Here is a 1,153,433-nt window from a genome sequence, read left to right on the forward strand (position 1 = left end):
CCCGAAAGACCATTCCCTCCGTGACTACCTGGTCAGGTTCACACCCCCCAACAACCCACCTTCCCTTTCTGGCATCTTCCCCTGCCATCGCAGGATTTGCAAAACCTGCGTCTACACCTCCTCCCTCACCTCCATCCAAGGCCACAAAGGAGCCTTCCACATCCAAAGTTTTACCTGCACATCCACCAATATCATTTATTGTATCCGTTGCTCCCAATGCGGTCTCCTCTACATTGGGGAGACTGGACGCCTCCTAGCAGAGCGCTTTAGGGAACATCTCTGGGACACCCGCACCAATCAACCACACTACCCTGTGGCCCAACATTTCAACTCCCCCTCCCACTCAGCTGAAGACATGGAAGTCCTGGGCCTCCTTCAACACCACTCCCTCACCACCTGATGCCTGGAAGAATGCCTCATCTTCCACCTCGGAACACTTCAATCCCAGGGCATTAATGTGAACTTCACCAGTTTCTTCATTTTCCCTTCCCCCAACTCACCCCAGCTCAAGACTTCCAGCTCAGCACTGTCTCCATGACTTGTCCTACCGGCCTATCCTCCTATCCACCTATCCACTCCACCCTCCTCTCTGACCTATCACCTTCATCCCCACCCCCATTCACCCATTGTACTCTTTGTAACCTTCACCCACCCTCCTCTCTGACCTATCGCCTTCATCCCCACCCCCATTCACCTATTGTACTCTATGCTACTTTCTCCCCACCCCCACCCTCCTCTCATTTATCTCTCCACCTTGGAGACACTCTGCCTCTATTCCTAATGAAGGGCTTTTGCCCGAAACCTCAATTTTCCTGCTCCTTGGATGCTGCCTGAACAGCTGTGCTTTTCCAGCACAACTCTAATCTAGAATCTGGTTTCCAGCATCTGCAGCCCTTGTTTTTATCTTATAAAGTTCTGTATGAAAATAAGAGTTGAGCATTTATTCCTGCCTGACTGAATGGATGAGTTTCAGTATCTTTTGATAAAAATGGTCATTTCAATTCAGGCAATTGCAATTATGTCATGTTGGTTTCATAAAACTTAGCTAAGTTGTATGGTTAGCTGATTGCTGTGGTAAATTTGTTTGGAAATAACAATATGGTGTAAAGCAGTTACATGTCAATGGGGGGAATTCAGTGAAAAAATAGTTTTGGTGCAAAATAGACATGTTCTTTTGACAGGAAATGGCAGAGCAACTAAAACCAATGCACCTTTAATGACTAAGAATAAACATTATGAAACTATATCAGGATTGAGCTTCAGTTATTTAGCCAGGAAAATTATAGAAGGTTTGAAGGGAATTGAAAAAGTTAATTTAGGACGCAGAGTGGTTAGCAATAAAGGATTAGTATACCATGTTAAAATCAGTACTTAGACATTCTGTAAACACCTACAGAATAAGAAATAAAGTTGGGCCAAAGGACCCAAAGGGAAACTTCATGTAAAGTTCGCAGTAAATGTATGGAATGAAAACTTTGCAAAGGAAACAGATGGTGTGAATATTACACTGAAAGAGGAAACATAAGTTATGGTCAAGGCAACAATAGAGATAGAACAGCAGATGAGAAAAATGAAAGTGGATCGACAACCGCATTGACTGAAACACTGGAAGAAAACCAATGCACACCTTGTCCAGTGGACATGGCAACGTGTTCCTAACTTACATCTGGGTACTATTTTCCACAGTTGGACACATGTCCACAGACTAGCAACAGCCTAATGTAGGCATCCTCAAAGAATTATCACTTAGACCCAAAATCTCAGACACGTCAATCATTATACCTGTCTCATTAGCCGGGCAGATCCAACCAAGGGTGCATCAAAGTGGGATACAATCAGCAGGATGATATCCTGGTAGTCAACACTATTTCCATATCCTATGAATCGCATAGCAACCTGGGAAAGGAAATTTCCAGCCAATTCCAGCTATAATTCTCCCTCAGTTGATCAATCAGCGTTGCTCCAATTCAATCAACACTCAGAAGAAGAACACAAAATCTACTCTTACTATTATAATGTATATGAAACTTTCAAGCAACAGGTGAAGCTGACCATTTCACAGCACTACCACGCAGTGACAATTCAAGTGCTATTTTCCATGAACTGGTTGCTGCTGTCAAATGAAAAGGCATTCTTCCCATCAGCCTAGTAAGTATTGTGAAATATAAATGTTACTGTTAGTGCTAAGATAAGGCTGTACATCCCAATGAATATATAGCACATCCTGACCATGCTCAAATAGTGTGTGCTTGCAGAATTTAGAACATAATGTGGAAAATGAGATGTAATTCCACAATTGGCTAGCACATAATGCACCATACCAAGGAGCTAAAAATGATACAAAAATAAATTTACAATTAGTCATATTTACAATGTGACCCAGTTATGCATGCTATGAACTACATATTTTCATTTACCAAGGATCTGTCCTTTGCAGAGAAAAGGAACAAGTCCAGACATTGCACCTTTTTTGAAAGAAACAAAAGCATGGAGAACATGAGATCGTTGATGTATTCTCCATGTTAATGCCTCAACTAATTGCAGCCAACATGCCAACTAATCAGCATCCTTCTCTTGGCAGCACAAAATGTTGCGTCCTTTGAAATTCACATTTGGTCTGACAAGATCAAGATGAAAAATTTTTACAGCATGTTTCTTCTTTCAGAAATATTCAAAACTCTAATGCCAGACAACTATCAATTCACTCTTTCAGAAACAGCATTTGTTTTTAATTCTCTCTTTTCTGGATCAACTATAGTTAATCCTAAATCAAATAGCATTCACATTTAAAAGTAAAAGTATAATAAATTGTATCGGGCTTACAGCATCTTTACTTTTAATTATTTTGTTTTCTTACTAGGTAGTCGGGCAATAAGGCTTAAAGTCCATGATTAAGACATAATTCCAACAGTGATCTGGCAGAAACACCCTCAAAAATGATCTCCTGCCCAAAATCCAATGTTCAAATGCATTTTATAGGTCCAAATATATGTTTCTCTACACCCCTGCCTCAAGTGTTTGTTAATCTTTCCTGCTGAAAATAAGCTAAGACACTAAGCATCTGGACACAGTTTGTATTACTTGGAAAACACCTACAAATTCACACGTGCCTCAGTGGATCACAATGAACGACAATGAAAACACACAACCCCCTAAGTGATTTACCTGAAATAACTCGCCATTAGTAAGGAATAATTATTTTTCTGGTCTACATAGTGAACATCAGCAGGACCATAATCAGTGTAATGATCTGTGCCATTTGTCCCTCATTTAATGAGCTATTTCAAGAAGCTTTCTGGACAATAACACTGGAAACACCAGGAGCAGCTAATGTTTTTCTTAATGAATGGCAGTTTAAAAAGTTATTTTTGATGACCAGTTTCCATACACAAAAATGTTTTGCACATTCACCGTGATAATGGTTCTGTTAGTGTCCTTACAAGTGACCCTTTATCCTCGCAAGAAAAGAAAGTTTCCATTGTATTATGGAGTTTCCAGTAGAAATGAAAATATTCACGTGAGAAATTGAAGTGTTTTCCAATTAGTTGTGCTTTAGGAGTATCTCCAGCAGTTCATGTAAAACAAACTTCAGGAGCAGTCAAAGAGTTTTAACACCGGATGGGAAAAGCTATCAGTGAAAATGTGAACTTGGATGATGTTACCTGTAGTCCATTTCCACATTGTAGCTTAATCCTGTTTGGCAAAATTACCATTTTAATATCTACTAAGCTGCAATATCAAGATGAGCAATCTGGTTATATATTATAAAGTAATAAAAGAGAGATGCATTTCACGGCATAAGCATGAGCATTTAAAATTGAACAGTTTTCTCAAGTGCCAGCCCCAAAAAAGCAGCAAAATGCCATTCAACTCTCAACATAGGCAGCATTAAAAAATCACCCACAGTTCCAGTTCTAAGAGCTCCACCATCATGTTGGATAAATAGACAATAGACAATAGTTGCAGGAGTAGGCCATTCTGCTCTTCGAGCCCAACACCACCATTCATTTTGATCATGGCTGATCACCCTCAATCAGTATCCTGTTCCTGCCTTATCCCTATAACCCTTGATTCCACTAAACTTAAGAGCTCTATCCAACTCTTTCTTGAAAGTATCCAAAGACTTGGCCTCCACAGCCTTCTGGGGCATAGCATTCCATACACCCACCACTCTCTGGGTGAAGAAGTTTCTCCTCAACTCTGTTCGAAGTGGCCTACCCCTTATTTTTAAACTGTGTCCTCTGGTTTGGGACTCACCCTTCAGCAGAAACATGCTTCCTGCCTCCAGAGTGCCCAATCCTTTAATAATCTTATACATCTCAATCAGATCCCCTCTCAGTCTTCTAAACTCAATCCTGAAGCTCTTCAAGGGTTTACAAGCCCAGTCGCTCCAATCCTTCAGAGTAAGATAGTCCCACCATTCCGGAAATTGACCTCGTGAACGTACGCTGCACTGCCTCAATAGCCAGAATGTCTTTCCTCAAATTTGGAGATCAAAACTGCGCACAATATTCCAGGTGCAGTCTCATCAGGGCCCTGTATAGCTGCAGAAGGACCTCATTGCTCCTAAACTCAATTCCTCTTGTTATGAAGGCCAGCATGCTATTAACTTTCTTCACTACCTGCTGTACCTGCATGCTTGCTTTCATTGACTGATGTACAAGAACACCTAGATCTCATTGTACTGCCCCTTTACCCAACTTGACCCTATTTAGATAGTAATCTGCCTTCCTGTTCTTGTCACCAAAGTGGATAACTACACATTTATCCACATTAAACTGCATCTGCCATGCATCCGTCCATTCACCTAGCCGGTCAAAATCACCCTGTATTCTCCTAACATCCTCCTCACATTTCACCCTGCCACCCAGCTTTGTGTCATCAGCAAATTTCATTAATGTACATTGTAAAAACCTGCAGTCCCAGCACTGATCCCTGTGGCACACCACTGGTCACCACCTGCCATTCCGAAAGGGAGCCGTTTATCACTACTCTTTGTTTCCTGTCAGCCAACCAATTTTCAATCCAAGTCAGTATTTTGCCCCTAATACCATGCGCCCTAAACTTGCTCACTATCCTCCTTCGTGGGACTTTATCAAAGGCTTTCTGAAAGTCCCAGTATACTACATCCACTGGATCTCCCTTGTCCATCTTCAGAGTTACATCCTCGAAAAATTCCAGAAGATTAGCCAAGCATGATTTCCCCTTCATAAATCCATGCTAACTCTGAACTATCCTGTTACTGCTATCCAGATGTGTCGTAATTTCGTCCTTTATAATTGACTCTAGCATTTTTCCCACCACTGAGGTCAAACTAACTGGTCTATAATTCTCTGTTTTCTTTTTCCTACCTTTCTTAAAAAGTGGGACAACATTAGCCACCCTCCAATCCGCAGGAACTGATCCTGAATCTATAGAACATTCGAAAATGATCACCAATGCATCCACAATTTCTAGAGCCACCTCCTTCAGTACCCTGGGATGCATCAGGTCCCGGGGACTTATCAGCCTTCAGACCTAACAGTCTCTCCAACACCATTTCCTGCCTAATATAAATTCCCTTCAGTTCAGGTCCTTCAGCCACTATTACATCTGGGAGATTGCTCATATCTTCCCCAGTGAAGACAGATCTAAAGTACCAATTCAACTCTTCTGCCATTTCTTTGTTCCCCGTAATAAATTCACCCGTTTCTGTCTTCAAGGGTCCAATTTTAGTCTTAACCATTCTTTTTCTCTTCACATACCTTTACTATCCTCCTTTATATTTTTGGCCAGTTTACCTTTGTACCTTATTTTTTCTTTGCGTATTTCCTTTTTAGTTATCCTCTGTTGTTCTTTAAAAGCTTCCCAGTCCTCCGATTTCCAATTCATCTTTGCTATGTTATACTTTTTCCCTTTTGTCTTTATATGGTCCTTAACTTCTCTCGTCAGCCATGGCCACCCCGCCTCGCCTTAGGATCTTTCTTCCTTTTTAGAATGAACTGATCCTGCGTCTTCTGCATTATACCCAGAAACACCTGCCATTGTTGTTCTACTGCCATCCTTGTTAGGGTATTGCACCATTGAACTTTGGCCAGCTCCTCCCTTATAGCTCCATAGTTCCCCTTATTCAACTGAAATATTGTCACTTCCGATTCTACCCTCTCCCTTTCAAACTGCAGATTAAAGCTTATTCTATTGTGGTCACTACCTTCCAATGGCCCCTTTACTTCGAGGTCCCTAATCAAATCAGTCGTGTGCTCATGGCAAAATGGTTGGGTTAAGATCCTGAATTTTTGAGGGTTCTGCATTTTTGAGGGTTCGTTTCCAATTTATACCTTCCACGTACCGAGCTCTCAGAGCCCATTATGGTTTTCACTGGTGGAAAGCACTCTTAAAGTATTGATATAAATGTAGAATCAGGTTGAGCAGGAGTGTTCTTTCTGACCATTATAATAAAAGAATGCAGATTACTGCATCTGTCTCCTTCCACCAATTGTTGGCACAATGGTGATGAGGTGAAGTCCATGCACAGGAAAATGAACATTGATAGGTTTTATTAAACATAACTACATGTAAGGGATGATAACTGAGGACAGATTTTGGAATGCTACAGACTCAGGCTACATGATGACCAGACATTATCCATTAACAGATGTTCAGATGAGGAAAGGCATTTTAACCCTTTATGCTACATCTTGCTGGAGTTCTTTTGCAGCAATCCTTTTAACCATTAGCATTTAACCATGGCCATTTAACTCTTTACTCCCAGTATCACCCTTCAGCCTCCTGTTCCATTCCTTGCAATTCTCTTTTGGTTGAAGTAATAATCTCCAGCAGAATTCTCTGCTGGACATATAGTAAGTATGTGCTCCTTTAATGTGATCTTGGAACATACATGCAAGGGTAGAATGGGGGTAGTAGCTCTTCAGAAATAGCTTATTCTTGGGCTGTACAACAGTGGCAGCCTATCAGGGAAAATCTGATTGAGTGATAACCTACTGACACAGAAACCATCTCAAGTCCTGGAAATGGAACACAGCAAATTGAAATTTCTCTCTTTCATGTCCTTTTGTGCCACATTCTACGAATGAAGAACAGTCTGTAGTTGAGGGAATGATGACTTCCCCACTAAGTTCTAGTATGGGAAATGGTGTCAGTTTTATAACTTCTTCAGTATAAGGTTTTTCCTCTGTCATCAAGAACATCAGAAAATACAGGTAATTCTGTGTTCCAGTGCAATGCCATGTGATCAAAAATAGAAATAATGGGGCCTATGGGAAAAACAGGGCATGGGGTGAACCACCAAAAATACCAGCAATATGGCAGCACGGTGGCTCAGTGGTTAGCACTGCTGCCTCACAGCGCCAGGGACCCAGGTTCAATTCCAGCCTCTGGTGACTGTGTGGAGTTTGCACATGCTCTCCGTGTCTGTGTGGGTTTCCTCCGGTGGTCCAGTTTCCTCCAAAGATGTGCAGGTTCGGTAAATTGGCCATCCTAAATTGCTCATAGTGTTCAGGGATATTTAGGTTCGATGCATTAGTCAGGTGTAAATATAAAGTAGGGGAATGGGCCTTAGTGGGTTACTCTTTGGAGGGTTGGTGTGGATTTGTTGGGCTGAAAAGCCTGTTTCCAGACTGTAGATATTCCAATTCTAAAAAATAGAAATAGTAGTTAGCCCAGCACAATCTAAGTAAACTTTGACCTGTTGTATGATACTGTATCGTGCGATTCAGCAGAATCTTCAACGGGGATTACTCTCAATTGGCATTTATACATGCTGGCTGCATTACATCCTAGTCAGATTTCAGATCCCATCCAATGGTAACACTGCACAAGTCAGATCCCAGAATGAAACCTGCCTTGATAGATCAAGGGCTGAATCATACTTTCTTTCACTAAAGTGCCAGTTTTGTCCAGTTTTTTGGAGGGTTTCACATCACAATGCTTGGGGATGTCTATCACCTTATTTTACAAAACCTGCCTGATTTATTACTTAACCCGCCCTTTGGTGTCCCTCTCACACATTCTTGCACCATCATACAATATGCCATTTCAAAAACAACTCAACTTGCTGGATATCCCAGAATTGGCCAAAATTCATGATGCAGCACCATCTTTGAAAAGATATTGTGCACCCAAACAAGAGCTGTCAGTCTAGAGCTGCCCTGTATGGTTCCTGACATTGGCTCTGGACTTGGGAGACAATGGAAAATTGGTGCCTTTCTTTGTGGGCATGGGCATGAAGATGCCGCTGGTGAGGATGGGGTGATGCAGAGGCAGGATGTCCTTTTCTTCCAGGCTAACAGAGGACCCCATTCTACTGGAACCACACCAACCTGAACCAGGGTTACCATCCAGGCCAGTGCAGTCTCAACCATCTGAAAGAATGCACTGAATGTAGGAAGAAGATCAAAGAACTTCTCCACTCTGCCAGTGAAAATGCCACCATCTTCTCTTGATACCTCACACTCACTCACTTTGCTACTGGATCTACCACTTCCTTCAACATCTTCCACACTTACTCTCATCCTCGCCAACATCTGACCCTGAATCAGATGAACCCTGAATCTCTTCCGCACCCCCTCAGGACATCTCCACACACTCACCAAAAATAACTGTGGGCTACCCACCTTTCTGTCCCTCACCCACTATATCTCCTGACTTTGACCACTCTGAGCAGCTGACTGACCATGTCCAAGCCCCTGTACTGGTATATTTTTGCAGTTGGTTAGCATGGCAATTAGTCACTGAAACAGATTCACGAGTCTGCAGATATCCTTTAACATCGAAACATATTTTGTAAACATGAAGAAAGAGAAAAAAGCTCTTAATACAAACAACAAAGTCAAGTTTCAAACTGCTCTTCAACACTGTCTTTTTACTGATAGCTAATTCCGATGAAACGTTACACTTATCTCAACTCATTAAGTTTTTAAATTAACAGATTATTCCTAAGTTCTTGTCCTCAGGCTGCAGAGACATTTTCACAATGCTTTTCTAAGTCCACTAGCACAACATCTCATAATATCTTTCCAAAGCTCTTCAATAGAAAGCATACAAGCCGACTGATCACATGGTGGAGTCCACTCTTCCACGCATCACGACATCTAGTGCCAAGGATGAGAATCGCATAACAGCTAATGGGAGTTCACTTTTTTAAAAATTCAGCAATTCACAAATGGCGGTACAGACAAATAGTGTTTAATAAATGTGCATTATCGTGTAAAAGTATAGAAGTGTATTGTCTTCAAAAAACAAAATGGACTTCTGGACCAGAATCTGTCTGAAACTCCTGTTTTGCACTGTGACCTCCAGGATGTATGGCAAATTGGCGTATCTCCCTATGTATTTCTCAGCATTTTTAAAAAGATCATCATTAGCCTACAGATGATCTTTATTATTAATAAGATATGTGAGACCTCTGGTTATCTCTACACAGGACTTTTAGAAATCTTCTTTAATCTTTTCTTTAAGTCTGCAAGGCTCAATATCGCTTCAGATTGTCAGTTGCTGGGATCTTAGACTGCAACAATTCTAGTGTATTAACTTTGGTCTGTTCAAACTTCTTTTTAGGCCTGTCACAAAGCTGTTTCTTTCATCTAAAAGTTGTTCCTTTTCTCAAGGAAACTGTGTCTTTGATATCTTTCAGAGGGCTTCTAAACCAGCCCGCGCTCTTAATCGGCTGGGTTGGGATAAAAGGGTATTGGGAGGCCTTTTTGTTACGTGTAAACAGATGAGACTTTAGGCCACAGCTTTCATGTTTTAGAAGTAGCCTGTATAATGAAAGGGGAGTGGTCAGTCCTAAAAGCTAAACTCTTGTTTGAGTCAGTTCAGCAGTGAGTTGTATGGAAACAGGCTGCTAAACTCATTATCCTTCTGCCCTTCTAACTTCGACCTGTCACCCTTTGTTTCATTTTTACTCTGTGTTGAAGGTAGTTTGTTTATTGGGACTGTTGTGTATTTTCGGAACAGCATAATTAAGTCTAGTTGGATAGACTGAGTTCTCTAGGTATTCTTTATTCTGCTCTTTGTGTTTCATTCTGTAATTTTGTGAATAAATTTTTGTCTGTTTTAAAATCTAGTAGTCAACTTAGCTAACTTACTCTGGGTAACTTTCACTGTACACTTACCAAAACAAATAGCAAAGTTACGATCTGGGCTGCCTGCTTAAGAATGTCTTGAATGGTCTGGCCTATTCCATAACAATGCCAAACTTTAATCTTCCCCAAGGCATACTGTATCTCCAGGATCTTTATAGCTTGGTCCTATCGCTGTTGACTGAAAAGGACTTCAAGTATTTTCAGGGCTTGCTGATGAGACTCCTTTACAGAATCTAGTTGCCACTTGTTATAATTAATAATTTCTGAACATTGAAGATTGACATGTTTCAATATTGACTTAAGCACTTCCTATTCCTTGGCAGCTTTTAACTAGCTGCTTGCAATTGTTCTCTGATATTTACTGGGTTTGTTTTGAGAATTGAGTTTTTCCTCTGAATGTGTCAAGTTCATGTTTATGTTCCCTGTGCAGGATTGCAGTGATGTATTCATGTAAGGGCTTCTGGGAAAGCAGGTAGGGTATTATTCGTCCTGCCAAAATTTCAAATACAAATTCATCTGCATTGGAATTGTGAGGCCTCTTTTTTATATGATTGGAAATCCCTTTTTAACTCCATGTTCTGAGACAGTCCATAAATCGTGACTACTTCACTGGATGTAAAGATTTCTGTACCTTAGCTTTTGCTCATTTATGATTGAGTTAACATAAGGTCTTCTTTAAATATGCAAAAGAATAGATACAACTGCCCTTGCAATTTAAAATTAATTTACTTGCTATTAATTATGATATCTATATAGAACACAGAACAGTACTGCACAGTACAGGCTCTTTGGCCTTCGATGTTGTACTGGCCTTCTATCCTACTCTAAGATCAGACTAACTTACATACCTTTCAATGTGCCTATCCTATAGTCACTTAAGTGTCTGTAATGTATCTGACTCTGTATCTGTATCTACCACTGCTGGCAATGCATTCCATGCACCTACCACACTCTGAGTAAAAAGCCTGCCTCTGTCATCTCCCGTAAGACTTTCTCCAATTGCATTAAAGTTACGCTCTCTTGTAATAGACATTTCTGCCATGGGAAAAAGTCTCTGGCTATCCACTCTATCTATGCCTCTCAACATCTTGTACACCTCTATCAAGTCACCTCTCAATCCTTCTTTGCTCCAATGAGAAAAGCCCTAGCTCCCTCAACCTTTCTTCATGAGACATGCCCTCCAGTCCAGGCAGTATCCTGGTAAATGTCCTTTGTACCCTCTCTAAAACTTCCACCATCTTTCCTATAATGAGGTGACCAGAGCTGAATGCAATATTCCAAGTGTGGTCTAACCAGGACTCGATAGAGCTGCAACATAACCTCGCAGCTCTTAAACTCAATCCCCCTACTAATGAAAGCCAACACATCATATGCCTTCTTAACAACACTATCAACTTGGGTGGCAACTTTGAGGGATCTATGAACATGGACCTTATGATCCGTCTGTTCCTCCAGACTACCAAGAATCCTGCATAGAATAAGACTTGTGGATCTATGAAATCAAACTAATTGATTGCCACTCTATATCCTCCAAGAAAGGTATGGTTGGCCCTTTACTCCACAACTATTCAACCCTCAATGCTCACCACCACTATACCCCCATCCAATGCCAACAATTTAATCCATTTTTTTTATTCATTCATGGGATTTGTGTGTTACTGGCTGGGCCTGTGTTTATTGGCAGTCCCTAGTTGCCTCTTGAGAAGGTAGTGGTGAACTGCTTTCTTGAACCGTTGCAGGCCATGTTATATGGGTAGATCCACAATGGTATTAGGGAGGAAATTCCAGGAAACCCAGTAGCAGTGAAGGACTAGTGGTCAATTTTCAAGTCAGGATGGTGCGCAGCTTAGCGAGTAGTTTGCGGGTAGTGGCATTCCCATTTTTGTGCTGCTCTTGTTCTTCTATGTGGAAGTGGTTGAGAGTTTGGAAGGTGCTGTCATAATGTCATAGAGGTCTACAGTGCAGATAAAGGCCCTTCAGCCCATCAAAACAGCACCAGTCAAAAATAACAATCTAACTATTCTAATCACTGCTGTCAAAGCAACTTTGGTGAATTTAAAGATAATACACATTGCTGCTATTAAGTATGAGTGGTGGAGAGAGAGGATGTTTGTCAACATGGCGCCAATCAAGCGGTTTGCTTTATCCAAGATGGTGTCAAGCATTCATCCAGGCAGGTGGAAAGTATTCCATCATACTCCTAATTTGTGCCTTGTAGATGGTGGTCAGGCTTTGGGGAGTCAGGAGATAAGTTTTTTGCTGTTATATTCAAAGCCTTTTATTTTTATGGCGAGTCCAGTTCAGTTTCTGGCTAATGGTAACCCCAAAATATTGAGAGTGGGCCATTCAGTGATGGTAGAGCCACCAATGGTTAGATTGTCTCCTATAGGAGATGAACATTACCTGGCATTTGTGTAGCGTGAATGTTACTCACCTTTTTTGTGTCAAGCCTGGATATTGTCCAGATCTTTCTGTGTTTGGATGTGGACCACTTTGATATCTGAGAATTTGAAAATGCTGCAGAACATTGTTTGCTGATGATTGCACATTCTCACTTCTGACATTAGGATGGAGGGAAGGTTAGTGAGATAGAAGATGAGTTGAGGACCACTGAAAATGGTTGGGCCTAGGATCATAGCCCTGAGGAACTCCTGCAGATGTATCCTGGAGCGGAAATAACTGAGCTCCACCAAACAAAACCATCTCCCTTTGTGTGAAGTATGACTCCAGCCAGTGAAGATTTTTTTTCCCCTGATTCACATTGACTCCAGTTTTGTCATGGCTTCCTGTTGCCTCACTCAGTCAAATGTCCCTTGATGCCAAAAGCAATCACTCTGACCTCACTATGAGTACTGCTACTAGTACTTCCACCAACATGATCATTCATCAATTGTAGTGTATACCCTCCCCCAAAATGCAAGGTTAATCTGGACACTATCTCACATGATCTCTTCAGTAAGGCCTTCAATCACGACTTTTATCCAGTTTGCAATCTTCTTTTTGTCACTGAAGTCCCATGATTCTGATCTCAAGATTGTATCAATATGGAAGGGAGGAAATCTGTGCTTGAGAGTAGGAAAGCTCCAGTCTTGGTTTAGTTGCAAAGCTGATATTTTGGACAAGATTAGCCTGATTATGCAAATGATATTTCACTGTCGGCTAAACTCCAAACTCCAAAAGAATTTGCATCTTGCTTTGTTCATGTAGTTTACAGTATTATCTGATCTCTTTACCTGAATTCTCCCCCTCACAATTCACCGCCAGCTATATATTAATCTAGGTTTATCATCTCAAATTAGATAAGTCAGCAAAAAACAGAAAATGCATATACAGTTGGGATTTGTTAATATGTACATCATGCTGCGAGATTATCATAATTAGCTCTTCATTGAAAAAATAAACAGGAAATATTTGCAACAAATTAAATGCACCTCAGCATACTCAGGCTGTTTTCTTAATTCAATCGCAGGAAGTGAGCATTACAAGGCTAGTCCAGAATTTGCTAGCCATCTGTAATTGCCCAGAGAGCAGTTAAGAATCAATAACATTGCTAGGAGTCTGGGCTCACATTTTGGCCAAATCAGGTAAGCACAGCAGTTTTTTCCCCAAAAGTTAATTAGTGAATCAAGTCTTTTTTATTTCCTGATAATTGACAATGGTTTCATAGTCATCATTGGAATTTTATTCTAGATGTTTATTGAATTCAAATTCCCCTGATGGTGGGCTTCCTTGAACGTTACCTTAGGATTTCTGGATTAATAATCTCACAATAATACCGCTAGGCCATCGCCTCCACTTCAGGTGAAAGACAAAAGCTTTAATCGCAAAAAAAACCATTTTTTACATTTGCGGTTGTATTGATTGGATTTGCCTGACGTTCTCATACTGTATGCTATTTGTACTGATCAGCTTGAAAGGCTCTCTGAAATACTCAACAAGCAGAATTTTGCACATAAAGTAACTGCTGCATTTAACATTTTCTCTATGGATCTTACAAAGTATGTTAGCATTCTTCTGACAGATTCTAACTGGAAGCAGAATTTCAGTTAATGTTTTGTGTTTACATTGTGCTTTAAACAAATACTGTTAATGACACACTGAAAAACCATTCTGGAACATATCAGGCTGTGGATGTCCTAATGTACACTATCCAAAATGCTGCTTGTTCCTTACTGCTGAGTAGAGCTCTTCGACTTCTTATACATCATACCATTTCTTTTTTTAGAATATCTACACAAAGTAAATTACAAAACATAAGTATCCCAAATGATATCTAAGACTTCTCTTTTCTGGTGTCTTGTCTCTTACTGACGTCAAAGGCATGGTATCTGCTACATCACGAGTTTCAAAGATTTCATGATAACTATGTCTTCAATGTTTGGCCATCAAATAATTCTAATTTTCTTCTTTGCCTAATGTTCTGGGGTTTTTTTGCAACAATTAACATTAAATATGTTCATTTGGATCACATTATTTTTCCCATAGTGTGCCTTTGTAATGTGCTTTTACTTTTTGCACATTACAAAAATATCAGCTGTGGCAATGATGGCAAATTTAACCTTGATATGAAAGAATTTAACCTGAATGTCAAAATGCAGCTTGCTGATCCATACATTTCCCCAAGTCTGGAGATGCTCCAGCTCTCTCTTCGCAAATGCATAATTAATAAATATATTGACTGTGTATAACTCCATAACTCATTGGCAAAGACACCTTATTGTACTCCTGTGAGTAATGTCAAGTTTTTGTGCTACTTAGCAGTCATGATGTTTCCCGTCACTTTTATATGCATCTTCACACTGTCAATTCAACCCATGATTAATGTTCTATTCACGATTATAATTTTATATGCTGACTTTGTTAACTTGTTCAGAATAATTATACTAAAAAAATTGCTGTAGGAAGCTAATGTCTCATTTTCACCTCAGAGTACTGCTTATATTATGTATCTATTTTAGTGTGTCCTCATAAATTTCAAATCTCGGATGTGCATAACATTAGAAAATAACTTGATGGATTGTTCATTTGAAATTTGTATCTTCAGAACCCCATAGCAATATTGTTCGCTTCAGTCTTTTATTGTTCCTTTTGTCCCTCATACGAGCAAACTTCACACAGAACATATCTTTTTTTATGATCTTTATAGAGAGGGATATCTTTTAAAGCAAAAATAAATTTCCAGAAACTGTCAGAAAGATTCATATGGCAAGATTCCAAGTTAAGACTTTTACTGTAATAAGCTAAATCTAAAACAACATTAACTAGACACTTTATAGTTAACTTAAACTCTAGACTACAGATAATTTCCCCCCTTTATCTTTTGAAACAATGAAAACTCCTTGTGTTCTGAAGAACAACCATATTGGTTACAAAATGTTCATTTGGTTTCTCTCACCACAGGTGTAGCCAAAACTGCTGCGTTTTTTCCTGCACTTTCTGTTTATTCTGTTGCATTTCAGAATTCCAGCATTAGCTACACATTGCTTTATGAAAAGTCCCCGTTCTTGATTGATTTTAATTTATTTTCCATTTGTTCCCTAATATGTTATGGGCAATTGTTGCCCATTCTAATTTTCTTACAAATTATAGTGAACTACTCTTTAATTGCTACTATTGATATAGTGTTGTTATTGTTACAAAGAGAGGTCCAAGTAGATCCAGTGACAGTGAAGGATTTGTGAATATTGTCCCAAGTCAGCATGGTCTGATTTGGCACAATAACTGGGAACACTTCTACCTGCAGGATGGGAACTTGCAGGTAGAAGTGTTCCCAGTTATTGTTGTTCCCAGTCCAGTTGTTCCCTTGTCCTCCTCGTGGTACAGGTCATGGATTTGGAATCCTGCACTATTTTCTATTTGGTAGACACTGCTGCCACTCTGTGTTTATGATATTATTTAAGGTGGTACATTAGATGTCAATTAAGCAGGCTGCTTTGTCCTGAATCATGTCAGGTTTGTTGTCTGTTATTGGATCTATGCTCATTCAACTAAGTGGAAAATATCCCATTATGCACTTCACTCTTGCCTTACAGATAGTGGACAGCTTTAGGAGTCAGCAGGTCAGGTACTAGCCACAGAACTTCCAAAAACTTTAGTGTACACTTGTAGCCACAATATTGAGATGATTGGTCCAGTTCAGTTTCTGGTTAATGGTAATCCCTGGTTTTGATTGTAGAGGATTCAGTGATGGTAATGCCATTAAATGCCAAAGAGGAATCATCCGGTTTTTTTTATTAGGGATAATCATTGCCTGAACCCTAGGTGCCATAAATGTTAGTTGCCATTCATCAATGAAATCCTGAATGTTTTCCAAGTTTTGCTGCACATGGACTCAGTTTTACTTTACTCTGTCCCTTAAAACTGATACTTCATTTTCCAAGAACAACCTAAAAATATTCTTAGTTCTGATGGCTTACTTCCTCCTTACTCTTCCTGTCAGGTAGTTTCTCCTGGTACTGACTTACCATGAGCAAAATATCTCTCTTTCTTTCTAAGTTTCCAAACATTTTCTAGACTCATTTACACCCGTATGATCATCATCTCTTCAATTTCAGTATGAGGGTCTACCTGCAATCTGATGTTGAACACCATGAATCATATGGACCTTGTAACCAGGTAGAAATGTTATTTAGTTATCCTTGAGACAATCAACTCCATTCTGTCTTAAAATTTTTAAAAAAGTTTAAAATATAACTGATTTAAAAACATGACATTCCAAACACTGCCCTATGACTTTGAGACTAACAATATATCTAGAGTCATCTTATGTGCCCTTACGTTTGACCATAGGGCGAACATCTTGCACCTTCTTTCCAATAATAATATTTGACCTTGTTTTAACTTTTAACAAAGTATTGCTACAGTAGCATCTGTGAAATAAGCTAGTGAATAATTGATAATCTCTAAAAAAAACATTTTCTTTAAACTCAAAATTACGTACTCTTAAATCAACAGTTCACATGACAGCTAAACCATTCCACTGAATTCTCTATGTATCAAAAACATATTGTTGAAAATGAAGCAGAAAATAACAGGGGAGGTGACAATCCAGAGGTATGATCACCAATGTTTATCCTGAGATCCAGATAGTGCTCTGGGGACCTGGGTTTAAATCCCGCCATGGCAGATGGCAGAATTTGAATTCAATACAAAATCTGGACTTAAGCATCTAATGGTGACCATTGTCGATTGTCAGCCTACATGTGACTCCAATCCCACAGCAAATGTGGTTGACTTTTAACTGCTCTCTGGGAAATTAGGGATGGGCAATAAATGCCTTCATCCTATGAATGAATTTAAAAAAGTCTTGTAGTACAGTAGTTTTGCTGATAGGCTAGTAATCCCAAGGCCTGTACTAATGATCCAGAGATATCATTTCAAATCCCAATCATGGAAGTCGGGTGTTTAAATCCTGTTAATTAATGAAGCCTAGAAGAGAAATATAGTATCAATAATGTTGAACATGAAACTATTGGGGTTGTTATAAAACCTTTAGCATACTTTTTGTGTATGACCTATATATGATTTTAGTGTCACCAATAGTTTTGTTTCTCATACAAGCAAAATATGTCAGATGCTGGGAATCTGAAACAAACAAAGAGAATGCTTGAGAAATTCAGAGCATCTGGCACCATTTGTAGAGACAGTAACAGAGTTAACGTTTTAAGTGCATTACAACTCTTCTTCAGAACTGAGCCTTTGCATGAAAAAAGGAGAGGGGGAGATGAAGTCAAGCGGGTTGAGCCAAGAATACGAGTAGTTTGCAGTGTTATTTTGAAGTTGTGAAAATCTCCAAAATATAACTCCAAATAAATCATTTTCCTAATTTTTTAAGGACCACTTGTTAGATCACTCAAGACAGGATCCATCTAGGTGAAACTTATAGATTGCCCACATAAGCGCTGCCCTTTTGTACATGAAGATTGCTTTAAATTCCTGACACCAGCACAACACCCTGATTTCGATTGTAAACCTAATAAATGATATCTGATTCTGGCTGGCTACTCAATCATTCATAAGACAAATTGATTTTGTCATCTGGTGGGCCTTGGGTGAGGTGTCACACCAATTTTTCAACTCCTGGCTGTTTGATTTTCAAGTGCAAGTAGGAGAGGAAGTCTCATGTTGCAGTGGTTGGGTGCCTACCTCTAGGCAACAGATCAAAGGGGTTAAGTCCCATCTCAAAAGTTTATGACAACAAACAATGTGTTACAGTGCAGCCAAACAGGTTGATTATCGATCTGTAAATCTACAATAGCCTCCCAATGTTGAGCAGCTATGCATGAGAGTTCTTGCCACAAGCAAAAATCATTTATGTCTGATAGGACTACCACATGCACACAAATAAACTTTAGCTGGAGCAGGAACCTGGAGTAGATGTTATAAAAGCACAGTTAATAAAATCTATTCCACAAATTAAAACAAGCATTTTCCTGGCATAGTGTTAAGATATAAAATCCACAACAGTTGTGAATTGAATTTCTCCTCAGAACCTTCTAATTGGACTTAATTTCTCCTTTGGATATTGGACAGCGCTAAACTGAAGAATTGTTTTATGCATGGGTGGCAACCATAATGATATAAGTTACCAGCAAATTTATTTGAGTGATGTTGTTAAGAGAATAAGTTGTTTCATTTACTCTTTTAAGGGATATAGGCATAGCTGATGATGCTGGCATCTATTGTCTATCCTTAAAAGTATAGCAAAGGCATTGAATAGACCAGCGTGGTAAATGCAAGGTTATCACAGGTTTGATGGTATATTGGTCTTACCTAGACAGTATAAGCTAAAGGAGGCTATACTCATAGCTGATGAAAAACTATTGATAGCAGTCTCCATCCAAGGTAGTAGTCAGGGATAGAATCAAAGCATATAAACAGGTTCTTGACAGTAAGCCATAAAAAAAGGAGCAAGAGTTTGTTTCACTGTTGATAAAAAGATGAGAAGAGAACATCTTTCTATAACTATAGTTAGTTATAACGAAGTTTTATAACTATAAAATGAATCAGTAAGCTGTATAAGAAGCAATTTGATCAGATCCAAGGAATGTGATCTTATCCTAAGGAACTAGGTTAATTGAGGAATAAGTTCTTTATAAATGAATACATCTCATGCGATATATAATTGCATGCCACAACTAATTTATAGTCAATCAAAAATAAGACAAATGGCACAGTGGTCTAAACCAGACAGTGAGGCATTAGGAAGTTGAAGCTTGCTCCAATTGACTGGGGAAGGCTGGCAGAATTATCTTTTCTTACCTTCATACATTCTCATAGCACAAGTTCACTTCACTTGAGTTTTCTGTTCATTCTGTTCAGTTCAAGATTTATGTTTCAAATAGCTTATGTGCAGAATATTACTGAAGCCCAAGATCAGAACTTTGTTTTGGAGTTAAAATTATGCTTCTTGCTGCATTTCTGTCACCTCTTTGCCCATGATTACTTTGAAGCATTTTTACAATGGAAACCAAATCTTTAGTGAGCCTTTATATTATTATTAACAACCTTATAAAAAAATTCTTCTGGATAGATTAAATTGCACAGATCAGCATTTTAATAAAGTAAAATGAATAACACTGCCCTTATTTCCTACTCCATTTCCCGAAAGACTCATTTACATGGGGCACATTTTATTCACAAGATGAGCTATTCTTTGTTGTAACAGAATACTACACCATGTGGCCATTACTGACAAATTAATAGAGTGCTTGAAGGATTGCTCTTTTATTATTCATAAGGTGAAGGAATATAATATGGTAACAGTTAGTGAAGTTATTTACATCTCTCTGGCAGGATTAGGATTTGATGCATAAAGATACAAATAGAAGTGCTATTTTCAGTGATGCTGTTTTTTTTTGTTACGATGATTATTAACCCATTCACACATAGTGTCTTTGTATTAACTGAGAAATTCAAATTCCAGCTGTATTAATAGTTTGTATGATATCTGCAACCTGAGTACCTATTGTTTGTTTGTGTATCATTTGGATAGTAGTAACTTTGGATAATTTTTGACTTCCATCATCTGATTGTTAAAGCTGAGACTTTTTATCTGAACATAAGAACAAGGAGCAGGAGTAGACAATTCAGCCCACTGAGCTTTCTCTGCCTTTCATGAAGATTATGGCTGATCTGACTGTAATCTCAAATCCTCATTCTCACCTAGTCCTGAGAACATTTCACCACTTTGCTCAACAAGTCTCTATCTAAACCCTTCCTTAAAAATATTCAAAGACAGTGCTTCCGTCACCTTTTCACTAAGAGTTCCGAAGACTCATGACATTCAGAGAGAAAAAGATTTCCCTCATCGCAATTGTAATTGAATAATCCCTGAATTTTACACCATGACACTAATTACCGATGCTCCCATAGGTGAAATATCACCTTCACATCTGCCCTCTCAAAATCCTCAACATCATATACGTTTCAATCAAAATGTGTCTTCCTCTTATAAACTCCAGCTTCTGCAAGCAAAATATATCCAACCCTCCCTCATCCGACAACCCATCCGTTCCAGGTATTAATCTGGTAAACCTTATTTGGCCTATTTCCAATGCATTTACATGTTTCTTCAAATAAAATAACCAATGCTGTGCACAGTACTCTAAATGTGATCTTTGCAGAGCCCTAAATAACTGAAGTATAACCTTCCTACTTTTGAATTCAATTCTCATCATAATAAATGATAACATTCTATTAGCTTTTCAAATTAATTGCTAGACCTGCACTCTAACATATTGTGATTTATGCACTAGGACACCCAGATCCCTCTGCAACTCAGACGACCGGAGTTTTATAAATGACAAACGCTGTCCGAAAATGGTTATCATGACCATCTGATCATAGATTGAGGCCCATGAGTCATCTTCATTGAAATTATCTCCATATCTAAATATATTGAAACCAAGCAAGATTCAGCATCAAGAAGGTTTTGTGTCCCTTTTACAGTGTCCCTTCACATTTACAGTGTACATATTGAATATTAAAGTTTACTGCAAACTGTCCAACTAAGAAAGACAGAGGACCACTCTTGAGAATATCTGCAACATATATAACAGTACCTTTCACTGAGGAAGATATTCTAATAGATTGCACAGTTTTGGTCTAACTAACTGCAACTTTAGTTGAAGTACTGAATTAAAGCTTCATGTTACAATGATGTAAAGTGTGCAACTTACATATGCATTAATCTTATTTATTTTGAGTTTGGAGCCATGAAGTAGGAGAGAGGGGCTTCCCAGAGAGATAATGGAAATTTGTTTGCATTGTGAGAGTTTTACAATTAGACAGAGTAAAGATTGAAAAGTCTCAACGTGTTTTCAGTTAAGAAGAATCAGAAATTGACTAACTTTGTTTAAGAGAAGAACTCGTTGACTAGAAAGTTTTTGGTGAAAGAAATAGATATGACAAATCTATAGATGTGATAGAGAAGGTAACTCTTTCTGGTGATTGAGTACTGTAAAGTAGGGATAGTTGGTATCGTATTTTTTATCAAGTATATTGAAATATTTCAAATTGTGCTATATGTAAGTAGTTTGACTTATTCTATTTTACTTAATTTGCTTTGCTTAATAAACTTCTGTTCCATTGTTAAAATAAAGCCTGCAACATTTCATGCTTATGTTTCAATGACAAACCACCTCAGTCAATAAATACAAACAGAATATGATCTATCAAGTTAATTTTCAGTCTGGGATCTGTCCTTGTCCAGTAATAATACCAGCTGGCAATTTAACACTAAAAGAAAAGTTTAAGAATATGTTGTGATCTAGAGTGAGGTTAAAAAGAAAGGAGACAAATTACACCTAATTACCTTGTTGTTACAGTGTTCATTTATATTCCATTTCAGGAATGCCACAAAAACCTATGTCAATGAAAAATTGGATTTTCCTTTCTTTGAGGTAAATTTTCATCACCACCACTTGAAAAATAGTCTGAAGGAGCAGATTTTCTACTCTTTACAGAACACATTCTATGTTCTTGAGGATCCAAAAGGCAGAACAAAGTAATAGTCCACTGTCTCTGTGCGACAAATAAGCATGTAATAAACATTATGCCAATAATGAAATATCCTGTTTCTTTAATAAGTGAAATTAGTATAAAATGTCAGATGGCAACAAGCAAAAAGATAAACTGGATTTTTCCCTATGCCAGTTTTTGTATTTTGGTTTGTGTGATGATACTATGGCTCCTAGAGGTAAGCATTGCCCTTTTTTTTAATGGAAAGAAGTTGAGACAGAGGTGGAAAGCAGTCTGTTCCAAGTCAATAAAGTAAACAACTTGTGAAGCCTTAAGTAAAAGACAAATAGTGTAACCAATTGAATTGCATCTTGAATGCGGCATCTTACATTTGCCTTTAAATAAGAAAACATTAGGGTCTCGGCTCAATCCTCGATATATTTGAAGGAGGTTTGGTCTTGTCCATAAGACTTGGGAAACATTATCAACAGTTTTAATGATAAACAAAGTGAAAAATAGCAGTGAGACAAGGAAAGAAATCTCCTTAAAGAGTGAATTTTAATGGAAGATCTATCAAGCACTGTGAAAAATCCCCTGACAATTCAATATGAGACCATTTTGCACAGCTGGCAAAGACCAACTTCACTCTGTAAACACCTTCCATGTGCCAACATTGAGTACATTCTTTATTTTCTCTGCTGGTGAAGAATTGATGCTTTACTAACATACTCTATTCGGCTTCACAAAATGTCTATGCTCAGCTACCACAAAATGCAAAAGACGATTTCAAATATATCCTAAAACTCACATGTAAGATTTTTATTTGATTCCTTCCTGTGATATCATGATTGCTGGCAAGTATAGCATTTGGTAGCCATCCTTAACTGCCTTTGCAAGTGTGGCGATGAGCCACCATCTAAAATGGCTCCAATCCATCTGGTGTTTGTGCATCCACAGTGCTTTTATGAAGGGAAACCTAAGATTTTGATCCTGCAACTATGAAGGAACAATGATATCATTCCATGTCAAGGTGGCATGTGGCTTAAAGGAGAACCTTTGAGTAGCGGTGTTCCTGTGAGTTTGCTGCCCTTATCCTTTGAGGTGGTCAAAGTCATGGGATTGGAAGCTGATGATGAAAAATGCTTGATGAGTTACTCCAGGACATAGTGTATACAATATATGGTACAGGAAGCAGGCTAGTATAGTCAACCAACTGAATTATTTTCAACCTTCTCAGATAATTGTGTTTTCATATCCCAACACAAGGTTCTACAAGGTTCTAAAATGTTACATATCAAGCAAATCCAGTTTGAATCAGAGGTTTTATGATATTACATCAGATTAAGCAAATCCTGTAGATCTCTGCCCCAAGAGAGAATGACCCAAAGCTAACCTCTGGTGACCAGTAGTGCTTCAAACAACATGACACGCAATGGTACTGATTGCTGCTACAACATCTTAAAGTAATGGATATAATATACAAAACAACTGACAAAATAAAGAGGGCAGACTGATTTAGGTCTAATACTTGATTTTATCCAACATACTAAACTGCCTGTCCTCCATTCACCAAAACACTACATTATTCTCTTCATAATAAAATTGTGGTTTTTGGCTTTTCTTTACTTTAACACATGTGAATCAGGTGGAATTTCTCTCATAACTGGGTAAGATGGGCTATTCACATATAGGCGGAAGTGAGGACTGCAGATGATGGTGATCAGAGTCAAGATTAGAGTGGTGCTGGAAAAGCACAGCAGGTCAGGCAGCATCCGAGGAGCAGGAAAATCGACATTTCGGGCAGGAGCCCTTCATCAGGAATAGAGGCTTCTCTGCATCTGCAGTCCTCACTTTTGCCTAGTTGATTTTCACCTTACTGCGAATCCTCTTGCAAGGGTGCTTGCTTTCAAGAGTTTCTCCTCCTCTCTCTACAAAGATCCCAGTGAGTCTCTCTCTCACTGCACCCCCAGGTCATCTCCTCTGGCCACATTCCTGATGAAGGGCTCTTGCCTGAAACGTCGATTTTCCTGCTCCTCGGATGCTGCCCGACCCGCTGTGCTTTGCCAGCACCACTCTAATCTTCACTATTCACATATAGCACTAGCACATAAAAAATGTGAACTGAGCATGAAGCCTTATTTACATTGTTGAGGTGTTTTCAGGGAAAATTATGTCAAGGCAAACATGTTGTCACCTTAGCTTGAGCAATGAAATATCAGTGTGAACAAAGGTTCAGGTACAAATAGAATATCATTGTCAACCTATTTCAAAAACTGTTTGAAATCTGTGAATAAAGACTGTACCTTCTGGGAATCTTGAGTATAATGCTACTCCACAGTACTTCCTAACATGCCAGGATCACTGCATGAATATGACAATTAATCACTTTGGCACACGTGCAATCAGAATTTGTTGCAATGACATTCATTCACTGACTGCTTCATATTCTTGCATGCATCACATAACCAAAACTGAAGGGGAAAACAGTCATTAAAAGCCTGCAGAGAAACAAGTTGATTTGTTCTTGAAAAAGCTATTCCTGCATTTTATCTTTAGAAACTAACAGCAAGTGACAGAAGTTTTAGTGGTTTATTTAGAAAACTGATAACAAATCAGGACACACTGAAATAACAGTGATTGTATTGCATTTTAGCCTCTTCTGTTGTGTCCATACCTGTTAAATCCGAAGTTTACAAATTTCCACCAAGATATAAAGTGAATGGATGATACATTTCATAAACATAAAGTGAGAAACACGAGAGAAAAGGGAATCAGTAAATAAATGAGACTGTACTATGGCTTTAAGAGGTGTATTTTGAATTAGATTTTTTTTGAAGAGAGGTATTAAGACAGAGATACTGAGCTATGCAAAAGTGAGGACTGCAGATACTGGAAATCAGAGTCTAGATTAGAGTGGTGCTGGAAAAGCACAGCAGGAATGCTGATGAAGGGCTTTTGCCTGAAACGTTGATTTTTCTGCTCCACGGATCATACCTGACTTGCAGAGATACTGAGCTGTCTACTGAAAGTCAATAAAGTAAACAGCTTGTGAGTCCTTTAGGTTTTTCTTTAAAGTTGGAATAATAGAAGCAGTCTGAACGGGTGGCCAAGCTCCCATGGAACCAGGATTTTTTCTAGTTTTAGTTTTCCAGTAACAATAGTTGCTTAGGGCTTAGCAGGGTTTGGAAGCTGTAGTACATCTCTTCCTGCTGCATTGTTTCTCAGAGTTTTCTCCTGATGATGTTTCCTTCTGTTGCTGGAGCTCCATGCCAGACAATCAATTTTCTAAATTTGCCTCTGTCTAGGGTGTGATTATGAGATGTCACTATAGTGGAATAAACACTGTCTAGTACCTAAATAATCTATTATTCTGTTAAGTTTTCCAATAAAGTTAATTATTCCAAATTCTTTTTCTTTTGTTGTATTTCAATTGTAGTGTATAAATAAAGTGTGTTTTGCTTCAAATCTGGTAGTTCAACCAATCGAATTACATCCGGAATGCAACTCCTTACAGTTACCTTTAAAAGAAAGAAAATTTTAGGGTCTAGACTACCTTCTGAATTTTTTGAAGGAGTTTGATCTCGTCCATAACATGTATGAGACACATAGAGGACACTTGAACACACTACAATTAAAAGGTAGTGTTTGGAGCCATTGTGTGCTGAACAAGTTGGCCAGCTGTGTATTCAGTAAGAAAGTCCACTTCCAGCCAACATTGTCCACTGTTGTTTTCATATGTGCAAGAGTGCTCTTCTGGACGTAAGAGAAGTTTCAGCCTACCCTGTCATCCCACCTTCTCCCAGTTTTCTCTAGCGCTAGCTCTGAGTTTCCTTGGGTCCTGTAGGAAGAAATTAAAAAGGCAACTAAAAGTATCTTAATCATGGATTCCTTTTTCCTTCACATTCTACAGCAACATTGCTGTATCTGCACTTTGTTAGAGTAACTGAAGCCAATGCACAATTGCTTCAGTGAAGCTGAGAAACTCTGAAGTCTCTGATGAGTTGGCTGAATAGTCTACATGTGTGCCTTCTTCATACATACATCCCAGAGCTCCACCATGGCTAGTTGAGAAGCTGTTATTGAGGACAGTTCTTCTCTCAAAGAGTTTTTTTTCATTATGTGATGGGTGATAGTCAACTTGTTGGAAGGCACCTCACTCATCTTAAGCTGCAATTCACAACTGCCAGCCTCTAAAGTGGCGAAGGAGCAACTTCTGCAGTTCCAACTTTCACCACTGATGAGTGGCAACAACAGAAGCCACAGTAATGTCAGCATTGCTCCAGCAGCAGCAGCAGCAGCATGAGTTGCTTCCTCCTTAAAAACAAAAGCCTCTCCACAAGGCAAAGGGGAGTGAGAACACTGAGGTCCAACTGTAATGCTGGGTGGCATGAGTTTTGGTGGTTTAGCTGTGAGTGTAAATTGCCTGCAGAGAGAGGACTGAATGGATTTGCAAGGTGTGTTTGCCAGAGGTATGCTGTTCAAGAGATTGATTGGTAAGAATGTGGAACTCAATACTGGAAAGTCACTCAGCTTTCCTACTCTCCTGGAGTTTTAGATCCTCAGTGATGCTGCGTCCAAGGAACTACTTGTCAGCTGCTCACATCCTTTGCCATTGGATACTCCGATCGGTTGTCCCCTTCTGTCATTTGGGGATATCACCTCATTACAGTCCTTCACATTCCACAACAGGGTCTCCAAGTAAGAATATGTGACTTGTGGAGTATCCTTCCTTGGTCTCACTTCCATTCCTGTGGTTTCTGCTGCCTTTAATTCATGTGCTGCACACATGCTGTGGTCCCTTTAATTAGTCACTCTTCTTTGCTACAGAATGGATGTATAGTGCTTCCAACCTTCCTAAATAATCGGGAAGACTACAAAATGTTAATGCTCTTTGTCAAGGAAAGAGCCTTGCCAAAGCCTGCTCAGTAGGAAATCAGGTTCCAGACACAAAATGTTCCCGTTGTCCTGCCAGGGACATAGTGCAGAAGACTTCACCCATTTCCTTACTGCTGTTTGTGGTACATTACTGTGAGAAATTTGCTGGTCTGTTGCTGAGCAATAGTAACTGCACTTCAAAAGTAATTCACTGGCTGCAAATGGCTTTGAGCCAAGTTAAGGATGTAAAAAACACAATAAAAGGCAAGTTCTTTCTTTATTCTGCTAATTAAGACTCTATTGCTTCTGAGGTTTTGTGGCCCAAACTCCATAAATGTAGTTACAGCCATCTTCAGTTCACTTTGAGAATGGTTAGAGAAAACTATGAGGCAGGGACGCCAAAAGCATGTACATGACCACTGTTCTGTGTTCAGACAAATCAGTGAGTGATCTCAGGAGTTGCCCTCCAGCAATTGCATGTCTGGAGTAGAGTAGGAGCAGCCAGTTTGAATTAATTTCAGATCAGTTTGCTAGCATCATGTGGCCCTGCACTAATAGCAGTGAGCTTCCCGAAGTTTCAATAAAGGACCTCAACTCTACCACCCACCAAACAAAAAAAAACTGTTAAAACAAGTTGATTTATTTTTGCACTTTCCTTGCAGCTTCTCCTTGCTTACTCACTTATTTATCCAGATTCGCTTTAAAATTGGACCAAGTATTAAGAAGACATTGCAACAATCAATGTCTAGAAATTCAATTTGCACAACAGTTAAATTAAACACAATTCAAAACAAAAACAATTCACTTCTATTGCAGTACAATCTGCCATTCTTTTATCGTGCATTAAGTAAGTATCAATTGTCTAAATGGAGTCACCAAAGTGGCTGACATCTGAGTGAGGTGTCCCTATGGCAGTGAAGTAAATGCAGTCTGACCTTCACAGCCACTAACTCCATAAAGCAATCAGCTCACTGTTCCTGAGATTCTCACTAGGTAACAAGTAAAAAGACTTTGCTTTTTGTTATTTACCTTTGTTACTTTGTACTGATATTGTCAGGCCTTCAGCTCATCAACCCCAGCTCTGAAAAGGGGCTTGTTACTCACTTTTGGATGACTGTGCAACTGGAGAATGGTGAACCTATTTTATATTAATGAGTTCAATCATGTTTTAACAAGCTCAAAACATCTTTTTACTGGGCTTATTGCTAATTTTTGACAATCAAATTTTGGAATTGTAGAAATACTCTGGGCAGTGTTCAGCACAAATCAATAACCTAATGTTTACCACTATTGTACTATTTTTTGTTAAAATTAACAAATAAATGTAAGGGTAACTCCTGGTGATGTTGAATGAATAAGAATATCTGTTCCGTCAAATTTTTGACAATTTGCCAGTATCACAACATGTGAGATGTTTATGAGAAACTACAGAGGGCTATTAAATTCTCATGTTTTTCTCGGAAGTGTATATTAAAATCAACATGGTTAACATGATGCATTCTCCAGTGTTCATAAATTTAGCAAAAGCCAAACCCTGAAATATCAATTGCTGCATTTTACCAAGATCGATGTTTAAAAATAATGGAATCAAAGATAATATTGGAGGAACAAATGTAATAACTACATATAAAGTAATTGCAATTGATTGCAATTTTATTTTACTCATACTTTTAATACTATGATTGAATGTAGGCAATACTTGTGAGGCCAGCATTGTTTCTGAACCCTAATTGCCCTTGAGAAGGTGGTGATGATCTATGTTTCTCACCTGCTGCAACCCACTGGTGGAAGTATCCCGCAAATGCTGTTTGGGAATGACAATCAGAATTTTGATCCCACCACAGTGAGGAAATTGCAATACAGTCCCAAGCCAGCTTGCTGCCCGTTTTGGATGAGAACTTGCAGACAGTGGTATTCCCATGGATCCAAGTGATACAGGGCAGGTTTGCAAAGTGCCCTTAAAAGAGCCTTGATGAGTTCCTATAATACGGTGTATAGTACAACTCCTGCCACTGTGTATCAATCATGTAGAAAGTGAATGTTTAAATTGGTGGATAGAGTATGATCATGTGTATTGCTTTGTGCTGGCTGGAGTCTTCTTGAGTCTTGTTGGAGCTGCACTTACCCAGGCAAGTAGCGAGTACTCCATTGCACTTCTGACTTGTGGACAGGCTTTGGAGAGTCCAGAGGTACGTTACTTGCCACAGATTTCTAGCCTCTGACCTGCTCTTGAAAGTTCAAGTATTTTTATGGCTAATCCAATACAATATATGGTCAATGGTTAGCCTGAAAGGGTTGATAGTTGGGGATTCAGTGATGCAATTGAGCATTAAGGAGAGGAGATTAGATCATCTTTGTAAAGTTCACCATTGCCTGATACTTGTTTGGCATTAATGTTCCTTAGCAGCCAGGGTCTGAAGGCTGTCAAGATTTTGTTGCATATGAACCTGAGCTGTTTCTCTATCTGAGCAATTGTAAATGGTACTGACATGATGCAGTCATCAGTAAACATTCCTATTTCTAATATTATATTGGAGGGAACAACATCAGTGAATCAGCTGAAGGTGCACTTCAAAATATGCCATGGAACTGAGATGATAGACGTCCAGCAATGACAAACATCTTCCTTAAACTACAACCAGCAGAGAGCTTTCCCCCATGATTCCCATTGACTCCACTTTTGCTACGGCTCCCTGATGCCATCCTCAATCAATTTGATATCACGTTCAAGCCTTTGTACAGCTTGAACAAAGGCCGTAATGAGGTCAGGAGCTGACGGGCTTTGGTGGAAACCAAATTGAGCTTCAGTGAACAGGTTATTGCTTTGTAAGTGTCACTTGATAGAACTGTCAATGACCCCTGCCATCATTGTGCTGATGATTGCAAGTAGATCAGTTTGGATTTGTTTTGCTTTTCATGAATAGGACATAACTTGGACAATTTTCCATTTTGCCAGGTAGATGCCACTGTTGTAGCTCCTACTGGAACAGCTTGGTTAAAGATGCAGCTAGTTCTGGAATGAAAGTCTTTGCCACTGATGTCAGCATGTTGCCCATAGTCTTTGCAGTCTCCAATATCATACAGCATAGCTCACTTGATCCTTGCAATGACAACACAGAAAGGTAAATCAACATTTTTAACCTGAGCCTTGGGTCTCAGGTCTCATAGTTATGTGTCTCAGGTCTCATAGTTTGTTGCCCTGGTAACCAGCAATGGCCTTGTAGCTTAGAAGGTCAATGCAGCTCTGACTATAGCTGTCACTGGTAGTGCTATATGACAGTAATAGTTGTGGATGTGGTTAGTTTTCCACATGTAGCATAGTCTCTGAAGACATTGCTACTTTGAACATTGGACAGAGGGATATTCTATGTAATGACCTGGTCACAAAAACCAAAACAAATCCAACTTGATCTACTCATGATCATCAGCACATTGATGAAAAGGGTCATTGACTGTTCTATTATAAATTTGGTCTTAAGAGTAAACGTGGTTGGGTGCTGTGTTTCTTAAAGTCAAGCATCTCGGCTTTAACAAGGAGCAGATGGTTAATCCATTAGAAATGGGCAAGAGAAAAATGGTCACCCAAATCAAATGGCACAATCCCGAGAGAAATTTCTAGTAATACTTAGAAGTAAAAGTACTGGTCCTACTGGAGTTCTATTTTAAGGTATACAGGACAAGCCAAATGAGTATGTATTCTTCACAGATTTTAGTTGATTTTCCTTCAGGGGCAAACTATCTGGAAGCAAAGTAAAGAAATTATATATGATCTCCAAAATAGGTAGGGGTGAGGGAATTCCACAATTATCTTTAAAATATGTATTTTGGACTGTTTAGATCATCTATGCCTTAACGACAATGTCTAACAGTCCTGAGCACATATTTTAGTAGTGTAGGAACAAATATACAACAGTATGGCAGCTGTTCATTTGACATCGCACTCACCTTCAGTGGATAGAGTATATAAAGGTCAGCCATTTCACTTACTGTGTATGTTCTGCTCCACCAATATTGAATTTCACCCCCCAAGTCTTCACAAGTTATGGTCCATGGACTTCTAGAGAAAGAATTCCAGAAGCAGTCAAAGTAGCTGATCTTTAATGCTGCAAATATCCTCAACCGTTTCTGTACAATGGATCACTAGTGCCCTCTTGTGTCCACATTGAAAAATGTATCACAAAATGCTGCGAGTTACTGTATTGAAAGAAATTCACCATCAATCCAAATGACCTCAGATTCTAAACATAAGAGTTACTTGCACTACTGAACCAACATGTTTATATTTCAATCTGACTTTATCATAAGTTGTTGGTCATACAATTTTTGGTGTATTCTTAACAGTGCGGACTTATATTGTCTATTTATTTCCATGTATTTACATATTTTTCTGTGACAAAAATAAACAAAAATATTTTATACCGGTGTTGCAAAATAATCTCTTATTAAACCATTATTCAATTATTTATTTAAATATTGACAATCCAGTTATATTACGAGAAAGTGAGGACTGCAGATGCTGGAGATCAGAGCTGAAAAATGTGTTCCTGGAAAAGCGCAGCAGGTCAGGCAGCATCCAAGGAGCAGGAGAATTAATGTTTCGGGCTTAAGCCCTTCTTCAGGGGAGCAGGAGAATCGACGTTTTGGGCATAAGCTGAAGAAGGGCTTATGTCCGAAACGTCGATTCTCCTGCTCCTTGGATGCTGCCTGACCTGTTGAGCTTTTCCAGCGACACATTTTTCAATCCAGTTATATTGTATAGTACAATATGAGCAATTTTGTTGACACCTAGGAACTGACAATGGTCCACTATTTAATTAAATTACAAAAGTTTTAAAATATATTCATTGGCAATAATTTCCAATGCTGCAATTAGGCCATTGATATATAAGGTTATTATATGCTCACCATCTAATACCATTGAAAAAAATGTAATGCTAATTGTAATTACCAGAATGGTGAATTTTCCAGACACAATGAAGCCTATGCAGAAGGACACAATGATTAAGTACCATGTGAACTTGCTATGGGACAACCCTAATTAAAATTAATTATTTTCTGAATTTATACATGTTACAAAGTGTAACTAATAACTCCCACTCTTTTACACAAATTCTTCATCAGAAGTTTGCATGTATATCTGCCATAAATGAATCAACTCTGGCCTGTGACAGATTGATTAGTTATAATTCAATTGCCAATGTATTTAGCATTCATTCATATCCTAAATTCTCATGCATGATCGCATTTCTAATTGATTGAAAGGAATATTTATAAAATGAACAAGCTAAAATTCTATCTTGAAAAATATTTTGATGATAATTAATATAATTAAGATCACAGAATCACAAGATCTTATGGGTTAGAAAGGCTGTATGGTTTGTCATAATTCATCCATTCAACATGATCTTATTGACCACCGTTATTGCATCTTTAAATAATTCCAGAGTTTCATGCCCTAAGCTGCATTTTGAAATCCATCATAAATATTACCATTGACCAGAAATTGAAAAGGACTGGCCATGTAACCACAGTGGCAACAAACACAGATCAGATGCTAGAAATTCTATAGCAAGTAACTTGCCTTCTGACTTCCAGAGCCATCCACAAGGCACAAGTCAGAGGTCTGCTTGAATATTCCTTACTTGCCTGAATGAAGGTAGTTCCACCAACATTCAAAAAGGTGGAACACTATCTAGGACAAAGCACCTGATTGTTTGGCAGTGTCCACTATCAACAAGATGCACTGCAGAAATTCACCAAAGGCCTATCTTCCAAAATCACGATCACTTCCATCTCAAAAGACAAGGGGAGCAGATAAATGGAACATGATCACCTGCAAATTCACCTGCAAACCACTCACCATCTGACTTGGAAACATATCACCAATCCCTCAATGTCTTTGGGTCAAAATCCTGGAATTCCTTCCCTAAGTGTGTTGTGAGTCTACACACAGCACATGTTCTGCAGTGGTTCAAGAAGGCAGCTCATCACCACCTTCTCAAAGGCAAACAGTGACAAGCATTAAATGCTAGCCCAGCCAGCATGTATACACAAAATAAGTTGTTAAATATTGATCACGTGAGGAACATTCCTTCATCTTATTCAGAGCAGTACTTCAGATTAAACTTTCCTCTGCCATTTGTTACTACTTGCTTTATAAGATCACCTCCAAAATGCTCCCTTTTATTTAACAATAAAATAATCCTGCTACTTCTTATTTTACTAATTCTCCAGCAAATTCTGTTTTTGCCTCCTTTTTATGCTGAAATGCTTGAACTTTCCCGTTTATTTTTCTCATAATAACTCAAATCCCCAAACAGAAGGATTCTGGGTTATCCAAGATGGAGGATAGGAAAAATGTCTGGCTGTAACAGTTGCTCCTTTTTTGAGGTATTTTAGGTGCTAGAGGTGATTTCCTCTAATTCCGGGAGCAGCAATTACTGTTTTACATGTTGTTGCATTGTTTTGGAACTTTGGAAAAAAAAGTCAAAACAACAGCTTTTTTCAAAGGGAGAAGAAAAGACAAAGGAAGCACATGGTGAGGTCAGTGCAGGAGAGAGAGAGAAAGAAACTGACACAACAGTGTACCTGCACAATACTGCCTTTGCTGCTTGAATTCATGTATCGCTGGACATTGGAGCAAGTCTGGGAAAATTAACAAACAGTGAAATTTACAACTGATCTTGGAGGAACTGTTTGGGTGAAGTTCACAGCGCAGAGAGATTTTGTTGTTACTTCACGCAGAATCAGATAAATGTTTTGTTTTAAGTGTGGCCTCGAGAAAGTCTGCAGTAGTGAGTAGAGTGGGTTCTTTCTTGATTATATGTTTTTTGAGATATGTCTCTTGAGTAAACTTAAAATATAAGCTATAACTATTAATTTAACCTGAGGCAGTGTTTTGTAGGGGAATAAGAGTCTTCTGTAGCTACACCCATTTCAAACAGGTATGCTGTTTTGGAAAATGTAGGCGGTGATGGATTCTCAGGGGAATGTAACACGAACAGCCAAGTTTCTGGTATTGAGACTGGCTCTAATGCAATGACGGGTACATCAGGTTCCAAGAGATCCATTGTGTTCGGGGATTCTCTAGTCCGAGGTACAAACAGACATTTCTGTGGCCAGCAGCAAAAAATCAGACTGGTGTGTTGCTTCCCTGGCGACAGGATCAAGGATATCTCAGAGAGGGCGCAGAATGTTCTCATGGGGGAGAGGGGCCAGCAAGAAGTCATCGTCCACACTGGAACCAATGGCATAGGAAGCGAAAAGGTTAAGTTTCTAAAGGGAGATTACAGAGAGTTAGGCAGGAATTTAAAAAGGAGGTCCTCGAGAGTAGTAATATCTGGATTACTCCTGGTGCGATGAGCTAGTGAGGGCAGGAATAGGAGGAATAGAGCAGATGAATGCATGGCTGAGGAGCTGGTGTATGGGGGAATGATTCACATTTTTGGATTATTGGAATCTCTTTTGAGGTAGAAGTGACCTGTACAAGAAGGACGGATTGCACCTAAATTGGAAGGGGACTAATATATTGGCAGGGAGATTTGCTAGAGCTGCTTAAGAGGATTTAAACTAGTAAGGTGGGGGTTGGGACCCAGGGAGATAGTAAGGAAAGAGATCAATCTGAGACTGGTACAGTTGAGAACAGAAGCGAGTCAAACAGGCAGGGCAGGCAGGAACTAGGTAGGACTAATAAATTAAACTGCATTTATTTCAATGCAAGGGGCCTAACAGGGAAGGCAGATGAACTCAGGGCATGGTTAGGAACATGGGACTGGGATATCATATTAATTACAGAAACATGGCTCAGGGATGGGCAGGACTGGTGGTTCAATGTTCCAGGACACAAATGCTACAGGAAGGATAGAAAAGGAGGCAAGAGAGGAGGGGGAGTGGCATTTTTGATAAGGAATAGCATTACAGCTGTGCTGAGGGAGGATATTCCCATAAATACATCCAGGGAAGTTATTTGGGTGGAACTGAGAAATAAGAAAGGGATGATCACCTAATTGGGATTGTATTATAGACCCCCTAATAGTCAGAGTGAAATTGAGAAACAAACTTGTAAGGAGATCTCAGCTATCTGTAAGAATAATAGGGTGGTAATGGCAGGGGATTTTAATTTTCCAAACATAGACTGGGACTGCCATAGTGTTAAGGGTTTAGATTAGATTAGATTAGATTATATTAGATTACTTACAGTGTGGAAACAGGCCCTTCGGCCCAACAAGTCCACACCGCCCCACCGAAGCGCAACCCACCCATACCCCTAAATTAACCCCTTACCTAACACTATGGGCAATTTAGCATGGGCAAGTCACCTGACCTGCACATCTTTGGACCGTGGGAGGAAACCGGAGCACCCGGAAGAAACCCACGCAGGCACAGGGAGAACGTGCAAACTCCACACAGTCAGTCGCCTGGGGCAGGAATTGAACCCAGGTCTCTGGCGCTGTGAGGCAGCAGTGCTAACCACTGTGTTTAGATGGAGAGGAATTTGTTCAGTGTGTACAAGAAAATTTTCTGATTCAGTATGTGGATGTACCTGCTAGAGAAGGTGCAAAACTTGACCTACTCTTGGGAAATAAGGCAGGGCAGGTGACTGAGGTGTCAGTGGAGGAGCACTTTGGGGCCAGCGACCATAATTCTATTAGATTTAAAATAGTGATGGAAAAGGATAGACCAGATCTAAAAGGTGAAGTTTTAAATTGGAGAAAGACTAATTTTGACGGTATTAGGAAAGAACTTTGAAAAGCTGATTGGGGGCAGATGTTCACCGGTAAAGGGACAGCTGGAAAATGCAAAGCCTTCAGAAATGAGATAACGAGATTCCAGAGAAAGTATATTCCTGTTAGGGTGAAAGGAAAGGCTGGTACATATGGGGAATGCTGGATGACTAAAGAAATTGAGGGTTTGGTGAAGAAAAAGAAGGAAGCATATGTCAGGTACAGACAGGATAGATCGAGTGAATCCTTCGAAGAGTATAAAGGCAGTAGGAGTATACTTAAAAGGGAAATCAGGAGGGCAAAAAGGGGACATGAGAATCCAAAGGATTTTTACAAATATATTAAGGACAAAAGGGTAACTAGGGAGAGAATAACGCCCCGCAAAGATCAGCAAGACGGCCTTTGTGTGGAGCCTCAGAAAATGGGGGAAATACTAAATAAGTATTTTGCATCAGTATTTACTGTGGAAGAGGATATGGAAGATATAGAATGTAGGGAAATAGATGGTGACACCATGAAAAATGTCCATATTACAGAGGAGGAGGTGCTGGATGTCCTGAAACGGGTAAAGGTGGATAAATCCCCAGGACCTGATCAGCTGTACCTAAAACTCTGTGGGAAGCTAGATAAGTGATTGCTGGGCCTCTTGCTGAGATATTTGTATCATCGATAGTCACAGGTGAGGTTCCGGAAGACTAGAGGTTGGCTAACGTGGTGCGAACTGTTTAAGAAGAGTGGTAAGGACAAGCCAGGGATCTATAGACAAGTGAGCTTGACATCAATGGTGGGCAAGTTGTTGGAGGGAATCCCGAGGTACAGGATGTACATGTATTTGGAAAGGCAAGGACTGATTAGGGATAGTCAACATGGCTTTATGTGTGGGGAATCGTGACTCACAAACTTGACTGAGTTTTTTGAAGAAGTAACAAAGAGGATTGATGAGGGCAGAGTGGTAGATGTGATCTGTATGGACTTCAGTAAGGCATTCAACAAGATTCCCCATGGGAGACTGATTAGCAAGGTTAGATCTCATGGAATAGAGGGAGAACTGGCCATTTGGATACAGAACTGACTCAAAGGTAGAAGACAGAGGGTGGTGGTGGAGGGTTGTTTTTCAGACTGGGAGGCCTGTGACCAGTGGAGTGCCACAAGGATCGATGCTGGGTCCTCTACTTTTTGTCATTTACATAAATGATTTGGATGTAAGCATAAGAGGCACAGTTAGTAAGTTTGCAGATGACACCAAAATTGGAGGTGTAGTGGACAGTGAAGAGGGTTACCTCAGATTACAACAGGATCTTGACCAGATGGGCGAATGGGCTGAGAAGTGGCAGATGGACTTTAATTCAGATAAATGCGAGGTGCTGCATTTTGGGAAAACAAATCTTAGCAGGACTTATACACTTAATGGTAAGGTCCTAGGGAGTGGTCCTGAACAAAGAGACCTTGGAGTGCAGGTTCATAGCTCCTTGAAAGTGGAGTCACAGGTAGATCGGATAGTGAAGAAGGCATTTGGTATACTTTCTTTTATTGGTCAGAGTATTGAGTACAGGAGTTGGGAGGTCACGTTTTGGCTGTACAGGACATTGGTTAGGCCACCTTTGGAATATTGCAATTTTGGTCTCCTACCTATCGGAAAGATGTTGTGAAACTTGAAAGGCTTCAGAAAAGATTTACAAGGATGTTGTCAGGGTTGGAGGATTTGAGCTATAAGGAGAGGCTGAAGGGTGACCTTATAGAAGTTTACAAAATTATGAGGGCCATGGATGGGATAAATCGACAAAGTCTTTTCCCTGGTGTCGGGGAGTCCAGAACTAGAGGACATAGATTTAGGATGAGACGGGAAAGATATAAAAGAGACCTTAGGGGCAACTTTTTCACTCAGAGGGTGGTACGTGTATGGAATGAGCTGCCAGAGGAAGTGATGGAGGCTGATACAATTGCAACTTTTAAAAGGCATTTGGTTGGGTATATGAATAGGAAGGGTTTGGAGGGATATGGGCTGGGTGCTAGCAGGTGGGACCAGATTGGGTTGTGATATCTGGTCGGCATGGACAGGTTGGACCGAAGTGTCTGTTTCCATGCTGTACATCTCTGTGACTCAACGACTCTATCAATGATAACAGTTCCAGTATTCAGTTATGCACATTTACAAGAACATTAAATCTCACAACAAAATCTGATATGATAATTATATTTCCTTCATCCTGGGAAAAGCATGAATAAAGATAATGAATGACTACAATCTCTATTTGTGTCTCTCCCAATTTAGACTTCTTTTCTAGTCAGAAGACTGAAGACCAGATTTTAACTTTGCTTCTCTGGCAGAAACCAAGCCAGCTGACTATAAAATGGCCACAACAAGTTGACTCCTTCAGTTCCACTGCCTTCTCATTTGTTGAAATTTTAGCTTGCCTTTTGACCAAATAAGTCGGTCTCTCACTAGAAGGAAGTGAACGTGCATGATGAAGTTTGAATGATATTATCAGGGTTCAACTGGAATTTTAGCTCAAGTTCCAACAGATCACCAGAAGCCATGTGGCTTCATCCATTGAGGTGCTCGTCTGCTTGATCGACTTCAGTGCCAACCTTATCTTCCTCTTCACCACTTACCTGATTTCAGGGTACTACGTCTTTGGGTCTGTAACAGAAGGCTCTGCTGAAAATATCCCTTTCCCACTTAGTCTAGTTAGGAGACTGGCTTAATTTAAATGAAACAAGAGCATTCGGTTCATGATCCTCACACTGTGGAGAATTGGCCAATTCATTCCCTTCCTCTGGCCATGATCTACAGCTCATCTATTGTAGTTAAAATCCATGTTTACGGTCCATAATGCCTATTGTTAAAAAGAATGGAACATAATTTCATACTCATATTTTAACTGATGTTCAATGAAAAGTTAAAGGACAGAAGAAAAATGTGTATCTCTGATACAAACAGCAATTCTGAGATTAAATTCATATTAGAGTGTCAGTGATGGCTGGATTGTCTGCATGGCAACACCACTATAAAACAATCTAAAGCCACCTTCTGACTGATAGGTTGACAGTCTTTTCTTTCTCCAGTTGTAAGGCTGTATTGAAACTGAGGCAAATTTAATCAAAGAAGAGTTCTAAAGTTTATGTTAGAATCATATGGATCCTCTGCAGCTGACCAGTGCTTTAACAGATGTACACCTGCTGGGTGCTGTAACAAAAGTGGAGGCTAAAATTCCGATTCCTAGCGTTTGGTAATAATGGCCATTGAGCTTTACATACATTCACCATTCTTACATACACCATTCGTAACTAATGTGTGTTAACATTATAGATACACTGGACAATTCCTTGTTCTACGATCTTCATACTTGAGATTCCAATTTTATTTTAAGAAATAAAAGTCGAAATCATGTTATTTGCTGGACCAGTATAGTGAAAACAGGATCTTATTTGTGTTGCATGAATACGAGTAGAGATCAGCTTTTGTAACTGTAGTCTCTGCCTGCCAAAACGTGGTCATAAATGGGTAACCACAATGACGGGCTCTCACTCTCATGGCTAACATTCACGGAGAAGCGAGATTCCCAAGGGAAATACTTAAGAAACATTATGTTCCAATAAAGAGAAAAACTGGGCAATAATTATTACCATCATTATTTCAGCTGTGCCTGTTAGTCTAGTTTGTAAGCAGCTTCACTACACAGACAGCTTAAATACTATTGCTTATTGAAGAGCCAAAACCAGTTCTTTGATTCTGTCTCATTAATATGTAACAAGTTGAACACTGAAAGACACAAAGACTGAGTAGGTTGCTTTAAAACTGGGAGCTGATCGAGAAAATGTGAAAAATGTATCCTGATAATACTTCTGAATCTGTACGTTCCTTGTACATGTTTCAAAGTTGTGGAAATGTAAGATAACATATGTAATGAGACATAAATCATTTAAAATGTTTTCTGTTAACTTTGTGTGTTGGCACTTAATAGTTTAGTTTGGGACTTTGTGTAATAAGATTTATAGATAAAACAGCTAATTTTAAGGCGAAGATACTTTATGGAGCAATCTGTATAAATAAAATCATGTATTTTTTGAAACTCTCATATGTATTGAGAAATATTGCTGCAGGTTTCCCCCTTATTATTTCAGTGTTAAATTAACTGGGGTGCTGCATGTGGATGAAAATTAGGCAAAGAACATTACCTAAACTGGAACCCACCTAACTGGCCTCCACTCTCTACACAGAACCAATTATTTAATATCCAGGTGTTAAAAGTGGGCATTTCCCTCATTATTTCAAATACAATTTCAGCCACAATCATTTTATTGAGTGCATAATTAATTCATTTTTTGTATCTTATTTTTGTTTAGCATCGTCCTTGCTGTTCCACAGCCAGTAAAGTTCACTCTATAGTCTCTGTGTCACTCCTTTCCAGAGTAAAATAGCCATAGGATCTCTCACTTCCCTTAGTTTTGCTTTCCATCCAAATCTGGTCTTCATATTGTTAAAATTCTAGCTTGGGATCACCTGGGATATATTTCCATTCTACCTCAGCTTCTCTATTGTTTTCAACTTTGACAGTGCTCTGGAGAAAAACAATGTTTAATTAAACTATCTTTACAAAGCCAGCTTCCTTGTTCACCCTTCAGAAATATATCTTGCAGAAAATTTACAAATGTTGGACTGTCTTTCTATCCATGAAGAGATAGTAGGAGATTTTTTCTCCTGTTTGAGATTTTGTTGTTACTTCACACAGATTTATGAAGTAATAGTTTTGTTCTATGGTCAAGTTATTCAATTTTATTTTTCTAACTAAGCAGAAATCTTGACATATTTAAGACCATAGGACAGTATCTCTTAAACATTATACTTTTGACTAGCAATATTCAGTGAATTTTGTTCCGGATTTAGTGCACAAGTGGCTTAAATATGAAACATTAAATGTGAAGTCTGAAAACAAATTGGATATTTTTAAAAGTGGGGAAAGAGAACCTTGCAAGTATATAGTCTATAGGATTATGATAAAATGATGACTGATGGGATAAAAGATAAACAGCTTGATTTTGTTAGAAACAGATAGAGTTCCACATCTCATAAATGTCCATCAGGGAAGATGGCTGCAATGTGAAAAAATGCTTTCTTTTTAGCAGTCCGTTAGATTTTTGAGCTAGGTAATTCATTTTAAACCATGTCATGAATTTATTTGACTTCCATGGAGTCGCATACATCTCACCCCAGGATTGTTAATCTTTATTTTTAATTTGTGATTATTTGTATTAATGTGTAAGCTCTTTAGTTAGCTTATTGAGTAGGCTGGATATTTTCCATCACCATCAGTCCTGGTAAACTAAAATGATCAAGGCCTCATTCATGTTACTATAGGATCCCTGGTTGCATTTCATTGTCTCTTCACTGGAACTGATCATTCTTCTTTGAAAATCAAAGGACTGAAATGCAGCACTTGAGTTTATGATGACTCGTCATTGCTGTCAAAGTCAAAGCTCCTGTATAATTTGTTCATCATTTCATTTTAGTGTTTGTACACCTTCTGACAGTTTGCGTAATGAGTTATATCAGATTGTACTGCTTGTTTGTGTTCCTTGTATTTACTTCGTCTGGCAAATTCTATTGATTTTTGTTTTCTGATTTTTTTTAAGTGATGTTAGGAATGGAAAACATTTCCACTACTCTTTTATACTCAGATATCCTTTCTTTTGGCAGTGGGAAACAATTCTCTTACAGTAACATAGGTAAGCTCAATGGATTATTTCTTCTTTTGAGTTCCCACAGAATCTAGGAAACCCAATTAAATTTTATACTAGTTGTTCTTAATTGGTTGGTCAACAGCAACTTACTTCTGAACTAGATTTGAAGTAATTGTTCCTTTGAATGCAGTTGAACCCCTTCGGCTATCTCAGAGATGTTGAGATCAGGACCTGTACACGGGGTCAACAATTAAGAAATGTTGGTTGTGCATTAATCTTTATTTCATACTGCTACCATTACAAATTGAGGGATAAGTGAACCAAGCTGCCATTTATTGTCTCTCATTTGTGCATCTATCAAAATGAATTTCATCCCAAAGGGCAACCACTAACGGATGTTCATTTAGTTCAGGATGTTTACAACTCCGCATTGTAAGCGATAATGCTTTAAATACTGTTAACATTTTCTAGACTCAATATTTTTTTCAAGATTATTGGAAACGCCCATAGTTTAGAGGGAGATTATTTTCACTTCACTTTGTTTTGGGCAGTTCTGTGAAGTCCCAAGATGTATAAACAGTGGTCCTGTGAAAGGGATGATATAGTTAAGCTGGATCATCATAGAGTAAGAAGCTAACAATAATTCTAAACCAGAAGTGTTAGAGTAAAACCCTGAAGAGTTTAATTGAACTTGAACACTTTTAAGCTTAGATGCAGTCAGAAACAATCAGTGTTTCCAGTAGAGGAGTAAAATTACCACTTACTTTGAGTATACTGAAGTGTTAGGAAAAAACTTTCCCTGGTGTGAATACTGTAAAAGGAACACTTTTGGGTACTGTTTGATAGATCTTCTTTTGGAATTTGTAAATTAGTGCTTTAGGATTCATGTTTTTATTATGTGTTTGAAACTCTTTGAATTTGTGCTGTAAGTTATCATTTAGTTTCTTCTATTTTATCTTTATGTTACTTAATAATCTTTTGTCTTATTGTTAAAACAAAATCTGTAACTTTGCATGCTTATGCTTCAGGGAAGTTCATTTTGTTAATATCAAAACAACACAAAATATGACATACCAAGCCAGGTTTCAGTCTGGGGTCTGACTTATCCAGTAATGACATCATCTGGGTCATAATACTGCTTAACTGGTGAAAGAACTACAATCGAATCAAATTTCAGAACCATTAAACTATATCGATGCTTGGAGTATTATTCCACTCTCAAGTGGGGTAATTTCTGTTTCTTTTTCTTGATGAGTACAAAGATGCTGAACAGACCATAGGAAAACCAACTACCGCCACCACAACTTCTGGCTATGTTCCAATGTTCACATTGTTGGATGCTGTTACAAAGATGGAGAAGCAATTCAATTAAAACCATTCAGCTGCCTCTCAGGACTCCTGGTTCAGATTCTCATGAATCCTGATATAAATCAACTAATTAGCTTCCTCTTCAGCACATCCGTGCCAGATTAAGAAACAATTGGGTTCCTACTTGTCAGTTACCTTAGAGTACAGAAAGAAACATGTAAACTTTGGCTGGATCATAAATACTTCCTGCAGACTGACTGCCACGATGGCACATTTCATTTCGCGAACTCACATTCAATCATCTGGAGTTGTTTTTTACTTTTAAGCATCTTGGCGATACTGGCAAGACTATCCAATATTGAATATCCACTGTTTTTAGAGGAGAACCAGATAATCATTAATAAATACTTAGATGCTTACAAATTATTGGTGTAAAAAAAAGTCTGAAAAGAGGAGGAAAGTATGTTCATAAAATTAATAAAAACACAATTGAAAACATTAAAAACTCAGATCCTAGGGGATGGACACCACTATTGGCAAATTCTTAAGTAGAAACGAAAGTGAAAATGTGTTGTAAGATCTAATGAGAACAAGAAATAGACAAAATTAACTTGGGAAAATTTCAGATTTCTGGAGGCTTTTGGGAAAATAAATCAATTCTTGACACCCATGTGACCTTGTTACCTACGGTAAATTGGCTGCTTGTGTTTCCCAATATATTCCTGAATGTTTGTTTTAACATATCCACTTGAGAGATATATTGAAATGGAAGCAGCAGATTCACATCTAGATAACAAAATACTGGACAAATCAAAATATGTAAGTTACATTTTGTGCTGAAATGATTTTAAGAATGAGTAAGTGAATCTATATGTGCTTTTTTACAAAAGAAACAGGAAGGAAATATTTCGATACATATAAATGATCTTTTGCATTTGAAATGATTTGTATTTAATAAAAGGTTAAGACAAATGTCAGAATTCTTTGGTAGATATGCTTAATTAGAATATATCTTACTTAACATGGGCACTGGTAGGTTCAGTTAACACAGGTCCCTGCAGTGCAATTGAAAAATTTTATCATACAGTCAAAACAACAGAACATACAAAGCTCAAGAGGATGTCTAATCAATGGCTGCCATCTGCTAGGAAAGCAATGTTTACTTTATAATGCAATAAAATTGACTCCCAAGGGATACTTTAATGGTAAATATGCAATATGCCACCTGCCATAGCACATAGAATGAGATGTTTTATTTTTGAATCTGATGGTTCTTCTATGTTTCTATAACTTTGGGATTGTTAGAAAAAGTTATTTATCCCTTCATGATCTAACAGCAGCTTTTAAGAGTAGATGTTCTTTTCAAAATTACAGTGACTACACCTTTTACAGCAACTACACCTTTAACAGCATCTTCCTTTGTAGAGTGCAAAGCTGGTTTGGCTGATATTAGAAGCAAAAATGAATTTTACAAACTAAATTATAAAATGAACAGTGGCAGAGTGCATAAGAAGTGCCAGAGGCACAAGATTGAAAATCAGTCATCGAATGGGAAAGCCCAGATCCTTCAATCATTCATTCAGAATTACTTTTAAAGGCAACGATGGAAGTTCCACATTGTTCTGTTTCTGAAGAAAACTCACAATTAGAATACTGTATTCATTAAAATCAGACATGACTCATGAAGGACGACAATAAGGTTGTTGTGAGAAAATCAAGCAAAGTCAACAACAATAAAAATTGGATGCAATGTAAAATGCACTTGCAATTCAGTATCGTTTTACATGAGTACAGAGAATTACTCCCATGTGTAAGGGATTCATTCACAGGTGAATAACATTGATTTTTAAAAATTGAAAACTGTAACAAAAAGGATGATGGTGTTAGTGTAGCACATATAGAGGATGGAAGTATGATAATGACTGAAAAATTGACCAAAAAACCTATTGCACACATTTTTCCTTGGTGGCTTTAGAGGTCCAAAACATTGAGTTTGTGGTGTACTTGCACTCTTGTGTAAAAGTGATTTGACATACATTTTGAAACTCAGTGCTGCAGGTAATACCACACCAAATCTTAAAAAGAATCAGGAGCAGAGGACTGATGACATGTGTGTTTAAGAGAGATTAGATTACCTACAGTGTGGAAACAGGCCCTTTGGCCCAACAAGTTCACACCGACCCTCCAAAGAGCAACCCACCCAGACTCATTCCTCTACATTTACCCCTTCACCTAACACAATGGGCAATTTAGCATGGCCAATTCACCTAACCTGCACATATTTGGACTGTGGGAGGAAATCAGAGCATCCCCACGCAGACACAAGGAAAACGTGCAAACTCCACAAAAGCAGTTGCCTGAGGCAGGAATTGAACGCTGGTCTCTGGTGCTGTGAGGCAGCAGTGCTAACCACTGTGCCACTGTGCCGCCCAGGGTAGCAGCCAGTGACAAGTGGAGTTCTGCAGGGGTATGTGTTGGGACCACAATAATTCACATTGTACATTAACAATCTGCACGAAGGGACTGAGGGCATTGTTACTAGGTTTGAAGATGACACAATGATAGAGGGAGGGACAAGTAGTGTTGATGAAGTGAGGAGGCTGCAGGAGTACTAGGACAGGCTAGTAGAGTGGGGCAAAGAAGCAGTTATGCACTTTGGTAGGAAGAATAGAGGCATGGACTAATTTCTAAATAGGGAAAAGCTTCACAAATCCAAGTTTAGGATTCTCTTAAGGATAACATGCAGGTTCAGTTGGCAGTTAGAAAGGCAGGTGCAATGTTAGCATTCATTTCAAGAGGACAAAAATACAAGAGCAGATATGTACTGTTGAGGCTGTGTAATGCTCTGGTCAGACCACATTTAGAACAGTGTGAGCAGTTTTGGGCCCCTTATCTAAAGAAGGGTCTTGGAGGGGATCCAGAGACGGTTTACAAGAATGGTTCCAGGGATGAAATGCTTGTCATTTGAGAAATAGTTGAGGACTCTGGGTCTGATCGAGTTTAGAAGGATGAGGGGGTACCTGATTGAAATGTCCAGACTTTTGAGAGGCCTGGATAGAGTGTACGTGGAGATGATTGCACTAATAGGAGAGACTAGGACCTGAAGGCACAGCCTCAAAGTGAAAAGGCATGCTTTTAAATTGAGATGAGGAGAAATTTCTTCAGCCAGAGGGTGGTGAATCTGTGGAACTCATTGCCACAGAAGGCTATGGAAGTGAAGTCATTGAGTGTATTTAAGACAAAGATAGATTAGTAATGGGATCAATGGTTATGGAGAGAAGACAAGTGAATGGGGTTGAGAAAGAGATTAGCCATGATCAAATGGTGGAGCAGACTCAATGGGCCAAATGGCCTAATTCTGCTCCTTTATTGTATGGTTTTGTGATGTCTTAATCACACACAATTGACCAGGAACAGGAAGAAATCCCTTACTCAATCTCCTATTCTCCTATGCCTCCTGACCTATCCCATCCACTACCCTCGGTCCACCCAGGTCCCAACCAGAAGTTTCATTTAAAGGAAACATCAACTCATTTCAGCTAGTTGCTGATTGATTTCTATCATTTGTACCAATGATTGTAGCAATAGTTGCTGTTTTGCAGTGTCTTTTGAAGTTATAAACATGTCCCAGGAGATACAGAGGAACCTGGTTCTCTCGGCAAACCAGTTTCTCCCAGACATGATGCAATCACCTCAGAACATGACATGATTTGGACAATGAATAGAAATTGCACAGACCATAACAAGCTGCTAAGGGAGGGAGGGGGTGCAAGCAGGCAAAGGTACACAGCAGGAGGTCACAAACATCCAGTGTGTTTTGGATCAAATTCCCTTGCTTAGCCTGACCAAGTAACCATGTGTGAAATGTTAGATCTTCAATGATGACATTCTCATGGAAATCTTTAATCTGTTGCAGCTATAACTGAAACCTTAGAACAAGACAAAGTCCATATTGCCAATGGCCATGAAGAGAATATGTCAATGAATGCTATTTGTATCTAGACCTTCCAGGCTTGAGTAGGAGGCTGTGACAAAATCTTGTAATTTGCCATGCATCGTTCTCTAAGGGAAACCTTGATATCTCAAGAATCAAAGACAGCTAACTACAGTTAATTCTCACCAGCCAGAGAGCAACAAGTGGAGTATGCAAACCAACTGCAGCCTTCCCCATGGTGCATTGTATCAGTTTCTATGTGCACATCGCTTTGTGGACACTGCTCAGCAATTCTGAGACGTAAATTTAAAAGAATCTTTCTACATCAAGGTGATGTACAATCGTACACCTGTGCTAATGCTTAATACCCTGATGTCATGTTGCCTTCATTCTTCCATTGTCCCCTGTGCCAGCTACACGTGCATCTCCTTGACAAACAAAGAGCGCTTACTGGGTAACAACATTGATCATGACCTTGGTGCACAACCCCCACATATGTGGGCAATCTGTGTTAGTTGTGGTGTCACATGTAAAAGAAAAAGCCTTTAGTGATGAAACAACGCTTCAGTTGCCTGGACCAGTCTTGAGTATTTGATAGAACTAGTACAACATTCAGGGCAGTTTATTATATGCTGCATGACTCAACACTGTGATCCGTGGGAAAGACCAAAGATGACTGACCAGCTCTGTGCTGAGAGGCCTTCCCTCAACCATAGCATTTCGACATGGACTGTGTGAACTAACTTCACCGAGAGTTAATCTGTCACAATTCTGAGTGCTCTGTTGAGACTTGCGCCAACCTAATGGTTCATACTGGCTCCATGCCTCAATATGCTTTTACACATAAAACACAAAGTTGGTGTGTTGTTCAAAACTTCCGATTGCAATTCCTATTAACTAAAACAAGCCAACGTGCTGAATTAAATCTATTTTCTGCAATGTATAGAAAGGAAATGATAGGATTGCAAAGAGGTTATCAGGCTCCGTAGGACTTTACCATTAAGTGCATTAGTCCTTACCGTTAAATGCTTTCCCAAAATGCATCACCTCACACTTATCTAAATTAAACCCTATCTGCCATTCCTCAGCCTATTGGCTCATCTGATCACGATCCCATTGTAATCCGAGGCAACCTTCTTTGCTGTCCACTACACCTCCAATTTCGGTGTCGCTTGTAAACTTACTGACTACTGTATACCTGTTAAACTCACATCCAAATCATTTACATAAAAGACAAAAAGTAGTGGACCCAGCATCAATCCTTGTGGCACTCCACTGGTCACAGGCCTCCAGTCTGAAACACAACCCTCCACTACCACCCTCTGTCTTATTTCTTTGAGCCAGTTCTGTATCCAAATGGGTAGTTCTCCCTGTATTCCATGAGATCTAACCTTGCTAACCAGTCTCCCATGGGGAACCTTGTTGAATGCCTTACTGAGGTCCTCATCAATCCTCTTTGCCCCTTCTTCGAAAAAACTCAATTAAGTTTGAGACATGATTTCCCACGCACTAAGCCATATGGACTATCCCTAATCAGTCCTTGCCTTTCCAAATACATGTACACCTGTCCCTCAGGATTCCCTCCAACAAGTCATCCACCACCAACATCAGACTCACTGATCTATAGTTCCCTGGCTTGTCCTTACCACTTTTCTTAAATAGTGACAAAATGTTAGCCAACCTCCAATCTTCCAGCATCTCACCTATGACTATTGATGATACAAATATCTTAGCAAGAGGCCCAGCAATCACTTCCCTAGTTTCCCCAGAGTTCAGGTCCTGTGGATTTATCCACTTTTACGCATTTCAAGACATCCAGGACTTCCTCCTCTGTAATATGGACAGTTTTCAAGATGTCCCCATCTATTTCCCTACATTCTATTTCTTCCATGTCCTTTTCCACTGTAAACACTGATGCAAAATACTCATTTAGTATCTCCCCATTTCCTGTGGTCCCACACAAAGGCTGTCTTGCTGATCTTTGAGAGGCCCTATTCTCTCCCTAGTTACCCTTTTGTCCTTAATGTATTTGTAAAAATCCTTTGGATTCTCCTTAACCCTATTTACCAAAGCTATCTCATGTCCCCTTTTTGCCCTCCTGATTTCCCTCTTAAGTATACTTCTATTGCCTTTATACTCTTCTAATGATTCACTTGATCTTTCCTGTCTTTACCTGACATATTGCAGCTGTACAGGACATTAGTTAGCCCACTTTTGGAATATTTAATGCAATTCTGGTCTCCTTTCTATCAAAAGGAAGTTGTGAAACTTGAAAGGGTTCAGAAAATATTTACAAGGATGTTGCCAGGGTTGGAGGATTTGAGCTATAGGGAGAAGTTGAATTGGCTAGGGCTGTTTTACCCGGAGAGTTGGAGGCTGAGGGGTGACCTTATAGAGGTTTAAAAAATCATGAGGGACATGCATAGAGTAAATAGACAAAGTCTTTTCCCTGGGGTGGGGGAGTCCAGAACTGGAGGGCATAGATTTAGTTTGAGGGGGGAAAGATATAAAAGAGACCTAAGTGCAACATTTTCATGCAGAGAATGGTGTGTGTGGAATGAGCTGCCAGAGGAAATGGTGGAGGCTGGTACAATTGCAACGTTTAAAAGGCATCTGGATGGGTATATGAACAGAAAGGGTTTGGAGGGATATGGGCTGGGTGCTGGCAGGTGGGACTAGATTGGGTTGGGATATTTGGTCAGCAGGAACGAGTTGGACCAAAGAGGCTGTTTCCGTGCTGTATGTCTCTATGACTCTATAGCTCACCAAATAACTGTATTTATTAATGACATGCTTCCACCATTGCTGTCTTCAACTAACTTGCTGTATCTAAGTCAGATTACCTGCATTTCAGTTTCTGTGATTTTCCACAGTGGATTAGCATCAAATTATGGAAGTGGTTTGATTTTCAATGAAACTTCATTGCACATCTAAGCTTCAATTAGAAATTGAATTAGCCTTTCTGTGTGAAAACAGTTCCACACTCTACAGCGTCTCTTGAATGGATGGAAAGTATTCTTGTGCATTTGCATTGATTTCTTTTTATGCCATGGATTGATTGATGTTTAGACCCACATTCATCCTGAAACAATTTCTCTTGTTTTCCTCTGACACATTATCATTTGCTGCGTCATACTTGCCATCTGATGACAATGTCTGAATACCTGGTCTGTCTTCCTTCCATGCAGTTGTCCCCCTTTTCATAGTTTGGCATTGCCATCTAGTGGCAAATAATGGAAGCAGCTGAACGTTGGCCAGGGATAAAAGGTAAAGTCACCATAGTCTTACCAGACCAGATGGCTCGTGGTGGTTTAACCTGAGGGTCACTATGCCTCAGGCAAAGGGAGAGCTTGAGGAGGAGCTATTTTTCATGATAACCTCAGCTAGTGCGTGAATTAAGCCAAAAAAAACCAATCTGGTGGGCACTGCTTTAATTTAAGAGACAGTACGTTGACCTAATCATCCAATAATAATTTCTGACTATGCATGCTCAAATCTGATTTTTTATTTTCAAATGCTCAAATGTTTGTGCTTGTGCAATATAAAGCCAATTTATTAAAAATGCCTGAAGATTCTCCTTGTTTTAACTTTTTTTTCTTCTGTAGGTTTTATTTTAGCTTTCTCTTACTTTTAAGGATGTATTTAATATTTTGTTTTGCACATTTTGCTACTATAAAGCATGTTCCTAAGCATGCTTTCAAATAAAGCCTTCAAATACAAGGTAAAAGTAAAACAAATAGAAGTGGTTACAACATAACAATTAAGAAGAAAGTTAATTGTAGAATTTGACATTTTCAACTGGTGCAAATCAATGAAGATGTCCTATCTCAACAAAAAAAAGTGTTAGAACAAAATGGCTGCTCTTTACGCTCCTGTGGGTTCTCTGTGTGTCACATGTGAAGAAAACCAAATAGGTTCCAGCAACACTAGCTAAAAGGATTGCCTTGCTTTCTTAGAACAAGTGTGAATGTATTTTCTTTTCAGATAATTTGTTAATTTGATTTCCAGCTTGATATTTTTTGTACGCTGATCTATGGCTTCAATCAACCTTGAAGTGATTCACTGCAGACTTTTCAAAGACTGAGTGGATACATTGACATTTAATGCTTAGAGGTAAAAAAAAGTCACCCACAAAATTCTTCTTTAACTACTGACTGAACCATCTCCATTTACTCCTTTCATGAAAAATGTACGCATTCCCCATGCCTGACTGATGAATTGAATAAGATATATTATACTTCTAGTCCATTTAACATCCAAAAATGTATACGTTTCCCAAATGCACAAATCTGTGCACATGTCTGTGCTGATTTTAGGATTTTCTTGGCTTTGTATTAAAACAGAACTGAATGTGTGAGAACATAAATTAATATCAACTGTCACCCTCATTAATGTTTTGAGTACTTCTTATTTTTCTTCCACAATGAATCATTATGCACACGAAAAAACAAGTTGTACATTTCATACAAATCTTCCAGCAGCTGAGTTTTGAAGTTTGTGCATAGCCACCACAGCTAAGTATGCATTATTGCTCAAAACATATGACTCATGCTCACTTAGAAGCAGATTGCTGCAATAAAATCTAACATTTGAGAAAGATCATCCAGATATAATGACAGAATTTAAATACTTATTAGCCACAAGCATTAGAGACCAGAGTGCACTCGTATTAAGGAGTTACTACTAGTATACAATTTGATGCAGTAAATATTCTACACATTTCTACATTCAAATGCAATGATTATTGAAGTTAAATCCAACCACGCGTGGTAACAAAATTTATTTAGACAATGGTCTAACAAAATGAATAGGGCAAATATTAGATTATATAACAAGTGTCAATTAAACAGAAAAATAATTAGACATAAGTTAGAAATTCGGTTGAAAATCTACAAAGATTGTAGGAAGAGTAAATAGAATATAAATGTACCAAATTTTATCATTTGCATTATGCTGTTAAATCTGGTTCATGTTTAGCTGTGTTCACATGACTCCAAAGTATCACTAAAATTTGAATGGAAAGTTGCTAATGCAGTTCAAGTGTAAGTGTGCTGATTCCTTGCCATTCTTGCCAGCAGAAATAATGCTTAATCAGAGTGCTGATTTCGTTCTGATTCAGCTTGCTTTAAAACTTCATCGGGAAATGCATTGGCTAATCTGAAAAATAAATGTTTGAAACAGGAAGCATCTAAAGTTTGAATCTAAGGAATGAGCGAGGTGTAATTTTTATGAAGTTTCATGGAAGGTTTCTCTCTGCAAGGCCAAATGGGTGTTTTTGCATAATCATTGCAAACTTGCCCCAGTAAGCTTTATACCCAGTTAAACATTGATGCAGAATTGCACATCCCTGTGCATGTAATAGCTCAGCAGACACAAACCAAAATGTCCCATGACACATATGTGGCATGGCTGACACCTCCTTGTACATTCAATGACGCATTCTTACTCCCATTGCTGATTAAACATTCGGGCACATTGCTCCCCTGTCCTTCGCTACATTTTATCTTATAGCCCTACTCTTTCCCTAATGACCACAGTTGCCAAGCATTTTATTGTTCTATATGGGGCTGTTATATACAGGAAACTTTCAATCACATCAAAATGTTTACTTTATTCAGCATTAAAACGCTGAAAAAGAATAGAAATCAAACAATCAGCAGATGCATGTGCCTCTTGAAACAGAAACTAACTGCTTGTCTGTTCAGTACCAAATATTTTAAAGCCAAGAAGAGATTACTGTATCTAGATCTACTGGAACTGGGTGATGACTATATCCTGTCTGGCTTGTAGTACTTAATGCTGCTGCACTATATTACAAGCAGAAATTGAAGGGTGAGGCCCAGAACAGAAAATACTGGAGTGTTGGTTTCAGGCAACAGAAGGGTTTTTATTCAAGTCGGGGGTCTAGTCCATATTCAAGAACTCAGTGGCCAAACTAAATCACTAGGAAGTGTGCAAATGACTACATACTGCATGACTTCATTCTCATTGTTATTAGATTTCTGAATAGACTTGTCAAATTTCAAATCTAATATTGATCTTGCTTTTTGTGCGCTTGCTTTGCAGCTGTACCTTTGTATTCCTTGCTCTGTTCAATCACTCTATGATTTTTGCATGGTATGAACTGCCTGTAATGCACGCAAAATAAAACTTTGCATTGTACCTAGGTACACCTGACATTAATAAATCAAACCTAGTTAATCCAAATGTTCCTCAACAGAAAACCATGGGTGAACTGGGAAGTCCACCTTCTACTGAAATCCAGATCTGAGGCGTTCAAGTCAGTTAACCCTGACCTATTTAGGAAATCCAGGTACGGCCTTCGTAAGGCCACCAGAGACACCAAGGAGCAATACCAAACTAAGCTTGAGACCCAGACCAATCACATGGACATCCGTCCTTTGTGACAAGTTATGCACAACACAATGAGCTACAAAGCAAAATTGAAAAGAATCGCAGGAAACAGTGCATCATTGCCCAATGAGCTCAATGCATTCTGCACTTGCTTTGAACAGAAGGTCGGTGAAACAATGTCACCTATCCCAACAGCTTCAGATGCTCCTTTACTCATGGAAACCGCCACAGACATTAGATCAGCCTTCTTGAGAGTAAGCACACAGAAAGTGACTGGCCAGGATGGAGTCCCCGGCCGTGCACTCAGATCCTGAGTGAACCAGCTGGTGGGTGTATTTGCAAACATCTTTAACATCTCCTTACTATGATCTGAAGTCCCTACCTGCATTGAGAAGGCCACCATCATTCCAATGCCAAAGAAAAACCATGCACTGTGTGTCAATGAGTACTGCCTTGAGACTCTGACCTCCATAATTATGAAGTGCTTCAAGACGTTAGTCATGGCTCACATCAACCACAACCTCCCAAATTGCCTTGATTCTTTGCAACTTGCGTATCGCTGCAACAGGTCCATGGCAGACACCATCTTCCGAGCCCTACATTCATCCTTGGAATGTTTTGATAACAAGGATATCCATGTCAGGCTCCTACTTATTAACCACAGTTCTGCCTTCGGCAGCACAACTACAAACAAACTAATCTCTAACCTTTGAGACGTAGGTCCTGGCTCCCCACTCTGTAACTGGATCTTTTATTCCTGACCCATAGACTACAATCAGTAAGAATAAGTGACACTTCCTCCACCATAATCCTCATTACCAGGTGCTCCACAAGACTGCCTACTCAGCCACCTACTGTACTCCTGATACACTCACAACAGTGTGGCCAACTCCATTTACAAGTTTGCCTATAACACTACTATTGTAGGTCAGATCTCAAACAACAATGAGACAGAATACAGGAAAGAGATTGACTACTTAGTGGTGTGGTGTAAAGACAATAACCTCTCCATCAATGTCACCAAAATGAAGGAGTTGACCATTTACTTCAGGAAACAGAGTGGAGGGCACGATCCTGTCTGCATCAACGGTGCTGAGGTGGAGATGGTCAAGATCGTCAAGTCCTTGGGAATGATGACCATCAACAATCTGTCCTCGTCCACCCACATCGACCCACCCTCAACATCTCTACTTTCTCAGGAGGCTAAGGAAATTTGGCATGTCCACAACGATTCTTACCAATTTTTATAGGTGCACCATTGAAAGCATCCAATCTGGGTGCATCACAGCATGGGAAGGCAACTGCTCCTCCCAAGACCACGAGAAATGACAGAATCATGAACACAGCCCAATCCATCAAGGAAACCAGCCTTCTGTCCACTGACTCCATCTGTGCTTCCTGCTGCCTTGGGAAAGCAACCAACATAATCAAAGACTCCTCCCACCCCAGTTATAATCTCTTCTGTCAGGCAGAAGATATATAAGTGTGAATACACATACAAACTAATTTGAGAACAGCTCCTTCCCTGCTGTTATCAGACTTTCCTCTCAAATGTTAATGTTGATCTCTCTGTGTGGCTATAACAAGGTATTCTGCATTCTGTTCTGCTACACTTGTGCACTTTGCACAGTATATTTTGCCTGTATAGCATGGAAAACAACACTTTTCACTGTATTTCGATACATATGACAATAATAAATCATAAACAAACTCATATCATGCAGAAGGTAATGTGCCCCCTCTCAATGACCTCATCTTCATTCTCAGAATTCTGCTATGACATTCCCAGGCTCCATCACCTCCCCTCATTGCGTCCACCATGCTCGTAATTTATGACGCAGTCTTTCCAGATTGTACTGCAAGGTCTTGCCCAGCTCCATTTGAGCATCTTCAAGAGGCATACCATCTGCTCCACTTCGGTCTGGATGAACAATGGGCTGTGTTGTATCTACTGAGGTAAACACAATGACTGCAGATGCTGGAAAGCAAATACTGGATTAGTGGTGCTGGAAGAGCACAGCAGTTCAGGCAACATCCAACAAGCAGCAAAATCGACGTTTCGGGCAAAAGCCCTTCATCAGGAATAAAGGCAGTGAGCCTGAAGCATGGAGAGATAAGCTAGAGGAGGGTGGGGGTGGGGAGAGAGTAGCATAGAGTACGATGGGTGAGTGGGGGAGGGGATGAAGGTGATAGGTCAAGGAGGAGAGGGTGGAGTGGATAGATGGAAAAGGAGATAGGCAGGTCGGACAAGTCCGGACAAGTCAAGGAGACAGTGCTGAGCTGGAAGTTTGAAACTAGGATGAGGTGGGGGAAGGGGAAATGAGGAAGCTGTTGAAGTCTACATTGGTGCCCTGGGGTTGATTTCACCTCCCCTATTCCACTCTGCCGAGGACATGGAGGTCCTGGGCCTCCTTCATCACTGCTCCCTCACCACCAGACGCCTGGAGGAAGAATGTCTCATCTTCCGCCTCAGAGGAGAAAGTATGGAGCATGGAGGAGAAAGTGAGGACTGCAGATGCTGGAGATCAGAGCAGAAAATGTGTTGCTGGAAAAGCGCAACTGGTCAGGCAGCATCCAAGGAACAGGAGAATCGATGTTTCGGGCATAAGCCCTTCTTCAGGAATGAGGCAAGTGTGCCCAGCAGGCTAAGATAAAAAGTAGGGAGGAGGGACTTGGGGGAGGGGTGTTGGAAATGCGATAGTTGGAAAGAGGTCAAGGTGAGGGTAATAGGCCGGAGTGGGGTGGGGGCGGAGAGGTCAGGAAGAAGATTGCAGGTTAGGAAGGCGGTGCTGAGTTCGAGGGATTTGACTGAGACAAGGTGGGAGGAGGGGAAATGAGGAAACTGGAGAAATCTGAGTTCATCCCTTGTGGTTGGAGGATTGCTAGGCAGAACACAAGGGATGAACTCAGATTTCTCCAGTTTCCTCATTTCCCCTCCTCCCACCTTGTCTCAGTCAAATCCTTCGAACTCAGCACCGCCTTCCTAACCTGCAATCTTCTTCCTGACCTCTTCGCCCCCACCCCAATCCGGCCTATTACCCTCACCTTGACCTCCTTCCACCTATCGCATTTCCAACACCCCTCCCCCAAGTCCCTCCTCCCTACTTTTTATCTTAGCCTGCTGGACACACTTTTCTCATTCCTGAAGAAGGGCTCATGCCCGAAACGTCGATTCTCCTGTTCCTCGGATGCTGCCTGACCTGCTGCGCTTTTCCAGCAACACATTTTCAGCTTAGAGGGATATGGGCCAAGTGCTGGAAAATGGGACTAGATTAGGTTAAGATATCTGATCAGCATGGATGAGTTGGACCAAAGGGTCTATTTCTGTGCTGTACATCTTTATGATACTATCTGTGACTCTATCACACGTCCAGAGGGAATGGCATTGAAGTTTGAAGACACCAGCCCTCCTGCACATTCTGGAAGGTCGGTCAGATGCAACTTCATCATGTTATGGAAGGCTGATCGACATCAAATGGCAGTTGCTGCTGTTCCTAAACTTACTGTTGCAGCTGTGTAACCCCATAACTGATGCGCCTGGACCCATCAGTCAGGCTTCCAATGTACTTGGCTGGGGAGTTAATGAAGCCGTGGCTCAGTGGTTAGCACTGCTGCCTCACAGCACCAGGGACCCGGGGTCAATTCCACCCTCGGGTGATTGTGTGCAGTTTGCACATTCTCCCTGTGTCTGTGCGGGTTTCCTCCGGGTGATCCAGTTTCCTCCCACAATCCAAAGATCTGCAGGTTAGATGGGTTGGCCATGCTAAATTGCCCATGGTGTTCAGGGATGTGTAGGTTAGGTGCATAAGTCAGGGATAAATGTAGAGTAATAGGGTAGGGGGGAATGGGTCTGGGTGGGTTACTGTTCGGAGGGTCGGTGTGGACTTGTTGGGTCTAATATCCTGTGTCCACACTGTCAGGAATTCTATGATTCTATGAAACAAAACAGTTCCCTTAGTAAGAGACAAAGGATTAATACCCAAAACATTGACTTCTCTACCTCCTGTTGCTGCCTGGTTTGCTGTGTTCTTCTAGCCTCCTGTTTATCTACTTTAGTTCCTTAAAGAAGTGAAACATTTACCATACTTGCAAATTATGTATAATATGCTTCCCCAAACAGTGGGACATGGAGCACTCTGACAAGGAGAGCCTTGGAATGACTCCATTTGGAAATGTAGCATTATACCATACTCCAATCAATGCAGCACCAGTCCTGGCACAAAAAGATAATAAGAGGCTGTAAGTGCTACATGAATGTTGAACTTTCAGCTCCCAGCCCCACATGTGGGTGGCATGGTGGCACAGTGGTTAGCACTGCTGCCTCACAGTGCCAGGGACCCAGGTTCAATTCCCGACTCAGGCGACTCTCTGTGTGGAGTTTGCACATTCTCCCCGTGTCTGCGTGGGTTTCCTCCGGGTGCTCCGGTTTCCTCCCACAGTCCAAAGATGTGCAGGTCAGGTGAATTGGCTATGCTAAATTGCCCGTAGTGTTAAGTAAAGGGGTAAATGTAGGGGAATGGGTGGGTTACGCTTCGGTGGGTCAGTGTGGACTTGTTGGGCCGAAGGGCCTGTTTCCACACTGTAAGTAATCTAATCTAATCACCCACACAGGCTATCATTGTTTATAAAATTATATTATATTTCAAGTTAAAGTTCAGGTTGACAAGGAATAAACTGTGCATCCTGTAAATTCTTGTATGAGCTGTGTGTTTTGTGACCCAGAGGTGTCTTTTTAAGTTCTACCTGTGATTACTTCTGTTTCAATTTACAAAGACCATTGAAATGATCAACATTGCATGTGACCATCATTTGCACCCCATACATGTATAGACTGCATGTATTTCTACCTGCAATCCCTGACATGTCCCATCTCTACTGAATCTCAATGTTTCCACCTGCAAGCTTGAAGCATTACTCTAATTTTCATCCCTACCCTCTGAGAACCGGCACTACAGTTTTTCTCATGCCCACCATCATGCTGCACAGTCCCACCATCAAGTCCACTGTGGTGGTGATGTCTAAAATCTCCCTCCCACAGCACTTCCCATACTCCCATGAGCTACCAGCTCCATGCCCTTTATATGTCAATTATACCCCCCTTCACTGCTGCTGTCCTCTCTGTAACAAGGACAGAATGCCCCTGATGCTCACCTTCCACCCTACCAACCTTCGCATAAACCAAATCATCCGCCGGCTTTTTCGCCACCTCCAAACAGACCCCACTACCAGGGATATATTTCCCTCCCCACCCCTTTCCGCCTTCCGCAAAGACCATTCCCTCTGCGACTACCTGGTCAGGTCCACACCCCCAAACAACCCACCCTCCAATCCTGGCACTTTCCCCTGCCACCGCAGGAACTGTAAAACCTGCGCCCACACCTCCTCCCTCACCTCTATCCAAGGCCCTAAAGGAGCCTTCCACATTCATCAAAGTTTTACTTGCACATCCACTAATATCATTTATTGTATCCGTTGCTCCCGATGCGGTGTCCTCTACATTGGGGAGACTGGGCGCCTCCTAGCAGAGCGCTTTAGGGAACATCTCCGAGACACCCGCACCAATCAAACAAACCTCCCCGTGGCCCAACATTTCAACTCCCTCTCCCACTCTGCCAAGGACATGGAGGTCCTGGGCCTCCTTCACCGCCGCTCCCTCACCACCAGACGCCTGGAGGAAGAACGCCTCATCTTCCACCTCGGAACACTTCAACCCCAGGGCATCAATGTGGACTTCAACAGTTTCCTCATTTCCCCTTCCCCCACCTCACCCTAGTTCTAAACTTCCAGCTCAGTAACTGTCCCCATAACTTGTCCGGACTTGTCCTACCTGCCTATCTTCTTTTCCACCTATCCACTCGACCTTCCTCCCTGACCTATCACCTTCATCCCCTCCCCCACTCACCCACTGTACTCTATGTTACTTTCTCCCCACCCCCACCCTCCTCTAGCTTATCTCTCCACGCTTCAGGCTCCCTGCCTTTATTCCTGATGAAGGGCTTTTGCCCGAAACGTTGATTTCAAAGCTGCTTGGATGCTGCCTGAACTGCTGTGCTCTTCCAGCACCACTAACCCAGAATCTGATTTCCAGCATCTGCAGTCATTGTTTTTACCTCTGTAGGAGTCATGGCAGCCAATGTTAGTGTAGTTAGCTCACATGATGGGCATGTGGACAAATTGACCTCTGATTCCTGAAGTTGCTGCCACACACAGACTGCAGAGTCTGCACAGCAGCAAGGCATAACTAGAGGAGTGGTAGGTGGCAGCTGCCAGGGTAATGGGCACATGTCTCTTGGAAGTGGTAACAGTGATCATAAATGACCTGAACATTAATGGATGGAATCTCTTGCTGTTAATAAATTCTGCTGTGTTGTGATACAACCCTCTCAATGTCACCAGTGTGGATTGATGATACCCTGCATTCATGGGGACTCAACTATCTTCCCAAATTCTACTGCCAGGGCTGTTATGGTGGATTCATATGGCTTGGTCTGGTCTTGCGCAGATGGCAGCAGTCACTGCCTGGTGCATTTGTACGTACATGACTGAGAGATCCCATACAGGTCATCCTGAAGAGGTCAGTAGCCTGGAAGTTTAAAGTGGCTGTCACCGCTGGGAGAGAATGACCTTGTACTCCAACAATTCTCAGGTCTCACTTCACCACCCAGCATTGTCCCAAGGCAGACAGAGACTGCATTGGCACTGCACCTCAATCCCAGGAAATAGATTCAGACCCAAAATACTCTGGACATCCTGCGGACTCTAAACATGGTGACAATCCCAGTGTCAGTGCTCCTCGTGCTGTCCAGGGGCATGCCATTGTACCTGGGCTTGCTGCCTGACCCAATTCTCCTGCATCTGTCCTTGACTCCTTCTGAAGGTAGCCAGAGCCACCAAAATGTCACCAACAGTAATACCCAGTGACTAGGGAATAGGTACCCAGTGAATAGGGCCTAAATTGGGAATAGAAGGAGTGAAAGAGCTTCTCAAGTCTAGGAACAACATACCCAGGGCTGTGCCCATTTCTCCACCTGATGAAATAGGCTGCACCCTGATAATGAGGGACATGTCTCATCATCTACCTACATTCAGCCTCAGCCTGTGCAGCAACTTAGTGACAGTGTCTCACCACCCGAGAGGCCACCCCCACCGAATGTCATTGAGAATGGAGAGTTTGCAGCATTCCAACACGAGACACACATCAAAAGCTCTTTTTTTCTCACTCCATTCAGTACAGACCATCATTACACTTACATGACAGATGATCAAGCAATGTTCATTGAATCCCTACAGTGTGGAAACAGGCCATTTGGTCCAACAAGTCCATACCAACCCTCCGAAGAGTTTCCCACACAGACCCACTCCCCTATCCTATTACTTTACATTTCTCCTGACTAATGCACCTAGTCTACACATCCCCGAACACTAAGGGCAATTTAGCATGGCCAATTCACCAACCTGCACAAGTTTGGACTATGGGAGTAAATCGGAGCACACGGAGGAAATCCACATACACGCGGGGAGAATGTGCAAATTCCATATAGTCACCCGAGGCTGAAATCGAACCTGGCTTCCTGATGCTCTGAGGCCGTAGTACTAACCACTGAGCACAGTGCCACTCACACCATGTTGTGTGGCCCACACAGCACACTTGGAAGTTTCATGTGTGACTGTTCTCCTTTGGCAAGCATTGTCTTTTTTTTTAACGTTCCTGGTGCTAAATTCCACATTACTGAATTACCTAAGTTCAATTTGGAAGCACCAATGGCACGTTACTAATTATCTCTGACCAGCCTCTGATGCTTAAGCACTTTCGCTCTGCATGCACAGCAAGTGATAGTTAAAATGATCGTAAATTAGATGCAGTTGGTATTTACAAATATCTGCTACGTGGATTTGTTCCTTCAATGTCTTAGCTCCAGCAAATGTGGATGCTATACTTTTGTCCATGACAGCGTGTCTGCCCACCTTGGGTGTTGTCCCAGGTATTTTCTAGCAGCACCGACAGAGTAGAAAGTGATGGCAAGAAAAACAGCTTGTGGCATTTACTGGGCCCTGCCTGGTCACCAGGTACCCTCCCAGAGCCTCCATAACTCCTATTACTGACTACCCCAATGACGAATTTCCATCCAATCTCTGCATGTGAAGAACCACCACATTGAACTTCACCTCTGACTGTCCTCCCTTCCCCTGAATCATGCTCCCATAATGATGCACACACCCCCTGCTCTTTCACATTCCCCCTGTCGAGATCACTTCCAAATAATCCCGTCCCATTGCTTTTGAAATCCTCTAATGCTGTTCTGCATACCCCCAATACACCTTGACTTTCCCTTAGTCACTTTCCTTATCCCCATTACTGAAAATGCCTCTGCTTTACTCCCTGTCCAACCTTAAATCCCCCTCCCCTTTGGCAGTGATCTGCTTTAAACCATCCTGAAAAATCAACAGATGGACCGCCAGGCCTGTAAACATCCCAGCCCTCAGTTGGACTTTGAAGAGCAGGTTCTAAACCTGACTGACCAGACCCCTGACTGCTGTCTTTGCAGCTCCCCTGACTGACTGTATATTGTCCCACCTGCCTGCTTGTGCTGGGCCTACAAGACTGACTGCTGAGTCCTCCTCAGACTGTACTGAGCATCCCAAGTGGACAACTAACCATGGTAACGTTCGTGGTCTGTGTGTGCACGGTCCCAGCATGCCCTGAACAACTGCAGCATTCTTGACTAGACTCAGGACTAGCCACCATTAGTTTTTAACAGAACCTTTTGGTTGAGTAAGCATGTAGTGTATTTGCCACGCAGGCAACTGGCACATGTTATAGGTGTTAGATTGACATCTTGGTGTGCCAATTATCATGATGTTTCCCTTCTCCCACAACACCCCAACCTTCATTCACTCTTTATAGGTCTCTGTGTCTTTGTATCATTAAACAATTCGTCTTCTCTCGGTCTGAACAGATCTGAAGTAAGCTTACATTCAATATGTTTTGTTTAAACCTTTGAAATGCATCAACCAAGTGTCACTGTCTATCAACCTCCCAATCTGCTATATCATTATATGTTCTTCTACATATCTATTGTTTGATCCTGTCTGATGGTTCCTACATGCATCCACGTACTTGTTTGGGAATATGAGGAAGTTTGGTTCGTGCAAGCTCCTAACATCAGACAGAGGAGAATATTGGGAGTACCAAGGATGGAAAGGATCAAGAATGGTGTATAAAGAAGATGCTTGGGAAAGAATATGTTAATTATAACTTGACGCAAGATGGGTTATAACGACTGAAGCAGCTAAGAATCAAAAACAGTGAAGTGCATATATTTTGCCCCACTTCCTCTACAGACATATATATAAACATATGAAATCAAAATGTTGTGCTGTGTGTACATCTCACCAATGGTATCTCACTTTGAGTGTGCATATTTATTTGTAATACTTTTAGACATAGGTCAACTTTTAACATTTTGAGTGACAATCTGAGATCAGAATTCTTGTACATCTTGTAATTCTGCTGGCTTGCCATTTGGTGGCTCTGCAGCTTTGTTAGGACAATAATCATCGCAGAAGTGTTGACTGTAATTGTCCACTGGGACCATGTAGAAATCACAATGTGGCTGACTCTGCAGGAAATGCCCACAAAGTTGTAATTCTGTTATCTGACATCTGGACCCTCCACAAATGATCCAAAATTGAGTTAGCTTAGGAATCTTTGAAACGTTCTGATGTACTTAGTTTTACAGTTACCCTGAAAATGTCAGAGAAATTAAAGCCAGCTCTAAATCCTGGATAGCTAATAAACTGACATCAAGCCCTCAACTCACACTCAAGCTCCCAGGACCTCTCTCAGACACCCAACATACCATCTCCCTCCCTCATAAGACCCAACACCATTCCCTCGCCTGAATTTTGAGGAAGTTGGGACTGCAGATGCTGGAGACTCAGAGTTGAAAAGCGTGGCACTGGAAAAGCACAAGCTAATGAAGGGCTTCTGCCCAAAACGTCCACTCTCCTGTTCCTCGGATGCTGCCTGACCTGCTGTGTTTTTCCAGCACCACACTTTTCAACTCTCCTCTCTAAATTTGCCCACCTACAACTCTCAGTGCCTCACCGTTATATCTCCTACACCATACAGACAATCAAAAATTGGTTTGTTTGGTCTCCTAGACTGAGAAAGGTCATTCTTGCTATTGAGTCCCGACAGTGTGGAAACAGGCTATTCGTCCCAACTAGTCCATACCGACCCTCTGAAGAGCATCCCACACAGACATATCCCCCTATCCTATCACTGTAACCCTGCATTTCATAGGGCTATCACACCTAGCCTACGCATCCCTGAACACTATGGGTAATTTAGCATGACAAATCCACCTAACTTGCACATCTTTGGACTGTGGGAGAAAACTAGAGAACCCAGTGAAAACCTACATAGACACACAAAGAAAGTGCAAACTCCACGTAGACAAGTGCCTGAAGGTGGAATCGAACCTGGGTCCCTGGTGCTGTGAGGCAGCAGTACTAACCACAGAGCAACCATACCACCCATCCAACAAAGGTTCACCAGCCTGCTTCCTGGGGGGCAGGACTAACATGTGAAGAAAGTTTGGATCAACTAGGGCTTGTACTTGCTGGAATTTAGAAGAATGAAGGGGGATCTCATTGAAACACATAAAATCTTGATGGTTCTGGACAGGCTAGATGTAGGAAGAATGTTGGGAAATCCAGAACCAGGGGTCTCAGTCTAAGAACAAGGGGCAAGCATTCAGAACTGTGATGAGGAAACATTTCTTCACTGACAGAATTGTTAACCAGTGGAATTCTCTCCCACAGAAAGCTGTTGGTAACAGTTCATTACAAGTATTCAAGAGGGAGCTGGACATGGCCCTTATTCTAAAGGATCAAAGAGTATGGGGAGAGGGCAGGAAGAGGATAGTGAGATTGCATGATCAGCCATAATCATATTGAATGGTAGTGGCAGGCTTCAAGAGTCAAATGGCCTACTTCTGCACCTATTTTGTTTGTTTCAATGTTTCTATGTTTCAAATTTCCATCCTCACCCACCCCCCTTTGACATCTCCTGAATGTCCCTGACCCAATCTCACTTGACTTAGCCTAAGTCCTCATTCACTCATGCCTCATGCCCATCACCCACTTGTTATCCTTACCAACTTCCCATCTTGTCACCATACCAACCTTGTCACCATACCAACCTACGACACTACCATCCAAACTGTTTGGTCCCAACTCACCTGCGGCCCCACCCACTTGCTACCTAACCACTCTGGCCCAACTCGACACCAAGTGAACCAAAGTCTTTCATAGGCTTGTTATCAATCAAGATTTGTTGCTGCATTCCATAAGGATAGATTAGGCTTAATGACCAAATAGTTTCTAAGGAACATCTTAAAGAAGAAAAGGCCGCTACAAAAGCAACCATTTAAGGAGGGAATCCCAAGGCTTAGGAGGTTGAAGGCACAAGCTCCTGCTCCAGTGGCTATTCTCAGGGACATCCACCAGGGAAACAATAAGTGCAGCTGGAGGATCATTGACTTGGTGAAAGATTTGGTCTGCCTGAAATACGCTAGTAAGGAGTTGTCCTAAATCAAGTTTTGGAGTCTGGGACATTCCACATTCTAGGACTATGTGCTGAAAGGTGCATGAAATATTAGGCTGACATGTTGGAAGCTTAATAGAGAAAAATCAATGTTTTAGCCATGTTACACCAAGGTGCTAGAAACTGGATTTGAACTCTACAGGTTCTATAACTGTCATAGATTGTACATTGTAAGAATCAAGGCATTTGCAATTGTATTGAGGTACATCAGAATGGAATACCTTAAAATGAGAAGATGTTCAACTTGAAATGTTTTTATTACATTTTTGTAAATTTTATGAAAATAAAAGCTTATTCTGCAATCTGGAATGCTCAAGTGGTCAAAAATATAAGAACACAAATAAATGCTGAGGATTGGAGGGATGGAGCAGATTGCAGAAATAGAGAGGGATGAAGCCATACAGGGATTTGAAAACTAGAATTGGAATTTTCAAATCAAAACCGTGAACCAACATAGGTAAGTGAGAATAGGGATGAAGGTGATTGAACTTAATGTAAGTTTGGATGCATGCAGAGTTTTCACATTTTCAGAGAGCAAAATGTGGAAAGTCAGGAATAAGTTGGAATTGCCACGTCTAGAATTAATTCAAACTTAGATGAGTGTTTCAGCAGCAGATGAATGAAATAAATTTAAGGGGTATTAGAATTGGGCAGTGAATGCAGACCTTTGCCAGAGGTTCCGACATCTCACAAAAGAAATTTAAAAATGGAAAACAAATCAGGAATTGTTACAGAGGTAAAAATAGGGGGTCTTAGTGTTAGTGTGGATATGTGGTTGGAAGCTCATGCGAATAAGAAATGCAATCTCGGATTGTTCTCATAGAGAAGGTGAGAGTTAGTCAGCTAGGACGTGGAGATTTCATGGCAAGAAATTTCTGCTCAGCCCCTAGTGAATGTCGCAGAAGCAGTCTTAACCATTTAGAGAAAATCGAAAGTTCAGGAGAGATGGTGATGAAATAGAAGTGGCTGTCTTCAGTATATATGTTGAAAGTGCTTCTGTATTTCGGATGAAATACTGAGAAGCAGCATATAATCAAGGCATTAAAGGTTAAGGGAAAAGGAAAGAAATTTGAGATTTATCAAATCAGCTATGATGTCATTGAAAGGTAGAAAGTTAAAAATCACATAACACCTTCATGAAGGAGCAGCACTCTGAAAGCTAGTGCTTCCAATTAAATCTGTTGGACTATAACCTGGTGTTGTGTGATTTTTAACTTTGTCCACCCCAGTCCAACACCGGCACCTCCAAATCATTGAAAGGCAGAACAGACTCAATGGGCTGAATAGCCTACTTCTGCTCCTGCATCTTATGGTCTTATATAGATGATAAATGAAAGGGGCCAATGACAGAGCCTGGATATAATTGTAATGGAGCTGCAAAAGAATCTAATTCTGGCAGAGACTAGATCAATAAGAAAAGGACTAGGGGAGTCGGTTCTCATTGAATGACTATGTTGGAATAGGATGGAATGCCAACATGCAAAAGGCTGCAGATAGTTCGAGGGGAACAAGGAGCGATAGTTTACCTTTGACAGAATCGCTTTAACATTGTGATAGGGATGGGAACCTGATTGGAACAATTCAAATGTGAATTTCCAGGAATGGTGGGAATGGATTTGGGAGGGGACAGCATCTTCCAAAACACTGGAGGAGAAAGAAAATTTGGAGCTGTACAGCAGGGCTCCCAGTTTATGAACAACTGACTTATGAATACTCGTACTTACAAATCCGATCTCATTCAGGGGTGTAATTTTAAAGATCTGAAATATGCACATTTCCTCTACTTAAGAATGGCTGCAAATCATTGTGACCAGACTCAAGAACAGAACCCATTTGCAACCCAGAGACTGCCTCTATGTTTAAAGAACAGAAGAGTTGAAGAGGGGTATTATCAGAAAGAGGGCAGATTTAAATGACAGAGAAACAGTAGGCTGAGGAAAGAACCAGGAATTGGAGTTAGTTGGTTAATGATATGTTGGGAATAGAGTGCAAGGAGCTGGTGGTGTGTCTCATGGGCATGATGAGCTCAGCGAGAGCATGACAGGAAATAATAGAGAAACAGTGAAAGGTGTGATGAAAGGTGCAGTAAAGACCGTGGAGAAGTTTGACTTGTTGGGCAAAGAGTAAGAGAGAGGAAACCCATTGATTGGTCTGAATATTAGTAACAAAGAAATGCAAAAGTTCCAGTGTGATCCTGAAATAATGAACGTTTTATGGAGATGAAAGCAGGACCTCTTTGTGATTTATATGTTTCATCTAGGTCTGAAGGAGAATGGTCCTTTTTTGCAGTAGGTTGTACCCCTTGGACTTAAAGAAGTAAAAATGACAGCCATGCCCAAGGGAATGACTACATTGTGAGACAGTAATTATTTTAAAGGGAAGTAGACATCAAAGGTGCACGGCCTAATTAGATCAAGGTGTACACTCTAACCTCATTTCACCTGGGGACAAGCTTGGTCTTAATTCCAAAATGTGTAACAGCTTGAGAAATCAATTAGATTTTCAGTGTGAACATTGCTATATCACACATTTTAAATTTCTGCATTTTGTTTAGTAGAGTATACTATATTTGTGCTGGATGAAAGCTTCGTTACAATTTCAAAAAGAAAATGTATTTTAATCAATGAAAGAATCATATATCCAAAAAATAAAGGATTAGTAAACTCTCCATTTGCCTCCAGGGTATTTTATAAACTGAAGTGTTTGGACTTAATCAGTCTGTCCACATGGTTTTTCAATTATTCATAAAAGTACTTTGAAATTTGGCAATATGGACTGAATTATTCACTGGAACCTTGACAGATCGGAAGTAGTGTTTTTGTTCACACATCCTTCTGGTCTGCTGGCATATGTCAGAGGCATTCGAGTGTAGCTGTTGTCAAATAATGATTCCTTTCAGGAACTTTAAAGTCAGATCTAACCAGTACCATGATGGCCCCGACTGACAAAAAAAATGGAAAACATAAATTCAGAAGAAGTTTAGGAGTACAATTTTTTTTATTTCTTTGATATAAAATGCATTTATTCTTAACATTGCATGAATATCCACAACATCACTTCAGCAAATTCAATGTGCTTGATTTTAATATTTTCCTATTGCTCAATGTCATCCATGCCCAATATTGTGACAATCAGAGCATTGCAACACCCTCTTTGGTTTGATAACCCAGGATTTTGCTTGAGGTTTTAATTTAGTGTTTCATTTGACTCTATTGATTTGAATGATGGCCAAGAGAAGTTTGAATGTTGTTTAACTCTTAACATTCAGAAAGACTTGGATAAATATAAGCATTATTTCAAAATTTTAATTGATGTGTAGTTGAAGAATGGAGTATCTAATCTAATTGCAATAATGATCTCCTTTATGAGTGAAGAGTAAAGCTTTTACAGTCACTTTGCTGTCTCCAGTTGGTCTCTTGTTAAAATAATCACTGGTAAGATAAAACCACAGTATGCTTTTCCTTTTATTTATTATTGCTGGAGCTAGACATGTCTGCTATCATCATTTTTATGTATTCATCTACTTATTATCATAGAATTGCAAAACACCAAAACATTTCCTGATGACTTTTATAGAATTATCTCTTAATGACATGGAGGAGCTTTTTTGGTGTCATTCTTAAATCAAGCTCATTCAGCCAGCATCAAGCAAGCCTATTTAATACAGAATGACTTGCTTCATGAGGCAGAATCTTATTAGATCCTGAATATCATGGGCTATGGTGAGAAATCTGGGAGAATCATATCAGAAGTCCAGCGAGGCCTGCCATGACGCTAGGAGCAACAAATCGCACTTTCTATCAGAATTCGAGGTTTCAAGACGAGATTCTGCTCTGTAGCAGTGAGATGCCTACTAACAGCAATTATCACTCAAGCTCATGAACACCAAATCTCATCTGATTAATATACATCTCCTGAATCTACCACAGGGCAGATATAAACTAGACATCATGAAATCCCGACATCAAAGTCAGAGCAGTACCTAGTGTTTCTGCCTTGCCACGCCAGGCCTCTATCTTGGACACCTGATACAAAGTAGGGCAGCACGGTGGCACAGTGGTTAGCACAGCTGCCTCACAGCGCCAGGGACCTGGGTTCGATTCCAGCCTCAGGGACTGTCTGTGTGGAGTTTGTACATTCTCACTGTGTCTGCATGGGTTTCCTTCCACAATCCAAAGATGTGCAGGTTAGGTGAATTGGCCATGCTAAATTGCCTATAGCATTCAGGGATTGTGGGTTAGATGCATTAGTCATGGGTAAATGTAGAGTAATAGGGTAGGAGAATGGGTCTGGATGAGTTACTCTTCAGAGGGCCAGTGTGAACTTGTTGAGCCGAAGGGCCTGTTTCCACATGTAGGAATTCTATGATATGATGATTATATGATTGCTATGGTACGTCAGTGCCTACATCATGAGCCAATAGCTGATGTTTGCGCACACACACCACATATGTTCAACCAAATGGCCATGTTTTGACGTGGGGGTGGTCCAGAGCTCGATCATTTCAAGAGTTGTCTCCAGTGCAGTAAGTTAAGGGCAACCTCAGGTTTCAGTTCAGGGGGTTGGGCAAGGGCAGGTGGCCACTTAGGATGGACTGGGTCATGATCCTCTCTTCACAAGGTATGAGGGGCTGAATGTTTGTCATCCTACCACCCATTAGCTCTTCCTGTCTGACCACTGAGGCTGTTTTCTCTTACATTGAGAGAAAGGCAGGGATTAATTGAGAAGAAAGTGGGTGACATAGCTGTTAACACTACTGCAGGTGGAGGAAATGTAGTGGGTGTTCCAGGAGAGTGAGTAGGTGGTGCAGATGTGATACAGGATTATAGCATGGGGGATTGGGTTGTGTGAGATGGAAAATGTGTTTTGCAATAGTGAGAGTGGTTGAGCACAGTGGAAAATTTAAAGAAAGTGAGGACTGCAGATGTTGGAGATCAGAGTCAGGAGTGTGGTGCTGGAAAAGCACAGCCAGTCAAGCAGCATCCGAGGGGCAGGGGAATCAATATTTCAGGCATAAGCCATTCCTCAGGACTGAGGCCTCATTCCTGATGAAGAGTTTATGCCCAAAACATCAATTCTCCTGGTCCTTGGATGCTGCCGGAGCTGCTGTGCTTTTTCAGCACCACACTCTCGCACATGGTGGAAAATTTATACAATAGTGGACGTAGAGTCAGGGGAGAAAGCTAATGAATCAAAGGTAGGCAGTGGGTGTTAGAGAGACCCCAGATGGAAGCTAATTGATAGCATAATTAAGTTTTGGCCTGGGGGAAGATATTGTTTCTGCAGTTGAGGCAGTAGGGAAAGGGCATAAGAAGGAGGATGGCAGCTCTCAGGTACTATCCTCCTACCATAAGTCCAGTCACTTGGTCTTACATAATCTAGTGTAGACTGAAGGCCCCAAATTCAACAGCATGCCAGCACTGGTTTATAATTTGGGTGGGCCGACTCTTTCTCACCTGCCTAGAGCTGAAATAATTGCAGCTCAAACAGTATTAGGTCTATGGTTGGGACTGCTTAGGAATTTTAACTAGTGGTAGGTTGTGTGAGGGGTCTAGCTAGGTTCATTTTTTGTATCTAGGGCCAGTGCCTCCAGACTCAGACAATTGTGCTCAAAGAATCAGACAAAGGATATTTCTAGATTTTATCTGACATACCACTGATTTGACAATTGGAAGCCCAAAACACTATTTATAGCCCTTAATTTGAAAATGTGTTTTTGAAAAAAAATAGTGGACTGCTACAGAGATTCTGCGTGGAACTTTATAGGGGTCTGAGCAAAATGGACTCATAGAATATTTGCAGTGTGGAAGCAGGAAGCAGCCAGAGGTACTAAGTCACATAATTGCTGGTTTTCTTTGCCATTTATTGCAGTCACAAAGCCAGGAAGCTTGTCGTAGTTGTCAACAGTCATTTGTCAAGTGAAAGGTGATAACCTGCCCTCAGACCTTCTGAAGAGCATCTACCGGGATCCATCCCCCAATCCTATCCCCATAGCCCTGCATTTTCCATGTCTAATCCTAACCTGCACATACCTGAACACTATTGGTAATTTAATGTGGCCAATCTACCTAATCTGCAAATCTTCAAACTGTGGAAGGAAACTGGAACCCTCGGAAGAAACCCATCAGACAGGGGAATGTGCAAATTCCACAAAGACAGTTGTCAGAGGCTGGTATCGAACCTGGGTCCCTGGCATTGTCAGGCAGCAGTGCTGTGGCACAATTTGTGGCAGAATAGCGTGAGGTCTGACACAACAATCAGAGCAACTAACTCCAACTTTTCTGTTTTTGTCACGATGTGAGGCAAATTTCTTACGAGGCATCAGTGAATTGACAAGCAAAGGGTGTCATAGGTGTTGAGTGCCTTATTAATGCTCCAACTCACCATATTAATATCGAGTTTCCTATATTCCTAAATACAGCAACCCTGCCTTGTAATGCTTTGCCCTACCTATGTGCAATTTGACCCCCCCTCAGCCAGAGGTACTAAGTCACATAATTGCTGGTTTTCTTTGCCATTTATTGCAGTCACAAAGCCAGGAAGCTTGTCGTAGTTGTCAACAGTCATTTGTCAAGTGAAAGGTGATAACCTGCCCTCAGAGCATCCTGGTCCAATAAGTCTAGGGAAGTATCTGGCACCAGTTCAGACCTTGAACATGGTCTTTCATCTTATTCCTGATGAACGGCTTTTGCCCGAAACGTTGATTCTCCTGCTCCTCGAATGCTGCTTGACCGCTGTGTTTTTCCAATACCACAGACACAACCCATGGCCTTTCAACTATTCAGGACAGTTAGAGTCAGGATGCTTGCCACATAAGGGGTGAGGAACTGAATGTTGAGCAGCCCACTACCCAACTTTCCTCTTTCTGCCCCATTGTGGGCTGCTTTCTTCTTTGAATGTGAGAAATAAAAGTGTGTTACCCCTAATTGTTCCATTTGATGCAGGTGACTTGGGGAAATGTCCTGAGTGAATGGTTAGACAACGCAGAGGGCATGCAGGGTTAGAGGTGTTCTGGGTTGAGGTGAGTGCAAGCGGGTGAGGGAAGATGTTCAGAGTTCAAAACAGAAATTGTTCAAAAAGCTCAGCAGGTCTGGCAGCATTCTGTGGAGAGAAATCAGAGTTAATATTTGGGTTAAGTGACAATTCCTCATTGATGGTCACTATCACCCTCACCTCAATATGTGCACAGTCTGGAAGGAGGAATCACACCTGAGGGAGTACTGTATATAGTTTGGGGAATTAGGAGGCAGCATGGGAGTAGAATTGGTAAATCTTTCCTTTCTTTCCCCATGTTAAATGTTTAAAATTCAATAGTCTCGCTAAAAAAGGGTTAATGAAGTAGCTGACTCAGCTGACTGAGAGACAGAAGCCTGAAAAGGGCCTTAATAGGAACAGAAACTGCAGATAAAAACTGAAAAAAAAACAGGCAGCATCTGTGGAGAGACAGCAGAGTTAACAAGACAATTCTGAAGAAAAGTCATTGGACCCAAAAATTATCTCTGCTTTCTCTCCACAGATGCTGGCAGACCTGCTGAGTTTCTACAGCAATTTCTGTTTTTGTTTTGATTTCTAGCATCAGCGGGTATTTTAGGTTAAACGATTTGGGGAATTTGGAGGCAGGTGCGGGAATTCAGTGAAGATGGGAAGAGGTGCTTTTTGCCTTCTTTTAGGCTCATAATTTGTCAGTTTTTTTTGACAGGAGATATTGAATCCTTGGATTGGGGCCCAGCTCAAAACAGTGTTTGACATCACAGGAAAACCATAAGTTCATTAGTTGTGAATAATGACTAATTAGAGATTAATTTCATATTGAATGTAAATAGGGGAAATATTTATAGTTTACAAGCTAAAAGACCAGTAGGAAATTTTTAAAAATCAAATTAAGAACTAAATAAATAAAACAGAAATGGGCCAGGCAATATGTTGTATCTGCACAATATGGAAACTGGTGGACCTCATTATGGCTCAAAGTTACCACTTCTGTCGCAAGTGCTGGTGGCTTGAAGAACTCTGGCTCAGAGTTGATGAACTGGAATTTGAGCTTTCAGCACTAACACTTCAGGGAGGGAGCGCAGGTACCTGGACACTGTGTTTCAGGAGGTAGGCACAACCCTTAGCTTAACCACCTCGAATTCAGTTAGTGATCAGGGACAGAAGGTTGTGACTATGAGTGAGGTGTGAAGAGGGATCCAGGAGGTAATGCTGATGGAGCCTCAGCCCTTTAGCATGCCTAATGACAGATTTGAAATTCTAGCTCCCTCTGTGGTTGAGAGCAGAGTCTTTAGGGAGGGTGAGCAAACTGACCATGACACTATGGTTCAGGGTCCATGCAAGAGAGGGAAGAAAAAAGAAATGCAGTTTTAATCGGGAATAAAATAATCAGACATCCACCCACCTCATCTACTGCATCCGTTACTCTCGATGTGGTCTCCTCTACATAGGGGAGACAGGACGCCTACTTCCGGAGCAGTTCAGGGAACACCTCTGGTCTTCATGTACCAAACAATCCCACCGCCCTGTGGCCAATCACTTCAACTTCCTCTCCTACTCCTCAAGGACATGCAAGTCCTAGGCCTCCTCCACTGCCAAATCAAAGCCACCCACCAACTGGAGGAAGAATACCTCATTTTCCGCCTTGGTACCCTATAAACACATGGCCTCAACGTCTATTTCACCAGGTTCAAAATTCTCCCCTCCCCCCACCTCATCCCAGATCCAACCCTACAAGTCAGCACTGCCCTCTTGAACTTTTCTACCCATCCACCTTCCTTCCCAACTATCTGCTCTACCCTCCACACCAACCTATCACAATTACCCCTCATATGTATCCACTATTGCCTTCCCAATTATCTTCCCCCCACTTCACCTCCACCTCCACCTCCACCTCCCTATTTATCTCCCACCCCCCTTTTCCACTTCCACATTCCTGATGAAGTGCTTATGCCCAAAACATTGGCTCGTCTGTTCCTCGGATGCTGCCTGACCTATTGTGCTTTTCCATCACCACAGTTTTTGACTCTGAATAGACACTGCTGTCTGTAAATCAGATCAAGAGTCCCAAAGTTTGTGTTACCTGCATGGTGTCCAGGTTCAGGGTATCTCATCTGGGCTGCAGAGGAACTTCGAATTTGAGGAGAAAGATCCAGTTGTTATGGTTCACAAAGGCACCAACGAGAGAGGAGGGAAAATGAGCAGTTTGGAGCTAATTAAGAAACAGACCAAAAAAGTAATAATCTTTGGATTACTTCCAGTTCATGGCACATTGACTCCAGTACTGGGGAAGGAGAGCACTGTTCCGATGAGATGGGCTCCACCTGAATCAGACTGGGACCAGAGTCCTGATGAATCACATAACTAGGGCTGTGAATAGTACTTCAAACTGGAGGAATGGGTTCAACCACTTGGAAAATTATGGAAAAAGTTAAAGACGGGGGCGGGGGATGCTCAGCAGAGGTGATTAAATTTAGATTTAAATTTAGATTTTATTGTCACATGTATGAAAGTAAAGGAAAACATGAGTACAGTGAAAAGTGTACAAAGTTATCATTCTCCAGCGCCACCTTGGTTACGAAGCCAAAATAAAAGAAAGCCAAAAGGTAAGAGAAACATCCAAATTTTAAAGTCTAAGTCTTATCTTCACAAAGATGTTTGGAACCATTGATGCAAGCACAAAGGCCCCAAGTAATAAGAGAGAGAATATGGAAAGGGTCAGAAATCTAACTTCAGGCACAGTAGATAAGGAGATGACTATAAGAATTGGGGAAGTCAACTCAGGACAGAGGGTGTTGTACTTAAATGCATAGTGTATGAAACAAGGTAAATGAGCAGATTGAAATTGACAGGTACGGTATTGTGGGTATCAAATTGAGTCTCCAAGGAAATCAGGGCTGGGAACTAAATATCCAAGGATACACATCCTTTTGGAAAGACAGGCAGGTGGGCAGAGGGGCCGGGATTGCTTCCTTAGTAAGTAACTAAATTTGATCGATGAAGGAACTTATGGAATCAGAAGGCGTAGAATCTGTGTGGGTAGAACTGGGGAACAGTAAATGAGGGCCTCTGAACAGTAGTCAGGGTGTGAGGAAGAAAATAAATCTGGAGATAGAAAAAGCATGTAAGAAAGACATGATTACGATAATCATGGGAACTTCAATATGCAGGTGGACTGGGAAAACCAGGTTCAGTATCAGATCTCAACAAAAGGAAATTGTGGAATGTCAACAAGAGTTTTCTTTTAGGAGCAACTTGTGATAAAGCCCAGTAGAGAACAGACAATTCTGGGTGTGATGTGCAATGAGGCAGACTTAATTAGGGAGTTTAAAGTGATGGAACCCCTGGGAGCAGTGACCATTATGACAGAATTCACTGTCAGATTGAGAGGCAGAAGCTGGATGCAGATCTAACAGCATTATAATTGAGTAAAGGTAACCTAAAGGACATGAGGGTGGAGCTGGCCAGAGCTGATTGGAAGGGGAGGCTAATAGGGAAAACAGTGGGACAGCAATGGCAGGGGTTTCTGGGGGTAATTTGTGAGGCACAGCAGAAGTTCATCCCAAAGAAGAAGAAATAAACTAAGGGGAATCCAGAGCAACCATTGCTGACAAGAGAAATCAGGGACAGCAATAAAAGCAAAGAAGAAAGCTTACAAAGTGCTGAAGGTTAATGGTATGCCATCAGATTGGGGAGCCTTTAAACACTCGCAGAGAACAACTAAAAAAGCAATAACAGGGAAAAGATGAAACATGAGAGTAAGCAATTAATAATGCAGCTGAAGACTTCAAGAGTTTTTAAAAAATATATAAAAGGCAAGAGTGGACATCTGACCGCTGGAAAATGAGGAGTGAGAAGTGATACTGAGGAAACAAAGAAATGGCGGAGTAACTGAAAAAATACTTTGCATCAAATTTCACAGTGGAAGACACTAGCAGCACACCAGGACTTCAAGAGAGTCAGAGGGTAGAGGTGTATGCAGTGGCCATTGCTAAGAAGAATGTGCTGGGGAAGCTGAAAGGACTGAAGGTGGACAACTCACCCAGAACTCACAACTTTGAACTACATCCCAGCATTCGAAGGACATAGCTGAGGAGACTATGGAGGCATTGATAGTGATCTTCCAGGAATCACTGAGGTCAGGAAAGGTCTCAGAGGACAGAAAAATGGCTATTTAACATCCTTGTTTGAGAAGGGAGGAAGACAGAAGACATCAAACTATAGACTGGTTAGCCTGACTATGGTTGTTAAGATTTTACAGTCCATTGTAAAGGATAAAATCGTGGAATATTTGGAAGTGTGCAGTAAAATAGGGCTGAGTCAACATGACTTCATCAAGGGGAGATCATGTCTGATCTTTCATAGAATCTCTATAGTGTGGAAATGGACCCTTTGGCCCAACAAGTCCACACCAACCCTCTGAAGAGTCACCCATTCCCCTACATTTACCCCCAACTAGCACACGTAATCTACACATCCCTGAACACTATGGGCAATCTAGCATGGCCAATTCACCTAATCTGCACATCTTTGGATTGTGAGAGGAAACAAGAGCACCCGAAGGAAACCCAAGCAAACACAGGGAGAATGTGCAAACTCCACACACTTGCCCTGGAATTGAACCTGGGTCGCTGACACTGTGAGGCAGCAGTGCTAACCATTGAGCCACCATGCTGTTGCCTTTGAGGAAATAACAAGCACATTAACAAAGAAGAGCCAATAGATATCATCCAATTAGATTTCCAGGAGGCCTTTGACAAGGTGCTGCACAGAAGACTATTAAATAAGGTAAGAGCCCACAGTGTGAAGGGCAAAGTATTGGTGTCAATAGAGGATTGGCTGAGTAGCAGAAGAAGAGAGGGTCTTTTTCAGAATGGCCAGTGACTAATAGAGTTCCACAGTAATTAATGTTGGGACCACAAAAATTCTTGTTACACATTAACAATCTGGATGAACAAACTGAGGGCATTAATGCTATGACTGCAGATATAGAGACAGATGGAGTTACACATTGTGTTGAGGAAGTGGGGAAGATGCAGAAGGACTTGGATAGGCTCGGAGAGTGGGCAAAGAAGTGACAGATGGAATACAGTGTGGGAAAGTATGAAATTGTGCGTTTTGGTTGTGAGAACAGAGATTTGAACAATTTTCGGTGGAAAAAGGCTTCAGAAATCTGAAGTACAAAGGGACTTGGGAGTCCTCGTTTGGGATTCATTTGAAGTTACATGGAGATTCAATTGATAATTAGGAAGGTAAATGCAATATTAGCATTCATTTTAAGAGGGCTGGAATACAGGATTAGAATTATACTGCTGATGGTGTGTAAGACCCTGGTTAGACTGCATTTGAAATATTGTGAGCAATTTTGAGCCCTGTATCTAAGGAAGGATGTGCTGGCATTGGAAGGGGTGAAAAGGAGGCTTACAAGAATTATCCCAGTAATGAAGGGTTTGTCATATGAGGAGTGGTTGAGTATTCTGATTCTGTACTGGATGGAGTTGAAAAGGATGAGGGTGTATCTGATTGAAACTTACATAATGCTGAAAGACTTGGATAGCGTGGACACGAAAAAGACGTTTCCAATAGTAAGAGAGACTAGGACCCAAGGGCATGACCTCAGAATGAAGGGAAGATTCCTTAGAACTGAGATGAGGAAAAATTTCTTCAGCCAGAGGGTGGCTAATCTGTAGAATTAATTGTGGCAGAAGGCTGTGTTGGAGGCCAAGTTATTGAGGATATTTAATAGAGATAGATAGATTGAAAAGGGGATCAAGGGTTACCGGGAGAAAGAGGTTGAGAAACACATCAGCCATAATGAAATGGCAGAGCAGACCTGATGGGACAAATGGCCATTTCTTCTCCTATATCTTAGGGTCTTGGGATCAATGGGAGAGGGGATAATGCAGCATAATGGTTAGCATAGCTGTGCTGTAGGCCCTGGCTATCAGGGCAATGTTCAGAGATGATTTTGTATTTCAAAACTATTTCAGGGAATGTTTGGAAGCTCAGTACTGATAAGCCTCACAAGGAAAACAAGGAAGAAAGAAACATAAGGTTTGGGAGCAGCTTGATTACCAGACTGAGCATGAGACTCTGTGCCAAATGCAACCTGTGTTCCTGTCCATACCCATACCACTTGTACATGTGCACTGGAAATGGGAAATGACCATACTCTGAGTAGGCAGAGTAAGGCTTTATTTCTGTCTGAGCAAACAGGCTCGAATTGTGAGCTTTGTGAATCCCTTCAAGGGCAATTACAGTAATCAGGCTTTCATAGTACAAGTTGAAGTTATCTGTAGTCAAAGCACCCTCTCAGTCAAAATAGGGGAGTACTTGGTTTTAGATGTAGAAAAACCTATTGGAAGCATTGGCATGGAAGGTGCTCTATCCAGGAAAATGCAATGAAGGTGGAGAAACTTGAAGAATACAAACAGCATATACTGAAGTTAGCTGTGGAAGTGGGCATAGCATTTATATTTGTTCATCTGTCCCCAATAATGGAGATTGGAATCAGGTCTGGAGTCAGAGTAAGGTAAAGGAAAAGAGGAATCACAAGTGATTTTAGTATCCATGAATGGTTGAAACACGTGGACCTTTATACCTGAAAAGAAGAAAAATAAATGCTATATGCTGAAGCAACAGATGAGGCAAAGAATGAAATAGAACCTTGGACCAGATAGTGTTAGGCAGTGAACCAATGTTGTTTAAAAGAAATGTTGAGAACATTCATGTGACAGAATATTAAGACAAGCAGGAATCTCAGGTGTTGTAAGGGCAGTGGCTCAAATAATACCAAATACCTTGGAGTCATCTTAAATCAGAGTGGATCCAAAACGTGAAGGTGGAATCTTAGTTGAAGTTTATGTGACAGATGCTGAGGAAAGAAAAGGTGGCTGTGAATGTGGGTCTTCGTGGCTGTCTAGGATTTTCAATCAGATATGGGAATGGGAATGGAGACAGGAAGTTGACTAATTTTGGGCCACTATCTAGCATTCCACTTTCTGTCACCAACACACTCTTGAGCCATTTTGCTGATGGCCAGACTGGGGGCGGAACAGTTATCAGACCATAAATGGTGGGAACCCTATTAAACTAATTAATCGGCTAAATAAGACCATGGCTTAGAGGCTGAAGTGACCATGTCTGACTGGGACAGGATTTTGCATCTCAGTTTGGAGCTTTGATGACAGGGTCAAATATGGGTTGAGACTCTGTGTTGTATGGGTGACAATCACTTGCCAGTGATTTTGCCTTCGTGACCCATAAGGTACCACAGGGGATATTCATTGACCAATTGAGAACAAAGTCTTCAAGATAATAACAAGAAAAGCCCGGGTAAATAAATATAAACTATTTCCACTGGTTGGGGGTTCTAAAAGTAGGTATCCAGTCTGAAATTTAGGGCCAGACCACTTAGCAGAGATTTTAGGTAACACTTTTCCACACAAAGGATGGTAGATGTCTGCAACTCTTTTCCACAAAGGGAGGTTAACGCTAGATCAGTTTTCAAATGTATCGTTCTTAAAAATTTTGTTTCGACAAAGGTATTAAGTGATGTGGTGCAAAGGCAGGATATATGGAAATAGGTCACAGATCAGCCATAATCTTATGAATGGTGGAACAGGCTCAAGGTGCTAAATGGGCTACTCCTACTCCAGGGTCCAATGACAAATGCGCTATCCTATGAAAACGGGTGGGGGCCAGTAGGTGTGCCAGTATTGAAGGAGATGCCTTGTACCATTGCAGGTGAAGGAGACAGAACGTGCCTTTAATTTGAGATGCGTTCTTAAATTTAAACAAATTTAAAATTTTTAAAAACTCACCATTACTGCTAGGGCTACAATATGGAGGGGAAAGTCCTGAATATGAGCTCTGATCAGGTATGTTGAACAGAGTGGGACTGTAGAGATTGGCTGGAGCACTACGACCATCTTTTAATGCTACCAATGACTGGGAGTAGGAATAGGCCATTCAGCCCCTTGAGCCTGTTCCACCATTCATGAGATCATGAATGGTCTGTGACCTAACTCCATCTACCTGCCTTTGGACCACATCGCTTAATACCCTTGTCTAAAAAATGTAATTTTAAGATGGATACATTTGAAAACTGATCTAACATTAACTTCCCTTTGTGGAAGAGAGTTCTAGACATCTACCAACCTTCGGTGGAAAACAACTCTACTAAGTGGTTTGACCCTACTTATTTTTCCAATTGTTTCATTTTTTGAGCAATGATTGAACTAAATATGTCCTAGAATTTAGTGCTGTAATTGTATAACATTGATTTTGTCTACTAACCTTTACTCAGATAATGAATCAGTCTTAGAGAAATTATTGATATTTGGTGAGCAGTTGTCAGGAACAGCTGATATGTACTGCTTCTCCTGCTTTCATCACAGAGAATATGTTAGAATATACATATTGTAACAAAAGACTCAGCATGTGACTGCAACAGCTTTGGACTCTCTTGATATTTAAGTAGTCTTTGCAGACAAACCCAGGGTACCTACTTAGCTGTACTTCGGAGGAGACGAAGGTTTGTATATAATCCCTTGTTAATTAACTAAATATAAGTTATAGTTGTGTCCCTCTGGCTAAAGCTGTCATGTCCCATTCAAAAAAACTACAGAAATTGCTGTGGAAAACTATCAAATTACTGTGGATGTCAAAATAATGGACACCAATGCACATTACACTAATTTGTTTGGGGATTTATGTTAGTCATGGGTAATACAGAACAGCTGAGGCCAGGACATTGAACGAGTCATGAAGGTGAATTAGTTAAATTTTTTAAGTGCTTGAATAAATGCCCAGCTTGGGAAGTAACAGAGACAAGAGAACGGTATAAAGTTATTACAAAAACAAACACAACATTGACAGTAATTCCCTGTTATTTTGTGATTCTTGCAGGAAAAAAACCTGTATTCTTTTAAAATTCTTTTATACACATTGTGTTACCATATGCTGCTAGAATAATTAATATGTTGTAGTGTCCGGCAAAATATTCAAGAACAATGCAATATTGTTATTAAAGATAATAATGTGCATTTGGTACAAGAAAATGGCTTTTCAAATATATAATGTAGGTGATACACTGAAATATTTAGTTATTATTAATTTATTTAATACTGGCCCTGAACCTCAGTGCAACTTTGAACAGAAGTTATGAATAAACAACACTCTCGATTGCTAAAAAAAGGCTGGTCTGTCTTGTCCTTTATTAAATAACAAATATTTGACAAAAAGATGAGATTTTTAAACACCATTGCGTGCTTTTTTCTTCAACAGTATCACTTGGTCATCAATAAAATTTACATTTTTTAAAAATTAAAGGGGATTTCCATAAATTCTTTCTCCCAAGATAACCCTGCACTCTGTTGGTTTGTACTGGATGACCTATAGTAAACCTAGAACTCATCGGCTCTAATATTCCACAAATTAAGCAGCCTATTGTTAAAGTATTCACTTTACACTGCTATGATTAATTTAGGTTTACCTGTGGCAATTACTTCAAGTGACTAGCCTTGCATATAATCAGCTTTGGCAGATTGCAGCTGGGACTCATTGTTGGTCACCCCTTCTAAAAGTAAAACACAACAGCTCATCTGTCTCTTCTACCAGTGCATTTATCATCAACTAGATTACATAGAAGAGAGTGTGAAAAGGCATAGAGGGAATCAATCTCACTCTCACGTGAAAGATGAGTTATTTTTATGTTCAGGGTAAATATTAAAAAGATTAAAATCAAAAACAACTGAATGAATGTGCACTTCTAAGGGACAGACAGTGAGCCAGTAATATCTGTGCTGAATACTTTACAGTGACAATTATAAACACAAAGTGCTCAATAAGGGAAGGAACAAGGTAAACAATACAAACATTTGGCCACGTTTATGCACCGAGGTCTCTCAGATGTAATGTCCAAGTAATTGTGAATTGGTGGAAATGAACAAAAATATTGAGAGCTATATTTAGAGAAGTGTTTTGTAGATAGTGGGGGGCAGCAGGCCAATGTACTGGCAGAGAATTCCGGAATTTTATAATAGTTTTATTCTTTCATATCATTTCAATTGTTTTATTGATGAACTCTTTGATTAACTCCAGTAGATCACCCATGGTTGCTCTCAGGTCTGGAATTAGAATGCACAGTACAGACAAATCAGCAGGTCCACATCAATATTTCTGATCCCCATAAATGACATCTGCATGATATATAAATGAGTGGGTCAAAGCTTGGCACAAAATGTGGAAAAATATGAGGCTATGTATTTTTACAGAAAAAATGGAGGAGCTGAATATTATTTAAATGGAGTGATTTAGGGGTCCTTGTACATGAATTACAAAGATCTAGCATCGAGGTTTAGTTAGCAATAGGGAAGCCAAATTAAATGTTGGTCTTTATTGCAAAGTGGGCGGAGTATAAAAATGGGAAGGTCTTGCTGAAACTAAATAAGTAACTTGTCAAAGCCCAGATGGTATACAGAGGAACCTTGATTCGGATAATTGATATTCAGATAATTCGGATAATTGATATTCAGATAATCAACATTCCTCTGTACTATGAAAAGTTTTGGGCCCCTTATCCAAAGAAAGGTATACTGGCCTTGAGGCAATGCAGAGAAACATGGTACATCCTGAATTTGAATTGTTTTATTCCTAAAATATCCATAAATTCCTTGAATAATTTTGAGGTAAAATTTGACCATTGATTTGATTGTCTCTTGGTGGGTAGTCTGTATCCAGTGAAAGGATTTGAGTCAAGGACTAGATAGAATAATCTCAGAAAAAGAAATTGCCCACTGAAAACAGAGATGAGGAGGAATTCTTCTCTCAGTAATTTAATCTGTGGAATCATTTATCACAGGGCTGCAGAGGCTAGATTATTAAGTATGGATGTAGGTTTGCTCGCTGAGCTGGAACATTCATTTCGAGTCGTTTCGTCACAGTACTAGGTAACATCATCAGTGAACCTCCGGGCGGAGGCTTCGCCTGGAGTCCCACTGAAGATGTTACCTAGTAGGGTGACGAAATGTTTGGAAATGCACCTTCCAGCTCAGCGAGCAAACCTACATCCAGAACCTCAACCTGAGCTACAAATCTTCTCAAAACTCGCTTTTATTAAGTATATTCAGGGCTGAGATGGACATTTTTTTTAAATTAGCAATGGAATCAAGGTTTGTGGTCGCAAGGTGGGAAAGTGGATCTAAGGATTATTGGATCAGCTATGATTTAATTGAATAGTGGAGCAGACTCGATGGACTATATGGCCTATTCCTGCTCCTATAACTTATTGTCTTACAGGCGAATGGTCTTCCTAAACCTCTTTATGTACCTCTATCAATATAACCTACTACAGTATTCTATTTCCCCTTTATGTTATCTAGCACTTTCATAATGCATTTTTGATGTTAATCACAATTGCTGCCTTTTTATAGCAAATTCCCTATTCATATGATTCTATAGGTATGGAAATTAATCCTAGGTTCCTCATTGGATTTGTTAATTATTATTATGTACTGATGACGACCAGTTTTTGACTCCCTTGTAAGTGCTCTTCCCTGTGTATCTTATAATCTTAAAGCCAACTGCAAGTTTATTGCTTGCCTTCTTCATTCCTAGAGAAAAAAGCCTGAGCCTACTCAATCTTTGCTAATATGTGTCATTGCTCAGATCTCTTATCACAATTGAAAACTAATTTTACACCTTTTCCAGAACTGTCAGCTCTTGTACAATGTGGAGACCAGCATTCTGATGGTCTGATTTTAACAATGCATATGTAAATGGGTTTTCAATGAGTTAAAGCCTTGCTTTATATGTGGTTTATGTCCACAGTTTAACATAACTTCTTTGTGTCTTAATTCTATCCCTCTGTCAATGAACCTTAGTGTTTTGTTGCTATTTTTACCATCCTTATTAGATTGCATTCCTCCATTTAGTGATTTCTATCCTTGCAACTACTATTCCATTTATACTCTTTGGAAAGCATCTTAACTTGGAAAATGATTGCATTTTGAAGCAGTCAGTTGGTGAAAAGGAATTTGCAGTATGTTAGAAAGTCCGCAGTAACCATCTGATTTCTGCCTATAGCATGTTCAGTTGACTGTGGAAACTTCCATGGTCGAGGCAGGTTATCACTTATAATATGTAAAGTGCTCTTTTTTTAAGAGCAGCAGATTTGAATTTTAATTCCATGTGCGTGATATTCCTGAACCTTGTGAAACTCGCCTATAAAATCAAGGGAAAAGAAAGCAGAATTTGACTGAACAAATATAAGTTTTGCAAATACTAGACATCGCTCCTGCATTTTTGCATAAGTGCATGGACTTGGTTTACGTGACTTGTTCTGCATTTGCTACCACAACCTTTGAGACTTTCATACTTTGAACTTTATTTATTCTACTTCTAATTTTAGTGTGTCTGGTCTACACTTTCCACTTGTTGAAGTTTTGTTCACATAGATGATCCTTATGCAGCTTTGAGACCTCAAAAGGAGTGACAGCAGCAAAAGCAGCACCAAAATCCACCAGAGCACTTTCTCCTTACCTACCTGTTGCTTTGAAGGACAGAACAGATGAGCACATAGTTCCAGCTGGCAAGAGATGATAACCCCAACACAGAATTCACAGGAGGAAGATCAACTTCCTGAACATGTTCCACACGAGTTCATCAAGAGACTGCAGTGGTTGCTGATGTTTGCAGCCTTCTTGATGATGACCCTCCAAGTAAATCAGGAAGGCACACATTGCAGTGATTGTCAAAGTCACCATAGCCCTTGATTTGCTCCTCCCAAGACTCAGATGGAGATATTTAGGGGAGGTAATGGCCAAGTGGTATAACGGCTCGAAGGTTAAACCAGAGATCCAGGTAATGTTCTGGGACACAGATGCAATTCCTGCCATGGCAGATGTTGGAATTTAAATTCAATTTCTAAAAAATCTGGAATGAAGAATCTAATGATGATCCATTATCAATTGTTGGGAAAATCCCATCTAGTTTGCAAATGTCCATCCTTACCTTGCCTACATGTGACTCCAGACCCACAGCAATGTGGTTGACTCTTAACTACCCTCTGGAAAATTAGAGATGAACAATAAATGGTTGCCTAGCCAGCAATGCTCTCATCCTGTGAATGAATACATTTTGAAAAACTCCATTTTTTTGGCAACCACAAAATGATCAATATGTGTGTTTGTGCAAGATACCCAGAGAACTGTTACGATGCTTTCATCCCAGTCCAGTCAATTTCTCCGAACTCTTCATACCTCAAAATAGAGTTAGCAGGTGTCTCTTTGGACACAAGAGCTATCTGTTGACCTGCATTTCAAAAGGATGGCTCTTAAAAATAGAGAAGACTTACTATAACAATAGTCGGGACCAATCAGACAACAGCTGGAATACTGTGAATATTTCTGCCCCTTTGTCTAAGGAGACATATACTGGCACTGAAGGCAGTCCAGAGAAGGTCCATTTCAATCTCAGGTGGGGAGGGACTGTCGTGAGGTAAAAGGTTGCGTAAGTTGGGCTTGTATTCATTTTAGTTAGAAGAATGAGAGGTGACATTATTGAACCAAACAAGATTCTTGGGGAACTTTACAGGTTAGATGCAGGGAGGTGGTTAACTATTGGGGGAGAGTCAAGGATAAGGGGGCATAATCTCAAAATAAAGGGTCACCCATTTAAGATAGAGATGAAGAGGAATTTCTTCTTTTGGAGTGGGGCGATTCTGTAGAATTCTTGACTGCAGAGGTATGTAGAGGCTAGATCATTATTTACATTCAAGGCTGTGATAGTTGAAGTTAATCAGCAAAGCAATCAAGGAATATGAGAAAAGACAGGTAAATGAAGTTGAGGATTATCATGATCTCATTAAAAGGTGAACCAGTTCTGGTGGGCTGAATGGTCTACCTCACCTCCTATGTTTATGGTCTTATGGTCTCTGAAGACATAGCTAATAAAACCTATTGGGAACACAGAATGCCTGATGATGCCCTGGACATGATCACTAAAACAATCTGATTTGAATTGTCAGTGAAAACAATCAAGAAAACAGGCCCTTCACCCAACAAGTCCACACTGACCCTCCGAAGAGTAACCCACCTAGATCTATTCTCCAACCTATTATTCTACATTTTACACCTAACTAATGCACCTAACCTACACATTCCTGAACATGATGGGAAATTTAGCATGGCTAATTCACCTAACCTGTACATCTTTGTATTATGGGATGAAACCAGAACACCCGGAGGAAATCCATGCAGACACGGGAAGGATGTGCAAACTCCACACAGACAGTCGCCCAACACTGGAATCAAACCCAAGGTTTCTGCTGTGAGGCAGCAATGCTAACCACTGAGCTACAGTGCTGCCCATAGGTTATTACCCCAAGAAACTTGGGGGTACATCCTCAGATGCATAATCTCTAATAATTGCAACCATCTTCCTTTGTGCTACATATGACTCTAACAAGTGTAGCGATTCCCTTCTTGTTCCCACTGACCTCATTTCTACTAATGCTCTTTGACGCCCCACTTAGTCAAACACTCTCTTGATATCAAAGACTGTTACTTGCACCTGACATCTGGAATCCACTTGCTTTATCCAGTTAGTGAAGTTTGAAGCCCAGTGGCCATTGGGAAACCCATTCTGAACATATGCACAGCCACGACAATGTTGTGCACATGTTGATCAGAGTTGGCACGCTGGTTGTGGCATTGACTTCTAATTCTGGAAGATGTGCCACAGGTGAGCCTCAGAGGCTCACACAGCCATTCAGAAAATTAAAGGAAATGCTGGTCAGGGCACATGCCGTTTGCTGAAAAATATACATTGAGCATCTTCTTGCTATCAGGTTGAACAAATCATATTGGCTGAAAGAGAGATAGCATTTGTGATGCTGGTGGCCTCATGTGGAATAATGTCGTGTATTTTGCTTGAAGTAGCTAAAGTAGTACTTGTATGCCAATTTGTCAAACCTGCTTAAGCTTCTAAGCTGTTAGATTGAGCAAGACAGTTTTGCAGTACTCCATTACAGTTCTCTGTTGATTAGTCAGTCTGAAACCAGGAAGTTCTTTCACTGGAGACTGGAATTCTCCTCACTTCACTCCAGATAACTAAATTATCCAAGACTCCCAATGAATAAGCAGTAGAAACATTACAGTGTCCTGCACCATGAAGCTGTCTATCTTTAGCTGCTAAACTCCAGTACTGGCCTGATTCTTGGCTCTACCATAATCTGATTTCGACAAGTCCCTACAGGGAGGACTGCACAGATTTCCCTAAAGCTCAACTTGCAGATTTTCAAATATGGTGACAGATGTCTGTGTGTGTTAAGATTAAAAATTGCATAGAAAAGAGACTTAGTAACACTGGCTCAGTGGTTAGCACTGTGGCCTCACAGCACCAGGGACTTGAGTTTGATCCCAGCCTTGAGTGACTGTGTGAAGTTTGCACAGTCTCCCCATATTTGTGTGGGTTTCTGCAGGGTGTTCCAGTTTCCTCCCACAGCCCAGGGATGTGCAGGTGAAGTGGACTTGCCATGCTAAATTGCTCCACAGTGTTCAGGAATGTGGATTAACTATGGTAAATGTGTGGTTATCGGGATAGGGTGAGATGATCGTTGCAGAGTCGGTGCAGACTCAATGGGCCAAATGGCCTTGATCTGCACTGTAGAGATTCTATCATCACAACACCTGCTGGGTAACAAGTGATCAGCGACATGCTCACCTCATTAGTGAATTGCTCACCCCAACATTTTTAAAAAGAACTTCATTCTCATTTATCACCTACAAATCCCAGTGCCAATCTATTGATCTCTGTACTATTTGATGATTAGGTTTGCTTTTTTAGCCATTAAATTTTGCAATAACAGAGACAAAGTTGCAAATGGAGACCTGCTGTCACAATAGCTGATGAAAAAAACTGGTAATGATTGAGCTAACAGGCTCATGTCTATGGTGTTGATCTCAGTCAGCAAATCAGACATTTTGATGTTTAACAGGGCAGCAGTGAAGTTCTGCAATATGGAAGTGAAAGTAACTTATGGAGTTGTTTAACATTACAACATAGAAAGACACTCAAAGTGACAGATAATAAACAAGATCCATAACTACAAGCCTCATGGGATGCATTGGTCTAGTTTATCATGATAGCTGAGAGGCATCAGCTTCAACTTAGGAACTCCATAATCAAGTGTTTTCCATATCCAACGAGCATCAACATAAATTTGTTTTAAAACAACATGTCTTTCTTAACTCTATTGCATTCAAATAGATTTAAGGTTTTTCTACAGAGCAGGTTGGTGTTAACTGACCCACAGCACGTTTTTATTTTACTGTTTTGTTAATTTTTTTTGCGAGATTAATAACCACATGACCAGAAATCAGTAACCTGTATGTTCAAGGAATCGTTTGTGGAATTATTTGTGAACTTATTTGTGACTTGTAGAAAAAAGTCCAAAAGCTTTAAAAAAAATTCAACCTGAAGGGCAAAGTCACTTGGAGGCTTCTTTAGATGACATTGACTCATGGAGAAGTTAATTTCAGCTTTAAGTGATCATACAAATAACTATTTAAATGTAATAAAAATAATTTTTGCAAAGTCTCTAGAAGAGTTTACTAAAGCTTAAGGAGCTTTGCATATATTTGGACTGTCTAAATTTCAGTAATCCACTGAACAATGAACTCATTAGCATTGGCAATGGTGCTAATCGGGATTGTGGACAGAAAAAGAACAGTTATTCTTAGCAGCCTATTTAAATATGCTGTGGCACATCTTCAGGGCAGATCAGACTTGAAACCGGACCTTCTGGCTGAGAGGAAGTGACATTAACACCGTGTCACAAGAATCCCCAGAAAAGAAATATACTAAAGAGAATTACTCATCTCAATGCTGCTAACATTGTTTTCAAAGAAAGAGAAATGGAGAATTTGATCATTTGTAAGTTGTGTGCTCAGAAAGAGAATTAACTTAATATGTGTGCAGAGCCAACCTGGAGAAATTACGAGAATAAATGGCAACAATGTCAATGTTGTGATGGAACTGCATCCTTCATAAACAAGAGCCTGTTTCAATGCAAATACTTCCTACTATTAGATTCAACTTAACCACAATTGAAAAGAGGTGTCTGATGTGGACATCAGTAACAAAAATGGAAATTGCTGGAGGAACTCAGCAGGTCTGGCAGCACCTGTGGAGAGAATTAACAGTTTAGGTCCTGTCACCCTTCTTCACTACTGGAGGTAATCAATTACCGATTTCTTTCTGTTTCTAATTGTATAAAATTAGTAAGGATGTACATATACTTCCATAAAAATTGATTACAGTTTACCAAACTTTAATTTCTAAGGAGAATGTGGCAAAGTGTGTGAAGAAAATGAATTATTTGAAAACTTCCTTTTCTCCAGCCGAAACAAAATGACATAGGAAAATCTACTGAAATATTTAAAATATTAATTTGCACAGGTGAAACAAATTCTGAATATGTATCTGAACATATTGAAGAAATAAACGCAAATATATGAATATCAAATCAAAATATATCACAAAGAGTTCAAAGTTTGGGAGAAGATTTGTAGCTTGGGTGCTCGCTGTTGTAGTTCTGTTCACTACAAATGCTGGAGGAAACATCACAGAAGCGCTTCACAGGAGGCTCCCAAGCACTGAAGATGTCACCTAGACAGGGGACGAAACGTCTGCAACACAAATTCCCAGCTCGGCGAACAGAACCACAACAATATCACAAAGAGGTTACCCAAAAATGATTATATAAAGATGCAGGTGAGCACATGAACAAATCAGCTGTAAATAACTCATTCACATCTTTTGTTAACTATGTAAAAGGCTTGGATCATCACTGCTAGGTCATTTCAATCAGTCTTACCATTTCCTTGAACTGGAGAGAGATTGGCTGCAAGGCAGATGAATATTTGAAAAGCTTTATGCGAAGAGATGAAGGAAGCTAATTAACATGGTTTGTTGCCTTTGGATTTTACTTCTGCTGTACAAACATGCTAAAAGCTTTCCTTTATATTTTCCTTTCATTTTTGATGTGCATAATTCCATCAAACAAAAACAGTTAAATAAGCACTGCCTTGATGATGAAGGGTTTGCTCACTTACAAGGTGGTATTAGTTGCAGTTAAACCGGCTATTATATTGCTTGTTTGTAATGTTCTTGTGCATTACTCTGTCCAGTTGAAGCAAAGCGATGAATTTTCCAAAACTTTTTTTCAGCACCATGATCAAGCTTATCATTCAGTTCCAGTGTTTCTTACTGAATCATGGCAAAGCGGCATAGCAGTTTCCAACTTACTTCACTCCCCTTTTAAGAAAATTAGAATAATTGAACTGTCTCATTTAATCCTGATGTGTATATTTTACCTTGACAACAAGTTCACAAGCAAACTCATGCTTAACCAATAGAACTTTAAAACTTTCAGTTCATGTATTGCTTAAAAGTGCACAACACAATGCAACTTTTTATGAAGACTTCAATAAGAATTGGCAGCTAAATTGACCTAGCTGGTACATTCTCCATGGCAATGCCTCTACCAATCAGATTCTATTTGCCAACCAATCTGCACTGTCTTTTCAAAATGTATAAACCATTGTTGCTCCTTCATAGCTTGCTGCCCCACGCAGGTTGCAGCTCTTGGACTCCTTGCAGTCCTACGTCAGGTGTCCCCTTTTGTTTGCAGTTCCTGCAGAGGGTCATTGTGCAGTCCTCCACCATGTCCCCTGACCTCCTGCAGTTTCGACACACTCTCGGCTGTCCCACGTATGTCAGAAAGCCTTGGTTTCCCTCCAATTGCAAAGCTGGAGGGAGGGTGAAGGATGTTCCCACTCGTGTCCACCTTGACCTGCTGCTTGCTGGTTCAGATTCCAAAGGGGAGCACTACATTGCTGCTGCCTCCTTCAAGCTGTATGTACCTTCCCAGGACGTTCAGGACATCTGCTGCCGGGTTGTACATATGGATTGCAACAACCTGGCAATACTGTACTGGGACAATGAACAATGATGCCACAGACAGGAAGGAGAAAGGATCCACACTGCCTTTCTCCTCAAATAATTTCAGGAGACACTCACATTGCTTCACACTCTGGAAGGTCACATTGATATACCCACCACTGTGAAAAGCCTGCAGACAGAAAATATGACTTTTTTTGAAAAAGGATACTTTATTCATGAAAAGTAAATCTTTACACGCATACACAGTTACTAAAGCATTTCAAATCTGTGTAGTTTTTGCATATGGGGAGAAAAAAATACAAGCAGAAAGAGGTTGGGGGAAGTGTTTGACTTTCTTAATAGTCATAACTAATCCAAAGGTGTTTTTTAATAATACAAGGTACTAGGTGCTATTTACATGTAGCTGAGGCTTCAGTAGAGTCTGATAACTGAGTGAACCCCCATTATAATCTGGCAGAAATACTTTTGACGCTAAGGTATTTCCTCACTGTGTCTTGGCAGCAGCTGCCCCAAGCTTCTGTGTGTCTCTCAACATGTGGTCTCTGACCTTGGAATGTGCCATTCTGCAACATTCAACCAAGATCAACTCCTTGCTCTGGAAGACCACATGTTTTGGGCAGACCAAACAGTCTTTCACCGAGTTGATGGTCTTCCAGGCACAGATGATGTTTGTATAAGTGTGCATCCCAGGGAACAGACTTTTAAAGCACTGAGTCACAGAAGTGTTTGGGAGGAAGCCTCTACTGACTTCTTTTTGCAAAGGCACATTACAGAAGGAGATGCGATAGTCACTACCCTGCAGACACTTCATGGGCAGTGTGTGGTGATGCACAGAGTCCAAGCATACCCTGCAGACAGTCCACCTTGTTGTCCGCCATGTAGGCGATCATATCCCTGAGGAGCAGAAGGCTGTTTAGATTAGATTACTTACAGTGTGGAAACAGGCCCTCCAGCCCAACAAGTCCACACCAACCCACCGAAGCGCAACCCACTCAGACCCATTATCCTACATTTACCCCTTCACCAAACACTATGGGGAATTTAGCATGGCCAATTCACCTAACCTGCACATCTTTGGACTGTGGGAAGAAACCAGAGCACCCGGAGGAAACCCACGCAGACATGAGGAGAATGTGCAAACTCCACACAGTCAGTTGCCTGAGGTGGGAATTGAACCCGGGTCTCTGGTGATGTGAGGCAACAGTACTAACCACTGTACCACCGTGTGGCTCTCAGAGATCTTCTGATCTGGTAGAGGACAGGTTTGGTTGGGGTGAATTACTGATCCCTGAGCAGACCTGACCCATTTGACAATGACCTTAGACAGGATTTTGTAATCCACATTGAGCAGTTAAGTTAGTTGCCAACTTCTAATTTCCTCCTCCCCCCCCCCACCCCTTTCCATTTGTATTATGAGGGTGAGGATACCTTTCTTCATTCGTTCTCACATGGTACATACCAGAAGCATACTGTCATACACTTCCAGCAGTGCCTGCCCAATCAAGTCCCACAGAGCTGAATGTAACTCAGCTGGTAAACCCCTATCGCTTCCAGGAGTTTTATACTTATCCAAGAACTCGAGGGCCTTGGTCAGCTCATCCAGAGACAATAGCTAGTCCAGCCTCTCCCACATGCTGTTGAGTAAGACCTTCACGATAAAGAACAAGACCGACTGGTAGGCCACACTGTCTATGGGCTTTGTGTCATACAGTCCGGCTTAAAAGGATTTGCCGATTCTCAGAATATCAGACTGAGATGATGTGACCAGGCAACCTTCTTCCTTCAGGCTGCTGATCAGAGCTCTCTTTGTTCACCTTGGGAGACCTCAGAGGCAAACAGAGAGGCTTGCTGACTCTTCACCTACTGGAGATCCTCCAGGATATCGACCCCCATCGTCAGCAGGAGTAGGTTCTGCTTGCTTTTCTGGAATTTGGACAGCTTTTCCCATCTCTCTCTCTCTCTCTCTCTCTCTCTCTCTCTCACCTTCCAAACACCGTTGAGGATAAATAACCTATTGATGGTCCTCTTGACTGCGTCTCAGGTGGACTGGTGGGAAACAAAGAGGGTCTTCATGATTCTCCAACCTGTGTAATCTCTTTTGAGCTCCTCAATGTTTTCTGGGGTTAACAGTTTCACATTCACTTTCCACATTCCCTTGCCACCACACTGGTTGCCCTGTAGGTGACAGATGGCCAGCAGGAGGCAGTGGTCAGAGAAGAACACCACTTTGATGTCGGTGGACCTGACCAAGAATGTGCGGAACACAAACAGCAAATCTATCCTCGATCAGATAGACCAGGTGTACCTACACTATGCTCCATCTGGAGGGCTGCTGAAGATATTGTGCAGCTTGGCAACTTTAACAGTTTCCATCAGGAATCTGGATGTGGCATCAGTTTGATGTCAGCCCCTTTGGATCATCCATCTGCAGTGATGATGTAATTGAAGTCTCCAGCCAGACTGACTGGCTTGGATGGCGCCAGCTGCAATAGGAGCTACTGCAAGATGGTCAGCCACTCACTCTGTACCACTGGGGCGTACACATTAATTTGTCTCAGGGCGGTGTGTCTGTACGTAATGTCTGCTACAAGGAGACGCCCACCCACCTCTTCCTTATCCTCAGAGATGGTGAAGTTGCCTCCTCACAACAGAACACCCAGGCCGGAGAAATGGCTATCGTTTCCCCTGAGCAAAATGAAGGCCCGTGGTTCCATAAACTCGGCCATTTCCTGTAGCTACCGAGGCGCGGTATCCCGAACTTCAACAGAAACAGGAGGTCCATGTTGAGGATGGCCAGGCAAGTCAACATGGAAACACAACACGTAGTAGCTTTAACATTAAGCACATTAATACTGGGAACTTTAAAACCTCTTTTCAGAGTTTATAGAATTACCCATAGACCCACTGTTTGTTCACTAATGGTTTTGTCACTGGGAGACTCCCTGCATCCTAGTGGTGTGTGCAAACTGTTGGACCCTCTGAGCACTGAGGTAGCATCCTGGGGAGTTCCTTCATGGGGAGATTGCCTGATCCAATGTCATCAGGTAAGAACAGAGCCAGGAAGTTGTGGTTTGGAGTTTGATCGACATTCAGTTGTACTCTGCCCCTAATTCGGACCATCGCCGCTCCCGGTTGTCTGGAACTGTGGTTTGATGAGTACCTTTTGGTTCCTGATGGCTGGAGGTTGGACTTCACCAGGCCCCTCAAAATGCTTGGTGTTTCCCAGTTGTGGGATAATCTTGTCCTTCTCTAGTGCTGTGCCTTTTGTTTTGCTGATGGCCATCCTGTTGCACACCTTTATCATCAGAGGAGCAGCCATCATGCAGCTGCCTCTTTCCAGTTTGCTGTGGAACCAGTGTGAGAGGGGTAATGGGGTGGGGCGGGTGCTGGGTGTCAACATATTTCCCTTTTCTGGTTGTCTCTCATTCTTACCACTACCCTGTTCCCTTACTTTCCTCTTCCATTGACTCCATCTGTTAAGATGGAGGTTGAGTCGCTTGTTGTGTTTCCGCACTGGCTACCATTTCATCCTCTCCATCCTGCACCTCCTTCTGGATGCCCCTTATTTCAATTTTCTTCCTGGAAGATAATACCTTATTGTCCTTTGGGGCCCGTGCCTCACATTGCCACATCCAGACATCGGAGCAAACATGGAGGCCTCCAGCCTTTTTAGAGATGGCCTGGTTCTCCACTCTGTATGCAGCTCCTTGCTGTCCTTTGTCAGGTGTCCCTCCTGTTTGTAGTAACTGCAGAGGGTCACTGTGCAGTCTGCCACCAGGTTCAGCACACTCTAGGCTGCCCTGTGTATGTCACAAAGTCTCAGCTCCCTACAGTCGTGAAGCTGGAGGGTGGATGGAGGATGTTTCCAGTAGCATCCACCTTTATGATTACCTTAACCTGCTGCTTGCTGGTCCAGGTTCAGAGTGGATCCACTACATTGGTGCTACCTCCCTCTAACTGTACACATCTTCCCAGCACAACCAGGTCATCTGCTGATGGGATGTGAGAGTTGTACATGTGGATTGTAACAACCCGGCTGCTCTGTGCTGGGAGAAAGAGAAATGGTGTTGCAGACAAGATGGAGAGGGGCCCTTCAGCTCCTTTCTCCTCAAATACCTTCAGGAGATGCTCACACTGCTTCACGCTTCTGAAGGTCACGTCAAAGTAGGCACCGCTGGGGAAATCCTGCAGACAGAAAATAGCTGCTGCTTGGAACCCCACCTCACACAGAATGTCCTTTCGACTGGTGAGCCTTCTTCCACCTTCTTCATAGTCACTCTGACTGTATTGCAGACACTATGGCCTGGACCGTGGGCACTTGCAGAGGCTATAACTCTGGTTGGGTGTTCACTGAACTGGCATTAGACCAAAGCCAGTCTAAAAATCTACCAATTGCAGCTCAGCTCAACTGACGATCCTCCAAGTTCTAGAATCATGATCTAGTAATGATCTTGAGATCTTCTGAAGACGATGAAAACACTCTTTCCAGACTGCTTCACTATGATAGCAACTCAGCTTAACTGACAACCCTCCAACATCCAATTATAATCCATCAATGATCTCAAAATCCTCTCACATCTCAGAACTTACACTTCAACTCAGCTACAAGATCAGTTGAAATGAGCACAATGTGTGCATGGTTTTTCTGTCTCAAAGAACTGGACCCTGTGTCTTAACATATGTAAAAAAGAAACTGTATATGTAGCTTTCAGTATATGTAAATATACCGTACAGCAAGGCTAACTGATACTTGTTAATTGGTTGCCAGTGTAATGCTTAATACACTCATTTTGAAAGTGTTGTCTAATTGCAGAATAATATCTAGTGTGGGACCCTGTGTTTTGAGGTTACTTGAATACAGTCACTACTTTGTTGCAAATAGCTGAAGAGAGTCAGTCTTTTGTATGTACAGCCTACATCACACGGGCTTTGAACTTCATATCCCACATTTCTCATTTTAACTATAAAGACAGACTTATAAAACCAAAGGGACTGTGCAAAGAGATAGCTGCAGTTTTAAAATACAGTTTACTGCAGCATATTGTAAGTTGCATACAACACTGATTTCCCTGGAACAGTGAGAGCAAAAGCAGACAGAATGGAACTGATGGGTTTTGAACTAGGGCACAATTGCTTGATAATTAAGTTTTGAGGGGATCCTGAATAGGTGACCATGGCTTCTGCAGGACAAGTGCAGCAGAAACACCTAGCTTGTAAAGAGAAAGCAACAAAAATCTCATCCTGTGTCTCTTTTCTTTTCTAGAGGGACTAGAAAGTATCCAGTATCTGGCTTATATATCAATGTTTAGTGGAGGGGAGGATGATCATATAGGCCGTGATCTCATTGAATGACAGAACAGACTCAATGGGTTGAATGGCCTACTTCTGCTCCCACGTCTTAAGGTCTTATCGTAATGTTGAGGATTTTGTTCCTGCAACAGGGAGATCACCCCCTCAATTGGTGGAGAACAGGTTGGAATGCTGTGTCAATTCTGTGGGCAAGCCCAACACATGAAACTACCCATAGGTCATTTGACTGGCCAGCATGAAATTTAAGACCCCACAATTGGAAATTCCATTATTCAAGAACTATTGGGTAATCAGAGATCAGTCGCTCCCCATTTCCAGCAATGTCACTTGGTGTGGAGGTGAAATGGGATTTGGAGGAGTCATTCAGGGGCTTGGAAATCAAAGTCGAATGCAATGTATGGCTATCAATGGCTTCCTCATGCCCAAATGCTGTGTCCCTCACTTGGCACAGAACGTATGCCAATGAAGAAATCCTCTCCCTAATCTGCATCTTCACTGGAAACCTGATAGGGTTCAAAGGGTAGCATGGCACTGAAAATGGGTCCTATCAAATTCTTGTGGCACCATTAAATTCTGATAGACTCAAGGATAATTGGTGTTAAATAGTCATTAATGAAACTAACTGATCTCCTGCCAACAACGGCCAAGATACATGCCTCTGGCCTTTTTCACTTCCAACTTAATTCATGCATGTATTCCCAACTCCAGCATTCTAATATGGATACTCCCACCCAATTCTCCACCCATCTCATTCTGGTAATTCCAATCAGCTCATTTAAATGCTGCCGAATATTTCAAATTGATGAGCTTTCACCAAGAGTTCTACTTTCTGTTTTTCTTAGGATATCTTTTCTGAGATTATGTACCCAAGATTGAAGGCAGAATTCAAGATGAGCTCTACCCCAGCCAGTGCTAAAGGCAAGCCAGTGTGTATCATTGCCAGTCCGAAGCATGGTAAATGACAATAAGGTATGGGAGCAAAATTAGGTCTTTTGGCCTATCAAGTCTACTCTGGCATTTAATCATATCTGATATGTTTCTCAATTCCATTCTTCTGATTTTTTTCCCTGTGACTCTGGATCACCTTACTATTCAAAAATCTATCTGTTTCTCTCTAATTACACTCATGACTTGGCCTCCACAATGTTCTGCATCAATGAGTTCTACAGATTCACCACCCTCTGGCTGAAGAAATTCCTCCTCCTCTCAGTTCTAATGGGTCATCCCTTCATTCTGAGGCTGTGTCCTCGTGTCCTAGTCTTTTCTACTGGTGGAAACAGCTTCTCTACATCCACTCTATCCAAACATTCAGTATTGTCAGTTTCAAACAGATTTACCCATCAATCCTTCTAATTGAGTACAGACCCAGAGTTCTCAATCACTCCTCATATGACAAGCACTTCATCCCCAAAATCATTTTTGTAAGCCTCCTCTGGATCCCCTCCAATGTCAGTACATTGTTCCTTAGATATGGGGTTCAAAATTGCTCACAATACTCCAAAAGTGGACTGACCAGAGCCTATACAGCCTCAAGAATACATCTCTTCTCTTGACCTCTCAAAATGAATGCTAACATTGCATTTGCCTTCCTTACTGCCAACTGAATCTGCATATTAACCTGAAGAGAATCCAGAAGTCGGATGCCGTAGCTCCTTTATATTTCAGATTTCTGAAGCCTTTGCTCATATAGAAAATAGTCTACTCCTCTATTGTTCTTACCAAAGTACATAATCTTGCCTTTTCCTATATTGCATTCCATCTGCCATTTTTTCTCTCTCCTAGCCTGTCCAAGTCCTTCTTGAATTCCCTGCTTCTACTACACTACTTGTCCGTCCACCTGTCTTTGTGTCATCTACGAACTTAGCAACAATGCCCTCAGTTCCTTTGTCCAGGTCATGAAGTGGAAAGATTAGTGATTTGAAGGGCATTCGGTCGTGAAGCCACCTGCCAAATCCATTCGTTGATTTGAAAGGAAATGGTACCCATGCTCAAGTTTATTCTGCAAGCAACACAAGTGCCACTGTGAGCAATGGACAGGGATATCATCAAGGGGAAAGTGAGGACTGCAGATGCTGAAGATCAGAGTTGAAAAATGTGGTGCTGGAAAGGCACGGCCGGTCTGGCAGCATCCGAGGAGCTGGACAGATACCATCAAGTGGAGATTGGAAGAGGAAGGAGACAGAAAAATGTGATCAACTAGCATTGTGGCGACCCCAAGTAAGATGAAAGAAGCAATAAGCTGAAAGAAGTGTCAGGGTGAGTTCTGACCAAGATTCTAGAACTAAAGCATCCATTCTTCACCTTTGTGTTCCAATCAGCTTCACTAAAAGGCTACTTTTCCAAGTGACCTTTTGAAGCATGTTGTATAGTGCACCTGGATATCTGTTTCTTCTTAGAAGCTTTAACATAACGGCCCTCGTTACGAAGGATTTTTCTCTTTTTTTAGTCTGATTTGTGTCTTTTGGCGAGAGTAATTACAGCTGGGCTTTCCAGCATCAAGAGTAACTCAGATGTATACGTGCCTCGAAGACATTCCTAATCCCCAGTTACAAAACAATGAATAAAGGATTTTTGGCACCGATCCCCTGGACAATTACCTCGGCTGCATCATGCTTTTTGGCACTGGAAAAGGAGTCTTTTCCTCCAAAATAAATTGTGAGATGAAGAGAGAGAGATGGAGAACAGCAACACACAAAAGGAATTGATCAGACGCCTTTTAAAGGGAGCAGGTTTTCTGAGCTGACAACCATCCCCTAAATAGTTCCTTTTTGTATGGAGTCAGACGATCTTGATGTCTCAAGGCTCTCTCTCCAGTCTGAGTGGACAATAGTCGCGTTGTGCCCGCCCATTCCCGAGGATCCCTGGATGTGATTGATGGGTGTGGATGTCACTCTAGCGTGGACTCCCGCCCCCTCTGAGCAAGGTTCGGTTGCCTGACAATCAGCACTCTGAGCTACTGGAGGCTGACTTCAGATGTAGCATTGCGGATTTGCAGCGACTACAATGTAACACAGGATGTTGCAATTGCAATCATGTCGCTACCCTCTCGATCCCGTTAACTGCAGGATGACACGATTCAAGTTCTGTGAGAAATTTACTTGTATTTATTTATACCTCAAACACACTGCGCTGCCGTCTCAGTAGGTCAGCGATTTTCCCTTTCATTGAATGAAGCTTGGAGAGCGCACGCTGCACAAAAATAATGGCGACTAATCAAGACGGCTGTAGTGTCAAAGTCGCTTTAAGGTAAGACAGCTTCTTATTTATTACAGCGTTGAGTCGGTGCCAAGATAGTACAACAGGACAGTAAAACGCTTAGTAATCCATTGTGTGTCTGCTCTGTGATGTTGTGCCCCATTGCTTGCTAGAATAGGTGATGGAAACTTAATTAATTTTGCATTTTTAAATCAATTGACTCTTTGTACCATTTTGTCATTGACTGCATTCTGACTCCAATGCAAACAGTTTCATATTGACTGGTATTGAGTTCTTGCTTGACATTGATAATTCGCTCTTTTGATTTGGTTGGCTGTAATATTTGGTGACAATGGATTATTTTAAGAAATAATGACTTGTGAAAAAAAAACTAGGAATAACCATTTTTAGTCATTGGGGAACAGCATTGAATGGCACCACCCATGTTATTGTGGCACATTTGACACCACATTCTTTCCAAAGTATACACTTCTGCACAGATCATTTTGCCTCAGCTCTACTCTTCAGTCTTTGTTCATCATAGTGAGTTCTGTCCATGCAGGAGTTAACATGGAGAATATTTTGAATTATTATATAGATATGGAAACAATATCATATGGGGGGAGAAACAATGCGTCACTGCTTTGTTTTCATGGGTTTAAGATCATAGCTAACTCAAATGAGCTGTGAAGGGCTTTTTGCTAATCAGATGAAGGGAGTGTAAAGTCAATGGCATACTATAATTATTTTGTAATATCTTTTCCAGTATTTGTACCCCCCCCCCTCCAAAATGGTGACAGTGACAGTTTTGCAATGTCGATCACTAGCCAAGAAACATTTAATAATAAGTATACTGTGAAATATGTTCTTGATGTTTCATAATGACTATTATGCTGCTCCTTTTAATAAATTTTGATTATAGTAATCTTTTTTTAAAAAAACTGTGAAATCTTCAAATGGAGTAATGGAGAATTAGAACAAAGGGCTTTTGCTTTGGCTGAAGCATTTTGATCAGAAAAGTGAGAATAGAATTATTATTACAGTTTTATTAAATGCAGAAGAGAGAAATCCTACTCGGGAACAACATAAAGACAGGAAGGCGGAGTGACAAGAAAGATGTGATGACAGACGATTGATTGCATATGATTTAATTTGTTCTGTAGCTACTGACCTTGGCTGTCTCCCAGTTGTAAGCCCATTCAGCCATTTCACAAAATGAGTTTTAATTTTATCTTATATCCTAAATGGATAATTTATGAGTCATCTGTTTCAAAGATAAATGGAAAATATAGTTTCTGTCAAATAATAATAAATCAGCTTCAGCTTGGATGTCATAGCCTGCTTTTGTTAACATTTTACTTATGGTTTGACCTAGGACCCAACTTCACAAAGAATAGGAATTCCCTTTTAGCATCCAATGAAATATGGATCATGATTGTAGGGATCAGAAGGCACTAAATTGATTTACATCTTTATGAATAATCAATTTTGCCTAGTGACATTGAAATAAATTGGTTTTTGAAACCTCAATCACAATATCTGTGTCTAGTTCTCTGCACTGTGATCTCAGAATTTGTACAGACATTGCCCCAATTGTGTATCAGGGAGAAAAATTGTATCTGCTCCTTGTTATGAAAAGGGTATCTGAACTAAATCTATCCACACTGAAGTCACTTTCAACTTGTTTAATCAATGATTGCTCTCTTTTTAATGTATGCAGCAAAATTCCTGATTTCTAAAAAACTTATTCACCTGGCTGAAGGCAGAAGTTTTATTTAAAATAAAGGTTTCTAGTGTATGTAGTTTTCCCGCTTGGGTTTTGTGTATGTGTGTTCAAATATATTTTATTTATTATTTTCTGTATCTCACACTAAAAACAAAATTCAGTGTGACATATTGTTTGATAACATTAGAACACAATACAAAGAAAATGTGAAAGTGTAATTACTGACAAGAATCCTATTTCATTTTTTGATTATCTTTTCAATACTGGTATCAATGAGAAATGGCTTGTTGGAACAAATTGACTTGAACAATAGCACAAACCTGAAAGTATTTATGAAAAACAAAAAAAATCTGAAATGATTAGAAAGATATTACATTCTAGGAGGCTGGAGTGCTAAACAAAATGATGAGATTTAATTTTTTGTAAACATTATTGTATAACTGAGTTATTTTATTTCAAACCAAAACTCAATTTCTATCAGCTATCTTGAAGCAAAGCAATTGATCTATGATAACAACATCGATTTCTCAGGTGTCACACTGATAGAATGCCTGTTTTGGCATACTCTGGCATTAATGAATTCAGTGTGCAGACATTACTTCCTGCCATCACTGTTCAAAGCAGCACAGTAAAGAATCAGGAAGTGTCAGTAATATTGCAATTACAGGAAGGATATAGGCCTGTTGGTAACTTAAAACTAAACTTTTATACTGTCATGGTACGTGATAAGAGTTTATCTGCATCTGTTTTTGAGAGGAGTGATTGCAAAAAAAACCTCAAATGTTTACAAAACAAACACATTCAATTTACACAAGGTTAGATTAACTTTATCACTGTGTGTATATAAATTTTATGTAATAGAAAACACCATACAGTATATTAATGGGATCCAATTACTGAAAATGTAAAATTTTAAATTATGGTGTGTTTATTTCTTGTAAGATAAACTTATATTCACCCTGGTACAGGGATAGGGTATATATCAGACTGTTAATAATGCAGAATGGATGGGCAATTTGACTATCATCTCAGTTTATCTGCAACTGAAGTGTTAATTTTAGCCATGCTGCACACGGAGGTGATCAGAAGACAGCATAACAGAACAGTACAGCACAGAACAGGCCCTTCAGACCACGATGTTGTGCCGACAAAATATCTCATTGATCTTAATGCAATGCACCTCCCATCTCTGTTATGAGTGATTGGCAGAGACCAAGAAGAGAAAAGGATGAGATTTGAATACTTTTGAAATTTAAATGAACATTTGCCCTGCCAACTCATTCTTAATGTTCCTATCGTTGGCCAAAATAAATATCTTGAGCTGAAGGTAAAAGTGAATACTTTTTGTGTTCTGAATTGGACCTCTCATTTTGGTATCTGATGCAGCTCAGTAAGTATTACTTTACTTTCAGCTTAGGTATCAGACTGGGATTTGAAAACAAAATCAAGATTTTGCATGAAGATGAGGAGGAAAGCTCTCTCAAGCATAACTGCTGTTTGTGTTTGTGGGATCTTGCTATATCCAACTGGTAGCTGCATTCCCAAACACTATAACCCTGACTATAACTCAGATGCTTTGTAGTGTCTTTGGAAAGAACTGTATAAATACAAGGGCTCCATTTTCTTTTCCAAATTGAAGGTGCAATTTAGAGCAAAAAAATGCATTAATCTGGTCATACTATTTGGCACAAAGGATAATTCATTAACTCAGTTTTTGTTCATTGCCAAATTTTATGGATTTATGACTGCTAATCGATGCGATAAAGTGCACAAGAGAATTAAGTTAATTACTGGCTTTTGCCTTTTCTCTCCACCTAAACTGAAGTGCGTAATCTCTAACAACTGTAAAATCCTAAAGTTAGATTGTTTGCGCAATCAAGTATTAAGTCACAGACTAAAATTGGCTAGTGCTAAAACTTCATTTGATAAATACAGCATTTGCTAAAACTAACTTAAAAGTCTCTGGTGATTTCATAAATTCAGAGTTCTGCCCAAAGACGATTGGCTCTATTCAGTGACTATTCAGGATGTTACTGTGAAGACACACTTTACATACAAGGATCTGCTCTTTGAATATTTCAGATCAACAAATTAAAATGTAAGTTACTGAAACAAGGATGACTGAACAAAATCATCAGATTACTATATTCTCTGGAGTGAGGAACAGTGTTGTACTTGTTTCCAAAACAGTATTTTCATTATTTAGCATTGTTAAAAGTAAGAGGAACTAGTGTTTAAGAACATGGACAGAGGATAAGAAGTTATCTGCCCCTTAACTGCACACTTCTAATATCTCAGATACCAGTTGAAAGGAGTGGTGACACTATGAACAGCCCAAGGTTTCTGATTCTGCTCTCTTCCCTGGTAACTTATTCTTAACATCGCTATTTAAATAAGAACTAACCTGCATTTATAAAGCATCTTGGGTCATTCCACAGTTTCACAACTGCTATATCCAGGGACAGCTACTGTTGTTCATGTTTGCAAACACAGGAACAAGTTTTTGCACAGCTATGTCCCATGAGCAGCAAAGATGAATGACCAAATAAACCTCTTCTTGTGGGCCTGGTTAAAGTATAAATATTGATCTTTGTTTTTGTTGCAAAATACCATGGGATCTTCTACATCACTCTCGATAAATAAATTGAATGTAAATTCAGCGTTGCGTTATCAAAGATGCCATCTTTTTGAGACTTCAGTGTTGAGAATATTGCATCATCAGCGTAGAGAGTGGGCTAATGCACAAGTGTGAGGCTTGAAGACAGTGTTGTGAGTGAAAGGCAAATAAAACATACCATCTCAAAATTTATGCACAAATTATGTATTGATGGTCGACTTTTATATCTCCAGCTCCTATTGCTCTAATGTGGTGGTCTGTTTCATCTTCTCAGCACTGAGTTTCCAACTCTGTCCTTTTTCTTTCTAGATTCCTACATTTTGCTAGCCTTTCTTTTCAGTTCATCCTTTATATGAGCTTAATCTTTGGATTTGTTTTCTACGTTCTTGCCAAATAAGCTATGCATTATTGTATGATAGTGATTAGACCTGAATATAATTTGTATATGTGTGGTTCAACTACTATACTCTCATCAACTTCGATCCTGAAGATTTATCCTCGACTGCTTCCAGCTGATAGCTTATCCTCCCTAAATAAGGAAGTATATCAGGTTCCACCTGAGACACCCAGTTCACTAACTATGGCAGGAGATCCCACAATGGAATGAGAGAGAGAATAAACCATATCTTCTTCTGGGATTGCCAAGCCTGTGAAGCGAGGCTTTTAGCCAGACATTTATGATTTCACTTGATTGTGGGTTTTGCTTTAGCTTTTACAGCAGATGGCACCTGCAAGTTAGCAAGAGGTAAATCCAGAAGAAAGCACATGCTGACCTCTATAAGAAATATGATTCAATTAAGGTATTTGAGGCCATATGGGATGCTGGTGCATTGAAATCAAGAAAGTAGATTTTTGCAAAAGAACCTTAGAATGAGTGACAAGATTGCTCCTCTGTCTCACAATGGGGAAATGGAGATGGAGGTATATGATTTGTGAATTCTATGCCTGATTTATAAATAAAATATTTAGTCCTCTGACCTTGGAAAATAAATCAACATTTCATACGGGATCAGAAGCAGAATTTGGCATTGAGGTTCAATTGACTTCGTTGCAGATAACCAGCCAGTGGCCTTCAGAAAGATCATAGGATAAGTGTAACTTGGAATTTTGTCATGTAGGAATTTTATTGCAGGCGAACATCGCTGCTGACAAGGTCAGCCATGTGGACCTCCTAGAAAATGAATTCCCCAATTACAGCTGTTAATCTGGCCCAATGAGGGACCCCTGGTTGACAGATCAAAAACAGGAATGTCAGACATGCTGTCACTCTGAGAGCTGGCTTTGAGGGAGCTGGATCAGTGTCAAGAATGTCCCATGTGTAAATAAAGGGTGACTTGGTGACAGGATACTGGTCTCGATGGTGTTATTTCACCTGCAATAGGATATAACGCCATAGTTAGCATTTCAGACCTGTCAGGAAATACCTGGGTATTGATTTTCTGGCTGATGTTGACCTCTGAGAAGTTTAATTTAGATTGTTGTGTCCATTCACATGATGATAGCCACTCTGCTTGGGATGTTTAACATGTTTTTTTTAAATAGTGACTATTATGTGTTGAAATTTTTAAAATTATCTTTGCAACACCTCTTATGAGAGTGAGCAGTACGTGAAATGTTCAGAAACAAATGCCTTTTGCTTGTATCATTCAACTTTTTCTTTTTAAATAAATTAAAACCACTCTCTGTTTATTTCCTTGAAGTCTGTGAGATTTTATATTTATTTGGAAATGCTACGTTTTCATTTCTGCCACCATCTAATTGAAGTCAAGGAGGATACCTGCTTCTCGTAAATATTTTGCTCCTTCAAGCCTCTAATTAAAATTCATTTTAAGGAATATAATTTACACCTGGCTTTAATTATGGGAAGTTTCTTTGTATAATGTTAACATATGAATTTATAAAACTTTTGTTTAATTTATAAACTGGTGTTTCATGAGTTTAGTGCCTATCTCTAACATTCAGAGTGAAAGAGTTATGATACTCTATCAGGGGATATCATACTTGGAACAAAAGCTCCTGAATGAGAAGTGCACAGTTGCTACTGCAGTGCAGCTTTTCAAAGCTTGAATTCTAGAAGGTGAATTAGGTCACCCACTGGTTTTGTATCATTATCAACCATTTGTCCCACTCATGATCCTCTAATTCATCAGCAGTGGCACCATTTGGTGCCATTCCTTTTGCACTGTCTACTCTAGGAAAATGCCAGATGGTATCTGATTGCAATCGTCTAGTCCTGATTAAAATCACGAGTGTGCAATTAATAAAGTAAGTTACATTGAAATCTCATAAAATACTTAGTTGTGTTTATGAAACACTTGTCAGAGCATCAGCTAACATCTTTGAGTGAGATAATGTTTTAGCAATGTTCAGCCAGCAATTACAAATTACCTCTCAGGTGGCTTTTCGTGAAATACAATGAACAATTGAAGTTAGTCCAACTGCACATGTTAAAACTAACCAATGAGACTTAGCGTGATTTGATGTGACGTTGTGGGTTTGTTAATAATACCCACTTTCACCACTCCTGAAATTCAGAATTAAGGGGCAGGTATCTAAAATAGGAGAGAGATTTGAAAAGCAGAAAGAAATGTAAGTGTTAGGCTTGCAGACAGCGCAGTCTTGAGCAGAATAATTTGAGATCTGAGTTCAGATTAGATTAGATTCCCTACAATATGGAAACAGGCCCTTCGGCCCAACCAGTCCACACTGACCCTCCGAAGAGTAACCCACCCAGAGCCATTTCCCTCTGACTAATGCCCCTAACACTATGGGCAATCTAGCATGGCCAATTCACCTGACCTGCACATCTTTGGACTGTGGGAGGAAACTGGAGCACCTGGAGGAAACCCACACAGACATGGGGAGAATGTGCAAACTCCACATAGACAGTTGCCCGAGGCTGGAATCCAACCTGGGATCCTGGTGCTGTGAGATAGTAGTAATCCTAGTCAAATCATTAAACTTTTCCTAATCATTAAATCATTAGGTATATGTGCAATATTTCTGTTGATGTCTGACTGTCTCATTCCTGATGAAGGGCTTATGTCTGAAACATCAATTTTCCTCTTCCTTGGATGCTACCTGGCTCGTGCGTTTCCAGTGCCATACCTTTGTGACTCTGATCTCCAGCATCTGCCATCCTTGTTTTCTCCCTGTATCACCTCTGCTCACAACTTTTGAGTAGTTTATCTGGATATCTTTGTACCGACTTATGAGATGGTGAGGTCTGTCCTTCCATTAATAATGACAGAAAAAGCTGGAATTAATCAATAGATTTGGAGAGAAACAGTGTGTTTCAGATCATGGACTTTTTCATAAGAATCTTCTGCTCACTTTATCTCCTAGAAGTGTTTGAAAAACATGGACTGTTAGAGAACCTCTTTTCCTTTGTCATTCAGAGAAACCTTAAGTGACCTTTAAGGGCTGGAAACACCCTTTAACTAGCTTAAGGAGTATCCAGTACCTTGTAGCATCGGCAGCCCGTTTTTTCTTTCTAATGGTTTTCTGATCAGTTTTGGTTCTTATCTGCACCTATGTAATTGGACACAATGTCAATTCTCAGCCACAAATGCACTCCAAAGTTTCTGTTGCTCTTACCAAGAGATAAGACTGCTGTTATTGAAGTATTTGGTGTGTGACCAAGTTTTAAGATCAAAGGATAGACTGAAGTTATTGCAGGAGTATAATGCATTTATTGTGTTTGTGAATGGCGATGTGTTGCTAAATATTAGCTGTTGAAATTTAATGTTAAAGTAGCGCAATCCCTCCAGAGTATTATGAAGCTCAGATGTTTTCAAAATCTTGTTTAAATATTGAATTGATTACTGCTAAAATGTATAAGACATATAATGCTTGAAAAAGAACTGCCATAGCCACTTGGATCTTGACTTCAGCTTTTGTGCTAACCTGGTGAAAAAAGAGCTGAATTCTACAAGTTAGAAGAGAATGATTGCCTTTGACATCAAGGCAGTATTTGACTGAGTGTGGCCTTAGAAGCCCTAGCAACGCGTAAATGATTAGAAACCGAGGCAAATGGTGTGCTCGTTGGAGGTCATTCATCTCAGGATAGGGCGTAACCACAGAATTCCCTCAGGACAATGTCGCAAGCTAAATTGTCATCAACTGCTTCATCAATGATGTTCACTTTATCATAAGATCAGAAGTAAGGATGTCTGCTGATAGTTTTACAGTTCACTAACATTCAAAACTCCTCAGTCTATGCTTGCAAACATTCGGACCTGGACTAAGTAGCATCTGTATTCCACAATTGACAGGCCGTAACTCCAGGAAAGAAAAATCTGGTAATCTGTGTTGATGTCCAACTGTTTTATCAAGTTTGAATTGCCGATTATAAAGATCCTATGGTTAATGTTGACCAGAAATTAAACTAGATGAGCCATATAAATATTGTGACTTCAGGAGCTGGTCAGAGACTGGGAATTGTCCAGTGATTAACTTGCTTCCTTACTCCCTAAAGCATGTCCACTATCTAAAAGGCACAGATCAGAGTATGATGGAATACTCTCTCACCTAATGTTTGAAGCATCAACAATACTCAAGAAGCTTAGTAGTACTGACATGAATAGCATCCCATCCAGCACCTTTAGCATTTATACCCTCTATTGATGCCTGTGCACCAGTAATGTTGCTAGTGTTATATCAAATGCATGACAGCAAGTTGCCCAATCTTATTCAACAGATGTAATATTTCAGGTCAGTGACCTTCCATCAGAACTTTCCAACAAAGGGTGTCATTTTCATACTTGAATCACATTCATGCTATTGGGATGGAAAGTGGATCAAGATCCAAAAATGTTGGCTGTGACTCCCACATAGTAATTTTTGGAATAGGTGACTAATTAAATGAGCTCCTTGGGAACCCAGTCTAATTGAGGACAATGGATTTGCTCTTAAATCTGATGTACCAATAGGAGGTCATTCAATAACTGTAGACCTGCAATGCTACAATCTTTATGGAAGTATAAAGCTGTCTCCTTTTCTGATCCCCCTGCCACAGAGGATCACAAGTGTGGCATACTTAAACATCAGGGGGATAGCTCCTCTCCCATCCTCCACAGTAACAAGCGCCGTTGTCATTGTGACTGCACCTTGGACCAGCTGTTATCTCTGGATGAGCTGACAAGGCCCTCGTGTCCTTAGAAGAGAATGAAACTACTGAAAGCGACTGCTTACCAACTGAGTTGTAGACAGTTCTGTAGGACTTGATTGACCAAGGACTGCTGGAGGTGAACGGCAGTATGCTCCTGGCAGGGAGCTTGTGTGAATCCATAAGGCCACCCTCATCGACGAGTGGAAGGGGAGAGACAGAAAATTAGAAACTGATGACCAATTTCACTGTTGAATGTCAGTTTTAAAATCCAGTCTAAGATCATTCCCAATTGGGTCAGGTGTTCCCTGGGATCAGTGATTCGCCCTAACCAAACCAGTTACAGCACAGATCTCTGAGAACCGTGTGGTGTGTGTGTGTGCCCAAAATTTGTTGATCTTCCAATATAAAGCGTTGACCCCAACAGTGTTGCAGACTGGCACATTCCAAGATCCAGGACTACGTGCTGAGAGGCGTACTAAAACTTGAGACAGCTGCTGCAAAGCTGCAAGGGGGAAGACCACCACCTAAGGTCTTTTTGCCAAAGTACTGTGAGGGTCTGTTCAGCTATTGTCTCTCCCTTTGCCTCAAAATATATTTAAATTGCGTCCTGCGTGAAGAGGAAATGTCTTGGGTTGCAACTGCGGGCGATGTCAGTTTCAAATGTTTTTCTTTATATGCAGAGACTATAGAACTACTTTAATACCAGTGTATGTAGATAAAGATAATTTTTTATGAATAAAAGATTTTCTTGCAATTAAAAACAAAATGGGACTACATATTCCACACTGAATGGAGTGACAGATTCCAATGCCTATCTGGTCTGCCACAGGGGGGCTTTGCAGACATCCTCCTTACTTTGATGGAGAATTCATGTGCTGGCTGGAAAAACGCAGGTATTGTCGGGAAAGAGTTCGTTATTAAGTTCTCGGGGGGTTTGATTCTTTACCTCCTGCAGCTGGTCAGGAAACCATTCCCATTATCATTCCAACTCCTGCGTAATCCTGCAGAGGTGCAAATCTGCTGTAGAGTTCACCTGAAGGGATTTGTTTCTTGTTTTTGAGCCCTTCTCTCTGCTCCCTTCCCCCCCCCCCCCCCCCCCCCCCCCCCCCTCCCAACCCCTTCAGGTTTGGCTGCATAGGCCATTGATAATTCAGACCTTGGACTCTGTTTGTCCGACCTGCTGAGCTTTTCAGCGCTTTCGGTTGTCATTTCAGGATTACAACATGTGTTGTCCTTAGTTTTTGGGAAAGCCATTTGGTGGGAGCATACTATGTAAAACAGGTCAGATAAGTATTCCAATAAATCACTCCTTGCCCCTCAAACAAAAATCAGTTATTTTTCATTAGGTTGTGCAAATTTAGCTTCGTAGTTGGAAATGGATCTGAGCATTAGAGGTGTCGGCAAAAGCAGATCCTTGTTACAAAATCTTTTCATGTGAGCACAAAAGAGACTAAATTGCAACTTGTATTCCACTTTAGACTGCATTAGTTCCAGTCATTCTTTTTGTGGACAATACATTAAAACTGTGGTCCAGTCTCTTTGTTAAATCATCAAAATGAACCAGTGCATTTCAACAACAATTGATTTGCAACTTGGAAAAACCTTGAAGCACGTTTTGTGCATTACTTTTCATCACTGATTTCAGATCTAAAGTTACATAATAAAAGATGTAATGGTGTAGATCGCTTTTCCACAATCATTATCCCAAGTAAAGATCTAGTTCACAGTCATGTACTGTATTTCATAATTCACTGATATCTCCTGCCACAATGCTGGAACTAGAAGTTGCTGCTGCTGATGTCATAGTTCTGGCAGTATGTTGCTGCCTCACAATTAATGCCCCACTCTTTGCTTCACTCGCACCCGCCTTGTCATTGCCTTCGCTGCCCATTCACTTGTTTCACTCACCGCTCCTGTTTCTGTTCTGCTCTCTGTTTCCCTCACGGCTTCACTTGATGCCCTGTTCTTGTTGCCCGACTCTCTTCTCTACGTAATTTGCTGCTTCTCTTGGGAAGAGGAGCAGAGACAGAGGTGGGAGGCAACAAGTGCTCAATGTTTGAGAGCAGGGGCTGCACAATGGTCAACAGAGGGGCAGTGATGGAAAGTTTCGATCCTACCTTCTTCCCAAGGTCCACAAGCCTGACCATCCTGGCCGACCCATTGTCTCAGCATGCACCTGCCCCACTGAACTCATCTCTACCTACCTCAACACTGTCCTATCCCTCCTAGTCCAGGAAACCCCACATATGTTCGAGACACCACCCATGCCTCCATCTCCTCCAAGACTTCCGTTTCCCCAGCCCCCAATGCCTCATCTTCATCATGGATATCCTACACCTCCATCCGCCATGACCACGGCCTCCAAGCCCTCCGTTTCTTCCTCTCCTGATGTCCCCAACAGTACCCTTCCACCAACACACTCATTCGTTTGGTTGAACTGGTCCTCACCCTCAACAATTTCTCCTTCGAATCCTCCCACTTCCTCCAGACCAAAAGGGTAGCCATGGGCACACGTATGGGCCCCAGCTATGCCTGTCTCTTTGTTGGCTACATAGAACAGTCCATCTTCCATAGTTACACCGGCACCACTCCCCACCTCTTCCTCCGCTACATTGATGACTGCATTGGTGCCACCTCGTGCTCCTGCGAGGAGGTTGAGCAATTCATCAACTTCACCAACACATTCCACCCTGACCTTAAATTTACCTGGACCATCTCTGATACCTCCCTCCCCTTCCTGGACCTCTTCATCTCCATTAATGACGACCGACTTGACACCAACATCTTTTCCAAACCCAATGACTCCCACAGCCAACTGGATTACACCTCTTACAACCATATCTCCTTCAAAAATACCATACCGTATTTCCAATTCCTCCGCCACCACCGTACCTGCTCCCAGGAGGACCAGTTCCACCACAGAACACACCAGATGGCCTCCTTCTTTAGAGACCGCAATTTCCCTTCCCACATGGTTAATGATGCCCTCCAACGCATCTCGTCCACATCCTGCACCTCCGCCCTCAGACCCCACCACTAAAATCATAACAAGGATAGAACCCCTGGTGCTCACCTTCTCCACCCTACCAATCTTTGCATAAGCCAAATCATCTGATGACACTTCCGCCACCTCCAAACAGACCCCACCACCAGGATATATTTCCCTCCCCACCCCTTTCCGCCTTCTGCAAAGACCTTTCCCTCTGTGACTACCTGGTCAGGTCCACGCCCCCCTACAACCCACCCTCCCGTCCTGGCACCTTCCCCTGCCACCGCAGGAATTGCAAAACCTGTGCCCACACCTCCTCCCTCACCTCCACCCAAGGGCCCAAAAGAGCCTTACACATCCATCAAAGTTTTACCTGCACATCCACCAATATCATTTATTGTATCCGTTGCTCCCAATGCGATCTCCTCTACATTGGGAGACTGGACGCCTCCTAGCAGAGCGCTTTAGGGAACATCTCTGGGACACCCACAACAATCAACCACACACCCCTGTGGCCCAACATTTCAACTCCCCCTCCCACTCTGCCGAGGACATGGAGGTCCTGGGCCTCCTCCACTGCCGCACCCTCACCACCCGAAGCCTGGTGTAAGAACACCTCATCTTCCGCCTCAGAACACTTCAACCCCAGGGCATCAATGTGGACTTCAACAGTTTCCTCATTTCCTCTTCCCCCACCTCACCCCAGCTCCAAACATCCAGCTCAGCACTGACCTCATGACTTATCCTACTGGCCTATCCTCCTTCCCACCTATCCACTCCACCCTCCTCTCTGATCTATCACCTTCATCCCACCCCCATTCACCCATTGTACTCTTTGCTACCTCCCCCCACCCTCCTCCCTGACCTATCACCTCCATCCCCATCCTCATTCACCTTTTGTACTCTATGCTACTTTCTCCTCACCCTCACCCCCCTCTCATTTATCTTTCCACCCTGCAGACACTCTGCCTCTATTCCTGATGAAGGTCTTTTGTCCAAACCGTCGATTTTCCTGCTCCTCGCATGCTGCCTGAACAGCTCTGCTTTTCCAGCACCACTCTAATCTAGAACCTGGTTTCTAGCATCTGCAGTCCTTGTTTTTACCTAATGTCAGGAAAGGCAGCCTTCAGCTTTAATTTTGTCGCTTGGGTAATTTGCACTGGTTTGAAAATGTTGCACTTTCCCAGCATAATCTGGAAATCAGTGGAAAGTATCAAATGATTTGACAACCAGTCCTTTTTTTAAAATAGCAAGCTGAACTTAACTGTTGTGACGAGTAAAAGACAGAGTAAATGAATATCAGAAAGGGAGAGAATTGTTAGTTCTTGTGTCTAGCCCTGATGAGAAGGAAGATGTACAGCCTGAAAGGGTGTCAAAGGCTGGAACTCTTACAACATTTAAGAAATGTATCGATGAGCACTCAAACGCCATAACCCACAAGACTATAAGCCAAGTGCTGGAAGATAGAATTACAATAAGATGGGGTTGATTTCCATAGAGCAGAGAAGGTTGTGCGGGAACTTGCTTGCGGTGTACAAAATTATGAGGGACAAATGTACGGTAGAAAGGAAGAAACATTTCCCTCTCTTCGATGGGTCAATCCCGGGGGAGCAGTCTTGAGGTAAAGAGCAGTATTTTCAGAGGGGATTTGAGGAAAGATTTTTTTCACCTAGAGGATGGTGGATATCTTGAACTCACTGTCTAAAAGGTGGCAGAGGCAGGAACCCTCATGATATTTAAGACATTTTTAGTTAAGAACTTGGAAAAGATACAGGATACAAAGCTCCCAGTCAAGTGCTGGAAACTGGGATGGAAGTAAATTGATGCAGATGACCAGCAGAGATATGATAGGCCAAGGGCCCCCTTGTCATGCTGTAAAAACGCTGTGACTCCAAACTCTAAACCTATTTACAGGTTTGAGCTAAGTAACACAATAAGTTTGTTGCTCGCTTTTTCAGTATAAGTGTTGTGATTCTTAGGTTGATGCTGACTTATGCAATATTCACACCAAACAAAACTTTATTTTGCTAGTAATTTCATCTTTCATTATATTCATTTAAATTAGATTTGCTTTAGCTCGCAGTCCAGTGACAGAGCTTATTCTTTTCTTCAGTCACCATTGCACACTTCAATAGGAAGATTTGATGAAAACTACCTTTAAGCATATTACCATCCAGTTCAGTTTTTGTAACAATTTGTTTAGGGGATGAGGGTATTGCTAGCTGGCAAGCATTATTTGTCCAACCCGAAATGCCTTTTGGGAAGGTGGTGGTGAAATATCTCGCTGAACTGCTGCACTCATTGGAGCGTAGGTACGCTTACAGTGCTGTGAGCAACAGAATTTCAAAATTTTGACTCAACGAATGTCAGGTAATTCCAATAATGTTCCAAGAAAGGATAGCGTGTGGCCTGAAGGGGAACTTGCAGTGTTCTCATGTTCTGCTGCCTTGTCCATCTGGTAGAGTTTACTGGTTTGGAAATACTGTCCAAGGAGCCTTGGTGAGTTGTTACACAAGGGAGAAAGCAGGAGAATGGTGTTGAGAAACCTATCATCCGTGATCGAATGGCAGAGCAGGCACACTGGAGTACATGGCCTAATTCTGCTCCTATGTCGTTGATCTTATTATCAAATTGTGAATTCAGTATCAATGAGGAGTTGTAGAGAGATACAGCACAGAAACAGACCCTTTGGTCCAACTCCTCCATGCCGACCAAATATCGTAAATAAATCTGGTCCCATTTGCCAACATTTGGTTCGTATCCCTCAAAACCCTTCCTTCATATACCCATCCAGATGCCTTTTAAATGTTGTAATTGTAGAAGCCTCCACCATTTTCTCCAGCAGCTCAATCCATACACTCACCATCCTCGGTGAAAACGTTGCCACTTAAGTCCCTTTTAAATCTTTCCCCTCTCATCCTAAACCTATGTCCTCTAGTTTTGGACTTCCTCACCCCAGGAAAAAGACCTTGTTTATTTACCCCATCCATATCCCTCATGATTTTATAAACCTCTATAAGATCATTCCTCAGCCTTTGAGCCTACAGGGAAAATAGTCCCAGTCTATTCAGCCTCTCCCTGTAGTTCAAACTCACCAACCATGGCAACATCCTTGTAAATCTTTTCTGAGCCTTTTCAAGTTTCACAACGTCCTTTCTATAGCAGGAAGCCTAGAATTGCACACAAGAGATGTTCTGTCACTGACAAGGAACAATAATTGAAAAAATCCTGAATCAAGGGAACTGATATGCAGTATCTGTACATGCATTGATAATGATTTGCAATTCTCATCATCTGCCATTTTTCTAAATTAAAAAAGATCATTTTTTCAAATTGTGTCGTATTGGGTCTTGATAACTAAGTGTTTGTTCGGAAAAAATGCCACTTCAGAAAAGTCTATAGATTTATTTTTCACTCATGGGACTCAAGTTTAACAATCCTTGATTTGTTGAATGTTGTACAACACATTATTGTGTGTCTTTGGAATCTGGTGTCCATCCCAAGGGCTTGAATTTAACCTTGGTGAATTAAGGCTTAAAGTGATCCCAGTTCTGGATCAGCCACTTGCCAGCTGTTACTGGTTTATAGTCTCCCTTGAGGATGCGTGATAGAGAGCAGAGTGAGAGGGTTGTGACTTGCAGCCGTGCTGGTTGACTGCAGCCTCCCTCAATGAAACAATGTAATTTCTGCAAACTAGTGCTTTGGTTTTGTACCCTTCGATACAGTGATCAGCAAACCATTCTTCTGTGTATCACGGACTGGGGTTGGGAGGGTGTGATGATGGTGGTCAGGGAACATTATTATAAATCTCAATGCAAGTTCTTCTGGATTATGTGAGGATAGAATGTTTTTTTCCTATTTTACTTCTGTCAGAGTAGATTCTCCACTTCAATTGTTTGGGGAATTCCTCCTGTATGACTATGGTGGGCTTCTTGTGGCAGGTACTACATACATTCTCTAGATATATCGTATCGTATCAATTTTCTACCAGGATCATACAGCTTTTGTATTTGATTTAGTAGAAAAGCACAGATTGCTTGTACACTGGTGCTCCAAAATTAGAGAATATCATCAGCATATGGCTCATGCAGGTGAATTCAGAGATCTTGTCAGAACATGATTTGATGACTTCCAGTCTAAAATTGCCCTGCCTATTGTGAATTATTAAGGATGATTGGCCCAGGTACAGTGAGGATAAGACTGCAGAAAATACCTTTTCTTTCTCAAAGTGGATACGTAAATAGTGTGATTTAAAAATTATGACTGCTGTTGCCTCCAGCTAATATTAGAGATATTTGTCGAATAATGATCTCCAGACATCAGCTGATTTATTACATTATTTCACCCTTCCAGATATGAACTTCCAGGGTTGCAGCAGGAAGGGAATGATATGCTCATTTAAATTTAACTTGTATTCATTTCCCCACAAACTGGACAAAAATTTTATATCCAAGGTATTTTTTTTTCTTTTCATTTCCCTAACCATTCAGTAATGACTTTTCTAAACATGCGTTGCATAAGGTTTTAAGTTGATGGAAATTGTGAAATTCTGAAACAATTGACATTGGAGCCAGATGTTTGAGGAGTTGAAAAGGCGCAAAAATGTTTCTGAAAATTTTCATTCTGTGTCAAGGTTCCAAATCTTCTGATGTAATTGTTCTACACCTTTAAATTTATTACATTTGCTTTTTATGTCTCTCTGTATCGTACCATACTCATACCATGTTACACATAGAAACAAAGTCTTATCAGTCTTGCAGGCCAACTAGTCTAGCTTTGCTTATGAGACGTTCTTTAAAGTTTCTGCATGAAGGTGCAGCCTAATTCTCTGGTGAATTTGCATCTAAATGATGATGTATATTAGGTTACTTACAGTGTGGAAACAGGCCCTTCGGCCCAACTAGTCCACACCGACCCGCCGAAGCACAACCCACCCAGACCCATTCCCTTACATTTACCCCTGCACCTAACACTACAGGCAATTTAGCATGACCACTTCACCTAACCTGCACATTTTTGGACTGTGGAAGGAAACCAGAGCACCCAGAGGAAATCCGCGCAGACACAGGGAGAATGTGCAAACTTCACACAGTCAGTTGCTTGAGGCAGGAATGTAACAGTTGTACGGGTAACCAAGACTAATAAGTGGACAGTGTGTTTCTTTGGTATCAAATGGCTTAATCTTAAAGGTTTCTGGCTGAGTTTCAGATGTGTTTAACTTTGTTTTGAAGGGATTGTCATTATGAGGTTTAGTGAAATCTCTCGCTGCATCTTACCAAACTCTCTTTGTTAGCCACTCACCATGCCCATATGGTGTCCCTATTGTCCAATTTCTAGACCCATTTTACCACACGCTGCTCCCTCGACTGCTTGCCATTCACAAGATCTCCATCAAAAGACTAGCATCCCTGAGGCCTGCACCATCTTCAAAAGGCCGCTGGCACACGGACAAATGATGGCAAACTACATTGTCCCTTACCAGTAAAGTCATGGCAGGGCAGCCGCAAGACATGCTGCTCATGGCAGATAGCCAACATGGCTGACACTCCCACACACCTATAACTGCACTCTGTCACCCTAGTTGCCATTCAACCACCAGGTCACACAGTTTACCTATTCTTAGCTACATCCTGTCTCAACACCCTCTCTAAGTCACCACAATTCTGTCTGCAGTACTCACTGGAGACTCGGTTTGTCATTGCCCATTTGGGGAACATTCCACTTCGGTAAGCAAAGAGACAATTGCAGTCATGAGCTGCTTTTACAGAGAACAAAAGGCAACACAAACAAAATGGATAGAAGCTGCAGTTCATCCTCACTATTCAAATCAAATGCTGGCATCATAACCATTAACTATTATCCATTCTAAGATTGTCTTTTGTACCCAGCTGTCACCACCTGGAACAAGGTGTCAGTTATGTGCTAATGTAAAACCAAGAACTGCAGATGCTGGAAATCTGAAACAACAACAGAAATTGCAGGAAAAACTTAGAGGTCTATGATGAAGGCTCACTGGATCTGAAATTTTGACTCTGTTTTCTCTCCATGGATGCTACCAGGCCTGTTGAGTTTCTCCAGCAATTTCTGTTTTTATATCAGTCAGAAGCTGTCTGGCTTGTAGCATTCAACAGCTGAGCTCTGTCACTTAAAAGGACAGTGTCTTTTTCCCCAGTCCTCTTCCTTCTCAAAAGGCTGCGGCCACATCCCAATTCCTTGGCATCTCGGCATCACATGATTGCCTGCTCCAATCATGCAGGGCACAGCATGCCAGGATGATGTGGCACACTTGTCTGAATTATATTAGCCCCCCTCCACCTCCACTCCCTGCCTCAATTTCCTCATCTTCCTGTAGTGATTTCTCCATCTCTTTGCCAATCATCACATGATCTCCAAGGCTTTATTTGTCCAAGACCTCTGTCTGACTTTAATAAGAAGGCCCTAGACAAGACTGACCACACTCATGACGGGTATCTTTGCATCTCCCTGACTGATGATACATGATTTCCCTGGCTGTCTGCGATGACCCTACAGACTGACCATTATCCATCCCCTGAACTCTAGTTGGACAATCTCCTGACTGTGTGACTGACCTGAGTGGATGATCGACTCTTGTCAATCCCTGAACTGTGGGCAGGTTGCGCCTTTGGTCGTCAGTACCCTGATGTGCAGCCTGGTCTAATGAGCTAGCCGTATTTGTCCTATGGTCAGTGACCTTGCCAGCACCCTTTCCACACTGGTGTAATGCAGCTCTGTACTTCCTCAGAATCCCACAAATGGGTTATCTCCATGGGGATCCTGACAGGTTGACAAATGTCAGATGGCAATGTCTGTGGATGACGGATGCTGGTGCACATGAATTGAGCACTGAGATGCTGCTTTGTGCTAAGCAACATGGAACCTCCTCTTAGCCAGTTGCCAGGCACTTGGCCAGATTTCCATGAAAAGAGTGCTCAACATCTAGTTTGCTCAGTGCATTTAGTGAGATGGGAAGCTCATTATTAATGAGGTGAGATATGCAGTTAATAAGGCATTTAACAATCAATAATCCCCCTTAATTGGCAATGTGCTGTGCCCCATGCGAAACTCTCCTCAATGCCTGGCAGAGGCATAAAAGATGCAGTGAGTTGCTCCCATGTAGGATCCTATAAGAGTCTGTCTGAGGTGTTTGAAACTAAGGTGGAAGATAAACTTGTGAAAGAGCAGTGACGTCTGTTTTCTCTTTGAGTTGATCCAAGAGTCAATGTAGATGCTGACTGGTGTTCAAAATATAGCACCAGCTTGATTTTGCACTGCCTGTTCTCATTTGGATAAGCAGGATTTGTGCTCATAAACTAGGCTGACAATTCAATGCCATTTGGTTACATGATTTTGAAGTGCATTCCCTTGGCTGACTTGGTGAATTGAAGTCTGTGCTGGCATACATGGCTGCTTAAAGTCCTGTGACCCTATTTTAACCAGGGAAGGGAGTTTCTGCTGCTCCTCTTTTTCCTCCTGTCTTAAAAATGGATTGCTGCTGGGACAATGTTTGAGAGGGGACCAATTAAATTTAAATAGAACTGATATCAAACCCGGTACACTGCAAATTGTTGCCCTATCAAGTTATCCTTAAAGTTTTGTAAAATGAAGATGTAGTTTCAACTGAAATAGGTTCTGGTCAGCTGAGATAATGTAACTTAAAGATTTCAAATCACTAATAAGTGAATGATGTTAACTGCTGAACAACAAATGATTGTGTACAGTTGTTTTTTAATATCTGTTCCAATATGTTGACATCAGTTACTTGGATTTGGACCAACATGGTTATATAATGCATAGGGAAAAGCTCCAACTTCTGATTGAATTCTTTCGGCATCTCAAATTGATATTTGTGCTCCACCAGTGTTTCCATGGTTAGCAGAAGCTAACCAGGCATGACCTGCTGAGATAGTTGTTTTGATAATGAAAACGTTTAAATGGAAAAATCTGAAAATGGATCTTGAAGATATCAAGTAATGTGGCTTTGACTATATCTTTTGCAGCTTATTCTGTTATGGTTTGCCCTTGGGCAGAAAGACAGATGATGAGCTGCTTTAGAAGAAAACGGTCTTTGTAGTTTCTGTCGATGGTTGTCTCAAGAGTTGTCTTTGGTGGAAGGCAGTTGTTCCTTGTTTTTTGTTAAAATGGACCAGTCCATTTCGAACATCATACCCTTTCAGTTGAATCAGAGAGTGTAATAGTCACATGTGAATACAGAACATGTTTTTAATATTATCTGGTATGTTTGTATTAAATTTGTACGTTTAATCAAGGTCACACACTCCTTAATTAGAATATGCTGAATTGTATGAAATTGTAACTAGTATAGATCATTCTGTCTCTGTACTACTATTCACTGAGCTCGTGGTTAGAGTTCCCCTCAGCAATTCAGCAATTCTATTCAGAATACAGCAATTGGTTGTGTCCCACATAGGGACAAACAGGCTGCATAGAAGCCTGTTAAAGATGCATTCTGGATTAGGGGTACAGGAAGAGCACAGTAGTTCAGGCAGCATCCGAGGAGCAGTAAAATCGATGTTTCGGGCAAAAGCACTTTATCAGGAATAAAGGCAGAGAGCCTGAAGGGTGCAGAGATAAGCTAGAGGAGGGTGGGGGTGGGGAGAAAGTAGCATAGAGTACAATAGGTGAGTGGGGGAGGGGATGAAGGTGATAGGTCAGGGAGGAGGGTGGAGTGGATAGGTGGAAAAGAAGATAGGCAGGTAGGACAAGTCATGTGGACAGTGGTGAGCTGGAAGTTTGGAACTAGGGTGAGGTGGGGGAAGGGGAAATGAGGAAACTGTTGAAGTCCACATTGATGCCCTGGGGTTGAAGTGTTCCAAGGCGGAAGATGAGGCGTTCTTCCTCCAGGCGTCTGGTGGTGAGGGAGCGGTGGTGAAGGAGGCCCAGGACCTCCATGTCCTTGGCAGAGTGGGAGGGGGAGTTGGAATGTTGGGCCACAGGGCGGTGTGGTTGATTGGTGCGGGTGTCCCAGAGATATTCCCTAAAGCGCTCTGCTAGGAGACATCCAATCTCCCCAATATAGAGGAGACTGCATCGGGAGCAACGGATACAATAAATGATATTGGTGGATGTGCAGGTAAAACTTTGATGGATGTGGAAGGCTCCATTAGGGCCTGGGATGGAGGTGAAGGAGGAGGTGTGGGCGCAGGTTTTGCAATTCCTGCGGTGGCAGGGGAAGGTGCCAGGATGGGAGGGTGTGTTGTAGGGGGGCGTGGACCTGACCAGGTAGTTACAGAGGGAACGGTCTTTGCGGAAGGCTGAAAGGGGTGGGAGGGAAATATATCCCTGGTGGTGGAGTCTTTTTGGAGGTGGCGGAAATGTCGGCGGATAATTTGGTTTATGCGAAGGTTGGTAGGGTGGAAGGTAGGGGTTCTGTCCTTGTTACAGTTGGAGGGGTTGGGTCTGAGGGCGGAGGTGCGGGATGTGGACGAGATGTGTTGGAGGGCATCTTTAACCACGTGGGAAGGGAATTTGCGGTCTCTAAAGAAGGAGGCCATCTGGTGTGTTCTGTGGTGGAACTGGTCCTCCTGGGAGCAGATACGGCGGTGGCGGAGGAATTGGGAATATGGGATGGCATTTTTGCAAGAGGTAGGGTGGGAAGAGGTGTAATCCAGGTAGGTGTGGGAGTCGGTGGGTTTGTAAAAAATGTCAGTGTAAAATCGGTCGTCATTAATGGAGATGGAGAGGTCCAGGAAGGGGAGGGAGGTGTCAGAGATTGCATGTATGCTTAGTCTCCTAATAGGCTCCAAAGGATTCAACAAATTGCTTGAGCCTAATGAAGGGAAATTATAGAAACTCTTGATCATGGGTGATTTTTATGTCAACTCCATTTACCTTTCTCACTCATTTTATGATACCCTTTCTAACAATCTACGAAACGCAGAATTGAAAACTTCAGTAGAGCCTGCATACAGATGAAATAGTGTTAAAATGTGCGTCCTGATTTCAGTCCAATATTGCACTTTCCTGCTCAAAACGTTGCATTAAAGATTGAATATTCTGGCTAAATTCTTTGTATCAGCTCAATTTGGAAATGGCTACTTGAATGTGATACACCATTCACTACTTGTGCTCAGAAAGCAGCCTATGGAACCAAAGTTTATTTGGGTAGAGCACCCACAATGAGGCAAGGCTTTCAGGAGAGCAAGAGAAAAATGGAGAAAGGAAGAAAATAAAAAATTTGGGGTACCTTGTTCTTTGTTTGCTACTAGAAAGCTACTGGAACTGCTAGATTTTAATTTTGATACCATGGGAGTGTAGGCATTTGTAAAGCAAAATTATCACATCCGTTTATCACTGTGTTCCAGTCTGCTGCCAAACTCTGATATCTGATCCTGGGATGCTGTTTACATTGGTAAAGTAAAATTGCCAGAGCCCACCAGATAAAAGGGCTGCTCTCTCATTAGAGAGAGAGATAATTCATGTTGTTTTAACCTGGGGGTCACTACACCTCAGGTGAGGGAGAATTTGAGAAAGAGAGTCCTTCTTGCTAACTTCAGCCATTGTGGGAATTGAACGTATGCTGTTAGCATCACTCTACAGTGCAAACCTGCTATCCAGTGACAGCTAACTGACCGCTGAATACTCTGGAAGGGATCATGTTTAGGTTAACCTATACACGAGATGGAATGTGAATAGTCTCACAGTAAACAACCCTTCAAAAGAGTATTAGATAATTGTTACAGTTTAGCAGATATTGAGTTGGTATTTGGATTAGATTCGCATCAAACAACTTTGTAAAGTAATGCAGGTGAGGGACTGAATGTAAGTATTTATGTAGACAGTTGAACAAACTCAGTAAAACATTTTCCCAACTTGGATGAAAGATTAATTGGAATTGCCATGTAAATACAGTGGCTACAAGAGCAAGTCAGAGGCTAGGAATACTGCAGTGAGTAACTCACCTCCTGACTCCCCATCTACTGGGCTCAAGTCAGGAGTGTGATGGAATGCTTCCCACTTGCAGCTTCAACAATACTCAAGAAGCTTGACAACATCCAGGACGAAGCCGCCCACTTGATTGGCACCACACCCACACCCTCCATCACCGATGCTCAGTAGCAGCAGTGTGTACTATCTACAAGATTTACTGCAGAAATTCACCAAAGGTCCTGAGACAGCATCTTGCAAACCCATGACCAATTCCATCCAGAAGGATAAGGGCAGCAAACATGCAGTAATACTACCACCTGCAAGTTCCCTTCCAAGCTTCTCTCCATTCTGACTGGGAAATATAATGTCGTTCCTTCACTGTCACTGGGTCAAAACCCTAGAATTCCCTCCCGAAGGGCATTTTGGTCAACATACAGTACATGGATGGTAGCAGTTCAAGAAGGCAGCGCACCACTACCTTCTCCAGGGCAGCTAGGGTTCGATATTAAATGCTGGCCAGCCAGTAATACCCACAGCCATGTCTGTGTCCCATGAGTGAATAAAAGTCCCTAGATACCACTTTATATTGAGCTCTTAAAGTCTGTTAACTAATAAGAAACCAATTAGCTTCTCTATTTGTATAATGCCTCATTTGAATTCAATATTTTATTGTATCTTCATTGTATTGAAGATTCCACCACTGTAGATGTTAAAATTTGAAAATTAGGGGCTCTCAATTAAATAGACATGAAAGAATTTCTTCTCCAAGAGGGTGGCAAATGTTTGGAATTCTCTACCTTAGAGACATGTGGAGAAGATCACTTAAAATATTTAAAGTGGAGATATATGGAGTTTTGAAATATTCTGCAGTTGAAGGCTGTGATGAACTGGGAAGAAAGAGAAGTTGAGATGTGGGTTGGATCAGTCATGATCTTGCTGAATTGTGGGGCAGGCCTGAGAGGCTTGCAGAATGGCCTAGCCCTGCTCCTATGTTTTCAGAGACTCGGACCCAATGGTACAGCCTCCAAGTGAAGGGATGACCTTTTAGAACTGAGTTGAAGAGAAAGTTCTTCAGCCAGAGGGTCATGAATCTGTGGAACTCTGCCACAGAAGGCTGTACAGCAGATGTCATTGAATGCCTTTCAAAGATAGATAAGTTCTGAACAGTAAGCGGATCAAGGGTTGCGGGGAGAAAGCAGTAGAATGGGTTGAGAAACGTATCAGGAGAAAGTAAGGACTGCAGCTGCTTGGCATCAGAGTCGAGAATGTGGTGCTGGAAAAACACAGCAGGTCAGGCAGCATCTGAGGGGCAGGGGAATCGACATTTCGGACATAAGTCCTTCATCAGGAATGAGGCTTGTGGGCCAGGGTGCTGAGAGATAAATGGGGTGGGGGGAGGGGGGGGTGTTGGTGCTGGGGGAAGGGTAGCTGAGAATGTGATAGGTAGGTGAAGGTGTGAGTGGAAGTGATAGGTTGGAGGGGAGGGTGGAGCGGATGGGTGGGAAGGAAGGAAGTTGGACAGATAGGACTGGTCAACGGGGCAATGCCGAGTTGGGGGCTTGGGACTGGGATAAGGTGGGGCGGAGGGGAAATGGAGAAACTGGTGAAGTCCACATTAATCCTATGTGGTTGCAGGGTCCCAAGGTGGAAAGTGAGGCATTCTTCCTCCAGGCGTCAGGTGGTAAGGTTTTGTTGATGGAGGAAGCCCATGACCTGCACGTCCTTGGTGGAGTGAGAGGGGAAGTTAAAATGTTCAGCCCTGGGGCGGTGGAGTTGGATGGTGCGGATGTCTTGGTGATATTCTCTGAAATGATCCACAGGTTGGCTTCCTGTCTTCCCAGTGTAGAGGAGTCCACATCAGGTGCAACAGATACAATAGATAACGTGCATGAAAGTCCAGGTGATTTTCTGTCGGATGTGGAAAGATCCTTTGTGGCCTTTATGGAGGTTGGGGAGAGGTGTGGGCGCAGGTTTTGCACGTCCTGCTGTGGCAGGGGACGGTACTGGGGGTGGGGTGAGGGCTAGTTGGGAGAGGGGGGGCATGAATCTGTCAAATAAGTTGCAGAGGGAATGGTCTCTCAGATAGGGGTAGGGAGGGAAATATATCCCCAGTGTTTGGGTCTGTTTGCAGGTGGCGGAAATGGTGGAGGATGATGCAATGTATGTGTAGGTTAGTGGGGTGGAAAGTGAGGACCAGGGAGTCCTATCCCTGTTGCGAATGGAGGGGTGGGGTTCAAAGGCGGTGGAGCAGAAAGTTGAGGAGATGCGCTGAAGGACATTGTCGACCATGTGGGAGGGGAAATTGCGGTCTTTGAACATTCCAGATGGCCTCCTCTTTCCTCCATCTGAAAACAGACCCACCTTCGATTATCCTGCTCCTCAGATGCAGCTTGACCTGCTGTGCTTTTCCAGCACCAGACTCTCGACTGAGAAACTTATCAGCCATGATTGAATGATGGAACAGATTTGAAGGCCCAAATGGCCTAATTCTTTCTGCTATCTTATGGTCTTGTATACCTTTTTAATTAAAGCATGTAAGCTGAATAAACTTAAGTTTGGGAATACATTTCTATTCTTGGAGATTGCACTGTGCTGCTGGGTACATTCTTGAATCTTGAAGCTGTGTTAATGTCTAGAAGAAGTAGACTTTAATAATTATTCATTTGCATCAAGTTGATCTGTGAGTTAGGTTCATGCTAGACTTAGAATTAATTATTCAATTAAGTATCTACGTTCAAAGATTTTAATATATCTCATTTACCTCTTGTTCCTACGTTTTTTGCAAACTTGCTAAAATTGTTTGACATCTTATGAATAATCGTTTTAAGCAGTGGAGGACTGGATCTTGATCAGCCTCTGAGTGTGAAGATTCATGCTGAAAATACCTCTTCCAAGCATCGTTAGTTTTTATTTTTGCTTTTTGAGAGTGAGGAAAAGTTTCATTCCAAAAACCACTACCTTCTCTTATCTTGTCTGGTTCTTGCCTAGCATTACTTGGAATTATAATTCCTGGCACACTCTAATCTATTTGTTTGAAATAGACTGTCTAAGTTAATATAATCAACAACCTAATCTTTTAAGTCTCGATCAAATTACCCCATTTATTCTTTACAGCATAAACTCTTAGCTTTTTGAGTCTGTTTTGGTAACTAAGGTGCTTCAAACTGAGAATCAATCTAGTGGCTCTCCTCTGTACTTCTTCTAAAGCCTCAACACCACCGAAACCTTAAATTTCTGAAACATTGTACTGAAATCAAAGATTGAAAGGTAGATTGGGTTAAAACCTAATGTGTGTTTAAAAGAATATTTGAATGCTCCTTGAGCTATATAGAAGTTGGGATGATGCCATGCATGCTATTTGTGCCATTCTGTGGGTTTAACCATCTTTGTCAGACCTTGCTTAATTTTTTACTTGGATTTTAGTAAAATTGCACTTCCTGTATAAGTTTTGCGATTGCTTATGGTCTCACCTTTGCAAACTCATTAGTCTGAAAGTGTCAGCTAACATCTTTTTCTAACAGGATGCCAGGGATAACTAGTTAAGATCATACATCTCTGGTGCAGATTATAAAAAAGTATTCTTATCCTGTTTTTTTCCTTCTCTTCTGATTTGAAATAGATGAGACTTGGCATGTAACAGAAGGTTGAGTTGAGACTGGAGTTCAGATTCAGGTCTGGTAAATGTTCCTTCATAGACAGAGATAGTGCAAAACATACAATAATTTTCACTTGAGTTGAGAGCGGTCGTGGGTGGCATAATTTTTAAAAGTCTATCTATATTATGGGGATTCAAGTCCCACTTGCTTTAAGGTGTGCCATAATGTCTCTGAACAGGTTGGTTAGAAAATATCTATAGTCAGCTTTAATTTGTCCATGTTAAATGCGAGTTGAGAAACGAACAGTTAAGAAATACAACATCTCCAACAAGTGAGAGAATATGTTGATCATAGTAACCTGGCACCAACATATATTTGCATCATCTGTCTGGCAGGAGAATGAGCATAGAAAATGCAGCTACTGTCATGTCGTGAGTTCTGCACAAGCAATCTTCTACTCTTCCCAAACCGTCATCTAGCAGACATATATATAAAAAAATTAGGAAACTGTCTGTGTGGAGTTTGCACATTCTCCCTGTGTCTGCGTGGGTTCCCTCCGAGTGCTCCGGTTTCCTCCCACAGTCCAAAAATGTGCAGGTTAGGTGAATTGGCCATGCTAAATTGCCCGTAGTGTTAGGTGCAGGGGTAAATGTAGGGGATTGGGTCTGGGTGGGTGCGCTTTGGCAGGCCGGTGTGGACTTGTTGGGCCGAAGGGCCTGTTTCCACACTGTAAGTAATCTAGTAATCTAGTAAATTCTAAAGAATTTTTCTCTGCCCTTCAAAGGTTAGAAAGATTACAGGCGAACTTAGGAAGTGACAGATGTCCTCTCTTGCCCCACTAAATTTTTTTAGATAGTTAAATTGAGCAAATTCAGAAACTTGTTTAGCTCCTTGGGAATGACACTCATTGCTGATGTTAGTAACCTGTTCCAGAGGTCAATGATTTTCCAGAAAGAAATACCTTTTCATCTGAACAGTCATTTAATTTCTAAGGTCCTCCTTAACCTATCTAGCTTAGAAACAATTGTATTATTGCACAGATCTCATATTTGGTTTTTTAAGACAGCTGGACAAAACCGCAACATATAATGCTTGAAGTATAAGACGTTTGCATCATACTGTTTAAATTACTGTCTGCCTGAATAGTTGTACAGTCAGCAGTCAGTCTAGCAGTTAGTCAATCAAGCACATTTGTAATGTCATAGCAATCTAAGTGTATGTTTAGGGTTTTGTTCTGCGGTTATAGTGTCCCTACCTCTAAGTCAGGTCTCGAGTTCAAGCCTCACCTGTTCCAGGCATTCAACGTCTCTGAACAGGTTGATTGAAAGTATCTATAAGTCAGATTGTATGTGTAAATCTGAGATGTCATTTAGCGTACACAGTTAGATTAAAAGTCCAAAGATTGCCATGAAACTATTGTCAATTGATAGAAAAATCCAACTGGATCACAAATGTGGGAAAAGAAACTGTGGTCCTGAGCTGATCTACATGTGACTCCAGACCTATGACCAAAGTGGTTGACTCTTAATTGCCGTCTGAAATAACCGAACAGGCCAGTCAGTTATAACAATCACTAGAAAGTCTCTACAAAGCAATAAAACTGCACATACCACCTTGCATTGATCTAAGTACTGGAAACAACAATGGCAAACACAGCCCTGTCAACGCTACAAAGTCCTTCTAACCAATAGCTACTGCCAACATTGGGAGAGCTGAGTCGCAGACAAGTCAGTAACAGCCAGACACCACCACCACCTTCCTTGGATGTGTCTTGTTTCATTGGTAGAACAGACCCAGCAGAGATGGCAGCACAGTGGTATGTAGTTGGGAGGGAGTTGTTCTTTGAATCCTCAACATTGATGCCAAACTCCAACAAGTTGTCTGGTATCTGGTGAAAAAAAAAGGGAGTGAATTGCAACCTCCTGATCAAGTTGAACACTACTTGGAGGAAGACTCAGGGTGGCAACGTACTCTTATTGGGGACTTCAGTGTCCGCCACCAAGAATGGCATGGCTTGGATTGATTTGGTTGGTTCCTAAAGGATATAGCTTTTAGTCTGGGTCTTTGGATGGTGGTAAGGGAACCAACAAGAGGTAAAAACATACTTCACCAGATCCCCACTAATCTGCCTGCTTTTGTTGCATCTGTCCATGACAGGATCAGTAAAAGTGACCACTGCACTTGTGGCGATGAAGATCTTTTTTTACATTTAGAGCACCTTGCATCATACTGTGCAGCGCAATCAATGTGTTAATTAGGCAGACTTTGAACAGATCTAGCAAATCGAGACTTGGCATCCATGCGATATTGTGGGCCAGCAGAATTGTATGGCAACATAATCTGCAACCTCATAGCCTTGTTTATCCCCCACTTGACCATCAAGCCAGGAGATCAACCCTAGTTCAATGGAGAGTGTAGGAGAGCATGCCAGAAGCAGTGTTTGGCATATGTAAAAATGAGGTGTCAACCTGGTGAAGCTGCAAAGCAGTATTACTTCCGTGCCAATCAGCAGAAACTGAATCAACAACCAAAGGATCAGATCTGCAGTCCTTCCACATCCAACAATGAATGTTGGTGGACAATCACTGGAGGAAGAGGCACCACAAATATCGCTATTCTCAGTGATGGCAAAGTCCAGCACGTTAGTACGAAGGGTAAGGCTGAAGCATTCGCAGTAATCTTCACCCATAAGTGCCAGGTGAATGATCCATCGTGGTGACCTTCTGTGGTCTCCAGTGCCAATTTTCAGCCAATTCAATTCACTCTGATATCAAGAAACAGCTGGAGGTACTGGATACTGCAATGTCTGTGAGTCCTGACAAGATTCCAGCAATAATACTGAAGACATGTCCCCTGGAACTTGCTGCATTCCTAGCCAAACTGTTCCAGTTGAGCTACAACACTGATTTCTACCTGGTAGTGTAGAATGTTGCCTAGTTATGTCCTGTACACAAAACCAGTGCAGATACTACCTGACCAATCACTATTCCTTCGGTTCTACACCTGATCACCAGTACAGTGATGGAAGTGATGGAACAATGCAACCAAACAGCACTTGCTTAGCAATTACCTTCTCACTAACACACAAACAGAAATTGCTGGTAAAACTTAGCAGATCTGTGGAGAGAAAGCAGAGTTGATGTTTTGGGTCCAGTGACCCTCTTTCAAAATTGTTTGTGGATAGGAAAAGGCTGGTATGTATTCTGAAGATGGGGAGGGGTGAGGAGTAAATGATCAGTGGAAATGGAACCTACGGAGGGAGAATAGTGATTGGGCAGGCAAACGAATGGGTAAATGTCAGCCTGGGTGAATCAGTGGCTGGTAATGGAGACCATTTGTCATCGACAATGGGTTGTTTGTGATAACAGCCTGTGTGATGACAAGGCCTGGTGTGTTGGGGTGGGGTACAGTCATGGGAGAAAACATCACAGATGCTTGCTCAGTTTGGGTTCTGCCCAGGCCACTTGGCTCTTGACCTCATTATAACCTTGGTTCAAGTATGGACAAAAGAGCTGAATGCCAGATGTGGGATGAGAGTGACTGCTTTACACAATCTTTAAAATTTGCATGATCAGGTAATCAGGCATTCACGACACCTGGCTTCATTGCTCAGACCTTGGAGTTTAAGAGTTGGGATGTCATGTTGAGGTTGTACAGGATGTTGGTGAAGCCTTTTCTGGAATGCTGTGAACAGTTCTGGTCGCCCTCCTGTTGGAAGGGTATTATTAAATTGCAGAGGGTTCGGAAAAGATTTATCAGGATGTTGCTGGGAATGGGGTATTTGAGTTATAAAAATAGGCTGGGACATTTCTCACTGGAACGTAGGAGGTTTGGGGGGTATTTTTATTGAGGTTTTTAAAATCATGATGGGTATAAATAAGGTGAATAGCAAAAGTTTTTTTCCTTAAGATGAGGGAATTCAAAATTATGTGGCATATTTTTAAGTTGAAAGGAGAAAGATACAAAAAGGACATGAGGGGCGACATTTTTACACAGAGAGTGGTTAGTGTGTGAAATGAATTGCCAGAGAAAGTGGTAACGCAGGTGCAGTTATAATGTTTAAAAAAACATGTGGATAAGCCCATGAATCAAAAAGATTTGGAGAGATATTGACCAAATTCAGGCAAGTGGGACTCGTTTAGTTTGGGAACATGGTCGGCATGGACTAGTTGGACCAAAGGGTCTGTTTCCATGCTGTGTGACTCTGATTCTATTAAGAGCACATTTGACCAAGTGTAGAACCGAGGAGCCTTTCCTGAGCAAACCTAGTGTCAGTGTTAACTTAGGGACAAATTTTGCTGGCTGGAATCACATGTAGTGCAAAGGAAGGTGATCCCGGTTATTGGACATCAGTCATTTCAGCTCCAGGACCTCTCGGCAGGAGTTCGACAGAGTGGTGTCTTAGACCCAGCCATCTTCAGCTGCTTTGTCAATTACCTGTTTCTCCATCATAAGCTCAGAAGTGGGGACGTTGTGCAATCGTAGGCAAATGTTCAGCATCATTTGTGATTTCTCAGAAACTGAAACCATGTCCAAATGTAGCAAGGTTGAAAATCACACGATACCAGGTTATAGTCCAACAGGTTTTTTTTGAAAATGCAAGCTTTCAGAGTGCTGCTCCTTCATCAGCCAGCTAATAGCTAGTAGCTACCAGACAAAGGAGCAGCGCTCCGAAAGCTTGTATTTTCAAATAAACCTGTTGACTATAAGTTGGTGTCATGTGATTTTCAACTTTGACCACCCCAGTCCAACACCAGTACCTCCACATCAAATGTAGCAAGACTTGGGACAATATACAGGCTTGGGCTGGAAACTGGAAAGTGGCAAGCAATATTTGTGCCACAAAAATTGCAATCATCATCCCTTTACATTCATTAACATTACCATCACTGAACTCTCCCACTATCCATTTTCTGTAGGCTACCATTCACCAGGAATTGAACTGAACCAGCCAAATAAATACAGTGTCTACAAGAGCAGGTCAAAGGCTAGGAATCCTGTAGTGAGTAATTCAACTTCTGATTCACCGAAGTGTGACCACTATCTGTAAGCACATAAGTCAGGAGTGTTATGGAATACTCCCCAGTTGCTTGGATGAGTACAACTCCAACAACCCTCGAAAGTTTGACAACAACCAGCACAAACCTGGTCAATTGGTATCAGATCCACAAACATCCACTGTCTTGACCCCAGACACTCCGTAGCAACACCATGCACCATTGATAAGATATCCACCAAGGCTTCTTACATAGTACCTTCCAAATCCACAACCACTTCCATCTACAAGCATAAGGGAAGCTAATATACAGGAACCTCACCACCTGCAAGTTCCCCTCCAAGCCACTCACCATCCTGACTTGGAAATACATCACTGTTCTTTCAGTGTCACTGGATCAAAATCCTGGAACTCACTTCCTAACAGCATTTTGAGTCGACCAACAAAGCATCCACTGCTGTGGTTCAAGAAAGCAGCTCACCACCTACACAGGGCAATAAATGTTGGTCCAGTCAGCAACAACCACATCCCATGATTGAGTTAAAAAAAAAACACTTTCAGATCCCTGTTTCAATAAGAACCAGAGTCCTTGAGGTACATGTGCGATCTATATAAAATCAATTTACATAAATATTGATGAAGTCTAATTCTCAAATCCGCCTTTGAGTCTCAAATTTTACTATTACTCTTTAGTCCCTAAGCCTGTTGTAAAATCATAGCTACATTTTAAAACCTCCTCCAAGATTTCAGTGTCACACTCCAAGGGCACTCAAGACAAAACAGTATTTTTTGTTGTACATTTAATCATCCTGACATTACATCCTAATGCTCCATGTGCCTTTGAAATAAATTTGCAAAACGTAATTGAGTGATTTTATGTCCCAGAACACCATGTTCGTTATTCACTCAGCAACCTTGAAAACACGTCCACTGCTTAGTGTGCCCCTCCCCTCCACTTTACAATGTGCCTAGATGAAACATTTAATTTCTATCCTTCCACTTCCTCACCTCATATGGAGTGTTTCAGTTATGTTAACAGCAGTTTAAAATGGATGACTGACCTGATCAGGTTTTAGATGTTAATTTTATTATAAGTATGGCACCATATTGATACTTTTCTGTCACTTTTCACAGTGCTGGAGATGCAGCTATATTCCTTAGACTTACAAGATTAGATGAAACAACTTTAACCATTAATTCCCTCAGGACTGTGTTGTGGTATTTATTAAATGGTATGTCACCATTTTACCTATTTGAGATCCTGCTGACTTAAGCATTGTTGCAATAATGCAGCACTTTTAGACTGGCATATTTCCTGCTTGGCCATTGTAGATTTCTTCTTGAATTTCTCCTTCATCAATATTTTGGACATGAATCACATCTGATATGTTTTATGCCTCAAGTAGGGTACCTTTACCTGATCTGGCAATGCTTGCATTATCCTTCAAAACATAAGAAAATAAGCATAGGAAATGAGGGATTGATCGATCCAATGTACTTTATACCTCTTCACTAAAATGTATTATGTTCACAGGTACACCAGTGTCTGGGCTGGTATGAGGCTATTTGGTTACAGCAGGACATGTTTCAAGTGTTCCACATTGAGATGGATAATATGATTATTATACATGATGCCCTGACTTACAAACTTCTCACTTCCAAAAGGTCATACTTATGAATGCAATCCTACACATGCTTGTCATTTTAAAAACTTGACATAGGAACATTTCCTGTACTTACAAAAGCTACTTTCCATTATCTCGCATTGTGTTCTGACTTACATACAAATCAACTTACAAAAGGACTACAGAATGGAACCTGTTTGCAACTCCGAGCTGTCAAGCAGTGATACAGTAATAATGCCTTGAGCATGTCCTTTAAAGGTATACTTGCATTCTCACTCTGAATCCGTGTGTGATCATCATATAGAGTCATAGAGTCATAGAGGTGTACAGCATGAAAACAGACCCTTCGGTCCAATCCGTCCATGCCAACCAGATATCCCAACCCAATCTAATCCCACCTGCCAGCACTCGGCCCATATCCCTCCAAACCCTCCCTATTCATATACCCACCCAAATGCTTCTTAAATGTTGCAGTTGTACTAGCCTCCACCACTTCCTCTGGCAGTTCATTCCATACCCTGCGTGAAAAAGTTGTCTCTAAGGTCTCTTTTATATCTTTCCCCCTCACCCTAAACCTATGCCCTCTAGTTCTGGACTTGCCCATCCCAGGGAAAAGACTTTGCCTATTTATCCTATCCATGCCCCTCATAATTTTGTAAACCTCTATAAGGTCATCCCCCAGCCTCCGATGCTCCAGGGAAAACAGCCCCAGCCTGTTCAGCCTCTCCCTATAGCTCAAATCCTCCAACCCTGGCAACATCATTGTAAATCTTTTCTGAACCCTTCTAAGTTTCACAACATCTTTCCGATAGGACGGAGACACATGACATGAGATTTTGTCTTAATTCAAACCTCAGGAAACTGTCTGTGTGGAGTCTGCACACTCTCCCTGTGTCTGCGTGGGTTTCCTCTGGGTGCTCCAGTTTCCTCCCACAATCCAAAAGATGTGTAGGTGAAGTGAATTGGCCATGCTAAATTGTCCAGAGTGTTCAGGGATGTGTAGGGTGGGTACATCGTAGGTAAATATAGGGTCGGGGAATGGGTCTGGGTGGGTTACTTTTTGGAGGGTTGGTGTGAACTTGTTGCGCCAAACGGCCTGTTTCCACACCGTAGGGATTCTGTAAAAATAAAATCCCCAATGCTGTGAGGCACCACAGTGCCACCATGCTAGATTGTAGATATCCTGGATAAAGCATTACTTTTTATGAAACAACGTCGCAAAGTTGAAGAAATAAACATGAAGTGTTAAAAGTTATTTCACTACAAGAACTACTAAGGAAGTTGGAACGTCCTATTGTCACTTTTCTTGGAAAGATTATTGTTAAAATGTGGGGAAAACGTCACATTGAGGATGTCAGAAAATCCTGTTTTCACCAGCTTAAGAAAATATTTTTTTGACCTTGGCCTGTGCGGTGTGATTGAACAACTGGGCGTGACTAGATTATAGCAGGCTGGAATGAATACTTTGAGATAAGTATGGGGTTAGTTTGGTTTGACTTCCTGTGTTTATTTCTGAAGCATATTCTGGAAAGCCGATTGTTTAATTGGGAAGAAGATGTATTTTTTTTCTGCATGAGTACGAGGCAGTGTACAGGGTAGTAGACCAGTCTGAAAACAATGGATCAACACTGATGGTTGCATAGAGTCATAGAGATGTACAGCGCAGAAACAGACCCTTCAGTCCAACTCGTCTATGCTGACCAGATACCCCAACTGGATCGGGTCCCACCTGCCAGTATCCGCCCATATCCTCCAAACCCTTCCTATTCGTATATCCATCCAGATGCCTTCTAAATGTTGCAATCATACTAGCCTCTGGTAGCTCATTTCATGCACGTACCACCCTCTGCGTGAAAAAAATGCCCTTTAGGTCTCTCTTACATCTTTCCCCTCTCACCCTAAACTTATGCCCTCTAGTTCTGGATTCCCCCACCCCAGGGAAGAGACTTTGTCTATTTATCCTTTCTATGCCCGACATGATTTTATAAACCTCGATAAGGTCACCTCTCAACCTCTGATGCTCCTGGGAAAACAGCCCCAGCCTGTTTAGCCTCTCCCGGTAGCTCAAATCCTCCAACCCTGTCAACATCCTTCTAAATCTTTTCTGAACCCTTTCAAGTTTCACAGCATCCTTCTGATAGAAAGGAGATCAGAATTGCACGCAATATTCCAACAGTGGCCTAACCAATGTCCTGTACAGCCACAATGTAACCTCCCAACTCCTGTACTCCATACTCTGACCAATAAAGGAAAGCATACCAAATGCCTTCTTCACTATCCTATCTACCTGCGACTCCACTTTCAAGGAGCTATGAGCCTGCACTCCAAGGTCTCTTTGTTCAGCAACACTTCCTCGGATCTTACCATTTCTTTGTTTAAGTCGTGCTAAGATTTGCTTTCCCAAAATGCATCACCTCACATTTATCTAAACTTAACTCCATCTGCCACTTCTCAGTCCATTGGCCCATCTGATCAAGATCCCATTGTAATCTGAAGTAACATTCTTCACTGTCCACTACACCTCTAATTATGGTGTCATCTGCAAACTTACTAACTATAACTCTTATGCTCACATTCAAATCATTTATAATAAGTGATGAAAAAGTAGTGGACCCAGCAACGATCCTTATGGCACTCCACTGGTCACAGGCCTCCAATCAGAAAAACAACCCTCACCACTGCCCTCTGACTTCTACCTTTGAGCCAGTTCTGTATCCAAATGGCTAGTTCTCCCTGTATTACATGAGATCTAACTTTGCGAACCAGTCTCCCATGGGGAACTTTGTCAAATGCCTTACTGAACTCCGTATAGATCATGTCCACCGCTCTGCCCTCATCCATCCTTTGTTCCTTCTTCAAAAAACTCAATCAAGTTTGTGAGACATGATTTTCCATGCACAAAGCCATGTTGAATATCCCTAATCAGTCCGTGCCTTTCCAAATAAATGCACATCCTGTCCCTCAGGATTCTCTCCAACAACTTGCCCACCACTGACATCAGACTCACTGGTCTGTAGTTTCCTGGTTTGTCTTTACCACCCTTCTTAAACAGTGGCACCACGTTAACCAACCTCCAGTCTTCTGGGACCTCACCTGTGACTATCGATGAAGCAAATATCTCAGTAAGAGGCCCAGCAATCACTTCCCTAGCTTCCCACAGAGGTCTAGGGTACACCTGATCATGTCCTGGGGATTTATCAACTTTTATGTGTTTCAAGACATCCAGCACTTCCTTCTCTGTCATATGGACATTTTTCATGGTGTCACCATCTATTTCCCTCCATTCAATATCTTTCATGTCCTTTTCTACAGTAAACACTGATGCAAAATACTCGTTTAGTATCTCCCCCATCTCCTGAGGTTCCCACACAAAGGCCGTCTTGCTGATCTTTGAGTGGTCCCAATCTCTCCCTAGTTACCCTTTTGTCCTTAATGTATTTGTGAAACCCCTTTGGATTCTCCTTAACTCTATTTGTCAAAGGTATCTCATGTCCCTTTTTGCCCTCTTGATTTCCCTTATAAGTATACTCCTACTGCCTTTATACTCTTCTAAGGATTCATTCGATCTATCTTGTCTGTACCTGACGTATGCTATCTTCTTTTTCTGAACTTGAAGGGTGTTTTCATATGGGTAAGTTGTGGGTGCAGGTAGGTGGCTAGAGAATGGGTGGAGACAGAATGGGGCATTGGGAGAGAAGAAACCTTTGAGATAGCTTGGCAGCAATCAGAGTCAATAGATGTGAAGCCAGAAAGTCTGGACAGCAGGTCAGACAGCATCCGAGGAACAGGAAAGTCAATGCTCCATGCCAAAATCCTTCGTCAGGACTGGGGAGGGGGTGGGGGGAGGCCAGAAGTACATTGAAGGAGGGCCTGGGGTTGGGGAAAGGCAATTGGGATGATGAGAGGTAGATGCACATAAGGATTTATTGTGATTGGTCAGTGGGAAGAGTGGAGTGGATGGAGTTGGAAGATGGGCAGGTTAGAACAGGTCAGGGAGATGAGGAGGAAGGGTGGGGCTGGACATGGGATAAGACTGGGGGAGGAGGGTCTTGGAAGGTGGTGAAGTTGATGTTGAGGCCATTGGACTGCAAGCTTCCCAGGCGAAATACAAGGTGTTGTTCCTCCAGTTTCTGTTTGTTCTCACTTTGACAGTGGAGGAGGCCAAGGATGGACATGTTGCCAGGGAAATAGGAGGAGGAATTAAAGTGGCTGGCAGTAGGGAGGTCAGGTTGATTGATGCATGCAGATCGCAGATGCTCTGTGACCCGGTCCCCGAGTCTGCATTTGGTCTCCCCGATTCAGCACAATTGGGATGAGGTTGAAGGTGCGAGGTGAAGTGGTTTTCTTTGGTTTGGTTCCAACACTGGTGCACATTTGTAAGCTCACATGACATGGAAAGAAATAACCCTTTACACTTGACAGCATGAAAACCAGAGAACCATGTCTTTTTTTAATATCATTATTGTATCTTTACTGCCATCATCAGAAGGCATCTAAGTTGAGAACCATTGAGCTGCCGAATCAATAATGAAAAACTATGAACTTTTCAAAATAGTCTCCTTCTGAAGCAATTGAATTTGGCACTGTAACTGAGGAATTAATACAATCTGCATGGACTGGTTGGATCTAAAGATCTGTTTCCATGCTGTATGACTTTATGACTCTATTACATTCCATTTATGACTTGCTTAGAGATTTCAGCACACCGCTTGTCATAGAACATAGAACAATACAATGCAGAACCCTCGAAGATGTGCTGACCTGTGAACTAATCTAAGCCCATCGCCCTACACAATCCCATCATCATCCATGTGCTTGTCCAATGACTGTTTAAATGCCCCTACTGTGGCTGAGTTAACTATATTGTCAGGCAAGGCATTCCAAGCCCTTACCACACTCTGAGTAAAGAACCTGCCTCTGACATCTGCCTTAAATCTATCACCCCTCAATTTGCAGCTATACCCCCTCATACAAACCGACATCATCATCCTCGGAAAAAGACTGTCACTCTCACCCTAACTAATCTTCTGATCATCTTTGTATGTCTCTATGAAATCCCTTTTTAGCCCTCGTCTCTCCAATGAGAACAGACCCAAGTCCCTCAGCTTTTCCTCATAAGACCTTCTCTCCAGACCAGGCAACATCCTGGTAAATCTCCTGTGCACCTTTTCCAATGCTTCCACATCCTTCCTGTAATGGGGCGACCAGAACTATACACAATATTCCAAGTGAGGCCACACTAGCATTTTGTACAGTTGCAGCATGACATCATGGCTCCGGAACTCAATGTGTCTACCAACAAAACCTAACACATTGTATGCCTTCTTAACAGCACTATCAATCTAGGTGGCAACTTTCAGGGATCTATGCACATGGACACCAAAGTCCCTCTGCACATCCACACTATCAAGAATCTTTGCATTGACCCAGTATTCTGCCTTCCTGTTATTCTTCCCAAAGTGAATCACCTCACATTTATCTGCATTGAACTCCATTTGCCACCTCTCAGCCCAATTCTGTAGTTTATCCAAGTCTCCCTGCAATCTGCAACATTCTTCCACAATGTCCACCACTCCACCGACTTTAGTATCAACTGCAAACTTCCTAATTCATCCACCTATGCCTGTGTCCAAGTCTTTACAGAAATGACAAACTGTAATGGTCTCAAAACAGATCCTTGTGGCACACCTCTAGTAACCAGACTTCAGGCTGAATATTTTCCATCAACCACCTGAAAGCCAGTTTCTAATCCAAACTGCTAAATCTCAATCCCATGCCTCTGCAATTTCTCCAGTAGCCTACCATGTGGAACCTTATCAAAGGCTTAACTGAAGTCCATGCACATCGTGTCAACTGCCCTACCTTCATCCTCGTCACCTTCTCAAAAAACTCATTGAGGTTTGTGAGACACGACCTGGCCTTGACAAATGCATATTGACTATTTCCAATCAAATTGTTGCTTGCTCGATGATTATAAATCCTATCTTTTATAATCCTTTCCAAAGGTTTTCCTACAACGGGCATAAGGCTCACTGGTCTATAATTACCTGGGTCATCTCTACTGTCCTTCTTGAACAAGGACACAATATTTGCAATCCTCCAGTCCTCTGGTAGTAAACCTGTAGACAATGACAACTGAAAGATCAAGGCTAAAGTCTTGGCCATCTCCTTCCCAGGTTCCTAGAGAATTCTCGGAAAAATCCCACCTGGCCCAGGGGACTTATCTACTTTGACATCTTCTAGAACTGATAACACCTCCTCCTTACTAACCCCAGTCCTTTCAAGTCTAATAGCCCTTATCTCAATTTTCTCCTCGACAATATTCTGCTTTTCCTGAGTGAAAACAGATGAGAAATATTCACTTTGCACAAATCTGATCTCCACAGGGTCCACACACAACTTCCCACTTCTGTCCATTGCAGGTTGTTCTGTTTTAATGTACATTTTGTCAATGCGAAATCACTGTAACATGATTGGCAAACTGGGGACACTGTTTCTTTAGCGTGAATGTTTAAAGCGTGTGTGGGTTATAATGTGATTCCAGCCCATTGTTTTAGATGGTGCTGCTATTGCCTGATTTCCTTATAACACGGGATTGCACGAGAATGGAACCACCATTTTATATCGGAACCGACTGTATATTGCTTCCTCTGAAACCACACTCCTCACCTAAAAGCGACCCTCCAACCAGATTTTCACCTTTTTAACCAGCATGAAAGTGGGCATTACTTGTTATGGTTTCTGTCATCATGAAGTATAATCCTTCATTGTCCCTCAGCATTTTATCGTAGCCTTGGGTATGGTTGTGAAACTGTGGAATTCCTTTTGTAGTAGGGTCGTTGAGGCTTGACCATGAAGTACATTCAATACTGAGATAGAGAGAGTTTTAATTTGTATAGGGTTCAAAGTTAGGGGGAGAAGGCAGGAACATGGATTTCAGGATTATTGGATCAGCCAGGATCTCATTGACTGGTGGAGCAGACTTGATGGGCTAAATGACTTACTTCTTCTCCTATGTTTTATGGTCCATCCATTTAAAAAAAAATAAATTCTCTTCTTCCAATTTTAATCCCTCTGTGGTCTTGCCCTTTTCTACATCTTTACGTTTCTCCAGTACCCCAGCAGAGAATTTGCCACCTGAAAATGAGATGGCTAAAACAGAGAAGGTTAACCGTATAAAGTGTCAGTAACTACAGCTACATGGTGAAGGAGCAGCACTTTGAAAGCTAGTTCTTCCAAATAAACCTGTTAGACTATAACCTGGTATTGTGCAATTTTTGTTTTGTTGCAAATATATTTATTATCAAAAAAAACTTTTTTTTGACTATACAAAAATATAAAGTTATTGAAATATAACAAATACCCGTATAATAAAGAGTAGTAAGGGCATGGAATGCCCACCTGCCAATGTAGTTAACTCAGCCACATTGGGGAGATTTAAACAATCCTTGGATAAGCACATGGATGACGTAGGGGGACGAGCTGAGAATAGATCACTGGTTGGCGCAACATTGAGGGCCGAAGGGCCTGTTCTGCACTGTATTGTTCTATGTTCTATGAACGTGAGACTCTTCCCCCTGCCCATAGGGGGCACTCACCCTACCTATCCCCTCCTTCACAGTTCCTTCAAGCCCAGACTGCGCCCCAGCCTTAGGCAAAATAAAAGTAAATAAACAAGGAGATGATCCTTAAATCAACAAAAAAGACAAAGTCAGGATAAGCACTCCACCCATCCCCGGCGACATGTCACCCCTACTCGTGACTGAAAGAGAAAGAGAGCAAAGAAAAAGGGGAGACAACAAAGGACACCCCACAGAATTTCCCATTATAAAATCCCGTTATAAAAATATAATAGGAACAACATATTCCAAGATTTTTAAAAAATTATTAGGGAAAGAGAAAGAAGAAAAAAAAGGGGAGTAATAGGAAAAACACAGAAAGAAGGAAAAGAGGATGAACATTAACAGTATTCTTCAGACCAGTTGGTCTATTTTAAAGTGTCTATAAAGTTCTTAGCTTTATCCGCCAAGTCAAACGTATAAACTGAGTCCTCGTGGCTGAAACAGAGCACCGCAGAATACCTCATGGAGTACTGGATGCCCAGGTTCCTCAGCCATTTTTTAACTCATCGACGGACTTCCTCTCTCGAATTACAGCTGCTAAGAAATCCTGGAAAAACATGATTTTTCCCCACGTGTGCAGCTAAAGACCCGTGTGGGTCTTTTCCCAGTGATCAGGAGGCTTCTGTCACGTTTTGCTTGTCCCTGTATGTGGGGGTGTGCACTTGGACCCAGGCGGGGGCACTGTACTGGCCCAGACCTGTGCATCACCACCTGATGGGCCCTTTCAATCTGCAGCCGTCCAGATTCAATTTGAAGGCCCAGGAACTGCGGCAGCCAGTTTTCAAAGAAGCTGACTGGCAGCCCACCTTCTTCACCCTCCGGGAGCCCGACAATCCGCAGATTCGTCCTCCGACCTCAATTTTCGAGGTCGTCGACCTGATCTCATAAGGCTTGCACCTCCTGCTCCAGTTCCTGGATCCGGCCGGACGAGGACTCGATTGCTGCTTCTGAGGCCGTGGTTCGACCTTACACCTCCTCCATCCGCTCCCAGAAGCCCTGGAGCTCCTGTTCATGCTTCTGCAGCAAGGACGCGATGAGTTGGACCCGGGCACGGATCTCATCAATTGCAGCCTCAAACTTGCCATCAACGCTGCCAATTCCTGTGGGTCTGTCAGGTCCCCCGGGGGTTTGGGAGAGGCTGCTGCTGCGGCCTCTGGTGTAACTGGTGCTGCAAGGGACTGTCCTCCCTGCTGCTGTTTGCCACTCCTTTTCCTTTTGGCAACCATCCCATTCCAAATTATTGACAAATATGTGTTATTTAAGTTTAAATTCCTCCACATAAGTTGGCCAGGGATGGCAAAAAACCTCAATATGCCTTGACAGCAGAGCTGTCCACGGTAGTTCTGCAGAATTGCCACCATCTTGCCGAGTTGTTGTGTGAGTTTTAACTTTGTCCATCCCAGTCCAACACTAGCACCTTCACATCAAACATTCATAGCATTCTTTACTCAGTTCATAATTTTAAATGATAGAATTACTGGCAGAATTCTGAAATAATTCATCTGTTCTGAGTTTGACAAACTTCTGGTTTGTGTCCTGCCTGGTTTTGGGAAGGTTGGAGTGCATCCTGAATTTATTTAGCCAGAGAAGTCACATAATAGACACTAGTAACCATGCCAGTACAGCTCCAAACGTGATTGTGACAGAGACCAATTTTGCTGAGCACAGTACTTGTATTCCAAAGCCATTGCACTTGCATACGTGTAAGCACAGTGTTCGACCTTGACTTTTGTACCAGAAATTTGTTTCAATAGGTATCTTGAGTGCCTCTCTTTTCTGAGCTTTGCAGAAGTTTGTATTGTGAACATGTGTTTTGTCTTGGTGTCAGGATCACCTTTCACCTCTCCATCTAACAATGTGCATAGGATTGTCTGAGTATGTAAGGAATCATTTTCCAATCTACTACATGTTTCCCCTATGGAAATGCACGTCAGAATTTTGTGCATGCAATATTTGAGCTAGTAACATAAAGGCATAGGGAAATCCAGGGTAAATGAATTGGCAGATACTTGGCAGGTGCGTGCCCACATTTCTGAAATTGACACTTGATGGTTGAGGTCACCAATCAGTAATGCAAAGTTAGGAAATTATTTGCACAATGGCTCTTAATTTAGTTGTTAGCCAGGAGGTGTGTAGAATAATTAAGGCAAATTGCCCTCAGGCTTCTTATATACCTTGTTTTATAAGAGGCAGAGCTTTCAAGTTCATAGATTGGATTTGTAACTTGCTGCTGGATCTTCATCTTGGATTCAGGAAGCATGCGTTCAAGTAGTTGCTGACTTCTCAAACCTGAATCATTATGCCCTTTCTGAAAAACTCCACAGTGACTGGTATCCTGTCATCAAGTCACCCTTTATATACACGTGGAAAGTCCCAGCCACTGATCCAGCTCCTTCAGAACCAGCTCTCAGAGTCAAAGGATGTCTAACCATCCCGTCCTTGCCTGTCAGCCAGGGCTCCCTGACTGGACCAGATTAACAGACTCAATCAGGGAACTCATATTCTATGACGTCTACCGAGCTGACCTTATTACAATCAGTACACTTTCATGCCCAAAATCTACTAGTTTCTGTGAGTTATTCAAATTATGGCATGCAACTTTCAGGTTGTGTGGCTCCCTTGGCTGTACTGAGGTGTTGACAGAGACAGACAAGTGCAGAAGTGTCTAGTTAGAAGCTTGGTCCAGATCTCTACATTGTTCTTAAAAGCCCTTCACTCTTCACCTGCTCCCCATGCACCCAGGTCTCCGCTTATCTACTCACTAATTATCCACTATGTGGATGTACATGTCCAGCCCTCAGGGAGCTAACCTGAAAGGTCAGACACTCAGGAAAAGAATTATGTGAATGCGTGTGTTCATATAGGCAGAGAAGATGGCGAGCTTGCTGATGACACAATTTCTTTCCCATAAAATTGATCTCTTTTTGTCAATTGTGTTTGTTTGCACAAGATAAAGAAATTCTTAAGGCTTCTATTACTGATAATTTAAAAGATTTTGTTGATTGTCTCTGCCAATGACAAGACCAGAATTCCCAGTACCTGCAGAAAGATCTGCAGGTTTTAGTAGCAGATGAACTGAGGCTGGAATAAAGTCAGATGCAGTTAGAGGTGGAAATAAATGCTCTTATTGATGACACAGCTATGTGATCAGCATTTCATTTGGGGCTCAAAGGGCACTAAGGTTGAAAGCAGTTTGACTTAGCCTTCGGTTATTACCAGGGTTGATCAAGGAGAGTTGGGGCTTTGAGACGGTCTTCTCTCCTTGCCACAAAATCCACCCGTCCTTGATCTTCCAAATGATCAGTCAATTTCTGCATTTTCAGTACTTTGGACTCGATATTCTCACTGATATTTTCTGGCTGAGATTCTGGGGTTGCTCATGCGGTTCTTCAATTTGAATGGTTAAGGAGGTTCACAATTAATTGCATGTTTCCTTTGGACTCAAATCCTTTGTAAAGGACACTATGCTGTTTTCACTCTCATATCAACAGTAAATCCCAGTGCAAAATCACGTGAATAGTTTGTCAGTAAATGCAATGATTACTTCTGAGTGCAAAATCCACCTTTATTCATGTCTAAATCCATCCCACCCTGAAGCGATTATCTGACTGTTTTTGACAGCTGGTATATTTTAAAGCCGCAACTACAGCCATCTGGACTATTTTTAAAGTAATCTTTCTGAAGAGAAAGATAAGAAAATGATAATTTTATTACCAAGTTCTGAAGGAAGGAATAAAAAATAACTGACAAATACTCATCAATTTAAACCTTGAGTTACATTTCTCATAAAATGATGTTTCCTTAAAAACTGGTAGCTACTCTCTAACACTTAGTTGTGATAAAAACAAAAATCCTGTAATAGATAAATTTCAGATGATGACAGTGATCTGTTACTTCTCTATTAGGCACTTCGTGTTTTTGAATCTAAGCTTTATTAAAATCAAAAGGTTTATTGACTGGAAGTGGTGATATTCATGCTGTTTACTTCAGTAGGCATATTTTATCATCTTTTTAAAAAAAAATCCCTTTATTTTCTTAAATCCTGAGCATGCACTAACACCCATTCCACTCGCCTTTCAACAATGTAGATGATGAAATGATTCGCACTGTCTATTATGGCAGCGATCGATGCTTGTAATTTATTTCTTGCCATAGTAGTATTGTTTGTCAGTTCAGGTTTTCTATTTCCGTGAATGAAGCACGGATGTTGCCCCATTGTGAGGGATTTGAGGTATTAATTTAATTTCCCCTGTTTTGGAATATCTGAGAAAGGTTCATAGGGTGAGTGTTTTATTCTGCGACCCCAGAGAGAGCACACAATGATAGGAGTGAGCAGAAGAAATTTTAAAGATTTTTAAGGAAATTTAATGGATTTGCTGAACCAAAAGCAAAATGTCCTGTCAATCCATTTAAATAATGTGAGCACTGTTTGAGACAGTGTTCTATAATTATTCTTGTACATGAGATTGAATTTCAAAACACAACATGCTCGACCTTGAAGAACCCATTCAGATGAGTCATAAATTGTTCAGTGAAAGAGCTATTTGATAAATGAATAAATTTATCACGTAAGATCACTGCTTATGATCTGTAGCTGTTATATGATTTACATTGATTACTGACCTCTGGTTGTTAATCTCTTGAAAAGACATAAATGGTGGCAAAGATCAGATAGAATCTGAATCTTGAAATCTGTTTTGTAAATTGTTCAATTGATTAACTGGTAATACAGACTGTTGTATTACTGACATTTTAAAGGCATCACCATTATGTTGACCCTGTCTGTTTGTATCCCTGTGGCATTGAAAGGAAGTATTTACATTCTTTTAATATGGGCAAAAGTAATAGCTGCCTTATCCTACACTACAGACTGTACTTTTAAAAAAAAGTTGGTGAACTATGTTTCAGTTTATGATCTTTCTTTGGGTACTGGAAGTGCTGGAACACAAAGCCCCATTGTGTCACAAAATTACTAAATGGACATTTTCCTGCAATCAAGAATTGTGTCAGAGAACAGAATTTTGACTATAGCCACACACCTTTGAAATGCAGATAATGTTCACTTTATTTGGCATAAATATATAATTCAATCACTCATGAAGGCCAGTTTTAGCACTTAACATTCAATGAATATGTTTTATAAGAGTCATTCTAATGGAGACAATCACTGAGTAAATACATTTTTTTGTCTAGGAAATATAATAAATATCAATCTACCTTCGCGCAATTTCATTACAGTTTTCTGTAAGTGGGTTATGTCTAGACAACCTGTCTTGGTACATTTATCCTGAGTGCAAAATTTATGGAAAGTAGTAGCAATAAATTCCAACAGACAAATGCATTGGAAATGAACAAAACACAGCCAGAAATCAGAACTGAAAGCCTACGTTAGTTTTTTGGTTGGGATGAAATGCACTAGAAGTGCACAACTATTTGGTCAATATCCAGAAAAGAATAAATGACACACTAAAACGTTTTGATTTTTTTTTGTCTCCATTTAAGGACTGATTAGAGACCATAAACCACACCTGCAATGTGAATCTAAAAGTGTCCAAATGTGATGTGTTTCAGGATTTCTTTCATTGTGAATTTATTGGTACCATTTCAGCAATTATTTTTCTTTGCTCACAGGATGTGGGAGTCACTTTCTATGTCAGCATTTAGTACACAGCCCTAAAAGTCCTGTTGAGCTGCCATCTTGAATTGCTGCAACCTATGTGAGAAAGCGTCATAGAGGATGGAAACAGACCCTTTGGTCCAACTTGTCCATGCCAGCCAGATATCCTAAATAAATCTAGTCCCATTTGCAGCATTTAGCCCATATTCCTCTAAACTGTTCCTATTCATATACCCATCCAGATACCTTTTAAGTGTTGCAATCGTACCAACCTCCACCACTTCCTCTGGCAGCGCACACCATACACACACCACTCTCTGTGTGAAAAAGTTGCCTCTTAGGTCACTTTTAAATCTTTCTCCTCTCACCATAAACCTATGTTTTGGACTCTGCTACCCTGGTGAAAATACTCTGGCTATTCACTCTATCTGTGCCCTCATGATTTTATAAACTTATATAAGGTCACCCCTCAGCCTCTGACGCTCCAGGGAAAATAGTCCCAGCCTATTCAGCCTGTTCTCATAGCTCAAACCCCTCCAACCCTGGCAAAATCCTTGTAAATCTTTTCTGAACCCTTCCATGTTTCACGACATCCTTCCCATACATCTTCTGCCCTTGTCGTTCTGGTTAGTAGAGGTCACAGGTTTGAAAGGTGCTCTCAAAGGAGCCTCTTATGTTGCTGCGGAGTATCTTGTGGATGGTTAGTACCACTGCCGCAGTGTACGAGTGGTGGAGACAATGATTGTTTAAGGTTGATGGATGGAGAGCCAAATCTGAACGGATGGCGATAATCAAAATCTCTGTGCAGTAGACAACCAAGAACTTGAGTTCAAATCCTTGAACTGGACTGAATCTATACTAACCTAAGTTGAAGCTTCACCTTTTACTGTCGTTCAGTATCTAGTGTCATTGACTGCAAATGTGACAGTATTGTCAAGCAAGTCATATGTTAAAAATTTGGATGTTTGTCAGCACAGGACATTTTGTTGTTTTAATTGATTTAGATATATGAGCATCCATTTATTATTGATAGATTTGTTAAGCAGTTTCTTGGGAGAAGTAATTAGGTGGTTTAGGTAAAAGTCTGTTAGATCTATTGCTTCTTTCTCCAGGGAATTAGAGCTGAAACAACAAAGCTTAAAATCTTAGTGTTGGGATAGGTTTCTTGATCATGAGCAATGAAATATTTAACAGAGCGAATGAATGTTGAGGGTGTGCAAAGCATTGTACAGCATTTCTACATTATATCTGTGGCTTAACTAATTCAAAGATTTCAATTTTTATTTGTCTGTGTGTTTCTCCCTTGACACTTTTTTTATAGGTCATATGTAAAAACAATCCTTGAGCTTTGAAATACGATGCTGCAATTCATGAAGGCCAAGTTCGATAATCTGCACCAGTTTAACTTTGCAATGTTTTAATTTAGATCCAAAGGAAATGAATTTGTTGACTTTAACGTTTATCACCTAAAAGTGCATTAATTTCTGAGCTGTGCTGGAAATACAGCTGTTACTGTTTGAATATATTAGTCGTTTGCAAACTCAGAAATCTTTTGCTGTTTGCCTTTTGTCTTTCAGACAACAAACCCTGTCTGTTTTCTGTATTAAAGGAAGACATTTTGAAAAATTCATCCAGAAATATGAAAAGTACCATTAACATTTTAAGAGTATTTCCGAGATGTGCATAGGTAATTGAGATCTCTCTAAATTCAGCTGCTGCTTCCAGAAACCGTTTCCAGAAGCAGGGGTCACAGTTTAAGGATGAACAGGAAACGTTTTAGGACTGAGATGAGCAATGTCTTCACCCAGAGAGTGGTGGGCCTATAGAATTCATTACCACAAAAAAGAGGTTGAGGCCAAAACATTGTGGTTTCAAGAAGGAGGAAGATCTATAAGCTAAAGGGATCAAGGGATGTGGGGTGGATAGGGTTGAGTTTTAATATCAAAGATCGCTGATGGTCATATTGCATTGTAGAGCAGGCTGAAGGAGTCAAATGGCCTATTCTTCCTCTCATCTATGTTTCTATGTACGTCCAGTTACTGGCATGGAGACGTGATTTGGATTCACTTATTTGTTCTCTTTTGGGTGCAAGTAGCAATGTTGTCTCTTGTCAAAAATTTTCTTAGTGTTATTTCTTTTCTTTTTGAAATAAGCCATGGTGTGTTTACCCCCAAATCCATTACATCTCTGTTTAGGTTAAAACAAAAGCATAGTCCATTCAGACTTAGGGGATGGTTGGCTGTGTGGAATTTGCACATTCTCCCCATGTGTGTGTGGGTTTCCTCCAGGTGCTCTAGTTTCCTCCCACAGTCCAAAAGTGTGCAGGTTAGGTATATTGGCCATGCTAAATTGCGCATACTGTCCGGGGATGTGCAAGCTAGGTGGATTAGCCATGGAAAATGTGGGGTTGCCCGCGATAGGGTGGGAGGGGTGAGTCAAGGTAGGATGGAGAGTCGGGGTGGACTCAGTGGGTGAAGTAGCATACTCCCACACTCTCTAGATATTCTATGATTTTAATCGCGAACTTCACTTGCATGTTAACGATTAGTAACTCATGAACAAAGGAGTCAGGTTCCTTTGGACACTTGCATTTTCCAATCTCTCTCCAGTGAAGAACGATTCTGCCTTTCTGTTTTTCTATCAAAGTGAATAACTTCACACTTATTCACATCAACTAGTCAACTTGTGTCATATAATCATATTTTGTGCCAGAAAAGTTCATCTTCACACATAAGGCAGAAAGTTTAACTTTTCAAACCCATTCATGCCTTCTGGATATGAATTATTGTGAAGTGAAAGATTGGTAAGTGTACAGAGACTAATGTTGGACCAGTTTGCAGGAATCCTTTTGAACTCAGGTGTGATAAATAAAGGGAACAAACGTCAGGGGAAGGTTCAATACAATTTTATTGAACACTTCATGAAGGAAAAATGATATTTATCAGAATCTACTACTGTGCTTTAATTAAACTCTATCAATCTATTCAGAGGACTCTTTAGTCAACAGTCTCAAATCTCTATTGGCTATCTACTTCTGACATACATTTCCGAGGATTTGCTACACCCCACTTACTGTTGAAAAATAAGGCAGGGCAGGTGACTGAGGTGTCAGTGGGGAAGCACTTTGGGGCCAGCGACCATAATTCTATTCGTTTTAAAATAGTGATGGAAAAGGACAGACCAGATTGAAAAGTTGAAGTTCTAAACTGGAGAAAGTCCAATTTTGACAGTATTAGGCAAGAACTTTCGAAAGCTGATTGGAGGCAGATGTTCGCAGGTAAAGGGACGGCTGGAAAATGGGAAGCCTCCAGAAATGAGATAACAAGAATCCAGAGAAAGTATATTCCTGTCAGGGTGAAAGGGAAGGCTGGTAGGTATAGGGAGTGCTGGATGACTAAAGAAATTGAGGGTTTGGTTAAGGAAAAGAAGGAAGCATATGTCAGGTATAGACAGGATAGAACGAGTGAATCCTTAGAAGAGAATAAAGAAAGTAGGAGTATACTTAAGAGAGAAATCAGGAGGGCAAAACGGGGACATGAGATAGCTTTGGCAAATAGAATTAAGGAGCATCCAAAGGGTTTTTACAAATATATTAAGGACAAAAGGGTAACTAGGGAGAAAATAGGGCCCCTCAAAGATCAGCAAGGTGGCCTTTGTGTGGAGCCACAGAAAATGGGGGAGATACTAAATGAATATTTTGCATCAGTATTTACTGTGGAAAAGGATATGGAAGATATAAACTGTAGGGAAATAGATGGTGACATCTTGCAAAATGTCCAGATTACAGAGGAGGAAGTGCAGGATGTCTTGTAACGGTTAAACGTGGATAAATCCCCAGGATCTGATCAGGTGTACCCGAGAACTCTGTGGGAAGCTAGAGAAGTGATTACTGGGCCTCTTGCTGAGATATTTGTATCATCGATAGTCACAGGTGAGCTACCGGAAGACTGGAGGTTGGCAAACGTGGTGCCACTGTTTAAGAAGGGCGGTAAAGACAAGCGAGGGAACTATAGACCGGTGAGCCTGATCTCGGTGGTGGGCAAGTTGTTAGAGGGAATACTGAGGGACAGGATGTACCTGTATTTGGAAAGACAAGGACTGATTAGGGATAGTCAACATGGCTTTGTGCGTGGGAAATCATGTCTCACAAACTTGATTGAGTTTTTTGAAGAAGTAACAAAGAAAATTGATGAGGGCAGAGCGGTAGATGTGATCTATATGGACTTCAGTAAGGTGTTCGACAAGGTTCCCCATGGGAGACTGATTAGCAAGGTTAGGTCTCATGGAATATAGGGAGAACTAACCATTTGGATACAGAACTGGCTCAAAGGTAGAAGACAGAGGGTGGTGGTAGAAGGTTGTTTTTCAGACTGGAGGCCTGTGACCAGTGGAGTGCCACAAGGATTGGTGCTCGGCCCTCTACGTTTTGTCATTTACATAAATGATTTGGATGTGAGCATAAGAGGCATAGTTAGTAAGTTTGCAGATGACACCAAAATTGGAGGTGTAGTGGACAGCGAATAGGGTTACCTCAGATTACAACAGAATCTGGACCAGATAGGCCAGTGGGCTGAGAAGTAGCAGATGGAGTTTAATTCAGCTAAATGCGAGGTGCTGCATTTTGGGAAAGCAAATCTTAGCAGGACTTATACTTAGTGGTAAGTCCTAGGGAGTGTTGCTGAACAAAGAGACCTTGGAGTGCAGGTTCATAGCTCCTTGAAAATGGAGTCGCAGGTAGATAGGATAGTGAAGAAGGCGTTTGGTATGCTTTCCTTTATTGGTCAGAGTACTGAGTACAGGAGTTGGGAGGTCATGTTGCGGCTGTACAGGACATTGGTTCGGCCACTGTTGGAATATTGCGTGCAATTCTGGTCTTCTTCCTATCGGAAATATGTTATGAAACTTGAAAGGGTTCAGAAAAGATTTACAAGAATATTGCCAGGGTTGGAGGATCTGAGAGACAGGGAGAGGCTGAACTGGCTGGGGCTGTTTTCCCTGTCTGAGGCTGAGGGGTGACCTTATAGAGGTTACAAAATTATGAGTGGTATGGATCGGATAAATAGACAAAGTCTTTTCCCTGGGGTGGGGGAGTCCAGAACTAGAGGGCATAGGTTTAGGGTGAGAGGGGAAAGATATAAAAGAGACCGCAGGGACAATCTTTTCACGCAGAGGGTGGTACATGTATTGAATGAGCTGCCAGAGGATGTGGTGGAGGCTGGTACAATTGCAACATTGAAGAGGCATTTGGATGGGTATATGAATGGGAAGGGTATAGAGGGATATGGGCCGGGGTGCTGACAGGTGGGACGAGATTGGGTTGGGATATTTGGTCGGCGTGGACTGGTTGGACAGAAAGGTCTGTTTCCATGCTGTACATCTCTCTGACTCTAAGTCCCTATTGTTGAATTTGAACTGTTTTTCTGAAAGGATTGTTAATACCCATTCAATAAGGCTAGAGCATGTTGTTTCTCGGTCTTTTGAGGGGTTGGTTGATCTTTCAGGATCTGCAGTCATCTTTTTGAGCTTCCCCTTTTGCTTAGCTCATTCTGGTCTTCAGGCCATGTCTCAGGATAGTTGTCTGAATCTGGTCTGTCAGATAATGCTCACCATGAGATTCAAGGAGCTGGAGATGTTGGAGGCTCAATTGCCAATCAAAGGTGCTCTCTGGGGACGCTGCTACAGCAGGTGCAAAAAGCATAGCGTTGAGGCTTCAGGTTGCCCTTTCAGGTATCCCACTCGTCATTCCTCTCTTGAAGACTGCTTGGCCTCAGTTCAATGCAGCATCAGGTGGGAGCAGGAAGATCCAATGAGGCTGGATCCGTCAAGTGCTGACCCTGCCAGGGGTTATGCCCCTGGCTTCCGCCTGAGCTGGGTGCCATCAAGTCTGCATAGCATTCTTCTAACAACATAGGTTCACCGGAGGTGGAAACAACGACTCATTCTGAACCAATGTGGCTGTTAGCATCTGGCCATGTAGTTTCAGGTCTGCCTGGTTTCAAGGGGAAGTTGATTGGCCAAGGCCTGGCTGCATGAAAACTGTCTGTTCCAGCTCTGCAGTTTGCAAATTTGCAGAGTCTGATTCAGTTTAAATTGGCTTCCACCTTTCAAGTTTTTATCCACGCTCATGGAAAAATGTCAATATTTCTGTAACAATCCTCGAGGTCATGGGTCACCTGACCACACACTCCATAATTGAGAGACAATGGGCTAATCCTGTACCTCCACCAATGTCATCTACTGTATCCGTTGCACCCAATGTCATCTCCTCTACATCAGGGAGACAGGACGCCAATTTGCGGATTGTTTCAGAGAACATCTCTGGGACACCCGCACCAACCAACCTCACTGCTCCATGGCTGAACACTTAAACTCTTCCTCCCACTCGGCCAAGGCCATGCAGGACCTGGGCCTCCTACATCGTCAAACCCTTACCACCCTTGCCTGGAGGAAGAATGCCTCATATTCTGCCTTGGGAACCTGCAACCACATAGGATCAGTGTGGATTTCACTAGTTTCCTCATTTCCCCTCCCCCCACATTGTCCCCATCCCAAGCCTCCAACTCAGTACCGTCCTTTTGACCTGTCCAACACCTTTCCCAACTATCTGCTCTACCCTCCTCTTGAACCTATCACCTTCTCCCCCACCTTCATGTACCTAACGCATTCTCAGCTACCTTCCCCCAACCCTGCCTTCCCCCCTCCCCATTTATCTCTCAGCAACCCCCCCGGCACACCGGCCTCATTTCTGAAGAAGGGCTTATGCCTGACATGTCGATTTTCCTGTTCCTCAGATGCTACCTGACCTGCTGTGCTTTTCCAGCACCATACTCTCGACTCTAACCCTACAGTTGCTTTATTGTTGTTTTTGAATGTCCTGAACCTTTACAAATGTATTTTTTTAAATTAAAAAACAAAATTGTGATAAACATTCTGATTGCTTGTTAAACTAAGTAACTTTACGCTAATGCCAAAGATGATTAACAGCTGTTCGTTGTGATTTACAGTCATGGCTGAATGGTAGCAGTCTCAGCTTTTGAGTCAGAACGCCATTGCTTCAAAATCCATTCCAGGAATTTGAATATCTAATCCATACTAGCCATTCAGGACAGCACCATGGGAGGTTTGGACTGAATGCTGTCGATTTCCATTTAGGATGCTAAATCAACGCTAGGTCTTTCTGGTAGATGTTAAATCACTCATACTTTTGGAAGTGGGCTGGAAAGTTCTCTTCATATCTTTGTCAATATTTAGCTTCCAACTGATGTCACTACAGTTGATAATCTGATTATTATCACCTTGCTTTTTTGTGGAAATGTGCTGTGTACTTATTAGCAACTTCGCCTGCACTATGACAGTGTCTTCCAGTGTTCTTTTTAATTTCCTTCAAGACATATTTTGGTCATAAAAGGAGCAAAACAAGCATGTTCTTTGTTTCTTCTTTTTTCAAATCACAAGCTTCAATTTTTAGAAGCATCACATTTCTTTATGCATCATGGGCCTGCTATTATTTACTCATCAAGTAACAATGGTAAGTCAGCCTTTTATTGTCTTATTCCTTACACCTGTGATCGGATGGAATGTATGGAAATTAAATTGTGTGAGCTATTTTGAGCGTTATTCTCTCGAGAGCCTTTTTATTCATGCTTATGGATCAAGTTAGCGTACAATGGTAAAAGGTTTGCTTTGATGTAATGTGATTAGTAATTCACTGAGGGAAGAAACAATATACTGAGTTAATCATATATGTTCGCCTACTTCAGCCCTTTTGTTGCAGCAGTCTGCATTGTCCCTTTATAACAACATCTTGTATTTTTGTTTTGCTTCTTCAACCTTTTTGTCCAAGTGGTTAAATTCTGGATGCCATAGTGAATTTCTGTTCCAGATAAGGATAGAAAGAAACTGAAATCCCCAATGCATTCAGCAGTTTTATCAATTCCATACTTATCTCCCCTCCATCCGCCTTCTGATAAAAGCCAAAATTTTATTTGGTTTTCTTTGTCTGCACTGTTTATACTTCCTATATTACATTCATGAAGATTGATCAAAAGTACTTAATTGGTTGTAAAGTACTTGTGATATTCTTGGCCATGAAAGGCGTGACAGAAGTGCAAGTTTTTGTTTTGTTTCTGTGCTATTATGATTCTACAATGGGCTGTATTGGTTCAGCTGCTCATTACACTGTTGTCAGAACAAAGGAGAATTTGTGTCATATGGGTAGCTGAACGTTTTACAACCCTACCACACTTGGGAGCTCATCTAAGATTTTTGAATAGAAATGGTGAATTTTATTTTCATGCTCATAGTAACATCCATTCTTGGTGGTAGCAGTGTCAGAATGAAGGAGTACAGTATAAGCACAGGACCTGTCAAATTGTAAAGTATAGGATGATTGATATGGTACAATACAATGGACATCATTAATTAACAAAAAGTGAAGCCAGTTTCTTGCAATATGAAAAATCATTGTGGCTTAGTCTAGAGCCTTGATCTAACTGTGTTTGAGACTTCCATTGATTCTCAAGACCTGGTTCATTGAAACTGTCCCAGTGATAAATTGATGCCATCATCAGCTGCAGTAGTAAGAGTTGGTAGAGGTCACTGAGCAACAGCATGAACACACTGATTATAAATGGTGCTACTTCCGGTGTTTTCCCAGAAGACTCTGTAATATTATGGCCTTCCTGGTGCACGTGTGTTCGTTTGTGAAAACTCCTCCAGCCATTGCTGTTGTCAGGCTCTATTGCCATGAAGGGAGGCAGGTGGGTCTACAAACTCCAGCTTGAACACAGTTTGAGCTCCAGTTTGTCCTTGGTGATCTGTGCCACTGGTGCATGAGTTGCTGCAGGGAAACAGCAACAGGTTCACCCTTCACCGGATTGCAATCAATTCTTCATGTTGCTGCAGCTATTTGTCAGCACAATCAAGTTGTGCTTGTTTGAACCACCTCGTGTTCCCACTTGTTAACGTTATTGCAACCCACTGTTTGGAGTCCTCTGTCCTCTGTGATATCAATGACCAGTGTGTTTAACACTTGTGTCACTGGAATCATAGGATAATAGAATCCCTATAGTGTGGAATCAGGCCAATCAGCCCATTGGGTCCACACCCACCCTCCGAAGAGCAGCCCTCCCCTCCCAATCCCCTTCCCTGTAACTCTGCATTTAGCATGGACACTGTGGGCAATTTAACATGGCCAATCCACCTAACCTGCACATCTCTGGATTGTGGGTAGAAACCGGAGCACCCAAAGGAAATCTATGCAGATGCGGGGAAAATGTGCAAATTCATACAGACAGTTGCTGAAGACTGGAATTGAACCCTGGTCCTTGGCATGATGAGGCAGCAGTGCTAGCCACCGTGCTTCCCCCATTCAACATTTGAACTCTTTTGAACCCAAGACGAACTGTGAACCGAATCTCATACAGTAATATGCTTGTTCTTTTTAGGTGTTTTTGCATATCCCACAACACTATTTGCTTATCCATGTGGCATTTTCTCCTGAGTACAGATAATGAAATGCTGATTTTAGTCACATAAATAATGTGTATCCTGTTCCCTAATTTGCATGTGGTGTTTGTTTATTATTCAGACTGCTGGAATAAGTTCTTGTTCTTAGGAAGTAAAATGATTAATCCCTGAGAGCTCCAGTACAGTACTAATGTCCCTGCTTCCTGTCTGTGAAATAAAAATTGTCTGATCAGATTCTGCCATTAGTGAATTGCTGTCACCCTGTCACATATTAGTACAGTTTATTGTGCTGTTGTGGAATGATCATTTATTTAAATTATGAATTGTTGTGAATTAGATTCAAAAGCAGCAGCTGAAGAACTCTGTAATGAAAAACAATACCTTGAAAAGTAAGTGGACCATGGCTAAAATGATGGTAACGAGTCATAAAATTCCTCCTGTGTGGAAGCAGACCATTCGGCCCATCAAGTCCACACCAGCCCTCCAAAAAACATCCCACCCAGACTCACCCCTCTCTACCCTATCCCTCTACCCCTGCATTTCCCATGGCTAATCTACCTCACCTACACCTACAGGCAATTAAGCATGGCCAATCTATCTAACTTGCAAATCTTTGAACTGTGGGAGGAAACCAGAGTACCCGGTGAAAATCCTGGCAGACACGGGGAGAATGTGCAAAGTCCACACATATAGTCACCCATGGCTGGAATCAAAGCAGGGTCCCTGGCACTGTGAGGCCACAGTTCTAACCACTGAGCCACCATGCTGTCCAGGCACTGCTTGCTTTATTTGTTTTCTAAAACAGGGTACATTTTACAAATGCAGCTGTGTTTCAATATGTGGGACATGACATTTGGTTTATTGCCATGTGGAGCTTTATACCGTGCTGGTCAATCGCAGATCCACAGTGACCACTGACCAATATTCTGTGCATAAGTTATGGTACGCTCAGCTTAGCTTTTTGAGGGATTTTAAATGAAGTGAATTGTTGAATTTGGAATGTAGTGAGATCTTGTGGTTTAGATATTGCATGCTAATTACAATTGTTTCCTAGTTTTGTTGTTTTGAAATTGCTTGAGCTTGTGTTTTAATCATTTCTTAATCAAAAGCTTTCCAACGTACTACATTGTAAAATATTTGAAGTATTGTAAGGCGAGAGGAAATTGACATACTATTTGAACTAAGTAGTCCGGCTGGAATATTTTGATTTTATATTAACTTCTTAGTAAGTAGTGACTGTTTCAATTAACTTCACCAAGAAAACCAGTCATTTGCCTCCAGTCAGTGGTGAAAAGGGCCAACATTGTAGTAATTTAACCTTTAGTTATGATTCATTGACTTGTTTTATTGTATTTTGACCAATTGACTATGAAAGATGCTTCACTGGAGATTATTTTAGTGCGCAAAACTAATTTACATATTCCACTTTTGATTCTATACCATTTTTTCAAATATTTGTCAAAATATGCATTGGGGTGATGAACAAGCCTAGCTTGATGTATCTTACAAATCAATAGATCATATTGTGTGCAATGAGTTTAAATGAATTACAATGCAGCTGCACTTTTTCAGAGGGTTGAGGGAAATTGGAAGCCACAAGCCAGTGTGAGTAAAACAGTTTCTACATCTGCCACATGGTATTTGATCCTGGAACTTTTAAAGTGCTGTTTCAGCTGTGGAGAAGTAAAGCATGCGAAGAAAAATATACACTGATCCAGAATTTCAGTACAGTCTTCTAATTTAAATGGAATTAATAGGCTTAGCCACAGGAAGTATTGTGTTCTTGTGTATTAGAAGCACAGGGGGATCTTAATTGGCCATGAATGGAGGGAGTTCAAACAAAGGGAAATCTCTTAAATTTAGCTTGGTCTCTTCCAGCTTCACCCACTGTGGATCTGCGACTGACCAGCAGACAGTATAAAGTTCCACTTGGCTTACCATGGCTGAAACATTCCAGTAGGTGAAAGTGAGGACTGCAGATGCTGGACTCGAGCAACATTCCAGTGCTGATTACATTATTAGACCTTGATATTTGCATTTTGAGTAGGCTTCAGCTTACCTTTTTAGCAAGAGGCTGGTCAATGAATACTTGGACTGGGTCACCACTCGTGATATAACAGTGGCTGAAAAAGTGTCAGGTTCAAAATAGTTCAAATCACAGTTCTTAATATTTTTATCCTCACCCAATGCTTTTTTGTTCACTGACTGAAAACAAGGATTGCTGGAGATGACAGCGAGTCAGCAGCATCCATGGAGAGAGAGTAAGCTATTGTTTCAAGTCTAGATGACTCTTTATCAGAGCCACTGTGATTTCCAGGGATTTGTTATTTTCAGAACAGATTCCAGTACATGCAGTAATTTGCTCCTTTTCTGTCCATGGTTGAGTGAAGGAGTGGACAACATAGCATGGCAGGCGGAGCAGAACTCAAGGACATTATGTTGGGAATGGTTTAAGCACATTTGTTAATGTATTTCTCACTGGAATGTGATAAGCAATAATGTAATCACTTTTTTAAAAATGTCTTAAGCCTATCTGTAAATAGTTTACATGCATCCTTGAAATACTCTCATGAAGCTCATAAATTATGTTTTGGATGCAGAATATGTAAAAAAATCACAAATTGTCACATATCTGTCCTAAGTATGATATTTAACAAGCCTGAGATGCTGACAGTGAGGAGTTTGGTGATGTAATTGAATTTTTGATAAATGGGCATTGGTGTGACCACATCTTGAATATTGTGTGCAGTTTTGGTCTCCTTATTTAAGGAAGGCTGTAAAGGCTTTGGAGGTGGCTAAATTGAGGTTTACCAGATTTGTATCTGGAGTACACTGTCTAATGAGGATAGATTGCACAGACTGGACTTGTTTTTTTACACTGGAGTTTGGAAGAGTGAAAGGTGATTTTATTGAAGTATATAAGACCTTGAATAGCCTTGACAAGGTGGACTTAGAATGTTTCTACTTGTGGGTGAGTACAGAAGGAGGGGACATTAAAATTGATGGTGGTCTTTTAGGACAGAATGATGCATTTGCTGCCTCAGAAGGTTATCAGACTTTGAAACTCCTCACCTCAGAATGTCGATGACCTATTCAAGGTGGAGAAAGTGAGGACTGTAGGTGCTGGAGATCAGAGCTGAAAATGTGTGCTGAAAAAGCGCAGCAGGTCAGGCAGCATCCAAGGAGCAGGAGAATCGACGTTTCGGGCATGAGCCTTTCTTCAGGAATGAGGAAAGTATGCCAAGCAGGCTAAGATAAAAGGTAGGGAGGAGGGATTTGGGGGAGGGGTGTTGTAAATGCGATAGGTGGAAGGATGTTAAGGTGAGGGTGATAGGCCGGAATGGGAGTGGGGGCGGAGAGGTCAGGAAGAAGATTGCAGGTTAGGAAGGTGGTGCTGAGTTCGAGGGTTGGGTCTGTGACAAGGTGGGGGGAGGGGAAATGAGGAAACTGGAGAAATCTGAGTTCAGATTGGCGCTGCCTCGTGCTCCCACGAGGAGGTTGAACAGTTCATCCACTTTACCAACACCTTCCACCCCGACCTCAAATTTACCTGGACCACCTCAGACTCCTCCCTCCCCTTCCTAGACCTCTCCATTTCTATCTCGGGCGACCAAATCAACACTGACATTTACTATAAACCGACCGACTCCCACAGCTACCTAGACTACACCTCCTCCCACCCTGCCCCCTGTAAAAACGCCATCCCATATTCCCAATTCCTTAGTCTCCGCCGCATCTGCTCCCAGGAGGACCAGTTCCAATACTGAACAACCCAGATGGCCTCCTTCTTCAAAGACCATAATTTCCCCCCAGGCATGATCGACAATGCCCTCCACCGCATCTCCTCCACTTCCCGCTCCTCCGCCCTTGAGCCCACCCCTCCAATCGCCACCAGGGCAGAACCCCACTGGTCCTCACCTACCACCCTACCAACCTCCATATACATCGTATCATCAGTCGTCATTTCTGCCACCTCCAAATATACCCCACCACCAGGGATATATTTCCCTCCTCATTCCGAAAAGACCATTCCCTCCGTGACTCCCTCGTCAGGTCCACACCCCCCACCAACCCAACCTCCACTCCCCGCACCTTCCCCTGCAACCGCAAGAAATGCAAAACTTGCGCCCACACCTCCTCCCTTACTTCCCTCCAAGGCCCCAAGGGATCCTTCCATATCCGCCACAAATTCACCTGCACCTCCACACACATCATTTACTGCATCCGCTGCACCCGATGTGGCCTCCTCTATATTGGGGAGACAGGCCACCTACTTGCAGAACGTTTCAGAGAACACCTCTGGGACACCTGGACCAACCAACCCAACCACCCCATGGCTCAACACTTCAACTCCCCCTCCCACATGCAGGTCCTTGGACTCCTCCACCGCCAGACCATAGCAACACGATGGCTGGAGGAAGAGCGCCTCATCTTCCGCCTAGGAACCCTCCAACCACAGGGGATGAACTCAGATTTCTCCAGTTTCCTCATTTCCCCACCCCCACAGTCCCAGTCTCAGTCCCAACCCTCGAACTCAGCACCACCTTCCTAACCTGCAATCTTCTTCCTGACCTCTCTGCCCCCACCCCCACTCTGGCCTATCACCCTCACCTTAACCTCTTTCCACCTATCGCATTTCCAACGCCCCTCCCCCAAATCCCTCCTCCCTACCTTTATCTTAGCCTGCTTGGCACACTTTCCTCATTCCTGAAGAAGGGCTCATGCCCGAAACTTCAATTCTCCTGCTCCTTGGATGCTGCCTGATCTGCTGTGCTTTTCCAGCAACACATTTTCAGCTATTCAAGATGGCTCAGGGAATCCCTGATGGACTTGACCTGAAAGCCTTTCTTGGTTCGTCCTAGAGATTGTACTCTGTGGCACTCTGGAATATAAAACTCTTACAGACAGTTTAGTTTAAACTATTCCTTTATTTACCAATGGCATCAATGGAACACTACAGTATAGATACCCACAAGCCAGGCTTGAGCTAAGGTTCTAAAACCATTAGCAGAATAGTGGTGCCAGTTCTTACCCCTTAGCGCTCTCTCAGGCTTACTTCCCTTTTTGCTGCAACCAAACTGTCTTCATACAGAGTTTGGCATTAAAATTACAAAAATGCCACATATCCTTAATCAGATAAGCAGCAATAAAATGGCAAAAAGTTTGCAGAGGAAGAGAAACTCATAGACAGGTCTGAGTACACTGACTAATTAAGCTACATACACATCAAAGTGAGAAACCTTGATCAAGCCAGGCCCCAGTTGGCACATTGTTTTGGCTAGATAACCTTCCCTTTTAACCGTACACCATAACGAGGGGCTAGTCTAAACTATGTGGAAAGGTCATGAGGTAATCTCGCTTAGCTAACATGTCCAGGATCACTGTCCTACAAAATGGCTTTTTTATTTAAAATTATCTCAGATTCCCTGAATGCAAATTAAATTCATAATGTTCCTGGAGCTCAAGCTCCAGGGAACAACACACAAACATTCAATCCATGACAAGTCAATGTTCACTCAAATCAGACCAAAAGAGTTAATCTTTCCACCAGCTTCTATTATGTCTCTCTCTGTCCCTTGAACCCTTTAGTCAGTGAATGTAATTTACAGAAGAATGTTTTCTCTCTCTCACTCACATGAACATCTTCCAACTTTCTTACTATGTAAGGGAAATGAAACATTCACATTCACATTCAAGATGAGGGAGCTGAGCTTCATAAATTCAAATCTGCTCAGTGTGGTATACATGAAAATGTATCAGGATTGTTCTATTACATGCATATTCCACTCAGTTTATTAAATTACAAATTCTTTTCCTATTGAGTAAGAGTTTAGTAAAGAGTCTTCAATATAACCAGAAATTTAGTTAACCAACATCTAACTGTGAAATATGCACAATTTTCCAGCCCCCGACATGAGAAAGAAGTACTGCCACACATTTCACATGTGAACAAATGTTATTACCTTATTAATACCGATCCATTGACACTAAGAACAGATGTCCCCAATTCTTCTGAACAAATGCCCCCTCTCCCCTCCCCCCCTCCATAGTCAAGCATTTTCCCGCATATCCTGTAGCAAATATGTCACGGTGGCACAGTGGTTAGCACTGCTGTCTCACAGTGCCAGAGATCCGGGTTCAATTCCCGCCTCAGGTGACTAACTGTGTGGAGTTTGCACGTTCTCCCTGTGTCTGCGTGGGTTTCCTCCGGGTGCTCCGGTTTCCTCCCACAGTCCAAAGATGTGCAGGTTAGGTGAATTGGCCATACTAAATTGCCCGTAGTGTTAGGTAAGGGGTAAATGTAGGGGTATGGGTGGGTTGTGCTTCGGTGGGGCAGTGTGGACTTGTTGGGCCGAAGGGCCTGTTTCCACACTGTAAGTAATCTAATGTATTGAACTTTTGAATATTTTTACGACAGAGATGGATAGAATCTTGATGTGGAAGGACATCATAGGTTATAGGTGGTAGGTGGGAATGTGGGGTTTGAAACCCTTTTTTTAATCCTTTAATATGTGACTGTTGTTGTCAAGGGCAGCATTTGTTGCCCATCTCTAGTCACTTTTTAAACCGATTGGCTCTCTCAGCCATTTCAGTGGGCAGCTAACAGTCTTCCACATTGCTATGGATCTGAAGTCACTCAGGGCAGACCACATTGGGATGGCAGATTTCCTGCCCTAAATGACATGTGTGAGCCAAATAGGCTTTTACTTCATTTGACAAGAGTTACATGTTCACCATTAGACCAGCGATTTTAATTGCAAATTCTATTAAATTTAAGTTTCACCTGCTATGGTGGGATTCATACTTTTCCCCAGAAAATGAAGAACTATGGGGTCAAGTTCATAGTCTCCTGAAGGTCAAGTCACAGGTAGACAGGATAGTGAAAAAGACATTTTGTATGCTTGCCTTTATTGGTCAGTGTGTTGAGTAAAGGAGTTGGGAGGTCATGTTGCGGCTGTACAGGACATTGATTAAGCCACTTTTAGAATACTGCATTCATTTCTGGTTTCCCTGCTGTAGGAAAGATGTTGTTCAACTTGAAAGGGTTCAGAAAAGATTTACAAGGATGTTGCCGAGGTTGGAGGATTTGAGCTGTAGGGAGACTAAGGATAGCTGGTCGTGTCGTTTCGTGGCTAGTTGTCATTACCTGGCACTTGGGTGCTGTGAATGTTATTGCCCCTTATTAACCTGAGCCTGGATGTTGTCTGAGACTGTCTGCATATTGGCAAAGACTGCTTCAATGTCTGATGTATTGTGACTACTGTTAAATGACTGAATAGACTGGGGTTATTTTCCTGGAGCGATGAAGGCTGAGGGGTGAACTTACAGAAGTTTATAAAATCATGACAGGCACCGGACCTCCCAGTCACCACCCATTTTAATTCCCCCTCCCACTCCCTTTCTGACATGACCATCCTTGGCCTCTTCCATTACCACAATGAATCAAACCGCAAATTGGAGGAACAACATCTCAGCTTCTGCCTGGGCAGCCTACAGTGCAAAGTGTTCAACATTGAGTTCTCCAATTCCAAATAACCTCCCTTCCCATCATCCAACTCCCTTCCCACCCACTCCCCCTCCTGTCCATTCCTCTCAGGCACCAACCGATTCATCCCAGCCATTGACCAACCAGGTCGTACCCTCTTTCTGTCTTCACCCATCCCCACCTCACCACCCTGCCCATCCCCCACTTCCTTTATCTGCAGCTCCCCTCACATCCACCCACAGTCCTAAAGAAGGGGAATACCCGAAACGTCGATTTCTCCACCATCTGATGCTGCCTGGCTTGCTGTGTTCTTCCAGCCTCCTTCTTGTCTACCATTGATAAAGTGAATAGCCAGGATCTTTTTCCCAGGGTGGGGAAGTCCAAAACTAGGGGCATAGGTTTAGGGTGAGTGGGGAAAGATTTAAAAGGGACCTGAGGGACAACTTTTTCATGCAAAGGGTGGTGCATATATGGAATGGGCTACCAGATGAAGTGATAGAGGCTAGTACAATTACAGCATTTAAAAGGCATCTGGATTGATACGTGAACAGGAAAAGTTTAGAGGGATATAAGCCAAATGCTGGAAAATGGGACTAGATCAGTGTAGGATGTCTGTTTGGCGGAGACAAGTTGGACCGAAGGATCTGTTTCCGTGCTGTATGACTATGACTCCATCTGCTCCTTGTTATATGATCAGATGAATGTCAAGGGTTGATTGTTAGATTTTGTCTTGTTGGAGTTATCATTAAAGTTTGTGAGAAGATTTGTAGCTCGGGTGCTCGTTGTTGTGGTTCTGTTCGCCAAGCTGGGAATTTGTGTTGCAGACGTTTCGTCCCCTGTCTAGGTGACATCCTCAGTGCTTGGGAGCCTCCTGTGAAGCGCTTCTGTGCTGTTTCCTCCGGCATTTATAGTGATTTGTATCTGCCGCTTCTGATTGTCAGTTCCAGCTGTCCGCTGCAGTGGCCGGTATATTGGGTCCAGGTCGATGTGTTTATTGATTGAATCTGTGGATGAATGCCATGCCTCTAGGAATTCCCTGGCTGTTCTCTGTTTGGCTTTTCCTATAATAGTAGTGTTGTCCCAGCCGAACTCATGTTGCTTGTCATCTGAGTGTGTGGCTACTAAGGATAGCTGGTCGTGTCGTTTCGTGGCTAGTTGTCATTAGCTGGCACTTGGGTGCTGTGAATGTTATTGCCCCTTATTAACCTGAGCCTGGATGTTGTCTGAGACTGTCTGCATATTGGCAAAGACTGCTTCAATGTCTGATGTATTGTGACTACTGTTAAATGACTGTGCAAACATCAGCGAATGTCCACATTTCTGATCCTATGATGGAGGGAAGGCTATTGATAAAGCAGCTAAATATGGTTGGGCCTTGCACACTAACCTGAAGAACTCTTGCAGTGATGTCCTAGGGCAGAAGTAACAGACCTCCAAAAACCGCAACCAGTTTCTTTAGTCCTATGTATGATTCTGCACAGTAGAGAATTTCTCCTGACTGATTCCCATTGACTTCCCATAGCTATGTTAGGGCTCCTTGATGCTGTATTTGGTCAAATGTTGCATTAATGTCAGGGCAGTTGGTCTCACCCCACCTCTGGAGTTGAGCTCTTTTGTCTGTGTTTGGACCAAGGCTGTAATGAAATCAAGAGTTCTTTGCCAGAAACCAAACAAAGCACCATTGAGTAGGTTATTCCTTTGCAATCGTTGCTCAATAACAGTGTCAATGACACCTTCCATTACTTTGCTGATTTAAGAGTAGCACAGTAATGAGCCAATTTGGATTTGACCTCCTGCTTCTAGCTTTACAATTTGCCTCATTGTTTGCTAGTGTTGCAGCTATATAGGAGCAGCTTTGCTCGGGCTATAGTTGTTCTGAAGCTTAGATCTTTACTACAATTGCCAGAGTCTTGTTCAGGTCTAGAACCTTTGCAGTATCCAGTGCATTGAATCTATAGTGCTGTGGACCTGAGGAGGAGGCTGAGATGGATCATCCATTCACACTTCTGGCTGAATGTTGCTGCAAAAGCTTCAGTCTTGCCTTTAGCATTGATGTATGGAGTTCCCTAATTCAAGAAGGTGGGGTTATTAATAGTGCTTCACCTACTCTTAGCTGTTTAATTGTCGGTCACTATTCATGAGTGGATATGGTAGGACAGCAGATCTAAGATTCCTTTGTTATGGAATTGCTTAGTCCTGTCTGTTCCAAGCTGCTTTCATTGTTTCTCATGTAAGTCACCCTGTGTTATAGCTTCACAAGGTTGATACCTCATTTGTATGCTTCTTTCACCAGGGTTGTCCTCCTGGCTAGATGGCGGCATTCCAATGGGAATATGCTGTGTCATGAAGTTACTGATTGTGGATGAATACAATTCTGCTGTTGCTAATGGCTCACATAACAGCATCACTTAGAATCTCTGTTTCGAGTTGATGGGTCTTCCTATTCAGCATGGTGCCATGGAGAGTACATTCAATGTGAAGACAGGTCTCTGTCTGCACAATTGCTATGCAGCGGTCACTCCTACCAATACTGACATGGACAGATACATCTGCAACAGGAAGTTTGGTGAGGATGAGGTCAAGTATATTCTTCCCTCTTGTTGGTTTCCTCATCACTTGTCACAGATCCAGTCCAGCAGCAATGTCCTTTCAGATTTGGCCAGTTTAATCAGTGGTGGTAAACACTGTGCCATTCTTGGTGGTTGACATTAGAGGTGTGCCACCTACAGTATATTTTGTATTCCTGCCACTCTCAGTGCTTTTTCCAGGTGGTGTTCAACATGGAACCGGTGATCTCTCGAATTTTCTTACTGGTTGCATGGGCCTCTGAGGCCGTGCGCAGCAGTGACTTCTGGAAGGAGCTAATGCACCCACTGCTGATATGCAGAACATTGGAGCAGCCACACGCATGTGCAACTGCCCAGCTTAGAGGGACCATTACATGGACAGATACTGGTTCATCAGCTGTGGTAGGGCAACCAGGGGTCCAGTAATCTGGAGGTTTCCTCTCCTATGTTTCACCCAAAGCCGTGAGACTTTGTGGGATCCAGCATCAATGTTGATGACTCCCAGTGCAACTTCCTCCCAACTTTTTAACACTGTGCCATATCTTCTGATGGATCTGTCTAGTCACTAGTATAGAGTTGGTGATTATGGTATCTTGGGTATTGTCTGCAAGATATGATTCTGTAGATAACTATGTCAGGAGTTGCCTGACTAGTCTGTGTGACAGCTCTCTCAACTTTGACCTAGATGTTGTTTAGGGTCAACAGGGCTGTTTGCCAACAGCGTTTCTGGTGCCTACCTTGGTGTCAGTTAGGCTGTCTGGTTTTATTCTTTCGTTTTGGCTTTGTTGTGGTTTGAAGCAATTAAGTAGCTTGAAGTAGATCGTTTCAGAGGCAGTTAAGAGTCAATCACAGTGCTCTGGGTCGGGAGTCACATGAAGGTCAGACAAGTAAGAAAGGAAGATTTCCTTCCTTTCAGGAAATTTGTGAACCAGATTGGTTTTCATGACAAATGGCAATCATTATATGGTCATTATTAGGTCAACTTCTCATTCCAGATATTTAATGAACTCAAATTTCACCATCTGCGATGGATTTGAACCCAAGTCCCTCGGTCACTATTCCTGGGAATTTGGATTGCTGGTCCATTGATATTACCACCTTTTGCAAACAAGAGAGGTGAGGCTGAATTTTCTTGGATTAGAATTAACTGAAGAAAATTGAAACTCAATGTTTCAGACAGTAATAGGAACTTGGATTACAAGTCCAAAGGCGCAAATTATTTTGTAAGACTCACTTTCCCTCCTTCCTAATTATATAAATAGACATGAATATTTTCCCAAACAAAATTTTTTGAGTAAAAAAAGGACAATTTTTGAATTGACCCATTTTTCTGAAACACAAATAAACGTGTATCGAGCTGTTAAATATTTTTGGTTGAATTTATTGTGTGCGCATTATCCATTTTTTTCCGATTTAAGTAATAGCTTTTTATTTCAGAAAGGTTGTATTAGTGGTTAAAAAAAATTGTGAACAAAAAATGTGCCTAGTTTCACAAACATTGCCACTGTTTCCTGTATTGAGTTTTATTGCTGTACTACAGCTGCAGTATGCAATGGTATTAGGAACTTCCTGGCAAGTGAATGATCTACATCTCTTGAGAATAATAGACCACTGAGATGCACTTGCTCTTTGCCGAGTCAGCAGTGCATCAGCATGCAAGTCATTCTTGCTCGTTAAATGTTATACAATTGTAATCATTATAAATCTAAAGGCAATTGATCAGGAAGTTAACCTTGCCAACTCGTTAATGTAGTATTACTGTAGAATGTAGTTGATGGTATGCTTTTAAAGCGAATGCAATTTTACATAGAAGACGTTATTGATTTTCAATGTTTCAAAAATGTAAGTGGTCTTTGAAGAATACAATTGGCTTAATGTTTTACCTTCATAGATTTTGTAGAAAGTGCACTGTGCATTAAAGTGGGCAATGATTTTTCATTAGGATCTGACAAAGCTTTTAAGAACGAAAAGTCATAACTTATGCTGAGTTGAGACCACATGATTCCCCAGGTGTAGTCCATTAAAGTTAATCGGAATTTCTTTGAACATTCTTTGAAAAGTTCTTCCCTAAGTGGCAAATACAAGAAGCTGTCACCCAAAAAAAGCCTACGTAAACTGGTGAGGTCACAGCGAATATACTTTCATTCCACAAGCACAAAGCTGAAATACTTGGCATGGACTGGTTGGAGTGAAGGGTCTGTTTCCATGCTGTATGACTGTATGACTTCAACTCGGCAGTTACCATCCTTCTTATTGCATCTCAGATCTCAAATTTAACAACTGACAAAATGTTCATGACAATGACATCCACTACTTAACCCCCATTAAGCCGGAGATATGACATTTACTTGCAAATAATTCATTCTCTGTGATTTCAGGTTCTCATGGCCTTTAGTTAGTAGAGTGTTTGACAGGTTTCTCCATGTTCTCTCTTCTTGCAGCTACTCTGTCTTCCCCACCCATGCATTCTCCCTCTTTCCACACTTGCATAGTAGCCTCCTCACAGGCCCCATACAAACTTCACGACCTCTTCCAACCCCTTGTAATCCACATGATCTCCTCCTATATTCCCCTTGTGGTGTCCCTGTCTCTCCCAAAGACTTTTGTCATCTCAATATCTTCAACCCTCTCCCCAGTGCATCCAGACACGGCAGACAGATGGCTGCCACAGCAAATAGCTCCCTGGCTCTGAGCCACTCCTGGATTGTTGCTCTTGCTGTCAACCTATCTCCCTGAATCTCCTGGACCTGGACATTCATTCCCACAGCTCTCTCAAGCCTATCCGCAGCCAGCATGGGAGAAAAGCAGCTTCTCACCCATTTCTTTCCATTTTAAATATGGAGGCACCTTTTCTCTGTTCGTGTCCATGAGTACATTTTCCCAGGATTAATGGAAATACAAATGTATTTTGAACATCGGTCCATGAGCCTTCTCAAGTGAACATAATAGATCTTAGGGGAATACTTTAAAGAAAGCGAGGGTTTCATCTCATTGCCCTGGCCAACGTTTATCCCTCAGTCACCATCACAAGCATAGAGTATCAATATCACTTGCTGTTTGCGGGGCATTTCCAAGTGTGCCTCTTTGACAATCCTTTAAAAGCACTTTGTTCACTGTAAAAACCTTTTGAATGTCATCTCGTTGTAAAAACTCCAGATGAATGCAAGTTTGTATTTTTTCACACCAGAGTCTGTTGTATGTGGGATGGGGTGATGATGAATGATCTCAAATGAGGATATCAACCATTGCATAACAGAGGGCATGAACATGTTTGCAAAGAAACTTTTTGCGAATGATTTTGAGGTTGTCAGATGCACTAATGAACACTGATATAGCTTCATTTCTGTAGCAGTTGAAAAGTTCGAGTACCTTGTAGAATATTTGAATGGTAGCTAAGTAGTTGGTCAGAAAAGGATGCAGCACTGGGCTCTGATCTATTAAAGGGCATGATATACGATCCACCACTCGGAAAATATGATGTTGATTCACAGTGGTTAGTTGAACTTATGTTCAGGTCATTCAGAGAGTTTATGGGCTGTGTTCATTTTGTGTCATAATCTAACAGACTCATTTCCTTCCTACATAAATATTGTTATAAGATGATACAGAAATGAACAGGCATTGGTTATTGGTACTAGCGAAAGAGATCGACAAAGTCTGTCGTGAAGAGGATGTTTGTAAGACAAAGTGTGTGGGGTGGGGAGTAGTGAAGAAAATGGAAATTAGTCAACTCTTCCAGGAGTTACGTAGCAATACTAAAAGAACCTTGTGAGATTGTACCATAGCACGAAAATGCCAGTTTTACTTTGCTTCATTAAAATCTTTATTTTTTTTTAGAAATGTGTTTGTTTAAGAAAGTGAGACAAAATGGTATTTTCACAGAAGTAAAAATACTTTATTTTCGCTTTTGAACATCACAAAAGAAAACACAGGTACTTAAACATAAAATGAAGTTAAATGACAATTCACAATTTAAAAGGAATTTGCCACTTTGGAGAGCTTTTTTAAAAAAATTATAATAATGGAGAACCAAATGAAATAGAAAAATACTGTGGCTCCTGGAGATGTGATATAAAAACAGTGCTGGAGAAACTCAGGAGTTCTAGCAGCACTTGTGGAGAGGGAGAGAGAGAGAGTTAATGTCTCTCCTTTGGGAGAAACAGAGTTACTGCTCCTTTGAAACATTTCTGAAGAATTATCATTGAACTTGAAGTGTTAACTCTGCTTCTCCCCAGATACTGCCAGACCTACTAGTTTCTCTCGCACTTTCTGTTTTGCATTTTATTATTGAAGAACATTTGTTATTTATTATGACTTGAATTATCAAGCTGCCTCTGTGATGGCAGGAAGCTAGAAATTATGAAAGATTAGGAATAATTGGATTCCTACCTCCTGCAAAGATCATGGGGTTGAATTGTTCCTAGACGTTAGTGCAAAAGGGGTAATAATGGATTGACATCCCATCTTACAGCCTTCCTGATTTACACTCTCAATGGAGAGACCAGAAATAGGCTGCGGATTATCTGTCTGTCTTAGGCCTGTTGTATGTTTAGTGCAAAGCCAGTTTTAGTCTTTCTGTATCTCGAGTCTATCTTTGATTGACGTCAAACGTATAGGACTGTCCAAGTGGTTGGTTAGAGATTTGTGTACTGTTCTTTTTTTGCTGAGTACAATATAACCAGAAGTAAAAACAAATCTGAAGTTTGTTGTGAAGTTTCTGTCAGCATTACCTAAAGGTGGTCTAAGTTATCATGAAAAAGTACAAGTTGAACGCTAATAAACAAATACAGAAATTGCTGGAGTAACTTAGCACGTTTGGCAATATCTTTGGAGAGAAAGCAGAGTCAGCATTTTGGGCCCAGTGATCCTTCTTCAGAACTAGTAGTAGATAGGAGGGTGGGGGTATATATGTTGAAACAGGGGTAGGGGTTAAAGGAGTGACAGGATAGGTAGAGATGGAGCCCAAGGGGTGAAAAAGACAGGCAAACTTAACATACATACTCTGTACGCAATGTGCAATTTACCATAGCTAATCCACTTAACCTGCACAACTTTCGACTATGGGAGGAAACCAGAGTACCTGGCAGAAGCCCACATGGACAGTGGGAGAATGGGCAGACTCCACACTGTCGCTTGAAGGTGGAATTGAACCCAGGTCCCTAGTGCTGTGAGGCAGCAGTGCAAACCACTGAGCCCCCATCCTCCCTCGCAGAAGGGAGAAGAGAGATTTCTGCTCAACTTGAGAAATAATTACTGAGATAAACCCAGACAAGTGAGTTTAGCAGTTATCATCAGAATCCTTGGCTGTTTCCTTTTGCCACAAAAGTGGAGAATTTGTGGTACTGAACCCACATTCCTAACCATGAGAAAAAGACTGTTTTCAGCAACTTGCGCTGAACCACAAAAATCAATTTTTACTCAAAACGCTGATAAACATGTGTACTGATGACAGCTTGTCAAGCCTTTGTAGTAACTTTGGCAGCAGATTTTCATAGGAGTGTTCTGCTCCTGAGCTCCTAGAAGGACATTTTACAGGCAGGCAGGCCTGCACAGCCACCCACAGAGACCTGTGCTGTTTTAGGATGGGGCCAGATAGCCTCAGCCTTTAGCTTTTTGAGATAGAGTATTAACAAGGTCAATGGTTGTCCAGATTACTTTTTTCTTAATTTCTCAAATCATCCACTTTGTATGTCTCAGAGTGAAAAGCTTTATATGATTAATAGTGGCTTCCAAGCTTTCTCTTTTTCAGTTTTTTTTCCCTCCATGAGTGTGGGTCATGCATTTATTATCCATCGGCAGTATTTATCACTTCTGATTTGAAGAAGAGTTAAATCAGACTCCAACATTAACTCTGTTTCTCTCCCCTTTTTCATAGCTGCTGCCAGATGTGCTGAGTCTTTCTCTTGCATTTTCCATTTTTGCTTCAGATTTGCTGCTCCAGCTTTTATTTGACAACTTCTAATTCTATGTTGGGAAAACAAAACACCAGAGCAATTTAACTTGCTGTCGCTTCATTGTAATATTTTCTATAATATAATTTCTATCTATGTGTCTGTTTGATCACTAACTGAGATACAGAGGGTTTTTTTCACTATTCTGTGTTATCAGATTCCATGATTCTGTTGTTTCCAGGTACAGGAAGTAATTGATTTCTGATAAGGCACCTATTGTAAAGCATTTTCTTTAGCATGAAGGATTGACCCATGAGGGTGTTGAATACTCTCCATAATGCATCTTTTGAGGCTCTGAAATGCCCAGTTAAAACTGGGAAAACTGCCCAGCAAATTTTGTAAATGCTGTGTTGTAATGAGACTTTAATACTGTTCAGTATAACACAACCTCCCTCAGATATGCATTATTGAAGTAAAGATTTGAAGGGGAAGAAAAGTGAACATTCTGTGTCTATGTTGTGTCTGTTTACTTTGAAATATTTCACCATTTTAAAAATTGGTTTATCATGTTTTATTGTTCGATATTTGCCATTCCAAATGAAAACTTTTTTTGCCAGTGATTTATGTATTTGGAAAGATGCCAGAATTGTTTTGTGCTTTCCTTCCATAGAATACGTCCACAGTCAGCCAAAGAGAAAATTGAGGGATGTCATATCTGTACATTGGTTACACCTGGAGAGCCACAAGTCATCCTGGGAAAAGACAAGGCTTTCACATTCGACTTCATGTTTGATATAGATGCCACACAAGATGAGATCTATAAATCTTGTGTGCACAAACTTGTGGAAGGGTGCTTTGAAGGTTATAATGCAACAGTCTTTGCTTATGGGCAGGTAAGAGCTAAATTCTGATGTTCCTGAAAGATATTAACATATTAGTGTAAGAAAATGAGCTGGTGACTTGTGTACTACATTTCACAAGATTTCATATTAACATTAGACAGTAATTCAGTCGAGGGTTCCTATGGCCTCATAAATGGTTATTTGGGATACTGATGTGCAGAGAATGACAGCATCATATTATCATAATCCTTAACCTATCACTGTTTATATTGTCATGAATAAATTTAATGCCTTTGCTAAGACTTAAGCTTATTGTAAATACACAAGACAAAATAAAAACCAAAGTTAGAGGCCTTTAAAAACAATTCATTTCATCTGTATTATAATAATAATTTAAAAATTATTACAAAAGTAAAATGCTAAGGAGTAACGTTTTTATCAGATCTTGAATCTTTATCCAACAAACATATACAGTGCTACTGGAATCTGGTGACATTTTTCAAAAGATTAAACATTTACGATTATGAATCTTAAAATGAGAATATAAGCAGTCACATGTAAATGAGAATAAAGTACAGAAAACATTAATACTGAGTGTTGTGGTGCTCTGCATATACTAGGTAAAAACAATGACTGCGGATGCTGGAAACCAGATTCTGGATTAGTGGTGCTGGGAGAGCACAGGAGTTCAGGCAGCATCCAAGGAGCAGCGAAATCGACGTTTCGGGCAAAAGCCGATGAAGGGCTTTTGCCCAAAACGTCGATTTCGAAGCTCCTTGGATGCTGCCTGAACTGCTGTGCTCTTCCAGCACCACTAATCCAGCTCTGCATATACTGTTTCATTCTATCCAGATATGTGTTCTATGTAATTTATCTTTAGGAGTTTTGTTTTTGTGAATATGAACCAATAGGTTCAGCCTCATGTCTGTTTAAAATCCTGTTTTAAAAATCTTGTGCAAGTTTATGCCTCGGATGGCTAAGCATCACTATTCTATGTTAACGCAAAGAACTGCAGCTGCTGAAAATCTGAAACAAAAACCGAAATTGCTCGAGAAACTCAGCTGGTCTGACAGCATCTGTGGAGACAAAGCAAAGTTAACGTTTCTGATCCAGTGAACCTTCTTCAAAACTACTTGTAGCTAGGAAAAGATTGGTTTATATGTTGAACACAGAAGAAAGATGGAAGTTAAGCAAATAGGTGGAGACGGAGCCCAAACAGAGTGAAAAACAGGGAGGAATAATGGTAAGTCTGTAAGAAAGTTTATAATGTGGACCATAAGTAGGTGAGACCAGGCTAACTATGTTGAAAGCAGCCCATGTAATGACAAGGTCAGGGGTGTGGAGATGGGAAAAGGATGCAGAGGAAGGTGCTCAGAATAAAAAATTATTAAACTTGATATTGAGTCCTGGCTAGTTACCAATAGTTCTGAAGAAGGATCACTGAACCAGCAGCGTAAACTTTGCTTTCTCTCCACAGATGCTTCCAGACCTGCTGAGTTTCTCAAGCATTTTCTGTGTTGTTATCAGTATTGCACGTTGAGTTGTTTTGTGGAATTTCTTTCTTATGTTGCATTTTGTTCTGTTTCTAGACTGGCTCTGGGAAGACCTACAGCATGGGTACAGGGTTTGATGTCAATATAACAATGGAAGAGCAAGGAATAATCCCACGTGCAGTCAGGCATCTTTTTGAAGGAATCACAGAGAGAAAGCGAGCTGCTCAAGATCAAGAGAAACAGCCACCAGAGTTCAAAGTGACAGCGCAGTTTCTGGAGGTTTGTCAGCAGATTGCTTGCATTGCACAAGATCATTTCAGAGGCCTCGATGTATCAAATATTCTATAATTCAATAAAGTTGAGAGTGTGGTGCTGGAAAAGCACAGCAGGCCAGGCAGCATCAGAGAAGCAGGAGAATTGACATTTTGGGCATAAAGCCCCCATTCCTGATCAAGGGCTTATGCCCGAAGCGTCGATTCTCTTGCTCCTCGGATGCTGCCTGACCTGCTGTGCTTTTCCAGCACCACACTCTCAACTCTGATCTCCAGTATCTGCAGTCCTCACTCTCTCCTATAATTCAATACAGGTCAGGTTTAATGAAGGTAATGTTCTATTGAAATCAAACATTTCTGTTTGAATTCATGCTGTTTCTTAAGATTTTGATCAGAATATTCATTAATTTTGGGATTAAATATTATCCATAGCTAACTGCACTTTTAACCCAAACCTGAGGCTTTTGAGCTTGATTTCATTCATGTGTTTGTGATCACACATGATCACGATTGTTCCACATTGTATCCATGCCACATCTCTGATCGTGGGTGAAGGGGACATGAAGAGCAGTTTGGATACTAAGAGAAACAAAAACTCTATTGAAGAATGAAAGTTGACTAAAGTCAACAAAGATCCTATAAAATTCTAAAAAGTCCTATATTTTGTTCATTTCTCAAAACCAAATAAAGTAACATTGCTGAATTTTCTCTGGGTCTGGAATAGATCCTTGGAATAAATTTCTGACTCAATGTAATTGACCATCTTGTTCACTTTGTACAGATGTTGAAGCTGGATTTACTGTTCCCTATTGATAGCAGTTGGTCAGTGAGACTGTGTTTCAGCGTTTCTGCCTGACCAACCCACAAACAGCACCTCTGCTTCAAGTTGTCTAACCAAATGAAATCAATGATTGATTTGTGCTGAATTTTAAAATACTATAAATACATAAATAGAGGATTTGTATTGTTGAAAAAAGACTTTTTGTTTGTACTCATGAGGACAGTTTGCAACAAGACTAAGAAATAATTATGAGCACTCTCATTGAGATATTTCAAAAAAAAATTGGAAAATTATTTTCAAGGGATGTAGACGAGAAAGGACAGCATTTTGTTATCCATCTCTAATTGCCCATTGTAAGGTGATGGTGAACCTTATCCGACAAGCACTGTACATAAATCCTCACATGCTTCTGGGAAGGGAATTCCAGGATTTTGATCCCATTTTACTGATTGTAACAAGGTCAGCCAGGGGGACGCCATAGAATATGATTGGGGCTGTTAATCTAGTCCAATCATGAATCCCTGGCTGACAGAGATAAACAGGGGTGCCCGAGGTTCTGTTGACTCTGGGAGTTGGCTTTGAGGAAGCTGGACCACTGTCCAGTATAACACACATGTATATAAAGGGTGAGTTGGTGACAGGATACCAGCCTCTGTGGAGCTATTTCACCCGTAACAGTGAAAGAATAACAATATATTATAAATAATGCTGGGTGGTATGGAGGCGCAGTCGCAGGTGGTAGTTTCCTATGCATCTGCTGTCTTTGGTCCTTCTAGGTGGCCGAGGTTGTGCATTTGGAAGGTACAGTTCAAGGAGCCTTGCTGAGCTGCTGCAGTGGTTCTTGTATATCATACACACTGCTGCCACTGCAAATCACTGGAGGGAGTGAATCTTTTAAGTAGGAGACTTGAATCCTGTACGAGCATCTTATGTTCAGATCTCTGCTTAAAATGTATCATATATCTCTTTGCAGCTTTATAATGAAGAGATACTGGATCTATTTGATAATACACGTGACCTGGATTCACGGCAGAGGAAATCTAACATAAAAATTCATGAAGGTGCCAACGGAACAATTTACACCAGTGGGGTTGTCTCACGTGTTGTTAATTCAGAACAAGAGGTAAGTACAGAAACAACTGAGCATATTATTAATGCATCTTGTATTTCTGATGTATTATTTAAAAGATTTTTAGATCAATCATGGTCATGAATAGTTTAAAACAAAATTGCCAGTTCACTATTCTTTGTTCCAGTTTTTGCACTTTATTTTGTCAGCTGCTGTTTAAAATGTTGATGAGATCTATGTGTGCTGGGGAGGGGCATGAATAATAACAATCATGATAATAGACTCACTGCAGAGGTGGTTGGCAGCAGTGAATGAATTGTGATCAACCATTGATTAATGAAAGATGACTTGCCCTGTCAAGAGTTGAAAGCAGAGCACTTTACAATCACTCAGTCTTCCTCATGACCTAGATTATGTTTTCTTTTTTGACCACTGCTGCTTTCAAGTTTTGCATGATGACCTGCAGATGATAAAACTTGACAGGGCTACTTTAAAGCTATAATTAACCGTGTTTTATGTGTAGCTTGGATAAGTAGATACAATGTTACATTTTTCAAGTGATGTCTCTTGTGACATAGCATACATCAATGAATTAAAGCTTTATTTTTTAAGGTCATAAAATATAATTTGAGTTAGATTTTTAGCAATACAGATTATATGTTCACATTTGGGAAATAGTGCTCGAGTAATATTTTTAATAAAATTTACTTCTAACTTATTTTTAGATGGAGAAAAGTAGATGTTTTTAAAAATCACACAACACTGGGTTATAGTCCAATAGGTTTATTGGGAAATACGAGCGTTCGAAGTGCTCCTGGAAGAAGCAGCACTTCAAAAGCTAGTGCTTCCAAATAAATCTATTTGACGATAACCTGGTGTTGTGTGACTTTTAACTTTGTCCACCCCAATCCAACACCGGCTCCTCCAAGTCAAAAGTAGTTGTGTCTACCTTAACAAGATAACTTATAATAAGTTTGATGGCACTTTTTCCTTCCTGCCAGTAGACATGAAATTTTGCTGAGTTTTAGCTCAAAAGAAGTCAAATCTCTTTAAATAGCTTATTCAAGCAACCAGTACAGCATGAGAATCAAACCTAAGCTCTTCAGTGGCACCTGACACTGCCTCTACCTAGTTTGCTATTGGTGTAGCTTCTAATTTGAATTTGAGTGATTTTTGATTTAATCTCCAAGACCAACAACAATGCAACCTAATTTTTTTTATAAATCAAATAATTTAGACTTTTTTATTTTAAATTTAGATGTAGAATTGCATTTGTCTTCTGTATCCTTATGCAAACTTATAGTTCAATCTGAAAATAAGATTCACTATTTCATTTTTTGACTAATGGAATGAATTACCCCATCAGTGAATTATTTGAAAATCTTTTAAACCTGCATTTCTTTTGAGTATAATACAACTTGGATAATTATTTTGAAGTTAAAAATCTCTGAGGGACATAACTCCAGTGAATTTAAATACATTTAAGAAAGCACAAAAGGTATTGAGAATATGAATGACATTTTTCTTAATATCCATTTTTTTCTTATTGGCCAGTTGCAGAAAGATCATTAAGCTGTTAATTGTCAATCATCTTAAGCATGACATTTCTTTTACAATAATTAACTTCTAAGTTTTCTGTTTCTGTGTACAATAGCAAGGTCCTGCATTGTCATGAATGCAATATTTATTATTAACTGCTTGGTTTCTGACAGCCACAGTTGGGAATTACGTGTTGATTAGTTTTGTCACCTTAATCAAGTCAGCAGGAAGCTGGTGAAAGACTGATTAGTCCTCTTGACCTTTGTTTCCAGATGATACAATGCTTGAAGCTGGGTGCTCTCGCTCGCAGCACTGCAAGTACACAGATGAATGCAGAGAGTTCCCGTTCCCATGCTATATTTACAATCCACATCTGCCAAATGAGGGTCTGCTCCAGACCAGATATGGTAATGTCGAATTGTAGTTCAGGCTGAAATAGAGTGTTATTTTATCGGTCGGTGAAACCTGAGGCTAATGAATATTAAGGTATCTCCTTCAATGTCGGTATTGTTAGGTATAAAATGTCTGAAGTTTCAGGATTTGAATTTATTGTAGACATTCCTGGTTTTTAAAATCTATTATCAAATGAAAGGAGCCAATATGCACGTGGAATAAATCCTTATATTTAAAACTCTTTCAAGGAATTTGATTGACCAATTTTATTGCAGAACCCACTGGGTCTGATTGTCATCTGGTGTTGTTAAAAAGGGAGAACAATGCACAGTGATCTCTTTCATTCCAAACAGCAAAACATAGTGTGTTTTCCATTCATTATGAGAATAAAGTCTTTGTTTTTGTGAATCCCATTCATTTGTGATCTAGTGTCTCTCGTGCTTTTTTGTGTTAACTGCACAAGAGACCCAAATAGGATCTTAGTAAATACGTACTCTCTCTCATGAGCTGGAGATCATTAAATACTCTTAACTGATACAAAACCATATGTGCACATTATCTTGTATTGTAGACTTCACAGAAACTAAATTAAACAAATGTTTTTCAGTATTGCTGTATTTCTCAATACTTCATTGTTCTAAAGATGGTGGCTCACAGAAGACTTTTGCTTGGGACAGGTAATATTTTGGTGCCTCACTGTTTCTCATGTGTAATTCTAAACGGTCTGTGTTAGAAGTTATGGGCAAAACTTTTCCCTCCCTGGTGTGGCATGAGCAGTGACTTGAAGGTGGTTACATGTAGTGAGAATGAGAGTCAGACATTTTCAATGTGAAGAAAAATGTTCCTAACTTCCCCTCTAGCTTTAAATAGCAACTGCATAGTACCTTCGTTTAGAGGCAACTAAGTTATTTCCATGCATTTGTATCTTGTTAAAGTCTAAGATTGCCTTACTTGTACAGGTTGATCTGCTATAATACGTGTTTTGTCAGCACAAATTGGATAACGTGATTGACAAATTGTGCACGTTGTTTGGATAATGCAAACTTTCAATTGAACAGATACAGCAATTCTGAATTAGCAATCTATAGAAAATCACAGCATGATTTTTCTGTAGCACAAGGTTGCAGAGGAACACAACTGTTGTGCTATAGCAGAACACCTTGTCAGACACTTTCCAATTCACCAAGAAATTAGCTGAGGTGCAAAATCCTGGTATTTAGACAGATGGGGTACCTGTCCAACTGCTTCCTCAGCAATGTCCATGCACGCACCTTCCTCAACACTTCGCCCTTGCAAATTCACAACTACCAACCTTGCCACCTCAGCATCACTGCTCCTGGACTAGTTTGGATGCCACTTCAACACTTAACTTTGGAGCTCAAGGACACCTACAGTTTTTATGCTTCTGCCTGGTTGCTTTTTCCTTACAGACACACACACACACTTCACATATATGCCTAGGATTCCTTTAGAAAAGTACAGCACACAACAGGCCCTTTGGCCCACGATGTTGTGCTGTAGTTTAATCCTAATGTAAAATATAGCCTCTATATTGGGGAGACAGGCCGCCCACTTGCGGAACGTTTCAGAGAACACCTCTGGGACACCTGGACCAACCAACCCAACCACCCCGTGGCTCAACACTTCAACTCCCCCTCCCACTCCACCAAGGACATGCAGGTCCTTGGACTCCTCCATCGCCAGACCATAGCAACACGACGGTTGGAGGAAGAGTGCCTCATCTTCCACCTAGGAACCCTCCAACCACAAGGGATGAACTCAGATTTCTCCAGTTTCCTCATTTCCCCTCCCCCCACCTTGTCTCAGTCAAATCCCTCAAACTCAGCACCACCTTCCTAACCTGCAATCTTCTTCCTGACCTCTCCGCCTCTACCCCCACTCCAGCCTATCATCCTCACCTTGACCTCCTTCCACCTATCGCATTTCCAACGACCCTCCCCCAAGTCCCTCCTCCCTACCTTTTATCTTAGCCTGCTGGACACACTTTCCTCATTCCTGAAGAAGGGCTCATGCCCGAAACGTCGATTCTCCTGCTCCTTGGATGCTGCCTGACCTGCTGCGCTTTTCCAGCAACACATTTTCAGCGCTGATCTCCAGCATCTGCAGTCCTCACTTTCTCCTCAGTGTGGATTGTATCATTTTCTTAGTGTACAGGTCTTTAGTGCTCAGTTACAGGCTGCCAGTATCTGTGGCCTGAATGCTGTTTAGCAAAGAAGGAGAGTTACTCAGCCTGTGCCATAGGGGAGCACTGATTGATCAAATGGGTGCATGTGTTGCTGTGCAACGTGGCTGTGTCAATGTAATACCTGCAGCACATGCCAGCATTTTTTACAGCTAATGCTCTACAGGTACTTTAAGCAAATGGCTAGAAAGAAAAGTCAGAGGGAGAGCAGCCCTTTAGTAGGATGAAGGGGGATCTGCAGTCAGTCCAGGAGTACTGCCATATTCAGTCAAGAGGCTCATCCGGTTCCAGTGCTGGAGATTTGGTTATGGTCAGTTTCCAGAGATTCATATTTTTGCAGTCTGGGGATTGAACCATGGATAGCGCAAACAGTCTGAGGATTACAGATAGGTCAGTGGGAATGTGAGAGATATTTGTCTGAGACCTGCAGTGAAACAAAGTTGTGGTTGGAATGTGGTAGAAATAAATGGAAGAACGGTTAGTGCTGATGCAAGACCAGGAGAATTAGTAATATGTCCCTAGTGAATGAATTAGGGGCAGAGAGTATGGCAAAATGTTTGAGAGAATGAGGTGGATGAAGGGTTGAGTGGTCATGATGATGGATGCAACAATGAGAATTGCAATCCAAGAGCTTTGGTTTGATGCATGTGTATTGGCAGAGTAGGATGAGTGTGATGGCACTTAACCTTGAGAAACACAGTAGACACTTGATCTTCTTCCTATAGTGCTGGGATTCTTGTACATCCAAGGCAGAGTACTGTCCCAGGCTGGCATTGTCTGGTGGTGTAGCCTCCTGTGGTAGCTAGAGGAAGGACAGCCCTGCTCTCTACTAGCCCATCCACCAACACGTCCACATGCAGAGCAGGGAGTGAGCTTTCCTTTCCACTTCACCAAGTTTTGTATGTGGAAGATCAAGTACCACAGCATGAGCGGTGGTTCCTGGATTACAGCATTTGAAGTGGTGTGTAGCAGGGCCTTAAAAATGGCAGCAGATTTTCCCAGCACTGGCGAGCATTTCAGCCTCCCCCTCCATACAGTTCCCTTAGATAGATGCTCGGCAGCCCAGTTTCATCATTAGTAAGGTAAAGAGTGGAAGATTTTGTGAGAAAAATCAGTGAGCTACGTTGGATCAGCTGCCATGCAACTCATTCAACTGAAGAGGGCTCAATTTAGATTAGATTACTTACAGTGTGGAAACAGACCCTTCGGCCCATCAAGTCCACACCGATCCGCCGAAGTGCAATCCACCCATACCCCTACATTTACCCCTTCACCTAACACTACGGGCAATTTAGCATGGCCAATTCACCTGACCTGCACATCTTTGGACTGTGGGAGGAAACCGGAGCACCCGGAGGAAGCCCACGCAGACACGGGGAGAATGTGCAAACTCCACACAGTCAGTCGCCTGAGGCGGGAATTGAACCCAGGTCTCTGGCGCTGTGAGGCAGCAGTGCTAACCACTCTGCCACTGTGCCGCCCACTCGACAAAACATTTTAACACTGCAAAAAAATTAGAAATTTCTGCCTGTGTGACATTGTGAGCAATATAGTCCAATTTCATCCAGGGTTCAAAAGCTGAGATCTGGTTACAGAGTCATAATCATACTACGTAGACACAGGCCCTTTGGTCCACCATGTCCATACTGACCAACAGACACCAAGGTACACTAATCCCATTTACATGCACTTAGTTCATAGCCTACTGTGCCCTGGCATTTTTAAGTGTTCATTCAGATGCTTCTTAAACATTGCAAGAGTACCTGTCTCCTCAACCCTGTCAGGCAGCAAATTCCATGTTTCTGCCACCCCCTGGGTGAAACCATTTTTCTCCAGATCCCCTCTGAAACACTTATTCCTCATCATAAACGTATGTCCTCTGGTCTTCGACGTCTGTCATAATATGAAGATTCTCATGAACTTTCCTCTCTATGACTCTCATGATTTTGCACACCACAATTGGATCCCTCTGCAGCTGCCTCTGCTCCAGGGAAACCAAACCCTGCCTATCCAGTGTGTCTTCTTAACTGAGATTTTCCATCCCAGGCAATAGCCTGGTGAACCTCCCCAGCATCCTCTCCAGTGCAATCAAATCCTTCTGATAGTGTGGCAAACAGAACTGCACACAGTATTTATCTGTGGCCTAACCACAGTTTTGGCAAAAGACCTCCCTGCTCTTCTGTTCTATGACCCAGTCAATGAAGGCAAGCATTTTCACCACCCTATCTACTTTGACTTCCACCTCAGGGATTTATGGACTTGTACAGTTCAATCCCTTTGTTCCTAAATACTGCCTCGGGACCTATCATTCATTGTGTATATCCTTGTTGTTTACTCTAGCATCAGCCCTTCACCAGACTGCCACTATATAGTTCGTCATTGCTGTAGCTAGTTCTAATCTCCCCACTGCTTCCTTGGCTGTGAGCAACTAATTCATTACAGATCTTGGATCACAGAGTAACATATGGTTGTACTGTGGACTTGGCACCAAACTAGAACATTACATTCGGTCTTTACCCAGTATCAGGACTCTGTGTTGCAGTTTTGATTCTCTTTATTTAATTACCCAAATGCTAATGTTTAGGTCTCCTCCTATTTAAGAGTGGTGTTTAAGAATTCTTGTCTTTTCACATTTTTATCAATAATCAATTTATTTAAGTGATCATAAACTGTGGAATTGTCCGAAAACCCCAACTGGCTCATTCATATCATTTTGAGAAGAAAGCCTGTTCTCATTGCGTGTGGCCCTAATTGGTTTCCAGTGACACAATAATATGGTTGAAATAGCTCAGCAAGCCAGACTGTTGTATCAAAGTACTGCAAGGCTCATAAAGAATTGCCACAATTTCATGAAGAATACCTACCATCACCTTGCAATAAAATAAGGAATAGGTAGGTCACAGCCCTCACCATATTCCCAATTGACATGTTACTGCTTCATTTCACTTTACTGACAACCCTGGTCTTGTTCCTGTTGTTAATAAATAAACTTGTATATCTTTAGGATGAAAGTCTCGAAAGTTGGATGGGAACTGAGCTGATGCTGGGCTGAATTTATTCGAGGAGATGGTTTATTTTGGTTGGGAAAACTGATGAGATAAATTTTCTAGAGCTAGGAGAGAATTGCTGGGAGAAGGTAATGTGAAGTAATGTGTTTGTAACTGGTTAGAAGGGTGTCAGTTTAGCTCAGTTGGCTGGTTTGGTGGCGGAGTGATGCCAACATTGTGGGTTCATTTCCTGCACTGTCTGAGATTACTGTGAAGGACTCTCCTTCTTAACTCTCCCCTTGTCTGAGGCATACTGACCCTCTGTTAAACCACCATAAATAGTCTCTCTCATGAGAGAACAGACCTATGGTCTGCTAAGATAGTGGTTACCTTACATTTATACCAGTTTTGCTGTTGTCCCAAAATTGAATAAACAACTTAGGAACCATGGTAAAACATTGTAGTTAGAGTGGCATTAATAATATGCAGGTCAGTTCCACATCTTCACTGATCATCTTGACTTGGCCTCTACCTCTGTAAAATGTAATGAGTCCTGAGTTCAGTTTAAGGTTTCCAAGGCATGAGAACATAATCTAAGTAACGACTCTTGTTAATACAACCATTGCTCAGTTTGTAATCGGAGTGTTGTCCTTCAGATTTTAGACCAAGAGTCCAACTGACTCATTATAGGAGATGTCCTGTCATATTCAAATAATATTAGGCATGTTCTCATCATCACCTGATTAACATTCGTACATGAATTGAATGAGTAAAACAGATTAACAGACCTTACCTCACTTGGCATTTTTGGGCCATTGTTTGCAAGTGGACTGATGTGTTTGCCTACAAACACAAGGCATAGTTTAAAGGAATTCACGAAGAGCTTTGTGATATGTAAAACTATAAATGTAAATGAAAAGTGCAATTTCTAGAAATGAAAGTCATTTTTTGGTAAAATCAACTTAAATCACTACTTGTATCATTGTGCCTGAATACTTTAGGTCAATGGTGAGGTCAATGGAGTAGCACATGAATCACAACCAGTGAATGAGTATGAAACACTCACAGCCAAATTCCATTTTGTCGACCTCGCTGGTTCAGAAAGACTAAAACGCACTGGAGCAACAGGAGAGCGGGCCAAAGAAGGCATTTCTATCAACTGTGGTCTGGTAAGTAGGAAAACAAAACTGATTAATTTTCACATTTTCCCATTGAATATGCTTTCCCAGTTTGTGCAGTGGTTTTGATATATCTGTGAACAGCAAGGTTATGTTTCATATTAATGAAATAAAGAATTCACTTTGACACACCCATAATGGTGGACCTAATGTGTTTGTGATTCATGCTGGTAGAAATCTCACAATAAGTCTTGACAAAATGTTTATAACCCAAAACCATAGGAGCTGTGCAGCATTCAGTTGTAAATCCATGACCTAATATCTAATAAGCCCCTACTATATTTCCTCAGAGTTAAGGTGCTGGACTGCCTTGTACAAATCAGACTTCCCACCTCCAGAGCACTGGAACTAATAAAAGGCACGTGCTTACATTTAAGCAAAAACAAAAGAACTGCTGATGCAGGAATTTCTGTTTCCTTTACATATTTGTAGCTGTTGCTGCTTAATGAAAATATCAAGAAATATATGTCAAAAACTCAGTATACAGGCTTACACTGACGGCATTTGCAAGTTTACTGTCTCTGACAGGTAAGTGAAATATGTGTGGGCTGGAGTTGACATCGATTTTAGAAAGGAATAAAAACCGCTACTTTGTTTTCAGGTATGCGTTTCATTAATAACCAGCTTCAGGAAAAGTAAAACAGAAGGTTAGATTTTTGATGCATTTTCATGGATGTCAAGAGCACACAAAACAGAATACCCGTCATTATTATTTTGCTGTGTACAAATTGCTATATTGCTACATATTACAGCAGTGATTTCATTAAAAATACTGCATCGGTTGTCAAGTGCTTTGGGATGCCCTTTGATCATAAAAGACACAATATAAATGTGTTTGTTTTATTTCTGTGTTACTCCACTTCTTCTAAACACTTAATTTCAAATTATTGCATTTGATCATTTATATAAACCAACTAATAGCATGAACTGTTTTTGAATCAGTGCTTTTGTCTTCCTGAAGACTTAATTGTGTTGCTTACCAGAGACCTGCTCACCTGTGGAGAGGGAAGTCTGTTTGAAATAGCAGTGAATAGGGACACATGCAATTAGAAGCAAGGCAGAATTGTAATTTTTCACAGTATGCCTGAAATTGTTTGACATATCAATGATAAATCCTATTTACTCTTTAAAGAGGTTGATATCGCACTAATTAGAATGGGACTGAAATTGTATAAAATTAATGGAGACTTTCCTTGGCTGCCTTCCGGATCAATTTTGGAGCTATTTATGACTACTTTTATACGTTTGTAGTAGTCATTCAGAGTCAGGAGGACTGGTATCCAAGTACTAGCGTCTGGTTTATATTTTGCTAAGGCTCATTTACTTAGACCTGCCACAAATTCATACAACCACAAAAATGGATAATGTCATTTTATTTATGTTCTACTTACAACAGCCAATGTTTCAGTACATCACTTTGCCTTCCCTAATTACAAGGTGCCTATAACATGCCTGAGGTGCCTGGACAATCTAAAGGTAGTTGACAAGTGTGGAGGGCGCTGGGAGAATGCAGTGAGAGACTCACCCAGTACTCTAACTGGAGGGTCTGAGCAACATCTCAGCATCAAAGAACCCAAATAGAATCACAAAGAATATGCAGCATTGAAATAAGCCATTCTTTCAAACAGCTGTGGAGCTGTTTATGCTCTACTCGAGCTTTCTCCGATCTTTTGTCACCTAACTCCATTAGCACAACTCTATTCCATTTCCCCTCATATGTTCACACGTAGCACGGTGGCTCATTGGTTAGCACTGCTGCCTCACAATGCCAGGGATGTGGGTTCGATTCCACCATTGGGTGACTGTCTGTGTGGAGTTTGCACATTCTCCCTGTGTCTGCGTGGGATACTCTGGGTGCTCTGATTTCCTCCCAAAATCCAAAGATGTGAAGGTTAGGTGAATTGCCCAGAGTGTTCAGGGATGTGTAGGTTAGCTGCGTTAGTCAGGGGTAAACATAGGGGAATGGGTATGGGTGGGTGACTCTTTGCATGGTTGGTGTGGACATGTTGGGCCAAAGGGCCTACTTCCACATTGTCAGGATTCTCTTAAATGCAAGTTACAATTCACTTCAAACCATTCCTTGTGTCAAAGTGTTCTGTATTCTCTCTTCATTCCCTTTTTGATTTCTTGGTGGCTTTCTCTGCATCGACTTTATCAGAACCCTTCATAATCTTAAAGATCTCGATGACTTCACCTGTCAGTCATCTTTTAAAGCAAAAGCCTGTTCATGGTTTATGCATGTAAAATCTCATTTCTAGCTCAATTCTCATAAATTTGCTTTGGACCTCAAATCCCAGTGCTGATTCTTATATTATAATGGTGTGGAATGTATTGTTACATGTAATTATGTTGCCATAAGCCGGCATCAGTTTAACTATGTGAATTAATTAATTAAATAAATAACTCATGAAAAGTTAGGACAAATTTCAATTTTTTTGTTCTATCCACGGCTTTGTGATTTCCTAAGTAGCTGCAATCCACAGCCACCAACCTGTTTCCTGAGGACACAATGCCAAAGAGGAAACATGCTGAAACAGCCTCCATTGCCGCTGACCGGACCCAGAACTTTGCCTCTGCCAAAGCCACCTCATCACCATTGAGACTCCAGCCGTCGCCATAGCAAGGACACACAAGAAATAAGAAATAGGAGCAGGATTAGGTCATCTGGCCCATCGAACCTGCTCTACCCTTCAATAAGATCATGGCTGATCTTATTGTGCACTCAGCTTCACTTAACTGCTCGCTCACTTTAACCCTTAATTCCTTTACTGTTTCCAAAATCTACTCATCTTTGCCTTAAAACACTCAACAAAATAGCTTCAACTGCTTTATTGGGCATGGAATTGCACGATTCACAGCCCTTTGGGTGAAGAAGTTCCTCCTCAACTCACTCCTAAATCTGCTGCTCTTATTTTGAAGCTGTGTCCTCTAGTTTTAGTTTTACCTGCCAGTAGAAACAACTTTCCTGCTTCTATCTTTTGTATTCCCTTCATAATTTTATATGTTTCTATAAGATTCCCCCCTCATTCTTCTAAATTCCAAAGAGTGTCATCCCTGTCTACTCAATTTCTTCTCATAAATCAACTGTCTCAATTCCGGAATTAATCTAGTGAACCTCCTGTGCACCCCCTCCAATGCCAGGACATCCTTTCTCAAGTAAGGAGACCAAAACTGTACAGAGACTGTCCCAAATCTTGGGGACCAGGGCCCATTCCAATGTCTAAAACCTAATTGACCATCCAAATTAACAGAGGTTGTTCACTCCGCCGCCGTTGTAGACGCTGTCGAAACATCAGAGGCGAAGAGTGGACCCTAATACATCGACACTGGAACAACTGCTCGAGCCGCGATCACCATGGTGACGTGGAACGGACCAGACCCACCATTCAACAGCTCCTACAACCTCTCTCCACCATCACAACAGCAGAAAAAGAGAAAGATGAGTGTGATTCAAAAGTTAGCTGAAGAAAATAAAATTTTGAAAAAAGGATACTGTTGACTATGCAAGAGGGAGCGAACAAACCTGGGGGCCCAAATAATTCCTACTCTGCCCCCTCCGCCATCTTAAAAGGTTCTTCTGTAGCAATTTCTGAGTCATCTCTACTATATCTGGATCCTTGAAACATGTTTATGGTCTCCAGTTTATCTGGTTTAATATAGACACTATGGATTAATATAAACAATGTAAGTTACTTTTATTAACTATTTTATCCATCATTTCACAATCCTGTAATGCAATTCTCATTATTCTCTTACTATGTACATCCTCCTGTAGTTTAGTCAGTCTTATGCTGTCCTATCCTGTTTTGTTTTAATAGTTAAACTGCTCTCATTTTTTGTAGGTTACTCCCCATATCTTATCAGAACAAATATTTTCAGAAAGGCTTTCATATATGAAGAATAAAATGTCCTGTATAACTTCTCAATATCTTCTCAATAACTTCTCAACTTTCCTGATGAAGGGCTTTTGCCCGAAACGTTGATTTCGCTGCTCGTTGGATGCTGCCTGAACTGCTGTGCTCTTCCAGCACCACTAATCCAGTATTTGATTTTCAGCATCTGCAGTCATTGTTTTTAACTTCTCAATATGTTCACATGAACCCCTTTTTTTTGGAAAATGCTGCAAGCCTTGACCATCCTGCGGCCCAGGAAGTATTGTGTGCCATGTGCTGTGAACAGGTTTACTTAGCAGGCCGTAGAGCCTGTAAATGTTTGTGCACAGCCAAAAGCAGCCACTTAGCAGCATTGTATTCTTGTAATGGATCTAAACTGCATCTTGAAACTGTGATCACTTGCACATTATATCATGGATCGCCAGCCATGCATTAATCTACATGTCCATTAGTAATTGGATTATTTGGATAGGTGCAAGATGATTGGATGAATAAATGGCTTTTGTGGAATGATGCTTTGTTTACCCAGCATCCAAAGTGATAGTGAAACTACTCTGCCTCTGGGATTGAATGCTTCCACAGCTCTGAACTGGAGATAGAACAGTTTCTTCAACACTAATACTGTAGAAGGAACCCTGCATTCTATCAATTACACTAGACTCCAATTTCTATTTTACTGGATTTAACCCAGTGATTCTACCCTTGCTATCAAAGATTTGGCGCTCTGGGGAATAGTGAGCCATGTGACCATGGGTGTCGAAAGCAGTCATGAGGGGTGAGCGGGAGATTAGGAGCTGAGAAAAGGACAAATTGGGTCAGATGTCGGAGGAACTAGAGCTGAAGATTTTGAGAAGGATCTGGAGGAGAGGTGCAGCCTGGGAATTGGTGAACTGGGAGGCTTGAGATGTATTGTTTCAGTGAGAGACGGAGAGATTATGCAATGGGGATTCAGTTGTTGTGTGGTCAAAATATCATGTGATAAAAGTTTCAAATACACTGCAGCCAAAAGTGATAATCCCAGACATCTCTCAACCATAATGTTAAGTCCCGATGAGCTGTTCAATCTCTCCACCATGCTTCTGCACTTCAAACATTGACAATTGCAACAGGATGAACAGAACTCGAGTCTGAAGGGCACTAATCCCATCACCAGTTTGGTTAGGATCTCTTGAGCACTACAACAGCCACTTGCAGACTTTCTCAAATGCCAGAGTAAGAGATCCCCAGATCAGGACATCTATCTCCCAAAAAGAAAGGGTACTGTGATGGTAGGAAAGCTGGATGAGCTAAATGAAGTCTAATATATTTTTATTTTTAAGATTTTTGATTAACTTAGCTTCCAAATTTAAAATAGCGTATTTTAAATGTAGAGTGTTTCAACTGACCTAGTCATTTTTTTCTGTGGCTAAGTTAAATTAAAGAAGTTTAAGGAGGTCTATAAAACTGATTATTCTTGTGGATACATGTTAGCTGATGGTGCTTTACTTTATAATATACAGAATAGAACATTTTTCTCTATTTTTGAAGATTTTGACCTATTTATTTTGTTAACTGAAGATGATTTGTATTGGAGGAATTAAAAGTAATGAAAGCAGATAAGTAGATTCCCAAAGTAGATGCAAATCGTTATAGTTTACATAAAAGGACTAACTATCAAATGTCTTTTGTTGGCTGAGCATAGGAAGGCTTTTGTTTCCAACCAACTGTTATAGGGGTCAGCGAATAAACCCTCAAGAGATTGAACAACATTAATAAATGACAACAGATCGTTATAATCCCAGCTGATGGTGATATTGGAAAGGTTAGATCTCAGAGTGATATCTGACTTGATAGGCATTAAGTGTTCTTTGTTAGTTTTGTTTTCTGTGGAGGTCAGTAAATGGACACATTTAAAAGAGCCTGCCAATATACTTGTAACAAAAGAACATAACAGTTTATTTCACAAATGAAAGACACAAACCATATTATGCTTACAAGAACTATTTAAACAGATTTATTACAAGTATCACAAAGAAATAAACCATGTATCCACAAGAATAATCAGTTTTATAGATCTCCTTAAACTTCTTTAATTTAACTTAGCCACAGAAAAAAATGGCTAGGTCAGTTGAAACACTCTACATTTAAAATACGCTATTTTAAATTTGGAATCTAAGTTAATCAAAAATCTTAAAAATAAAAGTATATTAGCCTTCATTTAGCTCATCCAGCTTCCCTACCATCACAGTACCCTTTCTTTTTGGGAGATAGATGTCCTGATCTGGGGATCTCTTACTCTGGCATTTGACAAAGGCTGCAAGTGGCTGTTGTAGTGCTCAAGAGATCCTAACCAAACTGGTGATGGGATTAGTGCCCTTCAGACTTGAGTTCTGTTCATCCTGTTGCAATTGTTAATGTTTGAAGTGCAGGAGAGATTGAACAACAACCTTACAGGCTGTCAAACCTCAGTGAAGTCAAACTAAAATGACATGTTTGTGTTTCACTCGAAAACTCCTTGTTCAGCTGGCATGGCTATAATTGGTTTCTCTTTGGCAAATTGATGCATCCATTCAATGCTATTTTCTTTATTTAGTGTCTTTAACTGAGAGCCTTATATAAACTACTAACTCTGCTCACATATTCCAAGTTTAGATTATTGTTTTTTAGATGGAACATAGGTTTAAATTGTTGTAACACGTGGGAGAGAATTTTGGGAGGTCTCCAACCAATAACCATTTTCAATAACTTAATACTAATTGTATTGTCTTACATATGTAATATACTATATATGTGTATCTACAAAACCTGAATATTTCAAACTATACTCAGTGCAGACTGCTGCATTTTCCAATAAAGTAACATTTTACAAAGTTATTCTCTGACTGTGAAATATTCTGTGGTATCCCAAGGACATGACAACTATTATATGGAAATGCAGGTTATTTAATTTACTGTGAAAATTAAGTGGTGGTGTAAGATGGTAATTTCAGTTTCAGATTACAACTGTACTCTCATTTAGAGTATTCATGTGTTAACATATGGCTTTAATAGTATGGTGCGTTGACAACTAAATGGAATGTGTTCTTTGAATGGACTGAGTCATAACTGTAATGATGTCTGCCAGGTGGACCGCATAGAATATGAGATCCCTGACTGGGGCTGTTAACCTGGTCCATTCAGGGAACGCTGGCTGACAGATAAAAACAGGAGTGTCAGAGGTTCTGTTTACTCTAAGAGTTGGCTCTGAGGAAGCAAGACCAGTGTCAGGTACTATGCACATGTAAATAAAGGGTGACTTGGTGCTGGGATACTCATGGAGTCATTTCAGACTGCTCCTTCATTTAGGAGGGGAGAGGGAAACTTATATGGAATATTATTCTGCACTGTGAACTCTGTCTTTGATTAGACCAACGGCGACTTGAAGATTGGATCTATTGAAAGATGATGGGTAGTTGTAAAGACAAATGAAGATTTAAAGTGAGGGTGAAATCCTATAAGATTAACAAATTTCCTGTTATACCTGAAACATGAATGTCATCTGACTTTCGTCAGAAACATTTTCTACGATACATCAGTCCTGTCCTTTTTCGTGGGGTGATACTGCATAAATTTCCTCCAATATTTTCATAGCTTGTCCATTAACAAGTCAGTGTTTTCATGGGTTAGATATTGTTTATCTTGCCTCCTTTTCCGATTTCTATTTTAACTTTGTCTCTCACCTCTGTAACTTGAGAAGTTGATTATTTCAATTTATCAAATACTGTATTGTCATTCAACAGTGTAATGTTCAGCAGCTGTGAATAGTACCACCCAGTGGTCTTTTATGTTAACACAGCCCCTTTCCAATTGTTACTTCGTGTAATTACAGAGTGTAAATGCTGTACAGATATATTTTGTTGCACTTCTGGTTAAAATGAGAGACAACATTCTCCTCTACTTAGAACGTAGTTTGGAGAAATGCATTTTATCGTTAACAGGTCCTGAAATAAATCTAGTAAATCTGTAAGACAAACAGAACATTTTGGAGAAACTCAGCAAATTTGGAAGCATCTGTGCAGAGAGAAGCAGTGTTGGTTTTTTGAGTCAAATGTGACTCTTCAGAACTGAGAGGGCTGGAAAATGATGTTTAAATGCTGTTGATAGAGGGGGAGGAGGAGCAAGTAAAACAGGTTGAGAGAGTATCCAGAACAAAAGGCAAAGGGAATAGTGGTAACCTAGAACAAGAGGTCTACATAGACATAACAGGACAAAACGGGTCCATTGTGTTGAGGGCGAAGTCAACAAGCCTGTTCAAAAAACCAAAAGAACTGCAGATGCTGGAAAGCTGAAGCAAAAACAGAAATAGCTGGAAAATCTCAGCAGGTCTGGCAGCATCTGTGGAGAGAAATCAGAGTTAACGTTTCCAGTCCAATTCTTCAGAAACCTTTTCAAATTTTAGTTGAAGAAATCACTTAGAGGGTGTGTAGCATTGATAAAACAATGGTTTTAAATTAACATTGAGGGTAAAAAATAATTGCAATTAATTTTTTTCTCCTGTCTTTCCCTTTGAACTTTGACCAAAGCTGTCACTGGGAAATGTCATCAGTGCATTGGGGGATCAAAGTAAGAAGAGCCACCATGTGCCATACAGAGATTCTAAACTCACCAGGCTTCTGCAAGACTCTCTGGGCGGAAACAGGTACAAGGAATAAGACATCTATAGTGGAAGTAAAGATTAGTCTTTATTCTTACCATCAATGAGATTAAATTTCCAGAAAATGAAAATCTACTTTGTATTGGTGGATTGATAGGAGTTTCAAAACTCAGGTTTTCAAATTAAAAATTAACAAACATCTCAAAAGCTGTTGTCTAAGCAACATGCAAATTGGGAGAATTATACTTCTATCATCTGAATATTGTTACAGTATCAAACATACACATTCAAGGGAAATTTATGATAACATTCAGTGGTTAGAAATTGTGCTTAGAAAGACAATGAGAAAATGTTTATCTTAAGAGCTGACAATGTGGAAACTTTTCACAAAGTGTATCGGATGCAAGGAATTTTTAATATTTTGTAAGGCAGAGATAGACACTTGACTAACAAGCATGTCAAAGAACGTCCAGCGTAGGCAGGAAATTAAATTGAAGCCATAATCAGATCAGCCGAATGGCTACCTCTGCTTCTAATTCACATGTTTGTGTCTAGTGACCTTATATAGGGTTATAAAGTCATGAGAGGCCTGGATAGGGTAAATAGTCAAGATCTTTTCCCTTGGGTGGGGGAATCTAGAACTAGAGGGCATAGATTTAAGGTGAGAGGGGAAAAATTTAAAAGGTACCTAGAGGGCAACTTTTCCATGTAGAGGGTGGTGCATGTATGGAATGAGCTACCAGAGAAAGTGGTGGAGGGAGGTATAAATACAACATTTAAGGCATCTGGATGGGTATAAAGGGATATGGTCCGAGTGCTCGCAAATGGAACAAGTTTAGATTAGGATATCTGGCCGGCATGGACTAGTTGGACTGAAGGGTGTGTTTCCATGCTGTACATCTCTGACTCTCTGACTAATTTTATCTTTCTTTATTCCTAGTGAATAGTCTCAAGTCTAATTGAGTAGCGCAGATATTGATGGATACCTATGTTTTAAATTGATAATTCCAGGTTTTTTGTTAATAAATTTTGTATTGGAAGTGCATTAATAGCAATGATTGCAAATAAGTTGTCCTTTTTCTACTCATTTGAATTTAAAAACCATGAAAAATTTGCATTGAAAATTATTGTCTCTCTTATAGTCGAACTATCATGATTGCTTGCATAAGCCCATCAGATCGTGACTTCATGGAAACTCTCAACACTCTCAAATATGCAAACCGAGCCCGTAACATCAAGAATAAAGTTGTGGTCAATCAAGACAAGACCAGCCAGCAGATCAGTGCCTTGCGAGCTGAGATTGCTCGACTTCAAATGGAGCTGATGGAATATAAGACAGTAAGAAATGTTTGCAGTGAATGTTTAGGAAGCACTGGCTAAAGATCCAAATCAGAATTCTTCAAATGGTGTCACTGTTTTCAGAATGGATTGAACTAAACAAGAAATTGATTAGCACACAAAAATGCCACACTGTCAAAATATTTGTTACACTTCAGATTTTCATAGACTTGAAACAGCATTTTAGGCATAAATTGAAAAAAGCACATCTCATAAATATTAATTTAATTGTTTAAATCAACTCGGATACTGAATTTATTTACTTTTAAAAATGGATGCTTCTTTTGCAAAATAGGCTGCAGTTCATTATAACTTTGTTTGCAAAACATGATGATAAAAACCAAATCTGGGCAACTCAACTGCATAGGCATCAAGCCTTAGTTATTGCAAGGGCATAGACTAGAGTGGCATGTCAGGATCATGCAGAAGTGGAAGTCTGAAAACTGCTTCCTGACTGGGAATTCCCCTGGAAAGTGAAACTTCCAAGTGCCTGCCATCTGGGAGTCTCCAAAAAAGTGCCCAACTCTGCGTTAGAGTTTTAGACTTAGAGTCACAGCTCAGTAGCCACCCAGGTAATGTTAGAGCAATTCAAAACCTCTGCAATCTTATAATGTTGTTATTGTGTAACCAGTAATCTTGGGTAAATAATAAATTGAACTCCATCCCACTAACTTCTTACCTTGACCTCCCTTCGACTCCCACCTCCCCCATTCTACTCCCTTCCTGCACCCAGCCTGTACCCTGGTGAGTACCCAATACCACAGCACACATATTCTCTGACTGTCTCCACAGATACAAATCTGCTCTGACTCATCCCTGTCACCCCATCACTGCCATATCTCAAAGACAATCCCCACCATCATAACTGCTGTGGCCTCCTACCCTACCCTAATCCATCTGGGACCCCAGCTTCCTCACATATCTGCCTCTCACTTGGTGGAAAAAGCAACTGAAAGAACTGTGGATGTTGGAAATCTGGAACTGAAACAGACATTGCTGGAAAGTCTCAGCAGGTCTGGTGGAATAAAGGTCACTGGACCTGAAATGTTAACTCTGATTTCTCTCTGTAGATGCTGCCAGATATGCTGGGATTTTCCTGCAAATTCTGTTTTTGTTCCTGCCTCTCACTTACCTGATGCTCTTACCGTCTCTCAATGGGTATGAAAGTGGCTTAAAGACCTTTTTTAATCCTGCAATATAATACGAATTGTATGAAGCAGTGGATATTTTCACTGCCAGTTCACTTTGCTGCTTGCTGCTTTGCTGGATGAAACTGTTTCAGCTGAGGAGGGTCCTGACCAACAAATTCGCCCAGATAATTCTTCGTGTGTATTTCTTTTAATCTGATCAGGAACAAATCTGGGTTTCTAATCTTTATTGGAAGATTTGGTCCACATGTTGTGAAAATTTCCATCACTGAAATATTCAGATTCTTTTCACGGCTTAAAGAGTTAATGAGTAAACTGATATTGAAATAATTTCTGCTTGTGTTTTTTAAGGGGAAACGAGTTATCGGGGAAGATGGTTCAGAAGGTTACAATGACCTCTGCCAAGAAAATGCAATGCTACAGAAAGAAAATGACACACTGAGAATGAGAGTAAAAGCCATGCAAGAAACGATCGAAGCACTTAATAGCAGAGTGACACAGCTCTTGAGTAATGAAGCCACTCAGATAATAGCCAGTGCAGGTAAAATTAACTCATTAAATTTCACATATGCTCTGAATTCTGTTGAGATATTTTTCATTTAATAGGCAATTCTCATTGCTGCCTGGTTGTGGTAGTAAATTCAATAAACATGCAACTTATTCACTTAATCAATTCCTGGTTTTAAAGTTTCTCTTGTGTTACACAGTGGTCATCAGTTTGTTAGTTCCATGGCAATTGAATTTAAATTGAGCAAAATTAGAGCGCATGATATTGGGGGCAAAGTACTAACTTGGATTGAAAGTTGGTTGGCTGACAGGAAACAAAGAGTAGTGATAAACGGCTCCATTTCGGAATGGCAGGCAGTGACCATGGGGTACTGCAGGGATCAGTGGTGGGACCGCAGCTTTTTACAATATATATTAAGATGGTATTAGTAATAGAAGATATAGAAGATTAGTAATATTAGATATAGAAGATGGTATTAGTAATAACATTAGCAAATTTGCTGATGATACTAAGCTGGGTGGCAGGGTGAAATGTGAGGAGGATGTTAGGAGATTACAGGGTGACCTGGACATGTTAGGTGAGTGGTCAGATGCATGGCAGATGCAGTTTAATGTGGATAAATGTATGGTTATCCATTTTGGTGGCAAGATTCCACACTGTAAGTAATCTAATCTAATCTAATCTAACAGGAAGGCAGATAACTACCTAAATGGAATCAATTTAGGTAAAGGGACAGTACAGGGAGATCTGGGTGTTCTTGTACACTAGTCAATGAAGGTAAGCATGCAGGTACAGCAGGTAGTGAAGAAGACTGGCCTTCATAACAAGAGGGATTGAGTATAGAAGCAAAGAGGTTCTTCTGCAGCTGTACAGGGCCCTGGTGAGACCACACCTGGAGTATTGTGTGCAGTTCTGGTCTCCAAATTTGAGGAAAGACATTCTGGCTATTGAGGGAGTGCAGCATAGGTTCACGAGGTCAATTCCTGGAATTGCGGGACCATCTTACGCTGAAAGACTGGAGCGACTGGGCTTGTATACCCTTGAGTTTAGAAGACTGAGAGGGGATCTGATTGAGTCTTATAAGATTATTAAAGGATTGGACACTCTGGAGGCAGGAAACATGTTTCCGCTGATGGGTGAGTGCCGAACCAGAGGACATGATAGACTATTTAGGACAGAGATGAGGAGAAACTTCTTCACCCAGAGAGTGGTGGCTGTGTGGAATGCTCTGCCCCAGAGGGCAGTGGAGGCCCAGTCTCTGGATTCGTTTCAGAAAGAGTTGGATAGAGCTCTCAAGGGTAGTGGAATCAAGGGTTATGGAGATAAGGCAGGAACAGGATACTGACTAAGGATGATCAGTCATGATCATATTGAATGGTGGTGCAGGCTCAAAGGGCAGAATGGCCTACCCCTGCACCTATTGTCTATTGTCTATTGTCTAAAGTGATGGAATGCTTTACAATTAGAATTCTAATTTTTCAAAGTGGACTAGGTGAAGGTTTCTAGGTTACAAGTTTTCCTGATGTTATTTGCAGCATGATTTGGGAGCTAACATTTAAACTTACAGGTCACCATAATTGCTGCAAACTGTGATTGTTGGCCAAGATGTGATTTTTCTAATTTTATAGAAACAAGCCCCTGTGAATCATGGTCTATAAGAAAATCAAATCAAATGGTTTTAGTAAATTTATTTTACGACACTAATTTATTGCATGAATTGTGCTCTATTTCTGGTGGTTTGAATAATTGGTCAATTCATTTTAATCAAATCATGGTATTTTATGATTTCCCATCTTCTGTTTCACCACTTTTATTTCCCCTTCGAGCTGCTTTATAAAAAGGAAGCTGTTTGCTCATGATGTGATTAACTTTATTTCTATTGTTTAGGGCAGATGACTGATGACTGAAAGACTTTATTTGGTTACTGCTCAGCAGTCTTTCATAGAGTCATAGAGATGTACAGCATAGAAACAGACCCTTCGGTCCAACCCGTCCACGCCAACCAGATATCCCAACCCAATCTAGTCCCACCTGCCAGCACCCGGCCCATATCCCTCCAAACTTTTCCTATTCATATACCCATCCAAGTGCCTTTTAAATGTTGCAATTGTACCAGCCTCCACCACTTCCTCTGGCAGCTCATTCCATACATGTACCACCCTCTGCGTGAAAAAGTTGTCCCTTAGGTCTCTTTTATATCTTTCCCCTTTCACCCTAAACCTATACCCTCTAGCTCTGGACTCCCCCACCCCAGGGAAAAGATTTTGTCTATTTATCCTATCCATGCCCTCATAATTTTGTAAACCTCTATAAGGTCACCCTTCCAACCCTCCAGGGAAAACAGCCCCAGTCTGTTCAGCCTCTCCCTATAGCTCAAATCCTCCAACCCTGGCAACATCCTTGTAAATATTTTCAAGTTTCACAACATCTTTCCGATAGGAAGGAGACCAGAATTGTACACAAAATTCCAACAGTGGCCTAACCAATGTCCTGTACAGCCGCAACAGGACCTCCCAACTCCTGTACTCAATACTCTGAGCAATAAAGGAAATCATACCAAATGCCTTTTTCACTATCCTATCTACCTGTAACTCCACTTTCAAGGGGCTATGTACCTGCACGCCAAGGTCTCTTTGTTCAGCAACACTCCCTCGGACCTCACCATTAAGTGTATAAGTCCTGCTAAGATTTGCTGTCCCAAAATACAGCACTTCGCATTTATCTGAATTAAACTCCATCTGCCACTTCTCAGCCCATTGGCCCATTTGATCAAGTTTGTGTTGTAATCTGAGGTAACATTCTTCGCTGTCCACTGCACCTCCAATTTTGGTGTCATCTACAAACTTACTAACTATGCCTCTTATGCTCACATCCAAATCATTTATATAAATGATGACAAGTAGTGGACCCAGCACCGATCCTTGTGGCACTCCACTGATCACAGGCCTCCATTCTGAAAAACAACCCCCCACCACCACCCTCTGTCTTCTACCTTTGAGCCAGTTCTGTATCCAAATGGCTAGTTCTCCCTGTATTCTGTGAGATCTAACTTTGCTAACCAGTTTCCCATGGGGAACCTTGTTGAATGCCTTACTGAAGTCCATATAGATCACATCTATTTCTCTGCCCTCATCAATCCTCTTTGTTACTTCTTCAAAAAGCTCTTTTCATTAAGATGTAGAAATTACTAGTTCAATTTTGTTGCTTATCCTTAAAGCATACAAGTGTACTTGCATCATTACTTAAACTAACATACAATGGGTAGTTTTTAAGGGATTGAAATTTCATTTTTGACAGCTAGTTGAAGTGTACTGCAAAGAAAAACATTAAAAGTTATGATGTTGATAGACAGAGGATAGCTAAAGAAATATACATAGTTTTAAACAAATATACAGTCTTTGAAGCTACAAAAGCCAAACAGAAAAATGTATCATCTGTGGTTTACAACAAAAGATAAAGATTATGTTAGATCAGTGGAGGAAGCTCATGAAATCACCAAAGAAGTAGCAAGCGTAAGGAATGGGAACATTTTAGAATTCGGCAAATGAAAACTGATCATATAAGGAGAAACAGAATATGAATGTAAGTTAGCAAAAAAAATTAAAATGTTCTGTAATACTTGTATGTATAAAGGAATACATTAGCACAGACAAATATGAGTCTATTATGGGCAACGACAGGAGAATTTTAATGAGAAATAGGAAAGTAGCAGAGAGGTTAAACAACTTCTTTGTATGTGTCTTCAAGGAGGAAAATACAAGGAATATGAGAAATACTAGAGGTTCAAGAAACTTGTGAAAATGAGGATCTTAATGGAATTTGTAATAGTAAAGAGGTAGTACTGGACACTTTGATGGTAGTAACAAATCCTTGGGACTTGATTTACATACCAGAGTGTTGAAAGAGGTGACCATCTTTTAAAATTCTATAGATTCTCGAATGGTGTTCACAGATCAGAAGTTTGCAAATGTAACCCACGACATGAAGGAGGGAGAAAGAACATAGGGAAGTACAGGCCTGTTAGCTGCACCTTAGTGTTAGAATATATTATAGAAGTGACAGCTGGATACTACAAAAAAATTAATCTTTTTGAATCTATGAAAGGGAAATCATGTTTCACAAATCTGTTAGAGGATGTTACTAGCTGAGTAGATACTAGCTGAGATCAATTGTGATATTTTTGAATTTTGAGAATGTTCTCGTATAGGAATAGAGGTAAGAGACTGACATGGATTGGGATCGAAAAGTGTGGCACTGGAAAACCAAAGCAGGTCAGGCAGCATCCGAGGAACAGGAGAATCGATGTTTCAGGCATAAGCCCTTCATCAGAAATGTGGTGGTGGGGTGCGGAGTGGGTGGACGGAAGGGAGCTGAGAGCTAAATACGTGAGGAGTGGGGCTGGGGGATGGTAGCTGGGAAGACGATACGTAGATGCAGGTGGGGGGTGATGGTGACAGGTCAGAGGGGAGGGTGGAGCAGTTAGGTAGGAAGAAAGATGGACATGTGGGACAGTCCAAGAGGGCGATGCTGAGTAGGATGATTGGATGTGGGATGAGGTGGGGAGAGGGGACATGAGGAAACAGGTGAAATCGTTGATGCTGTGTGGTTGAAGGGTCCCAAGATGAGACATTCTTCCTCCAGATGTCGGTTGGCTTAGATTTGGTGGTGGAGAAACAGGATATGAATATTCTTGGAAGAGTGGGAGGGGGAGTTGAAATGGTCGGCCACAGGGCATGTGTCTAGAGATGTTCTCTGAAAAGTTCCACAAATTGATACCCTGTCTCCCCAATGTAGAGGAAACCGCATTGAGAGCAACGATTGATTAACAGAAAGAAATACAGCAGAGATAAATGGGTTATTCTCAGCATGGCAGGTTGCAAGAACAGCGTAGTTCAAGGATTACTACTTTGAACCCAGATTTTCGCAAACTGCATCAATGAATGTGTTTTGGGAACCAAATATAATATTTCTAAGTTGGTAGATGACACAAAACTAGGTGGAAATACTGAATAGCCTTGACAGAGTGGACGTTGGGACGATGTTTCCATTGGCAGGAAAAATGACCTGAGGGCACAGCTTCAGAGTAAAGGGAAGACCTGTTAGAATGGAGATAAGGAGAAACTTCTTCAGCCAGAGAGTGGGGAATCTGCAGAACTTGTTGCCACAGAAGGATGTGGAGACCAAGTCCTTGAGTATATTTAAAACAGGGATTGATAAGTTCTTGAATGCCAAAGGGATCAAAAGATTACAGGGAGAAAGCGGGAAAATGGCGTTGAAAAACCTATCCGCCATGTTTGAATGGCAGAGCAGACTCAATGGGCCAAATTGCTTAATTTCTGCTCCAATGTCTATGGTCGTATGGAATGTCACCTGGATAAGTGTGAGGCAATCAACATTGGTAGGAGGAATGAAGGTGCAATTTTTTTCTTAACTTGTGGAAAATTGGGAAGAATTAAAGTCCAGAGGGATCTGGGCAACCATAAACAAATGACACTGAAAAGTGCAGCAAGCCATTAGGAAGAAAAATGATATTTTGGCCTTTATCACAAGAGGATTTGCATACAGGAGTAAAGATGTTTTAGTTGAATTAAATAGAGCCTGGGTGGGGACTGCACCCACAGAGTTGCTTGCTGACTGGCCTACTCCTCTTTCTATGTTTGTGACTGCACGATCAGAGGTAATCCTGCAGTATAGGTGGTCTGTGCATTAAGCTATGCTTAAAAATATGCACATGGATCTTCATCAAAGCAAACTTTCCGCTTTGGTTCTTATTTTGCGTGTCCAATAGTTCACTGTTTTATTTTTTCTGCAGGAGATAACAATGAGGAAATAGGTGCACTAATTCAAAACTATATTCGAGAAATACAGGATCTCAGGTTAGTCCATGAACGTTAAATTCTGTATGTTGGTGTTGATTGTTCTTTCTCCCCACTATCAGTTCAATGGAAAGCATTCCAGCAGAAGAGCGTCTTTTAGGTACACTTCCACTCAGAGTTCATCACTTATCTGCTTGGCATTTCGTAACAATTTGATTGGATCTAAGTTTTGTCTTTTAAGGACTTCTCAAAAATGAAAATGTGGTTCGTGAAACTGTGTCAGAATTCTATCTTTCTACCTCTGGCAGCTCTGTTAAAATCATCCGCAAATTGTTAGACTGAAAGTCTCTTCATTTATTCAGATGTTAATATGAACTTATCGTCCAGGCCATTCTAATCTTTTCTTCATGATGTTTGCCCACAGAAAAAAAAAAATGCCAAAGCTTCATTACTAACTGGAGAGGCAGTGACCTCGTAATATTGTCACTGGAATGTTAATCCAAAGACCCAGGTGATATTCTGGGGACTCTATTGAATTCAAATTCCACTGTCTGCCATGGCAGGATTCAAACCCAATATCTGGAATGAGGAGTCTAATAATGACCACGAGTGCATTGGCAATTATCAGAAAAACCCACCTTGTTCACTATTGTCATTTTGGGAAGGAAACTGCCATCCTTACTTTGTCTGGCCTACATGTGACACGAGACCACAGCAATGTGGTTGACTCTTCAACAGCCCTCTGAGCAATTAGGGGTTGGGCAATAAATGTTAGCCAGCGATGCCATCATCTGTGAATGAATTAAAAGAAAGCTTCGTCAAGGAGTTTTAACTCATTTTAATAAATATCAACTATTTATCTTTCAGATTCTATATTTGGAAAACAAAAGTTTTTTTTCTTGCCTGATTTGAAATATTTGCTGTAATAATGCTGAATGGGTCACTATTATTTTTCACACAGTAAAAACATTTTCTCTGAGGTGCACCTTGTAGTGTATAGCATTGCACTAAGATAAACTGTAGGCAACCATTATTGAACCATTTATTTACACCTCCCTCCAGACAAGGTGATGTGATGGGGCAGAGGCTGTTATGTACCTTTGCAAAGAATACCTGGAGAGACAGGCAGTAGTTTTTATTGTAGTTCATTCTGAGCAGCTCTGTGACACAGGATTCTGTGCTATGGGCTGTTACCAGAGATATCCACCAAGATAAATACCAACTGTTGCTGGAAAGGCATCAAATCAATGAGCAGCGTTGTGTTCTGAAGAAGGGTCACTGGGCCTGAAATATTACCTTTGCTTCCTCTCCACGGGTGCTGCCAGGCCTGAAGAGTTTTTTCCAGCAAATTTTGTTTCATAGAATCAAAGAATCCCTCCAGTATGGAATCAGGCCATTCAGCCCATTGATTCTACACCAACCCTTTGAAGAGCATTCCACCCAGACCTACCCCATCTCTGTAACCCTGCATTTCCCACAGCTAAATCATCTGGCCTGTACATCCATGGAGAAAATGGGCAATTTAACATCGCCAATCAACCTAACTTGTGCATTTTTGAATTGTAGGAGGAAACCAGAGCACCCAGAGGAAACCCACACAGATACGGGGCAAATGTGCAAACTCCACACACACACATCGTCGCCTAAGGCGAGAATCAAACCGAGGTCCCTGGCCCTCTGAGGCAGCAATGCTAACCACTGAACCACCATGCTGCACTGTTTATACTGATGAATAACACTGTTTGGTCTGCCTGAAATGTGTTGGTCTTCCATTGCAAAGAGTTGCCCTCAACTACAAGTACATTCCAAGGTCCAGGGCTATGTGCTAAGGGATGCACTAAAATTTGGGGCAGATTCCATAGAAGCACAATAGGGAAATGTCGCTGCCTACAGCCTTCCAGCCAGAGTAAATGCTGGGACTAGAAATGATAAAATCTATTTAGCTGCATGCTTAACCAGAACATAAATTATGAACATGAAGAGCATTAAAAAAATACTGGCATATCTGAGTGGAAAATAGTATATGGAGAAAAGTTTATTGCTTATGCATTTCTTATTATTTTCCACTTGTCATGTTTTGCCCTTGGGATGTCTGATATGGAATATAAATTGTAAATGTTCAGAGTATTCCAACTGTATTGTTCTTTAGAATTTATTTTTCAGTGTGAAACATCTTCTCAAAGCCCTCTGATTTTGCAGAAAAAAAATAAAGCCTATTCTGTTCCAGGACCAAACTACTGGAGAGTGAAGCAATGAATGAGTCCCTCCGACGCAACGTATCTCGACTGACGTCCAGGTCCTCGTATGCAGCGGGTCTGTCTCCCATGCCTTGCTCGATGTCCAGCCTAGTTGGTTCCCTGGAATCTGATACTTCTGAAATTGTTGAAATGGCGAAAAAAGACTTGGAGCTGCTCAAGAAAAGGGAAAGGATACGAAAAAGAAATAGGTAATTTTGTGCATAGATTCTACTAGGTAATGCACACATTTAATAAAGTAACAAATTCCACAGCAATATGTACCAAACGGTTGTACAATGCTGACTGAGTTCCCACCCTGGGCCTCCTGGATACCAGTAACTTGTAGGCAAAGCCTTTAAAATAGAAACCATCAAATTTCAGTCCAGCATGCGTCACATTTTAGTCTGTGATACTTGGTTCCACGTTGTCCAGTTTTATTTTTTCCTGGTCTTTGTCCATAAAATGGCATTCACAATATAGGAGCGCATAGTTCTGATGCTGAGCATGTGCCAGACAAAAGTTTAGGAGTTGAAAAATGTGGTGCTGGTAAAACGCAGCAGGCCAGGCAGCATCCGAGGAGCAGGAGAATCGACATTTCGGGCATAAGCCCTTCTTCAGGAACTTTAGGAGTGCAGACATGGTCTGCTGGAATGGACAGATTCGATGGCAGTCAGTGTGTAACATCTCTTCTCTCAAACTCCCCCAAATGCAGTATTAGAAATTCTTGGGCCATGGTCAGCCATTGTTTGATCCCATTTCAAAATCATGTTTTTAAAAAGATTTTCACTGCCCACTTTAGCCATTAAGTGGTGTAAACTGGCTTTAATTAGTATAGACCAGCCTTCCCCAGTGCTGGCCTTTGGTGATGTTGCACCTCTGCTGAGGATGTGCAGCCACTCAATATTGCATTTAGTACTAGCTGCATATGTACAACAATCATTTAAATTTACAGCAGTGTGAGATATGTACTGGATAAACCTATATTGCTATCTTCCTTCTGTTGCATATAGGTTACATCCATTTTGTCCCTCTGATCTATTGCCTATTTGTTGACTAGATGAGTCAGCCTTGGTGGATTCAAAATATTATAGGTTCAAGCTGGACTGCAGAGACTTGATACAATGTAGATTGACACTTCAGTGAAGTCGCGAGGGAATGCTGCACCGTCAGTGGTACAATCATCGAGTGACCGTTGTATCAAGGTCACATTTTGCTTCTCAAGTAGATGTTAAAGATTGTGCAACACTGTTCTGGCTAATCTTTGCACCTGTTTAATGTATAAATAATGCTATTCTTAATCGCATTGAGATTCTACTTCTAAATCTTCTAACAGAAATGATACTTTGAAAACTAATTCTGCCTAATTCCTATTTGCTAACATGTTAACACCAGGTTTTTAAAATGCTGTAATAATTGCATTATAAAGAAAAGTCAACAAACAGAAAATCACTTGACTGAAGAAAATGCAAGGCTGTAAATGTGTTAGCCACAAACTTAATTTTTTCATAATTCCTTTCCTGCTATGTATTCTCTTTTCTTTCAAAGCCCAGTGAAAGAGAAAAGAAGAGGGAATTTACAGCAAGAGAATTGGGAAGAGACAGATGACAATGAAGTGGAAGGGGTAAGGAAAGCCTAAGAATTCTTAAAGATTTACTTTAAACTGAGGTTTCTTAATACTAGTATTCTTTTTTATGTATCTTTGATAATAATTATTCTAATATTTTTGTTTTCTACATCCATATCCATTTTTGGTGGCACAAATTCAGTGAAAGTCTCTTTTTTTTATGATTTTGAAAATGAATAATTGGGCCAACAATGGAATGGCAGATGGATCAGGCTACACTGGAGACCCTTGCCCTCCATACCTGTGCTACCGGTCTAGGTGTGCATATCTTGCTTTTATAGGAGATGATTACATCTGGAGGCTTCTGTTACAAAACTAAACTGTATTAACTCATTTGTGTCAGTCGGCACAAATATGACTTAAATGCCAGGGTAACTTTACTGCTTCCTTAAAAGCAAATTAATTACGGTAAGCTTTAAAGGGATTGGAGTGGAAGAGTGGGAGGTTTTGCTACAATTACACATGCAATTTGTCAGGTCCTGTCTGGAGTAGTGTGTGCACTTCAGCTCTTCTTATCTAAGGAAGAACATATGGGGTGTTCTCCTATAACGCAGTAGTTGTGTTCCCATCTGACACCATGCTATAGAAAATCACACAATATAAGTAATGGGACCTATAGGAAATGCAGGGTTGAGGGTGAACCACCAAAAGTATCAGTAAAAATTGAAACAAAACTAGTAGTTAGCTTAACACATGGTAGTACAGTCTACATAAATCTTTAAATCATATATTTTAATGAAATAAAACAGTAGATAAAACACTGCAACACTGCAATCACTGACTACAGCATTGTACCTTCAACAAAGCTCTTCACCAGAAAGTACGCAGGCCAATCGACCATGTGATGCTGACATGGAATCCAATCCTCCTCAAGATTCTCTCATGGTTTGAAATACAGTTCCTTCTAAATGTAGACTCCAGTTCCCAGTTTCAAGGCTTGCAGAGTTGATTGCATTCCTGTTTTAGCTGAACACACTGAATTTGCATTTTGCAGACAGAGGATCCTGAGGCTGGGTTTTGCTGTTTAGCGAGTGCCAAGGATGGAATTGCATAACCGTGAACTAGAGTTCTCTTTATATAATAAAGTCTGCAATTCACTAAGCACATTACAACTAAATCACGTTTAATAATCGTGTGTTGTAGGAGAACCACCTGTACTTGCTCAAGAGGGATTGCAACAAAGGTTCACTGCATTGGAATGAGGGGATTATTCTGTGTGGAGTGATATGCCCAAAATTCTGAGTGTTTAGATGAATGAGAGTGTAACAAGTAGGAGCTGGAGTAGACTACAAAGCCCCTCAAGCCGGCCCCATTCTATAAGATAATGGCTGATCTGCCCAGGCCTCCAGTCCTCCTACGTGTCCAGCTTCTCATTGCCCACAATTGCTCAGTTTTTCAAAATTCTATCTACCTTCTGATTAAATATTTTCAGGGGTGATCTAAATGAAACACAAAATATTAAGGAGATCTCAGTTATCTGTAAGAATAATAGGGTCGTTATGGCAGGGGATTTTAACTTTCCAAACATCGGCTGGGACTGCCATAGTGTTAAAGGTTAAGATGGAGAGGAATTTCTTAAGTGTGTACAAGACAATTTTCTGATTCAGTATGTGGATGTACCTACGACAGAAGGTGCAAAACTTGACCTACTCTTGGGGAATAAGACAGGGCAGGTGACTGAAGAGTCAGTGGGGGAGCACTTTGGGGCCAGCGACTATAATTCTATTCATTTTAAAATAGTGATGGAAAAGGATAGACTAGATCTAAAAGTTGAAGTTTTAGATCGGAGAAAGGCCAATTTTGACCGAATTAGGCAAGAGCTTTTGAAAGCTGATTGGAGGCAGATGTTCGCAGGTAAAGGGACGGCTGGAAAATGGGAAGCCTTCAGAAATGAGATAACAAGAATCCAGAGAAAGTATATTCCTGTCAGGGCGAAAGGAAAGGCTGGTAGGTAGAGGGAATGCTGGATGACTAAAGAAATTGAGGGTTTGGTTAAGAAAAAGAAGGAAGCATATGTCAGGTATAGACAGGATAAATCGAGTGAATCCTTAGAAGAGTATAAAGAAAGTAGGAGTATACTTCAGAGGGAAATCAGGAGGGCGCAACGGGGACATGAGGTGGCTTTGGCAAATAGAATTAAGGAGAATCCAAAGCATTTTTACAAATACATTAAGGACAAAAGGGTAACTAGGGAGAGAATAGGGCCCCTCAAAGATCAGCAAGGCAGCCTTTGTGTGGAGCCACAGAAAATGGGAGAGATACGAAATGAATATTTTGCATCAAGTATTTACTATGGAAAAGGATATGGAAGATATAGACTGTAGGGAAATAGATGGTGACATCTTGAAAAATGTCCAGATTACAGAGGCGGAAGTGCTGGATGTCTTGAAATGGGTAAAGGCGGATATATCCCCAGGACCTGATCAGGTGTACCTGAGAACTCTGTGGGAAACTCTGTGGGCAGCCTCCTGCTGAGATATTTGTATCATTGATAGTTACAGGTGAGGTGCCAGAAGACTGGAGGTTGGCAAACATGGTGCCACTGTTTAAGAAGGGCGGTAAAGGCAAGCCAGGGAACTATAGACCAGTGAGCCTGATCTCGGTGGTGGGCAAGTTGTTGGAGGGAACCCTGAGGGACAGGATGTACATGTATTTGGAAAGGCAAGGACTGATTCAGGATAGTCAACATGGCTTTGTGCATGGGAAATCATGTCTCACAAACTTGATTGGGTTTTTTGAAGAAGGAACAAAGAAGATTGATGAGGGCAGAGCAGTAGATGTGATCTATATGGACTTCAGTAAGGCGTTCAACAAGGTTCCTCATGGGAGACTGATTAGCAATGTTAGATCTCATGGAATACAGGGAGAACTAGTCATTTGGATACAGAACTGGCTCAAAGGTAGAAGACAGAGGGTAGTGGTGGAGGGTTGTTTTTCAGACTGGAGGCCTGTGACCAGTGGAGTGCCACAAGCATCGGTGATGGGCCCTCTACTTTTTGTCATTTACATAAATGATTTGGATGCGAGCATAAGAGGCACAGTTAGTAAGTTTGCAGATGACACCAAAATTGGAGGTGTAGTGGACAGTGAAGATGGTTACCTCAGTTTACAACAGGATCTGGACCAGATGGACGAATGGGCTGAGAATTGGCAGATGGAGTTTAATTCAGATAAATGTGAGGTGCTGCATTTTGGGAAAGCAAATCTTAGCAGGACTTATACACTTAATGGTAAGGTCCTAGGGAGTGTTGCTGAACAAAGAGACCTTGGAGTGCAGGTTCATAGCTCCTTGAAAATGGAGTCGCAGGTAGATAGGATAGTGAAGAAGGTGTTTGGTATGCTTTCCTTTATTGGTCAGAGTATTGAGTACAGGAGTTGGGAGATCATGTTGCGGCTGTACAGGACATTTGTTAGGCCACTGTTGGAATATTGCGTGCAATTCTGGTCTCCTTCCTATCGGAAAGATGTTGTGAAACTTGAAAGGGTTCAGAAAAGATTAACAAGGATGTTGCCAGGATTGGAGGATCTGAGCTACAGGGAGAGGCTGAACAGGCTGTGGCTGTTTTCCCTGGAGCGTCAGAGGCTGAGGGGTGACCTTATAGAGGGTTATAAAATTATGAGGGACATGGATAGGATAAATAGAGAAGGTCTTTTCCCTGGGGTGGGGCAGTTCAGAACTAGGTTTAGAGTGAGAGGGGAAAGATATAAAAGAGACCTAGGGGGCAACTTTTTCACGTGTATGGAATGAGCTGCCAGAGGATGTGGTGGAGGCTGGTACAATTGCAGCATTTAAGAGGCATTTGGATGGGTATATGAATAGGAAGAGTTTGGAGGGATATGGGCTGGGTGCTGGCAGTTGGGACTAGACTGGGTTGGGATATCTGGTCGGCATGGACAAAAGGGTCTGTTTCCAAGCTGTACATCTCTATGACTCTATGACAGAGTCGCTGCTGAGAAAGCTTTTTCTTGTTGTGGAGAATTGAGAACACGGGTCACAGTTTCAGAATAAAGATCAAAGGCTTTTTTTAACTCACATTGCAGAGGGCTGTGTACACTCACTTCCTGAATATATTCAAAACAAGGAGCAATGCATTTTTATATATCAATGGATTTGGAGTCGGGAAGCTGGAATTGAGGTAGAAGATCAGCCTTAACCTTGTATATGAGTTCTAGTATATGAGCATTGACTCTTTAAACCTGCAATTATGAACAAACTAAAATTCTCGTGCTCCTGAAACTCTATTTCACAAACACAATTTCTGTATAATTAGGGATGTATTCTTATCTGCATTGACTAAGATCAATAGTCAAACAGTAAACCACAGAGACCCAGTTGATAAAGTCTCTCGTGTCTGTCCTTGTTGAACTAGCCACAGTTCAAGCATATTTTGTTGTCTTGAAGCTGGCATTATTTTCCTACAGGCCACCTCTCTGCCTGTGAATATCATTTATTCCTGAGATTTTCCAGCATTTTCTCTTTTGGTTTCATTTATTACTTGTCCTCTGCCCTGAAGCTAAATGGAACAGGGCAGCTTTAGAAAAAAAATGTGCTTAGAACACAGCCTAATTGAAAATCAAATTCCAAGTTAAGACAATGTCTTAAAATCCAAATTAAGTCAGCACAAATGGAACATATTTATGTTGACAGCACTGACTCCTCCTATTTTACTCATGTTTGACATTAATTTTATTTGCTTTTTCTACGTCCTACAGAGCCCTCTGATGTCTTCCAATATATCTGACACGCTACATTAATTCAAGTACTCCCACAATGAATTTATCTGTTCTGCCAGCTACATTGTGTTCTTGTGTAATTTCAGGAGGAGGAGCATGAAGAAAGTTGCTGTGAAGATGAGGATGGTGGAGATGATGAAGAATTTGACAGTGATGGCAGCCTTGATGAAACCGATACAGAATCAGAAGAAAAGGGTAATAATCCCAAACCATAATGGAATTTTCTGAGCTTATTAAGTAGGATTGAGAACAGAATCACATCCCTACAGTGCAGAAAGAGGCCTTTCGGCCCACTGAGTCTGCACTTACCCTCCGAAGAGCATCCAACCCAGACCAACCCCCGATTCCCATAACCACGCATGAACCTGCACACCTTTGGATCGTGGGAGGAAAATGGGGCATATCAGGCAAAATCCATGCAAACAACAGGGAGAACATGCAAATTCCACATTTACAGTCACCTGAGGCTTGGGCACGCTCTCTACACTGGGTATTCACATACCCAGTATGGGTTTCATACCCACATGGGTTTTAACAACAATCAGTAAGGATGGAATTGAACCTGGGTCCCCAACGCTGTGAGGCAGCAGTGCTTATCATTGTGCCACCACACTGCCCAGAAGAATATTTAGAACATTAAAACCATACAGATTAAGCTTCAGCTAGAGTTAACCCACTGCAGTTAATAGTGCAAAATATGGTCTTCTGTTGCAACAAGAAAGCATTCTGGGATGTCCTGATATTGTAAAAATCTTCTATAAACCTCAATCCTTTTAAAAATGAAGGGATTAAGAAGTAGCAAAATCCAACCACAATAGCCGAGCGTAGTGTTTGAGAGTAATGCAAAAGTTAAGAAGAGTAATTTTTCAATATATGAGGAGTCAGAACATAAAGATAATAAGAAATTAAATGAGCTTATTGTAAATATCTGCTTGTGAAGAGTGCAATGAAACCAGATTTATTATGTGGCAGGAGAAATCAAAAGTTTTAATGTAAGTAAAAAAGTGTCACCATTTGACCATTAGAAATACACTTCATAATTATTGTACGACTGTGCTTATAAAACTCTGAAATATGTTTGGAGGGAAAATGGGCGCTGGATTCAATATGTTACATGGTGCACATATGCTTGCTCTTCACTAGGTGTGCACATACCATTATTGGGTAACCATATGAGTTTCAACAACAATCAACAATGGTTTCACAATCATCATTCAAATTTTAACTCCAGAATGATTGAATTTGAATCCAAGTCCCCAGAGCATCATCTGGATCTTTGGATTACTATTCGGGCAGCAAAACATTATACCAGCACTATGTTGGTTAAGACATCTTCCATTCAACCTCTTCAGTGATGTGGTGCACATCTTTGGACCAGTTGGGACTGGAACCCACATCCTTGCTCAGAGGGAGGAACACTATCACTTCATCACAAGAACCCTGTATGTTGATTAACTCCCTTTCTAATCATCCAGAGCACATGCTCTCAAGGCATTAGACTCATGGTCTGTGAAAATGGAAGCCAGTTTGCTTTAATGATGAGCCAGGAAGAGCAGAAATGCACTTCATACCTCCATACCCCAACTGCAGAATGCTGTAGTTACTATTTTCCACTCCCCACCCACAAGTTTACTTGCTGCTATTGTGTAAAATCCTGGTAAGTTGCAGTTTCCCGTGATGAGTGACAAGCTGCTTTTGGGGTCATAATTGGGACCCACTGCTCATCACTACAGTATTAGTGAGGCCAATGGCCTATTTTCCTATTGTCTGCTCAGTGGCTTCCTTCGACAGCTGTAATGTGTATTGTACATGAATCATGCCCTAATTCAGGCATCATCCAATTTCTAAGCTCTTAGTGAGGATTGTATTATGAAACAATTCAAAAATATCCTGGTCCCAAAGTTCAGTGCAGATTGAAGAAAATTTGTAAGAGAGATCCAAATCTTTAAAGTCTACGTAATTTAAATGTATATCCTCCAGTTTACTATTTGATTACAAGATAGAAAGAAGACATCAATGTAATGTTAACAAGCCCTCAAGCAAGCAAGCTTAAAGTTAATAAAGTTCATGTGGCAATGGACTGTTACTGAGGCTGATTAATGTCTGCAAAAAGAGACTTAATGAATAGCTGATTCAGAATGTGTTTCAGTGATTCTGGTTAAGTGTAGGTTTAGATGATTTAGTACATTTTTATTTGGTCCGTATGATTATCATTGTTTACCAGCATAAAAATAAAGCTGTATTAATGTTAATGGGATTTTCAATGATGTTTCTTCCTGAATCAAAGAAACATTCAGATTTCCTTTCTTGGGTGCTTATCCTGCAGTCTGCTAAGGTTCACCAAGTGGTCTGTGTCAGCATAGGTTTGGTGCTGAGCTGAACATAAGGTTGTAACCTTCATCCTGTCAGTTTTTTCGGACTGTACTTTATGTGTTGAACATGGTACTCAGTAGTATTGCAAATTCTGCTTTACAAACTTGGATGAGTTCACTTTCTGAAAGTTATTGGGCAGAATCTTGTTTGGCAGTTGGGGGTGGGGGGCTGCTACACTTGCTGACTAGAGAGCTGGCAAGTGAGCTCCCTTTTCTCTTTTCACGAAGGCCCATTGAACCACAGACCGCATAAGGCAGTAGCGAGACCAGTCTTCCCTTGGAATCAAAACTTTGGGAGCAGAAGACTTTGCTACCAAGAGCTGCCAACCCATCAAAGGCTGGCAGCTCTTGCAGAGGCTGTGGCTGCTGCCAGACTAATATTTAACAAGGTCCCAAGATCATGTGATGGCTTGGACTGGCAATATGATTGGTCAGGGGTGGTGTTTCACCTAGAGGTGACAAGTTGGCCATACAGTTTAGATGCTGTGCGTGCTGCATGGCAAAAGGTCTGCCTGAGACTGAGTTCGAGTGGTGATGGCTGAATAAGGTCTTTAGCTGCTCTTACTTTCAAGCTGAGCTAGAAAGCAGTGGAATTCATGTATGTCACCATGCTGCTACCTTTCCTGCCTCTAAGCTCAGCACCAGATGGAGCAGAAGATTCTGCCCATTATTTCTTGTCCAAATCTTTTACATTACCATTTTAACACCTGTTCTGCACTTTAGACACTGACTGAATGTAACCAAGCATTGGAGGTGGCTGAAATGTCTGAGATGCATAATTTTCAATACATTTAGTTCAATTTACAGCTGTTAATTCTGCAGAGCGATCTCCTAAACTCAGTCTGTGCTGTCACCTGCACTTTTCATTTGGTTGGTGAGCATCTACATTTTGTTGGAGATTATGTAACTATGATTCGAAAGCATTTAAGACAAGGTAGCCTTGAAATTTGAATTGTTGATTGTTAAATTGTATTAATGGTTTGATGGATTGTTTCTTTGCTTATTTCTCAGTTAATTACCAGGCTGACCTTGCTGATATAACTTGTGAGATTGAAATCAAGCAGAAACTCATTGATGAACTCGAGAATAGCCAGCGGCGATTGCAAATATTGAAACAGCAGTATGAGGAAAAACTGATCTTGCTACAGAATAAGATCCGGGACACACAGCTAGAGAGAGACCGTGTTCTCCAGAACCTTGGTATGGGTTACTTTCTTTTTTATGTGTAAGGATGTGCAGTTTTCACAGCTGGAAGAAGAACATTCCCAGCCATTTTGTGCCATTTTTTGTCCTTATATTTCCAAAATGCTATTGTCTTCAGTACATGTTGAAAATATATCTACTTTATCACTTCTGATATTTCCAGATACATGTGTTACTTCACATACAAGTGAGAGACTAATCCAATAAGTAAGAGCTGAAAAAAACTGTCCTTGTACATGCCATCACTCTTCTATCCCTGCCAATCAAAAAAAAAATTGGTATGTCTTGCAATTATTTTTGGTGGGTGAATGAGAGTATATATTTTCTTTTTTGCCTTAGTGACATTTAAGTTTGGATGTCTTTAAGCTTTAAATATTCATGTGCTGAAGAAATAGAGAGGAAGGAGAAATCCATAATTAATTGCGGCCTAAATTCGGACACAATCGTAATCCAGCCTCTGCATAATATTCCTTCTTAGAGGTAAATTTCCTTAGATTGCTGCTGCACTGTTCCCTCACTATAGGTATAAATTAGTTAGGTATGAGGTTTCAGGCTAGGTTACATTCTCTCATTTATTAACCGCTCACCATTTATGTTTGAGAAGACTTTCGGGAAGAGGAATTAAGGATAGCTTGTGATGAGCATTATGGTGGGCATTTGAGAATCTGAATGAAACTCTGGAACTTCAAAGGATTTTAGAACTTGTTTATATTTGTTCTGTCAATTTTGTTTCTTCAAGTTCCTGTCAAAAAAAACATAGTTTTGAATGTGAAAATTATTTTGAAGTATTGTTAAAGGCTTTCTGACTTGTATTTTTTAAAACGCTTTATGATTTCAAGCTGTGCATCAAAAACAAATGCCCTCCCTTCTTTTGTTCCTCTCCTTTGAGGAGGTTAATTATGGGGCCTAGTGTAGAGGCTCCAGTATAGTTAATTTTTAGTGCCTATCTGATGGTATCAATGCCATGACTCCAGATGCTAAGTGGTTTACTGGAACGAAGACTGATATTCAAAAGAGTTGTGTTTTGCTCGCAAAGCAGTATTTGTATTGTGCCATCTGCTGTGCAGCTATAAGTACAGCACAGAGGAAAATATTCAGCTGACTTGAGAACCCACTGGTAAATATTAGCTATTTGTGCAGCCCCGTTATGGCAACAAACTCAACACAATTGCATGCTGACATGTTGCTCTCCTACATAATTTCTAAGAATGTCACTTAGAAATTAATCAAGTCCTTTTCTTGTCAATTATTCCCCACCTTTCCCTAAATTTGCAAACATCTGATCTGCATACATTTCTTCAACAACAAAGCAAATGTGCTCTTGCTATTTGAGACCATTCTGATTCCCTTGTGTACTCGCCCTTGTCTGCCTGTTCAGTCTTTGTCTCTCAGTTCTTCAGCAATGGCTGGATATTCTATGACTGAATTATCCCAGGGTCTGATGGGGATTGAGGTAGTACTTTCTTGTCTGAGGTAGTACTTTCTTGTCTTTGGTTGTGAGCCAATTTTCCTTTTTCAAATAAATCTAGAGTGAAAGGTCAAGTGGAACTCAACCTAGGTTTTGGAAGTTATTCCCCATTGGGAACACAGAGGCAAGTATATCCAGCATGAGCACTGAACTCATACAGTTTATAGTCTTCTTAGTACTTGGATATTTTCTTTCTGGATTGCAGAAACAATTTGTAAGCTCTTAAAACAGCCCTTCAGTAATTGTTGAGTTGGTAAAGTGATTGAAAGCCAATACTGTTATCAGCAGTTAATCAGGGCATCTGGTTTGTCTTTGTGACAATGTGGTTCAATGTAATATCTGAGTTGAGGACACTGCATTCTCAAATATCAAGACTTTCCCTGAGGTGTGACAATGACCTATTTTAGCCCTTCTTCATTTCTCCTCTTTCACCATCTTTATATTTTTCCTCCTTCTTTCCAAATTGATGTGCCTCCACATGGTGAATGAGCTGAAATCTGAAATCTTGGGTGAACTCTTGTGGAGATGATGGGAGTCTCAGCTAGTGGCTAGACAGCCAGTGAGAGCCCCATGTAGCCTCATTTTGGACAGCCTGCCATGCCTTGTTTCACTCAGACACTTGAAAGGCCAGCAGTCAGCCTTCCCCCAGAAATGATGACCCCGGGGACAGGGGTCTTGCTTGCTGAGATTTTGAATGGCAGCCTCAGCAGGGAATAGTGGCTGCAGCTGCTCTGACAATCACTTGAGGCTGGATCCCAGGCCACATTTAAGTCATGGTCAGGGAGTATCACAGGATGGAAGGAGGTTTAGGTGGGTGGGATGGGGAGGGGATTCAATATCAGTGGAGTCTCCTTTTCTCAATGCCATGTTCCTTGATCAGGCACTAAATGCTTTTGAATGAAGGATCCACCATGCCCGCAGGAACCAACAAACAACTATATAAGTGTTTGTTTGACGTTCTTCCTGCATGAAGAATTGTCCTCCACCTGCGATTGATGGATGAGGCCCTTAAGTGTGCATTTAGCATCGACTTAAAAGTCTCATTTGGTGACAGGTTAGGGAGGCCATGTTGCCTCTGATATCATCAAGGTGGAGGTGGGAATGCCAGATGGTTTCCACCCACCACCATCTTCCCATCTGATTGAAATGGCCCCTACCACTAAATAATAGGGACCCAGGACACCAGCGCACCCAACAGGGATTGCAATCTTATTTTTAGCTTCACAAGCACAGCATTATTGTTCAGTTCCAGATATAGGTTGAACTTTTAACTGGTGAAATTATTTGAGTTATTTGTGTGATTTTATTTGCTCAGGGTCTATGGAATGCAACACAGAAGAGAAAGCCAGCAAGATTAAAGCAGACTATGAGAAAAAATTGAAGGAAATGAATCGAGAGCTGCAGAAGCTACAGTTAGCACAGAAAGAGCATGCACGCCTGCTGAAGAATCAAACTCGATATGAACGAGAGCTGAGGAAACTACAGAGTGAAGTGGCAGAAATGAGGAAAACAAAGGTATCATGCGCACACATTCTTCAACTGAAATCATCTTAAACATCCAATCTACATAATTATCTTCACCTTTTAAATTGTCTAGTTGAAATCTCATCATGGGCTACAAGACTGACTGACACTGGAGGAAGAATGTAAGGGACTCTGCACTGGTGGCTGATATTTCGGGCTGAGTGCAGAGGATGAGATGTCGGCGTTGGGGGATATCTAAGGGATGGGATCTGATCGTGGAGTTGAGTTGCTGGAGACAGTGGGGGGAGAAGGTGAAAGAGAGTCAGAACTACTCAGACCGTCACCCTATTTGACCTGCCCAGGCACCCTTCAAACTCCTGTAGTCTACCTGTCCACCTCAGCATAGGATTGGGGGGTGAATGACATTCAGGAACTGTAGGAAAATAGGCAAATCTGGAGGGGTTGGACTGATAATCAAGGATGGCATTTTCAAAATTCTTGATGATTAGGATGGAGAGTCAGTTTGGGTGGAGTTGAGGAATATTGGAGGAAAGATGTCATGAACGAAAGTGATCTCGGCCCCCTTCAATTTATGACTAGCTATAGGAAAAAGAATATTCGGTCCTTATGTTAAAGGAATAGCACGGGTGATGTCAATCCTCACATCAACTGGAAAAGTCAAATTGGCAGTAGGAGTCTAGATGAGTTCAGAGAATGCTTTCAAGTTAGTTTCTAAGCAGAGCATATTCTAGAACTGACCAGAGGTCTTTATGTTGGACTTGGTTAAGTAAAAGCAAAATACTGCAGACGATTCAAACCTGAAATAAAAACAGGAAAGTCTGGCAGCCTCCTTGGAGAGAGAAACACAGTTAGCATTTTGAGCTTAAAGACTGTTCTTCAGAACTTTGTATTAGACTTAGAATTGCATAATGTGCCAGGACTACTGAGCAATCATAGAGGAAAGACACCCCTCGGTAGCAGTGATCATAATGTGATTGAATTTTACATCCATGTTGAAAGGGAGAAGATTGGATCTGAGACTAGTATTTTAAATATTAATTAAGGGCAACTACTTAGGACTGAAAGTTGAGTTCGCTGAAGTGTACTGGCATATTCGGCTAGGAGAATAGATCAACAGAGGCACAATGGAAGAGATTTAAGATAGTATTACAGAACACTCACAGGTAGAATTACTTCTACTATAAAGAAAAATTATAATGGGAGGACCCATCATCTGTGTTTAACTAAAGATGTTAAGGGAAATGTGAAAATTAAGGCAAAAGCATATCACTGTAAAGATCAGGGCGAGGTCACTTCATTGATCAGAATATAAAGAATGGCAGAGAATAACTAAAAGTTTATTGGTAGGAAAAAATTGGAATATGAGAGGAAGCTAGCAGGAAACATAGAAATGGATAGCAAGAGTGCGATGATACTGGGCTTTTCAGAGAGATGTGTTCTGTCCTGTTTCTCATGCAGAGGGGTGTTGTCACCCTTCTGCAAAGGTAGCTGCTTCAGGCACGGAGAGTAAATTGATTTGTTTTTTTAATTAGAAAGAAGGAATGTGAGTGTGCAAGGTCAGGGCTCAAACAGACCCAGGAAGGTTTTTAGAATTACATTCATTTAGTTGGTTGAAGCCTTCTGCTGGCAGTTATGTGGTGTAGTGAAATCTTAGATAGTGAGGCTTCCTCTTAAAAATCAAAAGGAACAGATTGTTTGCTTCTTCTGGACTGGAGAGAAACAGCGCATAACAATCACTGCTTTTTTGCTGCATTGAAATTTTTGCCAAAGGGCGTGTTTATGCAATGCTGCCTATATTGGAACTGTTGATGATTAGTGGTTAAATAGCACTTAGATTTGTTCAGTATATCAACAGAGGTAAGGTTACGCCAGTTCTTTTTAATTGTATTTTAACTCTGTTGTAAGAATAAACTGTGTTTTTCCAGCACCACTCTAATCTTGACTATAATCTTGAATAGTCAAGGAGCTGAATAGTCTACCTCTGGTCCTAATTCATATGCTCCTTATTGTTGGCTTATTTTAATTCCTAATTGTTGTAACTGTGATATTTTGCTGGTCACAGATATAATAATCCAAAGCATGCAGCTAATGTTTATTTTGAAACAACATTACCTCAGGTAGAAAACAAAATAGTTAGAATTTTTTTTCACATCTCACTTGATATAGATCAGGAAGTTTACCAGCATTCAATTATTTCTGAAAATGTATTCCTATTACCTCTGTACAAAACATTTTGCCTTCTGTTACCAATCTTTTATGCAATAAGAATATCAGTCCTCAGTGTGCAATAATTTAATTATTTTTCCTGTAATTTGGTTTTGTTAGGTAACACTCATGAAACAGATGAGGGAGGATCAGCAACGAATGAGAATGATTGAAAGCAAGAGAAACCGTGAGATTGCACAATTGAAAAAGGAACAGAGGCGACAAGAAGTAAGTACTAATGAAAGGGTCATAATCATCAGTAAAGTTGAGGACTGGCAACAACATTCACATTGAAGGCAAATGATACAGAAGAAAGATATTCACAAATAGGATTGAAAAAGGATTTATTGGCTAATGGACTGTTCTGTGTTTAAAAATTACCCAAGCTTGATACTCTGTGATTCCCTCCTTAAACATCTCTACCTTTCTCTCTTCTTCTATCCTCAGGAGAGGTAACAGCTCTTATTACTGAACTCCTATTCCAGAGACTCAGGTATTGTTCTGATGATCTGCCTTCAAATCCCACCACGACAGATGGTGGAATTTGAATTTGATAAAAACAATCCAGAAGTAAGAGTCTCAAGATGACCACAAATCCATTGTCGATCATTGGGGAAAATCTCATGGGGTTCACTAATGTCCTTTTAGGGAAGGAAACTTCCATCTTTACCTGGTCCGCCCTAATGTGACTCCAGACCCACAGCATTGTGGTTAACTCTTAACATTAAATGCTGGCCATGTCTGTGATGCCCTCATCCTGGAATGAATAATTTAAAAAATGCTCTTTTAAACCTACTTCTTTTAGTCTAGCTAAGTGTTTAGTCACCAGTCACATTGCCATATCCAGTTGGTAGAAAGTGAGGACTGCAGATTCTGGAGATCAGAGTCAAAGAGTGTGGTGCTGGAAAAGCACAGCAGGTCAGGAGCATCTGAGGAGGAGGAGGGTCGATGTTTGGAGCATGAGCTCTTCATCAGGAATATCCAGTTGGTGTCAAATTTTGTTTGAGAAATCGAGGGAAATTTTTTCAAGTGAAAGGCTGGAACAGACAACCAAATTTATGTTACAATCCAGCGAGGGACTAGTAACTTCATTTAAAGTAGGTGAAATGTGAATTTCAAGGGATTCAGAGCATAAAGACACAAGTTTCTAAGTTTTGAACAAACAGCAATAAATATTTTTGTACAATGTTAGAACAGTAATATAACCTACTATAAATGTATGACTTTTATTCTAACACACTAAATTTAACACATATTAATTCTGATAATAACCTGTGATTGAATATCCCACAGTACACATCGAAATGCAAATGCAGTTAAAACAGATGCAATGGATTTCTGAGCAAAATTCCCAAATTATTAGTCACACGGTGTGTCACCAAACTTCACCACAAGAGATTATAGTTCTTCACTTCTGCAAATCTGGCCTTGAAACTCCCATTCACGAGCCACTCTGGTTGATCACCATCTGTTGTTGGATCAACACTCCCTTGGATTCTGGAAATTTCACACCTGTACTTACTCAGTCACACCTTCAGCTTTTCACTGACAGCGAGCTTCACCAATACTATTTTGTTTTTTATTATTGAAATTCAATCTTTCATTGTTGCATCAAGAATGTTGCATATGGGCTTTTCAACCCTCACTCTTGGCTGAACTGAGTTATTAATGGCAGACAACATCTTCTGACCCCCCTACAGTAAGTATTGATATTAAAAGGTTGGGATAATTTTGTTTTAAGGCCACTTGACGCTAATAGTGGATATCCAAAGTGCCTACTCTGTACATGTGTAACAAGATCAGATCTGTAACACATGGGCAGATTTAAATGTTTACTACCAGGTCGAATAGGAGATTGATGGAAAAAAAGTCGACCAAAATAATAAGTGAAGGCTAACTTGTCAACATTGAGGAAAATAGAATGTAGTAGCAGGAATAGGCCTGCTTTAAACCTTCGATCCAGTAAGGCAAAGAAAATCACCAGCAGAGATTTGCTGCTTTTTAAATAAAGTTTTGATATTCTCCCACTGTTAGTTCCCTGGCAGGAAGTATAGCAATGCTAGTCTGTTACTCAGTCAGACATGGTTCATGACAAGGAAGAGTCCCACTTCTAACCCTGATTTTTCTATCCAACAATGGCTACAAAATATTAATTTGGAGCAGCGAGAAAAACTCTTCAGATTAAGGAGATCATCAACTAAAATAAAAATAAACCATTGTTACCATTCCAAGTAAGTAACCTGATTGAAAAAAATGAAAATGATAGATAACTAGAATACTGTAGAAATTACAGTCTTAATCAAACAAGAATACACAAACATCATGATAATTTGAAACACAGGGACCGTCCATAAATTTGTATTGAGCAGAGCTGTGAAATAGGTAAGAAAAATCCTATGTGACCTGATTGGCTAAAATGTTCTTTATGTCAAAACACAATGAACCAAAAACACCTTAAAATGACCTGACTATGTACATTAAAAGGCTTTGAAAATGATTTGCCTTTGGAAAAACTTAGTAGTCTATTTTCTGCTTAATGTACTGCTTTGAGCAGTACTATGTTGTCAGTGCAGTCAACATGTTTTCCATGTTTACATCTCTAGAAATAGTGGAAGTATTGGTGGTCACCTTCTGGGATTCAATAGATTCTGGGAGAGGCCCTACAGATTGGAGGGGAGCTAATGTCACTCCAGTATTCAAAAAGGGAGGTAGAGAGAAATCAGGGAATGAGAGACCAGTAAGCCTAACGTCAGCAGTGGGGTAGATTCTTGAATTCAAGAGCTTTATAGTGGAGCATTTAGAAAGCAGTGGCAGGTGCAGACAGAGTCAGCATGGATTTATGATGGAGAAATCATGCTTAACAAATCTGTTGGGATTCTATGAAGATGTAACCAGTAGAGTTGACAAGGGAGAGCCAGTCAACATGGTATATTTCAGAAAGCATTTGACAAAGCCCCACATAAGACATTATTGTACAAGATTAAAGCGCTTGGGATTGGGGGAAGTATATTGCGATGGATAAAAAACTGGTTGGTAGAGAAGAAAAAAAAGAATAGGAATTAATGGGTCCTTTTCAAATTGGTAGGCAGTAACTATTGGGGTGCCACAGGGATCAGTGCTGGGACCCAGCTTTTCCCCATATACATATTAATGATTTGGATGAGGGAACAAAGTGTAACATCTCAAAGTTTGCAGATGATGCCAAGTTGGGTTGGACAGTAAACAGTGATGAGGATGCAGAGATCCTTCAGCATAACCTAGACAGGTTGGGTGAATGGGCAAATCAATGGCAGATGCAGTATAATTTGGATAAATGTGAGGTTATTCATTTTGGAGCAAAACCAAGAAGTCAGATTACTACCTGAATGGCTATAAATTGCTAGAGGGGAGTGTGCAGCAGGACCTGGGTGTCCTTGTGCACCAGTCGCTGAGATAAGCATGCAGGTGCAGCAGGTGGTAAAGAAGGCAAATGGAATGTTGGCTTTCATTGGGAGAGGGTTACAGTACAGGAGCAGGGATGTGTGGTTACAGTTGTAGAGGGCCTTGGTGAGGCCACACCTAGAATATTGTGTGCAGCTTTGGTCTCCTTTTCTGAGGAACGATGCTCTTGCTCTCTCTTGAGTGCAGCAAAGGTTTACCAGGCTGGCTCTGGTGATGGCAAGACTGACTTATGAGGAGAGATTGACTAGGTTAGGATTGTTTTCACTGGAGCTCAGACAAATGAGGGGGGATCTTATTCAGACTTACAAAATTCCAACTGGACTATTCAAGGTAGATGCATGGAGAATACTTCCGATGGTGGGTGCGTCCAGAACCAAGGGTCACAGTCTGAGGATTCAGGGTCGACCATTTAGGAAAGAGATGAGTAGACATTTCTTCACCCAAAAGGTGGTGGGCCTGTGGAATCCATTAACACAGGAATTAGTTGATGCCAAAACATTGAATGTATTCAAGGGGTGGCTAGATATAGCACTTGGGGTGAATTGGATCAAAATATATGGGGAGAAAGCAGGATTAGGCTGCTGAGTTGGATGATCAGCCATGATCATGCTGAATGGTATAGAAGGTTCAAAGGACCGAATGGCCTCCACCTACTCCTATCGTCAACATTTCTATGCTGCGGTTGAATTCTTGGAGCATTTTTATCCCTTTCCAATTTCTGCTAGGGAAACAGGCTTGTGAAAAGACATATTCGTTGGTCCATCAGCATGATTGCTTCCTTGTTCTTCCATTGATACATTTCTGTCCACTTTACTGATCCATGCCTCAGAAATGCTGGAGGTCATTCAGCCTCATATTGTGTCAGTAACGCTTTGACATGAGCAAAGATTTCTATCACAAAATGCAACAGCTTTTCTTCCCCTCCATGGTTTGCTCAGACAGTAGCAGTAACACACCACTACACATTTTGTCTTTAAGCAATTAATGTTCAATTTAGTAAGAGATGGTATGATAGTTCAGTTTCATCCACATTAAAAATATCACTCCGTGCATATTCATTCAGCATGTGGGCAAGACCATTTTGCAATCATTGTTGCAGTCTTAGCTTTGATTTTGTGCTTCAGAGCTGCCTTACTCCATTCTGGTGGAGTATGACAAGCGTGAACAAGTTTGGATAATCTTGACTTACATGTCCAAAACTTTGGATTCTCATGGGCATCCTTCAGTGGGATTTCCTATTCTGCTAGCATGAGTCAGTGACAACTTCACAACTGAACTTACAGGTGAACCATTATTTACTCACCGTGATTTGGCTGTCCGTGGATCCCAATTGTCGGGATTCAGATTGACATTGGAATGTGAAGATCAGATGATGCAGCTTACCAGTTTTTACCTGCTGCTGAGGATGTTTTTTTAGTTAGTTCCGATGGTTTTTAACTGAGTTGGTCTGCTTTTATCATTTTTCATTTCAGTATCAAATTAGAGCCCTGGAGTCTCAGAAACGGCAACAAGAAATCGTCCTACGCAGAAAAACACAAGAGGTGCGCATTTACGATTAAAAATCCAGATTCTAATTCCTAACGTAGTGCATTTTAGATTAGCTGTTTGCTTGCTCTATGCCACTGCAAAGCAGAAGCTCATGTATTCTATTCTGTTTCTTGCATTATTTAATTTACTTTGTTCGCCTCTTTAGTTTTTTTTTGTCATTTATATAGCATTGTGATTAGTACATTTAGGGGGCTTTGTTAGAAACAGTTTTATAAAATCACATCCTCGTAAGTTCTTAAAATTATTCTTAAATTGAATATCTTAATTCAAACAAAATTAAGAACTCAGAAAATAGCAGGCAAATACGTTTATGTTTGTATAATAATCAGACAGGCTATAAAGCTTAACTTTGGAAGGAGGTAGAACAACTCAACACTATTCAAGCACGAACTCAGCCACAGAATCCTTATTAATATCTCTATGTAGTCCTGTTGCGTAAATTTGTTGACTTAATCCCAAGTGTCTGTGAGAAAGAATTCCACCAATTTTGCTATCTTACCAAAAGATTGCAGTAACTTAATTAGTATTTATAAAAATTATGCTAATCTGCCATAAAATAGTTTTTCTTTTATATAACTATAGTTCCCAAAAGCTGAGGACCTTGAAACTGAAGTTTACACAGAAAGATTCAATGTCAGACCTTGGCTGGCAAACTGTAAGAAGGGAAAGGAAATGTTTACTTGTATACAAAAGTAATTTGCAAGTTTACTCGGATTTTATGGTAGAAATAAATTAATTCATTGCTGTATTCTTTCCCAAGTTTTGGGTTCCTTATGCCATGGGCCTCAGTTGGCTATACCTCCATCGGCAGGGGTTTTGAGAAATCTAAATAAGTTACACTGGCAGTGGTAATATTAATCAGATGATTTTACAGTTACATTAATTTTAATATGTGTATCAGTGATGGATAGTATACCCTTTAAAAATAAAATTCTTCAAGTAGGAATCATCAATGATGAAATCATCTCATTTAAAAGAGAATATCTATAATTTACCGCATCTTGCATCATTTCAGCAGTTATTCTTTTCTTTTGTTGTGCTTAGGTTAGTGCTCTACGTAGATTAGCCAAACCAATGTCCAACCGAGTCGCTGGTCGTGTAAACCGGAAGCAGAATGTCCTGGACTCTGGAACAGAACTTTCAGCCAGTACCACATCTTCAGAACCAGAATCTGCCTCAAAATCTGTCTCCAATATTGTTAAACAGTGGAACAGAAAGTTAAATGCAGCCTGGAACGAGACAGTTTCTGCAGTGAATGGAACAAGGGCAGCAAGGTAAGCATGTAATCCGTAACATGTCTTAAAGTGAAAACTGAAACAATACTAATAAATTCCTGTCAATGGAAGAGCTTGTTTGGTATAGTGGGATGTGATAAGCTCGTTGTTTCACAAAAAAGGATGTGGAAATCATCTCATAATAGTGACGGGAGTCATTCTTACTTTCAGTCCTATTGTGAAGCTGACCTCTTCAAATGTTTGATGGCAAAGGAAGTGATCAGAAGATAAACAACATAAAATCATAAAGTGTGTTTTCTTCAAAATTTAAGCCCAAATAATTGGTTGAATACATTAATTGGCTTTACATGGCATTTAAATTTTATATTCAGAACATAAATATGCAAATCAATTTTATAATTGGGGGCAGGGTGGTTTGAATTTTGAGTATAAATCCTGTTTGTGGAAGGATTTTTGTAAAAATGAACTGTCATTTCTGAAGATAGCTAGGTAATGTGATTTGGCAAAAGTTGTTGAAAAAGCTGTGCATCTGTAATTGATTTTTAAAAATGCAGGATGAGTAGTTTTGTTTCTATTTATGAGAAAGAATTTACTTTCATCAGTTGGTATAAATAAGTTCTTCTGCATGATTCCTGATGTCTCCCTTTCAATTTTACTGTACTCTGTTCTTGTTTTTACACTAAATATGATTGAGCACTGGGATTAGATTTAATTTTTTCCCCACCATTTACTTCCATAACACTATAACATACAGGAGCAAAAATAGATTGTTCAGCTTATCAAAACTGCTACACTATTCAATGAGATCCTGGTTGATCTAATAATCCCTAACTTTACTTTCTTATCTTCTCCCCATAATCCTTGCTTCTCTTAGTAATGAAAAAAATGTGTCCATCTCAGCCTTGAATATCTACTCTCAATTTCCAATCGGTGAACCAATTCGTTATCCAAGGTGCTATGATTCCAGCTAATATTACCAGACGAGTCAATTCCCAGATATGAATTCGACATGATAGATCATGTGTTTATCTGTTTTGGTTTGAACAATATGGTCTCACGTTGGAATGTAAGCATTGAATGCAACTATTTTTTTCTTTATCAATAAAGCAGAAATTTCTAAACAATAAAAGATTAAAAAGTACAATAAACCAACCTATTTAATTAAAATAAAATTTCAAAGATTTTTAAGCACACAGAATATGTACAATCTCAAAGCACAACTTTATAAATTGAAACCAAACAAAACAACTTTTGGAAAGTACCCAAAACAGAGCTTGTGCAATACACCAGAGTTCCTATGTTTATCACTGCAATAGGATTAGTTCACTTGTGACTTCAGCAATTATAATGGAGCTACAGATAGCTTCTTCCTGGTGCTATCATACACCTCAAATGTGCTCAACTTTAACTAAACTCTTCAGAGATTTATTAGAACTTTTATGATGGATGAACACTATCTCTTCACTCTTAGATAACCTGGAAAGCTGTATATCATTCCCTTTTTAAGAGCATTGCTCTATACAGTCATTCTATTTCAAGAATTTCACAGGACTTCTCCAAATTTACAGTAAAACTTTAGAAAAAACTCACTCTGTAAACTACGGAAGTTTCCTTGAAGTTTGAAATAATGTTCATTTTCTTTCTGGCCTTTGTTCCGTAGAAGACTTAACCTTCATTTCCTTTCATGCATTAAGAAAAAATATTCTATCGATGTGAGCCTTCATGATAGAACACTAGGTACGGGCTGGATCAAGGGAATACACTTGAAAGGGAGATAAAGTCTTTGAAGTGGGCAGCACAGAATTCAGCTACATCAGTTTGACTCTCAGTAAATCATATTTTGTTAAACCTTATGTTTATTGATGACATGAGTTGCTATTACAATTTGCAATATAAGAAAATGTATTTCATTAACGTGAGAATATTACATGATCCCTCTATCCACAACACCAACTAATAACATAAACAATGTATATCCTTTTAGTGTTTGTACTGAAGTTTTTTTTTGTTGACTATTTTTCAGCAGAAAGGTCAAGTATCAGAAAAAGGGAGTTGGCGAGGGCTTCTCGAAGACAGCCCGGCTAAAGTGGCAGGCACTGGAGTGTAGAATATCTGACATTGTGATGCAGAGGATGACTATTTCCAACTTGGAAGCGGATATGAATCGCCTGCTTGGGGTATTCAGATTCAGTCATTATACAAGTCATTATGTGCAACGTTACTTTCCAAAGCACTCTTCTCCATCTTTTGGGGGAACATAGGTTTAAGGTGAGAGGAGAAAGATATAAAAGGGACAAAGGGCAACTTTTTCACGCAGAGGGTGATGTGTGTATGGAATGAGCTGCCAGAGAAAGTGGTGGAGGCTGGTACAATTTCAGCATTTAAAAGGCATCTGGATGGGTATGTGAATAGAAAGGGTTCAGAGGGATATGGGTCAAGTGCTGGCAAATGGGACTAGATTAGGTTAGGATATCTGGTCAGCATGGACGAATTAGATGGAAGGGTCTGTTTCCATGCTATACATCTCAATGACTCTACAACTCTGACTTGTGCACACAAGAGCCATTATGTGTTCCCTGCTACTTTAAATAGTGGGAAACCTGTTCAGCTCAGCCTTTATCAAGTTCCTTTGAAGTCAAATTTGAAAATTTGATTCACTGTTCTATGAACTCACTGTTCTTGTCTTGCATTTCATCTTTTTAAAGCGTTTATATCTACTATTCCTTTTACAGAAACGAGAGGAATTAAATGGCCTGCATGAAATGCTGCTTGGGAAAAGAGAACGGATTCTAAAGGAAAATCCAGAAGATAAGTCCATTCAGGAAATAAATGAGGAAATCGAGGCTTTAAATGCGAATATTGACTATATTAATGACAGCATTTTTGAATGCCAGGCTACCATAATGCAGATAGAGGAGACCAAGGTAATCGAGTTAACATATTGAATAGTGGAGAGAATATTTAATGTTTGGTTTGGTATCTGAAACTGCTATCTGTATTGAAGATAAATTTGAATAAAGAGGACAACAACTAAAAATCTAAGACAATCAAACGTTCTGTAAACACTCAACAGCTTGATCAGTGTTGATGGAGTGAACAGGCAAGTTAATGTTTCAGGAGTATCCTTCATCTGGGCTAGAAATTTTAATGATGAGTAACAATTAAAGAAGAAACAGATGAAAGAGGAGACAAGGAATGAGAAACACATGCGAGAGAAGGCTGCATACAATGATCCGTCATCTTTTAAAGAGAATCGAGAATTTGGTTGCTAAAGTGATATTAACACGAGACAGTGTTGCAGGGAAAAACATAAATATAGAAATTAGGCAAACAACAAATTATTTTATGGCATCTTTTAATGTAATGAAACAACCCAAAGTGCTTTATAGGTGGCTTTATGAAATGAAGTATGATACAGAACTACATAAGTAGTATTAGGTGTCAAGTGACCAAAAGCTTGGTCAAAGAGATGTGTTTTAAGATCTGACTTAAATAGGGAAAGTGAAATGGATATCGTGAAGTGTATGGAGGGAGCTGTAAAGTTTGGGATCTGACAACTGAGGATATAGCTCCCAGTAGTGGACCAACTTTATCTTTGAATGCACAAGAGGCAGAATTAGGAGAGGAAAGATATCTGAGGCTTGTGGGATTGCAAGAGATTTGGGAGGGAGAGTGCTGAGGAAGAATTTGAAAATCAAGCAATTGTTTTGGGCTCTGTTTGGGTCAGGGAGCACAGGGGTGGCAGGGACTTGGAACTTGATGCAGTTAAAGTCATGGGTTTTAAATGACCTCAAATTTATGGAAGGTAGAATGTGGGAGATCAGCCAGAGGGAAACAAAAAAAAATGGAAAAGTGTTTTAACAGGAGATTACCTGAAATGAGACAAAGTCCAGTGATGTCATGGAGATGGAAATAGACAGTAGTAGTGATGGTTAAAATAAGTCAGAAACTCATCTCAGAACAAAATGCAATACCAAGATGATGAAGAGACTGACTTAGTCTCAGACTGTTACCAGTGAGGTCAGTGTTCCCTTATGGAATATGGCTGTCACTGGCCAGACCAGCACTTCTTTCCTCATTCATAATTGCCTTTACACTGAGTGGCTTGCTTTGATATGCAGAGTGTAGAGGTAAACCTCAGGAAGAAGGGTTGATTTCCTTCCCCAAAGGGCATTTGTTGCCAGGATAGCTATTATGGTCGCCATTACACAGACCAGCTTTCAATTCCAGAGCTATTCAGTGAATTTTTAATTCCAACAGGTGACATGGCTTTAATATGGGCTTCTGAATTGACTAGTCTTGTGCCTTTTTTCACTATACCACCATCTCTCCAGCAATATGGACAAGCAGTCTGATAATTTAGAAAGAATGGAGAGTCAGAGAGATGGTAGTAAGGTAGAGTTAGTCTCATAAATGTACATGTGAAAACAAGCATTGTGCCTTTAGGTGATATCACCAAGGGGCAGCATGGGACCAAGATGCAAGGGCATCAGAGAAACGTTGCGGAGCAGGAGAAGGAGTATTGCACACAAATTTCTGGCAACTGTCCAAGAATTTGTGATTGACTGAGACAATGGGAGTAAACAGGACTTAAATGGCAATGAGAAGTTGTCTAAATAAAAGTGGGTCCAGCTCAGTCAAATGTGGGATAGTACATCTATTTTACTGCTCCTCGGATGCTGCCTGAACTGCTGTGCTCTTCCAGCACCACTAATCCAGAATCTGGTTTCCAGCATCTGCAGTCATTGTTTTTACCATCTATTTGAATAGTCTAAATTAAAATTTTAAACCATATGAAAGAGAGCTAGGCATGATACAATATCATTTTGAATAGATTCATTAAAAGCTTGCACTAACGGTTTCACCTTTTTCAATATTTCATGGTTAAGCTGAAAGAAGAGGACTAGGAAGTACAAACTTGTGTTGTCTCATGGTAGCCTGAATTAATTGCAGGTTCCAACTGGCCTATTGTTATCCATTAAGTCTGTGTGCTTCACAGAGAGTGCATTATTGAAGAGTAATCATTAAACTCAGAAAATTTGAAAGAACATTAACCTTAAAGAAACTATTTTAGGATTGACCATGAATGACCAGGAATGAGGAACAGCAGCTGATAGTTGCAGCTCTGGAAATCCCTTGACTTTTAAACTGGGTGCTAAAAATTCTAACATAACCCAAATCAATGCTGCAGAGTTTATTGACTTCTGTCAATTATTTTATGATAATTAGTAATAACAGAGAGAAGAACAACAAGACTTGTATCTACAGGTTCGCCTTCTGTAACTTCAGAACATCCTAAAGTATTTTACAGCCAGTGATATAATATTGAAGTTCTATTGCTATTGTAATGTAGGAATCTCCAGATTGTTGGTAGCTGAGGTAGAATAGAAAGTAACAATAATTAGTTACCTCAAGTGGAATTTGATACTGTTCATGTGTCCAAAAATATGTGGTTGCTTGTTGTGCATATTTCCATGATTTTGAGTGGAAGCAATTCAAATTAGGAGAATAATACAACCTGTGTAAGAGGCAGAAATGAAAGTCGCAGATTGATGTAAATGCTCGCTAGTCTTCCAATTTCTTGCAGCCACTCTATAGTGAAATGACCATCATAGTGACTAGCAATTATGACATCTAACTGCCAGTCTGCTCCAAATGAAAAGCATTGTCACTTTCTCCAGGGTATCTAAGGATGACAAATAATTCTACTCTAGCCAAAGACACCACGTTCCAAGAACTTTTTTTAAAGGCTACTGCAGCAGGAACTATGGTCTCGATTTGAATTTAAAAATGCTTAAATGCATTGTCTCTTCAGCGTCTTCACCAATAGCCATTTGTTGTAACCTGTTCAGAGACATTGTGACACACCTCCGGGGCAGGTAGGCATTGAACTCTGGTCTTCTGACCCAGAGGTAGGGACTTTACCGCTGACTCATAAGACCCTCTTCAATCTTCAGCAAGGCAAGATCCATTTGTTTAACTTTGATTTCTTTCTGACTGTTACTTGCAGGATGAAATTAATTCAACAGACACCTCTGTTGTCATTAGCTCATGTTCCTTAGCTGAAGCGCGCCATCTACTGGATCACTTCCTTAAAATGTCTATTGACAAGGTAACAGATTGACCTCTCTCCTCCTTGCTCTATGAGATACCCTGATTAAGTGACTTCTACTGGTTAGTCATAAAAAGTATTTGTGCTGTTAATAATTAATTTCCGTACTTCATACCATTCCTGATCTGATGCATTTTTGTGAAACCAGTCAGCATTACACCTGGACAGATCTTTAATTCAGCTAGTTTCATACTATTGGTAAAGGACTGAACCAGATTTGTTGCCTTTATTTCCAGAAAGTCATCTGTGTTAAACTGAAAAGTAAATATTGTGGGATATAGACTTTTGAAGGAGTCTCACTAGTCGGAAGGAGAAAGGGCCCAGAATAATAGAGATTCAGACTTTGTGTTGGGTCGAGATAAATTACCATGCTCCCAAAAGGTTAAGTTTAAGAGCATGTGCATATGTTTTGTTCTATGGGACACCTGGATCTAATATACATGTAGGTGACACATTGAAAATCATCTGGTATCTGACCATTTCTCAAATTGATGTTTGTAACAGATGGAAGTAAGTGGGGGAAAAAATGAATATTGTATGTATGAAAAATAAAGAGTAGCCTTTAATGTCAGTTGTTGAAAGAATTAATTCCCCAAAGTAGAATTTTTTCTTATTTTAAAAAAAAGTAATATTTCCTCTTGACAGTAAATAGGTTATGAATAAATGCAGTTTGAAGACAGGGAGAAGGATTTCATACTGCAAGCAGTTCCTGTATTGACAGAACCTGATTAGGCAACCTCAATATGGAGCAGTGCTGTACAAGACTGACTAGCGAGGATTTTATGGGCATACAATGCCTAATATATTTATTGGAGGTAGAAGATTAAGGGCACGAGGCCTGTAATTTTTCAATGATGTTCATTGCTACATTTCAGGAGCGTCCTCATATAAAGTTTCCTTTGACATTGATTACTAATTCATTAAATAGCTCACTTTTTAAATTCATTGTATTTGTTTAATTAAAAAGATAAACCACCATAAAATGACATAATTCCTGAAATTTGGCTAAAATTCAAGTTGAAATTTTCATTTTATACAGCTGTAACAGTTTAGTAACTTTAATCCAGGAAACCATCCTCAGCATTATTTGTAGATAGGGGCTGACAAAATAACAGATTAGAATGTCATCCACACGAGAGAGATTCAGTTGTTTAAGTAAAAGGTTAAAACCTTTACATTCTATTGTTTTATATCCATTGCTTTCAACTCCAGGGCATGCAGGTCGCTCAAAAAGAGGCTCAGATTAAGCTGTTGGAAGGTCGATTAAAGCAAATCGATGTGACAGATTCTGTTCCAACTCAGTTCATGAACATGTTACGGGAAAAAGCTGAGTCTATTCCTGAACTACAGACGTTACTTCAAAGTGTTTCACAAGGTAATGTGCTGTCTACTGATCATAACATCGCTAGGGTTTTGCATACTTTGTAAATAGATATTAATAAATAGCACAGAACCTGAGAGTTTTATGCTTTTACACCTTTTCGCATCTGCGTCCTCACATATTTAGCCTCATTATTCATCTCAGATTTTGATCTGGGAGAGATTGAAATATTTGTAACCATCTTCATCCAGCAGGTTTGAGTTCATGATCCATTGTGCACTTCTAGCCAGTAATATCTATATGGTGTGAGTGAATGCAAAAAGACTGGAGCTACTAATTTGCAGAAACTAATTCAAAGGTTGTTATAATTCTCCAAAGATTTAAAAATGACTTTTCTCCATATTTTGGACAAAAAGTCAATTTCAGTTCTTGTGTTAAACAAACAGAAAAGGAATTATCTAAGAATTATGGGATACAGTCTGAACAAAAGACTTTGAAGAATGATAAATTGAGAGAACAGCATTTTTACATCTAACATTTGTAATTTTCAGAAAATGGAGAGCTCAGCAGTGATGAGGAAATATCTGAGTGCAGTTCAGGTCTTGATAGCAGGTAAGCTTTTCAGAAATGCTGACAACAACTTTATTGTTCTTGGGTAAATTCCTAAACTAAAGCATTACCCTAATGTTATGCTGCTGCCCATGATGGCCTGTAATAAACCAGAATCATGTGGAAGATGGTGTTTTGGAACCAGTAACAATATGTCAGTACAAATGATGAGCTAAGTATATACTCAGAACTTCCAGTGAACTGATTCAAGCTCAAAATGAAGACAAAGTATTGCAGATGTCATAATTATGAAACAAACACAGAAAATGCTCGAGGAACTCAGCAAGTCCAGCAGCATCTGTGGAAAGAAAACAAGTTAATGTTTCAAGTCTGATATGATCCTTCTTCAGAAGGATCATATGAGACTTGAAACATTAACTCCATATCTGCCTACAGAGATACTGTCCGATCTGCTGGTTTTTTTTACAGCATTTTCTGTGTTTGATTAGGGCAGCAAATAGTTATAAGTCAGGAAAATCCATGGTTAGAACTTAGCGATGGCAACAGTTAGAATATTACAGTAATCCTCATAACTCATAGCTTGGAGGGAGTGCAGGAATTATTTCCTTTTCCCAGTTCTTATCGCTTTCAAGCAAGTGTATTGGGTGTATGCATTGTTTGTGTACGTATCTGGATTGGGGACTGGACTGGATGCTATAGGCAAAGATTCCTGTTGATACTTTACACCTAGCCTCACAAGTCAAGAACGGTCACTTTGTTGTGGTACAAGTGAGCGCTCAAGGTACATTGGTATCATATGTCTAATCACGTCCAATAGGACAAAATAATAGATTCTTGCAATGCTTTCATTCAGAAATTCAGCAATATTTATTATAATGTATAAGTTATTCTTAAATATTGCCCTACTAGTGGATGAGATTTGTTTCCGACAGGAAAAATGTGATTAAATAGTGATTGGTGTAAATAATGAGTGATTTGAATTAACTAAGTTTCAGGCAAGTTAGCTTCTATGCTCATAATACCAAAATTCTGAAACAACATTTTCTTACAAAATAAATTCTATTGCTTTCAAACAATATTGAAATATGTTTAAACATTGGGAGAGAATCAGAGTTCATAGTTTGAGTCCTGTATGTTCCTTTTGTTCTGAAGAAGTCATCCCAAATTCACAATATTTTCTTTTTTCACAGATGCTCCCAGACCTGCTGAGTTTCTTCAGCAATCTGGGTTTGTTTTACATTTCCAGCTCCACAGTACTTGGCTTTTTATGTTTTCATGTTGCTGGTTGCACTTTTTTTTAATGTGGAAGCAACGTACTGCGATAGCTTACGTTTTCCCCTGCTGAATATGAATGATAATTAAATTATTATCAAAACTCCAAAGGAGATCTAGCTTTCTGCAGACTCATCACTGATTTTGCCCTTGAATCTCATGCACCTGTCTTGGGGTTTAACTATTCAGAAACTTCTTATTGCCAGTAGGCTACTGAAATTAATTTGTCAATGATGCAGTGAAAACATGTTGTACATTTTCACTGTTTTTGTATTTTGAATAAAAGCATTTGCCCTTCGAGTCAAAAGAGTCCATGATGAGCTGCTAGCAACTGATTATATATCCTTGGTATAATTCTGGCCAAATATTTTTAACATTACATTGAGTGAAATAGAAAGCCAGCTATGTGACAATTGACTGTGAGTCATTCATTGACAACTTCAGTTACGTTTATAAACTACAAGACAGATTTTTGAATTAAATTTATTAAATGTTTATGTGATAATTATTGAAGTGTAACTATCAATCTTGTGCTTTTTAGATTGAAAGTGATGGATTGTGTATTAAGAATTGTGTGTAATTTTCCCACTCATTCCCTGAAATAATAAATCTGTACATTTACGTATTTATACTAATATGTGTTATGTTTACTCTTTCCAGTTTAATGTCCAGTTCTTATTCAAAGCGTTCCCTAAGTCAAGGAGATTTTAGAATAAAGGTATGACTGTTATTTTATCATCAAAGTGGTTTGCATTTATATAAGCACTTTGCTAACGGATACATTATTCTCTCTGTATATTTTAATGGTTCTATATTTAATGTACCCCAGCATAGTATTATCCTTCAGTATATCATTTACATGCCATTTTGTAGTAGATTTTCTATTAATATAATAATTTTAGATTTCAGAAATTCAGTTTAATCTGTAATTACGGACCTAAAATGAAGATGCTTTTTAAAAACTATTTTCTTGCATTTGGAGATCTCTCTGGCAGCTTATTTTTAAGGCATGTGTGTGTGCATGTCACATTTGCTCCCACTTGACCAGGTTCCAAATGTTACAATAACTGTTTAATTCACACACAAAAACACAACCTTACAGCTAAGAAAGGTTAGGTATCTCCATTTTTTTACTGCATTGTTAAGGCTAAGTCAGGACCTGGTCCTGGTATGAGACCTGTATTGATACTAACATGCACTATCTATTCCTAAACTAAAATATTCAATTTATACTCTTAATGTGGGATCATTATTTTGATTTTTAATTTTCAGGCTGAGCAAAAGACAGAGTTGCATTACAGGGAAGGCTATGGCTCTGCTCTGGACCTGTCCACTTCAAGTGTAATGAGATCAGCTGATATAAAGGAAAATGGCATTATGCAAATTGATGGCCTCTCAAGAGTTCCAAAGGACAAAGAATCCATTGTTTTCCAGCCTCGATCTGGAAACACTTTGTAAGTCAACGTTCAATCCTTGCAGTGAACAAGCATGTGCTGAGTTTTATTTCAAAATATCAAGAAATGTCCCACAGATTGGAAAAACATCAACCTGCTAAATGTTTAATTCATGCAGGAATAAGTCAAGCAGACTCAGTTGTTTTGTAGACAAACTTATTAATATTGCATATGAGCCAAATAACAGTCTTTTTCAAAACAATATCTAACTGAAACGCTAAGATGTTTCTGTAATTTATTTCAAAGTTATCACAAGATCCCACTCTTTCCCAAGTATAGAGAACCAGAATACCATTACCTAAGTCATTTCTATTAAAAGGCATTGACTCCAAGTCTTGCTATTTGTATCTCAGAATGTTGGGCTTGTGTTCTGCATTCTGAGCATGGCCTATTCCACTGTTTATATTTTTCTGTCTTAACTTCATTGTAAAGTATGTGAATATCTCTTTGTAAATTCATTTATACCATGCCCATCTATTTGGAAGTTTTACATTTAAATTCAGTTTTCCTGTGATTTTATAGCTGTATGTTAGCTACAGAGTTGTGCATCCAGTTCTTAAACAGCAATAGAAATTTGTCAGGTGAACCTGATCTGCTTTCAGCCACGTTCTCATGAGCATCAGCCCTGACTTTGTTCAGAATGTGAACAGAATCTAGCCTTCCTGAGCAAAACAATGTGTAGTAAAGAAACCTAAGGAGGAATTGAAGTCTTACATAATGAGAATGAGGCTATACAGCAACCTTACTTTCATCTTGCACAGGAGTGATATGATGTCTTTTGCAGTGAGTAGTGCTATTTCCATAATTCATTCTAAACTGGATTAAGTATGGAAGACTCTATTAGAACAGTGCAAATTGCCATTTATATCTGATGCACATCTCTGATGTGTCCCTTTGAACCAGAAAGAATTTTATCTGTCGTAATAAATGATAGTCATAGGAAATATGGTACATTGCAATTTATTGATTTTTGTTTATTCAAAAGCTCCATTGACAACTTAACTGAAAACCACTCTCTTCTTAAGTCCCAGGCAATCTGCTAAAAAGCTACAAGATACTTCACCACTCTTGAGGAGAAAGTCCTATGAGAAAGTACAGATGTCAACTGACAAATCCAGGTGAATGTAATACTAAACAGCAAACCATCGGAGGGGACTTTGCTAAAATATTGATATTTTAGATAAGGCATTTGTGTCTTCATTAAAACATAATTAGCATGTTGTTTAACTTGAGTGGAGTTAGAGTAACAAAAACAGAAAATGGTGGAAAAGCTCAGCAGATCTGGCAACATCTGTAGAAAAATCAGAGTTGACATTTCAGGCAACCTTCCTCAGTTAGGGTAAAATTGCTTTAATTTCTGATACTTTTTCTATCTGAACACAAACACAGTAACCTAAAACATGATGTAAGTGCCTGTCAACATATTAGGGTGAAATGAACCCTGAGTGTAGGGTAAAGAACGATGCATTCATGAAATATTGCATCATTAAGAGTAAATACACAGATATTTCTGTATTTTGGATGCTAAGTTTTAATGTGATCATTCCTCTAACTATTCCTGCATATTGGACCTCAGAATTAAACTAGCCCTCCATGCAAAGTTTGGCATGCCGAGTAGCTTGAATAGTTGCCAGCAATTGCAGTCACTAGTTATGTTGCAAGTTCTCATTTTGGAGATTGTCCTTCAGGTTAGACTTATGTGAGGAAATTCCATCTTTCTCCAGGTTTTTGATACCATCTTGAAATTCATTATTTTATGTTTAGCAGAGTTTTGTTTTATCTTCATCATGAGATGTAGGTGTCACTGGCTAAGCCAGTATTCATTGAAAATTCTAATTGACAAGAGAGTAGTATAAAATAGCCACATTACCCTGGGCATGAAGTCACATGTAGGCTGAACCAGATAAAGACATAAATGAACTAAATGGGCTTTTACAACAACTGACAGTTATGTACTCTACATTCCTTTTAAATTCCAGATTTTTAGCCAATTGAAATTTCATCACCTGCCCTGAGGCTTGGTCAGGAGTGGGGAATATGTTAAACTGGAGTTCTGATTCTACTCCAGTGAGAATACCACTACTTCAGCATCTCTCCTAATTTATAAGCAGCTCTTTTCATTGGATATTCTGAAATCATCAGTGCTATAACTGAGAATGTGGAGTGCAGTTCACTGGGGAAATCACATTTTGGATTTAGTTCTCCCAATTCCCCCATCATAACATCAGCAGAATGTTGGCAGAAACTCTACAGAAATAAAGGAAATGGGCATTTCTTGTATTTTTGCAGTGTTTCTGCCAGTTATTGTAGATATTATGGGGAGAACCTGAGGAAATTCCAAGTTTCAGAAGATAAATTGAGTGCTGAACCCCAAATTCACTTCAAAAGAAAATGATGTTTACCCTCAATCGATTTTAAATTTGCATTGAGTTATGCCAGTTGCATATACAGATTGTTCTGTAAGCACATTATAAAATGTTTGCTCGAAATAATTCTTAAATAGAGATCTGTCTAAATCTAACAGCTGTATCGCTATCAATTTTCAGTAGTTTTACTTCTGAACCATTAGGTGGGATGTCTTATCTTTCACAAACAAAAACAGTAATTTCAGGAAAAGCTCAGCAAAGGAAAAGCTCAGCTCAGGAAAATATTGCTTTTTATTTGACTACTATTGACTACACGGCCAATTGTCCATCACTAACAGTCCCCATTAACAGCTATTCACCCTCTTAGCCTGATTGTTATCCACTCCATTGTCCGTCCAAATGTTCCTCTCTCTCATTGGCTCTATTATCACCTATGCTTTGCTCTTTACCTCCTCCCTCAACCCTATTTTCTAGATAAAGACTAGCACTTCCTGGATGCCATCAATTCTGAGGAAACATCATTGGACCTGCAACGTTAATTCTGATTTCTCTTCACAGATGCTGCCAAATCTACTGAGCTGTTCCAGAAATTTCTGTTTTGGTTTCTGATTTCTAGCACCCATCGTTCTTCTGGTTATTATTTTGTCTCATCTTTCAACCAGTTTCAATGGAACAAGTTATTGAAAAATAGCAGTAGCATATTTTGGTTTGTCAGTTTGTATCCATTTTAGTTCATGACTAACTTCTTAGTTTTGCCACTACTTTCTCAATACTATGGCTTTGGTTTTCATAAGGTGCACAGTAACCCTACCATTTTAAAATATTTATAATTTGTGTTATACTTGGAAATTCAAGGTTTGCATGATTCAAACCATTGTACCCTGCAGTCAATGAAGTTCTGATGTGTGCAGAACTGGATTAGTCTCTTCTACTGAATGCCTTGCATTTGTTTTATGAATTGTGCGACTTACTCCCAACTCATCATGCTTGAAAAGGAGAAAAGTTAAATAACTGAAGGAATGATTGAGTAATATTAATATTTAATTGATAATAATACTGCACACTATTAAAATTTTCAGCTCTGACTGAAACTATTGTTCCCTACAGGACAGATTGGCGGTCCTCTGAAATTAATATAACTCCTCCTTCCTCCCCTCCAACCCGGGCTCGTAATGACAGGAATGTGTTTTCCAGACTTACTAGTACTCAACTTCAGACTTTCCCTGCACATGACAAGTAAGTACACCACAGAAGCGATGTGTTCTGTTGTTTTTCTAGTACATGTATGAACATTTATTCAAATGTATTCATTCCCTGCAATTCCTGAAACTTTTTGAAATCCTTTCTTTTATAAAACAGATACTCACCTTTTATGAAACTTTCCTGTCTGAAATTTGAAATCAACAGTTTGGTTATTTATTTGCACGGTGCTGATATGTTATGCAAAATGTAATCATTTTGGAAGTTAAGTTAACCCAGAAGTTCACGATTATCAATTTCCTCAATTCTAACTCATTTATGCCAACCAGGGATTGATTACATCATTTGGGGAATATAGTTGAAACAGTTATTAGCTTTTACTATTAAAGTTACATATAATCTATAGATATTTTTTAATCTGAGTAAGTAACACTTTCTATGATAGAAGTGTACATGTTGACGTCTGTTTATTATAAATACAGTTCTTGTAAACTGGTTTGTTAACATGTTTTCATTGTAGATAATAAAAGTGGAGCCAGTACTTTTTGAAAGTGCAACTTTCACCTACAAGTCATATCATTTTAGGGACTTGTATCATGTTTCACAAGAAATTGGCAAATTCAATGTAACTTGCCACAGGAAAGAGTTACAAGCTCTTTGTAGTTTATAATGAGGTGGAATTTCTATGTTTCTTTTTAAGAGCATCTCAAACTTTATAATATTTACATCATGACAATAACTCCATTGCAGCGCTAATTTTGGCTTATGAACCCCATACTGGGGAGGTGATGGCCTAGTGATATTATCACTTGATCATTAATCCAGAACCTGGATTCAAATCCTGCTATAGCAGCTGGTGGAATTTGAAATCAATAAAAAAAATCTGGAATTAAGAGTCGGTTGATGACCATGAAACTTTTGTCAGTTGTTGGAAAATTTACTAATGTTCTTTAGGGAAGGGAATCTGCCATCCTTACCTGGTCTGGCCAACACATGACTCCAAAGCCACAGCAATGTGGTTGACTCTCAACTGCCCTCTGCAATGGCCTAGCAAGCCACTCAGTTGTATCAATTACTAGAAAGTCACAACAAAGAAATGAACCCAACAGCAAGTGAACTGCAGTGATTCGAGAGGCAGCTTACCACCATCTTGTCAAGGGTAAATAGGGATCAGCTATCAATGTTGGCCAGCCAGCGAAGCCCAAGTCCCACAACTGAATTAATAAAAACCTGTTCTAAGGATAAGGTAGTCAAAAGTTCTCCTATTGCATGATTTTAACCCCAACAATCTACTTTGAAACTCAGCACCTTTTTTTTTAACTTACCATTTTGCAATCTACAGGTTATGAAACTTACTGTTGAGGAAACTTAAACCAATTGAAATATCCTTTACAAGAATAAAAAGGGAATTTAATTGTGCTCCCGCATTTGATAATCAGTGTTTAACACAGTTTATCTTTTTGTTCTCCACCTCTAACCTAATTCCAGTTTTTTTTAATAGTGCAAACGCTTAAGTTTATTCCACTTGGTTGTATCACTCTTCGATTGACTCTTCAATCTTAATTAGGCAAATGATCAATACAATTTTTTGAAGAAGCAAAACTTATTTTAAACAACTAATCTGTGTAGGCTAATGTTCAACAATTCACTGATCTGAGATTCGTCTGTTAGTGGCTATCAATTCAAAATGATAATGAAAATTTTCCACCCATACTTCAAGTCGTTGGAAATGTAAACCTGCCTACTATCATGGGTGGTGTGTGCATGTGGTTTACTAACAACAGACTTCATTGCTTAAGTGAACACACTTTTTCCTCATGCTCAATTGTACAATAGCAGTAATAAAATTGACATGATTGTACAAACAGCAATAATGGCGAGACACAGTCTAGGCTAAAATTGAAAATGAAAGAAAAATTAGCTGACCAGTAGTTACCTTAAGCAAAAATACCCACAATTTGCTGCAGATTAAAATTGTGAGTATGATTTCAGAGAACTTATTAATCAAATTTTCTCACAAGCAAGGCAGTGTGACCCTACGTAGTTATTACAGGAAAGCAACACTTCTATTACAACTTTCCCTTTGACTATTTTTACATTCACCCAAAACATTGTGACTAAATTAAATACAATCATAAATCATTTTTTTATCAATGTGCAATCACTTGTACAGGATCTGTACAATTGACTTTCATTGAAGTGATTATAAATATGCCTGTAGACACTTTTATGCAAGAACAACCAATTGCTCAATCCTATAATATAGTTTTATGTAGGTTTTTGCAGTCTTATCAAGATGACCACCCATGTTTTTACCCCAAACAGTAAATCATCATTGCTTCTAATATCTGCAATTTTGAATAATGTTATGGCCAGGGTTGGTTTAAATTGTAAGGGTCATAATTTCAATGGATGAACAAAAATAAAAATGATATATTCTATTAAAGACTTTAGGTCGTTTTTGGTTAAATTCAATAAGGTGAGAAGATAACCCTCTCTTTGGAGGATCGGTGTGGACTTGATGGGTCAAATGGCATGCTTCTACACTGTAGTGATTCTATGAATAACATTAGTGCTGTCCCTCCCAAATGAACTGAGCACATAACTAATGCTTTGAAATTGACATTAATGGAAATGGATAATGGTTACCATATTTTGTCTGATGAACATTAAGTGACTACCTGTTGTAAACATAAATGGTTTAAGTAGTGGAGACTGTAATTTATACGAATCTGATGAACATGGAACCCCGATGCATTATGTCCTCTTACCACTTCTGCTCAAAACACTTTGACCGTTAAAGCCAAGGCGGTCTAATTAGATGTGCCATATCCAGTACAGAATACTGGATCTTTCCATTCTTCAAACACTTAAGCTTTGTTTGCCATAGATTTTTCGAAACAACAGGTTTGACTGAAATGAGGTTCATGTGTGTTTGCATAACTAACAGTTACTGGTTATTTTTGCTTAAATATAATTTTGTGATATATATTGTGCTTTGTTTTACTTCTGAAGATCCTTCAAGAAGCATAACTTGAAGGAGGACAATAAGTGTTGTGTTTATCTTTCTCAGAAAGCATGACTTTTACATGAACATTCCAATTGGTATCGAGAATAGATGAATTACTCTTGTGTTTCCTGTTCACAAATTTGATAAGTTTGCTTATTCCAATAACATTAACTTTATTGGTCTGTGTCATCAAAGTTTGTCTTTTTCACAATGTTGGCTGTGCATATACATGTCTTAGTTATCATACTATGGTAGATCTGCCAAGTAACATTCAAAGTTTCTATTAATACATTTTATCTTTGATGCTTTTTTCTTGATTGCATGACTATAGCTCACTTACAGTCCAGTGTGGATTACATGCCTCCTGAACATGCTTTTAATAATAGATCAGAAGATTTAAGTCATAATATTTAGAGCAAAGAAATGAAAGCTGGTAAGCATATTGATCTTCCCCCTTGGTATTTCAGTATGGTTTTTAAAGCCGCAGAAGAGTTTGCTCAACCATAATTAGTTTCTTGTATTTCCACTCAAATCTTACCAAACTGACTAAAGTTCATGTCTTGGGAAGGTCAGCATCTCCATCTGTATATTTGGAGTGCAACAAATCTAATTGCAACTACATTTTGCACTACTCACCTAGGGCATACCCACAGTGACATACTCACAACATACCCAACATCTTTCAAACTAATCTCAGTTTACAGTTTTAAATCACACAACACCAGGTTATAGTCCAACAGGTTTAATTGGAAGCACACTAGCTTTCGGAGCGACGCTCCTTCATCAGGTGATTGTGGAGGGCTCGATCGTAACACAGAATTCTGTGTTACAATCGAGCCCTCCACAATCACCTGATGAAGGAGCGTCACACCAGCATCTCCAAATCTCAATTTACAGCGGCTTCTAAAAGAATAATTTTTGCTTGGCATCAATTTTGAGAATGTTTGGCTGGCTTTTTGCATAAGTGTGTTGATATTGGTTTATTTTTACTTCAATTTGGTGGTCTTTAAAAAATATTCCAGGGTTGTGCGTTGTAGTATATAGTTTTGTATTGTAACATTCTTGACATTGCTGTTTTTAGTTGCATCATTGTTGTGCAGCTCATATACATTTTTAACCTCTGAGATGAAAAAAAGCTAAGAATTGTCAGTAAAGCATTCAGAGAGGGGCTTGGAAGAGAAGTTTCCGAACATATATGATTACAGTTAAGACATAAAACTGGAGTTCCTCAGAAATCTTGCTATGGCAAGCAAGATTTGGATTACATTTTAATCCAAACGTTTTTTTCAAATGATGAGCGATAGTCCACAAGGACTATAAATATTTCTTATTACTCTAAAGGGGCAATAGGCTATATACATCTTGAGTGGCAGTACTGTATAAAGGGGTGTCATGGTGGCTCAGTGCTTAGCACTGCCGCCTAACAGCTCCAGGGACCGGGGTTCGATTCCAACCTCGAGCAACTGTCTGTGTGGAGCTTGTACATTTTCCCTGTGTCTGTGTGGAATCCCTCTGGGTGCTCTGGTTTCCTCCCACATTCCAAAGATGTGCAAGTTAGGTGAATTGGCCATTCTATATTGTCCATACTGTTTGGCGCATTAGTCAAAGGGAAATGGGTCTGGTGAACTTACCCTTCGAAGGGTCGGTGTGGACTTGTTGGGCCGATGGGCCTGTTTCCATACTGTAGGGAATCTAATCTATAAGTGTGGAGCATGTCGAGGAGGCAGATATCCCTGAACTTCCACAGCTCGTATGAGAATTTAACTCATGTTGCTGGTGCTGTTTGGGAAATTGGTGAGGCAGTTGAAGTGTTCAATCAGTGCACACTTTAAATTTGGCGTAAAAAAAACAGAAGTAGCTGGAAAACCTCAGCAGGTCTGACAGCATCTATGGAGAGAAAGCAGAATCAATGTTTCAGGTCCAGTGTCCCTTCTTTGAAGTATTGGATAGAGAGATTCCTATGAAATGTCTGTTGTCTTCCTCTTTACCCACCCACTGCATGCATGCATGTATGCATGCACACACATACGCACTCGTATATATTTATAAAGGAAAGCACACAATACACTGAATATAAAGTGGTGTGACTTACATGAATTGTTTTTCTAAAAAGGCAAATATTGTGCTTAATTTTGTCAGATCTTTTATATGTCCTTTTTCTTTCATTTGCTCTGTATTTCCCCAATCTTTTCAATTTTTATTCTTCCATTCTTCTGTTGTGATGAGGAAAACAATGGATATTGGAAATAGACATGGTGAATAGAGCAGAATGTGGGTAACAGCTGGAAACAGTGCCGAGAAAGAGAGAAGTGCTTGAGGTAGTCAGAGTGAGAGAATGGATTGTAGGGTGATCGCAGATAGCAAAATGAGAAACAAAAGCAACCTCAAACTGATCTTAGATTGGTAACACATGCATATCAGAATGTTCATGACAAGAGGTTATGTGTTTGTACTTCTACTCATGCTGGCCATCACCTTTTCCACCCAGTGAAGTGAGATAACTGACATCCCAATATTAATGAAAAAACACTTAATGGAGATTATTACACATGAATTTATTGGAGTAGTCCTGAGCTCAGACATCTTGAATAGGAAGACAACTCCAACAACAAGAGGACTTTATCATCAGTCTCCACACGGGCACAATTAAATCTCTGTCTTTCTTTTGCTATGAGTGTTATGTGTTTAATATGCAAAAACATATTTCAATTCTTATGTTTTTAAGACTATGATTGTCTCTTAGAATTATCTAGCTTGTTCAGAAGACTATGTAATGGATGGATTTGAGAAAATAACTCTAGGCAAAACAAAAACAAAATTCTCAACTTTTCCTCCATGTAAGTTTCTGTCTTTTGTGGCACTCAATATTGCTTGACTTGGCACACCTACTATTGCTCTACCTTGTTTCCATCAATTACTCTACTCAACAGTCCGACACGCTGGAGCTTTTCTATCCTTCTTCCCCATAATCCTGCTGCTGTTTTGTTCATAGGTCTGATGACAGTGACTCCTCTCTCTCGGAGGTTCCCAGGTACAAGTTTCTTTTGTTACCTCTTGCATTGCGCAGGCCTCTTGCTTTTGGTCTGATTGGGCCACGCAGCTGATTGCTTTGCTGTTTGCATGTTACTATTTGTGTTACATCTGGTCTGCACTGCATTTTGTACCAAAAAACAACATTGTTCTGCACACTAGTTTGTTGGTTGTTGACAACGTTATTGCATATTTTAATTGAGAATTCTAATGTAAGGATGGTTTTAGTTCTCAGTCTGGTTTTGGTTTGTGTTTTTTGGTTGGGCTAATTTGCATGCACCTTTCATTTGGCTTTGAAACAGTCAAACTAGAAAATATCTGTCAATATTTGTTACGTTGGATCACTGGGTGTTGGTAATGTTTCATTGGAAATATTAACATGAACGAACGGAATGATTGGATCCAGATCAAAGAATTTGTAACTGTGATTGAAATAAAGACTTGACTCTATGGATTTACTCGCAGGATTCAGTGATTTCAATTTCGAAATGAAGGTAAGGCTTAAAAAAAAAACCATGATACAGTTATTCAAAATATATTTTCCAGACTATCTACTCTGCAGCTCTTTTTAAACATTGCAAATGCAACCTCTGTTTAACAACTCAATATAATCATCAGACATCACATTCAATTTACATATAAATGAACTGTAATGTTTTTCAAACGTTTCTAACGAGCTGATTTGTTCTTCATGATGAAGAACCTTACTTCAGAATCACTGTTTTTAAGCACTGTTATGTTTCCACCTGATCGTAATACTGGACAAGTCATTTTCCAAAGTGAAGCTGTCTTGATCGATCATAAGTTTTATTTTTAGCTACGGTGGTTATTAGTCACTGAAAAAATTTACAAGGGGCTATCAATGTACTTGAACCAAAACAACACAAGTTTATTGCACAAAAAGGAAAAATTAACTGTGTGACAGTTTGGAAAAATATTATTGGGAAACAGCAAACTGGAAGTGTCAACCCTTTTGCCCAGCAATATTATCTACAGACACTTGACCTCAGTGAAATATTATTCTTGTTTTTTTTATGTCAATCTCTCTTATTCATCGACAAGATTGCAAATGTTTCCTTTTGATGGCTTTCTGCACATTCACTAGCTGTAATTTTCTCCATCACTCACCGAGGCATACAAACAACATCTACCTCACTGATTTTCCTCGATGAACTCTGAAGGGAAAGAAATAACTAAGGACCGCTAAAATAGCTTAAGACATTTTTTCCATCTCTGATGACCTGAAGAAACTGAACTGCACTTCTACTGGGATGAAACTGCTCTGAACTGTAACATACGTCTCACCTTTTAAAATGTTTTCGAAGAACTTCCATACAAAACACTTTTAGTCAAATTAAAGTTTGCGGGTAAATGCTGGGAGTAGCTAAAACATTAGGTTGAAGGATAGAAATGACAAGTACTCATGAGATGAGTTTTAACAGATTTGAAAGGATAGGTACAGTGTTCTTCAGGATTTGCTGTTAGAACTACTCCTGTTCTTAAATTTAAATAGCATGACCTGGATCCCAAATCACAATACAAAGTGGTTAGAGTTTCAAATGATGATGAATTAGGATGAGTAGCAGATTATGAAGCAGTTAGCAAAACAGAAATTAAGAGGAAAAAATCTGCACTTTTCTACACAAAGGGTAATGAAGTATTTGCTAAATATCCAGGAAAAAAAACAAAAAAAAGCAGTTTGGCCATGATTTAAGTGTACATCAGAACAGGCTCAAGGTGCTGAATATTCAGTCATCTCCAAATATTTCTTTCTAGTTGGACAGGACAATAGTACAAGAAATTTTTTTGCAGAAAAATTTAAATGACTGAATTTTGGAAGTAAAAATCATTGGGATACATGAAACAACAGCAACTTTCATTTACATAGTGTATTTCATATCATAAAACATCCCATGGCACTTCACAGCAGCAGTTGTCAAACAGAATTTGAGAGCAAGTCACATAAGGAAATTTGCAAAAGGTGACCAAAAGCTTGATCAAGAGGTATGTTTTAAGACAAATCTTAATGGAGAAAGAATTGAGGGGTTCTTCAAGTTGTGAGATCCAGAGCTTTGGAACCTAGGCATCTTAAGACCCAAAGATCCGTGGTGGAGTCAGAAAAATCAGGGATGCGCGAGAGGCAAGAATTAAAGGAGTGTGGAGCTATGCTCAGTAGCAGCAGTGTGTACGACCTGCAAGACACACTGCAGAAATTAGCCCAAGATCCCGAGACAGCGTCACCCAAACCCACAGTCAAGTGTACCTAGTAGGACAAGGTCAGCAGAGACATGGGAACACTGCCACCTACAAGTTCCCCTCCAAGCCACTCACCCTCCTGAATTCAAAATATATTGCTATTCCTTCACTGTTGCTGGAATTCACTTCACAAACCGGGAGTTCCTCCCTAAGGGTATTGTGGGTCTACCACCTCACATGGGCTATAGTAGTTCAGAAGGCAGCTTACTACTCAAGGGCAATTAGGAAAGGGCAATAAACACTGACCAGCCAACAACTCCCACATCCCAGGAGAGGAAGAAAGGAAATCTGGAGGTGTAGAGTTGGAGAAGGTTGCAAAGCATTTGGAGGAGGGAGTTGATAGTGAGAGCTGATGGAGAGGTGGGAAAAGCTTTGCAGACAAATAGTATGTATGTTGTAGCTTAGAATAAAGTCGAAAGAGGTGTAGGCACCTTTGTGGACTTGATACTTAATATGTTCAACCAATACACATGAACTAACAACCAATGAAACACTGAACAATTAAATAACACATTAGAATATGAATCTGAGGAAGTATTTATCTCATTTCAAAGTGATTAATCAGATTTCACCTTGAATGTCACAGTATGTTCTGATCACATTGAAACAAGACATATTTTCAAGTTCTGGTTGCAAAATAGAGAGGAGCCATGTGACTGATCTTGTGTTACAGGGCTGTTAGTGGAGTTACTTGAACTTTTTGGTCTAGCAAAGAGGCATTCTTAAAGTATTGTTGAAGAGGTGAGTATAATTATTTAAAGAATGAAAAGGATTAATCAAGAAATTAACTATATCATAGGAGCAAAACAGGTTCAAATTATGTGAAGTTAATTTTAACTGATAGCAGGAAATCCTTTATTACACAGAGTGATCAGAAAATGGATCAGAATTCCATCAGGAAGAGTTGAGGCAAAATCTGTGAAAACATTCAAACACAGAGGAACAGGCATTTTAACACCTCAAATCTGTTCTACTATTCTAGTAAATCATGGATGATCAGTAACCTATTGCCATACTTTGCCTTTAACCTATATCTCAATAGCTTTAATTAACAAAAAACTATCAATCTCAATTTTAAAATTAGCAATTTGGCATGAATTTCCACTTGTAAAACACTCAAATTTCTGTCACCCTTGACCATGAAAAAGTATTCATGAATTTCATTCTGTCAAGTTTAGCTCTAACTTTTAAGCCTTGTCCTAGATTTTCTCAATCTATGGAAATAATTTCTCTCTATCTTCCTTATTTGCTGCCCATAACATTGTGAAAACGTCGATTAGATAATCCTGTAATTTCTAAACATCATGAAATGCAGGATTCTGTAAAGTATTAAAATGGCAGTGGGAATTGAAAGGGTCACAGGTTTACCTGTTAGAGACTTGGCTCAAGATAAAGAAATTAAGTGAAGAGAAGGGGGGAAGAAAATTAGTTCTGTGGGGATGAAACAGGTTAAAGTGATGAGTATACCAAGACATCTTAGTTTATGGGTTTTGCAAAAGAGTTGGAAGTGATATGTGCAGGGTTGAGGGGTTTAGGTTGGATCTGGAATTGAGATGAAGTCAGTGGCAGGCTTGTTAAAAATGTCTGAATGCTTGTTGGTCCAGGGGGAGCTATAAGGAGATGCCTGTGAGTTGGGGTTTCCCTCAGCTTTGCAGAGGTCCATTTGCCAAAAAAAAAGCAACAGTGCATCCTTTGTCAAGAATTTAGGATTAAACTTGAGGAGATGGGGTTCCTCATGTTTAGAGGGACACATTATGCTGAGTGAGAGGATCAGAATGTCACACTGACAGTTCTAAGTATAAAAATCCAGAGCGGGTAAGTGAGATCTAGTCGTTTGGATTCAAGTTTCGATATTGTGTGTTTTGGAGAATATGCTGGGGCTGGAAACTTGTTCCCAGAGGTGGCCAACTTGGAGATGAGAAGACCATGGAATTCGGGGTGGGATAGTGGCATTCCCACACTACTGCCACCTTTTCGCCTCCACAGAATTAGGTCCCCAGCAGGAAGGCCCATATTCCATCTTGCCACAGGTTTACTAATTGAGGCCCTTAATTGGAAATAAAGACCATTTCAGGATCTCAGCCTGCTGCAACTGAACCCATCACAGGGACCTGTCACAATGCCTACTTGACTGAAGAACTGCTGACAAGCCATGCAGTGTCTGGTGTGGGCAACATCCAGGCCATTGCTTCTGGTTCTCCTGTCTCCTCTTCCTGTAAACCTCAGCCCTAGAACATACCTTCAACTCCCTTTCCTTCCTGCAATCCCACATGCATGCATACACTCGTACACACACATATGCATGCACACATATGTACACAAAAATGACTTGCTTCACTCGTTCATTCACCCCTGATCCTAAGTGCTGTTCCACCAGCAGCCACAGTTACCTCCATGGTGCTGTTAAGTGCAGGAGCTGCCAACTTCTGAGATTTGCTGCTCTCAGAACCTATTCCAAGCCTGCCAAAAACCAACATTCAGCTGTGTTATCATGTGCCTGTGACTGAGGGGCCTGTTTTACTGACAAGCTGGAAGATTCACCCCTTTAAGTAGTTAAATTGAATGCATCTTTCCATTCAATGGCAGCTACAGCATGGTTAAAAGTAAATGTGCAGGTTTATGGGGTCTGGGTGGGATCTCCTTTGAAGGGTTGGTGCAGGCTTGATGGGCCAAATGGTCCCCTTCTGCATTGTAGGGATTCTATGATTTTTTAAAAAAACATTACAGCATCGTGTAATTTTCAAATGTTACTGAATAAAAATATTTATCTAATAGTCATGCAGATTCATTCAAATTAATCAATAGTCAGAAATATTGTGCTTTCAGTTCCTGTAAATTGTTTTTTTTTTGTTCGTGTGCGTCTAAATGCTGTTCAGACTCATATTTGCATTGGATGTATTGCGATGGGCAGTTGTTCAGATCTGGAATATTGGTGCATGATTGACCAACGTCACACTTTTTCTCCCCTTGGTTTTAGAAAGTGAAAGTAGTATAGGATTTTCATCAAAGTCACCTCATGTGTTTTTGTTATTTTAATAAATAGAAGCCATTTCAAATAAGCCAGTTTTTGAGACCAGGAGTTTATGATCCGATCTTTTGTTCTTTTATCAGGGGTGTGATTAATCCAGTTGGTGGTGCCAAAGGCAGCAGGACTGCCCCACTCCAATGCATCTCTGTTGCTGAAGGGCACTCTAAACCTGTGCTGTGTCTGGATGCAACCAATGACCTGCTGTTCACAGGCTCCAAAGGTAAGAACTCAATGAGGGGAGGAGAGATGCAAGGCTGGGTGGCACAGTAACATCCAAGCTGACATTTTATCTTGATTCGGAGATGCCGGTGTTGGACTGGGGTGTACAAAGTTAAAAATCATACAACACCAGGTTATAGTCCAACAGGTTTAATTGGAAGCACACTAGCTTTCGGAGCGACGCTCCTTCATCAGGTGATAGTGGAGGGCTCGATTGTAACACAGAATTTATAGCAAAAATTTGCAGTGTGAAGTAACTGAAATTATACATTGAAGAATTGATTGTCTGTTAAGCCTTTCATCTGTTAGAATACAGTGATAGTTTCACTTCTTTATGTGTAAATCACAAAACCCTTTTTTTTTAAAGTTGCATTCTCGGGTTAGCTGTTAACAATGGTGATAGCTTGATAATATGTTGAAGGTGTTAGCCCCCTGTGTTCTCTGTCTATGACCTGATGTTTAGATTGATTCTAATCTAAAAAGTGACATAACAAAGTTTTACATGAATGCATGCAGTTTTTGAGCAAAGTGCAATGTAACTCTGCAAGTACAAATTCACCCCACAAAATATATGTGTGCATGTGGGTTTTTGTCTGTCTATTGTGTGTCTGTTTGGGGTGGGGGTTGAGAGTGTGTGTGTGTGTGTAGTGAGTCTTAAGTCTGTGAGGGGGTGCATGTGTGGGAGTGTGTGTGTCTATAAGGGTGTGTGTGGGTGTCTTTGTGCGCGTCTGTGTCTACCTGTGTCCGTGTGTATGTGAGAGTGTGTGTGTGTAGGAATATCTGTGTGTGTGTGTGTATAGTGCAATGGTGATCACCTGTAATGTGACATGAACCCAAGGTCCTGGTTGAGGCCCTCCCTATGGGTACCGAACTTAGCTATCAGCCTCTGCTCGGCCACTTTCCTTTGCTGCCTGTCCCGAAGTCCACCTTGGAGGATGGTCACCCAAAGGTCCGAGGCTGAATGTCCTGGACCACTGAAATGTTCCCCAACTGGGAGGGAACCCTCCTGACTGTTGATTGTTGTGCGGTGCCCATTCATCCGTTGTCGTAGCCTTTGCTCGGTTTCCCCAATGTACCATGCCTCCGGGCATCCTTGCCTGCAACGTAAAAGGGTTTTGTGATTTACACGTGAAAGAAGAGAAACTATCACTGTATTCTAACAGATGAAAGGCTTAACAGACAATCAATTCTTCAATGTATAATTTCAGTTACATCACACTGCAAATTTTTGCTATAAATTCTGTGTTACGATCGAGCCCTCCACAATCACCTGATGAAGGAGCGTCGCTCCGAAAGCTAGTGTGCTTCCAATTAAACCTGTTGGACTATAACCTGGTGTTGTGTGATTTTTGACATTTTATCTCTGGGATTTCACATGTGTTCTAAACCAACATGGTGAACCTTCTTTCCAGCTGAAGGGATCCATTGTAAGAGAGTCTGGCTGGTCTTAACAGGCAAATGGAATGATACCAGTGTTGAATTAGGCATTCTGTTCAGGGAACAGTGAAATGCATTTCTTGTTCAGGAGTGGATGCTCTTCAAAGATTGAGGTGGAATTTCTTCGACAGAGTTAGATGAATTGTATTCCACAATTAACTGTCATTTCAAGCTTGGCAACTTCTCATTGAAATGATCAAATTGGAGAAAAAGTACTCTTATGTCCAAATTGCGCACACAGTTTTCATCAATTTTATACTTTGCTGTGTTCCTCAGAAAAACGTAAACTTCTCCTGACAAGCAATTTCAGTTTCCAGCACAGGCTTCAGTTGCCATTAAATGGTTTAACAATGTTTTGAATTTGGTTACTATTAGGTTGTAAGTTTGCTTGCTGAGCTGGAAGATTTGTTCTCAGACATTTCATCACTATGCAAGGTAATATCATTAGTAAGCCTCCGTTGAAGCGCTGGTGTACTGTCCCACTTTTTGTTTATGTGTGCTTGTTCTGTTGTGGGTGATATCACTTCCAGTTCTTTTTCTGAGAGATTGGTAAATGAGATCCAAATTGATGTGTTTGTTGATGGAGTTCTGGCTTGAACGCCAAGCTTCTAGAAATTCCTGTTCGTGTCTTTGTTTAGTCTTTCCCAGGATGGATGTATTGTCCCAGTCAAACTGGTGTCCCGTGTCTGTGTGTAAGGATACTAATGATAGCTGGTCGTGTCTTTTGACGGCTAGCTGTTGCTCGTGTACCCTGGTGGCTGGTTTCCTGCCAGTCTGTCCGATGTAGTGTTTGTTGCAGTCCTTGCAGGGTATTTTGTATATGACGTTTGTTCTGCTGGTTGTTGATATGGGGTCCTTAAGATTCATCAAAGCTGTTTCGGTTTGTGGGCTACCATGATGCCAGGGTGCTGGAGTAGTCTGGTTGTGATCTCTGAGATGTCTTTGATGGATGGTAGTGTGTCTCGAGTGTCTGGGCGTGTTGTGTCTTCTTGTTTAGGTTTGTTGTGTAAGAATCAGCGGACTGTGCTTATCAGGAACCTGTTGTTCTTGAATATGTTGTATAGGTCATTTTCTTTGGCATCTTGTAGTTCCTGGGTGCTGCAGTGTGTTGTGGCTTGTTTAAATAATGTCCTGATGCAGCTTTGTTTGTGGGTGTTGCTCCTGTCGTTGATTATCTGGTCAGTGTGTGTCGCTTTCCTGTAGACACTAGTCTGCAGCTGTCCATTGGCTTTTCATTCTACTGTGACATCTAGGAAGGGCAGTCTCTAGTTGTTCTCTTCCTCTTTGGTGAACTTAATACCAGTAAGGATGTTGTTTGCGTTTGGGGGTTTCTTCTAATTTGTTATTTTTCATGATGACGTAAGTGTAATCCACATAGCAGTTCTAAAGCTTGGGCTGGATCATGGGGAGAGCTGCTCATTCCAACCTCTCCAGAACTGCTTCTGCCAAGAATCCTGATATTGGTGTCCCATTGATTTGTTTTCATATCTTGTCATTGAAGGTGAAGTGGGTTGTGAGGCACAGGTCTACTAGTTTGAGGATGTCCTTGCTGATCGAGTTGGTGCAGTCTAGTGTTGGTGTCCCTGGTTTTTTAGTAGGGCAGCCAGTGTTTCTTTGGCCAGGCTGATGTTAATTGACGTGAATAGTGCCGTCACATTGAAGGGAACCATGACCTCATCATCCTCTACCTTGGTGTCCTTGAACCGGAAGTGATATCACCCACCACAACCGACCAAGACATGTAAGTAGAAAGCGGGACAGTACACCAGCACTTCAACACTTCAACTGGTGTAACCTAGCATAGTGATGAAACGTCTGAAAACAAATCTTCCAGCTCAGCAAGCAAACTTACATCCTGAACCACAACCTGAGCTATAAATCTTCTCAAAAAATCATGACCACTCGGTTACAATATTTTGCTCTGCTATAAATTAGGAAAACCTAATATAATCTGTGGGCACTGGATGACAGCAGAAAGGAACATTTGATTCTGACTAATAAAGCCTTGTTCCTCATTACTACTTAAGCATCTTCAATCCATTTCATTCAACTGTAACTTATCTTGGCGTTTTGCTATTACAAATTATTCTGATTTATTCAAGGTTTCATGTCAAGATCTGATGTGCATGACTATTTCTTTGCTGCATTTTCGGTTATATTTTATGTTGAATGTTGAACCAGCACAAAATTACCGTGCAAGGTTCAGGCAATGAAAATTATTTATCCTTGTAATATGCTCACTAGTTAATGTGCCTTTTGACTGCACAATGCCTGAAAATTGATTACAAAAGAAAATTGACATTGAAAGGAATAGCTTCAGCACAGAATAAAGCCATTCAATTAGTTGTGTCCAAGCTGGCTCTCAGCAAGAGCAGTTCAGCCAGCCTTATAATCCCCCAGCATTCCACATAACCCTGCTAATCTATTTTAATCTTGAGGTACATATTCAAATGTCTTTTGAATTCCAACTACCAATCTCCTCTGGAGGACTGTATCTGATCTTCAGGGGCTATATCTTCATTCTCAATAACTTTCAATCCTAAACTATGTAGGATTGTTTGCTATTTATGCTTAAATCACTGTGTTTAATACAAAAAAAGTATATTATTGCAAATGGTAGAACATATTCAACTTTTTATATTGTAAAATCAATCATTAATTCTGGCAATATGTGGTTAAGGAACAGGACTACAGGTACACAATCTTTCATTTGAAACACTTGGGACCAGCTGGTTTTTGGAATTCGGAATTTCTCGAATTTCGGAATAAGTGACAGTTTGATGGTGAAATTTTTAAAAATCTTACCGAACAGCAGACTCACTGTGAGTACTACGGGTCCTAAGACAGAATTGAGGCCTGCCAGTATTGGGCCATGCCCCACACTGTCTCACGTTGCATTCGAGTGACACACATCGAGTGGGTGTGGAGTTGGGTTAACTGTTTGCATGCCAAACAACTTTGTTAATGAGAAAAAACTTCATGAAAATCCTTCGGATTTCGGACCTTTTCGGATTTCAAGATTTCGGATGAAGGATTGTTTACCTGTAAATTAATTTATCCTGATAACAAGTACAATTTTTGAAGGTAGTGAAAAAATCATGTTTAAACTTCGTTTTTCACTTGCTGCCAGTTCATGTCATGTGCATAGAGCTGTGTCAACACTGCAATCCAACCAGATGGGCGAAAGTGGCAGGAAGTGGTGCAGATTAATTTCTTTTTACCATTTCATTGCATCAGCCTGTGGACACGTTGGCTGAGATTGCACCCCCAGTTTTTGAAAGCTTCTGAACATTGATCTCTTTATTGGCATAATTTGATGTGTTGAGTTTCAATCTAATAAATATAAAGGCATAGGCTTTGAAATTGAAGGTGTTACTAGCACACTAAAGAGGTATAATCTGATGTTTCGGGAAAGAAGAAAAAATGGAGTAAGCTAAGGTTCCTACATTAACCACTTAATATAGAAAACTCTTTCAAATTTAAAGGGGACAATTTTAATTTTTAAGGGCTCTTCTCTATTTTTTTTCTTTTTGGTCATCAGGGGCCATTTTTCATTCTCACTAACTTCTTTTGGCTAATGCAGTCATGTAACATTACCTTCTGTACTTGTGTTAATGTATAAATTACTTGAACTCACACAGAAGCAGAATTAGAGGAATTCATTAATGTTCTCCATAATTATTAACCCATTAAACCTAAAGACAACATATAAGGAGTATGTACTATTAATTAAATTAATATGAGAAGCATAAATTAACATTTTTTTTCCAAATATTTATACACACAAAAAGCTGTGACTCTAAACACATCTTCCACAGACTGCTAAAGTTGCAACTAATTTGTTTCCATAACATATTCACAAAGTTAAAATTGTTTAACCAAGCAGCTACTACCTTTTTCTTAGTTTCGGTCTTGGATTTTTTTTAACAACTGACACAGAGTTCATTACAATAGTGTCAGCTACTATCTTCTCCATAGTATAGCCCTTGTGTGGTTTTAAGCAAGTGGTAAGAAATATTTATTTGCATATAATTAATTAACTCCGTGATTTTCTGCTTGTTCTGTGGCGCTGTGGAGTCCGTGGACCATGTATATATTGGGTGTGGGCGTTTGCACTCCCTTTTTGATTTTCTCAAAAACCTTCTCCTTGCTTTTGGCTGCACTTCAGTCCCACGCTCCTGATCTTCGGGCACCCGGTACGGAGGAGGGAGGGCAGGTCCGAAGACCTCCTCGTGGGTCTGCTCCTGGGCCTGGCCAAACTGGCCATCAACAGGTCCAGGCAGTGGGCCGTGGAGGGGGTCGTTAGGGCCGACTGCCTGCCCCTCTTCCGGGGTTACGTTAGAGCCCGGGTGTCCTTGGAGAAGGAGCGCGCGGTGTCCACCAACACCCTGGAGTTATTCAGGGAGAGGTGGGCGCCGCAGAGAGTGGAGTATATTATTTCCCCGTCCAACTCTATTTTGATTTAGTCCTTACCCTCTCCTTCACTGTTTTGAACACACAGCATTGCCCTTTGATGTGAAGGGCAGTGCTTGTCACTGGCCACTCTGGTGGTTTCCTATCTTCCTGGTGGTGGCAATTGAATAAAGATTTGTGCACTTTGTGTCTTTCACTGTGTCTCGCACCTACACACACACACACACACCATGGGTGCTGGGGAAAAAATAAGCACTACCGCACTTAGGCGGTAGTGTGGGGGTTAAAAAAAAATAATTTAAAAAAAGCAAAAAAAAAGAAAAAAAAGAAAAAAAACAGAAGATTAATTGAATAAAGATTCGTGCACTAAAAAAAAACTCTGTGATTTCTAGTTAACCATGCTATGAGTTAGTGGAGCGTTCCTTTGTAGACCAGATTTGAAACTTTTTTTTGCATTTAATTCATCTTCTCCGTCATTGCAACCTCCCTCTCATTCTCACCCACTCTCTCCCTTGCAATATGCAGCCTTACTGCCCTGCAAAAAAATCTTGTCCCTTTGAGACCACCCTTTTCCCTCATTGACTCTCCTCATTGTTCTGCCTTGCTTAAACCCTCTCCCAAGCTCATTCCAGACTCCCAATCTCCACATACCCCTCTTGCTGCCCCTTGAGACCACAAGCTCCTTTGCAGCCTTCCTTTTCTCACAAAAATCCACAGAGAAAGCAGGAAGAAGGGTTGCTCCCTAAAAAAAGGCGAGCTTCACATTTCAGCCTCAGCAAAAAGGAAGCTGGCCACCAACCTTCACACGTGCAAGCCTCAGTCTCCCTGTTCCCCCAGTGACTCCGTCAATCCCTGCATTTACTTATCCAGCTGCCACTGCTTCACCAGCCACAGGCTGTTTCTTGTAATCTGTGATTGGAGGAGTAGTTAATCACCAGCCCCCCACCCCCATCCCCACCCTCACCCCATGAATAGAATGGAAGGGACATTTCTCTGATTAGTGTCAGTACGAGTACATTTTTTGTGGATGTTTTGTAAATTTTGGGAAATGATTCATAATTTTTTTGAGTATTGATTGAAAACCTTGAACAGATATTAGCTTGAGCCAGTCAAAGGCAATTTTGTTTACTGGCCTGTGAGATGATGGACAGCACTGTACATGATATTGAACTAGACGAGGTGACCTACAAAATTGTTGTTGCCAGATTGCCTCTAACCAACAATTTAAAGCCTAAAAGAAGGTAATGGGATACAGATAAATCAAGTTGTTTCGTTATTCATCAGGATGACCTTTCTGTGGTTGTTTAGGTGTATATGTCTGTTGATCATTGAGAAAGTTCATTTAATTGCTAGGATAGGTCATTTTATAGTTTGTTTCTACTTTCCTTTTGTATCAGTAAAAAAACGATTTTTGAAAAATTTCTGTTCCTTGGATAATTTTGTGCTCTGTAATTTATTCAGATCGCACTTGTAAAGTGTGGAATTTGGCAACAGGACAGGAAATCAGTACCCTGAAAGGGCACCCGAACAATGTCGTCTCCGTCAAATACTGCAGTTACTCCAGTCTTGTGTTTACTGTCTCCACATCATACATCAAAATTTGGGATATCCGAGAGAGCCCCAAATGCATCAGGACACTAACGTAAGGAACTTGCCCTACAGTCTGTGTTGATATTATGGCTTTAAGAGATGTATATGGTCCTTTTCATTTTTTCAAGACAGGAGTTGAGCTGTAAGTGCCAAGGTGTCTCCTCCAAGCTAACTCAGTAAACAGCGCATGAAGGCTTGGGTTTTTTTATAAGTTGAAGCAATAGAAGTAGCATGAATGAGTGGAGTCAGGCTTCCACAGAACCAGGGCTTTAACTTAGCTTTCAGTAGTTGTTGGGGTTTTGAATTTGGCTGTAATTCATCTCTCTGCCACAGCAGAGTTCTCTTTCTCTGCCAGAATTTTCTCTTGATATTCTTTCCTTCTGGGCTGGAGAAACATTGCATGTGAGACAATCTATGTTCTCAATTTGCCTTTGCCAAGGGTGTATTCATGGGATGTTACTATTTTGGAAACATTGCTGTTTAATAGTTAAATAATCTATTATTCCAATAAGTTTTCAATAGAGTTAAAGTTATGCCAATTATTTTTTCTTTTATTTGTATTTTAACGATCGACTAAGAATAAACTGCGCTTTTGAAAAAGTAGTGTAACCTACAGAATTACATCTGGAACACAGCACCTTACACCACCTTTAAATAAGAAAAAGTTAGGCTATCTCCTTGAAATATCTGAAGGGAGTTTGGTCTGGTCCATAAAAAAATCTAAAAGAAACATAATTCATTAAATATACGTATGGTAAACCCTGTCATTAATTTTTGGTTGAACTTGACATTTGTTAATAAAAATAAGAAATAGGGCAGCACAGTGGCTCAGTAGTTAGCATTGCTGCATCATAGTGACAGGGACCCGGGTTCGATTCCAGTCTTGAGTGACTGTCTGTGTGAAGTTTGCATATTTGCCCCATATCTGCATGGCTTTCCTCCCAGTACTCCAGTTTCCTCCCACAGTCCAGAGATGTGTATGTTAGGTGGGTTTGCTATAGTGAACATGGGGTTACAAGATTAGGGTGGGGGCTGGGTCTGGATATGGATGGAATGCTGTTCAGAGGATTAATGTGGATTCAATGGGCCAAATGGCCTCTTTCCGCACTGTTGAGATTCTATGATTCTATTAAACATGGAACAAAACAAACACGGAACAAAAGGGCAGCACAGTGGCTCAGTGATTAGCACTGCTGCCTCATAGCACCAGGGTCCCAGGTTCGATTCCAGCCTTGGGCCAACCGTCTGTGTGGCGTTTGCACATTCTCCCCGTGTCTGCCACATTCCAAAGATGTGCAGGTCAGGTGAATTGGCCATGCTAAATTGTCCATAGTTGCTAGGTGCATTAGTCAGAGGGGGAATGGGTTACTCTTCGGAGGGTCGGTGTGGACTTGTTAGGCCGAAGGGCCTGTTTCTACACTGTAGGGAATCTAATCGAAAATAAATTAATTCAGGTTCATCCAATCTTTCCACAGAACATGTACAATGCATTAGCTGGGTGAAAGTGAGGACTGCAGATGACGAGGATTAGAGTCAAGATTAGAGTGGTGTTGGAAAAGCACAGCAGGGAGGAGTAGGAAAATGCAGCAGTGTCGATTTTCCTGCTCCTCGGATGCTGCCTGACCTGCTGTGCTTTTCCAGCACCACTGTAATCTTGACAATGCTGTTGCCCCGACTGTTATTGTCCTGAGTGCAAGTTCACAAAAGTTAAACCATAGAATAACTTTTGTATTGTCTTGTATTATCCTATTATTTATATTCAACTCATTTCTTTTTGCAAACAATATTTCCTTCATATCAGCAAATTAAAAAGGATTCCTAATCACCTTTTGATTGGAATAGCTTGCTGGAATTGTTTTTTTGTCATTAACTAACTTAACTGTTTTTTCAAATTAACTTGTACTTGCTGGATATATAATTATTTGTAAGGTTATCAGGTAATGTGCATCTGGAAGGGATATTTTAAAAATTCATGTAGAAAGACAAGTTTCAAACAAATAAGAATACTATCAGCATCAACTAGGAAGCTTTGTTGGAAGGGAACTCATTTTGAAGAAAATGGAACAAACCTTTACTACAAGTAAAATAAACAAACATTCCAGAAAGATTGCATAGTTAAATTGAAGGAGATTAAGAAAGAAAAATGAACTATAAAAAACTAAAGTTAAAAGGAGAGAACTTTCGGAGGAGTATAGCACAAACTGAAATGCATGGTAATTATTTTTTAAGAAACCTTGGATGTGGTATATTGAGTTAAAAGTCTAAAATCTAGACATGATGGTGTAATAATGGAAGACAAAAATATTTAAAATTTTAAATACATTTCTGGAACTGTTCAGTAAAACAAGCATAATATTCATCCATTAAACTGATAGTTTTCTGTCACAAAGGTTTTTAAAATGAGCCATTGATGCTTATTAAGTTAAAAAGGACATATGATGAGTAAGTCACACAGATCTGATTTCTGGGGACATCAGAGGAACCTATTGTAATGAAGATTTCATAAAGAATAAATATGTGTGGTTGTGGATCCATGTATATGGAAATGAACACTTATAGTGACACAAATTATAAACTGCCAAATAAATGGATAATTGTGGTCTCAACAGATTAACAGAAATAATAAAAAACAGAAAACCAGTGTCGGAATGAAAGCTGTTGTCAGATCCATTTACTTAATTTTCTTGAGGCCAGAATCAAGGCAGTTAATTTTGATTTTTGGTATGCCTTTAATAACATTTTAACAAAGTTCTTCTGAATGTTTAAACACTACAGGAATCTAGGGTATAGCATGTAATTGGATTTTTAAAAAAAAATAATGAAAGCTAGAATTCTTGAGATACAGTTTTAGTCTGGAGTATGTTATTCATGGTTTCTCACAAAGCTGTTCACTTAACGGAATTATGGCACTGGAGGGGAAAATTACTTTTCTTCCTTAAGTGTTTAAGTAGAGTGGAAAGAAGAAAGCAGGAAAATATAGACCTATCAGTTTACTGTCCATTGTGGGAGGTTACGCAATTCTATCATCAAAGAAATGTGTGACTAACTGTTTGACAAGAATAATCTGATTGAGGAAAAACAGTATGAGTTTGTGAAGCATATATCATGTCTGACTAACCTTAGTTGTATTTTATATATGGCCCATTAACACAGTGGACATGGAGCTGGCTTTGGATATTGTTCAACACTCAGGGGTGGCTCAGTGGCTCAGTGGTTAGCACTGCTGCATCACAGCACCAGGAACCCAGGTTTGATTCTAGCCTCGGGTGATTGTCTGTGTGAAGTTTGCACATTCTCTTTGTGTCTACATGGGTTTCGTCCAGGTGCTCTGGTTTCCTCCACAGTCCAAAAATGTGCAGGGGTTAGGTGAATTGGCCATGCTAAATTGTGTTCAGGGATGTGTAGATTAGGTGCATTAATCAGGATAAATGTAGAGTAATAGGGTGGAGGAATGGGTAGGGGTGGAATACTCGCTGGTGTGGACTTCTCGGGCCAAATAGCCTGTTTGCACACTGTAGAAATTCTATAAAATTGTCTTTAGAATCTTCCGAAAGGCATTTGGTGACATTCTGCTTCAGAGATTATTAGCAAAAATACAATTGATTGGAGCATAGTCTGGCTGAGAGTGATTAGTTCAGAATTTTTGGATCTGGATGGCAGAATAAAAGAGATGTAACAGAGGAGAGGAGTGGCACTGTCCCATAGCCATTCCCCATCTGGTGCACATATAAACCATTTTTGGAACCTATTTCTGATGTTAAGGCTACTGGATAGAATTGTCAAATTTCACTATCTGCTGTGATGGGATTCAAACCCACGTCCTCAGAACATTAGCCTGGGGTCTTGGATCACTAGTCTAGTGACAGTACCAGTGTGCCACCACTCCCCAGAGGAATTAGCAATGCTAACAGAATAGCTACATAGAGATGCTAAGGCAGTTTTAACAAGGTTAAGTTCAAGGTTTACAAAGTTCTGATCAAACCATATTCAGAAAATTATGTTTGATTTTATTCATTATATTAGAAGGTATGCCAGTGATAGAAAGTATACTGGCAAATATAAATGGATCGACTTCAAGTATTAAGGAAGTCCAATTGAATTAATTAATCAAGAACTAGTATTTCAACTGTAATCCCACAGGAACCCTGTGCTCAAAAAACATGACTCAAGTAATAGATTCACGGAAGACGATATACACAATGAAGCAAAGAGCATAGTTGAAGATTTATAAGTAATATTTTAATGGATTAATATAGTCAGAATTATAACAGTCCTCACTATTTTTCTGTAAGTTATCAATTTTAATTGATTTTTGGGGTGGGGTAAAAGAGGAAGTTCAAGAAAGAAAATTAACATGAAGTTGGTGGTTTTACAAGGCTCTTTACTTCACAAGGTCATTCATGTGAAAATTAGAAATTATTTTGACTCTGCAGTTTGTTGGGAGAGAGCAAGAGCACTTTGTTTTCAATGCAGCTTGGATGTTGACTAAGTCCCTTGTTTTCTGCTCAAATACACCACTTTCCAGGAGGTTAGTGGCTTGCAGGTGCTAATCCACTTCATGAAGTCAGAGATTGAATGCAATGAAATTAACAAATTTCAAGATGTCTTCAACCTGGTGCTCACTGACAAATAACATTTTATCTTTTTATATGATCAGTTCCTCTGGTCAGGTGACTTCAGGTGATGCTTGTGCCAGCACAACCAATCGCACTGTGAGAATTGCACAAGGTGAGCACCAGATCAATCAGATTGCACTGAATCCTGCTGGCACTCTCCTCTATGCTGCTACTGGCAACTCTGTCCGCATCTGGGACCTTAAAAAGTAAGGCATTTTTCCTGGTTATGTTGTTTGTTGTATATTTTACAAGTTAGTTTTAACTTCAGTGCATTTGATAAAATGTGACGTTCTTAAATAATATACAGAACAGATATTTTGATTCTTCATTATTCGATTAATATAGTTTCTCGATGATTACTTATGAAGTAGACGATGATCTTTTTAAAAAATTGATTTGTTAAACTTAACTGCTGATTCCCCAAAGTCTCATAATGGTGTACAAGGCACAAATGAGAATGCTGTCACTTACTTATTGAGGATTCTTTCAGCAACCCTCAAGAATTTTAATATCTTCAAGAACAGAGAAATTTGCTTAATCAGTAGTTTATTCACAAGCATTACCATCCATTGAACTTTACCAATACCATACCTTGGCTGCAGTGAGTACTATCTACTATGAAGAATGCACTGCAGCAATTTGCCTAGAATGAAAAAGTGAATGGTAATACCTTCACCCCCAAGTTCATGTCCAAGTCACACGCCATCCTGAAATGGATGACATTGCTTCATTGTCACTCATTCAGAATACTTGAACTGGCAGTCCAATGCAGTATGCCCACCTTAAAGGACAAAGAGGGATGCTCAATAAATATCACTCTTGTTAGAGCATTCATAACCTGGGAATGAACTTTTAAGACTTAATAGTTTTAGAGGACAATAAACCTTGAGGAAAAAGTTTTTTTAGTTTTTGATTTAGAATTTTGTCTTGCGTGGTAGTTCACTGGTTATACGTCTTCGAGGTAGGCGATAGTCTAATGGTATTATTGCTAGACTATTAATCCAGAGAACCAGGCAACATTCTGGGGACCCAGGTTTGAATCCCACCTTGGCAGCCTGTGGAATTTGAATCCAAAAATAATAATGATCGTGAAGCCATTGCCGATTGTCAGGGTTGTATTTTTTCAGAAGAATGATTCTTTGATTAAGCAACATGTTGGTTGGCTGAACGCTGACCTAATTTTGGTCAGCTCCAATATTAATTTTTGCCTTTTGCTTCATTTAGAATCCAACCTGTTGGGAAACTCACAGGCCACATTGGTCCAGTAATGTGCCTCACAGTGGAGAGAATGGCAACAAGACATGACTTGGTCATCACTGGATCCAAAGATCACTATGTGAAGGTAATGTTCTTTGTGATTCATACCCAGTATTATAAACCATCATCTCATCCAGTTCTGGTGGCAACCCTTCAGTAACGAAACAACCTTTAAATATATGTCTTTTTGCAACGTGAAACCACTGATTTAATTAAAAACAAGCAGTATTTTAAGTAAAGTTTAGCACTATTATACAATCAAATATACTATGGATTATTCATCAGGTAAAAAAAAACTCACTGTTTTCTGGATTACACAAGAGTGCTTTGGGCACCAGCATTCATATCGCGAATTTGGCAGCACAAACTTTAAAATTTACAAAGGTTTTATCTGTTGGTTTTCATCTTTCCATTCTGGACACTTTTTCTGTCCAGAAACCAACACCCCAATGGGGAAGAACTTGGCCATTTGTTTTCAAATAATGGACCACCACTTAAACAAAATACCCAATCACCTAATTACAAACACTACACCCAGCGTCAAAGTGACAAAGAAAAATCAAGGAGGCAGGGTAAGAAAAGAAGGGAGGGACCAAAATCAAAATACTGTTAGAGGCAAAGATAATACAGTCCAGCCTCCATTATGCCTCCAAGGTTCAAGGTGTATTGGCAGACATGCCATGCATCACCCAGGCACAAGCATAGTCATGGGAGAGAGGCAGGCATTTGAGATTCATGACCCCCTCCACTGCCCACTATCTGGACCTGGACCTGTTGATGGCTACTTTAGCCAGGCCCAGGAGCAGTTCTAAAGAACTTGGGTCTTAGTTACTTGAATCAACCTGTCCGGAATGCTATGACACATCTCTGGGACAAATGGAACTTGAACCTGGATATGCAAACTTAGTTTTATTTTGTATATAATTAACCTGCTCAGGTTTGCTATGACCCACCTCTGGATCAGGTGGGACTTTAATTTGTGCCTTCTTGCCTAAAGGTAGAAGCACTACCACTGCGCTACAAGGCCCTGGAGCTCAACTCTTTCTTTTGGTTTTGAAAATTCAGAATGAGATAGGGGCTCTAAGATTGACATATAGACACTTTTAATCAACCTGTTCAGATATTTTATGAGACATCTCTGGAGAACATGGGTTCTGAACCCAGGCTTCCCAGCCCAAACATAGGAAAATTACTTTGCTTAGAGCAAAGGCGATTGAGAAGGGACATGACGGAGATGTATAAAATTGGCTTGGAAATAATAGACAGGAAGGCTCATTTCCCCTTGGTGGATCAATGACAATGGGGCACAGATTTAAGGTAAGGTAAAGGCAGATGGTTTAGAGGAAATGTGGGGCAAAGCCAGAGGGTGGTGGAAATCTGGAACTGACTACCTGTAAGGGTGGAAGAGGTAGAAACCTTCATAACCGTTGAAGTATATAAATGTGCACTTGCAATACCAAAGCATACAATGCTATGGGCCAAGTGCTGGAAAATGGGATTAGAATATTTCACTGATTTTTCTTGACTGGAATGGACATGAAAGGCAAAAATGCCTTTGTCTATACTGCAGATCTCTATGACTTTACATTGTATGCACAAGATCCCAGAACTCAGTATTTTTTTTCAGTTTTATAAACACATCACCTGAACATCCAATCAAGAATTCAGCTTTTTTTGGATTTAAAAAAAACACAAGTCACTCAGCTAACAGGCTAAAAACAAATCAACTTACAATGTATGTGCATCTGGAGCATATAGGACTTAAACCTTAGCAATCTGGCTCAGAGGCAGGGACATTACCATTGACACACAAACCCTCAAGAACTCAGCTCTGAGATTTTTTTTGTGACACAGCGCGAAATCACCTGTTTGAATTAAACAAAAAGTTACAAGACTACTGTGGGCAGAACTATAATCTGGAAGATAAATAGTCTCATCAACATCAACTGTTGTCATTCAGCTCTGGAGCTGACCTGGTTGAGCATGAAAGGGGCCTGTACTTCTAACTCTGACAAAGAGCAACTCCAATTGAAATGAAATTATTTATTACATTTGATAGTGACTTTAATTTTAGTACAGAACTTTAACTTAGGACAGATTATTTACCCATTGAAGCACAATTTTTCAAACTGTTTGTGATAATCTAGCTTCATTTCATAAATTGCATTATTATTGGTTACTTCAGAAAATTACTATTCTGGAAATTAAGTTCCTTCAGAGTTTAAACTACATTTTTTATTAAATTGCCCTTCTGAAAATGTTTGAATTTACATTAATTCATTAAATATTAACAACTACGTATTTGATGTCTAGAAGTTTGAAATAGCTGAAAGTACCCTTGGAAATGTCGGACCCACTCATAATTTTGAACCTCCCCATTATGATGGAATTGAATCTTTGGCAATTCATGCGGATATTCTATTTAGTGGATCCAGAGACAATGGAATTAAAAAATGGGACCTGGAACGGCAAGAACAAATACAGGTACAAAAATTCATCTTCAATTTCTGCATTGAGAGCAAAAGACTGCAACTTGTTTTATAATTAATTTTCTTTTTATTAGTTTAAGTTTCTTCTGTAATAAATAGAATATATGTATTTTTTCTTCTCCAACATATCAAGGAGAAATATCCCTTCAGTGTTAAATGATTGTCCATAAGACCATAAGATATAGGAGCAGCAATTAAGCCATTCAGCTCATTGACTCTGCTCCACAATTCAATCATGGCAGATACGTTTCTCAACCCCATTCACCCACTTTCTCCCCATAAAGTTTGATCCCATTGATACTCAATAACCTATCCAACTCAGTCTTAAATATACTCAATAATCTGGCTTCCACAGCCTTCTGTGGCAATGAATTCCATAGATTCACCACTCTCTGGCTGAAGAGGTTTCTCCTTATCTCCATTCTAAAAGGTCTTCCCTTTAACTAAGACTGCCCTCGAGTCCTAGTCTTTTCAACCAGTGGAAACATCTTCCCAACATCTACTCTGTCTAGGCCATTCAGTATTCTGTATGTTTCAATTAGAACTCCCCTCATCCTTCTGAACTCCATCAAGTATGAATTCTCAAATGTTCCTCACATGTTAAACTTTTCACTCCTATGACCATTCTCATGAACCTCTTCTGAACACCGGTCCAGGGCCAGTACATCCTTCCTGAGATATGGAGCCCAAAACTGTGCACAATTCTCCAAATTGTACTTAATTTATTCATAGCAGCTTTTTGACACACTCCTCTTGACTCTTGTCATTAACGGAATCTATAATTTAATAAAATGTTCCAGCATGAGAATTCAGTTATGAACTCTCAGCCAATACCTATTTAATAAAGTTGAGCCCTGTGCCCATTTTATAACATACATATTAATTTAATATGCACATCCGAGTATGAGCAAAGATTTTGAAAGTTATTATTGGATCACATATGTTAAAAAATGAGGTATTTATGGTTGCTTATCACCAATATCCCTGAGTGGGTGGGTGAGCAACTTCAGAGGTCAAGTTTAAGGTCAACCAGATTGCTGTGATACTGGAATCATTTACAGTGGAGGCAATGGTCTAATGGTATTATCACTGGACTGTTCAGTCAGAGACCCAGGTAATGCTGTGGGGGACCGGCTTCAAAGCCACAGTAGAATTCAATAAAATATCTGGAGGTAGTAGTCTAATGATGACCATGAATCCATTGTCAATTGTCAGGAAAAACCTAAATGGTTCTCTAATGTCCTTTAGGGAAGGAAGCTGACATCTTTATCTGGTCTGACCTACATGTGACTCCAGACCCGCAGCAATATGGTTGACTCTTAACTGCCCCCTGACCGATTAATGATGAACAATAAACGCTGGCCTAGCCAGCAATGCTCTTATCCTGTTAATGAACTAAATAGAAATCAGATGAGATTTGCTTTATTAGTGGACATTAGTGAGCCAGATAGGGTTTTCAAAACAATCAGTTTCATGGTCACTATTTTTGAGGCTAGCTTTCAATTTCAGATTTTATTCACTAAAATTCCAGCAGCTGTAGTAATGGTATATGAACCAGTGTCCCAGAGCATTAGCCTGGGCCTCTGGATTATTGCTATCTAACAAAGAATTGGATTGAGAGGATCTAAAACATAAAGATGGGACAGAGAAATTGAGTTAATATTTCTGTGGAGAAAAACAGAGTTAATGTTTCGAGTCTGGTGACCCTTCAAAACTGATAGCTAGGAAGAGGTGGTATTTATGCTGATGGGGAGGGGAGGTTGGGTGGTTGGGGGTGGGGGGAAGGGGATCTTGGTGGAAGATGTGAGTGGATAGGTGAAAGGGAGCCAGAGAGAACAGGGAAAATGTTAAGTGGACAAAGGGATAGAGCTAGTAAGCCAGGGAAGAAAAGAAGCTGGTGACGGAAAATGGGTTCTATGAGTGTGTAAAATTGGGTTGGCTGCACTGAAAGCACCCATGTCTTGATAGGACCTGAGGTGTAGGTGTGAGTAATGGTCATGGAAGGAGATGCTTATGCTCTAAAATTATTAAGCTCAATATTGAGTCCTAAAGGCTGTCATGTCCTCAAGCAGAAGATGAGGTGTTGCTCTTCCAACTTTGGGTTACTAGTTCAGTGCATTTCCATTATGCCACCATTTCCCCATCTGTTAGGCAGACTTGCTACAAAGCATGACCCCATGATTAAAGCTTTTACTGAGCTTTATCTCAGAGTTGCATTGTGTAATCTTGTTAAAATTACATTGGAGATGGAAACGATTGTGGGTCCAAACAAGGCAATTGTTTATTCTCACATCCCAAGAGACTAGTTTCCCAGTAATAATTTGAGTCGCATATTTGTATATTTTTCAATCATATTGGTTACATCAACGTCCTGATCATCTCCGAGTTACAAGATGTATCTGGTAATTATAATTTTACACTCTTCTGTGCAGTTCTCCAACTTTGCACATTGTAAAGCTAATTATACCTGTCCTTTGTTCTATTATTCAAGTCCTAGGTAGTGTGTCCTCCAGAACGGTGAAGTCTTCTGTGCTTTTAAACAATTGCCCAATGCCACCTCTCCATGTTAGTCATCTCATTCCCAGGATCAATGATCCTTTTCAAACTGAAACAGAAATTGCTGACAAATCTCAGCATGTCCTGTATATCTGTGTTAGCATTTCAAGTCTGGTGGCTCTTCATCAGAACTGTTAGCAGCTGGGAAACACTGGCATTTATGTTGGAGACCTGTGGTTGCAGTTGGGAGTGAGGTAGATGAGTGCATAGGTGGAGATACACTTCGGGGAGAGAAAGAGAGAGATATGAAAGGGGCAAATAAACAAGGGTATTATGGATTGCAGGCCAGGACAGAAGTGAAGCTGAATAAGTGATAATAAGAGTTGAGGGTAGCAGAGAATGGGTAGTCCATGCTGAAAACTAATCGGGATGTGATAATAGGCCTGAGAGTGGGTGAAAATGGGTTGGTTGCGTGAAAAGCAACCCATGTCAAAAAGGACTGGCTGTGAGAGTGGGTAAAAAACAGAGAAGGACAGAATCAGGTTCTTTCGCTATTGAACTCGATATTGAGCCCAGCACATCAGTACAAAGGATAAGGCCAAAGTATTCGCAACTGTCTTTGGCCAGAAGTGTTGAGTGGATGATCCATCTTGGCCTCCTCCAGTGGTCCCCAGCATCACTGCTGCTAATCTTCAGCCAATTTGATTCACTCTTTGTGATACAGGGGTGGCACGGTGGCTCAGTGGTTAGCAATCGACCCAGTTTCGATTCTAGTCTTGTACGACTGTCTGTATGGAGTTTGTACATTCTTCCCATGTCTGCTTGGGTTTCCTTCGGGTGCTCCAGTTTCCTCCCACAGTCCAAAGATTTGCATGTTAGTGGATTAGCCATGCTAAATTCCCCCATAATGTCCAGGGATATGGAGGCCAGGTGGGTTGGCCATGGTAAATGTGGATTATGGGATTAGTGTGTAGGGGTGTTTGTGAGGGTCTGTTGGATGCGTTTCTGAGGGGTATGCAGACTCAATGGGCCAAATGACCTTTGTTTGTACTGTAGAGATTCTATATTTTCAATTATAGTTTAATCTTAACAAGTGGCAATTCAAGAATGATGTATCTATTTAAAGATTTATTTACATTGTTATTATCAGAATTTCTGGAGCAATGTGTTAATTTCTGTGCTCTATGTTTTGTTATGTTTTCATACTAGTCTTTAATATATGTATTTTAATTTCAATTAGCAAATACCTAATGCTCACAAGGATTGGGTATGTGCTCTGGCATTTGTACCTGGTCGTGATTTGTTGCTGAGTGGTTGCCGAGGAGGAATGCTTAAAGTTTGGAACATAGACAACTTTACACCACTGGGAGAGATCAGAGGCCATGACAGTCCCATTAATGCCATCTGCACAAACTCCAGCAGGATTTTCACTGCTTCGAGGTATGTCATGAACAATCATGCTGGTTTATGAGAGTCAATTCAGTGACTCTGTTAAGAAAGCTCATTGTTGTTCAAAGAGGGAGAAAATTCTACTACAGATTTTCAGAAGCAAAAGAACTTTGGTTCTGATGATTGGTGCACTTCAGCTTGTTAAACTGTTGTTTTAAGGTATAGGATCAAAGAGATACAGTGGCAGACATTTAATGATTTTTTTAAAAATACATGGGATGAATTCCAAATGGAAAGTAAAATACCACAGGAAAGAAATAATCAATTGGAGATGCTGGTGTTGGACTGAGGTGTACAAAGTTAAAAATCCCACAACACTAGGTTGTAGTCCAACAGGTTTATTTGGAAGCACTAGCTTTCAGAACACTGCTCATTCATCAGGTATAACCACCTGATGAAACAGCAGCGCACTGAAAGCTAGTGCTTCCAAATAAGCCTGTTGGACTATAACCTGGTGTTGTGTGATTTTTAATTTTGTACAGGAAAGAAGCTCAGCCCAAGGTTAACCAGAAATGTAAAAAATAGTATGAAACATGAAGAAAAAGCTCACAATTGTACAAAGATGGCTGGCAGTTTAGATTGCTGATTAAAATATAAAAAAAAACACAAATAATGATAAAAGTAAGGAAAAATTAGAGTATTGGGAAAAAAGCTAGTCTGGAAAATAAACACAGTAAGAGCCTTGTATAGATGTACAGGGAATTGGTGAGATCACATTCTGGAGTACTCTGTATAGCATCGATAACCTTGAATCTTTCTTTGGTAAGTGATACAGGATGGACTGTTTCAGGATTCCTGAAATTTCTTGGATCAAGAATACTTGTTCCTTTTGATTTTCATTTAAATGTTGAGGCATTAGACTACAAAGAACTCCATTGACGGAAAAGAGAAGAATATTAACAATATATGTGTTTTAAAAGTTTCCCAATTGATGCATTTAATATATTGTACTGCACTGAAAAACTGTAATTGTATTTTTTAGTATTCAGCATAGAAGTGCAGGTATGAAAACATAAAGTGGCTTTAAATAAAGCTTAAAAGTAAATGGACCATTCAGATTAGCTTTTTAGAAAGTAGATTTACTATTTTGAAAAAAAAATCACGAGAGCTTTACACTGTGAAGCTAAAGGGAAGAACGTGTCAACAGTGTGCTTGGAGAGTAGCTTAGATGCTGGGAATTAAAATATTTAGTATAAGACAGAATTTCTAACAGGATCAAACCGCTGCCAGCAAATAAATCACCAGGGGAGATTATTTCTTTCTAATCCAGAAACTTAGTGTCTCATTCTTCTCTGAAGATGGATGCTTTAATTAAAATGGTATTAATATTGTGATCAAATTATTTTACAAGTCTTAAATTATAATACTAGCTTCATGACATCATTTAATTTGGTTGTTGAAAATAAACTTCATATTTATTTAATTGTGTCTCCACCTAAGCTAAGCAAATGTTTGGTACTATTGCTAAGTGCCTAGGAAAGGCCAGTCTAATTTCATGACATAGCACTACTTCCCCTTGTGAAAATTTGATTTCAATCAAAAACTAGATGATAAGAAGGAGAAATCTTTATTTGCAGGTCCTTTGGTGGGCATCAATAGATTCTGGGGTCTCTCTTCCCTCTCACATCTTCCAACTTGTATTATATTCCTTTATCTCTCTTTTCTCTTTCCTTCCTGCTACAGCGATTGCCGGGTGAAGCTATGGAATTATGTTGCAGGCCTCACTCCTTGTTTACCTCGACGTGTCCTTGCCATTAAGAGTCGTGCCAGTAGTATACCTTAATCTCCTGATTTCTGCTCTGCTCCATACTTGATTCTTCTTTGCTGCTCATTGGTATGATGATTTGTCTTTTAAGCCTTTCTGAATAAAAGTGAAAGCCATAAATTTCACCGTTGTGAACATTAAGTCCAGAAGATGCATTTTTAATTCCCCTAACCCAATAGTAAAGAAATTGGTTATGCTGGAGCAGTTTCTTTTGTCAAGTTTAAATACTTACAATCTTTTCAAAGTGTTTTTACCCTTTTATGATAAGAAGTGCTAACCATCATTTTACAAAATAAATTATATTATGTTTGTCGAGTTCTGCTGCTAGAATACTGAGCTCCCACTCAAGTCGACTCAAACACAGGGGTAAATTAGACCAGCCCTTCTGCCAATCACAGATGCAAGGCGAAATCTCTCTTTGAATTTTCATGCCATGCTGGCAGATCTGTCCAATTTCAAATCATTTTACAGTAACATGTGTAATTTGTGAAAGTACTTGAAATGAAGTTTGAGTCATATATATGCATGTCACCTTCAAATAGGAAAGTTGAAATTTTAGGTAGGATGCAGTTTTCCTCCTTCTACAATTTTCTTTTCATGTTTTATTTTAATCATTTGAGGTGTGGGAATAATATTAACATCTACCACATTTATTTTAAATACATTCATTTCATTCCCTGTATGTTTTACCTTTTTTTAATCAATGCATCTTTTGAATTATTTCCTACTTGAATTCACACAAATCTTGGAGCTTTGAATCGTTGAACAGAATTTGTGAAGGCATGTGTTACCTGAAACAACAATGTACATTTAGTCTGTTATGAAATTAGAAGGTAGCGCAAAGTTCAAGTTTAAATGAACCCTGGGGGGTTCATATGGCACACATCTCACCTTTAAATCCCAATAAACCATGTTCTGATTTATCTAGGAAGATACATATATGGTAATAACTAAGGAAAAATGTTTCCTCAAGGAATCATAACAATATCGTAAATAAACTTCTCACTTTGAAATAATTCAAGCATGTGCGGCTTTTCAGTTGATTCTGCCAGTGACCTTTGGGAGATATGGTTTTAACTTGCACTTAATTTTGATAAAAAATGTAGCTGATGAGACCACAGTAGAGAGATAAGATATTTGTTTTAAGTTCAGCTTTCTGTTGAGCAAACCTAGCTTGTCAGTGATGGTTTTAATGTCAGAAAGTGATTTAAATGATTGTTAGGAAAGTTTCACAGCCATGGAGAGGAGGACAATCTTTCAGTAGGCAACTGTAATGACAGATGAGAATTTGCTGTAAGCATGTAATTAAATTTAGTCAAATAAACCTAATCACAGGTTTTCTTGGGAGGTATAAAAAGGGAGGATAAAATATATTTCTGACTAGAAACTGACAAGCACCAAAGTGGTATGAATTGTTTGTAGTAAGTTTGAAACAGTCTAGTAGTGTCTCACTAAAGTTGTTTGTGAATGAAATGATTTGACATTCTGTCACTACAACCTCTTGATACCATCCAGAACTGTGCTGAGAGAATCATAAAAAAGTGTATTGCCGTGAAAGCTATGCTATCTGACTTGAAAATGTCTCATTGATGGTCTATATTAGGACAGCCAGAAAATGTCTTAGCTATGGGAAAGGACAGTGTGCAATCCAGAGTAAGCCTAACTAATGGGAGGAAAGCCAGTTTTGGCGCAATGAGGACTGATTAGTTGCAGGTAACTTGGAATCAAAGTTTGGTCAAAGCTGATAACAAACAATGAGTTGCTTATATAGAGCAGATAATTCAGACATAGTTCAAGTCCTTTCCTGCAGAGGAGAAACATGAAGAATCCAGGGCACGAACTCTTGGGACACTGAAAGCCAGTGAGAGGAAGAAGGAAAAGATATATATGATAGACGTCGGATGGATAATTCAGGTTGAATGTAGAGAACACAAAAGGGAAGTAAAAAAGAAAATGAAAGAGTGAGAAGAAAATTGCAACCAATACAAAAAGGAATGAAAAATATTTGTAGGCTTATGAATGATAAAATTATAGTGAGGTGTGTGGTCAGTTAGGAATGAAAACGAGGATCCACACATAGGTGCACAGCGTGGCTGAATTACCAAATTAGTACTTTACATTTGTCATTGCCAAGGAAGAAGATGATAGTGAGAAGAGAGATCAGAAAGATACTGGATGGGCTAAAAACTGATAAAAGGGCTTTTCAAAAGGCTACCTGTAGGTTGATAATTCATTAGGCCCTAAAAGGGAATACTTAAAGGATGCTGAGCAAAATAAAGATAGAAATTGTGGAACACTGACAATAATCTTCTAATCTCCTGGAAGACTGGATAAATGCAAACAAAGGAATAGAAATAAACCCAGCAACTATAGGTCAATAAGTTGAATATTTAATGGTGGTGAGCTTTTGGACAAAATTAACAATCAATACATCATATAGATTGAGAATTGCAAAAGGCAGTTCATATGTAACTAACTTGATTGAGTTTTTTTGATGATATCAAGAGAATTTATGAGGGGATTGCAATTGTTGGTGGTCAGCAGGGACTTCCAAAAATGGGTTTGATTGTGTTCCACGTTACCGGCTTGCAACTAAAGTTGAAGCCCAATGACAGCGTGGATACAAAGATAGCTGAGTGACAGGAAAGAGAGTGAATTGTGAACAATTGTCCTTAAACTGAAATAAATTATTCAGTGAAATTCTCTAGGGTCTGGATTAGGACCACCATGGCTAGGGTGTACAAGACAAATTTTCAAATTTGCAGATGACAGAACCTTTGAAATATTGTGAACTATGGTTAGGATAGTTCAATATGACACGCTGTAGACAGGTGAGTGGATTGGGCAATTATCACGTAGATTAAATTCAATACTAAGAAATGTGAAGTAGGAGGGGTGAAGAGATGGAATATTCATTAAATCCAAAGTCAGTACTGGTGCAAAGTGACCTATGACTGGAAAGTTGGCAGGTGGCACAAAATAAGGGCATTCTGCCCACCAGCCAACAGCCTGTCCCTACTTCAGTTGTAAGAGCAGAATTGAGGCTCCAAAATGGCTGTTAATACCTGCTTAAGGGCTGCATCCTGCCCCAATTCCAATTAATGGACAGTGAGAGAGTCCTGTGCCCAATATGTAGGCCAACAGGTTTGCTCTTACAGGCTTTAGCTGGTCAAAGTGGATTGGGTAATAGTTTCCACTTTTCAAATCCCTTGTGCCAATATGAGGCACCCTATTGCAGTTTTTCCCTTTTCCTCTTCTACCCCTCCTGCCTCATCCTTTCCTGCCTGGCAAAGATCCAGGAGTTAGCTATTGCACAAGGTCCAATGCTGAATGCATCCTGTATGTCCTCAGTATAGTATTGGCAGTGACCACCATTCCTGGTTGGTATTGCTGGCCTCCAGTAGGCATCAGGCAACTCTATAAAGCAGGATGTCTGACTGGACAAGAACAGAAGTCTTGCCTCAAAACAGTTAAATCCATGTCAGCATGCTCATACTTATCATTTATTCTGGGCTAAAGGAAAACCTCAATTAAATCCAGCCCTTGTGGGGCGGTGGGGTGGGGGGGGGTGTACGAGTGCATAATTTATTGAAGGTCACAAGGTAATTTGAGAAGGGGGACAAAAATTCAGATGCAGCTCTGCACTTCATCATGAGAGACAAAGAGTACAAAAGCAAGGAGGTTATTACGGATATTTATAAAATGCTGTTTTTGCCCCAAACTGAAGAATTGGATTCAAATTCTGGGCACTACACTTAAGATGGTGAAGATTTTAGACAGGATTCGGAGAAAAAAAATTACAAGAATAGTGCCACAGCGAGGCACTTAAATTACATAAATAGGATACACTAGTGTTGGTGGCCTCAGACAAGAGAAGATAGTGAGGTTATTGGATAGGGGAGTTCAAAATCTTGAGGCATCAGAGTCTATTCTCATTTGCAGAAGACCAAGAACTATTGAACATCAATTTAAGGTGATGCCTAAGAGAGTGGGATTCAGAAGAGAATAGGATAAACATGTGAAGGGAAAAAATGCAACTCTACACAGAAGAAGCAAAGGATTGGAACTGGCTGAGTTACTAGTGCAGGAGCCAGAACAGACATGACAAGTCTAATTACCTCCTTTGGCACTGTAATCATTTTATGATTCTATGGCTTTCAAACCTGTTTTCTTCATGTTTATAATGCCACAAGGTGGAAAATTGAAATGATTTTTTTCTAACAACATTTTTTGATAATGCAATAATACTTCATTACAGAAGCAGAGATAGGATTTATGATAGTTATTTATCAAAATGTATTTTCTTAATATGTATTCAACTTATTTCTTTCAGTGACTGCACGGTAAAAACATGGAGCTCAAAAGGTTTAACAAATGGGCATACGTTGGACATTAAAGACATTAATCAGGAATTGTCTGACAGCATCTAACTGTATTTAATTCACCAAGTTATATTTAAAGAAGAATAATGGTGGATTGGAATGAAATGAAAGTCATGCTTTCAAGGTTTTCTGAGTAGAGGAAGAAAAGCATATTTTGCCATTGTGACCTGATGTACTGCAAGCAATAATTCACAAGTATCTTATTCCAAATGTAATTCTCAACAGCACTAACTGTGATGTCCATGTAATGAAACAAAATTGAGCTGCACTCTAGCTTGGTAAGTCAGGCAAAAGCATGTATGTTTGAGTGGAATTTTTTCGTTCTCACATTGTTAGCTGCAGTTTATATCTCATTGTAAGCTATTATCAATCCCCATATTTCCATCCTTGATCTTACTCTACAATTCTCTTTTATCTTCATTTATACTGTGGGCTAGATGGAGGAAAACTTCTGTCAAAGAGTAATTAATATACTATATTGAGCTTTGGATGTACATATCCTTTGGGCAAACAGTCTATTCTTTGTCAAATATCCTGAAAAACCTTGTCCTTGACTTCACCAATTTTGACAGTAATATTACAATGAATTGGTGAAAATTTTCAGAGGAACACAATAATTTAAAGTTTGCATGGTATGCCATCTTGTGCTGGTGTTAATTAAATATTGCAGCTCATCACTGTTATCCCTTACAGGCATTAGTATTGAGTCTAAAGACCAGTCTACTCATGATATATATGTATACTGGAAAAGCAGGTCATCAGAATAGTCTTTTTAATCCAAATAATGAATAATCAAACAGAACATTGTGGTTCAATGAAATATTTCATAAAATTACACAAATCATGAAGGAACGCTTATCTGTCACTTTCTCTGAAACCTGAAAGGTGCAAAATTTGAGTTCTTTATTATGTCTTGGAACACATCTGTAATCAAACATCTGTTACTGGCATTACATTAATTGAGTGAGATTGATAAGGAAAAACCCCTCCACTGTAATATCTATCTCCATAAGAAGTAAACATAGTTTTCACTGTGCTTGGTGCTGCTATTTCTGATAGATACATGTGAATGTTAGACGAGAAATCAATGCACCCGAACACATTGAATGCCTTCAATCACCAATGCCTTTGGTAGGTTGTGAGATGCCAGTGGAATTGAGTTTCCTGGATTGAACTTAAGCATACCAGTGCACTAAGTAACAAGCTTTAATCCCCATTAAGAGCATTATCAGTATTCAAATTATTTCCATGAAGGTTTACCTCAAGAGGATGCCAATAGAGATTTCATGTCTGGTTCCTATGAGTTTGACCATGCTTTCCAGATACATTGATATAGCACTGACATGAATCTCCAGCCTTCAAACCTTTGGATTTGTGGGGACTACATTGATCAGGATAAATTGAATAGTCCTGCAATGATTGCAAGTATAGCAATTATTACACTTTTCTAATCATCTACACTTTTCTCATCATCTTCAGTTCTGTCTTTATTCACTTATTCTTTCCATACAAGTACATATGGTCACACTAACCAAACTGAGCAAAGCTTGCAAGCAGCAGTTCAGATTGCATATTTTTGAGAACTTTGGAGGCTGATGTTAATCATTTACTAGTCAAACTCAGGCTCTGGTCCTTATGACTTCATCTAATAGATTCAAACTTTGTCCAAAACCATTAATTCTATGATGGAGTGTTGGCATACCCTTGCTGCTGAATGCTCTTAAAGGTGCTTGTTCAATTTTGGCTTTTTCAAAGATCACAACTCACAGGAATTCTGACTTTTCCGACCTCCAGTGGTTCTAAGGAAACAACTCAGCTCTTGACTCTCCCTTTAATCCCTATGGGAAATTATCAATGTTGCAGTATTTATTTATCTGAGCAGTTTCTTTGAGCAGTATGTGATAGATGCAGAATAAAGGCACAATTTGTAACTACCTGTCCCATTTTAGGGAAAAATTTAAGGTTTCATTCAAAACCTGTGGATAAGTAAAATCAACACTTTTTTTTTTCTCTGTATCCCATGGATCGATATGGCTTATACAGTTGTAGCAAAGTTTATTCATTTTTTCTTAGAAATAATGGACTGGATTTTACATGCCCCAATCTTCCTGTCTCCTCCTAAGTTCCATAATATGCTGGATAGCTAAGTGCCAAAATAGACTACCATCTGCCATATTTAAATAAATATCTATATTAATGAGCCTGTTGACTTGAATAATACTGAACCCATGCCATAATACAACTGAAGAAAATTTGGTGAGAATGCGCATGCTATTTAAAAGGCCTACGTCAACAAAGAGAGAAAGGTATTGGGGATGCGCTTCATTTGGAGTTCACTAAAACCTGACCCTCATCTGGCTGCCTGATTCCAGGATGCTCTCTCCACCAATAATGTGGTCACACTGAATTGCCCTGAAGAGATATGTATGCTAGGTGGGTTAGCCTTAGTAAGTGTAAGGTTATGGAGATAAGGTGTGTGCTGGGTCTGGATGGGATGCTCTTTGGAGAGTCAGTGCAGACTGAATGACCTGTTACTGCACTGTAGGAATATCCCGGGATTTAGCTTCTAGGGCAGCCATTAATTTCCTCCTGTTCATTCCAATACTTGTGGCAATGCCCACTACACATCTCTGATGCTGCCAGGAGTGGATGACAGCTCCTGGATGGGGAAAGGGCCATTCTTCCAAGTGAGGGACCACTGTCCTAATATTGAAAATTTATGGCTTACTAACACCAAGCCAGCTTCCAGCAAACTTTCCTTCCAAAAAGTGAATTGTCATCTCACTGGGTAAAATCCAACCCAAAATCTCATTTTTTTTTGCCTTGTAGGCTTCAGGGAATTATTTTACATTATGTCTTGTGATGGACAAACCTTTCTTTTGCTGTTTCTTATATAATGAATTGATTTTAAGCATCATATAACAGAATGGAACATATATGTGAAACTTGCTTGCCACAGTTCATGAGACATGGCAATAAGTATCCTCTCTGAAACCTTAAACATTTTAGGAGCAACTGAAATTTTTGGTGACAGCAATGTTGCTTTGTTAGACAGAACTGTGTGTAAATTATTTCATGTTTGCAATTGTAGGTATTCTGTAATTCTCTTTGATCAGAGCACTGTAATATTATTTAGTCTGCTGTACTGAGCCATTTAAAAAGAATTGGCCACTGAAATATGTTTGACTTGAATATGTTTTGTGTGTCATTTGGTTTTGATTCGAATTCACTAGGTTTAGAAGTCAGGTTTAGAAATTACCTGTAAATTAAAAGGTAGTATAATGCTTTGGCACATTTAATGTTTAGCAATGAGAAAACACATAATATTTTACTGTAATACAGCAATGTATGTATTTAGCAAAACAAATTAAAAATGGGGCCAATAATAGAAATAAAACATGCCCAGATTTAATTTCTTGCTGCTTTAGTACAAATAGGTATTTGTTCCATTCCTCTGAACTCTTCTGGTGTTCTTTAAGTAACATGTGAAGTGTTTCATCACACCACTTGAATTGAAATTAAGGTTATGACAGCTCAGTAATATTTTGAGGGGAGGGGAAAGGTCAATAAACTGACTTGGACAAACAATATTTGGCAAACCAATGTTGTAAATGTAGATGCTGTAATTTGGATATTTGTTGTATATCTCACATGACAGTTTATTTTGCAAGCTTAAAATGTCTTTAACTGTTCTTGGCAAGACAGTTCATAGGAACTGAGTTCAAAGTTTTATAAAATTATCTTTCTGACATGTCATTTGAGAAAATGTGAGCTGCATCTCCAATAGGATTCAAATGGTTTCAATATAATTTTTGGTATTGATCATACTTTGTGCTCAAGGTGTAAGAAAATTTAATTGTTTTAATTGTACTGGAAATGATTCAGATACCTTGGAATGAAATGTTGTAAACCGTGTTTCTGAAGTCTTCACTTTGTGGACATACTTTACAGCTGTCAAGTCTCTAATTTCTGTGGGAAATTTTGATTTTAAGAGTCTGCTGTTGGCTCTCAATTTTTTTTGTTTTCTGAACTTTCCACGGAATCCAGTGGAAATGTATTTTTTTTTAATGTTATATTCCCATGGAACAGAATTTGAGGCAAATGTCCTGTCAGTTTTGACAAGTTGTTCACTTTGCAGCCAAGAAGGGTTTATTCTCAATTTTAGTATAGTTAGTAATGGTCAGCACAATTGTAAACAGTGTTAATCTTAAAACTACTGTAAATAGAATAAGTGCCTTTATTATTCTACTGTTTTGCTTGTACATTTCTGTAAAAAAGTTTCATGTTATGTCAAACCTATTAAAAATGGTAGATGTATAAATTTTTACAAATGTAAAATAATATTTATAATGCATAATTGGTGAATGTAAATACTGTTGTCAACTGAAATAAAATGTGTTAATTGGAAAGTCTTATCAATATGCAGCAGCAAATGACTAAAGTTACCACACATCTCAAATGCAGCAAATATCATAATATTGTAACTTCACACAAGCGTTGCATTTATTTAAGCAATTAGAAACTTATTTAAAATGCATTGGAAATGAATTGTATTCTACATTCTGTAATCACTTTTCAAATTTATAACTGAGATGAATTAGGAGCGTACAATTGTCAGTTAATGAAGGAACCACTCATTTCAGTTTTGTTTGCCCTTAGAGTGAATCTTATTCAGAACAATCATCTCATATATGCAACATACCTGTATCTTATCATCATCAGAATCATCATCAAGCATTCTTCTCTGAAAGTAGCTCCTTGGCCCATTGTAATCTTTTCCATTTATCAATATGCTGTGCCATTATTTTCATTTGCCAATAAATAAATAAATTCCTTCAATTCCAAGCCATCCAACATGATATTCCATGTTTTCCTCTCCCTTTATATTGGGAATCTTCTCTCTATTACAAGTCCACTTCCGCTTAAAATGTAACCTATCCAGTCTGTCTGCTTTTTCTTAATTGTGTTCAACAAATGTGCTTATTCATTTACTTTCCACAGCACACTGTTCCTTTTTTTGTGTTGTTTTTTCTATCGAGCAGACCTATCCATTCTCCAACAAACTCACATTACAAAGCTATTCAGCATGTTGGTTTTCCCCAGCCATATGGTCCAACTCTTACATCTGTACAAAGTAAACTTCAAACCAGGCTCTTTACAAGTTGCTTTTTGAATGATTTATTGAGCTTCGAGATTAGTAAGCCAAAATCTTCTTGCCAAATTTAGCCTATCCTTATGCTTTGCTTGATCTTACTTCTTTGTTGCAAAAGCCACCTGCAGATACAGGTACACAATCTCTTATCCGAAATCCTTGAGGCCAGTTGTTTTTCGATAAATGACAAAAGTGAAATTGAAAAAAAATGTTACCTAAAAATTGACACATGTGTGAATAGTACGAGTGCTGAGACACAACTGACGCCTGTCAGTGCTGGCAAGCCACAGCTGAGTGACATGGTTTCAGTAGGTGTGGAGTTGGATCACCTATTCGCACGCCAAAATCATGCTCCGCATTCCATGAAAAAGATTTCGGAGCTTTTTGGATTTCGGAAGTTCGGACAAAGGATTGGTATCTGTGTTGTGCTTCCTAAACACTTGAAATTTTGTACTTATTCTATTTCTCTTCCTTCTATGAATATATGTTTCTATTTCTATGGCAAAGAATTAGGTATCTCATCCACCGGTTTCCTAATCATCCATGTATTCAGACCCATAATACAGACAGGCTGAAATAGGCAGCCAAACCATCCGATGAAAGTAAATAAATCAAGGTCAACTGAGTTTGTTAAAAGCTTAATTGATCCCAACATTATCCTGCCCACATAATACGGTTGACCAGAGCAGACATGTGGGAATAAGCAGCTTGTTTTTATTAAGTTTTTTTGGGAACTCATGGTGGGACTATTTTTGGAGGGTGCCTGTGAGATCCATTGGGGGTCACCGCAGGAGATAGTAGCCCTCTTCTTTCATACCTATCTCTTACCTCTAAATCTAAAACCGTCATCCCCAGCGTAATATTACCCTGACTTAACTCATGCTATGGTTCATGGGAATGCAGTCCCAGTAGGACCCACCACCAAACATTTGGTGCTATATGATCTCTTGGAGCTGCAAGGCAATCAAAAATGAAACTTCCTCCCTGTCAGGAGTGGAAGTCTGCCCCACCTTTAACCTGTCAATGTTGCTCGTAGCACATTATTGCTGTGGAGCAGACATTTCCTTTGTTAGCCAGTCTCTGACTGACTGCTTATTCACGGGTCTCTGAACAGTCTCCTGTCCCATGCTCCCATCGTAATCTCAGGCCTGCACCAGATTCATATAATGGGTGAAAGGTGTTTGACCGATCGCTTTCATGAATCACCAATTTATACCATTATTATTGAAGTTTTCAGCCATGAAATTGGATGTCATAGTGTTAGCACTATTGAAGCCCTGAAAGATATAAAATGGTTTAGGATTCACTGCTGGCCAATTCGAGTGCAGCCTGTGCTGATTTGATTAATCGCTTTGGAAATTAGAATTGATTGATCCAGGAGAATGCCATGCAGAAATGGATGACAAAGACAGCACCTTCAGTATGTTGCATCTAGTTGGTGACTAAGGTCATATGTATAAAAAGTAGCAATTATCGCGGGTTGTCTCCAGGCAGGGTCAGCAAGAATATGGATTTGCCAGAATAGTTGGATTCCAAATTGTTCAGGGACCTATTGACTGCACACAAGTACCTCTTTCAGAGGATGGGGGTGGAATTTCCCCTCCCTAGAGCTAGCGAGAGGGGAAATAATTTGGCAAATTGGCTGTGGAGAGACTCATCAGCTTCTCACTGCTCTCCCCAATTCACTGAGAGCTTTCTTGACTTGCCAGCAATAAAAGCCCTTCAGCGGTCAATTAATGGGAAGGTTATAACGTAAGTGATTTGCCAAGTCTTTTTTACCTCCATTTGGCCAACTACAATTTTTAATTGGAAGTTGTAAGAACACCATCCTCAAGCCAGGAAGGTACATTTTGAAAATGAATATTGTGCTTTCTCAATTTATGGCTGCTCAGTTTTATATTGTATAGCAGGTGTGACCCCTCTGAAAGAATATGCTGCGAACAGCAGTCAGGACCAGAAGAAACAAAGTAAAGATTAAATATACACAATAGTTACAGTACCTTCTTTGTGAGCTAAGATAATCAGGAGTAATTTCCTTGAGCTCTACAAGCAAACAGTAGTTCTCCCCTGTTTTACTTCCATAATGCTCTTTCTGAAAGTACTGGACTCATGTCTTGATCACACCCAGGAGTTAAACCAAAACCCCAAGGTCAGTACTTTAAAATGTGTGCCTTGCATTTCTATTTATTATTGTCGTCCAATTCTATCAATATTAGAATCTTGATTGCTGAATGAACTGAGCTTTAATTAATAGTGACATACCAAGCTAGTCTTCATATTAATTACTGACAGCAGGCATATCCCACCAAAAGTGCAGCCTGAGGATATTTCAAACTTGTTTTTCTTTCAAGCCCTGAAGCAAAAAATTTTGCTGCCACCTACTACTGCCATCTCTGCAACTTGTAAGTACTTAGACAAAGCCCTTCCTCCCCAGATTATTCTGTATTCACTAACCATATATTCTTTTGAACAAAAACAGAACTTTTTGTTCATCCAGCAACTATTGTGGAATTTGTTAAGAGACAATTTCAAATTATTCATTCAGTGAATGCAGATCCCCAGAGCAAACAATGACCTTCTCATTTGTAGTGATTAAAGTGATTAGTCCACCATTTAGCTGTAGAGAGATCACTCCTCATTAATATACAGTACATTTTGTGTTTCTTTATGAGTGTGTAAGTACTGATGCCCGAGACGTGAAGGTTGGCTGTATAGGCCGCGGGCCTATCCTGAACCTGTCCAGCAATGAAACACTCACTGTAGTGGTCCAAAGCTTGTCCTTCACCAAATGGCCTATTTCAAATGACCTCAGAGATCATATGTGCCTTCTCAATTGAGAGAAAGATCATACAAACAAGAATGAGATTAGGTCTTTCAGCTCTCCGGGCCTGATCATTAAACAACAACACATCTCGGATTATAAATCTGTTCAATCATAAATTTAAAATGTTACTGAATATTGTCAAGACTTCACCTGACCATCGGTGCCCATAGATTATCTCTTATGTCACATTTTTGTTTTAGGTTTATATTTTCTGGAAAATATTAAAATATTGTTTACTTTTTCTGAATGGATGTAATGCAAAAGCACAAGAAAATAGTTTTCATGCTTTTGGTAGTTCTGCTCAACAAATTGTCATTGAAATCAAGAGCAAATTAGCTGCAATCCTACATTATTTCTCTTATGATGAATTCATTATTTTAAGTGTTCAGCAGCATTCGTGACTCCTCAGATACTAAAGCAGTCCATGTTCAAATACAACAAGATCTGGACAATATCTGGGCTTGGGCTGACAAGTGGTGAATAACATTCACTCAGGCCGTGTGAATGCCAGTAAGTGACCATCACCAATAAGGGCCAAACTAACCACCACCCCTTGACATTCAATAGTATTAATCATCACTTAATTCCCTACTATCAACACCCTTGGGGTTACCATTGACCAGAAACTCAACCACTGGACTCACCACATAAACAGTCACTTCAGCAGCAGGCCTGAGGCTAGGAATACTGCAGTGAGTAACTCACTTCCTGACTCCCTCAAGCCTGTCTATCATCTACAAGGCACAAGTCAGAAGAGTGATGGAATACTCTCCACATGCCTGGGTGAGTACAGCTCCAACAACACTCAAGAGGCTTGATGCCATCCATGATAATGCAGCCCACTTGATTGGCACCACATCCACAAGCATCTACTCCCTCCACCACCGACACTCAGTAGCAACAATGTATACTATCTACAAAATGCAGTGCAAAAATACATCAAAGATCCTTAGACAACACCTTCCAAACCCACGATCACATCCATCTAGAAGGATTAGGGCTGCAGGTCCATGAGAATACAACCACCTACAAGTTCCAAGCCACCCACCATCCTGACTTGGAAGTATATTGCCACTACTTCATTGTTACTGGGTCAAAATCCTGGAATTCCCTTTCTAATGCCATTGTGGGTCAACACACAATAGGTGGATTGCAGCGGTTCAAGAAGGCAGTTCACCACCACCTTTTCAAGGGCATCTAGGGATGAGCAATAAATGCTGGCCAGCCAGAGATACCCACATCCCACAAATGTATTAAAAAAAACACTTTTTTAAAATATCAAACTTAAATTTATATTACTAAAAGCCAGTTAATCTCAGGGACACCAGCATTTATATTATAGTGCCAAGAGAAAAAAAAGTAATTAAAAATGAATTCTGGTTTCATGTCTGGTTGCTCATTGGATCAGAAATTCCTTCACTGAAATGTTTTGGATGACTACCTCCAGTATCCTGTGGTTTGGTTTTAAAGCAAGATCCATTGCTTACTGACTTGTTAAAATCAACTTTAATGTAATGATTGTAACAAGGTCAATCAGGTGGACCTCATAGAATATGAGTTCCCTGATTGGGGCTGTTAACCTGGTCCAATCCAGGAGCTTTTGCTGACAGGTATAAACAGGAATGTCAGAGATTCACCCTGAAGCCTGTCTTTGAGGAAGCCAGACCAGTGTCAGATACTATGTACATGTTAATAAAAGGTGACTTGGTGATGGGATACTGGCCTCTGTGGAGCTATTTCATTTACCATTTTGACAGAGGTCAACACAATGATTAGAATAGGTAACATTTTTGAGATTATAAAGATCTAAAAATATTTATAATAAGTATGTAGATCATAATCAATTAGCAACAATTTCTGCTATTGTCCCATGAGTGAAATATCCCATGATGCCAAAGGGTCTGAGTAGTCTTGCACTCATTTCCGACATGTCTTTGATGTAGGGGAGAGTGGCTAGGGTTTCTGGATGCGTTTTGTCTGCTTGTTTGTGTTTGTTGCTGAGAAATCTGTGGACTGTGTTCATTGGGTACCCATTCTTTTTGAAAGCACTTTTTGAACAGGTGATTTTTTTTCTCTCTCTCTGCTCTGCAGTTTCTTTGTGCTGCAGTATGTGGTGGCTTGTTGGAATAATGTTCTGATGCATCTTCGTTTTAGATGTTGGGATTATTGCTTGTAGTTCAATATTTGGTCTATATGTGTTGGTTTCCTGTAGACGCTGGTTTGAAGTTCCTCATTGGCTGTTGCTCTACTGTGACAGTTAGGAATGGTAGTTTGTCACAGTAGAGATGTCACAGTAGACCAAACAGCCAATGGGGAACTCCAAACCAGCGTCTACAGGAAAACAACACATTTGGACCAAATATTGAACTACAAGCAATTATCCCAACATCAAAAACGAAGCTGCATCAGAACATTATTTCAACCAGCCACCACACACTGCAGCACAGAGGAATTACACAGAGCAGAGAAAACTCACCTATTCAAAAAGTGTATTCAAAAACAATGGGTACCCAATGAACACAGTCCGCCGATTTCTCAGCAACAAACCCAAACAAGCAGACAAAACGCGTCCAGAAACCCTAGCAACTCGCCCCTACATCAATGACATCTCGGAATTGACTCCCAGACTACTCAGACCCCATGGCATCATGGTAGCTCACAAACCCACCAACACAATAAAACAGCAGCTAATGAACGTGAAAGGTCCTATACAAACAACAAACAAAACTTATGTCATTTACAAAATACCATGCAAGAACTGTAACAAACACTACATTGGACAAACAGGCAGAAAACTAGCCACCAGGATACATGAACATCAACTAGCCACAAAACGACATGACCCTCTCTCACTAGTATCCTTACATACAAATAAGGAAGGACACCACTTTGACTGGGACAACACATACACCCTAGGACAAGCCAAACAGAGACAAACATGAGAATTCCTAGGAGCATGGCATTCCAACCAGAAACTATCAACAAACACATTAATTTGGACCTGATTTACCCAGAATTTGGACCAGAAATGACATCACCAACCCAAGAAAACCCAAACATATAAATAGAAAGCAGGAAACAGCAGCACTTCGTCTGGAGGCTCACTGAAGATGTCACCCGGTATGGTGACAAAACGTTTGAAAATGAACCTTCCAACTCAGCGAGCAAACCTACATCCAGAACTTCAACCTGAGCTACAAATTTTCTCAAAACTCGCTAACTAGCTTATTATATTAAGACTTATATCAACTGCTCATTGAAATGGCTGTTGCAAACCACTGTGTGGAAGTAAAGTTAGTAAGCAGCTAAGAGCAGTAATGCAAGCCAACTGCAGTTTACAGTTCACCTACACACCCTGTTATATAATACCCTAAATGGAAACTACAGTTAACTCCTTCATGTTTTTAATTACCTCAGTTTATTTCTTGATACATCCTCAAATATTTCCAGTATTTGTTGTAATTAGAAAATTTTTTTTCCATGTGATTTAACTACTGCTTTTCAAAATTGAATTAAATGTATACCTGTGCATTAATAACTTACCTTGTATCATGGAAAGAGTCCTCAGATGACAATTCGATATTATCGATTCAAACTCCGTGATAACTCCCACTAAAAAGCTGTCTTGCTAATAAATACATTTATGAAGATACAAAGTTTGATCTGAGCAACTGGATGGTGATGTGGACTTGGTAATAAATTGATCATTTTGTTTCAGTAAATGTTGAGAGAGATGTATAACAAGTAGCTGAATTGATACAGTCCATTTTACACACTTGGATCAAAATCACCCCAAGGTCTCTAGCCTAAAGAATGCAGCTGCTCATTGTTTCTGTCCATGCAGTGTCTCCAACTTCCACTCTTTGTAAACGCCTTCCAAAAATTCAACTCTTCAACAATGTTTAGGTCAACCCTACTAACTGACTCAAAATTAATTTTCTTCCTGCTTAGCTCTATAGATTCTTGAGATATTTATTGTATTAAGAGTAACTTATGAAGGCAAGTTGTGACTGATCTTTAAATGCTCCTTTGCAGACCAATTTTAATATGGATAAAAATGGGGATAGCAGAGTTAACTTCCCATGCACCATTTATTGACCCATTCTTGTATTTGCACTGTATGTGCTGGCATTGTCTGATGGGTGGCTTAAATCCCTGTCTGAATCAAGTGGATGACATGCACAGGATTCAGATGTGATTTCAGAATTATCGGGAAAAACACATGATGGACATGTTTGTTCTAGTTGAACTGTGAAATGATGAGGAAGGTGTGCCATAAAGCTGAGTATATTGCTTTCATTGAGGCAGAACAGAGTCCTCCTGCAGGATCCACCAGAACAATTTGGGGCATGGCTCCACCGAGTACCTCTGCTGGTCAGGTTGTCCTCTGGGCTACTTGATGTGGTGCTGACCCTCCTGCAGTCGAATGTTTCTTTAGGGTATACAACTTGCTGGCTGCAAGATAATGGGACATAGCTCTCAAAATGGAACAGCCCTCAAACAACAGGTTTGAATAGCTGTTTTGTCAGCTGCCTATCTGTACTGTGCATGGAATTTGGCTAATCCTTTTGACTATTTACCATTATGGCTTTGCATGAAGAATAGTTCAAGGTGTCATAGACAATCTTGCTATTAACTCATTCTTAGATGCCCCAATAGTAATCATACATTTTAACATTCCAATCATTTAATATCTGAATATTAACTTGTTTACTTCTTTTCATTTCCATTTAATAGTGTCTTCATTTTCTTCTCATTTCATTTCTTTTTTTGTTTCCTTATGACTCATTTATCTTTCCCTTTGCATTGTTCCTTGCATCACAGCATTTTTGGCTTTGTTCCTCCTCTTATAGTTAAACTGGTCACCTTGTTTGAATGACTGACAATGCCAGAATAGATATTGAATTGTATTGAATTATGCAAATTAGTTTTATTATTTGGATTTGCATTGTGTAAAGTTCACTGTTAATGTCTACCAGTATCTCTGGAAAATTGTAACACATCCTTCTACCATGGACAATGAAGTATTACTAGTATAAATATAAAAATTGGATAATACCATGGGAGCACAGTTTCTGCGTGGCATGTGTAACCAAATGAAAAATCTGGGTTGTATGAGTTTGGCAGGTTTGTTGCATGTACACACAAAAGGAATTTTTACCTCTGTTTGAACAAAGTCAAAAATCTGTAAAATAATAGAAGTAAGGGAGAAACCCAATGCTGTCCTTTAAATACCAGAATGTACGAAATCCAGTTGTCTTGTAGCTATTATAAAGCAGAATAAATTGTGAAGTTTATGGCAACTATACCATGCAATCACACACAAGTGCAATTCTGAGCCTGAGTAACATTCAAGTTTATGTGCTTAAGGATGGAAATGTCATTCTCAAAATATCAACCTGCTAAAAAAAAACTGATTAGTTTTCAATTCTCTTATTTTTATTCTATATTTGTGTTTAGGCTGTAATTGTGTATGGCATAATTGAGAGGAGTATTGTGGAGGTAATAATGGTCACTCAAAATGAGAGTTGAATTAACATGGGTGGATCAAGTCATTTTACAGGTGCACAATCCTTTATCTGAAATGCTTGAGACCAGGTTTTCGGAATTCTGAATTTTTTTGAATTTCAGAATAAGTGACAATTTGGTGGTGAAATTTTTAAAAATCTTACCGGAGGAACACACTCCCTAAGTAAAACAGGCCTTGAAACAGAATCAAGGCCTGCCAATGCTGGGCCATGCCCCCCATGTCGCATCTGAGTGACACGTATCAAGTCAGTGTCGGCTTGGGCTAACTGTTTGGATGCCAAACAACCTAGTTAATGAGAAAAAAAACTTCACAAAAAAACCTTTAGACTTTGGACCTTTTCGGATTTTGGATAAAGGATTTTCTACCTGTACTAGAATGTTTCAATAATTTTGTCAATTTAGCTTATGCGTGTTACTAAGTTCTCATGCAGAATTGACTCATTAACTGCTCAGTTCCCTAATGATGGTTTTGATGTTGGTTCCTTGTGTAGGCATTCAAAGATCAGTTCTAACTCATCAGAATGTCCATCTCCTGTAAGCAGATGCAATATTGTAAAACTCCTACTGGTGGCATTGATGATCTCTTAAATATTATTGAAAGGAGAACCACCAACTCATTTGCAAAGTTACTGTACAATCCAGTATACAATCTTCACAAACAATTCATTCATTGAAAATGGTGTGAGAATAATTTACAGAATCAACCATATGCTTGGGTATTAGTAGGCTAATAATTGGAATACCTGTACCAATGAATTTTCTGTTCACCAATATCTGGTAAACATTCTGAGTTTAGAAAAAGAGTAAATGGATGAAGGAAAGAAGACAAGAATTATTGAGAGAAGGGAGTAAGCTGAATGTTTGCAGGGTCAGAATTGTTTGGTGAAGTGATGCTTTCAGTGTGCTGTTAAATGCAAAATTATAATTACTATGCTCTGAAGATATGAGTTTTTGAAAGACGTTTTACAATAACGCCTGAGGTCTTTATTGTCTTCTTCTCCATATTCTGCAATTATTTTGTATCAGCCAAACTCTGCAGTAAGTTACTTAACTTCTCATTCCTCAACTGTTTAAAGACAGGAGCCAGAGTTGAACATTCTGCAATTGCCTGGATGAATGCAGCTCCAACATACTCAAAAAGCTTGATACCATGCAGGACAAAGCATCCCAATTCATCAGCCCCTAATCAACGATTTTAATCTTCCACTCCCTCCACTACCACGACACAGTTATAATAAGGCATGTGACATCTACAAGCTGCACTGTGGCAATTCACAATGGCGCCTTCAAGAGCATCTTCCAAGTCACCAACAGAAACAAGGGCAGAAAATGCATGGGAACCACCAGCACTTAATTTCCCATTCAAGTTATATATCATCCTCATTTGGAACAGTATTATTTTCTCAACATCCTGGAACTTCCTCCCCAATAGCACTTTGGGTGTACCTATAGTACATGGACTGCAATTATCCAAGAAAATGGCCCAAAAGTCACCTTCTGAAGGTAAATTTGAGATAGCAATAAATGTTGGCCTGGGAAAAGAAGTCCAGAACATATAAATAAATAAAACTGGCAGTTGAAACATTAATTAGGAAAGCATGTAAGTTCTCAGTTTAAATATATATGTAATAAAGGGGTCAGGTGGGTGGGCTCAGTTGGCTGGATAGCTGGTTTACAATAGAGAGTGACATTCAATTCCCACATCATCTGATTTGGAGATGCTGGTGTTGGACTGGGATGTACAAAGTTAAAAATCACACAACACCAGGTTATAGTCTAACAGGTTTAATTGGAAGCACTAGCTTTCAGAGTGCTGTTCCTTCATCAGGTGAAGGAGCGGTGCACCAAAAGCTAGTGCTTCCAATTAAATCTGTTGGGCTATAACCTGGTGTTGTCTGACCTTTAATTTTGTACACATCATCTGAGATTGCCATGAAGGTCCTTCAGACTGAACTTCACCTGAGGTTGTGGTGATCCTCTGGTTAAATTCACCACTAGTCATTTCTCCTTTACAAGAAAGCAGCTTTTTGGGGCTAAGATGACTTTACATTGTATGTGTAATCCCATGATAAAATATATTGTGTTTTTTATATTCTATCCCTACTCAGCTCTACGGTCTGAAAATCGCCACAATATTTTGGATGTGAGGACAGAGTTAAAGTTATCATTCTTTTAATTATGCAGTTACTCCACAATTAGGTACTGTCAAAGACTAATAATGTTGCTTCTTCAATTTCCTCTTTGTGAAAGGACCCACTAAATCCTCAACCGTAACATAACATGCAATAATTACAATTATTACTAAGTTCTGTTTCCTGAAAGTGCACATAATACTACAGTATTAAAGACAGCACATTCACAAACTGAAGAGCACAGTGGCAAGTACCGGACTCATGCCGCTACCATGTCGAATGAATAATTAAACGTATGCAGCCCTGTGACTCAAATCTGGTATTTTCACATCTGTAAGAAGCTTTTAAAGATATGTCTGGTATTTATACCATCATTGTGTGCACTTTGATAAATATTGGGAGGAGAAAATGTCAGTAATCCCTGGCAGGATAATTTTCAGAAGACTTCCCCATTATTTTTAGTGCGAGGTGAAACTAAGATAAATTCTAATTCTTGTTTCATCTGCGTCCACAATTGTTTTAATTCTATATTATATAATGTAGGTAGGTATTATGTTATTATATCATGAAAAGAATGCTTTTGTTACACTGATAATGTAATATGCTGTATTTGGAAATTAAGTCATAGAGATGCACAGCACGGAATCAGACCCTTCGGTCCAACCCGTCTATGCCGACCAGATATCCCAACCTAATCTAGTCGTATTTGCCACCACTTGGCCCATATCCCTCAAAACCCTTCCTATTCATATACCCATCCAGATGCCTTTTAAATGCTGTAATTGTACCAGCCTCCAGCACTTCCACTGGCAGCTCATTGCATAGATACGCCATTCCCTGTATGAAAAAGTTGCTCCTTAGGTCCCTTTTATATCTTCCTCCTCTCACCCTAAACCTATGTCCTCTAGTTCTGGACTCCCCCACCCCAGGGAAAAACCTTGTCTATTTATCCTCATGATTTTATAAACCTCTATAAGGTCACCCCTCAGTCTCCAATGTTCCAATGAAAACAGCCCCAGTCTATTCAGCCTCTCCCTGTAGTTCAAATCCTCCAACCCTGGCAACATCCTTGTAAATCTTTTCTGAACCCCTCCAAGTTTCACAACATCCTTCCGATAGGAAGCAGACCAGAATTACACACAATATTCCAAAAGTAGCCTAATCAATGTCCTGTGCAGCCGCAACATGATCTTCCAACTCCTATATTCAATGGTCTGGCCAATAAAGGAAAGCATACCAAATACCTTCTTCACTATCCTATCTACCTGCGAATCTATTTGCAAGGGACGACGTACTTGCACTCCAAGGTCTCTTTGTTCAGCAACACTCCCCAGGACCTTCCCATTAAGTGTATAAGTCCTGCTCTGATTTGCTTTTCCAAGTTATGAAGAATCTATTATTTAAAACTGTAATCTAATCATCATTCTTGAACCACTACATTATGCTGGGACCTATTCTGATATTGCATACTGCTATCTGTAAAATGTGAGGTTAATTTAGTTTTTCCTTAAATTATTGTATAATGTTTGTGATGTTTTCTTAAATTTGCTTGAATATAGAGATGCAATGACCAGCAAAGTAGTAGTAGTTCAAGGTTAATATTTGGTTTTCCCACTTAACTTGAATATGAATTGAAATAATGATGAACAGACTTTTTTGTGAGACAGAACCAATTTACATTTTTTTGGATTCCTCTTTAATCAACGAATAAGATTGCTGTTGTATACTCTACAGATATTATGTAAAGCAAATACCTTTCAAATCAAGGGATGTGTCCATAATCATCAGTGAAGCTTTGATCTTAGATGAAGTTTTATACTGTGGCCCATTGGTTAACATGTTGAGTTACAATTGAAAATCAAGTATCTGACAAATCATTATCTGTATAATCATGTTTAAATATTGGTATTCACCAGTCCATGTGATGTACACATGTTAAATTATAAAAATAACTACAATGAATTTTAGGACAAATTGTATGATCAAACATGATTTAATTTTTAACGAAATTCATTTTGTTCATTTGGAACGTAACCACATGCTGAGGAGACTAACCAAGCCAGAACATGGGCACACTATTATTGGTATCTTGATTGTAGAACTAATTATTCTCAGCTCCTAATTGTGACACAAGATAGATGGTTGAACCAGGAAAGCCTTGCTCAACCATCAATCTCCTCGCCAGCCGAACTGTTGAGAAAGGACTTCTGCTGTGTATGATTCAACTGTGTAACATTATGTACAAAGTCAATTTCCGTTCATCTCAATTAAAGTAGTTATTTACAGGTATTTGTCTCATTACTTGTAGAATATGACAAGGAGTCTGCAGGCTATCATTATACTGCTTATTCAACATTTTACCCTTCTTAGTGATGAATTCTCTTCAACAGTGGAAGTATATAGGCAAAGACTTTCATTTGCCCTGCTGGTTGAAACTTAAAATTAGAAATGGAGTCAGCAGGAACAACTCAAAAAGTTCTATAAAGGTCCAACAGACCAAATGGAAATTACCCAAATGTAACTTTGCATGCGGGTGCAATTACAGTGCAGGTAGTGTGAAACCGAAATGATGCGAGATTGTTTCCTGACGGCCGTATCATATCTCTTGGTTTTAGTCTGGTAAGGATCAGATTGATGAATAACCTGCTCCCTGTTTGTCAGTGTTAAATCAAATATAACCTATACATTAAATGCCTAATTCAAACAACAAGAACTTCCTTGTTAGTAAAAGCCACATTTTATTTGATTAAGTATGCTACATAAAAGCAAGTTGTTATTCAAGCATGATGTCAAGTTTATGTGAATTGTGCAGGCTGCTATTATTTAAACGTGGATGCTGAAACTAACTGTAAACTAATCCAATTTCCTGATGATAAAATAGATCTAACAATATAACTCGAGAATTGCAGGGAAATGACACATCAATTTAATACCAAGGATTGTAGATCAGGTAATTAATCATAGTTCATGTGGGACTATGGGCATCTCTTTCTAGCAGAGAGAGAGATAAGTGATTTAATATGGTTTCAGGAGTACAAGTCAAAATCAGGCATGAGGCATGGCAAGAAGGTTGCCTGAATTAATTGCATGAATTAACATCATTATTTTGAGGATGTGACCAGTAGAGTGGACGAGGGTGAATCAGTGGACCTTGTGCATCTTGACTTTCGAAAGGCTTTTGACAAAGTTCCACGCAAGAGATTAGTAAGCAAACTTAAAGCTCATTGTATCAGAGGCATTGTATTGACATGGATAGAGAACTTGTTGGCAGGCAGGAAGCAGAGAGTTGGAATAAACAGGTCCTTTTCAAGTGGTAGGCAGTGACGAGGGGGTACCACAGGGTTTAGTGCTGGCACCTCAGCTGTTCACAAAATACATTAATGATTTGGACAAAAGAATTGAATGTAATATCTGCAAATCTGCAACTGATACTAAGCTGATGGCAGTGTGTGCTGTGAGGAGGATGCTAAGAGGGTGGAGGGCGATGTGGACAGGCTGGCTGAGAGGGCAAATACTTGGCAAATGCAATGTAATGTGGATAAAAGTGAGGATATCCACTTTGGTGGCAAAGACAGGAAGGCAGATCATTATCTGAATGGTGGCCATTTAGGAAAGGATGAAGCGCAATGAGACCTTGATGTCATGGTGGAACAGCCGCTAAAGGTTGGCATGCAGGTGCAGCAGGCAGTAAGGAAAGCTAATGAGCATGCTGCCCTTCATAGCAAGAGGATTTTAATACAGGAGTAGGGATGTCTTGCTGCAGTTATATAGCCCTTGGTGAGGCCACACACCTTGATTATTGTGTACAGTTTTAGTTTCATAGACTAAGGAAGGACAATCTTGCTATTGAGGGAGGCCAGCGAACGTTCACCAGACTGATTCCCAGAATGGCAAGACTGACATATGAAGAACCATTGATCAACTGGGCTTGTACTTGCTGGAACTTAGAAGAATGAAGGGGGAATCTCATAGAAACATATAATATCCTGATGGGACTGGGCAGGCTAGCTACGGGAAGAATATTATCAATGTTGGGGAAGCCTAGAATCAGGGATCACATTCTACGGATAAAGGGTAAGCCATTCAGGGCTGAGATAAGGAAGAATTTCTTCACTCAAAGAGTTGCGAACCTGTGGAATTCTCTCCCACAGAAGGCTGTTGGGCAAGTTCATTAGATATATTCAAGAGGGAGCTGAATGTGGCCCTTGCAGCTGAAGAGATCAAGGAGTATGTAGAAAAAGGAGTGGGTTACTGAAATTGCACAATCAGCCATCATCATATCGAATGGTGGTGTAGGCTTCAAGGTCCAAATGGCTGACTCCTGCACTTATTTCCCATGTTTCTATGTTTGAGTGCAGGGATTGAACCCACAGCATTGACATCCATTGCATACATTCTAGCCATCTAAACTAAATGACCCAGATTTTAAGGTACTGCATACAGGGCAAAAGGTTGCTTCATAAATCTATAATAAATGGTGATGAGGTAGCACAAGATGACCAGAAAGAGACTATGGCTATTAGTGCATACTCCAGTTCTATACAATGAAACAAAGCAATTAAAAAGGTGATGGAGTACTAGGATGTCAGTCACAACTACCACAATGCAGATATATACAAATTACCTTAAGACTTTACAATGTACTAGCCAGTTGTGTATCCTCAATAGAAAAGACTGACAAATATTGGATTGGTTATAAAAAATAGAATAAGTGTAGAAGAGATAAGCTATGCAGAAAAATATGATAATCAAATTCTGTAGATAAGACAGCTAGCCTCACTGAAGTATTAAATTGTAACAATAGATAAAGTAGATTCAGAACATTGCTTCTCAGTCAAAAAAAAACTTAAAGGAAGTCAGTTAATGTAAAGTACTTTTAGAAAAAAAAAATGACCACCTGCTACAAAAACAATGACTGATGATGTGTATGAGCACCATCCCTTCAAAGTCACACATCGTTCCAATTTGGATAAATACCATTGCTTTCGCAGTTGCTTTGTCAAAGTCTTGGAACTCCTTGACTAACTCCCTGAATTTGTTGGGGTACTTTGAAAATATGAGCACCACATTCAAGTTAAACATCAAGAATCAGCTTCTCAAGGCAACAAAAGTTGGACAAAATGGTTCCACCATGACAGTGGATTCTACATACTGATAACTTAAAAAAAAAGCTTAGTTGGAGAATCAATGTTCGAGACAATCTGCCAAGCTGAGTAGTTAAACCAAAACCATTGAAAATGTTTCATTAGCTGCTTGCTATCATGGTCCATCAGGACACTGTAGATTCAGTTACACTGCTCAAAGAAGAACGCGGCATTCTCCCAAGGTCTTGGGCAATATCCTTCCTTTAACTAATGCTATTAAAAATCTGTTGAATGTTGTTTCATTTATTTGCTGTTTTGTGTGATATTTCTGTGCACATGTACTATATGACAACAGTTTCCTCATTTAAATGAAATGTATAGAACATTGAGCTAATCCCAAGAAACTGCACAGGGCACTATGTAAGATTTTTTGTTTCCTTGTATGAAGGAAATAATCCTCAATCACATTCCATCGAGATGTAAAGATGATGTTTAATGTAAATTCCATTGATCAGTTTCTGCTCATACTCATTTTGAATGAAGATTTATAGTATAAATGTTTGACACTAGGTACTTTTAATCTGTAGTTTATAGAACTCCTGACTTAAGCAGGATTACATTTTTAATTCACTAATTAATTAATTTTTAATGTTTCATAAAGAATATGCAATTATCAGGGCCTATGCTTTAATTAGTTTAATTAGGTATTCTTCTCTGGTTTCTGCTTGTTTGAAGGCACTTGAACAATCCACTCACTTGGTGTGAATATATGAATGTTTTATCCAATGATGAGTTTCTCAAATTAAAAGAGCAACAGAGTAAAGGTAGTCTGTAATGACAGTCACCCTCTGTATTTATTGCACTGTTCTTCCACACTTTTAATACCCTGTATTTTTGCCAATCTTTCTTGGCATCACTCATAATGATAAACTGTCTCTACTTCAATCTTGGAGACCAGTCTGAGCCATATCAATCTTGGAATTCTTTGGAAAGTCTCTTAAGTTGTGATGTTCTTTCAGATTTTGATTTTGAACTTCAGGATGGCAAAGCATGATCCAACTGCAAAGTTTCCTTCAGTTGATGTTCCCAGAGAAAAAAAATTGCACATGTATCATCTTCTCATGTTAACAGGGTGCAGGTGGGGTAGTAACACCTTTGGGATAGGCTGCCTTGCCACATCAGTGAATGGCTTTGCCCAACTCACAATATCACAGCAGATTAATCATTGATAAATTGCAGCAGATGCCCAGCTCTCGTGTTATTTTGCTTGTCTTTACTCAGATTATTTTGTTGCAAGCGTCTCTATGGTCATTGCACATAATACATACACAAAGCAATAACCTACTGTAAGCTCAAGACTAAAAAATAATAATTCATAAACTCCTTTCAAAAGGTAATTATTCAAATTCAAATCTAATGGAAACTATTCTGATCGAGGTGCTTCATGATAGGAGTGCTAGGGTGAAATCGAATCTCTGACGTGTTGTTACAACCTGATGTATGAGCTTCGACTCCAAAGTCCAGGTTTTGCACAAGAAGAAAAGCAAGATCAGTTAAATTTCTTTTTCCGTAGTGATTTATGGGACGGAATGGCCGTTTCCTTTTCTTCAGCGGCTTCGGTATTCCTTGGCAAAAGATTGTAGGAGAAAGTAGCCGAGATGAAGTAAGCCACCACGCCGGTATATCCCCCCAGCAACAGGCAGAGAGGCTGGGCAATTAGGAAGAGACAGGCCACATTCACAGCGGCTCGATTACCCAGTATTAGTTCATTTTTCTTGCAGCTGCTGACGACTTTGTAAAAGTAAATCAAAGCGACCAGTGCACATACAGTCTGATCGTGCATCATTGTGTTTCTTTTCGAGAAGAAAATGGAACAGACTGCAGATTTCCTCTTTTCCGTGTCACCGAGATCGCGTGTAATAGATTGGGACCTCTGTTCCTCACAGGTAAATATTAACCGAACAGTATCTTGTGGGTTTTATTGATCTTGGACTTTGTAGTTTAACAACCTGCACTAATGGCATGATTGTCACTTCAGTTCACTTCTCTGCGAATTTAGTTGGTGTCCCTATGTTTAAAACCGTTTCCTTTTCGGATTTTTTTTTTGCAGGTTTCATCTTTTCTCCCACATTTCCCCTTTTCTGTTACACCTACGTTCCTCTCCTGTTTTCAATCTGTCGCTTTCCATTTCTTGGCCACTTCTTTTGTTGTTCATTGTGTTCTTCACATTCTGGAATCTGCTTTGAGTTTGTTTCTATTTTCATCAACGCTATGTATTTTTTTTTCCCTGCACGGTCCTGTATTTTCTGACTCAACAGCATTGTTCACACAATTGACTTAATTGATCTTTTCATTTATAATCCGCTGAATTATTTATTTAAAGAAATAATCTCTGGTGTATAGATTTAATGACAATAATAGATCTATTTTGTAGAAACACTGCAAGGTCAGTGGATAGATGATCAGTTGGTGTGTAAAAATCAAATATAATAACAATATATGATTTTAAGGGGAGACTATAGGGAAGCAAATTCAATGTAATTCTCTCTAGCATTAACACTTTGGTTCGCTTCTACAAAGTCATCACCAGGTACCAGAAAATTAAACTAATACTGGATAATGGAGCCTCTGGGAGGCTGTTGGTAACTGGAAGGGTTTAGAGGGTTATAAGACCATAAGACATAGGAGTGGAAGTAAGGCCATTCGGCCCATCGAGTCCACTCCGCCATTCAATCATGGCTGATGCGCATTTCAGCTCCACTTGCCAGCGTTCTCCCCGTAGCCCTTAATTCCTCTAGACAACAAGAACCTATCAATCTCGGCCTTGAAGACATTTAGCGTCCCGGCTTCCACTGCACTCCGTGGCAATGAATTCCACAGGCCCACCACTCTCTGGCTGAAGAAATGTCTCCGCATTTCCGTTCTGAAATGACCCCCTCTAATTCTAAGGCTGTGTCCACGGGTCCTAGTCTCCTCGCCTAACAGAAACAATTTTCTAGCATCCACCTTTTCAAAGCCATGTATTATTTTGTACGTCTCTATTAGATCTCCCCTTAATCTTCTAAACTCCAACGAATACAACCCCAGTATCCTCAGCCGTTCCTCATATGCTTATGGGCCAACGCTGGCTAATGGGATTAGATTTACTGAGGATATTTGGTCAGCATGGACAAGGTGGACTGAAAGGTCTGTTTCCATGCTGTACAACCTATTTTATAACTGGGTGCCCTTTGTAAAACTAGTGATCAATTAGATACGCCAAATGGTCAGTGTTCATTTGTGTAGAAATCCACAACTTAGGTCAATTTGGTTTAATGCTCTCCGAGTTGCCCAACAACCTGCCACATATATATAAAGTTTTGCACCAAACATTTGGTACAACTTTATGGGTGCTAATCCATAATTACATCTGAACGCAGTGACTGTGCAGTCATCGACACACATAAGAGTCGTGAGTTGCTTGGGATGGTTCTGCTTGGCTGTGTTAACAGATGAATGATTATAAGCACGAAAAAGCAAATATTGTGGATGCTGGGAATCTGAAACAAGCACAGAGAATGCTGGAGAAACTCAGCAGGTCTGACAGCACCTTGGGAGAGAGAAGCAGAGACAATGTTTTTGAGTTCAATATGAGTCTTCAGAACTGATCCTATCTTGTAGAAGTCATAGCGGACTCAGAACATTACCTCTGTTTCTCTCTCCCAAGGTGCTGTCAGACCTGCTGAGTTTCTCCAGTATTCTCTGTACTTGTTTCAGATTGCCAGCATCCACAATATTTGCTTTCTTGTGCATGTAATCATCCATCTGTTAATATTTAGAAACTTAAATATTCAGAAATTATGTTTTTTCGGGAAAAATAACACTTGAAATTTTAATTTTGGAAATGTTTTTAAGACCATAAGACATAGGAGTGGAAGTAAGGCCATTTGGCCCATCGAGTCCACTCCGCCATTCAATCATGACTGATGGGCATTTCAACTCCACTTACCTGCAATCTCCCCGTAGCCCTTAATCCCTTGTGACATCAAGAATCTATCAATCTCTGCCTTGAAGACATTTAGCGTCCCGGCCTCCACTGCACTCTGCGGCAATGAATTCCACAGGCCCACCACTCTCTGGCTGAAGAAATATCTCCGCATTTCTGTTCTGAATTTACCCCCTCTAATTCTAAGGCTGTGTCCACGGGTCCTAGTCTCCTCACCTAACGGAAACAATTTCCTAGCGTCTACCCTTTCCAAGCCATGTATTATCTTGTAAGTTTCTATTAGATCTCCCCTTAATCTTCTAAACTCCAATGAATACAATCCCAGCATTCTCAGCCGTTCCTCGTATGTTAGACCTACCATTCCAAGGATCATCCGTGTGAATCTCCGCTGAACACACTCCAGTGCCAGTATGTCTTTCCTGAGGTGTGGGGATCAAAACTGGACACAGTACTCCAAATGTGGCCTAACTAGAGCTTTATAAAGTCTCAGTAGCACAACGGTGCTTTTATATTCCAACCCTCTTGAGATAAATGACAACATTGCATTCGCTTTCTTAATCACGGACTCAACCTGCATATTTACCTTTAGAGAATCCTCGACTAGCACTCCCAGATCCCTTTGTACTTTGGCTTTACGAATGTTCTCACCGTTTAGAAAGTAGTCCATGCTTGTATTCTTTTTTCCAAAGTGCAGGACCTCGCATTTGCTCACATTGAATTCCATCAGCCATTTCCTGGACCACTCTCCCAAACGGTCTAGATCCTTCTGCAGCCTCCCCACTTCCTCAGTACTACCTGCCTGTCCACCTAACTTTGTATCATCAGCAAACTTCGCTAGAATGTCCCCAGTCCCTGAAACTGAAACCAAAACTGAACCCTGCGGGACACCACTTGTCAGCGGCTGCCATTCCAAAAAAAAACGTTTTATCCCAACTCTCTGCCTTCTGTCAGACAGCCAATCCTCAATCCATCATAGTAGCTCACCTCAAACCATGGGCCCTCACCTTGCTCAGCAGCCTCCCGTGCGGCACCTTATCAAAGGCCTTTTGGAAGTCTAGATAGACCACATCCACTGGGTTTCCCTGGTCTAACCTACTTGTCACCTCTTCAAAGAATTCCAACAGGTTTGTCAGGCACGACCTCCCCATACTAAATCCATGTTGACTTGTTCTAATCTGACTTTGCTCTTCCAAGAATTTAGAAACCTCATCCTTAATGGTGGATTCTAGAATTTTACCAACAACCGAGGTTAGGCTAATTGGCCTATAATTTTCCAACTTTTGTCTTGATCCTTTCTTGAACAAGGGGGTTACAACAGCAATCTTCCAATCATCCGGGACTTTCCCTGACTCCAGTGACTTTTGAAAGATCTCAACCAATGCCTCCGCTATTTCCTCAGCCACCTCCCTCAGAACTCTAGGATGTATCCCATCGGGGCCAGGAGATTTATCAATTTTAAGACCTTTTAGCTTTTCTAGCACTTTCTCTTTTGTGATGGCAACCATACTCAACTCAGCCCCCTGACTCCCTTTAATTGTTGGGATATTACTCATGTCTTCCACTGTGAAGACTGACGCAAAGTACTTGTTAAGTTCTCCTGCTATTTCCTTATCTCCCATCACTAGGCTTCCAGCATCAGTTTGAAGTGTTCCAATGTCTACTTTTACCTGTCGTTTGTTTCTTATGTATTGAAATAAACTTTTACTATCATTTCTAATATTACTGGCTAGCCTACCTTCATATTTGATCCTCTCCTTCCTTAGTTCTCTCTTTGTTATCCTATGTTTGTTTTTGTAGCCTTCCCAATCTTCTGATTTCCCACTGCTCTTGGCCACTTTATAGGATCTCTCTTTTTCTTTAATACATTTCCTGACTTCCTTTGTCAGCCATGGCTGTCTAATCCCTCCCCGAATAATCTTTCTTTTCTTGGGGATGAACCACTGTACAGTGTCCTCAATTACACCCACAAACTCCTGCCATTTTTGCTCTACTGTCTTCCCCGCTGGGCTCTGCTTCCAGTCTATTTTCGTCAGTTCCTCTCTCATGCCCGCATAATTACCTTTATTTAACTGTAACACCATTACATCCGATTTTGCCTTCTCCCTTTCAAACTGCACACTGAACTCTACCATATTATGATTGCTGCTTCCTAAGTGTTCCCTTACTTTAAGATCTTTTATGAAGTCTGGTTCATTACATAGCATTAGGTCCAGAATAGCCTGCTCCCTTGTGGGCTCCATGACAAGCTGTTCCAAAAAGCCATCCTGTAAGCATTCCATGAATTCCCTTTCTTTGGATCCACTGGCAACATTATTTACCCAGTCCACCTACATATTGAAATCTCCCATGATCACCGTGACCTTGCCTTTCTGACATGCCTTCTCTATTTCCCGGTACATGTTGCACCCCTGGTCCTGACCACTGTTAGGAGGTCTGTGCATAACTCCCATTATGGTTTTTTTGCCTTTGTGGTTCCTCAATTCCACCCATGACGCTATGTCATTCAGTGCCATAGATTTAATTTTGTTCTTAACTAACAAGGCAACCCCACCCCCTCTGCCCACCTCCCTGTCTTTTCGATAAGTTGAAAATCCTTGGATGTTTAACTGCCAGTCCTGACGCCCCTGTAACCACGTCTCTGTGATGCAATTTTAGTGAATTGTCTTGCAGAATAATGTGATAGGCTGAAGGATAGTAGATGAATATTGTTTGACTGCTGGTTTCTGACACTTGTACTTAAAGCCAAAGTGAACAGCTGCACTTAAAAGTTGTCCTCCTTTGTGTGACAAGATTTCTTTAGGGTAATGAATTCAATGTATTTTCTGAATACTAGTGAAAGCTGTGAGTAGAATCTGTTACAGATTTTCACTGGCAGCTAATTGACACAGCACATATGTTATAAAAACAAGTTTCCTGGCCTTTCCCAGCCTCATTGTATTCCTTTGAGTCAATGGTTGACTTAATATTTAGAACTTTTGTGGCAATATCTGGGGACATGTTGCATTTCCATTTGTATTGGTGCTGTAATGAAGAAAACAAAATGTTACATGAGGCATTGGAGACAAACAAATGAGTTGATCAGGTCTTTTTGGAAAGAAAATGATTATCTTACTGATCAAAGTGATAGAAATTGGATTTATCATTACATCGAAGAGAGAAATTAAAATATTAACTGGCAAGACTTGTAATCAAACCACAACCATTAATTCCTCTGAAATGCTGTGTGTTTTCCTTAAATTTGCTGTTTTATGCAAACAGATTTTCAGAAAAAAACAACTAATTTTTTAAGTATATACTTTTGGACGAGTGAACCACAGACTGGTTTCTTTTAGTTCCTAGACCCAAAGAAACTTATCTCTCTACCCCCAAGGCTCCCAGCCCCATTCCTGATGATGGGCTCCAGCCCGAAATGCTGATTCTCCTGCTCCTCGGATGCTGCCTGGTCTTCTGTGCTTTTCCAGCAACACACTCTCGACTTTGATCTCCAGCATCTGCAGACTTCACTTTCGCCAAAGAAACTCAAGCCATTTTCAGGACCATTATTGCTAACACAAGTTAAAATTTTGATTTCGGGATCAAAACTAAAATTGTTCTGAGCAGTCTTATTGCTATTATTTCAAGACTGAGCCCCATTACAAGATAGAAAAAGTTTCAGTTTGTGGTTGTAATGCTTTGACACAGTCAGGTTTTGTGCATTCTGGAATTATGAACTGTGTCTTGCTGTACTTGAGAGAAGTTATAAGACCATAAGAAAGAGGAACAGGAGGAAACCATTCAGTCTCTCAAGCCTGCTCCACCATTCAATTGCCTCATGGATGGTCCAACACGCTTCACATTCCTGCCTTTCACCATTATCATTAATTCCATACTGATCAAGATTCCATCTATCTCAGACTTAAAAAGAAAAAGGACCCTGCCCCCACAGCTCTCTGTGGCAAGGGGTTCTAAAGACTCAAAACTGAAGGAATTCCTCCTCACCTCATTCTTAAATAAGACAATCCCTCTGTATCAGGGATAATCCTGTTGAATCTTATATTTTATAGGATAAAAATATAGGAAACTCTGTGTTCTAGGGTAAGGGATTCAGCTGCAATTTAAAGCAAATTTCTGATTACAGGCAACCTCAATGGGTGTAGGTTTGAACATTTTAATGCTTAAGTACCTGTTAAATTAATAGAAATGAATGTATTAGGCATTCTGAACTATAGAACATAGAACAGCCTAGTACAGGGTCTGTATCTTGTAGTATTCATTCAGTCCATCTTGTCTGTGCAGACTATGATCCTATTATAAATTAATCCCACCTGCCTGTTCATGTGTCTGTCTAAAATCCTCTTAAACGTTGCTACCATTGGTGCTTGTTCATTCTGAAACTATTCCCTCTGGTCCTAGACCCTCTCATCTTAAACTTAAGCTCCTAGTATTTCAGATTTCCACTCTGGGAAAAAGACTATGCCATGCCCTCATACCTTTATATACTTCACCCCTCAGCCACTGATACTGCAGTGAAAACAATTCAAGTTTATCCAACCTCTCCTTATAGCTAATGTAGTTCAATCCAGGCAGTATTCAATAAACTTGTTCTGCACCCTCTCCAAAGCCTCCATATCCTTCCTACAGTGTGGTGACCAGAACTGCCAATGCTCCAAACATGGCCTAGGAAAGAGTTTATACAGCTGCAGCATGACTTGCCAACTTTTGCACTCAGTGCCCGAATGATGAAGACAAACATGTCATAAACTTTCTTTGCGAACCTGTCTACTTATGTTACCACTTTTAGGGAGTTATTGACTGGCACCCCAAATCCCTCTGTGCTCCTAAGTATCCTGCCATTTACTGTACACCTTCCTCTTGCCTTTAACCTCCCAAAATGCAGTACCTCAAATTTTTCCCAGATTAAACTCCATCTGCCATTTTTCTGCTCAAATTTCCAACTGATCTAGATCCTGCAGTATTCTTTGACAACATTCTTCACTATCCATAATTCCAACAATTTTCATGTATTCTGCAAATTTACTAATCAGACTACCTACACTTTCATCCAAATCATTTAAATGTGTTACGAACAACAGAGGTCCCAGTACTGATCCTTGTGGAATACCAGTAGTCACAGACATCCAGTCAGAAAAAACACACCTCCTCCACACTTACCCTCTGCCCCTTTCCCCATTGCTGATTTACCTTTAATAGTAATAAGATGCTAATCTTTTTGAAATTAAATATTTGGTGTTTATTCACAGTAAAGTACTTGTTACTCAAAGTGGTTATTTTGACTTTGACCACTAGAGGGCTCTCCAACAATACACTACAGATCTGTACCAGTGTAATAGTTCGATTAGCACAGGTCTTGCAACATCTAAAAATTACTTAAATTCAGAACAAAACATGTCCTACAAAATCATAAATCTAAGCAGCTCCTTGACAAGAAAACTATACAGCCTGGCTACTGTGCTACTGTGAAAAAATAGAATGGTCTTGAAAATTCCAAGGGTTTTTTTCAATCATGTTTCCCAGCAAGGTTTGGCAGAATTGACAGAAGCTGCTAAATAAATAAAGGTGACCAGGCTGTCTAATGGAATTTTGTAGTTTCACACTGTAATACCATGCTCAATAGTTAATAATGAATTACAGTCAAAACTCTCAAAAATGTGCCAAAATGTCATTGTTTTAATCACTTTGAGCTTCTTGTTCCTGTTGCTATGAGAACATAAATTACCTTTCACTATAATAATAACTATTTAAACTGATCTTTTGATTATTTCTGATAAATTGTCTCAACAGTAGCACATATGAAGTACTTTTCAAAAAAAAGTTTGGAAAGCGATAAATATTGTCCATTCATATCGTGATCAAGGTTTGAAATATAAATTAGATTTGTGTTTACCACAATAGCTATCAGTCTATACCATTGGCATGAGGAGTCCATCACACCTTTATAATTTTAAAGATCTAGAGGAAAAATCTTTTTACATCCATAATTAACTTGTGAAACATATCTTGCTGTTCCAGGTGAGCTAGAACTTTCTAAAGATATTACTCGGACAGACAGATAAATGCTACTCATTGTAAATGCAATTTGTGTCCATGTTTCGCTCCCCAACTATTCTGCTTGTGACTTGTAAGGGAAAAGTTACTGCAGTCTCTTGGTTTTTATAGGATTTACTGAATAACTCTGGCATTTTTGATCATTTTGCAAGCATAGATCAAGCAGAATGTGAAATATCTAATGAGAATATATCGAATTAATTAATCAATTTCTTCCAAATCACAATTGCATTCAGTTGAGATTCAAATGTTCTATGATCAGTATCAGCAAACCCAATCTGTAATTGTTGGTGAAAGGTTTGTTTTTCTGTATTTTATTATATTACCTAACTTATTCACTTTTTTTGTGGAAATTATTTAAGCATCTGAATATCATGGAATTATTTTAGCCACTGCATTTGAGACCACACACTTGACAACAATTGTCTTCCCTGTGGATTTTATTCATTGTAACATTTATCTTAAAACAATATAGTTCAAAAATCAAGTTTTGGCAACAACAATAGACAACCAAGACTATAATTCAGGATAGTCAATAGCATTTTAGAGCAGCATGTGAACAACTTTGAAATTTTGAATGATCAGCCATGTTATTTAGGAGACAGTAAAACTAGTGGCTCTTCTATAGAGAGAAATAACTTGCATTTTTATAGTGTCTTTCAGGCGTTCCCAGTGCAATTCACAACCGATAAACTAGACTTGAAACATTAGCTTGCTCTCTCTCATGGATGCTGCCTGACCAGCTGTGATCTCCAGCCTTTGTTGTTTTCAGTACAGATTCCAGCAGCTGCAGTAATTTACTCCTACAAATTATTTCAAGTGTAGTCACTGTTGCGATATATGAGCTGAGCAGGTGGTTTGGTAACAGTAAGCTCCCACAAGCAGTGACCAGATATTGGTAGCATTTTCTCTTCTGAGTCACTCCAGTATTTGAGCACAAAAATGAAGATGATACTGGTGCAATACTGATGGAATGCAGCATCATGGAAACTGCCACTGTCTGGTGGAGATAACTGTTCCACTGGGTGTAAAAGATAGTAATGCCCTATTAATGGGAAGGTCAGAGGAGTTATCGCTATTACTTTGGGCAATCCTTCTGTTGACATCACTGAAATAGACTGCCTAGTCATTATCACACCACGTTGGTGAGAATTTGCTGTGTGCCAGTTAACGACAAAATAAAATGCAGATGTTGGAATCCAAGGTACACAAGCAGGAGGCTGGAAAAACAAAGCAAGCCAGGCAGCGTCAGGAGGTGGAGAAGTCAATGTTTCAGGTGTAGTCCTTCTTCAGGACTGAGGGTGGGTGTAAGGGAAGCTGCAGATAAAAGGGGGATGGGGGAGAATGGATTGGGAGGGGGGTAGGATGGTGAGGTAGGGATAGGTGAACACAGATAGAGGGTACAAACTGGTTGGTCAATGGGAGGAATGAATCCCGTTGGTAGCTGGAAGGAAGGGTCCATCAGAGGAATGGAAGGGGGGAGGGTGATGGGAAGGGAAGTTATTTTAAATGATGTGTGCTCCGGGCTGGAGGCTGCCAGGCAGAAGATGAGGTGTTGTTCTCCAATTTGCGGCCTGATTTGCTGTCGTAATGGAAGAGGCCGAGAATGGTCATGTCAGAAAGGGAGTGGGAAGGGGAATTAAAATGGGCGGTGACTCACTGATGTGGAGCCAGTTCGTTGCCTCGTTTATGACACTGGATCAGGTACGAAATTTGGAAGGTATTCCATTAGCCGCAAAACACTTCAAAATCTCTGATGAGAAAGCAACTACATATTTCCCAGCCCTTCTAGAAAATCAGTCAGTGATGTGAGCAGGGAGATTTATTGGCAGGGTGTTAGAGAAAAACTCCAGCGTTATTCTTCAAAATAGTGTATTGGAATTTAGGTGGTGGGAGAATAGTTTTAATATTTGACACTTCAGTATCCCCTTAATGCTACACTGAAACTTGACCTGGATTGTGTCCTAGTGTCAGGAATTTGACCCCACAACCGTTTAATTAAGCTGCAATATGGCTAGAAAGGAGGATTGGGGATAATACATTTGGGTCGTTGCAGGACATACGGTTTAATTAAATAGTTCTGCAACTGAACGTTTCTCTTCATACTGCAGAAAAATGCAGATTTTAAATGTGAAACGCAATTTCCACTGCACACTAGAACTGCTCTGCTCAAATCCACAAACGTGTCGAAATATAGAGCAAGACTTGTTTACTGGATGCGGACATTGATGCTAATTCTTGTCGATTACTTTAGTTTAAAAAGTGGTAACGCAGCTGGGAGTGGGATAAGTTGCTTCACATTGCTCGCAGTTAGGTTACCAGCGCCTTTATGCAGATAGCTGTATTGGCTGTGCCTCAACATTTCATACCACGCAGCTAAAATCCTATCTTATTTTACCGGAGTTGATTTTAATCCATTCTGAATAAAGTGTGGCATGAAAGATTCCTTCAAATATCTACTAGTTATTGTGAAATCCCTCAATTCTTGTTCCTCAAAGTTTGCCCTCTAGGGGGCGCGGAAGAATCACGAGCCAAATTTTGTCTTTCTGTTTTGAGGGCCACAGTTATTATGGAATTGTACACGTTAGCGCCGGCCACAGCACACATTTAAAACGGTGAAAACGTGGATGGGCAGCGTTTATCAGTGGGGGACCCGTGGGTGCTATTCTAGAACTGAAATTCATTTTCACAAATTGAATCGAGATGCGAACAATTTAGAATGGAAGTAGAGTCCTTTCCATTGGAGCTGGCGAAGCAGCTAAATAATTCGGTCATTTGGCCAAGTTTCCCGTTCCATATAGAACCCGGGAAACTGGACTGAAATAGCATGTTGACCAGAACGTATGTGCTGTTATTGTGAGAGTTATGTGTCACACGGGGAAGTCCTGGTCAAAACTGTAGTTCGAACATCACAAGAGCTTTGTTTCAGTTTTGATGCACACGACTAATAAGGTGTCGTTACCATTTTGTTTGCGATTCTGTTATTTGCAAATACTGTTCATTATTAATGAGTCAGAGAGACAACGCACATATTTATGACTGAAGCGCCGTTCTAAAGTGTGACAGTCAATCTTGCGAGAGAACAATGTTTGTGCCATGCCATTAAGAATGCCTCAATAGTCGGTTTCCAGTACTTTCCTGAAAACTGACAGTGATAAGCAATGTAAGTTATCTTTAGACCAGAGGGTGGAGCATATCATTTCAGTCCGTAAACTATAATTAAAGCAGCGTCTGATCTCTGCAATTAGACCAAGAGGGGAAGGAAAAAAAAGGTCGCGCTGAATAATTTGAGTGCAGCAGCGTTCAGTATCACAGGCAAAGTCTGCTGTGGTTAGCCCGAACTCCGATTCCTGATATATATTTTCTCTCTCTCTCTCTCCAGTAAGGCAGGCAACCTTTAATTGCCGTCCCTTGGCTTTGTTGTGGTGTGACGTTGATGCTGAGAGAACCAGCCTGGAATTACTGGATGCCGATGGAAGACGCGATGGACAAATTCGATGATATGGCTTCTGTGAGCGAATTCGACCCTATTCAAGGAAGCATCCCGGCCACTAAAGTGGAGATTACCGTCTCCTGCAGGTATGTGTGCAACTGTGAAATACTACAACGGGGCGGCTGTTCTCGTCAGTTTGTATAAAGGATGCTGCAGGTGGTCTTAAGTTTTATTTTTCAAGAATGAAGATGGTACAAATATGGCTATAAGTGCAGTTTCACACGCACAGAAACCAAGATAGGCATTATTTAAAGAATACATTTGTTGGAAGCGGTGTTTTGCATTGGGTGGCAGTATCACAATCACTGTTTAAGATTTGATGTCTTATATTATCAAGTTAACTACTGTCGAAAATTCATCGACTTGTTTTGCACCTAGAAGCGTTAAGATCATGCAACTTGAAACAATTTCTCTCAGAGGACGGGGGGAGTGACCTGTTAGCTGGTGAAGGGAATGCAACTAACTTTCGTACCTTCTCTGGATCTCTGATGTAAACCACCTCAGGTTCCCGATACAATAACCCGCTCGGATTCCGATTGAACATGGGAGACCCAAAACAAGAGGGAACCGCGAACAGCAGTCTCCAACTCAATCGCCTGGGGATTGTCTCTTGGGTAGTTTCGGAAGCTGTTAACAATGAAAAACCTGTTACCTAAAGAGCGAGACAGTGTTTCTGTCCAAAACCAAACTTATTGTGTCACCAATTTTGATTTGGCGTCGTTCCTTACCTAGTTTGCATAACCCTCCTTAGGTTTACTGTGTGTTTTAGAGATGCGGTATTTTAAAACAAGCGGTAAATTGAAGCTATTTTCTGCCTGTTTGCGTTTAATTCTTTCCTTTAGGACCCCCGCCCCTATTCCTAAACGACGACTCTGCTCTAGAGGAGGAATGTGAAGAGTTGGGTCAGTGAGTTTTCCTGATCCAATCTCCGGGCAGTTTCGCGCTCCCTCAAGTTGTGTGTGTGCTGCTCCCTCGTTATTGGTCTCCGGATGAGTCAATCAGGACCATCAGCATCAAAGGAATCCCCGAGTTGGACAGTAGCTTTTATTGCGGTGTCTCTGCATTGTTATAATCGATTGCTCTGTGGATGTGTAGGCGGAAATTGAGAGACAAACCATGAAATCAGGGGTTTGTTTTTCCTTTCTGATGTGTTCCAGAACGCCAGGCGTTATCTGTTTAGATCTGGTCTCCTGTTAAGTTTTGGGAGTTTGCACCGTGTGATTCTTTCTCCAGTATGTTTATTGTTAGGGCACAATGCGAACCTATTGATCAATGATTAAAGTACCGCGGTCCGCGCTATTAATATGACACTTTGTGGGAATATAACCACGTGTCCTAAACATGCATTTTTAGATCTGCACGGTCAGATTACCCCTGGATAATGGAAATGTTGCATTTTCTCTGCAAATTTATAGGAAGACGATCCTAATGTTCTGTCATTCATTCCATCAGCGCACACCGTGTGAAATGGTTGAGGTATTGTACTGAGAGCGGTGATTGTTCTCGCTTTTAGTTAATGTCTACTGCGTATCCACGTTGAAGTTATTTTGCACAGTGCTTTGTTTTTTGTTTCATTCTTCGGATGTGGGCGTACTGGCTAGACCAGTATCAATTGTCCATCCCTGATGAGAAGGTGCTGGGTCTGTTGAGTGAATCTCTGCAGTCTGTATGATGAAGGTGCTTTCACAATGATGAAATGATGATTAATGTCCAGGGTGGTGTGTTACATGGTGCTGCCCCCTTGCATCTGCTGCTTTCAATCTCTGGGTCACAGATACAGTAAATGCTGTGAAGGAGCTGTAGTGAATTCTTGCTTTGTGCATTGATTGCACTGTGTACCATTTGCAGTGTGTGTGCTGGAGAGAAGTGAGTGGAAGCTGGTTAGATGATGATTTTGTTCTGCGTGGATGGTATTGAGCTTCTCAAATATTGTTGAACTGTATCCACCCAAGCAAAAGGAGATTCATCTGTCACACTCTGGATTTGTAGCTCATAGGTGGTAGAGAGGCTTTAGAGAATCAAGTGATGAACTATTTGCTTCAGGAAGTCTATCACTGTTTTCTGTTCTAATTGTCTTAATGTGTCTCAGTTAATAAATACTTTAAAGTTTTCAGCATCACCTCTCCTTCTTGCTCAGAACACATAGGTAATATGTTATTTTCTGCCACAGATGACAGACTGTTACAGTGAATGTTTTTAGAATTCAGTTAATTAAATAAAAGCAAAATACTGCAGATGTGGGAGTGTGAAATACAAATGGGAGCTACTGGATAAACTCAACAGGTCTTGCAGCATCTGTGGAGAGAGAGTTATCATTGACCTAATAATTAATGTGTCCCTTTGGAACACAGTTAATAGTTACATTTGAACTAATTCATTTATTTATTTAATCTGCTGAAAATCTAGAGACATAGTTATGATTGCTTAATACTTAAACATTGTTATCATTAGAAATTTGTACATTGGCGTTTCTAATGATTGATCACAACTGTTGCCAAGGGATCTAATTACTACATTGGAATACAGTAATTAGTTCTGGGCAAGCTTAAAGACAAGGGTTTAGAAGTAATGTTTTTCTTACCCTCGTACACAATTTACAATAATGATCTGTGGATTGAGAAGCCCTTTGGAAATGGAACAGCAGATCGTATTAAAGTTATTGAGGTCAGGATGCATTGGGTTATAAATTCAATACATAGTGTTAGAGTTCTTACAAAGAGATTTCTAGGAACGTGCTGCAATCTAAATAAATTTCAAATATTTCAGGTATACCATTACGTAATTGAATTCTCTCTTTGGTACTTCTGATTTGACCTGGAGTGAGATCATTGAGTACTGTATCCAGTTCTGGTTGCCCTATTATAGCAAGGAGACTATTAACCTGGAGAGGATTTGGAATAGGTTTACCAGGATGTTCCAGGAACAGAGGGTTTGAGTTTTATGGAGAGGCTGGGATTGTTTTCAGTGGAGAGTAGAATGTTGAGGAGTGACCTTTATAGAGATTTATGAAATCATGAAGGGTATAAATAAAGTGATTGGCAGGTGTATTTTCTGTAGAGTGGCAGATTTCAAGACGAGGGGGCACATTTTTAAGGTCAGAGGAGAAAGATGTAAAAAGACAGGAGGGCTAATATTTTTACACAGTGGTTCATGTGTGGAATGAACTTCCAGAAGAAGTTGTGGGTGTGGGTATAGTCACAAAAGACATTTGGATGAGCAAATGAATTAGAAATGTTTGGAGGGATATGGGCCAAGCGCAGGCAGGTGGGGCTAGTTTAGTTTGGGATTATGGTCGGCGTGGACTGGTTAGATTCAAGAGTCTGTTTCTGTGCTGTATGGTTCTGACTCGATGACTATAACTATAATATTGCATTGAATTTCCCAATTCTTTTGAGGAATTTTGGTCTCTTGTTACCAAGGCAATCTGGAGCAGTTATACTTCTTTTCTATTGAAGGGGATGAGCTGGAACCACTTCTTGAATATACTGAAATCGAGTGGTGCTCAGTCATTTATGAATGGTAATTATTTACTCGGTACATGTTCAACTGGATACAAAGCTTTAAAATAGACTTTAATAGATCTTCAGAACCCTGTTACGGGGAAAGAGACACTTCCCTTGCTGACATGGTATTTTTAAAAAATAGGAATCATGAAGCAGATGTTTGGAAGTGCAATCAAACTGTACAATTTCATTACTGACCTCATTACTGCTGAAAGTAACAGATTAGTAAGTAACTAAGTATCAGCTTCACTTTGTATATCATGAAAATTAGGTTGAGACTGGTACTTAAAATACACCTTAGTTCCCATCAATCACACTACAGGAACAACTCTTTCAACTGAAATTAAGAATTTGTAACTGGAACAAATAAGAATCAAACTTTTCTGTATTTGCACACATATAAGTAATTGAGATTATCTAATTTCATATTGCAACACGTTCCATTTTTCTGTACTGGTAATTTACTTGTTTTGCTAGATTTCTTGTCATTTAAAACAAATATTTTAATTATTTGATCATTTAGTTGTTATAACATTTTATCTTTATAGTTCCACAGGGTAGTGTGGTGGCTCAGTGGTTAGCTGTGCTGCCTCAGAGCTCTTGGGGACCTGGATTCAATTCAACCCTGAGGCGACTTTACACACTCTCTACTGACAGTCACCCTGTATCTGCGCGGGTTTCCGCTGGGTGCTCACATTTGAAATTGGAAGCTGAGAGGATAAAACACAAACTATATTGTAATGGAGTCACATTTCAGTGAAGAGTAGTAGAATTCTAAAAGTTGCAAAATTGACTTTCCTTTCAACCATTACTCAAATATAGTGAAAAGAAAATCTTCAGTCAAAACTTCTGGGCTAGCTGTAGGGATAATCCTTGAAAAATTGGGCAATTTGCTTGGATATGGCATTATCAGTAATCCCTGAAGAAAGACCTTGCACAGGAGTAAGGTTAAAGAAAAAGTGAGTGCTCACCTCATACTGAGGATTGCCATCAATTGTGGAAAATCTCCACTTACTTGACAAAACAAAAAGTTATCGAAACAGCGTCTGACTAAGCTCCACTTAAGCCATTTGGAACAAAAAAAATCAATGGAACATGCATCAACAATACACAGATTTCATCCAGACAGAGTACATTCATGAAAGTTCCATTATTCAAGAACTTTTTTCATTTGACCACTGCCTTTATAAATTGCCTTACCACCTGTATGTCAATGTTTTAGTGTCAATTCTGAAAATTTGTGTTAACAGTGTACGAATATCATAGCAATTCTTTGCAAATTTATCCATGCTTTCAACGTCTTACTTTGACAGCATACATGGTAGTTGGTGGCCCTTTTCATTTTAAAGATATCGTAAAAAGAAAATAAACATTTCTTTTGTTTCTCTTCCTATAGTTAAACCCATCCCAGAGATAAATGTTGGGGTTTTGGAAATCTGATACAAACTACAGTTGATGCTATGCTAGTACAGACTGTTATCAGTACAGTACCAATAGAAAATACAGAAACATTAGTGGAGGTGATCAATTAGGTAACATTGCAAATAATCTACAACAGTATAGGTTCATGGAGCTCGATTTATTACTACCTAAAATTCCTGGTCATAAATGCAACAAAACAATAAAATGGAACTCTTACAGATGCAGCAGTGCTTCATAAAATAATACTGAAGGCTTTTCCAGCACTGCCGTCCTATATATAGCTGCATCATACAAATTCATTGTTCTGGAAAACTTAAAACATTTGCAAAAAATAAGACATAGCTATTTAGAAGCCAGGCCATCTGTTTACTGAGTAGGCAATGAAGCTAGCGTTCAATGAGTAAAAAACACTGCATATGAGATAATGTTCCAGAAACAGTAAAGAACAACAACTAAAGCAAGATTAACCTCTTCAGTGTGGAAATAGGCCATTCAGCTCATTGACTCCACACCAACACTGAAGACCATCCCACCCAAACCCAATTCCCCCTATCCTACCCCAGTAATCCTGAATTTCCCATGGCTAACTGACCAAGCTTGCATATCCATGTACATTATTGGCAATTTAGCATGGTCAGTCCACCTAACCTGCACATCTTTGGACAGAGGGAGGAAATTTGAGCACCTGGAGGAAACCCACACAGACATGGGGTGGCTGTCTGTATAGAGTTTGCATAGTCGCCCAAGGGTGGGTTCAAACCCAGGTCCCTGGCGCTGTGAGGCAGCAGTGCTAACCACTAAGCCACCATGCTGTCACTATTCCTGAAGACAACGACAACATAAAGATCCAAGCCAAAGGCTCTGCAATCCCCTCCCTAGCTTCCTAGGATAAATCCCATCGGGCCCAGGGGACTTACTTATTTTTACACTTTCCAGAATTGCTAACACCTCCTCCTTATGAACCTCAATCCCATCTAGTCTAATAGCCTGTACCTCAACAGCTAGTCTCCTCAACAACATTGTCTTTTTTCCTGGTGTGCGCTCACCAATGCTCTGTACAATTGTTGCAAATGTTTCTGATTCATGTGGAATTCAATCCTGCATAAAAGGCCAAGATGACATTCTCTTAATTGCTTGCTGTGCTTCCATGCTGTCTTGTAGGTTTTCTATCTGCATGTACTCCACTTGTATACACTTACAGGAATCCCAAAGTGGGGCTCAGGTCCTCCAGGTGGGGTCATGAGCCTAACTCTTGGAGTTGCAAACTTTGAGGTAGCAATGGCTGTGCTGGTCTCCAAGTGCGTCAGAAAAGCTGTAATCTTGAACTACTAGGCAGCTGCTCTCATGGCTGCTCACTCACCAAGCTCATTTAGGTTTCCATCCTGCAGACAAGATGTTCTACTTACACCCTCCCACAGGTCTCTTATGTCTGCCCCTCAACTCTTTTGGATCTCACCTGAGGGATTACAAACATCATCAAGTCTTATATTAAGAATAGATGATGGGGGGAAAGGTTTGGGAAGCAATGAGTTCACAAGTTTCTCACATTTGTTTTAAAAAACAAATTCTGCATTTCACCAAAATGAATAATTTAACAGCTCCCCACATTATACCCCTAATTGCCACCTGTTGCCCTCTCACTCAACCTGTCTACATCTTGTTGTCTTTTTTCACAGCGTGCATTCTTACTTCACTCAGTGTGGTCAGAAAACTGAGACAAAGTAATGTCAAACTCAGTAATATAGATGATAAATATAAGGCCCAATAATCTTTCATAGAATCCCTACAATGTGGAAACAGGCCCCTTGGTCCAACAAGTCCACACTGACCCTCTGAAGAATAACCCACCCAGACCCATTCTCCTATCCTATTTAGAACTTTATTAGATACAGAATGTCAATTTATGTCTCATTTATCTTTACTGTTTGCTACCTGTTATCATTGATTTAGATGATAAGATATTGGAGAAGAACTAGACCGTTTGCCCATCGAGTCTGCTCTGTCTTTCAATTACAGCTGATATGTTTCTCAACCCCCATTCCCTTGCCTTCTCCTAACCTTACGAATCAAGAACCTATCCATCCCTGTCTCAAAGTCATTCAATGTCTTAGTCTCCACAGTCTCCTATGGCAATGCATTCCACAGATTCGTCACCCTCTGGCTGAAGAAATACCTTTTCATCTCTGTTCTAAAGTGTCGTCCGTACATCTTCTCCATATCCATTCTATCCAGGCCTTTCAGTTTTCTGAAAGTTTCAGTGACATCCTTCCCTATCTTTCTAAACTCAACCAATTACTGACTGAACCCTCAACTGCTCCTTTTATGATGGACCCTTCATCCATGGGATCAGTCTTTTGTAAACCTCCTCTGAACCCCCTCTCATGCCAGCAAATCCTTCCTTAGGTATGGGGCTCAAAACTGCACTCAATATTCCAAATGCGGTCTGACCAGAGCCTTATACAGCCCCGTCCCTACTCTTGTACTCTCGCCCTCTTAAAATGAATGCTAACATTGTATTTGCCTTCCAGAATGCCAACTGAACCTGCACATTAACCTTAAGAGAATCCTGAACCCGGACTCCTAAGTCCCCTTTGTGCTTCGGATTTCCAAAATCTTCCACCATTTAGAAGATAGCCTACACCTTTATTCTACCTACCAAAGTACATAACCTCACACTTTTTCATATTGTATTCCACCTGTCATATCTTTTGCCCAATCTCCTAGCCTGTCCAAGTCCTTCTGCAGCCTCTGTGCTGCAGCCTCTGTGCTTCCTCACCACTACCTGTCCCATCACCTATTTGATGGCTTCGAATGCACATTTAGATTAAAAAATGCAGTATCTCTTGGGCAGTCAGTTTACATTTATCTGCAGGGCATTAGAGCGGCAAGGAAATATGATGTCTTTGTCCAGTTCTTCTGATGGGAGGATGGCTGTTACAGCAGTGTACTGGATTAGTGGTGCTGGAAGAGCACAGCAGTTCAGGCAGCATCCAACGAGCAGCGAAATCAACGTTTCGGGCAAAAGCCCTGCAGTGTAGACTGGAGTTCTGCTTGGGACTGTGTGGAAGTCCCAAAACAACTGAACTCTGCAAGAAAGTTTGGGAGGTTGAAACCTGCAGTGGGCAATTTCCAGTGCCAGAAACCCTCTGAAAATGTTTGCAGCTCTGAATTAAAGTTGCAGGCTTTGTATAGTTAGCTGGGGAAAACTAGAGGAATTTAAAGTTTGCAGTAACTGATGTCAAACCATTAAACTTACTCATTTGAGTCTGAGCAGTTCTTTGGTAAGAACAACGTACAATACTCGTTGAGCTGACAACTTTACTCCTGATTAATGTAAAGCATCCAACAAGATTCAAGATATTAATTAACAACCTAAAATTAACAGTGCTTATCAAGTAATAATTGTCAACAAGTACATTAAACTACAGAAAAGATTGTTCTATTAACTGCATAAAATAACAGAAACTTACACACCATGTTTATATTTTACAGCACACTATTACCAGAAATGTCTTCTTCTGTATTAAATCCCTAGCTCCACCCAGGCCCATCAGGATAAATCTTCCACTATTTTGGCAGTCCATGTAATTGATATCTGAACACAATTTAAATGGACTTCAATTATCAAGGCCACCTCTTGAAACTCATTAGTCTTTAATTCTACCCAAAACATTTTTTTTTGAACAGCAGATCCATTCTAACTTTCACTTTGGGTTATCCAAAAATGGTTACTTTCTTGTGTGAGACACAACAGCACCTGGTGTGGGCTATCTTCCCCAAACAAACTGTCCAAATAACCAGAGTCTGAGTTTATAAATAGCAAGACCTTTGTATTCAGGTTTTAAAACTTGCAAGTTATTTTCTATAAGTTTTGGCTTGGGCATTTGCTCAAATATCAACTAGATTACATGGACTTGTCACCACCAAAATTCTGTAGGTCATTTCACCCTTCCTGTGCAAATGATTATATTTACCTTGTCTTAAATAAGACAGTTAAAGGTATAACTACCATATGACTTATGGACTTTACAACAAAATCACTGTGCCTCTTCTGCAAAGCCTGGCAAATCATTTCCCTTCAGTTGTTTAGCTGAGTTTTCTTCTAAAAACCAGAATATAATCTGCTTCTCACATCCTCGTGAGCCGTACACTCCAGATACTAACCACTTGTGATATGAAAGAACACATGCATCAATTGGTCCTTTTACTAATTATCCGAAATGGATGTCCCCTGGTCATCAACCCTTCAGGCAGTTTGAACAGTTTCTCTCCATCCAATAGACAATAGACAATAGGTGCAGGAGTAGGCCATTCTGCCCTTCGAGCCTGCACCACCATTCATTATGATCATGGCTGATCATCCTCAATCAGTATCCTGATCCTGCCTTATCTCCATAACCCTTGATTCCACTATCCTTGAGAGCTCTATCCAACTCTTTCTTAAACGAATCCAGAGACTGGGCCTCTACTGCCTTCTGGGGCAGAGCATTCCACACAGCCACCACTCTCTGGGTGAAGAAGTTTCTCCTCATCTCTGTCCTAAATGGCCTACCCCTTATTTTTAAACAGTGTCCTCTGGTTCGGCACTCACCCATCAGCAGAAACATGTTTCCTGCCTCCAGAGTGTCCAGTCCTTTAATAATCTTATACATCTCAATCAGATCCCCTCTCAGTCTTCTAAACTCAAGGGTATACAAGCCTAGTCACTCCAATCTTTCAACATAAGATAGTCTCGCCATCCACTCTGTCCAGACCCTTCGTGATATAGAATGCCGCTATCAAACTTCTTTTCAATGTCTCTGAGGAGAACAATCCCAGCTTCTCCATGCGAACCGTACCACTGAAGTCCCTCTTTCATTGGGATCGTTTTCATGAATATTCTCTGCATTTCCTGAAGCTTTCACACCTTTCTAAGGTATAGTATCAGAATTAGATACATAATTTCAGTTGAGGCTAAATTAACATTTTATAAAGGCTCCTGAGGGAGACAGTAGTGTAGTGGTAATGTCAATAATCAAGACATTTTGACTAATGTTCTGAGGACATGGGTTCAGAACTGAACATGGTAGATTGTGAAACTTTGAATTCAGTTGGTCAAAAAAGATCTGCAATAAAAAGCTAATCTAATAGCAGCAATTATCATAAAAGTATCTGTCTGGTGCACTAATGTTTTTCAGAGAAATCTGCCGTCTTTCCCTGTACATGACCCACAGAAATTTGGTTGGCATTTAACAGCCCTCTTTGCAGTTAAGGGTGGTTAATAAATAATTAGCCAGTGTCATTGCATTTTATGAACAAATCTTTTTAAAAAAAAAGACTTTCTTGCTTTTGTTATCCAGGCTTCTAATCCAAAAGTTCTGGATCCTGTACTTTTCTGAAAAAAACACTTTCTCAATCTGCCCCGTCATGGTACACCATGAAATCACTCTTTCTGTAAAAGTTGTGCTTCTTATTTTAGATTACGACTGTAAGAAAAATGAGGAAATGTGTCAGTTCAAATCTCTTTTAAATTTAGCCTCCCATCCATCTATTCCACCAGCCTATGTCCTCTGGATGTCTATCATTACCCTCTGCCACAGTTAACAATGTTTCCAAGTTTTATATCATCAGTGAATTTTGAAATTGTGCCCTGTATGATTTGAGTCTCAGTCATTAGTAGATATGAAGAGAAGAAATAAAAGTCCTATTGGAGAAGACTACTAGAAGGTCAATACTAGGATTATTGTTTGTATCCAGTCTGATAAACAATCATCCCGCTCTCTCTTCTGTTCCTTGTCGCTTAGCTAGCTGCATGTCCTATCTGTTAGTTCCGTTTTTATTCCAATTTTTTTTAAACTTTGCTGAAATAGTTATTTTGTGGCAATTTATCACAGTCTGTCAAGGCTTGAAGGCAACTCCATCAGGATGGAGAAGTGGGAAAGTCTCACTGAGCATTCCAGTGGCTGAGAAGTTTCTGGCAATGTAGCAAACAATGACAAGACCAAAGGTGGGAAGCAAGCTCCAATGAGAGTAAGCCCTGGCACAGACTTAACAATACCAGAATATTTTGAGTATGTGAAACAGTCACGGATAGCTGAGAAATAGCAGAAGTGGCACAGACAATTGACTTAAAAAGGGAGTGCTTCAGGGCAAACAGCAAATCAAATAAAGCTGAGCTCAGTGACCTATTCAATGCAACTGGCAACATTGAAGATGACATTTTAGCAAGATAATAGTGAATGAAAGAACCATTTACAATGAGATTATTGAACTTCCGAGACAAACTTCAGTTTTCAGACAATGTAATCATCAAGAAGCAAAATTTAATAAATGGAAGTGAAAGCCAGGAGAGAACATTGATAAATGAATCTGTGACTTATGTTATTTAGCAGACACCTACAAAATTAGAGCATTTAAAAATGACCTGATTAGAGATCAGAAAGTTTTCGCCAAACCATAATGCCAGCATGGTTAGGAAAATGAGCAAGGGAAAATAAGAAAAAACAGCATTCTTTATTTGAAGAAAGAGAGAGATGTTCCAGAGAAAACCATCTTGCAGCAGTCCAATATGTCAAGGTGCAAATCTGACGCAAATAAAATGCAGCAGACTCCATTACATTCTTCCCACTGTGATTGGAAGAGGCTGCATCAGTCTGAAGATTGTTTTGATCAAAAAGTAGATTACTTACAGTGTGGAAACAGGCCCTTCAGCCCAACAAGTCCACACCGACCCGCCGAAGCGTAACCCACCCAGACCCATTCCCCTATATTTACCCCTTCATCTAACACTACAGGCAATTTAGCGTGGCCAATTCACCTAACCTGCACATTTTGGGACTGTGGGAGGAAACCGGAGCACACCCACGCAGACACAGGGAGAATGCGCAAACTCCACACAGAGAGTTGCCTGAGGCGGGAATTGAACCCGGGTCTCTGGCGCTGTGAAGCAGCAGTGCTAACCACTGTGCCATCATGCCGCCCACATATAGAGTTCCATATGTAGATATCTGAAATATTGGAGAGTTACACCTTATGCTTGTTGCACTTTTTTTTATATCTGGAAGTGTTATCACATACAACAGAATGGAGGTGGGTACTGCAGATGCTGGAGATTAGAGTCAAGATTATTGTGGTGCTGGAAAAGCACATCTGAGGAGTAGGAAAATTGACTTTTTGGGCAAAAGCCCTTTATCAAGGCCGATGAAGAGTATTTGCCCGAAATGTCAATTTTCCTGCTCCTCAGATGCTGCCTGACCTGCTGTGCTTTTCCAGCACCACTCTGATCTAAACCATCAGAAATCACCCATGCAGCCCGTTAAAAATGTAAATGCAAAGCCTGTTATGGGCAATGCAAACCATTAAAATGAGGGATGAGGATGAAGTAAAAATGGATATGGATGGGGAAATAAAGCACTGTATCCCCGTGGTGCTCACCTGTCTCCCTGAAGGCGTCGAGAGCGTTAATGGACATGGTGTCTTCCTCTCCAACAACACCTGCGCACAAACATAGCTGCAGAAGAGGGCCAGACAGTTGGCAGGGATGACTCCTTCCATAGCCCACTGCCTGGACCTGTTTATAGCCAGCTTGGCCAGGTGCAGGAGCAGACCCACCAGGAGGTCGTGTGATCTACCCACACCCCTTCACACCAGGTGTCCAAAGGTGGGGCTGAAGTCCAACCAAAAGCACAATAAAAGACTTTTCAAATAACTAAAAAGGGAGTGCAAACACACAAACCCAAATATACATGGTCCACAGACTCCACCATGCTGCAAAATAAACAGCTTGTTTGGGAGTCTGTGAACCACCACAATCTGTGGTTATGTGGGACTCCAACGTGCAATACCCTCCACTCCAGGTCCCCTGTGGAAAGTATGAGGACTGTAGCAAAGAGAACCCTCCTCACTGAGATCCCTGCCGCCCAGCAGTAAATAAGTAGGCCAAGGTTAGGCATGCACAAAGGAGTCGAGGTGAATATTATGCAGCAGCGACCTGTATAAAAAAACATTTCCTTGCACACTCCAATAGCCAAGAGGCAGCTCAAGTTGTGGGGCATGGGCTCCTGAGGGAGGTTTCAGATCCTGGGGCCAGTGTGATGTTCAGCCTGAGCACCCTTTTTTTTTAAACACCTTTTCAGGAACAGCTGCTTTCACAACCCTCTGAAATTGTAGCCCACCCACCCCGCCCTGCACTACCCCACACCCAGCTAAGTCATTTTACTCTCGGTTGCCAATTCTGCTTTGATCACTTCATGAAATGTTCTGCTCCTGATAATTGATTCATTCAATCCTCCCCATTCCTTCCTTGTGCCGGAATGGATGATCAGAGTATTAATGTGAGCACATTTAAGAAGTTTGTTCACACATCTTTATATTATGTTGGAAGCTATATTAAGAAAATGAAGTTCTTTATGCTCTGTACCCTTTTTACACCTGCTATTTCCCTGCACATTTACTTGTCTGTATCTGTCATAATCTACCATTATTTTGCATTATCATTCAGATATTTTTCTTCTGACAAAAATAGTTCTGCCTGCTACATTCTTTGACATTTTGCCACCTGAGGTGCAAAGTTTATTAAATATCTCTCCAAAGCAGTTTTGTTTTATTATCAACAACAGAAATAGAAATTGTTGGAAAAGCTCAGCAAATCTGGCAGCAGCTGTAGAGAGAAGTCAGGGTTAATGTTTCAGATCAAGTGACCTTTCCTCAGAACCTATTTCTTCCAACCTCAACGTTTTTATTTCTCCTCTAGTCCAGTCCCTCCTCACCAACATCTGTGATTCTCTTGACACTTTACATAAGTTTCAGAATTTCTTTTTTGCGAGGTCCAGCTGCTCCCTGTTCACCATGAATGTGCAATGCCTTTACAAACCCACCCCCCATCGGCATCGCCTCAGAGCTCTCCATTTCTTCCTCGATAAAAGGACTGAACTATACCCATCCACCACTACCCTCCTTCACCTGGTTGAGCTCGTCCTCATTTAGAAAAGCTAGTCCTTTAAGTCCTCCTGCTGTATTCTGATCAAACGTAGCAGGTGGGACTGAAGTTATGCCTATCTCCTTGTAGGGTATGTAGAACATTCCTTGTTCCAGTCCGACTCAGGCCCCCAACCACAACTCTTACAGCAGTATGTCAATGACATCATTGGGTACTGCTTACCTCTCTGTGGAATTGGACAAGTTTATCTATTTTGCTGCTAGTTTCCACCCAGCTCTCATCTTTACCTTGTCCATCTCTGATTCTACCCTTCCCTTCCTTGAAATCTCTGTTTCCATTTCTGGGTTTGGCTGGCCACTAATATTCACTAGAAACCCACAGGCTCCCACTATTACCTTGACTATACATCCTCACAACCTGCTTCCTGTAAAGGCTCCATCCCATTCTTCCAGTTTCTCTATCTCCATCATATCTGTTCTGAAGATACCATGTTTTCTGCAGGGTGGCTTCAGAAATGTCTACCTTTTTCCTGAACCAAGGATTCCCCACTAACATAGTTGATATAGCACTTGGCTGTGTTTGATCCATCTCCTGCACTGCTACCCTCACCCATTGTCACCCGTGACACTGATGGAATGGTAAGTAAGGACCAGAGGGCCCCTACCAGCCTCCACATCCAAAGGATTGTGAACTCCCATTTCTGTCATTTCCAATTGATGCCACAGGAGGCACACAGTCCCTTTCCTTCCCCTTCCCTACCTTGTCAGCATTTCAAAGGGACTTTCCCTCTGGGACACTCCTCCTGCATTCCCAACATCTCCTCACATCCCCATGCACTTTCTCCTGCAATCACAGATGAAATACTTGTTCTGTTTACTTCCTCCCTCTTCACCATGAAAGGCTCCGGTCATATCTTCCAAGTGTAGCAGTGATTTACCTGCACTTCATTCAGACCTCAGTATTCCTGGTTCACAATGTGATCTCCTTTATGTTGAGGAGACCAAACATAGACTGAGTGACCGCTTTGCAAAACACCTGCACTCTGTTCACAAAAATGACCTGAGCTTCCAGTTACATGCCACTTTAACACACCACCCTGTTCCCATGCCAACATTTCTATTGCAGGTCTGCTGCAGTGTTCCAATGAGCCTCAGTGCAAGATCAGAGAAAAACATCTTTTCCGCTTGGCGACTCTGCAGCTTCTAAGACTCATCATTGAGTTCAGTAACTAGAGCCTAATTCCAGCCTTCCATGGTTTTTACTCACCCCACACCATATCCCCTTATGAGTTACTTTTGGCACAGTCACCCATTTCCAAATACTTCCAAACCCATTATCCCATTATATGAGTTTCATTTAGCACAGCTGACCCATTTTCTCCTACTCTTAGCTCTTATTATCACTTATTCAGCTCTTCATCTGTCCTGCCTGCCCTCCATAATCGACCTTTCTCATATCTCTCCCACAGTCTGGAGCCGAAGGTCGGCGGGTGAGTGGGGGGAGTACATACTAAGTACATACTAAGTGCTCCAGCAGCTGCTGTTTGGATGAAGGGTCACTGGACTCAAAACATTGACTCTGGGCTCTTTCCAAAGATGTTGCCAGACATGCCAGGTTTCTCCAGCATCCATGCTTCTGTTTGCTATTTTGGTGTCTAATTTATGCATTGCGTTGTCAGAATTGAATTTTAACAAGTTATACTTAGTTTCTAACTCACTGCTATAATTTATCATTGCCCTCCAATCACCCCAAGCTGATATATTTGATTAATTAAGTCATGATCTGTGCTTTGTATTACAAACTTTCTCTAGAAAATTACATATAAAAAAATCTCTGATTATCTAACTAACTGTGGAGTTCAATCCAACCGAGGATTAAATAATGAAGATTGCTTTTTGGTTAATAGCTATCAACAGTAGTATTGTATTAGTTTTGGCCATCTTTTTAATCTCTCGTGACTGTCAATAGAAAATACAATGTTCTGTCAATTAGATACCATAATTTCTTAGGAGAATTGGTTGGTATTCTTGCTCATGCAAATGGCATTTTTTAAAAAAAATTAAACTTGTGAAAATCTTGCAGGTCCAGGAACCTCAAAGTTTTCCATTTCAGAAATTAACTGGGAGCGTCTCATAATTCACATTGTGTGTTCTCAACCGATGCAGTGTGAACATATTAAACTTGACTTTATGCCTAAAAAACCTTGAGTTAGAAATTTTGAAGTTAATTCTGTACTCTTAAGACCAAACGGTGTTTCTGAATTAATGGAGATGACCTCTTTGTCAGAAACATAGTTGTGGAATCCTGCACCTTTATCCTGAAATCATACATTTTACAACCCAGTCCTTAGCTATTCAGGCCAAATATGAACTTTAACCAAGATCTCAAATTTCCATGTAAATTACAAGCTGACCTACCATGACATTATTTGGAATAATATTTCAAATATCACTATATTCTCTAATTTAATATCACAGCTTTTTACTTTCTGTATTTCTGTTTATCTTTTCGTTTCTCTATTTTTTCTCTCACTCGAATGCCATAAATAGCCTGGTAGTAGTAAAAACAGATGGTTGAGTAACATAGCCAAAGAAATTTACAAGGTAATTTTTTAAAAAAATGCAGTAATGTGCTTGTAAAATTACCAATTTGATATTTTTAAATAAATTTAACCATAGAAATGTATGCACCTTTCATTTACAACAAATATAAAGGAATGTATGTTAAACAGACTGTAATTAGAGGAATATATTTTCACATGATAGAAATCTTAGCAGCAAAATTAATACAAATGATAAGTGATTTCCTGATGGTGATTTTGTCTGTGGTACTGTATAACTGAATGGCTGGAGTAATTAGACATGAAACTCATTGATGCCTCCCATTGTCTGTTTTCCTCTATCAATTTTATCATTTTGCATCGTAGTTGGTTCCCTAATGCAATTTAAAATAGAAATCAAAACACTACTTCAAAGAAGCAGCCTTTTTAAATTGCAACTTACATTGAAAATGATTAAGGCACTTGGCACACAAAATTATATTAAATTTTCAAATGTTCAACAGCTTATGGGACTTCAGAAAGCCTCCTCTCTGATGTAAGCCATTGTTGAACATTTCAGCTACATTGTCAAAGTATTCATTTCCCAGCTAGGCTACAAAAAAAAGGAATAAGACCAGCTTATGACCTTTTTTTTCTTTCCGTACTTCTGGGGAAAGCACTTTTAATTAAAAGTACTCATACCCAGATACAATTATTCCCCTTCAAAAGGATTCATAGGTGTTCTATTAATTCAAGTTCTATTCAGTGCTTGAGGCATAGGTAGCAAATAATTCAGTTCCTTCAAAGCTGATTATTCAGGCAAGATGTGCAATGTTAGTGTGCCCCAATTTGAGTGAAGGATTATGAGAATGAGTATAGTGCCCTGGATGAATACATTATGTATTCCACTTGTAAATGAGAGCTGTTTGACAGAAAAACAGTAAGGAATAGGAACACTCTTCCTTGTATCATTCCCAATGCGAACAGAAACATATTGAACAAAGGTATGAGAGACCTTTATTAGCTGATCTCATACTCAGTAACTTTGACAGAACTCTTAAAAACTTGGCTATTTGGACAAAGTGCCTCCTGGATTTTCCCAGTTCCCAGCTGAATATAAACTGGGCCACAGGAGAGAAATTAATCAAACAGAAGATTACTTATGCAAAGGATAATTAATGTTCTTGCCATATGATAGAGTGCCCTCTTGTGGACATTCAGGGCAAAGTTTTATTTCAGTTTACTTTTTCTGGACAACAGAATGTTTTTGGTTTTGAAATTGAACACATAGTAAATCATCAGCATTCATCTTTTCTTAAAGGGACAAGAAAATCCACCATTGTTGTTCCTTTGCAACTAAAACTTGCCTAAAAATAAAATGTTATCCTGGTGCTACTACAAGAATACACGCTTCTGAGATAGTGGAGACAACACTTTATCATTCTCTGATCAAAGCTTCAGTCATGAATGCTGGTGGACAGTCAAACAGCTAAGGAGGAGAGGAAGTAATGCCTCCTTAATTTATCATCATCTTCACATAGTGCAAGTGACAAGCTGGAAAGTTTTTAACCATCTTCAGCTAGATGTGTTGATTGGCTGATCTGTATAGGTGTCTGACGGAGGTATTTGGCATCACCAATTCACGTGATTTGTTTCATGTAATATCAACAAAGAGCCCCCAAAGTACTGGACACAACAAAGACTGGGGATCTCAATAAAATCTCAGCTCTAACATTGAAGCTTAAGAACTAGTTTTGTGTGTCTTACCAAACTGTTTGACTAGAACAACATCAACATTTATCTCTGACAAAAATTGTCCAGATATGCAATATCCATAAAAAAAAGGTCAAATTCAATGTATGTCAGTATCAGTCTACTCTCAATCATGCCACAATAGAGCCAGACCATCACCAACAAGAAAGAATCTCGCAATATTTTCTTGAAATTAGAATCCCTACAGTGTGGGAACAGGCCCTATGACCCAACTCTGTACCGACCCTCTGAAGAGTAACCCACCCAGACCCATTCCCCTAACATATTACTCTACATTTATTCCTGACTAATGCACCTACTCTACACATCCCTGAAAACTGTGGGCAATTTAGCATGGCCAATTCACCAAACTTGCGCATCATTTGGCCTGTGGGAGGAAACCCACGCACACATGGGGAGAATATGCAAACTCCACACGGACAGTATCCTGAGACTGCAATCAACCAAGGTCCCTGGTGTTGAGAGGCAGCAATGCTAACCACTGAGCCACCATGCCACCCTAAATTAGAAGGAATGACAACAATGGAATTTCCTGTTATCAACAACCTAGCAATTGCTATTGCCCAGAAACTGTATGTAGCCATTTAAACACTGTAGTTGCAAGAACTGATCTGAGATTGACTGACTATTGTGTCACATCTATTTTGCCTCAACTCGCCAAAAGACTTTCCTTTTCATCAAGATACAATGTAGGATCATGGTAGAATACTCTCTGTTTGCTTGGGTGATGGCAACTCTGACAAAATTTACGAGGCTTGACAAGTCAGAAGATCAGTATCCCATCTACTATCTTTTAAACCTTCACTGCCTCTACCAATGGGCCACCATCGATGCATCTACAGTATGTTCCAAACCATCATCAACGATAACTTCCAAACCAGTGACTTGTACTAATTCAAAGGGCAGGGGAGTGCCTCTTGCAAGTTTTCCTCCAAGCCTAGTTGTTATTCCATTCCTGCTGAATCAAAATCCCAGAAGTCCCTCCCAAACTGCATTGAGGTGAACCCACACTACATTGGGTGCAGTGATTCAAGAAAGCAGCTGATCATAAGACATTTGGGGATGGTCAATAGATGCTGAACTGATCAGCAACAGTTACATTGCATAAACTATTAAAAATAAAGCAATCCATATATCATTTCCTTTCATCTAGTTTTACGTATTTAGCTTCCCATTTAAATAAACTTCTGCTCGTTTACTGAGTAAAAAGTTTCCACATTCTGACCACTCTCCAGAGAGAAGGAAAATCTCTTGAATTCCATTTCGGATTTATTAATCACTGTCTTTTGTCATAAACTCCAGTTCCTTTCTCCTGAAAGGCAGAAACATCATCTCTGTTAATCCCTTTCAGAATCTCGCACCATAATCGGGTCATCCTTTGTCTCCCTTTTCTAGAGAAAAATGGCCCAGCTTGTTCAAAATTTCGGCATAGGTATAATTGAGAATTGTAGAATGGTTAGAGTATAAAATAAAGTAATTCAGGCTGTGAAGCCTGCACCTCTTATTTATAAGAGAAGCTCAACTAATCTCACTCCTCTGATCTTTCCCCACAGCTTATGACCTTCAGATGCTATCCAGTTCATAGAGTCATAGAATTTACAGAACGGAAGGAGGCCATCGACCTATCATGTCTGTAACACTCCTGAAAGAGCTACCCAGCTCGTCCCACCCTCCAGCCCTATCTCCATAGCCCTTTAAATTCATCACATTCAAATATATATCCAACCGTCTTTTGAAACTTCCTATGGAATCTGCATTGACCACTCTCCCTAGCAGTGTATTCCAAATCCTAACAACTGTGAGTAAAGAAGTTTCCCCTCAACTTATTCCGAGCTTTTTTGCTGAACCTTTTAAAATTGTTACAACTGATATACGAACCGCTGGAAAGATAATAGCCTAACTACTTCATGTCCAACACCATGAACTCCATCCTGTCCTTGAATTGATTGCTGAAGAGCTCCAATGCCTGAGTGATTTCTTTGCTGTCATGCAGATGCTGGAGAGACTTGAAATATCGAAGTCTCTCCTTTTTTACCCTGTCAAAATCTTCTTTGCACTCCCTCCAGTGTTTTAACATCCTTCCTCAAATAAGATATCCAGAATTGAACATAATACTCTAACATTGTCTGACCAATGATTTATAGAGATGGAACATCACTTCCTTGCTTTTATACCGAATGTCCCTCTTTACAAACCCAAGAATTCCTATTCGCTTTCTTAACAACATTTTCACCTTGTCTGGCCACCTTCAGCGAATCATGTACATGAACCCCGAGATCCCTCTGCTCCTGTACTCCCCTCAAAGTTGTACCATTTGAGGCTGCATTGTCTCTTTGTGTTTCTTCTATCAAAATGTATTACCTCACATTTCTCTGCATTGAAATTCATCTGCCAGGTGTCTGCTCATCTAGCCATTTGTCAGTGTCCCTCTGAAGTCACTTAGCATCATCATCGAAACTCACTATTTTCCCAGCATATCACATGCCCTGTTCCCCTTGCAGCTGTGTCTCTGTGATGACCACAACATTGTACCCGCCCATTTCAATCTGCACTACAAAATCATCTGCCTTCTTTTGTCTACTGTATGCATTTAAGTACAACACCTTTAATCCTGTGTTGACTTTCCCCCTTCTCATAGTTAGAGACAAACACACTGCAGATGCTGGAAACCAAAGTAGGCAAGCTGGAGGCCTGAGGAACACAGCAAGCCAGGCAGCATCTGGAGGTGGAGAAATCAACTTTTCAGGTGTAATGTTTCTCCAGTCCTGAAAAGGGTTACACCTGAAATGTTGACTTCACCACCTCCTGATGCTGCCTGGCTTGCTGTGCTCTTCCAGCCTCCTGATGCTGCCTGGCTTGCTGTGCTCTTCCAGCCTCCTGCTTATCCACCCCTTCTCATAGTTGCCCTCTAATCTGCTGTGCCCGATGTTAGATTCCTGACCTTTTCCATGTTCTATGTCCTATTACTTGTTCTGGAACTTTTAATCACCTCTGCTGTGCTGTTCCCATATCTTCCATGTTTTAATTTTTTCCAGAGTTTTCCACACGACTAAACCACATCCCCCACTATTTAGTTTAAAGCTCTCTTCCCAGCCAGTTCAGTGATAAATTTCAAGAATTAAGATGTGAGTGATACTTTACTGAAATTGAAGAAGGGCTAAAGCAGATTGGCAGCCATGTGTTAATATGGTCATTGACAAATACTGGTGTGATCAAATTACAAAAATAAATATTTTCTGATTGACCACTTTGCACGTCAGTCACTTTAAATCTATTCTGCGACTTTCGTGCACTATGGCCTCAGTATATATTAATCTTCTAGCCCTTGCTCCATCAGTAGCTATTCCTCGTAGATTCTGTTTGCAATGGCAGTGGTGCTGATTTTAAAGGGGAATTGCTCTTTTTCACTTTCTATCCTTCCCAGCCTGGCCTTTATGTGCCATTTATTTTAAAGTAGTTTTAATCTCTTGCCTTTAGGGACTTCTAACTCTACTGATGGTGCTTCCATTGTTCATTTTTCTTTAAGAATTCTGTCACTTCATCGAAACTAAATTTTACTCTCTTTCTAACCTCCATCTTTTTCTGTGTCTCTTGCCAGCTCTGAGGTGAAGATTTTATTCTGGAATGTTGCTTTTGCCCTACTTATTGTTCCCACATGTATGGGTGAAGCTGACAGTTTGTTTACCTATTTTCATCTGTCATCTTAAAGAGGGCAAACTCACTTCTTCTGAAATCTCTTTTCTTCCTGGGATGAATGGAAATTATTTTTCACCATTTATTACCTTGAGATACTTATGCAACTGTCACACCATTGGTACCATTTTTCATGTGTTGTAGAACCAACTGCTGGGGGCTTGCCACTTTTCTAGTTTTGCTTGCTTCTAATTTTAAGTTCATTCAGAGGATATGAGCATCACTGACTCAGCCAGTATTTTTAGATTAGATTCCCTACAGTGTGGAAACAGGTGCTTCGGCCCAACCAGCCCACACCGATCCTCCGAAAAGTAACCCATCCAGTCACCCTAGCACTATGGGCAATTTAGCATGGCCAATTCACCTGACCTGCACATCTTTGGATTGTGGGAGGAAACCAACGCAGACACGGGGAGAATGTGCAAACTCCACACAGACAGTCACCCGAGGCTGGAAACGAACCTTGAACCCTGGTGCTGTGAGGCAGCAGTGCTAACTACTGAGCCACCGTGTTGCCCCATTTATTGCTCATCCCTAATTGTCAAGTGGGCAGTCAAGAGTTAACCACATTGCTGTGGGTCTGGAGTCACATGTAGGCCAGACTATGTAAAGATAGCAGTTTCTTTCTTTCAAGGACATTCGTCAAACAGATGGGTTTTTCCGACAATTGGCAATGATGCTGTAAGGCAAGAGCAGGGTGAACATTGGAATTAAGAAACTTTTCTCTGTTTTGGGAGGAGGGGTGAAAACAAAACCATGGGAAATTATATGAAGTCAATCAAATGATCTATTGATCACAACAAAGAGGAATCCCTCAGTGCCAAAATGAAGGACAATTTAGAAGCAGCAGGTACAGACAATTTTCTGAATCCTTTCAAGTTTCACAACATCTTTCCGATAGGAAGGAGACCAGAATTGCATGCAATATTCCAACAGTGACCTAACCAATGTCCTGTACAGCCACAACATGACCTCCCAACTCCTGTACTCAATACTCTGACCAATAAAGGAAAGCATATCAAACACCTTCTTCACTATCCTATCTACCTGCAACTCTACTTTCAAGGAGCTATGAACCTGCACTCCAAGATTTCTTTGTTCAGCAACACTTCCTAGGACCTTACCATTAAGTGTATAAGTCTTGCTAAGATTTGCTTTCCCAAAATGCATCATCTCACATTTATCTCAATTAAACCTTTATCTCAATTAGTGGGTGGCACGGTGGTACAGTGGTTAGCACTGCTGCCTCACAGCGCCAGAGACCCGGGTTCAATTCCACCTCAGACGGCTGATTATGTGGAGTTTACACATTCTCCCCATGTCTGCGTGGGTTTCCTCCGGGTGCTCCGGTTTCCTCCCACAGTCCAAAAATGTGCAGGTTAGGTGAATTGGCATGTTAAATTGTTTGTAGTGTTAGATATAGGAGAATGGGTCTGGGTGGGTTGCGCTTAAGCTGGTTGGCGTGGACTTGTTGGGCCGAAAGGCCTGTTTCCACACTGTAAGTAATCTATCTTTAAAAAAGCTCCGTCTACCACTTCTCAGTCCATTGGCCCATCTGGTTGTGATCCTGTTGTAATCTGAATTAACTCTCTTTGCTATCCACTATACCTCCAATTTTGGTGTCACCTGCAAACTTACTAATTGTACCTCTTATGCTCGCATCCAAATCATTTATGTAAATGACAAAAAGTAGAGGGCCCAGCACTGATCCTTGTGGCACTCCACTGGTCACAGGCCTCCAGTCTGAAAAACAACCCTCCACCACCACCCTCTGTCTTCTACATTTGAGACAGTTCTATATCCAAATGGCTAGTTCTCCCTGTATTCCGTGAGATCTAACCTTGCTAATCAGTCTACCATGGGGAACCTTGTCGAATGCCTTACTGAAGTCCATATAGATCACATCTACTGCTCTTCCCTCATCAATCTTCTTTCTTACTTTCTCAAAAAACTCAATCAAGTTTGTGAGGCATGATTTCCCACGCACAAAGCCATGTTGACTATCCCTAATCAGTCCGTGCCTTTCGCAATACATGAACATCCTGTCCCTCAGGATTCCCTCCAACAACTTGCCCACCACTGACATCAGGCTCACCTTTTCTATATTTCTCTGGCTGGTCCTTACCACCCTTATTAAATAGTGGCACCATGTTAACCAACCTCCAGTCTTCCAGCACTTCACCTGTGACTATTGATGATACACATATCTCAGCAAGAGGCTCAGCAATCACTTCTCTAGCTTCCCACAGAGTTCCAGGGTACACCTGATCAGGTCCTGGGGATTTATCCACCTTTATCCAATTCAGGACATCCAGCATTTCCTCCTCTGTAATATGGACATTTGGCAAAAAATGTTTGTGTTTGTTTACACAAATGGTGAATATAGTTCTAACATTCATTGCCAAAACCGTTCCACCTTTTGCTAATTTGTATTTCTACTCTAATATAAAAACTTTTCAAATCTGACTATCTGTGAAGAGAAACAAAGTTAAAATTTTGGTCAAATGACTGCTCATGGCTCCTGAAGAGTTGTTTAGTTGTCATGTTATGTTTTCTCCACAGATTCTGTCAAACCTGAGTTTTTATAGCACCTTTTGTTTTCATTTCAGCATCCACAATATTTTGCTTTTCTATGTTTATGCTCTTCCATTTTATTACAGCTTACTACTGGTCCCTTGACTTCACATTTTGATCTGACTCATGAGTCAACAAATACCTTTTTGTAAGCTTTTTAGAAAACCAAATATATTATGTTTAATATATTGCAATCTTAATTTGTTCTTCAAAAATACAATTAATAAGAGGTCAAGCATGGCCTCCCTTTTTAGAACCCATGATTATTTTTGATCCTATTTCCAATTTTTAGTTGCATTATTCTAAAGCTTTGCATGAGGATTCCATAATACCACATCACAAAAATCTGGGACAATCATCCAAGGGAAGATAGAGTCTGCACCTGTTGGAGTTCAAAATAACATAGGGAGACCTTAGACCATAAGACGATAACATATAGGAGCAGATTTAGACTATTCAACCTATTGAGTCTGTCCGTCATTTGGTTATCGCTGATATATTTCTCAACCCTATTCTCCTGCCTTCTCCCTGTAACCATTGATCCCCTGACCAATCAAAAAGCTATCTACCTTGATCTTTAACATACTCAATGACTTGGCCTCTACAGCCCTCTGCAGCAATGAGTTCCACAGATTAATCATTTTCTGACTGAAGAAATTCCTCCTCATCTCAGTTCTAAAGCATCATCCATTCACTGAGGCTGTGCCCTCAGGTCCTAGTCTCTCCCACTATGAGAATGAAAGCAAATGTAAGTCAGAATACCAATAAAATGTAAATTGGCTTGAGACATCACCGTTAATAAGAAGAATTGTAATAAAAGAACATTTGGTTTAAAACAACGCACCATGTCATTTCCTGTTGACGAGTAAAGCTGTCGTCATGGATAGGATTCTCTCTTTAGAGTGCATGCTTTTTTGTAGGCGTGAAGCTAATGGAAAAAAATCTTATTCTTGTGATGGGTTTCTTATAGTTAAGATTTTACATCAACCAAGGAGACAATTTTTAAAAGATTCAATGAGGCTAGTACAATTGCAACATTTAAAAGGCATCTGGATGGGTATACGAATAGGAAGAGATTGGAGGGATATGGGCCGCGTGCTGGCAGGTGGGACTAGATTGGTTTGGGATATCTTCTCGGCATGGACAAATTGGACCGATGTCTGTTTTCGTCTGTACATCTCTCGGACTCTATAACCAATATTAACTGAGAAACAAATAATTCTGCTTTACATTTATTTGTTTTAACACTTCTTGCTAAGCAACCTGTGTTCCAACATTGTGGAATAGAATATTTCATTATTCATTACACAACAAGACAATTGAATCAGTAAGCTAATCTGCACAACACATTATTTGAAATACTTCTCAGGCTTGACAGTTAATGTTATAACATTGTTAATGTGTGTGTTACTTTTGAAGATACATTTTCTAAATTTCAATAAGTTTTTGAGGCAAAAATTAAGATTAATCAACTAAATGTTGCTAGGGTTGGAGGATCTGAGCTACAGGGAGAGGCTGAACAGGCTGGGGCTGTTTTCCCTGGAGCGTCGGAGGCTGAGGAGTGACCTTATAGAGGTTTTCAAAATTATGAGGGGCATGGATAGGATAAATAGGCAAAGTCTTTTCCCTGGGGTCGGGGGGTCCAGAACTAGAGGGCATAGGTTTAGGGTGAGAGGGGAAAGATGTAAAAGAGACCTAAGGGGCAACGTTTTCATGCAGAGGGTGGTACGTGTATTGAATGAGCTGTCAGAGGAAGTGGTGGAGGCTGGTACAATTGCAACATTTAAGAGGCATTTGGATGGGTATATGAATAGGAGGGATATGGGCCGGGTGCTGGCAGGTGGGACTAGATTGGGTTGGGATATCTGGTCGGCATGGAGGGGTTGGACCGAAGGGTCTGTTTCCATGTTGTACATCTCTATGACTCTGAATGGCCTGTTTCAGTGCTCCAAATATTACATAATAAAAATTTTGACTTTTGCCTTATGTTCTGTTTCTGCAGGAACAGAAGTCACACCCTTTTGGCTTCTTGAGCTGCTTCTTTCATTCGTTTAGATCATAACTGATTATTTTTTGTCTCCATCAATCCACCTCGATACTTTAATACACTTACCTGATAACAACTTGTGGATCTTTTCCTCTGTGTGTGAAGTTTTAATTTGCATTATCCATGTTGATTTTTTTATTAACCTAATTAAGCATTTCAATTTATGTTACATTGTAAACTCATGGACAATGGAGGACCTAAGAGAAGAAATTGCTCCATAATTTTGCAAAGCATAATAAGATTCCGTTGATAATGTCTCAAGAATAGAAAAGTATATTTTCCCCTAGAAATAACCCCAATGACACTCACCTCAGTCTATTTCTACAGAAATCTAATTTATTTCCAGAATTTTTTTGTATCTTTTCAATAATTTCCCAGTAACTTATTCTTCACAAGATGATTACCCTTTCGAATGAAAAGAAAAACTGTTTGACTTCACTTCTGAATTTTTAACTTGTGTTCTTTTATCACTTTTTATTCACATTTTAATGATTGATGAACTTGAATCATATTAATTTTTAATTTGCTGATAACCCAAAACAATTCTTGCACATAATTATACATATATTGGGTAGAAACATAAAGCCAACAATAGCAAGCATGCAGCGCATTTTATACTCTGCCAAATATTCTATGCCATAAATGGAAAATAAAATCTCTGTGTAAAATTTAGCTCTGATTAGTTTTCAATTGTTTTGTTCTACCACCTAAGACCGAATTTGTCCCTGTTCTTCATTATAATGAAGGGTTCAGTTACCTGGGAGAGCAAGCTAAAGAGTCAGTTTGAAATGAGGTAGTCTTTCCTTTCATTCAAAAGAGTAATTGTGCTCTGGAATAAGTTACTGAGAAATGATTGAAATGGACACTTGAAGAGATTCGGGAGATGATTTAGATTTCTGGAGAATAGATTGAGGTGAATCGTTGGAGTCATTTCTGGGGGAAAAAAATGACTTTTTGGGTGTAACGTTTTTCTGTTCTCAAATATTCTTGTAAGGCAATCTTAAGTTTCACAAAATGATTTTTATATTGTAACTATTTAAGAGTATTGAAATTATGAAATGAACTTGAAATGCTCTTACCGTAAATCAAAAGGCTTTCTCATCATTTTATAAATTGACGTCAGTGGACAGTTGTCATCAGTGTATAATGCCTTGTTTATATCATAAGCTAAAATTGGAAATGATGAACAATTTAAATCTTTAATTTGCATGCATTATAAAACCTATATTTTTAAACTGTTATACATGAATTTTGCTGTTTGATGTGTATTCAAGACCACTGGAAATCTAGTGTCTAAAACTGAATAATCACCCCTTTATGTTACATCAAAGATTTCAAGTGAAATGAGTGTTTCTGTGACATGAAGGTTGCATGATAGCAGGCATTTAATTACAAAATAACACACAAAATAGGGAAAATTGGATGCAAATTACCTACATCAAAAATTCTCCGCATACCACAAATTAGTCCTATGTTTTCTGGACATACTACAGCATCAGATTTTGTGAAAAAAATTGTGGTAAACGGCTCTTACAACATGTTGCAGTGTTGCATACTTTGTTTCTGTGTGGTCAGTTAAGTCTATTTGATCTTGTATTCTCACTGCTGAGGGGATTCTTCTGCTTCCACAGTTCAATTTAGGAATGAAGGGACAAGTAAGTAAATTAGAGCATTTGAACCAGGGTGGAATAAAAACTGCAGAAAAGAGGTAAATGGTGGAATAGAGACACAGAACAGAAACCCTTGCTGAGGAAAAGGGAAAGTTATGACTAAGATATGACAGTTTCAGATCAGAGAGACTGCTTTTTAGAACAGTATGAATTACAAAATAGACTTCCAAAGCAAATGAAGAGAACATACTGGTGCAACTGAAGAAGTAAACATTCTGAAATAAGTCAATCAATTATCCCTCTAATTTACCTATGAATGACAGTTCTATCAAAGCCTTTTGGGCCATTTATATTTGCATTATAGCTGAACATGTTAAAAATAGTCAGCTAAATCAATTATAAGTCCTTTTACCTCTTGTGCTTGTGTTCAAATCCAATATTGTTCACAACAGTTCAGAATGCTTCATGAAGTGAGCTTTGATAGTGTCATCTTAATATTGTTTTGCATCTTTACGCTTCCCCCAAATTCTGCAATAATTAAACCTTTCTTGGAAGAATAAATTTGCAACAGAGAGAAGTTATCTATCTGCCATGCCGGGTTGTACACAAATACAGGCAAAACCAGCTAGGTTGGTTTATTATTAATCACTAGAAAGGTAGAATCAATACAAGCATGGTAGACATTTTAATACACTGCCCCGAAAACAGGTATTGGATGTATTGGGTTAAATCTCTCACATTGATCCTTTCCTGCATTCTGTTCATTGACTGTTCAGTTTTGAAATAGTGGAGTTTGGTGTATTGCATGAAAGAAATATATTATTTGATTTGACAAGTATCAGAAGTTTATTTAAGTTTTCTGACATTTTAACTATTAGGGAGTAAAGGCTTTTATGATACAGTGCTTGTCTCCTTAACTCTGGGCAAGGAGGCCTGGGTTCATGTTTCACCTGCCCAATGTGTTTGACAAATAGTTCTAGATATTCTGGAATCCAACATGATGGCCCAGTGTCAACCCTGGGTAAAACCTTGCCTAGCATGGCTGAGGAATCTTCCCACATTGAACTCTATGCCAGAGTATTTGCTACAGAAGATAGCAGGTTGAAAAGATGGGCAATTACCTGAGTTCTCTTTTTCCCCATCTGTCTCAATGCTTCACAAACAATGCCTCGAGAGGTCCTGGCCATGAGCAGGGATCTCTCAGTCATGTAAATGTCTATTAACTTTATATCTCACTTGCACATGTTCTTGAATGCCCAGCTGTGGCCAGTTGGATGGATGACAGTCTTTGATCCTAAGTATGTTGTCAAATTAGTGTAAGCATTTTTGACTTAATAGTGTATGCTGATACAATTAGAATGCTCTAAAATCTCATTTTTGACCTTACCCTGCCAGGACTTACTGAGGATACAACTCAGACAATGACAATGTAAACTGTTCAGCCTTTTCTCCTAATTATATCTTGTATTTGTCCAGGGTTCACTGCTGTAGTGACATGCACAGCTTGGTGAGGTAATGGCAGCAAAGAACCATAAAATGGAGCATAAGTAGCCTTTTCGCCCATCAATTCAATGAGATCATGTTTGATTTACTGATCCTCAGTTCCAACTTCCCACCTTTTTCCTTATAACCCTTGATTCCCCTCCTCATTAAAAGTCTGCCTCTCTCAGCCTTGACTATATCTAATGACCCAACCCTCTGTGGTAAAAAGAAACACTGATTCAATACCCTCTGAGAAAATAAATTCTGCCTCATTTATATCTCAAATGGTAGACATCATTCTGAGTTGATGTCCTCTGGTCCTAAACTCTCCCGGAAGGGAAAACTACCTTTCTGCATCTAATTTGTCAAGTCCCCAAAGAAATTTGTATGTTTCAATGAGGTCACCGCTCCTTCTTCTATATTTCAATGAGTACAAGACCAATCTACTGAACCCCTGCTCATAAGTCACTCACTCCATATTTGGTATCAGCTTACTGAGTCTTGTGGGAATGAGTAGATATTTTCTCCCACTGACAGCTGCTTTTTGTTTGTAGGCCTCTAGATGTCTCTGCATATACTACACTCACAGGTCTGTAATATGCTGCAGCTGGACCCATCTAAAGGCTGTGATTGGGCTGTTTTTCCTTAACTCAAAGACTCCTGGTTGTCTCAAAATATCCTTGCTCTGTAAAGTAGCATAGTTATGTGTTGCTAAAGTATGCATCACACAAAACCAGTTGATCTTCAAATTGCAAAAAAAAACTCTCCTGGTACTTTTTAGCTACATAGCAGTGACCAACTTCCAATTTCCAGACAAAATGGGAAAATGTGGTCCCAAACAATAACTGCTTCTGTAGGTATACAAACAAGTTTTATTCTCCCACACCCATCTCATTGTCAGATTATCTGTTATTGTGATGGAAGCAGCTTGTTTATCAAAAAAAAACTTGTCATGTTGTAACCACAGTCTCCCAATGACCATATTGTCGTGACTTTGATTTGCTAGCATCTTATATTTCAGAAGAAGTCATAAAATCCATTTCAATTCAATTCTCTTGCTTCCCAAGTTGCAACAGTACATTTTGTTACTTAAGCATAAACAATGTGTGTTGTATAAAACTTAGGATGGAATTCATGACTATAAAATGAGCACCTGCTGTTTACTGTTCACGTCCATGATCTGGGGTGGCATGGTGGCTCAGCAGTTAGCACTGCTGTCTCACAGCACCAGGGATCCATGTTTGTCGCCACCCACGGGTGACTGTGTGAAGTTTGCACATTCACTCGGTGTCTGTGTGGGTTTCCTCTGGGTGCATGGGTTCCTTCCCACAGTTCAAAGACATGCACTTTAGGTGGATTGGCCATGCTAAATTGCCCAGAAGAATGTGCGGGCTAGGTGATTTATCCATGGGAAATGCAGGGATAGGGTAAGGGATGGATCTGGGTGTGATTTTGTTCAGATAGTTAGCATGGATTTGATGGGCTGAATGACCTGTTTCCATACTGTGGAGATTCTATGATTCATTGCTGTAACATACTGTGTCATAACTTATCCATCTGTAGCTATCATATCTACGTCTTATCATAATTATTTGATCAATTCCTGCTTAGGCTTGGCCTAAATGTCAAAAACCATTTTTAAATTGAATGAAAATCTGAATTCCCATGACCCACAGTTAAGTGGTTCAGAATTTTATAAACAGAGATTAAGTCAATTAGATTGTCTTTCTTTAACATTTCAGTCCAATTTACAGTTACAATTTCAACTGTTTCAGGTCAACATAGTCAATGATATTTAGTAATATAGCACTGATTGTAAAGAGGCTATAGTTTGACAAAGATTACTGAATTATACTTTCTTTATATATTCTTTGAAAGTCCAAGTTCATTGAAATTCTTTCAGTGCACTTTGGAACTTAGAATTAGTATTCACTTGCTATCTTGTGTAATAATAAATTACCCATTTTCTGGTTGTTTTCGCAATTGTCTACACCATCTCAACTTGGGTTATGACTTTACTATATTCCTTATGCAATCAAACATTTGTTCCTGGACCTAGTTTAAGAGGTCATGATTTATCTAATGTAGAATTGCATCTGCTTTGTTTTCGAATCTGAGTACACAATGTAGTTTTCTATATAATTTGACAAGCATGCAGAATTTAAGATAATGATCTTTATGTGATTTGAGCTTTGTCATTTATGTTCTATTCCCCCTCCCTAACTTTATATAATGTTCATGCTTCCACACTTGCTGTAGTTAAAATTGGAATTTGTTAGGAAATGAAATCCATCTGTCTTTTGATCTTTACAAAAGATGTATAGTAGGAAATGATCATTTTCCTCATTCACAATTTCTGATTTTGCCAAAGAATATTTCAGCATAGTACAACAAATATTCCAAATCCCTAAAGTAGAAACTTTAATAGGCTTGACAAATGTTAGTTCATAGTAGAAATTAGAAGTATCAAAACATGAATCCATGTGATCTTTCAAAAAAAACCTTGAAATGATTTGATGGCTTTCCAAAAACAGGTAGCATAAGAAACATATTAGACTCTCTTACCATTATAAACAGTAATAATGAGGCTTTAAAATGTCATCCAACTCCCTTCAAACTGCAAGTTACAAAATGAAATCAAGTTAAGCAAACAGGTACACTGCAGAAATAACAAAATATGGTTTTAGGTTTTTAAAGCATTAGGTATATTTATATATGAGGTTAGGAGTAAAGAACAGAAATATCTATTGTAAAAATCTATTTTATGATTCATTTGTTTCATAAATATATCTTTTGATGTTCAGAACTGAAGTTTTAATGAAAGGTGTCTGGTTGAGAAATGGATAAGTGCAATGCTGTTATAAGTGTAACTCGAGCAAGCCTGGATGTATTACACTTGTAAGGTAACTTGTGTTCATCTCTGTGAGATCAGAGTTGCTGGTTGGGATATGTGTTTGGTGCTCAAATTGGATTTAAGGGTCTGTTTCCATGTAGTGGTTTCCGTGCTGTACGACACTATGATAAGGATAGTTCCAGGATGGAGAAATTTCAGTTCCGAGCAGATATTGAAGAAGTTGGGACTGTCCTCCTTGAGGGAAGAAGGCTGAGAGGAGATTTGATAGCGGTTTTCAAGATCATGAGTGGTCTGGATAAAGTCAATATTAAGAAACTGTTTTTTTTCTTGTAAAAGGAACAAGAGCAAGACGACATACGTTTAAAGTGATATGAAAAGAAGCAAGAGTGACGTGAGAAAAACTTTTTTCTCTCAGCAAGTAGTTAGGGTATGAAATGCATTATTTGCAAGCGTGATGGACACAACTGAGGCATTCCTGAGGGCGTTAGATGATTACTTGGATAAAACTAGTGAGCAAGGTTACGGGGAGAATGCAGGAAATTGGCACAAGGTAATAATGCTTGTTTGTAGAGCTGGTGCAGGAATGGGCCAAATGGCCTTTTTTGTTCTGGCATTCTGTGAGGACCTCATAGCATGTGGTAGAACCAGGAGAGAGTGGGGACTGCAGATGCTGGAGATCAGAGTCCAATGTCTGGTGCCGGAAAAGCACAGCAGGTCAGGCAGCATCTGAGGAGCAGGAGAATTGATGTTTCGACCAGAAAACGCCCAGTACTTCAAATGTTTCAAAACAACGTGTGGTTCCGAGATGAATCTTTAGAAGGGAAAAGTGATGTAAACCACTTCTCAAGAAGTCATTTTGTAAATGACTGAAACTTTTTTTTGTGGAATTGTTGATCTATAAGCTTAAGTGCAAGTAAGGCTTCACATCACACAAGTGTTAAGCAATGACCATCTCCAACAAGAGAGAGCCTAGCATTTACCCCTTGACATTCAATGATATTACCTATCCTGAAACCCTCACTATCATCTTCTTGGGAGTTACCATTAACTAGAAGCTGAATTGGATGAACCTTATAAATACTATAACTACAAGAGCAGGTCAGATGCTAGGTAATTTGCAACAACTAAATCACCTTTTGACTCCTCAAAGCCTGTCCATCATCAACAAGCACAAATCAGGAATATAATGGAATACTCCCCATTTGCCTGGATGAGTACAACTCTATCGACAGTTCAAGAGTTTGACCATTCAGGACAAAGCAGCTTACTTGATTTGGCATTACATCCACAAACATACATATATGTCCTTAAATACTGATGTTCAGTCACAGCAGTGTGTTCCATCTACCTGATGCACTGTAGAAATTCGCCAAAGTACCTTTGACAGAACCTTCCAGATTGAAGATCACTACCATCTGATGAATAGGAGCACCACGACCTGCAACTTTGCTATCCTGACATGGAGATATATTGCGTTCCTTCAGTATCAAAAACCTGGAGCTCTCTCTCCATAACAGCATTGTAGATGTACTTATGTAAAGTCACTGTAGTCCCAGAAGACCATAGGACTGCTCTCCCATTAGAGAAGAGTGGTGGTTTAACCTGAGGGTTATCATGCCACAGGCAAAGTTCAGAATGTGGAACTTTCATGGTGGCCTCTGATGGTATGGAATTGAGCTCACCCTTTGGCATCACAAACCAGCTATCTAGCCAACCGGGCCAACCACACCAGATGGACCTTAATGGTTCAGGAAGGCAGATCACCACCGCTTTTATAAGGGCAACTCGAGATGGTCACTAACTTCTGGCCTAACCAGTGACATCAACGCCTCATGAATGAATATATTTTTCATACAAGTCTGGCATCCAAGTAGAGATTTCAATATTTAGTGTGGTCCCATTGTAGCATCCATTTGGCTTCAGTTCGTAGTGTAATGTAGAAAACTTTACAAAGTAATAAAATGTATCATTGACACCAGATTTAAAAAAATACATGAGATTCACAAACTTAAAGGTGTCAACTTCATTTGTGACAAATCTGTTGGTTGCCCACACTCAATGAGCCTACACCAGCAAATCCTAAACCAAGTGATTGACTATTAAATGTGATTTTCCAATTGGACAGCTCCTGGAACAACAAGAGTGCATTAATAGTCAGATTAATTTCCAATTTAAGGTAATCAATTAAGCTTGTAACATAACTGGTTTACACTTTCTAGAAGTGAAGTACATTTGTTTACAGGAACCTGCCCTCAGCAATCAAATGCTTTGTGCTTTTTTGGAATTATGTGGTTTCACATTGTCGTGGCACAGTGGCTCAGTGGTTAGCACTGCTGCCTTACAGTACCAGGGACCTGAGTTCGATTCCAGGCTCAGGCGACTGTCTGTATGGAGTTTGCACGTTCTCCCCTTGTCTGTTTGGGTTTCTTCCGGGTGCTCTGGTTTCCTCCCATAATTCAAAGATACACAGGTTTAGGTGAATTGGCTATTCTAAATTGCCAATAATGTTCAGGCCTGTGTAGGTTCAGTGAATTAGTCAGGGATAAATGTAGAGTAAATGGATGGGTCTGGTTGGCTTACTCTTCAGAGGGTCGGTGTGGACAGGTTTGGCCAAATTGCATGTTTCCACACTGTAGGGATTCTATGAATTGATTTATCCATGGAAATGTATTAGTCAATTGCAAACCAAACATCACCCATAGTGTATGTTTGTGATTGTTTGAAATTTGGCTGTCTTATAGAGAGTCCCTACAGTGTGAAACAGGCCCTTCAGCCCAACAATGAATGCAAGACTAAAGACTTGGGCAACATATCTCTTTTGAGCAATATTTTAATAATTTCTATTGTTTATTTTGTCTTTATGACAATTGCTGACATAATTTTGATTTGAAGTAGACTAATTTACTGTTAAATGATAATCTACAAGAAGAGACAGTGTAGTAATTAGATTGGATAATTATCGGGAAATGTCTGGAAAAAGGAAGAACCTTAGAATGCTAATGGAAAGCCAGGGTTGTTGGTAATAGTCTTGCCTGCATCCTTGAATGTGGAATCTGTCTCAGACACTTGCTAATGCAATTCAGAAAAAAGAAGGGGATTGATCAGTCTAGCATCAGTTATGGTTAGGCTTCTGGAGAATAAAATTTTAATTCCTGCTTAGAAAGATTAAAAATTAATTAGCAGCAGTCAGCTTGTAAACATTTAGAAAGACTGCTTTACTTACTAAAGGTGAGTCATGCTTGCTTTTTTGATAGAATTTGTTAGAGTAATCACTGGATATACTGATGCTGCTAAAATACATAATTATGTAGTTTATCCAAAGGACATTCACAATGTTTCCTTTTGCAAGCTTGTCATTGAAAATTAAGCCACACTTTGCAATGTTTTATGGCATATAGTGGTGTATGGTGGTATTTTGGAGGGTTGCTGGATGTGGTACTTTGAATATTATAATGTAACATTATAATGACTTAAATAATAAAGGACACAATCTTTGTGAAAAATACATTTGGGGAATATCTTACTCTACTGGTTTATTTCTGATGTAAAATTACCAGTTATACTACATACCAATCACTGACAAATGGGAAAAGGAAAGTCATTAATGTATACTCTTGCCAACACTGTTTTTATTATGGCCACTGGGCAGATATTTCAAATCTAGTGTTAAGAGTAACAGTTGTTGAGAATATAGAATGTAGAACAGTGCAACACAGTACAGGCCCTTTGGCCCTCGATATTGTGCCAACCTTTATCCTATTCTAAGATCAAACTAACCTGCATCCCTTTCATTTTACTATCCTCCCATATGCCTATCCAAGAGTTACTTAAATGTTCCTACTGTATCTGACCCTATTACCATCGCTGGCAGTGCATTCCATGCACCCACCACCCTCTGTGTAAAGAACCTACCTCTGATATCACTCCTAAACCTTCCTCCAATCACCTTAAAATTATGACCCCTCATGATGGCTATTTCCTCCCTGGGGAGAAGTTTCTGGTTATCCACTCTCACCATCTTGTACACTTCTATCAAGTCACCTGTCATCCTTCTTCGCTCCAATGAGAAAAGCCCTAGCTCCCTCAACCTTTCTTCAGAAGACCTGCCCTCCAGTCCAGGCAGTATCCTAGTAAATCTCCTCAGCACCCTCTCTAAAGCTTCCACATCTTTCCTATAATGAGATGACCAGAACTGAACACGGTATTCCAAGTGAGGTCTAGCCATGGCTTTATAGAGTAGCGACATAACCTGCAGCTCTTAAACTCAATCCCCCTGCTAATGAAAGCCAACACACCATATGCCTTCTTAATGACTCTATCAACTTGAGTGACAACTTTGAGGGATCCAGCGATGTGGACCCCAACATCCTTCTGTTCCTCCACACTGCCAAGAATCCTGACTTAAGCCCTGTAATCTGCATTCAATTTTGACCTTCCAAAATGAATCATTTCAAACTTTTCCAGGTTGAACTCCATCTGCCGCTTATCAGCCCCATTCTGCATCCTGTCAATGTCCTGTTTTACCCGACAACTGCCCTCCACACTGTTCGCAACTCCACCAACCTTCATGTCATTGGCAAACTTACTAAGCCACCCTTCCACTTCCTCATCCAAGTCATTTATAAAAATCACAAAGAGCAGAGATCCCAGAACAGATGCCTGTGGAATGCCAATGGTCACCAAGCTGCAGGCTGACTACTTTGCATCTACTACCACCCTCTATTTTCTATGGGCCAGCCAATTCTGTATTCAGACAGCCAGCTTTCCCTGTATCCCATGCCCCTTTACTTTTTAAATGAGCCTACCATAGGGAACTTTATCAAACACCTTTCTAAATTCCATATTCACCACATCCACTGCTCTACCTTTATCAATCTTTATTGTCACATCCTTAAAGAATTCAACAAGGCTTGTGAGGATCTGCCCCTCACACAGCCATGCTGACTATCTCTAATCAAGCTATGCTTAACTCATGTTTCTCAGAATCCTCTCTAATAATTTGCCCACCACTGACTGGTCTGTAATTCCCAGGGTTATCCTTATTCCTTTTCTTGGACAAGAGAATGACATTTGTCACCCTCCATTCATCTAGTACTATCTCAGTGGACAGTGAGGTGCAAAGATCATCGCCAAACAACAAGGTCCCTCTTACTAGTGAATACTGAAGCAAAGTACTTATTAAGGACTTCCCTCACCACCTCCAACTCCAGGTACAGGTCAAGCACAAGCTCCATCCACTATCCCTGATTGGCCCAACCCTCACTCTGGCCATCCTCTTGTTCCTCATATAAGTATAGCCTTGGGATTTTCCTTCATTCTACCTGCCAAGGCTTTTTCATGCCCCCCTTCCCCACCTCACCAACATCCATTCTTCAGTTCCTTCCTGGCTACCTTTTAATCCTCTAGAGCCTGTTTGATCCATGCTTCCTCAACCTTAAGTAAACTTCCTTCTTCGTCTTGACTAGATGTTACACATCTCTTGTCATCCAAGGTTCCTTCACCTTACCATACACTCCTTGCCTCAGTGCGACAAACCTATCTAGCACTCACAGCAAGTGCTCCCTAAACAACCTCCATATTTCTGTCATGCATTTCCCTGAGAATATCCATTCGCAATTTATGCTCCACAGTTCCTGCCTCATAGCATTGTAATTCCCCTCCCTGAATTAAATACTTTCCCATACCATCTGCTCCTATACTTCTCCATGACTATAGTAAAGGTCAGGGAGTTGTGATCACTATCACCAAGATGCTCTCCCATCGAGAGATCTGACACCTGACCTGGTTCATTGCCAAGCACCAAATCCAATATGACCTCCTCTCTAGTCAGCCTATCTACATATTGAGTCAGGAATCCTACTGGACACAACTGACAAAATCTGCACCATCCAAACTATTTGCACTAAGGACGTTCCAATCAATGTAAGGGAATTGAAGTCACCCATGACAACAACCTTGCTACTTCTGCACCTTTCCAAAATCTGCCTCCCAACCTGCTCCTCCATGTCTCTGTTGCTATTGGGGTATCTATAGAAACCTCCCAATAAGGTGTCTGCTCCTCTCCTGTTTCTGACTTCCACCCGTACTGACTCAATAGACAAACCCTCCTCAGCAACCTCCCTTTCTGCAGCTGTGATACTATCCCTGATTAGCAATGCCACTCCCCCACCTCTTTTACCTCCCTCCCTATTCCTTTTGAAACATCTAAACCCTGGAACATCCAACAATCATTCTTGCCCCTGTGATATCCAAGTCTCTGCAATGGCTACAATATCGTAACTCCAAGTACTAATCCATGCTCTAAGTGCATCACACTTTCCCTGACACTCTTTGCGTTAAAATAGACACACTTCAACCCATCACACTGACTGCAACTTTGCCCTATCAACTGTCTATCCTTCCTCACAGATTCTTTGCATGCTACATCTGCCTGGTCACCAGCTACCCCATCCTCTGATCTGTAGCTCCAGTTCCCATCCCCCTGCCAAATTCGTTTAAACCCTCCCGAAGAGGTCGAGCAAACCTTCCATCCAGGATATTGATATCCCTCCAGTTCAGGTGCAACCCGTTCTCCTTGTACAAGTCTCACGTTCCCAGAAGGTATCGCAGTGATCTACATATCTGAAGCCCTCTTTCGTATACCAGCGCTGCAGCCACATGTTCAGCCACGTTCACTCTCTGTTCCTAGTCTCTCTAGCCCGTAGCACCAGTTGCAATCCTGAGGGTTACAACACTGCTCGTCCTGCCTTTTAGCTTCCAACCTAACTCCCTATATTCACTTTTCAGTTCCTCATCCCTTTTCCTACCTATGTCATTGGTATCGATGTGTACCACGACTTCTGGCTGCTCACCTTCTGCCTTAAGAATCCTGTAGATTTAGTTTCAAAGTGTTACCTATTTACCTATTTTGTTGCATTTCAAACTCTGTGGTCTGCGTCTGTTGGGGTCTGGGGGAAATGAAAAAAAAGTTTTGTTTGTTTAGCTATATTTGTAATTATTTCACTCTGTGGTGAAACAAGCCAAAAGGACTTCTGTAACATAATGAGTTATCTTCATTCCCATCACTTATCTTGTTGTAAAGAATTGTCATTGCAAGTTAGCACTATTTTTTACTTTTATGACCTGACAAAAGTTAGGAATTTTGAACCAAAGGAATTGATGACCTGCATCTATTTTTTCTGCTGCTGTGTAGCAAGTGTCCAAGTGGATGTACTCTAGCACTAAGCTGCTATTATTACAATTTTAAATGGAGCTTGTTGCAGTAAATAATACTTCCAGTACTGCCAAGTAAGCAAAAAATTAGGTTTTAAGCACTCTGAAAGCTAATACCTTTTCTACTGGAAGCTTCACAGAAAATTCTCATCATTGTAGCCTATTTAATGTGTCTGATTATGACATATTGGCACAGGATGACTCTCTATCTTTGAACAGAATTACTTGTGTTTCAATTGACTTTTAAAAATCATCTACCAATGTCGATACAGCACATTTTCTGAAAATAATGTAATCAACCCTAAATGATTCATGGTATTGTTTATCACTTCAAATAAGCATTTTTTATTGCCCATATCAAATGGGTGAAATTCCATTCCCCTTCTTGATGAGAACGTTGGCAGGTGTACATAATCCAGTGAGAGGCAGAACATCAGATACTTTCCATCAAGATAATTAAGTTCTATGCTTCAGGTAACCATCTCACCAGCAGGTGATCAGAAGCTTATCTGTAACATTTGCAATTCATGAATACCACAACTCACTAGAATGAATTTTACCTTTCTAATGAACCTCTATCTAATTCAGAAGCTCAGTTAACTGGCTGCAAAAGCGTGTGTGTATCTTGTGTGTTTCAATTCTTCATCCACTTCAGGGTAAGTACATATATCTTTGTCCTTTCTAGTGAGACAGACTTAAACAATGCTTTCGGTTATTTGCACTATAATTCTGCAAATGCAATCAGTGTCCAAGTGGAGCATGGTGCAGTGTCTCCTTGGGCTATCTGCAAGCTCAGTTGGCAAATGGAACAGCAACCGGCTTAAGGAGATGAGAACATCTGGTCATTATCTGTGTGGGATTTTCCATTGAACCTGCCATAGAACTCGCTTGCATATGAAATGAACTGAGAAGCAGATGAATGCTTGGTAAGCTCAGCACTGACCATAGTGGATGTGGTGTTACCTGAGATGTCCAGTGCCATTCTTTAACTTCAAAATGACAAATCCTGCCTGCTTTTCCTTAAACTAATTAATGTTTACACAAGGGACTATAATAGATCTGGGCACTTTCCAGGTGTTACTTTCTTTAGGAATGTCTCATTCTGAGACTTTGTTTGGTTAACGAAATATACGTTGAATTGGAAGGCAAATTGTTCAGCTTTAACTGTTCAGCAAGGTTTTGTGAGTTCTCAAATATCTATGTATTATCCATTTGTTATTTTGTATAACCTTGAGAAGATAAAATACTATTTTCCCTGCATAAAAACTGTATTCAAAGCTTCTGAATGTATGATAAAAGTTTAGGACAGGAAAGAATTTCCCCAATGGCTACAGATTTGCAAAAGAAAAGAAACAGGATGTAAAGGTAATGCCTTTGGCAATGAAAACAAAGCTGGAGGGAAGCACCTTTGGTTTGTAAGTTCAACAGTCACACTTGCAATCAATAATATGCACCTTGACACCTATCTCATTTGAACTGAATTAACTCATAATAGCCCACAATAGACGTAAGTCACCATTTTTATATTAGCATCTTTAACTGCCTGCGCTTGAAAGCTAAAATGCCCACACTTGAAAAACTATTAACCGTGCATACCAAAGTGTGGATAAAATAACAAATTTAGAGATTGTCCCAAGCTTTGGAGAGGGTTCAGAGAAAATGTACAAGATTGGTACCAGATATGAAGGACCATAGCTATATAGTCATAGAGTCACATAGCATGGAAACTGACCCTTTGGTCCAACTTGTCCATGCTGACCCATTCCCCAAACTAAACCGTTCTGCACCCTCTCCAATTTAATAATATCCTTCCTGTAGCAGGGTGACCAGAACTGTACACAGTACTCCAAAAGTGGCCTCACGAACATCCTATACAATGGCATTATTGTAAACGGCAACATTCTAAACTCAAAAGTCTGGACAATGAAAGTAAGCATGCCAAATGACATCTTAACCATCCTGTCGACCTGGTGTTTGCACTTTTCACAGAACAGTTTTAGGGCCAATTTGATTATAGCTAACAGATACTGTCTCAAGAAAAAAGGCTTTCAAGTTCAAAATAAAACTTGTACAATGAAAGGGGAGTGGCTAGTTCTCCCAGCTCAGCTTTCCTCTGGTTTGGTTTGGTTTTAACAGACAGTCAGTTGTGAAGTTGGGGCAGTACGGTTGCTCAGTGGTTAGCACTGCTGCTTCACAGAGCTAGGGACATGTGTTTGATTGCCGCCTCAGGCGTCTGTCTACATGCAGTTTGCACATTCTCCCTGTGTCTGTGTGGGTTTCCTCCGGGTGCTCCAGTTGGCTCCCACAGTCCAAAGATGTGCAGGTTAGGTGAATTGGCCATGCTAAATTGCCCCATAGTGTTCAGGGATCTGTAGGTTAGGTGCATTAGTATCGGTGATTGGGTCTTGGTGGGTTACTCTTTGGAGGTGAGTGTGGACTTGTAGGGCCGAATGGCCTGTTTCCACGCTTTAGGGATTCTATTATTCCATGACCCAAAGAAGCAGGTCCATCCTGGTCCTCTATCTCTCTGACATCTCTCCTGTAAGACCCTGTGTTGGAGTTTTCCTTTTTTTTGTGAAGGGGTGATTATGGGGATTATTTCAAGTATTTAGAACAGCATCATTAAGTTCATCATGGAATAGAATCCCCACAGTGTGGAAACAGGCTGTTTTTGGCCCAACAAGACCACATCGACCCTCCGAAGAGTAAGCCACTCTGACCCATTCCACTACCCTATTACTCTACATTTCCCCTGATTAATGCACCTAATCTACACATCCCTGGACACTATGGGCATTTTAACACGGCCAATTCACCTAACATGCACACCTTTGGACTGTGGGAGGGAACTGGAGCAGCCGCAGGAAACCACACAGACACAGGGAGAATGTGCACACACCACACAGACAGTCTGGAATTGAGCCAAAGTCCCTGGTGCTTTGAGGCAACAGTGCTAACCACTGAGCCACTGTGATATGATCTGTTAGGTTTTCAGATAATTTAAGTTATTCTACATTCTGTCCTCTTTTGTTTGTGTTTCATTTAGTAATCTTGTGAATAACTGCTTTGTTTAAGACTAAATGGTTGGGCCAGCTGCGTCACTCCTGGAATATCCACTATACACCTGCTTAAAACAACAAGCAAAGTTAGGATCCAGGCTACTTTCTTGAAATGTTTTGAGGGGGTCTGGCCTGGTCCGTAACATACCATCCCACCAATTTTGGTGTCATCATCATCGTACTTGTGGAATCTCTTTGGATTACCCTTAACCTATTATGCCAAGGCATAATAGGTTGCCTTTTGCCCTCCTGATTTCCCTCATAAGAATGCTCCTACACCCCTTGTACTCTTTAAGAGATTCACTGGATCCAAAGTGCCTGTGCCTCCATCTGCCTCCTCGTTATTCTTGACCAGAGCCTCAGTATCTGTATTCATCAATTGTTCCCTACTCTTCCCAGCCTTACCCTTACATTCTAACAGGAATGTCTTGCTGCTGAACTCTTGTTATCGCACTTTTGAAAGCCTCCCACTTACCAGTCATCCCTTTACCTGTGAATAGTCTACTCCAATTAACTTTTGAAAGTTCTTGTCTTGTGCTGTCATAATTGGCCTTGCTCCAGTTTAGAACTTACAATTTATACAAGGCCTATCCTTTTGCATAACAACTTTAAACTGTAGAAATTATAATCACTGGTCCCAAAGTGCTCAGTCACTTTCCCTGCCCTATATCCCAAGAGAAGGTCAAGGTTTGCTCCTTCTCTAGTGAGTACATCAATATCTGGATGAAGAAACTTTTCTTGAACACATTTAACAAATTCCTCCCCATCCAAGCCCTTAGCACTATGGCAGCCCCATGTTTGGAAAGTTAAAATCCTCTACTATTATAACTCTGTTCTTTTGTACAAATGTCTGAGATCTCTGCACAAAGTTGCTACTCAGTTTCTTGCTGACTACTGGGGTCTCTATAGTACAATCTCATCATGGTGATCATCCCCTTCTTATTTCTGAGTTCTACCCAAATAGCTTCATTGGATAATTCCCCCAGGAATGTCCTCTCTAAATACAGCAGTAGTGTTTTTCTTTATCAAAAACACCACTCCCCTCCTCTCTGGCTCCCCTTTCTATTGTTATGGACCAGGTCAGATCCCCTCAAAACATTTCAAGAAGGTAACCAGACCCTAATGTTTCTAGTTGTTTGAAGCAGATGAAATGTATATGTGCTGAAAATGCGTTGCTGGAAAAGCGCAGCAGGTCAGGCAGCAACCAAGAAGCAGGAGATTCGACGTTTCGGGCATAAGCCTTTCTTCAGGAATGAGGAGAGTTTGCTAAGCGGGCTGAGATAAAAGGTAGGGAGGAGAGACTTGGGGGAGGGGCGTAAGAAATGCGATAGGTGGAAGGAGGTTAAGGTATATGTACCAGAAGTGATGAAGCTCGCCCAACCATCCAGTTTTAAACAAGACAGAATGTATTTCTACATAAACAAAAGAGAACAGAACATAACTCATCTGAAAACCCAATCAACTGTATTGCAACTATCCAAATACTCGCATCATCCCCATAAACACCCCCTTGGCAAGAAATATAAAGTCAAAAGTAGATTCTTATAGCAGGAATATCACAGAGAGAGAGAGAGGATCAGCATGGAGCTGTTTCTTTGGGTCCAGCAGCTAAAATTTGACCAGCACCTGCAACACAGCCAGACTGCTAAAACCAAAACAAACCAAAACAAAGAACAGCTGAGCTGGGAGAACTAGCCATTCACCTTTCATTGTACAAGTATATTTTTTACAACTTGAAAGCTTTTTGCCTTTTAGCCATAATTAAACTGGCCTGAAAATCCATACAAACCAGATATCTAATAACCTCTGCATTTACGACCCCTCTCAAAGAAAAGCCAAGGGCAGGATAACCTTCTCAAAGGAGTTGCATCATCACACTATCCTTCCTGTAACATCTAAACCCTAGAATATTGAGCTGCCAGTCCTGTCATTCCCTCAAACATATTTCTGTGATAGTTGTGATATCCCAGGCCCATGTTCCCAGACATGCCCTGTGTTCATCTGCCTCACTTGTCGGATGCCTTGTATTGAAATAAATACAGATTTGGCCCGGTGGCTCAGTGGTTAGCACTGCTGCCTCACAGCACCAGGGTCTCAGGTTCAATTCTAGCCTTGGATGACTGTCTATCTGTGTGGAGTTTGCACATTCTCCCCATGTCTGCGTGGATTTCCTCCGGGTGCTCCGGTTTCCTCTCATAGTCCAAAGATGTGCAGGTCAGGTGAATTGGCTATGCTAAAATTGCCCATAGTGTAGGTGCATTAGGAAATGAGTCTGGGGCGTTACTCTTCGGAGGATCGGTGTGGACTGGTTGGGCCGAAGGGCCTGTTTCAACACTGTAGGGAATCTTCAGAGTTATCTCTTTCTCTGACTTGCTCTTGCCTGCCCTGTCGAACTAACTTGCTCTTTTTAACTTCCAAACCATCCTCATCTGTCTCCCTATTGTCACTACTGTTTAGGATCCCACCAACCCCCTCCATATTAGTTTAAGGCTTCCTGAGCAGCACTAGCAAATCTCCCGAGAAGGATATTTTGTCCTCTCGAGTTCAAGTGAAATAAATCCCTTTTGAACAGGTCTCTTCTGCCTCAGAAGAGATCCCAATGATCCAAAATTCAGAATACTTGTCTCCTGCACCATATTCTCAGCCACTGATTTACTGCCCAGTTTTCCTATTCCTACTCTCTCTTGCATGTGGCGCCAGAGGTAATTCAGAGATTGCAGCCTTTGAGTAGATGGACAGATTGAGTATGTGGGATTGTTCTCTTTGGAACAGAGAAAGGTTAAGAGGAAATTTAATGAAAGTTTTCGGAAGCCTGAAACATTTTGCTAGGTTGTGTGAAGCAAAACTTCTTTACTTAGCCAAAATGTCAGTACCTGGAGGATAAAAATAATTTGGCAAAATATTTGAGATGAGATGTGATAGTTTTTAATCAGTAAGTTATGAGCTGCAATGCTCCACCTGAAAATGGTGCTGAAATCAAATTCAATAGTAGCTTGCAAATGGATAAATACTACAAGTCAAAAAAAATTTACAACGCTAAATGGAAAGAGCAGGGAATGGGACTAATTAGATAGCCCATTTATATGCTGGCACAGGCCCAGAGATTCAAATAGCCTCTTTCCATGCAGCATGATTCGAAGAAATAGCAATTGCATAAGAGTAATTAGATGCACTATTTTGCCTAATACGCATTTCAGCTAGTTTTCATTCTGCTTTCCAGTAGCAAATGACTGAATAAATGAAAAATGTTGTATGGTATGAATAGTTGTTTAATATTGTGCAGTTCTTCTCTTGGATATTATTAGATCTGCATTGGCAATGTTGATCTTTCAGATCTGTCTGTAAAGCAAGTAAGACCACTTTTCACTGTACCTTGGTACACATGACAATAATAAATCAATTTGAATCCAATCAAAGTGTCAATCTGTGGGTAAATTTAGTAAGACTTGTGTTCCCAGCACTAAGCTGCACTTGATGGATGGTCAGTTAATGAAATAACCCTCCTTGCTTTTGATCTGAACTTGATGCTTGGGGCATAAGAATACTCAGACGGATATCCTTTTACGAACTCCAAGTGGTCTTGGCAATTTTGAGTAACTCCTTCTTCAATTGATTGCTAAATATTTCAGTGTCTTTACGAATCTGTTAAATAAATTGACTCTTTTGAACATCTATAGCTTTAGTTAGTTTTTTGGGGGTAAATTCTGTCAATTCTAGCCATCTCAGTAGCTTAAACCCAATAAACATTTTGGTAGCTAAGTCACTGTGTGAATGGTGAGGGTATATATGATCAGGGCTGCACTGTATTTGAATTTACTTTGAAGGGATGTTAATTTCTAATCTTGCTAATCTGTTACTTTAAACACAATTTATTGTTATCAATCAACTCCAATCAGTCAGTATTGACTATAACCATTGAATATGTGGAGTCTAAAAAAAGTCGAGACAAACTATACTGCACTAATGATGCAGCAAAGACATCAGATGATGTCAAGTAATGAGTACCAATCCAGCTTGTGTAGGATGGCTGGCAAATGTGAACCATTTCTTTTCCATCTTTTCAGAGTTTTGGTACTACTTGGAGACCGCCAAACTTACTAAAAAATGTGGACTGAAACCTGCACATGTCCGCCACCTCCTGCAATTGCTCATTTGTAAAATTTATAATCCATAACGTTTTGTCTGGAGTGGAATTGGATGTTTTATTCACAGGACTTTACAAAATTGTCCTTCAAAAGGTCTTAAAGAGTCAAATGATGTGTTAAAGTCTTAAAGCATGGAATAGCAGTCTAATCTGAAATCACTTCTAACTTCCATGGCTTCATAACCTTTAAATCTTCTTTGTGTCCTTGCTCAACCAAATATTCACATCAGCCTTCCTAATGCTAATACCCATTATCAGTCTTCTAATTCGATCCTTAGCTTGCTCTCTGGCTTTTAACTTAACCTTCTGGTGCTTCATGGTTCATGCTTCCCTGTTGTCAGCTGTTTATATTTAGAATTGTTCATGAAGCCTGCTAAAAGTGTGGTTAATAGATGGGGGAAAGAAAAAACATGGGTGATTTGGTAATGAGGAGAAAAATATGCACTTCTGGGTATTTTTTTAAGGAAAGTCTGCTAATAGGGATCTTTGATGCTGTGGTAGTGCCCCAATCTTGGGGTCAGAAGATCTAGTTTCAAGCCTGACTTGCTTCAGAGGTATGTCTTAACAGTCTCTAAATAGATTGGTTTTCAAACAAAAAGCCTCCTAATGAAGGGGCTCTTGTGGTGCAGTGCAGTGACCCTTCCTCTGAGCCAGGAGGCCTGAGTTCAAGTCCCACCTCCAGAGGTATGTTATAATCAGAGCAGGTTGATTCGAAAATATTTTTTAAAAATCCTGCAAATAAGCTGTTGACAGTACCCTGCACTTTCTCAAAATAGCACAGAGAATACTAGGCAAACTCAACTGGCTGAGCAATATTTGTGGCAAGAGAAAAATAGAGATAAAGTTTCAAGCCTGCTAAAATCTTTTCTTCTTCAGAACCTATATCAACATTTTTAAAAATATATTTTTATTGAAAACTAGATTTTTAATATTACAACAAATACAAAACAATACAATTCAAGACAATACAAAGAAAGAACACCAAAACATTTTAAAAACCCAAACCGTCCTCATGAACAATAAATACACAAAAATACATTAAAAAACACCCAACTAACCACTTCACTAAGTAAATAATAACTAACAACAAACTAATAAATGATAACACAGCTCAGCAAAACAAAACACCAACTCTTGAATATCGAGAGCATTACTTTCACATAGTCAAATGTTCACAATTCCCCCTCTCTGGATTTTGGACTCGTAAAGCACAATCATTACGGCTATATAAAAACCCTTATTAGTGTGGCAGGCAAATCTGTGTCCAGGTCATCCAAAAAGGGCAGCCATATCTTATTGACATTCTCAGTTTTGTGGTGTACCATACTTATGAGAAAATCCATGGGGATATCCTCCTTAAACCAACACGACAGGCCCAGGAGATTTTCAGATACCCAACCTAACAAGATATTCTTTCTTGTGCAGAAAATGAGGATGTTGAAAAGATTTTTCTTAAGCGCATCTACAGGGTATATACTGAGCAAGCCAAGAAGAGAGAGATTGGGTCCTTCTCCATCCTTACACCCAAAATCCCCTCCATTGCACCTGCCACAGCACTCCAGTATATTTGAAGCGTACCACAGGACCAGAGACAAAGGGTAAGAGTGCCCGTACTAACTTTACACTTGGAACATGTTGAAGATACCCCTGCTTAAAATTTTGACAAACAATCTGGAACCAAGTGGGCCCTGTGGAGAATTTTCAACTGTAAAGCATGGGTCCTATTGCAAATTGATATCTTTCTTGCGTTTTCTCAAATATCTTCCCATGCCTCTGAGGAGAACTCAATGCTTAGCTCTCTCTCCCACACCCTGCAAAATGGAACAAACTCATCTGAGCCCCCTTCTCCATCTCCCCAATTGATGATATAAAATGCTGACAGAAAGTGCACTCTTAGCACTGAGCACCCTCCTCTTTATGTCGGATTTGTAGGGATCAGTCAAAAGTGTAGTCTTTTTTTGAATAAAATCCCTAACTTGAAAAATAAGAAAGAGGTCCTTGCTAGACAGCTCATATTTCTGTGTTAACTGATCAAAAAACATCATTGTGTCTCCCTCAAATAAATCACCCATGCAAGACACACCCCTTGCTGCCCAATATTTGAATCCTGAATCCATTATCCCCAGCTGAAAGCACACTTAACTATAAGTTAAGAAAAGATGTTTTGACAATATTGCCTTCCCTCTGTTGAATTACCTTCCATTCTTTAACAGTATTGATTACTGTTGGGTTATGGCAAAATTCTTTAACTGTCCTCATTTTGCCCAAAAACAGCAAACTAGTAAGGGGCACTTTGCCTGAGAGGTTTCAATTTCTAACCGTATTGAAAAAGGGTCCCCACAAGTCCAATCATTCAGGTAAGATAAAAGCAAGCTTAGTTGATTTGTATTTAATGTCCAGGAGATCCACTCCCCCAGACTATGAGGCAATTGCAGTTTAGCCAATTTAATAAGGGGCCACTTACGATGCCAAATAAAAGAGCTGAACCAGCCATTCAGACTCCTGAACGTTTGCTTATCAAAATTTAGGGAGAGCATCCGTATAGGGTACAGCAAACATTGGAGAATATTCATCTTAATAAGAACTATCCAACCTAACCAAGAGATCAGAAGTGCCTCCCATCTTTGAAAGTTCTGTTTGATTTTGTCAAATAATTGAACAAAATTAGCTTTAAACAACCAATCAAGAACTGGAGTAATGAAGATGCCCAAATACATAAACTCCCAACACTTAAATGGGAATCAAGATATGCCCTCAAGACCTAGCACCTCCGTAAGGCCACCCACAGGCATAGCCTCTGATTTTGCAAAGTTAATCTTGAACCCCGAAAAGGTGCCAAACAAGCTGATGCATTGAAACAGGAAAGGCACCAAAACTGCTGGATTTGACAAAAAGTCAGGACATCATCTACATACAACAAAATCTTATGTAATTTTGACCTGACTTATGGAGCCGATATATTAGGATCCCGATGAATGGCCTCCGCCAACGGTTCAATCATCAATGTAAAAAGCAACGGCGAAAGGGAACAGCTCTGTCAGCTGCCTCTAAAAATGCTAAAATTGCTTGATCGTAACCCATTGGTGATGACTGCAGCGAAAGGGTCACTGTAGAGAACCTTTACCCATCTTACAAACCTTTCACCCAAGAGTATAAAAAAGATATGGCCACTCAGCTCAGTCCAATGCCTTCTCTGCATCTACAGAAATCACCAATCCATGTATTGACTGTTGTTGACACAGCTGAATTACATTAAGCAGCTTCCTTACATTGGAGGATCTGCAGCCCTTTATGAAGCCCATCTGGTCCTCTATAACATTAGAAGGTAACACAGTCTCCAGCCTGAATGCAAGAGTCTAAAAGAGGATTTTAAAGCCAACATTTAAGAGTGAAATAGGCCTGTAAGAAGCACAGTCCTCCGGGACCTTCCTTTTTTTTAAGAATAAATGAAATATTGGCCTCTCTTAGAGATGGTGGGAGACGATCATGACTGTATGAGTAATTGAATATGGTGAGCATTGGGTCTGACAATATGCTTATAAGTTCCTTATAGAAATCACTGGGCGGTCCATCAGGACCGGACGCCTTTCCACTCTGAAGCTGCTTCACAGTCTCCTGCACCTCTTGCTCTGATAAGGGGGTATTGAGAAAAGACTCTTGTTTGGGGGTCACACTCAGGAGCTCCAGATCCTTTAAAAAGGACTCCAGCCTGGACTGCCCTTCCTCACAACTCTCAGATTGGTATAATCCAGAGTAATATCTCTGAAAAGCTGCATTAATCTTTTTGGAATCACATGTTAGGTTCTCAGACCCTTCCCTAATCGACATAATGGCATGAGGGGCACTCCTTTTCCTGGCGAGATATGCGAGGTACTTGCCCAGTTTGTCACGATGGCCTGTCAAAGTAAGCCTTCTCGGCTGCCTTTAACCTTGCCTCAAGGAGACATTGCTGCTCACCCTTCTGCAGCTTCCGACTGACAGAATAGGAGATAACTAACCCCCGGCATAGGCTTTGGCAGTTTCCCAAAGAATGGATGGGCTACTAACCGTGCCTGAATTAATGTCTAGGAATGCCCTAAATTCCTTAGAGAAGTACTCGACAACATGTTATCCTTAAGGATAAAGTGATCCATTCGCTAGTGCCTGGGGCCCACTTTAGCATCATTAATCTTGACCAACAGGTACACTGGAGCATGATCAGAGCTGGTAATATTACCCATCATATAAGATGCCACGGGTGTCAGAGAAAAATCAATCCTGGTGTGACATCTGTGTGGATTGGAAAACAACATAAAATCTCTATCTACAGGGTGGAGATGCCTCTAGACGTCCACCAACCCTAACTCCACACACATCCACTAATTATTAGTTTGTGCAGAGGGTATTGGGGACCTTTGGGCACTCTGTCTATCGTGGGATCCATAGGATAATTAAAATCTCCCCTATAATGATATGCTGGGACTCAAGACTGATCAATTTAGAGAACGCATCTACCAGACATTGGAGGGAATGGGCCAGAGGGCAGTAAACATTTAAAACACCATATTCTTCCCTGTTTATCAGGGCTTTGAGGATTACAAACCTCCCGTATGTGTCTTTAACACACTTTAGTAGCTTAAATGGGAGATTCCTCCTAACCAATATAGCCACTATATCCTCCTTGTTGTATTTAAAGATGAAAAGTTAACCCGATTAACGCCATTCTGCTGTAGTTTCAAATACTTCCTATCATCCAAGTGTGTCTCCTGTAACAAAGCAATATCCACCTTTTCCATTCCAAGACTTGAGAGTACCTTCTTCCTCTTAATTGGTGAGTGACTCCCCTTGATGTTCCAGGTACACCACTTAATCAAATCATTAGCCATAACCTTCTGCAGTAACATTTAGATTCCAGAGATGAGGAGCTCAAATTACAAGTTGCCGAGCCTTAGTGTCACTAGATCCATCAAACATAAAGACTACTTAAACTAAAACCATTACAGTTAACAAGCCTGCAGTGATATCAAAGACCACTGTATGTATAACAAAAACCAAACAACAAACCAACATATAATGCACCAATGGTGTTGAATAGGGGGACCCATCCCCTGCCCAAAGGGTGCATTTACACATCCTAAAACCCAACTCCCCATCCTGCTGCCAGTACTGCAGCCAGGGCATTTAAATATCTGAACAGGGCATAAACTGCCTGTAAGTAGGCATCTAGCCATCCCACCTACTTTCTCTTCTTCTAGCTAGAGCCGCCTCACAAACACAAGCAGAAACGAAGAATAATACACCATGAAATAACAGTGTGAACAACAAAACTTTTTTAAAAAGTTAAGTATCCCACCCATCCTTTGGTATAACTTAACTTAGAAATTGAAATTATACATCCCAACTGCTCCCAAATATAGGTTAGACCAGATTGTTACCAATGAAAAAAAGTAAAAGAAAGCACCAACTAGACTTTCCCTTTATTTCAAAGAAAAATAAAGACATACCCAAACAACACTACTATTTGTATATACTAATTTGTTCAGATTAAGTTAATTTGTCCGCAAAGTCTCTTGCCTTCTCTGATGTGTCAAGGAGATGTACAGATCCACCAAAGATGAAGCACCGCCGGATACCTCAGAGAGTACTGGATTCTGAGCTCCCTCAGTCTTCTCTTGATGCCATCACAGATTTTCTTTTCTGGATCACCGCCACTAAGAAGTCCAGGAAGAACACGATCTTAGAGCCCTCGTAAACAAGCGCCTTCAGATCCTTCCCCTAGCTTCCACGATTCTCTCCTTATGTCTATAATGATGAAACCACACCAAGACAGGATGAGGACGTTAGTCCAGACCTAACCTCCACGCCGTGACTTGGTGAGCCCTCTCAATCCTTAAGCTTCTCATTCCAGCCTCAAAGTTAAGAAATTTTGGCAGCCAGTCCTCAATAAATTCCATTGGTCGCTCCCCTTCCTTACCCTCCAGCAGACCGGCGATCCGAATATTTTTTCTCCTGCCCCTGTTCTCAAGGTCATCAAGCTGGTCAAACAAATTACGGACCTGCGTCTCCAGGGCCTGCATCATATCCTTGGAGGAATCGGTATCAGCTTCCACCACTGTGACCCTGTGTTCTACCTCATCCGTCCGTTGCTCTAGGTCTCCCAGCTGCTGTTCATGCTTCTGCAGCATGATAGAGATTGGGGCCAGCTTCTCCTCTATCTGCTTGCCCAATATCTCGTGAGATTTCACGTGCTCCTTTACCAGGACCTGGTAGGGCATAGAGTCAGAGGTTCCTTCAAGACATATCTCCTCCCTTCTTCAGCATCCCTGGACAGCAAAAACCGAGGTAAGTTGGTCTCTGACATTTTCCTGTGACTCCACAACCTTTCCAGAGTGGAAAGTGAGGACTGCAGATGCTGGACATTAGAGCTGAAAAATGTGTTTCTGGAAAAGCGCAGCAGGTCAGGCAGCATCCAAGGAACAGGAGAATTGATGTTTCGGGCATAAGCCCTTCTTCAGGAATGATTCCTGAAGAAGGGCTTATGCCCAAAACGTCCATTCTCCTGCTCCTTGGATGCTGCCTGACCTGCTGCGCTTTTCCAGCAAGACCTTTCCAGAGTCCCAAGATATTGTGGCAGTCCAGGTGGGGTGGGTTAAAACATTGTCCCGCTTGCTCTGTGGTGCAGAGCTCTGCAATGCGATCTTCTTCGATTGCTGCTACCTTGGTATTCCCCTCCACCACCACCCCCGCCCCACCACCACCACCACCATACCTGTTTGATTTGTCTACTTCCTTATCGCACTATTGATTCATAAAGTGACTCACTACCTTTTTCCTTCCACACACAGATGCTTGCTGAAACATAAAAGTCAATCTGAGATAACTGAAAATTTTTATCCCTTTTAAGTATAGTTATTTATTTTAAGTATCTGTGCAACTGGTCTTTCACACAGGCAGAGACCTCATCTGACCAAGTCCCTCTTTAGCTGTAGCTTGCCTGTGATCATCTAACAATTACCATTCAATTAGCTTTGTTTCTAGAGAAATAAAACCTGAGTCAGTTTCCAGTAAAATGAATCTTAAAACATTGACTTATTTTGTTACCTATTTCAGATTGGTTATTAAATATATCTGTTAAATCCTTGACATGTCTATCATAATGTGAATGCTTATTGCTAGTTTCTGCTAATGGCTCATGCATACAAATCAATGTTAATGAGGTACATTTTGTATTATTGCACAGCTCTCAGAAAAGCACTATACCTTTTAGACAGCTAGATGACATCGCAACTTGTGATGGTCTAGTATTCAAGCACATTCAGTTAGCAATTTTTTAGCATGCAGACAGTGTATCTGCTAGCCAGTTTGTTAATACACCAGTTAACAGTGTTTATACCATAACAATAATCTAAGCATATAACTCAGATCATATACGTAAGTCTCAAATATCATATTAGTGTAGACAGTTGTCCATAAACTTCCAGATTTCTGTCTCAAAACAAACCGGATATGCTCCAGTATACATGATCTGACCTGATTTATAGAAAACCCCAATAACTTCTTTAGAGCAGGTGGGTACCAGAAGAAGATGGCAGCACACAGGGACTAGAAGTCTGGAAAACTGTGTTTTTTGAGATACCTTCAGTTCTGAACAAGAGTCATACTGGACATGAAGTGTTATCTCTGTTTCTTCCTCCAGAGATACTGCCCGACTTTGGGTTTCTCCAGTGCTTTCTGCTTTTATTTCACATTCTCAGCATCCACAGAATTTTACGTATAGGTGATCATATTGTATATCTGCCAAAGTGTAATGTCAATATATAAGAATGATGTACTGGTATTTATCTATCAGGAAAGGTTTCCAGTTCTTTAAAGGGAAAGGGAGGGATGTTGTTTAGTGCACAGACCTTAAAAAGAACTGTATCTTTTAAAATAGCTATTGAAAGTGGAGTCGCAGGTAGATCGGATAGTGAAGAAGGCACTTGGTATGCTTTCCTTTATTAGTCAGAGGACTGAGTACAGGAGTTGGGAGGTCACGTTGCGGATGTACAGGACATTATTTAGGCCACTGTTGGAATACTGCATGCAATTGTGGTCTCCTTCCTATCGGAAAATGTTGTGAAACTTGAAAGGGTTCAGAAAAGATTTATAAGGATGTTGCCAGGGTTGGAGGATTTGAACTATAGGGAGAGGCTGAACAGGCTGGGGCTGTTTTCCCTGGAGCCTCGGAGGCTGAGTGGCGACCTTATAGAGGTTTACGAAACCATGAGGGGCATGGATAGGATAAAAAGACAAGGTATTTTCCCTGGGCTGGGGGAGTGCAGAACTTGAAGGCATAGGTTTAGGGTGAGGGGGAAAGATATAAAAGAGACCTAAGGGGCAACCTTTTCATGGAGAGGGTGGTACGTGTATGGAATGAACTTCAGAGAAAGTGGTGGAAGCTGGTACAATTGCAACATTTAAAAGGCATTTGGATGGGTATATGAATAGGAAGGGTTTGGAGGGATATGGGCCGGGTGCTGGCAGGTGGGACTAGATTGGGTTGGGATATCTGGTTGGCATGGACGGGTTGGATTGAAGGGTCTGTTTCCGTGCTGTACATCTCTATAACTCTGTGACTCTATGACATACCAAGTTAATGTTTTGGGTCTAAGGAAGGTTCACTGGATCCAAAGCGTTAACTCTGATTTCTCTTTGCAGGTGCTGCCAAACCTGCTGAGCTTTTCCTGCAACTTCTGTTTTTGTTTCTGATTTACAGCATCTGCGATTCTTTCGGTTTTCATTGAGCATTCTGATATGTTGGTCTCCAATAAAAGATCACTGGTTTTCTCTTTCTACCTTCAGTTTACAACTGTAAGGAAGCAACAAGTCAGTTTGTTAATCAGTCTGTTATACAGTCAGCAATGAATTCACTAAAATAGTAACCTGCATACACATATAACTCAGACTCCTGGCTCTTGTGGCGCAGTTGTAGTGTCCCCACACCTGGGCCTAAAGGCCAGGTCCAAGTCAAAAATCCTCCAGCGATGTGTCAAAACACATCTGAACAGGTTGATTAGAAAATATCTATAAGTCAGACTATATATTTAAGTCTAAGATGTCATATTAGTGAACTTACTTTGACAAAAGATTTTTATAGACAAGGATATCATTTATACAGTTTGCATTTTAAAGTAGTGGTTTAAGGGATTGGTTACTTTTGTGAAAAGTTGAAAAAAAGCTAGGTCAGAGTGACATTTCTGAAAACTGACTTAACTGAGTATGTGTGAGAGAATATGGAGTCCCTGAAATGTTCATGGGAATTTTGTTTTTATCCTGGTGGTTAATAAAAGGTGAAGTAAACATTGAATACTAATAGATTGTTTTTGATTTAGGATAATCAAGGACTGAATTTTAGCTTTGAAAGCCAAGCTTTGAAGAGTTCGGAGAAGATTGATAGGATCAGAAGTGAATATAGTTTCTCAGCTGGAAATGAGTGTGAAACAGTTTAGGGAAAGCTCAATTACCTCAGTAGAAAAGTTTAATTTGTCAGAATATTGCCTATATTTGTTTAGTTTGATGAAACAATCTTGTCCCCATTGATGCTCTTAGGTCTTCTCCTTAATGGTACTGAGCTTTTTCATCACCATTCATTTGTCAGTGTGTCTGCCACAAAATGCATTCAGTCCAAGTTGACTTCTTGTGCAAATTTTAAAAGTATCACGATGTCACAATGTCACCAGAATGTTTTGGTGTCTATTTTTGAAAATGAGTTTCAGGAATTAAGACCATCTTAGTATATTGACATTTTGAGTTTAAACGGTTTGTTAATAAACCCGTTTTGTGTAACAAGCCGACTGCACCAAGTTGCTTCTTTTAAATATAACAAGTGTTATGTCAGTTGCTTCCCAAAGTTCAAAAGAATCACATAATTAGACTTTAAGTGCTGAAGCTGTTTAAATGTTGAAATACTTTTAAATGTTGCTGATGTTTTCTGATTCATGGCAGAGTTTGCATTTAGTGAAATGTGTTAAGCTTGAATTGAATTCTGTTTAGGAGATAAAAGCAAGAAAATGCAAAAGAAAGCCTCGGCTGGTCAGGCAGCATTTGTGAGAGTTGTGTTTCAGACCAATGGTATTTCTTCTGGTTCTGAAATCATTACTTTGTTTTTCTTTATGAACGGTTTCTGACCTGTATTTTATGTTTATTTTTTCAGTTGACTGGTCTTTATTTCAGAGTTCCTGCATCTGTAGTAATCTGCTTTAGTAGTATTTATGAGACCATAGCAAAGGTAAACAATTAGTTTCTGCTTAATATGAAAGTTGCTATCTGATTGTTTGGTTGGCTTGGAGACATTGAAACTGATTTGACAAACTCGCCTAACAACAGACTTTAGGCGATTGAATTAGTGATTAACTAATGCAAGATGGACTTAAAGTATGAAATGTAAGGACATTTCTTGGCATGGAGTGAAAAAAAAATCAGAAAATTAAGAAGTGAGTGGAGTTTGATCATCTCACAACCTCGCACATAAACAAGTTATATTCTCATATTTTATTTGCTATGTTATAACTGTATTAGAAACAAAAAAAAATCTGAAGATGCTGGGATCCAAAGTAGAGAGGCAGGAGGATGGAAGAACACAGCAAGCCAGGCAGCATCAGGAGGTGGACAAGTCAACATTTTGGGTATAATCTTTCATCATGGCTGGGGTTGGGGGTAGGGGAGCTGCAAATAAGGAGAGGGCTAGGGCGAGGGTTTTGGGTGGGGAAGGGGCAGAATGGTGAGGTAGTGATAGAGTACGACCTGGTTGGTCAACGGGAGGAATGAAGCCGTTAACTGTATACTTTAAAAAATTTTTTTGCTTCATTTATAACTAAGAAAATATACATCGTTTTTAGAAAAAAAAAATTGCATTCAGTCTGAGTTTTCAAGATCAAAGCTAATATCATTTGCTTACGATTACAGAAAGCTTGTTCTATTCAGTAAATTTTGGGTCAGTCAATCACTTATTTAAATCAAGCAGAGTATTTTGTACCTCTCAAAAAGAAGCCCATTGTATCCTGATGTCTGGAAATTATTTTTGTTGTCAGTTAATCCTTCAGGTACTGTCTTATACAATCTACCATAGTATCTTAGATCTCTTTCTTCACATGTTCATTCTAGACTGATGTCTTCTCTCTGAATAATATCAGAGTCATGTGATCAGGTACATTATCATTATTTGCATGAATCTCATTATATCACAAATAATTATTTTACCAAGCTGACAATGGAATTGAACAAGGCCTATGTCATAGTAATTTATGCTTGTATTTATGATTTATATCTTTTGTAGCTTTAAAGCAACATAACTTTAGTAATGTGGGCAGAAATCTTTGATTGAATTTGTCTTGTGCAGTCATATTCATTTGCAGGAAGTGGATCTCCTTATGAAGAGAAATCAAAAATATACAAAAGTAGATGGAATAAGTCAACAGGCAAAAATTTGGCAGCTGAAGTATAATGTGAACTGGTTCACTTTGGCAAGAAAAAAAGGAGTAGGATGTTATTTAAAGGGAGATTGACTGACTCACCATTGAGGTATTGAGAAGGAAAGTGGAGTTGAGGCTACAATTTAATCAGCCGTCATCAAATCAAAAAATGAAGCAGATTCAAGCGGCACAATTGCCTATTTCTGTTCCTAAACCAAAAGTTCACATCAATGTTATTAGCACGGCCAGTAATTATTGCCTCCAGAAGCTAGTGGTGTGTCACTGCCTTGAAAGATTTGAGAGCTTAGAATGAGGGGAGTCTTAAAGTGTTGTTTGATCAAAGTCCAGGAACACTGTACCAAATTACAATTAAGAAACTTTTAACTTCCCCAAGTTTTCCAGTCTTTCATGGGGATGGCAGGACAGGAAACACTGTTGTCCTGTGGTCCATGAGCTTGGTCCCAAGTTTAGGTCTTTGTCATCAAGGAGTTTGTTCCTAAGACAGTCAAAGGCTGCATTTGCTCAGGTGATGTTGAACTCCATCATTGATGCCGATGAAAAACGTTCGACCCGGCTCCCAGCTTATGGTCTATAGGTAAGAGTGTTATCTGCCTTTCTGTAATTGTTGTATACATGGGCAAACTGTGTCAGACATCTGAAATCCCTAGATAAATATCTCCTGCAAAATTTGCAAGTCTAATTGTAAAATAGGCACTCCATTGTTTGTGTCGTCTCTCAGACCAACATTCCCAGCTTTGAGACACTGGCCACTGCCAATCCACTGCATTAAGTGAGCCACATTGTCGACTTGTTTTACAAAAGACTTCCAAATGAGCTCAGTACTTTGAACTACATCATGGCTAATGGTTACCAAGAGCGCCGAAGAAATACTTGAAGAATATTCTCAAAGCTTGAAGAAAGATTGAACAATCCCCATTGATTCATGAACGCTATTTGCCCACCAAGACCACTGAAATTGGAGCAGAAGCATTTGCATAAGTGCCAACCTTTGTGAGCATCCCTGACAGCTTCAAGTAGAGACCAAGTGAAACCCACCACCTGCCTCATTAGACATCTTCTTGTGGCTGGGTGTGTGATTGTTTAGTTACGTCAGGACTGGAGGCAACTTCATTTCACTCCAGAGTTTTGGGCAATACAGGAGTTTTTAAGAAAAAGAGGATGATTGAGTAGGAAACAGAGATGATAATTGTAATTTGGACAAGCTGAGTGAGTGGCCAAATGCAGGACAGATGAAGTATAATGTGGATAAATGTTGAGGTTATCCACTTTGGGAACAAAGACAGGAAGGCAGATTCTTATCTGAATGATGATAGATTGGGAAAGCGGGAGGTGTAACAAGACTTAGTTGTCCTTACACATCACTTGCTGAAATTAAGCAGTCAGTAAAGAAGGCAAGTGGTATGGTGGCCTTCATGACAAGAGAATACAAAAAAAGGAGCAAGAATGTCTTGCAACAATTGTACAGAACCTTGGTGAGATCTCACTTGGAGCATTGTGTGCAGTTTTTGGTCTCCCAATCTAAAGAAGAATGTTCAGGCTGTGGAGAGAGTGCAAGAAGACTTACTAGATTTACTAGACTTATTGCTGGGATGATAGGATTGACATATGAAGAAAGATTGGATCAGTTAGGATTATATTCACTAGACTTTAGATGAGTGAGCTGGGGGATGTCATAGAAACCTTTAAGTTCTAACAAGACTAAGCAGGATAAATGCAGGAAAGATGTTCCCAACAACTAGCAAAGTCCAGAATCAGAGGTCACAGTCTAAGAAAATGGACTAGGCCATTTAGGCCCAAGATGAAGAGAAATGTCCTCACCTAGAGAGTGTTGAGTGAAATAACTGCACACAGGCCAGTATCACATCACCAAGTCACACTTTATATGTATGCACAGTATACTGAAGAGATTCTAATCTTCTCATTATATATATTTTTTTCCTATAACCAAGTCACCGTTTTTTCAATTTGTGCAGAGTACACTGGTTGTGGCCAGCCAGCTCACAGTCAGTCCTCAACTGAGGTAATTCTCATCTCCTTGTTATATATTTTTTCCTTTTTAAAAATTTCTCCCAGAACCCATTTCATCTCCTGGTTATATTAGTCACCCAGGGCTTTCCTGATTGGACCAGGTTAAAAATCCCAATCAATGCCTTTGTTGTCAATCTGGTTCCAATCACTACAGTGAGCTTGTGGAATTTTCAGCTACAGAAATGATTGAGGCTAAAACGTTTAATGATTTCAAGAAGGAGTTGGATATAGCACTTAGGATGAAGGGATTAAAGGACATGGGGAAAGTATGAATAGGTTATTGAGTTGGACATTTGGCTGTAGTCACAATGAATGACCAAGTGGGATCAAGGGGCCAATGGCCTATGTCTGCTCCTAATTTTATTATCACCTGATGAAGGAGCGATGCTCCGAAAGCTAGTGTGCTTCCAATTAAACCTGTTGGACTATAACCTGGTGTTGTGTTATTTTTAACTTTGTACACCCCAGTCCAACACCGGCATCTCCAAATCATGCCTAATTTTCTATGTTTTCTATTTTTGATAGGACTTAACTGATATTTAAATTTTCAGTCTTAAGGATCTAATAATCTCTTGCTTGAGGCTGCATACAATTGAGCTTAGACTTTCTCAGCTTCAGGTAACCTCTTCAGGGTTTTAACTGCACACTTCAGGCCTAGAACCTCTTAACTATTCCCCTTCCATTGAAGTAACCTAATTCTTAACAATTCTCAACCATCTCCCTATTACTGGAGAAACTCTTGTGCACATCCATCTTCAACCAAGACATCTGCAAAGGTGAAACTAAAATAGCTTTCCAGGCTGGGTGTCTTTTTTTTTCCCCTTAAAACAATGAAATTGTCGTTCATTGAAGTCCAATGTTCTTCTGCACTGGAAGAGTTTTTGAGTGTGAAAACAAATAATATAAACAAGCTCTTATTAGCCTCCAATTATTCTTGTCACATTTTGTTTTTAAGAAACTGTGACTTCAAAAATCCTTTCAATTTAATTATTTTATACACACACACACACACACACACACCATTAGTTCAATGTGCAAGCTGTAAAATGCATATTTTTTATTCATTCATGTGATGTGGACATCAGTGGCTGGGCCAGCATTTATTGCTCATTCCTAAATGTCCAGAGGGCATGAAAAGGTCAACCACCTTGCTTTGTATCTGAAGTCAAATGTAGGCCAGACCAGATCAAAATGGCAGATTTCTTTCCCTAAGTGATTTTAGTTAACCATTGGGTTCTTATGACAATTGACAGTGGTTACATGGTTGTTATTAGATTAGTTTTTTTAAAAATTCCAGACTTTTATAATTTCATCAACTGCAGTAGTGGTCCTCAGATCATTGACTTGGGGCTCTGGATTGCCAAGTACTACAGTGGCATTACCATTAAGATATTGAAACATATAAATACAAATTTTGTACCTTAAGTATTTGTCACATTTCTAACTTGTGCTTTATATATGGCGGAAAGTATTAATAGTTTACATAGATGATTTAGAGTTGGGGGGGATCTTATAGAAACATACAAAATTATGAAGGGAATAGATAAGATAGAAGCAGGGAGTTTGTCTTCATTGGTGGGTGAAGCTAGAACTAGGGGGCACAGCTTCAAAATAAGGGGGAACAGATTGAGAACTGAGTTGAGGAGGAATTTCTTATCCCACGTGTTTGTAAATCTGTGGAAATCCCTGCCCAGTGAAGCAGTGAGGCTACCACATTGAATATTTTTAAGTCAAAGATAGATTTTTGAACAGTAAAGGAATTAAGGGAAAAGGTGAGTGGGCAGATAAGTGGAGCTGAGTCCATGAAAAGATGAGCCATGATGTTATTGAATAGTGGGCAGGTTCAAGGGGCCACATGGCCTACTCCTGTTCCTGTTTCTTATGTTTTATGTTCGAATGTCAGGAGTGAGTCATTAGTGCAGAAATACCTTGACTCTAGCATGATGTTGGAGCTGCAGTAGCTATGTACCTCGATCAGTTCAGTTTTCTGTCAATAGTGACCACTAGCATCTTAATTGGGGGAGTTGGCTGATAATGCCATTTGAATGCTAAGGGAGGTGATTAGACTGTATTGTGTGTTGATGATCATTGTCAAGTGCTTAACGCTTTGCAATCTAAACCTCCGTGTTGTCCACATGTTGCTGCAGAAAAATATGAAATGCAATCATCAGAAAATTCCCGACGCCTGACAGTATTTAGCTATGATTCAGGAAACGGACCAATAATCCATACTAATGTAGAGTTTTAAGTCTTTGGGAATTCTGGCTGCAACATTGACATTTTGAAATGCAGTATCGACCTGCTGAACCTTTGACAGTTACACACTGAGAATCTGATGGAAAAGCTTCACTCCTGCAGGAAGTTGACATCCAAAGTGTTAGTGTATCATGTCCTCAAAATTTCAGGTGATAATGAATTGTGACTGATACTAATGTAGTGTAATGTATTAATTTCTGATGTGTCAAAAACTATCTTCAATTATCCTGACACAACCTATTTCACATTAATCAATTCAGGAGAGCACATTTAAAAGGAGGTATTAACATAATTATGTTCATATAATTTTCACTGTTTAGAAACTGATGCATATTAATTTCAAGTTAATCAAGTCCAATGGGTTACCTTATTTTCTAATTCTGAGGTCTTCATCAATGTGTTTCATTTTTTAAAAAAATCCCATATTTTGCCGTCCTGCGTACAATGACATAAAATATCTCAATGTACTTTTCTGTTATGCAAAAAAGATATTTTGTTGCTCAAAGTTTTTTAAAAATGACCAGCGATTAGATTGAAAATGTCCTAATTTTAATCAGTATTCAACCATTTCAAAATAAAAAAAATGAGGTGTTTTATGTTTTAAATAGACACAAAGCACAGCCAAGAATGAGGTATGCTTATATTCACTGAGAAATACCAGTTCTTAGGCAATTTGTTTCCTTCTTTAGAGTTAGGCATTGATATATTTAAAACACTGTTGCTCAATTCAGGTTTCACTGTCATGTCACCTGTGGTGCAGTTACTTTCTGTGGTTAAATTGGGCGTTATGATGAAATTAAAGAAGTGCACACCCCTACAATTTAGCTATAAAGTGTGTTATTGGGAACTCAGTTTAATTAGTTAATAATACTCTAAGAGTGGGAACTCAGTACAGCATATTAATAAATTAAAATGTACAGATTTTGAAAGGCAGGATAAATCGTCATGAAAACACCATGTTCATTCTTTACTTCCCAGAAAACAAGTTTTAGTTAAATATGAGAAAAAAAACTGGTGCTGTCAAACCTCTATCAATTTTATAATTACTGATGTTTGATAGGTCATTCAATCATGAGCAATTTCTTTCAGAGTTTTTTCGAACCAAAGTTTTTTTTTGGAGGGTAACCAAATTAGGTTTATGGAAGGCTATCATTCAGAGACCTCAGAGACAGAGGAAAATTCTGGGAAAGAACTGACTCGCATCATACTTTAGCACCTGAATGATTACTAAGTAAATTTACAGAAGTTTTGAGATCAAATCATTTGACATCTGATTTGTTATGAAGAGGTACCATGATGCTTGGGAAGGAAAACCTGAAATGCAAAGTGGCAAAAAAAAATTTAAGGTTAAGGAGGGAAGGCAAAAATCAAAACAAAATTTAAAAATAGTTTAAATTGCAGTATGCTAAAACTTATTTTATGTACATTGTTGAATAATGATTTGATATACAATAAAATGTGAACAGTTTTGGTACTGGGAAGACAAATTTGTTTTATTTTGCTATGATCCAACATTCTAAGTTTGGCTATTATCCAACCAATGTAATTTACCTTCTTGATTACTAAGGGGTCAAGGATTACTAGGAGAAGGTATGAGAATGGTGTAAAGAAACGTATCAGCCATGATAGAATGGTGGAGCAGACTCACTGGGCAAAATGGCCTGATTCTACTCCTCTACCTCATGGTCTTATGATCTATCTCTTTTTCTCCACAGGAATCTTTTGGATAAAGATACATTCTCAAAATCTGATCCATGTGAGTACATAGTTTTTTATTAATTGATTGCAATTATTAAGTGTGTTTTGTAATAAATGCAATAAACATTTGACAATTTCGGATGTTATAAAATAGAATCCTTGTCAATTGTAAGAGAAATAATATCAAACTTCAAAGAGGATAGTATTATGGAATGGACAGTCAAGGAGCAGATGGAATCTAATACAGGAAAGTGTGAAGCAATACATTTTGGAAGAAGATTATGGACAGAGAATATAAAATGAAAAACATGATTTTAAATAGGGTGCAAGGATCCTGATATATATGGATAAATAATTGTAGCACCCAGTATGGTTGAGAAAACATGTTGTAAAGTATATAACATTCCTGCTCCTTGGTTGCTGTCTGACCTGCTGTGGTTTTCCAGCACCACACTCTTGACTCTAATCTCCAGCATCTGCAGTACTCACTTTTGCCTTTATTATTAGCAACATTGAATATAAAAACAAAGATGCTGTTTTAAACTTGTATAAAACCTTGATTCAGCCTCAGTTGGAGTATTTTGTGTAGTTCTGCGCCCCACAGTTTTGGAAAGAATTGAAGGCACAAGAGAGAATATCAAAAAGATTAATGAGAATGTTTCCATTGGTGAGGAACTTCAGTTTAGATTGATAAGTTGGGGACTATTTGCCTTGAAGAAGATTAGGAGGAGTTATGGCAAATGTCATGTGCAGCCCAGAGAGGTCAGGTACGGGGAAAATGTTCCCATTGGTGCAAGGTTGAAAATCGTTCACATTACAGAAGATGAAGTGATGGAGGTCTTAGAAAATGTAAAGATAGATACATCTCTCAGACCTGATCAAGTGCGTTCCAGGAAGTTGTGGGAAATTAGGGAAGAAATTGTGGGGGTAGTAGTAGAAATTTGATGAATGCAAGTACAGTTAAAAATTTTAAAATACATTTTGATAAGTTCATGAATAGGAAAGATTTGGAGGACTATGAGCCAAATGCAGGCAGTGCGACTGGTTTAGTTTGGGAACATGGTCGGTGTGACTGGTTGGACCAAAAGGTCAATGCTATGACTCTTTGACCCTAAGAGCACATAATTTAAGGAAATTTTAAGACTGAAAGGGGAAAAGTGAATGGTTCATATCTGGAATCTAATGCTTCACTGTGGTGGGGGGAGGTTGAATTGAGACATTCAAGAGCAAATTAGCTTATTATCTGAAAACAATGACTATGTAACATTGTGGACTGAAAGAAAGAAAGGGGAGTGGCACGAGGTAAATTGTTCCAATGGAGAACCAACATGGACATGATGGGTTGAATGATTTTTTCTGTGTTGTAATAATTCTCCAATTTTATGATTTAACTAGTGTTTGTTATGTTCTCAGCAATATTTCTGTAGTTTGTCTCCACTAAAATATGGAGAAATAACTTCAGTTAGATTCATCAATGAGCATGTGAATCTTGAGCATCTCACTAAATCAGAATTAAAAAAAGAGGTTTGGATGTGGGTGGGGTGAACAACAAAATGACGGAGATCAAATACCAACAGGGAAGAACTTCCTATTGCATGTAGGGTACCTCAGATCTGAGAATCTGAAAATCAAACATCTGTATGAAGGTCCATACATGAATTTTAATTGAATAATATTAAAGAAAATCTGGACAATTCAGTTAGGTCTTGCAGTATGTCTCCAGACTTGTACCAGCATTACAGCAGTGGTTTTTGTTTAAGCTTGTCTGATCACAACTCATTGTACAGTGCTCGATCGCTTTAACCTATAGGTAGAGTTGGTGAGTACACAAGTGTCTGACTTCTGACTCTGAGCATTCAACAGGGAGACTAGGCAGGTTGTTTATAGATATCACGACATTGATTGAAAATTTCATGATATGTTAAGTCATGTAACTAATTCTATATTACTGAACTAAATAGGATTAGAGTATGTGTTCCCAATGCTAAAAATGGCAGCCAGAGTCTACACATGCACAGATGGCGTATATGACCTTAGTCAGCAGCAATGGAACTTGTATTACCAGTATTCATCTGTGCATGCATGATGATATCACAACACCTACAAATCCATATGTGGTTCAATGCTCTGGAACATGTGTACATGTGCAGTGATGTTGCATTCTGCATGTGCACCACAGTCAGCATGGAGATGTGTCTGTGCCTGAGCAGCTAATTCCACAATATGATGTCTGGCAACATCCGCTTGCGTACAAGGCCAAGAAAGGGGAAGTGGATGCATGTTAGCAAGCAAGCATGGATGGGTAAATTGATCCATTGATCTCATCATTGTGCATGTGTGGACTGGAGTTTGAAGACTGAATTCAATCAGGATTTGTGTCATGAGTCACAGCTTTTTGCTCAGATTAGATGGTTAACCCGTAAAGATGGGAATTTTTCTTTCTGTACATATGTGGTCATTGCGTCACCTAACAATGGTCAATTTAAAAATGCAGCTGAATGAGCTATACAGGGGGTCCCTGTTTCTACGGACGTCTGACTTAATGAACTTTTGAGCATGATCTCATACAGGGGTGTAATTGTAAAGACCTGGATACGAATGTTTCCTGTACTTATGGCTCCTTTTATATTGGAACCTGTTCGCAACCCAGAGACCAACTGTATAGCAATTCAATCCAAGCATAAAAGCCATTTCATTTACCACTCGATCCCATGTCTCAAATAATCCTACCCCTTGACCCCAGCTGACCAAACTTGGCCTGAATTTCCCATGCTCAAACCACCTGACATGAATCTGAAATTTTGGATCTTCTGACTCAATTACCTGAATAGCTAACCAGGAATGGATAGAAGGATTCAAACCTTCTCTAACTCCTGGCTAACTATCAAACTGATCCCTTCACTCCCCAACCCACCTCAGCAACCCACTAACCTGACCTATACCATCATTAAAGTGCAACCCTGCTCTTGTCAGCTATGCTCCCATTAACCTGCCACCTTCACCTATCCCACCTATGCTATCTTGCCCCCCCTTACATCCCCACCTGCTACCCTGCCCCCCTCACCTACTTACTTTACACACTTCTCTCCATAGTTTGTCAAAGTACCTTTGGGACCTTAAAACCCCGGAATACAGAACCTACTACTGTAAAAAGGGGGCGTGGCTTGGCCTCCAACACTGATTATACACTTCGCTGGAACACCCCCAGAACAGGTACACTCCGGATTTCTCAGGAAACCAGATTCAGAAGCTCAGGCCAGAAATGTGGAGCGTCTGGGCAAGGTAAGAAAAGGAGGAATAGAGTAGTTATCCAGTAATTGCCATTCCTTGGAAGGTTCAGTCTTTTACCGAATAAAGAACAAAAATGGATAAGATAAACTGTCTGATTTATTTATAAGATACCATTTATTTTAATTTTGGATTTTGATTTGAAGTTAACTTGCAAGTATTTCTACAGCCACAGTGATTTTATAGAAGTCGTTTTTGAGAGCTACTTTGGTACCACTAATGGCTTTATAACTTAGTAAGGTAAACCATTGTGCTTTAATGTATGTTAGACATTTCCATACTTAAGAGCTTTTTTTTTAATTTCGGGAAATCACCTGAAATTTGATGTTTTCAAGTTTTACTTGTCTTGGGTAGTTTTGTGATTTTTTATTTTGGAGATGGTTATATAGATCAGAGCAGTTGAGAAAGACAAAATTTATACTAAAATCTGAATCCTATCAAGAAAGGAGATAATCCCAAACCAGAAGTGTTGTGATAAAACCCTGAAGAGGTTACTTGAAGATGGTTATGTTTAGGCTCATGCATATGATAGCTTCTTCTTGGTGGTATCAGCATTTTCAGTTTTGAACTTAAAGTCAAACTTGCCTTAAAACAATTGAATTGTTCGCTGATCTGAGTACTGCAAAAGAAAAGCTTTTGGATACTATATGATGAAATTTTTTGTAACTTGTCAAGGAATGTTTTGGTATTCTGAGGTTATACTTTTGCTGTGTGTTTTAAAACTTTTGAATTTATGTTATAAGTAGATTGTTTGGTTTATTCTATTTTGTCTTTGTTTCTTTTGATTAATTAATTTCTGATCTATTGTTTAAACAAAATCTGCAACATTGCATGTCTATGTTTCAGTGAGAGATAGTCTCATTAAAACTAGAAGGAAACAAACATAAAATATTTTCTATTGAGCCATGGGATCTGACATGTGCAGTAATAACATCAATTGGAATCACAACAAATGATTCAAATGCCTGTGACAAAGGTAGACCTTTAACAAACTGCAACCTATTTTGTCACTCAGGCAATTAGCTGACAGTAATCCCAAAATGAATTGGGAAATGAGCCCTAATTAGTACTTCTAGTTTTACTCAAATTATTGGAATACAAGGCAGGTTTTTGATCCGATTCTGGAGCATGGGACAAAAAAAAGTTTGTAATTAGCTGGAAGACGATAATCAATGCAGTTTTCACATGTTTTATTCACAATGATTTTGAGAACAGCTTTTGCAATTGATAACATATTGAGACAAAATGTAAATGACCATTCATTGGCACTGATTAGTTTTCTCCTATGGAACAATTTAAAATCAATGGCTGGTCTTGCTATTTAGTAAACATTTCTAAACTTCTAATTTATTTTTATATATCAAGCCCCAAATAAACTAAGTAAAGGTATTGGTGAAATTGATTTTGAAGTCATTTTAAATAGCTTAGAATGCTTCAGACCTTAACACTTCCTGGATGCATTTATGCCCAAATTCAGGCACCTTCTTGAATATCATTAATAAAATTTTAATCAGGCTGAAAGGAAAATAAGCTCACAAAATGAATTGCTGAGTGATTTTTCCCTGATGAAAGAATTTCTTGAAGGAAATAAACAAATTCAATCTGGTTGCAACTTGCTGTATGACCACGTACTGCATCTTTGACTAATTCCACTATGAGAGCAGAATTTTTACGAATCTAGACTTGCCTATTTTAAACTTCCTCTATAAAATCTCTTCCTGCCTCTGTACATCTTTTCAAACATCTCAAAACCTGTCTGTTCACACAAAAGTATAGCCAATCCATCTAAATTTTCTCTACTTGATATTCAATCACTTGTCTGTTTTCTTAAAACACTGAGCCACATAAACTATTATATCAGATTACCAAATGCTGGGTCAGCAAGAGAGGATTTCAAAGAAGTGCCTTTAAAGAAGGAAAGTCAGGTAGGGAGGTATATGAAGTGAATTCCAAAGACTAGGGTTGAAATAACTGAAGACACAACCATCAGTAACAGAGGGCTTAAAATCAGGACTGTTTGATACCAGAATTAGAGAGCATTAAAGGACTAGAGCAGGTTTCAGAGATGGATAGAAGATATTAAAGCTTAAAGCTCTTTTTGTATTTGAACATGCAAGGTAGCTGAGTTGATGGCACAGATAGGCACAAATTAATATGATTTGCTAACTATCGCAGTGATATTGTTGCAGGGTCACCAGGAATAGGGACTCCATATTCAAGGGTACTCCAGAAAAATAGACAAAAAGGAAAAGGAGTTGGGAGTGTTGACCATGATTTGGACATTTCAACCCGTTTACGTATTTAAAACACTTTACCCAAGTACTGTTGTTGGAGAGAAGGATAAAGAGACACATAATTCTGTTTGCAGATCAACTCCATTTTAATAACAAAATATTCCTTATCAAAAACACCAAGTGAGCATTTCCCAACTTCCCACAACATTTACACTCCATATACTTCTATCTTACTGAGAAAGAGCATTACCGATAATGTTCCATGTTTTTGAGCTGGGCAATTGGAATCTCCTTCCTCTCTGATGTAAGGCTGGCTCTCATCCACGAAGGTATGTTTTGCAGGTCAAGGCAGATCTTCTCCTGGGTTTCCTTGAGTTGTCTCATGGTTTTCCGCCATGACTATTGCTGCGAGTCTTCGCCGAGGGGATAGATTCCATACGTGTGGCTTTACCATCCCCACCCTGCCCCCTGGACCTTCCAGAATGTTCTTTGGCTTTTGGCAAATGGTGTCATGAGCGGAGTTTAATCCAATGGGATTGACCCTTCACTGTTTTCATGAAAAGGAGGTGTAAAATTCACGTCCTCAAACATTGGCTCGAAGTCAAGGTGCCAAACAGTCTGATCAATGGTTCTCCAAAATACAACCCTTGGGCTTGTTGTAACAGGTTCCTCCTGAAGCTTGTGACCTCTTTGACCTTGGTTTCCACTGTTCTCTGTAGCTGACCATTCCTGGCTGCTGTTTAATTTAACTTGCTCAATTTTCTATCAGGCCTGATTTTTCTCTCCCACTGTGGTTCAATTTAGACTCTGGATTAGTGGTGCTGGAAGAGCACAGCAGTTCAGGCAGCATTCAAGGAACAGTGAAATCAGCGTTTTGGGCAAAAGCCCTTCATCAGGAATTAAAGGCAGAGACCCTGAAGCATGGAGAGAAAAGCTAGAGGAGTGTGGGGGTGGGAGAAAGTAGCATAGAGTACAATATGTGAGTGGGGGAGGGGATGAAGGTGATAGGTCAGGGAGGAGAGGGTGGAGTGGATAGGTGGAAAAGGAGATAGGCAGGTAGGACAAGTCATGGGGACAGTGCTGAGCTGGAAGTTTGAAAGTAGGGTGAGGTGGGGGAAGGGGAAATGAGGAAACTGTTGAAGTCCACATTGATGCCCTGGGGTTGAAGTGTTCCAAGGCGGAAGATGAGGCGTTCTTCCTCCAGGCGTCTGGTGGTGAGGGAGAGGCGGTAAAGGAGGCCCAGGACCTCCATGTCCTTGGCAGAGTGGGAGGGGGAGTTGAAATGTTGGGCCACGGGGCAATGTGGTTGATTGGTGCGGGTGTCCCGGAGGGCATCAATGTGGACTTCAACAGTTTCCTCATTTCCCCTTCCCCCACCTCACCCTAGTTCCAAACTTCCACCTCAGCACTGTCCTCATGACTTGTCCGGACTTGTCCTACCTGCCTATCTCCTTTTCCACCTATCCACTCCACCCTCTCCTCCTTGACCTATCACCTTCATCCCCTGCCCCACTCACCTATTGTACTCTATGCTACTTTCTCCCCACACCCACCCTCCTCTAGCTTATCTCTCCACGCTTCAGGCTCTCTGCCTTTATTCCTGATGAAGGGCTTTTGCCTGAAACGTGATTTCGCTGCTCCTTGGATGCTGCCTGAACTGCTGTGCTCTTCCAGCACCACTAATCCAGAATCTGGTTTCCAGCATCTGCAGTCATTGTTTTTACCTAGTCAATTTAGATTGTTCAATTTGGGCCCCAGGATTGTTTGATCGCATTGGGGTTAGGACAGTTGTTAGGTAAGGTCTCAGTGAGCAGTGATATAATTGAAATGGATTATTGTGTGGAATCAGTTGGGATGGAAACCAAGAATCAGAATTATGAAATTGAAGTGTTCAACTTATTATCATTTGCAGTTAGCAAATATGGGCATAGGATGGCTAGAGAGTGGGGTTTGTAGTAGAGATTGAACACAAAGGGGTTAACCTGCCTAAATTTAACTACAGGATAGTTTTATTGATCGAGTATTAGATATTAGTTGAACAATTTATCTGGCAATAAAGCATCAGAGGAGAGGTCAATAGAGTTTGTGCTGGAGGTGGGTAGACAAATAAAATATACAGTATTTGGAAACTGCATTTTAAATGTCGTTATAAGGGAAGAATGCAAATGAGAAATAAGGATAGATTCTTTGGGGACACCAGAGATAACTTTCCAGGAACGGGAAGAGAATCCATTGCAGGTGATTGTCTGGCAAGTTTGGTATTGAATAAGTGAACTGAGTAAATCTGACATGCTGAGTTGGTCAACAGTGAAGAAAGCTGAAATGAACTATGTGAAAAGTGTAATATATGACAAGAGGGCTGAGGAGGTGCAGTTTACTTTTATCAGAGGACAAAGTGAAGACTGCAGATTCTGGAGATCAGAGTTGAAGAATGTGCTGCTGGAAAAGCACAGGCAGTCAGGCAGCATTGGAGGAGGAGGAGACTCGATCGACTCTGAGTCTCTCTCTCTCTGCACCCCTCTCAGTGAGTCTCTCGCTCACTGCATCCCCCGCCCCCTTCTTCTCCCTGCAAGGTCATCCCCTCTGCCCTGAAGCTCTTCAACCACATCCTGAAGCAGACTCGCTACCACAGCCACATCTCCTTCCTCAGCATCTGCCTTCGGAATCGACATTCCTGATGAAGGGCTTATGCCTGAAACATCGACTCTCCTGCTCCTCGGAAGCTGCCTGACTGGCAGTGCTCTTCCCCCACCACACGCTTTGACTTTATCAGTGGCCCTCAAAAATGTAACGTGAATGCTGAACTGAAAGTTTGTTAATTGACAGTGAAATTGAGAATGCAATAAGAAGAGGGATACAAATAAGGATTTTGAACTTTTGTGCCATTACTGGGAGGAGTTTGCAGTAAAATAGCATCACCGTGAAGCAGGTCTGCAGGTCAGCATCGCTGTGAAGCAAACTGGGAGGAGTGTGCTGCAGGTCAGCATCACCGTGGAACAGTCTGTGAGGAGTGTGCTGCAGGTCAGCATCGCTGTTAATCAGACTGGGAGGAGTGTGCTGCAGGTCAGCATCGCTGCTTATCAGACTGGGAAGAGTGTGCTGCAGGTCAGCATTGCTTTGAAGCAGACTGGGAGGAGTGTGCTACAGGTCAGTATCGCTGTTAATCAGACTGGGAGGAGTGTGCTACAGGTCAGCATCGCTGTTAATCAGACTGGGAGGAGTGTGCTGCAGGTCAGCAATGCTGTGAAATAGACTGGGAGGAGTGTGCTACAGGTCAGCATCGCTGTGGAACAGACTGGGAGGAGTGTGCTACAGGTCAGCAATGCTGTGGAACAGTCTGGTAGGAGTGTGCTACAGGTCAGCATCACTGTGGAACAGTCTGGGAGGAGTGTGCTACAGGTCAGCATCGCTGCTTATCAGACTGGGAGGAGTGTGCTACAGGTCAGCAATGCTGTGAAATAGACTGGGAGGAGTGTGCTACAGGTCAGCATCGCTGCAGAACAGTCTGGGAGGAGTGTGCTACAGGTCAGCAATGCTGTGGAACAGTCTGGGAGGAGTGTGCTACAGGTCAGCATCACTGTGGAACAGTCTGGGAGGAGTGTGCTACAGGTCAGCATCGCTGCTTATCAGACTGGGAGGAGTGTGCTACAGGTCAGCATTGCTGTTAATCAGACTGGGAGGAGTGTGCTGCAGGTCAGCATCACTGAGAATTAGATTCGGGGATTGGACCCATGTGAGAAGGGCAGTGGATGTACAATATAAGAAATTGTGGCAGAAAGCCTTCAGCTTGAATCTACTTATAAGAAACAAAGTGTGATGTTAGAGGAAAACAGGTGGGCATTTCTTCTGTCTATCTTGATTTGCCAAATGGTGACTTATTATAGCTGAAGAGAACAGTGAGGAAATTCGCTTTGAAAGATTTACCTTTCAAATTAATTAGTTCAGTAGAATACAGTAAGTATTGGGAGCTGGTGAATGCTGGTGTGGACCATGGTAACCACATTTGGGGAAAGTGTTTACTGCTCAGAGTTGATGAGCAGTGGACACTGTGGGAGATGTACCTGGACACATTTTCAGAGGACAGTCACACCTTATACTAATTACATCACACTTGGTTCTTGGTTCCACTCAAGAGAGTGTGACTGCAAATGAGGCAAACATTGATCTAGGATTTCACTTTGCCCAGAGCTTCAGGCAGTGTCCTTTTCCAATAGCTATGAGGTTTTTGTTCCCATAGCAAACAAGTGCACAAACTCTAGAGAAAATGAGTTAACTGACCAAAGCAGTGTGGTTGAAAGCATCAGTCTCAGTGAAGGGAATGAAAGAGATATGTAATAATATAGAGGATAGCACGTTTTGAGAAATAGATTCACTTCTCTACAACAATGACGGAGACCCAAAGGCTCTGTTTTTCCCTGTTACCAAAGTTAAGGACACCTCTTCTGGTCTAGAGAGGGATCTGCAGTGGGAGGGGAGGAATCTAGTTATCATGGTCCACGTTGGTATCAATGAGGTAGGTAGGACTAGGAGAGATGTTCTGATGAGGGATTATGAACAGTTTGGGACTGTATTGAAAAGCAGGACCGCAGAGATACTAATCTCCAGATTACTACTTGAACCACATGCAAATTTGCATGGGTAAATAAGATTTGAGAGCTTAATGCTTGGTGTAAAAAGTAAGTGTGGAAGAAATGGGTTCCAATTCAAGGAACAGATGTACTGGGGAAAGAGAGCTGTTCTGTTGGGATGAGCTTCATTTGAACTACACTGGGACCAGTATCCTGGTGAATCATATAACGAGGCATGAGATAGGGTTTAAAATTAATTAGGAGGGAAGGGCTCAATGAAGAGAAACCTAAAAAAGTCAAAGACAAATATGAATAGAGATGCAGGCTGGTGAAATGGTGAACAATAATCAGTGTGACAGGAAGGGGAAAAGAAAAGCGGAAAAGCGGGACAGAACCTATAAAGAGATTAAGTAATAATGGTAAGAAGTCAAAGCTTAGAACTCTTATTTGAGTGCAACCAGCATTTTATAACAAGGTGCATTAGTTATTAGCACAAATAGTGACAAATTAATAAGACTTGATAACTATTACAGTAACATATAGAGTAGCAAGTACGAGGAACTCAATATTCAAGAGTAGTCCAGAAAAATAGGCAAAAAGGAAAAGGAGATGGGGTAGCTCAATTAATAGATGAAGGTGTCAGTGAAGTAATAAGGAGTAATATATCAGGATATGGAGTCAGCTTGGATGGAAATAAGGAATAGCACGTAAAGAAGCATGTGTAGGACTCAACTATAGCCTCCAGAAGAGTTGCCTTACTGTAGAACAAAGTATAAATTGGGAAAAAGTTGAGATGTGCAAGAAGGGCACTACAATTGTCATGGGTGATTTTAATCTGTAGATTGATTGGACAAATCAGATGGGCAAGAGAAAGATGCAACATAAATTGAGTGCGTCAAGGATTGTTTGTTAGAGCATTACCTTGCAGAACTGACTGGGCACAGGCTATTTTAGATCCAGTAATGTGAAATGAGGTAGGATTTATAAGAGTTCTTGTAGTTGTGGAATATTTGGGTGTAGGAATCATTAACATGATAGAATTTTGAACTCTGTTTAACGAAGAGCAACTTGGGTCTCAAACCAGTGTCTTCAAATTAAATAAGGGCAATTACAAAAATATGAGGAAGGAACTATCTAAAGTGGCTGGGAAAGTAGACTAAGGGGAAGATCAGTTCATGTACAGTGATAGCCATTAAAGCTGAATTATAACATTCAGCAGAAATGTCATTCCAGTGAAAAAGAGGGACTCATGAGAAGGTTGTTAACAAAGATAGTCAAGGAGTGTATCCAATAAAAACAAGCCATACAAGGTGGCAAAAATTGATGGTAGGCCAGAGGATTGGGATTTTTTTTAGGAACGAGCAGTGGATGACTAAAAAGGGCTAATAAAGAGGGAGAAAACTGATGATGAAAGGAAATTTGCAAGAGACAACAAGAATTTCTACAGGTATATAAGAAGTGTAGTGAAGGTGATTTTGGCACCTTTAACCAATGCAACTGGGGAATTGATAATATGAAACAGGGAAATGGCAGATCATTTAAACCAGTATTTTTCATTGATCTTCATGGTGGAGGACACTATGAACATCCCAAAGATATCAGATAAGCAAGATGCTAATTGAAGGAAAGGTCTTATATAGTCTCTGCCACAAAGAACAGTGGTTTTAAAAATAAACTGTTGAGTCTGAAAGCAGACTAGTCACTTGGACCTGAAACCTACATCCAAGAGTTTTAAATTAAGTGGTTACAGAGATAGCGGAAACATTGGCCAATATTGTGCAACCGATTGGATTCCAGAAGAGGTCTAGTGGATTGTTGTGATGCTCCTCTTCATGAAAGGAAGGACACAGAAGGCAGGAAACTGTAGGCCAATTAGCCTAACATCTATTGTTGGGAAAATACTCGTGCCTATTCTTAAGGAAGAAATAGAAAGGAAATAGAAATTAGAAGAACAAAACACAATGAAACAGAATCAACATGGTTACCTGAAAGGAAAAGCATGTTTTTCAAATTTTCTAGGGTCCTTTGAGGACAAGCAGACTTTATTAAGGGGAACCTGGAGATGTAGTATACTTGAATTTCCAGAAAGTATTCAATGAGGTGCCACAGAAAATGATATTACACAATTGTAAGAGATCACAATATTGGGATAATGTACTAACATGAATTGAGGCTGCTTAACAAACAGAAGACAGAGTGAATTGAGATTAATGGGTCTTTTTCAGGTGGGGAAAATGTAACAAGTAGAGTGCCACAGGTTCAGTCCTAGGGCTTCATTTAGTTATGATGGATATTCATGACTTGGAGAAGGAAGACGCAAACTGTAATGTATCCACATTTTCTGACAAGACAAAAAATAGGTGCAAAGGCATGTAATGAGAGGACATAAGGAGCCTGCAAGATCATTTGAATAGGTTGAGTGAGTGGGCAAAGACTTTGCAGGTGGATTTGAATGCAAATTGTGTGAGATCATGCACTTTGGTAGGAAGAATTGAAAGGCAGTCTGTTATTTAAATGGAGAGAGAGAGAGACACTTCAGCACATTACATTGTGAAAACTTCTGAGTGGTCTTGTAGTAACGCTGAAAAATGAACATGCAGATGCTGCAGTAATGAAGAAAGCAAATGGAATTTGGTCTTTATTGCTAGTGTTTAAATATAGGAAAGACTTGTTATAGTTGTGTAGGGTGGTGGTGAGGATAATCTGGGAGTAGTGTCTACAGTTTTTAGGATTTATATAAGGATGTATTGAGATTGGAGGCAGTTCAAAAGAGACTCACTCAACTGATTCATGCAAAGGAAGGATGGATTTATCAGGAGGGGCTGTTCAGGTTCAGCCTTTATTCATTAGAGTTTAGAAGAATGAAATGGACAATGTTGGGGCAGGCTTGAGAGGCTGAAAAGCTTATTGTTTCTCTGGTTTCGTATATTCTTATTTTTCTGTCAGAAACATAAGAAGTAGGAGTAAGAGCAAGCCTTTCAGCCTCTCAAGCTTCTCTGCCATTCCATAAGAGTGTGGCTCAAATGACCAAGGCTTCAACTGCTCTTTCAAGCAAGTACTCCATAACTTTTCACAATATCAAGGAGATAAGGGCTCTCTTCCCCCCTCTTTAAACACTTTCAGTTACCCAGCCTTCACAATTCTCTAGGTTGTTAGAATTGCATATTTTCATACCTGTTGGTATTATTCTTCTTAATGAAGTATAGAAGATTCTGAGAGGTTTGACAGGGTAGTTGTGGAGATGGTACTTCTTCTAGTGTGGCCAATAGAGGAGTACAGGATAGGAAGGCACTCATTTAAAACTACGATGTGAAGGAATCTCATCTTTGAGAGTATTGAATGCCTGGAATTCTGAGAACTATGTCAAGCCCCTTGGAATCTTGTAGATTTTCAATATTTGTTGGTTTTAATTTTCTTTTTGAAGTGTACAAGATTCAGAGTATTTTGACACTGAATGTATATAAAGAGGAGTTAGATAGGCCTCAACTCCTCAATATTGCAAAATATTGCAAAAAACTATGAAAAAGAAGTTGAGGCCTTGGTCATATCAGCCACATTCTTCTGGAATGGCAGGTCTGGTTTGAGAGATTGAACACTTTCCCTTGCTCCTATTTGTTATGTTCTTCTTGGGCAGAAAAATAACTGTTGGTGTTAAACTCAATTTGTTATGTGTTATGGCTCCAGAAGTTCAAAATGATCACACTATTCAGCTCAAAATGCTGCAGCTTCATGAAGTGTATTTCTGCTCTCAAAATAGTTGGTTGACTGATGCATTGTTGCACTGTAGTTGGGTGCTGAGCAACCATAAATGCAATACACTGGATATACATTGAAGAGCAATTCATGTCGAACTGTTTATGAAGCATACTGTCCAGTGATATTGCATTGACAAAGTCATTTCATTCAGGAGATGTTGGCTTCACTAACGCTGCCAGCATTTATTGTCTGTTTCGAGTTGCTCTTGACAGGATGATTGTGAGCTGCCTTCTTGAACTTCTGCAGTCCATTTATTTGGTACACTCACAATACTATTAGCAGGGTAGTTGCAAAATTCTAACCCTACCAGTGAGTAAATGGTCACATATTTCGAAGTCAGGACAGTGAGTGCCTTGGGGAAGAATTTGCAGATCTTGGTGTTTCCACTATCCACTGCCCTTGTCCTTCTGGGTGGTAGTGGTTATGGTTATGGAAGGTGCTGTCCACAGAGCCTTGGTGAGTTTCAAAAGTGCATTTTGTAGATGTTACAGAGTGCTGACATAGTGTAAGTGGTAGAATGAGTGAATGTTTGTGGATATGGTGTCAGTAAAGTGGGCTGCATTGTTCTGAATGGTGTCAAGCTTCTGTTGTTTGAACTGCACTCATCCAGGCAAATGTATTCCATCACATTCCTGACTTTTGCCCGACAGATGGTGGAAAGGCTTTTGGGCAGTCAGGAGGTGAGTTACTTGCTATAGGATTCCTAGCCTCTTAATGGGTGTAGCCACAGTATTTATATGTCCAGTTCAATTTCTGGTCAAAGGTACCTCCCAGGATAATGTTAGTGGGTAGTAATGATGGTAATGCCATTGAATGACAAGGACAATGGCTAGATTCCCGCTTGTCAGAAATGTTCCTTGCCTGGCACATGTAGCATGAATATGACTTGCCACTACATCGATATAGCTGAATGATGTGACTAACATTAGCCCATGGAACATTTGAAACAGACTGTCTGTACATTTGTCACTTTGTGTCAATAAAACATGCAATAAATAGCTTGAACAATGCATTAAAAAATAGGTACAGTGAAAGGATATAGTGCTACTTATATCCTTGTGACAACTGAAAATAATTCAAAACCAGTGAATTACTTATTGTTATTGTTGTTATTTAGGCCACACCCATAATTTATTATTAGCAAAGCCACCCTGGGTAGCATCTGAAGTACATTTCGCTTAATCTGTTGTGGTGACATTAGTTGAGTAGAATTGTTTGTTAAGGCACCAGAATATTCCTCCACTCCCTCCCCTCCCTCAACCACCTGTTCTTTGAATTGGACAATGAGACCTGAACAAGCAGACAATGCTTGTTCGAAATAAATAACCTTAGGCAATGCAGAACTTTCAAAAGTGCAGTGATGTGTTAACCTTGATTGTGTGCTCAGGTTTTCAAATGAGGTTGAACCTTAACCACATGACTCAGATGAAAGCGATTTACCAGAGTACAAATGTGACATTGGGTCAGGTTTGCCAATAGAAGTTATGTGAAACTTCACAATGCAGTAATTAGACTTTGGACATATTAAGTGCATTGCCGAAAGTATTGGAAGTTGTTGGAAAATGTGCTGTGGAGTGCAAGCAGAATGATCTTATATGCAAATTGAACAAATGATAATGGACCATTCGAGTAGTTTAAGCTCGACAGTCAGAATTATATAAAGCATGAAATAGCATAGATAAGGTTCACACACAATATAATTCTTAAGGTCAGTCATACCAGTAGAGAAAAAAATAAGTCAGTGAGGTGGAAATTTTAAATGTCTTCAAGAAATAAATCACTTCACACAGAGAGCAATAAGCATTTGCAATGATCAACCGGGTCAGTAAGTAGAATCAGTGACATTAGGGCAGTAGTTTTCAACTTAACACTGGACCTTAAAAATCACATGTGTCGGGTTGCAATATAGTATGCCCAATTATCCATTCTATTTTGTTCATTTGACTCACCGCTCCAGCTTAATACTACTAAATTAATTTGAAAATTACCTATTATAAAGAAATTAAATTAGTGATAAAATGGTCTTTGCTCATTTAAGTTCTTTACTTACTACAGAGCTGCTTTGAGAAAGAGGAACTGAGAGTTTGATGGCAAAATTTAGTTTTGGTCTTTACCATCTACCTGTTAAAGCAAATACTGCATAATGGCTGCATCATGGCATAGTGTTTTGATCTCGCACTTATGCCAATTTAGAAGTAGTTTTCCTTTCTCTGACTTGGAAATAGAATCAAAAAAGCATCTCTCAAAATTTTTCCTTTGATGCTATTTTTAAAGTTATATTAATTATTGATTAATATCTGTGATACCCAGTTCAGTGTTACTGTGCTCCATTAATGTTTTGTGATAAAACTGAGTTAACAAGTGAACCTGATAGGTCGGGTTATCAAAGATGATCATTTTTAAGTTGAGATGCAGCTGTATGAAAAGGTGTCAATTAGAAGACTGGAACAGAAAAAATGTAAATCATGCAATAAAGTTGTTGAAGCATTCAGACAATGTGAAATGGATTGAAAATACACTTGGATGCTGCAAAGTAATGAATAAAGGTAAAGAAATGAACTGATTGTTGGCTTTATAATGATGCTCACAAATTTATTGTAATTTAGTCTTCATCTCTTTTACTCAGAACCTGGCACATTTTAAATTATTTCAGAAACCACTTCAGTTTCAAAATTGGAGAACTTTCATAATGTGCTATTTAGTGGCCTCTGTTTTGAATTCCTGCAAATCCCACAGCAGGGAGGATTGAGAGATTGTCAGCAAATTGGTCAGAACATGGAGATAGTTCTGGCGATGTTTTTTCACTTCTACCTATTTGGTCAAGTCTAGGCAAGACAGCAACATGAACAAAAAAAAAGCTCTCATAACCAGTATTACTGGTACTGTTAATTCATCTTTGTCACATTTTCCTTACAATAAGGAATTATTTCCCCTCCTCATGAAGTGATTTAATATAGAAATAGGCCACTGGACTTATACAGCCTACTTCGGCAGTCATGGAAATTTTCAGCTAAACACTGGGAAGACAAAAGCCATTATTTCTGCTGCCTATCACATACTTGGTTCCCTAACCATCAACTCCATCCCTTTCCCTGCCAGCTATAGGGCACTGACACAGACTGCTCAGTCGTTGACTCTGAGGTGAACTTTGGACCATTTATCTGCTTCGTCACCAAGAATACAGACTTCCACCTCTGTAATATCACCTACCTCCCACTTTGCCTTGGTTCATCTTTTGAAACCCTTGTCCATGCCTTGTTACCCTGGACTTTAAATATTCAAGTGCTGCTCTGGGCCAGCCTCCTATCTTCTACCTTCTATAAATTGAAGTTTATCCAAAAGTCTATTGTTGCAGTCTAACTTTCTCACTTGGCCTCAAATCTATCTATTTTTAAAGAGTCTAAGATGTCACTGATTCTCAACTGCTACCAGACAGAAATTTAATTTCCAGACCAGTAGCCAATTCAAAAGCTCACTATTCAGAAGTTTAACCCCTTTGCATTTGAAACAAACTAGCTTTTGATGAATAAGCAGAGGAAGACTGAATAATTGTGAAATTATCAACGACATACAAACTAAAATCTGTTCTGTAGTAGCTAGACTGGGGAAAGAGGGAAGTGGTCATTAAACCTATTTGGATAGACATCTGGATAAGAAAGACACAATAGGTTGCATGATATATGTTTTTCATTGCCATTACAAGCAAACAAAAGTTTAAAATATGTGCGGTTTAAAATAATTGAACACTAACATTTTGGAAACCTCCGAGAAGTGAAAAACCCCTCAAATAGAAGACCTTGTAAAGCTACCTTTGAACTAAACAAGTGTGAATGTGGTTTCCATATTCATGTGTCAGGTAGGTCAAAAGGTGAGCTTGACCTACCCACAGGGCCCCGGATTTCATGATTATCAAAAAGATCTCTTTAATCGATGAGACCCTGTTTGAGCAAAACAGAACTAAACCTGGAGCAAATAAGTTATTCCACTTGGTGAACTAAAGAATAACTCTGCTGTGAAGTTTTGGAGATATTCTTAGCACCCAGTCCATTCCATTTAAAAATAACTTTGCTATCTGACCTCAAAGCTGTGCTCTGAAGAGTATGATCCATTCTTCAATCATTTATATGCAGAGAATGCCTTTTGTTGTGATGGGCGCATGAGCTAAGCCTGTTACTTTGATCTTTACTTGAATAAATTCATGTCTGCTGAGTTTGCTGATATTTTTTTGAAAAAAGTTTCCATTGTTACCTTGTCTTTTCTGATTGAAAACTTCTTATTTTTACAGTATGTGTTCTATATGTACAAGGAATTGAGACGATACAGTGGAGAGAGGTAAGAAATAGTTTTCTTACTGCACTGATGTACTTGTGCTTTCTTTCAGTAAATGAAAAATGGCCACTATCTGTAAAGCAGACCTTAGTACAGATCAAAACAAATAGAACTGAAGTTTATTCAAATATTTCAACCAAACTATTATTTAACCTTGAATACAATTCTGAATGTGTTGGGATCTGAATGTTTCATATCTGGATTAGATAATATGAATTTTGTAGAACCAGGATAGCTAAACTTGATAAATAATCCTTATACTTATTTTAAGCTTACTGAATTTTATCCAGCGAGGTGTTTTGGTCGAGATTTTTAGAGCTGTTCTCAAATTTTTTGCTGCAGGATGGATTCATAATCAACTCAGGCACGGACTTGAAGTCAGAATTGTAGCTTTTATTTTGCTAAGCTGATTGTTGTACCTTTCTTTCTCTCTAATACATTTAAGCACATATTGTAGTTTGGGTGATTTTATAGCTTTAAATTAAGTGTTAATTTAAAAATATACTGACAAATCTATTTGAACTTGTAGAGGATTACCTTGCCATAACTATCAGAATGAAGTTTATCTGTCTTCAGTACCAAATAGGTAGCCAGTTTGCTAGAATTTCTAGCATTAATTTAAAGGTGGTATATTGGCAGCAGTGTTTACCTTTATACATTTTATCACTTCATCAACATTAACATTACTATTTTTGATTTAAATGAGTAGTCTAAATAATGGTGAGCAGAGAGTCCACATGATCCCCACAGGCTGAATTTAAGTTCCTTATGTGACCTGGGTAAGAAAAGGAGTTGTAATTATTCCAATCATTTTAAATAGACTAATAGATTCATGACTAAAACATCTGATCTTGAGTCTGAATGTGCTAAAGGGCTTAGAAATACATGAGATCTGCATGGAAAACAATTTGAAGAGGAGATAAATTGCAAGAAAAATGCAGAATACATGATAAAAACTTCCTGGATCAGAATAGGGCTTATTTGCAAAAGGATAAATAATCAGTAAGAAAATCGCCAGAGACAATGAATTGACAGGCAATCAATAAATTGAAATAAACAGAACAAATGAAATAATGCAGGAAAAGAATCTCTTGTATGCGAGCATTCATATCTAATGAATTACCTTTTTTATTCAATATCATAACTTGTATTTTGTGAAGTCAGATGTATAATTTATGTATATTAACATAATTCAGTTTTAGAATTTGGGCTTGAACTAGTGGCATAATGATTTGGTTTGTATGTCTGAAGGGGTTTAAGGATTAACACATAATCTTTCTGAAATGACGGTAATTCCTTTTAAAACAGAAACATAGAAAATATGTACAGGCGTAGGCCATTTGGGCCTTCAAGCCTGCACTACCATTTGATATAATCATGGCTGATGGTAAAATCTCGGTACTTCATTCCTGCTTTCTCTTCATATGCGTTGATCCCTTTATCAACAAGGGTCATGTCCAGCTCCCTCTTGAGTATAGTTATGAACTGGCCCAAACAGCTTTCTCTGGGAGAGAATTCCACTGGTTCACAACTCACTGAGTGAAGAAATTCTTCCTTATCTCAGTCCTGAATGGCTTAACCCTTACTCTTAGACTGTGACCCCTAGTTCTGGACATCCCCAACATCGAGAACATTCTTCCCGGCGCTAACCTGCCCAATCCCATTAGGATTTTATATGTTTCTATAAGATCACCCCTCATTCTTCTAAACAAGTCGATCCAGTCTTTCTTCATGTCAGTCCTGCCATCCCAGGAATCAGTCTGGTGAACCTTTACCGGACTCCCTCAATAGCAAGAATGTCTACAAGACTAAAACTGCACAGAATACTAAAGGTGTGCGCCCTCACCAAGGTCCTGCATAACTGCAACAATATATCCCTACTCCTATACTTCCTCTATAGTAATGGTGTTTTGTTTTCGTTGGGAATGTATTATGAGCAGACAAACAGTTGTGCATTAGGCTTTCAGTTTAGAAGGTCAGGGATTGAATTTGCAGGAATCTTGGCTAAAGCTGAATATGTACAACAGTAGCTTCTGTCGAAAAGAAATGGTTTAAAACTGTTAGAAAACAGATTACCTCAATGTAAGCAGTTTTGTTTGGAAGTTCTAGACCAGAAATGATATATTACAACCCTGAAGGAATTGTTTGAAGCTGAGGTAGTTTAAACTCAGTTTCTTCCTTGAACCTTCATACTACGATCAGCTTCTGATAAAGGAGAATTGAAGCCACAGTTACATTAAGCCCAGTAGATGTGAAAGTAAAGAGAATTCTCTCATGTGGACACTGTAAAGGAGTGTTGTTGGGAATAATGGAATTGCATTTGTTTTGACATCTTTAAACTTGTTATGTGTAGTTTTTTTTCTATTTTGTTATGTAAAATAAATAAAGATAAGCTTTTTTTTATTGTTAAAATCAAAACTGCAGCATTGGTGTTTGTGGTTCAATGAAAGTCTGCCCTGTTAAATGCAAATAATATCTTTCAAGTCAGGGTTCACTCTGGGATTTTGCATATCCAGTCATAACATCAGCTGGATCATAGCAATATCATACTGTTCTGTATTCAGGCAAAAGGAAATATCATATCGATATTTTCATGAATATTTACCAGGAATGAGATTGGAACATCAACTAGTTTCTTTTTCATTATCTGGTATGTTAAAATCTCAATTATTCTCACACTCTTCAGTAACCTTTTTATAATCTGCAACCATTTCATCCTTTTTATTGCTGTTTCATTGCCCAGTTCTCCAACACCATGATGTGTATGAAACATTTATAGAAATACAATGAATTGAAGGTCATCACAAAATCTCCCACGGGGTGTAAGCCTAGCATTTTCTTTCTTCAGCACAACCCAGAATTTGGCCCTGCAAATATATGCAATGTCGCCTTAATCTTTCTGTTCTGTATTCTCCCAATTACATGAGAGCATGCTCAAACTTAAAGTGAGCATAAATCAATATGAACAATTAGAGCCCAAGGAAGTACCAAAAGTGCACTAGTTTGTTTCCTCTGTCAGCATTAAAATTTAATTTTCAACCTAATTAACTATCGTTTATATTCATCTGGCACATTTAAGACAAGAGCAAAATAGTTTGGATGCTATCTAAAGTAAGAACAGAAGATACTGCAGAAACTCTGCAGGTCTGGCATTGCCTGTCAAGAGAGAGGAATAGAGTTAATGATTTGAGTCGAATGTGACTTTTCTTTGGAACTGGCATCTTTATGAGCCTGCAATTTTCAAAGGATTTTCAATTTTTAATGTGGCTTTCCGTTATGCTGTATAGACACGCTATAAATGCAAAGAGCAGTGCAAGATACAGGCTAACGTGTTTAATGCTCAAACTAACAATTAAAAGACAATAAAAATGTCATGGATTTCACAAACAGCATAAAACCGCTTAATGTTGAAGATTTCCTTAAACCCCCAACCTTCCTTACACAAATACAGTTGTAAGATTCTCATTTGAGTCATAGGCATAGTCAGTAGTATTCATTTGGGAGAGTGCATTTGATGGACAGACTTGAAAAATCAAGCAACCTTGGCCTATAGTAACAGCATGTTATTCATCGCATTCAAGATTTTTGGCTTTATAATTGGTCTTCACCCAGATGAGGAAATGTGAATGAATGCAAGTCATAAAGTTAACAATTCTGTTAGTCAGTATAGAGATCTGTGAGATATTTTTCCATAATAATGAAATAAAATTGATTCAAATGGATATTTGTTTTTTCAAATCAGTCTTCAAAAAGTTTTATCTGGATAAAGATGTGAGATGGACTCCAGAACTATTAATTTATTGAACAAATAAGTATGGTTTCCAATAGGTGACAAACAGTACAGGACAAATTTTCAATTCCACTTATCAACATGAGTAAAAGCAGCAGTGAAAATCCTCATTTTCCTTGACATTTCTCTCATTGCCACTCATGCCCTGGTATTCTAATATTCGTGTCCCCTAGTTTTCCTAACATTAACGACCAGGAATGTCAAAGGCAGGTTAATGTCCTTTCCAGATAATGATTATTTGCTTCAACAAATTTCATCAATGAATGTGATTTAAAATATGTGGAAATCTGCCCACTTTTATATAGATAACATTTTCCAATGTATTAGGAATTTATGCTATTTTAATTTGGAACAAATTGTTTTTACCATAATATTTATCGTGAAAATGAATTCTAATGCAAATAGTTCATGATTTTGTTCCTTTGTCTAATTATTGTACACTAAGTTTCAGAAAAATGCAATTGATTGTATCCTAAATAATATTTCTCCCTCAGTCAAATTTTTAATAATGTCATTGTCTGTGCTTTATCTGGGCCTCATTCGATACATGTTGGCTGATAGACTTCCTACAACTAGTATTTGGCTATAAACTATTATGAAACATGTTGTAAGTTAAATATCCTTTATGAATGGAACTTTATCTCATGTTTTCATTTATAGGGTGAATATTTTATAATATACTGAATTCACAGCTGTAAATCAGATGAACTTAACATAATTGCAATGTATGGACAAATACACAAAAATATCTGGAACCTAAAACATTTTAGTCACTAATAAATAAAATTTGATGCAAATACACTGACTGTCATTTTTTTCTTGAATAGGCAAAACACTCACTTAATTTGAACAAATCTAAATATGGTTTTCAGAACTCCTTAGATTTTAGAATATTCCCATTAAATTGAAAATTAGCAAATGTAACATTGTTACTCACAAAAGAGGGGGAGAGAAAAGAGAGAAACCTGAAATCAGTTGGTCTCATATCAGCAGTTGGGAAAATGCTGGAATCTATTATTAAGAAAATACTAACGTTGGTTCACTCCTGCTGACTTTCTGTCTGTGCAGTAATTCTGGGACCTGTCTATTTATCAGTGCTGGAGAAAGACCACTTTGAAAATCATTGTTTGATTATTTACAGTCAAACTGGACTCATGAAAGGGAACTTCTATTTGACAATTTTATTAGAATATTGTAAACTTGCAAAAAAGAATAGTAATAGATATGAAGAAAGCAGACAATTGGGTAGAATAGAGAGATAAGGTAGATGAAAGTTAACATTTAGAAGGATGAAGTAATACAGCTTGAGAGGGAAAAACAAGGACAATATAAAATAAAAGATAGAATTCTAAAAAAAATTAGATGGAAACAGAGAGACATAAAGGTACGCGAGCATAAATTGTGGAAGGTGGCTGGTTGTGAAAGTCATGAAGATGGTATACCAAAACTTGGGCTTTATAAATAAAGCCATAGAGTGCGAAAGCAAAAATGTATTGGCAAAACTGTATAAAAACACTGTTTTTGCCTTAAGTGGAGTTTTTATTCAAATCTGAGACCATATTTCTGGAAGGATGTTCAAGAGATAAGAAGTTTCAGTGCCAAAGATATTTTGGAGAAATTGTATCTTTTTTTCAGAGAAGAGGCAAGAGTGAGGAGATTTTATATTGAAAGACTTTTTTCATATCATTATCTAGATAATAATTTAAATGATAGTTACACTTCAGTTCGTGCGCCTTGCAGTTCATCCCCGCCCAAGAGACAAGATGGTGACAGTTCATGGATGCAGGTCACCATTTGTTTCTCTGGTATCCACCTTAATGTCCCTTCACCATGTCCTTGAATAATCCATAAACAGCATCCTCCCTTGCCCTTCATTTACTGAAGTCGACATTGGCAGCCTTACCATATTGTCATCATGATTTTGCTCTTACTCCAAATTCATTTCAGCCCTTCAGCACTTCACTTTGAAGCTTTGGGACACCTTTGATTTGCATTCTCTGCCAGGTTACTTTCTGCATCTCGTGTGTCTACTACGCAGGATGAACTTTATGGTTCTAAGCTTTATTTGTTAGCACTTTGCATTGCCATGGAGGCTGCCTGCCTTGGTGGATTTGGAACAGAAACAGACTACTCTGTCATAGGGTAATATAGCATGAAAGCAGACCCTTTGGTCCAACCAGTCCATGCTGACCACAATTCAAACCTAAACAAGTCCCACCTGCCTGCACTTGGCCCATATCCTTCTCAACACTTCAGCATCATGTGCCTAACTAAATGTCTTTTAAATGTTGTAATTGTTCCTGCTTCCACCACTTTCTGTGGAAGTTCATTCCACATGTGAACTCCTTCCTACGTAAAGACAAAATTGCCAGGTCCTTCAAGGATGTTCCACCATTCGATTATAATCATGGCTCCACACATTTCCTTGGTAACAGTTGATTCTCTTACCTAACAAGAATCTATCTATCTCTGCCTTTAAAATGATCATGACTATAGCTGCACCCCCTTCAAAGGCAGACAATTCCAAAGTCGCCCAATCTCTGTTATAGAGTAATAGAGATGTACAGCATAGAAACAGACCCGTCGATCCAAGTCATCCATGCTGACCAGATATCCTAACCTAATCTACTCCCGTTTTCCAGCACCCGGCCCATATCCCTCTAAATCTTTCCTATTCATATACCCAGCCAGATGCCTTTTAAATGCTGTACTAGCCTCCACCATTTCCTCTGGCAGCTCATTCCATACATTCACCACCCTCTGTGTGAAAAAGTTGCCCCTTAGGTCCCTTTTAAATCTTTCCCCTCTCACTCTGAACCTAATACCCTCAAGTTTTGGACTCCCTATCCCAGGGAAGAGACCTTACCTATTTATCCTATCGATGCTCCTCATGATTTTATAAACCTCTATAAGGTTACTCTTCAGCCTCTGATGCTCCAAGGAAAACAGCCCCAGCCTATTCAGCCTCTCCCTGTAGCTCAAATCGTCCAACCCTGACAACATCCTTGTAAATCTTTTCTGAACCCTTTCAAGTTTCACAACATCCTTCCAATAGGAGGGAGACCAGAATTGCACACAATATTCCAAATGTGGCCGAACCAATCTCCTGTACAGCTGCAACATGACCTCCCTGTCATAAAATAACAGCCTTTAAGTTGTAAATGGCATCCTTTAGTTTTGAACCAGTCCAAATGAGGGCACCTCATTTCCATATCCATTTTGGAACATAGAACATTACAGCGCAGTACTGGCCCTTCGGCCCTCGATGTTGCGCCGACCTGTGAAATTAATCTGATGCCCATCTAACCTACACCATTCCATTATTATCCATATGTATTTCTAATGCCCATTTAAATGCCCTTAACGTAGGTGAGTCTACTACTATTGCAGGCAGGCCGTTCCACAACCCCACCACTCTGAGTAAAGAAACTACACTCATGTTAGCCTTCACCATGTAAGGAAAAGGGCTGTCACTGTCCACCCTTTCAAACCCTCTGATTACCTTATACTCTCAACTAAGTCACCTCTCAACCTCCTCTACAATGAAAACAGCCTCAGTTCATCAGCCGTTCCTCTTAAGAGCTTCCTTCCATACCAGGCAATGTCCAAGTAAATCTCATCTGAACCCTTTCCAAAGCTTTCACATCCTTCCTATAATGCAGTGACCAGAACTGAACGCAATACTCCAGGTGCGGTCTTACCAGTATCTTGTACAGCTCAAACATGACCTCGTGACTCCGAAACTCAATCCCCCTACCAATAAACGCCAACGCACCATATGCCTTCTTAACAACCCTATCAACCTGGATGGCAACTTTCAGGGATTTATGCACCTCGACACTAAGATCTTTCTGTTCATCTACACTGCCAAGAATGTTACCATTAGCCCAGTAATCTGCATTCTTGCTATTTCTTCTGAAGTGAACTACCTCACGCTTTTCTGCATTAAACCCCATTTGCCACTTCTCCACCCAGCTCTGCATCTTATCTATGTACCTCTATAACCTGCAACATCCTTCAACATTATCCACAACTCTGCCTACCTTAATGTCATCTGCAAATTTACTAACCCATCCTTCTATACCCAAATCCAGATCATTTATAAAAATGATAAACAGCAGTGGCTCCAAAACAGATCCTTGTGGCACACCACTGGCACCTGAGCTCCAGGATGAACATTTCCCTTCAACCACCACCCTCTGTATTCTTTAAGCTTGCCAATTTCTAATCCAAGTTGCTAAATCACTTCAATCCTGAAACTCCATATTTTGTGCAATAGCCTACTGTGCAACTGCAACAGTATCAACTGCATTACGGAAGTCCATATACAGCACATCAACCGCTTTACCTTCATCCACATGTTTAGTCACCTTCTCAAAGAACTCAATAAGGTTAGTGAGGCACAACCAACCCTGCACAAAACTGTGTTGACTATCTCTAATCAAATTATTCCTTTCCAGATGATTATAAATCTTATCTCTTATAACCTTTTCCAACACCTTACCCACAACGGAAGTAAAGCTCACTGACCTCTAATTACCAGAGTTGTCTCAACTCCCTTTCTTAAACAAGGAACAACATTTGCTATCCTCCAGTCTTCTGGCAGTACTCCTGTCGACAATGATGACATAAAGATCAAAGCCAAAGGCTTCCCAGAGAATCTGAGGATAAATCCCATCTTGCCAGGAGTCTTACATGTTCTCAGATTTTCAAAAATAGCTAAAACCTCTTTGTTGTCAACCACAATCCCATCTAATCCAGTAGCCTGTATCTCCATATTCTCAACAACATTGTCCTTTTCCAATGTGAATACTGACGAAAAGTATTCATTTAGTGCTTCCCCTATGTCCTCAGATTCCACAAACAACTTTCCACTACTACCTTTGATTGGCCCTAATCCTTCTCGAGTCATTCTTTTATTTCTGATATATCTATAGAAGACCTTAAGGTTTTCCTTGATCCTATCTGCCAACAATGTCTCATGTTTCCCGTCTGGCTCTTATTAGCCCTCCCTTTAGATCTTTTCTGGCTAACTTATAACTCTCAAGCCCCTTAACTGAGCCTTCACGCCTCATCTTCACAAAAGCCTTCTTTTTCTTCTTGATAAGAACTTCAACTTCTTTAGTAAACCATGGACCCTCTCTTAATACGTACCTCCCTGCCTGATAGGTATTTACTTATCAAGGACTCGCAGTAACTGTTCCTTGAATAACCTCCACATTTCAAGACTGTCCATCCCCTGCAGTTTCCTTCTCCATCCTATGCATTCTAAATCATAATTGCCTTTACCCGAGTTATCCCTCTTTCCCTGCGGTATACATATCCTTGCCCATTGCTATTGTAAATATAACTGAATTGTGGTCACTATTGCCAAAGTGCTCAGCTACCTCCAAATCTAATACCTGTCCAAGTTTTCCCCAGTACCAAATCGAATACGGCATCACCCCTTGTTGGCCTGTCTACATACTGTGTCAGAAAATCCTCTTGCACACATTGAACAAAAACTGATCCATCAAAACTACTTGAACTATGGCATTCCCTGTCAGTATTGGGGAAGTTCAAGTCCCCCCATAATAACTACCCTGTTACTGTTGCTCCTATTGAGAATCATCTTTGCTGTCCTTTCATCTATATTTCTAGAACAACCCAGAGGCCTGTAGAAATCTCCCAACAGGGTGATCTCTCCTTTCCTGTTTCTAATCTCAGTCCAACTACCTCAGTGGATGAGTCCTCAAGTGTTATCTCAGCTGTTGTAATACTACCTTTGATTAACAATGCCAACACTCCCCCCCACCCCCACCCCCACCAACTTTTACCATCATCTCTGTTTTTACTGAAACATCTAAATCCCAGAATCTGCAATAACCATTCCTGTCCCTCCTCTAGCCATGTCTCTGAAATGGCCACAACATTGAAATCCCAGATACCAACCCACACTGCAAGACCACCCACCTTATTCTGGATGTTCCTGGCATTGAAGTACACACATTTCAAACCAACAACCTTGTAAACCTATCCCTGACCTCACTACCCTCAATCTCCTGTTCACTGGAACTACAATTCAGGTTTCCATTCCCCTGCTGCATTAGTTTAAACCCCTCCAAAGAGTATTAGCATTTTCTAAACTTCAATAAGATCAACCCTGGATCTTCTAAAGTCCAGTGAGAATATGTCCAGCCTGTTTCTACAGATGAAACTGGCTCAGTAAAAATCATCTGCACCATTTCTAAAGCATTTACATTCTTTCTTAAAGTGGGAGACCAAAACCTCACAGAGAAGGGTGAGCGGTGTAGAGGATGAGTTAGGTAAGTGCTGCTAAGTGACAATGCTGCATGGAACAGTGAAGTTGGGAGCTCATGAGCATTGGCGAAGTTTGTGTGCATGAGCAGAGTTCAAGGAGTGTGAGACAGCAGAGAGAAGATGATAGCACTGAATCTTACGCAACACAGAATATGGGCAGCACGGTGGCTCAGTGGTTAGTACTGCTGCCTCACAGCACCAGGGCCCTTGGTTTGATTCCAGCCTTGGGCGACTGTCTGTGAGGCGTTTGCACATTCTCCCTGTGGCTGCATGGGTTTTCTCCGGGTGCTCTGGTTTCCTCGCACAGTCCAAAGATGTGCAGGTCAGGTGAATTGGTGATGCTAAATTGCCCATAGTGCTAGGTGCATTAGTCGGAGGGTCGGTGTGGACTTGTTGGACCGAAGGGCCTGTTTCTATACTGTAGGAAATCTAATCTATTAACTGTTTTCCTGTATTATTGTGCATGCCGTTTGACTCGGAGACAACACTGACCCAGACCATTATCTATGTTCAGACTGCTGTATTTGGAGACTTTGCTTCCTCTGGTGGCTCACTGGGTAGAACATGGTCCTCCCTTGAGTCCCATTCACCTGGAAGGACATGGAGATCCTTATCCAGAAAACAAAGGACTACTTTTTCTTTCAGAGGTGTTTGGGTTTCCTAAGAGAACAGTGTAAATTCCTGGCTTGCTGCATCTGAAGTGGTGTGCAGCTAAGCGTTAAATGTGGTGCCAGAGTTTGAGGGGCAGTGTGATACAATCCTGTTTCAGTTATTTCATATGTAATGGAAATGGACATTAATAGTCATGGTGGTATGTGGAGTGGGGTTTGGGGTGGCGGGGGATTGGTGGATTCATGTTACCAATTCTGATCGGCAAAGATGTTAAATATATTTCAAAGAACATCTGAAGGGATGCATGTACAGCTTGTGCTGATTTCTGTGGATGAAGTGAGAATCAGAATTTCATTTATTCTGCTCTCCAGACGAAAGTATCTTGCTATGAATGGAATTCTTCCATTCGTCAACATTTATTTATTCCATTCCAAAGTTACGATTTGCAGATTTCAGGTGTGAAGTTAAAAAAAAGAAAATTCAAAAGTAAAATGAAGGCTTTTTGGCAACGCATTACTCTTGAGTTAGGATCCAACATAGATCCTAAATCAGATCAGTACAGCAGAAAGCTTGTGACAAATGCAAGCAAATAGCAGAATGTAGCAAATTCCAGCTGTGAAGTGAATAAAAAATCGATGTCCCCACTTAAGTCAGGCACAGATCATTTGGCAAGTTAGAATGACAATAAGAAGCATTAGATTTGCCTCACAGCTGCTTACACCATAGGAGGTTTGATGACTGCTTTTTGCTGGTGATAGTCATGTGGACTTTGTGGTGACTAGAAAACAACATACGCCTGATGTTACATTTGGTATGAAACTGAGTCTGCAGCTGTTGTAACAATGACTCAAGAACTTAATTACTTCTCAAGCTAAAACAGAAACAAAAGAGCAGTGGTTAGTGGACCAATCTGATTAGTTATTTACGTAATTTGCCATTTCCCTTGAACTGACAATGGCATTTTCTTTTGGAAGGAGTACGTTTTACAAAATTTCCATGGATACTACACCAGATGTTGCATTCAATATGTTTAATTAGTGAAGGAGTGTTTTGCAAAGGCGAGTTCTGTCCATTAATTATGAAGTCTGCAGCTCCATTCAAGTTTCCAGCTGGAATTCTGGCAATGGAAGGCTGTTTTTATTGTTTATCTTTTAGAATTTTGTTAATATGGTGATACTTCTTGAGATCACTTTGGACTAACTCTTTATTGGTTGCTAAAACACAAGGTTGATTTGATCAACCTTTGATCTGACCAGGATTGAACACAATACAAATGGCTGGTGAAACATCCCTGTTCCCTCTTCTGAAACAGCTGCACTTGGTTGAGTTGATTTTAGCTTGTTGGTCACTTAACAGAGTATGTGTATCGATTTCACGAATACACTTGATATCAAGACAGAAACAACATATCTGTACTCTTTGAGACATTATTGCTAGTTCATTAGAGACACTAGAGGTTTGTTATCCATTTCTATGAGCACTTTAATACAGAGGATATAGTCTGAAAATATCTAGAAAGCCCATGTAACCAAGAGAACCTCTTTCTCACTCATTGCATATCTGGTTTCGGTATCTGATTGATGATGTGTAATCAACTAGTTTACTACAACCATCTGGTTACTCTTTGAGGAGCACCGCTCCTAAGCTGAAGCAATAACTGCTATATGTTAAGAAAGGAATAATGTGATGGACCAGGACACCTGTGGGCATTAACATGTTTCTACTCCTTTGACTGTGAACTCAACACCATCCTTGTTACTCAAGGGTTCAGTATTGCTCACCAGATGAGGCAAAACAAAATTATCAAATCATTTATGATCATGTTATGATTCCAGCTGATGGTAATACTGAAGTGATCAGATCCCAGAGTAAAACCTAGCTTTTTTTGCAATTTGTTACTGTGGTGATTAGTTACTGCTCATGAGGCTGCCGATGTTCTTTTGAAAAGCCAAACTTCATTTTTACTCATACTTAGGGAAAATTCTAGCTAGTTTAGAAGTATTTTAACATAAATAGCTAAACAAAGTTTCTCACTTTCTTCCAGCAATATCGTGCATAGATATTTAATACCAGTAAAGTGTAACTCCTTTCTAACTCTTTAGTTTCTTGTTTAACTGACTCTTTACAGTTTTGATAGCTGAGTGACTTCTTTCCAGTTCTGAGGGCATGGATTGCTTTCCAGCTCTGAGCCCTGAAACATATTTTCAGTTCTGACACTTGGAAACTTCTACCCAAACTCTCTCACCTCATCGACTTCATGAAAGTAATCTTTTTGCTAGAATGAAACTGTTCTGAAACCTAAGATTGAACTGAACTGAAAAACTATTTACCCTGGCCTATTTTTCTCTGTCTATCCTGGAAGTTCAACTTTACAAACACTTCTTTGATTGACACCATAAAGACTTTTTATCTTTCTCTATTTTTAATTGTGTACTGAAATGGGAAAAATACATGTTTTAAAAATCAAATATTGTTAAAGGATTGCTGCACTTTTTGGAAAGGAAATAATCTGACTCTTAGTGCAAATGCAGTTTACACAGTTGCTTTTTCAAGTGGTCGTTCAAGTGTTGTTCACAGACAGGTTGAAGCTAAGTGCTGTGTACAAATAGTGATTCAGCTGGCAAAACAAGTCGCTCATTGATCTATGGAGGAGTAACCAATTATTGATGACAACAACCTTCTGCCTTCTAACAACTATGTAATTGGCTCCTATTTAGCTGATCAGCTTTGGCACATCAATGTGATAGATCTCTGCAAGTATAGGAGCTGGCTCTATTCTCTATAAGAAAAATGACATTTTAAGTTTCAGTTGAATAAAGCCAGTTAGTTTTTCCTTCAACAGTTGCTGTGACTTTTACTTGATACTTCAGAGACCTTACAGGGAGGAGCTAGTTACCCTGTGCGTCCTGAGTGCATCTGGAAAAGGAAGATTGAGAAATAGTGTTCTGACCAACGAAAAGTCATTTCAGTAAAAGCAGTGAACAGGAACCACAGACTGCTTTCCTAGTGTTTTCCCTCCATCCAAAACATGCATATTTCTCCTCCCTCCATGTGTGTATAAAGGGGGAGTTATAGTTTTACTGAGTAGAGGTATATGCTGATGGTTCACAATGTTTTACCTGTGACCAGAGTCTGTCTATTTGTAAGAAGTAGTAATTTTGTTAAGTATGGAAAAGTGATCTGTTCTTTCAGCTAAGCTGAATATAAAAGTCAGGTAAATTAAGGAATTTTGCACACTTTAAGAATGGTTAACCTTTGTGATGACTGTAGGAATAGCAGGGCTTGACTTCCAGCATAGTACTCCAGTTAGGCACTTAACTGGAGTCAGAGGTGTTCTTGGAAATGTTCTTATTGCACTGTTCTAAATGACTTTCTGACCTTTGTTTTGTGTGCAGTGGTAGAGTTCCTATTCCTGGATCGGGAGTCCCAGGTTCAAGTCCCACCTGCTGCATAGGTGTGTAATAACATCTCTGAGCAGATTGATGCAAAATATAGGTTAAATAACAAATCTTCCCAGAGCTGAAATCACACTTCTATATTACCTTAAAATCCAAATTCCCAAGAGATTATGATCAACTATATATCTTTATCTGAATCCCTCAAGATCTTTGGAGGTCAAGAACTTGAGTGGAAATCCCTTTAATAGTTTTAGTCTCCGCCAGGCCCACCATTATACAACTACTGTTGATGACGTGACCTAAGAAAAGTATACACTGTTTGGAGAATTCAGACCAGTTGTAAAGGGTATGCCCTTTTGCTGGTATCTGCTTTCATGATAATATGCATTCTCTGATCATTCATGTGGGAACAGTTGAGGAATGTCAATGTGCCATCTATGTGGCATAGGATTCCTTAACAACCTTGCTGAAGGTTGGACATAATTCATTGAAAAATCTTTGGGCAAGGATGGTCCAAAATGATAGTCTGTTGAAATGAAACTCCCAAATATTGAATTATCTTCATTGCTGTTTCAATAACATTGGCCAGAATCTACCATTTGCATTATGTTTTGTGAAACTTATTTTAGATTATCTAACTAAACTCTAAATTCAGGTGGACCTATTAGGTGCAGGTCATGTAAGTATGTCTGAGCACCTTTGTTGCTTTCATAACCAAGGAAATGAAACCCATTCTTGTTATCTCTGCAAGTGGTTGCTTAACACATTTCATTTGAGAATCTTTCTGGGCGAATGAAGACATAATATTTGATCATCTTTTTTCAGGGGTGATGCGGTATTGAACATTGAACTTCCCTAAATCCCTAAATAATGTATACCTGTTCAAAGATGATCTTTTGCTTTTGCTGTTTAATCTCTTGAAGAAAATGGAAGGCAAGATTTACATTCCCAATTGAGCGGGAATTATTGATTATATGAAGTACACAAAGTTTTCTACTATTTGCCGTCCCTCCTATTGGAGAGTCCAGTGCAGCATACATTTATTCATAAGTGCTGTGCCCCCGGAACAAATATTTACAATATGGGTTGTTTGTCGACGGTTTATTTTCAATCATGTCTGACTTCCTGATCATACATGTCTAACTTGAATCTCTTTGAAATCAGTTTTTTTCAAACAATAAGATCATGATCACTTATTTACCCAAGAAATAATTTAGGTCTTTCTTTCATTGTAGACTTTTGTACGTTATTAACCTCTTTGTGTGGGCAACTATTTGACTTTCTGCTTTTCTGAAATTGTGTCTTGTTATATGAGAAATAAAGCACAGTCTATCTTTTTGTGGCTTCTTTGTTTCAAGGTGCTGATGATACCTGTCCTGCTCATTGTATTGGTTTGTCATGTGTTCCTTTTGTGGTTTTGTACTTTAAAAACAGAATGGATTCCACTACTATTCCACTACCAAGATGAGCATTTCCATTAATTTTTTTAACTAGCTGTGTAGGCCTCTGAAACCCATTTCACTGTAGTGACTCCTGGAGGCAGAAGTCGATCACACCATCAATGTGCTGACACTGATCGCTGTGCGCAGAACATTGCCATGCAGCTGAGAGTAAACTTTGGCCAAGACTTATCTTTCCCTGTTAGGATTGACCTGTGTTGCTTCCAGACTTCTGCTTCACTCACCATTGAAATAGCTTTGCCTCAAGCTAAATCTTGTTTTCGCTGTAACAAATGTAACAAAGAGTCATCAGCAGTTCTGACATCAGTCTGTCTCAAATTCTGACATTAAATCACCCATAGTCAAATTTCTCACTGATCTGTAGACATAATGAATGAAATCATCCAATGATTCCTTTAGATGCTAAAATCTTCGAATAATGCTTTCACTTTCAAGCATTTTGTTACTCCTGAACTTGAAATAATTATTCTGGACTTTCAGTCCTACTTCCAAAGTATCTGGCACTTCATTTACATACTTATGAGCTATAACATTATTAATTATATACTCAAATGTATGTAATGGTATTCACTTGATCAGTTTCTGATTGAAAATCTAACTTGCGTTGTGTATCTTGAGAATTGTTTTTCAAAGATGTCCAATTGTGTGTTCTGTTTTGCCACTCCCTGAAACTAAATTTTCCTGCTAATTTTATTTATGATGCTGTATCCTCCTAATGCATTTACTTCCCATTTAGAAGTCTTTTGTCTGTTTTGCAGTAATAGCTGATTTTCTGTACTAGAATATGGAGATTGGTGGGTGAAGTGTGAGGACAAGGGTAACCCTATTGTTATGGGAGATGAATCAGATATAGCTGATGAACTCGTCAACCACAATGAGGGTTTAAATTCTCAGCTAAGCAAAAAGGAGGATATGTCTGAGGCACCCCGGTGGATGGTGGCATCACCAGAAAAGATTAGATGGTGAAACTGTAAGAATGGAATGGAGGCCCAGCAGGAAGGTGGATGTGAAGAGGTGGAGCTGAGGTCACTGTTGGCGTCCGTTGATTTGTGCTGAATATTGGGAGACAGCCTATCCCCAGAAATGGAGACGGTCAAGTCAAGGAAAGGAAGGAAGAGTCAGAGATGAACCAAGTGAAAGTGAGAGAAGAACTGAAATTAGAAGCAAAACTGATGATTTTTTTTTCCAATTCTGAATGAGAGCAGGAAGTATGATGACATCATCTTGATTGCAGCAATCTTTCTGGTTTTGCCCTTGCAGTCCAGTTCCATTCTCCCTAACATTTACACCAATCATATGCATCTATCACTCCTCTACCATCATTAGTATTCCATCTGTCGTTTGCTCTCGGCATCCTCACCATTGTTCCACTCTCTCCTACTGCTCCTCTCCCTCTGTCAACAGCATAAAAGTCATAATTTCCTAGCTTCTACCCATTCTGCAAAAGAGTCATATTGGATTCAAAACATTAACTGTGCCTCTGTCTCCACAGATGCTGGCAGAACTGCTGAGTTTCTCCATCATTTTCTCTTTTCATTTCAAATTTACAACATCCACAATCAGCAGTCAATATGGCTGACTTCTTAGCAGGAAACCTGGCCAAAACAAAAGGACATGGAGTTAAATCTTTAGAGAATGTGAGGAAGCCCAGCTTCTGGGTTAGCATGTTTCCTCAGCATCAGCCCTGCCTGAGGTTACCATGAAGGACTCTCCTTCACAACCTAACTCTTCCCCTTAGGTGATCCTCAGGTTAGATCACCACTATTTATCTCACTGCAATGAGAGAACAGCCCTTTGGTCCAACAGGACTATTATGACCTTTACTTGTCAGAGTTCTCTCCTGATTCTTCTCAGAGTATTCAATTGTAGGAGGCCAGTTTAGTGTTGCTCATTTCAGAAAGAATCTTGTTTATAACAAGCACCCACACCGAAATAGTTAACAGCAGTTTGAGCCAAATTACTGACATCATCCCACACAATGTTCTTTACTGTTTCTTCAGCAGAAGTCCTAATATATAATTGAATTGATAAATATTGTTCTTTCAAAATACAGATCATTAACTTTATGTGTCCGATCATATTTAAAAGTCCATATGATATACTTAGAACTTCTGTGACATTAATTGGTGAGACTTGAACAGCTTCAAGTCCAGCTATTAATTCAAACACCAGAGATAACTGATGACATATAATTAGTAACTGTATAATTGATGGGATTTAGCACTTCATCTTGTGTAATTATAAATGCACCTGATTTCTATTTGTTCCACTGTCTGTGATACAGACTTTAATCCTTTTAGCATTTAATGTAACACTCTATTCAAAATCAGTTGGCTAAAATCAATGTGGATTGGTTGGGAATAAAACATTTGCTATTTAATATTGGTTTGATTTGCATTATGCAGTCAGTATTTAATTACTTTTTACATTTGAAAGATATGATGAGCACTTGTTTTTAAATTTACACTGTGTTGAAATGATTAAAAACAAAGAAATTAAATATCACCTTAAGACATGGGAGAAGGAAGACTCACTAGCGGCAAGACATAAAGTTCAGCTGCTTGCATATTCCTAAAGAAAGCCAAGGAGAAGTGGCACTTATTTTGTGTTAATTTGTTCACCTCTCCAATATCTTAGCAAAACATTGAATTACAAGTTAAATACTCCTGACATCCTAATTTGTTTTTCTACTCTCCCTTATCACTTTTTAAAAATATTCATCAACTTTTGAGAATGGAAGTTATAATTTAATTTTTTAAATCAGTTTTTGAGATCAACATAACTGAACACTACACTGAAGGGGCAGTTTGAATAGTGTATTGTAAACATTTACGGAAAGAAATCTGTTTGTGTATAACAATACATAGACTTGCCGATTCCCTGGGGCAGACAATGCTATGGCTTGCTTCCTGAATAGCCCATATAGCATTCTAAATTATATCAATAAAGAACACTGTATAGCTTGTATACAGAGGAACCTCAATTATCTGGCATTTGATTATCCGAATGTTGGATTATCTGGCAAGATCACAAGGTCCCGATACTTGGCTAAACTATGTTATCCAGCATTCGATTATCCAGAATTCGATTAACCGAACTAAATACTGCCCGCTTGTGTCCTTCAGATAATCGAGGTTCCTCTGTAGTTAGTGATCTACTGTATGACTTTTCCACAGGGAAATATTTCAAGTATAACTAATAGTAATGATATATAAAGGGACCAATACATTACAGGAAAATGACATTTGAACTTCCAGTTACCAGCTGAAAGGATGACACAACAATATATCATATACTTTGCTTGTTAAAGTAAAAGGAGAAAGCGAGGACTGCAGATGCTGGAGATCAGAGCTGAAAATGTGTTGCTGGAAAAGCGCAGCAGGTCAGGCAGCATCCAAGGAGCAAGAGAATCGACGTTTCGGGCATGAGCCCTTCTTCAGCCCTTCTTCGGGCTCATGCCTGAAACGTCGATTCTCCTGCTCCTTGGATGCTGCCTCACTTGTTAAAGTAAAAGTCTTACGATGAGCAACATTACTCAGGAGTGATATGAAAAACTAATTGTAGGTAACTTCAAACTACTGAAGAGGATTCCCATTTTTACTTGTAACACAACCAAAATCCTGCTTTCCAGTTATATTTTATAATGTTTCTGAGGTAATCATTCAATTTGCCCAGAGCCAGTCAAAAATTATCCACCTTTCCCAAGGGTTAAATTTTGGTATTTTTCTTTCCCAGGTGAGGAACTTTTAACCCGAGATCTATTTTTCAATGGGAGAATTTTCTCTCAAAAATATTTCTACTTCTCAAGTTAAGGGAATTTTTCAGCCTATTTTAAATCGTCTTGAATTTTTTTTAAGTCTGAGTGGGATTTGTCACTACTTTCTCACAAAGTGAACAATGAAAGATGTTTGGCTTCTAACTGCTTCTCCCTCCTGGTTCCTCTCAGACGGACTATGTGGGAGATTTGATGATACTTCAGCAGAGTCTGCAACCTGATACCTAAGTGATGTCTATAGGACACTCCCTACTGTTTCAGACCAGACCAAAACCCTTCAAAATATATGAAGAAAAAACCCAGTCCCTAACTTTTTCTTATTTTAAAGGAGTTGCATTTCAGATCCAATTTGATTCATCAAACTACTTGACTTTTAGCAAAACACACTTTATTTTCATGCTGCAATTAAAGTGCAGACAAAATGAAGAGAAAAAAATTGACTGAACTGTAAATCTATTGAAATGCTTAACAAATTTATTTATTTAAAGGAGCTTCTACTAATTGACATTTCCAATATTATAACATCTCCTAAACACACCCTTGGCAAAGGCAAATTCAGTAAAATAGATTGTTTCACGCACAATTCTAGCAGAAGGAGGAGAACTGCAGCTTTTAGCTGTAACAGAAAGAGGAATAAGAATTTCCACATCCAGCCTCAAGACCCCAACAACTGGAGAAAACTAAAACTACAAATCCTGGTTCTATGGGAGCTTGACCCCACCCTTTCAGACTCCTTCTATTGTTACAACATTTTTTTTAAGAAAAACCTCTCAAGCTATTTGCTTTATTGATTTTGGAGCCCCTTCTCAAAGCTCATCTACCAAGGAGTATGGGAGTGAATATAAGCATTGACAAGTCAAGTAAAACACCATTTTGGTAGTAGACTCTCACCATTTTCAATACTGAAAATGCCAAAAATTTATACACATTGTTAGTTGCCAAAATAAGTAATACCAATTACAACAGCAGTTTGGTGATTTATTAATTATGAATTACAGTTGAACATAGAATTTTAGATTGCTAAAATAGAATTTTAGATTGCTACAATAGAATTTTATGGTAATTAGGGTTGGATTTTAATGTTATTCACATGCTGGGATTGAATAGGATTATGAAATCTATTTCATTTGTCAATGCCTTTACTTACCTTGGTGAACCCAATACAACATAAAAACACACATGTAGTTCTCATGGGTAAAGGAGAAAATAAAATTCAAGAAAGGTTATGTTGTTTTAGAGAGTTACAAATTCAGTTCACAATCTTCTGTTTCAAATTGTTGAAGAGCATGTGTTGGGATTCTGTTAAAGATATGAAATTTAGAGATTTAAAAAAAATTATTTAAGATCTTAAAATCTTTAATTTCATGCAAAACAAACTAGCCAGTTTATGTAAACAAAATGCAATAGAGTTTATGCTTAATTACATGTCTAATCTTAGAAAGATGATGAAAACTTTAAAATACTTGAAGGTCATGGCTCAGTTTTCAAAATGAAAGTTGCGTTGACTTTTCTATGTACTTCACTTCCTCCATTTTGCATCTTTATACTTGTAAAGTCTTAAAGCATTGCTCACTGCACTTCTTGAGATGTGTGAGACTGGCAGCCCTTTTTTTTGGCCATTTTTCTTAAAGCAATTTCCTGGGTGGCTCCTGAACATTTTCTGTCAGGACATGGAATAAGCCTGATTTCCAGCATTATAAAGAATAAGCCAGATTTCCAGCATTTAAACATGATTGTCATTTCTGCTGTACTACAGTTGGATAATCATTTGAAATGCTGCTCAGAGCTGAGACTTAGAATTCTAAACCTTCCAATTGTCATCATTCATCACACTGCTATAGAAAGCACAGCAGTGAACGTTCGCTGAAATTGCTGACATATCATTAACTGGAAGATTTGCCGAAACCTGATCTGGAGTACAACTTCAGCTAAAGTTCAGATGTGAGAACACATTGACCTGAATCTTCTGAGAGTAATGATCACCACCCAATTCCTGTTCTTGCTGCTTCTTTCTTGTGCAATTCCCAGGCTCTGCATTACTAAGTGAAACTTCTGAACCTAACCTCTTCAGAAATGCCAAACATGCCTCATATCAATATCCTCCTTCATAACACAGGATTGGCTTGTGCAGACAAACCATACATTTTACTTCTAAGATGAGGTGCTGTATTCTGGTGTGTTGTCATTTATTTACACTCTGAAAATACTTTAGAAATCTAAATAACTTTGCAATGTGTGAAAACTGAGTGAAGTGTAGACCAAGTGTACAATTAGAAACTTGGTTCATACCAGAGTTGGTAAAAAAGGTGGCAAAAGAGGTTCTCCTTTTTTTCTACAATGTTCACAGCTTCAGGAGCTGTAAAAAACTTGAATTTGTTTCCCAGAAGTAGAAGATCAACCTAGGGACACCAACAAGTGTCAGACATGCTCAGGACATCAATCTGTGGGTTCAGAGCATTCCATAGAAAACTAACACATGGCATAACAGCAAAGAAGGTAAGTAGTCAATTCAGTGGTCAACATTTTCCCTTTTCATTTATCTAGATTACGGAATTTTACTGAGGGCAATGTATAGAAAATGTTTAGAGGAATATGGACCAAATGGAGGCAAATGGGACTAGTTTCGTTTGGGAAAACCTGGTCAGCAGGGACGAGTGAGACTGAAGGGTCTGTTTCCATGCTGTATGACTCTGATTATAAGTCAAACATTAATTTAAATCATAAGAATTCTTTGAAGCATTTATTTTACTCGCTATTATAAGTAAAATACATTACTAATATTATTTTACTGGCAGGGAAGCTTGTTAATTGTGGGCTTTACTAATTATAAGTTGATATGGTTTTCTATATAGATTAGATTCCCTACAGTGTGTAAACAGGCCCGTCAGCCCAACAAGTCCACACCGACCCTCCGAAGAGTAACCCACCCAGACCCATTTCCCTCTGACTAACGCACCTAACCTATGGGCAATTTAGCATGGCCAATTCACCTGGCCTGCACATCTTTGGATTGTGGGAGGAAACCAGAGCACCCGGAGGAAACCCATGCAGACATGGGGAGAATGTGCAAACTCCACGCAAACAGTCACCCGAGGCTGGAATCGCACCTGGAACCACCCACAATGTTAGCCCACATTACAGAAACTCAGGTTCTAACTGAGACAGGTATCTGAAATTTTAATACTACTGACTACATATACTAATATAACCACTCAGACTTATAAAAATTCTGGGCTATGGTTCCTTAATTTACTATTATGCAATGTACAAAGTTTACTGAGTAATGGACAGCTTGCTGGCTGCCTAGTGACTTATTGACCAATTGGCTGTTATTCTAAAGATTACTTGGCTGCACATGGAACAAGATGGGACACCTTTTAGACTAGTGTAATATAATGGCATCTAGTTGTATTAAAGGTACAGTGTTTTTGATTCTTGTACATAACATAATTCATGTTTCCAAGTTAATTTAACACAATAAAGATGGCAAGGCAGGTAATTTGTTATAGCTATAGTATATGGGTACAGGTTCATGCTGCTGTGATCCATGGCTAACATGTGACTGTAGTTTCAAAAGTTGCAGCTCTGAATTAATGAGCTAGAGTCTGAGCTATAGAAACTGTGATGCATTAAGAAGGAGTGACAGTTTGTTTCAGGAAGCATTCACACCACTTATGTTAGGATCTTCTGATTTGGTCAGTAGTCAGAGACTAAGAATGAAACATGTCAGGTGGTCAAGAAAATAGAAACAGATGGCTAAGGCTTCAGCCCTTGAAATTGCCCAACAGGTTTGAGGTTCTTGCAGCTTAAAATTAATATGGGGTTATAGGGTGTTTGGGTGACTGACCAAGGCCCATGGAACAGGAAGCCATTTTAGTGGGATGAGTAGATTGAAATTTACTGGTGGTGGAGAACAGTGTAGCCTGGGAAATTGATTCTGTTCTCTGTAGTTGAGAGCAAGAGTCCACAAAGGTTGCTTGTCCACTGTCAGTGCTTGGGTCTACTATTCTAGCCTGGAGGTGCACTTGAAGTGAAATGGTGTATCTGGTCATTGTGGTCCCTGTACACATTAGTGTATGACCAGGAAAGATTTGGATCTTCAGCTGGACCATGTTTTACGATTGTGTTGGTGAGTCTTATATTTGAGACTTTGAAGAGCTTTAATGTAAACAGTGGAGGTGGGGAAGGATTAAAAAGGGGAGATATGGTAAATTAAAGGGAAACAACAAAGTAGATCAAAATAGCAACTTGTATCATGATTAGTAATGTGTGCCAGGAAGAGAGAAAGAAAACAAATGTAATTGTACATTGGCAGATAACACCAAAAATATAGAGTTAACGACCATGTAGCTATGCACAGCATTCTATTCTAACAAAATGGTTAAATTGTTTGCATAGATGCAAATAAATATGTATGATATGGTTGCTATGAGAGTGACATGATGAGACCTGGGTATTGAAGGGCAGCTAATCTTTCGTAATGACAGGAAGTGAAGGAATTGTTTGTGGGGTAGATCTGTTAATTCAGGATGACATTAGTACTGCATTGAGGGATGGACTTAGCACCAAAATTGCAAGTTAGAACATGAATTTGGATAGGGGTAAGAAACAAGAGAGGTAAAATGTCACATGCGGGAATAATCTATAGGCCCCCTAATCAAAGTAACACTATAGGACAAAGTATGCAAGAGAAAAATAAATACAGCATGTAATTATGGATTACAATGTGGAAAAATGTGAAGACATCCATATCATGAAGAATAGAAGAGCAATATGGTATTTGCATGGAGATCTGAATGGTGCACAGACATCTGAGTTTCCTGCTGGATTAGTTGCAAAGTGTTAGTTTGCAGTAACAGCATGAAGTTTGGATGGCATGCAGAGTTAATTGCAAGAGAATTGAACTGCAAATATGACAAAGTTTTGATGCAGTTCCAAAGGGCCTGAGTACAATGGAGTATCTGGAGTAGTAGCTCTCATTTTTTTGTTGGTCTCATTTGTGAAAATGATATACAGCAAACTTTTTTTTAACTGACACCTTAGGAACTGACATGCTTGATAAACTGGCAAAAATTATATACCTCAAATACCATGAAGTTTACTCGATAATGCTGTCCGATTATTACAGATTTTTAATCTGTTTACCTCAATTTACCTAATTATAATTGTTCATCAAATGGACACATGCAATATCAAAAATTGATTCAATTTCGAGTCAATTTCTTCTCAAATTCTGTAATCTGCCGTGATGTCTGAGTAGTCAGTTGATGGTGTGAGTGAGAAGGCTGTCTGCCATAATCTTTATTTAAGGCAAAGTTGTGTTATCACTTAAGTGATTTATGCTGTCAGTAAAGTATAACAGGGATGCGCATATTCCTTACACTGCATTTCTATTATTTAGTGTGTTGTTTTTTTACACTGATTATGTGGATCTCTTGATCAACCAGAATACTTGATAATCAGTACACTACTGGTCCCATTCGTAAAAGGTTTACTGCAATTGCATTGGAAGCGGTTCAGAGAAAATTACCTGGAGTCATTGCTGGAATGGAGGATGTATTTTGAGAGAAGAAGGTCTGAAAAGATTGGGCCTTTACCTGCTGAGAGGAAATCCTACTTACGTATGCAATATCCTGAGAAAGAGAGTAGGGATTGGGAAAATATGTTATCTTGTGGGGACACTAGAACTAGGGAAACATCAGCTGAAGAATGCAGTCTCCCTTTTAAGACAGAGATGAGGAAAAACATTGGATAGTGGTCCATTTCATTTATTCAAGGCTGAGTTTGATAGATGTTTCATGTATGTGAGTTGATGCTTTGTGGTGGGGGCAGACTGGAAATTCAAGAAGAAACCTGGTCAGCCATGATCTTATTGAATAGCAGACAAGCCTCAGTGCCAAGCGACCTACGTTTACTCCGAAGTCTTGTGCTTCTGTGTAAAACTGAGAGTGTGGCTGTCAGAAACATGCTGATTATGAGCTGCATATTGTTTATGTATAGAAATCTCATTTGAGACTCCACACACAAAAGTGATTGGCTTGGAATGTCCTGGATGGTATAAAATAATGTGAATCTGGTTTCTTTTTCCTTGTTGTTTCTGGGGCTCAAGAAGGAATTTTTATAATTTTCTAAAATATTATATCTGGTTATTTGCTTTCTGTATAGCATAATACACACTCAGAGATAATCCACGACAGTCAAAATTATACATTTGAAGGCATATATAAAGGAACCAATTGCATCACATTGTTAACAATCAATAAATACTAAGGTAACTTGCAACATTAAGTTTCAGATGATTTAATGAGTGATGAAAATGATGCTTAAAGCTGTTTCTGCTGACTTGATTATGGCTCTGGAAGCTATGCACAATAAAATCTGGAACAGAAAGGCTCGGTGGTCAAGTGGGAAATATTTTAGCTAGCCTTTGTCTACATATAAATGATCATTTAGTAATAATGCATCCCTGAATACGTTCAGTTCCATTTCTATGGTTTATGACCAATCAAAGTCATAAACCATTAATACTGCAATCATTCAACTTCATGCCTATTAACAGCTCCTTTTATATTTTAGTATTTAAGTGAGTACCCATGGCACTCATTTTTAATATAAAATGAGGGTTGAAATCTTCAAGGTTGGATACTGTTCCTTGGCTGTAGACATGATGATAACAAAAGAAAAGTGACATTCTCCCTTTGTAAAATGGTTCAAGGTTGGAGACAACTTCTGCTTTGTGCTGAAGCTCAAATGTATCCTCAACTACTATCCAGTTACTCCTATTGAGGAAAAGAAAACCAAGATAGGTCAAAATTAAATCCTTTAAAATATTAAACAGTGTGCAGAATACAAAAGTTATATCACGAACAATGAAAGAATAAAGCTTTGTCTTTCTCGCTCCAGATGGTGCCTTTCACCTGAGTATTTCAAACACTTTCAATTAATGAAGGCTTCATATTGAATACTTTGCAGGATTACTTGAGATTTGAAGGATTGTGGAAGAATGATTGATTGCAGGTTTTGTGACATTACAGAGATTGTTTCCTTTTTAGAAGGATTGCTAGAAGGTTATGATGAACAGTGAAAGTTTTTTAAAAAAAATACAAGACATTTCTTAGAAATCTCAAAGTTAAATCTGATTGCTTGTATTTAGTTCTCGGGGAACACATAGCTGAATTTAAGATGGGGAGACAGCTAGTTTCTGTTTGAACATTTATTTGAAGATTGGTTGGTTGTTTTGATTTTAGCTGAGGGAAGACCTGCTTGCAAATGGTTTCTCAGCTTATCTCCCGCTTGTTTCTAAAATGCCTATTGCTGAAAGTCCAATGTAAAACATTATTATCCCCCTGAAGACTGCTTACTACCACATTTCTTGAACAAGCTACATCTCCCAAGACCCAGATTTTATCAAATTTTCCTTCAAGAACAAACCATTAACAGCCAGTGATATTTTTCCTATAGATCAGAAGGTGCATTTATTCCTTATAAACTAATAAATATTTATTCACAGTAGATTGTCTGTTAACGAATTCCTTTCTAAAAAAAGTTACTTAGTAAAAAATGTTGTTAAAAAGAGACATGAAGTTAAAACATTTCATCTTGTACACATCAGGACTGAAAAACAAGAAAAACAATTTTAGAAAGGACACAGTACAACATGAAAATATGGTGATGATTAGTTAGTCCTTTCTCGTTGGAAGTCCCTCTGGGTTGAGGATGACTTGTTTCCAATCTGGGAAGTGGGTTCTGCAGTGGCTGAACAGTCCAGTCCTGGAATTGTAGATTCTGCCACAAGCAGGGCTGGAGGTTTTGGTGAGGTGGGTATGTGAGTCACTCAGTATTCTGCGTGCTGTTTCTGCTGTCTGTGTTTGGCCTCTGTGTGCTCCACTCAGTGACAGTTGAAGTGGTTTGCACCTTTTGAAGATGCCTGTGAGTTCTAGCGGCAAGTTATTCCCATGTGTTGGTGGGGCTGACATATTTATTTCGGGAGTTCTGATAAAGGCAGTGTCCCCTCAGTTTCAGAAGTCGCTGCTGCTCACCAGATTCAGAGGCTTGTGCAGCCGGTAAGAAAATTAGAGAGAACACTGCGTGGAAGTATTGAAGGAATGGTTAACTCTCACTTTTAGTTCATGAATTAACTTCAACCAGACAAGTCAACTCTGGTCAGAGTGTTGTTATTTTGGCGCATTAGGGTTAGCTGGCTGTATTTAGAAATGCTCGCTAACTATAATGAATAGACACTTTGGTTCTTATATTCTCTAGGACAGGGAAATACCATCCATCGAATACAAACAGTTGAACTGAAACTATGGAAAGTATAATGTTAAACTGATGTTCTGAATTTCTCACTAAGACATCTTTGCACATGTACTTTGCCAGATTTGTGCCTTCTAAGATGGTGTAAGTAATTTTGAAAGTCTTACAAGACCTGTCAATTTAGCAATCCTGATGTCCAAGATGGCGTTTTTATATTCAGTGTCTTTATCTTTATCTTTAAAGTAGTTTGTGCAACAGCTCCATTTTAAGGCATGGTGAAACATTTGCCCTTCATTCCAAATGCACTGCTTTATTTCAAACGTATAAACAGAAGATGTGATTGGTCTGTGGGCTGCAATAACATTTACGCTGAACATTAAATTTCATTCTTAAGTAGAGTAACTGAAACAGAGATGGTTCGTCCTTTAATATTTCTGTTTATTGTGAATCATTTTTGTCCCTGTCTCAATTTCTTGGTAATGGTTTTAAAAGTAGAAGTTTTTCAGGCAGTTAGGGTATTGCGCTATTTATTGCCTTTAACTGTTTTCTGGTCATTTAGGCATCAGATACTAGAGCTGTAAAATAGAATTCTACATGTCAAGCATCCACTATTGACACCAAGCAATGAAAGTTGAAGGATAATACTCCCTGATATGAAGTAATATTCCTTTTACTCTATCGTAATAACACGGCTCAGCTGCCATCTCATAAAAGCACGTACCACAGCCCCAATGTGACATTTTGTCATTTCCCAATACAAGTAATTTCATGGAATGCTTGCATAAGTTGGCTAGGTTGTCTGTGTTGAAGGGAAGTTTGGGCTGTAGGTCTATCCTGCTATGAACTGGATTGAAACTGTCAAAACCTAATGTCCTGCAGTACTGTTATAATCATCAGGTGGTCTGAATTGAATTCGAACCATCACAGAATTCAAAGGCAGCGTTGAAGCCATTAAACAATCCAGTTTAGAAATTAATTTCTCTGCAATGCTTTTAAAATCTATCTGATATGTACAGGGAAGCTAACACTATCTAATTTATTTGCAGTTTGGAAGAACAGAAGTAATCGACAACACCTTAAATCCAGACTTTGTACGGAAGTTCATTCTAGATTACTTCTTTGAAGAACGACAAAATCTCCGATTTGATTTGTAAGTTGTCCTTCGCTCACTGCTGCTGCATGAATATATTTCTCAAGCTCTTAAGAGGGAATATAGGTGAATTGGTGATTTAGAAACCAAAGCACACACTATCATTGAAATGCTTCTGTTTAAAAAGTACAACCTCTGCTTTGTGTTCATTAAATTTGATTCACAATATCAATTTGTTTTGCCAAAAGTACAGTTAACATTTCTGCAATATAGCGCAATTCAAATTTGCATTGTTTTCAAACACTGGTTCATTTTCCATGAGCAAACAACTTACTTTGGTGCATTCAAGGCAAGCCATCAGCAAGTAATTGCAGCTTGTGTGCTTTTCTCTCAAGGCAGAATGAATTTAAATTAAATTCTATTTGATATGCAAAGGGACATAATTAAAACCAAGTGCATTGAACAGATTTCAAAGTATATTCTTGTTCATCAGTCACAGAGTGAAAGGAAAAGAAACACCTGTGAGAACTGATAATAGGTACTTTAGGAAGGTATGAACAGAAAACAAAGGAGACAGAAAACACTTCTGTTTGAGGACCAGAAATGTGAGACTAAAACTAATGTCTTAACTGAAATAAAGGCAATTACATGGATATGAAGATGGAGTTGGTTGAAGTGGAGCATGGATTTAAGGTAATACAGCAGAGAAGCACCAGTACTGATGTTCCACAAATTAACCACAACCTAACCTGATGAAGGAGCAGTGCTCTAAAAGCTCGTGCTTCCAAATAAACTTGTTGGACTATAATCTGTTATTATGTGATTTTTACCTTGCACCAGACTAGAAGTTGATATCATGGTCATGAGTAAGCTCCACATCTCAGAGCAAGACAACTCAACAGAACATATTGCTTGCTATATCTTCCTTGCTTTGCTAGAGCCATGAGTTGAATGTAGTGCTGGAAAAGCAGAGCAGGTCAGGCAGCATCTGAGGAGCAGGAAAATCGATGTTTCAGGCAAAGCCCTTCATCAGGAAACATGCCCAGTGTAGACTCTCATATAGACTACCATCTTATTTGCTGAAAGCTGAGATTTCACTTTAAGCCTATACACAGGAACTGCCATAGAGACAACCCATCAAAGAAATTTCAAGTCAGAAATCTGCAAAGCTTTCTCGGACAGATAGATATCAAGAGTGGCCTCACTGTTGATTCCATTCCAGGAGAACTCTGGGAACACATTCAAGCTGCAGTATTGAATACTACCAACAAGGTAGTATTATGCACCAAGAAGTACAGGGGATTATTTGATTAAAATAACAATGAACCTTCCAGCTCAGCGAGCAAACCTACATCCAGAACCTCAACCTGAGCTGCAAATCTTTTCAAAACTCAATAACAAAGAAATCCAAAAAGGCCAGCTCGACACGCTCACCTGGCTCAGCCAAGTGGAAAATCCAATAGTACTGCATGTAGTACTCGTCAACATCCAAAATATTTGGTGGATAACACTTATGGAAGAACTCACCAGAATGCTGACACTGGAAAAGTTGGTGGCATATTGGTAATGCTAATGGGCTAGTAATTCAGAGACCCAGGATAATTATCTGAGGATGTGGGTTGAACTTCCACCATGACAATAAATGGACTTTAAATTCAGTAAGTCGCTAGTCAGTTGTGACCATGACAGCTATTATTGATCATTGTAAGAATCCATCTGGTTCACCAAGTCTCTTAGAGAGAAAAATCTGCTGTCCTTACTTGGTCTGCCTACATGTGACTCCAAATCCACAACAATGTATTATCTTTAAACTGACCTCTGACGTACTGCAGCAAATCACTCTATTCAGAGCAATTCAAGATGGGCAACAATTGTTGGCCTTGCTGATGATGCTGATATTCTGTGGAAGAATAAAGAAGTACGCTTCAATGAAGTACTAAAATCTGCCTTCTGGACTCAAATAGAGTTTAACAATTTTAGGGCTAGAGCACCTTCTCCCATGTTCTTACCTCAACCTCCACACAACAGGCCTTGTCATCACATAGGCTACAACCACAGTCAACCCATTGTCAGCCATTAATGGTTCCCATTAGCAACTATTCATTCTCCCAGGCTGAACTTTACTTATTCCTTTGTCTGCTCAACTCCTTCTCTCTCTTTCTCTCTCTCTCTCTCTCTCTGTCTCTCTGGGCTCCATTTCCACCTATCATTTACTCCTTTCCCCCTCTCCCACCCCTTCTGCAGTATAGATACCCACCTTCTCCCAACTACAATCAGTTTTAAAGAAGGGTCACTGGACCAGAAACGTTAACTCTGCTTTCTCTCCATAGATGCTGCCAGACCTGCTAAGCTTTTCCAGCAATCTGTATTTTTAGCTCTGTGATAGCATTGGCCAGACTTTAGTGTAGTCAGTAAATGAGATGCACCAACCTGAGGATTGAATTCTCCTGGCCACAGTCACTTGCAGCATTCAACAATACCCTTTCCTGAGGAAGCACAACTTTGGAGATTAAAAAGTCCCCTTAAAGAAACATGAAGTTCTGTACCAGACTTCAAGAAAATATAGATCACCAAACATTGTCATTGAAGGAATTGAGCTAAATGCTGTCAAGCAACTATATTAAAAATGAACCACCCATGACAAATAAAGGTGGTCAGGAAGAGTATCCAATAAGAGACTAAGGTATACAAAATAGTGAAAGGTAGTGGTAAGCTAGAGAATTGGCATTTTCTTTTTTTAAGGAACCAGCAGTGGATAACTAGAATGTTAATGAAGAGGGAGAAAATTGATTGTGACAATAAACTGACAAAAGGCATAAAAACAAACAGCAAGAGCTTCCACAGGCACATAAAAACAAAGAGTGGCTAAAGTAAGTGATGGACCTGTGGAGGACATACCTTGGATATCAATAACAAAACAAGCTTTCTGCTCTGAGTTTCATCATGGCAAATGATTACCTGCAGAGCTAAGAACATGTTCCACAGATGTCCTTCGAGACTGCATGAAAAAAATGCAATGTTCCCAATTCCTCATGGGAACCTTGTACCAAGAATGCTCAAACATGTACCAAGAAGAATCTGCAAAAAAGGATGTCAGACAGCTTGGGCATCTCCAACGGGACCAGGTGGAGGCCAAGCACAAACAGCAGAAGGAGTATACAAAAAACCAAGCATCACACCCAACCAACAACCTCCCCCCCCCCCCCCCCCCCACCATGTGGCTGGGCATGCGCAGACCTGTCACTGGACTGTTTACTCAACTCAAAACACAACCCGAATCTAGAAGAAAGCCATCCTTGGTCTTGATGCGCAGAAGGAGATTTGAAGGGAGTCTCCAGATTTGTCAAGGTAGCTGAAATGTAATCTTTTTCTTTGTGCTTGGCTGTGATGCATCCACTTATCATGGTGTTTTCATTGTTAGGGTTACTGATGAGTGTTGATTAATCATGTTTCAAATTATTGACTCTTGTCGCCAATCCACCAGCTGCTCATGTCATAGTGTGAAGAGGTCAGGATGGTATGCTATTACAGGATGGAATGCATTGATATCCTGCATATGACTTCAGCAATGATGCAGGAGAAGACAGACACAGAGAATTTGTGGGTTGTAGTGACAGGCGAAGTGTGGCTCTAAATGCATTTGGTAGCAAATTGTCCTCAGTTGGTTGTAACTGACATGAGACCTGAGTCTTCTGAGAGACTGGTATTCTGAAATGTCCAGGATGCTCATCTTCTTAGTGCAACATGTTGCGGAGATCACCTCTTGCAAATTGCAACTCTTTTTATTCTAAACTCATCACTCTAATGTGGAAAGGCAGGTCTTTAAGGTCTAGATTATTGCTGGTTCTCTTAGCTGTGTTCCTATTGCTGGTAATCCTCTGTTGTTCTACCTGATACCATTCTGAGATGCAAAGAAAAGCAGCATTTGCAGCATGCTGATGTGATGTAAGCTCCAAAAATCAGATGTATCAAACTCCGAGTCACCTTTCAACTTGAGAACAAAGAACTTTCAAAAAATTCAGCAGGAAAGCAGCTGTGAGGTTTTGATATTTATTAGGATATTTGCCTGTTATTTCTTCAGCTTCTTTAATTGTCACTATGAAAGAAAGCCCATATTGCTTTCACTGGTGAGTTCCAGGAAATCTGGGAAAGGTGTGCACTAGAATCCTTAGCCCCATGTTAATGCTGCAATTAACATATTGAAATTGACAACCTTAGTTTTCCGGAGGTAGATACTTGCTGGCAGTTGAATCTTGCAGTTACCTTCTGATAACGGCATGTTGGTGTCATATTTTCAATGCGGCATTGATTTCTTTACTTTTTAACTTGAACACCAACTTCCAAAGTAACATGTACCTCAACATGTTTTGATCAATGCAGAACAGAGATTGAATGTATTTGCTGATCATAGGCTGTTTATAATTATTTCCTTTTCATCACCAATGGTTTCTGCTTGCATATATTAATGGAATTAATTTAGAAAATGCCTCAGGATAAGAAAAAATGTTTTCTCTGTGCAGAAAATATTTATGAGGAGGTGAATGGCAGCTTGCCCGTGAATTTAAAGCTGCTAAAAGTCAGAGATGATCTAATAATACCAACAATGTTGTGCAGATTATGAATGCTGTTAGAACCCAAGGATATTGTCACAGTCCTGTAGTCATTGCCTGCATTTATGATTATATTCAACCCATCCACAAATATAAATTGCTTAAGCTGCCGTAAACATTTGTTTTGCCCCATTATTCAATATATGCAGCCTGGAAGCATAATCTCTGGGTCTGCACAGATCCAGCTATCCTTTTAAATTATGGATTAGTGGTGCTGGAAGAGCACAGCAGTTCAGGCAGCATCCAAGTAGCTTCGAAATACTTTTAAATTAGTCTGTTGTTACAATTCTAATTAAATGCAGACATTATAGAGTGCAGTCTTCTTCTTAGCATTCAGCAGATCTAAAGAACGGGAAAGGTCTCAATTTGGGGCAGGAATCTATGCATTATTTTTAGAAAGGATATTCTTAGAAAATTTTATGATCTCCAACTCAATAAGTGGGACATTACCTATTCTATGCACTTGCCTATATATGATCATTATAAATTAAATGTTGTGTAAAATTAGCTACAAATTGTAGGACACATAGTAGAACTGGAGCACAATTTGTGCTGACAATTAACTTGAAGTGCTATTGATTTTCTTGTTGCAATAAAACATTATACCAAGGCACAGCCTGGCTTCTGAGATCAGTTGCACTCTTCCTAAAATCAGAAGGGCAGGAAGTTCTTCTGGTGTTACACAGAACTTCAGTTATTGTCACTGAAACAGATTAAACAACTACTTAACTCATTGTTTTTGATGTCTTGGTATGAGCAAATTGCATTATCATTTCCAAATATAAACTGACAACAGTCTCTCATGAGGCGGCACAGTAGTTAGCACTGCTGCTTCACAGCACCAGGGACTCAGGTTTGATCCCACCCTCGGACCACCATATTTGTGGAGTTCGCACTTTCTCCCTGCGTTCTGCATGGCTTTCCTCTGGGTGGTCTGGTTTCCTCCGACAGTTCAAAGATGTGCAGTTTAGATGGATTGGCCATGCTAAATTGCCCATAATGTCCAGTAATGTCCAGGTTAGGTGGATCAGCCATGGGAAATGCAGGTTTACAGGGATAGGATAAGGGAGGTGCATCTGGGTGGGATGCTGTTCGGAAGATCAGTGTGTACTCAATGGGCTGAATAGCCTTCTTCCACACTGTGGGGATTATATGATTCTAAGAATTTCACTGGTTGTAAAGCTCTTTAGGATGCTCTGTGGATGGGAAAATCATGATGTAAATATAAACTGCATGCAGTTTTTTCCCCATTCCCTCATTAGTGAGGTGATAAACACTTCTCTTTAATGAATTTTTCTAGTTGCATCACATCTCAGTGAACCTTTCTCAACTTAAATTTTCTTCTTGATCATATTTCACAATAAAACACATTTGACGAAAAGTATTTGGCATAAATCTGTTTTTTGGGCAAACACTTATTTTTTGCAGATTGTATTTATATTCAGACGCAAAGGAAATATTTTAATAATTTCTTTTAAAATAGAGTCATATAGCATGGAATCAGACCCTTCAGTCCAACTAATCCATGCTGACAATGTTTCCAAATGAAATGAGTCTGACTTGCCTGCATTTGGTCCATATTACCTCCAAACCTTTCATATTCATGTACTTATCCAAATGTCTTTTAAATGTTGTAATGCATGTACATCCTCTGACAGTTCATTCAACACATGAACCATCCTGTGTAAAAAAACGTTGCCCCTCATTATCCTTTATAAAACTTTCTCCTCTCACCTTAAAAATATGGCCCCTTGTTTTGAACTCCCCCATCTTAGGGAAAGGTTCCTTGCTATTCACCTCTCCCAGCGCAACAAGGCAGAACCCCCCTGGTCCTCACCTTCCACCCCACCAACCTCCACACACAACGCTTCATCCACCGCCACTTCCGCCATTTCCAAACAGACCCCACTACCGGAGATATATTTCCTTCCCCACCCCTATCAGCGTTCCGAAAAGGCCATTCCCTCTGCGACTCCCTCGTCTGGACCACACCTGCCACCAGCCCACGCCTCACTCCTGGCACCTTTCCCTGCCACTGCATGAAGTGCAAAACCTGTGCCCACACCACTCCCCTCACCTCCATCCAAGGCTCCAAATCATCCTTCCACATATGTGAAAAATTCACCTGCACCTCTACCAATGTCATCTACTGCATCCGTTGCACCCAGAGTGGTCTCCTCTACATCGGAGAGACAGGATGCCTTCTTGTGGTTCATTTCAGAGAACATCTCTGGGACACCTGCATCCACCAACCCCACCACCCAGTGGCTGAATGCTTCAAATTCCTCTCCCACTCCGTCAAGGACATGCAGGTCCTGGGCCTCCTCCACTGCCAGAGTATTTCCACCCAACGCCTAGAGGAGGAATGCCTCATATTCTGCCTTGGGATCCTGCAACTGCACGGGATAAATGTGGATTTCAGCAGCTTCCTCATTTTGCCTCCACCCACATTATCCCAGTCCCAAGCCTCCAACTCAGCACCGCCCTCCGGACCTGTCCATCACTCCCCCCTCTGACCTATCACCTTCTCCTTCACTTTCGTCCACGTATTACTTTCCCAGCTACCTCCCCCCAACTCCACCCACCTCCCATTTATCTCTCAGCCCTGACCCTTAAGCCTCATTCCTGATGATTCTCCTGCTCCTCGGATGCTGCCTGACCAGATGTGCTTTTCCAGCACCACACTCTTGACTGGGACTCTCTTCACTGGAGCATAGAAGGTTGAGGGGTGATCTTATCAAGGTTTATAAAATCACGAAGGGTTCAAGGATGGTGTTGCGTGAAGTGGAGGAGATGCGCTGGAGGGCATCATCAACCACATGGGAAGAGAAGTTGCGATCGTGGAAGAAGGAGGCCATCTGGGACTTTCTGAGGTGGAATTCCTCCCTGAAGAAAGTCCCAGCCTATTTTACAACTCAAACCCTCCATGCCTGGTAAAATCCTGGTCGATCTTTTTTGAACCCTCTTCAGTTTAATAATAATCTCCTTCCTATAGTAGGGTGACCAGAACTGCACACAGTACTCCAGAAAATGCCTCACCATGTTCCAACTCATGTACTCAATGGTCTGAGCAAAGAAGGCAAGTACGCTAAGCACCTTCTTAACCACCCTGCCAACTTGTGATGCAAATTTCCAAGAATGATGGACCTGAACTCTAGGTCTCTCTGTTCTGCAACACTAACCAGGGCCCTACCGTTAACTGAATAAGTCATACCCTTGTTTGTTTTACCAAAAAACAATGCCTCACATTTATCAAAATTAAACTTCATCTACTGTTCCTCAGCCCATTGATCCAATTGATCAAGATCTTTTTTGCTGTGAACCTTGAACTGATGAGTAATCAAATCCTCTGAGGAATATGAGATTATCTGCAAACACTCGTAATTCCACTTAAGACTTGCAAAAGTGGAAAAACACATTGGGCACCTTGAGCTTCCAGTACAAGTTAAGGAACCTATACCCTACTCCAGACCTGAAGCTATGACTCTGAGGTCTACCTCTTCTCTACTCCTGAGATGATGGACAAGAAATTATGCCCAGTGGTGCCCATTTATTGGTGTGTGTGTGTGTGTGTAGTTGTGTATGTGTATGTGCGTGTGTGCGTGTGTGTAGTGAATATATGCCAGATCATGTTTCCACTTGGCATGCAATACAATTTGATGCCTGTGCTGCCATTTTGCAGCTTAGTGGTCCAACTGAAATCATATCTTAAACTTGTATAGTTTCCCATCCATCAAGCAACATGGTCTCATACCTGGACCAAATTTAAATGGATCACCAACTCCTTAGTTAACTGCTAGAATGGTGATTCCAGCAATCTGGTGAAGGCCAGACTATCATTATGCATGCCCATTTAGGCACTGTTATCTGCAGCCATGGTGGTAACCATCTGAGCTGGCATGACAATGAGCTGACCTTACATTTGGAACGTTCAGGGTACTCCTGGACATCATTTATCAGCTTTCTGGCAGGTTTCACGCTGCTTCTTAGTGTGTGCCTGTAAGCCACCTTCTGCAGGCCACTCCAGTGTGGTCATTATCTGAGTCTTCTCTGAAGAGCTGGCAGTTGCACATCTCAGACTCCCTGTAAGGTATTTACAGTGTCAGTGTCGGAAGTGGGAGCTTTATTTGTGAAATCATGTGGTGGTGTTTCTTAGTCATGCTGTTCCAAGTCTTCCTCCACTATCTAGCCAGATTCAACTATTTTGTATCCAAAAGGATCAGGCAAAAGATTAAAGTTTTGGTGAGTAGAGGGGAGAAAGCAGAAGATGCCTCCTTCCATCAGTTGCACCTCAGAGAAGCATAGAGATGTACAGCACAGAAACAGACCCTTCAGTCCAACTTGTCCTTGCCAACCAGATATCCGAAATTAATCTAGTCCCGTTTTCTAGCACTTGGCCCATATCCCTGTGAACCCTTACTATTTATATACCAACCCATATGCCTTTTAAATGTTGTAATTGTACCAGCCTCCACCACTTCCTCTGGCAGCTCATTCCACACACGCAACACCCTCTGCATGAAAAAGTTGCCCCTTAGGTCCCTTTTAAATCTTTCCCCTCTCACCCTGAACCTTACTGTCTCATTCTGGACTCCCTCGCCCCAGGACAAAGAACATGTCTATTCATCCTATCCATACTCCTCATGATATTATAAACCTCTATAAGGTCACCCCTCAGCCTCCGATGCTCCAGGGAAAATAGCCCCAGCCTTTTCAGCCTCCCCCTATAGCTCAAATCTTCCAACCCTGGCAACATCCTTGTGAATCTTTTCTGAACCTTTTCAAGTTTCACAACACCCATCCTAAGTCTGAAGAGATTATTTGGAGAGGAAGAGGATAAGGCATAAGGTACCATCATCTTCATTACTCCAGCCATTGTAACTACCCCATTTAGGACACAGCAGGCATTTCTCTCTGGATTCAAATAAATTTCTGCTATCTTCAGTTGTGCACAATCATTTCTGATTCGAGAGGGATGTATGTCAGTGAATTGTTTTAGGAGTTTTTGGTTATATGTTTGAGTAGGAGAAAGTGAGGACTGCAGATGTTGGATATCAGAGTCGAGAGTAGGGCGCTGGAAAATCTCAGCTGGTCAGGCAGCATCTGAGGAGCAGGAGAATCGGCTGGCAAGATCTGAAATGTGGGTGTAAGGTGTGTGGTAGTGCTAAGTGCATGAAAGTGAGATGAAACATGAGGTTGATATGTACATGCTCTGACAGACAAGATAGCGATGTGGTGATTTTGGCTGGTGAGTCATTCCCTGGTGAAATATTACATTTGACAATGAATTAACTATGCTTGACCACTCTTGTGAGGTCACTGAACTTCTTATGACACTGTGTCCAGGTCCTTGGGCCCAAGGCATTGACCTCCATGACAACCTGTTTCTATAACTTTCTCAGTATTTGTTTGGAGGCTTCCTCAAGTCTCTTGCAGGGATGGCATGGCACTGCTTGCTTCCAGATGCTCCACCCAAAATTCCAGAGCAGCATCAAAAGCTTGGATGTGCATACTGCCTTTGTCAGCTATTCTTCTTTTCTTTCTCATGTCAGATCCAGATCAGACAGGATTCCCAGCACCCGGTCTAGTCACAGTGCACCACTCCTTTAAGCAATACAGCTTTAGGTGGTATTTGCAAGTATTGATTTTACATTCCAAGCTGTTCCATGCTGCAAATCAACAGCACTGTTGCATGAGAGATAATTCAAATGAACAGGCAGCGTGAAGATAGATGCATGTTCATTGTGTTACATTGAAGAGGGGCAGCTTAATCACAACATTTGATCCCTGTACACTTTTTTATTTACTCTGCTGTTGTACTTCAACCTACCTTTCCAGAAATACGAAGGAGCATTTTCTCCAACAGATGATACACTTTATCATTTTATTGCTGAGGTTGATCTCCACCCATATCAGTATTACATTTGAGGACCAAAATAAGGAAAATCACAGAGCATTATCTAGCATGTAAAGGTAAGAGTTGCCATAGTCCCAAAGGAGAGAGACAGTTAGCCAGTGTTGGTTTAAACTGAGTGTCGCCACATCTCGGGCAAGGATGAGAAGGCGGGACCTTCTGTGGTAATTGTGTCGGAATTGAAGCTGCTCTATAGATGTCACTCTGCAAAGCAAACCAGCTATTCAGCTAACTGAGCTAACCAATTCCCATCAAACATCCTATGTAATAAGGGAATCTTTCTATTACAAACATTGTTTCATAAACAACTTGATAGGAACATTCATTAATCACAAATCAAGGAGCTGAAATACTAACTTGTTTTGAACTGAATGCTGCCTGTATAGGCTTACCTATTTATTGTAACATTGCTCAAGTACACACACTTTAGAATGACAAGCTATGAAATTATTTCAACTTTGTTTGTCAGCCATCTGAGAGTTTGGGCTTGTAACTGGAATCCTGAGAATAATGGAAAAATATAAATAAAACTGGGGAAAATAAAGCCAAAGAGGTAAACTTTAATTCCTCAGCCAATGCATCACGTCAATTTTTCCCCATTGTGTTAATCGGACAGAACATCTCGACTGGCAAAAAAATATGAAATGTCTGAAAGCTCCACAGGGAGAAAAAAAAAGATTGTTTCACTTTTTTTATTAGTTTAATATCTGACCTAAATTGAAAACATTTCCTGTAAAGTGATATTTTCTGGTGCTTTTCTTTCTAGGTATGATGTTGATTCAAAAAGCCCAGATTTATCAAAACATGTAAGTAGTCTGATCCTCTCCATCTTTATATGATGTTCTATTATTTAATTTTGATTTAAACTAAGTGCGAGCTAACTTACTCTGATCCTCCCAACTGTAGTGAATAGAGAACATTTTGTCATAGTATATCACAAATGACTAGCATAACAACACTTTAATTATGAGGAAAGGTAATGTAAATTAGATTGTAGTTCTTTGAATATAAGAGTCTGAAGTGTAATCTGATTGCGAGTCAGGGCAATAGTAAAATGTTTCAATGGAGAAGATAACGAGGAACTATCCTCCTCATTCAGTGAGTCCAGAATAAATGGGCACAATCTTATTATTAGAGCTAGACCATATAGGAATGAAATCATATAAACAACAAAGGGTATGTGAAATTCTCAAGCCAAAATGACTGTGGATACTGATTCATGTTAAATTTTCAGGATTGAAAAACAGAATTTTTCATTTGCTAAGAATATCAAGAGATGATATGCAAGTAAATAGAGTTGATACATAGACCATGCAATTGTAGAATCCTCCTGTGGGGAAAGAGGCCATTTGGCCCATCGGGTCGGTGCTGACCCTCCAAAGAGCATTCCAATCAGACCCAGGCCCTGCTGTGTCCCTCTAACCCCACATTTACCATAGCTAACCCACCAAACCCCCACATCCCTGGATGCTACAGGATAGTTTAGCATGGTCAATCCACCTAACCTGCACATCTCTGGATTGGACATCAGCCAAAATCTAAATGAATCCTCGAAAAGTTATGAAGGTTGAATGGCTGACTCACATTTCAAGAAGAAGCAAAAAAGCTCAACAGGATGCTGGAAGTCTGAAACAAATGCAGAATGCTGGAGAAACTCAGCAGGTCTGGTAGTATCTGTGGTGAGAGCAACAGTTACTGTTTTGGATTCAGTATGGCTCTTCTTCAAAACTGAGTTTTGTCAGCATTCTCTGTGTTGGTTTCAGCTGAATGTCTATCTGGTTAACTGTTAGAATACAAACAGGGCAGAACATGAGCAGGCCCTTCAGCTTACCATGTCTGTGCTGACCGCGATGGAGACATAAAATCTTCAGATGCTGGAATCCAAAATAGACATACAGGAGGCTGAAAGAACACAGCAGGCCAGGCACCATCAGGAGGCAGAGAAGGATCCTGAAGAAGGGTTACACCCGACACGTCGACTTTTCCAACTTCAAGATGCTGCCTGGTCTGCTGTGTTCTTCCAGCCTCCTGCCTGTCTATTTTGTGCTAACCATGATGCCATTCTAAACTAATCTTTGTCTAATCTGCATATGGTCCATATCTCTCTATTCTCTGCCTGTTCATGTATCTGTCTAAACAGTTCTTAAAGTTTGCTAACATGTCTGCTTCTACCAACTCCTCTGGCAGTATGTTTCATGCACCTACCACTCTGTATAAAAAATAACTTGCCTCACACATAGCCTTCAAATTTATCCCCTCTCACCTTAAGCCTATGGCCCCTACTATTAACATTTTCATCCTGGGAGAAAATCTCCAACTGTCCACCTTGCCCATGCCTCTCATAATTTTATATACTTCTATCAGGTCACCCCTCCACCTCCAATATTCTCGCAAAAACAGTTGAAGTTTGTCCAACCATTTCTTGTAACTCATGCACTCCAATCCAGGCAACATCCCAGCAAACTCTTCTTCACCCTCTCCAAAGCCGCCACGTCCTTCTTAAATACCAGAACTGCACACAATATTCCAAAAGTGGCCTAACTAAAGTCTTGTACAACTGCAATGTGACTTGCCAACGTTTATTCTCAGTGCCCTGACCGATAAAGGCAAGCATGTCCTATGCTTTCTTCCACACCTTATCCACTTGTGTTGACACTTTCAAGAAGCTATGGACTTGCATCCCAAGATCCTTCTACATACCAATACTCCTGAGGATCCTGCCATTTATTGTATGATTTCCTCTTCCACTTGACCTCTTAAAAAAACCTCACCTCTCACTTGTCCAGATTAAATTCCATCTGCCATTTCTCTGCCCAACATCCCAACTGATATACATCTTGCTGCATCCTTTGACAACCTTACTCACTACCCACAATTCCACCAATTTTTATGTTGTCTGCAAACTTACTAATCAGACCACCTACATTTTCATCCCATTGATTTATATACATTCCAAACAGAGGTCCCAGCACTGATCCTTGTGGAATCCTTGTCAAAGCCCTCCAGTCAGAAAAACATCCTTCCTCAAACACCTCTGTCTTCTATGACCACGTCAGTTTTGAATCCAGCTACCAACTCACCATAGATCCTGTGTGCCTTAATCTTCTGGACCAGCTTACCAGGAGGAAACTTCTCAAATGCTTTTGTAGAGTCTATGTAGACCACATTCACTGCCCTACCCTCATCAACCATCTCCTTCCTTAAAAATCTCAATCAAATTTGAGAGCCAAGACTTGCTCTGCATAAAGCCACGCAGACTACCCCTCATAAGTCCATTCTTTTCCAAATGCGAGTAAATCCTGTCTCTAAGAATTTTCTTTAATAATTTCCCTACCATTGATGTAAGGCTCGCTGGCCTATAATTTCCTAAATTATCCTTATTGTCCTTCTTAAACAAAAAGTACAGCATTGATTATTCTCCACTCTTCTGGGACCTTGCCTGTGGCTAAAGAGGAGACAAAGATTTCTGTCAAAGCTGCAGCAATGTCCTCTCTTGCCTCCCTCAGCATCGAGGGATAGATCACAGCAGGCCCTGGGGACTTATCTACTTTACTGTTTTCAAGACAGCCAACACCAACTCCTTCCTAATATTGACAAACCCCTCCATAATGTTAATATTAGCCATGTCCTTCTCCTTGGTGAATACTGTTGTAAAATACTCATTGAGGACCTCACCTACTTTCTTTGGCTCCATATATAAATTTTCTCCTTTGTCTTGGAGTAGACTTACTCTTTCTATATCTACCCTCTTGTTTCTAATATATAGATAAAATGCCTTGGGATTCTACATAATCTTACTTGCCAAGGACATTTCATGGCTTCCTTGAGTCCTCCTAATTCCATTTCAGTTCTCTCCTGCTCACTTTATATCCTCCAAGTGTCTTGTCTGATTTCACTTTTATAAACCTTATATATATATGTTATGGTTCTGTTCGCCAAGCTGGGAATTCGTGTTACAGACGTTTCGTCCCCTGTCTAGGTGACATCCTCAGTGCTTGGGAGCCTCCTGTGAAGCGCTTCTGTGATGTTTCCTCTGGCATTTATCGTGATTTAAAACATAGAACAATACAGCACAGAACAGGCCCTTCATCCCACGATGTTGTGCCGAACATTTGTCCTAGCTTAAGCACCCATCCATGTACCTATCCAGTTGCCGCTTAAAGGTCGCCAATGATTCTGACTCTGCTACTCCCACAGGCAGCGCATTCCATGCCCCCACCGCTCTCTGGGTAAAGAATCTACCCCTGACATCCCCCCTATACCTTCCACCCTTCACCTTAAATTTATGTCCCCTTATAATACTGTTGTACCCGGGGAAAAAGTTTCTGACTGTCTACTCTATCTATTCCTCTGATCATCTTATAAACCTCTATCAAGTCACCCCTCATCCTTCGCCGTTCCAATGAGAAAAGGCCTAGCACTCTCAACCTATCCTCGTACGACCTATTCTCCATTCCAGGCAACATCCTGGTAAATCTTCTCTGCACCCTCTCCAAAGCTTCCACAACTTTCCTAAAGTGAGGCAACCAGAACTGCACACAGTACTCCAAATGTCGCCTAGCCAAGGTCCTGTACAGCTGCAACATCACTTCACGACTCTTGAATTCAATCCCTCTGCTAATGAATGCTAATACACCATAGGCCTTCTTACAAGCTCTATCCACCTGAGTGGCAACTTTCAAAGATCTATGAACATAGACCCCAAGATCCCTATGCTCCTCCACCTTACTAAGAACCCTACCGTTAACCCTGTATTCCGCATTCTTATTTGTCCTTCCAAAATGGACAACCTCACACTTGACAGGGTTGAACTCCATCTGCCACTCCTTAGCCCAGCTCTGCATCATATCTAAGTTCCTTTGCAGCCGACAACAGCCCTCCTCACTATCCACAACTCCATCAATCTTCGTATCGTCTGCAAATTTACTGACCCACCCTTCGACTCCCTCTTCCAAGTCATTAACAAAAATTACAAACAGCAGAGGACCCAGAACTGATCCCTGCGGAACTCCACATGTAACTGGGTTCCAGGCTGAATATTTACCATCTACCACCACTCTCTGACTTCGACCGATTAGCCAGTTCTCTATGCAACTGGCCAACTTCCCCTCTATCCCATGCCTCCTGACTTTCTGCCTAAGCCTACCATGGGGAACCTTATCATATGCCTTACTAAAATCCATGTACACTACATCCACTGCTCTACCCTCATCCACATGCTTGGTCACCTCCTCAAAGAATTCAATAAGACTTGTAAGGCAAGACCTACCCTTCACAAATCCGTGCTGGCTGTCCCTAATCAAGCAGTGTCTTTCCAGATACTCATAAATCTTATCCCTCAGTACCCTTTCCATTACTTTGCCTACCACCGAAGTAAGACTAACTGGCCTGTAATTCCCAGGGTTATCCCTATTCCCTTTTTTGAACAGGGGCACAACATTCGCCACTCTCCAGTCCCCTGGTACCACCCCAGTTGACAGTGAAGACGAAAAGATCATTACCAACGGATCTGCAATTTCCTGTCTTGCTTCCCACGTAATCCTAGGATATATTCTGTCAGGCCCGCGGGACTTGTCAATCCTCAAGTTGTTCAAAATGTCCAACACATCTTCCTTCCTAAGAAGTATCTCTTCTAGCTTACCAGTCCATTTTACACTCTCCTCTTCAACAATACGGTCTCTCTCGTTTGTAAATACTGAAGAAAAGTACTCATTCAAGACCTCTCCTATGTCTTCCGACTCAATACACAGTCTCCCACTACTGTCCTTGATCGGATCTACCCTCATTCTCATCATTCTCATATTTCTCACATACGCATAAAACGCCTTGGGGTTATCCTTGATCCTATCCGCCAAAGATTTTTCATGCCCTCTCTTAGCTCTCCTAGTCCCTTTCTTCAGCTCCCTTCTGGCTATCCTGTATCCCTCCAATGCTCTGTCTGAACCTTGTTTCCTCAACCTTATGTAAGCCTCTTTCTTCCTCTTTACAAGACATTCAACCTCCCTCGTCAACCAAGGTTCCCTCACATGACCATCTCTTTCCTGCCTGATAGGTACATACATATCAAGGACATGTCGTATCTGTTCCTTGAAAAAGTTTCACATTTCCACGACATCCTTCCCTGACAGCCTATGCTCCCAGCTTATGCTCCTCAGATCCTGTCTTACAGCATCGTATTTACCCTTCCCCCATTTGTAAAACCTACCCTGTTGCACGCACCTATCTCTCTCCATAACCAAGGTGAAAGTCACAGAATTGTGGTTACCATCACCAAAATGTTCACCCACTAACAAGCCCATCACTTGTCCTGGTTCGTTACCAAGTACCAAATCCAATATGGCCTCCCCTCTGGTCGGACAATCTACATACTGAATTAGAAAAGCTTCCTGGACACACTGCACAAACACCGCCCCATCCAATCTACTTGATCTAAAGAGTTTCCAATCAATATTTGGGAAGTTGAAATCGCCCATGACTACCACCCTGTGGCTTCTGCACCTTTCCAAAATCTGTTTCCCAATCTGTTTCTCCACATCTCTGCTGCTATTGGGGGCCTATAGTAAACACCCAACAAGGTGACTGCACCTTTCCTATTTCTGACTTCAGCCCATACTACCTCCAAAGGCAGATCCCCCTCGAACTGCCTTTCTGCAGCCATTATACCATTTCTCATTAGCAACGTGACCCCCCCTCCTTTTTTACCACCCTCCCTAATCTTACTGAAACATCTGTAACCAGGAACCTCCAGCAACCATTCCTGTCCCTCTTCTATCCACGTTTCCGTGATGGCCACAACATCGTAGTCCCAGGTACCGATCCACGCCTTAAGTTTACCCACCTTATTTTTGATACTCCTTGATTTGTCTCTGCCATTTCCGGTTGTCAGTTCCAGCTGTCCGCTGAAGTGGCCGGTATATTGGGTCCAGGTCGATGTGTTTGTTGATAGAATCTGTGGATGAGTGCCATGCCTCTAAGAATTCCCTGGCTGTTCTCTGTTTGGCTTGTCCTATAATAGTATTGATATCCCATTCGGACTCATGTTGCTTGTCATCCTCATGTGCGGCTACTAAGAATAGCTGGTCATGTCATTTCGTGGCTAGTTGGTGTTCATGGATACGGATCATTAGCTGTCTTCCTATTTGTCCTATGTAGTGTTCTGTGCAGTCCTTGCATGGGATTTTGTACACTATGTTGGTTTTGCTCATGCTGGGTATCGGGTCCTTCGTTCTGGTGAGTCGTTGTCTGAGAGTGGCTGTTGGTTTGTGTGCTGTTATGAGTCCTAGTGGTCGTAGTAGTCTGGCTGTCAGTTCAGAAATGTTCTTGATGTATGGTAACGTGGCTAGTCCTTTGGGTTGCGGCATGTCCTCATTCCATTGTCTTTCCCTTAGGCATCTGTTGATGAAATTGCAGGGGTATCCGTTTTTGGCGAATACATTGTAGAGGTGTTCTTCTTCCTCTTTTTGCAGTTCTGGTGTACTGCAGTGTGTTGTGGCCCTTTTAACAGTGTCTTGATGCAATTTCTTTATTGTGTGTTGGGGTGCTTGCTTTCATAGTTCAGGATGCAGAAGCGCATACGATAAACATCACAGGAGTGCTTCACAGGAGGGTCCCAAGCACTGAGGATGTCACCTAGACAGGGGACAAAATGTCTGCAACACAAATTCCCAGCTCGGCGAACAGAACCACAACAACGAGTACCCGAGCTACAAATCTTCTCACAAACTTTGACATACACACACACTTCCTTTTTCCTTTTGAGTAAACTTTTAATAGCTCTGCTCATCGAAGGTTCCAGAATCTTGCCATCCTTATCTTTCATTCTAACAGCAACATGCTTGTTCTCAACTCTGATCAACTGGCTTTTTTTAAAAGACGTCCACATGTCAGATGTGGATTTACCTTCAAACAACCTCCCCCATTGTAATTTATCCAGTTCCTGCCTAATAATGTTGTAATTAACTTCCCCCAGTTTAGTACTTCCACCTGAGGACCAGTCTTACCCTTATCCATAATCGTCTTAACATTTACAGAGTTCTGGTCACTGTTTCCAAAAATGCCCCTCCACTAAAATTTAGCTTTGCTTTGCTCTTCTCTTTAACCATCTTTGTGTTCAACAGATTTTTGTTTTATCCTGAAATTTAAACAAAATCATGTCATTACTTTCATGAGATGGGCAGTATTTGTTTACGTATTTCATTCAATGCACTGTTAATAATTGTGATATTTGACTTGAGTTTAAATGCATGTTAACATTTCAATAAACATGTCAATATATTGGTGAGGAATTGGCATCAAGGAGTTAATATTGTCCTCCTCCTACATTTCTACATGGCAGTTTAGATTTGATTTTAGCATTTATTTTCTTTTTTCATGAAAACCCCTGAACAAAGTAAAAGAGATAATGACCAGTCATAATGGGTCTGCAAATCTGTTTCTTCTGCCTTTGCATGTGGATTCTAATATTTTCCAGCTGTCCAGAAGGGAAAATTGGTACTATAATGTATAACCAAGAACCTGTGCACACAGTTGAAGGCAAGGATTGGAAAGCTTTTTTTGCAGTTTTTCTGTCAAACAACGAGTGTTATTTTCAAGCTATTTCTAAATGGTAGATCAATCAAAACAAAAATGTTCATTTTCTAGTCTGTTCTTGAATATTGAGAATGGAGCATATACACAAAGGAACTGTCATGGATATTTACTGTGCCAGTGAATTAAAGACTTTAATTTTATGAATTGGCTGATAATTACAATTAGTATTTTAATGGCTCTTATCTTACCAATGCATTCTAATCGACACAATAGCTACAACATAATGGTCCAGATCTTCCAGTCTTCAGATAGTTGGTAACCAGGCATATGAGAAGAAAGATGGTTTTGGGACCTTTGGCAGTCTGGATGCTCCAACTTTTAGAGAATTGCCCATAAATTCTGAAATTCTGACAAGAAATCCCCTTCTGTCCAGGACCATCTGAAAGCTTCTCTTGGTTACAATTGAAGATTTCAGACAGTACTGACTTATTTGAGTAGCTACCTGGAAAATGTTAGACTGAAAATTCCTCCTGAAATGGTTGAATACCTAGCTTATCTGCCTTTCCCTACCACAATGCTCCCCCCTCCCCCATACCTCTCCACCTGACTCTCTCCCTTGCCTTTGCCAACCCCATAATCCACCTGGATGTGCAGCTCCAGTTTGCAGAAAGTAGAAGCAGAGAAGCAATCTGACAATGATTGCTGTTCCTGGAAAGCTTTGGGCCATTATTATGGACTTATTTCAACTTCCAACTTACTGACAATTGTATTAAGATTAAAGACGTTGTTGAAATAATGGTGCTTATGAAGAAGTTCCACCCCTATTTGCATTAATAAAATAGAGTGTTATTCAGGTAATTTAATTACCTATCATCCTTAGAGCAATGTGTTCTGTCAGGGATGATTTCATTTGATCAGTCATTGCGGGAAAGTAAAATATATAATTGAACTGTGATATGGTTTGCTACTTTGTAGGATTTTCTGGGACAGATGTTCTGCACCCTGGGGGAGATTGTGGGCTCATCAGGAAGCCGATTAGAGAAACCACTAATGTAAGTCGAATGTAGCTCGAAATTAATTCCACCTAATACTCAAAATTATTTGTGTAAAATATTGTCTTTGCTGACATGACGTTGGGAGGACCTGTTCCAGGTTTGGAAAAATTCAGATACAGTAGAAATGGCAAAAAGAGACAGGAACACAGATATTTCATGGAACAGAATCAAACTACATAAGTTTAAAGTTAGTGTCAAAGGTAATTTGGTTGACAGCACAAGGTTAGACCATATCTTTTTAATTTGCTGGCAATGAGAATGCTTCATGAAATGGGTTTGAATAGTTAAGTCTCAGTTTCTTGTCAATAAGAACTCAGGGTATGATTTATGCCAAATTTGAAATCTTGTTAAAAAGTTTGATAAGAAGGCATAAGATAATGCATGCATGTGCTTACGACTCTGAGCATTTTTAAATTTTAAAATACTGTAACAGTAAGGCTACTGGGACCTGACAAGAATAAAGAATAAAGTAAAGTCAGCCTTCCATATATGGGTGGCATGGTGGCTTAAAAGCAAGTTAAAACTAGAGAGAGGAACCATTAATGATTTCTTGATCGTCTTTCAATCCTTTAGAAAGTCCAAAGTGTTTTATACCTGACAAAGAATTGGCAAAATGCATTTACTACTGCTCTTTAAAATATGAAATAGCCTCTTTGTGAATGTCAAGATCCATCAAATAGTTTACTTACTTGACCATGTTTGCTATAGGTTGAAGTTTTTAGCCAGGGCATCATGATATAGGAAGACTTTTGCAAATGACATAAAGGCAAAATCAAAATTCTTCGATTGATGTATAAATAATAAAAGACTATATACAGTGTGACACTGGAAAAAGCACAGCAGCTCAGGCAGCACTGAGGAGCAGGAGAGTCAACATTTAGGGCAGGACCCTTCATCAGGACTGCAGTATTCATCAGTTCCTATAAACAAAACACTACTAAGAGAAGGGATGGGATTGATTGTTGTCTGAAAAGGGGATCTATGCTTGGAGACCACACTGTGTTGTTAAATGAGTACTTTGCATTTGCTTCCAACAACAGCCAAAATACATAGTAAGAGTGCGACAAGTTGAAATACAGAATGGACGAAAAATTGATTGAGAAGATTTACAAAGTTTGCCAGTCTACAGTTTCTGTAATCAATAATGCTGTATATTGTTGTGTGGTCACAGTTATAACTGCTGTGCACTTGATGATTCCCATTTCTTGTTAGCAAAACAGCTGAGGGTGGATAAAATCCATCTGAGAACATTACAGAGCTGTCAACTTTGCAAAATAGGCACAAATAAAGATTAGGAGTGGAGTTCAATGAAAGTTAAATCTCTGTCATTTGTAAGTGTCTGTGTACTGTCTGTAGTTTAACTCCTTTCAATAGCCTGACAAGCCTATTTTGTGAAAGTTAATGATGTGGCTTCATATAAATGTGAGAGAGTGCTGGTAATGGATTCTAATAGTTGTGAAAAGGAAACCACAAGAATTTGACATGTCAATCACACGATGCATTCGCTTCTACAAGCTGTTCCTCAATATTTCTAGGCTCCCAAGAACTATAATAATCTTCTCGGCAGAAACAAAAGGAGCTGACCCATTCCCAGCTGTCTTCTTGCTTGCTTCTTCAATTTTTCACACTTTTTAATCCATCAAATGGCCTCACCATGGTGAGGGACATGGTATTGATTTACCACTTTTACCTTACAAGTGGTCAAGGTTAGAAACCCAGTTGAATGGATGCCTATTGCAATATTGGTTTAGCAGAGGAGCAAGTACATCTAAATTAGCTTGAAGGGCAACTCCTGAAAGACTTCTCATTCTTTCTTTGCTCGCTACTAACAGATGATGAAGAGTCGCCAAACTTGAAACTTTAACTCTGCTTTCTTCCTGCAGATACTGCCCCTCCTGCTGAGTTTATTCAGCAGTTTCTGTTTTGGTTTAAGGTCTCCAGCATCCATGGTTCTTTGTTTAATTATTGTACCATTCACAGGTTAGGAACCTGTTAAACTCTCCAGTACGCTTCGCTGAGGTTCTTCAACTGAGCCAAGGTGTAAGCATCTTACCTTAAGGTTCCCTGACCAGTCATGGAGGGTGGCAAATTTGTTTCTGTCAAAGGAAGGATCAATCATTAAAGGGATCACAACCTGAGCAGGAATGGTTTGGCTGCAGCAATCACAGAAATGGAAAGTAGATCTGAGAAGACTGAGCCTGGGTGTCTCTGTCTTTCCTGAAAGTTCTGCTGTAGGATTTCTATTCCCAAGATTGGGGAAGATGGATAATCTTTCCAATCTGGCAAGCATAGTGGATGTCGCACAGAAAGTCAGCAGCTCAGTGTGGTCCCTCCAACTTAAAGACTGAGGATCTAGGAGCCCATTTTGGCAAGAAAGGGAGTGGCATAGCAACTAGAGTTGGCACATCTCCCACTCTGGCATTTACAGCAATCCCTTGCACAGCACTCCTCGTGGCAACACCACTATTCTCATTCTTCTCTCAGCAGGCACCTCACATCTCTGTTTGAGTCACCAAAATTCTCACTTACCCTCATTCTGTTGGTTTCTTGTATCCATGCTTGCCTCCTGTCCCCATTGAAACCATTGTTAAGCCCCACAACTCTCTGCTTCCTTCCTTGCCAGAGAGTGCTCAAACTCAAAAGGCAGAGACTCAGGGTTGCATTAAGGTAGCTCTCTAGTGACAGGCATTTTGATGGTAACTGAGAATTCCTACCCACCTGACCCATTTAAAAAGGAGGTCTTATTCCAGCAGGCTGTGTGTCATCAGTAACTCATGTGCTTGCATGTAATGGGAGAGCTGATCCTTTGCCTGTGGATCATGTGGTGAGGTCTTGCATCCTTTGAGTTAGATGAGTGTGCCCATCCCTCTGCCCAGTTGCATAGCACACGGCTGAGAAAAAGGCATAGGTGCCATGGTTATTGCTGGTGGTTTTTCTGTTGCTGTGTGTGCATGGGAAATCATGTCTCACAAACTTGACTGAGTTTTTTGAAGAAGTAACAAAGAGGATCAGTGAGGGCAGAGAAATACAACAGGATCTTGATCAGCTGGGCCAATTGGCTGAGAAGTGGCAGATGGAGTTTAATTCAGATAAATGTGAGGTGCTGCATTTTGGCAAATCAAATCTTAGCAGGACTTATACACTTAATGGTAAGGTCCTGGGGAGTGTTGCTGAATAAAGAGACCTTGGAGTGCAGGTTCATAGCTCCTTGAAAGTGGAGTCGCAGGTAGATAGGATAGTGAAGAAGGTGTTTGGTATGCTTTCCTTTATTGGTCACAGTATTGAGTACAGGAGTTGGGAGGTCATGTTGTGGCTGTACAGGACATTGGTTACGCCACTGTTGGAATGTTGCGTGCAATTCTGGTCTCCTTCCTATCGGAAAGATGTTGTGAAACTTGAAAGGGTTCAGAAAAGATTTACAAGGATGTTGCCAGGGTTGGAGGATTTGAGCTGTAGGGAGAGGCTGAACAGGCTGGGGCTGTTTTCCCTGGAGCGTCTGCGCTGAGGGGTGACCTATGGAGGTTTACAAAACTATGAAGGGCATGGATAGGGTAAATAGACAAAGTCTTTTCCCTGGGTGGGGGAGTCCAGACATAGAAGGCATAGGTTTAGGGTGAGAGGGGAAAAATATAAAATGGACCTAAGGGGCAACTTTTTCACGCAGAGGTTGGCACATGTATGGAATGAGCTGCCAGAGGAAGTGGTGGAGTTTGGTACAATTGCAACATTTAAGAGGCATTTGGATGGGTATATGAATAGGAAGGATTTGGAGGGATATGGGCTGGGTGCTGGCAGGTGGGACTAGATTGGGTTGGGATATCTGGTCAGCATGGACAGGTTGGACCGAAGGGTCTGTTTCCATGCTGAACATCTCTATGACTCTATGCTGTTGCTCTTTTTGAGGTGCTTGGTAAAACTGCTTCCATGGTGAAGGCTGTCAGCACAGGAGTACAGTTAAAACTGAGTGAAGTATATGACAAATGAAGTGATTGCCAAGAAATTGGCAGTATCCTACAAAGGAATCAAAACACTTTTGAAGAGGCAGTGCTGTTGGTAGTGGCTTTTCATCTGGCCATAGCTTCACCTTATCAAGTTCACTTATCACTGACTGTCAAACTTATCAATTTTACCCGAATAGCTCTTCCTACTATGCACTCACCTCCATGAGCTGCTGACTTATTATCATGTTCAAATGCCTTGCCTTGCCAGTTTTCACATTCACCTGGGTGAAAGCTAGGAAAGTTGTGGGACGATGGCAGTATCCAAACTCAGCATCAATTCTAGGAGATTTCACTCTCCATTCACAACAGGATCTTCATCCTGTTGGATCCCCTTGGAATCCGAAATTTCTAAAGACAAATTTGAACTTCCAGCTGATAGCTGAAGGAATTGTACAGGATTTCACAGTTTAAAACTCTAGAACTGTGATTTATTGACCAAACTTTCCTGGAAATGTATGTACCCAGCTAGAGTTAGTCAAATCTTGTAGCTTCCTTTGATTTGCCTATATTTGTTCCTTCTATTCTAAGCATAAACCTAAAACTGTTTTCTGTTATAGAGAACCATGGACAGCTTTGGCGTCTATCTGTTCACTTTCACTCTCAGACCTGGTAGACTGGCTATCTCTGCACAGAGATATCATAGAAATTTTAATCACATAGGCCTTATATTAAGGTACTGATGCCGATTTAATTTCCTTGGGTACCCATTTTTCTTTCATCGTGGAATTAAATGGATGATTCAAAACACAATAGTTTATGATCTAATATTCTCAGCCTATTTCTCTGGGATTTGGAGAGATTCATTCTACTGTTAGCACTCAGGCTGCTTGAACATCTTACATTTTCAACCACTAAAACAGTCGGGGGCTCTCTATTCTCCAATAATTAAACCAGCCAGCCTTGCTGAGACAGACTTTCGAACAGGCAAGTACAACACCCTTGGTTTACCCTTTTTTTTATAGACACATCACCAAAACATAATAAACTTGTAGACATCATCATCATTGTAACATCTTGCAAGGAAAGGAATTATCCCAATTTCTCAGAGAATTTTGTTGCATTATGATATAGATTCCAGATCAGAGAGGCTTGTACCTTTTAAGACACTTACATGATATTAGTGTTGCAATAAATGTATGTCTTGACAACAACCCATCTGTGTGATTTATGTCATGCAGGCTAACATGTAGAAAACCATAAAGCACATTAAATTTTTAACCTGACTATCACAGTGAGCAAGAGGAGGTGTGCAGTAAGCCCTTTCTGTCCTAACATTAGAATGGTTCATTTTTGTTTACACATGGTCACTGTAGTTTGACTCCAGATTTGAATAACAGCCCATTGTAATGCATTGTGTGACTCATGTATATCCTCTGTGGCACTTAGCTCTTGTTGTATTGGTAATGTAATTGGCATAGTTTCCTGGGAGTGGCAGGGTTTCTATCAAGCATGCCTGTAGAAATAACATCAAGATAGAATAATGAGATGACAACCTGTGTCTCTCTACCAGAGGCTTTCAATATAATAAGGAAGGGTCAAGAAAAGGATTGTTCTCCAATTTTCTGTTCCTTCACTTGAAATCTTATAGGCTGTTTAATTTTACTTTGTCCACCTTCTCAATATAAATTTACAAGATGTATTTGGATCTTTCGGAACAAGTCACGCAAGACTTGATGCAGGAATTTCCAACTCATTTGGCAGAATTATTTTGAGACTATATTTTAATCCTCTGTTCACTTGTTTATTTACATTCTCTTTTGCTTCTATATTTTAGCACATTCCTTCTCATTGCATTTCTTCTTGCAACGTTTTTCTCCTTCCCAGAGGCGGCAGCAACTTGTGTCACAAATGGAATGATTTGTTACATGAGCCACATGATTACACAGTAAATTTAGCCTAATCTCATTCCTATCCAATTCATGTCTCCCCATCTTGTGAACACAGTCTTGAATGTAAAGCTGAATAATTGAATAGAAAGGAAAATTGGATGTCAAGTCAGAAGTGAGTTACAAGAGAAAAAAAACAGAACCAAAGGCAGGAAAGACTAAAAGAGAAATAATAAGCAAAGCAAATTGAAAACATTAAAATATTCAAGAAAAATCAGAACTGCACGACAAGCAGGCATGTTGAAATTCAAACAAATAAAGAACAGGTAAATTGAGGCACTTTGTGAAAAGGATTTGATAACCTTGCAACAAATAGGAAATAATAAGTGAAGAAACCAGGAACAGATTTATGGAAAGACATGACAAAAATGTCAGGAAAACATAATTTGTCATTGTATTTAACAATCAACTATCCAATTTATGATCTTTAAATTTGCTTTATGAATGATATCAAGAATGTATGTTAAAAAGAAATAATTTGCATGAAAATAGGACCTTTTACAGCCTCAGGATGTGTCAAAGTAGGTGGCAGATAAATTATTATTTTGATATATAGTACGGGTCTTTACCAGGCAGAGAATGATTTGGGCATTGGCAAGAAAATTGGGACAACTGTGAGATTGACCGTGGGAATCTTTTTGATGTTAGGAGCAAAATGTCCCATTTTCCAACCATGCGATGAATGATGAAATGACAAATCTCACCAGAGATGCATGTATTAGCATCATGTTATTAGTTAATCCTGGCTCATTTATGTGCAGTTCCACATTCTTCCATTTGCTGGATGGAAATTGAACAGTGACAATTTCTGATGTGTAATTGAGAGCAATAACCTGATGACTCCAGCTCACTATTTGTTTCTCTGGTCCTCCATTATGGGCAGCAAACATGTATAATCTTTCCACAGACATTGACAATTGACGTTTATCAGCTTCTCTGCTTCCTCAAGTCACATCTCCAATGAAATCTGGTTCTGCAACTTAGTTCTGCACTTTGGAGGGTACCAGCATCTAATATTGGAATTCTGCTACCAGAACATTTTGTGCACAGAGACAATGAATTTGACCAAGATGCATCTCAGGGCTGCTCCCTTACTCTCTTAGTACTCATTAATTTTTCTCCTTTTTGGATGGTCACAGCATCTCTGCTTTGCCTTGCCTTACCTTTATGCACATTTCACCTTCACCAGAGCTTAAGTGCTGACAGTCCATCTATCTTGCCTTCCCTTTTAGGGCAGACACAGAACTAGAAACCCTGTCTTGGTTGTCAGCAGAGATCGGTCAATGGGTAAACATATTAGTGGATATTAACATGCGACACCAATCTCACATCTCTGTCAAGTGCAAGCAGCATATGTGGCATTTTACCTGTAACCTGCCTCCAAAACACATCCAGGTAGTGCCTTCAATATTCACTGTGAAAATGTTATTTGCACATCTTACATTTGCTTCTTTTGTAAAACACATTAGAACTGTGGTTTTTGTACTTGATCCTTTAACAAGCAGTAACAATTTTTCCCTCGAGAGCATGGTGCTGGAAAAGCACAGCAAGTCAGGCAGCATCCAAGGAGCAGGAAAATCGAAATTTCGGGCTTTTGCCACTTTCGCCGCAATTTTTCCCGATCTACTGTGCCCAGAACCCTCATAACTTTGTAAACTTCTATGAAATCTCCACAGCCTCCTCCTCTCCAAGAAGAACAATCCCAAATTCTCCAATCTTCCCTCATTATTAAAGTGCCTCATCCCTTAAACCTCTCTGCAATGCATGGTAGCCAAATCTGTACACATTACGCCAGCGGAGTCCTAAATGGGTTAATTTGCTTGCTCTTGTACTTTATCCTCCCATTTATGAAGTCTTGAATATGCTTTAATAACAGCTCTTTCTACTTGCTGTGCTACCTTTTCATGCATGTACACACCTAGGTGTCTCTGCACTTGTGCATCCTTCAGAATTGTACGCATGATTTTATATTTTCTTTCTATGTCCTTGGTATTACCTCTCACTTCTCATCGAACTTTATCTGCCACTTATTCCTCCACTCCACCAGTGTTCAATGTCCTATTGAAGTTCAACACTGTCCTTCTCACAGCTTACAATTCTCCTAAGTTTTGTTTTATTTTCAAACTTTGAAATTGTTTGCTGCACATTAAAATCATTTATAAATAGCAGGAAAAGCAAGGGCCATGATTCCAACCTCTGGGGAACTCCACTACTAATACTGTTCTCGCCCAAAGAAAATGCCCATTACCCACTAGTCTCTTCTGTCCCTCAGCTAATTTTGATTCCATGTTACTACCGTTCCTTCTATTCCATATCCTATAATTTTCCTCACTAATCTTTTATGTGAGACTTGCATTAAAATCCTTATGGAATTCCATATGCACCACATAAACAGCCTTTCCTTTTTGTTTTATTCACTCTGACCTTTATCCACTCCTTTGTGTGATCAGGTGTTTTATTCTCTTTCTCTGGGCTTCATCTCCACCTATTATTGACTCCTTTCACCTCTTTCCACCCCTACCAACCATTTCCTAGCTACAGTCAGTTCTGAAGAGGGGTCATTGGATCCAAAACGTTAAGTTTGCTTTCTCTGCACAGATGCTGCCAGACCTGCTGGGTTTTTACAGAAATTTCTGATTTTCTTTCTGAATTCCAGTATCTAGTTTTTTTTTTCCATTTTTAGGTATGCCTGGTGCTGCTCCTGGCATGCCCTCCTGCAGTCTCCATTGAACCAGAGTTGTTCCCTTGGCTGCTTACAACATTGCAGGCATCTTGCCCATTTGAAGCCTGTTGCTTTTGCCAGCAGTAGCCCAAAGAAAGTGAAAGAGAGTGAGAAAATGAAAGAGTGGAAAACAGTGAATAGAAAAATGGAACCTGTATCACAGAGGCTAGAGAGCTGAATCTTGTGGCTTCAGCAGCAATTTTACATTGAATGATTATCACATGTTTTTGAATTGGGAACAGTGTGGTCACAAGTGCATAAGATATAGGAGCAGAATTAGGCCATTCAGCCCATCAACTCTGCTCCACCATTCGATCATGACTGATATTCGATCTCACCCCTATCTTCCTGCTTTCTCTCCATATCCATCCAACCTATTACCGATTAAAAATCTGTCTAACTCCTCCTTAAATTTACTCACTATCCCAATATCCACCGCACTTCGGTGTATTGAGTTCCACAGATTCACAACCCTTTGGGACAAGTAGTTTCTCCTCAACTTTGTTTTAAATTTGTTACTCTTATCCTAAGACTACAACCTCTCATTCCGGAATGCCCAACAAGAGGAAGCATCTGCTCCGCATCTATTTTATCCGCATCTTTTATTATCTTGAATATCTCAACTTGATCTCCCCTCATTCTTCTAAATTCCAGAAAGTATAGGCCTAAACTGTTTAATCTCTCTTCATATGACAAACCCCTCATCTCTGGGATCAATCTAGTGAACCTTCTCTGAACTGTCTCCAACTATACATCTTTCTTCAAAGAAAGGGACCATACTGTGCACAGTACTGCAGTGCGGTCTCACCAACAACTTGTACTGCAACGGTGAAGATTCTTACTGAAGCATGGTTAGTATTTTCAATTAGTTGTTCCAAGGAGAACTAAACACTTCAGGGCTTCTGATTAATTTAAATTAAATTTAACTTAAGCCAACCAAGCTCCTTATTGCAGGCAACAGAAATGAATTGCTCTGCCAACAAGCTGTCAAATTACCATGAAATCTCTTTTAGTACTTTCAAACTGCCCTCTCATTAAAACAATAATATCAAAAGGCCTATGAGTTTGATTAATATCATGTCTTCATTCTGATTTCTTAACTGCAAATCTTCTACCTGTTTTTGTATATGTTTGTGAAATTTTAGTTGCAATGGGCTTGAAGCACTCTCCCAGTTCAGTGAAGTTTTTTTTTGATCTGCTGAGAAGAAGCAAAATCTGTTTTCCCTTTCTAATAAGGAGATTTGCTTGAGGACTCTCAGCACCCTGGTGACAACTTTCAGGGAGGAAAGCTTCAGATCTGGATTCCTCAGCTGCTTTGGATCACTGCGAATAAAAGACTCAGCCTTAATGACAGCAGAAGTATTTCTTCAGGATTTTGTGCTCTAGTCATGCTTTCAAAATTCTTAGATTCGTCATTAATACAGATTTTTTCTCAATCTATTTAAATTACTTTGCTAAAAGCTAAACAAACAAAACCTCACTGGATGACTGGTAAATAAGTGAAACGTCTGTTGATTTGATAAATATCGACCAGGATTTATTCAATGCCTTCATTTGTGTAGACCATCTGATTTGGAATACTCTCTCTACACCTCACTTTCCTTCTTCAGAAAGAACGTGTTGTCCAACGTTTTGGTCAGCTGGCCTGCATACTGTGACTCAGTGCCTTACTTGATTTTATGATGTTCCCTCAAGTTCCCTGCCATGTTTCCTTCCATTGAAGATGATATAACTGTTACTTGCTCTGTTCATTATCCACTTTGTCTTCTCGTTCATGCCTCAACTGAGGTCAGCTGGTGCAGTCTAGAGTTAGCCTTCATGTCCTTAGGTTCAGGAGGCAAGACAGAATGCAGTGTTCATGTTCTAATTTGCTGTTCTGTTACTCTTGTTGAGAGTATGGGGATAGATGCTGAGCACATGATTAATCCCAGCTGCTGCCTGCAGAACAAACTAATCTACTGTCATCCAGAGTCTTGGATAAAAGTAAAGTATGATGACTGACGCATTGACTGCAGCTCTAGAACTACTTTGTCATATGTTTATATCTTCATGAGAGATGGGATGTTTGAAGAAATTAAAAGAATAGGCTGTTCACACTCATCTAATTTGGGCATTACTACTGAATGAAAGCACGCAATAATATGCTTCTCACAAAACCAGTAGAAATCTAAAATTCCTTCCTGAGGCTATAATGCTGGAATAATTGGATTGATCAGATAATGATATGATCTATAGATTGTAAGTGGGGAAATCATCTATCATGTAATTGAAACAATATCACATGGTGAATGGCTATCACTTATCATGTTTTGAAAAAAAATGGGTCAAGTGAATATCAGACGGGCCATTCTGTTGCCTTGAATAATTTCTTGGCCAGTGTGGTGGTCAGTTTATTGCGATGAATGTATGTGAAAGAAATTGCTGATTGTTCTACCAGGTTTTTTAGAAATGTTATTCTACATATGTAGGTGATATCAGTGTTCCATTTTGAACAGAAGTTACACACACTCATTAACAGGGTAAAACAGACAGACGAAACAGGATATATTGTTGTGGTTCTGTTCGCCGAGCTGGGAATTTGTGTTGCAGACATTTCGTCCCCTGTCTAGGTGACATCCTCACTGCTTGGGAGCCTCCTGTGAAGCGCTTCTGTGATCTTTCCTTTGGCATTTGTAGTGGTTTGAATCTGCCGCTTCCAGTTGTCAGTTCCAGCTGTCCGTTGCAGTGGTCGGTATATTGGGCCAGGTCGATATGCTTATTGATTGAATCTGTGGATGAGTGCCTTGCCTCTAGGAATTGCCTGGCTGTTCTCTGTTTGGATTGTCCTATAATAGTAATGTTGTCTCAGTCGAATTCATGTTGCTTGTCATCTGCGTGTGTGGCTACTAAGGATAGGATGATCAAAGTTGAGACTAAATGCTACATGGGCAGTGTGTGTATAAAGCAAAAGATCAATAGACTGTATTTAGACCTTGTCTATTTATTTGGGTGAGCATTAGGAGAGGTGATGGACTAGTAGTATCATTGCAACCTATTATTGCAGAGACCCAGATAGTCAGGTTTTCGGTTTGCTCGCTGAGCTGGTGGGTTTGTTTACAGATGTTTCATCACCATGCTAGGTGACATCATGGAGCTCCCAGTGAAGCTGAGGTGTTCTGTCCTCTTGCTACTTATGGCTGTTGGTATGTTGTGATGGGTGGTATTAGTTTTGGTTAGAACCAAAACTCCATTACCAAACACACAGGTTTGAACTGTGTTTACCAATCTGTCAGAAACAGAACCCGAATTGATACCACCCACCACAACAGACCAAGGCACACAAATAGCAAGGGGGACAGAATGCCAGTGCTTCACAGGAAGCTCACTGATGATGATACCTAGCATGGTGATGAAACTTCTGAAAATAAACCCACCAGCTTGGTGAGCAAACCGACAACCTGATCCACAACCTGAACTATACATCTCCAAAATCTCAGATCCAGGTAATGTTCTGGAGATCTGGCTTTGAATCCAACCATGGCAGCTGCTAGAATTTGAATTCAAAAAAGGAAAAAAAAATCCAGAAACAGAAGTCTAACAGTCACCAGTAAACCATTGGTTGAATGTCAGGAAAAGCCCATCTGGTTTACTTAATGTCCTTCAGGGAAAGAAATCTGCCATTCTTACTTGGTGGGGCCAACATATTACTCTGGACTCTCAGTAATGTGGTTGACTCTTAACAATTACAGAGGGCAATAAGTGCAGGCCTAGCCAATGACACCCACATCTTGTGAATGAATTGTCAAAAAATCAGTCCTGAAAAATGATACTCAGAAGTTTTGTGGAGCTATCATAGTAGTTAGAAATGGCTATAGGGAAGGAGTGATTGCATTTTCTGTAGAGTGACATTGAACAATCCTTGACCTGCCTCCCTAGAACACTGTCTCTGAGAAAGAAAATTTCAAAACTACCTGTTTTGGTTGGCTGTCACTGAGTGTGAAAGACAAGGAGCCAAAGAACTGCAGATGCCTGAAATCAGAAATTGCTGGAGAAGCTCAGCAGGTTTAACAGCTCTGCAGAGAGAAAGCAGAGTTAATGTTTTGGGTTCAGTGACCCTTCTTCAGAACTGGTTGTAGCAGAACTGCAAAAATGACCCTAAGCTATGAGTTGCCTGCCATCTCAACACACCACTATATTTCCCCAGCCAGTGTCTGTGTTGGGGGTTGCTATAGTACTCTAGAAAAGCTCAATGCAACTTGGAAGAACAACTTATTTTCCGCTTGGGAACCCTGCAAGCTTCTGGACTCCATATAAAGTTGAATAATTTTGCGGCCTGAGCACCTTCTCCTGTATCCTTACCCTAACCCTGTCACACCAGACCTTGTCATCACACATGGGCTGCGACCACAAATAACCCATTGTCAGCCACTAATGATCCCCATTAACAGTTATCATTCTCCCAGGCTGACCTTTACCCACTGCTTTGTTTGTCCAACTATTTTTTTCTTTATCTAGTGTCCATCTCCATCAATTGTTTACCCTTCTCTCCCAACTCTAAACCGATTCTAGAGCAGTTGCGCTAACCTTTTCCTAGCTACAATCAGTCCTGAAGCACAGTTACTGACTCTAAAATGTTAACTCTGCTTTCTCTCCATAGTTGCTGCCAGACCTGCTGAGTTTTTCCAGATATTTCTGATCGTGTTTCTGAAAAATCCTGAGCCTCTACTTCTTAGCTGATATTTCTAAAGGATCCATTAACAACTGGTGGACCCCTGATTTACATAGTTGCAGGGTCTAATACCAATTTTGATGTGTGCTAAAATTTTACACAGGGATTAACATAAGTACAGATTGGGTGTAGGCAATAACACTTAGTGTGGTATCCTTCAAGCTTATTTTATGTGCAAAAGAAGTGCATTGTATAATAATTTCTATCCCAATTATTTTCTATTTTATGAAGCGGTCATGACGCAATTAACAAAATTGCGGCATTGTTATTTTGAAGTTTTTTTGTCTCCTTTTTCTATTTTCTTGGATTTCTAGTTGCCATTTTTGAACAAAAGAACTAGATCCATCATGTCACAGTTTGCATATGATAAGGCAGGACAGTTAATCAGTGCTGCTGAGAAAGGAGGCATGGAGTTGAAAGGTTGAGAGAGCTTAATGTTCATGTTGTTTGTGAGAGTCAGAGTTGGCCTTGGGGAATATCATTCAGAAAGCTTGTTAATGGACTAAATCTTTCAAATGGCTTTTGTATTCCCTGAGTAATATGCACTTTTAAGTGCGACTAGCAAAGCTATACTCTTGTCATTTCTGGGAAGCTGTGTTTCAATCTAAACTCACAAAACCATTATTGAAGTAAAGAACAATATCTCCAAAACCCAAAATGCAAAGTTTCATGTGTTATGAAACTTTCCTTTCAAAGTTTGGGATCTCCGTGAGATGTTAGGTCATGAGGCCCACTTGATTGCAGGAAATTTCTATACTTTCTGCAATTTTGTTAAGACAGGATAAATTAACGCACAAATCGGCCAAACTCCAATTACCGCAAATTTTTATTTAGCTTCCTCCAGAACACAGTCCAGCTCTTGAGACGCTTATTCAGTAAGGCTTGTGATGACAGTTGCAGTTTGAGATCAATGATGTGACTAGGACTCAGTCTGTATCGACACTTCTTCTTCCTACAGTGGTCTCACTCAAAATAGCAAGTTCAGATTAGACCATGGTGGGAAGGCAATGTATTCAGTTTGGAGTAAGTATATGGTCTTGTTTTTACTGACCCTCCCTGCTGAGAATCCATTTTATTCTGATTATCCTTAAGCATCCATTCTTTCCAGGAGTGTCAACTCTGGATGAATATATTCTTGGCGGTTTCTTTGTCATGACATATTTGACTTGATTTTCATAGAGGGGATGGGAAAGTAAAGAGTGTGGAGCTGGAAGAGCACAGCAGGTCAGGCAACATCCAAGGATCAGGAGAATCGATGTTTCGGGCCTAAGCCCTTCATCAGGAATCCTGATGAAGGCCTTATGCTTGAAACGTCGATTCTCCCTCTCCTCGGTTGCTGCCTGCCCTGCTGTGCTTTTCCAGCTCCACACTCTCGACTCTGATCTCCAGCATCAACAGTCCTCATTTTCTCCTGGTAGGAAAGTAAAGTCAGGCGACGTCTGGATCTGAAAGGGTGGGGATGGGCAATAAATGCTGCCCTAACTAGCAACGCTCTCATCCTATAAATGAATTTTTAAAAATGGCCGTGGGAGTAGGAAAGAAGCAAGGCTGGTAGGCCATTGTGCCTGTTTCTGTTAACTGGGATATGCACCCTGTTTTAATGATGAAGATCAACACCCTCACAGCCTCAACACCCTCCCCAGCCCCCCCCGCTGCAAAAACTCCACCCACATGGCAAGTCTTTTGATATCCCCACATAGAAATATTGCCTCTTTGATACGTATAAATGGGCGGCATGGTGGCACAGTGGTTAGCACTGCTACCTCACAGCGCCAGAGACCTGGGTTCAGTTCCCACCTCAGGCAATTGTCTGTGTGAGGTTTGCACATTCTCCCCGTGTCTGCATGGGTTTCCTCCAAGTGCTCCAGTTTCCTCCCACAGTCCAAAAATGTGCAGGTTAGGTGAATTGGCCATGCCTAAATTGCCCGTAGTGTTAGGTGAACGGGTAAATGTATGGGAATGGGTCTGGATGGGTTGCTCTTCGGATGGTCAGTGTGGACTTGTTGGGCCAAAGGGCCTGTTTCCACACTGTAATTAATTTAATCTAATCTAAATGCCCTCCATGGCCTATCTTTCCCTCATGCTCTCTTATATCTTCCATGGTTCCCCTTAATGAATTAATGGGCTTTTTCCATTCCTAGATGTTTTCATTCAGTTTCTATAAAAGGAAGAGTACATCTGAGATTTTGTAAAAGGGTTCCCTCTCAATCTCCATCGTGCACTTTGAGGAATTTCTTTCCAATAGGTAGCTCATTAAATTCTTTTTCTTCTTCAAAACACTTCCAAAACACTTTTAATTAAATGATGTATCTATACCATTACAGCAGCTTAAACGGCATATGCATTAGAAAATATGGGTTCCTAAATATAACAGATAATGCATCCTGAAGCAATTCCTACCTACCTGTTGCTTCTCAGTTTTCCTTTCTGCCTATCTGCACTCTAACACTGCTTTTGTCAGTCCAAATTTCCTTGAGGTTGCTTTTGCAGGTTACATTTTACTAGTTTCCTGAACACTGGTTTAATTAGAACGCTGAGGATATACAGTACTTTATCGACTGATATTTCAAGCAGTAACATTAAACTCCTAGATTAAAGGCTATAAGTCATAAAATGAGAACTCCAGAAGATTTTCATTTTGAGTAGCTGAGTTTATTGAAATTGTTATTTTTCCTCTCATTTAGTCTTTGATTATGATGAACCTTAAATCATTCAAATGCATTTTATTTGCCCTGAAAATTGTACATAATGGTAGTTCAAACACTAGTGAAGTATTTAATTTTACAAATAATATTTTGGAAACCATGAAGATATTATATGGTGTTATACAACTAAAGCCCTGGAATTAAGTAGTTTCACATTTTTAATTATTGCTAAATGAGAGCAGTTTTTTAAAACAGTTCTCACTGGTGATGTTATTATTTCCACTGTGTTTTGACTGGAAATAACCAGGAATTCAGTAGTAATTAATGAGCTGCATTTTACATGTATAATTATATCATTTAACTGAAAACAATTTGCAGTTTATCACTTAGGATCATGTGGGTGACATTAATAATATTAGTTGTGTCATTTAGTATAGAGGAGTAGATTTTAGAATTATTTAACTAAAATTGTCTGGAAGAGTCCATTACTAAGTAGGAATTAGCAACCAGTTTGTCATAGTTATTTAGTACTGGAAATGTCACATCCTAATTGAAAGCTTCTGGATTTAGTTGGTTAGCAGTTTGTCTTTTTGTGATTTGCTCACAGCTGCTCAATTTCTACGTTGCCTTCCAGAGAAAGGATAAGCTTCCAAAATTTGCGTGAATGATTGAAGTGTCTGTGAAATAATTTTTTTCTGAAAATGAAGTTCTGACGCCTCTATTCCCGTTAGAGAAAAATAAATCTAATCAATTCTGCGAAGGACTAAATAAATTCATCAGAGGACAACAGTTAATGCACTGCAATCCTGCTGCCTTGAATACTGAAGTAGGGAAGATACTAACATTTCTAAAATTCAGGTGTAGGATCTGTGCATTGCTTGAAAGGCTAGTATTCTGAAATATGTACAGCTAAATAGCTTGCAAGGCCTGTTGTGAAAGCAGACAAGAGTTGGCTATATTTTTGGGTGAAACTGAGGACTGCAGATGCTGGAGATCAGAGTTGAGAGAGTTGGGTGCTGGAAAAGCACAGCAGGTCAAGCAGCATCTGAGGAGAAGGAGAATCGACATTTCGGGCAAGAGCCCTTCATCTATATTTTGGGGTGACTAAAGTGACAAATTAGCCAAAATTGACAAGGTAGCAGAATTCCTTGCTGTGAGATTATTCATGAACCATTAGAGTTCCATGGACAATTCAGCATCCTCATCGTCATGTTTGCTGACATGGTTCACATTTAGAGACTGCTTTAGTGGATTTAGAAATTGCAAGTGAAGAGATTTGGGGCAGATTCTTATTGGGGCCTGAGTGATGTGGGCAATGGTGAAAACTGTGTCACTTGAAGGAGAAAGTGAGGACTGCAGATGCTGGATATCAGAGCTGAAAATGTGTTGCTGGAAAAGCGCAGCAGGCCAGGCAGCATCCAAGGAGCAGGAGAATCGACGTTTCGGGCATGAGCCCTTCTTCAGGAAGAAGGGCTCATGCCCGAAATGTCAATTCTCCTGCTCCTTGGATGCTGCCTGGCCTGCTGCGTTTTTCCAGCAACACATTTTCAGCAGAATCACTTGAGCAAATGCATCATTTGGAATCATGCATGCCCCATTGTGATGCCGTGAACAACTTACCATATCTTTTAGCCAACGTCTGGGACTTCAGGTCTGTGGCAGTGGTGAGTTGCTACTATGAGGGAATACTATGTGTTAATAACCTTTTATACTGCATGACTTGCCTCATTAATATGCAGCATTTTATCCTACCACTTGCTCTGAGTAAACTAGGCAGAAAACCTTTGACATGGAAATCTCCTGACAACCTCTGTTCCCCACTGGTTGCAGAGTCTCTGTTTTGCTCATGATATAATAGCATAAAAATAGAGAAAATAGAATCAGGAGTAGGCCTTTTGCTTGCTCCACCATTCACTATGATTTTTGTAAGATTTGTAAAGGTTTGTAGCTCAGGTTGAGGTTTAGGGTGTAGGTTTGCTCGCTGAGCTGTAGGTTTGATATCCATGGATATCAAACCTACAGCTCAGCAAGCAAACATACACCCTATTCACTATGATCATGGCTGATCCTCTGTTTCAATGCCACTTCTCCGCATACCCCTTTAAGAACTAACAATTTATTCATCTCTTTCTTGAGTATATTCAGTGACTCGGCCTCTATAGTGTCAGTGCCTTGACCAGGACACACTTAGCATGTTTGTACCCTAAAACAAAAAGCCACTTGGTCACCTCACCAAATTTTCAGGGGCAATGGGCTTCGCTGTAGGACAGGTTACTTCCAGTACAGCTGTAGAACTAGGGGTTGCACTGAGTTGTCGTACGAAGAAAAGAAAGAAGAGACCTTTTGAGGGAACAGAAGTGGCATGGGTGAGAGATCTATGGTAAATCATTTCCACCTCTGTAAACATTACAAGTTCTAAGGTGAATCTGCTCAGGTCACTTCCTAGTTCACAAAACCTTTGATGGTATGCCTTCAGCACTAACTGCTTTCCATTGATAATACTCTTTGTTTGATACTGCAATCAGTGGCACTTTTCTCAGGCAAGAGGGAGTAAACCTCATTTGCTTTCTCAGATTACCTTGCGGATATAAGGACCAGTGTAGAACTGGCTCCCCTTCTTCATTCATCCAGCTGCTTTAGTTGGTGGTAACAAGGTTATTCTAAGAAAGGAATCTTCCCACATCGATACCTTTTCTCCCTGTTCCAAGTGTGCTTATTGTTTTAAATTAACCAAATTACTTAAGCTTTCTTGAATTAACAAAAAGAATTGCATGCAAGAATCTATCCTCCTGTACTTAATGTTCTTGAAGTAATGTAATTACTTTACTTGGCTATATATTTGTTCCTTTTGCTATGAGTTAATAACCTTGCCGCCATTTACTATATTGTTTGAATCTTAGGAATAGAATGAATATTACTCACTTACGAGATATTCACTGTGGTTTTGGATATTTCTAACTCAAAAGACTCAGTTGTTGTGTTACTATAAACCAGTTTCAGCTAATCCTTTAATTAACTAAGCTCAACTGTTCCACCACCAGAGAGCTTGTAAAAAGCCTGGTCATGCCTGGTAACTTTAAAATTTAAACTGTAGGTTTCACTTAAATGTTAACTAAAAGCCAATTTGCAGTTTATAATTGGAGAATACAGGAAAATCTATGGAATTTGGTCCAATGGTTTATATATTTTTAATATGCATGAGGACATATTGGTCACCTTAAGTTTTATTTACTGTAAGGTGAGCTGGACATAAATTTAATCAACAGATACTATCCATGATAGCTCAAGTCACATTGTTTAATTGTTTATTTTTCTGCTAATTGAAAATCTGAAGAACACTGAAGGGTTTGTGTCATTTTCAGTGAGCTAAATCCAGTAGAAGGCTTTCTATTTAATTTTAGGTAACTCTGCAACAACATATATATCGTGAATGAAATTTAAAAAAACACAGAAAATGCTGGAAATACTCAGAAGACCTAGCAGCATTTGTGCAGGGAGAAACACAGATAAAATTTCAATTTAAAGACTTTTAATCAGAAGTGGGGAAAGTGAGCAATATATTGGCTTTAAGCAGATGACAAAGGAAAGCAGTGGGGGAAAAATAAAGGGAGAGACTATGATAAGATGGGAAATGGGAGAAATTAAATGACAAAAGAGTTGTTATGCAGGGCCACACAAGTGCTGATCATTGATTAAAGGCATAAGGACCTGAAAGGGTTACTAATGAGGATAAACTTAAACTATACCCTCCGTGATAATGTCATATGGATTGTTGGGCAGAACAATTTAGGATCATGTAGAAGTGAAACCTAACATTCAGGCATCCTTATAAGTTCTGTAAAATTGGCCATTATGTTAATTTAACCAATTATTGATAACATGGAATACATTACTTCTTATTGAATACAAGAGCCTCTTGTTAAACTGATTAGCGGGTTTTCTCTTCTTCACGAGACCAAGCAGGCCCTTTAGATGCCTATGCTCAGAGGATGGTAGCAGCAAAGCCAACATATGCTGAGGTGGATACGTGGTTTAGCTGCACATACAACAGTAATATAATGAAATGTCCCGAGAGCAGAAACGAAGGCGGAATGAAGAGTAACTGCTGTCTGAAACAGAAGCAATGATAAGTTCAAATCCTGCAAATGAAAAGAAACAAAATTGCAGCACTTTTATTTGTTCTGCAATTCTTTATACCGCACCCTGCACCCCACAGCACTTGATTTCATCTCATAGCAGAATTTGAAATTAGGGTGACCAGTTTTAAAAGAGTCAGTCTCTCATTTAAAGCTTGGTGAAGAAGAATTTCTTCTAAACTTGTTAATCAATGGAGTTCCCTACCCCAGCAAGCAGCTAAGTAAGACTCACTTTTGATCAACAAGGGAGTCTGTGGTAAAAGCCACAATCATCTCAGCCATAATCTTGTTTGTCCACACAATGAATTCAGCAATAGCATTGAGTAAATATGCGCAGTGACTGAGGTGAAGGAAGACTCCATGTTTTAGCTGTAAGGTTTATGAAACCTTATGAAAGATTTTCATATTCATATTTTTGGATCTTTGGGATCACTTCTAGGGCAGAAAAGACCTGTTTTAAAGGGATGGGTTTCATCTGAACTGGAAAGGGATCAATATCCTGGCAGGGAGATCTGCTAGTTCTATTTTGGGAACCTCTAATCTCGTAGAGATGGGAGGATATTTCCAAACTGCAGTAACATTAAAACCTTATGAAAAACCTTACTCCTGATGAAAGCTGTAAGGTTTATGAAACTAAGACCTTGCAGTTGTGGAAATTTTGGCATTGTGTTCATCAGCCTGAACAGTAACATTCATGGAGAACGAGACATTTATAGTTGTCAGAGCAAATGTTACAGCTGAAGCTATTTGGAATTTTTCACTGGAAGGAAACATAAAACTGAAATCTTTAGTTTTTCTAATAAAGAATGAGCAATTTTTTTATGCTCAATTGACCAAGAATACGTCCTATTGCAAGTGACACTTTGTTTTGATATACAGGTAGTGGAGGTGTAATAAATAGAAATTTGCATAGAATGCAACCACTGCTACCTTGGACAAAATGGGAAGTGCAGTTAAGAGATCTAAGAAATCCATCAGGAATTTGCAGACGACTACAGCTTTTGGCAGTTTTGATGACACAAATAAGATCAATGAGTTCTGTTATCTTGTACATGCAGAGTCCTCGTTCTTAAGTTGGCACAGATCCATTGTTGGTATTTAAAGCAATAGATGCTTGGAATTTTTATACCTTGGGCTATCACAGCTGTTTCTCTGTACAGCTGTTAAAAGACATTGTATCTATGTCCAATCTGACAATGAGCAAAGATAAATAACTACATAGAAGGGCTTTGATCAAACTGACATCTAAAGGATGTACGGGATTATATTTTGACCCTATGTGGCCGATAAGGCTTCACTTATGAGGCATGTTAATGGAAGACTTTGTTTTACATTGAATGGTGGAAGCTGTTTGCATTTTTGTTTTTCAGTTTTTGGAATAAATTAAGGGAAGATTAAAGCTTATTTCCTTTGGCTAAACTTCATTAATGGTGGCAACAATTCAATTCTCTGAAAAAGCCAGGTTGCTTTGATATGTAGATGAGAGGGAATTCTAAAGGCTGGTCTTCGGTTCTAATGATATTCGTGGCTTCCTAATGGCTTCCATCTCCTACCTATTGGTTTTAGATAAATTGAACTTTTCTTAAAACGAAACTTGCAATGTGTTAGCACCCTGTGGCTTTACAAAGTGATGAAGCTATGCCAGGTTTATAGTGCCTGTTCATTTCCCCAAATGCAGCATGCCATCAATAATAACCTTGCTATTAAGTGGCTGTATCTCCCCACAAACCCCAACGTTTGAAAGGCTAGTATAAGTTCAAACAGACCTGCACTTCTTAAAACCAGCCTGCAGGTCATAAAAGAGAGTTTTATTAAACCTGGAGTATATATGGGACATAATTGTGCAAGTCCCTCTGATCTGGAAAAGGAATAATGGGTTGTTTCAAGGTTTTCAAATGTTGAACTGGAGGCCATTGGGAGAAGGAAATGCTGGATCTTCAAAGACTCAGACAAATACTTGGGAAAAGAATAATAGCAGTCAATGTCTGGAGTCAAGCACCGAGGACAAGAATACAGTGCGGTAAAGTGTTCTATGATATCACACGGGTTGTCAAGATATGTCCAAATGTATCCTGTACTCCTTGTACCCTTTCAGAAGTGTTCTGTTATATAACAGGGTGCTGCATCATGTTGGACTCCAAAATTATGCTAACAGAGTTGGACACGACTTTTATTTCGATAGACAAATAAAATGTACATCTGAATGACAGTCCGCTAATTAGATCACCAGCTGAAAATGTGTTGCTGGAAAAGCGCAGCAGGTCAGGCAGCATCCAAGGAGCAGGAGAATCGACGTTTCGGGCATGAGCCCTTCTTCAGGAATTTAGATCAATCACACCTTTCTCCTAATTAGACCACCACCCTCACACATTTCTCAATACATCACATACATATCATTCATTCACCATTTGATCTTTATCAGTCAGAACTATGCCTCTTACTCATTGCTCCACCACACTCACGTACTCTTAGAGGTGCTGCTACTACAGCTCACAATTGGATCAAGCTGCCATTTATTCAACCAGGACACCCTTTGCTAGGGCATTGTATAAAAAGAATTAACAATTTAACAGAATCTCATATAATAAAATGGAAACTTACAAAACTAAAATAACATTTTCCAGGATGACAATGCACCCCAGCTCCTGTAGTGCTCACCAGTCTCAAAAGTGTCAAGCATGCCAGTGAGCACTGCATGCTCCCTCTCCAGCGACACCCAAGCACAGACATAACCATGAAACGGGGAAAACAGTCAGGAATAACATCCCCCTCCGTAGCCCGCTGGCTGGTCCTATTAATGGCCAATTTAGCCAGGCCCAGGAGTAAACCTACAAGAAGGCCCTCCGACCTGTCTAACCCTCACTTCACTTAAACAGTATGGACTACACTCATTAGCACACCTCTGTCTCTCTTGAATGTGGTACCTGTTATGCTCTTAATTCCCATTCAAAAGATATGTAGGCCATCACTGTAGAGGCTATTGCTTAGTCTGTGGCCAGAAATGCAGTTGAGGTCATGCTGCGGCTGTTAGGTCACTTTTGGAATATTATGTGAAATTCTGGCCTCCCTGCTATAGGAAGGATGTTGTGAAACTTGAAAGGGTTCAGGAAAGACTTACAAGGATAGGAAGGGCAAGATTCGTGAACCATGGATGACAAGAGAAATTGTATGACTAGCCAAGAGGAAAAGGAAAGTGTACATAAGGTCTAGACAGCTAAGAACAGAACGGGCCCTGGAGGAACATCAGAAGAGTAGGACAAGTCTTAGCAAGGATTCAAGCAGGCTAAAAGGGGTCATGAAATACCTTTAGTAAGCAGAATTACGGAAAATCCCAAAGCATTTTATTCTTATATAAGAAGCAAGCGGGTAACTAGAGAAAGAATTGGTCCACTAAAAGATAATGAAGAAAGGCTGTGTGTTGAACCTGAGAGAATGGGTGAGGTTCTGAATGATTACTTTGCATCAGTGTTCACTGAGGAGCAGAACATGATGAATCTTGAGATTAGAGATAGAAGTTTGAATAGTTTGGATCACATTGGCATAAGTAGGGAAGATGCATTGGGTATGCTAGAGGTTATTAAGGTGGACAGATCCCCAGGACCGGATGGGATTTATCCCAGGTTGCTGAGGGAGGTGAGACAGGAAATAGCTGGGGCCCTGACAGATATCTTTGTGACATCCTTAAATACAGATGAGGTGCTGGAGGACTGGAAGGTTGCTCATGTTGTCCCCCTGTACAGGAAGGGTAGTAGGGATATTCCGGGTAACTACAGATCCATGAGCCTGACGTCGGTTGTGGGGAAGTTGCTGGAGAGGGTACTGAGAGATAGGATCTATTTATATTCAGAAAAGAATGAGCTTATCAGTGATAGGCAACACGGTTTTGTTTGGGGGAGATCGTGCCTTACAAACTTAATAGAGTTCTTCGAGAAAGTGACCAAATTGTTAGATGAAGGAAGGGCTGCTGATGTTATATACATGGACTTTAGTAAGGCATTTGATAAGGTTCCCCATGGTCGACTAATTGAGAAAGTGAAGTCACATGGTGTGCAGGGCATTCTAGCTATGTGGATAAAAAACTGGTTGAGCAACAGGAGAAGAGAGTAGTAGTTGAAGGCAGTTTCTCAAAATGGAGAAAGGTGACCAGTGGTGTTCCACAGGGGTCAATATTGGGGCTACTGTTGTTTGTGATATACATAAATGATCTCGAAGAGGGCACTGTTAGTATGATCAGCAAGTTTGCAGATGACACAAAGATTGTGACACAAAGGTGGAGTAGCAGAAAGCATAAGGGACTGTCAGAGAAAACAGGAGGATATAAATAGACTGGAGAGTTGGGCGGAGAAGTGGCAGATGGCTTTCAATCCAGACAAATGTGAGGTAATTCATTTAAGCAAGACTAATTCTAGAGTGAATCATACAATGAATGGAAGAGCTTTGAGAAAAGTTGATGGGCAGAGAGATCTGGGAGTGCAGGTCCATTGTACCCTGAAGGTTGCTGCACAGGTGGATAGAGTGGTCAAGAAGGCATATAGTATGCCTGCCTTCATGGGACCAGGTATTGAGTATAAGAGCTGGCAAGTCATGTTAAAACATTGATTCGGCAGCATTTAGAATACTGTGTACAGTTCTGTTCGCCACATTACCAAAAGGATGTGTACGCTTTGGAGAGGGTGCAGAGAAGGTTTACAAGGATGTTGCCTGGTATGGAAGGTACTAGCTATGAAGAGAGGTTGAGTAGGTTAGGCTTATTTTCACCAGACAAAAGGAGATTGAGGGGGGACCTGATTGAGGTTTATAAAATCATGAAGGGTATAGACAGGGTGGATAGAGACAAGCTTTTTCACAGGGTGAAGGATTCAATAACGAGAGGTCATGCTTTCAAGGTGAGAGGTAGAAAGTTTAAGGAGGATACACACAGTAAGTACTTCACACAGAGGGTGGTGGGCATTTGGAACGCGTTGCTAGCATGGTGGTAGAGGCAGGCACAGTAGATTCATTTAAGATGTGACAGGACAATGCATGGGTAGGTGGGGAGCAGAGGGATACAAATGCTTAGGAATTGACCAACAAATTTAGACAGTACATTTGGATCGGCTCAAGCTTGGAGGGCTGAAGGGCCTGTTCCTGGGCTGTAAATTTTCGTTGTTCTTTGTTCTTTGCCAGGGTTGGAAGGTTTGAGCTTGAGGGAGAGGTTGAATAAACTGAGGCTGTTTTTCCTGGCATGTCAGATTCTAAAGGGTGATGTTGTAGAGGTTTATAAAATTATGAGGGGCATGGATAGGGTAAATAGACAGTGTCTTTTCCCTGGGATGGGGAAGTCCAAAACTGGAGGGCATAGGTTTAGGGTGAATGGGGAAAGATTTAAAATGGACCTAACATGTAGCTTTTCATGCAGAGGGTGGTGCATGTATGGAATGAGCTGCCAGAGGAAGTGGTTGAGTTTTATATATTTAAAAGACATCTGGATGGGTACATGAAAAGGAATGGTTTAGAGGGATATGGGCCAAGTGCTGGCAAATGTGACTAGATTTATTTAGGATTTCTGGTCGGCATAGACAAGTTGGACTGAAGGATCTGTTTCCGTCCTGTACATCTCTATGACTCTAAGATGACATTATCCTCATACCTAAGCTTGTAGTTCACATCCCACCTCTCCCTTATCCCACAATGTCCTTTGATTTATAAGCTACAGATGGTGTATGAATCCACCTGTTGCTTTCTCTCTCTCTCTCTCTCTTCTCCTTTAGATGTCCAAGAACTGTCATCTTTCCATGCAGTGGTGGAAGAACAACATGACAGTGATGAAGTAGCACCATCACTCAAACTCGTTCTCTCACAACTCTTATAATATTTAGGAAATAGGCAGTATCTGCACAAGATTTGACAAGCGCTATGAATGGGCTGGACTCTGAACAAGGGTAATGCAGGTGTCAGCTCACTGGAGGGCAAGATTATACAGGAGCTGTGCTTCAGAGGACAAAGATAAGCAATTTGAATGGGTATATGGTAGAAAAAAGGCTGGTGGGTGTGCACAATGAGATATCTGGGGCACTGAGAGGTTGCCTGGGAAACTTCTGTGCATGTGAAGGAGCATAGCATCAAGCGTGCTCAGGTCTGTAGGGAAAGCTTGGAATACTTTTCAACAAAGAAGTGGTGTCCAACTCTGTAAGCATAATTTTGAACTCCAGCATGATTGAGCACCTCGTTGTATGAGATAACACCTCTGAAAGGGTTAATGTTGGAGGCAACATTCAGCTTCATTCAATTTGATCATACTATGTAGTCTTGGTTAGGTAAAAGGAAATCTAATGTGAGATCCTGAATGTGTCAGGCATGTCATCCTGGCTCCTCATGGTCACAGTCTGAATAATTATGCCTAAACAGACAATGTATCTTTTATTTATTAATATCATGCAATAAATTCGTTGTTAAGCCAGGTACCTCTGTCAAGATTCATGAGTGGTTAAATTATCTTGCACTGTTAACCAAACAGGTTCTTAGGCCCAGTATAGAAAGAAGTACTTCAGTGGGTTTCAGGCCACATGTATCCTTGTACCTAAGATGGTGCTGTAATGCAGTGACTGTAAACTTTTCATTATAGTCATTTGAATAAATGTGACAATAAAGCTAACTGAATTCAATGTAGTTATGATAGAGAAAACTATTTTCTTGTATTTCCATTGATTTCATTTAAAGGCCGTCTTTGGCTTTTTGAAGGGGCTGCTTCTCAATATCCGGCTGCACTTCAGCCCTACACTCCTGATCTGCAAGCACCCTGTAAGGGGAGGGATGGACAAATCAGAGGGCCTTCTCGTGGGTCTACTCTTTGGCCTGACTAAATTGGCCATAAACAGGTCAAGCAGTGGGCTGGTGAGGATGTTGTTGTTCCTGACTGTCTTTCACTCTTCATCGGTTTTGTCCACACTTGGGTGTCCCTGGAGAGGGAGCATGCGGTGCTCACCAGCACAGTCAAGGCCTTTAGAGACTGGTGGGCATCTCAGGGGCTGGGGTGCATTGTTCCCCAGGAAAACATTAGTTTAGTTTTGTCAGTTTCTGTTTCATTATATAAAATTCTGTTAAACTGTTGATTTATGATTTTTTTTATACAATGCCCGAGCAAGAGCTGATAAATATTTTTTTGATTTTCTACATGAAAGAGTACAGGTAGCTTTATTTTCATTTAAAAGGAGTAGAGGGAACACTACTCTGTATTCACCCTGTATTGCCTCTATCCTGGGAGTGTTTGATGGAGACAGTGTAGAGCTTTACTCTGTATCTAACAATCTGCTGTGCCTGCCCTGGGAATGTTCAAGACCAGAGAAAATGGGAAAGGGAGTAGGCCATTTAGCCACTTGAGTCTGCTCTGCCATTCAATATGATTGTGGCTGATCCAATAGCCTTCCTTACATCCCCTTTCTTTCCCATTCCCCATAAACCTTGATTACCTTATTGATCAAGAATCTACCTATTTCAGCATTAAAATATAAACAAGGAGTCTGCACCCAGATCTCTCCGTGGCAGGGAGTTCCAAATACTCTCAACTCTCTGAGTGAAGAAATTCCCCCTCACCTCAGCTGGCCAACGTTCCATCATTGGCCTTCCTGATTACCTCTTGTACCAAGCAAGCTTTCAATGATTTGTGCACAAGTACCCCCAAGTCCCTTTGTGTTGCAGCTTTCTGCAATATTTTTTTCTCCATTTACATGTTCTGGACTTTTGTTCTTCATTCCAAATGTATTTTCCCACATTATACTCCATTTGACAACTTTCTGTCCACTTTCTTAACCTATCAATATCTCTATGTAAGCTGTTTGCTTTACAAACTGCCTTTCTACCTTTTTTTGTCATCTGCAAATTTGGCTACAGTACATTTGCTTCCTTCCTCCAAGTCATTAATATATATTGTAAACAGTTGGGGTCCCAGCACTGATCCCTGTAGAACCCCACTGGTAGCAGGTCGCCAACCTGAAAAAGAACTCATCCTTACTCACTGTATCCTGCCCACGAGCCAATTCCCTATGCTTGCCAATGCAATGGGCTCTTATCTTATGAATTTGTTGAAATACCTTGAAGTCCAAATATCTACTAGTTCCCCTCTATCCACACTGTTTGAGACCTCCTCAAAAAACTCTAATAAATTACTCAGATGTGGTTTTCCTTTCATGAAGCCATGCTGACTGCTTGATTAGATTATACTTTTTCAAATATTCTGCTATACTTCCTTAATAATTGATTCCAATACTTTTCCTACAATCGGCTACTTTTTTGCCTCCCTCCCTTTTTAAATTGGAATGTCTCATTGGCGTTTTCTAAACTGATTGTGCTACTTCAGGATCCAATGATTTTTGGAAAATTACAACCAATGCATTCACTATTTCTGTTTCTACCTCTTTTAGTATCTTAGAATGTAAGCCATCGGGTAAAGGGAACATATCTGCCTTTAGTCCCGTTAGGTTTTTCTAATACTACTTTTTTAGTGATGAAGATGGTACTTAATTCGTTCCTTAGATACTTCACTGTTAATGAAATATTTGAAGCATCTTCCACTGTAAAGACTGATGCAAAGTAACTGTCCAATTTCTCTGCCATTTCCTTGTTATCAAGATTCATTTCTAAGGGGCTTATGTTCGCTTTGACCTCTCTCTTCCTTTTTTATATACTTATTGTCTTTCTTTTAAATGTTCCCCACAAGGTTACACTTGTACTTCATTTTTTTTTAACTTGATGTGGACAGCATAGAGAGAGTTTTAATTTCACTTTGAAAAAGTAGAGGAGACCTTATATCTAATGCTGTGTTGTCTTGTCTTGGGAATGTTTGATGGAAATAGTGCCAAGAGTAATTTACTTTCAATTTAAAAGAATAGAGGGATATTTTCTCTGTACCTCACCCATGTTGTCTCTGTCCTGGAGTGTTTTGGGGTCAGCATTGAGAGAGCTTCACTTTCAGTTTTAAAAAGTTCCAGAGTGCCGGGTCAGAAGTAGTTTTTGTAGCAGGAGGGAATATTTGTTTCATTAATTATGGAACTGAAGAATGCAGTCACTGAAAATCTGAGATATCTTTCGTGCCCCTGGCTTCACCACCACAAGCAGTCAGGAGAATCTTAGTGGCAGCATGCAAACCTCAGAGTGAAAATTATATTAAAGATCCTACATTATCAAAAGAATTGTCAGAATAAATTTGAAGATAAATAATCATCCAGCTAATTGATGTGCTATTTCTATTCTCAGCCCACATTGTGACAGTCAGCATAACATATTACATCATAAACCTTTTTCTCATATTTGGACATTTGCAGCCCCTCGTACTGACTGTGCAGAACTCACTATGCAGAACCTATGTGCATGCTGTAAAGGGAAGTCATCCCTATGCAGCTAAAATAATGCAATTGGTATTTTAAAGGAGGCCATTCATAAAGTATAATTTGCCATCAGAATGTTGTTGACAATTTATTTTAATATTCACACTCCATTTTAAAAATTCCCATTCTCTGTATAGTCTCTGTGATGAAAAACTTATTGTTGCTTTGAGTGTAGGTTTATGATATAATATGTTATGCTGAGTGTTACAATTTGGGCTGAGAATAGAAAGAACATGTCAATTAGCTGGATGATTATTAATCTTCAAATTTATTCTGACAATTCTTTTGATTTGCATGCTGCCACTAAGATTCTCCTGACTTCTTGTGGTGGTGAAGCCAGGTGCATGAAAGATGTCTCAGATTTTCGATGTCTGCGCTCTTCAGTTCCATGATTAATGAAACAAAATACTTCCCTCCTGCCTTTATTCAATTGCAGTCGCAGGCCTCTGATCAGTGAGTGCTAGCTGCCACTTTATTTGATTTTTGCCTGGCTTTTGCAGTCCTTTAGAAGTGTGAAATAATTGCAAATAAGGAGGCTGCCCTTTGGCTCAGTCTAATAATAATCCTGTGCAGTAGCAATATGCTGTAATTAATGGCCCAAGAGGACAACATGGTCTGACAAACAATTTTTATTAACAGCATATATAAAAATGGAAAGTCAGGCCTCAAGAGTCCTAGATTACTGGAAATACAAGACTCCTAGGTGTAAAGAAGAGGTTATACGTAATCAGTAATATGTAGGTTGTTTTAAATAATAAAATCAAAGTGTTCTGTTACCAAACTGAAAGCCTTACTAAAGGGAAAAGCAAAATTATAGTTTTGTATCACCTGTCCTAACCTCAGGTTATCCCGGAGAGTCTCTCAACCACTGCAGCCTTTTGCAGTGCAGTTTCTGTTCTTAATGTAGGACATAGAAAGATAGCAAATACATAGAGGAGTAGGCCATTTGACCATGCTCCACCAGTCAATATGATCACGACAAACCATCCAACTCAGTACCTGCTCCCACTTTCTGCCCATATACTTTGATTCCTTTAGCCCTAACAAATATACCTATTGTTTTCTTGAAACTATTCAGCGTTTTGGTCTCCCTCAGTTTTTTTGGCAGAGAACTGGGTGAAGAGATTTCTCCTGATCTAAGACCTAAATAGGCCTCACTGTATCATTAGACTGTAACCCCAGGTTCTGAACTCCCCAGTCACTGGCAACATCCTTCCTGTCCAGTCTTGTAAGAATTCTATAGATTTCCATGACATCCCCTCCTTATTTACTTCAGTGAACATTGTTTATAACCAGTCCAATCTCTTTCAATACCTCAGTCCTACCATCCCAGGAGTCAGACTAGTAAACCTTTGATACATTCTCTCTTTATCCAAAACATCCTTCCTCAAATAAAGAGACCAAGATGACATGCAGTATAACAGGTGTGGTCTCACCAAGGCTCTGCATCAAAACATCACTGTTCTTGTACTCAAATACTCTCACTATGAAGGCCAACAAACTATTTGTCCATTTCAATCCCTATTGCATTAGCATGCTTATTTTCAGGAACTGTTGAATAAGGACACCCCCCCCCCAAGTCTCATTCCACCTTCCTCAAAGTTTCCACAAAGTTAAAAATTTTATGGAAGGACACAAAGTCCCTAGTGGACCTGCCAGGCAGACCCAGGTTAACAGGAATAATGGAACGGGCTTTTGTACTTAACAAGAACCATTATTTATTACAATTGGTTCTAACCACAATTAAATAATTAAAATAATTAAATAAAATAATTAAACTGTTGACAAAAGCTCTAATGCAATGCTAAAGCAAAGCCTGGTATATATATCATTACCCTGTTTCACTGTGTTTAATACAAATGCATAAAATAGTATTACTTTGAGTGAAAGACAGTCCTTGATTTTGCCTTTCCTTGACTAGTCTGTCAAGAACCCAAATTCATAGCCTGGCGTAACAATATAATCCCATAGGGCTGCTTTCTCATTAGGTAGAGACAACTGATGTTGGGTTAATATGAGGGACAACATGCTTGAGGCCAGGGTTGAGAAGGAATAACATGCATGGTAAGCTCAGCCAGTACAAGAATTGAATTCACATTGTTGGCGTCCCTCTGCATCACAAATCAACCCATCAGGCAAATGAGCTAACCAAACACCATAGTGTAAACCCCATGATAAGAGGGAAAGCCTTACCAAGATATCGTGAAATCACCAAATCTTCATTCAACTATTAAGGCCCATTTAACAAATACAAACATCACTGTTTTGAAATCATTAAATTGAGCATGAATTGCAAATCCAACAACAGGGTCTTTGAATGACTAAATGAAGCTCATTAAAGGTCAAATAAAATTGTTGCAAAGGTATTTATTTCTAAGTGGAGATAGATATGTTAGCATAAAGGATGTGGTTGCATCGAGCTTTCAAGTTTTTGTCATGTGTAATATTAAATATCAACTTATTACTTTACACATAATTTAACTTCAGATTTATGGCTTTTTGTGAGGCATTAATGTTGAACATTTGATTTCAGCTTTTAGGGATAGCAGAAAAGGTATCAAAGTGCCAAATGAATGCAGTCAAAAATCAATGTGGGCAGTGCATAATTTTACCCAAAGGGACTGCAATGTACAGAATCTCTCTTAAAATGTCCTTCCATGTGTATTGTATTTGCTGTTTAAAAACTGTAACCAAGAATGTGAGCTTGTGAATTATTCACACTGAATATAACCTAGTTACCTAATTGCTTTAGAACCCTTTCCCATTCCATGATATTTGAGTATCATTCATTTCATGAGCCACGATAGAATTATGTAGGACTCGTGTGTAAGTCTGATTTGGAACAATATCGCACCATTTATTTGATAGTATGTTGCATGATACTATTAGTTTCCAGCATTCATGGTACCACCGTGTTGCATACCTACTGCCAGGGTTCAGGAAATCTCTTCTGGTTTGGAGAAGAATTTGGAGTGGGACAGACGGATTGAGTTGCCTTGGACCACATAAGAACCAGTGTCAAGAATGGAGTCCTGGAAAAGCACAGCGGGTCAGGCAGCATCTGAGGGGGAGGAGAATTGACATTTCTGGCATCAGCCCTTCATCAGGATTCCTGATGAAGGGCTTATGCCTAAAATGTCAATTCTCCTGCTCTTCGGATGCTGCCTGCCCTGCTGTGCTTTTCCAGCCCCACCCTCTCGACTCTGATCTCCAGCATCTGCAGTCCTCACTTTCGCCACGTAGGTACTAGCGGCATAGGTAGGACTAGGAAAAAGGACTGCTGAGGGATTACAAGCAGCTAAATTCAAACACTAATCTCTCTGGAGCACTGCCTGTGCCTTGTTCAAAATGGCATAGGGTAAATAAAACTAGAGAGGTAAATATGTGGCCGAATGATTGGTGTGAGAGGAATGGGCTCTGATTCATGAGGCACTGGCACTAATGCTGTGGCAGGAAAGAGCTGTTCATTTGAGATGGGCCTCATTTTAATTATGCTGGGACCTGTGTCTGGTGAGTCGTGTAACTAGGGTTATAGATAGAACTTGAAACTTATTTGTCAGTGGGGAGGATTCAACTGAAGGGAAGTTGAATAAATCAAAATGAAAGAAGAGAGCTGCAAGATAGTGAAGAGGCAAATGCTAAATTGTGACAGGAAAGGGAAATACGAGCAGAAGAATGCAGCAGAAAATAGTGTCAGAACAAGCAATGATAGTCAAAAAATGTCAACGTTTAAGACTTTTTGCCTGAGTGCACATCGCATTTGTAACAAGATAGATGAGTATATGGCGCAAACATAAGTAAATGAATATGATGTAATAGCTATTATGGAGTCATTTGATAGCACAGTGACCAAACCTGGAAACTCAACATTCAAGAGTATTTGTTCTGGATGAATAGGCAGAAAGAAAACAAGGTGGGGTTGCGTCGTTAAAAAATGAAGGTGTCCGTGTAATGAAAAATAGTGGTATAGATGCAAATTATGATGTGGAATCTATTTCAGATAGAATTAAGGAATAGTCAAGAGAAAGAAGTAACAGGTGGGAGTTTTCTTTGGATTCACAGAGAGTTCCTTACTGCGATAGAAAGTATGAATGGAAAAATAGTGAGGCGTGCAAGTAGACCACTGTAAATGACATGGCTGATTTGAATCTGCACTTTCACTCGACAACTCAGATGGGCATGTATAAGATTGAAGATGAATTTGTAGCGTGCATCAGGGAACAGGCTATTTTAGACCCAGTAACATATGATAAGGTAAGATTAATTAGAGATCTCTTAGTTAAAAATCCTGTTGAGGTAGAAATTGTAAAATGGTAGAATTTGGAATTCAGTTTGAGGGAGAGCAACTTCGATCTCAAATCAATATCTTTCATTTAAATTAGGGCAATTTCAGACAGAGGAAGAATGTTGTCTAAAGCAGAGTGAGAAAATTGTTATATAAACTATGGTCTACCTTAAATTTATTTCTCTGATTTTTGTGCTCATAAGTGGAGTTTTATGTAACTAAAGTTAATAATTAACTTGTAAGTAATTTTGTAACAATAGAGATTTCGTACAAGACAGTTTTCAAGCTTAGAGTGAACCATAGGCTACGGGGAGAATACGGGTAAGTGGAGTTGAAATGCCCATCAGCCATGATTGAATGGCGGAGTGGACTCAATGGGCCGAATGGCCTTACTTCCATTCCTATGTCATATGGTCTTATGGAAGCATTTCTTTGTTTATCTTGGATTGTTATGCAACTTAGCAAGGTAAACACTGGGGTCTCAAGAATTGTCAGAGGCTTCTGAAACTTAAAGTTGTATTTAAGATTAAGGGAAGCACCCATTGTTTGGGAAGAGGGAGTTTTGGTTTCAGTTTTACTTTGTGTTTTGGGCAATTCTATGAACCCCTTGGAATAGGATAGCTATGTATGACAGTGCTTTTGAGGAGGGAGGGATATATAGTGAACTAGATTACTTTAGAGTAAAGCTTTTGTGTTAGTCCCAGACCAGAAGCATTGGGACAGAGACTGATGAGATTACTTCAATCTGAACAAACTGAAGGGAGAAGCTAGAATAAGCCAGTCTAGAATAAATGCTGACCTCACGAGCAAAGTCTAATTCCTGAATGAATGGGAATAAATAATTCAAAAAGGATTGACAGATGTAGCAGAAACAGACAACATTACGACTCTAAAGGCTGTGGGAGAAATGTTAGTCAAATCATATCCCAATAAGTGATTACTGATCAGCAGGTTTCAGAATTGACAATATGCTGAAGATTACTTTGTACACATATCACTGCTCCAATGTAAAATTGACCATTTTCAAGTGACATTTTATGACAGTATTTTTCTGTGAATTTTCAAAGTAATTTGCCATATTTCATTTTTCTTTAGACAAAGCTGTATTTAGGGACAATTTCAAATTGCTTCAGTGTTTCTTCTGCAAAACAGTGTAGCACCCAACAATTTGACAGTGTTTAATCAAATAATTTTGATAATATGCCTCAAGTTGTTTAGCTAGTTTCGAGTAGTGGAGATTATTCTTTTAACCCTTTGTAGCAGGAGAGGAACCCTGACAATGATTCTCACACTGTGCAATTAAAGGAGTTTATTGGTAACAGAGAATAGAAGCTCATTTTTGCCTGAAGTGATTCAGACAGAGGTCTGATGTCCATAATGCATGACATTTGGACTCAAAATTGAATTTGCAAGGGTCAACTTTATGAATGCATACTACAATTAAGGAGACTTAGCCTGCTGGTCTGGATTGGAAGACCAAAAGATATAGGAGCTGATTTAGGACATTTGGCACATTGAGACAGCTCTAATATTCATTTATGGCTGATATAATTCTCAACCCCATTTTTCTGCCTTCTGTCTGTAACCTTTGATTCCTTCACCTATCAACCTCGGTTTTAAAGAACTCAGTGACTTGGCCTCCACAGCCTTCTGTGGCAATGAGTTCTGTGGTATCACCACTATCAAGTTGCCAGGTAATCACATGTACATGTTCAGTTGGGACTATGTGTTCCATTTGTTTTTTACAAAGATGAAGTTTGGGTGATCGTTTTGCTTTGAGATTGTGTCATCCAAAATTGTGGCAATTTTTGTCAATTGATCTCTTTGAGAAACTTAACCCAATGTTCCAGCCAGTAAAAGGTTAAATTTCTGGTAGCCTGCTTCAAAAATCTAGTATTATCACTCTTTTTAAAAATTTGTTTGTTCCCATTCATTCTAGGAATAGGAGCATTTTTTGGCGACGTCAGCAATAATTATCTATTGTTGATTTAGGATAAAATAGAAGGCCATGTGACCTGCTCTGCCTGACAACATCCTTTTCAGTTTTGGGGTGGGGTGCCATGGTTGTTGAAGATGAAAGAAATATCCAGGTTGCATCACTGAAAGGATGTTGTAAGCAATTAACCAGGGTAGTTTCCTTGAAAGTGGATAGATTGCTAGTCTTTAAATCACATGAAAGTGATAAAAAGGTAAGATTTTGCAAATTGTGACACTTTAAATTGTCCAGTTCTATTGTCTGATTGGTTTCAGACGCCTGGGGATAATTCATTTGCATTTCTAAGGATACAGGGCCCATGTGACTCTCATTGTGACTCCAATTATTACATTGTAGCCAGTGCTGCTTTTCATGTGTTTGCTGCATTAAATATCTGAAAGATGGAAAATATCATCCTTCTGGTCAGTCACTGGAAATCAAACACCTTTCTAAAAGTTACCCATACCTTTGGGGATTGTAACATTTGTAACTGTGCCCATTTCACAGATGAACCAAGTGAAATTGACATAAGCTAAAGAAGAAAGTACTCAAGGATGGGGAGCCAATGTTGGTGAGGTTTAGTGCAAGTTAGGACAGAAGAAGAATAATTCTGGATGAATTTCAGTTTATGGAGGTGGTTAGTTAGAAGTTAGTAAGAACAGTCTTGGAAAAGGTAGATTTGCCTCTAATAAAAGCATGGATAAGACATTCAGAGATAGTTCAGCTGAAGCTTGAGTGTAGAAGGGTCACTAAGATGTTGTTAGTTGGTGATATTTCTGATGGGGAGAATATGAAGCATAAATGCACCCCAAGGTCAAATCAGACCCTGAAATTAAAAACAGTGACTGAGATAATGGCTTGGGAATGGGGTAGCTAACCCAAATCCATTGCTTTTGGACCCTGCCACAAATTTATTCTCTACCACCTTGTTAAGGAACAAGATTTGTGATGGGGCTCAAAGCAATACTTTGACCATCCCAGTTTTCAGTGGGAGAAAATTCACACTCATTGTGTGGTGCAACAACTGACTCAGTGCATGTTCAAGCTAAGTGTTGGAAAGATAGATCCAGGTTTTATTGATATACATGTAGAAGCAGATTTTGAGATTTTAGATTTTGCCAGCATGTAGATGAAAAATATAAAGGGGCCAATTCAGCTTCTTGAGAGCTGCAACAATAACAGAACAGGAAGCAAAGCCATTGCAGGAACCTTTGATGAAGTAAGAACTAGGTGAGCGAAGGGGGTTCTAGGGGACCAGCAAGAAAGTTAGCTTAATGCAGTACTTGGTTCAAACATGAAGTTATTAAATGGCTGAGCAGGTTCAAGGGACTGAATTGCCAACTCCTGTTTGGATTTCTTGTGATTTTAGGATTTCCTGTGATTATAAGGCATTGGAGGATGTTGAAGGCGATGGACAGATCTGTAAGTTGGAGAAAAAAAAAAGAGTATGCCAAAATTGCAGTCAAATAGGACTGTTTTAGTGTTGGCAGGTACAGACTCCTGAATGAATGGGTTCAAATATAAATTGTTGGAGAGATGGACAGAGAATGAGGGTGGGGAGGTGATGGTGTCGAAAGATTCAAGAAATTTGGAGAAGACTATATAGGTTGGAGATGGCGTGGAAGCTTGCAAGGATGGCAGAATCAAGATGGGTCTTGTGAGGAGATAGGTGGTGCTAGCAGCTTTTATGGGAAGGAATCCAGTGCACGGGGAGAAGGAATTATCAATATCAGTCAGCATGGGGCCAGATGGAAACTTGAATTGTCAGGAATTCTGTGGGAATAGGGTCAGGGAGCAAGAGGTGTAGGTTGTGGACAGGATGAGCTAGGCAAGGGTGTGAGGGCAGATAAAAAGAAACAAGAATATAATGGAAATTCAGGATTGGATGGGCAAATGGGAGGGATATGGCATATGAAGTTTTACAAATTCCCTCAATCTTCGCAGCAAAGCAATTCATTAGCTCCTTGCACTTCAATGTTGCTGGGTCTTAACAAGTAGATTTTTTTTATGTTGATAGCTTGTATTACATAATTATGGCCAGTAAAACAACTGTATTCAGACAGTGTTCCCTCAACTTCCAACACCTGTTTTTATGCTGTTGTTCCTCTGATGCTTTGCTGTTCTTTTCTCTTGCATGAAATCCACATGGCTCACACATGACGCAGATGGCTTCAGCAAAGTATGTGTTTGGTGGTGTTTTCAAGGAGATGCTGAATTAAGCCAAACAATCAATGCTGAAATGAGCTGTGGCATTCATATGATCCCAGCACAAACTGATGACTGTACCTAAGATTCAGTTAGTTTGCAGAGCAAAGATGTACCTGAGTAGTTGGTTTTCAGGAGCATTTTTCCATCAGTCTTTAAGGTCTGCATTCTAAGAAAATGCATCATCAATAAATTTGCAGCGTTACATTGAATTGTTGAACAGCCTTAATAGCTGATCATTCACTAATATTGCCATACGTTGCTCTGTACAATAAGGGCTGAAACCATAGTCTTTCTTGCATTTCTGTTTTTATAATTAGTAGCAGAAAACCAAAGGTCGTATGATAACAAACTCAATTAAGGCCAAACTTCCAGGCTTATATTCCCACAGAGGTAGCTGTTTGGCAATTGAATGTTCTTGTGAGACATTTTATGAAGTATAATAACATCTCCTCTGCCCTGCAGTGAAAACCAAAAATCAAATATAAGATTAACTCTGGAGATTAGGAAATGTGTTAAATTAAAGAACCAGATTTGTATGTAGAAGCTACGGGAGAAAGTGAAAATGTTTCAGCCCAGAGGTGGTATTCCAGCAACAGCTCTCTAATACTGTACTTGAAAAAAATCTCAGTACAAATTGGGTAGCAATTCGTTAGTCTTGACCAGGCTGTCGATTGATATCTCAAAATACTGTAGTATTTTGCTGGTATAGTTATAAAATGATGGTAGAGGTTCTTTGATGGCCAAATAATCATTTCTGAAGTATCAATGGGAATTGTGCAAAGGGGACTCTGTGGGATTCGCATTGCAGCCAACTTCAAAGGAATTGATCTTGGAAATTGAGTGTCCTGCTCTGCAGCACTCCAATGCTTGGAAGCCTCTGAAATATTTAATTTAATTTGGAGAATTTGGAGGATTCCATTGCAGTGAAGTAAATAGCTACCCAGGAAAAATTAGACAAATAAATGCTTGGTGTATCACTCGAGTAAATTTTTAACTGACCCTTCCAACTTACCTCACGTTTGCCGAAAACTGCCACCCATGCCCAGACTATGACCTGACAAACTCCCTGCCACTGGACCAATACTCTCCTTCATGTCCAGGACCCAAAATTCGATCTCCCCTTTCCCTGTTCCAGATCTAAATCCCTTCTTATTCCAGCACTCCCCACCCCCTTCCCGTGACACAAACAACCATTTATCCCTTCCCCTGACCTGATATCCTCACCCTGCTGCTGGATCCCATGCTCTCTTTCCCTACTGCAGGCCTGATCCCCACCTTCCTCTGCTCAGGAATTGACACCGAACCCCTGCTGACACTCCTGCCTCTCCCTCTCTCTCTCGCTGTCCCCCACAAAGAACTGACACTCCCTCTGCTGATGGTTTCAAGCACACCTTTCCTCCTCCACCTCCTTACCTCTGCTCTCTCCCCACATGATGGACCCAAACTCTTCCTCCCCCATACCGTACCTGACATCCCTGTCCCATCACCAAATGCACACCCACTTTTCCCCCACTCTGGACCTGCCTTATTCCACCCCACTGTGACTCTCACTGTCCTTCTGTCCCTCTGAGATTTGATATCCCCACTCTGCTACACCCTGCTGTACCCAAAATATCCCATCTACCCTAACAGAAGCCCTCCATTACTTAACATACCACGCCTTACCCTGCACCCTACACTGTGGCACCCTATCCCAGATCCTCTTGGCATTCTACTCATTTTGGCACCCTGCTCACCTGGCACCTGACTCTCCCTGCATCTGAGCTCACATTCACCTTGTGTCGTTATCTTTTCACCGTACCTATCAAAGTGTCTGCCTCTGGTTCTAGATATTTAAGTTTCAGACCACCGTAACTGACTGTTGTGAGGGAAGCAGGGCATGATTTGCCTTCCCTGGGCAGTTCTGCACTATTAGGAAATTGTCAGAATGGAAGTAATGCTCCATTGTTCTGGTAGAGACCTGATTGGAGTCTCCTGTCAGAAATGTAGAGCTTGTTCATCTTATAAATCAGAGGGAGCCTAGTTACAACGTATGGGAGACTGCCACTTCTCAGATCTTTAAGGTTGCTGAATGATGAATACGAATGTATAAATAAGTCATGTAAATTTATTTGTGTGCACTATTTTCATGGGTTAGAACTTTTCAATTTGCAATTGATTCAAGATTCATGTTAAAGAATTTACGCAATTTTATTCTAAAAAATACCTAGACAGTTCTGTGCCTTGTCTCGGTCTGCTTGAGAATAGAAGCTGTTAGCTATCTTAATAAAGGAGCTAATATTGTGTGAAAGGTAAACTGTGTTAGGGAAGCCAGTTTTCAGTACTCAGCATCTCAGACAGATTTAACTACTGTGATCTATCACAGTATTTCTAGTTGAAATATCCACATCTTCTGTATCAAGATATAAGTCTTCTGCACGCAGAGATCTGTGGCTGTAAATTCCTTTGCATGTTAGCTTCTTCCACTCATTCAGAGATTCCCCAGCAGAACCACATGTGATTTTTAATGAATATTCTCTCAAACACTTATCAATTTCAAATGTACCCTCACACTTTCCAACCACTTTGACTTTCTACCAGTTTTTCACTCAGTCTTTGACTTCTAAAATTAGTCTTATTCATCTGCGAAGTTATTACTTGTTTAAATCATTGGCAGAAGAAACAAATTGTCAATTATCTAACCTGAAATTGCCAGTGAGGTCTTTGCAAACAATTGCAGGACAATGGCAAGAACCACTTCAGAACTGGTCCATGATGCATTCCTGTCACAGTGGGAAGTTTCCCAGGGCAGGATGGCGATGGATTAGCTTTATTGAACTTAAGATTTCAATTTGGAGCAATATTACCAGCTCACACTGAAATTTTGTCGACACAGGAACAGCTCTTGGTTGCTCACAGAGACTGCTAGGTTCATTGACACAGTCTCCCCATGGCAGTCCAGAGGCTAAAATGAGGCTGCAGTATGGAAGGCTGTCAAATATCTGACAAGGTTTCTCTTACAGTAAGACGGGTTAAATGCTTGGTCCCTATTGGATTTTTATTTTTAACCTGTGTCTCTGAGAGTACCTCCATCTTAAGAAGCTTTCACATTTCCAACTTGCCTTCGCTGTGCCAACTTGTCTGGGCTGGTTGTATTGGGAGCATGCCTATCACTCTTAATTGAATGGGATGCTCAGAGGAGCCAATTGAGAAGCTGGTTCTCGGAAAAATGCTTAGTCCATCCCAAATGCTACTGGCAAGTGTAGACTCAGCACTCCCTTTTAGTCCCAGCATTAGGCTCCTGGAAGAAATTCAGTCTCTGCTACAAACTCCTTTCTTTAGCTAGCAAGTGTGTGCCTCTCACTGGCAACTGTCTTAACATGAACCAGATTATATACAGGAGAAAGTGAGGACTGCAGATGCTGGAGATCAGAGCTGAAAACGTGTTGCTGGAAAAGCGCAGCAGGTCAGGCAGCATCCAAGGAGCAGGAGAATCGACGTTTCGGGCATGAGCACGAAGAAGGGCTGAAGAAGGGCTCATGCCCGAAACGTCGATTCTCCTGCTCCTTGGATGCTGCCTGACCTTTCCAGCAACACATTTTCAGCCCAGATTATATGCAACCTACATTTACAATGTGTATGCTTGCAATACATAGGTTTTTAACTAAATGGTGACATATCACTAAGTTGGGTTATTTCCACCTCCATAACTTCATTCACCTGCACCCTATTTTAGCTGATCTGCTGAATGTTGTCTGTGCCTTTATGAATTCTAGATTTGTCTATTCCAATGAATTATTGGATAGACTCCATACTCCATAAAGTGTTTATCCAAAACTTTGCTGTCTGTATCCTTATTTGCAATAAGTGACGATTACCCATCATGCCAATGCTCACTAACTTAAGTTAACTCCGACTTGAGCAGCACCTCAGCTTTAAAATTCTTATCCTTGTTTGCAAATTCTTCCTTCCCTCACCCTTCCCTAGCTCTGTCATTTCCTGCAGCTGCACAACCCTTTGAGACATCTGTTCGGACCTCTTGAACATCCCATGTTATCACCTGTTGAGGCCCCTAAGTTCTGAAATAAATCTCCCAAAATCTTCTGGGCTCTTTCCCTCACCTTTCTTATTTCAGACACTCCTTAAAACCTGCTTCTTTGACCAAGGATTTGATCATCTGCCGTAATATCACATTTTGTGGCATTCTGTCAAATTTTGCTTTATAATGTCTTTGTTATAGATATTATGTCCAGAGTAAGTCAGCTCCCCTCTTTTTAAATTCCTTTGTTGGTTGCACTAAAGATTTTTAGTTGATTTTACTATTCAAAGCATAGTTTGATAGATCTAAATTAAGGGGCCAGTGAGTGAGTTATTACTTACACTGAGAAAAATTAATAAAACATGATATCAAAAGTTTGCAAAGCCGAGAGTGTCTAATAACAAGAGGGAAGATCAAAAATATGTAGTTTAAAAAGTCCTTGACATCCTTAAGGTTTTAGCATGAGATGAAGATTGCTTTTGAAATCTCAGATCCTCAGCAGTGACAAAATGTGTAGATGCCCTTAAGCTTTCCTACTTGTGGTTTTTTTTGAGCGGTTAAGAGAAACTTGCTGCATTCCAGTCTGATGGAACCTTTCATGAATCTTTCACATCCAACATGTGCAACTTGTCATAAGTTTCTTGATGCCTGACTCAACAATTGGTTTCAATGACTTCTTGTGAAATGATAATTTCCTTTCAAATGAGTTTGTTTATTCCACATTAATTTCCTGAATTTGTCTGAATCTTTTTCTCTGGTGCTCGCTGAAGCTAATTTAGGTCCATGTGTATTCTATTTTAAAACCATTTTAGTCCATGAAGTTCTTGAAGTTGAAAATTGATTGTCTATATTTAACCACCATATTGACACAAGTAATTACATTCTCATAAAATGCAACTTGAGGGTGATAGAGCTTTGAGACTCTGGTGCAACCTAAGCCACTTTCCAGAAAAAAAATCTTAACGTCTGACAGACTTTCTGAGTAACTGAGCAGCTTGGAGCATTCTTGATAATTTCACAGCAAGCTCTCCAATTTCTGCTGGACTCATTATGCTTTCTAATTGCAAACATCAATAATAATGGCCCTAAGGGTACAAGTTAGAGCACATGACTATTATGTTCTCCCTATGCCTGTTATTCTGGAGCTAACTGTAATATGTTAATTTTCATTTTATGGCCTCATGAATATTACCACTAAATGTATCATTATTCAAGTAAGTTCTTTAGTGCAACTAATTAGTTCTGGGCAGTAATACTATTTCTTGCTTGCTTCAATACATAAACATAAACAGATGTCCAAAATTAGTCAGTCATTGGTTTAGGTTGGAATAGTCTTTAGAACAATGTATCTTTTAAGCTAATATTACTTATATATTCAGTGTTCATATTTTCAACTTGACGATTGACCGCATGAGTGCCTGGCCAATTTATTGCATTGAAAGCATGGTCACAACTCATGGTTGGGAGATAGTAATTAGAAACACGGCATGGGTAAAACTTACATTTTAAGGTGTGTTCTTTAATAGCAACTAATTGAAAATTAATTTCCTTTTGTATTAAAACTCTGAGTTTTCATTATTTTTAATTTTATTCTTTCATCAGTTTTGGTTTGGAGTTGTGAACTAGAAACTGGAAGCTGGAAATAATTTGTGGACAATGGGACATCTTATGGTCAAAGGAAAAGAACAGACCAAACAAGCATTGTCTGTTTCTGAGGCCAGGCCTGGAGGGTAATTGTAGGCTGACTCTTGATTAAAGGGGTTCCAACAGACACAGCAACCCAAGGAAGAGTATTGTGTTTAAACAGAAAGCAGAAGTAGGCTATTAACAAGGTCAGTACCTGGGAATAGGGTCTCTTCCAGACTTAGCAGAAGCAATGTTCAAGCAGATGGCCAATGTTGAGTACTATTTGAGGCCTTGAGAAGAGGTGATCAGTCCATCAGGTTGGAATCAGAATTGATGTTTTGGATGAGACAAGCTTGGCTGCTGACAAGATGGCATGAAATTTAAAAGCTCCTTGCTTAATCAGCTGCACCAGCTTCTGGGAGCCGAAAGGATAGAAAGCAGAATTTTAAGTATTATAACCCATACTTAGAGGAGTGGTGAAGGTGACCCTAATCGGCGGTAATTCAATGTTTTTTTTCATTTTTTTTTTCCTAATTCCACTTTCTTTATTCATAAATTACTATAAAATCTTTATGCCTGTGAAATAACGCAACAAGTGAGAACCGCAGATGCTGGAGATCAGAGCTGAAAAATGTGTTGCTGGAAAAGCGCAGCAGGTCAGACAGCATCCAAGGAACAGGAGAATCAATGTTTCGGGCATAAGCCCTTCCTTAAGATTTCCTGACCTGCTGCACTTTTCCAGCAACACATTTTTCAGCAAACAATGCAAAATGAAAGTCATTTCAGTAAACTGACTAGGTTCGTTATTTTCTTTTTATTTGTCCTTAACTGTTTGTCTATCTGTGTGTCTTTTGTGTGAATGGGGAATGAAAACAGATATTTTGGGTTTGAAGCATAGGCATTCATCAGCTTACCTTGTTGTTAAATATTTCCTCTCAAAATTATTGTATATTTAAAAATTGTTAATTTTTTTTGCGATACAAAGCTAGTGCCTAGAACTAGTTATTCACAAATTTGGGGATTGGTTGTTCAAAAGTCTTTTGACGAACCCTTGAATAAATATTATATTACATTACATTGTGGAAACAGGTCCTTCGGCCCAACAAGTCCACACCGACCCGCCGAAGCGCAACCCACCCACACCCCTAACCTAACACTACGGGCAATTTAGCATGGCCAATTCACCTGACCTGCACATCTTTGGACTGTGGGAGGAAACCGGAGCACCCGGAGGAAACCCACGCAGACACGGGGAGAACGTGCAAACTCCACACAGTCAGTCGCCTGAGGCGGGAATTGAACCCAGGTCTCCAGCAGTGCTAACCACTGTGCCACCATGCCGCCCATAATATTGGAGGTTTCTGATTGTTTAATTTTATTTTGTTGCAAATACAGATGTAAAAAGGCTCGTTTGGTTTTGCTGTCTGTGTCCATATTGTAAATTACTGACCCTGCAGAAAACCTCATCATTCTGTGATTTTGCATTAACTTCTCCCCAAACAAAGACTTTTAAACAACTTTATACAAAAATTATTTTCTCTTTTGGAACATATGATTAAAATTGCTTATCCTCATGACTGTCCATGTTGTTGCAAAATGAGAGTTATTCTATTTTAGTTTTTAATTCTCATCTTTGCCTTGCTGAACATCTATTATATTTGTTTTGCAATCTAGGATTTGGTTATTATTAGGTTTAGCCAGATAACATTATGACTTGTTTCTTTCCAAATGCAGCACTGAAAACTGCAAACTTCAGAAGTTTAATTGAACCAATCTTTAAGAGCAAATTTATCTTCGATATGAATTATAACCATGTTCTAAACGTCGCCAAACTGGCCTCCCTACCCACTGGCCCCCACAAAACCCCGAGTCTGTCTTTGTTCATCCATTCTTTTTTATGAGCATTAAATTGGGAGAGAAAAGAAAATAATGAAGTGTTATTGGCCTTAGAGAGAAGTTATTTGGAATGTAGATTTGGTCTAGTGATCACTTGCATTTATATTATGGTAACACAGAGCAACTTGGCAATTTTTAAAGAAATGTGTGTTTGCGTGCGTGTGTGCGTGTGAGAGAGATAATCACAGATGATGGTGTCTCATTGGTGGTCAGTCATTGAAATATTAATCATTGAAATATATTCGCTACACACATGTATTACTGTTCGAAACATCTCAACACGGACATCAAGACAACATTTCAACCTATTTTTCCAACATCATCTCTTCCAGAGACTCAATCTCAGAGAAATATTATGCCAATCTTAGCTCTTTACGATTTTACTTCACTGACATCTTCCAGTTTGTTTTCCATGGACTGTGGAGTGAATTTTAGGATCTCTCTAACTGTGCTGCCATATGAAACTTTGTTAATTCTGAAGGTATAAACTTGCTTTATTCTCACAACTTGAAGATTTCTATGCAAGTTTTCCTAGCTTGGAAACTCTAGAGGCTAGGAGATACTTTGGAAGTAACTGATTTACCTGATCTGAAATATACTGTTGTTGTTGAGATCATTTCAGAAGAAACCTGACTCTTCTGTTCTGAAGGTGAAACAAAACTAATTGACATAATGTGTTTTCTCTGTCTGTCACAAACATGTTATTTATTAACAGGGTAGATAGAGGGGAAGCAGTGGATGTAATATATTTGAATTTCAAAGGCATTCAATAAGATTCCACCCATAAGGCTACTTAGCAATTTAAGGGAGTATGGTATTGGAGCAGTATTGTAGCATGGATAGAGGATTGGCTAATTAATGCAAGACAGATTTAGGATGGAGCAGTATGGCATTTTGGGGTGGTAACCTGTAATTAGTGGAATAGCAAGATCAGGATACTGTCATTAACAATATATATTAATGACTTAAATGTCCAAGGTGACTGTGCTTTCACCAAACCTGCCATGACAGATGAAGAAGTGAAAAGGTAAGTGGTAAGGAAGACCCAAGGAGTCCAAAGAGGAATGTAAACAGGAAATGTGAATGGGCAAAAATCTGAGATGTGAAACATAATGTGGAAACATATAGGTTATTCATTTTTGCAGAACTCATAGAAGAACTGAATATTATTAAGTAGGGAAACACTGCAGAAAACTGCAGCACAGGGATTTGGGATCTTAATGCATGAATCACAAAAAAAACCTAGCATCCAGGTTTCCTCCATCCTCCAACCCTAGACAGATCTCTACTGACAAACATGTCAAGCAGTGTATCAGTTTGGATGCAGAAGAGTATGTCAGTAGAATGATTCTGATAGCCTTTGGTTTCTGGCTGAAATGCCAGCAATCTAACAAGTGTGGTATGGCATAACATAGCAAGTCAATGCAAGGCATGGCTGCTACAGTCTGTACATGGGCAACACATAAGCAAGCACTAAGACAGCAAGTGAGCAGTCCTTAGATGCATGCTGGTTGAATCTTTGAGCTTGTTGCTAGTCTCTACATGCCAAGTGTCCTTACAGCAGACTTTTAATGATAGTTACTCATGAACACTGCAGTCTGTAGCCTATAGGCAAGTCTATACTTCCTTAACAGCCTCTAAGTAGATGGACAGGTGCCTTGAACATCCTGATGTGTCATCAAATATTGGATGCTAAGGTCCCTGGACAAGGACTTGTATCCGTGGATCGTGTGCTGAGATGCTATTGCATCATTACCTACATAAGGCCCTTCACAGCCAGCAGTGAGCTGAAGTTGCTGGGTACCTGCTCTGACTTCCATGTCCAGAATTCTCAGCATCTCATTTGCTTGCAGCGAGTGGTAGGATAGGAAGCTATATATTAATGAGGTGAGGGGTACAGTTAAGAAGGTACTTAACAAACATAAATCTGCTTAATGCACACATTGCAGCCAGAATCCCCCCTCAGCACACGGAACTTAATTAAAAAGAAATATCAAGTTGTTCCCCACATCGAGATAGGCTTTGCTGGACTTATCGTGTATTTCTGCCATATTTTTCACCGTAGCCCATGTCATTTCTGATCCTTAAAGATTCCTCCTTCTCTTTTCTGTATGGCCCTCACTCCTTTCTTCATGTATTCATGGTGCATAATTGCTTTCAATAGCATTGTTTAAGAGCCCACTTGTGAAAGTATTTGCGAAGAATATTTCACTTTTAATTATTTACCTCACATCTAACTTATTTAAATGTGTCCATTTTACTATATTGAGAGTGATGAAGAAGGAACTAAATGGTAGAAAGATTTAACCTAGTAAAATTTCGTCAGTCATTTGACAGTTAAAGATGATCTTTTCCAATAATGTCATCGAGCGACGATGCATAACTATCCAACCACTTCACGGAACTATTCAATAGGATAGTCAGATGAAATAGTGGGAGCCCGCAGGGGAAATAGTTCTTTTCTGCCTGGTTAGACTGATACACTACAGCAGATTCTTACAAGAACACTCATAATTAACAGAGCAAGTCAGCCATAAGCTAAATTGTAGAGTGAGTCTCAACAAAGATTCAACTGATGTGTGTCCAAATATAACCATGCCAGTTATCTGATTAATTATTAGGTTTATTTGTCTTGTGTTAGTAACTTTCAAAATATATTGAAAACTTAGTAAAATAGAAAATCTCATCTTATTTTGTTTTGATTGCTATATTGATTAATGATAAACATGTGTAATTTGGATCTGCATTACATGTAAGGTTAGGGTCTAAAGTTCCACAGAGTGCCTTGGAACACTGTATTCACAGATTTTCAATGTCCAGTCTGAGAAGATAGGATTAATCATTAGAACAAAGAAGTGGACACCTAGATGATCAAGGTTTTCACCAGATCCCCGACTCAGGAACTATTACAAAATGGTGCAGGGGGCATTATTCTGGGGTTGACATTCACGTTCCCGCTTCTCATGATATTGGTTCCTTTGGTACAGGAGAAGGAAGATAGCCTGCCTGCAAGTGCTTGCTGGCTCCATTTTAGGGGTGGGCATTCCAATTCCTGGAATCTGGTTGAAGGCACTTCAGAGGAGTTGTGAACCATGGGGTGGGAGCAGTTCAAAACAGTCAGGGGCTCCTGGAATTCTTTCATTGGCAGATGTTGAAATTTGAAATTTAAAAATCCATTCAGTCGGATTCACTTGTTAGACACTGCACTGTAAATTATAAGCATTTTTACTGCTGATTGATTATGGTAGTCTGTCCAGCAAAGGTAAGTCATGCATTGCTTAGATCAGTGCTAAGCTGGCTGATGATCCAAAACATAAAGGAGAGGAACAAACACATATGGCTGGGGTGGTATGTGAAACAGCAAGCTTTCCTCTTCTCAATCCCCTGTTCTGTGGTGGAACAAAACAAAGAAACTTTAGCCCAATGCCTCCATACAATTTCTAATGTGTCTTCATTTTAGCATTTGATCAATTAACATAATCCCCGTCACCAAAAAAAAGGGATCATTCTGGACAGAATCATAAAGTTGACATATTATAGTTCAACTTACACCATCATGAAAATCTGTAATTTTAAAATAATTTGTACTCATGTAGGTTTCAACCAAACTATATATTTCTCAGTGACTGAAGACTCTATGAAGCTACTCTGCTCTTACTGCCCTGTAATCAGCCTCTTTCTCCCTTTGTCCTCAATAAAAATGGATTTGGGACCTTTTCCATGACCTACAGTCAACATAAAGATTCTTCCGAGTCTAGATTACAGTGGTGCTGGAAAAGCACAGCAGGTCAGGCAGCATTTGAGGAGCAGGAAAATCGACATTTCGGGCAAAAGCGCTTCATCAGGAATAGAAGCAGGGTGCCTGCAGGGTGGAGAGATAAATGAGAGGAGAGGGTGGGGGTGGGGAGAAAGTAGCATAGCGTACAATAGGTGAATGGGGGTGGGGTGGAGTTGATAGGTCAGAGAGGAGGATGGAGTGGATAGGTGGAAAGGAAGGTAGGCTGATAGGACAGGTCATGAGAGCAGTGCTGAGCTGGAAGGTTGGAGCTGGGGCGAGATGGGGGAAGGGGAAATGAGGAAACTGGTGAAATCCACATTGATGCCCTGGGGTTGAAGTGTTCCGAAGCGGAAGATGAGGCGTTCTTCCTCCAGGTGTTGGGTGGTGAGGGAGTGGCGGTGGAGGAGGCCCAGGACCTGCATGTGCTCGGTAGAGTGGGAGGGGGAGTTGAAATTTTGGGCCACAGGGCGGTGGGACTGATTGGTGCGGGTGTCTTGGAGATGTTTCCTAAAGCACTCTGCTAGGAGGTGTCCAGTCTCCCCAATGTAGAGGAGACCGCATCGGGAGCAACGGATACAATAAATGATATTGGTGGATGGGCAGGTAAAACTTTGATGGATGTGGAAGGCTCCTTTGGGGCCTTGGATGGAGGTGAGGGAGGAGGTGTGGGCACAGGTTTTGCAAATCCTGTGGTGGCAGGGGAGGGTGCCAGGATGGGAGGGTGGGTCGTTGGGGGGCATGGACCTGACCAGGTAGTCACGGAGGGAATGGTCTTTGCGGAAAGCGAAAATGGGTGGGGAGGGAAATATATCCTTAGTGATGGGGTCCGTTTGGAAGTGGCGGAAATGTCACTGGATGATGTCATTTATGCGAAGGTTAGTACGGTGGAAGATGAGCACCAGGGGGTTCTGTCCTTGTTACGGTTGGAGGGGTGGGGTCTGAGGGCGGAGGGGCACGATGTAGATGAGATGCGTTGGAGGTCATCTTTAACCATGTGGGAAGGGAAATTGCGGTCTCTAAAGAAGGACGCCATCTGGTGTGTTCTGTGGTGGAACTGTGGAACCCCACCCCTCCAACCTTCAAGGTCATCGGAAGAACATCCGCCTTATTGGGCTGCTGGAATGGGAGGAAGGAGGCCAGCTAGTCAACTTTCTGGAGCAATGGCTCCCACTGTTCTTGGGGCTAGAAGTCAAGGCAGGCCAGGTGCGAGTCAAAAGAGCCCACCGGGTCGCAGTGCACAGGCCTGGATTGGACCAATGCCCCTGCCCGATCCTGCTGTGACTCCAGCATAATAGAGATAAGAAAATGGTTGGAAGCTTCCAGAACACTGGGGAAGGATCTACAGACCCTGATCCACAAGTGATCAAATATTATGTTTTTTCAGGACTTTTCTGCAGCTGTGATCCACAAGAGGAAGACCTTTGATGAAGTAAAGAAAAGGCTGAGAGACTTGAATATTTAATACTCTGAAAGATACCCTGCAGTGTTACATTTCAGCTACAGAGGGTCCATGTGTAATTTTGATTCATCAGAAAAGGCAAAGGACTTCCTGGACACTTTACAATAGACTGGCGAGTTCAAGTAATATGGACAATAGAGTTTCCTTTGTTTTCTCTGTTGTTTACCTTGTTTACCTGGTTTTGCTCTTTTAATATATGGTGGTCCTTTTTTCGCTTCTTTCTTCCCTCCCGTTGTCTTTTCTCTATTATTCCCCTTTTTTTGCTTTTTCTCTTAGTTTGGGATGGTTGTCAGGTTTGGGGATTTTTTTTAGTAATGACTGGGGCTGATGTATGGGTGGGACCAGTTGAATGCCCACTTCTAATTCTCTTGTTATAAGATTCATGTATTCTTTACTTTGTTTTGCCTGGGTTTGGAGCATTGCTTCAGCTAGAAGGAGCTATGGAGGTGTTAGTGGGTAGTTTGAGTGCCCCAGTGGGCAATGGGGAAAGTCTCCTCTTATTTGTTTTATGTGTTGGTTCATTGTAGGAGTGCTTTTGAGAAGTTTCGCTTTGGTAGTTGTATTTTTTAGTTTTTTATGAATCTTTTACTGTTTCCACTTGGCACGTTATGAGTAGGGTTCTTCATGTTGGGTGGTAATGGGCTGTTTTGGATGGCTATAACTAATTGTTCATTTAAATAGTGCACCTGGAATATTAAGGGGAGTCATTCCCCGATTAAGAGAAAGAAGATACTTTCAAGTCTTAGAAAAGAAAGGGTCGATGTTGCCCTGTTGCAAGAAACACATTTCAGCGATAAGGAGCACTCAAAGTTACAGTCTGGAGGGTTCAGCCAGATGTTTTTCTCGTCTTTTAATTCTAAAAGCAGGGGAGTTGCTATACTCATTCAGAAGCATCTCCCATTTCAGCTGTTAGACCAAATTAAGGATGAATATGGGTGGTTTGTGATCCTCAAAGCTTTCATACATGGGGAGGAGTACAGGATTTTGAATGTTTATTGCCCCCCGGCATACCCCTCAAATTTTTAACAGATGCACTTTCCAGGTTGATACCCTTGGAGTGTGCCACACGATTATAGGGGGATACTTCAATCATCTTATGGATCCTGAGGCAGACAGGATGCCCAAGGGTCTTGCAAGCAATCCATACAACTGGTGGACCTGAGTAGGGAGCTAGGGTTGGTGGATGTGTGGATATGTCTTTAACCTAAGGCTAGGGACTTTACCTTCTTTTCTAATCCACACAAGTGCCACACTAGGATTGACATGTTTTTGGCTCCACTGACCATTTTGGATTCGGTGTTGTCCTGTAGGATTGGGAGCATAGCCATTTCTGACCATGCGGCAGTGTTTCTGAGGTTAGGGCCAGAGGCAATGGGATAGGCTTGCAGCATTGGTGCATGGATTCTTTTCTCCTGAAGGACAGTAAGTTTATTGACTACTTTTCACAGGAATTTAAACATTTTTTTGGGCTATTAATTCAGTTACGGCCAATAACCCGTCGGTGCTCTTGAGACTGCCAAGGCCTAAACAAGGGGTTTGACTATTTCTTACTCAACGACCCAAAGTGGCAGAGGAGAGAGAAGCAGCGTATGCTTGAGGGCTGGTTGAAGGCAGCTGAGATGGCATATGTTGATAGGTCATCTGTGACCAAGTTACAGTGGAATACAGCCCTCAAGGCTGCTCTGAACTCTGCGCTCACCCAGACAGCAAAGAGGGAGATTGCCTTTGTGAAACAGAAGTTAGGAGAAAGTGAGGACTGCAGATGCTGGAGACCAGAGTTGAAAAGTGTGGTGCTGGAAAAGCGCAGCAGGCCAGGCAGCATCCGAGGAACAGGAGAATCGACGTTTCGGGCATAAGCCCTTCTTCAGGAATGAGGCTGGTGTGCCAAGCGGGCTGAGATAAAAGGTGAGGGGGGGGGTGGAATTTGGGGGAGGGGCGCTGTGAATATGATAGGTGGAAGGAGGTGAGGGTGATAGATCAGAGAGGGGGTGGGGACGGAGAGGTTTGGAAGAAGATTGCAGGTCAAGAGGCACTGAAACCGGGGTTGGGACTGAGATAAGGTAGGGGGAGGGGAAATGAGGAAGCTGGAGAAATCTACATTCATCCCGTGTGGTTGGAGGGTTCCTAGGCGAAAGATGAGGCACTCTTCCTCCTAGGAACCCTCCAACCACACGGGATGAATGTAGATTTCTCAAGCTTCCTCATTTCCCCTCCCCCCACCTTATCTCAGTCCTAACCCCTGGATTCAGCACCCCCCTCTTGACCTGCAATCTTCTTCCAAACCTCTCTGCCCCCACCCCCTCTCCGGCCTATCACTCTCACCCTCACCTCCTTCCACCTATCATATTCCCAGCGCCCCCACCCTTTATCTCCGCCCGCTTGGCACACCAGCCCTCATTCCTGAAGAAGGGTTTATGCCCAAAACATCAATTCTCCTGCTCCTTGGATGTTGCCTGGCCTGCTGCGCTTTTCCAGCACCACACTTTTCAACTCTGAAACAGAAGTTATTTGAGTATTTTGATAAACCAGGTAGATACCCGGCATATCTGGCCAGGAAGAAGAGTGCTCCCCAATCTATTACATCCATCAGAGAGTGTGCTGGTACTCTCACTTGCAATTCCAAAATGATTAACGCAGCATTCAGGAAATTCTATTCTGAGTTGTGCCATTGGAGGGCTATGAGGACAGATTAATGGAGTTCTTTTTTAAGACCTTGGATCTTCCAGGTGTAACTTCAGAGCAGGCTACCCTTTTGAATGCCCCTCTGACAATCCAAGGAATACAAGTGTTGGCCGGGCCAATGCGGGATATGTATAATTATTCATACAGTCAGGACTGCCTCCCGTCCTCTCTCAGAGAAGCTAACATCTCCCTTATTCTCAAGAGAGGAAAAAAACCCAGATGACTGTGCTTCGTACAGGCCCATATCACTGTTAAACATGGATTTCAAAATTCTGTCAAAAACACTGATGTTGAGGTTGGAGAAGGTCTTGCCCTCCATTGTAAAAGAAGACCAGACAGGTTTTATTAATGGTCGCAGATCCTCTAACAACATTAGCAAAGTACTGAACGTGATCCAGGTATGCTAGCAGGTGTCGAGTCTGAGCTTGGTAGTCTCCCTGGATGCAGAGAAAGTGTTTGACTGGGTGGGGTGGCTGTACCATTTTAATGTACTGGATCAGTTAGGTCTTGGGGGGGTCTTTGCCAGGTGGTGACAGTATTATATAATGATCCTAAGGCAGCGGTTCCTAATAGCATAATGTCTGACAATTTTACTATTGGTAGAGGCAGCTGACAAGGGTGCCCCCTTTCACTGTTGCTGTTTACATTCATGATTGAGGCGTTGGCGGAGGCTATGTGGAGGGACCCCAATATAGTTGCTCTGCAGGTGGGATCGGGGGGCACAAAATCACCCTTTATGCAGACAATGTTCTTCTTTTTCTATCTAACCCAACAATATCTGTGCCCCATTTAATACAAAATATTAATCTATTTGACTCTCTCTCGGAGTATAAAATCAATTTTATGAAGTTGGAGACCATGTCTGTGGGGGGGGGGCGTCTTGTCAGAGTACCTGATCTTGAGGGTCGAATCTGATTCCCTTTCAGGTAGTCATGGCGGTGGGGGGGGGTCCTGTATTTAGGCATTTTTATTACTCTGGCCTTGATCAATTATATAAAACTAATTTTGTGCAATTGCTGGAGAAGGTAAGATAGGACTTTCAGCGTTGGGAGGCTCTACCAGTAACTTGGTTGGGCAGAATATCGCTGATTAAAATGAATGTTCTTCCTTGTTTATTATATCCCATACAAATGCTCCCTCTGATGGTACCTAGGCAACCGTTACGGAGGCTTAACAGCTGGCTGGGTTCTTTCATCTGGCATCACAGGCAGCCTCTCATTAGCTTGCCAAAATCCAGCTTCCACAGGGGATGGGGGGGGGGGGGGGGAGATGGGGGTTGGGGGTTGGGGGTGGGGTTGGACTTTCCAGATGTTAAGAAATATAAATTAAGTTCCCTATTATCCTATGTGGCTGATTGGGCTTGCCAGGACCCAAGGTCAATTTGGCTGGACAGCGAGGCCTCCCAGGCAAAATGTCCCCTTATTAATTTGTTGTGTATGAACAAGATGAGGACTGCCATGGAGCATTGCAGAAATCTGATTGTCCTTAACACAGTTAAAGCATGGGCAATGATGCAACAAAGCAAGGACAATTTATAGAAAACTTCCCTTTCTCCTATCACATTGGGAATGCCAGAATTCCGACCAGGATCGATGGATTCCCGCTTTAGGCTCTGGGAGGCTACAGGAGTCTCCTGTTTGGGAGACTTATTTGAGGGGGAGGTCATGATAACTTTCAATCAGCTGAACCAGAAATGTGAATTGTCCAGGAGGAACCTCTTTCATTATTTTCAGGTTAGGGACTTTATCCAGAAAAAGACTATATTATTGGTTAATCCCTATAAATCTGATGTGGATAGGACAGTACTTCGATCCACAGGTACTCTCTCAATCAGTATCCTCTACCATTTACTGGGAGGCAGTGTCTCAAAGGCCATTGAACGGCTGTGTGGGATCTGGATTCAGGAATTGGGGGTGGAGATCACGTCAGGGGCATGGGAAGATATTTGGAAGAATGTGAGGAAGATTTCAATTTGTAATAGGACGCGGGCTATGCAACTGAAAGTTCTCCTCAGTGTTTATTTCGCTCCGGAGTGGCTTGCGAAATTTAAAAAAGGAACATCTCCAATGTGTCCCAAATGTAAAACAGATATTGGTACTCTTACTCATTGCTTGTGGTCATACCACCAGCTTCGTAGGTTTTGGGTCACTATAACGAGTGTTTTGGGACCAGGGTCGAAGGTAGATCCGGTGTCCCTCCTCTTCGGTCTGCCGAATCTGCTGTCTTTGGATGCGTATGGGAAGAAAATATTTAATATTCTTTCATATTGTGCAAGGAAGAACATTTGGATGAGCTGGATATCGGAAAACCCCCAGGACGTTCAGGATGTCGTAAGTTACTTATGGAACATATCCCCCTTGACTTCTTTACAAGTATGGTTCACCAGAAAATGAAACATTTTTATAGGACATGGCAGCCCTTTTTGAACTATATGGATGCAGACCTGCCGGCTATATTGATTAGGGCCTTTTATGTAGCCATGAGAGCTGTGTCTGGCAGGCCAGGGGTGCCTGAGAGGAAGAATCCTGATTAAAAATGGGTATGCCAACTGACGCTCCTGGTGATAGGGAGCTTTAGTGGGGTTGCACTGAGTGCTGTAATTTAACTCAGATCAATCTAGTTTAATTTTGTTTGTTTAATTATTTATTGAATTGTAGTATGGATAGTTTTTTTCTCTAATTTGTTTGTAAAGTAGAGTAGTAGTTTGTTTATTTTTATACAGTAAGATTGTTATACTATTTTATAGTATTTTTATAATTTTGTAAAACATTTGCTGCAAACCTGGTAGTTTGATGAATGGAACTGCATCTTGAACATAACACCTTATACTACTATCTCCTGAATATATTTTGAGAGGGTTTGGTCTGATCCATAATACTATGAAGACAACAGTTACTGAGCACTTGCAGAAAGAACTCTAATTATGATGTCCGATCACATGGGCCTAAGACTGGATTAACAATGTATTTAATAGGCAATCATTGTTAATAGTTTGAACCTTTGAGTCAACACTTGCATGGCTTGATCTTCTTGAAGTTCCTAACAATATTCTGACAAGTATTGGATTTCTCTTTGGGATGAATGTAAAGAAGACAAGAAAAGGTTTGCATTTATGTAGCACTTTTCAGGATCGCTGTTTGTCCCAAAGTGCTTCACAGCTTTTGAAGCACTTCTGAAGCATTGTCACTGTTGCAATTTAGGAAATGTGGCAGCTAATTTTGCAGGCAGCACATACCCTCAAGCAGCAATCTGATGATGACGAGGTAATGTGTTTTCATTTTGCGATGTTGATTGAGAGATTAGGGTTGGCCTGGGTAATCTCCATGCCCTTCTTTTAAAGTGCAGTGGGAACCTTTTCATCCACACAAGTTGATGAGAGGCCTCACTTTGATGTATTGCCAAAAGATGTTCAATTAAGATTGAAATTCAATTTTCATTGTGTGAAAAATGGGCAGTAGAAGGTCAACTTCCATTAAACAGTTCATTCTGCTATACCACGCGTTTTGCTAACACAAATTCGCTCTAACACGTAGAGTAGTGACACTGTTTCTAAAGCACAAGGTTTTTAAGGATGTGTTGGTTATAACGCAATTCCGGCCCCATTATTTTAAATGGTACTGCTATTACACGATTTTCTTATGAAACGGGATTGCACATGAACAGAATCACTGCATTAGAGCAGATCTGACTGTACATGCCAGATGATTTTCTTTGCCATTAGTCACTTAGAAAGGATTTCAATAACAGCTTTTGTTTCTTTGTGTGAGAGATGCAGGGAAATTCAAGTCAGAAAGAGTGAGAGTCTGAAGGGTGACAGATGTTTGAAATATGATAGACAGGAATTGTGCATATATGTAAAGATTTTACATTTTAGATATGAGCTTCTTGGAGCTTGAAACTATAACAGTGGTCTGAATAGTTTTTTAAAACCTAGAGCTTGAGGAAATTATTCATCTTTACAAGATAAAGGTTTCAGAAAATAAAATTATAGCAAGCATTTATGGTTTAATTTTTGTCTCACTTCCAATCTGCGTTCTGTCATAAATGGTTGACAGGCAATATTTTTAAAAAATGACTCATCTCTCAAAGAAAAGAAATTCAGTAATAGTCTTTCTGTGATTGGTTTTAGCCTAAGGTAACAAACATTGTGTCACGTACATAATCGGCCCAGTTTTACTGAGAGGAATAGACTGATCGTAGGGCTTGGAATATGGTGCCATCCATTTTCAACTTCCAAGCCTCAGGTTTGACTTCTGACTGAATCTAATCATGTCATGTTGTAGGTGGGCATTGAGAGAATGTGGATCTAAAATTGTTTTGAATCATCATATTAAATAGGAGAGGGACAGGTAATCCGACTGGGGGGAGGAACGTTTCTATCCACATGAGTTGATGAGAGGCCTCACTTTGATATATTAGCCAACGACGGTCAATTAAGACTGAAACTGAACGTCCACTGTGTGGAAAACAGGCAGTAAAGGGGCAACAGCCATTACACATGCCACATAATTTACTTTGTCATTGGTCACTCGAAAGGGATATCAACACCTCTCTTTGTTTCTTTATATTTTTTGTGCAAGGGAGGCAGGGAAATTCAAGTCCAACTGTGATTTCTGAAGGGTGACAGATGTTTCAGTCATTGTGCACATATGCGAACATTTTACATTTTAGAGTTGAGCTTCGGGTGCTTGAAACAATAACGATGGCTTGAATACTCTTTAAAATCTATCACTTGAAGAAATTAAATCTTGGTTTCCTTGTGGAGCCTAGGGGAGCTTTTGTTTTTCCTGTCTCACAGGAAACATTTTCACAAAAAATAAACTGACCTGCATTTCATTATAGTTTGGATGGGTGGTGATTGTTGTTTCTGGCGAGGTGACTGAATGTGTCTGGTGAGAGTTAAAATAAACTTGGGATAACAAATGATGCAATCAATGTCCAACCTCTGACTGTGGCTTTAACCTTTGCTTGATTGGGGCAAATGCCTAACTGGACCAGAGCATCATGTGAATCAGGTGAGAAAGATTTTACATGGTGGCATGGATGCTTCATAGTTAGCACTGCTGTCTCACAGTGCCAAGGACCTGGGTTCAATTCCAGCCTTGGGCAACTGTCTGTGTGGAGTTTGCACATTCTCCCTGTGTCTGTGTGGGTTTGCTCCAGTTTCCTCCCACAATCCAAAGATGTGTAATTTAGATGAATTGGTCATGCTAAAATTGCCCATAGTGTGTTTAGGTGCGTTAGTCGTGAGTAAATATAACGTAGGGGAATGGACCTGGGTGGGTTACTCTTCAGACAGTTGGTGTGAACGTTTTAAACTGTTTCCATAATATAGGGAGTCTATTTTAAAAAATTCTGTTCTGAAAGCATTTTAATCTCTCACATGCCCTCTTCTCACCATGTATGTGGGGTTAAAATTTGAATGAATGATGTAACATATTTAAGAGTTAAGCTAAGTTTTGAGCTCCTCGTCTTTTTTCACTGAATTGAATTAGAAAGCCTACAGAGTGGGAAGAGGCCATTTGACCCATCAAGTCTGCCCAGCTCTCTGAAGAGCAACCCACCCTGTCATCATACCCCCACATTTATCATAGCTGATCTACTTAAACTGCACATCTTTGGACTGTGGGAAGAAACCGCAGCACCCGACAGACACTGGGAGAAAGTACAAAATCCTCGCAGTCACCCAGGGCTGGAATTGAACTCGGGCCCTAGGCTGTGTGAAGTTATGTTACTATGTTAGGGTAGGGTCGAAAGACAGAAGAGAAGATTTCTGTTGTATATTCTTGAATGCTTCTTGGCCAAAACCAATGTTCCTTCAGAAAATCTCAAGAAATTCCCTTGGAAACAAAATTATTTTGATCCCCCACCTCTAAGCTAAACTTAAGATCTCATCTGGTGCCCAGGTTGGATGATCTTAGTATCTCCAGAGCCTGGCAGGGACATAAATCATGGTGGTCAGTGCTGTCCCAGTGTAGGACTCTAGTCCTCACCCAAGTACAGCAGCCTAACATCTGACTTAAGCACACAAGGCCTTGTAGTGTTCTGGCCTTGGTGATTGTGGTGTTTCTCTCTGTTCCAGGTGCTGGAGACTGATGATTTGTTTCTGGTGCTGTGACTGGCAACTTCAGTTGGTCAACACGTAAACTGACTGACAATTGCCTCTGAATCTGGTACAGGTAGACAACCCTTCATTCAAAAAGCTCTGAAATCAGAAGGATTTCTTGTGAATTTTATTTCTCTTAATTAAAGTTGTTTGGCATGCAAACAGTTAACCCAACTCCACACGATGCATGTCAGTCAGATGCGATGTGGAGGGGGCGGGGCATGGCCCAGCACTGGCAGGCCTCAATTCTGTCTCCCGGCCCATAGTATTCACAGTGAATCTGCTGTTTGGTAAGATTTTTTTTAAATTTCACTGTCAAACTATCACTTACTCCAAAATTCAAAAAATTCCGAATTCCGAAAGCCAGCTGGTCCTGAGTGTTTTGGATAAAGGATTGTGTACCTGTACCAGCTTTAATAGGCATGTGCAATATATGAAGCACTGGGATCATTCCCTCGCACTAGTGGAGCTCAATTTTTAGGCCTATATTTTACCAAGTCAATTTTTGTTCGTGGTTTTGTCTTCCTTAGTAAGATGTTTTCCTTGGCTGCATTATATTAATTTGATATACAGCATCCTGTGTAGAGCATCCTTGAGAGAGGATGGTTCCACAGAATACATTCCTTGTAGATCCTTCATCGTTCTTTAAATATCGCAAGACTAGCAACTGAGAGCTCAGACTTATGTTCTGTGGATTGAAGTTCAAATCCCACTGTGGCAAATTTGATTTCAGTAAAAGCCCAGAATAAAAGCTAGTCTAATGGCGAACATATAATCATTGTTGGTTCCTGTAAAAACCCGTCTGGTTCACTAATATCCTTTATGGAAGGAAATCTGCCATCCTTACTTGTCTGGTCTACATATGACACCAGAACCATAAGAATGTGATTCACTCTTATCTGCCCTCTGGGCAATTAGGGATGGGCAATAAATGCTGGCCTAGGTAGTGACACCCACATCTCATACATAAAATTAAAAAGAATTTATCCTTTACAAACCATGATTCTCTCAGTTATCTTCTCTCATCCTGCAAGGACATCGGCATTTTCAGTTTATGGTCTCAGTCAAGTCAGCTTCATTCTTGCCCTGGGTTAAAATATATTGTTGCTTTGTCGCTTTCTATTTAGTTACTGCAACAAAGGTTTTTTTATATGCATTTTGGTTCAAGATTCAAAAGGCCAAGTTTTATTTCTACAATGCCTTAAACATGTTTAAAATCACACAACACCAGGATATAGCCCAGGCTATAAACTAGTGTTGTGTGATTTTTAACTTTATCCACCCTACTCCAACACCAGCACCACCAAATTAAACATGTTTATCATTCTAAACATATAGAACAAACTTAAAGGGTTGTCCTTGAAGTTTAAACAGACTGTCAGAAAATTATTTTGATCCCAGTTGACATTATTACCAGACAAGTCAGCTCCCAGGCTTGACAGATCATAATTTTATTTGCTTTGATTTTAAAGAAATGGTCTCTCACTGAAATGTAAACACACAATGCTTCAGATTTTGCTTTAACATTAAAAAAGAAGTTTATTACGAAAGACATAATAAAAATCAATGAATACAAGGTGTCTACTTATTATACAAATGCAAATATTTTAAACACACAGTAAACACATTTATCCCAAACACATTTTCATACATTGTAAAGAAAAAAAAACACAGCTTTGTGTAACCAGCACACCCTTCCTGTTACAGTCTTTAAAACAACACTCATATGATATTCATGATAATGTCCCTGTACCTAATGCTTCTGTAGGTTTAAATTAATTTTAAACTGGAATTGCAATACCTCCTTCCTGGAGCTCTCACATACCTGAGCTTTAATGTACTCAACAAAAATAGGCACATCCCGGTTTTATCCCAATAGTTTTGGTCTGGGACTAGCATTAATATTTCACTCCAATATAATCTAATTCACCAAATCTATCATTCCCTGCTGAGCCCACTGCTGTACATAACCAAGGTCTTCACAGGACTAACATACTCAAAGTCAAAAGTGAAACTAAAATCTCTCAGTCATGGACATTTCCTCTAGCTGAAAAAAATTCCAGAATTCTCTCACAAATCTTTTGAGGCCTCATTATTTACTGTGCTGGGTTGCAAACAATCTATAATAAACATACGCCCATGGATGCACAAAAACCATTCACTCCGCAACCAGGGTTCAAAAGCTGCTTTTTAAAAGAAATTGCCATGATTACATAACTATTAACAGTTAAATTCACCAGGTTAGCAATTCAAAATCAACGATCCAAGCTTACAACAACTAACATCAAAAATTATACATTTAAATACCAGAGTTTACCTCACAAAATCTCAAAGATGTTATACAAATTTTCCTCTCATTTTACTGTAAAGTCTTGTATTTTGCTTTCTTTCTCACAATAAAAATTTCTGACAATTCTAATTATGATTGGACAGTCTTTTTAAGCAGTAAGCAGTGTTTTTACAAAGCATTTGCATCATAGAAAAAGACCATGTCCAAAGTGGGGTGTAGACACTGCACACAAACCTTCTCCCACTTCAGTTCACCTCACCCTATTATCTTTCCGTTTCTTAGTTCCTCATATTTATCTAGTGCTCATTAGATATGTAACAGTGAGTTTTAGTTTAATTCTAAATCAGAACATAATGTGAAACATATTGTAAACAGAGAGATTTGTGTGATTATGGCTAGAGAAAGGCCTGAGTCCTAAAGCTCTGAGAAAGTGGATCAAACAGATTACTCCACATAGTTTGAGACAACTCTTTCTTTATAGAAGGCCTACTTCCACAATCGCGAGAACAACAAGAATTGGTGATTTTCTTTTTTTCTTAATTAACCTGTTCAGAATTGTTATAACCCACTTCTGGAACAGGTGAGACTTGAACCCAGAGCTTCTGGCTCCGAGATTTGCATGCTATCGCTTTGCCACAAGACCCTATGACTATTGGAGACTTGAGTATTGATTTCTAAGCAAGCCAGCGATTGAACAAAAGCCACATTGGACTGAGTTGGACAAGTACCTTCTGGTACACACTAAGAATTTTAACAGTTCAAACAATTGCACCTGAAAGACATCAATTCCCATGCATTTTGTATCTGACAGTACATGTATATGGTGCAGTTATGATATGGTTCCTATATTAACATTTTAACTCAAATCTGGGATGCTGAGCTTGATTATTATTGATGAGAAGTTTTCACCAGTTGCTGCATAGTCTTTGTATCCAATTCTGGTGTCTTATGAGAGTAGCTCTGCTGTTGCTGTAACCTCCCTTATGAAATCATTTTATGCCTTGTACTTTTGTACAATTCATTTTACAAATGAGCTAAAGTAGGTTTGGCATGAGCATCTCAGGATATAATGGAATTTAGCAGCCAAATCATATTCTGTGCTTTGAAAACTCCCTGTCTATTTATCATATTGGCAGGTTCAGTGTTTTTGCTGCCAGGTAAAATGGATCACATACTTGGTGAAGGATCCAATTTTTCTTTGGCACATGGAGTGATGCATTCCATATAAGACCATAAAATGTAGGAACTGGAATAAGCTGTTTGGCCCCTCGAGCCTGCTCCGTTGTTTATTCGAATGATGTAGTGACACATGGGCCTCTGGAGATGATATAGTGTCTGTATGAATGATAGTGTTGGACTTCAGGGATTTCAGTGAGTTCAGGGGACTTCAGTGAGTATCAGAGGAAAGCAGCGTGCCATTAACTTTGGCAGCCAATTTTCTCAAAGTAAACTTAATTTTATGAATATTAGTTAAAAATCATTGTGACTTATGGTTCACAGAAGTTTGAAAATCACAACTACAGGAGCTTTTCATCAAATGGATTTGCTGCAGCTCTATGTGACTAGTGGACTGATAGATTGTTATTTCAGTATGCTGACAGGTGCAGTAATGAATGATATGGCAGTCTGGATATACCTGTTTACATTCACACTGAAATCTAATTCATTAATCATATTGGAATAATATAACAATGAAATCTCAAAATTATCTTTCTCAGTGCAATGCTGCCTGGAGTGATGTTTGATGAGCTTAGCACTAAAGGCTTATATGTCTGGCAATGTAGTATGCTTCACCAGAGCACACAATCTGTGCTGGTGTTGCTACCTTTCTATCATTTACTTAGAAATTTGTTACTTCCAAAGAAACTATGGATGGTGATGGGACTCTTAAATAATAATTAATTAGACCTTATAGGTCTTAATTGGTGATGGGGTAAGAAGGTCTACCAGGGGCTTTTGGAACTCAATTATTGTAGTGTTGAGAAGGCAGTAGGATTCAGATACAACACCATGCCACCTATTTAAATACCTTTCCAAGATTCATGACCACTGGGAGGAGAATGTTCTGTCCTGCATCATTTTACACCCACCATAAACATAGAAAAGTTACCAAAAAGGAGGCCATTTTTGCTACCATATCCTTCTCAGCTCGGTGAAAGCAAGTGACTTTGTCGCACTCATCCATCTCCTCCCTGTGACCCTGATTTCTCTTCACATGATTCCATCATACATTCGGATAATACAACCTGCAACATATTGACTCTACAGAAATGTTCTTCCTTCTTTTGTCGTTGGGGTTCTTTGGTGAATCACCTTAAATTATGTCCTTTGCTTCTCAAATGTTTTTCAGTTACAATAGTTCTTGTCTACTTACTGTTTATAGACCTGTCCTGATTTTAAACATCACTTCAACATTTCCTCATCTAAGGAGAACAACTTCAGCTTCTCTTATTTATCCATGTAGCTGAATTTATTATCCTTGGAACCATCAAGGTAAATCTTATCCTCATTCCCTCCAAAGCCTTTACATTGTCATGCACAATGCTAGCAAGTTCTGTTCTAAACTACAAACTAATTATAAATGTTAAAAGGCTAGAAAATGTAGCTGCCCAAAATCATCTGAATCAGTTTGTGGATTAGAACTATTCCTCTCTATCAAAAAGGGACAATGAACCTTTTCAGATTGATGAGAACAAATGTTTTTCCTAGAAATCAAGCAAAATAATAGTGCATTCAAAAATTGGTTGTCTCAATGATGTTAAACTACGATGTGGAGGTGCCAGGGTTAGATTGGGTTGGACAGGGTCAAAACTCACACAACACTAGATTATAGACCACCAAGTTTTATTGGAAGCACGAGCTTTCGGAGCACTGCTTCTTCATCAGGTGCTGACACTATAACCTGGTGTCATGTGATTTTTGACCATGTTAAACTACAACGCAGGATATTTGAATTAATATAAACAATACCTTTATTTGGAAAGGACTTTAAACTTGTGGTCTCATGATGACACAGCCATGTTTTTGATCTCCTTTTAAAGATCACTACTTTTTATCACTAGTTGCCTGGTGTGAATACATTAAATGTAAATTTAACAAAAAATGTCAATTTATTGGACCAAGAAAAAGAATAAAAAGCAAAGCTCCCATCTATATATAATCATTTGCCAAAATTTTATAAAAAGCACAAATGAAAGCTTCGAAGTCTTTTCTGCTGCGATATACTTTACATTTTCTCAACCCCAGTAAAATATCACTTCTGCCTTCACTTTAAATTTTTTAACTCATCTGACAACATCGCAAGCATTTTGTTTTAGTCACTTTCTGCATATTCCTTTACATATTTCTCCCCTTCATTTAGTTGTCAGTTCTCTGCAATTTTTTTTTCCATAAACCCATCTAGCTCATTTTCCTTATAGAGTCTTAGAGATGTACAGCATGGAAGCAGACCCTTTGGTCCAACACGTCCATGCCGACTAGATACCCTAAATTAATCTAGTCCCATTTGCCAGGACTTGGCCCATATCCCTCTGAACCCTTCCTATTCATGTACCCATCCAATGTTGTAATTGTACCTGCCTACACCACTTCCTCTGGCAGCTCATTCCATGCATGCACCACCTTTTGCTTGGCAAAGTTGTCCTTTAGGTCCCTTTTAAATCTTTCCCCTCTCACCCTAAACCTATGCCCTCTAGGTCTGGACTCCCCCACCCCAGGGAAAAAGACCTTGTCTATTTACCCTATCCATGCCCCTTATGATTTTGTGAACCTCTATCAGGTCACCCCTCAGCTTCCGACACTTCAGGAAATACAGCCCCAGCCTATACAGCCTCTCTCTCCTGCTCAAACCTACCAACCCTGGCAACATCCTTGTAAATCTTTTCTGAATCCTTTCAAGTTTCATGACATCCTTCCTATTGGAGGGAGACCAGAATTGCATGCAATATTCCAAAGATGGTCTCCTTTAAGGCATTCTGCAAAACCCATCGTTTTGACTGTCATCTATCCTAATATATGTTTATGTTATTCATTGTCAAACTTAATTTGTTAGCTCTTCTATAATGCACTTTGTAAAGCTTTGCTATGTCTATGGTTCTAGATAAACATAAGTTATAGTTGTGGATATGTAAATAAATATTTTCCAACTTGTTGCATGAATATTCTATCTACCTACCATTTTTCACTGTGCATAGTGATTTTTTAACACTTTCTATAATCTTTCAAAATTATTAACATGCATATTACACAAAACAATATAAATATTTCCATAGAGAAAATTATACCATCCATGTTGTCATGATATACTTCACATTTGATCCAACCTGCCTTGCACTAAATATTTGTTTTTATACACATTAAAATCATATCAACTTGTTGGCAAAATTGAAATTCCATTTAACAGTTCACTAAATTCTGAAGAGTAACAACAACCTCATTAAAGCTTCGCGATACTTAACTCAACTTGACTCAGTTGATATTCTTTCTACTCTCACATGATAAATTTTATTGTTTGTTGACTAAAGTGTTCTACCTCGAGGTTAAACAAGCAATTATTTTAGCTGGCTCATCCTACTGAGAAAATAAGTAATGTGGCCTTGTCAACAGACTGGATTACACAAAGGAATCTGTGGGTTATCTGTCTCAAAAATTGGACTAAGGCTATGTGTTTAACAAAATAATTAACTTCAGGCCAAACTTGAATTAAATTAAATTGATGTCTGATTATTTTGATCCATAAGAGAGTTCGTTATTTTGTATCGTGTACATCTAGGCTTTTTTTGTTTTTCAAGCACTTAGGTCATCGACTAAGGTTAATAAAACTGTGATTATTTTATATGACAATCAAGTGCTCTAACGTACTGTTACAGATATTTATAAACAAAAAAAAAGTGATTCACGGAGTTTTTATTTACCCCAAAGGAACTCAAGTGGTAGATGTTGAGTCATAATGTCCGTAAGTATTTAGTGAAAAGGTCAGTCATAAGGTGGTTTAATCAGGTAGCAATATTCTGGATCTTTTAATCCTTTGATCCTCATCACATTTTTAATTAAACATCTTGTAAATATATTAAATTTAGATAATTATGTTTAAAAGCTATGGTACGACCCAATTGGTACTGGATCATTTGGCACCAGACTTGGAGTTCTGCCATTCCCTGCCTGACTAACTAATGGGCATTGCTCTCCCCACCAGCTCTGCTATTGCTTGGGTAATGCTGAGCTCCACCACTACCTTACCAACACTCAGGCCCAGCTCCGAGGGGCAGACACCTCTTGAATATACCATTACTGTAGCCTCTTGTAACTCTGCTGCATGGTGGGCCCAGGATCAAACCAGAGTAACCAACACAGGTTACCTCCCTCCTACTCCTGCTTCATGAATTGAGATTTTGGACCTGGCAAAGCAGCGAGAGTGGGAGAAAGGGGATGTTTGAGTGATGGAAATGAAGCAGCAGCATTAGAACACAATTATCAAAACAGCTACTCACAGATTGTGTTTCTCCTATTTACAGGGAAGACTTTTCTCCATTTAGTTCATATGATTGAATTTTTGCAGATATTTTGGGGATTTTTAGGGAGTAAATTTGACTGCTGTCATTTCTGTGTTATTATATATGAACATATTATATACAAACCTCAGGTAGATAAGAATGTCCTTTGAGCTTCTGGTCATTGCTTTCATGTCAGTTCCAAATAGCTGTACAGTATTCCCCCTATACCGGCAGGGAGTAGAATCCAGGGCATACTGCGGAAGCCCAAAACTGTGGATAAGAGTGAACCCATTCAATTTAATGGGAAACGTACCTCCCTGGCAGCCTCCTGATCCCTGCCTCCCGAACTGTCACTATAATATGTTCTGGCCGCAGGGAACGGAAACCGCAGAAAATTATTCCACGGATACAGGAGTCGCCCTGTTTTTTTTAATGTACCCATTTGAACCATTTCGCATTCTTAATCCAAGATTTATTTTTTCATGTTTTGTTCAGACTAAAGCTCATTACAGGAGACAAATATAATTGCCATGCTGTCATAACTTGACCACCATAGGATTGTTTTCACATTAGTGTGTTATAATATTCAAAGATTAGGAGCCATTAATTGCAATCAGCTCATAATCCAAAAAGTAAATTTTCAAGAGCATAGCATTCAATTTGATGATACAAAATGGAAGAAATCAGACCAGTAATAATCTTTTTTGTTTAAATTGCAATGACTTGTTTAAATGTTCCACTATGTCATTTTGCATAGGCTGCTGTGGATTATGAGATTAGATTAGATTACTTACAGTGTGGAAACAGACCCTTCAGCCCAACAAGTCCACACTAACCCTCCGAAGAGCAACCCATCCAGACCCATTCTCCTATATTTACCCCTTCACCTAACACTACAGGCAATTTAGCATGGCCAATTCACCTGACCTGCACATTTTTTTTTGGACTGTGGGAGGAAACCGGAGCACCCGGAGGTAACTCACGCAGGCACAGGGAGAACGTGCAAACTCCACACAGACAATTGCCTGAGGCGGGAATTGAACCCGGGTCTCTGGTGCTGTGAGGCAGCAGTGCTAACCACTGTGCAGATTGAAGCACAAGTGTAATGTTACTTTACTGAAGTGGAGTTTCTTTAAAAATTGGCCAGCCCTTTAAGACCATGACTGCTGTATTCCCTTCAGGGAAGTGATTATACACAAGCTTCCACTGAACTTAATTAGAGGCTAATTGGTGAGCAAATTTTCTGTGGTTTGGCAGCTGCTTCTAACTCTTCAGCCTTATGAAGAAGCCAAATTACCAAGCTCAGGGGAAAGTCACGTTTAAATTTTGAAAACAATTTGCCAATTATAAAAACACGTAGTTTCACTAAGTTATTTTTAAAAACTGTTATGGTTTGAGTAGTGTCATGACAGTGTATATAATGAAGCTTGAGCATAAACCGAAAATGGAAGGAAAATCAAATCACCGAGTACAAGTTTAGGCTTGTGAAACTTATGGAGAACAGGAGGCAGAAAGAGTTGAAAAATAATTCAAAACTATTAAAAGCAGTAATTTAATTGTATTTAAAAATGATGTGTTTGCATTTCATTCCTCTGCATCAAATTTTCTGTGGAACGTTAGAAGGTTTAATCATTTATGAGCAAAATGGTACAATACCGATAATGGAGAAATGGCTTCAATTTGGACATGGGCTATAGAAAGGAGTTTGGAAGAATTATGAGAGAAGTCAAGCAAGGCCTTTCTCAATGTCAGGATCAACAAGATGCTTTTTTCAGGATGAGTGGTGCTGGAAGAGCAGAGCAGTTCAGGCAGCATCCAAGTAGCTTCAAAATCAACGTTTCGGGCAAAAGCCCTTCATCAGGAATAAAGGCAGTGAGCCTGAAGCGTGGAGAGATAAGCTAGAGGAGGGTGGGGGTGGGGAGAAAGTAGCATAGAGTACAATGGGTGAGTGGGGAAGGGGATGAAGGTGATAGGTCAAGGAGGAGAGGGTGGAGTGGATAGGTGGAAAAGAAGATAGGCAGGTAGGACAAGTCCGGACAAGTTATGGGGACAGTTACTGAGCTGGAAGTTTAGAACTAGGTTGAGGTGGGGGAAAGGAAAATGAGGAAACTGTTGAAGTCCACATTGATGCCCTGGGGTCGAAGTGTTCCGAGGCGGAAGCTGAGGCGTTCTTCCTCCAGGCGTCTGGTGGTGAGGGAGCGGCGGTGAAGGAGGCCCAGGACCTCCATGTCCTTGGCAGAGTGGGAGGGGGAGTTGAAATGTTGGGCCACAGGGCGGTGTGGTTGATTGGTGCGGGTGTCCCGGAGATGTTCCCTAAAGCGCTCTGCTAGGAGGCGCCCAGTCTCCCCAATGTAGAGGAGACCACATCGGGAGCAACGGATACAATAAATAATATTAGTGGATGTGCAAGTAAAACTTTGATGGATGTGGAAGGCTCCTTTAGGGCCTTGGATAGAGGTGAGGGAGGAGGAGTGGGCGCAGGTTTTACAGTTCCTGCGGTGGCAGGGGAAAGTGCCAGGATTGGAGGGTGGGTTGTTTGGGGGCGTGGACCTGACCAGGTAGTTCCGGAGGGAATGGTCTTTGCGGAAGGCGGAAAGGGGTGGGGAGAGAAATATATCCCTGGTAGTGGGGTCTGTTTGGAGGTGGCGGAAATGTCGGCGGATGATTTGGTTTATGCGAAAGTTGGTAGGGTGGAAGGTGAGCACCAGGGGCGTTCTGTCCTTGTTACGTTTGGAGGGGTGGGGTCTGAGGGCGGAGGTGCGGGATGTAGACGAGATGCGTTGGAGGGCATCTTTAACCACATGGGAAGTGAAATTGCGGTCTCTAAAGAAGGAGGCCATCTGGTGTGTTCTGTGGTGGAACTGGTCCTCCTGGGAGCAGATCCGGCGGAGGCGGAGGAATTGGGAATACGGGATGGCAGACTCCATAGACAGTAGCTGAATGCACTCTCTGTCCATGCGTCTTGGCATGCGACATATGTCAACCCCTCCACAACATCATGGCACATTTCCAGTATGCTTACAGTTTGCGTTTGCATTTTAAAGTTGCAGTATGGGATGGAGGGACAGGAACCCAACTGACAGATTGTACCAGGTTGCATTTCACAGCTGCTGGCTTGCTTCTGAGTGCCTGCTCAGTAAGTGTTTCCTGTATCCTGGCATCATCTGGAAGTTTTACCCTTCAGTTAGAGTTATTAGGTGCACAACACTTCTCTCTTGCCTTGTCTTTTAGTGTAGACACAAATCCAGGAGACTTGTCATGTTTGGCAGTACTCACCAGTCAGGGCGATGGACATGTTGCTGTATGGCATAATGCTATGTCAATCTCACACCTACACCATGTGCCATCAGTAAACGCGGTATGTATATCAACCAAATGATCATGTGTCAAAATCTGGCGGGGGTGGTCCTCCGTCTCGTCAAGGGAGATCACCTTCAGTCAGCAGGTCCAGACACATTAAGGCAACAGCAGCCTCCCAATGTCACTTCAGGGCTTTGGGCATGGTTTTTTCATGCTCAGGGTCAGGATCCTCTCCTCATCAGGAACCTCTTCTTGTGAGGAACCAAATGTTGGACACCCCACATTCATCTTGGATCTTTCTTCCCAGCTGTGGGCCATTTTCTCCTGGAATGAAATAGAAGGTGGGATTGAGTGAGGTGAAAATGAATGTCACAGCTGTTAGGGCCGGGTCAGTTGGGGGGAAAAGTGGTGAATTGTCCCAAGCAAGTGAGTCAGCAGTGCAGAGGCAATGCAGGGTTAATGGTGAGGGGCGAGTTGGGTAGGTAAAAGTGAATGAGGAAAATATTGCATGTAAAAGCGTGATGGAGCATGAGTCTGTGATGGGAGGCATATGCAAGTAAGTGTGAGGTAGCAGAGCGCGAATCTGGCACATACCCTGTCAGAGCAGAGAAGGTAATTGATTTTGTTCTGACATTGTTGGGCATCCTTCTTGATGACTGACTCAGTCGGCACCCTTGGACCAGGCTGGCATTGTCTTGCGCAGTGACCTCCTCTCCCTGACCTGTTGGAAGTTGAACATTTCTGGGGAGTGCAATACATTTAAAGCCTATCCTAAAATATTATCCATGCATTTAGAGTTGTGACATTTAAAAAAAGGAACAAGTACAATTTTCCATTTTAAAGGCCGATTAGAATAGATTCCCTGCAATGTGGAACAGGCCATTTGGCCTAATAAGTCCACACCGGCTCTCCGAAGAGCAACCCACCCAGACCCATTCTCCTAACCTATACTTACTCCTGACTAATGCACCTAACACTATGGGCAATTTAGCATGGCCAATTCTTTGGACTGTGGGCGGAAACCGGAGCACCGGGGAAAACCCACACGGACACGGGGCGAATGTGTAAACTCCACACGGACGGTTGCCCAAGGCTGGAGTCCTAACCACTGAATCACTGTGCTCCAGATGAGATTTTCCTTTTAAAAAATGTTTACTCGTAGTCTGGAGAGAATTGTGGCAAACTAATAATAATATCTAGCTATAGATTGAAATAAAATAATGTTTTCAAAATAGTAAATTTTCTTTAAATGCATCTGACATATCCATCCAAGTTAATATATTTCTATTGTAATGATGAAAGAAACATTATAATTCCAGAAAAAGGTGGGATAAATAACCATGATAAATTTGGAGAGCAACAGGGAAAGAACAATGAAATGTAGGTCGGCACAGTAAAAGATAGAAAAGGTTTGCTTTAACAAAAAGAATGCTGGACTGGAAAAGAAACGAAGATAAGCAATCTGATGAAAATTAACAGCATAGGAATACCAATGAAGATGGCCATTTGGTAGTGGGAAATGTTCAAATGTGAACTAATGGAAATTAATAAAGTTGTCATTATTTTAGTGTTTTGTGATAGATTCAAGTCAATTGTGTATGTTTCAGTTGTAAATGTATTACAAGCCTTGATATCTTTATGTACACTTACCTCTGCATTTTCACTGCAGAGACAAACCTATAAATAGCACAACATCACTTAAGTCAGAGCCATTAGGAGGGAATGCCCAAGAGTGGGCCTGACAGTTGGCTGTTAGAAGTTGCAAAGGTAATTAGCTTTTGCCAGCTATACTTGAACTGGAATTGCTATTCTTGGTTTGAAGCCTATTTGCAAAAGCCAACTGCGCATTTTCACCAGTGTTTATCTGTACTAACATCAGTGAACATCTTAGTTATATTTACAATATCATATTCAATGTTGACACATTGTAATTACCATTGGATGACTCATGTCCTTTAGGAAACACTGTATTTTCAAATTTTTAAGACCAAGAAAAGTAGACAACAATCTGAACAAGAGTTAATTGCGGTCCTGATCACAAAATCATTAAATCTAAGAAATGCCCAAGTGGCCAGAGGTTGTCTGAAGGATCACCTGGAAGCAAAGGATTAAATGAAAGGTTATTGGATTTCAGCCTATGTGTCTATTTAGCAATTCAGGGCATACTGAAAATTTGAAAGCAAGCAACGTTCTCTGAATTGAATATTTTCTGTTTGGCGGATTTTGACCCTGGTCTTGAAACGGTCTTTGAGAATAGAGTAGAGGAGTGTTATGTATGCCGTATACTTGGAAAGAACATACAGTTAAAGACAGGGAGGGCAAGGGATTATGTATTGAACAAAATTACTGCTGTTTCAGTGTTGTTAGAGCCAACCAGACAATTTAGAGAGGTCAGTCAATCGACTGCCTGCATATTCCATGCCAACAAGATTGTTGTGGCCCGTGTGCACAATGGTAATGCCCATGTGAAGCATATCTGGGAAATACAAGTCTATGGGCCAAGTGCTTGAATGTGGAATCAGTGTAGGTAGGTCAATGCAGTTAATGGGTTAAAGGACCTCTTATGTGATGTATGATTCCATGAGTATAGTCAGAGAGCTAAAACAATTGAATGGCAGAGGCTACGTTGAAAAGCAGAGAGATTACACATGCTGCACCATTTGTGTGTAAAGAAATGTGAATGCTTACAACTATATGAGGCTTATCTTTGCCTGATTATTTAAAGTGAATTTATCTCTCTTCTTGAAATATTCTTCAGTTTGTTACATCCAGAGCCAAGAAGAGTGTAGTCCTAATTTATACACCTTTTATATGTAGTCTTTTGTTTAAATTTTTGTTAAAAATAAGCACTTTGCTGGCTATCATTGATTATATGCCACTAGGTGCTTATAGTTTTTTTGGAAATTTCTGACCAGCAGTAATGAGAAGACAAAAACTTACATCATCCTCCTAGAATGTTACATCAATTGCATTCCAGAAAAGCCAACAAATGAATCACAGATAAGAAGTCTACATTCAGTGAGTTGAGAACAAAGAAAACAATTAAAACACATTGTGTATGAGATGGTGCTAACGGCTACAATCTAAAGGATACAACGGTTTTATTGATTAAATAACATGAAATCCATCTTGTTGATGGGTGCCTCAACCAGGAGGCTTGATCATATATCTCAAACTCATTGTTTTGGAACAGTTTTAGATATACATTTAGAGATTTTTGACTTCTTTCATTCATCTGCTTTTAACATTAGAAGAGAAAACAGCAAAAGCAGCATCAGGCTTAAGTAACATCTCTCTGATGGCAAACTCGCTTAATTAAAAGATTCATTATTGGCATGAGTCCGATGTTTTGTTTACAGGTGAACCAATTTCCAATTTACAACTGCTGCATGTTTAGCTGCATGAGATTCTGTAAATGAGACTTCTGAGTACAGCCAACTGAAGGACCTCCGCTGGACCTTGACTTCTTGGACCTCTGTTATGCTCAGAAAACAGACCAGTAAAAATAATTCAGTTCCCTTCTCCATCCTGTCTGTGAGACCTACATACAAATATCTGAATAAGGAGAATGAGTAGACTATTTGACTCCTCGCACTTGCTCTGCCATTTGTTACAATCATACTGAACTTATTGTTGTCTCAACTCCACTTTCCTGTTCATTACCCAGCTACCTCCCTGTTAATTAATGTTTGAATTAAATTGAGTTGTTAAAATTTTAGAAGTTAGATTTTATCCAGTGTTTTTCTTTCCATTGATATTATGGGTGTTCCTTTATTTTTAACATGTTATTGTTCCACAAAGGGATGATGACACATTGAAGTTGCACTGACAATTTCTAAATGCTTTTTGTATAAGTGAGCTTAATTCATGGATGAAGTTTGATGTTGTAGTTTCCAATTAGAAGAGGAACAGGATAGTTTTATTAATAAGAAACTGGAGTGCAAGAGTAAGGAGATTATGTTAACCGTGTTGAAGACATAGGACAGCCTCAGCTGAAGTCTGGCATCCACTTTTGAGAACCACATTTTGAGAAGGATGCGAAGGTGCCGGAGAGAGCACAAAAGAGGTTTTCAAAAATGGCTGCAGTGAAGACAACTTTCAGTTGCGACGATAGATTTGAGGAGTTGAGAGTTGGAGAAAAGAAGGCTGGGAGAAGATCTGATTTAAGTACTCAGAAATTATGAGAGCTTTAGGCGTAGCAAATAGAGAGAAAATGTTCCCAACTGTGAAAATATCAAAATCAAATAGCACAGATTTCAAGTGATTCATAAAAGAAGCAAAAGCAACTGAACAGAGTTAAAAATCACACAACACCAGACCAACAGGTTACTGTGGCAATACAAGCTTTCAGAGCACTACTCCTTCATCAGGTAGCTTGTGGGGAAAGATCATATGGCACAGAATTTACAGAAAAAGATCAAAGTATCATAGAACTGATGTGATGTGTTGAACAAACCTAGATTGCTATTAAGTCTTTAATCTCTTAGCATGGGGATACAAGTTTCATTTGATTAATTTGTGAATCCCAGAACTTATTTCAAGTCACAGTCCCAAGATAACTTAAGATTTTGTAAAACAAGGTGACATCTCAGCTCAGACAATGCATTAAAAATATGAGGTTAGAGTCTGTCTGTATCCCAACCTTGAGGCAGACTGGTTCTATTTCCAAAGTGGGAATTTATAAAATGTCACATGGACTTCACTGCCTACTAATTGTGTGCTTTTTGAACAAAATAGAATGTATTTGCAAATAAAAATCTGTAAATACATAGATTTATTTGTGTGTGTCTGTGTGTGTGAGCGAGAGAATGTGTATGTTTGGGAGAGAGTGTGTGATTGTGTGTGAGAGAGAGAGAGAGAAAGGGAGAGATTGTGTGGTTGTGTGTATGTGTGCATGCGCATGTGTGATTGTGATGGCTTTTTTTGTCTGTGTTTGTGTGAGAGAGGGTCTGTGTGAGTGTGATTGTGTGTGTGTGCATGTGCATGCTTGTGTGTGTGAGAGAGAGTGTACAGTGTAGTGGGGTCACCTGTAATGTGACATGAATGCAAGGTCCTGGTTGAGGCCATCCCCATGGCTAACAAACGTGGCTCTCAGCCTCTGCTTGGTGACTCTGCATTGTTGAGTATCCTGAAGTTCGCCTTGTAGGATGGTCACCGAAAGACCTCATACCTGTAATGAATTGTCTGAGCTGAGATGTCACTTTTTAAAAATAAAACCTTAAGTTATCTCTGGACTGTGACTTGAAAGGACTTCTGGGATTTACATATTAATCAATCAATCCCCATTCTGAGTGATTAAAGAGTTAACAGCAATCAGTTTTATGACACTCTGATCTTTTATTATAAATTCTGTGCCCTATGATCCTGCGCCACTAGCTACCTGACGAAGGAGCAGCGCTCTGAAAGCTTGTACTGCCAAATAAACCTGTTGGTAACCTGGTGTTGTGTGATTTTTAACTTTGTCCACCCCAGTCCAACATAAACACATCACAACATAAACAGAAACATTGTCCTGCAGTGAGTGTTTGGAATTGGAATGCAATGTGTGAGAACATGCTGGAGGCAGGTTCAATTAATATCATTCAAAAGTAAATTTGAGAAAGAAGAATGTGCAGGGTTGCAAGGCAAAGACAGAAAGATTGTATTAAGCCATAATGTGTAGTCTGAGAGCCTCTGCTGACACAGTGGACCAATTGGCTTCCTCCTGCATGGAAACAATTCTGTGATACTGCAACACATTCTGCAGATGTGCAGGGTATCAAATCAGTCATTTTTCCAGTTAAGTACTTTTTGGTTCTGTACGTTGGCGATTTAAAAAACTTAGAAGTGTCTATAACAAGTTAATTTGGTCATTTAGTTATTTTTTGTAAAAATATGATGACAGTGCTCATACATTAAAAAATGACTCAACTAAAATTATTCTTATACCCATTTCAAAAACTTCTTGGAGGAAATTCATCTGCCTTCATGAGTAGGTACAGTCATAGGATCATAGAGATGTACAGCATGGAAACAGATCCTTCAGTCCAACCCGTCCATGCCAACCAGATATCCCAACCCAATCTAGTCCCACCTGCCAACGCCCGGCCCATATCCCTCCAAACGCTTCCTATTCATATAACCATCCAAATGCTTCTTAAATGTTGCAATTGTACCAGCCCCCACCACTTCCTCTGGCAGTTCATTCCATACACGTACCACCTTCTGCCTGATAAAGTTGCCCCTTAGGTCTCTTTTATATCTTTCCCCTCTCATCCTAAACTTATGCCCTCCAGTTCTGGACTCCCCAACCCCAGGTAAAAGACTTTGTCTATTTATCCTATCCGTGTCCCTCATAATTTTATAAACCTCTATAAGGTCATCCCTCAGCCTACGACGCTTCAGGGGAAACAGCCCCAGCCTGTTCAGCCTCTCCCTATAGCTCAAATCCTGCAACCCTGGCAACATCCTTATAAATCTTTTCTGAACCTTTTCAAGTTTCACAACATCTTTCCAATAGGAAGGAGACCAGAACTGCACACAATATTCAAACAGTGGCCTAACCAATGTCCTGTACAGCTGCAACATGACCTCTCAACTCCTGTACTCAATACTCTGACCAATAAAGGAAAGCATACCAAATGCCTTCTTCACTATCCTATCTACCTGCGACTCCACTTTCAAGGAACTATGAACAAGGTCTCTTTGTTCAGCAACACTCCCTTGGACCTTACCGTTCAGGTGCATAAGTCCTGCTAAAATTTGCTTTCCCAAAATGCAGCACCTCGCATTAATCTGAATTAAACTCCATCTGCCACTTCTCAGCCCATTGGCCCATCTGGTCCAGATCCTGTTGAAATCTGAGGTAACCCTCTTCGCTGTGCACTAAACCTCCAATTTTGGTGTCATCTGCAAACTTACTAACTGTACCTCTTATGCTTGCATCCAAATCATTTATGTAAATGACAAAAAGTAGACAGCCCAGCACCAATCCTTGTGGCACTCCACTGGTCATAGGCCTCCAGTCTGAAAAACAACCCTCCACCACCACCCTCTGTCTTCTACCTTTGAGCCAGTTCTGCATCCAAATGGCCAGTTCTCCCTGTATTCCATGAGATCTAACCTTGCTAATCAGTCTCCCATGGGGAACCTTGTTGAACGCCTTACTGAAGTCCATATAGATCACATCTACTGCTCTGCTCTCATCAATACTTTTTGTTACTTCTTCAAAAAACTCAATCAAGTTTGTGAGACATGATTTCCCATGCACAAAGCCACGTGACTATCCCTAATCAGTCCTTGCCTTTCCAAATACATGTACATCCTGTCCCTCAGGATTCCCTCCAACAACTTGCCCACCACCGAGGTCAGGCTCAGCGGTCTATAGTTCCCTGGCTTGTCTTAACCACCCTTCTTAAACAGTGGCAGTTTGCCAAGCTCCAGTCTTCCGGCACCTCACCTGTGACTATCGATGATACAAATATCTCAGCAAGAGGCCCAGCAATCACTTCCCTAGCTTCCCACAGAGTTCTCAGGTACACCTGATCAGGTCCTGGGGATTTATCCACCTTTACCTGTTTCAAGACAACCAGCATTTCCTCCTCTGTAATCTGGATATTTTGCCCTATTCTCTCCCTAGTTACCCTTTTGTCCTGAATATATTTGTAAAAACCCTTTGGATTCTCCTTAATTCTATTTGTCAAAGCTATCTCATGACCCCTTTTTGCCCTCCTGATTTCCCTCTTAAGTATATTCCTACTTCCTTTATACTCTTCTAAGGATTCACTCGATCTATCTTGTCTATACCTGACATATGCTTCCTTCTTTTTGTTAACCAAATCCTCGATTTCTTTAGTCATCCAGCATTCCCTCTACCTACCAGCCTTTCCTTTCACCCTGACAGGAATATACTTTCTCTGGACTATTGTTATCTCATTTCTGAAGGTTTCCCTTTTTCTAGCCATCCCTTTACCTGTGAACATCTGCCTCCAATCAGCTTTCGAAAGTCCTTGCCTAATACCGTCAAAATTGGCCTTTCTCCAATTTAGAACTTTAACTTTTAGACCTGGTCTATCCTTTTCCATCACGATTTTAAAACGAGCCGTTGGCCCCAAAGTGCTCCCCCACTGACACCTCAGTCACCTGCCCTGCCTTACTTCCCAAGAGTAGGTCAAGGTTTGCACCTTCTCTGGTAGGTACATCCACATACTGACTCAGAAAATTGTCTTGTACGCACTTAAGAAATTATTCTCCATCTAAACCTTTAACACAATGGCAGTCCCAGTCGATGTTTGGAAAGTTAAAATCCCCTACTATAACTACCCTATATCAATTACTGAAATTCAAGAACAGTTTACACCTTTGTTCTGAACATGTTGTTCTAGTTTTGAATATGTATCTATTGAATTATGGATATTTTAAAGGCAAATTAGTAACTAGAATGATATGATGATTCTAACTCAGGCGGTCTTTTGACACGTTGACATATGCTAGATCTTTGTCAAAGCTATCCAGCTAATCTTATCACATAGGCCTCCAATGTTTTTCCCCCTCCTTGTACTGTTAAATTTTCTGTTGAAAACTTTCACTTTGATTTTCTGATAGCCAGATAATCCTTTCTGAAGCATAAATAGGAATTGTGTATGGGCATCTTGCAGAATCCCCATTGTGGCAGAGGGTATTGTGGAAGAAGTTGAAGATCCTGCTGGGCATTTCTTCCAAACCTGAAACCATCTGAATGTATCAGTAAAATCGGAGAGTTCAAGGTATTCTGCTCAGAATCAGAGAAAAAGATAAATGATTAAGTACCAAGTCTGTTCAACTCACCTCTCTAACATACCTTGCGCACACTCAACTGTGATTCCCCCGGACCCCTATACCCCACTGACCAGAGCCCAACTCAATACGCTCCCTCTTTTGTTCGAGACCTGAGAGATCACACCCGTGCCACTAGACTCAGCGTATCCCCAGAATCTGATGATTTCCCCCTGCCCCCACTACCAGATCCGACCCCATTACTTTCTGCTGTTACCTCCCCCAACTCCCCCCCCCCCACCCCCTCCCATTTACCTCGCAGCCCCCGACCCACAAGCCTCATTCCTGATGAAGGGCTTCTGCCCCAAATGTCGAACTCTCCTGCTCCTTGGATGCTGCCTGACCTGCTGTGCTTTTTCAGCACCACACTCTCGACTCTGATCTCCAGCATCTGCAGTCCTTACTTTCTCCTGGAATGTCCTATCAGAAAAGCAGAGCCCTTTAGTTTCATCAAGAAAAGGAGCAGAGTGACAGTCTGTGTGAAATTGCCACTCCTCAGATTTAACTGACCGGCCCGATTTTCTATTGCCATCCTTCAAGCAAGAAGTTCAGCTCCATGTATTCTCACACACGATGCTCACTGTTTCATTGGCTGTTTTGCAGAGGGCAGAAAAGCAGAGGTTTATATATTGTAATCAAATTATAATTGTTATATTCCTTTATAACTTGAACTTAAGAGGTGCAGGACAGGCAAAGTCTGACTCTCTGGAAAATAAAAGATGAAGGAAATGAGAGAAGGTAGTTGTGAGTGGGTGTTGACAAGAAATATTAATACATTACTTGACTGCCTTGACTGCAGAGAAAGGAAGGAGGAGATATATAACCTTGCATTGCAATGTCTGGGGGAGGTAATCAAATTTAATACAGAGGAGATCATCCTCTTCCTGCCCTGAACATTTGGCTCCAAAAATACACAGTTCTCACAAAAAATACAGTTCAACAGAGTGCTCTTATAATATCTGGGGATGTGCAGCTTTTTGTGAAATGATTAATAAAATCAAACATGGCAATTTTAAGTATTTATAATAAACTAGTTTGATGTCATGCATCTGCCCTCAAACCTAATTACTGGAATGAGTGATATACCTTTGATTACATGTTAAAATGCTGAGTAGAGGCAATATTCAAAAGGTTTTGAACCTGTGGGTGGCAGTTTGATCCGTTGGAGATGGAGGTAGCATTATGTCCCAGATTTGGTAGTGTTACTGATGGAGAAATTGACAGCATTTGTTGTCATTACAGCTCTGAAACTGACAGCAACTTCTAGAGTCCAGACATGGTTTCACATGGAAATTCAATTGTTGTTGTCGAAGATTTTTAAATTCCACATGGGGCGCCCAATTTAAGCTGTGAGAATGTAGAACATAGCACATAGGACATAGGAACAGGCCCTTTGGCCCACGATGCTGTGCCGAGCATGACCCCAAATTAAAATAATCTCTGCTGCGTGCCCTTGATCCATATCCCTCCATTGCTAGCATATTCATATGCTTGTCTAGATCATATCTGCCTCCACCACCACCACCTGGTAGTGCTTTCCAAACTCTTACCACTCTCTGTGTAAAAAAACTTGTCCCTCATATCACGTTTGATCATCCCTCCTCACCACCACCCCACCTTAAATGCATGTTCTCTAGTTTAAGCCATTTCAACTCTGAGAAAAAGATTCTGACCATCAACCCTATCTATGCATCCCATAATTTTATAGATTTCTATCAAGTTCTCCCCTCAGCTTCCACCTAAGTTTTTCTAGCCTCTCTTTATAGTTCATACCCTCTAATCCAGGATCATCCTGGTAAATCTCTTCTGCACCCTGTCCAAAGTCTCCACATCCTTCCTGAAATGTGGCAACTAGAATTGTATGCAATACTCTAACTGTGGCCGAACCAACGTCTTATGAAGCTGCAACATGACATCTTGACTCTTTTACTCAATTCCCCGACCAATAAAGCTGTAATGTGGAGGAGCTAGTGTTGGACGGGGGTGCACAAAGTTAAAAATCACACAACACCAGGTTATAGTCCAACAGGTTAATTTGGAAGTACTAACTTTTGGAGCACTACTCCAGCACTCCGAAAGCTTGTACTTCCAAATAAGCCCAACCAATAAAGGCAAGCATGCCATACATCTTCTTTACCAGTCTATCTACTTGTGTGGCCACTTTCAGGGAGCCATGAACTTTAACCCCAAGATCACTCTGTCCATCCATTTTATTCAGGATCCTGCCATTAACTGTGTACTTTTCCTGAATATTTGATATCCTAAAGAACAGCACCTCACACTTAACCAGGCTTAAACTCCATCTGCCATTTCTCCACCAAGATCTGCAACTGATCTATGTCCTGCTATATTCTTTGACAACCTTCTACACTGTCCACAACTCCAACAATCTGTGTATTGTCTGCAAACTTACTAATTCACCCACCTATATTTTCATCCAAGTCATTTATAGAGGTCACAAACAACAGAAGCTCCAGTTTGAATGCCTGAGGAATACCAACCTGAAAGACACCCTCTTTCTGTCCTCAGTCTTCTATGGGCAAGCCAATTGTGAATCCAAGTGGCCAAATCACTGTGAATCCTATGCACCTTAATCTTCTGGATGAGCCTACCATGAGGGACCTTGTCAAAAGCCTTACTAAAATCTGTGTAGACAACATCCACTGGTCTACCCTCATCGATCACCTTTGTCACCTTCTCAGAAAATTAAATCAATCTAGTAAGACTTTACCTGCCCCATAAAGCCTTGCTGATTGTGCCTAATTAGGCCATACTTTTCCAAATGCATGTGAATCCAATCCTTAGGAACTTTCTCCATTAGCTTTCCAACCACCAATATGAGACTCATTAGTCTATTGTTTCCTGAATTATCCCTATTTCCTTTCTTGAACAGAGGAACAACATTAGGTACTCTGGTATCTCTCCAGCAGCTAGCGAGGATACAAAGATATTGGTTAAGGCCTCAGCTTGTCTCCTGTCTTGCCTCTCTCAATAACCTGGGGTAGATACTATCCGGCCCTCAGGACTTATCCACCTTCATGCTCTTCAAGAGACCTAACCACTTTTTTTTAATCTCAAAATGTCCTAGCATATTAGCATGCTCCACACAAATATTATTATCCTTCAAAGCTTTCTCCTGGGGGAATAACGACACAAAGGACCATTTAAGATCTCACCCACATCCTTTGCCTTCAAGCACAAATTCCCTCTTTTATCTTTGAGTGGTCCTACCTTCTCCCTAGTTATCTTCTTGATTGGCTGCAATCAATTCCTAAACAGATAAAAAGGTGCCATCTTGCACTTTATTAGTCTTAATGTAATACTTTTGAATAAATTGTCCCTTGTTGAATGAGATGTAGAGCCAAAGTCTGAGTAATTATCAGAGGCCAAGGAAAGTAATAAGCAAACAATTCCAGATCTTGGAGATCTGAAAGCAACATAGAAATTTCTGGTGAAACTCAGCCAGCCTGGCAGCATCTGGGGAGAGAAAGCAGAGGTAACAGTTCAAGTCCAATGATTCTTCATCAAACCTTTTTACCACATGCTACTTTTTCTTTGTATGATGTCCTCCACAATATTGGCACCCTGCTTTTTCTCCATGATGTATCTCTTCTATTTGTCCTGAAATGGCTATCGGCAGTGAAGAATATGAATTTTCTGTCGTAGATATATTCTATCTGATCATTTACAACCTCAACGCTTTTGAATGTGCCGATTGTTTTCCTGAGAGTAAGTTTCTCCCCTCTCAGTCGAGATGCTTTTTCTACAGGGTTGCTTATGCTTAAGATAATCTTGTTTTTAATTAGCTCACTTTCTCATTCACTGAACCCTCAGGATTCTGTGAGCTGTGTTTATGCGGTAATACACTGATGATGGACTCTTTCACTTCGAGACTTAATATGGAACATATACCTTTAAAAAGTTGTGTCCACTTGGGGTTCAAAGCGTGCCATCAATGTTTTCAGAATTCCTACAGTGTATGTTTCTTTTCTGTTCAACATTGTTAAAGTGTAGCTCCATCGAGCTGCTCTGGCTTGATAATTAAACCTGTTGCAATGTTGTCATTTTGCTATTGTGAGTGATTGAAACTGCCAGTTTTATCTCAATCACCTTTCATTTCAATCGGAGCTTGGTGAGCTACATTTATAGCCATTGTGTGAACTCGCCCAGTGCACGTTATAGCCTGCTATTTCACTTTCTCTTTCAGTGTGGCTTTTAACAGACTTCAGGAACATTTTTATGTTCCTCTTTCAGTTGTTTTGTTACTAATACAGGTCTTCTCAATCTCATCTCTACTTCTCGCATCATGTTATGAACTCAGTGAGTACAATGTTGCTTGCACTCTATCATCTTGCAAGCTGGCTGCCTGCAATGAGTGCCTCATGGCAGTGGTCACACAAATATGCCAAACCAAGAGACACATTCGTACAGTGTTGCAATTTTATCCAAATACCTTCATGGTTTTGTTTACTTGCACATCAGAGATTATGGATGCTTATCACTAATAATATTTCTGTCTGTTGGTGAAGTGGTAGTATCCTATCATGTCTCTGAGAAATTAACAAACCGGCTAATTCTGTACATGCTTGTGGCTTATCAGAAAATTCTCAACGATGTTAATTAATGGGATGTTGCACTGACCCAATAGTTAAACTCAAAAATTAAGACTGCATGGCAAGTTTCTCTCAATGCTACATTACACATACATTGATATTGCTATTAATGTTAGCTATTTGAGAGTTAGGCAGTGCTAATTCCAGAAGTGCAAGTTAAATTCAAATGCTCATAGCTAAATGACTATCAAAGGGAGGTGGTTTGTTAGCATGTATAATACTGCATATGGTTTTCAGGCTCATTCAATGTTCTATGATTTTTTTTGGCTCATTAGTTGCATCAATACATAAATTCACGTGCAAATCCTGCACCTTTTTCCTCACCATTGTTTTGAACTTGTGCAGCAGAAGTGGTTGCTGATTGTATGTTTGGAGACTGGCATATGAACGACAGAACATTGCAGTGCCAGATGGCAATGGTATTGAATTTATTGTTCTATTTGCTGTGCAATTAGCTTAGACTGACCAGCAAGAAGAGGAATATTTGTTTAATTACCAGTTACCTGGTAGTGGTGCTATCTCTGTATTGAAGGTTCCCAGACTTATGGAAGCCTGGTTCAGGTGCTGAAAATCCCTTCATTTCAACTCACATGTGTCAGACTGTCACAACTCTATTATTTACCAGGACTACTGTCTTCATTAGTTTTGCTACTGACAACCAATCACAATATGATCAGGTAGCATATTTCCATTGGTTTGCAACTCTGCCAAGGTTTCAGGCTGAAGCTGTTGACATCTGGGACTTTTCCAGCTGGTATTTCACCAACATTAATGAACAAAAAAAAAGCCTTGTTGCATTTGTCAGTTCTGTAGAATGAAACATGAATATGGCCAGATACCATAGTGAGAGTGATGTAACACCATTTGTGCAAAGCCAACAATAAAATGTGAAGGTAAAAGGACATTTAGTTTCAGGCAAGAATATCAGCAATCAATCATTCATGGATTTGGTACCTTTTTTAAAACAATCTAGCATGTGCAGTATTAATTCCTTAAAAGTTATATGAAAGCAAAGAATGCTAATATAAAGAGTAATGAATATTGATATTCTGAAAGTGACTAATTGGTCATTAAAGAGGTCTAAATTAATGCCACCATCCCCAAATATTCATCTCATCTTATTAACATTATGAACTAAAATTCATGCTATTTAATGACGTTGTTCACTGATTAATTCAGCTCCATCACGGCTTAACTGAGTAATTTCTCCAATCTAGTTTCGTCTCTAAAATGTTGTTTATCAGATTTTTTTTCAGACTTCACAAATACAGGGACTTTTAAAAAACAGTCCTGCTTATTTTCACACTAACAATGATGTTAAGCGAAAGACAAAATGGATATTTTGCTCAGTATGTTATTTTCACAGAATAATATGAAGTAATTTCCTACGGAGTGATGAGGTTAGCAGTTTACATTGACCTTTAAATGCATACTTTCCTTTCTAGTGCAATCTTTATATTTCTAAGTATCACAAATTTTGCTAAGTATGAATATCATTAACCGTTCCAACTATATTTTACTTCCATTCTGAAATTTTGAACAATGATTACATCTGGATTCTGAAGCTGTCCGTGTGAACACACAAACTGGTGTTAAAAGTGCAGAATTGTTCATGTGGAACCATGATTACTGTGGTACATCTCACAATCAGTATGTCAGTATAGTATTAAGATTGATGAGCAGAAGGCTGGAAGAATGCAGCAAGCCAGGCAGCGTCAGGAGGTGGAGACATTGACGTTTCAGGTGTAACCCAGGCCTAAAGAAATCCTGAAGAACATCTGCCGTGTTATGCTCCTCTTGCTCAATGTGGGAGCTCAGGGACACAGCTGCTATCCCTGATCCTTCACATGCAAGAGGTGTGTCCAGTTGCAGCTCTTGTTAGACCACATGACAGCTCTGGAGCTGCAGATGGACTCACTTTGGAGTATACATGGTGCTGAAGGGGTCGTGGATAGCATGCTTAGTGAATTGGTCACACCGCAGATTAGGATTGCTGAGGGAGAAAAGGAACAGGTGACCAAAACACAGAGAAAGAGCAGGAAGGCAGTGCAGGTGTCATCTGCAATCATCTCCTTCCAAAACAGGCATACTAATTTGGATACTGTAGGGGAGACGGCTTACCAGAGGAAGGCAGCAGTAGCCAAGTTCATGGCACAGTAGCTGGCTCTGCTATACAGAGGGTCGGAAAAAAGAGTGGAAGGGCAATAGTCATAGGGAATTCAATTGTAAGGGGAGTAGATAGGCATTTCTGTGGTCCAAAACAAGACTCCCAAATGGTGTGTTGCCTCCCAGGTGTACGGGTCAGAGTTGTCTCGGATCAACTACAGAAAATTCTCAATGAGGAGGGTGAACAGCCAGTTGTCCTGGTGTATGTAGGCTCCAATGATATAGGTAAAAATTGGGATGAGGCCCTACACACAGAATTTAACGAGTTAGGAACCAAGTTAAAAAGTAGGACCTCAGAGTTAGTAATCTCAGGATTGCTACCAGTGCCATGTGCGAGTCAGAGTAGGAATGATAGAATAATCAGGATGAATACATGGCTTGAGAGATGGTGCAGGAGGGAGAGGTTCAGATTTTTGTGACATTGGGACCAGTTCTGGGGGAGGTGGGACTATTTCAAATTGAATGGTCTCCTGGACTGAACTGGGACCAATGTCCTTGGGGGTACTTTTGCTAACGCTGTTGGGGAGGGTTTAAACTAATGTGGCAGGGGGATGGGAACCAAATGAGGAGATTAGTGGACTGGAAGGAAGTTATAATTAAAGCCTGTAAGGAACTAGATAATGAAGTCAGCGTGACTAAGGGGAGGAGTAGGCAAGAAGCAGCAGATGAACGTAGAAGGACTAGTAGTCTGAGGAGTATTTATTTTAATGCAAGAAGTACAGTAGGTAAGGCAGATAAACTTAGGATTTGGATTGTACCTGGGAGTATGATGTTATTGCTATTACTGAGACTTGGTTGAGGGAAGGGCATGATTGGCAACTAAATATCCCAGGATATTGATACTTCAGGCAGGATAGAGAGGGAGGTAAAAGGGGTGGAGGAGTTGCATTACTGGTCAGAGAGGATATCACAGCTGTGCTGAAGGAGAGCACTATGGAAGTCTCGAGCAGTGAGGCAACATGGACAGATGTAGAAAGGATGCGGTAACAATGTTGGGGCTGTACTACAGGCCTCCCAACAGCAAACGTGAGCTAGAAGTACAAATATGTCGTGAGATCATAGAAAGATATAGGAGCAACAGGGTGGTGGTGAAAGGAGATTTTAGTTTTCCTAACATTGACTGGGATTCACTTTGTGTTAGAGGATTGGATGAAGCAGAATTTGTAAGTAGCATCCAGGAAGGTTCTCCAGAGCAGTATGTAAATAGTCTAACTCACGAAGGGGCCATACTGGACATGGTGTTAGGGAATGAGCCTGGCCAGGTGCTCGAAGTTTCAATGGGGGATGACTTTGGGAATACTGATCACAATTCCATAAGTTTTAGGATACTCATGGACAAAGATGAGAGTAGTCCTAAAGGAAGAGTGCTAAACTGGGGGAAGGCCAACTATACCAAAATTCAGCAGGAGCTGGGGAATTTAGATTGGGAGCAACTGTTTGAAGGAAATCCACATTCAATATGTGGCAAGCTTTTAAAGAGAGGTTGATTAGAGTTCAGGAGAGATATGTTCCTGTGAAAATGAGGGATAGAAATGGCAAGATTAGGGAACCATGGATGACAGGTGAAATTGTGAGACTAGCTAAGAGGAAAAAGGATGCGTACATAAGGTCTAAGTGACTGAAGTCAGGCGAAGCTTTGGAATAATATCGGGAATGTAGGACCAATCTGAAATGTGGAATTAAGAGGGCTAAAAGAGGTCATGAGATATCCTAAGCGAGAATGTTTAAGGAAAACCCCAAAGACTTGTATTCATATATAAGGAGCAAGATGGTAACTAGGGAAAGGGTTTGCCCACTCAAAGAGAAAGGAGAAAAGTTATGTGTAGAGTCAGAGAAAATGGGTGAGATTCTTAATGAGTACTTTGCATCGGTATTCACAGAGGAGAGGGACATGGCGGATGTTGAGATAAGGGATAGATCTTTGATTACTCTAGGTCAAATCAGGAAGTGTTGTGTATTCTAAAAGGCATTAAGGTGGACAAATCCCCAGGACCAGATGGGATCAAGATAGGGAAGCGAGATAGGGGGTTTAACAGATATTTTTGCAATATCCTTGAAAACGGGGGAGGTCCCAGAGGACTGGAGAATTGCTAATGTTGTCCTCTTGTTTAAGAAGGGTAGCAGGAATAATCCAGATAATTACAGACCTGTGAGTCTGACGTCAGTGGTAGGGAAGCGACAAGAGAAGATACAAAGGTTTAGGATCTCTACCTATTTGGAAGAAAATGGGCTCATCAGCAATAGGCAGCATGGTTTTGTGCAGAAAAGGTCAAGTCTTATAAACCTAATAGAATTCTTTGAAGAGGTGACAAAGTTGACTGATGAGGGAAGGGATGTAGGTGTCGTATACATGGACTTTAGTAAGGCGTTTAATAAGTTTCTCCATGATAGGCTGATGAAGAAGGTGAAGTTGCATGCGGTCCAGGATATTCTTACTAGATGGATAACAGGAGTCAGCGAGTAGTAGTGGAAGGGAGCTTCTCAAAATAGTGACCAGTGGTGTTCCACAAGGATCCGTGCTGGGACCACTGTTGTTTGTGATATACATAAATGATTTGGAGGAAGGTGTAGATTGCCTCATTAGCAAGTTTGCAGATGAAGTGGACTGTCAGAGAATACAGCAGAATATAGATAGATTGGAAAGTTGTAGAAAGTGAGGACTGCAGATGCTGGAGATCAGATTAAAGAGTGCGGTGCTGGAAAAGCATAGCAGGTCAGGCATCATCCAAGGAGCAGGAAAATTGTCATTTCTGGCATAAGCCCTTCATCAGGAATCCAGGGCTTATGCCCGAAATGTCGATTCTCATGCTTCTCGGATGCTGCCTGACCTGCTGTGCTTTTCCAGCACCGTAGATTGGAGAGTTGGGCAGAGAAATGGCACTCGGAGTTCAATCCAGACAAATGCGAGGTGATGCATTTTGGAAGATGCAATTCCAGAGCGAACAAACAGAAAATGGAAAAATCCTAGGGAAAATTCATGTACAGAGAGATCTGGGTGTTCAGGTCCATTGTTTCCTGAAGGTGCCAACACAGGTTAGTAGAGTGTTCAAGAAGGCATTAGGCATGCTTTCCTTCATTGGACGGGCTATTGAGAACAAGAGTTAGCAGGTCATATTACAATTGTCAAAGACTTTCATTCGGCTACATTGGCAATATTGCGTACAGTTCTGGTTACCACATTACCAAAAGGATGTGGATGCTTTGGAGAGGATGCGGAGGAGGTTCACCAGGATGTTGCCTGATTGGAGGGTGCTAGCTATGAGTAGAGGTTGAGTAAATTAGGATTATTTTCATTGGAAAGAAGGCAGTTGGGGGTGGGGGGGGGACCTGATTGAGGCCTACAACCATGAGAGGTGTAGACAGGGTGGATAGCAAGAAACTTTTTTCCCAGAGTTGAGGACCCAATTACTCGGGGTCATGAGTTCAAAGTGAGAGGGGAAACATTTAGGGGAGATATACGGGGAAAATACTTCATGCAAAGGGTGGTGGGTGCCTGGAATACGATAGGGGTGGGAACGATAGCGTCATTTAAAATGTATCTAGACAGATACATGAATGGGCAGGGGGCAAAGTGCTACAGATCCTAAGAAAATAGACATCAGATTTAGATAGAGGATATGGATCGCTGCAGGCTTGGAGGGCCGAAGGGCCTGTTCCTGCACTGTAATGTTCTTTTTTCCTTGTTCTAGTGTTACACGGGATGATAAAAACATTGCATCAGGTAAAATATGCTGTAAGAGACAAATGGTCACCAAGTGATATTGCACAGAATTTGTCTTCCAGCCATACTGTTAGATAATTAGATGAACATAACTTGTAGATACTGGGCATTAATTTATTTTAACTTTTACATTTTAGCTCTTGTATATTCCTTGGAAAATGGCATAATTTTCAATTAATTTAACCTCATTTTTTTGTATATTTGAGTACCCCATTGATCTTGTAACCTTCTTTCTGAGCTTTAGGACTCCAGTTTATGGTAATAATGGATAAATCAGACTCCAGGGTGAAATCTGATGAGATGGGTCATGATTTATTTTTGCAGATTGTTAAATTGATTAGGTTGTTGAACATATTCATATGAGCTGCCAATAATCTTTTAGCAGAAATACAAAAGTTTATCACACAAAAGAGGAAAAAAAATTGCAATTTAGGAAAAGCTTAATATAAGCAGCAAAAAAAATTCAACTGTTTTCTCAGCAGTATCCTATACGTAGATCTAATTCCAGTGAAGTTTCACTCCAACCTCAAGTTTAACATTTCTTGCTCAACTGACTCCTGTTTTGATGTCCTCAAGTTTTCTTTCTGGATTTGAGGCTGAGCAGTTTCATTCCAGGCCTGACAGCCTGGACTTCTTTTTGGTTCTCACAACCTAAAGATTTCTATCAACTAAAAATTCTCAGTCTGGAAACTTTTACAAAATAACCTGCCTTTCAACTGACATGGAACTGTTCTTTTGAACTGAAACCTGACTCTGGTCTCTGACGGTTTGTTTCTATGTAGATCATAAAGCTCAACATTGCAAACATTGTAACAAAGTGTTCAGGTGTTTGATCATATGCTTTATTGGAACTTAAATCATATGCTTTATTGGAACTGGTGTCTTCAGGCCACTGTTCCAAATCACATTCTGAACATGTTTTTTTAAAAAAAAACAAGTATGTTAACTTCTTCAACCTGAAACCAAAGTACATCTTGTCACTAAGTTAAAATTTAAATTCCCAAATGATGGTATATTTTAAATCTTATTGTACGTCCTTTCAGTGGCAGTCTCCTTCTGTTTCCCTGACGTCCATGCAGCTCTCATCATGTCTCCCTCTCGGACTCTGCCCATCCTGAGACCTAGACACATAGGGCTTTGGCCCGAAACTTCGAATTTCCTGCTCCTCGGATGCTGCCTGACCTGCTGTGCTTTTCCAGCACTACTCTAATTATGACAGCTGACATCATTCCCATTGTAATAGTCACTACAACTTCTTGCCTCCTCAGCTCCGATGGAGGAGGTAGTCACATCTAGTTCTCTCTTCTGTTTGCTGCTCATTAGTAAGTCTATCAGCAGATAAAACCGGAGAAAAAGTGGCATGTGACTGAGAAAGTCAAATTCAAAGATTCATTCTGTTCTCGTAGTGGGGGAGTTTATTTCTCCCATGGTTGCTATCATGTCCGAATGCTAGGTGCTTTGATGCCTTTCAGATGTGAAATTGCTTGCTGTCCTGTGAATTTTGAGCCCTGAACCTCACCTCAGATTTAAAGTATAAGAAGATCAGGTGTCCAATAAATGGTTGAATGAAGTCTAAATTTCGATTGAAATAATTGAGCACAATTGTACATCAATAATTAAAGCTACAGAGAAAAAAACTATGGAATTGCTCCTTGTCCTATTCATATGAGTAGCACATGTAGTTACAATCTGTTCATGTGTTGGGGGGAATGGTCTGTTTTTATTCTGTAAATACAGCATGTGATTAGGCAGCCTGGATAACTCTCAAAGTTTTGATATTGTTTACTACCCTTACCCCTTCTGGTGGTGCCATGGTAATGAGCTCCCCCAGCTACATTCAAGCATTGGGAAACATTTGATTTCAGTCAGTGTCACAGCTGTGGGGATTCAGATTGAACCGCAGGCCGACTTCTGTTTCTTTGCAGTGCTTTCCCACCCATGAATGATACTTGAGCCACACGTTTTGTGTTTCGTTTAGAAATGAGAGTTATTATTTCATATCCCTGATTAATTATTAATGAGGCAATTCACAGCTTTCCTAACTTGACATGAGCAGACTGGAAATACCTTAAAGTCAAACCAAATGGACCCTGCAGTGGAAAAACAACATTTTTTTTATTTAAGAAATATTCACTGAAAACCTTTTGGATACCTTAAGTTGGATACAAGCTGAACTAAATTAGTATTATGCTGTTTAGAAACTCAAACCACATCAGAGAGGTGTACAGCATGGAAACAGACCCTTCAGTCCAACTCATTCATGCCGACCAGGTATCCTATCCTAAGTGAGGAGGCGATGGCCAGGTAGTATTATCACTGGACTGTTAATCCTGAGACACAGGTAATGTTCTGAGGATCAGGGTTTGAATCCCAACACGGTAAAAGGTGGAATTTGAATTCAATAAATATATGGAATTAAGAATTTAATGACTACTATAAATCATTGCTAATTGTCAGGAAAAACCCATCTAGTTCACTAACACCCTTCAGAGAAGGAAACTGCCATCCTTACCTGGTCTGGCCTACATATGACTCCAGTCCCACAATGAAGTGGTTGACTCTCAACTGCCCTCTGGGCAATTAGAGATGGGCAATAAATGCTGCTTAGCCAGTGACACCCTCATCCTGTTAAAAAAAATATCTAGCCCCATTTGGCCCATATCCCACTGAACACTTCCTATTCATATACCCATCCAGATGCCTTTTAAACACTGAAATTGTACCAGTCTCCACCACTTTATCTGGCAGTTCATTCCATACACGCACCACCCTCGCGTGAAAAGGTTGCCCCTTAGGTCCATTTTATATCTTTCCACTCTCACCATAAACCTATGCCCTCTCGTCCTGGACTCCCCCAAACCAGGAAAAAGACCTTGGAGATTTATCCTATTCTTGCTTTTATAAAGCTCTGTAAGGTAATCCCTCAGCCTCCGGCACTCCAGGAAAAACAGCCCCAGCCTGTTCAGCCTCTTTCTGCAGCTCAAATCCTCCAAACCTGGCAACATCCTTGACAAAGCATTTCTGAACACTTTCATGTTTCACAATGTCATCTAATGACCAGAGGAAGGAGACCAAAATTGCACATACTATTCCAAAAGTGGCCTAACCAATGTTCTGTACAGCCACAACATGACCTCCCAACTTGTATACTCAAAGCTGTGACCAATAAAGGAAAGCATACCAAACGCCTTCTTCACTATCCTATCTACTTGCGACTCTAATTTCAAGGAACTAAGAACCTGCAATCCAAGGTCTCTATCTTCAGCAACATTCCCTGGGAGCTTATCATTAAACATACAAGTCCTGCTCTGAATTACTTTCCAAAATGCAGCATCTCACATTTATCTAAATTAAACTCAATCTGCTACTCCTCAGCTCATTGGCCCATCTGGTCAAGATCCTGTTGTACTCTGAAGTAACCTTCTTCACTGTCCACTACACTTCCAATTTTGGTGTAATCTGCAAACTTACTAACTATACCCACTATGTTCACATCCAAATCATTTATATAAATGAAAAAATATAGTGGACTCAACATCGATCCTTGTGGCACTCCATTGGTCAAAGGCCTACAGTCTGAAAAGCAACACTCCACCGCCAACTCTGTTGTCTACCATTGAGCCAGTTCTGTATCCAAATGGCTAGTTCTCCCTGTATTCCGTGAAATGTAACCTTACTAACCAGTCTCCCATGAGGAACCTTGTCGAATGCCTTACTGAAGTCCATACAGATCACATCCACTGCTCTGCCATCATCAATCCTCTTTGTTACTTCTTCAAAAAACTCAATCAACTTTGTGAGACATGATTACTCATGCACAAAGCCATGCTGACTATCCCTAATCAGTCCTTGCCTTTCCAAATACATGTAAATCCTGTCCCTCATGATTCCCTCCAACAACTTGCCCACATCTGATGTCAGACTCACCGGTCTATAGTTCCCTAGATTTTCCCTATCACTTTTCTTAAATAGTGGCACTATGTTAGCCAACTTCCAGTCTACTGGCACCTCACCTGTGATGATGGATGATACGAGTATCTCGGTAAGGCGCCTAACAATCACTTCCCTAGCTTCCCATAGGGTTCTAGGGTACACCTGATCAGGTCCTGGGGATTGATCTAACTTAATGCATTTCAAGACATCCAGCACCACCTCCTCCATAATATGGACATTTTTCAAGATGTCACCGTCTATTTGCCCACATAGTATATCTTCCATGTCCTTCTCCACACTATACACTGATGCAAAATTCTGGTTTAGTATCTCCCCCATCTCCTACGGCTACACACTTAGGCTGCCGTGCTGCTTTGCTGATCTTTAGAGGCCTTACTATCTCCCTCATTACCCTTTTGTCCTTCATGTATTTATAAAAACCCTTTGGATTCTCCTTAATCCTATTTGCCAAAGCTATCTCATGTACCCTTTTCACCATCCTGATTTCCCTCTTAAGTATAGTCCTACTGCCTTTATATTCTTCTAAGGATTCACTCGATCTATACCTGACATATGCTTCCTTCTTTTTCTTAATCAAACCTTCAATTTCTCCCGTCACCCAGCATTCCCTACACCTACCAGCCTTTCCTTTCATCCTAACAGGAATATACTGTCTCTGAGTCTCATTATCTCATTTTTGAAGGCTTCCCACATGTGAACATCTGCCCCTAATCAGCTTTTGAAAGTTCTTGCCTAATACCGTCAAAATTGGCCTTCCTCCAATTTAGATCTTTGACTTTTAGATTTGGTCTATCCTTTTCCATCACTATTTTAAAACTAATAGAATTATGGTTGCTGGCCACAAAGCACTCCCGCACTTACACCTTAGTCACTTGCCCTGCCTTATTTTCCAAGAGTAGGTCAGGTTTTGCACCTTCTCTAGTAGGTACATCCACACACTGAATCAGAAAATTTTCTTGTGTACATTTTACAAATTCCTTTGCATCTAAACCCTTAACACTATGGCAGTCCTAGTCTATGTTTGGAAAATCCCCTATGTTAACCACCCTTTCCTTTTTTCCTCTCAATGGGCAGCACTGTGGCTCAGTGGTTAGCACTGCTGCCTCATAGCAGTAGGATTCTCGGTTTGATTCCTGCCTTGGGCGACTGTCTGTGTGGAGTTTGCACATTCTCTCTGTGTCTGTGTGGGTTTTCTCCGGTTTCCTCCCACAGTCCAAAGATGTGCAGGTCAGGTGAATTGGCCATGTTAAATTGCCCATAGTGCTAGGTGCATTAGTCAGAGGGAAATGGGTCTGGGTGGGCTACTCTTCAGAGGGTCGGTGTGGACTCGTTGGGCTGAACGGCCTGTTTCCACACTGGAGGGAATCTAATCTATTATTCTTACAGATAACTGAAATATCCTTACAAATTTTTTTGTCAATTTCCCTCTGACTATCAGGGGGTCTATAATACAGTCCCAATAAGGTGCTCATCCATTTCTCATAGTTCCACACAAATGACTTCCCTGGATGTATTTCCAGAAATATCCTCCGTAAGTGCAGCAATAATGCTATCGCTTATCAGAAATGTCACTCCCCTTCCTCTCTTGCCCCCCTCCCCTCTTTCTATCTTCATGCAGCATTTGTATCCTGGAACATTAAGCTGCCAGTCCTGTCCATCCTTGAGCCAGATTTCTGTAATTGCTATGATATCCCAACCCCATGTTTCTAACCATGCCCTGAGTTCATCTGCCTTCCCTGTTAGGCCTGTTGCATTGAAGTAAATGCAGTTTAATTTATCAGTCCTACCTTGTTCTCTTTTTTTTTCCTGTGTGCCCTGACTATTTGACTTGCTCCCTTTCCCAACTGTACCAGTCTCAGATTGATCTCTTTCCTCGCTATCTCCCTGCATCCCACCATTCCACTGTATTCATTTAAATCCTCTTGAGCAGCTTGAACAAATCTCAGTATATTAGTCCCCTTCCAATTCAGATGCAATCAGTCCTTCTCGTACAGGTCACTTCTCACCCAAATGAGATTCCAATGATCCAAAAATGTGTACCCTTCTCCCATGCACCAGCTCCTCAGCCATGCATTAGTTTGCTCTATCCTCCTATTCCTGCCCTCACTAGCTCGTAACCCTGGAAGTAATCCAGATATTACTACTTTCGAGGACCTCCTTTTTATATTCCTGCCTAACTTTCTATATTCTCCCTTCAGAATCTCATCCTTTTCCCATCCTGTATCATTAGTTCCAATGTGTACGATGACCTTCTGCTGGGCCATCTCCCCCTTGAGAACATTCTGCATTCTTTCTGAGATGTCCTTGATCCTGGCACACACTATTCTGAATTTTTTGCTGCTGGCCACAGAAACGTCTGTCTGTGCCTCTGACTAGCGAGTCCTCCATCACAATCAATCACTTGAAACCCAATGTACCTCTCATTACGTTAGAGTCTGTCTTGATATGAGAAACTTGGCTGTTTGTGAAACATTCCCCTGAGAGTCCATCACTCCTACATTTTCCAAAACAGCATAGTTGTTTGAAATGGGGATAGCAATAGAAGACTGCTGCACTGCCTCCCCATCCCCTCCTACCTTTCCTGGAGTTAACACATCTATCTGACTGTATCTTTGGCTTTTCTCCCTTCCTATAACTGAAATCTATCACACCCCTTTGTTCTTGTAAATTCCTTGTTGCCTCTAACTGCCACTCCAAGCGATTGATGCAATCTGATGCGATTTGCAACCAAAGACACTTCCTGCAAGCATAATCATTATTAACATGAAACCTTTCCCTAAGCTCTCACATCCAATGAGAAGAGCATATCACTCTACTAAAGGCCATCTTCACTCCTTCACAATCTACAGAGCCAGAAAATAGCACCGTCGTTTTGCTCCATAAAACAGTGCTCCAGACTAACTTCATACTTATGATTTATATGTTTAAACTTTAATGAAGAGACAGATCTCAATAAAACATCATGAAAGAACCTGTTCTACTCACTACTGTAGATTTACAACATGGTTATACATTAAAAACTATGCACTTATCTGCTTCTATGCTGTGAGCTCTCCTACACAGGTTCCTCCAACATCAGCTGTGAATTTCTCTGTTTGTTAATACGTGAACTCAACAACAAAGGCAGTAACGGTGCAGATTCACTGCTGTATCAGTTAGCAGTGTAGGTTTCTTTCTCTCTCTCCACCAACCATGTGCTCGCTGCCTTTTGTTTGATGAAAGAAGTCAAATAAACAGTAAAGTAACAAGTGGAAGTGGCCAAAGTTTCAAAGCAAGAAAAAATAGTTTGAGGAGGCTGGACAGTTATTTAAATATAGTTTAAGAAGAAAAAAATGCACGGGACCAACAGAAGGCTAAAACTTTAATAAAATTAGAAGAATCCAGGAGTTTCTTTTTTGGTATCTTTTCCCTGATGTAGTAACTGCTTTAAATTCTTCCTTCCCTTTCACATTCTGATTCACAGTTATTTCTGGGATGCTGTCTATATCCTCTACAGTGAAGATAAATGTAAAATATTCAATCAATTCATCTGACATTTCCCTAGTTTCCATTATTAATTCTCCAGATTCTCTAGAACATTCACAATCAATAGTCAATTTGTGAGTAGGAAAAGCTGCTGCTTTGTCATCTTAGAGGACATATCCTGCTCCTTCCACTGTGCTTATCCCAATCTCACTTCCTGAAAGAGACAACAAAATGCAGGAACGTACACCTCATTTGTGAAGCCCTGTCAAAATTGCACTCCCATCTCTGAGAACAATTCTGGGAAGATGTTCCGGGATTTACATATTAATTTGATTCATAAAGAATGTTGCCTTTATTCTGCCATGACAGTAGTCATTTCTGACCATTACCTGCATTTGCTTGTTGTATATGTGTGTTGCCTTCAAGGACGTTCGCTTTTAAGGGCTCCAGGTGCTGTGTATATGCAATAATGTGACTCTGTCTAGCAGTTAGCCTACTGTGGAGAAGACAGAAAGTGGTGGGATATATTGAGTGGCTTGAACAGTCAATAAGCAAGTTAATTTACTGGTGAAACGTGGTTAACAGTCTTAGATCACGCGTAAATATATGATGTAGAGGTGCTGGTGTTGAACTGGAGTGGGCAAAGTTAAAAACCACACAACACCAGGTTATAGTCCAACAGGTTTATTTAGAAGTACCAGCTTTTGGAGTGCTGTTCCTTCATCAGGTAACTGTGGAGCAGGATTATAAGACACAGAATTTATAGCAAAAGATCACAGTGTCATGCAACTGATACGATATATTGAACAAACCTAGATTGCTGGTAAACATTTCATCTTTTAGATTGGGTTGCAGGTTTTAGTTCATTAATATGTAAATCTCAAAACTTCTTTCAAGCCACATTCTCAAGATAATTTAAAAGTTTTATAAAAGAAAGGTGACATCTCAGCTCAGACAACACATTAAAGGTGTGAGGCTAGAGTCTGTCTGTAGCATTTTATAAATTCCTACTTGGGAAATAGAACCAGTTCTGACTCAAGATTGGGATACAGCCAGACTCTAACCTCACACCTTTAATGTATTGTCGGAGTTGAGCTGTCACCTTTTTTCATAAAAACGTAAGTTATTTTGAGTCTTATGGTCCTGCTCCACAGGTACTTAATGACCGAGCAGTACTCCGAAAGCTAGTACTTCCAAATAAATCAGTTGGACTATAACCTGGTATTGTGAAATAAATACATGAGACAAACCTGGATATTTCATTTGTTATGGTATTGGAGAGTAATCATAGACAGCTTTGTTGGTTATGCAAACAAAGCACAGTAAAAAGGCCGATTTTTACACCTCAGAGAGACAAATGATCATGGTGTGTACTCAGTTAATAGCAAGCAATAACAGGTCAAAGGTGTGTTGTCAGAATTTACACAAAATTCCACAGTTTGAATTAAGACACAGCAGACCTCCTCACAGAATTTAAAATGTTTAAATAGTTTGCAGAGCTATGGTTTCTAGATTTGGGCATTTCCAATGCTGAAAAGCAAGCCATTAAGATTTACTTAGCAATGGCAAAGTAAGATCTTCACAGAATTGACATCAGGATTAAGAGCTGAAAAAGCTAAACCATCCCCAGAAGATATGGACCACACTAAAAACTATATAAAAGCTATATAAAGTGAAAACTTAGAACATGGAAGGAGGGATTTATATGTGCAAAGGCATCCTTGCAGGTCAATGAAGCTTATGGTTTTCAGTACAAACATGATGTAATCAGGCAAACACTCAAATATAGCAAGCTATCTGAGAGGTCTGACCTTCTGTATGCACCAAGGAAATGCCCAACATTTGATCATTTTTGCAAAGCCTGTGGCAAAAGATATGAATGGCCAAACCAGTAGAGCAAAAGTTGAAGCAACTACAATGAACCGTGAACTGACCCAAACATATAGCACATTTGGAGTATCTTCAACGTACTAAAAAGACGATCTGGAATCACTCCAGAGACACATACATGAGTGATTAACAAATCTGATGATTAGCATAACAAGATCAAGAGTGATGAACATGTGTTTTTACACTGTCAGTTTTGTGGAATAGATCAGTGTCATCATCCTGTCTGAAGTGTCTGCAAAAATTCAAATGATCTGTTCTCAAAAAATTAGTGACTGATCATCATTTACCAAGAGTACCACAGGGTAACCATCAATTTTACCCCCACAAATTCTAAACACATGTACTTACGGAGATGGGAAGCCATGATAAAACCCTATGAATATTAAACATTCTGCACACAATTCACCAATTCCATCTGCAGGACCTGTAGTGCTGGAGTGCAAATACAAACAAATCCCTGGATGCCACAGAAGTTCTTCATGGTAAACACTTCTCAAACAGCCATTTCAAGTTTACCTGCACTCACAGCAGTCACAATCCGTAGAATCAATCCAGCATCAGAGGCAGAACATTAACTGTGGCAGAATTCAAGAAATATTTGCAGTAGTGAATAAAGAAAAGAAACACTTGGCTTTCTTCTGAATTAGTGGAGCTAAATCAACTCTCTCGTGGAGAGAAGAATGAAAGCTCAAGAGGAAAAGACTGACAAAGCTGCTCAGTATCAATATGAAATTGAGAATACCGCTTCTGAAGATGACATTCTTCAGGGGTGCTTCTATTCATCACAGCTGAAAGGCAAGAGAAGAAAGTTGAATTGCTGGCTGTGTATCATCATTCTAATGAAAAGATTGTTGGTTAACAGGAAGATTTCGAACACCTTCCTTGTAAAACGGATAGGCTTAACTGCAGCTAGTGAAACATTGGCTTTAGCTCAAAACCAAACTGGCAAGTTGGCAGCTCTACACCAACAGGATGGAAGTGCACAGCACACACAATAAAATGCTGCAAAACACTTAGGAGAGAATATTTTCAGAAATAAATGCCAGCAAAGATGCTCTCGTGAAAGAATCTAAGCAGGACATGGAAGAAATTTTTAAAAAGCAGCAAGTGGAAGAGGCCAAGGTTTCAAAGAAAGAAAAAAGAAAACCAATTTGAATAGGAATGATAGTTATCGAAACAGGCTATGAGGAGAAAAAATACACTAGACCAACAGAAGGCTAAAACTTCGACAAAACAAGAAGAATCCAGGATTTATTTTGTATCTTTTCTCTGATGGAGTACCGGTTTTAAGTTCTTCCTTCCCTTTCTCATTCTGATTCACAGTTGCTTCTGGGATGCTGTCAAGATATTCTACAGCAAAGATAAATGTGAAATATTCAATCAATTCATCTGACATTTTGTTAATTTCCATTACTAATTCTCCAGATTCTCTTGAACATTCACAATCAATAGTCAATTTGCATACAGTTGGAATTCTTATTTTCTTTTTATATATTTCTCACTTGCTGGCCCTGACTAACTTATGCCTCCATATTCATCTGTTACTCACTACTTGCTCTTCCTTATTCCCTCCAATCTTTTGATATTCCATTCATCTTTGTGGAATTACCTCTCTTTCCTTTCAATTTTTAGCTTCTTTAATTAGCTGTGACATTTTTCCTTTAAAGTTATTTTGTTTGCCACTAGAAAGTACTGTTTTTGTGTATTGTGAAATAAGTCAGCTTTGGCCAGCTTTGACTTTACACTCTCAAAATTACTCTTATTTAAGTTTAAACACTGGGCTTCAAATTGCTCTTCACTTGATCAAATTGAAAGTGAAATTCAATCTTTTTATGATTACTGCTACCGACGGGCACCTTTGCTCTGAAAGCACTAGCTGATCTTGTTGAATTACACACTACTACATTGAGTATATCCTCTTCAGTATAGAACATATCACAAGAGCATTCTGCTCTAAGTAAGTGTCTCAAAAATATATCTTAATTTCATCATTTGGGCTGTCCATGCCAAATTAATTTTTCCAATTTACTCACAAATTAAGATTACCCTTGATTATTCAGGTCATAACTTTCTCAAAAACCCCCAATTATTTCTTCCTGGAAATCATATTCCATAGTGTGGTTACATGGTCAGGGGCATAATTGAAATATTATATCCACCCTTTCCCCTTATCCGATGCTCAATAATTTGTTACTGCAGTCATTTCTGATTTTCTTTTCATTACAAGTTAATTGCCTTTATTTTTCTTTGCCCAAAGATTGCTTTTCATCTATAATTGTGTGTGCCAATTTGGACTGTGATATCTGAACTGCAATTTGGGTTCTAATGAATGAAATGTTTTGGCCATTTTCTTAGTTAAAACATACTACAAAGATGCAACTTGATGTATGTATGTGGTGCGTTTTCAATTTCATGCAACATTTAGTGGCTCGTAGAGGTAAGTGTAAATCCACAAGGACTTGTGAAATTCTCTTGCAATCAAGCAACATTCTAGCTCAAAGTATTTGTGCTATTATTTTGAGTAAGTTCATTTTGTTTTATGATCACAAATCACTGGTAACACTTCTAAGTACTTGAGGTTTGGGAACCAATCATCCTACTACCATTCTGTGCTTTGTGAACTAAGGCAAGTAGTAACAAACATACAGGCAAAAATGATGACTGCAGATGTTGGAGATCAGAGACAAGATTAGAGTGGTGCTGGAAAAGCACAGCAGGTCAGGCAGCATCCGAGGAGCAGGAAAATCAACGTTTTGGGCAAAAGCCCTTCATCAGGAATGAAGGCAGAGAGCTCTGGGGTGGAGAGATAAATGGGAGGGGGTGGGGCTGGGGAGAAGGTAGCCAAGAGTACAATAAGTAGATGGAGGTGGGAATGAAGATGATAGGTCAGAGAGGAGGGTGGAGCGGATAGGTGGGAAGGAAGATTGGCAGGTAGGATAGGTATTGAGGATGGTGCTAAGCTGGAAGGTTGGAACTGGGTTGAGGTGGGGGGAGGGGAAATGAGGAAACTGCTGAAGTCCACATTGATGCCCTGGGGTTGAAGTGTTCCGAGGTGGAAGATGAGGCCTTCTTCCTCCAGGCATGGGTTAGTGAGGGAGCGGCGGTGGAGGAGGCCCAGGACCTGCATGTCCTCGGCAGAGTGGGAGTGGAAGTTGAAATGTTGGGCCACAAGGTGGTGGGGTTGATTGGTGCGGGTATCCCAGAGATGTTCCCCAAAGCGCTCTGCTAGGAGGCATCCAGTCTCCCAATGTAGAGGAGACCACATCGGGAGCAATGAATACAATAAATGATATTGGTGGATGCGCAGGTAGAACTTTGATGGATGTGGAAAGCTCTTTTGGGGCCTTGGATGGAGGGAGGGAGGAGGTGTTGGCACAGGTTTTGCAATTCCTGCAGTGGCAGGGAAAGGTTCCAGGAGGGGAGGGTGGGTTGTTGGGGGCATGGACCTGATCAGGTAGTCACGGACGGAATGGTCTTTTGGAAAATGGAAAGGGGTGAGGAGGGAAATATATCCGTGGTGATGGGGTCCATTTGGAGGTGGCGGAAATGTCGGCAGATAATGCAGTTTATGCGAATTTGGTAGGGTGGAAGATGAGGACAAGGGGTTTCTGTCCTTGTTGCGGTTGGAGGGGTGGGGTTTGAGAGCTGAGGTAACTTGCTCAGTTACAAACATATCTTAGGCAAAGCTTTAATACAACATATGTAAAAAATCAGCAGAGTTTAGCGGGTTGCCTTGGACGCTCAATCTATAGGTGGGTTCAATTTTAACCCCCAAAGTGGAGTAGGACTCCTCAGCTCGAGCTCATCCACTCCGTTTGTCTTGTTTCTTTTTTTCCTCTCTTTTCATGTTCTTTTTCCTTCTTTCTTCTTAATTCCCGTCCTTGAGCCTTGATTGAGGTCATCACAGGCCCCTGGCCTCAGCACAGACTCATGACCTCGAGGTGAAGCCCTGCTTGGTCTGGAGGCACTGGCTGGCATGGACTGAAGGCAAGGTCAGCATGATCTGGCAGCAAGGTGCCAGCGCAGACTGGGTTGGAAAACCTGTTATTCTGAACTTTTCATTTCTTTATTTTTTTCTATTTTTTTTCTTAAGAATTTGTATTTTAGAATTTGCATCTCGGCATATTTGTACGTAAGATGGTCCCATGAATGGTAACTTGTAAACTTTTCACTGTACTCTTCTGATAAAGCTAATTCAGAAGAAAGTCCTTTGTTTCCCAATTCAGAGATGCTGTTATCATGGAGGTCAATAGGTTTAACTGGAAGCACTAGCTTTTGGAGCGCTGCTCACAACCACCTGATGAAGGAGCAGCGCTCCGAAAGCTAGTGCTTCCAGTTAAACCTGTTGGACTATAACCTGGTGTTGTGTGATTTTTAACTTTGTACACCCCGGTCCAACACCGCATCTCCAAATCATGGAGGCTGAAAGAGTGCACTGACACTCTCATCCCCCATTCCACAGGTCCAGCATAAAACAAAGCTATTTCTTCCACTTCCAAGAAAACCAATTAATTAACCTTTCCAAATCAGGTTTAAAACAACAAGATCGATGAACACAATTCTAGGATTTTTTTTATCAAAGCAAAGGTTATCAATAAGGATGCAATAATTATCTAACAGACAGATAGTCAGTAACATAGAAGTATGGATGCCTTTCCCTCCAAATATCCATCAAATACATACAGAAATACAAACATACACACATACAAATTCAGAGAACGGTTAAAAAAAAGGCAATTTAAAAAAAAAAATTGGCTTTCCGAAATAAATACGAAAGAATAGAACGTAAAATGTTCTGGAGTCTATTGCTCTGATGTTCTGGCACTTATGATCAAATTTCTAAGCACACACCATTGTCTCATATTCTTGCTGACACAGCTAATTCAGGAAATAAAGTCTTGAGATGTTCTTTCAATCACACTTTCAAAACAGCAAACAGGTTTCATTCTGAAGTCATCATGGAGACTCCCTTTCCAGAAATAGGAGAGATCAGCTGGACAGTATGCCCTTAGCAAGGTTTCCTCCAACTCATATGTTTTGCCTTAGCAGGTTTCTCTCTAATGGAACCAAACGAAACAAGCACCACCACCACCCGCGCCCACACCCGCCCCCGCCCGCCCCCCCCCTCCCCCCCCCCCAAGTTGGTCACTATTTGAAACAGTCTCAACAGAGATCTATAAGAAATCAAATAGTTATCACAAATCACATAACTTACAGGAATTTTTGTTTAAAAGATAATCTCCAATGTCCACAGGGACCCTTTTTAAAGAAACTACTCTAGGTATTCTTGTGAAACTTGAAATGCATCCATTTCAACAGTGCTTCAGAACTTCAGACTGGTGTGTGCCACATTCAATATAAAGCATCTTCATAACAGTACTAATTCAGTCATAAAATGCAGTTATATTTCGATGGATGAGCTTCAAAAACGTTTGGCAAGATCACTGCAATAAATGCAGAGCACAGTGGTTCCCTTGAGGAAAGAATGCATGAAAATTAAAATCAAACCAAAGGCAAATATTCTGGCTCAGTAGGTATGCCAGCTGTTGAATGCTCATTAAAATGGAATGGCACTGACTGTGCATACAGAGAGGTCCACAGCAGAGACTTCTCCCATTGTCGCGGCTAATGGACATCAGTGCGGAGGCATAACGCCAGGATGGAGGAATCTAAAAATAAAAATCATTAGGGTACTTTTAATTTGCTACAAAGACAGGCAATCAATTCTTTATTTCTGCACTTCTTAAATTTTTTTCCAGGCTATTATAAATATGGTCTGGAACCATGCATTTGAAATTCTTTTCATGCACAGGAATGAGATGTAGTTTTCTGCCTTGTATCAAAAAGGAAACCAAATCATGACAGAAGGGGAAGGTTAACAAGAGGATTACCAGGGAGGCGTGGGGCCTATTAGATATGAAAGGGGAAGTCTGTGTGTCGCTAGAAAACATGGGGGAGGTCTGAAATGAATATTTCTCTATTATATTCACAATGGAAAAATACATTGAAACTAAAGATTTCAGTGGGATGCGGGGTTCTAGAACATGTTAAGATTGATAGGGAGAAGGTATTATATGTTTTAACAGGCATAAAGCTGCATAAATCTCAAGGGTCAAATGAGATATATCACTTGGCTGTTGTGGGAGACAAGGAGGTGGGGCCCTGGTGGAGATACTTAATACTTTGCAGCCAATCTTGTACGTTTGTTCAAGAAGGGCAGCAAGGATAGGCCAAGTAATCGCAGACCAGTTAGCCTGATTTCAGTTGTAGTGAAATTATTGGAAAAATTCTGCATAATCAATACTTCGAAAGGCAAGGATAGTCATCATGGATTTGTTGGATGGAGATCCTGTCTGACTAATTTACTTGATTTTTTTGGAAAAGGTGGTTAACTATATTGTTCGGGGTAGTACATAGGAAGAAACATCTGAAATTGAATGGACTGAGGATTATAATATGTTGGAGAGCAGTAAGGACATCAGTGTTGGGCAATAAAACATTGTTTAGGACAGAGTACAGGTGGCACAGTTTTGGATGAGTACAGAATGCCAGTGAATCTGATATTGCAATGGTCAAGATTGGAATTGATTAAAATGGTTACAACATTTTCAGTGGTGATGGAGTGAAATTAGACACGTGGTTTACGTGGCTTTCAGAAAAGGCCTTTGACAAGGTCCTCCATGAGAGGATAGACTGAAAGGTAAGAGCCCATAGGATCCAAGCCAAGTTGGCAAACTGGATCCAAAATTGGCTTACAAATAGAAGGCAAAGGGTGATGTTGGAAGCTTGACTTTGTGATTGGAACCCTGTGACCAGTTGTATGCCATAGGGATCAGCACCAGGACCCTTGCTGGTATTATGTACATTGATGAGTTAAATATGAATGGAGAAAGCATAATTAGTACGTTTGTAGATGACATGAAAATTAGTGCTGTTGTTGATAGTAAGGAGGATGGTCTGAGGTTACAGTCTGATGTTGATCACCTGGTAAATTGGGCAGAGCAGTGACAGATGGGATTTAATCCCATTTTTAGAGTTCTAATAAGGAGAGGAATTACACAATGAATAGTCAGTCCTTAAGGAGTACTGAGGAACCAAGTGATCTTAGTGTACAAATCTGTAAAACTCTGAAGAAATCATCAGAGGCAGATAGGGTAATGAAGAAGGCAAGTGGCATAGGAGCGGGGGTGTTCTTAGCAACTTTACAGAGCATTGATTAGCCACGGATGGAATACAATGTAGTTCTAATCATTGGACTATCAGAAGATCATGATTGCACTGAAGAGACTGTAGAGAAGATTCATTTGTATTTTGCCTGGGATGGAAAATCTCAGTTATAAAAGAGAGACTAGATAGATTGTGTTTGTTTTTCTGGAGCTGAGGAACATCTGAATGAGGTATACAACTTATAAGAAGCATGGGTAGGATATTTTGTGAGAATCTTTTCCCTGTGGCAGATATGGCTAAGACTAGAGGACATATGTTTAAGGTGAGGAGCAAATGGTTTAGAGAGGATCTGAGGAAAAATATTTTCACCCAGAGAGTGATAGAAATATGGGACTTACTCCCTGCGAGCATGGTGGAGGCAGACACTCTCGCAACATTTAAGAAGAATCCTGAATGATCCAGGGCGTAGTGCACCAAGTGCAAGTAAATAGATAGGACTAGCATAGTTTGTTGGTAGGTTTCAACATGGTGGGCCAAAGGTGGGCCAGTGTTTCTGCGCTGTATGACTTGATGATAGGTGAATGTGACAGTTAGCGTTGGATGTGGTAACCTGCCCAAATTGCTTTCCAGAGGGAAAGTTGATGCTGATCATGAATATATGAGTACAAGACGTATAAGAAATAAGCAGACATTGATATTGGAGTGATCAAGATTGAAGTGGATTAAAAGAGAATTACATTTTCAGCAATGATGGAGTGAAATCATACACAGAGGGACAATGTTGCAAATGCAGATATGAACAAGATTGTTGATGAATGAGAAATGGAAGTTGAATCATAATTTGGTATGCACAGGCAAAGAGTTTACAGTCTTTGATATATGCTGAGTGATTAAATGGGGAGGGAGATGTAGTTGAAAAAACAAATACGCTTGCACTAATGCAGCATCTTTCATGACCAACAGATGTCCCAAAGAACTTTATAGCCAGAGGTATTTTAAAGTCTAGTCCCTGTTGGTTTGTTTGTAACAGAGTAATCACTGTTCATAGCAAACTACTAAAAACAGCAATGTTATCATGAGCAGACAAACTATTCTTGGTGATGTTCATTGAGTGCTAAATATTGTTCAGGACATCAGGGAAGACTGCCAATCTTTGAAAATAAGAGCCATCAATCTTCTCTATTTTGTAAGGGCAAGTTGGCCTTGATTTTAATGTTATCTAAAAGATGGTACTTCCAATGTTGCAGTTCTCTTCAGGGTTGTGCACCTAGAGTGTTATGTTACTTTAAGTTTGAAATGGAACCTGAACCCACAATCTATTGAGGCAAGAGTGCTAACAACTGAGCAATGGCTGACATCATTTCGGCAAGAAAACCACCAAATACAAACTGGATTTGATTTTGACAGTGTTCAATTAGTGAAAGTTCTTGCTCATGGTTTGATAGTAGATAAATAATCTGACAACAGAAAAATGGTAGAAAATAAATGGATTGACTTCAGTCTGCAGATTGAAATAGATTTCTATTTATGGGTAAAATTAGTAAGTGGTAATACAAAAATGACAAGAGTTTGCATTCATAAAGTGGATCTAAAGAAAGGGAATTCATGGAATGCTTACAGGATGGCTTTTTGGAACAGCTAGTCATGGAGCCCACAAGAGAGCAGGCTATTCTGGACCTAGTGCTTTGCAATGAACCAGACTCTATAAAAGATCTTAAAGTAAGGGAACCCTTAGGAAGTAGCGACCATAATATGGTAGAGTTCAGTCTGGAGTTTGAAAGGGAGAAGGCGAAATCTGATGTAATGGTGTTACAGTTGAATAAAGGTAATTATGAGGGCATGAGAGAGGAACTGACTAAAATAGACTGGAAGCAGAGGCTAACCGGGAAGACACTAGAGCAAAAATGGCAGGAGTTTGTAGGTATAATTGAGGACACTGTACAGAGGTTCATTCCCAAGAAAAGAAAGATTAACCGGGGAGGGATTAGACAACCTTGGCTGACAAAGGAAGTCAGGAAATGTATTAAAGAAAAAGAGAGATCCTATAAAGTGGCTAAGAACAGTGGGAAATCAGAAGATTGGGAAGGATACAAAAGCAAACAGATGATAACAAAGAGTGTAATAAGAAATGAGAGGATCAAATATGAAGGTAGGCTAGCCAGTAATATTAGAAATAATAGTAAAAGTTTCTTTCAGTACATAAGAAACAAACGACAGGCAAAAGTAGACATTGGGCCACTTCAAACTGATGCAGGGAGCCTAGTGATGGGAGATAAGGAAATAGCAGGAGAACTTAACAAGTACTTTGCGTCAGTTTTCACAGTGGAAGACAGGAGTAATATCCCAAAAATTAAAGGGTGTCACGGGGCTGAGTTGAGTATGGTTGCCATTACGAAAGAGATAGTGCTAGAAAAGTTAAAAAGTCTTAAAATTGATAAATCTCCTGGCCCCGATGGGATACACCCTAGAGTTCTGAGAGAGGTTGCTGAGGAAATAGCAGAGGCATTGGTTGAGATCTTTCAAGAGTCACTGGAGTCAGGAAAGGTCCCGGACGATTGGAAGATGGCTGTAGTAACCCCCTTGTTCAAGAAAGGATCAAGGCAAAAGATGGAAAATTATAGGCCAATCAGCTTAACCTCGGTTGTTGGTAAAATTCTAGAATCCATCATTAAGGATGAGGTTTCTAAATTCTTGGAAGAGCAGAGTCTGATTAGAACAAGTCAACATGGATTTAGTAAAGGGAGGTCATGCCTGACAAACCTGTTGGAATTTTTTGAAGAGGTAACAAGTAGGTTAGACCAGGGGAACCCAGTGGATGTGGTCTATCTGGACTTTCAAAAGGCCTTTGATAAGGTGCCACACGGGAGACTGCTGAGCAAGGTGAGGGCCCATGGTGTTCGAGGTGAGCTGCTGGGATGGATTGAGGATTGGCTATCTAACAGAAGGCAGAGAGTTGGGATAAAAGGTTCTTTTTCAGAATGGCAGCCGGTGACGAGCGGTGTCCCGCAGGGTTCGGTGCTGGGGCCACAGCTGTTCGCATTATATATTAATGATTTGGATGAGGGAACCGGGGGCATTCTAGCGAAGTTTGCCGATGATACAAAGTTAGGTAGACAGGCAGGTAGTACTGAGGAAGTGGGGAGGCTACAGAAGGATCTAGACAGGTTGGGAGAGTGGTCCAGGAAATGGCTGATGGAATTTAACGTGAGCAAGTGCGAGGTCTTGCACTTTGGCAAAAAGAATATAGGAATGGACTACTTTCTAAATGGTGAGAAACTTAATAAAGCCAAAGCACAAAGGGATCTGGGAGTGCTAGTCGAGGATTCTCTAAAGGTAAACATGCAGGTTGAGTCTGTGATTAAGAAAGCGAATGCAATGTTGTCTCTTATCTCAAGAGGGTTGGAATATAAAAGCAGAGATGTACTACTAAGACTTTATAAAGCTCTGGTTAGGCCCCATTTGGAGTACTGTGTCCAGTTTTGGTCCCCACACCTCAGGAAGGACATACTGGCACTGGAACGTGTCCAGCGGAGATTCACACGGATGATCCCTGGAATGACAGGTCTAGCATATGAGGAACGGCTGAGGATACTGGGGTTGTATTCGTTGGAGTTTAGAAGATTAAGGGGAGATCTAATAGAGACGTACAAAATAATACATGGCTTTGAAAAGGTGGATGCTAGAAAATTGTTTCTGTTAGGCGAGGAGACTAGGACCCGTGGACACAGCCTTAGAATTAGAGGGGGTCATTTCAGAACGGAAATGCGGAGACATTTCTTCAGCCAGAGAGTGGTGGGCCTGTGGAATTCATTGCCACGGAGTGCAGTGGAAGCCGGGACGCTAAATGTCTTCAAGGCCGAGATTGATAGGTTCTTGTTGTCTAGAGGAATTAAGGGCTACGGGGAGAACGCTGGCAAGTGGAGCTGAAATGCGCATCAGCCATGATTGAATGGCGGAGTGGACTCGATGGGCCGAATGGCCTTACTTCCACTCCTATGTCTTATGGTCTTATGGTCTTATAAAGGGATTTTTTTAATGCTTGGGATACATCAGAGTGTTTCCCAGTTAGTTACTTATTTTCGAACTATAGTTACTGTTATTTGTGACATTCAATATTTGTACAGAAAAATCCCACAAACACAACAAGATGAATTGGAATTAAGTTGTTTCAGAGCTGTGATTTGTAGGATAAATCTTGGTCAGGAATTCACCTGCTTTTTTCACAGTGTATCATTGAGTGCTTCAAGTGCATTCATGCAAGCAGATGGAACCATGATTAACTATCATCCAAGAAAGTGGAGTTTGAAGTCATGAATTTCTGATTCTGAGAGAATATGGCTATGGTTGACACCAGGGAAGGATGAAACTTGAAATTTTAGTAAAGTATGCCAACAGTGTGAAAGTGGGAGGAGAATTCATTAACACTCTGACATCTTCAATTCTTTTGAAGATGGACTTTGATCTTCCTTGATTAGACCCCTAGTCACCCTGTGTGTCTCTTTCAAAACTCTTTAAAAAAATCCAGCATTATATCTATCATTGTTTCCTTTTGGATAATCCACGAAATATTACCCAAATATATTTGCCCTCTTTCTAGCCTTTCTGCACAGCTATCTGATTCCTGTTTCAAACAGCACAATCTATAAGATTCAATGTGGGGAGGACCATTGATTTGCTTGAATTGTGTACGGTGAAAGAAGGGTTTGTGAAAGATTATAAAACTGGCCTCCCAGTTCTTGTTTTGTAATTAGTTGGCTGGCACCCAAAAATGAAACTGATTGCCAAAGGACTGCGATCAAGAGTCCAGCTCATACTGGAAGGTCTGTGGGCACGTGGCAGCATGCCAAAACAGAGTATTGATTTCACCTGCAAGCCTTATAATTCACCTTATAATTTTCTTTTTGGCTGTGTAGATATCCAAGATCCATGCACCTCAGCGACTTCTGGGACTAGTAGCCAATATCACAATTGGCGTGCCAATGCCAGTCACCATGCATAGAGCAGCTGCTCAAACATAGAGGGAGCCTTGCTGGCCATTGCATTGTATACTGGAGAGCAAGAGAACATGACCAAAAACTATTATTTTGAGATTTCAGGCAGCTATTTAGCAAAATTGAAAGATAGTTTTGGAAGATTTTTGCGAATTTTCACAGATGCACACTGGTTTGACCACCCACTGATCTCCCTGAAACCTATTTAAAGAGGTCCTCTGGAAACAAGCTCTGCTTTTGGGAATTTTTGGCTACATCACAGAATCTTATGAAGGACAGTGAAAAGGAAGGGGACAGCTGCAGATTTCCCAGCCAGATTTCTTGAGTTGCATTTAAAACTCATTTGTGTTGCCTCATACAGTATAAATATATAGATCTTAATTGCACAGGTTACATCCCTACTTGCAGACATGATTTTAGCATGTATGTAAGTTCAGTGAAAACCCAATTCAACAGAATTACATGATGAATGAATTCAATCCAACAGGCCTATCTTGATGCATCTGGATGGGTATATGAATAAAAGGTGTTTGGAGGAATATGGGCAGGTGCTGGCAGGTGGGACAAGATTAGGTTGGGATATCTGGTCGGCATGGACAGGTTGGATTGAAGGGTCTGTATCCATGCTGTACATCTCTATGATTCTGTCTGTGGTCCTCGCATCATCTTCTACTTCATGTCATCCAACTACCTTGGTACTCCATTCATTTCTCCTTCATGTGCCGATGCAGTTTGTCCTTAGCTGCATCCATGTTATTTGCTTCATGTTATCTTATTGAGATGCACTTGGTTACTGTGCTGTAAATTGAGCCCTGTTATTTCCAGAATTGTACCAAATGTTAAAGTGTTTTTACTCCAATACACCTGACTTTCAGACTAAGGTTGGTAGAAACCATAGACCAGCTTTTGGTACTATATACGAATAATAAATCATTATGAGTAATTAGACTATAACTACTAATACAACAGACATAAACCATTGGCATACACTACTAACTAAAAGTTAAGGCTGCACATACACATACAGACAACGAAATAAGGAAAATAGATTATTGGTGGAGGTCAAGAAAAACTGTGAAGCTAGCTCAGTGGTGTTTGCTTCATGATTCCAGTGTTCACGATCCTTCATCATGATTCAGCTAGTCAGAACCTTGGTGTTCAATTGCTTTCTCTGAATGCTTTCACTGGTATGTATGAAGTGCAGAGTGACTGACTCACTTGGAAAATGTCTCTGATCTATGAATTCAGAAGTCACAGGTCAGGCAGCTCTTACAGACAAGGTTCTTAGTTTTCTTTATGTTTAAGCTGACCTTTCTTTTACTGCAGCGAACAGGCAGCATCTGCTAGGGAGAACAACACGTGAATGTCTGTCTCCTGTCACATCCCCACATGCTCCATTAGTGGAGAAGAGCTCAGGATCACTTGTAAAGCAGTCCTTTGCTCCTGATCATCTATACTTTGTAGGAACCCTCAGTTACAAAATGAGAATTCATACTAGAAACTGAGTTTCTTCCTGTGATAGAATGTAGCCATTCTGGTTAATCCTGTCATTTCAAAACAAAATTATTTCTCCTTGCAATTCATAAGACACAAAAATAAAAAAGATACAGTTCTTTCAATGTGGCGATAAGTTCCAGATTTTCATGACACCAGAATTTTGTCTGAATTCCTTATTGGATTTAATTGGAAGTATGAGGTTGCCATGGTTGACTTCCCTCTCTTAATTTAGCAGCTTTAAAATGGCAATGCCTAGATCTATATGCTGCAGACCTTTACTATATCCTCTAGTCACTGTGTAAAATGAGTACTTGATTATGATTGACTTTGTTTAGTGTGTGGATCTGCTGTGTATCAGCGTTGATCCTAAGTTGACAAGAATAATGCTTACAGCTGTGTGTGATTGAATTTGCTCAAGGGTGCAGTAAGATAAAAGATACAGAAGCTGTCAATCTATAGAGGTTTAAGCAGCTACCAAGCTGTGGGAGGTCATCACAGACAGCTCCAGAGTGCCTGTAGCATATTAGTCCCTGGCACTCCGTAAAAAGCCTTCAATCGCAATGATTTCCTCTTTCATCCCTGCCACTGTAGTTGTTTATGGTACTTATGAATGTTATTTCCCCAAACCAGAAAGCTCTCTTTTCAAAAGTAAGTTTATTAAATCTGCTCAATCAAGTATTTCACCTCAGCCATTTTTCCCAATGAATCAAGGGGAAAATCAGGAAGGTGTAGCATGGGCAACCCATTCACAAAATTGAATTTATTTCCCCAGTGTGGCCACCAAAAGCTTAACAGAGAATATTAACAATCTGTTCCTGAATTTCAGATTCAAAAACTAGTAATTTAACTAAATTAGGTTTTATCTTGAAAATCACTCCATCTAATGTTATGTGGCAAGCTCCTCTTCCTGTTATTCCAGCAGCAAAGGAGATCCATTTATTTTAACTAAAATGATGCAACATCTCTATTTTTAATGTAAACTCCTGAAGAATTTGTGCTGTAATATTGCAGTAAAGTACACACTTTTTTCTAATTGTCTAATCCCCAGTCATAATTGCTTTTTGGTGCTCATTAAAATAAAAGAACAGTGTCATAGACTGAAATACTTAGAGTCACAGAGATGTACAGCATGGAAACAGACCCTTCAGTCCAACCCATCCATGCCAACCAGATATCCCAACCCAATTTAGTCCCACCTGCCAGCACCCGGCCCATATCCCTCCAAACCCTTCCTATTCATACATCCATCCAAATGCCTCTTAAATGTTGCAATTGTACCAGCCTCCACCACTTCCTCTGGCAGCTCATTCTGTACACGTACCACCCTCAGTGTGAAAACGTTGCTCCATAGGTCTCTTTTATATCTTTCCCCTCTCACCCTAAACCTATGCCCTCTAGTTCTGGACTCCCTGACACCAGGGAAAAGACTTTGCTTATTTACCCTATCCATGCTCCTAATAATTTTGTACACTTCTATAAGGTTACCCCTAAGTCTCCAGAGTAGGCTTCTTGTAGCATTCTCCCTTGTTTATGTCTTTTTCTTCATCCTTCAGCTCAAATAGTTTGCACATTAAACAACTGGAAATGCAGCCTGACAATGGCCTGGTGAGGACATTGGGGCATTTGGGACCATAATGAATGATGGGTCCAGAAGTTTGTCATCTTCATTAGTGAGTGATAATGAGAGAGCAGAGTACATAAAGATGAATGAGGAAGGGTAAGGAAGAATAGATTGAGAGAGAAAATAAACACAAAGAGAAAGTAAGAGAAAAAAAAATTAACATTCTCCAAATTTTGTTTCCCTTGGCATTGAGTCTCCACAGTATCATTTGTTCAATTCTTGGGCCAGAGATGTTGATTGAAATTGCAGCAATATAAATCTCCTCACAAAAAAAAGTGTTTGTGTTGTTGTATGCTGTCTCTAACTCCCTATGATGAATTTAATTAGTATTTACTACTCAAATGCAGCAATATCTTGAAAATCCTGAGAAGGAGGCATGAAACTGCCATTTTCACTGGGCTAATGATGGAATGATGTAAATAGTCCAGCAATTTGTAGTGATTAACAATCCAGAGAATATCACTTCCTTGTCACAATTTACACATTGATAACAGTCTGCCCATTAAACTCATGTTATTTTTCCAGAAAATTCTGGGCCATCAACTTACAGACGTATACCAGATGCTAATTGCAGCTGAACCCTGCTTCTAATTACTGATCTTGCAACTTGGCAGTTTAAATTAATGATGTTCCTTTTTTTTGATTAATGTGCAGGCTGTCTGTTAGCCTTTAAATGTAGTGTTTTTGCAAGGTCACAAACCTCTAGGGATCTAAAGCTGAACTGGTGAATGGAGGTAATTGCAGGTTTTCGCTTTTTCCTTTTCTGACCTTCAAATTTCGCTTACTGCCCACCACCCCCCACCCACCCATTCTGCCAACCCCCAGGATTGGTCTATTCGGCAGTGGCCTTTTGTTATCGTTCTCAAGTGATCATTTGATTCTGAGTTGTGAATATTGACCTCTGGGTTTGGAAGGGAAGGAGATCCCAGTTAAATCCAAACAATTTTTTAATAAAATGAATTTGAGTCCATGTTCTTTAGAGTTTTGAAGCATATGAAGTGATTTCACTTAAGTACACAAAACCTTATAGGGTTCAACAGGTTAGATATCAGAAGAATGGTTCCCTTGATTGGAGGTTTAGAACCAGAGGATATTGTGTCTTTGGAATTGTCTGCCCAGAGGGCTGTGGAAGCTCAGTCATTGTGTATATTCAAGGTAGATATCAACTTAAATATAAAAATATATTAGAGGATATGGAGTTAGGATGAGCAAAGGGTATTGAGATTCTGGAACAGTCATGAACAAGGTGAAAGGTCGAGCATACTGGATAGGTTTAGTGGGTCATTCCTATTTCCTGTGTTAAATCAGAGGGAGGAAACCTGTCTGTTTTCTTTCCTTCTACTCTTACAAATTGAAGAGCACTTTCTTTGCCATTGGCTATGCAAGGTTTAAATCCTCTAAATTATAACTGTATAAAATTGACAATTTTTTTTTAAAGAACCTTTTCGTTACTTCCCTATTGGAAGCAATCTATTATTGTACTTACCACACCTGATTTGGATTCTTCCACTCATATGAAAATTATCTCCAAAATAACCTTGACTTATACAAACCATTCCTTATTTTAAACATCTCTGTGTCTCTAAATCCTTTCTTTTTGAATGTTACCAACATTGTATTACTACTTCTATCTCTCTTCATCATGTGGAGATAAGTACAATCTTCCAAAAGCAGACTAAGCAAGATCCTATATGAATTTAAAAATAGCTTATGAAATCTTTGCACAAGAAATAAATCCCAGTACTAGATTATTGTTTTTAATTGCTTTTGCTGACCTGCAGAACTGCTTTCACTGATGCATCCGCACCGCTAGACCCCTTTGCTCTTCTAATTCATTCATTTTAATTTCTAATTTGTCTTTCCGAGAAACAAAGCTCACTCACTTCAATAATTTCAGTCCGAGACAAGATCTGAAGCAATCATTATGTTTATTATACACTTGCAAGCATGGTGCCTGGAATTGACACACAGAGTTTAGCAAGTACATGTCTTATATAGGATTCACTAGTCCAAACCCGCTGCCCATTACTATTGTTTATCTCTTGCCTTATCCAGCCTTGTGCATAGTTTTACTCGGCTATTTCACCACATCCTGCTGTGGCCCATTGTTAGGTATATCCTTCTTCATGATTATCTACTTCCTCCACCCGTGCCATTTCCTCCCTTTCCCCAACCATATTGATCCTTATGACCTTTTAATTGGGGTTTGTTTTTGTGTTTTTGCAGAAATGGGAAACATCCACTTATAACTACTGCTTGTACAAACATATCTGGCTTAACCTACATCCTCACAGGACCTTATCTATTTGTCTACCATTGTTAGCAGGCATGTTTCATTCTTGCATTCACATTTTAGCTAATACAAAAACAATTATATATTTCCTCCACATAGTTTTCATTCTTGTTGACTCAGCTCTTGGTTGAACCAATTATACACTGGTGTGAGTGCATTTACCTTGCATGAGTAATTATAATTGCAGAAGTAGCACTACTTTACCTATATCCCACAATTTCCCCCTTTTTCTTTAATTACCATTTGTTACCTTCAGCATTTTTCTTTGAAGCATCGCTCCCAAAATTCGCAAGCATCATTCCGGAGATTTCATCCATCTTGGTCTCACTCATCCCGTCATTATTTAATCGATAAAGTTCCACTGCCTGATTCCTTTTTAGGGGCATCTGTTTCATTAAGGCTGTTTCAGTCAGTCTTTGGGTGAGTCCTCGTATACAGCCCATCCTGTCTCGCTTCCACCCGAGCGGAAAGGGAACCACCTGGGCCATTGGCCTACCGGAGGCACATGCATAGCAATTACTCTTATTCAGACTTTTTACAGTATACGTTACCCATTCAACCCAGGCATTTGCATCCCCACATCCAGTTTCTATTTCAATGGTCTGATTTAAGTCATTTACCTCTTTATGTTTTACTACTTTAAGGTCATCGGGAGGGGTGAAAGGTTGTATCTTATTATCCAGTAGTTCTACCCGTTTTCCCTGTCCTACACTAATTCGAAAAGAACAGCCGGATAAATCATTCCTGTTTGCTTTCATTTCTATCCCAAATGTTTCATTTAATTGTATCCCATAGGTGCCCCCCCCCCCCCCCCCAGAATTGCTTCGTGCCATGTGGTTTCCTTTATCGTTAAGTATATTGGGTTACACTTTTTATCGGGACAATCGAGAGCTAGTCAGAAGGGGGCCTGGTGTACTGTGACGAGACCATTATACCAAGTACCATCCCCATAGGACTTAAGATGTATCTCTGAGCTGCAGTACTGTCTCTGATTATCTACATCCCCACAATTTACTAAGCTGCATGCATCAGCGTCTATGACTTGTGGATTATCAGACTCAGGAACCATTAATAACACGTACGAAAATGATATTTGACAAAATCCCGATACTAAGAGGGCTAGCATCATAACTCTAAACATCCCCAACATTCTAAAAAAAACCGTGCTGAACCACAAAAAGACTTAATATACAATCTTACAGAAATAATCCCTCGCTCGCATCGCCACTGTGTAATCAGTTACTCAAAGTCTCTTTAGCTTGAGTTTTAGCGGTTCTTGCATTGAATCGGCTGTCCAGACTTCTTCCTCAACTGGAGATTCCACTGGCCCTTTGATCCGAGTATAGTGAGTCCAGCCTTTCTCCGCCGTCCTTATTGCCGTTTCGGTAGTCAAAAGAGCCTGATACGGCCCTGATACGGCTGCAATTTAGTCTCTGTCCATGATTTTACTAAGACCCAATCTCCCGGCCGGATGGGATGAACAGTGAATTCAAGGGGTGGAGTCTGTGCCAATAAACCCTGTTTCCTGAGGAAAGACAAAGAGGAGGACAAGCCCAGTATATACTTCTTTAAGAACAACTCTTTAGTTTCGGGAATTGGCAATTCTCCATTTGTTCCCAGATAAGGTAATCCAAATAAAATTTCATAGGGGGATAATCCCAAATTTTTCCTTGGGGCTGTTCGTACTCGCAAGAGAGCTATAGGTAAACATTTGGTCCAAGGGAGTCTGGTTTCTATTATCAATTTAGAGAGCTGTCGTTTGAGTGTTTGGTTCATTCTCTCAACCCTTCCTGATGATGGCGGGTGCCATGGAGTATGGAATTCCCAGGAAATTCCCAATCCTTTCATTACCCCCTGTAACACTTTAGAGGTAAAATGAGTTCTTTGGTCGGAATCTATACGGTTCATTAGCCCATATCGGGGAATTATGTGCTCTAATATTGTTTTAGACACTCCACTCGCAGTGGCGGTAGCTAGGGGGTATGCCTCAACCCAACCAGATAGATGATCTACTATGACCAGCATATATTTTAGTCTTCCTACTCTGGGTAGTTCAGTATAATCTACTTGTATACTCTGGAAGGGTCTAATCCCAGGTCTCTTCCTCCCGGGGTCTGTTTTCTCAAGACTTTCTTATTTACCTTTCTGCATATTATACATCCCTCACATATTTGTTTAGCAATTGTATGTATTCCTTTACATCCATATTCCCTAAGAACTAAATCACACATTGCTTGTACTCCCCAATGGCTGCCTTGATGTAGGACAGCCATGATCTCTCGCATCAACATTTTGTTTAACATTTCCCTTCCATCAGGTAACATCCAATGCCCGTCTGCTGTTTTTGCAACCCCTAAATCTTGCAATTCTTTTTCCTCTCTTTCAGTAAATGTAGGAGCTTCCCGAAGATCTGGGACAGTAGGTATTAGGGAATGAATCACCACTTCTTGTGGGTTCAGGGCTGCTTCCTTAGCCACTTCATCGGCTAATCTATTCCCCCTAACTTCTGGTTCATTTCCTTTCTGATGACCATTTACATGCACTACCGCTATTTCTCGGGGAAGTAATAGGGACTCCAAGACCCGTTTAATCAACTCCTCATGTGCTAATTCCTTCCCCCGGCTATTGATCAGTCCTCTTTCCTGCCATATCTTTCTGAAAGTGTGCACAACACCAAATGCATATTTAGAGTCAGTGTATACTGTTCCCTCTTTATTTTCTAACGCCCTCAGGGCTCTTTCCAATGCATAGAGTTCGCAGGTCTGAGCTAACCACCCATTTGGCAACCTTCCTGCCTCTACCACACTACCTTTCATCCCGTCTACGACTGCATACCCATTATGTCATTTCCCTTCAGTCACCCGGGATGATCCGTCTATAAAAAGTCGGGCTCCTGCATGAAGCGGAACATCTCTCAGGACCATGCGGACCTTAGTTTGGTATTCTATAGTGTCAAGGCAGTCGTGCTCTGGATTCTGAGGAGATTCTCCTTGCCCTTTCCAAAGAAAGGCAGCTGGATTTAAACAATTGTCCGTGACCAACACTAGATCATCTTTTTCTATTAATATTGCCTCACATTTCAGAATCCACGAGTCTGTCAACCATCGCCCAGGTTTTTGGTTTAGGATCATTCTCACTTGGTGTGGAGTGCTTACTATTAGGACTCCCCCAAATGTAAGCTTTCTGCTTTCCTCCGCCAACAGTGCAGTGGCAGCCACAGCCTGCACACACTCAGGCCACCCCCGGGATACTGGATCCAATACCTTCGAAAGATATGCTACTGGCTGTTTCATTTCTCCCCACCTCTGGGTTAATACTCCCAAAGCCGCTCCCTTATCTACGGTAGCAAAGAGGTGGAAAGGTTTATCTAGAGAAGGTAAGGCTAACACGGGGGCATGGATCAGATCTCTTTTGAGTTCCTCAACTAGTTCTTTTTCCTCATAATCCCAACTTAGACACTTTGGTTTCTCCTCAAATAGTTTGAGATATAATTCCTTAGTCTTTTGAGCATAAGAATCAATCCACAAGCTGCAATATCCCGTTAGACCCAAAAATTTACGTAACTCCCGTTTAGTCCTGGGCAGCGGCATCCCCACTATTCCCTCTATCTGTTCCGGGCTTATCTTTCGCTTTCCCTCACTAACTAAATGTCCCAAGTATTTCACTTCTCACTCCACATATTGTTTTTTTTAGAAACTCGCAGTCCCTGCTGACCCAGGAAATTCAATAATTTGTTAGTGGCTTCTACTACGCTTTCTCTTCTTTTTCCTGTTACTAAGAGGTCATCTACATACTGCAACAGGGTAGTTCCCTTAGGGCTGCTAAATTTCTCCAATATTTGTTCCAGCATCTGTCCAAATAAATTCGGGGATTCCGTAAACCCCTAGGCGAGCACGGTCCACCAGTATTGCTGTTTCCGTCCTGTCTTGGGATCATCCCATTCAAAGGCAAACAAATTCCTACTTGCTTCCACCAAGGGACAAGCCCAAAAGGCATCTTTTAAATCTATCACACTAAACCATTTGTGGTCATGAGGGATCTTACTTAATAACGTATAGGGATTTGGCACCACTGGGTGCCTGATCTGTACTATTCGATTCACTGTTCTCAAATCCTGCACCAATCGATAAATTCCATCGGATTTCCGTACTGGTAGAATTGGGGTATTATAAGGAGACATACGTGGCTCCAACAATCCATCTCTAATCAGTCCCTCAATTACTGGCTGCAGTCCTCGTTTACCTTCTATCGAAATGGGATATTGTCGCTCACAGACAATGTCCCCTTTCCTTTTTAAACTTATTTCTAGGGGAGGGATCTGTATTTTTCCACGACTCCCTTCTCTAGCCCATGCAATAGGGTCTATCTCTCTCTCCATATCCTCTGTCAACATTGCCATTTGTACAACTAATTCTTTTTCCTGAATTCCAGTCTCCAGTCCTAAGAGGATAATTAAATCTCTCCCTACTAAGTTACTTCCTATGTCAGGAATATATAACAGTTCCCCTGTGACTGTATCCTTAGGACCTTCTATCATCATAGGTTCAAATGCTGGAACAGTAAATCCTTCCCCTTTTACCCCGGAAACAGTAATTAACCGTGTTGGCATTCCGACTTTCTTTGGTTTAAAATTCAGTGATGACCGTGCTGCCCCCGTATCTACTAAGAAGACTACCTCTTCCCTACAGGGTTCAACCTTCAAGTTTATTAAGGGTTCCTGGTGGGTTCCTGGGGGCAGGAACCCCTGACACCCCTATTCTTCATCAAAATTCATAAGCAGAATTGCCCTTTCTTCCCTTTGTAGATCAGGACACTCCCGCTTAAAATGCCCTATCTTTCTGCAATATTAGCATCCTGTCTGTGGAGACTTCCATCTCTGCCTCTGTCGCCCAAACCCTCTATCAAATGCTCCCCCTTGTCCTCTCCCTCTCCCTCTTCCTCTCTGTCCTACATGCTGCCACTCGCCGCTCCAATTGCTCACTATTGGTTCCATTCTTTTCTTAACTACTTCATCAACCGTAGCTACCATCACTTTTGCCTTCTGTTTTTGTCTTTCATCCTCTCTCTTTACAAACACTTTCTGTGCCTCTCTTAACAATTTATCTAATGGTTTTTCACTCCACCCTTCTATCTTCTGTATCTTTCTCTGTATGTCTGGCCATGCCTTTGTCACAAAATGTACTTTCAAAAGACCCTGTGCCACTGGGTCCTTAGGGTTCATTCCAGAATAGTTCCGCATTGAGTCTCTTAATCTTTGCAAGAAAGCTGAGGGAGTCTCATCTTTCTCCTGTCTAACCTCAAAGGCTCTAGTCAAATTCTGCGACTTCGGAACTGCCTCTCTTATTCCTTTTAGAATCCGGTCTTTCAATTCCCTCATTTCTTCTCTATGCTCTGGGTTTTGATTTTCCCACTGGGGGTCTCTGAGGGGAAACTTCGTCTCTCCCCGTCCAGCATCCCCATCTCCAGTGGGATGTTCCCTGTCCCATATTTTAATGGCTGCTCCTCGTATAAGTCCCCTTTCTTCCCCAGTAAATAGTATATTCAAAATAAACATTAACTCAGTCCACGAATATAGACTGGGCCTCAAGAATTGATCAATTTGTTCAGACAACCCTACTGGATCCTCAACCAGAACCTTCATCTCCTTTTTAAATGTTCTGACCTCCCCACTGGTGAGGGGGGCACTTACAAACCCAATCTCTTTGTCCCCTATTGGTACCTCCCGAAGGGGATAAGTCTTTACGTTCTTCCCCTTTTTTTGTTTTTGTTTTTCCCCCTTGGGCTTTGGTTTAGATACTCCGGAGGCCTCCTCTACATCTACTTTATCTTCCCTTTCTTTTGTTGAGGATTGAGGGTCAGGAACAACAACATCCCCGTCCACCGCCCCTTTGTCCTCCTCTTGTGGGTCATCCGTTCCCTGTCCCTGTCTGTCTGTCTCTCCTCCTCCCCCATTTTCACTTAATCTGATTTTATGGTACGGGGGGCAAGCAGCCAATAGAATCCCAGGGACTGGGTGGGGCAGAGGGGGAATCCTTTGTCTTTACTACCATCATTCCCAAACTGCCCTTCCAACAGGACGCATAGTCCCGCTCCTCTTAACTAAAAGGTTGTTTTTTATTCACATACAACTCTAAATACTGACATACCCAATCCTCGTCCGAACCATACTTTGGCCAGAAGACAGCCGGGCGAAGGATTGGTTCTTTGGTCCATACTAAACAACAATATTTAATCATTTTCTTTTTATCTTCTACCCTTGTACAAGGGTTATTTGTCCATTCCCGCAACATCCTCCCCAACGGACATTCAGGAGGAATGTTACCAGGGACTTTTTCTTCCTTTACTCCGTGACAGTTATTCTGCCTACCCCCCATTTCTCGGGGCCCTCGCCAGTCCCTCAGTGATTAAATACCCCTTTTCCTGGCCACCAAGGCAATACTTAAAAGTCAATTTTCTTACCTTGGTCTGTGCACAGAGTTGCCTGGCCCCTTGTTGCCGTATTTTCTATCGACCTCCTTTCACTGTCTGATTCAGATGTCTCTCTTGTGGGATTCGTACCAGTCACCTAAGGGAGCGGACCAAACCGGGATACGAGACCGCTTCTCAATTGGGAACGGGAGGCATCTTCCCAGTGTCCAGGGCCAGCCAGTGCCCCCGGCAATGGAAGAACATTCCAGGCGGCCCCAATTGTGAGAAAAAAAGCTCACTCACTTCAATAATTTCAGTCCGAGACAAGATCTGAAGCAATCAGTAGGTGGTGCCTAGAATTGGCACACAGAGTTTAGCAAGTACATGTCTTACATAGGATTCACTACTCCAAACCTGGTGCCCATTACTATTGTTTATCTCATGCCTTATCCAGCCTTGTGCATAACAAAGTACAAGTTTTACTCGGCCATTTCACCACATCCTGCCGTGGCCCATTGTTAGGTGTATCCTTCTTCATGATTATCTACTTCCTCTACCTGTGCCATTTCCTCCCTTTCCTCAACCATATTGATTCTTATGACCTTTTAATTGAGGTTTGTTATTGTGTTTTTGCAAAAGTGGGAAACCGATGCTTATAACTACTCAAACTTTGGGAGAAGATTTGTAGCTCGGGTGCTCGTTGTTGTGGTTCTGTTTGTCGAGCTGGGAATTTGTGTTGCAGACATTTCGTCCCCTGTCTTGGTGACATCCTCAGTGCTTGGGAGCCTCCTGTGAAGCGCTTCTGTGATGTTTCCTCTGGCATTTATAGTGATTTGTATCTGCCGCTTCCGGTTGTCAGTTCCAGCTGTCCGCTGCAGTGGCCGGTATATTGGGTCCGGGTCAATGTGCTTGTTGATTGAATCTATGGATGAGTACCATGCCTCCAGGAATTCCCTGGCTGTTCTCTGTTTGGTTTGTCCTATAATAGTAGTGTTGTCCCAGTCGAACTCATGTTGCTTGTCATCTGAGTGTGTGGCTACTAAGGATAGCTGGTCATGTCGTTTCGTGGCTAGTTGGTGTTCATGGATGCGGATTGTTAGCTGTCATCCTATTTGTCCTATGTAGTGTTTTGTGCAGTCTTTGCATGGGATTTTGTATACTACATTGGTTTAGCTCATGCTGGGTATCGGGTCCTTCGTCCTGGTGAGTTGTTGTCTGAGAGTGGCTGATGGTTTGTGTGCGCTGTTATGAGTCCTAGTGGTCGTAGTAGTCTGGCTGTCAGTTCAGAAATGTTTTTGATGTATGGTAGTGTGGCTAGTCCTTTGGGTTGTGGCATGTCCTCATTTCATTGTCTTTCCCTTAGGCATCTGTTGATGAAATTGCGGGGGTATCCATTTTTGGCGAATATGTTGTATAGGTGTTCTTCTTCCTCTTTTTGCAGTTCTGGTGTACTGCAATGTGTTGTGGCCCCTTTGAACAGTGTCTTGATGCAACTTGTTTTTGTGTGTTGGGGTGGTTGCTTTCGTAGTTTAGGACTTGGTCTGTGTGTGTGGCTTTCCTGTAAACCTTAGTGGTGAATTCTCCTTTCGGTGTTCTCTGTACCATCACATCTAGGAATGGGAGTTGGTTGTCCTTTTCTTCCTCTCTAGTGAATCGGATTCCTGTGAGTGTGGCGTTGATGATCTGGTGTGTGTTCTCTATTTCTGTGTTTTTAATGATTACAAAGGTATCATCTACATATCTGACCCAGAGTTTGGGTTGAATTTGTGGTAAGACTATTTGTTCTAACCTTTGCATTACCGTGCAAAGACTGCAAGGACTGCACAAAACACTACATAGGACAAACAGGAAGACAGCTAACGATCCGCATCCATGAACACTAACTAGCCACGAAACGACATGACCAGCTATCCTTAGTAACCACACACTCAGATGACAAGCAACATGAGTTCGACTGGGACAACACTACTATTATAGGACAAACCAAACAGAGAACAGCCAGGGAATTCCTAGAGGCATGGCAATCATTCACTGATTCAATCAACAAGCACATTGACCTGGACCCAATATACTGGCCACTGCAGTGGACAGCTGGAACTGACAACTGGAAGCAGCAGATACAAATCACTATAAATGCCGGAGGAAACATCACAGAAGCGCTTCACAGGAGGCTCCCAAGCACTGAGGATGTCACCAAGACAGGGGACGAAACAACCACTTATAACTACTGCTTGTACAAACATATCTGGCTTAACCTATATCCTCACAGCACTTTATCTATTTGTCTACCACTGTTAGCAGGCACCTTTCATCATTGCATTCACGTTTTAGCTCATACAAAAACAATTATATATTTCCTCCACATAATTTTCATTCTTGTTGACTCAGCTCTTGGTTGAAACAATTATACACTGGTGTGAGTGCATTCACCTTGCATAAGTAATTATAATTGCAGAAGTAAAACTACTTTACCTATATCCCACAACTTTCGATTTTTTTCCTCATTGAAGTGCACTATCTCACATTTCCTGCTAAATTTAACTTGCCACTAATTGTCTAGATTGTATGTTTTTGAAATTCATCTTCTATTGCATTATGTTTCATTCTTCCTCCATTTTGATTAACTACCCTTTAGCCTTACACTTTCTAATTTGCTATCCATTCAACTATGTGTCCTCCTCAGCACACATTAACATTTATCATGAGCCTATTGCATGGTATATTATCCAAAGCCTTTGAAAAGTCAACTTGATTTGCTCCAGACTTTACACTTTGTTTGTGCATAAGAGCACAAGAGAAGAAATAGATTTATTGAAGGATAGAACGTTTTCAGATTGCTGATGAAAACTTGAACAGCCTTCACAGCTCAATCCTCTGCTAATTATTTTTTTAATCATGCTTGCAAAGTCTGAACTCTTTTTGTTTGATGCTATCTATATTTTTATTCCCAGCGTATCGTTAAAATCCATAAGCCGACATTTCACTCAGAGGGTGGTACGTGTACAGAATGAGCTGCCAGAGGAAGTGGTGGAGGCTGGTACAATTGCAACATTTAAAAGGCATCTGGATGGTTATATGAGTCGGAAGGGTTTGGAGGGATATGGGCTGGGTGCTGGCAGGTTGGACTAGATAGGGTTGGGATATCTGGTCAGCATGAACAAATTGGACCAAAAGGTCTGTTTCCGTGATGTACATCTCTATGACTCTATAACTCGATGTGGCAATGTTAGATACAAAATATACATTCAATATAAACTCCAGTCAAATGTCACATGCAGCATTGATTGATTCAATATTCAATGTCATGTTACAGATACAAAAACTGAATCAACAGCCAACATCCCTTTTTCATATGGTGAACAATTTTAGAAATGTTAAGGAGTAAAATACTGCAGATGCTGTAATTAAGAAATAAAAACAGGAAGTGCTGGAAATTCCATGCAAGTCTGGTAACATCCGTGGAGAGAGAAAATGGATTAATGTTTTGCATTGGTGACTTTCATCAGATTTGGGAAAATTAAGAAATGTAATAAATTTTAAGATGGTGAGATTTATTGTACGATGAATCTTAACCACAGTCACCTTGGGGAAAGATGCATTGGGTAGATTTGTAGCCAACATTCTCTTTTTAGGTTCAGATCTAATGCACCTGATTGGTTAAGTGGCAGTAGAGGAAGACTACTTTAAGTCAAACAAGGGGAAGCTTTTATTTTAAACAAAATATAGTATATTGTATAATAGCCACCAGACACAGGTTACATTGATATGATTGACATTGTTATTAAGACTATGAGGACACCCACTGATAGGTAGACACAGAACTGTTCACCTGACCTAAGTCCATATGACAGCATCACACTGAGGCTGTGTAATGCCCTCCTCAGCATTAACCCTTTCACAACCAGCCACAATAGACAACAAAATGCTGGATGGAGGGAGGGAGAACTAATGGGAAAGTTGATGCTATGGTGATTAAACAATCCCAGGGATTAACCAACAGAAGAAGCAAATTACTGTAGATGCTGCAGTCCGTACTGAAAACAAAAAAAAAATGCTGGTGATCACAGTGGATTTATCTCCAGCATTTTTTGTTTTCAGATTAAATAACGGTGTTAGCTGTACGTGGACAGAGTGTAATAAATGGGGCAAGGTAAGGAACAGAAGGTGTATCGTGAGTAGGTGTGAATGACAATATGATGAACAATTTTCATCCAAAATAGAATCAAGAGAAATATTAAAACATTCAAAGAAAACATAATGGGAGCAAAGATTACAATCTTTAATAATTGAGCCTGGAAGACCATAAATCAAGGATCTAAAAATGTAAATGTGCTGATGTAAAAGTTTGCCTCTTCAGATCAGATATGATAGAAATGCAGAAACTTCGGTAATGGTAGAAAGATCTTGCAGGACAAAAGGTGCGAAAGTATACAGTCAAGGTAGCTGTGGGATTCAGTGATCTATCCCCTGAATTGGAGACAAACAAGTAGAGAAAGGGAAATATTTGTGTTGGATCACACTAAGGTGGAAGAAAGGTGGAATAGTTTATTTTACTATTCACCTGTCCAATCCAGACTTTCAAGACAATAATGCAATATACTCAACCAACTGGACTTTATCAGATTCACTCAAAATATATTTTGTAAAAGCATGTTTTTTAAATGCAATGTAATCCATTAGTTGTTTGATTGTTTGAGCAGGAAAAAAAGTACAAATAATCATTTGAGCATCATTAACTTCACATTTATTGCCACCCTTTTGAACCTGACCAGGCTACATTTCATATAATCAAAATAGTGCAGATGCTAGAAATCTGAAATAAAAACATGAAATGCTGGAACTGTTCAACAGGTCAGGTAGCATCTGTGGAGAGAAACTGAGATTATCGGCTGAATTTGGCAGAAGTAATGGCAATCTAGCCTGCACAATGGATGAGAGCCCACATAGAGGTACTTGCTTATGATTAAGCAGTCTAAGGTTGGTAGTCTGACTTATCAGAGACTGACAGTTCATCTAAATGGCAAAGCCACTTGTTATGGACCAGGCCAAACCCCCTCAAAGCATTTCAAGACGGAAGCCCAAACACTAACATTTCTAGTTGTATTAAGCAGATGTAGAGTGGATAGTCCAAGAGTGATGCAGCTGGTCAACACTTCTTGGTTTCAAACAAAACATAATTTATTTAGATTACTGAATGAAACGCAAACAAAGGAGAACAGGATACAGAATACAGAATAATTAAGCCTATCTGACAACCCACAGATTATCTCAAATTTATGATGTTGTTCCAAATGCCTGCAATAGTCCTCATTGTTATGAAGATGTGGGTATGCTATACCTTCAAGAGAATTAAAAGCAACAGAACTGTCTGACAGCACCAAGTACTCTGAAAAAAAGATATAATGTTTGGTCCAGCTATTGGTGTAGCCGGTTGCCTGGAGACAAAAAAACAGATTTGAATTGTGCCAATCAGTTTAAACTAAACCCAAAAAAGAAATAAATTCCAAACAAGTTTGAATTTAATATATTGACAATCTTAAAGGTCAATGACACAATCCAGTGCTTTGGGGGTATACAACTGGGGAAAATTGAACTGTTGAGAGGAGAACTGCCAAGCCAACAACATCTGCAAACTACCAAGAGAATAGCTTTTTAAGGGTATCTTTATTGATCAGTAACCTGTGAAGCAGAATTCCCAAGAAGAAGAAAAGAAGATTCAACATCTGACTTTTTTTTAAAGTTGAGTTTTGATAAATCTTAATCAGTGGGATTCTATAGTTCCCTGAGTATTATAGAAGTGAAAGTAAAAGATAGGTCAGAGGAAGGAGGTGTAAATAGTTGTTAGTTAATTATTCTCTGTTATACTCTCAGAAAAAAATGTTGTTACGTTTACTTTAACGAGTTCTTGGCCTATTGAATTTTCACAGATTATTACATGGGATAAATCTTTCCTGTGTTGCTGGGTTAAATTAAGCAGGAGGGTTTACCCCATGTCAAAATACCATAAACATTCAATTGGCTAAAAATGGTAAGTACAAACACAGGTTCTTACAGGACAGATATCAGAGAAAGAGAGAGATGATCAAAATGGAGCTGTTTCTCTGGGTTCCTAGCTAAAACTTGATCAGCAGCTGCCAACAAAACAGCCTGGTAAAAATAATCCAAACCAAATGCTGCACTGGGAGAATTTAACCACTCCTCTTTCATTGTATAAGTGTTTTAAAAAAATCTAAAAGCTTCTTCAAGTAGATAAACCCAGACATATTGGAACCTCTGCCTCTACAACCCCTGTGAACAAAAATGTCAAGGGCAGCATAACTTTGTTAAAGGAGCAGCCCATCATCACACACTGGGGAGAGAGTGAAAAGGCTTCCAGACAACTAAGTTTTCATTAATTTCTTGACTTTAAGCTTTTGTTTCTTTCTGGTAATGTTGCTCAATTTATTGCTGTTCTGTCTCAGTTTGGTAACATTGTTGTCTCGAAAAGGCAACAAAGAGAAAGCGATGTTCTCAGCACAATGCAGTTTATTGCAGGGTGTGGTCGTTAATGCAGTTGTGCTTCAGGTTGAGAATAATATTTTGTAATGCCATCACTGTCTTACAGTCATTTCCTCAAATATTTATGTGATTTTGTTTGAAAATTCACTGAGATATTTTCACAGTTCATTCCCAATTAATGTCTGCCACTTCTGTTAGCAGTTATTTTAGTTTTCTCTATTCCAGCAGCAGGTTTGTTGGTAAGATTACCAACTTAGCCAAGTGGATGATTACCAAGGTGTGGGAAATATATATATTTTCCAGAGATGAAGCATGATATTCATCCCAAATTCCCACCAGGCAATACAACATCTGCTCTTTTACCTCTTCCCTTTCTTCCCCATCCTTGGTCCCAGACTCTATCAGAGTCTAGATTGGAATGGTGCTGGAAAAGCACAGCAGGTCAGGCAGCATCCGAGGAGCAGGAAAATCGACATTTCAGGCAAAAGCCCTTCATCAGGAATAGAGCTATTCCTGATGAAGGGCTTTTGCCCAAAACGTCGATTTTCCTGCTCCTCTGATGCTGCCTGGCCTGCTGTGCTTTTCCAGCACCACTCTAATCTAGACTCTGGTTTCCAGCATCTGCAGTCCTTGTTTTTACCCCAACTCTATCACAGTGATTTAGTCATTTACTTGTAGTAATGCCCATATAATGTAATGATACTTGGTCCTTTCCTGACAAATATTTCACAGTCAACAAGAGTTTTAAAATGAAATCACTGTCATAATGTAGGATACATGACAGTCAATTTGCACATAACAAGGTCCCATGAGCACCGAAGTGATAATGACAGAATATCTGTTTCAATAACATTGGTTAAGGGATAAATATTGGCATAGTCATTGGGGAGAATCCCTTCCACTTATCACTCTCTGCTCCCAAAGTTAAGAATTATTATAAAATTTCTAACTCAAGAGAGTCATCTGTTTGGAAATTTCCTCACACCTTTACTTTGAGTCAGGTGATTTGGAATCAAGATTCTGAGAGCAGGCTACATCTATTATAAACACCTTCTGCAGCACTGAGTGTGAATAAAGTTACATCATGATAAATTGCTTTCTGGTTAATACATATGATGTTTACTATTCCATCTGTTACTTTGCACAAAAGGAACATATCTTAAATATTTTGTAGCCTAATCTAATATTCTGGATGTCTGTTATCTTTTATATGCTTACCTTGAATAAATGAAAAAGAAGCTCAATTACATCTTCTGCATGTTAAATTTAGTTTCTGAATTATTATTTTCAACATTGTATGTTGATACCACTTATTTTTATGAAATCACATGTCCTTGAACTCATTTATTATCTTCTCCACATGATCTTGAAAGTTTAGTTCCATCATAAAAGGTTTACCTTCATGCTGTAGCCTTCTAGTATAAATTATTTAATGTTCAATGTCATAATTGTGGAAGCAGGGATTTACATTGACATGACAAAAAGTAGCTGGAGTCCAACTGAATCCTAACTTAACAGGGTGCATTATTTTTCCACCAAGTATGAACATTACATACAAAAGTTTCAAATCTATGACTGTTCCGTTGGCAGGCAACCACAAAGGCAAAACAATTATTTATGAAATTGAAAAAGTCCAACAGTTTGAGCTTTATGACCTTCAGATGAAGTTTAAAAACATTTGAACTCTGATCTTAATGGAAGTTTGTGATTAGCAAATTTCTCAGTACTACATTGATCTTGAGCCAATAAATGGTGTTGTGTTCATGTTGATATCTAAGGTACTGTGTAAATCTGTTGCATTTATCACCAATGAATTTTAAATAATTATCTCCTCACTTAAAAGTGCAAAGCAGGAGATCATTTTTCCCAAGAGGTGTAGGTTTATTTTTATCAGCATTAAATATTAATCGAGGTTTTCACAATTATGTCATTTTCTTTGGACCCAGTTATGTGAATACTGAACAAGTGGGATCTTCGCAATGATTTGGCTTGATAGATCATAATCTTTTATTCAGGAATATGATTTCCTGTAAGAACCAAGGGTACGATAGTAAGCAGAAAGGGCATACTGAGAAAATAAATAGATGATTCTAAAATGCATGGTATATTGGATATAATATACAATTTAGAATCCAACATTTGAGATTAATATGAAGAAAATGAGTTAACAGACAAACAGTGATTGAACACCCCACAGACTGCACTTTACGTGACAATCATTTAAGTTAGGTTCCACTGACTCGTCAGGAACCCAACCAGACATCAGTGACTCCATGGGTTACCATTTCTCATTAAAACTCTGTACCCTTTGCAAAAGATTCAAATTCTTCACTTACAAAGATCTTGCCTTGGAATTCTATCAAAGCCTCTTCATTATGAAGCCTGAGATTGCTCCTAGCCTCCAATTAACTGTGCAATGTCAGCTTTTATCAAACAGCTGGCTTCAACAAGCTGCTGCTGAATTTTTCTAAGTTCCAATCTTTGTCAGCCTCATCGAGCAAATACTGCTTGCAGGCTCCACTCTCAATTGCATTGATTTATCAATAGCTCCTTGGGCTACATTTCAGCACTAAAACATTTCCATGGCATACAGCCATCACACTTCAGGACTTCCCCTTTGCTTTAAATGCCCGGAGTCTGCTAACAGCAGCACTCTTGCTGTCTGAAACCACTTCTTCTGTTTCAGCACCTGCCCAGTTCCAAACTGCAACTAAATGCTCAAAACAAACATATACCTAAATAAATGGAAATCAAAGAACTTTCTTCAACTCCAGCCATCTCCATAAATTAGCATACACCAAACTATCCTGACCTTGTCTTCGAGGTTAGATATCTCTCATTTACAAATTTGTCTTTGTTCCACTTAAGTAAAAGGGATGTTCAGAGTTCACTGAATGCCTTTAACTAATTTCACTTTAACTCCCAAAGCAACCAGTGTTTCTGAATTGTCAGTTGTATAAGCAGTGTAGTCACTGTTTTGTGCTCAGCAAACACACTTGATCCTCCCTTTATAGCTATTAATCTTTTAAAGCAACATCAATTGCATTTGTCACATTTTCTCTGATTAAACTTTAATTCCACAAAGTCAAAATGTATATGCATCAATTAGATATACTCAACATTGTTATCAGGGCTTTAATTTCTGGTAGTTTTTCAAGACTTTTTGAATCTCGCTTCTGCATAAATTCAAATTATTTTTTATAATTCCCTGGTTATGTCAATCACTGCAAGAATATAAACTTATTGGCAACAATTGCAAAACTTGGAGATTTTGAAGATTGCCAAATCCCGTTCTTTATTCAGGTTTATCTTGAAAGGTTAAATCTTGCGACAATCTCACTTATCAGATGACTCGAGTGTGAAATCTGAAGGCTAGACTAAGTAGTGGTTTGACAGCACTGATCTAGATATTTGCAGCCTGTTCTATCCACCTCTCTAAGCAGGAGCATACACGAGAAGAAATGCAGGAATAATTTTACATATGCTGGAGGAGAGAGAATTAATACTGGAAAGTTTGTTGAAGGAAGTCTCTCGAATGTGTCAGTTTTGCCTGAATCTGTTAACTTGCTAAAGACTCCAGTCATACACAGCTGCAGGGAGCTTTCCTACTCACCCATTTGTTTTGAGGATTTATCTGTTTTTTTTTAGTTTCTGAATGTCGAAAGAATTACCCGTTCATGTGTCATTCCTTCATTTTCCCCATTGTATCCCCAGCACTGGAAAAGCATCTCTCTTGGGGAAGAGCACTAAGGATCCGAGTTGAATGCATAAGCAGCAGTGTGACTGGAGGGGACTTTTGTTTTAATCCCTCCATGCTTCATTCCACTCTGCTTGGCTCAGCACGACAAGCAGCAGATGAGAAAAATAACTTCTGATTTTTGTTATTTGTGGGCAAGAAGCAGCAAAATGTCAGTTTGTGATGGAAATCTGTATTTTTGGTGCATTTCTGCTTGACATACAGCAGTCTAGAGAATGCACAGTTGGTAGCTATGCTTCATGCATTCCCTGCTGTGCTGTCAGACTATAGCCAGATATACCAGCTTCTGTCTGCAAGTAGCTTTAATGTTGCCTTCTCCTGCAATTTTGTCCTTGTACATGCATCACAGCAAGTTAATCTACAGCAGCAGTTATAAATTAAGAAATTAAATTTCATTTTAAATCTTGTTGCAAACTGAGAAATGAGTTGTACAATTATACAGACAATGGTTAGGCCATACCTTGGGTATTATGTGCAGTTTTGCTTTCTTACCAACGGAAAGTCCAAATTGCGCTACAAGAAGTGCAATGAAGGTCCACTGGATTGATTCTGATTGAGTCGTCTAGGCAGTTATTCCCTGGAAATTTGAAGAAGAGGAAGTGACTTAATGGAAATACTTAAATTCTGAGGTATTTTAAATGAATAGATGCTCTCAGAAACTGTTTGAGGAATCTAGAACATGCGATCAGAATGTTAGAATAAATGATAGGCTAGTTAGGACTGAAATTAAAAGAAATTTCTTTCACCAAATGGTGGCAAATACTTGAAATTCCCCATCCTAGATTGATGTTGGTGCTCAGTCTTTAAGAGAGAGGTTGGAAGATTTGTTGGGGCACTAGGAAAATTAAAGTATATGGAGTATTGCAGGAAGATAGAGTTGATGTAAAAGAAGATTGGCCAAGATGTTGTTGAATGGCAGAGAAGGTTTGAAGGACCGTTTATCAGACTCCAAATTCTATTTATTATGATCTGATGCACTGTCAGGTTGTTCTGTTTAGATCTGCATTCAGTTCAAAGGATAAAGTTCCACAATGATCTAGTTTAAAGTTTCTGCACCTCGAGTACCAAACATGGTGAGAGTGTACCTGAGCTATGGAAGAAACAAATAGAAAAAGAAATTAAACATATGGTCAAACGTTGTGAACATTAGCATCATATACAATACAATTCCACTTCTGTTGAAATGACTGATGATGTGCATGTTCAAATTTGCCTTGCAAAATGGACATCATGAACATTTTTTTGTAAGGGTGTCAGCCCATGAAAGCTTAACTCAGCATGAATCACAATTCACAAGCAAGAAATAAAATCAAGAATGTCCCAAAGTATGGATAATAGTTAAAGAATGAGGATCTTCAATGAAATAAAAGCATTCCCTGTACATTTGGCTTGGAAGTTAGTTTAACTTTTGACCATTAGCATTGATTTTAATAATGGGTGGTTTGTACATTCAGACTGTGGACTACTTTTTTTCAGCATCAGAATCTGTGTGTGTGATCGACAGAAGCCTGGTGTAGGGGTTAGTGATATAACCTTTTCAACTGATTTTGTGTGAGTTCCACCGAAAGATCCAGTTCAATCTGGTGGAAGCACTGGCTAATGTAGAGACCTAGCTGTGGTAACTACCATGGTCAGCAATTCTACCAACTTTAAGTGCATGCCCTTGCATATCAGGAATGTACTTGAGGGCAATATCTATTTATTGGATTGTTCACAGCACAAGGCATTATCTAAATCACGTGAATTCCCTCAGTTTTCTACTCTTACCTACATTTTATGTTTAGGAGTACAAAACAGTTTTCTTGAAAGTTATTGCCTGAAGTTCCCGCATTCAGTCCATAATATTAACTATTGTGGTCTGTTACTTTTTGTATGCAAATATGAACAGAGTATTACATTTTTAAATATATGCAAGAGCTTTAGCATGGTAAAATCAAGTGTATAAATTCTTCCAAGCTAATCTAACCTGTTTGCTTATTGTTATGATCCCAAATGATGATACTGCTGGACAAGTCATATCCCAGAATAAAATCTGTCCTGATTGTTGATACTTTTTCTTTATTTAGTTAGTTAACTTGGTAGTTAGTCACTAAGATGTATTCATGAGGCTGTAGATTTTCTTTAACGACAGAGCAGACATTTATTACACAAAAGAAGACATACAAAACAGGTTTTCTAAGTATAGAAGACCATTAAATTATCTTAGAACTCAGTAAAATAAAGTTTCAGCCCGATTCCTGACACTACCCATTATGGAAATTCCAATCCAGGTAAATGATTTCCCTATCTTGACTGTACAATTCTACTTAACTGAGTCCTTCCAGGATCTGGTGACCTGAATTTTTCACAAGTCTAAGCTTAAACTTTCTCAATTCTAACAATCTGTGGATATCTAACCAACTCTCCTAGCTTGCAAGGTTCACAAACTAGACTCTTTTGCTAAAGTGATTTCTTCCCTGAATCCGACTAGGAGAAAGAATAAACTTGTGTCTAAACTCAACATCGAAATCTTCTGAATGGAATTCTTTAAAAAAAAACTTTCTCATCCTAGATTCTACTGAACTGAAAACAAAACTTATCACCTTACATGTTTACTCTATCTTTTATAAATCTAACAGGATAAACATTTTTCCATTAACTCCCAAGGAGATTACATTGACCAGGCATACTGATAAAATTGCTGGATTTAGTTACTGTTCCAAAAATACTGTCTGACTTTCAGTTTTGTTTAAATAGAAATCCCAACACAGAAGTGACCAACAGCCATCCACTCGATTTTGAAATCCAGATTCCAAAAATGATAGTAATACATTTATACATTACTCCAAATGGAAAATAGCATTTCTAAATTTTAGATTGAATTGTTTTGTGTGTCAGCCCTGTGAAATGTGCAGCTGAGATGAAACTAGCACCACTCTTTGGCGCATGTTGTATATTTTCTGCAAGACTACTACTGGCATTTCAAAGATCTGTGTGGATGATGTAGTTATTGTAAAAATTGATTGAATCTCTTGGCCGTAAATTTTACTTCTTTTTTTTTCATATATGATTAGAGTATTTTTTCATATAAGACATGGAGCTGATTTGTTTTTGGCTGCATTTGAACTATAGATCATTTTTGTAATCCCAGCTGCCCCCTGTTACTATAGTAATTGCATTGTTGGTTCTTCAGGGTAGCTTTTACAGTGGCAGATCCACTTTCGACCAACTGTGCCTTGACAACGGTTTGCCTTTCACAATATCTGAGGGAGTTCTGTGTACAGGATAGCAATAGCAAACCCACTTCATTACCTGTTAGAATACCAGGATAGGTGCTGAACAGAGTGGTCAAAGATAAACAACTATCTTTGTGAAGGAAGCTGTTTCTTGTTGTTATCTGCACACAAAGAGTTGTTGTAGTTATGAGCCAAACCTGTCATTTCTGAATTTTCATGTTGCCTCTGATATCAAAACTGCTGACTCGTTTACATTGCTTTATGACAACTTCAAATCTACCATTGTCAACAAGCTGCCAATTTAAATGAATAATTGAAGATTTTGAAAACACCTTTTGCTCCTTCGTTCATTACTTGTATGTAAATTTGGATTTATTATCCAAAAGTAGAACAATTATTATTGATGGTAACTTCATTCTATTAAAATGAGTTTCAATTTGCTGTCATTTAGATATAATCACCTGGACTTATCCAGCAGAAGTCATGGATACATAGAATTAGACAGCTGTTCAATTGTCACTCAACAAGGGAAAAGGAAATTGGCAGAAAATCCAACACCAATTATTTTGTTTACAATCTATTGATTTTTTTTAACAAGGAAGCTCAAATCAAACACATTCTAAATTCTCATCAGCTTTAAACTGCAACCCATAACATGCAGAAAAGCATTAATCTATGACTAACTTTGGCTGCTTGTAGATTGGTGTTAAATGGAAAGTGCTGTAACTGGAAAAAGTTGTAATGGCCACTGTGGGAAGAGAAAAAAGACAGAAGGTATATTTCACCTGACCACTTGGAGATTGCTGGAGGCAGAAAACCTGCAGGAATTTATAGCAGATACATAGGAAGCTCGAAAGCCATGGAAGTAAAAATTTAATGATGCTGCACTCCAATTTTAAAACTTTTACATTTGTAGAATAAGAAAACATGTGTGAGAAAAAAGACTTGCTCCTTTTAATGCAGCAAATGTATATTGGTAAGGACATAGAGTAATCCGTACAATTCTGGTCGTCCTGCTTTAGGAAGGATGTTATTAAACTGGTGTAAAAAAGATTTTCCAGAATGTTACAGAGACTGGAGGGTTTGAGTTATAAGGCAAGGCTAGATAAACTGGGGAGTGTGGGAGGCTGAAGGGGAAGGGGGAGGAGGTGACCTTATAGAGGTTTATAAAATCATGAGGGGCATAGATAAGGTCAGTAACCAAGGTCTTTTCCCCAGGGTAGGGAACTCCACAGCTAGAGGACATAGGTTTAAGGTGAGAGGGGAAAGTTTAAAAAGGACCTGAGGGGCAACCTTTTCACACAGAGAGTGGTGCATAAATGGAACATGCTGCCAGAGGAAGTGGTAGAGGTGAATATTATTACAACATTTAAAAGACATTTGGAAAGGAAAGGTTTAGAGGGAAAAAAAGGTAAAAACAATGACTGCAAAACAGGCAGATGGGACTGGTTCAATTTAGGAACCTGGTCAGCATCGATGAGTTGGGACGAAGGTTCTGTTTCTGTGCTGTAAGAGTCTATGACTCTATAGTCATTGAAAATGTTTCATGAAAGCCTGTATGAGATAAATACAATGTTCTCCACCAAAGGAAATATTGGGAAAAGTACAAGGAGTTCAGAATCTCGCAATAGAGATCTAACAATCTAAAAGAACATAATGTGCGAAGAAGGAGTCACATATTTTTGAATAGAGACGAGGAGAATGTTTTTTTCTTGGAGGGCAGTGAATCTATGGAATTCTTTATTGCAGAGGGTGGTTGAGGCCGGGTTATTAAGTATACTTGAAGCTATGATAAACAGATTTTTAATCAGCAAGAGAGTCAAGGGTTATAAAGAAAAGGCAAGAAAGTGGATTTGAGGATGATCAGTTTAACCATTATCTCTTTGAATGATGGAGCAGAATTGATAGGATGAATGGCCTATTTCTGCTTCTGTGTTTTACATGGATCAATCTTTGGCATCTGTTGTTTGAGAGAGTTCATTGAGAAGTACCAGACTTATGAGCTGACACTGTAGTACAAGTATTCTAATGGACTGCAACCTCTCTTAGTTAAGTGTAGGGCATGTCCCTTCATCCCCAACCAGCCATCTTCTACTGGTAATGCATGGGAATATGCTTCCAGTGAAAGTAAGACTGGACTGCACAATGATATCATTCACTTCCAAAGTATGTGCATCTAACATTATTTTTGATCAACTTGCTCAGATATGTTATGCCACCAGATGTTTTTGTCAAGAGGAAGGACATACCACTGCACTACAAGGCACACATCTGCAATGACAACTTGGGCAGACTGCCTGCATTTATAAGTATATTGTAATGAGAGAATCCAGGCCAAGAAAACATTGAAGGAGAAAATAAGAAAAGAAAGATATTAATGTAAATGGACAGTTGCAATCCTGTTTCACTTGACAAAAGAAACCGGATAAAATGGGTCAATTAAATAAATATTCAATGTTGGCAACATAAGAGTTTTGTTTAAACAACTAAATTTTTGTACTCTTGTCAACAATGTTGCCAATTTAAAAAAAACACGTACAGTGCAGTGTTATACCTCCTTGATATTCTCACAAAACTATCCATCTGTACCACAATATTATTCTGCAAACATATTCTGCAAAACACCCAACAGACAATGAACATCTTGCCCAAAGTATGGAACTTTCATGTTGAGCTATACTGTCAGTTATTAATTACTCAAGACAACGTTTTGTTTTACGTCGAGAAATGAATGTGACCTAATTCAAAATAGTTCACTAAGAGAAAGAATATTTGTGGCTTATTTTGAAAGTATTTTTATGACATTTGCCACGGCCAATGGGAAATCACTGCCCTGCTTTGAGGGCAGCGTCATGATGTTCTATTGGACAGAATGGTGCCAATGTAGGACTTCGTCTTCCCCCAGGACCAACAATGGAAGCCGTGGAATTAGACCATGTTAGCCCCCTCATCTGAGTTTCCCACCAGGTTAAAGCAGTCTCAGCAGTCTGGAGGAGTGCCTAGCACTATGGGAAGAAGGTCAGCCACCTTTTCCACTCTGCCAGGTTAAGGTCTGTCTGTTCTCTCTGATACATCACACTCTTATCTCTGCTACTGCACCCACCTCCCACCAAAGCTCATACTCACTGTTGCCTGCAATACTTCTCCTTTTGCTCTCACCCACTCAACACCACTAACCTTGCCGAGCCTCTGCACTGCCTGTTCATTTGCTTAGAATATCACCCCACCAGCATCAACAGTAATACCTGTGCCAGCCATTTTAATCTCACATAATACTGGCCCCTGTCTCATTCCAGGAGGAAAATAGCCCACATTAAGGCAGAAAGAATAAACATTGGTAAGCTGCCTGCCATGTGGTTCCTTACCAGCATGGTGGGCGGCACAGTGGCATAGTGGTCAGCACTGCTGCCTCACCACGCCAGACACCAGGGTTCAATTCCCACTTCAGGCAACTGTCTGTGTGGAGTTTGCACATTCTCCCCGTGTCTGTGTGGGTTTCCCTCGGGTGATCCAGTTTCCTCCCTCGGTCCAAAAATGTGATGTTAGGTGAATTGGCCATGCTAAATTGCCCGTAGTGTTACGTGAAGGGGTATATGGAGGGGAATGAGTCTGGGTGGGTTGCTTTTCGGAGGGTCAGTGTGTGATCTTGTTGGGCCGAAGGGCCTGTTTCCACACTGTAAGTAATCTAATCTTACCCATTGTAAGGAAAGGACACTAAGTCTGAAAACTGGTACTGGAGCCTGCTCCAAGCGACTGTGCTGGGGGCACCTGACTGAAGTCTGCCCCCTTGACTGGACTGAGGGCTGATGACTTTTATGACAAGCCTGCTCTCTATGTGTCAGCTGTAAAAGGCAAGGCAGGACAGAAGTCATATGAACCTGATATCTCTGGCTGAGGTGGCAAGGCCAAGTAGGCTCAGAGCAAATGAGTGCTGTGGTGTTGTGTGAAGAGCTCAGAGATACAGCCTGGTCCAGTGCATCAGCTGGCTGCATGGCCCTGAGTACAGTGAACTTGCTGCAGCCATGACAGTGTTAGTTGCCTCTGCACATTGAAGTGCAGAAGCATCCTGAGTGGATCAGAGATGTATCATGAGGGTTTTCAGATGCTGATACATGGTGGATGCCAATGTCTGTGGACACGGAGTGGATGTGGCCAGTGCCCAGTGAACATACCCTGTTGTTTTGGTGCCAGGTCTTCAATATAGAGGCCAATCAGAGCAAGCGGAGAGATAGATCCATCAAGTGCTCACCCTGGTTTCTTTGATGGGAATTCTTGACATTGAACTTGCTTGACGGGTTTGGTAAGATGGTAGTCCAAATATTGATGAGACAAATTGGGCTGTTACTAGTGCATTTACAATCAAAACTGATTGTTTGTTAACACTTTTCTATTGCTTAGCAAGGATCCATCCATGCTGCTTCTGAAAAGCATAAAAGATAGAGTGAGATGATCTCAACATCAAAATTAGCTTCGTTGTACATGTTGCCCGATTCTTTCATATATCTCACCATCTAGAGGACCATAGAGCTGCTCTCTCTTTGGAGAGTAATAACTGATGATGGTCACTGATGCCTCAGGTGAAAGGAACCTTTTAGAAGGAGAGTCCTCCATGTTATTGCAGCCCATTTGGAAATGAAATGTGTTGTTGGCATCACTTTGCACTTAAGACCAGCCATCCAGCCAACTGAGCTAACCAACCCCCTTCTTAGGATGAGGGCTTAATCATTTAGGAGCAAAGTGAGGAACAATTGCCTCATCCAAACTATTGTGAATTTATGGATTCCTCAAATCTAGGGGGTGTTGGATGTTACATTATTGAATACATTTAAGGCTGGTATGGATAGATTTATTTTCGGTCTCAGCGCATTAGGGGATATGGAGACTCAGCAGAAAGCCAGTGTTGAAACCCAAGCCAGCCATGATCATATGTAATGACGGAGCAAGGTCAAGATTTTTTTTATGCACTCAGAGGATGTAGACATCGCTGGCTGGACACTATTTATTACCCATCTAGTTGCTTTTGAGAAGGTGGTGGTGAGCTATATTTTTGAGCAACTGCACTCCATTTAGTGTGGGTACTCCCAAAATGCTGCTAAGGAGAGAATGCCAGGATTTTGACCTAACAGTGAAGGAATGGCAATACATTTCAAAATCAGGATGGTGAGTTGCCTGGAGGGGAACTTTCAGATGCTTGTATTTCAATCTATCTGCTGCCCTATATCCTTCTAGGTGGAAGTGGTCAAGGGTTTGGAAAGTGCTATCTAAGGATCTAAGATGGAAGTAGGTATGTGTGGATGTGGTAGCAGTCAAGTGGGCTTCTTTGTCCTGGATGATGTGAAGTTTCTTGAGTACTTTTGGAGCTGCACTCATCCAGGCAAGTGGGAATATTCTAGGACTTGTGCTTTGTAGATGGACAGGCTTTGTGAAGTCAGAGGTGAGTTCCTGGTTGCAAAATTCCAAGCATCTGATCTATTCATATTGCCATAGTATTTATATGACTAGTCCAGTTGAGATTCTGTTTATTGGTAATCTCCAGGATGTCAATATGATGAGATTCAGCGGTCTCCTTCTGCTCCTGTTTCTTGTGTTTATGAGTTCTTGTGTTACAGCTCGGACCAAATCATAAAATATAAACAAAAGCAATTCTTTTATTAACTATATTAATTTTATGCTTTTTAAAAATATTTAGACAAAGATCAAAGCCTATTTTATTACCCTACAGCCTTCTTTGACATAATTACTAAGTACATTATCCAGTTTTTTTTGCTATCTAGTGATGGAGTTGTATGTATCATTCCAAAAATTGGTTTTATATTTGAAACCCATCACATTTGATTTCTCTTTTACTTCTTTCTCATTTTAGTTAATTGTTCTTACTGTACCTCAAAGTCTCTACATTTAGACAGACTTTAGCTGAGTTAATATTTAGAAGGGCTGTGTGAATTTACAACTGGTTGACTCAATGTTTTATTTTCACATAAGAATACTTCTGTACTAATCAAGAATTCTATAGCAGTGATTTATTACTGATACTTATGATGCTATCAGTGAGTCCAGTTTGAAATATTTATGGTCTTTTTCCCTGTACCCATCTTTTTGTGCATTTATTTTTGTTTTTATTATTACTGGTGCTCTAAATCTCATTCTTTCTTGTATAAGTTTTTAGTTTTAAATTTTAGGAAGTTCTCTTCCACTTTTCCTCTGTTGTTGTCCCAATATATTCTTTGTTCCTGTTCTAATTAAAGTTACTGCTTTAAATTTGCTTTGAATAACTTCTTAGTTTATGTATTTTCTGCAAATTTAGTCTTTTTTGAGAGAGAAATTACTTAGTAGAATCCCTACAGCATGGAAGCAGGCCATTTGATCCATCAAGTCCACATCGAGCCCCCAAAGAGCATCCCACACAGACACACCCCCACCCTAATCCTATAATCCTACAATTCTGATGGCTAATCCACCTTGCTTCCACATTCCTGGACACTATGGGAAATTTAGCATGGCCAATCCACCTAAACTGCACATCTTTGGATGTGGGAGGCAACCGGAACTCCCAGAGGAAACCCACACAGATACAGGGAGAACATGCAAAGTCCGAACAGACAGTCAGCTGTGGTGGAATCAAACCCAGGTCCTTGGTACTGTGAGGCAGCAGTGCTAACCACTTGTGTAATAACCTAAATCCATCTGGTGTCTTATCTATCCATATTTGATGTAAAAATTGGAATGCCACTAATTTTTAGTAATCTGAAAGTTACTCATTTTCATTCCATTTAGAGGTGAAGGCCAGTTATTTTAATGAAATGATTCATGTTATAATTCAGTTATTTTTGCAAATAGGATCACAGACAGCAGCCATTTAGCCCATCATGTCTGTACCATCTGAAGGAACTACCCATCCACTCTAATCCCCCCTTGGCAACCCCTTGACTTGTAGCCTTGCAGGTTCAGAGTCCTTCAGGATATTGTTTTCCATAAATACTCATGATCATGAAATGATTTTCATTGAAGTGCTACCTTTTGAAAAATGTCACATAAATCTCATAACACCCGATTTATGATCATTTAAAGGTAGCATAAGAACATCAAAAATAGGAGCAGGAGTAGACCATCTGGCCTAAAGAGCCTACTCCATCATTCAATAAGATCATGCCTAATCTTTTCATAGACTCAGCTCCACTTACCCTCCCATTCACCATGACCCTTAATTTCTTTACTGTTCAAACGTCTATCTATCTTTGCATGTACCAGTCGACTTTGTACAGTTGTGTATGAAGTCAGTGCCATTTCCTTGTTTAATTCAACAGTGCAAGGGAAGGGTGCAAGAGAATGTCATCTTGCATAGAGGCTTGGGACTGATGAGAGTGAGTTAGTAGTAAGGAGAGGCTATGGAATAGAGTCAGGGACATGGAAAAGTGGAGTGGGAAGAGCCAAACATCTTGCGTGTGCTGGGGGCATGGTTGTATTGGTGTATCTATCAAGAAACTGAGGAACCTGAAGGGTTCCAAATGTAAAAGTATTACTTAAGAGTCCTTGCAGGGACTTGAGTTCTGCTCCAGTTTTTTAATTACCCTTGATCTTGGACTAGAATGCACAGGAGAGTGGAGCAGCTGATACTACAATTTCGGTGATGTCCTAGAGAGTAGTGAGTCCCACACTGGACACTGATACAACTATTTAATAAAGTGTGAAGGCAAATGCATAATGTCACCAATAAGAGAAATGTCTCTAATTCCCTAGTACCTATTAATATGTGCCAACCATGAGGTCTCACCAAATATCAATGACTCACAAAATGACAAATATGAAGCAAATGCAATGAGCAGTGGAATTTCATTTTGAAAAACTCCTGTGCTATCTTTATGATCTGAAATCTTATGCCCATGTTAATGGAGTTGGGCAGGAAAGCTAAGACTATGGAGCCCAAAACTTTCTTATTTGACCAGAACATTCTTTAACGGGCCAGCATTAGATGCAGAATTGCCAGCTGACAGTGGACTTCACCAATGCGTTATTTCCGGAACACTAAATTTAATGTTATGTTTCCATATCACTCACAGTTTTAGTGATAGTGATGTGGGAAGAGTCAAAAAAGAGAGGAACTGGAAGGGGTGACAGTTTTGATTATGAAACAGGGAATAGAGCACTTAAAACTCTCCAGCTCATCGGGACCCTTAATCTTTGAGCCTGATCCAAACTTCACTTACATCTTCTCAGAAATGTACTTCAATTCTATTCACCTGCCTTTCATCTGTATTGCTTCTTGTACTTACTTTTAAAAAAATCTCTTCAGAATGGCTCTGCATTCCACAGCATTTTGTGGAAGGGAATTCCACATTTTCATTACCCTCTGTGTGAAAAAAGCGCTTCCTAATTTCAATTTGAATAATTAATTATTTGGAGGTGCTGATGTTGGACTGGGGTGTACAAAGTTAAAGATCACACAACGCCCAGTTATAGTCCAACAGGTTTATTTGGAGGCGCTATTTGTGACCAGCTGATGAAGGAGCAGTGCTCCAAAAGCTAGTGCTTCCAAATAAACCTGTTAGACTATAACCTGGTGTTGTGTGATTTTTAACTTTGAATCAGTAAAGTCTGTTTTTAAGATTGAATCCTCGTGGTTCAACACTTCCACTGAAAGAACTATTGAATGGATGAAGAGAACAATTAAATAATGGAATGTGAACAGCAAGTAACAGTAGATAAACCCACTGTCCTTTCGCTGCTTAATCTGGCTCAAATTCTTTAAAGGGCCCTAACTGAGACAGCTTTGACTGAACCCTACTTCCGAAAGATTGTGGACCCTGAGCAGCAAATTGTTCCTGATATGAAACTAAGTCGAGGTATTTTTCCATGGTCCAAATATGTTGTTAAAGTAGGTTAGAATGAACTTTATTCTGCATCTATTAATATGGTATTTGGATTGGAGTGCTTAACATTGAAAAGGGAATGGATGAAGGGAATTGGCCTCTGCAGTTGGGTGGAATTGCAAGAAAGAAAGTCAGAAACACCAAGGCTATTGCAATCTCACTGCTTCATACCTGTCCTGGGAACCTCTGGGCTGCTTTCTCCACAACCTAACAAATTATGGATCAAAGTTCCACCCCAACTTATGGGCCCTCCTCTCCCTGAGGTCACTTTGCCCAGAATTGTAACTCAAAGATTATTATACAATTTGAAATCAAGCTGATTCAAGTCAATTGAGTTCTGAAAATTTCCATGACCCAGGCATTTTGTCATTTGTCACTCAAGGACAGATGCAGCTGTTCGGAAGCATTTGACAACATTGGCCTGTGACAAGCTACTGAAGCTACAATAGTCCATAACAGAGAAATCTAAAGCAAAGTTGACTCAGACTGAATAGCTTCATTTTAACACATGCATTCGTAAACAATTGTGGACAATCATTCAAATTGACTGTGAGATGTTATGCTATCCTCAATATTTAGCAAGTTACTGTAGTCCCAGATGATTGCTATCTGAATAGAAAGTGAGAACTGGTAGTGGTTTAACCTGAGAGTCAACATGCCTCAAGCTAGGAGAGAGGTTGAGAAGGAGATTCCTTCATCATAACCAATGCTGTTTCAGGAATTGAGCCCACTCTGTTGGCATCACTCTGCATCAATAATCAGCCATCCAGCGAACTGAGCTAATCAAAAAGTATTTGTTGAAGACTGGTTTCTGTGATAGTGAGGATGCAAGAGAAGCCTGAAAAGGATCTACCACGTAGCACTTCTGACTAAAGATGGTTGCAAATGCTCTAACCATTTGCACTGATGAGATAAGCTCATTGTGGATAGGATGATTATAGAGCTTCCCCTTCCAATTAAATAATGAATTACTCACTATCATTTATTAATAGATATGGCAGGAGTACAGAAGGATGCCAATTGTTGAGATTATGCAGCTCTGTTTATTGCATGCGGTTTCCACTGCTATGCATGCAAGTAGTCCTGTGTTGTAGTTTTACTGGGTGCATCACATTCTGCTGTTGCCATGCTTTCTTAAGTGGAATAAACAGAATTCTGGCATCATGGTATTGATAGAGTGAGGCTTAATGGGCCTTAACATCCCTATTTGTGGTGGAACACAATTCTACTGATGCTGACGAACACACTCACTGCCTAGTGGATGTTCTCCTTTGAGCTGCTGGATCTGTTCTGGCTCTGTCCCATTTAGCATAGTGATAGTGTCCCACATGTTGCAGGCTGCCTGAATGTTAAGAGGGGAGTTCATCTCCATTAGTACTGTGTGGTGATCACTCCTGCCAAAACTACTGGGGTTTGATTGAATGCAAGCATTCAAGGTTGACAAGAATGAGGTCAAGTTGGCTTTTCCATCAGGTTGGTTCTCTAACTATTTCCCATAAGCTCAGTCTAGCATCTGCTTCCTTCGGGACTTAGCTACCACTGTTAGTTTCTGTGGTAGTGTCACACTGATCCATTTTTTGGGGGATGGGCATTGAAATCCCCAACAAAATTATGATTTCTCCCTTTACTTTCCTCAATGCTTCTTCCAAATGGTGCACAGAATGAAAGAGTACTGATTTATTAGCCAGTAGAATATGGTTGATGGTAATGAGCAGATTTCTTCTGTGACCTGATACTTCATTGTCTCCCGAACTCCTGCACTGCCTCTTGACCATCTAACTATGTACCTCCTGTGGATCTGTCCCTGCCAGTGAGAGAAAACATACTCAAGGATTGTGTTAGAGGAACCTGGAACATTAAAGAAAATGTGCAGGGGACATTGAAATTCTGCAGAGATACATATACATGTTAATTGAGTCAGCAAAGGACTGGCAGATGGAGTACAATGTTCGAAAATGTGAGATCCTCCATTTTGGGAGGAATAACAGAAAAATGGGCTATTAGTGAAACAGTGAAAAATTGCAGCATGTTGCTGTGCAGAGGCAGTGGGTGTTCGTGTGCCTGAATCACAAAATGTTGGTTTGTAGATGCAGCAGTTAAGTAAGGCAAATGGAGTATTGTCCTTTATTGCTAGAGGAGTGTTAAAAATAGATAGGTTATACTGCATCTGTATAGGGTGCTGATGAGGCCACACCAAGCATTATGTCCAGTTTTGGTCTCCTTAATTGAGAAAGGATGTACTGGCACTGGAGGGTGCAGAGAAAGCTCATTAAATTGCTTTCAGAGTGAAGAGGTGAGATTGAGTAGACTAGGACTATACTCGTTGCAATTTAGAAGAATGATGGGTGATCTCCCAGAAACATATTAGGCTAAGAAGAGAATAAATAAGATAGAAGCAGAGAGGTTGTTTCCACTGCCAATTAGGAGGCATAGCCTCAAAGTGGGAGCAGATTTAGGGCTGAGTTGAGGAGGAACTTCTCCTCCCAACGAATTGTGAATCTGTGGAATTCCCTGCCCAGTGAAGCAGTTGAAGCTACGTCATTGAATGTTTTTAAGGCAAAGATGGATTTCAGAACAATAAAGGAACTAAGGGTTTTTGGTGAATGGGTGGGTAAGTGGAGCTGAATCCACGAAAAGATCAGCCCCATAATCTTATTGAATAGCGGGGTTGGTCTGAGGGGCCAGATGGCCTACTCCTGTTCCTATTTCATATGTTTCTACAGTCTCTGTCAGAATGGCCATGTCAGACTGTTGCTTTAATAATCTGTTCAACAACTCAACCAAATTTGGTATAATTCTTCTGATGTTAGTTGGAGGACTTTGCAGGTTTACTTTGTTTTACAAAGTAATGGTTGTGAATGAATTTATGTTCATGTTAAGTTCCACTCATTCTGATGATGTCACATGCATAACAGTGGCGATTCACACGAGTTCCAGAGAGAGGCAGGTGTACGCTACACAGCTCCTGATAGTCCTAAATAATAATGTCCAGCAAAATAAACGGTAACTGTTGCTATCATGCATAAAGTACTTAGTTATATAAGATAAGTGGCTGTTCTGTTTTGATTAACCAATAATCCATCCTTTAACCCTGTAATTAGGCAGGCCATAGAATCACCACAGAGAGAGAGGGATCAATGACAGCAAACTGCCCAATCTAGAACAGACAGATTTTTGCCCTATCTTAAAGTGGTGTCTAGTTTAATTCTGGTGGTGAGTAAACCATCAAATCCACACTTAGAGCTTCTTGCACATTTTAAACTGGACAAATCCTTGAATTTTCTTCCCACAATTTGTGGTATTCTCCCCTTAAACGTTTCTAAAATTGCTTGAAATGAATATACACAGTTCAGCCAGAATCAGGTTTGGTTCTTTTTAATGTTGCTAATGATCCAGCCTTCGCAATAATTAAATTGCACTTTGTTGTAATGTAGTAGAAAACAATTTTCCATTCGAACAGCTTTCCGTAACGCAATTTCAAAGTCCATTCTTTCCCATTCCATTTGAGAGTCTAATCTATCTGTTGGGAAGATGGTGTAAATATCATTCTAAAATTTGCCTTTTTGCAGTTTGAATCTTGTTATTCTCAAACATGAATACAATATTCCATATCAGTATTGAAGAAATGATGAAATAGTGACTAAAACTGATCATTGTGTAATAATAGATTCAGGTTCTACTGTAGGAAGAGGAAAAAGGGTAGTTTGAAGAAGAGATCCTGTGGATTGATCCAGTCTTGCACTTACTGTCTCAGTTCCATGATGCAAAATTAGAAATTATGTTTTACTACTTAAAATATATTATCCTTTTATAAAATATTCAGCAAGAGGCCAGATTATGTTGGTAAAATTGTTTTTTATGCCGATATAAGATCTCATTAAGAAATCAGCCCTACTGTTTTTGTACTTTATTTCAAATTGTAGTAAATAGCATGGTTTCTAGACTAGATTCCCTACAATGTGGAAACAAGCCCTTCAGCCCAACCAGTCCACACCGACCCTCCTGACGAGTAACCCACCCAGGCCCACCTCCCTCTGACTAATACAGCTAACACTATGGGCAATTTGGAATCGCCAATTCATCTGACCTGCATAACTTTGGACTGTGGGAGGAAACCGGAGCACCCGGAGGAAACCCAAGCAACACGAGGAGAATGTGTAATTGCATTTATTCTGCAAGAGATAGGGTAGCACACTGATTATTATGTTGTTACTGCACTCAGTTACCATAGCCGAAAAATTCTTCTTATATGGCTGTAGAAGTCCTATTTGATTTCACCTTCAGTTTACTTAATTCTTTTTTCATTGACAGTATTGAAGGATCAGCAATATCTCCCACCTACATATTGGAAAGAGCAGTTCATGTGGCCTACGAATTTCACTGATTCCATCCCTTTATCTGGCTATTATCTGATGCTGAACCACAGTGCTTATAAATTTGGTGACAGATGTAATCACAAAACAAGTTTGGCTGTCAGATCTGCTCCAAGACAAAGGTCACATGTTTCCATCTCTAACTTTGCCCATCTTCCCCCCATTCTCTCCAAATTGTTTCAGGTTATCTGTCCCTGAACATCTCATTCATGTCTTTGTTAGTTTTAGTCTTGACTTTTCTACCAGCCTCTTGGCCAGCCTTCCTTTTTCCACTTCCCATTATCTAGAGTTCATCCGAAAGACTGCTGATGGTATGCTAACGCTCATCATGTGTTGTTTACCCACCAGCCCTGAATTCAGTGAAATAATGGGTTCCCCATCTGACAATGGCTCCATTTAAAAATTATCTATCTTTTCCAAGGCCTGAGCCCATCCTTTCACTGTAATCTTCTCTAACTCTTCCCACTCCCCATAGCTCTCACCAAGACACCTTTGCTCCTCCAATCTGGTGTCTTGACCATTCCTGATCTTATTTGCTTAACCGTCGGTGGTCGTGCCATCAGGTGCCAGGTCATTGACTCTGAAATACCTTTCCTAAACCTTCCCATCACCTGATCACTGCTTTTCTTTGAGACAATACTTAAAAACTATCCTTTTGACTAAACATTTTGTCACTTTGAAGTTATTGCCAAGCTGGATTGATTTTCTTGCAAATATTTTGTCTCCCTCCTGTGTGACATCTTCAGTGCTGTGTAGCTTCTAGATGAAGTTCTGTTGTTGTGATCTGCCCCAAATTTATACAGTTCTGTTTGTTGTGGCGGGCAGTTCTACTTCGGTTTTGTGCTGTAGTAGTCCATTTCAACGTGTTTGTTTATGGAACCAGTAGATGAATAGCAGGCCTCCAGGAATTCCCAAGCTTATCTTTGTTTAGCCTGCCCCAGTATTGTAACGTTGTCCCAGTTCATTTGGTGTCCTTCATTGTCAGTGTGTATTGATCTGAGGGAGGACTGGTTGTGTCGTTTTGTTGCAAGCTGATGCTCGTGTATTCTGGTGGTGCATTTCCTATCCACTGGGCCTATGTAATGTTCCTCACAGTTGCTGCATGGTATTTTGTATATCACATTTGTCCTGCATGTTGTGATTATGCAGTCTTTTGTCCTGGATAGTAGCTGGCAAAGTAGTTGGTTTATGTGCTGTTACTATTCCCAAAGGATGTAGAAGTCTCATTAATTCTGAGACATTTCAAATGTAGGTGTGACTAGACGGGCTGCTCAAAATGATGGAATTATGAAAAATGGACAATAAATGAGACATGCTGGGAAATTGAGACAAGCTTTGACCGAAAGTGACTGTGCTCAAAGACTCTGGAATAAACATGCTGCAGAATCCAAACAGGCTGTAACTACAGTTAGGTAGTATGCAACTGACCCAGTGGCTACAGATAGTGCAATATACACTTGAATTAGAATTGAATAGAATCCATAAGACCATAAGACATAGGAGTGGAAGTAAGGCCATTCGGCCCATCGAGTCCACTCCGCCATTCGATCATGGCTGCTGGGTACTTCAACTCCACTTGCCCGCATTCTCCCCGTAGCCCTTAATTCCCCGAGACAACAAGAATCTATCAATCTCTGCCTTGAAGACATTTAGCGTCCCGGCCTCCACTGCACTCTGCGGCAATGAATTCCACAGGCCCACCACTCTCTGGCTGAAGAAATGTCTCCGCATTTCTGTTCTGAATTTACCCCCTCTAATTCTAAGGCTGTGTCCACGGGTCCTAGTCTCCTCACTTAACGGAAACAATTTCCTAGCATCCACCCTTTCCAAGCCATGTATTATCTTGTACGTCTCTATTAAGTCTCTCCTTAATCTTCTAAACTCCAATGAATACAATCCCAAAATCCTCAGCCGTTCTTCATATGTTAGGCCTACCATTCCAGGGATCATCCGTGTGAATCTCCGCTGGACACGTTCCAGTGCCTGTATGTCCTTCCTGAGGTGTGGGGACCAAAACTGGACACAGTACTCCAAATGGGGCCTAACCAGAGCTTTATAAAGTCTCAGTAGCACAATGGTGTTTTTATATTCCAACCCTCTTGAGATAAGTGACAACATCGCATTCGCTTTCTTAATCACAGACTCAACCTGCATGTTGATCTTTAGAGAATCCTCGACTAGCACTCCCAGATCCCTTTGTACTTTGGCTTTACGAATTTTCTCACCGTTTAGAAAGTAGTCTGTGCTTTTATTCTTTTTGCCAAAGTGCAGGACCTCGCATTTGTTCACGTTGAATTCCATCAGCCATTTCCTGGACCACTCTCCCAAACTGTCTAGATCCTTCTACAGCCTCCACACTTCCTCAGTACTACCTGCCTGTCCACCTATCTTCATATCATCGGCAAACTTGAGTGCCATCTCCAGGACAATCAGAAGCACAGAGTTTTTTTATCAGACACGCGGACATCTCACACCCTTGTTTGGAGAGGGCTACCTGACCTATGTGTGCCTAACACCTCCAGGAATGGATGCCCAAGGACCACCCTGCCATCAACATGTCAACATTGGGTCCACTCAATCAGGGTGATCGAGCCCTGAGCGATCTATTAGGGCACATAGAAGACCCTCCCAAAAGGGCTGGAAGACTTTGAACTATAAGAGTCACTGCAGCACCACCCTCAGGAGTGGTAACTTGTGACCAACCACCAAGAGGAGAAGACACTGGGAGATCACTGGGAGAAGACCAGGCAATCATCACCACTTGGATCAAGGCCAAGACCAAATGTGGTGGGATATGATCATCCAGAGTTAAGTTAAAGCACAAGATATTTGATTAGATTTATAGTGTAAATTGTTAGTTTGTAGAATATTTTATTATAATATTAATTGTGTTATATAAATAAATATTACCCTTTATTATTATTAAGAGTTGACTAGCAGTTTCTTTGCTTGGTGTAAGAGTTAAAACACACTGTGTCAGACGCAACATAGTGTAGGGGTGTCAGTGTTTTGTTACTTCTCCTAATGTGTGCTTGAGTGATACAGTGGAAAATTTTGTTTGATAACACTCCAATTAAACTTTGTTAAAGTTGCTCAAAAAAAAATTTGGCGTTATTTTAGCCACTGACGTACAAAGAAAACTACTGAATTGAAAACAAAGGTTGCCCTGAGAGGCAAACCATGTGTTAGATGCAGACAGATTGGTGGAATTCACGCTGCATGCAGCCTATGGTGTTGGTAAATGTCCCATCGTCTTGCACTAGCAACTCTCACATTGAGTATGCTATTCTCTTTTAGAAATAAATCCTATCAAATAATCTTTGTCTCCACTTATCTCTTGCAACTGAAAAAGAAAGTCTAGTTTGTGCAACCAGAATATTGATTGTCGATTATTCTTTGAGATGATTAATGAATCCTATCCAATGGTTCGAAGACTTTCTGTGCTTTGCAAATCTCAAAGATTTTCTCTGGATATTTCTGAGTCCTGAAAACTGCTTCATTCCGGTTAAATTAGGACAGAACATCACCTGCAACAGATCATCACCTGTTTTGACCAGGTTGTTATTATGATCGTCTTTACAATGTTTATTTTATTGACCACAATTTATCCTAATAACAGGAAACAATTCTCATATGTTTCCTAAATCATGATGTACCATCAGATCACTTGGCTCCTTGAAACTGAGCCAATCCATCTCTTTCCAGTGAGGCTGAAGAATAAGAATTTACTGGATTTTGATTCATAAGATGCCAGTTTGATTATTTCCTATGATTAAATTGGAACATCTCCTATAACTGTGTGATATGCTGTAACATGGTTAAAAAAACCTCTAACTTATAAATTCATAACTTGAGCGTACTCACACTGATCCTTTCTCTCAGAAATTGTGATAAGTTAGATATTGATAGCATATTACTGACTAATAAGCACCTTTAAGTAAAACTTAGAACAAGAGTCGAGAAAACACTCAGTACAGTCATGGGAGTTAACTTCATCTATTAATTTACTGAAGGGAGACTTGCTTCAGAACAGCAAACTTTTATTAAGGTGTTCACTTGAGTAAATATTTGCACTTGAGCACCACACAGAATAGGAAATGCATTAAGTAGAGGCCAACAATTCCGAAGTTGGGATTTCAGCTGAGTTGGTGGGATTCTGTTCATTGATGAACAATGATCCGAGGATCTAATAAACCATTGTTTGTGCATTGATTCCAAATGTCTCCATTGGGGAGGGCAGACCTTTGCACTGTGTGGAGGATGGGAAGGGAATTGACACTGGGCCACTGATCAGTCAGGTTTTCAACCCAAAAGTCACAGTGTAACATCTGTCAGGTTTTCGGGTGGAAAGTGTCCACAGATTCAGTGGCAGCAATACATAAACAATGGAGCTAGGATGGGTTGACGGGTGTTCTGTGTCACTGTTAACTTGCTGCCCATCATTCTGATTTATTACCACTGTAGATTTGATACAGTTGCTTTGGCACATTGATTAAGGCATTGAAAGGCAGCAGATGAATATTTTACTTTTCCAGATTGTTGGATAAGTGGATAAATGCAGTAAGTTTTGTAGACGAGGTTTCAGTTGTCTGATTAGCTGGTTCCACTAGTTACAATGAATGCAAATCAACTGTGAGATGTCTACTAAAGACAAGCCATTGGAAATCAAAATAAAGGCTGTTAAACACGTTCTCGTGAGTTGATGCTAGCTTTGAATTTTAACAGCAGTGGAGCATTCCAAAAGTGACACTTGCCAGGTGTATGCCATCAGATATTGTTCTTGGCTCTTTCATGAAGTGGCATATATCCAGTGGAAAATAAAATGGGGCAAGGTGTATAAAGGGCTGACATTTTGCTTTTATTTTACAAGCCAACCACTTACTTAGAGTGGTTAAGTTTACATTTTCTGGGATCTAAGAGCTTCTTTCTTCATTTGCTCTGTGACAATAGCAGTTGCTAAGTCTTAAGAAGCTTTTTTCAGGAATCCCCTAACGTTGTCTCTGAAAGCAGGGAACCCTTAGCATCAAAGCAGCTTCCTTCCCAGTGAATTCTGCAATGCTATTTCACGAGCAGCCTCTTTGAATGGGACTCTCTGTTCTCTAACTTTGACCTCAAAATTGTTCAAATCCAATTTCTGATTTTCTCCCTTTCACGTACTTATGTCTTTAAACATACTTTTTAATACAATGTAAGAGAAAATTACTGCACATGATGGAATCCATGCTGCCGATCCATTTTCCAATATTGAGTACTGCCCCCTCAATACTTAATGTCAGCTCTGATGAAGACTGTGTAGACTCGAAATATTGGCTTGCTCTCTCTCCACGGATGCTGCCAGAGCCACTCTGATTTCCAGCATATTTTGTTGGAAATGGACACAAAATGTTTGAACCAGAATATTTACATTTAAATGCCATTTTTTTCTAATCTTCTCCAATAATGGTATAGTCCAGATATAATTAACCATGAAATGTTCCTGAATTCATGGAAATCTTTGAAGCAGTACAAGCTGAGTAACTTGCTTTGGCTGAATTGTTTTGACTTCACCCATGTACATATATAGTATAATGCAATAGCATTTATGAATTTTCTTGGCTGGGTATATTTTTTTATTGAATTTAATACAAAGGTAAATAAAAGTCTTGTGCTACAATAGGCCAGTGCTATTATAGACCTATATTCTATTGGCTTCCTGTTGTAATATTTATCAACTTATTTGCTAATGAGAAACATAATCTGACATTATCTCTACCACAGTAATTACTGTCAGGTGTATGCAGATCTCAGATTTACAGCAATGTGTAGGAGGATAGGAACCAATCTCCCACTGTAAGGGTATACACTCTTCCAGTGCTGGAACACTAAAGAAAAGAGGATTCGACTGGTTATCTGATGGGATTCTAAAGTATTAATTATGTAATAAAGTCATTGTACCAAAATATAGCTGCTACAGTAAGGGCCATATCTTCTGTTTCCATTTTATCAAAATCATTAGTGTATGTTTTACATTCCTGTTTAAAATTTCAGCAAAAGTAGAGATTGGGAAGGGGCTGTGATTGAATTTACTTCATTTGCCACTTGACATGAAATCACCCCATATAATATACTGCCATCCAAAATAAGACTGAATGTTAGCTGCTACTATTTAATAAACTGGAGGTATGAAAACAGGCAGCAGAGTGAGAAGAAATAACAATCTGCTGCAGGCAAACACATTTCAAAGTACATCTGTTAAGAACTGGAACATGTCTTTGTTGGAGTCAATCGTGCTAAACTTGGCACACTGATGCTCACTATTGTCTCTGCAAACAAGAAGAAACTTGCTATTGTTTTCCATTATCACCATCCATTTTCTCGAAATGAGTGAAAGAAGTTGTTAAATGGTAATGTTTGTACAATGTTCCAACAGAATTGTTAATAGAATAATCTATCAAAAAGGCAAAATTAAACAAAGTGAATAATCCAGCAAGTACTGAATTTTTACATAGAAAACAAATAGTTCCATAAGTAATTATTTGTAATATTTTCTTTCATTTTTGATTGTTAGCAAAGATGTAGATAACAGAGTTTTTTTTATTCTTAACAACCACTTTTTTTAAACTACAAACTGCAAATGGAGGAAGGCAAACTTTATAGTCAACTTGATTGCTCTGAGTTACAGAAAATGTTTTACTTTATAATGCATATTCTTTGGACATGGTTCTTTTCATTTGCTAAGGATTGAAAAGCAGTTGAAAAATGATAATTAAAATGTCACATTTTTATTTCTCTTTTATTATCTGTCCACAGCGGAATTCCAGGAAAGAAATGTGGGGCAATCATACTGTCAGCTGAAGAACTTGGGAATTGTCGGGTACGTAAAAGCTTTCATAGTCACAGGAGAAAGTAGGGTTAGAAAATGCCTCCTGGATATAACTATTATCTTAGAATGTCATGTCACTCTGTACTTTTGTATTTCTAAAACCAGCGGAACTTATTTTATATTTGTTAGCCGTTATATTCACACTTCACAAATATGTGACTGTCAGTTGAGAATTGGAGTGGAAGCGCCTCAGTCCATTGGTACTCAAAACCATCCCATGGAGTTCTGAAGCAAGTTGCAAACTGGGGACTGTATATATCTCTCTGTTTCAATTGAAAGCTGTTTAAATATCAAAATCTGGATCCAACATTTGGTGAAGGGTCTCTTTCTCATCTTTAAGCTGCGAAAGGGCTACCTGTAGTAGGCATTCAAGCACCTAACCAGTGGACCTCTGACTAGCTATTGCTTGAAAATCACTTTCCCAAACTCGAGATTGCCTGACTGGCATGGTTCTCTGATGGACCAAGATGAGCCCCTGCTTTGCTATTAATGCAGTGGGGTCACCAATTGATGCCACAGCTTGGCATTCACTGGAAAGTTGAATGGTCATTGCAAGTGGACTGTATATCTGCTCTGCCAAAGCCATGTCTTTTCAGCAGAAACCATTGATTGCTGCCAACATCTTTTTGGTTGTGTTTTGATCAGTGAAGTTAATTTTCTATTGTGCCATTTAATTTCAAGCTACTTGTACTTGTGAACTCAGATTTTCGCTGTGACAGAGAGCTTCTTATTGTGGCAAAAATGGCCAAGGATCTTGGAAATCTTAAGCACACCATCTGAGCCCAACGTTTGTAATTTTCATGAGAGCAGTCTGGGGAGTGTGATCTGTATTTCATGCATGCACATTTTGCAAAGGAAGCTGGAGCTTTAAATGATCCACTGTCTCTGTTCAGATTAGACTTTGGACTCTCGAGTGACAATGGTGTTCATGATGACTCCTTTAAAAATGCCACAGCATATTCTCCAAAAATAATAAACTGTATGTTGTGATTGTAATAAGATCAACGAGGTGCACCTCATAGAATACAAGTTCCCTGATTGGTGCTGTTAATCTCGTCCAATCAGGGAGTTCTGGTTGACAGGTTAAAAAAAAGGGAGTAAAATAAGTACTACCGCAGTTAGGCGGTAGTGTGGGGGTTAAATAAAAAATAAATAAACAGGAGATTTGGGTGCTGGGGAAAAAATAAGCACTACTGCAACTAGGCAGTAGTGTGGGGATAAAAAAAAAGAAAAAAGGGAGTAAAATAAGCATGACTGCAGTTAGGTGGTAGTGTGGGGTTAAAAAAAACTTTTAAAGAGGAAGAAAAAGAATTTTAAAAAGGGAGTGTCAGACATCTTGTCTTTCTGAGACCTGGTTCTGAGGAAGCTGGACCAATGTCAGGGATTTTCCATGTATAAACATAGGGTGGCTTAGTGATGGATCGAAATTAGAGTGGGTGCTGGAAAAGCACAGCAGGTCAGGTAGCATTTGAGGAGCAAGAAAATTGACGTTTCGGGCAAAAGCCCTTCATCAGGACTGTAGGCAGGAAGCCTGCAGGGACATTGGTCTCTGTGGAGTTATTTCAATGTAGTTGATGTTCACTGGAGTATATACTTATGGTTTGGTCTATGCTAGGTCAGTATTTATTTAGTTGCCATGCTAATAATAGGGAAGACCAAAAAGGAACACCTTTATGTTTCTCCCAGGCACGCTATATGCATTAGAAGGGAGAAATCTGTGTTCTAGGCACCCCAAGTGACGTACTTGGGTTACAGAGTTGAGAAGAATGGGTTACACCTGTTGGAAGATAAAGTGAGGGTGATCAGAGGTGCCCTGCCTGTGTTGGAACTTCATTCTATTTCTTGGGCTGCTGAATTCTTATGGAAAGTCCATGCACAACCTGTCCTCTCTGCTGGCACCTTTTGCATCAACTCTTAAAAAAGGGTCAGCCTTAGAAATGGTTATGTAGCCAAGCCAAAATTTTCAATTAATTGAAGAAACAGCTATCATCCTGTAAGGTGCTGGCGAGATGTGATCTGGTATTGACATGTGATGCCTCCTTTTATGAGATCGGGATACTATTAGCTCATAGGTGGCCCAATGGAGAGGAACATCCAGGAAATTAGCTAATATAGAGTGTAAATATGCCCAAATAGAGAAGGAAGTTTTGATGGTCATATGTGGAGTAAGGAAGTTCCACCAATATCTTTATGGATGTAAATTTGTAATAATAATGGACTACAAACCCCTGCTAGATCTACTTAAAGAGGATAAGGCAGTGCCAGTCGTAGCTTCAGGCAAAGTTCAGTGCTGGACTGTAATATTAAGTGCGTACAAATACAAGTTGGAACACTGTCCAGGAGGCCAAATAGTGGGTGCAGTCCCACTGGCATATAGAGCACTAGAAGAGTCACTGGAAGAATCCGTAATAGTTTTAAATTTTCTGGACAGATTTCCAGTCGCAGCTGATAATATCAGATACATTAGGGACAGTCAGATGCTTTAGGAACATTTAAGCAGCTCTTAGATTGTCACATGTAAGATAGTACAATGAAGGGTATGTAGGTTAGTCTGATCTTCAAGTAGGATAGAAGGCCGGCACAACATCAAGAGTCGAAGGTTATGTACTGTGCTGTACTGTTCTGTGTTCTATGCACACAGAAAGATCTGGTCCTGGCAAAACTGAAACAGCTAATGGTGATGGTGGAAAGAAAAGGGCCTTTTTGGACCAGGAGAGACCAGGTCACAGAGGACAGCATATTATTATGGGGAGTAAGAGTTAGTGTCCTAACCAAAGGTCACTGCCAGATACCAGCTGAACTCCACCAAGATAATCTAGGAGTTTGCAACATGAACATGTTGGTGAGGAGTTATGTCTGGTGGCCAGGATTGGATAGAGACAAAGCTGCATTTGTGGGGCAGTGTCCTAGTGCCAAAAAGGACAAAACATACACACCAGCAGTTTACCTACATTTGTGGGAATAGCCGGGTAAACCTTGGACCCCATTATGTTGATTACACAGGCCTTTCATTGGTTCAATGTTCCTAGTCATGGTGGATGCCCACTCATCTTGGCTGGACAGTCATAGAGTGCACTGTTCAAACATGGGAATGGCAATAGAAAAACTGCACACATCTTTAGCAGTACAGACTCCTGAAAGTGTTGGTCACAGATAACAGAACATTGTTCAATAGCAGGGAATTTGAATATTTCCTAAAGTTGAATGACATTCAACATATCAGGACAGCTCCATACCACCCATTATCCAATGGCCTGACAGAAAAATTGGTCCAAATTTAAAGGCAGACATAAACAAAAAGCCCTACAGCTTCACTAGATACCAACTGTCCAGATTCCTATTTGATTACTGGACCACTTCTCCTGCAACTATAGCAATAACGCTAGCAGAGTTGCTAACGGGGTGAATACTCCACTCCAGTTGATATCTGATCTTCTCAGACCTGGTGGGGGAAGGTGAAGTGGCACAAAATTCCATCAAGCAAGAGAGAGAGTTTATTTCAGGGGGTACAGGAACCACAGGAACGGCCCTGCATGGTAAGAGGCATGGGCAAGGCGAGGTCAGTTCCTGTGGCATGTAAAGTTCAGGTAGGTGCAACAGTCCTGAACAAGCATATGGACTGTATGAATGCTGGAAACTTGCCAACAGGCCAGAAGGAAAATGTGCTCAACTCCTTGAAACAGTCAGAAAGACCGTGGAAACCCATGGATTCTCCCTCTCTGTCAAACATTGAAGCGATCTCAGAATCTGAGGTACACATAGCAGATGTTGCTGCCTCAACACCTTTTTCTGCCTGAAGAATAGAATGAATTTCTTCAGAGATGTTCCAGGTGCAAGAGATGAGCTTCTGTGTGTTACATGCCATCCATATCCGAGGCAGAGTCAGAGAAACTAAAATACCCCAGGAAGAGTTCCAGAGAGAAAACCAGCCTATGTCCTTTGACTCAGAGGGGAAAGGATGTAGTGATTGCAATGGGGTCAGCCACGTGGACCCACATAAAATATGAGTTAGATTAGATTAGAGTGTGGAAACAGGCCCTTCGGCCCAACAAGTCCACACCGACCCGCAACCCACCCATACCCCTACATTTGCCCCTTACCTAACACTACGGGCAATTTAGCATGGCCAGTTCACCTCACCAGCACATCTTTGGACTGTGGGAGGAAACCGGAGCAAACCCACGCAGACACAGGGAGAACGTGCAAACTCCACACAGTCAGTCGCCTGAGGTGGGAATTGAACCCAGGTCTCAGGCGCTGTGAGGCAGCAGTGCTAACCACTGTGCCACCGTGCCGTTCCTTGTTTGGGGCTGTTAATCTAGTCCAATCAGGGAGCCCTGGCTGACAGATATAAGCAAAAGTGTCAGAGGCCCTGTTCAGTCTGAGAGCTGGCTCTGAGGGAGCTGGATCAGTGTCAAGGAATTTCCTTGTGTAAATAAAGGGTAATTTGCTGATGGGATACTGGCCTCTCTGATATTATTTCAGGTGGTTGATGCACATTGGAGTATTTACTTGAGGGTTGGTTTTCTCCAGCGAGGTAAAGTAATTAGGAAGGAGAGATGACAAACTGGAGTTGAAATTTAACTATTAAAGGCAAATAAACATTTGTGGGAGAAGAGTTTGTATCTTGCGTCCTGCTTCAATCAGTGGACAGCTGGCAATGTAACACCTGGTATCTGGAACTAGAGAGTTAAGTTTAGATCTGATAAGAGCAGTTTTTTTCCTCAATGTATTATTTTTGGATAGTTAGGGAACATTTTGGAGAGCTGAAGTACCCCTCTAGATATATTCTGAGAACACTTGGGAGTGGGGGGAAGGTCAGAGATCCCTTGTGGAAAGGGAGTAACTATGTGTCCTTTGGGATTGTTAGCTGTGGTCATGGTTGTATATAAAAGATGCATTAACTGCTTGGAACTGTCCAACTTGTCCAGAATTGTGTTGAGAAGTGTCAAAGTGTGTTTTTATGAATGTGGGTGCTTTGTTCAGTAGAGTGCTGTTTGAAATGGAGGGAGTCCATATTTAATGTTTCCCCATTTTGTGTTGTTTAACTTTAATGTTATTATGTTATTGGTGTTTGAAACCTCAAGATTGGTGGCAAGATTTAGTTTAACATTGTTGACTCTACAACTCAATCTAATTGAGGTGACCTTGTCTTCTCTCAGACTTGATGCTGCTCCCAGTGTTCAGCCTTATGTCATGGACTTTCCCCCCGATGCATCACTGCCTATGGTTTACACCAAGGAACCCCCTTCGAACAGGCTCTAGACTATTTGCTAGAGCTATCGCAACCAGACTGCATCCACCAGCCCACTGCATCACCCTCAGAAACCAAGGTTTCAATCCAGCTAATTCACCATCAGACCAAAAGTGGGGAATACGGGTGGCCATTTTTAAACCTTGCATTCACAGGATTGAGAATTCTCCCAGCCCTGCACGTGGGACCTAGGAATGAAAATTGGGGCCATAGAGTTAACGGGTGGTGAGAATGGTCTTTCGATGAAAGTAAATCCAAGGACTCTGTAATAAATTAGCACAGACAGAAACCCATTGCATTGCTCAGACTGCTGCCATGTATTCTGTAGCTGCACAAAAACAATTAAGGCAAGATAAATGATGGACATTTTCTGAAAAATGCCTCACCAGTGAATGAAAAATGTGTGTAACAAGAATAGTGCAGCACAAAGATCACTTCTCTTTGTTTCTCTGGTAACAGACTGATAACTGGTTTTAAGCAGCAAACTATTAGTCCATCTTATTTCTAGAGCTCTATTAATGAATCACCTTGTAATTGCCTCATTTATGAAAACATTACTTGTAATGCATGTTTTCCAAGATGATTTTCTAAAACAAGCAAGAAAATTATTTGGATCTTTTTCGTTAAATTATACCAATTTTCTTGTGGAAAGGGAAAGCACAGGGAATTATGGACAGACTACACTAGCAGTGAGTTCAAATGGAAACTAAACAGTGGAATCTTCTGTTATTTCTGTAGTGAGCTTGGAATCAGAAAGGGCTTTTAATTGGATATGATGCTGACATGCCTGAACCTCGCTGCTTTCCCACCTCTGACGTTTTGTGTTTAACTTCATGCTCTGTCACCAACTAATGCCCTTAAGTGACCAGTTAATGATCTGGGGTGGAGAGGTCAGTGATGAATAGGCTACATGTGGTTCAGGAAGGAGCTGATAGTGAAGATTACCTGTGGTTTGGCAGAGAGTGAGCACTGACTGGGGAATACGTTGCTTGACTTTGCTATGGGTAGTGCAGTTCTTTGACATGCCAGCTACAGTTTCTTTTAGTTACCTGCTGATCAAGTTTTAAACCAGCCATGAGAAACTTTGTTTACCTTATAATTTGCAAGAAGATTGAAATAGAATTGTTTGCGTTTTACTGTTACTCTGCACTTTCACTTGCCATTTGTAAAACAAAGAAGCTTAATAATTATAAACTGGTCACATGCCACTCAGTGTTTTCAGTTGGCTTACAGAAAGATTGGAAAAGCCTTTGTGTTAAAGATCACAGGTGGTCCTATTCTGAAACCCTTGGCTTGCACTATGAGTGATTAGACATTGGACACACCCTTGAAGAGAAGATCTTCAGACGTGAGTGGCCACCCTTGAGAGAATATCTAAGCCAGACTTGAAGCTATATCGCAGAATGGGACTATGCGTCATACTCTTGAAAGCTGGTTTCATTTCTAAATGCACAAGACCAGCAGTATTAGCAACAAATGCTGAAACAGTGAAACCATTTTTATTCATCAGTACGCGAAGCATCAGGTCCTTTCTTGACAGGACCATGCCAATTATTTATGTGTGGAAGCATCAGAGCAACAGTTCAAGCAGCAATATTATTACTCCATCAACTTTCTTATCTTGAGGCTATTTTTATGCATTCTCAAATGTGATATCATAAGAAAGACTACATTTATTGCTCCTCCCCCATTGCTTTTGAGAAGGTGAAATTGGGTCACCTTTCTGAATCTCTGCAGTTACTGAAAGTGAAGTTGCTGTGTTTTTCTTTCCTTTGTGGTTTCTTTTGCAGGTTACTTTAATGATATAATTGTGGCAATTTTGTGAATATAATGTAATTGAAGAATATAAATGCAGCCAAAAGAATTATGAAGAAATTATTCGAGAAATTTTACATGATTGTTTCTGTTTACTCAATTCTTTATCTAAAAAAGTATTAACAGGGAGCCTGTTTGTTGTAGGCAAGATCTTTTCTACTTATCTAATGAGAAGAGGTGTTATTTTACAGGTTCCCACTGCATTAAAAGATTATTTCAACCAATGGTTCTGGTTTAGCCTTAAAATTGGAATCTTTAAAAAAAAACATTTACTTCTTCCAAGGATCTAAGAAAAAAAATATTTAGGCCTTTTTATGCCAATATCAACTAATGCGTAAATGAATAATAGATCACTTATTCTCTAAATTGCTTTAGAATAATTGGATGTGATAGCTACTTCAAAATATGCTGCTGAAGTACAAGACCTATTAACATTTAAGACTGAAACAAATAGGTTATTTTATCTATCCTGTTGTACTCTAGCTGTACAGAATGCATGCATAATTTCATCTTCCAAGCTCACCTACAACATTGACATTCAATAATGTGGAAAATTATCCAGGTATACCCTGTCTACAATCACCAAATGATACCCTCCTTTCATGCTGCTTTCAATTGTCAGCAGAATAATGCAATAAATTGTGAGCAGTGTTAGAAAGCAGCATTTGCTAACATAGTCAGTGTTGCTCATTTTGAGTTCTTCCAGGAATACACTTCTCCAGACATCAGTTGCAATAATGGTCTAAGTAGATGAGTCAGTGAACTTCCAACAACAGAGTGACAATCACTGTCTTCAGCAGAAGGATAGCATAAGGGAGCAAACAAGGAAAACATTCCAGGAAAGTGATGAAGGGGCAGCGCTATGAAAGCTTATGATTTCACATAAACTTGTTGGACTGGAGCGTGGTGTTATGTGCCTTTTGACCTTGTCCACCCCAGTCCAACTCAGGCACCTCCATATCATTCCAGGAAAGGGCAAAGCCTGGCACTTATCCCAAGAATAAATTTGCTTTTAAATAGTTCTTAATAAATGTGCATAGAGAAACAAATGGCTTAAAAAGAATGGTCACAGTAAAAATAAATTTGATTTATTCATGATCTTGGTTAACTGTTCAATATTCTCAAACCAATATAAGAATACAGGAGCAGGAGTGTACCCTTGGCCCGACTCTGCCTTCCAAGATAATCATGCCTGATCTTCTACCTTGATTCCATTCAACTGCCTGCTCTGATAATTATTAGAGTTTCCCTGAAATGAGAAATCTGCAAATATCAAAGTTGAATATATTTACTGATGGAGAAAACACATTCTTGGTGAGATGATTCACAATTGCCCTGACAATGTACCCTGATGCTGCACCCACACCCCACTTTCCACCTCCCCCCCCCCCCCCCCCCCCCCCAACACCAACCCCCACCCATTCACCTCCGGCATCTCTCACCAAACCCCCCTCCCTCCCAAAGGTTCCCCAAAATGGTTCCTTTATGCTGGGGAATATCTTTTGTATTTCCTGTCCAGCTCTGTCAGAATCTCAGAAACTCACAAAAGGGCGGATTTTACTTCTTAACTTGATGGCAAAAGAGTGAATATCTGTTTTGTAGCAGACAGTCCATCTGTTACCATTATTTTTGCCACCCCTCACAATGAAAATTATAATATTTAACATTTCACTGTGAAGAATATATTAACAAAGCATCCCCTTGATCAGGTCACATGCAGTTTTCTGAGTTGGATCTCCAGAAATGTGTGTGGTTTGAAATTGAATTCAGTAAAACAAAATGTCCAGATAAGACCTTGATTAGATGCCTGTTTAATGTTTCTTGTCCTCTATCACTGCTGTACAATTAAATCGATTAGGTACACCAGGAAAAGCCTTAACTTATGTGGGAGTATGAGTGGGAAGTCTGACCATCATTAATTTCCAATTCTCACTTCAGACCAGCAAGATGAATTAAGCATAAAGCAGCAGCTGAGGATTGGGTGGCCTTAAGGTTGTTGGTAATCAGAACTTCAGGAAGGGGTGCTCAGCAGGACTTTGGGAAAAAAATATGGAACTTGAAACAGTAAAGGCCCAGACCTTCCTTGCAGGCCTGGAAAAGTACTCGTTCTCCATTTGACCACATTAAAAATTCACTTAGAACTTACCGATAAAGGTCTTTGTTTCCAACCTGATGGATTCAGAATTCTGGTTAAAATGCCATTCAGATCCACCATGCACAATAGGATGCCTAAGTATAACATAGGATCCCAATTAGCCTCGCTCCAGTCTTGGTACACCAGCAAAAATTGATTATTTTAACCTGCTGTGGAATGAGAATAGACTGAATTAATTTTAACTTCTGTTCCTGCGGCGGCATCTCTTCAATCTGTGTTTAAAAACATAGGAACAGGAGTAGGCAATTCAGACCCCCGGGTCTGTTCCACTATTAATGAGGTCATAGCTGATCTGTGGCCTAACTCCATATAGCTGCCTTTGGCTCAGATCCCTTAATATCTTAGCTGAACAAAAAAATAGTCGTCTCAGATTTAAAATACAATTTATCCAGCATCCACCATCATTTGTGGCGGAGAGTTCAAACATCTACCATCCTTTGTGTATGGAGCTGCTTCCTAACATCTCTCCTGAATAACCTGGCACTAATTCCCAGACTATGCTCTCCTTGTTCCAGAATCCCAACAAGTGATGTTAGTTTATCTTTATTTACCCTGTCTTTTCCCGATTTGGAGGTGCCAGTGTTGAACTGGGGTGGACAAACTTAAAAATCTCACAACACCAGGTTATAGTCCAACAGGTTTATTTGGAAGCACTAGCTTTCAGAGCTCTGCTCCTTCATCAGGTGATTATGAGAAGAGGTAGTGCCTCGAAAGCTAGTGCTTCCAAATAAACCTGTTGGACTATAACCTGATGTTGTGTGATTTTTAACTTTATCTTTTCCCATTACTCTCTTGAAAACTTAAATCAGATGACCCTTCAACCTCCTAATTTGCATAATTTCTCCCATAACTTAACCGCTGAAGACCAGGTATCATTCTTGTGAACTTATATTGTACTCATTCTAAGGCCGCTACATACTTCCTAAGGTGTGATGCCCAGAACTGCTCTCAGTGCTCCAAGTGGGGGCTAACTGGGTTTTGTGCAACTGCAGCATAACTTCTGCATTCTCATACTTCAGCTTTCTCAATATAAAGGCCAGCATTCCACTTGCTTTCTTGATTGTTTCCTGCACCTGTTGTGACATTTTTAGATCTGCACCTGAACTCCAAAGTCAGTTTGGACATTCACTGTGCTCAACTTCATACCATCTAGAAAATACGCTGATCAATCCTTTCTTAGTCCAAAATGAATGACCAATAGCTTATATTAAAGTCCACCTGCTACAGTTTTGCCCAGTCACTTAATTTATCAATATCGAGAGTGTGGTGCTGGAAAATCACAGCAGGTCAGGCAGTATCTGAGGAGCCAGAGAATCAACATTTTGGGCATGAGCCCTTCATCAGAAATCTATCAATATACCTTTGTAGTTTTATGCTGTTATCTACACTGTCCACAATACCACTTAATGTTGTGTCAGCAGCAAATTTGGGCACATGACTTTCTATGACTATCCAAGTTGTTGATAAATAATGTGGCTAAATGAGACCCTAACACACATCCTTCAAGACACCACTGGTCACATCCTGCCAACTTGAGTACCTACCTATTTTATCCTAGTTTCTGTCACCTGCCACTCAACCAATTTCTTAGCTATGTCAGTAATTTGCTCAGTTCCGTGGCCTTCTACCTTAGTTAATAATCTCTTCTGTGAGACCTTATCAAATACAAACAACATCCACAGACATTCCTCTGTCCACTACCTAAGTCATATCTTCAAAAACTTCAGAGAGATTTGTCAGACATGTCATGAATTGATACTACTCTCCCTGATTTATTGAGAATTTTCATGGTATTCAAAGATGTAGTAAGTGATTATATTCCAACAGTTTCCCACCACAGATGTTAAGCTAATTGGCCTATAATTCCCTGGTTTTCCAATTTCACACTTATTAGAAAGCAGAATGATATGCAATTTTCCAATACAAAAAGATGACTGCTGTATCTGGGGAGTTCTGAAAGATTGTAGTTAGGATGTCTATTTACTTCCTTTAACACTCTCAGATGGAAGTCATCCGGGGATTTGGCACTCATTAATTCTTATAATTTTGTCATTACAAATGTTTTATTAGTTTTATTTAGACCCTGTCCACAATCCACTATTATTTTCTTGGGACTTTAGCAAGCTATCCTCCTGTTCTACTCTAAATACTAAGGCAAAGTAATTATTCAACATGTCTGCAATTTTTGCCATGGTCATTGACAATATACCTACTTTCAGTCTTTAGTGGGCCAGCATTGCTCCTGATCACCCACTTCCCTTTGCATAACTGTAAAATTTCTTACTGATCTTGATGTTGCTTGCAAGTCTCCTTTGATAATTCCTTTTAGTAGCTGTTATAAGCTACTTTGTGACCCTTTGCTGGTTTTTGTATCTATTCCATTCAGCAGGATCTGTGCTTTTTTTGTGTGTGTTTTTGTCAGCTTTTCCTTTAATTTCATTGTTCCCTTATCTCTTTAGTTGTCCATGGCTGTTTTATCCATGAAGTGGAGCTTTTCCCTGTCAGGGGTATAAACTGGTATTGTATTGTGTGAAGTGTTTCTTTAATGATCCTCTACTGTTCTTCAGTTGTTTTACCCATTATCCTAGTTTTCTGTGGATAGCCTCTGTCTCACCTTGTAAAGTTGACCTTACCTATATCTAAAACTCTAGTAACTGATTCTTGATTTTCATTTTCAAACGCTATAATAAACTTGCTCATGTTATGATCATTGTTGATAAATGTTCACATGCAATTAAGTTAGTAATTAAATTTGGTTCATTAATCAATCCCAAACTGTATTACTTGTTCCCTTGGTACAGCCAGGATATATCACTGTACAAAATTACCCTGGACACTCCAGAAATTCACCACTTTTGTGACAGGTCTGCCTCTCCCAATCTATATTCAAGTTAAAATTCTCCATTAATAATTTCTGCCTTTGATACACACTTGTCTAATTTCTGCATTTTTGCACTCATGATACAATACAATTTGGACTTAGAAGCCTCTTTTCTAATTGCCAAGAAAATAGGTGCAGGGATAATGACCACTGCTGAGCACAGAAACAGTGAATGATAAATAAATGTGAAAAATATGGTACTTAATCCAATATTTGATATTTGAGATAAATAAAACTATAAATTGCTTAATTTACTTTAGGATTACAAGAAATACAATAATACAATCACAGTGTTGATGAGTTAAAAATTAAATGATGATTTCAACAATAGGCTGCTTGGAGAATGTATGCATTGGCAGAAAATTAGATGTAAAAAAAGTGAAACCACTCTTAAATAGAAGCATGTAAGCTGATGTAGAATTTTACCCAGAGGTTGTCATTTATTCAGGCTGTATTTGCTATTGTGGGTAAATAAAAATTTTGCATAATTTTTTCTTATTATTAAGAAAAGGTCAGAGTCATAAATGTATGCAGTTCTTTTACCTGGACATGTGTACCTTGTGGACTTGAAATTGTTCAATGACTATATGGCTGTGCTTCCATGCATTTAACAAGAACTCGGCAAGGAGTGGGATTTGTTTTCAAAATGCAAATGGAAGTAACTCCCACAGGTCTGGAAACAGACCAAATGTATACATCAGTATTGTACTGTTCTTAGATGTGCTGCACAGGGGCTCGATTCACTGCTAATAGTGGAAAGCTTTCACTTCGCTCAATCTGACAAGAAATTACTGTTCCAAATGATTCTGGAATAACTGTGAAGTTACATTTTCTGTCTACATTATAATTTTCATCTTTCAATTCCTGTAAAAGCAACAAAGAAATGCTGGTTACAACAGCAGCTAATGTCAAAATGTGCTGTGTTTATATATTCTGAAAAGCTTACTTCTATTTTGAAACATAGGAAGGGCTGATAAAGCTTCTTTGTCGAACAGTAAGTTAGGGAAATATTTGTTGCCTTTAAGTTATTGCACTATGAGTTATGAAGTGTTTGTGAGATTAGCAGCTATGCTGTTTGTGTTAAGGTAATCACAATGGATTTTTTCAGGGGTGTGTGTGTGTGTGTGTGTGTGTGAGCTGGATAACTGCATACATACATTTTTTTTCCAGTCTTCTTGTTATTAATAGCTTAATTTTTATACTACTTAAAATATTTATCACATGTTGACTTTAGAACGTTGAACTGGCTTTCAGCCTTAGAAACCAATTTATTCATTGGATAAATTCAGTGCATTCATTCAAACCAACCAGGTTCAAATGATATCAGGTTCGCAGTCTATGCCGTGCTAATCTTTCTGACCTCAGTGATGGATACAGTAGTTGAGTAGGTAGAGGAAACACACCTGTGGCGGGGGTAGGTGGGAGGTGTCTTAGGAGAACATCACTGTGACATCATGGACTGTGACAGTAATACCTAAGGATTGTGCTTCTTCCCTGGAATCATACCCTTTCATGCATTTTGTTTACCATGGGTTTTCTCATGTCAGTACAGCACTCTTAGAGGCTACACTGTCTGCCTGGGCTGCTTTTGCTCTGAGTCCCTTGAATTTGCAACCTATTCTTAGCTGAGAATAATTTTTCCTCACTCTCAGTAAGTTCTTTAAATTGTTCATTATATTGTATTCAACATTACACCAAACTCAGCTCTCTAGTACATTTTTGTTTTCTTTTTCTTTTAGATTCTCAATTCAAAAGCTCTTTGATAATGTTAGAGCAGCATCATACTTTATATCATAACCGCTATAACATTGCCTTAGTGTTACAATTAACTCTCCTGACCACTATTCAGCATTTGCTATTTGACAAGTCATTCATGAGTAAAGGATGAATTGTATAGAATAACAAAATACAGGACCAAGCTGTTTGGCCCAACTAGTCTGTGCTAGTGTTTTACTCCATGTATTAAGATGCAGGACTGGATTTGATTTGAATGCAGTGATGAAATCTATGACCAATACTCAAAGTTAAGAAGTCATCAATTGATGCTGGGGCAATCAGTACCCATAAAATATAGCCTTGGAAAACGTCGACCCTTCAAGAATAGGGTTTTTTGATTTAATTTAATTTACTTAAATAAATAATTGGGATCGGCTGTCAATATATTCCACATGGATTTGTAAATTTCCACCTTTATTTCTCATTAATTCCTCAGACATTTCCTCCTAGGCCAGCATTTAATATCCATCCCTAATTGCCCTGGTGAAGGTGATGATGAGCTGGCTTCTTGAATCTTCATAATCCTTGGGAATGATAACTCCCACAATGCTGTTAGGGAGGAAGTTCCAGAATTTTAACCCAAAGCTACTGAAGGAATGGCAATCTACTTCCTGATGAAGGGCTTTTGCCCGAAACGTCGATTTCGAAGCTACTTGGATGCTGCCTGAACTGCTGTGCTCTTCCAACACCACCAATCCAGAATCTGGTTTCCAGCATCTGCAGTCATTGTTTTTACCGAATCTAGTTCCAAAGTCAGGATGGCATGTGGCTTTGAGAGGACCTTGCACAAGTGATGATCACAAGTATCTGATGTCCTTGTCCTCTGGTTGGCCGAGACCTGAAGTTTGGAAGGTTCCGTCTAGGGAGTCTTGGTGAATTGTTCCAGTGCACTTTACAGAAGGCACACAGAGCTGTCTCCATGCATGGGAGGTGGAGGGAGTGAATGTCGATGATCTTAGATGGTACGTCAATAAAGTGGGTTGTTTTTTCTTGAACGATGTTGGAGCTGCTCTGGTCTAGGCAAATGGAAAATATTCTATCTTACTTCTGCCTTGCTCCTTATAGGCGGTAGGCAGACTTTGATGAGCGAGAATGTGAGCTTTTCACGACAGAATTCCAAGTCTCTGACCTGCTGTTGACGTCACAATATTTATATAGAGTCATAGAGTTAGACAGCATGGAAACAGACCCTTCTCTCCAACACATCCATGCCGACCAAATATCCCAATCTGATCTAGTCCTGATTACTAGTATTTGGCCCATATCCCTCTAAACCCTTCCAATTCATATACCCCTCCAGACTCCTTTTAATAGTTGTAATTGTACTAGCCTCTACTACTTCCTTTAGCAGTTTGTTCCATGCATGCACCTCCCTCTGCATGAAAAAGTTACTCCTCAGTTATGGCCAGCCCAGTTCAACTTTTGGTCAATGATATACTCCAGGATATTGATAGCACTCTCAAGGTACCTTCATCAGTTTGCTGATCAGTTACACTAGTCTGTTTGGGTTGTTTGCCAGGTTGGATATATTCTGTTTTTAATTGGACAGGACACACATAGACAATTTTCCACATTGCTAAGTATCTGTCAGTGTTGTAACTCTGCTGGAACAGCTTGATTTGTGATGCATCTAGTTCTGCCGCACACCTTAGATAAAAAGAGTATAAGACAAAAGAGTATAAATTAGGTCATTTGGCCCATCAAGTCCACTCTGTCATGCAATCATGGTTGATAGGATTTTCAACTCCATTTTCCTGCTTTCTCCTTGTAACCTTTGATCCCTTTTGGCAATCAAGAACTTATCTATCTCCATTTTAAAAGTACTCAGAGACTTGGCCTCCACAGCTTTCTGTGATAATGAGTTCCACAGATTCACCACTCTCTGTCCAACGAAGTTTCTCCTTATCACCATTCTAAAAGGTTTTCCGTTTACTGTAAAGCTATGCCCTTGGGTCCTCATCTTTCCTGCCAATGGAAGCATCTCTCTAATGTTCACTCTGTGCAGGCCATTCAGTATTCTGAAATTTTCCAGCAGACCACCCCTCCATCCTTCTAAACTCCATTAAGTACAGTCCCAGAGTTGTCAAATGTTCTTCATATATTAAGCTTTTCATTGCAGGGATCATTCTCATGAACTTCCTTTGGTCCCCCTCCAGAGCCAATATATCTTTCGTGAGGTCTGGGGCCCAAAATTGCTCACAATACTCTAAATGTGACCTGACCAGAGCCTTATAAAGTCTCAGAAGTATACCCTACTTTTATATTCTATTCCTCTCGAGATGATTGACAACAAGGCGGCACAATGGCTCAGTGGTTAGCACTGCTGCTTCACAGCGCCAGGGGCCCGGGTGTGATTCCAGCCTTGGGTGATTGTCTGGGTGGAGTTTGCGCATTCTCCCTGCGTCTGGTGAATTGACCATGCTAAATTGCTCATAGTGTTCAGGGATGTGTCATTTAGGGGTAAGTGTAGAGTAATAGATAAGGGAATGGCTTTGGGTGGGATACTCTTCAGAGGGTCGGTGTGGACTTGTTTCACACTGTCGGGAATCTATGAACATTGTACTTGCCTTCCTAACTACCAACTCAACCTGCAAGTTTACCTGAAGAGAATCCTGGACTAGGACTCCGAAGTTGCTTTGTACTTCCAAATTCTGAATTTTCTCCCCATTTAGAAAATAGTTCATGCCTCTATTCTTCCTACCAAAGTGCATGACCTCACACTTTCCCATGTTGTAGTTCATCTGCCACTTCTTTGCTCACTCTCTGAACCTGTCTAAATCTTTCTGCAGCCTCCCCATGTCCTCAATACTACCTGCTCCTCTTATCCAATACTCCCTACCTACTTATCTTTGTATCATCTGTAAACTTAGCCAGAATGCCCTCAGTTCCTTCATCCAGATCATTAATGCATAAAGTGAAAAGGGGTGGTCCCAACACCCACTGTTGTGGAACACCACTAGTCACGAGCTTCCATCTTGAGCAAGACTCTTGCATCCACTCTCTGCCTTCTGCCAGACAGCCAATCTTCTGCCTATGCTAGTACCTAGCCTCTGACACTGTGGACCCTTAACTTTCTGAGGAGAATATTTCATGTTCACTCTCCAAATTGATAAATTGCAGCAACTTTGCCTTCAGTTTTATTCTTCTATCCCTTCACATGGTCCATTTCTACTTTTTCTCTTCCCTTTCCATCCTTGTCATTTCTTTCATCATTTGCCAGGATAGACGATCAAATATTCATATGTGGCATTCTAACTCTCACAGTGACCTTGACAACATTTCCCACTGTCTTTCTTTTATCAACTATCTTCAATTCTTCTAGCTCTTAAATGTATTAGCAGTGATGATGCCATCTTCAGTGTCGAGAGTGTACTGCTGGAAAAGCACAGCAAGTCAGGCAGCATCCGAGGAGCAGGAGAATCAATATTTCGGGCATAAGCCCTTCATCAGGAATGGGAATGGGCCTTGAGGGTCAGGCTGAGAGATAAATGGGAGGGGGTGGGGTTTAGGGAAAGGTAGCTTAGAGAGCAAAAGGTGGATGAAGGTGAGGGAGAAGGTGATAGGTCGGGGGGGGAGTGATGGACAGGTCTGGAGGGCGGTGCCGAGTTAGAGGTTTGAGACTGGGATAATGTGGAGGGAGGGGAAATGAGGAAGCTGTTGAAATCCGCATTTATCCCGTGTGCCATCTTTGGTATCAATGCAATTACTATACCTTTTTGTTCCTCAGCCACAGATTCCCTTCCACCATGTTGAACAGGGGCCTTCTTTTATGTTAACAAATCAGAAATAATACCAATGAGCAATGTGTTTGTTATTCCAAATTTCTGAAACTTCATTCTCAGATGAATGGAACACCTAGTGTTAAAATACATTAGCACTTGGAATTCAGCCATGCATTGATAATGACCACAGCTGTCTAAACAATAGGAAATTCTCTGGGAAGGAAATAACAGAAGGTGCAGATTCTGATTTCAGTACATTTGTCAATCAGTATAAGGGAGTAGGAGGTTAGATTTTTTGACAAATGTTAGAACCAATTTATTTTTGCCAGGTGGACCCATTTAAATCACAGTAGAATAAAACTAACAGAGAGACAAAAAAATCTTTCAATTCATTTTGTTGGCTGCGGCTTTTATGAATGCATCACAATGCATATGAATAAATATCTGAGAGGAGTCCATATAAGAGATAACTTTGAAAGACAGATCCCCACGATGAATCACTGCTTTTAAAATGCATCTAAATTACAATACAAAATTAAACAGAGGCATTTGAAGCCACAAAACTATTTTACCTTTGCATTTCAAAATGTTCCAGCCTTCTCAGCATCTTTCCATTTTTCTTCATAAACTTTCAAACATGGCCTGCATTGAATAGGCTTTGTAAAGCTTACAACATCAGATAAAAATAAAATGCAGGATGTAATCCAATTTTCAGACTCTGCATGAAATAGGATTGCAGATTTCAGTGGGGATGGCTCTGTTTTTCCGTGCACGAGGCATTTCTGACTCAAAAAAAGGTCACAGTAAACAGGTGCAGAGTTGGAACTCCAGAAGAAAATTAGACTGCTCCGAAAACACACAGAATCACCATTCTTGCCCAAATGTGCCTCCACAGCTCAATAAAAATTCAGCCCATGGGTTACAAATTATTTCCTGCCCTGTTCCTGACACCATTTCATGAAACAATTTAACACAGTTTTGGATGAATAATAAAATAGTTTGCTTGGCTTAACTGGCAGCATGCAGTGGAAAGTTACATCTCTGTTAGTTGCAATTATAATCTTCATTATTTAGAGCCACAACATAGGAAGGAGCAGCATGAATGAAAATTCTTCAAATGTATAATTGTTTTGTGTGACTTTGTTTCAACCAATATGAATGTAACTTCAGAAAACAGATTCAAAAATATAAAATCTTGAGCTCATTTCCTTCAATGGTTTGGGATGCTGGTGAATAAAAGGATTCTTCATATGGCTTCTTAGGAAGGCCAACTGAGGTGTATCCAGTGATAAGGTGAATTGCTCAGTCCAAGAAATGATTCTAATTGGAACATACATCAAAGTTTTCTTTCTTCTTACTTCCAGTCTCCTATAGTTGAGCTCAAATATCTGAATGAGTAAAGTTTAGCATTTTTCTTGTGTGTTTGATCCACATTCTGTTGTGTTTTTACCACTTGTTATGAGGTGAATTCACCCTTTTATTCAACCCTGTGGTTGACCACAACAAAATTCTTAATTTTTGATTAGCATGCAGCTGTATCTCGCTTGAATTAAGATGAAGTTTGCTTATTCAAAAATGCAGAAACAAATCACAATGTTTTCTTGAGTGATAAATGAGGAATTTTATTTCTATACTAACCTTGAGAAAAATATTGAATGCGGCAACAAACACACACGAACACAGGTGTAAAGTCTAAAAAGGAGAGAGTATCTTGTGTGAAAGAAAAGTTCAAAAATGTAGTTTTAAACATCCTTAAATCTTTGACATGTTAACCCATGACCACAGTTATTTAACTTATGGCTTGACTCTACTGAGCTAGTGAAATTTGTCGATATCATTATATTCTTTGTGAATGCATGTCGATTTAATTAGCTTTTAACTGAGTGTGGTCTTCAACAAGCTGAATGTAAAAGAGAGAGAAAAAAGCAATAAAAATGGAAAACACTGAAACTCAGTAGAACTGAGAGAAATGGAGCTAATACTTTGAGTCCATGGTGGCTCAGTGGTTAGCACTGCTGCCTCACGCCACCAGTGTCTCAGGTTTGATTCCAGCCTCGGGTGACTACCGGTGTGGAGTTTGCACATTCTCACTGTGTCTGTGTGGGTTTTCTCTGGGTGCTCCGGTTTCCTCTTATAGTCCAAAGATGTGCAGGTCAGGTGAATTGGCCATACTAAATTGCCCATTGGTTAGGTGCATCAGTCAGAGGGAAATGGGTCTGGGTGGGTTATTCTTTAGAGGGTTGGTGTGGACTGGTTGGGCCAAAGGGCCTGTTTCCCCACTTTAGGGAATCTAATCTAATAACTTCAAAGCTGCTAAACTGTTGCCTGACCAGTTGAGTTCCTCCAGCTTTTTTGTTTTAATTTCAGATTTCCACAATCTGTCATTTTTGCTTTTGTTTGAAAAAGAGAAGCAAACTTTCCAGCTCTGCATTTATGAATCATCATTCTTCTCGTTGCTATGCCTAAAATCAGTTGCCAAATATGTGCTTCCTTTGTGTATTTCAGTGTCTGGCTTCATTTCTTTTTCAAACTGGTGATTCTTTCAGTACAATGTGTGAAACTTCTGGAAAGGTGTAATTCAAACATGGGATAAGGTTCTGAGTGACTGATTTCAGTTGTTTGTGTTAAACATTAAATTTTCAAGGATTGTAGAAACAATTTTTGTAAGAATAATTGGAATAATTTATTTAAGACGTTATTGAAAGGTCATTGTGTTCATTTGAGATTTTCTTTTTAAGAAGGCTTCCTAGAAATCAGATTATTTTCAACTGTTTATTTTGTTGTAGGCCTCAGTTGGGGTTTTAAAATTTAAGTTGTTGGAGAATGTTATTTTATCTCACCGTTAGTATGTCACTGCATTTTGAAGGGATATGCTCATTATATCATAATTTCTATCATAAAATGTAACCTGAGGATATAAAAGTCTCAGATTCCATCTTTACTTGGATCACTTGAAACATGACATGTTGATGGAATCACACAGTTGGTTGTAACCTTAAAGCTTAATGTTAGCCCTGCACACAGATGTGCCAGTGGACGTAACATTTAGTGAGGTATAATAAAAATCTGGATCATTCATTACCATGTTTCTCATGTCTTAGTTTCTATATTACAAGGGATAATACGAGCATTCCTGAATTAAGTAAAGCCACCCTTTAAAAGCAAAGCACACATCTTAGAATGTTTTGATATCTGGAATTACTGGGGAATAAGAAGTGTGTAAGGAATTTTCATCTCTCCTAATACTGAAGAGTACCTTACTCCTGAGTTCAGAGTGAAATCAATTTGTTTCTCGAAGGGGATTGATTGAAGGAACTTCTCAATGTTTTATTTTCAGAGCAGATACAAGTATGTGTGCTTAGTGACTTGACTACACATACCAGAACATCAGATTGACAGACTTTGGAATATTTTATGCTTTTGTCTTCAAGAATAATGCTAAAGGCCAGATCTCTTTTTTAACAAGAGAACATCTGCAGAAAGAAATCTATTTTATTTTCTGCTTTCCTGAATATGTGTGTGCATGCTTTCTGTGTTTTTGTTATTTTGAAAAATAAACTTTGATAAGTCTGTTATCAACTGTTTGTTAAGGAGAAAGTGAGGACTGCAGATGCTGGAGATCAGACCTGAAAATGTGTTGCTGGAAAAGCGCAGCAGGTCAGGCAGCATCCAAGGAACAGGAGAATCGAGGTTTCGGGCATCAGCCCTTCTTCAGGATTCCTGAAGAAGGGCTGATGCCCGAAACATCGATTCTTCTGTTCCTTGGATGCTGCCTGACCTGCTGCGCTTTTCCAGCAACACATTTTCATCAACTATTTGTTAACCAATTATTCCGTCTTCATTGAATAAATTTTGTTTTGATAAATCAATAATTGTGATAATTAAAGAAATCTGGTTGCTAGATTGTTTAATGTATAACCTGATATAGATAAAGTAATGAATAGGCCATCTTGGTAAATATTTTTGTTTTATGTTGTGACTCATGGAGTAATGAAACAAGAGTCTCTGTACACTCCTCCAGCCTCGGCCATAAGAGTTAATGTTAATTTCAATTCACACATTCTTGTTTATTGATGACTTCATCATGAGTTGCATCAGTATTTTGGGCAAATGATCACTAAAATCACCTTATGTCAATGTTTTTCCTTTTAAAAATTATTTTAGAGAATGAACAGTCCCAGATTTTAAAATCAGATAGTGGAAGTCGAAAATTGATAGATTAGTCTCAAGAACGCATTATCACACGGGCATTACATTTTTCAATAATAATAAAGTAATGAAGGGATTAATAATTTATTAGATAAGCAGTTAAGCATTTATTTGAGAGTCAAGTGAGAGATTACCATGTGCTGTATTGTTCCTTTAATAAGTGAATAAACTCTGTTTAAATAGTTCTTATATCCAAAGGATATGCAAGAGAGGAAATATAGAAACTAATCCTAGCTTTTTCATTGGCATAATGGATGCAATTCCTCAGCATCAAAATTTGGGGCCAATGGCTAATTATCTTGCTGCGTAAAATAATGAGAAATGTTAATGGTATTTGCCATCGTTTATGTCGAAATGACACATCAACTTCAGCCAAAGTATTGACACGATGTCAGGAATTAAAGATTGCTATCCAAACTGCACTGGCCCTGTTTGTTACAGATAGGGGAGAAAGAGGAAAATAACGTATCTCCTTTCATCCGTCTTGCAATTAACATGGTTTTCAGAAAACAGTTTTAATCCCTGAATGCTGTAATTGCCAGGGACAGAAGAATGACAGGTTTCTTCCTACGTTTAACAGGAAAGATAAATGTTTCATTTCCTACAGCTGAACATCTACTGAACCACATCCTCGAGCACACCTCTGAAGAAATGATTGCATTTGCAAAAGGTAGCAGGCATATAGGTCTTAAGTGGTCAAGCATTCTTTGTTACAGTTGATTTTACATAGTATAAAGACTTGCTGTAGATTAGATTACTTACAGTGTGGAAGCAGGCCCTTCAGCCCAACAAGTCCACACCAACCCTCCGCAGAGCAACCCACCCAGACCCATTCACCTAACACTACAGACAATTTAGCATGGCCAATTCACCTAACCTGCACATTTTTGGATCGGGGGAGGAAACCAGAGCAAACCCACACAGACACAGGGAGAATGTGCAAACTCCACGCAGACAGTTGCCTGAGGTGGGAATTGAACCCGGGTCTCTGGCACTGTGAGGTAGCAGTGCTAACCACTGTGCCACCGTGCTGCCCAGTAATCCAGGCCTTGTAATTCTTTTTTGGTTCATTGATGAAGAGTCTGGAAGTTTTGGAAGGATGGATTCACTGTTGTGTATTGACCACACCAGCAGATTTCTCTTGCTTCATTTCAGAAAAGATGCAGTCATGGTGTCAAATCCTGGTCCATTTCCTTATAAAAGATGTCGAGGCCATTTGAATCTCTACCTACAAGTTCCTTCGGCAGGTTTTTGTTCCTTCACTGGTTTGAATGTTTCTCCCCCATTTGCTCTAAAAATATAGTTTATTGAATCTCCTGCACAGAAACTTCGTTTATCTCATGTATGGCTACTTTTTGATGGCTAGGCTATTGTCAAACATTTTAGTCCAATATCACCCACTCACATACCATTGACATAAAAGGGATACTTTTCATCAATTTTCTGGATTTCAACTTGTTATTGAAGAGCCTCCAAGCAATATTGTGAAAGAAGTTTTTATTTTGAGTTGAAGAGATACAGCCATCATGGGAAATATCTTCTGACAACTGTTCATAGATAGGTTTGGGAAGGTAATTTGCATTTTAATGACTTTGTTAAATCCTGTCCAGCCAAGATTAACTCGGGGGTCTTATTCCATGTAGATGGCAGAAAAGAAAAGGTCATTTCATGTCTCAAGCCCATTTTGTTTTAAAGGACAGTGTCCATTTCAAATTAATATTCTGTAACTCCAAGTTGCACAAATGTGACCTAATAGCTTTGTGAAAGCAACAAATTGTTCAGAAGGCCAATGAAATATTATCCATTATTATGAAAAGAATTGAACATAAAGATGTTATCAAGAACATTGTTGAGGACTCATCTCAAATACTGTATGTGGCTTTGTGTCCTTATGTTCTAAGAATGTAAACATGTTGGAGGCGGTTCAAAAGAGATTTCATTCTTGAAAAGAGTGTGTAATGAGGAAAGCTTGGACAGATTAGACTTGTTTCTATTGGAATCTAGAAGTAAGGATGGCTTGATTTTTTGTTTGGTCACTCACAGGATGTGTGCATGAATTGTTGCACCATCATTTATTGCCCATCCCCAGTTACTCATGAGAAGCCAGTGGTGAGCGGCCTCTGGAACTTTTGCAATCTATTTATTGTAGGTTCAAAGCCGTGAGAGAGACAGTTCTAGAATCTTGACCCAACGTCACATAAGGAATGGTCATATATTTGAGATGTATTAATATCCTGAATTGCCTCAACAGGATAGATGTGGATGTTTCCTCTGTGCATGAGTCCAGAATTCGGGGCACTGTTTAAAAATTAGGTGTCACTCTTTCTGAGCAGAGATGAGAAGAAAATTGTTTCTCATGGGCTTGTGTGACTTTGGAACTGTGCCTTAGAAGGCAGTTGAAACAAGGATCATTGAATATTTTTAAGGTGGAGATACATTTTATAAACGTATCAGCCATAATCTTATTGAATGTCAGAGCAAACTCAATGGGCTGAATATCATACTGCTGCTTATAATATGTATGTTCATGGGTAATGTAATCATTTATTGTGAGGGCGATTGATCCAAAGCAAGAAGATTGTGTTTCATTTATAAAAGACACTGGTGACATCTGGAATGCTGTGTACAGTATTGGTCTCCTTATCAGGAGGGATGTAAATGTTTTTTGGAGCAGAACAGTATAGGTTTAATAGTTTCATACTTGAAATGAGTGAGTTCTCTTATACAGTTATAGAGTTTCACAGAACAGAAATAGACCCATTGATCCAACTCGTCCATGCTGACCAGATATTCTAAACTGATCTAGTCCCGTTTGCCAGCATTTGTCCCATACCCCTCTAAACTCTTCTTGTGCAAGTACCCATCCACAGCCTTTCAGTTGTCATAATTGTACCCACCTCCACCACTTCCTCTGTTCTATAAATGCATAATCCACCCTCTGTGTTAAAAGTTGCTCCTCTGGTCCCTTTTGAATCTTTCCTCTCTCACCTTAGACCTACCCCTCTAGTTTTGGACTCCCCAACACTGGGAAAAAGACGTTTGGCTACTGACCCTATTCATGCTCCTCATGATTTTATAAACCTCTATAAAATCATCCTCAGCCTCTTACATTCCAGGAAAAAAGCATCAGCCTATTCAGCCTATCCCGATAGCTCAAACCCTCCAATCCTGGCAAAATCCTTATAAATCTTTTCTGAATCCTTTCAAATTTCACAATATTCTTCCTATAGCAGGGAGACCAGAATTGAATGCAGTGTTCCAAAAGTGGCCTCCCCAATGTCCTGTACAGCTACAACATGATGTCCCAACTCCTATACTCAGTGCATTGACCAATGAAGGCAAGTGTACCAAACACCACCTTCACTACCCTGTCTACCTGTTATGCCACTTTCAAGGAATTATGCACCTGCATCCTATTGCGACACAGAGTAAACCCTTCTGCTAATTGAACAAAACACATAGAAAAGCTCATCTCGCCTCATAATCGTTAAAGTATGAGTGACAGAGGATTACCCAAATTCTACTGTTTGAAGAAAAACAAACAATTTTATTCTTTAACTCCAAAAGAGAACATTAAACAATAACTATCTACACTGTAAACCTCCTTTCTCTTAAATATTTACCTACCTCCCACCCATAACAATATACTGATCCGATAAAACCCCGATTAAATTTACAAAAAAAAAACAAGTTTCAAATCCAGCCAGCTGTGTCGATTCTCTTCTGTAGATTCCTGGTTCTTTTCTTCAGTCTTCTGCTGCATAGATCTTACATATGAAAAGCTACCTTTCAGAGAGTGGTTCCATGGGCAGCTCTTTGTCTTTCTGGCTAACTGTTCAAAATGCCTGATTTTTATGCCCCAAAACATTAAATCGTCTTATTGGTTTGATGTTGTCAAAATAGTAAAATTCAGATTCGATTGGGTTTTAGTATATTGGGGCATAATTTAAACTGATTGGCTAAATTTGAATTGTAATGGAAACATAGCAACATAGCTCATCTATTTGTTTCACAGCCAAATGTTACATTTTTAAATTTTCCAGCACACTCTGTATCTGCTAAGTGCTTGCCAGCATTTACTTTCTCTTAAAGGTACAGTACATGCCTTCAATTTCATAACAATCCCGAGGTCTCTTTGTTCGACAATACTTCCCAGACCCCGACCATTAAGTGGTTAACATTTGCCATGATTTGCCTTAGCAAAATGCAACACCTCATATTTATCTAAATTAAATTCCATCTGCCACTCCTCAGGCAGTCAACCCATCTGATAAAGGTCCCATTGTATAACCTTAGATAACCATCTTCACTCTCTATGACACCACCAATTTTTCATGTTACTTACAAATTTACTATATCTCCTGTATTCACATCCAAATCATTTATATAAATGTTGAAATATAATGGACCCAGCACCAAACTTTGCAGCACACCACTGGTCACAGGCCTCCAGTCCAAAAAACAACCCTCCACCAACACCCTCTATCTCCTACCTCCAAGCCAATTTTGTATCCAATTGACTAGCTCTTCTTGGATTCCATGGAATCTTGTCCAATGCCTTGTCCACATAGACAACGACTACTGCTCTGCCTTCATCAATCTTCCTTGCCACTTCTTCAAAAATCTCAGTCAACTTAGTGAGACAAGATTTCCCGTTCACAAAGCCATGTTGACTATCCCTAATCAGAGTTGAAAAATGTCGTGCTGGAAAAACACAGCAGGCCAGGCAGCATCCGAGGAGCAGGGGAATCGACATTTTGGGCATAAGCCCTTCTTCAGGAAGTCTTTACCTTTCCAAATGCATATAAATCCTGTCCCTCAGAATCCCCTCCAACAACTTACCCACCACTGACGTCAGGCTCACTGGTCTATAGTTTCCTCGCTTTTCCTTATAGCTTTTCTTAAACAATGGCACCACACATTAGTCAACCTCCAACCTTCTGGCATCTCACTCATGGCTATCAATGATACAAGTAGCTCAGCAAGGGGCACAGCAATGTGTTTGATAGCTTCTCACAATGTTCGAGGATTCACCTGATCAGGTCCTGGGGATTTATTCACTTTTATGCATTTTAAAACATTCAGCCCTTCCTCCTCTTAAACAAAGCAAGTTGGACAGGCTATGCAATTGCAGTGGAGTTTAGAAGATAAGCAACTTGATTGAAACATTATAAAATCCTGAAGAGCCCTGAAAGGGTGAATATTATTGAATGACAGAGCAGCCTACACCTGTTCCTGATTCATATGTTTAATGGGTTTTAAACTCGTAAGGCAGGTGCATGGGAACCAAAATGTAGGGTCAGATGGGTCTGATTCATATCAGGAAATACGTGATGGAACATCAGTTAGCAATGTGGTCAGAAAGTCGAAATGACAAAAGAAACAATGATTTAGAAGCATCCAGCAAAAGCAATTGTTGGGGTGGAGCTGTTTTTACTTCAATGCAAGATGTATCACAAACCAAGCAGATGAGCTGAGGGCACAAAAAGAAACATGGCAGCACAATGTTGGAAACCTGGCCAAGTTATCATCTTTATGTCCCTGGATGTACAGTTTTCAGACAGGACAGAATGGGTGCCAAAAATGAGGGCATTAACAATATATTTAAAAATAAATTCAAGTTGTGAGAAGAGACGATGTATGAATGACAAATGGTTAACAAATAAGGCTTTATGGTTTGAGCTTAGGAATAAGAAAGGAGCAGTTACACAACTAGCAGAATGCTACAAACTCCCAAATAGTGAGAGGGAAACAGAAGAATATATGTAGACAAACTTCTGCCTGTCAGAAAAGAGCCCAGTAATAGTCGAAGACTTCAGCTATCCCAATATCACCTGGGTTTCAAACAGTATTGATGGTGAAAAATTCATGTGTCTAACAATTTTTTTAAACAATACACAATAAGCCTAATGAGAAGAGATGCAATTCTGGATTTAGTTTTAGGAACTGAAAACAGGGGCAAATGGGTAAAGTGACAATGAGTGGCCATATCAGGGAAAGTAATCATAATTTGGTTAGATTTAGTATTATATGGATAAAGATAGAGATAAATTAGGAGTAAAAATGTTGCACTGAGGAAAGGCAATGTTTACAAAACTGGGCAGTGATTTTGGTGATGTAGACTGGACAGGACGCTAAAGGATATATCCGTGGAAAACCAGTGGGAGAGTCTAAAAAGTGAGATCCTTCAGGCACAAAACAGATATGTCCCCTCCAAAAAATAAGAATGGTACTGCCTAATCTAGACACCCCCATGATTGTCTGGAAAAATTCAGGAATGATTAAACAGAAAAAGAAAGCTTATGATAGTCACAAAAAACTCAATACTGCAGATAGCGTAGAGGAGCACAGGAAGTTTGGATGTCAAATAAAAATAGAAAGAAATCAAAGAAAAAATAGTAGGTGAGCTAAAAGAAACCTAAAGATGTTTTATCAGTTTATAAAGAGCAAAAGGATAGTTAAGGAAAATGTGGGACCAATCAGAGGTGAAAAAGGGAGCTCGTGTGAAGATGCAGAGGGTATGGAAGAATTTTAAATGCATTTTCTGTCTCTGTATTCACAAAGGAAGGAATAATGTGGATATAATAACCTGAGAGGAGCAGTATGAAATATTGGACAAAATAGGATTAGAAAGGGCATCTGAGTCATACTTGGTCAGCATACACAAGAATGGCTTCCTTTTATAGTGCATTGTTTCTATGCTTCTATGGTTTATGTATTTGTTTGTATGTATGACAAAAGAGGGTGTTGAAGGATAGAGGAAAATGTGGATATTTTCTCTACTTCTTACAACTTCTTTTAAAAATAGAAAGCAGTAAAATTGAAATTGGTTTCAGATAGTAAAAAGACACTTCCTTACCCATCGGTGTATAAGTTTCAGTGACAAAGATTCTCAAAACCCCCTTCTACCTAGTCCCTGCAGGCAGTGTCCCCTGCTGGCTAGCGTGGGGTAGAAACACAAACAAAAATCACCCTTGCAGCTAACTCCACAAACCAGGGATCTTTATGTGACCAGACTGAGGCATGTCTGGCTCTGCTGAAAGCAGGAGAAAATCTGTAATTAGGTGTACGATATTATGTAGTTAGTGGCCCTCAGACTCTGGGTAGATCAAAAATAGAGTTCAACAGCAGAAAAGATACAGCTCAATAACTTGAAGACAACATTCCCCACACATCCTCAATAAAAATATATTGACTTATGTCAGTAGGTAAATGGTGGAGAGGATGTAACTTCAAGCATTCACACAGTTGGACTCTCTGCATATTTGTTCCAATCAAAGAACTCCCTCCCCAATAACATTATGGAAGTAAGTACAGCAACTGGACTATAGTAATTCAAGAACGTACATCACCACCACCTTCTGTTGGGCAATAAGGGATGGACAATAAATGATGGCCCAGTCAGCAATGCCCATGAATGAATTTTTAAAAATGAGACCTGTAATAATTGCTTTGTCCTGTGATTATTTAGTATCCTTCTCTGTATATGGGATATTACAAACTATCTTTTTTGATATGCTTTCCTTCGGGAAGAGTGGACAAATATTTATTGATTCTTGTTTGGGAAAATTATGCTGAACTCAGTGAGGTGGATGTTGATGGATGATTTAAGATAAAGGTTATTGCTTCATTTGACAGCAGTCTTTTATTTATGGTATGGTCATTGTGATTTCGATCAAACATCAGCAAAAAGCACTTGATGTGCAATTAGCTGTTCAGTGGACAAAATGTGAAATAATTTAACACTCAAACTGGAAAGCAAACTGAGTATTTAGAGGGTGTCAATTTTGAAGTTGGATGAGGCCTTTTGTTTTCTAAGACCATTGAAATTTTACTTCAAGTAAATCCCAACACTGTTATTGATTAATGAAAGACATTGAGTGAACCATTTGCATAAATATCCTTTCCAGTACTCCCTGTCAAGCAATGACAGTGTACATCATCTGGCATTTTACACACACACACACACACACTTTCATCCTTTGATGCATTTTGAAAATGCTTGTGTGACACATGACTGTAACTGCATGTTGATAACTGTGGACTGAATCTTAGTGTTTTTAGTTGTGTCAGCTACATTGAGTTTTTTTTTAAACTTTTCTCACAGCAGAGTCATAAAATCTCTCACTGAATCTCAGCAAACGTTAGTGTGTGCTTTAGCAATACCCCAAAGCAGCAACATCGATGATTTAGAAATTCTGAAAACAAGCCAATTCTTTTGAATGTTGGAAAGCTTCCCCAGTTATATCTGGTTACTCATTGCAACGCTGGAGGTATCACAATATGGTGCTGAACACACTATAATTCTTATGATGGTAAGATTTCAAGAGCCCCTGAAAGAATTTCTGTTTTGCAGTTCCTATAAATTGCTACCTGTAAACACAACGGGGCTGTTTTTAGTGTAACTACAGCCTTCTTTGTGTTTAAGAATTGGGCCATGATGCACATGCAGTCAGTCTGGACAAAAACTGCTCATTGCTTGCTGCTTTGTATTCTTTAGCTGTTTGTCTCAATGTAATTACAGCCCCTTAAAACTCCTGAGCTTAAAAAAATCTATTTTGTTAACTTTACAATGTCACTTTTGAAAGGCCAGATACAGAACATCAAACATAATGTTGTTGTCAATGATGACCATTTTCTTACTGGTAAATTATTAAGGTCCAGTGATATTTGTTTGATCATTTGTGAACAGCTTTGAAATGACGGCTGTGTCACACTCTAATTGCAATATTGGAAAACCAATAAGGATAAAGATTTTAAAAATGGCATGATTAAAGGTTTGAAATAAATGTTAAATGTGGAGGTCAGATGATGATTTGCAAGTGGCTTGTGATATTCTGTACTATATTGCAGGGGCCAATTATTTCAATCCTGGATGCAAGAACAAAGTGCTTGTGTTGGTAAACTATGAAATGGAGTAAACATCAGTTCTCCATTAGTGTAAAATTACTTATAAGTCAAAAGCAAAGTTGCAGTGAATTTAAAGTTTCAGAAGATTGTTTCAACATTTTGCTGCTGCTGTTGTACTTTTGTTTAAGTGCCAGCTTTTGATTAGTAATAACACATGTGCCTCTAGGTGCCTTGGTCCAGGGTTTTAACGCTTGATCTCAACTAACAGTTGAATGAAGTACTGTCAGTGCTGGATTAACAAAATTGCCTATTTAAGATGTGCTATTACAGGTAAATATTTGTTTGCATTATTAATTACTTGAAAAGATACAAATTTAAAGGCATGATTTAAGAAGATCTGAGATTGTCCTCCATGAAAGACAAAATTGAATTCTTTTTTAGTGTAAAATGGCAGCCACATGATCTGATGCGAGCTTCTGATTCCAGATTCATTTGTTAACCGAATTATCAGTTTGCCGGCAGCCATGGCGGGATTTGAATTCATTCCTCTGAATTACTCATGCACCAACCTGACTCTTACACTGCTGTTCTTTATGCTGTGGCACCTGAAAATCAACTAACTTAAATGTTGCAATATTTCTTTGACCTCCTACGTATTTGAAAGGTGCTTTAAAAATGTAAGTGTGTTTCTTTGTAGCCTTGACAATTGTCAGACAAGGATGGAATGAATTTGCTTCAGGAATAGGAAAACTAAGTAATATTTGAGGTGTACTACATCTGCTTGACATTAATTCTGCTCTAATTATTGCTTCTAATGAACACCTACAATGGGAGACATTTTCTTCATGAAGTTAGTTGTGCTGGAGTGCATTTTGCTTGTGATTTTGTTTCTGCAATTGGCAGACCACTTCTTGCTTCAGTGTTTGAGACAGTCCAGCTGTCAGATTGTGCTACAGACTGTGTCATTCTTTGGTTGATCTGGTAGGCAGTCTGCTTGAGCAGCATAATTAGACTACTTATACCTTCCCCAGCAGAGGGTCGAGCAAGTGTGAGGATCGATGTCAGTTGCATTTCAAAATTCAAGCATGACTCTCCATCTCTGAGTTGATTCTGACAAAGTCAGTATTATGCAGGTCCTGTGTCACAGAAACGTTACCAAGTAAAATTGCTGGCGAGTTTTTCAGATTCAGTTCCTGGAACAGCCAAATCAAAAATCCTGTAAATTCAGGCAGTCACTGAAATGATTGCTGCAGAGTTTCTTTGTGCTATGTAATATTGTATTTAATTCTGTGCAGTAAATTGTGGAATACATGATTGTGCTGTGATTCCCAACATTATTAGCCAGTCATCATGGAGGGTTCAAACAGAAATGAGATAGTATTCATTCACAGGGATAGGATACATTTAGAGTCACGCCAGCACATAAACTTCTTCACCAAACCATTGTCAGTATATACAACAAAGTAGTTAGGATCTCACACCCTTACAAATGTAAGTGGTCACTTGGATAGGCGAAGTATGGAGACAAAAAATCTCAAGGATTTTATAACCACATCTTATTTGGTGCAGATCATCTATCGATTGAGGTGTAATAGCTTTTTTAAACACTTTATTTTTCCAATTTTACGTGACTAAGCATAATTTTCATCACTCTTTAACAGGGAGTGGTAAATTACATTCATATACGCTCCAAGCACAGAGCTCTGTCTGTTCAAGGTCACATATTAGAAACTGAGATGAAGATCAACAATTCATTGCAGGGTTTTTCATCCAATAAAAGTATTGTGAAGTCCTGCACCCAGAGAGAAAAATTTTAAAATCTATCTCAGTGAGTTTATTTACTGATACGTGAAATTGTTTTTAAAAACTGATGGAGACGATTTTCCAGTTCGCAGCCTGGCTCCATCTAGCAGGTCTGGGGTATGTGGAGATTGCAAATGTGTGTCTGGGGTGTGTAAAGATTGTGAGTGTATGGCTGAGGTGTGTAGAGATTGCGAGTGTGTGTCTGGAGTATATGGAGATTGGGAGTGTGTGTCTGGAATGTGTGGAGATTGGAAGTATGTGTCTGGAGTGTGTAGAGATTGGGAGTGTGTGTCTGGAATGTGTGGAGATTGGATGTTTGTGTCTGGAGTGTGTGGAGATTGGGAGTGTGTCTGGAGTGTGTGGAGATTGGGAGTCTGTGTCAGGGATGTGTGGAGATTGGGAGTGTGTGTATGGAGTGTGTGGAATTGGGAGTGTGTGTCAGTGGTGTATGGAGATTGGGAGTGTGTGTGTCTGTGGTGAGTGGAAATTGGGAGTGTGTGTCTGCGGTGTGTCGACATTAGGAGTGTGTATCAGGGGTGTGTAGAGATTGGGAGTGTGTGTCAGCGGTGTGTGGAGATTGGGTGTGTGTGTGTGGAGTGTGTGGAGATTGGGAGTGTGTGTCTGAGGTGAGTGGAGATTGGGAGTGTGTTTCAGGGGTGTGTGGAGATTGGAAGTGTGTATCTGGAGTGTGTGGAGATTGGGAGTGTGTGCCTGGGGTATATGGAGATTGGGAGTGTGTGTCTGGAGTTTGTGGAGATTGGGAGTGCGTGTCTGGAGTTTGTGGAGATTGGGAGTGCGTGTCTGTGATGTGTGGAGATTGGGAGTGCGTGTATGGAATGTGTGGACATTGGGAGTGTGTGTCTGGGGTGTGTGGAGATTGGGAGTGTGTGTCTGGGATGTGTGGACATTGGGAGTGTATTGCTGGGGTGTGTGGAGATTGGGAGCATGTGTCTGGGATGTGTGGACATTGGGAGTGTATTGCTGGGGTGTGTGGAGTTTGGGAATGTGAGTCTGCGGTGTTTGGAGATTGGGAGTATGTGTCTGGGATGTCTGTAGATTGTGAGTTCCGGGGAGTGTGTTTCTGCGGTGTGTGGAGATTGGGAGTGTGTGGAGATTGAGAGTGTGTCTGGAGTGTGTGGAGATTGGGAGTGTGCGTCTGGAGTTTGTGGAGATTGGGAGTGTGTGTCTGGAGTTTGTGGAGATTGGGAGTGTGTGTCTGGAGTGTGTGGAGATTGGAAGTGTGGGTCTGGAGTGTGTGGAGATTGGGAATGTGTATCTGGAGTGTGTGGAGATTGGGAGTGTTTATCCGGGGTGTTTGGAGATTGGGAGTGTGTGCCTGGGATGTCTACAGATTGTGAGTCTCCGGGAAGTGTGTTTCTGCGGTGTGTGGAATTTGGGAGTGTGTGTCAGGGGTGTGTGGAGATTGGGAGTGTGTGTCTGGTGTGTGGAGATTTTGACTGTGTGTCTGGAGGGTGTGGACAATTGGAGTGTGTGTCTGCGGTGTGTGGAGATTGGGAGTGTGAGTCTGGAGTGTGTGGAATTTGGGAGTATGTGTCTGCAGTGTGTGGTGATTGGGAGTGTGTGTCTGGAGTGTGTGGAGATTGGGAGTGTGTGGAGATTGGGAGTGTGTCTGGAGTGTGTGGAGATTGGGAGTGTGTGTCTGGAATGTGTGGAGATTTGAAGCGTGTGTCTGGAGTGTGTAGAGATTGGGAGTGTGTGTCTGGATTATGTGGAGATTGGAAGTCTGTGTCTGCGGTGTGTGGAGTTTTGGAGTGTGTGTCTGGGGTGTAGACATTGGGAGTGTGTGTCTGTGGTGTGTGGAGATTGGGAGTGTGTGTCCAGGCTGTTTGCAGATTGGGAGTGTGTGGAGATTGGGAGTGTGTGTCTGTGGTGAGTGGAGATTGGGAGTGTGTGTCCAGGCTGTTTGCAGATTGGGAGTGTGTCGAGATTGGGAGTGTGTGTCTGTGGTGAGTGGAGATTGGGAGTGTGTCTGCAGTGTGTGGAGATTAGGACTATGTGTCTGGAGTGTGTGGAGATTGGGAGTGTGTGTCTGGAATGTGTGGACATTGGGAGTGCGTGCCTGGGGTGTGTGGAGATTTTGAGTGTGTGTTTGGAGTATATGGAGATTGGGAGTGTGTGCCTGGGTTGTGTAGACATTGGGGGTGTGTGTCTGGGATGTGTGGAGTTTGGGAGTGTGTGTCACGGGTGTGTGGAAATTGGACGTGTGTGTCTGGAGTGTGTGTAGATTGGGAGTGTGTGTCCAGGGTGTTTGCAGATTGGGAGTGTGAGTCTGAAGTGTGTGGATATTGAGAGTATGTATGTGTGGTATGTGGAGATTGGGAGTATGTGTCTGTGGTATGTGGAGATTGGGAGTGTGTGTCTGGGGTGTGTGGAGATTGGGAGTGTGTGTCTGCAGTGTGTGGAGATTGGGACCATGTGTCTGGACTGTGTAGAGATTGGGAGTGTGTGTCCGGGGTGTTTGGAGATTGGGAGTGTGTGTCTGGGATGACTGTAGATTGTGAGTCTGCGGGGAGTGTATTTCTGCGGTGTGTGGAGATTGGGAGTGTGTGTCTGTGGTGTGTGGAGATTGGGAGTGTGTATCTGGAGTGTGTGGACATTGGGAGTGTGTGTCTGGGATGTCTGTAGATTGTGAGTCTGCGGGTAGTGTTTTTCTGCAGTGTGTGGAGATTGGGAGTATATGTCTGGGGTGTGAGGAGATTGGGAGATTGAGATTTAAGTGATTCCAAGTGGTAGCTCAACCCAATTTGTTCTTGCACCAATCTCTAAGTTTAATTTTGTATTGATTCACATTGGATGTTTAACCTGGTTGACAAGGAAAACAGTTATGGGGGAGACATGGCTTTCCTGACCGGTTGTGAAATAATCAAATTGGATAGAAGACTAGCTTTGAACCCTATGCAATAGTACTTCACATCAATGGTCTTCAGTGGAGTGTAAATATTGGTAGACCGTACGAACAAATATTTCTACATGGGCAGCTTTGCTAAAATTGACTCAAATAACCTATTCTTCCTCAAACTTTTCGATTGATTTTTTTTTGGTGATTTATATTTTCTTTGGATCAGGACATATAGGATATCTTTGTTAGCAGGAAAGCAGCCAATTCACTGTTTGCAGCACCAAGGGAGAGTCACTATGTAGAAGATAATTCAAACAGTTGAGAGATCAGGAAAATTATGAAAGAAACATAAAAAATACAAGCAAGATTAGGCTATTTGACCCTTGGAACCTGTCCTACCATTCAATATTGCCATGGCGGATCATCCAACACAGTAAAGTTAAAGAAAGAACTGCAGATGTTTGAGATCTGAAACAAAAACAGAAATTGCTGGCAACACCTGTGAGAAGAAAATAGAGTTAATGTTGCGAGTCTGGTGACTCCTAATCAGGACCTTGTCAAATGCCATCTTTATTGCAGTTTTTAAATGAGCAGTATTTAAAGGCTGGGCTAATGGGTATTGCAGCTTATATTCAGAGTATTTACTTGAAATCAACTAAGATGAAATGTAAAAGAATTTTTATATCTTCAGTGTTGTTGTGTGTGGCCAATTTTCAACAACGGCAATACATTTAAAACTTGGAATGTTCTTCAGAACCTTATTATTTGAAGTAGGGCCACAAGGATGTGCATTTATATGCAGCCCAATAAATAATATTCTTTTAAAACTAGACATAACAAGAGCTAATTATACAAGTTTAAGGTTGTACTTTAAAGTTCTAATGCACATTTAAGTATCATATTTGCCTCCTGGTTCCATTATGTTCACTGAATGCTTCAAGTACAAATATCTTACATTTGGGACCCAAGTTTATGTGTTCTTGGGTGTTATTGTGTGAAAGGAAATCAAAAGAGTGAGTTGTTGGGTAGGCGTACTGGGTAGGCTGTTCACTTGTATTTTTAACAGTGAATGATGGCATCATAAGTGGAATTGGCTAAGATGGGTTATAAAATTAGCACCAGTAGGTACAACCATTAGCTCAGCATGCTTCAGCTGGTGTGTCACTTCAGCTGTGCACATCTACTGTGTGAAGCTGAATTAATGTGCGATGAACTTCAAGATGACTTGGTGATGTTAGCTGTTGTTATTAATCCAAAAACAATTTTAAAAATAACAGAAACAGTATAAGAATAGAAAGATGTTACAAAATGGTTTGCCAAATATTGCAGCTTTGCAATAAAGAAATGCTGGAGAGATTGTTTATATTAAGACATGCATTTTCTGATATGCAAAGGCTTAGTTGTCAATATCTAGCATGTTTGCATTTCTTCCATTTGTGCTGAACTTTAAACAGATGTGAACCCTGGATTGTAGATTTGAGTTCTTTGCTCTTATAGCGTGGCGGCATATTTATGTAGATATTATTGCATTTACAATAAACCTATTTCTGCCTACCTAAGACCTCATGGAGGAATATAGTACAGTAAAAACACAAGTATATGGAAAGATGAACATTACCAGTTCAATTATGCTGCACTTAGTACATGGCACTTTGGAGTCAATTAGTTTCTTTTCTCGTAGTCTTACAATTAAGTTTGAATTGAAGGAATTCTGATACCTTTATCCAGCCTTCTGCATGAAAGATTTTCAGTGCATAGTTATGTATGAATTTCTAATATTTCCCATATGTTATTTCTGCATATATATTTGACATTAACAGTAGGCTAACCTCTCATAATGAACATATATATTCCAGCTTCAAAATTCCTTTTAATAGAGACTCCATTCATTACTTTATTTGATTTTATTTCTCTTTTTTCTTGTTACCAGTTCTGTACAGAATGAGTTTTGCATAAAATTTTACTGCATGTCCCCATACTTTGTCATAATTTTCTTATCAAGCTAGTCAAAGATAAATGTTTTCACCTTAACTACCAAAGGAAAATATTGCTAGCATTTGCATATAATTGTAGAAACAAATTGCTGCAAAAAGCACTGGGCTTACTCAATTCTATTTTATTTAAAAAATGAATAATGCCTGTCCTGAAGGCTGACTGAATTATCCCAGTGTTTAGTTGATCCATGACAATAAGACAAATCTGTGGTTTCTTCCTAGTTTCTGCCATTTAGAGGGTTCACTGAGATTGCATTAGGGTCCTACAATTTTCTGTAACTCACTCACATTCTGTTTGGATGAGGAATATTGGGTCGGGATTGTATCCATAATTGGTCTCTAGAAATCATTGCTTGAAGAACACATCAGTAAAGTTCAGCTGAGGACAAGATTAGTTTCATGTGATACTCTTTTTTTCAGCAATCTGCTGATAATATTGAGATTCCTAAATGGATACTTGAGTCAGTTTTTAGAGAATGACCAATACCCATGAAACCTTTGGTTATTGTAATTGGGAAAGATACTGTCTTGGAGAAAAATAATGTGGGAAACCAGTGAGGATAGGAAACGAAAGCTCTATTGTACTACTATAAAGATTATTGATGCCGTTTAATTCATACTGGCCTATTGATTGTGGCAATGAGATCTTTCTGTAACCTTATGCAATGACTTGTTTCTTCCGAGGTAGTTGTTTGTTCTCTTCTGAATTGTTTACAAAGTATCCTGAACCAAAGATTTATATAGTTTCATATATGTGTGGACCTTAATGATACATATATGCCTCTTAAATTGAGTGCCTGCACAAATAGTTTCAGTAGGTGTATGCAGAAAGGAGTTTTGTCTGAATCCTGATCCTTTTTGATCTTCTGCAGCAGGGTGGATTTTGCGTGGCTATGCCGTGGAAATGTTAACCGTAACTTTGTTTTACTACTGTCAACACTAATGTCAGCACTGACATTAAACTGGGTTTTCAGTTAATAAATGATTATTTGGTTCACTTGGGAAAAAATAGAACTTTGTTATTTTGGAAAAAATTGATGTGTAATTTCAAGGAAATCACGAATTGAATCTGGATTACACAAATACAAGCTGCACTGGCCAAGGTGTATCAATTGAGGGCTGTGGTCAATATGTCAGTATACTTTCCTGGGACATACTCATGATAACATCACTGCACTGTATCAAAGCATGGTACCTAAGAATATAAAGGCCTCGTACGTCATCCTACTTCAGATACTCTAATGCAAGCCTGCTCATTTGCTATGTAAACGCGGGTCTTAATGCTAGTTCAGACATTATATGCCTAGGAATGTAATTTTTGACATAATAGTTAACTCTAATAAATTTGTGTCGGATTCTTTAGTACTGCAAGATCCATGCCCAGTTTCCTATGTTTCTGGAGTTACCATAAACATTGTCACATCTGCCAGGGGCAAACCTTCGTCAAATTGTTCTCAGATTTCTAAACATGATCTCAATTGAACTGACATTCAAATGGAGGTCAGGCTAACGTTAGATTGTGAGTCTGTCATTATTTCTCAAGAATTAGTTCATACCTTTTACAAGTTATATTCCAGGCTTTACTCTCAGAATGGCATTTTGGTACGTATGGTTCATGGTTACTCAAGGACGAGTTAATGGACATGCAAACTGAAATGTAGGCTAATGTTATCCAGGAGGCATTTTATTTATAGCTTTGTCGATATACTAGAGAATTTTAAATAAATGATGACAGCATTTTAAAGCCCAATATCATTTTTTTCTCCTGCAGGATGTTGCAACAATGCAATTCTGTGCCAATAAACTTGACAAGAAAGATTTCTTTGGAAAGTCTGATCCTTTCATGGTTTTCTATAGAAGCAATGAAGATGGAACGTAAGTATGTTTTAGGTTTGTGGAAGAGCTGAACAATTTCTCAAATAAATATTATTTTTAGAAACTAGAGTGTTGAAGTTAAATATCAACCTTACGTTGCTCTCTGTGATTCTTTCAATTGATTTCAGCATTTTAAACAAGTTCTGATATTAAAGGGTTTTGGATAAATAGACCAAGTCTTTTCCCTGGGATGGGGGAGTCCAGAACTAGAGGATAGAGGTTTAGGGTGGGGGTGGGGGGAGAAGATATAAAAGAGACCTCACGGGCAACTTTTTCATGCAGAGGGTAGTGCATGTATGGAATGAGCTGCCAGAGGAAGTGCTAGAGGCTGGTACAATTGCAACATTTAAAAGGCATCTTGAAGAGTTTAGAGGGATATGGGCCAAGTGCTGGCAAATAGGACTAGATTAGGTTAGGATACCTGGTCAGCGTGGACGAATTGGATCGAAGGATCTGTTTCCACTCTGTACATCTCTATGACTCTATGACCTACTGAGACCATTTCTGTGATGAGGTCCACAAGATTTCAGGATAGAGGAAAGATCTTCTGGTGATTGTTTGGAGATATTAGCAATCTTGCATAATGAGCTTTATGTCATTAGATTTACACATGGCATGTGACTTGCTAAGTCATTTGGTGTCAAGTGTGATTTTCCTTGTACTATAAGTCCCTGTTGTGTTACATATGAGCAGTTGGGAGTTGCCTGTTTTAGGGATACTATCCAATGATGCTTCATGGAGGTCATTGTCTGCAGCAACAGTTTAGGAGATGTATGAGTTTGGTTGGTAAAGTAAGAAAAATTATATGGAAAATGGAGTGGTGATGTGGATTAAGTGCAAGGTTTTCAAATGTAAAGGTGGAGCTGTTGATAAATGATGTTTGCCTTTTTTGGCACCTTCTCAGTTTTGTCACAAGCATGTGCTACAAAACCTATGGAAAGAGGTAGCAGACCTAGTTTGTAATGCTTTTTTATAGCAGTGTTATCCATACATGTTTACTCTTTGAGAAAGAAAACAAATCAAACAAAATGTAACTGCATGATGCATGCATGTACTTAGAGCCTCAATGGTTGCAACATGACCACTTGGCTGTCACTCTCAACTCTGCTCCTCCATTTACAAGACAAGTGCACACAGAACAGAATGGAGCAGAGATGCTTGAGTGAAAGGTTTTGTAATGTATATTGTTTTTAAGAGACCACACTATAACTCATTAAGATGCCATACACAGAGTAGAGAAAATTGAGATTGAATCTTCCCCAAGTGAAGTTAATTCTGCCTTGCCTAAATGTCCATCTCCTTCCTATGTACACACCTAGTTCAGGAATACACTCAAGTTCTTAAGTAACTAATGCTACAAAAATATCATTCAGAATATAATTTGAGCCGTTGCTGCTTTCTGCTTTGATAAATGAGAGTAGATTTGATGGGCCAGCTTGTTTCATTATTTTTTCTATATTTTTATTCCCTGAAATGCAGTTACAACTCTTTCCTCTATAAAACCTTTTTTTTCTCCTAATGTCATTCACTCTTAACATCTCAAGTGTGGATCAATGTGGAGCGTACATGGTTATGTTCCAGTTGGTCACAGTGAGCAGACACAGGCACCATTGACAGGTGAGCAGCAAATACTTGAGAGGAGATTTCAGTATTTCCCAGCTCCAGGGCCCATGTACTCTTATCTGGATGGTCTATGTTTCAAAAAAAGGATGTAATGTAAGTGTTTTATGCAATTATTGGGACTATACAAAGGATTTATGACAAAAATTGAAGTGTCCGTTACTATACGTGTGAATTTGTACACAATGTTTCTGTTAGTGTTTGAGAAATGAATGATGACAACATGCCATTTTACAGTAGAGTTAATAACAGAGTCTGCTGGAATATCTTTTTGAAAGATCAGTGTGTTGCTCGAGAGGTTTCATGTTGCAATCTTTAGCAGTCTCTCTTTTACAGTTACAACATGCTGTGTGATTGCTTAGAATCATTAAATGTGACCTTTCTGGTTTAATTTTTGTCAACAATATGTTCCCATTTACAATTGTAACATGCAAAATGAATACAAGCGTCATTGGCATATCTGGAGTAGATACAGATGAGGCCTCTCACAGTGATTCCACATGTGGGCCCTCCAGCACTCCACTAGATTAAGTAGCAGATGGGCAGAAAACAAGCAAGACCATGCATGCACCAGAGCAGTGAATACAATTAATTCAATTGTAACACAATTGGATAAGCGCAAGCAGACAGAAGGCCATCTCCATAAGGGAGATGGTGGTGGAGCAGTAATGCTGCTGGACTAGTAATCTACAGACTCAGGCTAGCACACTGTGGATATAGGCCATAAGACATAGGAGCGGAAGTAAGGCCATTCGGCCCATCAAGTCCACTCTGCCATTGAGTCATGGCTAATGGGCATTTCAACTCCACTTACCCGCACTCTCCCTGTAGCCCTTACTTGCTTGTGAGATCAAGAACTTAATACGACCAGGAGTGGAATAGGTTTGAAACCTGCCAGGTTAGATGGTGAAATTTGAAGTCCAATCTTTTTCTTTTAAATAAAAGCTGGAATTAAAAGCTAACCTAATATCAATTAATATTGTGAATTGTTGTAAGAAACCATCTAGTTCACCAATGTTCTTTAGAAATGGAAACCTGTCATCCTTACCTGGTTTGACCAAAGCGTGACTCTAGATCCATAGCTATGTAGGTGACTCTTAACTGCCTGTCTGCCACTCAGTTCAAGGGGCACTTAGGGATGGACAATAAATACTGGTCCAGCAGCTATACCCGCATGCCAAGAATAAAACTTTAAAAAGAGGCTTGAATTAACAACCAGTAATTTCACTTATTCCAGCCACCAGGTAAGAATCTAGAAATAGAACATGAAAAAACCCAAGGGAAACTAGAAAGCTCACATTATTGAGAACAGCAGGAAAAGAGTTTAATTTCTTAGCTCAGTTCTTTTTGCTGATTTAAATTGTACTCGATCAACTGTCCTCATCCATCTTGAATACAGGCTTGGGCTTTTGAAAATGAGCTGCATTATATTAAGACAGCAATAACTTGGAAAATGGTATTGAATTCTTTAACTTACAGTTCTATTTTTTCTAAAATGTAGATGAGATGAATTCAATGCCTTAGGTGCCACTATATAAAGAAATAAATAGTGTTTGCACCTTCCATAACAAGGTTTTTTTTTCAGATGTCTTATCTCTGTGAATGATTATAACCGTTGTGAAAATGTAGAGAAACGTGTGTCCAATGAAGCTCCACAAACAATTTATGCCCAATGAGGTTACGCAAACTCCATGAGATATATAAACAGAAAGTCAGCTTTACAAAGCTAGTTGAAGGTCAATTACAGCCCAGGTTAGTGGACTAACTCACCTGCTCCACTTCAAATTATGCCATGGGACCTTTTCTCCAAACTGGAATGGCAGGTAGACCACCTCAGCTGACATGACTTCTGATGATGCAGAACTGTTCCCTGCTCTCCTGAACACTTTCTTCTGACTAGTTTCTCTGTGATATTTGAAACAATGATTTGGCAGTAAATCTACAAATGTAAACAATTTGCTCTGCATAAATCTATGAAATAAGACAATATCTACCAAAATAACCATTGATGTTTGATCCAAGAGGTTGGAAATGACATTTAGTCTTGTTATGGGCAGGACCTAACCAGAACAGACTCACTCAAAATACTTTAAAAAGGTAGCCTAGAAGCAAAGCGACTGGTCAAACTACTTAATATTAAGGAAAACATAATTTATTTAAACACTGTCATTAAAATACAATCAAAGAAAGAGAAATTTAGAATGACAACTCTATTGGAAACCTTAACAGAATAATAGATGCAGTAACTATTACTAATTAACTGCTCCAATATAATAACATCCTAAAACATCCCCCTTGGCAAAAAGGAAAATTCAGACACAGATTCTCACATCCAGGAGGAAAAAGACATCGAGAAAATTCAGAGAGAGTATCACCCAGGAGACATTCACTGAAATTTCTAACTCAGTTAAGATCCCAATAGCTTCCACTTAAATCTAAATCAAAAACCCAGAAATCCTGATCTGTGAGAGCTAGTCATACCCATTCAGGCTGTTTAAAACAAAAAACCCAAGGCTTACCACGCAATTTACTCAAGTGGTCTTAACTAGCCAGCTCAGCACCTCTGCCTTACAACCTGGTCAAAAACAAAATAGGATAAAATAATTTCTTAAAGTCACGTCATCATCACCGTCTGTAGACCAAAATTGGAAAACTTCAACCGGGACCATACAACATCGATATTTCCCATTAAAATCCTTGTAGTTCTTTGGAACCATTTGTAGTTCACATGCAAGACTGTAGCATTAATGTGTCTATTTTGACACCATTATATTTTTATAAGTCAATTCTCTCAAAAGTTTATGGTCTGGAAGACATTTTGCGAGAATCAGTCTGCCAATAAAAAAGCTATTTGTTCCATTCGTCTGCACTTTCCTTGTAGCTATGAAAACATTTCTTTTTCGAGTATATATCCAAATCCCTTCCCAGCTTTACCACGGAATCTGCTTCTATTCTTTCATGACTGTTAATGTGAGATAAATAATCTATTAGCTACTGTTTAATTGGTACATTAGTATTAAAATTGACCATCTTTGGAAACCTACCAGATTAGGTTCAGAAAATATTGACTTCTTGAAGTTGCAGTATGGAAATATGAAACCTGTCTATCTTGAAATGTACAGCAATATCATGCATGCACCATTGGTTATCTTTCTCTCAGCTCAAAAACTGATGTTGTCTTGGAATATTAAACGTAACCCAGGAAGAATAATTTTTTTTAATCAGTGCTGTGTTTTTAAATGCCCACTTGAACCATACAAACTGGCAAATAGAATTTTTTTTAATCGATGACGCAACGATAAATGCAGTTCCCCTCAGTACTGCACTGAAAAAACTTTACAATGCCCTTAGAATAACTGAATACTGGCTTAAAAGTCAGAGATTCAATTAATAAAAAAAAAGAAATATACAGATATTATTCATTACAAATGTTGACTACAATTCTTGATATAAAAATTTATTTTGAACATTAACTTTTTTTCCAAAGGTTAAGCTTATTATGCCAAAAGTACTTCTTTAATCTGTTTAGTTTAAAAAAACTAATTATTCATCATTGGTTTCCACCACTACACTCTCTCCAAGCTGCCCAAGGTTAAAGAAAGTTGATATCTGTCAAATGCATAATAATATCCAGAGACAAATGCTTTTGACCTCAGCCATTGCTAAATCAGAAGCTTGAGCATTTCAAAGCTCGGTCTTTTGGGATGAGCTACATTATTGATCTAGGATACACTAGTAACCAAACTAACTGTATGTAGCTCTGTCACAACTTTAACGCAAGTTGATATCTGATCTTTCATCAGAATAAAAATAGATGATTTTGAACTGGATGTCATAGGAAAATATTTTGTTCTTTCTAAAATATATCAAAATGCTTTTTTATGCTTGTTGAACACAAACAAGAAAATGATTATTACAATTTTGTCAACTTGTAAAACAATCTGTAGGAAATTTTCATAATTACTGCTACTATGCTTTAATATCCTTAATAATGTATTTGTTTTCACAATGTATTTATTTCTATTTTTTAGCTTCACAATTTGCCATAAAACAGAAGTGGTGAAAAATACCCTGAATCCTGTGTGGCTGCAGTTCTGTATTCCAGTGAGAGCCCTCTGCAATGGTGATTATGATAGGTAAGTTCAGGGCATTGTAGCTTTTGAATGGAGATGCACAGAATATGTTTTCAAGAAAATAATTGACTGGGCATGTTCAGTTCAGTGAAAGGTATCTTCATAGTGCAAATGGTCAGGATCGAAAGTGAAACAAATTATTTAAGATGATGCTACTTTTGATTTAATAATAGTTTAAATCATTTGTGAGCCTGCATATCATAGTCAAACATATATAGAATTGCCATCCTCTGCTAAGTTTATTAATCACACCAACACTGAGTACAACTACTTTGAAACATCTTGTTATTTAGTCAAAGTTAAAAATCACACAACACCTGGTTATAGTCCAATAACTTTATTTGGAAGCAGGTACTGGTGAAGGATCAGCACTCTGAAAGCTACTGCTTCCAAATAAACCTGTTGGACTTTAACTTGGTGTTGTGTGATTTTTAACTTTGTCCACCCCAGTCCAACACCAGCTCCTCCACTTCATTGTTATTTGGTATCACTATGAAAATGCCGTAACAATCTACCATGTTATCTTTTGACTGTTTTCAATTTCTTTGCTTTCCTTTTGGGACATAAGAAGACTTGAGCAAACAAAGTTTGATGACCTGAAAGTGCAAATAACAGGATAGGAATGTGATATTGTGGTGACAACTGGGATGTGGCCCAAAAAAAAGGGATTGGACTGGTTATTGGTTACAGTGCATTCAGGAAAGAAGAGAAGTAAGGAAAAGTGACTATAGATTAAGGATAATATTGCAGAGCTATAGAGAGAAAGATCTTCTAGAGGGATCAAGGACTGACTATGTTTAGTCAGAGTTCAGAATTAATTGACATATAGTTATACTTCTGGGTGCATTCTGTTGCCACCAGCAAGTTGAAAAGATACAGAGGGCAAATTTTCAGGGAGATTAAAGCTGTGTTAAGACAACATTGTATTGTTAATGGGTATTTTGCACTGAGATAGTAACAATATAAAGGCCAAAGAGTTTCAGCAGTTCTTGATCAGTATGTTTTCAGCCCAATGAGGAGGCAGGCATTGCTGGACCTGTTTCTAAGGAATGAAGTTGGCATTTAGTTAACAGTAATCATAGAATCATAGAGAGTCGTACAGATGTACAACACGGTGCCAGACCCTTCAGCCCAATGTGTGCATGCTGACCAGATATCCTAAATTAATCTAGTCCCATTTGCCTGTGCTTGGCCCATATCCCTGTAAATGCTACCCATTCATATATCCATCCAGATGCCTTTTAAATGTTGTAGTTGTTCCAGCCTCTACCACTTCCACTGGCAACTCATTCCATACATGCACGACCCTTTGCGTGAAAAAGTTCCCCCTTGGGTCACTTTTAAATCTTTCCCCTCTCACCTTAAATCTGTTCCCTCTAGTTCTGGACTCACCCATCCTGGGAGAAAAATACTTGTCTGTCTACCCTATCCATACCTCTCATGATTTTATAAATCTCTCTAGGGTCGCCCCTCAGCCTCCAGGGAAAACAACCCCAGCCTATTCAGCCTCACCCTATAGCTCAAATCCTCCAACCCTGGCAACATCCTTGTAAATCTTTTCTGAACCCTTTCAAGTTTCACAACATCCTTCCGATAGACCAGAAGTGCATGAAAGATAATGCCATAAGGTTTAAATTAGTCATGGAAAAGGATTAGGAGCAAACTGAATTAAAAATACTTAACGAGGGCAAGGACAGTTTCAGTGGGGTCAGAACTCATCTGTTCAAGTTAAATTATAGTCAAGGATTGACAGGCAAAACTGCAGTTGAACAATGGATTTCTTTTAATGAGGAGATGGTTCCCTTGAGGGGGAGCAGAAGAGCACCAAAAGCTGGAACCTTGGAAGATAAAAGATACAGAAAGATGAAGCAGGAAAGAAAAGCTCACATGACAAATGTCATAAGTTAGAGCTGAATAAGAAAGTTCAGAAGGGAAGTAATAAAAGAAATGAGAGCTATAAATAGAGAAGTGACAGGCAGCTAACATAACAGGAATATTGTCTTCCGTAGGCATGTTAATAAAAGGTGAGTAAGAGGAGTGTGATCAAAAAGGAGATTTATACATGGAGTCAAAGAACATGGCCCAGATAGTAACTTAGTAATTTCTTCTTAATTGTCAAGGCAGGCTATGCTCCCAACTTCTGTTGAAAGAGGCTTTTGGAAATGAATGGAAAATGTGGAACTATTTGAGTTACCCTTGAAGAATGGCTTTCTGTACCAGTACCGTTCTGACCATGAGAAACCCCAACCTGAGGGAATTAAATTTGGTGATTTTGCAAGTAATATGGGGAAAAGCTACATGGAATTATCGTCGATGCAAATTCCAGTTAAATGAAATAATGTGTTTTATATTTTAGTTTTTTTTGCTAAACAATAAACTAAATTTGATTTTGGAACATTTACTTATCCGTTTACAGCAGCAGACTAAAATTCTGACAGCAATATCAAACTGCTTTCATTTTTCAGTGTTTTTTCCATTTTTGGTATTTCACTGTGCATTACTCTGCATTGTATTTAGGGTAAGAATACTCATTGTGAACCTGCATTCGCTGCGACAGATTTACTATTTTTACAGAAGAAGTGAGTTCATTTCTAACAGACTTTAGAAGTGAATTCATTTTCACTACTCCATCAAGAATGTTGTATGCTGGACAAATTTTCTTCTCAACTGCTGACACGTGAACATATATACAAGTAACATAGAAAAAAATAAACATTACATGATTATATGAGATCATTCTTAAACTATTTTGAACATGAAGTGCCCTATTAAACATAACTGTATTAATATTTTACACAATTATGCACACTTCATAAAACATTCAGTGTTTTAAATTAACAAGGTCAGTAACAGACACTAATGATAGAATCTTAATAACGTGGACTACAGTGGGAAATATGGTAGAATCACATGAGAAACCCAATGGGGCCTATCTTGACATTGGGAGCAACTCACTACATCTACCATATTGACATGCTGTTTTGGGTAGACATTCAAGTAGGCTGCTTGTCATTTGGGATCTGTGTTGATTGGGGAGTGCAAGGGGGAAATCTTGTTATACAACACACCAAGACATCAAGCTAACACTCATAGCATATGTCAGCAGACGGCATAACAAATACTGCACATACGTTCAACTAAAGGGCCAGGTAGGAAAGTAGGTGAGGAGTTGTCTTTAGTCCACTCTAGGAGGTGCAGCTGTTAGTCAGGAAGTCCCGCTACTGTCATTCATGGGCACAATCTTCATACAATCCAGGGCCTCATTGACTCTGAGGCATCTGTTTGGGCTGATCATAATCAGGGAACATGTCTGACTTTAATCTGGAGAGTGGGCCACAGTCAGTCCTGTAGGGTGTCACCAGCAATCAGGGAATAGCACAGCATCAGTTGGGGAGCTGCAAAGACAACAGTGGTTTGGTCAGTCACATCTTGTTTGGCATGGCCAGAGTTCTGGGACAAGTAGTCTTAGGTTAAGGTGTTAATTGGTAAGGAAGATACAAGGGCTGGCTGTAGGGGCAAAGGGAGCTCATTGCCAAAGGGCAGCAAGACTAGGGGAAGGGAAAGAGAGGCAGCTGTTGAGGGAGTTCAAAGTCAGTGATGTGGAGATACTAAAGTTAGGATGAGAGCAAGCAGAACAGCATCAGAAGGCATACTTGGTGAAGAAGCACTCAGTTCAGAGCAAGATGACAGCCAGAGAGTTCCTCAGGTACTTAAGAAGACAATGCAGATACAATATCACCCTTCATTCGGGGCTGTGGTAGAGTAGACAACACGGCTCCTGAAGATGGACCAGCCAGTATATTCCTGATAGAGTATGCCACATCATCCTGGTGCAGACAATGAGGTGATGTGCTGGATGCTAAGTAACTGAGGAATGGGAGCAATCTTCTGAATAAGAGGATCGGAGCAGTAGGGAGCAGGAATAAAGGCAGAAAATGCTGGAAAATCTCAACAAGTCTGGCAATATTTGTGGAGAGGGGAACAGAGTTAATGTTTCAAGTTGAATCTGACCTTACTTTCAAAAAAGATCCATATGAGAACTGTGCTTCTGTCTCTACAGGTGCTGCCAGGCCAGTTGAGTTTCTGCAGTATTTTCTAGTTTTATTTTGGATTCTCTGCATCCATGGTATTTTGCAGTTTTTAGGGAAGAGAAAGTTCTCCTATGAATGACAGAACTCAGCTGCCTCAGGTGCTACAAGGCAAACAGGACCTAATTGATACCTGGTTCCAGTTAATGAGAGCTGGGTACAGCAAACTATCATGGACAGTAAAATAGTTGTTGGTTGTTGTGCCAGCATTTCGTTTACATTGTTGTGGCATACTGCAGCTTCTCTTCAGTTTGTTTCTGTCTGTTTTTGCTGACTGTGAGAAAAAACAAAAATCTAAACCTTTGGAATTATCTGATTGTTTGCCTGCATGTGAATTTTCCCTACTGGGCAATAGCAAGATGCAAACCTAGAGTGGGCATTGAGAACAGAGTGGTCATGACTTAGAGATGGTGAATAGACAGGAAGTAGTTAACAACAGGTAAACACTGCGGCCTGGTTGTTAACCAGTGAATATGGTGAGAGAATGGGGTTGTATTTGTGAAGGAGTGTTAACCGTGCTGGCTATGTGCCATGAGCAGAATCTAATTGTGACTGTAGTACCATGACATTGTGATTGTGATGTGTACAGTGTAATGGGTTTGTGCGACTGTACAGTGGCCTTTGCAAGATGGTATGGGTGTCAGTGATGCTGGTCTTTCAGGGGATAGCCAGTGAGTGGCAACTTCTTCTGGGGTTGGGTTAGAATCAGGTGAAAGTAGCATGGTAAGGGTGAGGTTGTTGTTAATGATGCCGGTTTGGTAAGATGTGGTGAGAGATATGGAGAGAAGCTCTCAACGAACCATGGTGAAACTGATACTTTACCAAAAAAGTGCAGATTTAAGCCCAAATTTTAGTAGAAAAGAAATCACATATTGTTGAAGAATCTTTGCATGCTCAGTTTCAGAAATTAATTTCAATATAGTGTCAAACATCATCAATGTCATTGATGTTTTGTCTTATTTTCTCAGAAGCCAATATTCTCCTCTTTGTCTATAAGCATTTCAACTGTCTTGAACTTTCCAGCAAAGAATTGGTGTGATTCACGGCTCAATGTCATTTAATCCGTAAGTGGATTGGCCAAATTTGGTTATTCTTAACTTGTATTGGATAAAGAGAGTAGAACAAGAAAGCAAGCTTGTAAAACATTTAACAAATAATTTAGGTTGGCATTTTTATTACAACACATTGCAGAAAGTTGCAATAAATTATCAGTCAGCATTTGACAGTCTGATAATAAAAGGCTGGATATTTTAATGTTGCAGGAGGCTTAAAGCATTTCAATTGTAAAACTAATGTAAGATAATATGAGATGCACTGTGAATAAAATTTGTGTGAGCTAGGTGCAAGTGGAAATGAGAAGAATATAACCTAATTTATAATGCCATTTGGTTTCCCTTATTTCTGAATGTACATCAAAATGAGAAGCAGTAGCACTGAATGAGAATAACTAGATCTTCACCTTTACCAATGGTCCTGAAGGATTCTGAAGAAGCCAAAACTGAAATGGGAGAACTAGCAGATAGGATTACACATCTCCAATCCACAATTTAATATAATGGAATACCCAGTATGGGCCTGCAATCCCCCTCCAAATTTAAGTTCGGATTAGGTGCTGGTTAATACAGAACCAGTATCAGTAGAAATCTGCCATTTAAGAACATGTACACATAGGGCTGAATTTAATCTGGCCCATAAGAGTGAGCTGAGGCAATGCTGGGCGATGTAAAACCAGGAAGGCCATTGGCCCAGAATGTCCATTGCCTTCCAGTTCCACTTCACCCATTTAACATTACAGAAGATGGAGGCTGGTCTCCCTGCTCTAAGACTAAATGGAGCCTTTTAGTAGTTAACTAAGTGGCACTTAAGTATCTCATCCTACCGCTGGGGGGGAGAATCCTCCACCACATGGAGAAATCACTCAGACACCCTAACGTCCACAAGGGCATCCCTCATGTCAACACCCCGGTCATCTTCAGCAATGACATAGTTTCTCAGTCATACTATAGAGTCTGTCCAAATTGCAATAACCATCCTGATTCCACCCACCTTTCCTCTGGGCCTGCTCTGTTTTTGCTGCTCCAAATTGGTTGTTTATTCATCAGTGGTCATTGGTCCATGGCACTGAAGACCTTACAGCCTCCAACTGGCTACCAGCTATTGAAGATGGCATCCCGTTCCATAAAGGGACAGGAGAAGTCAAACTAGGATGGCCTCAGACTTAGACTGGAGCTTCTACCTATGACTCAGTCATCAAGGACAACATTCAATTGTATTCATAAAATGCCATTATCTTGACAAAATGCTTCACTAGAATGTTAGCTATCAAATGTGATACTGATCCACGTACGGAGTTGTATGGGAGAAATATCAAAAGCTCGATCAATGAATTATGCTTTAAGGAATATCATTAAAGAGGGTGGAGAGGATTAAGAGCAACTTTGAGATTGTGGTCTAGGCAGTTGAAAATGTCATAACCAACAATGAGGTAGTGAAATTGAGGGATATGCAAGAGACCAGGATTAGAAGGATGTAGAAATATCAGATGCTCGTAAGACAGTAGAGCGTTATGGAGATGGAGCGATGGAGAAATTTAACAATATGAATAGAGGTTGTAAGAATGAGGTGTGCTTGACTGAGATACAGTGTAGACCAGCAGGCACAGAAATGCTGGCTAAATGAGACTTGGTATGAGTTAGGATATGGACAGAAAGTGGGGACTGCAGATGCTGGAGATCAGAGCTGAAAATGTGTTGCTGGAAAAGCGCAGCAGGTCAGGCAGCATCCAAGGAACAGGAGATTCGACGTTTCGGGCATCAGCCCTTCTTCAGGGCTGAAGAAGGGCTGATGCCCGAAACGTCGATTCTCCTGTTCCTTGGATGCTGCCTGACCTGCTGCGCTTTTCCAGCAACACATTTTCAGCTTAGGATATGGACAGTAAAGTTTTGTGTGAGCTCAAGGTTATTGAGGATGTCAAGTGAGATACCAGTGTGGACAATATTGGAACTATTGAGGCTAAAACTAGTATTCCACAGGTGTCTCTCCATTTAAAAAAATATATAAATTTATCATTTATAAACGTAACAAATTCTTAAATAATCTCAGGCATTGTTGGAACTGAGGATGTTTTACATTCAAGTGTAACTCCATCAAGTATTCCTTAATCACACAGAAGGGATTACCCTATTTTGTCAGTGTGATATTTAAATTTCTCACACAGTCCATCGTTATGAGCCCTCTAATGATGCACTTGCAATGCAGCTCTGTCAGGTACAGCAAGATGGAACGATCTGAGTGATTAAAAGCGCTGTCAGGCACAAACAGTATAGCTGTGGATTGTGAATGGAAAAGAAGAGAATACATGACTTAAAAAATAAACAAGCTTGCAGTAAGAAGACATATTTTTCACCTGCAGAGAGTCAAAAACATATGTAGAGGACTTTCAGCAAAACTATTATCAACATGTTGATTGACTTTCTTCAAAACAAAGTTGAATAAGTTACTAGTTGGGAATGGGATTAGAGATCATGAAAGCATATATACATTGATTTGATCAAATCCTGTGGGATGTAATGCTTCACATACAGCTGGGGTAATTGGCAATGCCAATGAAATGTGAAAGGTCAAATTATTTCTAAACAACATGTGAAGACTGGAATTAATATAACATGATTTTTGCTGATGCTTTTCACAATTGCTAAATTCAGAATAAATTGTATACACAAGAGTGAAGGGAGTTTTTGGAAAGTTGAACTGCAGGGAACATTTTTGTTTGAAATGTCTATTAAATGTCTCTGAATACATTATGTGGAATAAAAATGACTTTGCTCCTAATGAGACAGAAGTGTTTTCAGCAGAGTATCGATATACCAGTGGGGTTTGCAAGTATAGTAGCCAAAAGCACCAAGATTAGAATGACATTTGACATTATTTTATTAGATTACATTGAGAACTGGAATTGCCAGATTCTTGAAAGATAAGCTATCAGAAATGATCTGTTTAGAATTTAAATGCTGTAACAATAGTTGCATTGAGCAAACTTTATCGTTGACGCTGGAGTTCCTAAATTTGCAGCTTTTATCAATCTCAGTACATAAGCAGGACATAAACTTGCTGATGGTACAAAGCTTGACAGAAAGATGAGCTTTGGGAATGACCCCAGATGGACAACAAGATGACAGATGGAGTATAAAGTGGGCAAGTGTGAATTTGCGCATTTCAGTTATAAGAATAAAGAAATAGAATAAGTTTTGGAAGGTGTGAAACTTGTTGATGTTCAGAAACACTTAGGTATATTCATACAAGAAACACAGAGAAGTAGCATACAGATACAGCAAGCAATTAGGAAGAAAAATATGTTGGCATTTTGTCCCAGGGGATTGGATTACAGGAATGGAGTGGTACCAATATAATTGTACAGGTCTTCGCTGAGACCACATCTGGAATACTATGTATAGTTTTGCTCTCCATATGTAAAGAGGAATTTATTTCCTTCCGAGACAATTTAACAAAGATTCTCTGGATTGCTCTGTGGAATGAGACAGTCACCACATGATGAGAGGCTGAGTAAATTGAGCAAATGTTCTTTGGAGTTGCGAAGAAAGAGAGGTGATTTCATTGAAACGGGTGATTTTGAAGGCTTGATTGGATAAATTTTAAGAGATTTTCCCAACTAGTGGAAACAATAACCCACAGGCAGTGTCTTAACATTAGGGGCTGATCATTTAGAACAGAAATGAATAGGAATTGTTTCACTCAAATGGTTATGAATCTTTGGCATTCTGTACTCCAGAGTATTGTGGTTGTTACATTGTTAATCAGTTTAAGGTTATCAAGAAGATAGAGATCAGGTAGGAAAGTGCAGTTGAAGCTCAAGATCAGTCATGATCATACTGAATATTTGAAGCAGGCTCAACAGGCTACAAGGTCCATAACACCAAAAGATAAAGGAGCAGACTTAGTTCACTTGGCTCATCAAATCTGCTCTACCATTCGATCAGAGCTGATGTGTTTCTCAGCACCATTCTCCTGCCTTCTCCCTGTTAGGTCCTTCCTTATATGTGGAGTCCAAACCTGCTGACAATATTTCAATTGCAATCTGACCAGAGTCTTATACAGCCTCAGTAGTACGTATCAGATTTTCTGAAGCCTTTTCCCATTTTGGAAATAATGTGCATCTCTATTCTCCCACTAAAATACATAACCTCACTCTTTCCCACATTTATTCCATCTGCCACTTCTTTGTCCACTCTCCTAGACTGTTCAAGTCCTTCAGCAGCTTCCTGCTTCCTTAACGCTACCTTTCCCTCCAACTTGTGTCATCTGCAAATTTAGCAAACCTGCCCTCAGTTCCTTTGCTAGATAGTCACTATAATATGAATAGTTCTGGTCCTAATACTGATTCCTGTGGAACTTCATAGTCACTAGCTGCTATCCTGAAAGAGTCAGTTTTCCCCACTTTCTGCCCTGCCAATCAACTAATCCTGTATCTATGCCAGTAACTTGCCCCACGGACTGTTATCTTATTTAGGAGTCTCTTGTGCAGCATATTGTCAAAAGCCTTCTGGAAATCTAAATAGATAAGGTCCATTGGCTGTCCTTTATTAACTTGCTGTTTACCTCCTTGAAGAATCATGACCTCCTCTTGATGAAGCCATATTAACTTGCCCCTAATTTACCATGCACTTGTAAGTACTCTATAATCTTATCCTCAATAATGGACGCTAACATTATGAGCAATGACTGAGGTAACGCTAACTGGCCTATGGCTTGCTGTCTTCTGCCTCTGTCCTTTCTTAGACAAGGGTGTTACATTAGCCATTTTCCTGTCCTCTGGCACCCTCCCTAACTCCAGTGTTTCCTGAAATGCCTCTACATTCTCCCCAGTCATCTCCTTCACATCTCTTGAGCATAGTCCGTCTGGAGTGTGTATTTATCCATCTTTATACCTTTCAGTTGCCCCAACACTTTCTCCTTAGTGATGGCCACTACACTCACATCTGACTCCTGACTCTGTTGAAGTTCTGGTATGCTGCTGGTGTCTTTTACTGTGAAAACTGATGCAAAGTACCTTTGCAGATCTTCCACCATTTCTTTGTTCCTATTGCTACTTTGCTAGTCTCATTTTCCAGGATTCCAATGTCCACTGTTGCCTCTCTCTTATCATTTAGACACTAAAGAAAACTAGCATTACTAGTTTACTCTCCTATTTCATCTTCTCCCCTCATTGTTTTTCTAGTTATCTTCTGTTGGTGTTTCATGGCTTTCCAATCCTCTGGCTTCTGACTAATCTTCATTACATTATATGATTTTTCTTTTGCTTTAATGTTGTCCCTGACTTCCCTTGTCAGCCATGGTTGCCCCAAACTCCTCGAAGCATGTTCCTTCTTCCTTGGGTGAATTTCTTCGAGGCTTCCCAAATCTCCCCTAGAAACTCCAGCCATTCCTGCTCCACCATCTTCCCTGCGGTGTTCCCCTTCCAATCAACTCTGACCAGCTGCTCCCTCATGTCTTTGTTGCAACCTTTAGTCAATTGTAATATTGACTCCTGCTCCTGCATATTTTTGTAACCAAAACAGTCTGAAGAAATAGAAATGTTTGCATGTCCATTCATGTATTGTGGAACCTACTACTCAAAGGAGTAGAATCATGGTCTGATGAATCATCTCACTAAAGCCACATATTGGATTATTGTCATTGCACTTTGTTTTGTAATTTTATGATTTTAATTACTTTTTATTTTTGACCCTGTTATCAATTTTGGATTGTGAGTTGGAAATGACTTGTGAACTGTGTGATAGCTTGTGGTTGGAGAAAAAGGACAGACCAAAGAAGCTTTGATTGTTTCTGAGGCCAGCCCTAGAGGGTTATTACAGGCTTATTTTTGATTAAAAGGGTTCCAACAGACACAGTGACCTCAGGAAGAGCATTGCATTTAAACAGATAGCAGAAGTTGGCTATTGACGAAGCGAGTACCTGGGAATTGGTTCCAGTAAGTCTGGAAGAGACCCTGTGTTCAAACAGATGGCAGTTGTCGAATGGTAGTGAGGACTTGGGAAGAGTCGATCAATCTATCAGGACTGAAGTTGTTTTGTTGGACTATATTTTCTGGGAGATGGTTTTCAGCTGTTGCTGAGACAGCATGAAGATTGTAAAGCTTCCTGTCAAATCTACTACACCAGCTTCCAAAAGCCCAAAGAGTGGAAAGCTGAGTTAGATGTATTGCTGTCATTATGTGGGTGTTCTCATTTCAGAAAAGCAACCAAGGAGTCCATATTTATGCCTGTGAAACAACATATCATGTAACTCAATTTAATAGTCTGGTGAGTTTTGTTAATTTATTTATCCCTTAGCTATGTTTGTTTGTTTGTTTGTTTTGAGTATGGGGGACTAAAAGCAAATGGTTTGGATTTAAAGTATATACCTCGGCTTACCATGTTGTTTTACTGTTCCTCTATTCAAGTTATTGTGTACTATTTGAGGGTCTTTGACAGTTTAATGTCACCTATGTTGTGAATACATAAGTAAAGGGGCTGCTTTGGTTTAGCTATCTGAATCCATGTCATAACACTGCACATAGAATTATAATGAATTAAATTAAAACGTTATGTACACAATGCAGAGGAAAGGATTGAGAAGTTGTATGCACAAAAGAAAAAGTATATCTGATTAATATTAAAATATTTATAAATTATTAATCATTGATAAACTACTGAATGAGGGTAGATTTTTGTGACAATCAGTGGATTTCCTGTAATGTTAGCCTCACACAACTGGTTCACAGTATCAAGTGATCAGAAGATCAGAAGAAAATCAAGATAGGAGCTAATGCCAACATATTACCACTATGCACATTGAGCAAGGAGCACTCTATGGCACAGCCTATGAGCAATCTTCTCACAGCATAGAAATCATCATCAGTGCCTTACATTGGCAAAATCACACTTCAGTGACAATATACAGGGCCATCTTGAGTTCTGGAAATATATGAATGATACAAAAAATGGTTTATCCATGGTTGAAATAGCAGTATTGCTGCGTAGTCACAGTTCATGAGATTCAAGCATCACCCACTGAGGTGGACAGACTGCACATGAAACAATCAAATCCAACAGTGGTATCAAACAGCTGTCCCCAGAGCATTTTGATGCAGTTGGCAATTTCAAAGGTGATGCAGAATGTCATCTCAAGGATTGTTTCTTTAAAGAAGTGAAGTGTGTGCAATCAGGAAAAGCTTTGAGTGGAACTGAATGACTTGGAGAGAAATGCTAACATTCAGAAGATCAGTCACAGATCAGTATAGCTCCACCACATGAATCTGAAAGAAAAAGAGATGTATGGCTAGATTCAAGGTACCTTAACCTCTCACTTAAAAGGTGTCCACAAAAAAAAATTAGTGCTGGAAGAATTTGATCCTAAATTTTACAGCGCCAAATTCTTTTCCAAGCTAGATGTGAAGCTTGGTCTATCCATATTGGTCTATCCATATAGAAGAAGAGTCCCAACAGTTCATGATATTTGAGATTCCATTTGGGTGTTACTGTTTCTGATGGTTACCATTTGAGTTATCAGTTAACCAGTAAATACTTCAGCAGTATATGAGTATGACCCTTACACGGTGGCTCAGTGGTTAGCACTGTTGCCTCACCGCACCAGGGTTCCAGGTTTGATTCTAGCCTCGGGTGACTGTCTGTGTGGATTTTGCATGTTCTCCCCATGTCTGCGTGGGTTTCCTCCGGGTGCTCAGGTTTCCTCCCACAATCCAATGATGTGCAGGTCAGGTGAATTGGCTATGCTAAATTGCCCATAGTGTTAGGTGCATTAGTCAGAGGGAAATGGGTCTGGGTGGGTTACTCTTCGGAGGGTCGGTGTGGACTTGTTGGGCTGAAGGGCCTGTCTCCACACTGTAGGGAATCTAATCTAATCTAATTAAGAATATGCCTTGTCATGTTTACACAGCTGATGACATCGCAGTCATGAGTAAGATGATGGGAGAGCTGTAGCTTGACAACAGTACAATGACATGGACTGACATTTACCAATGTGATGTGTCAGGTCAAAGGCAGCGAAATTAACTTTTTTTAGGTCTTTATACATTACCCATGTAGTTTGTTCTGAGGCAGGCATGATTGCAGATTTTAAACAAAGATCAAAACTGCAGCATAAAAAAGGATCTGTGATGTTGACGAAGATTTTTAATCTTCCTTTCATACACATTTCCATTGAGGTTAGAAATATATCTCCACTGAGAAGGCCATGCAAGAAGCATGCCTCTAAGTGTGGCATGACAACCACCAATGCATCTTCCAATCTTTTGAAGCAGATTCTGTTGCCCATTTCAAATCAACCTGTTAGAGTCATAGAGATGTAAAGCATGGAAACAAACTCTTCAGTCTAACCCGTCCATGCCGACGAGATATCCCAGCCCAATCTAGTCCAACCTGCCAGCACCCGGCCCATATCCCTCCGAACCCTTCCCATTCATATACCCAAATGCCTCTTAAATGTTGCAATTGTACCAGCCTCCACCACTTCCTCTGGCAGCTTATTCCATACACGTACCACCCTCTGCGTGAAAAAGTTGTCCCTTAGTTGTCCCTTTTATAAGAAATAAAATATTAAATCTTTTGGTATAAAGATGAGGAAACAATTGCTCCACACTAAAGTTTGATCTAAAGGAAGCAAACTCTCACCATTTTAGCCATTTTAATTTTATTTTGGTTTATCTCAATTTATAGAGTTATAGAGTCATAGAGATGGAAAGCATGGAAACAGACCCTTCGGTCCAACCCATCCACGCTGACCAGATATCCCAACCCAATCTAGTCCCACCTGCCAGCACCCGGCCCATATCCCTCCAAACCCTTCCTATTAATATACCCATCCAAATGCCTCTTAAATGTTGCAATTGTACCAGCCTCCACCCCATCCTCTGGCAGCTCATTCCATACACGTACCACCCTCTGCGTGAAAAAGTTGCCCCTTAGGTCTCTTTTATATCTTTCCCCTCTCACTCTCAACCTATGCCTTTTAGTTCTGGACTCCCCCACCCCTATTTATCCTATCCGTGCCCCTCATAATTTTGTAAACCTCTATGAGGTCACCCCGCAGCCACTGACGCTCCAGGGAAAACAGCCCCATTCTGTTCAGCCTCTCCCTATAGCTCAAATCCTCCAACCCTGGCAACATCCTTGTAAATCTTTTCTGAACCCTTTCAAGTTTCACAACATCTTTCTGATAGGAAGGAGACCAGAATTGCACACAATATTCCAACAGTGGCCTAACCAATGTCCTGTACAGCTGCAACATGACCTTCCAACTCCTGTACTCAATACTCTGACCAATAAAGGAAAGCATACCAAACGCCTTCTTCACTATCCTATCTACCTACGACTCCACTTTCAAGGAGCTATGAATCTGCACTCCAAGGTCTCTTTGTTCAGCAACACTCCCTAGGACCTTACCATTAAGTGTATAAGTACTGCTAAGATTTGTGGAGCCGGTGGGATTTGAACCCGGGCCTGCTAGTCCAGGGGTACGGACACTAACGCTGTATCGCAAGAACCCTTCCTGTACATTTAAAAAGATGTAGGCTAATCAGAAATACTCAATAGGAGAAAAGTTACAAGTGCTCATGATACCATTTGGATGGTCCTGTTTCATTAGATTTGGTTCAATTGAATTGTTTAAGCAAATTGCTGAATGGATGGACAAAGATGGGTTTTCAAAATTCATTGAATAAACTTGTGCCAATTAATGCTCCTGGTATTTAAAGTAAAGTGGTGGCATGTTTAGGGGGACAGCTGAAACCTGAAAAAAGGATTAAGCAGAAATGTTCCCCTACTGTCAAATTGCAACTGAAAATCTGTTTGGAGACATCCACCATTTTCATGTATACGTAAATAATTTTGAATGAGAATATAGAGAAAATAATGGCTAAATTTATCACAAATTGTCAAAAAGAAAGGGAAGTCTATCAAACTGATGAAGAATAAGAGAAACTAGAGAAAGCCTGAGGCCTGTTAGGGGACTCAGAGATTTGTATTACTGCAGTTTGGTGCAGGTACACAGCAGGGATTTTGGGCAGAGAAAAGGGTCACTAAATTCTGAACTTTTAAACAGCAACTTTGGATGTAAAAGCAAAATGCTGATGAATTTCTGCAGATTTAAGCACTCAATTACATAAAGTATATTGGAGTCATGGAAAGGTGGAACATAGGGCTGTATCTTACACCTGCAATTTGGAGAGACTGACCCCATCCCAGTTCCTTACATATAATTTAGCATAATGACCTTGAGTTAGCAATCTGGTGTCATCCCACCAGTCTCTGAGAATACAAAAGGCTGTATATGCAGTACAGGTGTCTAAATTGGAAGCTCACATGCCCATTTGAAAAAAATGAATTAACAAATTATTGACCTTGTTAAACAGCTGATTAGCTGCAATATTTCATTGTTTAATCCATTTTCCACCAGTCAGGTCAGGAAATTCTGAGACTGCGTCTCAATGTGCTGCTGCAAATAATTATTAAAGCATGGTCAATCATGGTTTAAGCAAGGAAATATATAAATGCTTGAGGAACATTACCAAGGTTGAGAAACTTTAATCAACACGACATGTATCAGCATCAATGAACCACACATTTCATTTTGACTTCTGCCAACTGAACTTCAAACTATGAAGTTAATACTTATAATCCAATGCCACTGATTGCATCCTCAACATAGATTTCAAAACTTACCAACAATTAACAGCAATTATATAAAACATAAATCTTTGCATCTATTCATTTTCTAAAACAACAGTTGGTTTTGAGATGCCAATTAAACAGTTGTCTAGTTGGCACTCCTTAGCTATTTTGCTTGGCCTTCCATTTCTCAGCAATGTCTTCCAATATTATGTCTTTGCATTTTAAAATGCTGAATTAATAAGGTACTTTCCCTATTCCATAGCAATATGCTTAGTAGAATCCCCAGGGATATGTTTCTGCACTGAGGAATTCTCTTCCTTGATCTTTCTATAGATTATCTCAATTTCCAAAATGTCTTCAACAGTAATTTATGGCTTAAATGTACTTAATGCCCATTTCTTCCACATTACTCCCTTTTACTTGACATGGAGTCATGATAGAGCCATAGAGGTGTACAGCACGGAAACAGACCCTTTGGTCCAACTCCTTAGAGTATTTCATTGCAAAAAAAAATCACTAAATAGATTGTAATTTATGGATCATATAGTATTACTTGAAAATAATTGATTGAATTGATAGTGCTTTTGTTGAGATTCTGTTCCATGTAACTCTTAAAATTTAAAAGCTTTGACCAAGATGAGTGATATTGTTATCAGTCATTAATGTTGGCTTTATCTTTTCAATTTCTGATATGTTATCTATTGTTCATTCCTGATCTAAAAGTTTTGAAAGCTCATCCAAATATGTATTGAAAGGCATATTCTTTCTGAAGTGCTAATCTTAAATATACTTTCATTTGCCAGTTTCCACATGGTCCAAATATAATTTGTTATAAAATGTGTTTCAAAGGAAAAACAAGTCGAGCTTGACAGATCTGTCTAACTGTAACATGCTATAATGTAGACCAGTTCTGTAATATGAAATATGGGGTAGTTTATTGTTTATAAACAATTGTGTTGATACATTAATACGTAAAAATATTTAAATATTCACACAAATTATTCAGAGCATTTTGAATCTCTGAATTTTGAAAGGCAAATGTTAATATCTCAAAAGTTGCTTTCAAAATAATAATGAGTGAGAAATATTCACCATTATTTAAATGTAAGTTCTATGGCAACCTGGTGAGGACAAATGCGTGGTGAAACAGAGAAATTGAGATGTTTCTTTCAGAGATGAACCCCTGTGGGTTCCCTTCTTAACTGCATTTTGGAATGTGAAAGTTTTGTTTTTGAACAGTAAATTGGAACTAATTTAACAATAGGAAGTAAGGGCTTGTCTATTTCTTTTTACTTTTAAACTTACTTTAATTTTAGTGTTTACATGCGTGGAGTTTCATTTCTTTCGGTTTATTTTTTTAAAATGCAAAATTTTAAATGTTGAGTTTCTTTCTTTTCTCTCCTGCTTCATCTTGTCTTGCTTTCCATCCCTTTATTTTTCTTTATCTCCATTTAGTAATAGTGATTTCATTACGCTAACTCATATTCTGCTTCAGTCCACAGACATTAAACCAGTCAGGGTGTATGGGTGCTTTCACAATGACCAACTTTGTAGGCAAATCAAGGCACGGATGAACTAATGGCAAATCATCTGGAACAGTAAAATTTGAGGCTTAATCTTCTGGTTGTTAAATGTTCAATTTCTTTTTGAGTTTTTAAAAAAATTAATTCAAGGAATGTGTGTATTATTGGTCAGGCCAATGATTATTGCCCATCCCTTTAGATGCTGCAGGTGAGCCATCTTCTTGAATGGGTGCATTTCATGTGATGTATGTACACACAAAATAAAGGGCCTTGAGAAAGACAGGGAATGATTACTTGTTGCAAAATTACTAGTCCCAGCATTTTAGCTGCGATGTTTATATGGTTATTACAACTAATGGTAACCACAAGGATGTTGATAATAAGGGTTCAACAATGGTAACCCAATTGAATCCCAAAGGGAGATAGATAGATTACTTGTTGCCAGAGATATGTGGTGCAAATATTACTTATCAGTCCAAATCTGAATGTTGTTTGCATATCAGCTTCAGCATCTGAGGAGGTGTGAATGTTCCTGAGTACTGTGCAATCGTCATTAAACATCCCCACTGCTGTCTTAATGTTGGAAGGAATGCCCTTTATGAAGCAGGTGAAGATTGTTAGGCTTACAATACTACACTGAAAAACACCTGCAATATTGTGCTGAGTCTGGAATGGTCTTGAACAACCCCAGCCATCTTCTGCACTGAGGAGAAAGTGAGGACTGCAGATGTGGGAGATCAGAGCTTAAAAATGTGTTGCTGGAAAAGCACAGCAGGTCAGGCAGCATCAAAGAAGCGGGAGGGCTTATGGCCAAAAGAAGGGCTTATGCCCGAAATGTCGATTCTCCTGCACCTTTGATGCTGCCTGACCTGCTGCGCTTTTCCAGCAACACATTTTTAAGCATCTTCTGCACTGAGTATGATTCCAACCAATGGAGATTGTTTTCCCCAATTCCCATTGACTCTGGGTTTTGCTGGTGTTATTTAATGTCATACTTGGTTAAATAATGCCTGGTGTCAAAGGTGTTCTCACCTCACCTCTCAAATTTAGTTCCTTTGTCCATGTTGTATTGAGGTCAAAAGCTAAGTAGCCCTGGCAGAATCTAACCTAGGCATGATGAACAGGTTACCTCTGAGTAAAAGATTTCACTAAAGTCACCATTGTCCTATCACTTTATAATGCTAGTCTCATTAGGGAGAGAAGTGACTAGTGGCAGTTTAACCTGATGGTCACCATGTCTCAGGCAAGGAGAGAGTCTGAGAAGGAGAGCCCTTCATCGTAACCTCAGCCAGAGTGGAAATTGAATCCATGCTGTTGGCATCACTCTACACTATAAATCAGCCATCCAGCCAACCATGCTAATTAACTTACTAATTCTGAGAAAATGCTGCTAGTAACACTGTTCGCAACATTTTCCATCACTTTGGCAATGATTGACAATAAGTTGAGAGAGTGGTGATTGATTTTTTTTCTGTTTTTCTCTGGCCAGAACACACCTGGGTAATTTCCACATTCCGCATTGTTGAGTGAAAATATTATGCATTACTGGCCACATGCTGCCAATAGGATAAGTTTAAATTACAGTCATTTGGGAAGAACTGTCAGCTTTCCTTTTTCAGAGCCTGTTGGCATTTCCTCTTACTTATTCCTGAATCTTAGTAACTTCTATCTTTATTCGCATTTCTTTCTCTATCAATCTGTCATTGAGTAGCTGCCATTGCTCATTGTGATGTTCATTAATTGAAGACCACTGGCAATAAATTGCGCTTTACTGTAGGTTAAATTACCACTTGTGTGAAGCAGCTGTCCTTCTGTTTCCTAATATGGTGGACCCACAGGAAATTCACAGTTCTGGCTGCCTCTTTTGTGGCAGCTTAACAGAGAGAATTTCTCATTATAAGCACTGTTGTGTTCTTTCAAGTTGTCAGTTCTATTATAAATTTTCATCAGTCCATTCAACTGAAATGTCTACTTAATGGTTGTCCCATCAAAGGGATGGAGTAGCTGTCACAGAAAGTCCATCTTTAGTTCAAAAGGTTTTGTAGGCTAATGGCTGACTGAGTCACATGTCAGCACAACATAACAAAAAAGGCCTTGAATGGAAGAAAAAACACATCTGGTATTATTTCTTGGTGTTATTTTGTGCAGGATGAAATGTTTTGATCAAGGTTACATTGTTCCAGCTTTTCTCACTTTACCTCATTAAGTCAAGTACAGATTCCTACAAATGTTCTGTTTGAGGAAGATTAACTTGAATTACTGTAGGTTTTTGAGGCAACTTATTCTTGCTGATTTTCATGCACCATCACCGTTTTGGATTTCACCCATATCTCTTCAGCTAAAGCTAAAGCACTGAGTTGTGAACAACAATTAGGAGTGTACAAGTATAAAGAATCATGAATACAAAGAGAAAGGCAAATGGTTACTCTTTAAAATTAGGGTAAAATTGTCACTGGGACCTGGAAGCCATTCTGCAAGGTCTGAAAGTACACAGGATAGTTTCAAGCAGGCAACATGTCCATCTTCTTCCTCAACCAAGGTTTCCCCACCACCGTGGTTGACAGGGGCGTCACTCATGTCCAACTTATCTCCCGCACTTCAGACCTCACCTCCTCTCTTTCTTCCCACAGCATCAACAGGGTCTCCCTGGTCCTCACTTATCATCCCACCAGCATCCACATCCAAAGGATCATCAGCTGCCATTTCTGCCCCGTCCAGTGAGGTGCCACCACCAGACACACAAATTTCCCTTCCCTCCCTTGTCAGCCTTCCTCAGGTACCATTCTCTAGTGGAAGTTGGTGATCATGAGAGTTCAGAAGAGAGCTTTGAAAGCTTCAATGATCAGGAGAGATGAGGAGAGAGGTTTATTTCTGATGGATCAGCGATTATAGCGTTAGCTTGGACGAAACACACATGCACTTTCGAGAAGTGCTTCCAAATCAAAGATGGTTTAGAAATGGGAACCTTGTTAAAATGCAAATACCTACCTCTTTAAAAACTTAGATGCTGCCTGAGATTGAATTGGTCATTAACATTTCCTCCTGCCTTCCTTAAAACCAGAAGTGCCTGAGCCTGACATTGAATTGGATTGGATTTGAAATTAACTTTTTCCCTTCTAACCTGACCCAGACGCAAATATCTTTTGGTGGATAAAATGAAACTTTTAATAGATCCATCAGGATACTTCAGGAGTCACAGAAAAGCAGTGAAAAAAATATAGATTGGGCTGAAGATTGGGAAGTTGTAGGACAAATAGTTGGATGAAGAGGCAAAGACAAGGACAGATTCTGTGTCAGGCATGCTAATTTTTAGCTGTCCTGCAGCGAAGGAGATGAGCCTTTGAATAGTTCTGTGCAGTTAGAATGAAGAAGTTTGAGAAATCATTAAGCGTTTATGAGTTGAAGTAACAAATCTGAAGAAGTTGTGGAAAGCTGAGAAAGTGGGACGGTTGCTGGCTCTGTACTGGTGTAGGTGGTGAGCAGCTCAGCAAGCATTAATCTGACAGTGGAGCTAAGAGAATGGGGATTAAAGAGCCCTGTATTTACTTCATATAAGATTCGCACTCATGGAAAACCGAGAAACATTAGTGAAGCTAACAGCTGGTGAAGGGTGCTGGAGTTTGGTTATAAAGCTCGGAGAGAAGGAACGCAAGGCAGGAGGATGATCAACTGGAACAGGAGCAGTCGTTGAGCCAGTCTATGACAGAAAAGTTCTTGATGAGATGTTTGGAGGCCAGATTGATATAAGAGAAGAATTACAATCCTTTGTGAAATTTAATGAGATTTAATGACCTGTCATCTTATTAACCTCTGGAAAGAGTTGCTGAGGAATCCATGAGATCTATCATGATTGAACTTGCTACTTGATGTATGGTGGAGGATATTCGATCACAGTATATTACACTGGTTTATCAAATGTTACAAAGGTCCTTCTTATTTAATATTGCTTTGAGGACTGAAGTTCTGCAGGTTTGTGGAAAAATATTTAATTCAAGTTTTCTGGCAATATCTAGAATGGTATCTTTTTAAAAGGACAGTGGAGAGGTCACAATGTACATTTGAGATTCTTTTTATCAAAAAATTCCTAGAAATCACATACCTGATAGGAACTACTTCCTGTGCAGTAGACCATGATAGGGCTGTCTTTGAACTGTGACTGGCTTAGACAGGTTGTTACTTTATCTTGTTCAGTTGGAGAAAAGCCTGCTTAGAACAGGCTACCTAGCTATTCTTTCCCATTTCCAAAAAGAAAATCCTTGTATTCAATTCAGGGTGAAACTATTTTCTTTTTTCTTTTGATAGAATGATTGCAAGATAATCTCAAGATTATATTTCCTGAGCAAACTTTGACAGCAATTCCTTTTTGGAGACAAATATGAATGATTGGTCACTTTATCACATGTGACATAACAGCAGAGTTACAGACAAACATTTTACAGAAATCAGAGTTAATGTTTCATGTTGGGTGATACTTCTTGTGTTCTGTGGAAGGGTCTCTTGACCCGAAACGTTAACTCCGATTTTTCTGCACAGATGCTGCCAGATCTGAGGAGCTTTTCCAATATTTCTATTTGTGTGTATTCCAGGGTTATGCATTACTACTGTGTACGTTAACCAATTATTGCATCTTTATTGAATACATTTTATTTGGATAACAAATCAATATTGTGTTTATTAAGAACTCCAGTCAATAGACGTTTTGTTTGAAACCTTCTATAGTTAAGATACCTAATTGGTCATCTTGCGAGCGGGAAAAAATAATTTTTATTATGGGACAACCTTAGAAGCAGAACAGAGACTGAATTCATGGCTGATCCTCTGATCCAAGCACAGAGGACCTTCTAGACCCCAGGGCTCAGGTTACTATCCCCTAATAATCGACTTTCCCAAGCCCTGATGTAGATTAATGGGGCTTGAGTGACAGTGCATTCCTCCATCCTTGATCATATTACATCTGAATTCTGGTTTTTAAGATAAGTTGTGCATGTCTTGCAGATTGTATAACTGTTCTAACTTGTGCAGTCCAGAGTTTTGATGCAAAGCTGTGGTATTTTATGGCTTTATTCTCTTGATAATTCCTCTAGGTCTCCCCTTTTGTTGACTTTAAAAATAAACATTACTGAACACTTATGAATTGTGTGAAAAATTAGTCATCTGTTCTGAGATCATGACACAATTTGGTGATCTGGTCCAGGTTCATAGCAATTCGGAACGAGTTTCTCTCCAGCCTTACCATCATGTACAGTATAATATTAGCATAGCTTGCTGCTGAGTGGTTTGGCCTGAACTTGCATTAAGACTTAAAGATCCCAGATGAGTTCAGAGTTGCAGAAGCAGGAAACTTGACAGTGGTCCAGAGTATGACATAGAAAAAATAAAAAGGCAGAAATTAATTCATGGTGATGTTGATGCGCCAAGTCACTGAGATGTAATTTTTTTGTGGGTCTTATGCCAAAAAAAGGTAAAGGTAAAGTAAGCTTAATGTGTGGAGCAAGATGTATGGCTCCCAATGTCGAGATAGGCCTCACCAGATTTCTCAGTCTGCCACAAATTTCACCACAGCCAACATGGCTTAGACCCTATGAGAATTCAATCCAATGAGATGAACTTACAAAGGGGGGGGATAAGAAGAGAAGATAGAGATCATAATCGTAAAAACAATTGATGAGGAGAATTATTTAACCTATCCTTCCATTAAAAATGATCGCTGACGTTACCTGTTGAATAACTCCATAGTTTTGTTAGCTCTGCTAGCTTGATGATTAATCAGGACATATTTCATGAAATCAGTCCTGAACTTGTATTTGACAGTCTTGTAGAAATGTCCTTTTGTCCTACATTCATGCTTTAATTTGAAATAATCTTTAAGATTCATCTTTTCTATTCAATATAGAGGTCTTATTCTCCTTTGTCATCCACATCTTTTCAAGGCCAATCTTTACAACCTTATTCATAACTCAGTCACCTGACACAGGATTCAGTTTGTGAATCTTCTCTAGAATTGTAAATATAATTTTTGTGTCAATGAGCCATCATTCCCTATGGGTCAGAATACTACTGAAACATTTCACTTTTAACCATGTTTCTTTTATTAATTAAAAAAAGTACTGTTATATCATATTGCATAAAATATGGGATTTTCAGCCATTCAATCATGAGATATTGGAGAGCAATGTGATATTTTTCATACTGTTGATGTAAACTTCTATCTGTACCAGAAGCATGCCAGTTGTGAATTTACTTTGTGTGCTGACATGCTTTTTTTCCCCCATTTTATTGAATTGTCCTTCACAAAAAGCAGCCGTAGCCATTCCTATTCCACTAATCTCTCATTATCTCAACAGGAATCACAGCAGCCTTTGCTATCCTAGCTTAAGATGTTGAGCATCTTAAATCAAGTAAATGCTTGATGTTCTTTAATGCCACATTTTACCTGACACTAGTATGTACCCATACCTTCAATATTGATGCTGCTGTCACTTGACAAGGTGATAATGAAATTCAGTGTTTGCTTGCATGAAGCCCTGTGCCTAACTTTTCGTCCTTGAAATCCCATGATTTCATCAATTCAGAAGCAAAATACACATATGCCTTTGAGTAAAATGTACTTTCAATGTGAAGGAAAAGTTGTTAAAGTGATCTAGATCCAACAGGAATACCAAAGCATGTTGTGTGTTTTAATAATTTTGTCTTTGAATTGATGTTACATTGTAATTATTTTCTTCAGTTGGAAGACAACTGGGACATTTTTGTAGAAATTAGAGAAAGTTGTGCTCATCTTTCAAGCCTTAAATTGTGTTAAATCAGGAATTAAATAATATTTAGGTAAGCCTCTGACATATCTGTGACCTTGATGGTTATTTAATCATAGTCGAGTGTGGTGCTGGTAAAGCACAGCATGTCAGGCAGCATCCGAGGAGCTGGAGAATCAACGTTTCAGGCAAGAACTCTTAACTAGGAATGAGGCTTGTGAGCCGAGGGGATAGAGATTTAATTGTAATCTAGCTGAAGTTAGAGCCTGTGCAGTTCAGAACATGTTTCTCTTTAGTCTTACCATGAAGTATAATATAAAAATTAACATAATTTAACAGCTACTGAGAAGTTTGATCTGAACTTTTATTAAGACTTGAAGAACCCAGATGGTTCTGAGGAAGAGTCACTGGACCCGAAACGTCAACTTTGATTTCTCTTCACAGATGCTGCCGGACCTGCTGAGCTTTTCCAGCAACTTTTGTTTTTGTTCCAGATGATTTCAGGGTTGTAGAGGCAGGAGGTTTGAAAACCTCAGGCAAGCTGCTCATGCAATTATAACTCAGAAAGAGTTCTAAAACCGTCACTTTCATTCTGAATTGACCCTCCTTCCTCAATTTTATTGTTGACTTTCCTGGCCCCTGGGAACTGTGCAGAAGCAGTAAATTTTAAAATGGATATGTGATTGTTCTAAAATACATTCATAAACATTCATTATAAATGGCAACAGGTACATGAGTGGCTATCTGAGGTTTGATTGCCTTTCGCATTTTGAACAAACCTCCCAATGCTCTTCCACCCGTTGCGTGGGTATTAGCTTTGAGCCTTTTCTTTAGGGTGCACTGGAACAGACTTTTTGTTTCTGTAAATTACTAACCTTCCCAGCACCCTTCTTGTCCTGTTTCTATTTGTCACTTGACTCCACGGCTGGCTCCAATAATGTGTCTGACTTGCAGGTTTGCACATTAAGACAGGTTGAGATTCCAGTTGTGTCACAGAACTCAAGAGTTTTACACATTAGTCAGATCCCTACCTGATTCTACTCGAAGCCTTTCCCAAACTTGTTGTGGCAAGCGATAGTATGTTGGGAATGTAATGGAACATATGGCTATCATTTTGACCACGTGTCCATTTCTATGCCATCAATCTTTCAGTATAGCAGCTGGTAATGGTTAACAAATTTTCAAAAGTCTTTACTGTTTTAATTGCTGATGAGTATTAAACTTCATGTCTCTGATTCATTTCCCATTTTATGCTTTTAAACATGAGAGGGTTGATAAATGTCAATGGCATAATTAACATGGCTATGGGTTTTGTTTTGTAAATTACTTTTAATGATTAAGTTTAATAACTTGGCACATGGATGAGCTGAGTAAACAGTACTGTTTAGTTACGTAAAATCTGGTCAGTCACAGGTTGTGGATTGATAGTGACGAAAATGTTTTGTTTTGTGTGTGATAATCTTGTTTTCATATGAACCAGATTACCACTTACCAATATATTAAGGCTTGGTAAAAACAATTTTTCAAAAATGTAACTCATCTGTGCTGACTCATGGATGGTTTTACATCAAGTGACAAATTTATTGATATGCAAATAAGTATCATAGAATCCCCACAATGTTGAAACAGGCCCTTTGGGCCAACAAGTCCACACCAACCCTCTGAAGAGTAACCCACCCAGCCCCATTCCGTTATCCTATTATCCTACATTTACCCCTGACTAATGCACCTAACTTAGACATCTCTGAAAATTATGGGAAATTTAGCATAGCCAATTCATCTAACTGCACATCTTTGGATTGTGGGAGGAAACCGATGCAGACACAGAGAGAATGTGCTAACTCTGCACAGTCACCAAGGCTGGATCAACCCTGGGTCCTTAGCACTGTGAGGCTGCAGTGCTAACCACTAAGCCACCATGCCACATAAACTTAAGAATGAATTTTTTTTCTGAAATCAAGACCAACTTTCAAACATGTTTGCTTCCAGATTGGTAATTATACTCAAATTAGAAACTCTATCCTAAAGTATCATATAAATGAAGCAGGATATATTTAATAAAATTATTTTTGTCCACTTACATTCACAGTTGCTGCACTCCCATTACATTTTGTACCTATCTGGGAATCTACTTCTCCTGTGCATTCCATAATCCTCAAATAGACTGGCAGGCTATAGTAAACGACTTTGTCTTGTTGCTTATGCAGTTTGTACATCATCAACCTTTTAACATATTGATCCTGCGAAACTACTGGAACAATGTCATTACAAACCAGACTAAAGGCATACACATGTGTAATGTCTCCATTTCAAGTTTTTAAAGGTAACGTCCACTTTAACAAGGGCAAAAGAAATGTGATAGAAAATTAGCTGTCTGTTGTACTGTCCAATTTTCCTTATAAAGGAAAATAAGGCAAGGTGTATAATGTGCACCCTATTCGTTGGGTCCCTCTTTGGTATCATCATAAAGTTAAATTTTACTTCTAGAAAAACAAAACATATGGGAGAGAACCGATGTGATGAAATGCCATTTTCTGTAAAAAAAAAGGAAAATTTTAGCTGGGCATGTTAAGCATTTGTAAATGAGCATCTCACTGCATCAATTCAGTAATAAGTTGTAAGGAATTGTTTTATTGCTATAAACTACTAAATTAAAATTAACAATGCAATTTACATATAAGGAGAAAGTAGAAACAATCCAGCTATGCTTTCAGCACTTTTTCTTATATTCCTATTTGTTATCTCAGCATGTTTTTGTTTTAATCTTCTTCTTCCTATTTGAACCAATATAAAAAGAGAAATTAGCACTGAATTACTTTGATTCCCTGGTGTCAGATGATACTGCATGCCCCTACCTGTGCAATATTTATGTGATATTACATCAATTAAGATTATCCTGCTGCTAACAGTCCTTGCTTCTGTCTTTCCTCAGAGGAAATAATACAAATTCTGCATAGCAACACAAGAAGTGGAGTTATGTGAACACACTTCTCTCATACTCTTCTCAGAAAATTCCTCAGTGCTCCTGTCATCTGGCAGAAGATTGGCAGAAACAAATAGTGTGTATCAGAATTTCTGCCCTTCTTCCACAATGATGTTACAGCAGCCAATTGGGACAATCTCAGTTTCTGTTGACTCTATTGCCATCAAGCAGTGCATTTGAAATACTGATTACTGCATTAAGATGTCTTCAGCTGTTTGGCCAATTACCTTTAACTTGAGGTTATCCACTAATAAATTACTTATTTGGTCTGCCTAAACCCTTCCTGATTTTAAATTCTCAAAACTCCTCTTAGCCTTCATTGCTGTAAGAAACAGAACCATCACTTCACCCATCTGTTTCCATGTTTGTAATCCCTCATTCCATGGGTGGCACAGTGGCTCAGTGGTTAGCACTGCTGCCTCATAGCACCAGTGACCTGTGTTCAATTCCAATCTTGGGCAGTTGTCTGTGTGGAGTTTGCACGTTCTCCCTGTGTCTGCGTGGGTTTCCTCTGGGTGCTCTGGTTTCTTCCCATAGTCAAAAGATGTGCAGGTCAGGTGAATTGGCCATGCTAAGTTGCCCATAGTGTTCAAGAATGTGTAGGCTAGGTGCATTAGTCAGGGATAAACATAGGTAGGGTAGGGTCTGGGTGGGTTACTCTTTGGAGGGTCGGTATGGACTTGTTGGGCTGAAGGGCCTGTTTGCACACTGTCGGGATTCTATTCCTGGAAATGTTTCACTTTTTTTCCCAAACCTCTTCCAAACTCTGCAGAAGGATACATACTGCTTCTGTAATGTTTTATGTAGATTTCACTTTCTGGCCGTTAAATTCTATGCCTCAATGTGTAAAGCCCAGGATTCCATCTTGAACAAATTAATTTCGGCAGTTCAAAAAGGCAGATGCCCACCACCTTCTCCAGATGGGCAAAAATGCTGGCCAGGCCAGCGGAGCTGTCATTCCCTGTATGAATAAAAGGTCTTTTGGAATAAACCGCTTTTAAGGTCTGTTCGTAATGTTTAATTGTTTTTGCAAAATTACACCTAGATCGTTCTGTTTTGTGGCCTTTTTACAATTTTAGGATGAAAAATGTTCGTTACCTAACATTTAGGTTACTACGGTTAGATGCAGTGGAGCTAACCAGTTGGATACAAAATTGACTTGAAGGTAGGAGGCAGAGGATGGAAGAGGGTTGCTTTTCAGACTGGAGGACTGTGATCAGTGATGTGCCGTTAGGATATGTGCGGGGTTCATTGCTTTTCATCGTTTATATAAATGATTTGGATGTAACTATAGGAGGTATGGTTGGTAAGTTTGCAGGTGACACCAAAATAGATGGTGTAGTGGACAGTGAAGACAGTTATCTTGGAGTACAATGGAACCTTGATCAGATGGGCCAATAGGTTGAGGAGTGGCAGATGGAATTTAATTTATATAAATATGAGGTGTTGCATTTTGCTAAGGCAAAACAGGACATGACTTATATAGGTAATGTTAGGGTCGTTGGCAGTGTTGCCAAACAAAGAAGCCTTAGGGTGCAGATGCCTAGCTCCTTGAAAGTGGAATCACAAGTAGACAGAGTAATGAAGAAGGCATTTAGCACGCTTGCCTTCAATGGTGAGTGTATTTAGTTTAGAAGTTGGGATGTCATGTATAGCTGTGCAGGACCATTGGTGAGGATACTTTTAGAATACTGCACACAATTCTGGTCACCCTTCTATTGGAGAGATGTTGTTAGACTTGAGAAAGTGCAGTAAAGACTTATGAGGATGTTGCTAGGACTGAAGGGTTTGAGTTATAGGAAAAGGCTGAATAGGCTACCACTTGTTTCCATGGAGCCTCGATGGTTGAGGAGGGACCTTATAGAGATTTATAAAATTATGAGGTGCATTGATAGGGTGAATACCAAGGTCTTTTTCCTAGGATGGGGAAGTCTAAGGCTAGAGGGAATAGGTTGAATGTGAGAGGGGAAAGATTTAAAAATGACCTAAGGGGTAACATTTTCACACAGAGTGTAGTGCATGTATGAAATGAGCTGCCAGAGGAATTGGTGGACAGGCATTGGTGAAGGCAGGTGCAATTACAACACTGAAAAGGCACCTGGATGGGTACATGAAAAGGAAGGGTTTAGAGGGATATGAGGCAAGTGCTGGGAAATAGGGTTAGGTCAGATTGGGATGTCTGGACAGTGCGGACAAATTGGACCAAAGAGTCTGTTTCTGTGCTATATGACTCTACCTGCATTAAAAGCAAATTTTCCAATGAACTAAATGTCTGTATCATAAAGGTTAGCCTGGTCATATTGGATGTTAAAATTCCAAACTCAGATGTTCCATTTTTCTGATATCCTTGTAGGATTTAAACAAGTATATAGGAAGGATTTTTATTAAGTTGGAGAGGGTTCGGAAAAGATTGAGCATGATGTTGCCAAAACTGGAGAGTTTGAATTATAAGGATTTAGATTAAATTCCCTACCGAATGTAAATAGGCCCTTCAGCCCAACATGTCCACACCGACCCTCTGAAGAGTAACCCACCCAGATCCATTCCCCTACCATATATTTACCCCTGACTCTATGGGCAATTTAGCATGGCCATTTCATCTGGATTATGGAGGAAGCCAGAGCACCCAGAGGAAACCCACGCAGAGTTGGGGAGAATGTGCAAACTCCACACATACAGTCAGCTGAGGTAGGAATTGAACCCGGGTCCCTGGCGCTGTGAGGCAGCAGTGCTAGCCACTGTGCCACCCCATAGACTGGAGCTCCTTTCACTGGAATGCAGAGGGTTGACGGGGTACCTTAGAGGTCTCCAAAATCATGAGGGGCATAGATAAGGTGAATGGCAAAGGTCCTTTCTCTCGGGTGGGGAACTTCAAATCTAGGGTCATATTTTTAAGTGAGAGGAGAAAGATTTAAAAGGGACCTGAAGGGCAACTTTTTCACAGAGGGTGGTTCATGTGTGGAATGAACTGCCAGAGGAAATGGTAAATGTGGATATAATTACAACATTTAAAAGTAATTTAGATAGGTGCATGAATAAGAAAGGTTTCAAGGAATATGGACCAAATGCAGGCAAATAAATTAAGTTGGTTTGGGAAACTTGGTCAGCATGGACTGAAAGATCTATTTCCATGCCATATGATGTATGAGTCTGTAAGTAAGCAATTACTTGCCGGTAGTCCACAAATGGGTTAGTACATTTTACAAGGATAATTAGGTCCCAACAATGCTTCAAAATCTGACTCATCTAACTTACAGAAATTGTAATCACAGCATCTTTCTGTGGAATTACAGAAAATGTTAACTGTAACAGGTAATCATCTTAAATAATTAACTCACCTCTAGTTTGGCATAGGGCATTAATTATTTTTTTCTTTCTTTACAGAACAATCAAGGTGGAGGTATACGACTGGGACAGAGATGGGAGGTAAGAGTTATGCATTTTAATGACACGTGAAATAGGAATAATCCACTGGAACATAGTTACATTAGATCTGATCAGCCAAAAAGCCAGGTCCTGTTACATTCTGCATCTTAATTGGCTCTTGTGAGTTCTGGAAAGATCAGATACCGTCTGGTCTGCAGTAATTTATGTGTCAGACTGGTGGATATCTTTGTGATTATCATGAATTTTGCTGTGTGCAGCTTCTTTATGGTTGACTCACTGAAGCTTGCTGATTAACTGTTGCACGGTTCGGTGTAATTCACATAGTACCATATGTGTCACTGTCTGTACTGACTACTTGTGTTAACAGGGGCTTCAGTTAAATTTCAATGTACAATATCTATTGGCACAGTGGCTTTTTCTTGCTCTCCATATTTCACTCACGTTTTTAAAAAATTCACATTTATGTTATCAGTAATTCTAAATGTCAGAAGCATCATGTGATAAAGTAACTGGTAATGCAGCACTAAATAATGTTTAATGAGAACTGGATAGGAATCTGAGTAGGCACAGGATTGAAGGTTATAGTGGTTAACTGTGATAATTATGTATAATAGAGAACAAAATTAATCTTCTGGTCTGAAATCACATCTGGAATTGAACTCTGCATCACTCTCTCTCTCTGTTCATCCCACCAATATCAGCCATCAAGGCCTACTTTCTGGAATTATCTTCCTAAATTCCTCTCCCTTTCGATTTCCCTTTACTTTGTTATGAGCCAATCTTGAGCTCTGGCTTTCGACCAAGCTTTTGGTCACTTCCTAACACAGCTCCTTTGTCTTGACATGCATTTTCTTCATTGAAACACATTGGCATGTTTTTCTACTTTGACGGCATCATTTTACTGTTAGATTGATGTTCTGAAATGTTATTAGGGTTTTAAGGGAATTTTCTTTTTGATTTTATTCTTTCACTGCTAACCTGATCACCCATGCCATTAAGATAATTAATTTCAAGTCTGGCTTGAGATTCAATGTTTGCCTCTACATTTAGGTTATGGTTTGGAATATTGCATAAATTGGTCATTTTTGTTTTGCCCCTTTTCTCTGGTCTTTCTGATGATTACTTATTTTCTTCTTAATAAGAATCCTTAACTCAGCATTACATGAAGTTGAATAACCTGTTCTAAGGAAGGGTCACTCGACCCAAAACGCTAATTTTGATTCTCTCCACAGGGCGGCACGGTGGTTCAGTGGTTAGCACTGTTGCCTCACAGCACCAGGGACCCAGGTTGATTCCAGCCTCAGGCGACTGTCTGTGTGGAGTTTTCACATTCTCCCCGTGTCTGCATAGGTTTCCTCCCACAATCCAAAGATGTGCAGGTCAGGTGAATTGACCATGCTAAATTGCCCACAGTGTTAAGCGCATTAGTCAGAGGGAGGTGGGTCTGGGTGGGTTGCTCCTCGAAGGGACGGTGTGGGCTTGTTGGACTGAAGGGCCTGCTTCCATACTATAGGGAATCTAATCTAATCAAATCAGATACTACCAAACCTGCTGAGCTTTTCCAGTCATTTCTGGTTTTGGTTCTGAATAATGTGTTGGCACTTGCTCTGTCACTCCATTCATAGCTAAATCTGTATTGTGTCTAAATTCACTTGATTCATGAAATTAAAGTTCTGTTAGCATTTTTCTAAAGTTAATTCAGATGCATTCTACATGCTGGGAGGAAATTGACTCCAACCGCCCACTGTTAAAAAACACAGCAAAGTCCATGTTTCAGATTTTACTTTAACATAAAGTAAACTTCTGCTGAGAAGTCTTGCTTTCAGAAATACATTTACATCGCTTCACTTTTTAAAAAGTGGATTGCATCTCCATTGTTCTAACATTGTACTCACAAAGGAAACAATAAGAGTTTTTTTCCCCATCAATTTAAGAAATGTTCAACATGAAATATTTTGCAGTGACATCAATATGGATAAAGTTGCTTAATTTTTAATGTGTCTCTGGCTATAGTTTCACAACATGGTGTGAACCAAGAATTTATGTAATTGCTCTAACTGTAATAGGAGACTTGCACCATCTCCTAATCCCCCTACTTCATAGGACACAAGATCAATTTAGTTGTTTTACTCAATTCTTGAGATGGTCAGTTGTATGCTTGCTCTTAATTAGACTTAAAATAAAAAGATCCATCAACAAAATTTCTTTACTAAGTGCAACATTTTTGATTTTTTATAAAACAAAACCAATTAATTGAAAATGCAAAAAAGTGAGCAATTGTCTTTAGGGTGGATGCAATTTGCTCAAGAAATACAATGTCAAGAGGTTTTCCTGATGGTATTGAACAGGCAATCAGGCTTCACATTGAATTCTCAACAAGAGTGCATCAGAAAGGCAAAGAAATGAACTTTGTAGCAATTTCCCTTTGCAGGCTTTTCTCCAACTGAAAGCCAAATAATCTCCAACTTAAATTCGCTTTTCCCTTCTCCTAATCATGAAATCAGTCATGTGTTTTCCCAGAAGTGAGTTCCTGTTGTTTCCAAGAAATGTCCTGTTTAAATAAACGAAATCCAATACCTAAAGTGACATTTTAGTGACCCCCTTAAAAAAAGGAATCCAGTTGTCTTCATAGAACTTGAAATAAATCTGTTTTTTCATAATCCTTCAAAACTCAGGTCTTCAACAAAATATTAAATGTGAAGCCTTCATAACAATTTTGGCCTTGGAGAAAACAAAATACTGTTCTCAAATGTATTAATTAAGGCACGCACAAAGTCTGTTTCCCTCGTTACATATAACTTATATACTGAAACCTTACACTTTCATGGAATTCACTGTGATTCAAACAGCTGCATTATTCATAAAACATTGCATTAAAACAATGTAATTGCCAATGTGAACAATTTTTGAGTGATAAAACTGAATAGTAAACTACATTGGACCAGTCTGATATTCTCTTTTTTTCTTGAATTTTACCACAAAAGTTAAAGGTTACAATCAGCACGAGCCAATATTTCCCTGGGAACATATACTTCAAAATGCAATAGCAATTATAGGGTTTCCTCTTCCCCTGTAGAATATTTCGTGTGATGTCAAATCAGCTTTTTGAAAAAATATCCAACTAGCTTCTCTATTCTTGATTCGTCTTTTTGTAATAGGATTACTCCTACAACAAGATTACTAGCACTCATTGCTATCTTGAAGGGTATGGTGAAATTAGAGTCAGTCAACACTGGTTTGTTGATCAAATTGCTTTCAACCTCTCAAACTCATGCTGAGTACTCCTCTGACCATATTACATTGGCTCTCTTTTGTGACAAATTTGTCAGTGGAGCAACCATATTACTAAAGTTTGGTACAAACCTGCGATAGAAACCACACAACCCAAATACCTCATAATTCCTCATTTAGTTTTAGAGACAGGAAAGTTCACCACAGTTTTTACTTGTATTGTTGTTGACAGTAATTGGCCTTGCCCTGCTATATGCCTTAGGAAAGTGACCACACTTTTCCAAATTCATTTTTGGTTAGGTTTATTACTAAATTGGTTGATTTCAATTTTGTTGATACAGTTTCTAATTGTTTCAAGTGGCCTTTCTAAGTGCACTGTATCCCAATACATTGTCAAGATAAACCACACAGGTAAGTGGTTACCACTTGATGAATTAGTCTCTGAAAAGTGGCAAGGACAGTTTCTACCCCTGATGGCATCACTCAGTAATGGCAAAGATTGTCTGGTATGGCAAAGGCTGATATTGTCTTAGTTCGGAATGTTAGAGGAACCTGTCAGTATCACTGCAACAATTTCATTATGGTATGAAATATCACACAGCCAACTCTGTCTATTCAGTTTTATGAATGAGGAATTGGATAGGAATCTCTCTTTGTTAATATATTGACCTTTGTGTCATTTGTGCAGAATCCAGTTGAACCATAAACTCAGGCGCTAACATGACTGGAGAACTCCAGCTGTTTTGATTGAGTTCAATTTGGCAGTCTCCCAATATGGATTTCTGTTTTTACATGGGCCAGTTTCTGTGGACCTGAGGCTGCTGTTTTGTGGAAGAGGCTCCTCCCACATTCACATCATGTGTTGCAAAAGTTAGACCACCCTGGTGGGTCCCGAAAGGCTTCTTTCAATTTTACAGGTAGCCTTGTGACATCTCCTCATTGTTTTGCATCTAAATATGAAAGCACGGTGCCTAGCCTCCAGAATAGTTCACTGTTAGCCAGCTGGTTGGGAGAGGGCTCGTTTAGTTCTTCTGCCTCATTGTTATTATCTTTTTCAACCTCCACTGACCTTACTACTTGACATCCCATTGTTTGTTTATCCTCCTCCTATCAATGGTATTGCTTTTGTATATTGACATGACTCAGCCAATTCTTTTTCCCAGCAATCTAGGATGTCAATCAAATAATAACCAATCTTTTTGACTATCCTATATGGACCACTGAGTTATGCTTTCCATGATTCACCCGATAAAGGCAATGATACCAATACTTCCTCCCCTGGTTGAAATATTTGTCTTCTTTGGCATGTTGCCTGCCCGTTTCTTCATTTTGCTTGTGAAACTTCAAGCTGAGCCATTGGCTCCTGTGATTTTATTCTTGTCTGAGATGTGGATGTTGCACTCAAGGCTGGCTGCAACCTGTTCCTAGTTTCCCCTGATTTGATCTTCAGGTCATTTCAAATTCAACCACATTGCTATGGGTCCCATGTAGGACAAACCAGGTGAGGATAGTGGGATTTGCTTCCCTAAAGGACATTAGTGAACCAGATGGGTATTTACAGCAATCAACAGTGGCAAAACAATGGCATGATCACTATTAGGCTAGCTTTAATTCCAGATTTTATTGAATTCAAATTTTACCAAATTCAAATTTTACCATCTCCCATGGTGAGATATGAACTCATGTTCTTAGACCATTATCATGGGTTCATGATTACCCACCCAGTTAAATTACCAGCAAGTCACTTCATCCCATAATATGTAGAGTTAATTCCTTTGTTCTAAAATGTTTTCCTTGATTTGATCATAGGATAAAACCAGAGTCGGCCATTTGGCTCATCGAATCTGCTCTGTCATTCAATAAGATCATGACCTGATAACCCTCAACCCCTCTTTCCTTCCTTATTCCCAACACTCTTAATTCTTTCACTGATTAAAAATCTGTCATTCTCAACTTTGAATATGTTAAAGAACCAACCCTCTGTGGTAAAGAATTCTGCAGATCTATGACCCTCTGAGAGAGAAAAAAAATCTTCTACGTCTCAAACCTGTCAGACATGATTACCCTTGATAAAAACATGCTGACTATTCTTGATAAATCCTAGCCTCTCCATCTCCATCTCCATCTCCATCTCCCAGAAATCTTTTTCCAAATGTTTATCCACGACTGATGTTAGACTCACAGGGGCCTATACTTCCCTGATTTATTCTTAAAACCTCCTTGAATAATGCTACTATATTAGCTGTCCTCTAATCCTCGCAGATCTCTTGTGTGGACGGAGAGAATTAGAAAAATTAATGCAGGGCCCCTTCAGTCACCTCCCTTACCTCACACAGTAGCCTGAGATAAGTCTCAACTGCCCTAGGAATTTATCAAATTCTAAACCTGCTTGATTGGCCAGAATCAACTCCGTCTCATTGCTAATCTATTCAAATATACCACAGTTGCTCTCCCTGATTTCTATACCTAATCTTCATTCTCTATTATAAATACAGATGCACAGTGCTAAATTAAAATCTCAGCCATGTCTTCTAGCTCCACACACATATTGCCACTTTGGGTCTCATTTGGTACCTTGTTTATCCTTTTGCCCCTAAGTTATCTAAACAACAACTTTGGATTTTCCTTCATTTTATCCATCAGTGTTTTCTCATGCCCTCTCTTTGATCTCCTAAGTTTTTCAAATATCCAGTTGCACCTTCTATACATCTCTAGGATATCTGTTGTTTTGGGGCAGCATGGTGGCGCAGTGGTTAGCAGTGCTGCCTCACAGTGCCAAAGACCTGGGTTCAATTCCTGCCTCAGGCGACTCTCTCTCTGCAGAGTTTGCACATTCTCCTCATGTCTGTGTGGGTTTCCTCCGGGTGCTCCGGTTTCCTCCCACACTCCAAAAATGTGCAGGTTAGGTGAATTGGCCATGCTAAATTGCCCGTAGTGTTGGGTGAAGGGGTAAATGTAGGGGAATGGGTCTGGGTGGGTTACGCTTCGGCGGGTCGGTGTGGACTTGTTGGGCCGAAGGGCCTGTTTTCACACTGTAAGTAATCCAATATCTACAATATCCCTTTATTCAGTCTTAAATGTTCCTTGATATTCAGATTTCTCTAGATTGCTGGTTCCAACACCTTTAATTGAAGATGTTGGCCCAGCACTCTTACTGTTTTCTTTTTGAATGAAACCCACTGCTCTGCTGTAGCATTTCCGAGAAGTAGCTGCTTCCAGTCCACTTCGACGAGATTCTGTTTTATCAAATTAAAATCAGCCTTGTCCCAGTTCAGAACATTAATTTAATGTCTTTCTTTGTTCTTTTCCATAACTATCATAAGTCTTAATGGATTATGGTCATTACTATGAAACTCTCGCATGGATACTTATTCCACTTGCCTGGCTTTGTTCCCGGAAATTAGGTTCAGCATCACACCCTCTCTTGCAGGACTTTCTATGTGCTGATTTAAAAATCGCTCCAACAAACATTTTAAGAATCTGTGCCCTCTACGTCTTTCACATTTTGTCTATCCCAGTTAATACTGAAGAGTTGAAATCCCCTACTATTATTTTGTTTTAACACTTCTCTGAGATCCTAACTGTATGAATCAAAGTGTTGTTTGGCGACTGCTCTTCTCAAGACCACAGATAACTAGAGAGCCGTGAACACAGCCCAGTTCCATCGCACAAACCAGCCTCCCATTCATCGACTCTATCTATTTTTCCCACTGCTTCAGCAAAACAGCCAACATAAGCAAAGATCCCTCTCACCCTGGTTATACTCTCTTCCGAGCTTTACTGTTGGGCAGAAGTGATGAAAGTTTGAATAGATTCAAGGACTTTATCTTCCCCAATGTTATCAGACTTTCATACAAACCTGTTAAATGTTGATTCTGATCTGCCTCTGCACCTTCTTTGCAGCTGTAACACGCTATTTTGCACGCTGTTCTGCTACTCTGATGCACTTTGTGTGGTACAATCTGCCTATATAACATGCAAAATAATACTTTTCACTGTATCTCAGTATATGTGACAACAACAATCAATCAATTTGCATACAAACTGTCATTCTATTTCTTCCTGTCTGTTGGCAGCTTTATAGAATGCTCCTAGGAATGCAATTGTTCCGTTTTGTTCTTAGATTTACTCATTTGGACTCAATACAGGAGCCCCTCACCATCCCACCTGAAGTTTCTGTACCCTGAAATCTGTGGGTCATATGCTGATGCCTTTAATTATGTTACACTCAGGTTGCTCGTAATTTCTTGAAAATAGCTTAGCTGTAAAATTGAAAGCTTAATGTGACTGAATCTCCATCAGTAATCCGATCCAAGTGAAGAACTGAGTTAACTTCTTCACCATTTCAGCTATTCAGCGTCAATTGTTCTCAAGAGAACAGCCTCTGGGAATTTTAGAAGGCATTGCAAAAAAATTAATCAGTTCCCTCCAGAGCCTTGATTTGGACTGAAATCTTTACCCATTGAATGTTTCCTCAGGCTCTGAAATGTCCTTCTTTAACTGTTCTAGCTCTTGAAGCTGGTATTCCAATAAATTACTCTTTTTCACTGTCCTGCCTCAGTTTTGTTTTCACTTTCTCTTTACCTTTCCAATTCTAGTTCCAGCCTTTTAAATTCGTTTTCTCTTTCATCTTTCTGAAACACTCAGTCCCTACAGTGTGGAAACAAGATATTCGGCCCATCAAGTCCACTCCAAGCCTCTGAGGAGCATCCCATCCAGACTCACCCCTATAACCCTGCATTTCCCATAGGTAATCCACCTAGCCTGCACATCCCTGGACAATATGGGCAATTTACCATGGCCAATTCACCTAACCTGCACGTCTTTGGACTGTAGGAGGAAATCGGAGCACCCAGAGGAAACCCACGCTGACACGGAGAGAATGTGCAAATTCACATAGACTGTGAATGGAATTGACCCGGATTCCTGGTGCTGTGAAGCAGCAGTGCTAACCACTGAGCCACCATACCACCCCTTTCTTTTACTTTTCTCTGTTTTTCTTTTCCCTATTCTAGCTTCAATTTGTCCACCAATTCTATTCGCTTTTTTTTTAAATCATTAAGGGATAAATCTTCCATCTCCACAAAACTCTTAGCAACTGCTAAATCTGTGTTGGTCTAATGGTGTAGCAGAAGAAACTAAGCATACCATATCTTATCATATTTTAGTTCTTATTACCCCACTTTCAGAAGTACAGTCGGCATTGGTGCCTTGTTGCAAGCCCCTAACTTTATGCTATGATCAGGTGAAATCAGATGAATTCCAACACAAATGCAATTGTTTTACTGCAGTCTTAGCATGACCACTCAGACTTTAGCAGAATAATATCCATCAACTGGATTTCTTTAATAAAAACAAACTCAACAAAGATGAAAAATTGGTCAACTCATAATTTGTTACCTGTAGTTATAAGTGTTTACTCTTCTGCATAATCAAAAATGTGTACTCACATAAGCCCACGTACACACACGTATACACATACACACTCTCTCTCTCTCTCCAGAAAGAAAATGTATTTGTTATGCAAAGATATCCTTTGAGATGAAACACTTTAGGACAACAACAGAGGGAAAGTAATTGAGGCACAGAATGTTACAATGGTTGGCGATCGAGTGTTCTGGCACACATAAAGGCACTCAGCAGGCATATTTGTGCCTGGGGTCTTTGCAAAGGCACCTTGCTCAGAAATACAGTATTGAGAGATGTTCCAGATGCTCTTCAGAAGAACAGCTGAGAGATGAGCAAGGCAGGCCTTTCCTCAATTAAAAACTAAACAATCTCTAAGCAAAAATCTTCCACTCCCAGTCATAGATTTAGTGATCTGTTTCCCCAGATGGGAATTCAATCAATTAGCTGAAACCATGTGATTTCCAAGAACTGCCTTATTTTTTAAAAAATCCAACACTCAAAAGTGACCAATCAGTGACCCCTTTAAAATCAATCCAGGTATCTCTAAAGGAAATGAAATAAACCAATTTTCCCACAATCCTTCAAAACTCAAGTCCTCAAAAATATTAAGCAGGAAGTCTTCAAAATGTAATGAATGTGACAGAATCTCTAAAAGCATTGAGATATCTGAATATTCGAGCAGCTATTTTTGACTAAAAATAGGCATGGCAGAATATTATTGGTCCTGTTTATTAATTCTTGTCTCCCAATTAACATCATTGCATTAAATTCTTGTCCAAGTTATTTTTAAGCATTTACTAATCTATTTAAAATAATGGAATATAACAGAAACAAATTAATCCATGTGCCAGTTATAATTCACACAGGAAAATAATCTCTAATCAGTGATTAAAAAAAACAGAAATTTCTCATTTGAAGTAAACGTTTCATTCAGTGTTTGGTTGTTGCATTCACAAATAAGAGCCATTCTGTCCAACTCTATGATGGTCCCAATAGTAATAGGATAATTTGAATAATTTAACTTCTTGTTGATTAGTTTGATTCTTAACTTGATTTTAATTGATGGCTTAATTCTTCATTTTAGTTGAGAAATGTCAATGTAACTATCGTATTCAGTTTGGAGGTGAGGACTGAGGAATGGGGAAGTTTATTTTTAAGATTGGCTACATGTTAAACATGGCACACCTTGTCAAAGGAGAAAATATTTTTAGAAGAAGTAATTTATGCATAATAATTATCAATGTATCTAAATAATCCATTGCAACCAGAATCATTAATCGTTGAATTTAATTGGAACTATAGATATAGATATTATAGATTTAAAATATAAAACATATTGCCTAGCTAAAAGCACGTTCTCCCCGTATCTGTGTGGGTTTCCTCCGGGTGCTCCGGTTTCCTCCCACAGTCCAAAGATGTGCAGGTTAGCTGAATTAGCCATGCTAAATTGCCCGTTGTGTTAGGGGAATGGGTCTGGGTGGGTTGCTGTTCAGAGGGTCGGTGTGGACTTATTGGGCCGAAGGGCCTGTTTCCACACTGTAGGGGACCAGCATTCTGACAGGCAGGTTTGCTACTGCAACACAGCTGCGTTTAAACTAAATAGCGGGAGAGAGGTGACAAGTTGGAAGTTTAAGAAGGAAATTGAAGGGAAAGTTAAAACAAGGGAAGGCAAGAAAGACAATGGTATCAATGAAGCAGAAAACTCAAAAAGGGACTGTGCCTTAAGCTTGAGTGAAATAGGGGTTGATAGGAAGGCTGAGGGCAGTAACAAATTAAAAATACTATATATGAATGCATGAAGTATTAGAAATAAGATGGCTGAGCTTGAGGCTCTTTTGGAAATTGGAAGCTACGATATTGTGGGGATAACTGAGATGTAGCTTCAAGTGGACAGGGCCTGGGAAATGAATATTCATGGCTACACATGCTATCGTAAGGACAGACTGATGGGTAGAGGGGGTGGGGTGGTCCTGATGGTAAAGGATGATACTCAGTCCCTTGTGCGGGGTGACCTAGATTCAGGGGATGTAGAGTCATTATGGATAGAGCTGAGAAATTCTAAGGGTAGCAAGACCCTCTTGGGAGTTATCTACAGGCCCCAAAACAGTAGTATGGATGTAGGGTGTAAGTTGAATAAGGAGCTGAAATTGGCCTGTCGCAAAGATGTTACTACAGTTGTTATGGGGGATTTCAACATGCAGGTAGACTAGGAGAATCAGGATGGTATTGGACCTCAAGAAAGAGACTTTGTGGAGTGCCTCCAGGATGGATTCTTAGAACAGCTGGTGCTGGAACCTACCAGGAGAAGGCAATTCTGAATCAGGTATTGTGCAACGAACCAGAATTGATCAGGGACTTCAAAGTGAAGGAGCCATTAGGAGATAGTGACCATAGTACAATAAGCTTCAATCTGCAATTTGAAAGGGAGAGGGTACAATCGGGAGTGACAATATTTCAGTTGAATAAAGGGAGCTATGGAGCTATGAGGGAGGAGCTGGCCAAAGTTCAATGGTGCAATACCTTAGCAGGGATGACAGTGGAGGAACAATGGCAGATATTTCTGTGTATAATGCAGAAGATGCAGGATCAGTTCATTCCAAAAAGGAAGAAAGATCCTATGAGCAGGCAGGGGTGGCCATGGCTGATGAGGGAAGTTAAGAAACATATAAAGTCAAAAGAGAAAAAGTATAACATAGCAAAGATAAGTGGGAAAACAGAGGACTGGGAAGCTTTTAAAGAACAACAGAGGATTACTAAGAAGGAAATACGCAGAGAAAAAATGAAGTACGAAGGTAAACTGGCCAAAAATATAATGAAGGATAGTAAAAGCTTTTTTAGGTATGTGAAAGGGAAAAAAATGGTTAAGACTAAAATTGGGCCCTTGAAGACAGAAACAGGGGAATATATTATGGGGAACAAAGAAATGGCAGAAGAGCTGAATTGGTACTTCAGATCTGTGTTCACTGGGGAAGACACAAGCAATCTCCCAGAGGTAACAGTGGCTGAAGGACCTGAACTGAAGGGAATTTATAGTTTCCAGGAATTGGTGTTGGAGAGACTGTTAGGTCTGAAGGTTGATAAGTCCCCAGGGCCTGATGGTCTACATCCCAGGGTACTGAAGGAGGTGGCTCAGGAAATCGTGGATACGTTGGTGATTATTTTCCAGAGTTCGATAGATTCGGGATCAGTTCCTGCAGATTGGAGGGTGGCTAATATTGTACTACTTTTTAAGAAAGGAGCAAGAGAGAAAGCAGGAAATTATAGACCAGTTAGTCTGACCTCAGTGGTGGGAAAGATGCTGGAGTCAGTTATAAAGGATGAAATTACGACACATCTGGATAGTAGTAACAGGATAGGTCAGAGTCAGCATGGATTTATGAAGGGAAAATCATGCTTGACTAATCTTCTGGAATTTTTTGAGGATGTAACTCTGAAGGTGGACAAGGGAGATCCAGTGGATGTTGTGTACCTGGACTCTCAGAAAGCCTTTGATAAAGTCTCACATAGGAGGTTAGTGAGCAAAATTAGGGTGCGTGGTATTGGGGGCAAAGTACTGACTTGGATTGAAAATTGGTTGGCTGACAGGAAACAAACAGTAGTGATAAATGGCTCCCTTTCGGAATGGCAGACAGTGACCAGTGGGGTATCGCAGGGATCAGTGCTGGGACCACAGCTTTTTACAATATATATTAATGATATAGAAGATGGTATTAAAAGTAACATTAACAAATTTGCTGATGATACAAAGCTGGGTGGCAGGGTGAAATGTGAGGAGGATGTTAGGAGATTACAGGGTGACCTGGACAGGTTTGGTGAGTGGACAGATGCATGGCAGATGCAGTTTAATGTGGATAAATGTGTGGTTATCCACTTTGGTGGCAAGAACAGGAAGGCAGATTACTACCTAAATAGAGTCAAGTTGGGTAAAGGGGCAGTACAAAGAGATCTGGGAGTTCTTGTACACCAGTCAATGAAGGTAAGCGTGGAGGTACAGCAGGTAGTGAAGAAAGCTAATAGCATGCTGGCCTTCATAACAAGAGGGATTGAGTATAGAAGCAAAGAGGTTCTTCTGCAGCTGTACAGGGCCCTGGTTAGACCGCACCTGGAATATTGTGTGCAGTTCTGGTCTCCAAATTTGAGGAAAGACGTTCTGGCTATTGAGGGAGTGCAGTGTAGGTTCACAAGGTCAATTCCTGGAATGGCGGGACTATCTTATGTTGAAAGGTTGGAGCGGCTGGGCTTGTATACCCTTGGGTTTAGAAGACTGAGAGGGGATCTGATTGAGACGTATAAGATTATTAAAGGATTGGACACTCTGGAGGCAGGAAACATGTTTCCGCAGATGGATGAATCCCGAACCAGAGGACACAGCTTAAAAATAAGGGGTAGGCCATTTAGGACAGAGATGAGGAGAAACTTCTTCACCCAGAGAGTGGTGGGTGTGTGGAATGCTCTACAGTGGAGGCAGTGGAGGCCCAGTCTCTGGATTTGTTTAAGAAAGAGTTGGATAGAGCTCTCAAGGATAGTGGAATCGAGGATTATGGAGATTAGGCAGGAACAGGATACTGATTGAGGATGATCAGCCATGATCATAATGAATGGTGGTGCAGGCTCAAAGGGCAGAATGGCCTACTCTTGCACCTATTGTCTATTGTCTATTGAATCTAATCAAACTGTAACAAGTAGCAAGTCCAGGTAAGGAAGGATGACTTCACTTTCTCTTCTTTCTTTTTCTTGGTGTCTTCTATGTTGATGACTTCTCAACCTCTTCAAGAATACTAGTCTGAAATTAGTCAGTATCCTCTCAGTGAAGGCTCCTCTCCATTTTCTTTCACAATGGCTTCCTTCAAAAACTTATCATTACATCCACTCTTTTCAGGCATAGTCCTATCAAACTTACAAATTCAATTGTTCCATAAAAGTTGTTTTTGATTTAAAGTATCTGACTTTAAGTCATGATAAGTCACGCCTGAGCCACAAAGTAAAAGCATTTTCTTCAGTTACTTTTCACCTTCCGTTGTCTACTTTAAAGCATTTGTACCTACAGTATATTCAGGTCTCCCATTCTGTTTGTCTTGATCAATTTCATAAACTCCCTCAAATGCCATCTTCAGTCATCAAAGCTACTCGCAAAGATCTCATTGTCAAAATTTGCCTGTAATCAGTTATTAACCTTCTGACGCATTCATAAGGCCCACTAATGAGCTGTTCACAATGGCTATCCAGTGTGACTGGTCTAATTCCTGACCAGACTATTGAATCAAATGATGGTACACGAAAGGAACGTCTATTCTATCACCATAGACGAATTACCTTCCACAATCCAGCAATCATCTTAATGAAACTAGTTTACTGGACAACCTCAAGCAGCTTAGAGTGTGTAATTTGTTAAAAGTATCTCTGTATTGGAGAGTGTTTATCTTACTGCTTACACAAATGAGTAGAATCCACCAGTTTAATGGAATTAGAATGATCATAATTATCATAATATTAATAATCCAGTACATGCTCCAGTCTCAGGAAATGAGAAATTGATTGCACACCGAAAACACAAGCTGTAATCTTCATTTGACCAATTTGCCCTCGATTCCTTAACATTTCTGACCCTAACGACTGGGGTCATTACCTGATAATATTCATCTCGCTTGTTGCTAGAGAAACAAGCAGTCCTCAGAAGGGAAAACTTATAGTTTTACCCTATACTTGTACTCTTTCAAACTAGTTATTTAATAAATGCTCGTTCTAAATGTATTCTCATTGCTAACAGCCATTAATCAGGCTTGCATGATTGGCCCACTCAAACCAGATTGAAAAGCTGATTGCTACAGTAGAACATTCAAAATATATAGTACATGAACTGTGCACATTGGTAAATATGATTCAAGTGGGGGTTGGCTGACTCTTTTAATAAACCATGGTTTCTCAGTATCATTTTACACGAGCCTCCCGCTTTATCAGCTGTACGATTAATTGAGGTTCACAAAATCAAAGAAATGTTATGGTACAGAGGAGGCCATATGACCCATTATTTCTGCTCCTGACCTCCAAATGACCAGAATAACTCAATGCCTTTTTTCCAATATCCTTACAGATTGTTTCTATTTAATTAATCATCTAATGGCCTTTTAAATGTGTCAATTGAACCTGCCTCCACCAGTTGCACGAGTTATATCCTTTATGTTCTTCCCTGAAATGAGCTGGTGAAGAGTTGATATGAGTGCTCAACACATTAATATGAAATTCAGTTATTTCACTTTTGAACATTAGTTTTAACTCATTTATTATATAATATCAGGTTATGTGTGAAAGCTGCTAAACTCTGATTAGCCACAGCTCTGGCTGGGCAGGACCTCTGGCCCTTGGATACTGATTCTGGACAGAGACTGCCTGTCACCTCAGCAGTGCCTCATTGGCATTAGGCTTGTTAGGTCTTCCACGAAAGACCCAGTACAGGCCTCTCATTGGCTCTTCAGCTTGCCCATAAGAGCCTGGTCACCTCAACAAGATTCTGCTTCATAATTTCTGTTTTTCTCTCGACAAATCCTGCCAGAACTAGTATTTCCCGCATTTTTCAGATTTTCAACATGCATAGTCTTTCACTTCAGACCATTCCAGAGTCTGGTGCAGAACTTTTTCTGTTCCTGCTTCTCTTCTCCCTTTATTGCAGTACTTCTCTGCCTGCCTTACCTTTTCTGGTTGTTTTGCCTTTTTAGACAAAAAGCTAATTTCATCGCTAAATTTGAGTCAAAGTTGTTTACTGAACTCTCGTCCAGCTGAGGAATGGGGTCCATCAGTTGAAGTGGTCATTTGAAGTTCTGGAGCAAAACTAGGGGTCATACGGCCTCCTCTGTACCATAACATTTCTTTGATTTTGTGAACCTCAATTGAGGCTGTGATTGCTGCTGGCAGCCAATCTAAGGTCATGAAAAATCAAGCTGTAAGGTAAGGGATTTATTAGGTAGGAGTGGGTTTCTGACATTATGGGATGTGTGGAGTGAGTGGGGAAGGTCAGTCAGAACCTGCGACAGGCGTGTAGTCCTCAGTGGACAAGTGCCCCTGCCTCACGGTGGCACAGTGGTTAGCACTGCTGCCTCACAGCTCCAGATGCCTGGGTTCAATTCCTGCCTCAGGCGACTGACTGTGTGAAGTTTGCAAATTCTCCCCATGTCTGCGTGGGTTTTCTCCGGGTGCTCCGGTTTCCTCCCACAGTCCAAAAATGTGCAGGTTAGGTGAATTGGCCACGCTAAATTTCCTGTATAGTTAGATGCAGGGGTAAATGTATGGGTGGGTGCGCTTCGGCGGGTCGGTGTGGACTTGTTGGGCCGAAGGGCCTGTTTCCACACTGTAAGTAATCTAATCTCATGAGCAAAGTGCAGAATATTTAACGTAAGGTGAATGTTGTCTTTTTAACTTTGACTTGATCAACATATGGTGACTATTCAGTATAACCTGACTCTAGGTTCAAACATATCACTTATGTGATTGACATACATAGATGCATACACTGATAGAAATGTATTTTTTCTGACACTTTTGTCTAACAAATCATTAAAAATCTCAGGGAATATGCTGAATAATTAAAGCGTATGTCGCATGACAAATATGATCATTATGTTTGTCATTAATCTCTTTGGATCAATTTATTTTTGCAAAGAAAAAGGGTTCAGCAATATACCACTATTTTCAGCAATAATCTTTTTTTTAGTTTTCGTTATTGTTATTTATCTACGATCTAGTTTTACCCTCTTGTAGAATGTTGCAACATCACTTCATATTCAGTATTTCCAGATGACCTAAGTTTTGAAAAATTGTATTAATAGTGTTTTATTTAAAGTTTTGTGGGAATACACAGACCATAACTTTAAAAGAAGTTGTTGAAAAGTTCACAGTGAAATATTGGAGATTTCTTCAACAAAGCTTCCTGAAAATCACATAACTAGTGATAACGGCTTGTTTTGTTGTCAAGCCCTGCTGGAGTTGTTTAGATAGGCACTGGTTACAAACATTTCTTATTCTGTCTCATCTTTAGTTGGGGGGCAAGAAGCCTCCAAGGAAGGACTGCCCAACTGATCTCTCCATTTCTGAAATGAAAATTATCTTGTTAAATTCAGGGTGAAATCTAATTGATCTTCTGAAAGAGTGAAGGAACTTTTCAAAATTATATTTCTTGGTTAAAAATCACACAACACCAGATTATAGTCCAACAGGTTGGACTATAACCTGTTAGACTATAACCTGGTGTTGTGTGATTTTTTTTAACTTTGTACACCTCCGTCCAACACCGGCATTTCCAAATCATGACTTGTATTTCTTGGATTGCATTTCTTAAGAAAGCTATGTCTGCAAGTCCTATTAGTGGCTTCACCACTCATGCCAGAACACTGGAGGAATGTATTTTGGAACACTCCACTTTTGTCGTCAAGAGTAACTAATTGGCCAAAGCGTTTTTATTCAGAAATTCATTTTCTACAGAGAAATGCATCTTTTCCCACTTTTCTTGGAAGTGAAGTGTGTGGGTGGGGGATGGGTGGAGTTTATTTATTCATGAATGGAGTTTATTTATTGGGTGGGATAGATGTTTATGCCTATATATTGCCAACTGTGTATATTAATCAAATATTGGACCTAAATTTAATACGTTTTGTTTTCATAAACAATAAACAATAAATGCATTTGAGAACAATTCTTGTTGATTTTTTTTATTTAGAACCTGATATAGATAGGTCACTGGCCAGCTCAGTACCTGGAAGAGCGATTTTTATGTTGTTTTGTGACCTGTGGAGAACTCCTCCAGCCTTGGTCATAGCAGTAATTAGTCTGTAAACTATCAACTAAAACAACAATCACTCAAATTCAAATATTCAAATATTATTCCTTGAAATTTATTACAGGAAAATAAATCAGAGATGTGTAGAAAACTGTATTTCAAGTAGTTCTGTAACACAGTAGATAGAAAAATATTTACACTTTACGTACAACAGTACTATTCATCTCCCATTGAAAACAAACAAGATTCTTGATTTAATCAAGTGACTATGGTAAATTGAAGAATGCCTTCATTTCAGGTACTATTGGTTGATGAATGGACTAGGTGTCCCAGAAAGAATGATCCCTGCAAATGGCAGACAGGGGAAGTGAGGGGAAGATGTGTTTAGTAGTAGTGTTCTGCTGGAGTTGTCTGAAGTGGTGGAGAATGCCCCTTTGTATCTGAGGCTGGTGGGATGAAAAATGCAGACAAGGGGGACCCGATCACGCTGTTGTGAGTGATGGGAAGGGTCAAAGTCAGATGCTGTTGAGGGCCCTGTCAATCCCAGTGGGTGGGAAACCACGGGTGACACTTTTCTTCAGAACACTTCCGAGCTGTGCAATAGTATGACCCCAACCTTCCCATAGCCGGTCATTTTAACACAGCTTCCTGCTCGCATGCCCACAAGTCTGTCCTCAGCATGTTGCAGTGTTCCAGCACAAACTGGAGGACCAACATTTCATATTCGGACTAGGCACTTTACAACCTTCTGGACTTAATATTGATTTCAACACCCTTCAAATTGTGAACTAACTCCCATTCCTTCCCTTTTTTTTGGTTTTACTTGTTACAGTCTTTGTCACCATGTCCTCTCTTTTCTCCTCACACCCAGACTGTCTGTTGTTTCAAGTCTGGCAGTTAGGCACACCATTGTTCTGCCATCCTCACATTCCAATCACTTAATCTGAACTATCAATATTCTTTCTCCCCCAGCACTCCAAACCAACCCCATAACTTTGGCATAATTGCTGCCCCCTCCACTTCAGCTTTGATGAAGAGTCATCTAGACTTGAAATATTAGCTTATTGTCTCTCCATGGATGCTGCCTGATACGCTGTGATCCAGCATTTGTTGTTTTCAGCCCTAACATCTGATCCACATCTTGATAATGCCAATCATTCTAATTGTGTAACACGTCCTATACTCCAAATGTTGTTTAGTGTAAGACTGATGAAATTCGGTACTCTGAGTTAACCATAATAAGTAACTGTTTCACACTGTGGGAGTGTTCCTATTACTGCTGGCAATGAGTGCACAAGAAGCTTTTTTTTCTCTCAGTCTCTATTTATGATTGCAACTGTTTCAGCAACTGAACACAGCTTAAGAAGCTCAAACCAACTACATTGGTTTGACAAGTGCTTTTTAAAGTGTTATTCACCAACATATTAACGAATATAAAATGAGACTATTATCTGGGAAATGAGCTCCGGCAGTCACATATAAATAAACATTTTTGTTTTGCACTATACTGGATTATTGTGATTCGGGAAACATTGCAATTTATGATAGTGTTCAAACTATATTGTTAAAGTCGTAATTCTCACCTTTTCAATTTAATGGCAAAAGTGTCAAAGCTAGCATTGCCTTGCTGACAAGAAGAGATCAACTTTAATATTAGTGCTCCCATTCTCCTTGAACCTTTTTCATGATAGCTGTTCATTTCCTGCATTTGTCTGTATTGAAAAAGTATCAGTTTATAAGCTTTGATGTTGTGCTCTCCACAAAGCACTGAATAAGAGTTACAATAAATAATGTTGCAGGGTAATGATCCTTTCTAAAAGCAGTGCAACTGGTCAGAACATTACGCTTTCCAGATATCTTCAGTTGTTTTCAGCTATTTTGCCTCCCAATTGCAACAACTTAAAAACAGCTTAATTATTGGTCTTCTCTCCAGTTTGAAAAATGTCAACAATTACTTATATGGTTCCTTTTACATGAAGATGTCCCAGTGGAACATTTCATGATCTTCTCTTCCCATAAGTGTTCTGCATTGTCAGTGATATCATGACTATGTTTTTCTAATGCTTTAAAATTGAAAAACACAATTAGCAAATTAAGATTTATTGATTTGATAGCCATGAACACTCAATATTTCAGCATACCCTGCACAATTCCTTGGTCAGCATTTTTACAATGGGCTAAGAGTCTCATTACTATGGACTTCTTCCATTTGCCTTGGTTAGTAAATGCTTGGGAGCCAGTGCAAACTGAGAAGAAGCAGTTCTATGACATGTGTGATTAAATCCTGAAGTTTCTGCACATGTTTTAAGTTAGAAAGTTGTCTAAGACTCAATCTGAATGCCAAAACATACTATCTCGGTTGACACTTCAGTGCACTACTGTGAGAGTACTACATTGTCAGGAACATTGGATTGAATGTTACTGGTTTATTGATGGTGGGATGAAAGGAGAGAGGGTTGAGAATCTGCTAAGGAAAAGCATGAAGAAGGGAGCCTGAAGCATTCCCATTGCTAAGTCAAACCAGCAGCAGCAGTCTGCAGTGCTGCCAAGTGAGTCAATGAAGTGGCTAATTAAGGACAACTTCCCATCTATGTGGACATTTAGCCTGCATCAGGAGTACCCAATACTGTGTAGACAAGCTGCTAGGTAAACTTCGACAATCCCCAAATGATTTTTAGGTGCTATACGCAGCACCCTACATGATGGCTGCTTAGTGATCCACAGCAATGCCCACTGGCAGAAATGTCCACCCACCAACACCATTGTACTACAACAAGCCTCTAATCACTGGGACCTTCCTGTGTGATTCCAGTTTCCCTTCACCAAACCTACTTGTTTTTGAACACCTCCGTTATTGAGGAATCTTCTCCTGAGAACTAGCCTTAGCAATTGTCACCACTAGTGGTGGTGCTGATGAGCTGTTTGGGTGACAAAGCTTGCCAATGGACCATTATCCTCAATTGGAAGACAGACTTTTAATTGGCTGATGTCAGAAAGGTGCCATGTTAAGATCTTGCTAACTGCTGGAGCAGGATCAGGTCCCACTTTTGGACCTGGCAGGGAGGATTTCAAGGTCTCCCAGGAAATCCAGCTCGTTATCTTTCAGATCAGATATTAAGTGGATGCTGTTTCTCCTCTAAATATAGATGTATGTAATCAGACCGAAGAGATGGGAGGTTCTTGGGTCTATAGCCAACAGCAACCTTGCCACCTAGAAGACCAAGAGCAATAAATGTATGGAAACACCCTATGTAAGTTAATCACTTAGTCACACACCATCTTGACTTGGAACTAATCTGCTGTTCCTTCACTTATCTGGCTCAAAATCCTGGAACTTCCATCCTACTGGCATTGTGGTGTATATACTCCCCAGGGATAGTAGTTATTCCAGAAAGCAGCAAGAAAACATCTTCTCAAGGGCAAGTAGGAATTGGCAATAAATTCTGGCTTAGCCAGTGATGCCATCTACTGTGAACTACTTTTAAAAAATGATTAGGTCAGTCATAGAGATGTACAACATAGAATCAGACCCTTAAGTCCATGCTGACCAGATATTCTAAATTTATCCCATTTGTGAGCATTTGGCCCATATCACTCTAAGCCCTTCCTATACATATACTCATCCCAGAACGTTCATTTAGTTACTTTATATTTTCCTGCTTTACACAGATTGGCGCCTCTCTGCCATCACTGATAGATTATTTCATAAACTGCTTGAATCTCCTGTTGATTCCTTAAGCTGGAAATGAACAGCAATTGAAAGAACTTTGAGTGTTTTATTTCCAAATGGATCCTTTTCTTATTTGAGATTTCCTGCACTGCTGCTTAGTCTAAGCACTGTTGGGATCTTGACTGGCGTTAAACCATTGTTAAAGGGTATCAACAGCCAGGCTTTGAGAACTGTATTAATGATCACACCTTAAAAATTCTTTATTGACTAAAGTATGTTGGATCATGCTGTTGGCTCAAAACTCAATACAAAACTAAAGCTATGTTTTTACAAATACAATATGGTGGATAGATCTGGCAGTATGGTTAACAAAGTAGGCATGTAGGAGGCTGTAAGAACATGGCAAGCCAAGCGGCATCAGAAGGTGCAGAAGTCGATATCTTCAGAAGGGTTACACCTGAAATATTGACTTCTTCACCTCCTGATGCTGCCTGCCTTACTGTGTTCTTCCAGCCTTTAGATTAGATTAGATTACTTACAGTGTGGAAACAGGCCCTTCGGCCCAACAAGTCCACACCGCCCCGCCAAAGCGTAACCCACCCATACCCCTACATCTACATTTACCCCTTACCTAACACTATGGGCAATTCAGCATGGCCAATTCACCTGACCTGCACATTTTTGGACTGTGGGAGGAAACCGGAGCACCCGGAGGAAACCCACGCAGACACGGGGAGAACGTGCAAACTCCACACAGTCAGTCGCCTGAGGCGGGTGACTCTGCCTGTCTATTTTGGATTCCAGTATCTGCAGGTTTTTTTTGTTTCTAATCAAGTATGGGTAACAAGGCAGCTGATTCTCTTCCTCTGCCCATTGTCAGTGCCCGATCTGTTCAATATTTCAGCATGTTCTGTTTTCATTTTAGATTTCCAGCACCTGCCAAATTTTGCTATTATCTAAATACAAGTTGATTTGTTCATTTATGGCCTTGGGCTTTCCCTGTTAATGTTGAGGACTGTTCAAACTAACAGTGGGTAAAGTGCAATGCTATCCAGATGTGATGACCCTTAGCATACAGCAGAAAAATATGGAGCCCACCCTTTGCCATTATATTGAAAATAATTGTTTAGGTTTGATGTTAACTACACAAAATGAAGAGCTCCCAAACTAGTGCTGTATATTACAGATGGCAGGAGTGTTTTCTTCACTTGTGTAGGGGATGTGGATGTGGCTGGATAGTCCAACATTTATCGCCATCCCTAATTGCCCAGAAGGCAGTCAACAGTCAACCACACTGTTTGGGGTATAGACCCACATGTAGACCAGACCTGGTAAGGATGGCAGATTTTCTTCCCAAAGGACATGAGTGAAAAATGGATTTTTATGGCAATCAACATGGTCACCATTAGATTAGACCTTTATTCCAGATTTTTATTAAATTCAAATGTCACCATATACCGTGATGTTCTTCAAACCAGTGCGCATAAAACATTAATCAGGGGTTCTAGGATTGCTGTCCCAGTGACATTACCACTATGCACTGCCTCCCCTGCAAACTGCTACCTAAATGTTACCCAACTATATTGGAGTACAGTTGTTAACGTTAAGGAGATGATAACTGATGCTGTGTCTCTTTGTTCTGATGTCACTTTAAACCCATTTGAGTGACTATTTAGAAACTGTTTAAGTAACTTTGACTTGCATATATGGTGTAACTGGAAAATGATGCTGGATTGTTGCCTATTTTGCAATAATACTAGCATTCCAGCTGCCACCTGAAAGAAGGGTAGCAAAAGCACTCACCTATCTCTGGCAGGGACCTGAATGCAGTATGAAGGGTTCCAATCGCAAATTTATTGTGCAAAAGTCTAACTGCCTTCAGTTTATATTGTTGTTGGACAGCCCAATTAGTAACCCTAAAAGAAACCAGAAGAACAGTGTTCCTGTTATAGACCTAATATTCAAATGACCCCCTTGTGTTCCACAACTCATAAACAAGTTTTTAAACAAATTGTTATGCATGGACACAACTGTATTGAGCATTGCAAATAACCATTTTACATTGAACTTTAAGAAGCAGTTTAACCAATTAAAGAGAATAAGTGGGCTAAATGAAACTTTAAATGGTGCAAATTTCTCAATGGTTAAAAAAGAATGAAAGGTGCACAAACTGATTCTTTTTCTGTGTTCATGTTGGCAAAATTGGAAATGTAACCTAAAGCATTCTCATTACCCAGACGGAAGAAATCAATTAACACATCTGTAATGAGCTACAGCTAATAGTTACCCAGGCAACTATGACATAGAGCAAACGTGTGGTGAATGCCATCTCTGGAAAAACTGCGCTCTTTATGCAAATTACATTACTTGGCATTTCTGAATTAAGCTCAGTGACACTTGTCACCAGTGTCGACAATAGTCTTAATGTCTTTAAAAACTGCAATAAAACTACTTGACTTTATTTATAAGGGAACTTCATCATTTTTAGCTAAAATGGGTAGCAGTTATACAGATTAAGCTATTACTTACTTCTGTTAACACAGTCGTTCAATTTTAATTTGGGAGCTATACTATGTTCCTTGTGTCCTCACAGGTTGAGAGTTGGGAGTTGATTGATTTTCAGAGTTAGACCAGACAAACATATTATCATAGAAGCAAAATACTCCAGTAGTGGAGGTCCGAAATAAAACCCGGCAGTGCTGGAAAAACTCACCAAGTTTGGCAGAATTTATGGGAATGAGTTGATGTTCTGCATTGAATATGACTCTTTATCAGAACTTTGAGTTTTGAATAAGTTTTGAATAAGTCTGTTTTTCTCTCCATAGATGCTACCTGATACGATATTATAATTTCTGTTCTCCTAAATTCCACAGTACCTGTATCAAATTTTATTTGCACAATTTCTGACTTTTATGGATTTGGGACCATTCAGAAACAATGACCAACTGGGTTACCTGCCTTGTTTACAAGATCTTATCAGTGTGTGCATTTAAAAATAAACAAAACTGAAATGGAATGTAATTATAAATAAGGAACAGCAATTCTATTGAACATTGTAAGACATATCGAAGTACAAAGAACAAAGAAAATTTACAGCCCAGGAACAGGCCCTTTGGCCCTCCAAGCCTGAGCCGATCCAATCTACTGTCTAAACCTGTTGGTCAATTCCTAAGCATCTGAATCCCTCTGCTCCCCACCTACTCATGCATCTGTCCAAACGCATCTTAAATGAATCTACTGTGCCTGCCTCTACCACCTCTGCTGGCAACGTGTTCCAGACGCCCTCCACCCTCTTTGTGAAGTACTTGCTGCATGTATTTCCCCTTAAACTTTCCACCTCTCGCCTTGAAATCTCGTTATTGAATCCTTCACCCTGGGAAAAAGCTTGTCTCTATCCACCTTGTCTATATCCTTCATGATTTTGTAAACCTCAATCAGGTCCCCCCTCAATCTCCTTTTTTCAAATGAAAACAAACCTAATCTACTCAACCTCTTTTCATAAAGTGTTGAAGGCTGAGGGGTGATCTTACAGAGGTTTATAAAATCATGAGGAGCATGGAAAGACTGAATAGCCAAAGTCTTTTTTCCCAGAGTAGGGCAGTCCAAAGCTAGAGGGTATAGGTTTGAGAGGCGTAAGTTTCAAATGGGACCTGAGGGGCAATTTTTTCACACAGAATGTGGTGTGTGTATGGAACTTGCTGCCAGAGTTGGAGGCCATACAATTACAACATTTTAAAGGATGGGTACATGAATAGAAAGGGTTTAGAGGGATATGGGCCAAATGCTGGCAAATAGGATTAGATCAGTTTAAGATATCTGGTCAGTGTGGCCAAGTTAAACTGAAGGATCTGTTTCCATACTATATAACTCTATGACTCTCTAACATGCATTAAGGAGCTGCAAGGGACAAAAGGGTGAAACAGGGTCAGCAAAAAACATAAAAATATGTATTAAATAGACTATAACTTCGACTGATATGGTGCCTTATGCCCTTCCAGGATGTTCTATTGGGGTTTGCAACCAATTAAGTACGTTTAGAATTGCAGTCACTATTAAAGAGAAGTGCCAGGCAATGTAGCAACATTTTACAAAGTGTAGTTGTGAGTTAGTCAATTTTCCTCATATTGATTGTGGATAATTGTTGGTTTGGACAATATGAGAACTGCTTTGAATGAGGATCTTTGGCATTTGCCTGAGAGATTGCAAAATGGGATCAATTTGCCCAAGTATACTATAACACCCAAGAAGTGACAATGATAATGTTCTATTTCTCCCACAATTAATCCCCAACACTCCTCAAGCCTCAAATCCCCCAGAATCATCCTAGAAAAGGAAACGGACCACTATTGGGTTGGGTGAATGCAGACACTTGTCCCAGTAGCTAATTTCAGTATGCTGCAATGATCGTATCTTGCTGTCTTTTTGTTTGTAGACTGAAATTGGTAAAGAACTGTTTCAAACAAGAAGGATTGTTGAGGGATTGCTGCTTTTTAGAAAGCAAGTAACCTGATAGTCATTGTAATTGCTGTTTAACAGCTCGTTGTTCAAACAATAGAGGGCGAAATGTACAGACAAGATGGAGTTGAGAAGTGAATACAAATGGAGGTTTAGTCAGAGAAAAGTAGCTGATTGGTCTATAGACTAGTGACCGGATATCAATTACAAAGGCCTTCTGCCTTCCAACAGTTATGTGACTGGTTCTGAGGCAGCTAAAGAGTTTGGGACAATGAAAAGGATAATGTAATGTAATCAAATCGCCGTAAGCTCAGGAGCCGTTGCTGTTCTCTGCAGTATAAAAGTACCTCAAGCTGGAAATAAAGTTTGTTTTTCCTTCAACATTTGCAATAATATGTGACTGTCATAAATAAGGCAGAGACCTTTGTAGGTATGCACCAGTCATCCTGTGTTTCCCACAAACAAATGACAGCATCTGGAGAAGGAAGATTGAGAAGCAATGTTCTGATCAGAACAAGAATCATCTCAGCAATTCTACAAACAGTGACCACTGAACTACTTTCTCAGTTTATCCCTCCTTCCGTAATACCCTTTTTCATCCCCCACTGTCTTTGTCTCTTGATATGGGTGTGTGGAGGTGGAGTTTATAAGGTGATTAGAGTTTTAACTATGATAGTTATATGCTGGCAGTTCATAATTGTTTATCTATGGTAAGAGTCCATTCATGTATAACAGTAAGCATTTCTTAAGTATAGAAATCTGTTCTGTGCTTTCTGTCAACTTGGGTCTGAAAATCAGATAAATTGAGGAATTATGCATACTTTTTAAAATGTTTAGCTTTTGTGATGACTCCAGGAATAGTGGGGTTTGATTTCCAATACAGCCCCAATGAGGTGTATGGCCCTGTCTTACATTAGGATCTTCATCTAACCTTACATAAGAGCATAGAAACAGGAGTAGACCATTTGGCCCATAGTACCTGCCATGCCATTCAATACAATCATCTCTTTATCAAATGTTTTGTGTCTTCTACTCATGCTCTCCCACTAATCTGTTATTCCATTGGTGATCAGAAGCCTAAAAATCTCTATTTTAAATATGCTCAAAGACTAAGTGTCCACTGTCCTGTGAGGTAGAGAATTCCAAAGATTTACAACTCTAATGAAAAATATTTTGCCTCATCTTGGTCCTAAATGGGTAACCCCCTAATTTTTTAATTGTGGCAACTGGTTCTAGACTCGCCAACGAATGGAACATCATTCCTGCATCTCTTATGTCTGTCCTTTTATATATTTTAGAGGTTTCAATGAGATTATCCCTCATTCTTTGAAACTCTAATGAACACACACCCAGTTTTCACACTTTCTCTTCAGAGGATATAGTTCCATTGCATGAACAAGTCGTAGAATAATCAGATCCCTTCAGTATGGAAGCAGGTCATTTGGCCCATCAAGTTCACATTGGTAATCAAACGAGCATCCTGTCCATACCTATCCATTACCCTATCTGTGTAGCCATGCATTTCCTATGGCTAATCCACCCAGCCTTCACATTGCTAGCTACAATGGGCAATTTAGCATGGCCAATCCATATAATCCACACACCAACAAGCTCTGCAAGAAACCCAAACAGACACAGGAGAACATGTAAACTCCACACAGACTGTCACCTGAGGCTGGAATTGAATCCCAGGTCCCTGGTGCTATGAGGCAGTAGTGTTAACCACTGAGACCCCAGTCCGCTGAGCTTTCACTGCAATCTGTCTGTGGCAGCAATAACCTTCCTGGGATAAGGAGCTCAACACTGTATTCAGTTCTCCACAGGCTAGCCAAGCTCCTATATAATTGAAGCAAGTCTTCACTACTCTTGTACTCAAATTCTCTTGCATTAAAAGCAAACATTCCATTACATTCCCTAATACCTTGTTGCACCAGTACATTGGCCTTCTGTGACTGATTGACAAGGATATCTAGCTCTCTTTGTACATCTGCACTTTCCAAACTCTTAATATTTATAAATCCTTTTGCAGGATTAGATTTACAGTATAGTATTTGACTTTTCCTGGCAGTTTTATTCATAGAAAATATTTGAAAATAATTTGGAAAGTTGCCATTCTGAAAGTTATTTTCCATCAGTTTAAAATGTTACCTTATTAGTGTATATTTGCTTCCAACAGGGTGTTTTACCATGTGTAGCAATGTTTATGTTATCTCCCATGGCACAAGAAATTGGGAGTGGATATCATGATATTGCAGAGTCTAAATAACATTCAGTACACTATTCTGCACAAATAATACATTCTTCAGGCACCTAGGGCTGAATCTTAACATTATTTAGGTGAAGTGTCAATTGTGTTGAGTTTCCAGGAAGGTTTTACACCATAATGTCTAATGGGTTTTCTTATCAAAGTTGCCTCATTGACAACCTTCCTTGCCCTATGGAGAACCTCTCACCTGATTTTAGCCTCATCTCACCACATACCATTTGTGGGGCAACTCTCTACTCACTGGATATCCCAGAATTGACCAGCATCCCTTGTGCTCGTGCCATCTTTAAAAACCTGTCAAGCACCCAGTTAAGTAGTGTCAGGTGCAGTTCCTGGCATTGGTTCCAAACATGCAAAAAAAGGGAAAGTGTTGCCTCTCTTTGTGGGCAGGGAGTTAGAGGTCCTATTTGATGGGGCATTGCACAGGCTGGCCATCGTCCTTTCCCAGGACCATCAGTGGATGCCATGACACCAGTCTATGCCAACTTGGTCTGAGGTTGCCTTCTGGATCAGTCAAGTCTCAGCTGCCTGGAGGAATGCTCAACAAAGCAGGAAGAATACTCCTGATATCTCCTGTAGTACAAAAATTGGGCCTGGATAACATGGTATTGAAGAATTCAAAAGACGTTTATGGCACTATTATATATGAACATTTTATTCCTCAGGTACATGCATGTCTGGGGAAGTACTCGTTTACAACAGAAGAGCATTTCTTAAAGAGATTAATGGAATACAGGTTTTTCTGGCTGAGCCAGCATTTGTTGGTCATTCCGAGTTACTCTTGAGAAGGATGTAGTGAATATGGATCAGTCCAGCGTAGGATCAGGCTCTTCAGCCCTCCATGTCTGTGAAGTCCATGATGCCATTCTGAATTAATCCCATCTGCCTGCACAGGTGTATCTTTCTATTACCTGTATGTCCAAATGCCTGTTAAACTTTATTAATCTATCTGCTTTTGCCAACTGCCTTGGAAACGCGTTCCAGGCACCTACCACAGTCTGTTTAAAAAAAATTACGCACACATCTCCTTTAAATTTTCCCCATCTCACCTTAAATATATGTCCTCTAGTATTTGACATTTTCATCCTGGGGAATAAGACTCCAACTATCCATCATGTCCATGCCTCTCAAAATTTAATATGCTCCTATCAAGTCATACCTCAGCCTCTGACATTCTAGTGAAAACAATCCATGTTTGACGAACCCATCTTTACAACTAATACACTTCAATCCAGGTATCTTCCTGGTAAATCTCTTCTGTACCCTCTCCCATAGTCAACGATCAGAACTGCACACAACATGGCCTAATAAAAGGCTTATACAGCTGCAACATGATTTGCCAACTTTTATACTGAATGCCCTGACTGAAGGAATGCTTGCTGTATGCCTTCTTTGCCACTTGTGTTGCCACTTTCTGGGAGCTATGGACTTGGACGCCAAGATCCCTCTGGAAATCAATGCTCCAATAGGTCCTGCCATTTACTATATACTTTCCTCTTGTATTGCGTCTCCCAAAAAGCATACCTCACATTTGTCTGGATTAAACTCAATCTGCCATTCCTTCGCCCAACTTTCCATTCCTACTTATCCTTTGATAACCTTGCTCACTATCCACAACTCTACCAACTTTTGTGTCATCTCCAACTTAAAGGCAAGCTGCCTCTTGAGGGTTGCAGTCTACATGGTGTAGGTATCCCTATAATGCTGTAAGAGAGGGAGTACAGCATGATTTTGACCCACCTAGGACAGCTTGGAAGACAAAATGTGGGTCCTGTCCTTCCAGATGGTAGAGGTCATGGATTTGTAAATGCTATGGGAGGAAACTGGGCATATTTCAACAGTGCATCCTGTAGATAGTACACCCTGTTGCTGTTGTGTGTCCGTGATAGATAGAGTGTGCACTTATAAATGTGGTACCAATCCAGTGGGCTACTTTGTCCTGGATTGTATCAAGCTGCTCGAGTGTTGTTGGAGCAGCACTCAAGTGATTTTCAGATTATGTGCTATGCTGTAGCAATGATATCTTAAGCTCATATCTTAAAAGGTAGACTAGCCATGAGACAGAACCCAATAACTCAACATCTTTCTTTTTGCCTATTTGAGTTTTATTTTGGAAGGTTCTTATTTGTTTTCGCATAAATTGATGATACAGTCAGGTGAAGTAACCAGTTACTGCTGATTACAGATTCTCTTTGTGAGGTCAGTTGTGATCCTAATGCTTAACTTGTTCCTAACTGCAGTAAATGCCTCCATGTGTTCAACCAAGCTTGTGCACCACCCCATCCACTATTACCTCCAGGTGCCTGCCAGCAAAAAGTGTTACTAATTCCCCCTTTTGAGTGGATGGACCAGGATTACAATATTGACAGACCCATACCACCCTATGATACTTCGCTATGCTCTGTGTTCCTTGTTAAACCATAGGGTTTTTATCTCTCCTAAAAGCTTGCCCATCTTCCTTTAGTTGTTTATCAATAATGTTTCATTACTTGTCCCTTGTTGTCAACCTTTCAGATAAAGATGTATTTAGAATTTCTTAGAAAAGTAAACTCTATTTAATCCTACATTGTACTATGCCCAAGGTCCATTCCACATAAATCCATGTCTCTTTTCATCTAAACTGCAGGTTGTTCTGCTATAATGCACAAATTGGCTTTGACACGATTGACAAATTGTGGATGCTGTTTGGATAATACGAACTTTCAACTGAATGGATATAATGATTTTCTGATAGCAATCTTCTGCAGCTTGATTTTCTATAGCAGTTTTCCATAGTGTGTTTTACGATAGTGCGAGGTGTCAGAGGAACACAACTGTCGCGTCATAGCAGAACAACTTGTCTCTGTTCCTTCCTGATAGTATTGGTTTAGTTGCATTGCCTTAGCACTTAATTTTGAAAGACTGAAAAGCAAGGGTTTCTTCTCATCTACATTGCTTCCACCATTCCAGGCACACTGGTTGAGTGACAGCCGGAAAATGATATCTGCATCTTTTCCTGACAGATGCATGGAACTGATGGAGTGTTGGGGACTGAAGTCTAACAGACTGGGTTTTCCCTAATTGTGGCAGACAATCTGAATTTTTTTTGCAGTCCTGCTTTTCTTTTGTATCTGAAAAGATTTGGAGGAGGGATCCTCAGAATGCATCACACTCCGATTCAATAGATGAGACTTGACAGGATAGAAAGTGTGTGGGAGTCAGAACATTTAGGTCAAGATTGCACTATTTTCTCCAACATAAACCTTTTGTTGATGTGTGTGTAACTGTTGCTATTGTCCCAGCATTTACGTCTGTCTACAACTGTACGCATATTTTCTTCAAGAAATAGTATGAAGTTTTTGCTGACAGAATCAGGTTTAGATCTGTTCACATAACTGAAGATCAACAATAGTTCATCTTACACTGATCTGAATCAAAGATAATGAGAAAGTAAGTCTGCATTTTTAAAGCATTTAAAATGCTTATTTCTTCAGATATAATTTAATAATGTAATCATTTTGATTAGATAAAGGCAAAATCAAGCATACGAAACAATGTTCTAGAATTTTTTCTTTTGGAAATGTTAACCTTTCAAAAAGGATTTATATTTAGACAGCATTCAACATGGTGAAATATCACAAAACATTTCACAAAAAGCTACAGGGAGCCAACCAGAAGAAAATAAGTAGGAAGGGTGACAAAACCTGGAGAACACAATGTGCATTGAGAACATTTTTAAATGCGGGGAGAAATGAAAAGGCACAAGTGAAGGGGTCTAGGGGATCGAACTAATTGAGCTGAAGGATATGCTACCAATTAGCAGGTGAATGAATGGCATCAAGGAAAGGGTGGTATACAGAAGGCTATTGCTGCTCTTATGAGGGAATAGCAAGCTGGAGGAAGTTGGAAAGTTTGGAGAGGGTGAGCCATGGAAATATTTATGCATGACGACATATGTTTAACTGTACTGATTGCACCAAGGTTGGCTAGATGGATCTCATTGAATATGGGTTCCATCTTTGGGGTTGTTAACCTGGGCCAGTCAGGGAGTCCTGGCTAACAGATATAAACAGGAGTCAGAGGAATTCTCCTCACTCTAGGGACTGGCTCTCGGCTAGCTGATCATAGTCATGTACTGCACACTTGTAAATAAAGGATGACTTGGTGATGCGATACCAGCCTTCATGGAGTTATTTCATTAACCCAATGCATTAAGGATGGGGAGTCAGCACAGGTCACTGAGAAGGTGAACGCCAGTTGAGTGGCAGTGCATTCGAAATATGTGAAACAGTTTTGGACAAGTTGAAGTTTTGGGATGATGAAGGATTAGAGTGTCCAGGCAGTATAGAACTGGGAGTACTTGTGGTTGGAGTTCATAAAGACAAGTTTAAACAAATTAAGAAACAAATTAGAAACATTACGAAAGCAAATAATGACCAATATCTGTTTATTATGTCATTATTCTGGATAATTTATCTCACACTAACTGAACTTAATAATTGGTACATGAATAATGCTTAGTAACTTCATTTGTTTTGCTTGTAATAGTTTAAATTGCAATTTGTTTTCTGCTTTTCTCCCCTTTTCCTCACTTTTTCAAACTTCCAGAATGTGGTACATTCTGAGAAATCTTATGCTTCTTTTAACAAGAGTTCGACCTATCTCTTTACTACCATCCATAGGAAAGTACTCTTGAGATATCTTTCAACCTATGCACACAAACATTCACATGTGAACATGTACATATACTTATCTGCATTCAGATGCACATCACAGTCTGTCTTGCACTCATGTACTTAATATGTACACACACTCTCGCTTTAATATGCGCACTGACACACTCTACCTCTCACACACTGTCTCTCAAAGTTAAAAATCACACAATATCAGGTTATAGTCCCAACAGGTTTATTTGGAAGCACTAGCTTTCGGAGCACTGCTCCTTCATCAGGTAGCTGTAGGACAGGATCATAAGACACAGAATTTATAGCAAAAGATTACAGTGTCATGCAACTGAAATGATATATTGAATAAACCTAGATTGCTCGGGTGTAGAGAAACTACGCAATGTTCTTCGCAGCCTGCAACACATTATCGACGAGGATGAGCACCTCACCAAGACCTTCCCTATATGGCTAACACCCTCTCAAAGAGATATCCTTGTGTTTTCTCTTGTTTGCACTCTTGTTTACATGCTTTCACATGTACTCATTCACACTGACATCAAAATACACACATACTCAAACATCTGCACTCTCATTCTTTCATTATCTCTTTCACACCCACTCCCATCTCTCAAATACAACCTTGCTCTTTCTCACATATATTACTCTGTATGTGCATTGTCCTGTACATGCACTCTCTCACAGCCACAAATTCTCTTGAAAATGATGTATAGGAACAATGGTACAGGAAAAAGCTGCCATTCTTTTGAACCCACTCCAGCATTCTGGGTCATAGCTGAACTTTCACCTCAATGCCACCTACCCACACTATCCACATATCCATTTATGTTTTATATCTTGTGTCTAGAAATCTATTGATTCTGACTTGAACGTACTCAGTGAACTGGCTTCTGTGCCCCTCTGAGGTAAAAATTCCCCAAGATTTATCACCTTCTCAGTGAAGAAATGTTTCCTCATATCAGCTCTGTATGAAGCAGTAATGCATAAAAAAGAGGGAATTATGACAGAAACCCAAATACCACTTACCTTTGTACTGATTATTTGTTTTAATTAGGTTTGTACTGAGACAGAAATAAAAATATTATGAAGGATGTATGAATTCTCATAATTATCTGGAAATTCCTTTACTGTTTATTTATAGGCATCCAAACAACTTAGCTGGCAAAAACGTATTTGTTACTAAAGCAATTTATTTCAGCCTCTCTACCTTATTTGTCAGCTAAATTTAATATTACTCTGAGGACCAACTGTGATAAAAAGAGGAAAGGAAATAAAAGGAAATCTGAACCTTATCCTGCATTACATGTTTTGGTGGACTGCATTCTCTGCTTCCAGCAGCGGAACAGTTTATCAAAAGAACAAAGAATAAAGTAAACTTACAGCCCAGGAACAGGCCCTACAGCTTTCTAATCCTATGCTGATCCAAATCCACTATCTAAACCTTTCACCCAATTCCTAAGGATCTGTATCCCTCTGCTCCCCACCTACACATGCATCTGTCCAGACGCACCCCAATGAATCTACCATGCCTGCCTCTACCATTTCTGCTGGCAATGCGTTCCAGGCACCTACCACCCTCTGTGTAAAGTACTTTCCGCAGGTATCAGCCTTAAACTTTTCTCCTCTCACCTTGAATGCATGACCTCTCACCATTAAATTCCTCATGCTAGGAAAAGGCTTATCTCTATCCACCCTGTTTATGCCCTTCATGATTTTGTAGACCTCAATCAGATCCCCCCCCCACCCCCGCCATGCTCCTTTTTTCTAATGAAAATAATCCTAACCTACTCAACCTCTCTTCATAGCTAGCACCTTCCATACCAGGCAACATCCTCGTAAACCTTCTCTGTACCCTCTCCAAAAGTGTCCACATCCTATTGATAATGTGGCGACCAGAACTGTACACAGTATTATAAATATGGCCGAACCAAATTTAACATGACCTGCCAGCTCTTATACTCAATATCCTGTCCAGTGAAGGCAAACATACCATGTGTTTTCTTGACTACTCTATCCACCTGTGCAGCAACTTTCAGGGTACAATGGACCTGAACTCCCAGATCTCTCTGCTCATCAATTTTCCCAAGGCTCTTCTGTTTACAATATTGTCCACTCTAGAATTAGACTTCCCAAATGCATCACCTCACATTTGCCAGGATTGAACTCTGTCTGCCATTTCTCTGCCCAACACTCTAGTATATCTCTATTCTCCTGTATTCTCTGACAGCCCCCTATGCTTTCTGCTACTCCACCAATCTTCATGTCATCTGCAAACTTACTGATCAGACCACAAATGCCGTCTTTCAGATCATTTATGTATATCACAAACAGTAGTCGCCCCCGCACTGATCGCTGTGGAACACCACTGGTCACCTTTCTCCATTTCAAGAAAGTCCCTTCAACTACTCCTTTCCATTTCCTGTTTCTCAACCAGCTAGAACACCCTGCACACCATGTAACTTCACTTTCTTCATTAGTTTACCATGGGTAACCTTATCAAATGCCTTATTAAAGTCCATGCATATGACATCTACTTGGACTACCTTCATTGATTCTTTCACCAAAATCAATCAGAAAATGTTGTTTGCATGGACCCTTCAACTAATTAGTTTGGAGTGTTACTATTTCTTGCATAGATTCTCTGCTGCATTTCACAGAGTTGCACTTCTTATTCTTGGTCGCACAGAACATAAACTCTCCCACTAGCTTGGACTGCATTGACTCCATGTTGTTTTTTCCAGCACAGAACCCCTTGATTACTGTAAAAATGATATCATCTTACAGATCTATTACCGATGATGTAAAGACTGTCCTTGGATCACTGTTGGTTTTAAACCTTAAGAATTTGTAATAGGCTGTAGTCAGCATTGAAATGAGAATAATTTCAAATCAGTGACCTTGTGGTCACTGACACAATTTTAAGAATTTACGAAATCCATTTTTCTCTCGACTGTGTTTATCATTATTGGATCACTAAATAGGTCAGTAATTTGTTAAATCTCAATATATTATTTGGAAAGACTTGCACAGAACACACATTTCATGCTTTCTGTTGTTATGATTGTTGGCCATATTTTACTGTCAACCTTTCAAGTTGTAAATTGTTATGTCAACATTTCTATTGAAATTTCTAATTTGTCCTAGTTTAATTGCAGGTTGTAACCCCTCAGCGACTCTCAGAATTGAGTTTCTTTATCACATCTTATTATGGATGACCTTACAAAGAACTTATCAGTATTGAAATAGTGCATGTCTTTCCCATTAGAATCAGGATAATAAGCATACTGTCTGTTGTAATCATTTGTCAAATTTGCTTGCTTCACTTTGTGTATGTTTTCTGCTCTCTACCTGCTTGCTTTCTACTTTTGTTGTCACATCATATTCTATATATTCATGTACACTAGTTTTTGTCAGAAAAACCCAATCAAATTTCAGTTAAAACAAATATTGCTAATAGAAAGGTGTCCTAGTAGCTCCCCACCTAGTTATAACTACCAGAGAAAACTATCTGCAGTCGTTCCTCTAACTTCCAATGCAATGCTCAGTTTGAGCTTTGGTGATACCTTTTTATTTGCACTAACATCTATTCAGCTTGAAAATCTGTGCGGTTTTCGGCTTGATCTCTAAACTAGACATTATCATTGTTCCTCAGTTTCCAACTCAGATTTGTTGCTGCCAGGTCAAGCAAATCTCAAGTTCGCTTCTACCCCTTCCACTCACCACATCCAACTGAAGCAGCTAAAGTCAACTCCACCATTGCCCCACTTGCTAAGCACGATAAGTTTAAAAATTTACTACTTTAGAAAAGCATCAAGAAGAAGGAATTTTGGGGCTCATGCTGATGAATTTAGTCGAGGAAAGATGGTCGGAGGCTCACATGGAGCCTGTGTTAACAGGGACAGGCTGATGGGCTGAATGTCCTGTGTTGGAATTGCATATTGCTGAAGGGAGTTGTTAGTTGATGCAGCAGTTTCCACAGTCAGAATGATGGCCTTCATGCTCATGGTAACCAGATCAGATAATGAAATGTCTCATAGAAATCATCGTGAGAAAGAGCAAGGTTAATATTTAATGAAGTGTAGAAGGGAAAGTCTGATCTCACCATAATTAAAGACTTTTTAAGTAATTGCCATTACATATTATGCATGTAGGTATACTGAATTTATGAATACAATTAAAAAATTAACATTAAGGAATTTAGCTGAATTCTTTTAAACAAATGGTTGTAAGTAGGAGCAAGAAGCCCCCATCCCATCAGCAGGGGAATTGAAGGTCAAATATTGGAAACACCAAGGACCAAGTGACATATAACGAATTGTATGAACAGATAACCTTGTGAAAGGACACTGGAAATTAGATACTATTGTAAGGGGGCATTTGCAAAACATTACTTCATCAAGTTGACCTCAGGAAGATTAATTGTCACAGCTTCACAGGGTATCAAATGGCACCCAGTCAGTATGATACAGCCAGCAAATGTACGGGGTGGGGGGAGGGTGGGGAGGGTCATTAATGGTCAGGAGGGACCTGGCAAGTGCTGATGTCAATGTTGCATGTAACCATTGTAATACAAAGTGTATTTAAATATCCTGTACTTTGTTGGGAAAGTAGAGTTTCCTTGACCTCTGATCCAAGTTATAATTAAGAGGGCAACTGGGCCCCACATTTGAAAACCAGATTTAAAGTGACCTCTGTCCTCTCTCACACATGTGGTAAAAGAGCTGGTTTTACAGGTCACTTGTACTGCTGAACACAGAACTGGAATCTCCTTTTTACTCCCCAGCATCCTGGTTCTATGTTATATGTTTCAATACAATTCTGTGGAAGGCAAGCAACTAATCAGTGTCATCTGATTTGTTCGTGGCTGTTACTGGCAAGTTTAATATTAACCTCTTGAGAAGTGGGTGGGCTGGATTTTAAAGCCATTCCAGTATCTGTGCTCTATGTGCAGCCAGAATGCTGTTAGGAAGAGCATTCAAAGATTCTGGCCCAGAGACAGTGAAGGAACAGCAATGTAGTTCCAAATCAGAATGATGCACAATATGATGAGTGAACTGGAGAGAAACTTTCAGGTGTTTCCAGGCTTCTGTTATTCTAGTTGTAGGTGCTAGAGGTCAAAGGACCATAAGATATCAGAGTAGAATTAGGCCATTTGGTTCATTAAGTCCATTCCACCATTTGATAATAGCTGATATATTTCTCAACCCCATTCTCCTGCCTTCTCCCTGTAACCCTTTGGTCTGCTCACTAATCAAAAACCTATCTATCTCTGTCTTACCACATTCAGTGATTAGGTTCCCACAGCCTCCTGCAGCAATGAGTTGCACAGACTCACCACCCTCTGGCTGAAGAAATTCCTTCTCATCTCCATTCTAAAAGGTCATCCCTTCATTCTGAGGCTGTGCTCATGGGTCCTAGTCTCTTCTACTATGGAAATATCTCCTCCATATCCAAACTATCCAGGCCTGTCAGTATTCAGTATGTTTTAATGAGATCACTCCTCATCCATCGAGTACAGAATCAGAGTCCTCAACTGCTCCTCATATGACATCCCCTTTATCTCTGGGATCAATTTTGTAAACCTCCTAAGGCCCCCTCCGATACCAGTACATCCTTCATTAGATACCAGGCCCAAAACTGCTCACAATAATCAAAATGCAGTCTGATCAGAGTCTTAACCCGCCTCAGAGATACATCCCTACTCTTGTATTTTAGCCCTCTTGAAATAAATGTTAACGTTGCATTTACCTTCTCAATTGTCAACTGAATCTGTACGTTGACCTTAACAGAATCCTGAACTGGGATTCCTAAGACCCTTTATGCTTCAGATTTCTGAAGCTCTTCCCCAATTAGAAAATAGTCTGTGTATCGATACTTCGTAACAAAATGCATAAACTCATACTTTCCCACATTGTATTCCATTCATGACTACTTTGCCTACTCTCTTACCCAGTCTATGTCGTTTTCCCACATCCCATTACGAGTCCCTCCACCTATCTTTGTATAATCCACAAATTTAGCAACAGTGCCCTCAGCGCCTTGTCCATATCAGCAATGAATAATGTGAATCAGTGTAGTCCCTACACTAGTCAATGGCTGCCATTCTGAAAGACACCCCCTTATCCCCCCCTCTCTGCCTTCTTCCTTTCAGCCAATCCTCTATCCATCTCAGCATCTTGCCCCGAACACCATTGGTTCTTATCTTATTTCGTAGCCTTCTGTGTAGCACGTCTCATCAAAAGCTTTCTGGAAATCCAAATAGATCAATTTCTACTGTGTTTCCTCTGTCTAACTTGCTTGTTACCTCCTCAAAGAATTCTAACAGATTTGTCAGGCATGATCTCCCCTTGACGAAGCTGTGCTAGCTCAGCAGTATTTGACCATGCACTTCCAAGTACTCCACAATCTCATCCTTAATAATGGACTTTAAAATTTGAGAAGATTTGTAGCTCAGGTTGAGATTCTAGATGTAAGTTTGCTCACTGAACCAGAAGATTTATTTTCAGACGTCTTATCACCATACTACATAACATCATCAGTGAGCCTCCGGTAAAACACTGGCGGTATGGGCCGCTCTTTATTTGTCTTTAGGTTTCCTTACGTTGGTGACATCATTTTCTTTGGTGATGTCACTTCCTGTTCTTTTTTTCTCAGGGGTGGTAAATAGGATCCAAGTCAATGTGTTTGTTAATAGAGTTCCGGTTGGAATGCCATGCACGTCTCTGTTTGGCTTGTCCTAGGATATTTATGCTGTTCCAGTCGAAGTGGTGTCCTTCCTCATCTGTATGTAAAGATACTAGTGAGAGTGGGTCATGTCTTTTTGGGGTTAGTTGATGTTCATGTATCCTGGTGGCTAGTTTTCTGCCTGTTTGTCTAATGTAGTGTTGGTTACAATTCTTGCAGGGTATTTTGTAAATGACATTATTTTTGCTTGTTGTCTGTATCGGGTCTTTTAAGTTCATTAGCTACTGTTTTAGTGTGTTGGTGGGTTTGTGGACTACCATGACGCCAAGAGGTCTGGGTAGTCTGGTAGTCATTTCTGAGATGTATTTGATGTAGGGGAAAGTGGCTAGGGTTTCTTGATGCATTTTGTCTGATTGTTTGGGTTTGTTGCTGAGAAAATGGCGGACTGTGTTCATTGGATACCCGTTCTTTTTGAATACACTGTATAGGTGATATTCCTCTGCTCTTCAAAGTTCCTCTGTGCTGCAGTGTGTGGATGCTCGTTGAAATAATGTTCTCATGCAGCTTTGTTTACCACACTCCCCTTGGCTATAAGTGCATTGCCGTTTTTGGGAGCTTGCTATGCACAAATTTGCTGCCACATTTCCTACATTACAAATGTTAGAAAAATGCTCCGTTTCCTGTAAAGGATCTGAAGCAAATGTAAATTGCTTTATGAATGCAAATCTTGGTATTCCCTCACTCCTAACATACACCTTGCTCATGATAACCAAGTTTTGGTAAGATAACTTACCCACCACAGAATTCCCAGTGGATGCTAGGAATCAGCTGACCACAACCTGAATTTACAGCCACATTATCTGTGTGGCTAATCTGCTTACACACCTACAATTTCCTGATATTAATGAGGAGGGTGCTAAATTTGATTTATTATAAGGTATGCACTCGATAGTTCATTTTTGTTAACAAGCAATGAAAGGGGTCAGTGTCAAAATCCAAGACATTTCCTCATTTGCAAAAGCTGAGTGTGAATGTGTGCTATGTAATATTAACTTAGCATATTCACAATGTTTGTTCATCAGTTACGTTCACAAAAGATGCTTCTTCTATTTAACAAATTCAGCATAAATGACACTTAGGAGAAATGTTTTTTTTTCTGGTTCAACTATACAAACCACCAGCAGACTCAGCTACAGGTTACAATTGTTTATTTAATTTTACATAGGGAGTGTCAGTCTTTTACAATCTAAGACTAAACTCTGCCAAATTGCCACAAGTTCTTATCTCTTGTATGTTTAAAGTCATATATGTTGCAATTGGATCAACTTAAAACTGTAAACCAGATGTAAAGTATTTTCCACAGTACGCATATCAGACATTGTTCATATCCACCCAAAGCCTCCTCTTATCTTGCTGATTGTGCAGCCTAGACAGTCTATGTTTCTTTCCCTGAGACCAATGCCTGTTTGTTTGCAATTGACTTACAGTTCTAACTGAATTTGTATTTAGCGTTTTCATTTTTCCCCTTTTGGCCCTTGGTCTGGTCCAGAGTAGTGGACTTAATAGTATTACCCATTTCTCTTATACTCTACTGCATGTAGATTCTGGCAGATTGTGGAGCTTAGGTTTGTAAAGGTACTTGGCTATACCATCTATGCAGGTTGATCCAACAATATGAACTCTTGCCTCGTGTTTTTTTCCTGTACTCTTTGCCATCTCTTATAGTGTGCAAAACCAAGTAAGTTTAGAATCAATACCAACTTGCTGATAATCAAACCATAGGAGATGGTTATCCTAAACTATGGGTGTAACTGCACGTTCAATTCCAAATTTCAAAGCTCCTCTCACCAAGTGGTGTTACCTGTTTGTTCAGCACAATCAATCAATGCCCAGCTAATTACTACATTTATAGTATGTTCTGTGTACTTGCTGGGTCTCGTTTTGAATACTTGTTGGGCGTTCAGATGACAGCGGATCAGAACCAGCTCTGATACATGCCAGGTTTTCTTTAATGTTTTTCTTTTCCTCTATGTTAACTTTTTCTCCAGTAGATTTCCAATAGTTCTATTTTTCCCACATTAGCCAGTTGCCGTGAGAATAAACACAGCATACAGCTAGTTAAAGTACAGTTTTGTAATTGCACACCCACTACACAAAAGCCGTATCAACATTTCCCTTCAAGAGATATATCTTGGTTTGGCTCCATTGCAGCCCACATATTTATTTTACTGCATATGTGTCTAGCTGAGTCTTCTTATAACCCTTTCAACATTAACCTTTTTATTGTAAAGGCTTTGGTCAATGTCCTCGCACCACAATGTCAAATAGCTTCAAGTGATTTTGAAGCAGGTCAAGACCCTTGTTGTGGTAAACATATTCAGTGGGCTTTTTGACAGCATAGATCTTTTCCTTCATATTGAGTAATTGTCTATCCCTTTGCCCAAAAGCAGGACTGCCCTTTATATTTGCTTGCTCAGAGGTCATTTTCAAATTGAAACCAAATTATCAAGTAGAGCACTTGCTATTTCTTTGAATTGACTTTTATTATAAAAACTTGAATTCATGTTAAGTTTTGAAAAACTCCATCGAAAGCAATTTTTTTCAAAGAACGCCATGCTTGGTGATGTGTCAGTAAGGGAAACTTTGATTTTCATACTTCAGTGAAATGGGTGCACTTATCTTGCCTATAGAGGTGGTGAGTAATGTAGTGGGAAGGGCAAATAAGAGAGTCATTTGATCCTGGAGAGATACTTGACTCATTCCAGCCACCTCAGTTCTGAGTGTAAAGATCTATGGGTGATCTTCTCAACCCACCACCATTAAGGCCTTTAATTGGTTAATTAACAGCCACCTAAGGGCCCCATCCCACCCTTTCCCCATCCCACCCTTTCCCCAATTGCCTGCCATCCTGCAAGGCACCAAAGCAGTTGCATTCCTGACAGGTTTGCACAGCCTCGACTTCTGTCAACTTCCTTTAGTTCTCTGAAACTGTTGACGTCTGATTGGCCAGCAGCCTGAGTTGGGGCAGGATCTCAGTGGTGAGAAGCTTGCTCAACAGAATTTAAATATTTAATTGATGTTTGATCCAGTTGACTTTCTCACCAATAAGAACATTAATTTATTACAGCTGAAGGTCACACTGTTCACACAGCACCAAATCTTGGCCATTCAATGAATTTTTGAAGTTTTCTATAGGTCCCAATTATTTACATTGATTTATGTCTATTTTATACAGAAGAATATATCATTGAAATTTGTAGCGGGATGAGCCCATGAATAGATACACTTTTTTGTGTTTGATCTATGGTTACACCCACTGAGAAAATTCCAGACCCCACAGATTTTAATTCTAGTAATTTAGATATGTTAGCTATCCATTGGTAGTGATATCAATAGTCCAATTGTCTTTTTTTAAACTATGGAAATAAAATATTGAAGGTAAATTTGTTGTATTGTTCTTAATTATGGCATCTAACAATGGTTTCCATTTAATTTCCTTTAATTGCTTAAATATTTAATCTGGTAAATTGCCTGGGATTCTAAAATGCCAGTTCTTCCATTAGTTTGTTTCAAGTCTAGTTCACGTATAATAGTTGCATAAATTGCTCATGTGGAAAAAGGTTTTTTTGTTTCAGGTCTACGTCACAGTTACCTAGTTGTTATATTTGCATTTCAAGGCAGACAATATATTGCAAACATAAAGTTCCTCATAACTATAGTTTCATTGTTTTATGTTTCTAATCACAATACAAATGCATCCATTTCAGTGATATTTGAGCGATCATGCAGTGCAAAACATTTTATTTCAATGGAATTGTTTGACCAGTTAGTGCAATTAACTGGAAAATAAAATGTCATTCCTGAAGATTAATTACTTTCTGTTGTGTTATAAACCCATTAACAGGCAAGAACAAGGTTTTCAATTAATGAAACACCAATAATAGAGAAGCACTTTCAAATTTCAGTGTAATTTAGTAGTTGACTTCTTGAGAGCAAGATAGACATTTTGCATTTTGCTTAAGTGCTAGTATAATTTTAATCTGGTCCATAAGTGGACTTCCAAGTACAAATGTAAAAACATATCATGAAGCAAGTTTAACATTTGACAAGTCCCGTTTGAAGACACAACTTTTTAATAGAAATTTTTTCACGCCCTGTTTTTAGACCTGTTCCATCTTATCAACAACACACTGAATCAAGCTGTTCCCTCTTATCAACAACACAGAGTACACCTCCTCCAGACCCCTCGCAACCACCATACCCTGCCCTGTCAGCCATCTTTGTCTGGGACCCAACATCTCTGCCATTAAAACCAATAACATCCAATCTCTGGGAGCAAAAACACCCCATCAATGGACCTGATGACATCCTCTTCCACTGCATTTGGAATATTGTGAGCAATTTTGGGCCTCATGTCTAGGAAGAATGTGCTGGTGTTGAAAGGGATCCAGAGAAGTTTACAAGAATGATACAGGGGATGAAGGGCTTTTCATATGAGAAGAGGTTGAGGACTGTAGACATGATGGGGTTTAGAAGTGGGGGGAATGTGGGGTTTGATTGAAACATAAAGAATAATGAGAGGTCTGAATAGAGTGGATAAGGAGAAAATATTTCCTCTAGTAGGGGAGACTAAGACCTGAGGGCACCATCTCAGAGAAGCGATGCCCCTTTAGAACTGAGATGAAGAGGAATTTCTTCAGCCAGAGGGTGGTTAATCTGTGGAACTCATTGGCACAGAACACTGTGGAGGCCAAGTCATTGAATGTATTTAAGATAGATAGATTATTGATTAGTAAGAGGTTCAAGTGTTAAACGGAGATTGCAGGAGGATGAGCTTGAGAAACATATTAGCCATGATCAAATAGCAGAGCAGACCTGATGGGCCGAATGGCCTAATTCTGGCCCCATACCTTACAGTCTAGGGATTGGACTCAACCTTTGGATTCAATTAACTCCCAGGTTCAAAGTCCCCAGCACTGATTTGATCGCTCTGTCCTCAGGATCTGACACCCATACCATCTGTAAACATCTCCCCTGCTGATAAACCTGACATCCTGCTGCAGCATTTTCCAGGACATAAGTTTCTTCAATATTCTTTGGGTACAACACCTCCTTTCTCCTCCCTACAGGATCCAGTACCCCCTCAACCTGCCACTGGACCCAATATCTCCCATCCACCCTGACTGATCCTAAACACTCTATCATTTACCTGGCCCCTTGCCTACTTTGCACACTGGCAATCTACCTACTTGGCATCGTGGTACCCTCCACACCTGAGTCCCTCACCCCTCCTCACCTGACACCCAACTCTCCCAACGCCCTACCCTCCCTTGCATCGTCTCCTCTTGCCCCTTCACATGAGCTGTCAAACCTGCCTGTTAAATCTTTAAATCACAGAATATGGCAAATGGCTGCTATGAAAGAGGGTGTAGCTGGCTTTATCCTGCACTAAGATGGACAACTCAGATGTAAAGCAGGGCTCCACATTTCTGAAGGGACCCCTGATCAGACTCTCCTTTCAGAAACGTAAAGCTCTTTCTTAACATAAAATAAGGAGCAGAGTGGCAGTCTAAGGAAAGAAATGGTCGTGTGAGGGAGCCTTGGTTGACGAGGGAGGTTGAATGTCTAGTAAAGAGGAAGAAGGAGGCTTACATAAGGTTGAGGAAACAGGGTTCAGACAGAGCAGTGGAGGGATATAGGATAGCCAGAAGGGACCTGAAGAAAGGGATTAGGAGAGCTAAGAGAGGGCATGAAAAATCTTTGGCGGATAGGATCAAGGATAACCCCAAGGCATTCTATGCGTATGTGAGAAACCTGAGAATGACGAGAACGAGGGTAGGTCCGATCAAGGACAGTAGTGGGAGACTGTGTATTGAGTCGAAAGAGATAGGAGAGGTCTTGAACAAGTACTTCTCTTCAGTATTTACGAACGAGAGGGACCATATTGTTGAAGAGGAGAGTGTGAAACAGACTGATAAGCTAGAAGAGATACCTGTTAGGAAGGAAGATGTGTTGGACATTTTGAACAACTTGAGGATAGACAAGTCCCCCGGGCCTGACGGGATATATCCGAGGATTATGTGGGAAGCAAGAGAGGAAATTGCAGTACCGTTGGCAATGATCTTCTCGTCTTCACTGGCAACGGGGGTGGTACCAGGGGACTGGAGAGTAGCGAATGTTGTGCCCCTGTTCAAAAAAGGGAATAGGGATAACCCCGGGAATTACAGGCCAGTTAGTCTTACTTCTGTGGTAGGCAAAATAATGGAAAGGGTGCTGAGGGATAGGATTTACGAGTATCTGGAAAGACACTGCTTGAATAGGGACAGCCAGCACGGATTTGTGAAGGGTAGGTCTTGCCTTACAAGTCTTATTGAATTCTTCGAGGAGGTGACCAAGCATGTGGATGAGGGTAGAGCAGTGGATGTAGTGTACATGGATTTTAGTAAGGCATTTGATAAGGTTCCCCATGGTAGGCTTATGCGGAAAGTCAGGAGGCATGGGATAGAGGGAAATTTGGCCAATTGGATAGAAAACTGGCTAACCGGTCGAAGGCAGAGAGTGGTGGTAGATGGTAAATATTCAGCCTGGAGCCCAGTTACAAGTGGAGTTCCGCAGGGATCAGTTCTGGGTCCTCTGCTGTTTGTAATTTTTATTAATGACTTAGATGAGGGAGTCGAAGGGTGGGTCAGTAAATTTGCAGATGATACGAAGATAGGTGGAGTTGTGGACAGTGAGGAGGGCTGTTGTCGGCTGCAGAGGGACTTAGAAATGATGCAGAGCTGGGCTGAGGAGTGGCAGATGGAGTTCAACCCTGCCAAGTGTGAGGTTGTCCATTTTGGAAGAACAAATAAGAATGCGGAATACAGGGTTAATGGTAGGGTTCTTAGTCAGGTGGAGGAACAGAGGGATCTTGGGGTCTATGTACATAGATCTTTGAAGGTTGCCACTCAGGTGGATAGAGTTTGTAAGAAGGCCTATGGAGTATTATCGTTCATTAGCAGAGGGATTGAATTCAAGAGTCGTGAAGTGATGTTGCAGCTGTACAGGACTTTGGTTAGGCCACAGTTGGAGTACTGTGTGCAGTTCTGGTCGCCTCACTTTAGGAAAGAAGTGGAAGCTTTGGAGAGGGTGCAGAGAAGATTTACCAGGATGTTGCCTGGAATGGAGAGTAGGTCGTATGAGGATAGATTGAGAGTTTTCGGCCTTTTCTCGTTGGAACGGCGAAGGATGAGGGGTGACTTGATAGAGGTTTATAAGATGATCAGAGGAATAGATAGAGTAGACAGTCAGAAACTTTTTCCCCGGGTACAACAGAGTGTTACAAGGAGACATAAATTTAAGGTGAAGGGTGGAAGGTATAGGGGAGATGTCAGGGGTGGGTTCTTTACCCAGAGAGTGGTGGGGGCATGGAATGCGCTGCCCGTGGGAGTGGTAGAGTCAGAATCATTGGCGACCTTTAAGCGGCATTTGGATATGTACATGGATGGGTGCTTAATCTAGGTTAGAAGTTCGGCTCAACATCGTGGGCCGAAGGGCCTGTTCTGTGCTGTATTGTTCTATGTTCTATGTTCTATGTTCTAAGTATAATTGTCACTCCTTAGAAAATTCAGCTAAGACTAGATTCTGTGCTTGCACAATGTTACTGCATATTACACACACACACACACACACACACACACACAACTTGCTGACTCAATACACATCACTAACCCCATGATACGCAGAGAGTGACTGATGCAGATACCTTTACAAGTGGACGATCACATGTTGTGATTGTTTTACAGGTCTGTTTGGTCAGGAATTCATGACATAAGAAATCAGCTATGGCCTTGGAAAAAATGTTCACATTGTATCTTGTCAGACTGCTCATTATCTGGCAAATTCTTCAACTATTCTCCAAAAATGCAATAACATAACCTTAATCTGCAAACTAAATACTTGAGGTGATGGCAAGAAAATATTTGTCCAACCTCTTATTGTATTTTTATGACATTGCCTTATTTGCAAGATTTCCTAAACCATTAAGTGACAATTTGCAGTTGCTGTTCCCATGTTGTTGTTAGTGGTGATACCAAATGATACATTCATAATGTACAAGAAGTCCAAATTTAACTTTTTCCCTGTTAGCATTGCTTTGCTTTAGCATCATCAAGTAATTGAGGCTGGAAACCTCATTGAATGCCAGGAGATTTATTTTCTGTTGTTTATTATAATACATTACTTGCATCATTTTGACACAATCTCTCCCTTTCTCAGACTTGAAGTGGCTCCCAGCCTTATAATTTGCGGCGTTTCCTGGTGTTGCAATCTTGCCCAAGGCCTTCATCAGGGATTACTCACCCACCAGCCCCCAGTCTGTTAGCTGGGGCTGTCTCTTGACCCTGAGCGCACAGAAACCTGACAACATCCCCCTCCAAAGGGCCACACTCACCCAGAAAGCAATAGCAAATGTCTTTCGGAGCCGTGACTTGCTGTCCACTTGTCAGCTCAGCAACTACCGTTGCTCAAGGGCCACCAGTCACAGCTGAGCATGGAACCCACCCTCCCCACCCATTCACTCTCCCTGAGGTGGTGCCTGAAGCAGCGGGCAGGCTGTGGCCCTAACTGGTGGAATAATGTAGCAGAGCCATTAGACAAGAGGAGGGGGAGGAAGGCCAAAGCACCACAGTGAGCCAAGCAGAGAAGCCCCACAGAGCAGTGCTCTGGAGGAGATGGAGGCTCACTATTTCAAACTCACAGAAAGGCACTGCCAGGCAGCCACTACAGTTGACTGTTAAATTCGGCTAATATTTTATTCCTCCAGCAGTCTCCGTCATGTGAGAGGGCCATCACTGGCTCATTAAGTGCTTTTATAAAATTCGTTTGTGAGACATGGGCGTCATTGTCTGGCCAATGATAATTGCCTGTCCCTAGCTGCCCTTCAACTGAGTGGCTTAGTTGGCCATTTCGGAGTCCAGTTGAGAGTCAACTTGCATTCCTGTGGATCTGGAGTCACATGTAGGCCATGTCCACGCAAGGACGGCAGAAGGACATCAGTGAGCCAGATGGGTTTTTCCTGACAATCGGCGATGGTTTCATAGTCATCAGTAGATTCTTAAGTCCAGGTTTTTTAAAAAATTCAAATTGCATCATCTGCCATGGCTGGATTCAAACCCAGGTTCAGAACATTAGCTAAGTTTCTGAAGTAATAGTCTAGCGATAATGCCACTAGGCCAACACAACCCCTCAGGATAGTTGGGCTTCTACAAGAGAAATGATGCAGAATTCCCATTGGTTCTCCTAATCTTTATCTTTCCCTAATTAAATCTTAATAATTTCTTTTAAGATGGGAAAAAGATATTTCCTAAGGTATAAGAAGGTAAGATACTAGCACTCATTAATTATTCTTGTCAAACACCAGTGCTCCTGCTCAGAGGGAAAAATGAGATTTAAAAAAAAACCTGTAATACTTGGAAATCAACATACTGGTTATATTGGACTTCTGCTTTGAAGTATACAAAATGAGTCAGTCAAGTATGTGGCAGCCAGTTTTACTGGTTTTACCTTCTGAACATTGATGCTGAAACAACAAATGTAAAATTTATTGTCATAAAATCGATGATTTCTCTTGAACAGAAATGTAACATTTGTTTGTCTCTCTTGATTTATTTTATGTGATTGCATGCCAATACTGTTTTGATTATAACTTACCCTACGGGAGGTGGAGTTGACAAACTTGTCAGGGTTATTTAAAAAATGGTCTCTGACATTGATCTTTGTCCTTACCATGTACATAAGCACACATGACATAGACAGCAAACAATTATTGCTTTATTAGCGCGTTAAGAAATAGCTTTCTATTGTTAACAAACGTTCTCAATTCTTTTACAAAAGAACATGTACATAAATGATTGCTTAGAATTACAGTAACTGTCATTTTAAACATTAAGTAGCAATGAGATCAGGGTAGTTTAACAGCACAAATATAATTTACAGTAAAAATATTTTATTTTAGTTAGATGTTCCAACACATTTCACAGGAGCACTATCAGACAAAATGTGAAATCAAACTACATAAGGAGATATTAGGATAAGTCAGCAAAAGCTTTGTCAATGAGGTAGGTTTCAAAGATTTTGTTAAAGAGGGAAAGCAAGGTGGCAATGGTTTAGGGAAGGAGTTCCAGCAAGTAAGTCTGAGGTGGCAGAGTGTCAGTGGTGAGACAGAGGAAATTGGAAATATCTGAGAGGCTGGAGTTGGAGGAATACAGAGTTCTCAGGAGGTTGCAGGTCTGGAGAAGGTAATAGAGATATGGAGATTTTTGAACACAAGGATGAAATTTTTTTAAAATATAAGGAAATGTCAATTCAAGCATCAATGTAAGCCAACAAAAACAGGGATGAAAGGTGAGTGGGACATTGTGCAAGATGGTAAAGAAAGGAGCAGAGTTTTCAACTAATATGAGTGTGTGGAGGGTGGAGATCACTGAAATAGTGAAGTATAGAAAAGGCAAAGCTTCAGCAGATGGATTGCAGCAGGAGTGATGTATCAGCTTATTCAAAGCCAGTTCTCAGACCAGCACCTCAGCAGTAAACTGTTGAAAATCGTAATGTACTGCTCAGCTGTACGTTTGTAACATTGGACATTGAATGTCTCAAGATTTTCATGTTCAAACAAGATATCACAAGTGCAGAAACAGTCAAAAATAATGAAACATTTCATGTCAACATTTTACTGTAAACTGAAAAAGCTGCTGATATATTTTGCAAGGAGACAAAAAAACTGCAGATGCTGAAATCCAAGGTAAACAAGCAAGCAATCCTGATGCTGCCTGGCTGGCTGTGTTCTTCCAGCCTCCTGCTTGTCTATGATATATTTTGCAGAGCCTGAATTTTTTCACACTCTTTGAATTTAAAATTCGGAGGTTCAGACATGGCCACCCCGCTTTTGAAGCTTTGTGCATCAATTATTATATTGCAAGCTTAAATGTGCTTGCATCAATGTTGGTGTACTTTTGTATGCTTAGTTAAGTACAGGAGGTTTCCTGGAAGTTTCTTCTACAATGGGACAGTTTTGACAATTACAAGCTGCATGCTGTCTGGTTATAAATTCAATGTGAATGGGGAAGAGAGCAAAGTGGAACAATCAGAACATTTATATTATGTTTATATATGTTTGTACTTATTTTACTATATCCGATGATTTATATTGAACTGCGGTTGAGCAGCCAGATCAAATTGCAATTTACTGCAACACAATTAAAGTGACTGGTTAGATCTTATATAGTATGAAGCTAAGGATTTTGTAATGCATCAGGGAAATGCTTAGATCTGGGGGAATAACCAATATATTTGGAAAATTATTAGATTTAGTCAAGGTCAAATTATAAAACTGACAGCCGTTCTTGGGATGGACCAAATAATGTTCATATTTCTTCAAAGTCCAATAGGTCAGGAGTTCATGTTTTGTGATATCATTTACTGGGAGTTTAGTAAAAAGATATTTCTTTCCTCTTCACTTTTGAATAGTTTTGATGTATATAAAGGTAATTAAGATAAGTATCAATTCCCTACTGGTGGACTCTTCTGAGTCTTTATGACTGAATAATGATTTTCCTGGGGCCAGGATTTAGTGTTAAAATATCAGTGAGGACAACAGTGCTGTTCATTATTCATGTGCAGTCAGACAATGAGTTGAATTTTACCAGAAATCAGTTATGTGTTAATTTTGAAGAGTTGCATAGAGTGCTTTTCTCCTGAGCATTCTCTTTCCAAACTTACCTATGCACCCCATCCCTGTGGAACCCCATTCAAAGTATTGACCCTATTGCAGGTAGGAGAAAGTGGAGATGAGAATTGAAAGTGTGGTGCTGGAAAAGCACAGCAGGTCAGGCAGCATCCAAGGAGCAGGAAAATTGATGTTTCGGGCATAAACCATTCCTGATGAAGAGCTTATGCCCGAAGTGTCAATTCTCCTGCTCCTCGAATATTGCCTGACCCCCTGTGCTTTTCCACCATCACACTCTCCATGCATTTTAGGTCACAGTATTGGCCACAGCAAGTTGTTCTAAGATTCCTATCATCAGTGCCATCTTTAAATCACAGCCATGGAGCCAGTCAAGCACTGGCAGTCTGCATGTAACCTGCACACATCCTGTCAATTTCCCCAAACATGTCAAACAGAGGGAAATTGGCATCCACAAGCAGATGCATAATAAAATCCTTGGCTTCAGAGTATATAAAGTCTAAAGCATCTCTGTAATTGGCATCCCACTGGAAACCTGGAAGTGCTTTTGGATTGGGGGAGGGGATTACATGTGATCGTTATCTCTAGTGCATGCTCTGAGACATTGGTGATTAATGGATTGGGAAGCAAGTCCTGAGCTGGAATCACCAGGTTACCACGATTAGACCTTCATGCTATGAATTGTCACCATCTAGTTTCTATCTGATAGGTGGGAGAATGCAAAATTGCATATCAGTGATGTGAGATGGCAGCATAATGAAGATTCTAATACATACAAATAGGCCCCTAACCACTCCCTAGTGAGAATCTTGGCTCACTGTTCAACACTTGGTTGGAAAATGAAACATGTTGCTCTCAACATCAGAAAGTTGTCCTCCGCACATTCCACTCCCCAACTTTCTTGCCATTGCTTTCATCATTCAATGGTAGAGGAGATTCCACTATCAGTCTCCATTAGTCTCTGCATGTGCAAAGGTGTCCACCATGTGCCACACCATTAAAACACAGTGAACAGCATGTACATGTATGATGGGTACAAACATAACTTGCCATAGAAACTTAGGACTTGTGCATTTCAGTGTAAGTCCCTTTCCTAATTGTGTGCTAAGGTTTAGTTACTGATAAATACTGTCACTTCAGATTAGCTTTTACAAGTCTGGAGTTTCAGTCCATCAGGTTTTAGCTGTTGAAGCATTCTTTTATCATTTTTCTTCTCTTTTTCTATTTCTTTGCTCTCTCCTAATACAATCTTCCTTTCTGTCTATTTTGCTTTTTCTACCCGATTTGACTTTGAATTAACGATTCTAAACTTGTATTACTTCATTCAGATTCTGGGCTGCTCATTCTATAATACTTCAACAATCATTGTTTGGGAAGATCCACAGTCACTTCCCCTGTTCACAAAATTTGTAGATGCTGTGGAGAAGAAATCAGAGTTAATATTTCAGGGCAAGTTCTAAGGAACGGCCACTTGACCCGAAATGTTAATTCTGATTTCTCTCTCACAGATGCTGCCAGACCTGCTGAGCTTTTCCAGCAATCTCTATTTTTGTTTCTGATTTACAGCATCCACAGTTCTTTCAATTTTTATAACACAGGACTAAGCTGGTATTACTGAAAATATTTTTAAACATTTGCTTGTAAGATAAACATGTGTTCAGGTTGTAGAATCAAGCCTGTGCAATCCATATATACTCCTACCAACTGAAATTGTAGTTCAGCAGAAGCCCCTGTTTTAAATATTCATGTTGTCTTAGTTTATTTACCTTATAACTTGCATTGTCTGTTGCTCAAACGAAGTGTGTAACTACTGTTTACCTCCCCCCCCCCACCGCCCCCACAACCCCAACCTCATCTTCAGCATATATGCCAAACTATTCAATCAATTCTGAAGAAGGGTCACTTGACCCAAAATATTAACTCTGCTTTCTCTCCACAGATGCGGCCAGACCTGCTGAGTTTTTTCAGCAATTTATGTTTTGTTTTTGTGTGCAAATTTGGTTCTGCTTAACTTGATCATTGCTATAAATAAAATATCTAACTGATTGAGTTGAAATGCAAGACAATATCCAATCAAACGTAAGAAACACCTGGTTGATTGGGTTTAATGTCAATATCTTTTTATTGTGATTCACTAAATTGTGTTTATCCATCATATTTATCCTTATTAGCTATGATTAATTAGATATCAAGCTAAACTTTGTAAAATTAAGTTTGTATTACTGTTATTAACTTGTGGGATGGAACAGTTCTTAATAGAAAGTAGCTAATGATATCCTCCTTGTGATTTCAGCCATGACTTCATTGGAGAGTTTACAACAAGCTATCGAGAACTTGCCAGAGGCCAAAGTCAGTTCAATGTTTATGAGGTAAATTCATGCAACTGAGTTTAATGTTAGAAATCAACTCTTTATAGATGCCCAAAAGCTGCATATTCATTTCGTGTTATAATTAAATTCACTTTCCCAGTGTAATAATTTGAATTTTTGTTCCTGTACTTGCAACACAGCACAATTGCCAAGGAGGCCGTGGTGGTGGGACTGGGAATAAACTGTACAGGACAAATGCAGTATGTTAAACCAATAATTGAAATGTTTCTCTCAGGGTATTTTGATGTATTGCTTGCTGAAGGACACACGCAATTTATTATATAGCAGACAATGACTGAAAACATAAATTGAATGAAGATATTGCATTGATATACAGAAATAAATTGCTATGCCTCGTGCAATTCAAGCTTGAAGAATGCCAAGTGTTAAAAGGATTATTGTGAGCCAGACTTTGGAACAGAAGGAGACAGTGAAGAAGTGAGTAGAACAGATTGGGTGACAGTTTGTGGTAGGCAGATCTGAACTTTGAGTATATATTTTAATTGCCAATGGGACTAAGAGAAATGGGAATTTCTCTTTGCGTAATGGCAAAGGTAGGCAGGATACATACATCAACAGTAAAGATCAAGATCAAAATAGCTTGGCTCTAACCATTCCACATATCTCAGTTCCCTAACAAATTGGGTGCGAATATCCCAAATTACAGAACAGGGTACGTAAGACGATAGTAAAGCAGAGGCACACTCTTAATTATTTTTTTCAGCTTTCAAAGAATTCTCCAATTAAAAACCTGCAGACATTATTTAATTATTTAGTGGCTTTTACCTCCATGAACCATCAGATGTCTATTCCAAATGTTGATTACTCTTGATCTGAATGAATTCTACTCAACTGTCAGGTCTAAGTTTCTTTTCATCAATTGAAATTTGCCTGTTATATCTTACTGCTGTGATGTACTTGAAATAATACTCTGAGCTTACCTGTCCTGGACCGTATGTTACCATGCATTTCTCGACAAGATTTTTATTTCAAAACTTAAAAGCTGGTTTCCCCACTTTTCCCTCATTGCTCAGTCTTTTGATACTGTGGATTAGTATCATGGAACTTTTCAGTATTATCTTCAGAATTTGAGTATTTCCTTTGTATCTTGTGGAGTGGATACAAGGCTCAAAGTCTGTCCAGGCCGTAGCACTACTTAATCTTATATAGGTTTTTTGAGTTATATTTCACTAATTTCTGAAGATATGTCTGCAAACTGGCATCAAATCCACAATGATCCACTCTCTCCACCAGCGATGCTCTGTATCAGCAGTGTCTACTACCTACAAGATGTGCTGCAAAATTCACCGAAGACCTTCATGCCACACCTTTTCAAACCCACTTCAATCTGAAAAAGTTTGGGCATGAAAATACTGGTACCTGCAAATTCCCCTCCAAACCACTCACCATCCTGACTTGGACACATTCACTCTCTGTGAACATTACTACCACTCATAGAGTATATAAACAGTGAATTATTTTTGTTTGGGTATATGCTTCTTGCTGAATTAAATGTAATTTGCCCTGTTACTCTCCACTTTATTTCCTACACCTTCCTTTCCGCATCCTTATCAGCCCCCTTCATCTATGTCCTCCTTCCAACCTCACTTGGTCAGAGGATTTTATTTGGTCTTGATTTCATGCAATGGGAGATCAGTTGGTTGACTTGATGTACAATGCAGCACAATGCAAATCTATTAGGTTTAAGCTATATAAATAGCTATACTTTAAAAACTTTGTTCAGTTTTGCATTAATGTCAGAAATACTTAAGGGTATTTTTATGATTAAACAAATACTGTCAACAAGCAAGTCAAGATTAAATTCAGTGAGTATTTTAGCATTCATCTATTATAAACAAACAATAAACTAGTAAAATACAGAAACAGGAATCTCTTAATTTTGGGAATGGGATCTCACATGACTTGCATTAATAAGAATATAGTGGTTGGCTATAAAAGGCTATGAAACTAAAAATATTCTTGACTCACCAAATAAATTATTGTCAATCTGTTTACTTTTATTTTACTGTTTATAAAAACAGTAACCCTTTTTCACTATCCTACACCACTTTATGAAGTGGAATAAAATTGTTTGACTTAACATTTAGTCATAGATAAGCTTAAAAGTCATTTGTATATCAATACAAAATGCTTACAGGAGCAAAATTCTTATTAAGTGTTGATTATACTAATGAGTAAATTCATACAGACTATAGTCAAGCCTCTGAGTGTTCATAACGGTGTTGGAGAATGTTATGGGACTGGTTCAATTCTTGTCTTCCTTCTAAAAAACCTGAAAATGGCCTTTTGGATTACATCGAACATAGAATAGTACAGACTAAGAAAGGGCCCTTCAGCCCACAACGTTGTGCCAAACATGATGTCAAATTAAACTAATCCCTTCTGCCTGCCCTTGGTCCATATCCCTGTATTCCTTACATATTCAAAAAGTCCATTAAACACTCCTTTCATATCTGCCTCCACCACCACTGCTGGCAGCCATTCCAGACTCCTATCACACTCTGTGTAAAAAATAACTTGCCCCTCACATCTCCTTCGGTTGCTTAACATATTTACATGTTCAGCAATTTTCACATCTCTCATATGCCATTAATACTTTAAAACATCTTTTAATGATTTACTTTACTAAATAAATCAGTGGTGACTGTGATATACGAGATTGATCTAAATCACAATGGAGGTAATTGGTCATTATGATGCTGACATCAGTAAGAGAAAGACACCAGCTTGAGTATATAATAGTTGCTGTGAGCGATGACAAGTTACTTTCTTCATTCCAAGGAGGATTTAAATTTGAAAAGAGTGATCCAAATCACTAGGGAAGTAAAAGAAAAGCTTAAAATTGATCTGTATTGCAAGGAAACATCAAGGATTCTTCTGATGTAATAAGAGTAGAAGTAGGACTCAAAATGACTATGTCACCATTCTGAAAATGCTACAAGATACCAAAAGAGTTGAAATCACCATCATCATATGTCATAGAAGTCATGACTCCAAACAGAATTGTAAGTGCAACCATTGTTTAGCAGGAAGAGCTGAGTACTTTCAGTATGGATGTAAGTTTGCTCGCTGAGCCAAGAGGTTCATTTTCAGACGTTTTGTCATCATACTCGGTAACATCATCAGTGAGCCTCTGGTAAAGCACTGGTGTTAGTGATCTGCTTTCTCTGTATATATTTAGGTTCCCTTGGGTTGGTGATGTCATTTCTGGTTGTGGTATCATTTGCTGTTCTTTTTCTCAGAGGGTGGTATGAGGGGTTCAAGTCAATGTGTTTGTTGATAGAGTTCCGGTTGGAATGCCGTGCTTCGAGGAATTCTTGTGTGTGTCTCTGTTTGGCTTGCCCTTGAATGGATGTGTTGTCCCAGTTGAAGTGGTGTCCTTCCTCATCTGAGAGTGGATCATCTCTTTTTGTGGCTAATTGATGTTCATGTATCCTGGTGGACCCACAACCACACACAAATGAAGCTGCATTGGAACATTATTTCAACAAGCAACCGCACACTGCAGCACAGAGGGACTACGAAGAGCAGAGGGAAATCACTGATACAGCATATTCAAAAAGAACAGGTACCCAATGAACACAGTCCACAGATTACTCAACAATAAACCCAAATAAGCAGACAAAATGCATCCAGAAACCCTAGCCACTCTCCCCTACATCAAAGACATCTCAGAAATTACTGCCGACTACTCAGACCTCGTGGCATCATGGTAGCGCACAAACCCAGCAACACACTAAAACAGCAGCTAATGAACTTGAAAGATCCTATACAGATAACAAACAAAACTAATGTCATTTACAAAATACCTTGCAAGAACTGTAACAAATATTACATTGGACAAATAGGCAGAAGACTAGCCAGCAGGATACATGAACATCAACTAGCCACAAAAAGACATGAACCACTCTCTCTAGTATCCTTACTCGATGAGGAAGGACACCACTTCAACTGAGACAACACATTCATCCGAGGACAAGCCAAACAGAGACACACAGAAGAATTCCTAGAACATAGCATTCCAACCAGACCTCTATCAACAAACACATCAACTTCGACCCCATTTACCACCCTCTGTAAAAATGAACAGCAAATGACATCAACACAGGAAATGACATCACCAACCCAAGGAAACTGAAATACATAAATAGAAAGTGGGTCGCTAACAGCAATGCTTCACCAGAGACTCACTGATGATGTTAACTAGTATAATGACGAAACATCGGAAAACAGAGCTTCCAGCTCAGCAAGCAGACTTACACCCAGAATCTCAACCTGAGCTACAAATCTTCTCAAAGCTCACTAACTTTCAGTATGGGCAGTTAAAACACTTCATAAAATATTTTAAGTTACAGCAACATTTTCACTTCAGGAATAATGCACAGGTCCTGCAAAAGGAAAATTTCCAGAGAAATATAATTCTTACAACAAGGAAATGGTTCAAAATGTCAAAGGTAAAGAACAAAAGACAAACACAATATTCTTAGAGGTTGAAGAATCAAAACAGATTCTGTACGATTGAACTGAAGCTTGAAGAATTTGAAACAGAACTTAAAGTCAACAGGGAAGCAATGTTTTCATCATAATAGATGATTCAGTATGAAGTCTATGAGGCGCAGAACAGCAAACACAAAAAATCAAGGTCCACAAGGCACAGACCTTCAGATGTTTGGGAAAATCACCATGAAGTTTATTCAGAGGACAGCATGTCAGTGAAACAGTGGGGTGGATTTTCTGAACAGTACCTATCTCATTCAGATAGCCATTTAGTGCATTCTTTTATTTGTTAAGAAGGATGTCTGTATACCTGACAGTAGATTCAGATTAGGGTTTCTTCAGAAATGTAGAGCATACTGTAATTCTAACAGGTCACTCTTAATGCAGGACTATTGAGATAAGAAAACCTATGCAGCCATTTTCTAGAACTTAAAGTCTACTGTCACAGAGAGCTGTTTTGTTGATAGCTGATATATAAAAATAAGTTTGTAAGGTAAGTGTAGTGGTAGGGTTGCAGGATGTCAACTGGGTGTGATACCAGGCCTCAAGGTGGGAAAGTAACCTAGTATTTTATGGTGTTTTTGGGAGGTCAGGCTGGCCAAGTAATATTGAGTGCAGTGGTGGGAGCAAAAGGAGGGTTGTGTCCTGTGGCAGAGACCAGGCACTTGGTCTTATGCCAGGTCTAGTATTGGGGTGGGATGTTGATTCTAGTGGGGAGAGGAGCAGTGTTGGGATCCTAAGTGAAGTCGGGGTGGGGTTGGAATGTCGGGTCCTTAGCAGAGAGGCATGTTTTCTGGATTAGATTTGTTGGTTCCTGGACAGAGTTGGGGGCAGTGATTGGGGTTCAGTTCCCAGGAGGACAGGTGTGGTTTCTGGTCCTGGGACATGGCAGCTCAGGTACCATGCATGGGTCGAGGCTCCCACATTTAGAGGATCTAGTAAGCAGCTGTGCCGAGACCGGGTGTTGGATCTGGGTCTGGGGATGCAAAGAATTGGAGCCATGTGAGGTAAGTTGTGGGGGATCAGTTTGCTACCTACCCAGGACTTCGAATAGGTTTTAAATAGTCTAATGTTTCCAGAATAACTTGGAACTGTCTAAAATTTCCAATTTAAATTGACCCTTTCAGAGGGTTTCTGGTGTCGGCGGATTGCCCAATGAAATCTTCAATTTCCCAGGCATGTACTTCAAAGTCTGCTGCATGTGGGATTCCACAGGGTTCTGATGCAGAATTTCCATTTATGTTACAGAAATCTAAAAGTCTGGGCCATTATGTATAATGAAGAATCAGAATAACTTGTTTCTAAGCAAAAATGTGTGTATTCATTTAGGTCCCTTAAAGATAGTTCAGTCCATTACTTCAGAACGAAGACAGAGAGACTTTTGGCAAGAATTTCCAACACTATTCAAAGTCATAGACACGTTAAAGCAGGGATATCACATTACTCTGCAAGTAGGTGTTGAACCCATCGTTGATGCGTTCGCAGGAAAATTCCTTAGATGGAAAAAGTGAAATTTCTGTTAGACACCGTGATTGAAAGTGGAGACAGACTGTTGCTCAAGACAAGTAATCATTTCCAAGAACAACGTAAGAACTAAGTTTGTGTGTAGATCTCACTCAATTAAACAAACAAGTCAGGAGAGAAATCCATCATATTTTGACAGCTAATGATGTAAAAGGATAAGATAAAGCAGTAGCAATAACTATTAGTAACATCGTGATGCCATTGTAGCCACAACACAAGCCCTGACTAAAGTTTATTAAAACAAAATCTACTCAATATTTGATTGAGCTCTGAATAAAAACAAATTGCAAAAATAACCTGGGATTCGTAGTGATCAGTCACATTAGATATCTCCTCCAGCCATTGGTACTGCAGAGAATGAGTTAGACCTGTCACAAAACTGGTATAACCAGAAACAGAGGGACTTTGAGGAAACTTGAGTTTTATAGTGTTCTGAAACTAAGTGTCAAGTAACTGGAATCTAAAGTCTCAGTACCACTTGGCTACTGTGTTAGTTATTAAGCAAGTTCTAATGATATAGCTCCAGTTTCCCTCGCTGGAACATCCTGTAAATGATGCTTCCAGGCTATAAAAGTGAGGCATAAAAGGGCAGGTATTTGGCTAAAGTCACTGAATACGTCCAGAAGGTAGGAGCTGCCTGCCTGGTCCCAGAGGCAATGGCAAGTGGCAGTCATGTTGAGGATTGTCATTCCCCTGCCTAGGTCTCAAAGGTCGAAAAGGTGGTCAATGGCCTGGCACAACAAATAAGGGACAGAATTCATGCTATTTTTAGTTGACACAACAGATTCTTCTCTGAAAATTTAATTTAGTTCTCAATAATCAGAGAAGAGTCCCTTCACCACTTCTCCACACCACCAGCCCTTTTGGATATTTGGAACTACCCTAAGGGCATTGGGATGCCAAAGCATTCTCTGAGACCAGAATTTTCAAACATTCTCACAATGGGTGCTGACCACGTGGCCCTTCAAAAATCCCAGCCAGTGAGATATTAAGTTTCAGAAATTGCAAAGATGCAGCAGACAAAAACAAATGGCTACCCTCCTGCATCTGAAACTCTGGACACAATGTTTAAAGGGTCATGGAATTTGCACAAATAGAGGACACTCATTTTTGAGAGTTGGAACATATTGTTTGAAAGATAGCTGTCAACAACAGCAATATTGTAGCTGAGATCACAGTCACTTACTTACGTCCAAAATTGCAAGATCATTCCTGCCGTGCAAATATGGTAGAAATTGCACTTATGAAAGTAACTGAAAAAAAAATAAACATTCTTCTGCAGAAACAAGGAATATGGTCTGAGCTGGTAAAAGGTGAAGTCTTTCTACAAGCACAGTTTAATTCAAAGTATCACGAGCATCCAGAACAGTCTTTCAGTTTAGTGGTGGAGGGAAACCTCTGGAATCATTGAAGAGAGAGGTTCAGGCCTGAGGAGCACTTGGATTCCCAAGGTTAAATTTACGAGATGGATCAAATCTATTCCTGGCACTGGAAAATGTTGAACATACTTTGTTTTGAAGTCCATTTTAAATAATATAAAGATTCCTACACCAAGGTGGAATAAGAAGACACTTTTGTGAGCAGGTTTGAAGGTATAGAAGATCATGTAGCAAGTTCTTTGAAGCAATCTGGATGTCATTACCTGTTCGAACAAACAGCTGTCAGTTGATGGTACTGCTGAAAGCATTTTCGTAACTCACAACTCATCAACCAATCATATCAAAGGCAGATTTTACCCCTGGCAGGTTACAAGTGTGTTGTGAGATCATTTCCAGATTGCCATCCAATTCAGTTTGCCAAGACAGCGGCCCAAGTGATCATCTGAAGTTGATTGGTTGAGAGGCTGCCAATAAACCCCTGAAGCTTCAGGACCAATCAGAACAGCTCCCACCTGTAAAACAGATGAGCATGAGTACAGTACGATGGCGATGTGATCTTTAAGGAACATCCTGAAGAGATATTAATTTTGATTAAATAGTGACAACGGCTGCAAGGTGTGACTGTGGAAGGGAAACTCCTCTACTATATAACCCCAAGCTAAGGCTCCAGTTCAGTGATGACTGTCTCTAGTGGAGGCTTAAAATAGGTGTTTCAAAGAGTGTTATTGAATACTGAACGTTAGCTCTATTTCCCCCTCTATAGAGTATGCTACCAGATCTGTTGAGAGCCTACAACACTTCTGGTTTTTATTTTAGATCTCTATCCTCTGCATTTGCTTTTATTAAAAGAGGAGACTTTGCAGGACCCTGGCTTAATGCTAGCACACCACCTCCAAGCACTGGCTGGGTCCTCAATGGGTCAAAATTCTTGAAATGTTCCTCAAAGCCTCATGACAGCATTCATTTGGAATCAAAACCTGCCTTGCCCTCATCACAATATTATTGGCTTTATGTTTTAGCTGTCATGGGGCACTTTTAACCATCAACATTGATCAGCCTCAAGAGGAAAGAATTTGCATTGAATTGCATATTAACCCAAAAAGTCACTGACAGTTGACAGCACACCTCCAATGGCTAGTAGTCCACTGCAGGAAGAATCCTGGAAGCATGACCAGACAGCTCACAAATGGACAGTTAATTATGCAGATTGGCTGTCTGCCACTGAGGGGCAAGTAACTTCTATTCCTGCTGGCCTGTCTGGAAGGAAATTGTCCAGAAGCAGCAATATGCCAACCCAATAACCTAGTAGGTATTCCTCTAAAATCCTTCCTTGTCCTGCTCTGGAGCTCAGCAAGCAGGACAGTAAGATTCCATCTTTAGTCAGTAATCGTCAGTCAAACTTTAATCGCCATGGAATTTTTTTTATCCTGTGCTGATTAAATTTTGCATGGAGTTGAAAGGAATTGCATTTGTTAAATTCATTTAGGCTCTTGCTGTGCATAGAGCGTTCTACAAAGATTGATAGACACTTACTGAAAGACACAGTCCGACACGAAAATATGCTGTGAATTGTCAGCAGGGTTTCACAATAATGTGTGTTCAGTGCAAATCCTCTCCTCTGATGTTGAAGACTTTTGATGATTAGAAGTACCTGTAACAACTAATGAAGCCAAAAGGATTGTCAACAGGGCAGGGTAGTTTCAATCCTGAGCAAATGAGTCTATGTATGAGGAAGAGTGCAAGAATTTCATGGTTTGAAGTCATGAGATAGAACAGAACACATTATGGATTCACAGCAGAGTACTGTTGCAGTTTGGATCACCACACTACAGAAAGGGTATGATTGCATTAGAGGGAATGCGGAGGAGATTCACAAGGATGTTGCCTGGGATGGAACAAGTTATATATCAAGAGAGATTAGTTAAGGTGTGGTTGTTTTAGAGCAGAGAAGGCAGAGGGGAGACTTCATTGTGGTATATAAAGTTATTCGGGGCATAGATAAAATAAATAGAAGGAAATATTTCCTCTTAGCAGAGGGTGAATAACCAGGAGACACAGTTTTAAGGTAGGGAGAAAAGGTTTTCCGAAGATTTAAGGAAAGTTTTTCTTTTCACCTCGAGCGTGGTAAGTATCTGGAATTTACTACCTCAAAGCATGGTAGAGGCAGGAACCCTTAAGACATTTAAGAAGTATTTAGCTGAGCACTTGAAAACAACGCTGCGTACAAGGATACAAGTTACATGCTGGGAAATGGGATAAGAATAGATAGATGCTTGATGACAGACACAGACCCAATGGGCCAAAGGACCTCTTTCCCAGCTGTAAAAAAAACTATGACTATTTCTCCACTAGTGGCAAAGGAATGACACTCTCATTACTCTTACAGCTGCCTACATACTTATTGTGAATATTTGAATGGCAGTTCAGTTATTGGAATGTTTTCCATGGTCTGTAAGAAATCTGCAGAATCTGTGAATTGAATAAACAACTGTATGTCTTCTCTACATTGGGGAGACTGGCCGCCTAGTTGCAGAGTGCTTCAGAGAACATCTCCGGGACAGCCGCATCAATCAACCCCACCGCCCCGTGGCCGAACATTTCAACTCTTCCTCCCACTCTGCCAAGGACATGCAGGTACTGGGCCTCCTCCATCGCCACTCCCTTACCACCCAATGCAATGAGGAAGAACGCCTCATCTTCCACCTCGGAACTCTGACTCCATGGCATCAATGTGGACTTAACCATTTTTCTCATTTCCCCTCCCGCCACCTTGCCCCAGTTCCAACCTTCCAGCTCAGCACCATCGTCATGACCTGTCCCATCTGTCAATCTTCCTTCCCACCTATCCGCTCCACCCTCCTCTCTGACCTACCACCCCACCTCCATCCACCTGTTGTATTCTCAGCTACCTTTCCCCCAGCCCCACGCCCCTCCCATTTATCTCTCCACTCCCCCCCCCAAGGCTTTTGCCTGATGGAGGGCTTTTGCCTGAAACGTCGATTTTCTTGATCCTTGGATGCTGGCTGACCTGCTGTGCTTTTCCAGCACCACTCTAATCTTGACTTTAATCTCCAGCATCTGCAATGCCTGCTTTCGCCTGGATGTCTCTTTAGCCAATTCAAATGAAGAAACCTTACTGGCACTTATAAATCCTAAACCAGGAACCTGAAAAATATAATAATTAATGTAATGTACCTTCAAGCATAAGAAATCAAGCTGAAGTAAAAATGAAGATTAGATTAAGAGAGGATATAAGAAATTTTAATTATTTTTACAAATGTTCAACAATAAGTAAAATCTGAAGGAGTGAGATTCTACATATGTAAAATACATTTTTAGTGTCAGAGAAGTTATTTGGTACTAATTTTCATTGTCAGCTTTGGTTACCTTCAACGCTTCATTCCACCCACTAACCACTTGTGAAAGATGAAATTCTCTTTAGTCCAATATGAGTAACAATGTTTCTAGTTGCCTTGACCCTACATTTTGGAAATCTATTCCATTCCCCAGTCTACCTTCCTACTGTGTCTTTAACTTAAAGCCAATCATTTTTATTTGTGTTTATAGGCTCTTTGAACTAGCTCTGATTAGTGTCTAATTACATCATTGTGAAGCACCTTTGCATGTTTTCTATATTAAAGGTTCTACATAAATACAAGTTGCTATTAAACAAAAGCCCTAACACATATATCTCTTTGCCTGTTTGTCAACACTGTGATGCTGGGTCCAACAAGTTAATATCGAAAGCGATTGTAGGCACTGTCAGTTTGTTGCAAGTTAATAATGAAAGTCCAACAACTTTCAAAGGGCTAAAAATTTGTGTTAGTGACTTGGAACATCCAGTGAAGGCAATTATCTCAATACTGACTTTAATATTGCACAGACAGCAAAACCTTTCTCCAATGAATTATATATATATGCAATGCACCAAAATTTCATGAAAATAACGTAAGCTCAAATTGACATTTAATACAGCCAGTAATGATGTATGAAGAAACAAAACAGCTGTCTGTCAGTAATGTGTGCCAAAAGTAATCAAAATTGTACAATGATGGTAGCAGAAGAATTGTGCCACTACCTTTGTGTGATTCTGCTTTGGAATGTATAATTAAAATTGATGATAGACAATTCAAAGAAAGGTATTCCAGGGAGATAGTTACATTGGTGCATTTTTCACCCTGCAGCAGACAAGATGACAACAGATCTGGCACAAGTTCCAGCAAATAAGGTTTCTGCTCAATTGCAGATATCCAGTTATTAATGTGCAGAATGATTCAAGCCACCTTTTGCTGTTCTGCCATAACTACACATAAGGTTATGCTTGCTAGGCACATTTAGTTGATATTTTACATCGAGTGCTTTCAATTTTCATTGTAACTAGGGTTTTGTTTTCAATGGTCCATTGGCCTAAAGGAATAAAAATCACTGTACCAATGTAGTTTTCTGTGTGGTTCTGCCTAATTGTGTTACTGCTTTTGGGCGCACCTTCCAATATTGTTGTCATCTGCAAACTACTTACTTTCTCCATTTGAGCAGTTTCCAATTTAACTGAGGGCTTCACTGAAATTCTAATCAAGTCAAGCAACATTGCATTGGCTGACTTCTCTCAATTCAAAATTGCTCAATTTGGATTGTCTGATAATCATCCTGTTTCTTGCATTAAAAGCCTACTTTTCTGTTTTACTGCTTAGTTCTATCTTTAGACAAAATATCAACCTTGCTTATTAGTAGACTAATTCTAATCAGTAATAAAGCTTAATATTTGCATGAGTATACAAATTCAAAATTCAAATAAAAAGATATATCCTTGCTAATACAAAGAGTAGTGTTTAAACACGCCTCAACATCATCCTTCTTGGTGATGCTAATTCCCTTACTGCTGTGGATCGGATCAGAGAACTATTGAAACTCTTGTTTGCTTCCCTATCACCTTTAGTCGTTTTGAAAAAGGAACCTGTCTCTATTTTTTAACCCAGGGGTGAGGACAGTTTGATCAACCAGCATTTCATGGGCTTCAATGTAGAAGATTGTTTATTCACACATTCACCCAAAAAATCTGAATGTTTTATCACTCACTCACCCAGACTCAATCTCTCTCTTGCTCTCTTTTGCAAAACAGTGTCCAACCACAGATGTGGTGCATCAATTAGATAACATTTGCTCGATAATGATCTGGATGAAGGGACTGGGGGCATTCTAGCGAAGTTTGCCGATGATACGAAGATGGGTGGACAGGCAGATGGTACTGAGGAAGTGGGGAGGCTGCAGAAGGATCTAGACAGTTTGGGAGAGTGGTCCAGGAAATGGCTGATGGAATTCAATGTGAGCAAATGCGAGGTCTTGCACTTTGGAAAAAAGAATACAAGCATGAACTACTTTCTAAACAGTGAGAAAATTCATAAAGCCAAAGTACAAAGGGATCTGGGAGTGCTAGTCGAGGATTCTCTAAAAGTAAACATGCAGGTTGAGTCCGTGATTAAGAAAGCAAATGCACTGTTGTCATTTATCTCAAGGGGGTTGGAATATAAAAGCACCGTTGTGCTACTGAGACTTTATAAAGCTCTGGTTAGGCCCCATTTGGAGTACTGTGTCCAGTTTTGGTCCCCACACCTCAGGAGGGACATACTGGCACTGGAGCATGTCTAGCAGAGGTTCACACAGATGATCCCTGGAATGGTAGGTCTAACATACGAGGAACTGCTGAGGATCCTGGGATTGTATTCATTGGAGTTTAGAAGATTAAGGGGAGATCTAATAGAAACTTACAAGATAATACATGGCTTGCAAAGGGTGGACACTAGGAAATTGTTTCCGTTAGGCGAGGAGACTAGGACCCGTGGACACACCCTTAGAATTAGAGGGGGTAAATTCAGAACAGAAATGCGGAGACATTTCTTCAGCCAGAGAATGGTGGGCCTGTGGAATTCATTGCCGCGGAGTGCAGTGGAGGCCGGGACGCTAAATGTCTTCAGGGCAGAGATTGATAAATTCTTGATGTCACAAGGAATTAAGGGCTATGGAGAGAATGCGGGTAAGTGGAGTTGAAATGCCCATCAGCCATGATTGAATGGCGGAGTGGACTCGATGGGCCGAATGGCCTTACTTCCTCTCCTATGTCTTATGGTCTTATAATCCTGAACGGGCGAGGAATTATGCTGAAGTGCAGTTAAGAATTGCAGTGCTGGAATACTTTGTATACTGGAATTTAGATGCATTAATGCACAGGTCCTGTTCTTTGCAGACGGAAGGACATGTACATGTATTGTGCTATTTCAACTCAACAAAATAGGTGAATACCATTTTCTCGAACCTTTCTAGGCAGTGCCATGATCGATCAGAATCAATCTGCCTGGTTTCAAAGTGAAACAAAACGTGGCAGTTAACTGTGAATCAGCGTCAACGTTTGTCTTCCATGGTAATGCCTTTACCAATCAGAATTTTCTTGCAATCAACTCTCTCCTATCCTGCAGTAAACATCTTAGTTCTCCCTACAAATGGGCCTGAGTGCAAGATGAAAAGCATTAACCCACCCTGTCTTTTTTCAACTACAATACAAGGTTTACTTAGAGGGAGGGACAGAAACTTCCTTCTGGTGATCTCTTGTTATTACTCCAGGGATGTATTGGAAAGACTTCCTTTGTTCAAGAGCTTCCTGATCTGGTGTGAAGCCCTGCTTGATTCATAGCTTAAATCAAAGTGGATTGTGCTAAGATTATTAAAATTGTTCAGCGCAGCCCTTTGGCAAGGAAGCACTGAAGACACAATTACAAGGTGACTGAAGTTGTCCCCTGGGCCTCTAGCCCAATTACTAATCCAACCTTTCAGACCAGGAGAGTACTCAGGAAGCTTCAGACTCTCATTGAAATGTTAGTGTCTGCTCCATAGGACTACCAGAAACAGCAGTGCATCTGATGTTGCTGTTCATGGGATTTTCCAGCTTAAATTGTAAAGAAAAGCATCATCACTTCTTTTTCATTGACCCAGTGTCAGGTTTTGAATGCACAATGTAAAGTTGTAGACTGATCGGAAGAGAGAGGATGGGGTGAAAAAGCACCAGGGGAATTGAGTGGGCCTATCCACTTGCAAACCCATTCATGGGGCGGTAAGATTCTGCTGAATAGTTCACTATTTAAAAAGTCACAAGCCTCAAAAACAAACCATCATACTAACACTAGAAGAAAGTGAGCACTGCAGATGCTGGAGAACAGAGTTGAGAGTGTGGTACTGGAAAAGCACAGCAGGTCAGGCAGCATCCGAGGACCAGGAGATTCGACGTTTTGGGCATAAGCCCTTTATCAGGAATGAGGTTTGTGAGCGGGGAGGCTGAGAGCTAAATGGGTGGGGGGTCTCTCAGTCCCCCGGCCCACAAGCCTCATTCCTGATGAAGGGCTTATGCCCGAAAGGTCAATTCTCCTGCTCCTTGGATGCTGCCTGACCTGCTGTGCTTTTCCAGCATCATACCAATATCTACAGCTTTCAATGTTTTTGTTTTCATAAGAACTGCCAGCATTTTCAGTGATTCTGGTGGTCAGTGCTTCATACCTAAAAGACTTCCTTGACAGAATATATCACACAAGCAGCTGAAACATTCGTGCCCTGAAGTAGCTATTGAATACTACATGCACAAATAGCTATCTAAAAATGTTACCAACAATCTAGAGGTACTGCCTACTTTTGTTTCTATGGCCCAAAATATGAATAGCAGCTACTGCCGTCAGATTCCTTATTTTCTGAGCCATGGCTGAGCTCCACATTTCCTGCCAACTCTTATGATGTTAAGAAGTGTGGACAATACCTGAAATCAAACTGTTTCCTTGCAGTGCTGTATTATCAAGGGATGACAAACCACTCAACATTTTTATGCCATGAGCTTCCATATTATTTTACCAGAAGACCAGAAGAGCTGAACCGGAATACAATCTGAAACTCAAAGATCTAAAATTAAAGTCATCAGTTCACACATGATGAGTCCAAGTTCCAGACTGGCACTTCCCTGGGGTTCTGAGAGAATGTCCAATTGTTAATAGATACAGGCTTTTGGAGGAAATGCTAAAGCTCACCCCATTTCTTCTCTCCGGTGGATATAGAATATATTACAGCACTACCTGAAGAAATGTTATTCTATGTATTCTGGCCATCACTTATCTTTCAACCATCAAAGATGAAAATAGTTTATTAGTCACTTATGCAGTGTTGTAGATAAGACTTACAGCAGTTAATTTGGACATGGAATCTGCCTGTAATATGACAGTTTACGACCAAACACTAAACATCACATCTGCAAATAATCTTCTCACTTCTGCACAGGCATCCTATTGTACATTTAGATATTACTCATTTAATGGTGCTAAGCTGCTCTGATGAATAAACCATCTCCAAGTTATCAATGCACATTCTACCATTAGCTATATAGATTGTTCGTTTTTTTGTTATAATCTGCTTATTCCTTGAAATTTCTTGGATCTTGCTGCAGGCAAGTTGGTTGCCTTGTTTCCTCCATCACATAAATGACTACACTTGAAAAGTATTTTATCTACGATGCAGCTCTGGGAGACACCTTAAAGACAGCATGGTGGCTCAGTGGTTAGCACTGCAGCTTACAGCGCCAGGGAAGGGTTTAATTCCAGCCTCAGGCAAATGTCTGGAGTTTGCACATTCTCCCTGTGTCTGCGTGGGTTTCCTCCAGCTGCTCCAGTTTCCTCCCACAGTCCAAAGATATACATATCGGGTGGGTGGATTGGCCATGCTAAATTACCCATAGTTTTAGGTGTATTAGTCAGAGGGAAATGGATCTGGGTGGGTTACTCTTTGGAGGGTTGATGTGCACTTGTTGGGCCAAATGGCTTGTTTCCACACTGTAGGGAATCTAATCTTGAGGTTGTGTAAGATACCATATAAATGTAAATCTTGCTTTCACTGAAAAGAGTCCCCCTACCTACCTAAATGAATCAGAAGTTTTGCGAGCTATGTCATTGTGGGTGTACCTCTATGATCTGCTCCAACCTCACTACCCCTCAGGCCCCTTAGGATTCTTGACTATCTTTGTTACTCTATTGGTGTCCATGCCGTCAATTGCCAAAGTGTCAAGGTCTGGAATTCTCTCTGTAAATCTTTCCAATTGATTTACGTATGTAACAATGCTCCTTAAAACCTACCTGCTTCACTAAACCTTTGCCAACTTACCCTTACATCATGTTACGTGGGTTTATGATAATTCTGCTTAATAATACTTTGGTGAAGTTCCAACTGTTTCTTTCTCTTTCACTGAATGAGCTGTATAAATTGTTGTGTTTAGCCTCATCAATCATTAAAACCATAAGGATTCCTGCACCACATAAAACACTAATTGAACCCCAAAATCATTGTTGTTGCCCAATTATATTTTTAAAATAAGATTCCATTGTTTCCTGATGCATTTGATGGTGTGGTATGGTCTATCTCAGACTTTAAAATAGGTTATACTGTCCAATAAAATTAGTTCACAAATTTCGAAAAGCTTCACATGAAAGACACCTTTATATAGCATCTTTTCAGAATCTCTGGGTGTCCTAAAATGCTTTATAACCAATGAAACATTTACAGTGCAGTCACCGTTATCACATCAGAAATAGGGCAGTCAATTCATGCAGCCTAAGGTCCCACAAAGCAAAATACATTGGCTGTTGTTTGAGGGATATCGACTGGGATACTTTTCTTCATGTGATGCAAAGAAATTTTCTACATTCATCCAGGAGAACAGATAGGATCATATGTTTAGAGCCTCATCTGGGGGCAGTAACCCCATTCATTGCTGCACTGGAATGTCAGCTTAAGGTCTGTGCTCAGACCTCTGGAGTGGGATTTGAATGCAAAACCCTCTGAATTGGGGTTCTCAGCAAGGGAGAGGATGCAATAAGGTCCTGCCACTGGGTCAAGACTTACACTAATGTATCTGGCAGCAAGATTAGCTTCTATTCAAAATATCTAGTGCATTCTTAATACGGACCAATGGCTTTGTTTTCATTATACAGCATAGAAACAAATAAAACCTGAAATTTAAAGGTTAAACTATGCATATATGCACGCATTGTGTGTACATGAAAATAAATAATCAAAATAGATTATGATGTGATGTAGCCTGACTATTTTTTAAAAATTCTTTCCAACGTTAGATTTCCAATCTATATGCGGAGAAAAAAGCTGAGTTTTGCACATTATAGTGTGTGACATATCTAGGTCATCATTACAAGAGGAGGAAAGAATTGAAGCAGTTTATGTCAAGTGATATTTCTTCAAGATACATTCTGATTAATGTAATAACATGATTTTCAGCCATAGTATGCTCTACCAGTACATAATTGATTTCAGTAAAATGTGATCTGTTTGCACTATTTTTGAACTATTTATTCCAAATCATAACGTGGCTATAATTTATTTCCTGAATGTTGCCTAGGATGTGATGATGCATTCAGAGAATCAGCCAGTTTTATACGCTAGTTGCTGTCTTTTCATTTGTGAACATTCTTTTCAAATTTCATTGGGATTTATATTAAATATATAATTGCAACAGACAAGAGCAGTGTCACATGAATATGCCATTACTGTAAACCATAATCTTTAATTTTTATCAAAGAATGTCATGTTGAAAGACTTGAACTCAGATTAATAATTTGCATAGGTTGTGACACATCATCTTGTTCCTAATGGCAAGAAGATTCCTTCAATGCCTTTATCTGTTCACTTCTATTACTTTTGACTTATCTCAGTGTCGACTAAATAGAACTGATAAGGAGACTACATCTTTGCAGTTCTAAACATGAATATTGATAGCCACTGAAGGCGTAGTATGTAAACTTTCCAAATGCTTATGCTTAGATTTCAACCCATATTTCACCTGCAAATCTTTAGACAAATTTATAACCTGTCCCTGATTATAGTTATATTAAAATTAGACTCCAAAGATGTAATTTGGATGTTCATGCAATTATCCAATGTTGCAACAATGCTCAGTCAGGTACTCCACAAATTGGCACTACTCAGGAGTGCTGTTTTCAGTGCCATAGTATGATAAGTATAATATAAGTATTGAGTTTCAATTCTAATATGAACCTTTGTTTGGTGTTTTATTGTCTATTTCTGCTTCATTGATCAAGAGGCTTTATTTTCTAGTATTGTCAATGTAATTTAAGGCACCCATTTTATTTGAATAATGAATTTCCCATGGGGATCCACCAAGTATTTTTGATGAAGAGAAGAAAGAATAACAGAGTGAAGTTGAGTTGCACATGTTCATCTGACAGTGTCCTTCTATTGATGTAATGCAACAACTTGTTCATAGGGCTGACTATGCATGCTGTAGGTTCATAAAATACCAAAAGCAGAGCTGTAACACTTCTTCCTGCAAGGATTTCTACAACTAACATGCACCACAGGACAAGTATCTGTTTCTTCAAGTCCTCTCTCTGTGCCTTCTTCCAATGTGCTGGAAATCTGTTGTTATGAATTTGGTCTGCTATGGATGCCTTTTAGAGTTCAGTGATTTTAGACACATCATTAAGCCATATGAACATTTTTTAATGGAAGTTGGTTTATGCTCATGAGTACTTATAGCATAACCCAGGAATATAAATATAACACCTGTTTTGACTTAAATTAAATAGTTATGTCTTTTGTATATGCATTTTGCACACCAGCTTGAAATATGGTGCAACTAATATGATTTTCTAAATTTGTCGATTTATGTAAGCTGGTCTTTAAATAATATAAAGAAGCAAACACATATACTTCCCCATATCAGTGGATCATCCTTTTTAAAACAAAATGGAGTTGATTTAGTTGGGGCTGGCCCCAGGTTTACTGGATAAGGTGGGCATCTCACATATCAGAGCATAATTTAGGTACTTTTGAGGATCACCTGATATTTTTTGAATCTGCATTCATTTTCCAGTGCATCAGAGCACAGAGCTTGATAAAGCTTTCTGATAACTCCAATGCATTCTGGAAAATAGCCCAGGAGAGAACTTAGTCTTTCCACAGACTGTTGTGGATTTTTTTTCTGAAGTTATTTTTCTAGGACTTTTTTCTTTATGGACAAACATTGGAGGATTTTTCAAAAGCAAAATTTATTCTTGTGCGCTAGTACAAAAGGAGTGATTTTAAACAACAATCAACATACTGTTTCACTTTCTGTCTTTTCCATTGAATCACATTGTTACATGATCACGCATTATATGTAACTATCCTAAAGCCAGTTTAACCGCTATGAATGTGTCTTTTGTTCATTATCCAGGTAAGATAATAAATTAATTGTTGCATAGTATAGAGAAGGAAGTGGTATTGTGGTATTTTCAGTGGACTAGTAATCTAGATACCCAGGTGAATCCTACCATGACAGGTAGTAACGTTCAAAATAAATGAATAAACCTTAAAGTAAAAGCAAATTAATTGTGAAACCATTGTGAATTGATGTAAAACCTTATATGGTTCACTGATGTCCTTTAAGGAAGGAAAATCTGCCATCCTCCCTTTGGCTGAATTTGAATCCCAATCCACAGTAATGAGGTTGTTTCTTCAGTGCCCAGCAAGCCACTCAGTTAGATCGAACTGTTAGAAAGTCCCATAAAAGGATTGAAACCAGATGGACCACCAAGCAACAACCGAGGAATGGAAGCAGCAATGGTACACAAAGCGATATTGACGGTGCAAAGTCCTCCTTGCTAACATCTGAGCCATATGCCAAAATTGCAAGAACTGTTACACAAACTAATCGAATAATAGCCAGGCTGATCAAACAACAGCCATTGGCTCTGGACCTCCTGAAGTCTTACAGTATTAGGTCAAATATAGGCAGGGAAACCTCGTTGCTGCCTACCAACATCCATCATCCAATGAAATAGCACTCTTCATATTGAATACCATTGGAGGAAGCATCAAAGGTGACAAGGAGACATAATGGGATCTTAATGATAGATATTGCAGTCATCCACCCAGATGGTGCCACTACTGACCGAGCTAGCTAAGTCTGAAAATACAAAGCTGCTAATCATTACCATCAAGCTGGTGGTCATCCCTAGATCAAGGAAGAGTGCAGGGCACATGAGGAGCACCTTTCATACCGAGAAAAGAGGTGTCACCATGATAAAGTTACAACATAGGATGAACAGCATGAGCAACGTATGATTGATGGAGCTAAACAATCCCACATTCAATAGATTGGATTCAAACTCTGGAATTCCATCATGTGGTGGACAATGAAACAACTCATTGGTGAAGGAGGTTCATAAATGTCATCTCCTCAATTATCAGGTAGTACAGTACATCAGTGCAAGCATTACAAGCATCTTCAGCTAGAAATGCCTAAAGAATAAGCCATCTTGGCCTTTTCCTGAAGACCTCCGCATCACAAATTCCAGCCTTCAGTCAGTTTTATTTGCACTACATGATATTAAGAAATAGTTGAAGGCATTGGACACTGAAATGGTTTTGTGCCTTGACCACATTCCAGCAATAGTACTGAGGAGTTATGCTCCATGGCAAGCTAAGCCCTGAACAGAGGTGTTCCAGTACAGCTATAACACTGACATCTACTCAGCAATGTGAACAGGTGCCCAGATATGTTCTGCCTACAAAAAGCAGAACAAATCCGACCCAGCCAATTACCAACCCATTGGTCTTCCCTCAATCGGCCGAGGTTCAGAATGGGTTTTGCCAAATTCGTTCAGCTCCTCACCTCATCAAATCCTTGGTCACTCATGAACAGAGGAGCTGAACTCAGGAGGGGAAGTGAGGGCAATGTCAGGACAGTATTTTTGGACTGTGGATTCAAGAAGCTGTAACAAAACTGAATATGGGGAGAACTCTACACTGATAAACTTCATATCGAGCACAAAGGATTGTTGTACTTGTTAGAGATCAATCATCTCATTGATAGGACACCAATTCAAGAGTTCCTCAGGATACTATATGAGGCGCAACCATCTTTGTTTGCCTCATCAGTGACGTCCTTCATAAGATAAGTGGTGGGAATGCCTGCTGATTGTTGTATAATGTTTAGTGCTGTTTACCATTTTGCAGATACTGAAGCAAGTGTGTCCATATTTAGTAAGACCTGGACAACATTCCAGCTTGGCCTCATTAGTGTAAGGAACATTCATCTCACATAAGTGCCAGCCAATAACTATCACCATCAAGAGAGAATTCAGCCACCATCTCTTGATGATCAGTGGCATCACAATTGCAAAATCCCCTACTATTCAGATCATGGAGTTAAAATTGCCAGAAACTCAACTGAGACAGCTGTACAAATATTGTGGGTATAAAAACAGGTAGAAGCCTGGAATTTTATGGTGAGTAACTCATTTAATGACTCCTCAAAGCTTGTCCAATATCTAGAAGGTACAAGTACTCAATGTGATTGAATACACTCCACTTGCCTGGATGTCTGCATCTCCAACATGACTTGAGAAATTTGACCATTTCCAGGACAAAGCAGGTGGTGTAATTGGCAACCCATCCAGCATCTTCAATAATACCCAGTGACAGCAGTGCATACCATCTACAAGATGCATTGCAATGAATCATCCTATTTCAGAATTTCAACCCTGAAATTACCCCCTAAATGAAACGGTGGGTCTATTTACAGCATGCGGACTGCAGTGATTCAAGAAAGTAGCTCACCACAACCTTCTCAAGGCCACCCAGGGTTGGGTAATAAATGTTCACAGCCATATTCACACACATCCCAAAAGACTGTTTTACAAATGCAGAAAATGTTGCAGCCAAGTAGTGAAGAATTGAATGCAGCCAATTGTTTATTGTTATTTCTTGTTATTGGATGTAAAATGGTAGTGAATAAGAAGGTATTGAGGATGTTCGAGTGATTGTTTATTTAAAAAGTACTTTTGTTCCTCAAATAGTATTTGCAAAGGTTAAAAGATAATACTCAGCTTTAGTAATTGCTATTAATGACTTCATCCATATTTGTGTGTAGCTTTTATGTTATTCATCACCATTTCAAAGGGCCTCTTGGCATCTCTCACTTAGAACATAGAACATAGAACAATACAGCACAGAACAGGCCCTTCGGCCCACGATGTTGTGCCGAACTTCTAACCTAGATTAAGCACCCATCCATATACCTATCCAAATGCCGTTTAAAGGTCGCCAATGATTCTGACTCTACCACTCCCACGGGCAGCGCATTCCATGCCCCCACCACTCTCTGGGTAAAGAACCCACCCCTGACATCTCCCCTATACCTTCCACCCTTCACCTTAAATTTATGTCTCCTTGTAACACTCTGTTGTACCCGGGGAAAAAGTTTCTGACTGTCTACTCTATCTATTCCTCTGATCATCTTATAAACCTCTATCAAGTCACCCCTCATCCTTCGCCGTTCCAACGAGAAAAGGCCGAGAACTCTCAACCTATCCTTGTACGACCTATTCTCCATTCCAGGCAACATCCTGGTAAATCTTCTCTGCACCCTCTCCAAAGCTTCCACATCTTTCCTAAAGTGAGGCGACCAGAACTGCACACAGTACTCCAACTGTGGCCTAACCAAAGTCCTGTACAGCTGCAACATCACTTCACGACTCTTGAAATCAATCCCTCTGCTAATGAACGATAATACTCCATAGGCCTTCTTACAAACTCTATCCACCTGAGTGGCAACCTTCAAAGATCTATGTACATAGACCCCAAGATCCCTCTGTTCCTCCACCTAACTAAGAACCCTACCATTAACCCTGTATTCCGCATTCTTATTTGTTCTTCCAAAATGGACAACCTCACACTTGGCAGGGTTGAACTCCATCTGCCACTCCTCAGCCCAGCTCTGCATCATATCTAAGTCCCTCTGTAGCCGACAACAGCCCTCCTCACTGTCCACAACTCCACCTATCTTCGTATCATCTGCAAATTTACTGACCCACCCTTCGACTCCCTCATCTAAGTCATTAATAAAAATTACAAACAGCAGAGGACCCAGAACTGATCCCTGCGGAACTCCACTTGTAACTGGGCTCCAGGCTGAATATTTACCATCTACCACCACTCTCTGCCTTCGACCGGTTAGCCAGTTTTCTATCCAATTGGCCAAATTTCCCTCTATCCCATGCCTCCTGACTTTCCGCATAAGCCTACCATGGGGAACCTTATCAAATGCCTTACTAAAATCCATGTACACTACATCCACTGCTCTACCCTCATCCACATGCTTGGTCACCTCCTCGAAGAATTCAATAAGACTTGTAAGGCAAGACCTACCCTTCACAAATCCGTGCTGGCTGTCCCTAATCAAGCAGTGTCTTTCCAGATACTCGTAAATCCTATCCCTCAGTACCCTTTCCATTACTTTGCCTACCACAGAAGAAAGACTAACTGGCCTGTAATTCCCGGGGTTATCCCTATTCCCTTTTTTGAACAGGGGCACAACATTCGCTACTCTCCAGTCCCCTGGTACCACCCCCGTTGCCAGTGAAGACGAGAAGATCATTGCCAACGGTACTGCAATTTCCTCTCTTGCTTCCCACATAATCCTCGGATATATCCCGTCAGGCCCGGGGGACTTGTCTATCCTCAAGTTGTTCAAAATGTCCAACACATCTTCCTTCCTAACAGGTATCTCTTCTAGCTTATCAGTCTGTTTCACACTCTCCTCTTCAACAATACGGTCCCTCTCGTTCGTAAATACTGAAGAGAAGTACTTGTTCAAGACCTCTCCTATCTCTTCCAACTCAATACACAGTCTCCCACTACTGTCCTTGATCGGACCTACCCTCGTTCTCGTCATTCTCAGGTTTCTCACATACGCATAAAATCCTTGATCCTATCCGCCAAGGATTTTTCATGCCCTCTCTTAGCTCTCCTAATCCCTTTCTTCAGGTCCCTTCTGGCTATCCTGTATCCCTCCACTGCTCTGTCTGAACCCTGTTTCCTCAACCTTATGTAAGCCTCCTTCTTCCTCTTTACTAGACATTCAACCTCCCTCGTCAACCAAGGCTCCATTTCTTTCCTGCCTGATAGGTACATACATATCATGGACACGTCGTATCTGCTCTTTGAAAAAGTTCCACATTTCCACCACATCCTTCCCTGACAGCCTATGCTCCCAACATATGCTCCTCAAATCCTGTCTTACAGCATCGTAATTTCCCTTCCCCCAATTATAAAATCTACTTGTTCCCAACGCACTGAGACAGACAGGTATCATGTCCAATATTGATCCAAAAACCACTCTCGATATGTAAATGACACTCACTTATCAAATTCAGATGGGAGGGAAGGTGGGAGAATTTTACTTCAGTGTGTTTTGCAGATATCAAAAGTAGAATCTCTGAGAATACATTGTTATATGCAGATAGATATGTCTCAATATAAAATACCATCCTGGTTGTTCAAGTATGATTGTGCATTGCTCTCTTCATTTAATCTTTCCATGATAGTCATCTGTGATCATTTGTTTAAACTTCCGAGGTGTTTTCTTTCTTCCTAGTCCATCCATGATGCACCTTGTTTTCCAACTTTACCACTTCTTAATCAATCATTTATGGCCAGACCTCTAAACATAAATTGAGATGGAGCTAGGAGATTCAACTCCAAGTTTCGGTTTTCTCATTTGAGTGAAGGCATCTTGCTGTGCCAAAATAAATACAACCAAGACCAATAAACAGAGTATATCTTGGAAAATGCAACAGGAATGACTAACAATATGGCAAAGCAGCAAAATAATATTCCTACACAGTCACGCATGTTTCTCACTCTATCATTCAATATTATTTTAAAGTTAAAGGCACCCAAGTAAGAGCTAAGAACTAATCCATTTCTGAAAGCAAGAGCCAACTGTTGATTTCTGTATAGTATTAAGAGTGTTTTGATAATACAGGCAGCAACTCCAATGTGACATTTCAGAGGTAGTAAGATTGTGTCTCTAAATCAATTCAAGGTAAATTCCATTTCCTTAAGTAATTTAGAAATACATTTCGTGTTTATCTATCAACATAAATCAAAGTATCAAAGATATTGATTCACCCAAAGCTCATATGCTGAGAGGAAACAATTGCATACTTAACAACATGTACCTTGCCAATCTGCTAACAGCTTTCCTAAGCAGTCAGTTCCTACTTCTCATCCTGACTGTTTGCCTGAATATTCAAGATGACATCCAAAGTATTTCAGTCATCACTTTTGACCAGGGGTCCATTGTAAGACTCTTTGTGTTCAAATGCTAGTGCAACTTTAATGAACAGAAATAATTTTAGAATGTTTCCAAAATTTCAAAATTGTTTTCTTAGTTCTTATGAGCAGAATTAAAATTAAATGGAGTTGTTATTTCCGTCATTTTACCAGTTTACTGCCCATTTCTTGAGAGGACATGTCTGTGTAAAGTGGTGAAGGCCCATTTGAGTTTTCCCTTTCTGGAGTGCTACATGATTCCCAGGACTTTGTCAACGCAGCAGGAGGCTGTCAGCCTGAAATAGGTGATGTTCAATATTCTCAAGTGAATAAGGATTCCACTAAGTTACTGTGGTTTCCCCAGTGCAACTAAGAACACATCGATTGTTGATGAAAAGAAAACAAAGTATGAACAGTTGAATCATTTGTTGATTGTCAAGTTATGACGAGTGGGCTATGGTAAGGGTCAGTGCTTGGTTCTTAGCTGTGTACAGTTGATATCAATGGTTTCAATGCGTTGACTAATGGCTGTTGTGACACAATGGTAATATGTCCCTACCTCTTGAAACTGAAGGCCTGGTTGCAAGTCTCACCTGCTCCAGAGGTCTGTCACAACACTGCATACTCCACCTTTTTTTTTATTAAATAGCAGCATTCCATATTTCTGACAAGAGATTCCATTCACAGCTTCTTCAGAACTGTGAAACTGTCCCAGAACCAGAAGTGGTGAGAAAGGAAAGCAGACCAGGTGGGTGGAGACCAGGCCCTGAGGGATTGCTGGAGTAGGTCCACAGTGATTGAAGGGAGATTGATTCCTAGGAGTGAGGGAAGGTCAGGTCCATAGTGGGAAATGGGTGTCAGCTCCCGGGAGCTAATACAAGTCAGCTCTGGAATAGGTGAAGTGGAGCTTCACGTCTGGCATAGGGTGAGGTTAGATGTTGGGCAGTGAGAAGATGCTCAGGTCCAGAGCGGATGAAGGGTTTTGGTCCAGCACAGGGTCCTGGATAATAAAGAATGGTCAGGTCTCGGGGTGTGAATAGGGGGTCAGGTTTTGAGTAGGGGAATGGGGGTGTCAGAGTCAGAGAAGAAGAGGGGTTCAGTTCTGGAGTGGGGTCTCTTGACTGAAAGTTGCTTCATTTGAACAATCTGAAGCCTCCAATTTAAAAAGACATTTCTTCCAGGCATTGGGAATTGACCTGAGGAATCTTCAGTGCCCTGTGCAATTAATTTTGAGTGTGGTTTGAAGCAGATTCCCCAGGGTGCTCATGCACGGTATCAATGCTGGAGAATCAACTCTCTGACCACCATTTCTCAACTCTAAACAAGCCATTTTTCACATCTTGGTTTCCTGAATTTCGGTCACCCTTCTCTATTGTGCTCATTCAATCAAAGAGCTATTCCAGTAGTACAGGAGTAAAGATGTCTTCCTTCAAATGTATAGAACCCAATGGAAACTGTTCCTGGAGTACCGAGTGCAGGTTTGATCATTACCTAAAGAAGGTTGGAGGGTTATTGCTATAGAAGGAGTGCAATGGAGTTCACTAGACTGAATGCTGGGATGGCATGTTTGTCTTATGGGCAATGATTGAAGAGATTGGGTCTTTATTCTCTCGAGTTTAGAGAATGAGAAGTGACCTCATTGTCTAGCTCTTTAAGAATGCTGTCTGTTTCAGCCAAGATACAGAGAAAGATGTTTCCACTGGCTAGGCATTTTAGAAGAAGGGGATTCACTCTCAGAATAAGATACACAAATATGTGTGCACTTGCACACGCACACTCACGCATGCACGTACAGTTTCAGTACAATAGACAGTGAGTTTGGTATTTTAAGTGGCGTTGTATTTTGGATGAAATATTAAACAGAAGCCCCATCTTCTCAGTTGACATAAAAGATCATACGCAGTAATCTTAAGGGGATTAGGGGAGTTATCCCCTGTGTTCTGATTAATATTTACCCCATAGTCAACAATACAAAAATAGATTACTTCATCATTATCATACTGTTGTTTAATAAGAGTATAATTTCCATGAAATCAACACCATGCTGCCATTTGAAACAAATGGTTTGAATCGACCTGTTAAGATCTGTGTCAAGTTTGGTGGGACTTGTGAACCCAGAAATTCTGGCCAAGAAGTAAGGGTGCTACCACAAGATCCTCAATGCATTGAGGTTTGCTTATTTATACCCTTCCTAGTCCCCTGGTACTTAATATTTGAAATGGTTCACAATATCGCTGGTTGTGGCATTACAGTCTTTAAAATTATCAGTCTAGCTTTGTTCTCGTTTTCTCATTCTACTTTTTTATCGGGTTGGAGATTATGATGGTCTCATTATCAAGAAACAAGTAGCTAGATTTATAGAACTTTGTTTTCTCTGTTAAAAGTAATATATAAATGGAAGCTGTTATTGTTGCAAATTGATTGATGAGTCATTCTCTTCCAGGATTCCAGATCTTCATCAAATATTGAATACAAAATAGTTAAAATTTGATTTTGAATATTATAAGATCCACGTAAATATTAACTTCCAAAGAATTATTTGGTTGAAAATGGAATTTGATGCAGTTTAGCAGCTTTTGCATTTTGTGATGCTACACAGTGTGGGTTGAAAATTAAGTTTGCTGTTTGAGAGGTATTGCAATATTGTGAGTTTTCTCATTGCCTGGAGAGGACTTTATACTCCGGTCTGACCAATTACTGATCATCCATGAGTCATTCTGCAGAATTTGTTTTTTCAACCACTCATACATTTTTGTTTTGATTTTGTTCATCAGATGCTTCTGGCTTTTTTGAATCCCAACAACAATGCCCCTCCTCCTCCTGCCTTATCAACCCCATTAATGAAAAGTCTTCATCTTGGGAGCATTACTCACCTGCAGCGTGAATGACTTTTTGCTTACTTTCTTGTTTTACAGTGTTGCATTCTCTTCATTCTTTAAAATGTAGAAGTCATAGAAATTATTCAAATAATCATCCTTGTATTATTAGCAACATTAGCAATATTTTTTTCTTCTAGTCAGTCGCAGCATTTTGTTTACACTTGTTCTGTTGTTATTCATTGTGAACAGACTCTTTAGTAGCATAGGTTAGAATTACACACACTTGGACTGGAAGCCTGAAACTGCTGGTTCCCTGTCTGCCCTCTGCTTTAAATATCTGTTGGGTTTGACAGTCACATGAACCACTCAATATTGCTTCCAATGGGAGACTTTGATTGTCCTCATGCATTGTATGTACATATGCAATCAGTTATCTCTTTTTGAATAGGTGTGAAAGGATATCTATGTTTTTGTATTTGGAACCAAATGGTCAATTTTTTTGTTGTCATGAATATTAAAGGTTATCCAGTTACTTGCAGAGATCTTTGCTTTAGTGTTTTTAATGGAAGATATATAGAAAAAGACATGAGACTCCAGATCCACATTAATATGGTTGATCCTTAACTGTTCTGTGTCCAAGTGGGAATGGACAGTAAATGCTGGATTGATGTCTTCATCCCGTGAATGAATGTAAAATGTTGTTCAAAGGACTGCTTGGTTCTATTTCAATCAGGAATTTTTACTATCTGTGGCGGCACGGTGGCACAGTGGTTAGCACTGCTGCCTCACAGCGCCAGAGACCCGGGTTCAATTCCCGCCTCAGGCGACTCTCTGTGTGGAGTTTGCACATTCTCCCCGTGTCTGCTTGGGTTTCCTCCGGGTGCTCCGGTTTCCTCCCACACTCCAAAGATGTGCAGGTCAGGTGAATTGGCCATGCTAAATTGCCCGTAGTGTTAGGTAAGGGGAAGATGTAGGGGTATGGGTGGGTTGCGCTTCGGCGGGGCGGTGTGGACTTGTTGGGCCGAAGGGCCTGTTTCCACACTGTAAGTAATCTAATCTAATCTAATCTAATCTAATCTAATGTATTGTGAGAGTTGGTCTTCCAGAATGGTGGTTAAGTAATGAGGGGTGTGTCAGGCTATGTAATTGCGAACTTGTTATGCTTCTGCTGAAGGGTCAACAACAAATCGTACATGTCCATTTGTGGACTGCTGCATCTGTCTCGTTTAGAAACTTAGGAAGTGGGTACAAAAGTTGGCCATTCTGACTTTGAGCCTGCTCCGTCATTCAATATGATCCTGGCTGATTATCCAACTCAGTCCCCTGTTCCTGCTTTCTCGCCTTCCCTTGATGCCTCTCATAGCCCTGAGAACTATGTCTAACTCCTTGTTGAAAGCATTCTATGTTTTGACCTCAAATGTTTTTTGTGGCAAAGAATTTCACAGGTTCACCACTCTTGCAGTGAAGAAATGTCTCCTAATTTCAGTCCTAAAAGGTCGACCCTGTATCTTTAAAGAATGAGATAAGAAGACCAAAACTGCACACAGTACTTCAGGTATGGTCTCAGCAAGGTGCTGCATAGTTGCAACAAGGCATCCCTGTTGCTGAGCTTAAACCCTCTCATTGTGAAGGCCAACATACCAGTTGCCTTCTTCAATTCTAGTGGACCTCTATGCTTGATAATAATAGGATACCTGGGTCTTATTGCAACTCCCCCTTTCCCAATTTATTGCCATTCAGATAATAATCTGCTGTCCTGTTTTAGCAATCAAAGTAGTTGATCTTACATTTATCCACATTTTGCTTCATCTGTCTTGCATTTGTCCATTCACTCACTTTGTCCAAATCACATTGAAGCATCTCTGTACTGTCCTCACAGTTCACCTCTCCCCCCCCCCCCCCCCACCCCCCCATCCAGTTTTGTGTCATCTTCACACTTGGAGATATTATAGTTAGTTCCTCATCTAAATCATTAATATATATTGTGAATGGCTGGGTTCCAAGCAGTCATCCTAGTAGTACCCCCCCAGTCACTGTTTGCCACACAGAAAAAGACTTGCTTATTCCTAATCTTTGTTTCCTGTCTGCCAACTAGTTCTCGATCCACGATAGTATACTAGCCCCAGCCCCATGTGCTTTAATTTTACATGTCAACCTCTTCAGCCAGACCTTCTCGAAATCCTTTTGGAAGTCCAAATACACCAACTCCAGTGAATGTCTATCATCATCTACTAGCCACATCCTCAAAAAATTCCAAAAGATTTGTCAAACTTGTTTTTCCTTTCATAAATCCATGCTGACTATGTCAGATCCTATCACTGTTTTCCAAGTGCTCTGCTATTAAATCTTTTATCATGGACTCAAGCATTTTCCCAACTGTTGTGTCAGGCTAATCAGTCTGTAATTCCCTATTTTCCTCAACCTCCTTTTTTAAATAGTCAAGCTACATTGGCAAGCCTCTGATCCATAGGAACTGTTCCAGTATCTGTAGAATCTTGAAAGATGTCAATAATTGCACTGACTATTTCTTGGACCACTTCCTTAAGTACTCTGGGATGTAGATTATTGGGCCCTGGGGATATATTGGTCTTTAATCCCATCAATTTCCCCAACCCATTTCCGGACAATTATTGATATCCATCAGTTCCTCCTTTTCACTGTACTCTCTGTTCCCCAATGTTTTTGGTATGTTATTTGTGCCCTTCTTTGTGAAGGCAGAACCAAATTTTATCCTGAATTAATCTGCAATCTGTTTATCTCCTCATTATAACTTCCCCTGTTTCTGACTGTAAGAATGTTTGTTTCAAGTCATCCTTTTCTGTTCACACACCTATTGAGGCTTTTTCCATCAGTTTGTATGTACCCCGCAAGTTTTCACTGGTTATCCCACCACAGAACTGGTTCCAATATTCCAGAATCCCCCTTGCATTATCTCTCCAGCAACACATTCATCTGATATGTCCTGCTATTGCTACTTGCACATGGCACTGGGAGCAATCCTAAGATTACTACCATTTGAGGCCCTACTTTTAATCTTGCTTCCTAACTCCGATTTAATATTGTGACTACACTGTTTGCTGCAATGCTGCTGTAACTGACATTGCCAACATAGAATTTGTTTTAATTTACATGGCTTTAGAATCTCAAACAATTGTGATATATGGTTGTTTAGAAATGTGTAAAGGATCAGTATGGACTTGTCAGACCAAATGGCCTGTTTCCACACTGTAAGGATTCTATGGACATCCACAGAGTTCAGTTTTTAGTTTCTGTTCAATTCTGTCACACGTTTTGTGATGACCAAACAGGGTACCGACAATTTCCAGCTTGTCTCTAGGAACTAATGAACTCACTCATCAATTTATTACAAGAGTCAAAAATGTCAGCTATAATCTTGATTCAAAGCGAAGATTAATATTTATAGAAAAAAAAATCAGAATTCATGTGGAATAGTTAAGGCAAGGAACATTGATGCATTTAAGGAGGAGGCAAAAGTGAGGACTGCAGATGCTGGAAATCAGAGTCCAGATTAGAGTAATACCGAAAAAGCATAGTAGGTCAGCATCCGAGGAGCAGGAAAAAAAAAATCAACCTTTCGGACAAAAGCCCTTCATCAGGAATGAAGCAGGTCAGGCAGCATCCTGCTCCTCAGATGCTGCCTGACATGCTGTGCTTTTCCAGCACCTCTCTCATCTAGACAGCATTTAAGGAGAAGCTAAGTAAACTTCTGTGATAAATGATTGGAAGGATATGTTGATAAAATTGATTTAGGAAGATGCTCATGTTGGGTATAAGCACCAGCAAAATTTACTGGCTATTTCCACGCTATAATTCTACATTATGTTTTCTTTCAGCTAAAATCGTTTTTTTTATTATTATGTCAACAGAAAATAATGATAGTACAGTGCATTTGTGAGCCTTGATTAATTATTCCCAATATTTTGATAGGTTTCCTCTGCCATTTATCAATTTTTAAAGAACTCATCAGTTTGGATGATTCAATAAGAGGTCTCTACAATAATTAAATTCAACTTATTTTACATCAGCATTATTGACCATTATTCTGACTCGATTTTAGTTTTTTTCTTCACAAGAAGTAAAATGACAAGAGGAGAGAAATTGAAATACGTTTTAAGTGTAATAGATAGATGTAATATAAGAACATATTTTTAAATAGAAAACCAGATTAATTTTTTTTACTTCAGTGCACTGATTCTAAAATAAATCAATAAATGTTACTATGTTTTGAACATTAGACTTCCAATTAAAGTGAAGGTCATGATGAGAACAGTTGTCAGTGTGTTTGAGAATAACTAAAGAGGAACCTTTAGTGTACTGGTGATATTACCTGTAGATGTAAGTCTAAATATTATATATCCTTCGAGGTTTTACTTTAACATTAATCCATTCTCCATTAACCGTACAGCATATGAACATTAAGAATACGGTCTCTAACTCCTCAATGATCACAGTGCTAAGAAATCAGTTTATATATGTAAATATGTATTTTTTTCTGTTTCTGGGTCATATTTCACATGAAAATTCACAGAATCAAACCATTTGGCTCAAAACAGTTCTGCTCCAATTACATCTTCTCACACCCTTCCTCATGTAAGAAATGTATGTCCTCATTTTTCTTCAGAGAATGTGATACTTCATGGTTATTCGTTTGTAAATGTTTTGACCCTTTCACAGGTATATTCATGTCATCTTACAGAGTTTTGCAGTTCTCCGTAATGTCAGCTATTGTACCTGATTGAACAATATGGATCCAACACCATTCTTCATGAGATCTCATGTCTTACTTTCTGCCATTTGAAGAGTCACATTTTAACTCTACTGTTTGCTTTCTGCCCTTAAGCCAGCTAACTATCCTGACTTCATGCTTTGACATTATTTATCAGCCTGTTTAGATTCGACTAGATTCCCTACAGTGTAGAAATAGGCCCTTTGGCCCAACATGATGGGCAATTTAGAGAGAGAGGGGGTGAGTGCGTTAGAGAGTGCAGGCACTTACCCTGCACATCTTTGGATTGTGGGAGGAAGCTGGAGCACCCAGAGGAAACCCACGCAGACACAAGGAGAATGTGCAAACTCCACACAGACAGTCGCCCGAGGCTGGAATCGAACCTGGGTCCCTGGTGCTGTGCCACCATGCCGCCCTCTTGTTATCTGATAACTTATTGAATGGCCTTTTGAAAATCTAATTGCAGACTAACATTAATTTCTATCTGCTATCTTCTATATCATTCCAGCCAGCTTCCTTGAGAGATATTGCAGTCAACTTTAAATGAGGCCCAGTTATAAAATGACCTGCGACCTATGGGTGGTTCCCATCATTGGTATCTTTTTGGCTTTGAACTTAGCTTTTGATCCGATATCTTCTCATTCAGTTTGACAGCCTGTTTCCCACCTACCTTAAACTTCAGTGTAACCAAAGCTTCACTGCCCGTATCTTAGTTTATGCAGAATCACCTTCACCCAAATTCACTTCGCTTGTTTATCTGCCTTGGACTCCTAGATGAGGAGTGACTCAAATGTATTTTTTTGTCCTCGTGTTCACATACTTCCAATGCCTCATCCTTTCCTGTCTTCACAAACTCGCTAAAACTCTGTATTCCTTTACTTCTGGTCCCTTGTGTAGCTCTGACCTTCATGGTCATACCCACGGTTGTCTAGGCCGTGGAATTTCACCAGTAAATTCTCTCTCTATCCCCTCCCAGAATGCTCCTTCAAAATCCTCCTACCATGAGTGACCATTTGGTTGTTTAGTTTAATTAGTGTTCATAGCCCAATATCAGATTTTTATAATAATATGTCTGTGAAGTGCCTTGGAATATTCTTAAATGTGAAAGGTTCGATGTGACTGCAAATTGATGTTTGCTCACATTCTGCATTCCTGTCCCAGATTCAAGTCTATAGTCTGTGATTTCCTCAGAGTTACTCCCATTCTGTTGCTTTGAACTCACCAAGAAAGCAGGAGAAATCTCATTTATATTAACTTCTGACAATGATTCTGGGCTTTCACGGAAATTCTGAGTTAACACAATTTATTGGATTTTAAAAACATATTTTACATTGAATAATTACACAATACTTTTGCCATCTTTTTCTTAATGTGTTTGTCAGTGATTTTGTATTTCTAATGGGAATTTCATAAGACCATACCATTATGAAATTAAGTTTCACTCACTCATTTTTGCCTTCTCTTTGCATTATCTTTTTCTACTGCATAGATCATCGTTAAATTCCTACAGGAACTCCTGTTTATTATTATAGCCTGTTTTTATAGTCAAATTTATTATTATGTCAGTGGTGAATTTATTTTACCTTCAGTCACTTCAGCACTCCAGTCACTTCAGTCTTTCGTAAAAAGGAACCTTAAGGCAAGTGATAAAGACTCATTTTCCATTATAGATGTAGAACTGTGATATAATCTGATTTTAAACAGAAACTTTTGTCAATGCAGTGTACAGTCAATTATAACAATATTGATTTTGAGACTACATTGTCCATTGAACAAAAGCTGGAGCCCATTAACTTCCAATCTTAAATGTAATTGCTCCAGAGATTTAGCAACTGCTTTTTATACACAGAAAACCCTTTGGTACAAACCAAGACTTGTATACACACTTTTAAACTTATTTATACCTGAGATGGGAAATCATAGAATACATGTGTGAAATTTTATGATGTGTGATATGGAACTTATCAAGGAGTGGCAACGTAGAATTATTATTCAAAGAAACATAGATGAAAGAAAATGTAAAACATTATTTATACCGAGATGGGAAATTATAGAATGCATTTTTGAGATTTTATGATGTGTGATTTGGAACTTATCGAGTGGCAACATAGAATTATTATTCTAAGAAAAGTAGTTGAAAGAAAATGTGAAAAGTAGGAAGGCAGGACAGAAGACATAAGTTCAGGATGTAACAAGATGGATTTCTGACAAATACCAGTAAATATTTTATCAGGTACAACCAGAACATAGAACATGCTCATATCTAAAATACTAACTTAGCCTAAATCTATCTCGTTATTACAAGCCAGTAATATCATTGAATTTGTTCAAAGGAGAACAAAGGCAGTTTTTTTTTCTGTATATGCTGTCTTTTTCCTAGAATTGGGTAACTTGAATCTTCTAATGGTTAGGATAATCCATGCGGTTTATGGATAATGGCTTTTACACAACTAAAAATTGTAATGTCATTATTGCAAATTTATGCTGTCAGAAGCTCGTGTGAATAGTATATGTTTCAAATGTCATGGTAGTTAGAGAATCAAAAGAGGGAAAATGGGTTTTGTCTAATGCTTGGTCCATAATCACCATTGGTCCGCACTTACTGGGAAGCACAAGGCTTTGCCCAAAATTGGCGCTATTTACATGAGTTTGACTGAGCTGTCAATCCCTGTTACATCCCCGTAATAAGCTTCCCAACTGTAGCAAACTCAATTTTGGGCTGTTTACAATATTAATTAAGGTCTTAGATATATTAAAAGGTTAATGTTGAGAGGAGGATGTAGTCATAGGCCAGTAGAGATCCTTGGGAGTCTTGTGGTTCTTAAAGGAATGCTCCAGTTCCTCCAAGTATATGAGAATTATTCTTTTTGTTTAGGCTGCTGAAGAATCTTGAGCATGTCAGGTCCAGAATTAATCTGCATCGTCAGTCAACTTAGATATGATTTGAGCCTAATCTCCTTCACCTCGCTGTTACCTATCCCACTATGTTGCCACCAATACCTTTGGCCTGGATCAGGTACAGTTGAGGCTTCTTAAAACTGGATCTGCACTTGACCATTTCACATTTGGGCGCAGAGATCCAATTTCTACCGCAATATTTCCATGCATCATCTCACTCAGTTCAAAATATGGATACGACTCTTCTACATTTTAAAGTACTTGGTTCAACCATAGCTGCTCACTCCCATTATGAGTTTACACATGTATTTGGAAGGATTCAACAAGTGAAATACAAGAATGCTATATATCTGCAGCTTGTGATGTGAAAGTACGTGCCCTTCATTCATGGTTTGCATCATCTCGTCTAAAATACTGAAACAAGGAGTGAAATTTTTCAATATTAAGGAAGTAAGCTACGACTCAAATTGCATCGAGAAATCATAACTTGCAAATTCATATGCTGCAATTGAGTTTGTGGTTCCTCATTTACAAAACAATACAGTTTGCATGATTTATTTAAGAGTATTCTCTTCCATCACGTGGACCAGTAAAGCTGTAAGATTTCTTCCTTACTTCCATACGTAGGATGCTATGATTAAACCTTTTTGTGACATGGTTATCCTCTGGTAGGCTATAATAATGAGATAAAAATTATTCCAGAGAAAAGGTTTTTGTTAGGTGTGATAAGTTTCACAGGGTACTAAAATTAAGTGAAGAAGGAGTGAATCTGATCTCATCTTTCTAACTCCTTCAATTGATTACAACAATGTGTTTTGACTTCTTTTACCATGCAAGTAACTCTCACTTCAATTAAAACACATAGTCAATTACAAGGTTTTCTTGATTGACTGAAAAAGGAACTTTATGACTAACCTGAAAAAAGTCTTCGAAATGTAACATAAGCATTGGTATAAAGTTTAAAATGGACCTAGTGTCTAATGTGAAAAGTATACTCAAGAACAGGCAGTTTAAAAAGTCTTTTACCATTCTTGAGGTGTTTGGTTTTAACCTGAGATCATAATTGTTTAATTGGTGCCTTGTTTCCTCGGCAGTGGCTGTTTATGTTTATCCTTGATTTGACAGTGAATGTTCCTCTAATTTGCTTTATTATCTTTGCTTTTTATTAAAGGGAGAGAGAAAGGTATGAAGCCGACAATTCAGCTGTTACAACTCCGCTATTTTTTTCTTTGCTTTACCCCAATCGTATTACCTAAAATACTGTTCATTTATATTGTTATGATTGACTGATCTAGTCTGCTGAAAATTAAAACCTGCTTTCCTGGTGTTGTCACAAAAGTTAAAGGTTTTAAAATGTAGACAAAGTTCCCCAATTTACCGGAGCCTCAGATGCAAGCTTATAGAAAGCATGGACCAGGTTTCAGTACTGAGCAATAATCACTATTCATTACAAGTAATTAATCTCTAGCTTCAGGTAAACAATTATAAACATCGGCATAAAATATTATTAATTTTTAACATTCTAACCCCTTTATGAACTCCATCTTGCACATAATCAGAAAACGCAAAATGGCTTTATTGCCAGAATGGAAAATTGGGAAAGACATTTCAGTAACCTTTGTTCCAAGGTTCTGTCTTTGAGATGATCCGTATGACCCTTCTGCTAGCCAGCACATTGCTTCAGTCGTCTTTTTCTGAATGCTTCCACTGATTAGTAAGAGACACAAGATAACTGGTTCGCTCTTAACAATTCTGACTTTTCAGTTTAAAGTCACAGCTTATAACAGGAGGAAAGATTTTTTTTTCTTGAGGTTTACACTGAATTTTGAGTGCAGAAAGATTTCTTTCCAGCTAGGGAAGAACAGAACATTTCTCTGTTTTTAACTTCGAGCAGTTCAGATATCTGAGAACCAATCACATCGTTGTTGGCAGGAAAAGAAAATACCTCTAGTCCATAGACCAATCAATTTCTTGTTGTGAGCTAAAGCTGTATCTAATATCCCTTGGCTCTAAATTGGCTGCAGTCCAATCTCCAATTACTGCTTGTTCAAGCAGTTATTTATGATGCCTATAATGGGTATCAGGCTAGTTGTTTTTGAAAACATGCAGCATCCTTTTTAAAACCTCGTTTTAAAACTTCTTTCTTATTTCAGTCCATAGTGTCTTTTAAATGCTGGATTTTAAAAAAAAAACTGTGTTTACAAAATGTTCCCTGGCTTGATTGGATACTCTGCAGGCACCTTTCATCCAAATATATGAAACTTCCAGAAAGGCGTCAATCAACCAAAAGATATAGATCTGAGTGATTGGTTTAATTTTAAAAAAAAATAAGCATTTCATGAGATGGTTTAAATTGATCAGATGATCTGTGAGGCCATCTTAACTCTTTTTTTTCTTTTAAAAATTTATTTAGCTCATGAACTGTCACAGGTATTTAAAACAAATCACTGAAGTTGAAAATTAATAATTCATTTTGCCACTATTGTAACAAGGAAACTCTGAAACTCAAGAGATCAATTGACTGAAATAATTGTCACTGATTTGTTTATCTATTCCCAAATTATTCAACAAATAAAACTTTTTTCACCACCAAGCATCCCACACAATATTTTCCATATAATTACACCGTGAAGCATTGGTTAACCTCTGTTTCTAATTTGCATTGCCTAAAATATTCAAAATTATATGACCACTTCACTTCAATGAAATTCCAATCAACTCAGCTGAAATTAGAGAAATTGTCTGTTAGTTAAAATGAACTTAAATAATCTTAAGGATTCTGCAAAAGTCATTGTTCCATTTGTTCACCACTATTTTAAGGATTTTGCAGGAATGTTATCAGGGGTGGTAACTCTTTCTGTCCTGAACAAGGTAAATGATGCAAAGAGGCTGGAAGTTCCCATTTACCTTGTTCAGGTAGAACAAGGTATTGGACTGAAGGTAACTATGCCTAATGGGATGTAATGTGTCAAATGGGCATGTGCTCTGGTGGGAAACCCAAACCAGAAAAGCACCCCAGAAGAAATTAACAGGTTTTCTTGTGGAAACGTATTCTGGCTCAACGTAAGAGGCAAATATTCAATAGAATTAGATCACAGGTTAAGGGGATTGTGAGAGATTTTGGAGAGTGTGGCTAGACAGCTTCTCCAACTGACAGGCGGGTGCTAGATTTTCCCACATTGTGAGATAACCAAGCGTATGTCAGAGATGCATGTGCACTGATGCTGACATCAGGCAGACCCATGGAAAGTAAGTGTCCTGTGACCAATTTGCCAAACTGTGATGAGTACATTGTTGAAGGCTCCTGGCAGCTACAAATCTGACAGGACCACCAAGGTTATTTCTCCTCTCTCATCCATTTTCAAGAACATTTGTTTGTTTGAAACAAAATTGTTAATGGGAGATGATTTTATTTACCTTCAAAGATGTTTTCTCCATTTAAAATTGGGCTAGTTCTTCAGTGGGAAAAATATTCACAAGTCATTATCACCCCACATACCGTCAGATCACATACGCCACCTTTATGACCCCGCACAAACCTAAAATGAACATTCAATGTAGAGCAAGCATAGGCCATTCAGCCTATCAAGCTTTCTGCACTATCCAAAAAGACCAAGGCTGTTGTGATTGTTACCTCAAAGCCACATATCTGCCTACCCCTGACAAACGTTCACATCTTTGCTTAGCAAAGAACTGTCTGCTCTGCCTTAAGTATATTCAAGAAATTTGCTTCCACCACCTTATGAGGAAGAGAGTTCTAAAGACTCAGGATATCCTGTGAAAAACAAATCTGCCTCATTACTGTTTTTAAAAGGGCAACACCTGATTTTAAGTAATGAGCCCTGAGTTCAAGGTTCTCCTGGAAGAGGAAATATCCTCTCCATATCTATCCTGTCAAGTCCTCTCAGGATTTTGAATGTTTCAATTAAGTGACCTCTTACTCTTCTAAATGCTGGTCATACCAGCCATTCTCTGAACTTTTTAAAACATATTATAGTTCATTTGGCTATGACAGTAATATTCTTTTAAACCGATAGCCAAGCTCCATACCCATGAGGACAGCCTTAACCGTGACCTTGGGTTCATGTCACACTACATCTCACTGCCAACATACTGTTCGGTGTTTGCAAAATCTTCCTTACTCTTCTGTTTTGACACCATCACCTTGATGACTTTTGATAAAGTCCCACACAAGAGGTTAGTGAGTAAAATTAGGGCGCACAGGATTGGGGGCAAAGTACTAGATTGGATAGAGAATTGGTTGGCTAATAGGAAACAAAGGGTAGTGATTAACGGCTCCATTTCGAAATGGCAGGCAGTGACCAGTGGGGTACCGCAGGGATCCGTGCTGGGACCGCAGCTTTTTACAATATATGTAAATGATATAGAAGATGGTATCAGCAATAACATTAGCAAATTTGCTGATGACACAAAGCTAGGTGGTAGGGTGAAATGTGATGAGGATGTTAGGGGATTACAGGGTGACCTGGACAAGTTAGGTGAGTGGGCAGATGCATGGCAGATGCAGTTTAATGTGGATAAATGTCTGGTTATCCACTTTGGTGGCAAGAACAGGAAGGCAGATTACTACCTCAATGGTATCAAATTAGGTAAAGGGGCTGTTCAGAGAGATCTGGGTGTTCTTGTCCACCAGTCAATGAAGGCAAGCATGCAGGTACAGCAGGTCGTGAAGAAGGCTAATAGCATGCTGGCCTTCATAACAAGAGGGATTGAGTATAGAAGCAAAGAGGTGCTTCTGCAGCTGTACAGGGCCCTGGTGAGACCACACCTGGAGTACTGTGTACAGTTCTGGTCTCCAAATTTGAGGAAAGACATTCTGGCTATTGAGGGAGTGCAGTGTAGGTTCACGAGCTCAATTCCTAGAATGGCAGGATTGCCTTACACGGAAAGACTGAAGCGACTGGGCTTGTATACCCTTGAGTTTAGAAGACTGAGAGGGGATCTGATTGAAACGTATAGGATTATGAAAGGACTGGACACTCTGGCAGGAGGGAACATATTTCCATTGATGGGGGAGTGCCGAACCAGAGGACACAACTTAAAAATACAGGGTAGACCATTTAGGACAGAGATGAGGAGAAACTACTTCACCCAGAGAGTGGTGGCTGTGTGGAATGCTCTGCCCCAGAGGGCAGTGGAGGCCCAGTCTCTGGATTCTTTTAAGAAAGAATTGGATAGAGCTCTTAAAGGTAGTGGAGTCAAGGGGTATGGAGATAAGGCTGGAACAGGATACTGATTAGGAATGATCAGCCATGATCATAGTGAATGGCGGTGCAGGCCCGAAGGGCAGAATGGCCTACTCCTGCATCTATTGTCTATTGTCTATTGTCTATTGACTTGTTATTATCTCTTTACCTTAATTAGTTTGTACAGTTTTGGATTACTTGTTATTTTGGTTAGACCCTCGTCATGTGACTCTTATACCTATCATGTTATTCCAGCTATTTAATTTGTCTCTAGCACCATCTTATTTTTGATTTTTTGTAATTATCTCTCTGCTTTAATTAATCAGATCATAGGTGATCCCTTCACTTGTTATTCAGCTGTTGACACTTTACTCATACTGTCTGACACTTTTGATTGCCTGCAAAGGCTTGTAATTCAGCCTGTCAACAATCCACTGTCACTATTTTGTACTATCTTTTGACATTCTTAATTAACTGGAATGATCTTAAAATTATCTCTCCACCTATAAATTCTGTGCCCGTGCGCTTCCCTCCACTTCACCTGATGAAGGAGCAGCACTCCAAAAGCTTGTGATTTCAAATAAAACTGTTGGACTATAACCTGGTGTAATGTGACTTCTGACTTTGTGCACCCCAGTCCAACACTGGCATTTCCACATCAGTAGTATTCTTGCCTTTGATGCACAATTTCCTGGGTTCAAGCATCTCAGTACAGAACCTAGACACTTAAATTACATTGTTCACAGTTTTATTCTTTAAATGCAGCTCAAGCCTCTTTCATCTCATTTGTTAGATGTTGGGATTGTTGAAAGGATGTTGCGTCCTCTGGTCTTCTGACCAACATATGTGTCAACTATGGCACAAGAAATATATTCACTGGCTTTCTGTGTAGTTTATTGTTTATGGGATTTTCATGTGAATCCATTGAATGCATTATTTGGTTACATAGAAAAGATCACATTTTGACATATTTAATTTCTTTAAAAACACTTTGGTCATCTTTATATAATCATAGTTAGCTAAATGTGAGATTTCTTTCTTTCAGCCATTTTAAACATTTTAAACAAAATTATTTATTCTAGTTTTATCGTGTGCTTTATTATGTCAATTTCAAAGTCTCAAAGTCTACGATCTAATAGGAAGGGGATCAAACTGGTACAGTGAATTATTAAATTGCCCATTTATTTATAACATCAAATTAAATACAGCCCAGACTGATGGAATGAATATGCTGTAAACATTTATTTCACTTCAAATTCTGAGAGTCATTTTCCATTGCCAGCAATAAAGTAGCCCAAAATTGTCCAAACTTGGAAGTAAAAACCGCAGTATCTGTGATAGACCGACAAAAACCTAGCTGGTATGACAAACGTAAATATTACCATTGCCCAATGGAAATACACTTACCTGCTTAAAGTTATGTCATAATGCTTTTTTCTGTAGACATTTGTAATCTGTTTAATCAAAATTTCTGACATTGACTCTACCTGCTCGAAGTACAAACCTATTCCAATTTCATATCTTAATAAGCAATAATTTATTCAAAAAGTTTAAATGCATTCTGCTTGTGATTTTCTTTGTGAGTTATGAAGATACACTCTTGTGGAGACGTGGCATAGACCTGTTTGAAGTTTGAAATAAAAACAGAAACTGCTGGAGAAACTCAGCAAGTCTAGAACATCTGTGGGAAGAAAGCAGAGTTATGAATTCAGTTACCGATGAAGAATCACTAACTCTGCTTTCTTCCCACAGATGCTGTGTTTGTCTAGTAATTTCTGTTTTTGTTTTAGATCTCAAGCATTCACAGTTCTCTAGATTATTTTCCTGCATGAGGTATCCTTAATTGAACAGACTGTTGTGATTGCTACCCTTGATAGTTATGTACATAATGTTAAATTTCTTATTCAAATAGGTAATAAATCAAAAAAAGAAAATAAAGAAGAAGAAATATGTTAATTCAGGAACAGTAAGTAATATTCTTCTACATTTGGTCACTAGGGCTTTATTTCATGTGGGTGTTCTTTGAGGTTTTACACTATCCTGTGAATTTTCTCAACAATGGTATGTATGGTTTTCATTATAACTAATGGATCAAATTTCAGAAAAATAACCACCTACAATAAATGACTGTGGAATTTTTATGAAGAGATATTTGACAACCACAAAGGTTAAGTCAGTTTTCAAAGGCCAGAAAGATTGTTCAGCAGTTATTATGATTTAGTGCACCATTAAAAGCCTTTATAATCAAGGCGGTTTTCTTCTGGGGACTCCTCACAGCAGTATTAAATAAATATGAATGGGACATTGTCAGCACCGCTTTATTGATGTTTTTGTCTCTGGGTTCTTCATTTTGAAGCTGTTGAGAGAGGGGGATTGATGACAGCAACTACAAGCTTTTCATACACTTTACTGCATATGTGCAGGTACTAGAACTTGCAATCAGTTTGACAGTGCAATGATGTGATGCATTGACATTTTCACCATCATTACAACACAGGCCATGCCCTGCAGGGTAGCACAGTGGCTCAGTGGTTAGCACTGCTATCTCACAGTGCCAGGGACCCAGGTTTGATTCCACTCTTGAGTAACTGTCTATGTGGAGTTTGCACATTCTCCCCATATCTGCTTGGGTTTCCTCCAGGTGCTCCAGTTTCCTCCCACAGTCCAAAGATGTGCGGGTTAGGTGGATTCGCCATGGGAAATGCAGGGTCCCAGAGTTAGGATACAGGGTGTAGGTGTAGGTGGGATACTCTTTAGAGGGTCAGTTTTGACTTAATGGGCTAAATGGCCTGCTTCTAGACATTAGGAATGATGTGATGTCCAGCATACCTCATATCATTGTCATAAAACCTTGTTCATACTCTATGCAGTAAGTAATGAAGAAATTCAACATTTGAGAAGGAAACTCATTAGATATCAAATTTTGTTAAAAACAATAAAGATAAATCTACATTTGTCATATTTCTTTCACTTTAAGTCATTCTGAGATATCTGAAAATTAACTGTTGTGAATGATTCAAGATTCCCTGTTTCCGTCTATGGAAACATAACATTCCCATTATTTGATCATTTGTCATGAAACAGGTTAGAAGGTATCTGTTCCGATTTTAATTTACATGGGGATAACCAGAAAAGATTAAGGGGAGATTTTATGGAGAAGTTCAAAATTAAGAGGGATTTTGATAATATAGATCAGAAGAAATGTTTTCCACAGGCAGTAAGATTGGTAACCAGAGGATGTGGATTCAAAATGATTCACAAAAATTCATGGAGAAGATGAAGATATTATTTGTAATCAAGCAAACAATGATTATCTCAAATATACCAACAAAAAGGATGGTGAAAACAATAGTATTTGATAATGAATAGTATTCAATAGTAAAAATTCTATTTTAATTCAAAACCTAAAAACTTGCAGTACTAAGGGGTAAAATCAGGGGAGTAAGATAAATTGGATAACTCTTTAAAAGAACTTATCCAGTCACTGTGGATTGACGAGCCACCATTTATACTGCAGGTTTTGTCAATTGTTTAGCATAATGCAATAGTTATTAACGTTCAGAAATAGGTGCCTAACTTTTATTGTATTAGTTATTTGAGTGCAAAGACATAACTGTGTTGCAGAGCAATGCAACTGCAGATTAAGTGCTTAATATATGTGCTTAATATATGGATTTTGTATAGGTGAACGGCCCAAAAAAAACCTCCACAAAACCTGTTCTGAAACTCAATTTGAATTACCACCTATCTTATAAATAAGCATGTATTTATTTTATGCGAAAGCTTTTTATGCTATCAATTTGGGTAAACTTTTCGATGATAAGCAATTGTGCCAACTTTTTCACAAGACATCCTTGTCTTCTTTCAGTTCACCATATTTTTCCTTTCCCTCTAGGTTACATTATTATCTTTCACAGTTGAATCTGAGCATACATTCCTCGATTATATTAAAGGAGGGTGAGTAAATTTTAAAATTAGTTGGATACAGCTGCAATGTAATACTATAGTTGGTCAAAATCTTTTTTTCTTGCCAAATTGATTTATGTTCCTGGAGGAAGAAGACTCAGAAGAATATAATGTGATGCATGGGCTGTGATGCTCAATAACATGTAGTATCTTAATAGGGGGTGAACCTGTGTAGATATGTTTGAAGTTTTGGTTTTTTGCACAGACAAGGTTGGTTGCATGGACACTACAGAAATTAGTTAATATATTCAAATAAATAAAGAAATATGAATAATGATAAATATGTCTCAGTTTGGTTTATATTTAGGTGTGCATTGATACATTCTTAGGTTTATACAATGTCATCCTGATTCATTTCTAGCACTTTTCCGTAACCAAATTGATTTCTGAGATGGCAGAATTGACATACGAGGCAAGATTGAGTTGCTTAGGATTGTAATCAGTTGGGCTTGAAGAATGAGGGTCGATCTCACAGAAACATTTAAAATACTAACAGGAGTAGACAAGTTAGATGCGGGAAGCTTTTTCACGATGGTGAGGGGGTCCAAAACCAGGAGTCATTATTTAAGAATGAAGGGTGAAACTTTCAGGAGTGAGATCAGAAATATTTTCACACAGAGATTGGTGAACCAGTGAAATGCATTACCGCAGAAAGTGGTCGAAGCCAAAACATTGTTTTCAAGAAGGAGGTAGATATAGCTCTTGTAGCTAAAGGGATTCAGGGATATGAGGGGAGGGTGGGATCAGGGTATTGAGCTCAACAATCAGCCATGATCATATTGGATGGCAGACCAGACTTGAGGGGTTGAATGGCCTACACCTGCTCCTATCTTCTAAGAATCACAGGTCATAGTTTCAAGCTCCACTACAGGTTTTTAATGCACAATACTTCAACAAAGTAGAAGTACACAATTTTGTTGAGATATTTGTTGAGATATTGAACTAAGGGGGTCTGCCTAGCCAGGTGGCTATAGCCTAACCTTGTTTGTGATTTAGGGGTTGGTTGAAAAATAATACCACTAGATCAATAGATTAATTAGCTATTCATCTCAATTAATATTTTTTGGATTTAGCATTGTTGCACATACTGGCATTACTGTAATCTTGGACTCCCGAAGTATTTGGTTTTCAATCACACTGCAACTGCCAGAGAATGTGAATTATAAATCTAGTTTTTTTTTAAATCCAAATATCTTTCTGCAGAAAAATAAATGGTTGTGATGAAAACATTCAATGACGGAAATAATCATTTATCAACAAAGACAACGTTAAATATATTTAAGTGGGAATTTAAATTTGGAATTGCTTATTTTCTTTTAATATTTAGCAATTATTAATAAAGACATTTATATAACACTTAAAAGTTTAGATAAGCATAATCTGAACCATGTATGAGAAAATGTATCTGACATGTTGGCTTATGATGTAGAAGAGTATTATGAAAAGGAGACAAGCAGTGAAAAATTATAGTTCTGAAATAAAGGTAGAAATATAATACATTTTTGAACAGTAATCTCGTAAAGATTTTCAAGATCAAAAGTGATTTTGTGTGAATGAAAAATGATGTATTGTTTCTGCTGTATTGGTAGCCTTGTAATTGAGGGAATATTCAAAATATCAGATTACCATTAGAAATTCAAAAGAAGAGACTGGAAAAAAGGAAGGTGATGGCCTAGTGGTATTATTGGTGAATTATTAATCCAGAGATCCGAGTAATGGTCCGGAGATCTGGGTTCGAATCCCACAATGGCAGATGGTGGAATTTGAATGCAACTATAAAAAACTGGAGTTAAGATTCTAATGATGACTGTGAATCTGTTGTTGATTGTCAGAAACCCATCTGGTTTACAAATGTCATTAAGGGAAGGAAACTGCTTACATATGATTTCAGCAATATGGTTGGCTCCCAACTGCCCTCTGGGTAATTAGGGATGGACAATAAATGCTAGCCTGGCTGTTGACATCCTACTCCTGTTAATGAGTGAATAAACAAAAGAAGAATTCAAAAACTGTGGAATGTACTACCATCAGAAGAAACTGATGCATGAGACACAAACAAAATTGTGCATGGATATGAAAAGGAGGTCCTTTTAAAAAAAATTCAGATAGTCCTTTGTGTGTTATAATTTCTAAGAAATTGAGAATGTGTGAGATGTACCAAACCTTATTGGTAAGTGCATTAGATAGCAAATTGAACTGCTAGCCCATATTTTGCTGTCAGAATCATGGTGACACTAATGTTACTCACCATTACTTATACGTAAGTGCTACTACAACTTTATGTAAGAGCAGATGCATCTAAGCATTACTGTTCCAATGCCATTAATTGTACAAAACAGTTTCGTGCTGTCCAGCTCAACATTGAAATTCTTTGAGTGACACATAGTTGCTTTGTTTGCATGGTGGATTTTTTTTCATTTATTCACATGATGAGGGCATCACTGGCTAGGCCAGCATTTATTACCCACCCTTAATTGCCTGGAGAGCAGTTAAGGGTCAGCCATAATACTATTGATCTGAATCACATATACACTAAGGATAGCACTTTATGGGCATTAGTAAAACACATGGTTTTTCCAACAATTGGAAATAGATTCATGGTCATCATTAGACTTTTAATTCCATTCTTTTTACTGAATTCAAATTCTACCGTTTGAGGTGGTGGGATTCAAACTCGGTCTATTACCTGCACCTCTGGATTAACAGTCCAGTAATATTATCACTGGGACATCAACTCCCTGTCCACCTTTCATTAACAGCAGAGAGTTAAATCTTGTATTTCAGTTTCCTTTATACTATATGGTAAGTTTATTTTTGGCAGTTAACCACTCTGGCACCGAAAGTTAACCATTAACTGTGGAATCTCATTCCTTCAGGTTTCCATTGTGACAAATTTAAAAATGGAAGTTTTTTTTTAGTGAAATGGATGACCTTTTTCTTTCTGTCTCTTTCTCAATCCAGATTCACTTTCCCTCTTTGTTTCTTTCTATTCCTAAATTCACCCAGTGTAGCATACATTTCCTTCTCATGGCTTCTCCTGTTAATTTCTTAATCCTTCAATATCATTTGTAAAGGAGACACACATTGCTGGTGCTGGTCCCAGCTGCCTATTTTGCCTTGCAGCACTGTTATCAGTTACTTTCACTAATCCACTGTAAAAAAAATCTAGAATCCTCAACACGCAAGGGCAGATCTAAGTAATTACAGGCACAACAGATTTCCTGCTGCTACAAATTATGACCTCTGAGTTTTTATGTAAATTAAGCAGACAAAATTACACAGAGTAGATGCTTTACTTGAGAGTTACGAAGGATATCCCAGTTTTAAAAACATCTTTAAGTTGTATGAATGCAAATTTTCAATCAAGGTGTTAACTTTGCAGAACTATTTAAGTAATTTCATGACCACAGGAAACTACTCAACAATAATGAGACTTCCTACAGTGCATAAATTGAACAGTAAAAGGAATATTTTACAATCAGTATCACTTGACTAAACAATCCAGACACTGAGTAATGTCATTAATGTGTTTTTTTTGTACTTTGCTGAAGCTATATAAAATAGTCAGAGATTGTGGTAAAAATAATGGTGAGACAATCAAAGTTCAATTTTATTAATGTGATGGAAGTTATCATTGACAGTGCTATCAAAGGGAGGCATTGGCATAAGTGTTATTGTCAGTATTAATAATCCAGCAGCTCAGGCTAATGCTTATGGATACAGTTAGGAGATCAAAGGCTTTGGGGAAAAAAAGCAAGAAAGTGAGTTGAAGATTTTAGACCAGCAAAGATACATTGAATGACAGAGCAGATTCAATGGGCTGAATAGCTATGCTCTGGTCCTATATTTTATGGAAATTATACAGATAGTACAGCATTGACCCAAAAACCAACGTCAAGCCTAGCCTGTCAACCCTATAAAGTCCTCCTTACTAATATCCGTGGTTTTATGCCAAAGCTTGGAGAGCTGTCCATAGAAAGTCAAGCAACAACTTGATACAGTCATGCTGACAGCATCATTAACTTAGAGACAGTGCTACAGAGACCACCTTCATCATCTTGGAGTATGATCTGTAATACTTGCTGTGAGTTTGCCTCGATCAAGATATTTTACCTGTGTGGCAATGATTGTGATATCTCCTGTAAGAAATTGGATATGGATATTGTGCTATTGAAAAATCTACCAAACACTTATTACAACTCATTAGTCTGTACAAATATTACATTCCTCAAATATGTAAGTGTCTGGACTCATAATAGCTTGCAAATTTACAACAGAACAGCATGCTTCAAATTTTGCGACCAGTGATTTGAGCTCAGATAAAGTATGAAATTTTCATACCCTCTGGTCATATGCTCTGATGCAGTGCTGATGTCATGAGCATATCTGATAGTTATACTGACATATTAACAATTCAACATAACACAACACAAAGGTCCTGGCAGGACAGATCCACCAAAGGTGGCAGCATTGTGATAGATATTTTCCAAATAACCTGTTCACAGATGTTATTACACACTTCTGAAGAAGATGAGACTTGAACCCAAGCCTCCTGGTCCAGGGGTAGGGACACTACAATTGTATCACAAGAGCCCTAAAAGGGATTTGAGCTTACTGCAGTGAACTGCTTGCATACAGACTGAGGTTTCTTGAGACTCAATGCTGCACTAAAACAGGGAATACAGTCAGGAGGGAATTTCCCTGGATGTCCTCAACATGTACTCTGTACCCCATAAATTTTCATGGTAGAAACCTTAATCGAGGCAAGGAAGCCCCCTCGCCCCCTTACCACACTTTACCCAAAGTATTGCTGAGTCAGTACTCATCTATGTTATACCAGTAGGAAGGAGCATTGAATGTGCGACTTCAAAGTCCCTCAGCAAGAACGGCTCCGTAGCACTACTACTGATCAAACTGACTGAGACCTAAGTAACATAGCTGCTAGACTGGGTCTGCAGCAGGTGGTGAGAGCCAACAAGAGGGTAAAATCTGCTCCCCTCCAAGCCACATACATTCCTAACTTCAAAAAAAATTGCCATTCCTTCAGTGTCACTGGGTCAAACTCATGGAATTCTGAACAGCTTTGGGAGCGTATCTACAACACATGGATTTCAACAGTTCAAGAAAGCAGCTCACCACCACCTTCTAAAGAGTATGTTGGTCCAGCAAAGATATCCATGTCCCATGAATGTATGAAAAATAAAGAAAATTCCCAGTAAACTCACCACAAAATGTTAGGTTTACTTACTCTAATGCAAGTAAAATTTTAGCAATATGTTAAGTATTAATTACTGTAACATCTCGTGCCAGTGACATTTACAATTCACAAGTTTGAAAATTCATTCCTGCTGTTTTTAATTAACTGTTGGAGATTTTTAAAAGGTTACTTTTTGTCTCTTACATCTTTCTTTCTTAATCAAATTCACTGCTTTATTATGTTTTCTGTCCATGATTTCACATTGACTTAAATGTTTAAACAAATGCATCCTGGTTTAGACTCCATGTTGCTCACCAAGAATCTTTCAATTTGAATGCCTAGGGTTATATAGGATTTTCGCAAATCCTAAATTCCCTCTAGAAGACATAGTGCTGAAATGTAAAGAAGCCCAAAGAAAGTCTACAGACTTTTGTAAATCAGAGTCACACCTGAATGCAAAATCTGACCAATGTTTTTATCAGCCCAGGTTCCTGTTCCTTATTCTTCCCTAATCCTCATCCACCACTCTCTCAACCTCAATCTCATCCAGCCACACCCCATACCCCTTCGATCCTCCATCCATGCCCCGTCATACTCCGATGCCACATCCATGGCCCCATGTAATCCTCCATTGCCACTCCTCCAGTATCCACTATGGGCAGTTCCTCTGGAGCAATAGCAACGTAATAGCAATGGCAATCCTTTGATATGGACATTGAAACAAGGAATAGAAACAGGAATCTTTGGGGAAATGCAGCAGGTCTGGTAGCATTTGTAGAGAGAAAGCTGAGACAACATTTTGGGTTCATTTCAAACTATTTTGCAGAAGATCCACTGGACCTGAACCATTGATTCTGCTTTCACTCCACAGATGCTGCCAAACCTGCTGAGATTCTGTAGCTGTTTCTGTTTTCATTTCAGATTTCCAGCTTCTGAGGTTCATTGTTGCTTGGTTATTGAAACAACAATAAACATAACTGTAAACAAAAATACATAATCTGAAACTAAAAAACATAATCTTTAAATATGTTTAAAAATTCAGACTAATTTGAAACAAACTTAAATTCTCTTAGATGATCATTCAAATCAGATAGCTGTTCATTAACTATGCCACAAAGACATAAAATCTCTTTAATCATCTCTTTCAGTCAAACTGTGAACATACTCCCTGACTGTGATGTATTCTGTGGCTTTTAAAGCCCTGCCAAGCATTGATAATCACTTCAGTTATGAAAAGAAAGCCTTAGAAACAAGACAGTGTATCCTATTGACACTATAAAAGCAGCTGGGCTTTATTTGCCTGACTGTATCAGATGCCTCATCAACTAAAGTAGTCAAGGGAGCAGGTGCTTGTATTTTTCTTTGTCGAAGCTTCAGACCTATTTGGTGCAAATTTAAAGTGTGATCATTGCAATCATGTCGGAACTGACAGCTTTTCAAAGGAGATATGAATTTCCAGTGGCCAACTCAAAGAAGCATACAACAAGATTTTAAGACTTTTCCTGTTTCGAACGCATTTAAATCAACATGGACTGAATATTGAATTGGCAACCGAATCACTAAATTGCAGAGAAATGTATTCCTTGTTAAGTTTCAAACACAAATGAAAATCTAATGCCATCTTTATATATTTCCTTTCTGGTGAGAGTTTGGTGGAATCGTTTGTTTAAACAATTATGAACTGTCAATATATAACTCTACTAATTAAAACTATCCCCTTATCAAAATCTTCTGAATATGACAGACAGACATAAAAATAAATATGTTGGGGTGGAAGGAAAGACTGAGGAGACAGTTTAACGATCTTTGTCCACCGGGTACACTGAGATGGTCCTTTTGGCGTTTCTGGACTTGCTTCTCACTCTACCTTCTCTATGTCCTTTCACTTTCTTGCAGAAGGCATAGAGCGATGGGTTTATATTTTTAAAGTCTCTGACTTATTAGTTAAAAACCATAGCTTGTAGCAACTGATGAAGACAATTAAAATTGCTTTCTTCAGGGTTGAAGTTTTTTTTCCACTGAAGAGGGAAGAATAGTTCCTTGCCTTGCAGAGATCTAATGGCTTCTGATCAAGCATTCACACCCATAATCTGCCTGGGAATCAAGCATATAGGGTTTGTCAGTGAGCTCACCTGTTTCACAGACCAATCAGCTACTTGTTGCTGGCCGAATTTCTATTCATGCACACTTCTTGGCTCCAGCTCATCTGCAACTAGACTTCTCCCCACCCCCACCTCTCTGCCCCCTGAATGCTTCAATAAACAACAGTGTAAACAATGCTTATAATAAGTAACAACTAGCTTGCTTTTAAAAATGCAGTAATACTTCCCACAATCTTTGTTTCTTAAAACAGCCTTTTTCCTATCTCATTTCACATTCAATAATATGAGAAAATAAAGAGATACAATCTTTACATGTTATTTTAAATGTTTTCCAACATGTAATGCAGTCCCTAACTGAATTATTTGGTTTTCCCAATATAATGAACCATCCGCTACCTATGCCACATTCTTGAATGAAATTAGAGTTTGTAATGTTTTTTACTTTATAGGAGGTATATAAAGACCTAAAAATGTTAGTTTTTTCCTTCAATGTAAAGATGCAAGCATTTTACTCATTTACCCAAATCACCCCTTAACTGTATTTAAATAGATTCAAATAAATAGTCTGTCAATATCACACACTAAATAAATAAAGATTTGAAAAGTTTCTGTATGGTCTTTTTCAATAAGCAATCAAAACACTCTACCAGACCTTCTGGAATTGATGTATCCTGGAAATCAAACACCTTGCCCTTGCCAGTCTGCAAGATATGCCTTCAGTTACCAGTCATTGGTCTGGGCAAAACCACAAGAGGTAGAAACTAATATTGGTACATTTTTAGGCTTTAAATAGGTTATGACATGTTGGGAGTGCATTTTGGACTGTAGAGGTCTAACGTTCTTCAGAAATGGGACTCTCGCCTCATCAGCGTATTATTACTGATGATCTGACAATGTCTTCCATTCAGGTTTCCAAAAGATAACATATGTAGGCTGCACCCCTGGCAGTGTGCCTGAAGTAGAACCTTCAGTGTGTTGGGGATGTAGTGGAGAGGATATGATCAAGAGGAGAGGGAGGTGATTGGGATGGAGGCAATTAACAGTTTTCAGGACTACACCTTGCTGTTTCACATTCAGGAAAGCATTAAAGGTAACATTTTGGAAATGGCCTCAGGGGTTTCCATAGATGTTGCAAGTTTGTCCCCTATTCTGGATTCAGTAGTCCTATCCCCCACTGCATTCAGGACAGTCTATTCCTGAGAAGTGGACTTCAAACTCATTATGTTCCCGGTTTGCTATTGTAAAGAGCCAAATGCCTGTTTCTGAGACAGACAATTGATATTTATACAGCAAACTTTATCAATTGGCAGAGTGCAGTCCTGCTGCTGAAATTGCTTGGCCACAACACAAGCCATATTGAACATATGTGAATTGTTTTATGCACAAAACCGTCTAAGACATATGGGGGCTGGAGAACCTTGGTTCACATAGCACCACTCAGAGCAACACGACATACACTAATATTCATATGTTTAGTTGCAGATTGCTCGGGTTCCTTATTTGCCACTTGCATTTGTTCTCCATTTCATGCTCAATGTTAGCTTTTTTTCCTTTTGACTTTGTTCAATAAAGCTTGTCACTCTACCTGCACAGACATATTGGCCCACACCACACAGCACTTCTATTAATTTGGAAGAATGATGTTGGTTGTGCCGTGCCTGGTCTAGTAGGGCTTGATAAAAAAACAACAGATAAAGTATTCCATTCCTCAGAACTGACAGTGTGTTTGGCACAGAAAGGCACACAGTAAGAAATAAAACTGCTAAGTGTTCAGCCACAGCATGAGAATATTTGTTTTTGATAACTTCTACCCACTGAGACAATAATGCCTAATGTAGGAATTTGCAATGATTGCTCCCAAAATTTCAGTAAATCAGTAGCTGCTGCTATAATCATAAAAATTATAGCATGAAATGAGGTCAATCACTTGCTGTGCCTGTATGAGTGCTATCATTTGAGTTGTAGCAATCTACCTTTATTTCACTGTATCCTTTGAAAGGTCATTTTACATTTTCAACTGTGTGTACTTAAGGTTCTGGAGGATGTCTTTAAAATTACCTCCCTGCTTTACTCCCTGATCTTAATTTTCTTTTGAGTGTGTCACTTTTATAGATCTGTTGGATTTTGTCCTGGATGTATTAGGCCTCTCAATGGGATGCGGTCATCCACGTAAAAAAGAATTGTAATTCCAAATTCAATAACTTATGTATTAATCCTAAGACAGGTATCATAATGCTATTATGACATTGTCCGATTGTATAAAAATGTATGAAATAGGATGTAGACATTTTGCCTCCTCGAGACTGCAGCTGTATTTACTAAGATCATGGCTGATCTGTTGTGTTGAGAGTTCTACATTCCCATCTACCCCCAGTAACTCTCGATTCCTCTGCATAACAAGAATCTGTCCACTTCTGTCTTAAAAATATACAATAATGCTGCCTCTGCTTCCCAAAGTACCAATGTTGCATAACTCTTTGGGAAAAATAAATTCTCTCCATCTCTCGCTGAAAAGGGCAACCTTTAATTTTAAAACAGTGCCTAGAGTTCTGAACTGACCCACAAGAGGAAACATTCTTTCTGCATCTGCCCTTGCAAGACTGTTCAGGACCTGTACTCTTTAATCAATTCACCCCTCACTGTTCTAAACTCTGGTGAAAACAACTTCAACTTGTCCAATTTACTCTCGTAAATCAGTCTGCTCATTCTACTTATTAATCTTGTAACCTCCTCTGAACAGCCACAATGATACATTTACATCCTTCCTTTAAGAAGTCCAGCATTGCACACAGTATTTAAGATGTGGCCTTACCAATATCATTATTAATAAAGGGTAGCATGCCATTAGTCCTTTTGATGATATACCATACCTGCATGCTAACTCTTTGGGACTCATGCACAAGAACACCAAAATTCGGTGTACCTTGGAATTCTACAGTCATTCATGTTTTAAGTTTTTTTTATTCCTGCCAACAAGAACTTCCCACATAATGCTCTATCTGCCAGATTTTGACCACTCATTCAGCCCATCTATCTCTGTCTGCAACATTCTTATGTCTACCTCTCAACATACTTTCCAGGTACATTGTTGTTACCTGTGAATTCAGCTACTATACATTAGCTCCATTCATCTAGGTCATCAATACAAAGTTGTAAAAGATTGAAGCCACAGCACAACCTCTGCAGAATCATATCCTGCTTATTGGATAAATATCCATTTTTAAACAGGTTTTCTAGCAGCTAGTCTATCATTGCTCCATGCTAATATGTAACCCTGTACAGCATGATCTTTTAGTTTTCATAATAACCTTTTACGTTACCTTATTAAATACTTTATTTTGGAACCTCATGGAAATCCAGATAAACTATGTCTGCATGCTTAGATTTATCCACAGAACATGTGCTCATTCAAAGAACACCAGTAAATTCAGTAAATATGATCTCTCCCTGATGAAATTGTTCTGACTCTTCCCAATTACTTTGTGGTTTTATAAGTGTGCAGCTATAAACTTACCAGTGATTCTAACACCTTCCCCACAACTAGTGTCGTCTAACTACCTACATATTCCTAACTTCTGGTTCCGCATTTTTGAATAGAAGGGGTTATATTTACTACATTCTGTTCCAAAGGAACTTTTCCTGAATCAAGATAATTTTGGAAAATTAACATCACTTCATCCACTACCTCATTGGCAACTCTTTTCAGGCCTTAGGCGAATGAGATAAAAACAAAGAATGCTGGAGAAACTTGCTAAGTCTGGCAGCATCTGTGGAGAAACAGAGTTAACAAAATTCAGATTTTTCACATTGTTAATGTCACATACCATGTTGATGGTGTAAGGCAAGAGAAGATCTGAAAACCATTAATAACCTGTGTCCTTAAAAACCAGCATCACGTAGACTAAAAGCTACAATTGATAAGGGATAGGGTGAAGATGGAGGGGAGTAGCAGGACAGTTAATGTTCTGTTGTAACTTATGAGCTTTCATATTGGCCCAGACATTTAGTGTCTATGAAATATAATGTTTGTATATAATTAAAGCTGTAATAAATGTCTATTGGATTTTTCAACAGCACATTAATTATGCTCTTATGTTACCGGGGATAACATCTCATAGCTACATTAGGTAACATACACTGCTGGAGGCAAAGCACATCAGGAGATTGTATTTTAATGAAATTGGAATGTGGAAATGTGTCGAAACAAAAAGGACATTAAGCTTAACAAGTGTCCAAAGTTTTCAGAAAAGACCTGTTCCATGTTCATGTCAGTTAGCTAATCCCATTGTATTTATGTACAACCATATAATTAAACAGAGAAGACCAAGCCTGATTCAGATAATGAGATAATTTCTGTGCATTATACTAAAGTTTCAGATATTCTGCTGTGATTATATTTGTTCCCTTCTTATTGGGTGTGATTTCAAAATCTAAAGTGGTTCAATGAGTAATCTCATTGGAATGCACACAACATATCTGATTGTAACACACTGGTGAAACACCTGAGATCAGTTTCACCTGAGATCCTCACTGAATTGAAAATTCGGCATTTTACTAGCAGAATATGATTCAGAAGTAGAATCCTACATTATAAATTGCAAGAATGTGTCAGTGTATGAGTAATGAATTAGCCCATGGTAGTTCAATAAATCATTGCTTAATTGTTACCAAAAATGAGGGCACTGTCATTTTAAAATAAAATCGCAAACTGATGGTGCATCCATTTTTGTTTAAAACTGTTGTTTTAAAATTTAAAGTTAAATAAGTAGATGGCACAGTATAAGTTTATTTATGCTTCTTCATTTCCATGTACTTTATCTATGCATTTCATTCTCCACATTATTAAGCATGGCCCCACTTTATTTAAAGTTGTCATGGTCTCAGGGAACCGTAGGGTTGGCTGGTTTGCAATACAGAGTGATGCTAATAGCACAGGTTCCATTCCCACACCAGCTCAAGAATGCTGATAATGAATTGAACCTTATTGAATTCTTTGAGAAGGTGACTAAGGAGGTAGATGAGGGGAAAGTGGTAGATGTGGTATATATGGATTTTAGTAAGGCGTTTGATAAGGTCCCCCATGGTAGGCTACTGCAGAAAATACAGAGATATGGCATTGAGGGTGAGTTGGAGGTTTGGATTAGGAATTGGCTGGCTGGAAGAAGACAGAGGGTAGTAGTTGATGGCAAAGGTTCATCTTGGAGTGCCGTCACTAGCGGTGTTCCGCAAGGATCTGTTTTGGGACCATTGCTGTTTGTCATTTTTATAAATGACCTGGAGGATGGGTTAGAAGGTTGGGTGAGCAAGTTTGCGGATGATACGAAAGTCGGAGGAGTTGTAGACAGTGAGGAAGGATATGGCAGGTTACAGCGGGATATAGAGAAGCTGCAGAGCTGGGCAGAAAGGTGGCAAATGGAGTTCAATGTAGCTAAGTGTGAGGTGATTCACTTTGGTAAGAGTAATAAAAAGATGGATTACTGGGCTAATGGTAGACTACTTGGTAGTGTGGAAGAGCAGAGGGATCTTGGTGTCCATGTACACAGATCTCTGAAAGTTGCCACCAGGTAAATAGTGCAGTGAAGAAGGCATATGGCGTACTGGCTTTTATTGGTAGAGGAATTGAGTTCCGGAGTCCTGAGGTCATGCTGCAGTTGTATAAGACTCTGGTGCGGCCGCATCTGGAATATTGTGTGCAGTTTTGGTCGCCATACTATAGGAAGGATGTGGAGGCACTGGAAGTGGGTGCAGAGGAAGTTTACCAGGATGTTGCCTGGAATGGTAGGAAGATCCTATGAGGAAAGGCTGAGGCACTTGGGGTTGTTTTCATTGGAGAAAAGAAGGTTTAGGGGTGACTTGATAGAGGTGTACAAGATGATTAGGGGGTTAGATAGGGTTGACAGTGAGAACCTTTTTCCACGTATGGAGTCAGCTATTACAAGGGGGCATAGCTTTAAATTAAGGGGGGGTAGATATAGGACTGATGTTAGGGGTAGGTTCTTCACTCAGCGAGTCGTAAGTTCATGGAATGCCCTGCCAGTAGCAGTAGTGGACTCTCCTTCTTTATGGGCATTTAAGCGGGCATTGGATAGGTATATGGAGGATAGTGGGTTAGTGTAGGTTAGGTGGGCTTTGATCGGCGCAACATCGAGGGCCGAAGGGCCTGTACTGCGCTGTATTCTTCTATGTTCTATGTTCTATGAACCTTTATAATATTGGTTTGGCCTCAACTATAGGATTGTTTTCAGATCTGTACACTGCACTTTGAGGAAGAACATAAAGTCTGTATAGTGGGTGCAATGAAGCAGTGAGAATGTTTCGAGGAGGGAATTCAGTCCCACAGATAATTGAAAAAAGTTGTTTCCCTTGGAGAAGGAAACATTTTGAGTGGTTAAAAGGTTATCTGTTGATCTAGAAGCCGTACAGTGCAGATAGAGGCCATTCAGCTTATCAAGTTAGCAATGACCTTCTGAAGGCTGTCCACCCAGACCCAGAACCCCCATCCATCCCCATAAACCTGCATTTACGCTGGTTAATTCATCCCAGGACACAGCAGGGCAACGTAACATGGCCAATCCACCTAATATGCACATCATTGGAGGAAATCACACAGGACCACACAGACACCGGAAGAATGTGCAAACTCCACACAGACAGTCACCCAAGGCTAGGATTGAACCCGTGTCTCTGGTACTATGAGGCAGCAGTGCTAACCGCTGAGCCACTGTGCCACTCTAGTAGCATTCAGAATCATGGGAGATAAAGAGAGTGTGGATCGAGAAAAGTTTAAGGGCTGAGAACCAAGGAATACAAATTTAAATTGATTATCGAGAAAAAGCCCAAGGCAACGTGAGAGAAACCTTTTTATGCAGCAGATGGTTATGATCTGAAACGTATTGCCTGAATGTGTAATGAAGGCAGATTCTGTTGTGACTTTATTTGATAAACACCTGAAGGAAAACTAATTTCAGGGATGTGAGGGGGATGGTGGGAGTATGGCTGGGGAGGTAGCTAAATTGCTCTTGCAGGAAGCCAACACAGGTTTGATGGCCAAATGACTGCCTTTAGTGCTGCAACTGTTCTGTTGCTCCATATTTCTCAACAACTGTTAAAGTTATGAGAATTGCTCAGAACAACTGGTGGAAACTCTTGATCAAACATGGATGCTGCTTGAACCCCCTAAACTAAAGGTTGCAAAGTTATAAAATATGACAAGATATATCACTTAAAAATTAATTCTCCTTTAAATAACTTAAAGGTTTAGTTATTAGAAACTTTAGAAAGAAGAACAGTTTAGCCAGCCCACAATCCTACTCCTCTTTTCAAGTAATCTATGACAGACTTTCACTTAATGCCATTCACTTGCCTTTTTGATATTTTGACAAAATCATGTCATGAAAGCCCACAGCTTGTTTGGGAATAGAGTTATAGATTTCTCCTACCTTTTGTGTCAAATGTGCTTTCCAATTTCATTCCTGAACAAGCCCACTCTAACTTAAACATCGTCTCTCCCTCCTACCCTTGTAAACCATTCCCCATTAGTTGCTGATGTTGTTGTTTTCTCCATATTCCCTAAGTCCTTCCACATTTATCATAAATTGCCAGCTTGTCCTGAAGTAGCCCACATAAACATCATGGAAATATTGTAACGTTGCCAAGTATATTATGAAAATTGGAATGGAAGTTATGAAAGTTATGTTGTTGAGCAAGATAGCCCAGCATAGTGTCATTAGAATAGACCACAAAATGATTAAAACTACCTGTTCTCACTCCAAATTAAGTGGTTAAACAATACAGATACTGTAAGCACTGAAAATGTTTATCCTTGCATATTAGACAAATGCAATTTCATAACGACAATGGACAACATTTGTAAATAAGCTGAACTTTTCTTTATGGATATCTGATGCCTCTAGCATATTCCAGGAGATGTGAAGATTTTCAAATTCATAAATTGTGTTTTGGAGACGAATGTTTCTGTCACAGCATCATTGCTAGCCATGTCTCAATGGGTCACAGCCAGTTCTGTCTGCATCCCACTGATTTCTCTAAGTTTCCCAGCAGTGCTTTCGTGTGGAATAGAGAAAAGGTTTTGTATTTCAATTTACTGGAAATAACTGCTCAACAACAGCAAACAGAAATCTAAAGGAGAGATTTTAACTCATTAGAGGGAAACAGAAGATGGTGGACCTTCAACCCCAGAGTTGCTGCTGGAGGACTTATGGGCAATTTTGCTGGTCAGGTCCTAATAACATATCACTAGCCAACTTGATCACCCAAAACCATATGAAGCAGCAAGTGGCTCAGTGGGTAAGCAATGTGGTTAAGAAAGAATTTGGAATTGTTTGTTCATGGAAATGGAGGAATCCCAGGCATAAACATTCCTTAATGTGGGTCACAAATATATGGTCAGAGCAACCATGCTGGACTTTCTGGAGTGTGGGCCATTTTTAATTGCATCAATGTTCTACCTGGAGTGGAATACTGCTTTTTATCTATGACATGTTCCTCATTGATAATTCAATCACCTGTCCCTGAAATCTCTTTCCTTCCCTCTTGCAAAACAAAGGCTGAGGAATGATCTTATAGAGGTCTTCAAAATAAGGAAAAGCTTTGATTGAGTTGACGTGGAAAGATTGTTTCACTTTGTGTGGCAGAACATCACTGAATGCCATCAACATAAAATAATCACCAAAGAGTCCAACCGTTAGTTTAAAAGAAGCATCTTCTCACAAATGATAGGAAGAATGTGGGACAAAAATTCAGAAATTGCTGATTCTCTGATGAAGAGTCACTGCACTTGAAACATTGACTCTGCTTCCTCTTCACAAATGCTGTCAGACCTGTGTTTCATCAGCAATTTCTGTTTTTGTTTCAGATCACCAGCATCTGCAGTTCTTTATTGTATTTTAGTGAGAGTGTTGAATTTGCTAACACAGTAGCTGAATGAAGCATAATGTATAGATGAATGTCTCAAACAGCCTGTGACTGTGCCATTTCTTAAAGATAATCCTGTGAAAGAAATGGGACAGTCTCATAACTTGGTTTTTTTTTCACTTTGGTTTGGGAACACTCTACCTTCACCATTACTTTACTGTCATGTTTTCTGTTTGAAAATGTAAGGTAAAGCTCTTCAATATTTTGATTCACAATTATTTAATATTTACCCCTCACATCTTCCTGCGCAGAATGTCTCATCATAAATCATCTGGAGCTGAAAATTAGTATGAAATTACCAATAATGTAGCTGCTTTCTGGCTCTGTGCCTGGTGCGAGCTATTCTTTCAATGATTGTACCAAACAATGGCTCAATCCAGTTTGTTTGGCTACAGCATTTATGCTTTTCTTTTAGCCAATACTTTTTTAAATAAGTGTATGAGTTTCTCAATATTTTGCTTTTGCAGCTTACATCTTATTTTAAAATAATCCAAACCCTCTGAATCTAAATAATTGTGAGCCTTGTAATTGTGAGCCTTTTATCTGCAGACCAGGTGATTTGCTGTGCATGTTTCTCAAAAGAACTGAGAAATTTGACATGGCTTGATCTGAATCATTAACTGCAGCATTGGAGTGGGCTGAGATGAAAACGAATGATTCAATAATGTGGGGCAAGTGGGAACGAGGAGGAATTAAGCAATTTCAATGAGCACTGGGAATATCGCGCAAGAAATCTAATTACAAGTGATCATTCCTTAATGAGCAGAATATAGTGCTACAGAGGATAATGTTATATAACTGCAATGTCCACCACACACAACAGTGATTGCAGAATTGTGCATCTGTTAACTAGTAGTCCACTATCTAAGTCAGATTGTTTATTGTTAATTTATAAATGCTATGATCATAATAATTGCTTGAAACCAGATGCATTTATAGATGCAATTTGTTATTCCACAAGAAAAGACTGAGGAAAATATTTGCATGGATTAATGATGAGATTCATTTCAACAAAATTATTTGGATTGCTCCTGTAGGATTAAACTTCACTGCTAGAGTTTATCTTTAGCAGTGCTAATGATATTTCATGAACAAAATTTTCCAGAGATCATTTGGTTTCTCTAGTTGTATAAGTGTAATATTGCTCTGGGAGTTTGTGCATGTTTTCCAGGTGGTCTGACTGCTGAATAGAGTTATAGGTTTCCACAAAAATGTTTGTACAAAGCTCCATGGTGAACAGCCTCCTTGCAGCCTGAAAGTTCTCCCTGCGGGGTTTGCTCTATAACAGATACTTTGTGTGCACAGCTGCACAAAACAAAATTAAAGGATCATACACTAAAAAGGACTGGCTGTGCACAACAATGACATTTTCATGGGAACATTTGTCATCAGCGTTCCCCTAAATGCTCTGCATTGACTGAATCCAGCTGAAAAACAATTTCCTTGTTTAAGATATCTACAGAGAATATTACATACCATCACAAAACATGCTGCAGTGCTTGAAAGTTTGACTGATCTGTGAAAGTAGCGTTTACATTTACCAGTACTTTACCCTCCTTATATTTAATGCAGGTTTTGCTGTACATTCTCTGATAATCAGTCATGCCTGTTATGACCCTGTGATGTAACGCCACAGGCACTGTTACTGTTTAACTTGATATTCCCTCAGGCATTATATCATTCATTAGTGCTGAACTGAAACATTGCTGAAAAAGTACTTATTTTGTCAAAGCATTCAATTTTACATTCACAAGACCAGCAATGAGTCAGAGAGTCATTGTGTTGTACAGCATGGAAACAGACTCTTCATTCCAACTCGTCCATGCCGACCAGATATCCCAACCTAATCTAGTCGCATTTGCCAGCACTTGGCCATATCCCTCTAAATCCTTCCTAATCATATACCCATCCTGATGCCTTTTAAATGTTGTAGTTGTACCAGCCTCAACCACTTCCTCTGGTAGCTCTATCCATACACGCACCACCCTCTGCATGAAAAAGTTGCCCCTTAGGTCGCTTTTATATCTTTCTCCTCTCACCCTAAATCTACGTCCTCTCGTTTTGGACTCCCCCACCCCATGGAAAAGACTTTGTCTAGTAATCCTATCCATGCCCCTCATGATTTTATAAACCTCTATATGTTCACCCCTCAACATTTGACACTCCAGGGAAAACAGCCCCAGCGTATTCAACCTCTGTAAAGGGAAAGTAACATTTATATTGCATGAGAAGAGAGTGTTGTTTAGTGGCAAGTGGACTGTGATTCATTGAGCCATTGCTTTTGATATTGCACCAGTTAGATGATGATCAACAGTTAACTGCCAAGTATGTTTAAACTTAAAATAAGCAGATTCATATTTATCTGGTTTAAATTTAAACAAACTAGGCAATTAACTGTAAGTTATCATCTAACTGGCGTATTTCCATTTCAACCATTTAGTAGTCCTCACCTGTGTCATATAAAATATTCCAAAGGTACAAAAGTATTCTTAGAAATTTGCTGATGAGTGCAATATGTCAAGGAGAAATAAGGAGATCTGCCTTCTGATTGATAAGTGATGGGTGCCAAAGCACATAGCCTGTTATTGGACCAAACTCTGGCAGCAATACTGAAGAAGGTTTAATGATTTGACTAGTGTCACCAAATTACGATTCATCCTTTCTCACTCTCAATGTTGCCCATACAGTGTACAGTCCTAAATGCCATGCTTTTCCTCCTCTCCTCCAATCACAACAGTAACAGTAGTTACATTTGCTTCCACTTAGATATATTCTAAATTGCCTTCCTTGGCTTCCATGCACCCATGACAATTAAACTATTTTATTCTGACTGATGCCATAAATATTTTTAATTGATTTGAGACAGCAGTAGAGTTCACTTGTTGTGTCACTAGTGAAAGCTATCAGAGCAAGAAAGTGGTAATTAAGATTCACACTCATCAAATGACTCTATGGTTATCACTTCATTCGAGTACCTCACCCAATAGCCACTTACTCTACATGTCCAGTTGAAAGTAAATGTGCCACGTTTCATTTCATCAGCTGGTTAACATGAACAGAGAATGATTCTGAGTTTAGAAGTAAGTTAATGTAAGAGAGTAATAAAAATATTAATGTTGTTTAATACAGGATAGAGACATTTTCCTTGTTTATGGTTAGATACTAGCACATACTCAAAGCACACACAATTTTACTATTCTTAATAAATAACAAAGAACTTTGACAATCATGTAAGCAATACTGTTGTCATGTTCCCAATAGTTTATTGTGGACATAGAAACAATCATTGATTTCAAATGGAAATGGGATTGAGGTTGAAGGAAATAAGTTTGCAATGATCATGTAGGGGAGTGGGACAGGTTAGATGCTCTTAGGGGTGGAGGGGAGGTGAGCATTTATTCAATGAATCAAATGACCTCTTTCTGTGCCGTGAATTTCATTGTGATGTTCCTCGCCACCCAAGAGGATTTCCCATTTGAAATTTTGTCCCGCCAGGCTACATACAAGATAGTGGAATGGTGGAAGGCACTGAGATCCACCATCTGCCAGGTCATACACAGTGGCAGCATAATATTTCCAAATCACCCAGTAAAAAATCACTCACCGTTATGACTAACCAGAGAAAAGCCATTACTGTAAATAGGCAAAGTTGCTATAATTCCCAGAGGGTCACTCCTTCATTAACAAGAGATGACTGAAGGTGAGTTTAACCTGAGGTGACCATTCCTAAGATGAGGTTGAAAAGCAGACATTCATGGTAACCTCAGATGGTATAGGCATTGAACTGGTGCTGTTGTTATCACACTGCACAATCAACAGCTGTCCATCCAACTGAGCTAAACCATCCCCAAGTTGTAAACAGAATGGAATGCAATCGTGAGGAAGTTGCTGATGCAATCACAAGCTGCAGCCAGAAAGAACCAGTCTGTGATTGCGGGAGTATGTTAAGTGGCAGCAGTTTGCAAGACGGAAAGAAGCAAGGCCGTTGGACAGTGAGTGTTGTCACCAAAGCCAGTGACAGAGAATTAGGGCTGAAACTGGGTGATTAGGGGTGGAGCCCAGGAATTTACAGAGGCAGCAGGGGAGTGAGGCTGACCCCAAATTATCCCATTTAACCATCAACACCCAGTCCCCAAATCCAGCCCAATGATGCCCTCAATCACCTGATCTGAACCAACCTAATCAAAGTAAATCCCTGACAAGATTTGATCAACTTCCATTCCCAATTCCCCATCCAACCTAGCCACCCATCTCATCCACATTACCCTCTCCACCTACTCACCACACTCATCGTATCCATTCACTCAATTATCCACTCAACTGTTCATCATTCAGTCATTAATGGTCACAGACTGGACCTGCTAACTTTATCATATGGCAGATATTGCTGTAAGAAGGAGACATGTCCTGTCAGCCGCAACCTCTGTTCTACCGTAGTGCAGAGTTCCCCAACGGATAATATGAGGTGCCTTTTTGTGTTGCCGGTGCTGGAAGATCCTGGAAGAAATGTGGAGCAGTGTTGATTCGGAGCAGTCTCAAAGTGCAGCCGAGTCCCCTCATCGGGGCCTGTGCTAGGAGGATTTGATGTGTGACTGTGTGACCTTCACCTTGTCGTTTACAAGAGTTAACCTCTCTTCAAATTCATAGAGACAGTTAATCTCTACCTAATTGTATTTGTTGAGTTTTATTCCACACTATTTAAACCAGTTTGGAGCCAAGAAAACAATCAAGAAACTTGTAGTGAATGTAATGAGGTTAGCTAGGTTGACATCATAGAATATGAGTTCCCTGCTTGGGCCTGCTAATCTGGACCAATCAGGGAGACCTGGCTGGTAGATAAGAACGGGAATGTTGCCCTTTGATGTGAAGGGCAGTGCTTGTCACTGGCCACTCGGGTGTTTTTCATATCCTCCTGGTGGTGGAAAAAAAAAAGAAAAAGAAAAGAAAAAAAAGAAAAAAAAAGAACGGGAATGTCACCGCAGGGAGTGGAGTGCATTATTTCCCTCTCCAACTCTATTTTGATTTAGTCCCTGCCCTCCCCTTCACTGTTTTGATCACACAGCATTGCCCTTTGATGAGAAGGGCAGTGCTTGTCACTGGCCACTCGGGTGTTTTCCTATCTTCCTGGTGGTGGAATTTGAATAAAGATTCGTGCACCTTGTGTCTCTCACTGTGTCTCACACCTGCACACACACACCATGGGTGCTGGGGAAAAAATAAGCACTGCCGCAGTTAGGCGGTAGTGTGGGGGTTAAATAAATAAAAAAAAGAACAGGAGTGTCTCACATAGCATTGCCTTTTGTGAAGGGCATTGCTTGTCACTGGCCACTCGGGTGTTTTCCTTTTGAGAGTAGGATCAGTGTGAGTGTGTGCACGTGCAAGGACTCTCCTCCTTGAAGGGGACTGTCCCTGGAAAAAAAAGAACGGGAATGTCAAACATCCTGACATTCTGAGAGCTGGATCAGTGTCAAGGATTCTCCACTTATAAATAAAGGGTGACTTAGTAATGCAATACCGACCTCTGTAAAGTTATTTCAAAGCTGACAAGATAAAAGTTATATTTTCCATATTCTATTTTAAGCTTGTCAAAAGATCGTCTTCAGTCATGGCTGACAATTCAACTTTCCATGTGCCTGATTGAGGAATCCAGCATGGGGAAAAGTGGGATTGCTGAGTACCAGACTCTCTGCTGTTGCCCTCTTGCTGATGCCCTGTAATCCCTTGGAGTCCCCCTTCTACAACCATCCCTTCTACTATCAATCAGCTGTGGCTGGTTCCATCATTGAACTTGGCCCTTTGGTGGGTGGAGTACTACCACCAGCTACCAGTTCCCTGCTGAGAAATGAAAACCTGCTGAGGTCTGATTGGCTAACAGCTGTTGGTCTGCAAGGTCTCCAATAATGCAGAAAGCCTGCTGCTCCTTATTAAGATGCCTAATTGGTATTTAACTCATTGGACCTTCTCAAAATGAACTGATGCAGTGTTCTGACCTTCTGTATTAAATTTCACTCCTGTAACTAAAATCTCCCATTCCTGGTTAATCTCTACTGCTCCTTCTCAAGGTTCTTCACATTCTTCCTCACGTATGATGACCAGAATTACTGGATGTAATATTCTAGTTGGGGCCTAATGGCCTTCTAAAGGTTCAGCATAATTCTCTCCTGTTGTACTCAATTCATGAAGCCTAGGTTCCATGCAAAACACTTTCTTTCCATGAACAAAATCAGAAGGGTTTCGGTCACTGGACCCGAAATGTTAACTGCTTTCTCTCCACAGATGCTCCTGACCTGCTGCGCTTTTCCAGCAATTTCTGGTTTTGTTTCTGATTTCCAGCATTCACGTTTTTTTTATAACTTGTTTGCCATGTCCTGCTATTTTGAAACATGCTTCCCATGCTCACTCTGTTCCTGCACACTTGTGGTATTAATTTTAGATTGCCTCCCACTCCTTCTTCTGCTCAAAGGTATAACCTCACACTTTTCTGTATTCAATTCCATCTGCTTCATGTTTGCCCCTTCAGCTTGTGTGTCTTTGACCTATTGCAGACAATTCATATCATCCTAACTGCTTAACCCTCTTTTAAATTTAGTGCAATTGGCAAATTTTGAAATCTTACTATATTCTCCAGATCCAAATAATTTATTTGTGACAAATAAAAACATTTCTTGTTCATATTGCCTGCTCCTGCTCAAATGGTGCAACCTTATAAATGTTGGAACCATGAAATATGATTCTTGTAGAACTTGTATCCATTAAATAATTTAATTTGAAGTGTTATTTTTATATCTATAGATTTGAGCTCAAGAAAGATTTGTGATAGTTGTATTTTGAACCATCAGTTATTGTACCTAAGCCTTCAAATAGGATTTTGAGTCCTGAATATATTGAATAAAATCATTAAAATAAAGACTCTACTACAATCTAAAATCAAACAATACACAAGATATTGCAAATGTCAAATATGTACTTGGATAAGGTAACTGTCCAAGAATGATCTGATCCCCATAATGGAATTGAAGCCTTGCAACATCTATTTCAGCTCCACTAACACGTTTCTGAGATCCTGAATTTATTGGAACATCATAGTTTAAATAAATCTCATTAGCTAAGAGTTTCTGAGTTAGGAATATTGGGCACAGAAAAACAGCAGACTGATTTTCAGACACAGGTAGACACAACAGGACAGCACAATGTGGAACAAAGAAAAGAAAATGATTGAAGATGTGGTTGAGATCGTTGATGAGGGTAAATGCTGTTGATATGGTGAACATCCAAAATGTATTTGATACACTGCCACACATAAGACTTGTGGAAAACTTGCAGCTCATGGAATAAAACAGACAGTGGGGATGTGGAAAAACTTTGGCTGAGTGATCGGAAACAGAAAGTAATGGTCAATAGATTTTTGTTTGGGATGGGGTAAGATTTGTAGTGGAGTTCCCCAGGAGTCAGTTTTTGCGCTTTGACTTTTCTGACACGTACTTATTAATTATCTAGATTTTGGATTGCAGGGTACGACATCAAGGTTTGTGCATGATACAAAGCTTGGAAGCATTAGAAACAGTGAGAAGGCCATTGTAGAACTTCAAAAGTACATTGACAGATTGGTGGAGTGACTGATTAGTTTCCATGTGGAGAAGTGGTTTGGTACTATTTGAAATGGTACAATTCTAAAGAGTGTACAAGAGCAGAGAGACTTTGATTGTAGATGTACAAAAGTTATTAAAGGTGGCTGGAGGGGTGGCAAAAAGTGGTAAGTAAAACATGCAATATCCAAGGGTTTATGAATAGGTGCATAGAGTACAAGTTGGGGCAGGTTGTGCTGAACATTTACCTGTATAAGACACTGGTTATATCTCAGCTGGAGCATTGTAAACAGTTCAGCACAGCATACTTTAGGAAGGATGTAAACACATTGAAAAGAATGCAGGAGAGGTTTACAAAAATGGTTCAAACAATGAGAAACATTCAGTTATGAAGCTAAATTGGAGACTTTGGGAACAATTCTTTTTGGGTTTTCTACAGTTTCTCATAAGATTCACGGGACTTGAAACATTAGCATGGTTTCTCCCTCCAGAGAGCTGAGTTCCTCCAGCATTTTCTGTTTTTATTCCTTGGACAGGAGAAGATTAAGAGAAGATTTAATTGAAGTTTTAAAAACCAGGAGAGGTTTGGACAGAAGACACAGGGAGAAAGTGAAAAGATCAAGAGTCAGAGGGCACAGACTTAAAGTAATTTTCAAAAGAAGAAAGGGCAATGTGAGGAAAAAGCTTACTCATACAGCCAGCAGTTCGAGTTGGTAGTAAATTGCCTGAAAGTGTGGTGCCTGGAATGCACCGATTGAAGTGTTCAAGAGGGCAGTCAATATTTATTTAAACAGAAACTGTGGAGTGTTATAGGTGAACAGTTGGATGAAGATGTAGACATGATGCTCGTTCAGACAGTTTGCACAGAAATAATGGGCTAAATGGCAACCTCCTGAACTGAAACAATTCTGTGAAAATTTGATTTTGTTGTTTCTTTCCTTGTACTTATGTATATTGGTGCCTAGTTTCCTGGACCACATTTGCACAGAAATTGTGACACAATCTAAACTGGTTTCTGTGCCAATCTCACTGGTAGGAACTTATGCCCAAAGTATATGTAAACACTCTTGTCCTAACTGAAATTTGGAAGCTGACGTAAAACAAGCAAAAATACAGTGTCGCTCACATGGGTAATCATGTTATCTCCTGCCCAGATACATCATTCTCAGAGCCTCTGTTATTCCCTAGTTGTAAAGACTGATTAATTAGTTCATCTGAAGGAATGATTAGAGTCTGAAACATTTTGGGGGCACCAGGACTGCCAAGACTTCCAATGAAATGCAAAGCACATATCAGTAGGGAATGGTGAATCTCAGAAATGTTGATATCAGATAAATTTGGGTTGTGATATGCCTAATTTGTTGGTTTTAAATCTATGACATTGTTCAGTTACGCACTAATTTCCTTGATGAGAAAAATGATATGGTGCCTTGCTTACATCATAGTTGTGCTGAAACCTCCCAGGAAATTCTGAGAATTAAAACAATATGCTTGTTGTATTTTCAAAATTTTCTTAAAATTTAAGAGAATCTTCAAGCCTGTTAAAATGACAAAAATGCTGATATTTCTAAGCAGAATGCGGTCGGATGCTCTGTATCAGATTTTGGCACTTCCACTTGCTTGTGTTAAATATAGCTACCTGTACACCAACATCTCAATGTGCCTTTGCCTGAACTCCACAAGGTTTTCACAGTTATACGTTTTGTTTTGTGTTTAATACGCTAGAAACCTTATAACCTCCTCTGGTGAAGGTGCTCATTTGGTATCCAATGAAGAACAATTTTACTTTGAGGATATTGGATTACCAATAACATGGTTGAGACTGTCACAAATTAATTCAAAGTTGGAATCCTGCAGCCACAAGTATACCTGTGATCAAAACCAATCAATAAATGAAAGGCCAAGTCTTAGTACATTTTATTGTTAATCTTCCAGGGGACGTAGACTTTTCTGGCTCAACCAGCATTCATTGTCCATCTCTAGTTGTCTTTGAAAAGGTGATGTTGAGCTGCCATCTTAAACCATTGTAGTCTGTTTGTAGCAGGGACATCCACAATGCTGTTTGGAAGGAAATATCAGCATCTTGACTGAGAGACAGTTAAGGAACAGTGAAATATTTCCTAGTCAGGATGGTGAGCAGCTTAGAGAGGAACTTGAAGGTGCTGATGTTCCCATGTATTTGCTGTAAGTTTGTTTCTAAATGGTAGTGATTGTGGTTTGGAAGGCGTTATCTAATGAGTCTTTACGAATTTCCTTATAGATGGTACACACTGCAGCTACTGTGTACCACTGGTGGAGGCAATAGATGTTTGTTGATGTAATGCTAATCAAGTGGACTGCTTTTCCTGGATGTCGATCATTAGGGGTTTCAGGGATGATGACGCTGTTGAATGTCAACAGGCAATGCTTGGAGTGGATCATTGATGGAGTATTGGAGTGGATCATTGCCAGGTGCTTGTGTGACTTGAATTTTACTTACCACTTGTCAGCTCGGGCCTGGATGTCAACCAGGTTTTGCAGCATTTGGGCATGGACTGCTTCAATATCTGTGCAGTCCTGAACATTTTGTAATCATCAGCAAACAATCCCATTTTTGATCTTATGTTGGGGTATTGTTTATTGATGAAACAGCTGAAGATGGTTAGGCCTAAGACGTAACTTGAGAAATTCCTGCAGAGATGGCTTTGAAGCTGTGTAGGTTGACCTCCAACTACCACAACCATCTTCCTTTGTTCAAGGTTTGAGTCAATCCAGTAGAGAGTTGCCTCCTAATCCCATTGGCTCCAGTTTTACTGTGGCTTCCTTATGAACCACTAGGGAAAAGCAGCCTTGATATCAAGGATAGTCAAGTCACATTTCATCACTGCAGTTCAGTTGTTTTGCCCATATTTAACTGTAATGAGATAAGAAACTAAGTAGACGACAAACTGACCATCATTGAACAGGTTGTTGCTGAGCACGTGTTGCTTTGTCGCATTTTACTGATGATTGAGAGTAGACTAATGGGGCAATAGTTGGCTGGGTTGCATTTATTCCTTTGTTGTGTACAGGACATACCTGACCAACGTTTCACATTGCTGGGTAGATACCAGTGTTTTAATTCCACTGGAACAGCTTTGCTGGGGATGAGGCAATTATGGATGATAAGTCTTCAGTACTGTTGCTGGAATATTGTCAGGGCCCATAGCCTTTCCAGTATTCAGTGCCTTCAGCCATTTCTTGATGTCAAATTGGTTGAAGGCTGGCATCTGTGACACTGTGGTCTCTGGTGGAGATCGTGTATCATCCACTTGTCACTTTTAGCTAAAGATTATTACAAATACTTCAGCCCTTTTTGTTGCACTGACATGCTGGGCTTCTCATGATTGAGGATGAGGATATTTGTGGAGCTGCTTGCTCCAGTGATTTTTATAATTGTCCATCACCATTCATGACTGAAGTTCTGCCACATTCAGAGTTTGGACTGACCTGTGAATTGTGGAGTCACCTAGCCCTATCCATCATTTGCTGATTATGATATTTGACACCCATGTAAACCTGTGTTTTAGCTTCATCAGTTTGATATCTCATTTTTAGGTATACCTGAGGCCATTCCCGGGGTGCTCTCCTGGGCTTTTTTTAACCATGCTTGGATCCCCTGGCTTGATGGTTATGATGGAATGGGGATATGTCAGGCTCTGGGATTGCAGATTGTATTGGAGTACAAGTATGATGCTGTTGATGGCACATAGCATCTCATGGATGCCCCAATTTTGAGTTGCTAGATCTGTTCAAAATCTATCCCATTTCGCACAGTGGTAGTGCCACTCAACAAGATGGAGGCAGTTGCAATGTGAAATCAGAACTCCATCTTCGCAAGCACTGGGCAGTGATCACTCCTCCAGATACTATCATGGAGAGGTGTATCTATGGCAGACAGATTGGTAAGGATGAGGTCAAGTATGTTTTTCCCTTCTGATAGTTCCTTCACCATCTGCAACAGACCTAGCCTAACAGGTATGCCCTTTAGGACGGCCATCAGTTTGGTTAGTTGCAGCCCTACTGAATCAATTTAGGTGAATGACATGCAAATAGTGAATGTTCTGTGCTTTTGCCACCCTCAGTCCTTTCTTGAAATGGTGCTCAACGTCAAGAAGTGCTGATTTTACAGTGAGGGGTTGCTGTTACGTAGTAATGAACAGAAGGATTCTTTGCCCAAGTTTGACCTAATGGCATGTGACTTCATGGCTCCCAGAGTCAATTTTGAGAATCCCAAGGGCAGTTCCCTCCTGACTGCATACTTTCATGCTGCTAGGTCTGCCTTGCCAGTGGGACATACGAGGGAGGATGGCAGTGATGGTGTTGTCTAGGACATTGTAAGGAATGGTTCTGTGATGTCAGGCTGTTGCTTGACTAATTTGTAAGGCAGATCTCCTAATTTCGGCGCTAGCTTCTACATGTTAGCAAGAAGGATTTTGCAGGCTGAACAGGATTTAGTTTGCCATTGTTGCTTCTGGTGCCTGGGTCAATGCAAGTTAGTCAGTGCATTTGTTTTTCTGAAACATTTTAGCAGTAAAATACAACTGAGTTGGCTAGGCCACTTCACAGGATAGTTCAGATACAACCACATTATTGTGTGGTAGGACCAAGTAATGATGGCAGATTTCCTTCACTAAATTCCAAACTTCTTTTTGAATTTAATATCCACCATTTATGGGAGTGGGATTCAAACCCAAGTCCCCAGAGCATTAACTGGTTCTCCGGATTACTACTGTAGCAACAATACCATTATGCTATCACCTTCCCTATTGCACCTTTCAATCTCTTGTCTCTTATCATTTCAGACTGTTTATTGGTATTTTGTGTCTTTTCAGCAAACGTCACTACTGCTTGTTTTGTGAACAGTTGCCATCAAGTTAAGAGATACGGTATTAAATTTCTTTGACAACTACTACATAAACACAGCCCACTACCTAAAGATTAATGCTGACTGCCCCAAAAAAATGTCATTACAACATGACCACAATCTGATAATGTCTGACAAAACAATTGTAACACTTAGCTCCAGACCAGTTTTCAGAATTTGTCAGCAAGCTGATCACTGATTATATCAACTAAACAAACCATCGTTCCACAATCAGATCCAATTGTCTAGTTCACCAACCAGCTGAACACAGTAGCAAAATACTCAGTGGTTTCCTATAAATATCATTTACACTTCACAATAGTTTTTCCTGCTCAGCTAAGATCTGTGTCCTGGTCAATTACAGAATGCCAGTAACAGAAGCTCTGAGAACAGCACTTGAGAGGAAAGAAGATTAACTTATCTAACAGTCACATCTGAAAAGGAAGAAGCAGAAAACAATGACAAAGGAAAAGATATTCTGTCATCCTAAGTACTATTTGCATCTCATCCAAAAATCACTCTCATTGACCTCTCCTAAAAAAAAACCCACTCTTAACCTCACTGTCCCTGTATAATATCCCCTATATCTGGGCCAGGTAAGGATACCATAAACAATACGGGTGAAGCAGATTTTATTTATGGCGATCTGATTGTTTCATAATTACCATTATTGCTGCTAACTTTTCCAATGAGATTTATTCACAAATTTTAACTTCCTCAGATGCAAAAATGGGATTTGAATGCAAGTTTCCAGATCATTAATCTAGGTCCCTGGAATATTTGACTTGTAAATACTATACTGCCATTCCCCATTACCTCTGTGTTTGCTGACCAAATTGACTCACGTTTCAGTAATGCCTCAATTTTAAAATTCCAATCAAAACCATCCAAAGTCTCATTGTTTCCTAACTTTGTAACTATCTGCAGCCAAGCAACAATTTTTGAAATAACTGCACTCTATTAGTTCTGGCATCTTGAGCATTAGAGCGTTTTAATTGTTTTACAATTGACTGTCGTGCTTAAAAGCTACTCAAGCCTTGAACTTTGGAAATCCCTCCATGTAAACCTACCTATCTGTCCACCCCTCTCTCTATTCTAAAATGCTCCTCAAAATCTAAGCCAAGCTTTTGATTATTTATCCCAATGATCTCCTTGCATGTTTCAGTGTCTTATTTTGTTTGAAACATGTACAATGTGTCACATTGGAATATTTTATTGAATTAAATACATGTTTTTAAAAAATAATTTTGTGGGCAGCAACCTGTCTGGAAGTTCATTCCCATGTTGATGACCCTTTGGCTTGTTAAAGGGCTTTAAAGCCCTTGAACAACCTTGCTATGGAGCTGCTCCTCACTGGGCAAAAATAGCACAATGTAAATGGAGTAAGAAAAGAACAGAAAAGCACACAGGGAGCTAGTCTGAAGCCTGAAGTCAAGTTATGTGAATTTTGGAAACACTTTCACATAACTCGAATAGACCACACGCTTCTTTGCTTAAGAATTGCTTAGCACTGCTTAAGAATAATCTTTCAATAACACAATAGTAATGTTAGACGCTGGTATATCTCTGAATACCATGTGTTGTAGTACTTAGCATTAATAAGTTTTTTTCAAGAAGAGTTATAATGAAGCCTAAACCTGAAGACAGTTCTTGACCATGCCTCCTCTACGACCAGTCTGTCTTGAACTCAAACTCATGGATGTAGGCATTAAACCAAACAACAAAACACTTGTGCAGGATATTTTCCTGATCTCTGTGTTTAAGTGTTTTTTTATTTTGAGCCCATGTTCCAGAGTGCTACAACAATTTTAATTGAAAGAACCTTTTAAGATCATTTTACGGATACATGCTACAAATGCTTCTTCAGCCATGTCTTATAACTTTACTGTTGGCACTGAGAAATAGAGTCATGTCTTTCTTTGTACTGTCTTCAGCATTTGAATGTCTTCTGGGTGGATGCAGTATTTATGGTTCAATTTGATTGAAGTGCTACAAAGCCTGATCATGACCTCTTTGGAAAAAATCCATAAAATAGTTTTTTTTTTATTTTGATTTCTCCATTCTATTATGCAAATATGTTAAGAATCAAGTCTACTACAACATTCCAATTTTATGTCTTACAAATAGTGATAAATTGTTAACTTTTTTATGGTGCTTCTTGAGCTAAGGATGTTGATAAAGATCATAGAATGTTTCTGCTGTTCTGAAAGATATCTTTAACCTATACCTAAACCACTGAACATGTCAAGGAAAGCTGAGTTGACCATATTGAAATAAAAACCAACACAAAATCAAGTCTAAGAATTATATTTGAGATAAAATGTTATGTCTCTCTGTTTAATCTTACAGAACACAGATAAATTTTACAGTGGCTATTGATTTCACAGCTTCTAATGGTAAGTGCTTAAACTTTTGATAACTTTCCACTACTAATTGAGTTTGTATCACTTATGCAGGTGGCAATGTGTTACTGAATTATGGTTTAAATCAAACAGTTGATTGTTTTTCCATGGATAAAGTAGACATCAAGGTACAATAAATATTTTATCATGGTTTAGAAACCCTTCAAAGTAAAATTGAAATCTTTACACAATTTTAATTCATCCATATGTAGTTTATTTATATTTATTGTATAATTACTATGCTGCATTGGAAAAGTGTTTCTACAATTACTGTTAAAGAGGGAGAAAAAATAAAGTCAATGTCAATGGAAAGGACATACAGTGCATTAGACAACATTTACCAGGAATGAGCTTGCTCTCCTAATGCTGATGTTTTACAAAATTAAGTATTGAAAATGTTTAGCAAAAGTTGTTAATAATTATCCACTGACGAGCATGTTTTGTTTGATAAATTGTTGATAGTTTGCTGCAAGTGGCTGGGAAATACCCTTGAGGAAAGTCCAAGCAATGGTCTTTTATTTAAATAGTATAATTGAAACAACCACCCAAGAAGCTTGAGTAAAGATTGTTATTTGATCTTAAATGTGATAGAAATATGTTCTGCTGTTGTAATGATGGAAAGGCTGCTGTTTGTCTTAATGACAATCAACATGTGTTGAAAGTACGGATAATTCCCTTACAATTTATGCCAAGGGAAGATTTGACCCTTTGTGGCCAGGCACACAAAAGATGGGATAAATGCAAATTACTGCGGATGCTGGAATCTGAAACCAAAAGAGAAAATGCTGAAAAATCTCAGCAGGTCTGGCAGCATCTGTAAGGAGAGAAAAGAGCTGACGTTTCGAGTCTAACTGACCCCTTGTCAAAGCTAAAAAAAGGGGAGAAATAGGGAGGTATTTATACTAGGCTGAGAGAAGGTGAGTCATGGATCCAGAAGCAAAGGTAGCAAAGAAAGGTGATAATGATAGTGCATAGAGAGATTATAGGGAGATTAGGAACTGTGAATGACCAAGGCTGAAACCAGTGCTGTGTGACAAAATATGTGGGGGATTGGGGGGAAGGGGTGAAGCAGAGGCAAAATGGAAAACAGGGGAGAAGGGTAGCAAAGGGGGAAGAGGAGAGAAAAAGGTGATGAGAGAGTGGGGAGCGAGAGAAAGAGACAATCAAGAAATAAGAGGTACAGAACAGTGAAAAAAAAAATTTTTTTAAAAGATAAATAAAATAAATGAATTAAATTATCTGAAGTTGTTGAATTCAATGTTGAGACTTGCAGGCTGTAACGTGCATAGTCGGAAGATGAGATGCTGTTCCTCCAGTTTGCGTTACAGAAAAGATGGGTTTTCCTATTGAACTAGGAATGACTAGTGCCCATAAGAAATAAACACCTTCACTCAGGCCCTTTCCATTTAGAGGAGTCTAAGTGTGCTGCTTGGTGATGAACGTTTCTGTCCAACTTTCAGTTTAGAGTCAAGGTTCAGGCATCAAAGCAAATCACCTAAACCTTTGAATCAGGCACAATACACTTGAGTTCCATGCACTCCAGTGACACTCTGGAATATGGGCGATGGTCATTGGGGGATCTGTCCTAATGTGAACATAAGTTGCTATGTTAATGGTATTAATATAAGTCAGTACAATTTCATAGGCATCTTGAAATAACATAGCCAACTGCCTTTTATTAAATGATTTTGTTTTAATAGATTGCTTTTCTTATTATTTGCTTCACCAGGAAATCCATCTCAGTCCACCTCATTACACTATATGAATCCTTACCAGATGAATGCATATGCAATGGCACTGAAAGCAGTGGGGGAAATCATTCAGGACTATGACAGTGATAAGATGTTTCCAGCTTTGGGATTTGGAGCTAAACTGCCTCCCGATGGAAGAGTTTCACATGAGTTTGCTTTGGTAAAATATTTGAATTTTCAGCTTTTATAATGTAAGATCTCATATGAGGAAAGACACTTGAAGTATGGATGGGAACAGGGCAGGTGTACAAAGCTTTAGTATACTGATTAGGGAAATAAAAAAAATGGAGCAGAGCCTGTATCTCATAGATGCTCCACAATTCAATAAGATCTTGGCCAATCTTTTGCATCGATTTCATTTTCATACACTATCCTGCTAACTAATAGAACACAAAGAGTTAGAACCCAATGGATTGCATGGATTGATTAACAGAAAATTCTTGTGTCTTGTGAGTATGTTTTCCTATTATGTATGTTTGGGCACCTTCAGGTCAATGTCCAAACTGCACCTCAATTCAGAGATACACTGAGGATATTTAGGGTTGCCAACACTTGGGTGGATGGATTCCTGAACTTTTGATCACATGGGACTTTATCATAAGATGCTTGTTCATTATTGTATTTACCAATAGCATTCCTGCAGGGACAATGTTTCAGAAGTACTTAATTGGTTGTGAAGTGCTTCAAAGTTAGAGAAAATGTCTCCACTTGTGTGTGTCAGAACTAGAAGCAATTGAAGTGTTTTCACCCAAAATTGGTAAGAATGGGGAGTGCATTAAATCAAGGAGTAGATCAAAAAAGAATATAGAAGCATTTCAATGGAAGCTAGATATGCATATGAAGAGAAAAGAATCAAAAGGTGTGCTGATTGGCTTGGATAAAGCAGAACAAATGCTGCAAAACCAAATTGGTTCAAGTGGCTTGTTTCTGTGTCATAGACTCTATGAAATTATGTGAAAAAATTCTACATAAATGGGAGTTGTTTCTTTAAATGTAACATTTCCATTTTAATTATCATTGCTCATTCTGGGTCTGAAAGAAAAGAAACTGCTCAATTGCAAGGTTTAATTGGGTATTGGGAATTTTTCCACAGGGTGAAAACAAAATCGGAAAATGTTATCACTGATTCATGCTACTTGTTATAAGTTCAGTTGCATGTTCACGATTGACATTGGGAGAAGCCTGAGAGCAAATCAATGTTGTAGACACACAACTGGAGAATATGGACTAAAAATAAATCAATTAACAATAAGGCTGGGGAAAAGCAAATGTTTCCATATCTCAGTTACTGACACAATTCCTGGACATGCAGCCATTATTTTATGTTTACCTGAAGAGAAGTGCCTTTGATAATGTTGTCACATTTGCCAATTAGTATAACAAGATGCTCTTCTTGCAAAATATATTGAGATTAACATTATGCAGTGAACTGACAATCTTAAGATTTCATTAGGGGGATTGTTTTCAATCTGATGTTCATTTTAGCAGCTGATTAACTTTTCTCATTTGATTATGACAAGTTCAAGGGTACTTTTGTTGGAAATCCTTTTAGTTTTTAACTACAGCATTTATGATAGAGATCCAAAATGTTCAGACTCAGTAGTATTGCAAAGTCAAGGATCCTGAGATGCTTTGAAGTTTTATTCACACAACAGGAGTCCAGCCCTTAATCACGGTAAATGCAGGGTTATGGGAAGAAGTTAGGTGCAAACCCGATAGGGTGATGGCCTCTTGCCACACTGCAAGGATTCTGTGCTTCTATAAATTTTACAGTAAAATGCAAAGTAGTAAAGATCAATTATTGATGGTCATACCTCAAAATAGTGCCAAATAATTTCAGTATGTTCAGTGCCTTTCAGTAATAGTCTTTAAATAGATAGTTAATAAAGCCAGGATCTGAAACAAATACGAGTAAAAAAAACTCTGAATTTCACACTAACCTTCAATTGTGTTTTATTTCCTCTTAATATCTTTACAGAATGGCAACCCTGACAATCCATATTGTAATGGTATTGAAGGAATTCTTGAAGCATATCACAGGAGCCTCAAAACAGTGCAGCTTTATGGACCAACAAACTTTGCACCAGTGATTAATCATGTAGCAAGGTAACATCAGCAGCTCTTCAGCGTACCATTTTAACAGTCTTGACTTTTTTCTGATGTACGTGTAAATCAGAAATTTATTTGACTCACCTCGTTTAGAAATTTTGGTACAAGATAATACACAGATTAAAAAGACTTTGTGAATCTGTTGACTTATTGAGCACCATGGGAACTAAATTAACGCTGATTAATGTTTTCCAATAAATCATGTTTTCTATCAAATGTCACAGTCTGAGCGAAAACAGCAGATCATTATGTTGATAAATGTTGTAGTGCTTTGAGTCCTTTAAATAATGCTAATGATGAAAAGAGAAACACATTTCCGTATACCTGCATTCGAACTTATGTATATGTGGAAAAGTCCTGGTATTGTTTAAGTTACAACATCGATATTTACTGACAAATTTCTTAAATGCACTTCCCTTGCAAGAGCTTTTATCACAAATTATGGTCACATTTAATTAGGAACTTAGAATATTAGCAGTTGCCAGTCACATATGTTTTGATGAACCAATTGAATCACTCAAAATATTTACCAATTTTATTTCAAATATTAATATCTGTAATAGATAGTTACAAGGTAAGAATTTAAATAAACTAAACCACACATTTTATAATATTCACAAATGGCCATTCAGTAGTTTTGCATGTGAGTAGATTAGCAAGTGGAAATGTGGGTGAGATTAGAATTTGGTAATCCTACAAAGTCAAGGACATTGAGTGTCACATTCCACTGGGTCTTTCCCTCATAGAGCTGCGAGATTTTGTAGCTGTTTACTTACATCTGAAAAAGCCCTAATTCTGGTATTCTTTTCACCAGAACTATACTCCTGACTAAGGAGGTTCTCATGAATCTGTTCTAGGTGAACTTCTTTTCTCCATTCACATGTTAAGACTCACTATCAGCACTCATGGTCAACTGGACCGCAGTTCCATTGCTGGAGGATGAACACCATTATCATAGATTCTGGAATCTCATCTTCAAATGCTCTCCATCCAAGACTTCCTTTCCCAGTGATGTTAGACTCGAGAGTAAAGGATTAATTATACATTTGCTCCAAAGGTTTGGGGAGGTGTGAGAAGTGTTGCATCATAGTGAGATCAGATCATTGTTAGATCGGAGCAGGGTCAATAAAGCTGCAGCAGCATGTCCTCTTTCATAATTCCTTCTAACGGTTTTATGTAGCCTGCTAATGATCACTCACAAAAGTTTAGACATTGCATTTCTTTAGAGGCAGCTGCCCACTGCCATCCCACTGACTCCCATAGCTACCTTCGCTACAGCTTGTCACACCCTACGTCCTGCAAGGACTCCATCCTGTTTTCCCAGTTGCTTCACCCTGTTTTCCCAGTTCCTTCACCTACATCACATCTGTATGGATGATGTCACCTTCCAAAACAGCGGTACTGACATGGCTTACTTCTTCCATGACCATGGTTTCCCGCACACTGTGGTCGAGCGAATCTCAACTGCATCTGACCTATCACCCAGCCTTGCCCCTTTCCATCAATCATAACAGTGTGATCAGGTTCTCTTTTTCTCAGTTTTCATCCCACCAGTCTGTACATTCAAAGAATCATTTTCCTCCATTTCAGACAACTATAGCAGAAAACCATGTAAAAACACATCTTCCCCTCACTCTCTCATTTTCATTTTGCAGGGATTGCTCCCTCCAGGACACTCTAGTCCATTCCACAACTACCAATACCAGAACTCATCCTCTCCACGCATCTTTCTATGTAACCGCAGAAGATGCAATACCCTTCATTTCCTCCCCGCGCACTATCCAATGGTCGAAACAGTCTTTCCAGGTGAAGCAGCATTTCACCTGTATCTCCTCCAATCTTCTGTATTGTATTCGCTGTACCCAATGTGGCCTACTCTACATTGCAGAAACCAAACGCAGACTGGGAGACCACTTGCGGAACCGCCCCCCCCCCCCCCCCCATCTGTACGCAAGCATGCCCTGACCTTTCTGTAGCTAGTCATTTTAGCACAGTGTCCTGGTTGAATGCCTACATGTCTGTCCTCGGCATGTTGCAGTTTTCCAGTGAATCACAACGCAAACTGGAGGAACAACACCTCATCTTCAGAGTAGCCTTCTGGACTTAATATTGAGTTCAACACCTTCAAAATATGAACCAACTCCCATTTATTCCATTTCTTTTAGCTTGTCACATTCTGTTATCATGTCCTCTCTCTCCCCTTGCCTGTTCCAGTAAGACTGTCTGTCCTTTCAGGTCTGGCAGGTAGACTCACCACTATGCTGCCATTCTCACAATATGATCACTTTATCTGAAGTATCAATATTATTTCTCCATGATCACCCTACACCCACTACCCTCACTCACCATCCCCCCCCCCCCCCCCCCCCCAACACTCCGCTACAGCGTAAATGCTGTCCCTTCCACACTTCAGCTCTGGTGAAGAGTCATCTAAATGTTAGCTTGCTGTCTCTCCATGGATGCTGTCTGCGATCTCTAGCATTTTCTTTTTTCAGTTCCACACAAGATTTCCTTCAAATGCTTTTGGAACTTTAGAAACAATGCTATTGGATCCTGAGATCAATCGCATCATCAACACTGCCAATTCCTTGGACTAATATCCTTATTCTTGCACAGTTCTGATTCATTTGGCAATGCCATTGGCAATTTGCTAGTTACGTCAACATTTTCTATTTTAAACTCGGGTATTTTCGAACAAATGGTTAAAAATTCCAAAATGTTTGCTCCCCTTTTATAAAATAATCACTGAAAGAAGGTCACAATCAATCCAAATGGCATAGCCTATATTAAGATTGTAACATCACCATTACAAATCACCAATTCAAGGTTTAAATATGAAGAAAGAGTACACACAAAAGATAAACATTGAAACGTATGGTGATGAGTTAGCCTATTGTGCTGATTGACTGAAGTAGTACACTGTATGAATGATCCAATAAGTACAGGTATACAAAATCAAACTGTAAGATTGGAAATGTCTCATTTGTACAGTAGAGAATATTTTTCTGAGATTGGTTTGAGGTATGTTATTGATTTAATATATTGAGGATTCTGCTTTTCATCAGTTTAATAGCTGATTTAGACATGGTCACTATATAATGGGAAACTATTCTATATGTTATCTTTCAAATCCAGTACTAAAGTAAAATCATCTTCAAAACTTAAAAAAACAAACTGAAATTTGTGTGTAGCTGGACTACAGAAATATTAATCTCAGTAGTTTAGTTAAATAAAGTATGCACAAATTCTCAAAAAATTTCAATTAAATCTAAATTGTGCCAACTGTAACTTGATATTTTCAGTTTTGAATCATAATTGACCTACTAAATGGAGTTTGCTAACCAGCCAATTAAATTCTACTTTTGTTGCAGTAACTATACATACCCTATTTCACCACTTAGAGAATAAAGAAATGGAAAAATCCAACTTTAGCACAATTCAAGTTGGGTATTACCCAATTGGTTAAATTCCCAATTTTTTCCCAGCTTTACTGTAATAGGGCTGTCTACATTTTCCTTTAGCTCTGTCAAACTTGGAGATAGTTATCCTTCACTTCAAGCATTTTTGTCTGTCATAGGTGTTTCAGTGAATTCACTGTCATTTAGACAGCGTTACAATTAAGACTGGTTCATTGATTCGTCAAATTTTGTGTAATACTTAGCAGTCTACTAGGTCTTACTCCATTATGGCCATTAATAGGCATCTGTAGGCTGTTCCTATGGAACAAAAAAGTAATTTGCTAAATAAAAGTCTTTAGACATGGATCCCAAAGCACTGTTGTGATCAATCTTGCAATTGGTAGTCTGGACAAGTATTCATTTGATGTGTTTACAGTCCCTTATTTTAAGAGGATATTAGAGGGGCTTCTGATGAACAAAAGTCTTCTGAATTGATCTCCTGATTGACATCTATATCAAAGTTGATGTAACCTTCTAAAGTACAATTGCATAAAACTAGCTGTTTGATTAATGAGAACGGCAACACTATATTTCCTTGCAGTCCATTTTTGATTAACTGGCTTAAGGCTAGAAGCTTCCAGTGGTCAGTTTTCTAAGAGCTGACAGTTTCCCACATAGTCATAAAAAGATGGCCTGTGTTGAGCAGACATTTTATGGGTTGAGAGTAAGGTTACAATGCCCCTCGAAGTCTGAGTTCAAAACATGTTTTCTCTAGGGACTTCAAATGGCAGTGACACTGGAACAGCAAAATAAAAGGTTAGCATTTCTTAGATCTTTTTAAACAAATTACAAATCTTATTAATATCAGAAGGTAGTGCACTATAAAGTATATATCGATACAAATTGCGATTTGTCATTTTTGACTTCATGGAGCCTCAAACAAGTAGTGTAACTGTGGTTCCCAATAATATAACTGATTCTGCATTTAATTTAGTATAATTCCACACATTCTTAAGTGTTTGGGAGTAGCAAAGAGGTTAGAGGGAAAACAGGGGATACCACATTACCAAGCTCCAACATGTGCCATCAAATGTGCCAAACAATCTCATTGCCAGAAGCAATATAATTCCAGCTCACATTTTGCGTGTTTCTCTAATGAACAGTGTTTTAAATCAGAGAAAATAAAGCCTTCATGGTATTCCAAAGCAAAATACAGTTTAAAAAAAGTTAATTTCCAGATGTTTTGTCACCCTACTAGTTAGCATCTTCAATGGGCCTCCAGGCAAATCAGTATTGATAATTCCTGATTTCTATTTATATGTTTGGGTTTCTTTGGGTTGGTCATATAATTTCATGTGGTGACATCATTTCCTGTGGTGATGTCATTTCCTGTGCTTTTTCTCAGGGGTTGGTAGATGGGGTCTAACTCGATGTGTTAGTTGATAGAGTTTGAATGCCATGCTTCTAGGGATTCTCGTGCGTGTCTCTGTTTGGCTTGTCCTAGGATGGATGTGTTGTCCCACTCGAAGTAGTGTCCTTCGTTATCTGTATGTAAGGATACTAGTGAGAGAGGGTCATGTCGTTTTGTGGCTAGTTGATGTTCATGTATCCAGCTGGCTAGTTTTCTGCCTGCATGTAGCATCCAGAACCTCAACCCGAGCTACAAATCTTTTCAAAACTTGCTAACAGTTTAAAAAAACCTTACAGCACGAAGTATTTATCTTTTATGCATAATCATAATAGTAACTTGTAATGCTGCAAAATCAAAGATTGAAGAATTTTAAGGGTTAAAGATTCCTTTGTCTCAGGAGCTTGGTATTCAAGGCTACTGCTCAAAGTTACCATTGTCATTACACAAAAGATGTAACAATGAGAATAGTTAACAAAGTTTTCCAAACAAAATCTTTGAAGTCAAAAATTACTGGAAATGCTCAGCAGGTCTGGCAGCATCGGTGGAGAGAAATCAGAGTTAATATTTCAGGTGAAGTGACCCTTCCTCAGAACCGTTCTGAGGAAGGGTCACTCGACCCGAAATGTTAACTCTGCTTTCTCTCCACCGATGTTGCCAGACCTGCTGAGCTCTTCCAGTAATTTCTATTTTTGTCATTGATTTACAGCCTCTGCATTTCTTTCAGTTTCTAACATGATAGAAGTCTTGGGAGGCAGAAACATAATTTGTTTTCATTAAATTGATACAGGTGCTATATTATTTTGAAACTTCATTCCATCCCGAATGCAAATTAACATGAATTGTGTCCAGGAGCATGCATTTACAAAGAGAAACTGACTATTGCAAGCTGATACCTGAAAGAAATACCAACTAAGTAATTTACATGCATATTAATAAATGTTCTCATGTTTAGATATGGCATGCACAAATATACTGGGATCTGAGACACAGAACTTGTTATAAGCATTAAATGACAATAGCGTTAAATATCCTGTTATCTTTAACAATCTCAAATAAGTAACCTTTTTAAAAACTTCGGTCATGAAATTACTTTTGACTTTTAAGGCAACTTTTGATACACTTAAATTGGTCCCTGCTTATGTCACAGATATTTTATGTTGCAAGTCTGAAATTTCTGATGAGAGATCTTCTGCAGTAAACACAGACAGAGTATGATCACAATGACAGCATCTATTGGTCTGTAACCAGTCTAAGCTATTATTCCTGATTTGATGTGTCTGTGTGGTCTCTAGAGAGAATGCCTATGCATACCAATAGATCCATTTTCAATATTATCATATTGGGCATTAAAGAAAAAAATTGAATTATTCTCAAATCCCGAATCTCAGCCAGTCATTCATATCTGGGAGTGGTTTAAAAAGTAACGATTATGAACTCTCAATAGAATACCTCTCCAAACTGGTCCACTACCAAGTTGGTTTCTTCAGATGTAATTATGTTTTGTACAGAAGCTGCAAGGTTTTGCCAAAGCATCTTAGCAGCAGATTAATCTTATAACAAAACATTAATATTAACATACCTCAGAAAAATTCTGGACATATCTTTTGGCATTGTTATTATTGGATAGTTGGATAAAATCAAAAATGTTAATTTCAGATCAATTGATGTATTGCAACGGCTAAAACAATCCCTTTCTAGTATTTCTACAGTTACCATCACTACTACCTCCAACAATCTCGAATATATCCCTTTTTAGCAATATTTTGAACTTTTGTTTTATTTATTAATGTTGTAAGGTGCATAAGTAATCTGTCTAGATTTCTTTTTTTCTGTTGAAAACATCAGACTGCTTGACATATCTTTCAGTCTGAAGTGGTGACTAATTTGCATGCAAAGTTATGCAAATTGTTTTCTGTATTTTGTCTGGGCAAAATGTTTTAACATTCTCTCAATCTCAAAAGCATGGGAATTCTTGGTCCAGCTTAACAAGGAATTGATTACAGCAAATTTTCCTGTCTCTGTGGTCAATGGAATCAGCATGATGCTGCAGGCAATTTGGCCTTTTGCCCACTTCTTACTTTGCCTTTGCTGTGATTTTTTTCATAAAACAGTAATACCGCCATTACAAATGTTAAACCTGCATTATATATTTCCTTGAATTAGTATCTTGTTGCTCCTATACAATTTGACCAATATCTCGGTATATTGCAATACGCTGTCTGGACAGTAACAATAGGACACTACGATACTAATCCTCCCATTGCCAATATATACATTTCTCCTATATTTTAAAAGGGATACTGAAAAACAGTGTGGTATGACAGATCCTTACTTTTATTCTTTGTGTTGGGCATCAGGAGCAAGGCACAGTATTTGTTGCCTGACCCTAAAGATCCCTTGAGGGTGGGTGAGCCAACACCTTTTTTAAATTGCTGCAGTTCAAGTGTAGCAACAGTGCTGTAAGGAAAGGAGCCCCAGGATATTGATCACGTGACAGTAAAGATAAGATTCCATACAGTATGGAAACAGGCCCTTCGGCCCAACAAGTCCACATCAACCCTCCAAAGAGTAATCCATCCAGACCCATTATCTACCCTGACTAATGCACCTAACACTACGGGCAATTAAGCATGAACAACTTACCTGACCTGCACATCTTTGAATTGTGGGGGGAAACTGGAGCACCCAGAAGAAGCCCACGCAGACACAGGGAGAAAGTGCAAACTCCGCACTGATAGTCTCCAGAGGCTGGAATTGAACCCAGGTCCTTAGCGCTGTGAGGTAGCAGTGCTAACCGCTGAGCCACCATGCATGTAGAACTGAAGGGATTGCATACACTGTATTCATTCAGTTATGAGCAGCATACCCCCCACTCCCTCCCCACCTCTTCCACGCACGCCAGTGGCATGGGCATCTCTCCTCCATGATGGGGAATGCCCTCAGGTACTGCTGCCAACTCCTTCACCTCTTCGTCATCCAGAGAATGCGCTGACATGGTCTGGTCATCTTGGTCCTTGGCCTTGTTGGTTTTCTCAGTCAGTACCTCCTTCCCCTGCTTACTCGGTTGAGTCATTCTCCACCACCTCATCAGTGTCGGTGATGTTAAATTAAGAAAGTAACCTAAATCCTAACCTTTTCTTATTTCAAAAATAAATGTGAGGTCATAGGGTCATAGAAATGTACAGCATGGAAACAGACCCTTCAGTCCAACTTGTCCATGCCGACCAGATATCCCAACCCAATCTAGTCCCACCTGCCAGCACCCGGCCCATATCCCTCCAAACCCTTCCTATTCATATACCCATCCAAATGCCTTTTAAATGGTGCAATTGTGCCAGCCTCCACCACTTCCTCTGGAAGATCATTTCATACATGAACTACCCTCTGCTTGAAAAAGTTGCCCCTTAGGTCTCTTTTATATCTTTCCCCTCTAACCCTAAACCTATGCCCTCTAGTTCTGGATTCCCCCACCCCAGGGAAAAGACTTTGTCTGTTTATCCTATCCATGCCCCTCATGATTTTATAAATCTCTATAAGGTCACCCCTCAGCCACTGTTTAAGAATTTTCAAAGACACTGTCTAGATTTGATTCTTTTAAAACTCTGTCAACAAGTTTTTGAGACTATCCAAGAAGAATTGGATGCATGTTTCAACTTGCCTTTCATCTAACTATGCTTTGTCAAGGAAAAGTCATTTTTCAAAGGAACGATTTCCTTCAAAGTAATCCTGTGAAAGTCGAAATGATTTGTTCAATCGTCTAGGATAGGAACCTGCGACCAAGATTCACACCTACTCGATAGATCAGCAAATCAATGCACTTACTCACTGTATCAACTGTTAATATTCTTAATCAGCTATTGGTCAAGAATTAGATAGTCGTAATGTCATAAAGTAACAACTTTATTAAGTGGTTCAGAATTATTTTTCAGCAAGCCTTTGTTGCAGTCCAAATAGACAACTAGAGAATTTTGACACACATAATTCCTTACACTTCACTAATAAATACAATTCAATGTTCTTCATCCCTTCATTCTAGATCTATATGAATCCATTTTTATGCAACTGCAATGTGTAGACATTGTGACCTGTTTGGTTGTTGCAATCTATCTTAACTACCTTGAACATGCCTCTATAGTGTTGATGTGGTCTTCCTTCACTGGTCTCATACTACACTGGCCTTTTCTGAACCTCTCAGCTGCACAAACATCCCAACTCAAGAGTGTCCCTGCACATTTTCCACTGCAGCGTTCCTCCATGCCACTCCTCAAAAGTTATTATTCTTCTCTTGGCTTTCTACCACCTCATAATGACATTAGAAAGGGATGTAAACCCATTATAGACTCTTCAGCGTTCTTCCTCTCTCCCTCTTTATCGCTACACTCCCAACAGCACCCCTTTTTTTTGCACAATGTATATACCCTTCCAGCATTGCAATTCTCTCTTCTCTGCATTCTCTTCAACTGTTCCCTTTAGTTTAGTTTCTGGACCTAGTTTTTCCATGTTCTGCAGTACTTGGTTGTATTTGCTTTCTTTGTTGTCCTCTCCACAGGCTGGAGAAAGCTGAGTTCTGTCTTTTTATTCTCCTCCTGCTTCCCACAAAAACACACAAAACAATTCTGTTTTTTTTTTCCCTGCTCCGCTAATGAGACATCAATATCTGTCACCCCCAGTATTCCTCCATTTTCCCTTTCAGAAACATGTTGGAACATTCACTGTCAATCTTACTTGATTGTATTTTATGTTGTACTCTGTAAGAAGTCAGTAGCTTGTATTGAACAATCTGTCTTAGTCTGACTCATGTGCAGTATGCTATTTTTACTCAAATTCCTTGCAGGGTCTCCACTATTTCTGTTTTCTTTTCTTTCCACTTAATTCTCTTTATTCTTCTACTTTTAATACATCTTGTTTTGACAACCTCAGACTTGTACAGAAAAAACGATGGAATTGGACATTGGAAATCTAAAACATAAACAAAAATATTGAAATCTTCATGAATTTGACTCTTAAAGCAATTGCAAACCAATGGCCTATTTGCTTCTATCAGTCATTATTCTGTCCTTATGTTGCTTATTGCAAATACCTCTGTGCTTCAGAACATCCTCATGTTTTGCAGTATTTCTCCCTGTCAATCTTGCAATGTGTCTGTTCTCGGTTCTTTCAATTACCCGACCAAATGTGGGTTTACAACTTCTGCTGTCAAATTGAGAATCAAAACATGTAAATGAAAACTATAGATATTCTGTCCTCCCTTGTGAATTAAAACTAATTCCTTTCCAATGATGAACATAAACTAATTTTTTTTTAACAAGGAAATTCCCCTCTTCCCATCACCTTACTTACCATTGTGAAAGTACTAGACCATAAACATTAGGAAGCATTGGACAGGAGATAGGCACATTTGGATGATGGGCGTAGTTATTAGAGTACCTTCAGTCCAACTCGTCCATGCCAACCAGATATCATAAATTAATCTAGTCCCATTTGCCAGCACTTGGTCCATGTTCCTCTAAACCCTTCGTATTCATATACCCACCCAGATGCCTTTTAAATGTTGCAATTGTACCAGCCTCTGCCACTTCCTCTGGCAGCTCATTCCATACACACCACCCTTTGCGTGAAAAAGTTGCCCTAAGGTCCCTTTTAAATCTTTCCCCTCTCACGCTAAACCTACGCCGTCTAGGTTTGGACTCCCCCACCTCAGGGAAAAGACCTCATCTATTTATCCTATATATGCCCCTCATGATTTTATAAACCACTATATGGTCACCCCGCAGCCTCTGATGCTCCAGGGAAAACAACCCCAGCCTGGTCAGCCTCTCCCTATAGATCATATCTTCCAATTGGTGAGGAACGTGGATGCAAATTGGACAAGTGAGGAATTTCCTAAATATGGGATTCTTCTTTAAAAATGTGATGCAGCATTTCTTTTTAGACGTGAATTCCTTTTAAACCATTTGCAGCAGTGAAAGCACTGTGTATAATGTCAAGTTGTGAGGGACTCATTGCATATTGCTTAATTCAGGATCTCACCTTTTGAGGTCCAACAGAATGAGTCATCTGTCTGAAGTGCACACTTATTTTGTGTGGAGACAAATGGTGTATTTTACTTGGTGCTTTTTTTTGCCCCATGCAGTGGTCAGTATCCTGCATTATGCAATCTGTCCAAAGTTGTCAGACATTTAATTCTTTTAACCAGCACTGTATTCTAATTAGTGCTGTCATTTTCTAATACCCACTTTGTCTGGTTTCTACAGATATGCAACAGCAGTACAAGATGGCTCACAGTACTTTGTTCTGCTCGTTATAACAGATGGAGTTATCTCAGACATGGCACAGACTAAAGAAGCTATTGTTAATGTAAGTCCTAGTTTATTCCTGTTAATCCAGCAGATCATATTCAGTGTGAATTGAATTCTAGTCAAAGTCATTCCTGAAAACATTTGACATTTGATTGTACCTACATCCAAAAATGTAATCAAATACAAGATCATATAAAGGATTATTTTATTATTTACTGGAAATAAGTCGATACTAAATAAGATTTTATGTAACACAATGCTGAATATGTTTTGAAATATGGAATTATCTCTTTGACTAAAAGGTAACACAATGTTTATCATTCTATAATCTAAATTTCTCAATACAATACTCAAATTATTGTAATTTGGCTGTAATATCTGATTATTGTGTTGCTTTAAATATTTTGATCATACTGGATTAAAACCAGTTGTGATGCTGGCACACCATGCAGGGTAGCACCCACATCCTCCTCAGTAACTTCTTAACCATGGGATGGTGTACTGTGAATTACTAGAGAGGACTATTGGGCAGGGCACAACTGGTATTCATTCCATGCATATTTGTGCCATCAGCACCATCTAGTTGTCCATGCTACAGAGTGCTAAAACTATTCGGTTCAAGCTAAAGTGTTGGTCATGCATCCCCTACAAGTGTTGCTGCACACAACCTCCATGAGGTTGGCCAGTTTCTTAAAGGAGGAGCTCACTCTTTCAAGGTAGTGCACATGATCTCACACTGCCTCCAAGAGTTCCGCTTTTTGAAAGCAACATGTCTTATTTTGAGGAGTGAACTAGAGGACATGCTGTTGTAGTCCTAGTACTAGTAATGATCAAGGGCTAATTAATAACACTATTTTTAGATTAGATTAGATTACTTACAGTGTGGAAACAGGCCCTTCAGTCCAACAAGTCCACACCGACCCGCTGAAGCGCAACCCACCCAGACACATTCCCTGCATTTACCCCTTCACCTAACACTATGGACAATTTAGCATGGCAATTCACCTACCCTGCACATTTTTGGATTGTGGGAGGAAACCGGAGCACCTGGAGGAGACCCACGCAGACAAGGGGAGAAACTGACTATTGTAACAAGAACTTCGAGAAATGATTGAATTTTACATAATGTTTGAAAGTGAGGTAGTTAAGTCTGAAGCAAGGGTGTTAAATTTGAATAAGGGAAATTATGAAGTCGTGAGGCACAAATTACCTGAGATGATTTGGGCAAATACATGAAAAGGCATGACTGTAACTAGGCAATGAACAACTTTAAATAACTATTACATAAATTATGGCCACTATACATTCCTTCAAGCTACAAAAGTCAACTGTGGCAAACAAAGGGAGTTCAGAACTGTACAGATTTTTAAAAGGGCCTGCAAGGATCCTAGAAATAGCAATAGATTAGCAGGTTTTAAGCCTATAGTAAAGACGACAAAGAAACGAGTAAGTAAAGGAAGGGTAAAATCTGAATACAATTTCACACAGGACATAAAAATGGACTGTAAAAACTTCTATGTTTTACTGAAATGAATTTGTGTTCATTGCAGAGTGGGGGAACCTTATGGGCAATAAAGAAATGACAGAGAAACTAAATGATTACTTTATGTTTACTTTCACCGAAAAAGGTACAAGAAATCTCCCAAACTAGAGAGCCTAGTAGCTAGGAAGAATGAGGAGTTAAAGGAAATTCAAATTTATGAGAGGTTTGTGCTAGAGAAAGATGATATATCCCCACGACCTGATATTCTTCATCCTAGTTGGAAAGGAGGTGATTTGGAGTTGGTTGATGAACTGGTGATTATGTTCAAATATTCTATCAATTCTGGAATGATTCCTGCACATTGGAAGGTAACAAATGTCATCCAATATTTTAACTGAATTGAGTTGAATGAGCTTCATTGTCACATGTACTGAAATGGGTACAGTGTAAAGTTTATAACTTGCCACTTACAGTGCCCCTTTAGGTGAAAGGTACCTCGGTATAATTTTTATTTACAGATTAGAGAAATGAAGAGGAAACAAGTAACATTCCAGCTGTATGCACTAAATCATAGTTCAGAAAAATAGGAAGCAAAGTTAAACAGTCAAGCATAATCTCTCTCCAAAGGTTCTCCACAACAAACCAGCACAGGAGGCCTCCACATGGACTTACTACTGGCTGCTGCCACATCCTGCACTGGGCCTCTGGTCATTGGCATACCTGTTCTGGTCACTGGCATCCCCACTTCAGATGCTGATCTCCTTTTTCCAGCCACTGGGTGCCTTTCGGAGACTGAGGCCGGGTGTCTCAGGCTGAGAGAAGGGAGGAGAGAGGGAGAAGAAAAGAAAAAAAAAGGGGTGGAGCAGAGGAGCTCTGGCTGGAGCCATCTTATTGCAGCTTAGGCAGAAACCTAGAGATAAAACGGGGAACTACACACCTGTTCACCTTATATCAGAAGTAGGGAAAATGCTAGAATCTAATGTTCGGGTTGTAACAAATAACATTTAGATATTAATTATCTAATTGGACATAGTCAGCATGGATTTGTGAATGGGAAGTCATGTTTGATGAGCTTGTTGGAGTTTTGAGGAGGTGTTAAACATAAACTTGATAAAAGAAGAGCAAATGGATAGAGTATTCATTTTATTTTAATCAACCTGTTTGGCCATAAGACCATAAGAAATAGGAGTGGAAGTAAAGCCAATAGGCCCATCCAGTCCACTCTGACATTCAATAGTGGCTGATGGGCAATTCAACAGCACTTACCCATACTTTCCCTAGATCCCTTAATTCCTTGTGAGTTTGAGAACTTATTAATCTCTGCCTTGAAGATATTTAATGTCCCAGCCTCCACTACACTCTGTGGCAATGAATTCCACAAGCCCATCACTGTGTGGCTGAAGAAATGTCTCCTCATTTCTGTTCTAAATTGATCCCCTCTAATTCTAAGGCTGTGCCCATGAGTCCTAGTATTCCCGCCTGACGGAAACAATTTCCCAGCGTCCACCCTTTCTAAGCCATGCATTATCTTGTAAGTTTCTACTAGATCTCCCAACAACCTTCTAAACTCAATTGAATACAATCCCCGGATCCTCAGCGGTTCATCGTATGTTAGGCCTACCATTCCAGGGATCATCCGTGTGAATCTCCGCTGGACACGCTCCAGTGCGAGTATGTCCGTCTTGAGGACTGGGGCCCAAAACTGGACACGGTATTCTAAATAGGGCCTAACCAGAGATTTATAAAGTCTCGTTAGCACATCACTGCTTTTACATTCCAACCCTCTTGAGATAAATGACAACATTACACTTGCTTTCTTAACCACTGACTCAACCTGCAAGCCAACCTTTAGAAAATCCTGTACTAGCACTCCCAGATCCCTTTGTACTTTTGCTTTGTGAATTTTCTCACTGTTTATAAAATAGTCCATGCCTGTGTTTTTTTTTTCAAAGTGCAAGACCTCGCATTTGCTCACATTGAATTCCATTAGCCATTTCTTGGACCATTCTCCTAAACTGTCTAAAACTTTCTGTAGCGTCCCCTACCTCCTCAGAACTACCTGTCTGTCCACCTAGCTTCATACCATTGACAAACTTTGCCAGAATGCCCCCCCCCCCCCCCCCCCACCGTCTCTTCATCCACATAATTTATATATAAAGTGAACAGCTGCAGCACCAACACTGAACCCTGCGGGACACCACTTGTCACCAGCTGCCATTCCAAAAGAGAATCTTCTATCCCAACTTTCTGGCTTCTGTCTGACAGCCAATCCCTAATCCATGCCAATAGATCATCTCGAACATGATGGGCCCTCACCTTACTCAACAGCCTCCCATGAGGCACCTCATTAAAGGCTATATTATTTTTAATTCGATTCCTTACAGTGTGTAAACAGGCCCTTTGGCCCATCAAGTCCACACCTACCCTCTGTAGAGTAATTCACCCAGACCCATTTCCCTCTGACTAATGCACATAACATTATGGGCAATTTAGCATGGCAGTTCACCTGCCCTGCACATCTCTGGACTGTGGGAGGAAACCAGAGCATCCAGAGGAAACCCACACACAGGGAGAACATGCAAACTCCATGCAGTCACCCAGGGCTGGAATTGAACCCGGGTCCCTGGCACTGTGAGGCTGCAGTGCTAACCACTGAGCCACTGTGCCAACCCACGACACATTATTACACATCTGAGATAAGTGGGATTTGATCCCAAGCCTGGCTCAGGAAAACAACCATGTGTGTAAGATGTGGAGGTGCTGGTGTTGAATTGGGGTGGACAAAGTTAAAAATGACACAACACCAGGTTACAGTCCAACAGGTTTATTTGATGGCACCAGTTTTTGGACCACTGCTCCTTTGTCAGATAGCTAGTGGGGTAGTATCATAGGACACAGAATTTTAGTAAATATAGTAAATTTACGATAAATTCAGTGCCTTGTGATCCTGCCCCACCAGCTACCTGATGAAGGAGCAGTGCTCCAAAAGTTTTTACTTCCAAATAAATCTGTTGGACTATAACCTGGTGCTGTGTGATTTTTAACTTTGTGTCTAGGAGCCCTGCTCAATGGATGTAAAATAATTCCGCTTTCAAAAGGTTTTTGATGAAATCATCACAGGAGGTTGGTCAGAAAAATTAAAGCATGTGGAATTTGAGGTGATATACACCAGTAAATTATACATACAGCTTATAAAACTTGAAGACTTTGTATTTGATGTCAACTCTTAGATACCAACTACAAATAAGAGTCAATACTTAGCATCTAGAGCTTGGGATATTAAAATGGCCTTTCAAAATTGAACAATTGGTATTATTAATTAATAATGCGATATAATTTCAATGCGTAATTTATTCCTTGCTATTCAGAGTAGCATTAGCTTTGTTGGTCACTGGGATAGCTTAAGTAGACATCAAATTGTTTGACAAGTGCAGAAAGGAGTTTTAAAGCTAATGAGCCCTGATTGGCAAATTTTAGAACCCAAAATCTAGGTCAGACTCATCTCGAAGAAATGGATGTTAACATTTCCAGACATTAAAAATTGCATAATGTGACATTGCATTCTGATTTCTAAAATTGGAACGTATCCACAGAATTGCCAATCCAATTTCAACCGAGCTCATCTTCAACTGTAAGGGTTTTCTCTCCTGCTGTCACCACTTACCAAGTCATTCAATAAGGCATCAAAAAGAGCTCAGAAAAAGAGGTGGTCAGCTCTAACTCAGATATCACAGCAGTAGAACTAGAATCTGGCCTTTACTAAATGCCTGCTAATTTGCCCATGAAAGCTTTCACCGTCTCTTGAGAAAAAAACCTAATTAACCTTTACTTAAAGCCAATTTTCATTAAAAATACTAAGTGCCTGCAAAATTGATTTTATACTTTAAGAACTAGGTTCAGATGGAGAGAATAAAATCCACAAGACAAGGCAACACTAGCGTCCAGTATGGAATGGATTTATATTTGATCTAAAATTTGGCCAAGGCTTCAGTTGAGGAAGAAATAATTGAAAATCAGTCTCTGTGATCACAGATTGACTTGAGGGGCATTCTGAGGCAGTCCAGCCATTTTGCTTTCTGAAGTCTGAGAACAGTGACTTCTACTATGAGCCAAGTGTCATTCTATCATGCTTATTTACTTCCCACAGAGATCCAAAACATGCAAATACCTTTTGAGTGTTCTGTCCATCAAGGTTTGTTCAGAGTGTTGGAATGCCATGCTGCAAAACCAATTCTGCAGTCAGCTGTTCGCCGTGTTGCCTCTGCATCTATGCAAATGAGGTCTACCTGCAATATTTAATTCAAAACTCCAGCAACATGATATGAGACTGGGTAATATCCTGAATGCCCTGATCACCACTGTTGAGGATCTTTGGAATCTATACAGTTTTTCTTCCAGCATCCAAAACTGTTCTTCTGCAAACACACATTTTCAAAGGTTATCTTTGCTACAATTCATAGTTGGCTGAATGTGAAGCCTTACTCCATTAAATTCTCTGGTATGCAAACCCATTGCATATTAATTTCTTTGTTTCTGTTATATTCTTATTTGGCCTTGAATTGAGCAGCTGATTATCTGTCTTTTTCGCTCCAAACCACCTCCTTCTGTCTCCAGAAAATACTCCCTTCCTATTCCTGCATCAGCTTATCAGCTGCTGAACCTCTCATCTATGATTTTGTTACCTCTGGACTTGATGAATCAAATGCTGCCTTGGCTCGTATACTATCTTTCATCCTCATAAATTTGAGCTCATCCAAAACTGCTATCTGCATAATAACTTGTATGGTCATCCATAATTTCTGTTCTTGCTGATTTCCAGTGGCTCCTCAGCCAGAAATTCCATGAATGAATGATTCTCAATCTTTTGTTCAAATTCATATGTGGTTTCATCCTTCCCTTTCTCCATAATCTCCTCAAGGTTTACCATCCTCTTGGACATTTGTATTCCTACATCTCTCATCTCCTATATGCGCCCCCCCACCCCCTCAACACCATTTATTTATTTTGCCTCTTCATTGTTGGCTGTATCTTCAGGTGTCTAGCCCATGAGCTATGGGATTTCTTATACCAGACACTCCACTTCCATTAAAAAAAATTCCTTAAAGCTTTCTGGCCAACCTTTTACGCTAGTTTCTATGACTCCTTATGTGATTCTTTTCAGAAATTTGTCTGGTAACACACCTGAGAAGGGCTGTCACATGTTTTCTTTCATTAAAGTGCAATACAAATGCACTTTGCAGGTTTCCTTTGGACAATGCCATGTGTGGTATAAAAATAGAAAGTCGCACTTTAAAATCAAAAAGGAAAGGAGGTATCAGAATTCACTGCTTGAGTGTGGTGGACACATTTCAAAAGAGAATCTAATAATTATCTAACTAGAAAAGAACTGCAGGATGATGGAGACAAAGAAGGGATTGGACTAAGTGAGTTATTTGTTTACAAGAAGCTGAATGGCCTTTTCCTGTGCTGTATTATTCTATGATTCAGTTTATACTACTCCACTTGGTCTTACATTCTTTGAGGGATTCCAAATGAGGCTTGGAACATCAATCCTTGATGATGCCTTATCAGTGCTTGTGTTTTTGTACATTTGAAACAATTATATTCTAATTCATATAAAATAAGGATAGATCTTTGCATATGCTTTTGTGATATCCTACAACTGTTTATCATAATACCCCAATTCTGTTCCAGTTCATGAAATGGATTCATTTTAATGTGTTCGAGCATAGTATTTCTTTGCGTGTTTGAATCTATCTCTTTCAAATGGTGATCGGTGCTCCTTCATGAGCACAAAGATTAACAGCTCATAAAGAATCTTCATAAAATCTGTAGAGTTACACTTGAGACTTGATTCCACACAAAACATAAATCATAATCATGCCCCAATACTTAGAGTTGGAGATAAAAGGTGGAGGTCTTGCATTGCTAGGAAAACTGAGAAATATGCAGATTCTGTCATAATTAAATGCAAGAACAAAATTTTGTTCCATATTTCTGGGATTGGGACCAGCCATTTATGGATACCTGTGCTAAAGGGTTACAATGATGGAATCGAGTCAAAAAGGGTGGCACTGGAAAAGCACCGCATCAGGCAGCATCCAAGGACTGAGAGAGTCGACATTTCAGGCATAAGCCCTTCATCAGGAATGTGAGATGAAGGGCTTTTGCCCAAAACATTAACTCCCCTGCTCTTCAGATGCTGCCTGACCTTTTGTGCTTTTCCAGTACCATGCTTTTCGACTCTGACTCTCCAGCATCTGCAGTTCTCACCTTCTTCTTAGAGTGATGGAATCTACCACCTGTAAGTTTCACTCCAAGTCAAACATCATACTGACCTTGGACTTTGTAACTGTTTCCTCACACCCTTCCTAATTGCTGTGTGGGAGTACCTACACCTCATGGACTGCAGAGATTCCAGATAGAGCTTACTATCACCTACACAAGGGCAATGAAGGCTGCAAATGCTGATGTTCATATCCCATGAACAAATAATAAGAATTAAAACAATTTTGTGCAATGATATACATGTTCACAAGCTTAATATCTTCCCGTAAGAAAATGTTCAAGGTCTGATCTAATAAAATAACTTGGTTATTTCTCCCAAAGCTGAAATGACTCAGTGATCGTGAAAGTGACAATTTTTTCCAATTCACTTTTCTTTTACTTAATTTAAGGTACCCTGGTGATATATTCATTTGCTGAATAATTCAAAGGCAACTTTCAGTAAAATAACCAGGGGTTCTTTCTTAGTTAGAAATTGACATTAATTGTTCATTACCAGAGAATTGTCCTTGAGGGCTATTTTACAATCTGACAGATTATTTACAATACCTAAACTAACATGAATCATTTGCACTGCAATGGTTGCTGGGGTTGGGAAGTTCATGAATTTCAAGTCATCTGGGCTTTCCTGAGGAGATGTCTGGTACAGTGTCTTTGTCAATAGAAAATGTCTGCTGACAATCTTGACCAGAGATGGGGAACCTTTTCATGTTGGAAGGCCGCATTATGTTAGTTGTAATCTAATAAGGCCGCATCCAAGAAACTTCGATAATATAAAATTCTTCAAAATTCACATTTTTTAAATTGTGGTGGTCAGTCTGTGAGGATTATTTTGTTGAATTTTCTTTTACTCTCCGGTACTTTAAATACATTAATTTTAAGATTAAAATAAAAATAATAAAGGATGAAAACAAAACATATTAGTAAAAAATAAAAGATTTGTTCTGCAAAATTTGGATTCATTCAAAAGGCCACACACAATAGCCGAGAAGGCCGCAGGTTCCCCACCCCTGACTTTGACTATTAAGGGAAAGATATTAAACTGACAATTTGCACTAATTCCTTGTCAGTGAGAAAATCTTAAATGGCAAGTCCCTTGCATTGTTTGGGTTCTGTGCTGTGAATTCTATGTATTTCTGGGTTATGTCTCCATCACCTTTTAAAAATAAATCTGCAAAGAAAAAATGCTGGGTAAATTAATGAGGCACAAAGTCAACAAATCGACTGGATCTTACAGCTGACATTCCAGAGGTGGCTGTAGAGCGAAAGGTGCATTGGTTTTGATTATTTAAAAATACTTCGATTTTAGAATAATCACCATGCGCAAAGAATGTAATCCTATTATTCAAGGAAGAGAATGAAAACCAGAATCAATGGGTGAAATTTTCATTACTTAATTTTTATTGAAACAGAGGGACTACAAGCAGATGAGAATTCATTGCAATTGCCAGTGGGTTTTGTCTTGGCCTTTTAATTGAGCTATGGACTAGCATCCCACTTCCGAGCTCCAATTAGAGTGGGCAGATTGAATTGCATGCCGAATCTGTCAAAGGATTGGAGGGACCATAGCATGGATAAGAACCAACAGTCACCTCTGTGTTGATTTTGGAGATTGCTGCAATCACAGGAATGGAAAGGTGACCTGGGAAGGGGTCTCAGGGTCCCATTCTTATCTGGTGGCCCTGCTTTGAGATTGGAGGAACTTCAGTGAGCTGCTGTATTCCAAGGACAGGGGAAGTTGACTACCTCTCCAATAATCGGTGGGAATGGAAGTAGCCACGAATGTCAATGGAAGAAACATGATCACACCCAAGTGAAGACAGAACACAGAGGATGCAAAACCTGAAAGTGGTGGGAAAGGTGAGCAGTGAAAAATTTCAGGTCCCAAACTCCATACTCTGACTTTGCCAGCATCCTCCTTAATAACACTCCTAAGAGCAACATACTCTGCAGTTCCAGTCATTCTTCTCTATCTCCAGGATCCTCACATCCCTGTCTAAATACCAATAACTCACCCTCTCTATTAACCTTACTGTGATCTGATAACTATGCCTCACAGTCACTTTCCACAAATGTTGTCCTTCCCTTAGTCCATGAGTGGGCGGTCTTGTTCCAGAAGGCTGGAGATAATATCAATGACCTGTTTGAAGGCTTGAAGCCTCCTGATGTAATGGAACAGACATACTATACATTGGGGTATCATGTGGAGGTGGATCTGTATCAATCCCCTCTGCCTTTGGAGAGAGGTTGTGGTTAAGGAGGAGGTAGTTGGTGTTTATGTTGTTCCTGGTGGTGCCCTTTCTGTTAATGTTGCTACTCTGCTTTTCCCTCATCAGAGGTGCAAGGTAATCAGCTCCCATTGGTATGATGAAGGAAGGAAGAGAGCTGTAGATTCTCAGTCAATGAGTATTTTCAAGACCGAGATCATTAGATTTCTTGGCACTGAAAGAAAATCAATTAAAATTGGGATAGGTGGGAAAGGAGAGTTAAGTTGTAAGTCCAGCCACATCATACCAAAGTGGCAGAGCAGGCTCAGGGTGTCATTTTTGCATAATCCTGCTCCTATGTCTTATGTTCTCAAATATTCGCTGTCTCCAACACTGGAGCAACAAGCACTGCCCTAAACTGCTGTGCTAATATGAAACTACATCACGACATCAACTTTGCTGAATAAAAATACTGGAACACTGCCTAACAACAATGTAGAAGCACCTTCACCACACAGACTGCAACAATTCAAAAGACTTCACTTTTCTTGAATAGTACCAGAAATGCTGACCTTGCTACTGATGCTAACAATCTGTGAAATAATAAAAATAGTGAAATTGAGTCTGTGTGTATTAAAAGATCCATTTTGTTTTCAATTTAAGATAATTCTTATCTATTATTTTTATTACAGACATGTAATTTGATTAATAGTATTTATTGATTAACATTCCAATACAATAAGTGGGTTCACAAAATAAGTCCACAAATGTTTCATAGGAATCTTATGAAAGAATAGATTAAATTCCTAAAACTGATTGTGCTTCAGTTACGCAAGGTAAAAACTCAGTTAAAAGATTAGCATCTTCTTAATGTATGCTGAATATAGCATTAGAGTGTGTGTGTCTCTGTGTGTGCTTGCATGTTAGTAATTATGTAGTTTGCTTCCCCCACTTGCACACTTTCATTACTGTCATCTGTTCTTCTGACATTTCTGGTATTGAGTGACCACAGTTGCCCTTTAGAATATCATTTTCTTTTATAGTTCTTTTTTTTATATAATGTGAAGGCTTATTAATCCTTCATGTTTACCTATTTTTCACTAAACATCCTGGAGTCATGCAGCAAATAACTTTCCATTCTCACACCAGCCCACATTATTTTTTGTATCTTGTACCTCTGTGTCCAAAGTATAATACAAAGTACTCTAATCTATTCACTAGCCCTGTTAGAACTGAGCCAACTACATGATAGTAGCTATTCTACCTTGCTTTCGGATTCTTAAATTTTGCCTGCTGAGGATACTTCCTTGCAGGTAGAGCTTGGAAGCATGCCATTATTTGTGAGATATATTGACACTGATTCACTTGTAGCTTTAATAATGTGCAGAATCTTCCCAGCTCTTAAACAATATGGTTATTGGAAAAAAGTGGGAAAATTCAGAGGAGATAACTAGCCAGGCCTTTCTTGATATTGAAGCCAATAGTTCAGGACACCAAGATAGAGTTAGAGAGACATAGAGATGTACAGCATGGAAACAGACCTCTCGGTCCAATCCGTCCATGCCGATCAGATATCCCAACCTAATCTCGTCCCACCTGCCAGCACCTGGCCCATTTCCTTTCAAAGCCTTCCTATTCATATACCCATCCAAATGTCTCTTAAATGTTGCAATTGTACCAGCCTCCACCACTTCCTCTGGCAGTTCATTCTATACCCGTACCACCCTCTATGTGAAAAAGTTGCCCCTTAGGTCTCTTTTATATCTTTCCCCTCTCACCCTAAACTTCAGCCCTCAAGTTCTAGACTCCCTGACTCCAGGGAAAAGACTTTGCCTATTTACCCTATCCATGCCCCTCATAATTTTGTAAACCTCTATAAGGTCACTCCTTAGCCTCCGACGCTCCAGGGAAAACAGCCCCAGCTTGTTCAGCCTCTCCCTATAGCTCAAATCCTCCAACCCTGGCCACATCCTTGTAAATATTCTTCGAACCCTTTCAAGTTTCACAACATCTTTCTGATAGGAAGGAGACCAGAAATGCACACAATATTCCAACAGTGGCCTAACCAATGACCTGTACAGCCGCAACATGATGAGATCCTCCAGCGTGAATAGCGAGAAGCCTATTGACAGTGATAATTGCTCATTGTCGCTCTCGTTATTATTTAATTTCACCTCATTATTGTCACTCAACCACTCACCAGGAAGTAACTGGACACCAAGAATTCCTGATATTGAGACCTGAGTGGGCACTTAGTGACTCCAGCTCGCCATTTGCTGCTCTGGACCTCCAGCCCCAAATCTCAAGGCACCCTGCCCTGCCAATGACTGCACACACCCACCTCCACAGACCATGCCATCCAACATGTGCCAACATCAACACGTCATTGTCCCCCTTCTCCGATCCGCTTACGGGACAGTTCTGCATGTCACTGGGGAACATTGGAGTGTTCTGGCACCTCTCATTGTAGGACTGCAGCAAGGACATTCAACATGCTTGGACAGGCACACAGCTGATGACAGGGCCAGGTTCCATTTCAGGGCTGTTCCTCATTCTCTGTTGCAGCACTCGTTCACGTTGTGTCAACCGGGATGCTCACAGCTTCCTCTTTGTCTTGCTTTTCTTTTTTGCACTTTGCCCATTAAAAGATTACAGTTTCCTGTTTTATCTTGCAGTTTAACACAGACACAAAGCCAGGCACTTTGCCATGCTTGTCAGCAGTCCTCAGTCAAGGCAATTGACATGTTTCTGTACAGCACAGTGTTATGTCAGTGTTGTACCTGCACTGTGTGTCTGCTGTGTACAAAAATAATTCACTAAGTTCTGCACACAAATGGCTACATTTGAGTAAAGTTGACCATAGTCAAGCATAGGGAGACACCCTTCAGTCAGGGGACTACCGAACAGCCAGTTAAAGGATATCATACCAGGGGCTAAGGGTTAATCAGCATTATGGAGTCTATAACTCTGCGGTCTGGAGATTTGGTGACCATCAGTCATGTGAGTCTAATCTAATCTATCCATTGTTGGGGAGGAAGATTGTAATTTATCAGGGAGATTAGAGTCAGAGTGCTCGGATGTACAGGGGATTACAACAGTGAATGGGGTCAACTCGGCATTTAAGAGGAGGAAGTATTAGAAGGGCAACATAGAAGGAATAATATGGGAGGGAACAGTCAGTGGCACCCTGGCTTTGAAATGGAGAATGGATCTGGCATGTTTACTTGATGTACCTGGGACTTTAAGAGGATAAACTGGTAGGAGAGGTAAAGCGAGCATTTAGATGGTGAGGTTGTAAGGGAACTTGGGGATGTTCAAACCTAATAGACGGGTTGTCTACCAGCAATGCAATGTCTAGGGTTCACCAATGTTAAAAATGCTGACCTTGAACACATCTGCTTGAGGGGCACTGTTGCTGTAAATAACAAGTGGGCAGTTTAGATGAAAATGGCTGCCTCTACACCCAGATTGGGTAAAATAAATGTTTCATCCTGAGAGAGTGGGACTCCAATTTTGAGTGACTTAAGACCCTTCTAAAGGCAATACAATTTCACAGATACATATACAATAAAGTTGAGAGACATCTGCATACTATATGAACATTAGGCATGGACCTACAGTGTGAAGTCCATATACTTTACACCAGGCATTCCTGACCAGCGTGCAAGAGAATTAATGAATCCAAGAATGGCTGTGATGCAACAGCAATGTTTCCTGAACTTCAAAAAAGTGATAAACCAACAACAACCTTTAATTTATCCATAGCACACTTCATATCTTGGACTATAAAACATCATGTAGTGCTATGGATAGGCACACAACCTTGCACACCCCCACACACTCTCTCTCTCACACACACACACACATACACACACACACACGCACCGTATTTACAATGTGAAAACGAATTTATATTTGCATGCCCATACCACCTATGTGGCCTCAGATGGTCTTCTTTCTTTCTCTTCCAGTGTGCCATAGCTAAGGTGGTGTCTTATGAGAGGAGACCTAGGGGCCTCTCTGTGTACTTTCCTCTGGGTGATCTGGCTTCCTTCCCCAGTCCAAGAAACATTCTTTTTACCCCTTCTGGGTGGATTGGCCATGCTAAAGTGCCCTGGGATGTGCAGGCAAGGTGGATTAGACGTGATAAATGCAGGGTTATAGAGACAGTGTAGGGGAGTTGTTCTCAGTGGGATGCTCCTCAAAGAATGACTTCCTTCCATGTTGTAGGGTTTCTATGTTTCATTTCTCCTGTAGCTGGTGCTGACACACCACCTTGTGAGGAAGAGGTATCTGAAGTCAGCTCAAGGTCCTTTGTTCCTCTCTCACCTTACCATTGTACCAATGGCTCGAGCAGTGAGTGTAGGACTATGCAAATATCCAGCAGACCAAGTGACAACCACCAACTTGACTGTGGGTGCAGCCAAAATGTTCACATACCTGAGGCAGCAAGGTACTGATGGTGTTGCTACAGTCGGGCAACCTATGCACAAATTGCCCTGGGTGCTTGCTGCTTCAGCATGTCAATTAAGTCCCTAGTTGCTAACAGCAGGAGGTCCTCTGCATAAGGCTGAGAAGTGCTGGCTCCCTGGCAGTCCTCCAGTGCCAGTGGTCTGTGTCGTTTCTTTCTTGACCACCTGAGGAGATGTGGGAACAAAGTGCTCACCAGCAGGTCCGCTAGACTCTAACAGAAATAACTAGGCGAAAGTGAGGACTGTATATGCTGGAAATTAGAGTCAAGATTAGAGTGGTACTGGAAATGAACAGCTGGTCAGGCAGCATCCGAGGAGCAGGAAAATCGATGTTTTGGCAAGGAGCCCTCTAACAGAAATATCACACCTATCGAGGTGGTACTATCTGAACTAGCTGGCAGTGCAGGAGGCAGGCTTGTCTGTGTTTCCTCTAAGGGCTCCATACTCTCTGAGAGGTGGAGGAGATGTCTTGTAGTGTTGTCCTCTTGACCATAAAGATCGGTGATATACCCCTTGTACCTGCAAGAGAAAAAGAGAGAATATGCTATGACTCAGGGGTATGATAATGGGTGTGTAACAGAGTAATGAATGATGCTTCTGACTTGTTTGTCAGGATACAGAATTTTCGGTATCTTACATGAGAAGTCCTGGACCTCACCAATGAGGGCCAAAATTCTTGCTTTGTAATGGGTTAGGGAGACAAATATCTAGCACTTCACCACCTGTCCTGTCTCTTGCAGACTATTATTGGTCAGTTTATTGTGGCAGGAAACAAGGGCAGGGGTTGAATGAAATGAAACTAGTGCTGTTGCAGGTGGGCAAGAAGCTGCCCCAAGTGAGTAAGCAGTGCAGAGGACATGCAGGGTTAGTAGTGAGGTGGAGAGTGCGGAGATTGAAGGTAGTGAGGGCTAGCGTCAGAGGATGTTGTCTGCCATGGTGAGAGGGATAGAGCATGAGCCTTGTTGGGAGGTAGGAGCAGAGGCAGAGATAGAATGCATGTCAGGTAATGGAGAGAAAATGATAACATTTAGTTGGTGAAATGGAGAAGATAATTGACTCTGCTAGACTGTTTCCAGTCCATGGACACTGCAGTATGCCAGGTAGCAATCTCAACCAGCCTGGCAAGGTCTGGTATCATGTCCTCTTCTGCTGGTCATGGGGAAAGAGGACATCTCTGCTCTGCATAATTCCATCCATCAGGACTTCCGGGTTCCTTGCTGCAAAGTGGGATACCAATTTCCCTTTGTCTTCCAAATCTAAGGTGAATGTCTCCAATCAGGTAGGGCTGCTCCAGACCAAGTGCACAGCAACCTTTTAAATATGGTGCTGCCACCAATGATCTCAGGATATCCCAGCACTGGTGAGTACTTCCCTTTACAGTGAGTGGGAGAATTAGGCTAGCATCAGACTAAAGAGGCATCATAGGATTGCAGTACACTGTTATGTAGTGAGTTTGAAATGACTGCATGAGAGAATTTTCTTAGTCTCCCCGACAAAAACCCTCGATGAACCTCAATCAAAACTTTTGGTAAGATTCACCCCAATGTAAAACTGATGCAAAAACAATAAACTTGAATTGGGTTTTTATAGTTAACTATTTAACTTCAGAAATTTTGTCCTGAAAACTTCTGATGTAGTGTAATCAAAATGAGCTAACCATACCAATACTTTCCATAATGTTACAAAGGCATCATTACTGCAGCGTGCAGCTTGGGAAGGGCATGTATGAAAATAGATCACTATAATTATGTTCAGAAAGATCTATGAAGCAAGAAGATACTAAGAGATTATCTAACTAATCAAATAGCCTTAACTCCCTCAATAACTGTATTTGGAATTGTCCTACCGTAAGCAGCATGTATATTTTTAAGAACAATTATTGTTGACAACAATGCCTGCAATGTTCTAGATTATTATAACAATTTATCATTTGAAACAATTGAAGAAACCAACTCCAGTGACAGAGATGAATAGCTTTTAAATTCCAAATAGTTTGCTTAATTAGATTGCAATTATAACTTTGCATAATTTTAAAGCATTGTTATGATTTTGTTACTTAATGATTATTCACTTAGAATTTGTGTTTTTTTTGTGTCGTGAGAATACAATGATTGAATGGAAGTTGACCATCAAAGACAAATGTGATTAGTCATAGAAGCCACGCATTTGAGAATATATTCAGGACTGAATGACAGGATATCACTCTGTATGAGACCCTCATTGGTGTAGCCAGATTGTCCAGCTTTGGCTCTCTTGCAACTAGCAGCAGACATTAAAAGATGAAAACAATGTGAATTGTGAGCAGGTTACTTAGGTGACTCCTCTTGGCAAATCCTCAAAATTTTATTTTGGACCTGTTGTATCATGAGACCTCATCTTTGGGAACCCAGCCACGTTAGTAGAATGTAAGAACATCCAATGAATGGTATTTCAAGTGAATTTTGACCAAAGCAATGAAATAAAAGTCACTTTGAGAAAATGTTAGACTTCAGGAGGTATTTCTCATTAAGAGAGCTGAGATTGCTGATTAAAGCAGACATGTGACAAAGGTCAGTCAATCGCTCATTCCACTTCATCCAACTTGTTCTAGTTAACCAATCTTTTCATTTCTCTGCCCCGAAGTTTTCAAGCTACTTTTCTGACCTTTTAGCTTTCCTTTCCAGTGTGCCCTGTTCCCAAGGCTTTCCACATATTTACCTTGGTTGCTCCATAAGCATCTCTGGAAATGTACCGCAAGTCTTTTGGAAACTTTGGAAATGTCTGATCATCAGTCTGACTGCTAGATGAATCATTTGTTCAGGGTTTTTGTCTTGCCACACTGTGGTTCATTGGTACAACCATCCAGAGAGCCACAGTGTTGCTTTTTTAATATATTGAAACAACTAGCCAAATGTTTGACTTCATGTATTAGATGTATTCTTCCCACCCATATCATAGGTCCCCAAATGATGGGGAGGAACTTGTTTGTCCAATTTTTGAATGGCATTGTGATGTAGTCTTGGCAATGACCAAGGCCAGATTTTCTAATTTCAAATGTGGTGAATGTTGAGATGTTTGCTGCTGTTGCACGTTGAGATACTTCAGAAGACCTGATCCGCTTTAAACCTCCAATGGCAAATTTGTCGATTCTGCTGAAGGAGGCTTGCAACATTGACGATTTGGATCTATTTGCCTTACTCAGTTCAAACAATGCCCGAGAATTTTTAATACCTGGCTTATTAATTAGAGATGACCAGTCCACCAAATGCCTCCTTCAGAATCACTAAACATCCCTAAGACTTTAAAAAAACATTTCTAGACATGCTAGCCAGTATCATAACAAGGTATTATGGCCCCTCCACTATTCCTCTTCATCATTGCAGTCTGTGGATGGCTGCAGCAAGGGGTTCATTGCTGTAGCTGGGACAGCGAGATCAGCTGAGAGGATGAAAAAAGTTCGTGCAGTAATTATTGTTGCAGTTAGAAACAGTTGTCTCAACAGCACTGTTGACCGGAAGCTACTGCCTGTTGGTTCAAGATTGTTTCTCAATTAATCTACTGTGTATCATGGGCAAGAAATTTGTGAGTACTCCACCAAACCTCATAACTTTAATTTACTCAAAAATATAAATGATGGTCAATTGCAAGCTTTGCTATGTGCTTTGAAATTCCTACACACAACTTAACAGTTAATTGCTGAAAATAAAATTGCTCACAGAGGATTCGATTTTTTTTGTTAGATTACTTACAGTGTGGAAACAGGCCCTTCGGCCCAACAAGTCCATACCGACCTGCCAAAGCGCAATCCACCCAGACCCATTCCCCTACATTTACCCCTGCCCCTAACACTAAGGGCAATTTAACATGGCCAATTCACCTAACCTGCACATTTTTGGACTGTGGGAGGAAACCCACACAGACACAGGGAGAATGTGCAAACTCCACACAGTCAGTCGCCTGAGGCGGGAATTGAACCTGGGTCTCTGGCGCTGTGAGGCGGCAGTGCTAACTGCTGTGCCACCTTGTCGCCCATTATTTTGATGTGAATGCAATGAAGGCACTGCCTTCTGAAAACTTACTGAGAAGGTTTAAGTTTGAACAACTGCAAAAGGTTGTTACTTGAACTAGATATATTTCAGTCAGCTGGGTGTTGAACATGGACTAGAGATTATCATATTGTAAATAGTGCATGATGAGAATGTTCTCAATATACTTAACAATGAGAGCATTATATAGGAAGGTTATTTACTGGGGAACAATACACAATAATATGCATTTTGGACAAAGGTACCCCATCAAACTGACCATATCTTTTCTTTGCTTTTGTTTCTTGGTGACAGACTAAAGGTACACCTGCTGTTACTCTGTTCAAAGAAACTGAACATCATCTGGTATTTTAGTAATACCATAACATTCACTCTGAACGTTGATAAAAGCATCTCTTGTCAAAAGACGACCTTTCCCTGTCTTGGCATAATCCTGCAGGGCTGAATCGTGTGATTCAACCAGAAAACACAAGATGGCTCCTGGCACTTGTCAGCATGTGTAATAGAAATGTACTTGGAAAGAAGTCGCATTGGAACTCACTAGAATTCTGCTTGCTCTATGTCTGATAATAAATTAGCACTTAAACCAGAATGCTACTCTTGTGTAGGCTCCCTCTGCAGGCAATTCTATTCAATTGTAACATTCAACACTGTGATTCTACTTGTCATGCTGCAAGCTTAATTCTTAACTGTGCTTTAGTGCATGGTTTTCATTTCAAGAAAGGCTAAAGCAGCCGAGCGTGAAAGGAATCCCGAGTCTCATACTCCTCTCATGCTGAACTTTTAATTGTATTAAATTAGTTTACACAAAAGATTGTTACTTGAACTAGATATGTTTCAGTCAGCTGGGTGTCAAACATGGACTAGAGATCATCATGTTTAAAATTCACCAGGCCAATGCACTAAGAATGTCCTTTTAGCATAGTTTCTGTTATCTAAACATAGAGTGCACATATGATCTTCTGTAGAAAGTAGGACTTCCCCAGATCTACAAATAAATAATTCTGCAATTTAACCAGCTAAAACTACTCAAGGGAAAAAAAAATACATAGAACATGAGTAGGCTTCCACATAGAGCCAGGTTTCCATGAGAGACCTAGCTTGTGTGGTTTGCTGAAGCCAGGTTGGAAGAATCTCAGCCCCAATGTCAGTCCTAATTTCTCAAATCTTCTCAATGACTTGTGATGACTAGTCAATCATTAAAAGCATTCTGTGTTTCTTTGAGTTCACTGCAAAGACTTGATTCAATTCTAAACTCTCATTGATCGGGGCCACTAGCTTGAAGTCAACTGAGGGAGTTCTGCACAATTGGAGGAACTGTCCTTTGGATGAGAATTGAGTGAGGCTCTGTCTGCCCTCACTGGTGGATATAAAAGGTCCCATGACTCTATTTTTAAAAAAGCATGGCAGGTCACGAAAAATGATCAGACCAAAATTTATCATTGTCAAATATAAATGATATTTGTATATCATTTATATACAATGCACAGAACAAATTATTTTATTCTTATCAAAATATTGCATTTATTTAAGTTTCAGGTGATTTCTATTAAGTTAATTAATAATCTGACAGTGGAGAGACACGACAGGGTATCTGAATCCATTACGTACCCATCCTGTTCTGTGTGGGAACCCAAGGTACTCTCGGCTACTCATGTCCTGGGCAACCACAGGTGCTCCACAGAGAGTTTCATGGATAGCACATTTCTGGATGTGGTCAGCCCTGTAGTTAAAGATACACAGGACCAGGGAAACAGTACGGGAGACAGATGCAACTCCATCTCCGATCTGTGTTCAGTTCTGAATACTGGTGAGATTTGTTTTCCCTCTGAGGTGTGCAACCAGAGCCGAGTACATGGTGTTGTAGCTGGCTTCACTCTACAAAGTGCCGGAAGAAGATTGGGAAGGCAATAATGATAGAGAACAGGCAAACATTCCTGCAGAAATAGTTGTAAGAATGATGTGTTGTCTCCCTGGTGACAGGGTAAAGGAAGTTACTGATGGATTACATCACACTCTAAAGTGGTAGATGAATTGTCAACAGTCATGATCCATATAGGAACTAACACCATAGGTGGAAAGAAGGATGAGGTCCTGCAGGCAGAATTTAAGGAACAAGGGAAGAAATTAATAAGCAGGACATCAGATGTGGCACTTTTCCAATTACTGTCAGTGCCATATATAAGTGAATATAGAAATAGGAGAATAGAGCAGATGAATGTGTGTCTGGAAAGTTGATGCAGGAAAAGGGGATTGGATTCAAAAAATGACTGACAGCTAGTGTAAAAGAGAATCCAATGTCTTCTTTCGGCATTTAATTGGTGAAAAGGTGTAAAATGGAGTAAAACTGATTGTGAACCAAAATGGAAATTTACGTGCGGAGGCATAAGGCATTTCTGAGGTACAAAATGATCACTTTCCATCTGTCATTATGAAGAAAGACTTTGCCGCCAATGTTGTATTGAAAGAGGAGTCGTTGCTGACACTGTTTGGGCTATAAATCGATAAAGAGGAAATATTAGAAAGGTTAGCTCTAGAGTTGGTAAATCACAGGATGGGATGAAATGCATTGCAGGTAACTGACAGATGCAAGAGAGTAAAGAGACGCTGACCTTAATCTTCCAATCCCTTTTGCATGGGTAGTGCCAGAGGACTGGAGAATTTCAAACATTCAAACAACTGAATTACAATAAAACCAGATGACACATTTTCAGTCAGTTTGACCACGAGACCAATGTAGTTTCTTTGGTAGGAATGTGTTTAGAAGGAATAACCCAAGACAAAATTAACAGTCATTTGGGCAAATGTGAATCAATTAAGGAAAGACAGCATAGGTTTCTTGAGGGAAAATCATAACTGATTTGATTGAGATTCTGATGAGGTGGTAGAATGTTGATAATGGTAATGCAAATGGTGTGGTGTACATTGGCTTCCAAAGTGTATTTGATAAAATGCCACATGATAAGCCTGTCAGTAAATTTGAAGTCCTTTAAATGAAAACAACTGCAGCAGCATGGATGGGATGTTGGCTGCGAGAAAGGAAACAAATCCTATTGTAAGGGATTTGGGAAATGATTTGCCCACTGTGCAGCTACTTAGCCCTTAAGGTTGCTGACCAATAGTTTTGTGTAGACCATTTCTATCATGGGTCCAGTTGAGGCCTAAATTATATTGACTCTCAGTTTGTGAGTAATGATTTATTATTTAATGCTCAAAGCTATCAGTAAAGAATGTTTTAGATATGAAATTGTTGATCTCCTTCGGGGAATAGCTTTTTGTTGCTGACTTGAACTTCTTATTTCACCGATAAGAGAAGCAGAAGTAACTTTAGATTGCTAAGTGACTTTTCAAGAAAAGAGAAGCAGCCACTGTGAAAGATGGTCATAAATATAGCTTAGCACAAACAGATGCTACTTACTTGATACTTGAAATGATTGGTTTTGTCGATTCTTTGGCACCTTGCCCACTGAGCCTTGAACCTACACATGATTCATTTTTTGCTTCAAGCACAAATCAAGCTGTTTGTCAGTTTCTAACTCGGTGGTTTCAAAATTATATTTTTTAAGTATGGTTGAACTTAAGTGTTAATTTCACATTAACACAATCAGTTATGTTTAAACGTGAGTGTGAATTACATATGCCATCTGCGTTCGTAAACAAGAATATGAATTAACATTGAAATTAATATTGCAAAATAGCAACAAAATTTGAAAGTTATTCCAAGAAAGTTTGTGTTGAAATATTTCAGATACCAATTGCATTGAGACATTCTTTGTCATAAAGATGGGAGTGAATTTCAGAAAGATCGCATGTTAACGCTTTAGCAAATGAATCAGTTTAATTTTAGTATTATTGAACATAAGTGTATCTTCTTAGTTTGTGATATCACCTTGAACTTTGATCTTCTTCTTCCAGCCAAAAATACAACTAGCAGGAAGATATTTGCAAGGCCATTTTCTAGCATGACATTTGAATGTTTCAGTAGTGTTATTGTGGCACTAAGTACATGGAACTCTTGCTAATTTAGCAATTGTTGTCCTACTGTGCTGCTGTTTTGTTCAAATCTGTTCTATACTAAAGACATCTTTTCTTTAGTTTGCTCAACAACTTAATTTTTTGTCACACATAACAAAGTGAACTTATAACAATACTTTGTATCCTGCCCTGAATATAAAATTCAGTGATTAGAGGACATAGTAGAAGAAAGTTCTTAAGACCCGGCTCATGCAGTAAATGTTTGTTCCCTATTTCAATTTAATACCCTGAAGTGATTAAAAGGGCAATGCTGCTCTTATAAAAAATCATTTGCATCTGATAAATCAACTGATGAACACAGCAAGATCTTAGCAATCCGGACCAAAACTGCTACAGGTACAATTTGATGGCTGTGCTGAACCAGCTTATTAATTGACCTCAGTGCAGTGGGCAAGTGAGGAAAAATCAATTGAAGCTCATGTTCCTGATTTTATCCTGCAACCATTGCTGGCTATATATGTTTATCAGGTGAGAAAAGTTTGCACTAAGTTTTGGCACCTTCATGATTGAATAGTGTGCAAAAAGAGTGTCCAGATGAAGAATGGTTACTTGGAGTTATTCATTCCCACCCCAAATCCGAAAATCCGTGCAGGGACAGCCCAGTATTCAAATTCATCACCCAAGTGTTTTCAGCAGATAACCTCTGAACAATGTGGTTTCCTACTGTTTCCTACTTGGGACCAATGTGATGTCATCCAATTGAACTGAAATGAGAGTCAGGAGTAAAATGCCGCAGACATTATCGCTGGAGCGTTGGGCAACCTTCTAAATCACGCTGATACTTGCCCACAGCAAAACCAATTTGGAATTAAGACTGTGCCTTAAATTATATCCTGTGTGGCTTCTTTCATCTGATTGTAGAAATAACCCCACAGTTAAGGTTTAAAATAATTGTATTGGTTATTTTTGCTAAACCACAGTATATTGTGAAGGAGATACCTTATTGGCAGATCTGTGAATTTGTTCAATTGAGAATTCCAATCTGTAATTTATCTTAGTGACATTTAAAAAAAACATCCTGTATCTATTTTAATTTGTTCTTTAATTTTCATTTTTCTCTAAATGCACATTTTAGCTTTGTCTCTTAAAGGATTTCCTACAATTCATATTGGAGAAATAATTAATATGCAGGCCACAGATTTTTGTCCTTGTTAATCACACTGGGAGGCGCACTTTGCCATTTGATTATCATGCTGTAAATACCACTCTTGTATATCATACTGAGAGTAGCATTCTGAGATTTAATTACATTGATCTCCCCTGTTGCCTCAGTAACTTTACATAGCTTGTATAGGAGCTGTGCAGAATTTGAGAGTCTGATGTTTGATTCTAACTCTTTGATGCCTGTGTTGTTCTCCTGTAGGATGGTAGTACATGCATTGGTTTGGTTTTTCCACTGTTGAATCAGCCCCTAGGCAGTATTTGTGTGCCCTACTGGAAATTGTATATGTGTGTACAGTTATATGATTCCTGGTTACCGACCGTTGGTGACTAGTGATTTTTAGAGTCCTGTCACCAATCCTTTTTCCTACGTTAAGTTAAGGGGCTGTTCAGTCATCTGTGGTAGAGGATGGGTCATTAATAAGTTTTAGCGGAAAGGTTCTTATCTTTGATAACAAGATGGAGGTGTAAGTAACACAGTTGCATTAATTGTTTGGCATATTACTTATTAGTAATGAGAGGCAGAAAAGAAATACGTGCCTCCACTAGGAGACAATAGCAGAGTCCAAATGACTTTTTTGTTACAACATGGGGTAACAGTTTGGGGGCTTTTCATCCATGATTTGATCAGGTTTAGACAGATCCAGTCTGAGATTTGGACTGATTTGAATAGATTTGGGGTATGAAAAAGCCCAGCAGATTTAAATACTTGCAGGTGAGTGTCCTAGATCTATAATTAAAATGTAAGTGAGACAATGTGTTTAATTTTGGTGACTTGTGGTTGATTAAATTAAAAGTGAGAGAAATGGCTCTTAAGATTGCGAGAGATCTTGGGTTCAAATCCCAGATGAGACCCCAAATTGCTACAACACAGGGTAAACCAGCCACACAGAGAAGTTCACCTTAACCAGTAATCTGTATAATTTGTGGGGCAAAGAATTATCCCATTGGTCACTATTTAAAGTAAAAATTAACAATTTTCTTCTTTAAGTCCAACAGAGAATATTAAAACCAACAACTATTTACAACTCCTTTGTCTTAAACCTATCTTTTACCTCCCACTCTACAAATCTCAATTATGATTTACCAAAAAAAAAATCAACTTTCAAAAACTGGTCAGCTTTGTTGATTCTTCTTTGTAGGTTTTCTGTAGGTTGGTTTTGATGTTCTACTGCGCAAACTTCTTATAGACAGGCACCCTTTCAGAGAACTCTTTGACTAGCAGTCTATGCTTGCGGATGTCCTTGGCAGTTCCCCTTCTAATTGCTGAAAATGTCCAGTTTTATACACCAAAACATTGGATCATTTCATTGGTTTTCTTATTATCAAAATACTAAATTCAAATTTGTTATCTTGGGGCATAATTTAAACTAATTGGCTGAATTTGAATTTGTTTTTGTTTCATGCCAACTTAGCTGCAGCTATTTGTTTCCCAAATGTTATATTCTTACTTTGTTCAGGACTCTGTGTTTTGTCAGTCCTTGCTATTTTTTCAACTGTCTTAAAGGTACCGTATGCCTCTACACCTTCATAACATTCTACCCAGAGGCTGTGTTACAGTATCAAAGGCCAGAACTCACTGTGGCTCAAAACTTCTTTTTCAGAGCTATTACCCTATAAAACATCTCCAAATCTCAAGCTTGTATTCCTTAGGTAACCCATGATACTATCAAATGTATTACATGTACCCCCCCCCCCCTACTCTCCCCAAGGTTCTGACTTCACAAATTCCACCAGAATGGAGGTTTCCCAATTCTCCCAGAATTTGTTTGTTCAGATATGAAAGATCAGTAGGTCATCGATTTGGGGATTATTGATCTTGATATTGATCTTTATCTTGAGTGTCTATGAACCATGGCTGTCCTAATGTTTCTCATTGAGGTCATCCCAATGAAACATTAATGTACCATTAGCGAGTTTTGAGAAGATTTGTAGCTCGGGTTGAGGTTCTGGATGTAGGTTTGCTTGCTGAGCGAGATGGTTCATTTTCAGACGTATTGTCACCAGACTAGGTAACATCATCAGTGCGCTTCCAGATGAAGCACTGGCAATATGTCCCACTTTCTATTTATGTGTTTGGGTTTCCTTGACTTGGGGATGTCATTTCCTGTGGTGACTTCATTTCCTGCAGTGACATCATTTTCTGTTATTTTTTCTCAGGGGGTGGTAAATGGGATCTAAGTCAATGTGTTTGTTGATAGGGTTCCAGTTGGAATACTATACTTCTCGGAATTCTCGTACATGCCTCTGTTTGGCTTAGCCTAGAATGAATGCGTTGTCCCAATCAAAGTGGTGTCCTACCTCATCTGTATGTAAAGATACCAGTAAGAGTGAGTCATGTCTTTTCTGTAGCTAGTTGATGTTCCCTGGTGGCTAGCTTTCTGCCCATTTATCCAATGTAGTGTTTGTTACATTTCTTGCAAGGTATTTTGTAAATGACATTAGTTTTGCTTGTTGTCTGTATAGGGTCTTTCAAGTTCGTTAGCTGCTGTTTTAGTGTGTTGGTGGGTTTGCCAAACTACTCACACCTCTTGGCATCCTGGTAGCCCACAAACCCAAGAAGATTGCTCTTTGTTGGGGACAGTTTTATAGCCTTTTGTACGCAACTGCAGAACCTAGAATTAGGTAGGATGGTAAGCCGAGTCATCAATTTTCTCCCCATCAGCAATTCTAATGGAAATAAGACATCAGGAGTGAGATGGACTAGGAATTTAAAAATCTGCAAAAATAGCAGTATTTTGTTTCAAAATTGATTTGACCGTTTGTACCCCATATTCTACCCCAGTGCTACCCTATTTGACTGTGGGTACCAAAATGAGCTTGTTACATATCGAACTTTGGGGGTGTCTGAAAAATCTGTTAGCAACCTGGGCTCCATTGACATATGATCACATCACAGATCCCATGTATAGCGAAGATCTCATGTAAGATTCTGACAACTACATCTATGGTAGTGGAATACAATTTTTTAAAACTCAGTCTATTTTCAGCAATCAGGTGAGACCATCCACGAAACACAAATACATTGGTTCCAACTCATTTCTATGCTCTGCTGGGGAACATATTGGGGATCAGTAATTCTATGTTTTCAAGCCTATAAACAGCACAACTTTCACAGTCCATGACAAGATCCTTTGAGATCACTGCCTACAATATCAATGCCAAATTCCTAGCTCTCTACTTAATAATGTCCAAGTTTTTCTGGATACCTTTGATTGATGCTGAATTGATGAACTCATAATCAAAAGCCAACAGGTCATGTGTAATGGTGAAATGCTGTCATTGCTCAAAACAAGTTTCCACTGCCAACTCACTGGACATTTGGTCTGGCTAGCCTTTGACCTATTACAGATGTTTCATTCTGATGTGAATCCCAACAGTATCCTTGCACCTTTCTGCGTAACTATCTCAATAGTTCACTTATCATTGTCAAGTGAGGCTAAAGCTTTGCCAATTTCGTCACTATGCTCAGAAGTCTTTGCAAGTCATGAACCAAGTTTGGACGAAGTAACTCTGAAACGGTCATCTTCTGCATTGGTCTGGCTTCATCCATTCTTTGTCAATAATGTGTCCCAAGAAACAAATAAATTCCTTGGAGAATTTACACTTCATTTGAGAGAACCTGCTGCCTGTAGGCGTTTAACACTGCATTGCTTCTCTGTTCACATTCCAAATGGCAGTTAATTGAATCAGTTGCTCCCAAATGATGTGTGAGCACTCTTGATTAGTTATCTAATCATATCTGCCAGAACCCACTTTTGTCACCTGGTTTGGTAAAAATTCTACTTTTAGACTGTTCGGTAAAACATCCATTGACAGTAGACATAAATGGATTCCCTACCACTTAGTCAAGCAGTACTAATTAATCCATACTCTGATCGATCCATTGCGGTTGAGACAGTAGCCTTGCCCAAACATCATGTAGTTCGTTTGTTCACCCAGGAAATGACACAGTTTCAGACATTTGGTGAAGTTGTTTCTGGAATGTGGAATATTCATATAATGGCCTAGCATCTTAACTTCATAACATATCAGTACTGAATTCATGGTATTCAATCAGTTAAGACAGTGACACTCTCCCCTGTATCGAGCTTGAATTGAGTGAGATATCCACTGACATAAATAAGGTCAGTCAAATAAAATTGTGATGGATCTCCCTTTTTCACCATCCTGACATCAAAAGTGTTTGAATTTTTGTGTCTTCTTGAAATTTGAAACATCAACTGTTAGGGGAATCTGATTTGACTCTAATGTTCTGTATCACCTTATACTCAGCAATGCTATTTTCATTTGAATATAATAGTGTATCAGTTTGTTCTGCTTTTGATTTCACATTTAACTTTGATGTAATGTTACATCTTACAGTTTTCTTGATGAGGTGAAATCTTGTGTTCTATAAATCCATCTCATATCTTGTGTTAGCTAGGATGTATCATGTCTGTTTCCCTTTTTCCTGAATGTTTGATTAAACTTCCGACTTTGGAATTATTTTACATCAGTATAATTTCAGTATAGTTTTGAATCTGATGTTCTCAAAAGTATTGTTTTTATTTTAAATTACTGTAGAGCTTACTAGTGTCTTCATTTTTCTTTTTCCCTTTAATTACCAGTCATTGTTAATTGCGTATCAATGTTCACCATCAAGTTCTTTTAATAAAGCTTTAAATTATATTTACTAGTTGTTTTTGCAGTGGTTAAATGCTTCCAAATTTTTCCTTCTTTTTATCTTGTAAAGCTTGTATTATTTCAATAGTATAAAAATTTTGTATTTTTGTATTGTTGTAATATTCTTGCATTGAAACTTTCCAGGTACTTTTAAATGTTTCAACATTTCTAAGCTTTTTTTTTCTGAAGTACTGTGTAATCTTATTGGTCTTAAAAATTAAAACGGAGATTTCCCACCTTTTTGGCTTCTTGGGAAGTTCCCTGTTTTTTCGAACACAATGGATGGCTTGTGATCTCTTCCCTTCTTCTTGGGAAGATTTGTGCCTTTTTTACCCTGACAAAATGGTATATTTGTGCTCTTTCCTTCATTAAGTATTCTAACTCCTTAGTACTTTTCTTTTCTCCTTGCATGCCTGAATGGGCTTAATCTTCTGCTGCATTAAAATTCTGATATTTAAATTTGTTTCTGATTATCCTAACCACAACATAACTTGACGTTTTTGTCCTATTTTACATTTCGGAGCTTCTCTGTGCTTTTTCCCTCAGGCCTGGCTGCCTTATTGTCTCTGAGTACAGCTACAAAGCAGTCACCATTTTCTCATGCTTGTGCAGACATCTGTTTAGATGTTTTCAGCTGCTGACTGGCTATCTGAGCCTTTCTTAATATGGCAGTGCTCTAGGTCTCGAGGTTTCCCCCTCTCGGTGGGGGTCAGATTGCATTGCTGCCACCATGTGATACCTGGTTACAAACCACTGGTGGCTTGCGGTGAGGGATTGTGCTGTTCATCATTTTCCTTTCTGTGTTAGTCCAAGGAGCTAATTAGTAGATGGTAGTGGGGAAGGAGGCTATTAACAAATCATAGCAGGATGTTCTTGGCTTATAACAAGGTATTTTGGTTTTAGATCTCAGTAACAATATACAGGTTGCATTAGCATTAATACTGACTGTTAATAACAAGAGCTGAAAAAAAAGTGTGCCTATATCAAAAAACCATCCAAGAGTCCAACTAATTGATTCTATACCCAGACATCATCAAAGTGAGTGAACCTCAGTGTTGCTCACATTATAACTCTTTCAGATCTATTTCATAATACAGCACAGAGATAGGGCCAAGTGAGTATTTCACTACTTCCTGTCGCTTTATGCTGCTGACTTCCTGTCAGCTGAGTTGGGGAAGCACGGAGATTGTCACAAAGTGCATTGTGGAAGATGCTGCTCTTCTTAAAGGCTGGCTGACCCTGTGAAAGTGATAATGCACCAAATAAAATTGCTGAATTTAAAACACCAGAGTGTTGAACACCTGGGAGAGGGAACCTTCTAAGGTGATGAACTTGGTGCTGGAGGTATTTGTGGGAATGAACATATTGTTATATGTTCCACCAGGAGGCACAGGAGAAGGTAGCAGGTGACAAGGAATGCCAACTTCATAGGTTTAGACCCAGTCATCCTCAAGCTTCAAGGTGTAATGTTGTCACAAAATGGTCAAAGTCAGTGAATGCATCTTCATATGACATCTGATGGAATCTGTCACACTGTTTAATCCTAAGCACTCCATTCTTCACTGAGCAGCATTCCTTTACACTTCAGACTTACAGTAAACATACAGATAATCCAACTCACCTTCACTAACATCTCAATGATACCAGACTCATGCGCCACCCCAACACATTGTGTTACTTCCGAACACAAGATATGCATTGTACAACACCCAAATACAAATCTAAATAATCATTGATGCTGTGTGTATTGATGCTGTGTGTTTTATCTTGTGCTTCAAGCTATTACTGCTACCTGTACATTTAGATACTAGTCTGCAGTATCTTGCCTGTACACATACTGTCCCTGAGGCTGTTTGCTTGTTATCTAAATGAGGCTCTTCAACTCCTCAACCACTGTTTTACAGACTTTTGATTACATCTTTAGAGACAGCTCATTAGTGTACTGTCTAAGACATCTCTCTTCACATGCTCATTCTGGCTGAGATCAGAGTCCTATGGTCATGATTTTCATAATTCTCATTATACTACATCTCCTCCAAATTTCTTTTACTTACGTAAATATTCGTTGTCGTCATTAACCTCATTGTTGCCATTACCACTCTTATCATCATTAACATTCTCTTCCCCTCTCCTAAAAGTTTGATACAACTATATAAACATAGTTTTTCATACAATATTTCAATGCAGGAGGTTCTCTGGAAAGTAAACTGCAAAGCTCTACATTTAACTGCTCTCCAGAAGGTAATAAATCAAGTAGAGCTAATTTAATATTTAGCAGTGGCAGACTCACCTCATAATTTCAAAGTTATTTTCCACCATAACCAGTGTGCAAAGCATAAAGGTCACCAGATAGTTTATGAGCAGATTCAATAATATACAAGATTTGCATTTGTCTGCAAGGAATATCATTGGAATAAAGGCTTCACACATGATGATTTGAGGCATGTTGTCCCTGACTAGTTTGATGCAGTTAGATTCACCCAAATGTGAAAGAAATGGTTAAGTTTGGATGATGGTCAATAGAATTAATAATGATTGGAGATTTATGGGAGCATCTGATGACCAGTCCTTCTTCCAACACACTTGTAAGGAACATTCAAAAGAATCTGGAAAAATTGACTAAAATGGATAAGAAACCTGCGCTATTACAAAAATAGATTCAACCGATAACAGACTTCGATCATAAGTGGAGTAGTTAGATAATAGAGGATTAGTATTCAGGAGAGGGGAGCTGGATGCAATTTGTTTGGGACAAGATGTAGCATGCAGTAGGAAACGCACCAACTGAGGGTCCAGTTAACAAACTTGAAGTGAATAGCAACATTCAATGACTGCCAAGTCTGAGAACAAATGAGTGTAATTCAGAGGCAGAGTTGGCAAATTTGGAGTAGGTTATCTTTGATGTTGTCTTTGCTGGTGTGTAGGGAATGGTTAAATATACCAGTAACAATGGCTGCTGACCAAGTACAAAAGTATGTGATCATGATATCAGTTCACTGAAACCTACTGGAAGCTGATCCCTGTTCTACCAATTTTATGCATATAATTTAAAGATTGAGGATGACATCTAAGTAAACAACAACTTACAATAATATTGTACCATTAACCCAAAAACCTCCGAAGGTATTTCATAGGAACATCATGGAGAAACTTGACACCAAATTACGTAAGGAGGTAATTGAGTAGATAATCAAAAGGTTTTTTTTAAAAAAAGGGAGGTTTGAAGGAGCATCCCAAGGAAGGAAAGCCAGGGAGAGTATTCCAGAGCTGAATGCCTTCTGGTGTATCAGTATTTTCTTCACACCACCTATGAGTAATCAATTTATCACTGAAGTTGAGCAGAGGCAGTTGTGTCCATAATGCATGGTGATCAGAGTGCAGCATTTCCTATCTGTGAGCATAATAAAGGCACTGGGGCTAGCCATACAACACAGGGATTGGAGTATACCCTTTACTACCCTGGGAATGGAGCCCCAGGTCTGTAGAAACTGAGTGAGAAAACAACTGTGAGAGCACAGGAAATTCATAAATTATTGTTTGATAAATGCTTGGTGTATGATGTGTTAACAACTAACTTAGACATAAAAATAAAATAGGTAATAATAAAGAACTAATATACCTAAAAAAATTATCTCCATAGTTAAGGAGATTATAACTTTAATCAAAGGTAGTTCCAGCACTTAATAAACACTTAACAATAAATTCCACAATGCACAAAAATTATTGTAAGTTGACGAACAAAAGTAACTAAAGTAAGTTAATTAAATAGCATATGTTTATTACAAAGGAACAGATGTTATGTTGCAGCTGTCGAAGTTAGGAGCTTTTGGATACCAGGGCAACCCAGGACAAACAAGTCTGCAAAATGTGTAAACAGCTAGAGGAATTCCAGATCAGGATTACTGATCCGGAGCTGAGAGGCAGCAACTGCATTATAGAATGAAAGGGGAGAGATACCTGGACACTTTGTTTTGGAAGGCAGTCATACCTCTAACAGAGTTACCTTTTTCTCATCAGTAGTGAGGGATGACATGATGTGATCATGAATGAGGCAGGTTAAGAGCTTAAGCAGACAGTAGTAGAAGAGTCTTAGACTTTGCTGCTGTCAAATAGGTTTGAGTTGCTCTAGAGTTTGTGTGATTGAAAGCAGGATATGTGAACTGTATGAGCAGTCTGACAATGGCACCACAGTATAGGAAACTGTTCAATTGGTGGATGAAGGAGGAGCAAAAAAAGAATGCTTTAGTAGTGGGGGACATTATAGTAAGGGGGATTGACATATTGTGTGAACCTTTGGGATTCTTGACAACAGAGGGCTGTGGAAGCTTTGAGTGTGTTTACGGTAGAGATTGATAAATTTCTAATTACCAGTGGCACACAGGGTTATGGGAATATGATGGGTAAAAGTCATCGATCTTCATTGTAATGAATGGCAAGGCAGGCTTGATAGGCTGAATAGCAAGATATGCTTGATAGACCCAATGGCCAACTCCTGTTCCTATGTTGTGGAAATGAGGCAGCAGCACTTCCTGAACTGACATGAACATGTTGTGGATCAAGACTGTTGATTACCACTGTTTTTCAATGGTTTCTGCAAAAATTCCCTCAAGTGGGGTGGTGAACTGAAATGTTGTGGTCATGGAGTTCTGACTGAGTCATATCACCTACAGTCCCTCTCTTACAGGTTCTGAGTCTCTCAGTTCTCTCTGAGAGGTTGCAACAGTTTTCAAGCCTCTGAAGGAGGACATGGGGGAGAACGTTTGAGAAGTACTTAGTCATGATGATGAATAGTAATGACGATCTAACTAATATGGCATTAGACAAGGAGTGACTTTGTGATAACTTCAAAGTTTTCAAATATTAAAGGAGCTTAATGGTGATTTTAATGACTTCCATGATTTTAATAACAAGTGAAGAACTTAATGGAATTATGTTGCTCAAAGTGCATAAGATAAATTGCCAGGGAAAACTTTGAAGTGAGTAATACAAACAGATTCAAGAGAATCATAGAGTGAGAAAGCAGCTGGTGGCGAGCGGAGCAGTTTTAAAAGAAGAGATAAGCTAGATAGGCAAACTGCGTTTGTAAAATTCCCTACCACTCCTGTCTATAAAGTCTGTTTTTGAAAGTTTGCTACCAAAAGAAATTTTTTGCCTGCTTTTTGCCTAAAAGCATTTCTCGGTATGTGAGTCAACAGCAGTATGAATGATATAAAATAGCTAGTGCTTACTTTCATCATAATAGCACTTTTAGAGCATTTTAATCTGCTTTAAAGTAGCTATAAACAGTTGGATTGTGAAAACCTTTCAACAAGTATATGACCTCAAAAGACTAAATCATATTTCCAGCTGATTTTGTATGAGACTGTTAAGCAACCTGAAAAGGAAACAACATAGTTGTTCCATGATTTTAATATCAAAGCATTATCAATATCAAAATGCCTTTCATCTAATGTATAAAGTGATGATATGCAATTGAATTTATGATTACATTTATATAATCACTCTGAGTTATTCAACTGGACATTTGATGTTACATCCATTAATCATCAGAGCTAATGATGTGTTTTATTTTAAATTCAGTGTGTCTGTACTGTGCTTTGAAATGAAGATGAAAAGAGACTATATTATTATCCTAATGTGCCTCAACTAAACATCAACTGTACGCCCTATGGAAACTATTAGGGATACATCAATGGTCATGATTGTACTGTAAAAAGAATAGTTTAATATTTACTGAAATTCAAATTTAATTTTAAACTTTTGGAGTTAGTTACCACAACATTTGCGGTTTACAGCCTGTATCTTCAGTACTATAGCTGCCATTCTTGTTCCAAAGTAGCATTAGAGCTGTCTGAAATGTTGTGGCAATTTTGGCGATGGCATTATGACAGCGGCAGGGAGCATGCAGAGTAAACAGATTGTGGATATCAATCAGTGGGCAACAATAATGTCCAAATGACACTTACGGAGTTCAAAGCTCTAACTAATACTCTCTCTTAAAGACACAAGGCTGAGTAAGATATCAGTTGCAGTAAGGACATGCGATAGATACTTTCTAATCATCCTGTTCAACAATGTTATGCATTATCTAACACCTGTAGTGGGTAAGTTGTTAGAGGGGATTTTCAGAAACAGGATCTACAGGCACTTGGAAAAGCAAAGATTCATTTGGGACTGTCAGCGTGCTTTGTCCATGGGAAATTGTGTTTCACAAATTTGATTGAGTCTTTTGAAGGGATGACCCAGAAAGTAGATGAGAGTAGTACAGTAAGACTTGGACCTTAGCAAGGCCTTTGACAAAGTTGGTAGGTTATTAAGTGAGGTTTAATCTCAAGGGATCCGGGGAGAGCAAGCCAGTTGAATACAAAATTGGCCTGATGGTAGAAGACAGAGGGTGGTGGTGGAGAATTGTTTTTCAGACTGGAGGCCAGTGACGAGAGGTGCGCCATAGGGATTGATGCTGGGTCCAATGTTACTCAACATATATGTAAATGATTTAGATGAGAATTTAGGAGGTATGGGGTAATGAGTTTGTGGATGACATCAAGATTGATGGTATAGTGAAGAAGGTTATCTGAAAATGCAGCAAGATCTTGATGAACTCAGCCAGTTGGCTGAGGAATGGTAGATGGAGTTTAATTTAGATGAATGCAAGATGTTAAATTGTGGTGGGTCAAATCAGGGCAGGACTTATACAGTTAATGGTCGGGTCCAGGGAGAGTTGTCGAACAGAGAGAAGTAGGGATTCAGGTTCATAGCTCCTTGAAAGTAGAGTCACAGGTAGACAGGATGGTGAAAAAAGCTTTTGGCATGCTTGCTTTCATTGGTTAGAGCATTGAGTATAGGAATTGGGATGTCTTGTTGCAGCTGTATAAGGCCACATTTGGAGGACTGTGTGTGGTTCTAGTTGCCTTACCATGGAAAGAATATGATTAAACTAGAAAGAATGCAGAAAGATTTAATAGGATGGCCACCTACTCTGGAAGGTTTGAGTTACAAGAGAAACTGGATAGACTGGAACTTCTTTCCCAGGACCATAGGAGACTGAGGGGTGGTCTTATAGGCGTCTATAAAATCATGACAGGCATAGATAGCCAACAGCTTTCCTTAGGGAAGTGTAAAACTAGAGAGCATAGATTTAAGGTGAGAGGGGAGAGATATAAAAAGGTCCAGAGGGGCAATGTTTTCACATCGAGGACGATGAGTGTGTGGAATGGGCTGCCAGAGGTAGTTGTGGAAGGAAGTACAATTTCATCATTTAAGAAACATTTAGACAAGTACATGGATGGGATGATTTGGAGATGCTGGTGTTGGACTGGGGTGTACAAAGTTACAAATCACACAACACCAGGTTATAGTCCAACAGGTTTAATTGGAAGCACGAGGTTTTGGAGTGCCTCTCCTTCATCAGGTAGCCACAACCATCTGATGAAGGAGCGTCACTCCGAAAGCTAGTGCTTCCAATTAAACCTCTTGGACTATAACCTGGTGTTGTGTGATTTGTAACTATGGCTGGGATGAATTTGGAGTGATATGGACCAAAGAGGGGCAAGTAAGGTGAGGTTAATTGGGAAAATTGGGTGGCCTAGGCAAGTTGGGCTGGAAGGCCTGTTTCCATGCTGTAACCCTCTATGGCCTCTGGAGTAGGTGGACATTGATCTGGACATTATGGCTCTGTAGTAGGGACACTACCACTGTGCCATAAGGTCCCTTTCATCGGTACGATATTAAGATTGCATCAACTACTTTCATGTTAATTGCTGATTAACTTCAGATGGCTATTGCTGAACTCGTGGGAGTGTTTCAGGTTTGTACGACCTGAATTAAATTTGCTAAATGTCTACAGTGGAGCAGCAGTTCTCCCTTTAAGGTTTCTGGTCAAAATACTTGTTCCCAGATGGAAGTTCAAATCTTATCACCCTGAGAGAAAAAAGCATGTACATGCTCCAAAGACCCATTGCCATTTCCAAAGCGCAAACCACAACAATTCTACTGATGTAGACTCATAGAGTTGTACAGCATGGAAATAGACTCTTTGGTCCAAACTGAACATGCCAACTAAGACATCCCAAACTAATATAGTCCCATAAACCAACGTTCATAGAGTTGTTGGAGGACAGAATATTGGACTGCTATGACTCCTCAATGCTCCTTCACAATGACCACAGACTCTCTTTTATGGGTAGAGATATATGAGTTAATCTGCTGTTTCTCCCACCTTTCTCCTCACTGTATTTTGATGTATTTTCAGGGAGTGTTTTGACCCCTTGAGTGCTGTGACTTTTAAGAATAACTACAAAGCAAGGCTTGTAAGCTTAAGTCAAAAGAAAGAATAAACAATCATTTTCTGATTGCAATAAATGCCTAGTTCTTATTGATACAAGAAAAGTGGATGGTAATGAAAAAGTAGCATGCACTTATATTTTTAAGGAGTGTCATTATTGTGTGGTTTCTTCAAAATGGTCATTGGAGACATTGCAGACCTAAAAAATCCCTTTTTGTTCACTGCAGGGATAAAGGATGGATGTTTCTGAATTATTCATATTGGTTTATTTTGAGGGACAACAGGTTTTGGACTTCTCCCTGCCGAAAGCTGTGACTGACCTCCAGAATTGTAAACCACGCGCAGGGGAGGACTGCATATGCTGGAAATCAGAGTCGAGATTGTGGTGCTGGAAAAGCACAGCCGGTCAGGCAGCCACCGAGGAGCAGGAGAATCGACATTTTGGGTATAAGCCCTTCATCAGGAATCTGATGAAGAGCTCATGCCTGAAACGTTGATTCTCCTGCTCCACGGATGCTGCATGACATGCTGTGCTTTTCCAGCAGTACACTCTCGACCCAGAATTGTAAACTGTCAAAATTATACTGAGCCAGTAAGAGAGGAGTTCCACTTCCTTGCCTGTGATGAATTTTTATGGAAGCTAGGATAATCACTTCAGAAGGAAGAGATATTAACCTAAAAAGCAAAGAGCCCTGTCCAGTTAAATCACCCATCTGTGCTCCTTTTAAAAAGTCAAATGTCCATTGTCTGCATTCATGGGCATATAATGGGAGTATGACGTATCTGCCAAGAATGTGTGTGCCTTTCAGCCTTCCTTTTACCATTGAAAATCATCAACTGAGTCCTCTGCAGCAAAACCTACATACAACCTTGGTCTTTGGTGAGTAGCATCTGTATCATACCTATGTCCTTTGTGCCCAGTGTCTAACCTTGTGTAGATTTCAGCTTGAAGCATTGTCTGAAATATGTGCACTTTCAGCATCTATATTGATGTCTGTGAGTATAAGAGTGCGTGACCATGTTTTCTTCTTCTTGGTATTTTGTTCTTCTACCACTGGCTGACAGCTAGCAGTTTTGGCCTATCTGGAAGGTGGATGACCTAAGGATAGGTTGTGATCAGGACAGCAAACAATAGATGTTGGACAGGACACCAAAAAAGACACTGCCTGCACCTTATAAATCAGAACAACCTTTTTATTCCTGATGAAGGGCTTTTGCCCAAAACGTCGATTTCGCTGCTCCTTGGATGCTGCCTGAACTGCTGTGCTCTTCCAGCACCACTAATCCAGAATGTGATTAAGAAGGGGTCTAGTGAAGGAACTTTAGATCTGAAAATGCTCCAGGATTGATGGCATCAGCCCAACCACTGAGTATGGTCTCAGTCATAGCCATTTCAATCCTCCACTGCAGGAAGGACATGCATTCTTGGATGTTTCCATATGAGTAGTTGCTGCTTTCTCTCATTGTGTCCCACCTTCTCTGCAAGCAAGAGAAGGAGACATGTGTCAGTGAGTGTGGTGCCTGGTCAATGTGCTGATCCTAGTGGAAGAACGAAAGCACGTACAGTCTGTAAACTGCGAGTGTAAGGCTTGCAGCAGAGCTGGGTGTTGAGGGTGAGTTGTACCTGTGAAGTCTAAGTTGTGACCACAGATTATTGTTAGGTGGGCCACTGAGGGTGATAGTGAACAGAGCAGCTTCTGAGAGTAAAGATGCAGTTTTAAGGATCTGACATTTGAAGACGCACTCATTAATTGTGACGATTCAAACAAATCTTCTTCTTGTAGCACTGAATCCAGATCATCAGGGGCTATCTTGCTTCCATTAATCCTGACAGCTATTTGCTGTCACTGCTATCGCAGAATGGGTCTAGAGGGCCACTTGGTTTAACACAAATGGAGGATATATCACCACCTGCACTAAGGTCTCCAGTGCAGAAAAATAGCGCATGACATCTGTTTGTCCCTGCTATTAGTCAGTCTTCTTGCAGGTCAGAGTCTCCTCCCTCTCTGCAACTGCTTCTAGCACCTGTTTCAGTCAGTATGATCTTTTCCTTAAGTCTTTAAATTGTGCAGACTGGATTTAAGTGATGTCTAACCTTTCACAATCTTGAGCCTATTACGTCGACTGCAGTCACTCAACACCACTTTTAGATCTCAGTTGAACATTGCTGTCATTTATATTATCAGGCAACACAAAGGTTGCATATTACTAGCATCAAAAGGGACAGATAAGAGTAATTCACTTATCATGACCCTTGTGTCAGTTTTTAGAGGTCATTAAAATTTGACTGCATAATGTTCATTATATAATTCATGCTGGAAAATGAATAGCACAAAAGGAAAAGGATGAAGATGGAACAACATATATAAATGACGATGTATATATTTTAAATTAAACACTATAGACATTCTTCATGAATCCAGAATAATAATATTTCTTTCTGACTATTTAATAGAGAATAATGAATTTTATAATTATAATTAGTGAAATAAGACATTACCTTGATTACAGGACGGAATCATGTTAAGTTCAATAACTAAAATTTTAAACATTTTTAAATTTTGATTGCAAATAAATGATAGTCATCACTCAATGGTCAATAACATGAAAATTCTTATTCAGTTCAATTGAAGTTGAATGTTAATTTTCTGGACCACGTTAGTGCACATGGCTGTTATATCAAACCTTGCATCCATTGTGAAGATAAAGAAGATTCACTAAATACACAAAGTATGTATTAAATATTGTTCTGATAAGTGGGTTCACTTGAACACTTGTATGACCATTGACTGAGATCATTAGTTAGACATTCTCTTTATTAAATATCTCAACTATCACACATAACAAAACTAATCATTCGAATTGAACTGGAACTGAAGAAATATTGATAATAAAGAAGGTAATTAACAAAAACGTGACACAATATTCCTTTACACATTCAAATTATATAGTCAAGAGTGTGGTGCTGGAAAAGCACAGCAGGCCAGGCAGCATCTGAGGAGCAGGAGAAGTGACGTTTCAGGCATAAGCACTTCATCAGGAATGAGTCTTGTGGGCCGGTGGGCTGAGATATAAATGGGAGGGTGTTTGTCTTGAGGTTAAGGTCGCTGTGAATGCAATAGGTAGATGAAGGTGGCGGGGAATTTGATAGGTTGGAGAAAACGGTGGAGCAGATAGATAGGAAAGACGACAGACAGGTCAAGAAGGCAGTGCCAAATTGGAGGCTAATGAGTGTGATAAGGTGGGGGGAGGGGAAATGAGGAAATTGGTGAAATCCACATTAATCCTGTGGATTCCCTCACCTTCATTACCAATTGCATTCTCAGCTACCTTTCCCCCAGCCACACCCCCTCACATTTATCTCTCAGCCCCGGCCCACAAGCCTCATTCCTGGTGAAGGGCGTAAGCCCGAAACGGCGATTATCCTGCTCCTCAGACACTGCCTGACCTGCCGTGCTTTTCTAGCACCACACTCTCGACTCTGATCTCCAGCATCTGCAGCCCTCATGTTCTCCACACTCAAGTTACAATATGTTTTTTATACTTATAAAAGGGCTACACATTCTACTATAACTGAATTTAGTAAACATACTTAAAACACATATAAAACAATTCTGTTACTTAATTTCATTTGTTTGTTCCTTTCAAAAATATACAAAAGATTTGCATATGGATCATTGTCATTTTCGTCTCTATTCTGAGAAACACAAGTGTTGGTCATGATGGAAATCATGTACGGATTGTAGGAATTAAAAAATTACACACTAATGCAATCAGATATACTCTGAACTTGGTGTGATAGGCCATTGCTAAAACAGATTACATGTAATTTTGATCTGCATTTTGTCTGTAGTGTAACTGAATTGCAAGCATTAGATACTGGTAGAGGATGACAGAAGAGGGAAAAACTTTCAATTCATAGTAATAACTTTGTTCAACATGAAGATTGCAAATATTTATAGAAAGGTAATATCTGAAATGGAGCAGCATTCCCATCCATGTGATCTAGTTGTAGAGGGCAGTTTTAGTTGATGAACAAAGAAGACTCATCACTTCTATTAACAGCGTGCATACCAGTGAAATAGTGTTAGGTTCTTTTCCCAAGGTTTCACACACAAGATGCAATTCACACACACCAACTTCTGCAAACAGTTAAAGTTTATTAAAGCCTGTACAAGCTAGGTGACCCCTTTGACCCACTTCGTAGGTGTGCAAAGTTGGGTCAAAGAAGCCCCGAACATAGGAAACACATCCCCTTTATACAGGTCAGTCAGGCATGCTCACAGGTACTCCAACCACTGCCCTCCTATAACCACGTTATCCCAGGTACAATAGTCGGATGAAGTCATCGTCGGAGATAGTGTAAATATAAATGCCCTAATCCTGGGGAATCATTATGCAGATGATTTCCTGACTGTGATTCCCCAAGACAATGTAGATGTGATATATTTCAGTATCGGGGGATGATCACGCAAATGAATTTGATTGGCTGGGGATGACTATGAAAGCATTTCTGAATGGAAGGGACTAAATGAGAGTTGAATTTGATAATAGCAGTACAATAGTAGTAAATGGCTGCCCAAATGAAGTGTGAGTCATCCACATTTCTGCATGACTGTCGCCCCCACTCACTTCCAGAATGTTCAACTTCTGGGAGAAAGACAGTACAGTTTAACCCTTTAACATTGCATTAATGTCCAGAGAGAAAGTACAATTTAATCTTTTAACATTGTAATAGCTTCCTGTTAGATTTTAATACACACACATAACTTTTCCAAGAGTAGAAACTTCTACAAAATTTACCTTGATTCTAGATGATAATGGCATCAAGGTATGAGTTTAACCTTTAATGAAATACATGACTGAAAGGTTAAACACCACGGACATTTACATTATGAAGTTTCAGTGTTCTCTACATCTCTTCTAATCAGACCAGATATGCTTCTCCAGCATTGGATTTGATCTACTACTTTGTACCCACATCCTATGAGTGTTTCTTTTTTAATCTAGTCCCACTGCTTTCCATTTGAGCATTAAAACTAGTCCTCTGTAAATCCTATGAGTAATATTGTAAAAATTCCATGCATGCCTATACCGGCATCCTGCTAACTTGCTCTCAGCATAAACATTACCAACTTTTTCCTTCTGTGTCTGAATACATTACTTTGAATGATAATTTATCCTGAGGCAAGATTTTGAAATGCATCCCTGATCTTCATCTGTATGATTACTCACTCCGGTCCTTCAGGGTAACTTCCGTTCTGTGACCTTATTGTGAAAAATTTTCAGTCATGTTCTGAAACAAATCACAATTTTATCTTGTAGCTAGATCTTAAAATATTTAGTTTGTAGAAATATTCTTAAATATCTAGAGCTGGATCACAAGCCAGTGTTTAAAAATATTAATGAATATCTTTAGGATTCTTTCCATATCATAGGTACTTTTACAATTTAATTCTTTATCAGTTTACTATCAAAATAAGCAAAATGAATGTAGTTAAATAATAGTCATCATTGCACATATCGGAAATAATAATTGCTGCATTAGAATTTTCAGCAAATACTCTTTTTCTATAATGGGATTTCAATGACATTAATTGAATTAGATGTTTGATTAAATAAATGTTTGTGCAATGTGGGCATCTCAATTTATGGAAAGGTCAGGGTCTTTTGAATAAAATGCAGTAGAAAAGCGATTATGATTTACAGAGCATCTTTCAAGGAGTAATGGATGCATGGCACTTCACGGAGGAGAAAGAGATTTCTCACCCGAGTGTGTGGGTTATGAGAGATATTCAAAAGTGTGATTGAAGAGATTGGTGTTGAAGCTTTCAAAGGCAGGGGAGAAGTAACAACAGGAAGGACTTATGAGAATTCAAAATCATTAAAGATGATTTCTGGCTTTGCATTTTTCAGGATGTAGTAATAGTGGAATTGAAATCTGATTTGAAAATGACTAAATGTAAAAACTTGGAATGCAGAGCTCGAGAAAGTTGCAGCAGAAGAATAATCTAGTTCCTGCAAAGACCTGAACAAAGGACAAGATATTTGGTGATTGAGGCACAGTTGGGTATGAGTATGAGTTACTTTATATACTATTTTAAATGATTAGGCATTTGATTAGGCTTGCACTAGAACTTGCAGCAAGTATCCAACAATACTGGCTATGCAGAGAAAGACTTCAGCAACAGTGCAGGTCACATAAGGAAAGAGACCGCCTGTGCTGTAATGCTTAACTTGAGTACAAAGCTCAATTTGAAGAGAATGCTAACAGTAAGCTGCCAGGGACAGGTTGGAGCCCAAGACAATGCATTAAATGTTTAGTGCAAGTCACTCACTTAGGATGTAAATGTTAAATGTAAGAAAGTTATAGCATAGAGGATTGGCTCTATGCTATAACTTTCTTACATTTAACATTTAACGATAAAGGGGTCTTTTTCAGAATGTCAACCAGTCGCAAGGATCCACATAGGGACCACAACTATTCACATTATACATTAATAATCTGGACAAAGAGACTAAGAGCATTGTTGTTAATTTTGCAGATGATACAAAGGAAGGTGGAGGGTAGTGTTGATGAATCAGGAACTTGCAGACAGCCTTGGACAAGCTGGAAGAGTGGGAAAAGTGATGACTGCAGGAATACAATGTAGGAAAGTGTGAGGCTATGCAATTTGGTAGAAAGATTAGAGGCATAGATTATTTTCTAAATGGGGAAAGCCTTCAGAAATATGAGCACAAAAAGACTTCGGACTCCTAGTTCAGGAATCTCTTAAGATTAACATGCAGGTTCAATTGGTGGTTAGGAAGACAAATGTAATGCTAGCATTAACTTCAAGAAGGCTGGAATACAAGAGCAGAAATATACTGTGGCGGCTTTGTAAGGTTCTGGTCCGATCACATTGGAATATTGTGAACAATTTTGGGTCCCATATCCAAGGAAGGATATATTGGCATTGGAGGGGGGTCCAGAGGAGGTTTACAAGATTGATCCCTGGATTGAAAGGCATTTCGTAAGAAGAACAGTTGATGACTCTGGGTCAGAAGTCAATGGAGTTTAGAAGGTTGCAGGGGATCTGATTGAAACTCACAGAATACTGGGAGGCCTGGATAGACTGGATGTGGTGAAGATGTTTCCACTAATAGGTGAAACCAGGACTTGAGGGCACAGCATCAGAATGAAGGAATGACTGAGGTGAGGAAATGCTGAAATGCAAAGTGCTTGTCTTGATTTCAGGAGTGACAGTGGTGAGGTGTAACAGCTTCTGCAAGGGATCACACATCCCTCTTTTTGGAGTACAAACTGAATTGGAAGTTGGAGTGCTGTATAGCCGTCATACCAAGAGAACTTTGCAGCTTGGAAACATCACATTCAAGGCAATGTTACTTCCTGAAGCAATGAAGGGAAGTACTTTGAGATGGAGAGCCACCATGAGTCTTTGAGTTAAAAAATAACGTGTCTGGTGAGATACAGGTCATTACAAAGCTGTAAGTGTAAGATAGCTAGGGACATCCAAATCTGCAACCTGAACACATTTCTGTCTTTCTCCTCCTGGATGAAAAGACAGAAAAAAACAAGCAAGTTTAAAGGTAGAATTCTAATAAAAAAAATCTAGGTCCATCAGGTCAACTATTGAAGTGAAGAATAACCATTGCTCTATTGATAACAATGTATCATCAGTGTTGAAATCAAAAGAAATGGGGAGAGGTAATTTAATGCACCCTTATGCTCTGAACTTCAGAATTTTGTTCCCATCTATAGTTTTTCCCACCCATAGTAGCTATGTCAAACTGTCTGTCTTTTGTCTCTCTTAATTGTGAATAATTGTATGTGTACTTAGGATTGAAAAATGTGCTGGAAAAGCACAGCAGGTCAGGCAGCATCCGGGGAGCAGGAGAGTCAACACTTCAGGCATACACCCTGCATCAAGAATATTGGGGAGGGTGGGGTGAGGAACAAGGGGCTGAGATATAAATAAGAGGATGGGGGTGAGTATGGAGTCAGGGGGTGGGGTGAGGCAAATGCAGATGGGGAGTGATGGTAATAGATCAGAGGGGAGGGTGGATCGGACAGGTGGGAAGGAAGATGGACAGATAGGACAGTTCAAGAGGGCAGTGCCAAGTTGAAGGGTTGGATCTGGGATGAGGTGGAGGGAAGGGTGATGAGGAAACTGGTAAAGTCAACGTTGATGCCGTGTGGTTGGAAGGTCCCAAGGCAGAGATAAGGCATTCTTTCTGCAGGCATTGGGTGACTTGTATTTGGCGATAGAGGAGGCCCAGGACTTGCATTTCTTGGCGGAATGGGAGGGGGAGTTGATGTGGTTAGCCAGAGGACAGTGGTGTTTTTTGGTGCATGTGTCCCAGAGATCTTCCCTGAAATTTCCAGTGCATTATTTCCAGTATGTTGGAGTCCTGTCTCCCCAGTGTAGAGGAGACCACATCGAGAGCAATAGACACAGTAGGTGAGGTGTTTGGATGTGCAGAAAAATCTCTGCCAGATGTGGAAGGAGCCTTTGGGGCTTTGGACGGAGGTGAGGGAGGAGGTGTGCATGCAGGCTTTGCAACTCTTGCAGTAAGGAAAGGTGCCAGGAATGGAGTGGAGGGGAGGGGGGTGGGTGTGGACCTAATGTGAGAGTCACAGAGGGAATGGTCTCTGCGGAATGCTGATAGGGGTAGGGAGAGAATTTAGCTCTGGTGGTGGAGTCTGGTTGTGGTGGTGAAAATAGCGGAGACTGATGTACTTGTGATAGTTTAAGTCCCGTAATAGTCGATTCCAAAACCTTTCCATTATCTCCATTTGTTAAATTTAAGTGTGTACAACAAATGAAGTTATTTTCTGTTAATGATGAAACCTGGTATGAATTGCTTTGTTCATGAATAGCAGTCAGTTAGGCAAAGTGGTTATCTTGGTGGTTTAATTGAGATTTTGTGACAGCTTGTGGAACAGTACGGCATGATTATCAGAGCACACTTTCCAGTGAAGTTATGACATCAGTGGTCAGTATGAGTGTGCAAACAGACCTTTTGGTTATGAATACTGTCAATGAGAGAATGGGAACAGGTCAGACATGGGTCTTTGGTATCCTTCCAATAGGAGAAGCTAACCTACAAATAGAGATGTTCTGGCTACTTTTGGATTATTAGAATTGACAGCAGCCAAAAGAAGAGTAGTGTGAGAGAATGCAATGGTTGACCATAACTAACTCCACAGTTGAGTGTACATATACAAAATGGACTGCAATGATTCAAAAAGGCAGCTCACCACCAGCTTCTCAAAGGTGATTAGGGATGAGCAATAAATGCTGGCCCAGCCAGTGAAGCCCACATCCCTTGAATAAATTTTTTAAAATATTGTGTGGAGCCTGGATATCCATTACAGTCACAAAGACAAAGAGGATAACATTGACTTTAACAAAGGCTTTTCATTTGAAATTGAACTAAGCAGATTTTGGTGAGGAATTGTTGAAGACATGACGTGGAACTGAGCAATAGTAAGTTTAAGGAGTATTGACAGAATCAGTAGTTAAAATAATGATCAAAGGATTTGAAGCTGAGTTTTTTCAGGAGGGAGATGATTAATGGCTTTCCTTAGCAAGAGAACGTTGCCCATGCAATGGAAATTGTTCACAATGTCTGTGAATGTTGAGCCTAATGAGCCAGTTGGGAGATCAGTAGCCTTTATAGGAATATGAAAAATGCAAGCATCAATTAACAGGTATAATACCTGGGCAAGTCTTCATAAGGACATTGTGAAGTTCTGAAAAAAAAATGTCATAAATGTCAGGTAGTTTATGTTTGTTTTTATATTTACTGCTCATCTACTTTCATAATTGTTTTCCACTTTGTTAGCTTTTCAGTCATTTTCTACTGGCTCCAAAAACAAATCACTGTTTTCTTGCTTACCAGCAGTTTTTGCTACTTTGTAAGCCTTAACTTTTGTTTGGATGCTCTCCTTAACCGCCTTTGTTAACCATGGGTGCTTCATCCTATTCATTGAGTCCTTCTTTCTGACTGGAATAAATCTTCATTGAGCACAATAAAATATCTGCTTAAATGCCTACCACTGTTCATCCACTGACATTTCTTAGTCTATTTTTCCAGGCCAGTTTAGACAAACTTGTTCATGAAGGCAAGGAGACAAAAAAGCAGGAAACTATTGGTCAGCTAGCTTGCTGTTAGGAAAATGCTAGAGTCCATGGTTAAGGAAGAAATAGCAGGATATTTTGAAAGGCTTAAGGCAATCAAACAGTATCAACATGGGTTATGAAATGAAAATCATGTTTGACAAATTTGCTAGACATCATTGAGATTATAACAACCAGAGTGAATAAAGGGATACATTTTTTTTCCACATTGGGTGCACACATCACTGATTAGGCCAGGAAATATTGCCCATCCTCATTTGCTCAGAGGGTAGTTAAGACTCACTTCACTTTTGTGGATCTGGAGTCACATGTAGAGAAGACCAGGAAAGAGAAGGAAATCAGTGAACCAGGAATGTATTTGGATTTCAGCAGGCATTTTACAAGGTGTAATCTAAAAGGTTATTTAAAAGGATAGAAGTTTAAGGTATTGAAGCAATATATTTATATGGATCAAGGATTGGTTTTTATGCAAAGACAGAGAACCAGGATTCATAGGTCTTTTGTAAGTTGGAAAGATTTACATAGTGGACTGGCACAGGATTGGTTCTAGGGTCTCAATTATTTACCATCCATATTAATGACTTAACAGGCACTGGCATGGGATGGTGGCTCGGTGGTTAGCACTGCTGCCTCACAGTGCCAGAGGTCCAGGTTTGATTCCAGCCTTGGGTGACTGTCTGTGTGGAGTTTGCACATTCTCCCCGTGTCAGTGTGGGTTTTCTCCCACAGTTCAAAGATGTGCAGATCAGGTGAATTGGCCGTGCTAAATTGCCCATAGTGTTAGGTGCATTAGTCAGAGGGAAATGGGTCTGGCTAGGTTACTCTTTGGAGCGTCGTTGTTGACTTCTTGGGCCAAAAGTCCTGTTTCCACACTGTGGGAAATCTAATCGATACAATTTTTCTGATGAGACAAAAATATAGCATATTGTGATGGTGATACAATGAATCTGCAAAGGGCTATAGAACAGTTACTTGAGTGGGCAAAAACTTGGCAGATGGACTTTGGGAAAGTGTGAGGTCCCACACTTTGGTAGGAAGAATCAAAAGGCTGAATATTATTTAAATGGCGGTAGATTCCAAAAGGTGCAGTGCAGAGTATCTGGGTGTCTTTGTGCATGAAACAAGAAGTTAGCCTGCAGTTGCAGCAAACATTTAAAAAGACAAATGAGATTTCGGCCTTTAGTGTTAAGAGGTTGGAGTTTAAAAATAGGGAAGTCTTTTGACAAGTGTACAAGGTGTTGGTAAGGTCATACTTGGAGTAGTATAAAGAGTGATCTTACTAAAATTTAGAAAATTCTGGGAAGGAAGCTTAAGAGAGCATATTTTGAGAGCATGTTTTGACAAATAAGGAAATCTCAAACTATGGAACACAGTTGCAGAATAAAGGGATATTCTTGAGACTAGAATTTTTTTTTTCCTGGAGGATAGAAAATGTTTACGATTATCCACCCCAGCAGATCTGGAGGTTAAATCAGTGAATGTATTTAAAAAGGAGGTAGATAGATATTTGGAATATTGGGGTGATGAGGGCTAGGATGAGCTGGCATGGGAGAGGAGTTCAGGCTAGGGGGCAGGCCAACCATGATCTTGTTGATTTATGGAGCAGGCTCGAGGGGCCAAATGACCTATTCCTGCACCAATTTCTAATGTTCTCATGTCTGGAGCTAGTGTGTATCTTGCCTTGATTGTGGCAACCTTTTGTTTGCACCACAAGGAGCAACAGCCATTGCATGACTGGCATTAAATGTTATTTGCAGCCTGCAACAGCACTATTAGCCTATTTAACATCTCTTGAGTATCTGCTTTTGAGGACAAGCGAATTTCTAGGCTAGTGAGTGTATAAGGTCTTCCAACTGTTTCGTCAACATCACGAATACAATTGGAACCCAAAGGAAATGCTTTCCCATAGAAAGATGAATTTTGAAAACATTAATTTTGTCAGTTCTCATAGTGCAAAACTAACTGTCCCAAACCATTTATATTTAATTAAATCCCTTATTAAACTAATCCTTTAAATTTGAAGTGTGGTGGTCATCAGGATGGTGTGTTACAGTCCTGAGTTTCTCTGCAACGATAATGTGTTGCTTAGCAGTGAGTGAGCAGCTGATACACAGATCTATGTGACAGCTCATTTTCCTCTTCAGCAAGTTTATACAAAAGGAAGGAACGGAACCAGCAAGGCAGAATTCTATTTAAGCAATGAAGATGTGGGTGTCTGCAACTTGTTAAATTGAGAATAAGCTGGCCAGCTGAGACCAAAGGTCAAGCTTAATCTCTTCAGTCATATTGGTTCCCTTCCGCTCATCAAATTAAAATGTCCTGGTACATTTACCACAACTGAACTGGATGGATTTTGTTTTACAATTTCACATTTAATGTATATTGTCCCCGTTTTTGTTTAATTTTTAAGTATTTACATTAACTGTGATTGTCTCTGCAATGTTAGTAGAAGATCAGTGTGTTCTAATTGGTACTATTTATGCCATGGATAAATGATGGAAAGAAAACAGTTGAGGGAGGCATTATTTTATCTCTTAAAGGTAACATGGTTGAATATTGAAAAGAATGATAGATTGAGGACTATGGGGAGACAGCAGGATAGTGGGATTAATTTTATGTTGCTCTTGCAATTGATGATGCAAGCATATTGGATTGAATGGCCTCCATTTGTTTGATGTTTTCTGGTGTTCTGTGTAGATCAAGGAAGTTAATGTTTTACAACAGCCTGGTTTGTGTAAGCAAATAGCAAGGAAGGAAGTGGAATCAACGCAAGCTAAGGAAGTATTTGCTAGGGAGTTAATGATTCCTTTATTCCTACTACATACAATTCAAGAAAATTCTGACTCATTCCCATATAAAGTAAGACAGGCAGCACAACAACATAGATGCAGACTGCGGAAGTGAGGATTAAGTTCAACTCATAAACTGGTCCAGTCATGGACAGCGAATAGAAAGCAAATGTGCAGATATGTAGCAGGTGACTAGGATGGGCAAGGCAAAGACAAGGATATCTGCAAACACTGCATGAATTCATAATTGCATGAATACCTTGAACTAAAGATTGGAGAGATATCAACACTCGAGTCTGAATATTATGGGCCTTCAACTGCAAGTTTATAGGCGGGCTGGCCTGTAATATAGCATGGATGCCTAGGCCACCATCTACCCACCCTTGCACTGCCACAATTTTACCAGCCATAGCAGAGGCATCAAAGAGCCTACGTGTCCGTGAAAAATTGAGTCTTTAAGTCACTAATAAATAGCCACAAAATGACATCATCCTGCCAACACATCGATTCAGCCAGCAGCAAGTGGGTACATGCCAAGAACCTATCCTGGTAGCTTTCATTGTTTAGGCTGGTGGCAGTCAAAGGAGGGTGCTGCCTCCTTAGCAAGCTCATATGGCCCCATGTGGGTGGATGGACAGGGACCTGGGACCCCATCAAATCCACTTCAAGAGCTGTACCTCAAGACATGGATGAAGAGTTAACCATCTTTGAAGGCCACATCTTGAAATGTGCTGAAGCCTCTGCAGCTTATCCCATCGGCACTTGTGGGCAAATGGGACTGGTATTAAGAATTTCTTCAAGATAATGTGTTAATTTAGTTTTAATAATACTACTCTTTTTTTGTGTGGAAACTGAATATTTAAGGCTGATCCAATCTATGTCAAGAAGACACAAAATCCTTGACCATTGCACCTAGTCCCAAGAATTGAGTGCTTTGAACTGTCAACTGAAAACCAATGTTCACTTTTTCACCAATGTGAACTCTTCACTTTAACTACACCCCAGCTGAAAAATATTGCCTCAAATATTGCTACGTTAATGTGCCCTTACTCTGAACCCTAACACTAACTCTCCCACAAAGCGCTGCCCCATCTGTTTCCATTTGATTTGTTTTGGGATGTTTTGCTGAGCTAAAAGCACGACATAAATGTCAGCAGTAGTTGATGTCAATGAGATCCAATCAAGAGGCTCCCTTGATATTCACATTTTCCAGATATTCAAGACATCATTCATTGAAAATATAGCAATTTAGGTTCTATCACTCAGCCCCAAGCACTGAAAAAAAATTAGAAAATGATTACTCAGTCAGTATTTACATAGTGTAAGATATCAATCCAAGCAACCTTCACATTATTACTAAGTATCATGGAAAGAGAAATATTTCTTTGCATCTCACAAGAACCCATAATTCAAAGTTAGTTTGATAACTCTTGAGTGATTCTGTCCATTTTTTTTTCCTTGAGGTTCTCCATTATTTCTTTTCCAGCTTCCATTTAAGTATGTCTGCAGAATTTGAGAAGGCTGAGTTAAACTATACAATAAACTTAAATAGGCACATCTCCCAATGTTCACAAGTACGACAAGTCTCTATTCTCTATTGTTTTCTAGCTTAGCCTACTACAAGTATTTTACTTCATATATTTATTGTTATGATCCCAGCTGATGTTATTATTGGACAAGTCAGATTTTAGACTGAAAAACCGCATGATAGATCACAAGGAGGGTTCGAAAGAAGGGTTACAGGACCCAAAATGTTAACTCTACTTTGTTCCACAAACACTGCCAGACCTGCTGAGTTTTTCCAGCCATTTCTGATTTTGTTTCTGATTTCCAGTATCTGGAGTTCTTTGTTTTTTTGATAGAACACAATTTTTTTTTAGTTTTAACAAGATGATCTCTCACTGAAATACAAATACGTAGTATCACAGTTTTCATTTTAACAATAAGAAAGAAGTTTTTTAAACAAAAATAATGAAGATAAAATAAAAGAAACCATGTTATTTACTTGTAATAAAATGTAAAGACATCATAAATATACGATTCCATTAATCCCAGAATACTACTTTACCAATTCCAAAAGAAAGTAAGAGAAATTTTGGAAAGGCAAATCAGGGCAGAACATACTCAGAGGAATCTCAATTATCAGGCATTCAGTTAACCAAATTTTAGATGATCCAAATAACATCGCAAGGTCCCACTGCATGGCTAACTATGTTATCCAGCATCGATCATCTGGCATTCGATTAACCGAACGAAATACTCACTGTCCGTGTCCTTCGGATAATTAAGGTTCCTTTGTACACTTAATGGTAAGATCCTGAAGAGTGTTGCCAAACAAAGGCACCTTGGGGTGCAGGTTCATAGATCCTTGAAGGTGGAGTCACAGGTAGGCAGGGTAGTGAACAAGGCATTTGATAGGCTTGCCTTTATTGGTCAGTACATTGAGTTTAGGAGTTGGCAGATCATGTTGCAGCTGTACAGGACATTTGGTTGGACATTTTTGGAATACTGCATTCAATTCTGGTCTCTCTGCTATAGCAAAGAAGTTGTGAAACTTGATAGGGTTCAGAAAAGATTTACAAGGATGTTGCTGGGGTTGGAGGGTTTCAGCTATAGGGAAAGGTTGAATAGGCTGCAGCTCTTTTCTTTGGAGTATCGGAGGTTGAGGGGTGACCTTATAGAAATTTATAAAATCATGAGGTGAATGGATAGAGTGAACAGCCCAGGTCCTTTTTCCCAGGATGGGGGAGTCCAAATGAGAGGGTCTACGTTTAATGTGAAAGGGGAAAGATTTAAAAAGGACCTGAGGGGCAACCATTTCATGCAGGAAGTGGTGCATGTATGAATGAGCTGCTTGAGGAAGTAATGGAGGATGGTACAATTAACATTTAAAAGGGATGTGGATGGATACATGAATACAAAAGGTTTAGAGGAATATGGGCCAAATGAGATAGATTTACATAGGATACCTGTTTGACATGGATCAAAGGATCTGTTTCCATGCTGTACGTGGCTCTGTAACTCTAAATCTCTTGTACAGTACTTATATCACAAACCATTACGCTATTGCATTTACATGTTTGAAGAAATTCATAGAATCCCCGCAGAGTGGAAACAGACCATTCAGTCCAACAAGTCCACACCAACTCTCCGAACAGCATCCCACCCAGACTCACCCCCTCCGCACCGCCCTCCCACCCCCCCCCCCCCCCCATCCCTGTAACCATGCGTTTCCCATTGTGAATCCACCTAACCTGTACATCTTTGGACTGTGGGAGGAAACTGAAGCACCCTGAGGAAACCCACGCAGATATGGAAAGAACATACAAACTTGACTCACGCACACAGTTGCCCGAGGCTAGGTCCCTGGCGCTGTGAGGCCGCAGTGCTAATCACTGAGCCAATGTGAGTGTAACACCTAGACTGGAACCTCTGATAGCTTATTCCCAGGGCTAGCACACATCTGAGTTTCAATGAACTCTGCTTCCAGTCCTCTTCAGGGTTTTATCCCAACACCTTCATCTGGTATTATCATGAACATCTTACTCTAAGGTAATCTAGTTTTACCATATTCTTCCTTTCTCAGTGGCATTGCTCTACACATGCATCCCTTTGCAAGAACTTTCCAGAATAGCCAAAACAAAGTAAAGTTAAAATCACTTCCCCAAGCTATGGTGTTTATTTTAAGCTTGGAAAATCTTTCTAAAATTAGAAATGCCAAACAGATGTTAAAATACAGTGTATAACCTTGCTAAATCATAAAAGTCTAAATTAAACAAGAACCTATTAGACTGTCAGAGTAGCTCTCATGAACAATTTTAAATCACCGCATCTAGAAACTAATTAACTGTAGACTCACAGAAAACCCATGTGTTACAATTCAAAATTCAAAACACAAACTTAAAATAAATTATATTCAAGGACTATATAAATCACACAGTTTATATCATACTTCACAGTGTTGATGCTGTCATTTTTTTCCATAGTTTCATTTTGCCATTTGTAATTTGCATGAGCCAATTATAAATGTCAAGTTTATTTCATTTCCTTTGTTGATTGAGATTGTGCTCAAAATCCCCAGCTGTTTATTCAGGTCATTGTGTGTAACTTATATTTGGTCTGAACCCATGCTTCACTTGATAAAAGTTTGAGATGGCAGCCTCACTTCAATGGCATACTATTCATTACCTGTGGATCTGGTAACTCCTGTTTTTGAATTTTTCATGATACTTTTTGCTTAAATGTCCCTAATCTTAATGACTTATTTAATCATCAAGCCTTCTTCCATTGCTATCCTATTGTTTGGGCCGTAATTCTGACACTGTAGGACAATTATCAAGCATGCAGTCAGTAACTCTTGATTTTGGTGAAGCTTGACATACTGGTAACACTTAAAATCTATAAGTCACCTTTATTTTTCTGAAGAACTTCCCTAAAACTATCCAAACATTTGTCCTGTAATAGTTGCTCCTTTGTGAGCTAGTAGTGTTCTCCAGATACCCCCTCCAGGTCGTTCATCATCCTGATGTAGAACTATAATCACCATTCCTTTATCATTACTATGCCAAATTTCATTACCTCCCTGCGGAACAGCATTATGGTAATATATTCATCAAACAGACTGCAGTAGTTTAAGTCTACTCATTACTTTCTCAAGGTAACTAGCATAGCACAACAAATGTTGGACTTGCCAGTAATGGCCACATTCTTGGACTGAATCATTCAAAACCATCACTTTTCACTAGTTTTTAATTATTTATTTTCTATTTTGTCATTTGGATAAAGGAGCTGCACTTACCACTAATAACAGAAGTAGGACAAAGGGATTTAAGGCTAGAAATGTATTTATTTTTCTTTTTTGCTTCATTGGTGAGGTACCAGCTTTACTGGCAGTAAATGGATGTCTTAAGTCCTTATAACAAAGAGTAGGTGCATGTGGCATTCTGTGCTGAAAGCTTACTGTTGGCCTAGTTGATAAAGAACAATGTTGGTGCCAGGGCCCACGCATCAAATTGACATTAGGCCTAGTGTATATGCAAATAGAGAAACTAACACTTGCTTTCAGACTTCTTCCCAAAATTGGGTTGCTCTCAATGTAGTTGGCATTGCATCTGCTATGTTCAGAAGAACTACATTTATATCAGACTACAGACACTGCTGGAAGCTGCTCCCATAATTGTAGGTAATTAATTAAAATACACTGTTAATTGTTAATTAAAATACACTGAGTTAAATGTGGAGTCAAGATAAATATGTCATGTAGTTCCGGAAATATTTTCAAGAACATTGCTGGCCCCTCCAAGGTTCAATACTATTCACCACCCTATTCTTCCAACCCTATCCCACAATAAAGCAAGTTCAGCCGCTGTCATTAAAGGGGCCCAAAGTAATGTCTGCTCTACAAGTGAGGTGCCTGGGGTGTGCAGCATGTTCTTCAACTCACTGGTCTAATATAAATTTAAGTTTAAGATTGAATTTTGATTGGACCTCAGGCCAACAGCACAGGAATCACTCTATGTTTTTGGAATGATGGCAAGCCAGCACTATCTAACATTTTCCACAGCATCTTACCAAATTATACTTAAACACCAAAAGAAGAGTCTAAAATCTTCCCATTGTGATTTTGATTAATTCCAAATCTGACAATCTTGACATGACTTCAAGATCAAAAATTGCACTGACACTGAAAAAAATGCCTTTAATCGTGTGAAGTTAAAAGGATATCTGTTGAGTGACTTGACAGTGCAAGTGGATAATTAACTGTTTCTTTTAACAAGCAAGTCTGCTTTACAGTGTTACTTGCCACATTATTTAATTTGTATTTTGCTATCTTCATACCATGGGATGATGCATTTTATTTCTTATAATCATTTGGACTCGGAGATTTGAAGGACACTATCTGTTTTGTAAAGTACTTGGGTGTAATCATGTATGAAACAGCTGGTACAAATTAGCAGTGCTTATTTATGTTTCTGTAGATTTTTATTAAATTGAAGTTTGCCAATTTAACAGTACTGTACAAATTCAAAATTACCCCTTCTGTTTTGAAGAGCTGTTCAATCTCTAATTCTTAAACTAAAATTATCAACAATGTATTTGTGATTGCTTTTCTTAAAGGATGCAAAAGGTCACCAACATTTTGTAGACATTTTAATACAAATGATTTATGTTCCATGGGCTGAATTTTCCAAGCCCATAACAATATCAGAAAAATGAGAGTCGCAGTGCCAAGAAAAATAATCTGATTCTCCAACGAAGGTTTGAACAGTGAGATGAGATTTTCACTAATGAGCAGTGAGCAGCCATTTGTATGCATTTTCATCTCATGAGAATTGAATCATGCTTCATGTTGATGCAATTCCCTACCTCAAATACGGTGAAGAGAAACTAGACAGTGGTACTTCCTAGTGTGACAGTCAGATTGAGTACCTGGTGGTTCCAGTTTGTTGCTTGTCTCTCCAGGGGTCCATCTTGGATAGCTGTCTCCAACACCTCCGGGACACTCCAATAACATTAAACAAACGCTCATATAATACAGATGAAAGACAGCTGCCATCACTGTCACAGCCCACTTGGGAAGATGTGCTGATACTTGAGATGCAGTTCCCAGTGATCCTCATTGTCCATCAGCAGGTCATGCAGTTGATCAGAGCAGAGATTCCAGCTGGACAGTACCAGCATGAGTCCTCAGACATGAACCACATGGAAACTTGATACAGCCTTCATTAGCCCCAGTAGAAGAAGGGTTGTGTTACAGATCCCGAGACAGCATGAGATGGCATTCTGATCTCCACCTCTGAACAAAGTATGATACTGCTGCCTCTGTCTCATCAGATAAAGCTTTTTGCCCACATACAGTCGCAAATTGTGTGTGCAGCATCAATAATGAGGACTCCTCCCTCACCTCAAACTCTACCACACCCATGAAAGTCAGTGCTGCATGAACATTCTTTTAGATTAGATTAGATTTCCTACAGTGTGGAAACAGGCCCTTCGGCCCAACAAGTCCACACCAACCCTCCGAAGAGCAACCCACCAAGACCCATTCCCCTACATTTACCCCTGACTAATCTACCTAACACTAAGCGCAATTTAACATGGCCAATTCACCTAACCTGCACATCTTTGAACTGTGGGAAATCCAGAGCACCCGCAGGAAACCCAGGCAGACATGGGGAGAATGTGCCAACACCACACTGACAGTTGCCGAAGGCGGGAATTGAACCCTGATCCCTGGCGCTGTGAGGCAACAGTGCTAACCACTGAGCCACCATGCTGCCCACCTTATAGTCCAAGGTGTGAGACAAGCAGCTCCTGCATCTTATGAGAGTTATCAAACTTTTAAATATAATTGTTAATTTGCAACTAAAGGTGAATTTCTTTCACCCCACATGACTAATGCTTCATAGCCATTAGCAGATTAGTTTTTAATGCTAAATTACATGGTCAAACTTTGTTGTCTATTTAATAGGTCAAAGTGTGAAAGCACTGTGATGTGAAGATCACATAGTTTTATTTTTCTTTCCTTTGGATTGTAGACTGAAATGGAAAAAGGATACTGCTATAAACCAAAGAAACTGTGAAATAGGTTTCTGCACTCTAAACAAACAAGTAACTCAAACTTATTGTGAGCTGTTGTTTACACTGCTGCTTTGTTCAAGCAGTGGAGTAAGATATCTAAAACATGAGACCATACTAACCATCTGGAATTTGTACCTCCTTCACCCGGATGGCTCATTGGTTTGTCCAGTGAGGATCAGTTGTGAAGGCCAGAATCATGAGCTTGAAAACAACTCCCTGATTGGCTCTTGGACAGGTGAAGAGAGACATGGGAACACTATAGGGACAGAAACCTCCAGTTTGATAGAGAGGGTCGCCTCCTCTCTCCCTCTCACTGTCTGCAGTGAATTAAGCAAAACCTGGAAGATAGCTAGCTGTTCTCTCCCACTAGTTGCCGTAAACTGTTGCCTTGAACAATCAGTGACCGAGAAATGACCAATTATGCAAATTCCCCGGTGTCTGCAACAAAGAACTTGGATATAATAAAAAGCTAAGAGATCAGGAGGACTTGGGGAGCAAAGGAATGCTACATCCACATAGGGAAAAGGCCTCATGAGCTAATAAGTAGGCAGTGCAGACGATATACAAGGCTAGTGATCTTGGGGACCCGGGGTTGGGTGGGGTGGGGAGGTGAGGCTCTTGGACAGGCTTGAATAGATGAGAGCAGCTGAGGGAAGATGCTGCATGCGTTAGTGAGAATACTCGACTGTGTGTTTAATTAGGAGGAGAGTGTGATAACAGAGTTGAAGTATCTGTAGGATAGTAGAAAGAAGACAGTCCAAAAGCTTCATTAACATTCTTCCTGAATTGCTGGACATTCCTCCACACCCATTGAGACCACGCTAACCTGGATGGCAACCTTAGGCTAGGCTGGCAGGTCCTGGTACCATAGTCTCCTCTGAAAGTCCTGAGGAAAGAGCATGACCATCCTCCACACCACTGAGTCCAGGAGAACCGCTAGGTGCCATCCTGCCACTGTTGGCAATCTATAGGGAATTCCCTCCAACATTGCCATGGTGAAGGACAGTTCCTGACTTGCAGCAATTAACTTTAGGTTTTAAGTATATCACTGGTGCCCTAGAAATGTGACACATACATAATTTGGTGAGCTGTGTAAAATTGACTGCAAAAACTTGTTCGGGGCACACGGAGAGAAACTCTCCCAAATTGACACAATGGCTTGATTTTACCAAATATTAGCTATAATTATTATTATAATGTTATTATATTAATCACAGTACCTTTGGAAAATATCAAACTAATGGAGTTCTGCAGGAAAAGACAAAAAATGACACTCAGGGAAAACCCAAAGTTAATAAAATGTAGAAGCAAGTTAAAATATTTTCATTATGTTAGTTGTTTGATTTATCCTTAGTTATTCAATATTGAACATTGCTTGTTGGAAGGATCTGTATATCAATAAAGTTCAGTGTTAACTTGATTTTACCGATGACCTAACATGTTTGCTTGCATTCAACTTATCTTGGTCTTGATCCATGGAATTTCTGAACGTCTTTCATTTTACCCTTCTGCTTAACTTTCCAATTTAGTTCTTTTAATCAACTGGAATGTAGTCACCTGACTTAATACTATAATTACATGTGAGATATCAGTGAGACTAACTACAGAGGTGTGAGCTGCTCATTAATCCAACCTCTGGGTAAAATATGGCATGCATAACTTTTAGAAAAGATGAAGCCAAACAACACACAGAATGCAGTTATTTAGCAGCTTTTGGATCAAAAACTGTAGTCACATGTAACAATATTCAGTTTGCAGATTCAAATTATACTGTTGGCAACACCTTGCTCTGAGGTCAAGGATGGAGAAACTCTCTATAAGTTGCAAGAAAAGTAGGTACATATTCTAGTAGGTTAGTTTTGATGTTGCGATTGACTAAGAATACGCAAGTCCCATTGAGTCCAAAAGACTGTTTGGATGATCTTAATTATTTCACACCAGAGGGAAATGCCAGCTTCACACAGGCCTGTTATCATTTATTTTTGAGTCTCATTTTGGAGTGAAATTGCTGATTTAACTCTGACGTTCTGCTGGTACATTTTGCACTGAAACAGGTTCAAGCTAGTCGGAAAATGACAGTATACTCTATCCAGTGACACTTGATCTCATCAGCAAACTATGGGGGTAATTTTGAACTTATGTCTGGAACAGAAAATGAATTGGACCCTCATAATAGAAACAGTCTGACTTTTCCTTTGTATTGATTTCAAACGGAAGAACGGTTGGGCAGATTCTATAATAGGCATCTGATCTCCAGTGATAGTTCAATGGTCCAGCGATAAGTTGAAAATTACTCCCTGCATGTTTGTAAGTGTTAGTTTGTAAAACGAAAATCAATCTCTTGTGCAGTTGTCTTTAAAACTCAAAAGCACAGTTAAGTGCCTCTGGTCCAGTGGCTGATTTACTTTTCCTATGTGTATAGTTTGATGTTATCCCTTGATTACAGTTGTGTCTCATATTTAAATCCTTCCTGTATCCAGAAACCTATTGTGTGGCTAAATGATAGAGTGTCAGCTGTTTCATAGAGCAATACAAGAAGTCCCACTGTCCTGTTCTTTCCCCACACCCTGCAATATTTTCTTCAAGAATTTATTGATTCCCTTTTGAAGGCTATTATTGAATCATTACTCTCTTGAGCAATGCATCCCAACCATTGTTATATAAGAATGTTATTCCTTATGCCTCCCTCCCCACCCCCACCATTGCCAATCATCTGAAACCTGTGCTTTCTAGTTCCATCAGCAGTCTCTCTATTTATTATTTATAAATCAATCAAGCTTTTAATCACAGGAATATCTTTCTTCAAAATCATATAGACGATGCCACAGTGATGGTATGACTGTGTATTTCACTGTGTAAGATGGATCATGAGAAAAAGTCATAAAAATAACCCTAGAGCAAATTACAGTGTTTGAAGCTAAGCCTATGGAATATCAAAGACCCAGGGACATTCATACTGTGTGTTTGGATCCCTTCAAGCCTGAAGTGGTCTACCAAAGATGAAGATTGCTACCCTACTGGTCTAACAAGTTTCAGAAATGAAATGAAGCTTTTTGCATTACTGCAAATGCTTACAATTTACATGAATGTGATCTACATTACAGAGACTATTAAGAGCACTCAGCCTCCAGTTTGTGTTCTCCCAGCTCTTGTTTCACTTTCTGACCAAGTTTCTATGATATGTTCAGAAGGGGTGATATTTCCTGCACTCAATCAATTATTAACCGTTTTGGCTTCATGTAGAAATCACAAACCAACCATCCAATCTTTTGATCTTCCTCTAACTTAGTTTGAATCCCTTCTGCAATTTCAAGACAATTCTTTACTCTCACTGTCAGCCAGAATGCATGCAAGACAAAAGCAGAATTGCAAATGCCTGAGCAATTAAAATCTATTATATGCATGTTCTTTAACATGTCCCTCTATAGATAACATGGCATCACTAAATTTGTTACATTTTCCTCATTATATAGGCTGCTAAGCTTCCGATGTCAATTATTATTGTTGGAGTTGGACAAGCAGAATTTGATGGTGAGTAGATTATTGAAATCTTAGTGCTTTCTTATTATATTTGGTGCCAAGGTATAATTGTATATCTAAGAATATGAAAGAAAGTTCTGGAGGACAAAAAAAATTCTTGTTAAATAAAGAAGTACTGATCCCATCAAGCATCCATTTCCATTCTTAATTGAAACTTTTCCATTTTTGATTTGGACGGTTGGCATTCTTCCACTTGCAAAAGTCTTTGGGAATACAGGCTCAGAAGTTTGGTGAGGTCAGCTGCATTGTTGACAAAGCTAACATTTGTTGCCAATCAAAGAACAATTAGAACAGATGTTGGCCTTGCCAGAAACACCCACATTTCATAAAGGAATAACGAATGTTTTTCTTCTAAAAAGTTAAAAACTGAGATTTCTGTGGTTAGTAAGTTGCTTCCTCACTCTCCAAATCTGTCCACCATCTACAAGGTACAAATCAGGAATGTGATGGGATATTTTCCACTTGACTGGATGACTGCAGGTCCAACAACATTTAAGATCTCACCACCATTCAGCACAAATGCTTGATTTACACCTTGTTCACCATCTTAAACATTCAACTGAAGTGCAGCAGATAAATTTGATCTTGTACTGCAAGAGTCCATGGCAAGGTCTGCATATATTTCCCACACTCAACTGCTCTTGAGATGATGATGGTGATAGTGGTGTTGGTGAGTTACCTTCTTGAAACAGTGCAGTCCATATGGTGCAGGTATACTCATAAAAAATGTTAAAGATAGTGAACAAGGTGTAAATAAAGCATTTGTTCTGGGTGGTGGTGAGCTCTTAAGTGTTGTTGGACTCGCAGTCATCCCGTCAAGGGGAGAATATTCTACCATGCTCTGATTTATGCCTTTTGAGGATGGACAGGTTTGGGGAGTGAGGAGGTGACTTGATAACCACAGAAATCTCAATTACTAACCAGTTTTAAACTTTTGTTACTTTTTTTATAAACTATGGGTGTTGCTGGCAAGGCCAAAATTCATTGACTTAATTGTTCTTTGATTGGCAACAAATGTTTACTTGCCATTAACACAGCTGACCTCACCAAAGTTCTGAGGTTGTATTTCGAAAGACTTTTGGAAGAAAGTGAACAGGCTAGACACAGTGCTTTTCTTTTATTTAACCATTATTATACCTTTCCATTTGGTAAGTAAATTGTGTAGATAAAGGGCTACCATGATAAAGAGAGATCGACTAAACTGGCTATGTTCCCCCAAGTTTAGAAAAATGGCAAGTTATCATTGAAATTCTTAAGAACGTTACCAAGGCAGATACTCAGAAAGTGTTTACCCTGGCTGGGAGCCTACAACACAGGGGAACAGACTTAGAATAGGGGTTTGAATATTTGGGACTGAGATGAGGAGAAATACCCTCACTCAAATCATTGAGTCTTTAGAATTGCCAACTTTTGATAGAAATTATTGGAATTATGGGCACCAAATGGATTAAGGGATAGTGAGATTTTGCTGAAGTGGTGTTGTTGAGATAGAAGATCAGCTATGATTTTGTTGAATGGTGGACTACACTTGCAGGCTCATAATTTTACTATGGTCCTATTTCTCATATTCTTATATTGAAAAGTTATATTATACATCTTTTGTCATTATCTGACCAATGTATCAGCAAATAACAACAAATTTAGTGTTTAAAACAGCATTAATCTTATTTATGATCTTATAAATATATCCGACTGTTTCACTACTTTATGATTTATTTATGCCTTTTGAAAATTTGAAACAATTTAAAATTATGATTTCCAAGGCAAGAGTTCAGTTAAATACTTCACATGTGACACTGAGGTATGTAGATAAAGAAGATTCTTGTGTTCGAATCCAAAAATGTTCTGTGTTAGCTAATCGCGATTTTAGCCACATTGTGATATGGGACATAAGAACAGGATTAGGTCAATCAGTCTGTTCTCTCATTCAATGAGATTGTAGCTGATTATTATTCTGAAGTTTCTCACCTTGATTTGAAAGCTCTTAATGCCTTTGTCCATCAGTTTCAGATTTTATAATTATTAAACCATTACTTTTTTGTGGAAAATGGAGTTCTACACATCTATCATTCTTTATCTAAAAAAGAACTTCTTAACTTTGAATAGTCTGGAAAAATCAAAGACACTAATGTGAGACAGTGAAAGAGATCATGATTGCAGCTTATTCACATTGTATCACTCCTAATCTCAGAGAGGGGCAGTGCTTTTAAATGCCATGTTGCACTAGTTAACATGGCATTCATCTTATGAGTTCTTTGAGTTTGGTATCTTCTGTGCATGATAAAACAGGAAATACTGAAAACGCTTTGCAGGTCTTGCAGCACCTATCAAGAGAAACAAGTCTGCGACCTTCATGATGAAAGGTTGTCCATTTGAAACATTAACTCTGCCTCTCTCTGTCGTATTTTGACATAACTTCCAGCACTGTCAGGCCTGTATCTTTAAAGTACATCACAATATGTGGTGTTCCACTGCCTCAACTTAAGACATTCTCTGTGTCATGGATTCAATGATATGTTATCAACTAGTCAACTATGCGTATGTAATGCACAATAATTACAGATCCCAGACTAAATGTACATCCAATGTAAGTCAGTGATATTGCAGATATTATTTAAATAACTATTGTTATAATTACACTTCAAGGCATCTGTCTCAATAAAAAACTAATTGTGCTATATGTTATGTAAACTGACATATAAAAATATAACAAAGCACCTCACTTTCCACATATACATTGTCAGATCTGTTCAGTTTCAGCATCTTCTGGTTTCAGACTTCCAGCATCCACAACATTTTGTTTGCCCTTTTCCTCATTTATGTGTAATAAAGATATTAAGCAATGTTCTTTGGAAGGGAAAACAGTGATTCCATCTCGTCTTCTGAATGAAATGCAGGTGCACTACCTTCAATTGGTAATACAAAGGCTAACAAGATTTCAGTACTTTATTCATGTATTCAGTCAAAGTTGCAAAGCTTAAGACAAAACAAAATTGTTACATTGCAGTTTTGCTAGAAAATAAATTGTGATTTGTTTCGCACATGCTCATCTGGAGGGTTTGAGTTATAAGGAGAGGTTGGATGGGCTGCGATTTTCTTCGCTAGAGTGTAGGAGGTTAAGGGATGACCTTATAGAGGTTTATAAAATCATGAGGAGGATATATAAGATGAAGAACAAACATCTTTTCCCAAGAGTGGGGGAATTTAAAACTAGGGTACATGTTTGTGATGATGCTGCTCCTTTAACAAGGTTATGTTGTCCTTGGCTTTTTTCACGATGGGACGTAAAGGCAGAGGTTCCAATATGTCTGGAAATATCTACTTGTGAAGACTTTTAAGTTTTTTTTTCAAAAAACACTCGTACAATGAAAGGGGAGTGGCCAGTTCTCCCAGTTCAGGGTTTGACTTGGTTTGGTTTGGTTTGGTTTTAGCAACCAGTCTGTTTGAAGCTGCTGGTCAAGTCTTGAGGTAGGGCTCCATGCTGATCCTCTCTCTCTCTCTCTTTGACATTGCTCTCCATTGAGAACCTGTGTTTGATTTTATCTTTTTTGCCAAAGAGGTATTTATGGGGATGTTCCAATATTTGCAACGGCATTGTTAAGTTGTGATGGAGTCAATTGGGATTTCAGTTAGGTTAAGTTATTCTAAATTGGGTTTTCCTTCATGTTTCATTCAGTAGTTATGGAGTCATAGAAATGTACAGCACGGAAACAGAGCCTTCAGTCCAACTCGTCCATGCCAACCAGATATCCTAACCTAATCTAGTCCCATTTGCCAGCATTTGGTCCATATTCCTCTAAACTCTTCATATTCATATACCCATCCAGATGTCTTTTAAATGCTGCAATTGTATCAGCCTCCATCACTTCCTCTGGCAGTTCATTCCATACACACACCACCCTCTGCATGAAAAGGTTGCCCTTTAGATTCCTTTTATATCTTTCCCCTCCCACCCTCTAGTTCTGAACTCCCTCACCCCAGGGAACATACCTTGTCTATTTGCCCTATCTATGTCCCTCATGATTTTATAAACTTTTATAAGGTCACCCCTCAGCCTCCGACACTCCAAGAAAACAGCCCCAGCCTGTATAGCCTCTCCCTATAGCTCAAGCCTTCCAACCCTGGCAACATTCTTGTAAATCTTTTCTGAACCCTTTCAAGTTTCACAACATCCTTCCAAAAGGAAGGAGACCAGAACTGCATGCAATATTCCATAAGTGGCCTAACCAATGGCCTGTACAGCCGCAACATGACCTCCCTGTACTCAAACTCTGACCAATAAAGGAGAGCATACCAAATGCCTTCTTCACTATTCTATCCACCTACGACTCAGTAAATAAATTCAATTTTGTTTGAAACTGAGTGATTGAGCCAACTGCACCACTCCTGGAATATCCATGTTACACCGGCTTAAAACAACTAACAAAGTTAGACTCTGGGCTACTTTGTTGAAATATTTTGAGGGGATCTGGTCTGGTCCATAACATATTTTCAAGTGCTAGGTGAAAGATTTAAAAGGGAACTAAGGGACAACTTTTTCACACACATAGTGGTTTATGTGTGGAATGAACTGCTAGAAGAAGTGGTAGGTGCAGGTACAGTTACAACATGTCAAAGGCATGGAGATAGGTACATGAATAGGAAAGGTTTAGAGGAAAACAATCTAAAAGCAGGCAAAGTGAGACTAGCTTAGTTTGGGAAACTTGGTCAACATGGACTAGTTGAACCGAAGGGTCTGTTTCTGTGCTGTAAATTCTCTGTCTCTCCAGGAAGCAAGCTACCAAGAGCCTGCCAGTGCCTGTGGAGCTATGATGCAGAATTAGTTATTTCTTCAATAGACCATAGATGTGACCATAGTGAAGTCTGAAAATGTTTTACAGTCAATTTTTTTAAAACACATGTTGTCATGTGTCATATATGGCAGCCAATTTGAGCTTAATAAATTCCTATAAAGGGCAATGTAATAATGACCAGATGGTCTGTTTTGGTGGTGTTGATTGAAAAGTAAATATTGGTCAAGACATGGTCACAATAGTCACATGGATTGATTTACCTCAACTAAATTGTAGTGATTTGGGTTACCTATCAGAGTAAAAATATTCTTGCCAAGAAACAAACGTAGTAACAAAAAGAACAATCATTAGTGTGCAAATTCTTGAGAGATGTCAATCTGTCTTTCTCAAGGATCCTAGGACATCCAGGGCTTTTCATTCTACTTGAATCTGGTCTCTTGACTTTTAATGTCCTTTGACAATGTAACTTGATTAATATAACATATAACATATAAATCCTTGCATCTTTAAGACTTCAACTCCAGTCGATCATTCTCTCTCTCTCACACACACACACAGACACACACAAACACACATACACTCTTTCTTTCTCCCCTTCTCCACTGGAACAGTTTTCTAATAAAAGACTGTCCCCTTCTTTTTAAAACAATTACTTTAGCCCTAGTTCTTGATTCTGATGCTAATCTTTACACTGGCTTGTTGTGGGTGTCCATATCTTTGAAAATTACTTTAGTCATTTCTGGTTGCTATCGAAACCCCAAACCAACAATTAACTGTTGATTGAAAACATTAACTGTTGAAATGAAAACTACCTAACATAATGTGCTGTATTACTAACTCCTAACTCTCTGTTCCAACAAATATCATGGAAACGTTCTATGATGAATGTGATCCCTTAGCAAATGCAAAGACCCCAGTGATGCTCTCCAAATGTCATATTTCTTTTACAATCATCTTTTGCAACGTCCAGCCCAAGCATATGTATCTTTGTAAATGCACCTAACAACTTCTAGCCATATGCAATTACTGATCAATGTGAAGAGCACGCTTGGTGTCTTTGTAACAATGTCATCTTAGCTTGTGCCCAATATTTAGAATCTTTGACAAATGGGAAGAGTGCTGTGGACATCCGACAATAATCTAACTTTAGCTTCTACCTTTTTGACTTGAGGGTCTTAAACATCTAACCCTCAACATTGGGACCTTATCTGCTGTCCACTATTAGACTCATTAATCTCAAATGTACTCCAGTAAGAATACCATATTTTCTTTTTTAAAGCTGTGGTATTTGCCGCTTAAAGAAATGCGATCTTAAAGACTTCCTTCATATTATCCTTACAATACGTACAAATTAATTACTTTCCTTACTATGTCCATGCACATCACCAGTTAGTGACTTAGGCCAATGTCACGATGTCACCAAGGTGAAGATTAACAGCATAGATTGTACTCTGATTGCTCCCTGCAATACCCACCACATGCTGTACTCCCTATCATTTCCTCACCATTGATTACTTTGGTTAAGTTATGTAAATCACCAAAAAACCAAGTTGTTGTTGAAGATTATGGCGCAGTAACTGCTACTCTTACATGCTACATTTTCCAGCCATGTTTAAGTTATAGCATTTTTATTGAATAAGATGTTAATCTTCTACTTAGTTTTACCGGATACTAAAACATACCCATGCTTTACACAGCAAGTACAATGAAATAAAGTTATACTCTGGAATCAGAAATTGATCTATGAAATGCTTATTGACCATAACACAAAGAGATTACAGCTAATTTAATTACAGTAAAATTGATCTCCATAGCATTTCAGGCTTGCTTATTGACATGTGAAATTTAGTATTCTGCCAACACATCAGTGCACCTGCGCTACCATGTAATGTTGGATCACAGGGGACCATGTAATTTTCATAAAACAGTTTTTTGAACATACATTTGCTACAAAATCTGTTACTTATTGTTTGCAGCAATGGTGGAATTGGATGGTGATGACATCAGAGTATCTTCACGAGGGAAACTTGCAGAGAGAGATATTGTACAGGTATGTGGAAACAGAAGCAACATAGTGTAAGTAAATATTGCAGAGTGAACTCAGATGATGTCACTTTTCATAAAGATTACACAGCTGACCATAAATGGCAAAGTACAGTTTGTGTATTGTAAATACTTACCTACTGCTGTGCGCATGTGGTTGAAACACTCTTCAAAGAAGCAAACGAAAACATATTGATTCCTGGAATATGCTTGATTGGTTAAACTTTATCTTGCACTCTTCAGCCCAATGGGATTTGGTCTGCAGCATGTGATAACAGGTCACCTGAGACCTTGGTGTCCAACAAGACTAACAATGCGTTTCCAAAACTGATTAAATTTAAAAATTGAGGAATGAAAACAGAGGCAAGGGCACTGTAAAAAGAAAAGTGAAGTCAATGTCAAATCATGTATAGATATAGAAATAAAGAGACAGAAAAAATATCGGATGGAGCAAGGGAGAGGCAAAAGTACTATATAAAAGCTCTTTCTTTTAAAATTGGACTTGTTAAAATCTATAGCAACCCAAAGAAATGGGACTTCACTCTTTTTTATTGATCACTTACTGGGAAAGTGAAGTTAACTTTTAATGATTAACAATTATTTCATGATCCTGAGGGTACTTATCAGAGATATAATTTTTGGTAGCAACATCAATTGAAAATTAATTAATTTATGAAAGCTATGGCCATTAAAGGCGAGATACCAATTTCAAGAAGCAGAATAGCCCAAATTGTCTGGCAACTTGAGGTAATTCCCAATTCTGGCACCACCCCAAAATACTGAAGAATTTCCATTTTTAGTGACAAAATTTATAATCAACGTACCACAATTTTGGCAGCAAATTTGAGAGCAACTTATTCTTGTGACCAATTTTCATCAAGCTAGAAAAGCTCTCCCTCTTGAATTAACTCAGAAAAAACAAACCCTTTTTTTTAAAAAGAAGTTTTAAAGGACACTAATAGATTACCAGCATGTTAAAAGGAGAACTCACTGTCAAAACTAAACAATATAAACATGGGATCTGTACAACCTCGTAACTAATTATGAAATGGTAAATGTGAAGGAATAAATATAAATTGCATTTAGTTACTCATAGCGCAAATTCCTAATACCCACACAGCGCAGATACTTTATGGAACCTTCAACTTCCTTATCTAGGTTATAAGCTGACAAACCCATGGTGTTAGAGTGCAAATCAGTTGGATTCCACCCTGCAAGACTAAAGTGAATGAAGATTGCCCCATAGTTTTCAAGATGCAGTAAAAGAAAAATCGTAATCCTAATCAAACAGAGTAGGTTTTGGCTGTCGAGAAGAGATGAAAACATCTTCTGGTACTTTGTATGTGTTGTCACAATATCTCAATCAGGCACATAAAGAGATGAAACATTATGGAGAGCATTAATTCATTTCAAAACAGCAGTCAGATTAATGAAATATTTATATGATATTGTGTTAATTTACTTAGTCTTCATTTATATAATTATGGTAATTTTGCTGCTGGGTTCATATCTGTTGAGAATAATTTCCTGAAGTTGCTGTAAGTTTAATTACATGCAATCTTTCCTCTCTACTAAATAATGTGGCATTAAATATTATTTCCTTACAGTTTGTGCCATTTCGAGATTACATTGATCGCACAGGAAACCATGTACTTAGCATGGCTCGACTGGCTAAAGACGTTCTGGCTGAGATTCCAGACCAGTTTATTTCCTACATGAAAACCCGAAGCATCAAGCCCAACCCTGCCCCACCACCATACACACCTACAGGCCTTGGTGTCCACACACAGATCTGACAAACATCATTTGTGGGATACTTAAACTTGCCAGGAACGGCTTGTGATGTTTAATGTGTTTATTCATCTGCTGTAGCCAGATGCCAAGAAAGCAGAACATCTTGAGAAGTTTCTTGTACTCAATCGTAAGATTTGTTCTACAAGTACAATATTGTTGAGTGATTGAGGTTAACCAAAATAAAGGGTCCCGATTCATATTCTTTGAAGACAGAATAACAAAGAAAGTTGTGAAGACTTCTGCTGGAGTTTCAGAAGGGATTGACTGTCAGTCCACTCAAGGAGTGAAGTCGGATAAAATGTGTGGAATATAGTGAGTAGAAAATGCGGAATAAGTTGAGGACTTGCAGATGGTTTACTTACTGAATATTTTGATGACATTGGTACCATTTGAAAATTGTCTGTTTTGTCTCTTGAAGTTTACAAATTGATTCTTTGTACAATCTGAATGGTTTATATAATACAGAAACTCTTTTAGTCAATTGTTTGGAAAATCAATAGGAATTTCTCATGTTTCATTGTTTACTGCATCTTACTAGTGGTTTTTCTTTGTAGCTTTAGTGATTAGTTTTTAGAGTTCCTTTAGGCCAAACGAGTTAAAAAGAATTATAAACTGCTCAATGTAAATTCTATAGCCTGAGCTATACCAGACCATGCAAATACAATAGATATGAAATTGAAGGTTATAATTACAGTTATAAAGAATGATCTATTTGATCTTTTTTGCACAAATTAGAGTACTTTCTCTTTGACATAAAGAACAAAAATTTCAACTTCCACATGTGTGTAAACTGAGCAGCGTTTGGCCACCTATAACACAAGGTGTTAATAACTTTAATAACTAAGTGATTGAGGAAAACTGTAAATGGCATCTTAAAAATCATTCAAATTTCTAGTTTCAATATAATGTCTACCTTTTGTGATACATTGTTTAATCTTAATTTCAAAATTCACATTATACAGTTAGTATCTGTTAATTTCAACATCATGAACGTGGTATTAACAACATTGGTAATAACATTAACATTTAAAAAATATGTGGATTATTCTTTAAGACACCATTTACAGTTCCCTTCTATCATAAACATAACTGAAGTTTTAAATTGCCCAAGGAGTTGAGAAAAATCTTGGACAGTTTGCCTGGCTGTCCTTTCAATTGGCTCCATTGGAAAAGGGGATCAAATGGGTATCCTACTGATGCACTATTGCTCCCCTCCAGTTGAAAATTCTGCTTGAAGTGGGTAAATTTTCAATTGTGCTTAACTTTGGATTGTACTAAATCAAACTTTATTTTAATATGGGTTATAAATCAGATCAATACAGTTATTTCTGTCATCCAATCTAGCCCTAATCCTGTGGAAAAAAAAACATTCTATAATACATTGACAATCAACAAACAGATTGTAACAAACGTTTTGTATGTAGATCTAGTTAGAAGCACAATTACTGCACGAAAAACACTGCAGCATAATTACACTGATTTGTAGCTTGATTCAAAATTATCTTTAAACAGTGAGAGTTTATATTTGCATGCAAATTAATGTTTTATTCTTAATGCGGCCTTGTTAGTTTAAGATGTATGTGTATCCATTCATTTGGACAGACCTATTCTGTGGCCTGCCTTTTTATCTTTCTCAAAATCAGATCTTTACATTTTTGACACTTGTATATTGTTCTCAATATAACATTTCTGATATAGCTTCACACAGAACCTTAAGACAGTAAGTGACTGTGTAAAGTTTTTTTTTTATTTTTAAAACAATTTGACAATCTGACTTATCAAAGGTGCAAAAAAGATAATAGGTTCAACTTGTGGCACTTTGTATGTGCAATTCTTGTAGAACAACCAAACTGCTGGCCTATCAAAATGACTAAAAAATGTTTTTCCCTTACTTCCAGCATTGGTTGCATTAGATAACAATGAGAAATCTGCTTAATCTAACTCTAGACAGCCTCAACTGTACAATTACATTGCATGTTCTGATTCTTACTAATGCACAAGATACTCAGTTTTCTTGCAGTACAAAAGGCTACAGCAAAATTCTTGATAAGCAATGTTACTTTGGAAGAACAAATGTTATAACTGTGAAACACTGCTTGTCAAAAGACTGTTGCATGAACAAAAATGCTGAGCAGATTTTTGCCCTGAAAGACGGCATTCAGATCCCAAGAGCTTTTTTTAACCAAGTCTCTTGGCAGAATGAGACCTACATACATAACATATTCGATCAATCTGTTCTCTACTTACTGACTATAGAGAGTAGAATCAGCATAATTCTCATATTTAGATCTTGATACTGATGGTGAAGTACATATCAAAGGCTCAGAATCAGTTTAGAAAATGGAATTGGACATTGCCTTCATCAAAACTAGGCAGAAAAATATAAACCACTTAGTTTATCAGGAAGGACCATTTTTCCGTTGTCTCAATAGTAGCCTGAGGCACCTAACTGAAGCAAATCCACAGGCAAACCCTATAAATTCATCCTGTTACATCAATTTCATGTTAATTGGGGCAAGTAATATAATAGAGTTTACCCATCAGTTGTGGAAAGGACAAAGAGATTGTACGGCACATGGACAATGTCATGTATTGGGAGCTGGGATCTCAAATATCGTAGATCTTCTGGTCTTTGGATTGAAGATACGGCCCAAGATGGAATCCAGTGGAGGTGCAACTTGCTGACATTGGTGGGAATTGTCCATGAAATTTGAACTTCAAATCGACAATTCTGTAACCACCTCCAAAAGGTTTCCCTCTCTTTGTTTGAGTAGGAAACTTTGATCAGTTCTGATGTATTTACTTGAATAGTTTCCAAGAAAATTCTTGTCAGAAAAAAGTCCTAGTCTGACCCTAGGATAACAACACAACTGATTTCCCCAATCTCTCACTCTGATCCTTCAGCTCCCCACTTGATACCCCAACTACTCTGCTGCTTCTCTGACAATCCCTGACTTGACTATCCTTTGACCACATGATTAACATCCCCAATGGCCTGACTAACAACCCTGACTCAACCTGACTATCCCAACTGACCATCCTATCCACTGCCACCTCACTCACTTGCCATGAAGCCATTTGTATCACCACCTTACTCATTTATACCTACCCAAGTCACTCATTCAGAAATATTTATATTGGACATAAAACTCACCATACAGCAGCTAGCACTGCAAAAAAAGAACATGGTTTGTCCTTGTATCCCTTTCATCTCCTGACACTCCTGCAGCTCTTTAACTGATAATAAAATCCAAATTTCTGAAGAGACAGTGCTAGGAACACCAAACTAGAAATGAGGAACCAGTTTAGATAGACATACATAACAGCAGAGCAGCAATCAAATGATGATTGTCACTCTACAGAAGATTGGGATCATCAAGAATCAATATTAGCACAATAGACTTTACCTGCAGAATGTTAATACTTGTTCCCAATCTACAAATTGCATCTATTCCAGCCATTAACTATAGCTCTTAAGCAATATTATTGTCTTGGATACCAACTTCTCTGAAATATTTTTGAATTAAGCAAAAGCATACTGATAATAGTTCCCTGGTGCATTCTGTATGACAACACCTATACCAACCAGTGTCACTTTACCTTATGTTAGCACCTTTATTTCATGCAGTATAAATTGTTGTTCCCTTTGAAATTTGGCATGCTTCCATCTGTCCTGATGAATGCAAAGTGAAAAGGTTTGACAGCATGTCTCTTTTTTTCAGCAACATTCAAGCTCTGTGCTACCAAGTGACCATATAAATGTTATTACATAAATCCTGAACTGACTATTCTTCAGCATGATTGAGCTAAGCAATATTAGTGCCAATTAAGTTCAAATTATTAGTTTTAGCATCAATATGAATTAACACTCTCATTGTAGCACTTTTTTTCTTCATTCATTCATAAGATAAGCGTGTCACTGGCTAGGCAGCAGTTATTACCCATCTGTCAGTTAAGAGTCAACCACATTTTTCTGGGTCAGCAATCTCACGTAGACCAGCAGTTTCTTTCCCGAAAGGACATTGGTGAACCAGACAGGTTTTTCCAACAATCAATAATGGTTTCATGGTCGTCATTAGATTTGTGATTCCACCATCTGCCATGACAGGATTCAAACCTGGATCCCTAGAACGTTATCTGGCTCATTGAATTAACAATTAATCTGAAAATTTGAGTTGACTTCATTCTTTGTTAGCATGCGTAAAGCAGATTATATTAAGAATGCAAAAAAGATGCCCACTTGTTAGGGCTTTAATAACTACTGATGTTCAAAGTAAAATCCAATATGAAATGCTGTGTGCTCTGTTTTTGTGTCCTACTAAGTTTTTGATGCTTGGAAGAACTTCATTTGACTGGAGTTTTATTTCCATAAGAGATAGATTGCAGCAGTAATTTGTTTGCTGTTGTTGCAATTTTGCTATCAAAATTCTAACTGCCATTTTCTCATAAATGTTGAGAAACTTGAATCACCATGAAAATTATTTCAGCATTGCTTATGACATTTGAGTTTCTAAGACATCTGGTAAAAATGATGGAATAAAAACATCAAGCAACACTGCTCTGTCCACAAGTCATTAGTAGGCTGACTATATAAGCTTTCTGCAAAGCTTTCAGATTTTCCAGATTAGGAGTACAGAGATGAAGAGGTTCTGTTTTTTAGTTTTTTGATAGTTCCTAATTAAATCATTTTGCATCTTAATGTTGAGCTGTGAACTGTGCATTGGATAAAGTTGACATTATTGCTCATGCACCGTGTAAGAAAGAGACTGAAGGTTACTTGCAGTTGCAGTGTGTGCTGATTTCTAAAGACCAATCCGAAAGTCTAACCATAGATTGCTTAAGTCTTCCACTGATGCAATATTTCTCAATGCCACGGCAATCCATTGCAATGTAAATCACATTTTCAAGAGTTGCAGTACAGAGTATGGGTGAATTTGGTCTTTCACAGTAATGTCAAACAGGATGAGTGAATCGACAGCCACTTCACAGTTTGTCCGATTGTTTTGAATGTGAAATCGCTGCTGATTAATTTTTGCTTCGTGTACATGATCCTCACTTACCAATTTCATTTTCAACATTCATTCAATAATGTATAATGAAATTACAGCAGATAAAGGCCCAGATCTTCCTCTTTTCCAAAATTAGAAAGCATCTTTTGTTTAATGAGAATTCTTCCCATCTTCACACACCATATCAAACAAATGAGCTCCTGGTCCCAGCCAATCTATTGGCCTCAGGATTATTGATCACCATTTTACGGTTGTAGTGATGGTGAAATTGCCAGCTTTCACCATCATTTTCATTAAGAAACTGGAATATTTTGGCATTTGAACACCGCTATGAAACATGGAATCCAAAAGTTGCTCCCACTGATTCTCTGTCCTTTCACAGGCGTACATTAACATTCCTTCATGTCATCAGAAAGCACTTGGATTGACGAACTTTGACTTTTATGGTATTGACACTGCTATTAAATGCCTTTTAAAAATGTTGCATCCTGTTGAATGAGGTGTAATTAGGATTCTAATTGTATACAAATGATTTTCACTAGCCTGAAAATCATATTTTATATTTGTGGAATGTCAAACTATTCCATGATGATTAAAAAAGTTTCACAAACTTAAACATTTTAAAACATATGTTTAATGTTTCGTTTTAAAAATTAATTGCATTTCTAGCATCCCAATCTTTACTTAGTTTTCAATAATATGACTAAGAAGGGGCGGCTTGGTGGCTCAGTGGTTAGCACTGCTGCTTCCCAGCGCCAGAGACCTGGGTTTGATACCAGCCTCGGGCGACTATTCATGTAGAATTTGCACATTCTCCCTGTGTCGATGTGGGTTTCCTCTGGGTGCTCCGGTTTCCTCCCACAATCCAAAGATGTGTATGTCAGGTGAATTGGTCATGCTAAATGCATGGTGGCTCAGTGGTTAGCACTGCTGTCTCACAGTGCCAGGGACCCAGGTTCAATTCCCAGCTTGGGTTACTGTTTGTATGGAGTGTGCACATTCTCCCCATGTCTGCCTGGGTTTCCTCTGGGTGCTCCATTTTCCTCCCACAATTCAAAGGTGTGCAGGTTAGCTGAAGTAGCCATGCTAAATTGCCCATAGTGTTCGGTAAATTCTTCAGGGGCAAATGGGTCTGGGTGGTTGCTCTTCGGAGGGTCGGTGTGGACTTGTTGGGCCGAAGGGCCTGTTTCCATACTGTAGGGAATCTAATCTAAATTCCCCATTGTGTTTAAGGATGTTTTAGTTAGGGGCAAATGCCGAGTAATAGGGTAGGGGAATAGGTTTGAGTGGGATACTCTGAAGGGGGTCACTGTGGACTTGTTGGGCCAATGGGCCTGTTTCCATACCATAGGGATTCCATAATTCTATAAGTGGAAGAAAATCGGTGGTATTTATTTCCTAATTTGCTGGATGAGAATTCTTCAATGTTTAATGCACTTTTAGATTACTTACAGTGTGGAAACAGGCCCTTCGGCCCTAAAATCCACACCGCCCTGCCGAAGCGCAACCCACCCATACCCCTACATTTACCCCTTACCTAACACTATGGGCAATTTAGCATGGCCAATTCACCTGACCTGCACATCTTTGGACTGTGGGAGGAAACCGGAGCACCCAGAGGAAACCCACACAGACACGGGGAGAACATGCAAACTCCACACAGTCAGTCACCTGAGGCGGGAATTGAACCCGGGTCTCTGGCGCTGTGAGGCAGCAGTGCTAACCACTGTGCCACCGTGCCGCCCACAATTACTTGACAATGACATTACTCCTGAAAGTCAAGGTAGCTCTTAAATTGGCACAGGAATCAAAACTACTTCAGGAAAGGGAAGTGCAGGTTTCAAAAATGCCAATTTATATGTGTAGGTTACTTCAAGATCCTTCCAAGTGCCATTGCTTCATCACTGACCAATCAATTAAAATATTTCTGACATATTCCCTAGTCTCCAAAGCAGAGACTATAAGCAGTTGGTGAACAGATTGCAGTAGCAGTCCTTGTAGTATTGCTGGCATCAAAGTAATATTTGAAGCCAGGTATAGGCAGGTTTCCTTGAAATCCATCATTGCTTATGCATCAACTTATTCCAATCTCATTTTTTACTCCTACTGGCTCCCTATTTTGCCAATACATTTTGGAGGAAGAGTTGAAGATCTGTACCAAAATGTTTTAATCAGAATGATTATCATGCCTTTCTTTTGGAATACATGGATTATTTTTTCTGTTATAATTTCATGAAAGAAAAAGCCTGCTTGAATGACATTTCATATCTCAGTGTGTAACATTGGCCCAGACTAGCAAAAAAGTAGTTTTCCAGAGTATTTAACCATCTAGAAATGTATATAATTTAGGCCAGAATCTGGACAGCTAGAAGAGAAAAAAATCATCTTGTCCCCTGCATGACTTATAGTCATTTATCTCTCTGTGTTCAACTGGTATTCTTTCATCTATTAAATGTGTTTATGTGTGCAATGCTTTAAAAAGCTGTTAAACATTCATCATGCCAGTTTCCTAGTCCAACATTGAGATGGAATTGCATCACAAAGATGAAAGTAATCAGACTGATTTCTGCAACAAGCTGATTCAATTGAGTGGTTAACTTATTCTTCCTGTTGCATCTTTGTGTTCTGATGTAAGATAAATTCTGTGTTCCCTGCATCTAATGTGTGTTCTTTTCCCATTTTGGATGTGGCTTATTGTATTGTATCTGAAATGTACCTATACTGGAATCTCTCTTACACAGAATTCTAAGCATTTAACAGTGGCTGGAAGTCTAGCTCTAATCTTTTTGAAATCAGCACATCTATATTTTAAAGGGAACTATGAGATTTTCACTTTCTTACTAAATACTTCCACGGTCATCTCAAATTTTTACATGTCATTCAAGACACAATAAATGGTTCTTGTGCCATTTAATTAATTCATTAATCAGTTGCCAATTTATAACCTGTTTTATATATGAGCTCTGTTTTTCCCTTTCATTTTATTGCTTAAATTATATGGATTAAGGATGAAATTATCTGTCAAAAGGTTAGCGTATTTTGGTTCAGCTATGAAAAGAAGTACACTTAAACCAAATTGGCACAATGGAGAAATTGATCAGCTAGGTCAAATGCAATATCGCAATTAATGCATGTGTGACTATTTAAAATTGGCATGGAAGAGCCAAGGTATTTGCAAATAGGCAGAACACCCCAAGCTAGAAATGCATCAAGTCCAACATGGAAGTAAGGATTGTGATACATAATCAACCAGTGCCCAAATAAAGTAATGCAGGCAGCTCACCAGTTGGCTGCTGCCTTGCTATGAAAATGATAGTTGTGCATCCTGGCATTAAATAAGCTGCATGCCTTAGAAGGGACCCAAGCTCTTTAGAGGCTAATACCACTTAATACCAGCCTTCACCACTAGTCTGCACCTATTGGTGTAAGGTGCACTCTGACAACAGTCTGTGTTAGAAATCATCATGAAAATATGTATGGGCAAGAGTTAAAGCAGAACTGGAAGGTCAGAGAAATGTCCCACTTCAATGCTCAGTGAGGCTGGATAGAAAGAAAAAGATCCTTCTCCCTTAGGGAACCAATGAGTACTCCAGACAGACATTACAAAGGCACTGAAGTAGATAGTCATAGCAGTCAATACATTAGTCTAGTTCAGAGGATTTTGGTTCAGTGCTGCAAGAAGTTCAATCATCTCACATGGGTTATCAAGGTCAGTGGATGCATCTTAAAATGCCATATTCTTACAAATGAACCACAAACTGCACACAATGTACAATACAGCACCAGAACCCTCACTCACCATTCAACTGCCGATATCAAGCTCAGGTTAAACCTAATGTTTATTGTCCTGCTTTCACTCACACACACTGCTGCAAGCCCTATTGTCGCACCTCACAGCTTGCACACACTGCCAACTATTTGGTCATTGGGTTAGGGCTCTTTGCTATTATGTTAACTCTCAAAGCATGAACTCTGAGACTGAGATTTACTGACTGACCCCAGATGATATATTTACAGGGCAAATAGATACATCACCATTCTACAACCGACATTTATATAGTTTGGTCTCAAGCTGATTGACAAACTTGATATTCCAGATGAATTACAAAGTACGGTAGTAGCTGTTAAAGATGGAGCTGATACCTTTCTAACAGAATACCACGGGACATGATGTCACACTAATGTCAGTACTGTCTTACACAATAACACAAGAACCCCTTTTTCCTTTATGGAATAGGATTTCTCCATAGGATGCCCATACAAGGAAATAGATCAAAAGAGAGATGCATTCACTTGCATGATCTTTATACTTTGAGATAATGCTTTAGTAGGCATATAATGTAACCAGATTAAGTCTTGTACCATTCTCAGGATGTTTTTACACAATTTCACACTATTATGTGTTGCCTGCTGTAGATTGGTGTGAACTGTAGCTACTTGGATGCTGCCTGAACTGCTTTGCTCTTCCAGCACCACTAATCCAGAATTTGGTTTCCAGCATCTGCAGTCATTGTTTTTACACCGTACATGTATTGTCATTTGGTGTTAACATAATACTTTTTCACATGAATTATAGTCTTGGGTTGTCATGTATTATCATATGCAATTTGAATGTGCCTTCTGTTTCATCTTAGAACATGAGCATTTCATACAGTATTATCATAAGGTTTGTGCTGAGCAAGTTTTCTCAACATCTTTGAATGCATCCAAGTATTGGTGTCATTGCCTGGTACTCTTATGTTTTGACCTGAGTAAAACTGAAATAATTGGCAACATGCTTTTCATTCATGTTCCTTTACCATTGTCTCTCTTCTTTCCATTAAAGAAGTTATATCAATACAGTTAGGTGTGAAGTGTATTAGATGGAAAGACAATACAAACTTGTCTTCCAATTGTAAGAGTTGCAGATGAAGGTAGGTCTTTGTCTTGAGGTGCCACTCACAAGTTCAACATAGAAATGCTGAATTCTTGATGGGTTACTTTACACTTCTTGATATTTGCCTTAAGTATGGACAGTATGTTGTGCAAGGCCATTGGGTTTTGGATAAAATAGAAAGGTGACAATGTGATGCCTCCGTTCCTACACACAACTTGGAAAGGCTTTGATATGTACTGAGAACCATTGTCTGACACGATTTGCAGAAAATAGTACTTAATATGGAATTATCCTTGACTTGTTTGTTGGAAGAAAAGTTGCTGAAGTGATTTGTCATCAATATATTATATTGTGCCTGGACTTAAAATAGGTTTGGAGCAATCTGGAACCATAATTCAGAGGAAATTTCATGCCGCATAAGTGATTCTTTATTCTGCTGCAATTGTTGAGGTTGGAATGACTCACACATTTGTATCAATCAGTCTGTTTCTCTGTTGATGCCAGGCTAATTTACAGAATTGTATGCCATTCCTTTTGGTTTTCTCTTCACCGACATGACCAAAATGAAGAATGCAAAGTTTTGGAAATACTCATTGATTATTCTTAAAAATTACATTTCTTCTTACACGTACCTCCACTTCACATGGCCAAAATGAATGTCCATGTTTGAGAACTTCCTAAATGTGTCATGGCATTAGTTGATCATCATCATATTGGATATGTTCTGCATGATTATGAACAAAGTGAATGAATCAATATGAAGTTTGTCCATGATCTTTGGTGTCTCATACAATGTTTTTGCATTGTGTGGCCTTCACAATGTTGTGCCCTTTGTGTAGATATGTTTCATTCAGAATGTGTAATGGAATGATGTTAGCATTGCACCTGTGTGGACTTTAGCTCAGAGTTCATGCTGTTGATTTCTGGAATACATAATTTGGATCATAGCAAATTCTTGAGCTTTCTAAAGTTGTTAACGTAGTGTGTCAGATTAACTGATGCATGGTATGGTTAGGATCAAGAAGATGCTATGTTAAATGTATTTGGATACATGTGGACAATGTGTTTCAAAATCTCTTGTGTTGGACTTTAGCTAACCTTTTCACGTGTTTTAAACTTTTTTTGCAACATCGTGCCTTTTCCTGATAATTAAGTGTTTTGCACATCTTTGTCCGGTGTCCCTTTCTAGCACACACCTTGCATGTGTTGAAGAATGCTGGATGCTGCACTGGGTAAATGGGATAAACAGCACCTCATGCTTGACTTGGTCGCTTGATTACCTTTCTTTATGATTGCTATTTTTGAGGTGTGATCAAGAGCTTGAAGGTAATATTGCCCTGCAACATTAGCTTCAAACATTCTTCCAATAATGTTTCAATTGTGTGCAATTTGGCTTTGACCTATTGTTTTTTGGAATAACTTGATTGATTTTGAAGCGATGACCAATTCCATGAGACTTTCAGCTAACTCTAAACTTTTGCACCAACATCTACCAGCAAGCTGGCCAGTTGTTTCACACAGTTGACAGCTGTAAAACCTAAAGCTGAAGCTGCAAATTCAGAACTTTATGCTAACCTTAAACTGATCCTCTGTGAGATTAAAAATCTTTTCCGAGTCTTTTCAGTCATTATCAGAGAAACCTGAAGAGTAATCTCTCGTGTTAATTTTCTCGACCAATGAGGAGTTTTATAGCTTTCTTTTTGTGATCAACTATTTGTTAGTGAGTGAAGCATCTTTTCTTGGAATGATTGAATTTTTGCTATGAGGTTTGTAGCTTGCCATCCATGTTGAGAAATTTAGCTTCCACTGTGGCTTCTACATTATGCACTTGCACCAACTTCACTGTGTGTTGCAGAAATGTCTGCAAAGTTATTTCTGAATGCTGAGATTCGCTGAACTACATTACAGCTGTGGTTACTGTTTCTTATTGCTGGGAGAGAGGGATGGTTGCATCAGGTTTTAGATAGAAAGTGGCAAGTTGGTGATTGGTGCTGACAATGGAATGTAATCCCATTGACTTCAATTATAATTAAGATGGCCACCATTTGAGCCAAAAGTAGGAAATAACGTTGTGTGTACAGATAGACAATCCTTTATCCAAAACCCTTGGGACCAGCTGTCTTTCGGATTTAGGAATTTTTTGGATAAAGGATTAAATTACATTTTCATAGTAAAATTTAAAAAAATTACTGAACAACAGACCCACATGTGATTACTATGAGCACTGGGACAAAATTGATGCTTGCCAGTGCTGGGCCATGCCATTACGTCACAGCTGAGTGATGTGGTTGTGGAGTTGCGTTGCACGCCAAACAACTTTGTTAATGAGAAAAAAAACTTAAGGAAAAAGTCTTTGGTTTTCAGAATTTCAGATAAAGAATTGCCTACCTGTGTCTTCCTTGTATTTCATGCCTCTTCCTGAAAGTTAAATTAGTGGAATTGAATGAAGGTTTGGTGGCAGACGGACCAGAAAAGTATTGAAGGTAGTTCTGGCAATCCTGTTCACACATTGGCTGGGGACCGCTACCACAGTAATGTTAGTTTGCACTGTCACAAGAGATATTCAGCTGATATTGAAGATGTGGACCTTTTCCAAGAATACCACATGGCATGATGTCAATCTGATGTCATCAATCAACTCTCTTAAAGGTACAAGCTTGCCTGATCATAGATATGTGCTATATCACAACAAATCTGACAAGAACATCAGCCAAACATATCTCAATCAACTCAGACGCAAGTCGGGTCCAATGTGACTGCATGCCCTCACCTCATTGAGGGAGATGGTGCTGGCTATCATTGGTGTGGCCATGATTGAGGATATGACAGCAGTGAGAGTACAACCGTGAAGAATGATGGTATGTTTCTACTTAAGAAACCTTGTCATATTTAACTGTTCCTTTATTCTGCTATCTCTTCTGATAAACATGCTACAGCTGGTGTATTTCCCAATTCCTTCTGCTCAACCCCAGCACTTTTCTTGCCACACTTTTACCCTTTGTACCTGTATCCTTTCAGATTCACATTACTATCACACTGCAAGGCAGTGGTGAGGAAGCCTAAAGTATATGAGGAACAAGATACTGGTGAAAAAGAAAGACCTTCATTCATTAACATAGTTACAGCCACCAGCACACGTAACTTATGTAGGGTGGCATGGAAGTAGATAACAAGTCTCTGGGCACGAGTGGGCTGTAACTGTGGCAAAGGAAAAAGATACAACCCTGCCAGAGGGTGAGGTCACTTCAACATTATGTAGCAATGGATTCAGATGAGTACAGAAAAATAGCTGGTGACCATGTAAAAAGAAATGCTTGGTGCATTGGTAGATCTGTCAGAAGGCTTGCTTTCACTGTTTAGAAATCCCATTCAAATTTGACATAGGATGTTATACAATTTGGAGTCTATTTTTTCCAGTGTCTAAGTGGTGACAAGGTCGATTAAAATCTTATGTACTTAACAATGATACAATGTCTAATAGCAGGTGGAAGCTTTATAAAATCTGTACACTGTGATCAGAAATGTTGCCTACCAGTGCATGACAAGGTTTCACAGTTTCACAACAGCTCAGTAATCTGTTATCCAGCATCGCTAGAACTATAAAGGCACCATCCTTGGGGAGTGGCAGTAGCTTTGTCGGACATGAATTTGCAGGCCCTTTCTCAAGATGGCAGGATTACTTCTCCCATTTCCCTCATTGTTGCTTATTGTCCAGCCAGCTCAAACTGCTGCCATTCATAATAAGAAGGTGATGCCCAATGGAAGGGAATTCAAATCCAGAGTTATTCAATGTGTTCTTTTGCGGTCATCTACACCTTATAATGGTCTACTGTACTGTTCCTCATTTGGCTACCTCACCAAATGTTGGTAGGCTTTAAACAGCCTTGCTGCAGCTACTGGGGTGGAATTGCACAGAAGTAATAGACCAAGCACTGTTATACGTAAGATAGGGAATGTGAGATTGCATTGCCCAGTTTACAAAGCATTGTTTAAATGTTAGTTGTTTTGTTGGATAAAGTGGTATTGGTTTTTTTTTTGTTGTTGGCTTTTAATTCAACCATGTGGCCAAGAGAACATGTCATATTTTGTAACAGAGGGATTGGAAGGTGTGGGACTGATATGGGTATTTGGGCTGGGATAACCAGAAGCATTGCTAAATAAGGTGACCCTGGCTGAAATAGGGATATGCTAGCAGCCTTCTCCCTTCTAAATGCTGAGCTGTTTATTATTTCTCTGGTTGCAAGGGCTTTGCCAATGTGATAGGTAAATTCTAGACAGTATTATAGATCACCACAAATCAGGATGCACGCAAGAGAGAACAGCCACACAGTGGAAATGTTGCCTGGTCATCTTCAACACAATGTTTTCTCCCATGACAGAATGGACTCCATTGTACACATGCTACCCACGCTGGTTTGTGGAGTAGAGTCATAAGCCAGGCATAAAGTAGTTGGGCCTTGTCACCCTGCATCCTTGTCTGATTTGATGTGCTGGAGATAGACTGACAGTACAACAGAATGAAATAATCATGACTGCTGTCAGAGTATGATTGCACAATCTGTATGTTCGCCAAACATAAATGTTGTGGTTGTGATACGCTTCAGTATTGATATCCAATACCTACAAAGTCACATATGTGCAGTTGATAGCACTGTGCATCGTAGAGATGTACACCATTCTGGCAAAGCCATTTGTGCCCTCTACCTGCTTTTCTCGATCTTCAGGAAAAAAGCATAATCAACTTTTCTTTTCTCAAATGAAGAGTTCTCTCAGCTTTCTAATGCACCAGTTGACAACAAACTCTGGAATATTTAACATGTCACCTGTTCTAGCTTGGACCTTAGTAACATCAAAACCTCTGACAGTGACATCCTTGCCCTAGTGGGAGCTTGTAGCTCTGATTGCATGAAACAGCATCAGTTCTATGAGCTGATGTACAGTTAACACTCACATCATTTCTTGGGTGTGAAGGTAAGAGAAATGCTTCTAGAAACTCCTAGGTGGATAAGAACTCCTCTAAGAGCTCATTTCCCCCTTCTGCTCCTATTTGTTCTGCAAGAATCTTGCCTTGTTTTTTGCAATCTCTGCTTCATCTATATGTTATGCTCCTGCTGAAGGAGAAATACAATTATAGAATCAAAAGTAATAGTTTGTCCGGACTTTACCAAATTTAACCAACTCAACATTATGTTAAGTGGGGATTGTGTACCTTGTAGTTAACAGGGCTTACCTTTAAGGATTCCATGTGCTGGGCTTAAAATGTTGCTTAACCATGAATCTACTGTGCATTTGCAAGCTGCACAAATGGAAATTACTCAGTTTGCTGTAGTGTCTGCTTCATAACTTAAACTGCTTTATGTAAACCAATTCATAGAATTAATCAATTCTTGATGAATGGTTGATTATTTTAACATTGTCATTAGCATGGCACTAAGCAGTTTTAAAAATTCATAAGTTGCCATGAGAGATTACTCAGCAACTAAGCTGTGAGTTATTGATGAAACGTTTAAGTAGTGGGAGTGGGATTCCTTTTCTGCTACTGAATGCATGTTCAACTGTACAAGTTTCACAAAGGGCATTTGTTGTGCGTTGAGGTTTAAAATGAACAGAGTATTTAGAAATACACCAATATAATCAGGCAGAGTCAGCATGGTTTCATGAAAGAGAAATTATGCCTGACAAAAATATTAGAATTCTTTCAGAAGCTAACAATTTAAAGATGCCATAGTCCTAGAGGACAATAGGCTGCTCTCTTAGATTTAGATTACTTACAGTGTGGAGACAGGCCCTTCGGCCCAACAAGTCCACACCGCCCCGCCGAAGCGTAACCCACGCATACCCCCACATCTACATCTACCCCTTACCTAACACTACGGGCAATTTAGCATGGCCAATTCACCTGACCTGCACATCTTTGGACTGTGGGAGGAAACCGGAGCACCCGGAGGAAACCCACGCAGACACGGGGAGAATGTGCAAACTCCACACAGTCAGTCGCCTGAGGCGGGAATTGAACCCGGGTCTCTGGCGCTGTGAGGCAGCAGTGCTAACCACTGTGCCACCGTGCCGCCCACAAAGATGACTTATCAGAGAAAGATGACTGGTGGTGGTTTAACCTAAGTGTCACCACATCTCAGATGAGGGGAGAGGTTAAGAAGGAGAGTCCTTCATGGAAACCTCAGTCGATGCAGAAATTAAACCTATGCTATTGGTATCATTCAGTAATGCAAGCCAGCTGTAATATGCAGGACAGATAAAGGTGAAATAGTAGATGTAATATATTTAGATTTTCAAAAGGGACTTAATAAGGTACTCCACCTAATGCTACTTAATAAGATAAGAGCTCATGTTGTTGAAGGTGCTTTATCAACATGGTTTGAGAATTGACTAACTAAAAGAAGACAGAGACTTAGGATAAGTGGCATTTTCAGATTACAACCTACATCAAATGAAGAGTTCCAAAGATCAGTGCTGGGGCCACAGTTCTTTACAATATATATTAAAGACTTGGACAAGTTTGCAGAAGACACAAAAGCAAGTGGCAAGGAAAGAGTCAAAAGAGTCATTGAGGAGTCTGAGAGGGATGTGGACTGGTCAGGTGAGTGGTCAAATGCTTGGCATATGGGATATAACATGAGAAACTTGGGCAGGAAAATTGGATGAGTTAAATTTTTTCAAAGAAAGAAAGAAAGTCTGCAAAAAAACTGCAGCGCAGAGGGATTTGTAGTCTTCCTGCATGAATACCAACAATATGGCATTCACAATCAGTGATAATGAGGAAGGCAAAAGGAAAATGGAATGTTGGCCTTTATTTCAAAGAGAATGGTATATGAAAATAGTAAGCGCTTGCTAAAATTATACAAGGTACCAGACAGACTACACCTTAAATACTGTTTTGGTTCCCTTAACTAAGGAAAGATATACTGCTAGGCAGTCTAGAGAAGATTCATTCGGTGAACCCCAGGTATGGAAGGATTTCCTTCCCAAAACCATTCGAATGGGTTGGGTTTGTACTCACTGCAGTTTTGAAGACTGAGAGATGGCCTTATCAAAACATCTGAGATTCTTAGGATCCTGCACAGGGCATATTTAGAATGGTTGTTTGTCTCTGTGGAAGAGTCTAGGACCAAAGGGTATAATCTCAGAATACGGGGTTGTCCTAGAGATGAGAAGAAATTTCTTCTCTTACAGGGTATTGAACCATGGAATTCTTTACCATCAAGGTGGATCATTAACATACGCAGATTTTTAATCAGTAAGGAAATCAAGGGTTATGGGTAAAAGGCAGAAAAATAGTTTTGAGGATAATCAATCAGATAACCAAGATCTTATTGAATGGCAGAACAGACTTGATGAGCTACTTCTGCTTTCACACCTTATAATGTTATAGTCAGTGCTAGTATCAGATCAGTGATGCTTACTGATATTGCAATCTGTTCGTGCCTCATACTTGCACTGACTATGCTAATAACCTCATCTCGATAGCATCCTGCATGCTCCAGAAGCCCTTTTAATTCCAAAATTCCATCCACATCTGTGGACACAATAGAGTTTAATTTTGTGGCCTTCCTTTTTTTTAAAAGAGTAATTCTGAAATACAAATCCAAAATGTCTACTTTCCTAAAGCAGTGTAAGATTTAATTCAGTAGCCCTTAACAAATCCTACCCAACTGTTATGTCAGTCACACATTTGACAACAGAAATTAGCTCAAAAGGAAGAATACATCCTAAGCTACTAAAAAAAACCAGAATGATCTAAAAAAAATGAAAATTTTAATAATAATAACTATAAATTTTATCTTTAAGAAATGAACTTAACTTACAATTCAAGAGTTAGAAAGTGCACACACATTTATGCAATTTAATGTGTAATATGAAGTTAGATAAAGTAGAAAGTCCATTCATCCAGTGGAATAAACAATTTAAATCAGTGAGGATTATGCATTGATGTTAATCACAATGGTATGTTACTTTTCTCAGTTTGTACCATGCTCCATCCTTCATCCCAATTAAATACTTTTCATTAACAATCACCAAACAGTTAAAAGTATGGAACTGAAGAAGTACCTCAACAAACTTCTCTTATCCATCAGAACAATGTCTATCAAACAATGGATAGTGTGACACTGAATGCTAGGTCTTATTTCAGATATTTCAATTATGTGTAGGACTATGTTCCTCCAGTTGCTGGTATTGATGGGCAAATTATTGCCTGTGTTAGTTAACTTGCTCCATTTTACTCTTGCATCAGCTTTTCAGTTCACATTAACAACAAAAGAAATATAGTGATTGCAACCTTAGTCAAGATTCTGATACTAAATAGCATTTATTACCTGTCACTCTCTGCTGTTCATATAAGATAGCACCAATCATATTATTAAAACACAAAAGTAAATTTTGGTAAATTCAAAATATTAAATAAAAATAGAAGATTGAGGAAATACACATCATGTCCATTGATTAACATTTTGGATAGCACCATTATTGTTTGTATGTATGTTACATATCCTCATAATCAATTGTTACTTATTGTTTTATAAACATGTTTAGCTATTGTGTTGTTAAATGTTAAGGATTATTACAACTATACATCACTAACACATAGCAATCAACATCATCTGCCAGCACACTTCCTATAGCTATAATGAACATAGTTGAAATAAATTATGCCTGTGCATACAAAATGTAGATTTTTTTAGAGAATATTAAAGCTGATAATTTTATTATAGTTTAGTTTAAAGTTATATGCCATTTTTGTATTTATAACTATTGATAGATTTGAGAACTACAACTGACTCAATGTTACTCCAAATCCAACATCCTTTATTAGCAAGAAAAATTGTGGTACTTCTCAACTAATCTTACTCATGAAACCTAATAAAGTTATAAAAACAATTTTAGAAAACATTGCTACTCCCAATGTTGTCAGTGTAGGTCGACAGCAGTCAACTGGATCTGGCATCCTTCGGACTGATCTTTCTTTAACGAATTTCTCTCCTCGATTGTCTTATTTCTGATGGGGCTACAGCCACATTTTAATCCTTTAGCTGTTGAGCAACTGTTCTCATATTGAACCTTCTTCAAGCCCTTGACTAGTTTTCAGGATACATGATTGACTGGTCCAAATCAAGTTCAATTTTATTTCAAAATATCGTGAGTATTTCATTTAACCTCCATCGCTGGTTTCTTTTGACACATTTGACCATAGGATGTCCCTTGCCCACAAAGGTCAACTAGCTCTCGTATGGGTGTGTGACTGACAAAGTAATAAGCAAAAAAAGGTCACTTGAGAAAACACACTAGAAAAATGATTTTTTTGGCATTCTACACCACGTAACATGTCAAGAATTGTCAGCTTATTTCCATTTCACCTTCGCAATAATTTTAAGCATTATCATGTACATTACTGTAACAATTGTGCCATCCCAAAAAAGCTGTAATCTAAATGTTGCCTTTTTACTTGCTTCCAGGTATCTACTTATTACAGATTAGTCTTAGTATCCAGTGGAATTTTATTACATATTGTACAGTGTGTTACACTGCAACTGCATATCAGTGAATAAGGACAAAAGTTATCACTAGTTTTTTTGACTGATATAATGTGAACAGACTGCAGCATATTTGATATTGCAATTACTGAAACATGTCTTTGAAATGTTTGTTGATCCTCATGTAAATTTGTGCATAGTTCTTTAAAAGTTGCATCACAGATAAATAGGGTGGTGAAGAAGGCATTCAGCATGCTGGCCTTCATTGCTCAGACCATCGAGTAAAGGAATTGGGACATCGTGTTGAGTTGTACAGAATGTTGGTGGGGCCACTTTTGGTGTGCTATGTACAGTTCCAGTTGCCCTGCTATAGGAAGTATAAATTGAAAATGGTTCAGAATGTTGCTGGGACTGGAGGTTTTGAAGTGTAAGGTTAAGGTGGCACCTTTTTCACTGGACCATAGGAGGTTGAAGGGTGACCTTATAGAGGTTTACAAAATCATGAGGGACATACATAAGGTGAACAGCAAAGGCTTTTCCTGAAGGGGTGGCACGGTGGCTCAGTGGTTAGCACTGCTGCCTCACAGCACCAGCGCCCCAGGTTCGATTCCAGCCTTTGGTAACTGTCTGTGTGGAGTTTGCATGTTCTCCCCGTGTCTGTGTGGGTTTCCTCCGGGTGCTCCGCTTTCCTCCCACAAGTCCAAAGATGTGCAGGTCAGGCGAATTGGCCATGCTAAATTGCCCCGTAGTGTTAGGTGCATTAGCCAGAGGGAAATAGGACTGGGTGGGTTACTCTTCAGACAGTCGGTGTTGACTTGTTGGGCCGAAGGGTCTGTTTCCACACCGTAGGGAATCTAATCTAAGATGGGAGTGTTCAAAGTTAAGCAGTATATTTTTAAGGTGAGAGGCAAAAGATTTAAAAGGGAACTGAGGGACAGCTTTTTTCACATAGAGAGTGGTGGTTTGTATGTGGAATGAACTGCTAGGGGCAGTGGTAGATGCAGGTACAGTTACAACATTTAAAAGACACTTGGACAGGGACATGAATAGGAAAGAGAGGTTTTCTCGATGATGCAAGATTTTGATATCATGGCGAAAAGAGATGTTTTATTTTTCAATGTTGTCAGTATCTGGAACTCTATATAAATAGCTGATGCCATAAATAATTTTAGAAGGGAAACAGATTTGAGGATGAGGAATTTGAAGTTACATCAGTTTGGGTCTAACCACAACTCTGTTTTCGAATAGGCACATTGAGTCCAATGCTCTGTTCCTGTGTTGCATGCTTCAATAATGCCTTGATTAGATTACCTCTAAATATTCTGTTCTCATTGAAACAAAAGCCAGGCTGTACAGTTTGCTTTTATTATTCAACTCTCTCACTGTCTGTACCATTCTGTGAAGCAAATCTGTATCTTCCTCTTCAAAGGCCAATCCATTCTTCCTGAGGAGCAATGCATATGTTTAAGCTCTTAATGGAGTGTGAACAAAGTACAGCAGCAAGATTTGTCATGTGATTTTTACTTACCAAACAAACAAATTTACTCAAGGAATGTTCCCATTCAACTTCAACAGGCTTTGTGCCAAGTACATTCTCTGATGGCTTTCAGCAATAAAATGCTGCAATAGTAGTCTTGATTTGGAGTGTGTAGAAGTATATTTGTTAATAGCTTTTCAGCCATTATTTCATGGCTTTCAGAAAGAGGAAATTTGTTCTAAAGCAAACTCTGAAGTACAATTTTAACATGCTAACAAAGGAATATGCCTTTGCTTTTGGTTTAGGTACAATGAATCCAATAGTCACTCAGCTGAGGTAAGGTGTTGATAATTACATGAAACAACCTCTTAAAAAAATACAGCCAGTGATATTTCTATCAGTAACTATGAATTGGGTACTTCTTTATTTTAGATTCCTTTCAAAATAATTTATGAAACAGTGCTAACTCATTAAAATAAAATCAATTGTGCATTTGTTCATCTTTTGTTGAATTTTGCCAAAACCTATAAAAATAGACTGGACTGATGGTATCGAGTTCCTTAGCCTATCAGAATGCACTTAAACTAATAATCTGTGCATATTGAAAGAAGTGTGCACCTTTGAAGACTAGATTTCATTGAGGTTTCCAAAATGAATACATTGCACATTACATCTAAAGAGATAACATGCATTTCTTAATGCTGAGTATTAAGAAAGATATAGAATCATACAACATTTGTAGAATGCCTCATGTGGTTGCAAGAAATGTTCCCAATTTAGGTTTGTTGTAATTTTTTTTTCAAATCCTCAAATGATTAATACTTCCCAAAATCTGTATCTCAATATTGATGTAAAGTGTGCTGTGCATTTTGTCAATGGACCTGCATCAAATGAAATAATGATGACGTTAGGCATTGCCGAAATGTTCTCAATCCAGATCTGTACACCTATTGTGTGTGACTATAACCATCACCAACTATTGTAAATTCTTTAGTCTCAACATGTTTGCTTAACTTACCATGGTAAAAGGAAGGTAAAAGATCCCATTGATCCAATGATATGATTTTAAGTTGGATATTTTGAAGACTTTAGAAATACCATTAACATTTGGGTGAGTTCTGCGCTATTTATTCAATTTCACAGGTAATGAGCCACTCTTTCTTTGGGACATTTTCTCTTAGTTTTACCACGGTAGTCAATGTGGCTATGAAATTTTAATGGGCTAGAAATGACTAAAGCTGTTACAGTGACCTATTGTATAATTCTGTTGTTCTGTCATTACTTTTTGACAGTTTGCATGCCAGTGCCAAAACAACAGCAAGTCTTTTTTTTTCAGGTCATGTGATTTTGCACCCAACAACATTGTTCATGGAACTTATGGTAATTTATAATGAGGGTTATGTATATCCAAAAGCATGGGTGCTTTTAATTTATTTCATTTTCTCTCTGCATGGCAAATTTCTAAACCAAATACTGTACTACAGTATCATGTGATTTGTTGGATGTTAAGCAGTTTGTATTGTGCAAGATTGCCTTAAAAATATTAAAGTACTCATTTTACAAAAACTGGACTGTCTAAACTGTATATGATTTCTGAAGGGTTTGGGTCACTGATCTTAATGCAAGATGAAATAAGAATGCGTACATTTTGATAAAGAATGTGACAGTATCTTCACAGAAGAGTAATCCACTTGTTTCTTTTTTCCTTTTCAATCATATGAACCATCAATTGTTGCTGAAGATAACACTAAACTTTCACATAATGTGATATCTATTAACTGAAAATGGGATTGTGCCTAATTCTGTACCACTATAATTGGTATTAGCTCCATGATTGTTCCTAACTTGTGTCAATGACTGGATTTCAGAAACCTAATACAAGATGCTGATGTAATGATCCCAATCTCAAAAGGCTGAGGAGCAATAAGTGTATACCCTACCACCCCAAAACACAATAAAAAATGTCAAACATTAGCCCTAAATATTTGCGAGACCCCTGATTCTTCCTTCAAAAAGCTACACCTCAAGAAAGCATCAGCAAATGTACCCAGCCCGTAAACAGCAATAACAAGTTTCTACTTACTGAACACATCTAATGTAATAAACATCCCATGGCATAATACGGAGGCATTATAAAATAAAATCCATCATTGAGCTACTTATGGAGAGATTAAGTGCCATGCCAAAAAATCTTTGTGAAAAAGATATATTTTAAGAAGTATTTTAAAGAAGGAAAACAAGGTGCATACAAAAAGGCTCAGGGAGTGTATTCCACAGCTTAGGACCTGGGCAATTGATCCAACTGGGCAACCAGTGGTGGAGTAATCAAAATTGGGATATGCACAAAGCCCGAATTAAAGGAGCACAGATATCCCAGATATTTGTGGAATTTGAGAGATTATAGCGATAGGGAAAGGCAACATCATGGAGGAATTCTAAAGCAAGGATGAGAATTTCAGTATTAAGACTTATATAATTTTGTAAGCCCTTGCTGTGCGTTAAGGCATGGCCATCAGAGTCTTGAATGATCATGAGTTTAGTGAGGGTAGTGTGTGGGTGACCAGCTAGGAATGCTTTTATAGAAGTAGAAAGTGAGGACTGCAGATGCTGGAGATCAGAGTCGAGTGTGTGGTGCTGGAAAAGCACAGCAGGTCAGGCAGCATCTGAAGAGCAGAAAAATCGACATTTCGGGCATAGGCTTGGGGATTCCTGATGAAGGGCTTAAACCCGAAACTTCGATTCTCCTGTTTGGTTGCTGCTGGACCAGTTGTGCTTTTCCAGCACCACACTCTCGATGCTTTTATTGTAGTCAAGTCTAAAGTTAGCAAAGGCCTAAATGAGATTTTCAACAGCAGGTGAGTTCAGACAAGAGTGAAGCGAGGTGATGTTACAGAGGTGAACATGAGGACAGAAGGTCATATCAAGATGTAATGAGACATCAAGATAACAAAAAAACTGCCGTCATCCCAGACTGTTTCCAGGGACAGAAATAGGATCAATAGCTGAAAATAACATTTAGAAGAGAGATGGAAAATTATGGCCTCCCAATATTCATTTGGAAAACACTTCACCCACCCAACACTAAATATTGGATAAGCAGTCTGATAACTTAGCAATAGTGAAGGATTCAGAAAGGTGGTGGTAAGGTAGAGCTGAGTGCCACTTGAAAACAAAGGGTGTACATTCAGGTAATGTCAGTGAGAGATGGCACACAGATCAGAAATGGGTGAGGTGTAGAATAAAGATAAAATGCTTGTGGGACACAAGAGGTAATGATGCAGAAAAGGAAGAGAAGCTGTTAAAAGTAATTCTGTGGCTATAATTATGTAAGAATGGAACCAGGTGAGAGCAGGTGGATGACAGTGGAGCAATGTTGGAGGGTTAGATATAGGCATAGATTAGTAAGGGGGTAAAAAGTTACAGAGAGACAGCAGAAGAATGGGGCTGAGAAACATATCAATCATGATCAAATGACAGGACAGACTCAATGTGCCAAATGGCGTAATTTTGCTCCAAAATCATATGGTCTTATGGTCAACCATGCTGAGGGCTGCAGATAGATTGAGAAGCACTTTGAAGAAAGTTTATCTTTGTCATAATCATCCAGAATGACATTTGTGACTTGGATAAAAGCTGTTTCAGTCGGATGGAAGGGGGAAAAAAATCAGAATTAAGGGATTCAACCATGATGAGTAAATAGAGTACTTCCACTGCTATCCTACAGCACCACTTTTTTTTCTCTGCAAATACTAGATAACAAATGACTATATAAAACTCATGTGCAGGAGACATATCTTGTTGCAAAGTAAAAATATCTGGAAGACAAAGACTTGGAAATTACACTCGCACAAAATAATAAAGATTTATTGTCTAAATAATGTTCTTCTCAGGGAATAACACTAATACTGTGCTAGTAAATGAAAATTATGATAGATTAGATTAGATTACTTACAATGTGGAAACAGGCCCTTTGGCCCAACAAGTCCACACCAACCCTCTGATGAGCAACCCACCCAGATTCATTCCCTACATTTATCCCTTCACTTAACACATGGCCAATTCACCTAACCTGCACATTTTTGGACTGTGGGAGGAAACCCACGCGGACATGGGGAGAATGTGCAAACTCCACACAGATAGTTGCCTGAGGTGAGAATTGAACCCAGGTCTCTGGCACTGTGAGGTAGCACTGCTAACCCCTGTGCCATCGTGCTGGCCAATGGGGTTAGTCAATCCATTTTGGAATTAATAGGAGTTTTCCAGGTAATATTAAAATACTATCAAAACAGCAAATACTTATGTTTGAAAGGGAATTTCCTCCCATAGCGTTGCCTTACCCGGCCATTTTATGCATTGTCTAGGACATTTTAGTCTTTGAGTGTATTTTAGATGGAGAGAGATAGGTTTTTAATTAGGAGGAGGATCAAGGGTTATAGGGAGAAGGCAGGAGGATGAGATTGAAAAAACATAATTGAATGGCTGAGTAGACTCACTGTTCCACTGGACCAATTCTGCTCCTATATCTTATGTTCTTTTTGACTATTAACTTCAAACAATATCCAAATGATAATTGGTCCTATACCATATGTTCTGTTGAAAAGTCCTCAGTGTTCACTGAGGAGAGGAACATGATGAATCTTGAGATTAGAGATAGAAGTTTGATTATTCTGGATCACGTTGGCATAAATAGGGAAGATGTGTTGGGTATGCTAAAGGTTATTAAGGTGGACAAATCCCCAGGACCAGATGGAATCTATTCCAGGTTGCTGAGGGAGGTGAGAGAGGAAATAGCTGGGGCCCTGACAGATATCTTTATGGCATTCTTAAATACAGGTGAGGTGCCGGAGGACTGGAAGTTTGATCATGTTGTCCCCCTGTACAAGAAGGGTAGTAGTGATATTCTGGGTTACTACAGACCAGTGAGCCCGATGTCGTTGGTGAGGAAGTTGATGGAGAGAGTACTGAGAGATAGGATCTATTTATATTTGGAAAAGCATTAGCTTATCAGTGATAGGCAACATAGTTTTGTGCTGGGGGAGATCGTGCCTGAGCAACTTAATAGAGTTCTTCGAGGAAGTAACCATGTTGTTAGATGAAGGAAGGGCTGTTGATGTCATATACATGAACTTTAGTAGGCATTTGATAAGGTTCCCCATGGGAGACTAATGGAGAAAGTGAAGTCACATGGTGTGCAGGGTGTTCTAGCTAGGTGGATAAAGAACTGGTTGCACAACAGGAGACAGAGAGTAGTAGTTGAAGGGAGTTCCTTGAAATGGAGAAAGGTGACCAGTGGTGTTCCACAGGGGTCAATATTGGGGCCACTGTTGTTTGTGATATACATAAATGATCTGGAAGAGGGCACTGTTGGTATGATCAGAAAGTTTGCAGATGACACAAAGATTGGTGGAGTAGCAGAAAGCATAAGGGGTGTCAGAGGATACAGCAGGATATAGATAGACTGGAGAGTTGGGCAGAAAAGTGGCAGATGGCTTTCAATCCAGACAAATGTGAGGTGTTAGGCAAGCCTAATTCTAGAGCAAATCATACAATGAATGGAAGACCCTTGGAAAAAGTTGATGGGCAGAGAGATCCAGGAGCACAGGTCCATTGTACCCTGAAGGTTGCTGCACAGGTGGATAGAGTGGTCAAGAAGGCATATAGTATACTTGCCTTCATTGGACGGGATATTGAGCATAAGAGCTGGCAAGTCATGTTAAAATTGTCCAAGACATTGGTTCAGCCGCATTTCGAATACTGTGTACAGTTCTGGTTGCCACATTACCAAAAGGATGTGGACATTTTGGAGAGGGTGCAGAGAAGATTTACGAGGATGTTGCCTGGTACGAAAGGTGCTAGCTATGAAGAGAGGTTGAGTAGGTTAGGTTTATTTTCACTAGAAAAAAGGAGATTGAGGGGGGACCTGATTGAAGTTTACAAAATCATGAAGGGTATAGACAGGGTGATAGAGACAAGCTTGTTCCTAGGGTGAAGGATTCAATAATGAGAGGTCATGCTTTCAAGGTGAGAGGTGGAAAGTTTAAGGGGGATACACGCGGTAAGTACTTCACACAGAGGGTGGTGGGCGTTTGGAACGCGTTGCCAGCAGAGGTGGTAGAGGCAGGCACGATAGATTCATTTAAGATGTACCTGGACAGATGCGTGAGTAGGTGGGGAGCAGAGGGATACAGATGCTTAGGAATTGATCCACAGATTTAGACAGTACATTTGGATCGGCTCAGGCTTGGAGGTCTGAACGGCCTGATCCTGGGCTGTAAATTTTCTTTGTTCTTTGTTCTAACTCAAAACATTAACTCCACTTTCTGCCCACAAATGCTGTTAGATCTGCTGCGTTTTGCCAGCAATTAATATTTTTCTCTCAGATCTCCAGCATCCTCAGTTCTATACTTTATATTGCTTTACCAAATGTTACTGTCTTTTAAAATGCTGCATTTTTTCTGCATTTTCTACCAGAAAGTATTAGATGCGAGAGGAATCCTAATGTAATTTGCTTTGGGCAGGCTTATGGTGTAATAGGGATTTCCCAGTCTCTGAGCCAGAAACTCCAGTCTAAGTGGGTTTAAGTGCCATTTTAGCATGTGACAAAGGAAGGAGAATTCATCATGCAACCAAACAGACGGCAACGTGTAAATCCTTCCAAAAAGCAAGTGACAAAAGTAGAAGTGATGTCTGGTTGGTGAAGTCATAGAAAAGCATTTGTGCCTCTACTATTACTATCCATCGTTCCAGGCCACAACATGAATGTAGAAATGAATGTTGCCACAGCAACTAGTGATTTTTGATAGGATGGTGCGCTCAGTTCATCAGGAGACCAATATGGATCAGATTGGTAACAACAGTACAAGGTTTGATCCCTCTCTGGCTTGGTTTAATTTGCAACCAACCTCCTTAACCTACTTGTGTGAAGGACATACAGCAATGGGTCATACCTGGCTTTGGAAAGTGCTGAAAAAGAAGATTCACCTCATATTTGGAAAGTACAGTCAATTCACAGTGTATTGAATCTGAAGGGATTGCTCGATAAATTTGTGTTAAGCAGAGCTTCACGCTGGTCAAGGAGTCCCCAACGTAAATCACTTTTCTTATATATGTGCTCAATTCAAAAGTAAAATGAAAACACAGTCAACTTGCGAAAATGGCATTATTTTCTTCCTTTGATACATTTTGTCCACTTTCTTGATCTGCGCCTCAAAAATGTTAGTGGTCATCCATTTGCTCATTCTCCATTTGTAGCTTGTTTTTAACATTTGCAAAGCCATTTGGCTTCTTTTACTTGCCAACGACAAGAAGTGGCAGCTTTTCAGTGCCATCCATGTTGGCACAAGCAATAGCAATGACACATTCCTTTCTCCACTGTCTGCCATTTCATGTTTCATCTTTAAACATCAATGAGAGATCTGGCAAAAGACAATAAAACTATTCGGTTTTATGTGCGTTAAAAGTGTTTATTGGGTATAACTATTCTGATTTGGCAAGATCATTTTGCAACCAACAATCTGTCATTGCTGCTATAATGACTGTGCCCTCACTACTTATCATACAGAAAATGATGCCCAGTGTTCTCTATGCTTTGACCAGTTTATATATTAAAAACCCTTTACCCAAGTGATCTTGTCAGTGAGGTGGACAAAGGGACACAGAATTTGGTTTGTGGTTCTACTTGATTTTATTAAAGACACCACGTGAGCATTTCCCAAATTCCCACAACATTTACACTCTATCTAGCTCTATCCATTTGAGAAAAGATATTACCTACAACGATCCAGGTGTTTGAACTGGACCATCAGAATCCTCTCTGACATAAGGATGTCTCTCTTTCATGAAACTGAGTCTCACAGGTCAGTGTGAATAATTTCTCTCTCTCTCTTCCTCCAGGCTTTTAGAAGTCCGCTACTGGGCCAGATCAAGTCTTCATTGTGAGTCTTCATTGAGTTTTCATGTAGTCTTTGCTATTGGGGTGGTATCATCCCTGACATTCCAGAAGGTTCTGTAGCCTTTGGCCAATGGGGTCATGAGTCGAGTACAAATCATCTAATGGGGTTGTGCCAATGCCTTTCACTATTGCTATACGAAGCAGTGTAGAGTGCATAAACTCAGGCAGCCAAAATGCCAGAATGTCTGATCAACACTTCTAGTCGACAGACCTCGAGCTGGTTGTAACTGGTTTTCCTTGAACATTTGTGCTCTCTTTGATCTTGGTTTCCACTGTTTTCTGTAGCCAATAGCTGCTGGTTACTGTTTAATTTAATCTGGCCAACTTTCTGTCAGGTCTGATTCTTTTTTGGCTATGTGTCAATTTAAAATGTACAAATTTTTTAGAATCTAGAACATAGAACACTACAGCGCAGTACAGGCCCACCAACCCTCAATATTGTACCGGCCTGTGAAACCAGTCTGAAGCCCATCTAACCTACACTATTCCATTTTTGTCCATATCTAATGACCATTTAAATGCCCATAAAGTTGGTGAGTCTACAACTGTTGCAGGCAGTGTGTTCCACACCCCAACTACTCTCTGAGAAAAGAAACTAACTCTGACATCTATCTCATATCTATCATTCCTCAATTTAAAACTATTCCCCTTGTGCTAGCCATCACCATCGAGGAAAAAGGCTCTCACGGTCCACCCGATCTAACCCAGATTATCGAGTATGTCTGAATTAAGTCACCTCTCAAACTTCTTCTCTCTAAGGAAAACAGCCTCAAGTCCCTCAACCTTTCCTCTTAAGACCTTCCTCCATACCAGACAACGTCTTAGTAACTGTCCTCTGAACTCTTTGCAAAGCTTCCACATCCTTCCAATAATGTAGTGGCCAGAACTGCACACAATGCTCCAAGTGCGGCTGTACCAGAGTTTTGTACAGCTGAAGCATGACCTCATGGTTTCGAAACTCAATCTCTCTACTACTAAACATTAACGCACCATTTGCCTTATTAACAACCCTATCGACTTGGGTGGTAACTTTCAGGGGTCTACGTACGTGGGCATCAAGATCTTTATGCTCATCTACACTACAAAGAATCTTACCATCTGCATTCCTGTTACTCCTTCCAAAGTGAATCACTTCACACTTTTCTGCATTAACCTCCATTTTCTACCTCTCAGCCCAGCTCTACAGTTTATCTATGTCCCTCTGTAAGCTGCAACATTCCTCATCACTATCAACAACTGTACTAACATTAGTGTCAACTGCAAATTTACTAACCCATCCTTCCATGCTTTCATCCAGATCGTTTATAAAAATGACAAACAGCAGTGGACCCAAAACAGATCCTTGCGGTATACCACTAGTAACTAAAGTCCGGGATGAGTAATTTTCATTCAACCAGCACTCTCTGTCTACTTTCAGCTAGCCAACATCTGCTCCAAATCACTAAATTTCCCTCAATTCCATGCCTCCATATTTTGTGCAGTAGCCTACTTTGGGAACCTTCTCAAATGTCTTATTGAAATCCTTATATACCACATCAACAACTTTACCCTCATCCACCTGTTTAGTTACCTTCTCAAAGAATTCACGAGGCACGACCTGTTCTTCACAAAACTGTGCTGAAATCCCTAATCAACTTATTCTTATTGAGATGATTATTAATCCTATCTCTTCTAACCTTTTCCAACACTTTGCCCATAGCTGAAGTAAGGCTCACTGGTCCATAATTACCAGGGTTGTCTCTATTCCCTTTCTTGAACAAAGGAACATTTGCTATCCTCCAGTCTTCTGATAGTATTCCTGTAGACAATGATGACATAAAGATCAAAGCCAAATCCTCAGCAATCTCCTCCCTGACTTCCCAGAGAATCCTAGGATAAATTTCATCCAGCCCAGTGGATTTATCTATTTTCACACTTTCCAGAATTTTTCCTCCTTGTGAATTTCAATCCCATCTAGTCTCGTCGCTTGTTTCTCAGTATTCTCCTTGACAACATTATCTTTTCTAGTGTGAATACTGACGAAAGACATTCATTTAGTGATTCCTCTATGTCCTCCGACACCACGCACAACTTCCTACTACTGTCCTTGTTTGGTCCTAATCTTACTCTCATCATTCTTTTATCCTATATATATATATCTATAGAAAATTTTAGGGTTTTCCCTGATCCTAACCGCCAAAAACGTCTCATGTCCCCTCCTCGCTCATCATAGCTCTCTACTTGGGTCTTTCTGGGCTACCTTGTAACTCTCACTTGCCCTAACTGAGCCTTTATATCTCATTCTAACATAAGCCTTCTTCTTCCTCTTGACAAGAGATTCAACTTCCTTAGTAAACCATGACTCCTGCGCTCGACAACTTCCTCCCTGTCTGACAGGTACATACTTATCAAGGACATACAGTAGCTGTTCCTTGAGTAAGTTCCACATTTCTATTGTGTCCATTCCCTGCAGTTTCCTTCCCTATCCAATGCATCCTAAATCTTGCCTGGTCACATCATAATTGCCTTTCCCCTAGCTGTAGCTCTTATCCCCCAGTGTATACCTATCCCTTTCCATTGCTCAAGTAAACACAACTAAATTGTGATCACTATCACCTAAGTGCTCATCTACCTCCAAACCTAATACCTGACTGGGTTCATTATCTAGTACCAAATCTAATGTGGCCTTGCCCCTTGTTGGTCTGTCTACATACTGTGTCAGAAAATCCTCCTGCACACAATGGACAAAAACTGATCCATCAATGGACAAAAACTTGAACGATAGTATTCCCAGTCAATATTTGGGAAGTTGAAGTCCCCATAACAAATACCTTGTCAGCTTTGCTATCTTTTCCTCTATATCTCTGGAACTATGCAGAGGCCTATAGAAAACTCCCAACAGGGTGGCCTCTCCCTTCCTGTTTCTAATCTCAACCCATACTACCTCAGTTGATGAGGTATACTGCTGTAATATTGCCCTTGACTAACAATGCCACACCCCCACCTCTTTAACCATCTTCTCTGTTCTTACTGAAACATCTAAATCCCGGAAACTGCAACAACCATTCCTGTCCCTGCTCTACCCATGTCTCTGAAATGGCCACAACATCAAAATCCCAGGTACCAACCCATGCTGCAAGTTCACTCACCTTATTCTGGATGTTCCTGGCATTAAAATAGACACACTTCAAACCAACATCCTGATTGCCGGTGCTTTCTTGCAACCCTGAAATCTTATCTTGGACCTCCTTACTCCCAACCTCCTCTATACTCGAACTACAATTTAGGTTCCCACCCCCCCTGCTGAATTAGATTAAACCCACCCGAAGAGCATTAGCAAATTTTCATCACCAAGGATATTGGTACCCCTGTTTCAGGTGAAGACCGTCCTGTTTGTATAGGCCCCACCTATCCCATAAAGAGCCCTAATTACCCAGGAATCCAAAACCCTCCCTCCTGCACCATCCCTGTAGCCACGGTTTCAACTCCTCTCTCTCCCTATTCCTCGCCTCGCTTGCACTTGGCACAGGCAAAAAAACCAGAGGTAACAACTCTGTTTGTCCTAGCTTTAAGATTCCACCCTAGCTCCCTGAATTTCTGTCTTAAAACCCCATCTCTCTTCCAACCTATGTCGTTGGTGCCTATGCGGACCACGACTTGGGACTGCTATCCCCTCCCCCACAAGGATCCCGAAAACATGATCAGAAACATCAGGAACTCTGGCACCTGGGAGGCAACGCACCAACCATGAGTCTCTCTCGTTCTCACAGAATCTCTTATCTGTCCCCTAACTGTGGAGTCCCCAATGACTAATGTTCTGCTCCTCTTCCCCCTTTCCTTCTGAGCAACAGGGACAGCTTCTGTGCCAGAGACCTGTGCCCCACTGGTTACTTGTTGCTGAGGGAAACAGTCACGAGGGATCTTGTACTGCCTGCCGGTTCCCTTTCCATCCCCTAACAGTAACCCATCTACCTTCTTCTTGTAACTGAGGTATGACTACCTCCCTGTAACTCCTCTCAAAAAGCCCCTCCACCTCCCAAATAATCTGAATTTCATCCAGTTCCAGCTCCAGTTTCCTAACGCGGTTTTCAAGGAGCTGAAGATGGGTGCACTTCCCGCAGATGCAGTTTGCAGGGACACTGGTGGTGACCTTTATCTCCCAGATTCTGCAGGAGGAGCATTCAACTGCCCTAACCTCCATTCCCACTTTTCTAAATTCCCAACGAGCCTACTGAAAACTAAAAGAGAGGGTAAAAAGACTAGTCACCTTATCAATCTGGCACACAGGTTTTTTTTTTGGTTAGTGAAGGAAGATGGGTGGGAGAGACTACCCAAGTAGTGTTTCAGGTAAAACAAACGCCCAAATGTAAAGCCTCACTTACCCAGCAGTCCCGTGTCCACTCCTGCTCAGTGTGCGCTCTGCTTAAAGTTTTAAAAATTTATTCTTAACATCCCGCCAGGCCTCTAGTCCTTGCTTTCACCCTCCTACTGCAACTGCCGCTGAGAAAATGGCCCATGGTTATTTGATAACACCAGCCTTGTGTTGAATTGGTCCAGTAAGTGAATTTTTGGTGACCCAGCAGCTTTGTGATGGTGACTTCCCTTTCCAACAGGTTTGGACAAGCGATGTTATTTCTTTTACAATTATCCTTGTCTCTTCGAATTACAATAGCAGAACTACCTCATCGCTTTAATCAGCCATTGTTATTCTCTTCCTTGCTGGGGAGAATCTCTGATCTAGAATGTTTGGAAAACCCACTGGTCCAATCTCCTACTCCTCAGTGATAAGACCATAAGACCATAAGACATAGGAGTGGAAGTAAGGCCATTCGGCCCATCGAGTCCACTCCGTCATTCAATCATGGCTGATGCGCATTTCAGCTCCACTTGCCAGCGTTCTCCCCGTAGCCCTTAATTCCTCTAGACAACAAGAACCTATCAATCTCGGCCTTGAAGACATTTAGCGTCCCGGCTTCCACTGCACTCCGTGGCAATGAATTCCACAGGCCCACCACTCTCTGGCTGAAGAAATGTCTCCGCATTTCCGTTCTGAAATGACCCCCTCTAATTCTAAGGCTGTGTCCACGGGTCCTAGTCTCCTCGCCTAACAGAAACAATTTTCTAGCATCCACCTTTTCAAAGCCATGTATTATTTTGTACGTCTCTATTAGATCTCCCCTTAATCTTCTAAACTCCAACGAATACAATCCCAGTATCCTCAGCCGTTCCTCATATGCTAGACCTGTCATTCCAGGGATCATCCGTGTGAATCTCCGCTGGACACGTTCCAGTGCCAGTATGTCCTTCCTGAGGTGTGGGGACCAAAACTGGACACAGTACTCCAAATGGGGCCTAACCAGAGCTTTATAAAGTCTTAGTAGTACATCTCTGCTTTTATATTCCAACCCTCTTGAGATAAGAGACAACATTGCATTCGCTTTCTTAATCACAAACTCAACCTGCATGTTTACCTTTAGAGAATCCTCGACTAGCACTCCCAGATCCCTTTGTGCTTTGGCTTTATTAAGTTCCTCACCATTTAGAAAGTAGTCCATGCTTTTTTTCTTTTTGCCAAAGTGCAAGACCTCGCACTTGCTCACGTTAAATTCCATCAGCCATTTCCTGGACCACTCTCCCGACCTGTCTAGATCCTTCTGTAGCCTCCCCACTTCCTCAGTACTACCTGCCTGTCCACCTAACTTCGTATCATCGGCAAACTTCGCTAGAATGCCCCCGGTTCCCTCATCCAAATCATTAATATATAATGCGAACAGCTGTGGCCCCAGCACCGAACCCTGCGGGACACCGCTCGTCACCGGCTGCCATTCTGAAAAAGAACCTTTTATCCCAACTCTCTGCCTTCTGTTAGATAGCCAATCCTCAATCCATCCCAGCAGCTCACCTCGAACACCATGGGCCCTCACCTTGCTCAGCAGCCTCCCGTGTGGCACCTTATCAAAGGCCTTTTGAAAGTCCAGATAGACCACATCCACTGGGTTCCCCTGGTCTAACCTACTTGTTACCTCTTCAAAAAATTCCAACAGGTTTGTCAGGCATGACCTCCCTTTACTAAATCCATGTTGACTTGTTCTAATCAGACTCTGCTCTTCCAAGAATTTAGAAACCTCATCCTTAATGATGGATTCTAGAATTTTACCAACAACCGAGTTTAAGCTGATTGGCCTATAATTTTCCATCTTTTGCCTTGATCCTTTCTTGAACAAGGGGGTTACTACAGCCATCTTCCAATCATCCAGGACCTTTCCTGACTCCAGTGACTCTTGAAAGATCTCAACCAATGCCTCTGCTATTTCCTCAGCAACCTCTCTCAGAACTCTAGGGTGTATCCCATCGGGGCCAGGAGATTTATCAATTTTAAGACTTTTTAACTTTTCTAGCACTATCTCTTTCGTAATGGCAACCATACTCAACTCAGCCCCGTGACACCCTTTAATTTTTGGGATATTACTCATGTCTTCCACTGTGAAAACTGACGCAAAGTACTTGTTAAGTTCTCCTGCTATTTCCTTATCTCCCATCACTAGGCTCCCTGCATCAGTTTGAAGTGGCCCAATGTCTACTTTTGCCTGTCGTTTGTTTCTTATGTACTGAAAGAAACTTTTACTATTATTTCTAATATTACTGGCTATCCTACCTTCATATTTGATCCTCTCATTTCTTATTACACTCTTTGTTATCATCTGTTTGCTTTTGTATCCTTCCCAATCTTCTGATTTCCCACTGTTCTTAGCCACTTTATAGGATCTCTCTTTTTCTTTAATACATTTCCTGACTTCCTTTGTCAGCCAAGGTTGTCTAATCCCTCCCCGGTTAATCTTTCTTTATATACTCACCACTTATATACTCACTTTTCCTTCCCGGCTGCCCCTCTGCTCGCCGTCACTTCCTCTGCAGCTCCCGCTCTTTCTGTGGAGAGAGAGGGAAAAAAAAACACCGCTGCCCGCTACAGGTTAGCAATTTTAAAACAAACTGTATTACCTTTGCTGTAGTCTCCCGGGTTCTCTTTTTTTTTAGCTTTTGTTTTAGCTTCAGATCAGAGTTTTCCAATTGTAAGAAATTCACTTTCTCTCTGATAAACAACATAAACAACAATCTCACAGATTTAACCATTTTAACGGTGTTTGAAAATCACTTCATAGCAAGTCCTTGATGTCAAATGATGGTTTGCCAAGCCATGATTTCATGCTGTAGCATGGCCTACCTCTTCTCTGATTGGTTGGTGCAGTTTTATAGCAAATCATCTGCCTAATCTGGAGTTACCAGTCAGGAAGTATGTTTTACCATCAGATTTGCTATCTTGTTAGCAGGAATCTCTTGCAACTTTGACACAACTAGAATTTGGAATTATCTGAATTTGACTCAGCACGATTTCACCGTATATTAATTGAAATCAAAAACCTGTCTGAAGCAGTCCTTTACTTAAAAATACACATTTCTCAGTCCATCGAGATTGACGGATAATTCTTTTTAAGTACAGGAGTTAGCGATGAAAAGGTTGTTCTTGGAATTCCATCAAAAATCTTTGCTTCTACGATTTTGCCTTTGATCTTGTGCTTTAGAGCACAACTAATCTTTCAGAGGTCGATAGAGTCAGATGCTGCACTTGTCAGGTTGAATCCGTGCTCTCTTTAAATGCAATGAACATGTTCCTGAGCTCTCATCATTTTAAGTTTCAGAAGATTCAATAGTAATCTTAATAGGATATCTATATCTGAAACTGCATTTAAATCAAAGATTTTATTTTTTTGACAATTATCCTCCTCTCCTAAAGGTAATCATCGTAATACTTTATGATACCTAGGTAACCTTCATTCTCTTCATCAAAATAGCAAAACTCTTTTGCTGCAAAGTTTGACATATATAACTTTGGTTTGGATTTGGTGCCTGTATTCTTGGTACTCCAAACTGTGGTCATCATGGTCGACCTGAAACAACAGTTTGGGGTAGGCATTGCTGAGTATGGTTTTGGATAGGGCGCCAGTCAGCATGTCACATTGATTCAACGTTAAACCCTCTTTTGATTTCAGATCACATGTTCAGCAACAGGAATGACCCCCCCATTTCACAATGGTACCAAGTAAAGGGATCCTCAACCACCTTTCAGATAGCTGCTCATTAATTTCTATTGGTTGGCACTGGTTAAGTGGAAGTTCTTGGAGGATTGTACTAATTAAAGGTTGTGGAGTCTACAGGGAGTGGTGTGAAATGTGAGGAAAGTTCATTCCTTCAAAGACTTCTGTTCAGATCACTTGCTCCCAGTTGTGAATGCATCCATGCCTTTAAGAGATACAGGTTAGGTTGAAGTGGTTTGCACACATGATGGCCTTATGATATTGTCACTGGTCTGTTAATCCAGAGACCCCGGTAATGTTCTGCGGACAGAGGCTCAAATCCCACTATGACTGATGGTGGAATTTGAATTCAATACAAACCTGGAATTATGAGTCTAGTGATGACCATGAGCCATTTCTGATTGTCAGAAAAATCCATCAGGTTCATTAATGTCCTTTGGGAAGGAAGCTGCTGTCCTTACCTGGTCCTGCCTACATGTGACTTCAGACCCACAGCAATGTGGCTGACTCTTAACTGCTGCTGAAAATGTGTTGCTGGAAAAGTGCAGCAGGTCAGGCAGCATCCAAGGAGCGGGAGAATCGATGTTTCGGGCATGAGCCCTTCTTCAGGAAGAAGGGCTCATGCCCGAAACGCCAATTCTCCTGCTCCTTGGATGCTGCCTGACCTACTGCGCTTTTCCAGCAACACATTTTCAGCTCTGATCTCCAGCATCTGCAGTCCTCACTTTCTCCTGACTCTTAACTGCCCTCAAGGCAATTACAGATGGGCAATAAATGCTGGTCAAGCCAGCCACACCCACACGCTGTGAAAGAACAACTTTAAAAGGTACGGGTGAGGCATGCAGCACCTCAGCCTCATACTTAGTGCTGCCAGGCAGTGCAAAATGTCCATGCAAACCTGCAATGGGAACAACAGTCACTGATTAATGTCATGGCATAAACCCCAGATCTATTCTCAGGGACTATCCAATTACTCCTCCAAAATGCCTTTGACAGTTTGTTACGTACAGAAGACTAATAATGAGTTTGCTTTTAATATCGCACCCCTCTCCCCACAACCAACTCCCCCAATCCCCTTCCCACTAATGGGTTTGAAGAAGAGGGTTTATGTAAAATCTTATTGGTGCTTCCCTAGTCATCCCCACCAGTCTGAAATGTTACTAAAAATAGGGAGAAAACAGCAGGCCTTGGGCTTATTGAGGACCTATGCTAGCTTCAGGCCAATGACAAGCTTCAGTCTGTGTGAGGGGGAGATATACACCCTGCAGGAAACCCAATTACTTTAGCTGTGCAAGCTAGTAACAGTCCTGCTTGAGTTTATTTGGTACATTATAGGCTGCAACAGCTCTTTCCCACCCACCAGAGATTTTCTCTTGAAACCTTACCCAGGCATCTTAAATCCAGTGTCTCTTACCGACCCCCCCCCCCCCCCCCAACCTTTCTCTGATGCATGCACATGCATGGAGGCACATCAAGATCCTTAACCCTGGAGCTGTCTGTAGTCTTAGCAGTCAACATCATTCCTGGCTGGTGCTCCTGAGACAACAGAGCTACTAAGCACTTGATTTTCCTCCTGAGAAAACAGGGGAACTCTCACTATAAAGGAAAGAGCACTGCTCCAGTTTTAAATTACTACAGGGCAGCCACAAGGATTTTGGACTGGGTTCTCATCAATGTCTTGGCCAGGTGGCTGAGGACCGTGGCAACTCATACAAGAATGAAAATAATGCGGAAAGTTAAAAAGGAGAGATAATTTGGAAATATCTCTCTTACCAATAAGGTCCTCTGGCCCTGATGTAGTTACAATTCTCAATCCATAATTTGGGAGAGCTTTGCATTCAAGATATTATGTTTGTAGGAAGAGTTTTTTTTTCATGGAACAATGCAAGCATTCAATTCAATTTATTCATATCATTGAGTCGAAGCTTCCAATGTTTTGGCTAAGTGTGAGTTGTGCCATTTTTGGAGGGTCTCTCACTGTGAGACCCAGAAAGATTTCTCACTGTATCTTACCAAACTTGCCTCATTAATTACCTTATGGCACCCCTTACATCTGATTGCATCCACATCCTACCACACTCCATTTCCAGAGCTACATTAAAATCCTGTTATGCACATGATGTGTCCCATTTCAAAGAAAACACAGCACTGTCGGAAGAAGATCAATGATCTTTTCCACTTTGCCAGAATATGTGCCATTATCCTCTCTCCAATACCTCGCGTTCACTCTATCTCTGCTCTTGCATCCATACTTTACCAAAGCTCATGCTCTACCATTCTCACTGCGGAGTGCCTGATCGTCTCCACTCATTCTCAGTTTATCAATCAAACACCACTAACCCTTGCATGCCCTCTGTGCTGCCTACTCACTCACTTGGGACACCTCCCTACTAAAGGTAACAGCTGTGCCACAAAATGTTGTCTCCTGTAATACCAACTTCTCTCATTACAGGAGGAAAAGGGCCCACAATAGGGAAAACAATCTCAAGATGGATGGTGGCTGACAAACATGAGACTCCTCACCTCTGATTTAGATAGCACCTAATTTTTAACCACGCTGAGTAGTTGTCATATTCCAGTTTGGTATCAGAGGCTGCCCTTGGCTCACTGCACCAGCAACACTTGTACCAAGGCTATTTCTCTTGATGACTGAGAAGTGCTGACAATGATGACAAGCTTACTGGCATTGTGTCTGCACTAAAGAGTGAGGCAAGAAAGAAGTATATGAGTCTTGTATATCTTCCTGAAGGTACAAAATCTTTAAAAAAACATGAAAAGGTAATGCCAGGGAGGGATGCAATGAGCATCCAGCTAGGCTCAGGCAAGTGGAGAGCCCTGAGATGCAGCCTGATCCTGTCCATCAGCTGGGTTTCTGTCTCTAAGAACACCGTGTCCTTGCTGCAGCATTCCAGTGATAATTGCTGTTATGGCTCAAGGTGTAGCATTGAAGTACAGAAGCATAGTGTAAATGGGTGTGAATGGATTGGAGATGTGCCATGAGTTTTCTTAGAAGCTGGTACACCTCAGATGCCTATGCCTGAGGATGTGGGGTGCATGCAGCTGGTCCGACAGAGTATGTCTGAGATGTTGGTGCTTAGTGTTGAACATGGGGATCCTTTTGGAGCAAGTGGTAACCTGAACCAAGTACCCAGTCTGGTTTTGATGTCAAGAATTATCACTGTCTAGCTAGTTCAGTGTGTCTGATGTGATGGGAAGTTGAACATTAATAAGATATGTTGTGGCATTAATTGTGTTTTACAAGCCATTATTTCCCTCTTAATTGGCAACTCACTGCTTCCCAGCGAAGCACTTATCAAGCTGGTCAACCAAGGGATAAAAGATGGAGCAAGATGCTCCCAATATTGAGATAGTCTTCACTGGACTTTTTGATTGATTCTCAGCATAGTCGCTCAGTCCCATATGAGACTCTGCCCATTGTCTTTGAAAACTTAGCACTCTCAAGTACAGAAATGTTATGAATATGTACTCACACTTAGAAGCATACATTTAAATTTAAAAAGACATATTTAGTTCAAGAAAGATTGTGATACAGGGTAGATGAAATTACTTCAAAGTGCAATGGAAGTTTTTACATAAAACCAATTTGAACAAGTTCAGGAGAAATATGTCTCCAACCATACTTTGCAATTAAAGTGGCATTGAGAATTTTGCGAAATAAAAAAATTATTGATTACAAAGTGAACAATCAAAATTTTCTTTTTATTTTTTAGAAATGTGCTATATGTGCACAGATAGTCAAATGGTGCACAATGCTAATTTTTTGCTTTGTCTAAAAAAAACTTAGTTGTTTTAACTTCCTATAGATCTCTTATGTATTGTGCAATCTGAATTAATGCAGAAATAATTAACATTACATGATGCTAAGGCATCTGAACTGCTTAAGTGATTATGCCATCAAATGTTAAAGAACTTGATAGTCAGCAATTCTAATGTTAGATAAAGCTCAATTTCTTCCTCTGATACAATTGTTTCATCTCTGTCCCACTTAGTTACTGGAGCTTTGAAGTTAATATGCAAGCTCTCATTATCTGATGCCTGGCTTTTGCCTATCCTATGAGACCTCTTGGAGTAGATATGCACACCAAGAGCAGCAAGTTCACGTAAATCTGATTCAATTTCCTCAAGAAATGATTGTTGCTCTGTTAAGGACCAAAATAGCAGTGCTGGCATTTTAGTCCATTTTCTGGTTTTGTAATATTATTTTGAAGCTGCTAAGGTATAGTGAAAATTGGTTTTTAGAACAATTCTTTTCAGTCCATCAGAAATCTGGAAACAACAAACAGGCAGAGTCCTTAACAAAAGATATATCAAAAGCAAGAAATATAGGGACTAGGGTAGACTACATGGCCACTGGAACTTGTCTAAAATTCTGCCTTTTCACCTCTACTTTCCAATCTGGTCTCTTTGAAGAGATATTCTCCTCATTGCAGGTAAAGGACTCAATCAGTTAGGGCTTAGTTCCTGGGTTGTAAGTTGTAGGTTCCCCAGTTAAGAGAAACAATATCTCAAGCCCTAACTTTGTTCCAAGGTCAAGGGAACAGAGACAGGAGAAATTCTGGCTCCGTGAAACCGACTTATAAAATAGCCAACAACACTTCAGATTTTGGGATTGTGGGACTGTGCTGGAATATGATTTGGGCCAAGTGACTTGAGATGAGTACGAAAAGCTGCTCAGATCCGAAGGCAACAGGGTGGAAAACCTATCTGGCATCTCCATCCTTTTGTTCAAATGTTAAAAATAACAACTAAAACAGAAAGCTTTCCTTACTTTTTTGCACCTCACATTCTCTATTTTCTATTCATGCCAATCAATGCCTCTGTATCCACCCTGTGGACTTTTGTAGCCCCTGTACCACCCAAGTTCGAACTTTCAGTCTCCCATGGTCAGTGATGCTTCATTGTCCCCTACCATCCCCACAGCACTTCACAGCCTCTATGCAACTCAATGGGAGTTTGTTCTCTCTCAATGTCAGTTTACCTATTCTCAGTATGGGTATTAACCTCCTTCCCAAGATCCACAAGCCTGACCACTCTGGCTGACCCATTGTCTCAGCATGCTCCTGCCCCACTGAACTCATCTCTACCTACCTTGACACTGTCCTATCCCCCCTAGTCCAGGAACTCCCCACATACGTTCAAGACACCACCCATGCCCTCCACCTCCTCCAAGACTCCCGTTTCCCCGGCCCCCAATGCCTCATCTTCACCATGGGTATCCAATCCCTGTACACCTCCATCTGCCATGACCAGGGCCTCCAAGCCCTCTGTTTTTTCCTCTCCAGATGTCCCCAACAGTACCCTTCCACTGACACTCTCATTCATTTGGCCGAACTGGTCCTCACCCTTAACAATTTCTCCTTTGAATCCTCCCACTTCCTCCAGTCCAAAGGGGTAGCCATGGGCACACGTATGGGCCCCAGCTATGCCTGTCTCGTTGTTGGCTATGTAGAACAGTTGATCTTCCGTAATTACACCGACACCACTCACCACCTCTTCCTCCGCTACATTGATGACTGCATTGGCGCCACCTCGTACTCCCGCGAGGAGGTTGAACAATTCATCAACTTCACCAACACATTCCACCCTGACCTTAAATTTACCTGAACCATCTCTGACACCTCGCTCCCCTTCCTGGACCTCTCCATCTCCATGAGTGATGACCGACTTGGCACTGACATTTTTTACAAACCCACCGACTCCCATAGCTACCTGGATTACATCTCTTCTCACCCTATCTCTTGCAAAAATGCCATCCCGTAATCCCAATTTCTCCGCCTCCACCATATCTGCTCCCAGGAGGACCAGTTCCACCATAGAACACACCAGATGGCCTCCTTCTTTAGAGACCGCAATTTCCCTTCCCATGTGGTTAAAGATGCCCTCCAACGCATCTCGTCCACATCCTGCACCTCCGCCCTCAGACCCCACCCCTCCAACCGTAACAAGGACAGAACACCTCTGGTGCTCACCTTCCACCCTACAAACCTTCGCATAAACCAAATCATCCACCGACATTTCTGCCACCTTCAAAAAGACCCCACCACCAGGGATATATTTCCCTCCTCACCCCTTTCCACCTTCCGCAAAGACCGTTCCCTCCATGACTACCTGGTCAGGTCCACACCCCCCTAAGACCCACCCTCCCATTCTGGCACTTTCCCCTGCCACCGCAGGAACTGTAAAACCTGCGCTCACACCTCCTCCCTCACCTCTATCCAAGGCCCTAAAGGAGCCTTCCACATCCATCAAAGTTTTACCTGCACATCCACTAATATCATTTATTGTATCCGTTTCTCCCAATGTGGTCTCCTCTACATTGGGGAGACTGGGCGCCTCCTAGCAGAGCGCTTTAGGGAACATCTCCGAGACACCCGCACCAATCAACCAAACCGCCCCGTGGCCCAACATTTCAACTCCCCCTCCCATTCTGCCAAGGACATGGAGATCCTGGGCCTCCTTCACCGCCGCTCCCTCACCACCAGACGCCTGGAGGAAAAACGCCTCATCTTCCGCCTCGGAACACTTCAACCCCAGGGCATCAATGTGGACTTCAACAGCTTCCTCATTTCCCCTTCCCCCACCTCATCCTAGTTTCAAACTTCCAGCTCAGTAACTGTCTCCTTGATTTGTCTGGACTTGTCCGACCTGCCTATCTCCTTTTCCACCTATCCACTCCACCCTCTCCTCCTTGACCTATCACCTTCATCTCCTCCCCCACTCACCCATTGTACTCTGTGCTACTCTCTCCCCACCCCCACCCTCCTCTAGTTTATCTCTCCACGCTTCAGGCTCACTGCCTTTATTCCTGATGAAGGGCTTTTGCCTGAAATGTCGATTTCGCTGCTCGTTGGATGCTGCCTGAACTGCTGTGCTCTTCCAGCACCACTAATCCAGTAATTAATCAGGAGGCATCATGCCTGAAAATAAAGTTACCAATCAATTGTGTATGTTACAATTGAAAGAAAAAATACACTCTAATTGATCGAAAACATCCAAAACAGTGAAATTGTTTAATCAACTCACTTACCAAAACAATCTTTTCAATTAGATGTTCAACCACTTGAGCAAACAAACATTCCACTGACGTAGTTAATAGCTTATGTTAACAAGAATTTCCATGCAACAATAAATTGGAGCTGTCCATCAATGGGCATCCCATCATAGGTCAGGAAATGGATCACGCAGCATACATCTTTTAGTGGTTTTATATGGACAGGTTTTTTTTATTGCTCCATATTTATTTGAATAGTTTCTTGACAAATTTTCCAAATGCAATGAGTTTTTGTACTTTTTTTAACCCACAAGCATGCCTTTTCATAGTCAATGGTATCTTTCACAAAAAAAATTGAAGGACCAGATCAAAAAAGGGGTACCTTATCCTTTCAATCACTGACAAATATACAATATTCCTGCAGCCTTCATTCCTCAGAAACTCCTCACTCCTCTTTACATTACACAATCTGAATGCCCCATCCACACAGTCTAATGCTATTTTACAACCTATGTGACTCCTCATTCCTTAATGTGAATTTAGTGCCTATTTCCAACTATCACCTCTCTCTTTTCATATACCATGTCTATGCATTGAATATCCTGGGCATATGCAGCTCCAAGAACATTCAAGAAGCTTGACACCATCCAGAACCATCCTTTTGATTTGATATTTTGTCCATCACCTTGACCATTCATTTCCAAAATATTGCCACAGTGGGAGCAATATATGCCATTTATTAGTTACACTGTGACCACTCATCAAAGCTCCTTAGACAATATCTTCCAACATCACTCCCCAAAAGGACAAGGACAGCAGATACATTGAAGCTCCACAACCAAAATATATACCTCAAAACCATGTACCATCCTAGCTTGGAATTATTATGTTATACCTTTCCTGTTGCTGATTCAAAATTCTGGAACCCCCTCCCTCACAGCAGCGTATGCACCCCAACAAAACTTCAAAGGCTGTTAGAGATGGGAAATAAATGTCAATCTAGCCCACATCACATGAACGAATTCAAAAAATCTACAAGCATCCATGCAGTATTTACACACATCCTCTCCACAGTTAACAATCCTGAAGTACACCTAACCTCCCTCCATAAAGATTTTTCTCCCCATCCCCAAAGGTTTGAATAGCCAGCCCCACTCTCCAAAGAGTCCCTGACCCCCATTCCAAATGTATCGAAGACAATGCTTGCCAAGGTAACTTTCCTTATCTGGCTATCCATAAGAAATGCACTGAGAGGAGACCTGTTCTTACCTCGTGTAATGCCCACAATCTAGGGTCTAGACATCAAAGACTCCAAAATCCCATTTCAGTGGAGGCAGCTGGTCATTAACTGAGTAAAAAATGGACCACCCCTTAATTAGAGATGACAAGTTGAAGGGCAGAGATTATGCTTTGCAACATATTCCAACATTTTCACAACAATGAGGGCTCTCCATCCTGATAAAAATCAAGGTCTCAACATGATAGCTTGGAATCTTTGTGTCATTGAGCCCTCCTCTTATTATATATATATATTATATATACTTCCAATCTACTCAGCCACTCATTGGATAACCCTCTTGTTCCAGGAAGCAATCTATAATGTTTTGTCTTCAACACATGTATATTCTTAGCAAAGACCAGTACACTTCTAACAAAATTTTCTCATCCTTGTATTAAAGGCCCACGAATCATTGCTTTCTGTAGCTGCATGCTAAATTTCTACGTACCCTAGACAAATTTATCCAAGACACACTGAACATCTGCGCTGATCTTTCTTCTGATTTACAGGTGCTAGTGTTGGACTGGGGTGTACAACATTAAAAAGCACACAACAGGTTATAGTCCAACAGGATTATTTGAAACTACAAGCCTTTGGAGCACTGCTCCTTCATCAGGTGGTTGTGAACAAGGAGCCTGATGAAGGAGCAGCGCTCTGAAAGCTAGTGCTCCCAAATAAACCTGTTGGACTATAACCTGGTGCTATATGATTCTTAACCTTTCTTATCATTCTCAAGTGCTTTTCTTTAATAAAAATCAAGCACTTTATAGGATTGAAAGCCATATCAGCCTCTTTGAAATGCGAATACTTCAAAAATGCTCCTATCTTTAGATTGCTAATTAAATTTAGAAGTTTACTTAGTTTTTACTTCATTAGATGGAAACTAACATCAACAAGCAACTGCACAATGACTAATTCTCCTCAGGCAAGTCTTGTTACTCTGCTGCTAAATGGAACAATGTTAGTTAATGCCTTGGCTTCAATGATGTAGTAAATTTAAATTTGAAGGTCCCTGTAGAAGGGTACTCCTACAATGTATTTCAATTGTATAACTGAAAAAAACAACTGAGTTCATTGGGAGTAATAGAGAGGTTACTAGATTGTTACACATGCTCAGGGACCTTGAAACTTAAGCTATCTTTTCTTTTTTGCATAAGGAATTGCTAGTTCACTGTATGCCACTGCATGGATCAATTTGAATTGATTTGATTTACTGTAGTCACGTGTACCTAGGTACAGTGAAAAGCTTTGTTTTGTGAGCAGTATAGGCAGATCATAGCAAACAAGGACATGCAGCTTATAGGGTGCTTAGACATAGTGAAGCATGCAAGATTACAACTGCACAGGACGTGCACAAAGCAAGATCAACATTTGTAAGATCAAGACTATTCAAAATTAGAGAGGTCCGTTCAGCAGTCTAATAACTGCAGGGAAAAAGCTGTTCTTGAACCTGTTGGTGCATGTGCTCCAGCTTCTCTATCTTCTGCCTGATGGAAGAGATTGGCAGAAAGCATTACCAGGGTGAGAGGAGTCTCTGTTGATGCTAGCAGCCTTTCCACAGCGATGAAAAGTGTAAATGGAGTCTATGGATGACATATAAAATAGTTTCACTAGGAAGTGCCATCATTTGCAGATGAAATTCACTAGTTTATCGATGAAAAGTATTGATGTAGATTCATTATTGGGTTTACAACTGACAACCAGCAGTTTGTGTGTATTGTATTCTCAGTGTGTGTATGTATACATATATATATATAGATATATTCTGAAACTAAAATGTTTCATGCACAAGTTAAAATAATTATCACATTCACATATAAACTGATACTTCACACATTATTTAGTGCAAAGAACCACTTGCAATTTAAAATGTGTTAATTTACTTAATTTATGAGCCATAGTGTCTATTTTGCATTCATACATCAGTGGTAGTGATAACTCTAGTATTAGTTGTCATCCTTGGTTCACTAGTAAAATTCTCACTTCTTAGCAAGAAGGTTTTTGAGGGGTCTACCTGGATTGTCACTTATAACTGGCGTGATCTATGCATTGCGATACAGATATTGTTAACCCACACAGAACCACGTGATATCCTGGCTGTGGTGAGAAATAAAACATTTTTTTTTAAATTGAGCAAATATCTTTAGGTGATCAAACCTAGTCTGACGGATCATCTTGACTTTGATTTATAGACTGGATTTAATCAGCCTGATGGGAGCTGTGCCCAGTAGTCAGAGACCAGGTGGGAACTGCCATCAGTTCCAAAGGGGAATAATTGTCATTCAAGCAGTTCGGTGGAAGAGTGTTTAGAGTCAAATAGTAGGGTGATGGTGTTCAATGGTTCCCTCATTCCTTGAATGGGCAAGGAGTGTCTGGAAAGGAGTGAACTCTCTACAAGGGTGATATGGTGGCTCAGTGGTTAGCACTGATGCTTCACAGCAGCAGGGTCCCAGGTTCAATTCCAGTCTCTGGCGACTGTCTGTGTGGAGTTTGCACATTCTCCCCGTGTCTGCATGGGTTTCCTTCGGGAGCTCTGGTTTCCTCCCACAATCCAAAGATGTGCAGGTCAGGTGGATTGGCCATGTCAAATTGCCCATAGTGTTAGGTGCATTAGTCAGAGGGAAATGGGTCTGGGTGGGTTACTCTTCAGAAGGTCGGTGTGGACTTGTTGGGCTGAAGGGCCCATTTCCACACTGTAGGGAATCAAATCGAGTACGTGGGCAATTCATCGTGACAACCTTTAAGGGATGTGTGAAAGCTGTGTATCTCCTATTTTTGTTTATTCATTCATGGGATGTGGGAACTGCTGGTGATGACAATATTTATTGCTCATCCCTCATGCCCCTGTGAGGATGGTAGTTAACTGCCTTCTCGAACTGCTGTAGTCCACATGGCATAGGTACACCAAGCGTGCTGTGAGGAAAGGAGTTTCAGAATTTTGACACAGTGATGGTGAAGGAACAGTGATTTGGTTCCAAGTCAGGCTAGTGTGCGAGGTGAAAGCAGAGTTAATGTTTCGAGTCCAGTGACTCTTCACCAGTTCTGAGTCACTGAACTCAAAATGTTAACTCCACTTTCTGCCCACAGATGTTGCCAGATTTGCTGAGTTTTATCAGCAATTTCTATTTTTTTTTCAGATCTCCAGCATCCACAGTTCTTTGTTTTATTTTCAGTTGTAAGAGGACAAGGATAGCAAATACACAGGAACATCACCAGCTATCCAGTTCTCCTTCAAGAATGTACAAATATGACTTGGCACTACATCATCATTTCGTCTCTGTCGATGAGTCAAAATCCTGAAATTTCCTAATTGCATTCTCGGTATGCTCGCAACCCACCAACCTAAGGATTGCAACAGTTCAAAAAACTCACCTCTACCTTCCTGAGGGCAATTGGGGGTGGGCAATCAGTGATGCCTATATCCCGTGAATGAATATGTTAAAAAAAGATTTCATTCAATGAATGAACTGATGAAGGCCCTCTAATCTCTGGAAAAATAACTTCTTCACTCTCAACCTAAATCAGTGTCCAGATAAATTTGAAGTTCCATTCAACATAGCCGATATTTTTAAATAATTAGCCCAGGTAAACACAACCTGACCTCTTCATTACTTACTAGGTTTGATCAATCCCATTTTGCATGAATTGTTTTTTAAAAATGGTTATTTGACATATTATGTTTGTAAAGAACATCCATTACATAATTATGATCATAATGTTTGCCACTTTGATAATTTTAAGTCATCCAAACCTTTCTTATGAGCCCAATTATAAACATACACTCTGACTGGGACAACACATCCATCCTAGGACAAGCCAAACAGAGACATGCATGAGAATCCCTTGAAGCATGGCATTCCAACCAGAACTCTATGAATAAACTCATTGCTTTGGACCCCATTTACCATTTTCTGAGAAAAAAAATGGAAATGACATCACCCACATAAAAAACCTAAACACATAGATTAGATTACATTTTTATAGATTACATTACAGTGTGGAAACAGGCCCTTCGGCCCACCAAGTCCACACCGACCCTGCCGAAGCGTAACCCACCCATACCCCTACATTTACCCCTTACCTAACACTAGGGGCAATTTAGCATGGCCAATTCACCTGACCTGAGAAGAAACCGGAGCACCCAGAGGAAACCCACGCAGAACGTGCAAACTCCACACAGTCAGTCGCCTGAGGCGGGAATTGAACCCAGGTCTCTGGTGCTGTGAGGCAGCAGTGCTAACCACTGTGCCACCATGCCACCCACAAACATAAATAGAAAGCGGGGCATATCACCAGTGTTTCACTGGAGGCTCACTGATGATGTTACCTAGTATGACGATGAAACATCTGAAAATGAACCTTCCAGCTCAGCGAGCAAACTTACATCCAGAACCTCAACTTAAGCTACAAATCTTTTCAAAAAATCACTAATTTAGTGATTACTTTGAATGATTTAAGTTATAATGGGATCCAAGTCAATGTGTTTGTTGACAGAGTTCTGGTTGGAATGCCATGCTTCTAGGAATTCTCGCACACGTCTCTGTTTGGCTTGTCTTACAATGGATGTGTTGTCCCAGTCGAAATGGTGTCTTTCAAATCCGTATGGAAGAATACTAGTGAGAATGGGTCATGTCGTTTTGTGGCTAGTTGATGTTCATGTATCCTGGTGGCTAGTTTTCTCCTGTTTGTCTAATGTAGTGTTTGTTACAGTTCTTGCAAAGTATTTTGTAGATGACATTAGTTTTGCTTGTTGTCTGCATAGGGTCTTTCAAGTTCATTAGCTGCTGTTTTAGTGTGTTGGTGGGTTTGTGGGCTACCATGATACCAAGGGGTCTGAGTAGTCTGGCAGTCATTTCCAAGATGTCTTTGATGTCAGGGAGAGTGGCTTGGGTTTCTTGACGTGTTTTGGCGACTTGTTTGGATTTGTTGCTCAGAAATCATCGGACTGTGTTCATTGACTAAAATCATTCTTTTTGATTCCATTTACCACACCCTGAGAAAAAGAACAGGAAATGACATCGTCATAGGAAATGATGTCACCACAGGACATGGTATCACTAACCCAAGAAAACTCAAACATATGAATAGAAAGTGGGCTACACCACTGATGCTTCATTCAGAGGCTCGCTGAAGATGTTACCTAGTATGATAACAAAATGTCTGAAAACGAGCTCAGCAAGACAAACCTATATCCAGAACCTCACCTAAGCTACAAATCTTCTCAAAATTCACTGTTTGTTACAGTCCTTGCAAGGTATTTTGTAAGTGACATTTATTTTGCTTGTTGTTTGGAGAAGGTTTTTCCAGTTCATTAGTCGCTGTTTTAGTGTGTTGGAAGGCTTGTGGGCTACCACGATGCCAAGAGGTCTGAGTAGTCTGAAACTACAAAGAGCAGAAGTAGCCGAGGAACTACGAAGAGCAGAAAAGAAATACCTATACAGCATATACAAGAAGAACAGATACCCAATAAACATAGTCTGCCGATTCCTCAGCGACAAACCCAAACAAGCAGACACAGCGCACCCAGAAACCCTAGCCACTTTACCCTACATCAAAGGTATCTCTGAAATGACTTCCAGACTACTCAGACGTCTTGACATCATGGTAGCCCAGAAACCTACCAACACACTGAAACAGGCCCGATACAAACAACACGCAAAATGAATGTCATTTACAAAATACCGTGCAAGAACTGTAACGAACACTACATTGGGCAAATAGGCAGAAAACTAGGCACCTGGATACATGAACATCAACTAGCCACAAAAAGACATGACCCACTATCACTAGTATCCTTACATACAGATGAAGGACACCATTTTGACTGGAACAACACATCCATCGTAAGACAAGCCAAACTGAGACGGGCACGAGAATTCCTTGAAGCATGGCATTCCAACTGGAACTCTATCAGTAATGTCCAACCATCGATTTGGACCCCATTTACCATCCTCTGAGAAAAAAGAACTGGAAAGAACATCATCCACCCAAAGAAACGTAAACACATAAATAGAAAGCAGGCCATATCACCAGTGCTTCAGTGGAGGCTCGCTGATGATGTTACCCAGTACGGTGATGAAAAGTCTGAAAACAAACCTTCTAACTCAGTGAGTAAACATACATCCATAATCTCTAAATGTTTCTCATTTTCCATTTATTGCTGATAATGATTGGAGAAGTCTGTAAAAATTCCTGCTGAGTTCCATCTGCTTTCTAAGGATTTCATTCACAGATTTGTGCTTGGGTGCAATTTTTAAAATATCATTTCTCTCTTGAGTACCACTGGCAGAAACAGTGACAGGAAAATATAGATTGGTGAAACTAATTGATTATTGGTATCTTGTGCTCAGGAGGAGTGCAGAAACACACACATTGGCTGGACAGTATTGGTGATTGGCATCTTTGAAACCTTGCTCCATTTTTTTCTCTCTGTATCAAATATTTAGTTCCTGTCTGGTTTTTTTTTAGTTCATTGTTCATTTTTCCGCTTAAGGTAAACAAGTTTGCAAAGATTTAATGCATTCTACAAATGTGATCATGCTTTTACTGAGAATAAGTTCATTCCTCTCACTCCCAAGGGACCAAGGAAAGGACAGGGATTGAGCAGTTCAGGTTAGAAAGATATAGATTAGCTTGTATTTACATTAATTTTCCACATGAACAAATGTGACATTTTCACTCATGTATTAGTGCTGCTTTACTGTTCAAAGTGCAAAACTATGATTGTCCGATGTCAGTAAAAGATGCTTGAATTTATTGAAAACTGCACTTTTGCCTAAAGATTTCATTTTTCTCATTTATACAAACTAATGCATCCTCATTAAAATTCATTCGGATTCTGCAAACTGATTTGTCACATTGGAAGCCAATATTCAACCCTGTCTGAACATATTGGATCAGACCAAGCAGAAATGTTCCTGCTGAACAGTGGTGCAATCAATGTGAATAATAATCCCTAGTATTCAGTGAAAGCTACTTCAGTTTATTTGAAAGAGCTAATTAACCTCTTGAACTGTGTACAAGGATACAACCAGTAAATACAAAAGGTTTGGAAAAGCGATATCAATATTGCAAAGATATAATGTTGCAACAATTATGATGAAAACACTAAAAATCAGAAATATAAACTTATGCATATCATTTCCAAATGCACCATTTATTATTGACGAGGTAAAAAGCACATTTAAAGCTTTGTTTCACAGGTGACGATAGAACAGGTATCCCTAATCCTCTGTTTAGATCAGAGTAGTGCTGGAAAAGCACAGCAGGTCAGGCAGCATCCGAGGAGCAGGAAAATCGACGTTCCAGGCAAAAGCCCTTCATCAGGAAGCCTCCAGAGTGGAGAGATAAATTGGGGGGATTGGGGCTGGGGAGAAGGTAGCAAAGAGTACAATAGGTGAATGGGGGTGGGGATAGAGGTGACAGGTCAGAGGGGAGGGTGGAGCAGATAGGTGAAAAGGGAGATTGGCAAGTAGGACAGGTCATGAGGACAGTGCTAGCTGCAAGGTTGGAACTGGGGTAAGGTGGGGGGAGGGGAAATGAGGAAACTGGTGAAGTCCACATTGATGCCCTGGGGTTGAAGTGTTCTGAGCCCCTAATCCTCTGTCTGGGGCTATTGGATCATTCAAATATAGGAAAATCAGGTCGGTTAAGGTTCAGAGCATGTTTTCAGTTTTAATTCTGTTATAATTATGATGCATGTAATTTGTAGTACTACTGGCTTATCTTGGCATTACAGCACATGAAATCACCTGTTATTTTGAAATGAGATCTGCCAGCATGATTTATTTGAAAACCAAAATTTGTTGTACCACTAAATTAATTTCATGTTATGGTCATATTTATTTAAGGTGAGTCTCAGAGCAAGGAACTAAAAATGTTACAATTTATTTTGTAATGACCTTCTGAAGGGTATTTTTATATATCATTCTAACATAGTAAAATGTTTTGAAACTTTCAATGCAGAGAAATAAGTTAAAAATTACCAAAGTCAAACAAAGAGATATTAGGATGGGTGACCAAGAGCTTAATTAAAAAATATATTTCAGCTGCATTGCAAAGGTGGAGGGTGAAGCAGAGAGGTTTTAAGAAAGGCATTCCAAAGTTTAGGACCTGAACAGCAGCAAGCAAGAGTGTCAATGAATGGCTGAAGAATTGGAGGACCCAAATCTCTAAGCTCAGATGCAGCATGTGTTAAATAGTGTTGCAAAATCCCCATTTTATAATTTCATTGCTTTTCATTTCGCGGCCATTTGTTAAAACCTGTTAGCTGAAAAATTTTCTTTATCTTTCTCTCTACCTATAATTCCCATTGAGTTTCACCGATTAATACGCAATTGTGTTCCACCATTTGCTAAACATTGAGACTTGTAATAGCACCAATTTGATCAGGTGTGAAATTTTCTTTCTTCTTCGATATTTGGTGACCTGCACCTCTTTACTTCAGGGAGTCTGAAGCATGGCAACTCATGATGGCATTCATTATCTGTTCTTTATTAAACTCGACACTTGTCATTGATTTATCAACATTTCATAATGGTGCTGCTGGCTGCCTCTGGAACTCATGTTTTAATCTTTTTGTTGGTCTTCTCAAAGCTTTTTAAATTGTTTTTTTCATCATTAATAATGCCTCTTTTCTGAAGAGGGTTTATTACATTATTGTTCTGTGAAACTAAAGTGTTTAAAATAATAACAAAGGTACGATGAATATAATTTGCAACAGAAAATAAAACCACCAATAACAAAAGCTCAAACACAGAATTCTAGCAATCTTTGTGAATTTCACAAATCACCTTAAGTGATACAATTATCTGAACTGCATTAGCAATACAAGGTATGATTCTCTTTGAAGAGGGCGATATAATTATACATCACAACTGGCTCTAGTCTTAAAAGGCACATATCTTTTTTAATTGTGTCAGTGTTTATTGAGTATGTCCACAAGAATTCTTACTAATGTTTATAAATGCACCACAGAAAGCATTCTATCTAGATCCATCACGGTGTGGGTTGGCAACTGATTTTCCCAAGAGCACATGAAACTGTAGAGAGTCGTGAACACAGCCCAGGCCATCACACAAACCAGCCTTCCATCCATTGACGCTATCTATACTTCAAGCTGCCTCGGGAAAACAACCAACACAATCAAGGACCACCCACCTTGATCTCTTCCACCCTCTTCCATTGGGCAGAACATATAAAATTTTGTATGCATGTACAAATGGATTTAAGAACAAATATTCCCTTGTTGTCATTAGACTTCTGAAATGCACCTTTCAAATTTTAAATTTAATGTTGATCTCACTCTCTGTACATCTTCTCTGCAGCCATAACATTTCATTCTCTGCTCTGTTCTATTACCCTAATAAACTTTGGATGGTATCACCTGCTTGTGGTGCACGGAAAACAAAATTCACTGTTCCTAGGTATATGTGATAATAAATCAAAACAATCAATCTTTTTCCCACCCCCTTATACATATGGCATCAAGATGCAACTGCCAGTTTGGTATCACTCTACATTATTCTTTTCAACTTCATGCTACACTGTCTTTAACTGTAACCAAATTATCATTGAAGCTAATATTACTTCATCATTTTGTAGTTTGCTTAGGATGGAGGCCTTGGACAGAGCTGGTCCAGGATAGATTCAAAATTAAGTCCCAGTGTAACAGATTGAATTTCACTTCAGGGTGGAAAGCCAGTAGATATCAGGGTTCCCTGCTCAGGAAATATAGTGGGAAATGTTGTTAATTTTAAGAGCTAGGTCATATTAATATTCAACCAGCCAGATATCTGCCCAAAACACCAGCTCATCCATATTTCGCCACATTTTATTGTTAATATATCTGTCAATATTAACAGTAAAATCTTTTTCCAGATTTCTACTGATATTATGAAATATATCGCTACATTTGTTTATTACAGAGTATAACTTTAAAAACTAGTAAATGCGATGCATCAACATTTAAACAAACAAAGTATATCAGCACATTTTTTAAAAATGTAGTTCTTGATTTTTATTTAATAGATTTTGTACAATGCAGAAAGAGGCCAATTGGCTCATCGAGTCTGCACTGATGCTCCAAACAGCATCCCTAAATCCCCACCACCTCTCCCTCACTCATAACCCCACATGGGGTTTTAACAATTTCTAACTCACCTAACCTGCACTTCCCTGGGCACTACAGGTGTAATTGAACAGCCGATCCACCTAACCTGCACGTCTTTAGACTGTGGGAGGAAACTGGAACATCTGGTGGAAAAGCACCCAGACATGGGTTGAATGTACAATTGCACACAATCACTCAAGGTTAGAATCAAGCCCAGGTCACTGGTGCTGTGAAGCAGCACAACTCGCAATTGAGTCATCATCCCTCCCTATTTTAATAGGAGCAGTAATTGACAATGTATTTTCAATATTATTTCTTTGAATTAACATAGCAATAGGTTTATCTTCCTAAATTGGAAAATATCCTGGATATGGAAGTATTGTTATTTTTGTTGAATTTATTTTGCTGGAACATTGTTCAATAAAGATACTGTTGAGAGTGGCAAATCAGTTTTTAATTATGGAACCAACTACACCATGAGTAGGAGAGGAAAAAGGTACGGAAAAGACAACAGTAGCAATCCTATTGCAAGTATTGAGGAATAAGACATGACATAAGACTATCTACAAGCCATTAATAACACCAATGAATTGGCAGAAATAATTTTTTTTGAATAGTTTCAGAAGAGCAGAATAGTTGATGTCAGAAAAGTAGCGAATTTCTTGAGTGTATTCAAGATAGTTTCCTGGAATATTTTCATGATGTAACAAGAGTAGACCATATAAAATTCAGTCATGAACAATAAGCCATATTTGGTTCATAATTGAACAGCAAGGGAAGACTCATATCATACTCATTATAATATGATTTAATTTAGAACTAAGTTCGTAAAGGAGAAGCTTAACAAAGTGAATAAGATGCAATATTTTAGTAAGATTAACAACAGGATGAGGCAAAAGTACAACAGGAACCTGGTCAAAATTGTTATCAGATAAACTACAGACAGTGGGAAAGGGGAGGAGTGGCCAAAATTTTTTGTCTTAACACAGAACCATAATTAAATGCCAAAAGGACAAGGATTCTACTTACAAAATACAATTGCCCTGATCAACAAAAAAGATGAAAGATAACCTAAGACGAAGGAATATGTAGGGGGCAAAGGTCCAGAGAACGTGGAATGATAAAAAGCACAGCAATGTGAGATAAAGACGATGATAGATGTTGTTAAAAGGATAGAGAAGAATAAACTTGCGGTTGTTTAAATTAAATGCAGATAACAAAGGAAATAAAATTTAGAAAATAGCAAATAATCATTTTCTATCAGCCTTCAAAGTAGAGGCCAATGAGAATATATTTGATATTCTAGAGATACAATAAATGCACCAAGGACAGGAATTCACTAAAGTTAATGCAAATTCAGAAACAGTATAGAATACACAATAGCATTAAAGATTGACAAAACTCCATGAACTAACTGTTTTCACCCCAGGACTTTAAAGGAGGTATGTGAGGAAATTGTAGTTTCCTTAACCACATTTTTCAGTATTTACCCCTTTCAACTGAAAACTGCAAATGTAAGTTCAGTATCTAAGAGAGCTGAGAGAATACAGAAAATCAGAGTCAAATTATTCAAGAGAAAAATTAAGGAGCACTTCTTCACTTAACGAGTGGTAGAAGTTTGAAGCTTTCCCACAAAAAGCAGTAGATGTGAGCATAATGAATAATATTTATTCAAAGAAAAATAAATATTTAAACTGGGTTGGTGTGATAAGAAATGTGCAGCCAAAGTGTTTAAATTAAAATATGGATCAGCCATTATTTTATTGATTAGTGAAATGGGTTTTACAGGCTGAATAGATATCATTTATTTCAATATTCCTTGATGCTTAACAAATTAAAAGGAATTATTCTGTGTGTGCATATTTGGCTATATGTTCTAAGAATGTGATAAAATAAGCTGAAAGTGAAATAAAAATGGTCATCACTGCTTTTTTTGTTTCAGTCTCACTACTTTTCCTCAAGGCTCCAAAATCATCTCGGAGAATGCGTGCATTCATTGTAAGGGATTCATGACTGTCACTATCCCTTTATCATTTCACTGACAGAGTTCTCAAAGACTTAAACAAGATTTCTCTAAATCAGCATGAGGCTATACTTAGATCTGCTCAGCAATTTTCATTTTGTGCAACTAATTCTGCCTTAGCTTAAAGATAGTGTTGCTTTTTTTAACAATTCTAAGTAACACTGAATTTTTGCAGCCTATTTTCTGCCTCATTAATATTGTGCAATTTGTTCTGGCAAAGGGTCCAGCAAATTAGATATGCTGGGATTAAATGTGTCGCCAATTATTAAAACTGACTTATTCATTAGACATGCCATTTTATTTGTCTTTGTAATATTATATATGAATGGTTCAGATATTACTAAATAAATGAATAATTGGAATTTGTTCTTAGGTATGATTTTCTCCCCTCGCTTTCTCCTTTATCTTCCTTCCTAATATTGTTTTTCATTTGGAACAAATGAGACAATGGATTAACAATTTGAAAATGCACTCGCCTCATTCAAAAAAAACTCTGATACATTAAGGTTTCTCACCCAGCCATGAGGTATTTTAGGTAATGTAGAAATAATTTTGTTTTTATTCATTTGTGGGATGTGGGAGTCACGGTCTGGCCAGCATTTATTGCCCATTCCTAGGTGCCCTTGAGAAGACAGTGGTGAACTGCCACTTTTAACCACTGTAGTCCATCTGCTGTAGGTTGACCCAGAATGCCATTAGGGAGGGAACTTGAGGATTTTAACCTAGCGACAGTGAAGGAATATATTTCCAAGTCAGGATGGTGAGTGGCTTGGAGGAGAACTTGAAGGTGGAGGTATTCCCATATATCTGCTGTTGTGGTTCTGTTCGCCAAGCTGGGAATTTGTGTTGCAGATGTTTCGTCCCCTGTCTAAGTGACATCCTCAGTGCTTGGGAGCTTCCCCTGAAGAGCTTCTGTGATGTTTTCTCCAGCATTTATAGTGGTTTGTCTCTGCCGCGTCCGGTTGTCAGTTCCAGCTGTCCGCTGCAGTGGTCGGTATATTGGGTCCAGGTCGATGTGTTTATTGATTGAATCTGTGGATGAGTGCCACGCCTCTAGGAATTCCCTGGCTGTTCTCTGTTTGGCTTGTCCTATAATGGTGTAACTTCTTTTGTGTGTGTTGGGGTGGTTGTTTTCGTAGTTTAGCACTTGGTCTGTGTGTGTGTATTCCTATATACAGGAAAGCCAGTTGTATCAAGACACTGTTCAAAAGGGCCACAAAACACTGCAGTACATCAGAACTGCAAAAAGAGGAAGAAGAACACCTATACAATGTCTTCACCAAAAACGGATACCCGCACAATTTCATCAACAGATGCCTAAGGGAAAGACAACGGAATGAGGACATGTCACAACCCAAAGGACTAGCCACACTACCATACATCAAAAACATTTCTGAACTGATAGCCAGACTACTGCGACCAGTACGACTCATAACGGCACACAAACCAACAGCCACTCTCGGACAACAACTCACCAGGACGAAGGACCTGATACCCAGCATGAGCAAAACCAATGTAGTGTACAAAATCCCATGCAAGGACTTCACAAAGCACTACATAGGACAAACAGGAAGACAGCTAACGATCCGCATCCACAAACACCAACTAGCCACGAAACAACATGACCAGCTATCCTAAGTAGCCACACACTCAGATGATAAGCAACATGAGTTCGACTGGGACAACACTACTATTATAGGAAGCGGCAGATACAAATAACTATAAATGCCAGAGGAAACATCACAGAAGTGCTTCACAGGAGGCTCCCAAGCACTGAGGATGTCACCGAGACAGGGGATGAAACGTCTGCAGCACAAATTCCCAGCTCGGTGAACAGAACAACAACAACGAGCACCCGAGCTACAAATCTTTTCCCAAACTTTGAATATATCTGCTGTTTTTGTTCTTCTATATGGAAATGGTCATGGGTTTGGAAGGTGCTGTCGAAGGATCTTTGGTGAGTTTCTGCAGTGCATCTTGCACATAGTACACACTACTGCTACCAGTGGTGGAGGGAGTGGATGCTTGTGGATGTAATGCTAAACAAGCAGGCAGGTTTGTCCTGGATGGAATCATGCAGCATGAGTATTGTTGGGGCTGTACACATCCAGTCAAGTGAGAAGTATTCCTTCACACTCCTGACTTGGGCCTTGTAAATGGTGAACAGACTTTGAGGACAAAATTAAAAATCACACACTAGGTTATAGTCCAATAGGTTTATTTAGAAGTAGTAGCTTTCAGAGTGCTGCTCCTTCATCAGGTAACTAATTAACATGTTGGACTATAACCTGTTAAAATCCATGATTAAAGTCTGCTGCTGGTCACTTTTACATTGACCCTACATTAACAGGGGTTTGGGAACTTATCAAACCTACCAAAGAAAAAGTTGATTACAGTTGGAATTGGTAGTTTCAGGTTATCTCTCTCCCTATCCATAACAATTTCACATTCTCTGGAAAAAAATGTTAGCATTATCAATGAATTACCAAAAAACATAGGGCACATATGCTTTCTTTGTAGGATTACCTGGACCAATTGGCATTGACTTGCTGCTCAATTAGCATTTTTTCTCCTGTAAATTTAAATGTTGCCATTGTTCAAAATTTGTCATTGTTGTGTTTGTCCGATGAAAGTACTACCAAAAAATCTGAGCAACCGATCTCTCTTTCAGCAAAATCCAACTATCCAATTGTCTCTAACAGTTGACTATTTTAGACCTCACATTTCATGGATTCAGGCTGCAGCCAACTAAAGCGTACTCTGTCCTGCAAGTACACTGAAAGCCTGGAAAAGAAACCAAAGCATAAAATGCACCATGTGAATAAAGCACACAGTCTAATGAAGCAAAATACGTGCCCCAGTCTCCTTTACTTAACTATCAACAATTGTGCTTCTGAATTAATCTGTGCTATGAAAAAACATGGAGTGACACTGTAGAATGGTTTTGTCATGAGTAACAGAATCATTAAAATTAAACTTTGTTCTGTGAATCAATGCAATATTTAACATGTACAGTCCTACTCTGCATTGGCAGCTGAGGCCTATCCAGTGAGCAGACAGCAGAAGAAAATAGTGCTGAAGACCTCATGATGTTCAAAGCCTGTACATTTATTACGTGCTATGCTCACTAATGTGCAAATCGCAAATTCACTCATCATTCTGAAGTGATTGGATAACGCCTTAAATGTTCCACACATGAAAAGTGCAGTTCATGAGAAGCTACATAATTTACTCGGAGCTTAATAGGAGTGAATTACTGGCAGTAGATTGTATGTTTGCAGCTATTTCAGTTCTTTGCTATTAATTTTCTAATCTGTTTCTCAATTCAATAAATTTAAATGACAGTTAAATTCTGAAACAAAGACTTACGTCCTGATGTTCTACCATTTGGTAAATATGGGAGAAAGATCATGGTGGAGCATAAGATATTTCCATTACCTACAGTGCAAGATAGAAACATAGAAGATAGAAACAGGAGTAGACTATTCAGCCCCTTGAGTCTGCTTTGCCATTCAGTGTGATCATGGCTGATCTTCAAGCTCAATACCCTAACCCTGCCCTCTCCCCATATCCCTTCATCCATTTATTTACCGCAGCTAGGTATACCTCCATCTTGAAAGCACATAATTTTAGGTCTCAAGCAGTTTATGTAGTAGTGAATTCCATAGATTCACCACTCATTCTCTTCATCTCATTCCCAAAGGATGATCCTTATTCTTAAACTATGACCACTGGTTCTGGACTCCACTACCATTGGGATTATCCTTCCTGCATCTAACCTGTCTAGTCCTGGGAGAATTTTAAAGGTTTCTACGAGATTGCCCCTTCACTTTTTCTAATCTCTAGTGACTGTAATCCTGACTGACTCAATTTCTCCTCATACATTAGTTCTGCCATCCCAGGAATCAATTTGGTAAACCTTCACTGCCTTTAGCAAAAACATCCTTCATCAGTAAGGTGACCAAAACTGCATACCCTATTCCAATTGTGGCCTCACTGATGCCCTGTGTAATTACAGCAAGAAATCCTTGCTCCTGAAGTGTAGGAGACTGAGGGGTGACCTTATAGAGGTCTATAAAATCATTGAAAATCTAGATAAGGTTGAGAGCCAACAGCCTTTCCCCGTGGTAGGGGAGTTTAATACTAGAGGGCATAGGTTTAAAATGAGAGGGGAGAGATACAAACGGGCCAAAAGGGTCAATTTTTTCAAACAGAGAGTGGTGAGTGTCTGGAACGGGTTGGCACAGGTAGTGGTGGAGGCGAGTCCAATTTCATCAATTAAGAAAAATTTAGGCAGATACATGGATGGAATAGGTATGGAGAGTTGGGGTGAAGGGCCTGTTTCCATGCTATAAAACTCTATGACTCTATAACTGAAATCTTCTCGCTATGAAGGCCAACAGACAGTTTGTCTTCTTTATTGCTTGCTGCATCTGCATGCTTCCTTTCAGCGACTGGTGTATGAAGACCCCCAAGTCTTGTTCAATGTGCCCCTCTCTGAATTTGCAGCTCTCCAAATAGTAATCTGCCTTTCTATTTTTGTTAGCAGAGTAGATAACTCACAGTTTATACTGCATCTGGCATGCATTTGCCCATATACTCAGACTGTCTAAATCACACTGCAACATATCTGCCTCACAGCTCACCCTTTCATGCTGCTTTGTGTATTCTGCAAATTTTGAAATACTTAATTCCCTCATCTAAAATATGAATATGCATTGGGTATAGCTACGAACTTAGTACTGATGCCTGTGGTACCTCACTAATCACTGCATGCCACACACAAAAAAAATTCCTACTTATTGTTTCCTGTTTGCTTACCAATTTCTGATCAATTTCAATACACCCAATCCCATACGCTTTAATTTTACATATTAGTCTCAATTGCGGGATTTTTTGGATGCTTTCTGAAAGTCCAAATAAATCACATCCACTGACTCCTTTGATCAACTCTACGTATTACATCTGGGAAGAATTCTAATAGATATGTCCAGCATGATTTTTCTTTTGTGTATGATTCTACCATGGTTTTCTCGGGGCTCTGCAATTAAATCCTAGGTAATTGACTCTAGGTTCTTCCCTGTCACTAACACCAGACTCACTGGTGTATAATTCCCTGTTTCTCTCTACATCCTCTTATTAAATAGCTACACTAAATGGCTACCTTCCAGCCTATAGCAACTATGCTAGAGTTTAAAGAATCTTGGAAGATGGCAACCAATGCATCCATTATTTTCAGTGCCACTTCCTTAAGTATTTTGGGGTGTAGATTGTCAGGCTCTGGGGATTTGTCCAACTTCAATCCCATCAATTTATCCCAACTGAGATTTGCCTCAATTCTGCCCTCTCACTAAAACCTGTGCTCCCCATTGTTTCTGGAAGTGATTAATAGAAAGAATTTCCGATTTTCTTTCAGGGATTAATTAATCCACCTAGTTCATCAATTGATAGATTTAAACAGTCCTCCAAAAGAGAAATAGAAAAATATTCTCATGGTCCCTGGAGGAGTATAAGAAATAGGAATCTTAGATCTGTACACAGAAGCTTGCAAGGACTTGACTATATCCAGCGCCATGCTCTTTTGGGATCTTGAAGAATAACAGGGGCAGCTGTCAGCCTAAGATTCCACCTTCCATGATTGCAACCCATTCCCCTACCCCTATAGGATAACCCTGATGGTGGGTGGTCCAAGCCTTGAGTCCATTCTTTGTTTGTCTGTTGAGTTTGAGTGAGACTAAACACTCGACATCGAAAGAGCTTGTTCACCTCCAGAACAGGCAATTGACAAAAGCACTCCAACAGTCAAGTCCCCAAAGTTTAACATTGCCCTAGTAGGAGTTGAGACTCAAATGTGATCATGCTGTAAGACATAAATGTTACAAAGACCTAAAATAGGGAGTTGCAAAAATGTAACCTGGTCCTCACCTTATATTACAAAGTTAGTTAGGTTCAGTATCAGCACACATGGGTTCTGCATGCTTCTCTGCTGTGAACAAGTGTCAAATAGCCCCCCCCCCAATGTGGACTTTGCAATTTAAAATAATTAGCAATTGTACTTTTTGAGTAATGAAAGAGCAACTCTCCAGCAAAGACTGTTGCATAATCTACTGAATATGACTAACTATCGCTAAATTGCACTGAGCTGTTATTAAACAACTTTGTTTACCTATCTCCCCAAAAAGAAGGAAAGGGAGAGGACCAAGTAACAAAACGCTCAGATTTTGCAATAAGATACTTTCCCTCCTCAATGATAAAGCACTTGTATATTAGCATGTAAAATATCACATGTGCATAAGTTCCAAGAATACTAAAAATGACTAACCAACATTAACAATGCCTGAAAATTTAACAGACTACCTGCACAATAAAACAATGGACAATCAGCACAAACCAAGTAGCCCGTGATTACTTCTTTTACTAACAAGATATTCACACATCTAACGATTGAATCTGCAATGGGAAACTCACTGAATAAAAAAGCATCATTTCAGTGCTTTAGTATTCAATGAGTTTATTGATCCTGTGAAATGTTGTTCCAAGAGACTAACATTTGGTTAATTAAATATTGGAATAATTCAGTATAATATTAAAGTAACAACTTTTAATCCATGTGATGGAAGGCCAGGTTGATAGGGTTGATAAAAAACATACAGTGTGTTAGCTATGATTGGTAGAAGGGTTGAGTTTCGAAGCCACGAGGTCATGCTGTAGCCATACATAACTCTGGTGTGGCCGCAACTGGAGTATTGCGTACAGTTCTGGTTACCCCATTATAGCAAGGATGTGGAAGCTTTGGAAAAGGTTAGAGGAGATTTACTAGGATGTTTCCTGGTATGGAGGGAAGGTCTTATGAGGAAAGGCTGAGGGACTTGAGGCTGTTTTTGTTAGAGAGAAGAAAGTTGAGAGGTGACTTAATTGAGCATACAAGATAATCAGATTGTTAGATAAGATGGACAGTGAGAGAACATTTTCCTTGGATGGTGATGGCTAGAACAAGGGGACATAATTTTAAATTGAGGGATGATAGATATAGGACAAATGTCAGAGGTAATTTCTTTACTCAGAGAGTAGTAGGGACAGGGAACAGACTGCCTGCAACAGTAGTAGATTTACCAACACTTCTAAAGGCGTTTAAATGGTCATTGGAAAAACATATGGATGAAAATGGAATAGTGTAGGATAGATATATTTCAGATTGGTTCCACGGGCCAGTGCAACGTCAAGGGCAGAAGGGCCTGTACTGCGCTGTAATGTTCTATGTTCTATATGTTTTGTATTCTCTGTTCTAGGTTCTATGTTTTTTGTTCTAAGACAGCTGGAGTGCTAACTTCCAGTTACAGCCAAGCTAAGGAGAATTTTATCCACAAGACAATAGAGCCTCAGTGAGATGTCTTTAAGTAAAATATCATATTGGTACTGTAAATATATGGCTTAGTCCACACAGCATTCAGAAGCCTTTGATGATGCTCTGTTTCGCGCGCAAGAGGAGGTCACGTGGTGCTCTGTTTCGCGGGCAGAAGGAGGTCACATGGGGTCAGACATCCGGGAATGCGTGGGGGCGGAGAGTGGAGTCAGATCAACAGCCAATCAGAAGACAGTTCCACCTCAGTGATTGCATGATATTTTGTACTGTATAAAAGACTGGGTCAGGGACAGGAATGCGTCGGACTTCATGAACTGACACACTTTGCTGTTTGTCAGGGACGGGAAGTCCTAGACTCAGAGCTCTGTGTCCTTTATCCACATACTGCTAAAATAAACTAAGAGTTGAGACCGAATATCTTCTCCTATTGCTTCATTGAAAGAACACGCAGGACTCGGCTCAAACATAGAGGAAAGTAAGCTGGTAGATTGAGCCAAAGTCCAACAATTTGGTGAACCCGACATGATGAAGACGGAGAAGTGATGGAAAAGAGACAAAAATAGAAACAACGGACAACTGACGTCTGATGGCAACAAGCGGCGCCACATAAAAAGGTGAGCAGACACCTGTTTATATCGAAGTTCTGCAATTGGAGATACCAAATTGATTGTCGTCATTATACTGCAAGTGTCCTAGTAATAGTAAGTGGATAAAGTATTGATATAATACGTACAGGTTTAAAGTCCTGTGGGGTGAGAGTCCCCATAAAAGCAATAAAGTTTAATACGTACAGGTTTAAAGTCCTGTGGGGTTAGAGTCCCCATAAAAGCAACAAGGTACGTAAGTGTGAGGACGTTTAAAGTCCACCTAGCAGGATCTCATAGAAGCAATGCTCACAAATTTTGGTTTATGATTGATGTGTTGTAAGTTTTAAAATTATATTGGGGAACATACGGAGGGTGGCAGAAAAGCCAGTGGTGTCTTGAAGACAAAGATGGTGGTGTCTCAACGAGAGAGAGTCGGCAGTGGAAACCTAACGGTGACAACGAAACTGCTGATAATTCTCACTGAAAGGGTCAGTTGCTCGGATGTACTCCACACAAACTGACTGGCCACCGGATTTGTCTCTGATTGGGTTGGTTGCTCGGTTATATTACATCCAAACCAACTGACTACTGGACGGGAGGATTAAAAACAAAAAAAAACCACATAAAATGGAAGGGGAATTTGATAAAGTGTGAAGAATACAGAGGATGTTCTTCCAACTTAATGTTGCCCGTAAAACATCAGTGGGGTAAAGCCAGAAGTCAGTTAGTCAGTGGGCTTGCAAAGAACAAACAAAAAACAATGATGGAGAAATATGATAAGATTTGGGAAGAATTACAAAAACAGGGCAAAGTCCCTAAAGATGAGGTGAGGAAGAAATTGTCACCATTTTTAGGAAAAGCAGAAGAGCAAGCTAAACTAGAAGTATAAGAGCACATGAAGGGAAAGAAAGGGTCAATATTGGTTAGAAGAAAGTGGACGAAAGAAGGCGAGGAGAAAGAAGAGAGGAGGATTCATCTGCACAACATGACGTTAGCCTGTGTAGCGGTAGAAACATTAAAAAAGACAGTAGGTGGTACCTCGAAAATAGAACTGGCAAAGGAGACAGAAAAGGCAGGACCATCCGCGCCATTATATCCTAAACTGCCTGGGGTACAACCACCGCCCCCATATCCTGTAACACAAATGCCACTCATGTATGTTCAAGAAGGGGTGTTAGATGTGCAAGAAGCAGGAACAAGAGAGTACAATGTAGCAAAAGAGAGACTGTCGGAAGCAGTAGAAGAAAGCATCAGAAAAGTAGAAAAACTAAGACTAGAAGCTGAACAGACAGTTAAGGAAGCGGAGGAAGCAAGCAGGGTGATAATGACGCACAGCAGAAACAAAGAACAGCTGAAACAGGGGAGACATTCATCAGGGCAAGAGCCAGATGCTCACTCGACACCGTATAGTGCTGAGAATGAAAAGAGGGGAAGATTACATGACTCAGGTCAGTTACTAGATGACGGGTTCTTAGACAGAAGAAGGAGAGAGTTGAGAGAAGAAAGAGATAGAGAGAAATTGGATGAGGAGGCGTCTCAAAATAGTACAGAAATTGAGGACGAAGAATCCCTGACAGATGATGGCCACACATACCTACCCCGTCACTTTCACAGGCTCACTCACAATGCACATGGAACACGGCCCTCCACTGAAGCCCCTACCTGAAACAAGGTATAACCTGCGTCAAAGAGACACATTACAACAACCCACAAAGTATCAGCACCACCAAATGCCATTAATTTACAGAGGCTCTTATATGGGGGATGTTTATCAGTCCTTTACATTTACTGACATGAACTGCATCCTGGATAAAATGCCCCCACCCATGGAGGGAGGTGGGCCCTGGATGACTAAATTTTGCCAATATACGGTAGGCCACAAGTTAGCTATGGGCGGCTGAAGAGCATTGTTGGACAAGCAATTGAGTATGTGGGAAATACAGCAGATTGAAGCTTCTGCAGGGACCACCTTACTACTTGATTCAGACCGGTTCACGCAGCATGCCACCTGTGTGGGAAGGGCAATGAGGGATAGATTTCCGATTCCACCGGGAGCGATGCACTCACTCACCTTCACAATGAAGGAGGGTGAGGATATGCCTGCCTTTTTGGCCAGATGTAAGGGAACGTGGACAGATACTGCGGGGAGCCAAACAGGGTTGGGTCAGCTACAGACCACGTTATTTAGAAATGCCGTTATGGCAGGGATGCCTAAGGAAGTAAAAGAGGCACTGGAGAGTAATCCCGACATCCCAGGTTGTTCTACTGAACAGTGGGAAAAACACTTGACACACCACATGAAGCGTCACAGGACAAAACAGGATGAAGGTAAACAGAGTAACGAGTTAGCTCAAGTGCAGTTGCTGAAGTTACAGCTCGATGAGGCTAGAAGGAAGGCTAATGATACAAGGAAGGCCTCCCAAAAGACGACTAATCAGATGGTTCAGCAGCCGTCACCACAAAACAACCTCCCGAGTCTAGACCCAACACCTGATTGGATGCCACACCACCCCCCCTATGGGGGCAGGCCTATAGGCATAGCTGGAGGAATGCGTGGTAGAGGAAGGGGCCGCGGAAGACTCAGAGGTCAGCCACCCAACACCTGTTTTGAATGTGGCCAACCCGGGCATTGGAGAAGAAATTGTCCCATGCTGTGGGGACCCTAGGGAGGCCAGGGATCGATCCGAGGACAATATGTCCGTTCAAATCAGCTTCCTTCTCAACAGGCTGCTCAGCCTTACCAAGCCCCAAATGCAGCTGCAGCCCTGGTGCAAGGTCAGTACCCACAGACTATGCCGGAAGGGCAGGGGTACGAATATTGACGGGGCCTGAGGACTCAGGGATATGTGGGATTGGCAGACCCCTACATGCAAATGAGGTAATGGACAAGAATCTGTCTTTTTTGGTTTACAATGGTTCAAGATTTTCTACCATCATTTGTGATATACCTCGGTCATACATGTCATCCTCCAGCGTCCAGTTAGTAGGGTTCTTGGGTAAACCAGAAAATCTGCCTTTGACATCGCCACCGATCACATCGGTGGCCGGACAGACCTTTTGTCACCGGTATATTTCATCACCTGCATGCCCTGTGAATCTGATGGGTCGCGACTTGCTGGTGAGATGCGGGGCCTCGGTTCTGTGCGGACTAGAAGGACTGGTAAAGACCCTTCCAAATGGCTATTCTGTTAATTGTTCTATGACGATGATTCACTCTGGATCCCAAATTATGCTATCAGCGGACACATCACCAACGGCAGAAGGGCAGTGGGCAGATATATACTGGGGACTCCTAGAACCTGAAAACAGGCAGAACAATGGCATACAGTCTTTATACAGCCAATGGCGACCCTGGGTTCAGATGCTGCATCCCTATGCTCCTCCTGCAGATCCCCTCCATGTTACCCTGTATTATGATAGAGATGATAATGAGATCTATCAGCATGCATTCTATCAGCACCTAGAAGGGACTCAATGGGATATTTCCTCCAGTTGCATTCAGCTAGGGAAAAAAGGTGTGGCAGCTGTTGTTGAACTGACTGCAGAACAGTTGGAATGGTATGAGATGTCTGAAGAAGCTTTACCTCATCTCACATTGGCCGTGCATGCTAAATATCAGGCCAAGGATCTGGGACCTATGTCCAAACGTTTGATGGCGCTAACTGATTGGGTTTGGACTCAGCTACCCGGTTTACAATACTCACCATCAGAGGAAGCCTACAGAATTATGTATAGGACAACTGACAAGGTACTGCTGGAACATCGGCAGATTAAATGGTTTCATGGCAGGGAGAAAACAGACCATCCACAGGCTGCAGCGATGCTTGACACGCTACCAGATACCTTGTGGTCAGCAGGTTCAACGGACGTTGGTCACTGCAAACACGTCACACCAATCACATTCGATTTAATTGACCACACTCCAATTTGGCAGAGACAATACTCACACAAACCAGAGGCTGAAGCCGGCAATGTTGACACAATTGAAGGATTGTTAGCAGCAGGGGTGCTAGAACCCTCCCGGTCAGCCTGGAACACTCCTATCTTACCTGTAGAGAAGCAGATTACAGGTAAATATAGGATGGCGCATGACCTTAGATGGATCAATAGTGTTGTCTCTACTCCAACAGTTCCAGTTCCAAACCCATACACTGCGATGTCTGTGCTGACCGCTGACCATAAGTGGTTCTCATACATTGATCTGGCCAATGCGTTCTTCTGTTTGCCCCTAGCTGATCATTTGAGGGACATTTTTTCGTTCACCTATAAAGGCCAACAACTGCATTACACAAGGGTCCCTCAAGGGTTCGTTATGTCGCCGGGGGTATTTAATCAGGTACTGAAACAGCAGCTGAAGGACCTGACACTCCCAAAGGGGGTGATATTGATCCAGTATGTGGATGACATTCTTCTGGCTTCACCCGACCATGTTTCTTGTCTGGCAGCCACAAAGTCGTTGCTGAGACACCTGGAAACATCGGTTTCAAAGTCTCACGGGCTAAATTGCAAAGCTACTGACAAACGGTGTCTTTTCTGGGTAGAGTTATTTCCGCTAAGGGAACAGGTGTCTCTCCATCCCATAGATCCTCCATTCTGCATCATACCAAACCAGTCACTGTAAGAGACATGCTCTCATTTCTTGGGTTGGCAGGATACAGCAGACAATTCGTTGCATCATATGGGGAGCTCATTTTCCCTTTGAGGGCCATGGTAAATGAGCAAGGCATAAGAAATTTGTCGGCCCATTTGCAGTGGACCACGGAGGCAGACGAAAGTTTCATAGCTCTCAAATAGGCCCTAATGCGGGCTGCTGATTTAGCGGTCCCGGATTACAAAGAGCCATTTTTCCTCGATATTTCTGAAAAATTACACACAATAAATGGTGTTCTTTTTCAGAAAAAAGGGGGAGGCAGGCAGGTGCTGATGTGTGTAAGTGTTACCCTTGACCCAATAGAGGACAGACATCCGCCATGTACAAGACATGCAGCAGGGGTAGCAAAAATTCTCCAAAAGGTAGTCATGGGCCATTCACTAATGGTACTGACGACACACAGTATAGTGGCCTATGTGAACTCAACAGCCTTCACAATGACGTCACTGCGGCAAACCAGGTTAGAGAAAATCCTGAATGCACCACATATAACTTTCACACACGAAGGAATCAACATGGCTGACAACATGGGAGAAGGAGAGCCACACATGTGTGAGGAAAGGATACAGAGAGACGTCAAAGTTAGGGCAGACTTACGGGCAAAACCACTAGTAGACCCAGAAGAAGTGTTGTTCACAGATGGTTGCTGTTACAGGCATCCAACTGAAGGACTTAAAGCAGCCTACGCAGTGGTGCGACAGACAAGTGAGGGATTTGAGGAAGTGTTGACAGGAAAAGTGACAGACAAAGAATCAGCCCAGTTGGCTGAACTACAGGCAATGATTGCTGCGTTAGAATGGTCAGAGGGAAAAAGAGTGAATATCTACACCGACTCTGCATTTGTGGTAGGGGCTATACAGGTAGAACTCAGTCAATGGATCAGAGCAGGATTCTTAACAGCAGCAAAAACCCCAATCAAACATTAAAAAGATGTGAAAAGATTAGCGGAGGCCCTAATGAAACCTGCAGAAGTGGCAGTGGTCAAGTGTAGAGGACATGACAAAACTGATACAACAGTAGCTAAGGGCAATCAGGAAGCAGACTTAGCAGCAAAAAAAACAGCAGGATATGCACCCCAGTACATAATGATGCAAACAGAGAGAACAGTGTATGACCTGCTGCCTGCCTGCGATGCAAATGTGTTAAGAAAAGAGCAGCAGAAAGCCTCTCCTCATGAACTGACAGTTTGGAGAGAGAGGGGGGCCACAGAGTCAGATGGGATTTGGAGGTCACCGGATGGTAGACCAGTCCTACCCCCAGGTTTGATAGCTTCCATGCTCCAGGAAGCTCATGGGTTGAGACATTGTGGAAAAACACAGATGCAGAGGTATCTGACACATTGGTGGCATCCATTCTTGCCAGCAATGATTGAAAATTACATCAGAGAATGTAGAACATGTACAGAATACAATGTAAAAGCAACAGTGAAACCACACGAGGGAAAATTCCCTCTCCCAAGAATGCCAGGTCAGGAAATAGTGATCGACTACACTGACATGATAGAGAGAGTAAACGGATACCGGTACCTTTTGGTAGCAGTGGCTGCATACACTGGTTGGCCAGAAGCAATACCTGCGAAAAAGGAAGATGCAAAAACAGTGATCAAATTCTTGATAAATTAATATATTTTAATGCATGGTTTCCAAAGAGAGTCAGGTCAGATAATGGCACACATTTTAAGAACAAAGACCTGCAAGAAGTTGAAACATGCCTTTGGAACAGTGTACCATCCTCAGTCACAGGGAAAAGTGGAAAGAATGAATCAGTCCATAAAAGGAAAAATAGGAAAAGTGTGTGCACAAACAAAGTCAAGTTGGGTGGATGCCCTACCCTTAGCTTTCATGTCCATTAAAGGCTCAGTAAACTCAATCACAGGGTTCACTCCATACGAGCTAACAACAGGGCAGCAGTTCCCGGGACCGGGAGCTGGAATACAGATGGTAGAGGGAGGAGGAGCCTCTCTAAGGTACAAACCTTACTATGACCAACTAACAGCTTTGGTGTCAGCTTTCTCCAAACAGGTTGGATCGGCAAAGGCGGACCTACAGAGCCAAACGCCATCTACCACAGACTGGGTCCTGCTGAGGGTGATCAAACGGAAGTGGTCAGAGCCAAGGTGGACAGGACCTTATAAGGTCGTGGAGAGGACATTTCATGCGGTCAGACTACAGGGGAAAGGAGAAAGCTGGTACCATTGGAGCCAGTGTGCAGCCACGGAATCACCAACGAGAACTCTAGAACAAATGAGAACAGAAAAAGAGTAGAAGGGTCTTAAACTTTTAACTTTTGCAGGAAGAGGGTTCTGGAAAAAGGGGGAGAAGTTCTAAAGATCTCCAAGGAAATGTTTTTCTGGAGAGCATAAGTGAGGACAGGACTGGAACACAAGAAGATTTTGTTTAAAACATATAGGAAAGTTGTGTAAAGGACATAATGTTCATCTCTGAAAGGAGCCCACATTACCTAGGCTGTTGTGGTTGGGAGGTTTTGCTATTATTTTATGTATAAGTGTTATGCTGCTGTTAATAGGGATATCAACCATGAGGGACAAACACACAGGTGAGGGAGAAAGTCCCAGGAACAAAAGAGCAATAGGGCAAGAGGTGGACAAATGTTTAAGGGAGGCAGAGAGCCAGGTACACATCAGACATGATAAAAAGCGTGGTACAACATACCAGTTTGACTTATGCGAAGTAATTGACTGTGGCCAAGATACAGGGAGCTGGAGGGGGTATGATGTATATCTTTGCATCTACGCCACTTACTATGACCCATGCCCATCATGGGATCATGTATTAACATGGGCTGGGGTACGATGGACACCCAAGAAGTCTTCACCCTTGGATAATAGATAGAAAGTTCGAGACCATGTGAGCCTGACTAAGGAACAACTCGATCATTCCTCAGAGCTAAAAAATCCACTCTTGTTAACCCTGACAAGATTCGACATTAACCCTGGTCCCAAAGAGGTACAGATTTACTGTGGGATTGATGACAGAAGCTTTTATTTTGTAATAGGTGTAGATCAATCAGGAGTGGATACCATAGGACTAGTGAAGGTAACCTTAGTGGAACCTCCTATGAACCAGCCACAAAAAACCAAAAACATAACAAGCATGGTGGTAGAGCCAAGTTCAGGAGATGTGGTAATAGACTACAACAACCTCACGAGAAGGGACATTATTAAATTAGCCACTGGGTACGGGGATAAGAACCTATGGCTGGACTGGATGACAGCGACCGCAACCTCAATGAATATGAGTAATTGCGTTGCGTGTTCCTCGGCTAGGCCAACCCTATTTACTACCCAGCCCCATTGTTCCCTAATATAGACCCAGCAGGATTTCACTGCATGATGGCCCTCACCATGCAGGCGGACCCTCCATATTGTACCACCTTAAGTGCTATTTTCCCACCTGTAAAGAATTCCACGTTACCTCCAGTGTTTACCCCAAGGGCCAACAATTACACATGTTTCGCTCGAAGGTCTAATACAATCTTGGGAGACATGCCCGCTGACTGGTGTCAGGACACGATTGATGTAACCGGCTGGCAGAATGCTAGCTCAATGGTTTGGGCCAGAGCTGATCTTTTTTGGTACTGTGGAGATAGAACACTGCATGTTAGTCCATCGTACCCCAGTCTGGCACCTGTGCAATGGTCAGGCTAGGGTTACCCTTATTCCTCTTAGGAGAACGACAACAGGGAATAAATCTGCATGCACGAAAACGCAAGGATTTGTTTGATGTCACTTCTGGCTCAACCATTTACATGGATACAATAAGTGTTCCCTGTGGTGTACCTGATGAATATAAATTGGCAGACCAAGTAGCAGCAGGATTTGAGAATCTCCCACTTATCGGTGTTCTATTCCCAGTCACGCCGAATAAAAATGTCGACCGAATTAACTATGTACATTACAATGTACTCAGGCTAGCCAATAGAACTAGAGATGCAGTGGCGGAACTCTCTGAACAATTGGCAGTGACCTCATTGACAGTACAAAATAGAATGGCCTTCGATATGTTGTTAGCAGAAAAGGTGGGAGTGTGCTCTATGTTCGGAAATCAATGTTGTACGTTCATCCCCAACAATACAGCACCTGATGGCTCGGTAACCAGAGCCCTGGAAGGACTAAGAACCTTGTCTGAAGAAATGCATGAACATTCAGGTATTGATAACCCTCTAGGAGGTATTTTTGACTCATGGTTTGGGAAATGGAAAGGATTGATTGTGTCTGTGTTTATGTCCCTCGTTGGTATGATGACTGCATTAGTGTTGTGTGGATGTTGTTGTATCCCCTGTATTAGATCTCTGTTGAACAGGGTAATCATCACAGCAATTGAAGGGAAGGCTCCCCCGCCCTACCAGATGTCACAGATGGAGACGGAAACCATGGCTCTGGCAGAAAGGCAAGACTATGCATCGGAGAGCGAATGTGATGTATAAAACTGGTTTGTTGGTCTCATTTTCATGAGACCAAAAGGGGGACTTGTAAATATATGGCTTAGTCCACACCGCATTCAGAAGCCTTTGATGATGCTCTGTTTCGCGCGCAAGAGGAGGTCACGTGGTGCTCTGTTTCGCGGGCAGAAGGAGGTCACATGGGGTTAGACATCCGGGAATGCGAGGGGGCGGAGAGTGGAGTCAGATCAACAGCCAATCAGAAGACAATTCCACCTCAGTGACTGCATGATGTTCTGTACTGTATAAAAGACTGGGTCAGGGACAGGAATGCGTCGGACTTCATGAACTGACACACTTTGCTGTTTGTCAGGGACGGGAAGTCCTAGACTCAGAGTCTGTGTCCTTTATCCACTTACTGCTAAAATAAACTAAGAGTTTGAGACCGAATATCTTCTCCTATTGCTTCATTGAAAGAACACGCAAGACTCGGCTCACACATAGAGGAAAGTAAGCTGGTAGATTGAGTCAAAGCCCAAAGTACAGGGAAAATGTCTATTTGATAGGACAATGCTTGTTATTATAGAATGCCATAAGAATCAAAGAACTTAGGAATGAATTAAAACTATGGAAAGACTAGAGTAGGATCTGAGAAATTAGAAAGAGCAGGATAAGAAAAGGTAAGGGAGGGTGGGGTGAGGAAAAATTGTAATACTATATTAAATAGGACTAGAGAATGCTTTGTATGTTTTCCAGAAGAAAACCAAATAAGGTAGGAATCTGAGTGCTGTGGTCTATGGTGAGATTTGTGGCACAATTAGACAGCAGGTCTGGCAGGATCTATCTCAACATCAGGAGAATCTCATTCCACTTTATATGCTTTTGCTGAGTGGCAAGACATTTTTCTCACCAAGCAAGATCGAGAAGTCAATTAAGGAAGATCATGGTTTATTGACACAACGCATCTCATTACTGTTCAGCTCTACTTCTTTCCAAATGGAGCAAACTTGGCACCAAGAATTCTCAAAAGTTAATCAGACTAATAAGGGTCAATGTAAACTGGTTACTGGCTATGAGGAGCCTCCATCAAGCTCAGCACCAAACAATATCTCATATCAAAATACGTGGGTCGAGCCACACACTCCCCTCATTCACAGGATTTGGCATTCACCTTTGCCATTCCTTCATGGCATCATGACACCTTTCTGATTCAGTTGCAGGCCACTTGGAAGGCACAGACATGAATTGCATGGATGCACTAGCAGCTATGGCTGAAAGGCCAAAGAGTCCCAGTACCATTGTCAAGGGCACTGGCTGCAAACAATTCTGGGGCTTGGCCTTACCACTCATCAGCCTCAGATGCTTATTGTAAGGGAACGTATCTGACTACAGTTCAGGCTGCCTGCACTGATCAATGTCCTGCAGAGCCGCTGGCAGTGGCAGTCAGAACCAATTCTGAAGAAGGTTCACTGGACTCAAAACATTAACTTTGGATTCTCTCCACAGATGTTGCCAGGTCTGCTGAGTTTCTCCAGCAATTTCTGTTTTTGTTTCAGATTTTGTGAATTGTTCTGGGAGAGCATTGGAAAGTTCAAGAGGCAAAGACATTGTGGTTGTTTATGACATTGCATTTTTTATTTGCTTTTATTTTGCAGTTCAGAAGACATTGAGAATTTGTGGAAAGAGGAAACAAACACAGTTTACTGAAAGCATAAGGGATGTGTGTGTCTGTGTGTGTAGACAGACAATGGCATTTTTGTTAGCCTCCGTGTGTGTGTGTATGTGCATGTATAAATGTCAAGACCAGAGAGCTGAAGACAGGATGAGGAATAGGTTGTTGATTGGACAAGACCAATTGGTGTTATTTCAGTGTCGCAAGAGCATACCTGAGTATATAAAGGATTTGCAGTGAGTAGTCTCTGGGGATCTTTTTAAAGATTAGATTACCTACAGAATGGAAACAGGCCATTCGGTCCAACAAGTCCACACCGACCCTCCAGAAAGCAACCCACCCAGAGCCATTCCCCTCCCCTACATTTACCCAGAACTAATGCACTTAACACTGTGGGCATTTTAGCATGACCAATTCACCGTACCTGCACATCTTTGGATTGTGAGAGGAAGCCGGAGCACCCAGGGGAAACCCACGCAGACAGGTGGAGAATGTGCAAACTCCACACAGACAGTTGCCCGAGGCTGGAATTAGCCCAGGTCCATGGCGCTATGAGGCAGCAGTGCTAGCCACTGAGCTACTATGCCACACCTGCAAGAATTTATCAGCAAGAATGTTCTGGCCTCAAGGAGAGAGAGTTTCTATGTGTGTAAGTTGTTAGTGGTAATTATGTCTGGTATTTTCAGGTGGAATATGGCTGCTGATGAATGCACTTCAGGGGCTGAATTGAATGAGTGGAAGGTGAGAGAGTCCCTAATTAGGGAGCTGAGTTGGAAAAACTGCTTTGCACCTGCTCACATATTTTTGTAGGAAATCATACAAGTATTTGTAACTATATGAGACCATATTATTGTATTGAATATTTAAAATAGCATAGAAACATAACAAAATAGGAGCAGGAGTAGGTCATATGGCCCTTTGAACCTGCTCCACCATTCGTCATGATCATGGCTGGTCATCCAACTCAAAAGCCTGTTTCTGCTTTTCCCCGATATAATTTGATCAGCATATCCAATTCCTTCTTGAAATTATACAATGCTTTGGTCTTGGGTGTTTTCTGTGGTAGCAAATTACACAGGGTGAAGAAATTTATTCTAATCTCAGTCCTAAATGGTTTACCCTGTATCGTCAGTCTGTGACCCCTGGTTTTGTTCTCCCCTGCCATCATGAACATCTTTGTGCATTTCGTCTGGCAAGTCCTCTGAGACCTTTATAGGTTTCTATGAGATACCCTCTCATTCTTCTGAATCCCAGCAAATATAGTCTTAACTAATTCAACCTCACCTCATATGTCAGTCCTGCCAACCCAGGAATTAGCCTGATGAACCTTCACAGCACTCCCACTATAGCAAAAATATTCCTATTCAGATAAGAAGACCAAAACTGAATGCAAAATTCCAAGTTTGGTCTCACTAAAGCCTGTGTAATTACATTAAGGCATCCCTTCTCCAGTACTCAAATCCTTTTGCAATGAAGAACAATGCACCATTTGCCTTCTTGTTCACCTGCTGCACCTAAACATCTTCAATAATTGGTGCACAAGGAGACCCAAGTCTTGTTACACATTCACGTCTCTCAATTTATAGATATTCACACAATATATCCACCTTCCTATTTTTGCTACCAACGTGAATAATTGTATTGTCTTCAGTTGGGATCATTATGATAAAATTCACATTCAAACATGTTATCCTGCATTTAGACCATTGTGTGGTTTGCTGGTCTAGGGGTATGAATTTCGCTTTGGGTCTTCTACTGCGTAGACTTGCAAGAGATCCCAAGTTCAAATCCCAGACGAGCCCTCGTTTCTTGACTTGTGCAAGAGTGCCTGATCAATTTAAAATGGGCGGCACAGTGGCTAGCACTGCTGCCTCACAGCGCTAGAGATCTGGCTTCAATTCCCACCTCAGGCAACTGTCTGTGTGGAATTTGCACATTCTCCCCATGTCTGCGTGGGTTTCCTCCGGTTTCCTCCCACAGTCCAAAAACATGCAGGTTAGTTGAATTGGCTGTGCTAAATTGCCCATAGGGGTAAATATAGGGGAATGAGTCTGGGTGGGTTGCTCTTCGGAGGGTCGGTGTGCACTTGTTGGGCCGAAGGGCCTGTTTCCACACTGTAAGTAATCTTAACATGTACTTGTAATATTTTTAATTAAATTATTTATTATTTGTTAATTAATGTTTGAACTATATAGATTTTACTTAGCTTTTCACAATGGAAATGTTAAAAAATGAAATTGTTTCTAATGGTGTGCTTTCCGTTGTCATCATGGGGATTTCATTTTTAAAAATGATCAGTCTCTACAAGAATGATACCAACATTAATAATTTTCTTGATAAAATAATGTAGAATTGAATCTATCACAAATCCTACATATTTCTACAGTTAAAATTGCCACCTTAAAAACATGATTGATTTAAAATATACAGGAAAGGTATGTAGGGGCAAAGACAGCATAACACACAACCTGCACTAACAGGAAAATACTGGATGAATGAAGATAAATGAGATGAGATCAGTACAATTTGATGGACTAACAAAATACATTGATTCTCCCTGCGCGACAGAACTTTGCGATCAGTGCTGATCTGCAGATCTGACACAGAGAACTGATTGATGAATGTTTTCAGAAGTGACTCAAGCTAAGGAGGAGGTTGTTAAACTGCAATGGAGACTAAATTAAAATCATTAGAGAGTTCATTTTGTTTGCAAAAGGGCAATTGCAGAAAGCAAGGAAATACCATGATCACAATGTAGATAATCAAGGGTTGCTCAAATGTAAATCAGTCCATGAGGCAGATGTGCCAGCAGATGTTACTCCAAAGAAAAACTTTGTTTCCTTACACTTTGTTTCATTACACTTGAAGTAATGTTCTATTAATATTATTTGTGTGGGTGATGAACTGAGCAAACCAAGCTAAAATTAGTACACAAAAGGAGACATCCAGTCATTTTATACTGAATCATTCTTCAACATGCTATGAATTGCTCCTCACAGAAAAAAATCTGGTTGTTCAAAGTAGCAAACTATTTAGGAAGGAGACACTGCCTTGATTATTATTGTAAATCATGTGTTTCCCAATTCTGTCTCTGCTTTGCAGTGTTGGCCTTTCAAATAAAGATCATCAATTTGTATCATTATGATCCCAACTGGTGATAATACAGGAGAAGTGAGATCTCAGATTGAAGCATGCTTTACAGATCATAAGTCTTACTTTTGCATTTTGATTGCTTCAGTGGTTGTATACTGACAAGAATGTCAATGTTCTTTTAATAAAAGAACACAAATTTTCGACACAAATTTTTTGAAAAGTCTGCCAATAGATACAACAATTGAGAAAAATCTTAACAGTAACAGAAGAGAACATCAACCTTTTTTCCCATCTATATCCTTCACAGACATTCAAACCCAGTGAAGTATTATTCCTATCATAGCTCTTTAATTTCTTGCTTAACTGACAAGGTTGCAAACAATTTATTTTAGTGAACTCTAACAGTCAGCTATTGTGATTTCTAACAGCATTTTACCTGAGATTAATAGACACCAGCTATTTCATTAGCAGAAAAGCCCTGCCCATATAAGATGATAAACAATTTTAATGCTCCTTTCCAGCTCTGAAAGCCTGTACTGCCACTAACTAGATTGCTTTTCTGCTGGTATGAAACTGTTCTTCTCAACCAAAACCTGATTGTGGCCCTTTATTTATTTTTCTACATGTCTCAAAAATGCAACTTTGTAAATATTTAATCAATTAACTTCCCAGGTAAGTTATCTAGTAATTTATCTTGAGTCATAATGACTTCTTGAAAATGATGTTTGAACTCACTGTTTAAATATTACTTTCTGGCCTTTTAAAGAAATAAGCTACCTTCTCAGAACTGAAACCAAAAATCTATTTATGTCTACTTTAAAATCCAAATTGCTAAATAAAAATATATTGTAAAACATATATCAAATTACTTCAATTTACTTCCATTGCAATAACCTCTGCTAAACCATTGTTCTGAGCTAGTATTATTCAATGATTAATTATGTAAAAATGTGCAACATGTATCATTATTGAGGACATGATCTCGATGATCAAATGACTATACTGTGTGTATCTGCGCTTAATTATTCAATATATTGTTTGGAAAAGATTTGGCAAAAAAAATCAGAATGTGAAAAAATTGTTGACCTTATGTTTTATTCCCTCCCACCTCTTGTTGATTATCTATTACTAAAGTCATGGATAACCTCGGTAGAAATGCTGGACTTGGTCACCATGGAAACACATGTTTCCTGGTACGCAGAGGGATGTTAATCTAACGGTCATCTCACCCGATCCATACAACAGCTGTGATCCTACAGAAGAAAACAAGCTTGATTAATACAGAGCAGTTCCAGGTGAGTATGACAATGACAAGCACAACTAGCTTCTGGCCATGTTCAGGGTGCAGAACAAGAGCAGATCTAGTGCATCTTGTCATGTGAGTTCTCAGTAATTCCCCTGATAAAGTCAAAGTATCCAACGCAATTGATGAACAAAAACATAGAGCCTGCATTAAGATCTGGACGCTGTTAAATACATTTTTGAAACAAACACATGCAGCTAATGTTTATTTCTGGGACCTACAGCTGACTAGTTAATAGCACTTATAGGTATAGGCCGCAGGGTGTTTGGAAAGCACCGAAAAATGACCAAAGATGTCGTTTAATGGACATGAGAAGAAGCAGCAATACTTTCAATCTCTATGGAACAGTTGTAGGTCCCACCCTCACTGTAACCATGATTGCCTCATACATTCCTGGACTGATCCGTGAAACATGGCAGGAATTAAAACTGGTTAGGCCTGACTATCAAGCTACATTGCAGTGCCTCTTTAGTGCTCACAGTTTTTGTGAATTATTCTCCTATGGAAGACTGGTCGCTCATTAAAGAACCTATCTCGTTCTCATTCTATTGAAATGGAAAGAAAATTGAGTGGGTTACTGAGGACTGAGTGCATGCAGATGTTGTATAAGAAAGTCTAAATTTTAGTTTTGTACTGATCGAATTTATATTTGGTTTATAGTTAGAAGTAAACTGAAATCCACAGTTTAAACTTTGTACTGACCAGTGTCATGAAGAAAAAGCTTCTTCATAATTAGTTTGAAGAGTGAGGTACCAAATTAAGAAGCAGAACTCAAAGATCATAATCACTGCATTATTACTTAAGCGATGTGCAAACTGGTATTAGGCAAATCAGATTAGTGGAATGATTGCATGGCTCAAAGAATGCAATGGGGTAAGTGTGTTTCAGCTCATGGGACATTGGCACTGGTAACCAAGGAAGTGGGATCTGTACTAAAGGGACAGGCTCTTCCTGAACCATAGTGGGACAGGTTAGATTAGATTAGATTCCCTATAGTGTGGAAACAGGCCCTTCGGCCCAACAAGTTCACACCGACCCTCTGAAAAGTAACCCACCCAAACCATTTCCTTCTGACTAATGTACCGAACACTATGGGCAATTTAGCATGACTAATTCACCTGGTCTGCACATCTTTTGATTGTGGGAGGAAACCAGAGCGCCTGGAGGAAATCCATGCAGACACAGGGAGAATGTGCAAACTCCACACAGACAATTGCCCGAGGCGAGAATCAAAACTGGGTCCCTGGCACTGTGAGGCAGCAGTGTCAACCACTGAGGCACTGTGCCACCCCTTGTTTTAACCAATCACATAACCAGAAAAATAGAGAGGATTTTAAAATGAGAACGAGGGATCCAATTTGGAAAGATGTAGTAAATGAAAGAGTTGGGCCAAAATCAAAGGAAAAGACTATTAATGTGGAAAAGGATGAACAGACCATAACAAGAATAGAGAGTATAAATTAAGAGTTAATTAACAGCTAGAACTGAATTTGTTGCTTATGCTATTTAGCATGAAAATAATCCTGTTTGATAGCTTTGTCAAGTTGCCACGTCACTTTTAGGTATGCCTAGTGCTACTCCTACCATGCCCTCCTGCAGTCTCAATTGTATGAGGGTTGATCCCCTGGTTTGATGGTAATGGTTGAGTTGGGGATGTGCCAGGCCACGAGATTACAGATTGTACTGGAGTACAATTCTGCTGCTGTTGATGGCCACAGGGCCTTGTGGATGCCCAGTCTTGAGTTGTTAGCTCTGTTTGAAGTTTGTCCCATTTAACACAGTGGTAGTACCACACAACATAATGGAGCTTTTTCTCAATGTGAAGGTGGGAATTCATCTCCACAAGGACAATGCGATGATCACTCTTACTGATACTGTCAAAGACAGATGCATCTGTAGCCGGCAGATTGGTAAAAATGAGGTCAACTATGTTTCTCCCTCTTGTTAGTTCCCTCACAAGCCGCAGACCAAGTATAGCAGCTACATCCTTGAGAACCCCGAATGCTTCAATCAGTAGTACTGCTGCCAAGCCACCCTTGGCGGTGGACATTGAAATCCCCCAACCACAGTACATTTTGCATTCTTGTTATCCTCACTGCTTCCTCCAAGTGTGGTTCAACATGGAGGAGTACCGATTCATCAGCTGAGAAAGGACGGTTGATTCCTATCACATGTTAAACCTGAAGCAAGAGACTTCATGATATCCAGACTCTATGTTGAAGACTCCCAGAGCAACTCCACTACTGACTGTATGTCACTGTGCTGCCACTTCTGCTGGGTTTGTCCTGTGGTGGGACAGGACATATCCAGGGATGGTGAAAGCAGTCTGGGACTTCGTAAGTTTTGATTCTGCCAATATGGCTATGTCAGGCCGTTGCTTGACTAGCCTGTGAGACAGCTCTCCCAATTTTGGCACTCACCCCAATTAGGAAGGAGGGCTTTGCAGTGTTAACATGGGTGCCTAGGTCAATGCCAGATGATCCAGAGACATGAGGGCAGAATGTCATTGATCGAAGCATAAACCTGGAAGGTGTAGGACATTTAGAAATGACAGGAAACTCGGAAAAGATGGAGGATTGACACTTTTAATTAATGACTGTATTACTCCAATAGAGAAGTCTATCTAATTTCAGGTAAATAAGATATGGAAACAGTTCGGGTACAGATAAGAAATGATAAAGTCATTTGTGGGAATGATATACAAATGCGCTATTAATAACAGCACAATCAGATGGGCAAAAAAGAAAGTAAAATGTCATCTTTTCAGAAAGACTTACGATAATTATGAGAGATTTTCATCTACGCATTGATTGAGAAAGTCAGACAGGCAATGGTTTCCTTTATGAAGTGTTTTCAGGATAATTTCTTCGAATAGCATGTTCTGGAATCAACCAGATAGCTGGCTGGTACTGTGCAGTATCAAGAACTGCCACTGTGCAGTGGATTAGTGATCTCATAATAAAGGCAACCAGTGACCATAATATGATGCAGGTTTACATTCAGTTTGACAGATGAGTAGGTCTGAGACTATCTCTTGAAACAAATGCCAGTTATGAGGGCATGACAACTGACTAAATTAGGACAAGTCACAGACATGCAGTGACATGTTACTCACATTGACAGAGTCAACATCTACTCAAACTTTGACTCTGCACATGTGTACCTCACCACAGCTCATGGATTACATCTCTCACCAATGATTGCTTCATGTTTACTGAAGGCCCTCATTCACTTCATCCACCTAAATTACTAAATCTTCCTGCCTTCTTCACTTTCTGAGGTGAGGTGGGAATTTAATTATTTACAAATGCATGGAAATAATCTTTTTTTTTGACACTGAGTTTCCGATTTTATCATTCCTTCTATATTTCCTACTTTTCTCAGCAATACTCAGATCAGGGAGGGGAAATTCTACCCGTTAATTTTCTTTCTGTACACAGATTCTGTCTGTCCTGCTGAGTATTTCCAGAATTTCTTTTAAAGCTAACTTTTTTCTCCTGTTGATGATGTATTCTCATGTTCTCTTCATCCGTCACAGTGGTCATATCCTTACCAGCAGATGTTCATTTTCTGAACCACTTGGTCTCACCAACTCCCTTCTCTACTACAAAAGACACCTTAAAATTCATCAAATGGTTAGACACTCGCTTAATTTCTACATTAGAGAAGTGTATTTTTCTCATAGCTCCACTTTGTGGGGTATTTTCTCCACAAGTGGAATGGTATAAATACTAGTTATTATTTAATATCTTCATTTTTAAAAAAAGAATGCAGAAATGTGTTGACAGCAGTGACCCACCGCCCACACCACATCATGTTAACAATTGTTTCTCAGTTGTTTGTACTGAATTGATTTTTTTTTGAATAGGGAGCTTTGCCTTCTCAAATAAATGCTCTTCAAAAAGTATGCCTGGCTTCTTGTCATTGCAATCCTCCATTTCCCTGCCTATATTGGATTCCTTGTGCATTAAAGTGTCGCAGTTTGACAGCAGGTCGACGAATGCACCAATTTATAGTGTTGTGTGTGTCATTAATGTGCTTTTTTTTAATAGGATTTGAATGTCAGATATAATTGGTGGGTGATCTGGGGCACCAACAAAGCTACGAAATAAAATTTTAGCAGCAGAGTGAAGCCTCTGTACAGAAAAGGTCCTAATAATGATGTTCCAAATGGTCAAAAAAATGTAGGTGAAAGAGCATCCAAATGACTTCTTATTGCTAGCTTCATACGTCTAAAATTGGCATACGTGTACATGCTTATTGTTAAATTAAAGCAATTAGTCAGAAATAAATATGCCTCAAGATTTCCAGTATGCAAATTTAGGATATGTGCAAAATTGAATTCGAGCATATGGCACAAAATATGTTCCTCAGAGAATCAAGTGTAAGTTTTCTTTACATTCGCTCATGCAATGTGGACATCACTGGTTGTTCAGCATTTATTGCCAGTCCCCATTGCCCTTAAGAAAATAATGGTGAGTTGCCTCTTTGAACCACTGCAGTTCACATGCTGTAGGTCAAACCACAATGCCATTAGGAAGACACTTCCAGGATTTTGACTCAGTGACAATGAGGAACTGAAATATATTTCCAAGTCAGAATGGTGAGTGGCTTGGAGGGGAACTAGCAGGTGATGGTGTTTCCAAGTATCTGCTGCCCTTGTCCTTCTAGATTGAGGTGGGCATGGGTTTAGAAGGTGCTTTTAAAGGATCTTTGGTGAATTTGTGCAATGCATCTTGTAAATATGATGTACTGCTGCTACTGAACCCCAGTGGTGGAGGGAGTGGATGCTTGTAGTTGGCATGCTTTGTCCTGAAAGCAGTCAAGCTTCTTGAGTAATGCAGGAAAGTGGAAAGTATTCCATCACTCTCCTGCTTTGCATCTTGTAGATGATGGAGTCAGGAAGTGAGTTACTCACCACAGTATTGCTAATCACTGACCTAGTTGTTTAGCTGTATTTACATGGTGGGTCCAATTGAGTTCCTATTCAAATGTAATCCCGAGAATGTGGATAGTGGAGAATCAGTTATGGTAACACCATTGAATGTCAAAGGGCAATGGTGAGATTGTCTGTTAGTGGAGATGGTCATTGCCTGGCATTTGTATGACATGAATATTACTTACCACTTATCATTTTGTACAGATCTTGTTGCATGAGAACATGTACTGCTTCAGTATATGAGGAGTCACGAATGATGCACATTGCACATTGCACATTGTGCAATCATCAGCAAACATCCCCACTTCTGACCTTAAGATGAAGGGCAGGTCATTGATGAAGCAACCGAAAGTGGTTGGGCGAAGGACGCTACCCTGAGGTACTCCTGCAGAGATTACCTAGAGCCGAGATGCCTGATCTCCAACAACCACAATCATCTTCCTATGTGACAGGCATAACTTCAACCACCAGAGACTTTGCCCCCAATACCTGTTGATTTTAGTTTTGCTCTGGCTCCTTGATGTCACATTCAGATGAATGTGGCCTTGATGTCAAAGCAGTTATGCTTACCTTACCTTTGGAATTCAGCATTTCTGTCCATGCCTGAACCAAGGCCACAATGAGATCAGGAGCTGAGTAGTCCTACTGGAACCCAAACTGGGCATCACTGAGCAGAGTATTGCTGAGCAGGTGTTGCTTGATAGCACTGTTGGTTACACCTTCCATTACTTTACTGATGATGCAGAATAGACTGATGGGGTGGTACTTGGCCATATTGGATTTGTCCTGCTTTTTATGTACAGGACAATTTTGTATATTTTCTGGTAGAAAATCAGGACTGCACTTGAAAAACTTGCCTCTTCGAGTGGCAAGTTCTGGAGCACAACTCTTCTGTACTGTTGCCAGAATGTTATCAGGGCCCATAGTCTTTGCAGTATTCAGTGCCTCCAACTTCTTGTTGATACTGAATTGATTTGGCTGGGGACTAGTAACTGTAATGCTGGGGACTATTTGAGGAGGGCAACATGAATCATTTACTCAGCACGTCTGGCTCAAGATTACTATAAGTGCTTCAGCCTCATCTTTTATGTTGGACACTCTGTCATTGAGGATGGGGATATTTGTGGAACCTCCTCCTCTAATGAGTTGTTCGCAACTGGATATGAGAGGATTGCAGAGCTTAGATCTGATCTGTTCATTGTGGGATCATTTAGCAAGAGTAAAGTGCTTAGTAAAGAGCAAAATGTGCTCAAACTGTATTGAATTTAGTGTTTTACTAAAAGCTATTGTTTTGGTCACAAGAATAGTGCTATTTAAGCTGTTGACCAAAGAATGATTCGTAATTACAATCATTTCCAAACCATTGATAACTTATTAGTTGATTCTCTTCATTATAAACAGCAAAATCCAACAATGCAACTTTGCACTTTTATAGAGATGTCTTGAACAATTCCTCTTCCTGATTCAGTGGTATAGGCATTTTGGGAATACTTCTTTTGGTCCATGAACAAGACACAGGATCAGATGGTGAGATGGATTTATAGCAAAAACACACCACAACAAGAATCTTCAATAAGAAACTGTTGCCTTGGTCAGATTGCTGTTCATCAGTGAATGCATCCATCCCAAATTGCAGGGTGGTTTCAGAACTGGGAGATCTGCAATTACCTTCTCAGTCTGCAGTTGTAAGAGAAATGCCATGAACAAAGGAAGTTATTATATTTTGTTTCAATGATCTCACCAAGACATTCAACCATGTGGTGGTCTATTTAAATTGCTTGAGAAAATTGGCTGGCCACTGAAGCTGAGACGGCACAGTGGTTAGCACTACTGCCTCACAGCGCCAGAGACCCGGGTTCAATTCCCACCTCAGACAACTGACTATGTGGAATTTGCATATTCTCCCTTTGTCTGCGTGGATTTCCTCCTGGTGCTCTGGTTTCCTCCCACAGTCCAAAAATGTGCAGGTTAGGTGAATTGGCCATGCTAAATTGCCTGTAGTGTTAGGTGAAGGGGTAAATGTAGGGGAATGGGTCTGGGTGGGTTGCGCTTCGGTGGGTCGGTGTGTACTTGTTGGACCAAAGGGCCTGTTTCCACACTGTAAGTAATCTCTGTTCAATGTGATCATCTCCTTCATTGTCAACATGACTGGTAGGCCAACTATGATATTGGAACAACCTATGACCAACATTAGAACCCATTGAATTCTACTGTAAGATCAGAGTTATATTTAGGCATTGACATTTTTTGGCTCAGTCCTGGTTTTGTTGCTGTCATATGCCTTTAGATCATTGACAAAAGGATACTTATTCGTGTGCTAGAGCTGAAGGAAAGCCGTTTTCAGCAATGCTCACTTGAGATTCAAGATAAAGATGTGCAAGACCTTATCAAAAGGTTGCTCTATGCAAACCTCACTAATGTTCCATATGGAGGAAGAGATGAAGATCTTTCACATCTATAAAGAAGAATTGATTTGACCATCAGCATCAGGAAGACAAATGTCATGGTGCAGGATGGTGTCTATCAGTATTGACAATATAAAGCTGGGGGTTATTTATAGCTTCACATATCGAAGATCCACAATCTCAAGCAATTTGTACTTGATGCTGAAATCAACAGACACATCACAGAAGCTGCAGTTGTACTTTTCAAGTTGAAAAAGAAAATGTGGAATAACAGCAAGCAGACTGAGAACACCAAACTGTGAGTGTACCAGGCCTGCAACTTCAGTGCACTCCTCTGCAGTGGTGAGGCTTGGATAGTATTGGCTAGGTAGGAGAAAAGATTGAACAGTTGCACCTTTTGCTGTCTCCTCACCATCTCTTGGCAGCACAAGGTCACCAACTCAGGGATCCTGAAGCACATCATTTACGTCAGCATGCACTTCTTTGGAGGTCAGTTAGCTCAGTTGGCTTGTTTTTGATGCTGATGGATACCAACAGGGCAGGTTCAATTCCAGCACTGTGAAGGTCCTTCTTCCTCAACCTCACTCCTTACCTGAGGTGTGGTGACCCTTTGGTTAAATTCACCATCAGTTGTCTCTGTCTCTAATGAGAAAGTGGGATTATGATAACTTTACTGTTTCACTCATTACTAAGTCAAAGTTGTTTGTAGTGTCTTGGCCATGTTCATAAGGGGAGGTGGTGGTGTGGTAATAATGTCACTGGACTAGCAATCCAGATCACCACTAAACACTAGCCATACAAGTCCTGGGCCTCCTCCATCAAAACTCTCGCCATCCGAGGCCTGAAGGAAGAACGCCTCATCTTCCGCCTGGAGACCCTCCAGCTACATACAATCAGTGTGGATTTCACCAGTTCCTTCATTTCCCCTCCCCCCAACTTATCACAGCTACAACCCTCCAGCTCGGTACCGCCCTCTTGTACTGACCTACCTGTCCATCTTCCTTCCCCCCCATCTGCTCCACTCTGACCTATCACTTTCACCCCTACCTTCATTTACCTATCGCATTCCTAGCTACAATTCCCCCCAGTCCCACCCCAATCTTATTTACCTCTCAGCCCCCTTGGGCCACCCCCTCATCCCTGATGAAGAGCTTATGCTCGAAACGTCAACTCTCCTACTCCTCAGATGCTGCCTAACCAGCTATGCTTTTCCAGCATCACAATTTTTGACAGTATCAATCCAGATCCCCTGATTCTGGGAAAGAATTTTAAAAACAAGTTCTAAATTATGTATCTTGGTTTTATATACCCAAAGATCTTCTGTACTCTGGGTCCCAACTGCTGAACATCCACTAAAGAGCACCATTATAAGCAAAGCAAAATCTGAAGGTGGTGGACATTAATTCTGACTACCAGGCAACAGTTATTGATCAGTGACCTTTGAGGCTGACAGTTTGGAAGAGGCAAGCAGAACATAAAGGTCCAGATAGCCAAGAAGAAAGCTGGAAGCAAACAGAGCCCAATGAATCATTCACCTTCTTGTCCCATTGTCTGTGTCTGTAGCAAATGTTGCTGGGATGAATCGTCAGAGGGAGCAAGGGAGAGAGAGAGAGAGAGAGAGTGCACGCCACATTGGGCTAAACAAAAATTCTATTTGTGTGAATCTTTCAGCTGTTTGCTTTAGAAATTCTTCAGTATGGTGATGAACTTAAATATGTGTCAGTTACAAGTCTGACTAAAAATAAATCAGTCTCAAAGTGAAAATGCTTTAATGAGATGCCACAAACCACTCATATTAACACTTTATGCATCATATTTTAAATTATTACGTTATATATTTTAAAAACATATATTATAAAATATTATACTTCATAATAAATCACAATATTTCAAACTGATTTTATTCTTTTAGATATTCAGCAACATTCCCATTGACTAAAGTATATATGTTGATGATAAAGAAATATCAGGAACGAACACAGTATCTTCTATACTATTAAAAAAATCATCTGGAAGAGGGTGAAGATAATTGTTATCCAAGCTACCCAGTGGGAACAAGATGGGTTTAAATTGGAACCTGTTTTACACTCATCCCATTTTACCATACAATGGAGTCAATTGAAATTATTAAAAGACCAAATGATTGTTCAATATAATGTGATAAAACGTATGCGATTTATACACATAATAACAGCTGTTTTTCAGAGTTTGGATTTCAAGTTAGTGTCAAATGATTCTGGTCTATATTGTGAAGTGGGCTTTAAAATTAATCCAGTCTGCCTTTCTGGAACCATGACTTATAAAACAGTATGTATCAAAGAGAATAGGTGACCATAAGGACCCCGTGAGTTTTAATGGAAGTTTGTTAATGCTATGGTGGTTTACAATGGGATCCAGAAAACATTGCCATCAGCTGTAGCAGAATCTAAGCTGAGGATGCTTTTTTTTATTTTATGAATCTCATGACTCACTGGAACTATGCACTGGAAATCAAGCCTTAGTATTCTCCAAGTCAGTGCAAAACTATCCACTGTACCCATTTACCTGATTTGCAAACCTCGGTTAAAAGAAAATGCTCACTAGATTTATGTACTTAATGATAAAACAGTAAGTAATGGCCCAGTGGTATTATCGCTGGACTGTTAATCCAGAGACCAGACAATGTTCTGGGGACTTGCGTTCAAATGGCAGATGGTAGAATTTGAATTCAATAGAAAAGGAATCCGGAATTAAGAGTCTAGTGATGACCAAGAATCCATTGTCAATTGTCAGGAAAAAGCCACCTGGTTCACTAATATCCTTGAGGGAAGGAAAGTGCCACCCTTACCTAGTCTGGCCTACATGTGACTCCAGACCCACAGCAATGTGGTTGACTCTTAACTGCCCTCTGGACAATTAGGGATAGGCAATAAATGCTGGCCACAGCAGCAACACCCATTTTCCATGAAAGAATAAAATAAAGTTACTTATTACATACAAATTGTTTTAAGCTGATGGTAGAAAAGAAATAGAGATTGCAAGTTTATAACTCGGTATTTATCAAAAGGATGTGAATGCTTTGGAGAGAGTGCAGTGGAGATCACCAGGATGTTGCTTGGTATGGATGGTGCTAGCTGTGAGGAGAGATTGAGTCGATTAGGATTCTTTTCATTGGAAAGAAGGAGTTTGCAGGGAACCTGATTGAGGGCTACAAAATCATGAGAAGTGGAGACAGGGTGGATAGCAAGAAACTTTTTCCCAAAGTAGAGGACTCAATTACTTGGGGTAACGAGTTCAAAGTGAGAGGGGAAAAGTTTAGGGGAGATATACGTGGAAAGTTCTTCATGCAGAGGGTGGTGCGTGTCTGGAATGCATTGCCAGCGGAGGTGGTAGGGGCGGGAACGATAGCGGCATTTAAGATGCATCTAGACAGATACATGAATGGGCAGGAAGCAGAGGGATACAGATCCTTAGAAAATAGGTGACAGGTTTAGATAGAGGATCTGGATCGGCGCAGGCTTGGAAGGCCAAATGGCCTGTTCATGTGCTGTAAGGTTCTTTGTTCTTTGTTCTGTAGCCTAAAGTTAATTCCTTTTGAAAAAAATTCCCAAAAACATACAAGCAGATGCACAAAGAGAGATGACCAGTCAAATATATTCTGGGTGGGGATAAAACTCCAAAGATCTATCAGCAAAACACAGTTCTGGGACCTGTCCAGGTTGATAAGGTGTTTCAGTTTGGTTCACTGCCAGTTCCTTTTGACTCTTTGAACACACAGAAGCATGTGCACATGCCATTTCTCAGCCATTTATTCACCAGTTGAGGGTTCCCAACTTATTAGCATCTTTGAAGATGGTTTTCATTTTTCCTTTTCAAGAAGGCAATTTGCATAGAGAGAGGGAGAGCTGCTTGGGATTTTCTTTTACTTCACTCTTCCATTCAAAAAGGGAAAGAGAGTATTATGTATTCTCTTTCTCAGGCTGGATGTTTCTGTTATATTGTCCAAATGCAAAGTTGAAGCAACTTACCCAGAAATAATTTATAAGATTGTTAATACACTGAGTACTTCTGAACACAGACACACACACAACTGGTCCTGGCTGAAAGGTAAATCAAAAGTCTGTCACTGGGCAAAACTGTCCTGAACAACATCCGCGAAGCCGAGGTGCATAGCCTCCTCTCTACCTTTTTAGTAAGGAAAATTGCAGGTACACCCTTCAATGAGTTCCATTCACTGTTTGTTTTTATGCGACATAATCTTCTTCCTCAGTCACTTGAATCAAAGCACCACGCTTTCCAACTTTTGAGTGTGCTGTCTACAAAATAAAAAAGTGTTCTTTACAGTTCAAAAGTTTTTGACTTTAGTTCAAAGGGATCAGAAGCAAACATAGCGTTTCCTAGAAAGAGAGATTGTTCACAGCAGTTAAGGATATTCATTACCTCAGTGAAAGGGTGTACTTTATGAACTTCCAGAGTGTTTGATCAGAACTCTGCTGATTAGTAAAATACTGAGAACATCTCAGCCCTCGGTTGTGTAAAGATTCAAGTAAGAAGTCTTCCCAGTTCAGGACTGGAACAGAGAAGAGCAGTTAAATCAGACTTACAAGTTTGACAGGGAAAGAAAATTTCTCTGGATTTTACTTAACTGTACAATGATACTGTTGGAGAATAGATGTGACTTCATTTTGCTGTGCGCTTTGAAATATTTCAAACACAAATACTGAGAATCTTTGGTTTGGTTTATTTAAATTTTATTTCTTTGTGCTTAATGAACTTCTGTTTTACTGTTAAAAGAAAATCTTCAGCCTTGTGTGCTGACACTTCAGTGAAAGACTGCCACATTAAATAAAACAATAAAAGACAATCAAGCCAGATTTCAGTCAGGGATCTGACTTGTCCATTAGGAACAACAGCTGAGATTATAAACCTGTGTAGCTTTTGACGTATTCTAACATCTTTGGAGCCATACCAAATTACCCAGTTAGCCATATTAAAGTGTCATTGTAAAATCATTTTCAAAGGAAATACATTGCAAAAATGAATGAACGCAGTTTTGCTCATTGACCAATAACTGAATATCGGTATATTAAAATAGAAAGTTCCTGCTTAAAGAAAATATTGATACTGTAACTCACTACTTTATTTCAGGAGCTAAGGACAGCTGAGAGGGGTTTGGTGCTCATGCATGTGGTCTTTCCATTTAGTTTCTTGCCTTTGACAAGAAGGCATTTTAGTAGGGATATGATTTTAAAGTATAATAATTACTAGTGATTTAAATGCCACTGTGCCATTAATCAAGCAGTAATTTTATGAAATGATGGGGTAGTCACTGCTCTGTAGTTTCTATTCACAGCTATAAATCTCCCTTCATTCTCTTTAATATTTTGCAGTCACCTTCAGAATACTGTGGCCTTCTGGGAATTTTTGGCAAGTAGCATTCTCTTCATCAGCGTTGATTTTACTGCTTTCCCACTTACTTTGGAACCATAAAATAGAACTCAAAGGTATTTTCTGCATAGTGGAAATTCATTACATTGTAAACATTTTAAATGTTTACAGTGTCAGCCAAGATTCATAACTGAGGATCTACTTATAGTGGATTTATCAATGTATTTATATCATTTTCTCTTTGACCACTGGTGTTCCGTCTTAATAGTTGGGCTGACAGAAGAGAAGTCACTTCACTTTTTGGGTCCATACAGTGAAAATTGAAGCGATATGTCTTCTGAATTTTAAACTTGTGACTATCTTGTCCTAAATCACTCCACCACCCAAATGGCAGAGCACATAGTTTCTCTGTAACTACCCTACTGAATCCCTTCATTGTTTTAATAAATATCTGTGAGAAACGAAGCTCACTCACTTCAATATTTTCAGTCCAAGACAAGATCTGAAGCAACAGTATCGTTTATTGTACGCTTGCAAGCGTGGTGCCTAAAATAGACACGCAGAGTTTAGCAAGTACATATCTTATACAGGATTTGTTTCTCTTTCCCTCCTCCCACTACTCTAAACCCGGTGCCCATTACTATTGTTTATCTCTTGCCTTATCCGGCCTTGTGCATAACATAGTACAAGTTTTACTTGGCCATTTCACCACATCCTGCTGTGGTCCATTGTTAGGGATATCCTCCTTCACTGCCATCTGTTTCCCTTACTTGTAACATTTCCTCCCATTCCTCATCCATATTGAGCTTTATGACCTTTTAATTGTGGTTTGTTTTTGTTTTTGCAGAAGTGGGAAACAGATGCTAATAACTACTGTTTGTACAAGCATATCTGGCTCAACCTACATCCTCACAGCACCTTATCTATTTATCTGTAACATCTACCATTGTTTGCAGGCACATTTCATTCTTGTATGCACATTTTAGCTAATACAAAAACAATTGCATATTTCCTTCACAGTTTTCATTCTTGTTGACTCAGTTCTTGGTTGAAACAATTATACACTGGTGTGAGTTCATTTACCTTGCATAAGTAATTATGATTGCAGAAGTAACACTACTTTACCTATATCCCACAAATCACTAAGATTACTGCTCAACCTATTGAACTCCAGTATGTTCAAAACAAGTTAATGTAACCTGTCTTCATAAGGTAATTTGTCCAGTCCTGGGTCATTCTGGCAAATATGTGCTGCATCCCTTCTGGGTGCATTGCAGAAAATTGAACACTGTATTCCAAATCAGGCCAAATTAAGGCAACATGCAATTGAATAAGCATTTCCTCACCTTTTTGTATTCCAATTTGGTTCTGGTAAAGACCAACATTCCATTAGCCTTGTAATTGATTTTTTTTAACCTATCCAGTAGGTTTTATTCTTTCATGTACACGGACAGCTCAATTTTTCTGTTCACGCTTGGCTCAGTGTCTGTCACCATTTAGAATATATCTTAATTTTCCTGTTTGGATTGAACATGGATGACCTCACAATTCCCCACATTAAACCAGTCTGCTAGTCATGAAAGAAAGTTTTTCCTTTTAACTCAAACAAACATATCAATTTTAGATAAGTTTCTGAGAAACACCTGAATTACCTAACCCTAACTCTATCAGCAGAGTTTGCTGTTAATAAAAATACATGAACCGATTAGCCAATTTGAAATGAGAACATAGGAAATAGGAGCAACAGCAAATCATATGATCCACTGAGCCTGCTCCACCATTCAGCATCATGATTCAGTGTTGGTGCCTTAACTCCATTTTCTTGCCTGTTCTTCATATCATTTGAATCCTTGAGAGACCAAACATCAATCACAGTCTCAAATATATTCTCTTCTGGGTGAAGAAATTTCCCTTAATAACAGTTCTAAATGATCAGACCTGTCCCTAAATTCTAGCTTCCTTCAACAGGACTAATAACCTCGCAGTAACTTTGAATCCCCTTATGAGTTTGCAGACTTTACCCTGTGTATTAGTTCAGTATTTTACACTGCAATACATTAGTTTCAATTACTTGCAATTATCCCACATTACATGATACTTAAAGTATAATTTCACCTTCAAAAAGACCACATTTAGAAATCAATTACACTGTTTACATATAGCAGACCTATTATTTTAAAATAGACCTTACAATTACATTGTTTAACACTGAAAAGTTAGTTATTTAACAATTAAATGCTTTTACAGATGTAATGTAAATATACTAATGTTATTCAAATTCTCCTGCCTTTGCAATTACCCTTTTTTACAGCTGTCTGCATGATTTTGCTTTTCACATTCCTCTAGTTTGCATTCTAATCACTTGCCAATGTCTCATGTCTGCTTCTCACTTCTGCACTGCAAAATTTTCAGTTAACTGTCCTCCACTTAAGCTGTCATCACCACTTTTTTACTTTAATCTGTCAATTTTTATTTCAATCCGTTGTTACCATTCCCACTCCTCTCCTCAACAAAGCCTATTTCTTCTTTTGAAGATTTACTGTCAGCATAGTTACCCCATTTCTAATTCCAGATTTTTTCCTTTGAATTCATTTGATTTTCCTTTCAGTCAATCTCAAAGCTTGCTGCTTCTGTCTTAAAACAAATATTAACCAGTTATTTACCACACTAAACTGGACAGATAATGTTGTTCCTTCATTGTTACATTCTGACAATTCTCCATCCAACAGCATTGTGGGAATACCCTCAGCACATGGACTGCAGTGGGTCAAGAAGAAACATGACCACTATTTTCCCAAGGCTAGCTCAGGATAGGCAATCAATGCTGTTAGTGATGCCTGGACAAGGGCTTTTGCCCGAAACGTCAATTTTCCTGACCTCGGATGCTGCCTGATCTGCTGTGCTTTTCCAGCACTACACTCTCAACTCTAATCTCCAGCATCTGCACTAATCACTTTCACCAAGAGTGAAAAACAATATTATTCAAAATATCCTTGCATTCAGCAAGAACAATTTGTTCAATAAATTTTCCAAGAAGCAAATTCTATTTGATTCTTAATTGAATAATTCAAGTGAAACTTGATGGTTACTGTAAAATTTTTGTCGGTGTCTGCTGCTTATTCACATTCTACTAGCCACACTATGTCACCCGAATCAGCCGCAGGATATGAACCATGGTTAACTGATTGATTGAGTTGATTGTATTTACAGATAGGTGCTGCAAGCCACCGGATTTGACTGAAGTTCCAAGCACCATTGATGTAAGACTCAAATATCATATAAGGAACAAGCCTGGAGTGCTAGTCAGTATAGTGTGGCAGCTGCTAACAAAATACCAGTATTTAATGTCATTTCACTTGAACTCTAGCTCTAATTTGCTACTGTTAGCATTGCAACAATAACAAGGGTTTATAGCTCTACTTCCTCAAAGGAATGTTAACACTCAGGAGGTTGACATTTCTCTGCACGCTATTTTAATTAAGTTGTAAGACCAGCTATTTGATAATGAATCCACCAGGTTACTAAAAATAGTATAATTAAAGTTGAATGGAATATCAGCTCGCAGATGCCCTTCATTTTCCTATCTGGAAGTAGAAGATACACACAGTTGCTCTTGCCTGCTGTGATAAGTGAGCCTTATTAAAGATGATAGTGGACTGATCCTTTAATAAGAATGAACACATTCTGATAGTAGGTGTTACATGTTGTACTACAGTATTTGGATTTTAAATGACACATTCATTATTAGTTACAATCACGGGTAAGACCTTTCCATCGTTGCTAGCCACGTAAAACTGCTTTTACAGAATGCAGGTACAGGTGGGAATCTTGAAATAGCGATATTACGCACATTAATTCCAATTTCGTAAAAAGATATAAGGTTTCAACCCTTCAACATGAATAAGTCATGTAAAGTCAATTAATAAAAAACTTACGAAAATAATTATTTTTTAAGGAAAATAAGCAATCTATTTTAATGGACATAGAAAAACTGCATTAGTTAATTAGTTAGTTATCATTTTCTGAGATTTTTATCATCATGGAAGTGGCACTTTTCATTGATAAATAGGTTCAGTTCATTCTTTCAATTTATATTTAAGCATGTGCCAGCTTCCATGTCCTTTGTAATTAGGTCCCCCCCATGCTTTGAGTTAGCAACAAGCTTGTTGCTTACAAAGAACTTTAATAAGGTTGTGATGCTTTTATTCTTGCTACCAGTATATTTCCAAAGCTTCCTTTTTGTTCTTTATGTAATAGATATGAGCATTGCTGGCAAGATAAGCATTTATTGTGTGATGTAAACTATGGGAATTTGTATGTATAAGTTCTGACATTAGTTGCTACAAACTGGGATCTCTGATGTTGAGCTCATTACTGGTGCACTTTTCTGTGCATCTGAAGTTAATTATTAACTTGTAAATATTTCTGTAACCACTGTGATTCCTTTAAAAAAGCAGTTTTTGAAGCCTAGTTGTAGAGTGAATGGTTTTTCATGCACGGATGCACTTTTGTTTAGTTTAAATTGTGTGCAACACAGTGTGGTAAATAATCTAGCCTCGAAGGTTTGTTAGAAACTTCTGGAATCCATTATATTTAAACTTGAGGCTGGTGTCCTTGGCTGAATGACAGAAACTTATAATTTCACTTTTAACTTTGGGTAACATTTTAGTCCTGTGAAGGTCTTGAATAGGGTGGCTGTATAGAGCAGATGTGTAGAGAAGACAAAGATATAGTTGAGTAATGCTGCTTCTAGAAGTGTTTTATACAAGCTGAATGCAAAGAGCTAAAGTGTACACTCCAAAAATTACCACAGTTCCAGTTTTAAAATTGAAGGCCTCAGTGACTTAAACATACCAAGGTGTTAAATGTCAGAATACTAGTGTGAGTAAACAAATGATATTCTGTGCACCATAGCAGTGGTAGTATTTTCAGTCCTTTGCCAGGAGAGGTGTTGTGTGCACTGACAAAGCAGTTTTGTTTCTTTTCAATTGATAAAGGCATATTTTGGTTAATGGTATTATACTTTTGCTGTGAGTTTAAAATCTTTGAATTTGCTTCACAAGTGGATAGTTTAGGTGATTTGAATTTATATTTGTTCCTCTAGAATAAATTTCCATTCTGGTATTAAACCAAAATCTGCAGCATTGTGTATTCATGTTTTAGCAAGAGAACACTTTTTTCTTAAAATTTAAATAAATAAAAAGATCTACCAAGTTAGATTCCTGGCTGAGGTCTGACTTGTTGGTAATGATATCAGCTGGGGTTATAACAATTGCACACCCCGAATTGCCCTTGTGAAAGTGGGAGTGACCCAGTTCTTTGACTTGCTGCAGTCTGTAAAAGGAAGGTGCTCCATAATGTTGTTAGACAGACTGTTCAAGGGGTAGTGGTATATTTCCAAATCAGGATTGTGTTTGCTTTAGAGGGGGACTTGGAGCTGATGGTGTTTCGATGTGCCTGTGGCCTTGTCATTCCAGCTGGTAGTTGTAAGTATTGAATATACTGTTAAAGAAACTTTGGTGAGTTGCACTGGTGCAATTTTGAGATAGCACAGACCATGAATTTTTTTTAAAAAAGAAATAGAACAGAAATGAATTGCCACATGTACACTTAAATGAAAAGCAATGAAACTTTACCACACCATGGCACCTATATCAATGACAGAAGTCATAGGTAACAAATTAAAATTGTAAAATTAAGACAAAGTTTATCACAGTTCAGTTAACTGCTCCTGGGCCCTGGGAAAGCCAATTTAAGGACAAAATGGAATATCCTGAAGTCGGAGTCGTGAGGAAACTGCCATTCTGCTATAAGGCCACCACACCGGGCCACTGGAATACTGAGCCTCCAACAAGGAAGACTGCCATGGCCGAGACCACCATTCTTGAATGAGACCACCAGTCAGGCCTCTGGGATACCTGGAGGCCAAAGACAAAGAAAACCCCCACAGGGGGACAAGAACTCTGGTAGAGCGAGCAAATGTTTAACTTGGTGCAAGGGGTACCACTCAATCTGATGCTGTGTCCTGGAGGATGGTGAGCTTATTGAATGCTGTTGAAGCTTTAACCATCCAGGCAAATAGAGTATATTCCAACATATTCCTGATTTTTACACTTTAGATTCTGGAAAAGCTTGAGAGAGACAGAAAGCATGTGAAAATCTGCAACAGTATTTGCATATTCAGACTTCCACCCCTACAAAAGGTATAAAGGAGTATAGAAATACAGCAAAGGACCAATACACATCTGAAATCAATCACCACAATGCAACACCCATTGGCAGCTGCAGTAATAGAAATTAAACCATCTGAAGCTGTTAAGCCTGCTGTGCAGAAGGCAGGATCTCATGGTATAATGACAGGTTCTCTCGAGGCCTGTTAGTGATAATACTGTGATACTATGTTTCAGAAATGTTTGTCTTCGACCCATCAGATTATATTGTAACCAAGGATAGGTGTTAAACAAAGTGGCATTATTGTTTTGATAATGAAAACGACATTGAAGAAGCTGCAAAAATGACTTCCATGTGAAAAATGTCCAACTTATACAAGAACCTTTATTGCAACCTTACTCTTGTACTGCTTGTTGTAGGGTCAATTATTCAAGACAGCAGGCAGAAAATCACCATCGCTGAGAGAAATTCTCAGGAGGTAAAGGGTCACCAACACAATGGGCTGAATTTTACCAGAAATCAGCAGTTTAATCAGATTTAATGGAGGGCTTCCCTCCATGAAGCATAATGAGATTCCTGCACTAACTTCCCAAATTTCTCACCTCATCACAATAGCACCTCAGTCTTCACATCCTCATGCGAAAATCTTTGGTACTGCTGCGACTTCTTGGGAACCCGTGTGCTGGTGCCATTTTTAAAGCCCAGCTAAACAGCTCACGAAACATTACTAGTCAGGAGTTGTCTTTTATCATGCATGTAGAGGGAGCAGTGTTCCTCTCAGCTATATAGCATGCTGACAGTGTTCACAGCACTGACTTCCAATTCGGAAGTCACTGACACACACAGCCCACAGAGGTACACTCAGTTAAAAACAATATTAGCAGAAATGTTGAGTGGGAGAGCAACCAAAAGCAAATGATTTTCAGGGCAGATATGTGGCACAGGTGAGACTTCATAGTGCATGAAAGTGCCCAATTGTAAATCTATTGTTGTTTAAGAAACAAGCTACACATTTGCCTCATCCTATCTTTGAACCCTTTCTAAGAGAGCGCTACTCTATTCCCAATGCCCAGAACAGCCTGAAATCTTCTAATTGTTCAAGGTAGGCTCATCACAAACTGGACACAGAAACTGCATTTGTCTCTTGGAATAGACAGGGACTGCTTGCCTTTCAAACACGAAGAAATTTATAGACCATTACACCGAGCTCCCATCTACTAGAACTGGGTGTCAATTAAGTCCTGCCCAGCTTGTTGAGCTTGATACTGGTTTACTCTACTTTGCAGAGAATAATGATTCTCCTGCTCAATATCCCCAACATTCTCCTCAGAAGACTGCTGCTGCATTCTCAGCTCGTCAGAGTCCGTCACATTCCCCTCATGGCCTGTTCCAGCTGTGCACAGCACAACCAGCAAGGATTCTGCAGAATATGCTACAAAGTACCCCTAGCACAATCTGATCCAAACATCTACAAAAGACCAACTATCAGCTCTACAATGACAATGGTCAAAGAATGGGCTGCATTGTACCTACGCCTGGCCTCAGTTATGAACATCTAGATTATGTAACAAAGTCTTAAGTCACGCCAAACCAATGAAACAGTATGACGTGGCACAAATTGCATCAGTACAATCTACTTGTGTGTCAAGGATTGTGAGATCCCACATAGGTCCCCAGTGGATCCTTGAAAGGAGCCAGTTGCATAAAGGTTTATCGAAAGCTTATGGTTGGCAATTTGGAAGGGATGGCTACCCACTCCTTCATGTTGCAGTTCTCGCTCCAGTAGTTGGCATGGTTCTGTGACAGTGTCCTGCAACAATATAAGCTTCATTCACCTGGAAGATATGGCATTGAAGACATAGACTAGATACCTCATGTATCAACTTCACATCCAGAGGGGAAACTTAAGCTGTGACCTCTTCATGTGGAAGCTGTTGTGCCTGATCTTTGGCTTGCTGGTGCATCTGATCCTCTTCCATTTATTTGAACCTTTGTTACACCATGTCAACAGCAATGACAGACACTGCTGTGGCTGGATCCATTGTTATGGATGTTTTCACTGAACCTGCATAGGGAATATAATAAACAGAACAGGTCCTTAATAATGTGAGCAGTCAGCATTCATATCTCTCACAAATGATGATTTGGAATATTCCTCCATACAAAGGAGACAAGGAGAACTTTCAAATGAGGGTCATAGAATATCTCTCCATTGAACTTTCACATTGGGACCTTACACTTATGAATGCAGCACTAGCCATGTCAAGCAAATAAAGTAGAAAACTGTAAGTGTTGTATAGTTACCAATACATTGTCCTCCTACTCTGATATCACCTAAGAAAAGCAGCATTGCATATAATAGCATGTTGATGATTACTTACAGTTCAAGGTATGAAAACAGATCTGTTCCCTTATGCATCATATGAGATCTTGCATTACCTTTGTGAATTCTGGCCCACAAGTTCCTCTTTTAAGGTCACACGTGATTACTTCTCCATCACAGAGATGACCATGTTCAATGTACAATAACCAATGATATAATTAAGATCACTTGTGGCTAGGATTTGAACTCGATACAGTTAGATTCTAAATGTATTTCACATGCAGGATACTATGAGTGTGTTTGACTTCAGCCTGCACTGTGAAAGTGCCTTATTAACACATTACTTCTTGATGGGTTTTAGGTCACTCACAATTTGAACTCAGACAAAAAAAAATCTTACTCTGCCTACTCCAGGTAGGAACCATTTTCTATTACCAGTGTGCATTTATGATTCACATATGTATGAAAGGCAACAGAGGTCATGTTTTGGCACAGAGTCTCAGGCTAAACCTGGTAAAGAAAGAATAAATCTGGACCTCCAAGTTCCTTATCATCCTGGCACTCCCTCTCAGGTTCATCAGTACTAAGCTTCTAAACATTTCCACATACCAGATTTAATTACAACTTAATCTCTCAACATTACCCCCGAGCCCAGAGCTTAGTAGTAGCAACCAGTGTGCTGCACTGTCCTAACATTAGTACCAGAATGGTGGTGACCCTTAATGACCCTCTCCTCCTGCAGTAACCCATGCTTGTAAATGCACTATTATCTTCCATGCTTATTTGCTGAGTTGCAGCATTCCAACGGTACCTATGGACTTCAAGGTGCAGCTTTGAGGTGAAGAACTACATTGTAAATGGATTGCAGATGTGCTACAATGATGCACGGAGGTCTATGTCAAAAGTCAACTTTCACTGACATAGGGTGCATGCATCCTTGCTGTGGTCTGTGCCTTGTGGGTATTGGATATTAGTGTCTAAATTGGTGATGCATAGAAACAAGCAGTGAGCTGGAATTGCCAGTTAACCATTCTGATATGTACATCAGGAATTGTCACTTGTCACCATCAAGTTTCTTACCAATGGGTAGGAGAAACTGAAATTGCATATAAATAAGGCAAGATTAATTAAGAGTGAAGCTAATGCAGGCAATTGAGCTTCTTGCCACACACCAGTGAGAATCTTGTCTCACTTGGTTGGAAAATTGGACGTTTTGTTCTCAACATCAAGAATCTCCTTATTGTTAATCTCACCTTATTTTCTAGAGACCCTTGTCAAGGCCAAGTGGCTGGGAAGATTCCATAGCTACATGTCTTAGAGAATTCTGAAAGTTGGATAATAAGTTTGAAAGTTGTATGATTAGTTTGTCTGGTCTTTAATGCATATAGGTTTCAGTTCTAAATCAAATACGTGGCTAAACTGCAAGCACAGTACAGCAAGTATGATAGACATTACTTTCTAAGATAATAGCAGCAACTTAATCACAAAAGATCAAAGGCAATGAGATGAGCATGTCTATACACCATCAGCAATTTAAAAGAACATGTTTCTTAGTCCTGGCTGTACAAGATTAGATTAGATTCCCTACAGTGTGGAAACAGGCCCTTCGGCCCAACAAGTCCACAGTGACCCTCTGAAGAGCAACCCACCTAACACTATGGGCAATTTAACATGGCCAATTCACCTGACCTGCACATCTTTGGACTGTAGGAGGAAACCCATGCAGGCACAGGGAAAACATGCAAACTCCATATAGACAGTAGCTTGAGGCTGGAATTGAACCTGGGACCCTGGTGCTGTAAGGTAGCAGTGCTAACCACTGAACCACCAGTTCTCCCCACCCCACCCCACCCCACCCCAATACAAGTATGTCATTTTCTCACCACAATCACACATCACCCTGTTCTGTGAATCATTTGATTCAAAATTTGAGCTGTATTCTTTTAGATTAAAATTATAACCTGCCCAGTTGGGGTTTTGAGTTTATACATAATGATAGTAAAATATACTGCCATATCATGCATTTTTAAAAAGGCTATTTTCAACATTAAACATTAAATTGGTTAGAAAGGACCACTTACGTTGATGAGGACAACCGACACTGCATTAAAACTGCACTGACGCAACGACTCAGTTATGGAAAACTTGCAGCTGTGCCAAAACTCATGTCAGATAAATATTAATGAGACACCCAACATGTGCAATGTTTAAACAAATTTCCTTCAATAAAGATTAAAACAACTTAATCAATTTGAAGTCCTCTAATACAACTATATTATAATTTGATTAACATTATTATATTGCAGCAAATAAAGAATTAATTTCTGCTAAAGTTTCATAACCACATGTACACATTGTGACAAACAAAACTGTGGCTAAGCAACAATTTAACAGTTAAATAAGTTTACTTTGAACCTTGCATTTTCATAAAAAGTCTAGTGATTTAATTTTATGCATTTTCTGAATACAATGAAAATATCAAATCCACACAAATGCAAGGGAGGCTGTGATTAATCAGTCTTACGACAACAACTTGTATTCCAATACTGACTTCCTCAATTATGTAAATGTATACTTTTTAAATTCTAGAAATATGACTTTAGAAGCTATTAACAATAAAGCATATTTTCTGACATGCATTGGGCTTTAGTGCTGAATAACTGACAGAGAATTTTGTATCAACTTCATTGTAATGCATGAATTCTTAGATCATTAGCAACTGTAAGGAATTCCAGGTTCCCTAGACTGATCTGTTTATTAGATTTTAACTTATGTGCTCGGATATTCAACCTCTGCTATTTGGTGACATGAAAAGGATTACTCATACTGCAATTGTTTCAAAATCAATTCATTAATCTAGGATGTTGAACCACGAAAATAAAATGTATAGGAAAAAATCATTAAAGGTTATCAAAAATATATCTACACTTTTTCTTCTGCTGGATCTCTATTTTTCTTCCATAGTTTTCTATTCCCCAATTTTATCATTTTATGTTTGTATTCATTCTCAGGATTTTAATGGAACGCTGCAGATCCTGTCACTGGAATCAAGTGTGCCCACACAGACAAATGACAGCATCACAGAAGTGATTTTATTGTTGGCAACCACCAAGATAATAGCACCTTTGGAATCATAGTTGCATGAAGGATGGCAGCCTGCTCTCCCAACTGGTGGCCCAATCACAAGGTCAGCAGTTCAACGCCTTCAGAAAGACCATCAATGGAGTGACTGCTGCTGAGCTTGCAAGGAGAGAGAAAAGATGAGAAGGGAGAGAATTTTCTTTAACGCAGTGAGGCCAGAAAAGCAGGCTCTGGTCAATGGAAGGATGAATCATCCAATCATGACACTGGAGCCATGAGAGTGTGTGAAATAATGCCCACATGAAAGATAGCCCTCTCCTCTGCTCCCACACAAGAAGCTTCCAAGAGTTGCCCTGGATGTACATGAATCGATTTTGAAACATGACAGTCTACCCTGCAGCAAAGGGACACTCTGATAGCAGTAAAATGCTGCAGAAGGTGTAAAGTGCCTGTTAATAGCCCAGTTAATTGCCTTAGTTGGCTTTCTGCCACTCAAGGTCGATGGACAGCCAAGGTACCCATGTTTTCAGTTTTCAAGACTTCCTGTGGCAACAGGAAGACATCAGAGTTCCTTCTTGATGCTATCTTTTTAACAAGCCCTCCCATATCCCAGCTCATCTGTAGAGTGTTTGGATATTACCTTTAGATTTAGATTTTATTGTCATGCATACTCTATTACAGGAATACAGGAGTACAGTGAAAAGTGTACAAATATGCCGTTCTCCGGTGCCATCTTAATTTATAAAAGACGGGGTTATAAACAGAAGACAAATTAAAGAAACAGCCAAAACAGAAGGAAATAACCAGATCGCTCCCTGCCTCTGCCATGTGTCCTCACATCCAGAGAAACAAAGCCTCAAATTCCATCTCTCAGCCGGCGAGCATTCGGGTACCCCGAGTCCCCGCACACCAATGCAGCCGGAATGTTACCACCTCCGCTGTTAGAACCCTGGGCCCAGCCATGGCCTGGAGCCGCCCTGCTGCCACTGGAACCGTATCACCATTCTTTGCCACCATCTTGCCTCCACTGACATCATCATCACCACGAGTCTGTGTTGGGCAAATCTTGCAAATGCATCTGCTTCTGCCGAAGCAGCCAGGCCCCAAACTGGGCTCAAACCTGACCCTGGACTGCTCCCCACACCCAGCCACCCCCCCCCCCCCCCCCCCCCACCACACACACACACACACACACACACCGCAGCAGCTGCTGCCTCCTGTGGCTTACGTTGCCGCTGCTGCCACCTCCTGAGACCGCAGACATTCTGCCACTACTGATATTCCAAGAAGGAACCACTCCCGCCATTGCTGACGCCTCCAGGAAACATCCGCTCCTACTATTGCTGACCTCCCCACCCAGGAAGGAACCACTCTCAACACTGCCAACTGCCCTGGAAGGAACCACTCCATCCTTGCTGACACTCCCCCCAAGGACGGAACCACTCCCACTGCTGCTGAGATTCCAGGGGATTGCCACCCTGAGATAGGAATCTACACGTACATTTAAGACAATGTTTCTTATACTGCTGTCACTCATTACCACCTCAACAAGATGTGATCTATTAGTCCCAAGATTCATAATCAGTCCACAGCAATGGATGGTTACAGTCAGGTATATATGTTTAGGCTCCAGGTTAACATTATTTATATGTAGTCTTATCTTTAAATAAAGAGGAGGAGGCTGTGTCCTAGTAACTGGGCTAATGATCCAGAACCACAGATTAGTAATCTAAGTATATGGGCTCAAATTCTGTTAGGGCAGATGGTGAAATTTGAATTCAATGAAATCTGAAATTTAAAGTTAACAAATGGCAAACATATCATGCTTATCATTAAAATCTATCTGGTTCACTAATGTTCAGTCAGGAGAGAAATCTGCTGCCCTTACCTGGTCTGACCTACATGTGGGATCAGACCTATAGTAATGAGGTTGACCCTTTACTGCTATCTGAAATGGCCCAAGCATGGCATTCAGATCAAGGAGCAATTGGGGATGAGCAATTAATGGTAACTGACTCAGTGATGACCACATCCATGAGTGAAAGAAAAAAGATATTATTGTTTCATCAATTCTTGTTTTTTGAAAGATATATTTACATTGAATAAGATACTGTAACAGAGAGCTGTTACATTCCTATCTATCTATATGGCAACTCTTCTGATGCATTGATGAGTATTTCATTGATATATCTACCATATTTTATGGCAAGTGTCAACATGTTCAAATATTGTTCTTAGACAAAAGCTTCTTTTGGTATCCCTTACAGACAGCTTTAATGCCATTTAGTATTCTTGATGAACTGAATGATGAAAAGGGGAAGAAACATGAGGCATCTGTACCAGTACACTAAAACATTGCTAGATTCAATTGCAGAATACTAATATGCAGGTACACCAGGTAATAAGGAAAGCAAATGGAAATTTGCCATTTTTAGCAAAAGGAATAGTGTATAAAAGTAGGGCAGTGTTGCTGCAACTGTTCAAGGCACTGGTGAGACCGCACCTGGCATATTGTGTACAGTTTTAGACACCTTACATGAGGCGGGATGTAATTGTATTGGAGCCACTTCTGAGGAGGTTCACTAGATTGATTCCAGAGATGTAGGGTTTGTCTTAAGAAGAGAGATTGAGCAATTTAGGCCAGCATTCTCTGGAGTTTAGAAGAGTGAGAGGTGATCTAGTTGATAAGATCTAAAGGGAATTGACAAAGTAGACTTAGAAAGGCTGTTTTCTTGTTTGGGGCAATGTAGAATGAGAGGTCATTGTTTAGGATAAGGGATTGCAGATTGAAAACAGGGATGAGGAGAATTTATTTCTCTGTTGAATTCACCACCCCAGAATGACACTAATGCAAAAATATTGAGGAAATTTAAGAAGATATGCATATTTTTAATTAGCAATGGGCTGAAGGGTTATGGAGAGGGGGCAGGAAAGTGGCGTTGAGGCTGAGATGAGATCAAACATGATCATACTGAATGGTGGAATGGGCCTGAGGGGCTGAATTACTCCTCACTCTCAGATTCAACTAAAGTCCCAGTGGTGCCACAACTTGGTGCCACTTATTTTGCACTTCTCAGTAAAGAGACTAAGTAATCACTGAATTGCTAGTTACTGCATTTGTCACATCATGATCAGAACATTAATGTTCTGGACTAAAAAGTTGCTGAAAGGGAAAAAAAACAAGAAAAAAAAAGCCAAGAATGAAAAGGTTAGGCTATTCTCCAAGTAGCTGAGAGGAGATTGTCTCACATATAATTAGAAAAAATCAATTAGAAAAACTTTGAATTGAAATGAGCAAATGGCCTAAGTGAGCTATTAGATCTGAAGCTTAGCATGAAAGAAAAGCTCATCTCCAAAGCAGTTTCTGATGTGCGTGTCTGTCACATGTCCCAGAACACAAAGAACCTACCAAAAAAAAATGAGAAGACTGTTAGCGTCTACCCCAAATCTTACCCATGAATTAAGGTAAGAAATTGAATAAATTAATGCTGAAAACCCAGTTTGGTCTTTGGTAAAGAATTCATTCAGGTAAATTGAGTGGCAGGGACCTTTTTTATGTGACACAATAGTTCTGGAATAAAATAAATCAAATGTAAATGCATGAACAGATAATTAAAGTATTATTTTTAAATGTAAACAGTAGAATTACAAGAGCAGACAGAAAGTTATAAGGAGGTGTAATTTGCTAACTAGTGTTTTGAAGATGTGGGTGCACTGTACCTCTAAGAGAGTTAAAAGTTAACAGTGATAGCATCAAGTGTTCTGAAAAAAGATACAATGTGAACATGTCCTCCAGCTACTAGGGTAGCTGGTTGCCTAGAAACGACAAAAGAGATTTGAATTAGGCCAGTAAGTTTAAATTGTACCCCAAAAAATATCAAACTCCAATCCAATTTGAATTTAGTGTATTGACAATCTAAAAACCAATGCCGCAACCAGATGCTTTGGAGGTATAAGACTGGGGAAAATTGAACAATTGAGAGAAGAACTTCAAAGCTACCAGCATGTAAAAAGATTGCCTGTAAAATAGCTCTCTTAAAAGTGCCTTTATTGATCAGTAACCGGTGAAGCAGAAATCCCTAAGAAGAAGAAAAGAAGACTGGAATTTAGAGAAAATGAAAGCTGCATGGTTTTGAGATAAGAACTTTTGTTTTGTAAATCTTAATCAGGAGTTTTATTGGACTCATATTATAGAAGGGCAGGTAAAAGATAGTTCGAGGAAAGAATTGTAAATAGCTGTTAGTTCATTATTCTCTGTTATAATTTAAGAAATAAAGTTGTTAAATTTTACTTAAACTAGTTCTTGTCCTATCGAATTTTCACAGATTACTGCACAGGATAAATCTTTTCCGTGTTGCTGGTTTTAACTTAAGTTTATCCCATGTCATAATAGTTTGGGAGCTTGTCCGGGATTTGAACTGCTTTAGACAGATTTGAATAGATTTGGGGGTACAAAAGCTCCCGGCAAATTTAAACATTTGCTTGTTAGTGTCCTAGCTCTTTAAATAAAACTTAGGTGAGGCAATCTGTTTACTTTTTGTGGCTTGTGGTTGATTAAATTAAAAGTGAGAGAAGTGGCTCTTAAAATTGTTAAAGAGGTTCTGGGATTTGAAGATGATTCTCAAATTTGCCAAGAAAGTTTAGAGGGAAAGAAAAAGGCCATACATTTAGAATTAGCAAATAAGTTACATTTGGGTTTAACCAAGGACAAAAGTAAAGCTGAAATTGTAAGGGAATCACTCAAACACTGTCAGAGAAACAGAAAAGTGTCATAGAGGTAGAAGAACGTAAACTCCAATTGAAGAAAGTGGAGTTAGAAGATAAACAAGAGAGAAAGTGGTAAGAGAGAGGGAGAGACAAAGGAAAAGAGAGAGTGAAAAAAGAGAAATGGGGAAAAAAGATAGGGAGAGAGACAAAGAAAGAGAGAGAGAAGAGAAAGAGAAAGAGAGAGGGAAAGAGAAAGAAAAAGAGAGTGGGAGAAATGGAGAGAGAAGAGAGGGAGAGAGAAAGAAAAAGAAAGTGAGAGAAATGGAGAGAGAAGAGAGAGAGAAGAGAGGGAGAGAGAAGAAAGAGAGAGGGAGAAGATTCTTGGCTGCGCAAAGAGAGAGAGAAGAAAGGGAGTGAGAAAGAGAAAAGAGAGAGAAAGTTCTTAGTGGAGCAAAAAGAGAGAGAATTTGAACTTGAGAAGGTGTGACTTAGACAGCAAAGTCAAGTTGACAGGATGGAGATTAAAAGCAAAGGTAGTGATATAGACAAATATCAAAACTCTGCCACATTTTGATGAGAAAGATGTTGAAACCTTCCTATATTTCATTTGAAAAATTGGCTAAGGAGATGGCGTGGTTCGAGGATTTATGGGTAATACTAGTTCAGATTAAACTGGTAGGCAGTGCTAGTGAGGTATTTGCTGCCAATGAGGTGTCAAGAGATTCTGAAGAGGTTAAACAGACTATTGTAAGTGCTTATGTATTGGTACCAGAAGTATATAGACAGCGGTTCAGAAACACAAAGAAGGAACCAGGTCAGACTTATGTTGAGTTCGAAATAATTAAACATGATCATTTTGATCGATGGGTGCGTGCTTTGAAAATAGATAGGACATTCGAGGCTCAAAGAGAGATTATTCTGCTGGAGGAGTTAAAAACTCACTTCCAGAGATAGTAAGAATTCACGTGGAGGAACAGAAAGTTCAGGAAGTGAGAAGGGCAGCAGAATTAGCAGATGAATACATGCTGGTGCATAAGACTAGCTACCGGCCAAACTTTTGTCCTGTGAGGGATAGAAGTTGGGAGCAGGGGAGATTCTACACTTCAAAATCAAAAGTAGAGAGCACTGGTAAGAACTTACCTTTACCACAGGATAAAAAAAGAAGGCCAAGAGAGTGGAGAGGCATTGAAAGGCCTCAAGTGTTTCCACACTGGTAAAATGGGACACGTAAAGTCACAGTGCTGGTTGTTAAAGAAAGGCACTGTGGGAAAAGATGTGGTAAAAGAAGCTAAGTGAGTGGTATGAGTGAAGGTAGTAGAGGAGACCCCAAGAAGAGCTGAGGAGCAGCAGAAGAGTGCACAGCTGAGGCAAGGGCTGGGTATGGAGTTATACTTGATCTCTACAAAGAATTTGCCTCTGAGTAAAGATTACTCAAAAAGAACAGGAGGAGAAGGGCAAGAAGTTACAGAAGTTACAAGAAGTTGAGAGATACAGGATCTAACCAGTTAAGAGATGAACAAATATCTACTCATTCTGATCTGTTACCTGACAGTGTGGTAACTTATGGGATAGATGGACAGAAATTTAGTGTTCCCCTGTGTAAGATCAGGTTGGAGTGCCAATTCATGACTGGGGAAGTTACAGTGGGAGTGATTGACAGAGTATCAGTTCCAGGAAGTCAGTTTGTTCTTGGGAATGATTTGGCAGGATCCAAGGTGGGAGTGACACCCCATGTTGTGGAGAAGCCCAAGGAAGATTAAGAAACTGAGGAGTTAAAACAGAAATATCCTGGTGTTTTCCCAGAATGTGTGGTAACCAGATCCCACTATCATAAGTCACAGCACAAAGCAAAAAGTAAAGAGAAAGATGAAGGAGTTGAGGTTCAGTTAGCGGATCCCTGTTTGACACATTTGGTGCAGGAAAAACCTCAACAGGCAGAGGGTCAGACAGAACTGTTTACTCCTGAAAGGCTAAGAGACTTGCAAGAGCAAGACAAGACAATATATATGTGGATGCGTACTCTGAACAGGAGGCAGAGAATATTCCGGAGGGTTATTATCTGAAAGATAGAATCCTAAAATGGAAATGGAGACCCCAGCAGGTTAGTGCAGAGGAGAAATGGGCTGAAGCCCACCAGATTGTATTACCAGTAACATACAGATGGGAAGTGCTACGGGTAGCACATGAACTACCTGTAGGATGTCACCTAGGGGTGCAAAAGACTCAGGCTAAGGTACTAAAACATTTTTATTGGCCTGGAATGCACAAGGATGTAGGTAACTTTTGCCAAATGTGTCATATATGCCAAATGGTAGGTAAGTCACAGGCGGTAATAAAACCAACACCTTTGTTGCCAATTCCCGAATTGAAGAATCTTTCATATGGGTTATAATTGATTGTGCAGGTCCCCTCCCGAGAACTAAAAGTGGGAACCAGTACTTGTTAATGATAATGGATGTGTCTACCAGATTTCCGGAGGCAATTCCATTTCGGAGTATCAAGGCAAAAAGGGTAGTAGAGGAGTTAGTAGCTTTCCTCACACGGTCTGGGCTACCCAGAGAGATTCAGTCAGACCATGGGTCAAATCTTACTGCTAGACTATTTAAGGAAGCTATGGATAGCTTAGGTATGCAGCAATTTAAATCCAGTGCATATCATCCTGAATCCCAGGGAGCTTTAGAAAGGTGGTATCAGGCCTGGAAGACCACATTGAGAGCATACTGTCAGGATTACCTGAATGATTAGGATAAAGGTATCCCATTCATATTGTTTGCCATTAGAGATGCTCCAAATGAATCGACTCACTTCATTCCCTTTGAGTTAATATTCAGTCGTGAAGTGAGAAGCCTTTTGAAATTAATTAAAGAAAAATTGACAGGACCAAAATCGGAGATGTCACACTTAGATTATGTATCAGAGGTGAGGGAGACTAAATAGAGTAGGTGAGTTAGCTAAAATGCACCTAAATAGGGCACAGTGTAGAATGAAGCAGGTAGCCAATAAAAGCTCTGAGACTTGGGCGTTTTCCCGAGGGGATAATGTGTTAGTACTGTTACATTGATAGGAGATCCTTACAAAGCCAAGTTTAGTGGTCCCTATCAAATTGAAAAAAAGTTGAGTCAGGTGGACTATTTATTAAAGATGCCAGATAGAAAAAAAGGTATCGGGTATGTCATGTGAACATGTTGAAATCGTATTATACTAGAGAGAAAGAATTGGAGAAATTGGTGTTAGTTACTGCCCTGCAGAGTGAGAAATCAAATCCAGATGATGTGCCTCAAAATAGTTTAAAAAATGAAGAAGTCCTTGAGGAGGGGGATAGATTAGTAAGCTATCTGTCTCAGGAGCATAGAACATAGTTGAAAAATTTGTTACTGCAGTATAGGAGCATATGTAAGAATCAGATGGGGAGGACTAATGCTATTGTACATGAAGTAGACGTAGAGAGTACTGCTCCAATAAAACAACACTCCTATTGGCTTAATCCTTTCAGATGCCAGATGAAGGTGGAGGCCATGCTCGATGAAGACATAATCAAACCAAGCCAGAGTGAGTGGCGTTCGTTGATCATGTTAGTTCCCAAACCGGACAGAACTCAACGATTCTGTGTGGATTATCAGAAGGTCAACGCTGTTACAAAATCGCACTCATATCCAATCCCTAGTTTGGAGGACTGTATCGAGAGAGTTGGACAAGCCAGTTACATCACCTTGTTGAACTTAATGTGTGGTTACTGGCAGGTACCTTTATCAGAGACAGTGAAAAGAATTTCTGCATTTGTAACCCCCAGATGGGCTACATAAGTTTAAAGTGATGCCTTTTGGAATGAAGAATGTACCTGACTCATTCCTAACACTCATGAACAGAGCTGTGGCTGGGTTAACAAACTGTGTAGTCTATTTGGATGATGTAGTGATCTTTAGTAAGTCCTGGAAAGATCACATGGTACCATTGGCAGAGCTCTTTGAATGACTACGAGAAGCAAAACTGGTAATAAACTTAAATGAAACTGAATTCGCGAAAGCAGAGGTGATGTTCTTAGGACATAACATCGGTCATGGAAGGTTTACCCCACAGAATGCAAAGATATAGGCCATCGAGGAATTCCCACGACCAACCTCGAAGAAAGAGGTGCTTCGATTCTAAGGACTCAGCAGATTCCACTGAACGTTTGTTGCAAACGTCAGCAGTGCAGTGGCATCGTTAACCGATTTGCTGAAGAAGATCATAAAGTTTCACTGGACAGAACCATGCCAGGAGACATTCGACCATTTGAAAGCCATATTAACCACCAAACCAGTTTTAGCTACACCAAACTTTTCAAAACCTTTTAAAGTCACCATCGATGCTAGTGACATAGGAGTTGGAGCTGTACTCCTACAGGAATATGAGGATGGGATTGAACTGCCAGTTGGTTACTTTTTGAAGATGATCACCGTCCACCAGAGGAAATACCCCACAATCGAAAAGGAACTATTGAGTTTGGTACTGATCTTACAATATTTTCATGTGTATGTCACAAACAATGCTTTGGAGATGGTGGTGTACGTGGATCACGATCCGCTTACTTTCTTAGAACGCTTGAAAGACAAGAATATGAGACTATTTTGTTGGAGTCTTACGTTACAGACTTTTAATTTAAAAATCATACATGTTGTGGGTCAGAAGAATGTAGTCACATGTGTTATCATGGATTTAACTGATAGAGTTTAGATGAGAATTGTCTTTATTTAATGTTATATATACAGGTATATAGGAAGAAGTTAAGGTGGACTTATATTAAAGTTATCTGAGTGCTCGGATAATGTATTAAAAAAAAGAAGAAAAAAATGAAGCCATCTTTTCATAATGATGGTTCATTTCTTCTTAAGGGGAGAGGTATTATGAAGATGTGGATGTACTGTACCTTTAAGAGAGTTAAAAGCTAGCAGTGACAGCTCCAAGTGTTCTGAAAAGAAGGTACAGTATAAACATGTGCTGTAGCTACTTGGGTTGCTGGGCTAGCTGGTTGCCTGGAAACAACAAAACAGATTTGAATTAGGCCAATCAGTTTAAATTACACCCCAAAAAAAACCAAACTCCAATCAAGTTTGAATTTAGTGTATTGACAATCTTAAAATCCAATGACACAATCCGATGCTTTGGAGGTATAAGACTGGGAAAACTCGAACAGCTGAGAGGAGAACTGCCAAGCTACTAGCATGTAAAAAGACTGCCTGAAAAATATCTCTTTTAAAAGTACCTTTTCTGTGAAGCAGAAATTCCTAAGAAGAAGAAAAGACAACTGGAATTCAGAGAAAACGAAAGCTGCCTGGTTTTGAGATAAGAACTTTTGTTTTGCAAATCTCAATCGGGAGTTTTTTTGGACTCGTGTTATAGAAGGGCAGGTAAAAGATAGGTTCAAGAAAGGAATTGTAAATAGTTGTTGGTTAATTATTCTTTGTTATCATTTAAGAAATAAAATTGTTAAATTTTACTTTAACTAGTTCTTGGCCGATCGAATTTTCACAGATTACTGCATGGGATAAATATTTTCTGTGTTGCTGGTTTTAAATTAAGCAGGAGAGTTTACCCCGTGTCACAATACTAGGCAGAAATGGCATTCAACCATGAAATAATTGCTAGTTAAGTTACTGGTGAGCAATCTAATTTATTTAAATGGTGACTGGCAAAAAACTGAGCCAATGCCATATAAACTGACATTGGCTCAGTTTATATGGCATTCCAAATTAATAACATCAGTGTAATATTTCAGTATGCCAGCCCAGGTTCTGATATCAAAAAGATATCTGATATACGCCATGTTGTTAGCATTGTTAAACAAATATTCTGCATTAATCTTGGGTGGAAGACACTATTGGCATTCCAAGTTACCAAACAATCAAAGAGCTAATGGGAGTAGGCGGTAAATATAGTAACTATTACTGGAGAGAAAGTACTGGGACTAAAGGCTGTGAAGTCCCCTGGATGTGATGGGTTTCATTTGAAGATTTTGTTAGAAGTTGCTGCAAGAGATAATAGGTGCATAGATAGAGATCTTCCAAAATTACTTAGATTCTGAAAAAAGTCCTAAAGGACTGGTAAACTGCCAAGTAACATCCTTATTCAAAAAGGGAAACAAAAAGCAAGGAGCCAGAGGCCTGTTCACTTAACATCTATCATTAGGAAAATGTTAGAGTCTATTATCAAAGATGTAATCGCAGAGCACTTAGAAACACATAATATGTGAGAGATTCAAGATGGCGGCAGTCTGAAAAGTCTGCCGTGTCGGGCCCTGTGCCATACCCCAGGCAAGGTAGGCTCTTCCCACAACACCCCAACATGCCCTCCAAAATCGTCCCACCCCCTCCTTTAGCCATCACTGAGGAAAACTTTCAATATAAAGCAGGCAGAGCACCTAGAACCCTTTAAGTTTGGGTTTGGAGACTCTGGAGTCAAAATGAAGATGACTAAAGGGAAAGGAGCTAGGGGAGTGCAGCAGGCAGGCAGACCACCCCCCTGCTGTGTCGGGTGCACCCGCAGCCCCTGCTTCAACTCCCATGGCGATGCTTTTAAGCTAGGTGGAGCAGCAGCACCTACTCACAGAGTTTGCAAAACTCCGTGAAAGAATCGAAACAGCGCTGGAACCAACTATTGCCAGGCTGACAAAACATGAACAGGAGATTCGGGCATTGGATCAACGTGTGGAAGTGGTTGAGCAAAGGACCGAGGCCTCAGAGACTGCGACAAAGAACTCCAAGGGGCAGGTCCAAACCTTGGAAGGCCACGTTTGGGTCTTGCTGGAACAGGTTGACAACCTCAAAAATCGAGGTCAGAGAAAAAACTTATGTAGGTCTTCCGGAGCATGAGGAGGACGAGAACTTGAGTTCCTTGAGAGGTAGCTCCCGATGTTGCTGGGGCTGGATATCGAGTCAGGCCTGGTGAGTGTGGAGCAGGCTCACCAGATTTAGATGCGCAGGTCCGGGTCGAATCGGTAGCCCTGCCCCATCCCAGAGTGCTCTAAAGGGAAATAATTAATAATAGAAACATCCAGAAGACTGAGAAGAGATCCACAGGCTGTGGCATTTAAAAGTTCAAGGATAATGGTTTCTCAAGACTTTTCTGGGGCCATAATTAAGAAGTGGAAGATGTTTGATGATGTTAAGAAAAAAATGAAGAGACTTAAATATTCAATATTCTCTGAGGTACCTGGTGGTTCTACATGAGGGATCTGTCTATAACTTCAACTCGGCAGAAAAAACAAAAGAATTTGTGAACTCGCTGAAATAATAGACTTGGACCGAGGGGGAAAGTGGAAAAGATGTGTGCAGATAATAGCATAATATTTTGTTTTTATCTTCTCTTTCGTTGTTCTTTTTCCTTTCATGGTCTCGGGCCTTATAGGCTTGGTTTTGCTTTGCTGTAAAATCTGGTTTGTTTCATATTTATATCCATTTTGTAGTTATCTGTTATTTTGCTGTTCTGTTTTTTCTGAGTGAGGGGTGCTTACTTCTTTGGTGTAAAGATGTGTGGGGTTGAGAAATGGAGGGGGAGGGGAGGGCGTCCATTGTTAACTTGCAAGAGTGTAAATAACGTATTTTTCCCATTGTCTGGGTTTGGGGCACGGCCCTAACTGGAAGGTGCCAGGATGGCTGTCAGATTGGGAGTGAATGCCCCCCGTGGGTGAGGGGGGAGATCTCTGGAGATTTGTGGTTTTTGTGTTTCTTTGTTCAAGTTAGGAGTAGGGGTTAGTTTCTTAGTTTTAGTACTGTTCAAAGAAATAGGTTTAGATTTGATAAAGTCTGTTTTTTCCACTCACAACACATTGAATGGGATTCTTCCTCTCAGGGGATTGTGTGCAGTCATGGCTAGTGATCTGTCCAGGTGATGCACCTGGAATATAAAGGAAAACTATTCCCCCATTAACATGAAAAGCTGCATTCAGATCTTAAGAAGCGTTGACATTGCTCTGTTGCAAGAGACACATTAAACAATATGGAACATCTGAAGTTACAGCAGAGGGGTACAGTAAGATATTATTCTCTTCCTTCAACTCCAAAAGCAGAGGAGTTGCCATACTGGTACGAGGGAACCTCCCATTTCAGGTGATAGGTCAAACCAAGGATGAGTATGGATGGTTTGTCATTATCAAGGTGCTGATACACAGAGAAGGGTGTGGCATCCTGAACATTTACTGTCCCCTGGCGCATCCTCTGAAATTTTTCGTTGATGCGGTCTCTAAATTAATGGCACTTGAGGTGTGCTGTACAATTATAGGAGGAGACTTTAATCATCTCATGGGCCCTGGGGTAGACAGGATGCCAAGGGATCTGTTGGGTACACCTCTGCAGTCTGAATAGTTAGTGGACTTGTGTAAGGAGTTGGGAGTAGTGGATGTGTGGAGGTGTCACCACCCTAATAGGAGGGATTTTACCTTTTACTCCAACCTGCACAAGTGCCACACAAGGATTAATATGTTCTTTGTTCCATCGGTTTGCTTGGACTTGGTGTTGGCCTACAGGATTGGGAACATAACTATTTTGGACCATGTGACAGTGTACTTGAATGTTAAGACCAAGAGTAGTGGAATAGACACACGGCACTGGTGCATGGATCCATTTCTGTTGAGGGATGGCAACTTTGTACATGACCCATTACAAGGGAGTTCAGGGCTTGTTGGGACATCAATTAAGGTGCAGGCAGTAATCCATCGGTGCTTTGGGAGACCATCAAGGCATACTTAAGGGGTCTGATTGTTTTATACTCAACAACGAGAAAGAGGCAGAGAGGAGAGCAGCAGCAGATGCTTGAGGCCCTGCTGAAGGCAGTCAAGTCAGCGTATTATAACAGACCATCTGTGGTTAAGTTACAACAGGTCACAGCTCTTCAGGCTGCTCTGGACTTAGTGCTCACACAAGCGGTGAATAGAGGGGTCTCCTTTGTAAAGCAAAGGCTGTTCAAATATGGGGATAAGCCAGATAGATACCTGGCTTACCTGGTTAGGAAGAAAAGTGCTCCACAGTCCATTGTGTCTATTAGGGAGAGAACTGGCAGCATCACTCGCGAGTTGAAAAAGATTAATGCAGATTTCGAGAATTCTATGCAGAGTTATATCGGTCGGAGAGCTGTGGAGATGGAGTAGCGAGAATGGAATCCTTTTTTGAAAAGCTGGACCTCCCTGGTTTAAACGCAGATCAGGCCTCTCTTTTAAATGGACCTCTGATGATACAGGAAGTGCAAGAGGCAGTAAGGCAGCTCCATGGTGGCAAGGCACCCAGTCCAGTCAGATTCCCAAGTGAGTTTAACAAGGAGTTTATACACATGTTAGCTGAGCCACTTCTGGAGATGTATAATCATTCATATAGCCTTCCGCCCTCTCTTAGGGAGGTTAATATCTCCCTTATTTTAAAGCAAGGGAAAGACTCTGAGGATTGCATGTCGTACAGATGCATCCCGTTATTGAATGTAGACTTTAAAATTTTATCAAAGATGCTGGGTCTGAGGTTGGAAAAGATGTTGCCCGTTATTATAAAAGAGGACCAGAAAGGTTTTATCAAAGGCAGCAGCTCTTCCAATAATGTCAGGTGGGTATTGAACATAGTACAAATATATCAGCAGAGATTGATTCTGGGCTTGGTGGTCCCTGGATGCAGGAAAGGCATTTGATCAGGTGGAATGGTCATATCTCTTTGATGTTATGGATCGCTTTGGTCTGGGGGGGCTTCACAAGGTGGATGGCAGTGTTATACAGAGACCCCAAGACGGCGGTTATCACGAATGGTGTCAAATCGAGCAATTTTAGTGCAAGGAGAGGCAGCTAACAGGGATGGTAGTTGAGCCATTGGCGGAGGCCATTCCAAAGGACCGTAAATAATGGCACCAAAAGTGGGAATTGGGGAACACAAAATTACTCTTTATGCGGATGATGTCCTTCTGTTTCTGGCTAACCCGGAAAAGTCTGTAACCTGGCTAATACAAAAAATTTAATTATTCAGGAGTTTTTCAGGATACAGGATAAATTTTACAAAGTCAGAAATCATGCCTGTGGGGGGATTAGTGGAAGCACCTATGATGCATTACGGAATGCAGTTTCCTTTTAGATGGTCACAAAAAGGTTTTCTCTAACTGGGAATTTTTATTATCTCCACCTTCCGTCAACTGTAGAGAGCTAACTTTGTACATGTTTGAGAGAATAAAGCAGGACTTGCAGTAGTGGGAGGGGCCACCCATATCATGGTTAGGCCATTTAGCCTTGATTAAAATGAATGTTCTTCCTCAGTTATTGTATCCCATGAGGATGCTCCCGTTGTTGTTACCCAGACAGGTGCTGTGGAGGTTTGCCAGTTGGCTTGGATCCTTTATCTGGTGCTGTAGGCGCCCCCTACTTAAAGTTACCAAGCTGCCACATCCGCAGGATATGGGGTGTGTGTGTGTGTGTGTGTGTGTGTGTGTGTGTGTGTTGGGGGGGGGGGGGCATGGACCTCCCAAATCTGAGGAGATATCAAATATGCGCCCTGCTGTTATATGTGGGTGACTGGGTGCGTAATGACTCAAGGTCGATATGGCTTGACGTTGAGGCCTCGCAGGCGAGGTGTCCCCTCATTAACTTCCTGTTCATGGACAAGCTGAGATCTGTGGATGAGCACTGTGAGAGTCCAGTTATCATAAATGCAGTGAAAGCATGCAGGATAATACGGCAGGGTGAGAGCAATTTGCTTAAGATTTCGCCAATTACCCCATTAGTGGGAGCCCCAGGATTTAGACTGGGGTCAATGGACTCCAGCTCTAGAGCTGGAGGGTAAGGGAATCTCGTGTTTGGGAGATTTATTCTAGGAAGCGGTCTTGACATCTTTCAACTAATGAAGTCAGAAATATAGGATTCCTAATAAGGACCTTTTACGATACCTCCAGGTCACGGAATATATACAGAAGAAGACCACACTCTTGGCTCAGCCCTACAATTCGGGCATAGAGAGAAGAGTGCTCCAATGTTGGGGCGCTCTCTCAGTTAGTACCATACACTATCTGCAGAGAGGGAGCGCCTTGGGGGATATGGAGAGACTCCATGGAATCTGGAATTAGGAGTATGGGGAAGAAATCTCATTAGAAACATGGCAGGATATATGGGCGAATGTAAAGAAAATTACAATGTGCAATAATGCACAAGCTATACGACTGAAGATCCTTCACAGGGCTCATATGGCACCAGAGAGATTAGCAACATTTAAGAAAGGATCTTCTCTGAAATGTCCCAAATGTAAAATCAGCATAGGCACCCTCACACATTGCTTTCGGTCCTGCTACAAGATTTGCGGATATTGGAGTGCCATAGCCGAATGAGCTGGAGAAGATGCTGAGAACTCAATTTAAGGAGGATCTGGTATCCCTTCTTTTGGGATTACTGAATCTCCCCTCTCTGGGTGAGCATGGGAAGAGGTTATGTGCGAGGAAGAACATTCTAATGAACTGGATATCAGAAATACCTCCAGGTCTTGCGAGGTGGCGCAGACTTGTGATGGAGCACATCCCCCAAGATTATCTGATAAGTATGGTGCACCATGGAACAGAGCAATTTTATAAGACATGTCAGCCTTTCTGAATTTCATAGACATGGACCAGTTGACGGTACTGATTTACATAGCCACAAGGACCGTATATGATCATCTGGGGACCGAAGGGAGGGAGGGTGGTGGAGAGGCCCAGTAAATACGGGTATAATAACTGTTGCTCCCATGGACAGGAGCTTCAATGGAGGTGCAGCAAGTGATGTAATGTAATGTAAAGTAATTTAATTTTATTGGGTTGTAATTTAATTTAATACGATTTCACTTAATTTGAGTTTATTTTAACTTGGGTTAAGTTAAGTAAATATGACACGATTGTATCTCGAAGAGTAGTAGGTAGTTTATTGTTAACATTACTGTAACATAATAATGTGGTATTATTTATACTTTTCTGTAATTTTATACTTGTATAACTTTTTGTTTTTTTTGTAAAAGAGTAAAAATTTTTAAATGTATATATAAGAAAAGAAACATTTAGTATAATGAAGTAGAATCAATGAAGGGAAACTGATGCCTGACAAGTGTATTACAGTCACTTAAGAAGTTAGCAAACAGGTTGGATAAAGGACAACCCACAAATTTGATTTATTTATTTATTATCACATATACTTGTTACATATATTTGCTATAAATATAGTGACAGGTATTGTATAATGTTGCCACTGTCCAGCACCATTTTCAAACACAGAATTTAAACCAAGACAAGGAATATGAAGGTAGAAAATATGGAAATGAAGGTAAGAGTTTCTTCTTGTTAAGTGCTTCACCATGGACCTGGGTCCAGGATCTTCCATCCCAATGCTGAAACCAACACCACTGCAAAGTGGTTGACCAGCCTGAGTCCCTTTGGCCGCATTGCTGCTGCTGGGACAGAGTCACCAATCTCAGTGTCATCTTGCCTCCAATGATGCTGCTGCTGCCATGTTGTACCAATCTCAGCAACGCAGACACCACTGATGCTGCCAGATCCTGAACTGGGCTCAAACATGACCCTGGCCTCACCACAATGAAGCAGCAGCTGTGGGTGCTGCTGGGTCCCATAGTGGGTCATACTGCCTTCCTCCGCCAGTACCAAGAACACAAACTCACCTTCTAAACGCTGGGTCCTTGCTGATGCTGTAGACATCAATGCCACCACAGCTGATATCTCCACAAGAAGGTAAATAAAATAAAAAAGTAGAAAGAAAATCAGACCAAGAAAGAAAAAAAAAGAAAAGCTGAAGGAGCACACAATGCCCGTGCTCAGGAGCCTGAATGCTGATTATTCCACTGCAGTCATCTCATTATATATCAATATCAGTGTATTATACTTGGATATCCCAATGGCATTCAAACTACTGAATAAGATGAAAGGGAGCAGTCATGGTATTATCACTAGACTATTATTCCAGAGATCCAGGTAATGTTCTGGGGACCCGAGTTCAATGGTGGAATTTGAATTCAATAAAAATCTGTACTTAAGTGTCTATTGATGACCATAAAATAATTGTCAATTATTGGGGAAAAAAAGACATCTGGTTGGCCATTTTTTCCCCAGGGAGTGTTCTCCTGAGAACCATTTCCACCAAAATAGTGGTGAGAAAACAGATTCAACTCTTCATCTGGTATGAGCTCCAATTGGATCAGGCCTCATATTTCATGTCCAAACTACTCCTGGAAGTTATAGGTAGCCTTGGAGTGACCCTAGCAACTTACCAACCACAGTCTGAGGGGGCATTAGAACACTAACTCCAGATCCAAAAAAACAATGATCAGGGCATACAGCTAAGAGCACCCACATCTCTGGGCTAAAGGACTCGATCTTGTTCAGTTCACCACCAAGGACTCACTCAAGATTCCACCAGGTTTTGGAAGAAAGACTTTTAAAAAAATTACCTGAGTGGTGAGAAGCTGCAGAACTTTGAGACGTAGACAGAACGAGTTGTTAGTGCATTAATCATTGAAGGTTAGTAAGCGGTACAGCAAGGGTCAAGAAGGTAATTGACTGTCCCACTGCTACCAATCTAGTGCTGAGAGACAGAAAGAATCAGAAGAATATGCGGCCAAAGCCCATATTGAACCTTCCATTACCTTGTTAACCACTACAGAAATACGAGAAAATTTGGATCCCATATGGTTTGAATCCCTGAGTTGCTGGATGAGATGGGGTTGGAGATAGTGGAGTACCTGCCTTGGCCAATAAGTCTTCCCAGAGTGTGGAGGAGGTGCTGCTGTAATGAAGAGTACCCTTCCTTTGCAACGGCATAGTTCGTATGACATTTGTGATAGTTAAGAGTTTTGGACATGATGGTCAGGGAGGAAGTCATCAGGCTCTTGGAATGGTCTGAATTACTGGAAAGTCAGCACAAGAGGCAGATTGTATTTGACTAATATAATTAATTTTTTGGCTGGGAGTGGTTTGAGGGTTGGGGGGATTCAATCAATATTGTTTGTATATAATTTGAGAATGTGTTTAAAAGCAACAGAGTTGTTGCTTATGCAATGGAAATATTGGGGTCCAATTGAATGGGAGGTTGGTTGAAGGACAGAAGACCATGAATTGTTTTTTTTGGTCTGGATGGTGGTGATGTTTCCCAGGGGTCAGTGCCTGAAACATTATTTTTACTTGCTATACATAATTAAGATCTTGGAATATAGAATAAAATGTCAAAATTTACTGATGGGCATTTTGGGAGAGCAGATGGGATCCTGGGAGTTAAAAATAGAGGCATTGACTACAAGAGCAGAGAGAAAATCAGCTGACCCTTTATAAAGCTTTGCTTCGGCCCCAGCAAGAGTATCACATTGAGTGTTGGCCATCACAATTTTGGAAAGGTGTGAGGATCTTAGAGAGGCTTCAGGAGATTTTCCAACAGCTCTATGGTTGTCACATAGTTTTAGTTCCAAGGTTAGGTTGCATTTGTTTTCCTTGGAGTCAAGTGACTGAGAAGAGATTTGACAGCGTTGTAGGAGACTATGACAGGTTTAAATAAGATACTCCAGAGAAAGCTCTTCTCATTAGCTGATGGTGCAAGGACTAGGGAATGAAGCTTCAAGACTCAGGGAAAGATGCCGGAAGAAAGTTTTTTTTACACACAGTCAGCAGTAATAACCTGGAACTTGCTGCCCATGAGGTTGATGGAAGTGGAAACATCAATAATTTCAAAATATAATCAAATGGTCATTGGTAGCAAATCAACTTGCAGGGTTATGAGTATTAATGAATTAGATTGACTGAGTTATACACCACTGAACTAGCACAAAATCTGTGGGCTGGATGGCCTTTTTCTGTGTCATAGATAACAAAATCATTCTTTTCAAATCAGAGCAGACCACACCACCAGCAGTAAATACTAAATTTAAAGAACTACCAGTAAATTGCTGATTCGGCTTGACTTTATATGTAGACACTGAGGAGACAGAAAGTAAAACTTTGCTGCTATGAAAATTTCTGACATGCAATTATGGCTCTGTTATCAGAATCCAACAAAAAGGTGGAATCATAGAGGGATCTGAACAACTTGGGCTTTGGCAAGAATCGGGTCAGTCTACACAGGAAGTGAGGTTAGTCATGACATCGGGGTACATCTTGCCATCTTTTATGCTTAAATATCATGGCAAGTTTTAGGGCAGTAGTAAACAGCTAATTTAAGAAAATTATAGCTTTTTAAACACATTGTTAATGGTTCAATCCAACTCAGCGATATTTAACTTCCTATCTTATGAAATGCACAAAACAAACTAGACATGAAAAGTCTCAACATGGAAATCAGTGCAACCTCAGCTCCGAAGGACTTTAATCCAAAGGCTTGTGGGATACCAGGCACCATTATCTCAGGGCCCTGTACACAGGAACCCGACATCCACAAAAATTGCATGCGCCAGCCAATGAGAACACACATGGCACATCTCCAATTCTCTTACAGGACGCTTCTGATTTTCAATGCTGCACTGGCACCCATCATTGTAATGCTGCAGCAAGGACTCTGCATGCTCAGGGATACAACTCAGCTCATGAACTAGTCCAGGCTGTACCCCTGGGCTCTGCACTTACTGATGTACTGGACATTCACTCTGAGCCTACCTAGAAGTAGGTAGGCTCATTCTTGCCTTGCCTTTGAGCACATTTTTGCTTAGCCAGAGGTACTAGGCTCATATTACTTCTGTCTTGTGTTATTAAGTTGTATGCGTATACTGTACCTTTAAGAGAGGCTGGAAGCTGGCACAGACTTAGAGAGGCACAGAATGTGCTGAAAGATTTTAAAACGTAACATATGACTGTGAAGCCAATAGGGCAGATGAGTTGCCATGATGCGGCCAAACGGTTTAAATTATGCCCCAGATACCCAAATTCAATCAAATTTGAATTTAGTATTGTGACAACATCACACCAATGAAATTATTCAATGTTTTGGGGTATTAAATTGGACATTTTGAACAGTTGGAGGGAGAACTGCCAAGAAAACCAATAAGTATGGGCTACTAGCCGAATAGCTCTCTGAAAGGTACCTGTCCATAAGAAATTTGTGCATGAAACAAGAACATAAAGCCAACCTAGAGAAAAATCTCTGAAGGAGAATCGACAAAGCTGACTAGTTGTGAAACGTGATTTTTTTTTGTAAATCTTAATGGAATTTTTATATCGAACCAGTATTGTGGAGTGAGAGGTAAAAGATAGGTTTTAGAGAAAGGAGTTGTAAATAGTTGTTTAATAAAGAACAAAGAACAAAGAAAATTTATAGCCCTGAAACAAGCCCTTCGACCCTCCAAGTCTGACCCGATCCAAATGTACTGTTTAAACCTGTCGCCCACTTCCTAAGCATCTGTATCCCTCTGCTCCCCACCTACTCATGCAACTGTCCACACACATCTTAAATGAATCTACCGTGCCTGCCTCTACCACCTCTGCTGGCAATAAATTCCAGATGCCCACCACCCTCTGTGTGAAGCACTTGCCACGTGTATCCCTGTTAAACTTTCCACCTCTCACCTTGAAACAGTGACTTCTCATTATTGAATCCTTCACACTGGGAAAAAGCTTGTCTCTATCCACCCTATCTATATCCTTCATGATTTTGTAAACCTCAATCAGGTTCCCCCCTCAAACTCCTTTTTTCTAATGAAATCAAACCTAACCTACCCAACCTCTCTTCATAGCGAGCACCTTCCATACCAGGTAACATCCTCGCAAACCTTCTCTGCACCCTCTCCAAAGCGTCCACATCCTTTTGGTAATGTGGCAACCAGAACTGCACACAGTATCCTAAATGCAGCTGAACCAATGTCTTGTATAATTTTAACATGGCTTGCCAGCTCTTATACTCAATACCCCATCTCATGAAGGCAGGCATACTATTTGCCTTCTTTCCCACTCTATCCACCTGTGCAGCAACCTTCAGGGTACAATGGACCTGCACTCCAAGATCTCTCTGCCCATCAACTTTTCCTGAGGCTCTTCCGTTCATTGTATAATTCACTCCAGAATTAGTCTTGCCTAAATGCATCACCTCATATTTGTCTGGATTGAAATCCATCTGCCATTTTTCCACCCAACTCTCCAGTCTATCTATATTCTCCTGTATTCTTTGACAGTCCCTTATGCTTTCTGCTACTCCACCAATCTTCGTGTCATCTGAAAACTTGCTGATCATACCAACAGTGCCCTCTTTGAGATCATTTATGTACATCACAAACAACAGTAGCCCCAATACTGAACCTTGTGGAACACCACTGGTCACCTTCCTCTATTTCGAGAAACTCCCTTCAACTACTACTCTCTGTCTCCTGTTATTCAACCTGTTCTTTATCCACCTAGCTAGAACACCCTGCACACCATATGAATTCATTTTCTCCATTAGTCTACAATGGGGAACCTTATCAAACACCTTACTAAAGTCCATGTATATGACATCAACAGCCCTTCCTTCATCTATCAACTTGGTCACTTCCTCAAAGAACTCTATTAAGTTGGTAAGGCACGATCTCCCCAGCACAAAACCATGTTGCCTATCACTGATAAACACACTCTTTTCTAAATATAAATAGATCCTATTGCTCAGTACCCTCTCCAGCAACTTTCCCACCACAGACGTCGGGCACACTGGTCTGTAGTTACCCAGAATATCCCTAGTACCCTTCTTGTACAGTGGGACAACATGAACAACCTTACAGTGGTCCAGCACGTCACCTGTATTTAAGGATACCACAAAGATATCTGTGTTCTCTTTTGGACTTAAAGAATAAAATTGTTAATTTTTAATTTAAATAGTGTCCTCTGGGATAGTTTTTTGCCTCTTGAAATTTAACAGATTATGGTGTGAGGTTAGCTTCTCTGTGTGGTTAAAATCAATGACTGCAGATGCTGGAAACCAGATTCTGGATTAGTGGTGCTGGAAGAGCACAGCAGTTCAGGCAGCATCCAAGGAGCAGCGAAATCGACGTTTTGGGCAAAAGCCCTTCATCAGGAATATACGCAGTGAGCCTGAAACGTGGAGAGATAAGCTAGAGGAGGGTTGGGGTGGGGAGAAAGTAGCATAGAGTACAATAGGTGAGTGGGGGAGAGGATGAAGGTGATAGGTCAGGGAGGAGAGGGTGGAGTGGATAGGTGGAAAAGGAGATAGGCAGGTAGGACAAGTCCGCACAAGTCATGGGGACAGTGCTGAGCTGGACGTTTGGAACTAGGGTAAGGTGGGGGAAGGGGAAAGGAGGAAACTGTTGAAGTCCACATTGATGCCCTGGGGTTGAAGTGTTCTGAGGCGGAAGATGAGGCGTTCTTCCTCCAGGCGTCTGGTGGTGAGGGAGCGGTGGTGAAGGAGGCCCAGGGCCTCCACGTCCTCGGCAGAGTGGGAGGGGGAGTTGAAATGTTGGGCCAAAGGGCGGTGTGGTTGATTGGTGCGGGTGTCTCGGAGATGTTCCCTATAGCACTCTGCAAGGAGGCGCCCAGTCTCCCCAATGTAGAGGAGACCACATCGGGAGCAATGGATACAATAAATGATATTAGTGGATGTGCAAATAAAACTTTGATGGATGTGGAAGGCTCCTTTAGGGCCTTGGATAGAGGTGAGGGAGAAGGTGTGGGTGCACGTTTTACAGTTCCTGCAGTGGCAGGGGAAAGTGCCAGGATGGAAAGGTGGGTTGTAGGGGGGCGTGGACCTGATCAGGTAGTCACAGAGGGAACGGTCTTTGCGGAAGGAGGAAAGGGGTGGGGAGGGAAATATATCCCTGATGGTGGGGTCTTTTTTGAGGTGGCGGAAATGTCAGCGGATGATTTGGTTTATGCGAAGGTTGGTAGGGTGGAAGGTGAGCACCAGGGGCGTTCTGTCCTTGTTGGAGGGGTGGGGTCTGAGGGCAGAGGTGCAGGATGTGGACGAGATGCGTTGGAGGGCATCTTTAACCACGTGGGAAGGGAAATTGCGGTCTCTAAAGAAGGAGACCATCTGGTGTGTTCTGTGGTGGAACTGGTCGTCCTGGGAGCAGATACGGTGGAGGCAGAGGAATTGGGAATACGGGATGGTATCTTTGCAAGAAGTAGGGTGGGAAGAGGTGCAATCCAGGTAGCTGTGGGAGTCGGTGGGTTTGTAAAAAATGTCAGTGTCAAGTCGGTCGTCATTAATGGAGATGGAGAGGTCCAGGAAGGGGAGGGAGGTGTCAGAGATGGTCCAGGTAAATTTAAGTTCAGGTTGGAATGTGTTGGTGAAGTTGATGAATTGCTCAACCTCCTCGTGGGAGCACGAGGTGTCATCAATGTAGCGGAGGAAGAGGTGGGGAGTGGTGCCGGTGTAATTACAGAAGATCAACTGCTCTACGTAGCCAACAAAGAGACAGGCATAGCTGGGGCCCAAATGTGTGCCCATGATTACCCCTTTGGTCTGGAGGAATTGGGAGGATTTAAAGGAGAAATTGTTAAGGGTGAGGACCAGTTCAGTCAAACGAATGAGAGTGTCGGTGGAAGGGTACTGTTGGGGACGTCTGGAGAGGAAAAAACGGAGGGCTTGGAGGTCCTGGCCATGGCGGATGGAGGTGGAGAGGGATTGGATATCCATGGTGAAGATGAGGTGTTGGGGGCCATGGAAACGGAAGTCTTGGAGGAGGTGGAGGGCGTGGGTGGTGTCTCGAACGTATGTGGGGATTTCCTGGACTAGGGGGGAATAGGACAGTGTCGAGGTAGGTAGAAATGAGTTCAGTGGGGCAGGAGCATGCTGAGACAATAGGTCAGCCAGGGTGGTCAGGCTTGTGGATCTTGAGAAGGAGGTAGAACCGGGCAGTGCGGGGTTCCCAGTGTCAGGTTTAAATTAGCAGAGGGGTTTATCCTGTGTCGTAACACTTGCCTTGCCATTTAAGAGTGAACACAAAGCCAGAAAGCCTGCCATGATTGTCAGCATGTCAATCACGTCAAAGAGAAGTAGCCTTCTCTCGGATGGTCCAAGCAAGATAAGTTAAGGACAGCCTGTTGATATCCATCCAAGGGATTGGACATGATCTGTCAATCACTTAGGCAGACCAAGTCAGGACGCATTCTACATAAGGGGTCAGCAGCCAAAGGTCAGGCAGCCACCACCTGTCTGGACTCCTGCCAACAGTAGTTCACCTCTCTTCTGGAATAAGAGCAGGGTGGGTATTACAGGAAGTGAATGGCACATCTGTTACTTTTGGTGTAAGTAGGGAGGTATCTTGAGAGATTAAGTAGACAGCACAGAGGACATACAGGTTAGTGGTGGGGGTTGAGCTGGGTGAGAGCCAGCAGGAACATGTTGCAGTCAACAGTGAGAGTGGTCGAGCATGAGCCTTGGTAGAAAGTGGGCACAGTACCAGAGATAGAATGACTGTTAGATATCAGAGAGCTTATGCCAAAGGAGTGGAAAACATCATTGACTTCCTTCCTTTGCATTCCTTCACATGGCAGAAACTCCTCCAATCCAGAAGGCAACCTTAGACCAGGCTGGCATGATCTGGTGTCATGGCATCCACTAGTGTTTGTAGGAGAAAATGTCTTGTTTTTGCACTGCCTCATCCACCAAGACCTGGCTGGCATGGTGGCTCAGTGGTTAGCACTGCTGCCTTATAGCGCCAGGGACCCAGGTTCAAATCCATCCTTGGGCAACTGTCTGCATGGAGTTTGCACATTCTCCCCATGTCTGCATGGGTTTTCTCCGTGTGCTCTGGTTTCTTCCCATAATCCAAAGGTGTGTAGGTCAGGTGGATTGGTCATGCTATATTATCTATGGTGATAGGTGTGTTAGTCAGAGGGAGTTGGGTCTGGGTGGGTTACTCTTTGGAGGATCAGTGTGGACTTGCTGGGCTGAAGGGCCTGTTTCCACACTGTAGGAATCTAATCTAAACCTCCAGATTCCTGCTTTGAAAGTGGTGGAAATTTCCTTCTATCTGCAATGTCCTGGGTAAATGTCGACAGCTCTGTACTGAGCACCAATATCTTTGTGCAAACAACCTTTTAAAGTTGGCACCGATGCAAGAGAATCCAGTTGATTCTGGGATATCCCGCCCATGGAGAATTGTTCCGGGCACATCATGTAGTAAGATGGGGCTGGAATCAAACTAAGGAATGCCATAAGGGCAGAGTTGATAGTTAATGTGGTAAGGAACAGTTGACTCACACTTAGTCAAGAAAGCATAAGATTCAGCCCATAAATCCAGATCGTAAACAAATATATTATTCACAGAGTCCATGCTATTCCAAGTTATTTTTCATGTTTGAAAAGTACAATTCATGTCGAGCAGAACATTCTTCCAATGACCAAGCCAAGATTCTTCCAATTGACATCACTGAAAACAGACTTGCTATTATTATTAGAAATTTTCTAAGTGCCAAATTAACTAAATTGCAACAAGGGCTGCATACCAAAAATAATTCTGTGGTTGGAGAACACTTTTGGACATCCTGAGGATTTATGAAGGCATCATGAAAAACACATATATATTCAGGGAATGCAGGAGGGTGAAATGCCAGTGTTAAACATTAGGTGGGGGACCACTCTAACCATATTCTATATCAAGGTCTGTGACTCTTATCAAAGATGTAGACGTGTCGGTGTTGGACTGAGATGGACAAAGTTAAAAATCACACAAGATAAGGTTACAGTCCAACATGTTTATTTGGAAGTGCAAGTTTTGGAGCGCTCCTCCTTTAGCAGGTAGCTAGCTAACTGATGAAAGAGCAGCGCTCTGAAAGTTTGCACTTCCAAAGAAACTTGTTGGACTGTGACCTGATGTTGCATGACTTTTAAGTCTAATCAAGTGAAGAGCGAGTAACAAATTTGACAAAAGATGTAATTGCTTTAGAAGCAATTGGAAGAAGATTGACTTCATACATCCCTGGGATGAAAGGCTTATCTTATGTGGAAAGGTTGAACAGTTTGAGCCTTATCCACTGGAGTTGGACAGAAGGAGAACAAGTGGCCAGCTTGAAACATTTACAATCCTGAGGGGATTTGATGGGGTTGATTCAAGGGGCGTGTTTTCTCCTGAGAGAGACTGGAACTAAGGCACACAGTCCAGTCAAATGAAGCCTACCTTTTAACTCAAAGGTAAGGAGAATGTGCTGCTCTCTGGGGATCTTTTACAGCATATGGTCTTCTCTTACTCTGAAAGCAGTGGAGACAGAATCATTGAATTCACTCGAGGCAGTTGGATCGATTTTTGACAGACAGTAGAGTCAAAGATTATGGTGGGCAGACAGAAGGGTGATGATGAGGTCACAGTCAGACCAAACCAATATCTTTTTGCCTGGTGGAAAAGACTCAAAGGGCCAAATGGCCTACTCTGTTCCTGAGTCCCATGTTTCTTAATAACCTGTAAAACCAAATTAAACATAGCCTGCAATGTATTTATTGGTTAATGACTTCAGAGTTCTTTCTGGCAGAATGGAGCTGTCGGGGTCTTTAACCATTTTCAGTATGCCCCATTTATAGCTTTGTCAACCAGAGCAAAACATGTTGAAACCATGAATCAAGCATTGTGATACTTCAGTTTAATTTATTTGTCTTTATTAAATCTACAAATTAATGGTTTCAACAATGGTGCAAGGCATTATATTCTAATTAGCTCCTTAATTATGTGTTTATTGTTCAATCTCATTCAAAAATCACAATGTTCACACTGACCTATTCCAGTATTGGAATGCAAAAAAGAAAATCAAGAGTAGAAAGTTATGGTGACATTGTGAGAAAGATTTGTGTTTCAAAATCTGAACTAATCTCTTCCATATTCTCTGAAATTTAGTTTAAAAGCACATACCAACACAATATACTTTGCTTCATTAACTGCTCAGCTAACAGCTTGGAACAGGAATGGATTTTTTAAAACTACTCTCTCCAAATCTTGGAATATAAATCTGACATCAGGAAGTGGTAAACGCCATGCAAATAAAACCAAAATAGGTTCTTGCATATTTTTGAGAGAAAAAAAAACAAAATGGGAACCCAATGATCAACAGTTCTCCCTTTTTTAAAGATGGATGCCATAATTTTGCAATAACTTTCTGAATCTCTCAACCAGTTCTGACAGAAAGCAATAAAAGTTCTGAACTCCACGAGGCTAAGGAACCGTGTTCACTTGCAGCCTATCAGTGTGCAAGTAAGATGCTCAAGATTTCAGAAATCTTGAAATATTGGAACCAGTAGATCAGACAACATCAACAGAGAAAGAAAAACAAAAGTCAAAGCTTGATTAAATTTCTTCACAGATGCTGAGTGTTTCCAAAATTATCAATAATTAATGTCCTGTTCTCCATACTTGCTTGTGCCAGGCTATCAAATCCTGCCTCCAGTGCTTCTTATGCTTTTCCCACATTTTCCTTCCCTGGTGCTTTAAATAACAGACTCAATATCTAAAATCACACGACTAGTCAGCACTGAATAATAACACGTATTTTCAGCACTTTTCCATTTTGGTCAAATGAATAAGAAGCTGGACTGACAACTGAATTCTGCTGATGATTTTCATGAGACTCTTGAAAGATTTCCATACAGTTCGATCTTAAGAGTTAAATCTTGCTTTTCTTTTCAGAAGCTTCTTGTTTAGGTAGACATTTTTAATTTAGAAAATTATGAAGCACAGAAAGACTGGAAGAAAAATAAGGAATTGGTCTTGTGAGTACAGGAATGGCCCCATGAGAAAACAGAAGGCCAAGGCCATTTCTGCATGGGTGAGTAAGTGACTAAAGATAAGGTGTGTGTGACAGAATGAATGATTAAAAATCTGCCTGTGAATAGGGATTGTCAGTAAAAGGAGTGCAGATGGGATAAGCGAGCTGACAGCATATAACATTCTAATGCAAGGTAGAAATAGCTGATCTTAATACAAAAACTCAAATGCAGCCAAATTTGTCATAAATATTTAAAAAGTTAAAGATGTCTCTTGCTCTTACACATCACCAGTATTATAATTCCCTCTCTAGACATGCAAAGTGATTTCAACTTGAGTTAAAGTCACACATGGAGGACAAGGTCATAGTACAAGGAGACATTTGGCGAGTTAATGGAGCAAAGAAGACAGTTACATTAAATAAGGCAAAGTATTTGGTGTTGATATGTGCTTTTTAACTAAATAACGTTCAGGGAATGTGGAAGAGATTAGTTCAGATTTTGAAACATAAATCTTTCATCAGCTAATTTAATATTAGAGCATGGAATTCTTTTTTTATAGATATTTTTATTAGAAATTTAACATTTTTACAAGTTTACAAAAATAAACAAAACTCTCAAGTACAAACATTGATATACAATTAAATCTTAAATATATAATAACCAAAATTTAACAAAAGAAAAATACTGAGAAAAAAAACAAAACTCAACTAATTACTAATCTAACCTACAACTAACCAGAGTGTATATTTAAGTCTCTTACATTATTCAAATAAGAGAAAGAGAAAAAAAAACAAAAAAAAAACAACGGATAACATAGAAATTGGGTAGTGAGATACATGCTCGGAATGTGTTAACATTAAATGTAACAAAACCCGTATTCGTGCGGGATTCCTCTCCCAAGGGGCCCCGGACCAGCCAGGTTTGTAATCTCAATTAAATAAAAGCCCTTGTTAGGATAGCTGAAATATCTGTATTCATATAATTCAAGAAGGGCTGCCATATTTTCTAAAATAATTCAGTCTTTCGGTGTACCATATTTGTAAGGAAGTCAAGGGGAATACATTCCATAATTAATCTGTGCCAATTTGAAGGTCCAGGGGGGCCTTCAGCCATCCAGTTTACCAAAATATTTTTCCTTGCACAGAAAGAGAGAATAGAAAATAATCTCTTCCCGTGCATATCCAGGGAGGATAAGTTCGAAAAGCCCAAAAGGAGAGATACAGGTCCACTTTAATTTCCGTTCCTAAAATTTCTGTCAGGGTACTTGCTACTTTAGTCCAGTATCTACAGATCTTATGACAGGTCCATAGGCAATGTACAAGAGTGCCCACCTCTGTTTTACATTTGGGACACATTGGCGATGCACCTGCCTTAAATTTTGCCAATCGATCCAGTGCTATATGGGCCCTATGAAGTATTTTCAGCTGGATAGCCTGAGTTCTGTTACAGATGGTGATTCTTCTGGTGTTTCCCAAATGTCATTCCACATTTCTATAAAGATTTCTAGTCCCAATTCCTGACCCAATGTTTTAAGCAGATTGTCCATATCTCCCAATACTTCATCATGTAGTAAATGATAAATAGTACTGATGGAGGATACACCCATTGGTCGTAGTACTCTACATTCTCTATCTGATTTATAAAGACTATCTAATAACGTAGTCTTCTTCTGTCTGTAATCTCAAATTTGGAAGTATCGATAGAGGTCTCCATTTGGTAATCTGAATTTCTGACACAGCTGTTCAAAAGACATCAGGACCCCATCTTTAAATAGGTCCCCTAGACATGAGATACCCCTGGATCTCCAGAGTTTAAAAGTGGTGTCTGTAAACCCTGGTTGGAATCCCTATGCTCCCACTATTGGCGCATAGGAGGATGTTTTATGTGAGTTGCCCTCATTTTGCAGCATTATATTCCAAGCTTTAATTGTGTTTAGTACTATAGGGTTTTTACAGTGATCCGTAATGATTTTCCTTTTGTCTGAAAATTAAAGGTTAATAAGTGGGCATTTTACTTGAGAAGCCTCGATGTCCAGCCAGATTGATTATGGGTCAGACAAGACCCAATCAGCTATGTAACTTAATAGGGAACTTAACTGATATTTCCTAAAATCTGGGAAGTCCAATCATCCCCTTGCCTGTGGAAGCTGTAGCTTCTTCAGCTTAATGAGGGGCCGTCTATGATTCCAGATAAAGGAACCGAACCAGCCATATAATTTACGTAGTGCCAGCCTCGGCAGCATCACCGGAAGCATTCTCATAGGGCATAGGAGATGGGGCAGGACATTCATTTTAATAGTTGCTATTCTACCCAGCCAGGAAATTGGAAGGTCTCCCCATCGCTGGAGGTCCTGCCTTATCCTTTCCAGTAAATGCACAAAGTTAGCCTTGTATAACTGACCAAATAAAAATGCCTAAATATAAGAAACCCTCCAGGGACCAACGAAAGGGAAAATGGGATCCGTCCACTAAGTGGGGTATCATAGCAAGGTCACCCATTGGCATAGCCTCCGATTTTGAGAAATTAATTTTATAGCCCGAGAATGCGCTAAATGTATTAATAACTTGGATTAAGCAAGGTACGGACATCTGAGGATTACTGAGGAATAAAAGAACATCATCTGCATAAAGGGTAATTTTATATTTACCTGTACCAATCCTCAGGGCCGTTATATTAGGATCAGCCCGTTTCGCTTCTGCTAGTGGTTCAATTATTAGCGTAAATAACAATGGTGAGAGAGGACATTCCTGACGACAGCCCCTACCCACACTGAAGCTATCCGAACCTAATCCATTGGTAACCACAACTGCTTTGGGATCACTATACAATGTTGAGACCCATTTGGTAAACACCTTTCCAACGCCAAACCTTTCCAATGTGTAAAACAAATATGATCATTCAACCCTATCAAATGCCTTTTCTGCGTCTAATGAAACTACTACTCCTGGAATCTTTCCCTGATGGCAGGCTTGAATCATATTCAAAACCCTTCTAATATTATTGGATGATCTACGGCCCTTAATAAACCCTGTATGATCCTCCTTTATGATATGTGGCAGTACCCTTTCTAGTCTCAATGCTAACGTTTTAGAAAGGATTTTAAAATCTACATTTAGCAAGGATATTGGTCTGTATGATGCACAATCTTCTGGATCCTTTCCTTTTTTAAGGATAAGAGAGATATTTGCCTCTTTCAGCGAAGGTGGGAGACAGCTCTGACTATATGCATAGTTATACATGTCCATAAGTGGACCAGCCAATATTTCTGTAAATTCTTTATAGAATTCAGCTTGAAAACCATCTGGGCCAGGTGCCTTACCACTCTTGATTGCGTCAAGTATTTCTTGGACTGTTAGGGGAGCATTTAAGACCGATACCTGTTCCAGAGTTAGGCCCAGAAAGGTCAAATTTTTAAAAAATGATTGCATCCTCCTAGTCCTGTCTTCACAATCCTGCGATTTATATAAATCAGAATAAAATTTTCTAAAGATTGCATTAATTCTTTTATGGTCAGGAGTCAAAATACCCGTACTTTCCTTCATAGACGTGATAGTTTGAGGGGTCTTTTTTTTCTTTGCAAGAAATGCTAAGTATCTACCCAGTTTGTCGCCAAACTCTGTTGAGTTTTCTCAACATCTAGTTTGTTTGGGTGAGTTTAGTGAGATAGAAAGCTGAATATTATTTAGGAAACATGAGCTGTCAACAAGGTATTTAAAATGCTTCAATTGCTGTCAATTAGCAACTCACCACCCACTGAACAAGAATCTCACCATGCTGTCTTCGTAAAGTTAGATGCTCACGCAGATCCATTTAAGAATTCCATGCTCTGGGGATCCAAGATGGCGGCGACCCAGCAAGTCTGAGTCTATAGTGCTCCTCCCAAGACTGGGGCAAAATGGGCCACCCACCCCCACCACACTCACCAAATCATTTAAAATAGCTGTTTAATTTAATTAGTTGCTTAGTATTAAATTTAAACAATTTAATCTTTAGTAAAAATGATTAAAGGGAAGGGAGCCCACAGCTCTCAGCAAGCAGGAACCCCTCCCCCACCCTCTCCAGCTGCAGCAGAGGCATCCGCAGCCGCCCCGGGGGATTTACCTACAGTGGCGAGCCTTGTGGAAATCATCTCTAAACTGGATGCGAAGATCGACGCTTTTATTGAAGAATCCCGTAGCCGATAGGACTCACTCTTGGCTGCGCTGCAAAAACACGAACGAGACATTAAAGAAATCGAGCGCCGAGTCGGAAGGGCGGAGCTAAAGGCAGCGACCTCCGAAACTACAGCGCGATCGGCCATGGATCAGGTCCGGACTCTCGAACAGCGAGTCCGGACCTTAGAGAATCACATTGATGACCTCAATAATTGAGGTCGTCGAAAAAATATTCGTTTGCTGAGCGTTCCCGAAAGGGAAGAGGAAGGCCAGCTTACAGCGTTTCTCGAGCAGTGGCTGCCACAGCTTTTAAATCTGGAGGCTGAATCAGGCCAGGTAAGGGTAGAATGGGCCTACCGGGTTGCAATACGCGGGCCCGGCTCGAACCAGTGCCCCCGCCCGGTCTTGTTCCGGCTGCAGAGCTACAAGGAGAGGCAGATACTCCTAGAAGCCTCTAGAAATCTTGGAAAAGATTCCCAAGCCATGATCTATAAAGGATCCAAGATCATGTTATTCCAGGACTTTTCCACAGCTCTGGTAAAAAGAGGAAGGCATTTGATGAGGCGAAGAAGTGTTTAAGGGACTTAAATATTCAGTACTCCTTACGCTACCCAGCGACGCTACGCTTTGACCATGAAGGATCCGTGTATAACTTCGGATCACCGGAAAAGGCTAAGGAATTTTTGGACTCTCTTAGATAAATTGTAAGAGATAATGGATGTTGGTTTGCCTTCCCCCCACACCGGTTTATATCCCCCCCTCTTTTTCTTTTTTCTTACCTTACTGTTTAACATTATCGTGGGGGGTGGGGAGAGGGATTTATTTATTTGTTCTCTATTTAATGATTTTCTCCCCCCCTTGGGTTTTTTAATTATTCTATGTATGCATGTGTGTATGTATATATATGTATATATATATATATATATATATATGTATGTATGTATGTGTAATATATATATAAGCCGGGGGGGGGAGGTTTAGTTAATGTTGGTGGGGGGAGGTGGTTACCTTATTTTATTTTACCTCTGTCTCTAGAAGCGGGGTTGTTTTCCCTTGTTATTTTGTATTATTATATTTAATTATTATTTGTTGAGATTGTAATTTTATAGTTATATATGTTTATACATGGTATTAACATTACCAAATATATCCAGGTGTTGGTGTGGGTGGGGGGAGGGTGGGGGTAGGGTGCTCACTGTTAACTCTAACTTTGCATTATATCTGAATTCTCCTCATCCTATTGAGGAGCACCTGGGTCAAGGGTGGGGCATTGGTTGGGAGAGGATACAATGGACCTTTGGAAAGGAAGTGACATGCCCTGGGAGCAAGGGGGAAAATCTCCATTTAAATACATTTTTTTTAATTATTTAGAAATAGTTTTTTATTATACTGTTGTGAGTGTATTAGAGAGCCTTTATTTTTGTGAATTTTATATGCTCTATGCTCAATATGTTCTGGATAGGGTTTCCCCTCCCGAGAGGTCTCGGATTTGCCCAGACAATTATGGTTGATCAGTCGGTTAAGTGGTGCACCTGGAATGTCAAGGGGAGTAATTCGCCAGTCAAAAGGAAGAAAATATTATCAAACCACAAGAAAGAAAAAGTTGATATAGCTCTCCTACAGGAGACATACCTGTTGGATAAAGAACACTTGAAATTACGACAGGGTGGATTTGATCAGGCCTTTTTTTCTTCTTTTAGATCAAAAAGTAGAGGAGTTGTTATTCTTATTCGGAAGAATTTCCCTTTCAAAATCTTAATTCAGATAAAAGACGAATCTGGACAATATATTCTGATTAAAGCCCTTATAAATGGAGAGGAATATGGGATTTTAAATTTGTACTGCCCCCCGGCACACCCCTTTAAATTTATAACGGAAGCCTTCTCAAAATTGATTGTTCTTGGTGCCCGTCATATAATTATAGGGGGAGACTTTAATTGTATTATGGGTTTGGAAATAGATAGGATTCCCAAGAGTACTGCAGGAGTATCTCCCAGATCTAGACAATTGGTGGATCTGAACAAAGAATTAGGATTAGTAGATGTATGGAGATGTCTTCATCCACAGAGTAGAGATTTTTCTTTTTAGTCCAATCCACATAAATGTTATACCAGAATTGATATGTTTTTTGCCCCCTCAATTTTTTAAAATTCCATACCATCCTGTAAAATAGGTAGTATAGCAATTTCCGACCACGCTGCTGTATATATGGAAATCAAGGTGAGGAACAACGGGACATCCCCCTAGCATTGGCGTATGGACCCCTTCCTAATGAAAGATTGTAAATTTGTAAAGTACTTCTCTCAAGAATTTAAAACTTTTTTAGAAATTAATTCAGGTACGGCTAGCAACCCATCAATGATGTGAGAGACCATCAAAGCTTACACGCGAGGTTTGATCATCTCCTACTCAGCGACCCAGAAAAAATTAAAGGGAGAACAACAGCACCTGCTTGAAGCTCGCTTAAAAGCAGCTGAAACAGCATACGCTGATAGACCTTCTATTATCAGTCCCATCTCTGTACCACCCCATCAAACAGGACATCCAGCTCCCTGACCGCAAAATGAGGCACAGATTTTCCTTTCTCTGCCATGTCTATGGTAAAAAGCCGTGCAGAGCATCTCCAGGCTGAGAGTGCTTGTCCAAGTGCACAATCGCTTTGTAAAAGATAGCACAGGCAGAAGGGATGCCAGTGAATTCTGCAATAGCACTTAGTGGCGCCCTACTCAGGAAACAGCGTGTGGACGATGAAGCCAGAACCAGAATATAAGAACACCATGAGAGACGGTAATTAGTTAATGAACTTGGGGGTAATATACCATGAGAGAATGTGTTAGGACTAAGGACCAACACAATAGCCAAAAGCAATAAGATTCAGCGCTCAGAAACTGATTCAGTAATGCATGAAATATTTGCATAAGTTTTAATTAATATAAGTTCAAGTAAAGATAGCAGTGCAGTTCTCAGTACAGCAAGAAATGTTTATGAGAGAGAATTGCAATGTAGTAGCCCAGATGTTTTGACCCGCATTCCTGAGAGCAGGAGGCACAAACTTCCTTAAAAAAAAGTCAATTTTTCAGTTTCAACACATCAGATATTCTGACACATTTATAATTCATTACATACTGTGCCTGCTGCTGCATAAACCTTTCAATTTTGTTTTTTTAAAAATACGTTTTAGATGAACTTCTCACTCTGGACATATGTTGTCTGCATATAAATATGTAAAAAAGGTCTCCCTTACAATTTTGTCAAAAGGATGACGGAAATATATTTTTGTCTCTGTCGACTATTGGTCCTGAAGAGTGTCAATGTGTTGAACATAGTACCTGTGAAAGTGACCCTGCTTACCAGGTGATAAACTAGGGCCATAGCTATTGTCGGACATCCTCGGAAGTGGAGTCGCAGGTAGATATGATAGTGAAGAAGGCATTTGATATGCTTTCCTTTATTAGTCAGAGCATCGAGTATAGGGATTGGGAGGTCATGTTATGGCTGTACAGGTCATTGGGTTAGGCCACCTTTGGAATATTGCACACAATTCTGGTCTCCCTGCTATCAGAAGAATGCTGGAAACCTGAAAGTATTGAGAAAAGATTTACAAGGATGTTGCCAGGGTTGGAGGGTTTGAGCTATAGGGAGAGGCCAAATAGGCTGGGCTGTTTTCCCTGGAGCATCGGAAGCTGAGGGGTGACCTTATAGAGATTTATAAAATCATGAGGGGCATGGATAGAGTAAATAAACAAGATCTTTTCCCTGGGGGTGAGGGAGTCCAGAACTTGAGGACATAGGTTTAGGGTGGAAGGGGAAAAATTTAAAAGGGACCTAAGAGGCAACTTTTTCACATAGAGGGTGGTGCGTGTATAAAATGAGCTGCCAGAGAAAATGATGGAGGCTGGTACAATTACAACATTTAAAAGGCATCTAGATCGGTATATGAATAGGAACGGTTTTGAGGGATATGTCTCAAGTGTTGGTAAATGGGAATAGATTTATTTAGGATATCTGGTTGACATGGATAAGTTTATCTGAAGGGTCTGTTTCCGTGCTGTACATCTCTATGACTCTATAATTAACAGCCTGCTACTTTAATGGAGAAAATTCTGATGCCAAGTGATGCTAGACTCCAATATGGACTCCCAGCATTGATTGACAACTCATTGGAAAAACTACACTCATGCCTCTCTTCCTCTGGCTTAGTTGGCTAGGAGGAGAATCTGGAAGATGATAGGTTCTCCACACAACATCTTCACACCTGATTAAACAGCTCTCCCCAACTCCTGGCTCCCAGTTTTTACCTGCGGAAGAGATTAAATTTTGCCCCATGTCGGTAATTTTGTTTCAAATGTGGTTGATTGCAAAGAGAGTTATCAGACAAGTTATAGGATAGGTCAGTTTTATACAAGGGTTAAGTTAAAGTGATACAGATCTCAATGTCAATATGCCAGGGAAGTTGGCAGGATGGGAGAGGGGACAGTGGTGACAGGCAATCAATCAAGAGTTATTGGAGATTCTTTATCGAAATGATGCTATAGGCCTTGCATTTAATGACTGATTACCAAATTAACACCTGATTGCTTGGCTGAGAAAACTGAGGAATGTTAATTCCAAGAATTAAGGAATGAATCTCACCAGATTTTGGCAAAGGGTCACTTTCATTGAGTTTCACTGGAATATCTTTCCCTGAGGTCTAGTGAGTTTTCAGGTACTATCATCCTAAATGCATGGCATTAACTACCTATCCCACCTCTCTGGTATCCCAATTGATTCATCCACTCACCATAGCCAGAAGTAATTGTCATTGTCAAATATTCTGGGATATACTGTTGGTGCCAGCACTATCTTGGAAGACCAATGAGGCACTATGGTCAAGCAATGGCAGTATGGCATTGTCCTTCACCAACAATATCCTTTTTAAATTCACTTGTGGAATATGGACATTACCAGCTCACTAGCATTTTATTGCAGTCCCTTGTTCCCCTTGAGAAGGTGTTGTTGAGCTTTCTTCTTGGACAGTTGCAGTCCACATATTGTAGGTTGACCCACAATGCCCTTAGGGAGGGAATTCCAGGATTTTGACCCAGCAACAGGGACGGCAATATATTTCCAAGTCAGGATGGTTCCTACACCTATCATTTTAGTAGGCCACATAGCTTACTCTTGATCAAGCTGGTTGGATCCTAAAAGACATAGCTGGTGAATGGGTCTGCAGCAGGTGATGAGGGAACCAACAAGAAGTAAAAACATACTTGACCATCTTCTTACAATTCTACTGGCTGAAGATGCGTCTGTCCATGACTGTATCCGTAACAGTAACCACCTCACAGTCTTTGCAGAGATGAAGCTCATCCTTCACACCGAGTATAACCTCCATCATGTCATATGGCACTATCGCCCTGCTAAATGGGACAGACTTCAAATATATCTAGCAACTCAAGTCTTGGCATCCACAAGGCACTGTGGGCCATCAATAGCAATAGAATGTACTCGAGCATAATGTGGAACCTCATAGCCTGGCATATCTCCTATGCAATGATTACATTCAAGTCAGGTGATCATCACTCATACAATGGAGATTGTCATGAGCAGCACAAGGCACACTTGAAAATGAGGTGTCAACCTGGTAAAGCTACCAAGCAGGATTGCTCGTGTGTCAAACAGCATAAACAGCAAGTGATAGATAGAACTAAGCACTCCCACAACTAATGGATCGGATCTAAGTTATGCGGCCCTGTCACATTCAGTCTGGAATGGTGATGGAAATTTAAACAACTCACTGGAGGAGGAGGCTCCACAAGTATTTCCATACTCAATGATTGAAGAGCCATGCACATCAGTGCAAAAGATGAGGCTGAAGCATGCACAGCAACCTTCCACTAGAAGTGCCAAGTGGGTGATCCACCTTGGTCTCCTCCAGTAGTCTCCAACATTACAGATACCAACCTTCAGCCAATTCCATTTACTCTGCGTGATATCAAGAAATGGTTGGAGACACTGGATACTGCAAAGGATATGGGCCCTGTTAACATTTCAGCAATAGTACTGAAGACTTGTGCTTCAGAACGTGCTGCTCCCCTTGCCAAATTCTTCCAGTACAATTATAGCACTGGCATCTACTTGACAATATGACAAATTGCGTAAGGAGTGGAAGAACAAGAACAGGTCCTTATCAATATGAAAATATGACTTGTTGCTCTAATGTTGAGAAAAACCTCACTCAGTTTTTCACAGAATTCACCCAAAATTCTTACCATAGCCCACATTTTTTAGGGCATGGGCTTCCACTCTAAGTGTCTTTCCAATTACTTTCTTGGCCAATGATCTGTTTTACCAACCTCACCCTCATTCCTCCATGTTTAACCACCACCCTTGTGATTCTTCCTTAATCACCCCATCCAAGCCTCCAACCTTAATCAAATCCCAATAACTTCAACCTCTCTCATGCACATCCCTTAATTTCCCTCAGTCCTTTAAGTTTCTTATCCCTCTTACACATCCCTTCCCTTTTTCTGGTGCTTGCATCCCAACTTCACCTCGGCAGTGACTGCACGTACCTCATCCCTTGGTCTGCACACCTTCTCCTTTGATCAGGGCTCAGATCCAGTTCATCCTGAGGTTGAAACTGTGAATCAAATTGATGTCCAAGCAGGGAAAACTATCAGGGACATTGTGTACTCATGAGGTGGAATTAAACCTCGACAACATGTGGGAAAAACTCTCCAGGTGGGGCAAGATATTAAAACTCATATCACTATGTTCATTCTTTATGTTCAAAGTCATCCTCTCGAAAGGTTTCAATAGAGCAGATGGGGCATACTCAATTGTAATCAGCTAGTGTGCAGGGAGTTCTAAATTCACAAAGTGTATGGCTTAGCTAATCTTGTTGCACCCCTTGATTAATCATTCTATGTCATTATGTTTAACACTCAACAAGAATAGCTTGATATAACCCTCAAGAATGTTAATGTGTGTAATTGAAAGACTTTATATCTGTCTCCTGCAGATATCACTCAGTAATTTATTTATTTGCATACCTAACTTGTCCTCATTAATATTGTCTGAATATTTATTATCAGTTTCCACAAAGAAATCTTATTCTGTTTCTGAAATATTTGTGCATACTATCTCAGACAGAAAAATTAGTCAATAAATACTGTCAAAGAGATATCTGAGGGAGAGTAACACAGGAAATAACCATTTTTACAGGAAATGTAACAATGAGTATTATTTTCGGTTGTATGCCAATCAACATAAAATGTCATTGAATTATCTGTCAGCTGGGGACTTTCTTTGACAGGGAAGATTGCAGTTTTAAATACTACTTGTGGTATAAGCTCAAATCTAGGCTATGGCAACAGTGTGTTACTGAGGGAGTGCTGCACTGTCAGAGGTTCTGTGGCTTGGATGGTAAGAAACTGAAATTTTTGTGTCTTCTCAGATGGACTCAAAAGGTCCCATTGCACCATTTCCAAGAAGAACAGTGGAGTTACGCCCAATCTTCAGACCAATGTTAACGATTCATTTTTTACATTAAAATTACGATTATGTTTCAAAAATACTCCAGTGGCTATGAATCACACTGAGACATCTGGCGATCATGAAAGCTGCTGGACAATTGTAAATCTATCTTTCTGGTTTCAAGTGAAAAGCACAAGTTGCATCGTTTCTCTGAATAATTAGAAATGATGCAACTACGTAATAGGATATTTCTGTTTGCTATATATAATATTATAGTTAATATTCAATTACAGTTTATTTATAGAACAATGTCTTGCAGAATGTACAAGTAGAATGACGAACAATGAAGTCTTGAACTGGCACAAGTAAATTGGAGTTGTGAGGCTGATCGACTCAGGACCCATTTTCATAAGATACAAAGGAAGTTGTAGAGATTGTTATTGTCTACAAAGCTGTTGGAACAGATTAACTGACAAAGTAAAAATGACTCCAAAAATTGCTGAATAATGATATGGCAATGTTGAGTGGCAATGCTGGAAGTACCTAAGTCTACAAGAGCCATTAGATCACTAAAATGTATTAGTTAATTGCTCATCTTTTTAGCGGGAACATGCCTTCATCAGAGCTTAAGCCCAAAATACTGACTTTCCTGCTCCTCGGATGCTGCCTAACTTGCTGTGCTTTTCTCGTACCACACTTTTCAACTCTGACTCTCCAGCATCTGCAGTCCTCACTTTCCCCCACTTCCTAATCAGCAGTGTAGATTTGCCCAGTCAACGAGGGAGAAAATATACACAGCAGCATCACTGCTCAAAACCATGAGAGATCTGGTCAAGGTAGAGATTGGGAGAACTTGTTCCCATTGGTGGAAGGGTCAAGAATTAGAGGAAAGTGAGTTGAAATGATTGGTGACATAAAGAAAAGGTTTTTCACACATTAGGATCTAGAATGCACTGCCTGTGACAATGGTGGAGGCAGATTCAATTCTAAAGGTACATTAGATAATTATCTGCAGGTATAAATGTTATCAGACTATGGGGAAAAACAGAATAATGGGACTATATAATTTATTCTTCTAGAGTGCTAGTATGGTAATGATTGGGCAAGTAAGCACCTTCTGTGCTGTAAACATTTTATGATTATTCTGGTTGATTATATGACTGCAATATACCACAGCCTGTGCAATTCTGTGAACATCAATCCATGAATTTGAGCTGAGGAGATAAATTTCCTCTTCAGTGTTGTGAAATTTCTTCTCATTAAGTCTTGGTGAAACTTTTCAATACTGACTTAATGTTGAAGTCTTGCAGAACATACTGTGTCATGAGTTCTTTGTTGTCATTATTAAAGCATTACTTATCCAGTTTTATCTCCCACGCATCAATGTAATTTGCGGTACCTAGCTGTGACCACAGGGTTATGAAAGGGTTGAAAATAATTTTATGTATTAACTATCAGATTATTTTTAGTGTAGATGTCTAATTTTCACATAAATAAATAATTTGGCTCAGTAGATTTTTAAGTTGCCTTTTGGGCAAAAAAGAAAATTAACTTCCTAAACAGCATTCTCAGAGTCAAAAAAATTCTGTCAGTAATTACATAAAAAAAGCATTAATACATATAGAGGCATTTATTTTTATTTTCTATTCCACCTGTTCAGAGATGCTATTACATACTTCTGTAGCAGGTGGGACTTGAACCTCGACCTCTGGTTCAGAAACAGGGTCACTACCAGTGCATCACAAGGAGCCCCATAGAGGCATTGCTTCATAGCTTTGCATAATTTGTTTCAAGTGCTGTTTCCGTGCAATTTATTTTCCCAGCCAGACATTAATTTATTTCTAATCATAATTCACCACAGACTCTTTGATGAATCTAGACGCAAAGATTCCACACCTTTTTCAATGTATCCAGGATAAAGTTCTCATTATGGCCAACAACTTGGGACATATTCCAATACTGACTGGTTTCATTTTCCAAATGTGATGCAGCATTCATTTTGCCCTTCTCATTATCCACGCATTATATTTCTAGCCATTTTAATAGCATTAGTTGTCAGGAGCCAAATGCTGCTGGAAAATTAATGGCAAGTTGATGGTTCCTGTATTCTTAATGCCCAAAACAGCCAGTCAGGTCAGGTAAAGATGAGATACAGTGTGAAATGTGATTGGTTTACATGGTCTGTTGTTTCTTCCACACAACTGACTGACTAACTTTAGCCTCCTTGTGGTTGGATTTACACATTAATTACTTATTAAACTCAACACAGAAAGCTACCACTTGTAATTAACAATGCACCTCACCCTTTGATGACATGATAATTGAAATTCAATGCCAATCAATCCTCTTGCCAGAATGGGGACGGTATAAACAAATGAGGGGGGTCTTTTATGGAGCAATAGGAGTATTCCTCTCACTGTCCCTCTGGACCCTGCTCAAGTTGTTCAGCTTTGAAGGTGTGTAATAACATTTCTGAAATAGGCTGATGTGAACATATCAGTAAACACATGAGTGTCAATCCTACATGAAATAAAATGTTACAAGTTACTTAAGATTCTACTTCTTTTCATTAGATTTTGTTCCTGTGTTTAGTTTTGCTTTTTATTTGTCCAATTCTTCCTTTGCATCTCTTTATTTCTATTTCTGTATCTGACTTGACTCTAATTACCTTCTTTATTCATTTTTATTCCCTGTCATCTTCAAAGCACAAGTCAGGATTAGTACAGCTCCAAAAACACTCAAGATGCTTGATACCAACCAGGACAAAGCAGCCTACTTGATTAGCACCTCATCCATCACCTTCAACATTCATTCTTTCCATCACTAACACACATTGACATCAGTGTGTAACATAATGAGGATGAAGCTCAGCAACTCCCCAACACTTTCCAAACCTACGACTTCCACTACCTAGAAGGAGAAGGGCAACAGATGTATTGGAATGCCACCAACTTGAGGTTCCTCTCCAAGCCACACACCATCCTGACCAAAAACTATATTACCATTCCTTTAATATCTCTGGGTCAAGATCCTAGAACTCACTCACTAATAGCATTGTGGATGAAACTACATCACATGCATTGCAGTGGTTCAAGTATACAGGATCACAACCATCTTGCAAGGCCTATTAAGAATGAGCAAATGCTGGCCTTACCAGTAATGCCACCATTCTGTGAACTAATTAACACAAGAGGTTGTACACTTTGTCTCGAATTGCCTATCAAAATCGTCCATGGAGGGACTGACTGGCCTTTTCTGTACATTGTTAAGACAAGACCATGGATAAGAGTGTCCAGTTCAAACGATTCCAGATGAGACACCCCAAAAGTATGATACTTCCAGGTGAGGTAGGAGTATTGGCTCCCCTGCTTTATCCTCCTACCCAACCCTTACCTTTGTTGGTCACAACAAGATTAAGGTAATGGAAGGGATTCCTTACCTGATAAATACTTTTTCAGTTCCAATATACTTATGTTTTTAAAGGAGACAATTTAACAAAACGTTCTTGGTTAAAGAAAGAGTGATTCTTTTGAGGCACTAAAATGCAAGAAAGAAAAAAACTATAAAAAAGAAGCAAGGAATCTCAGAACAGTTAGAAAAAGACACATGAGCTGGGTCTTTGGCATGTCCATGAGGCATAGCTGGTGAAACACTGTGGTCATTGAGTTGGATGGTTGCAATAGTGCTGACCCTGGCAGTTAGAGAGTTGGTTGGGGAGATTCTTTGTTTGAAGGGAGTTATCTAATTTCCTTTTGACAGTGGTGTTACTGAATTACAGCTTGCTTCAAACAATCAATGAGAAAGATTCTTTATTTCACCTTTATGTGCAGGGGTACTCAGTGAATGTTCCTCAGCTGTAACTTTCACAGCACACGCAGCCCCCTGTAACTATAAGAGTAAACACCCAAGTCCCGGGTTGCAGTTATTTAACTCCTCCTCTTGGGTTTTTCTACAAAGGGAAAATATAAACATGTCTTTCACCTAGAACTGCTTTTTTTTTAACACATCCACATTCTATAATCCACAGGAGATGGTTTCTGCTGAAGCAGTAATCAGGCTCCATTATCTCGGCATCCTCGGAAGATCACAGCTTTAGCATTGCATCTCTTCCTTTGAATTGTCTGTATCTGATGATCCTTGAAACCCTCCAGCTGTGACAATAGACACAAGAGTTTTTCTGCCAGTTACTGAATTATATTCTCAGAATTTTAAATTTCTAGTTAGCTCTGACTTCTATATTTTTTTCATATTTTATTTAAGAAAGCTATCTTACTTAAAAGTTCGACATATCTGGAAGCAATTTGTGTATATAATCCAGTGTCATGGCATTACAACAAGGAAAAAAAAACTTCCCTGATTTGATGTAGACTGCTGAATCACAGCTATGTTTTGTTGCTTGTACTCAAAGATTAACTTCTGAATCTACATGTGGATTTGATGTTTCTGAAGCATTTGTCTATTCAGAAAACCCTTAAAATTTGAGTGCCACAAGTCCAAGGATATTGATGCCCTTCTGCCCAGCCTCTGTGGGGAAAGCAACATGACCTCACCCATCCTCCCACTTCAGGTTCCTTGTGATTATCCACTTGTTCCTTTTAAATTACTTGTTCAGGGGTTTGGGTCGTGCTAACTAGATGTTATGTTCTTGCTGTTACTATCTGATTTTGCTAGAATGAAATGATGCAATACAGTATATGGGAGCGAAACATGGGCGAGGATAAGATCTTGAGAGTTGTGATAGAGAAAAGTTGAGAAGGAACTTGGTGAAGAATTTTGAGTGGCCTTGGCAGTCCTCTCTTGCTTCACCATTTTCTTCCACCTTGGGCAATCTGGTACAAAATGAAGTAACAATTCCATGCTCTTCTTCATCATCATAATAATAAGCATCTTCATCAATATCTGCCTACTCCTCCCTTCCTCACCTAACTGCTGTGCTTAACTCTGGGATACCTCTTAAACTCAGCAATACCTCTCCTCAGTTATGTCAACTGTAAACACAGAAACAGATTGCTCAGCCTACCTGATCTTGCAATCATGCGGTCAGAGAAAGTAATTCTTCTCTTTTAACCTTTCCTTATAAAGTGTTGTGTTCCTCAAGTGCGAAGTCTGGCTACTTAAAAATGAAACCTTTTCTATCTTAAACATCCATCATGTTAACATCAAACATTTGTTATGGCACAGAAATACTTTCTATAATTTGTACTAAAAGTCTGCTTTACAGCCAATCTCAGCTGGGGTAATTTCTAAACCCCCCAACTGTGGAACTACCAATTTTTTAAATACATAAATGAAGTGAAAATACCAGAAATGAACTGTCCTGTGGATCAGTTTCAAATGTCTCCAGCAAAAAGGTGTGAAGAGGATGAACATTGCTGTTTATTTTTGCTATGGTAGCACAAATTCTTCTGAAAGAACTGACAAAATGTACCTCTAGTGAAGAGTAAATTTGGATGGGTTAAAGTCATTTGCAGCACTGTCTAAGATTCATTTCCTCATTTTAGCCCATGGAACAACAGAACATAATAATTATTTTGAGATAATTATTTCAAACTCAGCAATTGGCCATGCTGAGTACTTAGGGTTTTTGATGCCTTATTCTGTGTTATTTCTCATATGTTCAAACAAATGGTGTTATAAAAATCAAATCAGTTTCCTTATCTTCCAATCTATATGGTTCTTTGCGTACAGATGAACTAATGCAACTGGCATAGATCCAGAGAACGGTCTCCTAAGCATCATTATATGTCTTTATTTATCAGTGTGGATCTTTCACCCGGAAGCAGATATATTGTTTTCATTTTTGTGATTAATATCTTATGATTGTGGCTTTCTGTGTATTTTTGGATTAATTCTGTGCCCAAGATTCTTGCCTGAAAGATGATTGTGTATTAACTCATATATTTTATGGTTCAAAGACCTGTTTCAGTGCTGCTGATTTTTTAAATTTAATTTTATGTTTTGTCACTGTACATCTGATTTATGTCAAATGTTATAGCTGGGTTACAATAAACTGTTGATTTATTTATTCCAGAAATTATGTTTGATATCCTAGTGGGATGTGTCACTGGTTGGCCTCACAGTAATTCTTGGCAATAAATTTTTGATATGTGATGATTTGATTTCATCGTATTTTGTCCCTTTCTTTGGTAGCTGTGCTCCTGGGTGTATTCTTTTATCTTGTGCTGTACTTTTTTCTTCTTTCTAACCAAAGAATAATGAAGTTGTGGGTGAAAGTGAGAAATGAAGCTTGAAGAGAACAACAAGGATGAACGTCAATAATCAGAGGAAGATTAGATATTCTGGGATATTATACTTTTAATGGATTAAGATATATTTATCTGAGGATGAAACTTAGAAGTAGTTGAAGAAATGGAACATAGACTGAGAAGTACTAATAACTGAGCCAGCAATGGAAAGTTTCCAGAGTTTCATAACTGCTTTGAGAAAATCAGTTCAAGTCATAGAGTCGCAGTCATAGAGTCATAGAGATAGATAGCATGGATATAGACTCTTCGGTCCAACTTGTCCATGCTGACCGGATACCCTAAATTATTCAAGTTCATTTGCCAGTATTTGGCCCATATCCCTCTAAACCCTTCCCATTCACATACACCCATCCAGATGCCTTTTAAATGTTGTAATTGTACCAGCCTCCACCACTTCCTCTGGCAGCTTATTACATACATGCACCACCCTCTGTGTGAAAAAGTTGCCCCTTAGGTCACTTTTAAATCTTCCCTCATTATGACAGCATTGTAGCAGCAGGGGAAATTCAAAATCACTTTAGCTTTCCAAAATGAATTCCAGCAAGCCCAAGAAACACTTCCACTTACAACTACAAGAGTGACTTGAACAGTTAGCCCTGGAAGTAGCTGAACAATCAACTAGCCTGCAGCAACAAACTCATGGTAAGATCCAACAAGCAAGAATCTACAATCAATTGTAAAAGCACTTTGGACCAGGTAAGAGAACTGTGGAAGCAAGGAGAGCTGGAAGCTACATGGAGCTGCTACACTATTCACACTTGGCAGTTGCAGATTTCAACATCCAGGGGGATCTATAGATAATTTCATGAATTACTGTATAGATTAATGGGAAATGACTATGACACTGTAAAGTTAGAATTCATAACAGACAGCGTTATAGTTGACGTTTCTGATAAGACTTTGTCAGTTTCATTATTATCATCAAAAGAAGATTTGACTTTGGAGAAACCTGTACCATAGTCGGTGAAACAGAGGTCAGAAAGAACCACAGAGAAATCCTAAGTGGAGAAGGATAACCTTACCTCAAGAAATCAAAAGAAACTTTCCATTTTTAGGGTGTAAAAAGTTTAAAGACACATGTAAGAAGCCTGTACAGAAAGTAAACCAGAGAGCAAATAAAGAAATCCTAAAAGACGAAAGCAGGGCCTACCTATCAAAAACGAATGTTGTCTCTATAAAAGGTGTGTTGAAGTAGGCCATAGTTATAGAGCAACACAAGGTCATCTAGTTATCCATATAAAGGTGTTAATAAGATAGAGCAACCCACAATGGAAGATAAATCAAATGTATTTCTATAAAAGTAGTTGATCCAACCAATCCATTTTGGCAAGAATTTATTTACATCAATGGACACCTCATTAATTTGAAGCTTGTTACAGGGGCTAGTACTATAGATTAAATTATATACAATGCGTGAAGGAACACTGTTTAGAGCCTAAAACAGTGCAACTACATTATTTAGGTATATAACTTAAGATTAAAGGTATGCTACCAGAAACACCAGGGTGTCAAAGGGTAGAGACTGTATATGTACTTCACAATTAATAATTTTCACACTCGAGCCTGAATGTTTGTCTTGACCTCAGCATTATTCAAATTACAAAATGAACTGAACTAATTACAATCAACAGAGAACTGGCCAAGAGACAGGCAATTATGCTAATTCTTTTCAAAGAATGCTGCTCAGACAACAACTAGTCAAAAAACAGTCAGTTATGGAACCATTGTTCAACAAAATATTAATTATTGAATGAACAGTTGTTGAACAAATTTTCAAAGGACAGCCTGCAGAAGATTTCAATGGGAATATTTCTCCTTAATCAAAAGTTGTCACCTTGTCTGCAATTAATAGTGTTTCCAATAAGTTGTCAATCAGGAACTAACCTGACCAACTCTATATCAAGCTCTCAGGCTAAAGTATTGTTCAATGTACTTCAACCTGAATGTTTGTGTATTGAGCTCGTCAGGCCAGGTCCCGATTGAGAACTTATTGGAACCACAATTTCTTGCAGGCAAGATGATAGCTTTTGATAAAGGAGACATGTTCCTAAATTCCCAACCTCACCATCTACCAAAATATTCTTAACTGAAGAATATGGGAATCATAAAGGAATATGTTTATGACTGGCTTTATATGTAGATTTGTTACTGAATAAAGTCAGTATAAATATTGATTTTTCCCTTAAATTGGTATTCTCCTCAGGCTGACAAATATTACCATTTCTCCTGCTGCAAATGACTTGCTATATTCCAAAATGTCAAGCTTCTGCAAAACAATCACATTATGGTCCGACAGTTGGTCTTGCAACAATTCTAACGTGACCTATGGCTGATAGTGGGGTTGCATTGAAGTGGAAACTGTTAGGGACTGGAGTCAGGTTAATATTACCCCGAAAATGGAGTCAAAGAAGAAAGATTTTAAGTACAACTTAAGCATAACTGGGTCAACTGTCAAAGCATTGTTTACCAGTTAAAACAGCATCTGTCAGAATGAATTTCTTATAAAATGCTCCACTGTCACTTTCCTTCCACAGATTTTGCCCTAACAGTGATAATAACTGTGTTTATAATATGACGGTACATGGTCCCTATTTATGCCGACAATTAGTGGTCATAGCTCAATTTATCTGATCTGAAATGATCATTCTAAACTTGTGAACTCTGTACTCAGTATAAATGTGTTCATTGTAGCAGTTTCTTTCAATACTGGGCCAATTCAGAGTACTGTGGTCCAAACATTTGCTAATAGAACATAGAACATCGAAGAGTAGATCACAGGAATGGGCCCTTCAGCCCATGATGTTGTGCATAATATGACGCCAAATTAAACTAATTCCTTCTGCCAGTCCTTAGTCCATTTCCCTCCATTCTTTGCATATTCATGTGCTCCTTAAAACCCCTTTTGTATCTGCCTTCACCATCACCCCGGCTGTACATTTCAGATACCTACCACTCTCCGTGTAAAAAACTCACATCTCCTTTGAACTTTCCCCTTCTCAACTTAAACACATGCCCCCTTGAATTAAACATTTCAACTCTGGGAAAAAGATTCTGATTGTCAACCCTTTCTATGCATCTCACAATTTAGACTTCTGTTAAATCCCCCTCCTCCTCCACTGCTCCAGAGAAAACAATCTGAGTTTTTCTAGCCTCTCCTTATAGCTCATACTGTGAACCTATTTAACAACAGAGGAAAGTCTGAATGAATTATTGTTTAGAACTGAGCTTCTCAGATGCAGGGTTACTGACGATAGTGAATTGCATAATTGTGCATGACCAAAGAAAAATAATTTGTAGATATGAAGGTATATCACTAATAGATGATGAGGAGACGAGAATTAAATCTCAGTCACTACTCAAAAAGTCAGATTTATGGAAGTTTAAAAATGAATCTATTTTTATACTCTGGTTCTGTCAAATTCATAACCTGCAGATTGTTCAAACGCCTCCTCAGTCTCTAGTGTCAAATGAAAGCAAACGCGTGGGCAGAAGAGGATACTTTGGTGATTCTTATGTACAAAACCATAGCTATTGTTGCCAATTTACTCCATATCACGTTAACTCAACTTGCCTGGTGTGCCAAAGCAAGATATTGCTGAAGTTGGTAATCTGAAATAAAACATCCATTTCTGGAAATAATCAATAGCTCCGAAGCAAGTGAAACAAGGTCTGGTGAATATCAAACAAGACAACCACAGAAAGTTTACAGACCTGAAACATGAGGAGGATTTAGTGTCCCCAACATTGGCACCATTCACCAGTTAGAGGAGTAATCGGAGATCCATGTTGCTGTAGTGGGAGAGGGCCAACTGAATTAAATTTCTGTCAGGTACTTAACTGGCCAGCTTTGGCCTTCCCCAGGATTTAAGAATCCAGCAGCAAAGCCCCTGAGCACTGCAGGCAAATCAGATGCTGGAAACCCTGGGAGAGAGAATCACTGGAAGAGGAAATGCTGCCAGTTATTTACCCAGCAGATCTATGAGGCACCCCCATGATTAATTTTCCTGAAGTTGGGAATGGGATGTACAACCTTCCCGGCAATTATATGGACCTGTACTTTGCGGGTGAAATGGTTAATACTGAGGCATGCCATCCACTATGATGATATCATGTGGACTTGTAAGCAGAATGGCTTAGGATCTTGAAGGAGTGAGAAATAACAACTGGCTCTCCTCAATGTCTCTGTAACAATGTCTTTCATATCAAAGTAACCTGTAACCAGTTGCTAACATCCAGTATCTTGTTAACCACAAGAGATCTCTCAAGTCAGACTGGGAAGTGGTTTTCCTCTACCATACTAGGCCCTGCTGTTTCTTAGTCTGAAAGAGAGTGGTGACACCTCATGCAGTGCAGGTAGTGCACAAGGTAGTGAGCAATGGTGCAGAATTGATTGGACTGCTCATACTACGGTATGCTCCATTGGGCTCCATTAATTTCAATTCATTCATACTGTTTCACTCAACACAGATCTGTCAGACCTGCTGAACATTTCGAGCATATTTGCTTTTTTCCAGCTCCTTCTGTTTTTCATTCTGAGTTACAACATCCACAGTTTTTTTGGTTTTCATTTTTCAGTATGGGTTGTGTTGAATGAGGTAGCTAGACTCTTCATCACCATAAGGTAAATTTTCTGCCACAACCACCTTTCTAGGTAAGGATCTATAAGGCATGCTTTGTGTAATGTGATAAAGGAAAACCTCAAGGCAGTCTAACAAGAAGACACTCTTGTTTCAAAGAGGTAAAAACAATGACTGCAGATGCTGGAAACCAGATTCTGAAGTGTTCCGAGGCGGAAGATGAGGCGTTCTTCCTCCAAGCGTCTGGTGGTGAGGGAGCGGCAGTGAAGGAGGCCCAGGACCTCCATGTCCTCAGCAGAGTGGGAGGGGGAGTTGAAATGTTGGGCCACGGGGCAGTGTGGTTGATTGGTGCGGGTGTCCCGGAGATGTTCCCTAAAGCGCTCTGCTAGGAGGCTCCCAGTCTCCCCAATGTAGAGGAGACCGCATCAGGAGCAACAGATACAATAAATGATAGTAGTGGATGTGCAAGTAAAACTTTGATGGATGTGGAAGGCTCCTTTAGGGCCTTGGATAGAGGTGAGGGAGGAGGTGTGGGCGCAGGTTACTGTGGAATTCATTGCCGCAGAGTGCAGTGGAGGCTGGGACGCTAAATGTCTTCAAGGCAGAGATTGATAGATTCTTGTTGTCTCGGGGAATTAAGGGCTACGGGGAGAATGCGGGTAAGTGGAGTTGAAGTGCCCATCAGCCATGATTGAATGGCGGAGTGGACTCAATGGGCCGAATGGCCTTACTTCCACTCCTATTTCTTATGGTCTTACGTGATAGCAATGAAAACATATTCCCTTGGTATAATAGATATTTTTATGAAGACTATGAGGAGACCTCAATAGTAGATCTATCTCCTTCAAGATTCAATCTTGTTGTCCTCATTGAGGTTCTTATGACATCATCATAGTGGGTGAAGCTTAATGCAATCCATAGCATCCACCCCTTCAGAAGCACATACATTAAGCAACAACATGCAGGCACAGTCTTTATGAAATGAAGCTGTTTGCCAGGACAATCTGAAAAACTGTAAAATAAATCACTTTTAAAGGTACAGTAGAAATCATGTTTATTTCCATCATAGTTCAAAGGCCATCCCCATAGTCTGGGTGAGAAAATTTCATCAACCAAAATGAGGAATGACATTACAGCAATATACAAATATCAACAATTCTGGAGGTAATTGCATTTACAATTTGGTGGCAGTGACTTTCCTCATGAGCAGCAGTTCATACATTGCAGCGAGCTGTCATACCCATACAACATGACGAACAATGGTGCAGATTTGTTTGGATTGCTCACACTATAGCATTGTCCAGTGGATCCATTCATTCCATCTCACTCATACTGCTTCACTCAGTACAGATCTGTCAGACCTTTAACGTCAAAATTAAAAATTATAATGCAAGCTAATGAATGAGAGTGGTGACAAGGAGTACTCAAAGTCTTGGTCCAAAACCAAATATGGCTGAGGGCACAGCATTAAATTAGTCTGTTGAAGAAAGATCGGGATGATGTCAACTAAATTTCAAGGAACATTGTGAGGTGGTTTCAGAATGAAGCTGGGATAAAGCCACATAAGAATTCAAATATAAATGCAAGAATTTTAAATTTACAATGTTGAGAAGTAGTGAGGCAATACAGGTCACAAGGACGAGAAAAGTCAATGAGCATAAGTTGATGATAGTTACCATAAAGGCAATAGAGACTGGTGACTGTTTTGAAATTATGGCAAAAGCAGATTGTACTGGAGAGATTCAAACAGACTGACCACTGCACCAACATACGTCTGGGCAGGCAGTGGTGTAAAAATAATTACACAAGGCTAGTAGGCCAAGCCCTCAGTCAATCTTCTGGTAATGTTAACTGGAAATTCTGGTGACAACCCTTTTGTGTTGCACTGGCGTTCTACACCCTTTGCTCCACTTGCACCTCTGTCAAATATATTTTTAAAAACATTAATTTCCAACACATTTCAGTTTTGAAGAAGAATCATAATGGATTCAAAATGCTAACTCTGTTCTTCTTTTCACATATGCTATCAGGCACCCAGCATTTTCTGTGTGTGTTTTAGATTTATAGCATCTGCACTATTTTTCTTTTATTCCACTGTGGGACTGCGTTCTGTTTGGCTCAAGAACAGGCTGCTCTGTCCCAAAAATGTTCTATAGGCTCTTCATCTCAGTTACTATTGCCCATTTGACCTTTTTCATGGATACATGGATTTAAATCTCCCAGGATTATTGTCATGCCCTTCAGACAAGTTCTCATTATTTCAACCCTACTGTGTAGTCCCTATCAGGAAGCCTGTATGACACACCCACAAGTGACCTTGCCTTTATAATTCCCTACCTCTGGTCAAACAAGGTTAATCTTATTTTCCCAAGCTTAGGTCATCCTTTGTTCTGGTGCTAATGCCATAATTAACTGACAGAGCCACCTCTCTACCTGTTCCTAGTTTCTGCTCATTCCTAAATTCTGTACCCTTCAAGATTCCGGTCCTGATCTATTGTCTTTCTATTTGGCCTCAAATCTGTTCTTTAGTTTATCACATATTCCCAAATTTGATTCCTTAAGTCTACAACTTAGTTTAAAATATTCCTTACCTATTCTCATGTGGTTCACAAGAATATTGGCAGCACACGGTTCAAACATAGACTGTCCCATTGGTACAGATCCCACTTTCCCCAATATTGCTACTAGTGCCCCATGAACCAGAACTCACTTCTCTCACACCAATATTTTAGCTATGTGTTAATCTCTCTAACCTGATTTGCCCTATGCCAATTTGGATGTAGTTTAGGTATTAATACAGAGATTATGACCTCGGAGTTTCTACATCTTAGTTTGGCATTTAGCTTGTTACATTGACCAGACAGAGCTGCCTTCTTTTCAATTCATATGTCGTCAATACTGATGTGGGCCACAACAACTGGATTCTTCTTTTCCCACTGCAAGTTCATCTCTCGCCTTGAGAAAATATCTAAAACCATCAGGCAGGCAACACAGCTGTCTGCACTCATATCTTTCCCTGCAGAGAATGGTGCCAATTCTTCACACTATACCATCCCCTATTATTCCTTCTTACTCCCCTCCTCTTGACAGTTTTCCTGAACCATGGTGTCAAGTTCATCCACCCTCACAGCCTTTACACTCTGAGGAGACCTCTTGGACAATTGCAAAGTCTCAGGCTCCTGCCTTCTCAGTCCACTTACATATCTCATTTGAGGATGTACGTTCCTGTATCTGAACACTAATTAATCTGAAAACCCAACACTAAGAGGTATGACTGTTTCCTGGTACAAAGTAACCTGCCCCTTCCTGATGTATCACAAAGTCAGTAAATCACCCTTTCGTTCATAAACTCTAAGATGGAACTGCTCAAACTTCAAACATTGTATGCAGAAGTGCTTGTTCCGATCTAAACTGGCATCAAGACTCTCTTACATACTGTATTATTTTATTCAAGCATATATTTGCTTATTCTTTCAAATATTTTATCAACCTTACAACTAGATGTTATACTATGTTGAACTTTAGAAGTAGACTAAACCTAACTCACATACCAGATGCTTACTAAATATCTTGCTGCTTCTGCTGTAGCAGAGTAAGAATCAGTTCCTGGAGCTAAAAATGTACACGAAAAGCAAAAGTAAAAGCCACACAACACATTTTTCCTTTCCTCTCCTTAACTCCCTTCATCAACAAACTTCAGCACTCAAGTGTCAAGTCATAATAAACTGGCTTTGCTTCCAAGTCAAAGGACCTATCCAACTCATTTAGTGAGAATCTTCTTTCAGTTATTTTTTAATTAGACATAACTGTTGTTTGATTAAAACCTGGTAAATGATAGCAATTACAGAATTTAAACTGTAGATTTCAGTTTAATGCTAATTAACACAACCAATATTAGATTTGTACAAAATGAAAATGTAGACTACGTTGCCAAACAAACGCAAGCACTCAGTCCTAACCACATAAGGCCATGATTAGTATGCCAACACAGTTACTATACTGTATGAAATATGCTGCTTGGAGTAAAAGTTTGTTGCTAATCATATTCAGTTCTGACATCTCTCAGAGGAGCTGGGCTACATTGCAATGAGTGGAGTCTCTGATCTTTATCAAACTAATACCAGCTATAGAAAATGGAACCTTACACAAGAGGGCTTAACTTCTCAAAATCTTTATACTATTCACCTTAACTGCTCATGGCTATAATGAATTAAACTGAATCAGTTGTGAAATCCCATTTATTTCTTAGAAAATATAATTGCTTTTTCCAAGACCAGCTGAGCATAACTGTCAACTAATTACTGTTCTTAAACTTAGGTCTTGAGCTGTATTCAGGGCACAGCAGTTGTGCATGCAGCTGTTGGTTTCAGTATACCACTACATTTGTCGTGATTCTAGTGAGGTCAGCCCTGTAGACCTTATAGAATATGACTTTCGTGTTCGGGACTGTTAGTCTGGTCCAGTCAAGGAACATTGGCTGACAGATAAGAACAGGAGGGTCAAACATCCTGTTTACTCTGAGATCTGACTGTGAGGAAGCTGGATCTGTCTCAATGAGTCTCCATATGGAAATAAAAGGGGACTTGGTGACAGAATACTGGCCTCTGTGGAGTTATTTCAGAGGTGATGAGAGAAAAGCAAGCTCCTGAAGAAATTTGCTTGCAAAAGTTGTCTTTGATTTGGGGTAAGCATTTCTGGAATTGTGCTGTTATTTGGGAAGCTTGACTCGTTTGATCCTATTGTCAAAGACTGGACCCAATTTGTGCAAAGATTGCATTATTTTTTCCAGGCAAATGACATTGGAGTGAGGATCCAAGATGGTGGCAATCTAGAAAGATCGTGTTGCAGAGCTCCACATTGCATTGCAAGTGGGACAAGTCCTAGCCCACTCTACCCAGACACCGCGATATCCTGGGACTCTGGAAAAGTTGTGGAGTCCCAGGAAACAGTCAGAGACCAACTTACCTTGGTTTTTGCTATCCAGAGATGCCAAAGAAGGGAAGAGGTACGTCGGAGACCGGTCCCGTGGCCCAGGCTGCAGGATCCTGGGACTCGATTTCTTATCAGGTCCTGGTGAAGGAGTTCACGAAATCTTGCACTTTGTTGGGCAAGCAGATAGAGGTGAAGCTGGCCCCAGCTGCTCCTGGGATGCTGCCTGAACTGCTGTGCTCTTCCAGCACCACTAATCCAGAACCCAGTCTCTATCATGCTGCAGTGTCATGAATAGCAGCTGGGAGACCTTGAAAAAAGGACAGATGAGGTAGAACACAGAGTCACTCCAAGAATAGGATCCAGGCCCTGGAGATACAGGTTCCATAATTTGCTTGATCAGGTTGATGACCTCAAGAACAAGGCAGGAGAAAAAAATATTCAGATTGTCACTCTGTCGGAGGGTAAAGAAGGTGAGCAGCTGGTGGAATTTATTGAGGACTACTTGCCAAAATTCCTTAACCTGGAGGTGAAATGAGAAGCTTGAAGATTGACAGGGCTCATCGGGTCATGGCGCGGAGTTCAGGTCTGGACCAATGTCCTTGTCCTATCTTGGTGCGGTTTCATCACTATAGAGATAAGGAAAGAATCATTTAGGAGGGCTAATTTACAAAGCCTCTAAGATTGTGGTATTCCAGGACTTCTCAGCGGCAGTGATTCGAAAAAGAAAATGGCGTCAAGAGAAGACTGAGGGAGCTCAGGATTCAGTATGCTCTGAGGTATCCAGCAATGATTCTGTTCACTTTAGACGGATCTGTATAATTCTTTGACACATTGGAGAAGGCAAGAGACTTTGTGAACAAATAAACTTATTCTGAACAATTTAGTATGTACAAATAGTAGTGTTGTTTACGTATCTCTCTTTTTTTTTAAAAAAAGAAGTCCGGTTGGAGCTTTCTTTTCCTTTTTTTTTAAATTGGTAATAATCTGGTCTAAACTGTGTTTGGGGGCAGTTAGGATGTATACTTTCAATTTCTAAGCTAAGTTATACCAAAGGATGGGTGGGGTACTTATCCTTTTTTTCAAAATTTCTTTGTTCACATTGTTATTTCATGGTGTATTTTCTTTCTTTTCTGCTTGTGTTTGTGGTGCATCCCAGTTAAGAAGAGGGAAAATGATTGGGATGGCTGAATGCCTACTTACGGACGGTTTATGTCTGGTTCAGGTATTTAAATGCCCTGGCTGCACTATTGGCTGCACTGAAGAAGGACTCATGCCCGAAATGTCGATTCTCCTGCTCCTTGGATGCTGCCTGACCTGCTGTGCTTTTCCAGCAACTCATTTTCAGCTCTGATCTCCAGCGTCTGCAGTCCTCACTTTCTCCTTCTGGGATGTGTAGACTTCCCCTTTGAGCAAGGGGTGAGTTCCCCTATTCAGTGCCATTAGCAGTTCATATATTGGTTTGTTTTTTGATTTTGGTTGTATATAATCTTTGAAAACTTTATAGGTTTGTTAACTGTAGTGGTTTTAGTTTATGCAGTTTTTATGTTTGATGATTCTTGCGACACTAAGGCTCAGCAATTTGTGATTGAAGTTCCACCTCTAAATGTTACTGCAGAAGGTTATGGCTAATAACTTGACTAAATGGTGCACCTGGAACATCAAGGGGAGTCACTCACCAGTTAAGAGGAAAAAGGTACTCTCGAGTCTTAGAAAGGAAGGGGTGGATATTGCTTTATTATAGGAGACACACTTGGATGATAGAGAGCATTTGAAACTACAACAGAATGGCTTTGATCGGGTTTACTTTTCATCTTTTAATAGCAGAAGTAGGGGAGTGGCTACACTGGTTTGGAGGAATCTCCCATTTAAGTTAATAGAGTGTGTTAAAGACACACACCAGAGGTTTGTAATCCTCAAAGTCCTGATAAACGGGGAAGAATATGGTGTTTTAAATGCCTATTGCCTTCCAGCCCATCCCTTCAAATTTCTGGTAGATGCATTCTCTAAATTGATCAGTCTCGAGTCCTGGCATATCATTATAGGGGGAGATTTTAATTGTCTTATTGATCCCATGGTAGGCAAGTTGTCCAAAGGCCCCCGGATACCGTCTGCAAAAACTAAACAGTTAGTGGATCTGTGTATGGAGGCGTCTCCACCATACAGACAGAGATTTTATGTTGTTTTCAAATCCACACAGATGTCACACCAGGATTGATTGATTTTTTTCTGACCCCTGTGGCAGCCCTGGACTTGGTAGGTCTGAGAACGAGGGTAGGTCCGATCAAGGACAGTAGTGGGGGACTGTGTATTGAGTCGGAAGAGATAGGAGAGGTTTTGAATGAGTACTTTTCTTCAGTATTTACAAATGAGAGGGACCGTATTGTTGAAGAAGAGAGTATGAAACGGACTGGTAAGCTAGAGGAGATACTTGTTAGGAAGGAAGATGTGTTGGGCATTTTGAAAAACTTGAGGACAGACAAGTCCCCCGGGCCTGACGGGATATATCCTAGAATTATGTGAGAAGCAAGAGAGGAATTGCAGAGCCGTTGGCAATGATCTTTTCGTCTTCACTGTCAACGGGGGCGGTACCAGGGGACTGGAGGGTAGCGAATGTTGTGCCCTTGTTCAAAAAAAGGAATAGGGATAACCCCGGGAATTACAGGCCAGTTAGTCTTACTTCGGTGGTAGGCAAAGTAATGGAAAGGGTACTGAGGGATAGGATTTATGGGTATCTGGAAAGCTACTGCTTGATTAGGGACAGCCAGCACGGATTTGTGAGGGGTAGGTCTTGCCTTACAAGTCTTATTGAATTCTTTGAGGAGGTGACCAAGCATGTGGATGAGGGTAGAGCAGTGGATGTAGTGTACATGGACTTTAGTAAGGCATTTGATAAGGTTCCCCATGGTAGGCTTATGCGGAAAGTCAGGAGGCATGGGATAGTGGGAGATTTGGCCAGTTGGATAGAGAACCGGCTAACCGGTCGAAGTCAGAGAGTGGTGGTAGATGGTAAATATTCAGCTGGAGCCCTGTTACAAGTGGAGTTCCACAGGGATCAGTTCTGGTTCCTCTGCTGTTTGTAATTTTTATTAATGACTTGGAAGAGGGAGTCGAAGGGTGGGTCAGTAAATTTGCAGACGATACGAAGATTGGTGGAGTTGTGGATAGTGAGGAGGGCTGTTGTCGGCTGCAAAGGGACTTAGATATGATGCAGAGCTTGGCTGAGGAGTGGCAGATGGAGTTCAACCCTGTCAAGTGTGAGGTTGTCCATTTTGGAAGGACAAATAAGAATGCAGAATACAGGGTTAACGGTAGGGTTCTTAGTAAGGTGGAGAAGTAGAGAGATCTTGGGGTATATTTCCATAGCTCTTTGAAAGTTGCCACTCAGGTGGATTGAGCTTGTAAGAAGGCCTCTGGTGTATTAGCGTTCATTAGCAGAGGGATTGAATTCAAGAGTCATGAGGTGATGTTGCAGCTGTACAGGACCTTGGTTAGGCCACATTTGGAGTACTGTGTGCAGTTCTGGTTGCCTCACTTTAGGAAAGATGTGGAAGCTTTGGAGAGAGTGCAGAGGATATTTACCAGGATGTTGCCTGGAATGGAGAATAGGTCATACGAGGATAGGTTGAGAGTGCTAGGCCTTTTCTCATTGGAATGGCAAAGGATGAGGGGTGACTTGATAGAGGTTTATAAGATGATCAGGGGAATAGATAGAGTAGACAGTCAGAGACTTTTTCCCCGGGTACAACAGAGTGTTACAAAGGGACATAAATTTAAGGTGAAGGGTGAAAGATATAGGGGGGATGTCAGGGGTAGGTTCTTTACCCAGAGAGTGGTGGGGGCATGGAATGCGCTGCCTGTGGGAGTGGCAGAGTCAGAATCATTGGTGACCTTTAAGCGGCAATTGGATAGGTGCTTAATCTAGGACAAATGTTTGGCACAACATCGTGGGCCGAAGGGCCTGTTCTGTGCTGTATTGTTCTATGTTCTATGGTGGCATCTTATACGATTGGAAATATTAACATCTCCGATCACGCTCCAGTGTACCTGTTGGTTAAGATTAAGGACACTAAAGTGGATCCAATACACTGGCGAATGGATCCCTTTATTCTTAAGGATAATAAGTTTGTGGAGTACTTCTCTCAGGAATTTAGGGCATTTCTAGTCATTAGCTCAGGCTAGTTTAGTATACCATTTGTCCTTTGGGAAACTGCCAAAGCCTATACTGGGGTTTAGTTATCTCCTATTCTGCCAGTAGGAAGCAGCAGAAGGGTGAGCAGTGTCTCCTTGAAGCACAGTTGAAGGCAGCCAAGAAGGCTTACTTTGACAGGCCATCGTTGGCCAAGCCACAGAGCGTTATGGCACTGCAGTCTGCATTGAATTCCGTGCTCACACAGACAGCAAAGAAGGAGCTTACTTTCACAAAACAAAGGTCAGATGAGCATGGTGACAAACTGGGCAAGTACCTAGCATATCTCGCCAGGAAAAGGAGTGCCTCTCAAGCCATTATTTCGATTAGGGAAGGGTCTGAGAACCTAACATGTGATTTCAAAATGATTAATGTGCCATTCCAGCGATTTTACTCTGGATTATACCAATCTGAGGGTTGTGAGGCGGGGCAGGCCAAGATAGAGTCCTTTTTCAAGGATCTGTAGTTCCTGAGTCTGACCCCAAACAAGAGTCTTTACTCAATGCCCCCTTATCAGAGCAAGATTTCAGGAGACTGTGAAACAGCTTCAGAGTGGAAAGGCGCCAGGTCCTGATGGACTTCCCAGCGAATTCTGTAAGGATTATATAAACATTTTGTCAGACCCAATGCTCAACATGTTCAATGACTCATACATTCATGATCGTCTCCCGCCATCTCTAAGAGAGGCCACTATTTTGCTTATTCTTTAAAAAAGGACCCGGAGGACCATGCTTCTTACAGGCACATTTCACTCTTAAATGTGGGCTTTAAAATCCTTTCTAAGACTCTTGCATTAAGTCTGGAGACTGTTAGCTTCTATTGTTAAAGAGAATCAGATGGGCTTCATAAAGGACTGCAGATCCTCCAATAATGTTAGGAGGCTGCGAAATGTAATTCAAATGTGTCAACAACAGTCAATCCAGGGATTGGTGATTTCTCTAGATGCAGTGAAGGCATTGGACTGAGTTGAATGGCCGTATCTTTTTTGTACTCTGAAGCAGTTTGGCTGGGGTGAAGCCTTTATAAAATGGGTAAAGGTTGTCCCCTTTCGCCATTGCTTTTTACATTGGTGATTGAACCATTGGCAGAGGCCATTCATAGGGATCCCAATATTTTGGCTCCAGAAGTGGGGTCGAAATTACATAACATTTTGTTGTACGCGGATAATGCGCTCATTTTTTTTGTCAAATACAGCAATTTTGGAGCCTCGTCTGATACAATGCATCAGCTCATTTGGCACCTTTTCAGGTACAAGATTAATTTTGCAAAATTATAGGCTATGCCAGCTGTGCCAGGTCTTGAGGGTGAATCTCAATTCCCATTCAAGTGGTCACAGGGAGGTTTTATGTATTTGGGCATATTCATTACTCCAGTTCTTGATAGGTTGTTTAAAGCCAATTTTGTTCAATTATTGAAGAAAATCAAACAAGACCTTTAAAGCACTTCCCGTCTCATGGTTAGGGCAGATAGCTCTTATTAAGATGAATATTCTCCCCTGTTTGTTGTGCCCTATACAGATGCTCCCCCTGATTTTCAATAAGCAAACGTTCAGGAGACTGAACGGCTGGTTCAGCTCTTTTATTTGGCATCGTAAGCAGCCCCTTATTAAATTAGCTAACTTGTAATGGCCTCACAGATTGGAGCGAGATGGATCTCCCGGACATTAAAAACTATGAACTAAGCTCGCTTTTATCTTCCGTGAGTGATTGGGCTTGTCGGGACCCTCTTTCAATATGGTTCGATATTGAAACCTCTCAGGCAAGGTGTCCCCTTACTAGCTTGCTGTTTTTGGACAAAATGGGAACAGTTAAGGAATATTACCTTATCCCAATAGTTATCAATACTGTTAAAGAATGGAGGGCAATTCGGCAGAGGGTAGGCAATACTGGCAAAACATCTTTTTTTTATACCTACAGGTGTACCTGCCTACCTGGGTATGCTGGGTTTTCAACCAGGGATGATGTTTTCAGGATTCAAACATTGGACAGCTAGCAGTGTGTCTTGGATGGATGATTTATTTGAGGGAGACACAATGATGTCCTTTGATCAGTTAGCACATAAATACGAACTATCTAACAGGGACTTCTTTTGTATTTTTCAAGTTAGGGACTTTATTCAAAAAATGACTACACTTCTGACTGATCCCAACAAAACCAACATGGACAGGTGGGTGTTCAGTGTTAAGAGTACACTTTCTGTCAGCACTTTATCTCATCAATTGGGGGGCGCCCCCTCAGATGAGTTTGATTGACTTTGCAGGGTGTGGGAGAAAGAATTAGGTGTTGAGGTCTCCACAGAAGCATGGGAAGATATTTGGGAAAATGCAAGAAAGATATCAATTTGCAATAGAACCCATGCTTTACTGTTGAAGATTCTCCACAAGGTCCACTTGGCTCAAGATCTTTTGTCAAAATTTAAACAAGGGGTATCTTCAACATGTCCCAAGTGTAAATTTGAGCACTCTTACCCATTGTCTCTGGTCCTGTGATAGGCTTCAAACATACTGGAGCACCGTGGTGAGTGCAATAGAGGAGATGTTGGGTGTAAGGGTGGAGAAGGACCCAATCTCTTCTACTTGGCCTGCCCTGTGTGTTCCCTGTAGATGCACATAAGAAAAATTTTTTTAACATCTTCGCTTTTTGCGCAAGAAAGAATATCTTGTTAGGTTGGATATCCAAAAATCTCCCGGGCCTGTCGGGTTGGCATAAGATTTTTATGGACCATATCCCCTTGGATTTTCTCACAAATATGGTACACCACAAAACTGAGAATTTCTATAAGACATGGCTGCCCTTTTTGGAATACCCGGAAACAGATTTGTCTGCCACACTAGTAAGGGCAGACAAGATCTACAACAGGTTGTAGATATCAGTGTAATAATTGTGCTTTAAGAGTCCAATATCCAGAGAGGGGAAACTGCAAATGTATGAATATATGAAAATTAATACTCTCAATATTCGAGAGTTAGTGTTTTGTTTGGCTGCTGCTTGAGTGAAGTACTAATTAAATATCCGTTCGTTTTTCAGGAAGGTCTAGGGACTATCAAAGGAGACAAGACCACCTTGCATGTTGACCAGGAAGCAATTCCACAATTCTGCAAGACCCACTCAGTGTGACTTGCCTTACAGGCAAATGTAGAGGCAGAAATCAGAAGGCTGGAAAGTGAAGGAATCAGTCCAGTTTACAGGATGGGCAGCACTGGTCTTACTGATTGTGAAACCCGATGGATCAGTTCACCTTTGTGGGGATTTTAAATCAATGGTAAACACTTTTCACAGTTGGATAAATACCCAATCCCTCACGTAGAGGATTTATACACAAAGCTGGCAGGGGGATTGTCCTTCACGAGGCTGGACATGAGCCACGCATACTGCAGTTGCAGTTAGATGAGGATTCCCAGAAGTATGCTACAATTAATATCTAGAAGGGTTTGTATCATCTTATGAGTCTGCCATTTGGGGCATTGTCAGCTTGTGTGATTTTTCAGCAGATGATGGAAAACTTTTTACAAGATCTACAACAGGTTGCCACTTATCTAGATAATGTGCTAATAAAAGAGAAGACCAATAAAGAGCACTTAGTAAACCTCCCAGGTAGGCACATGCCTTAGAAGGGAAAAATGTGTGTTCCAGGCAGCCCAAGTGGGCTACTTGGACTACAACTTGACAAGACTGGGTTTCACTCCCATTGGAAGATAAAGTGAGGGGGATCAAAGGTGCCCCAGCTCCTACATCTGTACCTGAGATTTCCTTGATCAATTATTACAGAACGTTCATGCATAACTTGGTCTTCATCCTGGCATCTTTGCATCAACTCTTTAAAAAAGAGTCAACCTTGGAAATGATTGCATAGCCAAGCCATAGCTTTCAGAGAGGTGAAGAAACAGCTACCACTTTCTAAGGTGTTGGCACACACTGATCCCAAGTGAGATCCAGGATTGTCATGCAATACCTCCCCATATGACATAGGGTTAATATTAGCTCATAGGTGACCCAACGGAGAAGAACACCTGGACTTTGGCTAATGTAGAGCGTAGACGTGTCCAGATAGAGAAGGAAGGTTTGGTGGACATATTTAGAGTCAAGAAGTTCCACCAATATCTTTAGGGCCATAAATGTTTAATAATAATTTAAAACGAACAAGGCAGTGTCACTCATAGCTGCAGTCCAAATTCAGCTGATGGCTGTAATTCTAAGTGCATTTAATTACAAGGTGGAACACCGTCTGGGAGGCCAATTAGGAAATGAGGATGCGTTCAGCTGCCTCTTGCTGCTAATTACACCATCGTTGGTATGGCCACCCTGAACACACTTCCAGTCACAGCTGACAATATCAGATTTTGCACCCAGAAAGATCCACACCTGACAAAACTGAAGCAGCAGGTGTGATGGGGAAAACAGTTTACAGAATGGGCAACACCTGACTTACCGATTATGAAGTCCGATGTGACCGTTCACCTTTGTGGGGATCCTAAATGAATAGTAAACCACTTTTCACAACTGGATAAATACCCAATCCCTCCCATAAAGCACAAAGCTGGCGGCGGGGGGGGCTGTCCTTCATGAAGCTGGACATGCGCCACATGTACCTGCATCAGAAGGGCTGTCACAAGCAGAATTGAAACCTTTTTGGACCCACAGAGACCAGATAACAGTAGAGAATGACATATTATTACGGAGAGCAAGAATAATAGCCCCGAGACAAGGCTGCCGCCAGATACTGGCTGTACTTGACCTGGGTCAACATGAAATGTTGGCAAAAAATTATGTCTCGGGGCCAGGATTGGATGCAGATATATCCATATTGGTACAACATGCCCAGAATGCCAACGTGGATAAAAAGTACTGCCGGCAACTCCCCACATTCATTGGGAAAAGCACATGGACCATATGAAAGCTGCAAACTCACAAATGGTGCAGAAGCAAAACATACCTTGCTCCTCATCAGCCTTCCTGACTGGTCCAGAGCCCATGGATTCACCCCCTCCATCAAGCACTGAAGATATCTCAGAATCTGAGATGGACACAGCTGATGCTGCTGCCTCGGCACCTTTGCTGTCTTAAGGGGAGAGTTAATTTCTTTTCAGACGCTCTGGGCACAGGAGACAAGCTACCATGTGTTACATACCATCCATATCAGAGGCAATGTTGGAGGAACCTGACAAGGTGCTAAAAACCCCCTCCAGGAGGAGCTACAATTTTAAAAAAACAGTCTATGTCCATAGAGTGGAAGGATTTCATGATTGTGCGAAGATCAGACAAGTGGATCTCATTTGGAGTCATAGAGACGTACAGCATGGAAACAGACCCTCTGGTCCAACCTGTCCATGCCGACCAGATATCCCAACCCAATCTAGTCCCACTTGCCAGCACCCGGCCCATATCCCTCCAAACCCTTCCTATTCATATACCCATCCAAATGCCTCTTAAAAGTTGCAATTGTAGCAGCCTCCACCACATCCTCTGGCAGCTGATTCCATACATGTACCACCCTCAGTGTGAAAAAGTTGCCACTTAGGTCTCTTTTATGTCTTTCCCTCTCACCCTAAACCAATGCCCTATAGTTCTGGACTCCCCGACTCCAGGGAAAAGACTTAGTCTATTTATCCTATCCATGCCCCTCATAATTTTGTAAACCTCTGTAAGGTCATTCCTCAGCCTCTGATGCTCTAGGAAATACAGCCCCAGCATGTTCAGCCTCTCCCTATAGCTCAAATCCTCCAACCCTGGCAACATCCTTGTAAATCTTTTCTGAACCGTTTCAAGTTTCACAACATCCCTCTGATAGGAAGGAGACCAGAATTGCACGCAATATTCCAACAGTGGCCTAACCAATGTCCTGTACAGCAGCAACAGGTGCCACACGGGAGGCTGCTGAGCAAGGTGAGGGCCCATGGTGTTCGAGGTGAGCTACTGGGATGGATTGAGTATTGGCTGTTTGACAGAAGGCAGAGAGTTGGGATAAAAGGTTTTTTTTCAGAATGGCAGCCAGTGACGAGCGGTGTCCCGCAGGGTTCAGTGTTGGGGCCACAGCTTTTCGCATTATATATTAATGATCTGGATGAAGGGACTGGGGGCATTCTAGCGAAGTTTGCAGATGATACGAAGTTAGGTGGACAGGCAGGTAGTACTGAGGAAGTGGGGAGGCTGCAGAAGGATCTAGACAGTTTGGGAGAGTGGTCCAGGAAATGGCTGATGGAATTCAACGTGAACAAATGCGAGGTCTTGCACTTTGGTAAAAAGAATAAAAGCACAGACTACTTTCTAAACGGTGAGAAAATTCGTAAAGCCAAAGTACAAAGGGATCTGGGACTGCTAGTCGAGGATTCTCTAAAGGTCAACATGCAGGTTTGAGTCTGTGATTAAGAAAGCGAATGCACTGTTGTCACTTATCTCAAGAGGGTTGGAATATAAAAGTACCATTGAGCTACTGAGACTTTATAAAGCTCTGGTTAGGCCCCATTTGGAGTACTGTGTCCAGTTTTGGTCCCCACACCTCAGGAAGGACATACTGGCACTGGAATGTGTCCAGCAGAGATTCACACGGATGATCCCTGGAATGGCAGGTCTAACATATGAGGAACGGCTGAGGATCCTGGGATTATATTCATTGGAGTTTAGAAGATTAAGGGGAGATTTAATAGAGAAGTACAAGATAATACATGGCTTGGAAAGGGTGGATGTTAGGAAATTGTTTCCGTTAGGTGAGGAGACTAGGACCTGTGGACACAGCCTTAGAATTAGAGGGGGTAAATTCAGAACAGAAATGCGGAGATATTTCTTCAGCCAGAGAGTGGTGGGCCTGTGGAATTCATTGCCGCAGAGTGCAGTGGAGGCCGGGACGCTAAATGTCTTCAAGGCAGAGATTGATAGATCGTGGAATTAAGGGCTACGGGGAGAATGCAGGTAAGTGGAGTTGAAGTGCCCAGCAGCCATGATTGAATGGTGGAGTGGACTCGATGGGCCGAATGGCCTTACTTCCATTCCTATGTCTTACGGTCTTATGGTCTTGGTGAGAGGACACCAGCCTCTGTGGTGTTATTTCACAACAATCTGAATAGTCCTCAAAATTCCAGAAAAGAAAAAATAAACAGGAGTATCAAAGGTTCTGGTCACTCTGAGAGCTGGCTGTGAGGAAGTTGGATCAGTGTCAAGGATTTTCCATTCCACAAATAAAGAGTGATTTGGTGATAGGATACCAATGTCTGGGGAGTTATTTCAACATTCACACCACAATGAAAAAATCTCTGTCCCAACTGTTACTGACCAGTTTCAAATGGCTGTTGCTGCTACATTAAGCCACTAATCTCAGCTGAATTGCAGGCTTTTGGAGAAAGAGTAGAGAAGTTGGTAATGACTCCTTCAGAAAACTAGTGCTGGGTGATTCAAGGATATGGTTGATATTAAATCTGTGGATTTGTTAATATTTAAACAAATTAACTTTATATTAATCAGATGATTCAGGCAAGGAACAGAAGATAGATAAGAAAGGAATCTGTGCAGGAGCTAGTGAAAATGGTTTCTCATGCAGGAAAATCTGTTTTTTCGGTTGTTTTTCTCAAAGAAAAGATCTAAAACCATGGATTGGCATGTTATTATCATCAGTTGACTGAAAGATTGTGTTCACAACCAGTGCACAAAGATTGTTTATTCATCTCCATTTATATCAAAAAGATATAAAGTGAGGTTAATGTAACATACCTGGTCGTGCCATCTTGTGATTGGTATTGATATATCCAAACCCTTTTGAGAGTTGATGTTTTACCAGTGAAAAATTAAATGTCAAGTAGAATTCAGGATCAGTTAGCTATATCTCTCAACCTGATTAACCACTGAAGAGGATGTGATTTACTGTCAAATCCTCATATGATTTAACCATTGACATTCTGAGCTAAGATTTGAACAATTGGTAAGGGATGTACATGAAAAAGTAAAAGCAAAAATGGTATCTGATAAACTGTGAAGAATAAAAACCTGTTGATTGCAGGTTTTAGGTTTTCTTAGATGGGAATTAGTCTTGCTAGGTATTAGTATATAAACTACTGAGTTATATTCCACACTAGAATTCACACTGTTAAAAAAAACTCTTCACAGTTGGCTATAAGGATTGGAAAAGATCAGATTTGCTGCTCTCGATTTTCAAATGGCTAGCATTTGCTACACAATTTCCAAATATACACAAATCTTTGTTTTTACATTTTTTTTTAATCTTGACACTGAAATTAGTCAATAGGATGCAAAATTAATAATGCACAACTCTTAAGTTCATCTCCTCAACATTTTAGCGGATTTGGTGATGTGATATCTGTGATCTGGGAGTCATCACTTTATACACAAATACTGCTGTTAACACTGATCTTTTCTGTCCTCACCATCAGTCTTAGATGTAATGATGACCATCTACTTCAACCGAGTACTGATGATATTATGCTTATGAAAGCTTAAGAATTAGACACGAGTCACTTAGTACTGAAAGATCCAATAGATATTTATTACAGCTCTTAGTATCTACATATATACTGCAACCTCAGGCACTGCTGTATCTGGGCTAGTATTGAACAATTTAATTACAAGTTGCATTGTACTTCCATCAGCATGTCATCCTGCAATGGTCCCAGTGAGATTGAGATGGAGACCTTTACATGATATGGTGACAGGCTATGATAGAATGATGATATCATGTGCATGCCTTTTAAAGGTGTGTTACATATTAGCTTTGAAACATAAAGCAGCATCCTTCTTTTTCCAAAAAAAAATGTTTTTACGTATAGGTATGTGTTGACAATTCAATAATTATACTAACAAGTGAAATTGAATAAAATTCAAACTTCAATGTAATGTTTTGGAGATTTGACAGCTTGTTCTGTTCTGGTGAGTGCATACTGGCCTGAAGCAGTACGAGTTATTCTTCGTTGCTTTTGGCTGACAATTGTTTTGCTGCTACTCACTGTTATTCAGCACTAATTGTTGCCAATGCAGCAGTCATTAAAACATTCTTCCTTATTCTCTGCATTCATGTTTGGCATATCGTACATTGATCTGGGCTAGCTTTAGCTCCTTTACAATGGAGCACCATCTGGGCTGGTTACATAATTTAGATACTATTACAAGTATTCAGGTATTTGACTGGATTTCTGACTCACACTCTCTATCCACTACCTAGTTGTGATAGTTCTCTTCCTGTTCACTGGTTGTGTATAAACCCCATCCTCTGTGTGGGTTTCCTCCGGGTTCTCTGGTTTTCTCCCACAGTCCAAAGATATACAGGTTGGGTGGATTAGCCATGGGAAATACAAGGTTACAGGGAATGAGAAGGGGGTTGGATCTGGGTTGAATGCATTTCGGAGGGTCGGTAGGGACTAGATGAGCCGAATGACCTTCTTCTACACTTTAGGGGTTCAATTAATTTCTATTTAATCCTTTATCTATGAAGAAGAATGTCTTGAGTCTTTGAAAGATTGACAATTGGTCACTAGCCAAGGTCATTTATATTTACTTTCTAAACATGTGTTTTGCTGGGGATGATCATCCCTTCTTCTGAATGTGCACATTGCTTTCCTTGGAGGATCAGTGAATGGGGTTGTATTGTTATTGAGGCGCAATATTATATAAACTTTAAAATTGTTGTTCATGTGAAATCCATCTGGGTAAAAGCATTCGAGATTTCACTCAATCAGTTGAGATATGTTTGTTCTGTTCTATCATAATGTGGACTGAATCTCATGAGTGATTACAGTTATGAGATCTGTATATACTGGTTGTCCTGCACAACTGGACCATTGACATCGACTAGGGAAATGATTTTGGGAGCCACATTGAGCTTCAAATCTGGCATTGCCATGTGATTGTGGCACAGCACAGAACTGGTAATTGTTGTACACTGTAAGAAAGCATCCTGTGGGTTATACCATGGATTGTGGAGAAAGATTAGAGTAGATTCCCTACAAGTCCACATTGACCTCCCAAGAGAAACCCACCCAGACACATTCCCCATAATTACCCCTGACTAATGCACCTAACACTATGGGCAACTTAGCATGGCCAATTCACTTGACCTGCATTTTTTTTTGTTTGGGTTGTGGGAGGAAACCCATGCAGACATGGGAATAACATGCAAACTCAACACAGACAGTCGTCCACAGTTGGAATTGAACCCAGAGCCCTTGCACTGTGAGGCAGCAGTGCTAACCACTGAGCCACCCTGCCACCCCCGATGAAGAGCTTATGCTCGAAATGTCGACTCTCCTGCTTCTCGGATGCTGCCTGACCGGATGTGTTATACTATGGATTGTGACTTGTTGGAAAACAAGTATTTTAGTATGTATTGTGGAAATATGATGACACTAGTTGACTATAGTGGTGATTTTGGCTTTCAGAGTGTATTTACTCTTTTCACAGCATATCATTTTAATGATTTGGAGGTGCCAGTGTTGAACTAGGGTGTACAAAGTTAAAAATCACACAACACCACTTTATAGTCCAACAGGTTTATTTGGAAGCACTAGCTTTCAGAGTGCTGCTCCTTCATCAAGTGTTTTTGGACCACCTGATAAAAAAGCAGCACTCCGAAAGCCAGTGCATCCAAGTAAACCTGTTGGACTATAAAGTGATGTTGTGTGATTTTTAACTTTATAATTTTTATAACTATGAAAGCTTTGGCTCACTTTCTAATTTTTGACATGAGGTTAACAATAAGAAGTTTGATCTTCTGAGTTTTGCTTTTCATTTTGTTTGCTGTGCACATTGTCAATTTGTCGATGTTTGTGTGCATTGTTAAGGCTGTCTTTGCTGTCAATGTGGTGATGTTGCACCCTCTTATTGGTCAGATGGGTCTTGTTCTGAGGTCTAGTTTGACACTTGAGACCAATTATTTTTCTACACATGGGTGCCCAATATCCCTTTACCACCATGTGACTTACAAATATGAGAAAATACTAGAAGGCTTCAGGGTAGGTGCAACATCCAATATCTGCAACAGATTTTTCTGGTTTTGTATACTTTGCTGGCTGTAGCAAGTGTGTTTAAAAATGTGTTGCTGGAAAAGCACAGCAAATCAGGCAGCATCAAAGGAGCAGGAGAATCGACGTTTTGGGCATAAGCCCTTCTTCAGGAAGGGCTTATGCCCAAAATGTCGATTCTCCTGTCCCTTTGATGCTGCCTGACCTGCTGCACTTTTCCAGCAAAACATTTTTCAGCTCTGATCTCCAGTATCTGCAGTCCTCACTTTCTCCCTGTAGCAAGTTTGTTGCCTGATCTAAAGTATATAATTGATGCTGGCTAGGCACTTAACTTTATGGTGATGTCAATCATCTTGTACAAGGCAAAGGTTACGGCTCTTTTCTTGCTCAGAAGTCTTTCCTGAAGGATTTTATTGAAGTCAGGCCGATTACCAATGAGATTAACTGCTCTGCGAGTTTCTCTCTAGAGGAATTTGATCTGTAGCTTAAACTGGTCTTCATATACGCTTCAGAGCTCCTCTAGATTTTAAGAAAAATCATCTTTGGAAAGACTAGATATATTTATTTTGTGAAACCCCATCTTGCTAAAAGCAAACATGATTTTTAGATATTTCACCTGAAGATAATGTATTGCTTGATCTACAAAACCTGTATATGTTGCTTGAATAGCTCTAACTCAGTGAAGATGTTGCTTGCTACCTAATCCCGAAATAAATGTTTGACTTCTATTTCTTGTTGAAGGTCAATTCTCATTTTTGTACTGAAGCAGAGCACAGATCAATTTATTGTTTTCATTGAATTGACTTACTGTTCTGTCTGTTTATTTTCCCCTTTGGTTTCTTTCTATATTCCTTCGTTTTTTGGTATTATAGCCCCTGAAATGAAAGTTGGTGCCTCTGGGACTGTGTCATTAATAAAGAAAATTTTGGGAAGGCATACTTCATCCACTAGAGATTGTGCCAAATAAGGAATAATTATATCACAATGGCCTTAGCACTGGAATGGTGAAACAAAATGCTGAAAATGCATCATCAGTTCAGAAGACAATATTTTATTTGATAAAATGTAGGTTTTTTTAATATACAGGAGAGCTCTGTGTTTAAACTGACAGTATAGGGTGTTCTGTTATAATGCACATTTCATCAGTGCAAATTAGCTATCACACGATTGATGAGTTTTGGACATTGTTGGGACAAGTCAAACTTTCTTCTGCAGCACGATGTTCTATAGCACCATTCCATAGCATGATTTTCTATAGTGCGAGGCTGCTGAAGAACACAATTGTTACATTATAACAGAACAACCTGTACTCATTTGCTGGCAATAATGTTTTTAAGTCTGGAAGAAACCTTTTGACTGCTGTATGTTACTTTTAATTGAGGAAGCATGCTGCATTTTTCTTTAGTGAAAGGAATACAGGTTTTATAGTTTGAGAGGACTGAACATGGACAAGCAAGATAGGGCTTCAGGCTTCTAATTTATAGATCTGTACTCTCGCTGCTGTTACTCTTCTGAATGCTTTGAGGTCCACAGCCATGATCTAGCGGATCTTCATTAGGGTTTCCAAGGGGCTGCAAATTAGATCTGGGAGTCTTTTACAATGGTTACTGCTGCCTAGCAATATGCTGCCACCGTGATGTGATCTGGAGTCTTTATACCATGACACCACTGGTAATCTGCTATGTTTTGCCTTCACAACCTGGTGTAGATATTGTGATTTGATTATTTTGTACCTTCAACAGGATATTTGTATCTGATGAGATGATAATTATGTCAGCTCTCATAACACATGAATTAGAAATGATTCACGGTACTAAATGTTTGACAGGAAAGGAGTTCAACGATGATTCTGGATAGGAGCGATACTAACAGGGTAGTTGTTATGGGGAACTTTAACTTTCCAAATATCGACTAGAAATACTTTAGATGGGTCAGTTGTTGTCCAATGTGTGCAGGAGGGTTTCCTGACACAGTATGTGGACAGGCCAACAAGGGGAAAGGCCACATTGGATTTGGTGCTGTGTAATGAACCAGGCCAGGTGTTAGATGTCGAGGTAGGTGAGCACTTTGGTGATAGTGGCCACAATTCAGTTCTGTTTACTTTAGTGATAGAAAGGGATAGGTATATACCACAGGGCAAGCTGGGGAAAAGGCAATTATGGCACAATTAGGCAAGATTTAGGATGCATAGGACGGGAAGGAAACTGCAGGGGATGGGCACAATTGAAATGTGGAGTTTATTCAAGGAACAGCTACTGCATATCTTTGATAGGTATGTACCTGCCAGGCAAAGAGGAAGTGGTCAAGCAAGGGAAGTGTGGTTTACTAAAGAAGTTGAACCTCTTGTCAAGAGGAAGAAGGCGGTTTATATTAGGATGAAGGCTCAGTTAGGACAAATGAGAGTTACAAGTTCGCCATGATGGACTTAAAGAGAGAGATAAGAAGAGCCAGGAGGGGACATGAGAAGTTGTTGGGGCAGCTAGAATCAAGGAAAATCCTAAAGCTTTCTCTTGGTATGTTAGGAATAAAAGAATGACTAGAGTAAGATTAGGGCCAATCAAGGATAGCAGTGGGAAGTTGTGTGTGGAGTCAGAGGAGATAGGAGAAGCACTAAATGAATATTTTTTGTCAGTATTCATATTGGAAAAAGATATTTTTGTCAAGGAGAATACTGAGATATGGGTTACTAGATGGGGTTGAGATTCACAAAGAGGAGGTTTTAGTAATTCTGGAAAGTTTGAAAATAGATTAGGCCCCTGGGCTGGATGGCATTTATACCAGGATTCTCTGGGGAGCCAGGTAAGAGATTGCAGAGCCATTGGTTTTGATCTTTATATTGTCATTGACTACAGGAATACTGCCAGAAGACTGAAGGATAGCAAATGTTGTTCCCTTGTTCAAGAAGGGGAGTAGAGACAACCCTGGTAATTATAGACAAGTGAGCCTTACATTGGTTGTGGGTAAAGTGTCCTAAGAGATAGGATTTATAATCATCTAGAGAGGAATAAGTTGATTAGGGATAGTCAACACGGTTTTGTGAAAGTTAGATCATGCCTCACAAACCTTATTGAGTTCTTTGAGAAGGTGACCAAGTAGATGAATGAATGTAAAGCAGTTGATGCAGTGTATATGGATTTCAGTAAAGCATTTGATAATGTTCCCCATGGTAGGCTATTGCACAAAATATGGAGGCATGGGATTGAGGGTGATTTGGTGGCTTGGATCAGAAATTGGCTAGCTGAAAAAAGACAAAGAGTGGCGATTGATGGGAGATGGTCATCTCGGAGTTCAGTTACCAGTGGTGTACCTCAAAGATCTATTTTGGAACCATTGCTGTTTATTATTTTTATAAATGACCTGGATGAGGGATGGGTTAGTAAATTTGCGGATGACACGGAGGTTGGTGGGGTTGTAGATAGTGCCGAAGAATGTTCGAGCTTAAGAGAGTCATAGATAAGCTACAGAGCGAGGCTAAGAAGTGGCAAATAGAGTTTAATGTGGAAAAGAGTGAGGTGATTCACTTTGGAAGGAGCAACAGAAATAAAGAGTACTGGGCTAAAGGTAAGAGTCTTGGTAGTGTGGATGAGCAGAGAGATCTTGGTGGGTGAAAGTGAGGACAGCAGATGCTGGAGATCAGAGTCAAGATTAAAGTGGTGCTGGAAAAGCACAGCAGGTCAGGCAGCATCCAAGGAGCAGGAAAATCGATGTTTCGGGCAGGAGTCAGGAATGAAAGCAGGGAGCCTCCAGGGTGGAGAGATAAATGGGAGTGGAGTGGGGCTGGGGAGAAGGTAGCTAAGAGTATAATAGGTGGATGGAGGTGGGGATAAAGGTGGTAGGTCAGAGACGAGGGTGGAGCAGATAGGTGGGAAGGAAGATTGGCAGGTAGGACAGGTCATGAGGATGATGCTGAGCTGGAAGGTTGGAAGTTGGGGTAAGGTGGGGGGGGGGGGGGGCAGGGAAATGAGGAAACTGGTGAAAACAATATTGATGCCCTGGGGTTGAAGTTTTCTGAGATGAAACATGAGGCATTCTTCCTCCAGGCGTCAGGTGGTGAGGGAGTGGCGATGGAGGAAGCGGCGATGGAGGAAGCCCAGGACCTGCATGTCCTCAGTAGACTGGGAGGGAGAGTTGAAATGTTCAACCACAGGGAGGTGTGGTGTGGTGCTGGTGTCCCGGAAATGTTCCCTAAAGCGCTCTGCGAGAAGGCATCAGTCGCCCGAATGTAAAGGAGGCTGCATCGGGAGCAACGGGTACAATAAGTGACATTTGTGGAAGTGCAGGTGAAACTTTGATGGATGTGGAAGGCTCTTTTGGGACCTTGGATGGAGGTGAAGGGGGAGATGTGGGTGCAGGTTTTGCAATTCCTGCAGTGGCAGGGGCAAGTGCCAGGAGGGGAGGGTGGGTTGTTGGGGGTGCGTGGACCTGACCAAGTAGTCACAGAGAGAACAGTCTTTACGGTAAGCGGATAGGGGTGGAAGGGAAGTATATATTGTGGTGTCCATGTACAGAGATCCCTGAAGGTTGCCACCCAGGTTGATAGGGCTGTTAAGAAGGTTTTATTGGTAGAGGGATTGAGTTTCAGAGTAACATGGTTTTGACAGTTACAACTGGCTTTAAACTGAGGGGTGATAGATACAGGACAGATTTCAGAGGTAATTTCTTTACTCAGAGTAATAGGGGTGTGGAGTGCCCTGCCTGCAACAGTAGTAGACTCGCTAACTTTAAGGGCATTTAAATGGTCATTGGATAAACATGTGGAAGAAAATGGAATAGTTTAGGTTGGTTGGGCTTCAGATTGGTTTCACAGGTCAGTGCAACATTGAGGGCCGAAGCGCCTGTAATATGCTGTAATGTTCTATGTTCTAGCTGCTAGTATCTACAAATATATTTTAAGCAAAGGCACTTAAGGGAACGTTAATTTTGGGTTTGGTTAGTTCAGTTGGCTGGGCTCTGGTTCATGATGTAAAGTCAAGCCATCAGTGTAGGTTAAATTCCCAAACTGGCTGAGCTTATTTTGAAGGACCCTCTTTTCAATTTCTCCCTTCACCTGAGGCATGGTGACCCTCAGGTTAAACCACCCTAAATGTCTCTGTCCAATGGAAGAGCAGCCCTATAGTCTGGCAAGACGATGGTGTCTCTACTTACTTAACTGCCATGACTGGGCTCGCACTGAGAAATTCAGTTACAAAGTGAGTCATAGAGATGTACAGCATGAAAACAGACCCTTCGGTCCAACACATCTATGCCGACCAGATATCCCAACCCAATCTAATCCCACCTGCCAGCACCCGGCCCATATCCCTCCAAACCCTTCCTATTCATATACTCATTGTACTATCCTCCATGACTTCCTCTGGCAGCTCATTCCATACAAGTACCAGCCTCTACATAAAAACGTTTCCCCTTAGGTTCTTTTATATCTTTCCCCTCTCATCCTAAACCTATGCCCTCGAGTTCTGGACTCCCCCACCTCAGGAAAGAGACTATTTACCCTATCCATGCCCCTCATGATTTTATAAACCTCTATAAGGTCACGTCTCAGCCTCCGACGCTCCAGGGAAAATAGCTGCAACCCATTCAACCTCTCCCTATAGCTCAAATCCTCAACCCTGTCAACATCCTTGTAAGTCTTTTCTGAACCCTTTCAAGTTTCAAAGGATGCCAGAACTGTACGTAATATTCCAAAAGTGGCCTAACCAATGTCCTGTACAGCCCAACATGACCTCCCAACTCCTGTACTCAACACTCTGACCAATAAAGGAAAGCATACCAAATGCCTTCTTCACTATCCTATCTACCTGTGACTCCACTTTCAAGGGCTATGAACCTGTACTCCAACGTCTCTTTGTTCAGTAACACTCCCGAGAACCTTACCATTAAGTGTACAAGTCCTGCTAAGATTTGCTTTCTCAAAATGCAGCACTTCACATTTATCTAAATTAAACTCCATCTGCCATTTCTCAGCCCATGTGAATGACATAGGAATGTATACTTCACAAAAGTAAAGACAATGCAATTTCAACATTCAATTCTTTTGTGATGCTGTTGTCCATGCTTTGGACATTTCAACTAGTTTATGTATTAAAACTCTTTACCCGAACTCTCTTGTCTGTAATGGGACAAAGAGGCATAGAAATTGGCTTGAGGTTCAACTTGATTTTATTAACAAAATATTCCTTGTTATTCCTGATTAAAAACACCAAGTGAGCATTTCCCAAATTCCCATAATATTTACTCTCTATCTAGCTCTATCCATCTGATCAATGATTATTACACACAATGATCCATATGTTTGAGCTGAGAATCGGAATCTCTTACCTCTCCAGATAAAGCTGGCTCCCTTCCATGAAGATGGATCCTGTAGCTCAGGGGAGATCTTCTCCTTGGTTCCTGCATTGTTTTCCACCATGAGCCTTACTGCAAATCTTCACTGAGAAGGTCACTTCCAGCTAAGTGTTTTTATCAGCCCTCACTCTGGATCTTCCAGAATATTCTGTGACCTTTGACCAATGGGGTCAGAAGTACAATTCAAGGTTTTCAATGGTGTTGCACCAATGCTCTTCATTGTTGCTACACCAGGGAGGTATAAAGTGTGTATGCTGAAGCACTAGCTGGCTAGAAAGTCTAAATCAATAACTTTTCCAATGCACAGCCCTCGGACTGGTTGTAAATAGTTCCTCCTGAGTCTTTGTGACCTCTTATCTTGGTTTCCACTGTTCTCTATAGTCAATAACTGCTGGCTGTTGTTTAATTTAGTTTGGCCAATTTTCTGTCACGCAATTTCTCACTTGGGTCACTTTGAGAATGTCCAGTTTTGGGCCCATGGTCACTTGGAATTGTTCAAATAATTTTTTTTAACAGTTCACTGTCATTATTTTCAATCAATCAGTTTCAGTATTAATAATATTGCCATGAAAAAAACTTATGAGCTATGGTTTCATATGCTATTTGCAGTTTGCATCTATTAAAGTTTAAAGTTTTAGAACAACATTATCAACTTTCTAGATATATATTGTTTTGTAAGTATACTTTGCCTTTAAGAGATATCACCTTTCAGGACTCCATGTGCCATGTGTATACATTAATATTACTTTGCCTGATAATTTTACTATTTTGCGTTTGCAAGCTGCACAGAAAGAAATCACTTGCTTTTCTGTCAGTCTATTTTAAAACTTAAAATGTACTTTAAAACTTTAAAGAAATATCCATGGAGTTAATCAGTCTCTGAGGAGCAATCAGTCTTTCGATCATTATCTTTAACATGACAGTAACTAATATGATAAAGCAATTTAAGCTGCAATCCACAAGTAAGAATTGATAAAAACAATGTCAGCTAAATACCAAAGGACTGTACTAAATTGCCCATTTATTTATTGCATTTTGTAATAAATTTGATATAACTTGCCAGTTGAACAAATTATATAAATAGTATGAATAGCATAGAAAACATGTTCTCTTGATTATTGAAATAAAACTGAAAATATATGTAAGTTTGTAAATTTGATAAATATAAAGTAATTTATTTAATCATCCACAAATGAATGCAATAACTTATGGAAATATACATTTTGTGTAATTAGTTCAACTTTAATAACTTGTCTGCATTTTATATAGTTAAGTGCAGCCATGCAATTTATTGCCCATTAATTAAGTGACACAGATTTAACTATCCAGATTAGTTCTAAAGAGAAAGAGAAGGGCTTCAAAGTGAGATTTTAAGTTGGTGCTATATATTGCATCAACTTCAGGGTGTTTGGTGCAAAGGTAGCAGGCATGACTATTGTGATTGTAATGAGGTCAGCCAGATGGAACTCATAGAATACAAGTTTCCTGACTGGGACTGATAATCTGGTCCAATCAGGGAACCTTGGCTGACAGAAAAAAAACAGTAGTGTCAGTTAGCCTGTCATTCTGAGAGTTGGCTCTGAGGGAGTCAGATCAGACTTAAGAACTTTCCATGTGTAAATAAAAGGAGATTTGGTGATGGGATACAAGCCTCTATGGGTTATTTCTATGACCTCCTTGGTGGCACTGCTGAGTGCAAGAGCTGGCAGCATCTGATCAGTCAACACCTTGCACTAGGCAGGATTTCTGCTCTTGGGGCCTTGATTCCATGGAAAGGCCAGCCAATAGCCTTGTCTCTGTCTGATTGGGATGCCATTTGGTGGGCATTCTTGAAGTTGGGCAGCTAGGATCTCGGTCTGCCTTTCTAGTGAAAGGTAAGGCCGCAGGTGCCACAACAAGATTCCACAGTGCTTCTTAGTAAAAATGTAAATATTGCATTAGACAATCTGTTAGGGAGCTCAACTTCATTGTCCCAAATAAAGACTAACATGCTTTGAAAAGCTCATATCTTTTAAATTCGCTTAAATTCACTAAAAATGAGTCACTCCCATTAAAAACATTTCTGGGCGCATAAATTGATATATAAGACATCAAGAAACAGAAATAAACAGAACTATTTTAAGGAAATTCTGCAGAAGAATTTGATACATTTTTCATGGCAACTAATTGAATCTTTAGAAGGGAAATAAAATCTATCGACTTCTTTCAAATTTATGTGGAAGTTTGTGAATAAAATTGTTCATAACTGGTTCTAAGAAATCTCCAATGTAGCTATAAACACAAAGGTTGCCAGCCTTGTGCCACAAGGGGTCATCATCTGCATTTTGAGGAACCTGGTCTCGGAAATGGAAAGAAACAATTTGCAATGGAGGATGGGTTCAAACCAGAGATTCAAGGTAACTAGCAAAAGAGGCAACTGCAACATAGACTCACTATAGTGAGCGAGTAGGCCATTAAGCCCATCAAATCCATACTAATCCTCCAAAGAGCATCTCTCTCAGACCCACTTCCTTCACACTATCCCTTTTACCTGACATTTACCATGGCTAACCCATTTAGCCTGCACATTCGTGCCCATGATGGGTAATTTGCCAGGGCCAAACCACCTAACATTCACATCCTTGAACTTGGGAGGAAACCAGAGCACCCGGAGGAAACCCACCCAGATACGGGGAGAATGTGCAAACACAGACAGTCACCCGAGGCTGGAATCAAACCTGGGTACCTGGCACTGTGAGGCAGCAATTCTAACCACTGAGCCGCCATGCTGCCCAGGTGAAAGTTATATTTTCAAAGCAAGTGGCTATGTTCTGGAATATACTATCTAAAAATGTGAAAGTGGTAGATTTGGTTGTGACCTTCAAAGGGATCTCCCCTATAACCTTAGATCTAGTATATCTTATATATCTGTAGTCATCTGAATAATGGCTGGATCCATGAGAGGTTCTGCTGCCAAAACACTCTAGACATTAGCACTTGCCTTGTCATACTCTGGAACACAGTACTCTGCATGTGACTGGCATAGGAATTCCAGAATGTAATAATACAAATCACAATTGGAAGCCTCCACTCAAAATCCCTGCCCTGGCTTCCTGTCTCCTAAGTATCACTTCCCAACACAATTGCTCACTGACAAAGAAAAAAGCTAGTGCAGTGTAAACCATCTGTTCTGCACCTTACCTCTCACTCCATGATTACCTATTGAAACCACCTAATGCCCGGCTATCATCTCAGCACCAGGAGAAAGTGAGGACTGCAGATGTTGGAAATCAGAGTCAAAACGTGTGGCACTGGAAAACCACAGCAGGTCAGGCAGCATCTGAAAAGCAGGAAAGTTGACATTTCAGGCATGAGCCCTTCATCAGGAATGTGGTAGGGTAGAGGGCTGAGAGATAAATAGGAGGGTGAGGGGTGCAACTTGAAGGGAAGGTAGCTGGGAAGGCGATAGGTGGATGAAAGTGGGGTGATTGTGATAGGTTGGAGGGGAGGGTGGAATGGATAGGTGGGAAGGAAGGACAGGTCAAGAGGGCAGTGCCAAGTTGGAGGATTGAATCTGGGATGAGGTGGAGGGGAGGGGAGAGTTGAAAACTAGTGAAGTCGACATGATGCCATATAGCTGAAGGGTCCCAAGGCGGAAGATGAGGCGTTCTGTCCTTTGACTTTTAATCCTTTAGTGTATCTTCCTGGAGGGTATAACAGACATGTTTGTAAGAGATAGCTTTCTGCTAAAAATAAAGATAGTCAGTACCCTCTTTATTTCTTCTTGTTAATTCTCTTCGTGTCTGAACTTTCTCTAACCCTTTCCAGAACTAACAATCAATGGGCCTCACACAGGCCTATGCCAGTTGGACACTGAATTTACATCTGTAGCTTTTCTTTTCTGTAGCAGCTCTCTGTTTTTGTGAAAAAAAAACACATTTTGGAAGTAAAAATGAAAAAGGTCTATAAATACTATTGAGTTCTGATCTAATAAAAATATAAAATGTCAACAATACAAAGAAAGCAATGAATAAATGTCAATAAAAATATTTCTAAAATGTACCAATCCTAAGCATTGTCGATTTAGCATAACCATGGAAAGTTATTGATGTTCAGTGTCACTAGCTTTGACTTTAAAGTCAAGCTTCACTTTGCATCAATCAAGATACTTGCATTTGGGTAAAGAATGAGCTAATCAAGTAGCTCACTAACATTTTTCTCACATTAAGTCTTAAAAGAAATTTGTCTCAGCTGATGTGTTTCTACTGAAGAGAAAGCTTCATTGAAGCATTACAACACATTAGTCCCCCTTCAGCAGGGTGTACATCAATAAAGCAGCAGTGGAGGAATTTCTTTGCAGTAAATTCTATTCAGTATTCAACAATTTGAGTGAGTTGAAGGGCAGGTCAAACTGCATATTGACAGGTCAGCTATTTCTGTTCTTCACCATTGTTGCACAATAGTATTTTTCTACGGAAAAAAAAAACAAGATAAAGTTTACAGGTTTAATTGAAGTCACCCATAATCAAATGCCCTTCACCCTTCCAGTTTCCTCACCCAAGAATTATGACAGCAGCATTATTGGTCAATATAGAAATATCAAATAAAAAAATTATAAGAATAGGATACTTGAAATTAAATAGAATTATTAAAGTTGTAAAATAAAATGGTTTTATCAGGCTATTTGGTTCCATGACCCTCTTCAAAGCATATGAATATATGTCCAAATATGAATGAAAGAGCTGAAAAATTCTTTCACATAGGCTAGCGTGATTACCATATTGAGGTCAAGACAGCATCGGACTGTGAATGATATAAAGGGACTCTTGCAAGATTTAAATCTAAAGGAAACATGGGAAATCCCTCCACTGTTTGGAGTCATTTCTAGAAATAAACATTGCAGATACAGCAATGTTGAAGATTTCAAAACATAATGAAAATGCTCACTGGTTTCACTAGGATTTGAATGGAGAAATTTAAAAAAAACCTTTTGTTAGAGCTCTTTGAAGTTCTCTGGTGAAATTATATTTTGTTATTAAGTCTACTCCATACTCCCAGCATTTTCTGACACACTTTGAGCAAAAGTACTTATTTTTCAGATTCTTTTGTGTGATCTGAGCATTGCTACCATTTATTGTCTCTCTCAATTGTCAATGAGAAGATCATGGCAAGTCTTCTTCTTCAGCTGCTGCAGTCCATGTGATAAAGGTACAACCACAAGTTGTTAGAGTATTCCAGAATTTTTATTTGGCAACAGTGAATGAATGCTAACATCATTCCACAGAACCACAGAACCATAGGACCCTGGAACCATAGAAATGATATAGCACAGAAAGGGGCTATTTGGCCCATCTTGTCCATGCCAATCCCAAGACACCCAGATGCCCTTTCCAATTCCATCCTCCTGCACAAAGCCCTGCAGCTTACAGCACTTAAGGTGCAAATCCAGATGCTTCTTAAAAGAATTTAGGCTCTCTGCCTCCACCACCAACTCAGGCAGCGAACTGCAGACACCGATCACTCTCTGCATAAAAAAAAAGTTTCATTACATCTCCTCTAATCTTTCTGCCGCTTAGCTACAACCCCTGGTTTTTGAATTCTTGGGCAAGGGAAACAGGTTCCTTCTGCCTACTCTATCTTTACCCCTCATAATTTGATACCTCATTCATGTCACCCATCAGCCTTCTCTGTTTCAGGGGAAATAACCCCAACCTCTTCAATCTTTCCTCATATCTAAATTCTTCAGCCCTGGCAACATTCTAGTAAATCTTCTCTGTGCTCTTTCCAACATAGTTACATCCTTCCTATAATATGGTGACTAGAACTGCACATTGTACTCTAGTTATGGCCTCACCAGTGTCTTAGACAGTTTCATCATTACATCCCTATTTTTGTATTCTGTACCTATGCCAATGAAGAAGATCATTCAATAAGCATTCTTTACAATCTTGTCTACCTGCCCTGCTACCTTTACAGACTTGTACACTTGCAGGCCAAAAGATCTCTCATTACATCTGCCTCTCTCAGCATATCCCAATTTATTATGTATTCCCTTTTTAGTGATTGACCTCCCAAAATGCATTACCTCACACATATCTGAGTTGAATTCTATCTGCCACTTTTCTGCCCACAACTCCAACCCATTTATATCATTTTGGAACTTAGAGCTATCCTCTACATTATCCAGAACATAGTCAATTTCTGTGTCATCTGCTACTTTCCCAATTGTGAGCATCCCCTCCCCCGTTCTAGTCCAAATTGTTAATGTAGAAAACAAACAGCAGGGGTCCCATTACCAAGTCCTGTGGACCACCACATGAAACAGCTTTCAAAGGCAGCCATCAAATATTGCCTTCATTTCCTGTTACTAAGCCAACTTTGGATTCATTTTGACACATTATCCTGGATTCCATGGGCTTTTACTTTTTTGACCAGTCTGCATGTGGGACCTTGTCAAATGCCTTACTAAAATCTATTTAGACAACATCAATTGCACTACCCTCCCACCACTGAAGTGTGACTGATGGTTCAACAATTGTTTGGAATTTCCTTTGTACCCTTTTTTTAAGCAATAGAACCACATTTGCATTTTTCCAACCCTCCAGTACCTCATCTGTGTCTAAAGAAGATTGGAAATAACCCTGACAGCATGTGTTATTTCCACTCAGACCTCCCTCAACATCTTAGGGAACAATCCATTCAGCCCGCTGACTTAGCTGCTTTTTGAAAATTCATTTATGGGATGCGGGCGTCGTTGGCTGGCCAGCATTTATTGCCCATCTTGGATACCCTTAAGATGGTGGTCGTGAGCTGCAGTGATCCACAATGCCAATAGGGAGGGAATTCCAGGATTTTGACCCAGCGACAGTGAAGAAACAGTGATATACTTCCAAGTCAGGATGGTGAGTGTCTTGGAGGGAAACTTGAAGATGAAGGCATTGCCATGTATCTGCTGCCCTCATCCTTTCAGATGGAAGTGTTTGTAGGTTTGGATGGTGCGGTCTGAATTTCTGCAGTGCATCCTGTGGATAGTAAAGACTGTTGCTACTGAGCGATGGTGGTGGTGGGAGTGGATGCTTGTGGATGTAATGCCAATCAAGTGGGCATTGTTCTAGATGGTGTCAAGCTATTTGAGTGTTGTTAGTGCTGCACTCATCCAGGCAAGAGGTGAGTATTCCTTCACACTCCTGATTTGTGCCTTGTAGATGATAGATAGGTTCTGATAGGATGATAGATCGGGGAGTCATGATCTGAGTTACATGCTGTAGTATTCCTGCTCTTGTAGCCATTGTGTTGTGGGGTGATCCGAACTAGCTTCTAGTTAATGGTAACCCCTAGGATGTTGATAGTTGGTGATTCAGCAATGGTAACACCATTGAATGTCAAGGGGCAGAGGTTAGATAGACTTACATTTCTGTGGCGTGAACATTAGTTGCCACTTGTCAGCCCAATCCTGCATATTGTCCAGATCTTGTTGCATTTGAACATGGACTGCTTCAGTATCGGGGAGTCGCGAATGGTGCTGAATATTGTGCAATCATTGGTGAACATTCCCACTTCTGACCTTATGATGGAGGAAAGGTCGTTGATAAAGCAGCTAAAGATAGTTAGGCCGAGGACACTACGCTGAGGAACTCCTGCAGAGACATCCTGAGCTGAGATGATTGACCTCCAATGTGTGGACTGGTCAGACCAAAGGTTCAGTTTCCATATTGTATGACTTTAGAACCATTACCATCTTCATATATACCAGGTATAACTCCAAACAACAGAGCTTTCCCCAATACCTGTTGATTCCAGTTTTACGAGATTCTTTAATGTCACACTTTGTCAATTACAGCCTTGAGGTAAAGGGCAGTCACTCTCACCTCCCCTCTGGAATTCAACTCATATTGTCCATGTTCGAAACAAGGCTGTAATGAGATCAGGAGCTGAGTGGCCCTGGTGGAACCCAAACTGGGCATCACTGAGCAGAGCAAGTGCTGCTTGATAGCAGTGTTGATGACTACTTCCATCACTTTACTGATAACTGAGAGTAGACTGATAGAGCGGTAATTGGCCAGGTTGGATTTGTTCTGCTTTTTATGCACAGGACATATCTGGGCAATTTTCTACATTTTTGGGTAGATGACAGTGTTGTATCTGTACTGGAAGAGCTTGGCTAGGGGAGCAATAGGTTCTGGAGGATAAATTTCAATCCTTTTGTTAGAATGTTGTCAAGGCCTGTAGCGTTTGCGGTATCCAGTGACTCATACCATTTCTTGATATCACATGCAGTGAATCGAATTGACTGAAGACTGGCATCTGTGATGCTGGGTACCATTGGAGGAGACAGAGATGAATCATCCACTTCTGGTTGAAAATTGCTTGAATGCTTCAGCCTTATTCTTTGCAATCATTGAGGATGAGGGTGTTTGTGGAGACTCCTCCTCCAGTGAATTGTTTAATTATTCACCACCATTCACAACAGAATGTGGCAGGACTTAAGAGCTTACATCAATCTGTTGGTTGTGGGCATGCTTAGCTCTATCACTTGCTGCTATGCTCCTGCCTGTCTACTTTGGATTCCAGCATCTGCAGATTTTTTTTGTCTCTAATCATGTTTTTGCTGTTTGGCATGCAAGTATTCCTGTTTGGTAGCTTCACCCAGTTGACACTTCAGTTTCAGGTATACCTGGTGCTGCTCCTGGTATGCCCTCCTGCAATCTCCAACAAACTGGGGATTGATCCTCTTGCTTGATGGTAATGATTGAGTGGGAAATATGCCAGGCCATAAGGTTGCAGATTGTGCTGGAGTACAATTCTGCTGCTATTTATGGCCCACAGCACTTTATGGATGCCCAAACTTGAGTTTCTAGACCTGTATGAAGTCTGTCCCATTTAGCATGGTGATAGTGATACAGAACACAATAGATGTATTCTCAATTTGAAGGCAGGATTCTGTCTACAGAAAGACTGTGTGGTGGTTGCTCTTACTGATACTCTCATGGACAGATGCATCTGCAGCTGATAGATTGACAAGGATGAGGTCAAGAATGTTTTTCCCTCTTGTTGATTCTCTCACCTTCCCTCTCTCCTTTAAATCTGTTGTCTTCACTCCCTCCCTCAACAAACACTTGCAAACCACAATTCTACCTTCCTTCCCTTTCTAAAAGCCTTGAATGTACTGTTGCCTCCCAACTCCAATGTCATCTTTCCAGGAATTCTGTTTTTATGCTTCCAACCCAGATTACAATCCTGCTCTTCAAACTGTAGTGATGGTGCGCACAAAAGTAAACTTTCTCAGCTCATCTGTCTGTAGCTGTACCTTGTCTGTAGCCTTTAGCAGGATTGACCAAACCGTCGTTCTCCAATACTTATTCAATGCTATCCAGTTATGTACAACTGCTTTCACTAAGTTTCATTATTGTCTGATGTTATTATTTCATTATTTCTCACAAACTTCCATTGAAATACAGATTTACAGCTCCAAGATAACCTCAATAGTAAGTATACTGAGGCAAAAACAGAGTGACAGAGAACCACAGCAGGTATGGCAGCATCTGTTGAGAGAAAATCAGAGTGAATGTTTCGAGTCCAGAGACCCTTCATTAATGTTCTGACAGTGTTCTGTTGAAAGGTCACATGTCTTGAAACGTCACTGCCAAACCTGTTGCACCTTCTGTTTTTGTTTCAGATTTCCAGCATCCGTAGCTCTTTGCCTTTACTTAATTAAATTTACTTACTATTTTATTACAAGACTTAAACCAAATTTAGCTTTGAGTTGGCATTGTTCAGTAAATCAACAGTGTGACGCTACCATTGACTTCAGAACTCCAGAGAAAGAAAAGGACAGGTATCAGCATAGTCTGTTTAATGGCCTCTGAGACTGTGACAAGATAAGGATGTCAGATTTGGTACTGGAAACAATGGGAGGCAGTCCATTTGAAAGTGGTCTACTGGGATTAAAGGCATTACAAAGAAGTATATTCAATGTCACAGGAATGTCCCGATAAGGCAGCAATGTAGAAGTTGAACAGGAGGCTGCCTTGAGCAGGATAAAATTGGTGATCTGTGGTGACTTGTTTGCTTTTAACACTGACAGCCCTTTGCCTGCAGTGCAGCAGAGAGAAACCACTTCTGGAGCAAGGTCTCCATGTTACAGGAGACACCTTATTTCGATTGCAGCATTGCCACTAGTGTTGGTGATAGTCTCATGATAATCTAAAAAATGACAGCCACCGATCACATCGTTTTAATGTTTTTACAGTTACAAATGCAGTTGCAAAGCAGAAGGCTGTTTATCATTCCTATTCAAGCAAGGCTCTTTTGTTTTAAAAAAAAAATCAATTCAACTTTAAATGCACACATAACCTATGTTAGGTGCTAACACTTTAAACACTTTTTTGAAACAGTGCCACATGAGTGGTTATTTTAAAAGGTTAAGGAGATTAGAATGAGCTAGAGGATAGCAAATAAGATTTTAAAAAATTGGTTAGAAGGAAATAAACAGACAGCAAGGTTAGAACAGCCTTTCATAGTGATGGTAAGTAGGTAATGCCATTTCACAAGTGTCACTTTCAGTCCCATGTGTTCACTGTAGTCTTTCATATAAGTGGATGCGGTGTAAAAGGAGAGATACCAAAGTTTGCAAGTGGTACCAAGTTAGGAGATATAGGATGGAATGTTACTATCTTTGAAAATATTCTTCAATCTGGATTGAATGTGTGACCTGACTAGAATGGTCTATGAGTGTCACCCACCAAGATGACATTCCTGGAGGTAACCTTTTAAAGAGTTTGCCTCTGCGAGCCCGGATCAACCCAGATCTGGGTTTCTGAGACTGCCACTGCTATAACTGGGAAGATCCACTGGAAGATGCTGCCTCTGTGTGAGGCAGGAAAGAGAACTTGAGGACATCTCAAAATGGAGGCACACTTGGATGAGTGCTTCAAATTTTAAGAAGTTAAGGTAGCCCCCCCCCAGAATAGGTAGAAAATTGCCCACTAGGATTGTTTGATCCATGGATGCTTCCTTTTCTGCTCTCAGCTTTGTCACTGGGGCATGGAGCTTCCTGACCTGATGACTATCTGGCCCAACCTCCAGGAGGCTGCCTCAAGGAACAACCATGTCTGGCACATAGTTGAGGATTGGTCTGATGCCAGGAAACTCCCAGTGGAACCCTCCTTGTTTCTCCAATTTTCCTTATAGTTGCTAAATATCACTTTTCATTGCAGAGCAGATTGTCATTATTGAGATGATCACATCACGACAAGATAACACAGAAGTGGAAATGTGTTGGCTGTTAACCTGTTATTGACAATCCCTATTTGCCTCCAAGCCATGCCTCCAAACTATCGCCTGAAATTCTTGCTCCAGTTAAATCTTTAGAAGGCCTATGGAAGCTGCAAAGGACTGATAAGATGATGGAAAAAATGACCTGCAAATTATCAGTTGAAACTCAGTATTAGCAAGTGCAGAATGATGCATTTTAGTAAAACAAATCGCAGTAGTAATCATACTTTGAATTTAACTATGTTTGCGGTGTCAATGAGGAAAGGATTTTCATGAGTACTGACTCACAGGACATTAAAGCAATATTTCAAGTTAACACAGTTGAGAGAAAAAAAAACCTAATGGTAAATTGTTTAATCTTAAGAGATACAGATCATAAAAGCAAGAAGGTAGTGATGAAGCTTATGCAAAACATTAAGACCTCTATTACATACAATATTGGGCTCTACAGTGTAGAAGGCATGTTAAGGCATTAGAGAGGGATCAATGCACATTCACTAGCATTTGCATGGTAATGAGAAAATGTAAATACCAAGAAAGACCTGAACAATCACATTTGCTTTTCAATATACTACAACCATGATGAGAGGAATACATTAATGTTTCTCCAGTCACACGACTTTATGGATCACAACATAAATCAAATTGTTTTACCCAGTTCCTGATATGGACAATCGTGATGTTGTTTTAAAATTAGACTTTGAATAGAAAAGATACTTCAATGAGCTTTCTTTCATAAAAACAAAATTATTGATTTATCATAAAACAAAACCTATTCAACAAAACTGGTGAACACACGCAGTTTGTGATAAGAAGGTATAAATCTCTACCCCTATAAATGAAAACAAACATACACTAATACACGTGGGCACACTAGATAAATGAAAAATATATATTGTTCTACAGACCTTCACCTCCACGAAAGAAAACCGCTTTTGGTTAATAATAGGGTAATTACTGAATATAAACAAAAAAGGATAAGATATGGTATGTTTAGATGGCTTTCAATCTGATATTCTGGCATTCTACAATTTCAGGCCTAGTGGTTGAGGCAGAAATTATCATGAGCATTAAAAATTATGTTGGATAAGTAGATGGAAGTAAAAAGAATGATAACAGGATAGGTAATTGATCGGAACAGTTAGTTTTCATAGAGGGTAAAAGCCAGCAAAGACTAATTGAGTTAAAAAGGTAATTTATTTGTTATAACGCCTATTTTATGTTAATAAAGGGAGATTCTTTTAGGCCTGGCAGGGCTGAAATGTTTTCATTTCCCATACATGAGTCAATAGCTGGTGGTCTATTGGGGGTTTCATTTCTTTTAGATTAGATTAGATTACTTACAGTGTGGAAACAGGCCCTTCGGCCCAACAAGTCCATACCGCCCCGCCGAAGCGCAACCCACCCATACCCCTACATCTACCCCTTACCTAACACTACGGGCAATTTAGCATGGCCAATTCACCTGACCCGCACATCTTTGGACTGTGGGAGGAAACCGGAGCACCCGGAGGAAACCTACGCAGACACGGGGAGAATGTGCAAACTCCACAGTCAGTTGCCTCAGGCAGGAATTGAACCCAGGTCTCTGGCGCTGGGAGGCAGCAGTGCTAACCACTGTGCCACCATGCCGCCCTTGATTAAGACTTTTTCAGAGGTTGGCATAGCTGAATGGCTTGCGAGGTAATTTCAGAGGGCAATTAAATGCCAACCACGTTGCTGTGGGTCAGGAGTCACATGTAGGCCAGATGTGTTAAGAATGGCAATTTTCATCCCTAAAATACATTAGTGAATCAGTTGGGTTTTTACAACAATGGCTTCACAGTTATTATTAGATTTTTCAATTCCAGATTTACTGAATTCAACTTCCATTATCTGCCGTGGTGGCATTTGAAATCAGGTCCCCGAACATTTTCTAGCTTTCAGCCCCAGTGTTAACTCTGCAACTCTATCACCTCCCATTGCTTTCAAATGTGGCCAATTGCATAGGCTTACAGACTCTAAATTAGGCCCAAAGTGCGATCTGAGAGGTACTATACTGAATACTTACCCCACAGTGAATATTCAAGACAGCGCATATTTGTCAAAGGAGGGGATTTAATGGAGTGTAAATATAAAACAGCATACTTATTTATCTTAAAGACATAAAGGAATCAGAAATGTCAGACAGATCCATGAAAATATATTAGCTCAAATTTCTAAAGGGACTCATTCAGTCCGGCAAACCACAACCAGTCACTACCATTTTTTGAGTTGGTGCCTTCCAGTAAGACTTACGGCAAGAATCTAGTCAAATATGAGGCCGTTGCAACCTCCACAATAACTTTGCCTAACACAACCAACGTGTCTGATCCTTGAGCTAACAGCTTTTTTTTTCCCTTAAAAATATATGACAGTGGGAAAACACATCTTGTATGTGTTTTCAATTCTTAAAGGTTCAAATTCAAAATTCAAAATAGTGTTGTCATAATTACCTACAAAGCAATTGGGATTATACTTCAATGGCAGATGAATTGGACTTAAAGGATAATATTTGAACCTCCTGATGATACAAGTGGTACAGAATAGATCTTTTTCAAAATTATCTCTAAATTTTCTTAGTCAACCATATAACAAAATATTGTGAACGATCAAATACAAAGCTAAGGAGCAGGGATTGTGACTTCTGTTCCCTTTCTTCACCTGGGAATTTCCTTGTTAAAGGTAAGTTGGTTTCACAATGGAGAGCAGATCTGGCAGCATCCGTGGAGAGAAATCAGAGTTAACATTTCAGGTCCAGTGACGCTTCCTGAGAACTGATGGTAGTTAGGAAAATGTTGGTTTATATGCAGAAGGTAGGATGTGGGAAGGTGGTGAGGAGTAAGTGAAAGGTAGGAATAAAGCCCAAAGAGAGAGAGAGAACGGCTGACAAAGGAGTGGATAAAGATCTGGCTAGGAGGGAGAAAAGCTATTAATGGGGACTGTTATTGGCTAACAATGGGTTGTATGTAATAGCAGACTATGTGATAACATGCAAGGACATGCAAGCCCTGGGCCTCCTCCACCACCAAATCCAAGCCATTCAACCTCATCTTCCATTTGGAACCCTTTGACCACACAGCATCAACATCGACTTTACTAGTTTCCAAATCTCTCCTCCCCCCCACCTCATCCCAACCCTCCAACTTGGCACACCCTCTAGACCTGTTCAACCTGTCCATCTTACTTCCCATCCATCTGCTTCACCCTCCCCATTGACCTATCACCATCACCCCTACCGACATCTACCTATCACCTTCCCAGCTACCTTTTCCCCAAGCCTACCCCCACCCTCCTATTTATTTCTCAACCACTTTACCTCTAACCCCCACATTCCAGATGAAGGGCTTATGCCAGAAATGTCAACTCTCGTGCTCCTCGGATGCTGCTTGACCTGCTGTGCTTTTCCAGTGCTACACTGTTCCTCTCTGACTCTCTGGCATTTGCAGTCCAAACTTTCTCCTATGTGATAATAAGTCCTGGTGTGTGGTGTTGGGGTAAGGATATAGGAGAGCTCAAGCCTTGAAGTTGTTGAACTCAATATAGAAAATGGAGGTGTTGTCCTTCCAGCTTGCACCAAACTTTGCTGGAGCACTGCAGCAAGTGTGAGACACAGATGTTGCCCAGGCAACAAGGTAGTGTGTTGAAGTAGTAGACAACTGAAAACTCGGTCTTTTTTTTTTGCGGTGCAGTCACCCAGTCTAGACTTGTTTCCCCAGTGTAGAGGAGATCGCACTGTGAGCAGATTGTGTGAAGTGCAACTGCTTCACCTTGAAGTTGTGTTTGGGCCTTTGGATACTGAGGAGGGAGGAAGTAAATGGACAGGTGTGACACCTTCTATGGTTGCAGGGAAGGTGCGGTGAGACAGTGGAGGGGGCTGTTGGGAGTGAAGGAAGCGTGATATTATGGACTAAGCCAGACCACTCAACACATTCTTAAGTAGACCATAATTTTGCAGTTTGTTTCAGTAAGTTTACAGTGAAAATTATCCAGATTAAATTGGCAAGGTTGACTACTAGATTAATACAGACAAAAACTTATTCACAAAATTACACAATGAAACACAAAGAACAAACTAAAGAACCCCTACAGAACTCAACCTATCCAAGTAGACTTAACTATGCTGCTCCGAATATACACAACAGTCCCAAAAAGCAAACTCCCTTTAAAACCAGTGCAAATGGAACACATGCTTACAGGTTGAAGTTGAAGGGCAGAAAGAGAGAGAGAGTTTTCACACAGCTCCCTGTTGAACTTCCCAATTCAAGACTAAACTAAAACTACTCAGCTCAGCTAAAGAGCTGACCACTCTCCTTTCATCATGCAGGTCACTTCTAAAACATGATCACTTTGGCCTGAAGTCTCATCTGTTTGCATATGAACAAAAGGCCTCTTAAAATCCTTTTCATCTCTGTACCAAACCAGACTGATTAAGCCCAGCCTGATTTATTACCCCACTGAAAAAAAAATCAAGGACAGAGTCTCCTTGAGCCAAGGAACAACCTTTAGAAAAATAAGAGACTAGCTTTGTGATACCTGCCCCCTTATAAAAAAAAGGACCATCGATACCAAAAGATTGCTTCATTTTTAATTATTCAAAACTCTGGTTAGTAGTCTAAACACAGATAATACATTATACTGACTATAAACATGCAAACGCATACAGCCACTTGCTATTTCAGGTCGCGGTAACCCACCACCACCTCCATACCTCATTCTTGTCTCAATAATACATGGGCAATCACATTTTCATGACCTGCCATATGCACAATTGTCAAATTGAACGGCTGCAACAAAAAACACACTGCTGCCTCACAGCGCCTGAGACCCGGGTTCAATTCCCGCCTCAGGCGACTGACTGTGTGGAGTTTGCACGTTCTCCCCGTGTCTGTGTGGGTTTCCTCCGGGTGCTCCGGTTTCCTCCCACAGTCCAAAGATGTGCAGGCCAGGTGAATTGGCCATGCTAAATTGCCCATAGTGTTAGGTAAGGGGTAAATGTAGATGTAGGGGTATGGGTGGGTTACACTTCGGCGGGGCGGTGTTGAATTGTTGGGCCGAAGGGCCTGTTTCCACACTGTAAGTAATCTAATCTAATCTAATCTAATCTAATCTTTGACAACTTCCTCATAGTCCAATTTGATTTGAGGAATGTCCAATTCAGAATCCTCTGAACTTGGTTCTTTCTCCTCTTGTTTTCCTTCTCTATCAAAATACCTTTTGAGCATATTCCCATGACACACTCTTGTGAGATTTCTTTCTGTCTGGAGTCCTTATCAAGTTGTTCACCTCACTCAATTTCTTCTCAATTTGATATTGCCCCCTAAACCTTGCTTTTAAAGGTTCACCTGTCACTGGAAGTAACACCAATACCTTATCTCCAATTGCAAAATTGTGAATTTGTGATTTCTTATCCACTTCTTGTTTCATTGTATGCTGAGATACTTTTAAATGTTGTCTAGCCAACTCTCCAGCTCTATTTAATCGTACTCTAAAATTTGACACATAATCCAAATGGGTGGTCTCTGAACCCTGACTTATTAATATATCCTTAATCAGTTTTAACGATCCTCTTACTTCATGCCCAAAAATTCAAATAGACTAAATTAGGTCAATTCACTTGGTGCATTCCTGATTGCAAAAAGTGCAAACGGAATTCTGTGATCCCAATCGTCTCGATAATCCTGACCATGAGCCCTCAACATGGTCTTCAGTGTTTGATGCCATCTCTCTAGCACTCCCTGTGATTCCAGAAGGTATGCAGTCGATTTGAATTGCTTTATTCCCAATTTATCCATAACCTCCTTGAATAGTTTGGATGTGACGTTTGATCTGACTGGATCTCTATTGACAGTCCATATCCAGTAAAAAATTCTTCTACAACCCTTTTTGCAGTGATGTTGCGTAACGGATTCCATCTGGAAACTGAATTGACACATCCATTATTGTTATTAAATACTTATTCCCACTTTTTGTTTGAGGTAGGGGACCTATGCAATCAATCAAGACTCTTGTGAAAGGTTCCTCAAATGTTGGAATAGGCAGTAAAGATGCAGGTTTTATTACTGCTTGTGTTCTTCTGATTAGCTGACATGTATGATGTGTCTGGCAAAATTAAACTACATCTTCGTGTAGTTCAGGCCAGTGAAAATGTTTTTGCATTTTAGCCTGTGTTTTCCTCATCCCTAAATGACCTCCAAGTGGTAGTTTATGCGCCACTCCTTCCTATACTCTATTGGAATCTCTGCCCCGTTCTCGTTTGCTTCAATGTGTGATGGTCTCCATTGCCTCATTAAGACACCATTTGGTAAATAATAACACACAGGAATGCATTCACTTTCTTTCTCAGTGAATGCCTTTTGATGTAACTGTTTTAACTCCTCATCTTTCTGCTGTAATTCAATCAGTTTAGTAGAGCTAAAGATGCTTGCATGTTTACCTATTTTCTCCTTCTCTGTTCCACTTATCTGATCAAAGCAAGTTTCGGATAACACTATGTCAGCTTCCTTATTTGTGCCTTTTGATCTCTCCTGCTTCAACTTGTGCCTCTGTGATCTTGTGAGCACACAATCAGGGAAAATGTCTGGTTAAACATCCTCCAGGTCTTCAGTTGTCTGCGTGTCCACAGGCTTTTCAACTGGAGTAGGCAGCAGGCTTACCGGTAAATAAGCGATATCCTTTTGCAGGAACAAAGTGTATTCCTGGAGCTGAAAGTTTGTCCAGTACTCCTGAAGCAAATGATCCACTCTTCTCTGGACTCTCTAGCGTTACCTTACATATGTGAGTATTTTTTGTCTCACCATGAATTCTTGTTACCAGTACCTTCTCTGGCAATAGTCTCTCATGAGTGCATATCTCCTCATCCTTCAGTATTACAGACTTAGAGAATCCTGTGTCCCATAATATTGTAACCTCCTTACTCCTGGAGTATGTGAATAAATTCTACCCTTGTATGCATATTTTTTAAGCAGATCTGGCACTTCCTCCTTAAATCAACTTCCAATCATCTTCTACACTCGGAGGCAGTTGTCTAACTTCCCTTGTGCTTTTTGTTACTAGTCCAGCAAAACTTCCAGTCTTGTCTGGCTTTCTCCTAGCCCACCAATACTGTGATTTGTGGGGCCTACTTTATTACAAATGAAAACACCTGAGCTTTTTAACTTCTTTGTCCCCTTCAAGGGTGTCTTTCTTACTCTGTGTTAAGTTAACCTTATGATCTTCACTGAGATCTACCTTTCCATTTCCACGTGAGGATTTCTCTTTGCCCAATTTCTATCCCTCATGGACTGAAATTGATTCTGGAAGCCAAACCGTGTTTTATGGACCAGCTCATAAATAAACATCCACTTCAGCTGATAACCTTACTGTTTTAACTCTCTGCTCTTCCACATAAGTTTGCAGTGCGTTAGACAGTGAATTTTTGAATTCCTCCAAAGTAATTACCTCTCTAAGGGCATCATAGGGTTGCTCAATTTTTAAAACTCTACCCATCTATCGAGATCACTCAGTTTGATCCTTTCAAACTCAATATTGGTTTGACCAGAGGCCCTCAGATTCCTGAAATGTTATCTAACAGCTTCTGGTACAAGCTTTTATGTACTTAAAATGGCTTTTTTCACCATAAATTTGCAATTTGTTTCAGTAAGTGTACAGTGAAAATTACCTGGATAAATGTTAGATAGGCTGACTATTAGATTTAAAACAGACAAACCACCCCCCCACCTGTTCCTCCGCTACATTGATGACTGTATCGGCGCTGCCTCATGCTCCCATGAGGTGGTTTAACAGTTCATCCACTTTATCAACACCTTCCACCTCGACCTCAAATTTACCTGGACCGTCTCAGACTCCTCCCTCCCCTTTCTAAACCTCTCCATTTCTATCTCGGGCGACCGAACCAACATGGACATTTACTATAAACCGACCGACTCCCACAGCTACCTAGACTACACCTCCTCCCACCCTGCTGCCTGGAAAAACGCTATCCCATATTCCCAATTTCTTTGTCTCTGCTGCATCTGCTCCCAGGAGGACCAGTTCCAATACCGTACAACCCAGATGGCCTCCTTCTTCAAAGACCGCAATTTCCCCCCCCCAGCCGTGATCGCCGATGGTCTCCAGCACATCTCCTCCACTTCCCGCTCCTCCGCCCTTGAGCCCCACCCCTCCAATCGCCACCAGGCCAGAACCCCACTGGTCCTCACCTACCACCCCACCAACCTCCATATACATCGTATCAACCGTCGTCATTTCTACCACCTCCAAACGGACCGCATCACCAGAGATATATTTCCCTCCCCTCCCCTATCAGCATTCCGAAAAGACCACTCCTTCAGTGACTCCCTCGTCAGGTCCACACCCCCACCAACCCAACCTCCACTCCCGGCACCTTCCCCTGCAACCGCAAGAAATGCAAAACTTGCGCCCACACGCCCCCCTTACTTCCCTCCAAGGCCCCAAGGGATCCTTCCAAATCTGCCACAAATTCACCTGCACCTCCACACACATCATTTACTGCATCCGCTGCACCCGATGTGGCCTCCTCTACATTGGGGAGACAGGCTGCCTACTTGCGGAACGTTTCAGAGAACAACTCTGGGACACCTGGACCAACCAACCCAACCCCCTGTGGCTCAACACTTCAACTCCCCCTCCCACTCCACCAAGGACATGCAGGTCCTTGGACTCCTCCATCGCCAGACCATAGCGACACGACGGCTGGAGGAAGAGCACCTCATCTTCCGCCTCGGAGCCCTCCAATCACAAGGGATGAACTCAGATTTCTCCAGTTTCCTCATTTCCCCTCCCCCCACCTTGTCTCAGTCCCAACCCTCGAACTCAGCACCGCCTTCCTAACCTGCAATCTTCTTCCTGACCTCTCCGCCCCCACCCCCACTCTGGCCTAACACCCTCACCTTAACCTCCTTCCACCTATCGCATTTCCAACGCCCCTCCCCCAAGTCCCTCCTCCCTACCTTTTATCTTAGCCTGCTGGACACACTTTCCTCATTCCTGAAGAAGGGCTAATGCCCGAAACGTCGATTCTCCTGCTCCTTGGATGCTGCCTGACCTGCTGCGCTTTTCCAGCAACACATTTTCAGCTTAAAATAAAGACTTATTCACAAAATTACACAATCGAACACAAAGAACAGACTAAAGAACCCCTACAGAACCCAACTAGACTTAATTATGTTGTTCCGACTGTACACAGAAGTCCCAACAAGCAAATACCCTTTAAAACCAATATAATGGAACACGCCTACAGGTTGAAGTTGAAGGGCAGAAAAAGGGGGAGAGTTTTCACACAGCACCCTGTTGAACTTCCCAATTCAAGACTGAACTAAAACTGCTCAGCTCAGCTAAAGAGCTGACCACTCTCCTTTCATTATGCAGGTCACTTTTAAAACATGATCACTTTGGCCTGAAGTCACATCTGTTTGCATATGAACAAAAGGCCTCTCAAAATGATTTTTATCTCTGTACCAAACCAGACTGATCGGAGCCCGGCCCGCTTTATTGCCCCTCTGAAAAATATCAAGGACAGCTTTTTGAGCCAAGGAACAGCTTTAAAAAAAAAGACTAGCTTTGTGACAGCCCACCATGGTTTCCTGGAGAGAACTGTCCCTGCAGAAGGCTGACAAGTGAGGGGAGGGGAGTATGTGTCTGGTGGTGGTATCTCGCTGGAGCTGACAGAAATTATAAAATATATCTTTTCATGAAAAGCTATATCTGACCTCAGATCATAATAAAAATTGTGATACTGATTTTGTAAGATGAGGAATGAAAGAGGGTACTAAAAAAATTCTAACACGGTCAGTGAATACATAGCCCCCCAGCCTGATGAATAATGCTGTTTTAAGAAAGAGATGACAGGACATACTAAACTCAAATGGTACTATATGTGATCAAGGGAGTTCCTTTTACTGTTCAGTGAGCATCAGCACTTTTTCTTGGTTTTCTCAACTTGATAAAGAAAATTAATACCTGTGGATTTTCTTAAACATTTTGCTAAGAGCTAACATATGCTGTACATACCTTTGAAACTATTGTGTACTCAGATTATAAGGTTTGTATGGGAGGAGTGTATTTGTACATTAGAAATGTATGTTATTGCTATCGTGCTCATGATGAGTACAACTCTGAACACTTACTTGTCCTTAGCATCCAGCATCTTGTAAGATAATAAAAGAGAAGTGCAAAGTATTTAGGCATGGTGAAGAAGGCAGCAAGTTGCTAAACAGAATTCTTGATGGCTGTTGAAAGGAGCAGGAGCAAGAAGTAGTTGAGCATACAGAACGTGGAATTTGTGTGTATAAAATAGATAGGACATTTGAAATAAAAGTAAAATAAAGTAAAGCATGGAGGTTGAGAGGAAAATCTCTGGACAGAGCAAAGTCTGAGTGTAATCACTTCAGTACCTCCTTTGGCAAAGGAAACTAGTAGACCTTGTCCAGTACAGAAACAATAGGGTTTAGCCCTTAGAGTGCTGAGGAAAAAAGTGGCTGCCATAATTTGGATTGCTTTATTGGATATCAAAAGAAGCACACATATCACTCATAGATATAATTATTATATTGATAATGTGGATTTCACAATTTGAGATTCCCTACAGAATCTATTAATGCCTTGTCTGAAACCACAAAATCTCTTTGGGATCAATCTAATGTTCTACAAATGTCCTCCTTTAATCCTGAGACAGACTGGGAAGAATTCAGGGACAACTCTAAAGCCTCAAGAAAATATTGGATTATCAACTCAGCCTCAGGCGACTGTGTGGAGTTTGCACATTCTCCCAGTGTCTGCGTGGGTTTCGTCCGGGTGCTCCAGTTTCCTCCCACAGTCACAAAGCTGTGCTAGTCAGGTGAATTGGCCATTCTAAGTTGCCCATAGAGTTAGGTGCATTAGTTAGAGGGAAATAGGTCTGGGTGGGTTACTCTTCAGAGGGTCAGGGTGGATTTGTTGGGCCAAAGGGCCTGTTTCCACACAGTAGGGAATCTAATCTAACTCCTCAAACTTACACCCTGGCTTCAACATGCCACCAAAGTAATTGTTTACATTTCAGAATATCTCATGCTGGACCCAGTCATTCCGTGTACCTTTTGATGATTGGGGGCTACAATTCACAATTTAAGCACTCACAAACTATGGACAACATTGAAAACTTGTGACTGCTTTGATAGTTTGGTGAAGGAACCTCAAGCATACCCCAGACCACTTTGAAAGCTACCCGTAAAAAAAAACAGATCTGTACTCCATGCTTGAGCTTTGATAAATACCTCTAATATTATATAGAACATCTGTGCCTGTGTGTACGTGCATGTATTTGTCTATAGTACATACTACTTCATCCCTTTCATCCAATTTCATGCTTCATTACCAGATTTTACCTTCAGTTCCTAGTAAATGAAGCTTAGATGGCAGTCCTTCATTCAGAATATTGTTAAAGATTTTCTGAATATCTAGGTACATCATGTTATGCAACTTTCCATGGACTACTTGAGATGTCATTTTTTTTCCTCTGAAAAGACAAGGAGTTTGATCATCACTTTTACAAGTTATTAAATTGTTGGGAAATGGAACAGCCTTTCTGATTTTGCCATTCCTTGAAGTTTCATGCAATATGAATAGAATGCAAAGGATATTGTTGATTTTACCTTTAGTTTGTCCGCTTTTGGGGGCAGGGAAAGCTGGTGAAAATGTTGTGTACATTAGCTGCTACAAACATAGCTTTCTTAACTTCTTAGTATATATAGTCTTTCACATAAAAAAAGGAATTCCAATGCATTTATACAGATGGAATTAGAAATAGACTCGTGTTGTGGTTCTGTTCACCAAGCTGGGTATTTGTGTTTCGTCCCCTGTCTAGGTGACATCCTCAGTGCTTGGGAGCCTCATGGGAAGCGCTGCGGTGATCTTACCTCCGGCATTTGTAGTGGTTTGAATCTGCCGCTTCCGGTTGTCAGTTCCTGCTGTCCTTTGCAGTGGTCAGTATATTGGGTCCAGGTCGATGTGCTTATTGACTGAATCTGTGGATGACAGAAATAGACTGGCGCATAGAAAGAGATATGAGCAATGTTTCTTTTGCTGATAGGTCATCAACATGAAACATTAAATTTGTTTCTCTCTCAACAGATGCTTCCAGACCTGTTGTATTTCAAGCCATTTCCATTTTAATATCTATTTGATCAAATTGTATTGCAAATCCTATAGCATTTTTTTCCAAAAAGTCATTTTTTTATCTTGGAATAAAAGCTTTCTAGTGAAGTTCCATGTCACCGAGCCATGGTTCACATCTTGTACAATTTTATTGAGATAGTTTAAGACTTCAGAGCAGATTACAGAAATAACTTGCTGTGCACCATCAGAAAACTGTGAACTGTTGGTAGTCTCAAGCTGTCAGGCAAGATAATTAGTTAGATTATTGTGGTAATCACACATGTTTCTCTGCTTATTTCTTTATCCATTCCAGCATTCGATCCACCTTTTTTTCCAGTCTATGGTATCTGAGACTGAGGTTGCGAGAGTGCTCTTAAAACTACCCTAAATTCTGAGCTGGTTATCATGCAGTTATATGCCAATGGAAAATTGAGGACTCATCCCCAGGAATTGATGCTCAAGTGAGAATCTTTTGTAAAACACTATCAACCACTCACATCACTTGATTTGATTTGATTTTATAATATGGTGTACGTTTACTAGATCACTTAGAAACCGAGAAATTCTTCTTTATTGACCAACTGCTCATTTAATTGTCAGAATGACTTGATTCTTTAACATTATTCTCAGAGTTATTAGCTCAAGAAAGGGAAAGAAAACTTACAAATTGTGAAAAGGTGAAAGAAATGTTAGGATGAGCAGTTCATTCACCTCATCCCACATTGGCATTCAGCTCCTCGCACATCCAACTGTCCAGCCACCTCTTTGGTCTAATTTTATATGATTTATTGTTTATTACTTTGGATTAGTTCTATTTCATTCAATTTGGTTTCAGTTTTGAAATAGCCACATATGTCTGGTCCTGAAAGCAAACAGCGATAAACAAAAGCAGCATGCAATGAATAACTTGTTTGCAGATTATTAACCTGAAAATGTAGCTGTGAAAACCCCAATCATAGTTTGTAATGCTCAACCACAAGATTAGAAAATGAAGGTTGCTTCTGCATTCAATTTGTAGCCTCAATATTGTAATAAATTAGCACCATCATTAAAAGACAAAAGGAAACGTAATACTGTCTATCAGTGGTAGTCAAATGCTTTTTATAATTGGTTGGTAGATCTGTATCTGTTGAAATTTAGCCTGTGATTAAAGTCTTTTGTCATTATTTTGTATGGGTTCCCTATCAAACCTTTGAAAGTGGATTCACTTTATCCAATCTCACCCAAACACTACATGTGCGCAGAGGTCAACTAAAGAATCTCAACCGATCAGTTGGTGCACATGCTGAGGAATTGAGTCTAGCAATTCTATGAGATAAATTTACAATTTTGTATTCTTGGCACAGCTTCTCCTTTAATGAAAACATAATAGGAATTTAAGCAGGATCTATTGACTCCCTGATAAGCAAAACTGGGCATTGGAAACATACAGTTGTAAAATTAATCTCAGGTCTATATGGTATGGTTCCTACAGTTGGTATATTACCTTAAGGGAAGTTTAACCCTAAATCCTAAATAGAATTTGCCAAAGGATATGCTTAGGTCAATGGTCTCTAAAATTGAGTTTTCACTTTTATTTTTATTTTATTAAAGCTGAAGTAAAGTTGAAAATCTATACAGATTTAAAGCCATAATATATTTTGCAATTCTGATCTTGAGTTAAGAGTAAGGTTATAATCAATTTAAAAACTTACTAATTAGACAAAAGATGTTTTAGTCTATTCCCAGGATCAAGAATAAATTACTCGCTGTAATAATTAGCTGCCCTAACAGCAAGATATTGTTTATATCAATTCAAAACTGGAGAGCTAATTTATTCTAGACACCATCAATGGACATAATATGCTAAATATAGCAAATATTATTGATATGACAATATACAAAGACATAATGAGAAAATTATATAGTTGTAACATGGTTAATTACTTAGCAGCAGTACATTCGTTGGGTTTTTTTTAAAAAATTCATTCCGAGGATGTCAGTGTCATGGTAATCAGTTTTTGTTCATCCCTAGTTACACTTGGTATGATGCTAGTGAGCTGCCAGTGTGATCCAGGGCAAACAAACCTACAGTGTGTAATGTCATCACCAAACTTATGGTGATCAAACTGCAGACACTGTCACAGATCAGGGAAAGGTAAAGTTACCTGGGCACTTTATTCTCAAAGGTGATCACACCTCTTAGGATAAGGCCTTATTTGGTTAGTGGTTAGGGGAAGGAGTGCATGATTGTGAGCGAGGTAGGTAGGAGGACTTGAAGGTAGGAGTGCCTTTGCAATTGTCCAAGGGTTCTTTCAGTTTGTTTAGATACCAGTAGGACTGCAAGAGGGATAACTGGCCATAGCACCATGGCACCAAAGGCCATTCAAGGTTGAGAAGTAATGATGTAATGGTAGTTGGGGAAGAGTACACTGAGGTGGATTGATATGGTTCCCTGCAGCAACGTACAAGAGACCAGGAGGCCGTGTTGCCTGGCAGGTACCAGAGTATAAGCCATCTGCTCAGGGCTGGAAAGGAATTTACTGACCGTTGGGGAGCATTCAGCTGCTCTGCTCCATACTGAAACCAACAACATAGTGCAAAAAGGGGAAAAGATCTGCAGTGCCAATAAATCAAGCTTGGGACCAAAGTAAGTTGCAGAACCTCAAAGTAATAATCTCCCAGAGAAATGCATATGGTGCGAGGAAAGTGGGTTCAAGTTCATGCAGCACTGGCAACCGGGACTATGGAAAGTGTAATCTATACAGATGGGATGGTCTCCATCTGAAACCTACTGGGGCCAGTGTTTGTACCAACTACATTACTTGGGAAGTAGAGAGAATTTGAAACTAAACAATGGGAACAAGGAATCAAATTTGGAAAGATGTGGTAAATCGAGGAATCACAGAAAATGGGCGGCACGGTGGCTCAGTAGTTAGCACTGCTGCCTTGCAGCACCAGGGTCGATTCCAATCTTGGGTGACTGTATGGAGTTTGCACATTTTCCCTGTGTCTGCGTGGATTTCCTCCGGGTGTTCCAGTTTCCTCCCACAGTCCAAAGATATGCAGGTCAGGCGAATTGGCTATGATAAATTGCCCATAGTGTTAGGCGCATTAGTCAGAGGGAAATGGGTCTGGGTGGATTACTCTTCGGAGAGTCAGTGTGGACTGGTTGGGCCAAAAGGCCTGTTTCTGCACTGTGGGGAATCTAATCTAATCTTAAAAAAAGTTGAGAGTGCAGAAAGAGGCCATTCAGCCTATCATGCTTGTGCTATTCCTTAAATGAGCATCATTACCTAGTGCCAATCTCCTGTTTGTTTTCTTCACATATCTTTACACATTATTTTTAATCCAAATAATCATCCAGTGTCATCTGGAACACCTTAATTGAACCTCCCTCAACTACATTTCCAGGCACTGCATTCTAAAATACTAACCATTCATTGGCTAAAAGAAGATTTTCCTCACTACACCATCGATTCTTTTATAGATCACATTTGATCGATGCCCCCTTATTCTTACTGCTCTCACAAGCAGGAACAGTTTCCCCCTATCTATTCAATCCATCTCACTCATTGATTTGAAGAGAATGGAGACAAGGCAAGAGGAAAAAAGGCTTTAATAGGGGAAATGAAAATCAAACTGTGACAGGAAGGGATAGCTAGTGCATATTTAAAAAGAAAATCAACAGATAAGGCTAGAAGTTACAAAAATAATAAAAGGACAAAACTAAATGGTCTGCACCTGAATGCAAGTGTGATTCAAATCAAAACAGAGCACCAGGGAAGTGGTACTGAGCACATTGATGAAGTTGTGAATTGACAAGTCCATGGATTTCAATGAAATTCATCCTAGTGTCACAGACATTGAATTAAACACATGGAAAAACACAACATGGAGAAATAAGGGAACCAGGTGTAGGCAGGATTATGGAGTAGGTAAATCAAACATGATGTTTTTGAATACTAAAGCAAGCAAGGTACCAAGGAGCCTCCAGTTTGTATTTTCTTTAATTACTGCAGTCCATAGGGTGTAAGTACACCCACAGTGCCATTGTTCCCATTCATCTCCTGCTGTTGTTTATCCACATGGTCATGCTCAGAGCCCTGTTGAACAGTCAAAGCCTCTGACCTAATCTGGTAGCAACAATATTTCAGTGTCAAGTCCAGTTAAGTTTCTGGTCACCTGAGTGATGGTAATGCTGCTTTATGTCAGTGGGGAAATGGTTAGATTCTCACTTGTTGGAGGTAGTCATTGCCTGATAGTGCAGCTGGAAACTTATTTGCCACCTATCAGCCCAAGCATGAATGTTGCCCAAGTCTTTCTGTGTTTGGACGTGAGAGGTTTCACCATTTGAAGAATTGTAAATGATATTAAACATTATGCAATCATCACTAAATATCACCACTTCTGTAAGGCAATGCACACATACTATCAAACATGCTGAAGGTCTGTAGGCCAATGTATTACTTACATGATGTTCACCAAAGCCTGCAAAGTAATTTCAAAAGCATTGCTGGAGATTTGAGAATACTGCATCTCATTGTTCCTGTCACTATAAAGATGTGTCCATCATCACTGAAGCATTGAAATATATGGGGATTGGAGATAATAACATGGACAGCTGGCTGTGTTTACTAATGCATAACCTTGAATAGTAGACTTGAGAACCTTATGTGGAATAGACATAGACATAGATATATATATATAACAACTCATTGCTGTAGCCAGTTAGACCAGCCTAGTCACCTGTTCTAGAAAATGTATTAGTAGAACTCTTGATGGATTGACCACATTAGACAGATATCCTTTAGATATCTAAGCAACCAGTGTCATACTGAGCAAGTACTATTGCTTAGTGGAATGGTTTCCAAGTTGTTGTGTGCCATTGACACCTAAGCCAGAATCCCTTTAGGCCCAATGAGCAAGTGTTGTACTTCCTACCTTATGAAGGATGGAAGGCTGTCAAGGAAGAAGGTGAAGATGTGCCTCAGACATTATCCTGAGGATCTCCTATAAGTATGTCTGGCATTATATGAGATAATTGAAATCAAACAACCATTACTATCTTTCTATTGCATGGTATGACTCCAAGCAGTGAAGGGTTTTATCCCTGATTCCTATGGATTTACCTCTCAAATTCCTTTTCCTCTACAACTGTCCTGAATCTCATCACCGCATCAACAGAGATTTTGGTCATTCTTTCTCCTAATCTCTTATTTGCACCTGTCTCTCTGTAGGACCTTTCACATTGTATGACAAAAACATTAAAATTGGAATTCCGTGAAATAAATTCTGATAATTTTGAAAATGCCAAGCAGCAATTAAGATTAAAAATTGTTAGGCGCTCTTAATATCGGAGCTACAGAATTGTTATAATTCAGCTAGTGAGCTATGGAAGCTTCATTGTCTCCCTGTGGTAAGTTACTGGAAAAGGTGATTCTAAAGGTTTGACACAACAACACCAGCCAGGACCCTCAGCTAAATGGTAAAGCAGGGAGCAGTCAAGAGGATTGCAAAAGGTGACTATGGTAGGGATTGGAAAGACAACTGAAAGACTGTTAGGACTAGCAAGTTAGCAGCAATGATTATGGGAGCAGAGAACAAAGAGAAGCTTTTTGTGAGATCAGAAGTGTTAGATGTATTATTTAAATCTGCAAAGAATGGAAAATCTATTTCAGGCATTGTCCAATTGCTATAAAAATATACAGGTGAGGTACTGATGACTTGTAGAGTCCAAACAGTTAACATAATTTGGACAAACTTCTGGGTTCATATTGACTTTTATTTCCCTTTCAGGTACTGCTTGACCTGCTCAGACTGTAATACAGATTTCCAACATTGTATTTTTGGTTTTATTTTCCTCCTTTCTCATTAGAATTCTCTGACTGAACAGATTTCTATTTATCCCATCACCATCGTAGATTCAATTTCCATCCCTTTTATTCAAGTGCAACATTTGACTGAATAGCACAAAGATGGAAGTTTGAACCATAAACCTGAAGGACTTCTCTTGTCTGTGAAAAAGTTAACAGCAAAATATAAGAGTCAACAGTGAAAAGGAAGTCAAAATAAACACAGAACACAATCAGTTGTTGATTTAAAAGAACATGAAATTTTAAAAAAAAACAATAAGTAGGTTATGCGGTTCTCAAAGTCTTTAAGTGTCTGAAAGCATGCAAATTAGATTTCTTCAGTCAATAAGAATTTTTGTTTTATATGTTTTATTGAAAAACAAATTTCTATTGTCTGTTGCTCCTTCCACTTCTATTGTTTTGCACTAAAGGCATTCAGACTGGAGAGCTGGAATTATGAGATATTTCACCAAAGGTCAATGTAAGCTAGAAATTATAGAGAAAGAGAAATATCAATAAATATTCTGTTAATAACCTTCCACATGTGAAAGAACACAGGCTGCACTAATAACATAAATTTGTGACTCATTGTTATAGATCTTTTGAAACAAGCAATGTAGGGCAAAATGATTTTTATTGCTGGTGTCAGGTTGTTTTATTAGCTTGGCTTTGTGTAAATTTTGCTCCACTTTCCAGGCCTATTGAGGATAGTTAAGATGCAGAGTAAAGCTTTTGGACTGCAGCAACATAGAAAAAAATACACCAGTATGAAAAACATTAGATAATTTTTTTTCCTCACAACAAATAGCTTTAATCTCTGAAGCACATTTTGGTCTTCACCTATTTATTGACGAACTGGTAGGGAATATTGTCCACATATTGTAGAACTTACCTGATACTTAGTGGTAATTTAAATTGGATGAGCTCTGAAGGAATGGGCAAATTCAGGGGTTTCCATTGGCTAGTAACCTAACTGGACCAGCTACTTAAATACTGTGTCTACAGCAGCAATTCAGAGACTGGGGTTTTGCTGAGAGTGACTCAACGTCTGACCCTGCAAAGCCAGTCCACTACCTACAAACACAAATTAGAAGTGTAATGGAGTACTTCTCACCTGCCTCAATAATTGCAGGTAAAAATGTGTTGCTGGAAAAGCGCAGCAGGTCAGGCAGCATCCAAGGAACAGGAGAATCGACGTTTCGGTCATCAGCCCTTGCTGCACTTTTCCAGCAACACATTTTCAGCTCTGATCTTCAGCATCTGCAGTCCTCACTTTCTCCCAAATAATTGCAGGTCCAACAACACTGAAGAGGTTCAACAACATTCAAACAAAGTAGTCCACTTGATTAGCATAACTTACACAACAAATGGACTGCAGCAATGGTATGCCATTTATAAGGTATGCCACAGCAATTCATTAAGACTCTTCAGCAGCACCTTCTAAACCTGGGTTCCTGATACATGGAAACACTCCCTCTTGGAGGTTCTCTTTCAAGCTATGAAACCATCCTCCCCTGGAATTTTATCATCACTGTCACAGGCTTCATAGCTCATCAGTTTTGTTTTTACATTTTACAATTACTGTGGTGGTCAGCCCCTCACATATTCTCACAAAGCTACCTTATAACAAAAGAACAAGTTTATTACACAAAAGAAGAAAAACAAAGCTGCATTGAGACAGTTTAGAAAATGTTCAACATAAAGAAACATTTAACCCTTTTTATGGTGTTATCCTTCAGTAACCAAAGCCCAGTGAAGTATCACACTTACCTTTAGTTTCTCAATCAAATAACTTTTTCCAGCCCTTCTCCTTGGACTGATGAAGCAGCTTAAGAGACCTTTTCAGATCTGATGACCCTGAGACTTCTCATCTGCTCTGATGGCCCAACATTTCTTTCCAATTCTGACAGTCTAGAGATTTCTACCAACTCTCACACCCAGAAGACTGTACCAATGTACAATAATAATTGCCTTTTTTCTAGGATAACATCTATTCTGCTGCAATCAACCTACTAGTGACCCTAATCATGGGCTTCTGCATCACAACACTCAAATTTGTGAACATGCAGCAATTAACTTCCCAAGGAGCCGATTGGATCATTTAACTTAAGTCACATGCTTTCTTGGGAAATCTGTCTTTAGGTCTCTGCTCCATATGACTTTCTGTCCTTTGTTTAAAAAGAGTCACCTTCATAGAACTGAGAAATAAAATCAAGTTTTTCTCTCTTTACAAATTATAATAATATACTACAAAAATACACCACAACTGTTTTCCTTTTAGATAACAAGAAGGTTTATAGAAATACGTAAAATTATATGTCATGAAGCATTACCATTAGGTCTATACAGAGTTGGTACAGACACATCTGCTCTTTCCAAAAGCTAGAGTTGAACTCTTTGCCACCACCCACGGACTATGTGTGACAGAAGTAGAATGCATTGAGCTTAAGTGATTTAACATCAACCTCTTCAAAAAAAATTACTGTAAATAACAAATCATTTCCTTATATGGCCTCCATAGAATTACAGAGATGGGACTTTGATATAATGAGTGTGACATAGATTAGAAAATAGGAGCAAATGTCATTTGTAGGTTTGTGAAATATGGTAATGAAGGGAAATACTATTCTTATACCTCTGTTAAATTAAAACTCTTAATCACCACTGATAGAGTAAATCAGGCCTTGTTTTCACTTACTTCATGGAAATGAATATTGACAGAATTGCCTAATTTAGTTAATCTCACTTGCCAATGTCAACCATTGATGTGTTATAGCTAATTCTAAAAGACTGTGAGAAACAGCACTGGAATTTTATTTTGTCTCATCACACTCCTGTGAAGTGCCTTGAGGTATTTTTACTAAGCTTTTTAAATGCAACAAAAGCAAATGTACAGTTGCTAGAAATCTGCTAAATACTGAAAATGCTGATAAATCTCACCAGGCCATGCAGCATCAATGAAGAAAGAAAAAGTCAGCAAATTTTCATCAGTAATATGCAAGTAAAATGGGTGTAATGGGAAGATTTGTGATGAATAAGCAAATTAATGTTGTTGACAGACTGATCTAGTGCTATCTCCCGATTCCAAAGATTGACAATTTCAGCTTGCACCATCTTCAGTCAGTGTAACACTTAAGATGTTCTCTGTTGGCGCAAGAAAGCTATGTGAAATGATTTGACCCTTGATTGTTCCTGTGTTCCTATAGTAACAAGGACATCAACTTGGTGCTTTCCAACCTCTCCACCCTCGAAACAATTCAGTTGTTTAGAATCATTCAGTGGGCAATTGCCAATGTGAGTGTGCATTTTGTCACACTATGATCTACACTGTGGCAATGTAATGCTGTTTCTGGAAATCTGTTTCTTTTAAAGTAAGAACATATTTCTGGAGTCTTCCTCCTTTCTTGTTATGCTAATTAACTATAAGGACTGGATTGATACCAAGCCATAAAGACCAAAAGATCCAAGGTTCCAGTCCGGCTTACTGCTGTGTTAGTTGACATGAATCAGGTTGGCAATTGGGCCTCAGTTTTAGTAACAGGATTTGAAATGACACAGCAAAAGCCCATTGTTGATGCATATTTTTTATTCACTCATGGGGTGTGGGTATTATTGGCTCTGCTAGCTTTAGTTGCCCATCACTATTTGCTCTTGAGAATGGGTAGTGAGCTGCTTTATTGAACTGCTGCAGTTCATTTGTTGTAGATCAATGCGAGTCGGGAGGCAAGTCCAGAATTTTGACCTAGCAACAGTGAAGGAAAGGCAATATACTTCCAAGTCAGGAATGTGAGCGGCTTGCACAGGAATTTGGAGGTGGTGGTGTTCCCATTTATTGGCTGCCCTTGTAATTCTATATGGTCATGGCACATTGCAAAGAACCTTGGTGGATTTCTGAAATGCATCTTGTAGATGGAACACACAGATTCTACTGTACACTGGTAGTTGAGGGAGTGAATGTTGTGAATGTACTGCCAATCAAGCAGGCTCCTTTGTCATGGATATGCAGCACATATCCTCCATTCTGTCACACACCTGACTTGGGTCTTATAAATGGTGAACAGGCTTTGGGGATTCAAGAAGTGAGTTACTTGCTGCAGGATAACTATTTTATGAAAGATTACTACTTACTGACCTGCTTTTGTATGCACGGTATTTATATAGTTAGTCCAGTTCAGTTTCTGGTCAATGGTAATGCCGAGGTTGTTAAGAGTGGGGATTTGGCAATGCTTTGCTATTGATTGTTAAGAAGTGATGGTTAAATTCTCATTAAGATGATCATTGCCTGGTACTTGCGTGGCACAAGTATTACTTGTTACTTGCCAGCCAATATTGGATTTCATCCAGGTCTTGCTGCATTTGGACATGGATTCCTTCAGCTTCTAAAGAGTCGCAAATGTGGCTAAATGTTGTGCAATGATCAGCAAACAGAGTGCCAACAAGGTCAAAAATTACAGCCAGCAGCCCCTACATTAATACGAATGGCTGGATAAACCGTGGACACAGTTACACATCGACTATGCATGTCCTTTCATTGCCTCAATGTCTTTAGTCATTGTGGTTGCCCATGCAAAGTGGCTGGACGTGCATTGAATATATTTGTCAAACATTGGAACGATGATAGAAGAACTGCGTGCATCTTTTGCAATACACGGACTCCTGGAAGTATTGGTCACAGATAATGGGCCATCATTTTCCAGCAAGGAATTTGAGTATTTCTTAAAGTCAAATGGTATACAAATTACAAGGACAGATCCATACCATCCATCATCCAATCGTCTGGCAGAAAGAGCAGTCCAAAGGCAGGCTAAAAGAAACAGCCTATAGCTTCACTAGGTACCAAACTGTCCAAGTTCCTGTTTGATTATAGGACCACCCCTCAGGAGGTACAACTACAGGGGTAGCTTCAGCAGAGTTACTGATGAGGAGAAGAGTCCCCACCAGATTAAATCTGATCTTCCCAGATTTGGGGAAAGGGGAAGGGTGAAACAGCATCAGGAACACCAATATTGGACACAAGACTCTGTTTAGCATCAGAGATTGTTTACTTCAGGGGACACTGTTTGGTGTAGGAGCCACAAGAATGGCCTTGTATGGGTAAGAGGCATGGTCGATGTGAGGTCAGGTCCAGTGTCATATAAAGTTCAGGGAGATGCAGTGGTCCTGAATATGTATGTGGACCATATGAAAGCTATAAACTTGCAAATGGTGCTGGAGTAAAACGTGCCCGACTCCGTGACTGCCTCTCTGATTGTTCTGGAACCCTTGAGTTCTCCCTTTTGATCAAGTGTTGAAAGGAATCTGAGATGGACATGGTTAATGGCGCCACCTTGATGGCTTTGCCACCTGAAGAAGAGAATGATTTTCTTTCGATACATTCTAGGCACAGGAGGCGAGCTACTGTGTGTTACACACCACTTATATCAGAGGCAGGGTTGGTGGAACCTGACCTTGTGCTAAAACACCCCAGGAAGAGCTACAAAAAAAAAAGAACTGGCCTACATCCTAGGACTGAGAGGGAGACGGATGTAATAATTGTAATGAGGTCAGCCAAGTGGACCTCCGAGGATATGAGTTTCCTGATTGAGGTTGTTAATCTGATACAATCAAGGAGGACCGACTAACATATAAGAACAGGAGTCTGAGTGCTGGCTCTGAGAGAGCTGGATCAGTGTCAAGGGCTTTCCTCTGTAAATAAAGAGTGACTAGGTGACGGGATACTGGCCTCTGTGGAGTTATTTCAACTGCTTGAGCTGCCACCTAACAACAGGCGTTTCCAGGCAATTGGAGGACTGGAATTCCATGAATTTATCTGTGGCAATGGCAACTGTACCTGGCAAAATAGGATCCATGGAAGCAAAGCACACTCCCAGGCAGGTAAGCGAGGTCCAGAGACAGTGGGACCAGTCAGGTGCGTCTCAGTGGAACAGTGGAGGCTGATGAGGACAGTTTTAGAGCAATGTCACTGTATTCCTTTCTTTCTAGAGGAGACCTCCATGAGACAGCAAGTTGGCAAACAAGATGTCCCTGCCTCACCCCTGCCCAGGTTCTCCAGAAGGCCACTAGGCAGGCTCATCAAATGACAGAGGCTTACTCATTGGAAATAAAATGCCAGAGGCAGGAGAAATGGGTTCCTTATTGATTAGTTAAGTGACCCAATTGTCGTCTGGGTAGAAGGGCTATCCACCACCTTATGCAGTGCTGCTAAATTGGCAGTTGTTGAAAAGTGTGTCACTGGAAAATCACAGCAGGTCAGGCAGCATCTGAGGAGCAGGAGAGTTGATGTTTCAGGCATAAGCCCTTCATCAGGAATGTGGGTGGAGGGCATTGAAAGTGGGCTGACAGATAAATCGGAGGGTGGGGATGGGGCTGGGAGAAGGTAGTTCAGAAGGCGATAGGTAATGCAGGTGGGAGTTGACAAGTCGGAGGGGAGGGTGGAGCGGATAGGTGGGAAGGAAGATGGACAGATAGGACAGTTCAAGAGGATAGTGCCGAGTTGGAGGTTTGAATCTGGGATGAAGTGGAGAGGAGGGGAGATGAGGAAACTGATGAAATCGACGTTAATGCTGTGTGGTTGGTGGGTCCCAAGGCGAAAGTTGAGGCATTCTTCCTTCATGGTGAGTTGGATTTGGCGGTGGAGGAAGCCCAGGACTTGCATGTTCGTGAAGGAGTGGGAATGGGAGTTGAAGAGTTGGCCACAGGGCGGTGGGGTTGTTTGGTGCGTGTGTCCCAGAGATGTTCCCTGAAATGTTCCGCAAGCTGGCGTCCTGTCTCCCCAGTGTAGAGGAGACCCACTTGAGAGCAACGGACACAGTAGATGAGTCAGTGAAAGACACTGGACAGTCCCACCTCTACCCGAGTTCTCTTGCTATTTTCCATACCTTCCTTCACAAACCATCCTTCAAGTTCTGGTAAAATCCAGCACATCTTCATCTACTCTATTAAAGCCTTTAATAACTTTGAAACCTATCTCCTGTTCATCTTCTCATAATGGGTATAACCTTGCAGTTCTGGTATTTTATTCATTTTGTGGGATGTGCATACCGCTGACTTGTCCGTCCCTAGTTGCCCTTGAGAAGTTGGTGGTGAGCTGCTTTCTTGAACCACTGCAGTCCACCTGCTATGGATTGACTCATAATGCCCTTAGGGATGGAATTCCAGGATTTTGACCCAGCAACAGTGAAGGAATATATTTCCAAGTCAGTGAGTGGCTTGGAGAGGAACTTGAAAATTATCTTCCCATATACAGAGGAACGATGATTATCCGAATATCAATTATCCAAATATCGGATTAACCGAAGGAGATCTCGAAGTCCCGATAGAAACATTACATCAAAGACATGTTTCCAACACTGATCGCATCTTTTGCTTACAGTGATTAAAGATGAACCCGGCTTACTGAAATGCTGCTGAGAACACTTCTGGACATCAATGGGAGCCCAGGCACTGTTTCCAAATGACTGACCTCCCGCACTCTCTCTCTCTCCCACACTTTCCCTGGAGTTCTACGCAGGCGTGTACCCTAAAACCCCCCTTCCCCAGATAACCTCTCCAACTTTGTCCTGTACAGGGCAAAGGTGGAACCTGTCAAAACATTGCGGTAAAACGTTGTGTGTGTGTGTGTGTGCGCGCTTTTTGGAGACTCACCCCCAAAAGGCAGCAGCAACAGCAGTCTTGTTGTTGGTGTCCAGGCGGCTGCCCTGGAGAGGGGGCGGGGGTGGATGTTTGGCAGCGGGGGGATAGGCACAGGGAGCTGGGGGGGGTGGGCACAGGGAGCTGGAGGGGCTCAGGAGGGCAGTGTTTGACGGGTTGGGGGCGGGCGGTGGTGGTGTTGGACAGAGTTGGGGTTGGGTGGGGGCGATGTTGGACGAGGTTTGGGGGTGTGTAGGGGATTGGGTGGGGGCAGTATTGGACAGGGTTTGGGGGGTCAGTGTTGGGGGGGCTGTTTTTGGGGGGTGGGGGGTAGGCCGGGGGCAGTGTTGGATGGGGTTTGGGTCCGGCTGTGTGGGGGGGTGTGGCGGTGTTAAGGCTGGGCTGGAGGGGTGGGGCCGGTGGAGGGCAGCGTTTGCGCGCAGTGTGCTGCCACCTAGTCTCCTGAAAGGGAAATGGACTTCCCAGAAAACTCCAAGCCCACAGGAAAAGCATTCAATCAATGAACCGGATAATCAATTACCCAAACAAATTAATACCCGCCCCTCTCATTCAGATAATCTGTAATTGCTGCCCTTAAGCTTCTAGGTGGATGTGGTTATGGGTTTGGAATGTGCAGTCTGAGGATCTTGGGTGAGTTTCTGCAGTATATCTTGTACATAGTACACACTGCTGCTACTGAGCGTCAGTGATGGAGGGAGTGGATGTTTGGGGATGTGATGCCAATCAAGCGGGTTGCTTTGTCCTGGATGGTGTCAAGCTTCTTGAGTGTTGTTGGGGTTGTTGTCATTCAGGCAAGTGAGGAGTAGTCCATCACACTTCTGGCTTGTACCTTATAGATGGTGACCAGGCTTTGGGGAGTCAGGAGGTGAGTTACTTCCTGCAGTATTCCTAGCTTTTGACCTGCTCTTGTAGCAATTGCATTTATGTGGTGAGTCCAGCAACCAACAGCTATCAGCTACAGAGAACAGTGGAAACCAAGATCAAAGGAGTCATAAAGGTTCAAGGGAAATCAGTTACAACCAGCCCGAGAGTTGTGTATTGAAGAAGTATTGATCAGACTTTCTGGAACCTCGACTTCCAGCTAGTGCCTGAGGACATGCACTTGTCACCTCCTCAGCATGGCAACAGTTTTGGTGTGACCCCATTGCATGCTTTAAAAAATGGTCATGACTCCATTGGTCAAAAGCCACAGAACATTCAGGAAGGTCTGCGAGGAGGGTGATGCAAACACACACCTGGAAGCCATCCCCTCAGCGAAGACTAGGAACAGGCCTCATTGTGGAAAAACTTGCAGTAATCCAAGAAAACCCAGGAGAAGGTCCACATCAACTACCGTAGAAGTGAGCCAGCCTTACATCAGAGAGGAAGGAGATTCCAATGGCTCAGCTCAAACATATGTATCAATGCAGGTTATATCCTTTCTCAGATGGCTAGGGCTGAATGGAGACTAAATATAGGGTGTAGGTTTGCTCGCTGAGCTGTAGGTTTGATATCCAGATGTTTCATTACCTGGCTAGGTAACATCATCATTGGCGACCTCCAAGTGAAGCAAAGCTGTTGTCTCCTGCCACAACCACAACGCCATAAACAAACACATAGATCTAGATATCATCTATCAACCCCTCAGAAAATGAATAGGAAATGACATCACCACAAACCCCAGGAACCCCATCCAGGACAAACATATAAATAGAAAGCACAAGACAACAGCTTCGCTTCACTTGGAGGTTGCCACTGATGATGTTACCTAGCCAGGTAATGAAACGTCTGGATATCAAACCTACAGCTCAGCGAGCAAACCTACACCCTAAACCTCAACCTGAGCTATAAACCTTCACAAACCTTGTAGAAAAGGAGACTAAATATGATAGGAATTTGAGAAATGTTCACATGGTGTTTTTAATAAGGAATATTTTATTAATAAAATCAAGTTGAACTACAAACCGAATTCTGTGTCCCCTTGACACCTCACCAACACGAGTGCTTGAGTTAAGTGTTTTTAATGCACAAACTGGTCAAAGTGTCCAAAGTACAGGACAACAAACTATACAGAATATTCCCAGTGATGTCTAATCAGTGTTCAATACAAGTTTGGTGTTACTCTGTTCTTTCAATTCTATTACATTTGAAATAAATTTGAGTGTTTGGTTTGCTTTACTTGAGCTTCATTGATTTTTGTAGCCACTTTTAGAGATTTGTCAGTTTGTGCTCACAGCTCGCGTTGCTCACCTACCTCATCAAAATTCTTAGTTTGAAACTAATATGTGACCTTCTTTTTCTTACTAAATGTAATGTCTTACATTTAACTATGTTCAAATATATTTGCCAATTATATGCCATTCTACAAGTTAATTTGATGACTTCTTGTAATCTGTTGCAGTCCTTCGTATACACCACCCGTCAAAAAGCCGTGTCACCTGCAAATCCAGAAATTGTGTTTTTAATTCCAAAATCTAAACTGCTCATTAAATTGTGAACTACAGAAAGCCTTACAAGATCAGTTGTCTCCTTGAATCATTTGATGTTAAATAATTTGACACAAACATTAATTTACTCCTGTGTGTGCGTGTGTGCAACCTGTGAAGCAGGTTTTCAATTGCATTTTGAAGAACAAATGGTTTGCAACTATGAAACAACTTTGAGTTCAACAGCCCTTCAAGAAAATTGACTTATTGATTTTCATATTATTTACAACAAAATTGCAACTACATTGTGGAGACTGCTTTGTAACTTTGAGCAGGTTATTTAAAGTTTTGCATACTCTGGGACGGAATTTTGGGGTCTGATGAAGTTAGGATCAGAGGTGGATGGGACTATAAATATCTGCAATGGGCAGTATACCAGGATCTGTTGCTGAAAATTGAGGCGAGCAGGATGATCAGCCCCCAAGACCAGGCAGCCAGTTGTAAACCAAAAACCTTGTTAAGCTCACTGAACGAGGATAACTGGGACTTTGCAGTTGGCTTCTAGTTTTTTGACCCAGCATGAGTCATTTTAACAGCCTGGAAACAGACACTCAGTAACATGAAAGGAAACGTTTCAGGAAGGCTGATTGCCTGGGTGGCACAGTGACTCACTGCTACCTCACACGTCCAGGGACTTGGGTTCAATTCCAACCTTGGGCGACTGTCCTGTGTCTGTGTGGGTTTCCTCTCATAATCCAAAGATGTGCAGGTTTAGGTGAATTGGCCATGCTAATTTGCCCATAGTGTGTAGGTTATGTGCATTAGTCAGGAATGATAATAGGGAATAGATCTGGGGAGGTTTCTCTTTGGAGGGTTGGTGTGGACTTGTTGGGCTGAAGAGCCTATTTCCACACTGTTGGGATTCTAAGTATGAGAGTAAAGACAGACAGCCTTGTGCAGACTATCCTCTGTCCCATGGTGGTGGCTTTTTCTAGTTTTAAATTTATGGAGTTTATTGAAAACCTTGATGAGATCATCTCTTTCTTGAAATGACAACTCAGTTACTTCCCATCTATTGCAAGTTGCTGCTCCCCTCAAAGTGGAAGGTCTCTGATTGTACCCCCCACCTCCCCAGCCAGCTTCACAAATCCACCCAATACTTTGAGTAAGACAGGGAGCTTGCCTCAATGCTAATGCAGCATTGAGTCCATGAAAACATCTGCCCAATTAGGGCAACAGGTTCAGAACCCTGAAAGAGTCTCGACTCCTGTTTCCCATGGCCATAACAGAAATGGAGCTCCCGATATGAGAAGAATTAGGACCAGCATTAAACCACTTGGCCCATTAAATTTGCTCCTCCATTCAATAATATAATGACAAATCTGATCGTAATCTTTTCTTTCCACTTCCCTACAACAGTTAACTGCTTTGCACATCAAAAGTCTGTGTAACAGCTTTGAATATATTCAACAATCCATCTGGCTTCCACTGCTCTGAGGGGAAGAGAATTCTTTGAGAGAAGAAATTCCTCCTCATGACCATCTTAAATGGGAGACCCCTTATTTTTAAACTGTGCCACTTAGCTCCAGCACTCCTTTTGCCTTCTGCTCTGGAGCACCGTTACCATTTGTTCCACTTACTTCTCCTTCCCCCTTTATCTACAGTATCAAACTCATTCCAGCCCCCTTCAGTTCCAAAGAATACTCATGCTAAACTTGAAATGATAATTTGTTTTTCTCTTCAATGACGCTGCCAGATTTGAGTTTCTCCATTACTTCTGACTTTTCTTTCAGCATCTACTCAAACATCTACTGAAGACGCCTCAAAATCTAATATTGTTTCTTTGAGATTACCTCTCTTCCTTCCAAACTGTAATGAGTATAGGTCCACCAGTTTAACCTTTCCTCATAAAACAACTCCATCATCCCAGCAATCAGTCCAGCGAACCTTCTCTGTACTTCATGCCCTTGCAATAAAAGCTAAAGTTCTATTAACTTTTCTAATTACTCACTGTACTTGCACCATAAGGTTTTGTGATTCTTGTACAGGTACATGCAGATCCCTCAGAAATTGCAGCACTCTCTTTCCATTTAATACATGTGAAGTCATCCATTTTGTTAAGAATAACAGTAAAAAAGACTCTTACTTGAATGTTAAAATATTGCAACACACTGCTGTGCAGAGGGATCTGAGTGTCCTTCTGCATGAGTCACGGAAGGTTGGTCGGCAGGTGCAACAGGTAATTAAGAAGGCAAATAGAATTTTGTCCTTCATTGCTAAAGGGATTAAGTTTAAATGCCGGGACCTTGTATTGCAGCTTTACAGGATGCTGGTGAGGCCATACCTTGAATACCATGTACAGTTTTGCTCTCCTTACTTAAGAAAAGATGTACTAGCTCTAGAGGTGGTTCAGAGGACGTTCACTAGGTTGATTCTCCAGTTGAAGCGGTTGGCATATGAGGAGAGACTGAGTAGACTGGGATTATATTCATTTAAATTTAGAATAATGATGGGGGGATCTTAAAGAAATATATAAAATTATGAAGGGAAAAGATAACATAGAAGTAGAGAGGATGTTTCCACTAGTGGATGAACCTAGGACAAGAGGGCAAAGCCTCAAAATTAGGGGGAGCAGATTTGGGAATGAATTGAGAAGGCACTTCTTCACCCAGAGGGTTGTGAATCTAAGAAATTCCCTGCCCAGTGAGTAGTTGAGGCTTCCTCAGTAAATGCTTTTAAAGCTAAGACAGATTTTTTTTGAACAGTAAAGGAATTAAGGGTTATGGCGAGAGGGTGGTAAGTGGAACTGAGGCCACAAAAAGTTCAGCCATGATCTTATTGAATGGTGGAGCAGGTTCAAAGGACCAGATGGCCTATTCCTCCTCCTAGTTCTTAAGTTCTTAAGCACTATTCTGCTTTTCTATTTTTCTTGCCAGAACGAATAACTTTGCATAGAGACATGGAGGCCTACAGGACAGAAAAAAGGCCCTTCAGCCCATTGGGTCATACTGGTCAAAACAACCACCTAATATTCCACACATGACTCACACATTATACCATATTTTTGCCCAGTCATTAAATCTATACCTATTCCTTTTCAGTGTTGTTGCATCTTTCTCCCAGCATGCTTTTAACTTTCTTCGTATCATCAGAAAATGTGTCTATAATGCAGGGAGTCTCTTCATCCAAATCATTCATTTAGATCTTAAATAGATAAGGGCCCTGAACTATACTTGTGACATTCCAGAACCAGTTACAGTTTGTTGACATTAAAAAAAATCATTCATTTAACATGGTTCTGATTCATGTTCACTCACCCCTTATTTACACGTATATATCATCCCAATACAATGAGCTCCTATTTGTGGATTAATATTTTATGCGGGACCTTATTGAGAGTCTTTTGGAAATCCAAATTCACTACACCTACTTTAGGTTGTTATTTCATTTTCAGAGAACTCTAACACATTTGTCAAAAGCAAGTTCACTTTTTCAAAACCATGTTGATGCTGATTGTATTATGATTTTCTAAACATTCTGCGACTACTTCCTTAATAATGGATACTAGAATTTTCCCAATACAGATGTTAGTCTAAATGTCTTTGTGTTTCCCTCCAGTCTTGAATTGTGTTACATTTGCAGTATTGCAGTCAGTTGGGACTGTCTTAGGCAAAGAAACCATTATAATGGTGCCTACTGCATGGCAAGTTTGTAAAATTAAATGATCAGTTTTGTGATGTCATACTTTTATGTTTCATTATCTCTGTCTCTGACAGCTAAAAGTTTTCGTTGAAATGAATACCTTTTTTGGTAGCTTAGTAGTGCAAGCTCCTGTACTCTAGTATTAAATCCACTTGGGCATGTGCAAATCTCCCACTTCCAAAAAGTAATGAATGCAAATAGGGTATTAAAATCAATACTATGCTAATCATCACACTAGCAATTGGATTCAGCTAAGAAAATTGCATTGGACCTTATTTTTCTCCCTTGAAGGTACCAAATCTTTTCATGTTTGAGATAGGGCCATGAAGGATATTTCCATTCAGTTATTCTTTTGAAACGGACACAAAATAGGAAGGAGAAATTGTTCTGCCGGCTTAGCATGCTGCTTAACTTTCTGGTCAGAGCTTGGATTGAGGCTGAAATTCTTGCCGATTTTTGATTGCAAACTTTTAAATGCAATTCTAATCTCAGCACATTTTTTCCAGAGTTTGCAGCACTGAGTCAGAAAACAGCTTGCTAACATAAAAAGCATCCAATTTTGCCTCAAGTTTTGCTTTACAGGAGTATAACCAGCTTTGATGTGAATTTTGAAGTTAATTATCACACTATTTTTTTTTATTTTGGATGAAACCTCTTAACTACTCAGGTGGCTGTGATCTTTTTAATTTTAAAATGGTAAGCAAATTGCCTTAATGGGATAGACACAAGGAAACCACAAAAGAGGAGTGCCCTAATGGGTATTCATAAAGAAAATAGTCATACCTTGGGAGATAGCAACATGAGCAACACCTGTATCAGGCCCAGGATTTTAATGCACTGTTCTGCGTCAAAGGTTCAGTTTTATTTTTCCGTATCAGTTAGGCTATCCACTATGTTTGGACAGGTCTTTTTTAGCTTATTAATATTTGTAAAGGTTGAAACATGTACTAAAATTATTGAAAACCTTCAGCCCCTCCCATTCTGCCAGCTCTTAACCGCAGATCCAACATGCTCATGAAGGTTACTGATGAAACAAGTGTTAATTATGCACTCATTCATAGTCTACATCAGATTCAAAGGTATCATAGCAGAACCCAGTAGTGCTTTCAGATAATATCCAGTGTTTATAGCAGAAGTCACTGTTCACTGTGATGAATTCCAACTTTAGTATGCATTTTTTGTGCAAACGAGCCATCACTCAGTGAACGTTGTAACACTCAAGGAACAGGCAGTTCTAAGAGATGCTGCCAAGGAACAAGGTTGCAAGGGTCACTCAAAACAGTGGTCACTGATGAACAGTTCCTGGGTCATGCATGAAGAAACAAACTATTAGACTGTGCTGCTGAGGAGATAACTTAGGGCCACTGGATTTGTGCAGTCTGAATCTAACAAGAAGTTCCAAAGTTAGTAGATGTATAATTAACAATATATATGGGGCTCAGTGAAAGGCAAAGACTAGCTGAATAGCTCTTTGAAGTCAGAAGAAGGAGGAAATTCTAGGGGTCAGTACGTACAACTAAGTGTTGTAGAAAGAATTCAGGAAAAGTCTTGGGAGCTGCGGGGGAGTTGGAAGAAGCTGTGTGCATTAATCTTTCAGATCAGACGTGAGTAAGTGCAAAGGAAACTTGTGCAACTGAATAAGGCTAGAGCTAAAAAAAACCCAGGAGCAATACTGGTTTGGAGAGGCTGCTTAGGAAAAGCTGGAGTGTGCCTGTGAGGGGAGTGCAGTTTCCAGAATCCAAGGGAGTCTAATGTTTGGAAGGAAAGGTGAATCACCAGAACAAACATTCCCTATAAATTGCACAGCTACTGAGCATCTCCATGCATATCAATTAGTGAGATGGTGACTGTCTTCTGCTTCTAGCAGCCACTGCCATGCACAGAAAATGGAGGTCCACAGAACAGCAAAACAAATTACAGGGAATGTTGACCAGAATGTGAGCCATCAGAACATGAGATAGAGGGGCTCTTGAGGGAATTTCAAGGGCATGTCACCAAAAGTAAATAATTGAAATCCCTTGTGAAGTCTTAATGAGAATTGGTGACCTACAATATCACTAATCTCTCGTAATGGAGATTGAGAAATTTATGGGATCTTTTTCAACCACAATTTCTGCTGATGTATTCTGTGGGCTGTTCATTCATAATTTTTCTTTACAGTTACCCATGTTTCTCATATTGAGATTGGGACATAAGCCTATAAGTCATATCAACATTTGCATCGTCATCAATAATTTTTGCATCTTTGTTCAAGTTTTATTTGTAATAAACAAATATTCATTATTGAATACTTTGTTTGTTACAAATAAAACTTTCTAACACTAAACCATATACAGTCTGAGCTATATAACTGACCATATTATCAACCAGGTTAAATTCAAAATTTGCTGTGACCAGTGGAGACATGGGACTAGGAAGGAATTGGTGCAAAAGCAACTAAAGATATTTGGCTACCCACCTTCCAGCTGTGGCTATTGCGGTCAATTCAATGGCTTGTTAATGCCCTAAGAGACCAGAATACCAGCCCAGAATAAGAATTGAGCCTAGATATTTTAGTCTGTGCAGGATTTGCCTTACTAGATGGGCAAAGTTAAAAATCACACAATACCAGGTTATAGTCCAACAGGTTTATTCGGAAGCACTAGCTTTTGGAGCGCTGCTTCTTCATCAGATAGTTGTGGACAATAAGACCAGCAGACACAGAATTTAAAGCAAAAGATTACAGTGTAATGCAACTGAAATGATATATTGAACAGACCTGGATTGTTATTGACTCTTATATCTTTTAGAATGGGTTGCAGGTTTTGGTTCATTAATATGTAAATCCCAGAACATCTTTCGGACCACCTTCTTGAGATAACTTAAGGTTTTATAACAAATGGTGACACCTCAGCTCAGGCAATGCATTAAAGGTGTGAGGTTAGTCTATCTGTATTCCAATCTTGAGTCAGACTGGTTCTATTTCCAAAGTGGAATTTACAAAATATTATATGTATTGACTGCCTGCAGATTGGGCGTTGTCCAAGCTATTATGTCACCTTTTATCGCAAGAAAGTGACTTAAAAGAAGTTCTGGGATTTACATGTTAATAAACCGAAACCTGCAACCTATTCTAAAAGATGAAACACTTAATAACAATTAGGTCTGTTCAATATATCATTTCAGTTGCATGACACTGTAATCTTTTGCTATAAATTCTGTGTCTTATGGTCTTATTCTCCATAACCACTTGATGAAGGAGTAGCACTCCGAAAGCTAGTGCTTCCAAATAAATCTATTGGACTACAAACTAGTGTAGTGTGATTTTTAACTTTGCCCACTCCAGTCCAACACTGGCCAGGTCTTTAAATTTGGGAACACAAACTGTATATTTATGTTAGCTGGACAATGCATGATAAAGGATAGAGGATGTTCAATGAGGAAATATAAGACCTGCAAGAAGAAAAGTAGATCACTGCATTCTATCTCCACTTCCAGTTGCCCAATGTGTCAGTGCTGCATTTTCAATTCAATGATTTATTACATTGGTAACTTTAAGGTATCAGGCAATGCCTTTTAATGTAGTCAAATACTGCCCTCCAATGGTGATCTTTTCTGATTACAAAATAAGCCTTACATATCTGAAATGTTCACTATGGCACATAAACGAAAATATTTTGCTTATAGATATATTTTAAACATTCCAATGTTTTTGCTAGATATATCTGACAAACCCAACTGTTCCATATGCAGTGCTTTGATTATTCTAATTTACCTTTAATCTTACGTTTCTCTTCCATTCCTAAATATTTTTCTATTTTGCCATTCATTCTATAAGTTGTCAAATATGCCAAATAAAATTCCTCAGTCTTGAAATTATCCCATGGAATAACAATGTAAAAATATCAAACAGGTTCCTCAGAACTCCTCATGCTATTTTACTGAGACAATAATCTATTTAATTTTGAAATATTTACAACATTTGTTAATGGATAATAGTCTACGCATCAAACAATACTCGCTTCAAGATTATTTTCACACAACCTAATGTTTGTGAAATTTAGTACTGTTTAATGGTTAAATTAAAAGCTAATCAGAGTGAGTGCCTATATTTCTGATGTGCACTCTGACCACCCAGTATGAGTGCAGCATTGGAAAATTACCCTGTAGTTTTGGAAATTACACACCTAATAATTTCTACAAGCAAAACATGACAAATGCTGAAACCTTAAAACAATAACCTGAAATTGCTGGAAATATTCAGCAAGTCAAACAGCATTTGTGGAAAAAGACAGAGTTAACAAGTTTTGAAATATTAGAAAGCGTTTTATCTGGCCCTGAGAAACAAGGAAATAAATTAACTCAAAGAAAACATGGAGAAAATCAGTTTCCTGACATATTCCTGTCTCCTCCTTCCTTTCTAAAAGCTAAACATTATGCAGTGCTGCAATTCAGCTTGCAGCATTTGGAAGCCAGTTAAGCTTTTTAAGAGGACCATGTTTCCAATTCATACCTCCCAAGAATGGAATGGTGTTCGCCCAGTCCACAGGCTCTACAGTGTGTCAGAATGTCAGCAACTCTGAGAAAGTGACTGCAGAACATCCATTGAACTATTCAAAGAAGTGTAAGATCTTGTGGTGTTTGTGTTATGTTATATGTCAGAATCTCATTTCTTGATATCATCACTTTATCATAGCGTACAACCTGAGGAGGTAAGGGTCTCAGACTCCATCTTCACTGAGACCATATAAAGTATGACCTGTTGACAAAAACATGCTATTCCTCGTCATCAATGAGGCTAGTATAACCCAGATGCTGAGAGGTCTATGTATCTAGCATTGGTATACATCAGTAAGCTGCAATAAAGTCAGTTGACTCTTACAATATCATGGTACGCCACGTATCAATTGTTATGTTATGGGAGATTACATAAGCATTTCCACATCAGGTAAAAATACCCTGCTGGAGGAGAAATGCACATCATTGTCAGTGGAAGTCATGTATGAAGAAAATTAATTGCACAACAACTCTGAACATCAGAGAATTTGGATATTCAACATTATCATATTATGTGAGTACAAAAGGCAGATATAATTTCTTTCTGGTTAAAGTCTAAGTCCTTTTAAGCTAGAATAAATTTTTGACAATGATGTTGTTAGAAATACAAACAAAAAATGAAACTTGGAGGTTGTACTGTAATTGTGAACACTATCTTTCCTGCAGGCCTGTACTGAGACTGTGAACACTATCTCTCTTGAGCCCTGTCTCCAAATGAAACTGCCTGCAGTTCTGATTTAATTTTAAAAAAAAGTTTTATGTTTTTCACAGCATAGCCACAAAGCATTCTTACAAGAAAGTGTGTTTTACAAAGAACACTAAACATGCTTTTCCTCAATACCAAACCTTGCTTGTGTCCTGGGATCAATTCATTGCGCCATTTCCTCTCCAATTTGATGTAAAAGTAGAGAGAAGCCCCCTATCATCATGTTCATATTTGGCTTGAATATCATCTGGTGGCCAAAACCTGCAACTACAAGCCTACAACATTTTCAAATACACGGCCAAAGTTCTTCAAGAAAGGCTGCAATGAGAAGCCTGGACACTGCAAACTTGTGAGTCTGGCATCAGTGGTGTGTACATTGTTGGAGGTGATTCTGAAACATAGGATTTACATGCATTTGGAGAGGCAATGACTGATTAGGGACAGTCGGCATGATTTTAGGTGAGGAAAATGGTGTCATAAAACTTGACTGAGTTTTTTGAGGATGTAACCAAAAGGATTGATGAGGGAAGAGCAGTGGATGGTGTTTACATGGACTTTAGTAAAGCCTCTGGCAAGATTCTTCATGGTAGACTATCTAATAAAATTAGATCACATGGGATTCAGAGTAAGCTTGCCAAATAGATACAAAATTAGCTTGACAGTAGGAGACAAAGGGTGTTTGATGGTGGAGGGTTGTTTTTGGGACTGGAGGCCTGTGATCAGCGGTGTTCCATAGGGATTGGTATGAGGTCCACTTTTGTTTGTCATTTATATAAATGATTTGGATGAGAATATAGGAGGCACGGTTAGTAAGTTTATGGATGACACCAAAATTGATGGTACAGTGGACAGTGAAGAAGGTTTTCTAAGATTACAAAGAGATCGGGTTCAATTGAGTCAATGGGCTGAGGAGTGATAGATGGAATATAGTTCAGATAAATGCAAAGTATTGTATTTTGGTAAAACCAAAGAGGGGCAGGACTTATACAATTAATAGTAGGCAGTGTTGGGCAGTGGTGCAGAATAGAGAGACCTACAGGTTCAGGTACATAATTCTATGAAAATTGCATCACAGGTTGGGTGGTTAAGAAGCATTTAGCACACTTGCCTTCATTGACCAGATCTCAGGAGTTGGGACGTTATTTTGAGGTTATGTAGGACGTTAGTGAGGCCTGTTCTGGAGTACTTTGTGCAATTCTGGTCACTCTGTAATAGGAAAGAGTGGGTTTAGAAAAGATTTACAAGGATGTTGCTGGGAATAGAAGGTTTGAGATATAAGAACAGACTGGAAAGACTGGGACTTTTTTCACTGGACCATAGGACATTGAGGGGTGATCTTATTGAGGTTGATAAAATCATGAGGGGCAAAAATAAGGTGAATGGCAAGGGTCTTTTCTCTAGGGTAGGAGAGATCAAAACTAGGAGGCATGTTTTTAAGGTGAGAGAGAAAAGGTTTAAAAAGGATAGGAAGGGCAGTGTTTTTGCACAGAGGGCGGTTGGTATATAGAATGAACTGCCAGAGAAAGTGGTGGATGCAGGAACAGTTACAATATTTAAAAGACATTTGGATAAGTTTGTGAATAGGAAAAGTTTGGAGGGGTATGAGCCAAGTGCAGGGAGGTCGGACTAATTTAGTTTAGGAACATGATCAGCTTGGAGTGTTGGACTGAAAGGTCTGTTTCCAAGCTGTATGACTCTTCTGACTCTGAAACAACTCTTTTAAAAGGACCTTGGCAAGGAAAGGAACTACAACAGGGAAAAATGAAAGGAAACAGAGGCCGAAAAGGGAAGAAGAAAAAGAAAATAATCAAAACCAATGAAAGAAATAATCAAATAAGGCACCACACTCTGCTTTAAAAAAAACCCAAAGACCTTCTGTGAGAAATCAAAGGTACATACTTAATATGGACTGAGCAGCCAATAAATTTACTAAATGACAGCTATTCAAACAACACGTGCAGTTCTAATTTACAAATCAAGTGATGCATAAGAAAAGAGAAAAGAGTTCTGGAAAGCATGTTTGCCATTAGCAAGGAAGGGATTTTCAGAATTTAATACAACACAATTTTCACATTGCATTGCAACACCATCAGAGAACCTATTATCTTCGCAGCACAACTTACACCTAGATGGTTATTGTGAACAACCTTGTACAGAGACCAAATGTCTAATCATTCTGAGATGCAGAACATTCTTCTTCAAATGGACTGGTTGGACCAAAGGGTCTGTTTCTGTGATGTATGACTCTATGTATGAAAGAGACACACGATGAATGAGCAAGTAGGAAAATACCACTATTAAGCGCTTGGAAGAGTGCACATTAGAAATAGAAATACTTAGCTGCTCGCAAAATATTTCTATAATATGTAATTAGATCACATTATACAAAGCCTTCAGGTTGTAGGGCTACAATGCTAAAGAACAGAAGCCAGTTCATACCAAACATGCACAAAGTCAACAAAGGAAAAGAAGTTCCAAAGGTGGCAGTTGTGCTGTCAAGTTAAGTACCTCTCCAGTCGGCAATATCATCACCAGGGCAGGCTGAATTATCAAACATCCTAAGTGCTATATCGAATCGAATTGAAATTCTGTAAATTCTGCCTTTATTAGTTTGTACCATTATTGAATTGACAATATTTATTTATATACAACCATGCACTTTTTTTTAATCTTTAAAAAAAATTGAATTGAATTGAATTGAACTTATTGACACGTGTACCGAGGCACAGTGAAAAGCTTTGTCTTGCAAGCAATACAGACAAATCACAGAGTTAAGTAGCATAGATAGTAAATAATAGCTAAACGGCAGCAAAAATAAAAAAAACACAGGTACAGGAAAATGTTAAGAGTTTGTGAGTCCATTCAGTATTCTAACAGGATAGAAGCTGTTGCAAAACTGGCTAGTGCATGTGTTCAGGCTTCTGTACCTTCTCCCTGATGGTAGAGGTTGTAGGAAAACATTGCTAGGGTGGGATGGATCTTTAAGAGTGCTGGTGGAATTTCCTTGACAGCGGGCCTAGTAGATGGATTCTATAGATGGGAGGTTGGCCTTTGTGATTGTCCGGACCGAGTTCACCACTCTCTGTAACTGTCTCTGATCTTGAATGGTATAGTTGCCATACCAGTTAGTTATACATCCAGACAGAATGCTCTCAATGGTGCACCTATAAAAGTTGGCAAAGGTGTTCGCTGTCATGCCAAATTTCCTCAGCTGCCTGAGGAAGAAGAGACATTGTTGGGCCTTGTTATATCTCACAGTTTGCCCTAAGCAAGGTCATTATGCCCTTAACAGACATGCTCATTATGTTATCACTGCATCATAGCATGTGACCTAAGGGTATAAAGATCTCAGACTTCACCTTAATAGGGTCCATTTCAGGCAACATACGCTTATGGATGAATGCTATTCTTTGAAGCCGAATAGCCTAACATTAACCTGGTGAATTTATTATTTATATATATCAGTGAACTATGATAATCATTTTGGATTTTTCAACATCACATCATATTACCCAGATCTAATTCTTATGTTAGAGGAGAATATGTAAGCATTGTTCCAAGTTGTGTCAAGATGCTCATCAAGATGTTCAACATGCTTCCCAAAATAACACCACAATTAAATACATTATCTGGGAACTGATTCATTTGCTGATTGAGTGATATGATTGTGTATAATTTAGCTGTTCTGTTTTCCATTTTGTTTTTTTGTCAGACATCAGAATGTAGAGTAATATTGTCTTGATTTATATTATTTTATAGCTCAGATGGGAGGGGCAAAAAATCAGTTGAGATTGGAAGAAATTTGGGGAATGAAATTAACCAAAAGGATCAGAAGTATTTGAACAAGATTCTTTGTGCAACTGAGTTACAGTTATTGTATAAAACAACAAATTTTTTGTTTAATTGTGTGGAATCTTCCCAGGCCCTTCATGATGTAGGCTGCAACAAGAAATTTTGCGAAAATTGGATGAGAAGTCAGCAAGCACCTTCTCAATGTCAAGATCAAAAAGACACATTTTCCTATAATGTTCCGGATAGCAAGATGAGATTCTCAGTAGTGAGCAATGAAAGACTTAATAATAGGATTAACACTCATTTTCACCCTTATTATTACTTAGTCTTGCCACATTAATATGCACTCTCCTGTTCTCCCACCCGCTAGCCAAAACCAAATTCCCAGCATGAAATCAAAGCGACTACCTGATGCTCCCTCTGGACCTCAGTCTCAGTACCGAGTATCTTTGTCTTAGGGCAGATTGTATGGGATACAACACACACACCTCACATCCGTGGACATTAACAATGTTTTGGACAGGCTTTGGGGAGTCAGGAGATGAGTTATTTGCTCCAAAAATTCAACTGTCTTGTAACCGTAGTACCTATATGGTTAGTCCAGTTCAGTTTCTTATCAATACGAACCCTCATGATTTTCATAGTAGCAATTCAGTGATGATAATGCCATTGAATGTCAAGGGGAGGCAGTTAGATTTTCTCTTGTTAGAGATGGACATTGCCTAGCACTTACGTAGTGCAAATGGTACTTGCCACTTATCAGCCTAAATCTGGATATTGTCCAGATCTTGCTGCATTTGGGCATGGGCTGTTTTAGCATCTGAGGAAGGTGTTGAACATTGTGGTATCATCAGTGAACATTCTCACTTCTGACTTTATGATGGAGGGAAAGACATTGATGAATCAACTGAAAATGGTTGGGTCTGGGACACTACCCTGTAGAACTCCTGGAATTGAGATGACTGACTTCCAACAGCAACCATCTTACTTTATGTCAGGTATGACTCCATCCAGCAGAGAGTTTTTCCCCAATTCTCATTGACTCTCATTTTTTTTAGAGCTCCTTCATGTCACACTCGGTCAGATGTATCCTTGATGTCAAAGGCAGTCACTCTCACATCACCTCTGGAATTCAACTCCCTTGTTCATATTTGGAACAAAGCTGTAATGGGGTAGGAGCTGAGTGCTGGTGAGGAAACCTTATTCAGCAGGTTATTGCTGAGTGGGTGCTGCTTGATAGTATTGTTGATTATACCATCCATCACTTTTCTGATGATTGAGAGTAGATTGATGGGGCAATAACTGTCAGGCTTGGATGTGTCCTGCTTTTGTGGACAGGATGCACCTGGGGACTTTTCACAGTGCCTGGTAAATGCTGTGTTGTATCTATCCTGGCACAACTTGGATAGGGGCATGGCAAGCTCTGGAGCACAAGTCTTCAGAATAACCAGAATATTATCAGGGCCCATAGCCTTTCCAGTATGCAGTGTCTCCAACTGCTTCTTGATATTATGTAAAGTGCAATGAATTGTCTGAAGACTGATATTTATGATGATGGGGACCTCTGGAGGAGGCGGAAATGAATTATCCACTCTGCACTTCTGCTGCAAATGCCTCAAACTTATTCTTTAGTACTAATGTACTGGGCTCCCCTATTATTGAGGGTGGGATTTTGTGTAGCTTACTCCTCCAGTGTGTCTGTTAATTGCTTACCACTATTCTGACTATATGTGCAATGATTGCAGCACTTGTATCTGATCTGCAGAGCTTAGTTCTGAAGAAGGGTCACTCAAGCTGAAACATTTACTCTGATTTCTCACCCAGATGCTGCCAGAGTTGCTTTTTCAGCAATTTCTGTTTTTGTTTTAGATCTGATCCATTGTTTTATGGGATTACTGAGCTTTGTCGCTTTTTGCTTATGATGTTCGGCACACGAGTGGTTCTGTTTTAGCTTCGCTGGGTTGCTGCACATTTTTAGGTATGACTAGAGCTGTACCTGGAATACCTTTCTGCACTTTTCATGGCACCAGAGTTTCTCCCCTGGTTTGATGGCAATATTTGAGTAACAGATATGCCAAGCCACAGGGTTGCAAATTCTGCTAGAGTACGATTCTGCTACTACCAATGACACACAGCTCCTCATGGATGCCCAGTCTTGAGTTGCCAGATCTATTCAACATCTATACAGTTAATACGGTGATAGTGCCACACAAAAGTGTTCCAGTATGTAGCCTTACTAAGGATGGAGCAGTGCTAGACCTAATCCTAGGCAATGAAGCTAGTCAAGTAGTTGAAGTTTCAGTGGGCAAGCATTTTGGGGATAGTGACCATATCTCTTTTGAGTTTCAATGTCATTTTGGAAAGGGATAAGAATAGTGTGGAAGTTATGTGTCTAAATTGGGGGAAGACCGTTAGGTAGGTTCTGACAAGCATAGACAGTTTGCAGGTAAGTCTACACTTTGAAAAATGGGAGTCTTTTAAAAGTAGTGCAGTGAGAACTCAGGATCAGAGTGTTCCTCTGCAGGAAAAGGTTAGCAAAGCCAGGGAACCATGGATGTCAATGGATAGACAGTTTGATCAGAAAAAGTAAGCATTTGCCAGATACAAAACAAGGGACATCCCTCAAAAGATTTGAGGATGTAGGAGGTTGTTTAAATGGAAATTAGTTGGGCTAAGAGGGGCCACAAAACGTCTTTAGCAGATGAGATCAAGGAAAACCCCAAGGCTTTTATAATTACATTAAGAGTAAGAGGATTACCAGGGACAGAATGGGACTAAAGAGATCAAATGATAATCTGAGCTGGAGCCAGTGCATATGGGTGAGGTCTTAAATAAATATTTCTCATCAATATTCACAAAGGAGAAAGACATTGTAGCTGGGGATTTATGTTGGGATGCTGAAGTGCTAAAATAGGTTATATATTTTAGCGGGCATCCAGTTGCATAAATCCCTAAGCCTGATGAGATGTATCTCAGAGTCCTAAAGGAGGCAAGAGAGGAGATTGCTGGGACACTGGTGGATATATTTAATTTTTCACAGACCATAAGTGAAGTGCCAGAAGAAAGGAGGACAGCTAATGTAGTTCCTTTGGTCAAGGAAGGGCAGGTAATTATAGAGCAGTTAGTATGATGTTAGTGGTAGGAAAATTATTGGAAAAAATTCTGAAATACAGGATTAATCAAATGTTTGCAAAGGCAGAGATAGTCAGCACAGATTTATTAGAGGGAGATCCTATCTGATTAATTTAATTGAGTTTTTCAAAAAGATAATGAAATATATTGATGAGGTTTGTGCAGTTGATGTGGTTTATATGGACTTTAGTAAGGTCTTTTATGAAAGACTGGTCCAGAAAGCTATAGCTCATGGGAACCAAAACAAGTTGGCAAAGTGAATCAAAATTATCTTATAAAAAGGAGGTAAAGAGTAATGATGGAGGGTTGGTTTTGTGATTGGAAACCTGTGACTAACGGTGTACCTCAGGGATCAGTACTGGAACCCTTGCTGTTGTCATGTGCATTAATGACTTGGATATGAATATAGAAGGTATAATTTGGAAGTTTGCAGATGACAGGAAAATTGGTGGTCTTGTTGATAGTGAAGATAATGGGCTCAGTCTGGTATTGATTAGAGGTAAGTATCGTAGATCACTAGGGTGCACTGAGGAACAAAGGGACCTTTGTGTACAAGTCCATAAATCCCTCAAACTGTCAGCACAGGTAGGCAGGGTGGTGAATAAGGCAACACTAGGCTATGGTCGAACAGGTTTATTTGTAAGTACTAACTTTTGGAGCATTGCTCCTTTGTCAGGTAGCTAGTACTTACAAATAAACTTGTTGGACCTTCACCTGGTATTGCGTGATTTCTTTAAGTTTGTCCACGCCAGTCCAACACTAGCACCTCATCATCATCTTCATTAGGCAGGGTATAGAATATACGAGCAAGAATGTCTTGAATTTACTTTATAAAACATTCTTTAGGCTATAGGTGGAACACTGTGTGCAGTTCTCGTTGCCACACTATTGGAAGGATGTGAATGCACTGGAGGGTGCAGAGGAGATTCGCCAATATGTTGCCTAGGATGAAAGGTCTCATTGTTGTGGTTCTGTTTGCCGAGCTGGGAATTTATGTTGCAGACATTTCGTCCCCTGTCTAAGTGACATCCTCAGTGCTTGGGAGCCTCCTGTGAAGTGCTTCTGTGATCTTTCCTCCGGCATTTGTAGTGGTTTGTATCTGCCGCTTCCGGACAACCTGAAGCAGCAGATACAAACCACTACAAATGCCGGAAGAAAGATCACAGAAGCGCTTCACAGGAGGCTCCCAAGCACTGAAGATGTCACCTAGACAGGGGACGAAACGTCTGCAACACAAATTCCCAGCTCGGCGAACAGAACCACAACAACGAGCACCCGAGCTACAAATCTTCTCACAGACTTTGAATGAAAAGTCACAGTTATAAGGAGAGACTGGATAGGGTGGGTTTGTTTTCATTGGAGGAGAGGAGGCTCAGGGGAGAACTGATTGAGGTAAACAAAATTATGAGAAGAATAGACAGAATAGGTTGTGAGAATCTCTTCTCCAAGCTGACGTGTCGAAGGGCAGAGAGCATAAATTTAAGGTGAGAAGCTAATTGTTTAAGAAGAGATCTGGAGAAAATTCCTTCAGTAAAAGTGTAATAAATATAAATGCTGCTTGAGAGGGTGGTGGAGGCATTTACTCTTAATAAGCATCTAGATAAATACTTAAAATGTCAATGCATAGTAGGCTATGGATCAAGTGTAGGTTAATGCAATTATTTTAGTTTGGTATTTGTTGGTTGGCATAGACGTGGTGGGCCAAAAGGCCTGTTTCTACGCTGTATGACTTTATGATTCTAGAACGTTCTCAACGGTCATCACGAAATCACAATCAGATGCAGGAACTCTGGCAGATTTTCCCGCCTCCATCATTCATCTTAAACTACTCTGATATTCCAACTAAACTGAGGCCATCTCGCAAACTAGGTTTCTCTGAAAAATAAAGAATTCTACATTAAGGTTATATTAGAAAAATGACTCCTGAACGTAACATCCAATTTTAAGACATAAATATTTGATGTGTGGGCATATAAGAAAGGATGAGAGATAATAAAAGTCATGGCTAGTCAAGAAGTTATCAAAAATAGAGAAATATGTTGAAATGCTACATTGGTTATTTACTCCCTGGGGTCCAAAATTGAAAAAAATACGAGTGGCACAACATCAGAATAGATTTTAGGCAGCAGTAGCCACGTGCTTTATTAGCATTCGGGTGAGACTGCTCACTACTTAAGTTTTGAAAATCAATAGAATGGAGTGAGTGACTAGAATTTCTGGTGAGTTGCCACCCAACATTGGGAAAATATGCACAATAGTTCTGCCATGTTACCCTTGGGTACAAGGGTTTTAATCTTTATTTTTACATGAAATATCTTCAGGGTTTGTCAGCATTCATGTTGCTTCTTTGATATTTGGCTCTTCTAGTGAAGCCCACATCCACTCTTTGATTCAACTGGGGAACAGTGATTTCTCTAACTGCCGATCTTCCCCAATGTGGATCCTCACTGTAATTAAGGGCCTGGAACTTCACATGGAGAGGAAAGTCTGCACTTGGTATTCTCCTTCCCATTGTTGTACAGCCATGCATTCATCATCTCTATAGAGTCTTGGAGGTATACAGCATGACAACAGACCTTTCGGTCCAACTCATCCACACCAACCTAGTTTCCCAAACTGAACTAGTCCCATTTACCTTCATTGGTCCACATCTTTTTAAACCATTTCTGTTCATGTACCTGTCCAAATGTCTATTAAACTCACCTCTACCACTCCCTCTGGCAGTTTGTTCAATATACGTAGTTTGGGGAATAATCTACAGATTAAAGGCAACTCGGGCCATGCAAAAATGCTAGCCTGGTCATTGATACATCCTGGAGAAAGAAAGCTTAGAAAGTAATGCTTCTTTCATTAAACTAACTAATCTTAACAAAAACAAACCACTCTCCTGTTGACAATGGTTTGTTTTTATTTTAACTTTGCTTCATGCTGCTTACTCACACCATTCTATTGCTATTCAAAACTTCTCCAAGTATGGGTTCTCCAAACTACAGATCACCTACCTGTTGCCTTGAGATGCTACTCCTTGCCGTATTTTTGTTGTTGCCCTTTCTGCTTCACATTGACTCATCGCTTTTATCTGGGAGTATCCCAGCAAAGCTCTTCCCTCAACTCACTTGCTCTTAGTTCCCACAGTCACTTATATTTCTGGATGTCTAGCAAACTGTTTTCACTCACTCTCTCTGACTCAACAATTATTACAGGTTAAAAGGCCTTCAAATGGCTTCAAATGCCCAAAATCCTCATTGGAGACATTGCACTGGCTAGCCATTGTGGAAATGATAATTGTGGACCTTGCACATTTGTGCCAAAATGTCAAGTTTCTGCTTCAAACTCAACATCCTTGCTGCTAACAGCTACAAAAAGTTATAGTTTATTTTGAGGACAGTTTTAAACTCAGCAGATTGCTAAAAACATGACTTTGGTTTCACTCCTTTTCACAAGCCTTTTCTTGCACTTTCCTCTTATATGAAAGGGAGAGATACATACGGGGGGTTTTACTGTAGAAGTGGTGGAAAATTGTTCTTTTGAAAAGTGTGATAGGAAATCTGTTTTTATCAAGTTGCAGGTATTTTTTATCAAGTTGCAGGTATTTTTAATCAACCTGCTTAGACATGTTATGACACACCTCAGCAGCAGATGAGACTTGAATTCAGGCTTTCTGGCCATGACACAGTGACATTACCACTGTGCCACAAGACCCTTATCAAGTTGTCTGTGGGTTCAAGTAACATAACCAGGACAAAGTTCAAACTGAGTTCATTTCTGGGATCACACTGAATATAGTGAGCAATCATGCTGAAGACTTACTGAACTTAGATCTTCCAGTCATATCAAGCTGTGTAAGAGAGATGACCTAGAGTACAAATCAGTCTACACAACTCAAAGGTATTTAATGAGATGCATGAGGAGTGCATAATGTTCAGTATTGATAAATGAACAGAAATTAAGCTACAATTAGAAAGCAGGTCTCTTCGTGAGTACAGTGCCTAGATAATGAGAACCTTTAGGTTTCTGAAATTAACTCATCAACGAAAACATGTTCACACTGATAGGAACAGGATGTGCCAGTACAAAACCAAACTGAATTAGATTTTGTTGTTATCACTGAAACTTTACTGTATTTGAGACTATTCCAACCAGTCATCAATGCAGAAATGGCAACACTGTGAATGCTTTTTGGGCTTTAACTCAAAGGCTTGGCATACAGTCCCCTGCCACATGTTAATCAGATTATAATGAGCAGCATGGCATCCTCTGTAGTTTCTTCCACTTAGCCTCTTTGAATGTTAGATGGTAGTGGCACAGATTATGCCCTATTTTCAACACTGAAAGGTTGACAAAGGGGGCCTCAGTTTGGTTCTTCACAACAGGCCAACACAAATATTTTCAACAACTTCTTGCACAGGATCCAGAAACAGATAGTCACAATTAAAGTATTTTTAATGTTTACAGCTGGCTTGAAGGTTGTCTTCTTCCAAAATCTGCCGTTGAAATTTCCAGTTCTGTTCAGCACAACTCACCAGTGAAGAGTGGAGGCCTTGCCTTTAACACATAACTGACCTGAGACCAGAAATTTGGCCGCATACCTCTGGACATATGGCAGGGAAGTGGTTTGAATCAGAAAACCTGAGTGAAAGATTCAAGTAGCTTAATTTGTTGTAGTGAAGGCAAAGGTTGGGGGGGGGGGGGGGGAAGAACTATCCTTTTCCTTAAAATCTAAAGCTTTTATAACAAAGAGCTTGGATTTTGTTAGGTGATAAGTACTAGGCTAGAGTTTTCATGAAGAGAGAGACAGATGTGAAAAATTAGTTTGCTTCCCCCACCACAGATGCTGCCACATCTGCTGAGTATTTTCAGCATTTTGTTTATATTTCATATTTCCTGCAGGTGCAGTACAGAGCAACCTCCGCATCCACTGAATTGTTTTCTGTGGTTTCAGTTACATGTGGTCCAAACATATTAAAGGAACCTTCTGGAACCAGGGACCGGGGGCTGCTGGGAAGGTAAATTTCCCATTGAAATGAATGAGTTCGTTCCCATCTGTGGTTTTGGGCTTCCACGACAGGTCATGGAACATATACTCTGTGGCTACAGGGGGGAACTACTGTATTTTTGTTGTTCAAGTAACCAAGAATGTACGGTGGGAAATCTCCTTTAATTAAACAAAAAAATAGTAGAAGGTGGGTTTTCACACCTATAACACTAATGGTCTTGTATTAATACTGACAATAGTAATTTAGTAAAAGCACTGTGCATTTGATCAATCCAGCTTGTGCTCAATGCCCTTTCAATGTTGAGTTGGCGAGCATTTAAGAATAAAACGTACCAGCTTCTGACAACTGGAGTTGACTCCTGTGCTCAACTAGACAAAAGAACATGCAAGCCTGGTCTACGGGGCCAAAGTTAACAACATTAGGGAAGTGTTTGACATTGGAAAAGCTGAGTATTCAGTCGAAATCAGTAAAGACTGGTAACATAAAGCCTGCTGATTAAGTGCCAAAGCTATCCAGTTAGCAAATAGTACATACCTGCCTGCAAATGTAAGGTAGTTTTGAATTTTTTTCCAATTCCTCCCCGTTTAATTATCAAAATATGCTAGTTGTTTATAGAGTCTGCTGTCTACTCTTTTATTTTGAAGTAAAACTTTCTGATCTCTGCTACCAGGATATATCTTAGATCTCAGAACCAGCACTACGCACTTAGGTAAACTGAACTTGATTTGTTACACCCAGCCACTATCATATCTCCAAGACAAGTACAAACAGTATCATAACCATTTGCATAAATTAGAAATTAAAAAATATGAAACAAACAGAATCTCCCTGTCTCAGTGGAACAAAAACAAAATATGCATAAATCTCTTCAGAAGGAAACATTTTGGAAGAAGATGAAGAGTTATATAGCAAAAGTATAACGAAATGATTACCTGTTCTCAATATTATTTTTCCAGGAAAAAGAGCAAGGGACCCTAGTGCTTGAGGTAAGATGTATTTAGTTTTACACTATATCCATAATGGGAAGACAGAGATCATGCTGCTATCAGGATCGTGCAGCTGTCTTCCACGTGGCATCATTATGGTAGTATTTTGTTTATTTTAAAAAATTAAAATGTTCCCCATGTAATAAATTTTACAAAAATTGGATTTTAACATTTCTGCTCAATTTCATATTTTTTGTGTATTGCTTTACAAGCTGTAGGCAATACTTATTACAAGGCACCCATAAGAAATGACTTGGGATGATTACCAACAGTAACAGAGTAAAGTTAAACTTCATGGTGAAGTCAGGTGTGTAGCAATTAATCCTGCCATTACAAATTCACAAGATTTGTAATCAATAAGGTTATGAAAAGACAAAACACCACTACCTGGAAATTATTCCAAATCATTAAATGAATTGCATAAATTCAGCTAGCCTTAATGCGATACTGTGGCTTTCAAAATGATTACGTCATCTGTAGGTCGGTCATCACGATTAGTTTCCACTAATGCAATACGTTTAGTTACTGACAACCCTTGGCACACACGACCAAAGATTGTATGCTTTCCATCCAGTAGTGGTGTGGGTCCCAATGTAATGAAGAACTGGCTGCCATTTGTATCTGGGCCTGCATTTGCCATGGCAAGAATCCCTGCACCTATGAAGAGAAAGATACAATAAAGATAGTTGTGATCAAGTTTGGTATTAAGCAGATACAATATTTAATTGCTAAGTTTATGGTTTTGTATTATAAATGCTATTACATAGAAATATTTGGTTTCATTACTGGATTAGGCTGGAAGGGTCAAATGACTTAATCCTGCACCTAACTTGTATCTTTGTATGTTGAAAATATACATTGTATACACATAACAGTTATTCCACACAGAAATTAAACTTAAAACTCAGCGGACTTAAGTCTGATTAAACTAAATAACAACCATCCTAATTGTCAAACTCCAGCCATACTAGCACTACAGCTTTGTCTGGTTATGTAATTGTTCATATTGCAACCAATAGAAGAATATTAAGCATTTTCAAAATACACAAGCAAACCAGGCTGAATTTTCCTGGCTTTGTCACTCTGCGGTCAGTTATCTCAGTTGGCTGGATGGTTAGTTTGCAATGCACCTTGAAGCACTTGCCTTCTCAATCTCTCCCCTTGCCTGACGTGTGGTGACCCTCAGGATTAACTCCCACCAAACCTATCTCTCAAACGAGAGCGCAGCTCTATGATCTGGTAAGATTATAGCAACTTTATGTTTTCATAAGCTTAAAATTTTGTTTATACTATATGTGAACTTTTCTCAACACAAATATTATGCAAGTTCAAATAACTGATACTAAACTCACATTGTTCAATGATGAACTATTAAAAATAAATTAGTTTCTTTCAGTTAGTTGTTATTATAATACTTAAATAGATGAACTACTATACATTGTTGAACATAGTGATGTTATTACTGATTTTAAACTAATAAACTTGACATTATACTTTCAGTAAATTTAAGTCATTGTTAAATTTAATACAAACTAACAAGCAGCAGAAACCATTGTAAGGCTCACCCAACATTTTTTTATCTAAGTACCTTTTTCTTAAAGATTTTACTCACAATATGGTTCAATGCCAAAAATATTTAGGAAAAACAGCAGTATGAAAAAATATGCTCATAAACATTTCTGTGCCCTTTAGGATGGTACTAACAGAAAGGCCTCTTAAAACATCAGGTGATGCCAATTTCTTTCAACTCCAAACTCCTGATGTAACATTACACAAACCATACAGTAATGTATTATCTTTACACTGAATATTTGCTAAAACACTAGTCAGAAAACATAATTGTTTCTCTTACTGTAGGATCTTCTGAATAAAACCAAAATATTTACTGTAAGTTCAAACTATCAGTGACTCTACCTGTGAATTTTAAATCTTTGTGCAATTCATCTTCAAAATGCTTTCCATAAATAGATGAGCCTCCTCTACCTGTACAAGTAAGCAGTGACAATTAGTTGAAACATTCTACGATTGTCAGATGCTTTTGAATTTCTTGAAAATACATCAGAAAACAAAAGTCACAATCTCTCGAACACTACTGAAAATTGACATGAATCTGGGTAATTGAGAACAGGACAATTACTTGAATACTTGCAGAGCTAAAAGGAAAGATCAGCAGAATGGGATTAATTAGACAGCTCTTTCACATAAGTGACCAAGCACAATGGGCCAAATGGCCTCTTACTGTACTTTATAACTCGATGGTTGTATAATTTGAAATCTTCTGCAATAAGCTGCCAGAATCGAAATGGAACGCATTTGCTTTTTGAGAGGTTGCATTGATAGCCTTAACTGGAGAACTGCAAGGTACAAATACAATTTGGATCAGAGAATCATAGAATCGTTACTGTACAAAAGGAGGCCATTCGGCCCACCAATTCTGCACCGATCCTGCTGACAGCATCCCACCCAGATCCAGCATACCCACCTTATCCTTATAACCTTGCATTTACCCTGGCTAATCCACCTAGACTGCAGATCCATGGACACTATGGGAAAATTTAGCATGGCCAATCCACCTAACCTGCACATCTTTGGACTATGGGAGGAAACTGCAGCATCTGGAGGAAACCCATGCACAGACAGGGAGAAAGTAGAAACTCGACACAGCCACCTAAGGCTAGAAACAAACTGGGGTCTCTGAAGCTGTGAGACAGTTGTACTAATCACTGAGCAGCCCGTGCCACCCATCATGACTATGTTATGTATTGACAACTTGGAGTACCTTCAACATCTGCACACTCAAGATTGTCCAATTTCAGAATCACGTAGAATCCCTACAGTGTGGAAACAGGCCATTTGGCCCAACAAGTCCACACCAAATCTCTGAAGAGCATCCCAGATTCACTCCCTCCCTCCCTCCCTCCCTTCTGTAACCCTGGATTTCTCATGACTAATCCACCTAACCTACACATTTCTCGACACTACGGGCAATTTAGCATGGCCAATCTACCTAATTTGCACATGTCTAGATTGTGGCGGAAAACCAGACCACCCAGAAGAAACCCACGCAGACAAGGGGAGAATGTGAAGACTCCACTCACCCAATGCTGGAATTGAACCCAGGTCTCTGGTACTGTGAGGCTACAGTCCTAACCACCGAGCTATCATGCTGCCATCTACATCTAATACTTCCTTGTAAGTTTAGGAAGTGAGGACAGGTTTAGTATCATAAGTCAGACTTGTAGTGTGGATTAATTTGTTGAATAATAAGAATGTCCAAAAAAGTTAAATATTTACATAACCCTCTGTTTTTCCCCATTCTTACCTGTCCCAGTTGGATCTCCTCCCTGAATCACAAAATCACTGATGACTCTATGGAACTTTGTACTATTATAATAACCCCTTCGAGTCAGCTCAGCGAAGTTCTTGCAGGTTTTTGGTGCATGCTTCCAATACAACTCCAGCGTTATGTTTCCCATACTGTTTTAAAATTAATAAATTATTTGAACAAGCAGCCACAAGAACATCATTCTAACGTCATTTCAACTAAATTCAACCATAGCCTTTTGTCTTTTAAGCTTGTAAGTAACCAAATAAACTACTTTGTCTAAAAATAATTTTGTAACAAATCTACAGAAAAGCTTTTAGAAATAAATGTCTTTGCTGCAGAATTTTGTATTTCGCTTTTATTTAAAATATACGACGTGCAAAAAGAGACCTGCAGTTTGTTAAGCACTTTTCATGTTTCAACCAGCACGACATCCCTGTTAATTTCACCTTGCATTTAGTGAAGAACAGTTTCTGTAACCCGGAGGAGATACAAGACTGAAAATTTGAAGACGCGTGTTAAGAAAGTGCTTTCTTTCAACCCTAAAAAGAGTCTTTCATGTTTCGTTGTCGGCTAAATAACGATAAAGAACGAGTGAGAAGTAAAAACGCTTCCCTCACCAAATGTTTCAATTTCTGCACTTAACGATTTGTTTTGATATATTTCATGAATTAAAGGTGATCATGTGCTCCTAAGTACTGATGCTGTGTTTTGAATATTCAAAAAATAATCTGGTCAAAAGAAGAAAATTATCCGCAAAACAAGGGAAGATTGCCAAGCTTTGCCTTACAAGGGTGAAACCATTGTGCAGTAGCCCAAAACCCTTCATTGGTACAGTGGTGTGAAACTGCTCCAGCTAAAGGAAGAAGCCATGTTCCTTCCTTGCTCATTCATTGTGGTCTCAGCGCAGCAGCTCCCAGGCTGTCAACTGTCCCCTTCCCTGTCCCCGCGCTTACGTGGTCTCCAATGTAACAGTTTTGGGTTGCCAGGTGTCCGGAGGAATCCCCGACATTCTCAGTGTTCTATCGCTGACGCTCCTGGGAATCCCCCTGCACTAAGACTCGGTACAAGCAGGGCCCTTGCTCACAACCGCCCTCTGTGTCACTGCAAATCCTCCTCGGCTGGCAGATCAACTCCCCACAGTACAGTTCCAACCAACATCTACAGTTTCAAGAGCAAACCCGCGTTATCATTTTTGGTAACTTCAAGTTGAATAGATTAGTTACATTATGGAAACTGGCCCTTCCGCCCAACCAGTCCACACCGACCCTCCAAACAGTAACCCACCCAGACCTCTCTCCTATATTTACCCCCGACTAATGCACCTAACACCATGGGTAATTTGGTATGGCCAATTCACCTGACCTGCACATCTTTGGACTGTGAGAGGAAACCCACACAGACATAGGGAGAATGTGCAAACCGAGGCGGGAATCAAACCCGGGTCCCTGATGCTGTGAGGCAGCAGTGCTAACTACTGAGCCACCGATTGTTATTAACCGTATAAAATATCTAGAAACGGTACAGCAACGTCAGTTTCAAGTTTCTTAGGTTGTTATTTTTAATCAATCTGATCAATCGTGCTATTGGTCTCTTGTGGCACAGTATCCCTATCTCTGGGCCAGAAGGCCTGGGTTCTTCAAGTCCCACCTCTTCCAGAGGTCTAATATGTCATCCCTGAACAGGTGAATTCAAAATATCTTACAACGTGCTTTGATGCACCTGCGGAGCAGTGGGACTTGAGCCTGACCTTCTGACTCAGTTGTTCAGATACAACCCAAGTTGTATGGAAAACCAGAAGGATTAAAGGGAAGCACTGTATGATATGTCCCTGGGCAGGAGTGATTCAGCTATGATGAGATGAATAGATGTGAGACTAGACAGGCTGGCGTTATTTTTCTGAGAGGTGGAGGGGTGATCTGATTGAGGTGTACAGTGTTCTGAGAAGGCAGTTGGGTAGACAGGGAGAAACATTTTCACGTAGCAGTGAGTGGAGTTAGTAACCAGGGGATACAATTTTAAGGCAACAAGCAAGAGGAAACGGGATATGAGGAAAGACCTTTTTTCACTGAGAGGGTGGTATCTGGAACCCAGTGCCTGAAAAGGTGGTGGATACATGGAAATTATTGACGGAAAGAGTGGTAGGTATATGGAAATCATTGCCTAAACCAAAAGTGGATATCTGGTAAACAATGCCTAAAAGGTATCCTGAACTCATTGCCTGAAAGGCTAGTAGCCACAGGAACCCCCAAGACATTTAGATGAGCACTTGAAATATCGTAGCATTCAAGGCTATAAGACAAGTGCGAAAAGTTGGGGTGAGAATACATAAATCTTTGGTGACTAGTACAGACACAATGGTCCGAAGAGCCTCAATCCGCGCTGTAAACATCCTCAGAATCGCACCACACAAGACGAGCCGTCAGACCACCTGACCGCCCGTGACCCACCTACTTCAATGATTGGCGTGATCCCTACCAATGGCGACACGAGGCCTAGCCACGTCAACCAATGAACGTTTAGAGAATGTAGTTGGCCGGGAATTGCGGGTTTCGGACGCAAAAAGTGAGAAGAAGCAGGAAATCAGATGACGATGTAAATCGGCGGCGACTACAGACTGCAAAACATTTTTTTAAAAAGAAAAGGACTTGGATCAGAAAGTCCGTTGGAGAGTCGGACGCCTCAACGAATCGGAAGCGGCCTTTGAAGTCACGTGGGGCAGGTTTGAATGTAGCCCCGCCCCCTGTTTCCGCTGGCGGTAGAAAACAAACAACCGACTGCGAGATACCGGAGCGGAGCCCGGTGTCTGTTCACTGATACCGGAGGTGAGTCCGGTGGGTGTTCACCGATACCGGAGCGGAGCCCGGTGGGTGTTCACCGATACCGGAGCGGAGCCCGGTGGGTGTTCACCGATACCGGAGGTGAGTCCGGTGGGTGTTCACCGATTCGGTTGACTCTGCGGGACTGTGATACCAAGCTGCTGCCGGGATCGCTTCATGTCCTGGTGATGTGGGGAGGTGACTGCAGTCGGAATGTTATAATTCTTCATCCTCTCTGCTACCTGAGCTTCTCCAGCGCCTCGCTTCTGAGTTTTTTGTTTTATTTTCAGGGTTTGTTTGTTTTTCAGATCTCCAGGGTCCGCGGAGCTTTGTTTCTTTTCAGCGGATAAAGGGAGGTGTGAGGCTGACCTCTCCATCTGTTTGGGAGAGGGAGAGGGAGAGGGTGAGGGTGAGGGTGGGGGTGAGGGTGGAAGGTCAGCTTCCAGCCCTTCCTGACACACTCTTGTCTCATTTGGAGACTGGTCCAGCAGCTCAGAGGATCTACCCTCTCTCTTTCCCACCCACCAACTGTCCGAGGAGATCCCCTCGCCCTCCCTTCCATTTCCTCCTCTTCCTGTCCGAGGGATATTTAATTCTAATGGACTCTGAAATGGATGGTGAAGTCCAGTGTATGACCTGACAGACTCTTTTGAGTTGGATGAGGGGGGTCCTGATGATGCATCAAGAATGGGATAAGTGCAGTGACTATTCTAAATGTACTATCCTCCCCTTCCTACATTTTTTCCTCTGCATGTGTGGAGGGTGATGCCACAATCGGGGTGCTAAGTGTCCTGAGTGCAGGGACGTCAGTGATGCATGCTCCTCCTCACCAAGGTCACCCTGCTGATGACTCTTCTGCCCTCATCCAGTTGCCAGATGTTCCTCATCAGCTGATGTATTGTCCCCTGTGCAGCAGCTGAGACAATGTCCCCCAATGGGCACAGCTTCCTGTCTCTGGCAAGGACTGCATGTTGGCTGATGAGGGCTGAGTGGCATGGTCTTGAAAGCTAGTGATGATTGCTTGATTGACAAGGTAATTGACCTCGCCGTCTCTCTGATCTTACCTCATCTGCATACTTTTCTGGGGAATCGCATTTTAGTCAGTCCCACTCTTTGTTGTGCCAACTGTAAGTTGTCCTAATCTCCAAAGCATGTAGGATCATGGGGATCACTACTGCCCAGCTCATCATGACCATAGTCACAGGCCTACTTTCTTGTTTCTTAGATACTGTTTCCCTCAGTTGGTCAAAGATTGTCATAGCCCACTGCAAGTAATTATGAACTTTGTTATCTATGCCTGCCATGCTCAAGAGGAAATCCCAATAAATGGAAAATGGTCCACGTTTTACCAGGCTCTTGCCACTGACCTTGTTCTGTAGCTGGGTAGTGAGCCATTGTAAATCTACCTGAAGATAGGTATGTAGCCCACGTATCTCCTGGATGGCTGTCAACAGAAACACACTGAATTCGTTGCTCTGCTTATCCTCTTCCAGAGCAACATCCATATTGTAGGCTTGAAATAGAGGTGTCCTTCTCCCCATCATCCTGAAAAAGGAACAAAATCTGTAAGATGCTGCACATCAGAAATACAGCTACACGTGCTCAAATCAGAACATGTGGATAGGGAGGGGTGAACTTTGATTTAATACAATTGTTGATAATTTAGTTCAGTGTTTTACTCTAACTGCTGTGTCTCAGTTTCTTCAATATTTCCTGTTTACCTTAGATTTTTGGTATCTCCAATATTTCCTGTGATCGGAAATGGGCATTCTAGGACATTTGTGTTCATAACCTTTCCACTTCATAATCTTTCCACTGCAGCTGTTTCTGGTATTTCCTGTTATATGTTTTGACATCTGCAGTATTTTCCTTTTTATTGTGGCTTGTAATGGACTTTCTAGAATATGATAGACCACTATCATGGCACCATACTATTATCCGAGAGATATAATGAAGTTCCTCTGAACTCTTGGCATTTATTATTGGTGAAGCCTGTGAATGGTGACTGCAAACTTGAGAGTAGTAATTCCTGTTCTATGCTGCATCTGCCCAAATCACACTCTAGATATTTCATCTTTAAATATTAATGTTGAAAAGTGAAGCTAGAAACCTACCTCGTTGTGAACTGTGCTAACATGGATGGCACCAAAAAGCTGCTGCTTTGATGTCTAAGAAACCCCATCGCTTTGTGAATGTCAGCTTATTATTGTATAGTACAAGTCTAACCAAACTACCTGGATGATCCTCAGCCTTTTTAAAGCATGGATCAGAAAGTTTAAAAATGTATAAACTGACAAAAAGGAAAGTTTACCTTTACAGACAACTGCTTCATGCACTGTGACATCACTGGCCTCGAATCAAGCTGATGTTTTTGCCATCCAATAACTAACAATAGATTGGGGGTGGTTAGATTCCTAAAGGTCAACTAGTAATGGCAGCTGATCTTGCTTCTTGATAGCCTCTGGAATATTTGCACTCCTGTTGAACGCTACCTTCATGGAAAGCATGGAGGATGATAACAGAAAGCAACATCACCAACTGCTGCAACCAAGCTGAGGTCAAACAGGCTATAACCTTTCAAGATGCCAAGGAATGCAGGAGCGAGGGTGGGGTCAACCAACTTGTTAGTGAGGCTTTTTTTTCCCTCACCTATAGGAGGATGGCATAAAAATTCCAGCAGACACCGAATGGATGATGTTGTGCAATGACCTTGCAAACAAGGTAGCTATAAATGTATACTTCAACTGAGGCAGATGACCCTAAAGGTCTGATGAATGCTCACCCATCTGTCTCCCTACCTGAAGCTGCAGAAATACACTGGAGGATGAAAACACTGAAGACATGTTTAACTTCATTAATAACATGGTGGACTTCATCACGCTTGGCTAGAGAAAGCATATTACTCAGCTAAAATTGCTGGGTTTTTCCAGAGGTAACTCTCATAGTCATTTTTTTTAAATGATACAAAGTCAGACCATTGCAAGGTGTGGATAAATTTGAAGAATAATGACATTTCTCACCTGTGTACTGCATTGCTGTTTTCCTTTTTGTTCTGACAGACCATATTTGTGGGCTAATCTGATTCTGAAGCCATGGGGCTTCCTCAGTAATCTCAAAGTTCCACTTAGCATAAACTTATGGATGGGTCCCCTGAAACTAACTTTATCATTAATAAACCTGAAAATATGGTTTGAAAGTGAATGTGAAATTTCCATTCTTCTACTGTGAACTTAGATCTGACATTATGTACTACCTTTAGAGGCAAAATTGCTAGTTGAATAGTTGGGGAGAGTAAGGCACCAAATAGAATAGAAAAATCTTTCCTGTATCTACATGATGTCTTTGTGGTTAACATTTACCAAATTTTATTTTCAGATTTTTTTTTAGGAAAAAAGATCTTAAAAAATTTTAGTGACTGGATGAATGGTTCAGATGTTTGTTTTTTTTTTCATAAATTTTGGTTTAATTTGCATTGAGATAGTCTAACAGATTTTGTTTTTGTCTTTTTATCAGGGGGAAAAAAAACATTGAATTAACTGGAAGCTTACAATTTGACGACAATGAATTTGGCAGCTGATGATGGTAATTGGAGTATTCACTATCCATCGTGAATTAAAGCAATTATGATTACACAATTCTCTTCAATTCTGAGCGGAGTCTCCAATTTCATTACTACAGATTACACAAAACATGTCTCTACCTCCATAATACCAAGTCCAGTTATGTCTCCGCCTATCTGACAGTGATACATTCATCTGTATTTTTCTCATGTTAATATTTCAACAAATCCAGTATTTTTATTTTATTTTGTAGTATATGTAAAGTTCAGCTCATAGAATAATTTAATTTCTGTTCTTACATTCTCCATTTAAAGAGAAATGAGAAGTTATTTACTAAAAGGATGAAACCACTGTTTTAAAACTTAGTTCTATCAATTTTATTATATAAGCATCAAGTAAAGCAAACTACGAAATAACAGTTTTAGATAATTTATACTTCACATTGAAAAGCCCAATGAAAGATAAATGCAAATGCTTTAGACTTAAATCCTTCACTGAACTTGCCTTTTTTTTCTTGTGTGGGATGAGTCGAGACTGAATGAATAAGAAAGAAAATCTTTGGGTGCTTGTCAGATATTAAAGCTTATCCACTTTCTTTGGACTAACTCCAAACATTTTCATGACTATCTTGTAAGGTTTAGGACTTGGCAACTCTAGCCTGAGCTTTCTTGTAATTTTTGCACAGTGGTTTAACCGAAACTACCAACTCAGTGTTTATAACCGCTTTTATTTTTAGTCAATGGATATTCCATATCTTGGAAAATTCTTTTTCTGCGCTTACAAACTTGCTGCTTGTTTTTACAATAATTGTTACAGTAGCTTCTTCCTTTAGATCTGAGCTTAGCCAATCCACCAACCTATCTACTCTCTGTAAGCTCTCATGAATATTCTCCATAGTGAGCATGAACCTTAGTATTTTGTTTGCTTAAGGTGAAGGCCTAGTTAACACTTTATTTCTTTTGCTGCCTTGCCTGTGAGTTGCAAGCTAAACAAGGCCATGGCTGTACTGTCCTGTGTGCTTTTATAGGCAAGCAGACATCAACAAATTTGAACAATATAACTACCTTTAAACCCCACTGTCCATCTCTGCAACGTGGTATACTTAACAAACTATGGTCTTTTCACCACTATGCCATCCTTTTCACGTTAGCATTGGCAGCAGTCCAAAACCTGCTTTCTGGTACACCTTCCTGAAAGAGTTCTGCCTCTCCACTTCCCTTTCAGTCCCTTTTAAACATCGTTGTTTTGTGTCCTTGTTGCTTTTTTTTGTCATGCAGCTTTTGGAAAAACATTTTTTTTAGGTGTTTTTGTGTGTTGAAAGATGCAGTGTGAATTATGGGTATTTTGTCTAACTTGAGGGTAAAGCAACAGGAAGGTAGTGTTGATGTAATCTTTTCCATTTGTTATTTGAAGGTTTGTTATGCTCATGATGTGGATCAATTATGGAATTACCCTATTATGTCTTTTTTTAAATTTCATTAATTTTGGCTCTTGCTGATATATAATTGGTTACATTTCTGTTCTTTGGGTCTTTTACCTTCTATTCCATTACTCAGTATGCAGCATAGCAATTGAAGTGTAGAGTTCTTGAAACTTTCAAGGTACGTAAGATCCTGATCCTCTGAATTCTGAATAATTGCTAGATAGGGAATCCATTGCAATGTTTTTGAGTATTTTCACCATGTCAATTACCATGATCCAAGAAGAGGACCGTTTCATGAGAATAGGTAATGATTACAAATCTTGCCAACAATATCCATTTCTCTTGTATCCCTCCCCCCTTTTATCATGGTTAGCTAACTGACTATCTTGTTACTGCATTCACCTTTTTTTATTTGGAGCCTTGCTCTGTACTATTAGCATGCACTGATTGTCCCCTGTGGAAGAACAGCAACTGCACTTTGCATTTTAAATCTGGTTTTGCAAGCTGCCTTTTGACATCCTAGGGATGTCAAAGTATAAACGCAAGCCCACTTGCTTGTTTTGAATCCAAAACATTTTTATGCATTTTTGCAATGAAATATCAAAATGCTTCACAATGGATTATCTTTATTTGTAAAACTTTAAATTTAGCATTTAAATTATGACTAATTTTTGTACAGTAATTTGAAGCACAAATAAATATTTTCTTTTCCTGCCAGATTCTAACTTCATAACTGAAGAAACATTTGATTTTGGAATTGGTTTCCCATCTGAAAGGTAAAAGCTTACTGATTTTTGTTATATTGTGTATTACAATAGTGCTTATCACTTTGGAAATGCAGTTTTTGCCACTTTACCAGTGAAGCAAGTTCTGGGGCCGTGTTTTAGTTATCAGCATTTAAAACAGTAGGTACTGGTTTTTAAAAAGAGTTTGTAATTGCACATTTGTGTACAGCTTACACTTTTTCTCTCTGTGCCATACATTTGTCCTATTGTATTTAGTGCAACTAAGCAGTGCAGTGAAACGTCTGTTTATGCTTAGTCCTCCTATTGTTCATTATTAATCAATTATTTATGAAATGTTTGGGGTGTCTTTTGTTCTTATATACCTTTTTTGGTCTTTCTGACACTGCACGACTTGTAGCATTATAGTTCAACTTAGTTTATTTTTGTTTCATATTTCTAGTATTTGGTTTTTGTTTTGTCTATTCAAACTTCCCTTTTAAAATGTATTAGAAGTTATGGAGTCATACAGCACAGAAACAGACTCTTCAGTTCAATTCATCTATGCCAAAGTTTCCCAAACTGAATTAGTTCCACTTACCTGCATTTGGCCAATACCCATCCAAACTTTTGCTGTTTGTGTACCTATCCAAATAACTCTTAAATGTTGTAACTGCTTCTGCCACTCCGTCTGGCAGATCATTCAACATTTGAACCACCCTCTGTGTGCAGATGTTGACTCTTGGGTCCCTTTTAAATCTATCTTCACTCATCTTAAAAATATGCCCCCTCATTTTGAATTTCCCTACCCTAAGGAAAATACCTTTTTTGCTATTCACCTTATCTATGCACCTCATGATTTTGTAAACCTGTATAAGTATAGGGTATTTTCTAATCGTGTTGGGAGATTTCAGTTATTGATCCAGTAAATTGCATATAGTGAAATGGTTCACTCTATCTTTCCATTCATATTTTACTACTCTTACAGCCAAGAATCATTGCTTGAAAATGACCCTGAAGAAGTTTTAATTGCCCCAGTCAAGCACTCTGAGAGGTGTGTTGCTATGGGAATTGACGTGAATTATAATAATGGAAATCAGCAGAAAACAAATGAAGCTGTGCTGAAGTGGAGTCCGCTAAGTGCAGAAAAACTAGTAGAAATAGTAAAGGAAGCGAATCGTCTGGCAAATCAATTTGAAAAATGTGCTTTGAAGGAAAAGGAAAATGCAAAAATTCAGGGAAGAGAGGACAGAAGTTGCAATGATCGATCAAAATTGGAAAAAGAATCCAAAGCCAAAATCAGACTTTTGCAAGATGACAGAACATGTAAAAAAAGTCCTCGAAGTCCAAGGAGAGATACATTTTTTGTGTTGGATAGCCCAAATAAAGCTCTTCTTCCTTCTGTGAATCTTCAGGTTATAAATGAAAACAGCCCAATCGCTAACACCGGACATGCACATTCCATTGAACACGAAATCAGCAACAGCAGAATAGGTTTGACCAGTGAGTCTGAACGAATAACTACCGCCAAACCAATGCAAACAAAGGAAGGTAACCTATCCACAGAAATCAAGCAAGCTGCTGTTAAGAAGGTGCTATATTTCACTTAGTTTTGAGCATATTAGATTTACAGAAATATAATTTATATATTGAGAGTAGAATTGCTAAAATAATTGCTACTATCACCATTTCTGTCACCAAAATCACGCTCTGCTTTCCAGTAGGAAAATAGTTTTGCTTTAGTTCATTTTCCAAGCTACTACCAGCTAAACATTTGCACTAATACCACAAATTACCATTTGCTGCTGTTTTATTACTCATTTAACAACTATATTAATTCACTGATGGGAAAACTAAGCAAATGTTTTTCCTCTCTATTTGTACATGCACTAAAATAATTTTCCTTCCTCTTGTAGCAGTCAATGCTTTCCAAACCATCTGGTTTGAAACTTCCATCTGGTTTTAACAGGAAAGGAAATATGCATTCACTATCTCCATCTAAACCCTATCAATATCCAAAAAAGGATTCATTGCACACACCCTTGACTTCTACAGGCAGTCTAAAGCAAACCAAAGGTAAGTGTTCTTAAGGATGTTTGTCATTTACATGCTGGATGACTAAAGAAATTGAGGGTTTGGTTCAGAAAAAGAAGGAAGCTAATGTCAGGTATGGACAGGATAGATCGAGTGAATCCTTAGAGTATAAAGACAGTAGGAGCATACTTAAGAGAGAAATCATGAGGGCGAAAACAGGACATGAGATAACTTTGGCAAATACAGTTAAGGAGAATCCAAAGGATTTTTACAAATACATTAAGGATTAAAATGAGTAACTAGGGAGAGAATAGGTCCCCTCAAAGATCAGCAAGGTGGTCTTTGTGTGGAGCCGCAGGAGATGAGGCAGATACTAAACTAGTATTTAATATGGAAAAGGACATGGAAGATATAGAATGTAGGGAAATAGATGGTGACATCTTGAAAAATGTCCATATTACAGAGGAGGAAATGCTGGATGTCTTGAAACACATAAAAGTGGATAAATCTCCAGCACCTGATCAGGTGTACCCTAGAACTCTGTGGGAAGCTAGGGAAGTGAATGCTGGACCTCTTACTGAGATATTTGGATCATTGATAGTCACAGGTGAGGTGCCGGATGACTGGAGGTTGGATAATGTGGTGCCACTGTTTAAGAAGGGTGATAAGGACAAGCCAGGGAACTATAGACCAGTGAGTCTGACATGGCTGGTGGGCAATTTGTTGGAGGGAATCCTGAGGGACAGGATGTACACTTATTTGGAAAGGTAAGGACTGATTAGGGATAGTCAATATGGCTTTTATGCGTGGGAAATCATGTCTCTCAAACTTGACTTGAGTTTCTTTGAAGAAGTAACAAAGCTGATTGATTCAGCAGGGTTCAACCAAGTTCCCCATGGGAGACTGGTGAGCAAGGTTAGATCTCATGGAATACAGGGGGAACTCACAATTTAGATACAGAACTGGCTCCAAGGTAGTAGACCGAGGGTGGTGGTGGAGGGTTGTTTTTCAGACTGGAGGCCTGTGTCCACAAGGATTGGTGCTGGGTCCACTACTTTTTATTTTATATAAGCGATTTGGATGTGAGCAGAAGAGGTATAGTTAGTAAGTTTGCTGATGACCCCAAAATTGGAGGTGTAGTGGACAGCGAAGGAGGTTACCTTAGATTACAAAGGGATCTGGATCAGATGGGCCAGTGGGCTGAGAAGTGGCAAATGGAGTTTAATCAAGATAAATGTGAGGTGCTGCATTTTGGGAAAGCAAATCTTAGCAGGACTTGTACACTTGACGGTAAAGTCCTAGAGAGTGTTGCTGAACAAAGAGACCTTTGAAAGTGGAGTTGCAGGTAGATAGGATAGTGAAGAAGGCATTTGCTATGCTTTCCATTATTGGTCAGAGTATTGAGTACAGGAGTCGGGAGGTCATGTTGTGGCTGTGCAGGACATTAGTTAGGCCACTTTTGGGATATTGTGTGCAATTCAGGTCTCCTTCCTATTGGAAAGATGTTGTGAAACTTGAAAGGGTTCAGAAAAGATTTACAAAGACTTTGCCAGGGTTGGAGGATTTGAGCTATAGGGAAAGGTGAATAGGCTGGGGCTGTTTTCCCTGGATTGTTGGCAGTTGAGGGGTGACCTCCGAGGTTTATGAAAATCATGAGGGGCATGGATAGGATAAATAGACAAAATCTTTTCCCTGGGTAGGGTAGTCCAGAACTAGAGGGCATAGGTTTAGGGTGAGAGGGGACAGATATAAAAGAGATCTCAGAGGCAATGTTTTCACTCAGAGGGTGGTTCGTGTATGGAATGAGTTGCCAGAGGAAGTGGTGGAGGCTGGTTCAATTACAACATTTTAATAGGCATTTGGATGGGTATACAAATAGGAAGGGTTTGGAGCGATATGGGCTGGGTGCTGGGACTAGATTGGGTTGGGATATCTGGTTGGCATGGACAGGTTGGACCGAAGGGTCTGTTTCCATGCTGTACATCTCAATGACTCTATGATCTCATGCACAGAAAACATGATTAAATCTATGTTACTCAGCTAAAATAGTTGATATTCACAGCAACATAGTTTTAAGCAGACCCAGAAAACAGTATTTAGTCATTCTGGTTTAATTCATTTCATCACTGATTGCATAAATCAATTCCTTTTGTCGATTGTTGTCTTGGTTTTTACAGTAACTTGTCTGTTGTGTGGTAGCAGAAGGTTTTAAAATTGAATTAAATTGTAAATGCTTGCTGAATGACATACACCCAGACAAATGTTGGAGGGAAGAAATTTTTTTTTTACTGTCTTAATAGGTGCATCATTAAAGAATCCAGAGAATCGTTCAGGAAAGAGTACTGTCTTGCATAACAAACAAAGTCGAGAGAAAGCCTCAATGATATCAGAAGCCAATATGCATTGTTCATCAATCTCTTTTAAACTCTCTGCTGACACCAACCTGAAGCTACTCCCAAGTGCTAACAAAGCTTCGAGCAAGGAGATCAATGAAATACAGCCACCAAGCAAAATCCCTCCTGTAAACCGATTGAGACCCGGATCTGTCCCATCTATTTGCACTGGTAATAAAAATGAAAGAGCCAGTTCAGCTGTACATAAAGGGAAAGTATCAGAAAGACAGTACAAAACCACAGGTAAAAGGTTTTTTTGTGAGAAATATCTAGTTTTTCCCCCCAAAAAACAATCTATTGTTAAAATTGAAAGAGGCATACCTATCTAGTGACTTGTGGCAGAAGAATTTCTTCCTCCGCTATAATATATATTCCCAATGTCTGGATTAACTTTCCAGTGCAAATGATGTATTAAAATTTAATGCTTAAATATTCAATGGAACAATAAACATAGTGCTTCCTTTGAGAAGGGAGGAGAAAATACTGTTGTTTCTTTCCTTAACTACGATTCTGCTATATTTGAGGCTGCAGTCATTTTATTCCGTCTTATGGTAGATTACTTTCTTGTTTCTTTCAGTTACTTCAACTAAGCATCTGAGTTCCACTACATATACTTCAGCAAGCCAAATTAGGTCTCAGCCGAAGAAAACAACTTCAAGTAATGTAAAAAGGTAACGTTTCATCGGTAGGTTTAAAGTTATTGAGCGTTTTATGGAACTTTGTGTAACAAACAACTCATTACTTGAATCACTTTGGAATCTCTCTTCTTCTGTTTGCACACAAGCCAATTCAATTAATAATGAGTTTGGTTGAGTGTTGCTGAAAAAGGCATATGCTTTCAAACCTCTGTCATGCACTCATTAAGACAGAACTGCAAGAATACCAAACTTCAATTTAAACAGTCTGAGAACTGGTGCTGAAGTGAACTCTGCTGTGAAGAATACATCAAGGAACATTTAACCCCCAAACTTGGTTTAAATTCCAACCAGGCAAAGCAACTCTAGTCAAGGCTCTGTGATGAATGTGGCAGGGACTGTCCTTCCCAAAGTTTTTTTTAGTGAAAGAAAGAGGTAGAATTTAGTGAGCAATTCTGTTTCCAAAAGATGTAGCTTCCACAGTGTGTAAGCATGAGACTCCATGTGAGTCTAATAATCTTAAATTGGGGATTACTTTGATCTGAGCACACTCTGGATTTTTTAGTAAGTGGTGATCAGAAATGGAATTATAACTAATTGATACAATCAGACTGCCTGTTGTGAACCACTCAGAACTGTTTTAAGGCAGTCATATGGATTTTCCAGTCAACCTGTCCTAAGACATTATTACACACCTCCTGGAGCAGGTGGGACTTGAACCTGGATTTCCTGTCCCAGAGGTAGGGACACTACCACGACACCAAAAGAGGCTCAGACATTTAGGCAATTGTAACACTCAACATAATGGTTTCCAATCCACACTCAGTCAATTAATGAGTTCTGTACTGCTGCAAGTCTATCTTGTGTTGTACTCCTGCATGCAGTCATTTTTCTCCCCCCTCCCCCCCCCGCCCCCGCCCCAGTGGATTTCATGTTAACTACATATTTCTTTTGGTATAGTCTAATTGCACAGAAGCAAATTGTTCTCCTGTAAGGCAAATGTGATTACAAAGGGGGAAATCCCCTTTTGAAGTACTGTAGACAACATAATTTTATATTTAAATGACTGGACTAGATTTCTGGGGATTGCCTTTTCAAACATAAAGGGTGTAACTTTGGCTCTAGCTTTTATTAAGGCACACACAGCTTTAGGAAGCAAGGTTAGTTTCAAGCAGTGAACTATTGGTATGCTTTCCTCACAACTGCACAAACAGGAATGATGTTGATTATGCTTTTTAAATACAAGCAAATGTACAAACATTTTGTGATAGTACTTAAAGTATATTCCAAACTCCTTCACTTGCTAATTTTTGATTTGTAAGTACCATTTTCAATATAGAAAACAAAAGGTTCAAATATAATTTGAGTATGAACAATCTCTGTGAAGCATGTACCAGTACATTTATTAAGGTATTAGTAGAGGTATGCACTTTACCCTGCAGCTTGAAGCTTATTAAAAGGAACAAGTTGAATTAAAAATACAGTAATAATTCTTGGTAGACCAGTACTTGCTATGAGTGATATTGTTATGCTAGACTACAACAAAATTCAAATTGAGTTCCAAGTTATTCCAATTTTAACCTGGCTGTTAGTGCTATTCACTATCTTTTGAACATTTGGTCCTTATTTTCTGCTTTAATAAATTAGATTTAACATTACAGACTTGTGTTGCTCATTTTGGTTTGAATAGGACCCAGTATATACAGGTTAGTTTATTTTCAGAAAGAGGTAATGCAGTAGTTGTTCGTGGCATGTGAATAATTATAAGTCTTTTACAACAAGTTAATCCAACTTCAGTTTTAACATTTGATTCAGATGAGAACTAGTATTTCATTTTAAATTAGGCCGCAGCTAACAAAAACCTCATTTCCACCTCCACTACCATGTCTGCTACCACACCTAGGAGCTGAAGTAGGTGTGGCAGCAGGCATGGTATTGGAGGTGGAAATAGGTATTTTAGTGAAGCTACCGACACATGGTTAGTGATGGTGAAACAGTTTGAATAATAATCTCAGTGGTTAGTGAGAAAAATGGAGTTGGTGACTAGCAAATGGGTTTGTGGTCTTCGACCTTGCATTGAGTGAAAGGAAATTTCTGCTTAGTGTTTGTTGGACAATCAGCATGACAAATGAGACAATGGGAGACAATAAGTAATGGGAAGGTAGAGTTAAATATTATTCGACACGTGGAAACTGCCAATGTTTTTCTTGATGCCGAGGGACAACATTTAGGAGAAATAGGAGGCCAGCAATCTCTTTAGGGACCAGAGAGAATGATGCAGGAGTGGAATCCGAAGCCAATGTAGGTGATTCTTTGGCTACAGCTGAATAGATTAAGAATAGATTTGAGTATTGGATTCAGAGACATACACCATGGAAACAGACCCTTCAGTCCAACTTGTCCATGCTGACCAGATATCTGAAACTAATCTTGTCCCACTTGCTGGCACCTGGCCCATATCCTCTAAATCCTTCCTCCTCCTCTTATACCCATCCAGATACAATTTCATCATTTAAAACGCATCAGCCTCCACCACTTCCTCTGGCAGCTCATTCCATACATGCACAAGCCTCTGTGTGGAAAAAATTGCCCCTTGGGTCCCTTTTATATCTTTTTCCCCTCTCACTGTAAGCCTAATATCCTCTAGTTCTGGACTGTCCCATCCCAGGGAAAAGATTCTCTATTTATACTACTCATGCCCCTCATTTTATAAACCTCTATAAGGCTACTCCTCAGTCTCTGACGCTGCAGGGAAAACAGCCCTAGCCGATTCAACCTCTCTCTATAACTCAAATTCTCCGACCCTGGCAACACCCTTGTAAATCTTTTCTGAACTCGTTTCAAGTTTCACAACATCCTTCTGAGAGGAAGGAGCCCAGAATTGTATGCAATATTCCAAAAGTGGCCTAACCAACATCCTGTACAGCAGCAACATGACCTCTCGACTCCTCTACTCAATGCTCTGACCAATAAAGGAAAACATTTCAAATGCTTCCTTCATTATCCTATCTACCTGCGACTCCACTTTCAAGGAGCTATGAACCTGACTTCAAGGTCTCTTTGTTCAGTAACACTCCCTAGGACCTTACCATTAAGTGTATAAGTCCTGTTAAGATTTGCTTTCCCAAAATGCAGCACCTCACACTTATCTAAAGTCCCATCTGCCACTCTTATGCCTATGGCCCATTTGATCAAGATCCCATTGTAATCTGAAGTAACCACCTTCCTTGTCCACTACACCTCAAATTTTGGTGTCATCTGCAAACTTACTATACCTCTTATTTTCACATCCAAATCATTTATATAAAATGATGAAAAGTAGTGGACCCAGCACTGATCCTTGTAGCACTCCACTGGTCACAGGCTTCAAGTTGAACAACTAATGGTTGCCTTGTCAAAGGGCCACAAACTGATAGGAAGGGCAGGGTTAGTATACTATTGTTACAAAAGCATAACTCAAGTTTTCAACTTCGTTGTTTTTTAACTTGCAGCCTCTCTGAAAATTAGGCATAGCTTTTGTTTTTTAGGTTCATTTCCATTTAGAACTAGCACATGAGTTCAACTGCTTTGTCATCCCATCTTGCTGGACTAAATCTACAGCTTGCATTTTGATTTTTCTAAGTTTGAAGTACAGAGTTTACTGGACTTCTTCACAGTACATGAATTGATGCTAATTTTACTGTAAGTTTCATTGTGTTTTCAATGTTTATGCCTTGTTCATGTACACTATGCTCAATCTTGTTTTCATGTAAAATTACCCTTCCCTCCAATTTGTTACTTATGTAATTCTACATAATTTTTAGAATTTCTTTTCATGTCTGGATGGAGGGTCTCAACTTTGATACCATACTAGTACAATTTGGATATTAGCTTTACCCCAATTAGTTAGTTAAACTCCATAATACACTTGAGTGCTTAATCTAAGCTGATTTTACACAGTACTGCATCAATTTGAAATAACACAGTTGATAAAAAATTGAAAAGATTGAATTCAAGAAAATAATTCGGGTGACATTCTAAACAATATGAATGCAAAGTGTTTATCTGAAAAAGGTTGAGACTTCAAGATAACTGTAATGTCTTAATCATTTGATTTTTTTTGTTTACATAATGCAACATGCAACCTAAGTATGTTAGAATGGCAATTTGGAACTGGGTGTAATGTTCTTTGCAAAAAATAGGTAGTTTACATTAGGAACCACCACTTTTTTGTGCAGAAAACATGTTGCAGTCCTGTTCTCTTTTTGGGTAACAAAATATAATTTTGTTTAAAATATCTCTTTCATTGTACGTAATTTCCAAATTAAGTCATCTTTCTTTTTCAGATGATTTCTTTATGGCATTCAATGAATACAATGTGAAGATGAGTTTTTTTTGCATTTTTAACAAACCTGTGTACTGAGAATTTGTTAAAACTTTTTACTGTGGAATGTTGTGGCCTTTCTCTGAAGGGAAGAGACTTGGATGCGGAAAGGACTGAACCCTGTCTGTATAAATAAATGAAATTTCAATGGTTTGTGGATTAAGTTTCAAAGCTTTTTCTCTTGTGCTTCACTTATAAGTTACTTCTAAAACAAAGCTGTGTAACACTTAAAAAGAAAAAGTGGCATGGATTTTTGTTTAGCTCATTTTACAAGTCACAAACTATGAATTGTAAAATGCATCTCAAAGCTCAACTTTATAGCTTTTACCTTGGCTACATAATCACTGCCACAAGGTTAAACGTGAAACCTTCAGTAACTCTAGTAAATATATTTGTAACATCTAAGATTATGGTGCATGGGTTTTTTACTCTTGTCTTTTTTTAATTTCACTTAAGGAATTTCAAGAGATTACAACTGATCTTTGAAGAAATAGTTTTGCAAAAGTCTATTAAATGCATTTTTTGTAACATGCCATTCACTAATATTGCCAGGTACGGTAAAATGGGCTAATTAGGGTGGAAAGTTCACAAATATAACTCTTTCAGGAAAGAAAGGAAAACTGGGAACACGGTACAACAACAGTTGTTGGGAAATGGGAGAGTCTTATTAAGTATTATCTTCCATTAGAACATGTTAACATGCTTGAAAGAGAAATCCTTTTTACAAATCTATTAATGTTTTGAAGAAATGACTAATTGGATGGATGATGTGGAACCTTCTATGTAGTATACTTTGATTTCTAAAAAGGTTTTAATAAATTGCCACAGGGAGGGTTAATGGCAAGGTCAGAACTGTGGTAACCATGATGTGGAGATGCCAGTGTGGGACTGGGGTCAAAAATCACATGACACCAGGTTATTGTCCAACAGGTTTAAGATATTAAGACGGATAGAGGATTCTTTAATGGATCAAAAACAGCATTTTTGTATGTAGGCTGTGACTTGAAGTGCCACAAGTATTGGTCTTGGATGTAGGCTTGCTCGGTGAGCTGCAAGGTTCATTTCCAGACGTTTCGTCACCCTACTAGGTAACATCTTCAGTGGGCCTCCAGGCAAAGCACTGTTGATTCCTACTTTCCATTTATATGTTTGCGTTCTTTGGGTTGGTGTCATTTCCTGTTC

At 39.9% G+C, this 1,153,433-nt stretch overlaps 4 protein-coding genes across 16 annotated transcripts; 3 read left to right on the forward strand and 1 right to left on the reverse strand.

The window, feature by feature from the left end:
- The first annotated feature begins 98,720 nt into the window (after positions 1-98,720).
- kif21b (kinesin family member 21B) lies at positions 98,721-280,947 on the forward strand. 5 transcript variants are annotated; one of them, XR_011955397.1, is made up of 36 exons: positions 98,721-99,045; positions 171,883-172,105; positions 173,644-173,826; positions 175,574-175,723; positions 177,481-177,615; positions 183,793-183,960; positions 192,404-192,519; positions 193,617-193,812; positions 195,312-195,501; positions 201,281-201,344; positions 203,512-203,730; positions 205,067-205,142; positions 209,966-210,074; positions 213,263-213,451; positions 216,238-216,437; positions 218,733-218,840; positions 223,526-223,594; positions 224,646-224,875; positions 226,863-227,013; positions 227,569-227,760; positions 230,847-230,948; positions 232,161-232,323; positions 232,821-232,881; positions 234,772-234,829; positions 235,384-235,565; positions 236,591-236,683; positions 239,039-239,167; positions 245,134-245,172; positions 250,539-250,675; positions 257,986-258,166; positions 262,772-262,936; positions 263,955-264,072; positions 266,301-266,471; positions 270,213-270,412; positions 272,105-272,255; positions 276,520-280,947. XR_011955397.1 is itself a non-coding variant. In XM_072563572.1 (35 exons), the coding sequence occupies exons 1-35, from the start codon at positions 99,002-99,004 to the stop codon at positions 276,614-276,616; spliced, it is 4,911 nt and encodes a 1,636-aa protein (XP_072419673.1). In that variant the 5' UTR covers positions 98,722-99,001; the 3' UTR covers positions 276,617-280,947. The 5 variants fall into 5 exon arrangements, 1 of the variants encoding a protein (XP_072419673.1); XR_011955396.1 differs by having other exon boundaries at positions 98,722-99,045; positions 226,860-227,013; XR_011955398.1 differs by lacking the exon at positions 245,134-245,172 and having other exon boundaries at positions 98,722-99,045; positions 226,860-227,013.
- A 17,818-nt stretch (positions 280,948-298,765) lies between these two features.
- LOC140467305 (copine-8-like) lies at positions 298,766-893,458 on the forward strand. Of its 5 annotated transcripts, none has more exons than XM_072563573.1 (22): positions 298,766-299,235; positions 310,702-310,898; positions 375,091-375,131; positions 378,167-378,355; positions 393,205-393,251; positions 421,886-421,989; positions 433,220-433,259; positions 441,958-442,034; positions 598,691-598,754; positions 637,854-637,957; positions 643,609-643,713; positions 674,128-674,169; positions 727,292-727,367; positions 770,525-770,578; positions 772,508-772,569; positions 803,632-803,678; positions 805,414-805,595; positions 807,414-807,541; positions 818,608-818,710; positions 879,258-879,315; positions 886,094-886,167; positions 887,768-893,458. In XM_072563573.1, exons 2-22 carry the CDS (start codon positions 310,756-310,758, stop codon positions 887,954-887,956), a joined length of 1,929 nt encoding a protein of 642 aa, XP_072419674.1. In that variant the 5' UTR covers positions 298,766-299,235; positions 310,702-310,755; the 3' UTR covers positions 887,957-893,458. The 5 variants fall into 5 exon arrangements, with proteins under 5 accessions (XP_072419674.1, XP_072419677.1, XP_072419675.1 ...); XM_072563574.1 differs by lacking the exon at positions 298,766-299,235 and adding an exon at positions 309,975-310,271; XM_072563575.1 differs by lacking the exon at positions 298,766-299,235 and adding an exon at positions 310,530-310,591.
- A 235,404-nt stretch (positions 893,459-1,128,862) lies between these two features.
- Positions 1,128,863-1,135,447, reverse strand: ppil1 (peptidylprolyl isomerase (cyclophilin)-like 1). Its single transcript, XM_072563583.1, has 4 exons — positions 1,135,259-1,135,447; positions 1,134,300-1,134,454; positions 1,132,892-1,132,960; positions 1,128,863-1,131,634 (listed from the first exon to the last, which is right to left on the reverse strand). Exons 1-4 carry the CDS (start codon positions 1,135,312-1,135,314, stop codon positions 1,131,414-1,131,416), a joined length of 501 nt encoding a protein of 166 aa, XP_072419684.1. The 5' UTR covers positions 1,135,315-1,135,447; the 3' UTR covers positions 1,128,863-1,131,413.
- Positions 1,135,448-1,136,981: 1,534 nt separating this feature from the next.
- On the forward strand, positions 1,136,982-1,152,410 carry LOC140467306 (uncharacterized). Of its 5 annotated transcripts, XM_072563580.1 has the most exons (9): positions 1,137,159-1,137,200; positions 1,139,777-1,140,053; positions 1,140,635-1,140,703; positions 1,142,823-1,142,880; positions 1,143,815-1,144,418; positions 1,144,743-1,144,902; positions 1,147,161-1,147,496; positions 1,147,831-1,147,924; positions 1,152,214-1,152,410. In XM_072563580.1, exons 3-9 carry the CDS (start codon positions 1,140,682-1,140,684, stop codon positions 1,152,215-1,152,217), a joined length of 1,278 nt encoding a protein of 425 aa, XP_072419681.1. In that variant the 5' UTR covers positions 1,137,159-1,137,200; positions 1,139,777-1,140,053; positions 1,140,635-1,140,681; the 3' UTR covers positions 1,152,218-1,152,410. The 5 variants fall into 5 exon arrangements, with proteins under 5 accessions (XP_072419680.1, XP_072419683.1, XP_072419679.1 ...); XM_072563579.1 differs by lacking the exons at positions 1,137,159-1,137,200; positions 1,139,777-1,140,053 and adding an exon at positions 1,136,982-1,137,104; XM_072563582.1 differs by lacking the exon at positions 1,139,777-1,140,053 and having other exon boundaries at positions 1,137,080-1,137,200; positions 1,147,831-1,147,938.
- Positions 1,152,411-1,153,433: the final 1,023 nt, after the last annotated feature.

The sequence above is a fragment of the Chiloscyllium punctatum genome, chromosome 45 (assembly GCF_047496795.1).
Source record: "Chiloscyllium punctatum isolate Juve2018m chromosome 45, sChiPun1.3, whole genome shotgun sequence".
NCBI classification, from domain to species: Eukaryota; Metazoa; Chordata; class Chondrichthyes; order Orectolobiformes; family Hemiscylliidae; genus Chiloscyllium; species Chiloscyllium punctatum.

Bases quoted from the DNA above. Each gene is read 5' to 3' on its own strand.
- kif21b (XM_072563572.1), top strand. From the start codon at position 99,002: ATGGCGACTAATCAAGACGGCTGTAGTGTCAAAGTCGCTTTAAG. The intron at 173,827-175,573 runs GTTTGTCAGCAG...ATCTCTTTGCAG, and splicing joins TGACAGCGCAGTTTCTGGAG to CTTTATAATGAAGAGATACT. The intron at 266,472-270,212 runs GTACAAAAATTC...AATTTCAATTAG, and splicing joins AACGGCAAGAACAAATACAG to CAAATACCTAATGCTCACAA.
- LOC140467305 (XM_072563573.1), top strand. From the start codon at position 310,756: ATGCTGAGAGAACCAGCCTGGAATTACTGGATGCCGATGGAAGACGCG. The intron at 674,170-727,291 runs GTAAGAGTTATG...TTGTGATTTCAG, and splicing joins GACTGGGACAGAGATGGGAG to CCATGACTTCATTGGAGAGT. The intron at 818,711-879,257 runs GTAAGTCCTAGT...CTCATTATATAG, and splicing joins CTAAAGAAGCTATTGTTAAT to GCTGCTAAGCTTCCGATGTC.
- LOC140467306 (XM_072563579.1), top strand. From the start codon at position 1,140,682: ATGAATTTGGCAGCTGATGATG. The intron at 1,142,881-1,143,814 runs GTAAAAGCTTAC...CTACTCTTACAG, and splicing joins ATTGGTTTCCCATCTGAAAG to CCAAGAATCATTGCTTGAAA. The intron at 1,144,903-1,147,160 runs GTAAGTGTTCTT...CTGTCTTAATAG, and splicing joins CAGTCTAAAGCAAACCAAAG to GTGCATCATTAAAGAATCCA.
- ppil1 (XM_072563583.1), bottom strand. From the start codon at position 1,135,314: ATGTCGGGGATTCCTCCGGACACCTGGCAACCCAAAACTGTTACATTG. The intron at 1,134,455-1,135,258 runs GTAAGCGCGGGG...ATTTTAAAACAG, and splicing joins ACTGTTACATTGGAGACCAC to TATGGGAAACATAACGCTGG. The intron at 1,131,635-1,132,891 runs GTAGAGTCACTG...TTCTCTTCATAG, and splicing joins CAAAGATTTAAAATTCACAG to GTGCAGGGATTCTTGCCATG.